Genomic DNA, 1,150,814 nt, shown 5'->3' with positions numbered 1-1,150,814 from the left:
TGAAAATAACTATCCAGTTTGGAATTTGAGCAAGATACATTTACTATCACCACTCTTGGGAAAAGAGCCACAACACTTTTAATGGTACTGGGGGCACAGTTGAATCTGTGCACAGAAACTAAATAAACTCTTTGCTTTGGTCTTCATGACTGAGGATGTTAGGGAGATTCACAAACCTGAGCCATTCTTCTTATGTGACAATTCTGATACACTGTCCCAGATTAAGGTATCATTAGTGGAGGTTTTGGAAAAAAATTGATAATACAAACTAGTCACTGGGACCAGATGGCATTCACCCAAGTATTCCGAAAGAATTCAAATGTGAAATTGTGGAACTATAAATTGTGATTTGTAACTTATCCTTCATTTCAGCTTCTGTACTTAATGACTGCAAGATAGCTAATGTGATGCCAATATTTAAAAAGGGCTTTAGGGGAGATCCTGGCAATTATAGACCAGTAAGTATAACATCAGTACCTGGCAAATGACTTGAAACTATAGTAAAGAATACAATTATCAGACACACAGATGAACGTAATTGTTTGGGGAAAGTCAACATGGTTTCTATTAAGGGAAATCATGCCTTAATAATCTGCTAGATTTCTTTGGGGGGCGGGTGTCAACAAGCATGTGGATAAGGGGGATCCAGAAGACACAATGTCCTTAGATTTCCAAAAAGCTTTTGACAAGGTCTCTCGCAAAAGGCTCTTAAGTAAAATAAGTTGTCATGGGATAAGAGGGAAGATCTTCTCATGGAATGATAACTGGTTAAAAGACAGGAAGCAAAAGGTAGGAATAAATGGCCAGTTTTCAGAATGGAGAGAGGTAACTAGTGGTGTCCCCCCAGGATCTGTACTGGGACCAATCTTATTCATAAATGATTTTGAGAAAGGGGTAAACAGTGAGATGGCAAAATTTGCTGATGATGCTAAACTGCTCAAGAAATTTAAAAACAAAGTAGACTGTGAAGAGCTTCAAAAAGATCTCACAACATTAGGCGACTGGGACACAAAATGACAACTGAATTTTAATGTTGATGGATGTAAAGTAATACACATTGGAAAAATAATCCCAACTATACATATAAAATGATGGGGACTAATTTGAGATATAGCCACACAAGAGAGCAATCTTGGAGTCATTGTGGATAGTTCTCTGAAAACATCAACTCAATGGCTATGTCTACACTACAGAGCTACTTCAAAGTACTGCATTTTGACGTAGCAACATCGAAATACGCTACTTCGGGATGTAGTGTCTATACACCAACTGGGGCTGGCTCTGTCAATGTGCAACGTTGAAATAGCGATGAGGCACATTGAAAGGATGTCATACGAGAGCGTCTACACACACGAGTGGCCCCTTTCAAAATAAGGGGCCATGAAAGCCTGCGGACAGGGTCACAGGACAGAGAAGCACATCTGGGGCAACAGCAAGCCGCTCCTTTAAAGGGCCCCTCCCAAACACACTCGGCCTGCACAGCACGAGGCCTGCAGAGCTGCCATGAGCCCCGCAGACACAGTGCCCACAGACATGGACCCAGAACAGCATCAGCATCAGCTTGATGTCCTGCAGGCTGTCACCTGTGGAGCAGGCGCCCTGCCAGGTGCTGCACGGCTGGCTGCCCAGCAGCTCCTGCCAGGGGAGCCCCGCCACTGGGGCAGAGGGGGACGCCACAGACCATGGAGCCCTCATGCCTCCCCCCACCCCACCTGGTGCACCACCAGCTCTGGAGCCACCTCATCAGCCCCGAGTGGTGGGAGCACCTAGTCATGGGGGAGTGGGATGATGACATGCGGCTCCAGAATTTCAGGAAGTGCTGGTAGACGTTTCTGGAGTTCTGCTAGTGGCCAACCTCCACCCTGAGGCACCAGGACACCTGGACGTGGCCCACCCACCCCATCGAGAAGAAGGTTGCGATAGCTGTCTGGAAGCTGCCCACTCCAGACAGCTACTGCTCCATTAGACAACAATTTGGTGCAGGAAGGCCACAGTTGGGGCCATCGTCATGGAGGTAAGGAGGCCCAGGCATGAGCCCCCTAGGGTATGGGGGCCAGGGAAGATGGCTGGGGTGGGAGGAGCCGGGAAAGGTGGCTGGGGTGGGGGGGCCAGGTGCACCCTGCACACCCTCACAGGTGCCTATGTCCCCTTCCCACACGTGGTCCACATGCTCAAAGCCCTGCTGCTCCATAGGGTCATGTGAATCGCGGACCTGGATGTGGCCATTGCGGGCTTTGCTGCAATGGGGTTCCCAAATTGCTCTGGGGCCCTCAACGGGACCCACATCACTATCCATGCCCCGGAGCACACTGGTGGACAATTTATAAACAGGAAGGGCTACCACTTGGTGGTCCTGCAGGCTATGGTGGACAGCTGGGGCTGGTTCCAGGAAGTCTATGTGGGTGGGCCTGGCTGCACCCATTACACCCATGTGTTCCAGAACTCGGGCCTCTGCTGCCAGCTGGAGGTGGGAACCTACATCCCCCAGAAAGAGATGCTCCTGGGGGATGACACCGTGCCCTTCTGCCTGGTGGCAGATGTGGCATACCCGGTCCAGCCCTGGCTCATGTGTCACCTCACCGCCAGCCAGGAGCGCTTCAACACCCAGCTGAACCATGTCCAGCAGGTGGTTGAGCAGCCGTTTAGGCAACTCAAGGGCCAGTGGCGCTGCCTCCTGGCCTGTCTGGACATCGGCCTTCTCAATGTCCCCAGCATGTGGGCACCTGCTGCACGCTCCACAACATTGTGTAGAGTAAGGGGGGAGACCTTCGCACAGGGGTGGGTGGTCAAGGTCGGCATGGGCTACCCCCCAGCCAGCTGCCGCCCCTAGCTGCCAGGCCCACCAGAAGGAGGTCCAGATCTGGGAGGCTCTGTGGTGATATTTTGACAGGAAGGCCCAGTGAGTGTTGCCTTGGCCGCTGCTGGCGGGCCTTCCGCACACTGCCCCCACCACCCTCACACTGCCTCCCCAACAAGCACATATTGCACAGGGGTTTGGGGAAAATATAACTGTAAATATATTGTAAACTATTGAAACTGTGATTGATTTATATTTCTCAAAAACAACAGTGATCGGAACTACGTACATGGGGGGGATAACTATGTACATGTGGAAAGGGTTAACTATTTACAGGAGGGGGGCACAGGGATGGCTCAGCTGTTGGCCCATCACTCTGGGGTGAGGGGTGGATGGGCGAGACCCTCCCCCCCCACCGGGTCCAGGTCACAGGCCCACCCCCCCTTGTCTGGGGTCCCAGGCGAGGCTGGCTGGGAGCCAGGAGGACCAGCGGGTATGGCTGAGATGGGTCCGCAGCCTGGCATTCGGCCCCAGCGGGCTCCTACGCTGGGGGCCTGGCAGGTGAGGCAGCAGGTGGGGCAGCAGGAGGCAGCAGCGGGGCCACCAGCTCCTGGTATGAGGCCACAATGTTATTAAAGGTGTCCATGAAGTGCCCCCATGCAACCCGGTGCCAGACGGCCTACCACTCTCCGAAGCAGAGGCGCCATTCCAAGAGTTCCACCTGGCACCAGAGGGAGGTGGCTGCATGGGGGGGGGGGTCCTCCGCTGGCCACCACTGGCCCCGCCACAACAGGGCCTGTTGGGGCACTGGAGGCTTCTCCCCGTGGCTGTTGTCCATCACCTCCAGGGGGCTGTCCTAACCCTGGCCCTCAGATGGTACAGCTACAGAAATGGGGGTAGAAAGTGGGAGGCTGTGAGTACAGAGGCCAGCCCCATGGGCCATGCCCCTTGTCCTCCCCATTCGGGGCTGGGTCCCCATCCCCTGTCTCCCATCCATGTGTGTGGTGGCTCTGTGGGCAGCCGCTTGGTGTGGTCTGCATCCCCACCCATCGCCCCTGGGGGCAGGGCACAGCACTATCTGTGGGAGCATGTGCTGAGAGGCACTGGTGGCTGTGCTGCTGTCCCAGGGCCAAGCTCTGCTGGGGGTATGGGGGGCCCCCGGTCATGTATGGTGTCCCCACCCGATGCCCTGGGGGTGTGTGCCCTGTGGGGTAGGTATCTGAGGGCCCACCACTGTGGTCAGGGGATGCGTGTTGGGCAGATGTGCAGCTGGAGCTGTGGGAGGGGAGGCCCAGCACCAGCTCCCCCTCCTTGTTCAACCACTCTGCTGCCTAGGGGGCTGGCTCTGCCTGCGGCTCTGGTGGTGCGGGGCTGGCCTCAGGTCCTGGCTCTGGCTCCATGACCTGCTGGGGATTCTCAGCCATGGTGTCGGGGATGGCTGGGGGAGGGGGGAAGAAGGTGTCCCAGGGGCCCAGGATGGCCCTGAGATCCTGGTAATAGGGGCAAGCGGCACAGACGGCCCCCAGTTCCGATCACTGTTGTTTTTGAGAAATATAAATCAATCACGGTTTCAATAGTTTACAATATATTTACAGTTATATTTTCCCCAACCCCCTGTGCAATATGTGCTTGTTGGGGAGGCAGTGTGAGGGTGGTGGGGGCAGTGTGCGGAAGGCCCGCCAGCAGCGGCCAAGGCAACACTCACTGGGCCTTCCTGTCAAAATATCACCACAGAACCTCCCAGATCTGGACCTCCTTCTGGTGGGCCTGGCAGCTAGGGGCGGCAGCTGGCTGGGGGGTAGCCCATGCCGACCTTGACCACCCACCCCTGTGCGAAGGTCTCCCCCCTTACTCTACACAATGTTGTGGAGTGTGCAGCAGGTGCCCACATGCTGGGGACATTGAGAAGGCCGATGTCCAGACAGGCCAGGAGGCAGCGTCACTGGCCCTTGTGTTGCCTAAAGGGCTGCTCAACCACCTGCTGGACATGGTTCAGCTGGGTGTTGAAGCGCTCCTGGCTGGCGGTGAGGTGACACATGAGCCAGGGCTGGACCGGGTATGCCACATCTGCCACCAGGCAGAAGGGCACGGTGTCATCCCCCAGGAGCATCTCTCTCTGGGGGATGTAGGTTCCCACCTCCAGCTGGCAGCAGAGGCCTGAGTTCTGGAACACATGGGTGTAATGGGTGCAGCCAGGCCCACCCACATAGACTTCCTGGAACCAGCCCCAGCTGTCCACCATAGCCTGCAGGACCACCAAGTGGTAGCCCTTCCTGTTTATAAATTGTCCACCAGTGTGCTCCGGGGCATGGATAGTGATGTGGGTCCCGTTGAGGGCCCCAGAGCAATTTGGGAACCCCATTGCAGCAAAGCCCGCAATGGCCACATCCAGGTCCGCGATTCACATGACCCTATGGAGCAGCAGGGCTTTGAGCATGTGGACCACGTGTGGGAAGGGGACATAGGCACCTGTGAGGGTGTGCAGGGTGCACCTGGCCCCCCCACCCCAGCCACCTTTCCCGGCTCCTCCCACCCCAGCCATCTTCCCTGGCCCCCATACCCCAGGGGGTTCATGCCTGGGCCTCCTTACCTCCATGACGATGGCCCCAACTGTGGCCTTCCTGCACCAAATTGTTGTCTAATGGAGCAGTAGCTGTCTGGAGTGGCCAGCTTCCAGACAGCTATCACAACCTTCTTCTCGATGGGGTGGGTGGGCCACTTCCAGGTGTCCTGGTGCCTCAGGGTGGAGGTCGGTCACTAGCAGAACTCCAGGAATGTCTACCAGCACTTCCTGAAATTCTGGAGCCGCATGTCATCATCCCACTCCCCCATGACTAGGTGCTCCCACCACTCGGGGCTGATGAGGTGGCTCCAGAGCTGGTGGTGCACCAGGTGGGGTGGGCGAAGGCATGAGGGCTCCATGGTCTGTGGGCATGTCTTTGCCCACAGAAACTTATGCTCTAAAATATCTTTTAGTCTATAAGGTGCCACAAGACTTCTTGTTGTTCTTGAAGCTACAGACTAACACGGTGACCTCTCTGATACTATGGTTCTAACTGCTGGTCACTCTTCCTTTGCTTATTGCAAAGGGAGCTCACGGGGGGCCACCCCAGCTTGTTATTTTAGATCTGCCTTCTGTGCCATCATCTTTTTGCCCACAGGTTAAGAGTGCTGTGGCTGTGAACGAAACGATGACTGTGTGATGAGGAAGGAAAGTGGGTTGTGGGTTGAGAGGGCTGCACTGTGTGTGAAACTACACTCAAGTGGAAGTGGAAGCATCACATCTTCAAACTGTGAAAGTTCAAGGCCTTGAAACCCGCTTGTTGTAATTCTGTGAAGAATAGGGATTCTATGTCTGGCTCCTGGGGCAGGCCAGGCTGTTCTCAGGACATAAGGCAGCATTTCTTCATGGCAACACCAGGTGCGTGCGGAGAAGCTAGTTAGTAACGAGGTGGTGCTGGGGATGGGTGTGTGGCTGACCGATCTCTCTGGAGATGGAAGTCGTTGCTGCAGGGATAACACTGACTGCAGCAGTATGAGGTTCCCCTGCCCTCCCAAACAACGTGACTCATCCATGCCAGATGGGACCCAGCTGCACAGACATATTTCCAGTGGAAACGGCTGTGAAATGCCTAGCTTCCATAGACACACCGGCACTAGCTCCGATTGCTCTAGTGAGCTACAAGTAGAAGTCTAGTCACAACGGCATGAATGGCAGAGCAGGCTAGTTGCCCGAGAGTGCTCCTTGGATTTCAGGAGGCAAATGGTGACTTCTCCACTTCTGCTTTTTTTCTCCTCTTTCCTCCCTTCCTTCCCTGCACCCCTGTTATATAAACCTGGGATTTTTATTATCTGCTCCAAAGCTGAAGACGTCGGTCTTACCCATGGAAGCTCATTACCTAATAAATAATTTTGCTAGTCTTTTAAGATCAGTGTTTCTTAAACTATGTTCTGAGGAACGCTGGTGTTCTGTGAACAACTTGCAGGTGTGCCACGAGCGTTTGGAAAAATACTCTGGTGGGCTATACTTTCTGTTCTTAAAACCAGGTACAGTGTTACTTCCCCATTGCTATGATGCCTGCTTACATGACTTCATTTTGTTTTTGCTGAATATGTTGCTGTTTGTGGGTTTTCTGGTCTGATGGCCTTTTTTTTTTTTGAAGAAAACGTTCAGAGGTGTTCCACATAAAAAACATTATTGTTTGGTGTTCCATGACTTCAAAAAGTATAAGGAACACTGTTTAAAGGGCTACGGGGCTGTTTGTTTTTTGTGAAGCTACAGGCTAACATGAGTACCCTTCTGAGACTATTGGTCATGGTGGGTAGTCCATCCCACCACTCATGGTTAGACTTCCACTTTTAGCATGCTAGCTCAATCAGAGGTAGCAGGGTTTGTCTCTTTGAGCTGGTAACTACTCCACCATCTCCAGTGTAGATACACCTTAAGAGTGAGAGGCAGCCCAGTGGGGATTTTGGAAGCTGGAGAGCAAATGGAAATGAGAGCTGTGACAATTTGGGGAACATGTCTGTGTCTGCTCATGAATTCCCTTTTTTGTTTTATGAATAGCATTTTTGATTGTAACAGATTAAAACTTGATAGCAGGGGCCCGTAATGGGGAGAGAAGCTGTCTGGAGACGCATGACAACACAACAAAAGGGTTGACACCCCTGAATAGCTCTGTCTGGCTAGAACAGGGAGGTCAGTACTTAGCAGAACCATCAATTTGTAATCAACTCTTTGCCCAAAAACCCTGCCTGGGAGTTTGAAGACTAGGAAGTCTTCAGCAGAAGAGAGAGGCACATGAAGGTGTCAAAGGCTGCTTTTACAAGTGTCAAGCTGAGAAAACAACAAGAAGTCCTGTGGCACCTTATAGACTAACAGATATTTTGGAGCATAAGCTTTCACGGGCAAAGACCGGCTACCTCTCTGATACAATCTGAGAAAGACAGCCAGCCCGTCACCAGAAACAAAAGTCTCAGCTGGAGCTGTGGGCACAGAGGAGGCTCTGTCTCACCCCCAAGGACATTTAACAAACACAAAGGACTCTCTGGAGTTGGGGGAACTCTGAGGAGGGGTTTCATTCTGGCATCGCTTTCTGTGCCCCTGTAATGCTGCCGGGCTGTGAGAGAGGAAAGTGGATATGGCTGAGAAGTTCTTTCTCAAAGCCCATGTTCCTTACACTGTTTTACCTGCCATATGTTGTCCACGCCCCCGCTGAACTGCACCGTAGAACAGAGGGCCAGCCAATGTGGAGCTCTGAGGAGAGTGCACATAAGTGACTTGGGAGGATTGGCACTTGCCTTGTGGGGCAAAGGAGGGGGGCAGATCCCACCTGCCCAAGGAAAGGTTTCAGTCACAGAGTCTGCACCAGATTTTGTGCCCCTCCCTCCCAGTCTTTCAGAGCCCAGGGTCCAGATGGTGCAGGGATGCCTTCGCTGCTGGCTTTGAGCCCATCAGTCTGAACCCTGCAAGCCCAAGCCTGAGCCCGAAGACGTGACCCCTTGCCACGTAGATGTCCTGTAAGAGGAGATCCTAGAGAGGTGCCTGGTGACAGCTCTGATCATGTGCTCAAAGTGAACTCGTTAGCGTCCTGACACTGTCGTCCCTCCTCCATTGCCTTGAACCTCTCAACCAGTACACAGAATGGCCTCCTGTCAACATGCTTGTCCCCCCTCAGGCAGGTGAGGTGGGCCTCACCGCTGCCAGCTCCCCTGGTCCTCTGTGACATCAAAGCTCACAATAAAGTAGCGAGATGGGGGAGAGGAGCCAACCAGGGGCTAGGGAGCTTTTCTCCTTCTTCAACCAATGGGCAGCCCACAACTGACACAACTGAAGTGAACCTCCATTGAGGCCCCTCTTTGTCAATGACATGAGGGTTACACAGGGCTGGTCCGGTCTACATGGAAGAGGCTTCACATTACGGGCCCTGAGTGAGGTGAAACAGGCTCTGGGCCTGGGACCACAACGGTGACCTGTGTCAGGCAGGGCTGAGGTGCATTAAATACAAAGGCCTTGCACCTGCTGGCATATTTCCTGTCTCCCCCAGGTGCTATAGCAGTGGTGGTCACCATGGTGGAAGAGTGAGCCCACAATAGTCACTGGTGATTTGACCACTGCGTCACATAGATTTGCTCTGAGCAGAATTAGACAGCCTCGTGCAGTGGGTCTGCACATGGATACCTGCCTTTGCTATTGATAGCAGTGGAACAAGAGTGGGGCAATGGGAGAAAAATGATGAGTATAGCCCCTACGTAATGCTCCAGAGGAACCCAACTTGATGAGGACTGTGGTGCACTTTTCAAGTAGTCCCAGGGTATGTCTACAGTACGCGGAAGATCGACCCGGTCAGGGTCGATCTTCTGGAGTTCGATTTCATGTGCCTGGTAAAGATGTGCGAATTCAACCTATCTGGGGTGGGCCGTCAACCCCTGCACTCCTCAATTTACGGTGAGGAGCAAGGGAGGTCCATGGAAGAGTTTCTCCTGTCAACCTCCTTCTGTGAAGACGTCCACATAAGTCAGTTGCAGATAAGTTGATTCTAGCTATGCGACTGCTGAAGCTAGAATTGCGTATCTGCTATTGACTTGCCTGCCTAGGCTAGGCCAAGCCTGAGGATGACAGAGAGGGATGCAGGTAACAGAAGAGCATGCCAGCCACGTGGGCTTCAAGGTGGATCCACCGATACACGGAAGGCAGAAGTGAAATGGTTAAGATGCATTGGCAGCACTGTTTTGGGGACCCCATATGGAGGTAAGGGGGAGGGGCCTACCTAAGGTTGGGATAAGCTGCGCTGCCACACACGCGGAAGAAGCCAGGGGAGCCTCTTATTTCGCAAACACTCATGAATGGGAACAAAAATCAAAGCTGGCACCTGAATCTTTCCCTACTTAGAATTCAACTGTGGGCCTTTTAAAATCCAATTTCTAGGGACGGTGAGTGAGACCCAGGCCAGTTCTTAGCTATTAGACCCCATCTGTTACCATTCCTGCCATTTCATTATGTCGATGGCCTCATGCTCAGAGAGTGACGTTCACATGCGGCGTTGGCAGAGATGGATATTAATAAATGGATCTAATATTCTTAAATCCATATTCTTTCCCGAGACTCGCAGCGACCCCACAGGGCAGGAGAAATAATAGGTAAAGCCCTAATTCATTATTTATAACCTAGCAAGCCAAGGAAGTAACTCAAGGAGATTACCCGGATAATCCAGCATTAGCATCTTGCTTCAGAGATCTTTAGTAGGCTCAGCAAAGGCTTCCCGAGGGAAATACAGACAGTGTGGTAAATTTGGATGCTGGCCTTTGACCGCATGTGGGGCCACAGGCTTAACATTTACGTGAGGCTGCACGCGAGTTTGATGGAAAGACCCACAATGTTGGGAGAGAAAAGAAGACCAAGGGGTAGAGGGATAAGCAAAAGAGGTGACTGGGAGGAGATGGGGAGGAGATTCTTAAAGTAAAGGATAAAAGGTCAGACAGAGATGAAAATAATTGGTTGGGGAAAAGTTATCATGGTGTCTGCAAAGGGAAACCGTGTTTTCCTAATCTACTAGAGTTCTTGAAGGGGGTCAATTAGCATGTGGACGAGGGGGATCCAGTAGATATAGTGTACTTAGATTTCCAGAAAGCTTTTGACAGAGTCCTTCACCAAAGGCTCTTAAGTAAAGTAAGTTGCCATGGGATAAGAGAAAAAGTCCTCTCATGGACTGATAACTGGTTAAAGCCACGTCTACATGAGCCGGCTACTTCGAAGTAGCCGCGCCAACTTCGAAATAGCACCCACCACGTCTACACGTGGCGAGTGCTATTTCGAAGTTGAAATCGACGTAAGGCAGCGAGACGTCTAAGTCACTATCCCCATCAGGAGATGGGAGTAGCACCCTACTTCGACGTTGAACGTCGAAGTAGGGCACGTGTAGATGATCCGCATCCCGCAACATCGAAAGAGCGGGGTCCGCCATGGCGGCCATCAGCTGAGGGGTTGAGAGACGCTCTCTCCAGCCCCTAAGCTCTATGGTTGCCGCGTGCAGCAGCCCCTTAAAGTTCCCTGCCCCCCTGCATTCCTGTGCAGGAAGCTGAGAGCGCATGCAGGTGGCAGCACTGCCATGTGGCCATCCTGCATGCCCGTAGCAGCCCCAACCCACCAACCCCGCAAGGATGGCCGCTCGCCAGCCCCCTAAGCGCTCCCAGGGCACCCCCCACCACGGGGAGCCAGGGCTCCCAGCCAGCCAGCCAGCCAGAGAAGAGGCAGCGGGGACCCTCCTGGATAGAGGCCGAGATCCGGGACCTGCTGGGGCTCTGGGGCGAGGAGGAGATGCTCCAGGTAATGGGGAGCAAGAGGTGGAACGCGGATGCATTCGCTCGGCTGGCCGAGGACCTGGCTGCCTGGGGTCACCCTGCCCGCGCTCCTGACCACATCAAGAGTAAGGTTAAGGAGCTGTGGCAGGGTTACGCCCAGGCCCGGGATGCGGCCGGCCGAGCTGGGGCTGCCCCCGCCACTTGCCCCTTTTACAGGGAGTTCAGGGCCATCCTGGGCCCCCAGTACACCTCCTTCCCCCCAGCCACTCGACACCTCGGCTGACGAGCCGCAGCAGGCCCCAGAGACGGAGTCCGCCCCGGAGGCAAGCCCTGCACCCCAGGGGCCCCCCCAGAAGCCCACCCCTGGGATGCCGGAGGAGGAGGAGGGGGACTCCTCCAGCGATGGGGGGCTCTGGATCGCCATCCCATCTCGGAGCTCCAGCAGGGCGTCCGCCCAGTGGGTGTCCCCCGACCGTGGGAGCGGACCGTCAGGTATGTACCCCCCCGGTGCACACCCCCGGGGTTAAGGGGCGGGGACAAGAGACATGACCAGCGCCTTCCACATGCCCAAATGACCATGGCCCCAAGGACAGCAGTGGCATGTCCCTCAGAAGAGAGCATCAGCCCCTGCCCCCAGCAGGACAGCGCCATGCCCCATCCCTGGGGATGGGGGGAGGGGAACCTAGCGTCCCCTGGAGGGTGGAACACCCATCATCATCATCAGCATCTCCCGGGGACAGCGAGGGGGAACCAGCAGCAGAGGGGTGGGGGGACAAGGGCATGGGTCAGGGCCCACACTAATGGCTGTTTCCACTCTTCTTCCCCCCTGTGTTCCGCAGCTGCACCAACGGAGGGCCTGGAGAGCGCCGGCGGGGTGCCTGTGGTCCTGGAGAGCCCACCAGGGCCATCCCAGCAGGCCAGCCCCTCAGTGGAGCACCGACCAGCCCCAGGACGGGGCCGACAGCGGAGCCACCCGAGGACGGCCACGGACCCCCAGTTGCTCACGACCCTCCGGCGTCAGCTGGAGGTGTCGGAGCGGCGCCTGCGGGTGGAGGAGCGGCAGCTGGAGCTACAAGAGCAAGCGCTGGCCTGGCACCAGGAGGCTTGGGGTGCCTTCATGCACACCTTCGAGCGCATAGCGCAACACCTGGCCCCCCCCCATGCCGCGCCGCCCGCCGCTCTGCCTGCCGCTCCACCCACCGCTCCTACTGCCGCTCCGACCGCTGTCCCACCACCGTCCGCCACCCTGGGGCCTGCCACTGAGGTGGACCTGGGGCCTGCGGACACCGACCGGCCGTATCTGCCGGTTCGGCTGGCCCCCACCCAGCCTCTGCCAGGTCTCCGGCCGAGGCGAGGGTAGCGCCCTCCAACCCCGGGCGCCGGACAGTAGAGGGATGCGGGGCTGAGGACGTGCCCCCCCCCCCTTTGTACATATCCCCCATTTGTAAATAGTTTGTGTTGGACCCCTGTTCTGTTCTGCTTCCTGCCCCCCATGTAAATAGTTCCCCCCTTTTTTTCTCTCTCTATATATATATATTATTAATAAGAGAATGCACTGTTTGGTTTCAAAGACCATGTCCATTTATTTGCCAGAAAAGTGTGTGGGGGGGTGTGCTCTCGGGTTCTCTGTGGTGTGGGCGTGGGGGCAGGGAGTGTTGTGGAGGATGGGGGGGTGTGCAGTGCGTGGCTCACCCGCAGCTGGCCCTGCCAGCGTTCACCCCGCAGCCTGGTCAAAATGGGCCCGCAGGGCCTCCCGGACCCGGATCCCCTCAGAGTCGACCTGGCAACTGTAGGCAGCGGGTGGCTGCACGTCGGCCCTGCCAGCCTCCACAGCCCAGCCCTGGAAGAAGGCCTCTCCCTTGCTCTCCACCAGGTTGTGGATTGCGCTGCACGTGCCCACAACCTGGGGGATGTTGGTGAGACCTGCATCCAGGTGGGTGAGGAGACACCGCCAGCACCCTTTGGGGCAGCCGAAAGTGCGCTCGACCACCTGGCACGCATGGTTCAACTGCGTGTTGAACCGCTCCTGGCTGGCTGTGAGATGGCCCGAGTAAGGGTGCATGAGCCAGGGCTGGAGGGGGTACGCCGCGTCTGCGACGACGTAGAGGGGCATGGTGGTGTCCCCCACAGGGATCTTCCGCTGGGGGATGTAGGTCACCGCCTCCAGCCAGCGGCAGAGGCCTGAATTTCTAAAGACCTGGGTGTCGTGGGTGCTGCCAGGCCAGCCAACATAAATGTCCAGGAAGCAGCCCCAGCTGTCCACCAAGGCCTGGAGGACCACCAGATGGTATCCCTTCCTGTTGCGGAAGTGTCCTCCGCTGTGCTCCGGGGCACGGATGGGGATATGGGTCCCATCCAGAGCCCCAAAGCAATTTGGGAAGCCCAGGCTGGCAAACCCCGCGATGGCAGCATCCAGGTCCCCAAGGTGCATGAGCCTGTGGAGGAGCAGGGCGTTGATTGCATGGACAACCTGCAGGGGAAGGACTTGAGAGAGCACCAGTGAGGGGTGTGCAGGGTGTGTCTGGCCCTCCACCCCAGGGCTCCCCCCACCAGGGTTCCCCCCGGGCTCCCCCCTCCCGGACTCCCCCAGAGCTCCCCCCTCCCGGGCTCTCCCCCCAGGGCTCTCCCCCCGCCGGGTCCTCTTACCTCCATGAGGACAGCCCCAACGGTGGCCTTGCCCATGCCAAACTGCTCCCCTATGGATCGGTAGCTGTCTGGAGTGGCCAGCTTCCAGACAGCGATGCCGACCCGTTTCTCGACTGTGAGGGCACGTCGCATGGAGGTGTCCTGGTGCTGTAAGGCGGGGGTGAGCCACTGGCAGAGCTCCAGGAATGTCTGCCGGCTCGTATGGAAATTCTGGAGCCAGCGGTCATTGTTCCACTCGCTGAGCACCAGCCACTCCCACCAGTCCGTGCTTGTGGGGTAGCTCCACAGCCGGCGGCGTGTGCGGCCGGGGGGGGCAGGGTTGGAGGGCAGCAAGGTCTGGGGCTGTTTCCTCATCCCCTGGGGGCAGCTCCTGTTCCCCAAATAAAAGGTGATCAGCTGCCTCCTGCATAGCACTGAGCAGGGCAAGCACTGCTCCTGCAGGGGCGGGTGTGTGGACCTCTGGCTGCTGCTGCTGCTGCTGCTGCTGCTGGGGGTCCATACTGCTTCGCCGAGGTGTGCGTGCCTATGGCTCTGCAGACCGCGTGCTGTGCAGGCTGAGTGTGTCTGGGAGGGGCCCTTTAAGGGAGGGGCTAGCTGTTGCCCCGGAAGTGCTAGTCCGCCCTGTGACCCTGTCTGCAGCTGTTCCTGGCACCCTTATTTCGATGTGGGCCTCTGTGGTGTGTAGACGCTCCCCTGCAGCGCCTACTTCGATGTAGTGCTGCCCAACGTTGACATTGAATGTTGACGGCACCAGCCCTGGAGGACGTGTAGACGCTATTCATCGAAATAGCTTATTTCGCTACATCGAATAAGCTATTTCGATGTAGCGTCCCTGTGTAGACATAGCTTAAAAGGCAGAAAATAAAGGCAAGGAATAAATGGTAAGTTTTCAGAATGAAGAGAGTTTGGTGTCCCCACAAGGGTTTGTACTGGGACCAATCCTATTCGACCTATTTATAAATGATCTGGAGCAAGATGTAAACAGTGAGATGGCAAAATTTGCTCATGTTATTAAACTGCACAAAGTAGTTAAGAAAAGGGAATGAAAATGATGAGGGGTTTGGAATGGATGCCATATGAAGACAGATTAAAAAGACTGGGACTTTTCAGCTTAGAAAAGAAGAGATGAAGTGGAGGTACGATAGAGGTCTATAAAATAATGACTGGTGTGGAGGAAGTGAATAAAGGAAAGTTATTTACTTGTTCCCATAACATAAGAACTAGGGGTCACCATATGAAATTAATGGACAGCAAGTTTTTCTTCACGTGGCACACGGTCGACCTGTGGAACTCCTTGTCAGAGGACGTTGTGAAGACCAGGACTTTACTGAGGTTTGGAAAAGACCTAGATGGATTCATGGCGGTTAGGTCTATCAATGGCTATTGGCCAGGATGGGTAGGAATGCTATCCCTAGCCTCTGTTTGTCAGTGGCTGGGAATGGAGGGATCACCTGAACTGTGTCTACACGTGCACGAAACAGAGAAATATGTGGCCTTCTTTCGAAAGAACAAGAGGAGCGTCTACCCATGCAGCACCTCCTTTCAAAAGAAAATTGAAAGAACAGGGCGCAGATTTTGAAATCCGAACCCCGATCCTGTATCAGGGAGATCGTCCCCTTTTGAAAAGCTAAATTGAAAGAGTGCAAGTGTAGACGCTCCACATTCCGTTTTTTCGAAAGAGGGGTCAGCCATGGCTCTGGTCAGCTGGAGCACGGGGCCAGGCCAGCCAGCAGAGCAGCAGTGGGGCTGTATGATCCCTGCGCCCTGCTGCCTCAAAGCAGCAAGCACTCAAGAAACCTGGGGCAGGAAGCTGAGAGTGTGCTTGGAGCAGCCCCAACATGAGCTCCACCTGCATGCTCTGAGCAAAACTCTGGAGCAGTGGCAGGGTGCCACAGCCAGCCCACAGGCACCATGTGAGCCCCAGGGTCCCACCCCCCACAAGGCCTTGCAGGGTTCTGGAGGGAGGGGGAGAAAAAATGGGCCCCCTCCTGGAGTGAGAGTGAGCTGTGGGACCTCCTGGGCCTCTGGAAAGAGGAGGAGGTCGTCCATGAGATGGACAGCAAGCGGTGAAACGCTGCAGCATTTGCCCACCTGGCCTGAGGCCTCATGATGAGGGGCCACTCGGTGTGTACTGCTGAGCAAGTATGCTTGAAAGTAAAAGAACTTCGGCACAGCTATGCCTGGGCCTGGGACCAGGCTGGCCGCTTCGGGGCAGCCCCAGCTACCTGCCTCTACTTCTGGGAGCTCTGGAGCATCCTGGGGCCCCAGGACAGCTTCTCAGCCCCAGTCGTCCTGGATACATCCACAGACAAGCGGCTGCTGGAGGTGTAGGAGCAGGAACAGGGACCTAGGAGGCTGATGCGACCACTGAGTGGTTGAGCGAGGAGGGGGAACCTCACGATCTACACCCCCCCCCACTCATCCAGCTGGGCGACTGGGATCTGGGCATCTCTGGATGTTGCCAAGGGACCCTCTGGTACATACATGGTGGGGCGCGCACCCGATCCGTGGGGTGGCGGCAACGCACCAGCCAGCTGGCTGCACTCAGGACCAATGGTCCCAGGCCACACACATGCCAGCCTGCCATGGTACATGGCAGTTTGTGGCAGCCTGCCAGCAATGGCCAGCACCTGCCCCCAGCAGACAGCACCATGAGCTGCATGCGGTGGCTGGTCGGTGCTGGACAGCACCCGAGGACCATGCATCATGGGCTGCGAAGGGCCATCCACCTGAGAAGCCCCCACTTGCTGCACCATCGGATGGGATGCCCAGCCTGGGGGAGGTGATGGGTGCCCTGGGAGGGGGGGCAGGTACCCTGTGGGGTGGTGGTCCCTGGCCAGACCACGCCCCCCCCCAGGCCATAGTACATTACCGACACGCTGTCCTCCGCTCCATACAGCTGCCCCGTGCATGGGCTGGGAAAGCCCAGCACCATCCCGTGTCCCTGAGAGTCCCTTGGCAGATTTTGCAGGCAGCCAGGCCCCACCCCACACTGCGCACCATCAGGGCCACATCTGGAGAGCCTCCTGCTGGGCAGAGGAGGACCTAGCCAGGCCGAGGGGGCTGAGTGGCACCTGCGGCTCATGGAGGCCGAGCTGGAGTGGTGGAGGGTGGTGTGGGAGAGGCTGCTGAACACCCTGGAGGGCATCGGCGTGATGCTCCAGGAGCAAGTGGCCAATCTGGCCCATCTTCTGGCCCCACTGGCTGCCCTCCCTGCTGAGACTGCTCCCACCCCCCAGCCTTACCTGCTGGGGCTCCCTGCCCCTCGCTGCCCAGCTGGGAACCCTGCAACTGGGGAGGCAGAGGATCCCGGGGCCAACGGGTCTCGCGGCCCACCACGTCAGCTCCCTGGAATGAAGCCCTTCCACCCCCCTCCAGGTTAGGTGCCCCCTGCCTGCCTCCATATCATCTGTCCCCACCACCTGTACGTAGTTGCTTGTATTGTCCAGTTGTTCATCAATGGTATTTTCCATACATCCCCCTCATGCTGTGCTCCTCAGGGAGGGATGGTGGGTGGTGGGTGTGCAAGTGCAGTGCTGGCGGGGGGCATGGCGGGGGTGGTGGTGGCGGGGGTGGTGGTGGTGGCAGGGACGGTGGGTGGCTGAAGTGCATGGGGGGGCGGGGTGCAGGTCACAGGCAGCCATCTGCAAAAGCCTGCCTGAGAGCCTCCCCAGTGTGGAGGCCGTCCTGGTTGGCCTGGTGGATGGGTGCAGCACCTGGCTGCTTGTAGCTAGCGCCGGCTGCGTTGCCCTCCCCAACACATAGGCATCCCCCTTTCCCTCCACAATGTTGTGGAGGATGCAGCAGGTGCCCACCAGCTAGGGTACACTGAGGACTCCGACCTCCAACCTTGTGTGGAGGCACCTCTGCTGCCCTGTAAGGAGTCTGAAGACCCGCTCCACAATGTTGCGGGTGTGGTTGTAGCACTGGTTGAACAGCTCCTGGATGGGGTTGAGGTGTCCTGCGTATGGCTGCAGGAGCCCCATGCGCTGCCAGAGTCCGGAGTTCCAGAAAACCAGGGCATCGTGGGTGTGGCTGGCCCAGCCCATATAGGTGTCCGTGAACTGGCCCCTAGCATCCACCAGGGCTTGGAGGACCACTGAATGGCAGCCCTTTCTGTTGACATACTGCCCGGCACTGTGTGCCAGGGCATGGATGGGGATGTGCCATCCAATGTGCCAGAGTGGTTCAGGAAGCCCTGGTCCTTAAAGCCTGTGACGGCAGCATCTGGATCCCCCAGGCGGATGACCCTGTGCAGCAGCATCACGTTGATGGCTCTCATGACCTTCACGGTGGGGAGGGGGATGCATGATCCTGTCAGGGCAGGGCAGGCCATCCTCCCTGCCCTCTCCCAGCCTGCCTCCTGCCCTCCTGCAGCTGGGGGTTCCCCTTACACTGGCAACCCCACCCACCTGTGGAGGGGCATGTGACCCAGGCCTGCCTTATCTCCATAAGTATGGCCCTGACGGTGGCCTTGCCCACCCCGAACTGTTGTCCCATGTTGCGGTAGGAGTCTGGGGTGGCCGGGTTCCAGATGGCAATCGCAATCCGCTTCTCCAGGTTGAGACCAGGCCGCATGCCGGTGTCCTGATGCCAGAGTGTGGGGGCACTCTTTGCAGTCTGCCTTGACGTGGAAGTTCCTCAGCCGCATCTCGTCATTCCACTCCCCCAGCACCAGGCGCTCCCACCCGGTGGTGTCCAGGGCAGGGGTCCCATGGTCCTGGGGCCACCACTCACCACCTGAGTAGATGAGGGGCAGCTGCGGTGACAGTGCAGAGCACTGACAGCAGGGTCTCCAGGATGAGGGCATCCTCCTGCAGGAGGTGCTGCTGTGCCTCCATCCTGGAGCACAGGTGGGCTCTGCCAGGCTGGGGCCAGCGGGGCAGCACTCAGCTCGTGCAGGGTCGAGGGTGGAAGAAGGGGGTCTTTAAGGGAGTAGCTGGCTGCGGCCTTGAAAGGGCTTGTCAGCCATGGGACCCTGTCCACAGCGTTTCCTGCCTCCCTTCTTTCCAAGGGGAGTTTGGAGCCGTGTGGATACTCCCTTCCGAAAGACCATGGCGGCCCTTCGAAAGGAAGGCTCGACCTGTCAATCCGCTACTAGTGTGCGGCCGCTCCCTTTCGACGGCCGCTGTTTCGACCTCCACACGTCGATTTTTCACCCTTTCGAAGGAGCGCTCATGTGTCGACCCACATTTGGAGATTACCCGTTCTGTTCATTCCCTCTGGTGCATCTGGTGTTGGCCGCTGCTGGAGGATCGGATGCTGGGCTAGATGGACCTTTGGTCTGACCCACTATGGCCGTTCTCTTGTGAATTAGCGGCAGAGGCAGGAGTAGAGCCCAAACTCCAGTCTTGCACTTTAAGTCATTCCTCCTTGCTTCTTGTTTCTTCTGAATGGATTTACCCATCCCGAGCATGAGGCAACTTGGCTCACCTAACCTTGCTGCCTACATAGTTTTTTTTTTTTTCCTTTAAACACCAGTTGTCAATGGGTCTTTTTGTGAAATTACTCACCAAGGGAAAAGAGAATATTACCGTCTGGGCTATCATATCAGTGTGTCTAGAGACATTCGGTACAGGATGTTTCCAATTATAAATAAACTAGAAGCTTATACTCTAACAAAGACAAGTGGAGCCTTATCAACATCAGCGAATAGATGAGGTAGCAGAGAGCCAGCAGGATTATTAACCCTCTGAAATAGATTCTACTTTCCAAAAGGGAAAATAATAACGTCCGTAGCTGAAATAATTAACAGAAAAACAACTTGTAACACTTACTTAATTAAATGGAAAAGAATATGCTAATGCAGTGTTAAGACTGCACAAAGGCATTTTCTCTGGCGCATGCTAAGTCTGCAGTTTTCATACATGCCTAACTTCGTGAGTTCGAAACCAATTTGCTTCCAATTTAGGAAAGCACAGAGGCCTCGCTGCACACTCTGCCTGCCCATGTTTCAGGCGCCAGCCGGGCTTCTTCAGTAGAATGCTTTTCTGTTTTTCTCGGAAAGTGTGTGGCGTTCCCCCCGCCCCTTGTGCTATCGCTCAAAAACAGCTGAAGAGATTTTGCTCTGACAATCCAAACAGTCTCTCTCTGTTTTGAGAAGAAACCAAGCATGGGAAATATCAGCCCAGAAGGGAAGGTTTCAGAAAGCCCATTGAAACAGGGTTTGAAATGAGAAAAAGTTTTACATGCTTCACTGTTGCGAATACTACCAGATTAAGAGGTAACACAAGTATGACCTGGTTTATTATGCTTATTACTGTGGTATTATGGTAGTGTCGAGTAGCCCTGCTATGGTCCTATTGTGCTAGGCACAGTAGATACACATAATCAGACGAAGCGGGTTTTGCCCATGAAAGCGGGTTTTGCCCATGTTAGTCTATAAGGTGCCATAGGACTTCTTGTTGTTTTTGAAGATACAGACTAACTCGTCTGCCCCTCTGATACATAATAAGAGCTAATCCTGGCCCTGTGAGCGTCTACATTAAACGGAAAAGACAAACGTTTACATTGTCTCAGTGGGGAAACTGAGGCACAAAGGGTTTCATTCTGCTTCGGTAGCAAGTCTGCCATTGACTTCAGAGAATCAGTCCCACCGATATTAAGTGGTTTTACCGAGGCCAACACCTGGCCTCGGTGGCACACCCAGGATCTGACTGCAGATTTGAATTCCAGGCCCAGGCCTGAACTTCCTTGACAGTCGTTTCCTTGAGACCCTTCCCTGGTTGTCAGAGAAGCATTGTCTAGGTAGCATGAGCACAGGCTGGGACTCAGGAATGCCTGGCTATGAGCCTGAGAGGCCACTGTGAATACTGGGAGAGACACTTAGGGGCAGCTTTCCAAAAGCAGGTGTATGCCTTTTTGCACGCCAGCTATGCCCAGCTGCCTGCTGTGTGGGTCCATGCATGTGGGTGCACTGTAGTGGGGCAGCCCTGGCAATGGAGGGGTTAAAAGCAGACTGGAGGGATCCTGTGCAGACCCCTGCAGACAGAGGGAGGCTTATGGGGAGCCAATCAGAGGGCTGACCAGGGAGGGTGAAGGACAGGTTCCCAGAGAGAGGCACCCAGGGCAGGAATGAGACAGACACACACACCCACGCTCCAGCCTCAGACCTGCCAGCTGTGGCCTTGACATGAGGGCCAAGAAGGTGCAAGGATCACAGGGAGGCAGCCCAGGGAACACTGAGGGCAGTCATCCCAGCCAGGACCTTGTCAAGCCAGGACTTAAAAACCTTGGGGGATGGAGAATCCACCACCTCTCTAGGTAACGCATTCCAGTGCTTCACCACCCTCCTGGGGAAGCAGTCTTTCCTAAGGGGAGTGAAGATGGGCAGGACGAGGTTGTTATCAGAGGCTCCCTTTGCCACCAAGGAGCTTGGCCTTTATAGACTGCAACTTGCCCCAGAGCTAGAGTTCAGGGCTGCAGCTGGCCACGGTGGCAGGTGTATTTACTGAGGACTGCTGATACTCCAGGAAGCGGGGAGAACCGAGTAGTGGGCACAGCCAGAGGACAGCATGCCAAAGATGCTGCTGCAATCCAGGGGGCAATGTGAGGAGGGGAACACCAGTTGGAAGGCAGCGCGCTCCAACGGCCTGAGCTCATTCCCAGCCTGACCAGCAGGAGGTGCAGCTGCACTGAGTTGACCATATGACTGTAGACAAACAAAATATCTGCACACTTTTGGCCACCAGCTGCCGGCGTGTGTTGGGTGTTTGTGCACGTGAAGCTGGCAGACTCAAATGTGCGTCCCTTATCGTGAAGATGGGCCTTGCCTCAGTTTCCCCATCTGTAATTTTAGTTGCCTTTCTTTGTGGTGATTGTTGTTTAAATTAGACCATGAAAAATGCTGTTTATAGACTGAGTCTGATTATTCCCAAGGTCAACATCTGGCCTTGGTGGCACAGCCAGGATTTGACTGCAGAGCTGAATTCCAGGCCAAGGCCTGAACTTCCTTGACAGTTGTTCTGGACCTAGCTTAGGAGAGGTCACTCTGTACCATGATTATCTTAAATGAGACCCATTGGCATTATACTGTTCTCTCACAGAATCATAGAATCCCAGGGCCGGAAGGGACCTCAGGAGGTCATCTAGTCCAGCCCCCTGCTTCAAGCAGGATCAACCCCAACTAAGCCATCCCATCCAGGACCTTGTCAAGCTGGGACTTAAAAACCTTAAGGGATGGAGAATCCACCACCTCTCTAGGCAACACATTCCAGTGCTTCACCACCCTCCTGGTGAAGCAGCTTTTCCTAAAGCTAACCTAGGCTACGTCTACACGTGCACCCAACTTCGAAATAGCTTATTTCGATGTTGCGACATCGAAATAGACTATTTCGATGAATAACGTCTACACGTCCTCCAGGGCTGGCAACGTCGATGTTCAACTTCGACGTTGCTCAGCCCAACATCGAAATAGGCACAGCGAGGGAACGTCTACACGCCAAAGTAGCACACATCGAAATAAGGGAGCCAGGCACAGCTGCAGACAGGGTCACGGGGCGGACTCAACAGCAAGTCGCTCCCTTAAAGGGCCCCTCCCAGACACACTTTCATTAAACAGTGCAAGATACACAGAGCCAACAACTAGTTGCAGACCCTGTATATGCAGCACGGACCCCCAGCTGCAGCAGCAGCAGCCAGAAGCCCTGGGCTAAGGGCTGCTGCCCACGGTGACCACAGAGCCCCGCAAGGGCTGGAGAGAGAGTATCTCTCAACCCCCCAGCTGATGGCCGCCATGGAGGACCCCGCTATTTCGATGTTGCGGGACGCGGATCGTCTACACGTCCCTACTTCGATGTTGAACGTCGAAGTAGGGCGCTATTCCCATCCCCTCATGGGGTTAGCGACTTCGACGTCTCGCCGCCTAACGTCGATTTCAACTTCGAAATAGCGCCCAACACGTGTAGACGTGACGGGCGCTATTTCGAAGTTACTGCCGCTACTTCGAAGTAGCGTGCACGTGTAGACGCAGCCCTACACCTCTCCCTCTTTAACTTCAGACCATTGCTCCTTGTTCTGCCATCTGACACCACTGAGAACAGTTTCTCACCCTTGTCTTTAGAGCTCCCCTGCAGGAAGTTGAAGCCTGCAATTAAATCACCCCTAAATCATCTCTGAGCCAGAAGGAGCCCCATAGGATCCCCTCCTAACCACACGATCCCATTTTTATCTTACTTGGGTAGCTATCCCCTGGTTAAAAGGCACTGGAATCCCTGGCGTACACCACTCTTCCTGTCTAGGGGAGACCTCGGCTGACTTCAGTGGAACTGTGGCAATTTGCACAAGCTGAGTAGCTACCTCTCTGCGCTTTGCTTACACAACAGCTGGGTCATCAGCTTCTCGTAGAGAAAATGGGCTCTCCAGCGCGACACCCTGCCTTTGTCAGAGCTGCAGGAGAATACTCTGCTACAGACATCTGAATAGGAAGCAGTTTTGCCATCGACCTAAATAGGAGGCTTGCCCTTTCTACAGGCTGTTTGGTCCATGCACGCCGTAAATGTAGGGGCTTTGGTGAACAGTGCCTCTTCCTTGTCTGAATGAACCCCATGGGCTGACCTGCATTGTCAATGTATGCACTTTGATGTGGGGAGAGGGTTCAATGTGCTGTTTTGTAGTAACTTCGGAATGACTTTCTTCTGTGGTGTTGCTTGTGTGTGATTCCGGCTCTTGTTCTTTAATTAACTTGAATTTCTAAGCAGTTAGACATAGCTGGCCAGATCTTTTCCTTAGCTCTACATAGGTAGCTCCTACCGGCTTTCTGGCGATACCGGAGCACACCTCTGAGGATGGGAATAAGCCCAGCAGACTGGTTTCATCCCATTATAATACTTTGCAGTCCAATAGAGGTGATTGATTGGGCCAGTGAGCACTGAGGTTTTCAGCAAGAGCTTTTCTGTATTCATCTTGCATGAGCTGGACTGCTGTTCAGATGCCAGCAGGGAAGCTAAGGTCGAGCCTTTGATTTTCATTCTTTGGCTCCGGCTTTTTGGCTGGAGCGTAGCGCCGCGGAGACGGCTATGTCCCAGGTGGTGCTTATGTGGGAGGATGCTGGATAGAAAAAACACAGCTCCCATGAGCAAAGAGTGACATTCCTCATAGTGTTAAATATTGGCCACACTCAACGCCCCCTGGTGTTCACCTCTGGCTTGAGTGAGACCCAAGTGAAGCCAGCACCAATCACGTTTGCAAATCTCAGTCCATGGGCCTGTCTATAACGGGATTACTGAGCATGGTTGCTTCTCATGTAGACACATCCTGGCTATACAACTGTCCCCTAGCAAGCCTGGGTACAAGGGTCTCCTGCCACTGCCCTTGACGCTTCTACAGTTCTGTGGTTGCCCCTGAAGCAGAAAGTCACTCCCAGAACACCACCGGCCTGGCTGGGGCAGCTGGGTCGTAGGCTGGCCAGGTCACTACACCTTGGTGTCCATCTGCAGAGGCAAACAAGGAAACAGTTCTCCTGCCACTTGTTCCGAGGTGAATCAGGTCTAACGGCTGAAATCGATTGGCCTGATTCCCCCTCCCTTGCACCCTATGAGTCGCTGACATCTGTGCAGAGTGAGCGTAAAGGGCTGGGTTGGGGGGAAGCAGAACGGGCGCGTTTGACATCCGTTCTCTACTCTCTTTCCTTGGGTGGTGACCTAGAAACAAGGCGCAGGGAGCAAGAACTGGACCCAGTGGAGTTCCACCAATGTCAAACTGGTGCAAGCAGGCCTGCCGTTAGGGGTTGTAGTGAGCAGGAACCAGAAGGGGCAGAACCCCTCCCTGAACCTTGGTGGTCAGAACTTAGCCCCGCTCCCTTACCTGGCCGGAAGGTAAGGTGCGGGGCTACAAGTATAAAAACTCCAGCCAAGGTGCAGGCTCTGAGCTCTCAGGTGGAAGAAGGAGCTCTTGCTCCAGGAGGCTGAGGACTGGCCTGGACCACTGGGCATGCTACCAGATGACTTGGAGGAGGAACAACCAACTGTGGCAGAGGTCTTGCACCCTTCTGGACCCAGAGGAGTCCAACCAGCACTTGACCAGGTATGAGGCAAGGGGGAGATATGGAAGTGGCCCAGGGATAGCAAGGGTTGGGGTGTGGGTCCCCACTAACCCTGAGGGCAGACTGCTGCCACTAACAGGGCCTTGGGCTGGGGTGTACTGGAGTGGGTGGGCCTGTATCCCCCCAGCCAGTGGGTGGCAGTCTCTCCCCACCCAGTCTAGGTGTATGCCTGGATTGCCTAGTGCTCACTGCTTTGTGAGCACCTGGGCTTATTGACTTTATATTGCCTGGGTGTTTGCTGCACTGCCTTGCACCGGTGTCTGGGCCTATTGACTTTATATTGATTCTGCTTGTTTGCTGCCCTGCCCTGTGCTAGGGCCTGGGCTTTGTACTGACTCTGCTTGGTTCTTGCCCCACCTTGTACCTGGGCTTGGGCTTAGTGACTGCTGCCCTGCCCTGCCCTGCCCCAGGGTTTGGGCCTTCTGACTTGGATTGGACTAGCTGTGTAGCCTGCCTGGGAGCCAGGCATGGGCCCCCTGAAGCTTGCGCACAGGGCTGAGCCCCAGGCGTGTGTGGCGTAGTGAGCAGATGTGGCTGCAGACTAAGCCAAGTGGCTAACAGGGAGCAGTCACCCCCGGGGCCAGTGTTTCATTGGCAGCAGGGGCAGGTGGTGCACCAGGCTCCTTTGAAGTGCCACGGCAGTGCTGCTCCAGCTGCGTGTGGCTGTGAGGGAGTGCGTGCCCCCTGGCAGGCTCCCTCCTGCCCCCTGGCAGAGCCTGTGGCCTGGATCCAGCCCATGGCTTGTCTGATCTGGCGAGGCTCAGGGCTCCAAACTTTCCACCCTGCCAAGGGCTGACGGCCATGGAGGGGAGCCAAGAGCCTCAGTGGCTGTATGCAGAGAAGCTGTGGTCCACCTCCAGACTGAGGGCTGGGGGTTCCCCATGGCTGGCCCTGCTCCTTGAGCTAAAAGCCAGCTGGCTGTCATGGGGACTCGTGCTTTCTATCTGTAAGTGGGCCCGGTGCCACTACATGGGATACTGAAACATACCCTGTAGGTGTGTGGGTTACGCCTATGCACAAGCACAAGAAACCTGGGAAATGAACAGGAAGAACTGAAAGTCCTGGCACTGTCAAGGCTCTATGGTGTGATTAGAAGAAGATTTGGAGTAACTCGCATGATTAAAGGCCTGTCGTGGCGGGTATAAATTTCTCCAGCAGAAGAGGTAGGACAGGCAAGGTGGAGGAGTTGTACTGTCCATCAGAGCAGTGTGATTGCTCAGAGCTCCAATATGAAAATGGAGGGCGGGGGAAATAGCCTAAGAGTCTTTGGGTTCAGATTAGTAGTGAGAGCACAAGAGTGATGTCGTGATGGACATCTACTGTAGACCACCAGATCAGGAGGATGAAATAATGAGGCATTCTGTGGACAACTAACAAGTTTCCAGATCACAGGCCCTGGTTCTCATGGGGGACATCAATCACTGACATCTGCTGGGAGAGCAATACATCTGGGCACAGACAAGCCAGGAAGTTTTTGAGTGAGGATAACTTCCTGGTGTACGTGCTGGAGGAATCAGCTAGGATGTCATGCTCCTCTTGACCAGCTGCTCACAAATAGGGAAGAATTTGAAGGGGAAGTAGAAGCGGATGGCAGCATGGGCGGTAGTGACCATGAGATGGTTGAGTTCAGGACCCTGACAAAAGGAGGACAGGAGGGCAGCAGAATACGGACCCTAAACTTCAGAAAAGCAGACTGAGTCCCTCAGAGAACTTATAGGCAGGGTCCCCTGGGCAGCTAATATGAAGGGGAAAGGAGTCCAGGAGAGCGGGTTGTATTAAAGAAGTTTTATTGGGGGTGCAGGAATAAACCATCCCAATGAGCAGTAGGAATAACAAATATGGCAGGTGACCGGCTTGGCTTACCTGAGAAATCTTTCGTGTGCTTAAACACAGCAAGGAAGCTTACGAGAAGTGGAAACATGAACATATGACTGGGGAGGAATAGAAAGAATCATTCAGGGGTGTAATCAGGAGGGCCAAAGCACAACTGGAGTTGCAGCTAGGAAGGGATCAGAAGGATTTCTATAGGTATGTTAGCAACAAGAAGCAGGTCAGGGAAAGTGTAGAACCCTTACTGAATGGGGAAGCTGAGCTTATTTAAGCTACAGAAGAAGGAGAAAGGTATATCTCCATATGGCTAGCTCACAGAGCTGGAAGGGACCTTCAGATATTGAGTCAGGTCCTGCTGTGAGGGCAGGGAACAAATCACCAAACCTACAGATTTTTTTAATCTCTTTGCCTCACCTCAGACCCCTAAATAGTCTCCCTTAAGGACTGAGCTCACAGCCCTGGGTTCAGCAGGCTGGTACTCAAACCACTGAGCTTTCACTCCCCCCTACTGGAGTAAGGACCAATTTGATAGCAGCCTTTTAGGTACCTGTAGGGGTGTTTGAAAGAGGATGGAGCCTGGCTATTCTCAGAGATGGCTGATGGCAGAAAGAAGCAACCATACCAGATTCAGTGGGGGAGGTCTAGGTCAGATATCAGGAAACACTACTTGACTGGGAGGGTGATTTTAGCATTGGAATGGGTCACTTAGATGGAATCGCTATCCTCAGAGGTTTTTAAGGCCCAGCTTGACTCCGCCCTGGCTGGAATGGTTTAGTTGGGGTTGGTCTTGTTTCAAGCAGTGGGTTGTACTAGATAACTTCTTAAGGTCTCTTCCAGTCCTAACCTATGATTCTGTGTAATGGGGCTGTGGCGTAAGGGACTTCTGTGTGATGTCTCCTTGCTGCTGCCCTGGGGCCAAGAGGCTGGGGAAGGGGTTGTTCCCCAGCTATCAGGCTGGTAATGCTCATTTCTTCTGGGCACCCTCACGCTCAATCCTCAAGGGAGACTATTTAGGGGTCTGAGGTGAGGCAAAGAGATTAAAAAAATCTGTAGGTTTGGTGATTTGTTCCCTGCCCTCACAGCAGGACCTGACTCAATATCTGAAGGTCCCTTCCAGCTCTGTGAGCTAGCCATATGGAGATATACCTTTCTCCTTCTTCTGTAGCTTAAATAAGCTCAGCTTCCCCATTCAGTAAGGGTTCTACACTTTCCCTGACCTGCTTCTTGTTGCTAACATACCTGTAGAAATCCTTCTGATCTGAGCAGGTCAAGAGTGACTTCAGGGCTCTGGGGGCACGGGTCAGGGAGTTTGGGGCACAGGTGGTATTCTCTTCAATCCTGCCTGTCAGAGGTAGAGGCCCAGGCAGAGACAGGTGTATCCTAGAGGTGAATGCTTGGTTGTGTAGATGGTGTCGCCAGGAAGGCTTTGGTTTCTTTGACCACGGGATCCTTTTCCAGGAAGGACTGCTAGGCAGAGATGGCGTTCACCTTTCGAGGAGGGGGAAGACCATATTTGGACATAGGCTGGCTAACCTAGTGAGGAGGGCTTTAAACTAGGATCGACGGGGGCAGGGGAGCAAAGCCTGCAGGTAAGTGGACAGCATGAATACTTGGGAGATGAATTTGAAATGGGAGGGAGTATGGGCTACACTGGGAGAGTAAAAGGTGGCCAGGGCAAAACTGGGAGGCAAGACCAAATCAATGTCTGAGATGCCTATATACAAATGCAAGAAGTATGGGAAATAAGCAAGAAGAATTGGAAGTACTAATAAATGAATACAACTATGATATCGTTGGCATCACAGAAACTTGGCGGGATAATACTCATGATTGGAATGTTGGTATTGAAGCGTACAGCCTGCTTAGGAAGGACAGACAGGGAAAGAAGGGAGGAGGTGTTGCCTTGTATATTAAAAGTGTACACACTTGGACAGAGGTGGAGATGGACGTAGGAGATGGATGGGTTGAAAGTCTCTGGGTTAGACTCAGAGGAGTGAAAAACAAGGATGAGGTCCTACTAGGAGTCTACTACAGGCCCCCTAGCCAGGTGGAAGAGGTGGATGAGGCTTTCTTTAAACAGCTAACAAAATCATCCAGGGCCCAGAATTTGGTGGTGATGGGGGACTTCAACTATGCAGGTATATGTTGGGAAACTAATACAGCAGGGGACAGACTGTCCAATAAATTCTTGGATTGCATTGGAGACAACTTTTTATTCCAAAAGGTTGAGAAAGCTACCGGGGGGAAGCCGTTCTAGATTTAATTTTAACAAATAGGGAGGAAATTATTGAGAATTTGAAAGTGGAAGGATGCTTGGGTGAAAGTGATCATGAAATCATAGAGTTCACAATTCTAAGGAAGGGTAGAAGGGAAAACAGTACAATAGAGATAATGGATTTCAGGAAGGCAGATTTTGGTAAACTCAGAGAGCTAGTAGGTAAGGTCCCATGGGAAGCTAAACTGAGGGGAAAAATGGCTGAGGAGAGTTGGCAGTTTTTCAAAGGGACATTATTAGGGGCCCAAAAACAAGCTATCCCGCTGTGTGGGAAAGATAGAAAACATGGCAAAAGTCTGCCTTGGCTTAACCAGGAGATCTTGCATGATCTCAAAATAAAAAAGGAATCTTATAAGAAATAGAAACTAGGACGAATTACAAAGGATGAATATAGGCAAACAACACGAGCATGCAGGAGCAAGATGAGAAAGGCTAAGGCACAAAATGAGCTCAAACTAGCTACAAGCATAAAGGAGAACAAGAAAGCTTTTTACAAGTACATTGGTAAGAAGAGGAAGACCAAGGAGAGGGTAGGGCCATTGGTCAGTGAGGAGGGAGGAACAGTAACAGGGAATTTGGAAATGGCAGAGATGTTTAATGATTTCTTTGTTTCGGTCTTCACTGAGAAATCTGAAGGAATGCCTGACATAGAGAATGCTAGTGGAAAAGCGGTAGGTTTAGAAGCTGAAATAAGAAAAGAACAAATTAAAATTTACTTAGAAAAATTAGATGTCTGCAAATCACCAGGGCCTGATGAAATGCATCCTAGAATCCTCAAGGAGCTGATAGAGGAGGTATCTGAGCCTTTAGCAATCATTTTTGGTAAATCGTGGGAGACGGGAGAGATTCCAGAAGACTGGAAAAGGGCAAATATAGTACCCATTTATAAAAAGGGGAACAAGAATAACCCGGGAAACTACAGGCCAGTCAGCTTAACTTCTGTGCCAGGAAAGATAATGGAGCAGGTAATTAAAGAAATCATCTGCAAGCATTTGGAAGGTGGTAAGGTGCTAGGGAACAGCCAGCATGGCTTTGTCAAAAACAGATCATGTCAAACCAAACGAATAGCTTTCTTTGATAGAATAACGAGCCTTGTGGATAAGGGAGAAGCGGTGGCTGTGGTATACCTAGACTTCAGTAAAGCATGTGACACGGTCTCACATAATATACTTATCAATAAACTAAGCAAATACAACTTAGATGGGGCTACTATAAGGTGGGTGAACAACTGGCTGGATAACCGTACCCAGAGAGTAGTTATTAATGGTTTTCAATCCGGCTGGAAAAGTATAACTAGTGGGGTTCCGCAGGGGTCTGTTTTAGGACCAGTTCTGTTCAATATGTTCATTAACGATTTAGATATTGACATAGAAAGTACACTTATTAAGTTTGCAGATGATACCAAGCTGGGAGGGGTTGCAACTTCTTTGGAGGATAGGGTCATAATTCAAAAGGATCTGGATAAACTGGAGAAATGGGCTGAGGTAAACAGGATGAAGTTTAATAAGGACAAATGCAAAGTGCTCCACTTAGGAAGAAATAATCAGTGTCAGACATACAGAATGGGAAAGGAATGCCTACGAATGAGTACAGCAGAAAGGGATCTGGGGGTTATAGTGGACCACAAGCTAAATATGAGTCAACAGTGTGATGCTGTTGCGAAAAAGGCAAACATGATTCTAGGATGCATTAACAGGTGTGTCGTGAACAAGACACGAGAAGTCATTCTCCCGCTCTACTCTGCGCTGGTTAGGCCTCAGCTGGAGTATTGTGTCCAGTTCTGGGCACCGCAGTTCAGGAAGGATGTGGAGAAATTGGAGACGGTCCAGAGGAGAGCAACGAGAATGATCAAAGGTCTAGAGAACATGACCTATGAAGAAAGGCTGAAAGAATTGGGCTTGTTTAGTTTGGAAAAGAGAAGATTGAGGGGTGACATGATAGCAGTTTTCAGGTATTTAAAAGGGTGTCATAAGGCAGAGGGAGGGAACTTGTTCTTCCTTGCCTCTGAGGATAGAACAAGAGGCAATGGACTGAAATTGCAGCAGGGGAGGTTCAGGTTGGACATTAGGAAAAAGTTCCTAACTGTCAGGGTGATCAAACACTGGAACGAATTGCCAAGGTAGGTGGTAGAATCTCCATCCCTGGAGCTATTTAAGAAGAGGTTAGACAGATGGCTTTCAGGGATGGTCTAGAAAATGCTTGGTCCTGCCATGAGGGCAGGGGGCTGGACTCGATGGCCTCTCGAGGTCCCTTCCAGTCCTACTCTTCTGTGATTCTATGATTCTATGGCTATTTAAAAGCTAAACCAAAAAGGGCAAAGTCCCACTGGGCCATGCAGGCTGTATCCCCATTCAGACACCTCTGCTCCTGCACAGAAGAGGTCTGTCTATGGAGGCCTGTGCCATTGGCTTCTCCTTCTGAGACCCATGCGGTGGCTCCAGGCTGATCACAGACTGGTGAGGTGCAAAAGGAGAGCAAAGCTGTCACTGAGATACCCAAGGTTCACAGCTCCCTGAAATTAATCATAGTTTTGCCAAAGCAGGGTTAATTAGTCACAGAAGCCAGGTCAGCTGCCTGTCTGTTACTGGGCTCCCCACGGGGGTCATCTGGGTCTCATCTTTTTTAATTCCCTCTTTCTCCTGCCCGTGGACAGCCTGCAGCCAGAACACCCCTTCTTGTTCCATGCTCTATTTTTAAAAGAGCCCTTCGGTGCTTTTCCGAGACATGGTGCTGAGCCAGCACCTTTTGGCCTCCCCGATGTCCTGCGAGGCTTCCATTTTCCAGCAGAGGGAGCTGTTGGGTATTAGAAAAATCCCCTGGTGGCTTTGGAGGAGCTGAGGAAAAAATAAAATACCTAAGTAGGTTATAGAGGAGGGCTGAGAGTCCTACATGAAGAGGCTGGGGCTGTGGGAGTCCCCATCTCTGAGCGTGCGGCACCCTGGTCTCGTCTCTTCCTTTCCCCCTCCCTTCTGCTGCAAGCAGGAGTCTCTGAGGGAAGGAATGGTGCTTTCAAATGAATGCCGGGATGTGATTAAAAATCCTGGCACGATGGCCAAAGTCTCCCTACTCCCCGGGAGAGACACAGCTCCCGGTAAAGAGTACTGCATGAAATATTAACTCCTCGCTGCGAAGGCCAGAGGCTGCAAGGGCGCATGCACCTGGCAAAGCAGTAGTGCTGCAAGGTGGCAGGGGAACAGCCTAGGTGAGGGAGTTCATAGGGCTGCTGCTGCTGCTTGGAGTAGGTATGTCCCTTGCAGCTGCAAGTTGCACCCTCAGGCTTTCTGCAGAGAGCGTGTCCTAGTGCACAGGGAATCCAAATCCTTTCTGTGCCATTGGGCTTTGCTAGGGAATGAACAATGCTCTCCTATCTTTTTCTTCCAAGCTGCTCTTTGCATGTCCTCTGTTCTGGAAAGGGATGCTTTTTCCCCATCCTTCTAGCGTCCCTCCAACTGCCCAATGGCAGCCTGTTCCGGCATCCCTCTTAAGACAGGCCCCAGACATTTCCCCCTTCTCTTCTGGATAACCCTGGAGCTAAGGTGTGGTGGTGAACTCTGATGCATCACAGCATGCATGCCTGTTTTTATACCTAGCATTTTCCTGAGGCAGGTGCGCTGGGAGGCATTTGGAGGTCTATGCCTTTGGTGGGGTTCCAGCTTTCACGGCTGTATGTTAAGATTGAAATAAATAACATCTGAGCTGATTCCATGGTTTGAGCTTAGCTCCAAAAGCTGCACCTCAACTTGTGTGAGCTGGTGGATGCAGCTGCCCTGTGCCAAGTTGACATTTTCTTCTTGGCTATTCCCACTGGCTTGGAGTGGGTGATTATTTCACACTTAATGCAGAGGGCTACTGCAAACTCTGTGTGTGTGTGTGTGTTCGTTCCATTGCACCTTGAGGGGCTGCATTGTGCATTATCTCTTGGGCTGCTGTGCAGAGACAAGTGCCCAGCAGGTTGCATGGGGGTTGCTCTAGGGAAGGGGTATGCATGGAGTGATCCATTTGGGTCACTGCGGGGAAGGGTCAGCCTGGCCCTATCTGTAGGGCTGCAGTGTCTGTACATCAGCTGGGGAGTCCCAGACTGCATAGCCAGCAGCCTGGTGCTGAAGTGAAACCCTCAAGTGACTGGACACTTTCTCCCCACCACAAGGCTGGCCCTGAAAAGCTGGTTGCCTGTGTTAGCTGCCCATCCCCCAGTTAACTGGGACATGCTTGTCTAGCTGTGCAGATCCAGGAACTGCCTTGCTAAAGGAGAGGAGGAGTAGGTTCCTAGCAGCCAGCTGGCTTTGTTAGCGGTAGCCAGAAGGACATTATGCTGTGTGTAGGCAGGCTGGAGAGAGGAGGAGGAGAGCTGCATCTTGCTCCTCTGTCTGGAGACAAGCTGCTCTTGCAGGCCCTTGAAGCAGGGAGTGGTGGGATGGAGCAAGGTCCTTCTGGGCTTGGTTTGGTCCCTAGGAGAATGCCCACACCCAGCAGAAATCTGCCTGACAGGGTGAAAAGGAGAGGCAACAATCCAAGCCATGTGGGGTGCTGGGGGTGGACCGCCATGTGCTGCAGAAAGCCACAGGCACCTGCCATTGGCGTGCCTGGAGCAGACTGACTCAGAAACGGTCACCCTCCCCGGACAGGCTGTCCTGGGACTCCGTATGAGAAATCCAGAAACCTTCCTTCCCCCATAGACTCCCTCACCCAGGGAGTGGGGAGACTAGGGCCTTGCACCCCTGAATGTTTGAGGGCCCCATTCCTGGGGCTTCAGACCAAACGGAGCCCAGTGAGCAGATGGTGCTCTGCATGACGGCTCTCTGGGAAGGGCCAGGCCTCTGGGGCCTCCGGTGACCTCCCTTCTTGGTCCCAGAGCTCTGGGAGCCTGCAGCCAGAACATATCCCGTCCTGTGAAGCACAGAATGCTCAATTCATCTGCATTGTCATGGGAACGGGATGGTCATCAGATCCCTGGGGCAGCCTCATGGGAAAGAAGAGATTCTTTTTTGGGGGGAGGGGTTGGAAGCCCTCCTAACCAAGCCTGTAGTCTTCAAAGTTACATGCAAAGGGGGCAGTTGCCCCAAGGCCTGGCCTTTCAAGGGGACCTGACCTCTGGCCTCTGCTACTTCAGCAGTGGTGGCAGCTGTAGCTTCCGGCCCCTTTGAAGTACCAGGAGCACAGCTCCACCGCTCTGCCTGGCTGTGGGGAGCCCAGCCCTGAAGTTCTGGAGGCATTAAGGGTGACTGCCTTTGCCCCCCAACACCTTCTGCACTTGGAGCCAGCCCCCCCTCCCACTTTGCACAGGCCCCCAGGCAGCTGTGGGCCTCGCTGCTCCTATTAGTGCCTAACTGTGGTGATGCCCCAGCAGTCACTGAGGCTGGCTTGGGCCCAGGAGAGATTCTGCAGAGCCTTTTCTTCACCTGCTGCCAAATCCCTCTTGGGAACACAGAGTGTTCTCTCTTCGCAGCTCACTACCTTCATCGCAGGGCTCCTCCTCTGGACCCCTACATAAGTGACTTCTCATGGAATAGTAAAGATCCCACATGGCACCAGAAAGGCCCCTCTGCTGGAAACTGAGGAAGAAAGAGTGCTCCCGGTGCAATGGAGGAGTGGGTCTCAAGGCTGGAAGCTGGGTGAGGTGAACTTTGGAGGACGGTGGACAAGAATTGTATGGGAGTTATGGGACAGATGTTGTCATGAGGCTATGCAGCTCAGGGCTCTTCCTGTCTGGCTGTGGCATCAACAGATGGTGGGTTTTTTCTGGTTACCTCATCACATCTTGGCACCCGGCTGAATTCCAGCCTCTTCAATTGTTCTGAGGTGAAGGCTCAGGTCAGAGGACAAGGCCCTGCAACCAGAGGCCTTTCTGCATGTGTTTGGTTTTGAATTCTCCAGACTGGAGGGCAGAATTGTCCAGGCCTGTGTAACCAGCAAAATGGGGCTCAGAAAGGCCCCTATAAGGGACCCCACAAACTGCTGGAAATACCTGCCCATGTCAAGAGCAAGTCCAGGGGAATGTGACCCATCAGTCCCAGGTCAGTGGGCTTTGGGGCCCCTACTTTTAAGGGGAGGTGGAAACAGGAGGCAGTCACAATGGAGCTCCCACTGAGAAGGGGATGATATCGTCTGGACCCCCAAGCTCCTGGAGCAGAGGTTCAGGCCCTCAACAGTTCTCCTGCTGCCAACAGGGTGTCTGGCTGTATGTCATTCCTTCCCCATCTGGCTCTGGCTCCTACTCCTGCAACTGGCCAGCGTGAGCTATGGGGTGTCAAAGGGACATGATCAATCCAAGCAGCTGCTTGCTTCACTTGCACTTAAGTGCCTCGGAATTGGTCCCACTCATGGGTGGTGCTGGCCCACAACCTCTGCAGTGTTTAGGCAGGTCTCGTCTCCTCTCCCTCAAAGCCCTGCAGGTAGGTGCCATGGGGTCTGGGTCTAATCTAGCAGGGACATGTGGTGAGTTGAGTCTGGAGATGGCTTCTCCTCCCTCCATGCTACCCATCATTCCTTCCTCTTCTCACCACTTCTCCTGTATCTCCATAGGCAGTGATTCCTGTGTAGCTGATAAAGGGGCAGCTGCCCAGTCGCATGATGGATTTCTAGCCTCTTCCCCTTCCTGTTTCCCTTTCTTTCCATCCCTTGTCAGCTATCCTGTCTCTCGCTCTCGCCCTCCCCACTGCTTTGCTGGTGCTCCTCAGCTTGAGATTCCAGGGCTGTGGCTCTGAAGACTTCAAAGCCTGACCAGGAGTGGAGGGAAGGGTGAATTCTGAGAGTCCTTCTTGGCTTCAGTAAAGCTACCCACATGAGTTGGGGCTGCAGGACTGGGCTCTGGCTGGTACATCTCTGCCTCCCTGCTGGCGTTCTGACACAGATCTCTCTGTAGTGAGGAGGTAGATATAGACCGAGGCCTCTGAACTATATTAGAACCTTTTTCTCCAAGCTGATCTGCTGTGGGGGTCATGCACCCTGCATCTCTGCCCCAGAGGAGTGGATCACACAGATAAGAAGCGGCAGCCGCTCCACCCCATAGTCCCTGGCTGCAACGTGCTGGTGGCACTCAAAAGCAGTTGTAAATTCTGTTTCCCTCATATCTGCAAAAGCTGATGCAGTCAAATAAAGCTGTTCTGACAGCAGCATTTAATAGCCCTGCTGTCTGCAAAACCTCGGGTTCACACGCTCGCTGACAATGGATGTGTGTTTTTACAAAGCTCAAATTTACTGTCTGAGCACCAGATTTACAGCCCCACCAGCCGCTTGATATTGTGCACACACAGTGCGGAGAGGGCGAGAGAAGCTATGCTTGTTCAGACCCCAAATCAACTTTTGAGTGCCCCTGTTTGCTGAAATCAGCAGAAAATTAACTCATCAGTCACCAGTGCTGGGGCATAAGGAGGAAGCCAGCCAAGCCCAGGGAATACAGACCATGGAAGCAAGATGTTTCTCTTTCCGAAATCCTTTTGTCTTTTGCCCTGCATGTTTGAGCTGTGACTTCAGATGTGGCACTGGTCGCAATGGTTGGAACCATAGCATAACACAATGCTGTGCAAAATCCCTTCTCCCACCTCTCGGTCCTTGGGGATAGGAAGGAGGTGCCTTTTTAGATGAGATGTGGGGCCAAGGAATTGCTTCGTGCCATTTGAGAACTGGGTGGTGCTTTTCACAAGAGCAAGGGCACCCTGGGTGAAGTCCAACTGCAACCTTAATGAGGATGCTGGAAGAAACCCAGCTCTAGTTCAACACCACTGACTTTAGCAGAGTTGCATCAGGGAAGAGGTTGGCTCGCTCTCCCTGCTTTAATTCCCTCTGCAGTTTCAACTGGAGCCAGCATTCTTTGTTCTGTGTTTTGTGCTGTTCCTATGAACTGGTGCATTCCACCCCAGAAGTGGCTACATTTCAGTGATTCAGAGCAGTGCTGAACCAGGCTTTTTGCCCGATTGCAGTCAAATTTGGTCCTAACACTTTGGTGGAAACGGTTGCCGTCGATGGGATGATTCAGGGGCAGGGTCCCGGTCTCCTCTTTCATGGCCCACGCCATGACTTGTAATTACTCAGGACCAAAGGGTGCTTTACTACTCATTATTACCCCCTGGATCTTCTATGGGCTCTTTTCCTACGGTGTTCAAAGTCTGGGCCTTTTCTTTATATTGCACACGGTGGCCTCTCTCCATGTTTGTCATGATGGCTGGCTGCACCTTGAAAGCCCTATTGTCACAAAGTCAGGTGCTGAGTGGGGATGTTTTGATTGTGCCAGCATGGGCTGCAAAAGAGGAAAGCGAGCAAAGGTCATCTCATTTACTGATTCATGTTTAAGCTATGTTTTAGATGGAAAGTTGGGCTCGCGTACCATCCACCTAGATGTCTGTAGTGAAGTTGTTGGAGGTCTGGGGTAAAGTCTGTAACTGAGACAAAGGAAACGGACAAACCCAAGGGTGCAAAAACACAGACGGGGGCATCTAGGATGGTTTGGGGGCCCTCTGAAATGGGGGAGTGTAGGGAAAAGTGCTCCTCCCACCCCAACCTCCAGGTGGCCTTTGCTAATTATCTCCTTACATAGGCTAGCAATCTGAATGCTGCCTTTCAGCATCAGGTCTGCCACCTTGAGCAAGACTTCATGGAGCCTTCAGTTCCTTCCCTTTCCCCAGTTACACAAAGCTCTGCTCAGGCTACAGTCCCTTCTCTCAGGGTGTGTGCAGCAGTTCAATGTCATTCTGGCTGTGGTGTCTTGGAGGTGGGGCTTGCAGCACTCCCAAAAAGCTGGTCAGACTCTGCAGTGGGGTGATCACCTCTGGAATTTGCTCCCTGGCATCCTGGTTCAGAGGTTCCAATGGGCATTGCCCCAGAAGAGAGCAACTGCCTTGGCCATTCATTCCTGGATAGGTCATTTCAAGCCTGCTATCAAATTGCATTGAATGGGTTCAAAGCCCTGTAGAAAGGTGCTGCTGTCTGCTCAACTCTGAAGGTTTGGAGAGTTGTTTCTGGAGCACTCAAGGACTGCCCTACACTAGAAGATTGGGTGACGTAGCTGGGTCAACCTAAGGGTGTGACAAAACCACCCCTGAGTGATATAGTTAAGCTGACTCAAATTGCCATGTGAACAGCGCTAGGCTGATTGAAGGATTCTTTCATCAAGCTCCTACTGCCTCTTGGGGAGATGGACTAACTACACCAGTGGGAGAACACTGAAGGGCTGCCTTGGTTCAGCTGTGAAATTTCAAGTGTAGACCACTCCCTACCATTAATTAGAATCAGTTTTGGAAGAGAGCTCAGGAGGTCAGAGTCCAGCCTCCTGTTGAAAGCAGGGCCAGTTCCAAATGAATCATCCCAGCCAGGGCTTTATCAACCTTGGACGTAAATCTTTAGGGCTGCAGATTCCACCGCCTCTCTAGGTGCTTCACCACCCTCCTCATGAAATAGATTTTCCTCATATCTAACTTAGATGTACCCCCCGGCAACTTGAGACCATCGTTCCTTGTTCTGTTACCACTGATAACAGCCTCTCTTCATACTCTTCGCTCGTGCCCCCTCCCCAACTTCAGGTAGTTGAAAGCTGCTACAAATCCCACCTCACTTCTCTTCTGTAGACTAAATGAATTCAAATCCCTCAGCCTTGCCTCATACGTCATGTGCTCCAGCCCACTATAATTTTTGTTGGCCTCTGCTGGACTCTCTCCAATGCGTCTACACCCTTTCTATACTGGGTGGCCCAGAACTGGACAAAATACTCCAGATGTGCCCTCACCAGTGCTAAAGAAGGGGGAGTGATCCCTTCCCCTAGATCTGCTGGCAGTATGCCCACTAATGCTCCCCAGTGCGTCATTAGCCTTCTTGGCTACAAGAGCACACTGTTGGCTTGTATCTAGCTTCTCATCCACTGTAATCCCCAGGTCCTTTTCATCAGAACTACTGCTGGTCCCCAACCTGTAGCAGTGCTTCCAATTCTTCCATCCCACATGCAGGGCTCTGCACTTGTCCTTGATCAAGCTCACCACATTTTTTTTGCCCAATCCTCCAATGTATCTAGCTGTCTCTGAACCCTATCCCTACCCTCCAGCATTTCAACCTCTCCCCCTATCTTAGTGTCGTTCATGAACTTGCTGAGGGTGCAATCCACCCCCTCATCCAGGTCATGGAGTGTCTTGAACAATCCAGCCCCAGAGTAAAACTGACACTCTACTGGATACTGACCGCCAATCAGACATTGCCATCCAGCCATCGATCACTATCCGCTGAGCCTAACGGTCTAGCCAGCTTTCTATCCACCCTACATCCATTTATTTAATCCATACTTTGACTTACTGGCAGAGGTACTGTGGAAGCCATGTCAAAAGCTTTGCTAAAGTCAAGGTGTGTTGCATCCATCACCTTCTCCATATTCCGAATCAGTTACCTCATCATGGAAGGCAGTCAGGCATGACTTGCCTTTGGTGAACCCATGGTGACTATTCCTGATCCCTTTCTTCTCTCCCCAGTGCTCCAAAGGGGATTCCTTGGGCACCCACTCGGTTTCAGGGACGGAGGCGAGGTCGACCTGGTGCCCTGGGTTCTTCTTTTAAAAGACGGGCACCACATTTGCCTTTTTCCAAAATGCTCACCTAGTTTGCACAGAACTCCACAAGGGACCTTGCCACTCCTGTGTCCTCTTAGACCGCATGCGCCGCTCCCTGCGCTTCTCCTGCGAGTTCCCGCTCTGCTTCTGGCCCTCCACTCCTGTCTCACGCCCACCTCCCCTGCCCTTTCTCCAGGGCTGCTTTCATGGTGCTATTTACATTCCCAAGGCACCCGTGGTGGTAGAGTAGCTGCTGTGCTGAGCCTGAAGCTATTACTCAGAGCTTGTATGCATGGACATGTGAGAAACTCCATATGAATTTAGGGAATGAGTGACAGTAGTAAGGGTTTCCCTGCACAGAGCCCCTCCTTTATGGCCATCCTAGAGCTCCAGAGCCCCTTACACACCCTAGCCAAGGAGCTGAGTCCCGCCCAGCAGAGATGCAGCCTGTGAAGAGAGAAGGGGCAGCAGAAGAGCTGTGCAGTTAAGCAGGGCATGTTAAGGTGGAGAGGGTGGGACAGGTAAGAAACTCCTCGGTGGCAGGAGTGTGGCACTCCAACAGGGGAGGGGAGCAAGCCAAAGGCTGCAGAAGAGAAAGAAGGCTGAGGGGTGTAGGGCCCAGGCAGATGGGGGCTGGGAGCTGCAATGCAGGCAGGGGCAGAACAAACAAAGAACTTAGAGGGAGGAGGTATAATGTTATCTAGGTGGCCTCCTCCAGGGCACTTCCATTTCCACGGCCCAATCAGTCATTTGCATCTGAGCTGGAAAGGGGCAATTTGTGGCAGTCCCAGTGGTGGTTTCTGGGCTGTCCATTGGAGCATGGAGTAAGACTAGGCTAGGCTTGTAGCAACCCAAGATGCACTTACACCCACAAGCCCTCCACTACCGTGCTGGGGAGGAAAACCCCTTCCCCGCCCCACATTCCATGAACCAGTTAGGTGAATGTTCATCCTCTCCCCTTAATCCACTCATGCTCCCGCCCCACGTTAGCCTATGTGCTGCTTCTTCCCTTGCTTGCTTTGGTAGCAAAGCACCGACACACGTTGCCCCTAATCGCTCACCCTCCTCCCAGTGAACACTTACACGCCGGGATGCAGAGCCTAGCCCAGAGGGGAGGGGGCACTCAGCAAGTGCAGAGGCAAAAGCAGCTGTGAAAGAAGTGGATGCGGAGTGGGAGTTCATACGGTTTGGGAGGAGTGAGGATGGGTGAGCTGGTGGTGTCGGAGGCCTTGTAGGGTCTCTGTGCCCTGGCATTCCATGACGTTTATGCTAGGAATGGCATAACCAAGGTATGCTCTATGCAAAATGGCTCATGTAAGGGGTCATTGGAAAGGGTATGACTGACTGAAGTTACCCCCTTGGTGTGCCTGTATCATTTTGATAGATGAAGCTAGGGATGTTGATTTAGATACACAGATCACATTTGTATGGGTCACTCCAACTGAAACTTGGCTACTACAGTGGAAAAGCCAGACAGGGCGTGATGATGCAACGGACTGTGAAAGGCCTTAGCGTTCCTGTAGCCATTCCATACTGCTACTGACTCATACTATAGAGCCAAGAAACTAACCAATCCTTGGTCTGAAGAACTGCACAACAGGGGAATGGGGGGAATCAAACAACCTTATGGAAATTCAATACCAAGCAAGAAAGGAAAACAATTTTCATCCTCTGACTTTACCACTACCTTCCCACCCTTAAATACACCTGGAAACAAAAGGGTTGTAACTGAAGGGCGTAGATAGAACACTGCTGGATACAGACCAGAAAGAACATCTCTGGCCTCTGAAAGACATTAGCTGAAATGTGTAGGGTGAGAAGTTATTTGTAACCAGTTTCTTGGTGACTCTAGCTGACTCTACCTCTTTGATCACTTAATACCTTTTCATATTTAATACACTTATTTCTGGCTTCTGATAAACCTAGTTTATTTAATTTCTAACTGGGGGCAGGGTACAAGGGAGGCTGCATGTCCCTTCCTTCGCATTGAGGAAGGAGGTGAATTTCATTTAATTTGGGGTTTGTACTTCAAGGTGGGGCCAACATCTACGTGCTTAAAGTGAGACTTCCCAGAGCTGATCCCAGTGTCTGTATCAGCAGCTGCCTGTGGACCTTCCTGTGTGGGAGGAGGCTGGAGAGCTTGGCTCAGCGAGACCGAGTAAAAGAGGGCCCAGGCTGACTGACTGCACCTCAGTGGGCATCTCAGGGGTCCCAAACCATCACAGGCTCCCGGGCGAATCCTCCTGGGCTGACACTTAGAAAATAACTGCCTGGGAGAGCAATGAGATCCATTCTACAGGCAAAACATAGTTACTGATAGAGGCAAGCGAGTCTCGGGGTGGTTCGGCAGTGTCCAGAGCGGGATGCAAGCACCCTGGGATACCTGCTTTTGGGCAGAGGTGGAACTTTGACACAGGGCTGCTGGGAGCCAGGGGCCTGCTCTTGCACCGCCCCCCAGATCCATACCTGAATCTATCACTGTTGTGCACTGCTTTCTATTGCCTCTCGTGTGTCTTGCATCCTGTCTTTATCAACAGCGCATGGTGTGTGGCAGGGACCTTATCTTCACTTCCAACATGTCCTGAAGGCACTTGGTGTCATGCAGATTATTACTGTTGCATTAGTTAACCCAGAACCCCCCGGAGAGGAGAAAGGGACCTGGGTCACTACCACAATTCATCATATTTTTACAAGCACCCGGGAATCCCAATTAACACGAGCTCTGTGCCAAGTACCCTGCATGCAAGTATCAGACACCAGATTGGTCCTGCCCTAGAAAGTTCACATTTTGGGCAGGAGACAGCTGGTGGATGAAACCGACAAATCAGGTGTGGTGTGCAGGGAGGACAAAGTATCCATCAAATGCATGGAATTTAACAGGAAAGCAGAAGTCACACTCAGCTCAGAAAAAACTCCCCCTTTTTGCCTGTGATGGCGTGGGACCCCTGTGATGCCAACCGAGGTGCTTAAGGTACCACTGAGCCTGCGTTTGCAGTCGGAGCATGTCTCCTTTTACCAGGTCCAGAGAAATGCAACAAGAACGTCTAGAGAACATGAGCTAAGAGGGAGGACTCAGAGAATTGGGCTTCTTTCCTTTAGGAAAGAGAAGATTGAGAAGGGATATGATAGTGGTTTACAAGCACCTAAAAACATGAGAAGGGAGAAAAATTGTTTTCCTTGGCCCCTGATAGGACAAGAAACAATGGGCTTAAACTACAGCAAGGGAGGTTTAGGTTAGACATTAGAGGATTCCCATTGCTGGAGATATTTAAGAGCAGTTCAGATAGGTGTCCATCTGGGATGGTCTAGATGGTGCTTGGTCTTCCCGGATGACCTCTCGAGGTCCCTTCCTGTTCTAGTGTTCTACGATTCTGTAATTCTTTGATTTCCAGAAGTGTAGGGGGGCCCTTTGAAGAATGTGGCCTGCATCTGCTCATTCGTTCAATTCTATCTTAACCCACTGCAAGACTGATCACTCAGAGGGAGAGTGTTGTGCAAAGGCGAATGATCTGTTCCCTGGGTCACTTGGCTCGAACAGGGTGAGCAGACTGTTTAGGCTGGGCCCCACTTTCCATCCCTGTAGTTAGCAGGGCCCCCCCAACCTGTGTAATGTCATCCAAACTGATGGAAATTTAAGTTATGGACATCAGAAAAATAAAAATCCTTTTTGGCACATGTGGGAAAATGAGTCTGTAGAATGCAAAAACTTTATTAATCGATGTATAAATGGGACCGTGCGCACCAAAAATGGAAATGTATTTCAACATTCTTAGTGAGCTTCATGAGCCTGAGCCCCGACAGCTGATTGTGCTGCACCCCCCTTACAAAATTTCACATCCCCCTGAGGGGGGCCCCCCACTTTACTCACCCTTGGGCTAATTCATGCCACTAGCAAGCAGTACAGGCCTATTGTACTTGAGCAGCGTGTTAAAGTGGTGCAAAGTTCTGGTTTTCTGATGGTGGGTGTCGGTCTGTATCAATACACTTATGGTTAGGCCTGCACTAGGTGCAGGGCAAGAACCAGCTGGGCCCAAGCCCTTGCCTGAAGCTCCCTGGCATAAGACCAGCTCTAAAACTCAGAGATGAAAGCATAATATGCCCCAGAGACTTCAAGAGACAGCCCTATATCTAGTCAGTGGCAGCTCCAGGAACGGAACCCAGGAGTCCTGATGCCTTCTCCTCTGTTCCGACCATCACAGCCCCCTTTGCAGGGCAATCAGCTGCTGTTGGGAGAGTCTGAGGATAGTGCCAGGCAGCGAGGCCAACTCCAGCGGTTTGGCAGAGGCAGCAACAGCCGTGACCTTGCTGACTTATTCATTAGTCGGTGTTTAGGAGAGGGAGAGGATTGATTTGTCTGTCAAACACAACACCAAAGGAGGACGCCTGTGAGAAGAGGACTAATTGCACATCTGACATGGAGGCGAGTGCCTGACTCATCCTTCAGGCACCTTTTAATTTTATTTCCCTGCCAGTCAACCCTTCCACTTTTCATTCTTTCCACTGACTTGGGCAGCTTATTGATGTGAATCTAAATTTCAGGGGGTGATTTTACATCTCAGAGTGGGCTAACCTACTATTAGCAGCATGTAATGAGATGCTGGAGCAGAGTCTGACTGATTATTTGTTGTTTGAATTACAGTAGTGGGTAGAGACACACAGGGAGACCAGGGCACCATTGTGCTAAGCCCTATGCAAACAGAAAGGGAAAGGCGGCCTCAGACTGAGACTCATCATGAAACACAAGAAACAAAAGGGACCTAGAGAGTCCAAGTCCAGTCCCCTGCACTCAGGACAGAACCAAGCACTGTCTAGACCATCCCTGGTAGAACAAAAAGCAGTCAAGTAGCACTTTAAAGACTAGCAAAATAGTTTATTAGGTGAGCTTTCGTGGGACACGTCCCACGAAATCTCACCTAATAAACTATTTTGCTAGTCTTTAAAGTGCTACTTGACTGCTTTTTGTTTTGATAGTGTACAGACTAGCACGGCTCCCTCTCTGTTACCATCCCTGGTAGTTGTCTGTCTAACCTGCTCTTAAATATCTCCAGTCCTGGAGATTCCACAGTCTCATTAGGCAATTTGTTCCAGGACTAAACCACCCTGACAGTTAGGAAAAATGTCCTAATGGCCAAGCTAAACCTCCCTGGCTGTGCTTAACTCTCCCTCCCACAACCGGCTCACTTCACAGCCAAAGGGCCCGCAGGAAACCGACAACACGTAATCTGGAGTGTAACATGGATTAAAGTAGGCCCTGTGTCCTTCCCCCCCAGTGGACAGACCTGCAGCGTGATCTGCACTGGTGTGCCTGCTGAGCCCGTGCAGTTGTTCGGCACCGGTCTGCATGGACTCTAGAAGGTTTCACAATCTATGTAGTCAAGTTAGAATTATTCCATGTTACAAAAGGGAAAATGAACCGCAGAGAGGGACTGCCTGGCCCAAGGTCACACGGGGCATCTCTGGCACAGCTGACACTAGATCTCAGTACCTAAAAGTTGTTACAGGGTCTTGGGAGAAAAAAATATTCTCCTTAACCGCTGAAGATAGGACAAGAAGCAATGGGCTTAAATTGCAGCAAAGGGGGCTGAGGTTGGACATTAAGAAAAAACTTCCTGTCCAGGCGGTGAAGCACCAGAACAAATTGCTTAGGGCAGTCATGGAATGTCCATGACTGGAGATTTTAAAGAGCAGGTTAGACAAAGAGCTCTCAGGGATGATTTAGATTAAGGGTGGGCAAGATCCAGTCTGCAGGCCAGATACGGCCCAGCAAGGCCTTTTATTGTGGCCTGCCCCTGCTGTGAGCAGCTCTGCTCTCGCAGCAGCTAGCTGCTCCCTGTGGCTTTCTGTGCTTCCTCCCTATCCCAGCAAAATCTCTCATTGGCCAGTTTCTGACCAATAGGAGATGAGAGATTTTGCGGCCCGGGGGGAGCCACATGGAGTGATCTAGGGCTGATAGCGAGCCTGGAAACTTGCCTGAGAGCGCTGCTGGCCAGGAGCTGCTTAGGTAAGTGCCTCCCGACCAGAGCCTGCCTCTCACAAACTCCCTCCCTGACCCTGCGCCCCCTCCTGCACCCCTCCTTCGGGCCAGACTTCTCTCCAGCATCCCAGGCCTCAGGTCACTACCAAACCCCTCTACACTCTCCTCTTCCCCTTCCCAGGTCACGACTCCCTCTCAGACCCCACATCCCATTCTACAATCTTCTCCAGGCCAGAATCCTCTCCCAGACTCAGCATCCCAATCTCCTGCCCCCAGTCACAACTCCATTCTACACCCAACTCCCTCTTAGACTACCTGATTTCACTGCCCCCAGCCCCCTACCCTGAGCTCACTTCTGCACCCATCCTCCATCCCAGACCCCACAACACCTCCAAAGAAAAGTGCAGCTCTTGACCACTGACTAAAATCTTGGTATGTCCCACGACCACCAAAATTATAGCCCACCCCTGGTTTAGATGGTCGTTGGTCCTGCTATGAGTGCAGGGGACTGGACTTGACAACCTCTCGAGGTCCCTTTCATTCTATGATTCCATACGTTGAGCCCTAGGGTAAAATTTTCACAGTACCTTGGTGATTTAGGAGCCTATGCCCCATGTTCAGAACTTTTCTCGGTACTTAAGGCCGCATCTGTGTAGGTATGTATGTACCCATAGCTGGGTGCTTACTGGCACATTCATAAGCTACACATCTCCTGCATTCTGCTTGCTTAATCCACTCTGTGATGAGATTGGAGGGCTGCCCTTTGCTCCTGGTTCCCATCTATTGTGTGCAACACATGGTGCTCAACCTCCAATGTTCCCTTTGCAGTCCTTGCAGAGAGAGGATTTGTTTGGTTTTCTCAGCTGCTGCCCCAGCTTTATTGTTCCCTAAGCACACGGTAAAACCTCCTGTCTTAGTCGTAACAAAACACCAGTTCTCTCCCTTATCTTCTTAATTGGAAGCTGGGTAAGTTGCTCTTCCCTTCCATGGGAGGCATCAGGAGTGTCCTTCCTAAACAAGTGCTGGAGATGGGTGAAGTCAGTCCAATGCCCTGGTTTTCAAACTTTTTTTCTTACGACTTAGTTGAATAAAATTGCCTGTGACCCAACATAATTTTGACTAGAGCCGGGCAGGAGCCACCCTCTAGCTCCCATTGGCTGGGAGCTGGCCAGTGGCAGCGCAGAACCAGTACTTGGTGTGGGGCCAGCGCTCAGACCCCTGTGGCAGACCTGCCTAGGACCAGGAGTTGGTCATCCTCTGCAAATGTGACCCAATGCCTGATATTCCATGACCCAGTACCGGGTTGTGCTCTGAAGTATGAAAACCACTGATCTAATGAATGTGCTCCGGTTTCAAGCTGTATTTCTTATACTGGCGTTCCCAGTGTCCTGCCTTCATCCTCTAAGCTTCTTCATCCTTGCTCCTGCAGTGGACTTCAACCTGTGGCCGGGAAGAATGGAGAGATCACCATTCAGATGGGGGATCTTTAGGGAATTCAGGCTCTGTTCGCTGCTGAGTCTCTCTTTCCAGGCCAATGACCCCAAATGACCTGGCAGCTGTCTTTGGTGGGCCATTAAAGTTGGTGGAAAGGCTTCCACTGACTTCTGTGGGTGTGGAGTCAGGTCCCGACTGAGGATGCGAGGGAGAATTCACTGCCCATGCTAATTTGGTCCCTGAAACGCAGAAAAATTCTGACTCCCACAGGAACAGGGAGTACCCATTTGAGAGTGGAGGGAGCTTGATTTTGCAGGGCCTTTGTTTAGCCCTAGCATTTTTTGACTCTCTAATTTGTGTTCCTCCTCCACAGGTTTGGGGCTTTTATTCTCTAGCTGCACAGAGTTGCCCACCCCCTAACCTCTGTCACTTCATGCAATCAGGCACAGAAAGTGGCTCTGGCTTGCATTGAGCATAATCAGTCAGTTCATTAGGTAAGTGCAGGAAGCCCAGCATCCCTGAGTCCTGTTGCAAAGCAGAGGCAGCATGAATCTACCCATTTGTTGATGCGTTCTCAGAGAGCTTTTCCTGGAAGCTGCACGTTACACCCTGTGCAGGCTTTAAACCATGACGGAAAAAACCAGCTGAGCAATTCCTGGGCTGCTGGAAAGCAAAGAAGAATTAATCCATAAGCATTGAATGCCCCGTTCCCTACTTCTTTCATCCTTTTGCAGATAAGTAAGATATTCTCAGCAAGAGGGCATTGAGGCTGGAAAACCAACTGTTCTCTCCCTGTGGAGCAATTCCAGAGAGCCTCCTGGAGCGGTGCAAGAGGGCAGCAATGAAAGTAATGAGCAAACTAATGACAGGCCATCCTGTAAAGATTTAGTTAATCCTACTTTGTGTTTCTGCATGGTGCTGCCTGTCGGAAGATCTCAAAGCACCAGGACATAGGAAAAGCCGTATACTCCTCCTTAAGCCTTGCCTTCGCTGTGGTGCTGGCGAGCAGCCTAATGGAACAGCTAGGTGGGTGGCCTGCCAGTGATTCATTAATACAGTAAACCCTCAATCCTATGGACCCCAATTTAGTGGACTTTGAGAACAATGGATGTCTGCCAGCCCCGCCCATTATTCCCAAAGTCCACGAAATCCCTTCACCCCCAAAGAAAGCAAGTAAATGTGACTCACTAAAGCTGCTGCCACGGCCAGAGCCTCCACCGGCTGGAGAGGCTGAAGGAGCCGTCGACACCATCGTTGCTGGAGTCATCATGTGCTCCTCCCACCGGGGATGAGGCACATAAGCGGGCAGGTGGGAGGAGTAGGTGGTGCCTCCAGCAGCAGTGGTCCAGACGGTGGTGGGGGCAGCTCCAGCAGCTCTGAGTCACCCATTTACTTGAATCATAGAATCCTAGGGCTGGAAGGGACCTCAGGAGGTCATCTAGTCCAGCTCTCTGCCTAAAGCAGGATCAACCCCAGCTAAGTCATCCCAACCAGGACCTTGTCAAGCCGGGACTTAAAAACCTCTAGGGATGGAGATTCTACCACCTCTCTGGGTAACACATTCCAGTGCTTCACCACCCTCCTGGTGAAATAGTTTTTCCTAATATCTAACCTACACCTCTCCCTCTGTAACTCCAGACCATTGCTCCTTGTTCTGCCGTCTGTCATCAGGTCGGGGGAGCCTGGCTGCGAGGGAAGAAGTGCTATGGCAAATACAGTAAACCATCACATTTAACTGACTTTTGGGATTAATGGACACCCCTTCTCCATTAGTCCATTAAATTGAGGGTTTACCGTATCTCTTGTTCACCTAACAACCCTACAAAACCACAATGTTGGATACACGCCTTTTTGAGGTCCTACCACTGCCCTTCCTTTATACCTCTCCCAGCTTTGTCCTGAGTTGGACAGACAGCTCGTCACAGTAAGAACTGTTCTGGATTGCAGGTTTATATAGAGTCTGGAACTGGGTGGCCGTGATCTGGACTGGGCTTGACTTATACACATGGCAAAAAAGCATTCTTGTGAGAGAGGAGGACAGAGCTAGTAAGTGACTTGTCCAGGGCAATAGAGCCAGGACTCCACTCTTCAGTTTCCACATCCCATGCTTAAGCCAGATCAAACCTCCCTTCTAGGAGAAGTCCCCCACAAGTTCAGATCCTTGCCTGAATCTTTTTGGGTCACCAAGTAGGAAAGCCTGAAGATTTTCTCACTTATCGGCAGTGGGGTTTCAGTGAAGCTAGAAATGCTACAAGACCGTGACTTCCCCCTGGCACTTGGCACAGCTGCTACCATCTTTCCATCTGGTGACCGGGGTGAAGGTTCAGTGCAACACCAGGGGCAGCCGCGTCTCTTAATGGCTAGCAATCTTGAGACGTCTACTCCCTGTGTCACCACTGACTTAGTCTGCCTACCTGGGCAAGTCTCTTCATTCCTCAGTTTCTCCAGCTGTCAAATAGTGATGGAGCCATATCATGGAGCAGGTCTGGGAGAGGTCTGCAAGGCTAAGTAGCTTATATCTGCCTGGAGCTATGGCACAAGAATAGGACCAAGGACAAATAGGACTGTTCCTTGGGTGGTATTGTATCACTTAATTCTGTAGAACCTAGTCGGTGGACCATTTCCCCCATTTCTAGAGAGATCCAGGGAGAAACAAAGAGAGGTATTTAGAAGGAAATAACCTTGAGGTTGAGACATCTCTCCCTGGGGGAGTTAATGGCTGCACTCTGGCACTGGCTGTTTGTTTACATAGTACGTGCTGCCTTACTAGCTTTAGCATCAATCACAATGCTGGGGAGTTTGGCCGTCACTCTGAGATTCGAGCCCTTTACATGTCATGTCCTCTCAATGTTGAAAAGACTCAGATAATGAACCTGTTGAAAGGAGATGCCCATTGTCCTCTCGTTCCATTGTGGAATTGTTTGGACTCCAGTTACAGAAGGCTGGAGTCAAAGGAAACTTGTTGAATGACTAAATCAGCTTATAGAGCTTTGTAGCAATTTATTCTGCTCTTTGGCCCTTTGGGTTTGTACGCCTCGTGTAAATGAGCTTATTATTCTATCAGGATTCATGGTTCTGCAGAGGGGTCTGTGCCACCGGGGGAGAGAGACGAGCTGGCAGTGGAATATTTGAAGTGTAGATCAAACAGAGGTAGAGCTGAAATGCAGAGGAAGAAAGCAGACAAGAACAGCCATCCACATAGAGGGCTGACAGATAACCGCGTGAGTGATGCAGCCAGAGCAGAAGTCCCTCCATGACATGTTCCATCCCTGTCTCCAGCATTCCTTGCAGTGGCTTTAGGGACTGCTGAGTGATCTGATGGCTCTCAGTGCATCACATCCCAATTTGTGCTATCTCGGAAAGGCGGCTTCCACCCTCAGCCACCTTTCCTGGTGACTTTCACATTCGTCGTTCCTTTCTCCAGGGATCTGCTCCCCCCTCCCCCATCCCTGAAATTCCTCCTGTTGTGACTGGGTTTCTTATCGGCACACTCTGCTCCTCTGCAGATCAAGTTGTCCTAAGAGTCCTCCCAGCCCCTGAGATCAAACTCAGCTCAGATCATATGGTACCTTGTCCTATTTACTGGCACCGCACAGCTGGCTTAGACACAGTAGGGGGGCCCCTGTCACTGGAGATTAACACCACAAATGGAAACCAGAAAGCAGTTTGAGATGGGCCGTCAAGATGTTCCAGCCTGACTGTCATCCGCCATCCGTATGTCTGATCTAATCTGTCAGTCAATGTCTCCATGGCAAGAGAGTGACAGCTTGAGCCAGGCTGCTTAGCCAGATGCCACAGCTGTCAAGGCAAGAAGTGGTCCATCATTCAGTTCCTCCCTTTATCCTCCTAGGGGGCTAGGAGACAGCTCTGTCCCACACAGGGCTCACCTGCACATGAACAAGGTGTGCCTTCTCCGAATGGCTCAGCCACCAGCCAGGTCAGATGGCCATGGTGCAAGCCAAGTAGGTCCAGTCTCATTCCTAGGGGATTCCTTTGAGCTTGTCCAGAGACCTTCAGTGAAAGTTCTTTGCCAATCACCGGACAGCTGTTAGCGCAGCTGTAGCTATGGGCAGTCAGACCTGACCTTGGGAGCTCTGCTCTGAGCGTGTTCTCGTGAGTCACTTAAGAAGCTGGGCCTGATTCTCCTCCCCTTGACTCTGGCGTCAGTCAGGAGTTACTCAGCTGCAGCCTATGGAGTTTCACCCTTGTGAACATGAAGACAGTCATGCTCACAGTCTTGATGTTTATTTGTCCTGATCTTTCTCCACATGCTTCTGCAATGCTGGAGCCGTGTCTCTGGCCCAGAGTAGCTTTCCCTTTTGGGCAGCAGAAGGGGTATTTATTCTCAGTGTGGTCTGTTGAATCTTGCTCTTCCTCTTCTCTTTCCTTGTTACTTCCATTTGTGGATGTGGGAGACATTTCTAAAACATAAAAATGCACTAGGAACGGGCAAACCAGATCAGGCATCAGAATGGTCTCTCCAGACCCAGCTTTGATCCTCTCTTGAGTACAGTGATCCAATGGTTACTTTCAACATTCTTGCTATTTTCTGCGTTCCATGTATTGGGGGATTTGGAGCAGAGGTGGGATGCTGGTGCCTCTCAGGCCAGGTCTACACTAGACCTGAAAGTTGACCATATATGTACAATTCCAGCTCTGACAGTTGCATAGTTGGAATCGACATATCTAAAATCAATTTATCAGGCTGTCCCCATCCAGGGAAGTCAACAGGAGAAATTCTCCTGTTGGCCTTCCTTTTTCCTTATGAGAATGAGGAGTATCAGGATTGACTGAGCCCTGGTGCTTCGATATATCAGGCCCCAACTAGGTGCGCTAAAACAAACCTCAGAAGATTGAACCTGACCAGGGTGATCTACTGGTAAGTATAGATGTGCTCTCAATGTACTGCATCACCATTTTTCCTTCCTCCTCCAGCATATTGTGAGACAGCTGCTTCTTCCACTTTCAGCCCGGTGAGCAGACCCAAGAGACTCTGCATGAGCTGTTTGGACAAGGACGTGGACACAGGAGGGCTTTGCTTCTCCTGGTCATGCTCACTGCTAAAACAAACTCAACAAACCAGGGCGAGGAAGACAAGTTTCAGCATCCACCTCAGCACACAGTATTCTACAGCTGAGAACCACCCCGTAAGGCTCCTCACACATGCCATAGGATGGTCAGTGCGTCTTTGCATTTGCTGGCTGTGCCAGATGGTCACTGAAGGTGGGCCCAGCAGATGGGGATTTCTTCAAGTCCAATGGCGCAGAATAGGGGAGGGCAGGGAATCGTCCTGTACTAGCCAGGGCTACTGGAACAAGTGCAGGTAATGAGACGCCTGCTTGTGTAATAACTGAATTCATAGAATCACAGAGCTGGAAGGGATCTGAAGAGGTCATCAAGTCCAGCCCCATGCAGGATCAACCCCAACTAAGTCATCCCAGCCAGGACTATGTCAAGTCGGGACTTAAAAACCTCCAGGGATGGAGATTCCACCCCTTCTCTTGGCAATGCATTCAGTGCTTCACCACCCTCCCAGTGAAGTAGTTTTTCCTAATATCCAATCTACTCCTCTCCTTCTGTAACTTCAGACCATTTACCCCTTTTTTGTTGTCTGGCACCACTGAGAACAGTTTCTCTCCATCCTCTTCAGATACGGAGGGGCCCAAAACTGGAAGCAATACTCCAGCTGTGGCCTCATCAGTGCCAAATAGAAGGGAACAACGACCTCTCTATATCTGCTCAAAATACTCCTAATGTACCCCAATATGCCACTGGCCTTCTTGGCTCAAAGGGCACACTGTTTACTCACAGCCAGCCTTTCCACCATAATCCCTAGGTCCCTTTCCGCTGTACTGCTGCTTAGCCAGTTGGTCCCCAGCCTATAACTATGCTGGGAATTCTTCTGGCCCAGGTGCAGGACTCTACACTTCTCCTTTTTGAACCTGATCAGATTACTCTTGGCCCAATCCTCCAATTTATCCAGGTCACTCTGGACCTTATCTCTACCCTCTGATCTACCTGTCCCCCTATCTTGGTGTCATCTGGAAACTTGCTGAGGGTGCAATCCAGTCCCTCATCCAAGTCATTAATAAAGATGTTGAACAACACTGGCCCCAGACCTAGCCTTGGGGTACTCTGCTTGAAACTGACTGCCATCCAGATATTGAGCCATTGACCATTGGCTGTTGGGCCCAACTGTCAAGCCAGTTTTCTAGCCATCTGATAGTCAATGTATCCAATCTACACCTCCTTAACTTATGGATGTTGTGGGAGAGTGTATGAAAAGCTTTACTAAAGTCAAGGTATATCACATCCACTGACTTTCCCATGTCCACAGATCCTGTTACCTCATCACAGAAGCTAATCAGATTGGTCAGGCAGGACTTGACCTTGGTGAATTTATGTTGACTACTTTTGATCACTTCCCCTCTTCCAGGTGCTCCAAAATGGATTCCTTGAGGATCCCTTCCATTATTTTCCCAGGGACTAAGGTAAGGCTGACTGGTCCATGGTTCCCTGGATTCTCCTTTCCTTTTTTTTAAAGATGGGCACTACATTGCCTTTTTCTAATCATCTGGAATTTCTACTGATCTCCAAGAGTCTTCAAAGATAACGGCCAAAAGCTCAGCAATGATATCTACCAATTCTCTCCATACACTTGAGTGCATTACATCCAGACCCATGGATTTATGTACATCCAGTTTTTCTAAATAGCTCTTAACTCATTCCTTCTCCACGGAGGGCTGCCCTCCACCTTCTCATAGTGCGTTGTCTAGCACCTTAGTGTAGGAGCTGTCCTTGCTCTTGAAGACTGAGGCAAAAAAGCATTGAGCACTTCAGCTTTTCTAACATCATCTGGCACCAGGTTACCTCTCTCATCCAGTAATGGCCCCACATCTTCCCTGATCACCCTTTTATTACATGCCGGTAGTAGCCCTTCTTGTTACCCTTCACATCCCCTGCCAGCTGCAGCTCCGACTGTGCCTCTGCTGTCCTGATTACAGCCTTTTCCAGCTGTGTACCTATACGCCTTAGTCACCTGTCCAAGTTTCCACTTCATATATGCACCCTTTTTGAGTTTAAGCTGACCAAGGATTTCCCCATTAAGCCAAGCTGGCTGTCTACCGTATTTGCATTTCTTACTATGCAACGAGATGGTTTGTCCCTGTACCTTCAGCAAGACTTCTTTAAAATATTGCCAGTTTTCCTGACCTCTTTTTTCCCCTTCATCTTCCCAGGGGATTCTGCCCATCAGTACCCTCAGTGAGTCAAAGTCTGCCCTTTTGAAATCAAGGGTCTGTGTATTACTGCTCACCTTTCTTCCTTTTGTCAGGATCCTGAAATCTACCATCTCGTGATCACTGCAGCCCAGGTTGCCACCCTCTTAGAATCACAGAATGCTAGGACTGGAAGGGACCTTGAGAGGTTATTAGCTGCGTCTACACGTGCACACTACTTCGAAGTAGCGGCACCAACTTCAAAATAGCGCCCGTCGCGTCTACACGCATCGGGCGCTATTTCGAAGTTAACTTCGACGTTAGGCGGCGAGACGTCGAAGTCGCTAACCTCATGAGGAGATAGGAATAGCGCCCTACTTCGATGTTCAACGTCGAAGTAGGGACCGTGTAGACGATCCGCGTCCCGCAACGTCGAAATTGCTGGGTCCTCCATGGCGGCCATCAGCTGGGGGGTTGAGAGATGCTCTCTCTCCAGCCCCTGCGGGGCTCTATGGTCACCGTGGGCAGCAGCCCTTAGCCCAGGGCTTCTGGCTGCTTCTGCGGCAGCTGGGGATCTATGCTGCAGGCACAGGGTCTGCAACCAGTTGTCAGCTCTGTGTATCTTGTGTTGTTTAGTGCAACTGTGTCTGGGAGGGGCCCTTTAAGGGAGCGGCTGGCTGTTGAGTCCGCCCTGTGACCCTGTCTGCAGCTGTGCCTGGCATCCCTATTTCGATGTGTGCTACTTTGACGTGTAGACATTCCCTCGCTGCGCCTATTTCGATGTTGGGCTGAGCAACGTCGAAGTTGAACATCGACGTTGCTGGCCCTGGAGGACGTGTAGACGTTATTCATCGAAATAAGCTATTTCGATGTTGGCTGCACGTGTAGACGTAGCCATTGTGTCCAGCCCTCTGCTCTCATGGCAGGGCCAAGTACTGTCTAGACCATCCCTGATAGACACTTATCTACCCTGTTCTTAAATATCTCCAGAGAAGGAGACTCCACAACCTCCGCAGGCAATTTATTCCAGTGTTTGACCACCCTGACTTTTCCTAATGTCCAACCTAAACCTCCCTTGCTGCAGTTGAAGCCCATTGCTTCTTGTTCAGTCCTCAGAGGCCAAGAAGAACAAGTTTTCTCCCTCTTCTATTTCTCCAACTAGTTCTTCCCTGTTTGTGAGCAGCAAGTCAAGTTGTGCACGTCCCCTGTTCAGTTCCATCAGCACTTTTACCAGGAAGTTATCCCCAACATTCTCCAAAAGCTGTCTGGACAGTCTGTGTGCTGCTGTATTGGTCTCCCAGCAAATGTCTGGATAATTAAATTCTCCCATGAGAACCATGGCCTGTGATATGGAAGCTTCTCTTAGCTGTCTGAAGAAATCCTCATCTACCTCCTCTCCCTGATCCAGCAGTCTATAGCAGACACCAACTACATCACCTCTATCGCTTCTGCCTCTAAGGTTAACCTAAAGACACTCAACCGGCTTTTCTCCCTCCTTAAACTGGAGCTCTGAGCAATCATACTGCTCCCTCACTTACAGCACAACTCCTCCTCCTTTTTTCTCCTGTCTGTCCTTCCTAAACAGTTTATACCCTTCCATGACTGCGCTCCAGTTATGCAAGTCATCCCACCAAATCTCTGTTATTGCAATCACTTCATACTTAGACTGTGCCAGGGCCCCTTGTTTGTTCCGTTTTGTTTCCCAGGCTTCTTGCAGTTGTGTAAAAACACCTTAAAGAAGTGGCTGATTGTCCTACTTTTTCCTCTTCACCTAGGAATCCTACTTTCTTGTACCCTACTCCTTCCCCACTTACCTCAGGGCTTGTCACCGTCCCCTGACAAACCTAGTTTAAAGCCCTCCTTGCTAGGTTTGAAAGCCTGCTCACAAAGATGCTCTTTCCTTTCTTCATTAGGTGGATCCCAGCTCTTCCTAGCAATCCTTGTTCCTGAATCAGAATCCTGTGGTCAAAGAAACCAAATCCTTCTCTGTGACACCACCCAAGCAACCACACATTTACCTCAGTGATTTGATGATCCCCCCCGACCCCTTCCTTCGACAGGGAGGATGGAGGAGAACACCACATGTGCTCCATATTCCTTGGGGTCACATAATCTGCAGTGATCTTGGCAAGGTCGCTCTTGGCTGTGGCATTAGTTCCTACACAGAGAGATGGGAAGGAGTAATAGTCTGCAGGTTTTCTTTTTCTTTTTTTTGTGGAAGAGATTCTGTACCACTCCAGATTCTAGCTCCTGACAATCAGCAAACTTGCCAGGATTCTAGGTCTGGATGGCAGATGGATGACTCCATCCCCCTTAGGAGGGAGCTCCTGACCATCCTCCTGTTGTCTTCTCTTCGGGATGGTGGTCATTGATCCTCCATTCCTACGACTGGGTATGCCTTACAATCCATGGGGTTGTCGCCTTAGCCATTCCCTGTGAGGTATCTGCCCCAGCTATCTCTACCGTATCACCTGTGCATAGGCTGAAAGTGGTTGCTTATCTCCACTGGAGTTGGAGAGATCTGAATTGGCTTTCTTCTCCTGGATTTGGGGCATACTGAGTTCCCTATGCTGGGCAGACTGGCACTAAATTGTGCTCCAGCAGTCAAGGCAAGGGGCTTAGTACCTGTGTTGTGATCCCTTTCAAATATGCTGATGGATGAAGGAGGCAGTTCTGTAAATCCAGCAGATGACTTTGAGGCCCAGGCTGCAGAAGGTTATTATAACAGGCAGCTGGAGCTGGGGAGTGTCTAATGGAGTTGCTTGGGTTTTCCTGGGCTGGAAAGCAGTGAGCCAGTGGTGCTGCTGGTGGTTTGAGGAACTGAGTTACCAGGTAGATAGGTGAAGGGATGTGACCCTTTTATTTTCATTGCTATTTATATGACAGCGGTGCTGGAGGCTCAGCTGAAGTCAGGGCACGATTATGCTTGGAGCTGTACAAACACCTAGTGAGAGACAGACTTAACCCCCAGAGACTTGCAATCTCAGTACCAAGGGGTGTTTGTTTTACAGATGGGGAACTGAAGCCCAGAGCCACTGGGTGAATTTAAGCAAGTCCACAGGGAGCTCATCACTGAGCTAGGAAGCAAATCCAGATTGCAAGAGTCTCAACCCAGCCTATTAATCTTCTGGAAATGGCAGCTCAGGGACAAGAATAGAGGCTCAAACCGAATTCTGAGCTGGGAGAGATGAATGTTTCTCCACTGGCATTGCAGCTGCTTCCACCAGCTCTTAGCAGGGCTGGCAGCCATTCTGAGGTATGGAAATAAAGCAATAAAGAGCGAAAGAGTGAGGGTAATTAAATCCAAGGGATAGAACCTGCGGAGGAAGAGGGAGGCACCACCCCTGCAAACTCAGAGAAAATCTACCTGAAGAAATTACAGGATATTTTTTTAAGTGATGGTTTTAATGTCTGAAATAATAATAAGGCAGGAACAGCTTGGAGAAGGCTGCTGGTCTTGAGGAGATGGGTGAGCTGGGGTTGGCAGCTGTACAACAAAAAGAACCAGCAAAGCATGGCCCCAGCACCTCCCCAGAATAGGGATGCCCCTCAGCAGCTTGAATAGTATGACCAATGTCTATGGCGGCACATTATCGGATGTTTTCAGCATCAGGAGCGGCGTCAAACAAGGATGCGCCCTTGCTCCGACGTTGTTCGGGATCTTCTTTGCGCTCCTCCTGACGCACGCCTTTGGATCTTCAACAGAGGGCGTCTTTTTGCACACAAGATCTGATGGGAAACTGTTTAATCTTGCAAGGCTGAAAGCTAAATCTAAGGTGCAGGAAGTCCTCATCAGAGACATGCTGTTCGCAGATGCTGCTGCTGTAGTGTCTCACACAGAAGACCAGCTTCAGAAACTGCTGGATCGGTTCTCCAAAGCGTGCAAGGACTTCGGGCTTTCCATCAGCCTAAAGAAGACAAACGTATTCGGTCAGCATGTTGCTGAATCCCCATCAATCAGCATTGACAACTATACGTAAGAGGTCGTCCACGAGTTTGTTTACCTCGGGTCCACCATCACTGGCACCCTGTCTTTGGAGTCTGAGCTAAATAGGAGGATCGGAAGAGCAGCCACAACTGTGTCCAGACTCAGCGAGAGAGTGTGGAATAACAACAAGCTGTACACTCACACCAAAATGCAAGTCTACAGAGCCTGCATCCTCAGCACCCTCCTTTATGGCAGCGAGACTTGGACCCTGTATGCACGCCAGGAAAAGAGGCTGAATGTCTTCCACTTGCACTGCCTCAGGCGCATCCTTGGAATATCATGGAAGGACAGAGTGACCAACACCGCCATCCTCGAGCAAGCTGGAATCCCAACCATGCACACCCTCCTCAGGCAGCGGTGGCTCCGCTGGCTTGGCCACGTCCACAGGATGAACGATGGAAGGATTCCAAAAGACATCCTGTATGGCGAGCTAGCCTCTGGCAAAAGACCTCCCGGACGCCCCCAGCTGCGCTACAAAGATGTTTGCAAGAGGGACCTCAGGGTGGTAGACATCGAGCTGGACAGCTGGGAGGAGCTGGCAGACGATCGCAGCAGACGGAGGCAGGAACTACACAGGGGCCTTCAGAAGGGTGAGATGAGGATCAGACAGCTAGCAGAGGAGAAGCGAGAGCACAGAAACCACAGTAAGGACCTGCTGGGCACCCATTACACATGCAACAGATGCAGCAAGGACTGTCACTCTCGTGTGGGCCTTCACAGTCACAGTCGACACTGCAAATGATGATCCCAAATGGAACTACGAAAGGCGCGATCCATAGTCTATGTAGACTGAAGGATGCTACTACTACTGTCTAGGTGCCACAACTTAGGAGCAGCTGCAGGGTTAGCTATGGCTCAAGTCCTGCAAGGTACTGAACGACTTCTGCCGTGGCTGAAATGTCCTCAGCTCTCCAAGTGTCTTTCTAGGAGTGCTGGCTGGGTGTTGCATTGTGCCTGTGCCAAGGTGCCTGCTCCCCCTAGGCTCAGCTCAGCAGGGGGGCTGGTCTGGGCTCAGAACTGTGACTGGCTCAGGTGCACCAAACACCCGGTAGCTCAATGGGACTTGCACCGCTGAGGTCCTTAGGCTGCCCGCTGTTTTTCTCCCTGGCACACAGTACGAGAGCAAGTGGCCATCAACCAGCCACCAACAAGTTTAGTCCTGCAATTAGACAAACATTTCTCCCCAGCAGAGCAGTGAAGTTCTAGAACAACTCTGCCCGGGAGCCCTGGGGGCAAACCCCTTGACTGATTCTAATGCCACTGCATACAATGGCATGTTGTCCAGCTGTGCCACCTTGCAGCAAATCTCTCCCTGGGCTGGGCAGGGCTCTGTTAATCTGGGGAGCTCTTTCCCAGCCATGTTTCTGGAGGCAATGAGGGGAGTGCATTTGTTGTAACTCGATGTCTTTAGATCATGGTTTGAGGGCTTCAGTAACTCAGCCAGAGGTTGGGGGGCCTGGATCAACATTCGCATCCCCTTGTCCGAACCCAGCCCGAGGAAGCCAAGGAGCCACCGAGTGGACCAAATTCAGTGAGAGCCCTCTCATGTGCTGGATGAGGAAGTTGGGGCGTGGGTGGGGGAGTTCAGCCTCTCATTGTGGGCCAGTGGTTAAAAGCTACAGCACCCCTCTCCACACTGCTCCCCCAGACCTATGCCAAGTGACTGCCCCTACCTGAGTGGGACCAGGAGCAGGGTGCATCTGGGCAGCTAGGACTATGGGGCCAGGCAGCCTGACTCCAGGGGCCAGGCTGCAGCCAAGCTCCAGGCCTAGGCCAGCATTCAGGCCCTGAGAAGGGAGGTCAGACGAGGAGCCCCACAGAAAACCTGGAGATACATCAGCACCCTGGTTCGTTCCTAGTGCTCTCCACTTTCACTGCACAGAGACACCTACCCACAAACCTACTCACAAACTCACTCTCCTCCCCCTGCACCCCTTGTGGCACACACCAGCCCAGAGTGGCAAATTTTGAATTTTTTGAGCATACAGCTGGGCCACAGCTCTCTGCTAATTAGGCAACATCCGGCTCATGGGCCAAGGGTTGAGAAGCTAGGAGCCAGACTCTGACAGCTGTATTCAGGTTGCACGCTACCGTACTCTTTGAGTAGTTGCTTGTGTAACTACAACATGGTCCTCAGCTGTGTTCCCTCTTATTTTTTCCATCCATCGGTGGAATAAATTTTGTTGTGCGCACCAAGGCATGTGTGGATGTGCACCACCGGTAGAAACACATGCTGCTGTGGGCACTGCTAATCAACAAGGTGGCACCTGAATCTTTTTTGAGCAGCTGCCCAAGTGCTCAGCTTAGAGGGGACACTGGTCTTGAGCCAAGATGACTTACTATCATTGATCGACTCCTCATTGCTTGGCATTTCTCCTGTAAGGTTGGGTGCCTTCCTCCTAGAGGTGCTCTACCTCAGCCACAAGGTGCTGGGCTTGATGTAGAAATCCCTGGGTGGGTCTAAGGCCTATGTTACACAGCAGCTCGGGTTAGATAGTCACACCTTCTGGCCTTAACCCCCATGTATGCTAGTACAAGTCCTGTCTTGCCCTGTTGCAGCACAGCTACCCTGGTGGTTTGCAGTGACGTAGCTGTAGGGGGATAAATGAAGCCAACAGAGGCAGGGCCTTCCAACGAGCATGTCTACTGTAGTAAGAAATACTGTGATGGGGCAGATGGGAGACAGGACGCAAGAGGTGGATGAAAAGGAAACCTGAGCAGTCTCAGAATGGCCCAAGGATGGGGCTGCTTAATGCTCCTTTGCCCCATAGCATGGGTGTAGTATCCCTTGATATTGCTATACTGCCCTCTAGATGGTCCTTTGGTCCTGACATGAGGGCAACGGACTGGAGTCGATGACCTCTTGAGGTTCCTCCCAGTTCTAGTGTTCTGTGATCCTATACATGTAAGGACAGGGCTAAAGTTAAGCATATGCTTAAGTGCTGTCAGGAATATGGATGTCTTCCTGGAATGTAGCCCCTAGAAGGGGATGGCTTCCTCCCCTTGGTGGATGAAAGCCATTGGGGTTCAGGGCTGGGACAATGGTTTGTCTTTGGGTGTAGAGGAGTGCGGGGGATCACATCTCTGACCTGAACAAACAGTCTGCGACTTGCTGTGATCAGGTAAATTAGAGGAGGTTTTCACATCTCAGCCGGCTACAGTTACCATAGGAGAACCAAATGCTGCTGGCTGGATCTCTATGCAGTAAGGAACACCCCAAAGGGAAGAGTTGAAAAATGATTCTCCACTGCTCCCTGGCCATCCTGGCCCGGGTTCGGGCCAGCATTCCAGAGCATGGATAGCTTTAGACATGCATTTAAGTCCCAGTTCAGTCAATAACGCAAAGCTTCAATTTTGAATTAACTTCAATGGGACATAAGGACAGAGCTATAGTTAAGCACATGATTAAGTGCTGCCAGGAATACGGATATCTGCCTGGAATGCCGCCCCCTAGAAGGGGAGAGTTTCCTTCCGTTGGTGGATTATTTCTTTGCATTCCTGTAGTGCCCGGAAGCCCTGGCCGTGGATCAGGGTCCCACTGTGCTAGGTGCTGTACAAATGCAGAATGAAAACAGCCTCAGAAGGGAACCCAGGATTGGCTCGTGGTTGGAGTCTGGGCCTATGGGTGAAGCAGAATGGGGAAGAGCAGGGTGGAACAGACAGGGAGACTGAATTATCTCTCCGTTCACTTTCCCAAAGAAAATCTGAATGATAAAAACATCCTGAATTGTTAGTGGACCCAATGGGGCATCTGCTGAGCTGACACATTGTTTACACTTTCCAGGCATTGTCAGCTTTTTGTTTTAAAATTGACCATGCCTGTAAAGCAGGTTTATATGTAACCTCATTTCCTCCAGGCTCTTGTCTACCACAGGCATGGATTTAATCTTTCCAGCCAGCAGGGGTAGGCAGAAGTAAAACTGAAGCTTAGCAGTTTCAGTTGATCCTTGAAAAAGAGGCTGAGCCTAGCAATTTCCTTCAGTCTCCAGCAAGTTGGTAATGTTGCCCTCATCTCCTCAGACATGGAAGGGTCAGCTGGGTCATTACCAGCCACTGTGGCAATGGCCATTTCAAAACAGTCCTGGCAGCTCAGGCTCGTAGACCAGATTGGTCTTTTTCGTGGCTTGCTCTGTGCTAACGAGCCACTCCTTCGTAATGAGGTGACCAAGAACCAGGCTGGTATCCCAGAGTGGAATGAGAATACTGGGGAATTCAGAGACCCATCTTGCCTGTCTGTGTATATGCGCATACACTCGCCTTTGGGTTTTTTGGTGTGTCTGTGAGGGTAGGTCTACACAGCAGAGTTATTTCAAAACAACAGCCATTATTTCAAAGTAACTAACAATCCTACAGTGTGTCTACACTAGCTGGCTACTTCGAAGTAACTGGCACAATGTCAAAATACCATGTGTCGCGTCTACACTCACCATGCGCTATTTCGACGTTGAAATCGACGTTAGGCGGTGAGATGTCGAAATCGCTATTCCTATTCGAAGATGGGAACAGTGCTCTACTTTAACGTTCAAAGTCGAAGTAGGGCATGTGTAGACAATCCGCATCCTGCTACATTGAAATAGTGGGGTCCTCCACGGCAGCCATCAGCTGACGGGTTGAGAGACGCTCTGTCCAGCCCCTGCGGGGCTCTGTGGTCGCCATGTGCAGCAGCACTTAGCCCAGTGCTTCTGGCTGCTGCTGCTTCTGGCTGCTGCTGCTGCTGCAGCTGCAGCTGGGGGTCCATGCTGTGTGTATGGGGTCTGCAACTTGTTGTCAGCTCTGCGGACCTTGTGCTGTGCAGGCCGAGTGTGTCTGGGAGGGGCCCTTTAAGGGAGCAGCTTGCTGTTGCCCCAGAAGGGCTAGTCCAGCCTGTGACCCTCGTCTGCAGGCTTTGCTGTCCCCTTATTTCATCGGGGAGTGCTTGTGTGTGTGGACGTTCTGCATTTCCTTCCAGGGTGGCTCCTTTCGACGTTCCCTGTCGCTACTTCGACGTTGAACGTCAAGGGCACCAACCCCAGAGGATGTGCAGATGATACGCATCAAAGTAGCCTATTTCAATGTTCTTACTCCGAAACAGGCAACTTCGATGTAGTGTGCTCGTGTAGACGTAGCCTTAGTGTCTACGCAACACAGCTGCTATTTTGAAATAATATTGAAATAGCAGTTGGCTTATTTCGAAATTGGTAAACCTCCATTCAGTGAGGAACAGAGCCTGTTTCAAAACAGCTCTTCTAAAAAAGGGGCTGTTTAGACAGGGAATAGAGCTGATTTTGAAATAAGCAGAGGTCGTGCAAGGGCTCTGTTTTGAAGTAGGCTGTGTTGTGTGTAGATGTTGCATTTTGAAATAGCTGAGTGCTACTTTGGAGTGAGTATTGGCTGCGTCTACACTAGCTCCTTCCTTTAGGACAGGGCAGGGTAATGAGCAAGTTGGGAAGATGCTAATGAGGCGCTGCCATGAATATGCAATGCCTCATTAGCATAAGGGTGGCCGTGCGTGATTCGAAAGTGCCACGTAGATGAGGTTGTTCCGAAAGGACCGCCGGACTTTGAAAGCCCCTTCTTCCTATTTAGTTTTAGGGAGAAGGGGCTTTCGAAGTCGGGAGGCCTTTCAAAACGCCCCCATCTACATGACACTTTCGAAATGCACGTGGGTGCCCGTATGCTAATGAGGCACAGATTCATGGCAGTGCCTCATTAGCATCTTCCCAACTCGCTCATTACCATGGAAGGGGCTAGTGTAGACGTAGCCAACATGTGCAGCAAAGATTTCAGAATAGCTCTTCTGGAATAGCTTATTACAAATTTCTCTGCCCCGCCTCCTCTCCCCACTAGGCCCAAGGCAGGCCCAAGGATTTTCCTAAGCTAGTGAGAAGATTCTTCCTGTCTTTGTGCATTAAATAGGGTATGTTCTATCAGTGGCACTCCAGACTCCTGGCTCCTCAGATCTCCTAAAGCTTATTAGTTCTCCTTTCATCCACAACGGCTTCCAGGAAAAAATGGTGAGGCAAGATCTGGATCTCGAATTTCAGAAACAAGCTGAGAAAAAAACCCCAAAGCTGCCTGACCTTTCTTCAGACACCATAGGGAAGCAAAAATACACAACCCTGTTGTTCTTCCTTGGCAGTTCAGCTTCATGCATAACATTAATATAATTTTGAAGGTTTTTTTTTCCCTAGAAAAAAGGGTGGTGGAATGCAAGGTCCCACCCCGCCCTCCACATGCGGGGGCCTAAGCCACCTCCCTGGTGGCTTAACTGGCCCCAGGTGCGGCCCAAACACCCCTCAACCCCTGTGGCGCCCAACCTGCCCGTCTGGCTTAACAACCTCCTCGTGCAGGGGCCTGAGCCATACCCCATGCAGGGCCTAAACCATCCCCCAGGCAGCTTGGTTCCCCCCCAAGCTGCCCTCCCAGTGGCTTAACAGCTTGCTGGCAGCACCTGAGCTTCTCACCTCCCAGCTCTGGGCACCCACCAGCTTCCCCTCACCCTAGCCTGACCACGCACCTGGCTGGAGCTGGTGGCTGCATCCCTGCATGGCAGCAGATGGAGGCAGGCAGCAGGCAGGGAGACACAAATGGCTTCTTAAAGAGCCATGTGTGGCTCGAAGCTACCCAGCTGCCTTTTAAAAATGGTGGTGGGGGGAAAGGTGTGATTCATTCAGCAGGGAGAACAGAAGGTTTTATTCAACAGGGACACGGTGTAGGATAGACATGTTAGCGCGCAAACCAGAAGCAGTCAGTACAATTGATCTGGGGGAGAGGGGGCCTCGACGGGGTCCCTGAGCCAGGCTCTGGTCCTCCTTCCTCCCTTTCCAGCCAGACCAGACTGTCCCCCCTTGAGCTCAGTTCCAATTCAAACCAGCTAGGCCCCTCCTTTGTCCTGTTTCCTGGGAAGAAAGGTGTCACCTGATTGCCTGCTTACAAAAAGCAGGGAGGACCATTGCCTAGGTGTGAGAAAATCTCCCCTCACCACTATGCACTGATGCTGTGCCTAGGGAAACTGAAGCACCACAGGGGAATAAAATCCTCACACATCCTACAATGTCTACCCACTAAAGCTCATTATCTCATGAATAAGATTATTAGTTTTTCAGGTGCTACAGGACTGCTTGTTTTTGATCACAGATCCCTAGCGTGTAGATTTGTATGCTGATTTGCAGTAAGCTATGTGTGTGTGGGGACAAGCCCAGCTACAGCTATTTGGGTCCCAGAGCCAGGTGGGTCCTTCATGTCATTGTGTAAAAAGCAAAAGACAAAACAAAGGAGCATGAAGAGGCTGAGAAGCGGGAGACAGAACTCCGGGATGATGGCAGCATCTTCATTCAAATCAGAGCCTTCCCGCCTTGCAAATAGAAGTGACACACTGACATTACATGAATATTCTCAACAGCAGGTTTAAATCACAGCCAAATAACCATTCCACCCAGGTGTTATTAATGAGTTCTCTGCAAGATTTGAATTTGAAAACTCCCACTGGACCAGAAATGGTGAGAGCAGAGCTGCCAAGAGTCCCAAACTTTGCATCCTGCTTCTCATTTGCAATCTCATTTCAGAGAGGAAAGAACTCCACCAACCACATCTCCACAGGCCCTGAGCATAACCAAAGGAAAGGGCATTGAACATTTTGCATGGGGCTGTATTTCCAGGCTAGAGATAATGTGATTTCTTCTGTTATAGATGCAAACCAGCTCTTCCATTGGGATTGCAGAGCTGGAAAAATGTGTTTGCATTTGATAATGTTTCTGTCCTGCTTGGTCGTAGCCTCTGGCCCCAGAGATGCTAATGCAAACCGCTGCTCCTTGGTGTGATTTGTCTGGGGTGGAGTTGACTGAGCCTGTGTCTGTGCACCTGTACGTGTGTAATAATCTGCATATGCTTGTGCTCTTAGTAGTAATTATCTGTATTACAGTAGCGCTTAGAGGCCTATTGTTACAGGCACTATTCTTACAAAGAAGATGCTTTTCCCTGCCAAAAAGCTTAAAGTGTAGGCAGGCAAGGTAGGTAAAGGCTGCATTATCATCCCCATTTACAGAGATTGCGATTTGCTCCGGGTCACACAGAGAGTCCGTGGCAGAGCTAGTATTTGTATGCAGAGCTGCTGCCTCCTTACCCACAAAACCAGATTTCTTCTCAACGGGTGCCTGTCTGAGTATAGCAGCAGTTCCCAAACTTTTTGGCATCACGCCGCCCTTTCAGTTTTTGAGAAACCCTCTCGCCTCCCCCCACTTCTTCTTTACCATCATCCAACCCCCCTCTGAACAAAACATTGAATTCATAATTTAAAATAAACACAAACTTGGTATAAAATGTTATTAAAAATGAGCACAAGCAGATTTTCTTGGGCCCTTGTGGGTGCCTGGTGCAGCCCCAGCTGGTCAGGTTCCTGAGCCCCAAGTCAGCTGCCAGATCTTCCCATGCCAGCCACCCGACCAAGCCTTGCGCTGCCAGGGCCAGACACCCGCCTGCCCATCGGCCAGATGCTGGGGCCAACCACCTGCCTGCCAGGCACCCCAGACACCTGTGTGAGCCACGTGCCAGATGTCTGAGTTGCCCGCCCAAGCCCCATACTGCCAGGACCACTGCCAGCCCAAGCTGCCCGAGCCCCTTGATGCTGAGGCCAGCAGCACAAGCCTCTGCGGTTCTGGGGCCAGCCGCTCCAAGCCATCTGAGTCCCTGTGGTGCCAGGGCCAGCTTGCCTGAGCTGCTGAGATGGCAGGGCAGACTGGCCTGAGCTGTCTGCCCCCACAGTGCCAGGGACCCAGCTGGCCTGAGCCGCCCCAGTCCCCATGCTGCTGGAGGCCAGCCACCCAAACTCCCACGAGCCACCCACCCAAGCCCCTCCCCTCCCCTGAGCCAGGTCCCCCCAGCCCCCATCGAACCCCTCCCTGGAGCCAGACCCTCCCGCCCCCATCTAACCCCTCCCTGGAGCCAGGCCCCCCGTCCCCCATCTAACCCCTCCCTGGAGCCAGGCCCTCCAGCCCCCATCTAGCCCCTCCCTGGAGCCAGGCCCCCCGTCCCCCATCTAACCCCATCCCCCTCTCCCTTGCCAGGCCCCCCTGGCCCCATCGAACCCCTCCCTGGAGCCAGGCCCCCCGTCCCCCATCTAACCCCATCCCCCTCTCCCTTGCCAGGCCCCCCTGGCCCCATCTAACCCCTCCCTGGAGCCAGGCCCCACCCAGCCCCCCATCTAACCCCTCCCTGGAGCCAGGTCCCCCCAGCCCCCCATCTAACCCCATCCCTCTCCCCCTTGCCAGGCCCCCCTGGCCCCCATCTAACCCCTGCCTGCAGCCAGGCACCCCCAGCCCCCCATCTAACCCCATCCCCCTCCCCCTTGCCAGGCCCCCCCGGTCCCCATCTAACCCCTCCCTGGAGCCAGGCACCCCCAGCCCCCCTATCTAACTCCATGCTCCCCCTCTCCTCTTCCCCATCTAACCCACACTCACTCACCTCTGCCAGAGGCAGCCAGCTCCACGTGGGTATTCGCTGCGGGCTGCCTGCTTTTCTTAGTGGCTGCATGGGGTTGCCCACCCGACATGGCAGGGGCTGAGAGCCGGCAGCGAGGGCTGGCTCTTCCTTGGGGTGGGGTAAAGAAGGAGGGGCTGGGTTGCCTTTTGCCCCCCCGTAATTTCTTCATGCCCCCCCACCCCCCAATTTGGGAATCCACGGAGTGTGTGGTACGTGGGCCCGTGTGAGTCTGGATTCAGGTTGCGGAATTTGGGAGGAGCTTTGGATCTTGTAATAGATCCTGCTGCAGGCAAAATACATACCCCTCTGTAAAGCACACACTCAACGGGGGAGTCAGGAATGGAGCCCTGGTCTTTTGACTCCAGCAAACACAGGCTTCCATGCCCTGAGCTAGCCAAGGGGGCCTCCGGCAGCTGCCGCTTAACACTCCCCTATCCAGCACTTTCTCATCCAGCAATGCCTCTTGTCCAGCAGGACAATGGATGTTACCGGAGAAGAGAGTAGCGGTGGGATCCCTGCCAGGGTAACCCAGGGCTGGCAGCTGGCTGGAGCACAGAGCCCTGCCAGCAGCCCCAGCTGAGGGAACCCTGCTGGGGGTGGGCGGGACTCCAACAGCCCCACAACCGCAGGGACCCCTGCCGCACAGGGTGTGTGGGGAAGCCCTGCAGGAGTGGGGTCACCCTCTCAGCAGCCAGCCTGACCTCCCCTTAGCTGGGACCACTCAGGGTGCTGGACGAGGGAGGTACAACCTACAGTAGGCAGAGAGAGAGAGCGCTTTTATTCATTCATGTGCTTTAGCTGCGCCTTTCTGTGCAACAGGACAATGTTTACAAAACAGTAATGCTTAAGCTCCCACCTGAGTGCATGACACAATCACACGTCCTCCTGACCTAGTGTGGGAAAAGTAGGCACCAGGGTGAATTTAGTACATAGATGGTAGGTCCTTTTTCTGGGCTGCCAACCTTCAAGAAGAGAATGAGCCCGGATGTCCTTAGTGGGACCCTGGCGCCTAAGGGCTGTGTTTTGCTTCATGTTTAATGAAGAGGAACAGGATTCCAGAACTTGAAAGTGTTTAGCATTGTTTGAAGTCTGCAAGTGCTTGAAGGATGTGAAAACCATGGAGGGGGAGGAACTAAGTACGGCCTGTGGGTGTATCCAGAACCGTGCAAACCCTATCACCCGGAGCTCGTGCTTGTGAACTGCTTGATATCACACTTGGCGCACACATCGTTTATGGACCCCGGTGTTCAGAACGATGCTCCAGTATATGGTATTCTGTTGCATCATGCCCTGAGACTCGATTTCTATCTGCAAATGTTGGTAGACAACGATTTTAATGCACACACAAACCGATCAAAATAATTTCCATCCATAACAGCTGAAATGTACAGATAAGCAAAGCAATATTAATAATAAAAAAAAGCTGCTTGAAAACTTCTTGGAGTTTGATTTAAGAATAATTACTTTGGATATTTTGACATGGGCCTTTCACAGTTTGTCTGTTAATGATGCTAAAGCTTTAAATTTTTGCATTGCAGCATCTGCTGTCATTAAATAATTATCACCTGCACCCCGCTCATTTCCCATTTCTGAAAATTTTAAATGAAAAAGAAATGTTAAAATCCGTAACTTTGCTCAGCTGTGGAAATTTAAACAGATAAAATAGAAAACTGCTTCATAATGAACATGTGTGTTGGCTGCCAAATGTATTTGAAAAAATTGAATTCTGCTGAGCCTAGCAGCAGTTCTTACATGTGTCAAAAGGTAAAACAATGAGACAGTAGACAGGAATTGAAGGAATTACAGAAGGTAATGTCCCAGCCCACCGCCTCTCTGCTAGAATGAGCCACAAGGGTTTAGGGGGAAAAAATTCTCTCGCCTCCAGATTCTCTCAGCCAAATCGGAGAACTCCACTAAAATGTCTCCTCTCTCTCCTTGGGAGAAACCAAGTAGAAATAGATTCTGCTGAGCTGACACTCTTAGTCACAGTGAGTTGGCTGAACCAATGAAGGAGACTGGAGTAACACCAACCTGACTCATCTCATTGATCTATCTAGAGAACTCTCGGTTGAAGAAATGGCCCAGGAACAGCAATATCTCAGTTTCTGAGCCAGACAGAGGAAAAATATTCTCAGACTTTGATGGTTGGTGGACAGAAAAATTGTCCCGTGCCTCTGTTGGGTTACAAACATGGAGCAAACTCTGACCCAGGTTGATTTCAAATCGTGTTGCATTTGGCACTGAACATGGCATTATTAAAAACCGCCTGCTGGAATTAAGCAAAGACAGAACTCTTAAACTGTGGAAAGCCCACCGAGCAAAATGGTTGTGGCCCCATTGTCTGAGGGTTAGACGGAACAGGAGCTCTGGGACAAAACCCAGAATTTATTGTCATTAAATCAGTTGCAGGTTAATTGGGTCCTTTCCAAAAAATGTGTTTATTCACCTCTGAGTCAGAAACATTGTTAAATGCATAAATCAGTCACTCGAATACCTGGGCAGCTAAAACTAGGCTCTGGAATTCAAGTCTAAGTTCCCATATGAAAGATTGGTTGGTTTTTTGAAGGCACTGAGTGCTTGCAGTTTCCATTGATACCACCGTGTACTGAATCAGGCCCCTGGTTGACGGTAATTGGCCTTGTAAGTCACATGGTGTTGCTTCAGTTATCTGATTGGATGAGCCTAACTCCTATAGCTAAAAAAAAGGGCTTGAAGAAGCTGCTCTGGCCTTGTGAGAGGAAACAATAGAAGCAGAACTGCGGATAAATGAGTCTAGACGAGTCAGCGAACTAGAACCCTTTCCCCACACTTAGGAACACATAAAGCTGCTGTAAGAGTCGTAGGCTATGTGCAGAGTTTAAAATGTCTGTCCCCTATGAAGCGGAAAGACCGAAGTTGCTCCGAGTCAGGCAGAGAGGGCTTCATTGCCAATGCTGCGCTTTGCCTGGCTCCTGTCCCTCGTTCTCACAGGTACCGAAAGTTACCCAGGCTCCACTCACTCAGCAAAGGTGATAAATAACCAAATTTTCCTCCAAAATGCATGCCCATCCCAGTGAAATGCAGCAGCAGGCTGGCCTCTGAAGAGCATGGGGTATAGATAACTCACTGAGCCAGGACCTGCCAGCCTGCAAATGTTAGGATGGAACAAGAGGACAATTTCCCTGCTGAGGAAACGCTGCCTTGCTCAAGGAGCAATGTTATTGCTATTATTTATTATTTATGCAGAGCTGCAGGTATACATGGTGCTTTATAGTTCAATAAAAAAAAGATGGGTCACTTCCACGAGGCCCTTACCATTATGCTGGAGTTACAAGGAGCTCAGATCATGGAGCTCAATTCTCTCTACACCCCATCATTGGGCCTGGGTGGCCATTTAGGGCGTCTTCTTTTGTGCGCAAGGAATTTCCTGGGCGCTGGGAGCGGCAGGGGTTCAAAGTGGCTTTCTTTCAACGCCTGCAGGTTGCAGATGGGAGGTCATGTCTCGGATCTGATGTGCGTTCCCAGGCTGTCATCAGAAAAATAAAATGGATGGTGTTTCGGGAGTTTTACAGATTTCCAGCCATCTACTGCCTCACCAGCTGCTCCTAGTGTGACGGGAAACCTACTTCAATTCAGTGACACAACCTCTTGTAGGGAATGGAGGAACCAGCCTGGCTCGATGGGCCCCAACCCCTGGCCTTGACTTCTGACAGGCTGAGGGTGCGGCGATGAAAGTGGAAGATGAGAAAGGGGGCTTTTAAATTGCTGCCAGGCTGCTGTTTCCCAGCTGGGCCTGGACGCATCTGTGATGGAAGCATGCAGGCCTGAAAAGCAGTGACAATGGAGGGCGAACCTAGAGAGCGCTTATCCTACCTGAAGCATCCCAGGCAGAGTCAGTAAGCTGCCGTTCTAGCACGCTGGGCTTCTTGAACTCACTTCAAAGGCAGCACAGACCCTTTCATTCCATGCTTGGGTGCTTCAGCACACGGGGCAGCACTAACGTGCTGGAAGGGCGGCTGAGTCACAGATGCTGGGCAGGGTGGCGGAAGTCCCTGGTTTCGGAGAAGAAAGAAGAACCAACTTCTGCTGGAGTGAGGGGCAGGCCACGGGAGGGTGTTTAACTGTGAGTTGAGAGCCCAGGAAACCCAAGTGTCCAGGCGACCGTTAAGCATCTTTCTCTGCCTCCGAGATCACCCTTTGATCTCTTCCCAGTTTCATTAAACCTCATTATTACAATCCCCTTGGGTCACACCAGCTGCCTAGAATGCACTGCAAACCTTCCCGCTCTGGCTCCCTGAGGTGACGTGAAGCTGAGCTGGGCAAAGCCATTCTGGTTCCTCAGACCTGCGGAGAGTGAGTGGTCAGCGCACCTCGCTCCTGCCGGCAGAAATTTTTCCCCTGGCATGTGCCATTTCAAACCTAGGCAGAGTCCCCCACCCTCCCCCCACCCCATCACATTTTTATGCATTTTTCCAATTAAATTTCCTCCACAAGAAGGAGAGAGACATTCCAAAGCTATTAACATTCGTAATTATGCCAACACTTCGGGGAGCCAACTGTCCGTCATTACGTATAATTAATGCTTCTGGTTGCAAGCCAAGGGATCGTTCCTTTTTCGGGAGAGGGTGGGTAGAAGGTAGAGGTGCAGGGAGAGCGATGTTCCTGCATTTCATTTGCATAAGTCAGGAAGTTTGAGCGAGTGAGCGTGAGGCTGGGCGGAGACGCTCCTGAGGGAATGAAAAGGGTGGGCCCTGAGTGGCTTCAGTCAACAAGACCTTACTCTGGACTGGACCGCCTAGACTGGCAGGGAGACGCAGCTGTCTTTGAACTGTGGAGAAACCTACTCTGGATATGTTAATCCCTTCCCTAAATCTTACACATCTTCTGGAGACAGCTGTGCTCTGTGGATGAGACGCCAGTTGGGAGGTGCAGGAGACAGGCTTTGTTCTTGGCTCTTGGGTAGGTTGCGCTGGTTGGAATGTCCAACCCTGGGTGCCCAAAGCTAGGCACTGACATCCATATTGTAGTACCTGAGTACAGGCCCTGATTCTCACTAGTAGCTCTCAACCTAGCTCTGCGTTAGCGTCATTGGGACTTGTAGCATCTCAGAACCTCCAAAAAGGTCAAAGGTACGGCTAAGGCAAAGGGCATAGGAAAGAACATGGTTGTGAGGAGTAGAGGGGCGAGGCAGGCGGATGGACTGACTGATAACAATGTGGACGTTCTCACTTCTCAGCATCCAGGGAGCTGTCTCACCCAAAGGCCAGGGTTCTTCAGGATCCTAGCTCCAAATGGGGCAAATCCCAAGTGCTACAGAGGAAAGCATGGAGTCCTTACAGTGCGCCTGGTAGAGCAGTACTTCTTAGGGGGCAGGGCTGCAGCCCCCTTAGTGCAGCATGTGTACCCCTAAGGCCAGGGAAGTGGAATCTCGATGAACAGATTCCGTAAAAGGCTGAGTCAACATCCACTGAAGTTAATGAAAAGATCCTAGGGCACCGACGGAATCAACGTCCAGCTGTCAAGTGCAGGGAAAGTTGAAGAGTAGAATCCTCTGAACTCAGCCTCCTGCCAGCAGTTCCATGGCGAGGCAGGGGTCCCATTGCTGATTGGCGTGTCAGTCTCCTCCCTTCCCCCCCTTTCTCTTTTGGGTGCTGGTAAATTGATGTGCAAGGAGGAAAACCACAGCAATACCCTCCCCCATCCGCAGGCGTGCCCACATGCTGGAGATTGCTAAAGGCACAAGCTAAATCCCACATCAAAGCAAAGAGCTATCAGAGCTGCACTGTTCAAAGACTCCAGCTTCCTTTCTGGTAAAGACAGATTGTCACTTTGATTAAGAGATTCTAAGGGGGTGGGTGGGGGGAGAGAAGGCAGGAAAGAGAAGAGAGGGTTTACATTTCTATGCTGTCTTCCCTTTGGGCATCCAAATAACATCAGGGTTTGCAGGGAAAAAAGAGAGAAAAAGGAGCCAAGTTTAAAATAAGTTTAATGTAACAATAAATTATTTAGGTGGGAAGGAAATACAACCTCCATCTTAAAAAAAATGGAAAAAGCTATTACTGAAATGTCAGAACAAATGCCTGGCTTGATCTGCATGAATATGATAAAATGCTAATCTATTCATTTCCCCTGGTGCCTCTGGGCTCAGAAGGTGTGTCTACACTAGGATGCAACATCGAAGAAGCAAGCCCAACTTTGAAATAGTGCACACCGCGTCTACACACGGCACACGCTACTTCGAAGTTGAAATCAAAGTTAGACGGCAAGACGTCGAAATCGCTATTCCTCCCCAGGCTCCCCTCCTGGGCCCCTCCCCCCAGTGGGTTCAGGCCCAGGCCTCCTTACCCCCATCATGACAGCCCCCACTGTGGCCTTGCCAACGCCAAACTGCTGGCGCACGGAGTGGTAGCTGTCTGGGGTGGCCAGTTTCCAGACTGCTATTGCGACCCTCTTCTCAACGGGGAGGGTGCGCTGCATCCGGGTGTCCTGGTGCCTCAAGGCAGGGGTGAGCCACTGGCAGAGCTCCAGGAAGGTCTGCCGGCTCATGCGGCAGTTCTGCAGCCACTGGTCATCATCCCATTCCCCCATAACCAGGTGCTCCCACCTCTCAGTGCTGGAGGTGTAGCTGCAGAGTTGGTGGGGCAGGAGGGCCCGATGGTCCAGGGCGTCCCCTTGTGCCCCTGGGGAGGGCTCCCCTGCCAGGAACTGCTGGCCGGCTGCCCATGCAGCATCTAGCAGGGCGCCTGCTCCGTGGGAGGTGGCTTGGAGGTCTTCCAGCTGCTGCTGGACATCCATGTCTGTGTGCTCGAGGTCTGCGAGGCTGGTGTCACCAACGCAGGGCTCGTGCAGTGCAGGCCGAGGGTGTCTGGGAGGGACCCTTTAAGGGAGCGGCTTGCTGCTGTCCCAGAAGGGCTAGTCTGCTCTGCAACCCCGTCCGTGGGCTTTTTTGGCCCCTTATTTCGAAGGGGGGCGCTTGTGTGCGTGGATGCTCTGCTTTTCCTTCTGGGGAGGCCCCTTTCGACGTTCCCCGTCGCTACTTCGACATTGTACATCGATGGCACCAACCCCGGAGGATGTGCGGATGATACGCGTCGAAGTAGCCTATTTCAATGTCGTTAACGTTGAAATAGCCTACTTCGACGTAGCGTCCAAGTGTAGACGGAGTCAGAGAGGTTTACATGCAGCACATTGGTTGCAGTAATCAGGTCACAGGAGTGCAAAGTGTTCTGGGTCACATTATGCAAACTGTTGCTAGAAAGCCCAGATGACCATCCAGTACTGCTGAGAAGAACCACCAAAAGCTTCCGAGTAAGGATGGGATGCAAAGAGCGTCCTCCTCTACAAGAACGGCCACGTTGGGTCAGACTAGTGATCCATCTAGCCCAGTACCTTGTCTTCTGACAGTGACTGTGGGCTCCAGAGGGAATGAACAGAAAAGAACAAATAATGTCTGATCCATCTCCTATTGTCCAGTTCCTGCATCTGTCAGTCAGAAGTTTAAGGAACGTGGTTGACTCATATACAGCTTCTCATCCACTGCAATGCCCTGGTCCTTTTCTGAATAATCACCGCTTAGCGATGGGTCCCCAGCCTGCAGCAGTGGATGGGATTCTTCTGTCCTAAGTGCAGGACTCTGCACTTGTCCTTGTTGACCCTCATCAGATTTCTTTTGGCCCATTTTTCCAATTTGTCAGGTCACTCCGGGCCCTATCCCTACCCTCCAACGTGCCTACCTCTCCCCTTAGATTAGTGTTAGCCATGCACTTGCTGCGGGCGCAATCCCACCCACCATCCAAGCTCATTAAGGAAGATGTTGAACAAAACTGGACCCAGGTCTGACCTCTGGACACTCTGCATGATACCAGCTGCCAACTAGACACTGAGGTGTTGATCGCTCTCCACTGAGCCAGACAACCTACCAGCTTTCTAGTCCTCCTCCTCCTCCTCTCGCACGCTTGCCATGCAAAGAGTAGGACAAGAATTTCTGCTGTTTTCAGTTGCAACATGGGGCTTGGGGCCTCTTTCAGCATCACCTCTACCTTTAAAACAGGGTGCTGCAGAGTCACAGCTAGTGGGACAGATCTCTGTGTAAAGCCAATGTGGGTCCTGCCTCAGAAAGGATTAGTCACTGAAAAAACCCTAGTGGCAATTCAGCTGGTACCAAGTTCATGCAGGTTGGTTGAAGATTCCTGGCATATAATTCCTAGAAACTGGGAAGAGTTACAAGAACCCCAGTGTTGGGTGACGGCATGTGTGCATGGAGTATTCCTTTGCTTTTTGACGGTGTGGGACATAGATAACTCTTACAGCAAATGGCCCATCACAGCAGCATCACCTTAAAGAAGACAGTTCTGGTTCGGTGTCTGCAGAAGGTGCGGTTGGGAGCTTCTTGGCATTTGACCGGATTCTTGGATGTTCTTGGAAGTTGACCAGACCTCTTGAGAACTTCCTTCACTGTGTTCTTTCTGGAATGGTCCAGTTTCCAGACAGCGCTGAGCCTCCTTTCCAGTACATCCGATTTACCAAGCTTGTGAGAGTTGTGTCAATCTGCTTCCATCCATCTGTCTCAGTTTTCCCCTAAATTTAAATATTAATCTTGGCTTTGGGGCATTTTGTGTGAGCATGTTGTGTCCCAGCTATACACCAATTCCTCAATTAAACAACATGTGCATTCAATTATTGATACCATTATTTTCTCTGGAGGGATTCCAGAGGAGGCACAGTCCAGCTTCTGATGTGCATTCTGGCTCCAGCTTGTGCCTTTGGAGGAGAAGGAGGACCCTTCCAATGGCCATTTTCAAACTGTCCTCTGTAAACAGTGATTACTTCTTATTTATCAGAGTTAAATATTCTTGCTTGCCATCGCCATGGTATTAAAGCAAAATGTTCTCTACTTAACGTGCTGACTGGAGAGACATGAGGCTAAATGCTTTACATAAAATCTTTATGGGGCTGTAAACAGCCCCTTGGAATATTTTTCAGCAGTTTTTTGCACCGCCAATCCTGGGTCCCTCCCACTTCCCCTTGAAACCCTTGAGAATTAGACAGGACTGTGATGACACTGTCAAGGGACCTAAACTGAAATGAGTGCTTCTTACCTACAGTCATAACTCAGACCTGCTGCCTCCAGGACTTGTCCCAGTTACAGCTCTTGGTGGACAGTGGCTTGTGTGGTTGGAGCAATGCAAAGCTTTCGTCCAGACGAGCTTCAATTTGCTTTGGTGCACTCACCACAGTTTGCATTCCTGGCTAGGCTGCATTGGAACAAAGCATTGTTACAGGCTGGGGACAGACTGGCGAAGTAGCAATGCAGCAGAAAAGGACCTGGGGATTACAGTGGATGAGAGGCTGGATATGAGGCAAGAATGTGCCCTTGTAGCCAAGAAGGCCAACAGCATATTGGGGTGCATTCAGAGAAGCAGTTTCAGCAGCTCTAGAGAAGTTGTTATTCCCCTTTATTCAACACTGGTGCAGCCTCAGCTGGAGTATTGCATCCAGTGCTGGGGCCCTCAGTATAGAAAGGATGTGGATGCATTGGAGACAGTCCAGTGGAGGGCAATGAAAATGATTAGGGGGCTGGAACACATGACTTAGGAGAAGAGGCTTTCAGAAGAGATGACTGAGGGGCGATTTGATGGCAGCCTTCAGCTTCCTGAAGTGGGGCTGTAACGAGGCTGGAGAGAGGCTGTTCTCAGCAGTAAGGGACGGCAGAACAAGGACCAATGGTCTGAAGTTACAGTGGGGGAGGTCTAGGTTGGATATTAGGCAAAACTACTTCACCAGGAGGGTGGTGAAGCACTAGAATGCGTTGCCTAGAGAGCCGGTGGAATCTCCATCCCTAGAGGTTTTTACGTCCCAGCTTGACAAAGCCCTGGCTGGGATGGTTTAGTTGGGGTTGGTCCTGCTTTGGATATGGAGCTGGACTCGATGACCTCCTGAGGTCTCTTCCTGTCCTAGGAGTCTATGATTCTAAATTGTACCTGCCAGTGATTTTTTGCCTGTCTGCCACAGGGAGTTTCACCCTGGCAGCTATGCTGATCCTCAGCATCTGGTGACTGAAATCCCCAGTGCAGAAAAATCCTCAAGGGATGAAAAAGACAATGTGCAGGTAACTCATTATTTAAAGCACAAATCTACTCTGCAAAGTCCCACCTTCTTACTCCTTGTATCTGTGCTGAGTTGGCTGCACCCTGTATATATTCACATCTGCTTAATCTACGGACCAAAACTACGTTTTACTCCTTTTCCCTCCTGTTTGTACAGCACAGCTGGTGCAGCTCTGGGAGAGTGAGCTGGATTTTTAGGATAGCTTGCTCACTTTCAGGAGACTTGTTAACCAAGGTCCAACTAACGGGCCAAATTTTAGCCCCAGTTACCCCCAGTGCGTTCGCTCCAGAAGCAATAGGGCTGCACTGGTGAAACTGATGAAGGAGTTTGTCCTGCAGAATCTCTGTTGTTAATGATGTAATTAGGGGGTTTTACTCAATGACCTCCTGTGCTGTCTTTCAACTCTATGGCTCTGTGTGGAAGCAGGACAGGACCCTGGTTGCGTCTGAGAACCCAGGTAGAGTTTATAGGGCCAGCAGTTAGAACAAACATTTCTTTATTTTTAAACCAAGCATGTCTGACCAAGAACTGCTGGGCCATTATGAACGTGATACCCTGCGGTGCCATGAGAAGAGTGTATCAGGTGATGATGCTTTTGTACTGTTTGCCACATGTGGTGAACTGGACACCGTGGTGCGGCAAAGTGGCTCATCAGAGCCAGACGTGGTGCATCCTCCGCCAGCTCCGTGCACAGACCCCACCACTTGGCAGGATGAGCATGTGGGGGTAGCAGTGGAGGTGGCTCAGCCTCTGGCATGAACCCAGGCCTGGCCCCAGGCACAGCAGTGGCTCCAGTGGTGGGGGGGGGCTTCCATTGGCGGGGTGGCTCACACGGCGGGGGGGACTTCGGTGGCAGTGAGGCGGCTCGGTGATGGGGCCTCCGATGAGTCACTGGAAGTTTGCATGGTGGGGCAGGGGCCTGGCATGGACAATTGTCAAGTTTCTTTCAGATACCACTGCTTTAGTACCAAAACCTCAGCATTGCCTTGCCAGATGTGGGGGACCTTTTCACATATGGAAAAACAGTGAAGCTTTTATGCCTGAGGTGGCCTGGTGTATTGATCCTGTTACATCAGAATATCATTTAACCATCAGTGTCGAATAACATTGCACATGGATTGTGGCCATTGGTAAAGACTGGAAGCAAAGCTGGGACTCAAGCCGTGTGTATCTCTAGATTGTAGTTCTCTCTCTCCTGCTTAAGACCAGTAACCACAACAAGGGGTCAGCATTGGAAGCTTCATTGATCAGGTCTACTCCTTCCTGGGTATCCACAGAAAACTCACTAACTTTCCTAAGTCTTCCTCCGAAAGCCACTAGGGTCAAAGTCAAACTTAGGCTGTTTTGCCTGGGAGCTGGTCTGATTTGTGGTTGTTCCTGGTCTGGAATCTGGAGGTGAGGGACATCCCGGGGAGATTAGTATTTGGCAGATCTTTTCACACACTACATAACATTCCCATGCACAGTGAGAATGCCTCCTCCTGCCTGCAGCATGGTGATGGGGCCAGCATTAAGTTCCTGCACACCCTTAATTGTTCTGGTGGCTTCAGTGTCACAAAAGTTTCCACGTCACTGCATCTCTTCCTCCTCCACTCATTAATTGCCTCTTGCTTCTAACATATGGTGAGGCCATCTCCTATCTAATGCAGACACTTCGGCTTCCTCACTTCAGCAGCCGTACTGATGGTGGAGTGGGAAATGTGCCGTTTAACTCAGCCATTTGCAGCCACCAAAGTGAAGCAATTACGATGGCCCTAATTGGCTGCCTGCCGTACCGCTGCCCGTAGGATAATAAATAGTGCACACTTAGGAGCCCAATTAGTTGTGTTGGGCTCAGCCCCTCTCCACCTAGGCCTGGATCTAGCCTATTTAGGAGACCAGCTGTGGAGTCAGGCTGCAGCACTGAGGAAATCCAGGACTCTGTTCAGATATTACAGCCATCTCCCCTTGCAGCTGTAGAAAGGCTTTGGAGCCCTGTGCCACCTAGCCAGGATAACCTGGCAAGGGCAAGCTGCTGGGAGCCAAGGTAATCCCACTTCCCCCTTTTGCCTGAATTCTCACCCCGATTACTGCCCTTCTAGGCTGTTGGGATTCCCTTTTTTCATTGGCAGTTACCCAGGCTGTGCTGTTGCAAATCCTCACAGCTTTCCGCTTGCTGGAAAACACCCCCAGGACAGACGATCACCATCAGGCAGGGGTGCAACCTTCACTGTGTGCCGTGGCATCCACTTTCAAGGTGATCTACGACCAGAGCAAATTGAATTCTTGCGACTATCCCATCTGACATTTGTTACATTACAACTCGCGCGCTTTTGTTTTGGAGTCAATAGCCGCTGCTTTCGAGAAATATGGATTATTAGAATTTACAGCTTGGCCTCCACGTCGTTTCAAACACTCAGATCCTCTCATCATTTCTTCCGTTGTTGTTCGGCCTAGTGCGGTTTGTGTTTCTCCAGGTTGTAGCACCTGGCACGCTCGCTCCTTGTGCTAAATCAATATGCCTTGTCCTCATCGCTTTAGTATACACAACCGTTTGTGAGATGCACAAATTGCGGTGGGTTTCCTGCATCTGGTTGCAGTTTACTCCTCCCAGGAGAGCACTTCACCCCCTCTGTGCCTGCACATTGCTCTTGGCAAACCATCTGCATTCACATGCATTTAAAGGTGAAGTCCTGAGCCTTGGGTGGTGGATTTCCCGGCGCCTTTGTTGGAATGTATTGCAACTGCCATTATTTAAATGCTTCCAGAAAAACTATGCCACATGGGCTTTATGAGGGCTGCTTTTTGCATGCCTGGCCACACAGGCTCATTCCTGGGTGCAGCTCTGACAAAGGATCTGGACTGAAATCAGTGCAGAATGCGAGTGGGATTGGCCCAGGCAGAAGCACCTAAGAGCTGTCAGTATCTGGAGGCCTGTGGGAAATGGAACCACCTAATGAAGTGTTGGCCTCACACATTCGCCTTTGCCATGGCAGATAACCTGAGCAGAGAGGCCGAGGGCTGGCTGGCTCATGAAGGCTGAATTATTCTCTCAGGTGATTTCCCCAGACCTGAGCTGAAGCACAGCAGTGCCATGGCAGGGGGAAGTTTGTACAAGCCCTGCTTCTGTTCTACCAGCTGTACAGGTACATAGATGTCTCCAAGGATGTTAATCTAGTGCAGGGTGGGCAAAATCTGCCCGGAAGGCTGGATTCAGGCAGCCAAACCACCAGACCTGTCCCGCCACCATCCTGCAGCCTAGCAGGAGCCTCAAGCAGACTTCCCACTCAAAACGGCTGGCAGTAGGAACCAGGTACATCGCTGTGCACTGTACGCTCCTGGGGAGGAGTGAGGGGGAGGAGCTTCACATATTGCAGCCACGCCCAGCACAACCTCGCAGCCCTCACTGTCTGGAAGTCAGCCAATAGGAACTTTCTGGGCCATGCTTGTGGCACACGCCGTGTGCAGAGTCCCCCTCTCTGTCCCCCCACCGAAGGGATGAACAATATGCAGAGACACATGTGGCGCCCTCAGCTGGCCACTTTGAGCAGTGGGGGGGACACAGCAGGTGGGGAGGCTGCCTGAGGCTCCTGCTGGGCTGCTGATCAGGAGCCCTCTAAGGCAAGTACCTCCCAGCCAGAGCCTGCACCTGGCACCCCACTCCCAACCTGTGCCCCTACCCCTAGGTCACAACCCCGACTCCCCTCCTGCACCCCCTCCTCCAGGCTAGAACCCTCTCCTGCAACCATATCCCCTCCCAAACCCTGCACCCCATTCCCCTGCCTCGGGTCCCCTGCATCCCCTCCTGCACCCCCTCCTTCAGGCTAGAACCCTCTCCTGCAACCATATCCCCTCCCAAACCCTGCACCCCATTCCCCTGCCTCGGGTCCCCTGCATCCCCTCCTGCACCCCCTCCTTCAGGCTAGAACCCTCTCCTGCAACCATATCCCCTCCCAAACCCTGCACCCCATTCCCCTGCCTCGGGTCCCCTGCATCCCCTCCTGCACCCCCTCCTTCAGGCTAGAACCCTCTCCTGCAACCATATCCCCTCCCAAACCCTGCACCCCATTCCCCTGCCTCGGGTCCCCTGCATCCCCTCCTGCACCCCTCCTTCAGGCTAGAACCCTCTCCTGCAACAATATCCCCTCCCAGACCCTGCACCCCACTGCACCCTATTCCCCTGCCCCCCCCGTCCCCTGCATCCCCTCCTGCCCCCCTCCTCCAGGGCCGACTCTTCCCCTGCACCCATATCGCCCTGCACGCCACCACCCCAATCCCCTGACCCTGGTCACAGCCCAAACCTCTGCATTCCCTCCTGCACCTGCCCTCCAGGTTAGACTCCTTTGCTGTAACCATATCACCTCCTAAACCTTGCCCCCGCCACACCCTTATCCCCTGCTCCAGGTCACAATCCCTTCCTTCACCCAAACTCCCTCTCAGACTCCAGATCTGCTCCTACACCCCACTGCCCTCCCCTGAGCTCCCTTCTGCATCCAACCTCCACTGCAGACCCTGCACCTCCTCCATTAACACGACGGAAGAGTGCAGCCCGTGGCCACTTACCAAATTCTTGGAGTGCCCCTCCCCAGCTTCAAAATTACCACCCGCCCCGCGATCTAGCACTTGTTATCCAAAGGTGGAGGCAGCGATATGCATGCATGCGGCACTGTGAAAGTTTAAGTGCAGGGATGTGTGATCTTCCTGGAGCATTTCATTCACATGCTCACATTTTACCCCTTTCCAGTGGTGTAATGGTGACATAAACTGGCTGGGAATATCAGTAGTGAAAGGGTCTCCCCAGGCATCATAGTACTGCCAAAATCATCCACATCATCCCTGTTCAGTCTCCATGTAGGGAATATGCATAGGCCGTGAATGGAATGATGCTCCAGCATCTTCCCAGTGGTCTGTTGCATCCATGTGCATGCTGGAGCAGCCCTGAGGTTGCTCTAAATTATTCCAGAGGCTGGCTCCAAAATGGGAGGGGGAGGAGGGCCTTTCCTCTTCTCTATTGTTTCTGTGCTGGATGTCAATTTCGGCAACCGAGGCACAGGCCAATATCTTTAACTGCACCCCGTAGGTAGGAAGAGAAACCTACAGAGTGAATTCCACAGGCCTTTGCAAAGTCAAGGAGGGCATGGATCACGAGCAGGGAGTGAGGGTCAAGAAGGAAAGGTCCTACCGAGAACCAGTCCCTCCAACTTCCAGCCTGCACCCTCCCAGGGCTGAGCTGAGACACTGGGTGTGGCAGAGAGCTCTCCCGAGGAGAATTACTCCAAGCCAGGAAAGAGAAGGCTTATGTGACCACCCAACGCCTTGTTTACCTGAACCCTTAGTTCACAACAAGCTGGGGTGTAAATCTACCCTGGGCCAGCCTGCTCCCTGACAGAGATCTGCACGGACTCTGCTGTTGCAAACTACGTGTTCACTTATAACAAGCAGTCCTGTAGCACCTTCGAGACTAACAAATGAGCTTTCGTGGGTAAGACCCACTTCTTCCGGTTATTGGAGTAGACGACTGGAGTCGTAAGTGTTCCCCTGTGTGCTGTGAACTGGTTTGAAACAGAAGCTGATCAAAGTGCACTCAGGAAGCTGCTGTGCCTGGCAGCAGCATCCACCCAGATGCTTCTGCATGGCAGGCCACTGCGGGATAGATTGACAACCTTGCTTGCCATAAGCAACGCGGGGAGACCCAAAGAGCTTGGTGGGTTGATCCCAACCAAGCAAAGGCTGAGGGGAGATGTATTTGCTCTCTATGAATGCCTTAGCGGGGTGAATACCTGGGAGGGAGAGGAAATATGTTACACTCCCTTGTGGACACAAGAACAAACAAATATAATCAGGCTGTCAACAAGTTTAAGCTCGAAAGTAGCCAGTCTTCTAACCTGCAGAGGAGTGAAGTTCTGGAGCAGCCTTCCAAGGGGGAAAGAAATTAAAAACAAAGCCCAATTTGGTTTCAAGGCTGAGCTTGATAAGCATGTCTCGGGGCTGGTGTAATGAGTCTACCAACAATGGCATGGGGCCAGGGACTGCTAGCGGCAGATGTTGCAAATGGCTGGGGATGCAACAATGGCTGGAAAAGGCACAGAGTCACTGCAGAGTACCCTTTCTGAGGGGCGTAGCTGCTGGGGTTGGTTCATGTGCTCAGGGTCTCACTGATCACTAGGAGGGAAGTTGCACGTTACGTCCGTCAGTGGTGCACACATTCTACGTGCAGTGGTTTCCCACGTGCTACCGTCAGACCATGTGAAGCATCAGTTATATGAACACCTTATGGAGCACCTTAAAGACCAACAATTCGATTTATTAGGTGATGAATTTTTGTGGGTTGTAACAAAGCTCTTTACCTAATAAATCTAATTGTTGGCCTTTGAGGTGCTTCTCTTGTGAAGCTACTAGCTAACACTGCTGCCCCTCTGAGACCAGTTACATATGTGCAGTTCTAGGCATGCACGTTACAGCTGATTCACACTGCGCCTGCATTTTATACCCAGTACTTGTACGTGCACAGTACATCCTGTCAGGCCGTGCTCCGGAGGCATTCTGCGTATGCTGCCTTTGCAGGTCCATACTGCTGCCACTCCAGATCCTGGCTCACCTCTGCACGTAAACCAGCTTTCTGAACCGTGTGCGTAGTACGTACGCTTGTATATACTGCTCCATGTGTACGTACATCCTCAGCGGTGTCATTGACTTCACCGGCTTGCCTGTCTGTGCCACCACCAACAGAGCCAGCTCCCCGCTGTGTCGCGCCTGCCTTTGTTCCCGGCCGTGATGGATCTGCTCACTTGCCACAGGCTGCTCGTGCCCAGCTCTGTATCAAGAGATAACATTGATTGCTTTGGTGTTGGTTTTGTTTTAAGGTTCCCCTCGTTTGTACTGGCCCTGTCTCTCCAGCTCTGAATGGTTCCCTGCTGTAGCTATTGCCTCTCCGCTCTGCCACAAAAGGGGGACCAGAGGATGTGGCAGCTCCTGTGTCCTCCAGCAGAGGTACTGGCTGTGTCTTCCTGACTCCATCACCCACCATTAAGGTGTGAGAGAGAAAGAGAGAGAGAGAGAGAGAGAGAGAGAGAGACACTCCCTGTCACAAGATTGTGGAGAGGGGCAGCTGCTTGCTATTGGGGCTGCCAGCAGAATTACTTGTCCCATGGCAACGTCCTCTGAGTTAGCAGAAGGCCAGCCCAGCGCCAGGGCCCTGCCCTGCTCACCTGTTCTCCTGTCCACTAACGGCAGATGCCCAAATAAGCAGTGTGGCCTCAGCTGCCTCAGACTTCACCCTGGCCTCTCCCCGCCTCCTGCTTTCCTGCTATCGGGGCCACGTGTTTGGCGGACACCCAGGATTCCCATGAGCTTTGCACCGGAGAGTGGCCTGCTGGGGGTGAGGAAGGGTAGGGAGAAGGGAACGAAGAGGGTGCTCCCTTCCAGGGGTGCCGGAACCATTTTTATGGTGGTGATGCTGTGAGCCACTGAACCTAACTATGAATCCTGTGGGTAATGGAAACCACTTTAAGCTACAGCACCCCTAGTTCTGCCGCTTCTGCCCTCTGTCCTCTCCCGGACAGTGCAGGGCACAGCAAGAGAGGAACGTTTGTCTCCTGTCACCACTTAGCTCTTTCCTTCAGTGGTAGACTCCTCTCTCCCTCTTCCATCCCTGTCTCCCCACTCCCAGACCCACTGTCACATGCACCCCTGTCATTCCCCACCACCTCTGACCCTCCTCAGCCTCCCTCGGCCTTTCCTCTCCTCAGCCAGCAAAAGGTTTCCGTCACCAAATCTCCCTCTTCTGTACTTCCTTGACTGACCACTCCTTGTTCCTACCCACAGCCACTCCGTCCCTCTAGCTCCCAGCCTGCACCCTCCCAGCGCCGAGCTGAGCATGTGTGGGGCAGAGAGCTCTCCTGAGGAGAATTACTTCCGCTCCAGTCCCAGTGTAACCCACACACTTAGGGGTGGGTCACTGTCCCCTGTAGGGGCACCAAGACCATTTACAGAGGGAAAGAATGAGTCTGCTCTGTAGCCTTGGCCAAGAATGGGCTTTTAGCTCAGACTGTCAGGGGTCCTGCACAAAGCGTGGGACATCCCAGGTTTGAATGTGCCTGTGGGCAGTTGCATTAGCCCTCGAACCGTGGGAGACTTCTGAGAACGACACGTGCGGGTTTGTGTGTCTCATTGCAACACAGGACAAAACCCTTCCTTAAAAACTGCCTCAGAAGTTAACGCAGAAAAAGCCAATGTCCTGCTCCTTCCAAGTGAGGGGCATTGACCTTCTCCTCCTCACCCCTGGCTTCACAGAAATCTTGCCTTCTTCTCTGCGGTGCTCCTGCCATCTCCTCTCCTTAACCTTCCCCTGCCTTTGAAAAAGGGGGTGGCAGCTGTCTTGAAAGTGGGTGATTTCAGGTACTGCTGGTAAAATGTATTCCCCAGAAACGGATTGGAGCAAGTCCCCAGTTTTACCGACCATTGTCTTAACTAAAGCCAGGGTGACCATCTGTTCCCTTTTTGGCGGGACGGTTCTGTATTTGGGATGCCTCTACTTATTTTAGAAAAGGGACTATTTGTCCTGTATTTTCCACCCGGCAGCCACAGCTACCCGGTCCTTGCTTCTGAGGCTTGGGGAAAGCTTCCTTGGGGCTTCCGAAAGCACTGGAGGCTGCTGCGGCCCAGAGCTCAGGGAAGGAGGGTAGCTGCCACCTCCTTCCTATCTCCCCGGGGCTTGGATGAGCTGGGAGGAGCCGCCCTCTCCCCACATATCTGGTCGTCCTAACTAAAGCAGAAACGGACAGCAGAAAAAAAAGAGCTGGCCAGATCCTTAGTTGCCGTAAACCAGCCTAGCTACAGCAAGGCCAGTGGTCAGGTTACACCAGCTGAGGAGTCAGTGTTCTAGGTATGCTCTGTGTGATCTCATTTGACCAATTCTGCTCTCTTGGACAGCCCGGTAAGTGCAGAGTGATGTGGGTGGGCTGCAGTGGTGTTAGCCCCAGTTTGCTGCAGTGTATCTGAGCAGAATTGGGCCAGCCCAGAATCTGGCCTCCAGGGTTTTTCACTGATATCAAATTTACCAAGCATGCTTTTCCTGCACCTGGCAGGGCCTGTCCTGTCTGCCATGATTCCAAGCACTCGGAGCTACCTGTGTCCAGACCCGATGGCAGAACCCAGCAGTGACTTCAGAAATCCCTCCCTGTGGGTGGCATGAGTTTCCGCACGCTTCCTGCAACACAAATACTCTAGATATAAAGATTATTTGCATTCCCGAGCAAAGCTGCCAACCACTTTGAAACCAGTGTTAACAGCTCCTCTCTCTTTCTCTCCCCCCTCACTCGCCGGTAAAGGGACATAAACAAGCTTGACACATTTATAATAACCTTCCCCCCCTTCCCCTCCCGCTCGTCTGTTTTTTTCTTTCTCTCCCATCTCACTCATATGCTGTGTCGGGTAATTTTTTATTATTCTGCCATTATTCGGGAATCTATTGTTTGATGGGGGAATAAAACGTTGACTCTCTTTTTTTTTTATTCTTATTTTTCTGTTCTAGTGGCAGCTCTTTCAAATGCCACCAGCAGATTTTCGGGTTTCCAACTTTTTCTTTCCTCTTCCTTTCTCCCCCCTTTTCCGTTTCTTCCTCTGAAAGGTCATCTGAAATGATGCCAGGCTCCATTTGTTTTTGCAGGTTGTTTTTATTGCTTCTCAGGCGATCCCAAAGGTCACTCAAGCTTCTCAGTCAAGGTGCCGAGTTTGCAGTCCCTCCTCTTCCTCTCGAGAAGAAAATTGATACTATAAACAAAACAGAAGAATCCCACAAAAAAAATCCAACCCAGGTAAAATAAGATCCAAGTATATTTTTTGGTCAAAGCCATCTCTCTCTCTCTGACTTGCCTTTCCAGCACCATCTGGTCTTCTTTAGAGATACCGACACAAGTGCCACGTCTGATCATTCCTTCTCTGTTCTCTATTGATGGGGAGTTGGAAGGAGGGCAGAAAGTCCCCACCCCCATACTGCTGCAGGTAAACGGGGCACAGACTCTGGTCACAGGAGGCTCCTCTGGAGCAGCGCTTGTGGATGTTGTTGATTTGTGGGTTGTGGGGGTGAGACTGAGGGTTTTAGGATGAATGTGGGTGAATGAAACATGACGATCCTCAGCTAATCTTTTGTACCATGTGTAAAGTGCTTTAATTACGAAGAGCTGACAGAAACCTTTGCCCAGTACTTGAACCCAACCAAATTCAATTTTGATTAGCTCTTTCCTTAATTAATTAAATTCTCACGGTGGCCTCTGCTTTCATTAGGGACGGAAGATGTAAGTAGGGGGATAACACAAGAAAAGCCAGTCGTGTGGGGTTTCCAGCACAGATGAAACCACTCAGTCTGGGAAATATGACGAACAGATGAAGAAGGTGAGATGTGCATGGAGAATTTTTGGGTCCAGATTTTTAGCTGGTATAAATTGGCATTGTCAATGGAGCTACAATGATTTACCCTAATCTGCCCCTAATTCGAATTAAGTTAGCGAAGTCTCAGCTTTTGTGTTTGATTTGGATATTGTCTTGGCCCTTTAAAATACTTTCTACGGAATGACACAGAGATGATATTAAAGAAGATAAATGGCTTTTCAACAGAGGTGGAACTTTGGATGGACAGATGAACCGTAGGCATCTAAAAATGTGAAGGTTCAGTTTGATGGACAGCTTAGTCATGCTAAAGTCCTCATCACGTATGAAACTCGTGGCTCTGCAAAAAACTATTTTGGAGAACATATTCTCCCAGAAAATATTACAGGTGACAGAACCTACTTAAGGCCAGATGTGAACATTTGAGAACCTCAACCAAGCTCAGTTAAGTTTGGTTCTAACCCTGGACAAAGTGGGGGCTGGAGCTGGGAAGAAGATGGGGAGGGCAAAGCAGGGCTGTGATCAGGTGGTCTCATCCGGTTCTTCCAGCTAGGCAAGCATCCAGGATTTGGGATGATAAAGCAACCCAACCAGGTCCTAGGCAAATGCTGAAGAATTCATGGCAATTGCTCCTTTGATTAAAGCCCCACCCACATTTGTCCCTAGGAGGCATTTACATTCTTCTTGCAGAAGTCGGCCCTGGTCCTTCAACAGAATCTACTTTCGCAGATCCTTTGCCTTGGTGCAGAGCCCTATTGAAATGGGTTCGTGTTAGTGGACCCGAACCCAGACTGGGGCCCTGATCTGTTGTAAGACTGAAGTGTCCTCTCCAATCCAACATGAAGCCCTCCTCACATGAGCTATATTCCAGCATATTAATATTCATTTTGCACTAATGCAGGATGGATACATTTAAATGTTTGGCCAGAGCACATTAGTCATTTTTATGTCATACTCACAGAATGCCTCAGTGTGATATATTGTGTATTTTAACATAATATTAGACAATACCACCCAGTATTTCATGTGGACATACACCAAGCAGCGAGACAGGCAGACAGTTATGGCACGACAAGGGGCGAGCTCAGAAAAACAGAAATAAATTAAAATAGATTATTCTGCAGCGAATGTCATTTCTCAAGTAAATTACAGAGCTCAGCTTTAACTTCTCGCTGAGTTTGTCTTCCTTCGTGGTAGTCTCATTTTGGGAATCCCAGTTGGAAGACTATCTTGAGCAGGGTCCCAAGTGTGATGAGTTTGGAAGCCTCAGCCTTGCACGTGGCAAATCCACTGCAACATGTAACACCACTAGTCTGACTGCTCCGGTGAGGTGCAGGGCTGGGAGAACAGAGGAGCTGCAGGCTTGGCTTTTAGAATCCTGAAATCGTAGGGCTGGAAGAGGCCTCAGGAGGTCATCAAGTCCAGCCCCCTACCCAAAGCAGGACCAACCCTAAACCTAATGCCCTTTGGCAAACAGAGGTGCTACAGGACAGGACTGCTGCATTGGCTGAGTGTAGGGAAGCATGGAGAAGTGCAGATGCTTTGCACACGGGGAGGGGAGCAGCAGAGAGCCTATCAGATCGGAAGCTGTAACAGACCAATGAAGAGAGCCTCGGAGGCGTGGGTACCAGTGTGCATACTGAAGCAGGGGGGATAGGGGAGGAGGGGACCAGATGAGGCTGGGAAGTTGCACAATTACTTATTAGGCTTTTCTCTTTGGCTTTATTGGTTCCGGTGTTTGGCCCGGGAGGCTGATGTTTAGTAATTTAGACCAAATGGATCTTAAGAGTGGCTGTAAAGGGGAGTTTAAAAATCAATGGCCGTTAGAAAGGGCCAAGCGAGGCCATAAAGGGTTTCTCAGCAGCGAGGAGAGAGAACATTCCCCTGATTGTGGTTGTGGCTGGAGGAGAGGGAAAGGCAGGAAATGAGCAGCAGCCCCACCGACTGCCCCTCCCAGTAAAGCTCAGGGCCGGTGGGGACAGGAGGGGAGCTGGTAAAGGCCGGAGAGTGTGTGAGAGGAGACAGCAGTTGGGCTGGATGAGCTCTCTGTCTAAGCCTGGCTGAGCGCTGCTCCAACCATGCAGTCTCTGCTGACTCTCCAGCGAGAAAGTGACTGACTCAGCAGCCGGCCGCGGGTTTCCAGCGTGAAGGTCAGACTTTACGAGGGTCCCCTGCAAGCATGTGCCCTGCCGCCGCAGTGCTGCGCGCTACCCTCCAAACAGCGGCTCGGCTAGAGGGGAGGATGTCTGGCCCACAGATTACAGCTGCAGCCAGGGGAGGGAGCCACCCTCCGCAGCCCTCCACCCTTTGGCCCCTTGCACAGGCTAATATAAGCCACAGAGGTAGGGGTGCTCTCCACTGTCCCATGTCGCAGCAAGTAGGCCACTTGCAGAGAGACGGAACGAGTCTCCTCAGCAGCCAGCTGCCGGCTTTTCCCTCAGGCTGTAGAGGTGGCGGCTGCGCTATGTGCCAGAGGTCCCAGGTTTGAGCCTGACTGTGGGCCATGACACTAGCCCAAGGAATGAAAGGGGCCAAATCATGCACTGCTATTGATAATTTATTCAGTGCCACAGCAGTGCGCTGGGGCCTGTATGGAGGCCACATGCAGGTCTGAGGCTGGGCGCTTCGAAGAGGCCTTAGCACAAGTCAGGGGCCAAGTCCCTCACTGGGTTGAGAGTCCTGGCCTGAGCCTCCAGACACTCCCCGGCTCGCAGCTGGCAGGAGTCCATTGAAGTGACTGGCTGGGCTGTTTCCATGACTGGCTGCTGGATTGGGCCCCAACATGGCCAGGAAGAATCACAGCTGAGGAAGGTATAATGGGTTGGCGCCACCATTGTTCTGAATGCTGCTGGGGTGACAATTTAAATGGCAGGGATTTAAAGGCAGAGAAGAACGGGAGGGAGGCTTGGAATGGCTCTGGGACTCCCACTGCCCGTCTGCACACCCTGGGAGGCTAAGAAGCCCCTGGAATCAGTGCTGAGGGAGGCATGCCAGGCTAGCAGAGCGTCTTCTTCAGCTCCTGTGTGTCAGCCTCTGCCTTCTGCAAGGGCGGTGCCTCTGGGCAATGCAATTCTTTGCATAGACTCAGCGAGGTCGTCGTGTTCGCCTGTATCTTCGAGAACAAGAAGTCCTGGGGCACCTTATAGACTAACAGGCATTTAGAAGCATAAAGACCCACGAAAGCTTATGCTCCAAAATATCTCTTAGTCTATAAGGTGCCCCAGGACTTCTTGTTGTTTGCAGGGGCTGTGGCTGGTAGCACCCCCTGTTGTGGCTGGCTAAACACAATAGGCAGCAATGCGTTAGGTGTCCTGAGCAGCTCTGTAACTCTTCTGGTGTGGATTGCACCGTTCGGCTGCTGAGCATCCTGCTCTCAGATTGCGTGGGCACGCCCTGCCTCGGCCCGCCATGGCCCTCAGCAGCGGCAAGGCTGGGGCTGGTGAGTGATCAGGTGACCATCTTGTGGCCCTAGTCTGGAGGTGGTACTTCCTCTAAGAGGGGGTCCACTCACTCCGGAGGGGAGGCATGTGGTGGGCAGCTGAGGTGGGGTCACAGAAGACCTGGGCAAGGGATCTCAGATGGAAAGTCCTGCCCAGAGCCACCAGCTATGAGACCTGAAGAGGAGGTGTGTTGGCCCAAACTAGCAGAAATGGCCCATTTCCCGCTACACCTGGCTGAAGCGCCCGACAGCTCTGCAGCTTAGGTCTGGCAAATTACCATCCCGAATGGCTACCCCAGGAAAGGATTCCCAGCCCTGCAGTTCTCCAGCAGGGAAGCAGCTAAGCTTGCGCAGGAAGAACGTCTGGTGCCCGGCTCGGAGGAGGGGTATGAGCTAGCTGAGTCTAAACTAAGCTGGGAGGTGGTAAAGGAAAGTGGAGATGCCACCTGAGCATCCTGAAGTCAACCCAAATTGTGGGTGCGCATCCCTGGTAGCACAGATCCCTCCAGCTGTGTGTGGAAGACGGTTTCCCAGGCTGCTTGTGTGGATGTAATTGCTGCCTAGCTCTGCCTGGGGTGCTGAACAAAAAAGGGGATTTGGGGGCCTTTCTTTTCTCTGAGTCCAGGGTGGCGTCAACAGTAAATCCACAAAGTTGTGTGACAATAGAGGCCCAGTATTGCTCATCTACACAATAAAGGGCCAATCTCTGATGGTTACATCCACAAGCCTTAGGAACAGCAGAGACCTTGGACTGATGGCATGTAGATGAACTGCATTGTTTTCCATTGAAACTTTATAACCTTAACAACATTTCCAATGGCTGCAATGGGACCAGGCATTGGCCCTAAAGGAATAACAAACAGACAATTACGAGCTGTTAGGAAATTCCAGCCCTGGGCTCTTAAACTTTGCGCTTTGCCTAGGAGGTGTGTAATCTCAGTGGAAGCCCTTGGTGTTCTCCAGGGGTCAGTCCTGCTACAACAATAAGACCTAATCTAATCTAGCGCTTTTCATCAGTACGCATCAAAGCACTTTAGCTCGCTGAGTTAGTTGAGCTGGCTCTTCTGTCCTCTTGCTAGCCTCTCTCAGAGCCTGCCCTCCACCCCCCAAGGGCACCCCGAGTGGCCTACCACACAATTGGCAGGACGCCCACCCGAGTCTTGCCGCACACCACCTCAGCTTGCAGAGACAGGCTCTGTCTCCTGTTCTAGAGCAAGGGTAGGGGTAGAAGATGGGACCAAGCACGAAGCATCCCCAGTGGAGAAGGTCCATCTGTGGGCAATATGACTGCCCGGAGAAAGTGGGTCTTCTTTAGAGAAAGCGTGTATCTCCTCTCAGCATGATTCAGCTCCATCTAGCAGCAGAGGGGAGCTGCTATCCAGGCAGCCTTTCCCCACATGCCTCCTGTGCCGTACATCTGCACAGCTGTTTGCTTTCTCTTTGCTTCTGCTTTTGAGCTTTCATTCTGCCTGGGTCCACCAGGGCCAGAGCAATCCGGCCTGACACAGTTTCTCAGCCTGGAAGGACCCGTAGAATATTAATGAAAACAAAGAAAAGGGGGAGGGTGGGGGGAAAATATAAAACTCCGAGCCCGCATTCAGTGCGGCAGCGATAACAATAAGCGAGAATAATCGTCTAACAAGTCGGAAATGTCACTTGCGATCCAGCTCTATTAACACAACACGGATCTGAAATATCACATAATTAGTTTTGTGCCTGTTGTTCTGATTTGGAGAGAAAAAAAATGAAAAGAAAGAGACTGGTGCCAGCGATAGTGGGGGGCAGAGAGGAAGCGGAGTTGTAAAAGGGCGAAGCTTTACAGCCTCTAATGTTTTTGGAATAATATAATAAAGCTCTGTCTCCTTACCCGCATCGGAGGCAGAGGTTTTTATCTGGTAGTATGGGATAAAAAGAAATGAGACCTTGAAAAGGTGAGATAAAATTGTGATTGATCTCTTTAAGACCTCCTTGCCTGTTTGCGGAGATGGCTTGTGGGCTTCATAGATTACCCTGCTGCCGCAAACGGGCCCCCCCCCCCCCCCCCCCCCCCCCCGGTTTCCCCCATGCCCTTCACCTCATCCCTAAAAGAAGAAAAATCTGTGTTTACAAGGCTTCTTTTAGCCTTGGGCACAAACCAGCTGTTTAATGGCAGCATGATGGACATGGGAACTGTTAATTCCACAAGCGCACCGCTGGAATGTCTGTGCTGGAGAAAAACAGCCAAGTGCCCCTCTCCCAGTAAAAGTCCCTGTAAATGCAAATACACTGCGTTCCGCATTCTGGCCTTCCAGGCTTAGATGCGGGTGGTGATTGCTGCGTGCAACCAGGCTTCTGCCTGTGCCTACACACTCAGTGTGCTGCTGGTGCTATTGTGTGACTCACTCTGGGCTACGTGGCCTATAAACAGCCGTAAATAAGACCAAATTCCTATTCCACCCCTGCATGGTAAATTTTCCGTGATGACAGTGATTTATTAATTACATGGGTTCTTCCTGCCTGCTGCAAAGGCGTTTACAGAAGGAAATGTTGCAAGTGTAAATGTGATCGACACTTTGCAAAATCGGACCGACTGTGGCGTGATCCCACACCTCTTACTGGCTGAATTCTAGGAACTCCATGGGACCCCACATACGGGCCAGGGTTCCTTGCATGTTGTTGGAGCTGGTCCGTCAGTGATCTCTTTGACGTGGTAGGAATCCAGGATTTGCTCAGGAGAGCCTGGAATTACTTGGGACCAAATTTCAAGACTCTCTGGTGTTCAAAGCCAGGTTCTGCAATCTGTGCTCACGGACTTAAGGCTGGATCCAGGAATCTGCTTCTGTCGCTTTGGCTCCTATTGCTCACCCATCCCCTTTGGCCGCTGGACACCCTGGAGCAGAGGAAGTATGGCTCAGGTATACCTGTTCTCCTGAGATGTCTGGTTTCTGAAACAGCCGCTGTGGGCCGCCCTGTCTTTGCTGGAGCACCACCATAAATAGGAATGCGGGCTGAGATGCTACCTGTATTCACAGGGAATAGACATGCAGGACTGACCCCTCCAGACATGTGTAAGAAACATCAGCTTTATTGGGCCAGCCTGATGACCTTTCAGACTCCAACCAAGTATTCTTTTCTCCTGCCAGAAGCAGCCTCTTGTGGTCCAACACATCTTATATGCCTCATTGGAAATGTCTGGTTGCTGCCTTGAATGAGCTGAAGTTTATTTCTGTAGGTGGCTAGTTCCCTGTGATTTTATGTGCCAAGAATAATGGACTTTTTCACTCTTTCCCTAAGCAGTTCCCGGATTGCTAGGCTGTCTCATGTGGGAGGTGGATTTCCACAATACTTCATTTTTACTTGTTCCTCTGACTTGGCTTCTCAGTAGATGATAAAGGCTCGGTATTGCTAACGGAAGGGGCTCTGCATAGGAGCCCTGACCTGGGGACTCTGAAGTTGCAGTGGAAGAGGAGCCTTCACCCCAATGGGTGGCAACTCTTGATGAATCTTAGAATGCTAGAACACTAGAACTGGAAGGGACCTCGAGAGGTCATCGAGTCCAATCCCCTGTCCTCACGGCAGGACCAAGCACCACCTAGACCATCTGCGATAGGGGTCTCTCTAACCTGCTCTCAAATATCTCCAGTGACGGAGATGCCACAACCTCCCGAGGCAATTTATTCCAGTGCTTAGCCACCCTGGCAAGTAGGAAGTTTTTCCCAATGTCCAACCTATACCTCCCTTGCTGCAGTTTAGAATCATAGGCTACGTCTACACGTGCAGCCAACATCGAAATAGTCTATTTCGATGAATAACGTCTACACGTCCTCCAGGGCCAGCAACGTCGATGTTCAACTTCGACGTTGCTCAGCCCAACATCGAAATAGGCGCAGCGAGGGAACGTCTACATGTCAAAGTAGCACACATCGAAATAGGGATGCCAGGCACAGCTGCAGACAGGGTCACAGGGCGGACTCAACAGCAAGCCGCTCCCTTAAAGGGCCCCTCCCAGACACAGTTGCACTAAACAACACAAGATACACAGAGCTGACAACTGGTTGCAGACCCTGTGCCTGCAGCATAGATCCCCAGCTGCCGCAGAAGCAGCCAGAAGCCCTGGGCTAAGGGCTGCTGCCCACGGTGACCATAGAGCCCCGCAGGGGCTGGAGAGAGAGCATCTCTCAACCCCCCAGCTGATGGCCGCCATGGAGGACCCGGCAATTTCGACGTTGCGGGACGCGGATCGTCTACACGGTCCCTACTTCGACATTGAATGTCGAAGTAGGGCGCTACTCCAATCCCCTCATGAGGTTAGCGACTTCGACGTCTCGCCGCCTAACGTCGAAGTTAACTTCGAAATAGCGCCCAACGCGTGTAGCCGCGACGGGCGCTATTTCGAAGTTAGTGCCGCTACTTCGAAGTAGCGTGCACGTGTAGACACAGCTATAGAATCCTAGGGCTGGAAGGGACCTCAGGAGGTTTAAGCCCATTGCTTCTTATCCTACCCTCAGAGGCCAAGGAGAACAATTTTTCTCCCTCCTTCTTCTCACCTTCTTTTAGGTACTTGTAAACTACTATCATGTCCCCTCTCAGCCTTCTTTTCTAAACTGAACAAGCGCAGTTCTTTCAGTCCTCCCTCATCGCTCATGTTCTCTAGACCTTTGTATACCACTCTGGGTACAGTAATACGTGGAGTTTGCTGTCTTTCACTGCATCAAAAAAGTCCCATTTGCCATTTCCACCCATGCCTGTCTGCTGGCCTAGGTGGAGGTCTCAGTCAGTGCTCCCAGTAAGCTGAGGGTTTGGACGGCTGTTCAGGAGAGATTCAGGCGCTGCCCAGCTGATTAGCACAGCGCCCACAGCTGGCAGCCTGTGTTTCTATTTGTGGTGTACATCTGCATGTGCTTGGGTAGACATAACAAAATTTATTCTGCGCATGGAAGGGACAAGTTAAAGGGAGCACTGGCTCACTTCAGCTTCCACGCCTGCCTCACAGAAACACCACAGTCATTGCCACTGGCAATTAAGAACATAGGAATGGCCACACTGGGTCAGACCAAAGGTCCATCCAGCCCAGCATCCTGTCTGCCAAGAGCGGCCAATGCCAGGCGTCCCAGAGGGAGTGAACCAAACAGGTAATGATCTCTCTCCTGCCATCCGGCTCCAGCCTCTGACAAACCGAGGCCAGGAACACCGTTCCTTACCCATCCTGGCAAACGGCCATTAATGGCCCTAACCTCCATGAATGTATCTTGCTCTTTTTAAAACCCTGTTACTGTCCTACCCATCACAGCCTCCTCCGGCAAGTAGTTCCACAGGTTGACAGTCCGCTGTGTGAAGAAGAACTTCCTCTTATTTGTTTGAAACCTGCTACCCATTAATTTCCTTCAGGGCAGAGTCAGCAAAGAGGGGTGGGCCCCTGGGAATAGGCTATTCACTGGCCTGGCCTTTCCCAATCAGGATTAAGGCACATTGGTGGGACAGATCAGGGAAGATGGCTTTCCTGCCTCCAGTGCTGTACCTGCTCTGTGACACTGAGGGGACTTTGCTCTGGCACTCTGGCATCCTTCCTTGGCACTGACCTCCTACAGTAAATGATATGGCGGCCCACACCGAGCACGCTCGCAGGGTGGCAGAACTGAAACAGCTCAGACCAGCTCCTCTTGGGGCCTGAAAACTGGTGCTTTTGATTTGTAAGAAGACCCAGAAGTGTATTCATTAATATCGTATCAGCCTTTCTGCAGGGGCGCAGGCAGTTATTCATCAGCATGCTTTCAACATTTATCTTAATTTTAATTATTTTTTGTCTACTTCTAATTATTTTCAAGTGTTTTCTGGGCAAGAGATACTTAACAGAAAGTTACTTTCCTGTGCCAAACACTGATTGCACTATCTCGGGGTGATGTATGGGAAATGCCACTGCACATACCCTTCCTTCAACAATCACAGAATGGGAGTTTGGTTTGTTCTTTTGCAGAATACTGAGATCGGGAATGGCTAAAATGCAGCCACCTCTGGAGAGGAGGGATGCAGCGACTGTGAACAGTAGAACTGTACAAGAGATTAGGCCGAGACATTACGGAGGAGAAGTGGACGCATTAAAACTGCAGGTAGGGTGCCCAGCTGGATGGAACTGGATTTTCCATTTCATGGGAAATTCTGCAACATCATTCTTCTTTCCATTCTGGAACGGAATGAAAACCAGCTCACTGAAAATGTCCTGAGAAATATGAGAAATGGAATTCTAAGGCCCCCCTCCCTCCATTTCAGGATTCTGGCGTTGACCTGTTAAAACTCCTGAAAAGTTTTCTTTATACAGACCAGTGTGTTTTGCTCCAAAACCTCATTTAGAAATGAAAAATCAAACCACCCTTTCAAAAAATGTCAAAACGGGCCAAATTAATCGTTACTCAAATGCTTTGTTTTGTTTGTTTATAAACAAATGTTGCCCAAATACATTTTTGGAAAGCTTTAAAGTTCACAAAAATGGCTTTTTTTTTTCATTGAAAAACCACTTTGGTGCAAAATTTCTGACCAGACTTATGAGGTAGGCACGGGGTAATTACACTGGCCTCTGGGCAATGCAGTGTTAGCATTCTGCTGCTGTGAGATGGAGTGGCCGGGAATGAGCACAAGTCAAAAGACCTTACCTCTATGGATCATTGGTGTCATGTGATAACAGCAGGCAACAGAGCTAAAAGGAACCCGCTGCCTCCAGCTATAAATGTAAGGGACTGATGAGGACTGAATTTGTACTGAATAAAATACAGCTTGTGGGTCCGGCCTCTTCTCTGGATGGTCCTGGGTCTTGAGCAGTGGCTGAAATAGACTGTGAGACAAGCCAGGAAGCTTCAGTCTTTGAATTGGTTGTGATGTGTCTAGTTCCAGCTCCACCACCTGTGCTTTGCTTTGAGTTTTGGAGTGGAACAAATGAACTCACTGCAAATTTCTGCCGAAACAACATTAACCCTGAAAATCAGGCAAACAGATGTGAGCGCTGCAGGGTTTTGTTGCATAGTGACAGTCAAACTCAGCTTTGGTTTCAGCTAGTCCTCGCGTGGCTCTAAAGATTTGTAAATCACACCCACACCATTAGTACCGATTGTCCTTTGTGCTTCTGTCATCAGTGACACCTCTATAAAAGGGACATAAGAGGTCACCAGATGAGAAGGAAAACCATAGACATCCAGCGGTCATGGGTGCAAATGATGCTGCAGCGGCAAGCTGGGCAGTGGAGCATCCTGTCCCCAGCATTTGGAAACACACAAAGCCAGGTGAGTTAGGCCGGGTTAGGGCTTGGGTCGTGAAAGTTATTTCTAAACTCTGGAGAGCAGCAGCAGACTGTGGGGAGAAGCCTTAAAGTCCGGTGGTGCCCAAAAATAATTTCAGAATTGCCACAGGCCTGCTCCCCACTCCCCAGCCAGGCACTGTCTTCACTCACCACCCCCTGAGCCAGGCAGCCTCCCCCCGCCCCTGAGATTACTCACCAGAGCCAGGTTGTGCGAGCCACAGCTGGAGTTGCTGCCATGTGCGCATGCGAGCGAGCTGTGGCCAGAGTTACCAGCGGGTGCAGCACACCTGCTGGGACTAAAGGAGCCCATGGCTCAGAGCCACAGGAGGCTCTGAGCCACGCCTCTGCCACGGCCACCACGCGCTTCTCCCACCAAGGGGTGGGGCAAGTGCACAGAGTAGGCAGAGGGTGCTCCGTTTCACCACACCGCGGTTTCCCTTTCATCATGTCTTGGACACCGCACCCATGGACAAAGCTACTTTGCTTGGTGTCCCACAGCTACTCCAGCATAGACAAGCATTCAAAAACCACACATCACTCCCCTGACCGCCTCAGTCATGCGACTGGCTTAAAATAATGGGACGATAAACTTTAGATTTTTTTTCAATTGCCTTCTGGGTTTTGAGCCTTTCAGCTTCGTATTGGCTAGCTAGTCTCGGTGATCACAAGGCCTGGACTTTGTTTGTTAAGTAAAAGTCATGATTCCCATGATTCCAGGAGCAGGGGATTTAAAACAAACAGACCAACTCATCTGAGATTCATGATAGAATCATGAGAGCTGGCAGCACTGCAGTTACTGCAGATATAATTGCCCACTGCGTGACTTGCGAGAGTTAACCAATTCCTCACTCTTAAAAAAACAAACAAACAAAAAACCCAAAAAACCTGAATTTATTGTTGAGCTAATTAGGCTGGGTTTCTAGTGAGGGCCGTAATAGCAGGGCACCCACTTGTGAACCAGTAATATGGGTGGCTGAAATGGAGGAGAGGGCATCTGATGAGGGAACAGCAACCTGCTAGTGATGCATAGCTAATGATCCCTGTCTCCAGTGGCACATAGCCAGGCAGAACAAAAAATCTATTTCCACCAAGCGCTTCATTATAGCACAGTTACGCTTGGCTGAACCGCTCCATTCAGCAGAGAGGAGAAAGTGGCGATGCAGCCGGGCTTTGGGGCCAGGCGTGGGATGGCTGCTGGCAATGGGGAGCTGTCCCAACAACCTGCACACCAATGAAATTCCCCATCCCGCTGACGGGGCATCCTCCGTCCCTCTTTGGTCCTCCCACTTGGGGGGTATGGGGCAGTGGGTCATGGGGAGGGGAAATCAGGTGTTCAGGGAATCTCTCATCTTTAAAGTCATTAAAATAAAGGATGTCACCCCAAATCATTAACTTAGAGCACAATATAGAGTCAACAGGAAGTCCTGTGGCACCTTATAGACTAACATATTTTGGAGCATAAGCTTTCGTGGGCAAAACCCGCTTCAGCAGGCGCATGAGTGGGGGGGGTGTGGTTTCAGAGGGGTATTTAAAGAGTGGGGTCCCAGTAAAGGGAGGGCCAGAGCTGACAAGGTCTATTCAGCAAGGTGGAAATGGCCCAGTATCAACAGTACTCATTGAAAGAGGAAAAAAATAAGTCAGATCAGACAGGGGGATGTGAGCCTTTGTCAGAGTCTAATGGGGAGATAATAACACCCAGGGCAGAGAAGCTGGTTTTGTAAGCTGCCAACCACTCCCTCACTCATGCATCTGATGAAGAGGGACTTTGCCCACCAAAGCTGATGCTCCAAAATATCTGTTAGTCTATAAGGTGTCACAGGACTTCTTGTTGTTCTTGAAGCTACAGACTAACTCGGCTACCTCTCTGATACTGATTCAGATAAGTCTGTAACTCTTTTGGGTGTGTATGTTTATCTGTTTTAGCCTTGAAAAACAACTCTCATTTATTTTCCTAGTTAATCAACCTTTAGGGCAGGTCTACACTAGGCCAGAAAGTTGATTTCAGAGACACAATTCTAGGGTTGATGTATCAGAAATCTACTTACCTGGGCATCTTCACTAAGGAAGGTTGACAGGAGTGTTTCTCCCATTGACATTCCTTACTCTTCACGACAGCGACAAGTACAGGGGTTGACTGCTGACCCCATCAGATTGATTTTGTGTGTCTTTGCCAGACACGCGAAATCAAACTCTGAAAGATCGACCCTGACTGGGTCGGTCTTCTGCGTAGTACAGACAAGCCCTGAATTAGTTCATTATAGCATTGGGCCTTGCCTTTGTGTTTATTATAAGGTGCAAATTGCTCCAGGGTAAGTGACCAGTCCTTTGGGCATGGGAATAACCTGAATATTTTGTGATCATCAGTATAGTGATTATTTATTGAACAGTCCAGCATGCCTGGGTGTCAGAAGAAATCAGAGCACCCATTGAGGCTGGCTGGGACTCCTTCTTAAGGCTGAGCATTGCTTGAAGTGTTTACACATGTTGCTTCGTTGGTGTTCCTAGTTCTAGAACTCAGCCCATGTGGGGTTTGTGCCATGTTTCCTGACTTCTGCCCTGAAACTGGCAGTCTTGCTCATGAGCCACTCCAGAGAGCATGGCAATTTCATTTTACTGAGTACTGAATTCAGCTGCTGGAGTCTGACGCGGGAGGAGCACTGCTGCTAAGAGGCTACTTATCTGTGATGAGCAATGGTCTCCAGTTACAGAGGGAGAGGTGTGGGTTGGATATTAGGAAAAACTACTTCACCGGGAGGGTGGTGAAGCACTGGAATGTGCTGCCTAGAGAGGTGGTGGAACCTCCATCCCTAGAGGTTTTTAAGCCCTGGCTTGACAAAGCCCTGGCTGGGATGACGTAGTTGGGGTTGATCCTGCTTTGGGCAGGGGGCCGAACTCGGTGACCTCCTAAGGTCTCTTCCAGCCCTAGGATTCTATGATTCTATGATTTCCTGCCAATAGGTTGACCTCTAGGTTTGCTTTTTGCTTGTTGCTGCTGAACGCTCTAGCTGGATGGAGCAGTCCTGCTTCAGGGAGTGTGTCTTACCCTGCTCTGCACAGCTATGCAACAGCTCCAGCTTTATTCCTCATCCACACCACACAGCATCTACCTTCCAGAGCCGAGGGGGCCAAGCCTTGGCTCTTTAAGCCATTAAATGGGGCTCCTCCTCGGAGCCATGTGCCGGGAGTGCCGTCTGTCGTTCCACGCATGTACCCCAGCACTTGGCAGGAGAAGCACATGGTGGCAGCAGTGGTGGCCCTGGGGTGGCAGTGGTGGCTCTGATGAGTCGCCATCATGGAGTTAGAGCAGGAGGGCAGGTGGCTTTGGGGGCGCCTGGCTCTGGAGGAGGGGAGAGGATTGATTTATAACAGGAGGTGGGGGGTGCCTGGCTCTCGGGAAGGGGAGGGTGTTTGTTTTTAGCTAGCTGGCTAAAAATAAATGCATAATATGTGTCTCTTTACACTCTGTCCATGTCTCTTAGCCCCTAACAGCTTGGCCACCCCTGTTCCAGCGGCTGTACCTGAGTTAATTTCCAACATCCAGAAGGCAGCAGTCTCTCCCTATGGCCATTGTTTTATCTGTAGAGCATGGACTTATGCCTGGCACCGGGCAAACAACTAAAAGGTGACCCTGGCTCTAAAGAAGGTGCAGTAATAGGGGCAGGGGTCAAGCACCAGAAATGCAGTTCTGTGTCTTCCTGGAAGGACCATGTCTGTTTTGCAGCTAACACCTGTATATACGGAGCAGGTCACATCCCCATTAAAACCTCAGTTCAGCAAAGCATTTGAATGTGTGCCCAGGTCCTGTAGGAGTCAATGGAACCTTGATAGAAGGTTTAAGTATAACACAGGCATAAATGCTTTGAACAGGCATGGAAATGCTTCAAGTTAGGCCTGTGCTTAGGTGTCTTGCTGAGCTAGGGACACACTGCAGGTCAGGTTTGAGTTACAATTCCCTAGTCAGTGGTAGTTAGAAATCCCCAAGGCCACTCACCCCAGTCTGTGTTGGTGTTCAGCTGTCCTGCCTCGTGTATTTAACATGCTGTCCCCATTCGACCCCCTCCAGCCTAGCAGCTGCCCTTGTTAATTGCACCCCCTGGAAAGTGGAGAGCTGTGGTCCTACTGAAACCTTTGCCCAAGCCAATCAATATGTTTAGCAGAAAGGAGGTTCTACCTACCCCCTACAGGAGGGGTCAGCAAACCCCGGTATGGGTGCCAAGAGTGGCATGGAAGCCGATTTTCATCAGCACGTGATGTGGTAGCTCAGCCTCGCCCCTTCTCCCCCGTGCAGCCGGGAGCTGGCTCAAAGCCAGGCTGCCTGTGGAGTAACAAAAGACCAGCTGATGCTACCCACCACCACCTGAACCGTAAAGCTCTGCCTTTTAATTTATGTATTCATTAATGCAGCTATTGTACATAGCACTACTAGGGAGTTTAAAAACTATCCCCAATGCTCGGCCCCTCCATAGAAGGCAAAAGGTCAAATTTCAGCACCCTGCCTCAGAAAGGTTGCAGACCCCACCTTACACTGTGTGGGTTTCCTCTGGACAAGCCTCTCTGAGCCCTTTGGAATCAGCTTGCTAAGCTCTGACCCCTTCCCTGCCTTTATTTTAATTGCTGCGTAACCTTTTAGTGACCCACTCAGAAGGAAGGGGCTCTCCCTTAAGACGGGTCATTAAGGGAACTTCATTAGTGGCCAGCTTGTAGTGCAGAGCCCGAGGGGAAGCCAGAGGCGATACTTGCTCAAGCTGCCCAGCAGCTTGCAGCCAGCACTGGCCACATTTTAAATTTGAGGCCTCGGTGAATTTTTGTCCATGTTAAAGAAAAACAGACCAATATAACACCCAGTGACTGGATGCGACCGTTATATTAGTGAATATTTTTCCCAGTAAAAACAGTAAGTGAACCGCTTATTTATCTGAAAAGCATCCCAGAGCTTTCTCATTTATTATTTGCTGTTTATTTTCCTCCCCCTTAAACTGTTTGTCATCCAATCAGGTAGCAGAAGCAAGATCACACAGCCAAGAAGAGCAGAGATAAGGAGGAGTGAAACAGGTTGTAGACAGCCTCAGAGGCTGCAGGTGATTCAATATACCTGAGTCATGAATGCACCTGAAGAAGATGCAGATGAGCTAGTGCTAGCTAAGGAGGGCTTTGAAATGAATCTGATGCGTAACAAACAATTTAACCAGCTCTATTAACTTCCTTTGTCAGCATGTGTCTCTTATCCCTTTCATTGTGTTCTTCCCAGGTGGCATATCTGCCGCCTTTGTTCACCGGCGAGGGAGACAGACTGATTTTGGTGTATTTGAAAATGAGCACATCTGCTGCCAGGTGTCCCTTCCTTCCGGGTCTGGGAACTGCTTTCTTTCTTCGCATTTTCTATGGAATTAGGCGACATTTCTAGGCTCTAGGGCGGGGGTTGGCAACGAGAAAGCAAGAAGAGCCATTTTCTATTTTTTTGAATTTGGTAAAAACTCCATAAGTTAAGAGCAGCAATGCATGAGAACGAGAGAAGGCCTTAATAAATAACGTCAAGCCGTACTTTTTGTAGCCTCCTATTTTAAGAACAGCGCACATGCAAAGATTTGTAATGCGACACATGTTTGCAGCAGAACATTCACAAACTTTTTACATATTCTGTTTCCTCGCACTTTACATGTGTGTATTTGTACAACTCTCTTCCTGACATTCACTCCCAAACACACACTAATTCTGCCAATTTTACTTCGGCCTTAATTTGAATATTCTTTCTTAAAATGCGTGTTGGCCTTCGCAGCAGGAATGCTGCACACTTCCTTTTCCTTTTCAAAACCAAGAGTTCATTAGCAACACGATCAGAACCAGATGCGGTAGCATATCCCACAGTGTGCTGCACATATTACAGGGGAAGTTATCCAATGTTTCGAGATCACATAGCGTTTGCTATTTAGATATGAGTTGTTCATTGTTGGGCTTTTAGATGTTCACTGTTTATTGAAAATAATCAGGAGCTTTTTTTTTTTTAAATTTTTTTAAAACCTTTGCAATTATAGTGTCAGGAGCCACAAAAAATTCCTTAAAGAGCTGCATGTGTCTCTGGAGCTGCAGGTTGCAGACCTTGCTCTAAGGGAATCCATTTCCTAGGGTGGACAGGCCCAGTTACCGGGAATCACCAAGGCATTCAGTCACTCTGGAGGTGGTTGTTTAGCTGAAAAATAACTAGGCCTCGTTTAAAAATTTCCTGGTTTTTTTTTTTGACTAAACAACTTGTTTCTTGGGTGGATTCTCTTTCTGTATGATAGAGGTATATAAAATCATGAACGGTGCAGAGAAAGTGAATACAGAAAAGCTATTTACTTGTTCCCATAATATAAGAACTAGAGGACACCAAATGAAATTAATGGGTAGCAGGTTCAAAACTAATAAAAGGAAGTTTTTCTTCACACAGCGCACAGTCAACCTGTGGAACTCCTTACCAGAGGACGCTGTGAAGGTCAGGACTCTAACAGAGTTTAAAAAAGAGCTCGATAAGTATTTGGAGGTCAGGTCCATAGATGGCTATTAGCACGGGGTAAGGGATGGTGAGTAGCCTTTTGTTGAAGGCAGGAGATGGGTGGCAGAAGACAAATCGCTTGATCATTGTCTTCGGTTCACCTCCTCTGGGGCATCTGGCATTGGCTACTGTTGGCAGACAGGATACTGGGCTAGATGGACCTTTGGTCTGACCCAGTATGGCCGTTCTTATGTTCTGTAGGAAATCTGAGTTTTCATCAAAAAATGGAATACCTACAAATTAACATTTTTTGGCTGAAGAATGAAATTTGGATGTGGATATGACATCCCAATGCCTATGGGAGTTTGGTTGTCTCTCCTCCTCTGGAACACATCGTCTGTGAAAACACAACCTCCCAACAAGGGGGAAACAGCAGTGCATTGCGGGAGATGTGTGCAAATAGAAGAATGATGCATAAAGCCCAAGAAACACAAGTCCACAAGTCATTGTGGTAGCATTTGCCAGTCCAAATATTTCACATCTGGATGTGGGGCCAGAATGTCAGGTTTTCCCCAGGGTTCTAATCAGCTCCAAAACCCCAGGGTTCCAGTCAGCTCCAAAAACAACTGAAGCTAGATGAACTGGAAGTACAACAGCTGGGAGGGTTTGGATCCGGAGCTCTTGTTTGGTCTGTACATCGAACCTGCTGTTGTGCTTAGTCCTGTTCATTTTGGTTAACTTCTTTGTCCCTGTACTATTTCTTTTTGTGCCTCCTATTGAGTCTTCCTGGATCATCTCGCTTCGGAGCTCTTCAGGGGTAAGGCTTGGCTTCATTGGTACATATCTGTACAGCGCCCACGACAATGGGATCCTTTGTCCTGAGTAGGGTCCCCAGGAGCAATCCTAATATGCATAGTAAGAGACCAGTATGACAATAGGGTAGCGTGGTGCACAAATTCCAGATCCCTTTGATTTCTCCACAGCCATTTGACGTGGCTGGTGCCACTGTTAACAGAGGGAAGTAGGGCCTGGACACAGGAGGCTATTTCATTAAGGACTGAAGGGGAAGAGACCAGGGAAGAGAAAGAAGAAAATCCAAATCTTAACAGATAGTGTTGTTGAAGTTAGCTTAGCCTAACAGGAAAGCCCATTATTCTCTTTGCCCTAAAACACTGACCAGGGCTTCTTTTTCTGGTGGTACATGTGCTGGTACTGCATACCGGCACCTCCTCTCCAGGGTTCCTGTGGCTGGCCCTGCCAGCTGGGCTCAGCGCCCCAGCTGGCTCCCAGCCGTGGGGCTGCTGGAGGCCCCCTGGCCCTGCAGCACTGTGGAGCCAGCCCCCCACCACTGGCCCTGCAGCAGCGTGTGGCCAGGAGACTTTCATGGAGCTGGGAGCCAAAGCCCCTGTGCCCAGCAGCAGAGTGGGGCTGGGAGTTGCAGTCCCCAGGGTCCCTCCTGCAGCCCCAGCCAGGGAATCCTGGGTGGTGGGGAGAGGCGAGGAGCCATACCCTCTCCTCTTTTTTTTTTTTTTTCACAGAAAAAGCCCACTGACACGGACTATAACAAGGCTATTCCATTAAATATGAGAATGGCTTTGGGGCATGTCTGCACATCAATAAAAACCCAGCAGCTAGACTGAGTTAATGGTCGCTGATCATTTATCCCTGTGTAAATGTACCTTTTATGGCTAAAGAACCAGACTGGGAATCAAGTCACTTGGATTGTAGTCTCAGCCGTGACACACTCCGACCATGGGAATTTGAGCTAGTCGCTTCATACAATCATATAAGACTAGGGTTGGAAGAGACCCCCGAGAGGTCATTTAGCCCAACCCTCTGCTGAAAGCAGGACCAATCCCAAATAACTCATCTCAGCCAGGACTTTGACGAAGCTGCTCCTTACAAACTTCTAAGGATGGAGATTCCACCACCTCCCTAGGCAACACATTCCAATGCTTCATCACCCTCCTAATGAAATTGTTTTTCCTAATATCCAACCTCCACCTCCACCACTGCAATTTGAGACCATTGCTCCTTGTTCTGTCATCTACCACCACTTATCCTTCTCTGCATGGTGTTCTTCCCTTTTATCCCTATCTCACCAGGAGACTTGGAAGTTTCATGACATTTAGAAAGTGCTTAGAGATCCCTGGATGGAAGATGCTGCAGGTAAGCAAAGATTGTTGTTGATGAAGGAGCTGTGGGTTGCAATAACCGGTTCAGACAGCAGTTAACAATTCAGCATCACCTCCTTGATTGCCTCATCACGTCTTCTAAAGTTGAAATGACAGGACACTCCCATTTACCTATCAAGATGTTGGTTGCAGTCTAGAGAGACCTCTTCCATTTCAAGGACATGAAGAATGACCCCCTGGACAGTGTAATTTGTAAAACACACCAATGCAATGATGTTTTATTCATGCTGTGTTTTCATTGCAGTGTCAGATTCATTATAAGCTCATTGCTTAAAACAGACTTTTCATCTGAGCCAAAGTCTCTTGCTAGCTTCTTAGGTGTATTTTACTGGTGGATAAGGCCACATTCTCAGTTATACCCATGCAAGCCTCCTCGAAATCCAGTTTTTGCCTATGTGCGAATTTGGCCCATATATCTGTGAAGCATGTTGGGATCTGCCTGCATGAAAAAGCACTAAATGGATGTGAGTCACATCATCTTTCTCATCCTCTCTTGTTTTTGATGCTTTGCTTTCTCATCTTACTGAGCACAGGATGTGGCTGGTTCTACTTGGAACATTGCAAGCAATCCTGCCTGAGTTAATTGACCACGACAAATTTTGTGGGGGAAAAAAAAGCCAATTGACATTAATAATGAGAAACAAGACTTGGGAGACAAAACACATGGGCTATATCCGTAAGTTACCGGGCACCCCCTTTCCTGGGGCTCCTCCCTGGAACAGCTTGACAGAGAGTTCAGGTCAATTAACTTAAAATTAACTCCTGGCTTCCAAGGTAACCTCCATCCAGAGCATCTGAGTGTAGCCTGTCACCATTATATTTAGCCTCCCTAAGTCAAGGAGGGACAGGACGGTTTAGTGATATGGGCTACCTGGACAAATATATCATCTCCAGTCAATATCATTATAACATAAACTCCCTCCCTTGGGGAACTGGGGCCTAGTATGCTGGCCCTTCAGCTCCGATGCTGGACGCCTTGGTGACCTGAGTTGGAGATGAGTGTTTCTATAAGACACTCTTTCTGGATGAGCTCTTAGCCTTTCTTAGAGCCATCCACAACACTACACCCACATGCAAATGTAGACCCTTAGCACACCTAAAAGATAACATGGGCTTCCTCTTGGCAGTGATAACTCCATCCCTTTTCTTGCTTTTCTGGAAGTGTTTTGAATTCTAAAGAACCTCGAGAGTTTCTCTGATGGTCTGGAGCAGAAATCATTCATATTTATTGAATCCTAGGGCTGGAAGAGACCTTAGGAGGTCATCAAGCCCAGGCCCCTGCCCAAAGCAGGACCAAATCATCCCAGCCAGGACTTTGTGAAGATGGGACTTAAAAACCTCTAGGGACAGAGATTCTACCACCTCTCTCTGTAACGCATTCGAGTGCTCCACCAACCTCCTTCCCCATGACCACTGATAATCAAAATAATTTATCGCACCATGTGCAAGGCTCAGGTACTCTTTTGGGAGGTGCGGGGGTGGGAAGAGGCAGGGAAGGTGTCGATATTAGCTGTATTCTGTATCTCAGTCCATCAACAGTACTTAATGACCTTACTGTTATCATCTCTGGGCACCAAAATGAACATCCCACTGGATGGGGCACTGCCCATCTGTGAGAGCAACCCTTGCAGACAGTCTGAAAGAGTAGCACTGTTTACATTGACTTCATGTTTCTTTGCAGCCATGGGAGCTGGAGACCTGCTTTTTTTCTGAAGGCCGAGATTCAGGAGGAAAAGATGCAGCCTCTTGAAAAGGCTAACAGGTCCCATGTCCCTGACACAGCCTGAGACCTTTTTGTGTGACCTAAACCCGCCACCCCGATGCCAAAGCACAGGCTCACCAGTTTGCTTCCTTTCTCTGCTGTGCTTAGTGCCAGGTGAACCTCAACTGTGTAGGAAGTGTTGGTGTTCAGCATATATGTTCCCCCAGAGGATTCTGGGAAGCTTGTGAACCACGCTGTACCAGGGCATTTTGATTATAGTTCCAGATTTATAGACCGATAAGTTTAACATCAGTACCAGGCAAATTAGTAGAAACACTAGTAAAGAATAAAATTGCAAGGCACGTAGAACAGCACCAATTGTTGGGCAAAAGTCAGCATGGTTTCTGCAGAGGGAAGTCGTGTCTAACTAATCTATTAGAATTCTTTGAAGGGGTTAATAAACATGCGGACAAGGGGCACCCAGTGGACATAATATACCTAGATTTCCAGAAAGCCTTTGACACGGTCCCACACCAAAGGCTTTTATGTAAATTAGGTGGTCATGGGATAGGAGGAAAGATCCTTTCATGGATCGGGAATTGGTTAAAAGACAGAAAACAAAGGGTGGGAATAAATGGTAAATTTTCACAATGGAGGAGGGTAACTAGTGGTGTTCCCCAGGGGTCAGTCCTGGGACCGATCCTGTTCAACTTGTTCATCAATGATCTAGAAAATGAGGTAAGCAGTGAGGTGGCAAAGTTTGCAGATGACACCAAGTTGTTCAGGACAGTCAAAACCAAAAGGGATTGTGAAGAACTACAAAAAGATCTCAGCAAACTGAGTGATTGGGCAGCAAAATGGCAAATGAAATTTAATGTGGGTAAGTGTCAGGTAATGCATGTTGGAAAAAATAACCCAAATTACACATACTACATGATGGGGTCAAATTTAGCTACGACAGATCAGGAAAGGGATCTTGGAGTTATAGTGGATAGTTCTCTGAAGACATCCACGCAGTGTGCAGCGGCGGTTAGTAAGGCAAATAGGATGTTAGGAATTATTAAAAAAGAGATCGATAATAAGACAAAAGATATCATACTTCCCCTATATAAAACTATGGTACGCCCACATCTTGAGTACTGCGTGCAGATGTGGTCTCCTCACCTCAAAAAAGATATATTGGCATTAGAAAAGGTTCAGAAAAGGGCGACTAAGATGATTAGGGGCTTGGAACGGGTCCCATATGGGGAGAGGCTAGAGAGACTGGGACTTTTCAGTTTGGAAAAGAGGCGATTGAGGGCCGATATGATAGAGGTATATAAAATCATGAATGGTGTGGAGAAAGTGAATATAGAAAAATTATTTACCTTTTCCCATAATACAAGAACTAGGGGACACCAAATGAAATTGATGGGTAGTAGGTTCAAAACTAATAAAAGGAAATTTTTCTTCACACAGCGCACAGTCAACCTGTGGAACTCCTTGCCCGAGGAGGCTGTGAAGGCCAGGACTCTATTAGGTTTTAAAAAAGAGCTTGATAAATTTTTGCAGGTTAGGTCCATAAATGGCTATTAGCCAGGGATAAAGTATGGTGCCCTAGCCTTCAGAACAAGGGCAGGAGATGGATGGCAGGAGATAAATCACTTGATCATTGCCTTCTGTTCTCCTTCTCTGGGGCACATGGCATTGGCCACCGTCGGCAGACGGGATGCTGGGCTGGATGGACCTTTGGTCTGACCCAGTATGGCCATTCTTATGTTCTTATGTTCTTATGTAGATAGACTAGGAGTGAGAAGATGTTCCTTAAAAATCTCTGAACATCCACAAAGGTCAGATCCAAGCTTGCTTCTAAAAGTCGGTGGGAGCTGGGTGGGGGCCAGGGGGGCAGAGGCTGGTTCTCACCCTCCTTTGTCAGCTAGCGGGTTTGTGCTCTCAGGAGATGCTGCTGCACTGGCCTGCTAAGCTGAGTTGTTTCTCGCCAGCAATCAGTTCAGTGCAGCATGGCCAGAGCTGCCCCTGTACGTAAGTGATGGACAAACTTGACATGGAATCAGTCACTCAGAGCTTGCCCATTACTGCTGGCTAACTGTTCACCTGCCTCATCCTTCCCTTAATATTCTTCCTTCACTGCAGCAGAGTCACGATGGGATTCAGTAATAGTCTTATTTACATACATACAGCATCTCAGTAGTCCCCTCTTCCTCTCGCTCCCTGTCTCCCAGCTGTGTCACCCCTCTGCCCTCTAACATCCCTGGGGGGGTGGAGGCATGGGGGCTCAGGACAGCTGCTTCAGGTCTCTGGCTGCCCCGGTGGCTATGGAATACGCTCCCTGTGGCTAATTGGAAGGACCACGGAACCAGCACCCTGTCAGTGCAGTGTTCAGAAGTCTCTGAATTTCAAGAGGCCTTTGGCACGATGCCTTGTTTTTATGATGTTTTTATGCTGATTTTTTAATTGCAGTCATTTTAATCCTCCATGTATTTTAGTCTTCTAATCTGTTTGTGTTTACATTCTTAGGGTGCTCTTCTCATAGATGTGCTCTAGAAAGACAACATGTTATTTATCGCAGACGCAATATGGGTACGTTGACTGTATTAACACACTGAGTATCTCTGACTCTCTTAGGAGCTGCAACTTGAGCCCCTGGTCCCTTCAAAGACAAGCCCCCAGGTCAACAGTGAAGTCTCGGCTTTGACTTATGACCTGTTTGTAATGATCTATTAATGCTCTCCAGATAAGGTGACCATCCGTCCTGTTTTCTGCCGAAAAGGTGTCCCAACTTATTTTAAAAGAGGGACTAATTGTCCTGTATCTGCTATGCAGGAGCAGTTTACAGAATCACAAAATCATAGGGCTGGAAGGGACCTCAGGAGGTCATCTAGTCCAGCCCCCTGCTTCAAGCAGGATCAACCCCTACTAAGTCATCCCAGCCACGACCTTGTCCAGCCGGGACTTAAAAGCCTTGAGGGATGGAGAATCCACCACCCCTCTAGGCAACGCATTCCAATGCTTCACCACCCGCCTGGTGAAGTAGTTTTTCCTAAAATCTAACCTACACCTTTCCCTCTTCAACTTCTGACCATTACTCCTTGTTCTGCCATCTGACACCACTGAGAACAGTTTCTCACCCTCCTTTTTAGAGCTCCCCTTCAGGAAGTTGAAGGCTGCTATTAAATCACCTCTAAGTCTTCTCTTCTGTAAACTAAACAAGCCCAAATCCCTCAGACTATCCTCATAGGTCTTGTGCTCCAGACCCTTAATCATTTTTGTTGCCCTTCGCTGAACCTGCTCCAGCAAATCCACATCCTTTTTATACTGGGGGGCCCAAAACTGCATACAGTATTCCAGATGTGGCCTCACCAGTGCTGAATAAAGAGGAATAACTACTTCTCTAGATCTGCTCGAAATCCTTCTCCTAATGCACCCCTGTATGCTGTTAGCTTTCTTGGCTACAAGGGCACACTGTTTACTCATATCCAGCCTTTCATCCACCATAACCCTTAGGTCCCTTTCCATCATACTGCTGCTGAGCCAGTCGGTCCCCAGCCTTTAACAATGTTTGGGATTCTTCCGCCTCATGTGCAGGACTCTACGCTTCTCCTTATTGAACTGCATCAGATTTCTTTTGTCCCAGTCCTCCAATTTATCCAGGTCACTCTGGATTCTCTCTCTACCCTCCAACGTATCTACCTCTCCCCCTAGTTTTGTGTCATCCGCAAACTTGCTGAGGGTGCAACCCAGTCCCTCATCCAGGTCATTAATAAAGATGTTGAATAACACTAGCCCCAAAACCAAGCCTTGCGACACTCCGCTTGAAACAGACCGCCATCCAGATATCGAGCCATTGACCACTACCCGTTTGGCCTGACCATCAAGCCAGCTTTCTATCCATCTTATAGTCCAAGGATCCAATCCCTATTTCCTTAACATATGGACAAGAATGTTGTGGGAGACCATATCAAGGTATACGGTCATGCTGAAGTCAAGGTATATCACATCCATTGACTTCCCCATGTCCACAGAGCTTGTTACCTCATCGTAGAAGCTAATCAGATTGGTCAGGCAGGACTTGCCCCTGGTGAATCCATGCTGGCTACTTTTGATCACTTTCCCCTCTTCCAAGTGCTTCAAAAAGGATTCCTTGAGGATTCCCTCCACTATTTTCGCAGGGATTGAGGTAAGGCTGACGGGTCTATAGTTCCCTGGATTGTCCTTCTTTCCTTTTTTAAAGATGGCACTACGTTTGCCTTCTTCCAGTCATCCGGTATCTCCCCCGATCTCCAAGAGTCTTCAAGAATAATGGCCAAAGGTTCAGCAATGACCTCTGCCATTGCCTGCCAGAGAACACATACTGTGTGTTGGTACATGCTCTCCAGCTAAGGTAGCTGTCAGGTTAGCCAGGGGAAGGGAAGCCCCGCAGCTGCTCCATCGAGGCCGCTTCCCTGAAGAAACCATGGGACATATGGTCACCCTATCTCCAGATAGATAATACCAGGACAAACCAGGGATGGTTTAGATAGCACTTGGTCCTGCCATGAGGGCAGAGGGCTGGACTTGATGGCCTCCTGAGGTCCCTTCCAGTCCTAGTATTCTATGATTCTGTAAAATGTGCATGGGGGGATGGTTTTGTAGTCAGTTATCACTTCCTTGATTGACATCAAGAGACTCCAACCGAACAACTCATTCATTGTTAAAACTGCCCTCACTGAGAGGGAGGTGCAGCTGGGGACTTTATAGGGGGAACCAATGGCGCTCATGGAAGTGGGGGCACAAAGGTCTGGCACACACCAGAAATTATTTTGGCGGGTGGCTGGGTACCCCATTACACAAAGTGGGGGCACAGGTGAGGGGTCTGTTTTTGGAGATTCTGCTATTGGAGTTGGAGGAAGGACAGAGGAGCGTAGTGGGCCAGAGGAAATGATATAACGATGTGCTGAAGGCACACATGAAAAAGTGCAGCATCAGTTTTGACACTTGGGAGAACCTTGCCCAGGACGGTCCCCAGTGGAGAGCAGTAATCTGTGAGGGGCTGACACCATTTCAGAAGTCCCCCTGCAGGGCAGACAAGGAGAGGCAGAGAAGAAGAAAAGAGAGGCAAAAACTGCCCCACACCCCTCCAACAGCTACCAGCACCTGCCCTGTCTGTGATAAAAAAAATAAATTAATAAAAAAGCTTATTGGAGATACACATCTCCTAGACCTGGAAGGGACCTCTGGAAGTCATCTAGTCCGGTCCCCTGCCCTCTTGGCAGGACCAAGCACTGTTGCTGATATCTATTTGCCCCAATCCCTGAATGGCCTCCTCAAGGATTAAGCTCACAACCCTGGGTTTAGCAGCCTAATGCTCAAACCACTGAGCTATCCTTCCCCGGAAATAAGATCTGGGGCTCCAGAATTGGGCTGATCAGCCATAAACAGACTCACAAAGAGTAGGGTGACATGAAGACGTCCAACTTGTTATCAGAGAGGTCACCATGTTAATCTGTATCTTCAAAAACAACAAGAAATCCTGTGGCACCTTACAGACTTACATAAATTTTGGAGCATAAGCTCTGGTGGGCAAAGACCAGCTTTGTCAGTTATCGAGTGACCGCCAGGAGATACAGATGAGGAAATAAAAGTGATCCTCAGAGAAATTCCCTGACTGAAAACTGGAGTGAGGCTGATATAACTGCTCTGCCACCCCAACATACCTTCATCCACAATTTTGGTGAGTTTAAAAATGCTTTTTAAAACCAAGTAGCCTTGAGAAGCAAAGTGCCCCTGGATCTAGCCCGTGCAACACTGTCGTCCCTGGGTCCCAGCCCCACTTCCAGCATGTCACAGTGCTGAGAAACTAACTGTTGGCCAGGAGGGCATGGAGGCTCTTGCAGATTGGAGAGACAGCTGTCCACAGATCTGGTGGGAGAGCCCCATTTCCAGGCGTGGCACCGAGGCACATCTGTAGCCCTGCTGTCCACCTGGGTGGGCCGGCAAGAACAGCCTCAGAGGGGAGATGAGGCCAGGCCATGGAGGACCAAGTAGCAGCAAGAGTGGAGCACTGGCTTCAGTGGGGTGAGGTACTTGGGCAGCTGCGTGGCTACTGTGGTAGTGGAGGGCAGGGAGCAGAGCCAGGAAGCGTCCCAGTTATGTGGGCATTGGCAGAGGTCAGCAAATCCTTTGAGAAGCAACTGGTTGAGCATGTGGATGGCTTTCACCGTGATCTTCCATCTGGAGACTACTGAGTGCTCATCCTGGTGTTGCTGCTGGTGTGACCCCATAATGAGGGAACACCTCTGGCTTGCTAGAACCCAGTCAGAGCTAAAGTGTGGGGCTCAGGGAGGGGCTGATGAGTTTTTGTGTGATTATTATTATTTGTATTTTGGTAACACTCAAGGGTCTGAGTCACAAAACCCATTGGGCTAGGCAACATAAGCTGTGTCTACACGTGCATGCTACTTCGAAGTAGTGGCACTAACTTCGAAATAGCGCCCATCGCGGCTACACGCGTTGGGCGCTATTTCGAAGTTAACTTCGATGTTAGGCAGCGAGACGTCGAAGTCGCTAACCTCATGAGGGGATCGGAATAGCGCCCTACTTCGACGTTGAACGTCGAAGTAGGGACCGGGTAGACGATCCGCATCCCGCAACGTCGAAATTGCCGGGTCCTCCATGGTGGCCACCAGCTGAGGGGTTGAGAGATGCTCTCTCTCCAGCCCCTGCGGGGCTCTATGGTCACCGTGGGCAGCAGCCCTTAGCCCAGGGCTTCTGGCTGCTGCTGCTGCAGCTGGGGATCCATGCTGCAGGCACAGGGTCTGCAACCAGTTGTCGGCTCTGTGTATCTTGTGTTGTTTAGTGCAACTGTGTCTGGGAGGGGCCCTTTAAGGGAGCGGCTTGCTGTTGAGTCCACCCTGTGACCCTGTCTGCAGCTGTGCCTGGCACCCTTATTTCGATGTGTGCTACTTTGGTGTATAGACGTACCCTCGCAGCGCCTATTTCGATGTGGTGCCGCGCAACGTCGAAGTTGAGCATCGACGTTGCCAGCCCTGGAGGACGTGTAGACGTTATTCATCGAAATAGCCTATTTTCGATGTTGCTACATCGAAATAAGCTATTTTGATGTTGGCTTCACGTGTAGACGTAGCCATACAAACACAAAAAGAACACTGTCTGCAGCCAAAGCGTGTAAGGGTGTGTGTGTGTGTGTGAAGCTGAAATAATAATATAAAATAATTTTAAGTTACAGTTTTTTAAACAGACCAATCATGGTCAGATTGCTATTGTGGAGTTAAAATATTTCTTAAAATACCCCAAATGAATATAATTAATGTTTCTCTTTGGGGCCAGGGAAACTTTTTTAATTTAGCTAAATATGTAAGTGGCCAAATTTTATTGAACACGGTACTAGCATAAATCTGGATCAATACAACTGAGGTTAATGGTTCTAGGCAATGTATGCCCCGGTGTCAATGACAGCAGGAATTGGTCCAGTGAATTTACGGAGAAGTTATGTTTTTCTCTTTTAAACCTAGAATTGTTTTGCTGGTGAGGACCCTGGTTTGTTTTCAGTGGCTAGAAGGGAACCGTGATATGAATTCCCTCCTTATTTCACAGTCCAGCCAGCACTTGGAGCATTAGCATAAGCACTGCGGCTTGTGCATTTCATTTTCATGTGGGGTCTTCTCCTCTCAAGTGAGCTTTGTATGCCATGGTATTAAATAGTTAGGGACGGCTGAGTTTTGTTGGCTAGAAGGATCTCTGGTCAACCAGTGAGAGAACTTGAGGTTGGCTTGACAAGGTCCTGGCTGGGACGACTTAGTGGGGGTTGATCCTGCTTGAAGCAGGGGGCTGGACTCAATGGCCTCCTGAGGTCCCTTCCTGCTGTATGATTCCATGATTCTTAGGTAGAACATCCCAGGAGATGGGTGGCAGATCGTTCCACTGCTGCACCCAGAGGAGCTTTTCCGTTTGCCCTGTTATTGGTGAGGGGTAGCATCCAGCGTCCCGCTCTCTGTGTGTGGGCATGCACATGCACCAAACGAAGATGAGGTTGATTGTCACTGCACAAAGGAGTGAAAAGGTTGTGTATAAACAATATTACCCATGCAGTGAAGTTTCCCAGCATGGCTGTAGAAGGTGGAACTTGACAGGCTTGTCTACACCACAAACTGCCTGTGCTACACTTATACCTCAGACGTGCATGTGCTGGTCGCATGGTAGATAACAAGTGTTTGAAGACCTGGTGGCTTGGACTTCAGCCAAGGCTAGAAACCTGAATACTCACCCTTCTCCAACTGATTGTAGTGGGGTGGCTAGCCTGGGGCCACCACATCGTCCTACTACTGTTACCCATGTGACCTAGAATAAAGCCCGTGTAGGAATATCTACTTGTGCTCTAGTTATACATTAATTTGCAGTGTACACATTTGACAGCATAGCAGATGCAGCACTGGTTTTGTGAGGCCTGGGGCATTTCCCAAAGTCCGAGCTTCTCGAGTCACGGCAATATGTGAGAAGCTTGGCTTTCTCGTTACACACATATATATTTTTTTAAATGACACTCTTTGCTGTCAGTGTTGAGGGGAAATTCCCATGGAAGTTAGAGGTTTGTACCTCCTCATGGAAGTCCACCTCCCCATGTGATAGCTTCTTTCGAAATAAGAAAACCTGTGTAGACGCTGCTCTTTCGACAGAAAACCCCACCTGCGAAAGAATCCTTCTTTGCATAAAAAAAGGGAAGAAGGAGTCTTTTGAAGACGGGGTTTCCTTTCGAAAGAGCAATGTCTCCATTGCTTTTCTTCTTTCGAAAGAAGCTATTTTGAAATAAGAACATGCAAATGAGGGGCCAGATATGCAAATCTTCACCTCATTTGCATTTTTCATTTTCCTCATTTGCATATCTCTTTCAAAAGAGGAATGCAAGTGTAGACACAGCCAGCCTGGGAAGATGCTGACAATAGTGCTACAGAAGCAGCAGGAAATCCCTTGCGAGCTTGTAAGCGTGTGCTTTAATACCTGGCATAACTTTAGTTCACCAACTCTGCTTCATGCCTCTGATCTTGTACCAGACCCAGTGCTCCAAGCTTGCTTTCTCTCAGCTGCATTCGCCCGCATTTGTCCTTCTGTGGAGAGGATGTTTGCCAATCAGGCCAGAAAGGCACAATGCAGGAGCCACAATGGACTAAACTTTATTTTATAAAACCAGACAAAGCTTCATGCTTGCTTTCTCTGTAATATACTTGCACCAACCTTTTCAGTAACCCAGCACGTCTATAAAACAATTCCACAGAACACCCACATTTTGCAGCTGAATCAACTGCTCATAAACATCACATTTGCTTTACTTTACTCTGGTTACAGTCTTACTGGAGAGGTTTACAACATAGCACTGCACACAACAAGCTAAACAAGGATCAAATATATAAAGGTTTCAAATCCACCACAGAACACACCATCTTAGACACCGAGCACAGACACATTTTCAAAATCTGCTCAACTCCATGCTAAGGGTTTTGAGTAAACCAGTAACCACTGAAAGCAGCTCCCCTTCCCGCCAGCCCATTGGAGCCAGGACGTAGCATTTAAACCATGTCCCCACTCTAACAGGCCCCCGTCCTCTCTGCTCCCCTTGCCACAGTGGGGAGTGGGGGCAGGCTCCCGACCAGCTCATTCAGGCTGGGAAGCAGAATTTCAGCTGCCTCCTAGCAGAAATGGTGTCTTGTGTGGTTGGCATTTCCCCTCACAATGGCTCTGCAAAGTGCCACCATGGGGTAGGGGGGCTGATGAACCCTGCGCCAGCTGGGACTCAGGCAGCCTTGCTGCTTGAGCTCCAGCTGGGGGGCATCGTCAATTTCCTCCCTACAGTGGCTCTGCAAAGAGCCGCTGTGAGGGGAAATTGATGAGATTTTGCAGCACGCTTGGAGAGTTTTTGCAGCACAATGGTTGAAAACCACTGCCACAGGTGAGTGGAAGGGAATTTGGGCTGGGGCAATCCAGTCCAAACCGGAGCTCAGGGAGACGGTAAATATGTTCTACAGGAGCCAGGAAGACAAATTGCAGTTCAGATGTGCACAAATTCCAGTCCAGGATTTGTCTGTGGGATGTCGTGTCACAAATGGAAACCGACCTAGCAAAGTCTTGATTGATGGTGGACTGGGAGGCATCTCCCTCTTGCAGTGCAAAGAGCCTAAACACATCCGTGGCCTTGTCCAGACAGAGAGCTGGTGTCCAGCAGGTAGGGTTCCCAAGTATTCTACCGCACTTTGATCTGTTCCTGGTCCAAAGTGGAGTAGATCAAAGCACACGAGACAACTTACAGTTCACGGGCACGAGCTCCACATGGCCAGTTAGTGGGCAGTAGACTAGTGCTCTGTAAATTTAGCTCCGTACTCACTGTGCTGTAACTCTGGGAGGCTCTGGGTCCAGCTCCTCCATGGAGGAGAACATGAACAGGGTCACAGGGCCCTCCAGAATGGAATCAGTAGCCTCTAGTTTTAAATCTAGCTCATCTTGACTTTTCTCCAGGTCCATTAGAGTCTATGTTAGGTCTCTGCTAAAGCACACTTTCCGAGAACTCGGAAATGCCTGAGCCTCCCATAATCTCGCTAGTCAGATCAGCTGCAGCGAGGGGAACTCCTGTTTCACTGCCTTATCTCTTGACCTTATTTTTTTTGCTCTTGGTTTTATTTAGCAGCCGTAGGGCTAGAGTCATCTCTGCCCAGACAGAGCTCCAGGGAAGAGAAGGGGAAGGACAGAGTGGACACTGGCTGGGATAACACTGACTTCTCATGAACACCCTTGAGCTCAGGCCTGGGGAACTAATTCACACTTAAAGAGGAGTATCCAGAACGGAACGTCAGCTTACAGCTGGACAGAAAAGAATGGCTTTTATTTCCTGTGAAAAATTTCGAGGGTGAATTTTTTTTTTAACCCCGAGTCAGGATGAAAAGAGAAAAAGTGACATTTTCTGTGATGGGGGAATTGGACTTGAATTTTTTTGGATTGCTGGCTGTGTGGTTGGCTTCCCGGGGAGCTGGGTGGCCCAGGAACAAGCCATCTGGCTTGCTGGTGACCACCAGGAGCAGGGGGAACTGAAGAGTAGGCCAGCTGAAGGGACCTGGAAATCTGAGGAAAAGTTCAATTAACTTTTCAAACTATTCTCTTTTTATTTGTTTGTGCTTCTTGACATTTCCTGGCTCCAGCAGGGACTGAAAAGCTGGAGAACCATGAGGCAGGTGATTTCCAGGATGTTTCTGGTCTAGCCAGGAAGCACTGGAAATTGTACAACAGAGCCTGTTCTGAGGTTTCCAGACCAATTTCCAGACCCAGTGGTCAGGACAGGCATCCCACTTGCAGTCCATGTCCTCTGCTAGCGAAGTCAATGGTCACCAATTTACACTGGGTGAGGATGCAGCCGTCAGGGTATAGCCAGGTTTTGGGGTGCTTCCTCCCAGCCAAACATGGTGAGGTCAACGGTACATGGTATGGTACATCACCAGTATACTGACCCCTGGCCTCCATACCCTCTGCCAATCTCCACCACACCAGTGGTCTCCTCTACAGTTGTAGTCCAGCCGCAATCAATTTGACACCTTCAAATATTTATGAGAAACAGATGGATTTTTGTAATGTTTGAAGTTGTAGCTTTCGTGGAATGTGGTTTTATTAGCTGCAGAGTCAATATTTTACCTGTGCTGTCTTTGAGCTGCATTAATTCCAGCCCAGCAGCAGCACTTCAGGGCTGGTGGTGCTTTGCCCAGAACAATTTGAGTTCAGACAGCCTATGACATGCTCAGAGCAGGTGGGAAATCTCAGAAGGAAAATAGAGCATGAGGATCATGGCAAAAATCGTCAGAGGTTGGTAAGAAGCATGCCTCTAGCAAAAGTCGTTAATCCATATCAAAAGACGGGGATTGTCTTCTGTGCAAACTGCCCTCACCCGGACTCCAGCAAACTTAACCAAGACTTTACTGACACATCCATAGCCTCTTCCAGGATCCCTGGACACCTGTGTCCCAGAGGTTTAATGTTTTTGAGGATCAGATCATTTAGACCTCATTTAGCCTTTCGCCCTTAGCATTGACTAACGTCAATAACAATACTTATTGCTTCAGCTTTCATCTGTAGATTTTATATGCCTTATAGGATGGAGTAAGCAACATCAGCTCCATTTTACAGCTGGGAAAACTGAGGCACAGAGAAACTACATAAGTTCCCTAATTCACTGGAGTTATGAATATTATTTTCTTCATTCACCTACATATTTATACCATCCCTCCAGCTACTGTCAGATCTGAGAGCCTGAGGTCTCTTAGAGCTGAAGGTAGCATACGGCTAATGAATATTTGACTGGGTGTGGCTATAGAATCATAGAATCCTAGGTTTGGAAGAGACCTCAGGAGGTCTATCAAGTCCAGCCCCCTCACCCCTGTGGCTAGTTGAATCTGGCCATTGTTGTGATAGCTGCATATGGCTGGGGAATAGAATCTGACAGCAAGGTCTTAAATGCTTCATCTTCCTGGTAACCACAGAAGAATTTTTAAGCAGCAGCAATTCTATTTTAGTCTGTTTGGGTTCTGATACTGCTCATCACCTTCTGCTATGCACTGAGAACAGGGCCACCTGATGCCAGTGATCTGGTGGTGTAGGTGAAGGAAAGATAGCTACAGCTGAGCTCTGAGTTGGATCTAAAGGGCCAAACACATCCCTGGTGTAGGGCCATTAACTTCTGTGGACTTGCACCAGAACTGAAGATGATAGAGTTTGCTAAAAAAAAAGGGCACTGATGTTTCCAGCATGAAGGAGAGAAAACCTCCATCAGTGTCTCATTTCAGGTTGAACCTCTCTCATCCAGCACCCTGGGGAGCTGACTGGTGCCAGATGAGAGAATTTGCCAGACCATGGGAGGTCAGTGTCTAGCCACATTACCAGCACTTGCACTGCTTATTGGGCTCTTTGAAGACATTTGGGGTAACTAACAGCACAGCACACTGAGAGACAGAACTGGTGGCTCGAAACAAAGTTTATGGGATCACGAGAAACTTGGCCACGCCCTTGTGAAGTAGTCATCTGGGTAACTAAACTCGTGCCAGATTATAGATGTTGCCGGACGAGAGAAGTTCAGCCTGATCCTGCTTGAAGCAGGGGGCTGGACTAGATGACCTTCTGAGGTCCCTTCCAGCCCTGGGATTCTACCACCTGTATCCAAAAAGCTCTGGGAGCCAGGGCAGTTCTGTGGCACACACAGCATAGACACACGGCCTCGTTGTGTGAGAGGGATGCAGGTGAGCATCACCGGCAGTGAGGCACTTTGATTTACAGAGCACTGAATCAGCAGCAGCAACCTCAGGGGTACCAGGTTAATTAGAAGGTGGCCAAGTGGCAGTGGATTTGTACAGACCTTAGCAACGTTGGCAGCGGGAACTTCGTCCAATAGCCGCAGCAAAGGACAGGGTTCTACCATGTCTGCGACTGACCTTACGGGAAGCCCATTTCCCCTGTGTACTCCGGGAATAATCCTAGAATCCCAGGGCTGGCAGGGACCTCAGGAGGTCATCTAGTCCAGCCCCCTGCCCAAAGCAGGACCAACTCCAACTCAATCATCCCAGTCAGAGCTTTGGCAAGCTGGGAATTAAAAACTTCTAGAGATGGAGATTCCACCAACTTTCAGTGCTTAGAACATAGAACCACTTGTTGTGCAAACTGAGACCAGTCAGGGTTTGGCCTGTACCACATCTGAAATGGTGTTATGGAGATACACGTCTCATAGAACTGGAAAGGATCTCAGGAGGTCATCTAGTCCAGCCCCCTGCCCAAAGCAGAACTCACCCCAACTCAATCATCCCAGCCAGGACTTTGTCAAGATGGGACTTAACCTCTAGGGATGGAGATTCCACCACCTCTCTGGGTAATGCATTCCAGTGCTTCACCACCCTCCTGGTGGAATAGTTTTTCCTGATATCCAACCGACACCTCCCTTACAGTAACTTCAGACCTTTGCTCCTTGTTCTGCCATCCCCTGCCACTGAGAACAGCCTCTCTTCAACCTCTTTAGAGCTCCCAATTGGGAAGTTGAAGGCTGCTATCAAATCACCCCTCACTCTTCTCTTCTGCAAACTAAATAAACCCAAATCCCTCAGCCTCTCCTCATAGGGCATGTGCTCCAGCCTTCTAATCATTTTGGTTGTCCTCTGCTGGACCCTCTCCAATGTATCTACATCCTTTCTATACTGGTGGAAGTGGGTGGGGGGACCCAACTGAGGCAAAAATGAGTGGTTCAGTAGGTGGGAGGAGGCTGCCAGGGAACAGGCTGGGTGTGAGCTTGCAGGCTCTGGCCAACAGGTAGGGTGCAGGAGTAGACTGAGGGTGGGGATGCAGGGCCTGGGTGGGAGGGAGGGTGAAGGAATGGGGTCGGGGAGGGAAGGTGCTGGAGCAGGCTGGGGGTATGGGTCTGGGCAGAAGGGGATGTGCAGGAACAGGCTGGGGGGGCAGGGTCTGCGGGGCAGGAGTAGGGTGGGACTGGCAGTGTGAGGTCTGTGTGGAAGGGGCAGGAGATGGGGACACCTACCTGTCACAGCTCTGTGGGAGTGAGAGGGAGACACAGGTGCCTCCGTGCGGCTTTGTGCGTTGTAGGGAAACGTTCCCCACAGACACCCCCCCGCCATGATTCCTGGTCAATAGGAGTGACGGGGTGGTGACCGCCTCCCAGCAGCTTCCCCACCTCCAGGCAGAGTCCACAGGCCCGACCTGGCCCTGGCTTGCCTTGACTGGGCCTGCGAGGCTTGGGGATCCCCTCCCCCACACACAGTGGGGAGCCAGAGCTAGCACTCCAGCCATGGCGCCTCGTGTACGGCTGGAGTGCCAGTGCCAACTCACCCTGCTGGGGGAGGAGGGAGCCCCAAGGATCATGGGCCAGATCAAGGCAAGCCAGGGCCAGCTCTGGCCCCTGAGATGCAGATCTCCACTGCTTTAGAGGAAGGTGAAAAGAACACCCCATCCCCAATGTTCAATGCTGAACCGGGGGGAGGGAGCACTCCATCCTGCCCCTCTGCAGGCAGTCAGCTAGCAGTCGCAGACTGGATCCCCCCAGGTTTAGCCTGTACAGCTACAAACAGCGTCGTTACCTACCTGTCCCTTTGAAAAACCCAGCTGCTCTGGTGTTTGGATGACCTCCTGGTGGCCCACATTCCTCAGGCTGGCTCCAGGCTTCCCTTTACCTTGTTTTGCTGAGTGTGCTGCCTGAACTTCCCACGGCTGGTTTACTTACCTGAAAAAGTGCCGCAGGGGAGAACCTTGCCAAGGACCATCCCCAGTGGAGAACGGTGAGCTGTGAGGGGGTGGGGCAATTTGAGAGCTCCCACCACAACATAGACAAGGGGAGGCAGAGAAGAAGAAAAGAACAGCACACGGTGCCCCACACCCCTCCAAGAGCTACCAGCACCTGCCCCTTCTGTGATCAGATTGCGGCGCCAGCAGCGGGCTGGTCACCCTTCAACAGACTCACGAAGAGGAGGGTGCCAGGAAGACGTCCTACTTGTTATCGAGTGACTGCCGAGGTTTACAGAGCAGACTGTGTCCCCTCTCCTCACCTGTTCCACTTTTTCCAGAGTGGCACGAGGAAGAAGAGACTGAGGGATGAAGAGAAATGGGAGCGCTCTGTCATCCTCATCCTCCTCTCCTGTTGTCCCCACATGGTGCGGCCCTCTTGGTCTTTATTGCTAAGTGATACAGGAATTCATGGACTCATAGAATCACACAACACTAGAACTGGAAGGGACCTCGTGAGGTTCTCGTGTCCAGACCCCGGCCCTCACGGCAGGACCAAGCACCTTCTAGACCGTCCCTGATGGGTGGCTATCTAACCTGCTCTTAAACATCTCCAGCGATGGAGATTGCTGGAGAAGTAATCCCAGCTTACTCAGATGGTATCTGACCTTGCCCAGGCATCCCACACCAGAAGGCTAGAGTCTCACTCTGGGTGAACTCCCGGTGGGTTCAGACTCACAAAGGCTCCATAGAGAATTGTTGCAATTCCCATAAAAACAAATGCACTGAATTCACTCCACCTCAGCTCCTCTGGGGATGGGCCCCAGGAACTCTAAATGCCTGCGCCTGCACCGCTGATACATTTAGTTTTCCTTCTCTCTTCAGCCACCGCAGGGCAGGCAGGAATGCCGTAATTACCAGCCACCCAGGAAGGAAAACTTAAGAACAATTAAAAAGCAGTTAGTATTTACACTGCGAGCTATGCCATGGCATTGCTGTTTCCAGTCACATCCTCTGCCTCTCGGTCTCCCCACCGCTTACCTCGCTTTGTAGGTTTTCTTTATCAGTTGCTTTTCATTTTTATTCAAGCTGACTGTGAACGCGGCACTTGGAGCTTAGATTAAATTGCCCCTGAAATCTGCTTCGCTGGGGGGATTACGGAGTGTGCTGTGATGTGTTCGCTCTTGGGTGGAGAGAGCAGAGCCAGACTTCTAGCAGGCAGAGATCAGAGGAGAAGAAAACTTTACAGAACCACAAATGCAGGTGTTGAGCCAATTGGTTAGGCAAAGTGAGTGTTCCACCAATTTCTACTCCCAGCTGGCAGACAGGTGGTTTGTTTGTTTACCAAGAGCATACAGTCTTGGGTTTCTGAATACAGAAAGACTCAAACAGCGGGAAATAGTTTCTTTGACCCGCAGCACGGATAGCATCTTTTCAGCCAGATGCCCTGATCCAAAAATCTCTCCACAGGTTTATTCCAGGGTCAGCTACTGTGATTTCAGCACCATTTCCCCCACTCGTGCCCCAGCGTCTCTGTCTTTTTTGTCTTTATCCTGTTCTATTACTTGCATGCCTACCCAGCAAAAGCTGAGTCTGAAAGCTCCTTTTGTTTTCCGTGAGACTTCTGCTTATAGTTGTGTAGTAGCCAGAGGCACTGAGCCCTCATCTGGGATTAGTGACGTCTCTGCTCTATGGCCTCAGCTGAGAGCCAGCTGGCCTTTAGCTCATGTGGCAGAGTGCAGGGCTTCAGGCCTTCTGCTCATAGGCTCTATCCCTGAGGCCAGCAACCCAGGTGTGTCAACATTATAACTGGTGAATTAGCTGGGAAGAACTGCTGGAAGGTCTCAGAAGCTCAGGCTACGCTTCCTCAGCCTAGGGAAGCACGTAGTACCCAGAGGCACTGAGCCCTCATCTGGGCTGAGTGAAGTCCCTGCCTTACAGCCTAGGCTGAGAGGAAGCTGGCTTTTAGCTCACATGGCAGAATGCAGGGCTTCAGACTCTGTGCTCACAGGTTCTATCTCTGGGGCTGGCAACCTGGGTCTGTCAGCATTACCGTTATATTAATTGATGGGTGAGTTGGTGTCTAATAATTTCAACCCCCCTGACAAAGTTTTATTCAGTTCATAATATAAGTACAGGGCCAAATGTTCTTCTGTTTGGCACTGCACTGGTGCAAGCAGCATCTTTTGTATTATATCACAACTTTGACCTAAAACCGGAGGCAAAGCTCCCATTTAGGCAGCTGGGCTGGGCTGGATACTGTGGCAAACTGGAATTTTGCAGCAGTCTCCTGTAAAGTAGCCGACATTTATACAGTCACTTTCATCAGTGTGTTGTAATGCAAATACATCAAGGGGTCATCTCGCCCGCCACTGAAATGCAGCCACCTCCGAGCAGGAGGCCCAGAGCTGTTGTCAAAGTGTGATTAGGAAAAATTTACAACCAAACAAGGAATTTCTGTTGATGGAGCGTTTTTGAGCTTGACACCTTGACAACACTTTCCTAGTGAAAACGGGCCATTCTGAATGAAATTATTTTATTATCCGTAAAATCCTTCTCGCTTTCACAGCTGCACACGTTCAGCCAGCTGAGTGGCTACTTTCTCAAAATGTGCCAGTATCCAAAATTTCAAGTGGGAGAAATTGCAAATTTCCCCCAAGGTTCCATGGGGAGAAGGCAGAAGATCATAACCATGGCACTGAGTTGCTCCTGCCCATGGTGGAGGGCAAGGCCTGGGCAAATCCAGGGGTATCTCACCCACCTTCCCCAATAGGTGGAGCCAGAGAGGAAGACGACGAAGAGGACACGGAAGGACGTACAAGACGGGGGAGGGTTTTTGGGGTAATACCTGCATCACGCCGGCATGGGTACGGTTAAAGGCATGCTCACTGTAGCCTACACTGAGTTCAATTTATCTACTTCAGCAGTAACAATGGTGGAGCTGCCATTGCTGGAATTTAAACTTGTGGCTTTGAGGAATCAAATGGCCTTATCCTACAAGTTTATCGGCAAGCAGACCCCTGTGCCTTTGTGAAACTCTGCTGGGTTTGATAGGGCGGACAGTTCTGTTCTTTAGCTGCTGTTTCCTCACACCAGCCTCCCTTGTCTCAGCAAAGCAATATTTGATGAGATGCTAGCCCGGCATCATCACACAACCCTTCCCTGCTACTCCCAGAGCAAAGAAGGCTGAGATTTTCTGACTCAACTTTCTGGAAGTTAGAGCTGCTGTGCTTTGAGCAGATGGCTCAGCCGTGGAGGGCCAGAGGCAAACATCTTCTCTGCCTAGAGCAAGATGACACTTGAGGGATCTAGTGAGGAGGCGCATACGGGACCAGGAGAGGGGCTGGCATGTGAGAGTGCAATTCCACAAGGAGAGGGGCACGTGGACATACTTCCACCACCATTCCACAGGACATGTCCGCGCTGATGTCAGGTTCTACCCAATAACAGTTGAAAGCTGTGTCAACTGAAGAGTCTTCGGTTTCATCATCTGAGTCAGCTGCCACCAGCGGAAAGTAGGGGCTTTTATTTGGTGGTTTCTGCATTGGAGCGTTGCTCTTCTAAGATTCTGAAAGGCACTTCATGTCCTTAGACCTGAGGGTCAAGTTCTGTAGCTATTTTCAGAAGTCTCATATGAGCACGACTTCTTTGTGTTTTGTCAGTTCCACGGTGAAAGTGTTCTTCAAATGAACAACATGTGCTGGGTCATTTTCTGAGACTGCAGTCATAGGAAATACATGGCACAGCAGAGGTAAAACAAAACAGGAGGCATACAGTTCTCACCTAAGGTGTCCAGTCATGATTTTTGTTCATTATTTTAACGAGCATCTTCAGTATGGAAGCATGTTCTGTGAAGTGATGGCTGAAGCATGAAAGGGCATATGAATGATTAACACATCTGGCACATAAATAACTTGCAATACTAGCTGCAAAAGTGTGATGCAAATGCCCGTCCTCACACTGGTGACACTGTAAGCAAGAAACAGGCATAATTGCCTCCTAGAAATTGTAATCAAACCTATTTGCCTTAAAAAAGAAATAGGACTGTATGGACTTGCAGGCTCTGACATTGTACATTGCTTTGTTTCTGAGTGAGGGTAATTAACAAAAACTCTACATTTGTAAGTTACACTTGGATGGTAAAGAGATCGCACGACTGTACTTGTGTGAGGTGAATTGAAACACACTATTTCTTGTGTTTCTCAAGTTACAGTGACAGTATTTGTAGTAACAATAGAAAGTGTGCACTTTGCATTCTCTGTTGTAATAGAAATCAATATATTTGACAATGTGGAGTAGGGGTCAGCAGCCTTTCCAAGGCAGGGTGCCGAAATTTGACCTTTTGACCTCTATAGGTGATCCGAGTGCGGGTGATACTTTTTAAGTCGCTAATAGTCCTACTTACAACAGCTTCATTAATAAATAAAATGAAGATGCAGAGCTTTACCGGTTAGGTGGTGGTTGGTAGCATTAGCTGGTCTTTTGTTAATCCACAGGCTGCATGGCTCTGAGCCAGCTGAGCTCCCACCTGGCATGCTGACGAAAATCAGCTCGTGTGCCACTCTTGGCATGAGTGCCGGGGGTTGCTCGCCCCGATGTAGAAGTACACCCAAAATATTTAATGTTTCAACTCATGTTCCACTTTGTAACAGTGTAATTAATCATACTTTTTACCACTGATTAATTGAGTTAATCGTGTGAGTCCACTGCGATTCGCTGCCAGCCCTATGTTATCTATTTAATTTCTAAAGCATCTCTCCCTACCACCTTCCCAAAGCACTTTGACTCCTGGTCATGTGATTAAAAACACTGTAAGATATAACAATGCTGATAATAATGATGCCAGTTAAACATACTGTGCCCGCCTCCATGACTACTCTCAGTTCTGGCCTGTCTATCTCTCTGGGAGCTCCTGGAGTCAGTGACTCCTGTTTCCTTTCCACAGCCACATGCTTCTCTTTCCCTGTTGTCCTTTAGCTAAGTGCTGCTGGAGAATCTCCAGGAGTCTGACAGCCTTTGCTGGAGTGGCTGTGGTTTGCATGGCTGGAATCTTCCCATCCCACCTGCTTGGAATTGTCCCTTCTCACAGGTGCCTGGCCTTGCACTCTGCACCTTTAATTCCAGGAAGCCCAAGACTTCAGGAGATGATGAGGTCTAGCCCAGGTGGGACAGCTGTCTCACACACATCTTTGGTAAGGCACCAGCTAAGACAGCGGCGGTTTATTCATTTGCCTGGGGCTGTAGGGGGAAAGGGTGTTCCTCAGATCTTGGGAAAGGTTTGAGTTTAGTGCCTAGTCTCCTGGAAGTGGTTTTCTTGAACGGGTTAGTTCATGCCCAATTGGAATTGGGACCGGGTCTTGGGGGAGGTTTCTGGGCCAGCCACAGAGAATTCACACTGAAGCGAATCCCAAACAGCTCTCACTGACGCCAGCAGATGTACCTCCTTTGGCAACAAAACAGTGAGAGCATTCGCACTGCAGTGTGACTTTTGTCGGGAAAAACACCCACTTTCAGCAACAAAAAGCTTCCACCCCCTGAGAGCAACATTTTTCTTCCCCCCCCACCATTGTTGACAAACAGCCAGTGTAGGTTCTGCTGGTTTTGTTCACCAACCTGGCCTCTGCCAGTGTCCCCCAGTGCCCTGCCCTGATGGTTCTGCTCAGTGTTTTGATCCCTGCTGCCCTTTAGGCATGTGTCCCTCCCCACATTTAAAGTTCTAGGTAGTATCTGACAGCTGCATGAGCTGCTCCATTTGGGGAACAAACGAAAAACAGATTGTTGTAAATGAACAAATCATCTGCCCTGTGTCAAAAAAAGGCGCATACAGGAGTGGCAAGGGCTGAGCACCAACAAATCTCATGGAAGTTGGCAAGCATTTTGAGGTCACTCCCCTCTGAAGCAAGCCCACTACCAGGCCTGACCAATCCCTCTGTTGGTGACCCAAAATCTTTGTAAGCCTTTCACTAACCTTGTGGCTTCCCTGTTCTGTAGGCCACAATGTATCTCTGAGATTGGCAGTTCCTTCTCTTATGCTATATAAAGAACTTGAAAGCTGGAAAGGCAAACATTTCATGTAAGCACTCATGCCACCAGTGTGTTTATTGTAGGCTGGAAATTGTACAATCCCTTCTCCTCCTGGACTCGTCTCCTGCCGAGTCTGGGGACAAGGGGTCAGGGACACTATGAAAGAATAACAACCCTGATACTTCATGGCCAGGCTGAAATTCCTGAAACAACTGACAGGCTGTTTAAAATTCCCCTCCACTTCTAATCTCTACAGATGCAGGGCAGATAACAAAATTTTTGCAGAGTTACTGAGCAACGCAACAATATTTGGGTCAAGTTGAGCTGTTTACATTCAGTGTGGCTTATCCAGCTCACTGGAAATTAGGCAACTTTCCTGTTGTTTTTTTCATTTATTTTTATCTCTGCCCCTCGTTTAAAAAAAGAAAGTTTCAAGTGAATCATACGCATCATGATGAATGTCTCCATGGGGGCGCTTCACTGGGATGGTTTATATGGCTGGACAAATTGGTTTGCGTAAATAAGGGCTAGCTTGCGTTCTGTCCCAGACTTTAACTGAATACATGGGGTGTTTGGTTTAGAACGTAATGTCCCATTCTTGAAGGTCATTGGCAGGACATGAATCTGGGGCATTCTCATGAATCACTGGCAGAGTCTGAAGCTGGGACCATCAGCATAGACTGCTTGAGACAAAGGAAAATTCCCATCGCTGGTAGTAATAAGCTGTTACCTCCTAACGAGCCACCCATTAGATCAGGATTTGGCAGCGACTTTTCCAGCAAAGAGCAAAGGTGGATTTTTTTTTAAATCGGTTTAACTTTTTCACCTCCTGTTTCCATGTACAAATGCCAAAATGTCATTAAAAAAGCTTTGAGAACAGCAAGAAGTCCTGTGGCACCTTATAGACTAACAGATATTTTGGAGCATAAGCTTTCGTAGGCAAAGACCCACTAAAAACGCTGTCATGTAGCACTTAAAGATTAATTTATTAGCTGATGAACTTTTGTGGAGAAGACCCAGTTCTTCAGATCTGGAGACAGTGGTATACTGGAAATGTGCCACTGTCCCGGAAGACCTGTCTGTTGACAGAGGTTCTCCCCAGAAAGTCCAGACCATCTTTCCATCAACAGATCTCTGTTGACAGAGGCATTAGGCCTCGTCGGGAACAGGATAAGACTGTCAACAAAAGTACTTTGTTCTGTCAATTTACTGTCACCAGAACATATTGGGACTCTGGACACTCCCCAGGTTTTGTCAGCACAATGCCAGTTGTGTTGACAAAACCCTCTATTGTAGACGTAGCACAAGCGAGAAAGTTCCTGAAAGATTTCCAGCCCGTTTTTACATTCATAGGTTTTTCATATAACTTGCCTTGGCTCTTGAGGCTTATCACCCAAACTGCATGTCAGAATTCTTTGATGCTTGCCCATTACTAGCCCAAATGTGATGAAGATAACTAGGAATTAAAGGAGAAACAGAGATTTAGGCTGAATAAGAAAGGAGGCTATTAGACAGTACAGGTTGAACCTCTTTAATTTGGAATGATTTTAGTTAGCTGGATGACAATTTATCATGGGTGTGGCCAAGTTTCCAGTGGTCCCATAAAGTTTGTTCCCAGTCACCAGTGCTGGCTATCTGTATTCTGAGCTGTTAGCTGTTATTTACCCCCAACTGTCTTCTAAGAGCCCAGTAAGCAGTAAAAGTGTGGGTGGTGCTGCTAGACAACACTGACCTCCCACAATATGGCAAGTTCTCTTGTCTGGCAGCAGGCAGGTCCCTAGGGTGCTGGATTAGAGATGTTCATGCCGTAGAACAGTCTCTTCCAGAGGTAGTGCTGGGAGTCCTGTCCCAATAGGGTATGATCCTACGTGGGCTCCAGGGAGGTCAGATGTAGTCTTAGATGACCTGCCAGATGACTTCACTCTCTCATGTCTACTCTCCTGTGAATGGTGTTGATAGACACTCCATTGACTAAGGTCAATGTCAATACCAAGCTGACGGCTCCCTTGGAGACCAGGATTCATGTTTCTAATATCATGGGCATTATCATGGGTGACTGAACATGTACCATGGGCACATGAATGAAAACAAGGTCAGCAGTGAGAACTGTGTCTTTGTGGGTGTTAACTAAGTTGTGAGCATCAGGAAGTGTGAGGCTGTGACCCTGCACCTGCATATTCTTTATGGAAAGATGCTTCTGGACAAGAACATGCTTAACTCAAACAAGTTTTATGCAAAATATTGAAGGTGACCTATCACTGGAAAGCTAGTAATCTACTGAACACATCTAGTCTATTTGGGGGCATGTATCATTTCTGTGTTTGGACTTAGAAATTTTAAGTAAAAACCGGTTTACTAACCAAGAGCTGCTAAATGAGGGCCATTAGTGGTATTTAAGGAATTTAATGTTCTGGTATTTGGGATAATGATCTGTAAATAGTAACAGAGAGGAAGCCGTGCTAGTCTATACACTATCAAAACAAAAAGCAGTCAAGTAGCACTTTAAAGACTAGCAAAATAGTTTATTAGGTGAGCTTTCATGGGACAGACCCACTTCTTCAGACCATATGGTCTTCAGACTATGGTCTGAAGAAGTGGGTCTGTCCCAAGAAAGCTCACCTAACAAACTATTTTGCTAGTCTTTAAAGTGCTACTCGACTGCTTTTTGTTTTGATCTGTAAATAGTTTTGTTTTTCCTGTAAGCCTGGACATGTGATCAGGTCACCTGACTATTTTAGATGCACTGCTTTTCCATAGGAGCATGAAAGGGTTGAAACCAAACACAAAGGATTCCTACATTAGTTAAAATCTATTTATAGACAGGAAACCAAACAATAGGGGCAGTTGAAAGACACCAAGACATGCCCTGCTTAGCCCCCAGATCACTGCTGGAAACATCTAAGACCAAACAGAGGGAGTTGGCCCCCACTAGGTGTGCAAAATTGAACCCTGGAAGATTGACCCTGACTGGGTTGATCTGCTGGGTAATGAAGACATACCCTTAGCCACAGGGCTCTGTTGACACAATCTTCTTACTGAAAGATACGTAGTGCAGACATACTCTTAGAATATTAAGCTTAGCTGGCACGTTTTGTTTTATTTTTCTTAGTAACTTACTTTGATCTGTCTGCTATCACTTTCAACCATTTAAATCCTACTTTTTATGCTTAATAAAATCACTTCTGTTTATTATTAAACCCAGTGCAAATAATTGTTACCTGGTGAGAACAACAGCTGTGCATATCTCTCATTGATAAAGCAGGTAAACAGCTTAAGAGCTCACTCAGTATAAACTTTATACATAGTGAGACAGCTTTATCTGGGATTCTGGTCCCATCGAACCTGGGTGCTGTGTCCAAGTCCCTTTGAGGCTTCCCAGAGCGGAGGTGATCTTGGTGTCTGGGTTGCTCTGCTGTGGGTTGTGACCCCAACTCTGTTCCTTCATTGGGGGTTAATAAAGGTTCTGGTTGAGCAGGACAGGGTGGTGAGGTGACCCAGAGGACAAGCAGTCAGGCTTGGTGGTATGATCAGGACATCAAGGCTATGTCTACACGTGCCCCAAACTTCGAAATGGCCATGCAAATGGCCATTTCGAAGTTTACTAATGAAGCGCTGAAATGCATATTCAGCGCTTCATTAGCATGCGGGCGGCAGCCGCGCTTCGAAATTGACGCTACCTGCCGCCGCGCGGCGCGTCCAGGCGGGGCTCCTTTTCGAAAGGACGCCGCCTACTTCGAAGTCCCCTTATTCCCATGAACTCATGGGAATAAGGGGACTTCGAAGTAGGCGGCGTCCTTTCGAAAAGGAGCCCCGCCTGGACGCGCCGCGCGGCGGCAGGTAGCGTCAATTTCGAAGCGCGGCTGCCGCCCGCATGCTAATGAAGCGCTGAATATGCATTTCAGCGCTTCATTAGTAAACTTCGAAATGGCCATTTGCATGGCCATTTCGAAGTTTGGGGCACGTGTAGACACAGCCCAAGTGATATAGTCAGGGTGACCTCTGTGACCGAACCCATCACAGGAGGAGTGTCTCTTCTCTGCCTCATAATATGCCTCACAGAGGGAAGAGTCAACTGCAAGGGGTAACAAGTTAGCAAATCAGTGCAACTCCATGTATTTTAACTAGATTGTCACTGATTTACATCAGCCCAAGATAAGGCCCTGGGTGTTTTGTAAACTTGTAAATAATTGAAGACGTGTAACCCTTCTGTTATCACCAGATGCCTGCCAGAAGGGCCGGGTTCAACTCTTGTGGGGTTTTCCTATCAAGGATACAATCAACCGGCTCGAGCCCCCACCCAGTGGCCTGGGACAATTTCACCCCCGTGCTGGGTGCCTGTAAGGCGGTTTTCCCCCCCCTCGCAAGCACAGAGTCTGAGATAGAAATGGCTTGTTTAATGACCGTAACCTACCCCAAGGTTACAGCGACAGATGCAGTATATCTCAGCACAGAAGAGACAAAACCCCTTTTACCCAGATACCATCCCCATATGCAGTAGAACCCAGTCTCTTGCTGGGGCTCTTGGCCCCTTTTCCACACACACACAGTTACAGGGTGTACCCTCTGCAGTGCAGTCCCAAACTCAAAGCCCACAGATACATCACCAGGGCAATACTAGCTGTCCACTTGTCTGTAGCCTCCCCTTGCTGTCACCAGCCATCTGCCAGTCGCCATCATCTACCACCACCACCACTCCTACCGGCCGCCCGCCGTCATTGTCTACCACCGCTCCTACCAGCCACCCACCAGTCCTGCTGTTGTCCGTCGGTCCTAACCTCACTGCTTGGGACTGCCCTAAGGCAGAACCCAGTGATTTCAGCTCTGTGTGGCCTCAGCTGCCACTCTGTGATTTCAGCTCTTGGTATCTCTAATGGGGGGGGGGGTTTCGTGAACACCCTAGTCTCCAGCTCTACCTTTTAACAGGTGGGGAGGGTTAGTCAAGCCAGGCTTATAGCTATGTGGCCAAGGCATAGGCAGGACCAAGGCACTCAGCAAGCTGGCTCAACCAGTACCCCTCCCCTCTCTCTCACAATGCTTTAAACCAGGGAGCCCTGTGTAATCAATGTCTTACACAGCTAAGGCGACTGCCCTGTCCCCCACAACAACCCAGAGCATTGGTGAGATCTCACAACTCCCGCATTAAGTGTCAGCTTAAATTGTGATTTTACAACTACATGTTTACAATAGACCATATCTCATGGCTTACTTGCTACCCATTAGGCTTTGCCTGAAAAGGTATCACACATGCACACCTTTTGCATTCTCATGCAGATGACCTCTGGGAGACTCATTCCTCCCAGCCTTCAGCAGCACTGCATTCCTTCTGCCACATTCCCTACATCCTCCCCCCAGCTGAGAATTTGACGTCCGGGCAAAACACTGTTTTGATTATAACATCCACATGAATTCCCCTCTAATGGCCTGAGAAAGCTCACTATGGCTTCTACAAGTCTGTGTGCCAGATGTATTACATCCTCCCCAACTACTCCAGGTGCCTCATAAGTTAGTCTGTTTATGGGCTTTATGGCTCTATCTCGCCTATTGAGGATGGGGATAACAGGGGTAGGGTCCTCCTCTGGCAGCAGGGGCAAGGGGCATCCACCCGGGGACTCCTTCTTCTCCACCTGCGTTGGTTTTTGTGTCTCTTACTCACAGACTGGGATATCCTGGACAAAAATGTCTCTGTCAGCTAATGGGGGTGTATCTGCACATGCCTGGTTCTCCTCCAAACTGTTGGCAGTTGGGGCAGGTTCATCATCCCAGACTAGTCTTGTTGTGAAAGGAGGGTCCCCAGGCCGGGGCCTAAACACTTCTGCTCTGGGATTCAGTGCCAAAGGTGTTGCCCTTTCCCCAGGTTCCTGCAATAGACTCTGGGATCTGGTTCCCACTCTAGGGTGTTCCATGGGAATCTCATTCTCTTCAGAATCACTCTCGAAGGTGCTGTATAAGGGAAGATCATCTCCACTGCACCCACTGCCTGTGTTGGGTAATGGATGTGACCTTGCACCTGGTCGTATGTCATAGTCCATCTCTGCAGATGCACCAACCAACTCTCCCACAGGCAGTAGGAGATTCCTATGTACGGTCTTCATTGGCCCTGATCCGCTCTCAGGTTTAATCTTGTAAACAGGTAGGTCCTTAAGTCTTTCCACCACCAGGTAGGGTGTTGCCTTCCATCTATCGGCAATCTTGTGTTTACCAGCAACCCCTAGATTCCGCAGGAGAACTCGGTCCCCAGGTTGGAGCTCCTGAGGGCACACTCTTGCATCATACCGGTGTTTGTTACGATCTGTGTTCCTGCGGGCAGCTGCCGTAGCCAAACGGTAGGCATCCCGCAGCTTTTCCTTTAGTCGGGAAACATACTGCAAATGTGTCTCATAGCCTTCCCCATCCCCTGACACCCCGAAACACAAGTCTATTGGTAGTCTGGGCTCTCGTCCAAACATTAGCAAATACGGGGTGGTTCCGGTAGCATCATTCTTTGTGGCATTGTAGGCATGCACCAAAAAAGCAACATTTTAGCTGCGTCTACACGTGCACGCTACTTCGAAGTAGCGGCAGTAACTTCGAAATAGCGCCCGTCACATCTACACGTGTTGGGCGCTATTTCGAAGTTGAAATCGACGTTAGGCGGCGAGACGTCGAAGTCGCTAACCCCATGAGGGGATGGGAATAGCGCCCTACTTCGACGTTCAACATCGAAGTAGGGACGTGTAGACGATCCGCGTCCCGCAACATCGAAATAGCGGGGTCCTCCATGGCGGCCATCAGCTGGGGGGTTGAGAGATACTCTCTCTCCAGCCCTTGCGGGGCTCTGTGGTCACCGTGGGCAGCAGCCCTTAGCCCAGGGCTTCTGGCTGCTGCTGCTGCAGCTGGGGGTCCGTGCTGCATATACAGGGTCTGCAACTAGTTGTTGGCTCTGTGTATCTTGCACTGTTTAATGAAAGTGTGTCTGGGAGGGGCCCTTTAAGGGAGCGACTTGCTGTTGAGTCCGCCCCGTGACCCTGTCTGCAGCTGTGCCTGGCTCCCTTATTTCGATGTGTGCTACTTTGGCGTGTAGACGTTCCCTCGCTGTGCCTATTTCGATGTTGGGCTGAGCAACGTCGAAGTTGAACATCGACGTTGCCAGCCCTGGAGGACGTGTAGACGTTATTCATCGAAATAGCCTATTTCGATGTCGCAACATCGAAATAAGCTATTTCGAAGTTGGGTGCACGTGTAGACGTAGCCTTTGACTCCAGGCCGCTTTCTGCTCCGGGCGCAATGTCCCCAGCATATCCAATAAGGTTCGGTTAAACCGTTCTGGCTGAGGGTCCCCTTGCGAGTGGTAAGGGGTTGTCCTGGACTTCTTTATTCCTGCCACTCTTAGCACCTCCTTTAAGAGTTGACTTTCAAAGTCTCGCCCTTGGTCAGAGTGTATCCGAGTTGGGAGTCCAAACACTGAGAAGTACTTTTCCCACAATACCCGTGCCACAGTGGTGGCTCTCTGGTCCCGTGTGGGGTAGGCCTGAGCGTATCGGGTAAAGTGATCAGTTACCACTAAGATGTTTCCAATATTCTTCCTATCCAGCTCCAGAGACAAGAAGTCAATGCATACCAGTTCCAAGGGTTTGCTGGTCGTGATGCTCTGCAGATAGGCTGCTCTAGTGGGCAGAGTTTTGCGTTGAACACATCGAGCACACCTCTCACATTTCCTGCGTACATCCTCGGCCATCCGGGGCCAATAGAACCTATTACGGAGAAGCTGAAGTGTTCTTTCCATACCCAAATGTCCGAAATCATCATGCAGAGCCCTCATGGCCAGAACCCTGTACTCGGTCGGTAGTACCAGTTGTGTTCGTCGATTTTGCAATGGGTCTACGGTGACCCGGTGCAGCACACCTTGTATCAGTCTCAGTTTGTTCCACTCCCTTAGTAGTATTTTACTTCCCGGAGTGGAGGGAACAATGGTCCGAGGGTCTTGCCCCTCTCTTTTTGCGAGTAGGGTGTCACGGATGTCGGCATCTTGCAACTGGGCTTTTTGCCAGTCTGCTGCATTGAGCCTAGGCAATGGCGATTGATCCAACGCAATATAGTTCACAGAGGCCGACGGCACACTCTCGGGTGGTAAACCTAGAGTTTCAGCAATGCAACTCTCAGGGGCCTGGGGCTTGTGATAACTTCCATTGCAAATGGCTCTTACTCCATCTAGAGGAATCTCAGCAATCTCTGGTGGCTGTGGGCGTCGTGACAATGCATCGGCGTCAATGTTGCTTCTGCCGGATCGGTACTGTAGGCTGAACTCGTAGCTGGCCAAGGCAGCCACCCATCTCTGCCCAGTGGCGTCCAGCTTAGCACTTGTCAATACATATGTCAATGGATTGTTGTCTGTCCATACTTGGAACTTAGCACCATATAGGTAGTCACGAAACTTCTCAGTGATGGCCCACTTCAAGGCCAAGAACTCCAGCTTGTGGATCGGGTAACGGGTCTCACTGTCAGACAATCCTCGGCTAGCGAAGGCCACAGGCCTATGTTTGCCGTCCACATCTTGGTATAACACCGCCCCTAACCCTTCCAAACTGGCATCCGTATGCAAGATAAAGGGTTTGTTTGGGTCAGCAAACATGAGGACTGGAGCATGAGTTAGGCAGTTAACGATCTCTCGGAAAGCTTTCTCACACCTCTCATCCCATTGTGATCCAAAAGGCTCTAGAGGGCCACGGCACTTCTGCCCTGGCAGTCTTGAGGGCCCCCCCTTACCGTTGGTCTTAGCCTTGCTCTTGTTGAGCGGGTATCCACGAGTGAGATCATTCAAAGGCTTGATAATGGACGCATAATGTTCCACAAATCTACGGTAATATCCACTAAATCCAAGAAAGGTTTTAAGCTCTCGGTAATTGTTGGGACGTGGCCATGTGACCAGTGCCTCTATTTTGTCTGGATCAGTACTCACACCTTCCTGGGACACAATGTGACCCACATACTTCACCGATGTTCTACAAAACTGGCATTTGTCAATAGAAAGTTTCAACCCATAGGCCTCCAACCGGTCGAGGACCTTAAGAAGTCTTTCTTCATGCTCCTCCAATGTTCTTCCGAATACGATCAGGTCATCCAAGTAAACCAAGACTTGCAGTAGGTTCATGTCTCCTACAACTTTCTCCATAAGACGCTGGAATGTGGCTGGTGCCCCGGAAATCCCTTGCGGCATGCGTTCGAACTGGTAGAACCCTAATGGGCAGATGAAGGCTGTCTTCTCTTTATCTTCTTCCCCCAAAGGAATCTGATAGTATCCACTTCGAAGGTCTAAAACTGAGAACCACTGGCTTCCCAGCAGGCAGTCTAAGGCATCTTGGATCCGAGGCATAGTGTACTGGTCAGTCACCGTATGGCTGTTTAGGGTGTGGTAATCAATACACATCCGGATTTTTCCATTCTTTTTACGGACCACAACAATGGGTGAAGCATATGGGCTGCGGGACTCTGTAATGATGCCATTCTCTGTCAGCTCTTGAAGATGCTGTCGCACATCTTCCATCTCAGAAAGGGCGATCTTCCTAGATCTCTCCCGGAAGGGTCGAGAATCATGCAGCCTGATGTTATGTTCAACCCCTTTTGCACATCCCACATCCCACTCATGCAGTGAGAATACCTTTGTTCTCTTGCAAAGCTTTTCCCTTAACCGCGTCTTCCATTCCTCAGACAGTGGTGAATCTCCAAAGTCGAATTTTTCTGGATCTATCGTTGGGGCCGGAGTACCACACTGGGGCTTTACCACTGCATCGGGCTCAAAAAGGTCTGCTATCTTTTGCCCTCGCTTTACAACAATATCACGACTCTTCTCATTAGCGATTAGTATAGTCACCTCTTCCTGGGCTTCAGTGGGTAAGGCTATAACTCCACTGGGAACCAGCACTCCTTCAGGAAGGCCTCCATCAGCTGGTTGCTCTACCATAGCTAGAGTCCCTCCGCTGCTCTTTAGCCAGGTACTCCTAGTGAGCACCTCTTGCTCTGTCCTTGCAGGCACTACTATGGGAGTTGTGCCCGCATACCTCAGGGTACCCATTGGTAGTTCAGGCAACTCCTGTTTAGAATCCTCAAATTTTTTGTAGCCTTCAGCACAAAGTGCATGAATCATCAGGGTGCTCAGGTATTGGTCCCCGGCCCGTTGTCTGCAATATTCTGCCAGTACTTTAAAGAGACTGGAGTTGGTCCCTATGAGCACCGACACGTCAGAGATCCCCTTGGGGTCAGGGCATATTAAAGCAACTGTGTCCACCTCCTCTCTTATCCCTGCCACATCTTCTGGCAACTCTAGGTGCATGATGATATACCCCGCATAGGGGTATTCATTCAGGCTGAGTCCACACAGGCCGAGACCTGTCAATGGCTGGATAGGCAGGTGCCCAAGCCTTTGTTGATAGAATGACTGGAATATGATCGTCACTTGAGACCCTGTATCAAGGACGGCTGTACATTCCACCCCTTCTATTTTCACATTGACTTCTGCTCTAGGTCCTATTAGTCCTCGTGGGAAAGCCATGGGTCTGTCTCTTCTAGGGGAGCCCTTGCTTCCCGAGGGTGTGGGCGGCTCCTTTCCCAGACCCTGTAGCCGTTTCCCGACTTTTCCCAGGTGGCCCTCAGCTTTTGGTACACCAGTGTTGGATTTTCCTTATTTCGACATCTTGCTGCAGTGTGTCCTTCCTGACCACATTTGTAGCAGAAGAAGGATCCTATACTTGGCCGGCCTGCAGAAGTAGCTGTCCTGAGCCCAGTCTTATGGACCGCTGCTGCTAGCTGTTCACCACTCCCTGGTGCCCGGGCTGAACCTACAGCACCTCTCAGTTCGTCCACCTGCACCATCAGGTCTTGCACTCTTTGGGCAAGCTCCTCTCCACCGTTCACCATCAATGTTTTGGGGAGTTGCGAGGGGGCCGTGCTGCCATGTTTGGATGGTTGAGTGTCCCTGCTCTCACTGGTGGCCTGCCTTTCTTCCTCTTCTCGGATCTCTTTAATCAATCGCGAATAGCTGGGTGGGGCCGCCAGTTGTTCCCTTAACCGAAGGTGGAATAGGATTGGGTGCTGGTATTGCGCTCCCCTCACAATTTGGGACACTCGAGTTCGATCCATTTGCTCCGCTGTGATGGCTCCATGCAAGACAACTCTCTGAAGTAGTTTCTCCAACCTCTGAACATAGGTTGATAACTTTTCGCCTCTCTGTTGTCTGGTGCTCAAGAATTTGCAATAAACTTCCTCTGAATCTTCAGTCCTCCCAAAGGCATGATTGAGAGCTTCTAAGCAGTCATTTGCACTAGCCTCCGGATTACCCAGCTTCAACGTGCGAATGACATCCAGTGCGGGACCCCGGAGACTCTCTATCAGTTGTCTTCTCTTCTCAGCTTCAGGTACTGCCCACTCTCGGAGCATTTCAGTGGTATGTTCTAACCAAGGTTCAAACGCTTCTTCCCTGGGTATTGGGACCGCACCACCCAAAAATAAGCGTAATTTATGGTATGAACTAGATTCATGATGAGGTTGCAGGACCTTCTCCAATGCTTGTCCCAAAGCTTTGGCCCATACATCCATAGAAGGGCCAGGGGCCGATGGTTCAGCACTCAGTAGACTTGACATGTCAGCCATAGTCTTTCCTTCCTGTGCCAAAAAGGCTGTCATCTTCTCCTCAAATACAGCATGTGAAGCGGAGCCTGTTGCAAAGGCCTTGGCGATCACAACTTTCAAAGTGCCAGTGGGAATCTTTATCTCACTTGGGATCTGCAAAGAGTCCACAGCTACTGGCAATTCACATAGCACCACAAATGCTTTGTCGTCTACTTGAGGTCTACGCCCCCGTATGCGACACCTCATTAGAGAATCAATGGCTTTTGTTAGAAGGGCCTCAATCGGGCCATCTTCCATGCCCTCAGGTATCCCTAAAACTAATAGACAATTTCTAGGGTCAATACCCAACTCCTCACACCATTCTTCTAGCATACGGCCAGCCATGGTATAAACTCTAACTTATCCCACAACAACAACTGCTTCTTACAATGTTATATATATATATGTGTGCTTGCGAGGGGTACTACCCAGCAAAAGAGATCCCGGACGAGCCCCCACTTATGTAACCCTTCTGTTATCACCAGATGCCTGCCAGAAGGGCCGGGTTCAACTCTTGTGGGGTTTTCCTATCAAGGATACAATCAACCGGCTCGAGCCCCCACCCAGTGGCCTGGGACAATTTCACCCCCGTGCTGGGTGCCTGTAAGGCGGTTCTCCCCACCCCCTCGCAAGCACAGAGTCTGAGATAGAAATGGCTTGTTTAATGACCGTAACCTACCCCAAGGTTACAGCGACAGATGCAGCATATCTCAGCACAGAAGAGACAAAACCCCTTTTACCCAGATACCATCCCCATATGCAGTAGAACCCAGTCTCTTGCTGGGGCTCTTGGCCCTTTTCCACACACACACAGTTACAGGGTGTACCCTCTGCGGTGCAGTCCCAAACTCAAAGCCCACAGATACATCACCAGGGCAATACTAGCCGTCCACTTGTCTGTAGCCTCCCCTTGCTGTCACCAGCCATCTGCCAGTCACCATCATCTACCACCACTGCCGCCGCTCCTACCAGCCGCCCGCTGATCCTGCTGTTGTCCGCCGGTCCTAACCCCACTGCTTGGGATCGCCCTAAGGCAGAACTCAGTGATTTCAGCTCTGTGTGGCCTCAGCTGCCACTCTGTGATTTCAGCTCTTAGTATCTCTAGTGTGGGGTTTCACAAACACCCTAGTCTCCAGCTCTATCTTTTAACAGGTGGGGAGGGTTAGTCAAGCCAGGTTTATAGCTATACGGCATAGGCATAGCCAAGGCACTCAGCAAGCTGGCTCAACCAGTACCCCTCCCCTTCTCTCTCACAATGCTTTAAACCAGGGAGCCCTGTGTAATCAATGTCTTACACAGCTAAGGTGACTGCCCTGTCCCCCACAACAACCCAGAGCATTGGTGAGATCTCACAACTCCCGCATTAAGTGTCAGCTTAAATTGTGATTTTACAACTACATGTTTACAATAGACCATATCTCATGGCTTACTTGCTACCCATTAGGCTTTGCCCGAAAAGGTATCACACATGCACACCTTTTGCATTTTCATGCAGATGACCTCTGGGAGACTCATTCCTCCCAGCCTTCAGCAGCACTGCATTCCTTCTGCCACATTCCCTACACATGTAAGACAGAGGACGGTATGAGGAAAGAAGGGGGATAAAGCCAAGACTCTGAAGCATTTTCCCTGACACCAGATAGGAAGAAGGGCTTTTGAAAACTAGGGGGGTCCTTTCGGAAGGTCCCGTCTCCATGGGTGGCGCACGATTCAAAAAGCCGCACTTTCGAATTGCTGCAGCTGCCATTATGCTAATGAGGCGCTGCGTATTCATTGCAGTGCCTCATTAGCATCTTTCGAACCCGCTCATTAACATGCCCCTTTCGAAAGGAAGCGGCTCGTGTAGACCCAGCCTTTGAGTTTTATTGGAAGGATGTGTTGTGTTATCCCTTGTCTCTGCATGCCATACACCTTTGGTGAACAAATAATGCTTCCTTTTCAAGAAGCTGTATTTGAATCACTTTAACCACCTCATTGATCACTGGATCCCAGAGAAAAAGTGGTGACGGGCCAAACCCAGTGGTGCCTGTTGTAATAACAAGGGTGGGATACAGGGGAGGCCACCACCCAGAGTATCCAATCCAAAAGTGGCTGACTTTAGGGCCTGCCACCCTGTGAGAAATGCAAGCACTGATTGGCTTATTTCAAAATAGGTCAACCTCATTCCATGCAGAATATTGTCAATTTCAACCTATTTCAAAATGGGGGTTGTGTAGACAGGGGATAGAGCCTATTTTGAAATAAGCCAGAGTGCATCCAATGGCTCTATTTTGAAAAAAGGCTGTATTGTGTGTAGACACTCGACAGTATTTCGAAACAGCTGAGGCCCATTTCAAAGGCTGCGTCTACACATGCATTCTTCTTTTGAAACAGGCATGCAAATGAGGGAAATGGAACATGCAAATGAGGTACAGATTTATGTATCTGGCATCTCATTTGCATACTCTTCTCTCAAAAGAGCTTCTTTCGAAAGACAAAAACCAGTGTAGACATGGCTCTTTCAAAAGTAGAACCCCAGCTTCAAAAAGGGGTTTACTTCCCATAAAAAAAGGGAAGGAGGGTTCTTTCGAAGATGGGGTTTACTTTCGAAAAAGCCATGTCTACACAGCTTTTATTCTTTCGAAAGAAGAATATGCAAATGAGGCTCCAGATATGTAAATACGTACCTCATTTGCATCTTCCATTTCCCTCATTGGCATGCCTTTGTCGAAAGAGGAACGCACGTGTAGCCACAGCCAAAATGTATTTTTGCGTGCAGCAGCATTATTTCGAAATAAACTCTTCCGGAACAGCTCTTCCGGAAGAGTTTGTTTCGAAAGAAAGGCTGCTGTGTAGATGCACCCTCGGGAGCACAGCCAGCTCACTCAGGCAGGAAAAGAGTCAGCTACGACTTCAGGAAGAGCAAAGCTGGTTTTGAAATAGTTCCAAGCACTCAAGTGCTGCCTTTTTTGCAGGCTTGCACTGTTTCAAGAGCCCTCGTAAGAGCGCTGTTTTTTTCTTTAAGCAAGAAAGTCTAATGTATTATTCATCCAGCAAAATCATTTCAGAGTGAAATAAAATATTTTCCTTCTCCACCTTATTCTTAATATACTCTCTCCTCCCTCCTTACACCTCCTCCCTGCAGGGCTCAGAGGAATGGTACGCATGAAATTATTTTGTAAAATCCAATAAAAATTTTAATCAGGTCAACATCATTACAGGGAAGGAAAGTGATGGATCTTCCTTGATGCAGAAAAATGTAAAGGAGGCAAGCAACACAAACACATATCAGGGTCGACCCTTCACCCCGCCTCAATAGAAACATACCGCCACGCATACATTCACACTTGCATGCCAAACACAGGGCCACACCCACACTTGTGCGCCCTCTGAATACAGGGCCTTGTGTACAATTCTCAGCCTCAACAATTCATGCTTGCCCCCCTCTACACCCTGCCTTATGCTCACTCAGCCATGAATCTACTTAGCCCTCACCAACAATACGACACATACATTCACACCAGTAGCTAGACACCCATCTACAGCACAAAACACGTTTCAACCATACGCACTGAAGCAGTAAAACCTCCAGAACTATGTCATGGGGGGAGATTTGGGGGTCAGGAGGAAAGGTGGGTAATAATATTGCTGTCAGATATAGCTACAATACTGGAAGCTTTGGGCATCTCCATTAATAAAAATTACAGGTAATGGGTAAATGATTCTGTGGATTTACTGTTCCTAGGGCAGTTGATGTTGGGCTAAGGGAATGCTGGAGAATTAAAAGAATAAACGGCAGGCTGGGAATGCTTCCTGCAGTGTGGCACAAGAACGTGGCTGGTTTCTCCCACAAGGAGGTAGGGAACAGGTGGGGTCTGTTATGGGACAGAACATGGCTCTTCAGGGCAGCATCTGGTGGAGGGTTGGTACAAGTAGGTTGGTCCTACACTGCTAAATTCCGCCACCACCAGCAGGAGGCAGTATAACAAGGACTGGGTGTAGGAAGACTGGTGTGGGGGTGATCACAGCTTCTCCGCTGCTGCTGCTGCTGCCATAAATGAGCATCGGAAGTTTGGTGCAGGGGGTGAACTTGTCCCCATAGTAGGCCCCATATCAGAACGGGTGGAGGGCGGCCAAGGAGTACTCAGGAGCTTAGGCATTGAGAGAGTGGATCTAGTTGAGCAGCCTGCTTCTGACAATGGCCAGTATCTGGTGCTTCAGAGGAAGGAGTAAGAACTCTGCACTAATGGAAGAATCGAGCCACACTAATATCATCTCCTGGTTGCTAATAGAGACTGCCTTAACCCTGAACCAGGAGGGTTTAATCCCTTCCACAATTCCATTTGCTCAGCCCTTCCATTGCCAGTTTGTAAACATGGAGGACAGCAGAGAGAAGGGAGAATTTGTCTCCTTTGAAAGCAGCCCCATTTTTAACCCTGGCCTTCATGATTACCGGGGTGGAATAAAAGCCCTGGAAGCATGTGGCCCTGCTCCGTGGATTTGCATAGTTAAATAGAACTCACAAGATTTCATTCCCAACTTGACATTTACAAAACCCATGGCAGCAAACTCCTCTCCATCTCTCCCCTTCCAGATTAAATGTGAACGTATAAATCTGCCAGAAGGAGTCAAAGAACGGGTGGGAAATGCATCTGTCTTGCGGCTCTCAGCCCATTACTGCCATCAGAAAGGCAGAGCTGGGCCAAATGCTAGGAGTAACAAATCTTTCCAGGGAGGCCAAAATCCCTGTGGGAAAGGTGCAGCCACATCAAGCCCTAAACATAATCTATTGCCAGGAGCAAGAGCGCTACAGCATTGCTGTATGGTATATGCACATACCTCTCCTAGAGCTCAGCCGCCCAAAAGGAGAGGTGGGATTTGACTCAGTGCTGGAGATAATGTCCTTGCCCCCAAGGAATTCAGTGTGATCCTGTCAAAGATGAGCAGGAGGATGCAATTCTCTAAATTGAAGGCTCACGAGCAGTTGCCTGACAATTAGAGACAGAGGTAGCCGGAGTCATGACCTTGGATGGGAGAGCAGGGTGTCTCAGATCATGGAGGTTTGGATAATTTATATTAAACTATGTCTGATTCACAAGACTGGTGACCTCTGCAGGAATGGCACAGGGACTGGAAGTGCTGGGAGCAGAGAATCTGACCCACAGAGGATGAGGGGACCATGCCACAGGCCAGAAAGCAAACTGTATAAGTGAGGGGATATCCCCCCTCCCTCCTGCCAGCGTAAACTGTAGCTGAGTTGATTGTATTTAAGCTGCAGAAATTTACCCCTGCTGAAGATCTGAGAGAGCTCAGGTCAGGCGCAGGTGTTCAGAGAGCAAACAGTCATGTTTCTCTGCAGGTCATAATTGGTGATTTACTTGACTTAAATCTTTGTACTCTGCGTGGAGCACAGGTCATCTACAAGTCTCCTCCACTTCACTCTGTCTGGGGACAAAACTTGTAGCTGACCCCAGCAGTGCCCCAGTTGTTGTCCTTTAGTCTCTGTACATCTTCTCCACCTTGTCCGACGTCTTCCTCTTCTGCATTTTCCTTGCGGGTTCCATGTGAGAGCTTGACGAACTCTGCTAGATGATGGTTTTCCGAGTGTGGCCCAGCCATCCCCACTTTCTTTCCTGGATTTGAACATCAAGAGGCTCTTGTCCTGTTCTGTTCCAAAGCTCTTCATTTGTGTCCAAGTCTTGCCATTCGATGTGAAGGATGTACCTCAGGCACCTGTTTATGAATGTAGGTAGACATGTCTACAACAGATTTCAACCCCCACCCTCTGTTTTTTTGTGTGTGTGGCTAAATCTCCGCGTGGCAGCTGGGAATGAAGCACGTGGGACATTTCAATTAATGATGAAGGGAATGTTGGAGTTGTTTCGGCTTTGGTTCCCTTCCAAGCAGCAGCTCCCCGCGCCACCTGCTCCACCCGTCTGAATGCATTGTGAGGCTCACCACCAGAGATGGGCAGTGATGTCTGGGAGCCATGGACACTCACTTCTCCTGAGGAGGGCAAGCTAATGTAGGAACTGCAACATTCTGTACTTCAGCCGAAAGCCATGCAAGACTCAGCTGGGTGTCAGCCATCCAAGTCCAGCAATCCCCTGTGGGGAAGAGCAGCATGCCACATGTACACCCCAAATCCATCCATCCACACACATAAAGACATGACACACTCCTGGAGCACATGTTGCACAAACTCTTGCCCAGCCATGCATGGGTCTACCATGCGCACATCCCCACGAGGCAACCATTGGGTGGACGTTATTTTCCTTAGGCCCCAGAACCTCTGCAAGGGGCTTCAAAAACGTCCCTTTTAGGGGGTTCTAATTTTTGGAAGCCTAATTAAAAATCCCCTTGTGGCCAGCGACGAGGCAGCTCAGAGGAAGCAGATGCACTGCACTCCCAGGAACTTGGCTCTTTGCTGCCTGTGTATAAAATCTAAAGTTAGAAAGAAGAGGAAAACAAATGAAGCTTCCTAGCTAATTCCAAGGTGGTGGGGATGGTGTTGTGACAGTCTTTTGGCAGCTCTCTGCCCTGCCTCTCTGGAGTGGATTATAGCCAGCAACTTTCCCCCAGTTCAGCCCCTGGAGGTGGCTTGCTAACAGTCACACTGGGGGAGGGGAGACTCAGGCACGTTCAAAGAGTTTTTTATCCTTGCTGCATGAGCCTGCTGGGGCCTGCCCCAGCCCACCCCACTTGGTGGGAGAGGTTCTGAACTGCTGCAGCCCCAGATTTGACTGTGTTCTCCGAGCTATGGGGGAGAGAGGGCTGTTTGCTTCCTATGCAGCTGGCTCAGCAGAGACCCTGCTCCTGGTTTCTCTTCCCACCTGTGACTGCTTCTCTGATGTTTGTTTCGGGCTGCCACTGAGGGAGAGAGAGGACGGGTTGTAACTCCACAGCTGGCCTGTGCTCCACAAATCCTCCTCCTGAGACAGGGGGAGAAGAAGGCAGCTGGCCAGAGTGACAGCCTCTCCAGGTGAGCCCAGGATGCTGGGAACCCCTCCCAGGAGGAGGGGGTGAAGAAGAGGAATGGTTATTCTTCCTAGCAGAGCTGATGATGCAGGTGAAGGAGACACGTGGGTGTTAGGAACAGGAACTCTGCTATGCCTCTTAAGGCAGGGGGTGGCCAGTTTCATGCAGATGTCACCAGCTAGGAGGAGCCTGAAGCTTCAGGAGCCTATCTACAGGAGCCTGGGCTTGACCAGATGGACCATCCATCAGGGTGAAGTTGTGGGTGCAAAGTGGTGACCTTGCATGGTGCTATTAGGGCTGTTGGCTGGGTCTCAGGATCCACCCTCTGGTTTTTTTTTAACCCATCCCCTGTCCTGCCTGCTTCATCCATTGGGAAATGCACAAGCTGGCTGTGCTGCAGCTCCTCAGAAAGGGCAGCAAGTGGGTCTGATTGCCCAAGCGGTAAATAAATCTTGCAGGCTGGGTGATACAATGGAGCACTTGACCTGTGCCCTGCCTCTTTATTTGGTAATCAGTGTCCCAGGTCTGATTTACGGGATGATCAATCTCACTCCCTCTCCTTGGCACGCTCTGCTCCCTGATTCCAAGGGATGACTCGGAGCTGGCGTGCAGCACCCAGGGACTGGGCTGGTTCTCCTGGAGCCAGGGGTGTGACAGGAAGTGCTATTTCCAGTGTGTCTGCCCAATAAATGTTTAATAGTGCTCCCTCATTCCTCTTACCTGGCCTGCCTTCCCGCACTGCCAGTCTATAGTGTGATGGGTCAGACAATAGGTTTCCCGGCTCCTCTCTTAATGAGTTACACAGCAAACTCTCCCAAGGGAAAGCTTTCGCAGTGGCCTGGTGTATTTCCCTCACATAAATCCAGCCTGGAAGCCGCTTTGCTTTTCTCAGAGACGTTCTGCAAAGGGGGCCGGCTGCTGAGATATGAGGCTTAGCTACCCGTGGAAACCACACATTGTGCTGTGAAATACACATGTGGCTCGCGTGAGTAAATTTCTCCAGCCCACACAGTCTGAGGCTATGGGGGCTTCCCGCTGCTGTAGATATCCCTGTTAGTTCCGGGCCCAAGGAAAGCAGAAGGTCTGGTATGACCGTACTGCCCATGCCTGTGTATACCACCTGGGACCAGGTGGTGAGTCTCATACCCGTGTTGTGGAACAAGCTGCAAGCTGGCTGGGATGGCCCTTCCAAGGTCATCAGCTGGCTGAATGAAGTAAACTATGCGGTGGAGCTCTCTAACCGTCCTCTCCGCCACCGGGTGTGCCATGTCACCGTGATGAAACCACACCAGGACAGGGAGAATTTGGTGCTGGCCATATGCAGGCACTGGGAGGGGCCCGGAAATGATCCCTCGGTGGATCTGCTCCCTGGGACAAGAGGTGGCTCCTGGCTGGAATCTGTTCCCCTCTCTGACTAGCTAACCCCGGCCCATCAGACAGAGATCAGACAGGTGCTGACTTCCCAGAGTCTGGTCAGCTCTGCTTCTCCATGCTTTTCCTGAGAGTGAATATGGGGGCCTGTCCCACAGAGAAGTGATATAAACCAGTAGGAATATCAGATTGATGTGAATGATGTTTCGCCTGGTGGCAGTTTTTAGCTACAAGAACGTGCATTAATGAAGTGTCCCAGTGCTACAGGGTCGCCTCACAAATGGGGAACTACTCTTTAAAGACGGGAAGTAAGTTGACCAATGACACCCAGTGCCAGAGGCAGGGAAGGATTCCAGACTCCTGGTCCCCAGCACTAACCACTAGGACATGTTCTCTCCCTTGTCAAATCCTCTAGCAACCTCCCTGCTCAGCTTATTGCTGCGTCACCAAGTCTGCTCGAGCAATCAATGGAGAGCTGGCCACTATCTCGAACCGAGAAAAGAACAAATGTGGGAGTTTAACATTTAGTGGCGCTATAATGGAGAGCAGGTCATAATGGAGAGCAGGTCCTGCCAATCAACAACAGTCCCAGGAGGACAGCCCCAGCTTCATTACAGCACTAATTACACCCTGACCGCTGGCTGTCAGAGGTCAGCAGGGCTGGGAAGGAGGCGGAGAGCTCGGAAACCAGCCAATGTTCCAAACGGGCTGAGAAGGAGAGACATAGAAACTGGAGACTTGAGGATGAAGGCTGCTATCGCACAGCCTGATCCAATACTCACTGAGGGCAATGAACAGAGGCCCCTTGACTTCCGTGGGCTCAGATCAGGCCTCCTGCCTCTGACTTAGCCAGTGGTATGCTTATGAGAAGCACACGGGAATTTTATAGGGGAAACTGCGAGACACCATCTTTATTAAAAACAAGACGTCCTCTGGCACCTTATAGGCTAACAGATTTATTGGAGCAGAAGCTGCCATACATCTGACAAAGCAGGTCTTTGCCCACGAAAGCTGATGCTCCAACAAATCTGTTAGTCTAAAAGGTGCCTCAGGACTTCTTCTTGTTTTTGCAGACACAGACGAACACTAAGGCTACGTCTACACGTGAAGCCTACATCGAAATAGCTTATTTCGATGTAGCGACATCGAAATAGACTATTTCGATGAGTAACGTCTACACGTCCTCCAGGGCTGGCAACGTCGATGTTCAACTTCGATGTTGCGCAGCACCACATCGAAATAGGCGCTGTGAGAGAATGTCTACACGCCAAAGTAGCACACATCGAAATAAGGGTGCCAGGCACAGCTGCAGACAGGGTCACAGGGCGGACTCAACAGCAAGCCGCTCCCTTAAAGGGCCCCTCCCAGACACAGTTGCACTAAACAACACAAGATCCACAGAGCCGACAACTGGTTGCAGACCCTGTGCCTGCAGCATGGATCCCCAGCTGCAGCAGCAGCAGCCAGAAGCCCTGGGCTAGGGGCTGCTGCCCACGGTGACCATAGAGCCCCGCAGGGGCTGGAGAGAGAGCGTCTCTCAACCCCTCAGCTGATGGCTGCCATGGCAGACCCCGCTATTTCGAAGTTGCGGGACGCGCAATGACTACACGGTCCCTACTTCGACGTTGAACGTCGAAGTAGGGCGCTATCCCCATCTCCTGATGAGGATAGTGACTTCGACGTCTCGCTGCCTAACGTCGAAGTTAACTTCGAAATAGCGCCCGACGCGTGTAGCTGTGACAGGCGCTATTTCGAAGTTAGCGCCGCTACTGCGAAGTAACGTGCACGTGTAGACGCGGTGTGAGACTGGTGTGTGTTTATTAAGCATTCAATAGAAAAGCAGTTAGAATATAGAATCATAGAACACTAGAACTGGAAGGGACCTCAAGAGGCATCAGGTCCAGTTCCCTGCCCTCACAGCCGGACCAAGCACCATCTATATTTTCCCCGGTTAGATATTTATCCAACCTCTTCTTAAATACCTCCAGTGATGGGGATTCTACAGCCACCCCAGGCAATTTATTCCAATGCTTAACCACCTTGACAGAAAAATTTTCCTAATGTCCAACCTAAACCTCCCTGGCTGCAGTTTAAGCCCATTGCTTCTTGTCCTATTCTCAGAGGCCAAGGGGAATAATTTTTCTCCCTCCTCTTTGTAACACTCTTTTAGGTACTTGAAAGCCGCGATCATGTCCCCTCTCAATCTTCTCTTTTCCAAACTGAACAAATCCAATTTTTTTAAATCTTCTCGCGTAGGTTGTATTTTCCAGATATTGAGTCATTTAAGTGGCTCTTCTCCGGCCCCGCTCCAATTTCTTCACATCTCTCCTAAAATGGGGTGCCCAGAACTGGACACAACACTCCAACTAGGGCCTAATCAGTGCAGAGCAGAGCAGAGCAGAGCAGAGCAGAGGAATTATTTCTTATGTGCTCACATACTGTAACACACACACACACACACACACACACCCTCCCAACTGATGTTTATAGTTACCAGGCTGTCGCTTGCATTCAGCTGGGGAGGGGGACTGAGGATGCTCCTGGGGGAGGTGGCCCGAGGGAAGCCGGCCCGAGTGGGAAAGCAGCTCTTTTTGTAATGGTTCATCATCAGGCTGGTTTCTGATGGATAGCTGTTATCTCTGGTTGCTCTTCTTGCTCCCTTTTCGCCATGCTAAGCTGGTTTCATGCCTCTTACTTCAGGCACTGAGGGTGATGCTGCTACTGTGGCAGCTCCTCCCCGGGGGCCAGAGCAGGCCTTTTCGTCCAGCGGCTCCTCCTGGCAAGAAGGGATCCAGGGCTGCATGATTGTCAGGTGCAGCCTGGGACTCTGCAGACTGGCCCTGGCCTTCAGCTACCCACCAGGCCTGCAGCCTTTGGGGGGGCAGCGCTCTGTGGGCAGTCCCCAGCATGTTGCTACCTGCCTGGCCTGCAGCTTCTCCAGGGGGTCTTTGCTTGGGGTAGTGACCACCCCCATTTTGCAGTCTGTTGGGGGAAGGGCAGTGCTTTATGGGCTGACCCCACCCTTCAGCTGCCCCCCAGCACTATACTGGTCTGTGGGGCGGTGCTTTGGGGGCTGCTCCCAGCTTCCAGTGAACCCCTCCATCTTGTAGCCTGTTTGGTGGGGAGCTCCATGGGCTGGCCAGGCTCTGGGACCAGCTCCTTGCCTCCAGCACTCCCTGTGGCCTACAGCCGGCCAGGGGGAGACCAGGCTTTGGGGGCTTCCTCTCTCTCCTGCAGATCCCCTCCCAGGGCCGGCTGTTGAAGTGGGGGTGAGGTTCTGGGGGCTGCCCCCAGTCTCTAGTGGCCCCGTTCAGCCTCTTGGAGTTGCCCTGACAACTAGCAGGCTCTCCATCCCATGCAACCTGCAGGCTGTTGAGGGGGTCAGGCTGCTCCCCTTCAGTTGCCCCAATGTAGCCTGCAGGCTGTCTCAGTGGGGAGCCAGGCTCTGGGGGCAGCCCTGCCTGCCAACATCCCACCTGCGGACTGTCTGCAGGGGAAGCCAGGCTCCAGTGGGCTGCTCCACCTCCAGCTGCCAACTGTGATCGGCAGACTGTCTGTGGGAGCAGAATTTTGGGGTCCCTCCCTCCAACTGACCCCACCAACAGCAGCCCCTCCTGTGGCCTGCAGGCTGTCGGGGAGGACCAGGCTCCAGGACCTTCACCCCCTCCTGCTATCTCCTGCTCCAGCAGCCCTCTGTGGCCTGTAGGCTCTCCATGGGGAGCAGGCTCTGACTTTGGGGCAGGAGAGCCACTTACCAGCTCTTTGGGGCAGGCAAATGGCAAAGCCCTAGTGCTGTGGCCTCTCTCTTGGTGCAGCAGACACCTCTAGTGGCCAATCTCAGTATCACATCCCTCCTATTCATGCCCCTCCTTTTTGCCTCCCTCTGCCCTCTTGGTTTCCATGTTCTTGGAAATCCTGGGATTTCAGGCGTTTCCCACTTTCCAGGCTCAGCCAAACCCTGACCTTGGTTTAAGTTAGGGTAAAAGGAAGCTGTGTACCACACTTTGTAGGCGTAGCTTTTCTGGTTTGAGGTGAGTTCTTGAACAAAAGGAGCACTGACAGAAAGACTCTAAAATATATCTCTGTCTCTATAGCTGTAGGTGTACCACTAAAAATAAGAAATGGGAATTTTTCTATTACACCAGCTCAGGTCCTTCCAGCACCTAGGTGTGACTCTAGGTAGCATGGCCGTGGTGGAACAGTGTCCCCCACACAAGTGTCTTCTGTGGACACAGTGCAAAGGGGTGGACAACAGCCTAGTTTAACATGATTGGAAAGGAAATATTTTGGACCAAGCTGGATGACGGAGGCAGGTAGCCTCTCCTCCCATCCACGCTACACATAGGTTGGCAGAGGAACTGCACAGCAAGCTCAGAGCACAGCGGTGCGTGTGGTGATGGAGGAAAGTGAGTGCCATTTGATAGTGAGTCTCCTGATGGAGAAGACTGAAGGAGAATGAGCACAAAGGGGATTCTTTAGGCAGGACACACATGAGCCACACGGCTCCTTGGCTATGAGACAGGGCCTGGCCCACGAGAAAGCACCACGGCCTGCCTTGCTGATTGCAGTCCCTGCAATGACGTGTGTGGTGCTGTGTAGGAATGCTGGTAAGAGGTGGCTTTTCATTTCCGGGCCTCTGCCTGTGACATGGACCAGAGTTACAAAGAATTACCAGTCTCTGTCATGGACAGGGAAGCATCTGGCTGGGCGAATTTTACTTCCCAGTGAGATGGGCTGGACTAAACCCAAGACGTGAACTCCGCAGAAGTTTGGTTCTGGTTCTGCACTTGGTAGCTCAGGCCCCCTTTTGTTCTGACTGTTTCCATGGAAGTTCTATAGTCCCCTCCAGGAACAGTTCTTGCATTGCCCATTCTCCTCTGTCAGGAGGATTTCCTTGTATCTATTCTAAACTTGCCCTTCTCGTGTGTAAGGCCATTTCTCCTTGTAATACATCATCCTCGGTCAGCCTTAAAGGTTGGTGAGCCCCAAGGGAAGAGCGGGAAGAGCTATAATGTCTCTGGGACTAAAAGTTTGATTTGGACGTAGCCACATTTGCTCAGCAGCAAATTGCTTCTTTAATCAAATCAGCACCATCCTCGTCACCATCATAGCCGCCTTGCTGGGCGGTGGTGAGCAGACCGCCGCTCAGAACTGCTCCTCTTTCTCTAGCATACGTGTGTGCACCCAGTACGGCTCTGGGGAGCAGCAACAAAAGCTGAGTGGAAACCGGTTTTCCCAGTCTGAAAGTTTTCAGCCTTTCTGGTCCTTTCTGCAGGAGGTTGAAACTGAGACCTTTGACATGTGCCTGAAACTCAAGCTAGAACAGCCAGAGGAGAAGGCGTGAGATCTTCCCTAGTTATTATTGGAGACCTACCTTCAAGTCCCTGCCATTCCCAGTTCTGTCCAAGAACACAAAGGGTTTGACTGCTCGGCCATCCTGGGGAGTGTCTGTCCGTCTGACCAGACGTTCCATCCAGGACCTGAGAACCTGCTCTTGTCCTACGTTTTGGTTGAATCTGGTCGTGCCTGCAAGAAGTTTGGTTTCCACAAACTGACATTTTTCCAATGGACGAAAATGTGCTTTCAGCTCTTCCATCCCTTATCTCCCCAGGGATCGTGCTGTTGGATTTGGAGATGGGGTGTTCGTGCCCATGATATGCGGATTTGATTCTAAATTCAGAGATCTCCCTTTGGAAAAAGTTGAAAACTATGGAGATAACACATCTCATAGAGCTGGAAGAGAACTTGGGAGGTCATTGAAGCTAGTCCTCTGCCCTCATGGTAGGGCCAAGCACCATCCTTTCTTTAAATCTATTTGCCCCATATCCTAAATAGTCCCCCTCAAGGACTGACCACACAACCTTGGGTTTAGCAGGCCAACGATCAAATCACTGAGCTAACCCTCCCCTGATAGTGTGCAGAGCAAGCAAACTCCACTCTGAGGCTGTCTGTTTCTGGAATAGCATAACTATGTGTTCCCTTTCCTTGGGGCTTGAGGAAAGCCACAACTGAGCCCTTCGATTGTAAACTATTCCTCTTCATCTTAGCTGCGTCTACACTTGCACGCTACTTCGAAGTAGCGGCACCAACTTCGAAATAGCGCCCGTCGCGTCTACACGCGTCGGGCGCTATTTCGAAGTTAACTTCGACGTTAGGCGGCGAGACGTCGAAGTCGCTAACCTCATGAGGAGATAGGAATAGCGCCCTACTTCGACGTTCAACGTCGAAGTAGGGACCGTGTAGACGATCCGCGTCCCGCAACGTCGAAATTGCTGGGTCCTCCATGGCGGCCATCAGCTGGGGGGTTGAGAGATGCTCTCTCTCCAGCCCCTGCGGGGCTCTATGGTCACCATGGGCAGCAGCCCTTAGCCCAGGGCTTCTGGCTGTCTCTGCGGCAGCTGGGGATCTATGCTGCAGGCACAGGGTCTGCAACCAGTTGTCAGCTCTGTGTATCTTGTGTTGTTTAGTGCAACTGTGTCTGGGAGGGGCCCTTTAAGGGAGCGGCTTGCTGTTGAGTCCGCCCTGTGACCCTGTCTGCAGCTGTGCCTGGCATCCCTATTTCGATGTGTGCTACTTTGACGTGTAGACATTCCCTCGCTGCGCCTATTTCGATGTTGGGCTGAGCAATGTCGAAGTTGAACATCGACGTTGCTGGCCCTAGAGAACGTGTAGACGTTATTCATCGAAATAGTCTATTTCGATGTTGCTACATCGAAATAATCTATTTCGATGTTGGCTGCACGTGTAGACGTAGCCCTTATGTTATAAGGGGGGGAAGCTAGTACAGCCGATTGGTCCCTGATGTAACTGCATCAAAGGATCACAGGTGGTGTGAATGAGGCCCACACCTTCATCTCATACCTACTATTGGAGTCAGACCAAGGACCCATCTCTTCACCTTGCTCCCCTGGAGGTAGTGTGCTCTCTTTAGCTGTGTCTACACGTGCACGCTACTTCGAAGTAGCGGCACTAACTTCGAAATAGCGCCCGTCGCGGCTACACGCGTCAGGCGCTATTTCGAAGTTAACTTCGACGTTAGGCGGCAAGACGTCGAAGTCGCTAACCTCATGAGGGGATCGGAATAGCGCCCTACTTCGACGTTCAACGTCGAAGTAGGGCCCGTGTAGACGATCCGCGTCCCGCAACGTCGAAATTGTGGGGTCCTCCATGGCAGCCATCAGCTGGGGGGTTGAGAGACGCTGTCTCTCCAGCCCGTGTGGGGCTCTATGGTCACCGTGTGCAGCAGCCCTTAGCCCAGGGCTTCTGGCTGCTGCTGCTGCAGCGGGGGATTCATGCTGCATGCACAGGGTCTGCAACTCGTTGTCGGCTCTGTGTATCTTGTGCTGTTTAGTGCAAGTGTGTCTGGGAGGGGCCCTTTAAGGGAGCGGCTGGCTGTTGAGTCCGCCGTGTGACCCTGTCTGCAGCTGTGCCTGGCACCCTTATTTCGATGTGTGCTACTGTGGCGTGTAGACGTTCCCTCGCTGCGCCTATTTCGATGTGGTGCTGCACAACGTCGATGTTGAACATCGACGTTGGCAGCCCTGGAGGACGTGTAGACGTTACTCATCGAAATAGGCTACTTCGATGTAGGCTTCACGTGTAGACGTAGCCCTTAAGCATCCTCTGTACCCTGTGGACATTGCCACTCTCTGGGTGAGGACTAGAGGGACAGGAAGTGGTGGAGTTGGGGGCAGTGACTTGTGTACTGTAGTTATCTGCCCCTCATTAGAAAGGAAGTGTTTTCCCTCTTGTGTCCTGGCTGCCCTCCTAGCTAGGGAGCGTGGGAGCTGGGAATCCCAGAGGAAGATTGCTGGTGCCCAGAGATTGGCACCTGGCAGTCGTGTTCCAAATATTTATTGAATCTATGTGGCAAGTTCCATTTTACGAACACAAGTTGCCAGTGTGGGTAGAAATGTGGCCAGAAGTGAAGGCAGCCACCTGACTTCCCCCAGGCACAGGGAGGCTTCTTTCCTGGTAATCACACTGCATGATGCCTTGTTTTCAGAACAGCCAGGCTGGCGTTTGCCAAAAACTGAGCGTGTGTGTTTTTCTGCGTGATGTGCCTGACGACGGCTATACAGCTGCTCTGCTGTGTTCTCTGTTTACCGCACGAATCGCCGTCATCTCACAGTTGCCCTGTGCTTCTCCATATGGGTTTGTCGTGCCTGCCTCTTGTTTCTCATTATAGAGTGAGGCCCTGATCCTGCAGAGACATAATGCACTTGTTTAACTTCCTGCCTTGTGAGGAGTCCTGCTTAAGTCACTTTCAATAAGACAACGGTGCATGGAGCGACAGACATCTCTGGAGGGTCAAGGATTTTAAACTTGTTGGGGGACAATGGCCATATTTTTATGGCATGTGTCTGCAGCCCATGCCAGGGACTGGAGATCTGTAAGTCCATACTCAGAGCTGTGAAGGTGTCACAGTGGCACCTGCTGGTGAAGTCAGAGCTGCAGGTTGTCCCCCCACGATTTCAATTCCTGATCTTGAGGCCAGAGCTGAGCAGTTGCTGGCTTCCCCCTCACCGCAGTGCCAGCTGCTGGCAAAAGCAGCACCAACACTCCAGGGTGTCTTAGTGCATGGCAGCAAGACAGCCTGGTTTTCTAATCAAAGCTCCTCTGCTCCCTGCCTGGCCTGCAGTCTGCTGCTGAGGGAAGAGCGGATGGGTACCTCTGCTGTCATAACAGCGCTGTGATTTCAGAAGAGCTGACTTTGACTCCCTCAGAGAACCGATGGGCAGGGTCCCCTGGGAAGCTAATCTGAAGGGGAAAGGAGTCCAGGAGAACTGGCAGTATTATAAAGATCCCTTATGGAAGGCACAGGAACAAACCATCCCGATGCACAGTAAGAAAAGCAAATGTGGCAGGCAACCAGCCTGGCTTAACAGGGAAATCTTTGGCGAGCTTAAATTCAAAAAGGATGCATATAAGAAGTGGAAATTTGGATGGAAGACAATGGAGGAGTAGAAATATGTGGCTGGAGAATGCAGGGGAATAATCAGGAAGGAGAAAGCACAATTGGAACTGCTGCTGGCAAGGAAAGTGAGGGATATCAAGAAGGGTTTCTACAGGCATGGTAACAATAAGCGGGTGATCAGGGAGGGTGTGGGGGCCCTTGGTGGATGAGGGAGGTACAGATGACGTGGGAAAAGCTGAAGTACTCAATGCTTTTTTTTGCCTCTGTCTTCACAGACAAGGTCAGCTGCCCGGACTACTTCACTAGACAGTGCAGTATGGGAAGCGGGTGGGCAGTCCTTGGTGGGGAAAAACAGGTTAAGAGCTATTTAGAAAAGCTAGATGCACACAGATCCATGGGCCTGGTTTTAATGCATGCAAGGGCACAGAGGGAATTGACAAATGTCATTGCAGAGCCTTTGGCCATTATCTTTGAAAACTCATGAGCTGCGTCTACACGTGCACGCTACTTCGAAGTAGCGGCACCAACTTCGACGTTAGGTGGCGAGACGTCGAAGTCGCTAACCTCATGAGGAGATAGGAATAGCGCCCTACTTCGACGTTGAACGTCGAAGTAGGGACCGTGTAGACGATCCGTGTCCTGCAACGTCGAAATTGCTGGGTCCTCCATGGCGGCCATCAGCTGGGGGGTTGAGAGATGCTCTCTCTCCAGCCCCTGCGGGGCTCTATGGTCACCGTGGGCAGCAGCCCTTAGCCCAGGGCTTCTGGCTGCTGCTGCGGCAGCTGGGGATCTATGCTGCAGGCACAGGGTCTGCAACCAGTTGTCAGCTCTGTGTATCTTGTGTTGTTTAGTGCAACTGTGTCCGGGAGGGGCCCTTTAAGGGAGCGGCTTGCTGTTGAGTCCGCCCTGTGACCCTGTCTGCAGCTGTGCCTGGCATCCCTGTTTCGATGTGTGCTACTTTGACGTGTAGACGTTCCCTCGCTGCGCCTATTTCGATGTTGGGCTGAGCAACGTCGAAGTTGAACATCGACGTTGCTGGCCCTGGAGGACGTGTAGACGTTATTCATCGAAATAGACTATTTCGATGTCGCAACATCGAAATAAGCGATTTCGATGTTGGCTGCACGTGTAGACGTAGCCATGGAGATCAGGAGATGGCCTGGATGACTAGAAAAAGGCAAATGTAGTGCCCATCTTTAAAAAAGGAAAGGAGAACAATCCCAGGAACTGTAGACTTGTTAGTCTCTCTCAGTCTCCAGAAAAATCATGAAGGGGATCCTCAAGGAATCCATTTTGAAGCACTTGGAAGAGGGAAAAGTGGTCAAGAGTAGTTAACATGGATTCACCAAGGATGAGTCCTGCCTGACCAATCTGATTAGCTTCTATGCTGAGGTAACTGGCTCTGTGGACATGGGGCAGTCGATGGATGTGATATACCTCGACTTCAGCAAAGCTTTCGATATGGTCTCCCACAATATTCTTGCCCATAAGTTAAGGCAGCATGGATTAGATAAAAGGACTGTAAGGCGGAAAGAAAGCTGCCTCGACCAGGGGCCAGAATCCAGCCCACACAGCCATTTCATCTGGCCCATGGAGATGGCAGTGGAACCATTTTTGAAAGCCGACTGGGTGGCTCCAAGCTGCATGTGGCTATTTAAGGAGCCATTTGTGGATCCTGCTGCTGCCGCCCACTCCTCCTCCAGCTCTCTGCCCTTCAGCGCTGAAAGAGGAGAACTCAATTTAATTGGTTTAATTGAGTCCCGTTATTTCAGCGCAGAAGGACAGTTAACCCTGGGTTTGGGGCTATGATGGGTTAAGCCTGCAGGTGGGGGAGTGGTTTGGAGCTGTGAGGGGTTAACTCTGGTGGGGGGCACGGTTTGGGGCTGTGAGGGGTTAAGCTTGCGGGTGGTTTGGGGCTGCGAGGGGTTAAGCTGGGTGGTGGGGATTAGGGCTATGTTCTGTTTGGCCCCTGGAACATATAAAAATTGCCATGTGGCTTCCAAGGAAAAAAAGGTTGACCACCCTGGGCTAGATGCCCGGGCCCAATGGGTATTGATCAATGGCTCTACGTCTGATTGATGGTTGGTTTCAAGTGGAGTGCCCCAAGGATCAGTTCTAGGGCTGGCATTGTTCAACATCTTTATTGATGACCTGGATGAGGGGATGGATTGCACCCTCAGGAAATTTGCAGATGACACAAAGCGAGGGGGACAGCGAGATATGTTGGAAGGTAGGGATAGGGCCCAGAGTGACCTAGATAAATTGGAGGGCTGGACCAAGAGTAATCTGATGCGGTTCAACAAGGACAAATGCAGAGTCCTCCAGTTGGGATGGAAGAATCCAAATATTGTTACAGGCTGGGGACAGACTGGCTAAGAATCTGTAAAGCGGAAAAGGATCTGGGGATTACAGTGGATGACAGACTGGATATGAATTAGTTGTGCCCTTGTAGCCAAGAAGGCTAATGGCATATTAGGGTGCATTAGGAGAAGCATTTCCAGAAGATTTAGAAAAGTTATTATTCCCCTCTATACGGCACAGGTGAGGCCACATCTGGAGTACTGAATCGAATTCTGCCTCCCCCCCCGCCAGTATAGAAAGGATGTGGATGCATTGGAGGGGGTCCAGCAGAGGGCAATGAAAATGAAGAGGGGGCTGGAGCACGTGACCTAAAAGGAGAGGCTGAGGGATTTGGGCTTATGCACTTTTCAGAAGAGAAGAGTGAGGGGTGACTTGATCAGTAGCAGCCTTTGACTTCCTGAAAGGGGGCTGTAAAGCAGCTGGAGAGAGGCTGTTCTCAGTAGTGAGGGACAGTCTGAAATTACAGCGAGGGAGGTCTAGGTTGGATATTAGGAAAAACTCTTTCACTGGGGAGGGTGGTGAAGCACTGGAATGTGTTACCCAGAGAGGTGGTGGAATCTCCATCCCTAGAGGTTTTTAAGTCCTGACTTGACAAAGCCCTGGCTGGGAGCATTTAGTGGGGGTTGATCCCATTTTAGGCAGGGGTGGCATCCTGAGGTCCCTTCCAGCCCTAGGATTCTATGATAAGTTCACCCCATTGCTACTGTGGGTGAAGCCCTTGTTCCAGGGGACTCCCCTCGTTTCAGGCCAGAATTTATGTCTATTCGAGGCAGCCCCGAAGTTATTTCACTTTCATTATGGTAAATTATCTGCCCCATAAATATTGACTCATAAAACTGAGGTTATAGACAACGTTATTTATGCGAAGGAAATTGATTCCACATCGTTTAGAGCCGCTGGCATTGTTATTGCCCTTGCTATTTTCTGAAGGCCAGTCCCATTGCTACAGGGCTGTGGTTTCTAAGCTGCGAAGCTCAGGGCTTTGCCTCAGATTATTTCCCACTCTTGGACCTCAGGAGGGTGGCAGGCAGAGGGGCCAACAGCCTCGGTGGGTCCCTGGTGATTTAAAGAACTAGGGGCTCTGGCCACTGCCGGAAGCTGGGAACTCTGGGCCCTTTTGTATCGCTTCGCCCCAGGGCAACTCTCCCACTTCCCCATCAGCAGACAGGTGGGCAGAGCTTGCCAGCTACGGGCTTCCCCACAGTGCCAGTGGCAGCTATGGGTCATGGCAGTAAGGGGCAATTTGATAGCAGCCCTTTCTGAAAGGGGGCTCTAAAGAGGATGGAGAGAGGCTGTTCTTAATGGTGACGGATGGCAGAACAAGGAGCAATGGTCTGAAGTTACAGAAGGAGAGGAGTAGGTTGGATATTAGGAAAACTACTTCACTAGGAGGATGGTGAAGCACTGGAATGCGTTGCCTAGAGAGGTGGTGGAATCTGCATTCCTGGAGGTTCCTAAGTCCCGGCTTGACAAAGCCCTGGCTGGGATGATTTAGCTGGGGTTGATCCTGCTTTGGGCCAGGGGCTGGACTCAGTCACCTCATGAGGCCTCTTCCAGCCCTAGAGTTCTATGATCCTACAGCAGAATGGATCTGCTGGAGCCAATGAATGCTCAGATACCATGGTGATGGGCGCAGGGCAAGAACCAGAGCAGAAGAGACTAGAACAGCTGCAGGCTCCCGCCAATGACGGTCTTAGGGACAGCTGACCCACCAAGAGCCATCCCTGCATTTCTAGCCCTGCGGCTAAAGGCAACATCTGGGCTCGGAGGGCTGGCTCAGGCCCCAAAGAACACAGATGCCTGAACGCCCCAGGCTGCCCCCCTTGAACAGACACTTCGTTTTGACATTGGAAGTTCTTAAGCAGGGATTTGAGTTTAATTACATATTGATTAAAGAGCACAAAGGTGCAAAGAGCCAGGTCTGTTAGAGCCTGCTGGAATTTCAAACCTGCACCCTGCCACCCCCTTTCCAGCCCAGCGTTGTTCTGTGTTATGAAGTTTTGTGTCTAGATAAACATGGCCTTTGTGCAGCTTATTTAACAGAGCAAGAGAAGCCCACAGGCAGCAGGCACGCCTTGTGCATCATCACTGGGGAAAGCAGAACAGGCTGGGCTCTGCACACCTGCCATCACACCTACTGGTGAGAGCAGACCTGGTTCTGGGCCTGCTCCCGTACTCACCCGAGCTTCCCGCTGGCGAGGGCGGAGCAGGTCCGCTCTGGGCTGTGGCACTTGCTGAGGAAGGAGGGGGAGAGAAAGCTGATCCAGCAGCAGGTCTACCTGCCTCTCTGGTGGAAGTGGGGGGGAATATCTCAGCCATTCCCCCCTCGCCCCCCAGGAGGCTTGCTGCTACTCTGACCCATAGAGCCTCTGTGCGCTGGTTCTGCATGGGGCCGCTGCTGCCCGAGGAGCTTGCAAGGCTCCAAGACCATCGCTGACGGCCCGGCAGTGTGCTGCGCCCATGCCAGGTGGGGGCTGTGGGGTTTGCAGGACAGGGAGCAGCTGCTGCAGATGTACGCGTAGGGGGAGATTAAAATTCATTGGTGCCTTCAGCTGCCATTATGGATTTGTCCCCTATGCTAGAGCCGCATTCATTTTTATTTATACGCGGCTCAAGTCAGTCCAATTTGGAAATCAACTCGTCCACGGCGCTCCCCTCAGATCCCATTAGCCTCATGTAGCTTTTCTATTCATTTTTGCTAATGCTATTCACCAGGCTGACGACAAGAGCAGCTTGCCAAGCGGTTAACCCCTCCTTTGCCCAGTGCCAGCCTGCTCGGAGCTAAGGGATGCAGGTCAGGGCCTCGATGAAAGGGGAGGTGGATTCTCAGCCGTCGAGCACCTCCCAGTTGTTGAAGCACAAGACTGCTCTGAGTTTAGGCGGCTAACATTCAGCTCTGTTGAATTCAGTAAGGCAACAGATGAGCCAAACTGGACACCGGTAAGACCAGGTCCAGCACAGCTGCTTGGTGCAGCTAACTCTAGTATTTTATACCCGTACGCAAACAAGCCCAGCGTCAGAGGCAATTACTCAGAGAATCGTAAATTGCTTTCCAACGATAAACCGTTATCAGCCAGGAGAAACAGGCACAAGGGAGCTGGAGCCCCAGCTCCAAACAGTTCATGAACGCATTCCATAGCGCTCATCCTCCCAGCCATTCCCAGACAGGTCAAGGAAAGGACAGGCTCCTGTGTGCATGCAGAAGCAAGGGATGTGAAATGGCTCCTGTATAAGATGGCTTCCACACAGTCAACCTACAAAGGAAGGATACCAGATGTCCTTGTGTTGTGGCTGACTCAGCTGGGAGAGCTGGGTGTGCACAGCTTCGAGGGGATTGCCTGCAGGGTGGGGAGCTGCTGTACATTCTGGCTCTGGGACAGGGACTTTTCAGCTTAGGAAAGAGGAGACTGAAGGGGCGATGTGATGGAGGTCTATAAAATCATGACCGGTGTGGAAGAAGTGAATAAGAAAGTTATTTACTTGTTCCCATAGCAAAAGAACTAGGGGGTCACCTAATGCAATGAATGGAGAGCAGGTTTAAAACTAACAAACGGGCGCTTTCCTTCATGCGGCAGAAGGCGACCTGTGGAACTCCTCACCAGAGGAGGTTGTGAAGACCAGGACTTTAGCAGAGTTGAGAAAAGAACTAGATAAATTCCTGGAGGTCAGGTCCATCAGTGGTTGTTAGCCAGGATGGATAGGAACGGCGTCCCCTAGCCTGTTTGTCAGAGCCTGGAAATGGATGAGAGGAGAGGGCTCATTCAATGATTCCCTGTTCTGTTCACTCCCCCTGGGGCATCTGGCATTGGCCTGTCTTGGAAGACAGAACACTGGGCTAGCTGGCCAGCTGATCTGACCCAGCGTGGCCGTTCCTATGTTCTCACAGCCTGCGGTGGGAGCTCTGAAGCAGTGTGAGCAAAGAACCTCCATCTGTGGTACTTGTGCCTATGTCCACCATGCTGGGCAGGTTGGATAAAGGTGACGCAGGCGGATGAGAGAGGAGGAAGGGGTAAAGTTAGGAGAGAATGCAGGCAGTGGATGGGGAACTGTGGAAGGAAGGGGAAGTGAAGTCAAGAAGACTGAAGTTAGATTTACGGGAAGCAAGCGAAGGAGAAACCCTTAATCCCGCGCTTGCACGATGCCCTGTCATCTCTGGACACCTTGGCTACGTCTACACGTGCACCCAACTTCGAAATAGCTTATTTCGATGTTGCGACATCGAAATAGGCTATTTCGATGAATAACGTCTACACGTCCTCCAGGGCTGGCAACGTCGATGTTCAACTTCGACGTTGCTCAGCCCAACATCGAAATAGGCACAACGAGGGAACGTCTACACGGCAAAGTAGCACACATCGAAATAAGGGAGCCAGGCACAGCTGCAGACAGGGTCACGGGGCGGACTCAACAGCAAGCCGCTCCCTTAAAGGGCCCCTCCCAGACACACTTTCATTAAACAGTGCAAGATACACAGAGCCAACAACTAGTTGCAGACCCTGTATATGAAGCACGGACCCCCAGCTGCAGCAGCAGCAGCCAGAAGCCCTGGGCTAAGGGCTGCTGCCCACGGTGACCACAGAGCCCCGCAAGGGCTGGAGAGAGAGTATCTCTCAACCCCCCAGCTGATGGCCGCCATGGAGGACCCCGCTATTTCGATGTTGCGGGACGCGGATCGTCTACACGTCCCTACTTCGATGTTGAACGTCGAAGTAGGGCGCTATTCCCATCCGCTCATGGGGTTAGCGACTTCGACGTCTCGCCGCCTAACGTCGATTTCAACTTCGAAATAGCGCCCAACACGTGTAGACGTGACGGGCGCTATTTCGAAGTTAGTGCCGCTACTTCGAAGTAGCGTGCACGTGTAGACGCAGCCCTTGTCTGATCCAGCAGCTATGACTCTTCCTGCACAACCATGACTTGGCCACGGTGATCCATGTTCTTGTTATGTCTCAGCTGGATTATTCTAATGCACTTTATATAGTACTGCCTTTAAAGAGTCTTCAGAAACTTCAACTGGTCCAGAATACAGCTGCTTGAGTTTTAATTCACACTCATTACGCAGAGCACATTATGCCAGTTGTCCAGCTACTGCACCGGCTTCCAGTGTGTTTCCAGGCACAATTTAAGGTCTTGGTTATGACTTATAAGCTACGTCTACACGTGAAGCCTACATCGAAGTAGTGTATTTCGATGTGGAGACGATGAATAACGTCTACACGTCCTCCAGGGCTGGCAACGTTGACGTTCAACGTCGACGTTGCGCAGCACCACATCGAAATAGGTGCTGCGAGGGAACGTCTACACGCCAAAGTAGCACACATCGAAATAGGGGTGCCAGGCACAGCTGCAGACAGGGTCACAGGGCGGACTAGCGCTTCCGGGGCAACAGCTAGCTGCTCCCTTAAAGGGCCCCTCCCAGACACACTCAGCCTGCACAGCACGCGGTTTGCAGAGCCATAGGCACGCACACCTCGGGCGACGCAGTCATGGACCCCCAGCAGCAGCAGCAGCAGCAGCAGCAGCAGCAGCCAGAGGTCCACCCAGCTGCCCCTGCAGGAGCAGTGCTCACCCTGCTCCGTGCCATGCAGGAGGCAGCTGAGCACCTCCTTGCCACAGAGGAGGAGATGCCCACAGGGGAGGAGGACGCAACCCCCAACCCTGCAGCACCCCGATCCCCCCCCGCCTCATACGCCGGTGGCTGTGGAGCTACCCCACCAGCACCGACTGGTGGGAGCGGCTGGTGCTTGGGGAGTGGGACGACAACCGCTGGCTCAGGAACTTTCGGATGAGCCGGCAGACATTTCTGGAGCTATGCCAGTGGCTCACCCCTGCACTCAGGCACCAGGACACCGCCATGCAGTGTGCCCTCCCTGTGGAGAAATGGGTCAGCATCGCTGTCTGGAAGCTGGCCACTCCAGACAGCTACCGATCCCTGGGCCAGCAGTTTGGCGTCGGCAAGGCCACCGTCAGGGCTGTCCTCATGGAGGTAAGAGGACCCACGGGGGGAGGAGGGGGAGACAGCCCTGGCAGGGCAGGGGGGCCCTGGCAGGGGAGGGCAGGGCAGGGCAAGGCAGGGGAAGGCAGGGCAGGGGAGGGGGGCCCTGGCAGGGGAGGGCCACACACACCCTGCACACCCCTCATTGGTGCTCTCCCATGTGCTTCCCCTGCAGGTCGTCCGCGCCATCAATGCCCTGCTCCTCCACAGGCTCGTGAGGCTTGGGGACCCGGATGCCGCCATCGCGGGCTTTGCCACCCTGGGCTTCCCCAATTGCTTTGGGGCTCTGGATGGGACTCACATCCACATCCGTGCCCCGGAGCACAGTGGAGGACGGTACATCAACCGGAAGGGCTACCACTCAGTGGTCCTCCAGGCCTTGGAGGACAGCCGGGGCCATTTCCAGGACATTTATGTGGGCTGGCCTGGCAGCACCCACGACACCCGGGTATTCCGGAACTCGGGCCTCTGCCGCCGGCTGGAGGCGGGGACCTACATCCCCCAGCGGGAGATCCCTGTGGGGGACACCACCATGCCCCTCTGCGTCATCGCAGATGCGGCATACCCCCTCCGGCCCTGGCTCATGCACCCGTACACGGGCCATCTGTCTGCCAGCCAGGAGCGCTTCAACCAGCGCCTGAACCACATGCGCCAGCTGGTGGAGCGCACATTTGGGCGCCTCAAAGGGCGCTGGAGGTGTCTCCTCACCCGCCTGGATGCGGGCCCCACCAACATCCCCCAGATTGTGGGTGCGTGCAGCACCCTACACAACCTGGTGGAGAGCAAGGGGGAGATCTTCTTTCAGGGCTGGGCTGTGGAGGCCGGCAGGGCCGATGTGCAGCCACCTGCTGCCCCCAGTTGCCAGGTGGACCCCGAAGGGACCAGGGTCTGGGAGGCCCTGCGGGCCCACTTCAATGAGGCCACGGGGTGAACACTGCCAGGCCCCCCACTGCACCCCCCCCATCCTCCACAACACTCCCTGCCCCTACGCCCACACCACGGAGCACCCAACAGCACACCCCCCCCACACTTTTCCTGGACAAATAAAAGCAGACACTTGTTTGTGAAATCAAACTTCTTTACTGAAACTCTTTTCTTACTAATAATAACTAAAGGAACTTCTAAGTAACTTAATATTATATGTGTATGTATATTAACAAAAAAAACCAGGGATAACAAGGAAGGGGAGAACTATTTACATGGAGGGGGGGAAGGATCAGACTGTGCAAACGGGGGTCACAAATAAATAAATACAAACTATATACAAGGCCGAACAACAAAACAGTGGGGGGAATATATACAAGGGGAGGGGGCCACGTCCTGGGCCCCACGCCCCTATAGTCCAGCACTGGGGGTGGGCGGCCGGGATCCCCACCTTGGCCGCAGCCCTGTCCGGGACTGGCTGGGGGCCGGGCGGACCGGTAGATACGGCTGGCGAGTGTCAGCTGGCCCCAGGTCTCCCTCGGCGGAATGGCCCTCGGTGGTGGGTGGTGGGGCGACGGCGGATGGCGCGGCGACGACAGGAGCAGCGGGTGGCACGGTGGGTGGAGCATGCAGGGCGGGCGCAGCAGCGGCCGGCGCGGCATGGGGGGGCCAGGTAATCCGCTATGCGGTTGAAGGTCTCCATGTAGGCCCCCCATGCCTCTTGGCGCCAGGCCAGCGCCCGCTCCTGCAGGTCGAGCCGGCGTTGGTCCACCCGCAGCCACTGCTCCGCGACCTCCACCTGCCGGCGGTGGAGGGCCAGCAGCTGGGGGGTCCATCGCCAGCGGCTGCTGCTGGGTCCGCCGTCTTGCCCGCCGTGGGGCTGGTCGGTCCTCCGCCGAGGGGCTGGCCTGGAGCGATGGCCCCGGAGGGGATTCTGGGACCACTGAAGCCTCGCTGGCGCTCTCCGGTCCTTCCGATGGTGCAGCTGCGGAACACGGGGTGCGGGGGGAAGAAGAGTGGAGACAGGCATTAGTGTGGGCCCCGAGCCGTGGCCCTTGTCCCCCCACCCCTGTGCTGCAGGTTCCCCATCTCCGTCCCCGGGAGATGCTGCTGTGATGGGGTTCAAGGGTCCCCCTGCACTGCACCCCGTCCCCTGGCGGGAGTGACTTTCACTTCACTCAGCAGGTCTGACAGGAGAGGTTTCTTAGGCAACAGATGCCCAGTTTCTCCCAGAAGTGACAGTACAGCAGTCAGAGACAGTCCTTCCAACCCGCCCTGGGGAGAAGACCCCGAGGGGTGCCCCTCTGGGGTGTGGCTTTCCCCCTCCTCAGGCAGGCAGCCTTCTAGCTCTCCCTTCCCCTAGCCTCTAACTGCGGCCCCCGATTCAAACCCAGCTCGGCTCCTCCCTCCTCTTTGTTCAGGGCAGAGGTGTAACCTGCCAGTTGTAGCCCCAGGATCATCCTTAGCCACTGGGAGCTATTCTGCTTGTTTCTCATATGTAGCCTGAGTCTCGCATTTGCACTCCCCCCACTCCATCACATGCTGCTGCGGCTGCTGCTGCTGCTGCTGCTGCTGCTGCTGCTGGGTGTCCCACCCCCTCCCCCCAGGGGACCCTAGAGGTTCCGCTCCCCCCTGCCCCGGGGATGGGGAATGGCACTGTCGTGCTGCGGGGGGGGAAGGGGCTGATGCACTCCTGTGAGGGACATGCCACTGCTGTCCTTGGGGCCATGGTCATCTGGGCATGTGGAGGGCCCTGGCCACAGATTTATTACCCCCGCCCCTCAACCCCGGGGGTGTGCACCGGGGGGGTACATACCTGTAGGTCCACTCCCACGGTCGGGGGACACCCGGGGAGCGGATGCCCGACTGCTGCTCCTTGATGGCAGGAGGAGGATCTGCAGCCCCGTCTCTGTGGAGGAGGAGTTCCCCTCCTCCTCCTCCTCCTCCTGCTCCGGTGCCCCGGGGGTGGGCTCCAGGGGGGGCCCCCGGGGTGCGGGGCTTACCTCCGGGGCGGACTCCGGCTCCGGGGCCTGCTGAGGCTCCTCAGCCGAGGTGTCAAGAGTGGCCGGAGGGGAGGAGGTGTGCCGGGGGCCCAGGATGTCCCTGAGCTCCCTGTAAAAGGGGCAAGTGACAGGGGCAGCCCCAGATCGGCCGGCCACATCCCGGGCCTGGGCGTAACCCTGCTGCAGCTCCTTCACTTTACTCCGGACATGGTCCAGAGTGCGGGCAGGGTGACCCCGGGCGGCCAGGCCCTCGGCCAGCTGAGCGAACGCATCCGCGTTCCGCCTCTTGCTCCCCATTACCTGGAGCACCTCCTCCTCACTCCAGAGCCCCAGCAGGTCCCGAAGCTCGGCCTCCGTCCAGGAGGGGCCCCGCTGCCGCTTCCCGGCCTGGCTCCTGCCCTGGGTGCCCTGGCTCCCCTGGCTCCCCTTTGGGGGGGGTTCCCTCAGGGCACTGGGGGGGCTGCCGGGCGGCCATGAGGTCCTTTGGGGGTCTCAGTGGCTGAAGATGAGCGTGCAGGTGAGCCGCGTGTTACTGCTGCTGTCTGCATGCTCTCTCAGCTTCCTGCACAGAAAGGGTGGGGGTGGGGACCTTTAAGGGGCCGCTCCACACGGCCACCATTGAGCTGAGGGGCTGGAGAGAGCGTCTCTCAACCCCTCAGCTGATGGCCGCCATGGAGGACCCCGCAATTTCGAAGTTGCGGGATGCACGACTACACGTTCCCTACTTCGACGTTGAACGTCGAAGTAGGGCGCTATTCCCATCCCCTCATGGGGTTAGCGGCTTCAACGTCTCGCCGCCTAACGTCGATTTCAACTTCGAAATAGCGCCCAACGCGTGTAGCCGTGATGGGCGCTATTTCGAAGTTAGTGCCGCTACTGCGAAGTAGCGTGCACGTGTAGACGCGGCTATAAAACCCTAAAAGGGACTGGGCCCAGTGGTATAACCCTCACCTGAATAAGAATGTACTCTGGCTTATAGTCCCCCCGATGTCCCACCTCTCTCGTGACTTCTTACCAACAGGAGGGAGAATGCCACTAACAGAGGAAAAGGAGTTTTTTTGGGGGCTGCCTAGGAGCATGCCCCCATCATGCCCTCATGGCTGTGGCAAGCAGCACTTGCCGCCTTCCCTGACAGGACCTCTGGGCAGTAAGAGTGTCTCTCCAATGCCAGGAGGCTTTCGTCTCCCACTGGCTTTGAAAACAAGCAGCTGGGCTGGACCAGGAGCTGCATAGAGCTGACTTCTATTTCTGAGGCATCGTTAAAGTGAGGGGAAGGAGGTTAAGACTCGGGGAAGAAAAAATCACGGCGCAAAAGGGAGAGCAATTGCTGAGGATAAAAACATGCTTCTCCTTGCCATTGCGTGGGCATAAAACGCCTCCCCTCAACATGTCGGCAATGGATCTGCAGCTGCCCTGTCTCCTTCATTTTTATTATTTATTCAAATGGGCTGAAACCCTGTGACTGTAATTAAAAGAAGAAAAATACATACAATAAAAAGATGTGTTCAGTGGCCAGGCGCTCAATGCAATGAAGCAAGAATGTGTTAAATACGTATTATTGCCAGTCTGCTGGGGGGAAAAATTAGAATTATTTGGCCTGGGAAAAAAAAGTTTTAATTATTTAATCCAAGGGAGAAAATAAGCAAAACAAACAAACAAAAAATTTGCACCCTGTGCCCAGAAACAAATGATACTCTCATGTAAGGGTTGGTTAATATTTGAATGGGACAGGCATCTAAAAATTTTGAATGAAGGACTTGTTTAATTTTGTATTGAAATGGGTAGGGATCTTTGCATTGATTTCAGTAAGATGTGGTTCAGGCCACATGATACCAGCAGCAGTTTTAACGTTGTGCCTGTGAATTACAATAGCCTTTTATTGTCTGAGTTCACAGCCTTTAGGGTTCGAAGCTCCTCATTTTACACAGTGTCGTCCTATTCTGTGCAGGTAAAGGAGCTTCAGGTTCCCAGGGTTCTGGAGACTCCTCTGCCATGCCATGAATTCTGGGCCTCTTGTTGAAGCCGTTGTGGGATCTGCAGAGGACAAAGGCAATCACAGCTTATAGAAAGGAACTAGGTGAGGAAATGACTTGATTGTGCTCTGTCATTACCTACGTAGGGAGGTGATTTGGGACGGGGTGGGCTCCGCAGCCTATCAAACAAAGGCATAATAAGATTCAGTGGCTGAAGTGAGACAAAATTGCAGTGGAAATAAGGTGTGATGTTCACAGGAAGAATAGGTCTCCATCAGAAGACCATACTAAGGAATGTGCTGCATTCTCCATCCCTTGTAATATTTAAAGAGTGTCTGGGGGACCTTCTAAAAGATACACTGTGACTCAGCCACAAGTGATTGGGTGAGGCGGAATTCCGAAGCTGGGGCTATGCAACAAATCTCATTAGAATGCTCCATACTGAAGCTTTTTGCCTTTAGGGTATCGTTGGCACCTGCATCCCAATCTTAGTCTCTCCTCTGAAGCACAGCTCCATGGTAGCTACTCTGTTCGAGACCTTTCCTTCAACCAGGAGTTTATTGATTATTATTTTTATAGTAATGCCTAGGGACCCTGTCCAAGTTCTGACCCTGGTGTGCTAGGTGCTGTACATACAGAATAAGAGACAGCTTCATGTACTGCATGCTAGGTGTGGCAGACCATAGGCAGCATGTTTCAAGAAGCTAGTGGAAGGCGAATATACTGGGAGCTGGCTCAGTGCCTTTTTGTTCCCCAGCTAGGCTTCCAGAATGCAGAGCTGCAACTGAGGCAGGCATTTGGGGCTTGTTAAGAAGGAGTCTGTGGCCAAAAGGCTAATTGGACACCTACTGCCAGATAAGGCCTTCTGGCTTGCTAGAAAAAGGTTTCCCCCAAGGCAGAGAGGGGGAAGGAGATGAGAAGAGGACCAGGAAGTGAGGCTGGAGGACTGCCTTTTGGAAGAGAGACGTGACCTGGCTAGGTACAGGGGGAAGTGCCAGAGGGAAGTGATGGGAGAAGTGGCCCACGGAAGGCCGCTGTGCTTCAGGCAAGGGAAAAGCCCCATCAGCTGCCTCCCATCTAGCGTCCCTGGGCTGAAGCCCAGAGCAGTGGGCAGGCCTGGTCTCCCCCCACCCTTCCTCTGGACAGCCACCCTTGTGGAAGGCCAGGGGCATTTGAACCTTCCGGAAGGAGCTTGCTTCTCTTCTTGTGACTTGTTTATGATGAGAATGGCTCAGTAAATAGAAACCCTCACCTCTGGAAATTTCCAAGACAGTGTGAGGGCCACTGTGAGTTTCTGAGTCACCCAATAAAATCTGCCAAGAAGTGCAGAAGCCCTGTGGGGAACGAATAGGGACATGTCACACAGGGGATAACAGGAGATGACTCCAGATTTCTAAAACTTAATTCTTTATTTTGAGAGCTTCTTATAGAGATGCTACAGCTGCACCTCCCACTCCAGCCAGAGTCACACAGACTGACTTCCTGGTGCCTCCTGTAAATGCTTCTATCCTGAAATATCCATTCCTCCCTCCTAGTTCCATGCTGTTTACAACATCCTTTCCTTCTATGCTGTGGTTGTGGTTTTTGTGCAAACATTTGCTGAGGCCAGAAGTTATAGGTACTTGGTGCACTGGAGGAACATGTCCTTTACCGCTGCAGCTTGATAGGCCTCAGAATCCTTCAAGTGTGCTATCTCCCACTTCTTATATCACTATTGCTCCTACCCTGTTTCTGCCTTCATTCAGTTAGTTGGCAGACTGTTGCTCCTCTCTGTTGTTTGTTTCTTCTGAATCTCCCACATCAGACCAGCTTACGACTCAAGCTCTGTCCATCTGTCCAGCCACACCACCGGCTATGATCATGTGGCTGCTGTCATTAAAAGGGAGCAAGTTTGTTCTGACTTTTTTCCAGGGTCGGAATTTCATGAGTGTACATCTTCTTCTTTCTCCATGTCTGCACATGTTCCAGGGAGGCTATCAATTGTCAGTCTTTCCTGGCTGGTGGATAACCCCCAGTCAGACAGTGTGGAAGTCACCAGACCCTGTTCCCCATCCACAGTCAGATGTGATTCTCTTTCAGCAGGGAAATCAGAAAGTTTGATATGGTGTAGAACAGACTTGTCAGCACAGAAACCAGGAGCAGTCAGTACAATCCAGCTTGGGGAGAGGAAGCCCAGAGAGGGTCCCTAAGCCAAGGTCCTGGCCCTCCTTCCTCCCTCTCCACCCAGACCAGACTGTCCCATGCAACAGCCCAGTTCCAATTCAAAGCAGCCAGGCTCCTCTGCTGTCCTGTGTCCCAGAGAAGAAAGGTGTCACCTGGCTGCCTAGGTTACAAAGGCAAGGTAGGACCATGGAGTACATGTGAGGAGTTATCATACCGAAAATCCCATCGCCACTGTGCACTGATGCTCTGCCTAGGGAACTGAGGCACACACCTTGGGTTATTTCAGGACAGTAGGAAACACATGCAACAAAACCAGGGGAATAAAATCCTCACACACCCACTCTGTCACAGCCCCCAGTTCATTTCAGGCCTGTCTGTATGCCTACGTGTCACGCATATATTGTCTTGTGGTGTCAGCTCTTAAATCTCCTGGGATAGCCTCTTTGTGGCTTTGCAATACAATCACATCCTATGCACACAGCTCAACCCTCACCTGGCTTTGCTCCTTGCCAGCCTGGGAGTACAAATCATATCCCCTCCTGTAGCCATCCCGTTTGGTGCTTTGTTATCATAGAACCCTAGGGCTGGAAGGGACCTCAAGAGGTCATCTAGTCCAGCCCCTGCTTTTCAAGCAGGATAAACCCCAACTAAGTTAAATCAGCCAGGACCTTGTCAAGACGGGACTTAAAAACTTCTAAGGATGAAGATTCCACAAACTCTCAGTGCTTAGAACATAAAGCTGCTTGCTGTGCAAACTGAGACCATTCAGGGTTTGGCCTGTACCACTTCTGAAATGGTGTTATGGAGATACACATCTCATAGAACTGGAAAGGACCTCAGGAGGTCATCTAGTCCAGCCCCCTGCCCAAAGCAGAACCCACCCAACTAAGTCACCCCAGCCAGGACTTTGTCAAACCAGGACTTAAAAACCAATAGGGATGGAGAAGCCACCACCTCTCTAGGCAACGCATTCCAATGCTTCATCACCCTCCTGGTGAAGTAGTTTTTCTTAATATCCAACCTACTCCTCTCCTTCTGTAACTTCAGACCATTGCTCTTTGTTCTGCCATCTGACACCACTGAGAACAGTTTCCATCCATCCTTTTTAGAGCCCCCCTTCAGGAAGTTGAAGGCTGCTATTAAATCACCCCCAATCTTCTCTTATGTAAGCTAAACAAGCCCAAATCCCTCAGCCTTTCCTCGTAGGTCATTTACTCCAGACCCTTAATCATTTTTGTTGCTCTCCACTGAACCGTCCAGATAATGAGCCATTGACCACTACCTGTTGGGTGCAACTGTCAAGCCAGCTTTCTATCCATCTTATAGTTCATAGATCCAATCGATATTTCCTCAACTCATGTGCAAGAATGTTGTGGGAGGCTATATCAAAAGCTCTGCTGAAGTCAAGGTATATCACATCCACTTACTTCCCCATGCCCACAGAGCCTGTTACCTCATCATAGAAGCTAATCAGATTGGTCAGGCACAACTTGCCCTTGGTGAATCTGTGATGAGTATTCTTGATCACTTTCCCCTCTTCCAAGAGCTTCAAAATGGATTCCTGGAAGATCCCCTCCATTATTTTCCCAGGGATTGAGGTAAGACTGACTGGTCTATAGTTCCCTGGCTTGTCCTTCTTTTCTTTTTTAAAGATGGGCACTACATTTGCCTTTTTCCAGTCATCCAGGATCTCTCCCGATCTCCAAGAGTCTTCAGACATAATGGCCAAAGGCTCAGCAATGACATCTGCCAATTCCCTCAGTACCCTTGGGTGCATTAAATTCAGACCCATGGATTTGTGTACATCTAGCCTTTCTAAGTAGCTCTTAACTGGTTCCTTCCCCACCAATGGCTGCCCTCCACCTTCCCATACTGCATTGTCTAGAGTCATAATGTGGGAGCTGCCCTTGTTCTTGAAGACTGAGGCAAAAAAAGCATTGAGTACTTCAGCTTTTCTTACACCATCTGTCACTAGGTTACCTCTTTCATCCAGTAATGGCCCCACACCTTCCCTGATAACCCCCTTATTGTTAACATACCAGTAGAAACCCATCTTGTTACCCTTCACATCCCTTGCCAGCTGCAGTTCCAACTGTGCTTTCACTTTCCTGATTACTGCCCGGCATTCTCCAGCTATATATTTATATTCCTCCTTAGTCAGCTGTCCACGTTTCCATTTCTTATATTCATCTTTTTTGAGTTTCAGCTGACCAAGGATTTCCCTGTTAAGCCAAGTTGGTTGCCTACCACATTTGCATTTCTTGCTATGCAGTGGGGTGGTTTGCTCCTGTGCCATCAGTAAGACTTCTTTAAAATACTGTCAGTTGTCTTGAGCTCTTTTTCCCTGTCATCTTCATTTCCCAAGGAATCTTGCCCATCAGTTCTTTCAGGGAGTGGAAATCTGCTCTTTTGAAATCAGGGGTCTATATTTTATTGCTCACCCCTCTTCCTTTTGTTAGGATCCTGAAATCTACCATCTGATGATCACTGCAGCTCAGGTTGCCACCCACTTCTATTTCTCCTACTAGTTCTTCCCTGTTTGTGAGCAGCAGGTCAAGTTGCGCACAGCCCCTGGTTGGTTCCTTCAGCACTTGTACCAAGAAGGTATCTCCAACATTCTCCAAAAACTTCCTGGATTGTCTGTGTGCTGCTGTATTGGTCTCCCAACAAACCTAGCAAGGAGGGCTTTAAACTAGGTCCATAGGGGAAGGTGACACAAGCCCTGAAGTAAGTGGAGAAGGAGTAGGGAACAATAAAGTAGGTTTCCTGTGTCTATCATGCCTCTTTTCTGCAGTGCATACACATTGAGGCTATGTCTACACTAGAAGTATCTGTCGACAGAAGTTACTGTCCACAGGGAAATCTCGACAGACCCTCTGCCTACAGATTGCATCTACACACAACTTACTCTGTCGACAGAGAGCTGCCAGGCTGCACTGCCCTCTGGTGCCAGAAAGCAGAATGGCAGCTCTGCAAAGGGGGCTGCCCAGCAACCAGAAGCCATCTCTGTCGATAGATGTGTCTATATTGCACTTCTGCCTTCTGTCGACAAAACTCTCTAGTGACACCCCAGCCTGAGAGTCTTTGGATCTATTGGTCACACTGCTGAGTCTGCCCTCTTCATTGGCAGGCTCTGCACACTCCATCCCTGCTGGTAGTGCAGCACTCCAACCATACAAACACAGGCTGACTTCCCTGTGCATTCTCCAAACTCTTTCCTCCTGCAACCTGTCCCTCACCCACGTTCAAGTTTTCGTATTGGTCCCTACTCCAAAGATCTTTCCCTTGAGAACCACTGAGTGTGCTATGCCTACACAGATGCTATCCTAGCACTTCTAGTTTAAACTTCAGATGGAAAATGAGAAACTTCCAGCTGATGGAAGCATGTTAGGATATTTAAAGTAAGTTGGGATCTAGAAACAGCCAATTGTTTTCTGGAGGAGGAGGGGCTGTTATTTGCTTCTGCATCTGACTTTAACAATCCCTCATTATTGGCCACAGAAAACAGGAACAGACTGGAACTGCCATCCCACCCTAATGATAATAATCAAAGCAGCTGAGGAATAAATGCATCTGGGCAAGACAAACTGCAATGCTTGATGTGAATGGCAACACCCAAGGGCATAAGCATCAAATGAAGGATTAGCCATGTTTGTGAAGAGCCTATTCTAGCAAGAAATTGAATGTGGCCCATCTGCAAACAACGGCGGATGGCTACCTCCGGTGTCATGCTCGAGAACCTGCCTTTTCCTGTCATTAGTTATTCTATTTGGAACTTGAATTCAGCAGCCTGGCAAACACACTGCTGCTTGATCACTAGGCTCTTTTATCCTCCCACAGGTCTTGCGTGTCAGGCCTAACTTGCTTAACATCGAAGGTGGGATGACATCAGGCATTTGCAGATTGGCATCGCCCTGCTTGGTGAACATGTGCGGTGCTGGAGCCTCAGCTGTGGCTAAGGAAGGATGGACATTGTTCATGAAGGCTGTACAAATCTGGTTCCAGAACTACACCTACACTACCCTGGAAGATCGACCCAGTCAGGGTTTGGTTTTGCACATCTGATAGGGATGTGGAAAACTGACCTACTGGGGTCGACATCGATCCCTGTATTCCTCATGAGACACAAGGAGTAAGGGAGGTCAACAGGAAAAGCTCTCCTGTTGACCTTCTTCAGGGAGTGTGACCAGATAAGTCGACTGCAGATACATTGATTCTAGCTACACAATTTGCCACAGCTAGAATTGCGTATCTGCAATAGATTTACATTCCTTAGTGTAGACATACAAGTTGACTTTGTGCTCTCCAGAATTTCTAGTGGTTTGGGTGTTGGTTGAGGCTTTGGGGTAAATCAGAGCAACCCAAGGGCTGCTCTAATGTATGACTGAAATTAAGGAGCTGTTTTAACAGCCAGAGGTCAGGCAGACATAAAGGATCCCTGGCTATGTCCCTTACTGTGAATGCATTCCCTATACCACTGAAATAAGAGCTCCTGAGAAATTGTATGTTACCCAGGAATCCACCTGCACTTGAGGGATCTTCTGGTGGTTTGGTAACTGCGTTTGAAAGCACCACTGGGCTCCTGAAAAAGTGTGTGTGTGTGTGTGTGTGTGAGGAAATCAAGGCAAATGTCTTGTCAGTTGGGACTAGTTATGATTCCCTTAATGTATCACCCCCAGCTGCACTGTCCAGGCATGATTTCCATGGCAGTCTTCTATCTGGTATATTGTTTGCTCTGCAGTTTGGGAAACTGCCTTGCAGATGGCAAGCTGGGAAGTCAAGGAAGGTTGCCCTAGTGGAGTCAATGCTCTCACATGCCGAGTAAAACCCTGACCCCTTCAAAGGCAATGTGCTTTTTTTTGCCATTGTGTCCAATGAAGCCAGGAGCTCTCTTCCAAAGTCTAAGGTCTATTCAGTCCATATGAATCCAAATGTTACCAAAAGAGACGTTCCCCCTTGAAAAACAGCCAAGGCCTCAGTTCTAAACTCTCTACAGTCCTGACCTAAAAGACCAGGTGTCTGAAATATCTGGGGTCATATTTGGCTGTCTCCTCTCCCAGCCTCCAACAAACGGCTGGTTACTCCACCTGCAGAACTGGGACTCTCTGAGAAAGGGATTTTTGTGCATAGCATAGTGGGGCCCACGGGGCTTCTCGACACCACTGCAGCACAAATAAAACCCAGTCATAAGACCAGATTAATGTCAGCAAGCCTTGGTGCTCCATTCAGTCTCCCAGAAAGTCCAATACTGAGCAAGTGAAGTGGCTGATTTGTAAATGTTTACATAAGAAATGCTCACGGTCTCTCTTTGCAGAGTCAGGCAATCTCACAATTCTCTCGCCTCTTTGCTGCATGGTGTCCCTGGCCTCTGTTTGTCAGAAGTTGGAAATGAATGCCAGGAGAGGGATCGGTTTGGTGATTCCCTGCTCTGTTCACTCCCTGTGGGGCATCTGGCATTGGCCTCTGTAGGAAGACAGGATACTAGGCTAGATGGACCTTTGGTCTGACCCCGTGTGGCTGTTCTCATGTTCAGCTGGTGGACAGCGGGGGACAGTCAGAGGAAGGAGTTCCTGTGTCCTACAGACAAAAGGTACGTTCCAATGGCAGAAGGATTGAGTTCTTGTGGGCTGATGCTGGACATGGACGGGGTACAGGCCCTACTGCAAGGATGAAATTCCTGGGTGGTCTGGTTGATGATCATGTAGGACAGACCCCAACGGGACACACCCTGACCAAGGGAAGTGAAAAGTCCCCTCTCCGCTATGACTTGCTGATACTGCCACCTCAGTGTTCTCCCCATTGTTGCCAGGACAGCCAGTGATAAAATCAGACCTTCCCACTGATGCCCAAAGAAGCTCAGCCCAAACCCAGCTCCACCACCCCCAAACTCTCACCAAGGAAGAAAGCCCTCGGGCCATAAATCAAATCTGGAGGCACTGAGGTTCCATAAACAAGCTTATTTTCTGAAGCCAGGGTGCATTACCTTATCTGTCACTTTATTGGGGTTTCTGAGCCATTTATTTTTATGTGTATACATCGGAGCTGGTGAGCTGGTGTTGGCCTGAGAGTATAAAACTGACAAGACATGGTAGTGGAGTGTGAAAACTGTCAGCAAAGCAGCAGCCTGTGAAATTAACATGGTATGGAAAGCATCAATGTTTATTTACTGGAAATATCTGGATGGAATGCACACACGGCAGAGGGCAGCTGTCTGGTGCCTCATGGCGTGGGGAGGGGCCTGCTGGAAGGTGACAGTGATTATATGGAGACATAGGAACTGCCAGCCTAGATTGGACCAGCTCGCCCAGTTTTCTGGCTGTCTGGGAGTGGCCAGTCTCAGAGGGTTTGGAGAGAGGAAAAGAACCCCACAAGAGATCGGTAATGAATGGGAATGCTCAATAATTTGATGAGGTGGTGGGAACCCCAAAGACTTGCAACACCAGAGGGGCCTCTTAAGGCCCTCTGTGTTATCGTCAGTGCGATGCTATGAGCACACCGCCTGATTCTCCCCTTGAAACCAGTGGAAGTTCTGTCACTTCCCAAGTATTTAACAGCTAAGTTCCACCTCTGTGGCAGCTACATTTCAGCAGTAGGAAGTCCTCTCCTTTGCGGTCACTTGATAACGAGCAGCACATCTCCATGTCACCCTCCTATTTGTGAGTCCGTTAATGGCTGACCAGCCCGAGTCTGGAGCCGCAGATCTTATCGCAGAAGGGGCAGGTGCTGGTAGCTGTTGGAGGGATGCAGGGCAGTTTTTGCCACTCTTTTCTTCTTCTTCTCTACGTCTCTTCCTCTGCACTGTGGTGAGACCTCCCAGGCTGTGCCACCCCCTAGGGGATTACTCTTGTCCACTGGGGATAGGCCTGGGCAAGGTTCTCCCAAGTGTCAAAACTGATGCTACACTTTTTCATGTGTGCCTTCAGCACGTCGTTATATCACTTCCTCTGGCCCACTACGCTCCCCCGTCCTTCCTCCCACTCGGAAAACAGAATCTATTTTGGGAGGCGCTGATCAGACACCTGAAGCACATGACCAGTCCAACGAAGTTGCTGGTGAATGATAATGGCTTCAATGCTGGCTATGTTCAGCTCTTTCAGGATGCTACTGGTCATGCACCTGTCCCCCCAAGAGGTAGGATTCTCCGTGGGGAAGCATTGATGATATTGTTCAAGTGCCTTCAAATGATGCTTATATGTTGTCCAGGTTTCACATGTGTACAGTAGCTTTGGAATAACCACTGCACAGCACACAAGGAGCTTTGTCTTGGCATACATGTCCTGGTTTTTGAAGACCCTTTGTCTCCGGTGGGCAAAAGCAGAGCTTGCGGTCTCAGAGGATGCTGGATTTCTGCATCAGTGTTGACTTTAAAGGAAAGATGACTTGCAAGGCATGGGAAATGCTCCATAGTTTCCAGCAGTTCTCTGTTGACTTCAATAGAAGGTACATGAGATTGTCCTGTACGTGAGAGTTGATGGAGCACCTTGGTCAAATATGGGAGGTAAAATATGCAGCGTGTACTCAGGTTGGTGGTTTGGCATCTCAGCTTAAACACCCTATATAAATGCTAGATCAATGCCACTCCATCCAAGAGACTGTTGCCATGGTGTCCCTTGGAGTGCAGACCCATACTGCATGTGGCGTTGGTACAACTGTTGCACGCCAGCTGGCCTGGCCTGACATTCTCATTTTGCGACTGGAGGTTGTCTTTTGGTGGTCTGACTGCCCAACAGAGGGAGGCTAAGGGTGGTGACAGACCCATATCTTCTCAGTCTGCTGTACTAAACTCTCTCTAAAAAGTATCAGAGAGGTGGCCGTGTTAGTCTGTATCTTCGAGAACAACAAGAAGTCCTGTGGCACCTTATAGACTAACAGATGAAGCAGGTCTTTGCCCACGAAAGCTTATGCTCCAAAATATTCGTTAGTCTATAAGGTGCCACAGGACTTCTTGTTGTCCTCCCTAGAAAGGCATCCTTGATACAAGTATAATTTCTGTGTTATAAGATGAAAATGGACACTGAACCTGAGTCACTGCTGCTTTGCACCTTGAGATGCCATTGGTACCCGTGGGACATGTATGCAGACTGCACTCGTGGCATTAAGGGTCACTTTGTCCTGCAGCTATCCAAAGTTGCATCAAGGGCTCATTCATGGCCTGGTTGGCCCAAGGTTGGAGGGGTAAAAAGGTGACATAGAGTCACCTTTTTCACTTACCCAGGTGTGGATACCCTCTGTGCTCAGGGTAGGCAAGGAGAGCAGATGTGTGGCAGTGGCAGTGGATAGCTCCCTTTGTCCAACAACTGCTCAAGAAAAAACATGATCACCCTTAGAAGTGGGTGAGTCTCAACAGAGATTGGCGTTCCATTCAGTTCTGTCAAAGCCCTGCCAAAGCTCAGCTGCTCAGTACCCTCTTTGCCCCAGAAACTGGCAGGAGCTCTGAAGAGAGCTGCCTCTCTGGTGGGATTCCCAGACCAGCCTGGTTCTGGCTGGGTTGCACGCAGTCAGGCACGGCCTGGGCTACTTCTCCATTTGCCCTGGCTGGAATCAGGAAGTGCAGAGGATCATGGGAAAGGAGGAGGGTGGAAGGAATCCGGCAAAAAAATAAATAAACCAAACCTCATCAAAGAAGAAAAGGAAAGAGCTTTGGGCCTGGCCCACATTTTGCCCTCACTCTTCACCAACAGCAGGAGGGAGCCACTCCCCAGCCAGTGGCCCCAACAGAGCCCATTGAGGGTTGCAAGACTCTGACTGCCAGGATGGTATTTGTTACATCTTAAAATCCTGACCAGCCAGCAGGAAATTTCCTTGAGGTGCTTTGCTGCTTTCTTGAAAGCAACACGCGCAGCTTTAGTCCTCTGGTTCTTCCCTCGCTCATAGAGGAACAAATTCCCTTCCCTGGTGGAGACACAGCCTCTCTTCACAGCAGGCTGAGGGCTCATGTGTAGCAGCGTCCCCAGAGCAGGAAGGCCCTTTGCACCTTTCTCCCTTTCAGCAAGTAAAAATAGGTGTCTCCCACCTGATTAGCTGCTGCCTTACAGCTTTTCAGGGAGCTGATCTGCCACCTGGGACAGTATTCCACGTGGCTGGGTGCCTGGTAAACCTGCTGTTAAAGGGCCAGGGAGTGGCTGTTAGTCACTTCAAAGTAGGCCTGATTCTCAACTTCACCAAGGTCTCTTTACATGGCTTCGGCAGGCCCCTGGCCACGCACCGCACTGTGGGGCTGATAGACCTAAGAATTAGACTCATGACACTTTCCTGGAAGGGTCACAGCTCAGTCTCAACTCACTGACTTCTGAAAGATCCAATGGCAAGCAATCCCACAATTCCCCTCTCCCTCAACCAGCAACTGACCCATCCCTGAAAGGATTATCACACCTCCTGACTGACCCACTATGGCCTACAACTGTGGCCTGGGCTCTGCTGACACCTGCTCAGCTATTTCTCTGCACTGAGTCACTTACTGACTAGAAATCTAATCTCACAGCATCCTGTATCATTGGCTTGCCCCTCTTTAAACTATCCACCTTCCCTCCCTGCGGGCAGCCCTCCCTTTTTCATGCCTGGAGCGCATTTGAGCTAGCAGCCTCGATAGAGGTACACGGCCATGCGCATGACTGCTACAGAAAAGCCCCCGACTTGCCTCTTTCTTTCCTTAAATCCGAATGACAAGAACCAGAAGAAAACCATTTCCCAAGCCCATGGCTGAGTGCCAGCTCTGATAAAAGGCCATAATTAATCTCCCCAGCTTTATTAGAATATCACTACAATTAACTTAGCAATTTTCTGTTGATCAAAGCCATTGTTCCCCACAGAATAGAGGAGGCTGGTGCTGCTGGAATTTGCATGGGCTGTGTTAAGCATGGATTGTGCCCTTGTTAATGTCATCTGGATCCAGGGCAGTGTGGCAAGTCTAGCAATGACCCTGCCAAGAAAAGGGAGTTTTAGGGATCAGAACTTCAGATTGGAGATGGGTGACGTATTTTGGATGAAAGTTTTTCACCGGGGCTATGGCTACACTGCATTCCTCTTTTGGAGAGGAATGCAAATGAGTTTGATCGGAAATGCAAATGAAGCATTGATTTTCAAATCTCACCCTTCATTTGCATAATCTCATGCGATCGCGTTTCTGGAAGAGACTTTTCCTAAAGCAAAAGCTCCTTCAGAAAAAAAAAAAAACGTTTTCGAAAGAGCCCTTCTTCCTAATTTGTTTCAGGAATAAGGATTCTTTCAAAAGCGGGGGATGTAGTGTAGACACAGTCCAGAAAATGCACATTTGGGGCAGCTGAAACACTGAGTGCATTCCAGGGCAGTTCGCCCAACTGTAGGGGTTAAAAAGAAAATTCCCCGCAAATAAAAAAGATTTTGGGTTTTTCTTCAAAATGACTTTTGTTTTGCGTGTGACTTCCACTTTATTTATTTGGCCGGGGGGGAAAGAGTTTAAAACCCCTCCGGAACATGGAAAGCAAAATGGTTCATTTCATTTCCAAGAAAAATATTTAATTCTACACCAAATTACTGGGGGAGGGGCGGCTTTTTTTTGTTTCATTGAAAAATGCTCATTTTGGATTCAACGTGAAACATTTTTTCATGCAGCCACTGAACTGAAAAAATGGTTCCTCCTGCACAGCTGTGTGTGGATGAGCTCACTGAGAGGCTCATGGCCTAGTGGGTAAGGCCAGGAGACCTACTTTGACAGCATTTAAGGACCAAGGGGACCGTTGCCTCTGGAGCATTCCAGGGCAGTACCCATGACTTGAGCCGCATCTACACGTGCCGGCTACTTCGAAGTAGCTGCGCCAACTTCGAAATAGTGCCCGCCACGTCTACACGTGGCAAGCGCTATTTTGAAGTTGACATCAACATAAGGTGGCGAGACGTCGAAGTCGCTATCCTCATGAGGAGATGGGAATAGCGCCCTACTTCAACGTTGAACGTCGAAGTAGGGCACGTGTAGCCGATGTGCGTCCTGCAACATCGAAATAGCGGGGTCCACCATGGCGGCCATCAGCTGAGGGGTTGAGAGACGCTCTCTCCAGCCCCTGTGCTCTATTGTCGCTGTGTGCAGTGGCCCCTTAAAGCTCCCCGCCCCTGCCTTCCTGTGCAGGAAACTGAGAGAGCGTGCAGGCGGCAGCACAGCCATGCGGCCTGCCTGCACGCCTCCCTGCACCCCAGAGACACTGCCCCGCTGCGATGGCCCCCCGCCAGCCCCCCAAGCGCCCCCAGGGCACCCCCCCCAAGGGAAGCCAGGGCTCCCAGGCTGGCAGTCAGCCGGGGAAGAGGCAGCGGGGACCCTCCTGGATGGAGGCCGAGCTCTGGGACCTGCTGGGGCTCTGGAGTGAGGAGGAGGTACTCCAGGTAATGGGGAGCAGGAGGCGGAACGCGGATGCATTCGCTCAGCTGGCCAAGGGTCTGGCCACCCGAGGTCACCCTGCCCACACTCCTGACCATGTCAGGAGTAAGGTCAAGGAGCTGTGGCAGGGTTACGCCCAGGCCCAGGATACGGCCAGCTGATCTGGGGCTGCCCCCGTCACTTGCCCCTTTAACAGGGAGCTCAGGGAAATCCTGGGCCCCCAGCACACCTCCTCCCCTCTGGCCACTCTTGACACCTCAGCCGACAAGCCCCAGCAGGCACCGGAGGTGGAGTCCGCCCCGGAGGCCAGCCCCGCACCCCAGGGGCCAACCCAGGAGCCCACCCCTGGGATGCTGGAGGAGGGGGAATCCTCCTCCAGTGATGGGGGGCTCCGGATCGCCATCCCGTCCCGGAGCTCCAGCAGGGCGTCTGCCCACAGGGTGTCCCCCAACTGTGGGAGCGGACCGTCAGGTATGTATTCCCCCGGTGCACACCCCCGGGGTTGAGGGGCGGGGGCAACAGACATGACCAGGGCCCTCCATATGCCCAGATGACCATGGCCCCAAGGACAGCAGTAGTATGTCCCTCAGAAGAGTGCATCAGCCCCTGCCCCCCCAGCACAACAGTACCATGCCCCATCCCTGGGGATGGGGGGAGCGGAACCTAGGGTCCCACGGGGGAGGGGGTGGGACACCCATCATCATCAGCAGCATCTCCCAGGGACGGGGATGGGGAACCAGCAGCAGAGGGGTGGGGGGACAAGGGCCGCGGCTCAGGGCCCACACTAACAGCTGTCTCCACTCTTCTTCCCCCCCGCCCCCCGTGTTCTGCAGCTGCACCATCAGAGGGACCAGAGAGCGCTGGCGAGGTGTCAGTGGTCCCGGAGAGCCCACCAGGGCCATCACTGCAGGCCAGCCCCTCGGCAGAGCACCGACCAGCCCCAGGGCGGGGACGACGGAGGACCCAACACCACCCCCGGACGGCGACAGACTCCCAGCTGCTGGCAATCCTCTGGCGGCAGCTGGAGGTCTCGAAGCAGCGCCTGCGGGTGGACGAGCGGCGCCTCCATCTGCAGGAGCGGGCGCTGGCCTGGCGCCAGGAGGCATGGGGGGCCTTTATGCGTATGTTTGAGCGCATCGTGGACTACCTGGCCCCCCCATGCCACGCCGGCTGCTGCTCTGCCTGCCCTGCCTGCTCCACCCACTGCTCCACCCGCCATCCCACCGCCGTCCGCCACGGAAGGGGCCTTCCGCCGAGGGGGACCTGGGGCCTGCTGACACCCGCCGGCCGTATCTGCCAGTTCACCCGGCCCCCAGCCAGCCCCGGCCAGGGCCGAGGCCGAGGCGAGGGTTGCGCCCGCCAACCCCCAGCGCTGGACATTAGGAGGTGTGGGGCCCAGGACGTGGCCCCCCCTCCCCCTTTGTACATATCCCCTTTATTTATGTTGTATATAGTTTGTATTAGACCCCTGTTATTTTATGATACCTGCCCCCCCCATGTAAATAGTTCTCCCCTTCCTTGTGTTCCACTGTTTTTTGGTTATCATATAATATATAATATTTATATTTGTAATAATAATATAATAAGAAGAATTCACCGTTTTGTGGTTTCACGAACAACAGGTCTATTTTTATTTGCAAGAAAAGTGGGGGGGGGTTGTGCTCTTGGGTGCTCTGTGGTGTGGGCGTAGGGGCAGGGAGTGTTGTGGAGGATGGGGGGGTACAGTGGGGGGGCCTGCCAGCATTCACCCCGCGGCCTGGTCGAAATGGGCCCGCAGGGCCTCCCGGACCCGGATCCGCTCAGGGTCCACCTGGCAAATGGGGACAGCGGTTGGCTGCACGTCAGCCCTGCCGGCCTCCACAGCCCAGCCCTGAAAGAAGGCCTCCCCCTTGCTCTCCACCAGGTTGTGGAGGGCGCTGCACGCGCCCACTAGCTGGGGGATGTTGGTGGGGCCCACATCAAGGCGGGTGAGGAGACACCTCCAGCGCCCTTTGAGGTCGCCAAATGTGCGCTCAACCACCTGGTGCGCATGGTTCAGGTGCGTGTTGAAGCGCTCCTGGCTGGCTGTGAGATAGCTCGTGTAAGGGTGCATGAGCCAGGGCCGGAGGGGGTACGCCGCATCTGCAACGACGCAGAGGGGCATCATGGTGTCCCCCACAAGGATCTCCCGCTGGGGGGATGTAGGTCCCCACCTCCAGCCGGCAGCACAGGCCCGAATTCCAGAATATTCCGGTGTCGTGGGTGCTGCCAGGCCAGCCAACATAAATGTCCAGGAAGCGGCCCCGGCTGTCCACCAAGGCCTGGAGGACCACCGAATGGTAGCCCTTCCTGTTCAGGAAGCGTCCTCCGCTGTGCTCCGGAGCTCGGATGGGGATATGGGCCCCATCCAGAGCCCCAAAGCAATTTGGGAAGCCCAGGCTGGCAAACCCCGCGATGGCGGCATCCAGGTCCCCAAGCCGCACAAGCCCGTGGAGGAGCAGGGCGTTGATGGCACGGACGACCTGCAGGGGAAGGACATGGGAGAGCATCAATGAGGGGTGTGCAGGGTGTGTCTGGCCCTCCCCTCCCAGGGCTCCCCTCTCCTCCACCCCCAGGGTTCCCCTCCCCTCCCCTTCCAGGGCTGCCTCCCCCTCCCCATGGGTCCTCTTACCTCCATGAGGACAGCCCTGACAGTGGCCTTGCCGATGCCAAACTGCTGCCCCACGGATCGGTAGCTGTCTGGAGTGGCCAGCTTCCAGACAGCGATGCCGACCTGTTTCTCCATGCTGAGGGCACGCCGCATGGCGGTGTCCTGGTGCCTCAGTGCGGGGGTGAGCCACTGGCAGAGCTCCAGAAATGTCTGCCGGCTCATACGAAAGTTCTGGAGCCAGAGGTCGTCGTCCCACTCGCCGAGCACCAGCCGCTCCCACCAGTCAGTGCTCGTGGGGCAGCTCCACAGCCGGTGGCATGTGCAGCGGGGGGGGGTGCGGGGGGCAGCAGGGTCTGGGGTTGCTTTCTCCTCCCCTGGGGGCAGCTCCTCTTCCACAAATAAAAGGTGCTCAGCTGCCTCCTGCATGGCATTGAGCAGGGCAAGCACTGCTCCTGCAGGGGTGGCTGGGTGGACCTCTGGCTGCTGCTGCTGCTGCTGCTGGGGGTCCATAACTGCTTCGCCAAGGTATGCGTGCCTATGGCTTTGCAGACCGCGTGCTGTGCAGGCTGAGTGTGTCTGGGAGGGGCCCTTTAAGGGAGAGGCTAGCTGTTGCCCCGGAAGTGCTAGTCCGCCCTGTGACCCTGTCTGCAGCTGTTCCTGGCACCCTTATTTCGATGTGTGCCGCTTTGGCGTGTAGACGCTCCCCTGCAGCACCTCCTTCGATGTGGTGCTGCCCAACGTCGATGTTGAACATTGATGGCACCAGCCCTGGAGGACGTGTAGACGTTATTCATCGAAATAGCTTATTTTGATGTCGCTACATCGAAATAAGCTATTTCGATGTAGCATACACGTGTAGACGTAGCCTTGAGGAGGCACATAACTTTGCTCTGGGAGCGTGATAATTTGCTGCTGGCCTATACCAATAGTAACCCTGTTCTCTGGGCAATCTGAAATCTCTGAGTGCCAGAAGCTGGAGGGAAAGGCAGGGTGGAACACTCCAGAATTGCCCTGTTCTGTACATTCCTCTTGCAGGATTGGTACTGGCCGCTGCTGGAGACAGGTTACAAGGCTAGATGTACCATTGGTCTGTCCCAGTAGGGCTGTTCTTTACAACAAATCATTATCTTGCCTCCTGCTAGTTGGAAGGTTGGATGGGGAGGACCCAAGACTGTAACCATACTCCAACCATCCTTGCCCACCTGCTCCAGGAGGATGCATCACATCCCTTATTCTTCAGACCTCAAGGTCTGAGGAGCTTAGAATCATAGCAATAGAGGCATGGAAAGGACCCTGATAGGTCCTCTCCTCCAGGTCCATGCACTGAGGTGGGGATAACCATTAGTTAGACTGGGGGAGTGAGCAGTACTTTTTGATGTGTGTGTGGGAGGGTCACTCCAAGAATTTGGTAAGTGGTCAGGGCTGCACTCTTGTATGATGTTAATGGAGCAGATGTGGGGTCTGGGAGCGAGGGTGGGCTTGGAAGGGAGCTTGGAGTAGTGGATTGGGATGCAGGAGAGGGTGTGAGGGTGTGGGGGGAGTTTGCGTGAAGGAGGGGGTTGCGACCAGGGGCATGGCATTGGGGTGCAGGGTCCAGGAAGGAGTGCGGGGTCTGGGTGGTGGTATGGTTGCAGGAGAGGATTCTGACCTGGAGAAAGGGTGTAGGAGGGGATGCAGGGTCTGGGAGTGGATTGTGACCTGGAGCAGGAGAGCAGGAGGGGGCACAGAGGGTTTGGGGTTTTGACCTGAGGCAGGGAGTTGGGGCGCAGGAGGGGGGTGGGTGTTATGTGTAGGCTCTGACCAGGAGGTGCTTACCTCAGGCAGCTTCTGGCCAGAAGCCTAGCGGGACCCTCAGGCAGGCTCCCTGCCTGCTGCTTCCCCACACACTGCTCAAAGCAATTGGCTGTGGGGTACAGGTGTGGGAGGAGCTTCTGTGCATTGCATTCACCACAAGCAGGGCCTAGAACAGCTCTCTTCGGCTGGTTTCTGGCCAATGGGAGCTGTGAGATTGTGCTGGGGGTGGGGCAGCATGTGAAGTTCCCCTGCTGGGGCATGCAGAGAGGCCCGTGGCCCCTGCTGCTGCCTGCTTTGAGCCCTGCGCAGGGATGCAGCAGGCAGGGAGCTTGCCCGAGGCTTCTGCTGGGCCACAGGACAGTGGCAGGCTGAAGCCAGTGATTTAGTGGCTCGGGTCCAGCCCATGTGACATATTTTGCCTGCCCCCGATCTAGATTCTCTCTGACCACTATTTTTCTAACTTGAAAATCTCTAATGATAGAGATTCCACAACCTCCCTAGGCAATTTGAACCAGTGTTTAACAACTCTGGCAGTTCCTAAGCTTTTCCCAGTGTTTAACCTATACTTCCCTTGCTACAATTTAAAGCCATTACTTCTTGTTCTACCCTCAGTGGATAAGGAGAACAATTTATCACTGTAATCTTTTAAACAACATTATTGTTCTCCCCTTAGTCTTTTTTTCTCCAGATTAAAAAAAACAAACAAAAAAACCAGTCCTTTGCTCCCCAATCTTTCCACAATAGGTCAGGTTTCTAGACTTCAATAACTTCTCTGACATGCAGTGCCCAAAACTGGACACAGGACTCCTTGTAAGGCGTTGTCAGTGCGGAAGAGCGTGGAAGAATTACATCTTGTGTTTTGCTTACAGTGCTTCAGCTCATACATCGCAGGATGACGTTCAGTGTTTTGTTTTGTTTTTTGCAACAGTGCCACGCTGTTGACTCATCTTTAGTTTGCCATCCACTGTATGCCTCAGATCCTTTTCTGCAGTCCTGGGCAGGGCTTTTCCCATGTTGTAGTTATGCGGCTCTTTGCACTTTCCTGTTTTGCATTTGTCCTTATGGAACTGCCTCTTTATTTCAGACCATTTTGCCAGTTTGGTCAGATGATTTTGCATTTCATTCCGCTCCTCCAAAGTCTTTGCAGCCCCTCTCTCAGGTTGGTATTGTCTGCAGATGTTATACTCCCTTTCATGTGCATAATGGTACAGGGCTGGGGGGAAGAGGGCATTATTTTCCATTATGCTGCTGAATAGACATGAAGTCCAAGCTTTAATCTAGCCCTCAGTTACCTGAATTGTACCTGCAGATACTAAGGGTGAAAAATTGTGCCCCCAAGTTGCACAAAATGGGAGGCTGGAGGTTTGAAATCTGGGCCTATATCCTCAGTGCTTTCTTTCCTTTTGGTGTTGCGTGAGGCTGCTTCTAGCCAGCAGACACATATGCTGTATTCAAAAATGTGATGCTGAGCAGGAGCGAATGCACCTGGGAGGCTGCATTGCATAAGCCCCTGTCACAGACACGTCCTCAGTGGCTGCTTCTCCAAGCCAGCCAAATTGATTTTTTTCCTTTAAGCAGAAAGAGCATCAAAGCATTTGTTCTGAAAGCAAAAAGCACCAGTCTGCTGGACGTTGTATGGAGGTAAACCAGAGCTAATGGGGCTGACACCGTGGGAGCACCAGGACCTTACTGGGGTCTCATTTGCATCTCTGTAGATCGGGAGCAAGAACCTTGAGGATCATAGAGCTACCTCATTGTAAAACCGACGTAGCATAGAACCTGGTCTCAAACATCAATTGTCGAGCTGTCAAACCATTTTGCTCCCTCTTGCAATGAAGGATGAGGCATTTGAACATCCATTATTATTATTATTATTATTACTATTATTGTTAAATCTCATGCATTTGAATTGTCACACTTGAGAGCCCTGGAAGTTAAAAAAAGACGGCCCAATTTTGGGACTAATTAGCCATCAAGGAGAAAGGAACAGCTGTTCCAATCCATTAGCTCAATCCAGATATCACTGACACCCATGCAGCTAGTTGGCAACACTTCAGTTGCCGTCTTTACCACAAGTCCTTGGCCACAAATTCTTAACTTCTGAGCAGGGGGAAATGGAATTGGCTCATTTTTGAGTTGTGAATCAGGCACACACAGCGATGGGTCTCACAGGTCACTGCTTTTTCAACCAGTGTGCAGCAACACACTGGGTGTGCCGTGAGAACTGCCCAAGTGGGCCAAGACATTTCCTCAGTTTCCCATCAGTCTGGTTCTTCGCCGACCCATCATGCTGATAGGAATAAGGGGAGTTCCAAGTTGGTGGGGTACCTTTAGAAAAAGGACACCCATCTGGCCAAGTCACGCAGCAGCGAAAAGCAGCAATTTCAAAGCATTGTGGCCACCAGCATGCTAATGGGGCGCTGAATATGCGTTTCAGCACCTCATTAGTATTCGTCGATCTGGCCATTAGCATGGCCATTTCGAAGTTTTTGCCAAGTGTAGACACGGCCACGGAGAAGCCACCTTAATTACTGTGGCCAGGTCTATGCTAGGGGATAAAATTGAATTTAAAGGTCTTCGGTGAATTTTATAAATGAACAGTCTTCACCGCAGCACTCAACAGGCTGATTTTAAGGGGCTCTTGAGGTCGACTTCTGTAGTGCCGAATTCACTGGGATTAACTCTGAAAATCGATTTTCCAATGTCGACTTACACTAGTGCAGATGGAAGCATTACTAAAATCGATATTATTAGCCTCCAAAACTATCCCACACCGTCCCTCAATGTGTCCTTTCTGGCCATTGCTTCACCTTCGCTGCCCTCCAGGTGAGCAGGAAGTAGGTGACAGGAAATGGTGGCCATCAGCCTGGGAATTTTGATTTCACTTCCTTTCCTCTCTGGCCAGCATGGTGAGCAGACATCACGAGCACACCTGTGCAGCACACCTGCTAGCCATGAGTTCCCAGGGTCACAAAAGAGCCCCAGCATGGAGCCATCAGGAGATCCAGGACCTCATCGCTGTGTGTGTGTGTGGGAGAATCTATCCTCATGCAGCTCAAAACCAGAAAAAGAAATGACAATATTTATGCAAAAATATTGCAAGGTATGATTCAGAGAGGGTACATCCAGGATGCTCAGCTGTGCCACATTAAAATTAAGGAGCAGAGGCAGAATTACCAAAACAGCAAAGAAGCTAATGGTTGGTCTGGGTCATCATGCCAGAAATGCTGCTATTTTGATGAGATTCATGCTTTGGGGACAGACCCAGCATCTTCCCCCTAAAATGCATGGACTTCTCGGTAGGTGTTGCTCAGCAGGATGGTGAAGCGAGGTCTGAGGAGGTGGATGAGGAAGAGTTGGACAACAGCAGGATGCGCTCCAGTGCAGAAGCTGATCCCGCAAGCCAGGATGTGTTTGTCATATTGGAGCCCGTCCCGTCATCCCAGGAGGAGGTGTCGGAGGCAGACTGGGATGCTGGAGAGGGCACTTCTGGTGAGTATGCTTTTTTTCTACTGATAGTAGTATGGTGCAATCGTAGCAGGGAGGGGGTATTTATGCACATTTCCCTTAGAACATTATATTAATATTTCTGATGATGGAGCACTGATCCTGTTTGGAAATCTTGCTGAAGCTTTTAGACAGGAACTTTTGGATTCTCTTCATCAGATTTTTGGGAGACCTGACTTATTCCTGCTTCCACGGTAAGACACCTTGCTACACCAGTACGTAATCTGGTATCCTGGCCCCACAGAGCATTCTTGCAACTTTTCCAGCATTGTACCTGGACTGGACCAGCAATCTTTCCTTATCCCTTTTTCTTATTCTGAGGAGGCTGATGTCTCTTTTGGCAACCTAGAATGCATGGGAAGTTTTGTGAGCCACTGCAGTGACTTTTAACTTTTTTTTTAACTAAATCCTGGAACAACCTGCTTTAAAATCAAGGCACTGCTTTAAGAAGCCCACATGGCGGCTCCCCTCTCCCGCTCTGGGCTGTTGTCTGGTCAAGAGATGTTGCAAGCCCCCACAAACCTCCTGGGCTGGGGGTGATTGATTGGATGCATGGTACAACCCCCACTGCTCAGTCCCATGCCCCTTCCAAATGGCAGAAGGGGCACTTCCACGTTATTTTTTCCCTGTGAACCAAAGGTGGCTTGCCATTGGGTTCAAGGTAAATGTCAGCTGCAAGAAGAGCTTGAATTGTTCTGCATGGAGTCATGCATTCTTTAGCCTTAAGTGTCCACAGAGTGACCTTGCCATGGCAATACGTTCTTCCACAGAGACTTACAGCCATTCATTCTGTCAGTATGATCATTGTTCCAAGTAAAGACAAAAACATTGCTATTGACAATGCTCTTAGTATTTCAACATGTTTTTTAAGCAGGAATCAGCCTTGAAAACAGGAATCAGAGGATTTCTGTCCCCATTCTCCCTGACCTGGGGTTGCCCCAAATGCGGAGGAGGAAGAAGAGTCATCAAGAACTGACAGTGGATTATTTTGAAGTGGCAGGAAAAGAAAGAGAGGAGCTGAGAGATTGGAGGAGAGCCATGGTGGATAATCAGACTAAAATGCATTCTATGATTCTGTCCTTAATGACCAGGCAGATGGAGATCATGGAAGCAATGCTTCAAAAAGCCTCTATGAACACTACACCCCCTGTGCAGTACATGTCCCATTTCATGCCACCCTTTCCATACTCATTCCCCTCCCCCGGTCTTGGCTTTGTATCCCCTGGCCACTCCAGGCCCCCTATTTCAGCTCTCCCTCCACACAATCAGTTGCCTCCCCTGGTTGGGGCTGTGCATCCCTCATCCAATCTATGTCCCACCCTTTCATGCCTCCTCCCTCTGCATATTCTACATCCTCCCCTCAATAGAGCCCCCATGGAGATCCCTGCACTCTACTCTCACGGGATCACCCAGAAGGCAGCGTCTCTGACTTCATTAGCCTTTTGTTTTCCCTATACCCATCACTCTGCCAGTAGGGCCCCCTGAATAAAAACATTGTGGGTTGGAAGAGGAAAGTTTCGTTTATTAATTAACATGCTTCAGGTCCAGACTTTGGGGTCAGGTGTGGTGGTAAGGACTGTCATGTGGTTGGAGGTGGTTTCATAAAGGGCAATCAAACAGAATGGGGGGGGAATGCTAGTTAACAGCAGGAGATTCAGGGCCCTGCATGTTCATTCATCAACTTGGTTTTTCAAGGCATCCCTGATTTTCATTGCATCTTTCTGTGCTTTCCTGTTTGCCCTTGTGTCCAGCTGTTGATAATTACTAGCCAGGCGATCCGCCTTTGCCCCACATGCTGGCATGACATGATCCCCCTTTGCCTCACACATACTATGAAGAATACAGCAGCCCCAATGACAAGGGTATTGTTTTGTTCACTGAACTCTAAGCGGGTCAGAAGGCAGCTGAACCTGGCTTTTAAATGGCCAAAGGCACATTCTACCACTACGCTGCCCCTGTTCAGCCCGTAGTTGAAGAGCTGCTTACTGGGGTCCAGGCTGCCTGTGTATGACTTCATGAGCCAAGGGAACAATGGGTAATCAGAGTCACCAAGAATCACTATGGGCACTTCCACACCCCCAATGGTGATTTTCTGGTCTGGGAAGAAAGTACAACTCTGGAGCCTTATAAACAGACCAGAATTCCTAAGCATTCATGCATCATACACTCTTCCTGACCACCCCACATTGATACCAGTGAAACCACCTTTGTGATCCACCAGTGCCTGCAACACAATAGAGAAGTAACCCTTGCAGTTAATGTACTCTGAGGGCCTGGATGACAGCCCCCACTGTAGATTTTCCCACTCCAGACTAATTTCTCACTAACCAGAAGTTGTCTGGCATTGCAAACTTCCATAGAGCAATTACCACATGCTTCTCAACTGGCAAAGAAGGTCTCTTTCTGATATCACTGCACTTCAGGGTGGGAGACAACAATTCACAAAGTTCCGTGAAAGTGGCTTTACTCGTCATGTGGAAGTTTTTCAGCCACTGCTGAGTGTCCCATGTCTGCAAAATGATGTGGTCTCACCAGTCTGAGCTGGTTTCACAGGTCCAGAAACTGCTCCCCATTGTGTACAATGCATCCAGTGCTGCCGCCAACCCTGCCTTCCTCCTCTCCTGATCTTGACATCCATTAGTGCCCCCCACCCATCAATCCATTCATTCTCCATGGGCATTAAGTTCAAAATATACTACATTGCAGTATGGGAAGTCATCACAAAACACTGCACCAAACAACTGAAGCACCTCTGAATCCATGTTATCCTTTGCCATGGTGGGTGGCAGTGAAAGTAAAAGCAGCATGAAAATTCCCTTGTCAGTTTCTTTTCAGTGGGAAGTGATGGAAATGCAGCCCGGGATGATGACATCAGAAATCCAGAACCACTTGCATTGACTTTTTTTTCCCACATGACAGTGGCATAAAATCCCCACATGCAACAGGTCTGAAGGAACTGTGGGATTATCATCAACAATCATGGGTTCAGCGCACATTGGTGTCCAATGCCTCCCTCACTATATCCTTCCATCTATATCTGTCCAGTGGGGAGTGGCTTAGTTTCTGTAGACTAGCGCCACACCAATCTACTGTACCATCTACCCATTCCCTGTGGGGTCTGCCTCTCGTATTCAAGCCATCCATTGTGTCGAATACCAGGATCTTTTCACTCATTGTTCATGCTGCAGCTATGCCCAAATAGCTGTAGCTTCCATTTTATAGCCTTCTGCAGTAGGTTCTCTTTTGGCTGCATCTTCCTATATAATTCCTCGGTGGTGTCAGTCTGCATCCATCCTATTTTCAGGCTCTTTCGAAAACAACTCCTTGCGAACACCAGTTCTCTTTGAATCTTTCATTATCCATGTCTCACAGCTGTACAACATGCTGCTGAATACATACATTTTCAAGATACTCAGCTTCGTTCCTGAGCTAATTGCTTTGCTTTTCCAGATCTTATCTATCGCTTTCAAAGTCGCTCTTGCTTTCGCTATTCAAGTCACGATTTCCTTTTTACAATCTAGATCATATGTCATGTTGCTCCCCAGACACATGAATTTCTCTACCTTCTCTAGTTCGATCTTTCTCTACACTGATCTTCCTTCCTATTTCCTTATCTCCAAATACAATTGCCTTTGTTTCATCGATGCCCATAATCAGTCCGTACTACTTCCCTTGCTCATTTAGCACCTGCACCATCCTCACTAGCTTCTCTTCATCTTCCTTGATGATAACTGTATCATCTGCTAACCTCAAGTTGTTATTTCTCATCCCATGCACCGATATCCCTTTTACCTCTTCCTTGATCTTGTCCATCATTCCCTCAAGGCGCATGATGAAGATAATTGGTGATATCAGATCTCCTCGTCTTGTACCTCTAATAATTCTAAATCACTTTTCCAACTCTCTGAACGTTCTCACTGCTGCCTCCACTTTGTCATTGATATCCTTCAATAACTGTATTAGTCTGCTATCCACACCATACGACTCCACCACCACCCAAGTCACAACAAGAGCCCTGGAAATGATAAGATCATAGGAGAAATGATCAAATATGGCAGAGAAAGTATGATTCAGGAAATACACCTGTGTATATAATATAGCATGGAAAGAAGGGAAGGCACCTAAGGAATGGACAAAATCCATGCTAGTGACAATATACAAGGAAGGATGTGCATTGGAATGCAAGAACTACAGAACTGTTGCCCTAACGAGTCATTTAGGCAAGATGCTGATGATAATACTGATGAAGAGACTGAGATTGCAGATAGGAGAACATCTAGTGGATGAGCATGCAGGATTCAGGAAAGATAGAAGATACAGCAGATATTGGCACTAAGACTGATGGCAGAGGAAACTCGATGAAAGAACATCTACAATTGCTTTGTCAATTTGCAGAAGGCATTAGACAGTATAAATCAGAAAGTGGCTTGGGTGGTGTTGGAGCCATATGGAGTGGATATGAGACTGATATGTTTGTTGAAGGATATCAAGGACAGTGAGAAGGCAACTGTTGGATAGGCACCCACAATGCACTGCTGCCACTGTCGAACGTCGGTATTCTAATGGAGACACACTAAGTCAACTTTGTGACCAGTTTCAGACACTCAACTTTGACTTTATAAATCTTGTGTTAAAAAGGCGACTTTAATAAATTTGACTTTATTAGCATTAGTTTTTATTTGAACTGTCAAACAAAAGTATAAGGGGAGCCCCACTTGCTGTCTTTAAGTCAGGGCTTGGTGGCTTTCTAATGCATGTCCAGACTTGCACTTGATCCACAAAATGTTGGTTGTTCATAGATGCTTAATTCCCCTCCAAAAATGACAAACTTTTGCTGTGGCAAGTGAAAATGCAAGCACTGCTTTGTCAGCAGGCGCGCTCTGCTGCTGGTGAAGTGAAAGTTGCTCAATGGGGGCAAAAGTATTTTGTTGACAAAAGAGCCGACAAAACTACATTTTCACACACTGACTTTTAGACAGGGCCGTGTCCTAGAACTACAGAACGCTAGAACTGGAAGGGACCTCAAGAGGTCATCAAGTGCAGTGCCCTGCCCTCACAGCAGGACCACGCACCAGCTATATGTTATCATGTCTTCATCATCTATGTGTCAACACAACCTTGTTGCTGAAAGCTGCATAGTGTAGACATATCCTAAAAGTGATGTTTTTATTCAGTTAGAAGTTATGGACTGGGATGCAAAAATCCTGGAGTGGGTTCTCTAGCCTGTGCTAGGCAAGAGGTCCAACAATGGGCTCATCTGGCCTTATGCAGCTATGAACATGCTGACGAACCTGTTGACGTGCATCTGATGAAGCGGATCTTTGCCTATGAAAGTTTATGCTCCAAAAATCTGTTAGTCCATAACAGGACTTCATTGTTCTGCGGATACAGACTAACACGATTGCCTCTCTGATACTATGAACATTCTGTTGACCAGAAAATTCTGTTGGTGCTCATTGGTTGAAGTGTTGAGCTGGGAAAGAATCGTAGCAGGTCTCTGTGTTTGTCCAAGCTGGGTTGCCTGCTATGGGTATAAAAAGGATGTGGATGTGCTGAAGCAGGTTCAGCAGAGGGCAACAAAAGTGATTAAGGGGCTGGAGCACATGACCTATGAGGAGAAGCTGAGGGATTTGACCTAATTTAGTTTACAGAAGAGAGGAGTGATGGGCGATTTAATAGCCACCTTCAACTTCCTGAAGGGGAGCTCTAAAGAGGACGGAAAGAGACCGTTCTCAGTGGTGACAGAAGGTAGAACAAGGAGCAATGGTCTGAAGTTACAGAAGGAGAGGTGTAGGTTGGATATTAGGAAAAACTACTTCCCCAGGAGGGTGGTGAAGCACTGGAATGTGTTGCCTAGAGAGGTGGTGGAATCTCCATCCCCAGAGGTTTTAAAGTCCTGGCTTGACAAGGTCCTGGCTGGGATGACTTAGTGGGGGTTGATCCTGCTTGAAGCAGGGGGCTGGACTAGATGACCTCCTGAGGTCCCTTCCAGCCCTAGGATTCTATGAATCTATGAAAAGGGGGTTGTTGAAAGAACCAAGCAGGAATGGTCAGACGATGACACTGTGGAGGAAGCAATGCAGAATCCACTTGTCTGGCTTTATTCAGGCTAGAATAGTTTACATTCCCCAGGTGGAACCAAAGAGGATCATACCCACTTTCAGATACTAGCTGGTGACAAGGGAGGGACTGAGTGGGTTCTCAGTGGATTGGAGATGAGGCCCAGACCACAGATTGAGAGGGAGCTTGCTGAGTAAGTAGCCTTCTTTCCAGGCAAGAGCCAGGAAAGCCCTGCCTAGTTGAGCAAGGACAAGGTTAGGGGAACGTTATGCATCTGTGCTTGGCTTTGCCTTTCGACCTGATGTCTCCTAGTGTTGTCTGCTTGTTGGCTAATGAATCATGGTGTCTTTAGGGAAGGTTATTCCTGTGTCACTGAAGCTCATTGCACAGCCCTGGAGAGCCTCCCCCGGAGCTCAAGCTCTTTACCTTACTAAAAAAAAACAAAACAAAAACCAAAAGAAAACAAAACCTTGGTGAGAAAGACAGGTGTTGAAGTCAGGGACCCAGTGTGGGAACTGTGGGAGTCTCTCTTGATACAGGGAGGCCTAAGGCCTGCCGCTAAGAGGAATATGCTCCCCAAAAGCCATGGAGACAGAAACCACCCAGTGGATCCACACCAGCCACTGAGCAGACCCGATCTGTTTGCTTTGTAATAGCGAGTATTAAATACTGTTTTGCATAATATACAGTAAGAAACTGTGTCAAGTCTCTGTGGTTACTTGTGCCGTGTTAAAGCACAATCTCACAACAAGACCCCCTGCATCCCTCTAAGACTCCCCTCCAAGACCAAAGGGAGAATTGAATTACGGGCAGAGCCTTTGACGTGAATCCAAATCACAGTGAGGAGTATTATGCAATCCCCACGCGCCTAACAAAATCATACATAAAACCTGCTGCAAAGCCCTTTGAAATGAAGTTGTTAAAAGGATGCCAGATGGGCAAATAAGAAAGTAGCACTGCAACCAGAACCTGATGCAAATATGACAGCCTTACAAGCGGATACACCTATCAACAGGAGTGATACCTGTGGATCTGAGGCTGGAAATGCCCCACATTTTCAAACATACCCACTAATTCTGGGTGTCTCTAGTGTTGAAGAACCAGTGCGTGATTTTTTACTCCCAATCACTGCAGCTACAACGAGAGTTGACGAGAGGTGCTTTGACTTCTAGCTATATCGATGTGGTGCCCCAAAAACACTGATATCTCCCATCTCAGCGGCTGCTATTGCCAGTATTTAAATTTCTTTCAGGACTGGAGGATAGGCATTTGCCACAGGCGGTGAGCAAGGGTACGAGTTTATGGCCCTCCCCAAGAAGCTCCGTGTCGATGTCCGAGAGAGGACAAGGACAGCTGGAGTCAGGGAAATGAATGAGCTTGTTTCCATGGAAAGTGGGAGTGGCTCCCCATTGGACAGCCAGCACCCTCTGTGCTCCCCAGTGTCGGCAACATTCTAACTGGGCCAGACTGGTAGCCCACAGAGCTGCCCTGTGGGGAACCTAAGTTGGGGTTCTGGGCTAGAACAATTGTCACTTTAGACCAAGTGTTTCAGCCACAGGCGAGAGTGCCTGGTGTGACACTCAAATCCCATTCCTGAAACGCTATTGGTGCTCTGTGGAGAGTGGTTTGTCCATTCCGCTGCCAGGCAGGGTGCCATAGCTAAAGCATTTAAGGTCAGACCTGCCTCTACTTACAGTGAAGTCAGTGGGCAAGCTCCCTTTGGCTTTAACAGTCATAGAAAACCCCAAATCCTGCCTATTCGGATGGGGGTCACTGTTCACTGTTCCAGCCCAGCTCTTGCTAAAAGGTCTCTGAATGAGCCTCTGGATATATCTATGCTAGGAAACAAAGCTGAATTTATTAAAGTCGACTTTTTAACCACTAGATTTTTATATCATCGACGGTGAGTGTCCACACGTCAGAGAGTTGACAGTGTGGCCCCATTACCGTTGCTTAGATCGACTGTGTCAGCAGTGCATTGTGGGTACCTATCCCACAGTTCCTGCGCTCTTGTTGCCTTCTGGGTTTCTGCGCCAACGTTTTAGAGGGCAAAAAAATGGGCTGCAAGTGGTTGTGGGGCTCTGATGTCATCATCCCAGAGTGTATTGTCCTCATGCCCCCACCTCCTATTGAAAACAGCCTGCCAAAGGCATTTTTGAATCACTTTTCCACAGCCTGTCCCCGGCACGCTCCGTTACAAGGCTAGCATGGAGCTAACAGCTGTGTCTACACGTGCACGCTACTTCGAAGTAGCGGCACCAACTTCGAAATAGCGCCCGTCGCGTCTACACGCGTCAGGCGCTATTTTGAAGTTAACTTCGACGTTAGGCGGCAAGACGTCGAAGTCGCTAACCTCATGAGGAGATAGGAATAGCGCCCTACTTCGACGTTCAACGTCGAAGTAGGGACCGTGTAGACGATCCGCGTCCCGCAACATCGAAATTGCTGGGTCCTCCATGGCGGCCATCAGCTGGGGGGTTGAGAGATGCTCTCTCTCCAGCCCCTGCGGGGCTCTATGGTCACCGTGGGCAGCAGCCCTTAGCCCAGGGCTTCTGGCTGCTGCTGCGGCAGCTGGGGATCTATGCTGCAGGCACAGGGTCTGCAACCAGTTGTCGGCTCTGCGGATCTTGTGTTGTTTAGTGCAACTGTGTCTGGGAGGGGCCCTTTAAGGGAGCGGCTTGCTGTTGAGTCCGCCCTGTGACCCTGTCTGCAGCTGTGCCTGGCACCCTTATTTCGATGTGTGCTACTTTGGCGTGTAGACGTTCCCTCGCAGCGCCTATTTCGATGTGGTGCCGCGCAACGTCGAAGCTGAACGTCGACGTTGCCAGCCCTGGAGGACATGTAGACGTTATTCATCGAAATAGCCTATTTCGATGTTGCTACATCGAAATAGCCTATTTTGATGTTGGCTTCACGTGTAGACGTAGCCAACGGCACTTAAAGCTGTTGCACAGTGTGTTATGGTCAATTCCAGATGTGTCCTGCAGCATCTTAGGAGCCTAAGCAACCTGGAGGAGGAGGAGGACCCAGATTCCCCGATTCAGAGAACAATAAAGCATCAGAGGGCAGGAATGCAGCACTGATGTCTGCCCTGGCTGCACGGCGCTGGTTTGGGGGCCGTGAAACCAGCCCACACTAGGTGGGCCCACATTATTTTGCAGGTCTGGGCTGATCAGCAATGGCTGCAGAACTTCCGCATGCGTAAGGCCGTTTTCACAGAACTTTGTGAATTGCTTTCCCCCGCCCTGAAGCGCTGTGACACCAGAATCAGTCTGAGCATCAGCTTGTTAGGAGATATTGCAGTTCATTGCCCTTATTTAAGTAGCACTCAGGGTGTGAAGAGCTGTTTAACCACAGACGGCAGCTGGAGAAAGGACGGCTTGTGGGGAAAGCAGGAGTCGAATGAGTGGTGGCGGTCAGTGGCATACTGTTATTTTCCTGAGTTCTTTCTCCCTTCATTCATCACGGGAGAGAGCAGGCCTGGCAGCAGATATGCATTTTAAGGCAATAAACATCCCTGCTTCCTGGCCTGACAGGGATGGTGGGGAGCTCCCCCTGCCATGGCAAGGAGGGAGGACGGAGGGGCTGGAGCCTGTCAGAGCTGGAATGTGATTTCAGTGCTGCGTCTCGGCTCCAGCTGGCTTGTGGGGAGGGGAGCCTGGTGTCTGCAGCTGCCTCCTGTCACCCTCACGAGTAATCGAGTAACCAGTTACTCAGCCTCTCTGGTGTGCCACTTACCTGCCTTTTCTTTCACCCTGTCGAAGATGGCCTGTTCTGTGGTGGATTAGAAACACCAATGGGCTTGATCTGTGTTTCGCTGGCTCTGCACGCTGCTGAGTTGCAAAGTGCTCTAGTAAGCCCGTGAATGAAAGGAAACGTGCCATTGGTGAGCCAGCGAGTCAGCTGGAAAAAGTGGCCCTGCCGCGGCAATGTTTGTCTCACTGAAGTGTGCCGTGTTACTGAGACAGTTGGGAACCACGGCCATAGTGTAACGAACTGGCAGGGGTGTGCGGGTAGAGGCACACCCCCGCTTCCTCTGGGCTGTACCACTGCTTATCTGTGTGTCATAAGCCCTCTACCTCACCGTAAGTGTTCACATGCTGAGAGCAGGTGCATTCCATTTCTGTCCAGCAGTCATGGAGACGTTCTCAGGGGCCATGGAATATGATGTAGTGAGACTCATGAAAAGCCTAGATGGCCCCAGGTTTATCACCGTATTACCCTACTCGTCTCACAAATGGTGCCATCTGTCTTCTAAACTTTGCACTTGATTTCTAGCCCAGACTTTAGTATATATAGGGGATGGGCTGTAGTTTTAGCACATGATAAAGCCCGGCTGGGAAGTGCAGTTTCATCGAGTTTAGCTCAGGAAGTACTTCTGGACAACAGCTGGGTAATTTGAGTGAAGGCCCATAACTACACCTGGCAAAATCTGTGAGCATGCTTGGGCCATAGTTGCAGGGTGAAGTGTTGTGGCAGCTAATGCTGTTCCACAGAGTGGGAACAGGCCATTTCAAAACCTCCTGCCCCTTTTGTTCCACGGAATTCAAGTTAGGGTTGCAGCCTGCCCCCCCACCCACCCACCCAACTGCCTTCAACAGCTGGCTGAAGTCAGAGCTGAAATTTACCTCAAGCACTTTTGCTTTACAAGAGCTAGAAGTCCATATTTTAATCATGTTTTTATTGGTTTGTGCTCAGATAATGCTTGTTTTAAAGAGAATGGAGGAGAAATAGCTTTCATGGGCTAATATTTCTCTAGTTTCACATGTAATGATGATGGATTAGCAGATGAGCCGTTGCTACCTACCCACCAGTTTCCAGTCAAAATTTGACTGCCTTGAATCCTGAGGATTACAGAAAATAAGAAAAAAAAAGGCCCAGGAAAATTTATTGTGTTTAATCATAAAGTGATAAAGTTTCAGTAAATCTATCACACCCACACCGCTCTGGCCATAAACGTAGAGGCTCCCCCTTTTCTCTTTTAACGCTGGTGGTAATAAATAACTAGAAGAAGCTGAGAACGGGAGTAAAGAGCACCACAGAGTTGTGAGCTGCAAAATATTTTAGCAACCCCTGCCCCGTTCCCCGTGGGTCCCTGGCCACCACCTTAAGTCATCCACCTGCCCTCCTGCCTGATGGTACAGGTGTTTACGGGGCTCTTTCTCTCATGCACTGGCCCAGGGACCTGAAGGACCTCCCTTGTGTAACTCCTCTGAAGACAATGGAATGAGCTTGGCCCTTTGAAACATGGCACCTGCCTCCAAAATGGCCCTGTCCACCACGGTTGTGCAGCTTGCTGGAGGCCGGTTACAAAAGGAAAGTGTGGGGAAGGGTGAGCTCCAGGCAGGAACATGGCCCCAGGATGTTGGGAGAAGGAATGAGGCAGGGTTTCCCGCCCTTGTGGGCAGGGCTGAGTGGGTGGGTGTTGAGCCAGGAGGCATTTCATGCCTCAGCTGCTGGAGCTGGGTGCAGCTCTCTGGTGAACTGCAGACTTGGAAAATGCAACATCCCACAGTGGAGCCCTGACTGGCCCCTGGCTTTGTGAGCCGCTCTTGTGAGCCAGGCCCTGGCAATGGCAATGTTGTGTACTCTGCACGGCTTGTCTAGGGCTGAATTCCAGCTTCATGGCCATCAGAGCCCAAACCCTGGACAATTTCATGGTCTGGGGCTGTACAGGGGACAATGGTGCGATTCCCTGGCAGCCTCCACTTCGGAGTGTAGCAGGGACCTGGCTGGGAAAGGAGCTGGGTCAGGCTGAGCGCGAGGTAGGTGGCACAGTGGTGCCTGGACAGGAGCTGATATGTCACCTCTCTCACCTCAGGCCTGGCCTCTGATTAGGAAGGGGCTTGTCCACATCCAAGGAGTCACGTTCCAGTTAAGATGGCTCGGAGCACATCCCCACCGGCTACCCCCCTAAACTTCAGCACAGCATTGCTGCGGGGGCAGGCTCCTTTCTCTGCCACATCCCAGTGGGCTGGGAGCACAGATTGGCTTTCAAATGTCGGCAGCCAAAAAGCTCTCACGGTCCAGGACCAAGAGCCAAGACTCCTTGGGCAAAATGTGACCAAGGAGAGGCTGCTGAGTGAATGGGGGGTGACAGCTGGTGGGGTGGAGGAGAAGAAAAAAGACAAAGAAAAATGAGAAAGAAAGCAAGTGCCAGGGGGCTGGTGGTGCTTCCATCCCAGGAGCACAGAGGGAATTTTTACCATTAAGGTAGATGAGCAGAGGCTCAGTCCCAAAGACAGGAGGTAGGCCTGGTTAGGAAGTAGAGTGTGGGGTGGGAAGCTCCAGGGACCAGCGGGAGAGAGATGTAGAAGGAAAAGGGGATCTGATGGCTGGTCGTGGCAGGAGAGAGAGAAAAGGGCAGCCAGGGGAGAAAAAGAGATAAGGGTGAAAAAAGGGAGCGAAAGAGGAAAAAATTGACCCAGCAGCAGAGATAAGAGCCGGAGGGTCGTTAGAGAGAGAAGTGCTGGAATTGAGCGCGATAAGCGCTGACAGCACAGGGAACCAAGTAACAAACCGAAGCAGGTGCAGCCAGAGAAGGGAAAGCAGGAGGAGCCCAGCGGGGGGCAAGTCCCAGCAGAGCCAGGGGCCCATGGGCCAGCTCCTGCAGCCGGCCCGGCACTGTGCCTGACTCCCAGTCAGGCTGTACCCATGCCATGCCCCCATCCAGCTCCTGGCACCTGGGGCAGACTGAAGGCTTGCACTGCATTGTGGGGATTTTCTGCAGGCCAGCAGGCTGGGGGTAGCAGTGAGCCATAAGGGGGCAAGCCACCCCCCGAATGGACATAGACTGTGGGTGATGCAGAGGGGGACAAGAGCTGCCCACCTGGCGCAGAGTCCCTGAGCGCTGGGCTGGTGGGGTCTGGCTGCCAGGCTGCGTGGCCTGCAGGAGACGTCCCCTGGTGGCGTGTAGCTGGGAATTAGCTAAGGCCAAGCAGCAGGGCCCACCAGGGATGCACAGAGCAATTAGCCACTGCTCTGTCCAAACCGCTGCTTGGTGTGGGCATGCTAGGGCCTCCCTGCCTGGGCACTTCATATGCCATTGCCTCTGCCTGCTCCTTCTCAGCCTTGCCTGCTGCTGGCCAGGTGCTGAGCACAGGGCGAGCTGGCTGCTCACTGCCTGCAGCGAGTGGGGTGCTAGGAGCTGAGGGGCAGGTGCTGGGAGCTGAGGGCAGGAGCTGAGTACAGAGTGAGCGGGCTGGTGGCTGCCTGCGGGCAGTGGGGTGCTAGGCGCTGAGGGTCAGGTGGCAGGGAATCCCAGGTCATGAACAGACCCCCCGCCCCGCCCTGGGTCCCCTCGGGGCACTAAGCTTGCTGTGCCCAGGCACTAACTCTATCCCAGCCAGCGGTGGGATTTTCTGCGGTCAGGCCAGGCCAATTGGCAAAGACGCCACAAGCCCTCAGGCCTTATCTGCCCTTATAATGGCAGCGACTGAGCTTCTGCGGGGGGGGGTGGATTTCAGTGGAAGCCAAGAAGCCTGCAGGGTGGGAGACCCCCTTGCCTGTGTGGCACTCAAAATGGGTCAGCATGCCCCCATCTCACAGGCACGGGGGGGCCTCTGGACCACGCCAAGCTAGGGTGGGAAGGATCGGGCAGGGGGGCAGGTGTGAGGAGGCTGTGGGGAGATAGACTGTGGAGGAAGGAGGGTGCCCATTTCCTGCATGCACAGCACAGCCTCTGGGACATGCAGACAAGGCCTGGGCGAGAGGGTGCTGGGCCCTCCAGAATGACCAGGAGAAGCCTGTGTTGCACTGGCCCCTGGGCTTGTGTCTCAGTCACGCCTGTCCCTGACCTTGCAGAAAGTCGCTGCTGGGCTCACGGGCTGGACGTGCCGAGGCAGCTGGCGGCGGCGGGAGCAGCGTTTATGGCGTGAAATTTACAGTCTTTTCTTCCGTTTTTTACAAGGCACATAAATGTCTCCAATGCAGGGAGAATAATGAGCTACTTGAGACAATGGTGCTCTTGCGGCTGGCTGAGGCTGAACCTTTGCTTTGAAAGATGCCTGCTTCCAAACCAGCCCTGCACCCCTTGCTTGGCTCACCGAGCCCCACTGCCTGGTTTCACTGAGCCAAATCGCCCTCGCTTGCCCTGTTGCGCGCTCAGTTTGTCCTGCCTGTACCTGTGTTTGTACCTGGGTTAGTGCAGCCCTGCACACCTGCTGGGGCTGCCTTCAGCTTCCTGGCCGTGACGACACTGCGGGTGAGTTCTGCTAGCAGGAGGTCAGCCCAAATTGTACGGGGGGAGGGGTGGTGAGAGCTGCTGACCCAAACGCAGCTGTGCGCGTGTGTGTGAGCAGAACCATTTCAGGGCAGGAGGTGGGCGCACCCTTAGGCGCGGCCCCTATGGCCGGTAGTGCAGCAGGGGCTGTAGGAGCTGATTGCCCCGTAGCACGGGTAATGGCCACGGTCTGGCGCTGGGAAGGGCCCTGACCTCCCCCACCACCTTGCTCTGCTCAGATTTGGCAATGAGCTTGCTGCTGGGGCCCTCAGCGGCAGGGCCCTGGAGCACCTGCTGGTTCCAGCTGGGCACATCTCGCCTGACCAGTGCCCGGCTGTCACAAGGCCCTCGGCTGGGGCAGCCCCTCCCTTTCCCCACGTGCTCTTCTGGGCTGAGCGTGGCATGTGTGACGTGGGCTGGCCGGTGTGAGGCAGGCGGGCGCCTGAGCTGAGCTCAGGGGGCCAGGCTGGCCCGAAATGTCACATGCTGGTGGCCAGCCTGTGTGACAGGAGCGCTCGCGGTTTGAGGTGTGACTGGTGAGCAAGGCGTAAAGGACTGGTTCGCTCCCCCTCCCCACCCCAGCATGTCACCCCAAGGATAGCTTCCACACCCCTCCCCCCCCGTCACCCCAAAGGCTGGCTCATGCCCCTCCCCCAGCAGCATGTCATCCTAAGGGGGTCTGGTGCCCAGGCTCAGTTTTTGGCACAAAGAAGGTTTTTTTGGTATCAGTCTGGCTGCTCAGCCAGGTGCCAGAGCTAGCGACGCCTCCTGGCAGGTAGCAGCGCCCAGGCACCCAGCAGCAGGAGCATCCCCCAGTAATGGACTCACCTCTTGCCTTTCCTTGGGTCACCTCCTCCATGCTTGCTGTGGTATTGTCCCCACCGGCATCGCCTGTGGCGTGCTTGGCTCACCAGTCAAATAACACCCGTCCCCAGGGGTTTTACCACATGTCCAATGCTGGGCTCCAGCCCCTCCCTCCCTCCATGCCCCTGTGAACTGGCAGCAAAGGGAAACTATGGAGATACACATCTCATAGAGCTGGAAGGGACCTTGGGAGGTCGTCAAGCCCAGTCCCCTCAGCAGGGGCAATCACCCCCCCCTTCTTTAAGAGAAAATCTGTTTACCCCCCCCAGCTCTAAATGGCCCCCTCAGGGATCAAGCTCACAACAGCAAGTTTAAGCAGGTCACCACTCAAACCACGGAGCTGTTACAGGGGGTCACAGCAGTGTAAGTTTTAGTTTGCACTTCATGGCCTAGTAAATGGCCCAAACCTTGGGGCCCTGCTCCGTCCATCCCCACCTGCTGGCCTTCTGCTCCCCTCGGCTGCTTCCACTGTGTGGTGGGTGCACAAAAGCAACCCAGGTCACAACGCCTTGATGCTGACCCAGGCCACCAAACTGCACAGGAGGGGAGTGAGCCGCAAGCACCAGGCCAAGTCGGCAGCACAGCCTCGGCAGCAGCTTCACTGCTCCGGGCTGGGTGCGGCGCAAGCCCGAGCGCAGAAGGAGCAGTTTTACAGGCAGAGGGCTGGCTGGGTGGCTCTGAGGGTGGGGAATGCCTTGCCTAGGTGTGGGCTGGGGCGGGGGGGAGCTGCATTTACCCAGCCTGCCTCACCCGCCATCTGGTGGTAGCGCGAGGGGCGAGCACGGCCAGCTAAGGCTTTGACTGGGTTTGTGTGATGCAAATTTTGAACCACTGGTGCCAGGTGGGCTTGGCGCACGCCCGGCGCTGCTGGCTCCTGCCGATGTCCCAAATGGAGGGTGTTTTAGTGAGAGCAGCCTGGGGCCTGGCCCTGTGTGACTGCACCAAGCACCAGGGTTGGCCCTAGGATGCCTGCGAACTTCGGGGCAGCTCTGGCACAGAGCCAAAACCAGCCGGTGAGTGCCTGCCCTGCGTGGTGGGGGGCGGCAGGAGCCCAGCTTGAGGGGGCCCCAAACCAGCTAGGCCACACCACGTGACCCCAGCCGAGGGCACAACCAGGCAAAGCACCGCATGGCGGGAGGCACATGCCCCTTTCTCCTGCTGGCTAGCTAGCAAGGCAGTTCCTCCTCTCCCCTCCGGCAGCCTCTCTGCTGAGCTGAAAGCCACTGGCACTGCTGTGGTGGGAACGGAAGCTTTGCTGCCAACGCCCCTGCTCATCCCTTCCCGGGCGAGGGCCGCAGGCCCCAGAGAGCCGCTCGCCGTTAGGGACGGGGCTCATTGGTGGAGGGGTTTCTACCTCCTGCTGAGGCGGGGGCAGGCCCCCGTGTGCTCTTCCGTTCCCAGCCAGGCAGTACTGGGGCAGAGCGTGGCGTGTGCTGCCCCAAAGGCACTGCAGCGTGCCGAGCCCAGCCGAGCCCAGGGCAGGCCAGGCCAGCCTGCGGCCAGTTGCTGGTGAGGCGAAGGCTCAGCAGAATGGCTGCTGTGCCTGTGCTGTTCAGCTCTGGGCAGGAGAATAAATCAGCGCCTGGCTGAGCAACACAGGGTGATTTTATTAAGGTCTTGTAAACTATTACCGGGCCGGAGAGCAGCGGAGACAGGCTGCCGCGCAGCCTCACAGGCACGGAGTCAGCCCAGCCCGAGCGCCAGCCTGCCACTACTGCGCCAGCCACTGGGACCCCCCGCGTGGCATGCACTCAACGGGCTCTTCGGGGCAGGACCCTATGGCTTCCCAGGCACTGCATGTGCTCGCCTTCGGAGCCAGGCCCCTGCAGCCCACCCTCCTAGCCACTGCACACTGCTTACCCTGGGTCCCCACCTACCCAGCTAACTGCTGCACAGCCTTAGCCCAGGAACACCCCCCAACCAGCCACTGCACTGCACTTACCCTGGGCTTTCCACCCACCAAGCTATGGCACTGCACTTCCCATGGGATCCCTATGCACCCTGCTAACTGCTGCATTGCATTTACCCCAGCCACTGCACTGCACTGCACTTACCTGGGGATGTCCACCCACCCAGCCACATCACTAACCCTGGAATTCCCACCCACCGAGCTACTGCACTGCACCTATCCTGGGCTCCCTACGCACCCTACTAACTGTACCACTGCACTTACCCCAGCCACTGCACTGCACTTACCCTGGGCTTTCCACCCACCAAGCTATGGCACTGCACTTCCCATGGGATCCCTATGCACCCTGCTAACTGCTGCATTGCATTTACCCCAGCCACTGCACTGCACTGCACTTACCTGGGGATGTCCACCCACCCAGCCACATCACTAACCCTGGAATTCCCACCCACCGAGCTACTGCACTGCACCTATCCTGGGCTCCCTACGCACCCTACTAACTGTACCACTGCACTTACCCCAGCCACTGCACTGCACTTACCCTGAGAACCCCAACCACCCACACACTGCACTTACCCTGGAATTCCCACCCACCGAGCTACTGCACTGCATTTATCTTGGGCTCCCTATGCATCCCAGCTAACTGCTTCACTGCACTTACGCCAGCCACTGCGCTGCACTTACCCTGAGAACCCCACCGACTGAGCCACTGCACTGCACTTACCCTGGGAACACTAGCCAGCCAGCCAGCCACTGCACTGTGCTTACCCTGGGCTTTCCACCCACCAAGCTAGGGCACTGCACTTACCATGGGCTCCCTATGCACCCTGCTAACTGCTGCACTGCATTTGCCCCAGCCACTGCATTGCACTTACCCTGAGAACCCCAACTACCCAGCCACTGCACTACCCTGGGAACACTAGCCAGCCAGCCACTGCACTGTGCTTACCCTTGGAACCCCACCCACCCATGCAGCCACTGCACCACAGTTACCTGACCACCTCAGTTACCTAGCAAGCGGGTGTCGCCACAGGGCCGCCTGACCTACAGGCTGCAGCTTTCCTGGCCTGCAGTAGCAGGCCCCAGAGAAGGTGCCCAAACATGCCAGGAAAGGCAGGAAGAGCTACATGTAGTCAGTGTGCCCAGCTGGAGCTGTACTACGGTGATGCGCCTTCTTCAAGCCAGGTGGGCACGCTGGCATCATGCCAGGCATAGGGCAATTGCTGACAGACTGTTCTGAGTCTCCTGAACTGGCCTGACTCGCTAGAGCTGGCTCTGCAGGCTGCCGAGTAGCTGGCTTTGCTCAGGCTCTTGGGGTGGGCGCCCAAAAGGCGGCACTGTGCCAGGTGCTTGTTTCGTTCTAGCGCCAGGCGGCCGGCATTGGGAGAGCAGCATTCTGAGCGCCAAGCCCAGGGACCAGTGGGGACCAGGCGAAGCCTGCACACTCGGAGGAATTCAGAAAGGAAAGCGACTCAAAATCCCCGGCTGCTGACCGCTGCTTCCTGTCCCCTACTCCCTGTTCAGCTGGAGCGCAGCGGCAGTGGGGCGATGACCAGAAAGGACACAGCAAGGGGCTTTGTGGGCCAGTTTCAGAGGCTACTAAAACTCAATTTTACTAACACTGCCGGCTGCACCTGCCCAGGGCAGCAGGGTGCAATCACCCCGTAGGACTGCCTCCCGGGGAACTCAACATTACGAACGGTCGCCTTCGAGCCCCTTAAAATCGAGGCCTTGCATGTTGGGGTGTTGATGGATGGGTTATAAAATCGACCTTAGCTTCTGATATTTGACATGATCCTAGTGTAGATCTGGCCAAAGGGTGAACCCCACCCCACCTCCAATTTCTTTTTAAGCTTCTTTCTGACAGCAAAAGCCTTCTGAGTCCATCCTTCAGACGCTTGTCAGGGCACTGCCATCTGCAGCCACTGCTTTGCTGGGCTTGGGTGATGTTTTCATCTGTGTGTGTGTGTGTATACGCACGCTGAATTAGGCCTTTTAATTACAGCATTTCAAAGGATAACTGGAAATCGATTATACAACCCTTCCACTCTGCCAATGTTAATAGCCACCCAGGAACATGGTAGCTGTGGCACCTGCCTGCGAACAGCCTAGTCTGAGCTGAGGTTTTCATTGTTTGCAGGCAGAGGGGAAAGGGCAGCTCTGGGCAGAAGAGAGGGTGGTATTTACGCTTCGTATTTTGGCGGGGGGGTGCACAAGGACGGTCTACCTAGTGCGCACAGCCACGAAGGGCTGGGAGCAAGGCGCTCTTAGGCAAAGGACCGTTGTGAGCTGGCTTTGATTAACTGAGCATCCCAATGCCCCCTGCAGCTCCTGTTATCAGCCCCAACTGAACCAGCGGTGCAGCGAGGCAAAGTGTCTTGACTGAGGTCGTTCAGCACTTGAGTTGCAGAGGAGGCCAATAAATGTCAAGAGTCCTCCTGGCACATTAGCATTTGAGCTAAAACAAACTGCCTCTCACATTTGGTGTCTCTTCCAGCTACACATGGTGTTGCTATTTGTCCCCCAGAGCATGAATACAAGGCTCAGTTCATTTGCCACTGAACTACAGCTGTGTCTGGAGCGGGATATGGAAGTGGCTTAATGACTGTTGTGAATGGTGTCCTCAGCCTAGGTTTGTCAGGGGACAGGGTAGGGAAGCACTTGTTGGTTATGTGGGCTGATCATTGGCTCTTGGCCATCAGGCATTGGCCAGTGTGGGAAAACAGGCTGCTGAGCTAGACAGACCTTTGGGCTGACCTGGGATGGCCAGTCCCCTGTTCTGACAACCAGACAATGACTCATACCAGCATTGACCAAACCTGCACCAGCCATAGGCTGTAAGCAGGTACAATGAAACCCAGTAGCTCAGTAATGGCGATTAAAACCTTTAGCAGGGCAGGGCTCCCAGGAGGCAGTTACATTTCTGTTTCTAGGTCAGGATGGGCTGAAGCGGTCCACTACAGTTAGCCACTGGTGGGCCTCCAGACGCTTTATTTCCCGGGCAGTCAGCACGTCTGACCACTCCCAGCACCCATTGGTTGTGGCTCACTGTTCCTGACCAATGGGAGTGGTGGGACACAGCATAGGCCAGGCAACCACTTTCTGCAGCTGCCATTGGCTGGGAACGACAAACCGCAGCCAATGGTAGCTCCCAGGCCAGGTCTGCAGATGAACAGGTCAATAAAGCATGGGGGCTAACCCTGGTGAACCACCTTTGGCCCGCAGGCCACTCATTGCTAACCCCTGTGCTTGGTACAGCTGGCAGCTGCTGGGGTGTGCAGAGCGGGGCCTATTTCATGGGGGAATATTTTCCTGCTGAGATTTCCTGAGGGCCACTTAACCCACTGCTGTCCTGTGAGTGTGCCACACTGCCCCAAGATCAGCCTTGCAGTCCCCCGTCCCAAGCACGGTGGGACCCTGTGACTTCAGGGTTAGGGGCCTGCCCCTCGTGTCACGTCGAATAGCTGCTGGTTATCCCGTGTGTTAGCCTGTGATGAACCCAGCTGCTGACTGGCTGGCATGGTCTGCCCAGGCCTGGGAAATGGAACGACAGTTCCATTCACCTTCCTGAATGCTCACTGGCACTGTGATGCCGTAGCCTCTGGCAGGACGTGGCCAGCAGCTGGACAGCGTGGGGCCAGGAAAGATTGCAAAGAATCTGCAGCCTGCAACTCCATTTACTGAGTGAGCCTCCAGGGCTTGTTTTGTCTATTGGACCAATAACTACAATGGATCCCTATGGCACAGTTTGGTGGCTTTTGGCCACAGACCACGGGGCAGTTTACAAAGAAGAGCAGTTCCCATTAGCTCTGTTTTACCCTGGGGAAATGGCAGCAAAGAGCCAAAACAGAACTTAGGTCCCCATCTCCTGCTGCAATCCAGGATCCAATACATTCAGCTTCCCCCAGGTCGCATGGGAGCCAAATGCACCTGTATGGGCTGGTGAAGGCAGGAAGCTAGAATTGGTGATGATACTAAAGTGCTCAAGGTAGTTAAGAACAAAGCAGGCTGTGAAGAGCTCGAAAAGAGCTTGCAAAACTAAGCAATCGGGTAAAAAAAAGCCAAATGCATTTTAATGTGGATAAACGTAAAGTAATGCACACTGGAAAAAAATAATCCCAACAATACAAACAAAATGATGGGGACAAAGAGAGAGTGAGAGAGAGATCCTGGAGTCATTGTGGATAAATCTCTGAAAACATTCACTCAGTGTGCTGCAGCAGTCAAAAAAAGCAAACAGAACCCCAGGGATCATTAAAAAAGGGCTAGAGAATAAGACAGAAAATATCTTATTGCTTCTGTATAAATCCGTGGTACACCCACATTTTGAATACTGTGCAGAGATGTGGCTGCCTCATCTCAGAAAAGATATTTTGGCATTGAAACAATTCAGAAAAGGGTACAAAATGATGAGGGGTTTGGAACAGGTGCTGTATGAAGGGAAATTAAAAAGACTGGGACTTTTCAGCTTAGAAAAAAAGGAGTCTAAGGGGGATATGATAGAGAGCTATAAAAATCACAACTGGTTTGGCAAAATGAATAAAGAAAAGTTATCTACTTGTTTCCATAACACAAGAACTGGGGGGTCACCAAATGAGATCAATGGGTAGCCAGTTTAAAATTAACTAAAGGAAGGTTTTCTCCGCACACTGCAAGGTCGGCCTGTGGAACTCCTGGCTAGAGGAGGTTGTGAAGACCAAGATTTTATCAGGGGTTAAAAAAAAAAAAAAGGGACAAGGTAAATTCATGGCGGCTAGGTCCACCAAGAGCTCTTAGCCAAGATGGGTAGGAACGGTGCCTCTAGCCTCTGTCAGGGGTTGGAAATGGATGACAGGAGAGGGGTCACTTGAGGATTCCCTGTTCTGTTCCCTCCCTCTGAGGCACCGGCTACTGGCCGCTGTCGAAAGACGGGACACTGGGCTAGATGGATCTTTGGTCTGATCCAGCGTGGCCATTCTTATGTAATGTAATACTCCACTCTGCAGGTAGACTGGGACACCAAGTTTAATGTCCCAGTTGTGAAACACCCTTAATGACTCTTGAGTGCTGTGACTTTAGCACGTCCATGGCAGCGATGACAAGTATGACAGGGATTGCTGAGTTAGTCTGTAGCTTTAAAAACCAGAAGGCCTGAGGCACCTTGTAGACTAACAGATATTTGGAGCAGATGCTTTCGTGGGCAAAGACCCGCTTCGAAGTGGGTCTTTGCCCACGAAAGCCTCTGCTCCAGAATATCTGTTAGTCTACAGGGTGCCAGAGGACTTCTGGTTTTTACGGCAGAGAAGTTAGGAACATGTCTCATTTCTCTGGCATGTGGTGACAGCCCTACCCTTAAGAGCAGGAGACCCTACGTTGTGGTAGAAGCACAGTGAGCCTGACTGTGTAGGACACACGGCCTGTGCTCGCTTTCACAGCTGAGCTGAGTTGTACGATGGACTCAGCTCTCAGCAGGAGCCCCAGCATGGCCAGGGATAATATCATCCACTTCCCCACCGTGGGCAGCATCATGCCAAGGACAACAGGAGTGAAGGGAGGGAGAAATGGCTAAGCCTTGGAGACCAAGGTCCTGAGAAAGAGCAATACCTAGAGGACCCAGATGGACATGACCAGCTAATACTTCAGCCTGATGGGCCCTGTTGGATAGGAAGAGGACTCGTTACATGGTGGAGCTCTGTGGGTGGTAGGGCAGGAGTGTAAGCGTGCTGAGGCCAACCCCCAAAGCAGCAGGGATTGGGTGGCGTAGAGCTGAGGGGCATCAGGCGAGTCAGTTGAGGAGCGTCCAACGGCAGACAAAACATGGGGTGCAATGGCAGAGTGGTGCAGTGTCTGCAGCTGGCAGAACGGGGACCCAGACGCAAGAGCCCCATTGCGCTCCCAGCCTCCATTCTATAGGACCTGCGGACACTGTGAAAAGCCTATTGCTGCTCAAACGGTTGATGCTGACTCTCCCCACTTTCTCCCTTGCATTTGGCTGCTGCTGCAGTTGAGCATCAAGATGGAAATTTCCTTAGCCCCCTTTGACATCTCCCCACTTAGCTGTTGGTATGATCACATGTCGGGCATGGCCTGTGCCGTCACTGCAGTCACTGAAAGCTGTGTTGTTGGGTTCTCCATAATATCCACCTGGGTCCTCTAGATATTGCTTTCTTCGGCTGCCCACCCAACTCTGCTCCTCCATCTACTCCTGCCCTAGGGCTCGGTCCTCGGGTGGGACTTTGCTGTGGCAGATCATACCATGAAGTGGATCCGATAGTTAACCAGTTGTGTCTGTGTTTGTAATGCTTGGCCTGTTTCCTTCTCCAATCCTTGTGGGGTGACATCACGCAAGGAGATTCTCTCTCCCTTCCCAAAATGGGTATCACCCAGCACCGCAAGCTGTCACCTTGCCAGGACAATTCAACTCTGCCCTGGCTGGGGGAAGGAGGTGATTCAGTCTTTATGCTGAGACCACCAGCACACGTACTAATTAATGCCAGTGGCGGTGGCGGGTTATGGTTGTGAACACCTGTCCAGCAGAGGACTGGAATGAGATAAATAAATATATGAAGCTACGCATCTCTTAGAACTGGAAGGGACCTCAGGAGGTCACTGAGTCCCACGTCATCCCAGCAAAAAAAATGCTTTTTTTAAATCTATTTGCCCCAGACCCCTAAATGGCCTCCTCCAGGATTGCGCTTGCAACCATGGGTTTAGCAGGCCCATGCTCAAGCCACTGAGCCACCCCTCCATCTGCTTTGCACAGCAACCCCCTGAACATGAGAACAGTTTTCAGTCCCCTGCTGGATTCAAACTGGCTATTTCATGACCAGAAAGCTGCACAGGCTAACTCCGGTCACCAGAGCCGGCCACTTCCCCTGAGAATTAATGAATTAGTATTAAATAGTTAAAGAAGCTCTGCAATGTAAAGCTAAAGCTGGAAGCTTTAAAACGTCCATTTTTCTTTGTTTTGTTTTTCAGGGAACCATTCTGCAGTGGGACTCTATAAATAATTTCTCCCTCTCTCTGGGAGCTAAGCAACGCAGCCAGTCCCTTCTGAAGTGTACAAATGAGCATCACATTTAATTAAATTCCCCCAGGGGCCTAGATATTGGGATAAAATGAATGGGGGAAAGTCAAAGGTTGTTTGATAAAGCTTTGTCTATTTTCAAAGCTTATCTTAAACCATATCTTTTCCCGTTGTCTCAGCGCCTCTTAATTTCTCTCCCCCTCTGGGGGTGCCCTTCTGATTCGATGTTTGTATTCACCATCTACTGTTTTCACAGCCTGCTTTCTGTAATTCACACCATATTTTTGACCCAGTATTTTCCTCTGCTGAGTGTTCTGGGACTTGACTTGTACCAGAGGCACCCAAATAAAGTTACTGACATCCGGGATCCAGTCCCATGCCCTGGGGTGCTAGGAATAGAAACTTGGTACACACTGAAAAGGGGGCTACACGGGTCCATGGACACAGCTGCAAAAGCCACTGGAACAGGGCCCGCACCCACTAGTGGATTGTACATGGGGCCAAACACCTCCTCTGTTGCACACATTGGTCCTTAAACTTCCCTTCTGCTTTAAAACAATCCACTCATGTCTGATTGAAACAGAGATTCTTTCCGACCCTTCTGGGGCTAATGTGATCACCAAGCACCACAAGAAGTCCTGGGACACCTCACAGACTAACAGATATTTTGGACCATGAGCTTTTGTGGGCAAAGACCCACTTCATCAGATGAATCTGGTCTTTGCCCACAAAAGCTTATGGTCCAAAATATCTGTTAGTCTATAAGGTGCCACAGGACTTCTTGTTGCTCTGGAAGATACAGACTAACATGGCTCCCTCTCTGATTCTTGTCACCAAGCACCAGTGAATGATGCTATTGTCTAAACAGGCTTGGAAGGATTCAATTTTTTTAATTGGTAAATGTCAGTAAATGTCAATTTCACTGGACTCGGACAAATTTTTCCATTGACGATCATCTAAATTTACAGCGAGGCAAACTTTAAACAAACAAACGAGTAAAAGCGGATGGCGAACTTAGTGTGAAAATCCAGTGATTTAGGCTTGTGAGCCGGGCTGATTACAAATGGGCTAGTGAACAGAAAGAGATGGGGATTTGCTGAGTTAAGGACACTTGTTTAGTATATTGTGACATGTGACGGCAACAATTTGTGTTTTAATGCTTACCAAGCTTCAGCTTTTTGAACCTCAGTATCGACCGACAATAATTGCCTGACTCTGCCACTGAAAATTTAAATGACTAAAAATAAAAAAAGTGGGTGAGCCCCATAATTTTGAGCCTCTGTAAAACAAATTGAAAGTCAATAATCTGAAAAAACAAGAAGCTTAAATAAACAACAACATCATCTGTCAAAATTATAAAAGGGTAAATATTGGATGCTGCCAAGCCTGTCTATAAAAGCTTCGGGCACTTAGCCACTCCCAGTGATAGACAAATCAGAGATAAACACGTAGGTTAAATCGCTAAAAAAACCCAGCTTGCATTACGCCCTCCTCATGTTTCTGCTCCCCACTTCCCTAACTCCCCAGCCCACGTGCCCACCTCTGGTCTCCAGCATTTGAATCTTCCTACCAAGATCTCCTGGCTGGCTTGGAAGCTGAAGTCCCAGGATAGTGCCTGAGGGCACCTGAGAGAGTCTGGCTACCAGAGATCAGAGAAAGTTCAGAGCCAGCCATTACCAGCGAGGGGCTCTGAGGACCTGCAGGGGTGGATGTGTCGGAGAACAGATTCCCTCTGGTGAACGGAGGTGGCCTAGAAGCACAGGTGCCAGAGGGCAGCTTAGATGGCACGTCTTTCCATCTCAGACCCTGGCCAACTCCTGCTCTCCACAGCACCCTGGTCGCCCCATTGAAATCCACCAAAAGCTGTCTGAAGCCTGTTCTCTCTGCCTGACTCTGGACAGCCCTGCAAATCAAGAGTCATTCTGCTGAAGGCAGGGAATTATGGGAGTGTGAAAATCGCCCCCTCCCATCTCACAGCTGATCTACCAGCACTTTCACAGCTGCTGAGAAAAGCACCCTCTCCTTGTGCAACTCCTGTGCATTAAGTAACAGGACTTGTTAGTTACGGGGAAACCCCAGCCTAGCAGCCCCTCAAATGCCCTTGGGATAATGGCAGAGCAGTGGACCCTAATCCCCATAGTTCAAACCAAAGGGACTCTGAGAGCTTGTTTTACATCTTGCCTTTGCCGATCAGCGGAGGGGAGAAGGCCCAGGAAGGCCACTCGGCTGAGTCATAGGCCACGCTTGGTGTACACAGAGAGACATCCAGATCCTGACTAGCACTGATGGAAAAAGAGCACAGAGCACTTTGAAACTCAAGCTGTGCACAGGGAAAGGCCTTACCCTAATCGCAGACCATGTGATCACATGTTGGGCTGAATTCTGGCTAGACTTACAGCATAGCCACCCCGGTCCGTTCTGAGGAGTGGCTGGAGATGTAAGTCATGGCAGAATTCTTAGGCTCCTGCTGCTGGGCTCTGGCTCACACTAGGAGGCACCTGGATGGAAGCCCCAGTTTTCTTTTGGAGACAACCAGAATCCACCACCATTAGGACAGGGGGTTTGAGGAGAGGAAGAGAAATCAAACTCAATCAGAGACAGAACTGGACAGATCAAGAAGTCAAGATTTTGCATTCCAAATACCTACAGGAGATCGGGAGGGTGGGTTTTTTATTTCAACTTTTCATAAAAATCCATAATTATTGAAATCAAAGTTACAGAGGGAAGTTTGGAACTTTTTATTCATTTATTTTATTTTTTCCTTTTTGTTCCCCTGCCCCCATCATTAGATCACCCATCAGACGATGTCCTTACAAACACGGGAGTCTGGAGATGTTGGCAGAACGTTTTCCTTGTACAAAGAGGAGGAAGAGGTGGCGGTGCAGGGGGTGAGGCTAGAACGAGAGGGCAGGGCAGTTTGGAAGAGGAGAGAGGTCGGTATGTTTGTAACAAGGTTCTTTTTAATGTTTTGTTTAAAAAAAAATATTATTTGCAAATTGCTTCTGGTTAGATCATTTTCATGTTGAACTTGCGCGGTGCGTCCGCGGAGCTGATGCCGGCGTCCGACTTGCGGGGCACGTACTCAATCTCAATGTTGTGCTTCGTGTTGCCTTTCCCCCGGCTCCACAGGAAGAGAAGCACCAGACAGAAGAGCACCACCCCCAGAAAGGAGATAAAGCCCATGGTGGTGGCAATGATGAGAGTCTTGATGTCAAAGGGGAAAGGCACGGTGGCACGTGTACTGTTGGCGTCGCTCTCGTTGGGTTGGTTGGAGATGAAAGCAAAGGTCTTGTTGGGCTGGTGGGGCCAGTCTGGAGAGTAGCTCCGGACGTGAAGGTGGGCCAGCATGGTGTCATTTCCACCCGCATTGCTGGCAATGCATAGGTAAGTGCCGTTGTCTTGGATCTGGGCATAGCGCACCTCCAGAGTGCCGTCGGGAAAGACCGTGAGTCGCCCGTTGGTTTTGGTAGAGATGAGGTGCTTCCTGGGAGACAGCCACATGATCGCAGGGGGCGGGTCCCCATCTGCCCGGCAGACAAAATGTACCGTGTGGCCCTCATCCACAAAGATCTGCTGCGGTTTGCGGTCACGTATGCGGGCCCGGCGGCAGGTGAAATAGTTGGGCAGGAGCACGTCGGGGAAGTCTTTGAACTCCTTTCCTTGGACAAACTCGGGGGTGGAACAAGTGGGCTGGTGCTTGTTGAAGTTCAACCTCCAGCGGCGTCGGAAAACCCAAAGCAGCCGGCAGTCACAGGCCAAAGGGTTGTTATCCAAAATGAGTGTCTCCAGGTTCCCCACCGAGTGGAAGGCCGATTCCTCCAGCGTGGTCAGCAGGTTTCCAGAGACGTTCAGGATGTGCAAGTAGTTGAGGCCCCGGAAGGCATAGGGCTCCACCGTAGTGAGCTGCCCCCCCACCAGCTGGATCTCCTGCAGCCGAAGCAAGTCGTGCAGCATGGAGCCCTCAACGGTGACGATGGGGTTGTAGGACAGGTTCAAGAACCTGAGATAAACCAAGTGCCGGACAGACACATAAGGGATGGAAGTCAGATTGCAGTGAGTGATGGACAAGGATGTCAGGTTTAGTCCATAGAGGCAGTTGGATGTCATGGTATCCAAAAAGGGCCAGTGGGAGATCTCAAGGACCTTAAGCTTGTAGAGCCTCCTAAACGAATAATCCCTGATGGCATTGATGTTCAGGTGGCGCAGCCTCAGCACAATCAAGCTGTGCAAGTGAGACAGCGCCTCCGTAGGGATGGAGGTCAAGTTGCATTTCTCCAGCGTCAGATGCTCCAAGCTGTTGAGGCCACTAAAGGCCCGGTGGGAGATGTAGACCAGGTCATTGTCCCCAACCTCCAAAGACTTCAGGTTGTACAAGTCCTGGAACATGTAGTCTAGGAGGATCACAATTTTGTTCTCACTAATGTCCAGCTTGGTAAGGTTGCTGAGTCCAGTAAACACCCCCAAGGGGATAAGCTTGAGTCGGTTACTCCTGAGACCCAGAGTCCTGAGGTTGTAGAGGTTGTTGAACGCCCCAGGCTCAATGATACTGATAATGTTCTCATTTAACTCCAGCTCCTCCAAATGAGGGTAGTTGGCAAATTCATCCTGGTTGAGAGTCTTGATTCGGTTCTTTCCCAAGTCCAGGAGCCGGGTCTCCGTCGGAACCCCCTCAGGGACGAGGAGGAATCGCTTCCGATGGCACAGCACCGAGCGCTCCTGGGCAGAGCACTCACAGCGGGGTGGGCAGCCCGTGGCAGAGCCGGAGAGGATGGAGCCCAGCATCAGGAGGAGGATAGGCTGCCAGCAGGCCAGGATTGGGTTATGCATGCTCGCCTCCCCAGCGATCATCCTATCTCTCACCTGCAAGTGACAGGGAAAGAATAGCACAGGTTAGCGAACAAAGGCCAGCGGAATGAGAACTGTCACTTCAGTTCAAGCCAGCTTCAAGGTGCATTGGCCCACCAGGGCGGATATTAGCTACCGGGGAAATACCTGCTCAGTACCACCCTGTTCTTTTGACACACACAGTGACCGCAGCGTCACGTGTGGCCAGACATCTGCCTGCACAACATTTACGAGAGCAGACCACACGGGCTGCAGGTGAGGTGGCCTGGAAGCAGCATTTCACTAGCTTGGGGTAGCACCAGTCCCCCTGCTGCCCAGGCTGAGAGCCATCCAGTCTTCAGACCTCTCCCCGCCCATCATCTTTCCGCCCTCCGAGCTCAGTACTAGTGCTGGCCCTAGCAGCAGTGTCCAGTCCCGCCCCCGATAGTGGCCACCAGAGGATCTATGAGCAGCACAGCTGGCCCATTCTGCCTACAGGCCAGTGGTCTCACCAGGGGCTACGTCTACACGTGCACCCAACTTCGAAATAGCTTATTTCGATGTTGCGACATCGAAATAGGCTATTTCGATGAATAACGTCTACACGTCCTCCAGGGCCGGCAACGTCGATGTTCAACTTCGACGTTGCTCAGCCCAACATCGAAATAGGCGCAGCGAGGGAACGTCTACACGCCAAAGTAGCACACATCGAAATAAGGGAGCCAGGCACAGCTGCAGACAGGGTCACGGGGCGGACTCAACAGCAAGTCGCTCCCTTAAAGGGCCCCTCCCAGACACACTTTCATTAAACAGTGCAAGATACACAGAGCCAACAACTAGTTGCAGACCCTGTATATGCAGCATGGACCCCCAGCTGCAGCAGCAGCAGCAGCAGCCAGAAGCCCTGGGCTAAGGGCTGCTGCCCACGGTGACCACAGAGCCCCGCAAGGGCTGGAGAGAGAGTATCTCTCAACCCCCCAGCTGATGGCCGCCATGGAGGACCCAGCAATTTCGATGTTGCGGGACGCGCAACGACTGCACGGTCCCTACTTCGACGTTGAACGTCGAAGTAGGGCGCTATTCCTATCCCCTCATGGGGTTAGCGGCTTCAGCGTCTCGCCGCTTAACGTCGATTTCAACTTCGAAATAGCGCCCGACGCGTGTAGACGTGACGGGCGCTATTTCGAAGTTACTGCCGCTACTTCGAAGTAACGTGCACGTGTAGACGCAGCCCAGGTGTTTCCCACCCACGGTGGGGCAAAGGCTGCAGAGCACCTGTGTTTCCACAATCCCTGCCCCACCAGTCTGGATTCTTCCTTCTGTCTTCCCTTAAGCCCCCACGGGGCTGTCCCCGGGAGGACCTTCCCTGTAGACAAGATTCCCAATTTACAGCCATAAAAACGAACATCATGCAGTTCAGCTGCTTCAGTGGGTTTGAATATTTTGCTTCATGTCTCCAAATTCACAGGGTTTCTGGGCAGTGAATTTTTTTTCGCACTGATCTTTTGCTATCCACATGGACTGGCAAAGGAGGTCAACACACCGGATCCCAGACAAGCAATAATTAGGTCAGCTGTTGGTCACTAACTGGCCTGAAGAGGGCAGGGGATGCCCATTATTGTGACTGCAAGATCTCGAGGTCCCAGGGACATAGTGGCTGAGTGCTGCATAGACACGCAGCAAGAGCCAATGGCGTTCCCAAAGAATGAAATGTCTAGAGCAGAGACACAAAGGGCTAGAGGGGAAACAGGTGGGGTAAGTGACTTGACAAAGGTCACATTGTCAGTCACTGGCGGAGTCAAGAATAGAATGCAGGTCTCCCGCCTGCTGCCTTCACTGGTGGATTGTGCTGCTGCTCAGACTGGGGCTTGTGTAGATGGGTGCTCTGTGTGTATGTGTGTGTGTGTGTCCCCTTTGCAGTGAAGCAGTTACGCTATACGACTGCGAGCGATAACAAAGGCTGAAAGCTTCTAATGCAATTTCTCCCAGCAAAGCGATCTGACAAAACCACCCACACTGAAAAAGGGGCTATTACTAAGGTGTGAGCTGGCTGAAACCTGCTTCTGTCCTGTAACGGACTGTTACCCCAGGCCCTGCACCCCATCCGCAGTCAGATGTGACTCTCGTTTAGCAGGGCGGACAGGAGATTCTCAGGCGACAGGGACACAGCGTAGAACAGACTTGTGAGCACAGAAACCAGGAGCAGTCAGTACAATCCGTCCTGGGGAAGGGGGCCTAGAGTGGGTCCGTGAGACAGGGCCCTGGCCCTCCTTCCTCCCTCTCCTGCCAGACCAGACTGCCTCACTCTACGACCCCATTCCAATTAAAGCCAACCAGGCTCCTCCTCCCTCCTTTGTCCTGTGTCCCAGGCAAGCAAGGTGTCACCTGGTGGGCTGGTTACAAACAGTTGGGAGGGTCATTGTGTACGTGTCAGAAGTCATCCCACCGATAATCCCCTCACCACTACGCACTGACGTGGTGCCTAGGGAAACTGAGGCACCCCCTTGGATTCCTGCAGGACGGCAGGAAACTCATGAGACCTAACCAGAGGAATCAAACCCACCCACATCCCACTGCATCACACATCCCAGCCCCCTGATCCTGCCAGTGCCCGAGAGACCTGGACCGAGAGGCCTCATTAGTTACTGGCTCGCTTTGCAGTCTGCTCAGGCCCACCCTGGAGAACAGACTCTGCTGGCGGAGTCCGTGTTGGGCGGTGAGGTGCATACAAAGGGGAGGGAGCCTGCACTTCGGCTGGCAGCGCCCTAATGAGGTGCAGGGGAAGCAGGAATCGTGATCCTTGGGTCGATGCGGTCCTCTGGCAGGAGCGCAGCATCCCACCCCCACCTTGTTGTCAGATGGGGAGCAAGGGAGAGGCAGAGATGTGGCACAGGTGGGCCCTGAGGAAGAAGTGAAGCTACAGTAGGGGACGCCTATGTTTACTTGTCCAAAGCCAACACACACACACACACACACACACACACACACACACGGAGAACCCAGCCAGTTGCCAGACCAGGCCCAGCGCCTGACAGCTCAGAAAGGAGCAGCCTTCACGTAGAGCACAGAGCAGTATCTTGTTCTGGGTCCGATTCTCCTCCAGCCCAGGGACTCCAGAGGAGTTACTGCTGATCTGTTCCCATGTAGGTGAGAAAAGAACCACACGACATCCTTCTCTCCCCTCTTCCTCCCATTCTCCCCCATTTACAAGTTCCTATCTTCAGGGGCTCCCAACTAGCATGGGTTGGTCTAGAGGGGGTCTTGTAAGTTTCCAATCACTATTCATCTAACATTCCTGGTTCTTCCAGCCTCAGACCTTTTCTTCTCAATGGGGAACTGGATGGCATTGTCGCTGACATGTTCCTCTTGGGTCAGACCAACTCTGCTCCTCTGACACACTTTCATCAAACACAGCATCTAGCAGCTACAACAAGGGGATGGGAGTCTGAATGCCTGCATTTTACCCCTGGCTCTTCCACTGGCTCTCTGCATCCGGCAGCAAGCCACTTAACCTCTCCTGCGCAGTAGTGGCCCATTGGCGGAAAGGGAAGAGGGATATTTGCCCGGTTTTGCAATGTGTCCAGAGATCATTGGGTAAAAGGAACACTGCACGTACCAATTATCATTAAGCTTTTAAAAACAAAGCCTGGGATTGTAGGGACCCATGATGCTGCTTTGAAGACTCCTACTTCTGCGCCTGCCTCAGTACTCTTTCTTTGTCACAATCTTTAGCTCAGTTGGGGCGGGGGTGTGTGTGTGTGTTGGACTTCCAGCATCCTGGCCACCTTTGGAATCTAAAATAAAGACATTTAATGGTCTCTTTTTTCCTGTTGCTTTCAGCTGAATCTGATTGCAGAGGTCTGGAAAAATCACACTGACCTCTGGATGGACTATGTACACACAAGGGCCTGTCCTTGGGTGGAAGAACAAGGGTGCAAAAGAGGGGCTCAGAATTTCCACCCCCAAACTGGCAGCAGAACTGGTTTTACTGTACAGCAAATGAAACATCAGGGCAGTGTGAACAGAATCTACTTTGCAGGCAGGGGATCCACCGATGTCCTGCGAACAGAACTGCTGAGTCCTCTCCGCTAACAAAATCCACCTTAATCTTAGAGCCGTTCATCTAACTCGGCTTCATTCACCAAAGGAAAGGATGAGAAAAACTAAATGGCATTTCTGCATCGAAGCTAACCAGGTCCATGAGAGAAGACTCTCCAGTGCGGGATGGATCCTGTCAAAAGTCTCTGGTGAGAGACAAAAGTGTGGCCGATTTCTGGGCCTGGATGAGCCCATAGAAAGAGAGGTGGGGGTCAATCTGAAGTGGTTTTAGCTACAATCCTGGCCATCCTGCTGGAGCCTGCCCTTGCATAGCTTTGGCTGGGGCTGTGACGCCAGGACTGGCTATCTACTGAAACCCCATCAACATGACAACACATCCCCAGAGCCGCCAAGGGTCCTTTGAAAGGGCAGGTCAGAGCTTTCCAAGCCCGGCCTTTGCTGGTGTGAAATACTTGGTCTGTGGGATCTCCTTTCTAGTGATTCCGGAGAAGTGAAGTCAGTGACCCTATCTCAATACATGCATGTTCACCCCCACCTGGTCCCTCCACTACTTCCCTAAATCCATCCCCAGCTTCCTCGTCAACCACTCAAATGGTGCTCGTCGTGACACTAACCAAACCGCCTCAATGACTGGACTGAGCATCAACAAGGGAAAGACTAAATCAGTGAGGATCAACCAGTCCAGTGACAACACCATCACACTGGGAGCGGATGACCTGGAAGATGTGGATCAGTTCAGCTATTTGGCGAGTGTTATGGGCAGAGAGGGAGGAAGAGATAAGGCTATAAGCGCCTGGACAGGGAAAGCAACAGCTGCATTCAAGACTCTCCCTCCCATATGGAGTTCACAAATAATATCTGCGAAGACAAAACTGCGGATCTTCAACATGAATGTGAAGAGTGTGCTCTTGTATGGATGTGAGACCTGGAGAGCTGAAATTCTTCAAATCACAAGCTACAGACGTTCATAAACAGATGTCTGAGGTATGTCCTTCGCACCAAATGGCAAGACTTGGTCAAAAATGGAGAGCTTTGGGACAGAGCAGGACAAGAACCACTTGACATTCAAATCGAGACAAGAAAGCAGGAATGTCTAAGCCACTCTCTCAGAAAACCATCATCCAGCATAGGCCATCAAGCTCTCACATGGAACCTGCCAGGAAAACGCAAAAAGAGAAGACCTCATGCAACATGTAGAAGTTCTACTGAGACTGAAGGACAGCAACTGGGGCACTCCTGGGGTCAACTACGATTTTTGTCCCATGACCGAGTTAAGTGGAGGAGATCTGTAGATGACCTATGCTCCACGTCCACAAGGGTTTAAGTCAAGTAAGTCGGCCTTTTGTCCTAACAAAGAGGAGTTGCTCAGTGACTTGCACTCCAGCGAGTTGTTCCTTGTTTGTGCCCCAAAGCAGGCGTGTCTAAGGGGGCTGACAATGCTAGGATTTGGGGGACACTGAACCCCCATTTTCTTCCAGAAATAGAATGCATTAACCCTTCCCACCCAACCCTCCCACGAGACGCATGGCAAATCCACTATTCCCTGCAAGGACTCTTCCTTAGACTTGCGTCCCCACACCCAGCCCTCTCTGCTCTGGAAGGGAGGAGGCGATCTGAAAGTTAAAATGAATGAAGGGAGCTGAGCCAGTGACAATTGTGTCACGGGGAGGAACTGAGCTCTATATAAAGTTATTGCCATTGCAAAGGCAGCTTATTCCTCACTCCATCAACAATCCCATACCCTTGTCAGTGGGATGCTAAAGCTGCCTGTCACGTTGCTTCTGGTGTGCTTATTTTTTATGTTGCTCAAGCTGTTACGAAGGATCAAATCCCATTAACATCGTCCATTACATATACAGCCTTCCCCAGCTCTGTTTATACCCAGTGTTACATATACGCTCCGCATTGCCTTCACTAATGCTATTTACAGCTAGCGCTGAATACACTCCCCACATTACTTTCACTGGTTCGGTTTATATCCATCATTATATATATCCTGTACATTACATTGCCTCGTGCTATTTATGGCTCTTGGATATATTCTGCGCATTAGTTTCATTGCTTCTGTTTATATCCATCATTTCATGTAGATAGATGCCCCACGCATAACTTCCAAAAAAGATCTGAGCGTTTTTGTAAAAGGCAAGGATGAAAAATGATGTGCTATCCATAAACAGATCCGCTTTCACCACCTCGTAAACCAGAAAGCCTATGGAAGAGTCATGTCTTGGCCCAATTCAAATGGGGAGTATTAATTACAGTGTGCGCCACAAAACTCCTCCCATACTTTCAACTGGAAACAGCATTCCTCACTTCTCAGCCTAAACTGCTGTGCCGTATTGCTCAGTGCTGTTGAACAGCTGACGTGTTCCACCCAGAGGTGGCTGCATTTCAGGGGTGCGCACAGGGGTTCCTGAGTGAACATAGTTTGTAAACTGCTCTGCGATCATTCCTGACCTTGCAGTTGGTTTCACTGAGACCTGGATCAGGCCACAAAGTGCTAAACAGATGTAGGATGTTTCTTTTTAATCATCCTTCATGGCGTAAGAGTTCAATGAAGAGCCAGATAAATTCATGGAGGTTCGGTCCATAAAAGGCTATTAGCCAGGGGTAGGAATGGTGTCCCTGGTCTCTGTCAGAGGCTGGAGATGGATGGCAGGAGACAAGTCGCTTGATCACTGTCTTTGGTCCACCCCCTCTGGGGCACCTGGCACTGGCCACTGTCGGCAGATGGGATGGTGGGCTAGATGGACCTTTGGTCTGACCTTGTAATGGCCATTCTTGTGTTCTTATAACCAACTCATTGCAACAAATACAGCCATGTTAGTGTCACTGGCCAGGCATTTGCATATCTAGACATGAAACCTGATTCTACCCTGCAAGACACATTTGGCTTCTGCTGCTGGATAACACCAAAGACTTGTAGGGTCTCAGCCAAGTCCTTCTGCCTCTGCAGTGTGGACATAACCACTGCAGAGTCCTGAGTAGCTGAACTTGTTGTGTATGCCTTGCGTATTCCTAGAATCAAGACAAACCGGGACACTCGTTGAGTGAGTATCAAGGTAGAACCAACAGGAGCCCTGTGCAGATGGTGAGTATCTATCTAAACGCTTCCCCAGGGAAGAGTACATCTTCCACCCAGAGCCCATTCCAAGCTTGTGCACTGTCCATCGCTCTGAACGGTGCCATTTATTTTGCAACCGGCAGAGTAAACATCGTATCTCTGAAAAAACAAGCTCAAAAAACCCAGTGACGCGCCTTCCAGGCAGATGTAGAAATGCCAGGCTGACATGCTGTGACTCTGAGGGAAATGGGACAGCAGGTAACTCTCTAAAGCCTTTGTAGTGTCCCATCGCATGCAGCTAAAGGAATGTTCTGCAGTGCTGTCACTCAAGGCTGCACGCTTTCAAAATGCACGCACCTTCTCTTTAATTGTCGTCTCCCTTAGCCTCTCTTGGAATCCAATTCCCTGGACTCTCAGGCTTGCTGAGAGAGACATAAGAAAGCAAAACATTACATGCAAAGTAAAACACAGTCTAAAGGGTCTAATTGCACTGGGATCAGAAAAGACTTCGCCTCACTGTACTGAGAAAACAGCCTGCCTTATTTGGATGTGTTCTTAGTTGAAATTTCCATGGACATCTGCTCAGCTAGCCTCATACAGGTGCAGGAAAAGTGTCGGTTTCTTGCAGTACCTAAACCCCACCTCCCCTGGTATTACAATCTCAGTGGCCCACAGAATTCTCCTAACATGGGCCAAGCTGGTCCCTGGTGTACCAGCGCCAGTGGGCTCGTGCCTGGGGTGAATTGGGCTCTCTTTATACATCGCGATTTGCAATAGCTGTGACATGATGAAGAGCTTTGGCAAAGCACCTTGATTCTGTCTTACGACACACCCGTTGTTCCAGGCCTAGCCCCAGGCGGACACTGTCAATGCGCTTTGTTCTGACTTCCAGCCCCGCTTCAATTCTCTAATCCGAGCTCTTGGCACCAGTGTGGCAGCGCCCCTCAGTCCTGACCAGGGTTCACTCTGATTTTTTCCATCCACAGGTGGAATAAATTTTGTTATGTGCCTCCAAGGCACGTGCAGACGCATACCACCAACAGAATACTGTTGGCTCTGGGTAATCTGCTAATCACCTGGGTGGCACCCGAATCTCTCCTGAGCGACTCAATCTCTCTCCACCCAAGCGCTCAGCTTACAGGGAACACTAGTCCTGATCTGCCACAAATGCCACCATACAACCACACCAGGCTCCTCCTGCGCAGAGATCCACCAGAACTGATTTACCCCAGCTGAGGATCTGGCCACATACAGTGACAAGGTGATAATTTGCCTGGTTGGGTTGAAATATACTTGGAATTATTATATGTTCTTTGCCTGAGCCTTCTAGTAACTGCATGGAATTAAACTTGGACATGAAAAACAACAGCAGCCAAATAAGCCTTCGGCAGTAGAATTTAAGGCTTTGGTGTCCAAGAGTTAAAAAGACGAACAAACATGATAAATGAACAAAGCAAAACTGATTGTTATTACAGAGTAGAGCAGCTTACTTGCAAAGAACTAAAGTCTACATGCACCTCACATAATATGAGTTCTGCGGTAAATTAAATCCCCGATAAATACAAGCCCTGACGAAAACATCCGGAACGCTAATACGTTAGGCCACATAAATGGTCCGGGATAAAGACAACAAATGAACTGAGAAATACGGAGTGAAGAGAAGCTTTAAATCACTTCGGTTTCCCATTTACCTTTGGGTATTTCAGAGCAAAACACGTATGTTCCGAGGTTAGCTCGGGGACAGAAACCCTCTTCTACAAGCCGAGATTTGTCTCTGATCCAAGGCTGACAGCCTGGCCCAGATCATGCAGTAATTACTGGAGACCGTGGTATCACTCCCAGCACTGGAATCCCTCAGCACTGAGGAACGAGCTCAAACCTGAGCCATAGCTGGTGTTCTGCCAATCCCTGTTCTATTGCTCAGGCTGCTGGATGAGGGGCATTTAAATCAGTGGGTGTCTTTCCACTGACTCCCAGGCTTTGGGCCCGGTTCAGACACAGGGATGCGTCATAGCACAGACATTTGTTTCGAAATCCCTGCGTTTGATCCATGGCTGTCCTGATGGGAAGAAGCCAAGCAGGATGCCCCGCCTGCGGGTTTGCAGTAGGATCTCTGCAGTCTATTGACTCTGAAGCTTTAATTAAAGTTCTGAAAGAGAAAGGAACCTGGACTTGCTGGAATACCGGGGGCACTGGATGTGGCCGTGAGAGGCTTGTGGCACCAGGGATGTTGGAAGGAGGCTGGCAGGAAGGGATCTTGAAGAGTTTGGAGCACCCTTCATTTCCCTCACTGAGAAATTCAAGCCTAATGAAGGTGCTTTCTGACCCGGCTCTCACTTGATTCCCTGCTGCCCTGGCCTAGAGTCACAACGATGCCAGGAGGATGTACATGCCCTCTGGTAAAGGTCCTCCCACGGTGGATGAACCCAGAGCAAACACTGACCTCACTTATGCTGGTGCAAACCTGGGTGTGGAAAAAGTGAATAAGGAGAAGTTATTTATTTGTTTCCATAATCAAGAACGAGGGGGTCACCCAATGAAATGACTGGGCAGCAGGCTTAAAACTAACGAAAGGAAGTATTTCTTCACGCACAGCATGGTTGGCCCATGGAACTCCTTGCCAGAGGAGACTGAGAGGAGCAGGACTTTAGCAGGGTGCAAAAGAAAACTAGATAAATTCATGGAGTTTAGGTCCATCGGTAGCTGTTAAGCCAGGATGGGTAGGGATGGCGTCCCTGGCCTCTGTTTGTCAGAGACTGGAAATGGATGACAGCAGAGGGATCACTGTTCACTCCCTCTGGGGCATCAGGTATTAGCCTCTGTGGGAAGACAAGACACTGGGCTAGGTGGACCTATGGTCTGACCCAGTGCGGCCTTTCTTACGGGTAACACCACCAAAGACACTGACGTCCTACAGGGGTAAAACTAGATTGAGTGGCAAGAGATTAACCCCCGAGAGGATAACTGCCCAGGTACATATCTCTGTGGTATGTGGCTGTGCCCATAACTTGTCCCTGGAAATAAGATCCCCCGCTTAATGGATGCTTCCTGGACCAGCAGGGGTGAGCAGTTGGGTGTATTTGGCAAGTGGTGGTTAATCAAGCAGGAGCTGCCAGGGCATCTTCAGGCAAGAATCTGGTCCAGGCATCCAGAAGGGCATTTCTCCCTGGTTTGGACTGGTTCCTTTTATCCCCCTTTCCCTGCCTGTAGTCTGCTGATTGAGGGCTGGAGAGAGGCCTCTGCAGTGTCTTGTGTGGTTCTCCGCTCTTGGAGGGTTTGTCTACCCAGCCCCCGACAAGTCTCACATACTGGTTTGACAGGCGACAACCAACTGTGATGATGATGTGGTTCAGGCTGGAGTTGTGACTTTGAAACCCAGCCCTCCCCATGGCCCGAGCTGTGGCTGGAAGCCACACATCTCCATGGTTACCTGTAGCACCAGGCCAGAGAAGCCCAATCTGATGCTCGCTGTTGTGGCTGCCATGGGTTGTGCAGACCTATCCTGAAAGGTCTAATAAATATAGTACCCCAAGGAGATGGAAATGGGCATCTCGCACCATCACTTACACCAGTGCACAGCCGGAATAAAGTACCACCCAGCTTCCCCTCTGGCTAGGTTTTCTACAGTTTCCCCAGGTGTAACTGATGAGGCACAGCCACTGGTAGAACTCTATGGGAGGGCAACACGCTGGCCTGTGATGTGGTGTATGCTTTTATGTCAGCACTGTTTTGCATGACAGGTCTTTTCCTGCCCATAACATTCTTTACCATCATCAGTATGACTGTCTCAATCTCCCTCGTGGTATTATAACCGGGATGGATTCCAAACCCATTTGACCATTCTGGGTCGAAAGGTCAAATCTGAACGGTTTTGGGTTCATGCTGAGCATAGGAAAAAGAGAACCAGGAGAAAATTCCCACCACTACCTCCCTGTATCCAGGGTGAGGCCACAATGGAGTATTGCGTTTAGTTCTGCCTCCCCCCTTGTATAAAGGGTGTGGACACATTGGACAGAGTCCAGCAGAAGGTGACAAAATGATCAGGGGGCTGGAGACACATGACCTATGAGGAGAGGCTGAGGGACTTGGGCTTATTTAGTCTGCAGAAGAGAAGAGTGGAGGGTGGGGGGAATTTGACAGCAGCCTTCAGCTTCCTGAAGGGGAGTTCCAAAGAGGATGGAGAAAGGCTGTTCTCAGTCATGACAGAATGAGGAGCAGTGGTCTCAAGTTACAGGTGGATATTAGGAAAAACTATTTCATCAGGAGGGTGGTGAAGCTCTGCAATGCGTTACCTAGAGAGGTGGTGGAACCTCCATCCCTAGAGGTTTTAAGCCCTGGCTTGACAGAGCCCTGGCTGGGATGATTTAGTTGGGATTGGTCCCACTTTGGGCAGAGGGCTGTTCTTGATGATCTCCTGAGGTTCCTTCCAACCTTATGGTTCTCTGAAGGACCAGCTATTGGAGTAAATCAGTGTCGTACACACGTCAATGCAGTTACACTGATTTACACCAGCTGAAGAGGTGGACTGATGGGAAAACAGGAGAAGGGAAAGAAGAGGAACAAAACAGGTCAAAATTGGATCAGAAAGAGAAAAGCAAAACTGAAGAGATTGGGATAAAGCTGCAGAGAAGAAGAAAAATGCCAATGAAGAAATAAGTACAAGGGCAAAACCCTGTGTGGATACCATATTGGAATTTGCACCTGTGTCCCTCCAAATGAGCTGTGGATATCTGCTTCTTCAACTGTGGATGGATATAAAGTGGATATCCACACATCTGCAGGGCTCTAGCAAAGGGCCTAATCTTCTGCTGGCATAAATCCACACAGCTCCACTTGGGCCGCACCAGTAATTCCCATTGGTGCCAGCCTATGGCTAGTGCTGGGGCAGGGTGGTGTGGAAGGAAGCGACGGCTCTAATTCTGATCGGGCCCTTACACCGATGTCAGTCAGCCCTTGAATCAGCAGGGCGCTCTCCAGAGTGAAATGCACAGCTTGCCCTGGCGCTACAGAAGAAAACACAATGGAGCAAAAATAAAACAGCTGAACTCCCTCTCAGGGAAAGAGAAACCACAAGGGCTTAATACCCCAGAGAACACACAATTTGTGCACTTGGATTCGTTGCACAAGCCCAGTGTGCGAGGTTCACAGCGTCCCAGCCCGCCTGGAGCTTTGCCCATCCCTGTTTATAAGAATCGCCTCATGTGACTTAGGGTTTGCTTGTTTGTTTTTCCAGACGATGTTGCCATGTTATTCCGTGAGCCGCTCCAACCTCAGAACCCCGCCACCGTTACTGATGATTGTGCTCAGCATCCCAGAGCTAGGAGCTTGGCCTTCTCTGGGCAAGGAGGCATCGAGAGTGGAGTGTGGGGTGTCAGCCAAGCTGATGGAACAAGATTTTTTTTAAAAAACGAAACATAAGAAATTTCAGAGTCAGCTACAAAAACCATCTGGTCCTCATAAATTACAGCGCGCCCGACGCTCACCCTTCCGCTGGATGCCCAGGAGAGACTCTCCAAGCGTCTCCAGTGACTTTCGGAAACGTTGTCTGAGCAAGAAAATAACGCCTCAAAGTCACTGCGATGCGCCTTGGCGCCACTGGAGCAATCCTGCAACTCGCCGGTTGGACATCTACATCCTGGTTCTAACGCACGAGTTAGCGTGCTGCAAGCGTGAATTGGGACACTAGTGCATGGGGCCCAGCGTTGTGGGGCTAACTGTGGTCTCTGGATGTTCGGTTTACAAAGAAACCCTACAAACAAGGCTCTCTGCATCAGGCCTCTCGCCTCCTCCCGCTAATGCACAATTGATTGAACTTGCCTGCGCTTTAGAGCTAAAGACTCCAGTTTGAAAAATAAATATTTAACAACCCTTCCCGCTGGTAAGAGAGTTGCTTCTCGAGACCCCGGGCTTGGGGCTGAGAGTTCCTGTCGCTAACTGCAGAGCAGCAAAACAAAGGGAAAAGCTTTAATTTGCCAAACACGTCTCTATCTGTTTCCTCCTCTCTCTGTCACCCGTGTGCACGCTCACTCTCACTCCCACCTCTGCTGCCTTTTCCAGCCAATATCTATATCTAGACTGCTGGCTGACAGCTGAGAGAGAACAGGCAGCTAGCCCAAAAGAGGTGTTTGGACCTGCTTCTGTTAACCGACTCCCAACTACCCCCCTGCCATCTCCAGACAGGGTAGATTAAACGTTACATTTTGACTACAGGAAGCCAGTGCTCTAGACCAGGGGTCACCAACCCCCGGCACAGTGCCAAGAGCGACACGCAAGCCAATTTTCATCAGCACGTGAGGCGGGAACTCAGCCCCACCCCGCCTCGCCCATGCAGCCAGGAGCTTGCTCAGAGTCATGCCTGTGGAGTAACAAAAGACCAGATAATGGTACCGACCACCATGTAACTGACAAAGCTCCGCATCTTCAGTTATTTATTAATGAAGCTGTTGTAAGCAGGACTATTAGAGACTTTAAAAGGTATCGGCAGCACTCGGACCGTACATAGAGGTCAAATTTCAGCACTCTGCCTTGGAAAGGTTGCTGACCCTGGGGATAGATGGACAGTGTGCTGACCTGGTATGGTGATTGCTACTGTGATCGCTGCCCTACCAAGGCATTCAGCTGGGACCTCCAGAAGTAGAAACACGAGCTGCTACCATGTGCGCTAAAGCTCCTCTGCCGTTAGTATGGACGTGCAGAGAGTGGGTGTCACCAGGGAATGTCCAGGGGACCTATTACGGGGGCCAGTCCCCTTTTGACACATGAGGTAAGAAGCTGCATTTGCTAAATGGCACAGCTCGCCCAGCACAGTCAGCACAGCTCTATCTGGCTCCTCTCAACTGCCAGGCGACTATTTTCCCACATGTTGCAAGACTGCTGTGGAAACACAGCACAAGCCTGGTCTGCGTGACTCTCCCCGTCCAGACCTTCTCTCCAAAACGCCTGCCGGAATTAAACATCGCAGTCGTAGGAATGAACTGTCAGTACAAGCAGGAGGGAGGAATTACGAGGCTCCAGCAAGACGAGATGGAGAAGAAAGCCAATGGAGCTGTTTAAGCCGGGGAGAGCTGCAGTGGGGAAAGGTCTGGCCCAGGTCTGGAGCTGGTGCAAATCACGGTTGCTCCATTGAAGCTGATGGAGCTATGTGGCGTTACATCTGCTGAGGATGTGGCCCAGTGCACAGAGAGGCATGAGTGACGCAGGCACAGAGGGTAGCACAAGGGGTCAATTGTTTTGTGATGGAGTGTAGTCCGCCCTAACAGAGGCTTAAAACAAGGAGGGCAAAGGGCTGCTCATGTGTCTGGCAAGGCACCAGGATCATGATTCCATGAGGCAGCCCGCTCCATGCAGAACTCTCTCACAAGCCTGACATGGAAGCCATGTATTCTCAGGGTGCTTCTCTGCCTGCTCTGCAGGGAGCCTGGCGTTGTGTATTTTAACATGAACACCCCCCTGCAGGAAGCGCTCTCTCTTCTCTGATCCCGTCTCCCTCCCTTAGCGAGATCCTCTCTCACCACTCACGCTTCAGTGACCCCCAAGCACAGACAACATCCTGATGTGATCAATAAGTAATTGTAAAGGCAGCTGTGGCTATCTCTTGGATGACATGAGAGAGAAGAGAGACTTTATGGCATGAGCTGCCCACTCCAGTGTCCCAACATCCCTCAGTTCCCAATCGCATACCCCTAGATTCCACAGAAGCTAGCATCATTTGTCGGCTCAATATTTTCTGCATCAGGCAATGGTTTGGAGAACAGGATTTTTCTGCATGACAGGCAAAGAACAGGAGAGCTCCATTAAATAGTGGGATAATCTCCCCAGGGAAGCGGTGGAAGTTCCATCACTTGAGACATTCAAAATTAAGTTAGACAAAGCAACGGAGAATGATCTCCGGGAGGGGAGAATCTTCCACAGGCCAGGCACATGCTCCGGACAGGCCTTTTCTCTTTAACGCCTCAGGATCCTCGGAGCCTGTGAGGTTCTAGGCTCTCTGGAACATGGGCTGGGTCACTGAACATCTTTGCAGATTGTGTGCGAGGACCCTTGCTCAATGGGCAGAGGAGAACTGGGAGAGCCAGGCACAAGATCTGAGAACCCCAAGAACAGGCTAGAAGATAGCCTGGGGAGGTTTCCCTGCCCCATTCCACTTCCAGCAGCCACAGAAGGCAGAAAAACTCCTTTCCGTGCTTACGAAGCTTTCTCAGTGAGATGGTGAGAGAGGGGCCTATCAAAAGAGGCACGGCAGATACAACCCCAAAATACTGTCAGATGACCAAAGCCAGCGTCATATCTTTGGGTGAAGCCTCCTGTGAGGCAACCAGTGCAAACAGGAAGAGCCGAGAGCCCCAGTCACCAGGACTGAGTCTACCCGCACTTCTATGGTACTATTGACAAGAACCATCTCGTGTGCAAACACAATGCGTCTGCCAGCGAAAACGGGACCTGTGCGGCATATCTCCCATCATATGCTGCAGGGAGGACCAACTGTCTAAGCCAGGATTTGTCAGGCACAATGAAATCTCTTTCTCTTCCTCTAGGTTCTGTGGAAGCGGCTGGCACCCTGCAAACTTGCTCTGCTTGACTGGGTACCGATCACAGCCTTGAGCTCACCACCACCGTCGACTCACAGGGGTAAAGGAACAGAGGAGGGGCTGTGGATGCCTTATAAAAGACTCCCCATTCGTCTCTTGCCCCAGAAGTCTGCAGGTAGCCACTGGGCACGTGAACCATCAAAAGGAACGAACTAGAGGGAGAAACGAGGGCACAAATGAGGAAGACCACAGCCAGCCAGTGGCAAAGATCTGGACTGAGCCTTTTCTGAGGCAACCAATGCAATGCAATCAGGAAGAGCAGAGAGTCCCCAGTCACCAGAACTAAGTCTAGCCTCACTTCCATGCTATGATTGAAGAGAACCATCTTCCATTCATGCACAATACGCCTGTCCTGGACAACAAGGACCAAAATGAGGAGATGGGCCAAAGACTCCAACCTCGATATCCCCCAAAGCGGTTTGCATGCAACTGGCCTGAGGATGCCCAAATTCCCGGAGCTGTTCAGAAAACAGATGGTCTGGAAGGACCATTCCTGGCCATGAAGCGAGGATGGAGCCATGGATGCTCAGGTCCAATTGGTTTCCAGCGTGCACTCTTAAAAGGGCTCCTACCGCCAATCCCAGAAATGGCATGTGGCCAGCAGCATCAGCGCAGAGAGCCTAAAACAGCGAGGGCCACATTCAATGGCAAGTCTAAGCTGGTGTCACTTCCAAGAGCGTGACTGTGGCATCAGCTCAGCTCTCCACCCACTCTGACCTGCAGATGCCTGTACACATCCTGGATGGAACGAATGGAGTCAAAGTCCTTGCAGGGTGTAACTGATGGGGATCTAAGATTCCCTCGAGCTCCCCCTGGTCTTCTGAACCTTGTCCTCCTTTCCCTTCTCTCTCTCTCTCTCTCTCTCTCTCTCCCCCCTTACACCACCCCTTTGCCGTCTCACGTTCATTCCCCTCATCAACCAGAATTACCTGTGGGGAAACAAGCCAGGAAAATTTAACCCATATGCAGGCCCAGCCCAAACTGCCACTGCCCCCACGCCCCTGCGTGTGCCTCAGTCTGGAAGCCCCCAGCAGCCAGGTCTGAAGGAGGAGAGGAGTAAGAGGAGCGGAGAGTCCCCTGGTGTCTCTGCCTCCCAGCTGTCCATTTGTGTGCTGACTTGTTACCCATCGTGCCACGTGATGCTCAGGCTTCCCCGGCGCGCTGGCACTGAGAAGGGAAGGGACCGTAATTTTTAATAAACTCAAGTCCATAACTCTGGTGTGAATGACAAAGAGCTTCAAACCCAGTGGTTTCGGTTGGACATTAGGAAAAACTTCCTAACTGCCCAGGTGGATAAACGCTGGAATCGGTTGCCTGGGGGCGCTGTGGAATCTCCATCGCTGGAGATACATACGAGCAGGTTAGACAGACATGTATCAGGGTTGGTCGAGATGGTGCCTAGTTCTGCTGTGAGGGCAGGGAACTGGCCTCGATGACCTCTCGTGGCCCCTTCCAGTGCCGGTGTTGTATGATTCCCTGATTTGCTCCATCTGAGCTGACCTATGGGCCTGGCAGCCTGCCAATGGGAACCAAACAGGCGTTAGCCCCACACTTCCTGGAGGACAGGTGCAGCAACAGCACTAGTGGTGCAAACACCTCCCAATCCACCTGAATGCTGGTGTGCCAGGGCCAGGGCCAAGGGTGAGGTGGCATCTCACAGGCCCTGCTACTCAGCCTGTGCCTCCCAGCTGAGCCATATCCATACCTGCTATTTATGTGGCACCAACACCCTGGGCTCCAGCAGCCGCACAAGCACTGATTAGTTGATTGTCCCACCACCCCAGCTGGGAGGGATCTACCACCATCCCTATGTTACACCTAGGCGGCTCCTGCCTGGGAAGGTCTAACTCTAAGCAAGCATGGGCGTCCGTGGAACCACCCACCTGGGTGGCATTAAGCACCTGCTGAAGTGAGGCCTGTGGCCACACCTAAGATCACACAGAGAAACCCCGGCAAGGAAGCCAACCTCCCTTTCTGGAGTCCCAGTGTTGACTTATCGGTCCTGGCTAGCACACACATCACGTTACTATGCGTTCTCTGCGCTCTGTAGAGATTAGCACACTGTAAGCACCAATAACAACAAGCAAAAATACTGTGACACGGATACAGTCTCAGCTGGTTTATATCATAATCCTGTTCACTTAACGCTAAGTACACCATAAGGCTTTGCATTTGCTGAAGTACTTGGCACAAGCAGAGAGCAAATGTATCAACATCAAGGCACATTTGTTCAATGTTTTACACAAGTTTGAAGTACCTTGCTGGACCTGGGAGGAAGGAGGGCCAGGGCCCCGGCTCAGGGATCCCCTCGCCTCAAGATGGATTGTACTGGCTGCTTCTGGTTTCTAGGCTGTCCCCCTGTCAATTAATAAACCACCTGTTCTACCTGTATCAGAGGGGTAGCTGTGTTAGTCTAGACCTGTAACAACACGGCTACCCCTCCGATAACCTTGTTATCCCCAGCCTTGCTCTGGCTTATTTATACCTGGCCCTGCAGATTTCCATGACCAGCATGTGATGAAGTGAGTCTGTGCTCACGAAAGCTCATGCTCAAAACTTTTCTGTTAGTCTATAAGGTGCCACAGGACCCTTCGTTGCTGTTCTACCTGCTGAATTAGAGGCACATCTGACTGCAGATGGCGGGTGCAGGGCCAAGTGACCGCCACACTCCATGACATCTGGTGGGAGTGGTGGGATATGAACTCACACCCTCTAAAGAGACCAAAACAATGAGAAGGAAGGAACAGAACAACCAGTCAGGGAATCAGAAGAGCTGGATTTTAGTGCCGTGCAGAATGATGTGTAACCTGTAAAATCATCGTATAAAAATACCAGCGGGAAAGTGAATGTGCCACTGCTCAGGGATGGATTAAGAAAGGGGCCTCAGTGGCTGCAGCCCAGGGCCCTGGGCTAAAGGGGCTCTGTAAAAATATCTCCAGGCCATCAGAAGTGTTTTGCGGAGCCCCTTCAGTCAGGGCCCTGGCTGCAGCCACCCAAGCCCTGTGTTACAGCCAGCAGTCCCTGTGAGCTGTGTGCTCGTGGGGCCACCCAGCTAATCAGCAGAGGGCCCACCGCTAGGTTTGACTTCTGCTGGCGGTGCCCATCTGCACACGTCTCGGTGCACACAATTATTATTCCACACGTGGGAGGCAAAACTCTGCACGTGGATAGGAAGGGTCAGAGGGAACAACGGTTACGGCTCAGGCTGGGGGGCACGGTGTGCTCCAGTGCTCTAAGTGCTCCAGTTCCTCCCACCTGGGCTGGAGCTGCAGCTGCAGCTGCAGGCGCAGGGAGGCTCTGCTCACACACTTCAGTGGGCTGCAGGCTTCACCCCTGCAGCTCCTATGGGCTGGGAATCATGGCCTGTGGGAGCTGCGGGGGGCAGTGCCTGCAGGCAAGTACAGGGCAGCGCACAGAGCCACCTGCTCACTCCCTCCCTCCTCCTCCTCCCCAAGGGCTGCACCAGCTAAGGGAAGCTGCCCCAGGTAAATGCCCCAAACTCCAATCCCATTCCCCTGCCCCAGTCTCCCAGCCCCTGCCCTGAGCCCCCTCTACACCCCTAGGCCCCAGCCTGAAGCCCCCTCCTGCGCCCCTTGTCACACCAGCCGTGGGACAGCCGTCAGCGAGCGATGAGTTCTGGGCCCTGTTGAGGTTATGCCCAGCTGCCTGGACCCGAGACACCAGGCCCCATCAGCCTCTCCGGTGCGGCTCCACCAGCCCGAGTCGCTGGCAATGCCAACTGACATCTCCGGCAGTGACACTGGTCCGCATTCCCCATGTTTAATTTAAGGCTGGAACGTTCCTGCTGGCAATGTCTACGTTCCCACTGCACGTTCCCTGAAATAACCCGACAAGGCATGTGACGTTGTTCGAGTTATATAAAGCTACCCTGGCCTCGCCGTGGGAAGGCAGCCGCCTCGTTAAACAGGAAAGGGCACATCCGAGGCTCAGCTAGAATCAGCCAGTACGGCTGCATTCACCTCAGCGAGGAGGCACGAGGAGCCAGCCGGCCTCGTTAAATACCTGGCCTCACAAGAATTCCTGAGAAGTCAGGGGTGCGACTGCAGCATACCACCCTGAAGAGGGGTCAGCGTAAAGTCACCCTCTCAGCGCGCACAACCGGGCAATGGCAACCCAACTGCAACGCACGCTTGGGTGGCGGCCTGTATAACGCCCTGCAGACGGCTATTACCTCTAGGAGGATGTCATAACATCGCCGGGAGTCGGGCGGACACCACCACAGAATGCGCCATGGCTTAGCGCGCCCAGGATGGCCACTTCCCTGGCTCTCTAGCCACCCCCAAAGGCCAGGCACTGGTTTGCAAGGGGGCTGCCGGTGTGGGTTAGTGACAGCCGGAGGCCCCGTGCTGTTATGTTGGTCCCACGGAGGCCGTGCTTCCACCAGACACATAGTACAGGGGCAGGAGGCATTACTACAATGGTGCCTGGCTCTAGAGGCAGATCACACTGCAACTTTCTAGCAGCAAATGCAGATGCCTGGGTAGTTCGCTCGTGGGGGACAGGGCAGAGTGGTGAGCTCACGGCCCAAAGGGCTGGCGTGTGCAGCAGCTTGCCAGCACTGAGGACCTGGGACTCCGGCCTCCTGCTGCGCTCCCGCCAGCTGTGACTTGGTGATTTTATGCCACACCGAAACCCCCGCCTCCCACGCGTGCCCCGACTCAATCCCTGGGCCAGCTGGTTCTGAAGGTGACACTAGTGTATCTCACAAGACAAAAGCCCCAGCCCTGCCTGTCTGCCTCGTTGAGGGATTTCTTGCCGCCAACCTGATCTCTCTCTCTCTCTCCAGGTTATCGTCAAGTTTATTTCACGTAACAAAAATATTGCCCCAGGAATTTCCAACGAAAGGGGAGATAAAAATGAATGAAAGACAGAACAGAAAAGGACAAAGGAGAGAAAGAGCCTCCCTCCAGCCTTGCCGGCTTCGGGCTCTTTTTACATGTATAATTCTTCCTGCTTTCCCCCTCTCTCGCTGGTTTGAGTTTGCATTATTTATGGCTTGTCTTCAGGGTGAGGGTTTGTTGTTATTGTTTCATTCAACAATAAAAGAGATGAGATAAAAACAAACTGTGCCGAGCTGGGTCTGGATCGACTCATCCACCAGTCGGGGATGTGCTCTGCCGCGCTGTCGGGCGCAGGTCGGGTTCTGCACAGGCGTCCCATTGTCCTTGCAGACCCAGGAAAGGGAGCCGCATGTCTCTCTAATTATCACCCCCTACCCAGATGTGGAAGTGGTTCTTTCTTCTCCCCTCAAACCCCTCCATTGTTGCACAAGGCTCCAGTCCAAGCTTTCTGTAGGCATTGGCTCAGGCCCTCTGAGCCAGATACTCCAAAGAACTCGGTTCCCATTAGGCACCTAATTAAGTGGTCAGGATTTCAGCTGCTCAGCACATAAGGCATATTTGCAGCTTTGCTGCCAACTTGCACAGTAATACAGTACAAGCCATGCTACCTGGAATTCGGGTAACAAGGAGTTTGGATAACCGGCACTCTCCCTCAACTGGCACCTGCTCCACCACTGGATACCCAGTCAGGACTGGCAGATCAGGGCTGGTGGCCAGCTGCCTCCCTGGGGCCAGTGACCACGAGGCTGGCTGCCTGGCTGGTGGCAGCAGGGCTGGGGGCTTGGCTGCCCGGTCACCGGCAGCGGCCGCTGGACACGGGTCCAAGAGTAGGGTTGGGGGCCGGGGACTAGCTGTCCAGCCAGGGCTGGCGGGAGTGGGGCCAGCGGCTCCACTCCATTAACTAGCAAATTTGATTACCCTGCACCCCAGTTCCCCAGGGGTGCTGGATAATAAAGCTTATGCAGTAGCAGGTCACTCTCCCTGCTCATGTCAGGAGCCACAGCAGACTTTTGGCTGCCTCTGACAGGACAGATTTCCCCACTCTGAGTCAGGCTGCTGCCCCTGACAGGAGCAGGGAACCTGACCAGCCTTGCTGCACTGGTCAGTTTCCTGGCTCCAGCAGGCCCAGGGGAGCAGGGAGCCAGGTTCCCAACTCTCTCCACTAGCTGGAGCCTGGAAACCAACCAGGGCTGCTGCCCTTGTCAGGGGCGGTAGCTGAGAGCCTGACTCTTGGCTGCTGCCGCTGACGGAAGCAACTGCCACCCCTGACAGGAGTGGGGAAACCGTGGGTTGCCCCGCTCCTGTTGGGGTGGCAGCCAACAGTCAGACTGACACCCCTGAGAGGAGCAGGGAAACTGATCAGTGAGCGGTGGACAGCCCGAATTCCAGGTAACATGGCTTTTACTGTACTCTTGTGCGAGTTGGCAGCACTGCTGTGCTGGTCAGTTTCCTGGTTCCCCAAAGTTGCGTGACTTTCGACTTATGCAAGAACGCAAGCCCCTCGTAAGTCCAGGGTCCACTGAACTGTGTTTTGCTCAAAGCACAAGCTCCTGGAGTCTCTACTTCACCGGAACAAAAAGCAAGTTCCTAGCTGGCCTGGTCGGAGAGAGATGCTGCCGAAGGGCAGTGAGCCAGGTCCAACCCAGAACTCCAAAAGTGGGTTGGGCTGGTTTTCAGCTCCCCTGCTTTTTATGCCCATCTCCTGGATTTGGGGGCTTGGCCTGTGATTCTGAACAGCTCAGTCTTGATGATGCTGGGCACTGAAAAACCGGGCTCCTGAAAAGGCAGCCCCCATGCAGCCAGCCAGCAACACTGGTTTGTACTGTGCTGCATGAAGGACAAAGCTCTGCTTCCCGGGAGGCAGCACTTCCGTGTGGCTGGGAAGCAGCTGCAGTATGGATGAAATGCATGACTGTTTTAATGTCTTTGATAACGGCTCTGAACCGGTGTGCAGATCCACCCCGGGGGGGTGCCCTTTCCTCATCCTCCCCGCCACGTTCCCTTCCAGCAGCCAGTCATGCAGGAAGCCGGCTGATGCAAGGGACCTGCAGCCCAGCAGAAGCAGCTAACCTCTGGCCAGCCTGAAATTTTTTGCCTGAGGCTGAGAGAGGATGATCTCTCCCCCACCCCAGACAATGACTGTAATAAGAACAAAGAGAATGCACCTTCGGCTGCATGTGAATACATGTCATCGCTGGGAAATGTTGTGTGGTTGAATTAAAATGGAAATGGAAGGCCAGGGTTTCCACTGCAGCTCACGGATTCTGTATTCTTTTATCTTGATACGGATAAACAGGCAGGTGTGAATCAGTATAGAGGCCACAAATAAGAGCAGCTAAACACGATGGCTTCCCAAAGCAAGTCAGAAGACATGGCCGAAGTGCCTGGGGGGGGGTCCAAAATGCAGTGGAGGTGCTTGGGAAAAGGAGCTAGAGGGGTGTGGGATTTGCTGGCTGCTGGGCAGAGGGGGCCCAGAATCACAGAAGATTAGGGTTGGAAGAGCCCTCAGGGAAACACCCAGTTCACCCCCTGCTTAAAGAAGGACGCAGCCCCATCTAAACCTCACCCTAAAGAGCTTGGACATCTCAATGATGTGTCACTAGAACTGCTCACAGGCTGACTTGAATCTGGGACCTCTGATGCTTAATGCAGGAGCCTCTGCAGTTTGAGCTAGCAGCTGGTTGGCTCTCAGCTAAGGCTGCAGAGGAGACAGTCTCTCTGTGTTGGTTACATCACTGGCACCAAGGGTTGCTCTGGGACCCCATCTTTGAAGCACAAAGAGGCATTTGGCTACTTTCCCATTTGGTGGGTCCTTCTCCTACCACCCATACTCTCCCTTTGGAGCAACCCAAGGGGCAGCATGACAATGTTGGCATAGAGAAGGAAGCACCAGAATCACACCACTGCTGAAATTCACTCACCCCTGCTTGGAATTGCAAAGAAGTCTTGAGCACTTTTCCCCCTAGACAGCCTCCTCCCTGAGTGTGACCCACTACAAAGAACCAGCCCAGGGACATGCAGGAAGGGAAGACTCAACCAAGTAACAGAGCTAGAGCGAGGATGGAAATTCTGTTGTGGGAAAGTAAACACCACCAGGCAGGCTCGAACCTGGGACCTCTAGAGCTTAATGCAGGAACCTCTACAGTTCAAGCTAAGAGCCAGCTGGCACTCAGCTAAGGCTGTAGAGGAGGCTCATTCTTTCTGTACAAGATCTAGGAGCCACTACACGGGACAGCAAACCACATCCAGTGGGTGTCTATGTTACATGAAGGAATTTGAAGTTTGGCTTCCTTTGAAATCAGAACCCTGAAAATATCAAAAATATTCTCCTTTGAAGGAAAACTGCAGGACAAAATAGGTTTGAATCTATCAGAATGTTTTATTTTGATTAGGACTTTTAAAATATTTTCCCTATCAGGGAACAGACACTGTAATACAAAATGGAAACAGCAAAATGAAAAGTCTTCAGAATGAAAAATCAAAACATTTCCTTCCGACGACAGGACATGTCAACGTTCTCAGAACTGTTTTCCTGAAAGAATGTCAGCAGAATCATCGGCTTTCACAATGCATTTCAGGTTGAACAGAACTACATTTTCCAGTAGAAAATGGTTCCACTGATGTTTTTCTGACCAGCTGTAATCACTAGCCACGTACTCTGACAGCTCACTTATCATGGAGGGTAGATCCTGCAAAGGCCATTAGATAAGATGGCCAGCGATGTGACCCCACGCTCTGGGTATCCTCAAATCTATGACTGCCAGAAGCTCTTTCTTACCCTATTACATGAGGAAACTTCTACCCTCTGCTGATCCCAGCTCATTCCTCACTCTCAGTTTAGTCCTTCTTGCATTACTGTTCTCAGTGGTTATTTCTACAGCATGCTCAAGACCACGCGACACCAACAAATAAGGACAACTCCCGTCCCAAAGAAATCAGGGCCAGATTCTCAGCTGACGTAGCTCCACCGAAGTAAATGTATTGATCCGCCCCAGAGGAGGACATGCAGCACAGTTCTTTCCCTAGCTGATAGGCTCCTCCATGAACTGCGCTCACGTGGGAGCATCTCGCTTGGGAGAAGGAGCAGATGTTGCTGGCACATCAGCAAGGAGCACAAAGCCAGGATAAGGATGCTCTGCACTGCTGCCCACGGTGACACGAGGCAGAAACTCCCAGAGGCAGAAAGAACCGACCCGGTCCTTACAGGCTGGATTCTTTGATGGTAACTACACGGATTGCGATGCTGATCTATGCCAAGGATCTGGCTCCAAATGTCTACGGGCCAGGCCGAAGCAGTGCAAATGGAACATAAAGCTGCTCCTCGTGACCCCAGGGAAGGGGAATCTCAAGGCTGGTGTAGAACCCTAACTCTCCTTATTACCACAGTGGGTGAGATGGGGAGAAAGGGTATCCAGAGTTCATCATGCTCTGGCAGTTCCCAGCCTGCCCACCAGTCGTATGTGTATCATTACAGACCAGTTTAATTCACAGCCAGCAGCCTGGAGGCTACTCGAAGTAACTCAAGGAACAAGGCAGGCAGGCAGGATCAGGGCAGTGCAAAGGTGGGCTCTCTCTGAAGCTTGGCTCAGCTATGAGAATCACACCTTCTACTGCCAGAGAGGCTGCTGCAGCTTGTTCTCTGTAGGAAAACCGCAGCTCCCCCAGTGCATGAGAAGAATCCAAACTTCCACCAGGTCGAAGTGACTGCCATGTGGAGTCCCTCAGTGGCATTGGCACCGATTCTAACGCGTTGCCATTGGCAAAGCTTCGGGCGGGGGGCTGCTGCTGTGGGCAGCCCAGGGCTACGAGCCCCCCGCATGATTTATCCTATTGTTTGCTCCAACCTTACATCCTCTTTCTCAGCCCAGAAAATGATGGTTCAGTCCAGTCCGACAGCCTTTCAGACAGACTCCAGGGCTCTAGAGCCCTTCACAGTGCCTGTACATCTCTTATTGTCTAATGATTACAAGGCTCATTTTCTTAACCTTGCCGTCCTTCACAGAATCCTAGACTCCTAGGGCTGGAAGGGACCTCAGGAGGTCATCTAGTCCAGCCCCCTGCCCAAAGCAGGATGAACCCCAACTCAATCATCCCAGCCAGGACCTTGTCAAGCCGGGACTTAAAAACCTCTAGGGATGGAGATTCCACCACCTCCCTAGGTAACGCATTCCACTGCTTCACCACCCTCCTGGTGATGTAGTTTTTCCTAATAACCAACCTACGTCTCTCCTTCTGTAACTTCAGACCATTGCTCCTTGTCCTGCCATCCCTCACTACTGATTTAGAGCCCCCCTTCAGGAAGCTGAAGGCTGCTATAAAACATCTCTTACTCTTCTCTTCTGCAAACTAAATCAGCCCATATCCCTCAGCCTCTCCTCATAGGTCATGTGCTCTGGCCCTTAATCATTTCTGTTGCTCTCCTGTTTCTTTCCCAAGCCTCTCATACACTGCCCATGGGGGGAGGTGAAGGGGTAGTTGTCCTATCTATGGCTTGTATGAGTCTCGGGCTTGTTCTGCTCCTCATTGGTACACTCAGCATTGTGCTTGCTTTGTTAACTGCTGCCAGGCACTGAGCTGACTGTGTGTTAAGTTGCTCTCATGCATAGGCTTGGTTCCTTTCCTTCCTTGGCCTCTAGCAGCATGTATTCATTTAAGGCATAGTTATGGCTGGCATTTTTTGATCTAATCCTCATTATTTCTTACTTCTCCATGTTCAGCTACATGCGCGTCTTGTCAGCTGAGACCAGGGAAAGAAACAAGCTGCTGACCACACAGAAAGCACTACTGGGTTTAAAAACAGCAACGCTGTACATAATAAGTTCCGTGCCTTCCTGAAGCACTTAATGAATCACAGGCCAAATCCTGAGGGCCTTATTTGGGTACATTTCCAGTGGTCACTGAGAGAGTTTTCCCACAGTGAGGCTGAGGAGATATGGCGCAAAGAGCTCAGATTCTGGCCCTAAATGGATCAAATGGTCCCTTGTGAAATGAAGACCCCTGGAGAAACAGCAGCTTGTTAAAACCCTACAACGTCACCAAACAACAATTTAGGGCACTGAGTGACAAATCTCTATTAGCAAGAGGCAAAATGGAGTCCCCTGAGCTGGAATCGGATCAGGGGACCCGTCAAGGATGAACACCCCCTGCTCCTGCAGAAACAATGGCATGAGGGCAGGACCTCAGCTCATCCAGCAAGACAGGGCACTCTGCTGCCATGTCGAGTGTCGGCTTGGCGCTGACTCACGGTGGAGGCAGCCGCGTGTGCCGTTGACCACCTGTAGTGCCCTGCGGGGACAATTCTCCATAGCCTTGTGTGGTCATGGTCACTCGTGCAAAAGGACGTCAAACCCGGCTGCTGGGGGAGGAACGGGGGATTCTGATTGGACGTCAGAGGCAGCCGTGATGATGCAATGCTCAAGGCAGAGGAGAACTGAGACCCTGTGTTATCCTTGGGCATCCAGCCCGGCTTCTGCTTTCATGGGGACACCTGATTGGATCCCAGCTCACAATGCTGCCAGGGATCCCAGTGGGTGCAGTCCAAGGAGGAGAAGGCAGCCCATAGGCAGCTGTCAGGGAATCCAGGGGCACTGGGTACTAGCAGGTAAATGCAGGGCCCTCGGCTCACACTGCCATCGCAGGGAGTTGCCTTTGGAGAAGGGCACTCTGGTTCGAAACAGCAAGAGAAACCAGTGCAATTCTCAAAACAAAAAGCAGTCAAGTAGCACTTTAAAGACTAGCAAAATAGTTTATTAGGTGAGCTTTCGTGGGACAGACCCACTTCTTCAGACCATAGCCAGACCAGAACAGACTCAATATTTAAGGCACAGAGAAGCAAAAACAGTAAGCAAGGAGGACAAATCAGAAAAAGACAATCAAGGTGAGCAAATCAGAGAGTGGAGGGGTGGGGGGGAAGATCAAGACTTAGATTGAGTCAAGTATGCAGGCGAGCCCCTATAGTGACTCAGAAAGTTCACATCCCGATTTAAACCATGTGTTAATGTTCCGAATTTGAATATAAATGCCAATTTGTCCGCTTCCCTTTCTACAAAAGAGCGATAATTTCTTTTCAGTAACACACATACCTTGAGGTCATTGACAGAATGGCCCATTCCATTAAAATGTTGACTAACTGGTTTGTGGATCTGGAGTGTTTTAATGTCTGTTTTGTGCCCCTTGACCCTTTGTCTAAGGGAGTTAGAAGTCTGTCCAATATACAAAGCATCTGGGCATTGTTGGCACATGATGGCATATATGATGTTACTATTGGAGCATGAGAAAGTGCCCATGATTCTGTGAGTAACCTGGTTAGGTCCAGTGATGGTATTTCCAGAGAAGATATGTGGACAAAGCTGGCAGCGGGCTTTGTTGCAGGGAAAGGTTCCAGGACTGGTATTCCTGGGGTATAGACTGTGGCTGTTAGTGAGGATCCTCATGAGGTTGGGAGGTTGTCTGTAGGAGAGAACAGGCATGTCACGCAGGGCCTGATTAAGGATAGGTTGTAGGTCTTTAATAATTCGTTGCAGTGGTCTGAGTTGGGGGCTGTAAGTGATGACCAGTGGTGTTCTGTTCTTGGCTTTTTTGGGCTGATCTTGGAGTAGCTGGTCTCTGGGTATGCGTCTGGCCCTGTCGATTTGTTTTTTTACTTCTCCTGGTGGGTAATTCAGGTTTATGAATATTTGGTAAAGTTCTTGTAGTTTTTGGTCTCTGTCAGTTGGATGAGAGCAAATGCGATTATACCTGAGAGCTTGACTGTAAACAATGGATCTAGTCACGTGTGCAGCATGGAAACTAGAAGGGTGTAGATAAGTATAGCGATCAGTAGGTTTTTGGTACAGATAACTAATCGCTATACTTATCTGCACCCTTCTAGTTTCTGAGTCACTATAGGGGCTCGTCTGCATACTTACCTCAATCTAAGTCTTGATCTTTCCCCCCACCCCTCCACTCTCTGATTTGCTCACCTTGATTATCTTTTTCTGATTTGCCCTCCTTGCTTACTGTTTTTGCTTCTCTGTGCCTTAAATATTGAGTCTGTTCTGGTCTGGCTATGGTCTGAAGAAGTGGGTCTGTCCCACGAAAGCTCACCTAATAAACTATTTTGCTAGTCTTTAAAGTGCTACTTGACTGCTTTTTGTTTTGACAGGGTATAGACTAGCACGGCTTACTCTCTGTTACAGTGCAATTCTGAGTGCTAAGAAACCATCCCCTCTGCTGACAAGCGGCCTTAGACTGGGCTACACATCCACGGGCCGCCCCTTCCCACAACTGTCTCACAGGAGACCCAGTCTCTGTTCTTCTACGGGAAAGAGACAGTCCGTGCTGCATGTTCCTCTTCCATGGATGAGGAGGAGAGAGGAAAAGCCAAGCTCCCAGCGTCAGATGTCCGGCAGTCACTGCCCTTGGTAGGCAGCCAGGAGGCAGCTTTACTGGAAGGTGCTCAGCCTTCCCCAGGCACCTCTGACTGGTTTTGGGATTAGTCGCTTCCCATGTCGCACAAGAACAATGAGAAGTCCTGTGGCACCTTCTAGACTAACAGATTTTTTGGAGCATAAGCTTTCGTGGGCAAAGACCCACGAAAACTAATGCTCCAAAAATCTGTTAGTCTAGAAGGTGCCAGAGGACTTCTCACTGTGTTTGCGGATACAGACGAACACGGCGACCCCATTGATACATTTTACACAAGAAATCTGGAATCTAGCCAATGAGCTGAAGGAAAAGCTCACGTCATCACCGTCTGGCTCACTCTCCTGAGAGAATTCCCCATCAGAGACTGAGCCGACTGAGGTGCTGGTCATAAAATTAACCGTAACTGCATGGGAGAGATTTAATATGGTGCATTCTGATGAAGAAATGGAATAATAATAAAATAATAATAATAATAATAATAATAATCGATTTGGCCCTTTAGAGATAACATGAGCAATGGAGGAGAGGGAGGTAGGGTGGTGGATTGCAAAAGCCTTGATAGACAGGAGCAAGGGGAAGACAGAGACAAGCAAATAGTTTGAGGCATAAAGGGAAAAGGAGGAAAAGGACAGAGCAGTGGAAGGGCAGAGAGGGGGGGAGAGGTGCACAGAGAGAGATTAAGTGGGGAGTGGGACTCAAAGAGCTGGGAGAGGAGACGGCTAGGAATCTCTGTAGCAAAGGTGCTGAGCTTCTTGTTCATTAAAGGAGAAGATTAACAGTGCCCTGCATTTCCAGGGAATCGTTGTAATGATTGAGTCCCGTTTAGATCCCCCAGGCTAGGAAACCTCAGCAGAGAGGGAAAATGCTGGCTGAAAGGCCAGAGAGTAATGGAGAGACGGGAGCGCAGTTCAAGGAGCCTGTGAGCTGAAGATGGGACACTAGGGAGTTGGGGGAGCAGCGGGCGCATAGGGACCATAGAATCCTAGGGCTGAAAGACAATGCAGGAGGTCATTGAGTCCAGCCCCCTGCCCAAAGCAGGATCAACCCCAACTCAATCATCGCAGCCAGGGCTTAGTCAAGCTGGGACTAAAAAACCTCTAACGATGGAGATTCCACCACCTCTCTGGGCAACACATTCCAGTGCTTCACCTAGTGAAATAGTTTTTCCTATTATCCAGCCTAGAGCTCCCCCACTATAACTTGAGATTGTTGCTACTTGTTCTGCCATCCATCACTACTGAGAACAGCCTCCCTCCAGCCTCTCCAAACCTCCCCTTCTGGAAGTTGAAGGCTGTTATCAAATCGTCTCTCACTCTTCTCTGCTGCAAACGAAATGAGTCCAGATCCCTCAGCCTCTCCTTGTAGGTGATTTTTTTCCAGCTCCTTAATCGTTTTCAATGCCCTCCGCTGAACATTCTCCAGTGAGTCCACCTCCTTTCTATACTGTGGGGCCAAGAACTGGATGCAATGCTCCAGGTGTGGCCTCACCAGTGTCCAATAAAGGGAGATAACTTCTCTCAAGCTGCTGGAAATGCTCCTCCTAATGCACCCCAAAATGCCATTAGCCCTCTTGGCTACAAGGACACATGTCCAGCCTCTCATCCACTGTAACCCCCAGGACCTTTTCTGCTGCACTGCTACTTAGCCAGACCAAGCCTGTAACAACGCTTGGGATTCTTCTGTCCCAAGTGCAGGACTCTGCACTTACCCTTGTTGAACGTCATCATATTACTTTTGGCCCAATCCTCCAATTTATCTAGGTCACTCTGGACCCTAGCTAAGTAGCCTGGCCTGCTCCCGTGGACAATGGCCTGCCTTCCACGCTGCGGAGGTACAGGTTTTTCTGGACTCCCAGGCTGTTGGATGGGAGATCCACATGCTCAATGAACTCATCCTCACAGCCCTGTGGTGCAGTAGGGGAGCTCTAGCCTCCTGCTTTACAGGCATGGAGTGGAGGGAGAGAGATTAAGGGGCTTGCCCTAGCTCATACAGGCAGACAGTAGCAGAGACAGAAACTGACTCCAGATCTGTCAACGTGCAGGCCAGGCCATCATTCTTCTCCTCTGCAAGGCCCACCTCACACCTGGCCGAGTGGGCAACAGATTTTTGTCCTGAGTCCACTTGACAGATGAATGCTCTGAAGCACGAGAGCCAACACCTCACTAGCGTGACAGACAGCGCCCTTCCTTGCTCTGTCTTCTGCACCTTGGTAGCTCCAGTTGGACCCTCTCACACGATAACGGCAGCGAGAAGCCCCCGTCTTGAACAGGCACGCAACTTTCCAAAAATGCTCCCACTGGGGGGACCGAAATTCACCAATGCTGCCTCAAGCCAGCGCTTGCCCAAGAGCTCGCAAAGCTCAAGAGTCCAGCAAAGAAGGCAAATGCGCACGTTCACCCTTTTCAAAAGTGCTGTCCTACTTTCTCCTCCAGGGCCACAGAGTACTAGCTGAGGGCGCACCTTGGCCAGGACATTGGGCATTAGTGCCTCTGCAAGAACTGACTTGGATATCCCACCAAGGCCACGCAGAAACCACACACTGACCACCTGGGTCTATTGTTGTGCGGCCTCATCACGGGACTGCCTGCCCACAGCACATTAGGTAACAGCGCAAACATATATCCAGTGTGGTTCCTCTTCGTTCTCATTCTCTCCCGTGCAAGGGCGGCACATCAGTCATAATCCTCCGGCACAATATCTCCTGGGCTTGCAGCTGCCAAGGCACCTCCTGACCACCGCTTACCAAGGAGATGTGGGTTCCTGCTACTGGCTCTCTATTTGTCTTATTCTCTGCCCCCCTCATCAATCTTAGGCCAGCTCTACGCTACACCTGAAAGTCAATCTTAGCTATGCAATGCCAGCTACGACAATTGTGTAGCTGGAACTGACTTATCTAGGATTTACTTTGCTCGCAGATGGAGGTCAGCAGGAGAAGCTCTGAACTCCCTTGCTCCTCACTGTAATGAGGAGCACTGGGGTCGACTGCTGAACCCCGAGAGTCTGATTTTGTGCATCCCCACTAGGTGTGTGAAATTGAACCCAAGGAGATGGATTGACCTGGTCGAGCTTTTGGTAAAGTGCAGCCATACCCGTATTCATGTTTTAATTACTGCTGTGCACTGAGCAGCCATCGTCCATAAGCCACCCCCACCGCTGCTTCTCCCACCCCAAAAGGCTCAGACATCTCCTCCCTCCAAGGTGCACTAAAATATAAATAAAAGGTTATTGGAGATACACATCTCCTAGAGATGGAAGGAACCTGGGGAAGTCATCTAGTGTAGTCCCCTGCACTCTAGGCAGGGCTAAGTGCCATCTCCTCCATCTATTTGCCCCAATCCCTAAAGGGCCTCCTCAAGGATTGGACTCACAACCCTGGGTTTAGCAAGCCATTGCTCAAACCACTGAGCTATCCCTCCCTCCACTACCTCTTACTAGCGCACATCCAACTTCCTCTCGTTGCCCATTCTCCTTCTCTTAGCAATCCTGTCTATGACAGGCTGGAGACTAATCCAGACGGCAGCTCCCTCGCGCCAGGTGCTGTACAAACCAAACTGCAGAAAGTCATTGTCCCAAAGATCTTACAGTGGAAGGACAGACACATGGCTGGGGAAAGGGACAGAAACATGCATGCAGAGTGATCAATGTGATGGCAGCAAATGTAGCACTTTAAAGACTAACAAAATGATTTATTTGGTGACGGGCTTTCATGGGACAGACCCACTTCATCAGATCAATTTAATTTCCAATACACACTGACATACATAAGTACAGAGAACAGGAAAGAAAAAATATTGCAATAAAAACTGTCAAGTCAAATAGGGTATCTCAGACAGGACAATTAGCATCCCCCCACCTCTCACTCCTTTCCTCCTAGCCTATTTGATCTGGCAGTTTTTATTGCAATTTTTTTCTTTCTGGTCCTCTGTACTTATAAATGTCAGTCTGCATTGTAAATGAGATTGATCTGGTGAAGTGGGTCTGTCCCACGAAAGCTCATCACCAAATAAATCATTTTGTTAGTTGCTGAAGAGCTACATTTCTGCTGTTTCGTTTTGTTGGAGTACAGACTGACACGGCTACATCTGTTACTTCCCTCCCCCCAGTTTTCATAGGTCCTTCTGGAGCTTGTCGCTGTACTCTGGGCTAAACTCAGGGATGTCGAATCCTACTGAAATGTGGCACTTCTTTTTCAATCATTGTGTTAATGCACATATTCAGCAACTCCAGCTCCCACACAGATGATGTTTTCCCAGTTATTCATTTCCTCTTGAGCTTTTTGCTGCCTCATTTTTCTTATCTTTTTCTTATGGCAGGCCTTTCCCTTTCCCTCTCTGATTGCGAGTTTCTTTAACACCTTCTCTTGTGGGGCTTTCACAATAAAAAAACATTTGAAAGTCTAAAGGCGACAGTCACCTGCTTTTGCTAAGAGTTTAACTCTCTCCAAGAATTCCAATAGGTTGCATCTGATGAAGTGGGTCTTTACCCATGAAAGCTTATGCTCCAAAATATCTGTTAGCGTATAAGGTGCCACAGGACTTCTTGTTGTTTTTGAAGATACAGACTAACACAGCTACCTCTCTGATAATAGGTTGGAGAGAAGTGATTTGCCCTTACCATCGCTGTGCTACTTTGTCCTTTCGACAGCAGAAAGTTTCCAAGCAGACCAGAGAATTTAGACATGCGCCTGCCATTAAGTTGGATGACAGACCCCTTAGATTGCTTGAAAATCTCCACCCATGTTTATTTATTTCCAAGGACATTACTGACAGAGGGTTGCCTGGCTCTGGTGGAGGCGATGGGGATAGAGGGGTGCCCGGCTCTGGTGGAGGCGATGGGGATAGAGGGGTGCCCGGCTCTGGGGGAGGCGATGGGGATAGAGGGGTGCCTGGCTCTGGGGGAAGGCGATGGGGATAGAGGGGTTCCTGGCTCTGGTGGAGGCAATGGGGATAGAGGGGTGCCCGGCTCTGGGGGAAGGCGATGGGGATAGAGGGGTGCCCGGCTCTGGGGGAGGCGATGGGGATAGAGGGGTGCCTGGCTCTGGGGGAGGCGATGGGGATAGAGGGGTGCCCGGCTCTGGGGGAGGCGATGGGGATAGAGGGTTGCCTGGCTCTGGTGGAGGCGATGGGGATAGAGGGGTGCCTGGCTCTGGGGGAAGGCGATGGGGATAGAGGGGTGCCCGGCTCTGGGGGAGGCAATGGGGATAGAGGGGTGCCCGGCTCTGGGGGAGGCGATGGGGATAGAGGGGTGCCTGGCTCTGGGGGAGGCGATGGGGATAGAGGGGTGCCTGGCTCTGGGGGAGGCGATGGGGATAGAGGGGTGCCCGGCTCTGGGGGAGGCGATGGGGATAGAGGGGTGCCTGGCTCTGGGGGAAGGCGATGGGGATAGAGGGGTGCCCGGCTCTGGGGGAGGCGATGGGGATAGAGGGGTGCCCGGCTCTGGGGGAGGAGGAGGGCATTGAGCCACATATTATTTTCATATTTTTATCTAGCTATTCATATATAGAGACATAAAACAAATTATATATTATATAGCTATAAACATAAACATATAACAGGTGGCTCTCTGCACTCTAGCCACATCTGTTTTGTCTAACTGGTTTTCCACCTCTCTTTTACATGGCCGGGTTGAGAATCTACCATCAGTTGGTTGCAAACAGAGCCGGGGCTCCCAGACACCAATCCAACAGCACAGGGGCTCACTCCGGAGGGACGGGTCTCTCTCAGAATGGGCACCACCTGGCAGCGCTGGTGGTAGAATCAGAGGTGAGACCAGGACTGAACAGGCCCTTCAGACGCTCGCGAGCTGGTCCCTCTGGGGGTTCAGTCTCGTTGGGGCAGGCAGCAGGGCGCAAGCTTGTGCCTTTACTCCCCTTGCATAGGGTTGTGGCCTCCCGGTCCATCACTCTGTGTCAGCCCTTCCCCTGGGGCTGGAGGTGTCGGTGGGCAGAGGCCCAGCGGGCCAGTCTTGGGGAAACAACTCCGTGTTGTTGCTGTAACAAGGTGTTCTCAGGACCACAGCCTCCCTCTGTGGAGCAGGGCCGAGGGGGCTGATGGCTGGTGGTGGACGGTTCTTTGATGCTGGATGGTATCTTCCAGTCTGGGGCATTCCACTAGGTCCTGTCATGGCCAATTACCCCCCAGCAGAGCCCACAACCACTTGGCCTGTGTTGAAGCACAGAGAGGGGACAGGTCTGGGCTCTTTGCCTGTTCTGTGAACCCCTGTCGGAGCTCTGACTCCGTTCTGAGCCAGCCGGCCTGACATGCGCCTCATCCTGCTGCCGTTGGTGATGGACGATGCTTGGCACTTCCCGCCTGTGCTAAAGAGGAGATGGGGCCTTTCGCGACATTTATGAGCATTTATTCGGTTACCCGGGTCAAGCAGGTAATTAATGGCACCTGTCCAGTTACAGCCACCCCTGTGCAAGCTATCTACCCGGAGACGTTCCCGGCTTGCAATGCCTCCTGAGCACGAGGGTGACAGTCATGCTGCTCCGTCAGCGGGTGACACAAGGCCAATCCATCACGTCACCTTCCTGGGGCAAGCTGATCTCTCTCCTCCCCGCTAGCACCGGTCAGAAAGAGGGGCAGAGCTCTTCTGATAGGTTAAAGGTAGCCCCCAGGTGTGTTGCTTCTCCCGGGGGATCCATAGCATTGTGACAGGTTAACAGTGACGGCATTTCACTGAGATACTAACTAGGTACTTTCACCATCACTGTTTCCACCTCCTGAGCTTCTCCGGGCAACTCCGCCTCTCGCCCCTGAGATCTGCTCTCCAGGAGGGATGCTCTTCCTTTCAGTCTGCCCCATTCGCTAGTGTGACCCCCTCCCCTGACACCAGCAGCTAGCCCTGCTCTGCCCTGGTCACCCTCTGTCAACAGACACCCTGCCCAGACCTGTGTGCAAAAAGCACCGGGCTCTTCTGCTGCCGGAAAGCCACAGCTCTGTGGGAGCCAGAGAGAAGGTGAAACACTTGCTCCTCGCAGCCTCCTTGACAGGTGATCAACGCCGGACAAATGGCGAGGGAGACAAGACAAAAATAACCAGGACAGTGGGAGGACCCAGAGGGAGAGCCAGAGGGGAGGGAGAGGTAGGGCTGGGTGAGGAGAGAAAATGAGAGAGGCTGTAACTCAGCAGGCGTGACTGGAGGTAGAAGCTCCCCTGGCTTCAGCTGAGCTGTGCGGGTTTATACCAGGGGAGAAGCTGGCCTGGCACGTGGGGAGCAGAGACCAACGCAGCATGAGGGGAAGGCAGCGGGGCAGAGAGATGGAAGCGGCAGTGGTGGAAAAGAAAGGAACAGACAGTTGGAGAGAGCAGCGCATGGGTCTCACAGCCACCTCTCCGGCCCCAGGAGATCCTGGCTCATAGTCACGAGGGTGGGACGTTCTGGTTCCCACGCCCTGACCCGCGTCAATGGTGTTCACGCAGTTAGCCAATGTTCTCACCCAGCCACAAACCCACTGCTGTTCCCCAGCCCTGTGCACGTGCGACTGATGGGATACACCACTACCGGGAGGTTGGCCATGGTTTGTGTTTTGTCTGGTGCGCAGTGACCTGGGGGGCATGGCCAGGCAGTCCCCACCCCACGCCCCCATACAGACCCGTCTCCCTCTCTCACCTCTACCTTCACCCATGCACACCCCAAATGCAGGTACTGGGCCACCCTCTCTCCTGCTCCCTCAACAGCAGTGCAAATCTCCCAGGCCTCCCACCCTCGGGCTCGTCTTCAGCAGACAGAGCCACCACATGGCCAAGAACCCGATCCCTATGTCCCTACCATGGGAGCATCACCCACCCTTCCCAGCCCCCTTCCCACTCAGAGAAACCTCCTCCCAGGTATTGCACAAAGACACTACGGTCCGAGAAAAGCCAAGCATGTGCTTTACTCCCGGCCTGGAGGAGCTGGCAGAAGAATTCTTGCTTCACGTGGAATAAGAACTAAACCAAGCCTCTGGGTACTGGGAAAGAGCTTTTAATTCTCCATTTACTCCCACTGGCCATTTCTCCTTTGAGGGTGACACTTCCTAGCGCAAATTTCGACTGTGAACACCAAAATACCAAGAAAAAGGTGAGAGTTTCAACGCATAATGTCTTGCTCCAGAGCAAATGGGGCACAGATTCGGGGGGGTGGGGGGGACACCAGACACCCCTGCTCTGCCCAGGTCCCTTCCCTTCCCTACCCTCTCCTTGCGCTTGCTCCACCCCCAGCCACTTCTGGTGACTATGGGACAGCCCCCTGACTCCCATGTGGCATGGCCCGAGAGTAGCGTGAGCTTCCGCTCTCGAGCCCCCCACTCTGGAAAAGGGGCAAGACCCGCCCCCCACCGATTGGAAATGGGGTGTATATCACCCACAAATCTCTATGGGCAGGAACCTGAATATTGCAAAGGTAATGCTCAAAAGCTGGGAAATGCCTAAATTAAGACTAACTTTCTTTTCACAGTGCCCCACTGAGGTGAGGTGAACTGAGGCACAGAGCCAGTAAGCTCCGAAGCGTCCCCTGACTCGGGGCATCCCAGCCATCATTTCTAGGCCCTGATTTCTCTGAGCACTTAACACTATGGAGTTAGGTTTGAAGCAAGCTAAGAAGAAAACAGTTAAGAGCTACTTAGAAAAGCTAGACACACACAAACCCCGGGACCAGATTTAATACATCCAAGAGTACTGAGGGAATTGGCAAATGTCACTGCAGAGCTTTCGGCCATTATCTTTGCAAACTTGTGGAGATCGGCAGAGGTCCCAGATGACTGGAAAAAGGCAAATGTAGTGCCTATCTTTACAAAAGGAAAGGAGGACATGAGAACATAAGAACAGCCACACTGGGTCAGACCACACGTCCATCGAGCCCGGTATCCTGCCTTCAACATGGCCAATGCCAGATGCCCCCAAGGGAGTAAGAACAGGTAATCAAGTGATCAGTTCCCTGTCCAACAATTTCCAGCCTCTTGCAAACAGAGGTTAGGGACACCATCCTTGCCCAACCTGGCTAATAGCCATGGATGGACCTATCCCCCACGAATTTATCTAGTTCTTTTTTAAACTCTGCTGTAGTCTTGGTCTTCACAACATGCTCCGGCAAGAAGTTCCACAGGTTAACTGTGCGTTGTGTGAAATAATATTTCCTGTTGTTTGTTTTCAACCTGCTGCCTATTAATTTCATTTGGCGACCCCTAGCTCTTGTGTTGTGAGGAGTCAATAACCATTCCTTATTTATTTTCTCTGCACCAGTCGTGATTTTATATATCGCTATCATATCTCCCTTAATCATCTTTTTTCCAAGCCAAAAAGTCCCAGTCTTATTAATCTCTCCTCATATGGCACACGTTCCATACCCTTAATGGTTTTTGTTGCCCAGGAAACTGTAGACTGGTCAGCCTTACCTCAGTCCCCAGAAAAATGATGGAGGGGATCCCCAATGAATCTATTTTGAAGCATTTGGAAGAGGGGAAAGTGATCAAGAGTAGTCAATATGGATTCACCAAGGGCAAATCCTGCCTGACCAATCTGATTAGCTTCTATGATGAGTTAACTGGCTCTGTGGACATGGGGAAGGCAATGAATGTGATAAACCTTGACTTCAGCAATGCTTTTGATACAGTTCCAATAATATTCTTGCCCATAAATTAAGAAAGTATGGATTGGATAAATGGACTGTAAGATGGAGAGAAAGTGGGTTAGATGGTCAGGCCTAACAGGTAGTGATCAATGGCTCAATGTCTGGTTGGCTGTCGGTTTCAAGTGGAGTGCCCCAAGGATCAGTTCTGGGCCCCCGTATTGTTCAACATCTTTATTAACGGCCTGGATGAGGATAATTTGTGGATGACACTAATCTAGAGGGACAGGTAGATATGTTGGAGAGTAGGGATGGAGTCCAGAGTGACCTACGTATATTGGAGGGCTGGGCCAAAAGTAATCTGATGAGGCTCAACAAGGACAAGCGCAGAGTCCTGCACCTGGAACAGATGAATCCCAAGCACTGTCACAGGCTGGGGACCGACTGGCTAAGTAGCAGTGCAGCAGAAAAGGACCTGGGGATTGCAGTGGATGGGAGGCTGGATAAGAGTCAACAGTGTGCCCTTATAGCCAAGAAGGCTAATGGCATATTGGGGTGCATTAGGAGGAGTATTTCCAGCAGACCTAGAGATGTTATTATTCCCCTCTGTTTGGCACTGGTGAGGCGACATCTAGAGTATAGCATCCAGTCCAGGGACCCCAGTATAGAAAGGATGTGGATGCTTTGGAGCAGATCCAGCAAAGGGCAACCAAAATGATTAGGGGGCTGGAGCACATGAAGTATGAGGGGAGGCTGAGGGATACGGACTTAATTAGTCTACAGAAGAGAACAGGGAGGGTGGATTTGATAGCAGCCTTCAACTACATGAAGTGGGGTTCCAAGGAGGATGGAGCCAGATTATTCTAAGAGATGACAGAAGAAGGAGCGATGGTGTCAAGCTGCAGTGTGGGAGGCCTAGGAGTGGTATTAGGAAAAACTATTTAACTAGGAGGGTGGTGAAGCTCTGGAATGGGCTACCGAGGGCGGTAGAAGAATTTCCCTCCCTCGAGGTCCTGACTTGACAAAGCCCTGGCTGGGATGATTTAGTCGAGGTTGGTCCTGCTTTCAGCAGAGGTTGGACTCGATGATCTCCAGAGGTCCCTTCCAGCTCTATGAGTCTATTGGAGCACAGATGACTCCTGAGAGGAGAATGGCTTGTGAGATGCTGAACCAGGTCTGCACACTGCTTCCTTGCGTTACCTCCTCTCCGAACTTAGGGGTGTGTACTGGAACCAACTGGATCCTTTCTAGCTCAGTCCACCACTAGAGAAGCTGTGCTAGCCCCAGGGGACCTCCATACCCCGCTTACCATCCTTTTTTCTGCACCAGCACCAGCTCCAGCAGAGAGAGGAGACAGAGCCTCTGCCCAGCTAAGTGATGATCTGTTGATCACCTAGAAGGGCAAAGAAGGTCATTGGCACCAACATACATGACCTGTCGATGACCAGTGCCCAAAAACTAGAAGGTCCCATTTACCGAAGGCAGGAAATTGCTCTCACCGTCTCTCCCCCCGCATTGCTGCCCTTCCCCTGCTCCAATATTCCCTTCCCCGGATGGAGGGAAAAAAATCAGCTCGAAAGAAAATTGAGGCCATGGCCTTTTGTTGTATTTATTTCTTTATTTTTCTTGCGCTGCTCGGTGTGAGTTAAGCATTGAAAGCCTGTCTCTCTCCTCTCTCCCCATCCGGCTTTGCTGGCATCTTTCCACTGGAGCTGCCTCGGCTTGCACTGCACCAGAAAAGCCCTTTGGTTCCCAGGTTTATCAGCTGCTGAATTGGCAGGTTTGGAGCTTTCAAGATGCAGGTAAATGCACTTTGTTCCCCTCGTGGATCCACGCGGAGAGTTGAAGCTTGTGTCCTTGTCCCCCACCTGCTGTGAGCTACGGCAGTCAGACTGGCTTTTAAATGCCATCTTCTACCCAGGCCCGATCCAGGAGGGCCCATCCTGGTGGTGGGGGCGATTCAGAGGGCTTGGTAAAGAGGTAGAGCCGTTCAGGTTGGGGCACCGGGTGGAAGTCAGAGTATCGGGGCGGGGTGAGTGTGACTATGATGCAGAAGGAACGATATGGGAAATAACGCTGACAGTATTATCTTCTACTTATAATGCAATGGGATGCCAGCAACTGTGTCATGGAATAGCCCCATCTCAGGAACGCTTTTGGAGGCTATCAGAGACAAGAGAGGAGTCTGGTTTGGGGTGGAATCAACTCTCCTATGAATGGCAAAATTAACAAGACAGGGCTGTTACTTCTTCAGGGGAGGCAAATTAGAAGGGTCAGGCTACAGTACACAAAATAAACCAACTCACTCACCCTCCCGCTTAGGGTAACGACAAGAGAATATTCAGAGGTGCTAAATGGCAGGACTGTAAAACTGATGAAAGGGAATACGTTGTGTAATTCCCCGAGGGAACTCACTGCCACTGATTCAGAGCCAAGACCAAGCAAGAGTCAAAAAGGGTTGGACATTTACAGGGATAACAACAGTAACCAGGAGAAGTAAAAAAACAAATCGACAGGGCCAGACGAATACCCAGAGACCAGCTACTCCAAGATCCGCCCAAAAAAGCCAAGAACAGAACACCACTGGTCATCACCTACAGCCCCCAACTCAGACCACTGCAACGAATTATTAAAGACCTACAACCTATCCTTAATCAGGATGCCACACTCCAGAAGGCCCTGGGTGACATGCCTGTTCTCTCCTACAGACAACCTCCCAACCTCATGAGGATCCTCACTAACAGCCTCAGTCTATACCCCAGGAATACCAGTCCTGGAACCTTTCCCTGCAACAAAGCCTGCTGCCAGCTTTGTCCACATATCTTCTCTGGAAATACCATCACTGGACCTAACCAGGTTACTCACAGAATCACAAGCACTTTCTCATGCTCCTCTACTAACATCATATATGCCATCATGTGCCAACAATGCCCAGATACTTTGTATATTGGACAGACATCTAACTCCCTTAGACAAAGGGTCAATGGGCACAAAACAGCCATCAAAACACTCCAGATCCACAAACCAGTTAGTCAACATTTTAATGGAATGGGGCATTCTGTCAATGACCTCAAGGTATGTGTGTTACTGAAAAGGAATTATCGCACTGTTTTAGAAAGAGAAGCAGCCGAGCTGGCTTTTATATTCAAATTCGGCACATTAACACATGGTTTAAATCGTGATGGGAACTTTCTGAGTCACTATAGGGGCTCGTCTGCATACTTGGCTCAATCTAATTCTTGACCTTCCCCCCCACCCCTCCACTCTCTGATTTGCTCACCTTGATTATCTTTTTCTGATTTGTCCTCCTTGCTTACTGTTTTTGCTTCTCTGTGCCTTAAATATTGAGTCTGTTCTGGTCTGGCTATGGTCTGAAGAAGTGGGTCTGTCCCACGAAAGCTCACTTAATAAATTATTTTGCTAGTTTTTAAAGTGCTACTTGACTGCTTTTTGTTTTGATAGCGTATAGACTAGCACGGCTTCCTCTCTGTTACTATTCAACAGTAATCAGAGTTACACTTAAGGGAACCCTCTTACCCATGGGTCAGGGAGAAACGTTGCCTGTGGCCAGGTTATCCCATAACTTGACTGGGTGCAGGGGGTGGTGGGAGGGTTTATTACATCTTCCTCTGAAGCAGCTGGTGCCGCCCAATGTCAGAAGCAGGAAACTGGTCTTGCCAAACCACAGCTCTGGAACAGTTTGGGGTCTATAGTCCTCGTGGGGCTGGTAGCTGGAGGCTGGTGGACTGGATACAGCATGACTGGCTCGGCACTGAGTAGGAGTCAGCATGCTGGTGAGCCGAGGTGGTGATGCCTGGGAGCAGTAGGGGTGAGTCAGCTGGATGCTCTGCATTCAGAATACAGGCTCAGATGCAGACCTGGGATAACCCTGCAGCTGAATACAGGAACCTGAAAGGGAGACTGGAGAAGGCTTGTTTTCAGCCAGACCCTGACCCTTTCTGTAATCACTGGCAGCCACTCATGGGGACCTGCCCTCCTACGTCCTGGCTCTTGTAGGGTGTTGCCTCTCCTTCCCCACCCCCATACCTTTCTCTAGCATGCTGGGTCCCATCTCTGATTTCCTCCTCTTTCAATACACATGCCCTGTCCTTGGGTCTTGTTCTCTCTGCTCCATCTCCCTCTAACCTGCTCCCTCATCCATGCCCTGCCTTCTTCCTTCGACTGGCCACTCTGTCCCCTCCACCTTCCCTTCCCCCTCTCCCCAACCACTGCCCTCTACGCCCATTTCTCCTCCCTGGGCCTAGCAACTCCAAATGCTTGTAGCCTTAGGTGCACAGCATCGCCCCATGGCCTGAGGCGGCTTCCGTCATATGCAGTGGCTCTCAGCACCCCCACTCCACAAAGCGTTCCAGGGCCCCTGCATGTAGCTGTTTTCAGGAGGGCGCTTGAGAGTCTCACGGGTCTTGCGGCTGTGGATTTTCTGCGGGTGCCAATGAGACAAAAGGAACAGCCACCTGCCCATCCCCACACATACACTCTTCCAGCTCCTTGGCAGTGCTAAGGTCTCCCCATAGAGGAGACAGCCGTGGGGTGCATTCTTCCATTCTCTGCCACACGGAGCACATGCCCAGGCATGGCCTGTTCTCATACAGTTTATCTATGGCAAGAACAGGGCAGGCTGGTCCTGCAGTGACGGGCGCAGGCAGCACTTTACACACGAAATAGCAGCCAGCTCATCTGGACTATTGATGAGTCTCCATAATAAGAGATTCCTGGCCTGTGCTATACTTCGGTCAGGAGAGGAAGCTGCTGTGTATCTCACTTGCCTTTTGCTGCTCTGCTTTTCCTCCTGAGAAGCACCTGCTTTGCTTTTGAAACATGGAGATGTACATACCTCATGGAACTGGCAGGGACCTTGAAAGGTCATTGAGTCAGACAGGACCTATCACCAACCCTGGCAGATTTTTTTTTTTTAAATCTGACGTGCCCCAGACCCTGGAAAGGCCCATTCAAGGACTGCCCTCACAGCCCTCACAGCCCTGGGCTTATAAGGCCAATGCTTTATCCACTGAGCTGTTTGGTCTGATTCAGAAAATGGCTCTCTAATACGAAAGCATCAGGCAGGACAGAGGGACAAAGCTCCTCCTTTCCCCTGCTGCTGAATGTGTCTGACTGCTCCATCCTTCAGGCCAGGCCATCATCGTGACAGGAACTCCTCCAGCACAAGCATCCCGTGAAGTCAGGAGGGAGCCAGCAGAGTTAAAATTCCCAGCGACCCTTGGGGTACTCCACTTCACACCAGTGGCCAACCAGACATAGGACTGCTGATTGCTACCCACCGAGCCATATGTTCTCGTCAGCTTTCTATCCACCTTACAGTCCATTTATCCGAGTCACACTTCTTTAACTTGCTGGTAAGGATACTGTGGGAGACTGTATCAGAAGCTTTGCTGAAGTGAAGGTATATAACATCTACCACCTTCCCCATGTCTCCACAGAGCCAGTTACCTCATCCTGGAAGGCTATCAGGTTGGTCAGGCATGACTTGCCCTTCGTGACTCCATGTTGACTGTTCCTGATCATTTTCCTCTCCTCCAAGTGCTTTGAAATGGATTCCTTGAGAATCCCCTCCAGGATTTTTCCATTTAACCAGGGCTCTCCCCACAAACCTATCTGAACACCATGACGTAGAGACAAACCACCTGAACCTGCCATCTTCTCTGCCCTGCTCCCCACCACCTTCTATTGAGTTGCATCAGCAAAAGGCTGAAATCTGATCCCCAGGCCCACAAACCTTCATGGGCGTGCGCTAGGCCTAGGCCTTCTGCAGTCAATGAGGAGGGCAATATTCTATGCAAGTGTATCAGATTCTACAGAATGGGGTAGACCACACACATGGTCTGGAGGTCAAGTCACACAAGCATCTAACACTTTAGGGATGAGGTATTTAGAAGCACCCAGCTGACGCTGAAGGAGAACTGAGGGAAATTTGCAATCTCTCTTTTGTGGGATGTTCTGACATTTTATCATTTGTTCTCACCTCAAACTGGGACAAAAATTTTAAACTTAATTCCATTCCAAAAGAATTTTGATTGTAAAATACCAGAAAGGTTCCAAAATCAGAATGTTTTGTTATTGAACTGTCCCCAAACTTTTCATTTTATAGAGTCACAGAATTACAGAACACTAGAACTGGAAGGGACCTCAAGAGGTCATCAAGTCCAGTTCCCTGCTCTCTCGGCAGGGCCAAGCACCATCTAGACCATCTCTGACAGATGCTTGTCTAACCTGCTCTTAAATATCTCCAGCGATGGAGATTCCACAACCTCCCTAAGCAATTTATTCCAGTGTGTAACCAACCTGACACTTTACAAGTTTTTCCTCATGTCTAATCTAAGCCTCCATTGCTGCAGCTTAAGCCCATTGTTCCTTGTCCTATCTTTAAAGGCCAAGGAGAACAATTTCTCCCCCTCCTCCTTGTAACCTTCTTCAATGTATTTGAAAACTGCTATCTCGCCCTCTCTAAGCCTTCTCTTTTCTAAACTAAACAAGCCCAGTTCTTTCACTCTTCCCTCATAGCTCAAGTTCTCTAGACCTTTAATGGTTCCTGTTGCTCTTCTCTGGACCGTCTCCAGTTTTTCCACATCTTTCTTGAAACGTGATGCCTAGAACTGGACACAATACTCCGACTGAAGCGTAATTATTGCAGAGTAGTGGGGAACAATGACCTCTTGTGTCTTGCTCACTAAACTCCTGTTAATACATCCCAGAATCTTGTTTACTTTTTTTGCAACAGCATCATAGTGTTGACTCATATTTAGCTTGTGGTCCGCTCTGACCACTAACTCTTTCTGCAGAACTCCTCACTAGATAGTCATTTCCCATTCTATATGTATGAAGCTGATTGTTCCTACCTAAGTGGAGCACTTTGCATTTGTCCTTATTAAACTTCATCCTCAGATGAAGTTTACCTCAGACCATTTCTCCAGTTTGTTTAGATCCTTTTGAATTATGACCCTATCCTTCAAAGCCCTCCCAGCTTGGTATCTTCTGCAAACTTGACAAGCATACTCTCTCTGTCAGAATCTAAATCATTGATGAAGATATTGAATAGAACTGGTCTCAGAACAGATCTCTGCAGAACCCCACTTGTTATGCCCTTCCAGCATGACTGTGAACCATTAGTAACTACTCTTTGAGAACAATTATCCAGCCAGTTGCGCATCCACCTTACAGTAGCCCATCTAAGTTGTATTTGCTTAGTTTATTGGTAAGAAGATCATGCGAGACTGCGTCAAATGCCTTACTAAACTCTAGGTATACCACATCCACAGCTTCTCCCTTATTCTCAAGGCTTGCTAGCCTGTCAAAAAAAGCTATCAGTTTGATCCGGCATGATTGGTTCTTTAAAAATCCACGCTGGCTGTTACCTATCACCTTATTTTCTTCCAGATGTTTGTAGATGAATGCCTTAATTATTTGCTCTGTTATCTTTCCTGGCACAGAAGTTAAACTGACGGGTCTGTAGTTTCCTGGTTTGTTCTTTTTTCCTGTTGATAGACGGATGCTATATCTGCCCTTTTCCAGTTTTCTGGAATTTCTCCCAACTTCCAGGACTTTTGAAAGATGATAGCTAAAGTCTCAGAAACCTCCTCTATCAGCTCCTTAAGTATTCTAGGATACATTTAATCTGGCCCTGGTGACCTGCAGACATCTAAGTTTTCTAAGTAATTTCCAACAGGTTCTTTTTCTATTTTGTCCTTTAAACCTGCCCCCTTCCCACTCACATGCATTACGTTAGTTATTCCTTCTAGTCAGCTCCCCATAAAAGCACATTTCCCACAGTGGCACATTGCCTTATGGGAGCTGTAGGTCAGAAGACTGACTTTCCCAGTCTACCCTATAGGGCAGGCTCCTGGGCTGGACTCCAGTTCCTATAGGCTCTCCAAGTCATGTGACTCTCATGAAGCACCACACAGCTTGGACATGGATCGTATTATGAGAGGTATAGTCCTCTAGTGAGCCCAGACCATAGGATAAAATGGGCTCCTGAACGGTAGGTCCCCTAAGGCACTGCGCTACAAAAGAAATCCAGGTTAATGTTTTCTAGAATTGATTCAGAACCAAACATCTTGGGGGAATTTCGATTTTGTGATTTTGGCTTCAGAAGACCATTCTGGCAGAACTCTCCAATCAGCTCTACTTCTGAGCAGAAATCTTGCTGAAAGGCAATCAGGTTTGTGCTCCTAAGTAACCTCAGCACTTGCGGATTGATCGGGGGGCGAGGGGAGGAAATCACAGCCCAGATCCTCACCAAAACCACATGGCCCAGAAAAACTGGGCTGAGACTCCAGTGAGGCTGTTGTTATTTCCTAACCAAGGCAATCCCAGGACATTTCTGGTGCACCGGACCCCAGTTAGTTAACCAATAAGGGAAAAATTACGAGGAGGAAAAGGTAATGGCTGGTGTTCAGAGAGCATTTTGAATTCTAAGGAAAACAGGCCAGGCTGGCTCTTGGTCACAACAGGAACCCAAGCTCACAAACCATCACACTCCAAGCAACCTCAGTGACATCTAAGTGGAAGCTGAGTTGGGTCAGATGGTGCTGGCAGGACAGACTGCTGGACAAAGGGCACTGAAGAACAAGCAACAAAAGCCCCACACCTCACCCCATCCATACCCAGCATGACTGACTAGAAGGCTGCCATTTAGCCTCTGACCGCTTAGCAGAGCTGTCAGCCCAGAGGGCCACATAGACATGTCCTCCTCTTGCCTCTATGAATTCTCCTGCAAAGACACACCTAGAAAACTCCTGGGGCTGGGAGAAGTTTAACACAGAGTTTCATGTCTGTGTCCTGCTTTCCACAACCCCTTCTCCGCCCACGAGAGAAGCCAACCCTGTGCCAGTCACAGGAGCAAGAAAGACATTTTTTTTCTGGTGGTGGAAGTTCTAGCTGAGCCTGTGGCTTGCACTGGGGTTGCCTTTGAAATGACGCTCTATTGAGTGCGTCCCATTAGCACAGAGACACAGGATAAAGACCTATCGGTAATGAGTTGAGGCTCTTTTACAGACAATGTTCTTCTCTATGCCTCATACCTCCCCTAGCATTATTCCGTATGCATGTGTTGGGGAGGAGGGAACAGATAGTAGGGGATGGGGATGGAGAATTTCTCTCAAGCCTCCCTCCACCGCCTCCATTCCTCCCCTTCCACAACACCCACCCTCCCACCGGGAGAGCTGCTCACGCCTTCTGCTGGAGGCTCCAAGTCGACCCCATGCTGCCTGGGCTCACTCAGCGTGGGCAGCTCCTGGGATTTCCACCTTTCCCATCCTGGAAAAAGGACCTGCACTGGCAACGCCCAGAGCAGGGTCGGCCTCACATCACAGGTTACGGCACATGAGTTCCTAGAGATCTCGCCATCAGCTGAAAGGTAACATGGGCAATACACAGCCCCCAGATCCCAGCCCCCATCACTGCGAACAGCCCCCAGGCCCTCCGTGTTACCCAGGCGGTAACCTGGGTGCCACACGTGAGCTCCTCCATGGCCCATCTCTCCTGTGCCTTTCACGACAGCAGAATCAGGCCCAGAGCGTCCATGCCTTGTGCCCAGGGCTTTCCCAACCCTGCCCTCCTGCTCCTCGGCTCCCCTCTCGTGGCCTCGCTGTTCAAGCCGCGTAGGATCATCGCACTGTCCCAGAGGGCAGCAGTCACAACATGGACTCAGCCTTCCCCTTGCTTCAGGAGGGAAGTGACCAGGAACTGTCCACTTTGCCCTCAATCCGCACCCGTGTGGGAAGGGGAAACGGCAGCCTGGGGCAGACAGCTTCTCCCCGGAGCTGTGACATGGGAAACCCAGACTAAATATTTACCTCCTGGACCCCAAACTAAAACCAGAGGCCAGCATGTCCCAAGCTGGTCCCTGATTCCCTATGTAGGCATCAGAACCCCTGCCCTGATTGCCAGACATGCCGGGCACTCACAGCTGGGCACATGGGAACTACGGATGTTCACTGGGATGGGGAGAATTCCTTTAGACGTTCAGTCTTATGTGCCTTTGATAGAACTTGGGGGCCGTAGGTCCGGGTAGCTCCTGAGAGCTCTTATCCCAGGGGGAGGTGGGATGAAAGGGAGCAAGTGAAGTGCAAGGATTATGTGCAGTGTGGAGACCTCGTTCCTTACACACAAGCCCATGATAAGCTAGAGCAGGGGCCTCAGACTTCATTGCATCCAAGTGGGGGCTGAAGTCTGATCTTGCTCGAGCCCTACGGCCCCTCTGCTCCGCTTCCCTGCCTCAGTGACCTGAAGCCTCCAGTCCCCTGTTCCATCTCTCAGCCATGGTGGCCCAAAATCCCCCAGCTCTCATGTCTGCCTCCCAGCCCCAGTGCCCAAATCCCACAGCCCCCACCCCCCATCTCCTGTTCTGAACACCCTCTGGTTCTCATAGCCCCAGTCCCCTGACTCCATTCACCAGCACCTGCAGCCCCCATTTCCCCATCCTCTGTTCTGTCCTCTGGCCTGGAGCTCTGGCAGGCTGCACCGTTCCCCCTTCTGCTTGTTCCTCCACCAGCTTCCCCTCTCTGTTCCTGCCCCCGCAGTCCAGAGCACAGCCCCCCCTCCCACCCTTGCTGAGTTGCTGATCTGCTCCCAGTGGTGGAGAGGAGGTGCAGGAGCTCAGGCTACCCAGGGTACCAGAGTGCATAAGGATGGGGGCTGGGCCAATGTTGGGGCCCCAAACCACAGACTGAGACTCACCGACCTAAAAGCAGCACTTTCAACACCTGAGTAGTAGGTGATGGGGTGACTCATGGACCAAGTTCTTTAGTTGCTCCACACATGGAACTCCCATTGACCACAGTGGAAGCTCTGCACATGGAGCTGTTGCAAAACCAAGACCTACAATAAATCATGCACCAGCAAAGAATGTCCCACCTGGACCAGGTGATGCTCTATCGCCACGGGAGCTCTAAGCTCCTCCTTTCTTTGTCATATGGGCTCCTCCTCTAAGGTGTGGGAGTTAGGATAAGCCATAGAAATCTGAGCAGCTCAGCTAAATTATCTAACTCCTGAATTGGCAAAACCAGGCCAGGCAAACCAAGAGCCAAAGCTTTCTTGGCATGACAGCAAAGGAGCTGCGGCCTCGGCCTCTGCAACTCCAGGCCTCTAAATGGAGGGAGGGACAGGAATTGTCACAGGGCACCGGGCTGATCAAGTCGCAGCAGAAGGCAGGACTATACAGACCAGAACAGCACAGGGGTCACTACACAGGGATGAAATCCAAACTAGCTACGTTCACGCTCGCCAAACCCCACCTAGGTGTCTGTGTGGCACATGAGCCCTGCTGCGACATGCTGAAAATGCAGCGTCATGCAGCTGTGGCTGTCCCACTGGGATTGTGCCTGAAGGAACTTTCCCTAGACCCTGTGATTATTATAGCAGGCCTATGAGCCCAGCGAGCAGTGGGAACCATGACACGTGAGCAGCTCCACAAGAGAGCAGGGACAGGTACACACACAAGGCAACAATGCCTGATGAAGTGTATTCATCCTCACGTAGTCCTCATTAGTATGGCTGCACTTTACAATTTAGTTACTGTAATTACAGTGTTATAACACTGCAATTATAGCCTAATTATACAGTGATTTATCAACCCATACAGCTAAACCTCAAGTTGGAGGATCTTATACAAGTGACATATACTAAACAGTGTAACTTTATCAGAACGGCAGTGAAATTGATTAAATATGAAACTAAAGGAGTAATAATAAGTAATTCAGTCATGCAGTTAACCTTCCAGTCATATGAAGCACTGGTAATTAGAGGTATCAAAACTAATTACATTATAGTTGCAGTATAATTACAGTGTAATTACAGTAACTGTATTATAAAAAAATACTGATGATTAGTTCTTCCTTCTCTTGCACAATTATGGCTTTGGAAAACCTCCCTCGCACAGCCCTACCCCGAGTTCTCTGACCAGCTCTAGCTACGTCTGGTCTCATTGCATCAAGTCTAATAACCTCCAGCTCAAGCTTGTGCCCTCCAAGCCTACAACTAAACTAAGGCCATCTTCCAACTAGACACCTCCAACGCTTACTCAGAACTAGTGAAGTACCTTCCATACTTCCCTGAAATTTAGAGCTGCTTGGGCCTAACTAGAAATCACAAGAAGAAGAAAGGAGCCACCAACACGAAGAATATTTGCTACTTAAGTAGTGGGGAAGACCAGAACTGGACAGAATTGCTGAAATGGTATAAGTCAATGAGTTTAGAGCTAACTCAGAGCTTGTCCAGCACTGTAACAACAACTGCAGGGAACAGAAAGGGCTGTCTGTGCAACTGAGCTTGGAAAATGAAAAAGAAACGTGTAACAATTCTTTTATGGAAGGATTGTAGCACCTCTTTGCTCAGTGGCAAAGACCAGTGATGGAAGGATATCGGAAGTATGGTCTACATTTAAAAGTAACAAGAGTCCTTTGGCATCTTAATAGACTAATAGATATTTTGGAGCATAAGTTTTCATGGGCAAACTGACACCCTTGAGCACCAGAGTTAAGCTATCTGAACCCTTGATGTAGAAGTGGTTAGATTGCTGGAAGACACCTTCAGTTGACCAAGCGACCACCCCTTGAGGATGTGAATGACCTACATTGACAGAACTAACCTTCTGTTGCCGTAGGAACCATCTACACCACGGTGTTGCAGTGGCATGGCTGTAGAAAGCTGCAATGCAGACATGCCCAAAGAGAGCAAAGGCGGAGACATCTTTCAAAGCTTTAGCATGAGATAAATGTCCCACAATTCTTGACAAATACTCAACTTCCAACATCACACATTCCAGAAAGAAGCAGCTGGAGGAACACCATAAATACTGCGGGAAGAGGGCAGGAACCCATCAAACCCTTCACCTTGAAGTGAGGGGTGAAACAGCCCTAGAGGTAAAGCTTGATGGGATGTTCAAGCAGCACTGTACAGAGATGTACACACCGAGGTGGAAGTGAGGGAGAACAGAACATGCGCCTCAAGGCCACTGGTCCCAGGGATGGAGCTCAGGTGATACCTGTCTGGATGATCAGAATGGCAGGAGGGTGGGGGAGAGGGACCCTGCACATTTGAATCAGATTTTGAGGAATGTAATTAACAGATGTTGTCAGGAGGACCTAATCATACAGGGGTTTGGATCTAGCAAGAGGAGCAGAACATGAAGGCGCCTGAGCCACCCCCTTGAAGTCCAATGATGTGCTTCTCCAGCCCCTCATCTTTGTCCAGTTATTGCTGAGGATTTTGACGGTGTCTGTTCCTGTAGTTTCTCTATATGCAGATCGATCTCAGAGCTGTAGGAGCAGCAACTCCGAGATCTGCAACAGGCTGGATGGGGAAAACAGGGTTTATCCTCACTGAAGCTGTTGGGGACACATACCAACAGCTGTGGACATCCCAGTCTAAGTGCTGGTTTTGAGGGATGCATAGAAAGAAGGGGAAAGGACACAGCTGGAGATGGGCAAGTAAAATTGAGAAAAGAGGCCTGTTGGCTGCAGAAGAAGGGAGATCCGGCAGCTCTTGCTGCTTCCTGACCCACCTAGTCTTTCACTATAGCATTGCTGTTCTAACGCAAGAGCTCCTCTCGTTGGCCAGGCTCTGGGCATGTGAATGAAAGCCAGAAAGCAAGGGGGGCTCAAACACGTCCCAGAGAACTGACACACAGAACCGGCTGCTTCTAGAAGGAAGGGGGTGTTACTTTTGAGGGATCTGCAGCTTCTACAGGCACAGGACACTAAAATTGCTTCGATGTCTGGGTTAGACACACACACACACACAGAGGGAGACAAGAGAACTGGGTCTTCACTAGCCAACAAGCGCCTAACGTGAAAGGACCTGGAGTGGTTTCTTTTCCCCCACCCACACAAACCCACCCTGCCCACAAGCAGGTCGCCCTCGCCAACGCAGCATGCTCTGTTTATCCTCTGAGCCCACCACCTCCTGCATCCCAACCCTGCTGCGGCCACCACTGCTGGCTTGGGGATATTTTTACTTCTCTGACGGAATGGTAAAAAATCTGATCAGCAGCACACAGGTAAAAAGACAGCAACAAAGAACAATTCCATCCAGGGGCAGCCAGGCTGGGCTCCTCCCTCAGGGGCACTGTCTTTTTTCAGAGCCTTGTACCTGTCTACATGCACAGCAGATCCTAGCTACACCCCTATACCGGAGCCAGCCCCCATCCTGGAAGGGCCGGATTCCCTGCAGTCAGCCCTCCCAGCCCTGAGGTTGGTTGTCGGGAACTCAGGGCCAAAGCCCTCTACGATTAACCCTTTCTGCCCCTCAACTCGTCACCGTGGGATTGCTGCTTTTCCCGGCACAAAACAATTCCAGCCCCTTCCCCAATGCTCCCAGAATTAACCCTTTCCACCCTACTGCCACTGGGGCGCTGGGATTGAGAGCTAGAGGTCCTGAAATTAACCCTCTCTCTTCCCCCACCAGTCCTGCCCCAGTATTAAGCCCTGGGTGACCCAGGGCTAATCGGGGCCAAAATAAACCATTAACATCCCAGACCTCCTTGGCCCAGGGCGGAACTACTCCCACCTGCTGTTAACTCTTCGGGCCCCAGGCTGCAGCGGCCGTCTCTCACTGCAGGCTAATCTCCCTGGTAGCAGCCTTGGCTGATCCCCGACAGGTAGCACTGGCCCAGCGACACCCCACAAGCCTGTAGAACCTCTTCGAGGCCAGTTAATTCAGCTGCTTAGCCGGACCGGGCAAGCTCCCCACATTACCATGCAGCCCTGCGCCTCATCCCCACCTCTTTCCCTCACAACCAAGCGCCGGTTTATTAGCTGTGCTGGAAGGAGGACAGCAGTTAGCAGCTGAGCCCCAGCCAGCCACCCAGCTGTCCGTCCATCCCGGTTTTTAGGCTGCCCATCAGCCTGGTGCCTCAGGACCTGGCTGGGGAGGGGGACGTGTGCTTGGCTGAGTGGGGGACTGGGCATAACCAGGGCCACGCTCCTGTACAGTCGGGCTGGGGGAAGGGGACAATATGGGACACTAAATGCCCAGGCAACGCAGGACAATGGGAAATCAGGGGAGGGCCCAAAGGAGGGAGGGGGGCACGGGGAAAAGGAGGGCAGCGCCCGCGGGAAAAGCACAGCCAAGCACCAGGCAGCGGCAGCGGCAGGGGCTGGGAATGCGCACCCTTGGCACCCCCGAGCCCGTCTGCCCGCACGCACATCCCACCCCCACCGGGGCCCGCACCCGCAGCCCACCCTGGGGAGACGGACCCCTCCCCGGCACTGAGCCAGCCCTGCCGGGAGCGGGGCTCCCTCGCACAGCCCTGCCGGGAAAGGCACCGCACACCCGGCCCGGCCCCCCATCCATCCGCCCCCCGGCAACACACACCCAAAGCGACACCCCCAGCGCGCAGGCCCCCACCGCAAACTTCCTTCCCAGCGGGAGGCCGCGCTCCCAGGCGGGCACGTGGAGCCCGGAGCCCGGCGGGAGCAGCCCCCAGCCCCAGCCCCGCGCTCACCTGCATCGCATGTCTCGCCCGGCTGGAAATGGCATCTCCCGCAGCCCCCTGCTGCCGAGCCCGGGCCGGGGGCCCGACGGGCTCTAGGGCGCTGCTGGCCGCTCCCCGAGCGCGGCGCCGGCCTGGCGGCTGCGGCGTGAGACGGGCGGCATCGCCCCGCTGCCGCCAGACAAAAGGGGCTCGGAAGAGGCGCCCCCTCCCGTCCCCGCTGCTGCTCCGCCCGGCGCGATCGGGCCCCGGCTGCTGGGGAGCCGGCGGCGGGCAAGCGAGCCTCCGCGGGGCGGGCCCCCGGGACCGGCCCCAGAGCCTGGGCGTGGCCAGCGGGGAGCGGCCCAGGACTGGCTGCGCCGGCCGAGCGCCGCCGATCAATAGCAGCCGCCCTCCCACTCCGCGGCGGCGAGGGAGAGAGGCGGGCGGGCGGGCGCCGGCAGCAGCAGCCACAGCCCAGCCCAGGCAGGTGGGGGCGACGCCGCTGCTGCCGCCGGGGCCACGCCCTGGCCAGGGGCTTCGCGGCCCACGTGTCCAGCGGGAGCGGCACTACCCCTGCCTGGGGCCACCGAGGCTGTGCGGCGGGAGAGGGAGGTTCCGCTCACCCTCCCCGGGAGGGGGCGCCCGCAGCAGGTGCCAGTAGCAGCGTGCAGGGGGCTCGAACCCGGGACCGCTGGGCAGGAAGCGCTAATAGCCCGCTCCCGCCTGGCGAAGGCTGCGCAGGCGAGGCGGGCGTGCTCCGGGTCAGCCGGCCAGGCAGGACAGCGAACCGCACCCAGGTGCGGGGGCTCTACCAGCTTTTCGTGGGTGCTAAGACCAGCCACTGCGCCCCTGGTCACTAGGTTCCCAGCTCCCAGAGCAGCATCCCAGGAGTAACGGACAGTGGGTCACACAGCCTGGGAGGGACTCCCCTGTCCTCCTGATAGGCCAGCCACCAATGGCGCCCTTAGCTAGGGAGGAAGAAGTGTCAGCGGCTCCCCTGTCCTCACTGACGGGCACTGTCTCATTAGAACTTCACAAGTGATGGGCCCTGTCTGATCAGCTTCAATGATCACCTAACAAGCTCTGTGGACATGGGGAAGTCAGTGGATGTGATATACCTTGACTTCAGCAAGGCTTTTGATACGGTCTCCCACAACATTCTTGTCCATAAGTTAGGGAAATATGGATTGGATCCTTGGACTAGAAGATGGATAGAAAGCTGCCTTGATGGTCCGGCCCAACGGGTAGTGGTCAATGGCTCGACATCTGGATGGCGGTCTGTTTTAATTGGAGTGCCGCAAGGCTCGGTTTTGGGGCCAGTGTTATTCAACATCTTTATTAATGACCTGGATGAGGGACTGGGTTGCACCCTCAGCAAGTCTGCGGATTACACAAAACTAGGGGGAGAGGTAGATCTGTTGGAGGGTAGAGAGAGAATCCAGAGTGACCTGGATAAATTAGAGGACTGGGCCAAAAGAAATCTGATGCGGTTCAATAAGGAGAAGTGTAGAGTCCTGCACCTGGGGTGGAAGAATCCCAAGCATTGTAACAGGCTGGGGACTGACTGGCTCAGCAGCAATACGATGGAAAGGGACCTAGGGGTTATGGTGGATGAAAGGCTGGATAGGAGTAAACAGTGTGCCCTTGTAGCCAGGAAGGCTAACGGCATACAGGGGTGCATTAGGAGGAGCATTTTGAGCAGATATAGGGAAGTAGTTATTCCTCTTTATTTGGCACTGGTGAGGCCAAATCTTGACTATTGTGTCCAGTTTTGGGCCGCCCAGTATAAAAAGGATGTGGATTTGCTGGAGCAGGTTCAGCGAAGGGCAACAAAAATGATTAAGGGTCTGGAGCACAAGACCTATGAGGATCAGCTGAGGGATCTGGGCTTGTTTAGCTTACAGAAGAGAAGACTTCTGTGATTTAATAGCAGCCTTCAACTTCCTGAAGGGGAGCTCTAAAAAGGAGGGTGAGAAACTGTTCTCAGTGGTGTCTGATGGCGGAATGAGGAGTAATGGTCAGAAGTTGAAGAGGGAAAGGTGTAGGTTAGATATTAGGAAAAACTTCTTCACCAGAAGGGTGGTGAAGCATTGGAATGCGTTGCTTAGAGAGGTGGTGGATTCTCCATCCCTTGAGGTTTTTAAGTCCCAGCTGGACAAGGTTCTGGCTGGGATGACTTAGTGGGGGTTGATCCTGCTTGAAGCAGGGGGCTGGACTAGATGACCTCCTGAGGTCCCTTCCAGCCCAATGATTCTGTGATTCTGTCTGCGGTTTCCAAGAGGTGCCAGCCGAGTGTGCAGTCCAGCCAGGCTGTGGGGAAGGGGCGGGGAGAACAATCAGGGGCACGGAAATGTGGGAACAAACATCCTTCAAACACCCTGGTACCATCACATGTACCAGAAAGGGCCCATCTCACCCCAGTCCCTGACAAGCTCCTCTGGTCTACAGTCAGCTCTACCGACAGCACTCATCAGGGAAGTATTTCTTCCAACCGTGAAGCTGTGGGACTCCTTGCCAGAGGGTGTTGTGAAGTCCAAGACTATAACAAGGTTCACAAAAGAGCCAGATAAAGTTGTGACTATTTGCCAGGATGAGCAGGATAGGTGGCCCTAGCCTCTGTTGGAAGCTGGGAGCGGGTAATGGGATAGATCACCTGATGATTACGTGTTATTTTCACTCCCTCTGAGACACCTGGCAGTGGCCACTGTTGGAAGACAGGCTAATGGGCCAGATGGGCCTTTGGTCTGACCTGGTATGGCCGTTCTTACATAGATCTCAGAATCCTTGAGAAAAGAGGTCAGTACGTCATTAGCAACATATTACAGATAGGGAAACTGAGTCAGAGACTTGCCCAGAGTCAGCCAAGCAGAGAATAGAACCCAAGACTCTTGAGCCCTAGAGCAATTACATAGCCAGCTACCCTAAAACACTCTGCAAATGGGAGGAGTCTCATTATCACCATTTCACAGATGAGGAAACAGGCCCAGAGAGGGTAAGTAACTGCTCCAAGGTCAGGGTCGGGAACAGATTCTACAGCTCCTGACGGCTGGGCTCCATTGGACCTCCCCATCTCCTTACACTTGTAATGGAGAATGGCTTGAAGCCAGTACAACACCCTCTGTGTACAGTGGATGAGGGGCTAATACCAGATGCTCCATTTGTCAATGCCAAAAGTGGGCAGGGCGGCAGGCAGGCCAAAATAAGGTGTGGGGTGGTTTCTGTCTTTGCATCAAGCCCAACCCCGACGGACCGATCTCTTGCACTAAAGCCCCCTCCAGACGCACAGCACTTTCAGACCAGCGTGAGGGTGTCCGTGGGGACATCCCGCTTCCCTTCTTCCCGCTGCTGCGAGAGGTGAGCAGCCCACTGCAGACACATCAACTGCCCCAGGGAAGCTGAGTGGGCCTGTTGAAGGCCGAAGGGGGAGACCTGGGCCTGTTGTGGACTCCAGAACTCCCCAAGTTTCAATAAGCTTCCAGCTTTTGGCTTCTTAACTGGAACCAAACGTCCAAGCTTTCTGGGGCACGTCCCTTGCTACACGTAAAACTAATGGGTTTCTTTGGATAGAGCAAGGCCCTCTGCCCATGCAGCAGACACAGCTCCTTCCAGCTATAACATCTCCTAACAGCAGTCCCAGATTGCCCTAATGATGACTCGTCCGTGCGAGGCAGTTTTCTCCAGCGATAATGGACACAAAGTTTTTTCTAATGTGCACTTTCACTTCCTCTTTCCCTCCAGTAGCGCCCTCCAGGGATCTTTCCCATTCCCCCCACCCTCTGCCCAGCAGTCCCCCCGTCACAGGCGCCTTCCATCCCTTCCCGCCAAAGGGGGCAGAAGCAGCTGCAGGCAGAATCCATTAACGCTGCTCGATGCACTGGCCAACGAAGTTGCTTGCCAGGCCACCGAACTCCCACTCAAGCCTCTCAGCGGGGCCCAGGCGCCTATTTCTGCCTGTGGATGCTTTTAATGTTGATGATCTGCCTTAATCCACACGCCATGTGAGTGAGTCACCGAGGGCTCCGGGAATAGGCTAAGATCGCCGATGGTGAGGTGCTCCACACAGGCAAACTTTGCTTCCACAAACGCAAAGTGAGTGTTTGGGGCCCGGCCCCTACGGGGGCTCTGTGCCATCCTGCTACAGCTGACCCCAACTCCTCCTTTGGCAGTGGGGAAATGAACCCCAGGGCCAGTCCCACTGCTGTTGTGTCAGAAAGGGAGGCTGACAGCCCCATCCAGCTGCAGGACCAGAGGTTCCCAGTCCTCCCTCTGCTAGCGCACTGCAAGGCACTCCCTGGTTCCCAGGGAGCCTGGGCTGAGCCTTATTGCCTAGGAGTCACCCTGAGACCCAGCAGAGATGCAGCTTGTTATCCTCCTGTGTGCTCGCAAAGCATCCCTGCTCACTGGAATGAAAGAAACAAAGAGAAGAAGACAAGACTTGCCAGACTAGGTTTGAATCACCTATAATAACGCCAGTTATTTCTGCTGAGAGCTCTGCGTCCTTACACACGCGCGGCTGCTCCACCCTCTCTGGATATCACAGATGAGAAATACAAGAATACAGATCAAATGAGGAAGAGATGTGCTTGCTGTACCAAGGGCTATCATGGGAATGCGCATCTACACCACCACCTTCTCCTTTGAGGTCAAGGGGACTTCCATGCAGCACTTTTCGGCGGGGTGCAGAGCTTTATACAAGATCAACATCTATTACTAGTATTATCATCATGTATATTTAAACAGCACCGCAAACTTAAAGGGCCCTTTACAAATAGACAAGACGGGCTTCCGGTCCAAAGAGCTGACAATCTGAATTATGCAAGCCAAGCAAACCCACAGCAAATAATGAGAGCGTAGTTCAAATTGCCAGCTCTTCAGGGTGGGGGAAAGAGTCTTATACCCGCATTTAAAGCCCCATTGAAATAGATGGCACCGTATTGTCTTTTCTATAGAGCAGGGTGAGACCTTTGTTGAAAAGATGCCAACTTCATCTCAATCCCCACAAAAGATACAGTATATTCCCCATGTAGCTATTACCATGATGACACTGTTGTTAGAAGGTGACCCAGGCAATACTGCGTATATTACCACCACCCTGCTTCCAAGTTGGGGGTGGGGCTGTCTTATCTTGTGCAGCTCAGAACATGCTGTTAGCATCTAACACATCTTTAATAGTAATGACAACACTTCTGAGAGAGACAGCCTGGGGCTCCGTAATGAGAAGCAGCAAGTTTTAGCGGGGGAAAGATGCTTTAGAGCATTAACAGCAACAGCACATGTGTCTTGGTAATTGAGAAATGTGTTTGAGGAAGAGGGATAACAGGAGAGGGTGTATGCGTGTGTGTGTGTGTGTGTGTGTGTGTGTGTGTGTTTCGGGGAGAGGGACACGAGATCAGTGGGGCTGCATGGAGCAACCGACAGTGATGCTTTTGACCTGCCAATCTGAACACACAATCCCGCCCCCCAGCCCCACAGTATTAGCACAGGAAGCTGGAAGTGATGTGGAATCAATTCCCTTTGCATAAATCACATTTTTCTACAACTTCAGTCTAACGATTTTCCTAATGGCTCGGGTGTTGATAAAATAACGCAGCAGGCAAGGCAGGGAAACATCAAAGGCAAGAGGGATGGGGAGCAAGGGGATCGAAAAAGCAACGGCTTTGTCCTGCTTTTGCTCAAGTGAGTGGGGATTTTACTGCGGTGTGAGCGATAGCAGGATCAGGCCCTAGCAGGGGTGGCGGCAGGGTGGGGGAGAGCCAGCTGATAGGATGCAGTGTGAAACTCAGGCTAGAAACCAAGGCAGCCTCATGCCATGCCACAACACTGGCCACTAGATGGCAGCATTAAAGAGCAGAATTACAGTAGCTTTAGTATTAACTCCATGATCAGCACAGAGGGATTGATGGAGGTATCTTTATTTAGCAGCTCGCCTTTCCCGGGGAACACGTCAGAGTCGTACATACCCACAGTCTTACATAGGTAGGGCCTGTAGGGAGCTACTTGGCAGAGCCTGCACTTATTGCAAAGGGCCACCAGGGGAGTTCACCAAACCTGCAACAGGTGAGCTGCTGCTGGGAAACCCCTTGTCCGTGTGCTGCCAACATTTTAAATTGCAACACCCTGTTCCTCCGTGGGATCGGCGCATGGCATTGGTTCCACTGAGGAAATGCAAATAATCTGTAGCCCAACGAGCAGCCTGGCTTATCTGCTGTTTGATTCCTTCTGGAGCACAGAAGCCAGATCAGCTGATCTGGCCCTTACAGTGCCGCACATACGTAGCTAGCATCCCGAATCATCCCCGCTCTCGATACGTGACGCAAAGCTCCAGAGCTCAGCTCAGAGATGCAGTGGTGAGTTCAGAAGCCAAGTTATCCAACGACCTAAACCAAGTGAGCTCTGCAGAGCTGGCCTGGACGTTTCTTCTGTGGCTTTCTGCTTCCACCATGAAGAGCTTCTGGCTCGTGGTATTTCAGCGCTTCTGACCCAGACCCAGGGCTGGCTGGAGTTTCCCATATCTCAAGGGCTCTGTAATCCCATGCAGCCTCTGCAGCTTAGGGGCCAGACCTATTTCTTCCTCCTAATGTGTTGTGAAAAACGATTTCCTCCTTTAGCAGCAGGACATGTCATGGCCTGACTCACTCTCTCCTTGGGCAGCCTGGCTCTACACATCACAGCACCATCCTGGTCCAGAACACAGCTGGAGACAGCTGGGAGAAGAGGGATGACGGAAAGCAAGAGACATTTTGTAACTTTTCTGCTGGGTGCCTAGCTACAGCTAGAAGGGATGGATTGAATATGTCCAGGGCTCCTCTGATTGAGCAACAAAACTGGCTCAAGCCCCCACCTACAATACTGGGGAAAACAAATGCAACCTTTCACTTGCCCTGGACAGGCAGAATGCCCCCTGCCCGCCCACCCCCATTCTTCATCTAAATACAAAACAAGGGGATATGTATTAGGAAATCTGGGAACATTCAGCCACACGATAACATTCAGATATGAATGAAAGGCCTCTGTAAATCTCCAGCAGCCCATCCTCATTCCTCCCTGCTGGGCTCAGTGAATAGCCCTCAGGCAGGAGTTCCCTGGCTATGCCTGCCTGCTCGCTGCTGCAAACTGCACTCATGGCTCAGGTTGCTGAACCGTAGCAGTCCAGGTGCTAAAGGGAAGTGCTCCTTGCAGATCTGACTCCAGCCCTGCTGAAGCTGCTTGCCTAGTCCAACCCGAAGGCACCACTACCTGACCCAGCTCTACGATCCACCTCAGTTTAAGTGCTGGCTGGAGAGGGACCTCCCTGAAACTGCTCCATGAGCCTCTGCTGGGGAACACTCCCTGTTCCGTCTCCTCTGAGCATCTGGGACCTTACTTACCTGGAGCTGTGCTTTCTACCACAAGAAGAGAACTCTCTGCTCTTTTCTGCCACTGCATTCAAAGTTTACCTCCCCATCAAAAAGAAAGGCTGGGTCTACACTAGCAAGCTTAAAGCAGCACAGCTATACTGATGCAACTGCACCCCTGCAAGATCATTCAGATAGCCACACCATCCTGACAGGACAGAGCTCTCCCATCAACATCATAAAACCACCACTAGGAGCTGCAGTAGCTATGTCAGCAGAAAGTACTCTCCCACCCAAATAGTGCTGGGCACACAGTGGTCACAAAGACATGGCCTCAGTCTAAAGAAGTCAGGGTGATTTCCAGTATGACTGGTGGCATTGTGGGTATGTAACATATGTAAACGAGGCACTCTACAGAAATTCTTTTTCCTTTCCAACAACAGAGGGGGCAGAGTTCCTTTCATTGTGAAAACTTTGGCCAGAGGCTTACAGTTTAAGAAGGTAATTACCCACATTCTTCCAGCTCTTTGAGGCTGGAGGATGCAGGTCTGGTTGGAGCTAGTCATGATGGGGTCAGCTGATTTGCTCACCCCTGTCTGTGCTGAGCCGCAAAGTTCAGACCCTCATGCATCTGATGAAGTGGGTCTTTGCCCACGGAAGCTTATGCTCCTAAATATCTGTTAGTTTATAAGGTGCCGCAGGACTTCTTGTTGTTTTTGAAGATACAGAGTAACACGGTCACCTCTCTGATAAAGTTCAAACCTACATCCCTAATGCTGGGGGTGATGTTCAGCCCCAGGGTTTGGTTCATTGTCTTGAACCCTATGTGCCAGGGCCAGCCTCAAAGCTCAGTCCTCTTCCCCCCATCCACCCCACAGACTGGTGTCCTCTGGATGCAAGATTCTAGCTGGGGCCCATCGCAGAACACCAAGGCTAGCACAGGTCTGTCCCCACAAAGTGCAGAGGTCCCGGTAGGAGCCAACTCGCTCCAGCCAGAATCAGGAAGAGCGGGTGCTGCGGGGAGGGAAGTAAACACTGTCTGTATCGCAGCAGGTTATCATTAGCATCACCTCCAGCCAGGCTTCCTCTTTGAGATTATGCTGATATCATGGGTATGGCTGCTTTGATTACTGAACTGTCAGAGTGAGCTATCAGGGGTGAGGTGGGAGGAATCTGACTGGAGAGAGCTGGAGAGATGTGAACCGGGGCAGCCCGTGCTCTGGAGCAGGATGAGCTTGGAATGCTCCTCACCCTGCTGGGATGGGTAGAGAAGCTGCTTCCATGATGGATGGCGGAGAAGTCTGGGGAGTACAGCAGGAGGCAGGTTGGGAGCGGAGCAGCCCAGGGAAAGGTCAGACCCTTCCCTCTCGCACCAGCTGGTGACAAGCTGATGATAAGCTCCCCAGGTGAGTGTGTCTCCTGACAGCCACCCAATGGGATCTGGAGCACAACCAACCCAGCTCACAACATGCTGTGGGACCGGTGATTACCGTGCGCCTCATTCATAACCCGCTGCAATGTCCAGAGCCTGGATTCCCCATGCCCAGCTCACACTGACACTGCTCCCAGTCCAAAGCAGTGCCTTGGGGTGCCAATTTCCTGACCAGATGCACCAGCCCATCCAGTCGGGAAAGTTGGCAACCATAGCAGCACCAGAACCAACCGCAGATCCAAACCTTGTGACACGCCTCCCTGCTAACCACAGGGAGTCCAGACCCCCGATGAGCCACGCCCAAAACCCAGGGCAACGTCCAACATCCTCCGCAAGCTTCCCCCCTTGCCCATAGACTGGCTCAACACCAGGGAATAAGAGTAAAACAACGGGGGTTATACATGGCGGCACGCCACTGGCCGTGTCCAGATAGTCCTGCCTATCATCTTTGGCAGCACCTGATGTTCTCAGCAAGCCCTGCCGGTAACGCACAGTAACTCTTGGCAAGCCTTGCTGGTAACTCATGGTAACAGCCTGCAACACGCCCCAATGGTAACCCATGGTAACCCCAATGAACCCTGCCAGTAACCTATGGTAACACCTGACTCTTCCAACAAGCCCCAACCGTAACCCACAGTAACCTCTAATGAGCCCTACCGGTAATGTGCAGTAACCCTCAACAAATCCTGCTGATAACCCATGGTGACCACTGACTCGCCCTGCTGATAACCCATGGTTACCCTGACAAGCCCGTCCAGTAGCCCACAGTACCCCCTGACTAGCTCTAAGTCTCAACAAGCTCCTGCTGGTAACCCATGGTAACTCCTGACTCCTCCAAAAAGCCCCAATGGTAACCCGTGGTAACCCCGATGAGCTCTCCTGGTAATCTACTATAACCCCCAAGGAGCCCTGCTGGTAACTCATGGTAACACCTGAGTCCTCCATCAAGCCCCGACAATAACCCCCAGTAACCCCGGAGAAGTCCTACCAGTAAACTGCAATGACCCCCAACTAATGCTGCTGGTAACCCATGGTAACCACTGAATAGCCTTGCCTGTAAACCAGGGTTATTCTGACAGGCCCTGCCAGTAACCCATGGAAACCCCTGACTAGCTCTGCCAGTAACCCATGGTAACCCCTGACTCCTCCAACAATCCCTGCTAGTAACCCATGGTAACCCTTGACTCCTCCAACAATCCCCGCTGGTAATCCATGGTAACCCCTGATGATCCCTGCTGGTAACCCTCTGTAACCCAGGATGCCTCAAACAAGCACTGCTGGTAACCCACAGTAACACCCGGCGTCCCCAAGAAGTCTGACATATATCCCATGGGAGTGTCCTATGGGACCTGCCCATAACCCACAGCCGAATCTGATACCCGAGCTGAGCCTGCACAATATTCATGGCAACAAGTCCTTCATAACCCAGGCCCAGGCTGGATGTGAACAAGCCCCCACGTCACCAGGAGAAGCCTTACCCCATCATCCTCAGTAGTACCCAATGAGCCCTGCTTGTTCCCATCGCAGGACGTCTCACAGCCCTTCCTACAGTAGGAGGATGGCTCGTTGCAATGCTGCTGAGGGGGAGAACAGATCTCAGGCTGGGAGAAATAGCTCGCCAGTTTCACTGCCTTGCGGGTGACGGTGCTGTTGCGCTTTGGAAGTGACTACCAGGCGGGACTAGGACCCCTTAGCAATATCCGGCTGGGGTCTGTAGGCTGACAGCCGTTGATGTGCCCCACCCCACAAATGACGTGCAAACAGGAAGTTACTAGGGGGTTGATTATTACAGTGCCACAGCCCAAGCAGGCCACCAAGGCTTAACACACCAGGCAAGACAACGCAGCTCACAATTCAATCTCACGGGAGTGTCAGGTCTCATTCCCAACAGGAGGAGGAGGCAGTGCCAGAGCTCTCCACAACAAGTGGGCTCTTATGTTTCTGAGAAAGATATATATATATATATATATATTATATATCAAGGCCTGTGTTAGACTTAATGAGGAGCAATCACGCACAATCCCCACACATCTGCTCATGCCGCAAACAGAAGCCCAAGCTTTGAAGAACGGGGTTTTCTTGCAGCTGATTATTTACAAGGCAGGTTGGAAAACGGCTGAGAGCCAGACTCCAATCCTGTTACTCACGCTGCACATGCTGAGGTTCTCAGGGATCAGCCCCAGCAGAGTAAGGGTATCAGAATCTGGCTCCCCCAGCAAACCAGCACGAGAGATGAGTGGGTTTCCCCTGGCGGGGCCACACTGTCCATTGCCAGTGTTGTGGGGAAGGGTTGGCAGGGGCATGAACCCCAAAAGCTTCATGAGCTTTACAACTTATTGGTTATTCATCTTTAATTTTGCCCTGGGCACTTGTTGTTCTTTGTCCTTCTCTGTCGATGTGTTTCAGCTGTCCACGTTGGTAGAAGAAACAATACCATGTGATTCCCTTGGCCACCAGCACACTACCAAAGGAAAACAGTGAATGAGTGAGTCAAATTATTCGGAAAATCCTCCCAGGATACGCTTGAAGAGACTGGCGATCCATTCAAGCCAGCTGAAGGGGGCTAGCTTTATCATGTTGGGAGCAAACAGCTCATCTGTGTCTACAGCGGTGTCCCCGGAAATGGCATAATGAGGCAGGGGAGCTGGGTCCACCCATTACGTCTTATCCAAGGCATACGCAACTCCACAGTTGGCCAACACTGGGAGTGCATCGCTGCAAAGTACCACATGTAGTATAAAAAAGGCTAATCTGGTAGCATTCTCACCTCCAAGCCAAGCCTGGATTCAGGTCTGGCCCTAAAAATGACCCCAGAAGCTTGGGCCAGGAGTGGCTGCGCTGTTTTGGCTGAGACGCTAAATGGAGGTCTGCATTTGCCTTATGTCTGTGCAAGGAATGCCAAAGGCTCTTTCCAAGTCATAGCTGACCTCACAACACCCCCTTGGGGTAGGTATTAACTGCTCCTCTGCACCCACAGGATCCCCAGTCAGGGCTGCCTGCCTGCATAAGGCTTCCAAAAACCGGGGCTGGGGGCAGGGACCCTGGCAGCCCTGCAGCTGGGAGCTGGCTGGGGTGCGCAGGCCTGGCCAGCAGCACCGGCTGCAGGATCCCCAGGTGGGGTGCGGGGGGACCCCATAATCCCAGAGCATGAAGCTCACTGGGGCACTTTGCCTTGGACGGCAGTGCCAGCTGCTGGATCCCAGGAAGGGGGGACCCCTCAGCAGTGCAGTGGGAGCCAGCTGGGGTGTGGGGCCCTGACCGTCTCTCCGCTCCCTTTGCCCCCACCCTGTCCACAGGCTTAAACCTGTCTTAGCCACCTTGGCCCCTCCATCTGCCTCCAAGCTGCCACTGCTGACCCCTGCTGCTCCTTCATTGGGCTGCCTCCTTCTCTGCCCGGCTCCCCTCCAGCCCTCCTACTCCCTTCCCCTGCCTGCAGTGGGGCAGGTCCCTGCTCTGCTCAAATGGGACTCAGCTGAATTGGTTTCAGAGGGGATCCCTCCTGCCAGCTGTTAAACCAATTCAACTGAGTTCCATTTCAGCACTGCAGGGCGGGTACTGGGAGTCAAGTGGCTGCAAATGGCCCCTTAAGTGACCAGCCAGCGACCCTCAGAAAATCTAATCGCGACCCATGTTTGGGTCCCGATCCATAGGTTGGAAATCCCTGGTCTAGCTCCAGGGTGCAGAGGAGCCCCCAGAGCTTAAGCCTGGGCAGGTTTTAAGGTAGGACCCCAAGCTTTAACCAGGGGATCTGTCCCTCTGTCCCTGCAGATTACAGCTGTGCCGGGCAGTGCCTCATAGGGGAGCAAGGCAATTCCTCTCCCAGGTGAACTCCAGGCTCTGAAGTAGGGCGGGAGCTGCTGAGACTTCCACATTCATGCACCATCCTCCCTTTGAGCAAGGGTGGGCCTGGCCTTGGATGGACACGTCTTGGAAACCCTCCTCTCTCACGCACATACAGATGCATGGGAATCTCATGGTGGTCTGGAAAGGGCCGAGCTGGCTGGATTTTAATTACTCCCGTTATTATTAAAGCCCCTTTTCTTTCGCATTTTCACACATTTCTGCCAACAAGCTGAGCTGAGAAAAAAATCTACAAATACCAGGCTGAGACAACACGCACCACGCCTGGCAGCCCTGCCAGCTCCCACTCTCGGAACTTGGGAATCTGCAACCTACCTCCTTCCCCCTTCTTCCTTTGTCACTGAGGACGGGGGCTGCAGGCCAGCTGTGCTGACCGAGACTCAGCAATGGTGGTGGCATTGCATTCCCTATGGACTGAAGTTACATGTCCAAGACAGCTGGCCACTGAGTCCTCACTCCTGCCTGGCATTAACGACAAGAGCAAGCCATCCACCGAAGAGTGCTGGAACCTCTGGCTGCCTAGCTGCTCTGCCCAGTCTAGCAGGCAGACTGGGGCATTGTGATACTAGAGACAGAGCTTGCCTGCCATGATTTTGAATTCCCTCCTCTGTGATACTGGACACCTACATTCACAGGATGTCCTCTCTTCTTCCTACCAGCCCAAGACATCAACAGCATCCAGGCTACAAAGAGCTATTTTCCAGTGGACTTTGCAAGGACGAGCTTTTCAGAATGAGGACTCCGTCCCTGATGGCGCATTTTTGGGCCATCTCACCTGATGTGTAATGACTTAACCCCCGTGTGTTTGAGTCCGAAAATTTCACTTGTCTCTAGTTCAGCGGGTCAATCTTCTGTGTAACGCAGACATACCCCAGGTTTTTTTGGCCTTGCTCTAGTGAAACCTGACTCACAGACTCCTAGAATCTCAGGGTCAGAAGGCACCACAAAGGTCATCTAGTCAAATGCCCAACCAAGGTGCAGACTTTTTTGTGTCTAAAATGTGCAGCCTCTCTCTTGGGGTATGTCTACCTTGTACAGAAGATCGACCCGGTCGATTTCATGCACCTGGTAGGGACACGAGAAATCGAACTGTCTGGAGTGGGCAGTCGAACCCTGTTCTCCTCATTCTTGTAAGGAGTAAGGGAGATCGACAGGAGAGTTTCTCCCGCTGACCTCCCTCTGTGGGGACGGCCAGATAAGTCAATTGCAGGTAAGTCAATTCCAGCTATGCAATTGCCATAGCTAGAACTGCATATCTACAATCGACTTTAATGCCTAATGTAGACCTGGCCTTGATCATACGGTCTCCTGCTCACCGGCATTCTTGAAGGAGGAGGCTGGGCTGGTAGGAATAAGAGAGGACACCCTGGCCATGTCTACACGTGCCCCAAACTTCGAAATGGCCATGCAAATGGCCATTTCGAAGTTTACTAATGAAGCGCTGAAATGCATATTCAGCGCTTCATTAGCATGCGGGCGGCAGCCGCGCTTCGAAATTGACGTGCCTCGCCACCGTGCGGCGCGTCCAGGCGGGGCTCCTTTTCGAAAGGGCCCTGCCTATTTCGAAGTCCCCTTATTCCCATGAGCTCATGGGAATAAGGGGACTTCGAAGTAGGTGGCTTCCTTTCGAAAAGGAGCCCCGTCTGGACGCACCGCGCGGCGGCGAGGCGCATCAATTTTGAAGCGCTGCTGCCGCCCGCATGCTAATGAAGCGCTGAATATGCACTTCAGCGCTTCATTAGTAGACTTCGAAATGGCCATTTGCATGGCCATTTCGAAGTTTGGGGCATGTGTAGACGTAGCCCCTGTGAGTTTAGATGTCCAGTATCACAGAGGAGGGAATCCAAAATCATGACAGGCATTAAGACGGGTTAGTATCAGAGGGGTAGCCAAGTTAGTCTGCATCTTCAAAAACACTGGGGCACTTTATAGACTAATAGATGTTTTGGAGCATAAGCTTTCGTGGGCAAAGGCCGGTCTTTGCCCACACAAACTGGTGCTCCAGAATATCTCTTAGTCTATAAGGTGCCTCAGGACTTCATGTTGTTTATTAAGATGGATTGCGATCCCTAACGAAGCTATTTACAACTCAAGCCCTGAACTACGTAGTGCAACCTTAACAGGCAAAGGCTACGTAGGGACATATTTGTTGGGTCTTTGACAAGTCTATGGTCCTTCCAGTACCTTCTGCTTGCTATTATTTCCACTTGATGCAGATGCAGGTAGGACATTGTTTTCCACCCCTCTTGGTTCAGAAGCCTGGTGAGATGTGCCACATCCACTCTCTCCTCACTTGATATATTGTTGCTCACGCCTCTTTCCATCATACATACCAGGTGCTCCTGCCACATGATAAAAGGTGTTCTTGGGCTCATCACAACCAGCTGGTCCAAGGAAGGTACCATCTCATGGTAGCCCAGTCCAAGACCAATGCTGTTGTTACTCAATCCTGGTGGTTCTGCCTGCCTAAATTCACTACAGTCTTAGTCACAGGAAGTCCTCCCTCTCTCCTGCCAGAAGCTGGTGGGCAGCAAAGAGATGCATTGTTCAACAGCTGATGGTTCTCATCCCGGGGGTGGGGGGCATGTCTGAGGCAGGTGGAGTGGGACGAAAGTTGCTGTGCAAGATAATCTGATTATTGCCACCTCCTCGCGTTCAACTGAACAAATACCAGTGCCCCGTAGGAGCCCAGTGAGTCAGTCCAATGGCTTTCCGTCGCCAACTGGAGTGAATCCAACTACTGTATTGTGTGGCTCCTCCTCTGGCTTGTTTAAATCAAGCGTTATTATCAAGTGTTAGAGTAAAGCTAATGAAAGTCACTCACTGTGCCCCCTTTAACTGCTCTCTGCCCTGGTGATCAGTTTCACCCAGCAGATCACTGGATAACAGAGGACGATTCGTTGGCTAACCCCTATGGACTCTAGGCTATCACCCCAGGATGGATATTCAGATAATTATATACTGCAAGACCGGTAGTGCTAGGACTCGAACAGGAAATTAGACAAGAGGTGAAAACAAAAGAGGAACACCCACTGTGAAGCTCTCTCTTCTCCTTCCCGCTCTGCTCTGTTAGGACATCAGGGTGTCAGTCAGCACCTCTTTGGGCACTGAGTGTCACCCCGACATAGGGCAAGGTTGATCTTCCAGGGTTCGATTTTGTGCATCAAGTAGGGGCTTAGGAAATTGAACTACCTGGGGTCAGCAGACGACCCCGGTACTCCCCAATCTCACGAGGAGTAAGGGAAGTCAATGGGCGAGTGTCTCCCATTGATCTCCTCCTGTGAAGACAGACAAATAAGTAAACTGGAGATAAGTCGATTCCAGCTACGCAATAGCCGTAACTAGAATTACACATCTACAATCAACTTTAATGACTCACGTAGACCTGGCCTCTGTGAGTCCAGGGCATCCTGTGACTGTTCTGAAAGCTCAATGTCTCAGGCACATTCAGAAGTTGACAAAACATCCTGAACAAGGCCTCAATATGAAAGAATCTACTGAGGAAGGAACCAGCCTATGCTAATGCAAAACACTCTCAGGTGCTGAATAGATAACTAACTTCACGTTGTCTCTAACTGGCCAACAGCACGCAGCATGAGGACCTGGGGAGAAAAGCCCCATTAAATTCTGATGCTTACTGACACACATACAGGATATATTAATACCATCTCAGTAAGATCTCAGTGTCTATTGTAGCCCACACGCAACAGATGAAAGATAATCTCTGGTACAAGGAAGTTATGAGAGTGACAGCTTTTTACCTGCTCGGCATAAGAACAGAAACAGTGCAATGGGACAAAGGGAGCCATGATTGAAGTTCTGAGCACAAAGAGACGAGGGACGGGGATTAGAACAAATGTGTTGAGAACATCAAAATCAGAGCCAAGGCTGATTCCTGAAATGAAAGGACGGTGCTGGATGAGAAGCTGGTAAAAGGAACATCTCCCTGGGCCAGCTAACCAACGCCCAGAGGCTGAGGGAAGAGACTCTTCCCCTGTCTGTTTAAAAGAGGCGGGGATTCCATCGGTCACTGCTGGGCAGATACGTGGGTACAAAGCCCAGAGGATGCAACAAGAGCTGGCCCAGGATGACTGAGGTGCGGAGAGTTCTCTGCTCAGAGGAGGAGAATGGGTGGGAGCAAGGCAAAGCTGGAAGGATGAGAGGAGACAGGAGTGAAAATGGCACCAGGGCGAGGGCGGCAGGCGGTGGGGTTTATCTAGAAATTAGCTTCCTAAGGGCCAGCACTTCTTCCATTACCCAGCCACAGTAGCTGAGCAGGCATGTGGAAATCCTCCTCCCGAGCTACTGGAGATGCTGCACAGCCGTTTTGTGGTGGCTACCAGCGGGAGTAACCAACATGCCCACAGTGGGAGGTCTGGACAACCCACCCCAGGGCTGAGGCCTCATGAAGCCACTCTCTCTGCACTAGCTGCCCTCACAGAGGCAAGCGCCCTGCAGCTGGACTCCACCCCGGAAGTGGGCGCAAATATTCCGAGGGCCCCCTCCTCAATCCCAGTCTGCCTGACGCTGCTGGGGGAGTCGAGAGCCTGCACCATAAGGGGCTGGGTTTGCCCACCATTGAAGAAGAGGAGCAGCAGCCTGCAGGCTGTATCACTCCCTAGATCAGGGGTGGCCAACCTGGTTTCCTCAGGGGCCACATGGCAACTTTTTACATGTTCCAAGGGCCGAATACAGAACAGCTCCAGCCCCCGCCATCCCCAGATTTAACCCCTCTCAGCCCCAAACCTGCCCCCTCGCCTACCTCACGCAGGAGCTCCGCGTGCTGCCACGGCTTCCCCCTGCTGCATCTTCACCCTGCCACCGCCTCCTCCTCAGCGCAGCTGTGTGGCTCCCCCCAGCCCTCCTGCCCTCTTCCCCACCTGCAGTGCGTGTGGCTCCCTGCCCTGCCGCGCTGAAATAACAGGACTCAATTGAATTGGTTTACCAGCTGGAGCCCTCCTGCCGGCCCTTAAACCGATTGAGTTCCAGTATTTCAGCATGGCAGGGCAGGGAGCCAGAGGAGGAATCATTGGCAGCAGCATCCAGAGCCACAAATGGCTCCTTAAAGAGCCACATGAGGCTCCGGAGCTGCAGGTTACCAACCCTACACCCCACAGCCGGCTTTCAAAATGGCGCCACTGCTGGCTCCATTGGCCAGATGAAAAGGCTCCACAGGCTGGATTCCGGCCCACAGGCCACATGTTGGCCACTCTGCCCTTGACCTTTGTTATTGTGACCAGAACTTGCCCACTTTATTCTGCTTCTAAGGCAAAATGACAGCAGCTGTGGCCTGAATCACCCCAGGCCCCCACAGGGCCCAGGATATAGGATTTTGTTGTGCCCTGGGGAAGCCAGACGATCCTGCCAAGCACAGGGAGAGGCTGACCTGGAGACCCCCTTATGGGGGATGCTAGATGCATTTGATGGGCAGTTTCTGTGGCTGCTCTCTTAGAAGCAGAGCCAAGATGGGTCTGTGTGCTGCTCAGAGTCCAGCTGAATGTATCAGCTGCTTGTTACAATTGGATCATGCTCTGAACATGTGTGAATCTGTGAATCCAGCTGAGCAGCTGGCTTTCCTCCTCCGAGAGTCCTCAAAGTCTGTGTGGAGGAGTGGAAAGTTATTGTTATTGCGAAAAGGTAGGACTTGGCACCAGAAAATTCAGGATCACATCTGGCTCTGAAGCTGACTTGGTAAGTCACGGACCCTTTCTGTGCCTCAGTTTTGATCTGTAGAATGGGCGTATTTCCACTTCTCTTCCATTCAGGGCATGCTGTGAGGCTACACCCATGCCTAGTTGCAAGGCACTTTCAGAGCCTCAGAAGCTGCGTAATAACCATAGTTATTGTTACTTCACACACATGCTCACTTACTATCCACTGCACATGTAAACAGCTGCTTAGTGATATTTGCACGCCCAATTACACCTGCAGATCATTGATTCCCATGCACGGTGAAGTCTGCTTGCCACATTTGCTGAAACCCACAGGGGAAGTCCGAAGAGCAGCAGCCCTTCCCTGGACAGCCAGCCTCACCCCATGCAGCACCCCCAAAGCATGCTCTGAAGCGTGCTGCCTAACCTCCAGGCCTGAACTGCGGTAAACGGGGAGTTAGCATCTCTCTAAACTTCCCAGCAGGGGAAGGGCAGGGTTGGCGACTCACTGTGGGAGCCAGACAGCAGGAAGCCTCTGGGTTGGCAGGGCCTGGCTTTGGAGCTTGGGGGCTGCTGTAGCCTCTATTGAGCAACTCTCTTGTGATTTCTAATCACATAAAAACATTTTACCGCCTTTTTCTGCTCTAGCCGGGAAGCCTAACACCTGATCTGAGAGAAAGGGGAAAAGGTCAGTGCTAGGCCTGGGTTATATTGTCTCATGCGTCGAGCACACAGCCTCTGCCAAGGCATATCACAGAATCCTAGAATCTAGGGCTGGAAGGGACCTCAGGAGGTCATCATGTCCAGCCCCCTGCCCAAAGCAGGATCAACCCCAACTCAATCCTCCCAGCCAGGGCTTTGTCCTTCCCATTCCTGCTGTCCCAATGTGCCAGCACCCTGGCTCCGTCATTGCACCTCAATTCTAACCCCAGGCATTTTCTGCTCTCCGAGTGCAACAGTGCCCTATTTCCCTGAGCAGCGTACGCACTTCAATCCCAGCCCAAGCTATCACCTGCTATCCCCAATCTGCCACCGCAACAACCTGTCCAGTGTACCTCAATCCCAGACCCAGGAACCCTCCAATGCCCAAAGGTAGCAACGCTTTACCCCCCAGATCTACTTCTGCACCTCAGATCTAATCTAAGCTGTCTCTCTTCTTCTTCTCTTGGTGCTCACTTGATAACAACTAGGGCGTCTTCCTGTCACCCTCCTATTTGCAAGTCCGGTGACAGCTGATCAGCCCAATTCTGGAGTCACAGCTCTTGTCACAGCTCGGGCAGGTGCCGGTAGCTGTTGGAGGGGGGCGGGGCAGTGTTTGATGCTCTTTTCTTCTTCTCCGCCTCCCCTCATCTGCACTGCAATGGGACCTCTCAAACTGTGCCACCTCCTCACGGATTACCACTCTCCAAGCATTGACACCCAGGCTGCACTTTTTCATGTGTGCCTTCAGCATGTCCTTATGTGGCTTCTGCTGGCCTCCAACACTCCTCCATCCTTCCTCCAACTCAGGAAACAGAATCTGTTTGGGGAGGCGCTGATCAGACACCTGAACCACGTGACCAGTCCAAGGAAGTTGTTGGTGAATGACAATGGCTTCAGTACAGGTCGTGTTTGACTCTTCTAGGATGCTAGTGTTCATGCGCCTATCCTCCCAAAAGATATTTAGGCCCGTGTCTCCCAGATGGTGTTCACTGAACCCCAGGTTCCGTGAAGTGAAAATTAGGGTTCCGGGAGAAAATTCAATTACAAGAGCTGACTCCTCTGTGGCCAATGACCAGCTCTGCCAATGTATCTCAATCCCAACCCAAGGAGTCCCCTGTCAATGTCCCATCCTCCAGATCTGCTCATGTAACTCAACCCTAATATGTCAACTCTCCTCCCTCAGCTCCAGCAATGTGTCTCAGGCTTGACCTGCAGCATTTCTTCTCTTCTGAGGCATTGCAAGTACTTTAAAGAACAGGATTATAATTCAAAATGATCTGGACAAACTAGAGAAATGTCCTGAAGTAAACAGGAGGAAACCCTCCATTTAGGAAGGAACAATCAGTAGCACACATATACAATGGAACGTCTACTTAGGAAGGACCGTCCTGGAAAGGGTTCAGGGGGTCATAGTGGACCACAAGCTACATACAAGTCAACAGTGCAACACTATTGCAAAAAAGAGAACATCATTCTGGGATGCATTAACGAGAGGGCTGACAGCAAGACACGAGAAGTCATTCTCCTGCTTTCCTCTCCACTGACTAGGCCTCAGCTGGAATACTGGGTTCAGTTCTGGACACCCCATTTCTGGAAGGATGTCAAGCAATTGAAAAAAGTCCAAAGAAAAGCAGCAAGAACTATTAACGGTCTAAAAAACATGATGTACGAAGGAAGATTGGAAAAATCTGGATTTGCTTAATCTAGGAAAGAGAAGACTGAAAGGGGACACAACAACAGTTTCAAGTACATAAAAGGTTGTTACAAGAAGGAGAGAAGAAAATTACTCTCCTAACTCTCTGAGGATTAAATCGCAGCAAGGGATGTATAGGGTGGACATTAGGGAAAATCTCCTGGCAGGGTGGGTAAGCACTGACACTAATTGCCTAAAGCAGCGGTTCTCAATTTCATCAGGCCACGGAGCCCTTTTAAAGTGGAAAGAATTTTGCAGAACCCCATTCCCAGGCTCTACCCAGTTGGTCCCAAACCCGCCACCCATCTCCAGGCTTTACCCACCTCAACCCTCAGCCCCCAAATCCATGATCCCATCTCAAGGCTTAACCCCTCCTCTGTAACTATCACCTTCTGTAACGACCCTAAAACCCAGCTGTAACACTCGCTGTTTGCTCAGCCCCTGTCATAAGTGACTGGCGCCTTTCCAAAAAGGATTAAAAGCAGGGAGTGAGAAACATAAAAGCGCATGTAATTATGTGCAAAAAGCCCCTTAATAATTTATAGAGGGAGAGAGTAAATATCTTTGCGTGTTATTCAAGTGTAACTCATTGTCCCGTTTGGCTAATACCCAGAGCGCATGCATCACGGGCTTTATCCAGGAGGCTGTTTTGTCTTTAATACCTTTCATAAATTATGGAATTTATAAAGAGGAAACCAGGTGTCATGTTGCTCCTATAAACAGCTCGTTAGCTAAAACTAACCAAGGTAGGGACCGATGGCTTCCTCCCCCTACCTTATTTGTCTCCTCTCTGTTACTGCTGCCATCCATGGCACGAAGGAGCCCAAGGGGGAGAAAGGTAAGGGGGTGGCCAAAAAATAAGTCCCAGACAATGTGGGGAGCCTGTGCCAGCTGGCTCGGGCTACTGAGATGTTTAGTTGCAGCTTAGATGTTTGGGCTTGAGCTGCAACCCAAGCTCTGGGATCCTCCAACCTCAGGAGGTGCAGAGCCTGGATCCTATCCCAAGCTTGAACATGCACTGCAGTTAAAGAGCTCCTGAACCTGACTTGGCTGGCCTGGGCCAGCAACAGGCTTTTAATGCCTGTGCAGACATAACCAGAAAGCCTACAGTTGTGGGCCGCACAACAAACCCTTTACAGAAGGTCCCATTTGAATGAAGGGCTCCTGAGAGCCCCCTGAAGCTGTCTACGGAGCCTGCAGGAGCTAGCTAAGACAGGGCAATGCTAGATTGAGACCTCTGTCTGTGCTAAGGTCCATGTCCACTGTCCCCAACCAAGTCACAGATGTTCCTCTGCAGCTCCCTTCTCGGTGCACATGAGACTTCCTGACTTCACAGCTGTGCTGGAAGGAGGGTCACACTAATGATTCTGAAATGCTGAGGTGCCACAGTGACAGTAAGCTTGTAATTACCTAGCAGGTAGGGCAGAATAAAGCCGTCACCCAGCACCGTGTACATTTCTGCCAGATCATTTCAGAAAACGAGGGAGGGCAGACTGATCTTTGGCATTTTGGCCCAGGTAGCAAAGCCTCAGTAAAAGGCCCTGGCCAGGCCAGAATCTCTTTGAGCCATTTGTCCTCTTCTGTTTGCTTAAATAATTCGGTAGCAAAGTAAATATTCCCTGCTGAGCTCTCATTTTGGAGGCTCTCTTGCTGTATTCAGAGTTGGATGTGCAGTGTGGGTGCCGAGCGACGTGCTCACACAGTTACGCACACACGGCACTGGGTGTGAGATCGTGTTCACTCCAATAACGTGACACTAGAGAGTGTCACATGGACTCCGTGACAAGCCAGACCCGGGGCTCCAAAATACTTGGCTAATTGGAGAAAGTAAAACTAAGGGTGGCAGGACTACAGGGCACACGGCTAGGGGGTAAAAGTGACAGCTCAATAGTTCTGCATATAAAATTATAGAATCACAGAATCCTAAGGCTGGAAGGGACCTCAAGAAGTCATCGAGTTCAGCCCCCTGCCTAAAGCAGGATCAACCCTAATGAAACAATGTGGGGAGGGACAGCTTTGCAGTTTGAGCATCGGCCTGCTAATCCTAAGGTTGAGACCTCACTCCTTGAGGAGGTGATTTAGGTGCCTAGGGCCAATAGATCTGAAAAAAAAAAAAGAATTGTCAGGGATGGTGCTTGACCTGCTGAGAAGGCAGGGGACCAGACTGAATGACCCCTTGAGTTCCCTTCCAACTCAATGAGATATGTATGTTAAATCATCCCAGCCAGGACTTAAAAACCTCTAGGGATTGAGAATCTACCACCTCTCTCGGTAACACATTCCAGAGCTTCACCACCCTCCTGGTGACGCAGCTTTTCCTAATATCCCCCCTCCCGCCTCCATCTGTAACTTTAGACAATTGCTCCTTGTTCTGCCAACAGTCACTACTAAGAACAGGAAGCCGAAGGCTGCTATCAAATTGCCCATCCCCCTTATCTTCTGCAAACTAAATAAGCCCAGATCCCTCAACCTCTCCTCACAGGCCAAGTGGTCCAGCCCCTTAGTCATTTTCATTTCCCTCCGCTGGACCTGCTCCAATGCATCCACATCGTTTCTATACGGGAGGCCCAGAACTGGGTGCAACTGGATATAGAGCTGCATACCTACCCGAAGCTTTCACAAGAGTCAAAAAACCTTCCATTAATCTCCCCCTCCTATCGTTTTCCTCTTCAAGAGAAAGAGCCAATCAAGAATTTTGTTGAAAAATGCCAATGTGTCAGAGCTGAATGCGTTCACAAAAAAGTCCTGGGTTTAAGGAATTTCCAGGCTCCCAAAAAGGCATAAAAAAGAGTTTCCAAACAATACAAATATTTTGATGCTCCGAAAATGAAGGTGTCCAGCTTTTCGGTTCCAAACAGTTTTCCAGTTAAGTGTCAGCTGCTTAGATTGAAAAGAAGTTTTAAAAAGAGAGGGAGGTTTTGGATGTTTTGAAATGTTTCGATTGAACCAAATTATTTTATTTCTTTGTTGTTTGCAAATACCTTTCAGTTTGGACTTTTCAACCCCAATGCAAAGCAGGGAAAATGTCAAGCTCTTGAAAATTTTGGTGGGCTGGGAAAGCTGTTTTTCACCAAGCTCTACACTGAAGTCCTTGGCTTGGGGTTAGATCTCACCGGCTCAGTTGAAAATTCTGACCCTGGCACCTCCAAACTTCCCATACTTCCATAAGAAAGCCCCTTCTCCTGGATTTCCAGGCATATTCTCTAAACCTGGGAAGTGCAGGTAACTTGGATGAAGTCCAGATACGCAGCACAAACCAAGGTGTCCTGAACTTTCAAACCACTGGAGTTTTTCACATTGGTTGGTTCTGAGTTGACTCAACCAAACCCCTCTGGATTCCATCATTTCCAAGCAGGATTCATCTCCTGTGTTAAGGAAGGAGGCTAGCAACTTGTTCTTGCCAGTGATAGAGAGACAGTGGGTGAAATCCATCTTTTCACTTGGTGCAATCGGAAATTCAGGGAGGATGCACATGGGCTGAAGGCAGCATCGGATTTAGCCCGGAGAACTTCACAAGAAGGATTCCAAAGTAGGTCAGAGATACTATGAATGACCACACAATTGCTGTGAGTATGTTTGCAACGCTCCTGCCAAGGGGGCAGACCGCCAGTTAGAATACGATCTTCCCAGCACCTCACAAAAAAGCTAGCAGAATACTAGAAGGTGAAACGCACCAGCAGAATTGCCTCCCTCACCACTGAAATGCAGCCACCTCTGGGGTGGGGCGTAGCAGCTGTGGAACACAGCGCCACATAACACCACCCTGAAGGGAACAGAAAGTGAAGAGTTCAATGACTAGTTGAAACTGCATGACGAAGGCAGAAGGAGGCAAAATATAGTTCTCTATCTGTAGTCAGTTTGCATGGCTGCCAAGCACCTCTTACCAGAGGTGGGATATGACCAGGACACAAAATCTGCCAGCAGGTCTTTAAGTGAGTATCAGCGGTCAGGATGTCGTTGGGAGGGACAGCACCTTCAACAGCAGAGTACCTTGAATACCTACCCCAGGGAAAAGCCCCACACCTGCTGACCTTGCGCTGGGACAAAGATCTTGTTGAGGGGCCTTCAGGGTAGATAATGGATTCCTCCATTGATTGCAGCCCACAACTCTCAAGAATAGGTCTTCCAGGGTGTTTCCAGCCCCAGAAGTAGTTGGCCCCCTCAATGTCCAGTACGCACTATTAAGGTGGATGGAGGACCACAGCACAAGATATAAGATGAACTTGAACCCAGAAATGTAGTGGGGTGGCTGGAGTAGCAGGCTGGGAGGAGCCATCCCAGAGTCCTGGCCAATCTCAAAGAGGCTTGTAAGGAGCCAATGAGAAGGTGGCTTGCTGGAGCAGCCCTGTTATAAGAAACTGCTCAGCAGAGCAGAGAGCAGTTGGGTCCTGACCGTGGAAGGTGCAGGACTGGTGCGCAAGAGGCAACACCTTTAATAAAGCAGTGCTGGGCACGGGCAGGGGAGCAGATTCCTGCCAGGCTGCGGCCTTGACACAAGGGCCAGGAAGGTGCGAGGGTCACAGGGAAGTGGCCCAGGGAAGCGAGCAGTTAAGGGAGAGAGAAGGAGAGCAGGACAAGGCTGCTGCCAGAGGATCCCTGGGCTGGGACCAGGAGTAGGCGGATGGGCCTGGGTCCCCCTCATCTCTCTTTCCCCATGTCTTGCCACCATGGAGGGCGACCCCTACAGAGTGTGGCTTACCCCTGAGGCAAGGGGCTAGCCCTAGGGGCTGCAGCTGGCCATAGCCACAGGTGAGACAGAGGACGGCTGATGCCCCAGAAGAGGACAGACCATCACCGAGTGGCACCGCCATAGATAGGGTTGCCCAGTGTCTGTTAGTGAACCAGACAGTCCGGTATTTGGGCTCTCTGTCCGGTTAAAAAAAACAAGGAATACTGGAGCCATCAGTGTCCGGTCTTTTAATTTATTATGAGTGCTCAGCCAGTGGAGGGGCGGGGCCCTTCTGAACATGAACGGCTCCGCGAGTGGCCTCACCATACACTGCCCCCGCCCCTGCCCCGCCTTCGGTGCTGCGTCTGACTGGGGGGAGGGCTCTCGGTCTCGTCCCTTGCTCTTCTGAGACTGGCGTTGGACGTCTTCACCACCAGCTTCCGTTGGTGATTGGCGGCGCGGCGTCCCGGAGCCTGCCTCCCGCACGGGACGATGGGCGTGGGTGGGATGCCTCTCTCTTCCCGGCTCCTCAATGGAACTCTGATTGGCTGCTGGCTATTGTGTCCCCGCCCCTATCCCGCCGGGCTCTGTGATGGGGCATGGAACTCGCTGCTCCCAGCCACTGCCTATGTCTCAGGTACTGGGAATCCCTGGCTGGCTGGTTCCCATCCTGCTTGGGGGAGGGGCTGGCTGCTCGCCCAGTCCTTCCCAAAGACAATACAGTAATCCCCCCCAGATACGCGAGGTTGCATTCTACACAGCCCTCGCGTACCCTGAAATTTGCGTAAGTCGGGGGGCTTGGGCGGTGGGTTGGGATGTGGAAGGGGGGCAGGCGGGTTAAGCCTGGGATGGGTTAGGGCTGCTGGGGAAGGTTGAGGGGTGCGGAGTTTAGCCAGGTCTGCGGGGTTGGGGGTGGAGCAGAGGGGTGGGCTGGGAGCTGCGGTGGCTGGAGCCGGGGCACATGGCAGAGGCTGAAGCTGGGGCACACAGTGGTGGCTGAACCCGGGGGGTGTGGCTGTGGCTGTGGCTGGAGGCGGGGCACGCAGCAGTGGCTGGAGCTTCTCCCCCTGTGGCGGCACTCAGGGGAAGAGCTGGCTGCCACCGGCTCTGTTCCCCTTTGATAGGGGGATCTCCTCCTCGCCGGCTGCCTGGAGCTGGAGCTTCCGGGGTCCCCCTCCAATCAGACTAACAGGAGACACGCACATGCCAAATGCGCGCATCTCAAGAGCTTACTGTGCATTTTTTTTACCGCTAGCCCCCCGGCTGCTGGTGCCCGGTATTTTTGTGGAGGACATCTGGCAACCCTAGCCACAGGGCAATGTCTTGAAGAGGACACCACTGTCCGGGGAGCGATGCCGATCCAGAGCCAGAGAGTGACTACCCCAGACAACAGAGCAGAGAGGTGACGGGTGAGACACCAGCCAGAAGGGGGCGCACTGCTTAGGACCGAGCTAATTCCAAACATGACCAGCAGGAGACGCCATGGTGGTGAGACGAATCCCGTTACAAGCAAGGATGAAACGAAGGGGAGGGGCTCACAAGGCCCAGCCCCCCACCTTGGCCCCGACCAGAGCTGGGTGGAGTGAAGGCAGAACCCCTTTGCTGCTGGCAAGACAGGGTTCACAATGGGACAGATCTGAGCAGTGGTGTGATCCTGTGCACCAAGCCACAGTGCCGCTCACACAGACTTGGCCTCCATCATGGTGGAGAAGCTGCTGGGCTTACGATGGGTATCTGGAGTTCCACATGGGCTTGCAACACAGCTCAGGTTTGGCCCATGGTGTTTGCTCGTACTCCCCACTTTTTACACCCTGTGCTTCCAGGGACAGGAATCAACCTCTCACCACCCAAACTGCAGCCCTCCCTGACACACACACATGCTCCCCAAGCATGATCCACCCCAATTCGCCTTCCCAGGCGTGTATGCCCAAGGACAAGTGTCCACAGGCAGAAGGACATACAGAAATCCTTGCTTACCCTGGAACTAATGAAGCTTCTTGTTCTGAGCCTCCAATTTCACAAGCCATTATAAATCAATCAACAATATTAGCAGAAATACAAAAGAAAAGCACCAATAGAAAGCAACAGATGAGGAAACCAGGGACAACCAAAGATCCCGGGTGCTTTGGGAAAACAAAACAGCCCAGGAGACGACCAGCCAACTGCAGGACAACCAGAACTGCCTTTGATGCTTAACAAGCCTGAAAGCTACAGCTGACAGGGCAATGCTTTGGAGAGCCTTGTCCAGCTGGCACTAGCAGATCACTGCTGCATTGGCACTCACAGAAACACCACAGGGATTTTTCTGACACCAAAGAATTCACAGGGCTGCATTGTACCTAGAGTCCCTCCCGTACCTGCCATCCCACAGGTGAGCCTGGGTCACGTATCACCAACTGTCCTAGGAGGAGCCGGCTGGGCCTTGCAGGTGAGGGATGAGGGAACTGAAGCTATTGATAATCAATTACCTCCTTCAGCTACACAGACTCAGTGAGGCAGAGCAGAGTCGGTGGCATGAACATTGGCTTCTCCAGGCAGTGGTTCTGACTCAATTTTGGCAGGTCAGGCTCCATTGAGCAAGTATCCAATTAGCACTACATAATGGACCCTCCACCCCAATCTCCTTCAAGCAGACCCACAAAGCCAGACTAATGCTAGTTCCCCCTTCACTAGGGGATTCTGAGTGATTCCCTCCCTTGCTGTCCCAAGTGGTAGGTACCAGCAGCAGTAACCCTCTTATGGGTGCCTCCTTGCTACGGGTTGCAAAGCACCGAGTAACCCTCTCCGTAGTTTCTGGTTGAGGAACTCAAGGCACAGGCCACCATTTCCCAGCTGGAGAAGGTAAGGCCTCCTTTCTGTACCAGCAACCCACATGAACGGCCTTGGTGGAAGAGTCAGGCCTAAGTGATTAGCCGCAGGCCATGTATCGAGGGAGCAGAAGAACTGGGATGGGAACCTCTGTCTTTTGACTCCATCGTATCTGACAAGGTTCTGGTTAACCTTGAGGGTAAGTTGCTGGAAGGGACCTGGGCTGCAACTGATTCATTGGCTGTGCAGAGTTAATTTGTTCCCATCGAGTGTTTGTTCATTAACGCTGCTGGGCATATCGCGCTGTTGGAAGACTAAGTGTCAGGATGCCTGGAGCTTTCGTTCAGGCAGCTGGCTGTTAACTCTGACTTTAATCTAAATAAATAAAATTACCCTGCAGGCCCCCTAGCTCCTCCTGAGGAATCCCTTACACCTCCTCCACCGGCTTTGTGAGAGCGTGGAACATGCTGGGCTGGGGGGGAAGGTGCTCGTCCCTTTGTCCCCTTGTGGGACAATGCCACTGCAACCCACCCCTGCTGTCGCAGCACGGTGCAGAGATGGGTTGACGTGTACAGCTTGTTTCTCCCACGGTTCCTCTTGTGATGTCATATCAGCCTTGAAAGATGTTTCCTTTGCTGTTTACACATCAGCATTTCCACCTGATCGCTGGATGGAGGTGGCCAAGGCTCATCGCAATCTCACTCTGGCTGGGGCCCCGCACACGTTACATTGTACGGTGCTGCACACACCCTAGGTCTGGCCTTGTGTGAACCTGGTGTTAGTTTAGTAACAGAGAGCTGGCTGTGCTAGTCTATATACTATCCAAGCAAAAAAAGCAGTCCGGTAGCACTTTAAAGACCAACAAAATAATTTACTCAGTGATGAGCTTTCGTGGGACAGACCCACTTCTTCAGACCTTCTTCTTCTTCTTTGATCTGAAGAAGTGGGTCTGTCCCACGAAAGCTCATCACTGAATAAATTGTTCTGTTCGTCTTTAGAGTGCTAGGGGACTGCTTTTTCGTTTTGGTGTTAGTTTGGTTCCTTCCCCTTTCTTGACTAGATCATCTCATTCCATTGCCCGCTCCATGACCAGAGCCGGAAACGACCACGTGCCTTGCTCTGGATTGTACTAGGGAGTCTTATCTCCTCTTTCCGCCTGCTGCTGTTTAGGGAAGGAGCTGGGTGAACACAATCGTTGAGCGGAGAACTTGGAAGCGAAGGGTGTGACGGGGTGAACTAAGCCCCGATGCCCCTTACAGGAGCTCATACAACACCGCGTCCCAGGGAGAGGAGTAGAAAAGGGGTCCTCCAGGCACCACAGTGTGGCTGTCTTGGCAGCAGCCAAGCAGGACCCAGCAGGCTGACACAAAACAAGCTGCTGGCTAGGGCCTTGCAGTTTCTCACAGGAGCTTGGCCCAGGGAGCTCTGGCTGGTGGCTCCCCCAGGGATACAGGCCCTTGTCTATGCTCTCCACTCTCAAGCTGCCAGCGCATGTTTTCCATGTGCCGGCGAGGTGCTGCGTCCCACGAGGACCTGTGAGGAAGACCACAGCACCGCACCAGGCAATGCACACGATGGCTGTAAGCCGTGCCTTGGCCCAGCCTGCTCAGGCCCCGCTCAGTGGGGAAAGACCATATTTCACTACCCATCGGTGGAGCTGGCACGTCCTTCGCCCCGCCGAGGAGAGTCTGTTTCAAACTCCCGACCGTCCTACCTTCCCTCCACTGACTCTGACAGCTCCAGGGCAGCCTTTTCCCACCCCACCAACACAGGCCCATGGACCCAAGGGTGCCTGGGCCAGCAAAGGAGCCCAGGAAGGCCCTCGCCCACCAAACCGCCTCCCAGGGGCATGTTCCTCTGCTGGAAGGAACACACTCAGCGCTGCCTGGGAAAGCAGGTCCCCAAAGGCCAGTTGCCCTCGTTATCGGGCAGCACAGCAAGGGGAGGGGGTGGGTGCGGCATGGAGGGGGCAGGCGAGGGAACTGGCATTTTGGCTCAGAGGTTGGTGCCCCCCCCATACAGGCACCGTGGAAGCTGCGGGTTGTACATGGTATGCGGCGGGGTGCTGGGGCTAGGTGTGTGTTGTGGGGGTGGGGGACTGAGGGAGAGACAGATTCCCCCCCTGCACATGTTTCACCAGCTTCCCCCCACTTCTCTCCGCTTCACACCTGCTGATGCCTGGGCACCCGTGTGGGACCTTCTGCTCTCCCAGCCAGGCATGTCAAGGCTGCTCCCTGGGGAGCCAGGAGGGGCAGCGGGAAGCACCATGAGCCTTTGCCCCCTCCACCACCCCACCATGAGGCACCTCCTCTGCAGGGCTCCCCATATCCAGCTCCCCTCACCGTGCCGTCCGCCCCAGTGCGGGGCCCTGGGGCACAGTGCTCAGGGATACGCCAAGAGCTGGGAGTCGCTCCAGGAGGGAGGATTCCGGCCCAGTGCCTGGCGCACAGCTTCCTCCACTATCATAGACCATAGGGCCTCCCTGCATCCTCCTCGTGAACGGAGCCCTGCTGGGTGACACCACACGTCCTGCCCCTCCTCTTCCCAGCTAGCCCCCATATTCCCTGCACACGGCCCTGCTCCAGAGAGAGGCGCCCCACCCGCCGTCTCCTGCTTCCCCATGTGGCAGCACACCACGCTCCTCTGAGTCACCCCGCCAAAGTCCTGGCGAGAATATAGTGCCGAGCATCTCCGGCCTTCCCTCCACCCCATGCTCAGTGTGCTCCAGACAACAGCTCTCTTCCGCCACGCACCCCCGCACTGGGTGACGACCCCCCCCCCCCGGCCACTGGTGTGAAGCTCTGAAATTCAGATGCGCACAATGCCACCTTCTCTCTCCACCACAAGGGCAGGAGTGAGGCAGCCCAGGGATTTTCCATCACCCATACGCTGCTGGCTCAGAGATGGGAGTCACTCCTCCCGCAGATCCTTCAGGTTAAGTTTTGGAGGAAGAGAGTGGAGTGAGGAAGGAATGTCAGGTACTGGGAGGAAGAGGAAGGAAAGCGACTTCAGAAAAGGTTCAACCTCTCTAATCCGGAACACCCACAGCCAGCAACCTCCATAATCCGGCGCGAGTTTAGTTAGCCGGACGACCACTTATCATGTGTGTGGCCAAGTTTGCCATGGTCCAATAAAGTTTGTTTCCAGCCACCAGTCCTGGCTCTCAGTGTTCTGTGCTGTTACTTAGCTGTTATTTACCCCTACATGTCATCTAAGAGCTCGGTAAGCAGTGGAAGTGTTGGTAATGTGTTACAAAATACTGACCTCCCGTCATCCAGCAAATTCTCTCGTTCGGCACCGGTCAGGTCCTGACGGTGCTGGATGAGAGAGGTTCAACCTGTACTAAAGAAAGGAACAGGCAGGCAGAGTGAGGTACATGGGAAGAAATCTCGGGTGAGGTAAGGACCTTGAGTGCAGCCAGCAAGGAAGGGGAGAGGATGAGAAAGGTGACCTGCTTTCTGAACAGGGATCCTGAAATTTTCTTTTAATTAATTAATTAATTAATTAATTAATTAACAGGGAATCCCTTTTATCCAAGCCTCACTATACAGCTGTCCATATTGACCAAACGGGCTGATAGCCCAAGTCCTGCCACCTGGGGCTTTCAGCTGGGGCTGCCCGGAGCTGTCAGTCTGAGCCCTGCACCCCAGAGCTGTCAGCCCCTGGTTTGGTTAATAGCACCAGCCAGACAGTGGAAGCCCAGATAAACAGAGCTGTTCTGCGTATCAGTAAAGCGCTACGGTCCGCTGATATCTGTGTACACTCATCCCTCTCTAGACGAGCACAATTGGTTCCCAACTTTCTGCTCAGTAGTGAAAACTTGCAGTAGGGACACTGAATTCCCATTAAGCACACGTTAGCGTCTCTGATTGGTGTCTAGTGCTGCTAACTGGGGGAAGGAGAGGCAGCAGGTGGCGCTGCTTTGGAAAGTAGCCCCCTGCTTGGGTCGGGGGGTTGGAAAACGTTAAAGGCTGGGGGCAGCTTGGGGCCATGAGCAGGAGGGAGGGTTACAACCTGGTGGCAGCTCTGGTGGAGGAGGTGGCAGCTTGTTCCTTGGGCTACAGCAGCAGTACCTGTGGCGGGCCAGGGGTTTCGGGGACCAGGCTGGGGTGAGCATTGGAATGGGCCAGGCTGGGCCAGGGCTGTGGCTCTCCCCACCCCCGGCTAGGAACCCAGGAGCTGGCTCATATAAGCAAGGGAAGTTCACTCTTTTAGTGAGCAAAGGTGTGTATGCATGTCCCTCACTGCAGCAAGTACTCGTAAGCAAAGTACCTGTTCAGCGAGGGATGAGTGTACAGGGAAACTCCAGTTCCGTGTTTCATTTTAATCATGGAAGCACATGACTTCTGATGGCTTTTTATTGGCGCATTTTGGGGTTTTTAACCACAGAGAAGCAGCGGACGGATGGTCACCCTAACTTATAGCACAAGACCACTTTGATTTAGATCGCTGGATTTTTCACATTCCTTCCATTTGTTAGCACACAGCACTGTCAGAGGCCTTCTGTCAACAAACTCAGGGAGCATCCACACTACGAACACATTCTGTCAAGCATCAGTCGGCAGAACACAGCAGTTTTTCCCGGCAGAGTTCTGTCTTGAAAGTTTGACGCATAGTGCCCCAGTAGACAGAAAAGTAGCGTAGCTGCCTCGGGGGCCCTCTGTCAATACAGGGGGCTTCCAGTTCACCCAGCAACCCTGTTTGCAGAGCTTCCAGTTGGCTGTTCTGTCGACAGAAGGCTGGGCAGTCTGGCCGTTCTCTGTTGACAGAAGGCGTTGAGAGGGGGAGCCCTATTAGGTGTGGACGCATTCTGTAGACAGAGGTTCAGCTGGCAAAACTCTGTTGACAGTGACTTCCATAGACAGAACTTGTAACGTAGACTCAGCTTTTATTTTTATTTTTTTTTAGCTATTAGTTATAAAAATGGAGTATATCTTTTTAATGGGAGCTCAAGACACAGGGTTATTTTGAATGTTTGCACTGGGTAGGTCTGATTGATTTCCATTGAACTCGCTGAAGTCTGAGCAATTTTACCAGGTGTCTCGTATTTGGCATAGGGAAATATGGTCACCCTAGCTATAAGCCACAACGGGCCAGGTCTACCAAACGGGTCGTGCGTTGGTTGCTGAGCAAAGTCTGACTCTTATGTAGGGTCCTACCAGTGGCAGGTGCTGAGCATTTGACGTTCTGGCTCCAGGAGGGTCTGATCCAGTGGCTTGCCCAGCACCAAGACTTCCAACCACTTTTCACTCAGATTGGCACATGTTCAACAGCACTCAGAATCAGGCCTCACATGCAAATAGCCATTCAACTTCCTGAAGGGGAGCTCTAAACAGGACGGAGAGAAACCATTCTCAGCGGTGACAGACAAAAGAACAAGGAGCAATGGTCTGAAGTTACAGAAGGAGAGGAGTAGGTTGGATATTAGGAAACACCACTTCACCGGGAGGGTGGTGAAGCACTGGAATGTGTTACCGAGAGACATGGTGGATTCTCCATCCGTTGAGGTTTTTAAGTCCCGGCTTGACAAGGTCCTGGCTGGGATGATTTAGTTGGGGTTGATCCTGCTTGAAGCAGGGGGCTGGACTAGATGATCTCCTGAGGTCCCTTCCAGCCCTATGATTCTATGATTCAGGAGTCCATCCTGGGTGGCTTCCCAAGTGTTTAGGAGACTTAGTTATCCATCCTGTCTACAGCCTGTTCAGCTGCCTCCCCGACTCTGCCCTGCAGGGTAATCCCAGTATTTAAAAACATACTGGAGAGGGTGGGCAGCGGTTGTGTTTTCCCCAAGGATGTCCAGAGTTAAAACAGAGCATAGCTCCCTTCACCAGAGCAGAGAAAGGCAGAGGCTCCCCACCCCCCCACCACACACACACGTGTTATGACTATTAAGATGAAAAAAATATGACAGCTGGAGCATCCAGTCATTTTTAAAAGTGATGTCTCTGCCTGAAAGAGCACTTTAAACACAGAGAAATTTCCTAGGAAATTGCACGATCCGTCAAAACCCTGGTGCTTTCCCCGACCGCTGGAACAGAAACGTAGTCTAAGCAGCCTGGCTCCAGCCGCTCCAGCTCCCACGCCAGGGGGGAGGCAAAGCAGAAGGCTGGGAGACAAGGTCAAGAGCTGAAGATTAGCAAGAGCCAGCCGAGAAAGGGACGGGGCAGCAGGAGTGGAAGGGGATGGAGCTGGTAAGAAATTACCCAGGAGAGCTCAGAGCCATGACATGGGTGAGAAGGAGCATCACGTGCCTTACTGCTGGCTGCTGCAGTGCCTAGCAGGTGCAGGGCAGCTGGCAGGGTGTGAGGGCTGGGGCGAGGGCAGGCCAGGCCGGAGTTCTGTGGTGGTCTATCTGGCCGGCTGGATTTTGCACCGAGAAGCAGTCTGAGGGATGGACTTTGGGCACTACATTCCTTGGGACAACCAGAGCGGCGCTCCCCCACCTCCTTGGCGCCAACAGTCAGAACCGCCCCGTCTGCACCGCGCAAGGGGCGCTAACAACCACTGGCTCTCACGCTGATGGAGTGACCACTGCACGGGGAACGCGTTCACTCAGGGCCCAGCAGTCGCTTAGCCACGATCCCAGGCCTAGGGAGAAGGGGAAAGAGAGTGTGACGTGGCGACTTACAACCTGCCTTCTGGGCCCCATGCTGGGCCTGTACCCAGCCCAGCCTGCACTGCCTATTGGGAAGGAACCAAGCTGAGCTGGGGGATCTGCTTCTCCCCTCACAGCATAGCCGGCAGTTTGAGGAGTGGGGTTACAAGGAGTAAAGAGGCATCGTGTGCCCCCTCACTACCCCACACCGCTGTGAGAGCTCGGCCCTCAGCCCGCCAGCAGCACCAAAGGGCCACGAAGCAGAGCAGCGAACAAACCTGGACGGACACGTGGACGGGCGAAGCGGCAGCCACGGGGGGGAGAGACCAGGACTTCCGCAGAAATCCACATCCACATAAGCAACATCCCAGTGTGTCTGAGAGCAACCACACCTTCTGCTGTGAGTGGCTTATCCTGGGAAGAGAAGTCGATGAGGGGAAGTTGACTATCTCTGGAGTTACTTAATAGCCAGTCACTACATACCCTGATGAGACAAGCTAGGCTCTGGGGTGCAGCGCAGGTCAGAGCTGGCCTCTGCACAGAAATATATTGCTTTTGTCCTGATGATTGGCTCCCTCAGTGACCATAGCAACCACTGTGAACCCAGTGAAGTTTTGCCCCCATCTAGCATCTTTCCCCCAAGGATATCAAAGTGCTTTGCAACCATTTAGTTAACACCCATTGGTATTATTATGCCTACTTTAGAGGTGGGCAAACTGAGGCACGAAGCGGCTACACCTTCTTATAGGTAACTTAGCCAGCCAGTACTAGAGCTGGGATTTGAACCTGAATCCCTGACTGTTGTTTAAACCACTAGACTTCACTGCTTCTTAGAAACCTCTATAAAAGCAAGCCAGCATGGGCCGTACTGTAAGTCTCACAGCAGAGGGGGTTGCCGTTTAAGCTCCCTGGGCTGAGTGAGCTGGGGAGCTTTCCTGTGTCTCCTCGTGCTGCGTCTGCTTTTCACTATCTGCCTAAGAACGCCGGGCGACGCAGAGGCCTGGTCTTAAATCATCCGAGCCAACCAATGCCGCTTGTGACAGAGGGCCGAGAAAAGCTTCTGTGACTAGTCCTCCCAGGCTGGCCAACGGTCAGTTGGCTTCCAGGTGGCAATGGCCTGTTGCTGTGCTGCTGACTCTTTCAGCTTGGTCTGCTTTGTGGAGGGGTTGTAAAAGGGGCTGCAATTCCTTGCTGGTCCCCAAAACCATCCAGTTCTGCCTGAGGGGGCCCAGGGAAAGTACCAGAAGTGGGTGACGTGGGTGCAAAGCTTTCTGGAAGGGTGGGGATGGACGCTGCACTGACCAGAGGAGGGTGCGCCCAAGCAGCGGGTTCCAACGAGGTAGGTTAGGGCAGCCGAGGTTATTCCCGTCTTTTCTCTTGTTTGGCCGACGTACTCTAAGACTATTAGTGGATTAACAGGAGTTCTCACGGTGCCAGAACACCATCTTTATGGGGGTTTTGGAAGGCACAAGGGGAGCTTTGTTATTTCCGAGTCTGCAGCTGGGAGAACGTGTCAGAGGAGGCCCAAGAGACAAGTGTGTGGTATAATATCCACTAGCTCCAAACAGTGCTAACCAGAGCATGCTGGCCAGTCAGTTTCTGCCTTGCATCTCTCTCCAAGACAGTAGCCCTTGCAGGGGTTCTCCTCACTCAGTATATTCTCATCCCAGGAGGCCACATCTGCCATCCCTCCTCACTGCAAACCCATGAGCTCTGAGCGCTCACAGTGCCCATCCTATCCTTGGCCACAGGATCTAGGTATCGGTGCCAGTTGGCACATCGGGCAGGAATTTCCCCAGCCCAGCTGGCAAGGCCTGGCTGGGTGCTTTTCCCCAGAGAGCGGCAGCACAAAATAACGGCCGCTAATTAAAGGCATGAAAAGGATAGCGGGGCGGAGCAGGGAGTACGCAACATCCAGAAATAGCTCGCTTTGCAACGCTGCCTAATGCCTCGCTCCTGAAGTGTGGACCCCAGAGGGACGGTGCTCAGCTGTTCATCAGGGTGGGAAGTTCATGCGAGTATTTTTAAACCATTCGGGAGGCACGTGGGCTGGGTGATTCTTTTCTCTCTTCGTTTCCTCTGGATTTTGTTTTTGTTTTTAAATACTGTCAAAGTTTGACTCAGACTCACAATTTATCAGACCACTCTGTTTTATTAGCAAAGCCGCCCTGCTAATACATTTAGAAGTGAGCCCCCCGAGTGGGGCTTGTGTCTCTTAATTTATACAGTTTTTTGGAGAACAAGTTACAGAGAAGTTACAGACAAAAGAAGAAAAAGATTTTAGTCACCACCCTTCGAGATCCCTGAGACCAGTCACGTATCTTCAATTACCTGCCACCCTTAACAATCTCCTTTAACAGCTTCCAGTTAACTTAACTAATTGCCCTTTACACCTTCCATTCTGATGCCTGCTTCTTAGACGTGCTGGCTCCATCTTAATTGCTTCTCCATTCAAAAGCTAACTGTCCCTACGTGTGCTCCCTCAGATACTTTGTAACATGTTTTGGCATGCCCTCTCATATACAATGTATCCAGCATGTCCCCTTATACAACGTTATACTTATACAATGTTATACTTCCACAATACAAAAACAGAATCAGTCTCATAGAATCATAGACTCCTAGGGCTGGAAGGGACCTCAGGAGGTCATCTGGTCCAGCCCCCTGCTTCAAGCAGGATCAACCCCCCCTAAGTCATCCCAGCCAGGACCTTGTCAAGCCGGGACTTAAAAACCTCAAGGGAAGGAGAATCCACCACCTCTCTAGGCAACGCATTCGTCCGTCACCACCCTCCTGGTGAAGTTCTTTTTCCTAATACCTAACCTACACCTCTTCCTCTTCAACTTCAGACCATCGCTCCTTGTTCTGCCATCTGACACCACTGAGAACAGTTTCTCACCCTTCTCTTTAGAGCTCCCCTGCAGGAAGTTGAAGGCTGCTATTAAATCACCCCTAAGTCTTCTCTTGTGTAAACTAAACAAGCCCAAATCCCTCAGCCTCTCCTCATAGGTCTTGTGCTCCAGCCCCTTAATCATTTTTGTTGCCCTTCGCCGAACCTGCTCCAGCAAATCCACATCCTTTTTATACTGGGGGCACAAAAGTGGGCAAAATATTCCAGATGTGGCCTCACCAGTGCCCAATAGAGGGGAACAACCACTTCTTTAGATCTGCCCAAAATGCTAAGCCTAATGCTCCTTTCACTCAGCTCCCAATCCCTTCCCCTCGTGTTGCTGCCCAAGGAATTGCAGGGGGGAGATCTGGTGGGGAGAGAGCTCTGTGAGGTAACACAGGGAGGAGGATTACATCGTGTGAAAAGCTTTCTTGAGCCAGGGCTCTCGGGCACCCCCACCGCAGGTTTTGCAGGCAGCATGGTTGGGAGGCAGTGTGTGCATGGCGTGAAATGGCCAGTATGGTTTTCACAAGGCCAGGGCAAGATGGTGGGAATGGGTGATCTGCTGCCACTGGAGGGATTTAGAGAAACAAGGACTGAAGCTTGTTTGTGGAAGGAGAGAGAAGGGGAGTAGCTCACGCTGCAAGGAGTGAACCATGCAGACTCCACAAATGCTAGGGCTGGAAGGGACCCCAGGAGGTCATCAAGTCCAGCCCCCTGCCCAAAGCAGGACCAACTCCAACTAAATCATCCCAGCCAGGGCTTTGTCAAGCCGGGACTTAAAGACCTCTAGGGATGGAGATTCCACCACCTCTAGACAATGCTTTCCTACTCAACACTCTTGGGAAATAAGAGATAGGGTGGAGGATAACAGAGCCGCTGAAATTTCTTGTGGGTCTGCATGAAAGTACCTGAGTCACCACACTGCACAGTGCTTAGGGAAGGCCTCTCTCGAGCTGGCGCTGGGGTCCCCATGGGAATGGAAGTGTGGGTAGGTGGCATTCACTAGAGGCATGTGCAGTTGAGTGTGAATGGGAGGTCACTATTTATGGCTGGGCTAAGATTTCTGGGACCACCATGAAGAACGGTATCCCCATTCAGCTCTCTGCTTAGAGAAGCAGCACTCAATCCCTTTTCCTTCTGCCAGTGATTCCCTCTGGGGACTGCCTGCACCCTGGCCAGGTCAGATGAGCATAGAAAGTGGACCCAGCTATGCAACATAAAAGGCAAGCGGAGATATGTCCAGGTTCAGAAGAAGGGGATGGGGCAGAGAGATTTATGGCCCTAGAACCCATCAGATCTTGGCTGTTCCCTGACAGATGAGCCCCCAAAAGCACAAGGAGTCAAATCCCGAATCGCCTCCACCATCTCTGCCTTGGGCCAGCCCCGTTTATATACTGAAACAAGGACATCACCGTCTCCAATCCAGTGAACAAAGGATGGGAGAGGCGTGTCCTTGCTTTGCTCTGGACTACAGAAGGTTTCCAAGGAGAATTTCTCACATTAACTCCAGTGAGCTGCACACAGAATCACTTGAGAACACCACAGGGGCCAGCTCTTGTGAGCCTGTGCACCGACAAACCTTTCCCTGTCGCTGTAAGTGGCTCAAGAATGAGGGCTCCTTGAAAGCCAGCTGGCAAATGACATGAATCATTAGGTAACAGGCCCTTGTGCCTGAAGCAGTGTCCCTGTTAGACACAAGGAACCACTCAACTAGGTACTTCAATCACTGCTTAGAAGAGCTCAAAACACAAGCCTGGTAAATCCTAAAGGCAGGATGGTCTTTGGTCCCCACGCTGCTGGGTGGTGTTTGGGTGGGGGCAAAGTGAGAGCACCTTGAAGACAGGGACAGGGCAAGATCTCCATGAATAATATGTGTTGCCCTGGCATCTTCCCCAGCAGCAGCATGGAACACACAAAACTCAACTAGCACCTCCCCTGGGGACGCCGTGCGGGGGGACAGTGTGCCACGCCCGTGTTCTCCCCCCAGGGCTGAGCATTTCCTGGGCTTGGAGGCGGCTTTGCGAGAAATGACAGAGATTGCTGGTTTGGTGCAGCTCGGATGACGCTGCTTTGTCTGGCTTCTCCCCGCCCAGGGACTTTGAAGTATCAGAGAATGATAGAACACTAGAACTGGAAGGGACCTTGAGAGGTCATCGAGTCCAGTCCCCTGCCCTCGTGGCAGGACCAAGACCATCCCCGAGAGGTGTCTGTCTAACCTGCCCTCAAATAACTCCAGTGACGGAGGTTCCACAACCTCCCTAGGCAATTTATTCCAGTGTTTAACCACCCTCACTTGTAGGAAGCTCTTCCTAATGTCCCACATAACCCCGCCTTGCTGCAGTTTAAGCCCATTGCTCCTTGTGCTATCCTCAGAGGCCAAGAACATTTTTTTCTGCCTGTTCCTTATCATACTCTTAGCAGGGTGGAGTGGGGCTGAATGGAGGAGCTTGGTGTTCCTACCCCATTGGTACAGACAGAGGCTACATCTTGCACTGGGAGAGACAGCCGTCACCCATGATACAATGAATAGTAAGTGCGCTCCCATCACTGGTCACAGGAAGAAAATGGCCCAGATTCCATTCAGGTACACCTCCATTAAAGCCAATAGGCCTCACTGTCCTCTCACTTACGCTGGTTTTATGCCAGGTCACACAGGTTGAACCTCTTTAATCTGGAACTCGCTCATCTGGCAATATCTGTAATCCGGCATGAGTTTAGTTCGCTAGACAACCACTTATCATGGGCATGGCCAAGTTTCCCATGGTCCCATAAAGTTTGTTTCCAGCCACCAGTCCTGGCTCTCAGTGTTCCGTGCTGTTATTTAGCTGTGATTTACCCCTTAAATGTCTTCTAAAAGCCCAGTAAGCAGTGGAAGGGTTGTAATGTGCTAGACAACATTGACCTCCTGTTGTCTGGCAAATTCTCTCGTCTGGCACTGGTTAGGTCCCGAGGTGCCAGATTAGAGAGGTTCCACCTGTACTCCCAACTTGCAGCAGTGTGACATGTAAACAGAATCAAGCCTGACAAATGGGGTTAGTGACTCTGAGATGGGCTTGTGATGGGGGCGCTGGCTTCTTTGGCAGTTAGCTTTGCAGGGGGTTGCTAACAAGTTTAGCAAAGAGCCTGAGCCAAGGTGAGGAGCAGAGCAGAACGAGGTACACCAACCAGACGCCATTTGGGAAAGAATTTCTTCCTTCAGCAGTGCTGGGATAATTCAATGGGACAGGAGTTCGGAGTGCTAGCACCACTGCTTTCAAACAGATCATTACCTTTTCTGGTTCAGGCAGGGCTCCTTTCTAAAAAAAAATCAAAACCAAAACCAAAAAAACACCCTCTTTCAATTCCAGATCTGAAATCTCTCCTATCTCAGCTGCTGAGCTACATCACTGATCACATCCAATTTCCCACAGCAGCAGGGAAGATGTCCCATGAGTTGACATCTCCCCTCTCCACCCCATGTCCCTGTTCCTCTCCCCGAGTTCTTCCTCCTGGGGGCTTTAAGGCCCAGCAGCAGAAGCAGGCTGGAGTGACTGAGCCAGGTACAAGCACAGAAACGACATCAGTTTACTCCCATTTCTCCTCTCCTGCAAAAGCCTGGAGGTATTAAAGCAGGAGCTTTAATGAGGATTGCTGCTGAAACCTAGACACATTGTACCAGATCATTACAAAAAGCAGTTTAACACGGATGATCCAAATCCCACGGTGCCCTTCTGTTGATTTTCCTGGGTTATGGATCAGGTGCAGGGAAAGCTGGACAGCGTGAAAAGCTGCAGGAAGAGTCCCAGAGCTGTGCCATTAGCCCTGCCGCCTATGGAGGTGGTTGAGAGGCCAGGCTGATTATCTTGGCGGAGGGACACCAAGGTTAATTCCTTTCTCTGCCATGAACTTCCTAGGGAACCTTCAGTAAGTTGCTTGCAGCTTGTGTGAAGCAAGCTGGGGCATAAATCCAGCTCGCGATGCGCAATCTGTGTGGACCCTGAGGCAGCGCATGAAACGCACCAGGGTCATCTTCACTCTCTTTCCGTAGCGCCCCATGGAGCTTACTGCACATAGGAGGCTACAGCCGGCTGGACTGACACCTCAGCTGGCCACAAACGGAGTGTTCTTGCAGACAAGTGCCTCGGGTCTCCTTGTAGAGTGAGGACAGCAGCTCTGCCTGGCCTCCGACTTAGGAGGCCAACTACGTTAACAGCTCCGAGGTGCTCACCTGTGACAGTAACAGGGCCTAAACGAGCCCCGTAAAGATACAATTGGCCAGTCCCGGCTCCCCACAGGACAATAGATGAATGGCTTGACGTGCTCACCCAAGAGTCCATGCAGCACATGGTCGGCCTGCAGAACGCCTGGCCAGAGGAGGTTGTGAAGACCGGGACTTTCACAGGGTTCAGGGAAGAACTAGATAAATTCATGGCGTTTAGGTCCATCAATGGATATTAGCCAGGACGGGCAGGGACGGTGTCCCTGGCCTCAGTTTGTCAGGGGCTGGAAATGGGTGACCGGAGAGGGATCACTTTGGTGATTACCTGTCCTGTTCACTCCCTCCGGGGCACCTGGCACTGGCCTCTGTGAGAAGACAGGACACTGGGCTAGACGGACCATTGGTCTGACCAGTGTGGCCGTTCTTATGTTCTTAGCTCACCTCCCAGATTCCTTTGGGGGCATTTCTGCTGGAGTGGTCTCTCTATCTGCCCCTCCCATCACGCCTGAGTGCAGCACAAACGTTCACAGACATGTCCTCACAATGTCGCCTGAGGCCTGGGAACATGCCTAGCCTCACTTTTCAGATGGGATGCCAGGGAGGTTAAGTGATGGTGCAGGAGGCACGCAGGGAGTCAGTGGCAAAGCCAGGAATCGAACCCACAGCTCCTGAGCCCAATTCCACTGGCCTGCATGCCACTGCCATGCCCCTGGGTGGCTGGGGTGCCAGCCTACCCTTGTGCTGCTGCTTTCTTCACGGCAGGAAGGAGCGTCTGGTGCTTGGCACAAAGAATCAGACAGCACCGCTGAAGCCCTGGGAGCTTCTGTTCTAGAAATGGAACTTGATGGAGTGTTTCACCAGGAAATGACAGCAACCCGCTGTACTATTTTCCCCTGATCGGAAGTGACAGAATTTCTCCAACAGCGACACTAGGAACGGCACCGACACCGACAGCTGCCTTACGGAAGGGACTTCTCCGCTCCTACGGGCGTTACATCTCTCTGTGCCTGCCCCTTTTATTCAGCCCTCCGCGGCACTTTCCTGTTCTTCTCCTGCTCTTCGACCTGACGTGCTTCTCACACGGGCTGAACACAAAGCAGCTCACAAGTTAACTGGGGAGTTTACTTTCCTTGGCTGGTCACAGAAGATCCCTGAGCCGACTGCGATTTGCTCCCAGGTATGTCTTTATGAAATCTGATTTATTTCCCGAATAATACTGAGTTTTCTCGGGGTGGATATTCTAAACTGGAATGAAATTGCTTCTTGTGGCTACTGGATATAGAACCATTTGCTTGCATTACGGCAGTGCCAACAGGCCCCGTTCGAGTTGGGGTCCCCTTGTGCTGGCCACTGGCTGTACAAAGACAATCAGAGGATGGAAGGAAGGAAGGCTTATCCCCATTTTACAGATGGGGAACTGAGGCAAAGAGAACCTGAGGTCCTAGTTCTTCAGGCTGCTGAATGCTCAAGCCCCATTCGAGCAAACCACTTAAGCACATGACTAACCTGACAGCCATGAATGGTCTCACTGACCCTAGTCGTTTCTTGGGCTGCTGTGGTGCAGTGGGGTCAGAGTGCTTCCTATGCAGGGGATACATCCCTGGGGTGTTTGTCTCAGATCATCCATGAAGCCCGCGGCTGAGCCAGGAATTGGCCCAAGATCACCTGACTACTGAGCGGTCTTAACCACAAGGCCACCCTTGCTTTCTCTTAGACGTCACCTGGCAGTGTTCCCGCTTCCTGGTTGGGTGAGCACAGACTTTGAAATTTGCTTCCCTGTGTAACCTCCATGAGCACTTGACCCAGCGAGCCAGAGATGAGACCGATACAGGTGCAGTGGTGCTCTCTGAAGCAGAGAAACAAGACAGATTCCTTTGGGGATGGGATACCTGCTTCGATGTGATCCCTGCCTTTGGAAAGGTTAATGCAGTCCCTGGGAAAAAAAAAAAAAAGTCCTACTATACATAATTAGCACTTACATAGTCCTTTGCATTTTCCGAGGGCTGTACAAACATTAGCTAATCAACCATAGCAAGGCCCTGCGAGGTAGGGAAGCACCATTATCCTCATTCTACAAAGACGGTAACTCCAGCCTGAAGAGGTTACTGTAAGTCACACAGCCAGTCTTCTAGCTTTAGGCTTAGCCCAGTAAACCAAGTCTTTCTTGAGTGATACCAGTTGGTATCAACCAAGTCAGATCTGCCTGGCTGCTGGAGTTAAGTGAGACTCTACAATCAAGTCCCGACCACAGACCGCTCTACATGTGCCCTCTGAGCCTGCAAGCTGAAGAGAGGGAACACTTATGCTTAACAGACTCATTACCACTGTGCCAGAGGGACATGTCTGGAGACGCAGAAGCTTGATAGTCCTACCAGGTCCTGGAGACTGGATCGGGGATGCAATGGGATCACGGTAGCTTATTTTGCCCTTTAGTGGCAGTCCAGTCACTGGCAGATTCTGAGACCTTCAGTTCAGTGGAATCACACTGAGTCCTAGCAGCCTAATCACAGTGAGACTGAGGGTCGGTCCTCACTACAAGGAGGATCAACCCTGCCCCAGTCCATCTTCTGGAGTTAAATCATATTTAGGTGAAATAGGTGATTTTAGTCAATTTCACCTCACCCATGTCTTCAACCACGGTTTAATTCTTTACACCCGAGATCAAAAAGCAAGCCAGGTCAGAAGAGTTCTGGTTCAGGAGTTATAAAGTTATGAACAACTGAGCTCAGTATGTTGAACTTTTTCCATGTCGTGTTTGAAAGACACTCAAACCTAGGGCAGCTTCAAACACTGTGCAGCAGTGAAGCGCTTAGATTTAAATCGGTCTCCCGTGTCTGTGCTGGATGCTTTGGACTGTCTCACAGAGTTCACGTCTACCATCACATAAATTCCTCAGTGAGTTATTAGGCAGAGATGCGTAGCTCAGGAGAGGATGAGTGATTATCTCATAGCAGTTTTATGGAACAGGGCAGCAACTTCAAAGTTAAGGCTATGACTAGTTTTCCTTTATAAGTCCAATTTTGTTTTTCCAACTCCAACTGCATGCCAAAAAAAAATGTCAGCCTGAAGTTTTCTTAGGCCAGAGGAGTTTATGGCATTTGGGAGGGAGCAGTGTTTTGAAAATGGAAGATTTTTTGCTTTTGCAAGAATCTCCTCTCTCTCTCTCTCTCCTTTTTGGAATGACATGCCTCAAAAGCAGCTCGGTCTATTAACTCCAAATTTATTTTATTCATCTGCACTAGTGCCTTTGAGACTTTGGGGAAAGACTGCATGGTTAATTTAGAAGTTATTTGCTATGGACCTCTGAACATCTCAAAAGTCCATGAACTCCCCATGGAGTTTAGAAAGTCTTCAATACTTGTCTTCAAGGACATGAAGTCACCTGCAGGGGGCTTGCCAAAACACGATTGCTCCTTTAAAGTCTGGAGCTGGCCCAGACAGGTTAAAGGACATTAAGAAATCTATAGGGGCAGGCAGTGGAAATTATAAAGTCCAGAGCTGATCTGTGTTTAATAACTCTACAGAGGTGACATGACCACTTCTGAAATTGTGGCTGTGATACAACCAGCTTGAAGGACTTCCAGAAGCCAGGAGGCATAGGTTTGAAGAATCTTTGGTGCTGTTCTAAAAGCAGGAGACCAGGATGTGCTGATTAGCAGAAACGTCACCCGCGAAAAGTCATCCACTTTGTATGCTTGATGAAAGAAAAAACGGTTCCACATAGAAAGTGCTAACATTTTTCCATGACAGTTTTTTAGGAATAATTAAAGACATTCTTGGGCAAAAATTGTAAGCTACGATTGTAAACACATAGCGGTTATGTAAGAATATGTTCTAAATAGGTTTTAATGTTTGAAACACAAGATATTCCTAAGGTATGGTTAAAACTTTAATGAGCAAACATCTGAAAATCTTCATAGTTCTGCAAACTACCTCAATTCTGACCTCATACCTATACTTAGGTTCCAACTAGCTACCAGCAACAACTTCATGGCCAGCTACCACAGTACCCAACTCCACTGAGATCTTTTGCATTTTCAGTGGGGAATCCCAAAGTGGTATCTACTAAGCTGAATGTAAACAGACCTCTTTAACTGCCTCTTGTGCAAATGTAGGTTACTGCTGCCTTGTGAGCCAGAGAGATCCCTAATCCACCTTGCATGGTGACAAGTACCAGATGGGTAGCCCAGTTAGTCTGTATCTTCAAAAACAACAAGAAGTCCTGTAGCACCATATAGACTTTTGTAACATAAGCTTTCATGGGCAAAGAAGCATGCCACAGGACTTCTTGTTGTTTCTAATCCACCTGGCAAGGCACTGTGGGGATCATACCCCCCCTCCCACACACATCCCCTATATAGCTCCAATACTGCACTGCAAGCCACTTACATACTATACCTGTATCTCCTCTGGAGAAAAACCATAGTGACCACACTGTAGATCGGGGTCAGCAACTCCCGGCACATTTGCTGAAATTGGCACGGGAGCCGATTTTCATTGGCACTCCACCCCTTTTCCCCCATGCAGCCGGGAGCTTGCTCAAAGCCTGTGGATTAACAAAAGACCAGCTAATGTCACCAACCACCACCCAACCGGTAAAGCGCTGCACCTTAATTTATCTCTTAATGAAGCTGTTGCAAGTTGGGCGATTAGGCTACGACTACACTAGAGAGGTATTCTGAAATAACACAGCTACTCACAACATGCATTTTGAAACACGACTTACGACTTCTGCTTAACCCTTGTACTCAGCGTGGAGCACAGGTCATCAAGAAGTCTCCGCCACTTCACTCTGTCTTGGGACAAAACTTCTAGCTGGCCCCAGGAGTACCCCAGTTGTCCTCCAGTCTCAGTAGACCTTCTCCACATTGTCCAAGGTCTTCCTCTGTTCCGTTTGCCTTGAGGGTTGCATACGAGAGTTTGAGGGACTGTGCTGGATAATGGTTTTCTGAGAGTGTGGCCCAGTCATCCCCACTTTCCTCTCTTGAGCGTTATTTCAAAATAGCATTTCCAGCTACATAGCGCTATTTCAAAGTAGTGCCATTGGGCACCACTGGGTGCGTCTACACTTGTACTCCTCTTTCGAAAGAGGTATGCAAATGCGGTAAATTGAAAGTACAAATGAGGTATAAATTTGCATATTCGGTGCCTCATTTGCATATTCTAATTTAGAAAGAAGAAAGCCAGTGTAGATGCTGCTCTTTCAAAAGTAAACCCCATCTTTGAAAGTATCCTGCTTCCCTTTATTTAACGGGAAGAAGGATTCTTTCAAAGATGGGGTTTACTTTCAAAAGAGCAGCGTCTACACTGGCTTTCTTCTTTCGAAATTAGACTATGCAAATGAGGCACCAAATACACAAATTTATACCTCATTTGCATTTTTGATTTACCTCATTTGCATACCTCTGTCAAAAGTCGAATGCAAGTGTAGATGCACCCATTATGGTTTATTTAAAAATAGCGGTATTCTGGGTCTTAAGAGCATCTATTTCAAAATAGGCGTTATTCCTCCTGCAGTCTAGGTTACCAATTTCAATTTCAAAATAAGGCTCCCGCTATTTCGAATTTATTTCACTAGCAAAGTTATTTCAAAATACCAGCTGTTATCGTGAAATACCTCTGTAGTGTACCCATAGCCTTAGTGACGTTAAAAAGTATCACCAGCACTCGGACTGTACGTAGATGTCAAAAGGTCAAATTTCGGCACTCCACTTTGGAAAGGTTGCTGACCTGTGCTGTAGATGAAGTTCTTATATGGAGCTCAGCCCCAGAGGCATATGGCATCGAACCAGCATATGCATACTCAGGTAACTGTTGGCTTAGTTATTGCCTCATTACTGTATTTGCACTTGGCCTGGTGGAATAAGGTATGGGTAAAAGGTTAAAACTGATCTTTCTTGGTGTGTCTTAGTAAGCCTAAGTGTATGTTTTGTCTGGGCCTATATATAGCTACAACTGTACTACAGGTACGTCTGTATCTCTAGATACAGGTTGATATGACATACAGACACGTACAAGTTCATCTGAGCACACACTTTCTACCGTACAGACAGTAAATCTGTGCAAGAGCCTTGGGCTCAAACACTGAAATTGAACAGATTGAACACACAAATGGTTGTGTGTCCCTTTCCGTGTCATTCACCCCCCTTTCTGTAAACACCCCTCCGTGCCTCCATACAAAGGAAAGCAAAAACACCACGGAGCAACTCGAATTATTTCCTGAACACTTTGAACAGCATGAGCAGTTCGAGCTATGTAATGAAAGGTTCAGCTTTATTGTTGCTCTGCTGTCACCCCTCTGGTGGGTTATAAATGTCATACATGCCCCAGGCATCTTCGCGAGCTCGTTTCAGTTGGCAGAGCTTTGCCTGTGAGGGGCTGGTGTGCAATCACTCTGGGGCCTGAAAAGGGGGCAGCGGTGGGTACACAGATTATAGTCACTATCTGGTGTGAGATGTGCATTATTTGTGGATAGAATTGTACTTCCAGCCTGAGGGATTCTCTTCCAGTCACCCCTGAATAACAGAGACGGACTATTATTTAGTGAAACAAACCTCTCCCTCATAAACCCGGGGCAGGGGGGACAGGATGAACGAAGTGGAGAGCAAACGGATCCTGAGGCTTTGGCTGCATTACGCGGAAGATCGAGCCAGTCCAGGTTGCTCTTTCGGGGTTCGATTTCGCACACCGGATTGTTCGATTTCGCGCGTTCCTGTCTGGAGTCAGGAGTCGACCCCTGTGCTCCTCGATATCGCGAGGAATATGGGAGGTCCACGGGAGGTTTTCTCCTGTCGAACTCCCTCTGTGAAGACAGCCAGATAAGTCGACAGCTGATAAGTTGATTCCAGCTATGCAACTGCCATAGCTGGAACTGCGTATCTACAATTGACTTTAACACCTACCGAAGACCCAGCCTGAGTCATTCACCTTTACGCCACTTTTGGGTCACATCCAGATCGATTGGGCTGCGACCCCAGCACAATTGCCAGGCTGTCTGCTGACCCGTACACTCAGTAGAGATGCCATTGACACAGGGACACACAGAGAGATGAACCCATCACAGCTGACTAGTCCAAACTCTGCAAAGAAGCCAATCGCACAGCCATCCCGATGCTCCGCGGGAGTTACGCCTTGGGGGTCAAGGGGAAGGTGTATGAGCAGCACGGCCTGATGGATAGCTCCTGCGATGTTCCTTTGCTCTGCATAAACCAAGGACTGCAGGTTCCCTGGTTGGCCCTTGGCACTCTGCCCTGCTGCTAACACTCACTTAAGAAAAATTACAAAAACCCCAACACAGGATAATTAAATAATGACATTATTTTGGCCTGATGTGCCATACAATTAAACAACTAATAAATGGCAGGAGTCCTAGGCTGGTGAGGCCATTGAGTCAATACCACGCTATTATTAGGAAGTAATTGAGTTTACAGAGAACCTAACGCAGAGGTCCCCAAGCCCCACACAAGTGATGGTATTAAAGCAGCCAGCAGGGACCGACCTGATGGCTGCAGACAGATCTTACAGCCCAGAGTTCCATCCGGAGGAGATAAGCTGATGCCAGACCCTGCCTGTGAGAAGGTGGATTTTGCTCAGCGCAGAGGCCGTTTATCAGGTGGCGCTGAAGAGGTTAAGGGACGTATGACTGCCTGAATTTTGGCTGATAAAAAGATGGGCTTTGACAACAACAGAAAATTGGTGGGGGGAACCCACTGTCATCTCAAATTTTCAAGTTTTCTTTGGGGAAGGGAAAAGGCTGGAGGACGGGCCGAATATCAGCTGGTTTCCCCTTAACGACGGAGCAGAGACTGCTGGCCTGTTCGTCTTTGCTGTGCCTGGGAGGAAGCACCCTCCGAGTTGGTTTGTGTTATCTAGTCACGTTCTAAGTCCAATCTAATCACTCCATCTGTGTCCATTGCTGCATTTGCACACACATGATCAATCTAGCACGTGTGTGTACATGCATGCTCCACACTCAGTCCTTGGTCCACAAGGCCAATCTGCACTACAAATGCAAACATGGGGCATCAGGGAACCCAGCAAGACCACCCACCATGCGGAGAGATCAAAGCTTTTACAGCATTTCAGACCAAGGGTCAGGTCACATCTCCATAAGTTCTTTGGGGCAAGGACTCTTGTTATGACAATCACTAGGCAGTGTCTGGCCTAGCGAAGCCCTGATCGTGCTTGGTTCCTACCCCATCAGCATAATCACAAAATGAACCAGCGCCTCATTGTTCTGGGGGGACAGTTGTGTAGCAACTGATTCCTCTGAGCTACAAATCACACAACGCATCCTCAAGAATACAAACACACCAGTAATGCACGCAGCCAGGCATGCTCAGGCTGTGGCCACCCCCCAGACTATGTGCAGAGATGTGCTCCAGCATCCGCTGATGTGTGTTCATGCCCTGTGCGGTTTTACACACCAGCATGCACATGGATAACCCTGCTATCTTCTCCTTCCTGGCTTTGCCGTTCAAAAGCTTCTGCTCTTTCTCCCTCCATCCAGGCAGGACAAGTCTGAAAGGTTAGCGGTAGCACAGACGTATCTGTCGTCCCACAGCAGAATTACAAGCCTCTTCCTCGGTGTTGCTGTCCGTTCCCTGCATGGGAGCAGAGCCAGTGAGCAAAGCCTGGGAACTCAAGGCAGGCGGGCCTGCCTGCATCCCGACAGCAGGTTCTCAGCGGAGAATGCAACAGAACAAAGGGGCTGAGGCAGGACAATGGATTTACAATATATTGCTCAGAGAGATGATCCAAAATTGGAACCTTTCATATTTCAGAGGCGGGTGGGAAGGAGCATGGATATTTGGATTTGAACTACTAGATCCAAATTTGGCTCAGTGTTTTGGCTCCAGATCAAATGCAAGCCTACCAGGGGCCCGCATTTCTGACTTGAGTGCAGCCAGAATTCTGCAAGAAAATCCATTCTGATGGAACTCTGGCTCAAGGTAAAGGAAACCTCAGAAGAAGAGCTTCTTGTCCTATCCTCAGAAGCTAAGGAGAATACTTTTTCTCCCTCCTCCTTGTAACACGCTTTTAGGTACTGGAAAGCGCTCTTCGCCCTCAGCCTTCTCCGTTCCAAACTACACAAACTCAGATCTTTTAAGCTTCTTTCACTGGCCATATTTTCTAGACCTTAAATCATTTTAGTTGCTCTTCTCTTGACCTTTTCCAGTGTCTTCACCTCTTTCCTGAAATGTGGGCCCCAGAACTGGGCACAGTACTCCAGCTGAGACCTAATCAGTGCCAAGCAGAGTGGAGGAATGACTTCTCGTGTCTTGTGCACAACACTCCTGTTCAAGCACATCACCATGAAGTAGCAGCTATGAACGGCTGCATGACTGCTGGATGTTCCTGGGCACCAAGGTTAGCATTAGTGCAGCAAGGGCTGTGAAATGACACTTGAAAGGGAGGGAGGTCAAAGATACCAGGAGGCCTGGAAACAGGCCGTTTGTCCCAAATCTGTGTGTCAGGTGCTGTACGTCATCATCAGTGCAGTGAGCAGAGGGCCAGCAGGAGGTGTCTGCTTGCTAGCTCTGGGCCAAATTCTCAACCTGGGCTGCAAAGAGGTGTCACTAGAGTGCGACCAGCCTGCCTTTGGTCAAGTGGAGGAGGATCCCAGCTAGACCGTGACTGGAGGGGAGGGGACCGTGGGGCTAGGGAGCTGTGTGGAACAGGGGGCGGAAGTAGGGACAAGGCTGAGACCCCTGAGCCAATGGGCAGAGGTCCCTATTGCTGCGAGTGGGGCAACAGAAATGTGTCTTGGAGCCAGCAGGAGGCCCTGCTGCCAATCCGCAGGGCAGGGCTCGCAAGCGGATCGGAGGAAGGAGAGGCTCTGCTGACAGCCCCAGGCCCATCTTGTCATTAGTATGAGCCAGGCTTTGCGGACCCAGAAATTGAAATTTCTGAAAACAAGACACGTGACTGTGCTTCTCACCATCCATCAGCAGCATGCCGAGCGTGCATCAGTATCGCTACATCTCCATCTCCCGTCCATCACACCGTCCCCCCGCTGCTGCTCAAAGGAGGCTGCCTGACAGCTCAGCAAAGCGGCAGGTGAGGGGAGAACAATGCCTCAGCCCGTCCCTTGTGGGGTAGGCAGCCCGTGTCGGGACTGAGCTGAGCTCTGCTGAGACCCCAGCCAGAGGCACCGAGATGGGGGAGGCCCTGGCGTGTAATGGGGACCAACGAGAAGGACGTCCTCTCTTGCTCCCAGGAGAGGCAGGCAGCTTACGTCGACCTAACGTTGTGAGCGTCTACACCAAAACGTGGCCTGCACCCCCATAACTCTCCTGCTACTCTACCACCTCCAGAGACATCACAGTCAGATGTCAGCGCATGCCCCTCCTTGCTTACATTGCCTGCTGCTGCCTTTCAGGCACTGTCGCACAAGGCCAGTTCAATTTGTGCAAGTGTAACCACCCACAGGCAGACCTGAATCTAGGCCCAATGGTGCTGAGTGCAAGAGTCTTGACCCTTTGAGCAACAAGCCAGCTGGCTCTCAGCAAAGGCTGCAGAGGAGACTCATTCTCTCTCTGTGTAAGTGGTCTGGGTGCCGAGATGTGTGGGTTACACAAGAGCTCTTGGCGAGGACACACCTCACCAACACACAGAGCAAAGGGGGGGGACATATAAAACCCACTCATTTACTGCACTGGCTTTATTCTGATGTAACTTAGGTGGACGTATTTTATAGCGCAGACTTGTCCTGTGTCCTCTCTTCACCTCGGCTCAGGCTGATATTTATGCTGCACGGTGACAAAACCCAGACACAAATTCTGCCCTCTGGGGATTCGTCCATACTCTGTCTATAGGTGGCCCTGTGCGGCATATTTCATCAAAGCGTCGGCTCACGGGCTAGTGGAGTGGGGCCAGCAACCAAACTAAAACAATCAACCTCTTTGGAGACCATGAGCACCCTGGGATAGTGCTGTTGCCCTACAGGGTAGAGCATTGGGCTCTTTTTTCCCAGCTCTGCTACTGGCTGTCTGGGTAACCTTGGGCAAGTCACTTCATCTTCCCCATGCCTCAGTTTCTCCATGCTGACCTTCTCTGAAAAGTGTGCTGAGCTCTACAGAAGAAAAGTGTTAACGTTTATTATTACTGTGTGATCCGCTGTGTGTGTTGCAATCCCTACACTTCTAGTTGGTTCACAAATAGGTCACACTGCTCTGTGTGTCTCTGGGGACAGCAACAGGATAGCAACCTTCACCCATAGGTCACTGGCTTAAATTCAGCTCCGGTCAAATTCAGGCAAGTGGCTGAGAGGTGTTGGCATCGGAAGGCTCTTCGGTGGCACATGTTGATGGTGGCAGCCTTGTTTTTAGCAGATCAGCGTCTGCAGCCCCAAAATGCACCACTGTTCTTTGCATTAACTGTCCTGCTGACTGGCAATCCACAGTCAAGGAATGACAGGACTCTGGAGAGGGAATGACCCTCTCTCCTCCTAAATGGGGAAACACCAGGAAACCATCTTCTGCTTTGGTGCCCCTTTGTGACACCCCAATGAGATGACACAGTGAAACCACACGAGCCCAGCATGTCACCCTACACTACAGCAGACGCAGCGTGTAGCACCGGTGCAGGAAAATGCAGACAGTACTCCCGCATAGACGGGGCTTGAAGACTTTCGCTCCAGCTGTTAATGATTCAGTGCTGCTACGCCTGTGCTGGATCGGAGAACAGCACTACCAGGGCAGCTAGATGTAGGTCCAAAGTCCTCTGAAATCAATGCAATGCGCTGACTCTGACGGGGCCCAGCCATTAACACAGTGTTGCTCACCAGCTTGAAATTCGTTTGCTTAAAATCCAAGAAAAGACCCCTGCTGGAATCCTTTATCTCCATTGCCCTGGCCTGGAACATCTCCTAGGTGTCTCCTCCCAGCTATCAAAGTCACCAGCCAGGCCCTTTTGCACAAACATCAATGTATTTAACCTCACAATCTCCCTGGGAGGCAGGTTAACCCCTTGTACGGATGGGCCAAAGTCCCTGGTGGAGCTGGGAACCAAACCCCACAGGAATTAATCCACAGCGGCTGTCGAAGAGAGTCGTGTTATGCAGGAGGCCGGATCCCACCTGCCCTTGGCTGCCTCTCCTGAGCTTCGCAACCTGAGCACAACACCATCCTCTCTCCCACAACAAGACCCCAGGGACTGTGTGACCTCATCACTTGGACCCTATGGGCAGTTTGGTGAGCGCGTCCCTCTCGGTGCTGGAGGACGGGAGGCAGCACTTGACGACGGGACATCTTAAGGCTGTTATGGAAAACCAATAGGAAGACCCTGTTTTTGCTGCGGTGAACATGCTACATGTGGCAGATTGTCAAAAGCCCTAAGCAGAGGACTACTTCTTCCTTGACTTTCCTGGAATAAATTTAGGGCAACTCTGAGTGCTTTAAAAAATCAGATCCTTAATTCACTCCCTGTTCTATGATACGATGGGTCCTTCGGGGGCGGGGGGGGGGGGGGCACCCGGGCAGGACAGGGCTGGAGAGATTATTGCCAACCTGCCTGACCTACAGCTGCAGTTTAAAGTCCTCCAAAGAAATTGCAAGTCACTTGCAGTAAAAATGACCTTCATTCCCTAACGTTTATTAATACATCTGCTGGCCGCCAGCATCTCTTTGAGGCAGATGGCCTAGTTTGGTTTGAAATGCAAAGCCTAAACCACTGTTATGTCTTCTCTTTATCTCTCCCCTTTCTACACTGATGTTTTAAAGAAAAGTTTTCTCTCCCCCCTCGAAGCACGAAAAGCCATGTCCGAATAGCACACGGCCCTGAAAAGCTGAGAAGATAAACATATTTGGACGTGTGATTTCACAGTTGCTACGTTGATAGCTTTCAGAAGCTGGGTCCTGTCCATCAATTATGCCCAATGTGCATTCTAATGTGATGTGGGAGAACAAAACCTGACTTATTAAAAGGGAAAAGAGGGGAGTGAATACCAACACAATTTAAAGAAAACAGCTCACATTTCAAGGAACACAGAAGGTCCTTTGGCCCCTCCCCCCGAAAAGATTGCAACATCTAGGAATTAAATCCTACACGTGCATTCTCCACTTGAGAATAAAATGTGAGATGGGACAAAATTTTTAGACCAAAGCATCTCAGGGGCAAAAGACACTGAGGTGGTTTTGAAAATTCAGCTCATAAAGAATTTAATATATCACATGTCAGAATGTGAAATGAAACCAGCAGGGCGAGATTCAGGTACTAGAAAATACCTAAAAATAGATTTTAAGCCATCCCGAGAGGCAACAGAACATGCAAAGTGTATAGTGAACGGATCAGCAATGTTCCTACATTTCTGCTTAGTATTTGCCTTTCTCACAAATTAATTCTTGTTGTGACCCTATGAAAGAGTGTTGTTATTTATATGTATTACAGTAGTAGCTACAGCAGCCAGCTGAGATCAAGGTCCCGATGTGCTAGGCCTTATAGAGACACAATAAAGGACAGTCCCTCTGCCACAGAGCTTACAACCTAACTAGAAAAGACAGGCCGGCTTTGGGGAGAGAAGTGGTATTAGCTGTATTTGACAAATGGGGAAATACAGCACAGAGGGATGTGGGCCCCAGTTCACCCAAAAGATGTAATCCCTGTTGACTTCAAAAGGAATTGAGCACATGCCTGAGTGCTGCTGTGTCAGTCAGTGGGACTCCTAAGTTACTTCAGCCTGGTTTTGTCAGAGCCTAAGGAAGTGCTTTAGCAGAGCCAAGAATGAACCCAGAACATTGCCCAACAAGGCCTGGCTCCCTTCCACTCCTTCTACTACCATCCTGCCTTCCAGCCGCCAAAGAATGCTGGTCTGGAAAGTCTGGAGGAACCAAACAGGAACAGGCCTTCTTGAGATCTTTCGAGTCCCTTCTGGCTTTGTCAACCCTTGAGACGTCACACGACAAGCTTTGCTTATCCATGTTGGATAGTAACAGAGAGAAAGCCGTGCTAGTCTATATACTATCAAATCAGAAAAGCAGCCCAGTAGCACTTTAAAGACTAACAAAATAATTTATGTGATGAGCTTTCATGGGGCAGACCCACTTCTTCAGACCACAGCCAGACCAGAACAGACTCAATATTTAAGGCACAGAGACCCAAAAACAGTAAGCAAGGTTGACAAATCAGAAAAAAAAATTATCAAGGTGAGCAAATCAGAGAGTAGGGCGGGGGGGGGGGAGGGGAAGTCAAGAATTATTTTAAACCAAGTATGCAAAAGAGCCCCTATAATGACCCAGAAAATTCGCATCCTGGTTCAACCCACGTGTTAACGTGTTGAATTTTGTTAGTCTATAAAGTGCTACTTTAGTGATTTCTTGTTTTGCTCATCCAGTTTGTGTTTTCAGGTGAAACCAAAGGGGCTGGTTCATGGTCTCTTTCAGGGACAAGTTTCTACACACTGTGCTCCTGCAAAGGAACTGTAAAGTCAGCAACTTCAGCTGGGGAATTCCCTGGACAGCGGAATGAAACTGGCTCACCAACTTTACACCATCTCCTTGAAGCTGTTGACAGAGGGGGAGTGGCCATGGAACCACTGGCATCCACTTACGGTGAGTTGCTGCAACAGCCCGGGGGGTGTCATAAGCTCTCAGACACAAATTAGGGCAGCCCAGAGGCTGCTCTAATATACTCCAGAGGCCAAAACAGCATGCAGTCTGTTCCCAGGACAGAGTAGTGCATTATATCCATTTTACAGATAGGGAAATGAGGCAGAGAATGAGGGCTTGCCAGGACAGCAATCAGCAGCACAGCTGGGAAAAAAGCCTCACAGCTCCTGGCTCTAAGTCCTACACACAGATTTCCAGACTAACTTTCTCTCACAGGCTGATGTGTAAACCGGAGCAGACAGGAGAGTCCAAATCAGGGACTCTAGCTGGCTGAACAAGGGAGGGGACCAGCTCTGTTGTCAGGAAGCATCAGCCTGCAAAGGGAGGTGAGGAAGGAGAATATGCTTAGTAATGACCCTCGTGCAATGGTGTAACACATGCGCCCCATCCCGAGGCCCCCGGGCACTGGCCGGTGCACTTGGGGGTGAGGAATAACAGAGGAAGTGCCAGACTGGATGAGACCCGAGGGCCGTCCAGCCCACTCTCTTCCACAACAACAGCAGCATGGGATGTCTCTGGGGAAGGTGTAAGAACCATGCCCTGGGCAGATTTGGGATTTGCACCCACACAGATGAGCCCAATCTCGAGTGCTGGTTGAAGCTCTCTAATCCAGAACTCTCCTCCAGTAACATCCGCAATCCGGCATGATTTTCGTTAACCGGCCAACCACTTATCACAGGTGTGGCCAAGTTTCCTGTGCTCCCATAAAGTTTCCTGCCACCAGTCCTGCCTGGCTCTCAGTGTTCTATGCTGTTATTTAGCTGTAAGTTACCCCTAAGCGCTCAGGAAGCAGTGGAAGTGTTGGTAAAATAATAGACAATATTGAGCTCCTGTGGTCTAGCAGATGGTCTCGTCCCGCACCAGTCAGGTCCTGAGAGTGCTGGACTACGGAGGTTCAACCTGTAGCGAGAAAGTGGCTGAAGCCCGGAAGCCTGGGTTTTAACACCCTTTCCAAAACTCTCCGTTAGCATTGGCTAGTACAACTCTCAATACTTTCACTATCGCGAGAAGTGCCCCATAGCTCTCTTTGAACCTTGCTACAGTCTCAGCTTCAGAGGCTCCCTGCGCAGGGAGTTCTGCAGACTATTTATGTCCTGAATAGAAAAGCGTTTCCTCGCCTCAGTTTTGAATTGGGGACTTATCAATCTCATGGAGCATCCCCTGGTTCTTGTGCCATGAGAGAGCGAGAGCAGAAGCTTCAGATCCCCCTTCTGCAGCTTATTCATTGTATGGACTTGTAGGCAGGGGCACTAACTACCTCCTTGCCCTGGGGGTGCTGAACCCTGGCTCACACCCAAGACCTTCCTCCACTTCACCCCATCCCCAGGACCCTGCTGTACCTCTCCCTGCTCCCCCTCTGCACCAGGCCATCCCTCCACTGCACCCCATCCCATCTCTTCCTGCCCGGTTCCTCATTCTCCTTGCCACTGCACCCCATCCTCACTCCTCGGCCTCCCCCATGAGGGACAGTGAATCCCAGCAGGTGAGAGGTAGGGAGAGGAGTTGGTTAGTGGGACGGCAGGGGGCAGCAAGCACTAGGACATCGTGGGCGGACTGTCTGGTGGTGGGTTCTCCAGCCCCGGTGCACCCCTGGACTCAGCAGCTCTGATTTTATCATTCCCTTCGTATCAGCCTCCTGTGCGTAGGAAGCCCATTGTGCCCACAAGCTTGCCCAGCCCCGAGACGCCCCGCCTGGGGTGATAGGACCCCACTTTGATGACCATATGTCCTAGTACTGAGGCCATGTCTACACTTGCGGGAAGACAGACCATGGTGAAGACGCGCAAAATCAATCTGGCTGGAGAAGGCAGTCGACCCATGTACTCACAGCTATCGCGAGGAGTAAGGGAGGTTGATGGTAGAAACTCTCCCTTCCACCTCCCCCTGTGAGGACAGACCTTGAAGTCGACTGCAGGTGTGTTGATTCTAGCTGTGCATTTGCTAGAATTCTGCATCTGCAATCGACCTAAGGTCTGATGTAGAGCAGCCAGGGAAGGAGCCTTGGCTGCGGGAGGTGTGAACAGAGATTGCTCCAGCCAGGGCTCCAGGCTAGTTAAGACCACTCTAGGGTTCCAGAATATCACAGCTGATGTTCTCAGTGAGGTGGGGGGAGCAATACATTTCACTGCAGTCTCCTCCTCCTTGTCTCCCTGCGCCTCCTCTCCACTCTCCCCTTCCCACGCCTCAGTCACACTCTTTTTCAGCTCCTTACTTCATTTTCAGCTCTTTAGCAGCTCTCCGGAAAGCCAACAGCTGCGATGTTCACAGGGGAAAGATTTCCTTCCTGACTACTTAGCAAATCCTCCTCTAGATGGAAACTGATATGATAATTAATAATATTTTTTTTCCTATCCTCGCTCAGCTAAAAGACATGCAGCTCCCGCCCCCAATGGTGGGTCTTCCTATGGCACAATTGGAAAGAGCTACAAACTAGCCAGGTCTCTGCAGTCAATATCGATCTCATTCCACCCACCTCTCCAAGGACTCTGTTACTTTCAACCTGAATTCTAGGGTGGTAAAAAGTGCCTGACATGCTGAAAAGAAATCGGCTCTCTGCTTATTCATGGGGGAGTAACACCGACCTGGAGGCATCATTAGGAGGAAGGGGTGGAGGGAGAAGAAACCATTCAGTCTCCATGGCCCATGAACGAACCTGCCCATTCCGATGGCGTTATTGTGGTGGGGGAACTGAACCTCTGTTCCTGAGCAGAGTAGTGGAGGTGCTTGCTTACAACTGACCCGGCTGGATTTCAATGCGGGAAATGAAGCCGAAAGGGAGGTGAGGAAGAAGCATAATGCTTGCAAGCATATCTGATGTGCAGAGCCGTCTCGTCCCTCTGAGGCCAGGTCTACACTTGAACTTAAAGTTGATTGTAGATACACTGTTCCAGCTATAGCAGTGTAGCTGGCATCGATTTACCTACAAACCACTTACCTGGCTGTCCTCTACTGAGGGAGGACCATGGGAGAAACTCTCTCCTTGACCTCCTTTATGCCTCGCAAGGAGGAGGAGTACAACGGTCAACTGTTGACCCCTGATAGCTCAATTTCATGTGTCCCCACTAGGCACATGAAAACGAACCCCCCAAGGTCACTCCTGACTGGGTCGATCTTCTGGATAGTGAAGACACACTCTGAGGAGTGACACTTCTTAACAGTGAATTCTGCTGGTTAGTTCCAAGGGAGCCGTCCAAGGAGAGATCGCAGGCAGGTCCCACCAGAATGGTAGGCATCTCCAGGGGTGGCATTCTTAAGAGCCCAGGGGCAAAGCAGAAAGACTCATGCAGCCATATGGAGACTCGTAGGGCCATTTCCTGAACTGCACAATTGATTTTTGATCATTTCAGTTCTGCGGGGACAATAGGCCAGTAACAAAGAAGCCCTGTCGGAGGGTAAGAGGAAGTTGATTTCAATAGGAGACGTGAAGACTCACAGGGCCCTGTCTCACGATCAATAGGAGGAGAGCATTCAACTCTGAGGTAGTACACTACACGTCCTCGTCTCCTCTCCAGGGAAAGGGACCTACTGTCACTTCCACAGGACAGCCCCCAAGATTATGCTGGTATCTGTGTCACGAAATCTGCAGGACGCCCCAAAGCATCCCTGGATTAAAACACTACTGGGGGCGGGGGGGGGGGGGGGGGGGGGCAGAAGCTGCACCATCTTCACCTCTGCAGTTGATTTCACCCAGGACAAACAACGGCCACTGTGCATGTGTGGTGGGATCACCCGGATTAAACTAATCCAACAGCAAATGGATTAAACAATTAAGGAGCAATCTGAATTAAGCAGCACTGGGTTTAGGGCTGGATTAGCCAGCTCTATCTACTTGGATTAAACTCAACCAGGAATTTGGCTTGATTTATTATCTGGATTTTGTTATATCATGTGCAACTGGATTAAATTACCCTGAAGGAAACCAAATTAGCTTGCTCTGCAGGTATCAAAATACTTTACAGTCGAGTGTTTAAATAACTCTACAGGTGGCTGGTTTCAAGAGGTTTCAACCTCTGTAGCTAGAGGTTTAAATTACTCTGGGAATGGTGGATCAAATTACTCCTTGGAGAGAGGGTTAACTTGCCCAGGAAAGGGAGGATTAAATTACTCATGAGGAAAAAGGTTTGCATTTCCCTTTAGATTGTGGGATTAAACTGTTCCCCAGGCAGCTGGCTCAAAACAAACCCTCACGCAGAAAGCAGGATTAAATTATTCCATGGCTGGCCAGGAAAACAAACACTGTACGCTGGAGGAGCCACATGACATTATTGATGGGGATTAAATTACTCCATGGGCATATCAGATCCCAGTGGCCTGGAGCAGGACCATCTGGGTGGGTAAAGTTTGCAGATACTAACATATCAGCCTTTCATGGTAATCTATCCATGATAGTACAGGAGTATCTGAGTATCTAGTATCTTTACCCTTGTGACATGTTGTGAGGCAGGGCAGTACCATTCTACCCATTGTACAGATGGGAGAATTGAGGCACAGAAAAAACTAAGCGACTTGCCTGCAGTCTTACTGGAGCCTGTGGCAGAGCCTGGAAATCCAACCTGGGTCTCCATCTCATGAGAGATAGTTGCAATGACCAGATTGATTATTCAGTCTACAGAAGAGAAGACTGAGGGGGCGATTTGATAGCAGCCTTCAGCTACCTGAAGGGGGTTCCAAAGAAGATGGCAAGAGGCTGTTCTCAATGATGACTGATGACAGAATGAGGAGCAATGGTCTCAAGTTGCAGTGGGGAAGGTCTCGGTTGGATATTAGGAAAAACTATGTTACTAGGAGAGTGTGAAGTTCTGGAATGGATGACCTAGGGAAGTGGTGGAATCTCCATCCCTAGAGGTTTTTAAGTCCCAGCTTGGGACTGGTTCAGCTTTGAGCAGGGGGTTTGGACTCACTGACTTTCTGAGGTCTCTTCCAACCCCGTGATTCTAGGGTTAGGCAGCTTCCTCCTTTCAGAGAGTGCCTCCAAATATCAGCCAGATAACTTGGACTGTCTCACCTCGGGTGCCCCTATCTTTAAGTCAATTGATGGATGACTGACAGATGCGTATGACCATCTCATTCCCTCTTTCCTTCTCTGTCTATCCCTCCACCTTTCTCTCTCTATCCACCCAACTGTCCACCTCTCTCTGCATTTCTCTCATGTCTTCCACCCTGGCTCTAAGCCTCTGACTTGGCCCCCAAAGAATCCAGCTTTGACACCCATGGCTCCGGAGGCCACTGCGGTCTGACCACCATGTTCTGCCCGGGCTGCGAGTGGTCAATCCACATGGGTTTCATTGTGTCCCTTTCTGGGTTCCTAAAGGCCTGCCGCTGCGTGTTCCCAGAGACGGCAGCCCATTGTTATTTGCAACATGTATCCTTATTTTTATACTTATTTCTCATTAGGCTCCACTGCTGAGATTTAAAGCGAGAGAAAGGGAACGAGCATTTTAGGATAATCTTAAAAGCAGAAAAATTATTACATGTCAAACACAGAGTGCGGCGTTTGAAAGGCTCCCAGGTGGGCTGCAGAATTAAATGTTTGAAGGCTTTTTTCCCCCCCTGTGAGGTAAGAAGTGGTAATGTCACCATAGCAACCAAAGGGAAAGTATACAGGCAGCTACATAACACCTCCCGGAGGTGGGAGGGGGCACCGCCTTAGTCCTCTGCCCGGAGCACTGAACACAAGAGGAAGCTCTGAGGGATGGGGCCGTGTGCCTAGGCTGGGGCAGCTCCCTCGGAGGACAGCAACAGGGCCCCCCAGATTAGAGCTTAGTGCCAGCACTTCCATGCTCACCCAATCAGGAAAAACAAGCCAGAAGATGTGCTCGGCCACCCAATTGCAGCTCCCCGGCGCTGCTAAGGACACCCACGTAGGGGTGGCGGGTTCTCTGCAAGCACAGAGAGCTCTTCGGATTATGGATAGAGGCACGTTAGACAGGCAGCTCGACTAGCAGATAGCAACCACAGCAGACCACTGTCCATGGTCACCTCCCATGATACAGGTTGAACCTCTCTCATCTGGCACCGTTGGGACCTGACTGGTGCCAGATGAGAGCATTTGCTGGACCATGGGAGGTCAACATTGTCCAGCTGCATCACCAACACTGCCACGGCTTACTGGGCTCTGAGAAGACATTTAGGGGTAAATTACAGCAAAACAACAGCCCAGAATACTGAGAGCCAGGGCTGGTGGCTGGAAACAAAGTTTATGGGACAGCGGAAAACTTGGCCACACACATGGTAAGTGGCCATCTGGCTAATTAAAATCATGCCGGATTAGGGAGGTTGCTGGATGAGCAAGTGTTCGACTAGAGAGGTTCCACCTGTACCAGGAAGCTGAAAGTAGAAATCAGCAGGTCATGTAGAATCAGGAACAAATCTGAGGTAGTTGCAACCTGCTAGGGAATGGTCCAAGAGGAGGGCTCAGCTGTTGGACAAAACCCACCCTGTGAAATATTTGCTCTGCTCCGCTCAATGAAGAGGCTACTCCTCTAAACAAGGGCTTTTGTGAGAAGCAAAGAGCCAGTTTTCCAAAGGCACTGGGAGATGGCTCTTCCTGGCTCTGCTACTGCACTGCTATGTGCCCATGGGCAAGTCATTTTCTCTACCTCTCACCTACCCTTGGCTCTGCCTTGTCTATTTGGACTGGAGGCTCTATGGCACAGGGATCTCTCTTTCCAAGGGACATCAGATGGCTGGGGATCCCTGCTCCGAGCAGTTCCTCCTAGGAAACGTGGCACCACAAGTAATAATAAGTGGAGAAGCAAAACCCTTCCCAAAAGGAGGGAAGGGAGCTCTCGGCTTCACAGCCGTGAGCAGAATGAACACGCCCTTGCTAGCCACAATGAACTGTCCAGCCTCATTCAGTGCAGGCCTCGCGATAGGGGGCTGGCAGCACTCAGGGTGGACGGGAATTGGGGATTACCTGGGCCTACTGCAGGGACCTTGACAGCTCTTTGCTGCCTTAAATCAGGACCTGGCAGTCTGAATCCAGGTGCAGACAAGAACTGTCTGTTGTTCGTATGCTCTGTTAGTGTCTGGGAGCCAGATTCCATGCAGGGGAGGCTGGGCTTGGCTCACAGCACACCTGGCTGAACAGAGATTATCTGCTGTCTTCCTGGCTGTACTTAGGTGTAGACTATTCCCAGGGCAGCTGGAAAGGGGGAAATTGCCTGCAGCCCTTGGGGGCTGACTGACCATGTGTTAGCTGCTTCTGGGGTAGGGTAATTAGCACTGCCTGAGCTAGCTCGTTAGGGTCCTTGGAGCTGGAAGCTGCAGGTAACAGGGGGAGTTAAATTGCCTTTGTTACTTCTCTGCATTAGTGCAGCGGCTGGGGACAAAGGGGACAGGAGGAGGAAATGGTCTGTCTGCTCCACCCAGGAACTGCACCCAGCTGGCAAGAGTCTAGTCAAAGGAGGGGGGATGTTTCCGTTAAATCGGTTGCTGAAATGCAGGTGGGGCTGTGAGGGGAAGGGGCAGAGTGGGGGAGCAGGGCCTGCTCTGGGAAGAGGTTCAGGAAGCAAAGGAGAAGGCTACAGTGGGCCAGTCAACCTCACATGCCCCAGGGGTTTCACCTGGCTACCAGAGCCAATGACTTGCCTTTCCCTGCAGCACTGCCGGCAGCTCTTAGATGATGCCCTCCCTGGCTGAGAGTCCCCTGGTAGGAACTAGAGCCACATGATCCTCTTCCACCTTTTCCAATCACTGCCTGTGGACTGAGCCACCTGGCTCCAGTGACGCCACAGGATTATATAGCTGGACCAGAGATCTCTGCTGGTTCCCCAAGAGGCAAGGACCATTACCTTCCGTACCCTCTCTTTTCCTTAGCTTTGCTGGCAAATGTAACTCCCTGGGCCAAAGAGACCCAGCACAAGGCAGGTCTAGAGACGTGGGCAGATGGGTTTGGAGTCTCCAGGGCTAAATGCTGCGTGGTGCAGAAACCATTTTGTTATTTATTTACACACTGTTCATTAGAAGAGTGTTTTGCATTTACGTGGGACATCACTGTTGACGATGCCGATGCTGATGCCATCCTAAAGGCCCCAAAATCATTTGCAAACTATTTGTAGCTCCTATGGTAACAAATCCACATGCTGTAGATAACAGACACACAGTAGATAATGGTGCCTGCATTTAATAGGGGAAGGGTGGTCTAATGGTTAGACGACTAGCCTAGGACTTCAGAACTGTCAGGGCTACCTCCCCACTCTGACATGCTGAGTGCAGAAAGTGGCGATCTGCAGAAACCTTAAAAATGCCTTGCCCTATAGGCTCTGCTTAAAAAAGCTCTCCAAGGTGACAGGTTCCCTGACCCTGGGGGGTAATTGCCATCACCATCAAGTGAAAAATCTCCCCTTTAAAACTGAGGAAGACACCCTTGGATATCTCCCTGTGCGGTAACCCCAAAGCTTCACCCTCTCCTTAGGAGACAGCTTGGAAACAAAGAGCTGTAATCTGATAGCTGACCCTTTGGTGTAGACATATATACAAGACACTCCTCTGGCCCACAGGCATCAAATCATTGCCTGAAAAAAGTAATTTATTCACAAAACAAAAGGTGGAAAAATACCATGAAAGTAAATAAGGATACTTGGTTGCTGGGTATAATAAAACAACTCAAAACATTCTAGTTGGAGCACAGAGAATGACTTCACTGGGATTCAGCCTAGAAGGTACAGAGTACCAGGGAAAAAATGAATCAAGCAGCCTAGAAAGTCCCACATCAATTCCAAAATAAAAATATCCTCATCCCGCCTAACTAAACATTTCCTTTCTACTTACATATCTATTTGCTGATAATGAGATGGCCACGATCTTTACTGCATTTATTCATCCTACTTAAACATCTTGTCTGTGTCTTTCTGCATCAGCCCAGCACAAAGACAAAAGACCTTCTCTCTCAGCAGGCCACTCTTCAATTCAAACTCCTCCTTGGCTCACCTACCTGCTTCCCACCAAGAACACTCTAAGGCTTCGTCTACACGTGAAGCCTACATCGAAATAGCCTATTTCGATGTGGCGACATCGAAATAGGCTATTTCGATGAATAACGTCTACACGTCCTCCAGGGCTGGCAACGTCGATGTTCAACATCGACGTTGCGCAGCACCACATTGAAATAGGCGCAGCGAGGGAACGTCTACACGCCACAGTAGCACACATCGAAATAAGGGTGCCAGGCACAGCTGCAGACAGGGTCACAGGGCGGACTCAACAGCCAGCCGCTCCCTTAAAGGGCCCCTCCCAGACACACTTGCACTAAACAGCACAAGATACACAGAGCCGACAACGAGTTGCAGACCCTGTGCATGCAGCATGAATCCCCCGCTGCAGCAGCAGCAGCCAGAAGCCCTGGGCTAAGGGCTGCTGCACACGGTGACCATAGAGCCCCGCACGGGCTGGAGAGACAGCGTCTCTCAACCCCCCAGCTGATGGCTGCCATGGAGGACCCCACAATTTCAACGTTGCGGGACGTGGATCGTCTACACGGTCCCTACTTCAACGTTGAACGTCGAAGTAGGGCGCTATTCCTATCTCCTCATGAGGTTAGCGACTTCAACGTCTCGCCGCCTAACGTCGAAGTTAACTTCTAAATAGCGCCTGACGCGTGTAGACGCGACGGGCGCTATTTCGAAGTTGGTGCCGCTACTACGAAGTAGCGTGCACGTGTAGACGCAGCTTAAGGGTTCAATCCTTTACCAGCTTTCATTTATGACAAGAGTGGCAGGTTCCATTGGCCTCCACGTCCTGCTACACATCCCCTGTGCAAGCTGGCAAAGTCGTTTACTTTCTCCACCTCTGGAAATGGAGATCAGAGAACAGCCCCGGCTCACAGGGGTGGTGTTGGGATAGAAAACAGTATCTCTGCTGGAGCTGGGGTGCAGGAGGCTGGGTGTGGTGGGGACCTATGTTAGGGAGGTGCAGGAGTCAGAGCAGGGGCAAGAGAGAGTGTGCGTGTGTGTGTGTGTGTGCGCACGCGCGTGCTTAGGGCTGGGTAACCTCAACTGACTGCTGTTTGCTGCCATGCCACAAGGGAGCAGTGGGCCAGCTGTATCAGGGCACAGTTGCAGGGAAACACACACGTATTTTGTTTCCTGAGGGAGGTGGACCTGGGCCCTCCAACTCCCAACATCTGAACCGCCCCCTCCCATCATCTGAACAGCCTCAGCTGGCTCTGCTCTGGGGGCCCAGCCACTTGAGCGAGCTATCACTCACATGGACACAGAGCAGATGTACTACACGGCACTGCCCTGAAAGCTGCTGTCATCAGTGTTACCATTCACACCCAGCTGGCATGCAACCCTAGTGGGCACTTCACTTCCAGGGGGTCACCCTGCTCTGGTGCAGTGGTGAGGTGGGAACCCCTGGGTGGTTAGGCTTACCTTAGAAAAAAGAAGACACCCTGAGAGGGAGTGTAGCTGTATCACTATTTACCCACTCACGTTGCATTAATGTGCTGTAATATATACAGTACAGGTTGAACCTCTCTCGTCCAGCGCTCTTGGGACTGACCGGTACCGGACGAGAGAATTTGCTGAGGTCACTATTGTCTAGCAGATTACCAACACTTCCACTGCTTACAGGTCTCTTAGAAGACATCTGTGGGTAAATTACAGCTAAACAACAGCACAGAACACAGAGAGCCAGGACTGGTGACTGGAAACCAACTTTGCGGGACTGCAGGAAACTTGGCCGTCTGGCTAATTAAAACCATGCCAGATGACAGATGTTGCTGGACCAGAGTTCTATATTAGAGAGGTTTCACCTGTCCACTAACATAAGGTGAGTGGGTAGATACTGATACAGATACACTCCCTCCCAGGGGTGTCCTATTTTTCGAAAGGTCAAACAGGGTAACCCTATTCTCTCTGCACTGGAGCAGGCCAGGGGCTAGGCACCCTGAGGGGAGGGCTAAGTCAGTGGTTTGAGCATTAGCTGCTAAACCCAGGGGTGAGAGCTCAATCCTTGAAGAGGTCATTTAGGCTGGGTCTACACTAGCTCCCTACCTTGAAGGGACTAGGGTGTCAGGAGATTATTAATGAAGTGCTACAGTGCATTGCTCACATTTTTGCAGAGTAAAGGGACTTGGAATTTGCCCAGGCACTTCAAAGTACTGGCAGGTTAGCCTCAGTGACACACGAGCCAGCACTTTAAAGTTGCTGCCGGGGACATTTAGCTTAATGAAGCGCTGCATACACATTGCAGCACTGGATTAATAATCTCCCAACACCCTCATTACCATGCTCCCTTCAGAGTAGGGAGCTAGTGTAGACACAGGCTTAGGGATCTGGGGCAAATAGATTTAAAAAAAAAAAAAAGGGGACGTTGCTTTGTGCTGCCAAGAGTGCAGGGGGCCAGGACTCAACAACCTCCTGAGGTCCCTTCCAGCTCTATGAGGCCTCTCATGGGGCGCACCAGAGACTGAGGGCCCTCGGAGAGAGAGAGAGAGAGAGAGAGAGAGAGTGTGAGAAGGGGAAGGGGGGCGATGCAACACACACAAGCTTAACAGTGCGACATTTAAATGCTTCCCGCCCCCTTCCCTCATCCCAGGCACCAGAACTCGCCAAAACGTGTCAAATTAAGAAATAAAAAACAACCCAACCAGCTCCTGCCTGCAGTCCCCCTCCTGCCAGGGAATCCCAGCTGCTCTGTGACATTTCAGAGGAGTGGGCTGGAAGTTCTGTTGCTCCCCCACCCCCGCAGCTGTACAAAAAATGGAGCTTCGGGAGCTGCCCAGCCATTGGTGCCTGCGGACGGCCTCTGTCTTGGGGCGCCTCCAGGCAGAGCACACAAAGATTCAGACCTGGAACGTGATGAGGTGTGTGGGTCTCAGCTGCTCTCGTGGGCCGGACATGGATGCAGGCCAGACAGCGAGTTAGGCCTCTACATCCTGGACCTCCCCTCATACCACTTTCTCAGCAGCTCCAGACGTCTAATACTCTGGCGTCCTGAACCCACACCGAGGGCAGGTGCCAAGGAGACCCTGGCTAATGTGCACCCGCCCCAATGGCTCGCCACATTTGGGTGTGGAAAGCGCTTTCCCCCAGGCACGCTGGGATTTTGTCAGCTTCCCTCACAGCACTGAGCGGGGCCCCTCCTCTGACCTCTGATTTCACAGGGGGAGGTTACAGACCTTCACTTCCACAGCCAACTTAAAGGGGGTCTAATACTATTCTGAGCTATGGCGACTCTACAGCCACCCATCCAGGACACACCCGGGGTGATAGTCATTTGACTCTCTTGCAGGCACTGTCCTGTCACGGGGGGAGCAGAAGGGGGCTGCGGTACCACAGTACTTGCAGGCAATGCAAGCGTGGGGTGGAGAGCAGGAGGCTGAGGGCAGATGGTTGGGGTCAGGTGTGTTTCAGGAGCCCAGGCAGAGGGCTGGGGATGTGGGAAGGTGCAGGAGTCAGGGCTGGGATGTGGGAGGGGCTCACGGCAGAGCTCTGGGACGTGTGAGCAATGTTCCCCCCGTGCGCAGAATGCATTTTGTTCTGTACACCCAGGGATGTGCTGGCGTGCACCACCAGCAGACACACAGGCACCAGCTGTGGGTGCTGGGGGGGCTCTGCTGGGGCAGCACCTGACTCTCCGGGGCATCTGCCCAAGCGCTCAGCTTACAGGGAGCACAGTGTGGGGGCGGGGGTGAAGGAATCAGGGCAGAGAAGTGCAGGGCAGGGACTGGGGGTGGAAGGTGCAGGAGTCAGTGCAGGGGGCTGGCGGTGGGGTGAGCAGAGTGCATGGGGGTCCCTGGGGTCAGGTCAGCTCACCTGGCTGGCGGTCGCTGCCAGGGCACACGGGAGTTGTGGGCACTGTGTGAGAACCAGGGAGACCAGCAGCCGTGCAAGAGACACCGCTGGCTGCTGCTCCCTTCCCCTGGACTGCACATGGGCTTCCGCTGCCGGGCAGCAGGACAGGCAAGGAGGCGCTGGATACCGCCCCAGCCTAGTCACAGGTGCCTTCTTGAGTTACTTAGGCCAGTTTTTTTTCCAGCTCAGACAGGCCTTTGCCACTGCTCCTGCCCGAGCGCAAACTGGGTCTGCACCCCCTTGTCTTAGCACAAGGTGGGGAGATGGGGATGTAGCCCAGGGACTATCTCGAGGGGACCCCTCCTTTAAATACCAGGAGTTGCAAAACACTGGCTGTGAACCCTAAGGCCTGGGCACAGCAGCTCTGCACTCTGCTCACTCCCCCACACCCCTGCTCCAGGAGCCTCCCCTTCAGGCTCTGGGGGCCACAGGAGAGTGGCAGCGGCCTTGGGGACCCCACCCCACGGAGCCATCCTCCCCGGTACCTTAGCAGGAAAGTGACACATCACAGCGGCCCACTCAATGGGCTTATTCTGTCTTTCTGGCTCAGGCTCCGCAAACCTCGACTGAGGTGACGTTATCAGGCTACGGGACAGGGCTAGAAAGCCCCAGTTCCTGTTTCTGGCTCTTCCATTTCCTTGTTGGCCAGCTCCTTGTTTACCCCAGGCCTCCTCTTCCCCATCTGTACAATGAGGATAACGATACTGGCTTGCCTGGGGGCTTAACCCATCAGCACTGCTAATGCACCTTTAGATCCTTGGATGGAAGGTGGCTAAGGGGCAAGCGTTGCCCTTGGGACAGGAGGCAGCTTCTCCACCCCTCCCGAACCTTGGCGGATGTGCCCCCGAGAGAAGGGAGGTGGCAGTGGCGTGGGCCTGGAATCCTGCCTGCCCTGGACAATGGGTGAGCCACTGGGACAGAACAAGTGCGAGCCAGGAAAGGTGGATGGGTGGTCTCCTGCTTCGCATTTTCATGCTGTGACTGCGCTCGCCATATCCCAGCAGCTGCCAGCAGGCAGCTCACGCAGCCCCAGGACAGTGCGGAGTGACACGGGCAGGGAGGCAGGAGAGATGCAAGAAAATGAGGCTAGTGACATACCCACATCCAGGCTAGCAGAGGCAGGGAATAATTAAAGGCTCCCACGCCTTCCTCCCCCTCAATTCTCTCAAGCTGTCTCAGAGCCAGGCTGGATGGATATTGCTGTCTGAAGCCAGCAGGGGATGCTCTCGTTGGTTACAAGATTTATAATGGAAGATGTGGAACAATTACCAGCAGCCCCTGACCTTGAAAGCAGACAGCTGGCGCAGGGAGGGAGGGAAAGGATTTACTCCTTTTTGCCAGCAGGAGGTGCTCTCGCCAGGAGACTCATTGACAGAACAGTGGGGTGTGAGCGTAAACAAGATGGTTATGTGGTCTCCGCGCGCACACACAGAAACGCACAGACATGCAGAACCGGAGCTGCGGAGCATGTTGCAAATCGACTAACACAACAAAAACGCGGGGGGGTATTTTAGAACTAGGGCAGGATGGAAAGTACTTGGGTGACCGAAATCCCTGGGACTCTGCAAGATCAGCACCTGCGCCCTCACTTCTGGAATGGAGGGAGTTTCCTGCTGGCATGCGCCCCAGAAGAGACTCCCGCCAAACGGGAGCACACGAAGGCCCCAGCTGAGATCAGAATTCCACTGGGCAAGGTGCTGTGCAAACTCCTAGTCCCAGCCATTCTCCATCTCACTGGCCAAAGAGCTGGTAAGGAAACTGAGGCACGGGGACAGTGCTTCATCCAAAGTCACCCAGCAGGCGAGGGGTCATTGCAGAAACAGAGCCCTGCTCTCCCGAGGCGCAGGCCAGTGCTCTACCCACTAAACAACACTGCCTCGGGCCTGCAGAAGGTTTCATATGTGAAACATGACTTGGTGCTGATCAGCATGGAAATTAACCCCAATGGAATTCCAGCCCACACAAAAACGGGATGACTGGGCAGGCGGAAGAGCATTGGTTCCTGGTTTCCTTTCACACGCTGTACCTCTCGGGCAATCAGCATCTGATCTTGATGTCCATTCCCACTACCAGTAAAGGCAGATTGTTTTAATTCTCTTTATTCCCCCCTCCCACACACCTCACCCTGTGTCGAGTGCCAGGCAGCTGTGAGCTGAGATTGGGCATTTCAGTGCCCGGACGGTGGGAACATGCTGTTGTCCCAGCAGAGGGCCTGAGGATGGCTAAACTCCCTCAGTCTCTGTCCCTTCCTCCCAGGGAGGCCCTAGCTTGGAGGAGGAACTCCTCCACCCCCAACCCTTTTCTTTTCTTATTGTGGGCAAACAAAGTGGAAAATGAATTCCTTTAGATAGCAAATGAGTTTAATAGAAATGGTGATGGAGTGACACTGTGACAGGAATGCTAATCCCCCTGCCCGATGTGGATGGACTCTCAAGCAGGGTCATGCAGCCAGGCCTACGCGGGCTGAGGGCTTTGTCACCCGCAGGCAGGACAGGTGAGGGGCTCTGCTCCAAGAAGTCCAAGCAGATGGCTGCTCCGCCCTTGCAGGCTGTTGGGTGGGGCTGTCCCTTGGCCTGCTGGCTCGCTCCTGGAAAGGAGAGTTTGCTGCTGGACATGCCATCCTTCATGAGATGCCCTCAGTGCGGCACTGGGAGGTTCCTGTGCTGTCCTTGGTCACAACCAGCCAGGCTAGGCCCACCCCTAGTCAGCAAAGCCCTCCAGCCATCCATGGGACTGAAGCGTGAGCTTGAAGTGAAGTGAGGGCCTAAATGCATTGCTGAATCGGGAGCTGTAACCCCCTGTCGGGCGTCAGGGCCCCTAAACAACTTCCAGCTAGAGAGTGAGTCACACCGTCACGTCCAGCTCCACCTCAGAACGCACCCAAAATCCAGCCACCCCTCCCAGCCCCGGGTGGGCTCCTGCCCCACTCAGCACTAGCCTGGCTTCCCCTCCCATGCATCTCTCAGCCGTTGCCAGGGCGCAATGCCCAGCCCCAGCTTACCAGGTGGAGACAAGCAGCCTGGCCAGCTGGAGGACTGAGCAAGGGGCAACCGCACAGTGGGCAGGTAGAGAGATGTGGCACTTTCCTTTTCAAAGTGCTGCTCTCCCTGGCTGTGTGGCCGCCTGCCGCTCCTCTGGCCCACAGCTCCCTCCTGGCCCTGCTCCTGGTTGCTAATGCTCTCAGCCAGTGGTGACCGGTCCAGGAGAACTGGTGACCCTTTTCTCCCACAGCTTCAGTGGGAGGGTACCACAGAATCATAGACCCCTGGGGCTGCAGGAAACCTCAGGAGGTCACGTCCAGCCCACTGCCCGAACTGGGACTTAAAAACCTCTTGGGATGGAGATTCCAGGCCCTCTCTGGGTAACACATCCCAGTGCTTCACCACCCTCCTGGGGAAATAGTTTTTCCTAATATCCCACCCAGACCTCCCCCCTGTATCTTGAGGCCATTGCTCCTTGGTCTGTTGTCCGTATGCACATGTGCCTGGACAAAGAAAGCCCAGAACTGGAACCACTTGAGAGCTGCCCCCCCAGTCACAGTTATCCTGAGAGTCATGGATCCATGTCTCCCTGAGCACCCCTGGTTCTGACCCAGCAGGTGTGCGGTGTGGTGACTGGATCTCTCTATGGCTTGGTACAGGGCCCCTCACTATGCAGTCAAGGTGCCTTGGCTGGGATGTCAATGGGCTCTCAAGGGCCAATGCCGTGATCCCATAGGACAACTGCATTGTTCCGAATGCGTTGTTCCTGGTTCAGCAAAGGAGGTGCTTCACAGCTACCCTGAATCAGGGCCTGGAAGTGCATGCACACTGCTCCTACTTCATTTGAGAGGGGCCAGAGGCACGAAGCAGAGCTTAGAGGTCAAGGGCTGGCTGAAGTCAGAGGGCTGGTTGGGGGGGTTCAGCCCATGGCCATTTGCGAATCTGGACCTGTGCACCCCAGCTTCAGATCAGGCCTGTCTCCACCCAGAATGGGAAATGAAGCCTTCTGGGGGAGTTGGAAGGCCTGGTGCTTTCCCTGGTGGTTAGCCCAGGTTACCATGGGCAGGCTCCTCTGGGGCTGCCTAACAACCCCGGACTCTAGGAAGCTGTGAGCTTGTGCAGTTGCCCAGAGAGACTTAAAGGCCACCCAGCTGTTCAGCAGAGCGCCCACAGTAAGGCTTGTGCTTCTTTTGGTGGTGTGCATTCCCTCATGCCTCGGAGCACATAACAAAATTCATTCCACGCACGGATGGAAAAGATGAGCCCTAGGAGCCAAACGGGAATTGCTACACTACCCGCTCCCCAAAAATGTGGACAGGGCATTTCTAGCACCTCCAAGTCGCCCCTCCACCCAAGGCAGGACTGCAACCATGTGGTAGAGTTGCCTAGGACAAAATGGATGTGCCCAAATGTTGGGTGGGTGGCAGCCCTCACCATCCCCAGCAGCAGGGGGAGCTCAATGTGCTCTAAGTGCCACCCCTTGGACAGTGTTTGTCCCCTATCCATTGCTCTCACCCGGCTGAGGGTTCTGCTTCCCCAAGCCTGGCTGGTGTAACGGAGTTCCCCTGTCCCTGCAGAGTCCCATTCTGGATGTGCTGTGCCTTTAGGCAGGGCCGCGCTCTACAGAGGGCTTGGCTGAGGGTTAGGACGCAGGGAGATAGCTTGGCTCACACAAGCAGCTGGAGGGCGTGGTTTCCCCAAGCTAGCTGGAGCAGCTGGCAGAGAGCCTCCTGCAAACCCAGGCTTGTCCCCAGCTCTCCTGCAGGGCCGCTTGGCTTCTGGCCAAGCACAATCCCAACACGAGCCTCCATTAGCACCGTACTTAAGTGTCCTAATCCCGCGGCTCTTGCCAGGCAACACCAGGGCAGGAATGAAACAATCCACAGCCCGGTCAGTGCTGCTCCTGGAAGACTCATCAGCTGGCTTTCCTGCACCGGGCGTCCTGGCCTTCCAAGAGGCATGGAGACACCCGGGGACCCTTTGCAGCCCTGCCCTGTGCAGGTGATGGCCTTTTTCAAGTTAGGAGACTGCTCTGCTCTAAGGAGGGTGGCCCTGTGGGTAAGGTGCGCACCCTAAATGTCTGGGTTCAATCCCCAGCTTGGCCAGATGCCCTCTGACCTTGGGCAGTTCCTGTGCCTGCATTTTTCAAATGGGGTCATCACACTTCCTTTATCTGTTTCGGGGTCTCCATGGGCCATGGGGAGGCAGTAGGTCCTTTGCACAGACCCTGCCCCCTGTCCTGCCCAGACCCCACCCCTTCCCACTGTCTCCCTCCTCCCACCCCTGTGAATCCCATGTCCCCGGGTCACTGTGTGCTTGTCCCCTTCCAGCCAATCCCTGAACACATGCATTAAAAAAAGCAGTCAAGCAGCACTTTAAAGACTAACAAAATAATTTATAAGGTGATGAGCTTTCGTGGGACAGAACCACTTCTTCAGATCGTAGCCACACCAGAACAGACTCAATATAGAAAGCACAGAGGGCCAACAATAGTTTTCAAGGTTGACAAATTAGAAACACTGTTTTCAAGGTTGGCAAATCAGAAGAGCGGAGGGGCGGCAGGAGGGGGATGTGGGGTGGGGAGGTCAAGAGTTAGATAAAACAAAGTATGTAAAAGAGTCCTTATAATGGGCCAGGTGTCGCAGTGGTTTTAAGTTGGGGGCTGTAGGTAATGAGCAGTGGTGTTCTGTTATTGGTTTTTTTCTGGCCTATCTTGGAGTAGCTGGTTTCTGGGTATTCGTCTGGCCCTGTCGATTTATTTTGTTTTACTTCTCCCGGTGGGTAATTCAGGTTTATGGACGTTTGGCACATTCTTCTGTTCCTCAACTAACATCATATATGCCATCATGTGCCAACAATGTCCACACACCGTGTATACAGGACGGACTGTAAACATGCTTCGACAAAGAATGAATGCACACAAACCAGACATCAAAAAACTCCTAACTCACAAACCTGTCAGCCAGCACTTTAGTGGAGTGGGCCATTCTGTTAATGACCTGAAAGTCTGTGTTTTACTGAAAAGGGACTTAAACAATCGTGTACAGAGGGAGTGCTCAAAACTCTCATTTATATTCAAATTCGACACATTAACACATGGTTTGAACCGGGACAGCAATTACCTGGCCCATAATAAGGACTCGTTTACAGACTTTGTTTTATCTAACTCTTGACCACCCCACCCCACATCCCCCTCCTGCCGCCCCTCCGCTCTTCTGATTTGCCAACCTTGAAAACAGTGTTTCTGATTTGTCAACCTTGAAAACAATTGTTGGCCCTCTGTGCTTTCTATATTGAGTTTGTTCTGGTGTGGCTACGATCTGAAGAAGTGGGTCTGTCCCACGAAAGCTCACCACCTAATAAATTATGTTGTTAGTCTTTAAAATGCTGCTTGACTGCCTTTGTGTTTTGATAGAATACAGACTAACATGGCTCCCTCTCTGTCAGTACTGAACTCAAGCATGTTCGTTTTTTAAAAAAAACTTCCCCTTTTCTGCAATTTCTTTCTTAACAAAATGGAGCACGTCTTGTCCCAGGTGCCGACGTGCAGAAAGCACCTATTCAAAAGCATTACATTTGGGAATAAGAAATGTCAGTTGCAGGTTTTTTACATACTCTGCTGGCTGACACGCAGGCAGCCTGCAAACGCCCCAACCCTCTCGTTGATCCTGGGGCACACATAAGGACAGGCACCAGTTACAACAGATGGACAAAGCTCTGTCCTTCCTCCACACAACAGAACAAGGCGTCAGGCCTCACCCTCACTTGGCTTTTGCCGCCTGACGGGAAGAAAATGACGGGAATCAGACTGCAAAAGTTGCCACCTCGTTCTTAACTCTTCATACACACAAACTTGAGCATCTCCAGCTCCGGGCCCCTTCGCTCTTCACAGTGGGGACTCTCCTTTCTCGCATATTTGTACAGCACCCAGCACTCTGGGGACCTGATCTCAGCTGGCTACTCTAACAGTACTAGCAATTTATCACACATGCTCCTCAGCAGGTCTGGACCCCCCCCCAGCGCGCCTCCAAGGAAACACAAGCCTGCCGGGGGAGACCATCCTCCCTTCTCCACCAGCAATCCCCCAAACCTGCTTCTCACACAGGACATCCTGGGGAGATGGGAGCTGGCACACCCTGCATCCGTTCTGGCTGTGCCGCCCAGCATGCCTCTCTGTGGGACGGAAAAGCAAGGCTGCCCACACGAGGCCAGGTCTCCCTAGTGCTGGCTTCTAGGCGCAGGGCGTGCGCCAACCTCTGCACTCGTGCAGCAAAAGGCTGCCCTAGGGCTGAGGTGCCCAATGCGTCCCCCACTCGTGGCGAAAAGGGCACCGCGGTGTGGCGGTTCTGGGCTCTGGTGCCGAATGCAGCTCTTGGAGCCTTTAAATGCGGGTCCTGGGCACTGTACGTAGGGTGTGCCCTCCGCCCGCTCCACCACCTGATGGGAGCACGCGTGGGAGCGGCGGTGACCCCTGCGGCGCCGGCCCCGCTGTGGCTCCTGCCTGGCTCTAGCGGCTGCCACACCAGTGAGTCGCCAGCATTCACTTAGAGCAGGTGTGGGGAGGGTCTGGGGGAGCCTGGCTCTGGGGGAGGGGGAGGGAATTGTTAGAGCGGGGGAGGAGCTGGGGGGGAGGGGGAGGGAATTGTTAGAAAGGGGGAGGAGCTGGGGGGGCCTGGCTGTGGGGGAGGGGGAGGGCATTCAGAGCAGGGGAGGGGCTGGGGGAGCCTGGCTGTGGGGGAGGGGAGGGCAGTCAGTTAGAGCCGGGGAGGGGGCTGGGGGAGCCTGGCTGTGGGGGAGGGGGAGGGCATTCAGAGCAGGGGAGGGGCTGGGGGAGCCTGGCTGTGGGGGAGGGGAGGGCAGTCAGTTAGAGCTGGGGAGGGGGCTGGGGGAGCCTGGCTGTGGGGGAGGGGGAGGGCATTCATTGCAGGGGAGGGGGTGGGGGAGCCTGGCTGTGGGGGAGGGGGAGGGCATTCAGAGCAGGGGAGGGGCTGGGGGAGCCTGGCTGTGGGGGAGGGGAGGGCAGTCAGTTAGAGCCGGGGAGGGGGCTGGGGGAGCCTGGCTGTGGGGGAGGGGAGGGCAGTCAGTTAGAGCCAGGGAGGGGGCTGGGGGAGCCTGGCTGTGGGGGAGGGGAGGGCATTCAGAGCAGGGGAGGGGCTGGGGGAGCCTGGCTGTGGGGGAGGGGAGGGCAGTCAGAGGAGGGGAGGGGCTGGGGGAGCCTGGCTGTGGGGGAGGGGGAGGGCATTCAGAGCAGGGGAGGGGCTGGGGGAGCCTGGCTGTGGGGGAGGGGGAGGGCATTCAGAGCCAGGGAGGGGCTGGGGGAGCCTGGCTGTGGGGGAGGGGAGGGCAGTCAGTTAGAGCCGGGGAGGGGGCTGGGGGAGCCTGGCTGTGGGGGAGGGGGAGGGCATTCAGAGCCAGGGAGGGGCTGGGGGAGCCTGGCTGTGGGGGAGGGGAGGGCAGTCAGTTAGAGCCGGGGAGGGGGCTGGGGGAGCCTGGCTGTGGGGGAGGGGGAGGGCATTCAGAGCAGGGGAGGGGCTGGGGGAGCCTGGCTGTGGGGGAGGGGAGGGCAGTCAGTTAGAGCCGGGGAGGGGGCTGGGGGAGCCTGGCTGTGGGGGAGGGGAGGGCATTCAGAGCAGGGGAGGGGCTGGGGGAGCCTGGCTGTGGGGGAGGGGAGGGCAGTCAGTTAGAGCCGGGGAGGGGGCTGGGGGAGCCTGGCTGTGGGGGAGTGGGAGGGCATTCAGAGCAGGGGAGGGGCTGGGGGAGCCTGGCTGTGGGGGAGGACATGTATTTAGAGGGGGAGGGGTGCTGTGGCAAATATACAAGGTGACAGCCACAGGTGTGGCAATCTTTAAATTACTATTGGACTCCACCGTCCTAGGGCTGACGTAGGCCTCTCCCAGCCAGCTGTAAGCTCCCTCACGCCTTCCCGACTGCACGGTTCCCGGGAAGCTGCACTCGGCGCCCGCAGCAAGGCAAGCAACGCTTGGAGGCGTACGCAGCCTCTGCCTTAAGAGACCAGGTCACCGGAGGGCAGCCAGGTGGGGACTGCGCTGCCAGGGTCCAGCATCTCCCCAGCTGCTTCCGTGGCAAGTCAGAAATGAGCCCCGGCTGATCCATTCGCTCTCCTGGTCATCGGACGCCCCCAGGAGACAGAACGGTGACTGGAAAACCAAACCTGCTCTCTGATCAGTAGTGCAGGCACCAGGGGGAGGGATCCTCCAGCCAACAGCGTCGGTCACTGTGATAAATGCCCCCTCTCCCAGCCGTCACACAAGGGGTCAGGGCTTAGACCAGCCTGGCTATGGTAGGGGCAGGGCACTGGATGTAGGCAGGCTCTGAATGTGGCAAAAGGGGCTCCTGGAGGTGGAGAGAGGGACCAGTGTAACCACCCCCCAGCAGGCACAAACCTGGGGCCTGTAAAGCTTAACACAGGAGCCATGCTCAGGGCAAGGACTCTTTCTGTGTAAGATGTCTAGGAGAGCTAGTGACCCACAGCTAACTATGCAAGTTACACAAGCACAGCTCCTCTCCCTCTGCTGAAAGCAGAAGGAACTACCTCCCTGCCCTATTTTTTAAGCTCACCCTCTGGAGGGATTGAACTCTCCAGCCTGGGTTTACAAGGCCAATACACTAACCACTGAGCTATCCCCTGCCTATAGCTGCTCCTACTGTCTGCTCTTGTCACTTGTCTTGGTGGAGCAAAGATGGAGCATCTGGTCTCCAGCATCTTCTCCCCCACCACTTGGAGACAGACATAATCTTCTAGGGTTATGAGTTAGTGGATTGGCGAGCTCAGCTCTGCAGGGCTGATTCAGCTGCTAAATCCCTCCACGGTATTACGTTATCCCCCTCAAAAGCACATCAGTTCAGGGTGGGGTGAAGTTTCCTAGATCAGGGGTGCTCAAAGTGGAAGGTGGCTCCCCTCGGGCTGACGGTGTGAAGTTTCCTAAGGGGGGCACAGCATGATCAGCTGCTGGGTCTCAGGCTCATCCAGCTCATTACAAATGCTGAAATAGGTTCCTGGTTTTATGACTGTGTATTCACATTTATACACCCATTAATAAAGTGTGTACATTCTACAGACTTATTTTCTTGCATGTGCCAATAGGGGGTCTTCCATAGGAATGTAACCGAAATATCTGTTGGTTTGGCTTATGTTAGACAGGTTGGGGGGAAGCCCTGCTAACTGCAGGGATGAAAAGTGGGGCCTGACTTAAAACGTTTGCTCCCCGCTGCCCTAGATCACACAGCAGCCTTAATTCCCTGCCTCGCCGCTTTCCATCTCCTCCGGCTGACAGCGAGGAAATGCCTCTTTCCGCCTGTTGTAGCAGAGAAGCAAAATGCTGCCCAGACAGAGCAACTACCCATATGGACACAGACATAAACAGCTTCAATACAGCAGCAAAAGAATAAGGCTTAGGCCGGGTTTCTGTGACAAGCTGCAAATTAACTCCGGGGAACGTACAGGGCAGATGAGCCCATTTCGAGGGAGGTGTTTGCCGGTGCTACGGAATTGGCCCGTATATCATGAATATGGGCAGGCGTGCGACCCAAAGAGGCCGGAGCAGTCCAAACTGCCTGCAGGCTGGACCCAGGCCCTGGTTTGCCAATGCAATGGCTTGCGGAACGAGTGAGACTGGCAGAAAAGAAGCAGGCGCGGGCAAGCGCAGCCTGGAAGAAAATCAATTACCATGCTGAATGAGCACCTAAGAGGCTTTGGGGAGCCTTACTGTACACCTTCGATTGCACTCCAGCCGCAGCCTAGCCTGAAATTACTTCCCCAGTGTTCCTGAGTACAATGAGAACTTGTGGGGAAGGGATGGGGTGTGTAGCGGAGAATGGAATGCCACTTCTATACCCTCTAATCTTCACCCACAACCTCTGTCTCCTTCTACGCAAGTTCATTGCTGCATCTCCGTCCCAGGGCCATGCCGGAGCTGCTGGGCCTTTTTCCAATCTTTCTGCTTCCCGTGATGTACTACCAGCCTTGAGACTCCTCCGCCAGCTAGGGAGCAGGAGAGACACAAGGGGCCTTCTGGAGCACGCCTGGAGGTAACTGCAACCTCCCCCTGTCTTCCTCCCTTTCCAGGGACCTGGAGGTTCCCAACTGCTCAGGCAGGTGATGCTATTTTGTCTTCACTGGATGTTGACAGGCAGATTGCAGGCACCATCATTATTGAATCTATCTTTGAATTGGAAGCAATAGCTCTAATGATAATTACAGAGCATTTGTGTTTATAGAAAATCAGCATGCGCGCGCACACACACACACAGAGCCACGTACAATACCGCAGTGATCTATAAATACTGGTGTGATGATGCAGGATGCTCAGAAGGGTCTCAGTGCCATGAAACTCAATATGCACGAGTGACCTGACTACACAGGGAGCTGTTGCAGAGCTTGTCATCTACAAATGCCGCCAACGGAGAGCGAGGAATACACAGGCCCCGTCCTGAAGGGCTCGGAGACAAACCATCAAGGACAGGACACAGCCCGGAGAAAAGCAGTGGCAACGGAGGGTGTGGATGTTGGAGCGGCTCTGGAAGAGGTGGTTTCAAAGGAAGGATTTGGAGGAGGGGAGGGGGCAGCCACAGCTGCCGGGCAACTGAACCTGTGTTTGTCGTCGGCTGGACTCCAGCAGGGGTACCCCTTTAAAGGTTTGCACTTCCCAGCTGTCACCTGGCTAGGGCAGAGAGTGCCACCTCACGTCTCCTGATCATGTTTCTCAGGCTAGGCAGTTTCCTGCCTTTGGCGCGATGTCCCAAGCAAGCCAGACTGCCTGAAAGGCCAACCTCTCCAATTGCTTGCTCTCCAGAAATTCTGCCCAGTGCGGGGCCGCTGACAGGGTGGGAACAGAGGAGACAATTATCCCGGGATTCAAAGGGGTCCAGGGCTCTTTGCTGATGCCTCTGAATCTGGCGGTCAGGGCTCCAGGCCCTTTAAATCACCATGGGAGCGCCACTCCAAGTAGCTCTGAGGGACGGGAGGATGACTCAGTGCTGTGGTCTAGGTCGCACTGAGGGCTGGCTGCCCTGGCTCTGCCTCTCTCTCCTGAGGCCCCACCCCTCCTGGGCACCTGGAGCCACCCTCCCCCCTTCGTTACCAGAGGTTGCTGCACAGCTCTTCCAAAGTAGGCGTGTTCATTCGGAGGGGAGCAGCACTACAGAAGAAACTGATGAAATCGGTGAAAACCAGCCTGCATGCCAAAATGCTTACGCTGGGCTGTGGTGGTTGGTCAGTTCTACCAGACTCAGTGCGGGGGTTTCCCTGCAACTACAGGTTCATAACTGCTCAGATTCAGAGCCAGCACAGACTGCTGGAGAGTTTATCTACCTCTATAAAGAGCTCAGGCCAATGATTTCTGGCCATTAACGAGGACCTTATTCTCAGAGCACAGTGGCAAAAGAAGGGCCTTTGCATATGGAGAGGTGGGGAATTGGAATTAACACCCCTCCGCCCCCTGCCCCACTGAACTCCCCAAGAAACCCACTTCCTGCTTATGGCCCCAAAAGTCCATGCTTGTCTGGCGTAGTTTCACTACAGTCCTTTGAACTCCCAGGCCTGCCAGGGAACATCAGAATGGCCAGACAGCTCAATATCGCCCTCTGCAAAAGGGCCAATGGTAGGTGCCTGCACAGGGAATGACCTCCCAGGAGTGGTCACGCATCATCCTTGCCTGCAATCACACTTACACCTGCATTTAAGGGAATGGCCCTGGAAGAGCCTTACACTTAAGTCAATGAGGGTTTCTCAAGGCTGTTGTAGGCGCGTTTAGTGGGAGCTGCTGCATGAACAAAGGAATGAATCAGGACTGGGAGGAAAGGACAGATGGAGAGAGGGAGGTTTGGAAGGCATGGGGTGGGGTGGGGTGGGGTGTGGGGAGGCAGGCGTCAGCTCTTCCTCTGCCAAGGACAGTAGAAGTTTTACAGTACAAGCTGCTGTCATTGGTGGCCCACGCTAGTCGGTGTTTCCCTTAAAGTCCCAGATCCCGGAGCCAAATTATTCTGTGAGCATCTTAGCTGTCATTGCCAAAGGGTAACGTACGTGTCTAGCACTCTTGGTTGTAGAGAAAACCTTGGCCCAAGCCCCAGGCCATCAAAGCAACCGAACCGTTGTTTCTAAGAGAATTTCATGATGTTCCGGGGCCTGGCCCATCACGTGTGAACACTTGGAGCTGGCGAGAGCAGTTTTATAGCTCACGCTTGCAGCCTGACACACACCCCTATCCTGTGTGTTTGTGCTGTGCTAGTGCCCAAAGGCCCTGCCCCAGAGCCACGTCGTGCTAGGTGCTGTACAACCACAGTCAGATAAGTTGGGAATGGCTCATTTACATCCGTGTATAACAAACACAGCCTAAGGGTGACCATGCTCCAGCAATGACCTCGGATGGAGACGCTCGGAGATGACCACAGGACACATTCACTCAAAGCTTCGCCATACTGCTTCAGTACCAGGTCTGCAGACACCATGTTCTGCCAGAACAAGATCCCAGATGCCAATGTAAGACGTTACAGCTGATGTTCCCATTCCTAACATAAAAGCACGTATTTGGCCATCTGGCAGCCCCATCAGCTGGGCAGCAAAGCAAACCGTCTGCCTTCTCTCTGCCGAATGGGGGAAGGCATCGTTAAATTCCCCTCCCAAGGTGCCGGGCACCCCCTTCCAAGGTAACCCAGCAGCCACCATTTGGTAGGCTGCTCCTGTGCCATCCGCTTGAAGAACTCTCTGCAGAGCATGGAGGCATCTAAAAACAGCCGGGAAGCTCAGCGAACATTTACAGCCAGGCGGAGAAGACCTCTCACAATCTCACACCTTCTCTTATCACCCCTGCCTTGCCTGTGAATTCCCTGGGCCCTTTAATCACCTCAGGGTCTTTCACTCCTTCAGATTCTCCCCAGTCACTCTCCCCGTCCCCAGCCCCTCATATTTCACCTGAGCTGTACAGTCAGAGACCAGTTGGGGGTGATGAGCAAGGGCCCATGTCATCCCACCGCTTCTTGAGTGCTTCAGGGGCCTGGGGCTCTGAACACCTCTCAGAAAATCCAGATGGGCCATGCTGCTCCACTCCTGGTTTTCCTGCCCTTCTCTCTTCCTATATTTTACCCTGCCTGCCTCAGTGCTCCTGGCTAGGCTTCAGCATGGCTGCCCAGCCTGGGTGGGCGGTCTGTTCTGCCCGATGTACCAGTGCCAGTGAGGGGTGTCTCGGGACCTCATGGAGCCACTGCCCCTGGCTTCCAATGACTCCTCGTTCCTCTAAATGTTGGTGCCAGTTCTCTTGCACTGGCAAGTGGCATTAACCATGGCCAACCCAGACAGGGCAGCCCGGGAGCGAGTCTCTATGGGCAGTCTTTGGGTATGAGGGCGACAGGCCAATGCCACTGCCAGGATCTCTCTGCCTCAGGAGGCCTCAGCTATGCCAGCACCATTCTGGGATGCCCTCCTGTAACCTTCAGGTGCTTCCTCTCCCAGCCTGGGAGCAGTGCTTTCAGAACCTTCCACCCGACCTATAGCCACAGATAGCCTCTGTGCTCCTGTGCCATTGCCAGCCCCCTGGTAGAGCAGTTCATCTGCATACCCCCTCTGCAACCTTGTGCCATGAGGCTTGCCTTCCGTGCAGGTGGAACCTCCCTAATCCGGAACTCTCTCATCCAGCCACCTCTGTAATCTGGCATGATTTTAGTTAGCCGGACAACCACTTATCATGGGTGGGGTGGCCAAGCTTCTTGGGGTCCTATGAAGTTGGTTTCCAGCCACCAGTCCTGGCTCTCAGTGTTCTGTGCTGTTATTTAGCTGTAATTTACCCTAAATGTCCCCTAACAGTCCAGTAAGGAGTAGAAGTGTTGGTAATGTGCTGGACAATATTGACCTCCCGTGGTCTGGAAATACTTTTGTCCGGCAGTGGTCATGTCCTCTTGTCTGGCACCGGACTAGAGAGGTTCAACCTGGATCTCCTTCAGATTCACCTGCTTATCCCATTCCCACTCACACCGACCCCAGCTGAAGAAGACTTCCAGTGACCTCACAGCAAGCAGGTAACTAAATGCAGTGCCCCACTTCTCCCGCTCTCCCTGGGCCCTGTCTCCCACTCTGAACCGACGTACATGCTCCATTCCCTCACAAGCTCCTGCGTGCGATGGGCAACCTGACAGCCCCCACCTGCAGTTCCTAATAGACACGTCTAGGAGACTGGGCTTCATCCTTTCATTGTCTCTTCCATGCCAGGTCCCTGTCCCGTCTAACTGGGGTCTAGCCAGGTAGCAGTAAGAAAAGGGCAGGCCAGCAGCTGTAACAAGGGACTTAAAGATATTTGGAAGGAGTTATTAATTTATGTTAGACTCACCGATCTGATTAAAGGCCCTGTACGTACACCCCGATTACCTTAAACACCCCAGAGCTCGAAACACTCCAGGACTACAAGAAGTTTTGGGATTTTTAATGATTATAAAAGTAAATGTGACATGACTATCTTTCTTAACAGCAGGTGGATTTAAAACAAACAGATAAATTAATATAAAAGTACAAAGTGAGTGACAGTAACCGGGAGAGCCAATAAAGATTTGCGGACTATATACCTTTTTACTATTTTAGCGGAGCATACTGATCATGGTTTGCATTAGTTATTACAGTTTATATTTCAGTGAAGTATCAGAGAGGTAGACGTGTTAGTCTGTATCTTCAAAAACAACAAGGAGTCCTGAGGCACTTTATAGATTAACAGATATTTTGGAGTATAAGCGTTCGATAAGGTGCCACAGGACTTCTTATTATTTTAGTAAAGTACAACACTCCCTCCCTCCCTCCCAAAGATTCTAGGAGTTGAGACCTGCTCTGGTCCACAGGTGGTGAGGGGAGATCATATGATAGTTGAACAAGGAGGCTGAGGTTAGGAAAAGAGAACTGGAACTGGAGAAAAGAAATTAAAGTGAGGCAAGAATCTCAGAAACCCTTTGAGGAGCCTGTTATGAGATTTTTCTGAGCCTACTTTTGACAGGATCCTGGCTGGGATGAGTTAGTAGGGGTTGATCCTGCTTGAAGCAGGGGGCTGGACCTTCCAGCCCTAGGATTCTATGATGCTACTTTTCCCACTTGCCATGGGGTATTCTAGTCCCTTTGATGTTCCCTTAACCTCACCTTTTCAATACCAAAGTAGGCATTGGCACCCTAGGACTTTATGGGGTACACAGATGTGACTGGTGACATTTATTTGCGGTGTCATCCTGACCATGCCTGAGGTATGATGTCACGGCTTCATGCGTAAGTTCTCTGAAATACCACCTTGGCAGCCCTTGCCTGACTTTCTCCCAGTAAGAGGATGGGTGCGACCCAGGGGCTTGGTGTTATTGATCTGTAACACATGTTCTCCGTGACAAACATCTCTTTTTCAAGATGAAGTGGTTAAAAGAGTATGACTTGACAGTTAGATCTCGGGCCTGTACTGATACAAGTTACCATTATGCCTCAGATGTAAGGGTTAAAATATAAGGGAAAACAGAAACAAACAAACAAACAAACTAACAAAAACCTTGCAACACGCCAATTTTTGCAGAGCAGAATACTCTGCAGGCCTCTTGCGGTTACTGCAAAATGGAGTATAACAAGAAAATAAGGTAGCCACTTTCCAGGTTAAGTTAACTATGCACTGAATTAACTGCACTGGATTAAATACATACAGAGAAGCTTTAACTAAACTAAAAGGCTTTAAATGCTGGTAGGCTACAGAGCACACATCTAGATCTACCTTCTGCCTGTGCTCCTCTTTGCGGTGCCGTGGTCTAGCCTTGAGTCCACCCACCTTCATCTGCACTGTTTCCAGCATGGGAGAAGCCCTGATCCCTTCTCCACATCCACTGGCCAGAGCAAGCTCGTCCCCAGCTCTTCCTCTCACCTCACACAGCAGTTCCCCGTCATGTGGGCTCATTCGCTTCATCTGACACACAGCCAAAGCTGAGAACCAGGCAGAATTGGTGTTGGGCCTGTCCTGTGCCTGAGGGTTGTTTTTCTGGACAGCTTCTCCCATCATTTTCTGCTCCCTGTGGAAACGAGCTGCCAGCTGGAAGTATTCTACCCCAGTAAACAGGGAGAAAAACAAGCACCCAACAACCTGGACACGGCCAAGCCTGGCATTAAACCAGCCCTCCCTGCTGTACAGATTTGAATTGTTAATAATGCAACTACTGTAGCGACTTGTCAGCAGAAGACAGAAGAGGAAAGAAAAAGAAACCCCTTAACAATGAACTCTCATGTTCAGTGGAACGTAAAGACAGGAGCGGGGGAAGGGGGGAGGAAGAGAGAAGGGAAACAATAGAGAACAGATGACTCTTTCCTTTTCAAATATTTATTTTCAAGTCCACCTCAGCCTGCTGCTTGGTGAGATATAGAGATTTCCACTCTGACAGCTCCCGAGCCCTGCTGCAGTATGCCTGTCTGCCGAGGCCGGGAGTCTGCTGGGAATCTCTGATTTCCTCACAGCAGGTGTCAAGACGCCAGGACGGCTTTTTGTTTTTCAATTTGCACACACAACCCACCTCCACCCAGCCCGGTCCAATCTCTTCCTCTCAGAACTCCTCCCCCTTTTCCAGAGATTCGCCTGCCCTGTGTCTCCCTTGCCGCCGACTTCTGCAGCCCTGTTGCAGCTAAGGAGAGCCAGACTTGGCCATTCGAGCCAGCTGTAGTCAAAGCCCCCACGGGCAGTGGTGCGTTTGCGGCTGTGTCAGTCCCGATGCAGTAGCCTGGCACATGAGTGGAGGGCGCCACGCTGCTGGGAGCAGAGTCTTTAGTTTGGAACAAGAGGCTGGGCTGGGGTCTTGTCTTGAGCCCCGGCCACTGGCCACACACACTGCCTTATGGCAGACTGCCCTCACTCCATTCAAGGACCCCCAATCACCCACCTCCAATGTTCTGTCGAGCCAGTGCAAATGCAGATGCAGCCTAAATCCATCACCCCACTGTGCCTCCCTTAGCTCCTGACTGGAATGAGCGACCTACAGAAGTGGTGGGATCGCCATCCCTGGAGGTTTTTAAGTCCTGGTTTGACAAAGCCCTGGCTGGGATTGGTCCTGCTTTGGGCAGGGGGCTGGACTCAATGACCTCCTGAGGTCCCTTTTGGCCCTAGGATTCTATGACCAAAGCGGTGCGTGCCCTCACTGGCTAAGCCACTGAATGGGGGGTGCACAGGGGGTCCCACGTTGGCCACCCCCTCTGCACTCACCATCAGTGCTGTGCTGCTTCCAGTGAGCGCAGGAGCAGTCCTGTCTCTCCCAATGCACTCCGCAGGACGTGGGCAGGGAGAAAGCACATGCAAAGAGGGGAAGGGACCCACGTGGTCAGTGCCCTGCACCAGAATCCTCGTGTAACTGCCCAGAGGCAGACGCGAACCCAGGACCTCTGTGCAGGAGCCTCTCCAGCTGGCTCTCAGCTAAGGCTGTAGAGGAGACTCCTCTTTCCGTGGCTGTAGGTGGTCTAGGTGCCACTGCACAGGGCAGTGACCCACACCCCCTGACTTGGAACGGGGATCTTAGGCACTTAGAGAAGCAGTGTCTACAGCAGGGGTCAGCAGCCCTGGGCTTGCATGCCAAGAGTGGCATGCGAGCTGATTTTCATTGCATGCAAGGTGGCAGCTCAGCCCCACCCCTCCGCCCCTGTGCAGCTGGGAGATGGCTCAAAACCACGCCTAGGGATTAACAAAAGACCCGCTAAAGCTTCCAACCACAACCTAACCGGTAAAGCTCGGCATCGTCACGTATTTATTCCTGAAGCTCTTGTCAGTAGGGATCTTGGCGACTCTAGAAAGCATCACTGGCATGCGGACCGTGCAGAGAGGTCAAAAGGCCACATTTCAGCCCTCTGCCTTGAAAAGGTTGCTGACCCCTGTGCTACGGTTCGAGCTCGCAGATGAAGCTCATTCTGTCTCTGCAAGGGGGCTAGGTGTCACTCTATGGGACAGGGACCCACACCTAGGTGTGTGGGTTACACAAAGGCTGGCTGGGGAGGAATTGCCCCAGGCAGCCAGATGCTGTAAATCAGTTCCCTCCCCCCCGCCGGGAAGCAGCCCACTCTGTCCCTGAGCTGCCGTGAGCTGTTCCTTGTTTGTATCTGGCCGGACGACCTGTCTCAGCAGCTGGAGGACGGGAACGGATAGAACCACTCCCGTGACCCACAGGCCTCGTGCTGGCAGCGGGTGGAGGCAGAAATATCACAGCCACGTTCTGAAGGGGAGTGTAGAACAGCGGCCTGGACAAAGACCAGCTCCTGCCGAAGTCACCCTGCTGGCTGGTTAATTGCTTGTCAAAACTGTGTATCCTGCAGAAACTCCTGGGGTCTAGTTAATCCTCCAGCGATGACGTGTGCGCCCAGCTCCAGCAGAACAATCACGGCACCAAGGCTGGTCAGGCCCGTGTGAACCCTCTCCCAGCTGGGCCTGGCCTTGGGGGACACAGGGCTCTTAAACATGCTAAAGGTTAAGAGTGTCCATTAACTGATGATTCCCCATCTCTCCTGAGTGAATCCAGCTGAGCTGCCAGAAGAGACTGCTCCCGCCTCAGCCTTGTAAACTCTGAGCCAGGGCTGAGGAGGAGCTGCACTGAGGTGAATGTGGATAGAGAGGGCAAACTGTGGGATGGCTCAGGTCATAAGTACATCAGAATGGCCAGACTGGGTCAGACCAAAGGTCCTTCCAGTCCCAGATCCTGTCTTCCAACAGTGGCCAATGCCAGATACCCCAGAAGGAGTGAACAGGACAGGTAATCATCAAGAGATGCCTCCCCTGTTGCCCATTTCCAGCCTCTGACCACATTTGTACACAGTATTCAAGATGTGGGTGTACCATGGATTTATACAGAGGCAGTAAGATATTCTCTGTCTTATTCGCTAGCCCTTTTTCAAGGAGTTCCTTAGGATGCTGTTTGCTTTAAACAGACAAATGTTGCATTTTAAAGAGCCCTTAAACTTGGATAGCTCTGCCTTAGCTAGGCAGTGTCCCCCAGGTGATATCGGATCTCCTGTCCCCCCCAAAACACTGGAGTCCTGATGTCTATTCATGGCAGATTACCAGAAACCTTGCTTAGCCCCGATTATTCAATGGTCCCCGTTCTGTTCAGATACCCAGGATGGCACTGCACGTACACAGACAACATTCTGTATCGGCACATCCATGCACAGCCCACATGCTTATGCTTATCGGTGCAGCGTCGCTGCAGCCCTGTGGATCCCAGGCTATGAGGGAGACAAGTCAGGCGAGGTAATGTCCTCCCTGGTGAGAGACAGAAGCTGTCACACAGCCCTCGAGCATCATACGTGATGCAGAAATAAGCTGCAGTGTAGATGTAACCATTATCTCTTGCCCACCACGTCTCTGTCACCCACATTCTGACCACTGCGTACGTCTCCTGCAGTTATATACCCCCACCAACTCACTAAAATACCTCTCCTGCCTCATCCTCTTACTCTCATGGCACAGACTCAGATGCTCCAGCGAGGGAAAATCCTGTTATCCACAAGCCCAGAGGAGCTGAAAGCCCGGCCTAGACAAACGAGATAATTCCTGCCGCTGCACACGCTGACTTGCATTACCAATCCTGGATTCACAGACAGACCAGCGTGCTCAGCTGGAACTGACCTCCCGCTTCCTTTGTCTTGTAAATGTCCTCTAAAGAGAAGGAATTACCTACCTGATCCCTGCTCTTGGCCTGCTCCCTCCCTTACACTCCGCCTGCTCTTTGGGCACATGCAGGAGTGTCGGACTCAGCCTGGCTGCCACCTGGGGCAGGAGGGCTGGCCCAAGCAAAGGGAGAGGTGGCAAGAGGTCCGTTTCACTGTTCAGATCAGGCGGGCCTCCCAGGACAGATGGCATTGCTGGTATTTCAGACCGGGGTCAGACCAACAGCCCAATAATTCATGAGGTGCAAACCCCAAAGTTCAGGTTGGCTACAGAACTACAGGAGTCTGCAAAAGGAGTCTGTCACTGTGAGACGAAGAGAGCTGAGATCTATCCAGCTCGTCACAGGCCATCAGCTCAGAGGAACTCAGCCCCATGATGCCTCTGTCTCCTGCCCCCATTCACTCCGGGCTGAACTCTCTCAGGCCTACACCTTCATCCTTAACAACTGCCCGCTCCGCTTAACCCACTACTCCCAGCTCCCTTCCCCACCCCCAATCTCAGAAGCTCATTCACAAAGAGCCTCCCACGCTCCCTCTCTTCCCCAGTGGCACCCCCACATCCTCACCGGCACATGCCTGCAGACACGCAGGCCGCTTCCTCTCCTCTGCTCGGCTTCAGCTATATCGATTGCTTTCCCCCCTGTAATATTTCGCTTGACTGAGCAGATTTAGAACTGAGGAGTCAGGCTGTGCCTGGGGACCAAACACGTATTTAATTCCACGGTTTAAGGAGCTCTGGAGCTGGTTACTCTTATTTGAAAATGCCGGGGCAGAGACAGTAAGCAGGTGTTGGGAGGGGCATGGGGAGGGAAGGGAGATGGGCAAGGGCTGAGGCGTGTGCTCTCCAGGTGTTCGCACCAGCCTGCACGGAAACGAACGTGCCGGTCTCGCGCCAGCTGTGCATTGGCAGCCCGTCGCGGGGGCTGAGCCTGATGACAAGTGATTTCTCTTCATGGTTTTCCTTCTGAGGGGAAAAAAAGGAGGGGGAAAGAAGGGGAAGGTGTGAAATTGTTTAATGAGACCTGTCTGCTATATCGAGGACTCATTAAACGTGTGGGCAGCGGAAGCGTGGAGGGGTCCCAGCTGTGGAATAAGACCCTGCTGCGCCAGGCGCTGTACAAACAGTATCCAAAGCCAGCCCCTTCTCCCAACAGACATTGGGCCAAGAAAAGACACTCTATCACCCCTGCCCGTCTCGTCTCTCTCCTCTCACAGCATGGTGGCTCAGGGTGCGTGTGCGGGGTGGGGGTGATGACGTGCTGTCTGGGGGTGCAGTGTTTGGGGTGGGCCTGGCAATGAGGCGTTTGGGGTGCAGAAGAGAGCTCAGGGCAGAAAGTGGGGGCGAGGGGAGGGCTGGCCCAGTACACTGGATCCCCCTAGAGTTCCTTTCTTCATCCAGCCCTGTTGCTGGGTCCGGAGGGGCAGGTCTTCTCCTTGGCTGCAGCAGCCAAAGCCCAGAGGGAGGCGTGCTCCTCCGGCCCCCGCAGAGAGCCGCTGCAGGCCACGAGAAAGGAGGCCATGGCAGCTCCATACTCCTGAACCCCTGCAAGGGACTTACGCAGCAGCTGCACAGCCACGCAGCCGAGAGGAAACCCTGCTCCTAAAGCCCGGTCCACGCTGCCAGGTTTTGTCGCCAAAGCTGCACCGAAGCCACAAAACGCATATGCTCTGCCGGGCGACTTTTGTCGGGAAAAATGCTCAGTTTCGGTGACAAAAGCTTCCACTGCCATGAGAGACTCCTCTCCCCCCCCCCCATCGTTGACAAGAGTGCGGTGTAGACACCACAGAGCATTTGTTTCGCTTTATTGCCCTCCGGGAAGCCTCCCACAATCCCCAGGCTGCTGCTGTGCTCAGCGGTTTGAACTCTGCTCCCCTGCAGCCCAGGGACCAGCGATCCACTGCTCCTCCTTGTAAACCCCAGTCATTTTAAATTCCATTTCCTGCTGGCTGGCTCAGCATGGACAGAACTCATGGCCTCTTCCCTGGGGAGCATGGTACCGACCTGCTTGCACCGCTGCTGGGTCTGATCAGGCTCTGAGGAGAGAAGTCTGTGCAGCCCAAGCTGTGAGTGAGCTGTAGGAATTGGGACATGTATGGACAAACTTCAAGGCTTGTGTGCAAAGGGCTCTGATGGGGACACGCGGCAGGGCAAAGGGAATTAAAGGAGCTGAGGGAGGTGTTCCCTGAGGCGAGGAAGGCAAAGGACAGGTCCTGCGCCTAAGAACTGCCCTTTCTGTATGGAGCTGGATGCTATCCTTGGTGGTGACCCCACCTCCACTGCCAAGAGTCCTGCGGATAATTTGGAGGGCACAGAGGCAGCAGAAAGGGGTCCTAACCTGGAAGATGTGCGGGGTTCCCTTTATTTTTCACATTCGCGGGCAGAATAAATTTTGTGGTGTGTGCCAAGATATGTGCAGAAGCGCACCACCCATAGAAACACCTGCTGCCTGCTGGGAGCGCTGTGCTCATCAGCTGGGCAGCACCTGACTCGCTCCTGGGCTCCTTAAAGAGCAAGCCCCAGGGCCGTGGGGATGTGTAGAGCCAGGCTGTTACAACCCCAAGAAGGGGGGGTCAGGGTGGGCTGGCTAGCACAGTGGCCAATGCCTAGCACCGGGTTTCCCAATTTTATTTGGCTCCGGAACCCTTTAAAACTCCAAAGAATTTTGTGGGACTCCCTAAGAACAGTCTTATGTATGGAGCTGAAAAAGTAAATCATTTTCCGCCCGCCTCTGGCCAGGGAGAGAGGTGGCGGCATGGCCTTGGCTGGCCTGAGTGGAGCAGGAGGCCATGGAGCCACAGCTTCCAGGACCCGGTTCCTCCCCTGCAGGCCCATGCTCCAGGCAGCAGGTACCCCAGGTCCCTGGTCCAGCTTCTGCCACCTGCTGGTTCCCCGGGCTCTGGGAGGCAGTGGCGGGCACTGCCGGTGACAGGCAAGAGCAGGGAACAGTGGGAGCTTCATCGGCATGGGAAGCGAGAGATCATCCCGCTCAACGTGGGGGGAACCGGGTGAGCTGCGGGGGCGGGGCGGGACAGGCAATACGGACTGACTGCTGCACAGAGCTCAGTAATAACATTATCAGCCCCCCTCTCTAGTGAAGCCGGCACTACACAGGGCCACATCGCGGCAAACACAAATGAAATTTGTAAATGCTTAAACAGGAATTACAATTTTTTGAAATCATAAAAATGTTCTTGTAATGGAATTTTCTCGTGGACCCCTCATCTTCACTTCGCAGAACCCTGGAGCTCCATGGAGCACCAGTTGGGTACCACTGGCCTAGCAAAATGGGCCACTGGTCCGGGTCGGTCCTTAGGCATGTCTGTCAAACACAATTCCAGCCACCTGCAATCTACCCCCAGTGCTATAAGTTCACTTCTATTGGCCCGGCGAGCTCCCCTCCTTCCTTCTCACCCGGTCTTTGGAAGAACTCTAGTGGAAGAAGCCATCCCTTAGCAAGCAATTCCAGGTGTTGGCCTGGCTCCAGCAGATGCTGGGACAGCTCCAATTTGAATATGTGTGAGGTTGCTCAGGAGCTTGCAGTGCCGCTTCTGGAGGTGGCTGTGTTTGGTACCAGCCCTGGGGAACCTGCAGAGCTTTATTCATATGGCTGAGGGGAAGCTTAGTCCATACTGTGCAGACATGTTTTGGCAAAGGGCTTCTTATCAAGTCTCAGCTGTTTGAGTCAAAGAGATCCCAGCAACTTGGCATCCAACAGTCATGGTGTCAACTTTAAAGAGGAAAGAAGACCAAGCAGCAGGCCTCCAGCTTGTCTCGGGAGGTGGCTAAAGAGGCTGTGCTGAGATCACAGGCCCAGTCGATTGCGTCTTGGAGGCAACTCCTTCTTTCAGCCAGCAGGAGCCTGCCGAGCCTGCTAAGTGGAGCCAGCAGTGCCCGGTGCATGGGAGCCAGCGGCCACATGGAGCAGGTGAAAACAGGCACCAAAGCAGGAAGGAAATTAAAGAGAAGGAAAGCCTGCCTGATGCGTAACAGTGGGAGCTCTAGTAATACATGGGATTCGACATGTATATATCTCTTCTCCAGAGCAGTGCAAAGCAAAGCAAAGCAAAGCTGGGGGTGCTGACACTTGTGGAGGGTGGGGTGCTGGGGAAAGGGCTCATGAGATGAAGATATCCTACTGGAGAATTATAGAATCCTATGACTGGAAGGGACCTCAGGAGGTCATCGAGTCCAGCCCCCTGCTTCAAGCAGGATCAACCCCAACTAAGTCATCCCAGCCAGGACTGTGTCAAGCCAGGACTTAAATATCTCGAGGGATGGAGATTCCACCACCTCTCTTGGCAACGCATTCCAGTGCTTCACCACCCTCCTGGGGAAGTAGTTTTTCCTAATATCCAACCTACTGTAACTTCAGACCATTGCTCCTTGTTCTGCCATGTGCTACCACTGAGAACAATTTCTCTCCATCCTCTTTAGAGCTCCCCTTCAGGGAGGGGGAGGCTGCTATTAAATCACCCCTCAGTCTTCTCTTCTGCAAAGCCCAGATCCCTCAGCCTCTCCTCACAGATCATGTGCTGCAGCCACTTAACCATATTTGTTGCTCCCCGCTGAACCTGCTCCAGCACATCCACGTCTTTTCTGTACTGGAGGGCCCAGTGCCGAATAGAGGGGAACAACAACTTCCCTAGATCTGCTCAGAATGCTCCTCCTAATGCACCCCAATATGCCGTTGGCCTTCTTGGCTACAAGGGCACACTGTTTACTCACATCCAGCCTTTCATCCACCATAAACCCTAGGTCCCTTTCTCCTGCACTGCTGCTTAGCCGGTTGGTCCCCAGCCTATAACAATGCTTGGGATTCTTCCATCCCAAGTGCAGGACTCTGCACTTCTCCTTGTTGAACTGCCTCAGATTTCTTTTGGCCCAGTCCTCCAATTTATCCAGGTCACTCTGGATCCTCTTTCTACCCTCCAACATATCTACTTCTCTCCCGAGCTTAGTGTCATCCACGGACTTGTTGAAGGTGCAATACAGCCCCTCATCCTGGTCATTAATATAGATATCGAACAACACCGGCTCCAGAACCGAGCCTTGAAAGGCCCCCTCCAGGGCTCAACTTGCAACCCTGGGTTTAAAAGGCCTTTGCTTTAACAACTGAGCACTTGTCTCCAGGAGAGGAGCCCAAACCTGCAGAACCCCGCACAGATACAAACTGGTACCTGCATACGCAAAAAGATGCTGTGGAGATCTGCACCCGCCTCTGCGCAGGGAGATGCCTGTGGGTATGAAACAGAGCGACGCGCATTTGCAGGACTCCACAAACCCAGGCTGGGATTCCCTGGGGCCCCCATATCACCACAGAGCTCTCAGCATACCAGATCCTGGCCTCCGCTGTAGCGTGTGCTCAGGGAGGCCTGCCCTGGGTCTGGCTGCCTGAGTGACAAGTCTGCATAAGTTTTGGTGGTGATTCCAAGTCACCCTCCCAACCTTGTGAGTTGATAGATATACAAATAATATAAATGTGGACTGGAAACCGTCCCTCTCCTCCTCCCCCAACACACACCACCAGGTTCCTTCCCCGCTGAGGCTGTGTGGAGACATCAGCAGCTGTGTTCTCCTCCCTTCCGCACCCCCTAGCCTGCTGGAGATGAAGGAGCAGCCACCCAATGCAGGCATAAGCAGCAAGGCCAGCTGCTGTGTGCACCTGGGGAGGTCAGCTTCCTCATGGGGCTGTGTAACCACCCACAGCAGGACTTGAACCTGGCATCTCTAGAGCACAGGGCAGAAGCCTCTGTGGCTTGAGCTAAAAGCAGCTCACCTCCCAGCTCAGGCTGTCAGGAGAGAGGTTCTTTCTTGGTGTAAGTGGACTAGGTGTTGCTGCATGGGGCAGTGAACCACTCTTAGCAGGCGTGTGGGTTACAACTGCAGGAAGGGGGTGCAGGAGTTAGGGTTGCAGGAAGTACAAGGGGTAGGAGTGAAGGGGCCCAGTGCAGGGGCTAGGGGCACAGGAGGGAGGGGCAGGGGCGGGAGTGCAGAAGTCGGGCACGGGAGGGTGGTGCAGGCACTGGGGTAAAGGGAGCCTGGTGTGGGGGAGGGAGGTGCAGAGGCTGGAGGAGAATGTGAGGAGCCCCAGGAACTTATGGGGGGATCAGGGCAATGGGGGCACCATGGCCACAGGGGCCTGGAGCACCAAAATGCAAAAGTTGCCCAGGGTGCCCCTGAGGCTGGCCCTAGGCAAAGCTCTGACGCAAGATCCCCCTCTGGCAATAGGCGCACCAAGGGGGGGTGGCTCCGCAGGGGAGGCGTGACATTTTGTAAGGGGTGGCAGGTGCGGCACAAGCAGCTGCTGGGTCTCAGGCTCATCCAAAGGCCCATTAGAAATGCTGACCTATGTGATGGGTTTTGTCTGCGTATTCACATTTATAAACCCATTAACCCTAAAACTGATCCAAGCGTCCTCTGTTTGGGCTGGGGGTTAAGCCGGACAAAGAGCAAGTTAAAAAGTTCTGTGGCTCCCAGTTCAGGACAGGGCTAATTTTGGTGCCTTTATCCAGAGATTTATGCTCAGCCGCTGCAGAACAGAGAGGGGTCTCATCCAAAGCTAAGGAGGCCAGAGAGCGGCGCGTGGTCTTTGGCAATGTACTGTACCTCATCTGCTTTCGCCAGCGCAGATGGGAGCTCGGTTCTGGGCTCGCCCTTTGTGCATGCTTTGTGTTCTGCTGCAGAAAAGGGTATCTGTAGGGATGACTTTCAAATACACTAATGGGATCTCAACGCCTAGCTGCCCTTTGTGCCTTTGGAAACATTCCCTTTTGAATATGCTGTCACCAGCGAGGAAAAGATCAAGGAAAGTTGCATCTGAGAGGATCCTAATCCCGGAGGCTTATGAAGGGTTGATTCAGACCACATACACTGTGCATCTACTGGTAGCCAGAGTGCTAGGCTTTCCAAGTGGTGGCAAAGGGGCTGGAATTAGGGGGCTGCTGCACCCCTTGGCTTGAAGAGGTGTTCACCATATACAGAGTTTACAGGTTGGTTCAATGGCTCTCAGTCCCCTTGCTATACAAAGTGTTTCAGCGCCCCTGAATGGAGGCTTGCCTACAAGGGTCTGGTCACACGCAGAAGAGGCCCAGGCTTGTGGTGGATTGGCCTGAGTTGAGGCTAGAGGTCACGGTGAAAGAAGGTGTAGGCACTGGTTGTAATGAGCATGGAACTATCTGTATTAGGATGCAATTAGACATGCAATAGGAGTGTTGTGAGCAAGACATGAGAGGTCATTACTTTGTGCTCATTAGGCTTCAGTTGGAGTATTGTGTCCAGTTCTGGGCACCACATTTCAAGAAAGATGTGGAGAAACTGGAGAAGGTCCCGAGAAGAGCAACAAGAACGATTAAAGGTCGAGAGAACATGAGCGATGAGGGAAGACTGAAAGAACTGGGCTTGTTTAGTTTAGGAAAGAGAAGGCTGAGAGAGGACGTGCTAGTGGTTTACAAGTACCTAAAAGAGGGTTACAAGGAGGAGGGAGAAAAATTGTTCTCTTAGGCCTCTGAAAATAGGACAAGGAGCAATGGGTTTATACTGAAGCAAGGTAGGTTTACGCTGGACATGAGGTAAAACTTCCTAACTGTCAGGGTGGTTAGAGGCTGGAATCAATTGCCTAGGGAGGTTGTGGAATCTCCATCACTGGAGATATTTAAGAGCAGGTTAGACAGGTGTCTATCAGGGATGGTCTAGGTGGTGCTTGGTCCTGCCGTGAGGGCAGGGGGCTGGACTCGATGACCTCTCGAGATCCCTTCCAGTCCTAGTGGTCTGTGATCGTATGGTCTGGGCCCGCCAGAGGAAAGCTAGCGTGATGAAGGCTGGGTGGTATGTCACGGATTTGGCTCCAGCTCAATGTGCCTCCCGGCCTTGCTAAGCTGCGGCGTAGCTGCTAAGCTGCTGTGCCATCTCTGAGAACATGCGCATTAGCGGGTAGGCATGAATCACACTGAAGCAAGCTGTGGGTTTGGGGGACAGCTCCGGTAAGCTGTGGTCCTGGCTTAGGACAGCTGTGGTGCAGAGAGCTGCAGTACACACCACAGCGACCTGTGCATTAGCGGGATGTGGTCAGATCTGCCACGAGCCACAGTGAGCTGCGGCGTTGTATTTTCACGGAAGCAGGCAGGCAGGAGAATTAAAATGGATCCCTCATTTAAGCTCACTTGCAAATTTTAACAGCTCTTGACATCTGTCCTCACCTCAACTCCCCCTAGTGCTGGCATCTGTGTACCGCGCAAGGCCCAAGGAGGCTGGCAGGTTAACAAGCGTCCTTAGCAAACTGGGTGGAAAACAACGTTAGCCACAATATCAGCAGTCGGACCAGTGCTTAATTTGTAATGGAAGAGGTTCACAGGGTTGAGCATTCTTTTCCCTCCATTCATATCTGAACCAGGAAGCCCACAGGTGCCGGGGACCTCAACTGCCCCCTGTTCAGTGCAGTACTTAAGATGCAGCTCTGGACACAATTAGGCAGAGGCTGCACTACACAACAGGGCAAAGTCACAGTCACAGAGAGCTGAGGCCAGGCCTGGGTGAAGCTGCTACTAGGTTGGTCACTGCTTTGTTCCCGTATGGGCTAGGAGCTGTTCAGTTTGGCACAGACACTACGGTAAGGTGACAATATCAGAGAGGTCGCCAAGTTAGTCTGTATCTTCAAAAACAATAAGAAGTCCTGTGGCACTTTATAGATGAACAGATATTTTGGAGCATAAGCTTTCGTGGGCAAAGACCTACTTCAAAGTGGGTCTTTTCCCACAAAAGCTTATGTTCCAAAATATCTGTTTGTCTATAAGGTGCCACAGGACTTCATGTTGTTTTACAGTAGGGTGCTGGCTTGAGCGTATTTTAATGGGGTAGCAGTCAGGGAAAGATACAGATTGAAAGAGGAGGGATTGTCTTTCTCCCTGCTTTGTGCTTGAGGGCAAAGACTGAAGGACCAGACACAGCTCCATGCAGAAGAGACATTTCCTGCAGAATGGGCTTGGGAAATGGGCGAGGGATGCCTTGCAGACGTGGCAAACGGGAAACATTTGTGCTTGATACATGCTGGGGCCAGCTGGATGCAGCCGAAGCCCAGGAAAGCTCTGACTGAGGTGGAGGCCAAGGGGTTAGTTAACATTCTGAGGAAAGCAAACAGATTTGCCCCAGGCCTGTTGCTGAGGCAAACACCCTTCCCAAAGGCAGCCCCTTTAGTGTCCTTCCTCCAAGCCTGGGTGCCAGCTGAGCAGAAGTTAAACCAACGGTACAGGGGGCAGGTGGATGGGCAGGACTACCTCAGCGTAGGTGGCACAAACGCTCACAGTGGCCCAGCTTCGGGGGAGCTGCCAGTCCTCCTGGAGCCCATGGGAGAGGCCCTACGGCAATCCTAATGGCAGCTGCACTGCTCTGTAAGTGAAGAAATGCAGCAGCTACCCCCTTGGTCAGAGACAACCCCCAGGTCTCACACAGCCAAATCCCTGGAAGCTTCCTTGGCACACCAGGCTCTGCGAGAGCTGGCGAAGGGTAAGAAAGAGCTCTGCCCTGCACGCCCGGCTCGCCGCCGGCAGCGGACTGCCACACCAGAGGTTGGGGAGACGAGCCCCTGCAGCCGTGCCGGTCGCTGTTGCCTGTTGCATGTGTGTGCACCTCTGCACCTCATGTACCCCTCTGCATTGTGAGTGACACGGGCAGGCCGGAAGGCACCAGCTCCCGCTGTAACCAAAGCCATGATCCAGCGCTAATCTGCCTGCTATTACCTCCTTGCATCTCGCGTAAGGACAGCACACTCCCACCGCCAGGCAGGTGCTGCTGCTGGAAGAGGGGGGATGGAGCAGCAGGAGGGAGGGGACGGGCCCAGCACACAATCCCCCTCCGCTGCGCAGAGAACAAAAGCCCTATCTTGTTATGGCGCCCTCAGACCGGCGTCATCGCTTCCATGAAGGGAGGGCAGAGAAGAAGAGGCAGCAGTGAACCTCCAGCCCACTGAGACACGAGAGAGAGACAGAGAGAGAGTGTGTGTGTGTGCGCGCGCACCGGAGGAAAGGGACAGTTGTAATCTCAAACCCCATCAAAACCCGCTGCTCCGCAGCCGCTGGCTTCCTTGATGAGCCCGACTCAGAGGTGGAGACTGACAAGGCCCTCCAGGAATACCTCAGCCTTGGGAGTTTGTCACCAGAGCCGTCTGTCGGCGTCCAACTGACAGCAAACACATCTGAGCGTGGTAAAAGACTCGAAGTGAAACGCCGGCGTTTCCTCGCGTCAGGGAACTGCAGACGTGCCAGTCACCACAGGAGTGCCGCGCGGTGCGCAGGGCGTGGGATCGCAGTCACACACACCCTCAGGACGTGCTGTTAAAGGGTCTCTTCTCCACGCTGTCCCGTCCACAGGCCATGCTGGGGCGGCTGCCCCCGGCCCCGAGCTTTTGGGCCAGGTTGCTTGTGGGTGGAAGGAAGAGGGCAGGGGGAAGCAGGGCTGGGAGCGTTACCTCAGGGTGGGCTGGTACAGTCACCCACCCACACTCACCTGCACACACAGACAGTACGTAGGTAGTTTCTCTCTCTCTACACACACACACACACACACACACACACAGAGGGTATGTGATATAGTCACACACAGTATGTAGGTACAGCCATACGCACGTATACATTTGGTACGTAGGTACAGTCAGTCGCACCCACACCCACACCCACACCCCATATGCAGGTACAGCCACATGCACACATACACATGGTACGTAGGTACAGTCAGTCACCCCCCCCCCACTCCATATGTAGGTACAGCCACACGCACTAATACACATGGTACATAGGTACAGTCAGTCACACACACCCCCACACCCCGTATCTAGGTACAGCCACACATACACATACACATGGTACATAGGTACAGTCACACACACACCCATACCCCATACGTAGGTACAGCCACATGCACACATACACATGGTACGTAGGTACAGTCACACCCCCACACACCCACACCCCGTATGTAGGTACAGCCACACACACACATACATATCGTACGTAGGTATAGTCACGCACACACCCATACCCCATACGTAGGTACAGCCACATGCACACATACACATGGTATGTAGGTACAGTCACACACACACACACACACACACACACACACACACACACACACACACACGTACGTAGGTACAGCCACACACACACATACATATCGTACGTAGGTATAGTCACGCACACACCCATACCCCATACGTAGGTACAGCCACATGCACACATACACATGGTATGTATGTACAGTCACACACACACCCCCATACCCTGTACATAGGTACAGCCACATGTACACATACACATGGTACGTAGGTACACACACACACACACACACACACACATACCCCGTATGTAGGTACAGCCATAGGCACATACACATGGTACAGTCACACACACACACACACACACACACACACACACCCCATATGTAGGTACAGCCACACGCACACATACACATGGTACGTAGGTACAGTCACACCCACACACCCACACCCCGTATGTAGGTACAGCCACACGCACACATACACATGGTACAGTCACACACTTATGCAGAGAACCTGCAGTTGCAGTTTTGGACACAGATTTTAAGCCAGAAAGGACCACTGTAATCACACAGTCTTACATCCAGCACATCACAGGTCACAGAACCTCAGCCACCAGCTCCTGCAGAAAGCCCCTAATCGCTGGCTGCGCCGCTGAAGCCCTCCAATCATGGTGTAAAGATCTCAAGTCACAGAGACTCCACCATTTACACTGATTTAAATCTGCAGGTCATCTGGGCCCCATGTTGCAGAGGAAGTGAAAAACCTCCAGGTTCTTTGCCAGTCTGACCTGGGGGAAATTCTTTCCTAGCCCCATCTGCCATCACTCAGTCCCCGAACTTCTGTGTGCGACACAGCAGCCAGACCCTGGGGAAAGACGTCTCTGAGCCTTTCCCACCTAGCACCCATGGCTGGCCACTGGGCAAATTTGCTATTAGCAGTCACAGACTGTCAGCCCTGTCACACTCGCACCTCCCTAGATGTGTCAAGCTCCGTCCCAAATCCAGTCTGGTGGGAAGGCCATGCCAGAACTTCCCTCTTCCGCTGGCTAGAAACCTTAACCCCGTGGTGTCCAAGACGCTCGCCACATGCAGCCAACAGGACACCGCCATGTGGCAGTTCCAGGCTCTGGAGCCCCATGAGGTTCTTGAGGCCTTTAAGCGCGGTGTGCCCTCTGCCGGCTCTGATCGCATGCCCCACCGCTCGGTGGGACAAGCATGTGGTGGCAGCAGCAGCGGTGACCCCCATGGCTGTGGCTCTGGCATGGCTCCTCTGCGGCTCTCGCGAGTCACTGGCATTTAGTTAGACCGGGGAGGCTTGGGGTGCCTGGTTGAGGGGGAGGGCATTGATTTAGTGGGGAGGGGGGCGGGACGGGGGAGCCTGGCTCTGGAGGAGGGCGTTTATTTAGAGCCAGGGAGGGGCAGGCTGTGGCACGTATGCAAGGACAACAACCACAACTGTGGCAATCCTTGGATTGCCATTGGACTCCACTGCCTTAACCCTTCCTCCAGCCTAAACTTGCTGATGGCCAGTTTATGTCCATGTGGTCTCGTGTCCACGATGGTGCTTAACTTCAGGTGCTCCTCCCTCCCCCTGCTGTTTATCCTTCGGGTGTATTATGGAGTGCAGTCCCCTCAGCCTTCGCTTGGGGAGGCTAAACGAGGCAAGTTCTGTGAGTCTCCTCTCAGAACGTAGGGGTTGAATTTCTCCGGCCAGCCAAGCAGCCCTGCTCTGCATTTGCCCCAGACTGAGTTCATCGTCCTGGAACACAGGGGAACAGAACGGCCAACAACGTTCCCCAGGAGGTTTTGCCGGGGTCTTGTACCATAGCTCTAATGCTCCCGTCTCTACTGGAAACACCTCATCTGGCGCATCTTCGCACCCCATTGGTCTTTCACGGCTGCTTCCACAGATGACTCAGACATCCTATGATCAACCAGTAGGCTCAGGTCTTTCACTCTCTCTGTTGCTCCCAGTAGGTCAGTCCCCAGCTTATAGCAAAACTGCATGTGGTTAGTCCCGAAGTGCGTGGCCTTGCACTCGGCACTATTAAATTTCATCCCATTTCTGTTACTCCAGTTTTCACAGTTGTCCAGTTCTCCTGTAGTATTCTGGTCCCCCTCTGCCCTGGCAGTACTTCCTTAACTTTGTCATCTGCAAATTTTATTTGCACTTTTTGTGCCAAATTCATTTGCAAAAGTGTTCAATCTGACTGGTTCCCCAGACCAGTCCCTTAGGAGCTCCGCTAGCTGTTGTATAAAGTCTTTGCTCATTCCAGTACAATGCAGATGTAAGTTCTGTAATGTTTTAAGTCCTGTAACTTTCCGTAAGCTTTGTTTTGTAGCAGCTGCTGGGTCTATATGAAGTGTTATAAGTTAGTAAGAAATTGGTTATAGAAACCGTAAGTCTGTAAGAAATCCTGGTTGTTCCTTTGTAAAAGAAATGGCTTTCTCTGAAGTGAGCCTTCCTTTGTGTGAGGATGTGGGTGCGTGCACAATAGAATAAGATGCTGAAGCCAGTCTGTCTGGGCAACCAACTGCCAGCAGCATCCCGATGGCCAGAGGATAATAGGAGCTGAGTCCTGCAAAAGAATCCACCCAAGAAAGAGAAAGAGACCCCATCAAGAGAAGGTCAAAGTCCCATCTGATTTTAGCAGATGATTCTTGGTCATACAGCGTCCTGGGACAGAGGAGATGACATGATCATACAGCATCCTGGGACAAAGGTGATGATTTATGATCATACAGCGTCCTGGGACAAAGGTGATGATTTATGATCATACAGCATCCTGGGACAAAGGTGATGATTTATGATCATACAGCGTCCTGGGGCAGGGGAACAGAACAAGAGCTATTGGACTGAAACATAACAAGATGGGCCCAAAGCTACAGGAATTCTTCTTGCCATCACCACCCTGCAGGAGCAAGTCTTGGCTGGGGGGGGCGTCGAGAGGCAGGAGGAGGCCCTGGCCCTGATCCCCTCCCTCTCTCCCCAGGATGCTCCTGAATACTGCAGCTGACAAGAGTGCAAGATGACAAGGGGCTCATACAATTAGCTCACCACCCTGGATTCATGGGGCAGGCAGACACACCGGACCTCCTATGCCTTGGCGTCCTCCGCTGTCCCTATGCAACTCTTCACCTGTGTGAGTTCACCTGTGTAACTGCACAGTGCAGGAGGATCTGAGTGTGTGTGGGTGTGTGCTTGCAAGCTAGTTCCCCCTTTTCCTTTAATCCAACAGTGGCATTTAATAACACACACGAGTGTGTCCCTGGGGTGGTCTCGAGCGAAAACAGGGAAACACTAGCAACCTTCCTCCATCTACTTGTTGTTCAGGAGCTATGGTCTTCCACGTGCATCTCAGGCGCTAGAAAACACCCCCGACAGCATGTGTGAGATTAGACACACCCATCCACACGCTCACTACACCTCTTCATGCAATGACATATCCCAGCATATGTGGCTACGGCTCCTCCCCAAATTGGCGAAACAACAAGACAAGCAGTACAGGTGTTGGTGAAATGGGAGGAAAAGTCAGAGCCCACGGCTGCCTGTCACAGAAGGGGACAATTTCCCCACGAATGGGGTACACCCACTGGCCTGTGTCCACTCCTAATCCCAAGGCGGGCTGCTTCAGGGCAGGAATTCAGCCTCGGGGCTGCTGCACAATTTATTTGAATCATATCCTCCCAGTTGTCATGGTGTCAGATCATGAATTATCTTTAAACAAGACTCCCTGGTGTTTGCATACCACACGCTTCTGTTTCACTAGAAATACGTGGTTGTAATTACATTGCCCTTTCCTTATGGGGGTGTGAAATTAGGGTGTGTGAGAAGGAGCAGGAATGAGTCAGGGGACATGAAGGAGCTGGGTGAAAAACAGTGTTCCCTGTAAGCTGAGCACTTGGGTGACCACCCAGGAGAGATTTAAATGCTACCCATCTGATTAGCAGAGCGCTTCCAGCTCGGTTTTTGTTCCTACGGGTGGTTGCACATGCTTTGACACACGTAACAAAATTTATTCTGCACATGGGTGGGAACAATCTGCCCATGGATAGAAAAGATTAGAGGAAACATTTATGAAAAGCTCAGACTCAAACTTAAATCAGGTTCCCAGCCTGGCTCCACCACCGTAGCAGTTACCCCATTGGCATAGGACTAAGGCACCAGGGCTGCGCTCCCTCCTCTTGATACAACAGAAGGAAGTCACCGTCCCTGGCTATACATGTCTCTTACAGCTAGAGTGCCCTGATCCTACCCAGCCAAGCAAGGCTCCCCTTCCTTCTTCTCAAGCCCCGTGGCCAGGTGAGCTCTGCCTGCTGAGCGAATCCTAAAAGGCCCCACCCCGCACACAGCCCCAAGCAGCGGCAATGTGAAGGCAGCCAACTGGCTGATGAAAGCTGGAGATTTCTTCTGGAGCCATTCACAATGACACCACAGGAAATGGCTGTTCAGGGGGCAGAGTCAGGATGCCCAGGCACAGGGTTCATCACCTAGAGACTTCACATGTAGTACTCGGAAGGCACTCTGCATAACCGACACCTCCTGCAGGCACGGCCCCAGGGACACCAAGATCCGGGATGTCACCTGAGCAAGCAGAACTATCCCCTCCTGCTGCACACAGCAACTGAACCCGAAGTCCAAGAGAAAAGCCCAGGCTGGTGGATTGCTCCCCGTGGAAACCCTCCCATGGCTAATGAAGTGGGTCCTGCAGTTCCAAACGGTGAGTCTGGACCAGGGCTCTGCCCTCACACGTCGGGGGCAGATCCTCAGCTGTCCTCACTGGAGCCGTGTCCCTTCTTACCAGCCAAGGCTCTGCTCTTCTCCCACTACCCCTGAGCTCAAACAGGTCTGCGGAGACAGACGTCCTAGCGAGGGAGCCCAGGACTTTCTAAGTCCATAGAACCAATGGCCTTTCCTTGGCCTTGCAGCACTTCCTGGATCAGGCGAGTATCACCAGATCGGTGATGTCTCGTGCACACACTACACTTACACATGTTCAGAGGTCCACGGGCAACCCCATGTGCAAATGGACACGCATCACCATGCACATGGACCACGTTCAGGTGCCATCCATACACTGGTATGGACATGAAAACAACCCCACCTGCTAAGGATGTTAACGGTTAACCGGTAGAGGCTGGAAGAGCCCTCTGCACCATGACCAAGGGGCTGCTCCAGCACCGGGGGGTCTGGTGTGGATGGGGGAATTTCAGCCCAGTGGGAGAGCAGCTGCAGTCCCGATCCCCTCCCCAACTTAACTGCGTAACCAGTTAAACCAATTTAACCTACCATTTGACCAGATAACCAATTCAATGGGATTGTGCATTCCGACTGCCTACCTGTGTCCACATTCACCCACACATTTCCACAAACAGTCTCAACTGCACGTTCACTGCGGCTCCTGCCCTTGTCCCAAATCCTCCCAGAGAAACAGACGAGGAAGTAAATTGCCTTAACGGCATCGCTTTAACAGACCAAAGCACCCAGAGGAAGTTGGGGTTCATCAGAAAGGAATTTAGAAAATGCAGCAATGCACCAACTTGTTCAACGAACACAAGTCTCCAATAAAGTTTCCTGAATGTCAGATTGACGCGGCTGGTTAAGAAAGGGCAGATCCGGAAAGAAAATTAATCCCTTAGGCACATTTCCCCGTTCCTGGCAGGCCTCGGCTTTAAACCTGTTTGTCGGATTTCGCCTGCTGTGTCCCTTTGACGTGGGTGATTTGTGTATATGATGTAAATCTCCTCTGCCCTGCTGTTCTGCCTGTCCCTGCATTCTCCTACAGGGGTTCCTGTTGGCAGGGCCGACAGACACCTGGGGCAAGGTGGAAGGGGAGCCTGGTTCCATGTCCGTGGCAGGGGCAGGGCCCAGGGCAGAAGGGGTGGAGCCTAGGGCAGAAGGGGTGGGGCTTAAAGGGGGCCTAAGTGCTGCCCCTCTGTTCCCTCAGAGCCAAGCAGAGTGGGAGAGCTGCGCTGCCTCAGCACTGCAAAGGGGCCTGGGGCTCCAGGTGCCACTGCTGCCAAAGAAGTAGCAGTGGCAGCTGGACCTCCAGGCCCCTTTGAAATGCTGAGTCCCGGGGCAATGGCCCTGGTTGCCTCACCTCCTGTCGGTGGGCCTGCAAAGGCGAGCGCTGTTACCAGGAGCTGTGCTTCCAACCCCTCCGAGTGCTTAGCCAGCGTGTCCAAACCCTGCCCTGGGACTGCACTGACAGCCAGGTGCTTCCCCAGGAACCTACCCACCCGCTGGGTCTTAGCATGGCAGCAGAAAGAACACGGCCCGTCTCATCAAGGGCTCAGCTGAGCCTCTCACCCTGCCCAGTGGGAAGACGGTTCATCTCACACCGTTGGAATTGCTAACAGCACTGCTTCCAGTACTAACACTATTTACCTTCATTATTGATAGGGCCTGCACTGTCATAGCAGTGGTGCATCTTAAACTTTACTAGGCGCTCCTGGAGGCAGGGGAGCACCATCTTCCCTGTTCTACAGACAGCAACTGAGCCAGAGATTAAGTGATTCACCTACAGTCATGCACAGGAAGTCTGGGGCGGAGCAGGGAATCGTTCAATTACTTATGTCTGAGACCCACTTTCCTTTAGTTTGCAGGAGGTCTTTCCACCAGAAGTCAGCCGTGAGGAGAGGTAGGTTTGGTCTGAGCATGGGAGTGTTCCAACTGGGGGCAAATCTTCCCAGGCTGCTTCACATGAGCACCTGGGTAATTCTGTGCCACCTTCACCCCCAGGTGGGCAGGGGATTCCTTTTTTGCCGGGAAAGGGACCTCGTGTGGATGCACATGAAGTGTGAAATGTGCCAGGTTAGTGAGGCCCTGACAGCAATGGGAAAACCACCCATTTCAGGCAACTTTGTCGGTGGCTGCAAACATTCTACACTTCTGAGGTTGGACTGCTTTGCTCCTTTGGGGACGTTCCCACTGGATGAGAACGGGCCAGCCTAACAGGCAAGGATCCACCCACAGAGCGTATTTCCTAGGCCTGATGTAGGCAGAGGATGTTATCTCCTGGCTGCAAGGTTGTGAGAGGCAAATCACACTTTTTCATTATAAAATGCACACCAAACCCAGCAGGTTACCCAGTGGGATCCCAACAAGCACAGGAACTAAGGTAATGTGTCTCAGATGATTGGCTGGTTGGCCCATGGTGAGCTAGCCTCATCAGAGACGGAATGCTCATAACAGTCCTGAAATTGCATCGTAAGCTTCAAAGCCATTTCACTCCCCCTGCCAAGTCCCTGGCTTGTCTTGTCAGTTTCCTCCAATCCAGCTGACTCTCACACAAACAAACATGCAGGGGGACACAAAGGGCTTTTTCTTTAGGATTTCAGTTCAATCACATTGGTCTCATGCACATATTCGGCTGCTGCAATCAGAGATCTAAGAGAGCTAAAGCCTAACATGTTGGTGCCATGGCAGGCAACATGCAAATCTGCCCTTGCGAACTAGAGACGTGAATTTCCTTTTCCTCCTTGTGCTCACTGATGGAACGGGTCCAGGCACTTTTAATGTCTCCATCCCCTCTGTACCTAGGCATCACAAACTCTCTGGCAAGGTGTAGAGCCCAGTTACGACAGTAGCATTTCCTCTCTCCCTCTGCCCTACCTTAAACCTATAAACCCTCTTTTTATACGTACAAAGGTATTTATTAAATAGCATCAATGAGGTGACAATCTTATTGCCTTGGGCAGCGTGGCCATCTGACCTCCTTTGCTGAGCAGAAGAAAACCAAACAGTCCTGTAGCACCTAAAATAAGTGATGAGCTTCAGTGGGTAAGACCCATTTCATCAGATTTTGGAGCAAAAATGAGAAACAGAGCTGGTCCTATGGTACTTGGATGGGAAGCCACCGAGGGAAAAGTGGCTGATAGAAGTGATGTGGGAATTGCATTGGGTGGGTCCATTCCTTCCAAACCAAGGGTGCAGGAAATCCAATTCTTCTCTCAGTTGCATTAAGCGAGGAGTGACTCCCCTGGAGATCAATGTGCTGCTATGAGAAGAGTTAGGACTACTTCCTTTTGGACAAGGAGTAAAATCCGGATGGGTGCAAAATGCAAAGGTTTGCAAGGGTGTTGGACCCAGGGTCCCAGCACCCTCCTACTCTGGGTTTGCAGTGTGCCAGTCTGCAAATTTTCCCTGAGCTTCAACCGGGTGCAGTAGCCTTCTGTGCTGTGGTGTACTGTTACAGTTGGCAGTGAAACAGCTGCTGCTGGTGTTTCACCCCAGAGGTGGCTGCAGTTCAGTGGCCTGTGATGCAATTGGTGTATGGAAACATCAGGCTGCGGTGGTGGAATGCACTCATCCTGGAAGTGCAGTGATGGGTACGATCCCAACCCGGGCAGCAATGGCTAACACTCATCCAAGCAGAGCTGGGCAGCAGCCCTGGTCAGTTTCCTGGCTCCCAGGAGTGGAGGAGAGCCAGGCTGTTCCTAGTTCCCAGCTCCCTTCCACCAGCTGGAGCCAGGAAACTGACCAAGGCTACTGCCCTGCTCAATTTCCCCTCTCAGCGAGTGGAGGGGACCCTGGAGCCAGGTTGCTGCCAGGCTCCCAACTCCCTGCTGCTTGCAGGACCTGAGAAACTGACTCGCTGGTCAGTTTCCCAGGTCCCCCAAGCAATGGGGAGACAGGAATCAGATTGCTCCTTGGTTCCCAGCTCTCTGCCACTCTGGGAGCCAGGAAATTGACCAGTCCTCTTGGGCTGGTCAGTTTCCCAGCTCCTGCAAGCCCAGGGGAACCAGGAACAAGGCTGCATCCTGGTTCCCATCTCCCCTCGACTTGCAGGGATAGTCGAGTTACACAGGGGTTGCAGAAATGCAACCACCGCTTACCTCAAGGGTTTACTGTACAGCCTATCGAGGGGCCTTTCTTCAGCCTCCCTCTCACCTGGTGGAGTCTTTCTACTGCTGAACTGCAGCACCCTGTTTCCCTGAGGCTCTGAGGCAACCCAGGTTCTGTATTCAAAGGAGACGATGGAGCAGCTCACGAGAAGAATGTGGGGGGTGCAGCAAAGCCCCCTTTTCCTCCACTCCCCGTGGCACTGGCTTCTTGCATAGCTAAATCTTCCTGCCTGTCGAAACCTGAGCGTGCATGCGTGCAAGGTGCGGGGCAGGGAGGGTACGAACGCAAGGCCCAAAAAGCTCTCTCCAGCCACGGGGAGCCTTCCGCTGACTTCAGCGGGCTGTGGAGCAAGGTCCAAGTGCTCGTCTTGAGCCAGGGAAAATGCAAGCAGAAAATTCCCACGCGGCACTGCCATTGTGCCTTAATCCCAGCCTCCAGTGCCTCTTGCTAGTCTCCTTCCAGGACTCAGGTGAGCAGAGACCACTGCGCTTGCCCAATGGCACGGTGGTTATTATTGTCTACGTGGGGGGTATAACTGCCCAGAGGTGGGCTTGAACCTGGGACCTCTAGAGCTTTGTGCACAAGCACTACAGCTTGAGCCAAAAGGTAGCTGGCTCTCAGCGAAGGCTGGAGAATAGACCCAGTCTTCTCCCGTGACGTGGGCTAGGTGCTGCTCCATGGGACAGCAGCCCACACCCAGGTGGGTGGGGTCCCCTTCTCCACGTGCTCTGGGCATCAAACTGTCCCTGCCTTCGGCAGGTGAAGCACCCGGCCTGCTCAGCACTCCCCGAGAAGCCACTGCCTTGGCCCTACGGAGAATGGGAGAACCCCGGAGCCCAGATCTGGTGGAATTCTGACAGAGGCGAGTTCATTTCCCCGGCTCGCTATGGAACACACTCAGGCTGGAGTCCTGAGGCTTGGCCCGTTTGTTGTATAATATATGAACTTGTACCAGTGTTATAAGCCCCTCCTGACTCAAATCGCATTGTAATTCTAAACAGCCCTAAACTCATTTAAATCCTAATAAAAACACTGCCCTGCATTTGCATTCGCTGCTCGCTGGTCCCTGAGGCTGCTGCGACAGTGGTTCCTGTGGAATTGATAATGCTGCAGACTTTGTGTACCGAAAACCATCTTTCAAACCTGAGGCAGGGATCAGAATTTAATGGAGCGACACAAAAACAGAGGCAGGAAATGGGCCCCCAGACCAATCTGGGAGGATGCACCGAGTACTCAGGAGCAACCAGCTTCCGCACCTGCCCCCTCCCTCATGGGTTACCTTCTCCCCGCGCTGGCCCTACGGCGGGGCAACAGAACGGGCTCCCTTGGGTGCTCTGCATTATGAGCTCCGGGAGTGAAGCGAGTTTATTTTACGGAGCACAGACGGGATTTTCATGGAAGAGGCTGGGGAGGGAGCAGCACAGCAGACGTTTTACTCCACGATGGAGGGGAAACCCAGACGCCTCTACAGCTTGGTCCTGCCATGAGCGCAGGGGACTGGACTTGATGACCTCTTGAGGTCCCTTCCAGTCTGGCGTTCTATGGTTCTGTATCGGCTATTCCCTCAGTCACCCAGCACCATCTCCTCTGACACGCCTGGCTCCCCCCCACACCTGACAATGGTGGGGCCTGGGCTGCTCTCACCTCTCTACAGTTTTTCCCTGTTTCACACTCGTAGCGACAGCACCACCCCCTTGTCTGCAGCACGTTGTCGCAAGACTCCCCCCCTGGGCTGCGGCAGGCAGGCCTGAGGCTTCGCAACCAGATGCCTTCACCGCCGCGGAAGCTCTGCTTGTGGTGCCTGACACACGCCTGCCCCTCTCAAAACCAGGAGAAGGGCTGGCTGGATCAGGGCGTGGCACCAAGCTCTCTGCTCATTGCTGGGGCAGCCCTCATGGGGAACAGCTCCCCTCCGAGCGACCATCGCTTTCTCGCGCTGGGGCCTGCCCCTTGCTGCAGCGCCATCTCGGTCGCCCTGTGGTTTCCCCTTCCTGGAGCACCAAAGTGCTTCCAGAACAGCTCTCCCTTTGGTGTGTCCTACAGTCCCAAACCGCTTCTCAGAGACTGGACGTAGAACCCGACTCACCTGCTACTCCGCGGGCCAGACCAGGGACACTACATAAGAACATAAGAACGGCCACACTGGGTCAGACCAAAGGTCCATCTAGCCCAGTATCCCGTCTGCCGACAGTAGCCAATGCCAGGTGCTCCAGACGAGGTGAACCAAAGACAATGATCAACCAATTTGTCTCCTGCCATCCATCTCCCGCCTTCGACAAAAGGCCAGTCACCATCCCTTACCCCGTGCTAATAGCCATCTATGGACCTAACCTCCAAATAGTTATCGAGCTCTTTTTTAAACTCTGTTAGACTCCTGGCCTTCACAGCCTCCTCTGGCAAGGAGTTCCACAGGTTGACTGTGCGCTGTGTGAAGAAAAACTTTCTTTTATTAGTTTTGAACCTGCTACCCACTACAGTCAGCAGCCTTTCTCTGCATGCTCCCTAACTTCACTGTCACTCCCTGGGCTGCCTCCTACTCCACCTCCCACAGGCAGTTGCGCCGTGCTTCTGGGTAAACTTTTTCCTCACAACCAACTTACTGCAGCCACCCTCTGCTGCCAACTTCCTGTCTTTATACCTTAGCCAGCTTCTCCCCCAGGCGCCAGCCATTTAAATCAAGCCCACGCATCACCAGGGTGCCCTGTGTGGTTCATTGGCTCGGGTGGGGCAAACACTCCATCACAGGGAGAGAGTTCAGGACTGGGAGCTGGAGGTGAAGGCTAATCCTGGCTCTGACACAGATGCCCTGTGTGGCCCTGGGCAAGTCTCTTCATCTCTGCATCTCAGTTCCCCTCCTTAAAATGGGGATCACCCTAAGCTCAGAGAAGGGCTGGGAGGGTATTGTTAATGCCTGTACCTCTTAAGTGTTAATGCCTCTTAAGTGGTGCAAAGACTGCCACAATGATGGGATGAAATCAAAACAGCCCCTAACAGCTGGAGAAAGTGGACACCAAGTCTTATTTTGGTACTGGCTGAAACCACACATCCTTGAACTCAGGGAGACTTTGCGTTCAGCTCTGAAGGTTGAGGCCTGGGCCCAGCTCCATCATCGCCGGCAGGTGAAACTTCCACCCCTGCCTGCTTGGAGGTTTCACTTCAAACTCCAGAATCACCCAGTGTGGTGCTTTGGGCTGAGTTTTGGGGGCGGCTCCCATTTAAATCCCAGAGGCAAGACTTCAGGGCAGAATGAGCTGAAATCACTGCACCTGTGGCCTTGTTATACCACCCGGACTCGAGAGAGAAATTCTGCTCCCCCTGAGCCCCTCTGCCTTCAGCTCCTCTTCCCAAGCAGCCATCAGCTCAGATTTCCTTGTTCCGGGGAAGCAGAGAACCAGAGAAGCCTCAGCAGACTGCTCCAGCCTCCCTGCATTCTCACCAAGCTCGCGCCTCCCTCTGTGGAGCTCCTTCCCTGCCTTCCACGTGTCTTATCTCCTCTCCCGAGTCTATGGCCAGGGCTACGTGACCAGACCTTAACGTTGACTGTAGCGTCATCATTCCACCTACAGCAATTGCTAAGCTGGAATTGACGTGCCGCTGCCGGCTTAACCTCCCTCAGCGAGGACGGCCAGGTGACGGGAGAACGAGGAGTACCAGGATCAATCGTTGACCCTGGCCAGTTCGATTTGTACGTCCCCACGGGGGGTGTGAAATTGAGCCCTGGAAGACTGAAGTGAAGACGCACCCTGCGGCTCTGTCTTTCAGCCTCTGGTCCTCTCTGGGTGCTAGTATCTGTTCCCTCCCGCCACCCTAAGTCCTTCCTTCTCCCAACAGCTCTTTGGCTTCGATTTTGCAGTCCAGTCTCCCGCATCTCATCTCTCACTCTCTCCTCTCCATCCTTCTCTCCCTCCCTCTGGGTCTGCCTCCGTCCCACAGGTCTCCCCGAAAGCGCCGGGTGTCGGTATTCTCTGTGATGGCATGAAACCGCTGCCCGGAAATAATGAGCTCAGGAGCTGTGCCTGCACGGCGCCAGAATTACTAATTATAACTCAGATAAACTGGAATATCAATGATGAAAGTCAATATTATTGTCTTCAGCATTCCGGTTTGTTTTATTTGGAGATGAAAAGAACGCTCTGCCCGCCTCCCCAGGATGTGGCTGTGAGCTGGAACAGCTCCTATTGGCAGGCGTGCACAGAGCCAGGCCGGGATAAGAAATCCTATTACACACATGCTTGCTAGAGGGCCCTTTAAATCAACTGCTCCACCAAACACCATTGTCTTTGATTAATTCATAAAATGCCAGCCACCTCCTTCGCCCACACTCCGGCACACGGCGGGAAGTGCCGTGGGATGGAAAAGGCCCTGTGATTGGAGCATTAAACTCCCTTGCTTTCCTCAGAGAGGTGACACTGGGACTGGGCCCACAGGCTGAGAGTCAAGGGAGGCAAAGGGGAGAGGTGGGGAAAGCTATTCCAGATGCTGCCAGAGACGCACTGTGTGACCTGGGGATTGTCTCTTAAAGCAAGGCTGTGGTCAGTAAAGTGGTTGTAAATACAGCATGTTTTCCTGGGGAGTACACAGCAGCCGATCTCAGTGGTGTCCTCCCTCCCTTTCTTACCCACCTCTACGGGCAGGAGTGCTGATGCTGGAGGCAGCCGATGAGAAACCTAGAGTGAGCCTGCTGTGTGGATAGCTCGGAAAATCAGTCTCATACCTGTCGAGGAAGCAAAGAATGGGAAACCCGGCACCATTTCTAGCAGCAGGTTTCAGAGGCGACAGGCCAATCGGCTCTCCAGGGGCACTGATGCTACCCTAGCATGGATCCTGCCCAAGCTTGGGGGTAGCGGCATTGTTACAGGTGATGGAGGGAAAGGAATGTGCCTTAGCACAGTCACAGCCGTGCACCAATTAAATCTCACTCTCCTACCCCGGCAGAGAATCTGGGTTATGCTTACTTGTTACTCTTCTGCCTCAGCATTCCCCTGCCTATCACGTGCCGACAATGAGGGTGTTTTCTCAGAGTAAAACAGCCATTAGCACTCAGTAACATAAGCCCTGCGTCCTGCAAGTCTATCCTCCACGTGGGCAGGTAGTCAGAAGAGCGCCTGAAACATAGGCCTGGTGTGAGGCCTTGGTAAATGTTAAAACTTTACGACTAGAAAGCAACGCTGAGCTGTGAGCAGAAGGCAGGCCCTGCTCAGAGGATCTGGCAGAACAGGGCTGCTGTTTCAGATACACACAGAAGGGAGAGGGACGAGGCACAGCTCGTAAACGTGTTCTAGAAGGTGACTGAAGAACACTGCGTAAGGAAACACCGTGGTACCAACACACTCCCGGTGGATGCCAGGAACACACTGACTCGGGCTCAGAATATGGCCCAGCGGGACGTCCTGCTACGCCAGGAATGGCGCGGCACTTGTTTGTGTCTGCATACGGAGAGGTGCTTGACAGAGGCTGTCTTTGCCCAGCCGAGGGGGCACTGGGAAATCCCATCACTGACTGAGCTGAGACCATTGTGGAGGAGCCCATGTCCTAGCACATGGTCTCCCAAACTGGCGGGGCGTGAAGAAATTCTGGGGGGCAGGGGGATGCGAGGCGATCCAGCCCCTCCGTCATTCCCCCCCACCTGAAGAGAGATCTGACCTTTGCTTCTGGCTCTCAGCCCCTGCCATTTTACGTGGGCAACCCAGTGCAGGCGCTAGAAAAAGCAGGTGGCCGGCGAAGACCTACATGCAGCTGGTTGCCCCCTGCAAAGGTGAGTGAGTGTGGGTTGGGGGAGGAGGATGGGGTTTGGTGGGGGGCTGGGGGTGCCTGGCTTTGTGGGAGGGGAGGGGAAGGGAGGGGTCTCGGCTGGGCGGGTGGCTGATGCAGGCAGCTCTGGCAGCTGGCATGGGGTTCAGGCACTCGGCCAGCTGAGGCCGCACCAGGCACCCACAAAGAGCCAAGAAAAAGCTATTTGTGCTTGTTTTTAATTTTAAATAACATTTTATAATCAAGTTTTTGTGTTTATTTTAAATTACAAATTGAATTTTTTGTTAAGGGGGGGGTTGGATGATGGTAAAGAGGAGGTGTGGGGGGGCGAGAGGGTTTCTCAAAAATCAGAAGGGTGGGGCATGATGCTGAAAAGTTTGGGAACCCCTGCGCAAGCAGAACCACAGACATCTGATCTCCAGAGCTGGAGACCGTGCGTCATTTGACAATAAACCTGGCCTGATGCCTCCCTCCCACATCTGATTCTGGGGTCTTTGGGGGTTCTCTCGGAGACTGCTGTGCTGGCTACAGGTGCGAAACCAATGCAGCACCCAGGGGGAAAAGCACCAAATAGCTATCATCACTAGCCAGAACAGGACAGCTGTCACGCCGCCACGCTGGGGACTTCCACCACAGTCCCCATCACACACGCTGTGCGAGCCCGCTGGGCACTACCAGTGCAATACCCTCGTGCGCTTATGGAATGGGCTCCCCCTCACCAGGGCGCTGCCAGCGCAGACCCTCGTGCTCTCAGATGGTAAGAGATCCTTCGCACAGCGAACCTCCCTCCTCCGCCAGCTGTGCCACAATCCAGACTCCCAGACACCATGGAGAGGGTTGGCACCAATTCATCCCCTGTTTACATTATTTTAAGATGGCAACGTCTCTCCTAATCAGTACGATCCCTCCCCGCAATGTGTCTCTCTATTAACGAGGACAAATGTTTGTTCTGCCTCTCTCCAAATGCAATGAAATCCAGAGAATTGGAAAAAGCCTGGCAGGAGTAATTACGCAAGATTTTTTGTTTTTAAAGTAGCAGCATGTCCTGAATATTTAATGGAAGGTAATTTTTTAAAAAGCTTTTTGAAAATCCTTTTTTCCCCTTTGTGCATGTCAGGGTGTAATTAACCACAAAGTATCAGCGCATACACCAAAAGGCATAGACTGTAACGCAGCCCCGTCTTGCTTGCTCCTTCTCCACTCTGCTTTGTCCCCTTGTTTAACTTGAACACGCCGTTCTGAGACGTGTGGTGGAGATACCACCTCCGATCCCGTGTCGGGAAGTCACTCTCCGACTGTCGGAAAAACCTCCAGTGGCTTCTCATCTATTTTTAACCCAAATACCCAGGAGTCATGGGCTGTCACTATACTCACCTGGAAGATCGATGGCTGATACCTAAAATTGTGCATGCCAGTTGTGTACCTAAAAATCGGATTTTGCGTCCGTCACCTTTGGTAGCCGTCTTTGCAGCAGAAGGTCGACGGGAGCGTTCCTCCCGTCGACAGGAGCGTTCCTCCCGTCGACCTTCCTAAATCCTTGGACTCGCGAGGAGTTCTGTGGTCGACGTCGATCCTGGAATGTGCTGTTTCATGCATGCGCAAAATGGCACCCCAGAAGATCCAACCTGAGTGGTCGATCTTCCGTGGTCAATGGAGACATAGCCACAGATGCCTGAGATTTACTGTCCCTCGTCTCGGCCCGACTTCAAACCTGTTAGGGAAGATCAATGCAGGTGCTTGGCTTACGGCACCCATAGCACATACTGGGAGCCCGTCAGACCTTTTGCAAAGGACAGGCTGCTCCCCCTTTAAGGCCCACGTGCAGCGGATGTCAGCGTGCAGGGCAGTCGGCATGGCAGGATGGCTGGACACGCCCCCAAATGAGCTCCAAAGCTAGATGTCCTGCAAAATGGGGCAGAGCATCCGAGAGGTTTGCTCCCCCTTTAAAGTTGAATTGGTTGCACTGTTCTCTGGCAGACTGTCTGCTGGCTCCACGCCTTGGATGCTCTCGGGTGCTGCAGGCAGAGCAGGGTGCAGGAGGCCCAGCAGAGAGGGTCGAGGCTCCTATCACCAACTCAGCCTCCAGGGAGGGACTCGTGATCACGTCCTTTAGACAGAGCAGTGTCCTCCAGGGCTGAGGGAAGGTGCAGGCTGCTCAACAAGCAAGAGGAGAGGTGGGATGCAGGAGGGCAGCAAGCTGGCAAGAGGCCTGTGAGTGGAGAGAGGGCACCGTGGGAACAGCTCAGAGTCAGGGAAGGAGGGAGGCTCAGGAGGTTTTGAAATATCCTAGGTGGTCATGGAAAGACCCCAGTTAAGTGCAGTGCAAGGAGCTCCCCAGAACAGCTGCCCCTGTGCCTGGGGCTAACTCAAAGTCTAACCAGGTCTCCGGAAAATCTCCCACCTATTTCACCACTATTTCTGGACCACCTGCCCTTTCCTCTCAGGAGTGTAGGGGGCCTGGGGAGGAGGCCCAGCTGCTGCCCTGCACTCTGTCCCTGGTTCTTGCAGTGAGGCCAGTGCACGAGGAAAGGGAACCTGCTGCATCCAGGGCAGATAGCGCAAGCCCCATGCACGGGCAAGCTCTGGTGGACCCATCTCCCCAGGTGCAACACTGGTCTCACTGCAGGAGCCTCTATCAGGCAACAGACCTCCCTTGGGCTGGGTGCTGGTCACACCCACAATGGCTGTCGCTGCCCCCAGGGCTCACAGACTAGCCTCCCGCTTGCCAGCTGGGGCAGCTCAGCAGTGCACCTGTAAGCCACGAGCCCCCCTCCAAGAGCCGCATGCTCTGCAGTCCCAGCCCTGAGCACTGTGCTGCCCCACGCCAGGGGACTGCAGCATATGAACGCTCAGCGGCTGGGCTTCCCGCGTGCCAGACATGCGTTGCTCTCTCGCCGCTTACCACAAGCTCCACAACATCCCTGTCCAGGCAGGAGTGTGAGGCTCCTCACGGCACGGCTGGGGAAACTGAGCAATTCAGGCTGATGAGCCAGGCGCTCAGCTAGCGTAAGTCAGCCAAGCTCTGGCCCACCATCTGCCCACATCCGAGTGTTCGCACCATTCTGTAGGTCCCGGGTAGAAACGTGCCAACTCACAGCTCTGGACAGGGACCGGTACCTTAGACGCCTACCTTTAAGCACCCGCTTTGGCCAAAATGGTTCAGCCCTGGGGAGAGAAGGCCAGCCTCAGGAACCCACTAGGCCATACCAGCACTGTGACCTGACCAGCCCATTCCCACGTTGGCGGCGGGGGGCAGGGAGAGGGCACAGCCAGCGTTATTCTTGCTGAGCAGCACTCACAGAGCTGCATTTTTTCCAGGCGGCGCCTTTCGCAGTTGCTCTGAAGCTCCAGCACCAGGCTGGGTCACCCAGAGCATCCGGCTCAAAAACAAATAAAAAAAATCAGCTGTGGAAGCAGGTGCTAATCTCTCTAGACCCAGGCCCCATTCACGGGGGGGGCTTCGAACAGTGCTACTCATCCGGCTCTCTCCCCTTTCCTTTCCTGAGCGCTCACCTTCCTGCGGGGGAGCAGGCCCTGCATGCGCAATGCGACTGTCAGATGGTGCGCCCGTCTCTCTCGCCGGCCCATTAGCATTTTGCACTATTCATATTTATTTTTGCTAATACAATAGACAAGACGTCTCCTCGGCTTCGTGTCTGCTGCCAGTTTGACCTACACGGGGCAGGGGACAGAGAAGAGTCTTCCTGGGAGCTCGGGGAGAGGTGTCTCGGCAGAGGAGTGCGCGAAATGAAAGGGGAAGAGGAGACCGTGTGGCTTAGTGCATTGGGCACCAGCCCCGGGCTCTGGCTGAGCGAGCACACCTGAGGACTTGCCGTCACTGTGGTTAACCCAACTCGAGGGAGAGCAGCCACCTCAGGACATCACCCCAGCGTGTTTACAGCAGAGACTCAGAGCTGGACGGGACCTCGAGAGGTCACCAAGTCCAGTCCACCACCCTCACGGGAGTGACCTAGCACCATCCCAGAGTCAGATTTACCTAATCTGCTCCTAGATATTTAAATCCGCTACCATGAAGTACACTTGAGCCCCCAACAAGGATCAAGCTCACAACTTGCGGCATACAAAGCAGGGAGCCCCAGGGTGAAAGATCTCATGCTTCTGCCTGGCTGTGCACCAGGGGCCTTCTGCACAGTAGGCAAAGGTGACAGCCAGCTGTGGCGTGCTGCTCTGAGTGACGCCACCACCTGCCCCAGGTCAGGGCTGTGTGTGCAGCGGGGAGGCAGGCAAGGCCCCAGCGGCCACCCCTCCCATCCTTTGTCCATTTGTTTGGTGGGGTGGAAGCCCCCCGAGGGACAGCCTCTTGCACTAGGGCAGAGCACAGGCTCCCTCTGCCTAGGGCCGCACCACTGTGTGAAGCTGCCTGTCTCCTTCCCAACCCCTCTGTGAAGGTGGGGTGAGCCTCTGGCGGCCTCCCAGGCAGCTCAGTCCCTCTCCTGCTGCTGTCTTCTCTCCCCGTTCCCTCCTTGGCTCCGTTGCTCTCTCCTTCCTTCTCTGTTACATTCTCTCCTTCCTCTCCTCTTTCACTTGGCTCTTTCCTCATCCCCACCACCTCATTCCTGAAAGTCCAGCAGGCAGCAACTCCTACTTCCAACCCTTCACCCTTCTCCGGGGACCTCTCCAGGGGCCGCTGGGCCAGTTCCCCCACCTCAGGCAGATCACGCTGAGGGGACGTCTGGGCTCCCGCTGGCCTTGCTGGCACGGAGCGGACTGTTCAGCAGAATGAAGTTATTGGTGGTGGGAATGTTTTCTCTCTCTCTCAGATAAAGTACTGACTGCGCCGGGGGCTGCGATCCCTGGATAGACGTGTTTCTGGACAGGAGCCAGTGTCCCTGCCAGCTCCCTGCTTTCCCCGCCTCACCTGTGACCCTCCTGGCACGTGCCTTTCTCCCCCTCCCACATGTTCCTCAGCCCCCCCACCCGCATCTCACTCGCTGTTCTGTTCCCCTCCCTCCTTGGACCGGTTCTCCTATTGCTGATACTCCCGGAGGCATCCTTGGGAGCTTCTGAAGCCAGAACGAGGCACTGAGGGGTTCGGCGGAGAAGGCTCAGCTGGAGCAGAAGAGGGCGGAAGCAGACAGGGAGCTGATGGCCAGGGACACATGGCAGCTGCTGCTTCAGGAGGAACACAGAGGGGATTCCTAGGGCCAGCCAGAGACAGGCAATGGGGCACTCTGCTCAACGTCCGCCCACTGCTCCAGCCATCTGCTGACCCTGGCAGCAGCAGCCAGGCAAGGCGCTGGGCCCTCTGCCCCACCCGCCATGAAATACGGCTTGTCAGGAATCTCCTGCTGGCCAGTGAGCAGAGGGTGGGGGAGCCGGCGCCACCTTCCCCCCTCACTCCCGCGACACGGACAAAGACTGTTACAGTGACTCTCCGGCATGGAGAGAGGGAGGAACGGGGACTGATCCCAGAGCTGCTCCTGACCCTCTGTGCGGCTCCAGGCCTCGCCTTTCCCATCTCTCCCACAAGGATCTCTCCCTGCTCGCTGGGCATGACGACAGGCTTCAGACCTGGAGCCTCATCAAGCTCTTTGAGAGCCTCTGTTCCACTAGCACAACCGAACCACATCACGCTAGCAGAGGGCCTGGCTCTGGGATCCCGTCCCACGCCCAGAGGCCTCTCCTCTAGCAGAGGAGGAGGAGGAAGACCTGTCCGATAAGCTGCTGAGTTAGAAGAGGGATGGACCAGTGTGAGGCACCTTGCTGTGTCCCATCTGTCGGCCGCTCTGACAGTGCTGCGCCTGAGCCTTGGGAAAGGGGTGAGGCACAAACCCCTTCATCGCTCATCTGAGCGGCTGCAGGAGGAGGCTGGGGGCGGTTCGTGGCCAAACGTGGATGCCTCTGGGCAAAGACGGTTGTGCGTGCGAGTGTCGCTCTGCCCTCACCTTCGTATGTCCGTCGGGAGGCGGGGAAGGGGAGCACAGCAGACAGCAGCCTGGGCGGTCTCTGGGGCTGAATTTCAGAAGGGTTTGGGAACGGCCAAGGGGTGGACCTGGGGTATCACCAGCCAGCCGCTGCAGGAAACTCGCTTGCTGATGGAGCTGTTAAATCACGGAACACGAGAACGGGCAGGGACCCCCCTCACGAAGTCCAGTCCTCTGCCCTCATGGCAGGACCAAGCACCCTTGATATCATCCCTGTTAGATATTTATCCAACCTGTTCTTACGTACGTCCAGCGATGGAGATTCTACAACTACCCCAGGCAATTTATTCCAGTGCTTAACCCCCCTGACAGCCAGGACTTTTCTCTTAACGTCCAAACTCAACCTCCCTGGCTGCAATTTAAGTCCATTGCTTCTTGCCCTATCCTCAGAGGCCAAGGAGAATAATTTTTCTCCCTCCTCCTTGTAACACCCTGTTAAGTGCTTGAAAGCTGCTGTCCCATCCCATCTCAGTCCTCTCTTCTCCAGACTAAACAAACCCAATTCTTTAAATCTTCCCTCATTGGTCATATTTTCTAGACCTTTAATCATTTTAGCTGCTCTTCTCTGGCCCCTCTCCAATTTCTCCACATCTCTCCGAAAAGGTGGGGCCCAGCACTGGACCCAACACCTCGGCTGAGGCCTAATCAGTGCAGAGTACAGCAGAAGAATGACTTCTCGTGTCTTGCTCACAACACTCCTGTTAATGTACCCCAGAATCAAGTTAGTTTTGTTTTTGCAACAGTGTCGCACTGTTGACTCATGCTCAGCCTTGTGGGCCCTTTCTGCAGTACTCCTCCCTTGGGAGTCCTGTCCCAAATGACACGGATGAGACTGACCCATCCCCAGGCAGAGCTCAGACCGACGGGAAAGTAGGTTCCAACTGAAAAAGCACAGGCCGCGTTTCCCCAAGTCACAAGGTTTAAAGAAAGCAGATGAGTCACCTGGAAGGCTCCGCTCAAAGGCAAACGAAGTTCACTTTTACAGCCTTTTCAACCACAGACACGAGGGCTGGAAACTTCCCCTTTTTAGAAAATAACAGAAGCCACGATTCTCTGGTAACCCCATGAAGCCAGGAGCTGGGGCCTTACGAAAAGCATCAAATATCACCTGGCCCCAGTGATCACCTCTGCACCTGGCAACACTGAGGTGATGGAGGACTACAAGGTGACGTGTGTGCAGAGAGGACCGAGGGGCAGGCACTGCCTTGTTCTGGTTTTGTACAGCGCCTAGCACAAGAGAGTCTGTCCTGCAATACGATTACAATTCCCACTAAGGGAAAGGTCTCTGTGAAGCATGAGCATGAGCATGAGCTAGTCCAAAGAAGCCACATATGTATTTCCTAGGATTTATTTAAAAAGCCCATTCGGGGGCACAAGGTGAGAGCTGACAGCTCCAGGACAGCACCTCTCTCTGCCTCGCTAAGCCGCAGGCCGAGCCCAGAAGCACCCTGCCTGGGAAAACGATCCTTCCTTCACCGGATATTCATGGAATTAAATGAGACTTGGAGGTTGCCAGTTCTCACTGGGCTGCCACCTTGACTGAGGTCCGTGAGGTGACACGTTGGGCCTGATGGCAGGACTGAGGCCAAAAATATGAAAGTTCCCTAATGTAAGACAAACAGGGGCAATATTCTGTGTACCTGCTGGACAGGAATGGTTAAGAGGAATCTCGTCATATTACAGGTTGAACCTCTCTCTTCTGGCACCCTCGGGACCTGACCTGTGCTGAATGAGAGAATTTGCTGGACCACAGGAGGTCAATATTGTCTAGCCCATTACCAACAACTCCACTGCTCACTGGGCTCCTGGAAGACATTTCGGGGTAAATTACAGCTAAATAACAGCCCAGAACACTGACAGCCAGGACTGGTGGCTGGAAACAAACTTTATGGGACCACGGGAAACTCGGCCACATCCACGATAAGCAATCATCCGGCTAACTAAACTCATGCTGGCTTAGGGGTGTTGTTGGACGAGAGAGGTTCTACCTGTGCTTGTGAGATTGTCCTGTCTACAGCAAATTAGTTGAACTCTGCCACATATTTTTCTTAAAATTTGTCTTTTGTCCCCTCCCTCAGTGAAAAACTGAAGCAAAAATCTTTTTTAAATCCCATTTTTGGTAAAAGTTTTCAGCATTTGGTAAAAGAACTCGGTCTTCAACAACCAAACTAAAAAGTTACAGCCTCCTCCCACACCCAATATCCAACCAAAGCATTTTTGATGTCCATTTTTTTTAACAGACCCGGAAATTTTTGGACTAAAATTGAAAAATTCCATTTTGTTTTGTTTAAAAAGAAAAACATTTTGAGCACAAAAATAGTCTTGACCGGTTCTACTGGGCTCCATACAAAAGGATCAGCCCCCCTTTACTCCACACCATTGGTTGAGAAGGAAATTACAATCATATGTTCATTCACTCCTGGGCATCCCAAAGAATCCAGCCTTCTGGATTCCCCCTCCTTTTGGGGTTAAAACAGAACACAGTGCCCATGTGACTTCGGTGGGCCGTTCTGCATTATTCCATCAGCGCATACCCAGCCTTCACCTCCAACCACCCGCTTGTGCTAAAGAAACAGTGCATCTCCACACAACAGATTGCAATCCTGAGCCGCTAAAGGGCTCTCCCTGAGCAGGTCGCTGTTCTGCCTCTTGTTCTAAGTCACCAGTATGACAGAATACAACGACTCCCGTATGCCCACCCAAGTCCACAACAGCCTGGTCCATCAGCATCTTGCTCCCTCTCTACTAGTGGATGGATACTCTCCTCCAGACCCTGCCACTGTGGAGTTGCACTCCACCATTGGGCTTGATGCCAAGGCAGTGGCACATTTTATTGTAATCTGGGATTGGTGAATGCAGGTGTCGGCTGATAAATGATCCCAGTAATCAGCCTTCTGTTAGCCTTATTATAATGACGAAGTGTGAGGACGACGGTCGATCATTTCTCTTTCTCCCAGCATGTTGATATGGAATATAACATGCAGCTCGCAGCCAAGGGACAAGGTTTAATGTAGAAAACAACACATGGGTGACCAGTGACTGAGAAAGACCAGAATGGTCACCGGGGTCACCTGTTCTCCAGAGAGGCTTTCGTTTCCCGTCACCACGGGTAATCATCTCTCTGCCCACCCGGGCTTCTCCAGGCAGCTTGCACACAAATAATTATTGCCACTTCACACTCTCCCTCCACACACACACACAAAGAGATGGGTCAGTCCAGGCCATGTGTCATATCAGTCTCTTCAGAGAGCAAGCAGAGCACTTGGCAATAGGGAAGAAACATGGCCTTAGGGGGTAAGGCCCTCAACTGGTCTGTGGGCATTTGGGCTGAATTCCCAACTCAGACGCAAGCCTTTGGTAAACCATTTAATGGATACCAGCGCTTCCCAAGCTTGTCACCATTGCAGTCCTCCTACGCAGCTTGGAGTGTTCTGCAGGTCGCGTCCACACAATGTATATATACCACCTATATGGCCCTAAGGACATCACATGGGCCACACCTGTGTGCTGACTGGCCCACAAGAGGCCTGTGGCTCACTGGCTGAGACCCACGGACACACACGGCTGGGGTTGGCCAAGACATCAGCTCCCCAGCTCCCACTGAATTCAATGCTATGGAAGGCGTTTCACCCCTCTGCAAACCCCAGATACTTGGTCCTTCATTCTCCCCCTCTGCAGAATACGGCTGATAATGTCACCTTTGCATCCCTCTCCGGTGGCAGGGATTGCCCCCTTCCCTGTGCCTATACAGCCCCTACCACATTAGAGTTGATGAAAGAGGAAGGAGGTTTGGTCCTGCTTAGCGCAGGGGGCTGGACTCGATGGCTTTTTTAGGTCTCTTCCAGCTCTATTGTTCTATGATTCTATGAATCCCCAGGGCTGTGTGGCACCATTTGATGCCCCTTACTGAAGTCCATATAAGAGGGTAGTGGAGCACATGAATGTGTGCCTGTTTTTCCTGCAGTGGGTGGATCCCGGAAGCCTGCCCTCTGCCCTGAGCAGAGAATAAGGACCTGCGACACACCCAGTACCAGTCCAGCTCACATGCTCTCCTTTCTGAAACACGCCCAGAGGAAGAACGCCACCTTCCAGCCAGCCCCAGGTTAGCAACACAAGCCTCCTTCCCAAGGAGACCCAAGCAGACAGCTCCCTCCCGTCTAACCCAGGGGTCAGCAAGCCCTGGCAGGGGGGCCAAGAGTGGCACGTAAGCCAATTTTCATGGGCACGTGAGGTGGGAGCTCAGCCCTGCCTCTCCTTCCCCACTCAGCCAGGAGCTGGCTCAAAGCCAGGCCAGGCGGCCTGTGGATTAACAAAAGACCAGCTAATGCCAGCAAGCACCACCTGAACAGTAAAGCTCTGCATCTTAATGTATTTATTACTGAAGCTGTTGCCAGTAGGACTATTAGTGACTTTAAAAAGTATCACGGCAATCGGACTGCACACTGCGTCAAAAGGTCAAATTTTGGCTCTCGGCCTCCGAATGCTTGCTGGCCTCTGCTCTAATCCATGGTACAGCTACAGTTCCATCTTCAAAAGTGGTCACCGATTGGCGCGCACACATCCGTGTAGAACCAACCAGAATTATTTCTTTCCCAGCTCTGTGTAAAGAGATTCTTGAATCGTACTGAGTTTTTTTCTTTTTCCCCATTAGGAAACTAAATTCCATTCTGCATTGAAAGATCTCTTTGTTCTCTCCAGAGGACTGTCGTGCTGAGAAACTGCCTTAGCCCAGTCAGCTCTGATGTTTGCTGTCTCACGCATTGCCTGTATCAAACTGACAGTTCACAGATTTTAGTCTAGGATTTCGTATGTATAGTACAAGCCAAAACCTGCTCCTGTCTCTTTCAGCTGTCCTAGAGAGAGAGCTGGGAAGTAGGTTGAGTCGTCATGGAGTGCAGCAAGACGTCGTGTGACCGTAATTGAGACATCTCACGAAGCACAGTCATTGGAGGGCACCGTTGTTTGTCCTCAGAGAGAACTAAGGGATTGTCTGGCCAACATCCCCTGCATTAGAGAGTACGAGGATCTACGCTTTGTCAATGGGCAGCTGTTTCTGTCTGTGATCAGCAAAATATAAACCTTACAGAAAACCGTCCTTTCTTAAGGATGGAGCAGAGAATCATAAAAAGCCAGAGCTGGAAAAAACCTCAAAAACCATCTAGTCCGTCTCCTGGAGGCAACAACCTCCCGTGACAACCTGCTCCACTATGATTAGACCGTTCCCCACAATACACAATCTAACCAGATCATAGTAATGACATTTCTCACGGAGTTGTCCAAGGATCAGACACATCTCAACTGACCAAGGTGGCGTCTTCCCAGGCACCTCCACCTATGGTGAAACAGATGAGACATCTGCCCACCTTCAGCCACAAGGATGGGACATTACCCACTCTTCCTAGAGAGCTCTACATTTCCTCAGTGCTCAAGCAATTAGGTACTGATGGCAGACTACGGCAGGGGGGAATTTCTGCCGTCAACACAGACAATTGCACGTTTTTCTCTAGAAGCAGTTCATTGAGCCTCATACATTCAGCAACACAAAAGCATCAAATCCCTGCGTCGGGGACAAAACACCCACTTACCCAAGTCAGATGGTGTCAAGCTGCAGGCCGATTGGCTGCCAGAGGCTCAGGGGGTGTTGTCCCTTCGTTTGCTTTCCAGTCATGCACTGAGAAGGAAATGATATCAGATTCAAAGCTTGCCTTGCATTTCACACTGGGGAGAGACACTCTGCTCCAGCTATTACATGGGAACTAGACTGTGAAGTTAAGCCCCAAGAAAGTTAAAAAGGTTTCAATTAACTTTCTCCTCCCCTCACCAAATTTGAGCTGAGCTCAATGTAAGCCTCGCCCAGGCTGATATCTGAAAGCTATAAATAGTCTTGGATGGGAAGAAAAACAGAGACACAGAAAGACACAAAATCAAGGAGCTGAGCAAAGAGACAAAGGGCACACAAATTACAGCTGAGGCTGTTTTAAGTGAGAGCTCCAAAGACCAACCAGAAGCAATTACTAAATAGAAGTAATCCTGGTGGAGCAGACCAGTACTCTGCAGGTCAGGGAAGGAAGTCATCTCAGTTGTGGAGTAAGACCTGGGGCCGGTTTGGTCCATCTACATGGGGGTGGTCTCTTAAAATAATTCGTTGTCCAATAAGGGCAATGTCTTGTCCAGGTTTCAATGTATTTCAAAAGTATGAATTGTCCTTTCTGTAGGGAAGCCTCTTGGAAATGACACTTGGGCCTCCTTTTCCATAGGAAATGCTGGTGCATTGAAGGGCTCCTCCCTGCTCAGCTAGCTATGGTGGAAGGGGAGCTTGTAAACAGTGCTAGGGGAGCTTTGCTTTAATCCTTTGCAAAATGCCAAACCCTGTGAAACTTGCCTGCCTATGAGCATCATTTCAGGTGCAAGGCAGCTCAGCTCAGCTCAGCTCAGCTCCCTCAGTGCTCCCCCATCCCCATACATTCACCCCAAAGAACATGAGCTGATTTGTGAGTTTGCACTGAAACCCAGCTAAACTCAGCAGCTTCCAATGACGGTGGCTTTGCACTTTTGAGTTTGCTTGAATGCTAAGTTTAATCACTCTCCTCATTGCAGCCTAGGGTGTAGCAGGAGGGATAGCGTGGTGGCTTGAGCATTGGCCTTGCAACCCAGGGAGCTGAGCTCAGCCTCTGAGTGGGCCTTCTTGGGGCAGGTTAGGTTTTTATTTAAAAAAAAAAAAAAGTCGGGGTGGTGATACATCCTGCTGTGAGGGTAGGGGATTGACCTAGGTGTCCTCTCAGGGTCCCTCCCAGCTCTGTAAGTTGTGCATATCTCCATGTATCAAGTGTGGGAGCACGAATCCAAGAGACACAACCCCAGGTAAAAAGCTGACGTGAAAGTCCCATGAGCAAGAACCATTGGGCTGTCTGGGTGCAACGCCAGCCGTAGCACGCAGCTTTCCAGAGAAGTTGCTCACTTGTTCCTGCACCTCCTTCTTCCATTCCAACTCGAGAAAAGCCCACGGGAAGCCTGACCAGAGTCAGCAGTGACCTGACGCCTCCCAAGGAAGTTTCTTGGTGTAAGACTCCTCGCCCAGTCCGGTGTGCTGCCCTGAGAGCTCTGGATGAGCATCTCATGTTGGGGGTTTCCCTATTTAACAGCTGAAACATCCAACCTTTGGGGGGGCCACCTGGCCCTGCTTGAAATGCTCACCAAGCTGCTTGTGCTCCAGTGCACGTGATACTCTAGGATTCTCCCAGGCTAACTTCATGGCCACGTGTGAGTTTTGTAAAGCGCTGACTGAAGCCGGGATGAGGGGGTGCCCTGGGAGAGGTACTCCTAGGAGATGTGGACAGCGGCTACCCAGAACCTCAATGCTGCTTCTCTCATCCCACCCCTACCCCATGCAAATGGCCTCATTACGTGTCTTCCTCCAGATCAGATCTCACAGCACAAACACACCCCTAGATAAACACCTGCACTCCGACTTGAACAGCACCATTAATGAACCAGAGAAGGGAGGGGAAACCCCAGTGTCTTATTTAACACATTCTCCCTGGCACGATGACATTCCAGCGCTTGACTTACTAAATCAACATTAGCTGCAGCCTTAAATACACAGAGAGACAGAGAGAGAAATTGAAGCATAGCTTGTGGGAACCTCCAGGGGTCGCAGGGAGCGGGCAAACCTGACTTAAATTGCACACAGAGGGCACATCAAGGCCTTATTTCAACTGCAGATGATAAACAGGCTGGGCTGGTTCCTCACTAGGGCTTTTTTCCCTTTGAGGCAGGCTGGGGAAATGAAAGGAAGAGAGATGGGGGAGGAAAGGAGGCCCACGGGAGTTGGAAAGAGGAAGTTGCCGGAAGGAAAGTGCAAAACTGGGGCGTGGAAGAGCTGTACAGGAGGGAGGTGACACTGGGAGAACCTAGAGGAAGGAAGACAATGGTGGTGGTGGGAGAAGGGGCTGAGAGAAGGGAATCCAAGGGGAAGTCTGAGCCAGGGAGGGAGCGGAGGGTGAGAAGGAAGCAGAAATGAAGGCGGTGGGGAAGCTGCACAGCCAGGCCAGCAGAGAGCCAAGATGCCAACGTGCACAGCCTGCCTACCCCTTCCAAGGGGCAGCCCGCCCAGCCCCAGCGATGCCCAGCCTGGCTTCTCCTCCCGGCATCCTCTGGGCTGCTTAACCTTCTGCCTGAAGCGAAGCAGTTAAGTTCCCAGCTACGCAAATGGGCCCTTGCCTCCTCTCTGCTGCCCGAGGGCTGCTGTTAACTAGAGCATGGGCCTCCTAAGCCAGGCCTGGGGAGGCCAACCCTTGTTGGGGCCCCAAATGAATTTCCTGACAACACCTTTCAAGGATCCGGGAGAAGCATCTGGCTGGGATGATGACGGGTCCTGCTGGGGACTGGCCTGGGTGACTCTCAAGGTCCTTTCCAGTTCTATGTTTTACCCTCTCTGTTCACATATGTACACCTCATTCAGGCCCCCACGAAGTCACGAGACCACCTCTTGGCCTACAAGGAGGACGGTGGGTGGGGGTAGCTCTGGGACTCTGGGGACTATTTCCACTCCTCCCTTATCGCACGCATGTGGGCAGAGCTCCTCTGGGTAGTGCCTGCTGGCGCCCTAGATGGCTTTGAGGCGCAGAGGGCGCCGTCTGGGGCTCTCTGCTCAGCGCCCCGCTCCGGTTCCCTCAGTTTAAACCTGTGACCTGCACCCCCAACCCAATCAGCTGGGTCCTGGGTCCAGAAGGCCTTTCCGCTAGGCTGGAGGAGGGGCCTTTGCAGTGGGTGGGCTTATGCAAATAAAATAAACTAACCCCAGAGGAAGAGCTTTGCCATGAAGGATTGTGCTGCACCATGCGCCTGACCCTGCTGCCCTGTGCTTGTGCCTGTGCTCAGTACAATGCAAGGCAGGGAGAGATGGGGCTCAGCTCTTTCCAGCCTGTCCAGCTGCTGGTGCAGTTCAGGGCACTGCTGCCCTAACTCACACCCTTCTTCCCCGGGTTCTTATGTCACAGCCACTCCGGGGGTGAGCACCCATCCCGTCTGTTCCCTGCTCCCAGAATACCACTGAGGTAGTGCTGCTCCCTTCATCGCTGGGCCCACTGGGGAGCAGCCATACCCCAGGGGTGCCCTGTGCCTGCCCTTCTGTCTCTAGGGCACAAGTGACTCAGGCTCCGGGTGCAAGTGGTGGACGGACGGATGGAATCTGAGCAGCCAGCAGGCTCAGCACATTGACAATGCCAGGAGCAGTGCCCCCAGTGACCCTCAGCCTGGGAACACCCCGAGAGCAAGGATTATGGCCTGTGCGTCATCGCCATTTCCAGGCCAGTAAATAACTGTGTGAACCCAAAGATGCTCTCCCTCACGTCACCCAGTTAGAGCTCCTGTTTTAATTGCTCAGAGGCCTGTGTGTAGTCAGGGAGGAGGTGACCCTTCCAGCTCATTAACAAGCATCTTAGACGTTGAGAAAGAAGCCTCCTCTGGAAGCTTGTGTTGCTATGTTCTCCAGCCCCAAAAGGAATTGAGGACAGGATGCTGCACCTCCTGGGACAGGGCCCCGAGGTGGTGCATGGCCATTAAGGGCAGCGGTGGGGTAGGGTGGAGTCTGTCCCTTTAAGCCTATCCCTTGCAGATGGAGGTGTCTGGAAAGTCCCCCGAGGGTTGGACATGGGACTGTATGACTCAGAATACTGAAGAGATCAAGCCAGAGCCGCTTGCCACTGGGGAACGGGCTCAGATCCAGCGCAGGTCAGTAGAGACCAAATGTCAGGCATCGGAGGGGTGGCCATGTTAGTCTGTAACCACAAAAACAACGAGAAGTCCTGTGGCACCTCATAGGTGCAGAGATTTTCTGCAGCTTAAGGGATCGTGGGCAAGGACCTGCTTCGGCAGAAAGAAAGGAAGAAATAAAGACCCTCCAATGCTGTCTATCTTAGTAACCATGGTGCTTCCTCTCCTTTAGCTCTGTCTACACCAGCATGTAAAGGTGAAACCCAAACACTGAAGAATGAACCCTTGCAAGATAAGTCAGGCCCAGCCCCTCAAGCCCATTGATGCCAACCTGACGATTTGAGCCCCAGCATCAGGAAGGCCGAAGGGTTCAAGGCTGGCCTGTTACCTTGGATAGTTCAGGTTAGAGGTGCAAAAGCTGAGCCACAATGAGCCCGATTCTCAGAGGGCTGAGTAGCTGGACAGCCCATTGACTTCAAATGGGATAGATGGGGTTTGTTCATTTCTGTCATTTGACTTAAATCTTCAAATCAGACACCCCAAAACCGAGGTATCCAAAATAAGTGGATGATTTTGAAGACACCTTGGGCAGCCAGTATTCTTTTGTGAGAGGAGGGGCTATCCCCATTGTACAGTTGGAGAAACTGAGGCACAGAGAGGGGAAGTAACTTTCTCAGGATCAGGTAGGGAATTTGTGATTGCGCTTGATGAAGATTTCTCCAAGCTGACAGACTCTATAATATGCATATGCACTGAATGAGTTTTTTACAGGCATGTTATTGACTTGGCTTCTTTATGAACTCCTACATATTTAGTGAAGTTTTAAAATATGGATCCAGGGGATGTTTTACAACTCCAATCATTCACTCAACAAGACGCTTTAGTGTTTTAGTGTGCAAATGGGCATGGAAACGTACATGGTCTCATTCCAGTACAGAACACAAGAGAGGCTTTTGGATACATCTCATAATGACTTCAGAAATATCATAATAACCCTATCAAGCAACATACAGCACAAAGCAAAGGGCCCACTTGATAGCTACACGGGCTGCAAAACTCTATTTAAAAAAGCAAAGCAAGGTTGTCTTCCATCTGGAGGAGCTCGGAGAAGGCACTCAGACCTGGGAACCCACTGAATTTCTCGGCTCCACGATGTTTTCCATTTCTACAATTCCATGACCTTAAAGAGCTAAAAAATTGTACAGGTTGAACCTCTCTAGTCTGGCAACATCCTTAATTCAGCATGATTTTAGTTAGCCAGACGACCACTTATCTTGGGCGTGACCAAGTTTCCAGTGGTCCCATAAAGTTGGTTTCCAGCCATTAGTACTGGCTCTCGGTGTTCTGTGCTGTTATTTACCCCTAAAGCTCTTCTAAGCAGTTAAGTGTTGGTATTGCTGCTAGACAATACTGACCACCTGCGGTCCAGCAAATTCTCTCGTTCGGCACAGGTCAGGTCCCGAGTGTGCCGGACGAGAGAGGTTGAACCTATATTTCTTTACTCACTTATTCCCCCGGAAGAAACATGGGGAAGGGGAAATAACTGTGAACAGGAATCTGCATTTCAGTCTTCCATCCCCAGCAAATATTTATGGCCGAATTTCAAATTCCTTTTCTAATAAGGCCACTTCCCGCAACCCCACAGGGCGTGTGCAGGAGTATGGTGAGCATGCACGGAAGCTCCCAGCCACCACACCCACAGCCTTCTCCACAATGCTGCCTGCTGGGAGAGAGAGGTAAGGCACCTGCACTTATCCCTAGTCCCCTTCCTGGAAGAAAACGTCACAGCGCCTACACAGCTGAGCTGTGCTCCTGTCTGCAATGATTCCTGCTGGCAGAGAATGGCCTGCGCCAGCTGGGAGCTCCTTCACGCCCTGAGCTTCTGCATCACTCCTTGCTGTGGAACGATGCCTCCCACACAGCACAGGGAGTCCGCTTTCAGCCAAGTGTGCTCGAGTAGCAGGAACATCCTATAGCAGACATTGTCCCAAAGGGCAGGAGAAGCCCTCATAGAAGTTCTACCCACCACAGGAGGTGCTCATTTGTCCTGGCTGGAGGTGGGGGGATGCTGCTAAACTCAGCAAAGGAGAAGACAGAAGACAAACAACTCAGCGATTAACAAGTAAAAATATTCTTCATTTTTCGATCCGCTGCCCAGGAGCTGGACCTGATCGAATTCCCAGGCTGCCGCTCAAACCAATGGCTTGGGTCACCCACAGCACAGCCACCTGGGAATTCAGAGGCTGTAGGCCCCTGCTGCCCCCAGGTCATCAAAGCGATCAGTTGGCACCTGGGTCCAGTAGCCCCTCCCACTGGCCAATACCCACTCGTGACCCGTAAGGGTACCGCCAAGCTGTTTAAATAAATAAACCAGCAGAGCAAAGACTAATTAGCGATCTCCTCAGAGAACCGCAGCCCAAGCCTGGCACGTGTTTATTCACAGCTGCTCAATGTCCCAGTCCTTTCCCCCGCCCCTGGTTATCGGTCCCAGGGAACGCGGAAGTGCTGATCTGCTTGACGTAATGTTGGTTGAACAAGCATAATTCTGCCTCCCCTCGTCCTCCCCCTCAGCCCCGCCGGCCTCGCCAGCCAGATGTGCTGCTTTCCATTCCCTTTATGAAGCCCCTCAGTCTCTGCCCCTCCACCTGCCCTGTCGCTTCAGGGGTAGCACAACGCATCCCTCCATTAGCAGAGGGCTGGGCAGGGACGAGCTGGGAGGGCAAAAGGTGATTGCTGCTCACTCAGATGAAGGCGCACGCAGATATTCTTTGGTTTGGGAGGGAGCTGTGCTTTTTATTTGTTTGCATGTTTTCAAATGAGCCCTGAGCAGGATAAGATCATTCTTAGCCAGGTGGAACAACCCACTGACTTATCTTCCAATCAAATTCCCAGCTGAGCAACCGAATAACAAAAGTAAAATCCCTCTCTCTGCTAAAACCCATCACTCCAAAGCTCGGCTGCTAATGCTTTTTGAGCAGCACAAAGGTGGCTTCAAGAGACTTTTGCACCTTCTGTTTTCTGGGGGCCTGCTCAGCTCAGGGTAAGTTAGGGCAGCCATATGGCTGCTCTATCTCATGCTCTACCTTTTGTGACTCCCTACAGACACACCAGAGAGATGAGCTGTAGCGAAGCATGCTCTGGCCGGGCCCCCTCCTTACACCATCTTCTCTTTTCTCCTTACTCTTGTCCATGGCCCAGCCCCTTTTCCTTCTCCACTCTGGGCTGCTATAGAGCCATGAAGCCATTTCAGTACAAGTTGGGGAAGGCCGCTACCCAGAGTCTATTCTTAACCGCTCCATTCCTAGCCTACAACCATCTCCCATCCCTTCAAGGCCCATTCACATTTCCAGAGCAGCACTGATGTCATCAAGTCAGGCCCTGACTTTTTCAATGGGAGTCACACCACTTAGGAGAGGGGGACAGGTGGCGAATGCTGGAGACAAGGACTGAGACCAGAGAGAGCAGAAGAAAATGCAGGAAAGAAGGCCGAGCTGGAGGCAAAAAATGGAAAGCGAGAGAAGGAGGAAGAGCTCAGGAGAGGAGGGACGGTGGGACACGAAAAGAGCAGAATTGGCGGCTCTCCTCATTTCTTTGCAAAGGGGAAAATGGCTGCGTCAACGCTATGAGATAAAATTGAACGTATTAACGTTGATTTTGTAACTCTGGAATTTATAAATTCGATTTTGACTATCCTCACCTTCCCACGAGAGCCTCACAAAGTTGACTTATGGCTGCCACACTCCATCGGCAAACATTGACTGTTGCAGCAGTGCATTGTGGGAACCTAGCCCACAGTTCCCTCATCCCCGTGGCATTCTGGGTATGCTCACTGGTCTTTGACATCATCATCTTCCCATACGGCATTTTCCTCATTCCCTTCCCATTTTTCCAGTTGGAAGGAAGGAAAATTAGGGCATCAACAAAGATGCCAAAGATAACAGAAGTCTCGTCTGTAACTGAATTATCAAGGATTTAATAAAAGTTAACAAGTGTGTGTCTTCTCAGCTGGCCATCCACTGACTGTCCCCTCACCCTTGATTGCATTCGATCCCTGAAAATAACAAGGGACAATCTGTATTCTCAGCTCGACCTCCACCCACTCTTCCCTGCATGAAGGGGTGCAAAGTTAGAAGAAAGAGGATAGAAAAGTCTCGGGAAAAATATTTTTGTCTTCCCTCTTCGCTACACACCTGACGAAGCGGGTCTTTGCCCATGAAAGCTGATGCTCCAAAATATCTGTTAGTCTGTAAGGTGCCACAGGACTTCTTCTTGTTTTTACACAGACATTGGCAACACGGGGGAAGGCAGTGAAATCTCATACACGGAAATAATAACAGAAACAGGAATCTCAACTGGCCTTCCACCCTGTGTCGTTGGTGGGGGTCAAAACATGAAGAAAGATAGGAAATGTTAGGAGAAAGATTTTATAACTGGAAAACCGAAGATTTTACCAAAAGCAGGAGGTGTCTGCAATGGGTAACAAGCCCCCAGAAATATCTTTTGTGGGGGGTCTGTGGTCTGCGCTCGCAGAGCCGATTGAAATGTTCCAAAGCCCCAGAATATCTTTGCTGCTGGGGGAGACTTCCCCCCAGTGGCAGAAAGGCCCCAGAATACTTTTGGTGGGAGGCCAGTTGAAGTAGTCCCCCCAGATATCTTAGCAGCTGGTGGGGGGACTTCTAGCAAAGAAACAAAGACTTTTTTCAGGCTCTCAGACAAACTTGAGCCCACAGCCACAGGCTTGCTGATCCTGCTTGGAAATTCACGGTCTCCCTGTTATCTAATTCCGGCTCCCCTGGAGAGCAGTGGCCAGAATGGAGCAGCGAGGGCCATTGTGGGTTGCCTACGGGACACCTCTGGAGACTAATAAATTCGCTTTTAAGACGTGACGCTTCCACACTAGCCTTGAATCCAACTTTTGAATTCGAGCTTGGTGCTACACCCAGCCGGTTCCGAAGCTATTATGCTATCGATATTAGTGCGCCCTCACGCGAGCTAATGGTGTTTACAGTGAAGACAGTCATGTGCTAATATCGAGCTAACTGCCTCAAATTTGAATTTATCTCGTAGCGTAGATGCAGCCACTGACAGAGGCTGATGGGCTGTCAGGGGGTCAGGACAAGTGGCCACGGAGTTTAGTATAATGTTTAGCACTTGTGCAGAAAGGTGCTATTACCAGGGCATTCCCCGCCTCAGAGAGCTCCACAGCCAAAGTCTGCCCTCTGGGATGACCTCCACGTGTGGAGGGGCCCTCTGCTCACCAAGATGCCCTCCGTCGTCCCAGTGACCACGATGACTGGACTCATACCACCCAGTGCCACTCCGGAGTCCCACAGAGCTCCCCAAACCAGGCCTGCGTCCTGGATACAATCCACCGCGATTGGAGGGAGGGAGATCTTGTCCTGAGGGAGACTTTGTCCCCTCCAGGACTCTCTGAAGCTGGAGTCCCCTGAACCAGCCCAGAGGAGTGCAAGGAACAGCTCCTAACTGCCTCTGTCAGTCACAAATTCACCTCAGGTTGTGCAGCACTGTGCAACCCTGGCCTGGATGAGGCACAGGCCTTCAGCCATGCCCTCCTCCTGGCTTATCGCAGCCTTTGGAGATAGGCCCAGGACTGGGGGAAGAGCAGAACAGATTTCTTTGACGGGGATGGCGGGAAGGAGAAAAGAACAACCCCTCTTTCCTGTCCATGTCCTTTGAGGAGGCGAATCGGTTCCACCCACCATAATTGGCCTATTTGTTCCATCTTTAATTAATGACAGAAAAAAGTAATCATTGAATTAAACTTCTAATTACTCCAGCTGAGTACCTGCAAAGTAAATGTAATTACTGTATGGACTGGGTCTCTCCCTGTCTGTTTCACTTGCTGCTGATAAAGATGGGGAAAGGCGAGTGGGACAAAAAACACCAGACAACAATGAGTCAGTGGAAGCCAAAAGGCTCCTAGCACCATCTAGCATTTTGCAAGCTTGTTTGTGGAAGAATCTCTGGCTGCTACCAGAAGAGCCTGGCATGGCTCTTGGGAGGAGGAATGTGACGTAATTGGAGATACACATCTCCTAGAACTGGAAGGGACCTTGGGAGGTCGTCTAGTCCAATTCCCTGCCCTCTTGGCAGTATCAAGCACCATCCCTGGTTGCCCCAATCCCTCAATCGCCACCTGAAGTATTGAGGTCACAACCCTGGGTTTAGCAGGCCAATGCTCAAACCACTGAGCTATCCCTCCCGCTAATATTTCCCCTTTCCTCAGTCCACCTCCTTCCCAGCTGAGAGTTCAAAACCCCCCTTGGCACTATCCTTAACCTAAGGGGAAGTTCACTGTGGGGGGAGAATCCCAGCTCCCCTCTGATCTTGCTTCGTGTCTCTGAAGCACGGCTGAGCTTTCTGGAGGAAGGGGACTGGCTAGCAGCTGGCTCAGGATTCGTCTGGAGGGCGGGGGCTGCGGCAGCCAATCCCCATCTTTCTGCAGCCAGATTGAGACAGGCTCTGTCATGAACTCGCTTTTTGGACATGGCACGCAGGCCCTGAACCTCCGCAGCACCCTCAGGATAGGAGTCAGGTGAGGTCCCTTTCCTTGTGTTAGCCAGCCGGAGTCATGCTCTGCAGCCATAAAATTAAAGTCTCTCCAACCCCTACTCCCTCACCGGACTGTCAGGCTCTAGATGGACTGAGATGCAGCTAATTCCCAGCAACTCAGAGCTAACTCAGGTTCCAGCTCTCACATTCCCTCAGGTGGTCCTCCTGCCAGGTGAGTGCGAGGGACATTCATCCAGTCAGTCAGTCAGTCCACACGTGCTCTTGCTTTGGCCAGCCTCCGCTGCCCTTTTAAAAGAAACAGCACATTCATCTCAAACCCAGGTTCCAAGCTGGTACATTTGATCCCACCGGGCTTGACCAGCTCTGGAAGCAAAGCTGAGGTTTAACAGGTCTCACATTCACGGCGGCTGGAATCAGCATGTTCAGCTTGGAGGAGGAGTCGGTGCTAAGGAAAGGGAGCTGTGCCTATCAAAGCAGCCGTAACCCGCTTATGGCACCCTGTCACGTTGTAGGAATAGTGAGACACCTGGTCAGCTTCGTCGCATTTTCAGCATGTGGCCGGGTGGGAGCACTGTCAGGGTTTTAGTACTCTGCACGGGGGGGACGAGCAGCACAGAGCAGCGACTCGTGGTTGGCTCCTCCCAAACAAGAGGGAGTGAAATCTGGACAGCATGTTCCCACATATATTTTGTTTATGCCACATTTCCAACCCTTTTCCTCTGTCACTTTGCTTCCGTTCTCCCCCGCCCCTCACCCCGACTTCTGAAATACACGAGTTAATACGAAAACGACGTTGTCATCGAAAGCGCAGGAGCAGGGTGATATCTGCCAAGCGCAATTTCATGGCACTGTATAAACTGCTTTGGGAAGCCCGGGAGTTGGCGTGTCAGTCTCCATGACCACGCAGGTGGTGAAAATGTCGACACGGTTCCATGTCAGGATGCAGGAGGCTGGGGTGAGGTGGGGAGGGGCAGGAGATCCATGAATAAATGATTCATGTTCTTCTCTGATTAAGCAGCCCTGGATATCCACCCAAGCAGATAGAGTGGTCAAAGATTCCAGTAGCTAAATGGGACATCACTTATGGACGACCCTGGAGCACGCCGTTGGGAGGAGGAGAGAGCGAAAGAGTTGCATGCCCTCAGCAAGGCACCTTTTAGCATGAGAGGCAGCAGTTCATTCTCGGTCTGGGCGAGGCAGCCTGTGCTGAGACCAGAGGGTTTCCTAACATCAACTCAAAGGCAGGGACATTCTGGCGTGAAGGAATTTCTCATTCCCATGACCTTAGCCTACCCTCTGACTCAGGCTCACTCTTCGGGGCTTTGTGCCCTAGGTTATGAATTGTTTGGCCTCCCTTCCCTGCATCAGCAAAGTAGACCCCACAGGTACGTCCCTCTCCTATTCCCTGAGACGTGCTTGTCTCTCTCTGTCCCTGATCTCTGCAGCTCTCTTCACTTCCTCAGACAGGATGTGGAACTTGTCTTCTGATAGCTGAACTCCCCATGCTACCAAGGATGGGGCCTCACTGCCATGAGCCTTCTGTCCAGACACGGGTGCTTGGTGCATTGGAACACCCCGTATCCCGTCACTGTACCCCCCCACCAAATAATGGCTGCCCATCCAGCCCCTGCATAGCCCCGCTCCTCTCTGATAGGGCATTGGATCACCCACCACCACTGGCTGCACGGGCTGGGGGCGCTGCTGGTTCTAACGCTCCCTCCACAGGCTGCAAGCCCACACTGGAAGGATCACAGCAGTTGCGCTGGCCAAGCCATTTTGCCACGGCTTCTCGAGGGATGAGCCTGTTTTGTCTCCGCCGGCAGCAATCTCGCCAGCCCTAATCCCATAAATTCCCAGTAGCAGGGTCACCGCCGTACGACTGTCTCAGCTTTGTCCCAGAGCGCGCCGGCCTGCTGTCAGAGCAGGGTGAGGTGATTGTGCAGAGATCAGCATCCTCCTGGGGCAGAAAAGGGAGGGTCACAGTGGCGGGATGAGCACGCAAAGGTCAGGCAGGAGGCAAGGTGCTGGTTAACACAATTAAGAAGCATTAGATCTGCTGAGATGGGGAGATAAGCCAGCCGTGGGCATGGTGGGACGGTCTGACTTTGGTAAAGGCTTGATGGCTGAGAGTTAAGCAGGCACGTGGGCTCCCCCTTATCTGCACTCCTCAGGCGTGAGCAAAGCCAGCCAATTCCTTCCACGTCCCGAAACCAGCAGAAGCAGGTGCCATTTTAACTGGAACAGGGCCAGCTGCCACTTAAGCCAGAGCTGAATGCGACTCCTAGAAACAGTGACCTTCCAGCAGCAAGAGCTCATGGGATGCCTCAGGTGCTAGTCTAGGCCAGGGCAGGGAGCATTGGGAGGGTGGTGGCATCATCTGCATCTGGCAGGGCATTGGGAGGCCATGGGCTGAGTGGTGAGATGCTGAGAGCCCTGTGCTGCTGCACTGTCCCGAGAGAGTCATGTTCGCAGAGCGGTTGGTTTCCCTTTTCCACAGCTCAGAGGTGGGCTGGAGAAAGGCGTCTCCTCAGCGGAAGGCAGCCCCCAGGACACGCACAAGGCAAATGCCAGATCAAATGGTTCTTCACTTGAATGCACTCCCTGGAACAGCCAACCTTCAGGGACGGTCAGACCACCGGATACCTGCCTGCATCTGCTCCATCCCTACAGGGTGATCCCAGCCTGCCACCTTGCACCTCAGGCTCCCCAGTACTGGGAACCCTGCCCGGCCACACATGGGGTGTGGGGACACCCTGTCAGTTCCTTTACTGTCTGCCGCCCTGGAGCTCCTTCCCGCCACACAAAGCTGCTGTCACAGACCTAGACTTGAGCTTCTTTGCCTCACCATCTAAATACAGCTTCCAGGAGCTCTCGCCCGCAGTCCCCTGTGTCACGGGTACAGCACACACTGCAACCTCAGGCTCTTTCTGAGATCTCTCTAAAAACAATCCATAGGATACGGCTCACAAGAGCTGACACCTTCCCACCCACTAGGCAAATAACCTCACAGTTTTCACTGTCATAACATTCCCAGCCGTCTACGTCGTATTTCTAATGACAAAACTCCCTCCTACCACCACAACCTGTTCGCTGAGCACGCCTGGCTCGCCCGCTCCCAGAAGGGATGCCTTCTAAGGAATCTGGCCGTCTTTCCTCTCCTGCTTGGTCTCCTTTCCTCGCAAGTCTGACACCCTGGACTGAAGGATACAAGAACACGAGGACAGCCAAAGGTCCATCTAGTCAACAGTCTGTCTTCTGCACCTGTGCCAGGTGCTTCACAGGGAATTAATGGAAACAGGGCAATTATTGAGAGAGCCAAACCCTGTCGTCCATTCCCAACTTCTGGCAGCCAGTGGTCTAGGGCACCCACGTGGCTTACCCTTACCACCCTGGCTAATAGCCACTGATAGACCCACCCCCCCGGCCTTTATCTAGTTCTTTTTTTGGAACCCATTTAAAGGTTGGTCTTCACACCCGCCCCCAGGAATGAGATCCACAGGTTGACTGAGCAGTGTGTGAAGCGCTTCCTTCAATTTGTTTTACACCTGCTGCCTTTTCATTTCATTGGCTGGTTCCTGTGTTGTGTGAACGGGTAAATAACACTTCCTTATTTACTGCTCCACACCAGTCATGGTTTTGTAGACATCTCTCAACTCCCCCTCCCTCCAAGTTCTCTCTTTTCTAAACTGTCTGTTTAATCACTCCTCATATGGAAGCTGCTCCATATCCCTCATCATTTTTGTTACCCGGCTCTGTACCTTTTCCAGGTCTACCATTCCTTTCCAAGCTATGGGCAGATCATGGATCTATATAATAGTACTATAAGATGTTTTCTATTTTATTTCTAGCTTAATAGTCCCTAACAGTGTTACCTTTTTTACTGCCACTGCACATGGAGCTGATGTTTTAGAGAACTACCACAATGATTCAAAGATCTCTTTCTTGAATGGTAACAACTGATTTTGACCTGTCACAGGGTTCAATCTCTTCTTGTGAGAGTTGGGTACATTGCAAGGGCCTGCTGGGGGTTGCACCTCTGGTCCCAAATCGTCCAGCAGATCCCAGGGGTCTATAAATAGGCCCCTTGTTCTTTCCATGATTTTAACCGGTTCGCATGGAAGATAAGTATTTCTTTCTCCTTATGTGGAGAATGGATCTCATAGCCCATGTCCCCTATTCATTGTGTGACCTCATAGGCTCCTTGTCACTTGGCCAAGTGCTGAGTAACAAGAACAAGACACGACTACTAGGCTGAGTGACTTTTTCCCAGGCTCCCTCATTCTAGTATCCAGCCTAGGTTTGTTGAGGCTGTTCCAAATTCTCTTGAGCAAACCTGGCCACTTGCTCCAGTTGTTCAAGCATTTGTACCCCATCCTGAATTACATTTTGGGATCAAGAAGGTTCCTCTTCCCATGTTTCCTTGAGATGGTCAAGTATTCCTCCAACCCGCTGGTCATAAAGCCCCTCAAATGAGGAAAACCCTGCTGAGGTCTGCAGTACCTCACATACTGCTCATGGCAGACAGGGCAGGAGTGGATCCCAACTGTGAATGCAACTGTTCACGAATTTTCTCAAGCCCTCGCAAAACAAAAGGTTGGGCCACAAAGGTTTTATGCCTCTGGTCAGACCTGGCCTCAAAGACGCAACCCCCCTGGTCTAAGAAGGCACATTCCATGACGTGAGCAATGCCCTGGCCCCCCGCAGTGAACAGATACCAGCCAACACAGAACAGAGTCCGGCTGACCCCGCTTCTGTGGCGCTTCTTGGGTGGGCCTCTGGAATGGAGTGGGGGCAGGCATGCATCAGGGCTGTTGCTGGACCCGGAGTGACTTCCCTTGTGGCTGGTTCTGCCCTCTTGGGCACCCTGTTTTCTACCAGGTTGAGATCTCCAAACCCTGGGCCTCCCAGCTAGCAAAGAATCCTTGGTAGTCTGCAAGCACTGGTGCACCAACCCCGCTCCCCAGCTGACAGCAAGAGCAGGTCTGATTGTTTCTTTGGGATTGCACCTGGAGTAAGATGCTACTCTGTGGATCAGCTCCTCAGCTCATGATCATTGCAGCCCCAGGAAAGTCAATGGAGCTACACCTATTTACACTCGCTGGGGCTCTGGCCCAGAGTGCCTCAGGGCCTCACAATTTGGTCCTCTGTTGGGCTGCTCCAGATTGTTCCAGTTCATTGGCAGATCAGCACCACACAGAAGCATCTCTTGCTCCTGAAGGAGACCCTCCCACACCAGAACAGACAGGGCTCAGGCCTGCCATGTGGGAGACTCTAGTTTATGTCCCTGCCCTGAAGACACAGAATCATAGAATAGTAGGACTGGAAGGGACCTCTAGAGGCCATCAAGTCCAGCCCCCTGTTCTCATGGCAGGACCAAGTACTGTCTAAACCATCCCTGACAGACATCTATCTAACCTGTTCTTAAATATCTCCAGCGATGTAGATTCCACAACATCCCTTGGCAATTTATTCCATTGCCTGACCACCCTGACAGTCAGGAACTTTTTCCTAATGTCCATCCTAAATCTCCCTTGCTGCAGTTTAAGCCCATTGCCTCTTGTTCTATCCTCAGAGGCCAAAAAGAACAAGTTTTCTCCCTCCTCCTTATGACACCCTTTTAGATACCTGAAAACCGCTAACATGTCACCCCTTAATCTTCTCTTTTCCAAACTCAACAAGCCCAGTTCTTTTAGCCTTTCTTCATAGATCACCTTCTCTAGACCTTTAATCATTCTTGTTTTGCTCTTTTCTGGACCTTCTCTAATTTCTCCACATCTTTCTTGAACTGCGGTGCCCAGAAGTGGACACAATACTCCAGCTGAGGCCTAACCAGCGCAGAGTAGAGCAGAAGAATGATTTCTCGTGTCTTGTTCACAACACACCTGTTAATGCCACACCTGTTAATGCCTCCCAGAATCATGCTGGCTTTTTTTGCAACAGCATCACACTGTTGACTCATATTTAGCTTGTGGTCCACTATAACTCCTAGATCCCTTTCTGCTGTAGTCATTCCTAGACAGTCTCTCCCCGTTCTGTATGTGTGAAACTGATTGCTCCTTCCCAAGTGGAGCACTTTGTATTTGTCCTCATTAAACTTCATCCTGTTTACCTCAGACCATTTCTCCAATTTATCCAGATCATTTTGAATTATGACCCTATCCTCCAAAGCAGTTGCAACCTCTTCCAGTTTGGTATCATCTGCAAACTTAATAAGCGTATTTTATATGCCAATATCTAAATAGTTGATGAAGATATTGAACTGAACCGGTCCTAACACAGACCCCTGCGGAACCCCACTTGTTATACTTTTCCAGCAGGATTGAGAACCATTAAGAACTACTCTCGGGGTAAGATTATCCAGCCAGTTATGCACCCAACTTATAGTAGCCTCATCTAAGTTGTATTTGCCTCGTTTATTGATAAGAATACCATGCGAGACCGCATCAAATGCTTTACTAAAGTCTAGGTATACCACATCCACCGCTTCTCCCCTATCCACAAGGCTCGTTACCCTGTCAAAGGAAGCTATCAGACTGGTTTGACATGATTTGTTCTTTACAAATCCATGCTGGCTGCTCCCTATCACCTTACCACCTTCCAAGTGCTTGCAGGTGATTTCTTTAATAACCTGCTCCATTATCTTCCCTGGCACAGAAGTTAAGCTGATCGGCCTGTAGTTTCCTGGGTTATTCTTATTCTCCTTTTTATAGATGGGCACTATACTTGCCCTTTTCCAGTCTTCTGGAATCTCTCCTGTCTCCCATGATTTTCCAAAAATGATAGCTAGGGGCTCAGATACCTCCTCTATCAGCTCATTGAGTATTCTAGGATGCATTTCATCAGGCTCTGGTGACTTGCAGACATTTAATTTTTCTAAGTGATTTTTAACTTGTTCTTTTTTTATATCAATTTCTAACCCTACCCCTTTCCCACTAGTGTTCATTATGTTGGGCATTCCTTCATCAGACTTCTCAGTGAAGACCAAAACAAAGAAGTCATTAAGCATCTCTGCCATTTCCAAGTTCCCTGTTACTGTTTCTCCCTCCTCACTGAGCAATGGCCCTACCCTGTCCCTGGTCTTCCTCTTGTTTCTAATGTATTTATAAAAAGCCTTCTTGTTTCCCTTTGTGCCTGGAGCTAGTCAGCTCATTAGCCTGTAGCTAGTTTGAGCTAATAGGAGCCTTTCTTATCTTGCTCCTGCATTCTTGTGTTGTTTGCCTATATTCATCCTTTGTAATTTGTCCTTGTTTCCATTTTTAATATGATTCCTTTTTTATTTTGAGATCATGCAAGATCTCCTGGTTAAGCCAAGGTGGACTTTTGCCATATTTTCTATCTTTCCCACGCAGCGGGATAGCTTGCTTTTGGGCTCTTAATAATGTCCCTTTGAAAAACTGCCAACTTTCCTCAGCTGTTTTTCCCCTCAGTTATGCTTCCCATGGGACCTTACCTACCAGCTCTCTGAGTTTACCAAAATCTGCCCTCCTGAAATCCATCATCTCTATTTTGCTGTTTTCCCATCTACCCTTCCTTAGAATTGTGAACGCTCTGATTTCATGATCACTTTCACCCAAGCTGCCTTCCACTTTCTGTACTATGACTATATTGGGCCCAGAAAAGCCTCCCCTCCTCCTTCCCCCACACGCGTTCAGCCCTGGCTGCAGTAACTGTCTAGGAGTGCCAGGCTGGCTGCCTAACTCAGTCACATGCCACCTGGTCTCTCTCATTCACCAGGCACACTGTGACACAGCCTGAGGAGTCAGTGTGGATCCCCTACACCTCACCCAGGTCACCTCCCTCCCTCACAGCTGCCTTGGGGTTTCCTCTGTCCCCAGAGCTGGGACCTCAAGGATCCTGCCTTAATCCTCCCCAGTGCCTCTCCCCAAGCTGCTCCTGGACATATCCACAAGGAACTGGAGTGCATCCTCTGGCTCAGACTCAAGGGTTAGGACTGGCCTCCTGCGATCAGTCCTGCTTCTGGGAGGCATTCTGGGGGTCTGGCTCTCAGAACAGCTTTCACGCCTTGCAGGCCGCCTTGTCCAGAAGCTTGGCCATTCCTTCCATTGAAGCACATGGAACTCTATCGCCAAAGGGTACAAAAAACGAGAAAAAAATTGGGACTTACCGTCTTGACAGACCTTCACGGCCTTGCCATGCGACTTCGGGCAATCTCCCAGGTGGGGAAGAAAATGGCTTAGAAGTTTCCCGCTGGAATGATGGGACTACCCTGGCCGAGCTAAGGTGTCATGAGATCCTGCTCCCGGCTCTGCAGTGTCTGTGGCAACTCATCCAGTTCTGGACATCCTCCCCTGCAAAACAGGAAGACAGCACTGAAAGTGGGAACAGGTGCTGAAAGGAGAAGAGATAAAAGAGGAGTGAGAGAATTAAAACCGAGAAGATGGGGGTTATGTGGAAACTCAATCCCGCTCTGCTCCCTTGGGTCAAAGGCTCAGGTTCTGGCTAGCGTTAGGGAAATCTGGGGTTTAAATCTGTTCAAACACACGGAGGAAACCATTACTTTGATAACCGGAGACAGGAATGCTGAAAGGGACCCAAAAACCACCTGGAATCCATCACCCTTGCCAAGGTAGCGTTTTGCCAGCGCATTTACGCTAATTGGCTTCATCTCCAGCAGTGCCCCACAGACACTGGCAGAAAGCTGGGCGTCCCCCAGGGGCTTAGCGCTGGTGTGAAACCCACACCCCCCGGAAGTTGCAGAAGCAAGTTTAAAAGGCAGGACTTAATAAACACCTCTCTCTCTCTCGGCTGTGGTTGTAACATCACATTCAGCCCAGCGCAAAACCAGGAGCACTGGCAGCTGGGGTTGCATGGGGCCTGCAGCTCCTCCTGGGAACACCTGAATTTCAGTAATTAAAAACAATTGTCTGCTGCTTCACTGACTCCTGCCATCCACATGCTCACCTGAAATACATGCCTAGAGGGTGCAGGAAACCATCGCCACTGGCTGTTTCAAATCTAGCCTTGTCCAGTCTGGGACGGACATTTTAGTGCTGGGGAGCTTGGGGTAGAGCCCTGTGTGTGTCCTCTCCCAGAGCATGGAGGGGGACGCTGTCTCCTAGCATCCCAAGACGTTGGCCCCAACAGGGACAAGGACATGAGCCACCTCCGCGCAGGCCGGGGAGTGAACGGCACCACCCAAAAGGACTCTGCAGATTGCATCTCCACCCTAGGCTCTGTGGGGGAAACTGGTATAATCCCCCACAGGGCTGCAAACAGGGTAAGGCAGCTCTGCTCCTCATCTTCCCTATCTGGAATGGCATCTTAATGATACGAGTCAAGCCTGCTCCACTCCGCACTGATTAGGCCTCAGCTGGAGTATTCTATCCAGTCCTGGGTCTCACATTTTAGGTAAGATGTGGAGCAACTGGAGAGGGTCCAGAGAGGAGCAACTAAAATGATTAAAGGTCCAGAAATATGACCTATGAAGGAAGATTAAAAGATTTGGGTTTGGTTAGTTTAGAAAAGAGAAGGCCGAGAGGTGATGTGATGTCAGCCTTCAAGTACCTAAAAGGGTGTTAGAAGGAGGAGGGAGAAAAAGTATTTTCCTTAGCCTCTGACGATAGGACCAGAAGCAATGGACTTAAATTGCAGCCAGGGAGATTTAGGCTGGACATGTGGAAACAGTTCCTGTCAGGGTGGTTAAACACTGGAATAAATTGCCTAGAGTGGTTGTAGAATCGCCATCAGTGGAGATAAGTGTCAGAGGGGTCACCGTGTTAGTCTGTATCTTAGAGAACAACAAGAAGATCTTGTGGCACCTTATAGACTAACACACAGATTAAATATCTGTTAGTCTATAAGGTGCCGCGGGACTTCTTGTTGTCATCACTGGAGATGTTTAAGAACGGGTTGGATAAACCTCCAACAGGGATGGCAGACAGTTCTTGGTCCTGCCGTGAGGGCAGGGAACTGGACTTGACGACCCCTCGAGGTGCCTTCCAGCTCTAGTGTTCTGTGATTCTATCCTCTGTGAATTCCCATCATCTAGTGACCCAGGGAAGGTCTCTCTCAGTTGCTGTGGTGCTTGGAAATAGGAGTCCACTGGCTGCAACCCAAAGGAGACATGCAGGCAGGATCCAGGGCTTTCCAAGTCCTTTTTCATTTTCACAGCAAAGGGCTTCCTGCTCCTGGCCTTTCCCGCTCAGGGGACATTGAAGCACATGTTCATATACAGCGTGTGGCAGTAGTATAGGCTCGTTAGGAGTGAAAGATGTGACCAGAGAGATCAAGTAGGCCGGAGAAGAGCCTCCCCTGGTAAGAAGCAGAAGCCCCATTGCTTGCATCTCTCATAGCGCCATTGCACAAAGCATGACAGGAAACAGTCTGGAAGGGAACAAGCAGGATGGCCTGGATACTAGGAGGTTGCTTCCATCTTCAGTGTCTGTGTAGCATTCCAAGCACGGGAGGTTGGGGGAAGCCCACTCACGTCGCTGAAAGGAACCCAGGTGACTCGCCATGTTCCAAGCACCCGTGGGCAGCTGCTTGGTGTGGCAGCTGGAGTTTGGAGACTGGGTTCTGATCGTGTCTCTGGGGACTGTTAGCTGCTCTCCCTGCTTATGGAGAACATTTCATTGCTCTGCCTCGGTGCCAGCTCAGGATAATGAGACTCACCCACTTCTGTGAGGCATTTCTGGGCTGAAAGAACAAGGTCTAATGACAGTGACAGGAGACCTCTGGGTGCAAAGGACGTACGTGAGCAGGGGAGGGGGCAAATCCTTGAGAGGGAGACGCAGTAAAATGACCAGCACTAAATGCAGCACTTTTCTCTTCAAAGGTATTGTCCGCACATTAATTGAGTCACGGATGCCCCCAGGACACCCCTAATGGCGATACTCTCCTCTGCATCTGCAGGGAACGCGAGGCAGAGAGGAAGTTCTGTGATTTGCACAAGGTCACAGACAGACCCAGTGTTAGAGCCAGGACCCGCATTTATGAGTGTCTGGTGCTGAGCCACCTGCTCAGTCTGCATGATAACTCCTCTGTCTCTCTCTCTGCAGTGGTGACTTTACATGCGTCACCCTCCTCTCATGGTGCACAGGTCCAGTCAGGGTGTGTTTGCCAATGGCCAGGGTGAAAATTTACACGCCAAGTCCGGCAAATGTGCTGCAAGCAGCAAAGGGCTCTTGTAGTGAGCCAAGCTCACTATTTCCCATCCACGAGGAGGTGTTTCTTCAGTACTGAACCACAGATACCGGGTTCCTCACGGAGAGCTGCGCGAACCTGTCCTGGAGTAAACACTCGGCCAGTCAAAGCTCACCTGGTCTCACATTCCATCAAAAACTTGACTTGAGCCCCAGGAGGCAGGGTGGTGGAGCAGATAGAGGCACTCACATGGAGGTCTGGGTTTCATTCCTGGCTCTGCCGCTGCCCAGCGGGATGGCTAGTGGAACAGATGGGCTAAAAGTGTTAATGTCACCTAGTTGCTGTCCAACTGTAAACAGTGCGAAGTAATGTTCAGATGCTGGTCTACAGAGATCTCAGCCAGGTTAAGCCCATGGCAAACACAACAGTAAAAGTCCTTTTGACCTTTTATTAAAGATGCAGAATAGAAGGGAAAAAAACTCGTCAAAGCATTTGCAACACAAAGGATTAAGTGAGGCTTTCATTCTAACAGGACCATTTGTTCCCTTTCCCTTTAGCTGAAGAGACTCTTTTGATGCCTCATTCAAATGCCTCATTTGAAGATGCTCGCTGGCACCAAAGATGGCAATGACTGTCCTTTGTGGGAAAGAGAAGGTGTTAGTTAAGGCCAGCTGCAGCTCTTCTTGTTAAAGTCTGATTCCATGTTACCCCAGGCGGAGCTCGGGATTCAGCTGGATCCAGTCGAGGGGTGGGTGTTGCTATCTGGGCCCTTCTCTCTGGCCGGTCAGGTCAAGCCTGATCTCAGGATCAGAATGACAAAGGTCTGGCCTCCCAGGGGATGGTGGAGGTATCAGCCATGATAGGGACACTCACTGTGGTAGCCAGTTCTGCCCCCCAGTCCCACAAAGGGAGTGGTGGGTGGAATAGCCCACCCCCTCGTTGTTTTATCCACCCACCAGGCCTAGTTTCCAACACTCCAGTTTTGGTTCACTGATCTAGTCCAACACTTCTTCTGTTTCCTACACATGAACATAACAGAACCCTTCAGTTACATCAGGAAACCTTTTTGTTTGGACTAACTCAGCCTTTTTCCCCTACTAGTTTTCATAACAACTTAAGAATTTACACTGGCTTTTTACAGCTGAACTCATAATCAGTGTAAACCTTTAAGCCCATTTATCACAACAGGCCTGGTTGGGCCTCTAGGGGGTTCCTGTAATCTACCCAACAAGAAATGTGTTGAGAGGTTTGCACAAATCTGGGAGGAGTTTTGAGGAAACAGGCAATTTACGGTTCAAAATGGAGGAAACTGGTTGCCAGGTTTCAGAGATAGCTCAGGAGAAGCTTGGCCACTGGGACTGTGTTCTCTGAATGTGGGGTTTACTGAAACCTCAGCTTCAAAGTAAACCTTGGGGGGAATGAATGAAAAGCCTTCCGTCCTGTCCCAGCGCGTCATGCAGGGTGGTGACTGCATGCTCCCACCTTCCACTGGGGAGGTGCTGGTAACCCCACTGCAGGTTGGCAGCAGCCATTCCTATACCCAAACAGTACTGGGATCCTTTGGGAGGAAAAGGTGCTATTGGAATGCCAGATCTGCTTGTTAGACATCTGTTAATGGGGTGGGTGCAGCAGACATTCGATTCATGGGTCCAAAGCTTGCAGACAATTGAGGCAGCACTGGAACACAAGTTAGAGATGAGCAAACTCGTTCAGGGAAAATTGGGTCCCCTTTCTAAAGTATGTTCTAGTTTCCAGTCAAATGGGCTTGATACCGAGCCCGTTGGGTGCAGCCCTCTGGCCTGTGTTATGTAGGGGATGAGACTGAATGATCATTGTGGTCTTTTGGTGTCTGAACATCTATGAAAGTAGGAACCAAGCTGAGAAACTTAGACCCAAAACTTTCCTCAAGCCCAGAACTGCTGAACTTTTCTTCTTGTCCATTTCATTTTCACTCCTCTCCTGGCTCCCATCAAGACACAGAAATGCTGAAATCCAATGCACGTTGTAATACTTCTACCCCAGCTAGAAACCAAGAAGTACCAGAAATGGTGTGACAAGCTCTGTTCTTGTTAGAGCCCCAGCCTGATTTCATGACCAAAGAGGATTAGATAAAGCTGAGGATAAACCTCGGAACTGAACCAAGCACACTGATGTTCAGCCAGAGCTACTGTATGGGTAACAGAGAGGTAGATTCAGAAGTGCGGAGAGAGGCCATGACTGGCGAAAGCTATGCTTGCAACTGGGTCTTGCAAAGGTGCAGAATTTTTTTAGGCCTTGGGTAAAACACTGCACTTCCATAAGGGCAGGAGAGGCCCTTGGCTGTCTGCGGCAAGGAGTCTATCAGGTCAACCCACATGCAGTCAGAGGCGGGTCTTGACCCAAACTCAAACCACCTGCGAAGTTCAGCGGGGTGGGGTCAGAAGTCACACCTACCTTTCCCTAAGGCATTGAGCTGGCAGCCATCAATCTGAAGGAGAGGAGATAGAAAACCGAAGCAGTAAGGGAACAGAAAAACGCTCGTGCGGCAAAGCGAAGTGGCTGCCCATCCTGGAAGAGACACTGTAGGTTCAAATACGGCTCAGATCACAAGTGGAACAACCGGGGAGATCTCAGCACTATTCCAATCACCGTCCCATACGGAAAAGAAATGAATGGCTGTTGTTTGTATTATGGTAGACCCAACTGAACTTGGGGTCTTTGTGTCTGGGGCGTGCTCCAATGACAGTCGCTGCCCTCAAAACCTTACAGTACACTCATCCCTCGCTGTACGAGCACAGTTGGTTCCTAAGTTTTTGCTCGTAGGTGAAAACTCGTAGGGACACTAAATTCCCATTAAAATACGTGTAAAAGTCTCTGATTGGTTCCAAGTGCTGGGAGGGGCAGCAGGTGGTGCTGCTTTTGAAAGGGAAGTGAGCCTGGGGTTGTGGGGGTTTAAAGGCTGGGGGCAGTTTGGGGCCATGAGCGGGAGTGGGGTGTTCAGGTGGACGAGGTGGTGGTTTGTTCCTCCTGGTTGCAGCAGAGGTACTTGGCGGGGGTGTGGGGGACTGGGGGCGGGTGTTGGGAGCAGGCTGGGAGAATGTTGGGACTGGGTGGGTGGGGGTTGCGGGTCTCCCCACTCCCCAGCCAGGGACCCCACAGCTGACACGGAGTCAGCAGTGGGGCTGCTGGCCTCGCAGCCCCTGCCAGCAGCTGGCTCATATTAGCGGGGGAAGTTCATTCGTCTAGTAAACATTGGTAGGTATGTGTCTCCCTCGTTTTAATGAGTACTCGTAAGTAAAGTACTCATTAAATGAGGGATGACTATATAAGCGGACAGCTGGTGGGAGGGGAAACTGAGGCAGCAAGGCCTTGTCTACTGTCACATAGCCAGCCAATGGCAGAGCTGGGAAAAGAACGCAGCTGGCTATCCACTGGACCGTGCACGCCTGGGGGGAAGTTCAAGCTAGTTATGGGCTGGTGGCTACAGATCAGGAGGAGCGAGCTGCCTATCAGTGCATCAGGAGAGCTCAGGACTGGAATAATAGAGGTGCTGCTGCAGGTCAGGGCATACCAGCAGCGCTGTATCAAGTCCTGAGACTATGACAGGCCTAGCAGGGGAGTAGCAGGCTGTGATGTCAGGGCAGCTGCATGGGAGATGCTTGACACCTGCCCCTTGCTGGAGCTGCCTCCATGAGATTGGTCCCTCGTGTTTGCGAGCAGATTTAATGTGGAGGATTTACGGGTTTTGGAAAAATGCCCTGGGGAATAACAAGGCTTTCTTGTGCCTGCCAGTCGAATGGATAAATCTATCCACTGGGCATAAATTGTTTAAGCAAAAATCCCCCTCCCTTGAATATTTTGGAAGAAAAACAGTAAAAAATCCGCCTCTGTCCTCCCGTCAAGGTCAAAGCTGCTATTCTCGTTCGTGGAGGAGGAAAGTCCTTTTACAGGCAAGTTTAGCCAAAGGAAACTAAACATTTGGGACCTGGAGTACATTACTGCCTTGCCTGATCTGTCTACTTAGATTAGGCTAAATAACTCCGTTTAATGGGGAATTATCGTTTTAAAAGGCAAATTATAGCAGGCTCCCCGCACTGTGGCAGAGAGGAAATGTCTGTACTGTGAGGAATAGCCCGTTGCTCCAGCGGCAGGCTTGAGGTGAGGAAAGGAAGCATGCCCAGATTAGCTGCCACCGCAGCACAGCGCCCGCTAATGCCACGCAGGGCTGCAGGGAGACATGGAGCATGCCAGGGTAAGAAGGACAGCACGCTCAGGGCTTGCAGGGAGACATGGTGCATGCCAGGGTAGGAAGCACAGCACGCTCAGGGCTTGCAGGGAGACATGGAGCATGCCAGGGTAGGAAGCACAGCACGCTCAGGGCTTGCAGGGAGACATGGTGCATGCCAGGGTAGGAAGCACAGCACGCTCAGGGCTTGCATGGAGACATGGTGCATGCCAGGGTAGGAAGCACAGCACGCTCAGGGCTGCAGGGAGACATGGTTCATGCCAGGGTAGGTAGCACAGCACGCTCAGGGCTTGCATGGAGACATGGTGCATGCCAGGGTAGGAAGCACAGCACGCTCAGGGCTGCAGGGAGACATGGTACATGCAAGGGTAGGAAGCACAGCACGCTCAGGGTTTGCAGGGAGACATGGAGCATGCCAGGTAGGAAGCACAGCACGCTCAGGGCTTGCAGGGAGACATGGTGCATGCCAGGGTAGGAAGCACAGCACGCTCAGGGCTTGCAGGGAGACATGGAGCATGCCAGGGTAGGAAGCACAGCACGCTCAGGGCTTGCAGGGAGACATGGTGCATGCCAGGTAGGAAGCACAGCACGCTCAGGGCTTGCAGGGAGACATGGAGCATGCCAGGTAGGAAGCACAGCACGCTCAGGGCTTGCATGGAGACATGGTGCATGCCAGGGTAGGAAGGACAGCACGCTCAGGGCTTGCAGGGAGACATGGAGCATGCCAGGTAGGAAGCACAGCACGCTCAGGGCTTGCATGGAGACATGGTGCATGCCAGGGTAGGAAGCACAGCACGCTCAGGGCTTGCAGGGAGACATGGAGCATGCCAGGGTAGGTAGCACAGCACGCTCAGGGCTGCAGGGAGACACGGTGCATGCCAGGTAGGAAGCACAGCACGCTCAGGGCTTGCAGGGAGACATGGTGCATGCCAGGGTAGGTAGCACAGCACGCTCAGGGCTTGCAGGGAGACATGGAGCATGCCAGGGTAGGTAGCACAGCACGCTCAGGTCTTGCATGGAGACATGGTGCATGCCAGGGTAGGAAGGACAGCACGCTCAGGGCTTGCAGGGAGACATGGAGCATGCCAGGGTAGGTAGCACAGCACGCTCAGGGCTGCAGGGAGACACGGTGCATGCCAGGTAGGAAGCACAGCACGCTCAGGGCTTGCAGGGAGACATGGTGCATGCCAGGTAGGAAGCACAGCACGCTCAGGTCTTGCATGGAGACATGGTGCATGCCAGGTAGGAAGCACAGCACGCTCAGGGCTTGCATGGAGACATGGAGCATGCCAGGGTAGGAAGGACAGCACGCTCAGGGCTTGCAGGGAGACATGGTGCATGCCAGGGTAGGTAGCACAGCACGCTCAGGGCTTGCAGGGAGACATGGAGCATGCCAGGGTAGGTAGCACAGCACGCTCAGGGCTTGCAGGGAGACATGGTGCATGCCAGGGTAGGTAGCACAGCACGCTCAGGGCTTGCAGGGAGACATGGTGCATGCCAGGGTAGGAAGCACAGCACGCTCAGGGCTTGCAGGGAGACATGGAGCATGCCAGGGTAGGAAGCACAGCACGCTCAGGGCTTGCAGGGAGACATGGTGCATGCCAGGGTAGGTAGCACAGCACGCTCAGGGCTTGCAGGGAGACATGGTGCATGCCAGGGTAGGTAGCACAGCACGCTCAGGGCTTGCAGGGAGACATGGTGCATGCCAGGGTAGGAAGCACAGCACGCTCAGGGCTTGCAGGGAGACATGGAGCATGCCAGGGTAGGAAGGACAGCACGCTCAGGGCTTGCAGGGAGACATGGTGCATGCCAGGGTAGGAAGGACAGCACACTCAGGGCTTGCATGGAGACATGGAGCATGCCAGGGTAGGAAGCACAGCACGCTCAGGGCTTGCAGGGAGACATGGTGCATGCCAGGGTAGGAAGGACAGCACGCTCAGGGCTTGCAGGGAGACATGGTGCATGCCAGGGTAGGAAGGACAGCACGCTCAGGGCTTGCAGGGAGACATGGAGCATGCCAGGGTAGGTAGCACAGCACGCTCAGGGCTTGCAGGGAGACATGGTGCATGCCAGGGTAGGAAGGACAGCACGCTTAGGGCTTGCAGGGAGACATGGTGCATGCCAGGGTAGGAAGGACAGCACGCTCAGGGCTTGCATGGAGACATGGAGCATGCCAGGGTAGGAAGGAGAACACGCTCTGCTGGTCTCGGAGCAGAGTACTCTCATCCTGGGCTGTAGTGCAGCTGGAGCCGGATTACAAGGGAAACGGCACCAGCAGGCCCTGGTCTCATGTGGTGGCTTGGTGGGGACGACCTCACTTAGGAACTGCTTGCGTGGGCCTGCACTTGGGAATTGTCCTTCCATGCATGTCCTGTCCCAGCACTGTCACTCTCTGGGGCCACATCTGTCGCATTCTCCTGCCCTCACTTTCAGCACCCAGGCAGCCCCGTGGAAGGACCAGCAGGAGGCCTGCTGGAGAACAGAGCAGGGCTCAAAGCAGCTGGTGTGGCACGGGGTGACCGGACGCAGGGGGAGCCTGAGCAGAGAACCAGACAGAGGGTGTGGCGGGCTGAGACCAAAGGGGAGAGCCTCTCCATGCGGGGACAGCTTGATTAATTGTAGGGCTGCTGCAGCTGCTGGGGGACCCTGGTGAGCCTCACTCTGCTGAGCCAGCAGATGCGAGGGCTAATTAGAGCTGACGGTGATGTTGGCGCCTGCCTTCTAGGACCTGGGCTGTGAGCTCCAGCTCCTCATTCCCGCTGACGTGGCACAATGCAAAAGCCAGGCAGGAATGAGGCCAGGGGACAACCCGCGGCACTGAAGGGTTTAAATCGAGACGTTAATGGCCTAAGTCATGAGCCCAGGGTCATTGTTTATTGAGACCAGGGCCATGTGAGTGACAGAAAAGCGAGTGGCTGAGACCCCTTTGTGCTAAGCACGTGCCGTAGTGCGCTGCAGGTAGTAAATTACCTGGATGTTTAAAACCAACGGTGCAAAGAAGAGGCTGCTGGAGACAGACGTCTTCAATGGCTTCAGCTCAGGGTGACAGACTCCACGGATTCACCCTTGGGAAATGGGGGACCCAGGGCAAAGCAAGACCCTGATGGGGCAGGGAAGACACAAGCAGCTCCTTAAGCAGGGGGCAAGGAAGAGGAAATCAGAGCTCATGGGGCTGAGACCCAGCTCAGCACCCGCGGTGGAGGTATCTCACAGACTTGGCCCAGCCTTCCACGGGGTGAGGTCCCCGGTAGTGGCCCAGTTCACAGTTGCTCTTCTGTAGCCCTCTCCATCACCCAGGCCACTCTTCCTGCACAATGCCAGGGGAGCACGTGTCCCATGAGCTGGAATCCAGCCTTGCTCCAGTGCTCTCCTTATCCTCTTCTTCCTTCACGTCCCCATCTCTCCTGTCCTTCCTTTCCTCCTGCCACCCTCCACCTTCACAGGGGTGCCCAATGGTTACTATTGGCTCTGCATGTCTCTGAGGAACTTTGCAAGGGTACTTCACCCTGCCACCCCCGTGGGTGTGCGCCGTTCTATTGCAGGGTGATGTTTGAGCACAGAGAGGGACTTGTGGTACGGGTACCTGGAACTCCTTCTGGGAGGCACAGCCCGGCACACGCTGAGAGGCCAGTGGGCAATCTGAGAGCCAAGCAGGAAGACGGATCCCCGAGGTTCATTTCTTGGGAACGATGTACGTGGACACTGCGCCAGCCACCGGAGCCTGGACTGCTGCATTAGACATTTCTCTCCCGCCCCAGTCTGTTTCCATTGGAACCTCTTGGAGTCAGGAACCAGCCTTTGCTAAGTGTCTGGACACCACCTACCACAATGGGGCCTCCTGGTGTTACTGCCATGGAGGTAATCACATGAATGGCACTCCAGGGGTAGGCTGGTGTCGGTGGAACCAGTCCCTGGGGCACACTGTAGTTGCTGTGTATTTCCCCACATCCCTGCCAGCTTGGGGCTCTCTCTTGTCTTCACTAGGAGCCGGTCCCCAAGTGCCAAAGGAGCAGCAGGACGAGGATACGGAGAGGGACCAAGTAAGTGAGTGTGAACAGACTGACTCGGCCCCAACACACAAATAAGGAGTAGCGAGGGACTGGAACAGCAAGGTCAGAGCGAGCCACGCCGACCAACTCATGCATTAGCTCTCTTCAATAACTCAGTGTGCTGGGTGGCCAGACGGGTTTGGAGGAGGCCTCTGCTGAGGGAGGAGGTAAGTGGCCAGGGTCTGGTGTGAATCCAGCCTGCCTTCCTCCTGCCACTGTGCCACAGGGATGGAAAGGCATTAGCGTTCAGGCTCCAGCCCAGACAGGCTCTGCCCAAACCTGCCACCCAGGGACGCTGGATGGGGAAAGCGACACTTCTGCAAAGGATGAGCTGGCAGGGGCAGGGTGGTCCCTACACAGTCATTTCTGAGCAGGGTGAGCTGGAAGCTGGTGGGGCTGAAAGTGGAACTGTTTCCATCTCCAAACACTCCAGGCGATGGATGGTCTCTCCGCTGGGTCCACGCGCCACAGAGAAATCCTGAGAACCCTTTGTGGAGCATGGGAACTTCACAGCTGCTGCCTGTCCCCTCTGGAGCTATGTGGGCTGCAGCTCATCTCTCAGCAGGGCCTGGAGCTCAGTGCTTCTTGATTTTTCCCGTACCATAGAGAAATATTGTGGGACCCCCTCCCAGCTAGCCTCAAAGAGAGGGCGAGTCTCTGCCACCCCCTGCATCCTATTTGCAACCTCCAGGTTCAGAAGCCGTGGTGTAGCCACAGTTGTATCTATAGCAGCCTTGCACAGCTTTTATCCTACCATCCCCACTCTGCTGCCTTGTCTGGCAGTCCCTTCTGAATGGAACATGATCCCCAGCAGTACCGATGGCTCCCGTTACAGAAAGAAAGTGCACGCAGTGGAGAGAGTCTTGCGGAGGGCAACAAAAACGACGAGGGGGCTGGAGCACATGGCTTACCAGGGATGTAGCATTACTTAGTCTACAGAAGAGAAGAATGAGGGGTGATTTGATAGCAGCCTTCAGCTACCTGAAGCAGGGTTCCAAGGAGAACAGAGAGGGGTGACAGATGGCAGAATGAGGAGCAATGGTCTCAAGTCACAGAGGGGGAGGTGTAGGTTGGATATTAGGAAAAAAACTATTTCCCCAGGAGGGTGGTGAAGCACTGGAACGTGTTGCCTAGAGAGATGGTAGAACCTCCATCCCTAGAGGTTTTTAAGTCCCAGCTTGACAAATTGTGGCTCGGATGATATAGTTGGGACTTGATGACCTCTTGAGGTCTCTTCCAACCCTATGGCCGTGGTTACAAAACTAGTGGAGCATCCACACACAAAATGGGATTTGTCAAGGGTATCTTGACAAACCCAGAACTACTGCTGACAACTTCTGCCTCTCCCAGATGAGGAAGAGCGCTTCTTCTCAACAGGTTCTGTCAACAGGTAGCTGTGCGGATGCTCAGGGAGGCCTTCTCTCAAGAGACAGGGCATCCAGGAGAATGGGCAGCCCTGTCTGTTGGGCTTCTGGGTGCCTGTTTTGTCGAGAGAGCAGCCAGGCAGTCCAGCTGCTCTGTCGACGGAGCGAAGCGCTCTTCCGATTGGCTTTTGTGTGTGGCTGCACTCTGTTGACAGAAGTGTTGTTGGGAAATCTCTTCCGATGGTGACTTCTGTCAACAGATCTCTGTAGTGTAACCGTAGCCTACGAGTCTCTGATCCAATGTTCTGAGATAAACAGGATGAAGTTTAATAAGGACAAATACAAGTACTCCACTTAGGAAACAACAATCAGCTTCAGACATGCTATCTAGGAAGAAGTACTGTGGAAAGGGATCTAGGGGTCACAGTGGACCACAAGCTAAATAGGACTCCTACTGCAGACCAAGGGAGTGGGCAGGGGCAGCCCACCCACAACTAAAAGGTCCCCCTCAAGAAGGGGGTCCATTAAAATACCACGGGCCCCAAATAAGTACGGGGCAAAACTAAAGAGAAAACAGGAACAGGTGTGAGGGTCAGAGGTTCAAAATGAGGGAGCCAGAGGGGGACACCAAGCAGAGAATCCTGGACAGCACCCACTGCTCCTCGAAGGCATTGAGGGAGCCAGTGGACGCTGTCCAGAGGAATGCTGCTCTGATTCGTGAGTGAAGAGCGGAACGGAAGTAGGCCCCACAGTCACAGCACCCCCACCCGCCTCAGCCAGCCTCCTCTCCCCCTTGGCCACAACTATACTAGGAAAAATGGTGTGTTGCTGACACATGGAAGAGCAAGTTAGGAGGTGGATAATGATGACTGCTGAGGAGGTATCATGGAATTTATAGTCATTGGGTAAGATTCTCCACTGCATGGTGCCCTGTGCACTCACCCACCTGCTACTTTGTGCCTCTATTTCCCCATCTGTAAAATGGAAATAAAGATACAGCTCTCCTTTGCAAAGTGCTTTGAGATCTACTGATGCAACCCACACACCTAGGTGTGCGTCACTGTCCCAGGTGGTGGCACGTAAACCACTTAACAGAAACAGATTGAGCCTCCTTCCCCAGGGTTACCTGACAGCCAGCTGGCTTTTTAGCTCGAACTGTAGAGGCTCCCATGCTAAGCTCCCGATGTCCTGGGTTCAAGCCTACCTGTAGGCGGTTACAGAGATCTGCTCTATGAGGGAGGTGTTATTATTAAACGGTGGGCACAAGTTAGGCGGCACGTGCTGAGACATCCCTTTTTTGTGCTGGTACGAACGATGACAGTCAGTGCAGGGAAATGAGGAATCAGATCACTCTGGTGTAGTTACATTGAGTAAACTGATTTACATCCAGCGTTCTATCATCCAGAACTCTCAAATAACCAACATTTTAACCAGAAGTAAATTTTAGTTACATTTTCCATGAGTACAATAGGGTGAAAGTAAATACCAATAAATACAGCAAATACAGTATACGTTCACAGGGTAAAATACTGCTGCTGCTGGTAATAAAGTTCTCTGCACATGTTTTTGTTTGTTTCTTAATATCTAATATTGTTTTTCTTCAGCATCATACATTACTAGGTATTCCACTCAATGATCCACAATATTTGAATATCCAGCAACCTCCTGGTCTGAGGGCTGCCGGATATGAAAGAGTTTACTGTAAATGGCATTCATGTGTGGGACGGTATTTGGGTGTGCAAATCAATGCAGGTGAACAAACGTTATAAAAGATGGCTGTCACTGTTTTTTCCTGGTTGGAATTTAGGCTATGTCGACACAGCAGCTTTATTCCTGAATAAGCTGTTCTGGAAGAGATTTTCTGGAATAGCTTATTCCGAAATAGTGCAGCTACACACCAAATGCATTTCAAAATCACGCTCAGCTACACACAATAAAGCCTACAGTAAACCCCCAAGTTATGCACGGGTTACATTCCTGCAACTACAGCGTAACTTGAATTTTTGTGCAACTCAAGGGGAGCCAAGAACCAGGCTGCTGGTTGCTTCCCAGCTCCCCGCTTCTTAGGGGACGTGGGAAACTGACGAGCCCACCAAGGCTGGTCAGTTTCCTGGCTCTCAGAGTGGCAGGGAGCCAAGAACTGTGAGGCAGCCTAGTTCCTGGTCCACCACCCCTGGTTGCAGGACACAGGAAACTGACCAGCTCATGGCTGGTCAGTATCCCAGGTCCCCTAAGAAGCGGGGAGCTGGGAAGCAACCAGCAGCCTGGTTCCAGTCTCCCTGTAGCTTGCAGGACCACAAAACTGACCAGCTCATGGCTGGTCAATTTTCCAGTACCGCCAGCGAAGGGGAGCCGGGAACCAGGCTGCCGCTTGGTTCTTGGCTCCCTGACGCTTGTGGGACCTGGGAAACTGATCAGCTCATGGCTAGTCAGCTTCGCAGTTCCTGCAAGTGGCTGGGAGAAGTGAGGGAGAAGTTTTCAGCTGTGGGGCTGCGGGTTTCCCCATCCCCTGGCTGTGGACCACGTGGCTGGCTCTGCCGACTGGACACTGCCCAGCTGGCTTCCAGCCGCAAGGCTGCAGGTCTTCCCGCCCCCCTCCCCTCCCACGCTGGGGACCCCACAGCTGGCTGTGTGGGGTATCACCACCCCCTGTACTCCTCCACACCCTTCTCACTTAAAAGTGAGATACATGCATGTTGAATGCACATATCTCGAGGCATTAAGTTATTTTGAAATAGAGTTTATGGGCTTATTTCAAAATAGGCTCTATTCCCTGTCTACATAGCCCCTATTTTCAAATCCCTGTTTCGAAAGAGGTGTTACTCCTCGCACAGTGAGGTTTACCAATTTCAAAATAAGATGCCCGCTATTTTGAAATTATTTCAAAATCGCAGCTGCACTGTGTAGATGCTTGCAAAGTTATTTCGAAATCATGGCCGCTATTTCGAAATAACTTTGCTGTGTAGACACACTCTTAGATCCACTCTCTGCACGTACGTTTCCCACTGTGCTAAACATTTGTTTACAAGAAGTGGTTCTTAGTTGGAACTTAGAGGTACGTCAAAGCCAAATAATTGAGACCAGACTTGTGTGACGTCTGTGTTTTCCAATATTCAAATAGATTGCTTCTAACACCTACCACCTCTTCTGCTAGGAAGCAGAACACACTGGCAGAAAGTGCTGGCTTATATGTTTCCCAGGCTGCTGCAGAAGAAATGTCTGACAGATTGATCCAAATGTTCCAGGTTTGTGCCAATGAACCCTACAGTAATTGAGCTTCTTCCTCTTTGCAACTTTGGGAAGATTAACTTGGAAGCACGTGGCCTGAGTCTCAGACTGTCTTTGGAAAACACATGGACAAGAGCTGCTGAAATTTACTGGGTTCAGAGAAGGAATCACTGGGTGAAATTCTATGGCCTGTGCTCTGCAGGAAGTCAGATTAAATTATCATAGCAGTCTCATCTGGCCTTAAATCTACACGTCTGGGAATCACAGAGGATCTTCAAGTCTAGCCAGAGTTTGTGGGGCCAGCCAGTGGCAGAGCATCCTGCCTGGTCATTCCTCATCTGGATGAGCTTCTGCCGATCTTGGACCTGGGTGGGATTCTGATGAGTCATGTGGAAGCAGAGATCCCCGGCCTTAAGGACAGAATTGGCTTGGCACAATCAAGTGAAACTTCCCATCAGTTTAAAAACAGCAAGAAGTCCCGCAGCACCTTATAGACTAACATATATTTTGGATCATAAGCTTTCGTGGGCAAAGACCCGCTTCATCAGATGCATGAGTGGGGGGGTTTCAGAGGAGGATTTAAAGAGGGAGTCTCAGTCATGCGGAGGGCCAGAGCTGAGGTCTATTCAGTCAGGGTGGATGTGGCCCATTATCAGTTCACACCTCCACATGAGCACTGATAATGGGCCATGCCCCCCTGACTGAGTAGACCTTAGTAACAGAGAGGTAGCTGTGTTGGTCTGTACTCCAGCAACAGACTAACACATCTACCTCTCTGTTACTATTCAACATGCACGGCTCTAAATTTAGCCATTTCGAATGGAGATCCATCAACTATATTTCCTTTGTTTTGAATAGACCTTCTCATCTCTGGCCCTCCCCTTTACTGAGGCTCCCTCTTTAAATCCTCCTCTGAACCCCCTCCCCCCACTCATGCATCTGACGAAGCAGGCCTTCGCCCACGAAAGCTGATGCTCCTAAATATTTGTTAGTCTATAAGGTGCCACAGGACTTCTTGTTGCTTTTGAAGATACGGACTAACACAGCTACCTCTCTGATACTTGTCCCCATCACTTTGTAACCCGCTGTCTATTCTCTCAGACAGCTGGCTGTCACGGCAGTGCCACATACCATCCGTTTTAAGTCTACTGGTAACACTATTACCTGATTGCCAATGGCTGGATCAGACCCAACCTTTAGGTGAACGATTAAAACAATGGCCACTGTTCTGGAACTGGACTTAAGGGTCTGTACCTGCAGTTCATTTTCCATAAAGCTACTAATGGTACAATTGCAAAACAAGACACATCAGCAAACCCCCTCCACTCTGCCTAACGATGTAGTGTCGGTGTAAATTGGTCCTTCATTAGTCTTCCAATTCCAAGCCTTTCTACAGACTGCATGGAAGAGGTGCTTTTTTCAAATCCACTCATGGGCATAATGGCACTATATGGGGATATACACATCTCAAAGGCCATTGAGTCCAGCCCCTGCATGATCTACCAACAACGCTAATCTGCCCCAGACCTTTGAAAGGTCTCTGCAAGGATTAAACTGACAACCCTGGGTTTAGAAGGCCATGGCCCTAACCACTGAGCTATCCCACTCTCCGGCTATGCGTATAAATATTTACAAGATGTAGGTTGGATATTAGGAAAAAACTAGTTCGTGAGAGGGTGGTGAAGCACTGGAATGGGTTATGTAGAGAGGCGGTGGAATTTCTGTCATTAGAGGTTTTTAAGACCTGGGTTGACACAGCCCTGGCAGGGATGATTTAGTTGGAGTGGGTCCTGCTTTGGGCAGGGGGCTGGACTCGGTGACCTCCTGAGGTCTCTTCCAGCCCATGGATTCTATAAAGGCATAGGCAGGAAAATCCAATGAACAATAATATCCCTTGCCAAATTGTGGGCCATACACCCCTGCTCAGCTGCTGAGAAATGAGGTCCTTGTTATATTTTTGGCTACAGGTCACCTCAGTGGCACATTCTGGATGGGAACAGAAATCCAGTTTAGATTCTTGTGTTTAGAGCGGGAAAGTCTCTTTCTACATACAGAGTCTGCTCCTGGAGACAAAAGGGCCTGCTAGCCGTACCAAGTGGCATTGTTTCCAGCAGGCACCAGAATTCTGGTTCTTCTCTTTAAGTGCAGGAGCAGCCTCAGGAAGGCAGCATGGTCTCAGAGAGATCCTCTGCTGGCTCAGGTAGACCTTGGTTCTGTTTCTGACCCAGCCATTGACCTACCACGTAACCCTCAGCACATCACTTATTTTCTCTGTCCCTCTATTTCCTCTCCCACCCTCTCCTCCATTTCTCTACAAGCTCTTTGGGGCAGGGATTGTCTCATACTAGGTGCATGTACAGTGGGGGTGGGGCTGCCAGATATTACTGTAATACAGATCATCTGTAGTACTGCCAATGACTAAGGATGCTTTTGATAGCGAGACCAGTGTCCTTGCTTCAAAGGGGGACAGAAATGTCATTCAGGGATTCTGACGCATCCCCTAGGAAGCCAGCTTGCGTCAAACTCTGTAGCTCAGCATTAGAATATGAGCTGAGCAGAGGCTGCCAAACTTGTTGCATTGGGGAAGTGAGCTATGTTAGTCTGCGATCCCAAACAGGGCAAAGTCTGCATTCAATACCTATTATCCTAACATCTCCCATCTGTCCGCTTTCTTCCTAGGTCTGAAACTACAGCATGCCAGGGCCCGCTGATATCAATGGCACTTTAATTTCATCATTCCCAACTTATTTAGCGCAATTAGGCAGCGATGAATGCACTCCATGGGGCCATGATGTAGTTGTAATCTCATCCAAGGGCTACCACTGCATCACAGGAGAGCTCCTGATGGAATTATTGACCTGGTTAAAAAAATAGAAGTAAGAGCCAGCAGGAAGGAACTCCCCCAAGGGGGCATACCGCTCACTTCGGGTCTATCCCATAGGCTACCTTTTAATTTGGAACTGGTGTGTGGGAACGTAAAGGGATTTAATTAAGAGGAAACTGTTTCTCGGCAGACAGGCAAAGGTAGCCGCTTTGTCAAAGGAACCACTGCAGCAGAGGAGGGGCATGGAGGGCAGGTTATTCGCACAATCCCACTTCGAACAATGGGAGCTTGGCCATTGACTTCAGGGATAAAAGAGCTGAAAACCTGCCCCAGCGATCCTGCTCAGCTTATCTCCAGCTCCTTGCATTGAGCTACACAAATAGAGTGAGCTCAGCGTGCCAACGCCTTGGCCTTGGTGGTAGTTTACCCCCATTTTACAAATAGGCAACTGAGGAGAACCTAGGTGTGGCTCACTGTCCCATTGAGTGGCACCTAGACCACTTATTAAACCTCTGCTACAGCCTTAGCTGAGAGCAGCTGCCTTCTAGCTCAGACCATAGAGGCTCCTGCGCTAGGTTCCTGAGATCCCAGGTTTGAGTCTGTCTGTGGGGCTGTGTCTACACTAGCAAGCTCTTTTGGAAAACCCGGCCTTTTTTCAAAACAACACATGGCACATCTACAAACAGAACGTGCTCTTCCAATCCGAAATGGAAAGAACGCAGCTCTTCTGTGGAAGCCCTCTTCCGTTCCTGGTTCAGGAAGAGCACCTCCTTTCGAAAGCTTCTCGTGAAAAAATGCATGTAAATGCTCTGCGAGCCCTCTTCTCGAAAGAGCAGGCCTTACAGAGCTGGATTTTTCGATCCCTGGCCTGTTCTTTCGAAAGAGCAGGGGCTGCGTGGACGCTCTCTATCGAAAGAGTGGATTGATCTTTCCATCTGCTTTTTTGTGTTGGACGCGCTCTTTCGAAAGAAGTTTTTTTCTGAAGAGATCTCCCGGCAGAACTTCTGAAAGATCGCTGTAGTGTAGACGTAGCCTGGATGGTTACACCCTCACTTTACTCACTTCATAGGCTGGCTGCTAAGGAGTGCTCCAGGTCCAGGAATACAATTCCACTAGAGTTGCATAAATACACAGCAGCCGAAAACAAGACCATGTCCGGCATTTGCCAGCTTGGTTGCATATTCACAGAACCAGGGGTTACAGCTGCTCACACAAAGTCCTGAAATAGGGCTTTAGAACAACCAGCAAGTATAAAAAGCACAGATTTCGCGACCATCTTCCTGAGCTGAATGTGCTGAGCATTCCCACGCTTAAAGAGCAGCCAGGGACGCTAGAAACCGGTGCTAGCACATGGTATCTCTAACCAAAGGAAGAAGACGGAAAGAAGAAGAATAACCTCAACCCGGTACGGAACCCAGCAATTTCGGACAGCAGCGTGAGGAGTAACCGGCGCCAGCTCGACGCTCCAGCCGCCAGTGTGGATAAACTGTTTGCTGTGTTAGTTAACAGCACTCTGGGTGACAAACGGCTGCTTCCCAACTTGCTGTCTGCCGGCTCTCTGGCACCAATCCTCACTCCTCCTTCCTAGTCCTTTGTTTCCCCTCTCTCGCTGTAAGGTTACATTGCTGGGAGACTTTCACCTCTGTGCTAAATAAGTGCATTCTTGCTCGGAAGGTACTGTACACAACACAGAGAAGCATCAGTTGTTTGAGGTTTTCCCTATAAATGATCATCATAGCAAAGGGTTTCTTCCCAGCCTAGCTGGAACTTTTCACAATGATTTTGCCAGGCTGAAATAAACCATTTTAGCCCTTCCTCCCCGCTGTGCCTGTCTGTCCTGCTTTCTTGCCCTCTGCCGGATATGTCCTGCAGACCCATGTCATGGAGCAGATCCCCAGGCCCTGCACCCCATCCGCAGTCAAATGTGACTCTCATGCAGCAGGGAGAACAGAAGGTTTATTAGTTGACAGGGATCCAGTGTAGAACAGACTTGTCAGCACAGAAACAGAAGCCGTTGGTACAATCCATTTTGGGGAGAGGGGGCCGAGATGGGGTCCCTGATTCGGGGCCCAGGCCCTCCTTCCTCCCTCTCCAGCCAGATGAGACTGCCTCACTCCCCAACTGTCTAGCTCCAATTCAAACCATCCAGGCCCCTCCTCCCTCTTTCGTCCTCTTTCCCAGGGCAGAAAGGTGTCACCAGGCTGCCTAGATTACAAAGAGCCTGGAGGGTCATTGCCTACATGTGAGAAGTCATCACACCGAACTGCCCATTACTATTATGCTGTGCCTAGAGAAACTGAGGCACCCAACTCGGGTTACTACAGGGCATTGGGAAGCACATGCAACTCAGCCAAGGGAATAAAATCCTCATGCACCCCACTTTGTCACAAACTTAAAGCCCATCTGCAACCCCATGGTATGGTACCTCCATCTCCAGCCCCGGGTATGCTGCCTTTGCATTCCTTTGGCATGGCAAAGGGTCCTTAAAGGTATTTTAAATGGGCAAGTGACAGGTGAAAACCCCCAGCTGGTGTAAAACAGGCCAATTCTTGATGGGGGAAGAGACACCCCAAGGGAGAGGCTGCAGCTGCAGAGGTGGAGATCTGCTGGGATTCGCAAAGTAGAGGAATTTAAAAAGCAAAAGGAACATTATTTAAGGGAGTACAAGGGGCTTGAAATCCACTAAGCTGTGTCCATCCCTAGAACTTTGTGACAGCTCTAGTAGCTGTAGAACTATCTGGTGGGATATTTAAAGCTAGTCCTGGGGAAAGCCCTGGAGACTGTACTTTAGGAAACAAGCCAACAAGGAGATAACTGGCTGGCCTACCAGGTCTTCCAGACATCTATAACCCCAGTGGTCATGTTTACTATGAAGGCAATTATCAGGCTAGTCCTCCAAGCCTGTGACTCACACATCCCATGAGGATACATGCCAAGGAACTCTGAAAACTGCTATCGCATGACCCAGCTGAGACCCACATGCTCCAAAGACCCCTTGAGTCAATTCACACTATTGCACTTACTGAGATCTTCATGCCTTACGTGATACCATCGCTTGTCTGCTCATCTCCCATGGCAAACCTGGCAGGCCAGCCAGTCATGGTGCAAACTCGGGGATCAGACACCCTGGGGCTTGAGTTACCAGGCCAACAGGAGCTTTGAACAAATTCACCAGGGTCTTTCGAGCCCCGCTGAATTTGCATGAGACATTTTGCTCCCCCAGCCAGGGCAAGAGAATAACAGCGCTCAGAAATGCAACGCCTCAGAAGTTTTGTGAATTACGGTGCCACCCTGCACAGAACTGACCTTTTCAATATTCTGTATTATGATTGGCTGCCCATTTCCTCTCAATCCCCACAGGCTAATTAGACTGCAAGTAGAGCTGGAGGCAGCCTGGCTGGCCAATCCCATTGCAGAACACTGAAAAGGTCAAAGACATACAAGCTTAATGAAGTCGCTCTCAGGAGGACAGCTGTAACAAGATGGGGAAAGAGTCCTTAGCCTATTCTGGCTGCAGAAAGCGAGGAGAAATCTCCCGGTACTAATTCAACATTCCACTATATCACAGGGCTCTGGCAATGGGATTCCACCAGCAACTCCGATGTCTTTGAAGCATCTGCATTCTCCTAAGTATGCAGAAGGCTCATTGCTCTCACTGGGCTGGCTTGTTAAAGCCTAACTCTGTCCAGTCGCAGGGGAAGGCAGAGCTTGCTCCAGGCAGGCACAAATGAAACACAGAGTTATGAGATATGTACACTAGGCAGCACAGGGCCGCCCTGTGTACGTCTTCTTAGAGGTCCTAGCCTGAGGTATGGGGAGGCAAAGCTCTGTAGAACCACAGCCTCAAATTCTAGTGGGGGACTCAGCTCTCTCTCCATTTCAAAGAGGTCAGCTGGGACCCATGGACATTTACAAAAAAGCATAGTACTGTCTATCTATATAACTGGAGGGACCTCAAGAGGTCATCTAGTCCAGTCCCCTGCCCTTGTGGCAAGGCCAAGCACTATGCCACACATCTACTTGCCCCAATCCCTAAATGGCTTCCTCAAGGATGGAGCTCGCAACAACAGGTTTAGCAGGCCAACACTCAAGCCACTGAGCTATCCCTCCCCCATTGTTCCCCTTTGGTTCTCCTGGCAGAACTTAAGTGGTCAATAATCCTCATGTTGACCTCTGGGATGAAGCTTCAGGTGTAGTGAACCAGTGAAACTCCAGTCACCTCAGTGGAATAACGCTAAATTACATCAGCTGAGGACAAAGCCCTTCATGTGTAAATAGGGCCTCAGGCACAGCCTCTGGGAGAACAGCTCATTGCACTTTATGCTCTCTGATTGATGTCTCTTGCTCCATCCCCGCTCCAAGAGTAGTTTCTTCTCACCCCTCATCACCTCAAACTCTCTTCACGTGGCTGCACCTAGAGGGGAGGCTGTGCATTTCCACCTATAGTAGAATCTCAGATTTATAAGCACAAAGGTTAGGAACTGGCTGGTCAACCACATACCTCACTTGGAACTGGAGGTCCGCAATCAGGCAGAAGCAGAGACCCAAATAAAAGCAAATACAGGACGGTCCTGTGTCAAATGTAAACTAGCAAAAAAAAAAAAAAGCGAAGTCAAAAAAAAAAGATTTATCACAGTAAGAAAACAGTTTCTGTGCTTGTTCCATTTAAACGAAGGTGTTTAAAGGCAGCATTTTTTTCTGCATAGTACAGTTTCAAAGCTGTACTGAATCAACGTTGAGTTCTAAACTTCTGAAAGAACAACCACAATATTTTGTTCAGAGTCGGGAACAAGCTCCATTCCTGAAGGGGTTGCATTTCTGAGGCTCCGCTGTACAATTTTTTATTTTTTTCGTAAAAAAAATGTTTGTCCTTTTTCCTAAACATACAATTGGCAAAATATTATCCAGGCATAGAAACTTCATCTAAGCTACAGCAATCTACAGTACAGCGATTTACACTACGGTCATCTTCTGGCAAAACCTCTGCCATCAAATCATGTCCACACCCAAAAGTGGATCAAAAGAGCAATGCACTCTGTCGACAGAGAGAGGCCAGACTGCCCAGCCGCTCTCTTGACAGAAGAACCAACCGGAAGCTCAGCAAACAGGGCTGCCCAGGGCACCGGAAGCCATGTCTGTTGACAAAAGGGCCCCTGAAGCATCTACACTGCTTTTCTGTCAACAGGAAACTGCCGATGGAGGCTTCATTCCAGAATGAGGAGAGGCACGACGCTGCCGGTGGATGTGCCGGGTTTTGTCGACAGTGTCGATTAAGTGCATTTTGCATGTAGATGCTGTATGGGTTTTTCTGACAAAATCCCAGTTTTGTTGGAAAAACCCTTCTCATGTAGACATAGCTCTAGCACATGACACAGGCAAATAACGGGAGCAGGCACTGGTAAGGTCTGATTCTTGATTATGCCAAAGCCCTTTTATACCACTCTGTGCAAAGGGGCCTGCAGGGCTATGTCTACAAAGCAGAATTATTTTGGAATAAACTATTCCAGGAGAGATCTTCCGGAATAGCTAATTTCAAAACAGCATGTCTCCACACAAAATGCGCATCAAAATAGCGCTCTGCTATTTCGAAATAGCATGTCCACAACCAACAGAGCTTATTTCAGATTAGAACCCCTGGAAACACTACAACTTATTTCGAAATAGCCCCTATCCCTATCTACATAGCCCCTAATCTGAAATATCTATTTTGGAACAGATGATATTCCTCGTAGAATGAGGTTTACAGAATTCAAAATAAGCTGTCCGCTAGTTCAAAATTATTTCAAAATAGCGGTTTTACTGGGTGGAAGCTTGCAAAGTTATTTCCAAGTTGCAGCCGTTATTCTGAAATATCCTTGCTGTGTAGACACACCTCAAGTGAGCAGTGGAAAGGGGGATTAGGTAAATGAGGCTCGGGTTCTGAAAGTTTCCATTTGGTTGCTTGTTGTTGTTAGAGAAAGAAAATTAAGGATTTTTTTTTAAACTAGCAGTATTCTGGAGAGCAGGGAAAAAATATGCAACAAGCTCCTCATTCATCAGTGTAAAACTAAAGCAGAGGAGCAATAAGACAGAAAAGAAGACAACGAGCAGAAGAATAGAAAAGATGCGAGATATTCTATAGTTAGGTACAGTTGTCTATAGGTCTCTAGCGAGATTGGTCTATAGTTATCTATATGGCATTGTTTAGATTACAGTGATTTGTTGACAGAAATTTTTGCCGAAAGATATCTTCTGACAAAACTTCTATCGACAGATCACAGACAAAACTGACAAACGGATCTCAAGAGCGAGCAGCTCCAGCAACAGAGAGCAGCTAGACCTCCTGGTCACTCTCTCGACAAAACGGCCAAGCGGAAGCACAGCAGACACAGCTGTCTGGTGTCCTGGAAGCCCTGTCTGTTGACAGAGACACCCCCCGACCCCCCAAGAACATCTGAATGGGCTTTCTGTTGACAGATCTCTGTCAACAGAGGTGTTATTCCTTATGGGGAGCAAGATAAGGCTGTTAACAGAAGAGCTGGGAATCTAGATGTTCCCCAGGTTTTGTTGACAGAGCCCTCCAGTGCAGGCATAGCCCATGAGTGCCGTGGAATCTTCTGGATGAAAAGCCAGAGTTAAGAGTTATTGCTGCTGCTTTCTGAGAGGTGGGAAATATCACCGCTCTGGCAAAAAAATTCAGATTTTTCCAAAATACTGTTTAGTTTGAAGGGGTTTTTTTTTAAGTGAATCTGGGCGAAGGAGCAAGTTGACATTCATGACAGATGGGATGGAAAAAATTTTGTTTGAGGAAAAAGATTTGCTTTTGAGTCACACGCTCACAGAAATAAAAAGCAACTTAACCTTTTCGGATCGGCCCCCTCTCCCAGGTTCACGTTTTAAAGGCTGGCTGATATTCCAACACACGCCCCTTCCCCTGCACAGACCAGACTGGGAGCTAGCAGAGAAAGGGTTAAAATATCTAGCCATCAAACCACCCTACCTCTTGTCTGTTGAATAGGCTGTGAGCCAGCTACGCACTTCACCTCTGCGGTCTCCGAAGAAGCTCCAGATTGAGCTCCTGGTCTGAGTCCCTTTCACGGGAGGGTAGATCTTGCACTGAGAGAGCCCTTCCAAGCTTTCCTGTCACCCCTGCCTCCAGACACGGCAATCTGCAGAGTCGTCAGCTGGGCTCCCCAGTTAGGTGTCTGGGGTGCCCTCAGAGTAAAACACAAGCGCCCCAGGAATGTTGGTCCTTGCCTGGTGTCTCCCATTATCAAGTTCTCCTCTGCCACCCATCAGGTTGTCCCCAGGCATCTACAGTAGCAATTTGTTGAGAACTTCATGAAGCCACACGCTCCTTTTTCCAGCCTGGGTGCTCAGTATTCAGTGTCAGGACAGTCCTATCCCCAGCCTAACCCTCCTGGGGGCTTTGGACCAGAGCTCCTCCCGCTCTGCCTGGCCAGCCACTGGGGGAGGCACAAGGAGAATACTAGAGGGCTGGACAACGAGGCAGTCCGGCATTTCAGCCCCCAAAGCGGGGGGCTGTGTCTGTTGGGAGGTAGTTCACTAGGTTTCAATGCCCCTCTCCAGACAGGCACTCTGGGAAGAGATAGCTGCAAAAACTGGGTCTCTGCCTTGCTCCCCCAATGGGGGCGCCCCTCTGCAATTCCATGACCGCACATCCCCACTGCACGCATAACAACGAACGCCCAGGGCACACCTGTCAGCGAGTGGGGCCATTGCACAGAGTGGAGGCTTAGGAGCGCCCAGCTCCGACAGCAGGTGCCTGGGGCAGGGGTTTGAGATCAGAGAGCAGCGGAGAGGAGAGCAGCAGAAACCTGCGGGGAGGAGAGGCACTTCCCATCCTGGAAAGCAGAGATGTGGAGGCAGCGGCGGGTGATCCTGAAAACAAAACCCTGGATCCAAACACTGCTGCTCAGAGACCGTCACTAGGGGCAGGAGGATGCTGCTGGCTGGTGTCGGGGGGCAGCCTGGAGCGGGCGGGCGCAGGATGCAGCAGTGGCTGGAGGAGGAGCGCGGAGCCGTGCAGTGCTGTCCGCTGGGGCCACGGCCGGCGCTAGGGTTGCCAGATGTCCCCCACAAAAATACCGGACATTTATGCTCTGGCCTTCTTTGATTTTTTTTTAACTGGCCAGAGAGCCCAAGTATCGGGCTGTCTGGTTCAATACCAGACACGTGGCAACCCCACACCGCTCCCTTGTATTGGGTGGGATTGTGGCGGAGGCTTGGTGTTCTTTATGAGCCAGCAAAAGACCCCATGCAGCATCCATGCCAGCCCCCTGAGGTAACCCAGGGCACAGCACAAGTCTAGCCCCTCATTTCCCCACACGTTCCTCTCCCGGCGCTACAGAGGCCTCAGAAACTATCCTCGCTACCTCCCTTTACCCAGCCCAGCTCTTAATGAGTCAGCCACGTGCTATTAAGCATTTGCTTTGTTTCCCCTCCCCTCTCATGCATCTGGAAACCAAGAGGGCACACACGCCAGCAAAACAGCAGCAGAAGAAAAACCACCAGCGGAGCTCGGAGCAGCTGCGCTCACGCGGGGGCAGGAAGGAGGTCTGAGGGCGAGAGACGAGAGGGGAGAAAATTTACCCTGGTGGCAAAACCCACCTCAGATGAACTCCCCCTGCTGCTGTTTTGACAGCCCAAACACACTCGCTCGTGCAATATCTCTGTCTTGTTAAAGGTAATTACAGCTCTTCCCGTGTAATGAGATGGTTTTTAAAGGCCATTCAAAAGAAATTTTCTATAATGAGGTTAAGGGTTTTATGGTGTTATACATCAAGGGAGCTGGTAATTGGTCGGATCTGAGCAGCGTCCTGAAGCAGGGAGATAGGAGGCTTCATGAATAATAGGCCAAGGCAGAGGCTCCAAAATGTTTTGCCTCTCGAAGGGGGAGGGGAAGGGTGGGAGGATGGTGGGAGAAAAAGAGAAGTTCTGAAAGCTGCCAGTGCTGGGTGAAGTAATGAGCGGTTTGTAGGGGGCTGTGGCTAGCTGCCAAAGCAAGGAGGCGGGCAGGAGAAGATCTAGGCATGTGTGGACGGAACCTGTGGGGGAACACCAGCCCACTTTGAAATGCATCTCCGTCCCCCATGGCCAAGGCCTCGTCCTGCACCGTTCCGTCTGTGTGGCAGCAATTATTGACAACACCAGCTCTTCTTGTGGGTGGCAGGCAGTGAACAGGGACAAGGGCTGGTCAGACCAGACTTAGAACCAGAGACGGACCAAAACTGAAGCTTCCTGCCCAGGTCAGCCCCTCTGCACTGTCCTGGGCTTTGGGTAAAATGGAAAGCTTTGCAAAACAGATATGTGACAGAGAGGGGCTGGCAAACTCACCCTGGTCTGTCATAGAATCATAGAACGCTAGAACTGGAAGGGACCTCAAGAGATCATCAAATCTAGTGCTGTGCCCTCAGGACAGAACAAAGAACCATCTATATCATCCCCATTAGATGTTTATCCAACCTGTTCTTAAATATCTCCAAGGAAGGAGGTTCTATAACCACCCTAGGCAATTTATTCCCAGTAACTAACCACCCTGACATTTAAGCAATTATAGAGATGGGATGAGACCACCTGAATATCTAGCCCCTTACAAAGATTTCTGAACTAGGGTGACCTGGAGGAAACAGAATGCAAATTCAGACTATTCCTGGTTTAACTGAGATGCACCAAATTCTGGTCCTTCCTCAATCCATCTCTGATAAAATCCATACTCATTACTGGAACCGACCGTTCAACACCCAAAAAGTTTGAACATTTTTTTTTCCTTCTTCAAAAAAGTTACTTTCCATTTATCCATTTGCCTTTGCTCATCCAAAATCTGACCAGGTGTAGAAGCAGACATGATTGTTATTCACAAGCATGTCCAACAAGCTATCATAGTAGGCTGTCTGAGGCTTTGCCACATTTCCTTTTATTTAAAATGAGAAATAACTAGCTCAGACATCTCGGTGTGGGAACTAGGGGAAAATGGAAAGCCAAGTAATTCTGAGAGAGCATGAAAATAGGTGATCATTATTCAAGAACGTTTACTAACATCTATCTTACAGGGCTCTCTGAGGTTTTGTAGCAGCTTCCCATATTCAGAACAAGAAATAATTAGCTCAGGCACTACTAGGTGGGAACTATGGGTAAATGAGCAGACAACGAATTCTGAGACAGCACAAAAATAGGCCCTCTCTGACCTGAAAATAAGCAATCCCAGAAATTTCGTAATAAAACCTGTTCTCTCCCGATCTCCAGCCCACTTGCACAAATTGAAGAGGTGGCACAACAGGTTAATAAACACGTATCTGCACGTTTGGATGCTAAGTGCTTATTTGATTGAAGTTGAACCTCTAGGCATGTTGAGGTTCACCCAACACTAATGGTGGCATCACTGAATCAGATAAGAGGATATCGGCTGATTATAGAGGACAAGGCCCTGCTTTCCAGAGTCCCAGTCAAAGCAGTTGGGGCAATGACCCAAGCCTCAGCCTTGCTAATCAAAACTGAACTTTCACTTAAAATGTGAAGCTGCGAGTTGCTTGGCTCGTTTTTTCTTTCTTGTTTAGTCTACAGATGTCTCCACCCCACAGATGTTTTACTCTCCACAGTTTTCTCCATATAACTCTCAGTAGGTACAACTCTGGGGCAAAATCTGTTCTCTCTTGCTAGCGTCACACAGGGGTAGTATTGCCTGCGATCTGTGTTTGAGGGCAGATTTGAACTCCTGCGTAGTCTGGCGTGTAGGGATGGGCAAAACCTTTCCAACAAACCTCCTTTTTTTTTTTGCCCAAAATTGCAGATTTGAGTTGAATAAAACATTCCATAAATTCTTGGCAAATTCACAGCAAACTGTTTCCCACAAAAGAATTTGACAAACTTTCTAGGTGGCTAATGTTGGCATTTCTGAACTTATGCAGCTCACTTTGGTAGGTGAGACTCATCAAGGGACGTCAGCACCATCCACAGGCCGAAGAGGCGGTGATCCCCCATTATAGCCAGTAGCACAGGGATAGGACACTCACGGTGAGATGCAGGAGACAACAGGGCTCAGTCCCTGATTTAGGGCAAGGACAAGAACACAGGTCTTCCCCCTAGAACAGAAGTAGGCAAAGTGCAGCCCCAGGACCGGCCTGACAATACGGCAGGTCTGGTATGTGACCCAGCAGGAGCTTCAGCCAGGCTCCCAGCCCCACATGCTGCCCCGTGTTTTTCTGAACGCTGCAAGCCTGGGAGGGGCAGACAAAGCACACAATGATTTTAATAGTCAGATGGCTGGCCAAGGTCACATGAAGCTAAGGGCTTTCACGCTGCAGGCCTGAGCACGGAGGAGGGTAGTCTCCTCTGCAGACATCACCGTTTGAGAAGCACAGTGGAGGATGCCTGGATCATGTCCCAGTTTTGTTTCTGGAGCCAGCATGATGACCACTTTTTGGCAGCTGTGAAAACAGGCAGAGATCAGGGCAGGGGGAGTGGAGTTTGACTGATAGAGAGTCCAGTCCTCAAACTGAGCTTGAGACAATTGCTTCTGTGACGGAATCATTGAAGCCTCTAACAGCACCAGCTCCACCATAAGAAGGGCAAGGTTTTGCAGCACCTCTTCCATACCCAGACCTTCTTCCTGCAAAGGCACTAGCCCATCTGCCAACACCCTCACGCTCCTGGCAGGCTCCCTGTCATAGGCCTGCTCTATCAATGCAGCACCTTTTCTGTCCGTGAATATCCACATGCACCTGCATGATTTGCACACGTCAGACACCACCTGTGAAAAGAGAACAGCCGAGAGGTTGTCACTAGGCTGCGTGGCCTTGTTTCTGCTCCTCCAACTGCAGCTCTTGGAGCCAGGAAGGAAGAAAATCAAAGACAGGTCAAGATGGTGACACAGGTACCTCCTGCGAGATGTACGTTCCAGGGAGGGTCTGCTGGGTGAGCACTTCCACAAGCAATGGTGCAAACAACCACTCTGCTCACAGGAGTGTTTGTGGAACACAAGTAAAAAGGGTCATGCACACCACTGAGGGAAATTCAAAGCCAACGAGCTTGGGGAAGCAGGGTAGCCCAACGAAGAAGGCCCTGGATGGAATTCAGGAGACCTAGATTCAATTCGGGTCTTGGGCAAGCCACTTGACCTCCCTTTGCCGTCATTCCCCATTATTTGTACTGCACTAGTGACTAGGAACCCCAGTCATGCACCAAGACCCATTGCACTAGGCACTGTATAAACACAGAACAGAAAAGAGCCTCTGGCCCAAAGAGCGACAGGTCCAAGTACTGCATAAGCCCGGAGAGAACAGGGGGCTGCACTCAGCTGTGGCAGCACAAGAAAAAAAGACACAAGTCATTGTCAGTGTGATAGGCAATGGCCTCTAGTGATCCCCTCTCATCCTTTGGCCTACAGCAGCAACGGGCAACCTGGGCTAGTGAGTGGACCATGTGAGTGGCCTGCCTTCATCTCAGCAGGCTGCAAGGTTGTTGTAACCAAGAACGTCTTCCAGGATAAGATTATTTTACAAACTAGAATTTGCAGGATGTGCCAGTTTAACCGTAGCAGAGTTTTGATTGGATGCAGAGGAAGCGCACGGTTCTCACAGTCAACAGATGCGCACACCTCACTTCCCGTGCCCTGGCTTTATGTGTGTGTCACTTTAGTAATACTGATAGGAAAAAACGATGAGGATGAAAAGCAGCGGAATCTGGGAACTCTGCGCATGGGCACCGGGAACCAGAATGTTTTGCAGGCCACACACAGAACCATGATGGGCCATATATAGCCTACTGGCTGCAGGTAAAGGTCTACGGCGAGGCCACTCCAGGCTTGAGATCACATTCTGACTCAGTTTCTCCTTCCTTTCAGCTGTTCCTGAGATCCCAGCCGTCCCGTGTCCCAGCTCTGCCACATGTCTGCAGTGAACTAGCCTCTCGGTTAATGTCCAAAAAGGCCAGGCTTCAAACCAATGAGTCCAAACACACATAACCCTTTCTCCTGTCTCACACTGGGCCGCCCACCCCCCTGAGAGTCTGTCTGCCTTCTGTGGCCTTCAAGCCCACCTGGGTTCATATCAGTCTCTTCACCCTCCCCTTGCATCAGGGAGTCCCCACACCCTCTTTCACTGCTAGGCGGCAGCATGAATGGGCTCTTGGTCCTCCCCTTAATAGGAGGTGTTGCTGCACCCCTTCCCACACTCTCCATTATGTGACTCCAGATCTTGGAGCCCTGAACAACTGGGTCTTCTGCCTTCATCACGAAAAACTGCCCAGGTTCTTCCCAGCCCCTCTTCCTATGCTCTCCCAACCCTCTCTTGCCATCCCAAGATCTGGTCTGCTGGGAGTTTCCAAAGGTCTCTCCATTCCCGGGCTGCTCTTAATCACCTGACCCATTGTCCTGCAGCTCTTCCGCCCGACAGGTGAGCAGTGTTAACGGGGAAGCTGGAGGACTAACCCTTGCCAGGAAAGCCTGGCTGGATAATGAAGGGTTCTGCCTCCACTGTACAAAGAAACCCGTGACAGTAAGTCTCATGGGGCCTTTCCCCAGGCTGGCTTTCAGAGCCCACACCTCTGCACTGTTGTCTGCAGCCCTGGAGCCTGAGTCAATTGCCCAGACCTCAGCTGTGGTGCCAGAGAATTAAATGCCATGTTGACACCACACAAAGAGGGCACCAAAGGACCCAGGGCCGTAAGCACAGCCACGTCTAAAAGTGCCACCAGGCTGCCAAGCAGTCCTGCACCACTATCAGCCACAGCTCCGGCCACACTCAGCCTAGGGGTGGGCTGCAGATTAAAAGCAAGTGGGAGCTTTGGCAGGGTTCTCCACAGGGCTGTCGGTTCCCCACTTCCATAAGCATGGACGAGCAACGTACACATCCCCTCACAGACCCCAGACTTGGAGCCGCACTACAAGTGTTTGCCAGATGCCATTGGTGGTGAGCTAAGACACATCCTCCGCCTCACGCTGCCGGAGACGCCGCATTTCACATCACAGCTATTTATGCTTTTTAAAGACCAATTACATATTGAAGGCATTTATCAGGGCTTAACGCTGCAGCAGGCAGAGCAGCTCGGATGTCAGCGGGGTGAACACATGTGGTTTCAGAAGCGGAGGCAGCACGCGGCCCGGACGGAGCTGTGCCTTTGCGGGTTGCTCTGTTACGTCTGCCTGCGCCAGCCAGCTCAGTACGGCAAAGAAGACAGGGCAGAGGATGGCTCAGAGGGATACAAAGCTCTTGGTCACCGCCTCCGCTCTGGACCTGCTAGACAGCCCTTAAGAGACCTTATTGCCTGATGGCTGCTTTGTGGCCCTGGATGGACCGTGCCGGGGTCACAGTGCCCTCTCCGGTGGATAGGTATTGGGATCATTATGGGCTGCTGTTGTTGGCCGTCTTCTCAGGAGGCCCCAGGCTGCCTAGGCCCTGGTGACTGAATTAGCCTGTCTGGTCTGAAGTAGCTAACTGAGGATGGAGGCTTAAAAAAATGAAGAGGAGGCTGGAGCACATGAGCTATGAGGAAAGACTGAGGGATTTGGGCTAACTTAGTTTGGAGAAGAGTGAGGTGGCATTTGACAGCAGCCTTCAATTTCCTGACAGGGGACTCTAAAGAGGCTAGAGAGAGGCTGTTCTCAGTAGTGACAGATGGCAGAACAAGGAGCTATGGTCTGAAGTTACAGAGTGGGAGGTCTAGGATGAGTATTAGGAAAATCTATTTCCCCAGGAGGGTGGTGAAGCACTGGAATGTGTTACCCAGAGAGGTGGTGGAATCTCCATCCCTAGAGGTTTCTAAGTCCCGGCTTGACAAAGCCCTGGCTGGGATGATTGAGTTGGGGTTGATCCTGCTTTTGGCAGGGGGTTGGACTTGATGACTTCATGAAGTCCCTTGCAGCCCTGGGATTCTGTGAGTCTATGATCCTATGAGCGGGCACAGAAGGGAGCTGGGCTGACCACTGCCTCCACTGTGTGTCCATTTGGTGTTGTAAAGAGAGCCCTTTGCCATCTTTCTGCATCAAAGCCAGCCTGGGGAGAGGCCTCATGAGCCCAGGGCACCTCCAGTGACCCACCAACCATTTCCAACAGGGGACACATCAACATGCAGAGAGCAGTCAGGAGTGGGAACAGAACCTACCCCCAGCATTTGCAGTGCTGTTAACGGGCATTAAAGAAGCACCTGTAGCCCACACCAGGAGAGCCGCACTGCTCCCTGCAGCTCCACATCATGGCTCAAAAATCCCTCCCCCGACTTGTGACAAACCGTCCAAAGAAACCAACGCATGAGCGAGTGAACGGGGAGACCATCTCCACCAAGCAGGCCACCTAAACGCGCACACTGTTTAACAACCCTACGTGGACGGGTGACTGCTGGCACTGGACTCGGCCCTGGTGTGCTGAGGCTGAGTGCGTGGCCTCGCCGTGCTCTAGACACCCCAGCACTGGGGTGGGACGCTGGGTCCGATTTTGCGCTGGGGAAAGCGCCACCTACTGATTCGTTAACACATTTTACACAATCCTCAACTCCCACCCAAGGACCAGCCCTGGATCGGCTTCACTCTGAACACCTGCAATCACGCAGACAGCCAGACTCCGGTGTGCTGGCCTCACACCGAGAAACTGGGAGCTCCAGCTCCAGGAGGCGGGTTACAAACACCCGGTGAGATACACTATCCTCCCCAAAGAGACCCGGCAGAGAGCGGGAGAGGAGACAAAGGAGCGGGGAGATGCAGTGGCTCACACAAGGTCACGCATTAGATCAGAGCAGGCCAGCCAACAGCAGGGGCAAAGCAGGCAATTGCTACGGGGCGCAGCAACTCAAAGGGGTCTGGAATTCCCAGACTCCACTGTAGCAGCCGGAGCCCCAGGTCCTTTGAACACCCACAGACGCCCAGGGCTGCATGTTTGGATGGCACTGGGGGGCAGAGGGAAGGACACGGTTCAGGTGGCACTGAGGGATGGCTGCCCCAGCTCTGCCCCTTCCAGGGACATGCGGCCAGAGCCCCTCCCTACCTTGGCTCGCCCGGGTCAGAAGGACAGAACAGAAACCAATTCCCCCTGTGTGCCAGGCCAGCCCCCTACCCACTAGCCCACACTGTCTCTCAATGGCAGTATCTCCAGAGTAAGTTACTTCCTAGCATGAGCAACGCGGCCTAGAACGAGGTAGCACGTCTGTCCCTTGAAGTGCCATGTTTCTCATTCCACACACACTGCCTGGAGTGCTCCATGACCGGTCCGACCAGGAATAGGGCATCGCGACACCATGATGAGGGAACTCAGAAATATTAGCGACCGGCATAATCACAGTTCAGTGTCAGACGTTTCCCCAATTATCCCCATCAACGTGCCTCCACAAAACCCCCGCCTGGTCCGGGCAAGATGGCTGAGTCCGACCCATCTGCCTCCCTCCACACATTTTAACAACAAGAAGCACCAGGCCCGACCATCCTCCATTCCAGTTCAAATTAGACTGATTTCAGCACCAGTCTCTCAAAACAACTCTTCCATGAGCTCTACAACCTAAGGCCTTTCGATACGTTTGCCCGCTAGGCCAGCAATTCACCCCTTCTATGTTTCTCCATCAGAACACCGTTAGTTGTTAGCCCAGCATCTCAATGTCATTCCCAAGCTCTCTGGCACCACAACTCTGCAACGGCCTCACCTCCTCTTCTCCAGCCTCCCACCCTAGCCATGACTGCTCCTCCTTCACCTGCAATATTTTCCCCTTTGCAGTCAGGATGATCTCCAACTTGTCCTTAAAGACACCCAGTGCCCTTCAGCATCACAGATCCACAACACCAATCCCAACAGCCGTGAGGTGACACCACGAAAGGGCAGTGTGGGCTTATGGACATTGCAATCTGTGGTAAGGCTTCTGCTTTGTAAATATAGACCCGGCACAAGATACCAGATAGATTCTCTTGGCATCTGAGGATGTTTATGTGTAGGCCCCTCATTCAGCAAACCGTAGCAGATGGACAGACAGCAAGGACAGTGAATGGGTCTGCACGATGTTTGAGTCTCCGAGAAGAGGTAACAAATGACGTTTCCTTGCATTCCCCTTTCCTGACCTGTTGGCAAACTGGAGGTCAGAAGAGTCTGTAAGAAGAACCTGGCTGGGAGCTGTGGGATCTACCTTTCCATTCATTTCCTGACAGAGAGGCGCTCCTCCATGGATGCTCTGAGACCATCACTGAGAAGGAAAGCTACAGTCCTCTGCTCTGATGACCCACTTGGGCTGGCCAATAACTTTCTCTCCATAGAGCAGGGAGGGAATCCTGCTTACCCAGGTAGCCCCACGTCCAGAGGTCAGCCTAGTAACCCTTCCGATCCAGGGCTGGGGGAAGGAAAAGGAAAGCTCCCAGTCTAAGAGTTGTCATGAGCTGTCCTGCCACCATCCGGAGGATAGAAATCCTGTGGGGAGGACATTTCACAGGGCCTCCAAGAAGAGACTCCAGCCACTTGCCCCCTTCCTGGGCTGACTGGGGGAGATCTGTGCAATCTGGTCTCCTTAGCACTGGGGAGGGGTTCGTACCCTTCAGGGCGCTCAGAGAAAGTAGCTCTGTGGGGCACTCATGGGCACAGGCAGCTGTGGGCTCGTTTGACTCCTACTGAAGAGTCACCACTTCCTTCTGGGCCTGGGCCACAGCCAACACCTGTGGCGTAGCTCCTTACCAGGTGGCTGAAGTTCCCGCCTCCTGCTCCCTTCACATACACACTGGCTGCATGCCATGGAGATGGATGTGTGCCTGCTGGCGCGACAGGTACTCTGAGGCAGGGCACACCTGCCCCACCACCCCATCAGGGATCCTCATCAACACCTTCTCCCCCAGACCCAGGACTATGCCTTCTCCTGGCCAAGGTGGGTGGATGTAGCTCTCCTCCGAGCCCAAGCTGCGACGTGGGTCCCGGCCACCTCAGATGTGGCCTAGACTCTATGTTGCCAGGGTGGTGGCCTGCCTCAGTGCTGGCTGTGCTGGGATCCAGGCCGGCAGACGCTTGATGAGGGAGCTCCATGTGCGTATAAAGGCACCAGGCAGAGAAAATCTGCCGATAGAAATAAATGAGGCCAAGATAATGAACCCACAGCTCCTGGTGGGAGAGGAGGAATAGGCAGGCAACCCTTCAAGGTGGAGTTGGCAAGCGAGTCCCCCTCACTGCCCCCCAGGGCCGGCCTCAGGCGTAAATCTTTCATCCGAGCCAAGGGCTCTCTTCACGAGCAGACAGAGGATTCAGTATTTCCCACGACCACAGTCAATTCGGCAGCCCCTTTCCGCTGACCTTTCCGATGCGTAGTTGACTTTGCTTTCTCGCTCCGGGGCAGAGCAGCTCACCGCTCCACAGGGAGCATGTTCCCCCGAGCGAGGGGCAGCTCAGGCAGCTAGCTCAGCCATTGCCATGAGAAACAAAAGGTAGAGAGGGGAAACCCTCCCTCCCCACCAGCCCCAACCACCTCCAGTCCTTCCCCCTCCCTATCCCCACATTATCCTTCTTCCTCCTCCTACTCTTTCACCCTCCTGCCTCAACACTCTCCCCCTTTCCCCTGTTCCCCTTCCTTTCTATTACCCTCCTTCCTTCTTCCTCTTCTGTGTCCTCCTGGCTTCGCTCCCCATCCAGTCTCCTCCCAGCCCCACCTGCCGGCAGGTTCCCTGCCCTCCTTGGGCTCAGCTGGTCTCTGCGCCACTTTCCATCTGGTTCTCCCAGCAAAGGTTTCCCTGGGCCGTCCACGTGTTCCAGACAGGACTGTGCGGTTGCCGGCTCAGTCAGCAACTAGTGCCTGATGAAAGATGCGTGAGCAAGGCCGTGGGAGGACAAGGATGTCTGGCAGCCTTCGCTTTGGCCGGGGGCTGGGGGATACATCGCCCATTCCCATCCCCTCCCTCTCCAGCTCTGCAGCAGACATTTCCTCTGCCTCTCTTCTCCGTGCCCCTCACAGGGATTCCCATTGGCCTTTCCCACACATTTGCCCCAGATCACCAGCAGCAGTTGCTTAGTCCTCGTGTAAATCAGGTTCACACAAGGAGTTGCACCAGAGCAGCTCCACTCAGATACAGACGAGGTCTCACAGAATCACAGAATCCCAGGGCTGGAAGGGACCTCAGGAGGTCATCTAGTCCAGCCTCCTGCTTCAAGCAGGATCAACCCCCACCAGGTCATCCCAGCCAGGACCTTGTGAAGCCGGGACTTAAAAGCCTTGAGGGATGGAGAATCCACCACCTCTCTAGGCAACACATTCCAATGCTTCACCACCCTCCTGGTGAAGTAGTTTTTCCTAATATCTAACTTACACCTCCCCCTCTTCAACTTCAGACCATTGCTCCTTGTTCTGCCATCTGACACCACTGAGAACAGTTTCTCACCCTCCTCTTTAGAGCTCCCCTTCAGGAAGTTGAAGGCTGCTGTTAAATCACCTCTAAGTCTCCTCTTCTGTAAACTAAACAAGCCCAAATCCCTCAGCCTGTCCTCATAGGTCTTGTGCTCCAGACCCTTAATCATTTTTGTTGCCCTTCGCTGAACCTGCTCCAGCAAATCCACATCCTTTTTATACTGGGGGACCCAAAACTAGACACAATATTCAAGATTTGGCCTCACCAGTGCCAAACAGAGGGGAACAACAGCTTCTCTAGATCTGCTCAAAATGCTCCTCCTAATGCACCCCAGTATGCCATTAGCCTTCTTGGCTACAAGGGCACACTGCTTACTCATATCCAGCCTTTCATCCACCATAACCCGTACATCCCTTTCTATCGTACTGCTGCTGAGCCAGTTGGTCCTCAGCCTATAACAATGCTTGGGATTCTTCCACCCCAGGTGCAGGACTCTACACTTCTCCTTGTTGAACCGCATCAGGTTTCTTTTGGCCCAGTCCTCCAATTTATCCAGGTCACTCTGGATTCTCTCTCTACCCTCCAACGGATCTACCTCTCCCCCTAGTTTTGTGTAATCCGCAGACTTGCTGAGGGTGCAACCCAGTCCCTCATCCAGGTCATTAATAAAGATGTTGAATAACACCGGCCACAGAACCGAGCCTTGCGGTGCTCCGCTTGAAACAGACCGACATCCAGATATTGAGCCATTGACCACTACCTGTTGGGCCCGACCATCAAGGCAGCTTTCTATCCATCTTATAGTCCAAGGATCCAATCCACATTTCCTTGACTTATGGACAAGAATGTTGTGGGAGACCGTATCAAAAGCCTTGCTGAAGTCAAGGTATATCACATCCACTGACTTCCCCATGTCCACAGAGCTTGCTACCTCGTCATAGAAGCTAATCAGATTGGTCAGGCAGGACTTGCCCCTGGTGAATCCATGTTGACCACTTTTGATCACTTTCCCCTCTTCCAAGTGCTCCAGAATGGATTCCTTGAGGATTCCCTCAATTATTTTCCCAGGGATTGAGGTAAGGCTGACCGGTCTATAGTTCTTTGGATTGTCCTGTCCTTTTTTAAAGATGGGCACTGTGTTTGCCTTTTTCCAGTCATCCGGTATCTCACCCAATCTCCAAGAGTCTTCAAAGACAATGGCCACAGGTTCAGCAATGACCTCTGCCAATTCCCTCAGTACCCTCGGGTACATTAAATTCAGACCCATGGATCTGTGTACATCTAGTTTTTTCTAGATAGCTCAGAACTTGTTCTTTCCCCACAGATGGCTGCCCTCCACCTTCCCTTACTGCATTGTCTAGGACCGTCTTGTGGAAGTTGACTTTGTCCGGGAAGACTGAGGCAAAAAAAGCATTGAGTACTTCAGCTTTTCCTGCATCACCTGTCACTAGGTTACCTCCCTCATCTAGTAATGGCCCCACACCTTCCCTGATAACACGTTTATTGTTAACATGCCTGTAGAAACCCTTCTTGTTACTCTTCACACCCCTTGCCAGCTGCAGTTCCAACTGTGCTTTCGCTTTCTTGATTACTGCCCGGCATTCTCCAGCTGTATGTTTATACTCCTCCTTAGTCAACTGTGCACTTCTCCATTTTTGTACGCATCCTTTTTGAGTTCAAGCTGACTAAGGATTTCCCTGTTAAGCCAAGCTGGTTGCCTACCATGTTTGAATTTCTTACTTTGCAGAAGAATGGTTTGCTCCTGTGCCTTCAGTAAGACTTTAAAATACTGCCAGTTCTCCTGAACTCTTTTCCCCTTCATCTTTGTTTCCCAAAGGATCCTGCTCATCCGTTCTCTCAGGGAGTCAAAGTCTGCTCTTCTGAAATCAAGGGTCCATACGTTACTGCTCACCTTTCTTCCTTTTGTCCGGATCCTGAAATCTACAACCTCATGGTCACTGCAGCCCAGGTTTCCTCCCACTTCTATTTCTCTACTAGTTCTTCCCTGTTTGTGAGCAGCAGGTCAAGTTGCGCATGGCCCCTGGTTGGTTCCTTCAGCGTTTGTACCAAGAAGTTATCCCCAACATTCTCCAAAAACTTCCCGGATTGTCTGTGTGCTGATGTATTGGTCTCCCAACAAATGTCCGGATGATAAAAGTCTCCCATAAGAACCAGGGCCTGTGATTTGGAAGCTTGACTTAGCTGCCTGAAGAAAGCCTCATCTATGTCATCTTCCTGATCTGGCAGTCTATAGCAAACATCAACTACAACATCACCTCTGTTACTTCTGCCTCCAAGCTTAACCCAAAGACACTCAGCTGGATTTTCTCCTTCCTCATAGTGGAGATCTGAGCAATCATATTGCTCCCTCACATAGAGTGCAACTCCTCCTCCTTTCTTCCCGTCTGTCCTTCTTAAACAGTTTATAACCTTTCACGACCATGCTCCAGTTATGTGAATCATCCCACCAAGTCTCCGTTATTCCAACCACATCATACTTCTTTGACTCTGCCAGGGCCTTTCTTTCTTCCTGTTTGCTCCCCAGGCTTCTGGCATTAGCGTACAAGCATCTTAGAGAAGGGGCTAATTGGCCCACTTTCTCCTCCTCACCCAGGAAACCCACTTGAGTGTTCCCTCCTCCTTCCCCACTTACCTTCCCCCAACAAACTTAGTTTAAAGCCCTCCTCACCAGGTTTGCAAGCCTGTCTGCAAAGATGCTCTTTCCTCTCTTTGTGAGGTGGATCCCATCTCTTCCCAGCAATCCCTGTCTCTGCCCCCCAAGTGGCCAACCTGGCTCTTTTCAGCAGCACAAGCGTTCACCTTAAGGGCAGGCCTCTGCATCCCTCAGCCAGCAGACCCTCCTCACAAAGCCAAGAGGCCAGAGTCACAGATAAGGGAACGGTGGAACACAGAACCAGCAGCATCTCCCTGGGACTGTCTCCAAAGGACATGACGTAATCTAGCCAAGGTCGGAACCAGCCCAGAGGTCCGGCATTGCCTCCCCTGGCCCAGAGTGACAGGCTGCTGTCAGGCACATGAGTGCGTTCTGTTCTCTGGGGCAGGCAGCCTCGCCATCAAGGCCTGACTCTAAGGACACGGCAGGAGAGTAGGGAATACTGAGGCGAGCAGCACCAGCAGGAGACATCTCCACTGGAGGAGAAATGGAAGCTCTTCCCTAGGGAGCGCTGATTCCAAAGCCCTTGTGAAAGGGGGGGAGGGAGGAGCTGCTGCCTGTCCGGGCTGTTGGACACCACTGCAAAGCAGCACTTGCTGGGGCCCATGGAGCAGCCTCCTGCTGCAAGGTGGCTCTGCTCTCTGGTTCGTGATGCTTCAGGAGGGCAGCCACATCGGAGGTGCAAAACCTGGGCCACCCCAGAATGAGTCTGAGCTCATGACGGTGGCCGGTTGACTGTGTGTGCGGAGCACCCTTCCAGCGTTCCCAAAAAAGGGCCGATGCTGAGAAAGCATGGACAGATGGAGCCACTAGCCTCCTCTTCTTAGGGCACTGGGGCACTTCTCCCTGTTCCCTTCACATCAGCTCTTTGTCTGCTCTCCCCCCAGCTGCACTGAACGGGCTGCTCTCCATCCCCTAGAAACCCTCCCCTCCTCTTCTCCAGCCTCCCACCCTGGCCATGACTGCTCCTCCTTCACCAAGGGGCCGATCCCCACTTCCCTCAGGCCAGCTGCAGCCCACTGTGTCCTCCCCGTCATGCCAGAGACTTCCCTGTCGGTGACTTTCCTTCCCCTCACCCAGAGTGGACATCCCTGAAGGAGGTAGAAAGGATCTTGGAGCAGTTCTGCCCTGGGCGCTCACCTTCCACACCAGCTCCCGATGCAGCTGCCAATTAAATTGACCGTCAATAGCAGGACGTGTCCCAGGAAGGCTGGACTGCAGATGAGGGAGGGCTGGGCATCCTCTTCCAGTGCAATGGTGTGAGTGGCCCAATGTCACAAGGCAGAAGAGCAGAGAGAAAAGCAGAACCACAGACCAAAGGGTATAATAAACGCCACATTCTTAACCCCAGGTAGTTAAAAAAACCAAGAAGACCTAACAACTTGGCTTTGCAACTCGAGTTACAGCTCAGACAGCAGGCTGGAGCTGTACTCCCACTGCTCACCTGAGTGGATTTGTCTTCCCTGCTTTAACCTGTGCTAACTCGTACCCTCTATTGTTTTCTTTTTGTTTTGTAGCAGCACAGACATAACCTGAGATGCATCTCGCCCTGCACCAGGGACACAAGCAACCCTGGAACTGCAGGGCGACTAATACACAGTAACAAGGAAGGACACGTTGCAGGACAGAAGCTGCAGCCATCTCCTAACCACGAAAGCCACAGCCAATATATTCCTCCTGGGTGATGGGAATCTCAGCTGTTCTTCAGGCAGCTTCTGGAACTCCAGCTTCCGCCAACTGCTCTCAGAAGGCAGTTATATAAACACTTCCAACACCTGGACCCTTTGGAGCCCACACAGAAATAACCAAATTGGATAGCCACATAATCAACCACACGGGAGCTGGAGGTTCATGCTGGGGCAGGCGAGAAAACTGAGGTTGACAGTTGACCCCATAAGGATCTGCGACACATAAATACAGGAGCTCTCCCGCTTGATTTGGGTGTCATGTACAGCACTGAACACGGATACTTGACTTCAACCAGACTGAATGTGTCCCTGTAATCTTCCTCCAGCCAATGCCAAGTAACCGAGCTGCAACACATGCACGAGTGTGTGTGTGTGTGTGTGTGTGTGTTTGTCGAGGGGGACAGCCCTCTTCAGCACGTCTCCCCTTGTCTCCCTTGGGTCTGCTGTTGCCCACGCTCAGCTGCACTGTTGGGACCAATGAGAACAGCCACCAATACACAGAAACTGTCCAAATCTGCTGTGCCTAGCCATGCCATCCAACAGCGTGACAGCCTGTGACCCCAGCAGCTTAGTGACACACTTCGCCTCCTTGACGGACCATCCTTCTCAGATTCAGCATTCCCAGGCAAGGAATGCTATGCAAGTGAGCATCAAACTTGGCCAGCTCCATCAAGTCTGGGGACTTTGGAGCTTTCTGATGGGTGGCAGGGGGGTAGGACAGTGGGGGAGGTGGCTTGGAAGCTGCATTAGTTGGTGTCCTGCAACCCAGCTCTAATATGCATTAGCCTGGCACATGGAAGCGGGTATCAAATTTCTTTCTTGAATGTGTAACATGCTCAGCCCGAGGGCTGAGAGGACAACCCTTCCCCACCCCTCATCACACACACTGTTAAGTAAGACAGGAGAGAAGTCTGCAAAGACAAGCGAGTACATTTCAGAGAGTTTAGCCCTCAGTTATAGAGCATCCATCACTAGGAGACCAGCATGCTGGAGTGGAGCTGCCAGACTGGAAGGAAATTGGTCCTGCTTTGAGCAGGGGTTTAGACTGGATGACCTCCTGAGGTCTCTTCCAACCCCAGCATTCTATGAGGCTAGGATTAGCCTTTGCTCACACGTGGCCAGCTGGAGTTTCATGCTCCAGTCCAGACCCAGAATGGTTAAAGACCAAGTCTCTCTGCTGCGGTCAGAGATGCTATGCAGGGCTACAGGTTCTCCAGGTTTCATTCTGTTACAGTTGTGTGTTTGCTACAGTGGGGCTATCTCCTAGAAAGCGCTGAAGCTGGCATGATTCAGGACTCTTTCAGGCTAAACTACCTACCCAAGCTAGCCCCCTGTGCCAAGTGTGTTCCCAAGCAAATCTACTCCTAGACTTCTCTTCCCCTTCTCTGCCCTTTATGTCCACTACTGTAGCATGCTGCGATGGCTGGTGTCATCTTTCCTCTCACCTCCCTCCTCCTCAGCATCATGCGCTAGGGAATGGAGACCAGGATAATGTAACTGTCCCATGGGTCTTCCAAGGTGTCTCCAAAGAGACGACAAAAAGCAACACGTACTAGAAACAGGTAGCACATGAGCAACAGTGATGGTGGAGGAAGATGTAACAAGAAGAAACACTCTTCTCTCCCATCCCTATCATAATCCCCACCCATCTAATGTTGTTGGGTCACCAAGGCTTCCGAGGAAGGAGCTAGCTGAGCAGCAGCTCTGGCACTAGCTAAGACTTTCGACTAGCTTGATCTTGAGATAAGCTCAGTTACAAACGACGGAGCCTGGTTCTGCAAACTTTTACTTCTGCCAATAGTGTCTCTTGCTATGTGTGGGCTCCTCACAAATAGGAGAGTGACATGAAGACGTCCTGCTCTTTATTGAGTGACTGCCAAGATGTGTGGGCTCCCTGAAGTTGAAGGGACAACTGCTGGCAGTCTGCATCACAGTCAGTAGTGTTTGCAGGACTGGATCCAACGTCACGAGGGGAGAGAAGATTGGAATGGGAGGCGGTTATTTAATAGGTGTAAGGGAAAATATCCACCAGTCAGAACCTACGGGAGAAAGTTCAACATCACTGTTACACAGGGATACATGAATTTATGGAACTGCTGAGGTTTCACACATTGTTTCCAAGGTACTGTAATTTTGTCAGTTTGTAGACTGAACAAAATCTGTCTTCTGAAGTTCTGTATCTACAGATATTTTATCCTAATGTTAAAATAGCTTGAGACTCGGCACAAAATTTCAGTATCAGTTTTTCCAGCTAGTTCTAATTCACGCATTTGATCTCGTTTCATGGCCTCTGCGTTGACTTTAGATCAGTAGAGGATTGATCCTGCAACATCAAGAGGAAAGATTTAGTGGAAGGGTCTTTTATACCCAGAACTGTCCAAGCCCACAGTGGCTAGAAACTGAAACTAGACAAATTCAAACAGAGTAAGATGCTAATGATCAGACAGGGTAATTAAGCAATGGAGGGATGTTGTGGATTCTCCATTACTTGAAATCATTATATCAATATCGGGTGTCTTTCTAAAAGACATGCCCTAACTCTACCACAAGCTAATGGGTTTGATGTTCAAAAAAAAAAAAGTGGGATTGATGCAGGATGTCAGATTAGAATATCACAGAGGTCCCTTTTGGCTTTAAAATATATATCACTCTATGGCAGGAAAAAAAATCTTACGTTGCAAGAAAATATTTCTCTTCTTGGAGTTTCTGTGTCAGTTCTTTCTCCTGATAAGTTTTGCTTCGTCAAGGAAATGAAAAAGTATGACTGACAAAGCAGTGATAGTTCCAAATACGCAAATTAAGGAATAAGAAAGGAGTAAATAAGTCTGTTGATGAAAAAAAATGAATAATTCAGCTGAGGATCAGTTACTTTAATCGAGTCGCCTAGAATTTGAATGAAATCACTTTTACTTATGGTAAGTTTGTCTTTTGGTTGGAAACTCTGTGACCTGGAAAGCAACATATTTGCATTTTACTTTCTAATACATGAACCAAGGCTTCGTTCTGTGGGCTTTTCTTGTTGAATAATCTGCTGTAATTTAATTGGAATTTGAATCCCACATAGAGCTGCTTCTACTTAGTTTTCTACTGATCTTTTGTACTGAGAGTCTGTGAGCTGAAAAGCAATATATTTATGTTTACTATTATCATACCAAGAGAGGCCTAATTGTTTTTGACTTTTTAGTGAATAATCTGTTGAATCTAAAAAGCAGGTTTAGCGTAGCTCTTTACTGTGTCTAGGGGGTATAAAAATACTACCAGATGAAGAACAACCTGTATTTCCGTATTCTCAGTTTTCTATACTAAATAACCAGAGGCCTGACCCCTGCCAACACTTTTTGGTGTAATTTCAAGTCCATGGGATCACACACACAAGTGAAGTTACGCCTATGTCTCTTGGACTCTGAAAGCATGATCTTGAAAGGTATTTAGATGCTTAAAGATGAAGACATGCAGTTGGTGTGATTTTTAAAAGTGCTCAGATGCTGAAATGCCATGGCTCCTTCACGCATCTAAATACCTTTAACAATCTGTCTCTGAGATTCTAATTGAACCAGAAATAAGATTTAAAAAATGCAGTTTTGAATTAATCCTTCGATGTGCATAATATTTTTATGTGCTGGCCTAAAAGTTTGTCCCATTCCCAGCCTTTCTCAATGACCCACTGGAACTCAAGCACAAGTTATTGGGCTCAGTACGGGCATGGATGAAATGCTATAGCTTGTTATGGAAGAACTCAGTCTAGATGATCATAGACTAAAAGCTGTATAATTTGTGAACTCTGTTATTACCTTGCCTAAAGGATACATATTTTTCAAAGTGTTTAGAGAAGCTGGCTGGGAACTTAACATTTATTTTATTACTCTGGCAATTTGTGGAATAAACTCATTTCAGGAGCTAAACTCTGGAAATTATTATATAATTTTTTTTCAATTTTAAATCTAAAATAAACGGCAACAGGCTTTTTTTTTCTCCTATTGCCCCTTCTCTTCTTTGTAAGCTCCACTGGGATCTGTTAACGTGGCTTTGAGAGATGCTGACCAATGCACTCTGCAAAGTCACAATCTCTGACCAAACTTGTCTAGTCTGTTTGGGAGGGTCACAGTTTGGTGAACCAGTTTGAGATGCCTTAAGGGGCTAAGCTGGGAAGGGGCGACAGGGGATGGATCCCTTGGTGGTTACCTGTTCCGTTCTGGGCCATTGTGAGAAGACAGAATAGTTGTCTAGATGGGGGTCTGACCCAGTGTGGTCTCTCTCTCATGTTCTTATGCACCGTGAAAGCTCAGGGGAGGTTTGTCATGGACATCAGCTTGTGCCGGACGAAGCCCAAAGTTCTGAGCAGCTGCCTTCTGAAAATCTGGACCAATTTAAAAGTGGCTCTGTACTCAGGTGCCCAGAATCACAAATCAGCTTTGAAAATTGTGGCTGACGATTGGACAGGACCATCATGAATAGCCTCCCCTCTAACTGTCACTGAACTCAACCAGCCTGAATAACCACATGCCATCATTAGGTGACCCATCGGGAACGTGGTGGCCTGGCCTCTCTGCCCGAGCAGGCGCAAACCTCTGGAATGTGACACGTGTGGTCAAAAAGGAGGAGAGGCGAAAGGTGGGGAAAAGAGCCTGCGGGCAGCGGGTAGGCAAGCAGAGCGAATGAGAGACACACACTGTCATTCAAAGACAAAGTCAGACAGGGAGAGGTCTCAAAGCTGAGGCACTGAGTCAGCCATTTTGTTCTGATCTGTCAGTTCACAGACAGCTCCTGCCTTGTTCTCTGCCTCCCTTCCTTTACACACACAAACACCCACACCCACACACACCTCGTCTTCTGTGTCAGGAACCAAACAGCTGCTTCTAAGGGCTGCAGTAACCAGCCGGCACCTGTGCTTGACTTATAATGAATAAATAACCACACCCCGGGACATTGTCTTCCAGTCACATGCTGACAGCTCCACACAACTTCACCCGGCGCTCCGACTTGCCGTTTCCCTTTCAGTGAGCATAAAAGGTGCAGCTTGTCTGAAGACAAGTGAGACATGCTACAACGCTGTGTGTGCGTGCAGTACTTATCATATATGCAGGCATACCCTGTACCCTATATGACAGACCCGGGAGCGTGCTGGCAGCCAAGTTCTACCCTTTTGATATGGATCCAGAGTGTGACCTCTTGCAGACACACGCTGTCACTTACTGTATGTTCATCCCTTACCCAACACAAGGGGACCCTGATCTCAGCCAGCATTTCTAGGTGCAACTAATAATAATGATAAGAATAAGCCAGAGCTGAATTTCATAGCAATCGCAATATTAAATTCAAATTCTATTTATGACCAGAATATTTATACACATAATAGTAATTCCCGTTTGGATTATCGATCATGAAATAATAATAGGTCAGTGATAGCAGATGATTGATTGAACTGCCCCATGTGACCATTCATATTCTGCAATATCAGGCTATAACTCACGACAACAGGCAAACAGATTGCTGCCACTGATCAGAGGCGGCATGCTGCTTGGAAGCTAAATGGACAGCAGTGCGGAGGGGAATATACCATTTTACTCGATGCATCAACAGGAATGGGTAAGTTCCAGACAGGGATCCTTTCAGCACGGCCTGGTTAAAATATCACCATGGGGCTCAAAAAGCCACTTTGGCTATGGAACGATTCCAAAAGGCGCTGTTATAATTATGGCATCCTTTCTAACTCCTGGGGGATAGCTCATCAGGACTATGATCAAAACAAAAGCAGGCGGTACTCTGGTCCAGCTTCACCGCTGTTCTGACTCCTGTTTGGCACTTCTAATTTCCATGGAATTAAAGCAATATGAAACGGAGGAGAGCAGTGGTGAATAAAACTCACAACAAGAGAGAGACGTCTGAGTTTCCATGGCTTCGACTACAGCAGGGAGTTAAGTCGATTGCAGATACACAGCTCTAGCTATGGCAATGGCATAGCTAGAATCCACTTGTCTACAGTTGACTTACCTGACTTCAGAGAGGGAGGTCGGTGGGAGAAACTCCCTCATCGACCTCCCTTACTCCTCCTGATATTGAAGAGTACAGGGGTCGACTGTCGATGCTAGAACACTGGAAGATCAACCCTGACTGGGTTGATCTTCCTGGTAGGGTAGACATACCCTTAGAATAAGTATCCCCAGACACGAAGGATCCTGTGGCACCTTATAGACTAGGTGCCACAGGACCCTTCGTTGCTGTTACAGATCCAGACTAACACAGCTACCCCTCTGAAACTTATCCCCAGACAGGCACTGAGATGATTGGTTAAATCCATGATTTTACTGAAACTTTGCCAGGGAATGCTTCTGATCCTGAGATACTGGCATGACCTTCAGCAAGAGAACAGCCCAGATCCAGCCCTGCAGTAAGTAGCGACAAATCCCACTGACCTTAGTAAGACTCACGCCCTTGTACACCAGGGCAGAAACTGATCTGAAGAGTTTAGGTGCTAAGAGCCAGGCATTCATACATACGTAATCCCCAAATTAAACACAGGTGTGCGCTCGCCGATTCGTTCAGAGGTTTCATCGGAAGGTGTTTGGGATGGTTGCACAAGTAGCAAACCGAGGAATGGGTTATACAGCTCATCTGAGTGTCACACTGACAACAGCTGTATTCCTCATCCGACCAACAAGATTCCTACTCATGCTGCACGTTACTGGAAATCTATATAAAGAATGGTTTAAGATATTTATGTTTTATTGTGTCCGTTTCCTGTAAAACCAGCAGCCTAGTGCCTGCTGTGGCTCCCAGGCAGATTAAAAAAGGCAACTGCTTAACCTCATTTACCTCCCATCCTTGGCCTACATATCTCCAACCAAATGTGCAGCCTTAACTCCACTAATCCAGCTCAAGATGACTTGGGGTGCATTAGGAGAAGAATTTCCAGCACACCTGGAGAAGTTATTATTCCCCCCATTCAGCACTGGTGAGGATTGTGTCTAGTTCTGGGCCCCCCGGTATAGAAAGGAGGTGGATGCATTGGAGCAGGTCTACTGGAGGGCAATGAAAATGATTAGGGGTTTGGAGCGCATGACCTATGAGGAGAGGCTGAAGGACTTGGGCTTATTTAGTTTGCAGAAGAGAAGAGTGAGGGGCGATTTGATTGCAGTCTTCAACTTCCTGAAGCGGGGCTCTAAAGAGGATGGAGAGAGGCTGTTCTCAGTAGTGATGGATGGCAGACCAAGGAGCAATGGTCTGAAGTTACAGAGGGAGAGGTGTAGGTTGGATATTAGGAAAAACTACTTCACCAGCAGGGTGGTGAAGCACTGGAATGCATTACCGAAAGAGGTGGTAGAATTTCCATCCCTAGAGGTACATAAGTCCTGGCTTGACAAAGTTCCAGCTGGGAGGATTTTGTTAGGGTTGATTCTGCTTTCTGCAGGGGGCTGGACTAGATGATCTCCTTAGGTCTCTTCCAGCCCTAGGATTCTAGGATTCTAAGACAGCAAGGTACAACCACATGGAGATCTCAGTGGCACTGAATCCAGAATGATCACTAATGACACAGATGGCCCATCCAGATGTGTTCTCCTAAACACGACAAAAAACATCTCTTGCTGGCATTTATTATGTCAAACCACCCACTCACGGGTCAATCCCATGAACTCTGCACAGAATGAGGGCCTCAACGTTCCTCTTTTAATCCTAAAAGACAGAAATACACAACGCACCTGGGCAGAGCTAAAGGATGCAGTGAGAGTGGAAATATGCGGGTGTGAGAAGCAGCGGGGATTGGGAAGGGTTGATGAGTAAAGTCCAGATGAGGTTATGAACGTGTTAGCATTTAATTTCTAGTATTTGTACCAGTGAGCTCTGCAAGCCAGCAGCCGAGTGTTTAGGAGGCAGATGCTGCAACCCCACTCATCCCGAGAAACAGTTCTGCACAAGAGTGAGCCTGCCTACTCCAGTAGGACGAGCTGCATGAGGAAGTACTCACCACCATGCGTAAGGGTTGCACACACTAGACATTAACAAAGGGTCAGATTGTGACTCCTGTACTAACAAGGGGGAAAAGCCACTCACAAAAAAAGTCCAGGGATGCACCTTCCGGTCCAAAGTTTTGTGCATGGCAGTGGGCCAGATTTTGTAGTGCTTGTGTTAAAAGTAGCCCCTTACTCCACAAACGGGCCCTTGGAGGTACTGCGCTATGTATGTAAGACTGTCAGTCTGCTCTCTCCCTCTCTCTCTCACACACACAAACACACACATGCCATTACATTCAGACACACATACCTACAATCTATCATTGTGTACACACCCCTTCCTCCAGCCATTGACTGATAAACAGACTGCATTGCACTCTGTTATAGTATTACCATTTTCCTGCCTGTTTATTGGATATTTACGGGGAGAAAGAAGGGATGTTTAATTTTTTATGATTGGACTGCATCCTGTAGAATCCAGATTAGCTCCTGGAAGTAGTGTGTTTTGCTCGCTTGCCCATTTTCAGCTTGTTAGAACTGTGCTGTTCTCCACAGAAAGCCTGGGAGATAGAAGGCTGTTATGCAGACATCAAGGGGCTGTGATTGCGTGCCGCTAGACATGAGAGCAAGATGGATTTTTGATGGAATTAGAAACCACAAGCTATCCACAGATGTAAGTGTTCCTGGAGGCCGGGCGTCTAGTGGGCAAATTAGCAATTAGACCTGAGTTCTCATCCCAGCTCTGGTACCATCTCTCTGGGTAACCTGAAGCAAGTTATTGATATTCAGAGGCGCAGTACCTCCAGCAGTCAATGTGAGATCCGGCGTTTGGCATCTGCTGTAAAAATCAGCCCATTAAACCTCTCCAAGCTTGAGTTCCCCCGCTGGGTAAATGGGCCTGGCAGGACAAGCCCCCATGCCCACCGAACCACATCTCACGTGATGCGTTTGTCACTGGAGATCATTCCACATGAGCTCCAGAAAGGAAAGGAGACGGTTTGACCGACATGGCACAGTGCTTTGCTTTACATGCACTGCAATTACTGTACTGGCATTTTTTCCTGTGTTCGGAAGAAAAATGTCAATAAAGAACAAGTTAGTATGGAAAAAGAGAGAGAGTACAAATGCCAAGCACGAACACTGACGAGCTCGGCTTGCGGAAGGGCTGAGTGCCTCAAACACCCGCTCAAGTCCATGGAGGCTGTGGTGCTTATTCAGGCTGCACTGGTCTTCCTCTGGGCTCAGGAGCCCTTGTTACTTCCCCGCTTGGCCCTGCTCTGGCTGCGGACAGCTGCTCTGAGGATCGCAGGGGCTACTGCCCTGAGTCTGCCCACTGCAGGTACGTGGTCGGAGCCCTGCTCCATCCCTTCTACTCTCTAGGCAGACTTGCCGGCCAAGGGCCCGAGCGGGCCTTGGTGGTTGCATGAAGGGGAAGGTAGTTTATCCTCCCTCCTGAAGGCACCTCTCTGCAGAACTACGTGGGCAGAATGTGAGCTAATGGGCTAGCCTGCCCCTCCAGCACACACACCGCAGTCTTTGAACGGTTCCAGTGCGTGTGAGTGAAATGCCAGAATCCAGCGCTTCGACTTCAGGGGCAGCGTCTCCAGCACCCCCGCTCCAGGGAAAATGACGACATGAGGCAAATCAGGCTGGTGCAACCTCAGCAAAGGTGCCCAGAGTAGCAGAAATCTTAGAGCGGAGTGTGGGGGTCCCCAGGCCCTGCACCCCATCCGCAGTCAGATGTGGCTCTCATGCAGCAGGGAGGACAGGGGGTTCTCAGGCAACAGGGACACAGCGTAGAACAGACTTGTCAGCACAAAAACCAGGAGCAGTCAGTACAATCCATTTTGAGAAGAGGGGCCCAGAGGGGGTCCCCAAGCCGGGGCCTTGGCCCTCCTTCCTCCCTCTCCAGCCAGACCAGACTTTCCCCCTCTCCAACTGCCCTGTTCCAATGCAAACCAGCCAGGCCCCTAAGCCCTCCTTTGCCCTGTTTTCCAGGGAAGAAAGGTGTCACCTGGTTGCCTTGGTTACAAAGAGCAGGGAAAGCCTGGCCTACCTGTGAGAAGTCCTCACTGGGAAATTCCCCTCACCCCTATGCACTGATGCTGCGGCCTAAGGAAACTGAGGCACCAGAGGGGGCTAAAATCCTCACACAACCCATTTCGTCAGGCTCTTAACACAGTCCTCTTATTAAACAGCTACCAGAGGCGCTGCCCCAGGAGCACTGTTGGAAGGTCTGTGATTTTAGAGCCGGGATCCTGTTTGATAAGGGTGCTGCTGTTCACCTTTCACTGTGGTGCCTGGATTCATCTCCAAGACGGGGGTTCTGGAGTAAAGACCCACACCTTGAACCCCCAGCTGAGGAGCAGCAGGCGCATCGCTCAGACAGCAAAGAGACTTCCTGGGCTCGTGTCGGTCGGCCTCCCTCCTGCAGGGGGGCAGCTATGCAGTGCACTGGCCAGCTTCTCTCCCAGGATACTCTGGGGCTTCTCAGAAGAGACCCACAAGTGCCACACCCCACGCCGCAGGGTGAAGCTGCCTTCCTTCGCCAAGTGCAGCTTTGCAGGACAGCCACGCTGGGGCCTGGCCCTGGTGTAGCTCCTCCACTCTGCTCCTAGCGGGCTGCTCTGGAGGCTTCCTGGCCATGTTCATTATGTTCATTAATTCACCTTGATTGGGGCTGTAGTGTGACTCGCGTGGCATATGCTATTTAAATAAGTCATAACTTGATTAACATGCAGGAGCTGATCCGGCCAGTGCTTTGGCGCTGTGTTTTTGTACCCAAGGGAGCAGAGAGAGAGAGGTGTGTGCATGCACACGAACACACACACGGAGAGGGCAGATGCAGCTCTGAAACACACAGCGAGAAGGAGCTGTGGGGTGGATCCCACAGCTGGCGCAGCCAGGGGAAGCTGTACCAGTGTACACAGGTGAGGCTCAGCCTGGCCTCGCTCTGAGTGACTGGGAAGGGAGGCAAACCTGGGGCTGATCACTCTGTCCCTAGACAGGAGGGACAGCCCCACTGCTGCCTCGGGACTGTGCAGAGGCCTCTGTAGGGTGACCGTATCTCCCTGTCCCAAATACAGGACAGGGAGATATGGTGAGGGGAGGAGCAGCTCCACCAAGCCCCAGGGAGCCGGGAAGGAAGTGGCTGCCACCAACCCTCCCTGAGCCCCAGGGAAGTGGCAGCCACCTACAATCTCCCTGCTCCCCCAACACTTGGAAAGTGACCTCCAAGCTCTCTGGCCAGCAGCTGCGCGACTGCTGGCGGAAAAGGTTGGGGTGGGGCAAAATAGGGGACAATTAATCCATTTTCAAAATCAGAAGGGACGTCTTTTTGGCATCCCAAATATGGGAGCGTCCCGCCAAATACAGGACGGATGGTCACCTTAATCCTGTACCATCTCCGGAAGGGTCACGGACAGAGACAAGAGTCTGGCCAACCCCGAGCTCCACAGCACCCTGAAATTGGCTCCAAATCATGAGATTCTTTAAATGTTTTACATTTTGGGCTCTTTATTTATTCGCCGTCTGGAGTCGCCGCCCCGCCCCATATGGAGCAGCTGAGTGGTACAGTCCAGCTTATCCCCCTGAAAGCGTGAAGCTGGAAAGTTTCCTTCTTTCCATCTGAATGGAAGCAAAGAGTCTGCTGGGATTTTACAACAGCACGGAGGAGCCCCAGGGCAGGCCTTGCTGAGGACACCCGAGGAGCTGGACTGTGCGTGCGGCACAACCCAGCTAGCTAGGGACACAGAGGAGGGAGGGGAGCATTTGGAGAGCACGTGAGCAGAGAGAGAAAAGTTCAACAGGAGTGCAGCTTGGGATGGAGGCTGTCAGGGCCGATCCCCACTCTGACACTGAGTGCAGAAGGTGGGGCCTGCAGGAGACCTTAAAAATACCTTCACTCTATAGGCACCGGCCTAAAAACTTCCCAGGGTCACAGATTTCCTGACCCTGGAGGTAGCTGCCACCACCCAAGTGAGAAAACCCCCTTTAAAACCCAGGCAGCCACACTTGAATGGAGTGGAGTTCCCTTGGAGGAAACCTCAATCTCTTAACCCTCCCCTAGGAGAGAGCTTGAAAACAAAAGAGAGAAATTAAGTTTCTATCTGATAGCTGAACTTTCAGTCGTAGGCCTGGACTGATACAGACCCTATTCTCTAGCACACAGGAACCAAATCATTGCCTTAAAAAAAAAAACAACAAACAAACAAACCCCCCCCCCAAGTAATTTACTTGCAAAACAAAAGATAAAGCGCACCAAGGAGTGATGAGTACAGAGGACAATAGTTCAATTTAGAAGTTACCGTTTACAGCGGGAAATACCTCAGCCCGCCTAGGAAGTCCCACATCAAACCCAAAACAAAAAACAACCCCATGGAGGCTGCCTAAACATTTATTTCTACTTACATAGCTGTATGCCCGGTTAAGGGAGGTTGTGGAATCTCCATCTCTGGAGATATTTAAGAACAGGTTAGATAAATATCTACCAAGACAGTACTTGGTCCTGCCATGAGGGCAGGGGTCTGGACTCAATGACATCTCGAGGTTCCTTCCAGTCCTCGTACGCTATGATTCTATGGTGCAGTCTGACTATTTAGTGAATTATGAAGCCTGCGCAGGGTTAAAACCTCTTGGTCTCTCTGCTTGGGCCAGACAAAGAAAGACCCCTTGGCAGTCAACTGCTTCAGTTCAAAAGATCCCTTTCTCCCCTCACTGGTTCACCTGGCTGCTGGGCACCAGAGACCCCACCCTCTCTCAGTTTAACCCTTTCCAGGCATTCATTCATGGCAGGGACCTTGGGGAAGTGCCAGAGCCATTTTGGCAAAGCATCAGCTGTTCTGGAGCTGGCCTGTGCTACACATTTCTTGGGGCGAAGCAAATCTTTTAGCAGTGTGTGTGTCATCCACCCCCTGACATGCTGGGCTGGAACTGCCTGGCTAGCAAAATCTGCTTAAGGGGCTACTAACTGTAAACTCTTTCAGACAGGGGTGGTCATTTTATTAGATATGGCTACACAGTGCCTAGCTCAGAATGAAATTTTGCCTCTGGTGGCAGCCTCTTGCTGCTCAAGGGAGGCAGTGTGGCCCAGTGGATAAGCACTGGAGTGGGACACAGGAGAGAGACATAGAGTCTGCAACTGATCTGCTAGATGACCTTGAACAAGTTGTCTGCCTGCTCTGTGCCTCAGTTTCCCCATCTGTACAATGGGAATAAGGCTATTGCCCTCCTTTGGAAAGTGCATTGGGACTGACAGATGAAAAGGGTTATCAAAGAGCTTGGTCACACGATTAACACAGGGACACTTCCGAGGACGAGTAAAACTCAGAGCGGGATTTCCACTCCCACGTGGAGTGGGCTCCTGCAACCACCCTCGCAGCAGCACCTGAGGTCACACACAGAAGACCGCAGCGGCCATGCAAATCTGTCCCATGGCCATTACATACTCCACCCCCTGCGCTGAAAGCCTGTGGGAAGACCGCTGCCCGCCGCACCACCCTGACCAATGACGGTGATGTAGCTCCAGAAACACCTTCCTTGTGTTGCACCAAACTCTCGCTCTCTCTTCCCTGCAACTCCCCACTGCCAAACCCAGGAAATAATTAAAGATTCATGCCTGAGCTGGGGGACACAGCTCCTCCAGAAAGTTCAAAGCTGTAACAACAGGAGTTTGGCAGGGAGAATGCAAATGACCCACTCAGTGGAATCTGACATGCAGCAGTGACAGCTTCACTCACAATTAACAGCCTGACATTAACGAGGGAAGCTTGCCGGCCTGAGGCTGCCATACCAGGATGACAGGCAGGCAGCGAGCGCTGGGAGATGGGCTCTTACCCAACACATGACCTGCTTCTCACACAGTAACCTGGGGGAATCTAAATACACATTACAATGGGTGTGGCTGCATTCGTAATTGCTGCTGAGGCCAAGGGGGAGGCTTTGCTTGTAACCCTGGCTCCTATCTCTGCTGCTGACACACTGTGCCATGCCTCATGACGGACACTGGAGGAGGGGCAGAGAGGAGAGTGACAAAGCCAGGCTGCCCCACGTGTACCCGGCAGTGACAAAGCCAAGCCGCCCCACACAGCCAGCAGTGCCCAGGAGCACCCGGCTCGCTTCGCTGCAGAAAGTCAGACTGCGCCTCCCGCCAGGGGCGCAAAGTGGTTGGCGGAGATTGGACGCCCCAGCTGGATGATTCCCCCTGCGGGAGAAGGGACGCTCCTGTGCTGCCCTGGTGAGTTCCCACGCAGCTGCTCCATCACAGAGTCAGGAACGGAACCCAGGAGTCCTGGCTTCCTGGGCCTGCTCGAAGCATGAGGCAGCACACAGGGCTACCGTAGTTAGACTGGAGTGTATCTAGCTCAGTGTATCTGTATCAGTATCTGCCCCCTCCTGGACCCCGGACCGCAACCCCTTGCCCCAGGCCACAATCCCCTCCCTCCACCCAAAGTCCCTCTCAGACTGTGCACTCTCTCCTGCACCCGTTCCCTACGCTGAGCTCCTGTCTGCACCCAGCCTCCATCCCACACCCCCCCATTGAAAACTGCAGCTCTTGACCACCTACAAAAGCTTGGAGTGGCCCCCCACCGAAAATGATTGCCTGCCCCTGTCCGAGCTTCAGGCCTCACTGACAACGTGAGGAGGGCTGGCTGCATGCACACACACACGCACCTCCAGCTCTGGGCCTGACCTATGTCATATCCTGGAGGTTTGAGCCAATTTTTCGTGTAATTCCTGGAAATCTAGTGTAAATGAGGCCGGGATAACTGGGGCTGAAACATGCACTCTTATGGTCAGACGCCTCTCCCCCCACCTGGAAGCCAGAAAACAGAACAGAATCGTATTGTTTTCAATGTATGTATTAGCTGTTTTACTCCCTGCACTGAGGGGACAAAGGGAAAGCAAAGGAAGGGTCGTGTGCTCCCCCACAATGACATGGCAGAAAGGGGCAGAGGGGCGGAGGCTGGCAGAGCCATTCTATCCGGGGGTAATCACCCCAGACCCCACACTTTGGTTTCCAGCCTCAGCAGCTTGGAAAATTTGCAGGGGACCTGGCACTGGTAGCAGGGGTCAGGTCCACCCCTGCTCTTGCCAGCAGCCAAGTCTTGGGAAAGGGCTGGAACTGCCCTGCATGCTCACCTGTGGCAGGAAGCAGACCCCGCAGCTGGAAGCAGGGAAAGTGGAGAAGGCTGGGTCCCCCCCTCCTGCTGCCAGTGCCTCGTGCCCTGCAAGGGCCCTGGGCTGTGGTGCTAGTGGATGGAGTGTGGCGGAAGAGGTGGAATGGTGACGAGGCGGAGTGGGATTAGGGGGCAGGTGTGGAATGAGGGCAAGGTGGGGTAAGAAGAGGCGGAGCGTGGGGTGCACTGAGGTTGGGGTGAGAAAGGGCAACCCCTCCAACAGGAAAGGGGTGGCGTGGGGAGGGGTCATGTGGCTGGTGCCCCCCTTGTCTGCTCTGCTGTCTCCATACCGCCACGCTCCCCAGACCTGCCCGATTTTGCAGCAGGCTTGGGGTGAGGAATTGGGGGTGCTGGCTTTCGCCAAACACCCTGGGACGGGTGCTTGATTCAGACACACACAATGCGCCACAGCAACCCGTGGGGAGACGGGAAGGGCGGCGCTGATGCTTTTAGAGATGTGACTTTATAATCTCCAGTAACACTCCAATGAACATTTTTAAAGCAAATTTTTAACTAAGGTCCTGTAGTCTAACATCTTTGAGTAAATCTGAGAGTAATGCCCCACTGACAGTTTATACCTGGGGGTTGGCAAATGCTCTCTAAATGACTTAGTTACCATTCGAATGGCCCTTCAATAGTTTCAGGGTTGTTCTAACGGGCCTGGCAGGCTGGAAGGGCTTTTCACTTCTAAGTTAAGATCCCCTCCTGAGGACCACTCACCAGGCTGCAGCAGCTGCAGCTGTGGGAGCCTGCAGGAAGGGTCAGAACAGGGCTAGGCAGAGATGAGCAGGTCTATATTAAGTCCCGGGAGGGGGACCTCAAATTTTCAGGTGCCCTAAACATATGTCCAACATATGCATATGAGCAAGGATGGCCCTGCCTTGGGCTACCTTGACTGAAGGCATCGCTACCCGTTCTGTCAGTAATTTCACTTGACAATTACTCAGAAGAGTTTCCGAGATTTTGTTCACACTCTATCAAAATAATCACCTTTTCAGAGACGGAAAATCTGAGCTCCGAATTTGACTGATAAGCCAAGTTCTGACTGCGTGAAAAGAGAACGCAGTTTAAACTACGTTTGACTCTTTAGCTACAGCGGCTGCTCTGGGAAGATGGTTATAATTCTGAACAGGAGGCACTGGCGTACACAGGCATACACACTGCAGTCCACAACAGCTATGTTGTCTGCACTTTGGTGCTATATCTGCTATGGAAAGAGTGCAGATGACATCACAATTAACCTAATTGCTCCTCAAAGCACCTCCCAGAAGTACTGGGGGAAACACTGGCAGAACATGGAGCAGTGGCCTATAGTTGCAGTGGATGGATATCAGGAAAAACTGTTTCCCCAGGCGGGTGGTGAAGCACTGGAATGCGTTACCCAGAGAGGTGGTGGATTCTCCATCCCTAGAGGTTTTCAAGTCCCGGCTTGACAAGGTCCTGGCTGGGATGACTTAGTTGGGGTTGGTCCTGCTTTGAGGCGGGGGCTGGACTTGATGACCTCCTCTTCCTACCCAACGATTCAATGAGTCTATGAAAACCACCCATATGCTTTTCCCCAGCGCCAGCAGTGAGTGTTGGAGCCAATGGAGCAGCCAGCTAAGGATCTGGGGACGTGTATCAAATACCGAGGCAGAGTCTTGTGCTGTTCCCAGCTCAGCTGAGGTGGTGCAGAGGCAGTAAGTAGGGGGCTCACTCTGATCTCACCTGGGGCAGCACAAATCAGGACCAGCTTCTCAGAGTCAATGGCAGGACAGCGGTAACGATGATGCGAGGGAGATTCAGGCCCAGTGAATCTTCAGGCCTGTAGAAGAGCCCACCCTGGTTCAGAGGTTGGCCCCCGGGGCAGGAGAATTCTGCTCCACTCCGGAGGCTTGCAATGAATGGGACTGAAGCTGGAACTCCCATGCCCTGGCCCAGAGGACTCTCCTCCACACAGAGCACTTGCCTTGCAGCTGTGGCCTGCAGAGACCTGTGCTGTGGCTGCCGGCGCTGGCACATTTACTGCTACTGCTCTCATGTATTTTTACTGAGATTCAAGGTTGCTGTGGCTCTTGTTGTTTTTACGGGAGGAATTTGCTGGCCTATAATTCTCCCAGCTCAGACTCTGAGCTGAGTGGCTCTGGGCGGAAGACTAATTCCTTTGAACAGAGTCCCACTGGCTGGGTCTACACATGCCCCTTCCTTTCGAAAGGGGCATGTTAATGAGCAGGTTCGAAAGATGCTAATAAGGCACTGCAATGAATATGCAGAACCTCATTAGCATAATGGCGGCCGCAGCGATTCGAAAGTGCGGCTTTTCGAATCGCGCGCTACCCGTGGAGGCGGAACCTTCCGAAAGGACCCCCCCAGGTTTTGAAAGCCCTTTTTCCCATGAGGCTTTCGAAAACTGGGGGGGTCCTTTCAGAAGGTCCCGTCTCCACAGATGGCACATGATTCGAAAAGCCGCACTTTCGAATTGCCACAGCCACCATTATGCTAATGACGCACTGCATATTCATTGCAGCTCCTCATTAGCATCTTTCGAACCTGCTCATTAACACGGCCCTTTCGAAAAGAAGGGGCACATGTAGACCCGGCCTTTGGGAATAATGGGCCCACTGTCCAGGTTTCAATCACTTCCTGTTATGTGACCTGAGTGGAGCTACTGCAGTACACAAGCGGGGTTTGGAGGCTTGGTGCAGTCAGTCCAGGAACACACCGAACACCTTGTAATGACTGCCAGGTGTGGGACAATGTAGTTACACACGATGAAGTCCATTGGCCTGCCTGCTAAGGAACTCAGTGCCAGGAGCCCACCTCTGCATTACTGCACCAGGAGGTCCATGCTTGTGATCTCGCTATCACCCTGTCAAAATGAAAAAGCAGTCCAGTAGCACTTTAAAGACTAACAAAATAATTTATTAGGTGATGAGTTTTCATGGGACAGACCAACTTCTTCAGATCATAGCCAGACCAGAACAGACTCAATATTTAAGGCACAGAGAACCAAAAATAGTTATCAAGGTAGCCAAATCAGAAAAATGATCAAGGCGAGCAAATCAGAGAGCAGAAGGGCAGAAGGAGCGGGGGCGGAGGACTCAAGAATTAGATAAAGCAAAGTATGTAAAACAGTCCTTATAATGATCTAGAAAATTGCCATCCTGGTTCAAACCACGTGTTAATGTGTCAAATTTGAATATAAAAGAGAGTTCAGCAGCCTCTCTTTCCAATCTGTTGTGAAAATTCCTCTTCAGTAAGACGCAAACCTTCAGTCATTAACAGAATGGCCCACTCCATTAAAGTGCTGGCTGACAGATTTGTGAATCAGGAGTGTTTTTATGTCTTTTAGAACCATTAATTCTTTGTCTAAGAGAGTTTGAAGTTTGTCCAATATACAAAGCATGTGGGCGTTGTTGGCACATGATGGCATATATGATGTTAGTTGAGGAACATGAGAATGTGCCCGTGATTCTGTGAATAACCTGGTTAGGTCCAGTGATGGTATCTCCAGAATAGATATGTGGACAAAGTTGGCAACAGGGCTTGTTTCAAGGAAAAGTTCCAGGATTTACTAATTTTGGTTCTCTGTGCCTTAAATATTGAGTCTGTTCTGGTCTGGCTATGATCTGAAGAAGTGGGTCTGTCCCACGAAAGCTCACCTAATAAATGATTTTGTTAGTCTTCAAAGTGCTACTAGACTGCTTTTTTGTTTTGATAGTATATAGACTAGCACAGCTATCTCTCAGTTACCCTTAGCACCCTGTTGAGCAGTTATGCACCAAAGACCTGATCCAAAGTGCATTGATGGACTCTCATTGACTCCAGTGGGCACTGGCTTGAGCTTAGTCGGCGGCCTAGAGGGGAAAGGGCACTGACACCTCTTTCACGATTCTCAGAACCAGCTTTGCTCCATCCAGGGTAAGATTATGTCTGAAGACTGGGGATGTGGTTACTGAACAGCTGGCATACCCGAGGCACAAGATCTCCAAAAGAACCACTCAGAATCTGCCTCCCAGGAGAAATCCCGCCACTCTGATGCATTTTTTTTGCGTACTGGAACAAGCAGTAGTCATTTAGACATTTTTTGGAGAATAGCAATTCCAAACCAATTTCAGTCTGGGAACAAGCGTTAGCCTGTATCTGCAAAAACAACCAGAAGTCCTGTGGCACCTGATCGACTAACACATATTTTGGACCTCTGGAATTTCCACAGCATTTCATCTGACGAAGCCGGTCTCTGCTCACGAAAGCCGATGCTCCAAAATATGTTAGTCTATAAGGTGCCACAGGACTTCTCGCTGAGCTAGGGAGCAACCCAGCATTTCACTTCTTCATGGTCAAAATACACCTTTATATAAATAAACATATCAGAATTAATTTTACAGATATCTAAACGAAATGAACTGAAACTGAAACCAAAAGCCAGGGAACAATTTGACATCACCAGAACAAAGCAAGGAAAGGCAAAATGATTTGTTCTGACGCTTTCCCGCCCAAAACTTTCACCAGCATTTTGCTTGTGACAAAGCTGCATTATCCATCCCAAAATGGATGCACTGACACTTTCCAGCAGCTCCTATCTGATCTGATACCTCCCCTAGCCCCGACTGCCAGGGAAGAAAGGTGTGTGCAAGCAGCTGTGATAGTCAGGATTTAGCCGCAGTGACCCACATTATCCTCTGTCTTGGAACGTGGGGTGCCTGGGATAGATTGGGGAGTGTCAGACTGCAGCAGGGTCGGGTTAATGTTGTACCACTTTAGAATAGCTAGATAATTAATAGTTGTTTGAATGCTGGGGTCACTCCCTCACCTTGGAACAGGGGCTGCTGGGCGGTCTCTGGGGAAAGGAGGAATGGCCCTGGAGGTCACAGGCGTGAGAGGTAGCTCATCCCCCAGTGAAAATTAAGATGCCAATAGACAGGCTCTGGTGAGCATCACGCTCTGCTGCTGTTTGGTCGGTCAAAGGGCAGGGCGGAGGCAGGGACGTGCCCATCCATGTCACTTGAGGAGCAGGAAAGCATTAATGTGGGTTATTAAGCACCTGCGGCCGGGCTCGGCAAGCATAACCAAGTCACCCGATTAGAATTCTGGATAAACACGGCGCACCTCGGTGAAGCACAGGGAAGCAGGGCCCAGCTTACCCTTCCTCTCCCAGCTCTTAGCGAAAAGGTGGAGCTACTCCAGCAAGGGGGCTCCGTCCTGTGAGGTGCTGAGACTCTGGCTGTGATCCTGCCGGGCACTTGAGCCCTTGCTTGGTTTTCAGCCCAAGAGCAGTTCCATGCAAGACAAAAGCACAAGGGCCAGGCTCAAAATTCTGCATGTGCCCCTGGATCCAGAACTGAACACTTAGCCCCTCGCAAGACGAAGGCCGTAGAAAGAGAGCCACGAGTCACTCTCTCTGAGAGCCAAAGGTGTGAACCAAACCCTGGCTAAACTAGTCGCCCAACGGGAGAAAAACTAACTGCAGTAATGCACTGCCTACCTTAATAGCCTGTACTGAGCACAAAGCATTTCTAGGGCTCCAATCTCTGTTGCAGCCACGCACAGAATACCGCCTTCAGAGGAGCATTTTTTAAAAAACTCTAGCGGTGGCCCCCATTATTATTATGCGGCCTGGTATTTTCAGAGCAGCAGAACTGTATCGGGGGAGCATGGGCCTGTGTCAGGGAACATTTAATGAAGCCTCAGCACTGCGTCAAATAGTCTCTCAGATTCACAGACGTGATTTTCCCCCAGCGTGGTGGTCGTGCTAGAATGTGAGGCCACATAATCATTCTGTGCGGATCCCAAAGCTCTTGGCAAGGCCGGTCTGAAGGTTGTCAGCAGGTGGGGGAAACAGAGGCACAAAGGGTTAAATTCACCTCATGCAGGGAGCCTGCACAAAGCTCATGTGCCGTGTAAATACCCAGGGCAGAGGCTTCCACTGGCCTTCTTCAGAGGGCTGAGAACCACGGCAGGCCCAGGTTCACAGAATGGACTCAGCACATGATCTCTGCTCTGTGCACAGTTTGGTGCAAGCACGCTGGTGAACGTCAGGTGCCCGAGGGGCCACAAGGTCACTGTGGCTACGTCTACACGTGCAGCCAACATCGAAATAGCTTATTTCGATGTTGCAACATCGAAATAGTCTATTTCGATGAATAACGTCTACACGTCCTCCAGGGCCGGCAACGTCGATGTTCAACTTCGACGTTGCTCAGCCCAACATCGAAATAGGCGCAGCGAGGGAACGTCTACACGTCAAAGTAGCACACATCGAAATAGGGATGCCAGGAACAGCTGCAGACAGGGTCACAGGGCGGACTCAACAGCCAGCCGCTCCCTTAAAGGGCCCCTCCCAGACACAGTTGCACTAAACCACACAAGATACACAGAGCTGACAACTGGTTGCAGACCCTGTGCCTGCAGCATAGATCCCCAGCTGCCGCAGAAGCAGCCAGAAGCCCTGGGCTAAGGGCTGCTGCCCACGGTGACCACAGAGCCCCGCAGGGGCTGGAGAGAGAGCATCTCTCAACCCCCCAGCTGATGGCCGCCATGGAGGACCCAGCAATTTCGACGTTGCGGGACGCGGATCGTCTACACGGCCCCTACTTCGACGTTGAACGTCGAAGTAGGGCGCTATTCCTATCTCCTCATGAGGTTAGCGACTTCGACATCTCGCCGCCTAACGTCAAAGTTAACTTCGAAATAGCGCCCGACGCGTGTAGACGCGTCGGGCGCTATTTCGAAGTTGGTGCCGCTACTTCGAAGTAGCGTGCACGTGTAGACGCAGCTTGTGTGTCAGAACATGAGCACACGCTGGTGAGCCATGTGGTTGTGTTCATGTCATGAGTATGAACATCACCAGCACATAATAACTTAGTCCTATGGGTGGTGGGTGAGCCCGTGGCAGACCAGGTGGATGAGGTAGAATCATAGAATCATAGAATACTAGGACTGGAAGGGACCTCGAGAGGACCAAGTACTGTCTAGACCATCCCTGATAGACATCTATCTAACCTGTTCTTAAATATCTCCAGAGATGGAGATTCCACAACCTTCCTTGGCAATTTATTCCACTGTTTGACCACCATGACAGTTAGGAACTTTTTCCTAATGTCCAACCTAAATCTCCCTTGCTGCAGTTTAAGTCCATTGCTTCTTGCTTTGTCCTCAGAGGCCAAGAAGAACAAGTTTTCTCCCTTCTCCTTATGACACCCTTTTAGATATCTGAAAACCACTAACATGTCCCCCCTCAATCTTCTCTTTTCCAAACTAAACAAGCCCAGTTCTTTCAGCCTTTCTTCGTAGATCTTGTTCTCTAGACCTTTGATCATTCTTGTTTTCCTCTTTTCTGGACCCTCTCCAATTTCTCCACATCTTTCTTGAAATGCAGTGCCCAGAAGTGGACACAACACTCCAGCTGAGGCCTAACCAGTGCAGAGTAGAGCGGGAGCATGACTTCTCATGTCTTGCTCACAACACACCTGTTAATGCATCCCAGAATCATGTTTGCTTTTTTTGCAACAGCATCACACTGTTGACTCAGATTTAGCTTGTGGTCCACTATAATCCCTAGATCCCTTTCTGCCATAGTCCTTCCTAGACAGTCACTTCCCATCCTGTATGTGTGAAACTGATTGCTCCTTCCCAAGTGGGAGCACTTTGCATTCGTCTTTATTAAACTTCATCCTGTTTACCTCAGACCATTTCTCCAATTTGTCCAGATCATTTTGAATTTTGACCCGATCCTCCAAAGCAGGTGCAACTCCTCCAGATCATTTTGAATTTTGACCCTATCCTCCAAAGCAGTTGCAATCTCTCCTAGCTTGGTATCATTTGCAAACTTAATAAGCGTACTTTCTATGCCAATAATTAAATCATTGATGAAGATATTGAACAGAACCGGTCCCTAAACAGACCCCTGTGGAACCCCATTTGTTATACCTTTCCAGCAGGATTGAGAACCAAGTACGGTTTTCCAGCCAGTTTTGCACCCACCTTACAGTAGCCCCCACCTAAGTTGTATTTGCCTAGTTTATTGATAAGAATATCATGCGAGACCGTATCAAAAGCCTTACCAAAGTCTAGGTATACCACATCCACCACTTCTCCCTTATCCACAAGGCTTGTTATCCTATCAAAGAAAGCCAGGTAGGTGAGGCTTTCTTCAGACAACTAAGAGAAGCTTCCAGATCAGAGGCCCTGATTCTCATGGGGGACTTTAATCACCCTGACGTTCCTTGGGACACTAGTACAGCAGCACACAGGCAATCCAAAAAGATTTGGGAAAACGTTGGGGATAACTTCCTGGTACAAGTGCTGAAGGAGCCAACAAGGGGCCATGCACAGCTTGACAAACAAGGAGGGGCTAGTAGGAGAAGGAGAAGTGGGTGGCAACCTGGGCTGCAGCAATCATGGGCTGCTGTGGATTTCAGGATCCTGACAAAAGGAAGAAAGGTGAGCAGTAAAATACAGACCCTGGATTTCAGAAGAGCAGACATTGTCTCTCTTGGAACTGATGGGCAAGACCCCTGGGAAGCTAATATGAAAAGAAAAGAAGTCCAGGAGAACTGGCAGTATCATAAAGAAGCCTTCCTTACTGAAGGCACAGGAACAAGACATCCCGATGTGCAGTAAGAGAAGCAAATATCATAAGCAACCAGCTTGGCTCACCAGGAAAATCCTTGGTGAGCTTAAACTCAAAAAGGATGCATGTAAGAAGTGGAAACTTGGACAGATGAAGAAGAAGGAGTACAAATATATTGCTTGAGAGGGCCAGGGAGTGATCGCAAAAGCCCAATTGGAACTGCAGTTAGCCAGGGATGTGAAGGTAACAAGGAATGCTTCTACAGGCATGTTAATCTGAAGGTGATCAGGAGGGTGGGGAGCCCTTGCTGGATGAGGGAGGTAACCCTGTGACAGATGATGTGGGGAAAGCTGAAGTATTCAATGCTTTTTTTGCCTCTGTCTTCAAGGTCAGCTCCCAGACTACTGCAGTAGGCAATGCACGATGGGAAGGAGGTGGGCAGCGCTCCATGAGGAAAGAAAGGGTTAAGAGTTATTTAGAAAAGCTAGACGCACACAAACCCATGGATGAGGATTTAATGTTTCCAGGTGTATTGAGGCAGTTGTCACTGCAGAGCCTTAGGCTATTATCTTTGAAAACTTGTGGAGATCAGAAGAGGACCTGGGTGGTTGGAAAAAGGCAAACGTAGTGCCCATCTTTAAAAAAGGAAAGAAGGACAATCCAGAGAACTACAGAGTGGTCAGTCTCCCATCAGTCCACAGAAAAATCAGACGGGATCCTCAAACAATCCATTTTGCAGCACTTGGAAGAGGGGAAAGTGATGAGGAGTAGTCAACATGGATTCACCAAGGGCAAGTGATGCCTGACCAATCTGATTAGCTTCCATGGTGAGACAGCTGGCTCTGTGGATATGGGGAAGTCAATGGATGTGATACGTATCTTGACTTTAGCAAAGCTTTTGATACACTATCCCACAATATTCTTGCCCATAAGTTAAGGCAGCATGCATTGGATAAATGGACTGTAAGGTGGACAGAAAGCTGGCTAGACAATTGGGCCCAGCTCAATGTCTGGTTGGCCGTCGGTTTCAAGTGGAGTGCCCCAAGGATCAGTTCTAGGGCCGGTTTTGTTCAACATCTTCTTTAATTACCTGGATGAGGGGATGGATTGCACCCCCAGCAAATTTGCAGATGACACAGCTAGGGGGACAGTTAGATGGGTTGGAGGGTAGGGATAGGGCCCAGAGTGACCTAGGTCAATTGGAGGATTGGGCCAAAAGAAATCTGATGAGGTTCAACAAGGACAAGTGCAAAGTACTTCACTTGAGATGGATGAATCCCAAGCATTGTTGTAGGCTGGGGACTGGCTAAATAGCAGCACAGCAGAAAAGGAGCTGGGGATTAGAGTGGATGAGAGGCTGGACATGAGACAACAGTGTGTTCTTGTAGCCAAGAAGGCTAACAGCATATTGGGGTGCATTAGGAGGAACACTTCCAGCAAATCTAGAGAAGTTATTAATCCCCTCTATACAGCACTGGTGAGGCCACATCTGGACTACTGCATCCAGGTCTGGCCTCCCAGTACAGAAAGGATGTGGATGCACTGGAGATAGTTCAGCGGAGGGCAACAAAAATGATTAGGGTGCTGGAGCACATGACCTATGAGGAGAGACTGACAGATTTGGGCTTCTTTGGCTACGTCTACACGTGTAGCAACATCGAAATAGGCTATTTCGATGAATAACGTCTACACATCCTCCAGGGCTGGCAACGTCGATGTTCAACTTCGACGTTGCGCAGCACAACATCGAAATAGGCGCTGCGAGGGAATGTCTACACGCCAAAGTAGCACACATCGAAATAAGGGTGCCAGGCACAGCTGCAGACAGGGTCACAGGGCGGACTCAACAGCAAGCCGCTCCCTTAAAGGGCCCCTCCCAGACACAGTTGCACTAAACAACACAAGATCCACAGAGCCGACAACTGGTTGCAGACCCTGTGCCTGCAGCATGGATCCCCAGCTGCCGCAGCAGCAGCCAGAAGCCCTGGGTTAAGGGCTGCTGCCCATGGTGACCATAGAGCCCCGCAGGGGCTGGAGAGAGAGCATCTCTCAACCCCTCAGCTGATGGCCACCATGGAGGACCCAGCAATTTCGACGCTGCGGGACGCGGATCGTCTACACGGTCCCTACTTCGACGTTGAACGTCGAAGTAGGGCGCTATTCCGATCCCCTCATGAGGTTAGCGACTTCGACGTCTCGCCGCCTAACGTCGAAGTTGACTTCGAAATAGCGCCCGACGCGTGTAGCCACGACGGGCGCTATTTCGAAGTTAGTGCCGCTACTTCGAAGTAGCGTGCACGTGTAGACACAGCTTTTAGTTTGCAGAAGAGAAGAGCGAGGGGTGATTTAATAGCAGCCTTCAACTTCCTGAAAGGGGGGTTCTAAAGAGGATGGTGAGGGGCTGTTTTCAGTGGTGACAGATGGCAGAACAAGGAGCGATGGTCTGAAGTTACAGAGGGGGAAGGGGAAGTTGGATATTAGGAAAAACTATTTCACCAGGATGGCAGTGAAGCACTGGAATGCATTGCCTAGAGAGGTGGTGGGATCTGAACCCTGGAGATTTTTAAGTCCCAGCTTGACAAAGTCCTGGGTGTGATGATTTAATTGGGGGTTGATCCTGCTTCGGGCAGGGGCTGGACTAGATGACCTCCTAAGGTCCCTTCCAGCCCTAGGATTCTATGGGTTGGATAAGCAAATACCCCTCAGCCTGGTCCCTTCCACACCCACCAGAGCCCAGCTCCCCACCCACTGCTGTGCCTGTTGGCCTGTGCCCCCTTTCTGCCTCAGTGTAGCATCCTCAGCCTCCCTGGGCCCTGGAGCTCTGGGGAGCCAGGGGGTGGCACAGCTACAGCCTACCCCAGCCCTGAAGCTCTGAACACGAGGCTGGCAGGCCTAGTAGGGGGAGGCTGGGGCTGCACCACACACACCCCTGACCACAAGCCCTGCTCCTATCCAGTTGAGCCACCAACCCTAGCTCTGAGTGGCTAGATTGGTCCCAGTGCTGGGATAATAGTTGGTGTGACACAGCAAAGTCCCCAGCCTGCTGGCCCCCACCTCCAGCATCCCAGCAGCTGGCTGGGGGAAAGGTCTGGGGGCTGCGGCGGAGCATGGGTTGGGCCAGGGGCAGCAGTTTGGGAAGATAACAATCCCCACTGCCGGTGCATAGCATCTGTCATCCCAAAGGGACAGACTGAACCTCTCTAATCCAGTACTCTCTGGTCCACAGCCTCCATGGTCAGGCATCCCCAGGGACTACGTGAGTGCTCAGTATTGGAGCACTTGGGGAGCGGGGGAAATGTAGCAGCAGGGCCATGGATGTTGCCAGACCAGAGGGCCCCAGATGCAGGGGGGCTAACAGGCAGGTGCAGAACCTGGCAGGGAGTCTGGCAGCTGGTAATGCAGCCCAGTGGCAGGAGGGCTGGCTAGAGCTGGGAGTGGAGCAGGCAGATAGGGAGCCCAGTAGCCTGAGACAAGCCTTGCGGCTGGGAGGGGAGCCCAGGGCCTGGGGGGTAGCAGGCAGAAGAGGGGCCAGCACTGACCTCCACTGCTTCAGTCTTGAGGATGCTGGACCAGACAGATCCATCCTGCATAGACAAATTGCTTCATTCACTCTCAAAACGCAACCACTGCTGGCTTGGAACACAGCAGCGGTTTAACCACACACAGAGCGGCTACACAACAGCACAAGGCAGCTGCCCTGGGGCCCAGGGATTTAAAAGGGTACAGGGCTCCTGGCGGTGCCCTTTGAATCATCAGTTAAAGGCTGGCAGGGGGAGGCTAACCCCCCAGCTCTGCCCTTTCTACACTAGAATCCGCCCCTTCTGGGGCCCAGAGCCAAGGACCCCTCACCTGGCCGGCCCGGTGATTCTGTCGGCAACGTGTTGGAGGACAGTATGGGCAAGTGAAACTGTGATCACGGGCATCCTTTGCTACAGCACGTGGACTTCCCTGGAGGCCGCCCCCAACAACCTCCCCTAACCCCGCTCCACTTGCTAGACCTCCTCGGAGACAAGACCATAGCCCGAGGTGGGATGCATTTATAGTCTTTGTTTTATGGAGCGGAGGCTATCGGAGGAAAGCCAGTGCCATCTTTAGCTGAAGAGCAACTGCGATGCAGACTGTGGGCATTACTGCGAGCTAACAGAAGGGTCACTTTTACAATTCACGGGGCAACGGATTTCTACTGTAACTTCAAACCACCCATCAAAGTACCATGTGCCTTGGGAAATGCTTTGGGACACAGCAGCAGAATGGGGGTGTCTGTGTGCTCGAATGGGCTGTTCATGGACCCTGGATAAAATTAAAAAGCATCGAAAGAAAACACTCATGCAACATGACTTTTCCATGCAACTTGCTGCTACAAAATGTATTTCTGGCAGGTAACAGATTAGCCACACCTGAATAAGAAAGACATGCACGGTCACACAAAATAGGTCAGTGCTGAGGGTTCTTAATCATCATATTCTCCAGCAAAAGCAGAGCATGAGCTGGTGAGCAGAAAGAAATAAACCCTAAACCTGCCCCCTCCACCACAGCCTGTGGTCCTGTATGGCTGGCACAGGGTATGAATCCCTTCTGCCAGCTCTTAATCTTTCAATCAAGGTTAGAGGCCTTTATGAAAGGGTAGCTCTAGCACAACCACAAGTTATGGGGCTCTGGATTGTTCTCTCACACAACAAGAAGTAGAGTTTCCTTCATGGTAGCCCTCAGGGGCATAGTTCTGTGGCCTGCAATCTGCAGGTCAGACTACATCAGTGTTGTTCCAACTTTTTGTCCTGGTGATCCCTTTCACACAGCCGTGGGTCATTTGTAAGTGTGACTCCATGGAGCTTGTGATCCCCACACCCTCAGGGATCATGACTCTCAGTTTGAGACCACTTGGTTTGGATGGTCGCTCTGGTTCCTTTGGGTGTTAAAATCTCAGACTGGCCCCTAGACTGGTTGGTCCAGTGGTCTGCTTGCAAGATGGCAACTCCTGTGCACTCTTTTGGTGACCAAGGAAATGCCGCAGAGGAAGCCCTGGTGCTTTATCAGCCAAGGCTCCATGTGGCCAGGGCGTATTTGAGCGAGAGTTTCAAATACACCTATGCTGTGTTTGGAGCGCTGCCATTCTGGGGCATTTCAGCACTGCCCGATGTGACGTGACCCTTTTTACTACTAGCTGGAGGTTCTCAGGGAGCCAGACATGGCCCATGCAGGGACGAGGCTTTCCGTGCTCCTAGCAAAGCCAGAAGAGACCATGCCTCAGCCTGGTGACCCACAGCCAGTTCCTGACAAACTACAGCCAGTCCACGTCGGACAGTAGTGTGGCTCTAGGCTATGTGATCCTATCCCATCCACATGCAGTCTGCATGGCAATCCAAACCCAGTACCCCAAGAGCTCTCAATCTCTGATCCATGGACAGCCTGCTAGTGGCCTATGAAGAGGTAGCTGGTTACGTGCTCCCAGATACTACTACTCCTAATATTATTTCTCTGTACCAGCAATCCCTGTAGCTGGAACAGGGCCAACAGTCTGGGAAGGCAGGTGGGAGGTGGCATGATGGAGGGCAGGCTGGTCCTGTGATTGTCCCCAGAGGGGTGATGGCTCAGGAGACCATCTCTCCAAGATGTGAAACCCCCCTCCATGAAAAAGTTTCGAATACCCTGCCGTGCGCTGTACCCACATAGATGAGGAACAGATCCAAGTCAAAGACCCCCATCCCCAGAAGCTCTGGGGTTCCTCAGAACTTTCAGGAGAAGTTTGCAAACATCCCTTGTTTTTACAGCAGGCTCAATAAAAATCCTGGGTGGCTTCCTTCTTGGATTCCATCACACACCGGTTATAATCAAATCCTCCCAGCTAGGAATTCCAGAGACCGTGAGGGCCATCCCCCTCATTAAATGGGAACTACTCATGCCTGGGGATGCCAGCTAAGCACACGAGAGGAGCAAGAGTTAACTCTCAACCACAGGAGCAGAAAACGAGGTTCCAGTTATTAGTTGATTTATTGCTCTGCCCTCAATCGGCGCTCGGGACTCGGTGTTCCACTCCAAAGCACTCAGCGTCTTCAAAGAGCAGGAGCATTAAAAATTGAAATCATAAAATAGACATGTAAATATAGTGGAGGCAAGTGGGGCAGTGAGGAAAGGAGAGGCAGCCGGCCAATCGCAAACAGGCCTGCCAGGCATGCAGATGGCAGTGGAACCTGGTGAGGGGGATGGATGGGTGGCAGCTCCAGGCAGCAGGAGGATGGTGATGTCGACCTTGAGTCTCACTATGGGGCTGAGGAGAAGCTGGAAGTAGCTTCTCAGAGCAACAGGAGCCACCTGACTCCTCCAGGGGTGGGAAGCAGCTCATCTCCTTGCCAGAGCTGCCGCCTAAGGAGGAAAAGAGATGTAGATGCATCAGCCTTCTGAGCTGATGTGGACAGACGGAAGCCGTAGCTTCTAGTGGCGGGTCATATCCGGAATGGGGAGAAGTTCCCTCCCTCACACCAGGCCCGAACCCGACTCACTGTATGCATCAATGAGCCCCCAACATCACAGTCACTAGATCCCCTCCGCTGCCACCACTCAGCACCTGTGGTTTATGGCGAGCTCCAGAGATGCCATCTCCTCCTCCCCTGAGCCAGCAGGACCTGTGCTGAGCCCTGTTCAGCCCCAAGCAATCCTAAGCACACATCACAGAGCAGCGGATGGGACTGGCCCTGGGCAGCAGGAATCAAAGCGGGGAGGAAGAAACACATGGCGGCAACGAGGAAGGAAGCAGGGAAAGAGACAGCAACTGGAGAGTGGAAAACTGAGGTGGCTCCAGCTTCTTCCTGAGCAGAGCTGAGAACTTACGTGTATCTGAAGCCCAGGTTTGAATGGGCCCATCATAAAGTGGGAGGTGGGGGGGACAATATGCTGGGATCTAGATCAGGACTTAGAATTTAAACAACCTCAAACCTTCGGGAGCTTTGGACCAGCATGTGGGATCAGGCCCAACTCCCCAGGAAAGTCCTGATCAGCGGAGGCTTAGTAGATACCTTGTCGTTGCCTGGCAGACATTTCCTGGTTGGGGGTTCTGGTAAGTTTCATCCAATTCAAATGAATAAAAACAAAAATTGCAAGTGACAAATAATTACAAACCTCACCTCTTCCTGAGACCAAACAGTTCCGAGCTTTTAAGATGCTATTTGACAAGGCCGAGACACAAAGACAAGTCCATCTGGGTTGGATTGTTGTATCTCCCTTTCTCCAGTGGCCAAAGGAGTAAGAACAGCCCCAGGGGCCTTCAAGGGAAGTTCTGGAAATATTCCAAGACCATGAAAACTGCCTTGCCCAAAAGCTGCAGGACACAAAGGATTGGTGTGTCTCCCAGCGGCATGTTTCCGTGCTCCCCCAGCTCCGGGAGAAAGGAACCTGAAGGACAGCACTCCCAGTGCAACTCTCAGCCTGTGTACAGCCAGGGATCTGACTTGGTCTTCCATCCCGCAGGGAAGAGCTGTCAGGTCTGGAGTGGATCCAAAGAGTGCGGGTGGCCAGACTGGCTTCCTGGCTCATCTCTGATGAAAACAAGCGGAGGAAAGGAAAAGTACATCAACCACCCCAAAGTACCCAGAATTCCAGCCCTTGAGCACTAGGCAGTTCCACTCTGCGACTTGAGATCTTTCGCCGTTCACGAGTTCATTTCTTCAGCCAAGGGGCTTCTTCTGCCAACTGCTGGGTGTGGCCTGGGAAGAGGAGGCACACTCAGCTGGCCAGGTGGTCTCCACACTGGAACTCTGGGTTCTCTGGGCTGGCACTTGGGTATCAAGAACCACTGGACAAATTCCACTACTTTGGCTCCTCGGGGAATGGGGAGCCATCACTCAAAGCAAAGGTAGTTTCCACTGTGATCTAACTTACTCCTCCGTCAGACCAGACCCCCCGCCCCATGGAATCTCCTCCCCAGGAGGAGGTGTGTGTGAGTCTTAGGCCAGGTCTACATTAGGCAGAAAAATTGATTTAAGATACGCGATTCTAGCTACGATAACCGCGTAGCTGGAATCGACGTATTGCAGATCGATTTTTCTGTCAGTCTCCACAGCAGGAGGCCGAGGGGAGAAATACCTCCCCTCAATCTCCTTACTTCTCGGACAATGAGGCGTTCCAGGGCCAGCTGTACAGCTCTGATGGTTGGGTTTAGTGTGCCCCCACTAGGCACGCGAAAACAAACCCCAGAAGGTCAATCCTGAATGAGTCAATCTTCTGGTAAGTAGAGATGCACCCTAAGTTAGCAGAAGAGTCCACTGCATACAGGCATCCTCTAGCTGCCCAGACCATGGACAACTCCCTAAGTGGACAGCCATGCCGCTTGACCAGCCATGTCAGAGAGTAGGATGGAGAACGTGCCATGGGCCTCTGACTGCACTAACAGAAAACTGCTGTTGGGGTCGTCTAGCTTTGGGGAGGTCCATTCACTAGGCCACGTGGACAAAGAATGCTGGGGGGATGGGAAAGCCCTGGAGGAGCCTTACCACATTGGCGAAGGTATGACTGAACGCTGGCTGGAGACCCGCAGCTGCTTCCTTGGATTAGGTGCTCAGAGGGGACCAGCTGCACCAACAGCAGCACTTCCAAGTGTCTTTTCATTACAGCAGGCTGTGGAATGGTGTCTGGGGACAAATGTCTGGCGGCCGTATCTTTATTAGAAGCAGCCGGCACAGCACAGAGCTCCTGCCTTCGGGTGAGGAGGCTGGTGCTCAGTTTCACTAAGGGAAGATAAATGACTGGTGTCTCCCACCGTCTGAATTATTGCCCCGTTGCAGGGAGGCTGGTGGACAGAAATACAGTGCAGGGAGTAGGGACAGAGGACAAGAGAAATGGGATAAATGAGGGAGGGGGACGCAGGAAGAAAGGAGGAGGTAGGGACAATAATTAGCAGAACTGACTGCCAGAGGTGGCCCACAGCAGGCTTGTGTGCCTGCTCTGTCACTTGTAAAGCACAATGCTCTCCTGGGCCACCAGACTGGTGCAGCTTTCTGCATCCAGAGCAATCCATGCGCATGGTACCAAACCCTATTTGCTAACCTGCAGATCAGGCAGGGAACTGGGCAAAATCTTACAGTGAGCTGACAGGTCCTGCAGCGACTTGCGCTGACTTCGCTCCCCTCTTAGGATGCAGGCCAATATAAGCACTCTCAGCCGAGGTAGCTGGGCTTTGGGATGTGCCATCGAGGTCCTCTGGCAGCCCCAACAATGCAATCTAAGCAAGAGCTCTACCAACACCGACATATGTCACCTCACAACATCCCGGTGGTGTATTGCTAGGATAACCCACCTTCACAGAGGGGGACCTGAAGCACAGAGAGATTAAGGGACTAGATCAAGGTCATGTGAGGCATCAGTAGCAGCGGTAGGAGCTTTGCCCAGAGGTCCTGTGTCCCTGGTGAATTCCTACCCTCTGGGCCATTCTTCCTTCCTGTCTCCCTATAGCTGATTGGCCCTGTAAGTGAGCAGTACACTGGGGGGAGATGTGTTCACCAAACAACATTTTCATTGGACAATACAGACACCACATCACTGCAGCGCTTCAAATTCAAGGTGGTATCCCCCAACTGCCAGAGTTGGAAAACACCCTAAAATATTCAGGGGCAAAAATAAAAAAATTCAAACCAAAAGGTTTTGATTTTTTAGGGCATGGCGATGTTTCATGTCAAAGTTGTTACTTATGGGTATGAAAAAAATTAAAAAGAACAAGCAAGCTCTTGAGATCAATAAAGGTTTTCAGTTTTGTCCAGGCAAAACCGAGGTTTGACGAGGAACCAACTTCTCCTCATGCCCACACCCCCATCCCTGTTTTTGGTGTTGCCAGAGAGTGGAAGAATCCATTACTCGACCAGCCCTAGCGCGACCACGTCAGTTTCCATCACCCGCTAGACTTCCACTGTGAAGCATCTGATGCGGCAGCTTGGAAGTGGGGAGAGACAGAAGAAGACGGGCAGGAGAGAGCGAGTGAGAGCACAATATGAACCGATAATTGCCGACGCGGAGATAGGGGAGGGAGACTGAGACTGGTTAAACAGCAAACCACATGGAGAGAGGGAGAAGGGCGGGACAGGCAGATAATGCAGCAGAGGGATGAAAGCCTACCAAGGCAGGGAAGAGAGGCCCAGGGGCTGTCTAGTAGGCTGTGCCCATAGGAAAGGGCACCAAGCACTGCGTCGGCAGCAGAGCAGAGTCCACAGCCTGGAATTAGCGTGGGCTTTGCTGTAATAGGAGAGAGTAGAGCCTCCAAGCATCTCCTGACTGCACCTGGGTTGGCCACCCAAAGGGAGGCCTCTTGGACAGGCTTGGGTGGAGACCTTTGCGACGAAATGGGCTGTGTGAGGATTTTATTCCCCTGGTTAGGCTGCATGTGCTTCCTGATGCCCTGTGGTAAACCGGGGCGGGTGCCTCAGTTTCCCTAGGCACCGCATCAGTGCGTAGTGGTAATGGGAGTTTCAGTGTGATGACTGCCAACACTGAGACAACAGCCCTCCAGGCTCTTTGCAACCCAGGCCACCGGCTGACAACTTTCTCTCCCAGGAAACAGGACAAAGGAGGGAGGAGGGGCCTGGCTGGTTTGAATTGGAACTGGGCTCTGGAGTGGGGCAGTCTCATCTGACTGGGGAGGGAGGAAGGAGAGCCAGGGCCCCAACTCGGAGACCCCTCTCCCCAAGCTGGATTGCACTGATGGCTTCTGGCTTCTGAGCTGACAAGGCTGTTCTGCGCTGCCTCCCTGTCAACTAATAAACCTTCCATTCTCGCTGCTGGATGAGAGTCACAGCTGAGTGTGGATGGGGGGCAGGGCCCCCATACTCCGTGACAACCTTCTCCCCACTTCCCAGGTTTGGCAGACAAACCCCTACCTTCCATCCTGCAGCGGGCAAAGACATCACAACCCTGCTGAGTCAGTGAGCAGGTCCATCTCCTCAGGGCTGGGCTTGGCCAATCACTGCACTCCAGAGCTCCTCCACATGGATGGCGGTAAGGAGATATCCCTGCCCCATCTAAACCACCAGCTGCAGAGGGTGCCAGCCCACCTTTCCAGCCCAGTTCTGGGCACAGCAGGCCAGCAAATGATTTTCTTTGCGATTTCATAGATGTTCCCATCCTGAATCAGGGCGGAAAGTCAAAAATCTCAACATTTTTCTACGACCCAAGCAGCCGACCCACCTACTGACCAAACAGAAAATTCAGGTCAGGTCAGGGCAGTCACAAATATTTTCCCTTTATTTTTGATCTTTTGTATTCCTTTTAAAAATATTTTTTTAGTGCAGATTGTGTTCAATTGCAAAATGAACAGTCATTTCGAACAGAACATTCTCTTTGAAAACGCCAGAATGAGACGCTTAGACAATTTTCAAACATTTAAGATTTTTAGATGGGAACTCCATCAAAACTGGCCATTCCCCACCCTTTTCAGCCATATACATAAACTCCCCAACCAACTTGGGGATGCAGTGCGGGAAGATGGAGACAGATATCACATCCCCGGCTGTACCAGGATCCCTTTGACTCTACTAAGGACAGCAGCTCCTTCTCCTAAGGTAAAGTACTGTGCATACCCCCTGGCACCTCCGTTGACAACTCCCGGAGCTCAGACACCTCCAGGTCAGTGTTGCATTAATCGGCATAGAAGTTGCAGGGCCCAGTGCTGGTAGGGGGATAGGGCCATTAATGCAGCTGTGATTCTTAGTTGCCCTGCCAAAGAGAGACTGGTGGGAGAGCCAAGGGCAGCGTGAGCAAGAACTGCCATGTGATATGGGGAGACAATCAGTGAATGTGGGAGACGTGCAAATCAGACGGATTCCAGCCCTGGCTCCTTAACATCTTTATACACCCTCCAGTGCTCCGTGCGAGTGCTGGACTCTCATGAGGATCCCATGACCAGGAGATCCCCATATTAGAGGCTTCAGTAGCCTGAAAGTAGGTCCAGAACTCCCTACTCTTCCCAAGGGAGGCTGCACTGTCTAGTGGTTAGAACTTGGGGGGGAGGGTCTAGCAACTGGGATTCCTCATTCTGCCACTGAATTGCTGTGGAGACAAAGAAGGGTGGGACTAGTTTTCCCAAGAATTGCCACTGACTCTGGGTGCCTTGGGGTTTTGCAAAGCCCGATTCCCAGAGCTGCCAAATGCTCATGTCCTCCTGACGTGAGGGAGGGCTGCAGATGCTCAGCCCCTCTGAAAACCAGGCTCCAGGCTTCCCAGGATGGGCAGCCAAGAGTTGAGGCCCTCTAAGTCCATGGCTACTGCCCTGAAAAGCGATGCCTCAGTTTCCCCATCTCCAAACCAACAATAACAAAGCTCAGCCGCCTCCATAGATGCCTCTGCCCCCAAAGGCACTTTCGTCTGGGGACTCCAGCAGTCTGAGCACTTGAGAGAGCTACAGGTACGAACCCCACCCAACCCACCACAGCGCTGGTTCTCCATTCAGCCCTACACGGGCAAGCGTTCAGCAAAGCTTCCTCTTCCCACTCTCCTGCTCCAGCATGGGGAGTGCAGACTCGCTTGGCACAACTACCTGTTTTTTTTTCCCCCCATCTGTAATTTTTCTTAATTGGAAGCTTGTTAATTACCCCAATACTTTGCAGAGGAAATAAACAGCAATTAGAGAAATAAGTGGTATTTTTACTCCCTGGCAAGCTCACAGCACAGTGGCAATGTCTGACTCCCCGACACCTCCCCTCCATCCAACCCACATGCACACATGCTCCCACCCGCTCCCGCTCTGGTGGCTGAGCTGTCCTCCCCCCGCACACCCGGTTTTCTGTGGAGAAGGGCTGTGCTTTCTGCGGCGTAGGAAGCGCCGCCTCATGAAAGCAGCAGGTTATCCCCCTGTAATCTGTTTTAAAAGTCATAAATTGCTGAGAAAAGCCACTTTTCTCGCACGGCAGAAGGTTAGAGTGTTTAAAGAGAGCACTGGAACTGTTTTTATTAATCAGAACCGCTATAAAGAAAGCATTTTAATTAACATAATTATCCCGATCGAGAGAAGCGGCCCTCACCTCACAGATACTTCCCAGACTAAAGATGCAAGCTGTCACAATCAGTCATAATTAAGTAAAACGAGCCATTTTCGTCTGCCCCCCTCTGGGCCTTTCCCCTTTCTTCTCCCAAACTAAGGCAGCAAACCGCACAAAGCCAGATGCCGTAAATTGCAAAGCGGCTTTCCACATGATGTGTCATGAGCTGGCGTGCGTTAGCCAGCTTGGTCCTGGGCAGTGCTACGGCACAACCGAGCATAACTCCGGTGCGTGTGGCGCCCATGTCTTCTCCCTCTGGCCTCCCACACACACCCCCTTCTTCTCTTTGAGGGGCGCAGAGCCCTGTCCGGCTGCCTGACTCCTCTGCCTATTAGATGCTGTTCCTTTCTCTTACGTCCTCTCATCCGTGGTCTCCCCTTCTCCTTCTCACACCAAGTTCTCCCTCTGCAGCAACTGGATGTCTGCGTCCGCTGCAGAGCGTCTGTTGCATTTGAGGACTGCTGGGGTGGCCCTCTCGGCCTGCCCCTTCAGCCGGGGGGACGTGTGACAAACATAAGCAGCTCCTCAAAGACACCATAACTCAGGCGTGACAGGAGGGCCAGGCCCTGGCTCAGGGACGCCGACCCCCAAAGTGGATTGTACTCACTGCTTCCGTGTCTGTGCTGACCAATCTGTTCTACGCTGTGTCCCTGTTGACTCAGAACACCTTCTGTTCTACCTGTTGAGTGAGAGTCACGTCTGACTGCAGACGGTGTGTGCAGGGCCTGGTGATCCCCACGCTCTGTGACAGCTGGTGGCAAAGGTGGGATCCGAACCCAGGCACACCTTGAAATAACAAGCCTGGCTTGCACCCCACTGCCTTCTACTGTGTGGCCTCAGAACAGCTCAGGTGGGTGGGGGTCTCCTGGACTCACCCGCCAGGCCACAAGCCCATGATGAGCAGGGTTCCGCCAGCTCTCACCCACAGCATGCCTTGCGAGGAGGATGCAAGCTGGGACCTTTCTGGTCCAAGGCATCACCTCACACATGAGCCTGGGCAAGCACCCACGGTGTGCCCTGGAGGGTCCGGTTATGCCTTCCAATAGAACTTCCACGAGTCTCTCTGAAACCTCAGTACTACGTATAAACTCACTGGGGGGTCCTTCTAATGCAGACAGCCTGCCAGCACGAGGGTCTCTGCTGTGCTTCTGGGCACACGTCCCCCTGCGGGGGTTCAACTCCCACCTGGCTGGCCAAGCCGTGTCCATGGTGGGCAGAGGGAGGTTGCAGCAAGCCAGCAGACAGAGGAGAGTGCCCAGAAAAAGCACACGATGTATAGGCCTTTGCAGCTAAGACATCGTAGACAACAGATAAAAGATTTATTCCCTCTGGGGGAAAAAAACCACCTCTCCCTACCCAGCCACCCCAAACAAATCCTTGCTCTGGGCCACCAGCCACAAGATGGGAAAAATACGCAGCAAGAAGCTCTTGAGAGAGGAGGCAGCTGTACTTGTGTCTGGGTTTCTCTGAACATCATGGGCCTGAGCCAGTTTCCGTAAGGTCAGAGAGCCCACTGGGGCTGCTGCGGTCTGATGCTTCTTTCCGATTTGCCTTCCCCCATCTGCAGCATGAGGTGTTACGTGAGAGCTAAACAGGGAGGCAACAGAAGGTGCCTTGGTGTGGCTGCTGCTGCTGGGATTAAGCCGACTTGCTGCCATCCCCTCCCCTATTCTCCCTGGCTTGAGGATGCAGATTGGTCAGGGACAATAACATGCGAAACAGCAGAGCCACTGAGTATCTGGGAAGCAAACTGAAGGATGGTGAGTTCTAAGTCGAGCGGGGGACAGATGTAAATCTGCACAGCTGCATCCATTACCCTGACTTACACCAGCTGGGGATACGACCTGCAGTGCCTGCTTCAGAGGCCAGAAGAAAATCAACAGGAAGGACAAACCTCTCCCCTAGAGGAAAGCACAGAGGGAGCAATGACAAGAAATCCAGAACAAAGAACACGGAGCCTTATCCCCACCTCCAATTTCAGAGGTTGAGGGCACATCCTGTCGATAACACAAAGCACTCAAGGAAGGGCATGCTACAGCACCCTCTGCACCCCTAGTTCCAGCACCTCTGATCGCTCCAGACAGGATGAAACTATCCAGGACTGACTCAACATAACAGCCAAATTTCCTTCTCATCCAGGCAAGACAGGCCACGCCAGGGTAGGGCTTGTGCCCACCGGTGGAGCAGTTTGGTTGGAATGTCCAGAAAGGAACGAACACAGTGTGGTTTCTTCTCCCACAACTATTCCTTGAAGAGGAGGCAGACCCTCTCCACCTGGATCAGATTTCATCGCCGGAGTGGTAATGGGAAACCCAAACCTGAATCAACGTGCAGGCTAAATTCCCCAAAGAGAGCCTGGTCCCTTACGAAGGAGTCCTGCGGAATTAAGGCTGACAGACATCACTCTAGGCTAGAACCACTCTGAATGCTCTTCCACATGGAACCGGATCACGGGGGCGGAGGTCTCTGTTTCGCTCCATCGAGATCTTCTGCAGAGGTGCGGGTCACACCTGGAATGCGTGCGCCCGCGAGCCCAGCCGCGCAGGGTAGATCTTCTGCAGAGGTGCGGGTCACAACTGGAATGCGTGCGCCCACGAGCCCAGCCGCGCAGGGTAGATCTTCTGCAGAGGTGCAGGTCACAACTGGAATGCGCGCGCCCGCGAGCCCAGCCGCGCAGGGTGGAACAGGGCACCGCCACCTGGAAGATGTGGATTTCTGGAATGCTCAGGACCCTCAGGAGGAAGCCAGGGCTGGAGATGGAGCTCCTGGTGAACACAGAGCTTCAGCCCAAGTGAGCAAGGAGCCAGATCACAGCGATCAGTCGCGTGGCTGCCATGCAGACCAGGTTGTCCTCCCTGCTGGAGGTAACGCGCTACGGGTGGAGGGGGCGCCAGGCCATCTGGCTACCCTGGCCCAACGACCTTTCCATCTTCCTCTCGCTCTCTGGAATGCCCAAGTCTTTGGATGCTGAGGCCTGCGGGAAGGTCTCATGTCCAAACACACCCTCTTCTTTTGCAGTCCTGGTAGGCCTCCGCCATCTCCCTGGCTGAGTCCCGCAAGTAATTCAAACAGGGGGCAGGCCCTGAAGAATCCATCTCTGGTTTTACTTGAAACCAGGGCTAAAGCAACACCCTGGTTCTGCTTACATCCACCCCATGCCAGTGACAGGGAGAAAGAACTTACTATCCAAACCCAGACTAAGCTGCAAGTGCCACAACCCACTCCCAGCTCCACACAGGGCTCAACCAAAACCCTGGGCCCAAACACACACAACCCTCACGAAGCTTCAGTAGCTGGATGCGGATCCAAAGTGAAGCCCACCCAGGCTCATCAACCCGACTGAGCCCATCTCTAGTTTCACATTCACCTCCCCTCCTCTTTCTCTGGCTCCCATCACTATGGCACCTGAGGAGCTCACAGCCACTAATCAACCATTCCCAACACCCGCCTCTCCCGAGAGGTTCAGAAGTATCACCCCTTTCCTACAGATGGGGAGCAGCAGCAGCAAGACTAAGCTTTGCCGAGGGGTCTCACTTCCCAATAGAGTTAGGAAATGAACTGTCCTCTCCCAAGTCCCAGGCTGGTACTTTATCTACAAAACCACCCATTCCCCCCAGTGCGTATTGGGGCAGGTGCCGGAAATCTAAGTTAGCTTAAGGTCTGTGAGTACCCAGTAAGCCCAATTGTGGCATTTTAATGCAAAGTCTTAATGAGTATTAGGGTACTCTGTTAATATCACAACGTAATGTACGATATAATAGATTGTTAATTACCAGCGCTTGTAATTAAAAACGCCTGTGTTTTTAAAGGATGGTTCTGTTTGGATGGATCCATCCTGTGTTGTGCAGGGCCATTAAAAATGCTCATGAAGTTTCATTAAAGACAATGCAATGTCATAACATGAATGAGGCAAAGTCATGCTGCAATGCATGAGGGCACGTTCTACCACACAGACTGCTGGGAAGACAGAGACGTGCTTAAGGAGTCCCGGCCATGCAGCAGCTCAAGAGTGTTATGCCTAGGGGATAGGCAGGCAGCCATCTGGCAGACTGGGCTGGGAATCATTCTCTAGTCCTACCAGCCTTTGCCCCGCAAATAAAATGTTGAGGAAAAGGCAGTTCCAAGGCTCTGTGGGTAGAGCTGGCTGGGGATTTTCTGAAGAGATTTTTTTAAAGAAAAATGGTATTTATGGAGAAATGAATTTATTTGGTCTTTCCCTGGAAAAAAATCGAGATGAAATATTTTGGGTTGGGTTGAATCAACTCAAAACATTTTGCTTGGTTGGACCAAATCACAGCAGCATTTGGGTTTGGGTCAACTGGACACTGAACTGTCTCCACAACCTGAGATTCTGTGTTTCCTCATGTTTGCATTCTCCTCGAAGAGCTGACTTCCCCGTGAGGACTACATCTCCCATGATGCACCACGGTTTCCCTTTGGGTTGAACCAGTGCACTGCATCATGGGAACCCCTGACTAAAGCGCAGCATGGGAGCTGTAGTCTGCCAGGGAACCAAGGTCATAAGGGGCAATGGGAGTCTGAGGTGCCATGGTAGCTCACCTGGACAATGTCAAACCAAAAGTAAACTCTGACGTTTCTCAATCAAAATTTTTCAAAGCTTTCCTTTTTGAGTCAAATATTGCTATTTTGACTTTTTTGTCCCAAACTGAGACAAAAGCAAATGTCCAAACACCAGAATTTTCCATACAATGGAAATTCCCTTTTCAACTAGCTCTGTTTGAGAGGCTCTGGAGAGATCAAGTAATGTCCTCAGCAGATGGCCTCTCTCTCTCTTTCATGCAAACTCTTAAAGCACTGCCTGATACTGTCTTGTCTGGGTGAGTGAGAGACGACTGGGAAAAGGCAGAGAGGCATTGGTAATGGCAGAGAGAAATTTTAATCTGTGAAAAGTGAAAGAGAAAACAAAGACATTACAAATTAATTGCTGCAAATACCCCAGTGTCTAGTGTCTGGATCTAGTCCAAAATGGTGGAATTACCATGTGATCACCTAGGAAGATTTTGATGCCTCTGAAAATAAATCCTAGCCTTTGGTCGCACCAAACACGTGTGAGAGAGAGAGAGAGAGAGAGAGACGAGGGGTGGATCACAGAGAGCGGCTGGTGCGCTGGGTGAGTGGACGACAAGGAGCCGTGGGTGCACACAGTCTGTGCAGGACACTCTCTATGTGTGCGTAACCTGACGGTTATGGGGTCTGCTGGGGATGGAACAGAGTGTGGTCTTCTGGAGCTGAGAGCACATGGAAGCAGTGCAGCTCTCAGTCAGCAGCGGGACGCAGGCGGTGTGGGATGTGAGGGGATTTTATTGGCTCGTGTGGTCTGAGAGTGGCTCTTCATAATCAAATGGGACCAAAGAACAAGGCTTGGTCAGGATGAGCATTTGGCCTTGCTGAGGAGAGTCCTGAGGCCTGTTTCACCCACTGTGTCCTGCCAAGCACAGGGGAAAACACTGGTGTGTAGAAATGGGGCCTCGTGTTTGTTCCCCTGGTGCTTCCCCCTCAGAACAGAGACGTGGGAAGAGCTGTGCAGTTGTGTCTGCTCTGTGTCTAATTCAGAGCCTCTCCCACTTCATCCAGAGCACTGCAGTTCCACTGGCTCTTTAATCTACCACGAACCCGCCTCTTCCCTAGGAAGAGACATCCCGGTTGATAACGCTGTATTCCAGACAATGGCTCCTCCTCCAGCCTTTCCTCTTCCCACCCCGTCAAGGTTTAAGGGCTCCCCTCTCTCCTTCAGAGGAACCCTGGCCCCACAGTGAGACAGCAGCTGCTCTCCCTCCAGCAAGGCAGAAATGCACCAAAAGGCCTTGGACAGGAAACGTTACTGGGCTGAGTGAAGGGTGAGAGAAGCCCTTAACCACGTTACCTGCACTGCCAAGCTGGTGAACAACCTCAAGCCCCACGTCAGAACCCTGCTGAGTGGCCACCACACCCTTTGGAGCTTGCAGCTGGACCCTCGATTAAGCCGCCCTCCTCGCCACCTCTTTCCTTCCCTTCATTCCTAGAGTGAGACATTCCCAGAGTCCTGGATGTGGGAGGATACTGCGGCGGCAGCGAATTATGGCACAGCTGATGTAGGATCTTCCCGGGGCTTGAGAGAAATACCAGATTCCTTTGGTCTGGCAGGCTCCATAAGGGCCTGGCCATCCTTCCCACACAGCGGAGTGACAAGGCAGCGCTGGGGTTTGGAAATCTGAGGAGGAAGGGACATCTGTGAGCCGGACACCAGTCGGCAGGTAGCTGAAGCAGAGAAGTCCTACGGGTGGAGGAGAGTTATTTAGGCGGGTGCTGCAAGAGGGACTGTGGAATGGGAGGACATTAAGAAAGAGAAAGTTTAGGCTGAATACGCGGAAGCAGTTTCACAATGATGGGATTCATGAGGCTCCAGAGCAGCTGCCCCCTTCCAGCTCAGGAAAGGGGCTCTCAAGCATTTTCTTTCTGAGACCTGCCCCCCAACATGCTACAACAGTTCCACAGCCCACAGGGACAAAACTACTCTACGTCTGCTTATAAGCACCAGGGAGCAGAGAGCAGGGTAATGGCCCAAGGACCCACACACAGGGTCCCTGAAAAGCTAAGTTGCTTAGACTTTGGCTTCAGCCTGGGTGGTGGGGCTCTGAGTGATGGGCTTCAGCTCTGTGCCAGTGAGTCTGCATGCGGTGGACTGGTTGAGAACAGCTGCCTTAGGACATTGAACACGATCTTGGACGAGGCTATGCAGGGAACAGGCTTGTGCTGGCCCCAGGTGATGGCTGGACGATTTAGTAATTTTGATCCATCTCTAGCTTCCACGGCAGCTGGTATTCAGGGAGCAAAGTAGAGGGACACGGATCCAGCTTGAGATAAAGTCAGAACCAGCCAGAATCTGTACGCCAGACCTCAGCCAAAATGGAACACCAGACCAGAAGCAGGATGTATCGTGGATAAGTCTTTCCTTGGGAAGCTGCCTGGCCCGTTTGGCAGAGTGCAGGGGCTCAGGAAGTTTGGATGATCAGGATGGACAGAGTGGGGTCAGGGTGGACAATTAACTGGAACCAAATCTACAAGGGGAGGGGAGAGGGGGTCTTCTTCTCTTGCCAAAAGCCAGTTGCCAGGTTTGGATGCACATCTGACGCTGACCTTTCAGAGCACGTGGAGATTCCCCCTGCTCCTCTGCGGGGAGTAACCCCAACTAATGCTTTAGGAATGGGGTGGTGCGGAGAAGCAGGCTCCTAACAACACGAAAGAACAGGAAGATTGGGCCCTATGGGCGAGAGGCACATCTGGTCTGCAGGGGCTTCCATCAGGAAGCCAGCTGCCAGCAGCAAGCAGAAGGCCTTCTCCCAAATATCATGCTTCATGATCATAGCGACACCTCAAAATGGCTGGAGACGGGGGCATGGAGGAGAGAGTTTATTCACAGCAGTACACCAGGCCTCTATGATGATGACAGGACCTTGGTTCACATCCTGGGTAACCATCTGAGTTTCATGCTCCTGGGAAATTTTGACAAATAAAACGTAGAAATAAAGATTTCTCTCTGATCAGCTGCTGTGCGAGCTGTGCCATTTGTGCTGGCCTTCGTTCCAATCCCAGTGCTGTATGTATCGGTGGGCGTTTGAGACACAGGGACATTTTTTATGATGACACTCTGCAGATTCCCCTTGGGGAGAAAAGGAGTTTACATTTCAGTATAACCTTAAAAGGAGACTGGTAAGGCAGCTTTCCCATAAATTTTTTAAGTGACAGTTTAACTCACTGTATATTACAGCTAGTGATGGACAAACCTCAGAGAGTTTGGTTCAGAGAAGCAGTCAGCTTAGAAGCAGCTGCCATACAATCTTCTGAATCAACCTTTCAGCCGGGCCCACCCTCCTTCTCCCCTGCAGCGACGGGGAGAGCTCCAGTGGCTGACAACATTTTGATTTCAAAAATGCCAAGACGTTAGAGATCGGAAATGAAACGGTGCAACTTGGACATTTCCAAACCTCAACATTTTTGACATCCCTGTTCCAGAAAACATTTCAATTTCTTGTCCTATTTCGCATGAAACAAACCTTGAAATTTCCCACGAGACAGGAAACTCCACATTTCCCTCAACACCGCCGTGCGGACCCAGATAATTACAGGTGCGACTGGTGTCATTTAGACACCCTGAACGCTGATGTAAATGTGCAAAGAGATATTTAACCATCTAACATCACATTACTTGAGACCACAATTATTTGCACCTAGAATAACTCAAGTAGCAAATCAGGTGGCTTCTGGAGGGTCAGCCTGCAAGCTCCCTTACATTAGCAGGATGCCATGATGCTGCCTACCCCAGCGTTCACGCACTGACACGCAGCGGCAAAGAGATGATTTAAACAAATGAGTTCCTAGAGTGCACCATCCTTATGGAAACCTAATTCTGGATCCTAAAAGGCCTGAGAGCCTCAGCAGCAATCACTGGAGATTGCAGCAAAGTGGCTGAAAATAGCTACAATTAGCTGGCTTTTCCCAAGCTCGAGCAGCTGGAGAAGCTCTGTCAGACGTTTGAAAACAATCTCTCGGTGGGGTAAGCAGGCTGCAAGGCCCTCTGAAGAGATCAATCAGTGCTCTCAGATCCTGCTGCACCTGTGCACTCACCCGACCATCCCTGCCTTTTACTTCAGCCCTTGACGCTGGAGGGCACTCGCACCACGGCAAGGGAGAACACCTGGGGGCCGACCCTGGCCACTTGACAGCCCCTCTAGGAACCAGCATCGTCAACGTCCTTTTTGGGGACACAGCCCATGCTTAGCTACACATAATAGGAAGTGATGGGGAGGCTGAAACTTGGGCTGAGGCCTTAGTGTCAGGAAAGACAGCACCTCATGGTGTTTCCCAGGCAAGGAGAATTTGCAACGCTTATTGCTGTCATCTCCTCTCAGTTGCATTGGTTTGAGCTCATTGCTTCCAATGGAATTTACTCATGACTTATATCCAAGTGGAAAAAGACTCTGTGGTGCCCAGACATCACAGAACGCTAGAACTGGAAGGGACCTCAACTTGAGAGGTCATCGAGTCAGGTCCTCTGCCCTCATGGCAGGACCAGGTACCATCTAGACCATTCCTGATACATGTCTATCTAACCTACTCTTCAAAATCTCCAGTGCTGGAGATTCCACAACCTCCCTATGCAATTTATTCCAGCGTTTAACTATCCTGTCGGCAATTTTTTTTTCCTAATGTCCAACCTAAACCTCCTCGGGTGCAGTTTAAGCCCATTGCTCCTTGTCCCATCCTCAGAGTCTAAGGAGAACAATTTTTCTCCCCACTCCTTGAAACACTCTTTTAAGTTCTTGAAAACCGCTGTCCTGTCCCCACCTCAGTGTTCTCTTTTCTAAACTAAACAAGCCCAATTCTTTCAGTCTTCCCTCAGAGCTTATGTTCTCTAGACCTTTAATCGTTCTTGTTGCTCTTCTCTGGACCTTCTCCAATTTCTCCACATCTTTCTTGACATGCGGTGCCCAGAACTGGACACAACACTCCAACTGAGGCCTAATCAGTGCAGAGTAGAGCAGAATGACCTCTCGTGTCTTGCTCACTACGCTCCTGTTAATGCATCCCAGAATCATGTTTTCTCTTTTTGCAACAGCAGCACACTGTTGACTCATATTTAGCTTAACCCCTATGATTCCTAAATCCTCTTCTCCAGTACTCCTTTCTAGACAGTTCGTGATTGTCTTTGAAATCTTACGCCCCACTTGCCTCACTGTCGTGAATGGTGGAAAGTTGAACTAAGGGACATTTAGCTCCTGTATCAGAAATTTCAACCATCTCAACTAAAGGGCGATTTGTTAGCTCTCTCTGCAGTTTTAGAGCTTATATCCTCTGTCAGCCTCCAGCGATGAAGAGTGACAGTGGCAAAACATAATCAGGTCTGGCGTTCCTTGAAAGAGGGAAAAACAGAGATACATGCACACACAAATATTGCCATACAGAGTGTGAGAATGGATGGGAGACCCGGTTATACGTGTAGAAACCAAAATGGCAAATTCAGCTTGGGAACCTTTCTAATAGTGGGAGGAAGAGCGTGTTACAGAGGAACCTTAAAAACAGCTGATGAGTGGGATTTGCTGATATGTTCTGCTTTTTATTGGAAAGCACAGATATGGTTCTGCCTGTATTTGCAGTGAATTTCCATGCTGTATCAGCACCCACAGGAACTAAACATGGACACAAACTGTAGCTGCTCTCATGTTTGCCTTGAAAACATGGTGCCTGTGCTGAAGGAGTATCTGTCAAGGTTTAAACCCAGAGAGAGTAAGTTCTGTGCTGGCAAGCAGCAAGGTGAGCCAATGGGAAGAGAGAGGGGGATTTTTTAATTGAAACAGTTGCCTGTGGAGGAGTCTTTCTTTTGTGTGGCTAGAGGAGCGAGAGACAGAGCTGGTTTAAACCAACTTTTAAACTGTAACTTTTAAACTGAATCCCAGTGAAGTAATCCTCTGTGCTGTAACCTACCTTTTCTAAGTTGCTCTGTAGCACCTAGCAGCCAAGTGTGCTTCAGCCCATCTAGCTTTTGCTTTGTTCATAAATCACCTTTTTTTAGGCAATGATTTGATTCCTGTGTCCTAGAGAAGGATCGCTGTATATGCATACCCAAGACTGAAAGGTCAGCTATCAGATTGCACCTCAATTTCTACCTCTTTGTTCCCAAGTGCTCTCCTAAACGAGGGTTAAATGACCGGGGTTGCCCCCCCAGAGAGACATGTCAAGTGTGGCTTCCTGGGTTCTAAAGAAGGGTGTTATCATTGGGCGGTGGCAGCTACCTCCCAGGGTTAGGGAATCTGCGACCTTGGGAAGCGTTTAAGAAGCCTGCAGAGGCAAGATATTTTAAGGTCGCTTGTGAGCGGCCACCTTCGGCACTCAGAATGTCAGAGAGGGGAACAGCCTTGAAGATGCCCAAAAGCAGTTTTTGCAGGCAGTCTCCTGTCTTGAGTTCAGGCCTCAGAACTGCCCCCATGTTAAGACTGGAAAAACTAATTTGGATGGAATAAAAACTGATCTGAAGGGAAACCAAGTTTCAAACGCACTTCGGAGAGCCCCGTCTCCCAGCACAAATTTCTGTGCCTACAATCACGCAAAGCAGCACCATTCATTATTCTCTCTGGAGTCATTTCTGCAGCTACTCAGACGCAGTTGCCTAATCATTTCCCATGCAGGCAGCATTACATGATTCAAAGTTACTACTCTCAGGGTTTATCTACGTAGCAAATTTATTTTGCAGTAACGGCCATTACCTTGAAGTAACTTTCCTAGCATCTACACAACGCAACCACTGTTTCAAAACAGCTTCGGCCTGGTGGTTGGCTTATTTTGAAATAGGTAAAACTCACTGGCTGTGGCCACACTAGCCTTCTCCTTTCGGAAAGGGCACGTCAATGAGGGATTTCGGAAGATGCTAATGAGACATTGGTGTGAATATGCAGCACCTCGTTAGCGTAACGGTGACCGCGCGTGATTCGAAAGTGCCACTTTTGGACTCGCTGCCCATGCAGATGGGGGCCTTTTGAAAGGACCCCTGGACTTCAAAAGGCCCTTCGTCCTGTTTGGTTTTAGGAAGAAAGAGCTTTCAAAACTGGGGGGTTCTTTCAATAGACCTTCGGCTACACAAACGTCCGTGTTCTGAAAGCAGCACTTTCAAATCGCTTGCTGCCACCATTATGCTAATGAGGTGCTGAATATTCACATCAATACCTCATTAGCATATTCAAAACCCCCTAATTAACATGCCCATTCTGAAAGGGAGCAATTGGGGTGCAGCCACAGCCATCGCATGAGGAATAGCACCTACTTCATAACAGATATTTTGAAATAGGGGCTGTTTAGATAAGCTACGTCTACACTAGCATTCCTCTTTCAAAAGAGACAAGCAAATGAGGAAATTGAAAATGCAAATGAGGCAGATTTACATATCTGTCAGCTCATTTGCATATTCTTTTGAAATAAGAAAAGCAGTGTAGATGTGGCTCTTTTGAAAGTAATCGCCATCGTCGAAAGAACCCTTCTTCCTATTTTTTTTAGGAAGAAGGGTTCATTCGAAGATGGGGTTTACTTTCCAAAGAGCCACATCTACGCTGCTTTTCTTCTTTCGAAAGAACCTCTTTTGAAAGAATAATATGCAAATGAGGTGCCAGATATGTAAATCTGCACCTCATTTGGATTTTTGATTTTCCGCATTTGCATGTCTCTTTCGAAAGAGGAACGTGTAGACAGACCCTCCGATTCAACCTCCTAGCTTGGTCCTGCTCCACGGGAGTGGAAGGAGTCTTCTCCTAAATGTATGGCACGAGTGAGTCCATTATATTACAGCAGAGGTACACATATAAAGACACAAACACATACCAGTCTTGAACTCAGGCCAGCCACTTATGTTCCAGCTAAACAGTTTTGACTGAAAACCGTGTGCTCATCAGAACAACTTTTTTCCTGTGTGTGTGTCTAGATAGCTGTCAGATCCCTGAAGCTCAACAGCCACATGACTGCCATACTTCCATAATGACAAGATCAGTCAGTGTTACAACTTAGGAAATGTAGTCCACTCAGGTAGCTGTGGCCCCCAGGAGAGACTGGGAATGTGAGACATGCAGGTGACGACTCCATGAAGAACCTCCATGACCTCCCTGAATCAACACACTTCAGGTTTTGATTTTTTACCTATTTTTCTTTCATTTGCATTAAAGTTTTCTGCAGAAAAAAACTATCAGAAGTTTTTCAACCCATTCTGATCCTGACATACTATTCATCATCATCAATAACTGTGGGCTCGGCACCCATCGGTGTGTGATGCCTCTCTCACTATTTCCTTCCAAATTTCCCTATCCAGTGCAGAGCGGCTTAGTTTCTGCAGACTAGCTCCACACCAATCTACTACATAATCTACCCATTCTCTGTGACGTCTGCCTCTCCTATTTGAACTGTCCATTATTGAAAAGGCTTAAATAGAACAAAACAGGAGGGCTTGTATGGGCCTCCGTTTAAGAGGCTATGGAGGCACTGGAGGCCATAAATATTCTACTCTTGGGTGACAGCTGTGATGACACTACTGGAAGTGCTGCTCTCTGCAACAAAGACCTGGATCTTAGAATTGGCCTTGAGCTATTTGAATTATTCTGCACTAATGCAAGTTGTATGATGCCTTCTGGCACAGAAGGCTCTGAAGCACCTCCACCCAGAGGGGAAAGCACATGGGAATGCAAAAAAAGAAGCCATTAGCTCGCGAGCCCAAAGTCCCAGCAGAGACCAGAAAGACAATCAATGTTTTGGGACCAGGGTCTCTTTCAAGGGCCCATTCTCAGGAATTCGAAAGAATGTGACACTCCTTTCGGAGGCTCCTCGCCCTGATGAGGAAGAGTGCCTTGTTGCAAAAGATTCTTTCAGAAAAAGGCCTGTGTAGGCACTCCGTGGGACCCTTCTGCTAAAGAACAGTCTTCACGGTACCAGATTTTTCGATCCCTGGCCCGTTCTTGAGACAGAGCAGGGGCTGCGTGGATACTCACTTTCGAAAGAGCAGACTGCTGGTTAGAACCACTTTTTTGGGTGTGGACATGCTCTTTTGAACGAAGATCTTCCGGAAGATCATCTTTCGAAAGATCGCTGTAGTGTAGACGCAGCCAAGCAGTCAACTAGAGCTGCCAAGACTCCACAGAATACAGAGACTTCCTCTGCCCGCCCCACACCAATCACTTTCTCCTGGGTGCTGTGAAATACAGCCAGCCCACTGCTTCTACAGACAGGTTGCAAGGTCCAAGGTGGAGCCAACGAATTAAAAACAATGTATGAAGGTTGCTTCTGACACACACACCCCATACACACCTCCCCAGTCTTTCACATTTCACTCCTTTCCTCTCTTTGAGAAAAGATTTCTGAGCCAGGGCACCATTGGCTTAGTAAACCTCGCAGAAATGCCCCAGGTGGGAAGATTTTCGGAGTAGGGGACGGAGGATTTAATAGGTCTAGTTTGAAGAATGTTGTGTCTTGGGCTCCCATTTACATGAACATAGATCAAGCTTGTCCTTTTCTCCGAATGATAAATTTAGTCGAGAGCATTTCATCCCACAGGGCTTTAAAAATGACATGTTATCTATTAGGCTCACTTTACTCACCTCAGCAATGAAGCTACAGAATACAACATGGTGGCTGTTTCATAGAATGCACCTAGGTTCCAACTGGTGTAGAAACCTAAAACTCATGCCTGTATTTCTCTCTGTCTCAGTTCATACCTGAGGCTGTCAAAACCTACAGTCTCTTTTCACAGAGATTCCAAATCTTTTTCACTTCCATGTGTTCAAAAGGGAACCTTTGAGGGTCTTCTCAGATTTTGAGCTTTCCCCCAAAACACATGAATGCTTTTTGGCTTAGCAAAAAGTGAGTCTGCTGAGCTGCTTGGAAGTAAACAAGATTTTGGTAGCCAGATGTTGTTAAAGGTCAATCTGGGAAAAAAGTAAAAAGTTTGGGTATTTTTAAGAATACAGCTTTTATTTTGCAAACCAAAAGAATTGACTGTTCTGTATGACATGCTTCATTTTGCAATGACAAATCCCTCCCTCGGAAAGTTCCTGCCTAGATGTTGTTACTAAACATGCTCATTCTGAGCTATCAGAGTTTCGGCTGCACACACCCAGGGCGGGGCTGTTCTGGTTCTGCAGAGCACCTGGCATGGTTCTAGGACACATCAAGGACGTATACATCACAACAATGCCACGGGCTCTTTGGTGACTCGGACCTCACAATTAAAGGCCAGACAAAACCACTGTGATCATCTAGTATGACCTCCTGCCTATTGCAGGCCTCAAACCTTCACCTACGCTCTCTTGCAATGGGCCCATAACCTCTGGCTGAGTTACGAAAGGCCCTTAAGGCTTAAAGGAAAGATTTCCAGTTACAGAAAATTCACTATTTACTCTAATTCGTACCAGCAAGTGCCCCATACTCTACTCTGCAGAGGATAGCTCAGGGGTGAGCAAATACTGGCCCATGGGCCAAACTCGGTCCATCAGTGTTAGTCTCTAGGGGACCCCCATCTCGACATTTACTTTCCCCTCCAAAGATGTCAGGCAATTGCAGCTCTCGCTGGCCATGGATTGCTGTTCATGGTCAATGTGAATGGCAGGAAACTGTGACCCCGTCTGTGCTGCTTCCCACCACTCCCATTGGCCATGAATGGGGATGTGGCCAACGAAAGTTGCAATCACCTGAGACATGCAGAGGTGTGAGTAAATATAGGGGTGGTGCCCTACTAGGGGCTATCCCTGGCAAGCCCCCACTTTTTTCTTGTGCACCTGTTGCATAGCTGGTAGATTTTTGCCTATATATCCTAGGAGAACTCTCCCCCAATCGCAAATCTGGTGATCAATTTAGCTCCCAAACATGTGGGCAAGACCCACCAGCCAGACACTCGGGAAAGAATTCTTTGTAGTTATTCAGAGCCCTTCCCGTCTACTGTCCCATCTCGAGGGGTTGGGGATATTTGCTAAAGGCAGTCAGAAACCGGCCATATGCCACTCTAGGCAACCCCATCTTGCCAACCCCTCCCAAAATTCATCAAGCACAGTAACAAACAAGTGTGATTGTTTTGCCCCTACTGCTCCTCTCGGACAGCCGCTCCAGAATTTCAATCCCACTGGTTAGAAACCTTAGTCTAATTTCAAGCCTAAACTTAGTGATGGCCAGTGACACGCAGCCAGCACCTCAGTTTTCCATCTCATCCAAGACAAGATGCCAGACGCACTGCCCCTTATCATTGTCCTGAGGCAATGGCTCAGAGAAATCCCCCCCCACCACAGCACTTTGAGTTTTCTGTTTCTTTGCATCCCACAGCATACACCCTCTTGCAGCTAACAGTTTGGCATAAGCCCTCACCAGAAATCATGCTAGCTCTTGCATAACGCAGACAGAGCTAAGCCATCTCCCCACCGTAGGTGGAATTTGTGTGAGCTCCAACGTTCGTGGATTCAGAGCCATCCAAATTTTAGTCGGCACAAGTCTCTAGAGAGGAAGTGTCAGAGTGGGAAAAAGGAGGAGGCTGTTCCATTACATCAACTCTTCCAAAGTCACATTCTGTGAACCAGCAGTGGTCTTGAGAATGTACCAGTAACATGTAGAGAGCTACCCAACATAGCCATGTGACAGTAGTCTTAGCAGTTGCGTAGGCGCGCATGCCTAACTAACTGTGACAGGAGGTGGACACCAGAAAACACATTACGGTGCTGTTCCACACCCACCCACAGATACAGACGATGGAAATGGGACCCAGTTAAGATGCACTTCCAACGCTATCTTGGCAACTAACCCAACACGATGAACAATGTCAGACGACTAGGGCTGATCACAAGCGCAGCTCCTTGAGGGCTGGAAGTGATTGTACTGATGAGGATGGGAAGTGCTGGACCAATAAGTGTCCTACGTTATATGGCTTCATATTTAACAAAACACAGCAACGAGACAGTGTTCGGCAAAACCCCTGAGAATAATGCAGATAGTCAGACTGACAAAGACAGACACAGCCTCCCTTTGCATAGAGCACCACCCAAACAGGTAAGATTAATGACCATGGGGAAAGGTTGATGGTAGTGTGACAAAATGGAGGCCAACTTATTCAACCATTACACTGGACAACATGCTTAAAACTGCATTGTGTTGCATGTAAGAGATGAAATACTCCTTTGGGCAGAGCCCGGCAGACACAATTAATTAAATAAGCCACTCAAGGATTGGCTATAATCGGGATCAGAATCTAAGTGGACACATGACCAATGATGCAAACCATGACAAGTGAAACTGGCTGTCTAGTAGTTTTTACATGCAAAGAAGTCTGGCCTGCTTACACAAACACCCCTACCTTGTCCTCGCTCAGAAAGAAACACACACGTTTTACAGTCTGCATACATCCTTGCCTACGCAAGAAAAAGATGAAAAAATTCCAAGTGGCTTAACATTCAGAAGGGATTGATTTTCTGCTCTCTCATTTTCAAACATTCCCATTCCAGAATCCATGCTTGCTCTGAGATAAATAAAGCCCCAGTGATTTCCTCAAAAAACTCCTCGGCTTTGTAAAACTTGGACAATCCAATCAGAAAACAATGGTCCTGCGAGCTGGTCTCCAAACAGTTACTTGAACTGATTAGTGTGTGAACAGTTCCCAGCTTGAAAGTTATTCACACAAATGATTTACTGAACAATTAGTAACAGAACAATCTGAGAAAATCATGCCTCCTTGGTGGATAGCTCAAAGAGAAAAAAATGAAGTGTATTGAAAATTTGTGTTTAAGTTACAAACAATCACTTTAAAGACGTACAGTCTCAGAGGGGTGGTTGTGTTAGTCTGTAGCTTGATAAATGACAAAAGCAGTCCTGTAGCTCCTTAAAGACTAGCATATTTGCTAGGTTGTGAGCTTTCATGGCTAAAATCCACGTCTTCAGGTACTACTACTTCTACAGATTATCTGAAGAAGTGGGTCTTACCCATGAAAGCTCATTACCTAATACATTTGTTACTATTTAAGGTGCTACAGGACTGCTTGCTATTTTTAAATGTGAAGGTCCCATTTGCAGAGTAGGCTGCTCTGTAGCAAAGAGTGCAATCAGGCTCTTTCAGCCATGAGTCTGCAAAGAACACGCCTAGAAGAGCAAGGTCGGTTGAGTTGTCACTCTGCCTTTGTGAGCAGCCTGTTTTCTCTTTGTGTTTTCGGTGCTTTGGGGCTAAAGTACTGGATTTCAAGAAATAATTGAAACCTTCAGGTCACAGTACGTTGATATTTTATCTATCTTGTGTTTGTAGGCTACGAACGGAAGAAAAGGGACTAAGCTAATCAAAAATAAATTATTTGCGGAGCTCTTTGCAAAGCTGCAGATACCTGCAGGCCATGTTTGCAGATTGCATGCAGGTACAAATCTTGTATCCAGGCAGGGTTTTCATTATTTGCTGTTTGCACAGCTCTTTTAAGCGTGCTGAAACTCAGGCCCTTGCATTGGAAAGAGACTGGAGAACAGAGTTCCCTCAAACCACTTTTTGACAAATGTAAATGTATGTATTTTGTTTTAGGGGGCTGCAGTAAAGCCGAGATCTACAGAGGTATTTCCTCTGACCACATCCCACAGCAACTGGTGCTAAGGATGGGCTGCCAGCCCTCAGAAAACTCCAAAACTTTGGAGGATCTGGTTAATGTCAGTTACAATCTTGTTAGCTAGTGACTCAGAGCTCTAGAAGACAAGCTAGATCTTTGGAAATTCCCACACATCAAACAGATGTCTTCACATGCTGACCAATCCATATGCTGGGCTGAATTGCTTTCATGAGCAGACTCAGCACAAATCCTTTTGATTAGACAGAAGCCTCTTGATAGCAATCCGAGCTCCTCCTGTCAGAGGAAAACATAGCAGGAAATAAGCTAAAGCCTTTGTCCCTGTGCGTACAGGCTCTGAAGCAGAGAATCTGTCACAAGGAATTTAAGTCACATAGGAACCACAGGACGTTCCACCCAAATAGATCTGGGTTGAAAAGGAGGGAAGCCACTGACACTGAACAAGCTAGGCTTTCAGAGCTAACAAGTTGGTCCAATAAGCTAAGCACAAGCCTCAGTGCACCTCTATGGGTAACCAAAGGAACCTAGAACTTGAAGTTCTAGTATCTTAGTTCTCCAACTGGTGTGAATTGGTAAAACTCCCATCAGTCAACGGAGCTGCAGCCAAACTACACCAGTGGGACCCTAGTTCTAAAGGTTTCGTAGCTAGATCTTCAGAACCATGCAAGCATGTGAAGAATGCATAGGATAATAAGCACATCTTCAGCTAAATGTCATCCCAGAAGTTAAGGGGCCAGGTTATATCAGTCTAGCTCGACGGCTCCAGCTTGTACAGGTTGAACTTCTCTAATCTGGAACTATCTCGTCTGGCAACATTCGCAATCCGGCATGATTTTATTTAGCTGGATGACCACTTATCATGGGTGTGGCCAAGTTCCCCGCGGTCCCATAAAGTTTGTTTCCAGTCACCAGTCCTGGTACTCAGTGTTCAGTGCTATTATTTAGCTCTAATTTGTCCCTAAATGTCTTCCAAGAGACTATTAAGGAAAGGAAGCGTCCGTAATGCTACCAGGCAATATTGACCTCCCATGAGCCAGCAGATGTTCTCATCTGGCACCGGTCAGGTCCCAAGGGTGCTGGATTAGCGAGGTTCAACCTGAACTGCAATTGTAGAAGTCTTAGAGGCCTTGCCACTACAGCTATTCCTATTAGCCCGTTACAGACCCTGCAGCAGTTACTTTGGCAAGATATGCAAGGTGCAATAGATAGCTCTGGCTGTGTGATATTCCTTGCAGAGAAAATGCTTGTCAGGCCCACAACCTTAGGGGGGCTGTTGGCTGCACAGCAGTGAGGCACAGGGTTCAGCAGGATTGATACCATGGTACGCACAACTACATTGGCAAGCAAATACCACATCTGAGCCTGGAAAACTCAACACTTGGTCCAGGCTCTCCTGGGCAACGGGATGACAAGTAGAAGCAGCATGGTTGGGTTAGGGTCTTATGCTGGAAGCAGAAGTCATACCAAATCAACAGCTGCCAAGGTGTTATTGTCAGAAGCGCCCATCTGTATTTCTAAGTGTCTGGGATGTGCTAATCCTCTACATAGGCACAACCATTAGGCTGAATCCACACTTGCCTGGTGTTCAACACACCACAGGTGATCTCTCTGGGCTTGGTGGTCGACCCTAATACCACACACAGAGATGTCAGCCCGAGCCCAAAGAGCACCAAACTACACAGGGGCAGGAAGTCGATCCTGATACGGCAGTTCTAGCAATGCTAATGACATGGTTAGAATTGCATATCTGTCCTTGTGTGCACCAAGCCTTATGCCTCTCTATGCATAGACTCATCTGCCATGCCAAGTGACTACCATCATAGTTGGCAGGTTCCGTTTCACTGGCACACAGCCAGGCCTGAATTCCAGCCCGCCAGGTCTACACTAGACCTGAAAGACAATCCTAGATGTGCAGGTCCAGCCACAACAATCACGTAGCTGGAATCGACGTATCTGTGATTGACTTCTGTGGCTGTTCTCACTGAGGGAGGTCAGTGGTGAAACTCTCCCATCCACCTCCCTTACTCCTCACAAGCATGAGGCATGTAGGGCTCAAATGTCAATCCCAGATAGTTCGATTTTGCACATCCCGGCTATGCACAGGAAATCAAGCCCTGGAAGATCAGTTCTGACCAGTAAGTTCCCAGCATGCCTAGCTGCTCTCCGTTGCAAACCTTGGCAAGACACAAAAGGTCCTTCCAGGCCACTTGTGTTGGGGCACTCCCGTTCCAAGTCAATTCTTCTGTGTCTTTGGCTGCGGCTTGCTCTGCTGAGCATGCCCAGCCCCAGAGGGTGGCTGCAGAAGTGTTAAACCTTGGAGGGGTTCTGCGTTCAGCCTGGTGATAAATTAGCCAGAGGTTCAGGCATTTCAGGCAGCTGCACCTCCCTCTGCCAGCATGACAATATGATTAATTTGCAGCACAGATTAAGCTCGTTTATCTTAGCCATGTGGCTGCCGTGTAGCCGGCAGGAAATAGAGAGAATGAGGGAAAGGGGCCGAGAGAAAGAAAGAGAAGAAAAGAAGCAAGAGGCACCTAGGGTGACAAGGAAGCTAGATTGAGGGCATCTCCCAATAAGACTGTTTGCTACAGTAGATGGCGGTTAACTCTGCTGAGGGGAAGAGCTATACCTTGGAGCACCTGCTTCATGCCTCCCATTGCAACTGCAAGCTGCGCCGTGTGCCGAAATCCAGACCCCAGCTAGCTCAGCTGTGCAAGAGCCCTTAAGTCACGGTGGGGCTAAGTCAGGAGGCCTGGATCCCATTTTATGCCCCTGGGCTTATCGGGGTCTCTTCCCCTATTTAGTACCCAAGTCTGGCTTTAGGGATGGAGCCAGTGTTGAGCCAAGCCAAAGATATAGAAGTTGTCTGGATTTGGACAGTATTATGGAGTTAACACCCCTGCCCCAAAAAGAACTCCATCTTGGCCACCCCACCCCCGAAAATCCATGTACAAGCAAGGCCAGCTTATCAGCATAAGAAGAGCTGTGTTAGAAGCTGTGGGCCCAAAATAGCTGCAGGTTTGATAGGCCAGCATCTCCATCCTGGTTTCAAGCACACAGACAAATGAAGCAACTTGGTTCAAGACACTGAGCGGAACCCATCTTGGGTTAGATCTGTAACCCACAAGCCCTAGCAAGGGTTCCCAAGTCCCCAGGTAAATTTCCCTAGAAGGGTGAAAAAATGAGGGGTCCTTTTACATCACCCACTTCTCCCAGGGAGCTGGGGAGAATGGTGGATCCCTCTTCTTTCCCGGGGAGCCTCCAGCAGATCGCATGGGTGATCTCGTCAGAGGAGAGCATGGCAGCCACTCACGAGCAAGCACATCTGACAGCAGCAAGAGACTGGCATGGGGGGCAGAGGTCGTTCCAAGAGACACAGGCTGCAGCAGCTGGCAGAGAAGAAAGCATCTCAAGTTGGCCTGCTGCGTTCTAGCGGTACCGGAAGTGTCCAACATTGCAACTCCGTAGAAAGGGGAGGAGGGAGGGAGGGATTTCCCTATTGATTAGCTAGGTCTGTGGTGGGCAACCTCCAGGTTTCTGGCGGCCCAGCAGTTCTACATGTGGCCCATGAGGCCTTGTTTACTGTTGCCAGATTCAGCTGATTTCTGCCCACCTCGTTCTTCTACAGGTATTACTGGAGTGACACAAAGCAAGGGCACGTGCAGTGAGAGCAAACTGAGCCAGGGGCTCCCTCTTCACGTTATCAAAGTGCTGCTGTGGTTCACACAAGAGCAGTTTGCAAAGCTCCCCTACCCTGGGCGGCCATCTGTCACAGCCATCTTGCGGGTCACTCGCTAGCCGAGGTTGCCCCCCACTGACCTACAGCCAGGACCTCCAGCCAGTTATTCTCATGGACCCAAATCCAAAACGAAGGAGAGGCAAGACTCCAGGTGGAAGGTGGCTATGTGCCGCTGACCAGCAGGACAGGAAGACTGAGTACATTCCACTCGGTCCCTCAGATGGGGAAGGGTTCTTGCCCATGCCAAAGATGTTAAGTGCCCCAGCTGGCTCAGGACCATTGGATTACAGCCTCACCTGCACGCCAGCAGCACTGCATCCCCAGGAGAATTCACATACCACCTTTCAGAGAACGTGGACTCAGCCTCTGCACGGGCCCAGCCGCAGGCAGCTAATGCTCACATCCTGATCCTCCTCCTGGCAACCAGCCCCAGCGCGTGGACAAAGGGAAGGGAGGGCTGCCTATTGCTCGTCGACTCCCTGGCCAAGAGCAGCAATGCAGCAGCTTGAGGTGCCCCAGCATCGTTGCTCTTAGCTTGAGAATTTCTGAAGAACCTAGCAGGGTACATCACAGTGGTTCTGCTGGTGATCTGGGCACATGGAACCAATAAATCACCTGCTGCTGCATCCTTGCACGCCTACCGGTGGCCTTGGACCACCCCCATTGCCAGTGCCTGCCTCAACCCTGTTTCATAAGACTCTGTGATCCTGCCGCCAGGAGAGACACGGGAAAGCTTAGCAGCAGCTCGAGCAGATAGCTGGCACGAGATGGGACATTCCCCGCCCCACACCCCCTTAGCACAGCTGGGTCACTGGGCCCACATGCTGCTCTCCCTTTCCCTCAGTGGGCCCCAAACACAGGACTGCTGCCCCATCTCCCAGGGGGTCCATGGCTCGGTGCTGCTGGGAAGCCAGGAGAGAGACTGGAGCAAAACGGAAACCTGCAGCCTCCCTTCGAGAGCAGAGGGGAATCGCTCCTGGGAGATGCGACAGAAGCAGACTCGAGCTGTCGCAGACAGGCACGGGGTGCTGAAATGGCCTGCGAAGGTCAGAGCTAGAGCTCACAGTGATGCTCAACGGCTGAGAACGAGGGGCTGGACTGACAGCTGAGTTGTCTACTCCCTCCCAAGCTGCAGGGCTCTCACCAGCTGCAGGGCACGCAGCGACTGGGCCAGGCACTGCTGTGCGGGAGAAGAGCAGGGTCTCCCCTCTTCCCCTGCAACCTGCCTCTGGCCAGGGGAAGCAGCGTAAGCGGCCAAGCCAGAGGGCAGTGGGGAGAAACAGGTGTGTGCAGCATTTCCGCACACCACCAGAGGGAGGACAAAAGATCAAGCCCGTCGGAGATGAAATGAGAACTCTGGAGCGGGTGCTAGGCAAGTCCTGGCCCACTAGGGACTGGCCACACTGCACGCCAAGAGCGGGTGTTTGGGAGTGGGAGGACCTCAGACTGGAGCCCACCCCCAATGCTCAGTCCACAACCCCTACAGCAATGGGGCTCACATCAGTCATGGCCCTGCTGGGTCCAACACCTTCCCTCCAAGGAGCAGCAGGACCTGGGCTCTACAGCCCCATCCTTCTGCAGCAGGGATGCAGCTCAAGCAGTAGACTCACCTCTGGCGGCCTGCACCAGCAGTATGGACGTACTGGCACAGCTGAGACACCAGGAGCTCCCACGCCTGCACTTCAGCCTCCAGACCACAAGCCACAGGCCTGGTTTACAAGGCCACGAGGTTTGGTTTGTTCCCATCAGGGCCATGGGAAGAGATTCCCGTTCTTTGGAACCAGCTGTGAGCCACCAACTCACACAAGCAGAGCCTCAGGCTGCTTCTTACCCGTCCTAGCTTCCTTCTCCCCCCACTCACCCTGCAAGCGAGGTTTGTGCATCTGTGATCCATCAGTCACTGAGGAGCTGGAGACTGCTGTTCCCTCGAGCAGGTCTCAGGCCCCAACTGCAGGCTCCAGGTGACCGACCAGTGGTTCAATGTGCCACGGAAAGCTGAGCTCCATCAGCCTCAGGCCTGCCCAAGCACAGCTAGGAGACTGGCTTTGCCCCTGCCCCTGAGCAACCAGCCTGGCATACGGAGTGGGGTGAGTTCACCGAGCCCCTCAGCACCACTCTAGGATTGGGAGTCAGCCAGGCAGCTGCCTTCAGCCCCCAGCCTGATCCTGGAGGGAAGAACTGCAACCCTGACATGCCACGAGCCCCCGGCCTGGTACGGGCAGGAACTGGCTGGCTGCCAAGAGAGCTGGCTGCCGGCCACCAGGTCTTCACGAGAGGTGGAGAGAAGATGCCAGGTGAGCCCATCAAGAGCCCAACGGGGAGAGTTTTCAGCCAGCGCTGCCTGTGGGGCCAGGGCACTTTGGCAAGTGAAACCCACGCGGGGATATGAGCACCCAGGAAGCCAGACCTGAGCACGCCATGTTCCTAGGTACTGTCAGCTCCCATCACCAACCAGCAGGAGGTGCTGGACTCAACCCAGCAGTCCCAGCGTGGGTCAAGGAGAAGCATTGGCCAGAAGGGTCCAGACTTAGGACCATGACACACCCCCAGTAAGGGCCTCCTGGAGCCTTGCTGGAGAGCACAGCCCCTGCTGCAGGCAGCCCTGGTTCTGGTGAGGCAGAAGGAGCCGGCTGCTGAGAGCTTTGCCCCACCACAGCTGCCATGGCAGGGTACGCGTGGGCCCGGCCCGCCGCGCAGGAGAGGCCGTCCAATGAGCGGTCAGGCCCCAGCTGCAGGCACACGCCACCTGGGTGGGAGTCCGAAGGCGATTCCACTAGGCCCGAGCACACAGGGAAGCGCCGGTGCGTTCCCCGCCGGAAGTCAGAACTGCCCTCTGGTAACAGTCACGGCTACTCCTGAGGTAGAGGCCAGGCTGCACGCCGAGGATGATACCTGAGCGCCCGCCTCTCGAAGCCAGCGCAGTTTCCCCTGCTCCAGCCTCGCCTGTGCTGGGGAAGTCAGATGGCATTCAGCCACCTACAGGAGAGCCGAGGTCCTGGGTGGCCTCAGGCCAGGGCACCATCAGGCCTGTGGTGCTGGAAGCTGTTGCCCCAGAATACCAAGTGCTACAGATCACCTCAGTGCCCACAGGCCATAGGGGAGTCACCTGTGGCTCTTGTCTGGACGTGGTTCATCTGCCCATCGGTAGGGGACCCATCCCCTGGTGATGCGGGTACTGGCTGATTCCTTGGCTGTAACTCAAGGGTATTTCAGTGTAATGGTACCAGCCAAGGTTGTGCCAGGGGCTTGGTGCATATGCCCATGGTAAGGGCTGGCACAAGGCTGGTCTCAGTCTCTTAAGTCTCAGCCTGATGCATTCAGTAATCTGCTCATTGACTCTGCTTCCCATCCTGCAACCGATTAGCATCTGCCGTGCCATGATTAGGTGACCCTGCGATTGTCCGTCTCGGGCTGCCAGCTGCAATCCTCCTCCAGGGGGACGCCCACAGAAGCCGCACACTTGCGTAAATGATCCCCATCTGCCTTCCCTCCCTCTCAGATCACTCCTAGTGATGTCCCTAGTGAGCCCAAAGCTCAGAGCTGTCCCTGGAGGTGGGACCCCCAGTGATGCCTGATTGCCACTTGTAGAGTGGCTGTGCAGACAAAAACCACAATGTCACAGGCCTGGCTTTGCTCGGGGTAGTTGCCCGATTCGTTAAGGGGCCAATGAGTTCTCAGGCTGGGAGCTCGAGTTACAGGTGTCTCCAGCAGGCTCTGAAACAGCTGGAGACCAGGATGGGAGCCAGGCCGCACACTGCTGGGGAACATCCAGGCACACCAGCTCAATTTCCTGGAGGGAGGGAGCAGCTCTAACAGGGAGCCACGGAGCTATGCTGGGAGATGCAGGGACGCAAGGTCCAGATGGAGGAGCCAAAACCTGCATGTAACCAAGCGGGTCTTTGCCCACGAATGCTGATGCTCCAATTATCAGAGGGGGTAGCCAAGTTAGGCCGTATCTTCAAAAACAACCAGAAGAACTGACAAAGCCAATCTTTCCCCACGGAAGTTTGTTCTCCAAAATACTTGTTAGTCTGTAAGGTGCCACAGGACTTCTTGTTTGTGCTACAATAAATCTGTTAGTCTGTAAGGTGCCAGGGGCTAGCGATGTCCCAACCAGTGCTGGTGAGGCCAGGCCAGGCTATCAGTACGAACTGGGCCCTGTCGCATTTGATCTGGAGGAGGATCCTGCTGTCAAGAGGGGTTGGCGGAACACTCCTTCCACCCATGACAGAAGGAAGGCATCTGAGAGGGAGCCCTTGCCCAGACCCCACTGGGAGCAGAAACAGCAGCACTTCCTGTTGTGCCTGTGGTGGGTGGAGAGGTCTATCTGGGGAGTTCCCCACCTTGGAAAGACTGCCAGGCCACATCTAGGTGAAGTAACTGCCAGCGACGAGAGGGGAAGTCCCCTGTGAGGTGATCCATCAGCAGCCTCTAGGTGGATGTTGTGGGTGGTTCAACAGCCCCAAACCAGGCACGCCTCCCAACAGAGCAACCATACAGAACCTGTGTTTCTTCAGAGACTTGTTAAGCACAAGTGAGTCAGCTGGGCCAGGGTCCCTTCTGAGTGTGATCCTGGTGCCATTTCACCATTGCAAATCCAGTGCTGTCTACTCCTTGAGCTACCCTGGTTTACTCATCCCTGGGTTGCATTAGCCACGTCGGCAGCAGCCTTGTCCTGGGAACCTCATTCATCTGATTATCCACCAGGACCCCAAAATCTGTTCCGTCATTGTTTCCCAAAACAGAGTTCCCTCCTCCGGCAAGCATGAGCTGCAGTTTTGTTTCTACATTTAGCCACATTAAAATGCATATTGGTTTTCTTGGAACCGGCCTACCAAGCAATCAGACTGCTCTGCATCAGTGACCAGCCCTCTTTATTATTAGCCACTCTCCTGATTTTTGGGTCATTTACAGACTTTATCTGTGGGAATCTTACGCTTTCTTCCAGGCCCTTAGTGAAAATGTTAAATAGTGCACGATCCAGAGCCGGATCCCACCAGACACACACCTGTATGAGCCGTTTGATCCTGATTGCTCATTTCCAATTGCATTTTCAGACCTATCGTTGAGCCAGATTTTAAGCCATTTAAAATGTGCCAGCACCCCCAAGGAACAGGAGGATGGAAAACAAAGCAGCCCCAGTCCTCCACTTTGTCTGCCTCTGTTTGTTCCTTTTTGTTCAACTTTGACTCACCCATGTTTGCATTTGACCCTCAGTATGGTGCGGACTGTAGGAAACATATCAGTGCTTTGCTCCAAGGGGTGAATAAGGATGTGGGGGGCGGGTCTCTCTCTTTCCCAGTCTCATTCCAAGCATGCCAACTTCTCCGTTGAACATGCACCTGCTACAACGCACCGGGCAGCTGGCCTCCTCAATGAATTCAATCAGAGGGAGGTGAGAAGGTTCCCACTGAAACACCAAGTCACGTCGGGGACAGTAAATTGGATTGAGAGCAGCACTGCACCGAGGTTGCCAGCATCAGCAGCCAGCTGTAAACATGTTTTGAGCCTCTTGATTGTTTCGCTGCGATGAAAGAACCTTGTATTTGGGGTCTGCTCACGCTCAGTCGGACAAGGCTGGGACTGTGAGGGTGAACGGGCATGGGTAAAACCCCCCAAACTCACCTCCCTGGAGCCTTCAGCAAGGTTCATCGTCAGCATCTCATTCAGACACACTCTGGGAGCCTGGCTGTTTTCAATCTGGAGACAGTCAAACTAAAATAGCTGCAAGATCGCCACATGGGACCACGTGCCTGGGTCTCACAGACTTCTTCAAAGAGAGATTAAAAACCTCAGTCACACACGAGTAAATCTGGGTAACCAGTGAAGTCAGTGGATTTACTCCAGATTTACCCTGAGATCTGAATCTGGCCCACTCCCAACTGGAGGGTTACAGTTTCAATGGAATATTCACAAATACAAATGAACAAACCCAAAGCCCTTGCTTTAGTTCATTACCTAAGAAATAAAACGATTTGTCTTTAAGGTGCTACAGGTCTACTAATGTTTTTTTTGTTGTTGTTTTGGTTGGTTGTTTTGTGAAGTTACAGACTAAACCGGCTACCCCTCTGAGACCATTTGCCATCAATGGCTATGTCTACACAGCAGCATTATTTCAGAATAGCTTCTGTCAAAATAGAGCATCTACACATAAAATGTGCAGCAAAATGGCACTCGGCTACTTCGAAAAAGTGCATCCACACTGATTGGATTTAGAACCCCGTTTCAGGCACCCTGAGTAGGCCCCCTATTTTGAAATAGTCCCTATTCGCCATTTACACAGCCCGTATTCGAAAATATCCATTTTGGAAAAGAATCATAGAACCATAGAATACTAGGACTGGAAGGGACCTCGAGAGGCCATCGAGTCCAGCCCCCTGCCCTCATGGCAGGACCAAGTACTGTCTAAACCATCCCCGATAGTCATCCATCTAACCTGTTCTTAAATATCTCCAGTGATGGAGATTCCACAACATCCCTTGGCAGTTTATTCCACTGTTGGACCACCATGACAGTTAGGAACTTTTTCCTAATGTCCAACCTAAGCCTCCCTTGCTGCAGTTTAAGGCCATTGTCTCTTGTTCTATCCTCAGAAGCCAAGAAGAACAAGTTTTCTCCCTCCTCCTTGTGATACCCTTTCAGATACCTGAAAACCGCTATCATGTCCCCCCTCAATCTTCTCTTTTCCAAACTACAGAAGTCCAGTTCCTTCAGCCTTCCTTCATAGGTCACATACTCTAGACCTTTAATCATTCTTGTCGCTCTTTTCTGGACTTTCTCTAATTGCTCCACATCTTTCTTGAACTGCGGTGCCCAGAACTGGACACAATACTCCAGCTGAGGCCTAACCAGCGCAGAGTAGAGCGGGAGAATGACTTCTCATGTCTAGCTCACAACACCCCTGTTAATGCAGCCCAGAATCGTGTTGGCTTTTTCTGCAACAGCATCACACTGTCGACTCATATTTAGCTTGTGTCCACTATAACCCCTAGATCCCTTTCTGCTGTAGTCATTCCTAGACAGTCTCTCCCCATTCTGTATGTGTGACACTGACTGTTCCTTCCCAAGTGGAGCACTTTGCATTTCTCCTTATTGAACTTCATCCTGTTTACCTCAGACCATTTCTCCAATTTATCCAGATCATCTTGAATTATGACCCTATCCTCCAAAGCAGTTGCAACCCCTCCCAGCTTGGTATCATCTGCAAACATAATAAGCGTACTTTCTATGCCAATATCTAAATCGTTGATGAAGATATTGAATAGAACTGGTCCTAAAACAGACCCCTGCAGAACGCCACTTGTTATGCTTTTCCAGCAGGATTGAGAACCATTAAGAACTACTCTCTGGGTACGGTTATCCAGCCAGTTATGCACCCACTTTATAGTAGCCTCATCTAAGTTGTATTTGCCTCGTTTATTGATAAGAATACCATGCGAGACCGCATCAAATGCTTTACTAAAGTCTAGGTATACCACATCCACCGCTTCTCCCCTATCCACAAGGCTCGTTATCCTATCAAAGAAAGCCATCAGACTAGTTTGACGTGATTTGTTCTTTACAAATCCATGCTGGCTGTTGCCTATCACCTTACCACCTTCCAAGTGCTTGCAGATGATTTCTTTAATTACTTGCTCCATTATCTTTCCTGGTACAGAAGTTAAGCTGATAGGCCTGTAGTTTCCTGGGTTATTTTTATTTCCCTTTTTATAGATGGGCACTATATTTGCCCTTTTTCAGTCTTCTGGAATCTCTCCTGTCTCCCATGATTTTCCAAAGATGATAGCTAAAGGCTCAGATACCTCCTCCATCAGCTCCTTGAGTATTCTAAGATGCATTTCATCAGGCCCTGGTGACTTGCAGACATTTAATTTTTTAAGTGATTTTTAACTTTTTCTTTTTTTATTTCAACTTCTAACCCTACACCTTTCCCATTAGCATTCACTATGTTAAGCATTCTTTCATCAGACTTCTCGGTGAAGACCGAAACAAAGAAGTCATTAAGCATCTCTGCCATTTCCAAGTTCCCTGTTACTGTTTCTCCCTCCTCACTGAGCAATGGCCCTACCCTGTCCCTAGTTTTCCTCTTGTTTCTAACGTACTTATAAAAGGCCTTCTTGTTTCCCTTTATGCCTGTAGCTAGTTTGAGCTCATTTTGTGCCTTAGCCTTTCTAATCTTGCTCCTGCATTCTTGTATTGTTTGCCTATATTCATCCTTTGTCATTTGTAATCCTTTGTAATAATCATTTTTATATGATTCCTTTTTTATTTTAAGATCACGCAAGATCTCCTGGTTAAGCCAAGGCAGACTTTTGCCATATTTTCTGTCTTTCCTACACAGCGGGATAGCTTGCTTTTGGGCCCTTAATAATGTCGCTTTGAAAGACTGCCAACTCTCCTCAGCTGTTTTTCCCCTGTTTTGCTCCCCATGGGACCTTACCTACCAGCTCTCTGAGTTTACCAAAATCTGCCCTCCTGAAATCCTTTATCTCTATTTTGCTGTTTTCCCTTCTACCCTTCCTTAGAATTTTGAATGTTACAATTTCATGATCACTTTCACCTGAGCTGCCTTTCACTTTCAAATTCTCAACCAATTCCTCCCTATTTATTAAAATCAAATCTAGAACAGCTTCCCCTCCAGTAGCTTTTTCAACCTTTTTGGAATAAAAAAATTGTCTCCAATGAAGTCCAATAACTTATTGGATAGTCTGTGCCCTGCTGTATTAGTTTCCCAACATATATCTGGATAGTTGAAGTCCCCCATCATCACCAATAGGTGCTATTCCTCGTAGCATGAGTTTTACAAAACTCGAAGTAAGCCAATAGTGGTTTTGCTGCGTAGACACTTGCAAAGTTGTTTTGGAATAGTGGCCATTGTTCTGAACTAATGGTGCTGTGCAAGAGAACACCACTGGCCATCACATACAGCCCCCACCTAAGGCCTCTCCAGTGCATCATCAGCGACCTGCAACCCATCCTGATCAGTGATCTTTCACTCTCACAGACCTTGGGAGTCAGGCCTGTCCTCACCTACAGACCGCCTGCCAACCTTAAACAAATCCTCACCAGCCACTACAAATCACAAACCAGTGACTCTAGGCCTGGAACCAGCCCCTGCAACAGTCCTCACTGCCTGCTCTGCTCACATATCTACACCCGTGACATCATCACAGGACCTAACATCAACCATACCGTCAGGGGCTCCTTTACCTGCACATCCACTAATATAATAGATGCTATCATGTGCCAGCAATGCCCCACCGCAATTTACATTGGCCAAACTGGACAGTCTCTCTGTAAAAGAATAAATGGGCGTAAATCAGACATCAGGAATGATAATGTATGGAAGCTTGTGGGTGAACACTTCAATCTCCCTGGACAGTCAGTGGCAGATTTAAGGGTGACAGTTCTGAAACAAAACAAATTTCAAAAATCAAATGGAGAGAGAAATCTCTGAGCTGCAATTTATTTGCAAATTTGACTCCATTAACCATGGATTAAACAGAGACTGGGAGTGGCTCGCAGCTTAACAAGGCAGTGTCTCTGCTCTGGGTGCTAATAGCTCCCCATTAGACTCTAACAAAGGCTCACATCCCCCTGTGTTGTTTTTTCCTCTTCTGATCAGTAGTGTTGATACTGGCCCATTTCCACCTTGCTGAATAGACCTTGTCAGCTCTGGCCCTCCCTCTTACTGGGACCCACTCTTTAAATACCCCTCTGAAACCTCCCCCCCTGAGTCATGCATCTGATGAAGCGGGTCTTTGCCCACAAAAGCTTATGCTCCAAAATATCTTTTAGTCTAAAAGGTGCCACGAGACTTCTTGTTGTGCTGTGTAGACATCCCCAATGGGATCTTGTTAAAATAATGTTTTCTCCACATTCTTTTCACACTTCTGTCTAAACCCTTAAGCTGTGTCTACACTACAGAGTTCTATTGATAGAAGTCACCGCCAACAAATATTTCCCGACAGAACCTCTGTCTACAGAATACGTCCACACCTAATACAGGCTCCCGCTGTCAATGCCTTTTGTCAACAGAGTGTGGCTAGACTGCTCTGCCCTCTGTCGACAGAACAGCCAACTGGAAGCTCTGTAAACCTGTCGACAGAGGGCCTCTGGAGCTTCTACACTATTTTTTTTCTCAACAGAATTTGTCAACAGAGCTGCTATGCCTCATATGGGCAAGACAGAACTCGTCCGGGAAAACTGCTGTGTTCTGTCGACAGATTCTCAACAGAACGCATTCGTAGTGTGAACGTTCTCTAGTTTTGTCGAGCAAAGGCCTCTTCTGTCAACAGAATTCTGTAGTGTAGACCCCCTTTAGAGCAGGGGTCTGCAACCTGCGGCTCTGAAGCCACAGGCAGCTCTTTGAGGACTCCTTTGTGGCTCCTGACACTACAACTGCAAAGTGAAAAAAAAACTAAAAAAAACCCTCCCAATTATTTTTGATAAACAGCGAACATCTAAAATCCCAGCCACGAACTCCTCCCATCTAAATAGCAAATGAGATGTGATCTCAAAATCTTGAGTAACTCCCCCTTTAATATGTGCAGAGTGCTGTGGGATGTGATCCCATATCTCTGTTTTGCTTACGTTGCTAAGAACGTTTTGATTTTGAAAAGGAAAAGGAGGGTTGCAGCATTCCTGCTGTGAGGGGCAACACTCATTTTAAGAAAGAAAACTGAAATCAAACCTGAAGTAAAACTGGCAAAATTAAAGAGGGCTCGGGAGTGAAAGTCAAGCAGACAGTGGTACAAACCCACACGCGCAGAGTGTGAGGAAACAGAATATGTAAACATTTTGTGAATGTCCTGCAATAAACATGTATCACATTACAAATCAGTGTGCATGCGCTGTTCCTGAAACAGGGGTTCCAGAAAGTGCAGTTTGATGTTATTTATTGAGGACCATCTCGTATTCACTTGAGCTGCTTCTCTTGAATTATTAAGGTGTTTTTTTTTTCTGTTTTGTTTTTTTACCAAATTAAAAACAAACAGCTCTTCCTGCCATTTTGGTTGCTGACTCCTGCCTCAGAGCGTGCACGGGGCCCTAAGGTGCTCTATTTCGCTCCACAGCAGGAAACACAGGAGCCCAAAGAGAAAAAAATGCCGTGTCTGAAGAAGTGGGTCTGTCCCAAGAAACAAAGCATTTTGTTAGTCTTTAAAGTGCTGCAGAACTGCTTTTCATTCCTTGAAAGAGATTGGGAAATTAGCTAGAGCTCCTTGAGAAAACCCAGCCAGGAATTCAAACAAAATCTGCCTCAGCTCAGTTCTCTTCTCCCATTATTAGATGCCTTTTCTCCACCAGCCAAGGGCATCTTATTTAGCAGTGTGCTGATCTGATGTCACTATATCAACATTATTTGCCTTGAAGAAAAGTGTTAATAATCTCACCCACGGAAAGGCCCCAGGTATTGGTCTGTACCAAGTTCTACATAGGGGACAGAGCCAACCTAATGAAGCTGTGTTAGCAAGCAGCTTACCAGCCATGGGATTTACTTTAGTCAAGGACAATTTGATTGACCTCAGAGGCCCTGGGAGTTGCTGGTTCTCAGCACTATTGGAAGAGCCAGGACATGCAGGCTATATCTATAGGGTGGGAGCTATTTCGGGATTCAGCGGTCCATGCAACGCGCCTGTCATTTTGAAATGTTTTTCAAAATAGCGGGCACGCTCTTCAGACATCCCTGTGCACCTCAGCTCAGGAGAGGTAAAGGAGGTTTCGAATCAGCGTTTTATTTTGACACGTGGTGCCATTTAGACAGCACCAAAATAGCCTATTTCAAAATTGACTTGAAATAAGCTTATTTCAAGTTTAGGCTGTCACGTAGGCATAGCCTTCGGTAGGCACCTCGATTTAGATACACACCTATTGAAAATGAGATCTTAAGGAAGTGAGCCGGGGACACCCAGTGGGTCAATGGCAGAGCCAGGTGAGACTCAGGTATCCTGCTGCTCCGTGCCCTGCCATACCCACTCCATCCCTGCGCAGCGCTTTGTGATCTGCTTTTTTACGAGATGACAATCAATGCAAAACAAGCCAGGCACTTCAGCTAACAAACCTATCATCTGCCTCTAACCGGCTTTCCAAATCAAGCCGACTGAGTGGCAGATTAAAACTGGATCCTCTTAGCACAGAGATCGGAAGCCCCACCGCAGCAGGGGGGTCTTGCAGGCAGGGCACGGTGCCAACATCCTCTAGCAGAGCCAATTCCGGCAGTGGGCTGGCCGCAGAATACACCCACCGCCGCTTGCGGCCTGGAGCCCTTTTCTCTTACACCGGAGGGAACCCTCTTTCTTCAGCCTGGCCAGACTGCAGGCCTTGCCTCCCTCCAACATTCTCCCCAACCTCACCTCCCTGTCTGCCACGCCACGCCACTGCCTCTTCACTGGCTGTTAGCATGTAGCCAGGCCTGAATTAGCCCACCACGAGGGGCTGGGGAAACCTGAGGAAGATGGGCAGTTACCCAGGACCCTTCTCTCTCCTGGGCTCTGCTGAGAATGGCAAAACGGATCTCAGCTCTGTGAGGCCCAGTTCTGCTCCCTCTCTGTGGGGTCCCCTGCACCAAGGGAAAGAGCCCACCCATCTTTGTGGGTGGCATTGTGCCCTGGCATGCATGGGGCTGCAAATCACAACCTGGGGCAGTTGGACCAGCCCGGAGCAGCACTGTAGCCCCATGCTCCAGCTCACAGGGGTACTGCTGCAGGGGGGTGAAATTCTGCCTGTCTGCACCTGGCCTCAAACAAATGCAGAGTCTGCCCCCCCACCCCCTACACGTGTGGGCTCCCGGGTACATGCTACTTTGCTTGTGCTAACCCAGCCCCTCTGACAGCAGCTTGCTGCTGCAGGAGATAGCATCTGCCCTGACCTACTAACAGGCCAACTGAACTGGGGGGACGGGGAGTGTCCTACGCTTTGCTGCCGCTGTCGGGATGAGCTCATGGCGCATTCCTGGGGCTCCCTGCATCCTTCCATTCCCTCCACATGCTCCCTGTGTGCCACCCTCCCATCCCCTCTATTGCTGGGCTCCTGCATCCCCCCCATACCCTTCTTTATGCCAGGGCATCTCTTTGTTGCTAGGATCTACCCATCCCTCCACAGCAGAGTCTCTACAGACCCCACTCAAGGAGTTCTGTGCATCCTTCCATACCATACTAGTGTCCCCCATTTCCTCCCAGGTGACGGCTTGGAAACAATACCCCATGCTCCCCCTCCTGCCCTTCCAATTATTATTTTGTCTGGGAGGTGAATGTCCCTGCTCTTGTACGGAAGCGAGACCTGGGCTGTGTCTACACATGCCCCAAACTTTGAAATGGCCATGCAAATGGCCATTTCGAAGTTTACTAATGAAGCGCTGAAATGCATATTCAGCGCTTCATTAGCATGCGGGCGGCAGCGGCGCTTCGAAATTGACGAGCCTTGCCGCCGCGCGGCGCATCCAGACGGGGTTCCTTTTCGAAAGGGCCCCGCCTACTTCGAAGTCCCCTTATTCCCGTGAGCTCATGGGAATAAGGGGACTTCGAAGAAGGTGGCGTCCTTTCGAAAAGGAGCCCCGTCTGGACGCGCCGCGCGGCGGCAAGGAGCGTCAATTTCGAAGCGCCGCTGCCGCCCGCATGCTCATGAAGCGCTGAATATGCATTTCAGCGCTTCATTAGTAAACTTCGAAATGGCCATTTGCATGGCCATTTCGAAGTTTGGGGCACGTGTAGACACAGCCCTGGTGTAGTAAAAGGTCTTCAAGCCAGAAGCTACAGACATTCATAAACAGATGTCTGAGGTGCATCCTTCACATCTAATGACAAGACTTGGTCGGAAATGAGGAGGTTTGGAACAGAGCAGGACAAGAACCATTTGACGTTCAAATCAAGAGAAGAAAGTGGGGCTGGCTCATTCAGCACAGTCCATCAAGCTCTCAAAGGGAACCCACAAGGAAAACGCAGAAGAGGAAGACCTCAGGCATCATGGAGATCTACCGAGACTGAAGGACAACTGGGGTACGCCTGGAGTTAGACAGAAGTTTTGTCTTGAGACAGAGTGAAGTGGAGGAGACTTGCAGATGACCTACACTCCACACAGAGTACCAGGGTTTAAGTCAAGTAAGTCAAGCCTGGGAGATGAACAATTCTTTCCTAGGAGGCTGGGCAGGGATGAGCTAGGGATTTGATTATGCTGCTCAGCATGCCTGGGTGCCATCAGCTGGCTTTCTGATCTGTAGACAAATGCACAGATGCGTGAAATGGTGGCGGAGCTAAGCAGCTGGGGGTCCATGTGTCTCCCCTTTTCCCACACCCAAATCAGCAGGGGTCTGGCTGCTGATGCCTAGAAGATTCACTGGTGACTGAATGGATCAGAGGTGCTGGGCAATCCTCCTTGCATTAGAGACAGAATGACGCCCTCTGGCACAATGCAAGGTCCTCCACAGCTCGGCCAGTCGCTGGTGGGTGAGGGCAATTTTATCGGAGTGGGTTACTCTTTGTGGCTTCCTGGCCAATGAGGAACACCAGCAGGAGAGGGGGAACACCAGCAGAGGAAGACAGAGACAACAATATGTCCTGCATGGAGGCCACTTAATCCGTGCAAAGGAGGAGACCGGGAAATCTACCCTTCCGCCCCATCCCGGGATGAGTGATAGGGCATAGAATGGAGTGAGCCTGGAAGGAGGAGGTTGCTTCAAGTGCAGGGTGGAAGATGTGGGGTCTAGAATATTTTTTGATTCATGTGGGCCCCACTTTGACTTCGTTCAACCCAGCAGAAAACACCTGGAGTCGGGGATTAGTTATATGGCGCTGCTGCAGGACTGTGAGGTAAGATGCAGAGTAAATATGCATGAAGTTGCTAGAATGGTTTTTCCCAACCTTTACACTAATGTGGACCTAAATCACCCCTCCAGACTGCTGGCGGACCCCCGTCAAAGCCCGTGCTAGCCATTAGGTACACTTCACCACATGAAGAAGGAAACCACGACAGAGACTTTCAGACAGCAATTCATAACATTCTTCAAAGATAATTCATTTAAACATAACTGGTTGTCACTTTGCAATTCATTTAAAACGTATTTTCTATGATTGTTTTTATTTACCTTTTATTTTTTTTCCCAATGACCCCCTGCAATACCCTCACAGACGCCCCAGGGGTCCCCAGACTGGGAACCACTAGTCTAGGGCTTGTTTCAGTGTTGCATAGGGATTTAGGAAAGATTACATATGATCAGACCAGCAACACAACAAGTCTAGTATTCAGCTGGTGATCACAGGTCAAGAAATTTCCCACCAATATTCTTTCGAATTTCCTAAATATATTCACTTTGCCTTCAGGACAGGGGGCAACTCTGACCTGCACATTCGCACAGATGGGCCCCGCATCTCTTTTCTACTGCCAGTTTTCAAAGCCCAGAAATGTGCTTTAGTATCTCTTTCCTTCATCTTTTCATTTCTCTACAGTGAAGCCATTCCCATATGTAAACACTTTTTTTCGTACTCTGTATTATCATTAGGTTTAGCAACTCTGCAAAATACATAACCCTCCATGTCAGCCAGAACTCCTCATCACAGTCTATGCCGGGGTGAGCAAACATTTTACGTCAGGGCTCTCTTTTCGTCCCTGCAATTAGCAAGGCCCCTTCCCCGTAACTTGTCTAATATAATCCAAGCCAACGGAAATTTCGGTTATCTTCATTTGAAAAAAAAAAACCCTTTGGGCATGTGTACAAAAATAAGTCTGTAAACTGTAAAAACTTTATTAATGGGTATATAAATTTGAATACACAGACACAGAAACGGTAACACACTGCAACATTTTTAATGAGATGGATGAGCCTCAGATCCAGCAGCTGATTGTGCTGCACCCCCCCTACAAAGTGTTATGCCCCCCGAGGGGGCCCATCCCCCCTCTTTGTGCACCCTCCGTCTACACTATTAATAAAACTAATGCTGATACTTAAAAACATACCGTAAGAGATTCCGTACATTAAAAATGTACCTACATGTCATTTGCCTGCCTTCTGGTAGCTCCTAAATATCAACTAACTTTGGACATTCAGTATTGGAAACGCTGCCATTCATTGAGATTGCAGCAGTTTCCGCACCAGGCTTGTGGTTTTAAGAAACTCGGCTGCTTTCCCTTTTTTTTAATAATGTGATTTTTCATTTTGAAAGTTTAGCCAAGTCCCTCTCTGGCTGAAATCGACAAGTCCTAGAATTGATAGGAAAGTGGCCAGACTTAATACACTTCATGTGTAATTTGCTACTGTGCTTTGTGTAACAAATGGAAAACAAATACAGGGAGTAGGTCGCTGCAGAACAGCCTCTGGAAAGGAAGGGCTGAAATAAGCCCATCTCGAGAAAGGTCACAGATGACAACACCAACTTATCCAACGCAGGTAAAACAGGAGCTCCTGCGTCTCTGACTTTTCACATTTTCTTACAGCCCCCAAATGTTCCCTTTGTTCCTCATTGAAACCTTGCTCCCTCCCCCAAGGGGATCGGCTGCCCTACTCCCATGCCCACAGAGTGCCCGGCAACACGCTGCCTTCTGATCTTCGAAAAGGTACTCCCAGTCCTAGCCCTTGCTGCTAGGAGGATTTAGAGGCATCCCGGCTTTCACTGAAATCATCGTGTCAACTACTGAACTGAAGTTCCCACTTGCTCGTCCATCACCGTGTAGCCAGGCAGAATGGAAAGAGGCTCACACAGTTTCCACTGTAAAGCACAGAGACACGCAACAATAGTGGTGACACAGACCCATTTCTCACGGCACCGATAGCGCTGCCCCTAGGTGGGGGCACGCGTCTGGATTCGTTTCAAAGGCCCCGAGGGATGGAGCCTTGGCACAGCCGCACACAGTCACATGTTCACCTGCTGATTTCATACCCACCCCAGGCACAGCGGAGCCTGTGAAAAGCCAAGGGCCGGTTCCATCAGTGTGAATCAGGAACACTGCTGCCAAAGTCAGTGGCCGTATCAGCACAGAACTCCTGAATGATCAGACCCTCAGTATTTTCCCATATTGCTTTGCACAAACTCCTACAACCAACAGATGTCAGTTTCAGAACCCAACCATCAAGTTCACCCTCTGACCCATTGCAGGTCTCATCAAGAGCCCACCGTCACCGGGGTTGGGTTGTGACAAACAGGTCACTTGCTGGACCTCCTCCTCTACTCCAGACACAGGTGTGAGTTTGTTCTTTGCACTAGCGTTACTTCAGTGTAGGAGCGTGAACAACCGGCGCCATCATGAACATCAACACCCAGAGCAATGCAGAATAGCAAATGGAGGTTCCAACACCATAATCAGACCCTGGGAAAAGGCCCAGCACTTACCAGTGGAGAAATCCTGCAAGGACCTTCTGCTCCAGCTGAAGACCTGCAAAAGAACAGAGAGATAAGGTTCCACTGGCAGATTATTCACAGCAAGAAGCATTGGGGGCTGGGGGCTGATGGTAAATCTCAAACTGAATAAGAGTCAGCAACGGGGTGATACAGCTGGGGAAAAGGGTAGTCTTGTTCTGGGGTGTGTTATCAGGAATGTCCTGTTGTGACATGTCCCTTGTCAGGTTCTGCACTTCTTGGCTGATTTTACTGCGCACCTTCCACCACCTTGGGTCTTTCCAGAGGCAAGGGTCTCCACTCACCAAGCTATCCTCATCATAAGCTAGTCACAAGAGGGAGGGGCAAGACCCCTTCAGAAGGTTCAGAAGCTCCAGGGGAAGGATGGGGGGAGTCCAGGACTGCCCACTGCTCTGGCCCAGAGACCCTAGATGGGAGGCAGCTGATGGGCTCTTCCCCTGCCCCAAATACAGCCACCTTCCCTGGGCCACTTCTCTCACCACTTCCCTGTAGCACCTTCCCTCTGTACCTGGCTGTGCCCCTTCTCTCTTCCAAACCTCAGTCCTCCTGCCTCTCTTCCCGGTCCGCTTCTCATCTCCTTTCCCTCTCTCTGCCGGGGGTGGAACATTTTATGATGAGCCAGGAGGCCTTGGCTACGTCTACACGTGCCCCAAACTTCGAAATGGCCATGCAAATGGCCATTTCGAAGTTTACTAACGAAGCGCTGAAATGCATATTCAGCGCTTCATTAGCATGCGGGCGGCAGCAGCGCTTCGAAATTGACGCGCCTTGCCGCCGCGCAGCGCGTCCAGACGGGGCTCCTTTTCGAAAGGAAGCCACCTACTTCGAAGTCCCCTTATTCCCATGAGCTCATGGGAATAAGGGGACTTCGAAATAGGCGGGGCCCTTTCGAAAAGGAGCCCCGTCTGGATGCGCCGCGCGGCAGCAAGGCGCGTCAATTTCGAAGCGCTGCTGCCGCCCGCATGCTAATGAAGCGCTGAATATGCATTTCAGCGCTTCCTTAGTAAACTTCGAAATGGCCATTTGCATGGCCATTTCGAAGTTTGGGGCACGTGTAGACACGGCCCTTAACTGGCAGCAGGTGTTTGAGTAGCCTTTTTGCTGCAGACTGAATCTTAACAAGCCCTAGCTGCCTGCCTTGGCTGCCGGGCTGGACGCTGAGAGCCTAGCTGGGGAACAAAAAGGCACTGACCGAGCTCACAGCATATTTGCCTTTCACTAGGTTCTTGAAGCATGCTGCCTGTGGTCTGCCACAATAGGCTGCAGCAAGTGCTCCCCTCTACTTAGCCCAGCTGGGACCTCAGCACTCACTTTCGGGCACCACACTTTAAGGCCGATGCAGGATTTGGAAGGAGGTGAGAGGGAACAACTGAGATGATTTTTAAAAAAAGGTTTAGGAAACCTGACCTGGTTGGAAAACTGGACACGTGTCATCTTAAGAAAAAACAAATGATGGGAGAGCTGATAGCAGGCTTCCAATACGCTAAGGGCTGTTATCAATAGAATGGCAACTGATTGTGCTCCATGTCGGTGGAAGGCAGTACAAGTAGTAATGGCCAATTTGGGTAAGATATTAGGAAAAACTTTTGAACTAGAAGAGTAGTTCTGGAACAGGCTTCGAAGGGAAGTTGTGGTGTCCCCATTGGTGGCTGCTGGGAACAGGCTGGACAAACACACAGGACCTATGAGGATAGGATGAGGGATTTGGGCTTGTTTAGTTTACAGAAGAGAAGACTTAGAGGTGATTTAATAGCAGCCTTCAACTTCCTGCAGAGGAGCTCCTAAGAGAAGGGTGAGAAACTGTTCTCAGTGGTGTCAGACGACAGAACAAGGAGCAATGGTCAGAAGTTGAAGAGGGGGAGGTGTAAGTTAGATAGTAGGAAAAACTCCTTCACCAGGCGGGTGGTGAAGCATTGGAATGCATTGCCTAGAGAGGTGGTGGATTCTCCATCCCTCGAGGCTTTTAAGTCCCAGCTGGACAAGGTCCTGGCTGGGATGACTTAGTGGGGGTTGATCCTGCTTGAAGCAGGGGGCTGGACTAGATGACCTCCTGAGGTCCCTTCCAGCCCTGTGATTCTGTGATTAGTTGGTCTCATCCAGTGTGCTGCACTGAGACATGATGGCCTCTTGAGGTCCCTTCCAGCCCAACGTCTCTCACCTTCTGTGATCTGGAAACCAGGAGCACAAGGCTGTTGTTCCAACGGTTTTCCCCGCTTATGCATGGAACGTTTTTCGCCCCTTCCCCAACACCTCTGAACGTGCCATGCTGCTAAAGTAGATACTACATGCGGACAGGGAGTTGCCAGCTCAAATAGAGCCATCTACAGTACTTTAGACCAAGCTAAGTGTGGGGCTAAGTGTAAAAGCAGCCACCTCAAGTACAGCTATGTCTGAAACTACAGCTCTGCCGCAGGCCCGCCAACGGGAGGGAAGTGACCACCTCCCCAGGGCCCAATGATACAAAAGGACCTGGAGCTCCCACCTGCTGCCCCTACCGGCATCCCATTGCTTGTTGCTATTATTAGCACACTAGTTCAATCAGAGCTAGCACTGATGTGTCTACCCCCACCAGCCTCTGCGTGACAACAAGCTAGGGACACACACTTGCTCTTAGCTCCTTGGATTAACACTACTCCCAAAGGCAAGTACAGTCATTCAAGATGGCTGGAGAGAATGAACATGGCCATTTAATTGCTCCATACGTACTTGGAAAAGACGCTGATGGGATCTCTTATGATAAGCAGTAGATTTTTATGGCCTTTTACAGAATTTCTATATGTATCTTAGATAATTAAAGCTGGTTCAGACCGCAGACATAGCAGAAGGTGCTTAACTTTGAATACCAGTGGGTATATTTTCAACCATGACTGCTCATTTTGTCCATTTCTGTGAAGGTAACCAAGGCGTGTCAGGAATGGACAAGTCCCCATTTTGCATCTATCCTGGGTTCTCAGCTGGGGTTTGTAACCTTCATAGGGCTGAGAGAGAATAAAGGCACGTTCCAAGGAGCTGTGACCACTTTCCTTTTAGGCGCAGCTAGACAACAGGAGACCCTGACATCTCTGTTCATCCTATATGCAGTCACTGGGTGGGCAAGCCACTGGCATGTGCCAGCCAGATGGCTGGAAGTCCCTGTCGTTTGCCTGCCCATTTTTGTAGCCTGCAGTCAGAACTCCACCAGACATGCAGCCACAGAAGCCCAAGCTTCACCCATTACTCACACAAAGAGACCCACTGATTTAGCTGAGCTTCCTGCACGTGTGTGGACTTGCAGGAGGGGGTCTGATGCTCAAAAGTAAGAACCTTCCTGGAAGTAATTTCCTCCTTTGTTCACTTCCAAGGCACACGGCTCCAGGTTCGAAGATGCCAGCCTCAGCCCACAAGGGGTGGAGGGCAGCGGGGTGGCACTCATTCCTTGTTTCTCCTGTGACAGCTGATGTGTTGGCTAACATTTAGTGCAGCCCTGGAAAAGCAGCTCTCCTAGTCCTATGCCATGCTATGCAGTACTAAGGGCTTCCGCTGGTGCAGGAGAAATTCCGACCCCTGAGCTCCAGCTACTGCAGGAAAAAAGTGTTCTAGGAAAGTGAAAACAACTTGGAAAATCAACCAGATATGTGCACGCACCAGTAGCACTATGCCCTCCAACACATTTCCCCAACATCCCCACTGATTTTTTAATATATAAGAGAAGCATCTCAGCACTCTGAATAAATAAGACAGTGTATTTGTCATTTGCAAGCTGGCGCTATTTCCAAATGCGGCTGTTTTCTGCCGCTAGCGAAAGAATTCAGTCTCTCCAATGTGGAGAAGTTTAGTTTGCTCGGAAGCTCAGTATAGAAAATAAAAAAAAAAAAAAAAAGTGTCACGGCAAGAAAAATCAAACCAGAGGCCCACGGGCTGCACTATCATTGAAAGAGCAGCTTCTGCTCCCTGCATGGGAGACCTGCTTCCTAAACAGCCACCTGCTTAGGCCATCAGCCCCATGCTAAGAAACAGTACCTTGTACCCCAGGAGTTTCTGGAGATCACGCACAGCAGTTCCCCACACTCCTCAGCAGGGGACTGAATCATCAGGGGGGTGTCCCAGCAGTCCCATATGGAAAAGCATCTTAGGGATGCTGATCAGAGAGCAAACGGGCCCTGCTGAGGCCGGCCAGTTCCCTCAGCTTCTGCAAGGAGAGATCTCTCTGCAGCTCCACCTGGAACTCCTCGTCCGGGACAGGGGCAGAAGCCACTTTCCCATCCCTGCCTGGCTCCAGGACCACCGGCCTGTGAGACCCAGCTTTTGGGGGCCCCCTGACTCCCAAGGTAGGCCCCTGTGGCGTCAGCTGGGCATCCTCACCCGAACCCAGGGAGAGGACCCCTCGCTTCCTTTGGCTGCGGGTCAAGACCAGGGCCAGAGGACGTTCACCTGCCCAGTGCTTCAGATCACCCGCCATTCGTACATCGGCAGCCTTGGGCACCATGTGAACATATATGTTGTTCTGGTCATGTATGGTGCATGTGTGGGCTGGGAGAAAGAGCCACCTCCTCGGCTGGCTGCCGGCAGGCACAGAGCTGTGTAAGAGGTGACTCCCTTTCTTCTGAGTACTTCTGGGACTCTTCAGCCATTGTGTGAGACAGGCACAGCACCAAACTCTTACAGAGCTCCCCTGGGCTCCCTCATGGACTCGGCTTTTCCCACAGTGGCGTTTTAATTCAGGTCTCCCACTGTTGTTCTTGGTGAGGCAGGTGTGACAGACCAGGCCTTTTCCCCACTAATTCGTGGGAACAGGGTCATCACCTGCTGAGATCCCCTTATGGCAGGGATGGTCTTGGTAGCAGTCCTGCCTCAGTTTCCCATCACCTGGGGTTTTCCGGCTCTCAGGAATTCACATGTCTGAGTTCTCTGGAGGGATCACTCTCAGAGTTCAACCCCTGTCCAAAATACACACCCACCATCCCAAATCAGCACACACCAGTGGTCTCCTGGTTCTCCCGGGCTCAACTCACCGGTCTTCTCCCTCTTGCCACAGGGCTGACCATCTGGGCTATTCTGAACTGAACTTGTTGGTCCTGGCCTAGGAAGCCACCGCCGGGCGAGGACCAGCCTACCTCGCAGACTGCAGCTGCATTCACAGGCCTACTTTGACACCCTATAAGAACCTTCAGTCCCGGGGCCAGCTGATCTGACTGCTGTACCACTGACCCCTGCTCACTTCCTATGCCAAGCAGATCCCTGTACATTCAGGCTCTGAAGTCCAGGGGAAAGAATTCTCCAGTCTCCAGGAGCTACTCTGCCAGGCTCCCAAGGTCAACCTGAGCCTGCCCTGGCAGAGTTCCACCGGTAAACCCCACCTGTGATGAACCATCCCCCTAGCACAGCGTCTCCTGACCACAGGGAAGCTGGAGGAGATAGAACACAACTAGGACTTAACTCTGCCACTTGGCTGGGTGTCAAGGGCCTGAGTGCAGCGGGTCGTCGCTTCCCTAGTGCCAGGAGGATGATGTTCCCAGTGGGATGAACTTCCCCAAGCAAGAAGAACTTCTCGTGGCTTGTGTTTAGAGTTTGCGATTGAGAAGAATATGAGAGTTTTACATGGTACTGATAGAATCAGACCTGGAATAGGCTCCAGCATCTGGCCTTATGCAAGAGTGCAGAAGGCCCAGCCTGAATACAGAGGGAGATCCAACTCCCTCCTGAAATTCACATGCCATGTAGACCTCTCATCTCTTCCTCCTCACGCGGTCGCAGACTGCCTGTTCCACTTGCCCCGCCTGAGCTTCCTGCAGATGGTGGGCTCCTGGTGCAACACGTGGTGACAGAGGTGATGCTGCTGGGCACTGTTAGCACAATACAGGAGATCTGCCCTCCTGGGAGGGCTCTCCGGGCACTCGACGCGTGCAGATTAGCAAAGCCGCGCCATCTCTATGGAGAGGGAAAGAGAAAAGCTCCCCTGCTTCACTGAAAGGGGAACCAAGGTGGCTGACAGGTTTCAGAGAGCCGGGTTAGTCTGTTTCAGCAAAAATAACAAGGAGTCTCGTGGCACCATAAAAACGAAGGTTACGTCCACACTGCCTGGGAGGTCAACCCGGTCTGGGTCGATCTTCTGGGGCTCAAGTTCATGCATCAAACTATCTGGGGTCGACAGTTGACCCCTGCACACCTCAGTCTTGCGGGAGAGTTTTTCCGGTCCACCTCCCTCTGTGAGGACGCTCAGATAAATTGATCACAGATACGCTGATTCCATCTGTGCAGTTGCTGTAGCTGGAATTGCGTATCCACAATTGACCTGGCCTAACAAGGCAGAAGCTTTGGTGAGAGACAGCTCACTTCCTCGAAGCCTGCAGCGAAAGAAGGCAGGGGTCCCGAGAAGGGCGTGTAACATGAGTGCTAATTAAATCAGGGTGGCTCGGGCTCACCTCCAACAAAGCGAGTCTAAAGCAGGGCAGAGAATGACGAGGAAAAGCCTGAATACCCTTTGCCTGGCTCTGGCCAGCATGTCCTTTCCCACACCAACAGGGCACGCCCAGGAACTTCCTGTTTGGAACAGACTGTGAGAATCCGCCAGCCCCATGAGAGCCCTCTCCTGCAGATACAAATCTGACAGCCTTAACAAGCCCTGAGAAAGGGAGAGCTGCCACCAACTGACTGCTTTAGACACCCCTCCTCTCTCTTCCCATCCCTCATCACTTTTGCCTGCGTTAATTAACACCGCCAGGAAGTAAGAGGCATTTAAAGCAGGCTGGGTAGAAGCAGGCTCCTGCAAAACCTGCCAGGCTTCCCCCAAAGTCCTGCCCCAGCCTCCTCGGCACGCAGCCAGGGAGTGCGAGCACACAGGGAGAGCGCCCAGCACCAGTCCTCCTGCCAGGCGGCAGTGTGATCGCATTAGCTAAAGGAAATTGGGTCTTTTCTCACCCCGCCCCCCCCACCCCCACCACCGCTTCCCAGCCTTTTGCAAACACAGAGATGTGAGATTTGTTAAGATTGATCTCGGACCAAAACGGAGGAGATAAACTCAATGTAATTAACTCAGCTTTCCCTCTCGCCAGGCGAGGAGCTTTTAAACAAATTAAACGAGGGGAAAAAAACAGCCCTCCCTGTTCTTTCCCCCCAACTCGGAAGTCAGACATCGAAAACGGATTTCTTCCTCCCGTCCCCTCTTCTTCTTGGGCTGCTTTGGTTAAACAGGCATTAAACTTATCGGCTTCCAAAGCAATTTTCAGAATGAGCCTCTGAAAGGCAGCGGAGGCATCTGCAAATCTACTCTCCTGCCGCCAATCCCCTCCCAGATGCTCTCTTTATTTTGAAGAATTGCCCAGCTGATCCAGATGTGCTGTCAGAGAGAGCATGTAAGGGAGCAGCTCCCAGCGCTGCATTTGTGAGCTGGTTATAAGCCCTGATGATTGACCGCTTTGGTACGATGGGTAGAGAGAGGTTTCTTCCGGACGTACTGTATCAGGGACAATATGTGCACAGAGCCCCAAGATATAACCGTGTTGAAGGCATTGCATGAAAATGCCAAGGCAGCTGGTTACCTGGGGTGTTGGCCAAGGCACCCTTTCTTTGGGTTCATATGGCACTACCTAGTTAGGCCTGGAATCCAACCACTGTCTGGAAGGCACAGGGTTAGAAGATGCTGCACCATCCATATCTGCACTGAGTAGATCCATCCATATCTACACTGTCTTCCGTCCAAACGCAGGCCCCCCCAGTGGACCATCACACAAGTGCTTGCTTGGCCATAGAGAGAACAAATGTTCTGGGAACAACTATTCAGGGTCTCAGGTCACTGGCCTGACTCCTGAAGTCCTGTGATGGATGGAGACCAGAGACCACTAGCACAGCTGGCTTCCTTTCCTGGCTGGCAATCTCACCTCAGAACAAAGAGGGAGCAATGGAGGCTGTGTTCCCCCTACACTTCAGGAGAACCGTGCACTAGCCCCAGAACTTCGAAAGAGGCATGATAAGGAACCGAATCAAAAGACGCTAATGAGGCGCTGCCATGAATATGCAGCGCCTCATTAGCATAATGGCGACCACAGTACTTTGAAAGTGCTGCTTCCAATCGCGTACAGCTTATCTACACGGGGTCCCTTCCAAAAGGACCCTGCACACTTCAGAATCCCCTTATTCCTATTTGGTTCTTTAGAAAAGAACCGTGTGTAAACAAGCCGCACGCAATCGGAAGTGCTGTGGCCGCCATTAAGCTAATGAGATGCTGCATATTCATGGAAGCAGCTCATTAGCATCTTTCGATTGGGTTCATTATCATGCCCCTTTCCAAGTTCTGGAGTTGGTGTAGACATAGCCTGCGAGCGGTTGAGAGACACCAGTAGTGGGCACTGTGGAAGATATTTCCACCGTGGTTACCTGTTATACAGCTGGAGAGGGGTCACAGAGCTGTCAGCTTCCACCAGCAACAAAATCACTTAATTTTCAAGAGGGAAACAAAAACATTAAATCAGTACTTCATAAGCACTGGTGGGAGCCATTATCCTCCTATCAACTTTTCTATCAGCACCGAGCGCTCTCATGTGATCTCCTTTGGTAGAGAGTCGGGCCCTTCATTTCTGGCTCAGAACACTGGAAGACATTCAAGCTACATCTACGCGTGAACGCTACATTGAAATAGCATATTTCGATGTAGCGACATCGAAATAAGCTATTTCGATGAATAACGCCTACACGTCCTCCAGGGCTGGTGCCGTCGACGAACGTCGACGTTGGGCAGCACTACATCGAAGTAGGCGCTGCAGGGGAGCATCTACGCACCAAAGCAGCCCACATCGAAATAAGGGTGCCAGGAACAGCTGCAGACAGGGTCACAGGGCGGACTGGACAGCAAGCTGCTCCCTTAAAGGGCCCCTCCCAGACACACTTGCACTAAACAGCACAAGATCCACAGAGCCGACACCTGGTTGCAGACCCTGTTCATGCAGCATGGATCCCCAGCTGCCACAGCAGCAGCCAGAAGCCCTGGGCTAAGGGCTGCTGCACACGGTGACCACAGAGCCCCGCAGGGGCTGGAGAGAGAGTCTCTCAACCCCTCAGCTGATGGCCGCCATGGCGGACCCCACTATTTTGATGTTGCGGGACGCGGATCGGCAACACGTGCCCTACTTCGACGTTCAACGTCGAAGTAGGGCGCTATTCCCATCTCCTTATGAGGATAGCAACTTCGACATCTCGCCGCCTTATGTTGATTTCAACTTCGAAATAGCGCTCGCCACCTGTAGACGTGGCCGCCGCTATTTCGAAGTTGGCGCAGCTACTTCGAAGTAGCCAGCACATGTAGACACGGCTTCAGCCCTTCTCCCTCTGATGAACCCAGGCCAGTGTGAGAGACCAGTTACCTGCTAAATCCAACCCTTGAGCAATGGAACTCTGCACTTGTCTGTTTGCCATTGACCACACGTAAGGCTGGGGTTAGAACGCTGCTCTGTCAGCTCCAAGAACGCAGGCCTCAACCGCCTGAACCAAAGGAGATCTCCCTGTGCATGCTCAAGCAGTAGGTCACACATGCTATCTATGGGCCAGCAACAGTCATTTGGAACTGAGCCCTTCCTCAAATCCAGCACACAGCGTCCTGTATTGCTGTCCAAGCCCAGTGCACGCCACAGTAATACCTCCACATTCACCAATGGGATATGACACTGATATCTTTCATACAAGGTATATCCCTTGTGAGTTGTCCTTTGGTAAGTCATGATCCACTGAAAGTTACTACCGTGTTGAACCATGTGTGTCACCCTGGTATGTGAAGTCAGGAAGTTTTGCTCTGTGTGTGTGTGTGTGTGTGTGTGTGTGATTGAATACTTTGTTAGTCTGGGAAACACCCATCACTTGCCTTTTGGTGCAAGGAGCCACTCGCACCTGCAAGACGAATCTAAATTTGAATTACCCAGTCACGGGCTGTGGCACACCAAGGAGAATGGACTCGCCTGGGTGGTTGCTCCTGAAGCACACAGACAACGTAGGCCCAGTCCCTCAGCCAGGCACATAGAACGTGTGATCCTTGACTCCATGTCTGAGGCAGTATCTTTCCAGGGACTGGGGAGTGGGGCTAGGAATTGGGACTTCAGATCCCAGTCTCTTTCCTCCTCCCACCTACTCTGAAAGCAACAAGAGCATTTGGAAGGCAAACACTTTGAACTGGGGAGATCAAAAGATGCTTTTTTTGGTGTCAACCCTTCTCCGCTCTGATAACCCAGCAATCCCTATGCTTCTGTTTATTAGCATCTCTTCAAACATGCACACTGACGGCCCCCCATCTAGTGGCCTGGGCAAGTCTGGGTGTCCAGCAGAAAGTTGGGAGTTTGTTGGAGAACTGGATAACAGATTGTCATGGGAACATGTTCTGCAAGAAGCACAGGGCTGTCCATTAACACCTCCTTCTCCAACACCTCCTTAACTCATATAACACTCTATGCAAATCTATGCAAAAGAGCCACAACAACGTGTCGGGGAAACTATAAATATCGGTGAAAAATCTTTCCATAAATACAGGGGAGGGAGGAATTTACAGCACTTTCTTTGGCGATTTCTCCAGGTGTTCCCTATTAAGCCATTGCGTTAGTTTGCATAAGTATTCCTCAGACAATAAAGTACTCTCTGTGGCCGGGTATTGGCTCTGTAATAGGAGTGGGAATGGGCACTGTATATTCAAATGATGGGCTGTAAAGATGATAGACTGGGTCCTTACATCATTGGCTCTTTGGGGTAGTCACTTTAAATCAGTCACTGTGTGAAACCGGTTCTGTTTGCTTGGTCCCAGCACAGCCTGGAATGCAATTCCATGCAGCCAAGGAAGGGAATGGAGGACAGCTCTGACAACCAACAGCAGGAGGAGAAGGAAAGGTTGGGATACAGGAAAGTGCCGTACCTCGACTCAAACACACAAATACACACAGGTTTAAAGAACAGTCCAAGTTTCAGCTCAAAGGGGACTTTCAAAAGTGATACTACACTGCAAATCACTGTGAGGAAGACTGGAAGAACCTGAGCTCGGATGAGGGAAATCTGCCAGACCTTGGGAAAGTCAGGCAAGTCCCTGTGCCTTGATCTCTCCATGTGTAAAATGGGAATAATACTTGTCTGTTGAGGTTTCACTCCCATACGCCATGGGAGAAGAATGCCTAGTATTATGGGGCCCTGTGATCTCATCTGGGACCACTAAGTACTAGTGGGATTATCCTGGGAGCTGAACAGCAAATGGCAGTTTTGGCCACAGAGAATTTCAACATCCCACCCACTTGGAAAGTCTCTGTGAAAGTGAATGATAGCCCAGCTCCAAGACAGTCTGCAGAGTGGGCTGCTGGGGACCTGGATGAGAGAGACGTTCCTGACCAAAACCTGCCTGGGTTCCAGCAGCCCCCCATCACAGCTAGTCTCCACAAACCATTTCAACTTGAGCACATTCACACCAAAAAAAAAAAATGTTCCCGTCACTGCCAGGAGACGAGGACCAACATAGTGACACCCCAGATAAGTGCCACAAGGTACTCCTGTCCCCAGAGAATGTTGCATTGGCTGGATCACTAGCCGCTCCACAGCGAGAACATGAGACTGCAAAGACCGCAAGTTTTCATCCTCCTTGTCCATCTCCTTCTTGCTCTCTCCCTCCCTACCTCCCTCCACACAGGGACAGAGACGAACTCAAACCCTACGAAGCAGGTCTATCTTCTTCTGTGTCCTTGACGTGTGTAAACTATCCCATCACATGGTGGAAGAAGGTTACCATCAACCCACCAACAGGTGCGCCTCTGCAGCATCACCATCAAAACCCGTAGTTCCTCAGAGCTTTTTAGTGGAAGTAGTTTTCTCCCACCCTTGCCACCCTTCTTCACTTTGCCCTACCAGATCGACCCTGCAAACCAGAGCAGTGGTACAGAGTCCTGGAAAAACCACCAGAATTGCTGCTTTTCCCCTGGACGTTCTGGGAATCTTCCTGGCTCTTTTTGCCTATCTGCCTAGACAAAGCCCAGGGAGCACCCTGCCACTCCTCTCTGTTCCCAGCAGCCAGAACACTCGGCACATCATTTCAAGCCAAACTCTGAGTCCTGATCACCAGACAAAATCCACAAAGACGTTGGAGATTTCCACCAGAAAAGCTGTTGAAGTCACACCTGATAAGTATAACTTAAACACGTATTGTACCTCACGTACTAGTTCTTTGCACATTTGATATGTCCCTCACAGGAATGCCATGTGTGCTGTGGCCGGGAGGTAGAAGAGATAAACGAAAATGAATCAATAGTTTTTCGGTGTGAATTCTGAGCATGTCCTCCACTGAGTTCAGTTACGCTGTACGTGACTGACGCCTGTAATCTGGCTAAGACAGTTTAGTATATTGAAGATTAAGGGACTGTGAGCTGTGAAATGTGTCTCATCCATACAAACTTCATTTGAGGCAACAGTAGCACAGAAGCCTCTTTAGAAAGCCCCTGCCACCAAGCAATTTCTGTGCTCCAGATCACAGGCACGTCTCCTCCTCCTCTTGCTTGTTGTCCCACACATGACCTTCCTGGTTCCATGCAGACAAAGGTCAGCAAGAAGGGCAGAAGGGAAGATTTTAAGAAGCCAGGATGCATTCATTGGCCCTTTCGGTGCCCAGCTCTTATCCACAAACCTCACCCGCACCATGGAATGGTCTTGTTCAACCACAAATCATTGGGTTCACTTACGTAGCCTGGAAAAATAACTCCCAGCACTGCAAGACTCAACAGGAGCTATTCAGGGGATCAGACCATATGGTCATAATGGCCCCTTCGGGCCTTCTGAATCTCCAAGTGACTTTGTGAAGACACGTGGGCAGGGCAAGGGAAGATGACCAACAATCCGCCTTCCAATCCAAGGTCCTAAACGAGCACCGGGAGTGGGTGCAGTGGAGGACGCTCTCAAAGATGAGGTATGCCCCTTCTCAGGGCGAGCTACTATACATACCCATGGGCAGCACCCCCATGTCCCACTGAGAGGGCTGGGTAGAGGACAAACTGGATCTGACTGACAGGAGCCTCGATTGTCCATCTTCTCATCGCAGCAGGAACTGGCTCCCACTGAAAGGGAAATTCATGTCACATTTGGGATGAGGGAATCACCTGCATGGAACGATGTGTTTTAGCGGGAGACACAACGTTAAGCCTGTCTTGGCTTTTGCGGAGTGAATTCCACCTAGTCCCATGGGGCAGATAACTGGGGTCCCCAGCAGCATGGCTTCTTCCATTATAGTCCAGCAGCAGCTCTCCTGAATCTTCCGTGAGAGGCATTCCCGAGCCACATGACCAGGGTAAGCTCATTCTGGTGTTACCTGAGAACCCACAGCAAAGCTGGGGCTTTACAAAAGCCCCAGCACAACTGGATCCTGCAAGGCTTCCGCAGGACTCTCAGACCTGCAGCAGAATCACAGGCATCCCAGCCCAGGCTGGAAAATCGGCTACCGCTCCCCAGGGATTTCCATCCAAATCTCTAAGAAATGCTGAGACGCCACGGTGTTCTTCGCATCCAACAGACCAGGCTAGACAGAGAATGAGTTTCATCCACACCTCCTTATTCCAGAGAATCTGACCTGAATACCGAGGGTTTGGACTCTGACCATTCAACATGCAAAGCTGGCTTATTAGAAGTTGTTTACTGCTGGTGCTCTCTACAGAGCAGGCATGACAGGGAGGACAGTAAATCGGTGTATCATCTGCATAACAAGGAGAATGATAGAGAGCTGAGATGATTAACCAAGAAAATCACCAAACCAGAGAACATCATGCAGTCGAGAACGGAGCATGAGACATAAAAGGAAGAATGTTGGCCTGTTGAAGAACAATACAGCAGGACCTCCTCCCAGAACTGACCCTGATCCAGACCTGGGACAAAGGGATGGGATCAGGACCCCATGGTGTAGCTGGCTGTTCCTGCAACAAAAGAACAGCTGCAGTATGTTGTGGCCTTGCTCGCTGTCAGCGGTTTTGAGTGGACAGATGATACCCTGGAAATGAGGAAGGATTTACATTGTCAGGGGTTTGCCGCAGAGAAGTGCTCTTAAGGCACCAGGAGATTTCACCTCCAAGTTGGAGTTAATGACAATACTAGGAAACATCCCCTTTGGCTCAGGTAATACACCACATACACATGCTAGCAGAGAGAAAGCCCATTTCATCTTAGCCAGAGAGAGCTCCCTAGGGAAATATTGAATCTAGATGCAAATTTGAAGCAGAGTTGCCACCTTAAATCCCTGAAAGGGGACAGATCTGCTTGTCCCAAGAAACATATGGGAACTTTTGCATGTGATTTACAACATCCCATGACAGGAGACCTCTCGGGCTTGGACTGGGCGGATGTCTGAACCCTGTAACAGGCCGGTAAGCAGCCTAGCACGCCAGGGCTCCACTGCCCCGGTTTGGCAGCTGAGGCAGTGTTTAGGAACCAGATTTCTCCTGCCCAGCTAAGGGGTTAAATTCTTCCTAATTCACAGAGAAACAGGACACAGGCACCCTACGAGACTCCTGTCTCTAATTCACAACTAGCCGATCTCTTCGAGATCACCTGCCATCTCCTCTGAGCTGATAGACAGTCAGAGCTGAGTTTACCAGCTGGAAAGCTCTATAACTCAGCATTTCTGATCTTCATGGAAAGTCCATCTTATAGTCCAGTTGGTGCAGATCCAGAAGGCTCCCTTCCTGGTGTTAGCCCCACCCCAAGCACTGGCTCTACAGCTCCCATTGACCCGGAACGGAACCTCTGCCGCACCCTCGCCTAGACACAGCAGAGACATGTCGCCGCTTGCATGGAGCTGCACGAGGTGAGAGCTGCCTGGGTCTGGCACCTCAAAACTGCTTCTGCACTCCAACACCTACACCTGCACCAAGACCCCTTCCCGTGCCCCACACCTCTTCCCACCCCCCCAACCCCAAGCCCCATCTGGCACCCACACTCTCGCCCTCTTTGTTAACTGGAAGTTTTGACTTACTGGCACCCACCGGCATTCCCCCAGTGTGCTGGGTAAGAAAGCTTTTCCTGGTGTCAGAAATCAGCAAAACCCAGGGTTGTCTGTGCAAGCCAGAATGAGTGAAGGGTGGGACTTCCGATTCATGGGCTTTTCAGAAAAACAATTTGGATATTGTACGAGTTCAAAACAAAACTAGAGTGCCCCACAAATCCCTTCTCCGTCTTGATTATTTTTATTTGTAGTGTCTCCGGTGGACTGGGCCCCATGCCCAGTAACTGCTGCAGCCAGATAGCTACTTGCTAACCCCAGCGTTCATTACAGAGATCCCAGCATAATGTGGTGACGAAGTGGGGTGTGGGAGGATTTTATTCCCCTGGTTAGGGTGCATGTGTTTCTAGATGCCCTGTAGTAACACCAGGTAGGTGCCTCTATTTCCCTAAGCACAGAACCAGTGCATGGTGGTGAGGGGAGTTTCAGTGTGATGACTTCTCACACATAGGCAATGGTCCTCCCTGCCCTTTGCAACCAGGTGACACCTTTCCTCCCTGGGAAACAGGACCAAGGAGGGAGGAGAAGCCTGGCTGGTTGGAATTGGAGCTGGGCAGTTGGGAGGCAGTCAGTCTTACCTGTCTGGAGAAGTAGGAAGGAGGGCCAGGGCCCCAGCTCAGGGACCCCCTTTCAATCCCCTCTTCCCAAGATGGATTGGACTGATGCCTTCTGATTCCTGTGCTCACAGGTCTGTTCTACGCTGTGTCCCTGTCACCTGATAAACCTTCGGTTCTCCCTGCTGCATGAGAGTCACACATCTGACTGCAGATGGGCGGGGTGGGAGAGGGCCTGGTGGCCCTCACACTCCGCGACAACCATGGCTGCATGAACAGAGATGTGCTATAGTCATGAATGGAGATCCAACTCAGCAACTTTCACTGCGTCGGCTGACTGGGTTTATTGGTGAGTTTACCTGTTGAGGCGGACTGGCCACTGGCAGGAGACATGGCCACCCCACGAAGCCAACACAGCCTGTTTGCTCATGGTGTAGCTGCACAAGCTCTCCCAGGCAGGAGCAACAGGGGAGAATGCTGCCTAGATGCCATATTTTGCACTCAGCTGTTGCTGTCCCCAGTGGCCTGGACTGGGGCTTGTACATCTTCAGCAGGATCTCTCCGCAATTCTCCACTGCCGCTGGTGGACATTGATGGACTTTGCTGGACATGGATGGATTGTAACTGCGAGCGGAAAAGTCCCTACCTTCATGGAAGGCATGTAGTGCAGCGACAATGGCAACCTGCCCCCGTCAGGCACAAAACCTCATGTCCCAACATCACCAGACTGCAGAGTCCAGGCAGGCGTTACCTTCAGAAAGCTGGGTGTGCCAACACCCAACTGAACTGAATCCGTCCATGAGCCGGGCCTCCTAGCCAAGAAGGTGGTGACTGAGACACAAGCCCTCATATTAGAAGCCTGCTACGAGGCTGTTATCAGCTTTCAACCGTAGCGCCACAAGCTGGCAAGAAAGAAACGGAGTAAAGGACCACTTTCCAGCAGGATGCGGCCACATCTCCAGAAAGAGAGGCAGATGCACTGGAGGGTAGGGATAGTGGCCAAAGTGACCTCGACAAACAGGAGGATTGAGACAAAACAAATCTGATGAGGGTCAACGAGGACAAGTGCAGAGTCCTTCACCTGGGACAGAAGAACCCCAAGCACTGTTACAGGCTGGGAACCGACTGGCTAAATAGCAGTGCAGCAGAAAAAGACCTGGGTCTTACAGTGGATGAGAGGCTGGATATGAGTCAACAGCGTGTCCTTGTACCCAAGGAGGCTAACGGCTTATTGGGGTGTATTCGGAGGAGCACTTCCAGCAGATCCAGAGACATTATTATTCCCCTCTACTGGCGCTAGTGAGGCCATACTTGGAGCACTACATCCAATTCTGCCTTCCCCCCAGTACAGAAAGGAGAGGCTGAGGGATCTGGGCTTATTTAGTTTGCAGAAGAGAAGAGTGAGGGGCGATTTGATAGCCGCTTTCATCTTCCTGAAAGGGGGCTCTAAAGAGGATGGAGAGAGGCTGTTCTCAGTGGTGACAGATGGCAGAACAAGGAGCAATGGTCTCAAAGTCAGGGAGGTCTAGGCTGGATATTAGAAAAACCTAGTTCACTAGAAGAGTGGTGTTACCTAGAGAGGTGGTGGAATCTCCATCCCTAAAGGTTTTTTAGCCCTGGCTTGACAAATCCCTGACTGGGATGACTGAGTTGAGGTTTGTTCTGCTTTTGAACAGGTGGCTGGACTCGATGAGCTCCTGAGGTCTCTTCCAGCCCTAGGAGTCTAAAATTCTGTGCTCCAGCACAGTGCAGCTTATAGTGCCTGGTGGGGTTTCAGCTACAAGTTGCTCTAAGGTGGAGCTGCTGACGGCTGCTTTTCCCTACTGCACTCCTTCCGCCTCCTCAGCACATACTTCACACCAGCTGCCTCTCACTGCCTCCCACACACCAAGGCCCAGCTTCCATTCCTGACAGCCCTGGAGTGGGTCCTTTGGCACATGCGGCTTGGGCTGGCATGGGAGCTGACGTTTGCTTGGGCCTGCACAGCACGTGGGCATGTGGGCAGGTGAGAAGAATTCAGATGCTCTCATGCAGCCCTTGGTGATCATCCCCATGTGCCACTCCTTGCTCTGCTTCACCAGAGCATCCTACGTCATTAGCACTTCAGGTGGTGCCCAGATAACCCTGAACTCTCCCTCCATCTTTCCCTCCCAGATTGAGCTCTGTCCAGGAATCTGCACATGGACATCTTTTTTGGTGCTGCAGATTTGTGGCGGCAAGAACCAGCTACTTACACTTTCCAAAGCAAAATTTACTCTGCATTGTCCACCTCTGCCCTGTAATGCTCCCTCCTGTTCCACCTCCTTCTCCATGCAGCTCTGTCCCATGCACCTCTGCTCCAACCCATACTTTCAACTGGTCCACTTCGCGGGCCTCCAGAGAGCCCTTCCAATGAGCCTCATCCTGCCCCACAGCACTCCACTCATCCAGCGCCCATCCGGCAAGACTGTGATTCATTTGCTATGACACTGATCAACCTTTTGTAAGTTTGAGTCAGTTTCACTGAATTGTTTTGGTTGGTGGGGGTGGGGGGGACACCTAAAAAAAATAAAAAACCAAAAGATCTGACTGTTTCATTTTGACATCTTTTAGAAGGAAATAGCAGCCCTCTTTCGGTTTGAAATGACTTCTCATTTCAACACCTCCTTCAGCATTGTTTCTTACAAAACCAAGCAGCAGTGCTTACAAGTGTGCTAACAAAGGAATTCGGTTTTAGTTAAACTCAAAATGACATTTCTCCCGATTTTTTGCAATTCCCGGCAAGCTGCAAAATCCATTAGCTCTTCAGCTCTCCTCTCAGCAGAAACAATGAATCCTGCTCTGTAAAGGGGTCCACCTGCTTGTGAGTGCCCCTCAGTGGCAAAGAGTTGCCACACGAGGTCTTTGCCTGGCCATCTGGCACATTCCTTGTTCCCTGGATCATTCCTCCCGGATGCTGCCTTGTCTGGTCATCTTCAAGGTTCTGGGGCTAGGATCTGACTAGCCCTATCCACGGTGCTGTCGGTTCTTGCATTAGGCTTGTGGCCAGTCTTCGGCCACTGGGCCTTACCCAGGTCAAAGTTCAGCTCCCACTCGGAGCTGTCTGTAGTGAAGCTGCTCTCCTAGTCAGTATATAGACCTGCCTGGGTCAAGCTCCTGTGAGGACCTGCCAGGCCCTAGCCCGGCAGCTTCTTTTATACCAGCCTACTGGATCCTGACTGGCCGCTGCAGAGACAGCCACTCTATCCTGCCTGGAGGACCTCTTTTCTGCTCTTCTCAGTGGGATGGGGTGTGGCAAGGTCTCTGACCTCCTGTAGTGGGCATCGGGGCTTAGTCCAACCCATCACATGGCCCTACTCCGTTCCAGCCAGAGACGGACTCCAGTCACAAGGGTTAGGTTCAGATCTGAATTTCCCCACAGTTGAGGGGTTGGAGGTCCACAGCTAGGGCTCACCCTACTACAGGCATGATGGAGGGCTGGCCTCCTGCGATGCCCCCAGACATTCCTCGCTGGCTTGGGCTGAGGAGCTCTAACACCCAGCAGCACACCAGAAAGGGAGAATAGTCAGGAAAAAGAAATCAACCTTTGCAGCAGATGGCCCAGGGAGTGAGAGTCTCTTGTCTTGTCTGTTCCCACACACATGCTCATGCCTATTGCTGTTCTGGGTGTGATTATTTGCTCCTCACCCCCAGCATCCTTCCAAGGCCTGGCTGTGCATGGGAGCACTGTTCTCTTCTCTCCACACTCCAGCTCTGAAGTCCAAGCCAGCAGCAGAGGAATACGTGACCAGGGCTGTGAATGAGGGAGCCTGTAGTTTTAAGGAGAGATATACACCACTGCTCACTGCCAGAAGGAGCCTAGGAAACACTGCAATGCTCTGCAAACACCTCACGCCTAATCTGCAGCTCCAGCGGCTGGGCCAGGCTGGGGCACAACACGGTCCAGCCGAGTCACCTCAGTGTCCCACAGACCCAATGAAATGACAATGCAGCTCACTCACCCAGTGCCTTCCACGGCGCTGGGGAAGCTTCACAATACCCCTGTGTGGGGAGAGTAACACAGACAGACCAAGCCCCGTGTCTGCAGAAGGACACTAATTCCGGGTGCCTTGCCTTGGTGCTCTGACTGGGACACCTGGGCCTGGATTTTCAGTGGTGCTCCCCACCCCCAGTTGCCAGAGAAGCCAGCAGCAGCAGAGGGGCCCAGGCCCACCCCCGAGAAGTCAGGCTCTATGGCAGGGGTGGTCAACCAGTTAGGAACTGAGAGCCATGTGGACAGAGTGCAAACAGACATGCATTAGACAGAGAGAGAGAGAGAGACAGATAAAACTAAATATATAATAAATGGCTCAGTGCCCTCCTGCCCCCCCAGAACCAGGCACATCCAGCTGCCTGCTCTAACTCAATGCCCTCCTCTCCCCCACAGCCAGACAGACACCCTCCACCAGCTCTAACTCGATGCCATTGACTCATCGGAGCCGCTGCCATCAGGCACTTCTCCCATCAAGCACTGGGGCGTGTGCGCAGAGCAGCGGATGGCACGCCCAGTGCGTGGCTCTGAGGAGCCACATTTAATGGCTCATAGAGCCATACGTGGCTTGGGAGCCATGGGTTGGTCACCCCTGTTCTCTGGGATCTGAGATGCGCAGTCAGAAAGGAAGGCATCAAAAAGGGGTAGAGTGCTTGAAAATGTAGCTCTAAATCACCTGTCTGAAGTGAGCTCATATCTGAACCTGAACTTGGAACCAGCTTCCCGGCCTCCTGCCAGTCAGTAATAATAGGTTAAGCCACCTCTCCAGTAAGGACTGTTCCCCCCGCTCCCCCCCCCCAAAGCAAATACACCACAGTCCTTCCCTGTGCAGCTGCCGCCATTCGTCCAGTCTCCCAGTGAACTCTTCCATTTGCACCAGCAGCCTAACCTTCATCCACGGCCTCTCTCGGGCAGACACAAGCAGCCCTGGCTAGAGCATAGTTCAACTGTGTTATTGCTTTGCCTTAAATTCCCCAAAGCCTGGGCATTCAGAACAAAAGCCAGACCCTGCCAGGCTCCCAAACACGGTGGCTATGCCTTACTCACTGGGAGGGAGGGCCAGGCTCTGAAGAAGCTCTCGCCCTCATGAATTTCCAGTTAGACTCTGCGCATTAGCGTTTTATGGTGTAATATATGCGGCACAAAAACAACATTATCAGGAGATACCCCAAAGCCATTAACGCATCTGGATGCAAATGACTGCTACAACACCCCGCACGATCCTCTGCATACATGATAGATTTACTGTCACATCTGATACGAGGAGGAGGGAGAAAATAAAATTTAAAAAAAAGCCAGCCAAATAACATTTGATGGGAAAAACAGAGTGACTCAAGGGGCTTGGCTAAAAAGGGAGGCCCAGAAAAATGTATTGGTGTAGCTGAATGTGCACCATCTTCACTTATACCTCCTGGATAACACGCTTGAGCTGAGAACCCTTCTGACCCAAAGGAAACCTGCAAAACAGCAGGAAGATCCTGAGTCAACAGGTCCTGCGGTTATGCAGAAACATACAGCCTTTCTCCTCTTCACCAGAATAAAGGCCAAGTGTAACCCACACACTGTCTCATGTAGTAGCACCTAGACCATTTACACAGAGGGAGAGAATAAGTCTCCTGAACTGCCCGAGCTGAGAGCCTGCTGGCTTTCAGCCTAAACTGGAGAGGCTCCTGCACAGGGATCCCAGGTCTGAGTCCACCTGTGTGTGGTTACACAAGCAAACTAGAAAATGTGGCACTTTCAACAACTAACCAGATCCTCTCCAGATGTGAGCAGAAGCTTTATTGCAGTCAACAGAGCTTCACTGATTGGGATCACGCCCACAGAATTTTGATACAGATCTTTAATTAATGATGAATTAAGATGACCATAAATAGTTGAGATTCTAGTGGGCCAGAACTCTTACCAGAACTCTTGCTGGCACTGAACAAAATGATTCCAGCCTAATTCGTTCTGCAACTGGAGTCACTTCACAGTGGTGAGGGACCTTCAGAAGACTTTCTGATTCACTTTGGGTCTGATACATACCCTAGAATATAGCCAATTCTCCAGGAAATTTGTCCAAACCTCTTGGCTTTCCATAATAATTTCCATGTTGCCTCTTTTGTTATATATTTCAAACATTCTGCTTGTAGTCCTGGCCAGAGACAAGAACTTCAGAAGCAACAGCATTAAGTGGAAAGTTATGGGGTAATATAAAGTTAAGCAAAATTTTGAACCTAGGTTAGGATGCAGGTCTTTGGGGAAAAAGAGACGTTGGTTTCCACCTTGCCCATCCTGAGTTCTTATTCATAAGATCCAAATGCAAATGTTAGGAACCTCAGGCTACGTCTACACGTGCACGCTACATCAAAATAGCTTATTTCGACATAGTGACATCGAAATAGGCTATTTCGATGAATAACTTCTACACGTCCTCCAGGGCTGGCAACGTCGACGTTCAACTTCGACGTTGGGCAGCACCACATCGAAATAGGCGCTGCGAGGGAACGTCTACACACCAAAGTAGCACACATCGAAATAAGGGTGCCAGGAACAGCTGCAGACAGGGTCACAGGGCGGACTCAACAGCAAGCCGCTCCCTTAAAGGGCCCCTCCCAGACACAGTTGCACTAAACAACACAAGATCCACAGAGCCGACAACTGGTTGCAGACCCTGTGCATGCAGCATGGATCCCCAGCTGCCGCAGCAGCAGCCAGAAGCCCTGGGCTAAGGGCTGCTGCACACGGTGACCATAGAGTCCCGCAGAGGCTGGAGAGAGAGAGTCTCTCAACCCCTCAGCTGATGGCCGCCATGGCGGACCCCGCTATTTCGATGTTGCAGGACGCGGATCAGCTACACGTGCCCTACTTCGACGTTCAACTTCAAAGTAGGGCGCTATTCCAATCCCCTCATGGGGTTAGCGACTTCGACGTCTCACTGCCTAACGTCGATTTCAACTTCGAAATAGCGCCCAACACGTGTAGCCGTGACAGGCGCTATTTCGAAGTTGATGCCACTACTTCGAAGTAGCATGCACGTGTAGACGCGGCCCCAGAGTGACAAAAAGCTTCATAGTTTATAAACACTTCAACTAGCCCTGGTCATGAACCAAAAACCAGAACAAACCAAATAAGTACAGCCTGCATAAAACGAGTTTAAAACTAGTTACGGGATAGGTCTCAACAAGTAATTGTAAGGCTCTCTTACTGAATCACATCTCTCTTGGTACATCACAGTCTCTGCTCCTTCTGGGTTCCCATAATGCATCAAGGAAGTAGCCGGGCTGCAGTGCACTGTGGGAAGCCTAGCTCCTGGAAAAGCTTGAGGGAATGACACACATCAACTGCAATTCCCTTGAGGCAACCTAGCAATGTTCCCACATCAAAATGTTTTGTTTCCAGCCAAAACATCTTGGTTTTGGGGTGGCTTGTTTTTGGTGTTTTTTCTTGGAAAGTCAAAAAGTTCCACAGAACCCAGGCACAGGAGGTCTAATTTGGATTTTAGGAAAATCTCTTTCACTAGGAGGGTGGGGAAGCTCTGGAATGGGTCATCTAGAGACGTGGTGGAATCTCCATCCCTAGAGGTATTTAAGTCCCGGCTTCACAAAGTCCTTGATGGGAAGATTTAGTTGGGGTTGATCCTGCTTTGGGCAGGGAGGTGGACTTGATGACCTCCTGAGGTCCCTCCCAACCCCAGGATTCTACACTTCTAGAATTCATGGGAAAAGCTTTGTTTCATTTAAACCCCATTTTTCTGTCAAAAAACACATACTTAGCAAAAAATTCAATCAGCTCTATTCATCAGGATCTACAAGTACAAACATAAAGAAAAGACTTCAAATAGCAGCAGGACCTTTAATCTGTCCTGAGATCCAGCAGCTTGAAGCTGGAGCTAAACAAATTCCCATTAGAAATTCAGTATATATATTTAACACAGTGGGCAGTTAATCATTGGAACATTGTAAGCCAGGAGGTGCTGTAGCCTGTACCTCAGTTCTGAGTGATTTGCCGAGAGAAAGGCTCTAGTTCAAAGTGAAGTTAGGTGCTTGACACAGAGATCACTGGGTGAGGTGCTTCGGCTGTGGTATGGAAGAGAAGAGGATGACAAGAGTCCTTTCCAGCCTTAAATTTGACCAGTGCAGCATCTCTCCAGTGTGGACGAGCCTGTAGCCTGCAGCTTGGATCAGTGTTCCCTCTAATGTTTTCCATCCATGGTTGGAATAAACTCGGAACCTGCAGCCTGCAGGCTTGGATCAGTATTCCCTGTAACGTTTTTCCACCCACGGGTGGAATACATTTGTTCTGTGCACTGATGTATGTGGGGATGTGCACCACCCACTGAAACACTGTGGGTAGCTGGGGGTGCTCTGCCAATCAGCTGAGCAGCACCTGCAGCCACCCAAGTGCTCAGCTGACAGGGAACACTGGCCTGGTTTCAGAGTCCCTCAAACCTGGGGACCGTTCAGGGCTGAGCCCTCACCCTGCCTCCAACCCTTCAGCATTAGAGGAAAGGCTAGAAGAGCAGAGACGGACCCTGAAGCCCAGGCTCAGAGAGAGGAGTCCTCCAGTGTAGAAATGGAGGAAGACCACCACAAGGCTGCTTTCTGAGGACCTCTGCAAACCCTGGCGTAGAAGGCATGCTGGGGCAGGGAAGGGTTAGGGGCAGAGCTGCAGCAAACAGAGCCTTGGAAGCATCTTACCTCCTGGGGTTCAGCACAGAACCTCATCTAACACTGAGGTCAGGCCCCTCTCTAGTCGTCAGGGGAGCAAAGAATGGGCACGTGCACCTGTGGTAGAAGAAAAATGGTCCCGAGATCCTTCTCGCTTTCGCTGGGTGCTTCCACCGCCCAGGCACCAGCAGTAGCCATGAAGCGAGTAACTCTCCCTTGGTCATGGGATAGGAGGAAAGATCCTTTCATGGATCGGGAACTGGTTAAAAGACAGGAAAAAAAGGGTAGGAATAAATGGTAAATTTTCACAATGGAAGTGGGCAACTAGTGGTGTTCCCCAAGGGTCAGTCCTGGGACCAATCTTGTTCAACTTATTCGTCAATGATCTAGAGAAAGGGGTAAGCAGTGAGGTGGCAAAGTTTGCAGATGACACCAAACTGTCCAGAATAGTCAAAACCAAAGCAGACTGTGAAGAACTTCAAAAAGATCTCAGCAAACTGAGTGATTGGGCAGCAAAATGGCAAATGAAATTTAATGTGGGTAAGTGTAAGGTAATGCACATTCGGAAAAATAACCCCAATTATACATACAATATGATGGGGGCAAATTTAGCTACAACAGATCAGGAAAGGGATCTTGGAATTATAGTGGATAGTTCTTTGAAAACACCATGCAGTTTGCAGCGGCAGTCAGTAAAGCAAATAGGATGTTAGGAATAACTAAAAAAGGGATAGAAAATAAGATGAAGACTATCTTACTTCCCCTATATAAAACTATGGTACGCCCACATCTTGAGTACCGCGTGCAGATTTGGTCTCCTCACCTTAAAAAAGATATACTGGCATTAGAAAAGGTTCAGAAAAGGGCAACTAAAATGATTAAGGGTTTGGAACGGGTCCCATATGAGGAGAGGCTAGAGAGACTGGGACTTTTCAGTCTAGAAAAGAGGAGACTGAGGGGCGATATGATAGAGGTATATAAAATCATGAATGGTGCAGAGAAAGTGAATACAGAAAAGTTATTTACTTGTTCCCATAATATAAGAACTAGAGGACACCAAATGAAATTAATGGGTAGCAGGTTCAATATTAATAAAAGAAAGTTTTTCTTCACACAGCGCACAGTCAACCTGTGGAACTCCTTGCCAGAGGAGGCTGTGAAGGTCAGGAGTCTAACAGAGTTTAAAAAAGAGCTCGATGACTATTTGGAGGTTAGGTCCATAGATGGCTATTAGGAAGGGGTAAGGGATGGTGACTGGCCTTTTGTCGAAGGCGGGAGATGGATGGCAGGAGACAAATCGCTTGATCATTGTCTTTGGTTCACCTCCTCTGGGGCACCTGGCATTGGCTACTGTCGGCAGACAGGATACTAGGCTAGATGGACCTTTGGTCTGAGCCAGTATGGCCGTTCTTATGTTCTTATGCATGTAGCGGGCCACTGTCACCCCCCAGATTTCCTCTTACTTACAAGCCCCACATTCCCCTTTGCATTGCAAACACAACAGCTGGGCCCAAAAGAACACACCAGCGTCGGGAAAAGATAAAAAGAAGCAGCCCTTTAAACATCATCTTGTGGTTGAAAGGAAGGAAGGGGAGAAAAAAACATAATTATCCCAGCCCATGCGACGCCTCATTACCATTGAAAATCCTCTCCTCTGCTCTCCCCTCCCCATTCATTTTAATATCACAAGTGGCACACTCCCTTTCTTCTCCCTGAAATTTCCCATCTTAAAGAGACAGGTGTTCCCTGCACTCCACACATCCAGGGACAGAGGGTTATCAGACACAAAGGGGTGCTGAACAAAAGCCTAGGGTTCAGCTACGGCATTCCGCCTTTGAAGGCCAGATTCACGCCGTAACGCTTAAAAGCCCCATCATCTTGTCAGAAACACGCTCTTTACTATTCTTCACCTTTTCTTTTCTCTTTTGGGTTGAAGATCCTTTAGACAGTCAAATTATATCAAGACACAGCAGAGGCAGCAGAAAATAAAGCATTAAAAAAGGTTAGGAACTTTATTTTCATCTTAACAAATGTGTAAAAAAGGTCAACAAATCATTATTTTACTCTCGCAGGATAATCTGCAAGTACCAAGCTGACACGGGCTGCGAAAGAGAAGGGAAAAAAACATCACAAGATGAAATTAAAGAAGAAAAACCCAGGCCACAGCATAAATAGAAATAATTTGCAAGCTGTCGGACTGCGGACAGCTGAAAGGACACGGTATGTAGAAGCCACATGGGGTAGGAACTAGTACTCCACGGCTAAGTGAGACCGAACCTCTCTCTGCAAGTGGGTGCATGACTCAGGGGTAGGGGAAGCTCAGTTTCTATGGAAGGCGATCCCAGTTATAACTGGGAGATATGAGAGTCATCAACAAAATCATGACTGGTATCAAGAAAACAAAACATGGAAGTGTTATTCACCCCTTGACATAAGAGAAGAATGAGGGGTCACCATAGCTGTGTCTACACGTGCACGCTACTTTGAAGTAGCGGCACTAACTTCAAAATAGCGCCCGTCGCGGCTACACGCGTCAGGCATTATTTCGAAGTTAACTTCGACGTTAGGCGGCGAGACGTCGAAGTCGCTAACCTCATGAGGGGATCGGAATAGCGCCCTACTTCGACGTTCAACGTCGAAGTAGGGACCGTGTAGACGATCCGCGTCCCGCAACATCGAAATTGCGGGATCCGCCATGGCGGCCATCAGCTGGGGGGTTGAGAGATGCTCTCTCTCCAGCCCCTGCGGGGCTCTGTGGTCACCGTGTGCAGCAGCCCTTAGCCCAGGGCTTCTGGCTGCTGCTGCGGCAGCTGGGGATCCATGCTGCAGGCACAGGGTCTGCAACCAGTTGTAGGCTCTGTGTATCTTGTGTTGTTTAGTGCAAGTGTGTCTGGGAGGGGCCCTTTAAGGGAGCGGCTTGCTGTTGAGTCCGCCCTGTGACCCTGTCTGCAGCTGTGCCTGGCACCCTTATTTCGATGTGTGCTACTTTGGCGTGTAGACGTACCCTCGCAGCGCCTATTTCGATGTGGTGCCACGCAACGTCGAAGTTGAACATCAACGTTGCCAGCCCTGGAGGACGTGTAGACGTTATTCATCGAAATAGCCTATTTCGAAGTTGCTACATCGAAATTTCGATGTTGGCTTCACGTGTAGACGTAGCCCATATGAAGTTAACAGGCAGCAGGTTTAAACCAAACAAAAGGAAGTACTTCTTCATGTCATGTACAATTGGCTTTTGGAACTCTTTGCCAGAGGATGTTGTGAACGCCAAGGCTAAAGTGGAATTTTAAACAGAACTGCATTGATTTCTGGAGGTTAGGTCCAGGCAATGGCTATTAACCAGGTTGGGCAGGGTTGGTATCTCTTGCTTCTGTTTGTCAGAGGCTGGAAATGGATGACAGAAGAAGGGTCACCTCATGATTACCTTTCTGTTCACTCCATCTGGGCCATCTGGCATTGGCCACTGTGGGAGGACAGGATATGGGGCTAGATGGACCTTTGGTTTGACTCTTGCTCCTATCTCCATCTGTTAGCGGGCAGTCCTAGCCTAGATCGCAGAAGAGCACAGAAGGAGTTGTCCCTCGCACAGCACAGCTGTGGAGTGACTTTTTCTCAAATTGGTCCACAGTAACAAAATGCATTTCCACATTCCCATGAACGTGTTGCAGACATATTAAGGTCAGCCTAGAGTCTTGTTTATGTTCCTATTTCCGCATTGACAGGAATAGACAGGTTACTCACCGTAGTAACGGTGGTTCTTCGAGATGTGTCCCCGTGGGTGCTCCACAATAGGTGTCGGGCTCGCCCGGCGCCGCAGATCGGATCTTCCAAGCAGTTTCTGCCGGACCGCGCATGCGCCAGCGCGCGCCGCTCCCTTGCGCGCTCCTGGCCACGTGCACGATCCGGTCCCCGCCAGTTCCTTGACCAACCGCCTCGGATGCTCCTGCAAAACACTAACAGAGATCCGAAGCGGGGAGGATGGGCGGGTAGTGGAGCACCCACGGCGACACATCTCGAAGAACCACCGTTACTACGATGAGTAACCTGTCTTTCTTCTTCGAGTGTCCCCGTGGGTGCTCCACAATAGGTGACTACCCAGCAGTAACCCAAGATAGGAGGTGGGTAATCGGATTATGTGCAGCTTGTCCACGAGAGGACAGCTGTCGAGAGACGGGTATCCTCTTGGAATACCCTGTGAAGGGCGTAATGTTTGGCGAAGGTGTCATAGGATGACCAGGTCGCCGCTCTGCAAATGTCTTTTAGCGCCACGCCCTTGAAAAAGGCTGTTGATGCCGCCACCGCCCTAGTGGAATGAGCCCTGAGCGTGGCCAGTAAAGGAGTCTTTTTGAGTTCGTAGCACATTTTTATGCAGGATACGATGTGCTTCGAGATTCTCTGTGAAGAGAGACCTTCTCCTTTCGATTTGGGAGCGAGAGAGACTAGGAGTCTATCCGTTTTCCGGAAGGACTTCGTCCTGTCTACATAGAAGGATAGCGCCCTCCTCACGTCCAGGAAGTGTAGGCGCGCCTCTTTGTTAGAGTTATGAGGCTTTGGATAAAACGAGGGTAAAACAATAGGTTCGTTAACGTGAAACTCAGAAGAAACCTTGGGAACAAAGGCTGGATGCAGCCATATGGTTACCGCCTCCTTGGAAAAAACAGTGCAGGGTGGCGTTGCCATAACTGCCGCGAGCTTGCTCACCCTGCGAGCTGACGTAATTGCGAGAAGAAAGGTCGTCTTTATCGTAAGGAGGCGGAGGGAAGCCGTGGCCAAGGGCTCGAACGGTGGTCCCGTTAGCACGTTAAGCACCAGGTCCAAGTTCCACGAAGGTGGAAGCGGTTTCCGAGGGGGGTATAGGTTTACCAATCCTTTGAGGAACCTGGTAACCATGGGATGGGCGAACACCGTGTGCCCTTCCTCCTCGTGTCTGAACGCCGAAATGGCGGCAAGGTGGACCTTCAACGAGAATAGTGAGAGTCCTCCTCTCTTGAGGTCCAGTAAATACTCTAATATTACAGGTACAGGCACCGAAAGGGGGGCCAGCTGTTTGGCAGAACACCAAGCCGTGAAGCGAGTCCATTTCTGCTTGTAGGTCTTCCTGGTGGAAGTCCTCCTGCTACTTTCTAGGACTTGCTGCACTTCCTCTGTGCATGTGCTCTCTAGGGAGCTGAGCCATGGATTAACCACTCTTGTAGTCGCAGGCCTTGGGGGTGCAGATGCACTATGGACCCCTGGGCTTGCATGAGCAGATCCGGCGCCACCAGAAGAGGCATCGGTGGACGGTCCAACATGCGCAGGAGTAGGGGGAACCATTGCTGTCGATCCCACGTTGGGACTATCAGGATCATTCGGGCTCCTTCCCTCCTGGCTTTCTGCAAGACTTTGTGGATCAGCACTGTGGGAGGAAAAGCGTAAAGCAGGGGGCCCCTCCACGAGATCGCGAACGCGTCCCCCAGGGAGCCCCATCCCAGTCCTGCCCTGGAGCAGAATCGTGGGCACTTCTTGTTGTGTTGAGTGGCAAACAGGTCTATCTGGGGAAAACCCCATGCGTGGAAAATCAGTCGTAGCAGATTGGGACGGATCTGCCACTCGTGCGTGAGTGCAAAACGCCTGCTCAGCTGGTCTGCCTTCACATTGTGAGCGCCTGGTAAGTACGAGGCTTTCAAGATTATATTGTTGGCGATGCACCAGTTCCATAACCGGACTGCTTCTGCACATAAGGCACGGGACCGAGCTCCTCCTTGCCGGTTTATATAAAACATGGTGGAGGTATTGTCTGTACTGATCCCGACGACTTTGCCTTGTATATGGTCTCGAAAGTGTCTGCAGGCGTTGAACGCTGCTCTGAGCTCCAGTATATTTATGTGCAGTGACTGCTCCGTGGAGGACCACAGCCCTTGAGTCACCTCTTCGCCCATGTGTGCTCCCCACCCTATGAGGGAGGCATCTGTAGTAAGAAAAACCGATATTTGTGGTTGGTGGAAGGGTACCCCTGTTAGCAAGTTCTTGGGGTTTACCCACCATTGCAGGGATTTGCGCACCTCTGTTGTCCGCGACACCACCCTGTGAACAGTGTGTGCTGCCGGTTTGTATACGCTCGCCAGCCAGTGCTGCATGCTGCGCATGTGTAATCTGGCGTTCTGTACTACGAACGTCGCCGCTGCCATGTGGCCCAGCAGCTGTAAGCACGTCAGGACCGGCACCATAGGGCTGAAGGTGATGACCTGCACGAGGGAGCCGATGGCCCGAAAGCGAGTCTCTGGTAGATATACTCTCGCTGTAATAGAATTTATTCGTGCCCCTATCAACTCTATGTCCTGTGTGGGGTCTATCTTTGATTTTGCCAGATTGATAACCAGGCTGAGCGAAGAGAACGTGCCTGCTGTGACGCGTATCATGCGTAGTACCTCCTCCTTCGAGGCCCCTTTGAGTAGGCAGTCGTCCAGATACGGGAATATAAATACCCCCTGTCCGTGCAGGTAGGCTGACACCACTGCCAAGGCCTTGGTGAAGACTCTGGGGGCCGAGGAGAGGCCAAACGGTAGGACCTTGTATTGAAAATGTTCTTTGCCTACCATGAACCGGAGGAATCGCCGGTGAGCCGGATGGATAGTTATGTGAAAATACGCGTCTTGTAAATCGAGGGCTGCAAACCAATCTCCATCGTCCAGTGCCGTAAGGATGGAGGCGATTGTGATCATCTGAAAGCGTTGCTTGTGCAGGTACCGGTTGAGGCCGCGAAGATCTAAGATGGGCCTCCAGCCTCCTGTCTTTTTCTCAGTGAGGAAGTACCTCGAGTAGAACCCTTTTCCTTGCAGTTGCTCCGGCACTCTTTCCACTGCCCCTATGAGCATGCGATGGTCTACCTCCTGCTTGAGCCTCGCTACATGGGAGGCCTCCTGGAGGTGGGGCCTGGGTGGAGGTCGTGGCGGTGGGAGTGACTGGAAGGGGATGGCGTACCCCGTGGCTATGATCTCCAGCACCCATTTGTCTGTGGTGATCCTTTGCCACTGGTCGTAGAATGGTCGGAGGCGATGGTGGAATAGCCGCTTCGGATGACCTTGTGTGATGGTAGTGATGGCGCAGCCCTGGATCTGTGTGTCAAACTTGGGGCCTTTGGCCCTGCCCCGAGGACGCACGGCTCTGTTGTGAACGTCGCCTGGGAGTTCTGTACTGCTGGTGCTGTTGATGTCGCCCTTGCTCGTAACCCCTGTGGTACTGGGGACGCTGTTGCTGGTACTGGTACCGTCTTTGTTGAGGGTAGTACTTTTTCTTTCTGTATGGAGGGGTGTAAATCCCCAGGGGCCTAAGTGTGGCTCTTGAATCTTTACTGGAATGAAGGACCAAGTCAGTTGATTCAGCAAACAGCTTCTGCGAGTCGAAGGGAAGATCTACTATCTTTGCCTGCAGATCCCTCGGTATACCCGAAGTCTGGAGCCAGGACTCCCTTCGCATCACCACTGCTGTAGCTGTGGAACGTGCTGCTGTGTCCGCAACATCCAGGGCGATCTGAACTCCCGTCCTCGAGGCCGCGTAGCCTTCTTGCACGATGGCCTTGAGCACCGGTTTCTTGTCCTCTGGAAGCAAGTCCATGAGGGAGGTTAACCTAGTGTAGTTGTCGAAATTATGGTTCGCTAAATGCGCTGCGTAATTTGCCATTCGCAACAGTAGAGTGGAGAAGGAGTAGACCTTTCTGCCGAACAGCTCTAGCTTCTTGGCATCTTTGTCTGTTCCCCCTGTCCTGAATTGAGATGTCTTTGATCTTTGTTGCGACGACTCCACCACCAAGGAATTTGGTTGTGGGTGGCTGAACAGGAACTCCATGCCCTTCGCCGGCACGAAGTATTTCTTATCCGCTCTCTTGTGGACAGGCGGAATAGTCGCAGGGGTCTGCCATATCGTAGTGGCGGACTCCAAGATTGCTTCATCAAGCGGTATTACTATTTTGGAGGAGGCCGGAGGTCTCAGATTTTTGAGGAGCTTATGGTGTTTCTCTTGCACCTCTGCTGTCTGGATGCCTTGCGTGAAGGCCAGCCTCTTAAACAGCTCTTGAAACTGTTTGAGATCGTCCGGAGGATGGACATCCCCCGGGGCCGTAGCCTCGTCCGGGGAGGAGAGCGAGGAACCACTGGGGTACGCCTCTCTGGACCCTTCCGGTTCCTGTTGGTGATGGTACACCCTCTCGCTAGAGGCTTGCGAGGGAAAATCTCGGGGTTCCATAACCAGTCCCCCCTGAGATACTTGAGTCTCTGTCCCTGTTCGCGATTGCCCTCGGGGATACGAGATCGTCTGTGGGGATCTTTCCCTGGTAGATTGCCGGTGGTGTCGATGCCCCGCGTGATAGGGGCAACCATGGCAGTATAGGCTCTGTTCTTGGGAAGGTGACCTAGACCACTCCCTTGGTGCATACCCTCTGCGTCTGGGGGAGCGAGATCATCGAGAGATCTGGGACACTGGAGAGAGCGATTGTGGATAGTATTCCAGCGGCTCAAACCCCAGGAAGGGTGAAGGTGGTCCCAGCCAGGGCGAGGCTGGTTGTAAAAATGGAGACGGGGGCTCCGGGTAGGCTAGGGGGGACCCCTGCCTTCTGGTTGGAGTCTGCAGCATAAGCGGAGGGCTGAAAGAAAGCAACTCCGCAGCCCTGTCTGGAGAGGGGCTGCGGTGCCTCGTTTTGTGTGCAGCCTTCCCCTTCCCTTGAGGAGGTAACTCCGCCCCCTGGCGTGTAGGGGATCTCTGCCCCGTCCGCATCGTGCTCGGCACGCTCATGGGCAGTGCCGCATGGGCGGTGTCCTCCGGTGCCTGCAGGCTGCGTGCCTGTGCGCTCTGCACCGCCGGTTCCCCGGGTGTCGGTGCCGCTGCTTGCGGTGCCGCCGGTACCGGTGCTTGTTTAGCCGCCGCCCTGCCTGAGGTGCGGGGCGGCTGTTTGATTATCGGAGGCTGAGCCGCTTCCACGTGGCTCTCCGTGCCGCCGCCGATCAGCTGTTGCTGCAGCTGGGGGCTGCGCGCTCCTCCCGTCCCGCTCGCTGTTGCTGCCGGCAGGGATCGGGCTGGGGAGGCTTTCCTCCGTTTTTGCGCTGATGGGGTGAGGGAGGCGGCTTTCCTTTTATGGGCCCCGGAGGGTCCCTCCTGCTGCGGCCGCTCCGGCACGTCTGGCTGGAGGGCCTTGTCGAAGAGCAGCATTTTAAGCCGCATCTCCCTGTCCTTCCTTGCTCTGGCTGTTAGTTTTGCACAGAAGGAGCATTTCTGCGTGACATGGGACTGCCCCAGGCACCTTATGCATAGACTGTGCCCATCAGACGCTGGCATTGCCTCTCGGCAGGACTCACATTTCTTAAATCCTGAAGAGGACATTGTTGGTGAGTCTTTCAGTTGTTAACGGGTACTTAGCACCTTCTCTGTGCTGTTTTTCCCCTTCTCCGATGGCCTGCCACGGCAGGAGGGCTGATGGCCCTAGGCTCCTGGCCTCCGGTGTTCCGCTTGTTACTGGGACTGGACTGAATGCCGTCCCGCTTGTTGTTGTTTTTTTTTTTTTTGAAAAATAACAACCAGCTAACTTGCAGTAGCCTAAGAACTTGAAAACTTTAAAGAAAAAACAGTTAAAACCATTGAATACGCTAACTTGGCCTTAGCCTAGTTCGGATTCCGTCTGCAGCCGACGGCGGTTAAGAGGAACTGGCGGGGACCGGATCGCGCAGGTGGCCAGGAGCGCGCAAGGGAGCGGCGCGCGCCGGCGCATGCGCGGTCCGGCAGAAACTGCTTGGAAGATCCGATCTGCGGCGCCGGGCGAGCCCGACACCTATTGTGGAGCACCCACGGGGACACTCGAAGAAGAACCTGAGGTGCACTTAATAAAATGTTGAACTCCCTGACAATGCCACACCCTGGTAGATGATCTTCATAAAGTCTCATCAGCATGTGGATTTCCCAGGTAACTTTTTGGAAGTTGTTTTGCTTCTATACACATAAGCAATGGCTACACTAGTAAGTTTTGCCAACAAAACTGGGAGGATGTCCACACACAAAATGCATTTTGTTGACAGTATGTTGACAAAAGTTGGCACTTCTGCTGACAACCGTCTGCCTCTACCAGATGAGGAAGAGCGCCTTTTGTCAACAGAACCTGTCAACAAAAAAGCTTCATGGACGCTCTGGAGCTACGTTTACACTAGAAACATCTGTCAACAGAGTTGCCCTGCCCTCTGTTAACAAAATGGCTGATCAGAAGCTCTGCAAACAGGGCTGCCCGGTGAACCAGAAACCCGCTCTGGTGAGAGAAGTGTCTACACTGGACTTCTGTCGACAGAACTCTGTTGACAGAAGCGTTATTCCTCAAATGTTCGAGGGATAAAACTGTCAAGAAAAATGCAGAGCTCTGTCAAGACTCTGTAGACATTTCCTGAGTTGCCTTCTGTCGACAAAGCCCGCTAGCATAGACGCAGCCTAGGAGGCCTTTTCTCAACAGACAGAGAGTCCAGGATAATAGGCTGCCCTGTCTGCTGTGCTTCCGGGTGCCTGTATTGTCAAGAGAGCAGCTGGGCAGTCCAACTGCTCTGTTGACAGAGCAGAAAGCTCTTCTGTTTGGCTTTTGCACGTGGCCACACTCTGTCAACAGAAGTTCTGTCGGGGAATCTCTTCTTACGGCGACTTCTGTTGACAGATTGCTGTAGTGTAACTGTAGTCATACAGAAAGTCCATTTCACTGGCAGACAAACCCTAACTTAACGCGACTATTCGACTCCATAGAGAAGAAAGAATTTGTATCTTACCAAGAGGTCCAGATACACCCAGTCAGAATTAGAAAAGATCACCCAGGACAGGGGACACAGGTGAATGGTCATCAGTGGCCTATGGTCCAAGATGTAGGCATGGAAGAGGCTTACTACAGCTACTAAGAGGTCCACTAGCCAGGAGGTCTTGGCAAAAATAGCCAGTAGTTCTCTCCAACCAGGTTTGAGTGCCTGGTATTTCCTGCTTCTGGATGGGTGGGAAATGCCACATTCCATCAATGCCATGCTGCTGACTGATTTGTGTTATCTCCTTGATCTCATATTAATAGACATTTAAGGATAGCAGAGACCTTTAGCTCCTCTAGTTTGGTGTCCTGCATAACACACAAGAGAAGCATAACCAGGAACTTGCAGCTAGGCTGACTGTGGAGGACGGAAGCAAGAGAGAGAGATGCTGTCCAGGTCAGCACTTCATTTACTGACCCCAGTCCTAGAATCATAGAATCCCAGGGCTGGAAGGGACCTCAGGAGGTCATCTAGTCCAGCCACCTTCTTGAAGCAGGATCAACCCCAACAAAATCACCCAGCCATGACCTTGTCAATACGGGATGGAGAATCCACCACTTCTTTAGGTAACACCATTCCAGTGCCTCACCACTCTCATGGTGAAGTAGTTTTTCCTACTATCCAACCTACTCCTCTCCCTCTGTAACGTCAGGTCATTGCTCCTTGTTCTGCCATCTGTCCCCATTGAGAACAGTTTCTCTCCATTCTCTTTAGAGCCCCCTTCAGGAAGTTGAAGGCTGCTATTAAATCGCCCCTCACTCTTCTCTTCTGCAAACTAAACAAGCCCAAATCCCTCAGCCTATCCTCATAGGTCATGTGCTTCAGCCCCTTAATCATTTTTGTTGCCCTCCACTGAACCTGCTCCAGCACATCCACATCCTTTCTATACTGGGGGGCCCAAAACTGCACACAGTATTCCAGATGTAGCCTCACCAATGCCAAATAGAGGGAAATAACCACTTCTCTAGATCTGCTCACAATGCTCCTTCTAATGCATCCCCAATATGCCATTAGCTTAACTCCACTGGAGTCAGAAAGACCTGAATTGGTCCTATCCCAGAAGAGGACACCCTACCTTTCTTCTGGAACATGAGGGTAACTCATTCTCTGCTCAGGTTCTCTCCTTCCTGTGATCACTAGCAAGGCATTTGTTTCTATAGTTAGAACAACCTTGACACTAATAGGGGAAAAGGCTGAATAGCTCGGTAATAGCTGCTATAATGTAATTAAATTTTAACATCCTTGTGGAGGGAAAATGTCATAGAAACCCACCATGGTAGCATTTAACTTCAAAAAGGGGGACTGCACAAGAACGAGGAGGCTAGTTAAAGGGAAATTACAAGAAACAGTCCCAACGGTGAAATGACTGAGAACTAACAAAGAGTATTTTAAAACACCACAACAGGGGCTCAAACTAAATGTGCATACCACATTAAAAAAAAAAAAAGAAAAGAAAGAACAACAAGAGAACCACAAAAATGCCAACAGAGCAGAAGAGGAATTTCCTGGGGAAAAAGTGCCCTTTAAAAACTAGAAGTCAAATCCTCGTGAGGAAAAGAGAAAGGAGCATAAACGTGGGCAAGTGAGATTGACAGTTCTGGTTGGATGCATTCCTGAAGGTTTCATCACATGACATAATCTTTAATTAAAGATTGATCTTTAATTCCTGGGGACTCCAGGGCAATCCTGGATGTTGGCAACCTTACTGGCAAGTCAAGTATAAACCTAATAATAATAATAATAACAATAATGTAGGCCAGGAAAGGGCATGTCTACACTACTGGGAAGAATGACCAGGGTCGATCTTCCAGAGTTTGATTTCATATGCCTGGTCGAGATGCGTGAAACTGAACTATCAGGGGCTGGCAGTCGACCTCTGTACTCCTCAAGATCATGAGGAGTACAGGAGGTCAATGGGAGAGTTTCTCCCGCCAACCTCCCTCCGAGTAGACGGCCAGGTAAGTCGACTGCAGATGAGTCAATTCTAGCTACGCAGTTGCTATGGTGAGAACTTCATATCTGCAATCAGTTTAACTCCCGAGTGTAGAGCAAGCCAAAGAATTTGATGGGCAAATAGATAAGTACACAAAAACTAACAGCTCTATCTCTCTTTCGCTCTGTGCGTGCTCGTGCATATACAGTCAGAAGCAGAAAATCTGCCAGTCAGTGGAGCCACCGGATGATCTTGGTGATAAAGGGCCACTCAAGGAAGACAAGGGTACTGATGGGAAGCTCACCAATTTCTTGGCATTGGTCTTCACTGCAGAAGATGCAAGGGAGAGTCTTACTAGGCAGCAAATGTGGGGAACCGTCCCGCTTTCAGAGGTCAGTAAAGGACATTTTGGCACAAACTGAAAAAAACCAAACAACGCTAAGCCACCAGGACCAGATGGCATTCCCCCAAGAGTTCTGAAGGAACTCAGATATGAAACTGCAGAACAACTAACTGTGGTATGCAATCTCTCTCTCACGCCGGCCTTTGTGCCAGATGACTGGAGGGTAGCTAATGCAATGCCAGTTTTTTTAAAAGGCTCCAGTGGTAATCCTGGCAATTATAGGCTGATAAACCTAACTTTATAAATTGGTTGAAATCATAGTAAAGAACCATCTTAGACACCGAGATGAACATACTATGCTGGGGAAGATGTTATATGGCTCCTGCAAGGGCTAATCATGCCTTACCTATCTATTAGAATTCTACAGGGATCTCAGCAAGGAGGTAGACAGGAATGATCCGGTTGATGCAGCATATTTGGATTTGCAGAAAGCCTTTGACACGGTCCTCCCCAAGGTTCTCAACCAAACCAAGTAGCCAGGGGGACAAGAGGGAAGGCCCTCTAATGAATCGGTGACTGGTTAAAATGTAGGAAGCAAAGGGTGGGAATAAGTGGTCAGGTTTCACAGGGGAGCGAGGCAAATGGGGAGAACCCCACGAAGCTGTACTGGGGCCTATGCTATTCAACAGACCCATAAATGATCTGGAAAAGGAAGGCAGGTGAACAGTGAGGTGGCAAAATCTGTAGATAATACAAAACTACTGGAGATCATTAAACCCTAAGCTGCATGCAAAGAGTTACAAAGAGATCACGCTAAACCCAACAACAAAATGGCAGATGAAATTTAATGTTGATAAGCACAAAGCAATGCACATTGGAAAGCCTAATCCTGACGACACGTACAAAATGATGGGATCTAAATTAGCTGTTACCACTCAAGAAAGAGATCTTGCCATCATTGTGGATAGAGCGCTGGAAACATCTGCTCACTGTACTGCAGCAATCAAAAAAGCTAACACAAGTTAGGCACCATTAGGAAAGGGACAGATAATAAGACAGAAAATGCCATAATGCCACTATACAAATCTATGGTACGCCCACACTTTGAACACTGTGTGCAGCTCTTCTTCCCTGCCTCTCCAAAAGAGATATCTGAGAATGAGAAAATGCACAGAAAAGGGCAATGAAAAGCATTCGGGTATGGAAGTGCTTCCATATGAGGGGTGATTAAAAAGAGTGGAACTTTTCAGTTTGGAAAAGAGACGCCTAAGAGGGTATTTGGCATGGGTCATTAAGCTCATGATTGGCACGGAAAAAAAATGAATAAGGAAGTGCTAGTTACCCCTTCATATAACACAAGAATTATAGACCCTGCAATGACAATATCTACAGGGCTGGAGCACATGACCTAGGAGGGGAGGCTGAGGGATTTGGGCTTATTTAGTCTGCAGAAGAGAAGAGTGAGGGGTGATTTGATAGCAGCCTTCAACTGCCTGAAAGAAGGCTCAAAAGAGCCTCTTCTCAGTGGTGACAGATGGCAAAACAAGGAGCAATGGTCTCAAGTTACAGTGGGGGAGGTTTAGGTTGGATAGTCGGAAAACATTGTTTCACCAGGAGGGAAGTGAAGCACTGGAATGTGTTACCCAGAGAGGTGGTGGGATCACCATCCCTAGAGGTTTTTAAATCCCAGCTTGACAAAGCCCTGGTTAGGGTGATTGAGTTGGGGTTGGTCTTGCTTTGGACAGGGGATTGAACTCAATGACCTCCTGAGGTCCCTTCCAGCCCTAGGATTCCACGATTCTACGGATGAAATTCGTAGGCAGCAGGCTTTAAACAAACAAAAGAAAGCTCCTGCCACAGTGCATTGTTAACCAGCGGAACATGTTGCCAGGGGATGTAACAGAGGTCAAAAGTGTAACTGAGTTGAAAGAACTAGACAGATTCAGGGAGGACAGGCCCATCACTGGCTATTCACCAAGATATTAAGCACACAAGACAATGCTCTGGGAGTCCCTGAACCTCTGGATGCCAGGAGCTGGGGGTTGGATAACAGGAAATGGATCAATCAGGATTGCCCTGTTCTGCCCACACCCTCAGAAGTATCAGGCACTGGCCATTGTTAGAAGACAGGCCAGTGGGCGAGGTGGCCCATCAGTTCTTAATAAAAGGAAAGCAAAACAGCTCAGGCTTCGGATAGGTATACGCTGCCATCAGAGCGTGATGGCAGCAGGTACAGACCTACCCAAGCTGTCCTGGATCCAGCTAGGTCCAATAGCAGTGAAGCCATGGCTGATGGGGCCACACAGGCCCTCACTGCCCTGGGTCTTTCATTCAGCTGTGGTCGTAGCCCCGCACAGTATGGCTCAAGCAGTTTAAAATTCAATAAAAAGGGAAAACACTGAATACCGCTTCTGAGGTGATACTCAGGAAACTGGACCTTGACTTTCGATCGATGAGCTGTAAACACACCCAGCTCCCATCTTCTCCCCCTTCCTCCCGCCTCCCTGAACTGCTCAAGGTGAATCCTTGCCATCGTCTTATTTCTGCACAATTAGCCAACTCCACAGCAGCTGGGATTGATCAGCGGTCGATCAGAGACAAACTGGATTATTGATGGAAAGCAGACGTGTATTCGCTGAGGTACTGTGGTGCCCAAAGGCTATTCCACCCCGTAAACGCTAGCTGTGGGAAAAGGGATGGCCTCCAACCCAGCCTGGGGCAGACAGGGTGTAGGAGTTGCGGAGCTTGCTCCCTTGTCAGGACGGGGCTACAGGAGCTCTGGGCTGTCAAGCTGTGAAGAGTGCCTCCTCTCCCAAGCGTGCCATAGGAAGAGCACTTGAAGTCAAAGGAATGGAGGTGGTCTCTTTTCAGGAAAGGGGACTGAGGCCTAGAGCAGCTGAGGTAGTCCCCACTCCATGAGTGAGTGACAAGGACCACTCTGCAGTGCATAGGCACGAAGCTCAGTGTGGGACAGAGGGCACCCCAGAGGTCTGAACAGTGCTCCTTCCCAATGGGGAGCTGCGAGCACCCTGGAAGCAGGGCCCTCCAAGCCAGCCTCACTGCCTCCACCATTTGACGAAGGAGTAATTAAATTCCCCAGGCAGTCCCGCGCCTCTCCGGCTGCATGCCTGCGAAGCGGGCCCCGACGGCATGCAGCTGCGGCGAGGCTGTCGGTTGTGATTGATGATGCAGTTCAGCAGGAAATAAATTCCCGGGCTCTTGCATGAGGTGAATTGGGGGGTGTATCCATCTTAAAGATACTTAATGAATGTGCCACGGCAGGCAGACTGGCAGCAGATAGATCTCCACAGCCAGGGCTCCTTTCACTGCGACTCGCTAGCTCAGGCGCAATTTCATGGCTTGTGGGGGGTTTTATTTATGCTTGCCGGGCCCTGCCAGGGTCTATTGTTGCTCCCACCTTCCCCAAAACAAGCCTCTTTCACATTGCCTCTAGGGCTCTTCTTGGCGTGCACCACATGCCTATTGTGTGGGGTTCATTGTCCCATGGAGTGGCACTTACACCATGAGTCTCCTCTACAGCCTCAGCTGAGAGCCAGCTGGCTTGTATCCATCCCCCAGGTGGACTCCAAGCGAGGGCCTCTGGAGCTTAGCGCGGGAGCCTCTACAGCTTGAGCTAAAAGCTGTTAACTCTACTTGTAGAGGCTCCTGAACTAAGCTGCAGAGGTTGCAGGTTCAAGACTACCAGGAGTGGTTACACTGGCTTTTCCCTTCCTTTCTCTCCCTGCCTTGGAAGCAACACACCTCAAAGGGAGGCAGTGTGTCCTACTGGGTAGCGCACTGGATTGGGTCACCTGATGGCTACTGTTAGCACTACCATTGGCCAGCTGGATGACGGTGGCAAGTCACACCACTGCCCCGTCCCTCAGCCTCCCCAGCTGTACAATGGGGATAATGACACTGCCCGTCTTTGTACAGCACTTTGAGTGCTACTGATTAAAAAACTCTGCAGAAGAGCTAAGTAGCGCTAAGCTACTTACCCCGTTGCCGTCGTTCCAGAGGCACTGACTCAATGGGCTCAGAGATTTAGTTCAGATATAATCATACTCCCTAAGCATCTGCGGAGAAGCTCAAAGCACTTTGCAAACATTAAGCCTCACCTCCTTGTGTGAGCGGCATGTTGTGTTTTATCCCCATTTTCCAAAGAGAGAAACCGAGGCATGGAGGTTTCCTTCTCAAAAAAATCACACAGCAATGCAATGGCAAAGCAGGGACCAAAACTCAGGCCTCCTCCTGGCTCATCTGTGGTTTCCCCATTGTCTGAGGTGCTCTTGTCACCTACAGACAGCCCGAAATCCAAATGCTTATCCCAGAACACGAGGGTGTGGAAACTGAGTTGGAGCGACTGTTTCTATCCAGAGATTTCTGGTATCCCATCAAGAATAACACAGGACCAGTCCTGGCTTGTGGCATTTCAGCATGTCTATCTCATCTACTGTCTGGGTCAGGAAAGCAGAGATGTGCACAAAATAGATGGCAAACTTTCCCAAAGCCCCAAAATCGTCCAAGTTCAGATTTCAGGTTTATCCACTCCCTAGAATTGGCATCATATCACTGCCAGACAGAGGCAGAGCCAGGCTGTAGGACTCAGAGGAATATTAATAATTATGTGTGCTGAAGAGTCCAAAACATATATCAGGACCTCCATGTGTTAGGAGCTGTATGAACACAGGACAAAAAGACAAGTGTCTACCTCAAGGAGCTTACAGTCACAGCACAAGCAGTATATACCACTGTGCCAAAGCACCTCTGCTTCTCCCCTGCAACCCATGGGCTTCCCCACAATGGACTGTGAAACAAGCAGATAATTGTTCAGGCTGAAGCACTCTCATACTGCACCCTCCGGATCTGACCGGTGCCAAACGAGAGCTTGCTGGACAACGGGAGGTCAATATTGTTTAGCAGCATTATCAACACTTCCATTGCTTACTGAGCTCCAGACACAATGCGAAATCCTCTGGCACATTATAGACTAACATATATTGGAGCATAAACTTTCATGGGCAATGACCCACTTTGTCAGATGGGCTCTTAGAAGAGGTTTGGGCTCATTTACAGCTAAATAACAGCACAGAACACTGAGAGCCAGGACTAGTGGCTGGAAACAAACTTTATGGGACCACTGAAAACTTGGCCACACACAAAATAAGTGACTGTCTGGCTAAATAAATCATGCTGGATTACAGATTTTGCAGATGAGAGAGATCCGGATCAGAGAGGTTCAACCTCTAGGAATGCATTGCCTCGGGAGGTGGTGGATTCTCCATCCCTAGAGGTTTTTAAGTCCCCGCTTGACAAAGTCATGGCTGGGATGACTTAGTTGGGGTTGATCCTGCTTGAAGCAGGGGGCTGGAATAGATGACCTCCTGAGGTCCCTTCCAGCCCTAGGATTCTGTGAGTCTATGATTCTATGAACCTGTATCATTAACAACCATTACCAGAGCTGTCATTCCACCAACATTTTGATTGGTAAATGTCGGTGAACATTAATGTCACAGCACATGCACAAACAGATGAAAAAAAATTTCCATCTCTACTAACAGAAGGGGGAGTGATAGCTCAGTGGTTTGTGCTTTGGCCTGCTTAAACCCAGGATTGTGAGTTTAATCCTTGAGGGGGTCATCTAGGGAGCTAGGGCAAATAAACTTTTTTTTTTTTGAAGGGGATGGTGCTTGGTCCTGCCAAGAGGGCAGGGGACTGGACTCAATGACCTCCCAATATCTCTTCCAGTTCTATGAGATGTGTATCTCCCCAATCAAAAGTCAGAGAACAGGCAAAGTAAGACATGTATTGAGCTTCATTTAAGGATATTTACTGTGCATGCTTTGACAAGTATGTTGATAAATTGTGATTTTAACAGTTATAAAAGCTTTAACGTTCAGAATCTCAAGCTCTAGTCATTAAATGATTACCACCTGACCCCCCCGCCTGTTAGTCCAACCTAATTTCCTACAACTGAAAATTTAAGTCAATAAAATTAACATTAAAACACTTCAATCCCTTAATTTTGCACCACTCTGAAAATTTAAACAGCTACACGTAAAACAGTGCCTAAAGTGAACGTCGCCGTTATCCACTGAAATGAGGAAAAAACAAAACATCCAGCCCTGCCTTGCCTGCAGCTGGAGATTTGGGGGTTGAGTGCCCAGGAGTCTCCGCACAGGGCTTATAAAGCAAGCAGAAGGTCAGCATTCTGGACAGGAGCGGAGAAAGCGAGACAGTGACTTTAAGGTCCTGTGTACGTGAGGCTGAGGGCAGGGGGCTGGAGGTGTGTGGGGCAGGGGGGGCACAAGCCTGGATGAATGTGTGTAGGGTGGAGTGAGGGATGGGAGGCTCATGGCTGGGGCAGTCTCTACTGATGACCCTGCCCTGTGCTGCTCCTGGTCCTGGGCAAATGGGGTAGTGGGGGCAGCACTCATAGGCTTGGGAAGGAAGCTAAGGGTGGGCAGGATGCTGGAACACCCCTGGCTTCCTGGCCCAGCACCTGGAGTCATGGCTGCTGATCTCACTTGCCCAGATCCCAGAAGCTGGCCACACATTTCTGGGCTCTCCTGGCAGCCCTCCACACTGGGGTCCTAGCTGCTGGCCCTGCGCATCTGGGGCTCTCCTGCCGGCCTCAGCTTTGGGTCTGGGGAGGACAAGATTAAAGCTGTGCCCTCAGCTGGCCCCTTTCTTACCTGTGCGCTGCACTGAGGAACACAGGCTTACTTTCCCCTTCAGCCGAATAAAGCCTCCTACCTGAAGGGCAGAAGCGTTGCTGGAAGGAGCAACTCTCCTACAGCCACATTGCTGTGCACACCATGTCTATGTCAGCGTAACCCGTGTTGAGAGGGAGGCGGTTTACTCTCACTCCTGAGCAACATATGCATCTTAGAACCATAGAATAACAGTACACTAGAGCTGGAAGGGACCTTGCGAGGTCATCAAGTCCAGTCCCCTGGCCTCAGTAGCAGGTAGTCCGTTGTGTCCGACGATGACGTCTTGAGCTTGCACAGGCTCATCAGTTGTGGACTCGCATGTGGCTGAGGAGTCCAAGCTTTGGATGGCGTGGGCGTTCACAGTGGAGGCAAGGGAATTGTCCTGGCTCTGAGGGTGCGGCTGCTGCTGTTGCTTTCTTCCTCTCATGAGCATCAATGAGGCGTACGCGACGCTGCTCTTCAAAGTTGTCATACGCGTGTCGTACGAGAGCACACCAGCCTGTTTGGTCTTTTGCATGCTGCTCTAGCTGATCTGGGTTTAAACCAGCATGAACAATGTTGGCCTCCACGCAGTCTTTATACCTCTTGCAAGGCCTACCTTGATTCCTTTTGCCCTGGGAGAGTTCACCGTAGAGGAGTTGCTTAGGGATTCTTGACTCCTCCATTCGTATGATGTGCCCTATCCAGCGAAGCTGGGCTTTCAGAATCATGGCTTCGATGTGCGTGGTTCCTGCTCTGTCCAGGACTTCCAGGTTCATAACTCTGCCCTGCCATCGAATATCCAGTATTGACCTCAGGCTGCGTGTGTGGAAGCGCTCCAGCAGTTTTAGATGTTTTCTGTACAAGGTCCAGGTTTCACAGCCATGCAGGAGACTGGTCAGAACTACAGCCTTGTACACTTTCAGTTTAGTGGACTGTCGGATACTGTGCCGATTCAACACTCGTGCTCTCAGATGCCCTAGGGCCCGGCTGGCCTGGCAGATTCTGGCATTGATTTCTTTGCTAAGGGAGCCATCATTGGCTATCACACTGCCAAGGTACTTGAACTTCTCTACTGTTTTTAACTCTGTTCCTTCAATAAAGATTGAAGCAGGGAGAGCAGCAGTTCCTGGAGCAGGTTGAAACAGTACCTCGGTCTCTCCTAGGCTGATGGTCAAACCAAAGAGGCAAGTGGCATCAGCAAACTTGTTGACAATAAGCTGGAGATCAGATTCCTTGTGTGCCATAAGTGCACAGCCCTCAGCAAAAAGGGCTTCAAAGATGAGCCTCTCAAGTGTCTTGGTTTTAGCATTCAGATGATGAAGGTCGAAAAGTGACCCATCAAGTCTGTATTTTATGTAGACTCCATGGTCCAGGTCCCTAACTAAGTGGCTGAGGATGCACATGAAAAAGATGTTGAATAACACTGGGGCCATCACGCACCCTTGCTTCGCACCATTGGATATCTCAAATGGATCTGAGGACTCGCCGTTTGGAAGAGCAAAGCCAGTCATGTCATCATGGAACAGGTGTACGAGGTTAAGGAATCTTCTCGGGCAGTCAAGTTTTGACAGGATAATCCACAGGGCTTCTCTGTTGACGGTGTCAAACGCCTTGGTCAGGTCTATAAAGACAGCGTACAGATCCAAGTTCTGCTCTACGCACTTTTCCTGGACCTGACGAACAGCAAAGATCATGTCAGTGGTGCTCCAGCCTTGACGAAAACCACGCTGTGCTTCTGGTAGGTTCTCCTCTGAGATGCTGGTGATCAGACGATTGAGGATGACTCAAGCCAAGATCTTCCAAGCAGTACAGAGAAGGGAGATGCCCCTGCCCACACAGCACGACCAAGCACCATCTAGACCACCCCTGATATCTGTCTAACCTGCTTTTAAATTTCTCCAGTGATGGAGATTCCACAACTACCCTAGGCAATTTATTCCAGTGTTTAACCACCCTGGCAGGAAGTTTTTCCTAATGTCCAACCTAAACCTCCCTTGTTGCAAGCTAAGCTTCTTGTCCTATCCTCAGAGGCCAAGCAGAACTATTTTCCTCCCTCCTCCTTGTAACACTCTTTTAGGTACTTGAAAACCGCCACCACGTCCCCTCTCAGTCTTCTCCTTCCTAAACTAAACAAGCCCAGTTCTCATGCCGACATAAACTGCCTTGGTGAAGGCTGAGGAGGTGGAGCATCTCATTAGCGAACAAGTGCCCCAGCAGGGTAAGTAATACAGCTCAGCAGACAGCTCCATGCCGCACCCACAGCGGTGACTGTATTGCAGCGGCAGGCAATGCGATTCCTGTAGATTGCTGACCGTTTTGATCGCTTCTGCGACGCAAGAGGCAACCAAACACTGCAGCATTATTACTGAAGGCAGGGAAAGGTTGTTAGAGATTCAAAGCAAAGATTAAGCAGTGCAACAATTAGCTCCCACCAAGAAGGGGTAATGGGGCATGGCTTGTCACGTAGCAATAAATACATTAATTTGCGGCGCAATAATAATCAAATGATCTGTGCTTGTATTTATTTGTTTGTTTTCCCCTTATTTCCCCTAAAAGAAAAAAAAAATAGAAGTCCATCAGATCTTTCCAGCTGAGTGACCTTGTCTAAATTGCTGGATGGTAACCACGCATGAAATGCCAGTGCCTTATCTCCTAAACACCAGCATCCCCTACATGTGAGATGCCAGCTTGCCAATGCGTGGGTGCAGCGCTTGAAATGTCACCCTCCCACAAGTGCAAACTGCCAGGCTCCGGTTAGTGGCTGGCTTGGACATGGGCAAAATGCCAGCCATGGAACATGTCAAGGCTAATGCTTAACGCCAGGGGCCTTCTTGAAGGTCAATAATAATGGGAGTGTGGGGTATATGGGCCCAGATCTCTTCTTTGGTGCCTGTTCTCTCCACGAGGTCAAAAACTTCTGTTCTTAAGTGACTATGTACGTGGCAGTAGTCCACAGATCTGCTCCCTGTGTGGAGTCAGGGTCAGATCGGCTGAAATAAGCACCAAGAATCCATTTTTACTGCCTTTTACTCCCACAGAGCCAACGCAGCTAAGAAGAGATGCCTCTTCAACAGAATTCTTTGCTAGCTTTCAATAAAGTGCTCCTTTCAAATGACTCCGAAAACAGGAGTGCTGTACCTCTATAACAGGCTCTTTCTCATGAGGAAAGGAGGAGGAGGGACACGGGGGAGAGAAGATCAAAAAATGTCAGACAACTTTGTGAAACAAAGTTGCTTTTATGTCACAGGGTTCAGAATGGACCGGATTTTTTTCTTTTTTCCATTTTTTTCATAAAATATCTTTTCCAATATTTATGGATTTTTCCTTCATTTCTCAGAAAAACAAAACACATATGTTTGAGAATGCTGGAGGGAGGAAGAAAGAAAGAATGAAAGGAAGAAAAAGGATTTTAAAAATGAAATTTCAAGCTGACAGTTATTCACAAGGGCTACGTCTACATTAGCCAAAAACTTTGAAATGGCCACGCAAATTGCCATTTCGAAGTTTACTAAAGAAGCGCTGAAATACATATTCAGCACCTCATTAGCATGCGGGCAGCCGCGGCACTTCGAAATTGACACAGCTCGCCGCCGCGTGGCTCGTCCAGACGGGGCTCCTTTTCAAAAGGACCCTGGCTACTTCGAAGTCCCCTTATTCCTATGAGCAGATGGGCTAGTGTAGACACGGCCAAGGAGGTTCGTTTGGAAAAAAAATGCCATTTTTTCAGTGAAAAATGTCAGTCGGCTCTCTGTGTGATGCTATGAGGGATAGAAAAGCCCATCTTGACTCTCACATACCAGACTCAGTTTGCAAGGCTGGTAGTTGGGAAAATTACGTGTAAACTGAGCCCGTCTTGATCATGAATCACTGAAAGACAATAACCACAGAATCCCGTAGGGCTGTTTTCACAGTGACTACCAAGAAAAAAAAAAAAGAAACTTTAGGTTTGAGCTACACTAGGGAGTTAATTCGATTGCGTATATACAAATCTAGCTTCAGCAGTTGAGTAGCTAGAATTGACTTTTCTGCAATTGACTTATCTGACCATCTACAGGGGGAGGTCAGCGGTGGAAACATTCCCGTCAACCTCCCTTACACGTCACAATAGCTAGGAGCCCAGGGGTCGACTGCTGACCCCAGATCGCTTGATTTTGCACATTTCTGCCAGGCACATGAAATCAAACTCTGGAAGATCGACCTTGACTGGATAGATCTTCTTGGTGGTATAGACATAGTGTTTTCCTTTTGGTTTCTAGTTCAACACCAGTTTAGCCACCAGGGTGTTTTCTTAGGATAGCTTTGGATCCAAGGGACATGGGAGCACAAGCCCATTTGACTTCAATGGCTTAAGGCTGCCATCTTGGCTGAGGGCAGGGATTGACCTGGGGAACTCCAAAGCTAACAGCAGGACTCACTAATGCTTTAGTTAAAAACCTGCTACAAACCTGTATCTTCACTGAATCAGGATGCCGGCTGACCACCAGTTATATGTAGATAACAGTTATATCTTGAATAGAGCATGTGTATGTACGCTGCACACATTTGAGTGCTCTACCCGAGTGGAGGAACTATGAATGTGATAAATTGCTGGGTCACATAATTAATTTCCCTTGAATCTCTGACTGCCTCATTTGCTTACTAATCCAGTTCCCATCCGTCTTCTTCCCACATTCCCGTCCCCGAGCAACTTCCAGCAGAAGTCTTTTCTTTTGAACAAACTGCAGAGAGAGGTTTCATCCTTCAGGGAGGCTGTGGCATCTCCACCACTGGAGATATTTCAGAGCTGGTTAGACAGACGTCTATCAGGGATGGTCTAGACCAGGGGTCGGCTACCTGTGGCTCTCTTGCAGCTCCGAGTGCAGCCGCCGCTGACTGCTCTTGAGGCTCTGGAGCCTGCTGCTGGTTAAACAATGCCTGCAGTTAAATGGAATTTTTTTTCTTTAAGCAGCAGCAGCCTCCGGAGCTGCTGAGCAGTCACCTGCGACGGGGGGAAGCCAGCAGGGCAGGGAGCCCCAGAAGAGGAAGTCACCCTGCTGGAGAACTGAGGGAGGAGCGGCCAAGCCTGCCCCCATCAGAGCTGTGCAGCAACGCTGAGGAAGAGGCTGCAGGGGGTGAGCAGTGGCAGCATGCGGAACTCATTGGCTGAGACAGGTAAATTGTGGAGGTTTGGGGCTGAACGGGTTAAACCTGGGGTTGGAGTGTGGGTTGGCAGGATAGGGGTAAAGCTTGGGGATGGGGGCAGGATTTGAGGGTTGAGGCAGGTAAAGCCTGGAGATTGGGGTAACTTAACTTTCTACCTGATACAAATCATTGTGTTCGCGCTGTTCTTAAATCGGGGTGACCAAAAGTATGGCTTGAAGTTAGCTATTAAGGACTGTCTCGTAGTCACGCGCATGGCAGTTTACACCTGATTATGTAATTGAATTTGAAAAAATGGCTCTTCTCGCTATTTCGGTTGGGGGATTGTAGTTGAGATGATGCCTAATCCTGGTGTATGGGCAGGGGAGTGGATTTGATGACCTCTCAAAGTTCCTTCTGGGTCTCGTGTTCTATGATTCTCACCCCTCATGCTCACAGAGGCCCCATTTGGCCACTAATGAGTCCTGGGCCAGCAGAGCATTTCTAAACACAGCCCTACAGGCCTGGACATGGGAGCATTAGCTCCCGGGGCAGAGGAAATTCTCAGCATCCCAAGGAAAAAAACAGTCAGAATTGAAAATCATGACCTTTCTGGGCACGGAGAAGCGGTGTGCAGCAGCAGTCAGAAAAGCAAACAGGATGTGAGGAATCATTAAAATCACTAAAAAGGGATAGAGAATAAGATGCAGAACATCTTATTGCCCTTATATAAAACCAACATCTTGAATACTGCGTAGGGATGTGGTCACCTCATGTCAAAAAAGATAATATTGGCATTAGAAAACGTTCAGAAATGAGCCACTAAAATGATGAGGGGTTTGGAACAGGTCCCATATGAAGAGAGATTAAAGAGACTGGGGCTTTTCAGCTTAGAAAAGAGGAGACTAAGGGGGGAGATGATCGAGGTATATAAAATTATGACTGGTGTAGGGAAAGTGAACAAGGAAAATTATTTACTTATTCCCATAATATCAGAACTAGAGGACACCAAATAAATTTAATGGGCAGCAGGTTACAAACAAATAAAAGGAAGTTCTTCTTCGCACAGTGCACAGTCAACCTGTGGAACTCCTCGCTGGAGGAGGCTGTGATGGCTAGGACAGTAAGTGGGTTTTAAAAAGAGCTAGATACATTCATGGAGTTTAGGTCCATCAGTGGCTATGAGCCAGGATGGGTAAGGAATGATGTCCCTAGTCTTGGTTTGTCAGAGGCTGGAGATGGGTGGCAGGAGAGAAAACGTTACCTGTTTGGTTCACTCCCCTGGGGCACCTGGCATTGGCCACTGTCGACAGAAGGGATACTGGGCTGGATGGACCTTTCGTCTGACCCAGTGTGGATGTTCTTATGTTCTTGCTTTAAGGCTCTGGTGGCACCCTCTGCGCCCAGTGCAGGTGGACTCATAACAACTAAAGGCCTTGGCTGAGCAGCACTAGGATACAAGCAAAAATCGTCCTCCAATATACTTTCAGCCTCTATAAAAAACCCCAAAAGAAAGTCCCCCAACCCATAATGCAGGTGGCATACGTCGGATACACACTACTGCCCAATAAAAGGCTTTATCACCACTCAGGTGAGATGACCCGGATAATCCACCAGCAAGATGGCAGCTGAAGTTCAGCGTTCACGAACGCACCACAGAGCAGCTGGCAGGAGTAATGCGAGTGGCTGGTACATGTTGCCGGGTGCTAAATTAACTGTAATAACTCAGGGGGAAGAGGGCAGGGGTGTCACTGAGGACAGCTCAGTGGAACTGCTGCTTAATGTGCAGCACCGTCTCAAAAAAACAGCCAACAAAATGATGGCTGACAAAAATGATTAGACGCTTGGAAACCCTTTCACACCGGGAGAGGGGACTGTTTAAGTTAGGGAAGAGATGAATAGAAAGGAAAGCGATAAAGCCATACAAAATAATAAATAGGATAACGAGGGTAAATAAGGGTCTCATTTACCTTCTGTCATAATACAAGTGGACAGTCAATGGAATTGAAAGGCAACACGTTTAGAATTGATAAAAGGCACATCTTCCCTCACCCTCACTGTGCAACTCTTCCTCATGTTCGGGAACACTGACACAGCTGAGTAAGGGCAGGCCTGCACTAGACCTGAAAGTCCATCCTAAATACGCAATCCCAGCTACGACGATTAAGTAGCTGGAGCCAACTTATCTAGGATCGACCTATCTGGCCATCCTCACTGCAGGGGGTCAATGGGAGAAATTCCCCCTTCGAGCTCCCTTACTTCTTGAGAGAATGAGGAATACAGGGGTCAGCGCTTGCCCTGATAGTCCAATTTTGCGCGTCCCCACTAGGTGCGCAAAATCATACCCTGGAGGAGCGACCCTCACAAGGTTGATCTCCTCGCAAGTGTAGATGTACCCTAAAGAAAGAGTAATGCTGCCCTCTCACTCTTATAAAGAGGTTTTTTATCAGTAGGAGGAGCAGTATTATTATTCCCATTTTACAGATGGAGAAACTGAGACACAGAGCAAGGAAGCAACTTGTCCATGGTCACCCAGCAGGTAAGTCCCTGAGCCAAGACAGGTCTTCTAAATTTTAGCCTCTCGCCACACTGCTGTCCATCCTACGGTTTTTAAGGGGGGCCACTCAGGTACATAAGTCCTCACTGAGGTAAGGGAAGTTCGGTCTGCCTCAGGGGATATTATTGATTTGTTTGGATTTGTCCTCCTCTGCAAAAAGACAAAGCCCATAACCAAAATGCTAGCAAGACCCAATGACATTTTCCAGTGACAATTACATTAACTAACCTCGCCATCAGATCCCACATCACCCTTTCCCAACACTCATCTCCTTTCCGGCCAGGTAGGGAAGGTGAGCACTTATAGCATGCCCTGAAGGGTTAACAAACACGGGGTAATACGGACCATAGAGGGAAGTAAGTTTCCTCACAGCATGGTAGAAGTGTAGGACTGGGAGGGATTCCAACAGGTCATTAAGGCAGGATCATGTAATTACTAAACCCTCCCTGACAAGTGTTTGCCTAATGGTTCTTAGAAACCTCCGGTAACAGAGCTTCCACAACTTCCCTAGGCAATCTGTTCCATCACTTCCCTTCCCAGAGAGATAGTTTTTCCTAACATCCGACCTGAACTTACCTTGCTGCAATTTAAGGCTATTCTTGTCCTATCCTCAGAGGTCAAGGAGAACAATCTTTCATTCTCCTCCTTGTAACAATCTTTTACACACATGAAAACAGTTATCATGTTCCCTCTCAGTCACCTCTTCTCCAGACTTCTACAATTTTATCCATCTTCCCTCCTCTGTCAGATTAAGAAAGTGGTCTCTAAAGCCCCCGTGTTCTACATTAGACTTTCCTGAGGGAGATGGGAAGGCAACTCACAGTCACTGTGAGTGCTAGGAAGTCTGTCCTCAAGCTACCCTCATCTGGTGGCTCAGCCAACGCCACTCTCATTGGCCAGGATTCCCAGCCAATGGGAGCAGTGGGGGCAGAGCCCCCAGATGAGGGTAGTTTGAGGACAGACTTCCCAGAATCCTGGACAATGGGAGCTAGGGGATGGTGCCTCCAGGGGAGCATGGGCCGCAGGAAGCCACCTGCCCAGCCTCATGACAAATGGGAGCTGTCCCCAGTAAGCACCATGCACCTCAACCCCCTGCCCCAGTCCTGAGTCCTCTCCTGCACCTTCATGCCCCACCCACCCCAACCGCCTTCCCCGACTCTGCTCCTCCACCCCATACCTCTTGGTCCCAGCCGGGGACCCCCCTCCTGCCCCCCCAAATCTCATCCCCACTCCCCCACCAGAGCCCGCACCCCAAATTGGAGCCCTTGACTCCCCTGTACTCCAATCCTGCAGCCCCTTCCTGAACCCCTTATTTTGGCCCCACTCTAGAGCCTAGACATTCCCACAAAATCTAACAGCCCAGGCTCTGAGACGAGAAGAGTTAATCCAACTCTGCTTCCCTCTTAAAATCATGTTTTCTAGACTTTTAATCTTTTTTTTAAACTCTCCTCTCCAGTTTGTCCACGTTTCCTGAAACGAGCTGCCCAGGACTAGACCCAGTACCCCAGTTGTGGCCTTGTCTGCACAGGACCGAGCAGAAGAAGGACTTCTTGTGTCTTGCTGACAACACTCCTGCTAATACATCCCACAACATTTGCTTTTTATTTGCAATAGTGCTACCGTGCCAGCTCAGATTTAGCTCGTGATGCACTATGACCCCCACATCCCTTTCTGCACTACTCCTTCCTCGTGTTTCAGGGCATCAGATAACCACACACTGAAGGAAGCTGGTAAAAAACATCCCCTATGGGCAACTTATTATGTAATCGTGTGCCGTCGCGGTTCTTGCATACTCAGAAGCAGCTGATTCTGGACACCAATAAAGGCAGGAAGCAGCTGTAGAAAGACCACTAATCTGGTATAGCAATTTCTGGCTTGTTATGTTATATACACACATATTTTCACATGAATAGAGACACTAAAGCTGGAGCTGGGAGCATCCCCTGTATTTCTGGTACCTAACCCTTTCCATTATACGAGATTCTTATGATTCCTTCTGTATTTCTTGATTAAAAATCATTTTAAATGCCGTTTTAATTTATTTCAGAGGCAACAGCCCATGCCACCTGAAGTTGGCCCTTTCGCACCGATGCCATCTGAGCCAACCTTCACTTGCACGATCACATCCTATTTTTTCTCAAGCCCCGCAGCCTCACTCAGTACACAAGATGGATGCACGAGAAGGCAGAATTAAGACTGAATGAGCGCCCAGAAATCTGACGTGCTAAATGCAGAGGGCTTGTTCATGCACATTAAATTGGAGTCTTTTTATGTAATAAACAGCCACACTGAGCAAGTTTCTCAGTTAGCCCCATTTGTACCACCCCGGCAGTGTAAAGGATCCTTAAAGTGAATATAAATATAATTTACACCCTCTTTTAAGTCCTCTCTATACTGCCAGAGTAGAGATTAAAGGCATTAGTATAATCTACTGCACAGTGTTAATAGACACACACCATACGTACATACAGGGATTCATGCACACTTGTAGAAACACATGCTCTATATACACATATATATAATCTCAGTGCTCCCCAAATCTTTCCCTCTTCTTTACTTTTAATAATGTCGGGGATGGGGGAGGGTGTCAGTAAAGGGGAACTTCAGCCATAAACTGTGAGCTGCTTTCGCCGGTCCCAGGGCCTGTGCAGAGAGGGATGATGGATTTATCTGCGTGAGAAGGTTCCCTGAGCCATACTCCACTCTCGACCACCTCAGCCTCTCCCTCGCCCTGCACCCAACCAGCTTGCCTCAGCACTTCCCAGGCCCTCGGCGGATGCGCTTGCTGACTGGTGAACCAGGCTGTTTCCAGCTCTCTGGCAAATGCGAGTCATTAGCGTTGGAGGCAGCTTAGGGTTGTAGCTTTCACGCCTGACCCTTCTCTCTCCCTTGCTACGAGAGGGAGTACTCAGCAGGAAGTGGTTTTAATGCATTTTAATTCAGTCACTACATTGGTTTAATTCTGGGCTTCCCCCGGGACATGCACACAGCTCCGTAAATGCATTTAACCCTGGACCTGGAGTGACTGATCTCTCCCGAGAGCTGAAGGGGGAAATCAGGGTCCCCGATCAGTCTGTCCTAAGCTTTCTCACACTCCTCCATCCAACAGGAAGGGCTGTCCTAGGACAGGCCAGTGGTCCTCTGTGGACAGACATCCTGTCTCCTTTAATGATGCTTAAGAAGAAGGTACAAGAGCCTCATAATCACCATGCCAGTTGCAGAAATTTCTCCCTGCCCTTGCTGGCTGGTGATCAGGTTCCGGACGCATGAGGGGTGATAGCCCTTGCTAGTGTCACCGTTACCCGGAAAAAGTAACCTTTTTGACCCTCAAGACTGCAAACAACTCAACACCTGCCTGAGTCTGCAGAGAGCCTGAAACAAGTGTGAACTATCCATTCATCTCCTGTGACATGCACACCCAGGCTCCCTGCCCTGAGGAGTGCCCACACTGGTGCTTCTGGTTTCATGGTGAGGGCTCACTGTTGCTTTGCATGAGGGCGAAGGGTCATGGTGCGATGACAGGGAGTGGGGGATCACATTTTGTGTGACATGTTCACCTTAATGTGGCCATGATTGTCCCCTGGTGCTCTGTGGTGCTTCCTTACATGCACACAGCCCCACCGACGGACATGTACTCCGACTGAGGGGGAGCAATAACTCATGCTAGGGTGACAGAAGTCATAAACTTAGAGAATCCCAGGGCCGAAAGAGACCTCAGGAGGTCATTGAGTCCAGCCCCCTGCTCAATGCAGGACCATTTCCAACTCAGTCATCCCCTCCAGGGCTGTGTCAAGCCAGGACTTAAAAACCTCTGGGGATGGAGATTCCCCCACCTCTCCAGGTAACATTCCAGCACTTCACCACCCTCCTAATGAAATAGTTTGTCCTAACATCCAGCTACACCTCCCACTCTGTAACTTGAGACCATTGCTCCTTATTCTGCCATCCGTGACCACTGAGAACAGACTCTCTCCAGCCTGTTTAGAGCCCCCCTTCGGGAAGCTGAAAGCCGCTATCAAATCCCCCCACTTACTGTTCTCTTGTACAAACTAAATAAGCCCAAATCTCTCAGCCTCTCCTCATAGATCATGTGCTCCAGCTCCCTAGTTATTTTGGTTGCCCTCTGCTGGAGCCACTCCACTGCATCCACAGCCTTTCCACACTGGGGGGGCCCAGAACTGGTTGAGATAATCCAGACATGGCCTCACCAGTACTGAATAAAGGAGAATAACCACTTCCCTAGATCTGCTGGAAATGCTCCTCCTAATGCACCCAAGGTGCCATTAGCTTTCGTGGCTACAAGGGCACACTGTTGACTCATGTCCAACTCATAGCTAAGTCCAAGTCAGGTGACACAAACCCTGTACCCCTGCTCCAATGGGGCTTAGCAGAAGTACAGGCCTTTACCAAACCCTGGTGCCGAACACCTGCAGGACAGAATCACATCCCCAGAGAGAAGAGAGAGGAAGGAGGAAGAAGAAGAAATAGAGAATAGGGGAATGAGAAAGAAGCAGACAGTGGGAAGGGATCAGGAAATTGCCTAATCGACTCGTATTCTTTGCCTGTGTTTTTTTCCCCCCTTCCCCCACAGAAGTGCTCATCCCCTCCCTGGGGAATAAACATGCCTTCACGACACAATTAAACGCTGAAATTATTTCTACACCTCCTTCCCCCGCCATGCAGTGAGCAACAATATCAGAACGTGCATGGAGGAGACGAGAGACAAACACACAGCACAGTTCAAACCCATCATCTTTCAAGGCACTGCTGGTGGGAAGGCAAAGGGTCACCACAGAGAATGAAGGAGCCAGCACAGGGTTGGGGGAACAGTTTGGCTTAAGAGGCCATTCCTGGGACAGGGACGGAATCACAGAATCATGGAACCCTAGGGCTGGAAGGTACCTCAGGAGGTCACCTAGTCCAGCCCCCTGCCCAAAGGAGGATCAACCCCAAATAAATCCTCCCAGCCAGGGCTTTGTCCAGCTGGGACTTAAAAACCTCTAGGGATGGGGACTCCACCACCTCCCTAGGTAACACATTCCAGGGCTTCACCATCCTCCTAGTGAAATAGGTTTTCCTAATAACCAACCTAGACCTCCCCCACTGTAACTGTAGACCATTGCTCCTTGTTCTGCCATCTGTCACCACTGAGAACCACCTCTTTCCATCCTCTTTAGAGCCCTGCTTCAGGAAACTGAAGGCTGCTGTAAAATCTGCCCCTCATTTCTCTCCTTTGTAGACTAAGTAAGCGTAAGTCCCTCAGCCTCTCCTTATAAGTCATGTGCTCCAGCCCCCTCTTCATTCTTGTTGCCCTCTGTGGGACTCTCTCTATTGTGAACAACAAGAAGTCTTGTGGCACCTTACAGACTAACAGCTATTTTGGAGCATAAGCTTCTGTGGGCAAAGACCCACTTCATCAGATGAAGTCATGCATCTGTCGAAGCGGGTCTTTGCCCATGAAAGCTTATGCTCCAAAATATGTCTTAGTCTATAAGGTGCCACAAGACTTCTTGTTGTTCTCAAAGCTACAGACTAACACAGTGACCTCTCTGCTACTTCTCTCTATTGCGTCCACATCCTTTTTGTAACAGGGGGATGGGGCAGAATTGGACACGGTATTCCAGATGCGGCCTCACCAGTGCCCAATAAAGGAGAAGAATCACTTCCCTACATCTGCTGGCAATGCTCCTACTAATGCAGCCTAATATGCCGTTAGCCCCCAAATCATTTTCACTGCTCTCTGCTGGACCTGCTCCAATGCATCCACATCCTTTCCATCCTGGGGAGCCCAGAACTGGACACAGATGTGGCCTCGCCAGAGCTGAATAAAAGCGAATAACAACCTCTAGATCTGCTGGAAATGCTCCTCCTAATGCAGCCTAATATGCCATTAGCCTCACCGGCTACCAGGGCACACTGTTGACTCATATCCAGCCTCTCATACCACTGTAATCCTCTGGTCCTTTTCTGGTGCACTGCTGCTTAGCCAGTCAGTCCCCAGCCTGTAGCAGTGTCTGGGATTCTTATGTGCTACGTGCAGGACTCCGCACTTCTCCTTGTTAAACCTCATCAGATTTCTCTTGGCTCCATCCTGCAATTTGTCCAGATCACTCTGGACCATATCCCTAAACTCTAACGTATCTGCCTTTCTGCCCAGCTTCATGTCATCCGCGAGCTTGCTGAGGGTGCAATCCATCCCCTCGTCCAGGTCATTAATGAAGATGTTGAACAAAAGGTGCCCCAGGACTGACCATTGGGGGAATCCACTTGATACTGATCGCCAACCAGACACGGAGCTGTTGATCACAATCTGCTGAGCCTGATGATCTAACCAGCTTTCTATCCACCTGAGAGTCCATTTACCCAATCCATACTTCTCCAGCTTGCTGGCAATTATACTGTGCAAGACCATATCAAAAGCTTTGCTAAAGTCCATATATCACATCCACCACCTAAGGGACACAATAGCTGTTGGAAAGGGTAGATCCTAAATGTACTGGAGAAACAGGCCTCCTGGAACAAGCGCATCACAACAAGATGAGGGAAAGCAGAGAAGCTGTTTGTGAAGGAAGGGGTTATTCATGAGGGTCTCGAAGTCAACCGTGGGAATGAGACAAATCAACCGGTGAGAGCCAGTCCTGTCCCCAGAGGACATTATACCGGAAGAGGCTGATTTCTCTCTGGATTCAGGCACGGCTTAGATGATCACAGCCAATTCCGTTTCATTCTGTTTATTTTCCACTGCCCGCCAGCCCTGCTTGCGTGCATCCCCGGAGCTCCTGTCCTCAGCCTGTTTATTTTCCATCTCCTGTCCCCGGGAAGCAGTGCTGTACCACACTTTGCAAGCAGAGGGAATATTCTCTGGGGTGGAGCAAGACTGTTGGGTTCGAGCAGGGAGAGGTGAGCGGAACAGGCTCCAGGGCTCTGGGGACACTGGCAGAGGAACGGGCCCCAAAGGGACTAGAAACGGGCAGGTAGCTGTGTCAGAGGAGGAGGAGATGGGCCTGTGAGAGAGACAGGGTGGGAGCAACGTTAGGAGAGACAGGGGGGCCATTATAACTGAACCAGAGCAAGGACAACGGTCAGGAGAGGATCAGACTGAAAGTTCAGCAGGGACCGTGGCAATCATCTGGTCAGACCCACTGCACAGAAAGGGCCAGAGGGCCTCACCCAAGGATCTCCCAGGCCCTTTGGCTGAGCTGTTGCAGCAGTTTAAGGAAGACACCCCGTCTGGATTCACAGAAGCCATGTGATGGGGACTCTGCCATGCCCAGGTAAGCGAATCCAATGATTCGTTTCCTCATTTAAACAGCTGTGCCTTATTCTGACTGTGTCTGGCCTCGGTTTCCAGGCACTGACTCTCGGGTGGATGAAAGGGAGAGGGGGCTAATCTCCAGACGCCGCTGCCCAGCTAACGTGGGCATCACCACGTTTCAGAGTGTCGGTGGCGTTTCTAGAGGTGATCTGGTGGGTTACATACCTGGTATAACACCAGGTCTGATGGAGAGGCAGAAGCCTGGTGAGCCATGACTCTCTGGACCCTCCTCCAATGTGTTGGCACAGATGGAGCACATGCAAGGTTATAAGTAGATAGAAGGCCCAACCTGTAGTTCCGTGGGAACAATGTATGCTCAGGAGGAACAGGGCGGGCTCCCAATTGACTGCACAGCTGTGCTCTCACCTCCTCGCCCATGCCAAAATCTCACTCCTCTTCACCTATCATTTCTATGGCTGTTAGCAAACGCCAAGCTACCACCGGCTCAGCTCCTCACCCACGAAGCACTCTGTCTTTCTCCGCCAGCTCTTATCCTAGGAGCAGTGGCCTAAGAAAGAGCTGATGGCTTGTAATGCATCCCACCAATAACAGTGATGCCTTTTGGAGTCGTTTTTGTTTAAAAAAAGTCTTGGCTTTCCATTGCTCGCTAAAGAACTGGACTGGACCAACAGCAAACAGAGATGGGAACCCGAGTCCGAGCTGCAGACAGGAAAGTCACTAGGATCAGACAGGACAACCACCATGACCATGGCAGAAGACTCTGGTGAGAGCCCACCTGTCCCCAGTCCCATTACAGGGAGCCTGTCTCCGTAGGAATGAGGCTATTCAGCATCGGGACCACAGAAGCAAACTGCATTGATAAAAGGTTTTATGGAAGTTCTCTGAGGCTGGAAAACAGCATGGAGAACAGAAGATGTGATGGTGGGGAAGGACCTCCTTGCACTGCAGAAGTACCTATCAGTGTACTGATTATGTACGGATCTACTCAAACTAATCCACAGGAGGACACACGGGCATCTCCAGGCAGGTGTCACAATACCAAGTCTGTGTTAAATCCCACCCGGGCAACCTGCCTTTGCCAAAATGTAACCAGTGTTGGGAAATGTCAGCCATCAGGCCCACACCCTGGCTGGGATTACAGAGGGAGGTGACTGCATGGACTGGGCCAAGCCCACAGAGGACAGACAACACATGCTGTCTGGGTGGTGTCCTTCATACCACAGTCCAGTTCAGTGGCCAGTGGAATCACACTTTCCACTCACTCAGGTAACTGAGTCATTCTTGCTCACGATCCAACTGATCCCCACTTGTGGGTCTGGGCGGGAATTTTCCCCATGTCAGATGCGCCATGACTTTGTCATCTCTTCACCAGTGTGTGGGTGTGAGTCACAGGCTCAGATCATCTGGGTATATCTCACTTAAACAATTTTCTGCCATTGCCGGGGCCTGTGGTGTATGAAAGGTTAGTCTGCTGTGAGCTGTCACACTTTGGTCTCATTTCATCTGGGGATGGGTTTGGGGTGTGGTGCTGCTGGGGTTGCTGGTGGGAAATGTACAGGTCCCATCAGGTGTCCGGTGGTCTTTTCGGGCCTTAAGGGTCCCTGGCTCATAAGGAAGCTGAATTAGACCTTTGGTCCCAAAGCTCCTATTAAGAGTTAGTTATGAGGAAACCCCGCTCAAGATTTGGGGGTTTTCCTTTCATTTGGGCACAAGAGCACCCAGGACTTTGATTCAGTAGACCAACTTCCAAAAGGGCTACTGGATTCCTGGCCCAATCCTGACCGCTATTGCGCACTACTACTCTCATTGAGGCCCCAGTCATGCACCATGGAAACCAACCAGAAGCTGGCTATTGTCTGCAAGGGAAGCTCAATCAGGCGCACGGATCTCAGCAAGAAGAGCATGCTCAGCACTCCTCTGGATGCGACCCAAGACGCAGCCTCCATTACTACACGCCTCTCAGACTAAATGCCTGTGACCCAAGGATTCATTCACTGCCTTTCGCAGGAGGCCCCTCTCGTAGGCCGTGCCAATACTGTAGCGGGAAGCACGACAGCTACACATTTGGACATAACAAGGCCAGTCAAACCCCTGCAGGACCCTGTATTCCCTCTCAAGAAGCCCTCGTCCATGCTGCCACAACTTCATTGACAATGTTATTTGAGCTAGGTCAAAACTGGCCCGGGTGCGTCTCCACATCCTACAAGCGTCCCTCCCGATAGCTCCTTGCACCTGCCTGAGACCATCCTTCTTTCCCTCTCCCCACCAGGCCTACATCCCAGCCCTCCTCTAATAAGAGAAATAACACAGCCCCAGCCTACGGAGCTTCATTGACACACACCCCTACGCTGGGGTGGGGACGTTTTGTGTTCTGTCTCATATTTCACAGCACACACAGCTGATTCGGCAAACCAGCATGAGGTCAAAGGCAGGAATTCTTGATGGAGGCTGGATTGGGGTAAGGGTTTGAAACATTGCCGAATGCTCACACAAAGCCAGCCAGCCATTCTCACGAGATTTCAGCCTCTAGTCAGAGCAACCCGGTCTCGTTAGATCCCAGGCATCTTGCATCCATCCACAGCAGTACTCAGGAAACCATGGTCATGCCTGAACCAGAAGACAAAGCCTCCTGGTAACTTTAGACTTATCACAAAACTGAAGTCTAGGGGAGAGCCTGGCATTCAAACCCTGACCCCACCATCAGAGCATGGAGGCACGCAGATCCCACGTCCCAGCTACAGTCCTGACCCATTTATGTTCTCACCACTAACCACCTCACTGAAGAACACAGCCCAGATCCTTTTCAGGCCTTTCTCAGGGGCTTGATCCCTCCGGATTTCTTTAAAAACAAACTCACCTATGCCATACTTGCCGATACGTTCTGCTCTTCCTAGTGTGACAAAGTCCCTTGTCAGCCTCTGTGGGTCCCTGAGCTTCCTGGAGGATCTGTGCTGCCTCAGAGACTCACGGAGGCCCCCCTTTTTGCCCAGGCCCTTCCAAAGGCATTGGTCTCCGCTTAGCGAGCCATCCTCATCATAGGCAGGACCAGTACAGGGAGAATAATACCAGTCCCCTTGCAGGCCCGCGCCTGCTCCAGTAAAGTGATCCCTCAGGGGAAGGGTGGGGGGAGTCCAGACCCACCCTCTACCCTGGACTCCGGCCCAGGGTCCCTATGAGAACAAGAGGCAACCAGCAGGACCCTTACCCCGGCTACCAGATGGGGAGCCTTTTATAGGGAGCACAGGGCCTATCTGACCAATGAAGGTCTGGGCCTAGACGGGGAACAGAAATGCATTGGCCCACCACCCAGTATACTGTCCTTCTAGAAGGCTCCGGAAGCTTCCAGAGAAGGGTCTACCACCGGGTTTACCACACTAGTAACCCTGGAACCTGCTCCTGCTGAAGCCAGACAGGCATCAAGTGGTGCCAGACAGAGACCAAAATGTATAAAAGAAAACCTGAGCTGAGCCCAGAGAGCTTTGGATTTCAGGCACACTGCGGCCATGTCGGTACTACCGCTTGTGACACATCTTCACTACCTGGTAGATCAACCCAGTCAGGGTCGGTTTTCCAAGTTTTGATTTCATGTGCCTAGTGGGAACGCACGGAATCGAACTATCAGGGCTCGACAGTCAACCCCCCGTACCTCTCAATCTCGCAAGGAGTTAGGAAGGTCTATGGGAGAGTTTCTCCCATCAACCTCCCTCGGCAAAGACGGCCAGGCAAGTTGATCGTAGATAAGTTGATTCCAGCTACACAATTGTCATAGCTGGAACTGCGTATCTATGATCCACTTGAAGGTCTAGTGTAGACCTGGCCTTAGAGTGGCATAACTTACGTCACTCAGGGGTGTGAAAAAAAAAAACACTCCCTGGAGTGACTCGAATTTCACCAGCCCAAGTGCTAGTGTGGACAGTGCTATCTTGGTGGGAAAACAACTCCCACCAAAGCAGCTACTGCTGCTCATGATGTCGATGGGGCACCAACATGCTACAGGAAAGACCTGGCAGTGTTGCAGCTGCATCAGGACATCTGAGCCACTGTCAACTCACCAGTGTAGATACAGCCTTAGCCTGCAGCAGAGGAAAAAGCAACCAACTTTTCAGCTGGGGACTCCAGGCTTTTCTCCTCCCTCCCTGTATGGGGACTTTCTGGTTCTTTCTTGTTCCCCTGCAGTTGGGTTTCTGGATGGAGCCAGGGGTGTGCTGAGCAGCAGCCCACCAAATGAAGGGCTTTGGCTGTAGCAGGGTATTGTTCATGCTCTCCCAGCATAGCCCACCAGCTGCTGTCTTCCAGGAAGAGGCCCCTAGCAGCACCTTTACGTGGGTGTGATAGGAACTGAAGAGACTCATGGGCCAGGGCCATAAACACCAGCCATGGCGTTTGGAACCCCAGTGATACCAATTTGTGACATTGTGAATGTGGGTCTTTCCATAGTCCCTGTGACCAACCGCATGTGAGTTGTGCCAGTGATCGTCTCATGTATCGTGCCCTCAAAAGGGACTGGGGGGAATCTGTTTGGAACAGGGAAACTGCTGGCTCACAACTGTTAAACGGAACCCTTTGTGAGGCTCAGCAGAGGACTATCCATCCCGATGGAAGCCATCAGCCCACATCCAGGGCTGCCTCTGGAAAAGTCTCTGCAGCTGAGGGCAGCACGTACACGGCGTTGGCAATATACCGGCTTCCCAGCCCACACTACACATAAAAGGAGCCAGCGGCTGAACTTTTGCTCTCAAACACATCTCTCTCCAGCAAGCATGAGGCGCAATACCTGGTCAGTAAAGTGCTCCGAGATGAAAGGAGCTGGACTATTAAGATATTATTATTTTATAATAATGCTTCATAGCACCTTTTCTTTCTTTATTTTTCTTTCTTTAGACAAATGGGCTCTCCAGCCATCACCCTCCACCACTGCAAATTGCTGCAAGCCTGGCAGGTCACTCTGGAGCAGTGGCAGGCTGGGCTGCACTACAATATCAAAGGTATTAACCATCAAGCAGCAGGTACCACCAGGACTGGGAGCAGGTCTGATCTTGTGCACCTGGTACGAGCAACCTGGCTACAATTAAGTTCAGGACACAGGTACAAAATGGCGGTAAAGTGCATGCTACCCTTCCTTCGAGGAAGCCTTGTGATTAAAATCAGCATGGTCTGGTCTAGCGGGTAGGATACCGGGATGCAATCAAGATGCCTGGAATCTGTTCCCAGCTCTACCACTGACCTTTACATTGTGACTTTGCTCAAGTCATTTGTGCTCCTCTGGCCTCTGTTTAAATTACCTCCTTTGTAAGTTGCTTGGAGAACGATGGGTTGAACACTCTCCGTAGAGCTGAGCACTGGGACCCTGAGAACAGCTGAGCTACTGTATAACAACTGGGGAGTGTCCCCCTCTATTCCCTTCAGCTTTAAAAAAATCCTGACCTCTTTCTAGGTTTAACCTACTAAATCCGACGCCTGCAGGATGCACTTTAGAGGTGAGGCCGAACAACAGAGATGATGCAGCCTCTCCTGTGGAGCATCCCCACCACAGTAATCCATTCATCACCAGCAAATCCTCACTGCCTGTGAGCAAGCGAGACAGCCCCTGTAACCACAACTCGTGCTCCTGTGAGCCCTCGTTCTGGAGCAGCAGAAGATGCTTCACTGAAAAGAGAAGATCTGGTCAGCAGAAGCAGGACTGAGTGAAGAAACTAGCTCAGCAAAGAGATTGCAATGAGTTTGCTGGGGATTTAACAGAGCAGTAGAGTAATGCCTGCTAATTTATTCTATTGTTTATGAATATGCCAGCTGCTGCTAGGTTAAAGTCTCCATCGTGGGATTCTCCAGGTGGTCCTACCTGCAGCATGCCTGGAAGGGTTACCAAGAACGGCATGCACTAATGTAGCACCTTTCCAGCCAAGGATAACCCACCAAAGGCTGCACAGCGACAGAGACCAGAATAGTCCTCAGCTGTGCTACCACAGTGGGCACGCCACAGTAGGGTACAGTCCCTTAGGCGGAAGGAACTAAAATGGATATAGATCTAGAGACATTCCAGTTCTGTTAACTTTGTTCTAATGCTAAGTGAAGCACGTGTCCGTGTACTGGTCCATCGGATGTCAGAACAGGAAATGTAACTTCACTAAAAGATTCCTGAGATATTGTAGGTTCCTGCTGTGCAGCTGCACTCCTGGGCTTGCCTGCTTTCAGGAGAGCTGTCTCATTCTCGCTATTTCTTCATTCCCCTCTCCCCCATGCATGTGGCACAGAGGTACTGGCTCAGCAATGCCTAATGGTTATTCGGCCTGTTGCTGTGGGTGCGTGCACACAAGAACGTTCTTTGTCCTTCTGTTTTGCTGGTCTCTCCTCTCCTAATGACCAGTGACAGAGATCTGCTGCCCTGACAACTAGCCAGGGCAGCCCCACCTTACCAGGAGAGCCCCCTAATCTCGCAGAGGACAAGGAGCTGTTATAAAGCTCACTCGAGTTACTGTTTCTGAGGCTTGGTCTACACTAGGGAGTTAAGTCCATTGCAGACACACAATTCTAGCTATGGCAATTGCATAGGTAGAACTGACTTATCTGCAATTGACTTACCTGGCCATCTCCACGGAGGGAGGTCAACGGGAGAAAACTCTCCCGTTGACCTCCCTTATTTCTTGCGATAACAAAGAGTATAGGGGTCGACTGCTAACCTCAGATAGTTCAACTGCATGTGTTTCTACCAGATGCACGAAATCAAGCTCCGGAAGATCCTTCTGGTAGCGTAGACCAGTGCTCCTCAACGGCTGTGCTGTGGCACACTGGTGTGCCACAAAGTGGCACTTAGCGTGTCCTAGAGCTGTAGGCTGGGAGTGCCATCCGCCACTCTGTGCATATGCCCCACCGCTTAGTGAGAGAAGCACATGGACGCAGGGGCTCTGGTGAGTCACTGGCATTGAGTTAGAGCAGTGGGGAGAGCTGGAAGTGCCTGGCTGTGGCGGACATGTGGAGACCGGGTTAGAACAGGAGGCTGCAGGTGCCTGGCCCTGCTGGAGGGGGAGGGGATTGGGTGATACATATCGGGTGTGCTGTGAAATTGTAACGAGTGCCAAAGTGTGCCACGGGGTGACAAAAGTTGCTGAGCATTGGTGTGGGCATACCCTAAAGCTGCGTCTACACGTGCACGCTACTTCGAAGTAGCGGCACCAACTTCGAAATAGCGCCCATCGCGTCTACACGCGTCGGGCGCTATTTCGAAGTTAACTTCGACGTTAGGCGGCGAGACGTCGAAGTCGCTAACCTCATGAGGAGATAGGAATAGCGCCCTACTTCGACGTTCAACGGGGACCGTGTAGACGATCCGCGTCCCGCAACGTCGAAATTGTGGGGTCCGCCATGGCGGCCATCAGCTGGGGGGTTGAGAGATGCTCTCTCTCCAGCCCCTGCGGGGCTCTATGGTCACCGTGGGCAGCAGCCCTTAGCCCAGGCCTTCTGGCTGCTTCTGCGGCAGCTGGGGATCTATGCTGCAGGCACAGGGTCTGCAACCAGTTGTCAGCTCTGTGGATCTTGTGTTGTTTAGTGCAACTGTGTCTGGGAGGGGCCCTTTAAGGGAGCGGCTGGCTGTTGAGTCCGCCCTGTGACCCTGTCTGCAGCTGTGCCTGGCATCCCTATTTCGATGTGTGCTACTTTGACGTGTAGACGTTCCCTTGCTGCGCCTATTTCGATGTTGGGCTGAGCAACGTCGAAGTTGAACATTGACGTTGCCGGCCCTGGAGGACGTGTAGACGTTATTCATCGAAATAGACTATTTCGATGTCGCAACATCGAAATAAGCTATTTTGATGTTGGCTGCACGTGTAGACGTAGCCTAAGTGTTTAGGACCCAATGCATTTCAGTGGGAATCTCTCCAATGGCTTTAATAGGAATCAGACCCAGGCTCAAACCAACCCTTTGCTTGTTCCCCAGAAACACTGACCCGAAAGTCCTGTGATATACCGCAGTGTGAGGGGTACTTACTCCAGAATACTGCTGGGCATATGCCAATCCAATATCCTGCTTCTTTGTCTTCCCGCACCGCCCAAGAGTGGCATATTTCCTGGCCTAATGACACAAATTATTCCATATGTGAGACTTAATTAGCAAACAGCTAAGCAAACCGTTTTGTTAGAACCAGCGCCGTCTTGGCAGGCAGGGATGTAAGGGGAAGTTTCTCTTGGGCGTATGCTTGGCAGTGACTTGGCGTTTGACTGCCATGCGCGGCTGATGTCGTTTTTACAGCTCTCCAAATTGGACGTTCTCTGGTATAGTGGCCATTCCAAACCCTGGGAACGCAGAGCCGAAGGCTTTGGGGAGTCTCAGCAAATTGAAAAAGTTTCATTTCCAACTGCACAAAACGTTGCCTTTTCATTTTGGCTCATTCTCAAACATTTCTCATCATTGGAATGCCCCGTTGAAACCAAAGGCCTCGGCAAACAGAAGCAATCCAAAGGTTTTGTTCAGAAAAAGGCAACACTAAATGTTTTGGGGAGTTGCGGTTCCCTCCCTCCCCGGCCTCCATATGATCAATTTGGCAAAATCAACAGGAATTCACAAACCGTTCTGGGTTTGTTGACTCTGTAACGGCCGGGTCCAGTCTTATTACGTTGCCGGCCCTCACCTGGCACTGCTCAGTCGCTCTCCCGCCACTCCAATCTGCCAGGCACCCATCTCATAGAGTGTCTCAAATCTGGTCCACGCCACTGGATCTTGCTTAGCTCACAATCAAGATTCCACCACCCTACACTGCTCTTGCTGTGTCCTCCATGTTAAGTCCTATGGCAGGGGTGGGAAACCTATGGCCCGTGGGCTGGATCAGGCCTGTGGCTTGCCTTGATCAGGCCGGCAAAACTTGGGGCTCCTCCCCAGGAGGCACCGTGGCTAGAGTGCCAGCACCGGCTCCTGACTACAGTGGTGTCAAGCTCCGCGTCTGACGGGATCCACCAAGGCAAGCTGAGAGGAGGAAGTGGCTCTGTGTGCTGCAGGGAAGCACTCCTTGCAGGCACCGCCTCCACTGCTCCCATTGGCTAAGAATTGCAATGCAAAGCTATGCAAAGACCGCTGTGCCCCCCTGTCCTGGGAGCTATGCCAGGTAGGTGCCCCAATCCTCTGCCCCTCCCACCCAAACCCTGTTACTCCTACCCACATCTGCACCCTCCCTCCCTCCCCTCCACATCCCACACTCCCACCTGGCTCCTGTGCCTTCCCTCTCTTCCAGACCCTGCACCCTCCCCCCAGCCCACTCCCATACCCTACCTTCTGCCCAGATCCTGCATCCTCACCCCTAGACTGCTCCTGCCCCCCACCTCCCCCCCAGACCCCCCAGCCCTACCCCCAGCCCAATCTCCAGCGGTCCTCTCCTGCACACTAAACCCCACATTTGGCCCCACCCCAGAGCTTACGGGCTGCCCTCAAAATCCACTAGCTGGGGCTACCCCATGGAAATCTACCCTGGCAGATGCTCTGACTTCACTTTTAACACACAGCCTAGATATTTCCAGCTTCTTTTCCACGTAAGTTTGAAGGCAAAGGGCTGTTGCAATTTCTGATGAATCTCAGGATTTGTTACAAATTCTTTCTATTTCATACCTAGTATTTTCCTGAGAGGCAGGGTGTGCTGGAAGGCATGCAGACATCTGCCTGCACCTTTGATGGCTTTCCAGCTTTCACACCCATATGGTAAGATGGAAATCAAAAGCATTCGAGTTGAAGAGTCACCATTTGATCTTCACGTTGTAGAGTTCCATCAAGCAAATCTTCTTTCAGCTGGTGAATGCAGCTGCCATCTTGCCAGTTCACGCATTTACTTCCCTCCTGACATTCCCTTTGGCTGGCATGTCACTGCCATATATGACAATTGAGTCATCTTGTTTACTCCTTTGTCTTCTAAAGCAGTGCTTGACTGGGGAGTTGCTATAAGAACGGAAGAACATAAGAAGGGCCATGACTGGGCCAGACCAAAGGTCCATCTAGCCCAGCATCCTGCCTGCTGACAGCGGCCAGTGCCATGTGCCCCAGAGGGGGTGGATCGAAGACAGTGATCAAGCAATTTGTCTCCTGCCATCCATCTCCAGCCTCTGACAAACAGAGGCCAGGGACACCATTCCTACCCACTGGCTAATAGCCCTTTATGGACCAAAACCTCCATGAATTTATCTAGATTTATGCGATGATTTTCTTAAGGTTTGTTTTCCATAACTGATTATTAACCCTGCCTTTTCTGTGATGATGGACAGTTTTCCAGTCTTTGCTTCCTGCTGGTTATGCTGCCACTTAGAGCTATGTATTCAGCAAAACCTACATCTTCCAGTGGCCTCTTGCGGGATCATGTGATGCTTGCATTGTAGCCAGCTGCATTTTAATTAACGGCAGTGCTAAACAACAGAGGAGATTTCAGACGTACCCAAATCCCTGCTGTGGTGAATTAACGAACCACGATGTCTGACTGGATTTATTTAGCCAGGTGCACCAAACAAACAGGCAATGTGCCCCTGCAGATTAGGGTACTAGAGAAGGACTGAGCAAATGGGGGTTCTAGTCTTCTGACCTATTGTGTCCAAGTAATTTCTCTTTCCCCTCCCCCCTTTTGTTTGATTTGCCTCATTAAGCCAGCACTGGGCCACCCACGGGGTGGTGAGGACGGAAGAGGCAGATGCCCAGTTGTCCAGTGATTTCAAAGGTCCCAGGGCTCTGGGCTGCCAGACCTGTGGGCTGAGCTGTGCTAAGGGCTGGCAGCCTCTAGTCCTGCCCCTTCCGCCTGAGGTCCCACTCCTTCTGCACCCCATTGCCCAGGGCCCAGCGAAATCTCTTGCCAGCCCTGGACCAATAAGCTCTGTGGAGCAAAGAGTCTCTCCCACTACAGGTCTGGACAACATCCAACACAACAGGGCCTCAACATCTATAAAGGCCTCTCAGTGCTCTTCCGATAGGAGTGAAAACACTGTTCCCAGGCAGTGAGAGAAATGAAATGGTGAGAGCTTTGTGGAAGGAAGGGCAAAGCTTCACCACATTTTGTGTGGAAATATTTCTTCTCTCTGTCCGAGGCAACTGGGCGCCCCAACAGACTGCTCTGTCGTGACATTTTGTGGCAACAGCTGTTTATTTAGAATCACACCAATGCACGATTTTCAGGGCAGGGCTCAGACTAGGGAGAAAAAAGTGACGTTGGGCATTTTAACACGCACATGACACACACAGAACTTCAGCTGGCGTGGTTCCTGGACCTGCGCTGAATCCCACAGAGCCTTGCTGAGCCACACCAGGTGAGGATCCAGCCCGGGGACTTCTGAGCTCCTCTTTCCATTCCAGCAGCCCCAGAGCTGCAATAAATGAGGCTCGACCAAGAGACTGGTCCAGCAAGCAGGGACTACCAGAACAAAGTGGGTCTGTGGCCATACCCCTTTGCTTGGGCACAGGAAAGAGAATGGCCTGGAACTGCTTTGTTACCTAATGCCACTCAAAAAGTCCTACTGTGTATGGGGGTCAGTAGATAGCTGGAGCAGTGCCCAGGGCAGGATCTGTTCTTAGGGTGAACACTCGATCCCACAATATACGTCCAGCATGTTTAAATGGACATGGCCATTTACAAATCGAATTTTGCGCCAGCAACAGACACAGGACTCATTATGCTGCAGACTGTCCTCCCTAGAGCTTCTCCATAGGTCCACGGGAGGAGATGCTACCTGGTTCTAACTGCCACCAGCTCAGGCCAGAGAGAGTCCCAAGCAGAGGTAAGAGCCTGCCTGACCCAGCAGAGGTGCCCCAACAGAGCAGAGTGTTCCAACAGGCAACCCTTAAGGTGCAAAGTAAGAGAAGAACATTGAAGCTGCTGCTTGGCCTGCACTGAGACAGGATACAGCTGACCCCGGCCCTCCCTTCGCGCTGCTCGGCCAGCACTGAAATAACTCCCGCGTGCCAGGCTGAGATCCTTCAGCCACGGTCCCTCCTGAAAGTTCACTTCATGCCTGGCACACAGAAGAAAAGTAGCCTTAGGGTTAGCCAGTGGCCTGTGACTCAGACAATCCATGTTGAACTTCTGCCTTGGCCACAGGTTCCCACCACGCCCCGGGGCAAATCACTCCCTCTTCTGCGTAATTCTTTATCTACCCCGTCGTGGCAGAGCAGGGGTGAGCAAACATTTTACCCCCTTCTAATGTAATCCAAACCGACAGCAATTTTGGTTATGTTCAAAAAAAAAGAAAAAACCCAACAAAAAACCTTTTGGCACATGTAAGAAAATAAATCTGTAGCATGTAAAAATGGTATAGATCGGTCTACAGATCGGCCTATACACATCGTTAAAAACAGTAACATAGTTTATTTTTAATGAGCCTGAGACCCAGCAGCCGATGACGCTGTGCTCCCCTTACAACCTTTCACACCCCCACCTCTGAGTGGGCCCGTCCACCGCTTGCATGCCTCTGTGGTAGAGTGTAAGCTCACAGGGATGGGCCGGCATTTATGTCTCTGTAGCGCCTAGTTCGCGGGGCCATGTTAAGATCTCTTTGCAGCACCGTGATACAAATAACTAAAAAGTAAGAAAAGGCTCTGCCCAAAATACACCGTGGGAAGTTCAAAGTGAGTGAACAATAACACCCAGTCAACAGGATGAGCAGCAAGACGAGGAGGAAAATATGAAATAAATTATCTGCCATTTTAGAGAGAAAGCGAGAGAGAGAGCGCTCAACTTTACAGGCCCAATGGCTGGTGGTAAAGGGAACTCATTTTCCTGTAATGAGAGCCGACTACACTTCGTTAACTCAAACTTTCTCATTAATCACCTTTGTGTCGCCTCTGTCTGCCTCAACGCTGTCAGGCCGTAATAATATATGAAGAACATTCGCTTCTTCTCCAACTTCCCACTCAGTAAAGACACACAGTGCTGTAGAAATGGATTTATCCTGACACCCAGCTCTCACCACAATGAGGCTAATTTAAACACGCATTTGAGTCAAATCTTCCTTCTCTCCCCTCCTTTTATTTGATTGTAAAGACCGCAGGTGCCAAGCTGGGCAATTAGAAATGACAGGCCACGGCGGAGAGAACTTGGATGCCGTTGTTTTTAGCATAGGTTCAGATTAAACCTGGGCCTTTTCTCCCCAAACTCTGCAGCAGCCTGAGCTGCTTGATCAGGGCCTAACTCAAGCCCAAAGAAGTACCTGGATGCCAATCCATGTCGGACGACGGAGCTGGGAAAGAGGCAGGCATTAGGAATGGATCTAGAACTCTGGCTACATAAGATCCGTTGTTACCTTTCCCACGCTACCTGCAAAAGTTTGGACAAGCACTAAGCAGCTGCTGGTCAAGAGTCCTGTCGATCGTGCACATCAGCACTTTATCCCCCGTTCCTTGGGCTCCCAAGTCTCTGTCTGTCTGCCTGCATCCATCTGCTTTCTCTTGTCTCAATTTGAAAGCTCTCTGCAGCAGAGACCCTCATTTTGATTGTACAGAGCACCTACCGCAACCGGATTCTTCACCATGACTGGGGTCTCCAGGCTCTGCTGCAATACAAGGGTTTAATAACGAAGACCGCAATATATGCCTTTGTCACTGCCTGGGCTACAGCATGCAACATCTGCACATGAAACCTTCAGAAAACTGCAAACAGTAGAGAACGCAGCAGGGCAGCCCTCAGCCACGCAGGCTACTGAAAGCCAAGGCCATTCTTATCCATATGCAGAATATGCAGCTGAACAGGGCACCCAAAACTGCAGGGCACCACTGGGTCTTAATGTCCACCCACCCAGATCTTCATATCCCTGATCTGTGGTTCTGCTCCCTCCGGAGATGATCTGGTTAACTTAAAACAGAGACGGCCTGACAGACCTATTAGCAGAACACTGAATCGGTGGAAGAGCTATTCAAGTGGTAAGGAGGTCATTTAACAGGCTTTTGCCAACCCCAGGTACAGACTGTCAGTTTCTGAATTTACTGTGCTAGTCCCTTAAAATATTTCACTTGTGTTTTTGCTGAAGATGATAAAAACCACATCTCTAAAAATTCATCCCTCCACAGTTGCCGTCAGGCACGGTATTGCATAGGGCCCCATAAACCCTACAGATGGTCCTACGGCAAGCATGTCAGACTGCTCTGCCACTCGTTACACTTCTTTCCTCCAGAACACCACCAGAAGCTCAAGATCTCAGTCCTTATCTGCAAGGCGCTTACCAGTCTGGGCTTGTGACACCTAAGAGATTGCCTGGACCTCTGAGATACGGAACTCAGCTGAAAACTCTCCATGGGCACAAAGGAAATGCCCACCACAAGGGGACACCTCATCTGCACAGAAGGCAGAGCTTCCTTCAGGGGCTGACTCAAGAGCTTGGCACAAACTCCCCCAAGGTCCCAAAATCTCCACAAAGCTTCTCAGCTTCTGTTCTGGAGCACCACTTTGAGCTTCCCTTTGCTGAGCTAAACAGACCACGCTGTGCACAGAATGTCAATTTTCAGATGTCCATATGCACTGGGGAGTGCAAGAGAGAGAGAACCACATCTAACAGCTGAGAGTTACAACGCTGGAAAGCCCCCAGATATGGTGACAAAGGACATGATCTAGGGAGGAGAACAGAAGGGACTTTTCACCCACAATTGGATCCAACTCTTCTGAGCTTTGGATTTTTTTTTAAAAAGGTAGTTTTCAATTCCATACACCATGGCCTGCACCCTCCCGTCTTCCTGAACATTCACTCCTGTGCAGTTCTGTACACCTCTTGGCTCCACAGACATCAAGGGGAGCTGAGCACAGCTCAGAACCTTACAGGAGTTATCTGCACCTGCCAAGATTGACAAGTTCAGCGCTAGCTGAAAACTCCCCCAGAGAATAAAACTACTCGGGTCTGGGTTGGTTGGTTGGTTGGTTTGTTTTTAACAAACGCGTGTTCTCAGTCTGAGGTATTTTCAGCTTTGATGGAAGCCATAAGGGTCAGGACTCTCGCAGCCCTGTTTGCAAGCAGGAGCGGAGGGAAAAGTTATGAGCTGATGATGTACGAAGCAGCCAAGCTTCACGGGTGCTTAATCCAACCGAACCTTTCAACATGTTGATGTTTTTACCAGACTGGACTTTAAGCCAGGGCGTAAGCCCCAAAGACTTCAATAATATATGTGCTTTGTTCAATAGGAAAAGTCTTAGTTAAAGTTAAGCATGGGAGTAATCATTCTGCTGAACTGGGATCCCATATCTTTGGGTTGCAAGGATAGAACAAGGCCATAGTATTCTCTTGGTTGGAGTCAGGTGCTCTCCATCTAATCCCAGTGTGGCAGAAGAGGGATAAATTCTGCACCTCTCTCAGGGCTGGAGGACACACAAACGAATCATCTTCTGCCTCAGGGTCTCATCAGAAGCTCTTACTGTGTGTGGCACGTAACCCTCAGGGGTCACGGTTACACAAGCAGTCCTCCATCTACATTGAAGGAAGGAGATAAAGGGGCAACCGCAGACCATAAAGGCTATGTACATTGCTCATGTGGCTCTGATGGTATCTTGGTAGCTCTGCAAGAGACCGAAGGGTGAATTATTTACGGATGCTTTGTACACCCTTGAGATATGCGAGAGTCGTTCCCTGTTGTGTTTGAGGTATCTGATGTTTCACAAAACCATTATGCTTTATTGAAATTGTATGCAAAACGCTCCTCAGGCCTCCCACACAGCTGTTTAGTTTCCAGTAGGGTTCCGTTTGGTTAAAGATTTGATATTGCCAGGAGAGAGACCGTGTGCCATGGGGTTTTACAACGCCTGTTCACAGAAGGGGAGGAACAGCTGACGCAGAAGCCACAACGCAACATGTAACAGAGTCAGTCAGCACAGAGATGACTTGAGCCCCTTTGCCTACTAGGGATCTTCATGTTTAAACAGGTAGCGGTAGGGGCTGGAGCAGCTTCCCTCTGGCCAGAGGCAGGGGCCAAGCCCAGCCAAACCCCACGTAGGGTGGCTGGATGGGGGAACAAGGAGGGACATCAGGGGAGGCTGCTGCTCCCTGGTCCGGTTGCTCTCCCCTTCCACACATGACATGGCGATCCTCAGTGACCGCCACCCCTTAACAGCTGAATCAGTTAAACCTACCGGATAACCAATTAAAGGGGATTTTTCAACCCTACTGCCTGCTACCACTCTAGCGGACAAAATGCCCTCAGAATCCAGTTAAGGGTCCACTCCTGTAAGAGCCCAAGTGCCTTCCAAGTCCCACTGACTTTATTAAGAGGCCAAGCTGCCCTGCCACCTAAAGGTCTGAGTCCCTGCGCGGTAACATTACCCAGCTAGGACACCGCAAGCAGAGAGCTGGAAAGCAAGATGTGCTCCCATGGACATGGCTCATTCCTGGACTCTGGCCAAAACCTCCAAGGAAATGGAAGATCGAGAGACAAATAAATGAAAATAATTACAATTGGTCGAACACAGAGAAATAACCACAAAAAAGTTTCCAATGGATCCTAACGCTGAAAACACTCCTCTGTAAAACAGGGCACAGAACGTCCCCAAAACCATTCCTTAGAGCCCACTTTTTTAGCAAAACATCCAGTCTTGATTTAAAAATAGCCTGCGACGAAGACTCCACCATGTAAATTGTTCCTACGGTAACAAACTTCCACTGTTCAAAATGTGCATCTTATTTCCAGCTCAATCTGTTTAACTTCAGCTTCCAACTTACATGCTGAGAAACAGAGTGCAAAGAAACCAAAGAAAAATGGCAGAAGTCACAGCTATTTTTTTTAACAAAATCTTTCATTTAATTAAAAAAGGGCCTTTTGGGCTAAAAAAAAAGTTCAAAATACTTAAACATTTCCAATAAGCAACTTAGATTTCCTATACAAGCTTCCTTTCAAGCATCACAAAACGTTACACAGGCATTAGTTAAACCTTACAGGGAAACTGAGTCAAGGACAGGGGAACCCGCCCACAGTCACACAGCCAAGCTAGTTACAAAACAGGGAGTGTAACGCACAACTTAGGTTCCAACCACTAGGCGTGTTTGAAGAGGCAAGCTCATCTGACCGTCAAGGGGCAGATCTGCAGCTGGTGAAAACTGCCCTCACTGCCCGGAAGGCAAATTTCAGCAGCTGAGGATCTGGCCCTAATAACACCATATTTCAAAATCTGAAGTGTCATAAAGTGAGCACACAAATTCAATCCCTCAGAAACAGCAAATCCAAAATGGCAACCACACACATTACAGCGCCGCAAATTACAGCCGTGGCCTCTGAGAGCTGCATGAATCACAGGCTTTTACAGCCTCGTACTTCACGATACGTTGTCTGTCAACTAGAGGAACAATACAAGTGTGTCATCACAGACTGTCACACTTGGAACTCCAAACTCACAAAGGGGACTGGCGCACTTCCACAGTACCCAGCTAGCTTCAGTCGTCCCCAGGGGTTGCTAGTTTGCTGGGAGAACAAAGTTTCAGAGCTGTCTGCAAATCAAACAGTCAGAAGAAGAAAAAAACACCATTCAAAGCTTATTCAACATCCTCTGCCTCTAATAAAGAGACTCACGTCCAAGCCCAAGAGGAAATAAACCGAGAGGAGGGCGAATGGACATTTCAAAAATAGGATTTCTTTTTTTAAAAACAGAGCAAGTTTCGCCTCGTTAAAATCTCGGGTGAACCCGGGCGGCTGATGGAGGTGTGCGTCCTCCGCCCCCCCCGCCCCCCGATGCAGACTGACCTCTGAAGGCCTCTTGGCGTCAGCGAGGGTGACCCGGCTATCCTGTTTCTAAAGGGACACTCCCATATTTAAGCCCTCCTGCAGGTGTCCCGGCTTTTTCTTAATAACAGGCCAGTCAGCCCATCAGCGCAGCCAATGGGGCCCCACCCGCCATCCCATTTCTGGCCAGCACCGGCTGTGAACTGTGGTGACTGGTGAGTGTGGACTAGCCCTGGGCAGAGGCCAGTTACATGTCACCGCTGTTGCCCGCCCATGGACCCTTGAGTTGTTCTCCCCACTTAGCCTCTTCACATGCCCCAGCCCATATTCATGCACCCGCCTCACAGGAGTGCATCTGACTCCCAGCACTGTGCAGAGAGCCAGCCCCTGGTCAGAGTGCTCAGCCCACCAACAGCCTTGCTGGCAGGGTCCAGCCTTCCTGCACTGCCTCTGGCTGGGCAGGCGCCCTGGGAAAACTCAAGACCCTCCAGTCCAGGGGACTGGCTGGGAGGAGCCAAGCCCTGCAGGTGTCAAAGTCCCTTACAGCACTGGCAAGGGGAAGCCTCTCCACCCCTCTGCTAAGCTCTGGAGTGGCAGGAGGGGGAAGCAATTTCCGGCCAATTCACACCCCCAATCTCCACAGCAGCCACCTGGGCAGGCACGTAAGCCCTGTCTTCATCCAGTGCCCCGGTCCTGCCTTCAGCGAGCACCAGGCTGCTCTGTTCCCAAGGCAACCTCCCTTGCTGGGCCGCTTCTCCAGCTGGGTTTGTTGAAGCCCCTGCAGACAGGTTCCCTGGGCCCTGATGCACAATTCATCCTGAGGGCTGACCCTCTTTCTGCCACAGGAGGCAGCTTGTTTTGCTGGTGGCCAGCAGCAGCCTGGAGGTGTTAGTTGCCTTTTGCCATTACAGACAGGAAAGGACACGCTGCTTCCAGCCACACGGGGTGTTGGGGTGTGGGTGAGAGTCAGGGGGAGAGAAAAGATGAGGTCCGCAAAGACACAGGCCAGGTCAACCCTTCCCGCCACCTCCCCAGCAGGTGGACACAGCTCCCCTCCCTTCCCTCCCGCACAGCACCAAAAAGCAGCTGCTGGCCACGTTCTGGTGGGGAGGGATGTAACCCTGTGCGGTACCCTGGCCCCCCATGCATTGTCTCAGGAAGACTCGGCGCCAGCTACCAGGACAAGCGAGTCCGTCCCACGCACCCAGCCAGGCATGGAGGGCAGAGAGTGCTGGGCAGGGAGGGCCCAGCCGATTGGCCGCACAAGTCCTGCTCCCGTGCGAGACAGGTGTCCCAGAGTGTGCGGGTGTCACTTCCCCCTGTGTGAGTGTGGGGGTGGGAGGCAGGAGATATGCGTCACTCCTCCCCCCTGCCTCTGAAAGCCTTGAAGGGAAGATAAATAATCCAACCACACGGCATTTATTTTTAACAGAGGATCATTCAACGTGCGGTTAACTTGAATGTTTGTACTGCAGAATTCCGACTGACTGCTGGAATAGGAGTAATTTTACCAGGGTTCCTGTGTTCAGCACAGGGAAAAATGGTCACCCCTTTTCGGTGCTGGGCAAGCACCTCTGGATTCTTGTTCCTCAGCTCCCTGCTTCTGGGTACAACCATAGCCTCTGAGCCTCCTGTTGGGTCCGTCTGCATCCCGCTTAGCTCGGCTCCTCATGCGGTATCGATACACCGTGCACAGTCTCTACACATTACACATTCCCATTTATGGCTACAGAAGTACTAACCTGCCGAAAGATGACTCGGGGACATGCAATGATTAATTGACAAGACTTCTCTCTGCATATGGAAATGAGCCAGTGACTCATTCTCCTCTTGCTAGGAAATGTATTTCTTAAGTGCTCCATGCCGCAAGCCAGCGGCTTGAAGTGTATTTCAGGAACTACCCTCCTTGCTCCTTGCCCTCTGGTCTTTTCTGATTTAACAGGGGAAGAAAGGGAGAGGGGGTGTGGGAGGAGGCAGCTGCCTGGCAAGAGTGGGATATGTCAACAAACACAGTAGTTCAGCTCAGACCTCCTTAATTCCTGTCCCTCCCTGGTCGAGTTCTCCAGTGGCCAACCTCTGCATAAGGACCAGCGAGGCTGATCTCACTAGCGTGAGAGCATTTGCCCCTGTCACCAGCCCGCCTGAGCCAGCAGGTGTCTCGCCAAGCGAGAGGAGCACACCTCGTTAGGGAGAGCCCGACCAACAGGTTGGCCCTCCCGAGTCTTACACTCGCACACTTTCAGCGACCTACCGAAGTGTGATCAGCAGTGAGCCTTGATCCCACCTGGCTTTGTAGGTTACAGGCAGGGGGAGGCCTTTCCCTAACACCTCCTCCCCTGACTTCACCCAGGAAATGCCATGTGACAAAAGCTGTCAGCCCGTTTTATTTGGCCTGCGGGCCCTGACTGGCTGCTCCCCGAGGCCAAATTTCACTCCTTCTGCACATACCTAATCTGCAACATTTTTCCAGGCAAATCCCAAGATCCAAAACTTGCTGCACTTCTCTTCTTAAAGGGCAGCTCTCCATGGTGAGGTGCCCCGAGGCAGCGAGATCTCGGTCTAGAGGCAGCAAACACTTAGTACACAAGGGCTATGTCTACACGTGCCCCAAACTTCGAAATGGCCATGCAAATGGCCATTTCGAAGTTTACTAATGAAGCGCTGAAATGCATATTCAGCGCTTCATTAGCATGCGGGCGGCAGCCGCGCTTCGAAATTGACGAGCCTTGCCGCCGCGCGGCGCGTCCAGACGGGGCTCCTTTTCGAAAGGACGCCGCCTACTTCGAAGTCCCCTTATTCCCATGAGCTCATTGGAATAAGGGGACTTCGAAGTAGGCGGCGTCCTTTCGAAAAGGAGCCCCGTCTGGACGTGCCGCGCGGCGGCAAGGAGCATCAATTTCGAAGCGCGGCTGCCGCCCGCATGCTAATGAAGCGCTGAATATGCATTTCAGCGCTTCATTAGTAAACTTCGAAATGGCCATTTGCATGGCCATTTCGAAGTTTGGGGCACGTGTAGACACAGCCAAGGTCTCTCATGATCCCTTCTGACTACTTGAGGCTGATGGGATTAGCACAGAAAACCTGAGACAGAAAACATAGCCACGCTTCTCCGGTCGGACAGCGGGGGCCAGCCATCTGCAGACCAGAGAAGCCGCCACTGCTGGGACCTGACCAAATTGTCCTGAGACAGCCCCTGAACAGGGCGTCCCTGAGGTGGGAAGTGGCACTAAAGCTCTAACGCAGTCAAGATCCTTGGGCAGAGACCACCGGTTTTCAACAGCAGGAGCGACAGGCTGGAGTAGTGGTGGGCAACCTGAGGGCCACGCATGGCCCATCAGAGAAATCCACTGGCAGGCGGCATGACAGTTTGTTTATGGGGTATCTGCAGGCAGCTCTCCCCCCAGTGGCTGCAGTTCACTGCTCCTGGCCATTTGGGCCATTTCCCACAGTGCTCCCGAAAAATGGCCACAGCCACAGCCACAGCCACCAAGCCTGCGGACATTCAAATGTAAACACCACGGCTTGCAGCCTCCCAGTGATTACCGTGATGGTTACCCTACACAGCAGGTTGCCCAGCACTGCTCTAGAGGCTACAGGTGTGAGGGAAGCCGGCTAGGTCCTCTTCTCTTCCATCCCCTGAAGCTAGCAGAGCTGTACCGGAGTATCTGAATGAAGACGATACCCTTTCCTGTGTGCTGGAGAGAAGCTACAGAATAGTGGCACAGATCCCACTAACTAATGGCCCACCCCCACCCCTAGGGCAGGAGCATCATCTCTCTTCTGGAGATGTCTTTTGGGTCCTGGTATGACCACCACACTTGGTTCACTGCAGTAGGCTGTCCTTTCTGCACTCCAAGTGAATGCAAGGTAGCAACGTATGGGAGAAGTCGGTGTGGGAACTTCTTTGAGCAGGGGGCTGGACTCCAGGACCTCCTGAGGTATCTTCCAGCCCCAGGATTCTATGATTTCTTTCTGCCACACTTAGGGAAACAGAGACATTCTGCATCTTTCTCATTTTCTGGTCAGAGAGATTACGTTCTGGACAACCGCTAACCCCTGAAGCAGTCCCATGGGATGTCTCAGGGTCAACGTAGAAAAAGCTTCTCTTGGAATATTAGCAAGGTTGAAAGACAGCCACATGGAGGTGGGTCTTCCGTCATCTCTCACAAGACCAGCTCTGGTCAGTGGCTGGATGGTGATGAGGGGCTCAGGTGATTCCCTAAGGGATGAGCTCTTTCTGAGTCCATGCCAAGCTAACTCCCAAGCATGGCTCTCCTGTCGCTGGAAAGTAAAGCCAAGAACTCGACCACTTGTTGCCATTAAAGCTCCCCCTGCACTTTGCACAGAGAAGGGCTGTTAGACTCCAGGGAGCATTAACCGCACCCAGGACAGTGAAATTCCCACGCACTGGGGCTACAAAGGAAGCCCACCTGCTGGCCAAGCCCGTCCGCAGGCACACTGCTGAGGCCACCACCACGTAGGCTACCAATTTCTTCCACACAAGCCACCTGACAGTCCAGCTGTGTTTGTTACCAGTTTCCCACGTACCCAGGCTCGTCGGGGTGGGACTGACTCTCACGAGGGGCTCGTCTACACAGCCATTGGTGGCCATTCTCCTGACCCAGGCTAACAGACTCAAGACAGAAGAACTCACAGTATCTGCGTAGGCAGGGCCTGGAAGCTGGAGCTCAGGCTCTGAGGCTCACCCCCTTCCCTCTCCTCCAACATGCTGGCTACACGGCTGTTCTGAGAGTGCTGGAAGGGGTCTGCTGACCTGGACTGGGAACCTCACTTCCCCAGGCTGTGTAGACATGTCCTACAGGCAGAGGTGCTGGAACAATTATTAAGGTAGGATGGTGTGCTGTACCCCACTCCCTGCCGTACTCCATCGCTGCCCGAGGTTGGTCCGACAACAGGGGGCAGCCGCGGATCCCCAGGCATGAGACTAACAGTCGGGGTTTTGGGGCATGCAGCCGAAGCTCCAGGATCCCAGCAGCAGCATAGTCCAGGGGGTCAGTGGCCAGGACCCACGGAGGCAACAGGGCCAGAGGCTTGGACCTCCTGTAGGTGGCCCTGGGACCCCAGGTGGCAGTAGGGTGCCCAGGCGTGTGCTGGTGGCTGGGCCCCCAGTGCAAGGTGCAAAATCCTACCTCCCATGCCTACATCCACAGGTCTGTACAACACCTCCCACAACAGGGCCATGCACTCTGTGAGGGCCCGTAGGGATGACCACAGTACAAACAACACTCATTTAACTGCCTTCTCCCCACGTAGGGGAGGACTGCAAACCATGGGGTTTATGTCCACATCTTCTTTCAAAAAGTGCCGTCTCTGCCAGCTCCTTGAATTCATAGCAATCTCTGTCACCTGGCTCACTGGAGCAAGCCAAGTCCCAGCAAACTGCACCACTAAAGAGGAAAACTCAGTCTGCAGACAGACCCAAACAAGAAAAAGAACCCTGATGAGGCAGATTTCATGGCCCACTAAAACCTCATTTGAAAACCTTTGCATATGTAACACTATCCTGAACATTAACAGAAGCCGCATGCTTCAAATAATAGGTTTATACAAGAGACGAAAAATCCAATTCCATTTCCTTGCGCATCTTGCTGATCTACGAGAGAAACCTTCATTTAACCCCCATCACCGCCACTACCTGTATGTAGTGTGCACGCTGAAAAACACTGTGGAAGCAGAACTGCAGGGAACACATTTCACACCCTTTCATCCGTTTAAAAACACAGACCTAATAGAAGACAAAGCATGGGCTGGAGAACAGATTTTTAGCCTGGCAGGACAACCCAGGACTCCCACTTGCAGAGCCCATTCCCAATAGGCCCCAAATCTAACACTGGGTGAACTCTCCAAGACCCAGGGACCTGCTGTCAGAGTGACACCCACCCACATGGCTGCACATGCAAATTATCCGAACTTTAGGGGTGTAAACAGAGGGACTGGGAATCTCCTGAGGAAGGGATTGTTCATGTCAGCTCAGGACCTTGCTCTCATGGCCTTGCTAGATCCTGGACCTGCAGGAAGCAAGCCACATTGAGAAGCATCAGGGAGAATTGTCCAGACTTTGGCTTAGCCTTTAAGAAATTCACACTGGTTCATACTGTACCTGCATTGGTTCAGCGGAGACCCAGTTCAGGTTCCTTCTGTGACAGTTTGTCTTCATCACCGGCATTTCAACCCAGTCAGGGTTGACCTTCTGGGTCTCAATTTTGCTTGCCCAGAAGGGACACCCGAAATTGAGCTATCGGGGTCAGCAGTCGACCCCTGTCCTCCTCAGTCTCTCGAGATTTTGATACGGTCTCCCACAATATTCTTGTCAGCAAGTTAAAGGAATGTGGATTGGATAAATGGACGGTAAGATGGATAGAAAGCTGGCTAAAAGGTCAGGCCCAGTGGGTAGTGATCAATGGCTCGATGTCGGGATGATGGTCGGTTTCTAGTGGAGTGCCCCAAGGTTCGGTTCTGAGTCCTGTTCTGTTCAACATATTTATCAATGACCTGGATGAGGGGTTGGATTGCACCCTCAGCAAGTCTGCAGATGCACTAAGCTAGGGGGAGAGGTAGATAACGCTGGAGGGTAACGACAGAGTCCAGACTGACTTAGACAAATTGGAAGACTGGGCTGCAAGAAATCTGATGAGGTTCAATAAGGACAAGTGCGGAGTCCTGCACTTGGGCCGGAAGGATCCCAAGCATTGTTACAGGCTGGGGTCCAACTGGCTTGGTAGTAATTTTGCAGAAAAGGACCTGGGAGTTGCAGTGGATGAGAAGCTGGACATGAGTCAACAATGTGCCGTTGAAGCCAAGAAAGCTAATGGCATATTAGGTTGCATCAAGAGGAGCGTTGCCAATAGATCCAGAGAAGTAATTATTCCTCTTTATTCGGCTTTGGTGAGGCCGCCTCTGGAGTACTGTGTCCAGTTCTGGGACCCCAATTATAGGCAGGATGTGGATACACTGGAGAGGGTCCAGCAGAGGGTGACCAAAATAATTAGGGGCCTGGAGCATATGACTTATGAAGAAAGGTTGAGGAAATTGAGACTGTTTAGTCTGCAGAAGAGAAGACTGAGGGAGGACTTGATGACAACCTTCAACTTACTGAAGAGAGGCTGCAGAGAGGCTGGAGAGAGGCTGTTCACAGTGGCCACGGATGGCAGGACACGGAACAATGGTCTCAAGTTGCGGTTGGAAAGGTCCAGGTTGAACATTAGGAAAAACTTTTTCACTAGGAGGGTGGTGAAGCATTGGAATGGTCTACGCAGGGAAGTAGTGACTCTCCATCCCTGGAGGTGTTTAAGTCTCTCCTCGACAAAGCCCTGGCTGGACTGATCTGATGGGTTTGGTCCTGCCTAGGGCAGGGGACTGGACTCAATGGCTTTTTTAGGTCTCTTCCAGCTCTATTGTTCTATGATTCTATGATTCTAGATGTCAGGGAGGTCGAGGGGAGAGTTTCTCCCATTGACCGCCCTCAGTGAGGATGGCCAGGTAAGTCGATTGTAGATAAGCCAATTCCAGCTACTCAATTGTTGTAGCTGGAATTGCGTATCTACAATCGACTTGAAGGTCTAGTGTAGAACTGGCCCGCGTCTATGCCACTACAGGTGTTTTCCAGAACACATCCCTAGGAGGCACCAACACCCACCCAACAGCAGCAGCGCCATTAACATCAACAGGTGCAGCACCCAAAGGCACGTGGGCTCTCTCTCCAAGGGTGCCCTCTCCCGGGCTGAAATGCCAGGTCCCCACCTGCTCTCAGTTACATGGAAGTAAACCAGGAGAGTAATTCACGACACTTGGGTGTGAAAGAACAGAACCCTCCTCATCTATCCACGGCATCTAATGCCAGCGCAGATTCCACTGGGAAATCATTTCGCTCAGGCTGGCTGCAAGGAAATCCGAAGGGCGGCGCCCGTGTTCTGTTTCGGTTACTTGGGTGGTGGTTACTTCCTGCCTCTGACACGTCCGCTATTGAGTGCCCCAGGCTCCCTGGGCCACGACAGGTTATCTCAGCGGATCAGACGATGACGCCCTCCTAGCAGTGGTCTATGGCCTGGAGAGATGGATGCACCATGCAGCAACTCACACAATCACAGAGCGGGAGGGAGGGCAGGAGGAAAGGGCAGGACAGAGAAAACCCTGGGGAGCGGAACTAGAGGCAGCACATTGACTGGGGTGCCAAATTCCTCACTGCACAAAACTGAATACACTCGCCCCAGCCCCTGTCCTGCCCCTTCCCCATGGTCCTGTCCCTTCTCTGAGACCCTGCCCTCACTTGCTCCAATCGCCCTGCCTCCATTGCTCACTGTCTCCCACCCCCACACATTCTCACCAGGCTGGGCAGTGGGTCGGGGTGCGGGAGAGGGTGCCGAGTCTGGCTGGGGGTGGGGAGTCTCTGGAATGGGGCCACAAATGAAGGCCTGGGGTGTTGGAGGGGGCCCTAGTCTGAGCAGAGGGTTTGGGGTGTGGCGGTGAGGGCTCCAGGCTGGGGCAGAGGGGGCTGGAGTGAGGGAGAGGGTGTGGGCTCTGGGTGGGCATTTGAGGGCAGGGCGGGGTTTTGACTGGGGATGGGGCATTGGGAGTACCACACTCACCTCAGGCAGCTCCCAGTCAGTCCACAGCCTGGCTAATACAGGTTTTCTCGTGCCCTACCTCCACACTGCTCCCAGAAGCAGCTGGCACGTCCAGCCCTAGCTGGACGCATAGACAGGCAGCTGGGTGTGGTACGTGCTGCCTCACTCACTGGCACTGCCCCCAAAACTTCCACTGCCTGCGGGTCCCAGCCAATGGGCTCTGCAGAGGCGGCACTAGGGGCGGGGCAATGCTGGCTGTGCAGCGCCAAGGCAGGCAGGGAGTTTGCTGCAAGCCTCTGGTGCTGCCAACCAGACTTTTAACAAGCCCAGGCAGTGGGTCTGACCAGAGCTTCCATGGCCCCTTTTCAACTGGGCATTCCAGTCAGAAACTGAACACCTGGCAACCCTGGTCCAATCCCCTGGCACTCCCTGACTGCGCCTGATGCACACACCCACCCTGGGCTTGGGATATTCAGGCCTGGGCTGCTCCCCACCTGAATGCCCTCTTCTGGTCAGTAACAGGGAGGGGGCTCTGGGATCCACCCTCCCCATACCGCACCTGGGTGGAACGACCAGGCAGCTGAAGCTCTATGTACAAGACACGGTGAGCCCCATGTTGAAGAGTGCACAGGGGAAAGAGCAAAACGCAGTGTCAGCAGCTGTCCTTGGCCACAGTGGGGTCTCCTAGCTAAGAAGACTGAGGTTGGATTAAAACCTGCTGCTGTCCCACTGGCAGATCAGCAAACCAGTGTTGTGTGGTGTCTTCGTCGGAGGGGGCTCCTTGCACACACATTCTCAGTCGAGGGCCCTTGGAAGCCAGCGGTGGGCCCAGCCTCGCTGATCGCAGCCTGGCCATGGAAGCAGAAGAAAGTGCAAGTTATAATTAAGAGTGGATGTTTGAAGAGAAACATAATCTCCATTCCGTGGGATTCGCCGGCACAACAGTAATTAACGTCTCATTAACATTCGCCTAATTAAGCAGTTTATGAAAGTGGGTGGATTTGCATACTGCTCCACTTCAGCTTCAGTGAATTCAGTTACACGAACACGAAAATGAACCCTTCTGTGCAGGTACCACGTCCCAGTGCCATTCTGCAGGCTGTCCAGGGACCCCATGCCTTCCAGGGACTGCACAAGGACACAGCTGTGAGCTACCCCACTGTCAGGTCCCCCCAGGGAGGAACTGGAACACACAACTCTACAGGAACACAAGCGTGTCTCCTCTGGGCACCAACGCCCACCCTATTGCCAGCCAGGATGAGAGGGAGAATGCCTGAGACAGACAGACACAGCTGGAGCACGGCTGCTAGGAACAGCATTTTTTACCCAACCTCCCGCCCCGTTACTGTCCTACGGCCCGGCCCCAGTTCTCACTCACTGTGTTTCCTGGCCCATGAGCCAAAGGCATGTACTGGTCTCTGCTGGCTCCCTACCACTGGGGTGGGCGAGATATGGCCTGGCAGCCTTTTCATCCAGCCCACAGACCTGCAGCAGGGAGCAGTGCCAGACAAAGTGTCTGGCTGCTCCCCGTGGCTCTCTGCACTGGGGGAGGGGGGTAGAGGGGTTTGTACGCTGCCTCCTCCCCCAGCAAAATCTCTCAACTGTTATTGGCCACAAAGCAGACAATGGGAGCTGAGAGCTTTTGCTGGGAATCACAGAATCACAGGGCTGAAAGGGACCTCAGGAGGTCATCTAGTCCAGTCCCCTGCTTCAAGCAGGATCAACCCCTACTAAGTCATCCCAGCCAGGACCTTGTCCAGCCGGGACTTAAAAACCTCAAGAGATGGAGAATCCACCACCTCTCTAGGCAACGCATTCCAATGCTTTACCACCCTCCTGGTGAAGTAGTTTTTCCTAATATCTAACTTACACCTCTCCCTCTTCAACTTCAGACCATTACTCCTTGTTCTGCCATCTGACACCACTGAGAACAGTTTCTCACCCTCCTTTTTAGAGCTCCCCTTCAAGAAGTTGAAGGCTGCTATTAAATCACCTCGAAGTCTTCTCTTCTGTAAACTAAACAAGCCCAGATCCCTCAGCCTTGACTCATAGGTCTTGTGCTCCAGCCCCTTAATAATTTTTGTTGCCCTTCGCTGAACCTGCTCCAGCAAATCCACATCCTTTTTATACTGGGGGGCCCAAAACTGGACACAATATTCAAGATGTGGCCTCACCAGTGCCGAATAAAGAGGGATAACTACTTCCCTAGATCTGCTCAAAATGCTCCTCCTAATGCACCCCTGTATGCCGTTAGCCTTCTTGGCTACAAGGGCACACTGTTTACTCATATCCAGCCTTTCATCCACCATAACCCCTGGGTCCCTTTCCATCATACTGCTACTGAGCCAGTCGGTCCCCAGCCTATAACAATGCTTGGGATCTTCCACCCCAGGTGCAGGACTCTACACTTCTCCTTACTGAACCGCATCGGATTTCTTTTGGCCCAGTCCTCCAATTTATCCAGGTCACTGTGGATTGTCTCTCTACCCTTGAACAAATCTACCTCTCCCACTAGTTTTGTGTCACCCGCAAACTTGCTGAGGGTGCAATCCAGTCCCTCATTCGGGTCATTAATAAAGATGTTGAATAACACCGGCCACAGAACCGAGCCTTGCGGCGCTCTGCTTGAAACAGACCGACATCCAGATATTGAGCCATTGACCACTACCTGTTGGGCCCGACCATCAAGCCAGCTTTCTATCCATCTTATAGTCCAAGGATCCAATCCATACTTCCTTAACTTATGGACAAGAATGTTGTGGGAGACCATAACAAAAGCCTTGCTGAACTCAAAGTATATCACATCCACTGACTTCCCCATGTCCACAGAGCTTGTTACATCATCATAGAAGCTGATCAGATTGATCAGGCAGGACTTGCCCCTGGTGAATCCACGTTAACTACTTTTGATCACTTTCCCCTCTTCCAAGTGCTCCAAAACAGATTTCTTGAGGATTCCCTCAATTATTTTCCCAGGGATTGAGGTTAGGGTGACGGGTCTATAGTTCCCTGGATCGTCCTTCTTTCCTTTTTTAAAGATGGGCACTACGTTTGCCTTCTTCCAGTCATCCGGTATCTCCCCTGATCTCCAAGAGTCTTCAAGGATAATGGCCAAAGGTTCAGCAATGACCTCTGACAATTTCCTCAGTACCCTGGGGTGCATTAAATCCAGACCCATGGACTTGTGCACATCTAGTTTTTCTAGATAGCTCAGAACTTGTTCTTTCCCCACAGATGGCTGCCCTCCACCTCCCATACTGCAATGTCTAGGACCGTCATGTGGAAGTTGACTTTGTCTGTGAAGATTGAGGCAAAAAAAGTATTGAGTACTTCAGCTTTTCCTGCCTCACCTGTCACTAGGTTACCTCCCTCATACAGCAATGGTCCCACACCTTCTCTGATAACCTGTTTCTTGTTCACATGCCTGTAGAAACCCTTCTTGTTACTCTTCACATCCCTTGCCAGCTGCAGTTCCAACTGTGCTTTCGCTTTCCTGATTATTGCCCGGCATTCTCCAGCCGTATGTTCATACTCCTCCTTAGTCAGCTGTCCACGTTTCCATTTCTTGTATGCATCCTTTTTGAGTTGAAGCTGACTGAGGATTTCCCTGTTAAGCCAAGCTGGTTGCCTAACATGTTTGCATTTCTTACTATGCAGGGGGATCGTTTGTTCCTGTGCAGTGCAGAGAGCCACATGGAACAGCCAGGGGCTTGGAGTGCTCTGGGGCTGCCGGCAGGCAGGGCAGCCTACCTGAGAGTGCTGCTGGTTGGGAGCTGCTTAGGTAAGTGCCTCCTGGCCACAGCCTGCCTCTGGCACCCAACCCCCTCCTGCACCCCAACTCCCTCCCAGACCCTGCACTCCCTTCTACGCCCCTCCACCAGGCCAGGATCCTCTCATGCACCCATACCTCCTCCCAGACCCTGCACCCTGCCCCAAGTCACAAACCCTCCTTCACCCAACTCTCTCTCAGACCCTATGCTCTCTCCTGCGCCACATGCCCCTACCCCTAGCTCCCTCCATCCCAGAGCCCAAACTCCCTCCATAGAAGAGTGCAGCCCTTGACCACTCACCAAAATCTTGGCATGGGCCCCATTAAAAATTGTTGCCTACCCCTGCCCTGGAAGATAGTCCTGGACCCAAAGTACTACATTCCTGCACAGCACGTGCTCAGAACAGGCCTGGTACTGACAGAGGTGCACGGACAGAGCGGGCAGAGGTGGAATGGGGTAGCAGAGGCTGTTCCCATTCAATTTTTTAAATGTGTCCATCAAAGAGGCTGGTTTCTTCGTTTCTATCTTCTCTCGTTAGCTCAGTGTTTTACTCCTGCACGTCTCCATAGTCTCTGGAGCCTTGCACATAAAATCAATACCACCAGCTACCCTCATGGAGTCTCTGACGTTCTCCTGTTAGGGGGTTAGAACTACAATTTGTGGGTTGTATTTATTTAGAGATTATTTGGGGATTCCTGGGGGTTTAGCGGTAGAAGGGAATGTCAGCGTCACAAGCATCACTCTGTCCATGGAAACATATCCTAAAGCTGGTCAGATGCGGGACTGGCCTGCTTTCCTCTGGCAGTTTGTTCCCTTGGCCCATAATGCATCACCCCCCGCTCACATATATGATGCCGCAGGCTTTGAGATATGTATTGCTTTAGGGTACGTCTACATTTGCTGGGAGATCAACTTAATGGGGATGCACGAAATCGAACCATCGGAGCTCGACAGTCGACCCCTGTTCTCCTGGTTCTTGCAAGGAGTTTCCCCCTTCGACCCCACTCGGTGTGGAAGGCCAAATAAGTGGATCCTAGATAAGTCGATTCCAGATGTGCAATTGTTGTAGCTGGCATTGCATATCTAGGATGGACTTTAAGGGCTAGCGTAGACTTGCCCTTACAGGCGTCCAGATGTTGCAAAGCCCCAGAGACCAACATTTGTCTGTGATGTAGCTGGGGCTTGATCCATTAGTTGCTCTAAGTTAGCCTTATGTTGGCATCTGAAGCTAACTGCAGAAATGGCTCAGTCACCCAGTTCCCAAGCTTCCTGCAGCCCCTGCCCAAGCTCTTCATTTCCACTAGTGCCAGAAACTAGGCTGGAAAAGAGGCAGGGCTGGGAATTGCCTGCAAGCCCTCCCTGAAGTGAGAAAGAGAAAGGGATGAAATGAGATAACAAACTGCTGGCCCAGGCTGGAAACAGTAGCCTAGACTCGGGCAGAGGAGAGAAAAGAAACACATTGGATCTCATCTCCTCCATCCCTGCCACTGTTCTCACGTCCCCAAGCTGTTCCCAGCCACCACCCACAGGGTAGGACACGACGTCTCCCCTCCCCCTGCCCACATTGCAATCTGCAGAAGTCATCAGCTCCAACACAGAACACAAAGGGTACAGGGCTCCCTTCAGATGAGTGTTGTACTACAAATGCTTGCACTGTAAAAAGGATAAACAGAAGAAGTGGCATTTTTCAGTTTACCTCCGAGAAGGGCCGTAATGCCATCTCTTCACCGTGAAAGCGCAATTAACAAATGTAGATTATTTTTGTGACATAACTGCACTCAAAAGCAACACAGTATAAACCTTTGGCTCCTGTAAGTCCTTTTAACCCTACTTCTTGCTCAGCCAATCACTCAGACAGAAAAGTTTGTTTACATTTATGGAAGACAATGCTCACGGCTTCCTATTTACAATGTTACCTGAAGGTGAGAACAGGTGTTCGCAGGCACTTTTGTGGCCAGCATTGCAAGGTATTTGAATGCATTTGTATGCCCTTTCATGTTTCAGCCACCATTCCAGATGACAGGTCTCCATGCTGATGACGTTCATTTAAAAAATAATGTGTTACTTAAATATGTGACTGAGCTCCACGAGGGAGAATAGTAGGACTCCCCCTCTGTCGTACCCGCATTCTGCCATATATTTCGTGTCATAGGAGTTTCAGATGGTGACCCAGCACGTGTTAATTTTAAGAACACCATCACTGGAGATTGGGCACAACACAAAAGAAGATGCCTCTGTTGGACTTCTAAAGAGAACTACAGTGATTGACCCAAGGTTTAACAATCTGAAGTGTCCTCCAAAATGGAAGAGGCGTGGAACATGGTTTCAGAAGTCTTAAAAGAGCAACACCTTGACGTGGAAATTAGAGAACTCAAACCACCAAAAAAGAAAATCCACCTTCTGCAAGTGGCTTCTCACTCAAATAATGAAAGAGAACATGTGTCAGTCTGCACTGGTTTGGCCGGTTATTGAGAAGAACCTATTAACAGGGACAAATGCCTGATGGAATGGTGGTTGAGGCATGAAGGCACATAAGAATCTATGGCACATCGGGCACATAAATATCTCGCAGTGCCAGCTTCAAGTTACAGTGGGGGAGGTCTAGATTGGATATTAGGAAAAAGACGATTTCACTAGGAGGGTGGTGAAGCACTGGAATGGGTTAAATAGAGAGGTGTTGGAATCTCCATCCCGACAGGTTTTTAAGTCCTGGATTGACAAAGCCCTGGCTTGGGTGATTAAATTGGGATTGTTCCTGCTTTGAGCAAGGGGTTGGACTTGATGACCTCCTGAGGTCTCTTCCAGCCCTAAGATTCTATGATTTTACCACAGTGCCAATCAAACAGCTGTTCTCCCTTTCAGGTGACGTTGCAAACAAGAAGCCGGCAATGTTACATCCTGGAATTGCAAAGAAACTTGTATGTCTGAGTGATTGGCTGAACAAAATATAGGACTGAGAGGACTTATAATTTTTACATTGTTCTATTTTTGAATGCAGTTAGTTTTAGTCATAATTCTACATCTTCACCTCCTACTTCCATGGTAAAGAGGTGGCACTGCAGTACTTGCAGGAGGTGAATTGAAAAATACCATTTCTTTTGTTTTTACAGAACAAATATTAGTAATCAAAAACAAGTTGAAAGTGAACACCGCACTCTGTGTTCTGCATTATAATTGAAATCAACATATTTAAAAAACCTAGAAAACATACAAAAATAGCCAAATGCAAGGTTTTTTTATTATTGTTTAACAATGTGATTATTCACAATTAATTTTTAATCCCATGATTAATCAGGATTAATTTTTTTAATCGCTTGGCAGCCCTAACAGCAAGGTGACTCGGCTCTTGCTAGAGGAAGAGAGTCTTTTATTTAAGAACTAGACATCCGGCTCTCCTGAGGGCACAGCCCATTGTAGTGAACCCTGTCTAGCAACCAGAAGAGCACCCAAAGGGATCTGCCCCCTCCCTACCTACACAGAGGAGCAAGTCATTGATGTTTGACCTGCAGCAACTGTGTATACTGTGGAGCTGCATGCAGTAAGCACGAGATTGGCTCTGGAATTGGAGGCAAACTCCACCATGCTGTATTCAGTCTGAAACAGAAGACACAGCAAGCTGGATTCTTTATTGCAGGCAGTTCACCAATATTCAGCTGTGCCCACTGTCTCAATTTTCCCTCTGTGTCGTTGCCTTGCCAGAGCTCTCTCTAGTGCTCTGGAGCGTGCCTGGCATTTACTCATTCCTCTCTTCAGCTACCAAGAGACACAAGTTGCAGCTGAACTTAGAGAACGTTCCCACCATCCCTTCCCACCCATTCCCCTTACACTGCACTGAGCCAAATCATCGCACACAGACCGCGACATACCCAATGTTTAAGGGAAACTGGATCAGGAGCTAAACTTTGCAGCTTGGGGACATTGACAATTAGTTTGTAACTCCTAATAGTAGTCTATAAAAGCTGGCAGGTTCTGTTCTGAATGGGAGGGAGGAACAACGGTACCTTCTTAGGCCTTTTTCTCATCACTCTTTTCCAGATAACATATTGTCCCCTCCAAAGGTCAACCTCTACAGGGCAGCAAGATTACGGATGGTGAGTGAAGCTGCTGCTTGAGCAGGCAACTCCCCAGCCTGGGACCCTGCCTGTGATCCACCCCTGCTCTGCTCAGACCTCACCCCCGCCCACTGCCCCACTCCCTTCCCACGGTCTCCCTCTTCTCTCTGCTCGCCCCTTCCAGCCAAATCCCTGAACCCAAAGGTGGCAAATGACATTCGGGGGGCCGAAGCAGGGGGAACCTCCTCTAAAATTTCTTTCTAAAGAAAATGGAGCATGGTTTCCACTGCGTGCCGGACTGTGAACACTGGACATGCAGAATGTACCTAATTACATCACAAAATCTGGGGATAAAAAATGTCCATCGCAGGTTTTTTGATATACTCCGAAGTGTGGCAGAGATTTATGGGCAAAGACTCTGCAGTAAGGGCAAGGCAGTTGTCCAGCCAAATACAATGTTAAATATTATGGAATACATGACACAGTCCTTCTCTGTTTTGCATTTGCTTCATCAGTTTTTTCTCAGCTGATTTTATATTTTAAATATACTCTTAAGGTCTTTATAATGAAATCATTCCAGATTACTACCTCTATGAAAGACTGAAATAAAGATATTATCTGAAATCCATCAGTTAGAACAGCGTAGAGTGTTTATAACAAAGTTCATTGCTTTCAGAAAACAGGAACGCTCGTTTATTTTGGATGATTTTCAAAATGAGACCTCAGATACGCGCCCAAAGGTTTTAGGCATATCAGAGGATTTTATATCTTAGTATGGTACTGATTTTGGTGAGGGTTCTCTTAGAACTAGTTCATCAAATAATCAGATGTAGAAGGGAAACTCATCTGTCCAGCTAGCTAGAAGAAAAGGGATCTTGTTAATCTAAGAGCTCTCTTCAACAGGGAGGGTGAAAGAGAAGTAGGGAGGGATAGAAAGGACAGAAATAAAAGACTTTGGGAGCAAGTTTTTGTACAAGAGTGATCTTCTGAAGAATGTATTTTAACAAACTATGTCTGCAGATCCAAGCATTGAAGGCTAAAACTGAATCCTCAGATTGTGTACCCAAATATCTTCACAAGGATTTTTCAGAGACGCGATTTGATAAGTTTCAGCCACAAACTACTGAAATACTTACAGCAAAATTTAAACTAAGGTCCTGTCAAAATAGTAACACACAACTGTTTTTGTCAGTAAATTCCAGGCTGATACATGCCTGTTAAATGTCTTCATTACACCCAGTTATCAGAGACGGCGCCGAGTTAGTCTGTCTCTTCAAAAACAACAAGAAGTCCTGTGGCACCTTATAGACTAACAGGTATTTTGGAGGATCAGCTTTCATGGGCAAAGACCATCTGATGAAGCGGGTCTTTGCGCACAAAAGCTTATGCTCCAAAATATCTATTAGTCTACAAGGTGCCACAAGACTTCTTGTTATTACTGAGTTAGTGGCTTTTTTGGCAGGTTCTATGTTACGTTAATAGGTCTGACAAGCTGGAAGCCTTTTCACTCTTACGTTAACAAATCCACTTGGAGGAAGAGTCATAAGCTTGCAAACTCCAATGGCCTGCTGTGTGGGGCAGGTAGGAAGAACGGAAATGGTGGAGCACTAAGACCCAGGGGAGGCACTGCTTCCCTTTGATTCTTCTACCTGCCACCCATGAGCAAGAGGACATCTTTTCCAAGCGCTGGCTGGAGTAGCGATGCTAAGGGTAGCACAGGCCATCAAACAGGAAGTATTCCCTATGCAGACCGTTAGCAATAAGTCACTTGAAACACTGGACATAATGTTTTCCGCTGCTAATACCAGCTTTCTGTTCTAGTGGTGTATGAGCAAAGCCACCACATCCATCAAGCTCTTAAAAACAACCTGCACAAAACCTGCCTCTTTTTTTTTAAGGGTGGGGGGAGTGAAAAAAAAATGAACTCTCCAGTTAGCAGCTAACGCATGGAGCTGAGATGCAACTCTGCAGCAAATACAGTGGAAAAGAAAAATTCATGACACAGCCTTTCATTGAAAATCAATAAAGCCCAGACCTGCCTGTGATATACACACTCAATTTATTCCCTGCCTGGTGCACCGTATCTTCCTCGCCAGGCCAAGGCTCTCAGCTAATACACTAGCAGAGAATACAGCAGTTGAGGTCAAAACGCACAATAAGCTTTTATTTCTCACATCGGTCCCGTCCCCCCAACACCCTGAGGTCCTCTTGGGATAGGAGAAGGATTCGCACACACAGTTCACATGACACCTGGCACTGGATAAAAGTCAGGCAACTTCCACTTGGGAGCAGCATACACACTGGGATGCAGGGGAGTCAACGGCATTTATATACACAGGTACGTTGTCAAGTGAGTGCACGCCTGCGTGCAGGCACGTGGGTTTGTACGTGTACAGCAAGTCTCCGTGCCCAGGTGTGTGCATACATGTACATGAGGCCAAAGTCTGACCCCAGCTGCACCTGTGCAAACCCAGTCCTTCTAACGGGCTGGCCCAAGTGGGACGGAAGAATTCAGCCTGTGGCGTTGCTGCGTCCGTCCTGCAGGACAGCGGTGTGGAAGCCGCTGTGTGGTTGTTTACATGCTGGGCTGAACAAAGCCTTGCTAATGACCTCTCTGGTGATTACCGAGGCTCAAAAGAAATCGCTGCATTCTCCCAAGATGTTGTTATTGGGGTGGGGACAGGGTTCTAACTAAGCTGGGTATGAAACAAATATCCCCTACTTAGAATTGCTGTACAGGTTGAACCTCTCTAATCCGGAGCTCTCTCGTCCAGCAGACTCCATAATCTGGCATGGTTTTAGTTACCTGCATGATTTATCAGGGTGTGGCCAAGTGTCCCATGGTCCCAAAAAGCTTGTTTACAGCCACCAGTCCTGACTGTCAGTGGTCCGTGCTGTTATTTAGCTCTAATTTACCCCCAAATGTTTTCTAAGAGCCCAGTAAGCAGTGGCAGTGTTGGTAATGTGCTAGACATATTGACCTTCCGTGGTCTGGCAAATTCTTATCTGGTACCGGTCAGGTCCTGAGAGTGCCGGACGAGAGAGGTTCAACCTGTACCCCAAAATAAAATAAAATGAATAAAGCCTGCCTGTCCCAAGCCATCTCCAAGAGAAGGCCAACCTAGGTGGAGGGACATAGCTGACCGGCAAAGTGACTCAAGATGCCAACAAGCACTACCTGAAACCCACTGGTAGAAAGCAATCCCGGTACTCCGGGTCTGAGAAAGGCAGCTCTGCTTAAGACAGGAGTGCTCCAGGACTCAGGTGCACTCCCAATTCAGGTTCCATTTGTAAATGGTTGATAAGGGGATTAGGACACCATTAATAGATGTGATAAGCATGCTGCAGGCATAAGTAGAGAATGGTATGGACAGTGATAAGCACATTAGTGGAAGGTGCCATAGAGGGTCATTGGCAACCGACTGGCCAGGAGCTGGCCAGGGATTTTCCCACTACGTGCTTTTGGGACAGACGAAGCAGTTTCTACAAAATCCAAAGCATGTTGTGGGGACCTAACAAAGCAACTCAAGCCGTTTCAGTTTGTCCAAGTGAATCAAAGGCTGCCCTTCAAGAGCCGCTGGACCTTAGCAGGCTGGGCTCTCCTGAGTGGCTGCAGGGCAGGGGCAGCTTTAGCCAGGCTCCCAGACTCATCTACGCCCACAGAAATCCTGAACCCCAGGTGCACGACCAGGCAAACACACACTTCTCAGGGCCTGCTCAGGGGGGGCAGTGGGCTGAGAATGAGCCCAGCATTGCCACCTGGCATGTGGAGCCACAGCGCTTCTCTGATTTGGCTCAGCCACCTCTCTGCCGTGGCAGAGCTGAGAAGTGCCATGGCCCGGCACAGGCCCGCTTGCCATGCTCGGAGCAGGGAGCTGGGCCCAGCAGCTGCTCCAAGGCGGGTGTGGGGCAGGCCTGCTCTCCAGCCTCCTCTGCTTTTCCCACAGGTCCTCCCCTCCACTCTGGGTTGGGATTAGACTTTCCATGCAGGGGCAGAGGGGACTTCTGCAGGTGGCCAGCGCCCCCATGGCAGGACAGCACACCCACTGAATTGGGAGGCTGAAGCTGCTCCCACCGCAGTGCCTCATGGGAGCTGTAATTCACATACCTCCCGCCCCCATTACCCACTAGGGGACAGACTGACTCTCTGGTTGGACTAGACCTCCCATGATGTCTGGTTGGCAGATGGCATCTAGCACAGTACTGCAAAGGTCAGTTCTTGGGCTGGTTTTGTTCAACTACTTCATGAAAGATCAGAACGAAGGGATGGATTGCACCCTCCACAACTTCGCGGATGACACTGAACGAGGGCGAGAGGCAGAGATGTTGGAGATTAGGGCTAGAGTCCAGTGTGACCCAGACAAATGGGAGGATTGGGCCAAAGAAATCTGATGAGGGTCAACAAGGAGAAGCCCAGAGTCCTGCAGCTGGGATGAAAGAATCCCAAGCATTGTTACAGGCTGGGGACTGACCAGCTAAGTAGCAGTGCAGCAGAAAAGGACCTGGGGATCACAGTGTATGGGAAGCTGGATATGAGCCAACAATGTGCCCTTGTAGCCAAGAAGGCTAAGAACATATTGGGGTGCATCAGTAGGAGAACTGTCAGCAGATCTAGGAAAGTGGTTATTCCCCTTTGTTTGGCACTGGTGATGCCACATCTGGAGTACTGTGTCCTCCCCATTAGAGAAATAATGTGGACGTGTTGGACAGAGTCCAGCAGAGGGCAATCAACATGATTAGGGGGCTGGAGCACATGACTAATGAAGAGCATCTGAGAGATTTGGTATTGTTTAGTCTACAGAAGAGAAGAGTGAGGGGTGGAGGGTTTGACAGCAGCCTTCAACTACCTGAAAGGGAGGTGGGGGGTTTCCAAAGAGGATGGTGAGAGGCTCTTCTTAGTGGTGGCAAATGACAGAACAAGGAGCAATGGCCTCACATTACAGAGGGGGAGGTCTAGGTTGGATATTAGGAAAAATTATTTCACTAGGAGGGTGGTGAAGCAGTGGAATGCGTTACTTAAGGAGGTGGTAGAATCACCATCCCTAGAGATTTTTAAGCCCAGCCTTGATAAAGCCCTGACTGGGATGAAGTAGTTGGGGTTGTTCCTGCCTTTGAGGCGGAGTTTGGACTAGAAGACCCCCTGAGATCTCTTCCAACCCTGTGATTCTATGATGCTCTGCTGTCTCTCCCTTTATGTGAAAAAGATACAATGCGCAGTGGGTGTGGTGTGCACCAAGGAAGATGTAGTGCAGACAGCAAGCAATAGGAAAGAATTGGTGAAATGAGACACTTGAATCACCGTTCCCAGGAGGGCTGGCAGTAGCCTGGGGGGCACTGACTAGGATTACACTGACTCAAAATGAAACATTATAACTCAGGAATGTTGCACTGAAATTGCTCTGGAACTTTGCAAAAACTTTTTGTATTTCAACTTTTGGATGAAAAAAATGAGTTGCGAAATATTGCAGGTTCCTACGGGCCAGAAATCCCAATTTTCAGCCAGTTTTCCCCTTGACCCATCAAACATTGCACCAATCTGTTACAACTAGCCATTTATGAAAACATCTATTTACATATATTAATCGTTTATAGACTGTTTATGGCATATGACCCGGTATTCCACAGCCATTCTCCGAAGTGCAACGTCGTCATAAAAATCATCATTCAATGTACGTGCCCTTTTACTCTTGAATACTCTGGTATTTAGGGATTATTACTGTACAATACTGTAGGATTTTTTAGTTGTTTAAATACAGGACAGCCTCCCCCTCTCTTGGTGTAGACGCACACATACTTGGTTTCATGAGAAATAATACTGTGAGAATGCTCTGTTAGCTTGTGGAACTCATTGCTCTCAAATGAGGGAGTCCAGAAAGCATCCAAAATGATGAGAAGTTTAGTAAACATGATTTATGAGGAGAAGTTGAAGGAATTAGGCATGTTTAGTCTATTGAGGAGAAGGCTGAGCGGGGATTTGCTAATAGTCTTCAAATAGGAAAAAGATGTTAAAGAGATACTGGTGCTTAAAATTATTCTCCATGTCTGCTGAGGATAAGGGGAGCTGAGATAATGGATTATTCAGTTCCCTGGCAATTTCAAAAGACCCAAATAAGTGCCGTTTTGGGTCACACCAAAAATGGCATTTTTCAAAACTTCCGGGCAAAGCAAAAAGTTGAAATGATATCTTCTGTCTTGACCTGAAAAGCTTCCTTCAGGCTGTCAGGCATTTTCGCAAAAGCAAATGTGAGGAAGACAAGCTCGCCAAAATGGCAGAGGCTCCCTTTGTAAATTTTAAGATTCTGACTTGGAAATGTCACGCCTTTGGTTCCAACTGCTTGTTGCAAGGAGGGATTTGATCTTGGGTCTCTCGCACCACAGGAGAGCCCAATGCCTCTGCTGTAAGACAGCAAGAAGTAGCCAATACTAGTTGCAGTCACTACATGACCCCTTTTCATCTCGAGAGATGGTGGTTAACAGCGGCGGTGAGGATCTATGCGCAGTGCTTGGGTCTGCAGCTTCTCTCGTGGCTTATCTGTCCAATATTGGATTTGCACAGTCAATTGCAATAACCGCATGTCAGTCTGTTCCTGAATTCTGGAGTCTGAGCGTTTTTCCTTCTAAGGCGAAGTTCTTTTGCGTGGCTTGCACGTATACATCACCAGGTATTTCAATCTGACGATGTAGATTCCCAGGATTTTGGATCGATGTTGACCTTTTTCATGGCGTTTTTGCATGTATCCTTGAATCTTAGCTTTGGTCTTCCTCTTGTTCTCAACCCACATGACAGTTCACTGAAGAGGATTTCTTTGGGAAGACGTTCGTCACCCATTCTTCTCACATGACCAAGCCATTGTGGTCTTCTGCTGTTGAGGATTGCTATGAGGCTGGGTATGCCAAATCTTGACAGGACATCTGCATTGGAAACTTTATCTTGCTAGTTGATATTCATAATTCTGCGGAGGCAGCGAAGGTGGAAGCTGTTCAATTTTTTCTCCTGGTTCAAGTAGGTGGTCCATCCTCTTTTCGTAAGTCTGCCAAAAATTGTAGCTGACCTCCCCATTCTGATGTTCATTTCTGCAACCATGGATAAGTTTGTGGTGACAGTACATCCAAGGTAACAGAAGTGTTGAACTACTTCTAATGGGCTGTTATCCAGAATGACATTGTGCCACTGAGGTATGCCTTGACTGAATACAACAGTTTTCTTCATGCTTATGTCAAGGGAAAACAACTTGCAGGCTCTGGATAGAGAATCCATCAGTGACAGTAGCATGTCTTCATTATGAGCAACCAGAGCTGCATCATCTGTGCAGAGGAGTTCCCTGATGAGGACTTTCTTGACCTTAGGTTTGACCTTGAGTCTTGCCAGGTTGTACAGAGAGCCATCTGCTTTTGTGTGGAGAAATGCCACCGAAGGAAACAATCACATGGACACTCACATTAGGACTTGAACTTGGGTCTTTACCTACCCAGGAAAATGCCCTGACTACCAGGCTGCCAAGTCACCTACATATTCATTTCCTAATTAATGAGTGTTGGGAGGACACTAACATTAGGGACAGGCACTCTCTCAGCTGCTTACTGCAGGGTTTCTTGCACTTTCCTCTGAGGCATCTCATGGTGGCCACTGACATCCAACGGACAGGTGGCCTGATGCAATAGGGCAGTGCCTATGTTCCCAACATGCATCCACCTGGGAGACTCAACACCATGCTCCAGGATCTGCCTCAGAGACACAACATCCAGCCCAAAACTGGGGGCGGGAGGAATATTTCCTGCCTTGTGGGATATTCCCAGCGCACAAGCAGGCAGCACCTCCTGGAATTCCCTAGCTCATTTCTCACCATGGGGTTCATACCAGCTAGTGCGTGCTCCTTCTGCAGAGTTTGTACTCCCCCTGCAGACTTAGGCTGTGTCTATACTACCAGATAAATTCACTTTTATGTGATTTCATAACCCTGGGTTTTATCAATTCAATTTTAATTATCCTCATTTCCCACAAAGTGCTGCCACGCTAGAGAAGCCAAACATCAACTGTTGCAGCAGTGCACTGTGGGAACCTAACCCATAGTTCCCTCAGCCCTGCATTCTGTGCCCTCCCCATGGGCCCTGCTACACTCCAACCACTGGCAGCACTCACCTTGCTACCTGGTTCGGGGAGCTGGGAAACTGACCAGTGCTCCTGCACCTGGCTCGTGGGAGCCAGGGGCCAGGTTCAGCAGGAAGGCAGGTGCTGCGCTGGTCAGTTTCCTGGCTCCTGTGTGTGGCGGGCACCTAGGAGCCAGGTGCAGCAGCGCCCCGAGTTTCCCAGCTCTCCGCCACCTGCAGAAGCCAGGAAACTGACCAGTGCTGTTGAGTTGGTCAGTTTCCCAGCCCCCGCCAGTGGCAGGGAGCCAGGAGCCTGCTGCAGCAGCACCAGTCAGCCCCTGGAGGCTAATGAATTCAACTCAAAGACCAGGAGCTTCCACACTAGCCTTCATTTGAACTGTCCCATGCCAACTTGGCGCTACACCCAGCCGGTTCCAACTCTATTTTGCTATCGGTATTAGTGCTCCCTAAATCAAGCAAATGGTATTTACAGTGGAGAAAGTCATGTGGTACAATCGAGCCAACTGCCCTAAATTCACATTCATATTGTAGCACAGACGCAGCCTTAGTGCCTGGGCAGAGAGGCTGAGCACCCCCCTGCCAGGGGCCCGGCACTCGCGCACCTCTGTCCCATTGGCCCCTGCCAGCAGGTTCTCCCTGGCGTCCTCTGTCTGGAGATTCTAAGAACAGACAAGAGCAGAAGGCGAAGGCCAGGAGAGCACAAACATGCCCTGAAATGAACAGGGCCAGTCTCTGAGCTCCCTCCTCTTTCACAGCAGCTGCCGAAAGCTATAACAAAATGCTGCTCTTGGACCTCACCAGGGAAACATGCTTGATTTGCACTTAAAACATCTCTCTTGAAAGCACATCTTAATCCCCTCTCTCTGAGCAGCAGCGCAGCTTTTCTGGAGGATACGGCTTGGCTCACATTCTTCTCTGCAGCAAGGAAAGCTCTCCCCTGTTCCCTTGCAACAGGCAATTGGATTTCACTCCTTTGCCGCCTGTCAGAGGCACTGGGGATTTCTACGACTGGTGCAAGGTAAGTGTTGGTGAAGTCAGGGTGGGCACTGTCCTGGAGAGTGTCCATCACACCACCTCAGCAGCCTACTTCAATCCCATCTGGGGGCAGGATAGGGAAATGTCCAGGCTCCATCACTGCCCTGGTTCTGATCCAACCAACCATGCTCATTACTACCACCTCTGGCCCAGGTCTTTGTCATGTGGTCACTACCCACGGGGAGCCACTGACTCAGAAAGCCCCCACAGGGCTGCCCAATAGTAACTGGCTCCTGCCACTACCAATCAAGAACCAACAGCCCAGAGAAAGAAAGTTCCAGTTGCCCATCTCAGTCACCAGAGCCATCCAGTCCCCACGTGACAGGCCCGTGGATCGCAGCAGAACATTGCAGGGACACGCAGTCACAAAGGCTGGCGACGAGCATATGGAGCAGTAAGCTGATGTGGATTCTAAGGGACAGCACATTCTTTCATGGAGTTATTTTTCAAAGTGTGATCTTCCTCCTTCGCCAGGAGCACCTGCCTCTTTCCCCGGGAAACGAGCACCAGCCTTCATCCAGCTTCTGCTCGTGAGCTGTTTGCTTAAGGGTGTGCATTTTGATAACTCCATCCTTGCTGCTCCAGGCAGGGGCAGGGATCAGCAGAGCACAGGACCAGCAAGGAGGAGGCACGGCAGAGCCAGGGATATAGACAGTATAATGGTCTTTGTGTCAGCCGTTAGGAGGTGGCAAGGCATGAACGGGATACAGAGCATGTGCATTGGCCAGCAAGGGGACACTGGAGGACAACACACGTAAAATTAACCAGTGGGCTCTGTTCCCATCACCGCACTCCTTGCAAGGGAAGGAAGGAGACCCAGGTCCTGGCTAATTCCTCTGAAAGGCTTCCCCAAAGGTTCAGCAGGTTGCTCACCTGCTGGGCTGTCCAACATCGTGCAGGCATCTCCACCCATCCCAGGGCTTCCTTGCACCTAACTTTGTTAGGGGTACGAAGAGGCCCTAGTACCGATGAGCCTTCCCCTGGGCAGCACCTGTTCCCAGCCAGGCCTGTCCCCCCACAGTGTCTCCTCCCCCACTTCTCCTTACTGAAGCCCCTCGGGCTTGGGGCACCAGGGTGCTCCTCCGTCTCTCGGGATAGCTGACGTTGCAACGATGTCTGTGGAGTTCCTGCTGGCACACAGCAGCGCGCGGCCCACTGGGGGAGGCGTTCAGATCCCAGTGAGACGCTGGAGCACTCTGGTCAATAGATTTGGAACCTATTCCCTTCCATCAGCCCCAGCTGCCCTACAGGCGATGGACCTCTCCCAGGGAGCGAAGAGGCTCTAGGGGTGGGGGGGTCTGCTGGGGCAGAGGAAGAGACAGTGGGCACAGAAGTCAGGTGGGGGAATGTCCATGAGCTCTAAGAGGAGAATGGGTTTTGCATCCCCACTCAGTTCTGCGGAACAGGGTGACCTAGTTTCTCCTGCGGCAGAACCATTATCAGACACAGCAGCGCAGGCGGAAGCAGCATGGGGTTTCTTGTCTTTTCTCACATGTACAGATGTCTCCTTCTAAACCAGCCACTTGATTTCGAGTTTGCCAGCCAGAGCCCCTGCCCAGCCAGCAAGCTCTGCATGCGGAGCGTTGGCTAGAAGAGAAAGGAAGCGTATGCGTGTTGTGGGGCGGGGGCACAACGCACAGGATGGATGCTCATTATGGTTGCATGATCTCCACAGGCTTTACCCACACACCCGCACGTACACACGCATACACACACACACACACACACACACTTCCCTGAAAAATTCATAGCACCTCGCAGCCGAAAGGAGGATTTATCTATCATCTTAACTGTGCCTAATCCCGGCTGGAGTCCCATGATAAACGAAGCTGGCTAAATAAAATGCCTTCTGCAGGGTCTTTGTGTTGAGAGCAGTCAGCTACTTCCAGGAAATAAACCTGGCTGCCCCGCAGAACACCTCCCCTGCTTACTGCTCAGGTTCAAAGCCACGTGGGAGAGACCACTCCTCATTACGGAGAATATATTTATTGGGGTTTAACGCACTGCACCACGGCAATCCGTCTGAAGCCTTGGAAAAACATACACTTTGCTTAATCGATTATAAGCAGTTTAAACACTGCTCCCTGGCAGTTCAGGAAGCCCTAATTCCTGGAATGACCTCAATCTCTTTAGAGGGCAGTGGAGGGACAGTGGGGAAGGGGAGAAGAACCAGAAATTTGCTGCACGTTAACATACACCAATCACATCCCTGCGACCAGGATCTGGGATCAAACATACCTGCACACAGAAATTAAGGCCGAGGGCAGGTCTACACAGCAAGGTTACTCTGGAATAGCTTATTCTGGAGTTATTCTTCCAAAATAAACTATTCCAGAATAATTCGTCTTTACTATGGGGAAACCCCGGAATAAGCCAAACTTTTTCCAAAATAGTATGTCCACGCAATGATAGAGCCTATTTTGAAATAAGCTATTCCAAAGTAGTTCCTATTCCCAGGCTACACCTACACTACAGTGATCTTCTAGAAGAGACCTTCCGAGAAAGCTTTCAGGTGGAAAGAACACATTTTGTGCGTAGACACTCCACAGGTTCTTTCGAAAAAGGCTGTTGTTTTTTTCAAAGAACTTGCTAGTGCAGACACAGCCCCTGTCTACACAGCCCCTACCCTGAAATATCTATTTCGGAAGAGGGGCTATTCCTGGTACAATGAGATTTACCAAATTCAAAACAAGCCGTCCACTAGTTTGAAATTATTTGCATTGTGTAGCCACTCACAGAGTTATTTTGGAATAATGGCCATTATTTTGAAAGACCTTTGCTGTGTGGATACACCCCTAGTGAGTAGAGACCCTAATAGTCTCTGCTGCTGAGAAATCTTCACGGTTTCAAGTCCATCCTAGCTAATAATCCAGATGCAACACTCTTCAGAGTGGAGATGGCAGTGCACTGAATGCAAACATGAGCAACAACAAACTTCCCACTGTAGACGTAAACACTAAACCAAATCCAGCTGTTGGCAGATGCCAAAAAGGAGTTTTCTTCCTGTTGGTGGGGCTCAGAGCCCCAAAGGTGGCTCTGTTGTGTCTAGGTCAATCCACACAGCCTGAATGAAAAATATGTCTCTCAGTAAAAAGCAGGTTGGAAAGATAGTGAGAGTTCCCTGTTATGAAGAGAGGAGGAAGCCCTGTTGATGAATGAGAGCTCTTTACAAAAGGAAGCCACATGGGTCACCGCTACCCTGGAGAAGATTCAAATTGGGTTGACCTCGGATATTTGGTGGCCAGTTAACAGTGGCCACTCTGACAATTTTTCCTAACATACTTTAGGAAACCCAAAGAAATATGCACCTATACATGTCCAAATCATTCTCATTTACCTACAATGGGATTTTTGTAGACTTGCTAACAAACATAATATACAGTTGTCTCTATTCTTTACTATACTTGAACACAGCAGAAACACATAAAAGGAGCTGTGCGTGTTCTTGCCTTTTTTCTTGCTACTTTGGTGCATTTTTAAAGACCTGCTAGCTGGAAGTAAGTTTGCTGTGAAAAGTGGTATCTGTACATGTGCTAAATATCACTTGCCCAGCAAACTTACTCAGCTCCACTAGCCCAGGGAAAAATTAAGCCCTGGGCAGGCAGATGGGTTATAGAGACGGTGGAGCCAGGGCACTGGGGGCAGCGACAGAGGTGAGGGGATGAGCTCAGGGCCAAAGCCCACCAATGTGAGGCCAGGGAACAGAGCACAGAGCTGAAGCCCTGTGACTGGAGCCTGCCCCCTGCCACCCCAGTCTGACACCAGCACCTCAGGAAGGTGAGGAACTCACTGACTTCCCTGTGTATCCCACACACCTAGCAGCTGCAGACCACTGTCCCACGTAGCAGTGCCTAAACCACTGACAGAGAGAAAGGCTACATCCTCTCTCCAGCTGTAGCTGAGAGGTTATGTCAGAACATAGAGGCTCCTGCACTGTGGTCTCAGGTTCAAGTCTACCTGTGGGTGGTTACAATGCTCCTCTAGCTTATGGATTGGGGAAGGGCAACCACTGCTTTCCTCATCACACCCAGCAGGTTTCTGGCCCCAAGAAAAGCCCCTCGTGGTCACGTGCAGCCAGGGTGACCACCTCTGAGAAAGGCGGGTTTAAGACAGGAGGTGCTCTTTGTTGATGGGTGATTTAGGTGATCCCTTGGCATGGATGTTTAACCCACCCAGAGAAGAGATGGGGCAGGGATTTGTAAAGGAGGATGGTAGCCACTGGAGCGAGCTTTTGTAGGGAATCTCCAGCCACTGCATAGCCACTAGGTCTAAGGCCACTGCTAGCTTTCGGACCCCCTTCTTCATCTCGGCGGCTAAAGCCCCAGCAGGCACGGCAGCTCTCGAGCGCGGAGGCAGCTTGGGAGAGTGGCTCCAACCCACCCTTGCTCAGCTGTGAATGGAAGTCCCTGAGGCACGGTGGCTCCTCAGAGAGCGGTGAGATGGGATCCCAGCCCAGGCGTTGACGAATGAGCCCAGCCCCACAAGGTCCTCGCCAACACTCTCAGCGGAGAGGCCGAGACTGGAACTGAGCATGGAGTCCCCTGTTCCCCTCGGAGGAGGCCGCTCAGGAGCACCGTTCACTGAGATGGATCCAGGCTGCCTCTGCTCAGTGGAGACGCAAAGGCCTTCAGACCCCAGCAGGCCAGGAGGAATCTCTGTGTTTCCAGCAGGCAGGAACAGGGAGCTCTCCCCACCGCCTCTACCGCTACAGGAGGCAAGATTCCCATTGGAAACTTCTCCCACGAGGCACTGAGGTAAGTGGGAGGAGCCAATCATATCTGCTGGGCGCACACCCCCTCGTTGGACTCCAAGGAGCAGCCCACGGGGCTATGCTTTGGCCTGGACCCGTCTCCCATCTCCCCCAAACGCAGCTAAAAGGCATCGTCATTCCCCGTGCAGCTAACGCCAGAGGCGTACACCCTGGAGACTCCTGCATAGCCAAAGGCCCCTCACGAAACACAACCCATCTGCACAATGCACGGCAGCTTCTTCGCATTTTGAGTTTTAAAACACTGTTAAGTGCTTGGAGTGCTGCCTGATTGCCTCAGTCCAGAGCCACGCACAAGGATCCTCTCACCATGCCTCTTTGATTGGCTCGAGAGGAAGATTATCTCCAAGGTACATGGGAAAATAACCCTCTTTCCCTCTCTCAACCGGCAAATCTCTCCTAATTGCACCTAAGCCCTCACCCAGAGGCTGTCGCAACATCAGGCACATCAGCACGGGCCCTGACCCTGGGTTTACGTTCTACAGCGGCTCCTCTAACAGCAACGCGGCATCCTCACAGCAGCAGCTCCCTCTGCAGCTCCTTCACCGCCTGTCCCCAGAGCTCCTTCAGTCCCATCTCACTCGGGGGCAGAGGTTCTCTGGTGCGAGTGGGTGTGGTAATGGCCCCCTCTTTGGACGGGGCGCACTCAGGACGCCTCACCCCAGCGTTCTCTGCCCACACTGGAGTTCGGGGGTGGTCCTTATACCTGTATTGTCAATCGCGGCAACGGATGGGCATGTTCCAGGGAAAGAGGGTGAGCCTGTCCAAGACCCACTAGGCCGGTCATAAGGGCACTTACTTCGGCTGGGAGATACCCAAGTTCAGTCCCTGCCCCGGTGACCCACAAATTATACGTGATGGCCCATATTCAATGACAGAGGGCCAGGGACTCCCAGGGTGGAACAGCTCAGTGGTTAGGCTGCTAACTGGAGCAGTAGCAAACCCATGTTCAAATCCCTCCACCCCAGGAAGAAGAGGAAAGCTGCTCCTCAGGCCAGCAACCTAACAACAAGGCAAAACTGTACAAAAGAGAGGTCTCTCACTCTGCCCCAGCAATGTGGTGAATCCAGTCCTCCATTGCTTCGGTGGAAATGCAGCATTTCGAGCTTGCTCCAAGCATAACCTTTCCTTCTGCCCGTACCGAACATTTGGATCTCTTCATTTGGCCAAAACTATTCCATGAGTTCAACAGGAACTCGCCAGTCGCTGTGGGTTGATGAAAGAGCATTGATAGGGAAATAAACTCTGGATGCAAAAACTTCCCTGCCCCCCAGCTCTAGTCTAGAGGCCAGCTGTGGAAATGGGAAAACCACAATGCAGCCAGATGAGAAGGCAGCAGTGATATCAGCCGAAGGTGGGGGTAATGGTCAGAGAAGGGTCTATGAATATAGCCTGGGAAAGCAAAGCACTGAAGATAGGTCCATCAGCGAGTGGAGAAGAAGGGTGAAATTAAAGATATTACCAACGATGGCTGAGATACATGGCTCCCTTTATATCTTTATGGCAGGAAATAAAGGAACATAGGAGCAATTAGGGGGTCACGTAAGACCCCATAGAAACAGGAGAGCGGAGGCAACACGCACACAGAGAGACCAGATAGCCAGGTGAAATCACTCCTGCCAGCAGCTCCAGGCTGGCACTCAGCACTAACACTAAGAACAGACCTGCGCCAGTCTCTCCATAATGGGATCTGGGCTCCCAGCTCTGGTCCTTTGGCGTGGCTGGAGCACCAAATGGCATTGGGCGTACACTCTGACCCCTCCCCCCAGGCTAAGGTGTGGGTGAGGATGTGTAAGATGGTGAGAGGGAAGCTTTACTCCCTCCCACCAGCTGCACGTGCGGCGACAGGAGAGGGAGATTGGAAAGACGGGTGTGCAAGGTCTGGTTCCTCTGCCTAGAGGAAATGTGCTGGGTATCACAGAACCATAAAATCATAGAATCCCAGGGCTGGAAGGGACCTCAGGAGGTCATCGAGACCAGCCCCCTGTCCAAAGCAGGATCAACCCCCACTAAATCATCCCAGCCAGGACCTAATCAAGCCGGGACTTAAAAACCTCCAGGGATGGAGATTCCACCACCTCTCTGGGTAACACATTCCAGTGCTTCACCACCCTCCTGGTGAAACAGTTTTTCCTAATATCCAACCTACACCTCCCACTCTGCAACTTCAGACCATCGCTTCTTATTCTGCCATGTCGCCACTGAGAACGGCCTCTCTCCATCCTCTTCAGAGCCCCCCTTCAGGAAGATGAAGGCTGCGATCAAATCGCTCCCCACTCTTCTCTTCTGCAAACTAAACAAGCCCAAATCCTTCAGCCTGTCCTCGTAGGTCATGTGCTCCAGCCCCCTAACCATTTTGGTTTCCCTCTGCTGGACCCTCTCCAGGGTATTCTCATTCTCTTGTTCTTTCAGCCTTTCCCCCCTTCAGAGCACGAAGGGGAGAAAATGGATTGTGCCCAAGGTCAGAAGGAAGGTGGGCACTAACAGGGGAGTGGATCTGGGGGGCGAATGGTGAGCAGACTGCGGGGCGTGTGGTGTAAGGCATGGGAAGAGGGTCCAATGTCAAGCCCTGAGTAGATCAGCGCGCATCTCTCTCTCGGCTCCTTCTCTTCCTCCCTCCATCTCTGCTTCCCTGATCCTCCCAACTCCCTAACCCAGAAATCCCAACTCCCTTGCCAGGACAGCCACTTCCTTTTTGGTTTACAAGCCCTGGCTTGACGAAGTCCTGACTGGGATGATTCAGTTGGGGTTGATCTGCTTTGGGCAGGGGGCTGGACTCAATCACCTCCTGAGGTCCCCTCCAGCCCTAAGATTCTGTGATTCGCTGATGCCCTACAGAGCGTGGAGCCCCTAGACACCCCCCATGCCCAGCTGGGGTGCAATGCTACAACTTCAGCAAGACTGTGACTCTGGGCACCTGGCAGGTATGGGCACCCAGTACGGGGCCTGGAGGAGGGTCTGTAAAGGCAACTAAAAGGATGATAGAAGGAGATGGAAGATGCTGGCTGGACACCCAGGCAAGCTCCCCAGTGCGGAGCTGCACCAGGTTGTACAGTGGGGTCTCCAGGGCAGGAGAGAAAGCCACATTTGCAAGGAATGGGACTTCTCTGGGCTGGATGATCCAATAGGCCCCGTCCGGCGTTAAACTCTCAGATTCCCCAAGTGACACTCACCTCCTGTTTGGGCCCTCATCATGGGAGACATTGGGAAACCACCCATTGCCCTCAATGGGCTTTAAATCCGACTCGACCTGTACAGCTCCACGTGTAACCCATCACTGCCAGGGTTGCTCTGCAGCCTCACCGATTGAAACTGCCCCCTACCCCCAGCCTCCTGGCCAGAACTTGGATGCCACCCACACCAGACAGAGGTGGCTTTGGCCAAACTTCCCTCCCCCGTGCCTTGCGCAGAACAATGGCTGGGAAAGGTTAATGGGTGAAAGGGATAAAAGGGGTGTATGCAGCCCCTCTTCCAGGCAACCTCAGCATGGAGTGTCCCAGATCCTCTCCCAGCTGTCCGCTCTGATCAGAGCAGGCAGCCGGCTCAGAGAACTCCTGCACCTCCCTGGCACCGGGAGCAATCATCCCTTTCCCAATTCATGCAGCGTTCAAAGTCAGGCATCCTAAGTTCTACGGCCAGTTGGCAATAACTCACCAGCCTATGGCAAGTCACTAAGTGCTTCTCCCTCAGTTTTCCCATCAGAAAAACAGCAGTATCCAGAGTCTCACTTCGTGCAGCCCCCTCTTGGCCCACTGGGGGTGGTGGGGGACTTTGCAGGCTGTCTGGGGTAACCCTCATCCAGCTGCTTAGAAGGCGAAGTGGGCTGAAGATGAGCACGCTAGGAGCTGGCAAATGGCTGGCACGCTGCCTCTTCACAATGGGCATGTGTCTCTGGGCCAAGGTGCCTTCTTGGAGCTATGGATTCCATGGGCTGGAGGCTGTCACACAACTCCCATGGTCATCAGTGGGGTTTGCACCCTGGGATCAAAGACCTTCTTTCCCCCACATGCTGCCCCTGACAGCTGCGTGCCAGAGAATTCTGACTCCGGGGACCAAGCCGTTCAGCTCTTGCCACGTTGCCATGAAAATCTCCTTGCTAACAGCAAAGGGCTGCTGGAGCTTGGCTGGGAGGAGAACACACAGTGATGGGCTGCGGGGTTGGAGCCGTTTACAGGGGCAAAAGCTCCACAGTGTGGCACAAGTGTCTAGGGAACGGAGAGGAACACTGCAAATCCCAGCTCGGTCGTCAACCAGCCTCAGCGACGTTTGCCACATGCACGCCACCGGAACTGTGCAGGTGAAGGAGGGGAATGAGATCAGCCCAATTTCCAGGCAAGGAAATGGAGACTCGGAGAAGTTAAGTGACATGGCCAAGGCTGTACAGAAACCAGTGCCAGAACCAGGACTAGCTCCTGGTCTTGACACCTCATGCCATTTCTAACCCATAGGACCCTAGAGCCTGAGCCATCCCTACTTATTGTTTCCTTAACTGCCTTGCAGTAGTTCCTGGAGGCCACAACGTACTTGCTAGTGCACAAACACAAAACAAAAACAGTCCCTGCCAAAAGAACTTACAGGCCAAGAGCCGCACGTGCCTGGGGAAAGCTGCAGAACTCCAGGCCGTGTCCCTGAGGCCCGTCTCCCCCTGCACTGCATCCTGCCACTCCCCGACAGGTTCAGCAGCTGTTACTCTGACACTCCCTTAGGTGAGAGTATCACGCAATGGATGGAGTCACAGACCATGTTCCAGCTTCCCAGGGGTTTGCTTCTCGCCCTGCATCCAGTGCAGCCCAAGCGTACCCATGAATGCATTGCCACAGGCTACAGGTACTGGGAGGGGTGGGAACAAGGCTGCAGAGCCACACCTCCGCAGCTGGATCCTCTGGATCCAAATCCCAAGCAGAAGGCTAAGCAGAGGGGTCAGCCTAGCTCCAGCAGGACTGCGCTGCCCCTTTGACACCTGCAATTCACCCAACCCATTTCCCAGGTTCAAAAGAACTTGGAATTTACCTCTGGTGAAAGTGAAGTTTGTCACGGGGCAACCGATTGTCTTGCTCTGTGGCAGAAATAGCACCATTAGCACGTTCCCTAAGCGAGCTGGTCCCACGGACAGTTAAATTCTCTCACGCCCCTGCCTAGGAGGCCCAGCTCAGAGGGAGATTTCTCCTGTGGTTAGTTCCAGAGCTAATTAACGGAAAAGGCCAGAACTGGCACCTGTCGCAATCCCACCCTGCCCGGCTGAAGCCCACACCCTGTCCAGCGTTTATTCATTCTCCAGCTCTCACAGTGCTTTATCTGCAAAGCCACGAGTGAAGAAGATCCAAGGCAGATCTGTGAACTCCCATAGCCTTCCAACTGCACGGCCAACTCAACTGCTACGCCCCTGCCTCCCCCCCGCACCGTTCCCACATCCCAGAATTCCACGTATCAGCCTCGGTCACCCTCAGGTGACAGACAGACGGGATTTGGCCTCCTGATCCAGAAACAGGACAAGGCGGGGCGCTCCACAGCGATGCTGATGGAAGGAAGCAGACCATGTGTTTCAATCCACCTTCCCACCATCCACCCAATCAGCAGCAGAGTCTCTGTGCCGCACCCCAGACCAGATAGATACTGGTCCTGCAAATCAGCTCTGGGGCCAGCGTCTTTCCAGTGTGCACCAGAAAAGGCCCTCTAGGCTCTACAGGTGTTTGTGACCACCTGATATCTCTGTGAGACCGTCCAGCTCGAGATCCCTTGGGATAGAGGAATGGAGACATCCCCCTCCCACGCGGGGCTGAGATGGGCAGAGCCCCATCACCATCAGTACAGGGTGCGTTCTGAATGCCAGAATTCAGAGATGAGCCCCCGGAGCTAGAAGGAGCTCTGCAGGTTAACAACGTGAAGAGCATGGGCGTGAATGCACTCTGGTGGACAGGGACCTGGGGTTAGGATAGATTTAGGATTACACAGCTAGCCAGCCACCTCCTGCCTGGGATGGAGAGGATGGTGTGGCTGAGGGTCATGGAGACAAAGTCAAGTCCCATGTGTAACTGATGACTTGGAAAGCAGTCCAGTAGCACTTTAAAGACTAACAAAATAATGTATTAAGTGATAAGCTTTCGTGGGGCAGACCCACAGCTTCAGATCTGAAGATAGTGCTGGACTGGTAATGGCATGAGAGTTTTAAAACACGGAGATCCCCCCCAAAAAAATTAATGGCATGAAATAAAAACAGACAAATCTTGAAGAAGTGGGTTTGTCCCACAAAAGCTCATCACCTAAGATATTATTTTGCTAGTCTTTAAAGTGCTACCGGACTGCTGCTTTGTTTTGTTAGGATACAGGCTAACAAGGCTACCTCTCTGTTTCTGATGACTTGAAGACAGACCCATAGCAGCATGGGAGACTCAAGAGTTAAACGGACTTAATCCCCTGAACAGAAGAGTCTCCACTGAAGGTGTTACTAGGAGGAGGGAGAAAAATTATTCTCCTTGGCCTCTGAAAACAGCACAAGAAACAATGGGCTTAAATTACAGCAAGGGAGGTTTAGGTTGGACATTAGGACAAATTTCCTGTCAGGGTGGCTAATTACTGAAATAAGTTGTGGTTGTAGAATTTCCACCTTTGGAGATATTTAAAAACAAGTCAGACAGACGTCTCTCAGAGATGGTCTAAGCAGTGCTTGGTCCTGCCATGAGGGCAGGGGACTGGACTCAATGACCTCTCGAGCTCCCTGCCAGTTCTTGTGTTCTATGAGTCTGTGATATCCCACGTTTCCACACTTCTGTCCAGTCCTCACCAGTGTTGCTTTCAGCCCCTCTTGGACAGTAGCTGCTGCTTCTCTTGCTGCATTGAGTTAATTAGAAAGGAAGCCAGCTGCTAGTGGCTTGGATCGCACAAATTAAATGTTCCGTGCAAGGTTGTGTCAAGGCCTTCTTTCCTTGACCTCAGCAGAGGAAGGGTCAGATGTGCCCTGCACCGCCCGGAGCCCCGGCACCAGCTAATTTCACAGCATCTCTTTCGTTAGCATGCATCAGGCCATTCTAGGGCTTTGTGTTGACAATAGGGGATGAATGTGCCAGTTTCCAGGTCAGCGCCTATCTGCAGCCTCGAATGATTGTAACGCAAAGAGAGAGGTTGAATTGGGATGGGAGGGCAGAGATGCTTTTCCACCACCAGCTCCGTGCCCGCAGAGACAACCGCCTGATCCTGCTCAGCCCAGCCACAGCGGCAAAATCAGCACAGCCAGCGTGTGTCCACACAACCCCTGTGCCAGCAAGGTACAAACATGAGCTTCTGCCAAACGGCTGACTTCTCAGCTCCGAACCCGAGCATTCTGGATGCCAGCCAGTTCTGCGGGCTACTGATGAAAACAAAATAATACTGCAATAAGCCAGTAGCTTTGCGGCCGAAAGAGCATGGTGCATGTCACACTTCTGCAAGGCTGGTATTCACAGCAACAGGGCGACAGAATGCCCAGCATGACTTGCTAAGTGTTCAAAGCAGTGTTTATTGAGGTCTGGTCCAGAGGCGACATGCATTTTATGGGCTATGTGGGGACATTGATCTGACACTGCAATCTCCCACAATGTAGCCTATAATTACAGCTGACATTTCTACAGTGATGTTTTACAACAATGCCTCCTACAAAGGTTGTAGGAATAGAAACACCTCGCGTGACGAGATAGACAGGCTGAAGCATGTGGCGTCCTTGGGTCTCAATGCACACAGTGCAGGCGAGCATCAGTAGGCTCACTGACGGATGGGGAAACAGAGGCAGAGAGTGGTCTCAGCTGCATTTTCCAGGTGTGGCCTCCAGTTGGGGGGGTGCATCCTTTTCTGATGGTCAAGCCTAGAAAACCTACAGCCCGATTTTCCCAGGTGTTGACCACAAAGAGCTTCCAACAGAGGCAATAGGAACAGGGGAGGTCTTCAGCTCCGAAAAGCATCAGGGCCAAATGCTTCCTAAGTTGGGCACCCAAGATCAAAGGCTTCCACCCTGCAAAAGACCATGTCCCCGAGTGACCCAGCAGTGGAGCATGGGAAAGGGTCTCTCAGCTCCAGCTCTGCAGCACTCTGCGGCTCCATGAGGTTCTCCTTCGTACCCAGCCAGCTTGCAGCCTCCCTGGGGTGATATCCTCTCTCCAAGGTGCTGAAGACCATTCTCCACGCAACTCTTCTCTGCTCTTGCCTTTCAGGTTCGCAACTATGACCCTCTCCGACTGCGTCTCCTTGCATTAGCTCCTTCAAGGAAATACAGAGGGCGAGTGAAGTTGGTCACATGGGTAGAGGGTGGGTGGGGCAGGTAGGACGGCTCCTGCTTTCAAACACACACAACTGGACTGGCAAACAGCCTATTTTCCAAGAGGAAAAATCAAGGACAAGTGTAGAAGCAGCAGCAGAGAGATGGGCGCAGGGCTGATGTCCTATATGAGTGACAGAGCAGATGCAGGGCTTTGGTGGCTTGTGGCCCAGCCGGTCTCTCAGAACCTGCACACAAGTCAGCAGAGACTCTGGGGCTCAGCTGATAACGACCTCCTTCCATCCTGAAGGCCTGGGGACAACACACGTGCTTCCTGCATCCCACAGGTCCTGGCCTTGTTTCCCTCTCCCAGCCAAGAGCAGGACCTGCCTCGTGTAAGAGGAAGCGGGAGGGAAAGTGAAGATCATCTCTTAGAATCCTAGCATCCTAGGGCTGGAAGAGACCTCAGGATGTCATTGAGTCCAGCCTCCTGCCCCAAGCAGAACCAACCCCAACTAAATCATCCTAGTCAGGACCTTGTCAAGCCGGGACTGGAAAACCTCTAGAGACGGACATTCCATCACCTCACTAGGTAACACATTCCAGTGCTTCACCACCCTCTGGTGAAATGGATTTTCCCAACATCCAACCGACACCTCCCCCTCTGTAACTTGAGACCATTGCTCCTTGTTCTGCCATCTGACACCACTGAGAACAGCCTCTCTCCCTCCACTCTGGAACCCCCCTTCAGGAAGCCAAAGGCTGCTATCAGATCACCTCTTACTCCTCTCTTTGCAAACAGAATAAGCCCAAATCCCTCAGCCTCTCCTCGTAGATCAAGTTCTCCAGCCCTCTAATCATTTTCATTGCCCTCCGCTGGACCCTCTCCAATGCAGCCACACCCTTTCTATACTGAAGGACTCAGAACTGGACAGATGTGGCCTCACCATCTCTTCACAGGCTCACTCATTCTCCTGGCGCACGCACACACACACATGCACACACCCAGTCACCAACTCATTCAGAGCAGTACACACATGAGCCCAGGTGTTTTTCAAACAGCTTTGCAATGCATTGTCTTTTCAACATGCTCCCTGCCTTAAGAAAAACCCCAAGTCACCCATGCCCAGGTGCTGCTCAGCTCTTCGAGAACCCAGAAGGTGCCCTGCTTGCCTTTGGTTTTTCAGCATTTATAATGTGTGGCTGCCCCAGGTTTGAAATAAATCAAGCCCAGGGCCTAGGCTGTGTTTTGGAACATGCCCAAGCCATCTGCTCCTTGTGCAGGCATGCAGCAAAGAGCGATCCACCTGAGCCCTCATCTCCGTTGCTGTTTGTCAGCATGGTGTGCGCTTCCAAAGAGAAGCCAGCTCACGCACTCCACCCAGCAATCTAGCAGCACAGCTCGCTAGCGGAGCACCAATGTCAAACCCGCTCTGGACGCGGAATCTTTCTACAGCCGAACTTCTCATTCTGGGTGGGGCTCAGAAAACTTTTAACCTCAACACACTGCAGATGTGTCAGTAGCGAGGAAGGGCAGAACAAGGAGCAATGGTCTCCAATTCTGAAGGGGGAGGTCGAGGTTGGATATTAGGAGAAACTATTTCACCCTATTTCACCAGGAGGGTGGTGAAACACTGGAATGTGTTACCCAGGGAGGTGGTGGGATCTCCACCCCTAGAGGTTTTAAGTCCCGGCTTGACAAGGTCCTGGCTGGGATTGATCCTGGGATTGATCCAGTTGGGGTTGATCCTGCTTGAAGCAGAGGGCTGGATCGGATGACCTCCTGAGTTCCCTTCCAGCCCTAGGATTCTGTAACCTATGATATGGAGCCATCTCAGACATTTCAACATTGTGCTACAACTGTTTAGAACAGCAAATAAATATAAATATGGGGTCACGTCCTCAGCTGGTATGAGGCAGTTTATCCTACTGCAGTCAATGAAGTAACACCAATTACTGCCAGCTAAGGATCTGCCCCACCCCATTATCCAACTGAACGGGCACGGAGGAGGACAATGGTCTACAGTAAAAGCCGTGCAAAATTAGTGCCCATTTTTCCACGCAATGTCCACCTCAGAGTGGTTCACTCATTCACGCAGGGCAATTTGCACCCCCGACTCACTTTTCTACATGACTGAATGAAACTGGTATTTCCTACCAAAAACATGAAATGCCAAACACAAAAAAAGTGCTGAATTTCAAAGCCAGCTTTTGTCTGGAAGGGGCTTATCTTTTTGCTCACAAAAGGGCTCATTTTTACTGGAAGAGGGCCCAGATTTTGAGTGAAAAGATTCACAAAACGCAGCAGATTGGATTCATTTTTTGCCGTTTCCAACAAACAAAGCCAAACCAAACGCAGGCTTATATTCTGAGTAGCGCCTTCTTTTGTCTATGCCAAACTCCTTGCTGGGGTTTAGTTTAGGACAGGGTTAGCATCACTGACCAACCCTCCATTACATGCTGTGGTACCCCGGGCTTTCCCTCGAGATCACCTCTGCGCATGCTGGTCCAGCCAAATCATGCTTCGCTTGAGAGCTCTGACAGAATACCAGAGTAAGGCAGTATGGTTTTACAGCAGCAGAATCTGCTCTACGCCGCTGACTTGCCTCAGCCTTGGATCGATTCTTGGGTGGAGCAACTGGTTAAGCTTCCAAACCCACTCCACCCTTGGCTTTTCCAAACAGGGTTCCCCTGCGACCAGTCCTACCAGCCCGCCAGCTGACCTGAGCCAGCTGTGTGTGTGCCACGCGTCCCTTAGCACCCTGTAGCTGTACCCTGAGAGGCTCAAAAAAGACCTTCCATTTGTGCCAACAATAGCAGCAGTTTGGGGAATTTGAATCAAACTTTTATTTCAGCCACGGCTTGTGAAAAGAGAACAAAAGCACGGCATTTAAAATACCATGCAACAGCCACAGTGGGGGGCACCTGCTCATCTCCATATGGGGTGCAAAAAATTAACACATTTGTAAATTTATAAAGAAGTGTGACTGAAATATCTCCAGTCGAATGGCCTGCCTGGCATATTTTGTTAGTCATGATCCATACACTCTAGTTTGCAGCTTCCCATCTGCTTTAATTTTGTTAAGAAATTAAAATCACAAGAGCCTGGCGGCAATAAACTACTGCAGAATCATTCCCTTAAAACTTGCAAAATCAGGACATCGCTCTCAGAAACAAACTGCAGGATAGGAAACATCCCATCCCCCAAAGTCTAATGTCTTATGAGGTGAAGAAGTACCACCCAAGGCGTTAACTTTGAGAAGTGGAGCATCTTGAACTACGACATGCATTTCATGCATCTGACAAAGCCCACGAAAGCTTATGCGCCAAAATATCTGTTTGTCTCTAAGGTGCCACAGGACTTCTTGTTGTTTTGGAAGACACAGACTAACTCGGCGACCTCTCTCATACTTGCATTTCAGTGATATTATCCAGAAACGGGAGGACACACGGGATCTCTCAAACGGACAGGTAAAGGAATACAGAGACATTCACACCTGAGTCACTAGTACAAACCTACCTCAGATGTCAGCAGTGGCCATAAATCATCCTCTTCTATTCGCTGATCTGTGTGACTTGAGGCTGGGATTATGGTCAGGTTCTTAGTGGATTAAGAGTTCTATGGGGCCGCAATACTCACCTGATGTAATTGCCGTCTTGGCCTTCGGAATCTCAGCTTTCGTGTTTAATACAAGTCTCTAGCCCTGGTAACCTTCAAAGCATAAAACTGGTGCAAAGCCACTAAGGGTGTCCTGCCTGAGTCCACAGAGAGCCTCGAACAACAGCTCAGAGGCGTGTGACCAGGCTCACTGGCAGCAATGGAGCCTGGTGGTGGGGAAGGCTCGGGCTGGAGTAGGACACCAATTACAAAACTAGTCATTAAACTAGTACCAATGGGTGATATTGTGCTGCAGCCACCCAGGGAAGAACTGTGGCCAGTTCACGACTGGTTTACAGTAGCAAATCACTGCTTCCCTCAGCTGCTGATGGGAAGAGGCCAAGGCTCCACCCAACCATGGATAAGCCACAGGACAATTCCCCATCTCCAGGAGCACAATGGTTTCAATCTAGTGCTCTGTTGACATGTTCTCAGAGAACCCAGCCAGAACCAGCTCCCTCCGCATCCCTCCTATATTTTTTCTACTGCCAGGAGGCCACGGCTAAGATCATAGCCCCCCAAAAAGCCTCTGCTCTGAAGCATTTACCATCTGAATAAACAAGGTCCCCTCTTTTGCAGGCAGGGAAACTGAGGCAGGCAGCTTAACTGGTTTGCCAGACATGACACAAGGACACTGGAGTAAAGACAGGAACTGAACCCAGCTGCCCAGAGCAGCAGTGTCTTAGCCTCAGGAGCATACGTCCATTCTAACACCACTGCTAGCCAACTGCTTAGGGAAGGGCACCAGTCAGGGATACCTCAGAGTCCTTTCCCATCTTTTACCAGGGAAAAACTTCACGCAGCCTAGAGCTCTCTGCTTTGTGCCTGCCTCTCTCTTTCTGACTAGGATGCTCCGACTGTACCCCCTTCCTGGATTTCCAAGCCAGGACACGGTCCGCAAATGGGATGAGTACAAAGGGATCTTAAATTGCCTGCTGTGCAGCAAAACAGAGAGGCCTTTGCTCTTTCAGACAGAAACAGAAGTTCTCTTAAGAAAACAACATGCAGTCTAGAAGCACCGGGCTTGGTCACGCAGCACCATTAATGTCAACCTGCAAAGTGCTTTGTGACATGCAGATGAAAGCTGCTCTCCAAGGCACAAGCACTTTGATTTGGATTCTAAATCTCACCATTCAAATCACAACCAAGCTCACTGGCTTCTGAGGTACAGCAAATGCAAACATGTCTGGTCTTTCATAACCCCACACAGCACCTGGTTCATCTTAGAGTCACAGACTCCTCGGGCTGGAAGGGACCTCAGGAGATCATCAAATCCAGCCCACTGCCCAAAGCAGGATCAACTAAAACTCAATCATCTCAGCCGGGACTTTGTCAAGATGGGACTTAAAAATCTTTAGGGATGGAGATTCCACCACCTCTCTGGGTAACACCTTCCAGTGCTTCACCACCCTCCTGGTGAAACAGATTTTCCTAATACCCATCCTAAACCTCCCCCCTATATCTTGCTCCTCGTTCTGTCATCTGCCACTACTGAGAACAGCCTCTCTCCATTCTCTCTAGAACCCCCCTTCAGAAAGTTGAAGGCGGCTATCAAATCGCCCCTCACTCTTCTCTTCTGCAAACTAAATAAGCCCAAATCCCTCAGCCTCTCCTTGTAGGTCTTACCCCAGCTTTTCACCTGTCACACAACAGTCACCTGCTTGGCCGATACTAACAGCAGCAGCGCACCCAGTATGGCTTTGTGAGACAATCACACAGACTGCATGGTCCTTCCCGGGCTTCCTGCTTCCCTCCAGCAAGGCGCTGAGAGAAGGAGAGGAAGAATACAGCACCTTGCCAAGGTGCAGAATGTTTCTCTGGCATCTGGATTCTCAAACCTGGCACCACGGCCGTTCGCTATGTTTGGACAGCGCTGCCAAATTCCAAAGGCAGAATAATGCAGAGACATACCTGGGCGCATTGACAAACCCATCAGCAATACCTGGTGCCAACAATCAGGCACTAAGAGGCGCTCAGTAAATACCCTCCTGTCTCTTTAAACATATATCCAGAGGGAGCCATCCTGCGCCTTGTCCCAACAACAGCCAAGCTCAGGCTCTGGGACATAGGAAGAGGGAGCAGATTGCAGCTCTGCAGAATGTTCTTCCTCAGTGACATGCCAGCAGAGACCCATGAGAGTCCCTGGTATAAGGTTGGGGAGAGCTCCCGGTCCCCCTTTCTCTGGGCACTGCTAAGCCATACAGTCTTAACCTACTGGGTCCCCGGCACCTCCCAACCAGCTGGGTACCCCCACTCTCACCCAGTCAAATGAGGACCCACCCATCCCATCTAGCCCTAGGGGGAGAGCAGAATGACCCTAACCCCCAACTAGATACCGCCCTTCTCAACTAGCTGGGATCACACCAAGACCTCCTTCCACGACCGGGGGCACAGGCACAGCCCTGGGACATACCCCGCCTTGCACCACAGGCAGCAGGGATCTTGACAAAACTTTCCAGGGGAAGACGCCTTCCCGCCCCCTGCACAGTCTCACCTGCCCGCCATGTCTCTGGTGACAAGAGCAGAACATCGCGCTGCCAGCAACAGCACTTGTGTGCTGTTTGTTTTTCCAGGAACAAAGAACAAACATTTCCTGCAACCAGCGGCTTAATGTGTTTGTTTGCTGAGTGGCGCTGCCTCCCTCCCAGTGTTTGTAAGAAAGACTCTGCTTAAACAGAGGAAGAGATTCCCCAGCCTCTTGTCTCCCTGCAGAGCAATGGCTTCTCAGCAACATCATTATCACTGGTGACACTGAGAGCTGCTCAAGGAAGGAAGATGGTCAGGGCAGGCCAGTTAATAGGGGCTAGCAGGGCAAAGTGAGTGACCAGAGGCGAAGGGAGATGGCTCACTCAGGATCACAGGGCTCGCTGCCTTGTCCCCTCCCTGGTGTCTCTGAGTGCATGGGGCGCACTGATCCCATGGGGTGGCCTGAAAAGCAAAGAGAGGAAGCCAAACCTCAGACAAAAGCCATGTGGGAGAGACAAGGGATGGAAAGAGGCCTGAGGCAGGTCCCCGGATGGTGGGAAAAGATGAAGAGTCATGGGAAAAAAAGGAGCTGGGCCCACGCGCCCAGCAGAGCATTTGGCCCGGAGAGAGACATGGCTGAGGGGCCACATGATGTCTCCTCGCTACGGTGCGTCAGTGGATTCATTGGCTTTAGGGCCAGGGGAGACTGTTGTGACTGTCCAGTCAGACTGCAGGACCCCAGGACTCAGGTCAGCTGGCAGCACCAGGGAGAGATTCCACGCTAAGCCGCTGTCCACTAGGCCGCACCGCCTGGCATAGCTGGCTGTAGTCCCACATCTCCTGTTCCCCAAATGGTAAGCCCCGCCCTGCCGCCGCTCCGGCATGCTCTGCCCAGCCTCCTTCTGCACCAGCTGTGAAGGGGCAGACCAGCCCGGGGCTGCGGTAGGCTGACCACTGGTTCTTGCTGACCGTGGGCCAGCGTTGAGCGCAGCGAGCAGCCCGCCTGCTCAGACCAAAGCCTTGCGCTGCTGGAACAGGACCCGAGAGAAAAGGGGCTTTGGAACATGTGTCTTCCCTCCGTCCTGCTCCCACACTGCCAGCCCCTGGCTTCTCAGCAGCGATTTCCTCCCCTGAGCGGTGACCCCTTGCTCCCGCCGTGCCTGGGCTCTCGGGCCCTGTTGCGTCAACCTCCCTAGGGCCAGCGGCTCTGCTCTCCCTTTGCCTTGTACCAACCCCCAGTCTCCTACTGTTAGTCTCGTATTGCCCTCCCCGTTTGTTCGCAACCGTTCTGTTGATTGGTCCTGCCATGAGGGTAGGGGACTGGGCCGGATGACCCCATGAGGTCCCTTCCAGTTCTAGTGTTCTATGGTTTAGTCCAGCACAGCCAGGTAGCACCAGCCCAATGACCAGGACAGGTACGGTGTCCGGACCCTAATGCAGAGCAGCTCCACGACCTCCTGGGGCTCCAGGAGGGTTACAGCTCTTCCCTGACAAAGGAGGGGCACAGGGGACGGAAACATCCTGACCTTCACCCCAGCCACCCTTCCCCAAAGGGGGACTTAGAATAAAACCAACCTGCTGAGCCAGCAGAGTGGCAGACAGCCCCATGGTTCCTGCACCAAACAGAGACTCTGGAGATCTGTACACAGCTCCTGGCTTCACTCGCTTAGTGCCTCAGTCTCCCCTCCTAAAAGAGAGGACGTTGTCCTCTTGCCTGTGTCGACCAAGCTGTTCCGGGCAGGTACAGCTCCCTGCACGACAGAACATGTACTGTACCTAGGCACTTCTGGGAAGCAAACAATCATGAGGGCGGCCAGAAAACACAGCAAGCATAGGATGGCCCCAGGCTGACACACCCCGCTGAGAGCCTGCATTCAAACACAGCAGCCCGGCCTGAACAGCAAAGCTCTCACTCCTCATTTGTGAGGTGACAAAGCTGCACGACCCTGTGTTCTTCCAGCCCGCTAAGCCCCTGGAGCAGCTTGGAGCTGGCCTGTTGATTAGCAAGCGCTCCTCAGAGAACAGAGCAGGATCAGGGCTCGCTCTGACTGACATTTCCTCCTGGAGCCTTTGTGTTGACAAGTTGCCTCTTCCTTCCAACTTGTGTTAAACACGAGTGCTCCTGCTGAGGCAGAGTTTACAGCTTTCCTCTGGCAGCCTCTCTCTCCCCTTGCTACCACTGCCCCTGGAGCCAGCCAGGTTCCTCTTCTCTCCTCAAAGACACTCTTGCTCCTTGGCTATTTATTTAAGAGTCTCCAGTTTAGCTTTCCTGACATAACAGCTATAACCTCTGCAGAGGAGACGTGGATGCCTGTCCATGTGTGTGCCTGACGAGAGCCCAAAGCAGACTGCAAGCACAAGCATGCACGTGCAACCACTGTGTGACGGCTGCCAGCCCTCCTGAACAGGCAGCACACAGGGCCGAGCTGGGAGCAAAGGATTTAACAAAATAATGCCGTTACAGAGGCAGGTCAATACTGCTGCAGGCAGGCCAGGAAAGGCAGACGTGTCCCGGTGAAAATGCTGGAGACAGCGCAAAGATGGATGCCCAGGACAGAACAGGCACGAGGTTTTGTGGGGGTAGCCCCCTCGCCCCGCCCAATACCGAGAACAGAGCTGCTGGAGAGTCATGAGCGTGTCCCAGTTGAGCAGAGTCACGAAGAACTGCAGAGGCCTACGGTTAACACAGCACTAAGCAAGACAAGCCTGGAAGCCAAACACAGGTACTGTCCCTTTTGCAGTGCTGAACTGTGGCCCACACCAGCCTCAGCTTGCTGTACCTGTAAGGCAGCCTCATTTTTGTCTAACCCCCCTGGGAGCCCCTGGGAAAATGCCCTCCCCCAATAAAACCCCCACATCCACCACCAAAACCCCCTTCACCTTCCTTTTCAGTTATTTTGCTTCTTTTTGTCACTCAAATGGGTGTCCCTTTCACTCATTTTCCACCCTAGCATGGGAGGAGACAAGAGCTTGGGCCTCCCAGGTCTAAAACTCCCAGGTCAAACTCAGGCCCACACATCGTTCTGTGCTGGACGTGCCACGGTTTCTGCCTGAACTGCAAGCAGAAAGCCGGGTAAGCGCTGGGAAATTCTGCGTGCTCTCCAGTGAATGAGGAGTTAAATTCCTCCTCACAAAGACAGCAAGTGTGGCTAGCTGGGACACAAGCGGAAGCAGCTGCCTTTAGGGAAGTGAGCACCACGCCTAAAGAAGCAGCCAAAGCAAGGGATGCTACGCTGCCCGATAAGGAGTACCGGGGCTCCCTCTCCTCCCCTGGGCTGAGAACCATGCCGGGGAGACCACCCCCCATGCACGCTGGGGCACCTCTCCTCCACCATGTGGCTTTGGGGGACATTTGCAGAAGAGCCAGGCCAGGGCCAGTAGGGGTGGAAGCAGCCAAACAGGGACCTCTGGCTTTGAGCTCACCTGCTCGGACTGACCGTTAGCACCAAGCCTCCGACAGACCGTTCACCTCAGCTTCACTCCACCTCAGCCCCACCACCCACTTCCCTTCCCAGGCCATTTAGCGGTTCCCTCCAAACTAAACCCACCCACCAGAGACCATTTACCACCCCCTGGTCGCCCTGCTGGGGTGTTATGGGCCTGTCCCTCCCCTGCCCCTCCCAGTTGTATTGAGATTGCAAACCCCCGGGGAGAGGAACAATCTACTATGCCGAGTCTGCGCCGTACCAACACGAGGGGGGCCCCATAGGCCTCAGGGCTGCTGGGACAGACATGACTAATAGCAGCGTACCCAGAACTAGGCCCGGCTCCATTCAGGGGAGCTGTCCCCATTCACATTCGCTCCTTCTGCTTTCCTTGCTCCAACCCCTGGGTCAGACCCCTCCGGTTGCCAATCAGAGCAGCTCCACCGAGGAGAACGGAGCAGTGCTGATTACCTCAGTGGCGCATCTCGCCCACTACACTCCTGAGAAACAGACTTTGGTGGCTGCAGCCCTCATGATTTCTTTCTGCAAAGCCATACCATAAGAACGGCCATACCGGGTCAGACCAAAGGTCCATCTAGCCCAGTATCCTGTCTGCCGACAGTAGCCCATGCCAGGTGCCCCAGAGGAGGTGAACCGAAGACAACGATCAAGTGATTTGTCTCCTGCCATCCATCTCCCGCCTTCGACAAAAGGCTAGGGCACCATACCTTACCCCTTCCTAATAGCCATCTATGGACCTAACCTCCAAACATTTATTGAGCTCTTTTTTAAACTCTGTTAGACTCCTGGCCTTCACAGCGTCCTCTGGTAAGGAGTTCCACAGGTTGACTGTGCGCTGTGTGAAGAAAAACTTTCTTTTATTAGTTTTGAACCTGCTACCCATTAATTTCATTTGGTGTCCTCTAGTTCTTATATTATGGGAACAAGTAAATAACTTTTCTGTATTCACTTTTCCCGCACCATTCACGATTTTATATACCTCTATCATATCGCCCCTCAGTCTCCTCTTTTCTAGACTAAAAAGTCCCAGTCTCTCTAGCCTCTCCTCATATGGGACCCGTTCCAAACCCTTAATCATTTTAGTTGCCCTACAAAGACACAAGGCAGAGGGGGCACTGCAGAGGTACAGGGAAAGCCCAGCTTAAGAGGGCAGAGCCAGGCCTGGACCCTGTCTCATGGTCCTCCCACGTGCAGAAATCACACTCATAAAGGAAGTATCGGAGGGGTAGCCGTGTTAGTCTGGATCTGTAACAGCAACGAAGGGTCCTGTGGCACCTTACAGACTAACAGAAAAGTTTTGAGCATGAGCTTTTGTGAGTACAGACTCACTTCATCAGATGCTGGTCTTGGAAATCTGCAGGAAATCTGCTCTGGCTTATTTATACCTGGCCCTGCAGATTTCCAAGACCAGCATCTGATGAAGTGAGTCTGTGCTCACGAAAGCTCATGCTCAAAACTTTTCTGTTAGTCTATAATGTGCCACAGGACCCTTCGTTGCTACTCATAAAGGAAGTGGCTGCTTGGGTACCGCTAAGAGAAAACAGGCTGAGGCCTCCAGCTGCCAGCCTGAGGCACGTGAGCCAGTAATAAAACAGCCACAGAACACAGCGTCAAGGCTGTGCTGTGCAAGTGAGCTAAGGAAGCGCCAGCCTTACACCAAGCCTGAAGAAAACTGGGCGGGAGGTTGTGTCCGACAAGTCTGCCTTTGGTTACTGCAGTTGCCATCGGAAGCTGCGGGTCAGCAGCGGTTCTGCAGCCCAGGCTGCCTATGACAAACAGATGCGTTTGCTGTGAACCACCAGGGGCTTTCTAATGTCCTAAAACATTCCTGTCTAGTCCGTGTAACTCATGAGATAGTCAGCCATACTGCAACAGCAGGGTGGCGAGGAAATCTAGTTCACATAATATTTAATAGAAAATAAGACACCTTTTTAAACCTACTCCTCCAAATTTTGCCCCAGTAACTGAGGAAACCTGGCTTTTATAGGCAGAGGCTACAAGACAAAGTATAAAGAAACCCACATTTTAAACTGGAGAAGACCCCTCAAAAGAGCATCGCTCTAAAATGTAACAAAGAAAATACACAGACAGTTCAGAACTCAGACAGGGTACCAGCAGGCTCACTTGGGGAGATGTGAGTAAATACACGTTGAACCTCTCTCTTCCACCACCCTCGGGACTTGACCAGGGCTGGACAAGAGAATTTGCTGGACCACAGGAGGTCAATATTGTCTAGCTGCATCACCAACACCTCCACTGCTTAGTGGGCTTTTAGGAGACATTGGCCAAGTCTACATGTGAAGCCAACATCGAAATAGCTTATTTCGATGTAGCAACATCTACACGTCCTCCAGGGCTGGCAACGTCGATGTTCAACTTCGACGTTGCGCGGCACCACATCGAAATAGGCGCTGCGAGGGAACGTCTACACGCCAAAGTAGCACACATTGAAATAAGGGTGCCAGGAACAGCTGCAGACAGGGTCACAGGGCGGACTCAACAGCAAGCCGCTCCCTTAAAGGGCCCCTCCCAGACACACTTGCACTAAACAACACAAGATACACAGAGCCTACAACTGGTTGCAGACCCTGTGCCTGCAGCATGGATCCCCAGCTGCCGCAGCAGCAGCCAGAAGCCCTGGGCTAAGGGCTGCTGCCCACGGTGACCATAGAGCCCCACAGGGGCTGGAGAAAGAGCATCTCTCAACCCCTCAGCTGATGGCCGCCATGGCGGACCCCGCTATTTCGAAGTTGCGGGACGCGCAACGACTACACAGTCCCTACTTCGACGTTGAACGTCGAAGTAGGGCGCTATTCCTATCCCCTCATGGGGTTAGCGACTTCGACGTCTCGCCGCCTAACGTCGAAGTTAACTTCGAAATAGCGCCCGGTGCGTGTAGCCGTGATGGGCGCTATTTCGAAGTTAGTGCCGCTACTTCGAAGTAGCGTGCACATGTAGGCACGGCTATTTAGGGGTAAATTAGAGCTAAATAACAGCACAGGAGACTGAGAGCCAGGACTGGTGGCTGGAAACAAACTTTATGGAACCACGGGAAACTTGGACACACCCATGGTAAGCAGTCGTCCGGCTAACTAAAATCAGGCCTGAGTACAGATGTTGCCAGATGAAAGAGAGTTCCACATTAAAGAGGTAAACCTGTACTAGCATAGGCCAGGTACTCAATTCCATCTAAAAGAACCAGTGAATCTCTTCCACGCCCGCCAGTCTCTCTCTGCCTGGTCTGAAATCTCATCATCCTTGCAAGGCTGGCCTGTCATGAAACTTAACAGGCCAAGCAAGAAACTTGCTTCTTCCTTTTTCTCAGGGTAAGGAATAAACTGTAAGAAGAACTGTTGTTACATAGCAAAAAAAAAAAAAAAAAAAGACCAACACCGTGTAATTACAATATAATTACGAAACGTGTTGAGAAAAGTCACCATTACAGTGCACTGTATTTTCCATACCTGGACTCTGACAGAATATGTATTAAGAACACAAACGAGATGGTACAAAGTAAAACAAGCATGTAATTAGCTTCTGATTATATGAATCAGTGGCAATGGCATAATGAAAAGCAAAATCTTATTGTAAGTGCTATGGAACTGCCACGTAACACTTAGCCTTAGCATTGAGTTTGACAAAAAATAACCTGACATTAAAATCCTACCTGTTCTGAAAGAGTAGAAATCGGCAACACTTTGGAACAAACACCTGTCTGTAAAGAACACGGAGTAGCAGGAGAAGATAAATATTTTCTTTATTGGCACAGCGAAACAGAGCTGAGTGATTTATTACAGGTTCTCTGTAAGTAAAACTCTCTGCTAGCACACTACTGGTTACCAAGTGGTGGGACCTGGGAGCCCCAGTGGGCCAGTCTGTACTCCAGCTTGGTCCCATGGCCCTCCATGGCGCTGTGAGCATGGGCATATACTTGGCAGAGTTCACACCCGTTCCTGACACTTGTTTCTTTTGTGGCACAAGGGAGACCCTGACGCACATCTAACTTGAGTGTGCCAGGCTACAGTCCCTTTTCCAGAACCTCCTCTTCAGTTTCTGGCTGCACCTCTCCCCACACCTTCTGACCCTTACACACCCCATCCGTGGCCCCACTAAGTCACAGGACCACCATGGCAGCCACCTCCTGGCCATGGCCAAGCTGGCCATTTACAGGACCAAGGGGAGGAAGCTGGCTGAGGGGAGGAACTGCGACTGTAGGGCCTGCTTTTGTGCCCTGCTCCGTTCATGCATACAGGCAGAGTTCCTCTGGGTGACATCCACCACCGGCTCCCTCAATGCCTTGGAGGACCAGTACGCACTGTATCCCCTTCTGGCTCCCTCATGTTCGCCCTACGACTTCCATGCCCATCCCTGTCTTTTTAGTTTCCCCTGTACTTATTTGGGGTCCCCAGTTTAGTGGGTCCCCCCTAAGTAGGAGGTATCTTGTAGCTGTGCCCACCCACACTCTCGGTCCCCAACAGGACCACACTGCTAGTTCACACAACTCATTTGCTTTTCACTTTACGACCTCATCAAACTGGCTTCTCCTTCAAGATGGTGCCTGGTCTTGTGTTCCATTGTCGGCTTTTTCTTTCTTTCCTTTGAAAACACCCCTTCTTTTGTGTCCTAATTCCCATTCTCAAGCCGATGTGACGACATTGGCATGACTCCTGATTTACATTGGCATAAATCAGGTCGGAAACTTTTCTTCAGGGCTTAACACCTGTAGAAGGAGTTACTCATGTTGATGAAAAAGCTGCCTAGAAATGTACTCCTGCTGGAAGTAATCCAGTTTAAAGACGTTTTATTGCATACGTTTAAAATGCCGTTTTTGTGCTGAGAATTGATGAATGACTATGGGGATCCATTTAGGGTTTTATTTTATTTCTTGTTTCAGAAGAATAAAATAAAAGCAGAGCACAGCACACATAAAGCAGGAATCTGAGCAAGGAGGAATGACAGAAGCTGCCTGACAGAAAGTGAGTGAAAAGGCTCTGATGGGATGAAGTGTTTTCCTTTACGGAAATCACTCCCTTCCAGAGTGACTAATATACATCTAACACACTTATGTTTATTTCCAGAATAGCGAGTTGTTTTTTTAAAATATCTCACTGTGCCTTAAAATATCTCCCAGTGGCTCCATGGATCAGCTAGAGCACCGCCCACAGAAGCCATAAATAAATAGACACTACACTGACATAAAAGAATGTAGCCAGGTTAGCAGAGCCCTCAGGCATCCAAATACATCCAGTTGACCAGGGGATCTATTGATGGCGATTGCTCATGCTCTCAGGCTGGCTGAGAGTTTCCGAAAAGCCCTTAAGGCGTAAGGCACCATAATCCAATTGAAATGCAGTAAGCATTGGGTTTCTAACTCACTTCTGCTCCTATGAAAACCCCAGTTCATGTCTGCATGTGCACATTAGGGACCTGATGTCGCAAATCTAGAGTGCTATGGCTTTCAGTCAAGTGAAAGTACAGTCAATGCTACACTAGCAACATTTGCCGGTACAACAACAGCTGTTAGACGTGTTTCTTTATGTCACTGTTATGCCAGTAAGAGCCCTCCTATAGACAGTTACACCACCAAAAAAGCACTTTTCCTGGTGCATCTCATTTCTGGAGAGAGAACTGTTATAAATAAACTACACCAACAAGCAAACTCTTTCGCATATGTCATCTGCACCCCTTCTTCTCTAGGCAGATTGGCTGGTATAGCATATTTATATAGCCATACCGGCACATTTTTTTCAAGTGTAGGCTAAGTGCTGAGTCCTAGATGTGCTCTTTCCACCTCACACCTTTAGATTGTCTGAAAATCCAGCCTTAAAACAAGGAAGTGTGAAAAGGGACCATTGGGTCATCGCTAATTTGCTAGCAAGTGCCTCCTGGATAGGTACCCATGTATCTAAAAATGGCAAAAAGCTCAGGGTGCCTTGAAAAAGCCACTACAATACAAAACTGGAGCGCCAAGCCCTGGGCCTTTAAGAGCAGTCACAAAAGCACAAGGATAAATTAGCAAAACTGGGCAATACCTAGAGATGTTGCTTGTCTTCCCATCTCCACCTTTTCAAGCCAACTTTGGGGGTCTGATCTCACCCACCAATTTGGATGTTAAAGTAATTTTCTGAAGGAGAGTGTGGTCCAAAACCCCAGATAGTTATGGCGAGAGGTGAACGGTACCATAATTAAGACTGGACACAGCTTTTTGTTGTGCCAATTTTTACTACCCGGGGTTTCTTTCCAATCACAGTAACATCACAGTAATAATGAGAAAAAGCTTCACTGATCCTCTTTTATACCACTAGAGAACCTGGATGTGTGGGTGGGTATAGTCACTGGTCTCCTGTGTTAGAATTTATATGTCTAAAGGCTATTGTAATTCTTTAAACCGGAACAGCCAGTCAGCTGTGAAGAACCACATTATTACCCACTGGGCAATCCTTATAATCCCACTGAGCTTTTTCTTGTACTTATCACTTTCATGCTAAAGGGGTATCTAAATTCTGTTTAAACTGTGAATTTACAACAAAATTTAAATTATACAGAAAATGTAAGAGTTTTTTTAGAAATTAAAACTGTCCATGAAATATGCATGATTGGCACATGGTTTGCTTCAGAGAATGGCTCTCGCAAAGGATTTTCAATTTCAAGCCAGGCACAAACTCATTCAGTGGCAAGGTTGTAAAATGGAAGGTGATTGAGCAGATCACATTACCTTTATTTGCACACTGCAATCCTATTGATTAAAATAGGCTTACCCTCATCTTTTAAAAACAACTGTCTCCACGCCCTGGATTCCCAAACCACTGCATTCTCTGGGGTGTTTAAAGTCCAAATCCACAGCCTGATCTGAAACTTGCAAGAGGTCCCTCTCTATCTAGTCAGCAACACCAAAACTCTTAATGCAAGAACTAAACTATATGGTGTTTCAAAGCTAGGTCTAAATTTCCATTTCCAGCCATATCTCAGAGGTAAGACAGCACAGCTCAGACACACCCATTTCACTGTATCTCTGCTCCTTCTTCCAGTAGGCCATTAGGAGTTGGGCACACCTTTCCTTCCCTATGGGTATGTCTTCCCTGCAACTGAAGGTGGGATTGGATGGATAGGCAACAACCAGCCAGTTTTAACTGAGCTAGCACAGGTGAAAATGGTAGCGTGTGCTTTCACACAGGTTGGTGACCAGAGTACAAACCCAGGAGGAACTCTGAGTATGTACTTAGGTTATTAGCCCATGTCACTATGGCCTATGCTGCAAGATGTAGGAGTGGAAGAGGCTTACTACTACTACTACTACCACCATGCTTTCTACATAACGCCTCCACTCAGTGTGAAGCTACAGTGTGAGGTCAGCACCTGTGCTAGGAGATCTGGCCTTCCTAACAGTGCTAACAGGAGATACCTCAGTGACTTCAGTTTTAATTTTCCTGGAGATTAGGATTAACCCTGTACTCCTTCCTACTGAATGGGGAGACTTCCAGGAATGTGCATCAGCAAGGACCCTGCAGCAAGGGTCTTTGATGAAGACCAAGAGATAGGCCCTTCCCTTACGATGAGGCTCACAGATTCCCTCATGAGTGGAGCTGCTCTTGTAACACCCCCTGCGTGGCTTTGTTGTTCAGATCATCAGTTCCCTCCTCTCCAACAGACACGGTCAGCACTTTGCAGCCAGAGACACAGGCCCAACGAAGCGGGGAGGGAAGCAGACAAAGAAAATGTGCAACATTTCCTACAGAGTGAGTACTCCAACAGCATCTGTTGTGAGATAAGAATGTGCGCGCGCGCACAGACACGGTCATAAAGATGCGGCTCTAAAATATTAAAACGGCCCAAATATCAATCCTCATAAAGAGAGGCAACGGCTTGGACTCAGGAGGTGAAGGGGGGGCAGTGGAGTTGCTAGTAATGTCATAAACACACAGGCAATTTTATGTATCCCTGGAAACGGCCAAGGAATATGCAGCCTGACGGATGTGCACATGAGTAATATGGGCCTCATGGTTATGAGTACGAGGACACTGGGAGAAACAGATGAGCAATAATTCAACACACACTGGACTTGGAGGAGCCTTTGGGCATTGTAATGAATACACCGTCCAAATAGTGATGAACAGTGGGGCAGATGAGAAAATCTAAGCCCCGCATCAAACAAGGGGACCCATTCCACATAAGAACAGCACTGATGTGATGGGGATGAAGCCACAGAGAGAGCTGCTCCTGGATGACTACCTGGGCAAGCCACAGCAATGGAATGGTAGGCACAATCTTCATTCACGCAGGAAGGTTTCTGCCTCACTTCTGTTTTCCTGGTCGGGAACTAATTCGATCAGCACTTGCCAGGGAGGAGATCTATCACACAGGGCAGGATTTGTTTAGAGCAGATGGCAGGCGCAGGCGAGCACCAGGCTGCTGACAGCATAGGACGCAAAAGGGCAGGTGCATTTCCAAATGCAAAAGAAACAGGCAGGGAAAACACAACATGAGGTGGATTTTGCAGCGGCTCGGAAGAGCAGCAGATAGCGATGGTTTAAAAAAGAAAGCCAAAACATGGCACTAAAAAGATATGTCCCAACCACCACCCTTCTCTGCTTCCTTGTATAGAAATCCCTCACCCACACTGCAGGACAAGAATGAGCTCATCAGAGGTCCCTGGTCCTAGCCCTTTAGGGGGCCATTGCATGACTCAGAAAGTGGCTAGACAGTCAGTCACAACCGGCTCATCTCCTTCGGAGGCTGGTTGGTCTCGCTGTTGGCCAGCCCCCTTCCCACCCACCTAGTCTGGGTCAGCGGATGCGTTTTTATCCACAAGTCACAGAGGGTGACACCAGCTTGGACGGGGAAAGGTGCCAAGGCCAAGGCCAAGAGGCTGGCTGTTGTGCTTTTCTGGTGGGAGGTGGGGCAGGGTGGAGTTCTCAGTCCAAAGGAAAGGGGGAGAAGCTAAGATGCCTTGGCTTCTTCTCCAGCCTGGGCTGGTATAGCTTAGACAACCCTACACCTGTCTAACTTCCAGTGTCCCCAGGCTGCCCTGCGGGTGGCAGCTCTGTATGCTGTCACCCAGCCTGACTCACCCCTACACACCTCTACACCATGGCTTATGAAGGGACTCTCCAAAGGCTGCCTGACAGCATGTCTTCCATGGAGAAATCCATGGGTGACTGGGCTGGAGGATGCCCACTTGAGCGGGAGAGGAGGCAGCCTGATCTCCAGCCCGCGAGCTGCAGGTTAACTTTGGCACGATGACATTTTTGAGACCAATGTTTTCCACACGTTCCGATCAGACGGCTAGCTGGGCTAGCTACCAAACCTGTGTCCAAACTGAACAACTGCAAGTAACCTGTGCACTTAGGGGTGTAATCCACAGACCCACATAGTGACACTTAGACCACTTCGGGTATAACTATACAGCAAAGCGATTACGAAACAATAGCCATTACTCCAAAATAACTTGCTATCGTCTACACAACGCAATGGCTATTTTGAAATAGCAGTTGGCTTATTTCAAAATAGGTAATTCTCAATCCACAAGGTTTAACAATTTCAAAATAGGGGCTGCGTAGACAGAGAATAGAGCTTCTTTCAAAATAAGCCATAGTTCGTCCAATGGCTCTGTGTCGAAAGAGGCACTATTATGCGTAGATGCTGTATGTTGAAATAGCTGAGTGCTACTTCGAACTGCATTGTGTGTGCACCATCGTTATTTCAAAATACGCTATTCCAGAATAGCTTATTCAGAATAACACTGCTGTGTAGACATAGCCTTACAGAGAGAAAGGACGAGTCTCCTCTAGAGCCTTAGCTGAGAGCCAGCTGGTTTCTAACTGCCCATAGGCAGACTGCGACCTCTGGTGCTCAGCACATAAGTCTCTAGAGTTTGAAGCTAAAAGCCAGCTACCTCTCAGCCAATGCTGTAGAGGAGACTCACCACTTTTGTGCTTAAAAAGGTGTCCAGGGGGTGACTCTAACAGATTATCTTTAGATGCCTTTCTTTGGACCAAATTTCACTGGGTTTCTGGTTTACAGAACAGGTGACAATCTCCAGGGTTCCATGGAATATTGATCCTCCCCCGGAGGGGGCTGGAACACAAGACATATGAGGAGAGGCTGAGGGACTTGGGCTTATTTAGTTTGCAGAAGAGAAAAGTGAGGAGCGATTGGATAGCAGCCCTCAACTTCCTGAATGCGGGCTCTAAAGAGGATGGAGAGAGGCTGTTCTCAGTGGTGACGGACGGCAGAACAAGGAGCAATGGTCTGAAGTTACAGAGGGGAGGTCCAGGTTGGATATTAGGAAAAACTGTTTCACCAGGAGGGTGGTGAAGCACTGGAACACGCTGCCTACAGAGGCGGTGGAATCTCCATTCCTAGAGGTTTTTAAGTCCCAGTTTGACAAAGCCCTGACTGGGATGTCTGAGTTGGGGTTGGTCCTGCTTTGGGCAGGGGACTGGCACTTGATGACCTCCTGAGGTCCCTTCCAGCCCTGGGATTCTGTGATTTTATGGTGTAAATCAATGTGTCCTATCAATGTGAAGAGGCTCCCTTGCTTTGCTGCAGACCTAAGTCCAAGCCCCACAGAGCATGGCAGAGTTCAAGAGACAGATCCAAATCCTGCTGCTCAGGCTCATTTCTACACCGAAGGGTGTGAGATTCCTCTCACAGTGGAGCCTTAAGAGGACTAACTAGAACTCTTGAGGCCAACAGGACAGGAGATAAAAAGGTGAGACCACCATAAGAGAGGGGAAGTATATGAGTCTGGGATGTGTGTTCTTCACAACTGAACTCATATTAGGCTCAGCAGCTGTTTACTCTTTAAACCCTGTGGTCTTCCTACAGAATGCATTCAGGTCATGGTCCCATCACAGTAGAAGCTATGTGGGGCTGGTCCTGCCACACTTCCAAGGAAAACCCAGGGACCTGCGAAGAGTAAACTGTGCTGGGAACCCTCCCCTCCCTTAGGTGCTGATTTTTCCAACTACTACTGAGGCATGGCCAAGAGGTCTGTTCCACTGGAGACGCACGGCCCAAATGCTATCTCGTATATGTAGACACAGTTCTGCTAAAGCCAGAGCTGAGCAGGTTTGTAGCAGCTGAGATGACCTACAGCCTTTCACCTCAGCTTCCCTCCACAATGGGTGATTGTAAAATAATCTGGCTGCTCCTTGCAAGACAGTGGTCCTCAGCCCTGGTGTCAGAGCTGAATCCGTCCTATCTCTTTCAAGCTTCCCCATCAGTTTTCTGGAGAGAACTCCCTCACTTCTAAACCCTGACCCATCTTTCTCGTAGCAACCTGCCGATGAGTTTCGCCCGGCAGGTGAGTTACTCCACATGTGTACGCACATATACACACAGCCTCTATAGTAATGACTCTCAACCCTTTCTGTACCCCTCTCAAGGAGCCTGCATTGTCTTGTATATCCCCAGTTTCACCTCATTGAAAAACAACTTGCATGCCAAAGCAGTCGTAAAACCACAAAAGTATCACAGCATGTTATCACTGAAAAATTGCTCACTTTCTCATTTTCACTATATAATTCTAAAATAAATCAATTGGAATATAAATATGATACTTACATTTCACCATTTAGGAGTTAGAGCAGTGGAAACAAGCCATTGTCTTCTGAAATCTTAGTTTGTACAGTTTGAGCCTCTCTAATCCGAAACTCCCTCATCCAGCAACACCCACAATCAAGCATGATTTTAGTTAGCTGGATGACCACTTGTCATGGGTGTGGCCAAGTTTCCAGTGGTCCCATAAAGTTTTGTTCCAACCACCAGTCCTGGCTCTCTGTGTTCTGGGCTGTTATTTAACTCTAATTTACCCCTAAATGCCTTCGAAGAGCCCAGTAAGCAGTGGAAGTGTTGGTAATGTGCTAGAAAATATCGACCTCCCATTGTCCAGCAAATTCTCACGGCCGGAACTGGTCAAGTCCAGAGGATGGTGGAAGAGGTTCAACCTGTACTTCCTTTGCTAGTGTTTTTCAATGTAGCTTATTGTAAAACTAGGCAAACATCTAAACGAGTGGCTGTACCCTTGGAAGACCTCTGTGTAACCGCAGGAGTACACATTCCCCCTGGTTGAGAATCATGGCTCTAAAGTGCTTTGGAATTTTCTGGGTAAGGGGGGCTGCACAAATCAGGTTTTGTATGACTACAGAAGGGGTTAGTGGCAATATTAGAAGCATAGATCTGTAGTACCTGGGCACCTGCCCCACATGGAGATAGCTGGAAACTGTTCATTATGCTAGAAGACCCTTGGTGTTCTCACTGTTCATAGAATCCTAGGGCTGGAGGGGACCTCAGGAGGCCATTGAGTCCAAACCCTTGCCCAAAGCAGGACCAACCCCAACTAAATCAACCCAGTCAGAGATTTGTCAAGCCAGTAGTTAAATACCTCTGGGGATGAAGATTCCACCACCTCTCTGGGTAACCCATTCCAGTGCTTCACCACCCTCCTGGTGAAACAGTTTTACTTAACATCTAACCTACGCCTCCTGCTTTGTAACAAAGAGCTCTGAATCCCTAAGCGCCCAGGTTCCTTGGATAAATCTCTTTGCTGCCACTTGGAAGAAGCAGGAAAAAAACATGTGTGTGTGTATATAGATAGATAGATAGATAGATTCCCACTGTGCTGTTAATTGGTAAGAAAGAAAATACATCTGATTGGAAAGAGGATAATTCTTTCCATCACCCAAGCTCAAGAGGGGAAAAAGGGATATTAACGGGTACGATTATTCTCAGGAAAAATCCATTTATTGTCGTAAAGGTAAATCTAACTTGAATTAAGATACAAGGGGCTCAGCTATTGATTAGCTTATTAAATAAACAATCTGTGATGTTTCTTTTCTGTTGTTCTTAGGGGTTATGAATTATTTTCACTGTTAACTCATAATTTATCATGACACCCAACTGTGGTTTTTCCTGGCTCATGTTTCACGAGCTTACCTCATTTATCATGGATTATTACAGGACTTCATTAGGTTAAATTAATATAGAGCTTAGTGGGCTCTTGTTTATTAGTTAAACATTTCATGTTTCTTATAAATTAATCTCAGTGTCTTCAGGTTCTCACACCGATCAGAGGCAGATTTAATTAACTGGCTTTTATTCTTAGCCCAAGATTCTGATCCACATCCTACTCAACAAGCAATTCCATTGAAATCCAGGGGACTAATTGTGGGCTAGGATGGTATTCGGTATCTGAAGCTTAATGTTCAAGCTGGAGTGATCAGTCAAGAGTGAGTTGCCATGGAGTCACAGGAGGGTCTGACAGCGAAATCAAAACATCTGGGAGATTTTTTGCCTCTAGGACTAAAAATGGAAGTATGGTCAAAGCACACACCAAGGGGAATTTGACTTGTATTTCCACTGCTTTGAGGAGATAAGGGAGCTAAGTTGGAAAAGAGGAATGGACATTGGACAATGCGAAGGCAGCGAGCAGAAAGGAATGGAAGAGGGTGGGAGGTGGAGTGGCAGTAATGATGTAGGCGAGAAGAACCCATTTCATGGGAAGAGGTCTCCTCATTGTAGCACTTGCAAATGGGATCTCGTTACGCGTGGCTCCTCCTTCTGGGATCTCAGTTCCATGCCATGGGAGTGGGTGGCGGAAGGATACAGCATGCTGTGAGGGCTGGGATTTGATCAGAACACTGGTATCCACAAGGCTATTTCTTCTGGAAAGTGCCCTGCAAACTTAACTGCTGCCAAGAGGTCAGGACCAAGCTTGTGGAGGGAGGACGGGCCAGCTGGGACAACTGAGACATGAGTTTGAATCCCTGAGCTGCTACAAACTTCCTGAGTGCCTCTGCTCAGCTCCCCATCTGCCTGTAATGCACAAGTCATAAGGGAGCAGATAATGGCGTCAGATGGCAGAACAAGGAGTAATGGTCTGACGTTAAAGAGGGAGAGGAGCAGGCTGGATATTAGGAAAAACTTTCACCAGGACGTGGTGAAGCACTGGAATGCGTTGCCTAGAGAGGTGGTGGATTCTCCATCCTGAGAGGTTTTTAAGTCCCGGCTTGACAAAGTCCTGTCTGGGATGATTTAGTTGGGGTTGATCCTGCTTGCAGCAGGGGGCTGGACTCAATGACCTCCTCAGGTCCCTTCCAGGCCTAGGAGTCTATGAGTGAGTGAACAGTCACCTCTTCAGACCAGACTAGCTAACCAAGAACCATGACAACGGTGGGAGGCCGGGTGTCAGCAGCAGAACATCAGCCTTCTCAAGGTGTACGGAGAGCGTGGACAAGTCTCTGGGGGTCATTGACAATCATCACCAACATTTATTTGAGGGATGTCACTGTGCCATCAGTATACCGGTCACAAAGCCAGCGTGCTCATTACAAGGCCCAGGTATTAACCACAAAGCCCACAGGTTCATCATGGATGGATTATTCCTTTAAGGCTGGCCAGAAACCCTTAATTATCGTGGATGGTGGAAGTAGCTCAATGCCTGAGGAATCAGAAGAGTCAGGCATGCACCCTGTTGCCTGTCTCCCTCTTTCTTTTGGCTGACGGTGCAAGACAAAACAGTGCGAGAACAAATGGCCACCACTAGGACTGGATTACCTGCAGCAGTAAAACTAGACTGATTGTTCTATTCAAGGAGGCAGGCTATTGTACAGAGAACACAACACAGGCTTTCCTGACGCTCTTACAAAAGGCCCTGACACGCCACAATAACGAAGCAGAAAAGCTGATAATGAGGCGCCTCTTTTCCAAAAATGCTGAGTTTCCAATACAAGTCTTAAATTACACTCTATACATTACATGTAAAACCCCTGTAATAATGCCATGTAATGGTGACAAATTTTAAATGCCCAAAAATCACAATAATGAGTTACCTCTCATAGCAACTTTAGCTTACACGAGTTTCCTGGAGATAGCTTTTCTCGCTAATTAGACTTGGAGTGGTAACCTACATACGAAACAATGGGCCCATTTCTGAGCCTGCTCGCGCTGAATTGACACTGATAGAAAAAACATTGTCTCCAGTTGGTTTCTAGAGCTGAGAGCGCACCTCTGGTCCCTGCCCATACAATTTGTGAGTTACCATTTGAACTTTCAGCCAGCCCTTCGCTGACTTGTTCGTGATCCATTCTACAGCATTCCATGCAGCTGCTTGGTGCTTAGTTTGCACTAGAGAAGAAGGGAGAATCTTCCCTTTCTTGGCCCTGTCCATACTCACCGCCCCACACCCAACTCCCCGACTCCATTACCCCTTGCCTTACAGCCTGGCCCCTAGCGGTTTGCAGTGATGCATAAAGCAACCTGATTACAGGATGCCCCACAAGCCCAGCTACTATGCACTCTCTTGTCCCCAAAACACACACCGCCTCTAACTCCATGCCGCTGCACCCTGAAAGGAGAGCGGACGTGCAGGAGGAAGTAAAGGCACAACCATCTGATCTGAGCATAGAACTGTAGCTCCAGCTGCTGGCATCTGCGAGGGGCTAGCAGCCAGTAGGAGAGGCATTTGTTGTATGTTCCAGCTTCACTGGGTAGGGTAGGAGTGACCTCTCCATGCCACAGGGGCTTTAGGGGACTCCAGCAGTACCAACGTAGGACAAAAACCAGCCTTGGCCAACCACCCAGGAATTCCCCCTCCAGAGGCTCTTTGCCATCCCATGTCACTATCTCCCCCAGTAAAGAGGATACAGCTGAAATGCATCTCTGTGCTCCAGCTGTTCTCTCCTCCTCAAACATCCCCTTTGAGGCCATAAGTGAGCGGAGCAGCCCTGAGGCATCTCAGGGCTGAGACGAGCCAACAGAAGACAAGGTGCTGCAGTGATGCCACAGAGTCATCTTGCATCCCACCCCTGGCCTTGCCCTCAAGCTACCCAGCACTCCCCTGGGCTTCACATGGGTGCCCTGATGCTCATCTCCACGCCAGATACCACTTTGTCCAAGACTGCTTCCTCCATCTATCACCAGCCACCCCAAATGCACGCTCACCGCGCGACTCACTCATCAGCCTTCCAAACACACACGCCCCATGTGCCGGGAGAGCTGCTCGGGAAGTCAGTTGACCTTTAGAAGAGGCCAGTCTCTCAGAATTCAATTTATTTACTGGAGCCCTGGCAGTCGTCTGATCTGAAAAGTAGGACAAGAAAATAAAGCCGGGGGAGCGGAGGAGAGGGAGAGACACACAGGTGCAGTCTATACAAAACACACACAAAGCACAGAGGCAGAGGACTGCAAACCCATTAATCGTGCCAGTCACCTCGAATGACCTTGGGATTCTAGGGCATGTTGTGGTCGTATTGAAAGAAAGGAGGGAGGGCAGGAGAAAGAAAAGCAAGAAAGAAAGAACACAAGGTTGAGGGAGCACGCGTGGCAGCTTACAATGGTCTCTGCTGTAGGAGGCTGGATGGGTCACACCAGACAAGCGGCAGGGCAGGGGTTATCCGTGGGGGAACACAAGATGTGGGACTGCAGCCAGCCAGCCCAGGCAGTGTGGCCTAGTAGATAGAGCTCCAGCCTGGATTCTCTCCCTGAGTCCACCATGCGACCCCAGCCTCCTGGGTTCAGCCCTCTGAGCTGCATCCTGCAGGTCTGACTAGATGATCACAACACTCCCTCTCGCCTTAAAGCCAATGAATCCACTGATGCACTGTGCCTTGGAGACATCATGTGGCTCCCTCAGCCACGTCTCTCTCCGGGCCAAATGCCCTGCTGGCCACATGGGCCCAGCTCCTTTGGTTCCAGAGACATTTCATCTCTTTGTATCACCAGGCGACCTGCCTCAGGCGCCTTTCTGTCTCTTGTCTCTCCTGCATACCTTTTGTCCAAGGTTTGACTCCCTTTGTGCCACCCCTGGGATCACTCTGCTAGGCACTGTGACGACCTGCTCCCTGTCCCACAATGCATCACTGGCTGTTTCCTGGAGGAAATAGAACTTCATGTCAGACAAAATGCTCTTCCGGGGACAGGGACTATGGGAAAAGCCACTGGCCGCCTGTGCTGGTGTATCAAGCGCAGGGCTCAGCGGTAAGTGTCCAGATCTCAGACCTGCTTTCAACCCCGGCTGGAAGGTTGGGTCAATAGAAGTGCCCTATCTTCCCTCTTACACCTCTTTTTTACCAACCAGGACACAGAGGATCAGAGAGAGTAGTACGCTGTCCCCAATCTACAGAGACAGAGAAACAGCCTTAGGACACAAATCTTACTCCCCTAGAAGAGTTCCAGCAGCAGCTTGGGACCTCAGTTTACCCACCAGTAAAGCGGCCTTGTCTAGAAAGTGAGCAACAAGCTTCTTCCGGTCAGGCTGTACTCCCCTTGGAGCTCTGAAGTCTGCGCTGTATGACACCACAAGCCACATGGGAACTGAAGTGACAACAGCTGTCGGGGCCAAGCCTGTGACACAGGAACATTCAGAGGCTGAGCAGGACAAAGCAAGAGGCAGGGAGAATTTTGTGGTTTTGAGCTTCTGGAAGGTCTCGTGGCTTCATAGGAACAAATCTGAACACCACAGCCAGATGCATGTCACACGAGACCTGTTCTCCCTTCTGTCGAGTACCACCAGCAGGGAACCCGTGGTGTTTGACTGCAGGGAGCTCCATTTGCCTGAGCCTGGTAGTACACAGCACTGCCAGGGTCTGGCTAATCAGAGCACTTCATCAGCCACGCCGCACATTCCTACTGCGGGTGCGTGCTGTGAGCGTCCTTGTGGGGGAACGGCTTTGGCCAGAGCCACTTGGATCCGAGGGAGATACTCTGCGACTCCCCTCAGACAGCTGGCGGCAGCTAAAGTGTCAGCTGAGCGATGCGCCCGGCTCCATTGCCCCCCTCCCGGGAGCAGCAGTTACCAGTTTCATTCGCTAGCCGTAAAACATCTCCACGGCGAATGCAACCCTGCCGATGAAATCCCGCCCCGACACACATGCTGGGCCTGCCGGAACAAAGACGGGGCGAGGCTGTCAAATGAGGCATGTCGAAAAGCCGGGAACAGAGGTGTTCTTCACGCTGTCCCTCCCAGCCCAACACCCCTCCTCCTCCTCGGCTCTAACCCCTCTGCCGCTTGTTACCGGAGTCCCTCCATTTCCCCTTATATAAAGCTTGTGTCATCCAGAAGAGCCTCTCGCTGTTGAAAGGCCACCCCAGGCAGCTTACATGTGCAAAGCCTTTAACTGGGATGCTGTTGTCTTTTCAGCCCCAACATAAAACTGTACAGGGAGACGAGAGTTACGTATTCTGCTCCTCTCTGCCCCCCTCACACACACGCTTTGAACTCCTGTCGAAAAAAGCTGCCCCATGATTCAGAGTTTAATCAGACCTTTGGCGCTAGCTGCCACACAGCCAGGATTTCCTCCTGGGGGTAAGTGCCAGGCAGCCCTGGTATAGAGCCAGGAGCATCTTCCTGATGTGTTACTCCGACAGCACCTCCTGCTGGGAGAGGCTGGGGATGCAGCCCCTGTTCAGTCCATGCACTACCTTCCCATACAACAAGAACCTGTGGGCTGTCAAGAGCCAGGCATCCCCTCCTACCTAGCACTGCTGTGCCATTCCCTACTGGGAGAAGCTGGACCTCCTGTCAACCGGAGGCTCTTTTCCAATCAGGAAGTGTGTCACCCTTCCCTATAGTGCTGGAGGACTTTAGCTCCACGCCACGCTGTACCACTTCATCCTGGCCAGATCACTGCCCTGCCTTTGGCACGGCGATGCTCCATAGCAGCTGAGATCTGTCCGCGCTAGCTGTAATCCTCCGTGCATTCGTGTTCGCATACGGATTTGTTATCAACCTCTGAAACGGGAAAAAAAAAAACCAAAACCCTTTGCAAGTAAGTTTCTAGTCCTTGCTGTGGGATTTGAGCACAAGAGACAGACGGGGAAATGATCTCAGCAAATCACAGGTACATCAGAGCCGATGGCTTTAAGACGCCAGCTTTGCTGCTACATAAATTCTCTTTCAGGTGCATCTACAACAACGACGACAGCCTCAGTTTAATGTGCCGGCTGTAGGCCCTATAAACAGTGCAGTAGTCTAAGACGGCCAGGCTAGGTTGCCAATTTAAAGCCTCATCACCACTGTGACAGCAACTGTGTTACACAATCACCTCCAAAGCCAGGCGCAGCAGATCCACAGTACCTCTGAGGAATGGGGGGAACAGGGGTTTCAGACTGACTCAGACTCTGCCTGGATGACGGGGAGGGCCCCAAATCTTATGAGCTCAGTACCACTGGAAACACCTCTTCTCACTTACCTAAGTCACAACGCACCAGCTGTCACAACTGCAACAGGTCCAGCTGTGTCTCTGGGCATGGAGGGGCTTTTCAGTTAGCTCAGTTAGGGGACAGAATTCCACAACCGTCCCAGGAGAGCAAGGGGCATTAGCTACCCTGCATTGGCGGCTCATGCTAGAGGTCTGTGAGTTTGCTTATGGTGCCGCAGCTCCACTATCAAAGATGCCAGGTTCAAACCCTAAGGGTGGCCCAGTGACCCCTCCAAGGTGGTTCGCAGCGAGTCCCCCACTTTGATTCAGAGCTTTGTCAGAGGTTGCCAGGGGTGAGGCAGGAACCCGGCTACCTGGTTTTGAGTGAGTTGGATTCATTAAGCCAATTTCAATGTGGCAGCTTGGCTGGGCCTTGAAAACGCCACGGCCGCAGCCGGGGGACTTGCACCGCGGAGCTGGAATACTCCAGCCTACTGCTAATCAATACCCCTTGAGCTCCAGACTTACCCGACCCCCAACACGTGCCATGGTGCACAGCAGCATTCCACATGGCCCAGCCGGGATGGAATAGGCATGAGTGGGCCACCAGGCACATGGCGCAAGGCAGGCAAATACCCTACATCTCTCGCCCATTCAGAGGGCCCGTGGCCAGGCTGAACCCAGCCACCACCTGAGCATGCTCCACAAGATAAGGAACCCTAGCTGCTGAGATGAAAGAGGGCTTTGATTTGCAGCCGCCGACACCAGGCTCCACATGGGCCCCTCAACAGTAACTCGCAGCATCTGTTACCCCCGAGCAAGCAAAGTAGCCGAGGGGTTACACCATTCCGGATGGGGCCCGTCTCCGATTCACGACGGCTGCTCCTTCTGCACAGCGGGGCTCGATCTCGACCTCCTGAATGGGTGAGTTACGGGGTGACACAGATCACGGGGGAGGAGGCAGCTCCAGCAATCGGGAGCTGTTTATTTTGCGCTGTGAGGCAGTGCTTAAGAGGCAATTTATTTCCTGGGAGTGCTCATTAGCCCTGATTGTGCAGCGAAAATCACAGCCGAGTCCTGTCGAATGAAAGCGCCAGGCGTGCACAGACAAAAAAAGGACAAAAGCCAGAGATAAATCAAAGTTGCTCCTAATATGGGGGTCGGTCTCACATACCAGCTTTTTACCTCTAATTAGGATCACTCCCCCACCACTCCGCAGTCTGAAGGCTTCTCCACTTGCCTAAAGCACCATCCTTTTATCTAAGCTATTTATCTGGCACTGGGTCCTCCGAGTGACTCGCAGTCTAGCGTATTCATCTTCTCGTGCTTTCGCCGCCACCCCATGAGGTAAGGCAGCACTAGGCTCCCCCTCGGAGGCTCAGTCAGAGAGTTTCCTTTGCGCTCAGGCTTTGGAAACGGCGACAACTCGCAGTTACGGAGACACGCTCGCGTTAAAACCCCAGCTGCAGACACCCCTTGGGGGCACATCTGGATCCAGCCCCAAACTCTCGGGCTCTGCCCTCCCCTGTAGTCCCTCACAAAGGCACTACTCCCACCCTGGAGGAATAAGCTCCTAGGACAGGAGTGGCCAACCTGCGGCTCTTGAGCCTCAGGCAGCTCTTTGAGCAATTAACTGTGGCTCCTGCTTGGAGCCACTTGCTGGAAGTGCCATCTGCTGCTCTGTGCACGTGCCCGGCGCTTGGTGGGAGAAGCGCGTGATGGTGGTGGTAGCAGCAGCGAGTGGTGGCTCCAGGGAGTCTCTGGCATGGGGTTTGAGTGGGAGACTGGGGTTGCCTGGCTCTAGGGAAGGGCATTCAGCCACATATGATATATTTCTATCTATTTATCTAGATAGATAACTCGATCGATCATAGGTGGCTCTTTGCACTCTCTCTAGCCGTGTCTACAAGTGCACGTTACTTCGAAGTAGCGGCACTAACTTCGAAATAGCGCCCATCACAGCTACACGTGTTGGGCGCTATTTCGATGTTAACATCGAGGTTAGGCGGCGAGACATCAAAGCCGCTAACCCCATGAGGGGATGGGAATAGCGCCCTACTTCGACGTTCAACGTCGAAGTAGGGACCGTGTAGTCGTTGCGCGTCCCGCAACTTCAAAATTGCGGGGTCCTCCATGGTGGCCATCAGCTGAGGGGTTGAGAGACGCTCTCTCCAGCCCCTCAGCTCAATGGTGGCCATGTGGAGCGGCCCCTTAAAGGTCCCCACCCCCTCCCTTTCTGTGCAGGAAGCTGAGAGAGCATGCAGGCAGCAGCAATAACACGCGGCTAGCCTGCACGCTCATCTTCAGCCACTGAGACCCCCAAAGGACCTCATGGCCGCCCGGCAGCCCCCCCCCAGCGCCCTGAGGGAATCTCCCCGAAGGGGAGCCAGGGTAGCCAGGGCAGCCAGGCGGGGAAGCGGTAGCGGGGCCCCTCCTGGACGGAGGCCGAGCTTCGGGACCTGCTGGGGCTCTGGAGCGAGGAGGAGGTGCTCCACGTAATGGGGAGCAAGAGGCGGAACGCGGATGCGTTCGCTTGGCTGGCCGAGGGCCTGGCCGCCCGGGGTCATCCTGCCCGCACTCCGGACCATGTCCAGAGTAAAGTCAAGGAGCTGCGGCAGGGTTACGCCCAGGCCCGGGATGTGGCCGGCCGATCTGGGGCCGCCCCCGTCACTTGCCCCTTTTACAGGGAGCTCAGGGACATCCTGGGCCCCTGGCACACCTCCTCCCCTCTGGCCACGCTTGACACCTCGGCTGAGGAGCCCCAGCAGGCCCCGGAGCCGGAGTCCGCCCCGGTGGCCCCCCCTGGAGCCCACCCCTGGGGCACCGGAGCAGGAGGAGGAGGAGGAGGAGGGGGACTCCTCCTCCACAGAGACGGGGCTCCAGATCCTCCTCCTGCCATCGAGGAGCAGCAGCCGGGCGTCCGCCCCTCAGGTGTCCCCCGACCGTGGGAGTGGACCTACAGGTATGTACCCCCCCGGTGCACACCCCCAGGGTTGAGGGGCGGGGGTAATAGATATGTGGACAGGGCCCTCCACATGCCCAGATGGCCATGGCCCCAAGGACAGCAGTGGCATGTCCCTCACAGGAGTGCATCAGCCCCTGCCCCCCCCGCAGCACGACAGTGCCATTCCCCATCCCCGGGGCAGGGGGGAGCGGAACCTCTAGGGTCCCCTGGGGGGAGGGGGTGGGACACCCAGCAGCAGCAGCAGCCGCAGCAGCAGCAGCATGTGATGGAGTGGGGGGAGTGCAAATGCGAGACTCAGGCTACATATGAGAAACAAGCAGAATAGCTCCCAGTGGCTAAGGATGATCCTGGGGCTACAACTGGCAGGTTACACCTCTGCCCTGAACAAAGAGGAGGGAGGAGCCGAGCTGGGTTTGAATCGGGGGCCGCAGGTAGAGGCTAGGGGAAGGGAGAGCTAGAAGGCTGCCTGCCTGAGGAGGGGGAAAGCCACACCCCAGAGGGGCACCCCTCGGGGTCTTCTCCCCAGGGCGGGTTGGAAGGACTGTCTCTGACTGCTGTACTGTCACTTCTGGGAGAAACTGGGCATCTGTTGCCTAAGAAACCTCTCCTGTCAGACCCTGCTGAGTGAAGTGAGAGTCACTCCCGCCAGGGGACGGGGTGCAGTGCAGGGGGACCCTTGAACCCCATCACAGCAGCATCTCCCAGGGACGGGGATGGGGAACCTGCAGCACAGGGGTGGGGGGACAAGGGCCACGGCTCGGGGCCCACACTAATGCCTGTCTCCACTCTTCTTCCCCCGCTCCTGTGTTCCGCAGCTGCACCATCGGAAGGACCGGAGAGCGCCGGCGAGGCTTCAGTGGTCCCGGAATCCCCTCCGGGGCCATCGCTCCAGGCCAGCCCCTCGGCGGAGGACCGACCGGCCCCACGGCGGGCAAGACGGCGGACCCAGCAGCAGCTGCCGGTGACGGACCCCCAGCTGCTGGCCCTCCACCGCTGGCAGGTGGAGGTTGTGGAGCAGCAGCTGCGGGTGGAGCAACGCTGCCTCCACCTCCAGGAGTGGGCGCTGGCCTGGCGCCAAGAGGCATGGGGGGCCTACATGGAGACCTTCAACCACATAGCGGATTAGCTGGCCCCCCATGCCGCGCCGGCCGCCGCAGCACCCGCCCTGCCTGCTCCACCCGCCGCACCACCCGCTGCTCCTGTTGTCGCCGCGCCATCCGCCGTCGCCCCGCCACCCACCACCGAGGGCCATTCCGCCGAGGGAGACCTGGGGCCAGCTGACACTCGCCGGCCGTATCTGCCGGTCCGCCCTGCTCCCAGCCAGCCCCGGACAGGGCTGCGGCCGAGGCAGGGATCCCGGCCGCCCACCCCCAGTGCTGGATTATAGGGGCGTGGGGCCCAGGACGTGGCCCCCCCGTATATATTCCCCCCACTGTTTTGTTGTTCGGCCTTGTATTTAGTTTGTATTTATTTATTTGTGATGACCCCCGTTTGCACAGTCTGATCCTTCCCCCCCCATGTAAATAGTTCTCCCCTTCCTTGTTATCCCTGGTTTTTTTTGTTAATATATACATACACATTTCATATTTAAGTTAGTTAGAAGTTCCTGTATATAGTTAGTATTAGTTAGAACAGAGTTCAAAGTAAACAAGTTTGATTTCACAAACAAGTGTCTGCTTTTATTTGTCCAGGAAAAGTGTGGGGGGGGTGCTGTTGGGTGCTCCGTGGTGTGGGCGTAGGGGCAGGGAGTGTTGTGGAGGATGGGGGGGGCAGTGGGGGGCCTGGCAGCGTTCACCCCGCAGCCTCATCGAAGTGGGCCTGCAGGGCCTCCCGGACCCGGGTCCCTTCGGGGTCCACCTGGCGACTGGGGGCAGCGGGTGGCTGCACATCGGCCCTGCTGGCCTCCACAGCCCAGCCCTGAAAGAAGGCCTCCCCCTTGCTCTCCACCAGATTGTGTAGGGCGCTGCACGCGCCCACAATCTGGGGGATGTTGGTGGGACCCGCATCCAGGCGGGTGAGGAGACATCTCCAGCGTCCTTTCAGGCGGCCAAATGAGCGCTCCACCACCTGGCACGCGTGGTTCAGGCGCTGGTTGAAGCGCTCCTGGCTGGCAGACAGATGGCCCGTGTACGGGTGCATGAGCCAGGGCCGGAGGGGGTATGCCGCATCTGCGATGACGCAGAGGGGCATGGTGGTGTCCCCCACAGGGATCTCCCGCTGGGGGATGTAGGTCCCTGCCTCCAGCCGGCGGCACAGGCCCGAGTTCTGGAAAACCCGGGCGTCGTGGGTGCTGCCAGGCCAGCCCACATAAATGTCCTGGAAACGGCCCCGGATGTCCACCAAGGCCTGGAGGACCACTGAGTGGTAGCCCTTCCGGTTGATGTACCGTCCTCCACTGTGCTCCGGGGCACGGATGGGGATGTGAGTCCCATCCAGAGCCCCGAAGCAATTGGGGAAGCCGAGGGTGGCAAAGCCCACAATGGTGGCATCTGGGTGCCCCAGCCTCACGAGCCTGTGGAGGAGCAGGGCGTTGATGGCGCGGACGACCTGCAGGGGAAGCACATGGGACAGCACCAATGAGGGGTGAGCAGGGTGTGTGTGGCCCTCCCCTGCCAGGGCCGCCCTCCCCTCCCCTCCCCTGCCCTGCCCTGCCAGGGCCCCCCTGCCAGGGCTGCCTTCCCCCTCTCCCCCCGTGGGTCCTCTTACGTCCATGAGGACAGCCCCGACGGTGGCCTTGCCGACGCCAAACTGCTGGCCCACGGATCGGTAGCTGTCTGGAGTGGCCAGCTTCCAGACAGCGATGCCGACCCATTTCTCCACAGGGAGGGCACGCCGCATGGCGGTGTCCTGGTGCCTGAGTGCAGGGGTGAGCCACTGGCATAGCTCCATAAATGTCTGCCAGCTCATGCGAAAGTTCCTGAGCCAGAGGTTGTCATCCCACTCCCCAAGCACCAGCCGCTCCCACCAGTCGGTGCTGGTGGGGTAGCTCCACAGCCGCCGGCGTGTGAGGCGGCGGGGGGGTCGGGGTGCTGCAGGGTTGGGGGTTGCGTCCTCCTCCCCTGCGGGCAGCTCCTCCTCTGTGGCAAGGAGGTGCTCAGCTGCCTCCTGCATGGCATTGAGCAGGGCGAGCACTGCTCCTGCAGGGGCGGCTGGGTGGACCTCTGGCTGCTGCTGCTGCTGCTGCTGGGGGTCCATGACTGCGTCGCCCGAGGTGTGCGTGCCTATGGCTCTGCAGACCGCGTGCTGTGCAGGCTGAGTGTGTCTGGGAGGGGCCCTTTAAGGCAGCGGCTAGCTGTTGCCCCGGAAGCGCTAGTCCGCCCTGTGACCCTGTCTGCAGCTGTGCCTGGCACCCTTATTTCAATGCGTGCTACTTTGGCGTGTAGACGTTCCCTCGCAGCGCCTATTTCGATGTGGTGCTGCGCAACGTCGATGTTCAACATCAACGTTGCTAGCCCTGGAGGACGTGTAGACGTTATTCATCGAAATAGGCTACTTCGATGTAGGCTTCACGTGTAGATGTAGCTTCTGTGGCTCTTCGTGCTGATGTGTACTTACCAGACGATCGATGTGATCTTCTGGAGTTCATTTTTGCTGCATGTGTTAAGATGCAGCAAAATCGATCTCTCTGGGCTCGGCCGTTGATCCCTGTGCTCCATGTTATCGCATGAGCCTGAAAAAGCCTGGACTACACAAGGGCAGAAAGTCGATTCTGATAACGTTGATTCTAGCTATGCTAATGGTGTAGTTAGAATTGCGTATCTGGGATCGGCTTTGTTCCCGAGTGAAGATCTTCCCTTAGCCCATAAGGGGTTGGCCGCTCCTGTCCTAGGAGAGTGCCATGAAGGTGTGTGATGTGGCTCCACCCCAGAAGTGCTCGAGGTCTGTTTCTCTCCAGAACCTGGGTCAGACCTTGCCCTGTTGCACCTCTTCATTTTTGCTCTCTCCAACTTTTATTGTGGTCATCCCTGCACCGTGCCCCCACCCCGACTTTTCACCTTCTCCTCTCTCACCCCAGCCGGCCTCTGAGCACCACGCTCCTGCGTGAGGCTGGACAGATACCCACTTTGGAAGAACCCACCTCTTTCTCCTGGGCTGCCACTCAGGGCAGCTAATGGGAAGGGTACCAATTGACCAGCCGCTGTGATCTAGCAGTTAATAAATGTTAGGAGCAGGTCTATAAATCACACACACAGGAAGTGACCTGGACGGGGGGCTTAACGAGTTGGCAGCAGGTTTAATTGAAAAGCCATTTGGCTGGAAGGTGCAATGCAGAAGAGTCAAATAACTGTTAAATAAACAGCCTTGCTGCAGAGGAAGAGGTGGCAGCCAACTGCTGGGGAAGGCAGCGTCTGGAAAAAGCTGTAATCCCCCTTGCTGTCCATCTACAGACAATGCTGGGAAATGCCAAGCTCCCACGGATGGTCCGATCACCCCACCAGCCAATCTCTCTCATATAGACCAGGCCCGGAGCGGTGTGATCTTCCTGCCCCAGCCCGGGAATCTGAGAACGTGAGCTCCCAGGCTCCCGCCATCCACCCCGACAGCCTGACCTGCCAAAAGGCTGCTAATCCTTCTTCCTGTACCAGCCCAAGCCAGAACAGCCAATGGTAATTCTTGATGGGAGACTCTAGCAGTGGCCGAGCCAAGACTACACCCCTCCCAAAACTCACGTGCCTGGTGGCTTCATAATGCCCATCTGTCTTCAATGTGTTCTCTGCCCAGTGCCTGGCGGCCCATCCTCCCCCCATATGCCTGCCAGCATGGGGAGGCTCCACATCCTTTCCATCTCTGCTGCTCTCTGCAGCTCCTGGAGGCTGTTGGGCCTCTGGTCACTGCTCTGAGCTCACCGAAGAGGCTCCCTTCAAACAGGGGACTGGCTTGGACGCATTGGCAAGCAGGCCCAGGGCCGCCTCCCTGCAGGGCAGCTTGAGCCAAGGTCCCTTTCAACCTGCTAACTCAAGCTGGCCCGGGGGGAGCTCAGGGCAGTAGTTACAGGCAGCCAGTGCTGGGGGAACTCTTAGGCTGAATGTTTGGCAGAAACTAAGCCTGGCCAAAAGGGAGACAATTCTCAGCTCCTCTGGATAAAGCTTCCAGCTCCTGGGATTTCCAGCCCCACATTGCCTGGGAACCTTTGGCGATATGTCAGGAGGCTGCTTCCAGCCCCCTCTTTTGCCCAGTGCTGGTAAGGGACGTGGAGGAGAACACAGCTTCCTTAGTCTCTCCCCTTCCTCACGGTGGGTGCATCTGCCTGCTGGCGGGTGGCCCACATGAGTAGAGCCCAGTCTAGGGAGGCAGGAGAGATGGGCCCTCGTCCCAGCTCTGCCTCTGACCTGCTGAGTGACCCTGGGCAAATCATTTCACCTCTCCCTGCCTCTGCTTCCCAAACAAGCGTAATACATTCTAGCCAGCACTGCAAACCACCCAGTAAACAACCTCCACCCCAGCTCGGCAATGTCCCAGAAAGCACTCCTTCTCACCCCCATCCTGATCACACGTTACAAGGTACCAAGTGCCGCAGACCAAGGGACGTGAAGGCACCTCTGAATTTCACACCAGCGGAGAACAATCCCGCATGTTATCCTCTCCCTTTAGGGACTGCTGGACTGGACTGCAAGGAAACCTCTTGGCTGCTATAGTAAGAGATCCTTATCATAGAATCCTAGACTCTTAGGGCTGGAAGAGACATAAGGAGATCATCAAGTCCAACCTCCTGCTCAAAGCAAGACCAATCCCAACTCAATCACTCCAGCCAGGGCTTTGTCAAGCTGAGACTTAAAAACCTCTAGGGATGGAGGTTCCACCACCTCTCTGGGTAACACATTCCAGAGCTTCACCACCCTCCTGGTGAAACAGTTTTTCCAAATATCCAACCTACATCTCCTGCTCTGTAACCTGAGACCATTGCTCCTTGTTCTGCCGTCCCACTCTCCTGAGCACAGCCTCTCTCCAGACTCTTTAGAATTAGGGTGACCATCCGTCCCGGTTTCGGCACACCAAAAAGGCCTCCTGACTTATTTTAAAAAAGGGACTAATTGTCCCGTATCTGCTGCACAGGCACAGCTGCCTGCCTGACTCACAGCATGTGCTCTCCAACTGAGGGAGCCGGCAAGTTACCTGGGGAAGGGGGAGCACCCCCCGCCATCCCATATGTGACCATGGAAGATATGGTCACCCTACACAGACTCCCTGTTCAGGAAGTTGAAGGCTGTTATCACATTGCTTCTCATTCTTCTCTTCTGCAAAGCAAACAAGCCCAAATCCCTCAGCCTCTCCTCATAGGTCATGTGCTCCAGCCCCTTAATCATTTTTTGTTGCCCTTATGTCCTAACCCTGCTAGTTTTCCTCCCTACTTAAGATGAAGCTTATGTCAGTTAATGTGAGGGGGCATTGGACCTGGGTGAGCAGAATCATGGTCAAAGTATTACTACATCCACTTAACTTCTGCTCCCAACACTTCAGTAACACTATACGCCCAGCATAGATGTACTGGCTAGCAGCAATCAATAAGATGTACGTCTTGCAGGGATTTTATTCCAGGTTTCTCCCATTGTCCCACTGCTCACAAAGCACCTGTCCCGAGTCCCCTCTCTAGGCATGGTAGATCTGAAGCTGTAAGTCCATCATTATTTGCTTCACACACAAAAAGTCACAGGCAAGGTGATTTTGCACCTTTTCTTCATACTGGACACTGCTAATCCCTCAGACCAGGACTGGACATGGAACTGGATAACAACAACATGCAGATATAGGCTTGATAATGCAACAAGAGGTTTAGGAAGGAATATAACATATCCCACTTCACAAATTAACTCAAACCCCAACTACAAGGGAGTTGTCAAGACCTTCAGCAGCCAGTCTCCAGCAGGGGTACTGGCCAAGGCGGGAGACAGGCTGCTGAAGGAGCTGGAACGAGGCTGAGTCTGGTAATCCCAATGTTCCTAAGCACCCCTGGGGCAGACACGTACACTGCTGTCTCAGACAGCCCTCTCGGGGCCTGTTTCTCCACTGCCTTGCAGCTGGTGTCATCACTTCCTCCTGGGCAGAGCCTCTGAGCAACCTGTCTGGTGGATTCTCTGCTGCTTGTGCTCTCCGCCATGGAGGATTGCGCCCTCAGTTAGAATTCGGTGGCTTCAGGCTCCTGACAGCAGCGAACCCAGAGAAAGGCCCCCTCGGGCTCCCTGCCTGAGCACACACAGCCCAGCATCAACCCAAGCCAGAATCAGCGGTCACAGTAACTACGGGCCTGCCTAGGGGCTGGCTGGACACATCTCCTCCACCATCCCTCGGACTGAGCTGCTGGGCTGGGTTATAAGTGTGCTTGGAGGGATGGGAACCAGGGAGGGGAAACACGAAGAGGTGCTCTTAACTCGAGAAAAAACCCGAGTGCAGGTCGCAGTCTGCACACAAGTTAGCGAGATTAAGTTGCCCTATGGGCTGACAATCTCCTCCAGGGGTAGGGATGGGGAGACCGGCGGTCTGCTCAACCTGCTGAGTTAATTGCCTGGTCTTCAGCAGGATTTTGTCTTACAGCCTCCCCTTTTGCCAAGGGATGATAAGGCAGCCCAAAAAGCGCATCCATGCACCCCTGCACGATCCATACAGCGTAGAGGGCAGCCGGGAGGAACTGAGAGTGTGTGTCTGTGAGGGAGGGGTGGGGTTACAGAGAGAAGGAACACATGGGAGCCCCCTGTGCTTGAATGATGGGGCGCATATTTATCCCTTTGCCAGGAGAGGAACACTGCTGACCTCCAGACAATGCTGTGGCAACGTTCTCCATTTATTCCCACTGCCCTGTGCCCCAGCCGGCCTCCGGCCTCCGGCTGAGGGCCTCTGCCTATCCCCTCCAGGCTTCAGCCGGGAAGAGAAGGCCGGGCCCATGCTGGGAACTCTCCAGGGCTTTATTGAGACAAATTACAGAAAATTATATCGAAAGCACATCAGTGGAGCTGAACCAATCACAACAATTCAGCTCCCCACCTCCCCCGCCTCAGCCCAGCCTCATTAGGAGCTAATGAGAAGGGAGATTGCTGTGGTGGAAGCACAAAGAGGGATGCGGGAGCCTTTGAGTCCAAGTGCCTTGTACTTCATTCTGTCCTCCCCCCGACGCTTGTTCTTAACCCTTTCTGTGCCGGCACGGCCGGCTGCAGCAGACCAGGGGACAGGCTGACAGAGACTGAAGGCCTCTGTTCATCCATAGGACCTGGTTAGACTGTGATCTGCACTTGCCTGCATCGTAGAGGTGTTTAAAAGGGTGGACGGGTTCATCATCATAAGACCGCTCAGGCGGCAGCGTAGTCTAGTAAACAGGGCATTAGCGCAGGACTCGGAAGACCTGGGCTGTATTCCTGCCTCTGCTGCTCCCCTACCGGGAGATCACAGGCAAGTTACTTCACCTGCCTGTGGCGATTCGGAAGATGTCACTAATGTAGGGAAGGGCTAATCCTGGGATTTCAACTGACCCTGTTTTCTGGAGCTGTGTCAATCTCACTGCATATTTATTTATTGCATTCAGTACTATGGCCCATGGCTCTGACTCAAAGTTAACAAACTTCAGGCTTGAGCACTTCACCCTTCCCCAGGCCTGCTTCTCTGCCTACCTTTTGTTTGTCTTGTCCCAAGGGCAGGGGCTCCCTCTGACAAGGTGTACGTACAGCACCTAGCACAGGAGGGTACCTAAGCATTCTGGGTTGTCACTGTCAAGCTGGGCTGGGCTTACCACGCTGATCTGTTACGACAGGCTTGCTTGGAACCATGCTGTTCCGTTGTCCACGCACCATGAGTTTGCATCATTTTATGACCACCAAAGGCTACTCTAAAATGTGCCCAAAGATAAGCAATAGCTTGGATTTGGCCGATGGCGCAGGCGGGTTAAAATGGAGCCTCTCAGCTCTGACTCCATCCCTTCAAACAGCAGAGCAGAGAGAAGATTCCTGTATTGCTCGCAGTAGATTTCACCTATCTGCACACGACCTGCCCCAGTCCAAAATCCCCTGCGAGTCCTGAATGGTGCAGCCACCAACCAACATGACGTGGCAGGCATGAGTGCCAAACCTCGTCCCCCTCTGTCACTGAAGTGCAAAGAAACACACTCCTGCCTGCCCAAGGCGAGGGACGTGATATGATGCAATGCAACCAAGAAGCAAAGGGCTGGGGAACAACAGGGAGGCCAGTTTGCTAAGCAAAGAGAATGAATATGGGGCTTACCTTGGCAGACCCTGGGTGGGACTACAGGAACTGGCAGCCGCTGACCTTCTCCTGGTGGTGAGCTCCTTTCCGCGAGGTTCTGGCTGGCACAGCCAATTTCTCTAGAAGGGCTGAGGTCCTGAGGAGGAGGGGATGCTCCTTTGGCTCTCCAGAGGCTGAGAGCAGCTCATGGCCCTCAGGTGCAGCAGGCTGAAGTGAGAAAGGAGATGCAGAACTGAGTAGGACAGGGCTGGAAGGCTGCGATCATCTCCCCAGCTCAGTTAAGGCAGAGGAGGGTCAGGTTCACACACGCACACCCCACGCACACACACACACATGTCCCTCTTCACCAGGATTCCTGCCCTTGGCCTGCAAGCCCCCGCAGACCAGAAGGCAGCATTTAGCTAGCCCTAGGAGCTGTGGCGATCAGCCCTATAACTGCACGGGCCAGCCAGCACCCTGCGGAGACGTACTACGAACACACACACCAATGCCGGAACGTGCACAGAAGTCCACCCACTGACCCTCCCACGCAGTATAAACTGGATGGTTATAGGAGGATCCCAGTTTCTGCGCACTTCTCTTTCCAGCATAAAACGCCTGCCTTGCTAAAGGCCCACATCCTCAAGGAGTAATCCTCAGTGTTGAGCCCTTTATTTATACAGGTTCCACCTCTCTGGTCTGGCTCCCTCAGGATCTCAGTGGTCCCAAATGAGGGATTTTGCCGGACCGGGGTAGTTAATGGCCAAGCCCCCCGAGCCCTGGCTGTCTCTGCTGGCCTGCCACAGTTTGCTACAGCAGCGGGGTCTCCTCTCCAGTGCAGAGCTCTGCATGGGGCAGCCCGAGAACGCCAGCTCCTTGGCCCCAGCACCACCAGGCTGCCAGGGACACCACGTCTGGCTATGGCCCCACTGTCCCCATGTCAGCTTGCCCTCCTGCCCTGGCCCGCTGGTCCAGGAGCATCCCTTATCCTACCAGACGAGGGATGTTGCCAGACCAGAGAATGCCGGTTTTCAGAAGTGCAACCCGTATTTGTTTTTCTTAAAGCCCCAACTCCCGCAACCATGTGACAACAAGAAAGTCTCAGGTTTCATTTACAAGTACAAGTTCCTAACCCTCATGGAGAGTAGTGAAGTCTTAAGACATGAACCAAGTGCAACCAAAAGGCTCAGAAACCAGAATGCAAAGGGAAAAGAACCCAAAGTCTCATGATTTTTAAGCCAATCTTATCATTTTGGATGGGTTTGACTCAGGATTTTCGAACGCTTGAGGCTAGCACTGCCACCTCCTCCCCAGCCAGGGACTCCAGAGACACCACCGCAAATGGAGCCCAGGCAGTACCGATAGGTCAAGGGCTTGTCTAGGCAGTGGAGTGATGTGTTTTACTGTGGGGGCGAAGTGGGTTATGTCTAAAGCACACTAACGTGTTAGGGACTCAGCACAAAGCTCACTGGCGCGCACTGAGAGTTCTGCAGAGTGGTGGTTCCCAACCCTTCCACTTGTGTGGACCCCCAATCGCTCCCCCCCAAAACCGTTCACAGACCCGAATCAAGGCCCCACTGTAGCCACAGTGCACAGTCCACTAAAGGAAGAAGGAAACCACAACACAGATTTCCAGAGAGCGATTACCAGCATTACTGGAAGAGATTTCATTTAGAAATAATAATCGACTGCAACTTTGCGATTTACTTAAAACTTATGTTCTATGGTCATTTTTATTTATCTTTTACTTTTTTTCACGGATCCCCTGCAATGTCCTCACCGACCCGCAGGAGTCCATGGACTCCAGGCTGGGAACCACTGCTCTAGCGTGTTTTAACATAGCATTGCTTGAAACAGCACTGCATTAAAGCGCACCAGCAGGGCTACACAGACCAATTAATTGCAGTGCGCAACACACAGTCGCATCTTAGAAATACCACCATTCCCCACTCCCCGCCCAAATGCCTTGTAGACCATATTAACCCCACTGTAGGGACAAGCAGTTTTTAAACTAAGAGGTGGGGGAAAGCCGATTGGTGCGGGGGAGCACCTGGATCGGACGGAGACTTCTCTTACACGAGGCTCCATAGACAGGGATTCCCTAGAAGTTAGTCAGATAGGGAACGTGGGAAATAATATATGGGCAAGATCAGATGTGAAACAATCGTGCATAAAAAAATCCACCACGTCTGTGAAAGGCGGACATATAAATAGTGGTAGTTTTCTAACATGCTTTTACACTAATGCTAGGAGTCTGTCTAATAAGATGGGTGAACTGGAGTACCTCATATCAAAGGAGGAAGTTGACATAATAGGCATCTCAGAAACATGGTGGAATGAGGACAATCAGTGGGACACTATCATACCAGGATATAAATTATATCGGAAAGACAGAACAGGTCGTGCGGGTGGAGGAGTGGTACTATATGTGAAGGATAATATAGAATCAAATGAAGTAAAAATCCTAAAGGAATCAAAATGTTCCATAGAATCATTATGGATAACAATTCATTCCTCTAATATGAATATGGCATTAGGAATATATTACCGACCACCTAACCAGGACAGTGATAGTGATGCTGAAATGTTAAGGGAGATTAGAGAGGCTATCAAAATAAAAAACACAGTAATAATAGGAGATTTCAATTATCCCCATATTGATTGGGTGCATGTCACCTCAGGACGGGATTCAGAGATTAAATTTCTTGATGCCTTAAATGACTGCTTCTTGGAGCAGCTAGTACAGGAACCCACAAGGGGAGAGTCGATTCTCGATCTAGTCTTGACTGGAACGCAGGATCTGGTCCAAGAGGTAACTGTTACTGGACCGCTTGGAAATAGTGACCACAATATAATAACTTTTAATATTCCTGTGTTGGGAAGAACACCGCAGCGGTCAAACACTCTGGCATTTAATTTCAAAAAGGGGAATTACACTAAAATGAGGAAGCTAGTTAAACAGAAACTAAAAGGTAGAGTAATTAAACTAAAATCCCTGGAAGCTGCATGGAAACTGTTTAAAGACACTATACTAGAGGCCCAACTTAAATGTATACCCCAAATAAAAAAACACAGTAAGAGACCTAACAAAGAACCACCATGGCTTAACAGCCATGTTAAAAAGGCAGTGAGAGAGAAAAGGGCAACTTTTAAAAAATGGAAGTCAAATCCTAATGAGGAAAATAGAAAGGAACATAAACACTCCCAAATTAACTGTCATAATGTAGTAAGAAAAGCCAAAAAAGAGTTTGAGGAACAGCTAGCCAAAAATTCAAAAAACAATAGTAAAATGTTTTTTAAATACATTAGAAGCAGGAAGCCTGCTAAAAAAGCAGTGGGGCCCTTGGATGATAAAGATATAAAAGGAGCGATCAAGGAAGACAGTGCCATTGCGGAGCGATTAAATGATTTCTTTGCTTCAGTCTTCACGGCTGAAGATGTTACAGAGGTTCCTAAATCTGAGCCAGCCTTTTTAGGCGACAAATCTGAGGAACTCACTCAGATTGAAGTGACATTAGAGGAGGTTTTGGAATTAATTGATAAGCTGAATAGTAACAAGTCTCCAGGACCAGATGGCATTCACCCAAGGGTTCTGAAAGAACTCAAATGTGAAATTGCGGAGTTATTAACAGTGGTTTGTAACCTATCCTTTAAATCCACTTTGGTACCAAATGACTGGAAGACGGCCAATATAACACCAATATTTAAAAAAGGCTCTAGAAGAGATCCTGGCAATTATAGACCGATAAGTTTAACATCAGTACCAGGTAAATTAGTAGAAACACTAGTAAAGAGTAAAATTGCAAGGCACATAGAAGAGCACGAATTGTTGGGCAAAAGTCAGCATGGTTTCTGCAGAGGGAAGTCGTGTCTGTCTAATCTATTAGAATTCTTTGAAGGGGTTAATAAACATGCGGACAAGGGGCACCCAGTGGACATAATATACCTAGATTTCCAGAAAGCCTTTGACACGGTCCCACACCAAAGGCTTTTATGTAAATTAGGTGGTCATGGGATAGGAGGAAAGGTCCTTTCATGGATCGGGAATTGGTTAAAAGACAGAAAACAAAGGGTTGGAATAAATGGTAAATTTTCACAATGGAGGGGGGTAACTAGTGGTGTTCCCCAGGGCTCAGTCCTGGGACCGATCCTGTTCAACTTGTTCATCAATGATCTAGAAAATGAGGTAAGCAGTGAGGTGGCAAAGTTTGCAGATGACACCAAGTTGTTCAGGACAGTCAAAAGCAAAAGGGATTGTGAAGAACTACAAAAAGATCTCAGCAAACTGAGTGATTGGGCAGCAAAATGGCAAATGAAATTTAATGTGGGTAAGTGTAAGGTAATGCATGTTGGAAAAAATAACCCAAATTACACGTACTACATGATGGGGTCAAATTTAGCTACGACAGATCAGGAAAGGGATCTTGGAGTTATAGTGGATAGTTCTCTGAAGACATCCACGCAGTGTGCAGCGGCAGTTAGTAAGGCAAATAGGATGTTAGGAATTATTAAAAAAGGGATCGATAATAAGACAAAAGATATCATACTTCCCCTATATAAAACTATGGTACGCCCACATCTCGAGTACTGCGTGCAGATGTGGTCTCCTCACCTCAAAAAAGATATATTGGCATTAGAAAAGGTTCAGAAAAGGGCGACTAAGATGATTAGGGGCTTGGAACGGGTCCCATATGGGGAGAGGCTAGAGAGACTGGGACTTTTCAGTCTGGAAAAGAGGCGATTGAGGGGCGATATGATAGAGGTATATAAAATCATGAATGGTGTGGAGAAAGTGAATATAGAAAAATTATTTACCTTTTCCCATAATACAAGAACTAGGGGACACCAAATGAAATTGATGGGTAGTAGGTTCAAAACTAATAAAAGGAAATTTTTCTTCACACAGCGCACAGTCAACCTGTGGAACTCCTTGCCCGAGGAGGCTGTGAAGGCCAGGACTCTATTAGGGTTTAAAAAAGAGCTTGATAAATTTTTGCAGGTCAGGTCCATAAATGGCTATTAGCCAGGGATAAAGTATGGTGCCCTAGCCTTCATAACAAGGGCAGGAGATGGATGGCAGGAGATAAATCACTTGTCTTCTGTTCTCCTCTCTGGGGCACCTGGCATTGGCCACCGTCGGCAGATGGGATGCTGGGCTTGATGGACCTTTGGTCTGACCCAGTATGGCCATTCTTATGTTCTTATGTTAAGCCCTCAGAGGACATGAATATTAAGCAGGACCCTCCTCTCCTGGCAGAGCCCCTCCATGTGCAGAAATGGACCTGGGAGTTGTAGTGGATGAGAAGCTGGACATGAGTCAACAGTGTGCCATTGTAGCCAAGAAGGCTAATGGCATATTAGGTTGCATCAAGAGGAGTGTTGGCAGTAGATCCAGAGAAGTGATTGTTCCTCTTTATTCAGCTTTGGTGAGGCCGCCTCTGGAGTACCGTGTCCACTTCTGAGCCCCCAGTGATAGGAAGGATGTAGATACACTGGAGAGGGTCCAGCGGAGGGCGACCAAGGTAATTAGGGGGCTGGAGCATATGACCTATGAAGAAAGGTTGAAGGAATTGGGACTGTTTAGTCTTCAGAAGAGAAGACTGAGGGGGGGACTTGATAGCAGCCATCAACTTACTGAAGGGAGGTTGCAAAGAGGCTGGAGAGAGGCTGTTTACAGTGGCCACGGATGGCAGGACACGGAACAATGGTCTCAAGTTGTGGTTGGGAAGGTCCAGGTTGAACATTAGGAAAAACTTTTTCACTAGGAGGGTGGTGAAGCATTGGAATGGTCTACCCAGGGAAGTAGTGGCATCTCCATCTCTGGACGTGGTTAAGTCTCACCTCAACAAAGCCCTGGCTGGGCTGATCTGATGGGTTTGGTCCTGCTTAGCGCAGGGGGCTGGACTCGATGGCTTTTTTAGGTCTCTTCCAGCTCTATTGTTCTATGATTCTATGTGCCCGTAAGCAAGATGGTTTCAGAAACTGTCCGTGTCATGGTGGCACAGTTAGGAGTTCAGCTTGCCATCAGTCCAGCACCTTTCGTCATCACAAACTGTATTTGTTTCATTAAAACAAAAACTATCAATGCAGGCAGTGTTAAATAGATGCAAAGATTTGCAGCCTAGGAGCTAAAGAGCCATGACTAAGACAATGCATTAGCGAGGAGCTGGCTAATCCCAACAAGCCTCAGGGAGATGAAAAAGAAAGTCTCTCACTGTGTTACCAAGAGGTCAGCGTAGGCATCTTGCTCATTTATAACATCACGGCCCCTTGAGATCTCACATTCCACCGACAAAGCTCAGGACTGGAAGATCAACAAATAACAGGGCTCAATGTAGCCACATTCAGAAGGTCACGGACCTCTTGAGTGACCCGATTTGCAAATGAAGAATGCAGTTGAATGGAGACAAAGTGTAAAATTATTAGGCACCAGGGCAGCAAAGCAAAACAGAAGGTTCACGTTTAACAGAAGAGTCAGAGGTTTATTGTCTGTCTGAGCGAGGGAATGGCCTCCCAGTAATAAACCCTAACTTCTTTGAAGCCATCTGAATTGCCTATCGAGGTAGGCAGGGCTGGGAAGATATTGAGATGGGGAAAGAGCTCAGTTCCAAAGTGGTACATTCACCACAGCGAGTGGTCTGCTTGTGGGCTTTCAGGTAATACACCAAAGACTGGGAGCCTGGAGATCAAGAATGTAAGGATGGCGATACTGGGTCAGACCAAAGGTCCACCTAGCCCAGTGTGCTGTCTTCTGACAGAGCCCAGTGCCGGATGCCCCAGAGGGCATCACCAACTGATCTCTCACCCGTCACCCATTTTCAGCCTCTGCGGTGAAGGACACTTGTAAGAATAAGGGCAGGACAAAGCAAATCCACTGCAGGGGCCTAAGTCGGCATGAACTCCTGCGGCCAGCCATCCCCATCCCTCTGTTCAGGCAGGTGCAAAACCCATATGGGAAAGTGTCTCTCAGCGGGCTGAGAACAAGGGGAAAAGCTTTACCGCCCAGTGCTCTCCACAGGTCCACTGCCTCTTAGTCAGGGAAGCCACCAAATGGGTCTGGCAGAAGCTGGTGAAGTTGCCAATCAGTGAGGTGCTTTCCTGAGGCATGTATAGGTCTCCCTCCCACCTACCAACTGAGAGCAGAGGGTTTGGGGGACCTGCAGCCCCACTTCCTAGAACACCCCTACCCCATCGCTGCCCATATGAAGCGTTCTGCCACAGAGCAGCCATCTTTTCTCATCTACTCAAGATCAGTAACTTCCTGATGCCCCTAAAAAAAAAAATCTCCCTCCAGCTCTTCCTGCCTCTCCTACATCCTCCCTCCCGATGTCAGAGAGAAGGCAGGCTGGGCTGCTCCTTGTGTTCAAGAGTGGGGCTAGCCAACCCTGAAAAGTTACCCCTGTTGTACGGGGAGCCACAGCTTCACAGAGGAAGGGCTGACTCGTGACTGGTTTCTAGCCCAGGCGTAGGTCACTGCCCCACGTAACGGCAGCTAGACCACACCAGAGAGGGGAAATGAGTGCCCTCTGCAGCCTAAGCTGAAAGACAGCTGGCTGTTAGCTCAAATGATTGAGGTGCCTGCACACAGGTCCCAGGTTCAAGCCCACGTTTAGGTAGTTACCTATGGAAGCTCCTCCTTCAGTCAGGTGCTGATGTCAGGGTGTCCACACTCCCCACCTTCGTACCCCATCTGCACAAACAGGGGGTAGGAAATGCAGGGAGCTTGCTGCCAGCTGCTCCCATATCAGAACACACTCAGCATACTTAAAGGGACAACAAGAAGTCCTGTGGCACCTTACAGACTGACAGATATTTTGGCGCATAAGCTTTCGTGGGCAAAGACCCGCTTCGTCAGATGCACAAGTGGCGGGGGAAGCGGGGGTTCACAGGAGGATTTAAAGAGGGGGGTCCCAGTAAAAGGGAAGGCCAGAGCTGACAAGGTCTGTTCAGTCAGGGTGGAAATGGCCCATTATCAGTAGTATACAGCAAGAGAGGAGAAAAAAACAAGTCAGATCAGTTGGGGGGATGTGGCCCATTGTCAGATTCCAATGTGGAGGTGTGAACTTCCAATGCAGAGAAGCTGCTTTTGTAAGGTGCCCGCCACTCCCAGTCTCTGTTTAATCCTTGGTTGATGGAGTCAAATTTGCAAATGAATTACAGCTCAGAGATGTGTCTCTCTCCGTTGCACTGGGACCCCTCTCTTTAAATACTTCTCTGAACCCCCCCCCCCCACCCCTGCCTCTCATGCATCTGATGAAGCGGGTCTTTGCCCACGAAAGCTCATGCTCCAAAATATCTGTTAGTCTATAAGGTGCCACAGGACTTCTTGCTGTTCTCGGAGATACAGACTAACACGGCGACCTCTCTGATACTTGTCACAAAGCAAGGTACTGCATTTAAAGGGACAATGTGCATCTTGGACACTGTCACACAAATACTCCCTTTCCTTCTGTCACACTCGCCTCCCAACCCCACACATACTTGTGTCGCTGTTCTTAGTACGTCTACTTCTTTCAGCGTGTGTTATTTTCGGTTTTGGACGGGTCTCTGTATTTCATTGTTTTAACTGCTCTCGTGTTCAAATGTAATTCTTCGGGCAGTGAGTTCTAACCTGCCTTGCCTGGCGGGGCTGGGGGAATTATCCCTGGGGTAATGTTTGAAAAAGAGACCTCGGTTTTCGGTTTCTACTGGTGGCCCACATCTGCACATCACCTCCACATCGGTGCACCTAACCCAATTCACTCCCTCTACTTTTTACTGTCCACGAAATGCCGAACACTGGCCGGGAGTCTCCTGGAATTGGGCTTAACCTCCTGCTGCCAAAACGGGGAGATCGGCTGCTAACAGTACAGCAACGCAGCGGGACTAAGGCAGTGTCCCCCTGTCCCGGTCCTGCGCTGCTCCTGCAAGCGGCTGGTATGTCCCTGTGGCCCGTCGGGGAGCCAGGGCAGAAAGTCTCCACATGCTGCCCTGGCCTGCAGGCACTGGCCCTGCAGCTCCCGTTGGCTGGGAACAGGGAGGTGCAGGCAGGAGCCTGCAGACAGAGGGCAGCGTGCAGAGCCACTGCCCCAGCTGCTGGACAGGTTGGTCAGTTTCGGGAGTGGCATAGGGCTAGGGTGGGGGTGAGCCTGCCTTAGCCCTGCTGTGACAGCACCGGAGGTAAGCAGTGCCAAGCCACAGCCTTCCTCCTCAACCCCTGCCCCAGACCTGAACCCCCTCCTGCACCCCAAACCCCTGCCCCTATCCGGAGCCCCTGCGGCACGAAATCTCCCTCCAGAGCCCTCAACCTGCACCCCAACCCTCTGGCTCAAGTTCAGCCCAGAGCCCCTCCCACACTCCAAACCCCTCAGTCCAAGAACAAAGCCTGCCCCAGCCTGGTGAAAGTGAGAGAGGGAAGGGCCGTGCAGTGAGCAGGGTGGGGTCTCAGAAAAGGGGCAGCGGAGGGGCAGGGAAAGGGAGTTTGGGTTTGAGGTAGTTCATAAATCAGAGAACAACACAATCCCAGGACTGGAAGGGACCTCAGCAGGTCACCGAGTCCCAGCCCCCTGCTCAAAGCAGGACCAATCCCAACTCAATCATCCCAGCCAGGATTTAAAAACCCCTAGGGATGGAGATTCCACCACTTCTCTTGGTAACGCATTCCAGTGCTTCACCACCCTCCTGGGGAAATAGTTTTTCCTAATATCCAACTACACCTCCCACTCTGTAACTTGAGACCATTGCTCCTTGCTCTGCCATCCATCACTACTGAGAACAGCCTCTCTCCATCCTCTTCAGAGCCCCCCTTCAGGAAGTTGAAGGCTGCCATCAAATCACTCCTCACTCTTCTTTCCTGAAAACTAAATATGCCCAGATCCCTCAGCCTCCCCTCGTAGGTCATGTGCTCCAGACTGCTGATCATTTTCATTGCTCTCCACTGGACCAGCTTCAATGCATCCACATCTTTTCTATAAAGGTGGGGTGAGGGAGGGAATCAATGTGGTCTCACCGGTGCTGAGTAGAGGGGAATAATCACTTATCTAGGTCTGCTGGCAACGCTCCTCCTAATGCACCCCAATAAACCAGTAGCCTTCTTAGCTACAAGGACACACTGTTGACTCATATCCAGCCTCTCATCCACTGTAACCCCCAGGGCCTTTTCTGCTGTGCTGCCACTTAGTCAGTCAGTCCCCAGCCTGTAACAATGCCTGGGATTCTTCCATCCCAAATGCAGGACTCTGCACTTGTCCACATTGAACCACATCAGATTTCTTTTGGCCCAATCTTCCAATTTACCCAGGTCGCTCTGGACCCTACCCCTACCCTCCAACGTATCTACCTCTCCCCCTAGCTTAGTGTCATCACAAATTTGCTGAGGGTGCAATCCATCCCCTTACCCAGGTCATTAATAAAGACGTTGACTAACACCGGCCCTAGATCCTGGGTTGCAATTCAATTCACAAATTGATCTTGTGCTTAAAAAGGTTGGAGCCCACTGCTGCCGGGTCTCATAACAGATCTATTTGGCAGCAGGCTCCCCTGAGGCTGCAACCAGCTCGCCTCTCAGGTCTTAATTGGCTCTGAGCAGTCAGTGTTTAACAAATTAATAATAAATAGCTTGCCCTTAGAAAAATACAATCTCCCCCTACGGTACAGGGCAGTCTTTCCCCATCACAACGAAGGGCACTGCTTGGACTGTGCCTTGGGAATGGTGTTTGGCTGTGGTCACCTTTTAATGGGGAGGATATGATTCTAGACTGGAGTCAGTCAAGTGCATCATCGTTTAACATCCCCATACCGTTGCATGCGACAGCAGACAGAGAGAGAGAGAGAGATTGATTCAAGCATGTGTATATGAAGTCTATTTATGTAGGTATTTTGTAGCAGGTGTGTGCAACCTCTTGCAATTTATATCCCAGGGCTGGTGTCTTCGCTCAGATTGCCAATTACGCTCAGCCTCTTGGTTTCACAAAATATTCAGTGCAGACAATTGCAAATATTTGCAAAGGGTTCTCCCAAATTGCTAGCTCTGCGATCCAGTTGCCGCAATTATATTTGCTGATCGTGGTCCTGGCACAGAGCGGCAAATGAAGAGCAAAGAATAAGAACCCATTCCGTGCAAGAACACGGTCTGGCAGCCTGGAGGATTATGTTCCAAGAAGAGGAGAATCCAGCTGACTTGAGTGGGGGCTGAATCATTAACTCTTGAATTACTGGGACACCAGCTATTCTGGATCTGTTTCTAATCTCTTTTAAGGCCGGATTGTTAATTTCACTGGATAATAGCTGGGAGGGGGACACTTGCTCAATGCCAGGGAAGATCCTGTTTCAAATATTGATGGCTGCACGTAACCAGCACCTGTGTTTAACCGCTGATTAGCCTCTGCAGCCTCTCTCCCCCTCAGCCTCGTGCTAAGATACAACCGTCCCTTTGTCACCTTATAGCTGGTTGCTATGAAAACAATTATGATGTCACGGGGAGAAGAGAATGATGATTTCAAGCAGGGAACAGCAGACGAGCTCTTGAGAAACAGACCCTGGTTTCACCAGATACTCTGAAGGCACAAGAGCTGGAGAGCTTGGTATGCAGTGAGGCTGCAGGTGAAGAATCTCTCATTGTGCCTATTATCACAGACTGTGTCCTTGCCCTTTGGGCTTTATTTAAATAGTAAATCACCATAGACCAATTTCGCAGGTGATTCTAGACTGGTGTAATTTTTTATACCTTCTTTCTGCCCCTCAACATGTAAATTACACCACTGTAGAGTCAGCAATGACAGGATGAACCGATCTAATCCAGAATTCTCTCATCTGGCAACATCTGTAATCCGGCATGAATTTAGTTAGCCAAACGACCACTTATCATGGGTGTGGCCAAGATTCCCGTAGTCCTATAAAGTTTGTTTCCAGCCACGAGTCCTAGCTATCAGTGTTCTGTGCTGTTATTTAGCTGTAATTTACCCCCTAAATGTCTTCTAAGAGCCCAGTAAGCAGTGAAAGTGTTGGTAATGTGCTAGACAATATTGACCTCCCATGGTCTGGCAAATTCTCTCGTCCGGCACCATCAGGTCCCAAGGGTGCTGGACGAGAAAGGCTACTAGCACATAACCTCTGCTACACACACCTGTTTTGCGTTTGGCCCCTGGATCTGATGTGCTGAGAGGCTGGAAGAGAAAGCAGCTAAGGCAAGGTATACTGAATACGTGTAAGGGGGACACAGAAGGTTTCCCTACTCATCTGGTCTGCAGCACGTACATTACATCCAGTTCAATCCCCTTAGCTTCTCCTCTGAGCATAGCTCCTTATTTCCATCCTTGCCTCTACCTAGCCTGCCGTTGCAGCTAATTAATGATTGTTTCCATTGTTTTTACAAGCCCCATCTGCAGTGAGCCATGGGTGTGCCTGCACGCCAATAAATGCCATCCCAGAGCTGGTGAGCCAGTCTCAGCTTCACACGCATCAGCTCAACTCCAGGATTAAGCTGTTAAACAGCAAATGGCCTGGAAGAGGTTCTTCTTCATCAGGCAGTGCTGAGACCCAAGTCGCTGTCCTCCAAGGGGGGATGAGGGTGGGATTCATGTTATCGCACCCATACTGCAGAGGAGCATTTGCTGTAGCAGAGCAAAGCTATCCAGTGGCTCAGGCCTAGGTAATCGTGGGCCTCTGGGATGAACTCTTTATTAACACACAGCTCCTCACATGCACAAAGGGGTCACAGCCAGTGCTCCCTGTAAGCTGAGTGCTTGGGCAGCCACCCAAGAGAGATGCAGGTTCCACCCAGCTGAGTAGCAGAGTGCTCGCAATGCCCACAGCCGGCAGCTTGTATTTCTGTTAGTGGTGCACCTGCCTCGGTGCACACAACCAAATTTATTCCACACGTGGATGAAAACTGCCTTATTCACCCGGGGAATTCCCCTCGCGCAGGGCGCCCCGTACCGACTCCTCTGCAGGACAGGGGCATTCCTGGCAGGGTCGGATCCTTGACTTTTCCTCTAGGAGCAAAGGCCACCTGGGTACACACTAAGGCTGCCCTCCCCTATGCGGTGGCTCAGACTGGCCTATCGCAGCTCTAGGGGGCACAAGCTGCCTTCCCCCAGTCCTGTGCTGGTGCAGGGAGGCAATCAGGGTTGCAATGCTCCGGGCCCCCTGGCTGGGGGTGGATCGGGGAGGTCACTCCCAGCCTGGCCTGCGAGCGACTGCCAGTGGTGACTACCTCCCAGCAGTGGGGTCATCACTTGTTGGTGGCCTTAGCAGAGTTCCATGAAAGAGCGACCGGCTGCCTGAACCCTGTAAACTAAAAGGCCGGGTCTCCTGCTGCCCACAACGTGCCAGCTAAAGGGCAAAGGAGCCCAGCTCGCACCTGGAACCTCAGTGACTCCACACACGTTACAGCAACGGATCCTTCTGGCTGTGCGGAAAGCAGAGCTCGTTAGGGCACGTGATCTGTGAGCCAGAGGAGCTGCTCCCCCCACTCCCGCATCACCGCCCCCAGGATACATTTAAAGCATAACTGCCTCCAGCAAATAACAAAATGAACCCTCTCCTGCTGGCTGCATTGTCTGGACCCTGCCAGACGCTTTCCAGCCCATTTCGGCAGCCAACAGCGGACGCAGCCTGAATTCATCCCCCCCAGCTGACTGGCAGGCCCTAATATTTACTTAGCACCTGACTCCTGCTCTCCAGGAGCAATTAGCAGCATCCTGCAGCATCTCGTTCCCCCCGCCTCCCCCATCCACGACAACCGCTGCTGCTGGTTCACCTTCCTATTGATTTCTGCCTGACTCCCACATAGAAAAGCAGCAGCAACTCCAGTGCTCAGCCACCCCAGGGATGTCTCCCCATTCACCAGGAACCGGCCTTAGGCAACAAAATAGCCACACGGCAAACATTCAGCCTGAAGAGCAGACTGCAAGCTTCAGAACTCAGCAGCGACCGCCCTGTGGCTGCTTTTCTTTGGGGCTTAGCGGCTGACCCCCGCCCCCACCTGTGAAAAAGCAGCCCGTGCGCTCTCTGGGGCATCCTAGGTGCTCAGAGAGCGAGGGGTGATGTCCCAGAAAGCCATGCGCTGAGCTTCCCCCGAGGGCTGCATGGGGTGGCGGGCTCGGCTCCTAGAAATCCATCCTTTGTGCTCCCCAACACGGCTGCGCTAATGCTGGGACCTCGGGTTAAGTCATCTGAAATCTCTACCCGCCCTGCCACTGCTGCCCCAGTGCATGGGATCCCAGGGGCTGGCCTCCCAGCCGCAGCTGCTCCAAACGCTGCAACCCTGGCAGCTGCTGACTGGCTTCCTCATGCTCTGGTCTCTTGCTGCCTCGTGTTCGTTTCTTCTCCCTCTGCTCACCCCGAACGGCTCTGGGAACTCTGACTACTGCGATCCAGGCTCAGGTCAAGCAAACGGCTTCTTTCTCCCCAGAGGATGAAGGTGCTGGCCTTGGGACAACGAAGGATTGCTCCATGTGGTCCGTTCTGGCAACAGGTGCGAGGCTGGGAGTGTATTAATGGATCTGATCAGCCTGCCCAGCTGCAATAAAACCAGCTCTCCGCTCCTCTGACCCGGCCCGGCATTAGACCATTTATATTAATTTTGCAAGCTGCTGCTCCTGTCTGCTTGCCATAGCGGTTTGTGGTGGGGTGGGGGCGGGATGGGGTCCCCCTTCCCTCGTCTTTCCCCTCCTGTGGGAAAGGCAAATGTCACATCCCACCCAGCACTCCCTAAAGAAACCAAGTCCTGCAGGACAGGGCAGAGCCGAAGAAATCCACTAACAACTGCTGGGGAAAAAATAGCCAGGGAGGACTTCACCAACGTTCTTCTGCTCTGTCTGAGGAGAGCTTGTCTATGTACCGCCGGGATGGACGCTGCGGGGATTAACCCAAGGGAGGTTGATTTAGCTGATCTAGCGAAGATTAGACTCACCTTTACTGGTATTTGAGCCCATGGCCGCAGGGAGTCGATGGTGTTTAAAGCAAATGTCTGAAGTCCTAGGAGAGCACCCTGCCTACAATCGCCTCGGTCCTCACGGGCCAGGTTTAAGCCAGAAGAAGCCAGGCCTTGTGGTTAAGACACAAGACTGAATCTTAAGAGACCTGGGGTCAGTCACACACAGTCCGTCTGTCCTTTGTCTTTTGTTTGTTTGTCTGGCCATCTCAGTCGTAAGCTCTTTGGGGCAGGCAGAGAGAGAGAAAGAATGGGAACACACACACACACACAAATGCACTGAGCCGGCACCCACTCATGTCTGAGACCTGGGAGCACTCGCAAAGAAGAAGAGAAGAAATTCCAACAGCTGTTGTTTTCCATCCCGTTCCTGGTGAATGCGTCACACACAAACAAATACCAAATTTTGCTTCCTTCCCTTTGGTGGGACTTCTGCAGGCCATCCCGGACCTCCACTCACAGGACAAAAGGTCAGCCGAAGTGACTATCGCTAAACATGAGGCCATTTGAATCAACGCTTGGGCAGAGACATTTGAATCAATGCTTGGGCAGAGCTTCCAGGCTTTGACAGAGCTGACAAGCTGAGGCATGATGATGAAATACCCCATAAAAATAGCCAGGTCGGATAAAGGACTTACAGCAGCTACTTCTCCAACACTAGGAAAAAAAAGGCTTAAAATTCCATCTTGAGACTGCAGAAAGCAGCTGAGTAGGAAGAACACCAGAATAGTGGGATTAGCAGAAGGTGATAAAATAGCAGAGCCTGCTTCTTCTGTTGAGACCTGGCTTTCCAAAGCACTAAACCAGGCTGCCGAAGACCCTGTCTGGATAGAAAAGGGCCCCACACTTCCCAGAGAAGCAAGCGACCCCAGCAGGGAAGTTGAACCTTCAGCCACCGAGATTCCAATTAGCGTTTAGGGAGAAATTTTACCAGACCAGCTTCACCTCTTTGCTCCCCACCACTACCCTCCAATTTAATGGCAGCAAAATGAGTGGTGTATGCACCATGGCTTGCTGTGCTGCAAGAGAGATTCTCCATTCAAATTATCAATTACATGGCCAAACTGAACTCCTTTCCTTTCAGCCGTCACCCGCTCCACTCCCCCATGCTCTACCACTGCTGACAGAGCCTCCATCGTCCCGGGAGCCACCTTCAGTTCCTCCCCAGTCCTTGCCCACGGCTGTGTGAAATCCTACCATTTCGTCCTCCATCAGCCCACTGGGATTCATGGGCGTCTTTGTGTCCAGGAAGTCCAGAACTGTCACCCAACCCCAGTCCTCATAATTGCCCATGTCAGTTACTGAAGCGTCCGTCTTCTGCCTGGCCTCTGCTTCCCAACACCTGTGTGCTGCCCAAAACACAGGTGCCAGGGTCATTATCCCTCCTCCGGATCCAACTCCATCACCTCCTGGGACACTTCCCAAACCACTTCCACCTCCATCTGTATTTAGCATGAAGAAACCATTTCTGTGCCTGCTGTGCCTGAGCCGCCCAAACCCACCAACTTCTGGCAAAACAGGCAGTGCCTTCCAGACCTCCATCACCAGCCAGACCCCAAGTCCTCCACGATTTCCCTGTAGCATCCAGCCAGAGCTCCACTGAACTTGGACACAATCACCTGGCCCGCTGCTCCCAACGGGTCAGGATGCACCAGCTCGCAAGATGCAGCTCAGGGCCATCACTTTGTTCAACACTGTCGCCATAGGTGGGTATATTTATACTGAAAACAAGGATGAATTTATTATCAAGGAACAGAGACCCAAGCAACAGTCAATGAGAGAACTGGGAGCGGGTGGCTACCAAGTGAAAGAAAATCATTACACACTCTCTAGAGACTACACTTAACTAACAACTCCATGTCTAAAAATGTGCGTCTTGTCCTCAGTTCTCTTCGGCACTTTCAGCCAAATTTGGCTCAAGACAGACCCATTTTTCATGAAGCACACTTGCTTTTTTTTTACTTCCAAGGAGAAGGACTCCTGGGTATCTTCTTAGTCAAGTATACCACAGTAAACCCGGGCTATGCACCTCCAGGCAGGGCTCTCACACACCCCCATGGCTTCATTTTTCTCTGTTACTTTTCTCTCTCTCAAGTTTCCACAACCCATCATTAGCATTCCATTCAGACTGGGGAGAGGACAGCATTGTGAACTAGACAATACAGAACTGACACGTAAACAGCCTGCTAGACAAACATTTCTTCTCTGACAGAAAACCTGCTTTTCACCTTTCTTGGTCAGCAGTCCCCAGACACAGACTTTAACCCAATTTTCTGTTTGTACACATCCCTCTGTACACATCACCCATGCATGTGTTTTACAAGGGTCCAGACAGCCAGCGTGACACCAGCTGTTACCCGAGACCTCCCGTGACACACACTGGTGAATGAGAACGTGTACACCACTCTGGAGACCACTGTAGCCCCTACGCGGCTCCTGCTGTGTCACTTTCCAGTTGGCAGTAGAAAGTGAGGGCAATCTTCTCTGCTCGTGCTCTGACTCCACCAGCCCCCTTTTGAACCAGTTAACCAGCGGCCCCTCTTTCACACCCTTCATCTGTGAGTTCTGTGCTGCCGCCCAAATGGTTTTATGGCCAGTACATCACTGCAAAGGGAGTGCAAAAGGCCTTATTGGGGTGTTGTGAAACCATAACAGCATTCCAAAAAGAATTAGCTCTTGAGGGTGGCAGGTGAGTGCGGGAGGGCACATGGGGGGACGTGTGGGGGCAGCAGGTGGGCAGCAACACACAGAGATTCCCACTCCCCAGGTGACACTGCCAGAGGGGAGTGCCCCATATAAGCATGTCCCCCTCCACCTCCTCCCCAACCCTTTGTACACCCCACACCTTTCAGAGTCTGCACCCTCTGCCCCTCCCAGCCCTCAAACTCCCTCCCAGAACCCGCACCCTGCACCCCATCCTCCAACTGCATCCTTGATCCTGCACCCTGGACTCCCACCTGCACCCAAGTCCCCCCAGAACCCCACCCCTTACCAATCCTGCATGCAAACTCCCTCCCAGAGCCTTAGGCAGGTGGGAAGGGGAAGCTTGAGTGGGGGAGGGGTGTGGGTTCTGAGCATTTTGGGCACCACCAAAATTTCTGCAAATCGGCTGCCCCTGGTTGCGACCTCATGTTGTGGGTATCCCTTGCCTCTGTTTCCCAGAGCTGGGAGCGGGTGACAGGGGATGGATCACTTGATAATGACCCTGTTCTGTTCATTCCTTTGGGGGCACCTGGCACTAGCCACGGTTGGCCGACAGGACACTGGCCTAGACGGACCCAGTATGGCTGGTCTTCTGTTCTCAAAACAGGCTGGCAACAGCAAAGCCAGCCCGCCCCCCCCGCCCCCCGGATCGAATGGAGTCTCTAGCTCTTCCCCCTTAAAAATCAAGCTCAGGTATCTTGCTCCCACCTTCTAGGTCACGCATCTCCTTTCTCACCCTCTATACTCTCACTCCCACCCCACGTCCTCAGGCCAGTTTCATCTGTCCATTCGTTAGCGCCCTACTCATACATCTCACCGTTTTCCTCCAACCCTGGATCTCAGTCTCAGGAGGGCTCAGGAAAGCAATGACCTTCTTTTCCAAACTCCTATGGGTCCAGCTCTACTGTGACTCCCATGAGAAATCAGCCCATTAACTCTAAGAAGTCCTGTGGCACCTTATAGACTAACAGATATTTTGGAGCATGAGCTTTCCTGGGCAAAGACCCGCTTCATCAGATGCATGAGTTGGGGGGGAGGTTCCCCAGAGGAGGATTTAAAGAAGGGGGCCAGAGCTGACAAGGTCTATTCAGTCAAGGTGGAAATGGGCCATTATTAGCAGTTAATGTGGAGTTGGGAACATCAAGAGAGGAGAAAACAAGTCAGTTCATTGGGGGGATGTGGCCCATTGTCAGATGCTAATGTGGAGGTGTGAATCCCAAGAGCAGAGAAGCTGATTTTGTAATGGGCCAACGACTCCCAGTCTCTGTTCAAACTCTTTCACATTTGAGGAGAATTCACACCTTCAAATCAGTGGCACCCGCATGGCCCCACAGTATGCAACATTTTTATGGCTGACCTGGAACACCACTTCCTCAGTTCTCATGCCCTAGCGCCCCTCCTCTACCTGCACTACACTGATGACATCTTCATCATCTGGACCTCTGGGAAAGAGGCTCTTGAAGAGCTCCACCGTGATTACTATAGTTTCTACCCCACCATCAACCTTAGCCTGGATCAGTCCACACAAGAGATCCACTTCCTGGACAGTACTGTGCAAGTAAGTGATGGTCACATAAATACCACCCTAGACCGAAAACCCACAGACCACTGTGCTTATCTACACGCCTCCAGCTTCCATCCAGGGCACACCACAAAATCTATTGTATACAGCCAGGCACTAAGGTACAGCCACATTTGCTTCAGTCCCTCAGACAGAGACAAACATCTACAAGATCTTTACCAAGCTTTCCTGAAACTACAGTACCCACCTAAGGAAGAGAGGAAACAGATTGACCGAGCCAGATGTGTACCCAGAAGCCACCTGCTACAAGACAAACCCAACAAGGAAAACAAGAGAACACCACTGGCCATCACACACAGCACCCAGCTAAAGCCTCTCCAGTGCATCATCAGTGATCTGCAACCCATCCAGAACAACGATCCTTCACTCTCACAGACCTTGGGAGGCAGGCCGGTCCTCACCTACAGACAGCCTGCCAACCTTAAACAAATTCTCACCAGCGATTATAGACCACAACACAGTAACTCTAAACCTGGAACCAATCCCTGCAACAAACCTCGCTGCCAACTCTGCTCACATATCTACACCAGCAATATCACCATAGGAGCTAACATCAACCATACCATCAGGGGCTCTTTCACCTGCACATCTAATAATATAGTATATGCCATCATGTGCCAGCAATGCCCCACTGCAATTTACATTGGCCAGACTGGACAGTCTCTACATAAAAGAATAAATGGATGTAAATCAGACATCAGGAACGGTAACATACAAAAACCTGTTGGAGAACACTTCAGTCTCCCTGGACACTCAGTAACAGATTTAAAAGTAGCAGTAGCCGTCCTACAACAAAAAAATTTTGAAAATAAAATGCAAAAAGAAATTTCTGAGCTGCAATTCATTTGCAAATTTGACTCCATCAATCAAAGACTGAACAGAGACTGGGAGTGGTTGGCCCATTACAAAATCAGTTTCTCTGCTCTTGAGGTCCACGCCTCCACATTAGCATCTGACAATGGGCCATATCACCCCGATGAACTGACTTGTTTTCTCCTCTCTTGATGTTCACTACTCCACATTAACTACCGATAATGGCCCATTTCCACCCAGACTGAATAGAACTTGTCAGCTCTGGCCCTCCCCTTTACTGAGACCTCATCTTTAAATTCTCCTCTGGACCCCCCCCCCACCACCACCACCCACCACTCATGCATCTGACAAAGCAGGTCTTTCCCCACAAAAGCTTATGCTCCAAAATATCTGTCAGTCTATAAGGTGCCACAGGACTTCTTTTGTTGTTTTGAAAGATACAGACTAACACAGCTACCTCTCTGATACTCATTGACTCTGATTGGGTTGAGGGGCAACTGGCAGAAAGAGGGCACTTCCTTTGTTAATTACACCTTCCCTAAAAAGCAAACATATACCTGACGGTAAAATGGCATACATGTAACGATCACCACACTCCTGCATCCCAGGTCATCTGTCTTTTTTTTTGAGCTGAGGAGGAGGAGCGTGGTGGGGGGAGGTAGCTGGTGAAAGGAGCAGGTGGTTCCATTTTCCCATACGCAGAAAACTAGAAATTTTGGATTTTTTTTTCCTCATCCCAAATCAGGAGACAAAGAGGTCAAAATCTTGAAAATTTTCTACAAACTGAAAATCCAGAACAAACTTCAGTTCAGGCCATTCAAAGTGCTTTGTTTCGATTTTTGACCATTTTTAAAAGAAAAATATGCATAAAATTATTAGCTTAAATTTTGAAACACACCAAAAAAAACAGTTCAAACAAAAAACGATGATATTTTTCATGACAAAAGCGTTTGACTCAGAGAATCACAGAACACTAGAACTAGACGGGACCTCAAGCAGTTATCTAGTCCAGCCCCCTACCCTCACGGCAGGACCAAGCACCATCTAGACCATCCCTGATACGTGTCTCTCTAACCTGCTCTGAAATATTTCCAGTGATGGAGATTCCGCAGACCCTCTAGGCAATTTATTCTCGTGTTTAACCACCCTGACAGGAAGTTTTTTTTTCTAATATACAACCTCAACCTCCCTTGCTGCAGTTTAAGCTCATTGCTTCTTCTCCCATCCTCAGAGGCCAAGGAGAACAATTTTTCTCCCTCCTCGTTACCCTCTTTTAGGTACTTGTAAACTGCTATCATGTCCCCTCTCAGTCTTCTCTTTTCTAAGCTAAACCAGCCCAGTTCTTTCAGTCTTCCCCCATAGCTCACGTTCTCTAGACCTTTAATCCTTCTTGTTGCTCTTCTCTGGATCTTCTCCAATTTCTCCACCTTTCTTGAAATGTGGTGCCCAGAACTGGACACGATACTCCAACTGAGGCCTAATCAGTGCAGAGTAGAGCAGAAGAATCACTTCTCACGTCTTGCTCTCAACACTCCTGTTAATGTTAAAATGGGATCTTTCAACAATTTCTAACCACTCGCCCACACCCCAAAAATGTTTCAAGTCAAGACATTTGTCAGAAATGACCCTTTCCTGTGAAAGGTTTTAGTTTCAACAACAACAACAACAAAAACTTTCATCCAAAAAATTCCTGAGCAATGCTGATGAGCAGCCGTGCTCCAAAAAACACTGTATCCAGCTCTGCAGGAGCGGCTATAACTCCACACCATCCCTGCAGAGGGTGTGGTCTGAAGGCACACTCCAGCTGTTTGCATCTGTCAGGGCTGTTCACCACTCCACAATCCAAGTGCAGAAAGTGAGGTCCTGCAAAAACTTCTAACACCTTACCTATAAAAGGCTTTGCTTTAAAAATCTCCTCAGGGTCACAGTCTCCCTGACCCTGGAGGATGCTGCCATCACCCCAGTAGAAAACAAAAACCCCTTAACCCAGGACAACACACTTGGGAATGTACCCCCTATAGAATAAACCCCATCGCCTATGCCTCCCTTAAGAGAGAGCTTGGGAACAAGGAAATGTAATTTGATAGCTGACCTTTTAGCCTTGAGCATACACAGACCCTTCTCTAGGACACTGGGATCAACTCAAATTGCTTTAAAAAAGTAATTTATTCACAAAACAAGAGAAAACAAATCATACCAGTTGCAGCACAGAGAATTACCTCCCTGGGATTCAGCTTAGAGGCACAGATTACAGGAGAAGGAACCAAACCATTAACCAAAGCCACTGAAAAAAGATAGTCCACACCAAATCCAAAATAACCATAACCTGATCGCTTTTAACTACACATTTCTACTTACATTTTGATTTTGAGATGCTCGAGATATTTACTGGATTCATTCCAACAGCTTGAGAGCAATCATCTCTCTCTGTCTCCTCTGCATCAGTCACACAGACAAAAAAAACCCCTCAGACTGCAATTGTTCTCAGTTCAAAAAAGTTTCTCTTCTTTATCCTGTCTTACCTGACTGCCCCTGCTGAGAGTTGTCTCTGTAGAGGTTAACCCTTTCCCTGCATTCATTCACGACAGCATCTGAGGATCCCATCAGCTTTTAAGGATGATGAAATAAACCACATTTCTCTGCTCATACCTACATAAAAGCCCCTGACACTTCCTTGCCCTATCACTTTCTGGAGTCACTTTCACTGCTGCACAGCGGGTGTAAAATGCTCGTACATCCATTGGGTGTGCCATTTGGTGTTCATTTGCATTGACATAAATAGCTGCAAGGTCAAGGCAAATCAGCCCTGAAGGGGCAGGGAGGACTTCTGCAGAAAATTTCAATGGAAACAAAACAAAATCACATTCAATGAAATTTTTTACCTGATTTTAGACATTTTGTTGGAAAGCTGAAAGGTTTGGGGGAGAAAAACAGGACATCTGAGTATTTTTCATTTTCTGGCAAATTTGGGGGTGGGGCTGGGGATGAGGGCTTTGGGGTGCAGGAGATGCTCTAGGCTGGGACGAAGGGGTTTCAGAGATGGGAGGAGAATCAAGGCTGGAGCGGCAGGTTGAGGTGCAGGAGGGTGTGAACCTTCCCTGCTGGAGATGCCCTGTCCCCACAGCTCCCAGCCAATGAGAACTGCAGAGCTGGTGCTTGGGGTGGGGGCAGTGTTCAAAGCCTCGTGGCTGCCCCATGAGCAGGCGCTGGGGCAAGCAGCAGGGATTATGCTGCTGCTTCTGGGAGCTGTAAGGAACCAAGGTTGGCAGGGAACGTGCTTTACCCCACTGTGCCACTGACCAGACTTTCAACGGCCTAATCAGCAGAGCTGGCCAGAGATGCCGGGGCCCTTTTCAACCGGGCTTTCTGGTTGCAAACCAGGCTACGTCTACACGTGCACCCAACTTCGAAATAGCTTATTTCGATGTTGCGACATCGAAATAGTCTATTTCGATGAATAACGTCTACACGTCCTCCAGGGCTGGCAACGTCGATGTTCAACTTCGACGTTGCTCAGCCCAACATCGAAATAGGCACAGCGAGGGAACGTCTACATGGCAAAGTAGCACACATCGAAATAAGGGAGCCAGGCACAGCTGCAGACAGGGTCACGGGGCGGACTCAACAGCAAGCCGCTCCCTTAAAGGGCCCCTCCCAGACACACTTTCATTAAACAGTGCAAGATACACAGAGCCAACAACTAGTTGCAGACCCTGTATATGCAGCACGGACCCCCAGCTGCAGCAGCAGCAGCCAGAAGCCCTGGGCTAAGGGCTGCTGCCCACGGTGACCACAGAGCCCCGCAAGGGCTGGAGAGAGAGTATCTCTCAACCCCCCAGCTGATGGCCGCCATGGAGGACCCCGCTATTTCGATGTTGCGGGACGCGGATCGTCTACACGTCCCTACTTCGATGTTGAACGTCGAAGTAGGGCGCTATTCCCATCCGCTCATGGGGTTAGCGACTTCGACGTCTCGCCGCCTAACGTCGATTTCAACTTCGAAATAGCGCCCAACACGTGTAGACGTGACGGGCGCTATTTCGAAGTTACTGCCGCTACTTCGAAGTAGCGTGCACGTGTAGACGCAGCCCCAGACTCCCGGCAATCCTATTTACAGGCCAAAGTGCTCATTAGTCAATTAATTGCTTAATTAGCTAACTGCCTACAGGTGGTCAAAAAACCAGAGCACTCCTGTAGCACCTTAAAGACTCACCATTTTATGAGCTTTCATGGGTAAGACCCACTTCATCTTACTGGTGGGTAAGGCAAGCTGAATTTGTTCTCAAAGAAACCTGTTGTGGGTAGCCTGGGCCCCAGCTCCTGTGACCTGTTAGCCCACGACGGAGCCCCTGTGGGCACTACCTACCTAATCAGCCAGGCAGAGGGGTTTACATTTTCCAAGGCATTAAATCAACTCTTTTGACAGATGGAAACTTGAGCGGTAAAATAAAACCCTTCATGCAAAGCTCTGTCACTCTTCTGCAGCACCGAGGCTGAGGGCTGAAAGAGCGTTTTTTCCAAACCCTCTCATTGCTTCTTGCATCAGCCAGAGAGAACTGCTGCTACCCTAGAAAGTCTGCTACTGAGCCTGCTTCCTCCCCTTATGGGAGGCCAGCCTGAAATGTATTTGTGGGATAATTCAGGTTGGACGGAGCATACGACTGGGTCATTAAATCCTTTCCCTCCTCGGATCGCAGCAGCTGAAATTTCTTTGTGCCTAAAGCATGCCTGATGGATAATTGTCAAGTCTGGCCTTGAATATACCCTGTGAAGGCCACTCCTTGGCAGCTGGTGCCACCGGTTAATAGTCCTGATAGTCATGCAGGGTAGTTGTTCTTCGTAAAGAGCTGCTGACTTCCCACTGGAAACTAATAATCAGGAAAACGTTATGCTGGCAGGACCCTTCTGTTACTCAGCCCCTTCCCTCTTCCTTAGGACCAACTGACAGTAAAGCAAGATTGTGGCTTCATTCAAAGGCATGGCCACATACTAGAAAAAAAAATATGTAGCATTTTGTGTTCACGCAGCGCCCTGTTACGTGACTCATTCGGTTGCATCGACTGCTAAGGTGCATTACAGTCAGGCGATTTGGCTATGGATACCCTCGGGGGCTGATCCTGAAAGGCGCTTAGCACCTCCCACTGATGAAGGGCGCCCTCCTTTCTCACTGACATCGTTGGGAGTTGAACACATTCAGATCCTTAGCATCTCCCTTGGCCCCAGGTATCTGTCAGGCCTGTGAACTGCAGATTTTCAGCTACTCTACATGGAATGCCTGCTTCCACTCAACGAGATCTCTGGGCAATCTCCCCGTGGCCGCATAACACCCACCTAGCTCAGCACTGCATTAGGGCAAATCCTGGTTTTCTCCCATGACCCTGATCTAAAGCCCATCATGTCAATGGGAGTCTTACTGCTAGCTTTGAAGGCCTTTGAGCCAAGCCCAGTACAGGATGGGCAGTCATTTTCTTTTCAGTGTGCTGACTGAATAATTACAGAAGTAGGACCCCATATAGGTGTTTGGGAGAAGTTCAAAGCTTAGGCTCATTCTGACTCCTTGCAGAAAATTCGTGTGTGTGTGTGTGTGTGTGTGTGTAAAAGCACACACGGCCAGAACAGACAACAGGTTCCATTCTTCATCTAAACGCCACATGGAAAAACTCACAAAAGCTTAACTCCAGCTACCAGCAGGCTCTCACAACCAAACATCAGTATCTTCACCCCTTGGCACTGAAAGTGCAACGTTCATTCCTCTAAGCTGCCTGTGCAAATAAAAATATGCATTACAGTGATGGTAATGGGAGAAAATCCACATGTTTCTTTCCCCTCGGCAAGAGAAAGCAGGAAAAAAAGGCAAGCAAATCTGAAAAGTTCATATCAGTAGAGCTGCTCAAAGATTTTCCATCATGTTTTGTGGCTGAAAAATGCCTTTTTAGACTAAAAGAAGACTGCGAAAAAAAATGTCCACATTTGTCAAACGCGTTCAGGTTTTCAACAAACTGAAAAACAAAAACAAAACCAAATTAAAAATCTGTCGCATGGAAAGATCTAGTGGTCCGAGGGTGGGACTGTAAACCAAGGAGGATCTAAGGCTGGCACCTGCATCAAGTTCAAAATAAGTTAACTCGCAATATATTATGCAATTTGCACAGTGCGAATTGCGTAAGTTATTTCGAGTTACGGCTACAGTGCATCTGTAGCCTCTCCATCGGTACGTCTACACCAGCCCCCTCCTTTCAGAAGGGACACGTTAATGAGGCAGTTTGGAAGATGCTACTGAGGTGCTGACATGAATACGTAGTGCTTCATTAGCGTAATGATAACTGAACATGATTCAAAAGCGCCACTTTCAGAATACATGCCGCCCGTGTAGACGGAAGCCTTTTGAAAGGACCCCCCCCGGACTTCGAAAGCCCCTTCTTCCTATTTGGTTTTAGGAAATCAAAGTCCAGGGGGTCCTTTTGAAAGGCCCCCATCTACACAGGCGGTGTGTGTTCTGAAAGCAGCACTTTCGAATCGCGTGTGGCTGCTGTTATGCTAATGAGGCGCTTCATATTCATGTCAGCACCTCATTAGCATCTTTCAAACTACCTCATTAACATGCCCCTTCTGAAAGGAGGGGGCTAGTGTAGATGTAGCTTGTATCTCTACACAGCAGCCTTATTTTGAAATAAGCTATTCTGGAAGAGCTACTCTGGAAGAGTTTATTTCAAACTAATGCTTCTACACACACAAATGCACTTTGAAATAGCACTTAGCTATTTCGAAATAGAGCGTCTACCCACAACAGAGCCTATTTGAAAATAGAGCTCTTGGATGCACTATGGCTTATTTCGAAATAGGCTCTTTTCCCTGTCTACACAGCCCGTGTTTGGAAACAGACGTTATTCCTCATAGAGGATGTGTCTACACTTGCATTCCTCTTTCAAAAGAGGTATGTAAATGAGGTATATCAAAAATGCAAATGATGTGCATATTTGCATATTTGGTACCTGATTTGCATACTCTATTTTCGAAAGAATAAAGACAGTGTAGACACTGCTCTTTCAAAAGTAAACACCATCTTCGAAAGAATCCTTCTTCCCATTAAATAAAGGGAAGAAGGACTCTTTCGAATATGGCTTTACTGTTGAAAGAACAGAGTCTACACTGGCTTTATTCTTTCGAAATAAGCTCTTTTGAAATTAGAATATGCAAATGAGGCACCAGATATGCAAATATGCACCTCATTTGCATTTTTGATTTACCTCATTTGCATCCCTCTTTCAAAAGAGGAATGCAAGTGTAGACATGAGGTCTACCAATTTCGAAATAAGCCAACCACAATTTCAAAATAGCGGCTGCATTGTGTAGATGTTAGGATAGTTATTTTGAAAGCATGACTGTTCTTTCAAAATAACTATGCTGTGTCAACCTATTTTCTGTGGCCCTGTGAAAGTCATTCCAATGGGCTTCTGCCTCTGAAAAATGGAGGTAACACCCATCTCTAAGGACTAGTGTGCAGTTTGCCTCTTTTTCCTTCCTTCCCTTGCCTAAGGGAAAGACCATTTTTTCTTCCTTTCATCTAAATTTTTCACAAGTGGAAAAATAATTTCTTGATCAACTCTACCTGGAATATGCTCAGCTACCAGGGTGTGGCATGTGACCCTGAGCAGAATAGCTAACTACATCAAGAATGTATCTGACGAAGCGGGGCCTTGCCCATGAAAGCTGATGATCCAAAATACCTGTCAGTCTACAAGGTGCCACAGGGCTTCTTGTTGTCTCTCCAGTCCACACAGCAGCGGAATACAGAAACAAGGCTGTTCAAAGGGCTTTGGTGCACTCGATATGTCTGTGCAGGGCTGAATTTCATTTGGTGCCTGTCATACAGAGGGTCTCTACAGAGGACCATTCCTTTAACTGGATTTCTTTTAAGTACTCTAGGCTCCACAGCAACAGGGTTTTTCCAGACATTAAACCGATGCTCTGGAAACAACAGAAATAAAAAGAGATTTCATTATAAGGCTGGGCCGTTTCCAAAAGAACCCAGGGGCCAGGCTGGGGTATGAAACACGGCCATAACGGGCTCTTGTCAGAGGCTGGTGTGACGTATGGCTCTCGGCAGATTCCAAAACCACTCACAGCAACGTGCTCCATTTCCAGAGCAGGGGAAGAAAAAACAATTGGGTTTTTCAAGCCGTTTTTTGCGCCCTGCTCACTGTCCCCAGCCAAGTCCACCTGGACAGGAGGCAGAAGAGAGGCCTGAGGTGGCAATGGTCCTAAACCACACTTGGTAGCCTTTCACAGTCTGCAAAACGGAGAGGTCTAGCGGGTCACGGACAGGACTGGGAACCAAGGAGGTCTGGCGGCTGATCCTCTATGGCCTGGGGGAAGTCATTTCACTGGGCTTTCCCACCTCTGAAAAATGGGTGTAACACGCATCTCTGAAAAGATGCGAGGACCAGTGCAGGGAACCCTCCCAGAGCCCTAAGTGGGAGCCCCAGAGCAACCCCCCCACCCCTTCACTGCTCTGCCCCCACCTTGCCCCCATACCCCCTCCCCAACCAGCCGGGCCAGGGCTTACCTGGGACAGGGCATGGCAAGGGGTAGCAGGCACCAGCAGCAGCAGGGGGTGTCCTCCTCTCAGCGCCCCCCTCCCCCACACACTCATCCCATGGCGTGAGCAGCAGCTTGCTCCACTCTGCTAACCCCTCCTGGCCGGCTGAGCCCTGCTTCTCTGCGGGCAACGGGGAGAGAAGGCTGCTCCTGCTGCCACCACCCGAGACCTGCCCCAGGTAATCCACCTCACCCGCTCCACAGGACGTCTGGGGCCCCCAAAAGACCTGTCCCTGGGGCAGCCGCCCCCACCTGGTCCTATGGACGGGAGGGCTTTGCCAGCCTGTGAGGTGCTTTGATGCTACAATGCCGACACACCGCTCGGAGCCCAGGGCCCCGCTGCGCGAGAGGGTGTGCAAACACCTAATGAGAGACAGCCCCGCTTGCAGGATACAGAGATAATAAGACACACTCCGCTCAGGAGTGGCAGACCGCAATGGGAACAAAGCGCAGCTCCCAGCTCCCAGCCCAGTGCTCTATCCACTCGCCCACACAGCCAAACCCTGGTTCTGCCCTGGGGTCAGCATTCAGCCCAGGGTTTACGAGGCAGTGACGGGGCAGTTATTGTCAGGGATGCTCGCCGTGGAAAAAGCACCAGGGCCAGAACAGCGTGTGAGAACCCAGCGGGGAGCCTGACGCTGAGCAGGAAGTGAAAACAACCCGCGTGGCGGCCCCCCCACCGGCCTGGGAAATGTGGAAAGTCGTCAGCACGGCCTCAGTGGGGAGAGGCTAGTTTGAGTTTTTTAAATTGTTCCCATTGGAATAACCTGCAGCGGTGTTAATAATTCAGCTAAGGGACGTTACAGACACGCACGTGCGCATGGCCCTGGCCGAGGTGTCACTTGACAATCTCCTTTTAATGAAGCTCGGGATGCTTCCTCTTGTTCTTCTCCCGAACGCTTCCCAGGGCCAGCATTTGCTCATGTTTGGGCCAGTGGTGCCGACAGTTACTCTGGGCTGATGTGGGTGCAATGACCAGCAGAATCTGGCCCCTTCCAAACAGGTGCTGAGTTTGCAAGCCTGCCCTCAGCCTTCTGATTGACGGGCTTTTTCACAGGTCAATTTCTTACCCGCTACCAGAGGAACCGTCTTGTCCCTTCACAAATCCACCAGCCTGACAACCGCCGTTTCCAGAACAGCTACATTTTAAACTTAGGAGCGTCTTTGTGCTCAGATGACAGCAAAGGGAGCTTGTGATATCCCAGCACTGCCTCTTCAAGGCAGGGCTCTCTGTTTCTCCATGACCACGCAGGTCTTTGTGGATCAGTTTCTGGTTCCATCTGATAGCAGGGCATTAACAAAGGAGACTGGTGTACCAGAGGGAGGGGGAGTGCTGTTATCAGGGGACACGTGGCACAAACAGCAGAAAACACAACCCGCTCTGCTCCTGCTGCCTTCTCATCAACACAAAGGGGAAAACAAAGAGATGAGATGTGTATCTCTGACCCACTAGCCCTCTCTCTCTCTCCGGCAGAGAAGGCGCGGTCTCCTGCCAAAGCAGGGCTGCAAATCACTGACAGAGCCGAGCAAGTCAAGACTGAACAGACCTGGCAGCCAAATCCTCTTCCCACCCAGCCCGATCCAAAGGCTGCTGCAGTCAGCGGAAGGATTTCCCACAGAGCGGCCAACATCTCCCAAAGTCACTCGTGATTTGGGGAGCCCATCTGGGGACATCTTAAAGGGACCCAATTTTCAGGAGGGTTGGAGCAGAACCCCTTGCGAAAATCACATCCTCGAGGGTGTCTTAGATGAGAAAACCCAGCCCACCCTCAACTAAGGCAATCAGTCAGAAGTCACTTCAGGAAATCCTGGCCAAGTGGGTGATTCTTAAGGCGGCACAAGGTAAGACTCAATAGCCATGGAGGGCGAGTGCCTCTTTCACCACAGCATCGTGTCTCAGAGGGGGAGCCACGTTAGTCTGCAGTTTCACAAAAAAAAAGCGACATCCAGGAGCAACTTAAAGGCAAACAATTAACTAATAAATAAAATTGTTAGTCTTTAAGGTTCGCCAGGGCTGCTTGCGGGGTTTTTTATGAACGCTAGTGGCTCAGCAACAGTAAGCGGTGGGCTTCTGCGGCCACATTGCTGAAATTCGGATACTGCCCAGCTGATCAGCAGAGCGCCCAGGGCGAGGTTGTGTGTTTCCCTGGGTGGTGCCCATTCGCACAGTTGCAAAAATTATTCCGCATATGAATGGAAAAACTCCGCCCAGGGGTGGAAATGATTAGCGGAAACATCGGCCAGCAATGGGAGACGCTAGGAGAGCCGTGTGCAGCAAGAACCTGCACCAGCTCCTCCAGGAAGGACGGTCCAGGGGTTAGGGAGCTCACCTGGCATTCTAGAGGCCTTGTGCTCCCGCAGACCGTATGAGCTTAGGTCAGTCACTGAGGGCCAGGTTTACAAAAGCCCGTTGGCACTGATCTCCCATTAGAGTCAAATTTAGGCATTTGGCCCACCAATGCCTCTAAAAGTCTGATCCTGCCCCCTCTGTGCCTCAGTCGCTCACAGCTAAGCCAGGGGTCCTCCTGCCGCTCTACATTGTGGATTGCGATGCACTCAGGACTCCAGAGTGGGGACCATACAACTGCAACAGGGAGAACCCCAAACGTACTAGCAATTGGCCTGGGTCCCACCGCGAGCTGTGGCGCTGCGTCTGCCAACTGAATCCTTCCCTCCCTCGTGTGGGGTAGCGCAACCAGGTGAGTGACCCAGCCACGTTCTCGGTAATGCTCATGGTAATGCTCGCCAGCCACATGTGGAGCCCAGGCCTCTGTCATCCCAGCTGGAGGATGGACCCACAATACGTGGCACTGAATGGGACTGGTGGGTGGGGCTCAGTCTTTTCCAGGCCAGGACCCTCCTCCCATCTAACTGAGACCCCCTCCCATGGAGCCATACGGGGAGGGCAGCATGGTCGTGACCCCTTAATACCTGCCCCCAGGCTCGCTGATGGGGGGGGCAAAGGAGGAAGTTGCCCCAGGTCCCAGCATTTCAAAGGGGCCCAGGGCTGTGGTCACGGCCACTACCGAAGTGGCATCGGCAGCAGCCGAAGCTCCAGACCCCTTTGAAACACTGCCACACAGCTGTGCCGCTGCTCTGCATACAGCTCTGAAGGAGCGTAGGGGGGACCCCCAGGGCTGACTGCCCTATGCCCCGCCCCTTCTGCCTTTGGCTCCTCCCCTTCTAGCAGCACAGAGCCACGCCCCCCCTCCCACCTTGCCCCAGGGCCTGTGGTGGCTGTTGGACCCACCGCCTGCCCACCCCTCCCCTCCCTTCTGAGAATCCTTGGAACAAATCAATCAGGCAGCCTTCTGCTCTCCCGTGCTCCGTCTTTCCTGCCCCTTGTGTACTCCGGCTCCCTCCTAAAGCCACTTTTTCTGTGTTATCGCTCCCAGTTATTGCGGCCGCCCCATCAAAGAGAGCTTTTCCATCGGTGAGAGCTGCCCAGCAAGGAGAAGGCATCACCGCAGATTAGAAGGGATGCAGGGTTCATCCTCATTTGTATTCCATGCAGCTGCAGCCTTCAGTATGGCTGAGAAGAACAAGGAAAGGAAAGGCCCACAGAGAACGCCTACAGATTATTTCTCTCAGATTCCAATTTATTTTCTATCATTAATGCTTTTGAAAACCCAACACGTCTTGCGACCGGAAGGAGCATCTGAACACCTGGATCAGATGGCGAGGCTGCAAAGCCAAAGGGCTGGGGCTGCACTTGACGCTGTTAGCCAGAAAGACGGGTAGATCTGGAACCGTACGCCTGGCCGGTTTAGCTAGACATAGTGAGGAGAAAAGGCTGGAGAGTTCACAGCTGCCGTACCCTCCTCTCCCAGGGGTCGCAACAGAGAAAGGTACGGCACACCGGTGGCAGGGCAGGGCCGGGCCGGGCCGGGCAAAGGTTGCAGGATGAACATAGGTTCTTCACTCCCATTTTCCCCCACCTCAGAGTCCCGCTACTGAGGAGAACGGGCTACGAGGATGGGCGACCACAGCTAATGGAGTCCGAGGCGCTCCAGTAGTTGCATATTAGTAAAAAAGAGGAGGAGAGCTGAGGCAAAGCACAACTACAGGTCAGAGTGAAGACTAAGCTGAGACAGAATTTTCCATAATGGGAAGAAAATTGCATTTGCCAGCCATCTGCAGTGCTTAAGCCATTCGGCGTGAGGAAATCTGAGAGAGAAGTGCTGTGCCTGGTGGGGTGCTGCTTGTTTTGTTTTATAATGCAGGGAGCCAGCAAAAGCAGAGCAGGGCTTGTCAGACAGCAATTTAAGGCAACATATACTGTCGGCATAAAAAATTTCCCTCTCGCAGGTGGAGCCAGCCAGGCAATTTGGGCCAATGTAGGGAGACAGAGAGGGCAGCAGTGTGTCCTTAGGAAGCTGGAGAGGTTGGTGCCATGTGAAGCAGGCCCCTAGGTTGGTAAGTAGGTGTAAATGTGCTGTGAAATCCCATCCTACCTCTGCAGCCTACTGTCCTCACCCCCACTTAACCAGCTAAGACCCATGGATTAGCATGATGAGTCCCTTCTGCCAGAAAGCAGATAGCACAGGTCGAATCACAGAATCCTAGCACTGGAAGGGACCTCAGGAGGTCACCGAGTCCAGCCCCCTGCCCAAAGCAGGATCAACCCAGCCAGGACTTTGTCAAACTGAGACTTAAAAACCCCTAGGGATGGAGATTCCACCGCTTCACCACACCCCTGGGGAAATGGTTTTTCCTAATATCCAACCTATACCTCCTGCTGTAACCTGAGACCATTGCTCCTCGGACTTCCATCCCTCACTACCGTAGTCCCTCAAGTCATGCGAGGGTTCCACTCCCTCGCACCCTCGCAAAACTCAAATTTTGCACAAGTCGGGGGGGGGGGGGCCGCTTTTTCTCCCCAGCGGCACGCAGGTTCTGCAGCCGAGAAGCAGCAGGAGCACCTGGAGCTCCTTTTGAAAGGTAAGTCCTGGGGTTGGGGGTGTGGGAGGAGGAGGGTTAAGCTGGTGGTTGGCTGGGCCTGTGGAGGGGGGCAGGGGGATAAGCCTCGGGTGGGTTAGGGCTGCCGGGGGGGCCAGGGGTGGAGTTGAGCTGGTGCCGCGCATGGGGTGGTTGGGAGGGGTGAGCCCGAGCTGCATGTGGGGGAGGTCTGAACCAGGGCAGGGAGTGCTTGAGCCAGAGCTATGCGTGAGGGGTGGTGAGCCGGAGCCATGTGCAGTTGGTGAGCTGAGCTGCAGCGGGTTTGAACCAGGGCCAGGGGGGTTGAACTGGATGGCGGGGTTGAAAGGGGCCACATGGAGCAGGGTTATGTGAGTTAATGTTATGTCACGTTAATGTGAGTTAAGCGCAACTTAAAATTGCACACTTCGAGGGTCTACTGTACTGAGAACAGCCTCTCTCCATCCTCTGCAAAGCCCCGAAGTTGAAGGCTGCTATCAAATCGCCCCTCACTCTTCTCTTCCGCAACCAAATAAGCCCAAATCCCTCAGCCTCTCCTCATGTGCTCCAGCCCCCTAATTATTTTCATTGCTCTCCGCTGGGCCCTCTCCAATGCACCCACATCCTTTCTATACTGGGGGGGCCAGAACTGGACGTAGCACTCCAGATGAGGCATCACCAGTGCCAAGTAGAGGGAAATCATCACTTCTCTGGATCTGCTGGAAATGCTCCTCCAAATGCACCCCAATATACCGTTAGCCCTCCTGGCTACAAGGGCACGCTGCTGACTCCCATCCAGCCTCTCATCCCCGGTAATCCCCAGGTCCTTTTCTGCTGGCTGGGTTCAAAGGTGCCAACAAAGACTGGGCCGTGCCAGGTGCAGTGCGTTTGCATGCTGATGGGGAGAGAGGATGCCCAAGGAAGCTGACACGGCCCCAGCCTCTTGCGTGAGTCCCCCGCTTTGCATTTACTGTTCGCCACTTCCTGTAAATAACCCCCTTGCCGCTGGCATCCCATTGCCTCCACCACTTGCCGTGGTCCCTGGACAGGCTGCACCACTGTCCCATCCTGGGGTCCCTCTGAATGCAGACCCACAGTTCATGTGCTCGCCAGCCAGCATGTAGGTTTACAGCCCCCTTGGTGCCACCAGTGACTCCTTCAGCAGGACCAACCAGAACCAAGGTGAGCCCTGGAAAAATTAGAAGGCCAAACATTTTCATAGGCCGGACCATACCTCACCAATGCAACCGTCCTCCCATTTGCCATCACCTAGTAACCCCATGGCAGCTGCAGCAATCACTTATAGGGAAAAGTGATGACAGGTAACTAATGCATCTGATGAAGCGGGTCTTTGCCCACAAAAGCTTATGCTCCATTAAGTCTGTTAGCCTATAAGGTGCCACATGACTCTGCATTGTTTTTGCAGGTACAGACTAACATGGCTACTCTTCTGATACTCGTTAAGTAACTACGCAGTATCCTTTCGCTCCCTTTACTGAACTAAATCAGGTGGAAAGGTGAAGGAGAAGTCACCACCCACTGGCCAGCCAGCTCCTGGCCAATTGCTGTGGCAGAAAGAAGTCTGGGAACAGGGAACGCTCACTTTGGCACAAGCTACCTAAGCCAAGACAACGCCCTTTTGGGACGAGTCCTTCAATTCATCTCCCGGCCTTGCCCTGTCCTGGAGCCCTCTGAGCACAAGCACCAGCCATTCTGGCATCAGGTAACAGGAAATCTCGGGGCGTTTGTTAGGACGCTCTCTTTGCCAGAGCTCCATTTGGGCGCAGAGCCCCACAAGTGAAATCAGGTGCATGTCACACATTCACCGCCGCCGGGAACGCAACGTGGGAAGGAAGCTAACGATTTCCTGTCACAGGATTGACTTTCAATAGCAGCTGAGGCCTGGGCTATACCCTTAGGAGCGCCATGGGTAGACTAGGCTATGCTTACTTGCCTAGAATAGGCTTCTAAAGGAAGGAAATTCCCCTGAGCTAGACATCCACCTCTGGCTGGAATCACAGAATGCTGGGGCTGGAAGGGACCTCTGGAGCTCAAAACATACCTGGAAAAGCTGGGGCTTGACCCCAGAGTGTTTAACAGGCAAAACATGCCTTCTGTCACTGAGCTGCACCTCTTTTATGGTAGGTCTAGCATGGCTGCCCTTGAGTGCCAGAGGGGTAGGATCATGCATGTTTTGTTGTGAAGTATCTCTCCCCCTCTTGAAAGCACTGGAGACAGAAACACCCAGGAAGGCCCTTCCATTGCGCACCTGCTAAACAAACTATAACCAAAAGAACAAGTGCTGGCCTGACACTCCCCCAGCAACGGCAGGCCTCAGGCAGTGTCTGTTCCAAGCATTCTACCCAGCCCACGGGGGATGGTTCTCCCACTTCCATTCGTGGGTCCCTTTCTTCACAGGAAATCCAGCTCAGAGCACTCAGACAACACAGCAGCACAGCTGAGATGAGTTGTGGTTGCTTTAATTACACACCATTCCTGCTAGGCGTTCACTCTGCAGACACTAACGAACATCAGGGCCTGGTCCCATTGTGCTTGCACCCCTTTGTTCGGCCTCGTGGGGGGCTGAAATCTTTCAACTGGAGCTGCCTCACTATTTCTCTTCAAAGCCCTGGGCTGACCAAAGGATCTTTCAACACCCCTTCACCTACCAATTATTTCCCCAGGAGGGTGATGAAGCACGGGAATGGGTTACCTAGAGGTGGTGGAATCTCCGTGCCTAGAGGCTTCTAAGTCCCAGCTTGACAATGTCCTGGCTGGGACAATTTAGTTGGGGTTGGTCCTGCTTTGGGCAGGGGGCCTGGACTCAGTGACCTCCTGAGGTCCCTTCCAGCCCTAGGATTCTGTGGTTCTATAATTGGAGCTTTTTCCAGCTCCAGGGTTTGTTCCTTTGATTCTGGACTAGATCCTCCCTGAAAGCTACGGGAGCAGTTCTGAGATCCACCACCCACCCACACCCATATTCTTATGACCATTTTCTTCATCCTAACCTACTGGAATTGTATCAGCAGAAGACCAAACATTAGCTCTCTGATCACCGAGGCGGCAGGTCTCAAGCATCTCCGATCCACTACTGACATCCCTAGAGGTACTCTATTGACTGTCGCTTTGACATCCAATCTATACCCCGGGCTCCACTCCCACCCACACTTAAAGACCCACACGTGCTCCATCATCTTTCGCTGTTTCAGGAAAGAGCGTGGGAGTGCCCAGGACAAATGGCATCCACAGTGACGGCTGAAAGATCTCCTTTTAAAAGGATCATTGTTCAGCTATTATTGCCCACTCTTACCAAGTGGAATTGAGGCATGAAGTAGATTTGTGCCCGAGATAATAGCCTTTATTAGACAAGCTATTGAGGACAAAACAAAAGGTAACAGCAAAGACTCGGTAATGGGGATGCTAAGAAAAATCCATCAAGGATACAAGGAGAAATGACATTAATAGTTTGTGTTTCCTGTCGATGGCTAGAAACCAAGAGCCGTCTCCTAACAGTGCCCAGATAAGTGGAATTAATGGCATTGATCAGCAGGAGCTAATCAAGAACGTAAACAAAAACACAGATACACTGGTATCATACTGCTGCTTCTTGCCCCCTCCGCCCTCTGGCCAGGTTTCCTCCGGAGTAGGCAAACTGGTTTTGTGTATGCAGGATCTGAGCAAACCCTGCATCCACAGATCAGAGACTCCTTGGGCCGGAAGAGACCTCAGAAGGTCATCGAGTCCAGCCCCCTGCCCAAAATGGGATCAACCCTATCCAAGATCTAGTCCCAGATCGTCCCACTGTTGCGCTGATTTTCCTCTTCATCCAACTTTCTCATTCCAGCCAAACCTAGCAACGCTGACGTGCCTGGACCCACCCTTGTGCGGAGACATCTCAGCTCCCGTTGCTACCTGCAGTTCCCAAGTGGCCCTGGGACACAGCCCCATACGAGGAATCTGAGCTAACAAAAGCATGACGACCGTGGCACGAGCCAAGTCCAAGAGAAGCCTTTGCACTTTTCTCAACGAACGCAGCTAGAAAACAGCCACTATGGGTGCATGCAGGAGCAAGCTGGTCCGTGCGCCCTCCAGACTGGGCCCCTGTTAACCCTCAGCATCAACTCCATGTGCCCACTGCAACGTGACCAAATGTCCTGTTTCTATAGGGACAGTCCTGATATTCTAGGCTCTCTCTCATACAGGGGCCTGCTCTCTCCAACCCCACTCCTGATTTTTCACCCGCGCTCTCTGGTCACCCTCACCTGCTGCACCTCACCAAAATCACACCGATTCCTCCTCAGGCAGCAAGCCCTCATCCATACCTCAAGTGGCTTACCGCTTCAGGCACGTCAGAGGAGACAATCAGGCACAGCCAGGGTTTCCCCCTCCTTGTGGCCTCAGACACAGTGAACAGGAAGGGGTGATCAGGCAGAGGCTAGTGGGAAATTTGGGGCAAAATCAAGATCTAAAGAGGCAAAACTCCTAGGAGAATTACTCCTGCAAGTGATGGGCCTAGACTAGAAATCTGGTTCTTTGGTTCCTAAGCCACTTGAGCTATAGAAGGGCTCCCTCAGCTTGTAGATCCTGGTTTCCCAAACTGGGGGTCATAAGGTGACCCAGCCCCTGCATCATTCCCCCCACCCGAAGAAAGATCCAGCCTTTGCTTCCATCTCTCAGCCCCTGCCCATGTCATGTGGGTGACCCATTGCAGCCACTATAAAAAGCAGGCGGCCGGTGAAGACCCATGTGGAGCTGGCTGCCTCCTGCAAAGGTGAGTGAGTGTGGGTTGGGGGAGGAGGATGGGATTAGGTGGGGGGCTGGGGGTGGCTGGTTTTGTGGTAGTAGAGGGGCTCAGATGGGTGGCTCACAGGGCTTGGGCTGGCAGGTGGGTGGGTGGGTGGCCCTGGCAGCGTGGGGCTTGGGCATCTGGCCGGCAGCTGGCCCTGGTGGCTGGCTGGCGCAGGCTGGCCCCGGCAGCGCAGGGCTCGGGTGGGTGGATGGCTGGCATGGGGCTTCGGTAGCTGGCCAGCTCGAGCTGCACCAGGCACAGGCAAGGGGCCAAACGAAAACTATTTGTGCTTATTTTTAAATAACGTTTGTGTATCAAGTTTGACATCAACTTTATTCTAAATTACAAATTGAATTTTTTGTTCAAAGGGGGGGGCTGGATGATGGTAAAGAAGAAGTGTGAGGTGTGAGGGTTTCTCAAACATCAAAAGGGTGATGCTGAAGAGTTTGGGAACCATGTAGAGGTTCCTCACTGTCTTGGGTGGCCAGCTGCGAGAAGGCAGCATCTCTCACCCACACAAAGCCACACCCTCTCCCTTCCTCCTGAGTTCGCTGGATTCATTACATGAGTAAGGGAAAGGTCCCCATGGTACAAGCTAGATCACTTTTGAAAAATTCTGGCACTTCCAAAAGCACGATCCACCTTTGTTAACGCTCTGTTACTCTGAAGTTAACAGAGGGTGTCCTGATCACCGCATAAGCCAGGGAACTGCTGCAAAATAGTTACACAGTCCCTGGGTCCAGCCTGCTTAACAAAACTCTCTAGAGACGCAGCAGTATGACCAGGGAAGAGAAACAAGGCAGAAGCTGCGCTCTCAGAAGAAGGAATGCAGTTATGATGTTACAGTTAAAATTCACCTGTGGCGCTCTGAAGGGAGATTGTTCTTACTAAGAGCAAGCTAAAAGAGAAGGATGATTCTGAGAGGCCTCTCCTCCTACGAAAAGTTTCACAAAGCCGTGGCCTGGAAGAAAATCTATTTTATTTGAAGGGGAGGAAGGAAATACCTCCTTCCTCCATGTGTGTCTTTGTCAAGAGAAGAGAAGAAAGTGTCTGTTCTACCCAGAGCCGCAGGGGGTGCGGTGCCCGTCCTCTGTTCTTGGTTTCAAGGAGAATGAGTGGGCAGGACACACTGAGAGACATCTGGGAAGGACAGAGCCCCCTTTGAAGTTGGCTGGTGAAGGCACAAGATACAGAGAGTGCTGATGGAGAATGGTGTCTCATTAATAAGGCTCCCCCTTCTGCGACATGCAGCATCTCCCAAATCAGCTTCCAATCCAGTTCAGACAGATGGGTCAGATCTCATCAACATGGAAAAGTTTGTTCTCTTATCATGAATTCATTGCTTTCTTTCAAACAGAAAGATATCACCTCTCAAAGAGACCGGCTGCTGAGCCCATCTGTTTTCTCTCAGTAACATACATATCCAACTGTGGACCATCATCACTCGTTTCATCCTCCCTTGGTGAACGATCCGCTTCTCTTCTCAGACCCTTTGAAAGCTTTTGTTTCTTTGTTTTTTATTCCAATTCTATCTCCACTTGGCAGCACCTTTCAATGGGATCTGCATTCACGGTATGACTTTCAGGAGTCTTCAGGCAGCAGAGAAGCTGATGTAATTTGGAGGGATGCAACAGAGCTCTGAAGTACTTCTGAGTGACCACCCTGGTATTTCAGGAACAAAGAAGGGAATTCACACTCCTACATTCAACCAGTCCCAGGTATCAACCAAAACAGGAAAAGCCTCCCTCCCTGTGCTGGAGGGCTCGCTCCTGTCTGGGCCCACGGAGGACATCCTCACCCGGTACTGGGCTGGCTCTACATGGATCCATCAACAAGCCCCTGCCCTGGAAGGGACATCCGGTCACTCCACTAAGCAAAAAGGATCCATAATACACTGCTGAGAGTTTGTCCCAACTCTCATTCAGGTGGAGGAGCCAGTGATTTTCGCAAAGGGCCTGAAGTCTTCCACAGCTGTGTGGACTGGCAGGAAGCGCTTTGGACTGGGACGCTGCACGTATTCGGCGTTGAACCTGGCCCTGCTGGTGAGCTTCGTCGAGTCGCTTCCCTGCTCCATGCCTCGGTTTCCCTTCCCTGCTCGGGTCAGTCTAGTCTATTTTGATATCAGCTCTTTGGGGCAAGAACTGTCTCGCTATTGGCCAGACGTTCAAAATGGATCGCTCACGAGCAGCTGCTGGGAAGAGCAGAGGAAATGGCTAGGCTGAGCTCTTTTTGAAACCTGGTTGTGTGTGTACAGCCCCTAGCACAGCCCTGACCTCAAGATACACTCTCCTAACCCAAGCAATGACAAGGGCCCAGAGGGTGGATCATGGACCTCTCATTGTGGAACAAAGGTTGCATCTTGTTCAATTCAGCTGACACGTGACTCTGCGTAACAGACAGACCACCAGCCTCAGGGAGAGCCCATTGCTAGAGGCGGCAAGACTCTATCCTGCTTTTCAGCTGCATCTCTCATCTTGCCAAAGACTGAAAATGAGACAAAGACCCCAAAGGAAAAGCCCAAGAAACAGCAGCAGGAAGCCGAGAATGCTGTTGGGGGACCCAGACTTCCCCCTGCTGTGAGTCTTGTGCTAACTCCCCACCCTGGTACATACAAAAACCTAACATAGGTGATGCAGAGGGAACTTAGTCGCGCACCTCATGGAGCCAGCTATGCCCCTGGCATCAGAGTTGAGATTCACCCCTTGGAAGAGTCGCCTCAGTTCTTGCGGTGATTCCTCCCCCCAGCTTCTGCTCTGCACGGTGGCTTCTCACTCTCCTCCTCTTTCTGGAGAGAACTGGCACTTACCGCGGCTACCAATGTAAATGTTACAGGCAGCCGACGTGCTGGAGCATGGGAGCAGGGAACTGGAGGAGGGCTTCCACCATGTCCTCTGTGATCAAGTCAGATGAGTCTTAGCTGCCTTGTGCCCAAAGCACGGACAAGAATCCCAAGCACTGCTGCAGGCTGCGGACTGACTGGCTAAGCAGCAGTTCTGCAGAAAAGGACCTGGGCATTACAGCCGACAAGAAGTCAACAGTGTGCCCTTGTTGCCAAGAAGGCAGCTGGCATACTGGGGGGGCCCTAGTAAGAGCATTGCCAGCAAAGGTAGGGAAGTGATCGTTCCCTTTTAGTCGGCACTTGTGAGGCCACACTGCATCTAGTTTTGGGGGGGCCCTCCCCACTATAGAAAGTATGAGGACAAATTGGAATCCAGCAGAGGGCAACAAAAATGTTGGGGGGTTGGCGCCCCTGATTTATGAGCAGAGGCTGAGGGAACTGGGTTTATTTAGTCTTCAGAAGAGAAGAGTGGGGTACGCTGGGGGATCTGACAGCAGCTTTCAACTGTCTGAAGGGGGGCTCTGAAGAGGGTGGCAAGAGGCTGTTCTCAGTAGTGACGGGTGGCAGAACAAGGAGCTATGGTCTCAAGTTGCAGAGGGGGAGACCTAGGTTGGACATTAGGAAAAACTATTTCACAGGGAGGGGTTGCTTGTGGAAGCGGTGGAATCTCCACCTCCAGAGGTTTCTACAACCAAGCTTGACAATGCCCTGGCTGGGATGCTTTAGTTGAGGTTGGTCCTGCTTGGAGCCGAGGATTGGACTGGATGACCTCGTGAAGTCTCTTCCAACCCTAATCTTCAATGATTCTACAGGCCCAGCTAGGCTGAGCACCACAGGCCCTTTTTTACATTACAGGAGAGGCTTGGAAACTGCAGTGCCACTGCTCACAAGAGCTCCCACAGCATCTTCATCCTCAAACTCCCTGCTGGCTTTGGCAGACAGCTTTGCCAGAATTGCTCCCCATTTCGTTCATCCCCTCCCCACTCACTGTACGAAGAGATCACATGCTCTCCTACCTTCCTTAGGCAGAAACACAAAGGCAGGGGTTAATTCCATTGTTGGTTACAGTTTGCTGCAAAAATGGAATACTTTTTATGGTATATTTGCAGCTCCCAAGAACGTGCTGGTCAGTTTTACTAGGCCCCACAAAAAGTGGGATTTGGGTTCCACAGGAAAGACCAACAAATCACAGGATCATTAATATTCTACCAAGTGTATTAAAGTAAGTGTAAATTAAAATAAAAAGTTCAAAATGTTAAAGTCAACATGAAAGAGTTCAACTTTCTCCCATGGAGAATGTAATCAAAATTATGTTTCCATAAAATATTTTGACACAGACAAAAATGCAATGCTTTCAGCAACAGAAAACTATTTCATTCAAATGCTGCCTCGACTGGAGTGATGTGTCCTGTTCTGGGCCCTGCGTTTTAGCAACGATGTGGAGAAACTGGAAAGGGTCCAGAGAAGAGCAACTGAAATGACTAAAGGTCTAGAAAATATGACCAATGAGAGAAGCTTAAAAGAACTGTGGTTGTTTAGTTTAGAAAAGAGAAGGCTGAGAAGAGACATGACAGCAGCTTTCAAGTACCTAAATGGGTGTTACAAGGAGAAGGGAGAAAAATTGCTCTCCTGGGCCTCTGAGGATAGGACAAGAAGCAATGGGATTAAATTGCAGCAAGGGAGGTTTAGGTTGGAAATTAGCAAAAATTGCCTACCCGCCATGGTGGTTAAACTTTGGAATAAATTGTCTAGGGGAGTTGCAGAATCTCCATCATTGGAGATACAGTAGGGTCTCAAGATTCGTGAACTTAATGTTCGCCAATTAAATTATTAATGAACGGCCAAGCAGACACTTCCCCCAGGGCCCCGGGCAGGTGCACTGGCAGCAGCCACTTCCCCGGGGCTCTGGGAAAGAGCACCGGCAACCACCACTTTCCCGGGGCTCCAGGAAGGAGCGTTGATGGCCGGGCTCCAGGCGGGAGCCATATTTGTGAAATTCAACATTCGCGAGGGTTCTCAACACGGAACCCTTGCGAATGTTGAGATCCTACTGTATTGAAGAACAGGTTGAATAACTATCTAACAGGGATGGTCTCTGGCCCTACCACGAGGGCAGGGGACTGGACTTGATGACTTCTCTAGGTCTCTTCCAGTTCTAGTGTTCTATGATTCTGTCTTTTCTTTGACCATTTTCCAGTCAGCTCCATCTTGTTTGTTTATTAGTCCAGATCCTTAGCAGCTGTAAACCAGCCACTTCAGTGGAGTTGGTACCAGTTGATACCCACCGATGTGGCCTACTGTGCCCAGAATTTTAAGCAGGACTGGACTCTTGCCATCAAGATCAGGTGTGCACCCCACATCCTCAGCTCTCCTGCATGTTGGATGCTCCTTTGAAAATTTAGTCCTCATTCAAACAGGACTTGGCCTCTATGGAAAATACGGCCCCAACTGTGAGTGCAGAGATCTTGATGATCTGAGGCTTGGTCTACACTAGGCAAGTAAATCAACTGCAGATATGCAATTCTAGTTACGGCACCTGCATAGCTAGAATTAACTTATCTGCAATCAACTCACCTGGCCCTCTCACAGAAGGATGTCGATGGGAGAAACTCATGATACGGAGGAGTACAGGATGATGACCTCAGATAGAGACACGTGAAACCACACTATCAGGCATGTGATATTGAACTCCAGTAGCATAGACGTACCCTGAGTGTTGAGGAGAGCTGCATGTAAGACACAGGAAGTACTTGTTCTGCTCTGTTCAATCCTGGTGAGCAGCTGTTCTGAGCATTTCAATTAAAGGACAACGTGCACAAATTGTAGAGTGCAGAAGAGAGCAACAAAAAGGATTAAAAAAATTTAGAGAATCTGACCTTTGAGGAATGGTTAAAAAAAAAAACTGGACATGTTTAGAAAAAGAAGACTGATTGGGCACCTGTTAATAGTCTTCCGGTACGCTGAGAGCTGTCATAAAGAGGACAGTCATCAATCGTTCTCCATGTCTAACAAGGGTAGGATAAGAAGTAATGGACTTAAATCTGCAGCAATGGAGACTTGAGTTAGATATTAGGAAAATCTTTTCCATGCTTAGGACAGTCAATCTCTGGAACAGGCTTCCAAGGGAGGCTGGCAATCCCCTCACTAGAAGCTTTCAAGAACAGGTTTGACAAATCCCAGTCAAGAATGATGTAGGGTTGACTTAGCCCTTCCTCAAGGCCAGGGCCTGGACTTGACAACCTCTTGAGGTTCTGGCACATTTTTATAATCTCAACCCCACCAGCCCACTTCACCCAAAGCCAGCCTATGGCCCGGGAAAGGCAACTTCCATGCACTTTTTTCACCACCCCTGCTGTGAGTAACTGAGAAGGGCAAAGTGCAAGAGCGATGGGTGGGCATGACCCAGCGTGACAGTTCAGTGCAGGAACACAGGGTGCTCCCGGCAGCAAGGCTGCACTGGGGAGATTTATTGCTTGTGGCACATTGTCAGAGTGAGACACGGCTCATTAGTCCAAACCGAAATAAGAAGAAAACAATGTTTTAATGAATTTAAGAAGTGTGTGTGTGCAGGGGGAGAATCCAGGCAACTCTCTGAACAGCCGTCACTGGACACAGTGGCCTGGGCTCCACCAGCAGGTTTGATACTGCAGAATTCCCACCTCCCAGACACATTTGCGATGGCTCCTTCATCACTCCACCCCAGGGAAGAGGATTAGCAGAAATATCCTCTGCGCAACCCAGGTCTCAGTCGGAAGCCTGAAACGCCTCAGCACCGGCGGGGCTGGCAGCCCTGCTCCTTCCCGCTCAGCAAAACATAAAAACTTTAAATGCAGCTTCCTCTGGGCTACAGTCCTTTCACCCAAGTTATGCAGCAGGCTGCCTTCATTAGCGCATCTTACCGAGGGGATGCCTGTTACATCTCTGCTCTGCCGGATTTGGTTGTGAATAGGAACCAGATAAAGGGGAGCGCTGCATTCGCCCGGCCTTTGTTCTGTAGGCTGTTTGCTTGGCAGTGTGAAGAGGAGACAACGCGGCGAAGTGAAGGCCTCGGTCGGTCTTCAGCTTCGCCCAGTTTCCACCACCCCCACCTGTCTCGTCCAGTTACCCTTCCTCCACTGACCACACGCACACTCACCGGCAGCAGTGGGGGGAAGGGCAGCAGCTACTAGCACAGGACTCGGGTGGGAACCACCACCCCACTCGCTGGCGGGAAGCAGAGCAACACCGCAGGCAGCCCAGAAGCGGAGCTGCGTCAGTCCACTGTCCTCGGCTGCTGTCGGTGAGTGGTGGGGCTGGATCCCTGCTGCAGACGCTAGACCCCGCCCCCATGTCCCCCCAGGGCAGAGGCTTGGGGGAAGAGGGGCAGTGCAACACAATTTCTCAACTCCCCGAGGCCAGTTTCCAGTCAATAGGAACTGAGAGGTTTTGCCAGGGTTGGAGGCAGCACAAGAAACCAGCCAGTGGAAGCTGAGAGATTTTGCTGGGTGGGGCATTGCCAGGAGTTCCCAGCAGCACAGAGAGCCACATGGAACAGCCAGTGGGCTGGGGCTGCTGGTAGGCAGGGATGCCGCTTAGGGAAGCGTCTCCCAGGGAGAACCAGCCTCTGACCCCCTCCCAGACCCTGCATCCGCTCCTACACCCCTCTGCCAGGCCAGAACCCTGCTCTGCACCCCAGAGCCTGCATCCCAATCTCCTGCCCCAAATGACAGCCCGTCTTAGACCTCACACCCTCTCCTGCACCCCGTCCCTGACCCCAAGCTCCCATCTGCATCCAGCCTCTGCCCCAGACCCCGCACTTCCTCCACAGAAAAGTACAGCCCCTGACCACTTGCTAAAATCTTGCAGTCCCCCCCCCCCCCCCCCCCGCATCAAAAATTACTTCCCACCCCGGCCCTGGGAGATACCGGAGGGCTTCTCTCAACCTATCTGCCATGAGCCCAGCAGCCAGACACAGGGGTTACCTAACCTGCAAGAACAAAAGCAGTCACCAAAAGCCCATGCGCAGTCCAGCCAGGACTGATTTTACCTCTTTCCCTCTCTCTGCTCTGCTCCCTGCCTTCCCCTCGTGTCTCTATGGAACTAACACGTGACACCTTCGGAGAATGACTCTCTCCTCCAGCCTTGGAAGCTGCACCGGTGGACCAGGCAGCTGAGCGAGGGGACAGCTGCAAATAACAATACTCTGCTTCCCTTTCTTTAAGCCTTCCCAAGCATCAAGGCGCCTGCTTCCCCTCCTCTCTCTGATACCGTGGGGAGTCAGAATCCCCCAGGGCTGGCAACACTCAATTTTCTGGCCTTAATTTAGCAAGCTGCTCTGGTTTGTTTTCAATCCGTGTTACACCAGTGCAGGTTCCCAGCCACCCCTTGCTTCACCAACGGGGTGGCCTTTAGCTGAATTACAATGAAAATTAAACACCCCGCTGATTGCATTGTTTACTCTCATCTTTAATTTAAGAGAGCTCCGTTTTGAATTGGACCTGCACCTGCCAGTCTGCTGCAAAAAGGTAAGTCCCGGTCATTGTTTGTGGATGGGGTCAGCACGCACCCTACTGCTGTCAGGAGAGCTCTACTAGCATGCAGCAGTGCAAGGACCGCTTGCCCTTCCCCGTGCCCTTGCAAGGAGCTGGCACCTTTGTGGAGGTCACAATGGAATCAGTTCAGGGTTCTAGCACAGTGGGATCCAACCTCTTGAAGCGCGAGATCCCTTTTGGAATGTAAGTGCGTAACCACCCCCAGGTGGGCTCAATCCTGGGACCTCTGGAGCTGAGTGAGGGAGCCCCTACAATTGGAGCTAGAACTCAGCTGTCTTGCAGCTCAGCTTGTGTGGAGACTCGATCTTGCTCTGCCTGTATGTGGTGTAGGTGCGATACACCACAGGTGTGTGGGTTACAAGTACAATCCAGGGTCTACCTCAAACCCCTGGCCCTGCCCCTTCTCCAAGACTCCAACCCTGCCCTGCCAGTGTCACGAGCCCCCACCCTGCCCTCCCCATCTTCACTCATTTCACCAGACTGAGACAAGATCATGCAGGCTCTGGTCTTCGGCCAAGCGGTTCAAAGTACGTGAGGGGCTCTGGACTGAGCCTGAGGCAGAGGGCTGGGACGCAGGAGGGGGTGCAGGTTGCAGACCCTGGCAGGAAGTTTTGGTGCGGGAGGGACTCAGGACTGGGGCAGAGGTTTGGGTTGCAGGAGGGGGTTCAGACCCGGGGTTTGAATTCAGGATGGCCACTGACTGGGCACTGCTTACCTCAGATGGCGGCACAGTGAGCTAAGGCAGGGTCATCCTGCCTGGCTCTGTGCCACTCCTGAAAGTGGCTGGCACGTTCAGCAGTGGCTCCTGGAGGCACTGGTGGCTCTGCACGCTGCCCCCACACCTCCCTGTTCCCAGCCAATGGGAGCTGCAGGGCCAGTGCCTGCAGGCAAGGGCGGCACGTGGTGACTTCCTGCCCCGCCTCCCCCAGGGGCCACAGGGACATACCAGCCGCTTGCAGGAGCAGCGCAGGACCGGGGCAGGGGGAGTCTGCCTTAGTCCCGCTGCGTTGCTGTACTGTTAGCAGCCGATCTCCCTATTTTGGCAGCAGCAGATTAAGCAGATTCTGGGAGACTCCTGGCCAGTGTTCTGCATTTCATGGACAGAAAAAAATAGAGGGAGTGTATTTGGTTAGGTGCACCCATATCGAGGTGATGTGCAGATGTGGGCCACCAGCAGAAACCAAAAACTGAGGTCTACTTTTCAAACATTACCCCAGGGATAATTCCTCCAGCCCCGCCAGGCGAGGCAGGTTAGAACTCACTGCTCGAGGAATTACATTTAAGCATCAGTGAGAAATAAAAATGATGAAATGCACAGTCCAAAACCGAAAAAAAACACACCTTGAACGAAGTAAAAGTAGTAACATCACCACCACGGGCATGTACTGGGTTGGGCAGTGGAGCCAACAGCCGCTGCAGGCCTGGGGCATGCTGTGGGGGCCCCGGGTCCATCCTCTCTCCCAGAAGCAGCGGGGCTTGGGCAGAAGGGGCAGGGCCAAGGATAGCCAGAGCGTGACGTGGCACTGAGCCATCCCCCCAGCCCTCAGAAGCCAGGCAGACTGGGGCTCCTGTGGCATTTTAAAGGGGCCCAGAGTTCCCAGCCACCATTACCACCACAGTAGCAGCAGCGGCAAAGCAGGCTGGGACGCCAGGCCCCTGCGAAACGCCCCACCCCTGTGCAATTGCCCCAGCCCGTCGGTGGGCCTGTGGCAGGGAGGGGAGTGAGAAAGGCCATGTGTGTTTGTGTGAGTGACAGATCTGCACTGCCCCTTTAAGTGTGCGGAGCATGTTCAGACATAGGAGCAGCAAGCTCCCTTCACCTCGAACCCTGTCGTGTTCCCCTCCCTTCGTGGAGATGGGGTACGGGGAGTGGGGAAGGGGACGCGCTGACATCAGCATCTCCCTTCTCTGCCTCTCCCCCCTGGATGGCAAGCAGGAGGATCCCAGGAGCAGCTGAAGTACCAGCACTGGATAGCCTCCCAGCCAAGTTGGTGTGGCTCACCTGCCAGAGGCTCCAGGATCTGCCCATAGATCCTGACCACTGGTCCGTGACTGCCCTGCTAGCAGGAGTTCCTCTAAGGAGTTCCACGGGAACACTGAGAGGGTAGCCAGAAACAATCCACTGACAGCAATGTCCACAGGGGGTCACACATGGCTCAGGACAGCCTGAGAGCACCAGCTGGCGGCGTGTTCGCAATGATGCCAGGCCAGCCTCGTCCAGCAGGCGTGGAAGCGGTGCCAGTAGGGCAGCTAAAATCTCTCCCTCCCTTCCCTCTCCCACTGAGAGTCCTTCTGGCAGCTCAGAAAAACCTGCAGCCCCGGGCAGGCCAACCCACCGCTCCTCGGCAGCATTTTCCTAAATGAAACAATAAACAAGAAGCGGTTTCGGATTTTCCTGATGCTGCAGTTTCTCATTAATCCCCACAGTAAACACAAAGGAAAAAACAATTAACCTAAAGGAGATGCTTTCTGCTTAAAGATACAAATGGATACTAAAGCTGGAGACAGAAGAATCTCTCTCAGAAGCGATAAGGATGAGACCACAGGCCTGGCACAGAAAAGAACAGCGTCCAGGCCTGGCTAGCTTTCCTGCCAAGAATATCCAGGAATCTCTAAAGCTCTTGGGCCACCATCCCTCTCACAAGCCCAGCGGCTAACAGAATAAAGCCAGCCCCTGTGTAAACTCATTGCCTCCCCTTGCTCGGAGCAGAAGGGAGTCTCCCAAAGGAGAACAGCTCACCAGTAAGTCCCCACTCAAGTCTCGGCTGTAACCCTCCTTGGATTCTAGCCAAGGAACTGGGTTTAATCTGAAGGCAGCCACGTGCTCCTTGGGGGCTTTCCCTCTCAGGAAACCAGAGGTCGGAACCGGCTCCTGAACCCAGAGGCTTTCAGACACGACCAGACACAGTGCTTCTTGCTCTTGCTTGGCCCTGGAAGGGACGGGCAAAGGAAGCAGGTCCTCTCAGAAGTGCGGGAACGGAGACAGTGGAGCAACAGGCCAGAGCACTGTTCTGCCCTCCTATGGACAGCTGGCACTGGAGAGCCTGGGGAAGGCTCAGCCCCCAGCATATCCAGCCGTTATCATCAGTGACAGAGTTGGGAAGCGATATTAAACCCAGTGATTCAGCCTTTGATCTCCATTACAGAGCAGGGCAAGACCACTGCTGGGAGGCAGCTTCCCCTGCAGCTGCTACTGTGGGGCTCTTACGCCTGCCTCTGAGACACAGGGGGCTGCTCCACCGCAGACAGGTCCCTGAGCCAACCCAGAGGTTCTCTCCAACAGGATGGGAGCACAGTTGAAGCTGTGAGGAGACCCCTGTGCCCCTCCCTCCAGTGGGTCCTTTCACAACAAAGCTGGGGGACCGTATCAGCATGGGACCCCAAAGGGCAGCAAAAAGAATGGAAGGCCCTCTCCCACCGGGGGAAGGAGAGCTGCTCGGCTCACCCTGAGAAAGGAGCGCTTGCGGAGCCCCCACGCGCAGGGCTTGCTTGAAGAGCTAATGAGACTGAAGAGCATGGGGGCAACTAGCTGGACCCCAGGGGCAACAGGCAGAGGAACGTGGACATGGGGAATGTGTCCCTCAAGCTTTCTGCCCTTCTCATGGACTCACAGAAGGTTACGGTTAGAAGGGACCTCAGGAGGTCATCGAGTCCAGCCACCTGCCCAAAGCAGGACCAACCCCAACTAATCCTCCCAGCCAGGGCTTTGTCAAGCCGGGACGTAAAAACCTCCAGGGATGGAGGTTCCACCACCTCCCTAGGTAACCCACTCCAGTGCCTCACCGGGGCAACACGTGTGAGGCACGAGGGGGCCCCCGCCCCCTTCAAATGCTGTGGGTGGGAGGGGCTGGGCAAAGAGCCTACGGCTGGACTAGTGAGGTGACCTGGCACCACAGCACACGCTCACTGGCAGTGTCGGGGGGAAATGAAGGGACGCGGCCCTAGCCTGCCAGTTCCCCATACTCCCAACTGCATCGCTCCACCTCCCACCGGCCAGTGCGGGGGCACTCCTGCCCCTCCCCTGAGCAAGACGGCCAGAAACCAGGCTGGCAGAATCGAGCCTCACTCCTGCTGCTGGTGCCAGACCCCCGCGAGTCCCTGGGCCATGCTGCTCAGGGGAGGGAGCTTGAGGGAAAGACAGGGTGGGGCAGATGGGGCTGGAGAAGGGGCAGGGTAGGGGTCTGAGGCACAGGGAGGGAAGACGCCCTGGCCCTCCTGCAGGCTCAGAGTGGCACGAGGAGGAGTCACGTGGAGGGGCCAGCCATGTGGCCAGTGCCCTGCATGTCCCTCCTCAGCAGTCACCTCCCCCGCCCTCCCCTGGGCGTTACCACCCTCCTAGTGAGGTAGTTTTTTCTAATACCCAACCGAGAGCTCACACACCACAACGTGAGACCCCTGCTCCGCCTTTTGTCAACAGCCACCACCGAGAACAGCCTCTCGCCATCCTCTTCGTAACCCGCCCGCAGGCTGCTACCCAGGCCCCCATTGCTCTTCTCTCCTGCTGACTAAACAAGCCCAGCTCCCACAGCCTCTCCTCAGAGCTCATGGGCCCAGCCCCCCGATCTCTTCTGTTCCCACCACCGGACTCTCTCCAATCTGTCCTCATCCTTCCTGTAATGGGGGGCCCAAACTGGGTACGACGCTCCAGATGTGGCTTCACGGTACCAAACAGAGGAAAATAATTGCATCCTTCAACCTTCTGTCAATGCGCCTCCTAACGCACCCCAATATGCCATTAGCCTTCTGGGCTACAAGGACGCACTGTTGGTTCATATCCAGCCTCTCATCCATTGTAACCCCCAGGTATTCTCCAGAACTACTGCTTACCCAGTCAGTCCTTCCACCCTAAGCGCAGGGCTCTGCACTTGTCCTCGTTGACCTCATCTGATGTCCTCTGACCCAATCCTCTAATTTGTTTAGATCACTCTGAACCCCACCCCTACCCTCCGGTGCATCAACCTCTCTGAACCCCACCCCTACCCTCCGGTGCACCAACCTCTCTCCCCAGCTCTCCCCTCTCTCAGCCGCACTCTTGCTGAGGGTGCAAACCCACCCGTCATCCAGATCGTTAATGAAGATGTTGCACAAAACAGTGCAACCAACCCCTGGGGAACTCCACTTGATATTGGTCAGCTGCCAACCAGACATCGAGCCATTGGTCACTATTCTTGGAGCCTGACAATCTACTCACCTTTCTCTCCCCTTTATGATCCATTCATCCAAGCCACGCTCCTTTAAATTGCTACTAAGGCTACTAGGGGAGACCATATCAAAGTCCCTCTAAGTCAAGGGCAGGGTTCCCTATCAGCCGAGTGCTTGGGTGGCCGCCAGAAGAGATTCGGGTGCTGCCCAGCTGATTAGCAGAGCCCTACAGCCATCCACAGCCGGCAGCCTGGGTTCCTATTGGCAGTGCACCATCCACTCATGCCTTGGTGCATATAACAAAACTTATCCCGCCCATGGATGGAAAAAATTAGTGGGAGTGCTGGTCAAGGTATATCATATCCGCTGCCTTCCTCATGTCCAGAGGGCCAGTTACCTCCTCACAGAAGGCAATGAGGCTGGTCAGGCATGAACTGTGCTTGGGGAGTTCATGCTCACTGTTCCCCACCACCTTCCTCTCCCCCGAGTGTTCCAAAATGGACTCCTTGGGGATCCCCTCCATGACTTTTCTGGGGACTGAAGTGAGGCTGGGTGATCTGTATGCTCTGGATTGTCCTCCCCCTGTTTAAAGAAGGCAAATATAATGCCCATTTTCCAATGGTCCAGGACCTCCCCCGATCACCAGCAATTTTCACAGGCAATGGCCAGTAACTCTGCAATCACATCAGCCAACTCCCTCAGCACCCACGGGAGCATTAGATCCGACCCCATGGACTTGTGCATGTCCAGCTTTTCCCAGTAACCCTTCACCTGTCCTTTCACTACTGAGGGCTGCCCACCCCCTTCCCATACTGTGCTGGGAGCTGACCTGCTCTGTGAAGACAGAGGCAAAAAAGCATATTGAGTAGCTCCCAGAGTGAGGCATCAGAGCCCTTATGCTCAACGCTCGCCTCCAGCAGCATAACTCCTGGGGCACTGAGCCTCACTGGAGAGGATGAACCAGAGTGCTGGGGCTGCGGAGACCTTGGAGAACTCAGCGCTTGGAAGGGCAGCAGGACCTAACGGGCACAGCCCTGGACTGGGCTTCGGGAGACCTGCATTCCGTTCCTGCACCTGCCACTGACTTACTCAGGGTACTCCGGGAAGTTGCTTCCGCTGTGAGCCACTGTTCCCTCCCCCGCCCCACACCCCTACTGGCCTTTGCCTTGTGTGTTTCGATGGTGAGCACTCAGAGCCGGGGTGGGGAACCCTTTTGGGTCGGGGGCCACACAAATGAGAAGCAAAAAGCCCACTTCGCGGATGTGGTCCCTGGCTAGGGGCAGTAGGGTCTGGGTTGGAGGGAGGTGCAGGAGTGGAATGGGGGCAGATGACCTGGGCCAGAGCAGGGTGCAGGAGTGGTCTGGGGGGCGGGGAAGAGTCTGGATGGGGGGTGTCCTAGATGGGAGGAAGGGTGCGGGGGGGTGGGGGATCTAGGAAGGAGGGGGCATGGGGGGCTGGGCAATGGGGTGCAGCTTATCTTTGCAGCACCTGACACACAAGACCCTGCACCTCTTCCCCACTGCTCCCAGGCCCTGCCCTCTGTCACTCTGATTGGCCAGAACTCCAGCCAATCAGGGCAGCAGTATAAAGCCTTTGGGTAGGCTACCGAGGCCGCTGCTGCTCCCCTCTCCTTCCCCGGCCAGGGGACTGCAGTGAGTGGCAGCAGAGCCCAGAGCCGCTTCCTCTCCCACCCCCTGGGCCCCAGCAGAGCCTGTGGGCTGGACCCAAACTGCAGCTTGCCTGATCTGGACCATGAGGCTTGGGGCCACAAACCTTTCACCCTGCCGCAGGCTGGATGCCATGGAGGGGAGCCCTGAGCCTTGGGGTCCAGACCCAGACAGGTCCCAGTCCAGATCCGGACCATGGGCCGGGAGTCCCCCTCCCCGACTTACAGGGAAGGAATGTCTAGCACTCTGCACACGTACAGCACCTAGCACACTGGGACAGAAAGGCTGGCTTGTAACAGCAATGATCAGGCACACATGCAAAGCAGTCTTGCATCCATGGGTGACGCCCCAGAGCAACTGCACACGGGAGTTCAGCTCCAGCCCACCTGCAGGCATAATGCCACACCAGCGACCGCCGAATCACTCTGCGCTGCAGAAAGGGGGCACTGCCAACAGGGCCTTGGGATGGCATCCCCGGAGGAGCCAGACCCCAGGCAGCAGCTCGTTCGAAAAGGGACGGCATTGGTTTGCCCAGACACCAACAAGCACCTCGGTAACTGGTCATGATGGGGAAGGAAGCGGACAGGGCAGTTTAAGGGGTGGGCCGTGAAATATGATATAAGTTTAGTGCTTTCTCCCAGCATGGCAAGGGCTCTGACAGTCAGGACAGCACAGAAAGCCAGAGGGACGGCGGCAGGGGCACACTGCATAGTGCCTGAGCCATGAAATCAACAAATCCATCACCTTTTTCTCAAAGAGAAGAGGACTCCTTCCCCTCCCCGCACAAATACTGTACTTATAGTTACCCCACTGCAGGAGGATGGGAACTCAGCCAGCCTCCCGCTCAAGCACTTTATAAATGCAGGACTGCAACGCTCACCCCTCTAAGACCCGGAGCATTGCCATTAACTGCATTAGGAGCAGGATCAGACTGCCAGCACACAAAGTGCTACTGTGCCAACGGAGGGGGAAGGGGAGCTGGAAGGAATGCAAATTCAACACCAAGTGGAGTTCTCGGGAGGCAAAATACAGGTACTTATGTGGGCGTTTCTCCAGGAGTCTGGGAATAACACACCTGTGCTTGCGATAAGCACCAGGGGAAGATGTTTTCATGAGAAATGCGCATCTGAGGGCTTTAAATCTCAGCCGGAAAGCATGGCCACTTTAAGAAAGGGTGGTGGTGGGGGCAGACCCCTGGGCAGGGCTGGGGGAGCTGGGACTGCTCTGTGCCCCTGGCAGAAGGGGCAAGGCTGGGGTAGCCAGTCCTCAGCGCCTCCCAGACTGCGGCATGCTTCACCCACCCGCCGCGCTACCCAGAGCAGAGATTTAAAGGGCCCAGGGTGGCTGTACCAGCAGCAGCGGCTGGGAGTTCTGGACCCTGTTGGATTGCAGGACCGCAGGGCGGTTGCCCCCAGCTGATGAGCCTGAGAAAGGAGCTTTGGGGCTGCACCCCAAGCTAAGAGCTGCAGCCGTGAATCCCCTGCGTTGCGGGGGGACACTCAGCATGCTGTCATTCCTCCCCACTCCATGCTGGAGTCATGTTTCTGCAAGCACCAGGAGGCTCCGTCCTTTCACTGCCCTCATCTGGAGCGTCCGCGGTGCCCATTGCCTGGGAATTGCAGCCAATAGGAACTGCAGGGGCGGTGCCTTCAGGCAAGTGTAGGATGGTGCAGGTTCTGAAGCTACCTGTTCCTTCCCACCACCAAACAGGGGCTGCCCAGGTGAGCGCCCTGCACTCTGATGCCTTGCCCCAGCCCCAAGCCCCCTTCTGCACCCCAACTTCCTTCTAGTTCCCATGACCCAATCCAGAACCACCAGCTCCGAGCCCACTCCAGCACTCTGGCTCCCTCCTAGACCCCACACCCTGATCCCCTCTTGCATCCACACTCCTGCCCTGAGCCCGACGCTGAACTCCAAATCCCTTGACTCCAGCCCCCTCCTGTACCCCAAATGCCTCATCCCAGCCTGACTCCACAATCCACACCCCCAGTTGGAGCCCCCCACCCCCTGCCTCAAACCACAGCCCCCTCCTACACTGTAAGCCCCTCACTTTGCCCCTTCCCAGAACCTAAGTGCCCCACAAAAAATCTAATAATCCAGGGCCCCTGGAAAGTTAATGGAACCATGCTGACAAATTCCTTTTCTCCTCACCCCAGCTACCCCACTACACTGTGCTGAGCATTTGGGAAACCCGTTTCCAGTCCCTGCTAAGGGAGAACTCCTTGAACCTAACCTAATGCCGAACAAAAGAGCCATTTCTTCACACGAGACACAATTATTTCACCAGGAGGGTGGTGAAGCACTGGAACGTGTTACCTGGAGGGGTGGTAGAATCTCCATCCCTAGAGGTTTTTGAGTCCTGGCTTCACAAAGCCCTGGCTGGGATGATTAGTTGGGGTTGGTCCTGCTTTGGGCAGGGGGCTAGACTCGATGACCTCCTGAGGTCCCTTCCAGCCCCAGGATTCTATGATTCTAATTCATGGAACTCTTTGGCAGAGGATGCTGCGAAGCTAAAACTGTACCTGGATTTAAAAGAAAGAACTGCATTCAATTCACAGAGCATAAGTCAATCAATGTTCCATTAGCCATGATGGGCAGAGATGCAAAAGCCCACAAGTGTCCCCAGCCTCTGCTTGCCAGAAGGTGGAAATGGGCAATGGGGGATAGATCACCTGATCACCGGTTGTGTTCATTCCCTCAGAAGCCCCTGGCACTGGCCTCTGTTGGAAGACAAGACATTGGGCTAGGTGGGCCTAGGTTCTGCCCAGCGTGGACGCGCTGATGTTCTTACCAACGAACGCACCGATCTGTGAGCCGGGGGCAGTTCCTAATTCAAACCCAGATCCATTTGTGACTTTCACAAGCAGGGCCTGGACCTTTATTGGGACCCAAACCCAAGTGCCAGACCCAAAGGCACCAAGCCAAGCTTAGTCAGTTGAGAACCAGAGCTATGTTTTGTAGCTTAGGGCCCAGGACATACTTTAAAGGAGAGTTTTACTGATTCAGCTACAATGCTGCATGCGACTAGCAGCTTCCTGAGAGGCAGAGCTGAGCCTGGAGCTGGTTCAAATCCCGCACCATCACTCCTCAGGAGTGACTCTACAGGCACAGCAGAGGCTGATGCTGTTCTCTGAGCTTAGATCTTTTTTCCCAGGGATCAGTTTATTATTCAGTCACAAACCTCACCAGCAAGGCTGTTCTAGCCAAAGCAGGGGCTGGGTCTTTCCCTTTGCATCCCTCCCTTTGCATACTGCAGCTTTCATCCAGCTCAGCTTACATCCTGAACAGGGATCACCTGACCCTTTCCCAACCTCCCAGCCAGGGCTGCTAGGCCTCAGGATGCAAGGCCATTAACGGAGCTGAGCAGCCAGTTACTGAGGCCAGTGTGGTCACTGGAGTTAAGCCCAGGTCTTCAAAGCCACAAAGACCCCTAACACCAATTGCTTTCGATGGAAGTAAAGCACCTCAATGAGGACTGGGACCCGACCACACCATCGAGTGACACCAGCACTGTCCTGGTATCAAGAGCCAGGCTGAATTTTTCCAGCGTTCAGCAGTTAGTAACACCTGCTTGGTAACAGGACAGAGTTTCAGGCCACCGGTTGGGGCTCGCCCTCCACAACGTAGCCCCTGCTGACATGAGAAAGGCCCCATTTGCTGTCTGTCCCAGCTTAGCCTGCTTCCAGATGGGCAGGAGTAGGGACGGGAACAGCAGATGCCTGCCCGTCTCCAAGAGTAGGCATCTCTGCCACTCACAAACATATGGGCTGCACATGGCCAGCTGCAGCCAAGGAGGCTAGCCGTGACTTCCTGAAGGTGTCCTTTGCTGCTGAAGCAGACGTGCCAGCTTGGGCTGCCTGGGAAACCTTATCCATTCCCGCAAAGCACCAGCTTAGGCTGGCCACCGCCCAACACCAGGTTCTCAGACATGCTGGAACCCAAGTCCAGGCTTCTCCATTCCTTCTTCCTCCACACCTGGGAGAGCTCCGCCACCTCCTTCCCTCACAGACCATGGCCTCACCCTCTGTCGCCTTCCCCTCTCATCCTCCCATGCTGTGCATTTGTCACTGCAAACAACTCGCCTCTCGTTATTCCTGGGGAGGCACTTGGGCCTCTGAACTGGGACCTGGCTCCAACCATGCCAGGCCCGGATCCGGGATGGGGTTCAGAACCTCCCCAGTGCTCTCAAGTCCTTGGATCTGGGCCCACTTCAGGTCTGTCTCTTGTGAGTAAAGCCAGGCCTTGCCCTTCTGCAGCTACACGGAAACTCCACGCCCTCCCCTGCCCCTCAACCCAGAGAGCACCAAAGAGTCAGTAACTCTTCTCTGGCAGGGTGAGGGCTGGGAGCAGAAGGAAACAGAGCAATGATTTTCACTCTAGAGCTACGTGAGGCTGTCACCAACAGTGAATGACAGCAGTGGAGGGTGTGGGCAAGAGGGTGGCGGGAAGGTACTCTGTTTATTATTACAGTGCTGGTCTCCATCAAGACGCAGGCTGTCCTGGATCATACAATCCTAGGGCTGGAAGGGACCTCGGAAGGTCATCGAGTCCAGCCCCCTGCTCAAAGAAGGATCAACCCCAACTAAATCATCCCAGCCAAGGCTTTGTCAAGCCAGCACTCTAGGGATGGAGATTCCACCACCTCTCTAGGTAACACATTCCAGTGCTTCCCCACTCTCCTGTTGAAATAGTTTTTCCTAATATCCAACCTAGACCTCCCCCGCTGTAATTTCAGATCATTGTTCCTTGCTTTGTCATCTTTCACCAATGAGAACAGCCTCTCGCCAGCCTCTCAAGCACCCCCCTCAGGAAGTTGAAGGCGGTTATCAAATCGCCCCTCACTCTTCTCTTCTGCAAACTAAATAAGCCCAAAATCCCTCAGGCTCTCCTTGTAGGCCAAGCGCTCCAGCCCCCTCATTGTTTTTGTCGCCCTCTACTGAACCTGCTCCAATGCGTCCACATCCTCTTATAACATGGGGGCCAGAACTGGACACAAAGCCTCAGTTCAACTAAAGACTATGAAGCCCAGTTGTGCATTCCTAACATGGGGGTAAGGTAGAAGACCAGAAGCCCTCCAACAAACGTGGCGGTCTGGGTCAACTCTAATCCAGCCAGGTCCCCACCTCGCTCTGCCACTGTGTCACAGCCACTAAGCTGAAGAGTTCACTCTGCGTGTCCCCTTGCCATCGCTCACAGCCACTCACGTTCCAGCCTGATAAAAGGTGCTTGTTCACTTACTCCACTCCAGAGGTCCAGTCTGGAGCAGAATGAAATGCCTCGCTCAGACCCAACTTGCTTCACGAGCTACGCACTGCAATGGTACGGAAAATATAGAGAACTTTGAAGTTCGCAGCTTTTAAATGTGCCTTAGTATAGGGAACACATAATCAAAGAGCAAGCTCGGCAGCGCTCCGACTAGCATTCCTGAGCGCCTGGATGTCACGTTCCTTCCCTTCTGGCCACCTGGGAGCCCAGAGTCAATACTGCTTTAACAGCCAGAGGAACAGCTTTAGTAGTAGTTAAGCAAATGTTTAATGCACAGAGAATCCAGGTGGCATTTCTGATTGTCATACCACTGTCAAAGCAGGCTGGGGACTCGTGTTCAGTCTCTGATGCTTGTTGCTCCCCTCTGAACCCCCTGAGTCGGAAAAGCTGACATTTCCCAGACATCCTGAACTGCAAATGCCATAAATCAGCTGATTTGCTCCAGCTGAGGATCTGGCCTGCAGGTCTTATGTTCAGGTACACAATTGGGTTATTTTGTGAGGGTTAAACCCACGGTTGATTACTTTGGCCTGCAAAGGGGGAGGATAAGCTATTGGATTTGCAGGTATTTTAAGGCCTGCTGTGGCAATTTTTGTCAGAAGCTCTTATGATCCAAAGCCCACTGGCAGGTGCTTTTTTTATTTGGCACATAAATCAAATTGTAACAAATTCACACCACACACAATCTGAAAACTCAGCCCCAGCCCCTATCCTTTCTTTGCCCAGGGCGAGTGACAACTGCAAGACTTTTGCAGTCCAGCCTCACGACCTGACGCCAGCAGGTCAGGGTGCAAGAGCGCCAAATCAAGAGAGGAAGCATCAACGTGTTGCGATACAACATCACACATTGCAACAGGTTATTCTAGGTCTCTCAGACCTCCAGCGTGAACTGTCCTAGAGGTGCTCGTCCAGCTGGCAAGACTTGCCGAATTGTTGCTCTTTTATTCCTAAATATCCTCATTGGCAGATCAGCCTGCTTCCCTTTCTCCTGCGCAAACCTCACCCCTTGCTCTACTGCAGCCGCCTAGAATACTCACCAATGCCAGTGTTTGGCTTTAGCCTCCATGGCTGAGTGTGCCAGCAGATTGCTAGTACGCTGGGCCAAATGTGCCACTGAAATGCATCTGGCGAAGAGGGTTTCATCATGTCATAGAACTGGAAGGGACTCTGAGACTCTAGTCCCCTGCCCACATAGCAGGACACCCCTAAATCTAACCCGCCCCTGACCCTTGAAAGGCCCCCTCAAGGACTGAACTCCCAATGCTGGGTTTACAAGGCCAATGCTCTAAACACCGAGCTGCTCCTTCCCCGGCTGGGTGTTGGGCATTTTACCCATGAAAGCTTATGCCCAAATAGCCATTGCCTCCCAGGTCACTAAGCTCTTCACACTCTTACTCGGCGAGGCACTTTCTCTCAGCTAGGGATACAAAACGGCCCAACACGAGGCCCACTGCTCCACCAAGCCACGGGTAAAACCAGCCGCAAACGGCTAGTACTTAATATTTAGAAGAGGGGGAATTTAGTCAGGAGGAAGAGAGGGATAGTTTGCCCCAGGCTCCCATGCATGGGAATTTGACCATCCCTCCTCAGCGTGCTGTTCTAAACTGCCCCTACTCCCCACCCCCAGCTGCTCCTTTTAAAAACTAAAGCTCATCTGGCAACCCACTCTGAGCCCTCTCCTGAAGGCATTCCCGGGGGAGCAGACAGGGACTCTGCTGTGCCTTCTCTCTTAGGCCAGATACTCAAATCACACAAATCAACCTCTTTCCGTCAGCCTCAATGGATTGCTAAGCCTCATGGCAAGAGCCCAGACCACCTGAGGGGTTCAGTGGATTGATGTGGCCAGACCTTCCCACAGCAGCTGCTGTCCATTGGTCAGGATGGCCACCTACCTCAGCACCACGAGAGCATGGTCCCAAACGCACCTTGCCCCAGCTTACCCACAGCAACGCTGCATTAGGGCACCCACAAGACACACAGCAACCCTGTCACGTGACCCAGGTTTGTCACAGATCTGTTTCTCAAATAACGAGAGTATAGCTTTTGCAGAGACAGCCTACCCTGGCTGCCCCCTGAGACTGCGTGTGTACGTTATAGCTCAGGGATGCGCTCAGATACCATGGAGATGGGTTCGGCCTGTTCAAATAGAGAGCTCTCTTTCTTGTTATTCGCTCAGATCAAGAGAACGTCACCTCAGTTCAATGTCAGTTTTACTCCGTCTGTGCAGAAAGCTCGTAACGGAAGAGAGTAGCTGGGGCCAAAAGCCACGAGGGAAAGAACGGGACCTGTGAGACGCTTTTGGTAGTGCAAGCCTCAGAAAGGTTCATCCAAGTTTTAGATGATAATCCAAACGTCCGGGAGGTGGCTCCAAGCACAGAGCTCGGCCCAAGGCCCACCGGCGTCCTGGCAGTCTTCCCACAGTCGTTAACGGGCACTGGAACTGGCCACCAACCTTTAGAAACTCCCCCACACAGTTCCACCGAAGCAGGCGTTCACACAACCCAGCAAGCTCCGGCGCTGCTCCAGTGCGACTGGGCGAGGGTGGCACCGCCTCAACTTCTGAGGAACTCTAAGATGGGCTCAGTCGTTTCTCTGACGCTTGGGCTGGGCTCTGAGGGAAGCCGGCTGGGGAGAGTGTGGATGAAGGCAGGAACCTTCCCTCACAACACGCGCTGTTTCTGGGCTCTTTAATTCCTGTAGCTGCGCCCCACAGCAGGACAAGGGGGGGGATGGGGAACAAGCAGAGGCAGCTCACTGCTCCCACCCAAGGTGGGGCGCGTAGTCCTTGTGGGGCTATGCTCTGCACTCTGCCACTAGCCAGGCCTCCAATGCAGCCACTGCTCCCCTGCACGCCGTCGTACACATCACAGCCCGCAGGGATCTCTTGTGCAAGACCTCTGTGCTCTGAGCTGCTAGCTCAATAGGAACGGAGCCTCTTGGGTGTGCTCACTGGCTCACTTTCATCAGGGGCTCTGTTTATGGATTTTAAAACAAATATAACCATTCCGGTTTCCCTTGGGAGGGACCCACATAAGGGCTTGTCAGACAGGTACCAGCTACAGAAAAACTTTCTGCAGTAGCAAAGCACTAGCCTGTTACCTTTAGGGCCCTTCTCACACTGTCCTGTCTTCTAGATCCTAAAAGCAGAGATCATAACAAAATCCTCCCCCGGCCCCCAGTTTCTATCCATTGTGACTTTGCTTGTTTGCACTCAGCTCCTAAAGCCATCAGAAGCAGAACCGGGTACTGTCTCTTTAAACCTTCGGTTCCCTTCACTGCCGGAGAAGGCATGTGAATGAAAGTACAGAGCAACACACGGCACATCTGGATGAGCAATAAAAAAAAAAGTTCTCTCCCTTTTTGACTGCATTGCCCCAAACACACTCCTGACGGGCTCCAGCCACAGACAGACCTGATTTTGCGGTAACTGTATGGCCCCATTGGGACCCCACCACTGGAGAGTTGCTCACTGTGGATGCTCCTGACATCTGATCAGCATCAGACCCTGGAGTTCAATGGATGAGACCCATGGAGTTCAGCAGCGACGTGGAGGAAAGGAGACAGATGGTGTGTATGGTCCAGTCCTCCAGTCTTAGCTGAGCTTGGGGACCCTTTATGCGCCCAGAGCTCCTCCTCTGGAGCTATCAAAATGGAGAGGACTGCCCTGCTGTCCGGGTGAAGGCAGCCTCTATGGAGGGAGTGGATTACCTAATAAATGCAGGAAGAGAGACCTACTGAACAATCACTACAGCTCACTAGCTCTAGAGTCCCTGGAAGGTGTCTCCAGACCACCCACTTGCAGCACGTAACTATCTGACCAGTACGCCCTGCAAACCACAGCTTCTCTAATGACATAAGGGCCAAACCACTTTCCTGAGAGGTCCAGCAAAGGGAATGTCTAAGAAGCTACGCACCAGGAAATGCCAAGCCATCTGGAGGGAACTTGGGTACTAGGTTCTTCCCCCATACCCCTACTCCCATCAGAGTTCCTGCACACAGACCCACACTGAAAGGTGTCCCCTCTAATTCCCAGCCTGGGAATTCCACCTTAGGAAGCTTTTCACTCTTTAACATGCAGTTTTATAGCAAGAACAAGGAGCAGTGGGGTGGAAGCTTCCATCTTCCATGCCTATTTCACTCCATAACAAAACACACAAGCTACAGACAGTAGGCAACTCCCTCCCCTCCTGTTCACCCTGCACAACTCTACTGGTGCATTCAGGTTTTGCCTGATTTAGGGATTTTCTGCAATCTAGTACAAAGCCTTCCTACACACCCCCTATGGAGACAGTGTTTTCAACTCACTCTCCAGTGCATGAAAATTAGCTGTCATCTTGCACCTGCCAAGATCTTTGTCCCCGTGGATTTTTCCAAAGCAAACACCAGAGGGTAACGTATCTTCCACAGCACATCTGATAAGAGAGGGAGCCTTTCATCCTTGCCTTGGTACCCTACTCACATACAGACTCCGTGACTCTCAAGCAAAAGGAGGAAATAACACATTTGCTCCCCGGTGTGACTGGTAAGCCTCCTTTGCCATTTGGTCCCATAGAGTAAAGGCAAGAGATGCTGAGCTGATCAAAACAAGAGATGTGTGGATGACTTCCAGAGCAGGCTGGGTAAGGTACCAGGAGGTCTGGATTTACCACCCTAGACTCCCTTATAACCCTGAGCAAATCACAGTCCCCCAGCTGTAAAACAGAGGTGATGGTTCCAGGAACAGGGCTCCTCTTTTCCTCTGTGAGCATACAAAGAAGGGTTGCTGGTCCCAGTAGGGGCTACCATCATAACACGGATCTTTCCTTTGGTTTCAGCCTGTGCTCCTGAGCCCCGGAATTTCCCATTTGAGTCTCAAAGCCAAACTCTAGCAAAGCCACCTTGTTTCACCGGTTCCTGCTGCAAATCAGCACTGTCACCTAGCCCAGGTCACCAGAAAGCTGCACCCAAACCAGCAGTGGGCTTGTGGGGCAGAGCAGGAGAGGGGCTTTAGCTTGGGTGAGGGGCTGTTGGCCTGTTTCCCAGCTGTAGTGGACCACTCCAGACAGCTTCACTCAGCTTTGGTGAGCAGGGACTGTGGCTAGCAAGTGCATCACACCTCACACACCAGGCTCCGTGGCGGGACCTGAGCATCCCACGCCAGGGTGAGGGGCGCTTCTGGTGGCAGACTGTCCCATGGCCACACAGCACTGTTGGACCTGGGTGCTGTGAACACCCAGGTGTCACAGGAGAATGATGTTCCTTGCCCCACGCCACAGCCTGGGGCGTGCTGGGACACGCCCATGGGAGCTGCCGGTCTGTTTTCCCCTCCCTGCCTCTCCTGAACTGCTGCCCATGCAGGTGACAAAGAAAACCATCGAGGCCAGGCTACTGGGACTCTGCCCCTTCCGAGAGCCCCACAGGTACCAGCCAGGAGAGAAGGAAAGGAAGGAAACCAGCGAGGCTTGGGGGAGAGCGAGCAACCTCTCTCCCTGCAGCAGCGATGGAGCTGGGTTTGCCTGCTGTGCCACGGAAAGCGGCCGGTTCTCCGCCTGGGCTGGGTGTCTACATGCACCCCCGCCCCAAACCCACCCCGAGCACCAGCCAGCGGAGACAGGCTCCCACTGCTGCGACCACACACCCTTCGTGCAGGCAGGGGGTCCCAGCTGCCCCAGCTGAGCGATTGACCAAGTAGCCCCTGTCCACAGAGCCCCCCACCCACACCACTGCCCAGGTAACCCCCTGTCTGCCCTGCTGCCCAGGCAACCCCCTGCCCACCCCCAGGTAGTCCCCCCCCCACAGGCAACCCCCTGCCCACCCCCAGGTAGTCCCCCCCCCACAGGCAACCCCCTGCCCGCTCCCCACACACAGGCAACCCCCTGCCCACCCCCAGGTAGTCCCCCCCCCACAGACAACCCCCTGCCCGCCCCCAGGTAGTCCCCCCCACACACACAGGTAACCCCCTGCCCACCCCCAGGTAGTCCCCCCCACAGACAACCCCCTGCCCGCCCCCAGGTAGTCCCCCCCACACACAAGTAACTTCCCGCCCCTACCCCGGCACTCACCCGCCGTGCCCGGCTGCCCTGCCAGGATGCGCCGCCGCAGGCGCTGGGGACCGGCCCCGGGAGCTCCGGGCTCGGTCTCCGCCGTGCGACGCTCCGGGAGCGCCGGCCACGAGCCGGGCGGGGCCCCGCGGGAAGGGGCTGGGGCTGGGCGAGCTCGCAGCGCCGCGCTCTGGCTCGGCCGGGCGGACGCGCCTAGTGCTCCCTCCCGGCGCGGCTGGAGCGCTCCCGCGGCCGCCGGGGCCGGCTCATGCCCGCCCGCTCTCCCGCCGCCTGCTCTGCTGCCCGGGGAGGGGAGGGGCGCCCGGCCGCCCCGCCCCGCCCCGCGTGACATCAGCGGCGGCCGCCGGGCTGCGCTGCCCGCTCCGGCTCACACTGACCCCGCCCCGGGCGCCGGGCAGCGCACGTGGCCGCCTGCTCCCGAGGCCTGGCAGCGGGCTGAGGGCCTCCGCCTCGGGCCACCACGTTGCTCTATGGCAAATCCGGGACTGCGGGGGCTGCTGCCCCATGTCGGGCTCCTGGGCCATGGGGGCGGCTGCAGCCTCCCGCTGAGGGGGAGCGGAGGAGGAGGTACCACAACCTCCTGGCAGCCCGGGCTGCTGTGCCCAGGAAGGGGGCAGCTGCCCCAAGACCCCAGGTGCCAGGGAGCAGGAGCCCTGCAAAATCCAGGCCAATTTGCCCATTTTCTATGAAAAGTCGGGACACCTGCGAGACAGCTCAAATAAGGGCCTGTCCCAGGAAAACCGGGAGGGGTGGTCACCCACCTCCACCAGGTCCTTGGGGACGGTGCTACTAGGCCGAGAGCCTGCAGGACAGGAGGGGTACACCGCCTGGGCAAGGCAGGGCAGCCAGCAGGGAGCATGGGGGTAGATTCGGGAGGGGGCGGGCGGAGTTACAGATCAGGATTGGGGGACAAGTAGCAGTCTAGGGGCTAACTGAAAGACAGGAGAAGAGGGAAGACAGGTGTGGGTAAGATGGGGGAGCTGGGGAGGGGGGAGCCTGTCCCACACTACCATGGACTGGATCCATGACCACGTGGTCCCCTGCCTCCCCCCAGACCCAAGTCCTTCGGGTGAATTGCTGGCCTTGTTCAGCCCAATGGCCAGACTCCTGGGACTGAGTAGGGCCAGGAGTTCACCTCTGGAGTTCCTTATGTCCAGCTGGTTTAGGAACAGGCTACACCCACGAAGGAGCGAGTCACCCAAATGAGCAGGGAAGTTTGACTGGGCCAGGGTAGATCCACTCATCAGGGTAATGCAGAGGGTGCCTCCTCATCTCTATGCAGCACCTGTCCCTGGAAGTCCCCACAGCATTTTCCAATCAGCGCAGGTATCATTCCCACCAGCCCGGGCATCCTCACCGCACGTTCAGGCACAGGTCTGATCCTGGTGGTGGCAGGTGCTTCGGGAGAGGAGCTTGTCGGCAGCCCCAGCTCCAAAGTCCTGGACTTTTAAAGGAAGGGTTTGTACTTGTAAATCTCAGGCCAATGACAAGGGGGCAGTAGCCTCCCTCAGTGCTAACAATCTGTCTGCGCTGACATGGGAACACGATACAGAGCAACACCAGAAATAACCAGGGCCGGCCAACTGGTTCCCTGACCTCAGGTCCTAAGCTCAGGCCTAACCATCTCACCTCCAGGGAGACCAAGGGAGTAAATTCTTCATGTCTCTCACCTGCATCTGATCCATCTCTGCTGAGAGGTTTTCAAGGGAACAGGCCCAACCCCTGCTCATCCGGTCTCGCTGCCACAGAGGGGTGCTCCCTATGTGTTAAACTATCTGACAGACTTGTGCCTTGTCATGAGCACACTGGGGAAATGCCATTGGATGAAATGCGCTAAGCGGCCCACGTGCTGTGTCCAACTGACATCGTCGTTAGGTAAATCGCTGGGACAGCCAAGCTCCAAAAGCACTTCAGCTAGGCAATGTCCCTCAGCTGTCAGGAGTCGCAGGCCCCTTAACCCTGCTAAGACCCAACCACTAGAGGGCAAAGGAAGAGGTCTCTTACAAACAGAGCTGGGGACGTGAACACTCACACCAAGTACTGTATGCTGCTGCAACACAGCTTTGCTGCAGTGTCACAAGCTGAACAAATTCTGCACTCTTGGGTTCGAGGACCAATTGTCACACCGTCAGCTGGTCTTGCCCTGTGCATAGGAGAGAAGAACTGGGAGGGGTGACAACCCCAGGAGCTCATTTGAAAACTGGCTTCTTGAAGCCCACAGGCCAGGAAAATGGACAGTAGGAGCGTCTCTTCACACCCTCTGCCCTCAAACATGCAGCATTCTTGCCTGGAAATATCATAAAACTCTTGTTGATCCCAAAATGATCCTCATGCTTATTCTACAAGGAGTCAGGCGCTTGATTGTTTAGACAGCTCTTGAGATCTGTTCACACATCTGCATTATCTCTGTGTGCTTTTCCAACATGAAATAGTGCATTTCTCCAGCTTCATAAAACTGTCCTGGGGGGCGGAACTGAGAATGGCAATCTGATTGTGGCCCCATGCAGTACATTAGCAGTAGTCGTAGCAGTATTACAGTAGCCCTGGCAGGTGTCCGCTGAGACTGAATCTCATTGCACTAGGCATTGTACTTCCGTCTTCATAAGAGACAACCCCGTCCCAAAAACTGCGTAGGCTACCTGTCAAAGACAGCCCTAGATGGGAAAGGAAACAGATGCCACCACTTGCTCAGTGTCACACAAGTTAATAGCAGAGCCATTTTCTTCTCACCCTTCCCTTCTATTGTCCCCGATCCAGGACCTCATGCAAGGCACACTGCAATCCGTGGGAGTCGTTCCATTGACTTGAATAGGTTTGGCTGGGCCCGTAATTGTTCACATTCAGTCATCAGTTGAGGTTCCCCTGATTGCACTCTTGAGGGCTCTTAGTGAGACTCCTTCAAGGCGGTGTTGAACACCTTTCTGGGTAGAGCAGCAGCCTCTCTGTAATGCAGCACAATAGGCGTTTGGGCCTTGTGCAGCGCAGTGCAGTGGCCCCATTGTCTGCAGGGTGAAATGCTCTCTTTCAGTGGACCAGCTTCTGCTGGGGAGAGGTTGGTCCAATAGAAGCTCTTCTCTCATCGACCTTGTCTCTCTTTGGGCTGGTGCAGTCAGTGTCCAGCACCCCCCTGTGCAGAACAGGCTGGGCCATGTGATGCAGAACCATCAGACACTGTCTCCGCCCTCCTTCCCTCTCCCAGCTGAGGGACTTGGCTAAGGAAGGTCTCCCTTCCCCAAGGCTGCCGGGATGGGACTCTGGCTTCAGGCACCTGGAGAAGGGAGGAGCTAAGTGACACAGAACAACGCCAGAGGTTCTTCGAGGTTCTGTGCTCACTAACGCCTGAACTCACAACATCCTGGCAATGACCCACACTGGGCCTGCCCGGGAGGGTTCCAAGCACTGAATCCCAGGGCTTCTCCGCATCCTACCAGCCACAGAGACCAGTCATGGCCTGGAGAGAAGGGAGAGCCCGGAGCTGCTGGCTTGTCTGATCATTCCACCAGCTGTCCAAGAACAGGGGCAAGGGAGGTTGGGATGGGGATTAACCTTGCTTCCATCTCTCTCCCTGCAAGCAAATGTGCACCTGACCTTGTCTTAGGATTACCCTCCTGACAACAGATGGTGCTGTGCCCCATTGACTACTCCGTCCCTGCTGTTTCTTCAGATCAGTTCCTCAGCCATGCCCAGGAGCTGTACCGGGCCTGTCAGGTCTGATCACCAGGCCCATGAGGATGTGGACTTGGTGACAGACAGAATATCATCCTGGCCTGGCTCACAACACTCCCCCACTGCACCCTTCAGTGCATCCCTCTGGATTGAGCTGTCAGCCCCATCTGTCTTGCCCTCTGGCAGGGATGTAGTCTCTACCTCCCCTGGGCCCCAGTAGCGTGGTTACAAGATGCTGGAGCTTCTTAATGTGACGCAGGCCAAGGCCAGGCAGCAATGGGCAGAGAACTGGGAAAGTGAGACTCCATCTTCCTACCCCCAGCCCCAGGCTCCCTCACCAGAGACCACCATGAGTTCAGGAGAGTTCTCCTGCCCCTTTGAAGCCACAGCCATGTGCTAACAAACAGTCCCTCCCTCCTGCAGTACCTCCTGGTTTGATTGCTGTTGTACTGGCTGGATAATTTTACCAGCTGTCCTGCATTCAGTCTAGGGGAATAGGGTTGTCCTGGTCCAACACAGGACATGTCTTGAGGGCCACTGCCTCAGCTGGTGCATATGAGATTCAGCGAAGCCCCCTGCATTTATGCCAGCTAACCCTGTCAGGTGGCCAGGTCCCAAGACTGCCGGCCCAAAGCAATGCAAATGTGCATGGCCTTCATACCTTCTCCCCTCTTTGGAGGAGGGCTGCACTGCAATTGTAGCAGGCGATGCTGAGCAGAGGCTGAGAGATTTGGACTTACTGAGTTTGCAGAAGAGTCGGGGCAATTTGATAGCAGCCTTCAACTTCCTGAACGGAGGTTCTAAAGAGGATGGAGAGAGGCTGTTCTCAGTGGTGACAGATGGCAGAACAAGGAGTAATGGTCTCAAGTTACAGAGGGGGAGGTCTAGGTTGGGTATTTGGAAAAACTATTTCACCAGGAGGGTGGTGAAGCATTGGAATGTGTTACCTAGAGAGGTGGCAGAATCTCCATCCACAGAGGTTTTTAAATCCCAGCTTGACAAAGCCCCAGCTGGGATGATTTATTTGGGGTCAGTCCTGCTTTGGGGCTGGGGGCCAGACTCAATGACCTCCTGAGGTCCCTTCCAGCCCTAGAATTCTATGATCTCCCTGGGGGAAGGGGATATTAACTCTCATTGCCTTACTTGAGCCTCCCAGAGGCCACACAGATTCCTTCCACTGAACACAAGAGGGAGACGGTCTCAACATGCTCCGACAATCACTAATAACTTTACCTCTCCTGAGCTGTTCTCAGCAGAGAGACAGCTCCAATGCCTGATGAGGCAGAACAGAAAAATCCAATGGCTCTTCTCTTTTTTCTGCATATCGGTTAACCCCAAAATCCAATTATGGCTCATTGTTCCTGGGAACGACCCTCTTATCAAACAGACACATTATAGGGCTGCTGCCTGGATTCCCGGTGAGAATGGAGCTGCAAATGCCCCAGCTGGAGTGAGGCTCTGAAAGATGTGAACCCTGGCAGGAGTGTTCCCATGCAACCTGGGAGCACATGAATCCCAGGGCACGGATCCTGGTTTTGGAGCCTTAGCAGATGGAGTAGATGCTGAGCCTGCTTGCTGGTTGGGACTGTGACTGCATGCAGCACTAAAGTGCCCCATGTCGCACTCAAAGGCCAGAGCTGGACATCCAAACACACGTGAAGGCATTTCTGGAGCAAACCGCCTTCAGGAGTTTGACATGAGGGCACTCACAGAGCACTGGATGGTGAGACCAGCTGCCAGGGCACAGCTACTGGGGAGATGGTCTACCTCATCAGACCAGTATTCCACCTAGACTAGCATCCTGGCTCTGACAGGCTACATCCACACTACAGACTTAGCTCGAGATAACAGCTGTTATTGCGGGTGCACGACGCACCCACGATTTCAAAATAAATTGGAAATCGCAGGTGCGGTATTTCGAAATCAGTAACCCTCGTTGCCGGAGGATAACACCTATTTCGGAATAGCTATTTCGACATAGGCGCTATTAAGACACAGAATGACGCGACTTCAAAGTAAGCCATAATGGCGTCCAATGGCACTATTCTGGAATAAGCCCTACGGGTCCGGACACGCTATTTCGAAATGCATTTCGTGTGCAGCTGTGTTATTTCGAAATAAGGTATTTTGAAACAGCTGTTTCAAAATATCTTTGTTCGAAATACCTCTGGTGTAGCTAGAGCCACAGTGACCAGTGCCAGCTGTTTCAGGGCAAAGTACAAGCACACCAGTTACGGGACAAGCTTACGCCCACCAGCAGCTTCTTCCTGACTCCCACTGGCTACTCGCTGCCCTGACATGCACCAGTTGATGGGGGCACGTGCACAGGAACTTTGCCACTGACTCCCAGAACTTTGGGAAGGTCCTAACATTGGCACATGGGCCCTGATTCACCAGAGCACTTAAGCGCCTGCTTAACTTTAAGCACTTTGTTAAGTTCCAGTCAACTGGAAGGGGCTAATAAGGAACAGTCTGCAGAGCAACAGCTTTTGTTAGACCTAGGAAATGCCAGCAGACCATCAGAGCAGAGCTCTCCAGCTAGCCCTGGATTGCAGGATGACTCAGGCATTGGAACCAGCACCCTCCTCTGCAAGGAGCAGACCCGATCTATGCCACGTGCTTGGCTTTATTCGAAGGAAGGTAGTTAGTAAGGACACAACAGGCATCTAGCTCCAGTCTTGGCCCTGGGGTTGGCTGTTTCTTGCTGCCAGCTCTCTCAGCATTCTGTACTAGGCCTCTCCCAGACCCACGCTACCTTGCTTATACCTAGGGTGGAGATAACCATCTTACTGCTCCCACCAGCAACTCCCTTGGGGGAGGGAGGACAAGAGAAGAGCTCAGCTTCCCAGTAACTGTAGTTTAGGCCTCCATGGCATAATGTTGGCCCTGTCTAGCCATGGGAAGCTCATATATTGAGTGCAGTGGGTCTCCTATATCCCTGGTGGTTGTTATTTTAGAGCCAAAGGCTCCAGGTTCAATCCCCACTGCTGCAAAGTCTCCCAGCCACCTGGCCTCCCACAACCTCCAGGCTATATTTTAAAGCCCTGTTGCCAGCACGCAGCTTCATGCGAACACAGTCACATACCTAGTGAAGGGATAGGATAACCCCCCTCGGATTTTCCTACTCCTCTTTCTCTACCCCCCTTTCCACATTGTCCCTCCAGTTGGCAATTTCCCGTTTAAGAAATAAAGCTACTGTGAAAAGCTTAGGAAGCTGCACCAAGTGACAGATTAAAGGTAACAGTGAATCAATTACTGCGCAAGCCGAGGTGGTGTTTTCACCATTAACTTATGGCACTGCTAAGCTTCTGAAAATGTTTATTTGCTCAAGGCAGCCTGCAGCCTGGTATGCAAAACAGCTTCTGCTCGACTGCTCCTACACCTCAAATCCGGACACGTTTTGCTGGGTAGGAAATACCGAAGGCTGGATTTTCCACGCCCAGCACAAGAGCTGGACCCACGGTGTATGCATGGCACAAGCAGCAATGGGTAATTGCACATGCAAAATGCTCATCGGTGACAGCAAAAGAGGTAATTGAACACATAAATGAGAACCAATTTGCATGCACAATGAGCTGTGGGGATAAGGAGGAAGATGGGAGGGGTTGCCACTCAGAGACAGGACTAGGTGTGAACAGATTGGGAGCGGGGGGGTTTGCTCCCAGTTCTAGTGTGAATTACAAAATCCTAGGTCTGGAAGGGACCTCAGGAGGTCATTGAGTCCAGCCCCCACCCACAGGAAGATCAACCCCAACTCAATCATCCCAGCCAGGACCATGTCAAGCTGGGACTTTAAAACTTTAGAGATGCTACCACCTCTGTAGGGCTACGTCTACACTTAGCAAAAACTTCAAAATGGCCTTGCTAATGGCCAAATCGAAGAATACTAATGAGGCACTGAAATGACATTCAGCGCCTCATTAGCATGCGGGAAGTGCTGGGGTTTGCTCCCGCACAGCTCGTCTATGAAATAAGGGGATTTCGATGTTGGTGGAGTCCTTTCAAAAAGGACCCCGGTGTAGATGAGCTGCGCAGGAGTGAAACGCAGCACTTCCTGCATGCTAATGAGGCGCTGAGTATGCATTTCTGCACCTCATTAGTATTCTTGGATTTGACCGTTAGCATGGCCATTTCAAAGTTTTTACTAAGTGTAGACGTGGCCTAGGTAACACATTCCAGTCCTTCGCCACCATCCTGGTGAAATAGTTTTTCCTAATTTCCAACCGAGACCTTCTCCAATGTAACTTGAGACCATTGTGCCTTGTTTTGCCATCCCATCCATCACTTCTGAGAACAGCCTTTCTCTGGTCTCTTAAGAGCCTGGCTTCAGGAAGCTGAAGGCTGCTGTCAAATCGCCCCTCACCCTTCTCTTCTGCAAACTAAATGAGCTCTGATCCCTCAGTCTCTCCTCACAGGTCATGTGCTCCAGCCCCTAATCATTTTCAGTGCCCTCTGCTGGACCCTCTCCAATGCAGCCACATCCTTTCTATACTGGGAGGGGCCCAGAGCTCAGCACAATACTCCAGCTGTGGCCTCACCAGTGTGTGATTCTTGTGGAAGTCAGTTTCTGTCCTTGTGCCTGTGTGTCTCCCCAGTGAGACAATACACCTGTACCTTTCCGGAGCAGAGTTCTGAGCAGCGCTGGGAGAAGCATCCTTCACATGCAACATCCTCCACCTATTTTGCCCCCTTTGCTTGTGACTGGTGTCGTCAGACCAGCATTCCCTGTAAGCTGTGCGCTGGGGCGGCTGCCCAGGAGAGCGTCAGCTGCTGCCCAGCTGAGCAGCAGAGTGCCCCCAGCCCCCAGCGTGTGTTTCAGTGAGTGGTGCACATCTCCAAACACCTTGGTGCAGGTAACAAAATGTATTCCACCCCGGATGGAACCCATTTGAGGGAACATTTGGTCAGACCCTGGAGTTCTAAATTGGATTTGTGATTCCGAATTCATTGCCAAATCATTCCTGCATGAAAATCATGAGCTGGAGTTTGTTCGTAGCAATAAAAAGAAAAATCTCAACCACCTGTTTCTTCCTTCCTTCCCAGCTTCTGGGTTCAGTGGAGAATAGCAGAGCTTTGAGCCATATCATTCCCTCTCTGACAGAACTAAAAGGGGCAATTCTCTCCTGGGGAATTTGCTTCTCCTTGGAGAAGTTAGCGCCATAGGGCCTTTCATGTGGACAAAGGCAGGCTGTGGCCCAGGTCAGTGGCTTGCTAACATCTGTCTCCGTTATTCACGGACAGGCTTAGGGCACTACAGTCCCCAGCAGCCCGCAGGTGTGCCCTCACCTGGGAAGAGCCTGTTCAGCCGCACTGATGGATAAAAACCTGTGAGGTCAGAGGAGCCTGACAGACTATCCTGCTCACTGCTGAGCTAATGGAGATGGCCATGCGGGCAGGTGGCTGGCCCCAGGCTCAGGCAGGGAGAGCAGGATAGTGCCAGAGGCTTTTCAGGGCTCAGCAAGAGGTCTTCTTCCAACTAGCCTCTTCTGCGTTATTTCCATGGGCCAAAGGAACTCAGCAAGGCCTGAATTTTGGTCCTTCCTTGTGGTGCAATGTGTTTGTTCTGAGTTTAGATGGCAGCTAGCACAGAGGTGGCGGGCATGGACTGGTTCCCAGTCAGATCCTAGTCATAATGCAGATGAGCCTTCACCATGGTCATCACTAAACCAGAAGCCTTGACCCACTTGATCTACACCTGCCACGTTATGGCTAGTAGCATGCACCTCCACAACCTTCATGGCTGGGATTCCCCTGTGCCCAGGGAAGCAGATGATAATGTTTCTCTTGACTGCAGCAGGAGCAGCTAGAATCTTAGCACCACCAAACATTAGAACTGGAGGGGACTTCAAGAGGTCAAGTCCAGTCCCCTGCTCTCACAGCAGAATCAAGCACCATCTATATCATCCCTGTTAGCTATTTATCCAACTGGTTCTGAAACATCTCCAGTGATGGAGCTTCTACAACCAGCTGAGGCAATTTATTCCAGTGTTTAACCACCCTGACAGGTAGGACATTTTTCCTAATGGCCAACCTAAACCTCCCTTGCTGCAGTGTAAGCCCATTGCTTCTTGTCCTATCCTCAGAGGCCAAGGAGAACAATTTTACTCCCTCATTGTAACAACCTATCAAAACAAAAAAGCAGGCTAGTAGGACTTTAAAGGCTAACAAAATAATTTGGTAGGTGGTGAGCTTTCGTGGAACAGACCCACTTCTTCAGATCGTAGCCAGACCAGAACAGACTCAATATTTAAGGCACAGAGAAGCAAAAACAGTAAGCAAGGAGGACAAATCAGAAAAACTGTAACTGACGTGGGCAAAACAGAGAGCAGAGGGGCCGTAGGAGTGGGAGAAGTCAAGAGTCAGATAAAACAAAGTATTTAAAAGAGTCCTTATAAAGGGCTAGGTAATTGGTGTCCTGGTTCAAACCATGTGTCAATGTGTCAAATTTGCAACCTTGATAGCTATTTTTGATTTGCTGTGCCTTAAATATTGAGTCTGTTCTGGTCTGGCTATGGTCTGAAGAAGTCGGTTTGTCCCACGAAAGCTCACCTAATAAACTATTTTGTTAGTCTTTAAAGTGCTACTGGACTGCTTTTTTGTTTTGATAGAATATAGACTAACATGGCTATCTTTCTGTTACCTTGTAACAACCTGTTAGATACTTCAAAGCTGCTATCATGTCCCCCCTCAGCCTTCTCTTTTCCAGAAGAACAGCCATACTGGGTCAGAACAAAGGTCCATCCAGCCCAGTATCCTGTCTGCCAACAGTGGCCAATACCAGGTTCCCCCGAGGGAGTGGACTGAATAGGTAACAATCAAGCAATCTCTCTCCTGCCATCCATGTCCAGCTTCTGACAACCCATGGCGAGGCACACTGTTCCAAACCCAGCCTGGCTAATAGCCAATAACTGACCTAACCTGCATGAATTTCTCTAGCTCTTTTTAAAGCCCTGTTACTGTCCCAGCCATCACAGCCTCCTCCAGCGAGGAGTTCCACAGGTTGACTGTGCGCTGGGTGAAGAACTTCCTTTTATTTTTTTGAAACCTGCTGCCCATTAATTTCATTTTGTGTCTTCTAGTTCTGATATTATGGGAATAGGTAAATGATTTTTCCTTGTTCACTTTCTCTACACCACTCATAATTTTATATACCTCTGTCATATCCCCCTTTAGTCTCCCCTTTTCTAAGCTGAAAAGTCCCAGTCTCTTTAATCTCTCTCCATACGGGACGTGTTCGAAACCCCTCATCATTTTATTTGTCCTTTTTCGAACCTTTTCTAATGCCAATATATCTTTTTTGAGATGAGGACACCACATCTGTACACGGTACTCAAGATGTGGGCTTACCACGGTTTTGTACAAGGGCAGTAAGAGATTCTCCATCTTATTCTCTATTCCTTTCCCACCCAGCCCTGAACTAAACAAACCCAATTCCTTTAATTTTCTCTCATAGCTCATATTTCCAGACCTTTAATCATTTTAGTTGCTCTTCTCTGGACACGCTCCAATTTCTCCACGTCTTTCCTAAAATATGGGGCCCACCCCTAGTCCCCTAGTTCCCTTTCTGCAGTACCTCATCCTAGGGAGTCACTTCCCATAGAAGAGGGGATGGAAAATCCCCTCTTTTCTGTCATAGGGGGCACTATCCAGTGAGGAGAACAGGTAACTGGGAGCCAGATCTCCTGGATCCTGTTCCTAATTCAGTGATTGATTCATTGTCTGATTTTAGGCAAGTCACTTCGTCTCTGTGAGCCTCAGTGTCTCCTTCTGTGTAATGGGTACAATGTTACAGCCCCTCCCTGCATTACAGAGACCTCTTTATGCTTCCATGGCCCTTTAACCCAGCACAGAGGGGGCAGAGATAGCCTGGGGAGTTCCATCTTTCAGACTCAAGCTGTAACTAGTTGCCTTAGGAGCATCCGTGCTTTCAAACAAAGGGGCAAACCAAGCACAGAATCTCACGGCACCTTGTAGTTATGTACAAAAGCAGCTGGAGGAGAATGGAGATAAAAGGGGAGCTGGGAACCTCACCGGCTGCAGCAGCATACTCCAGGGGGACTTCCTCTCTCCGGCTGCAGCCAGGACAAGCAGTGCCTAATGATAATTATTTAACACATATTTCCTTCCAAGCACTGGATAAACTGACCCAGCTGACCCTCCTGCCAACCAGGTGAGATAGGGAGGCAGTGAGGACCTCCATCTCACAAATGGGGAAACTGAGGCACATAGCCTAAGTGACTTGCCCAAGGACACAGAAGGAATCAGTGTCAGAATCAGTGCTCAGCAGACATGCTTGATGCCTAGGCCAGTGCTCAGACTATGCCCTTCCCAAGGGGTGAGTCTGCTGTTGTGGCAAAATCTGGGCCATGGGCATCTTCCCAGTCCCTAATCCTTGTCCAGGACAGCGAGTGGTGGCCAGATCAGAGCTCCTGCCCATTCACCTGCCTCAGCAGGATTTGCCCTTCTGGGGGTACCAGATTCTTCCACTCCCAATGACTTTGAGGCTCCAGTGGCAGGAAAAATCTGACCCCTAGTGACCGGCTGGCATGGGGCAGAGCAAGCCTATCAGGTGTGCTCCCTGACCCAGGGCACTGGGGTCAGAAGAGAGGTCCAGGCTAGGAAGAAGTGCCAGTTTGTCGCCTGTTCTACACTACAGGGACTCACATTCCACTACAGCACCAGAGGGTGACCGCTCCCCCGCTCCACACACCGCAGCTAGAGCGAGAGAAATGTTACGGGCTGACCAGGCCCACCCACCCCAGCTGCCAGTGCAGTCCTGCCTACTTCTCTCCCTTGGTCTGCGATTGCAGCTGCAACCTGGACCTGCTGAGATCCTCATTCCCCTCACGATCGGAGCCCACATAACTCTGCTCCCGTGTATTTACGGGCACCTTCCCGGCCCCGGCTGCTCACCCCGGCACACGCGCCAGCACCGCCTTGTCTCACATCACACCAGAGAAGCTGCTTCCCTTTCTCCTGGAGAGTTCAACGTCAGCTGTCGTTCTTTGTGCCGTTCCTGTCCAAACCCCTCACCCGCAGCCGAGCGATCAAAGCCAGCTTTCCTACGCACACCGGGGCGCGGTCAGTCAGCAGTGGGGGGGGCCCACATACAACGGGGTGGGGGAAGGGTCAGGATTGCATGAATTGCCTAACACCCCCACCCCTCAAACCACCAGAGTATAGGGTGACACCTCCAGGTCAGGGCCCAATTCTACAGATGGAACTACAAGGGAAGGCCTTGAGTGGGGAAACTGAGGCACAGAGCACTTACTTAAGGACACTAAGCAATATGGTCCAACAGTCCCCTGGGTGCCAAATGGTCATTTCTAGCCACTTTGGGTGGACCCCTTTGCTCTTCCTTTAATTATTTCACTGGGGCTCCCCCAGCCCCTCCTGGCCTTGAAACACACCCGCACTCCCTGTAATTTTGACACCCTCACTGCTGGCAGCTCCAGCCCAGCTTTCCCCCATTCATAATTCAGCCTGACACAGCGCAGCAAAAAATCAATTCACACTTATAAGAAAGTGCCAAGGCAAATTACTTCTCAAAGCCTCCGCTGGTGCTGTCTTCTCTCCAACAACTGTATCTTTGGTGCGAAGCCCGAAATTGCACATTAACTCCCAGGAGCTCTTCCACTCTGCAGCCACGGCTCCATTCAGGTGGAGACTGAGCAAGCTGCTGCCAGGAATGCATAGTCCAACCCTTAGCCAATCTGCGACCGCCTGCTTAGAGGCGAGTCCATTCATATGTCAGTCTGGGCAGCTACGGATCTAATCTGCTACGCAACCTCAGCTTCATCTTCCTTTACCGCCATCAAGGGGTACATCTCGGCTACATCTACACTAGGGCGTTTTGTCAACAAAACTCACGGAGCATCCACATTACAATGCGCTGTTGGCGGTAAATCGACAGAACGCAGCACTTGTCGGCAGCTCTCTGCTGTTTCCCCAGGAGGCAGAACACCTCTCTCGACAGATTCTGGCAACAGAAAGCTGGGCTGGACACACTGGGGCTCTCTGGAGACAGACAGGGCTTCCGGGACACTGGACCACCCGTCTGCTGTGCGTCTGGTTGGCCGTTCTGGCAAGGGAGCAGCCAGGCAGTCCAGCAGCTCTCTGTCGACAGAGAGATCCTCTTTCTGTGTGGCCGCAATCATCTGTCGACAGAAGCTTTGTCGGAAGCTCTCTTCCAACAGTAACTTCCCTCGACAGATCGCTGCAGTGTAGGCGTAGCCGAGGTCTGGCTTGACTTCGAGTAGGATGGCAAAAGGTGCTACAAGAACTGTGCCGCTTCTCCAGTAGGTGGCGCTCTTCCGGCTGAGTCCATGCAAGCCCACATCCCGCGGAGGTCGGAGTCGATTTGTTGCAGAAGGAGGCATCTTTCAGGTGCAAAAAGAGACAAAACGTGGTCAGGAAAGACCTGAAGAGGCTCTTTTTGCCCTAGATCCTGTTGCTCTGGATGAGTCACTGCAGAGATAATTGTATTCGCTCTGCACGTTCCCCCTCACCCTTTTGAATGGATACAGCATAATTACTGTTCAGTGTTATTACTCAGCTGTTGGCTCCACCCCAGAGGTGGCAGATAGCCAAGCCCGCTGACAGGAATTCAGGGCCCCAGAACAGCACAGTCCATGGGCCTCCTGCCCTCTCCCTCAGACAGGGCCACAAGTCACCCCCACCCAGGGGGGCCACAAGCACCACCCCTCAACCAGAGCACTCCCTGCTCAGCTACTACTCCATCCCCAACTTGCATGGAGGTGCCCCCCATCTCTGCCACCCCAGTGACCCTGCACAGCTCTCTCCCAGCAGTCCTGGGCCTCTTCCCTTCTCTGCCCCCCACAGTGGTCCTGTACCTCCTTGGCTCCTTTTTCCCAGCAGTCCCTGCCTACCTCAGCCCCAACACTTTTCCCTTCCCAGCCCAATTCCTACACTCCCCTGGCTCTCGCTCCCTGCAGCCCCATGCCTGGCTCTACCCCAGAGCCCACCTCCCTCCTTGTCTCCCCAGCCTGCACTTACCCCTTCGCCCCCCTCTGGCTGTGGGCCTGAGCACACGAGTAAGCAGGGAAGCCACCCTTGCATAGCTCTTACCCACACCAGCTCCCAGGGGCATTGGGACACTCAGGGTCTGACTAAACTTTAGCTACACAGAGGGAAGAGGTAGTTTGTCCACCTGGCTGCTGGATGAATCCTTCCATCAGCCTACCTGGCTCTGCAGCGGCAGTTCAGATCACATGACAGGGGTAACATTTTTCAGAGCCCCGAATGGTGCAACCAGGTGCGTCTCACCCTTCGCTGCAGAGCTGGCCTTCAGCGGCGTTAGCAAAGAGGTGAGATCCCCAGGTCAGCACTGCCACTGGTGCACAGAGCAGTGCTGTGATAAAGAAGCCACCAAATCCATAGACTGAGAGAAAGGGGGAGGGGATTTGAAAGTGACCTAAAAGAAAGGGCTAACGCTCACCTGACAGCGCTGGGTGCCCAATACACACCCTGCAGGGGCCTCACCATGAGGAGACTCTGCCAGGGGTGGCAGAGCTGAAGGAAGAAATGGAGGAACCAAGGGAAGCCCCAGAGGGACCAGCAGAAGTGAAAACGAAGGACATGAATGGAACCTCACAGAGAAACATCAACCTGGACATCACCGCCCAGTCGTCCCCCGAGTGTCGCGGGCACACCGTGGTGACAGGGAGAGGCCAGCTGGGTGAGACTGCCCAGTTCCTCTCCTAGCAAACCCCAGCATTGCCCCCCTGCTCTGTAGTCTCCAAGTGATGAGGCTCTGCTGTGTCCCCTGCAGGGCTACTGAGGCCACTCCATGCTGTCCGGTGGAGACCTAACTCCTGCTCCCCTTCCCAGCCTGTAGAAGGGGCAGACAAGTACTAGCGCTCAATGGCTACATCTACACGTGAAGCCTACATTGAAGTAGCTTATTTCAATGTAGCGACATCGAAATAACGTCTACACGTCCTCCAGGGCTGGCAACGTCGACGTTCAACATCGACGTTGCGCAGCACCACATCGAAATAGGCGCTGCGAGGGAACGTCTACACGCCAAAGTAGCACACATCGAAATAAGGGTGCCAGGAACAGCTGCAGACAGGGTCACAAGGCGGACTCAACAGCAAGCCGCTCCCTTAAAGGGCCCCTCCCAGACACAGTTGCACTAAACAACACAAGATCCACAGAGCCGACAACTGGTTGCAGACCCTGTGCATGCAGCATGGATCCCCAGCTGCAGCAGCAGCAGCCAGAAGCCCTGGGCTAAGGGCTGCTGCACACGGTGACCAGAGAGCCCCGCAGGGGCTGGAGAGAGAGCGTCTCTCAACCCCTCAGCTGATGGCCACCATGGCGGACCCCGCTATTTCGATGTTGCGGGATGTGGATCGGCTACACGTGCCCTACTTCGATGTTCAACTTTGAAGTAGGGCGCTATTCCCATCCCCTCATGGGGTTAGCGGCTTCGACGTCTCGCCGCCTAATGTCGATTTCAACTTCAAAATAGCGCCCAACACGTGTAGCCGTGATGGGCGCTATTTTGAAGTTAGTGCCGCTACTTCGAAGTAGCGTGCACGTGTAGACACGGCTAATGGCTGTTAGTCGCCACAAGCCAGAGCCACCTAGTTCCGATCTAAATGCCCACAAAGTTTGAGCGCGTGCCTCAGGGTTTGAGCCAGCTCATTGTAGAGATGGGTTGCCATGAGATCCAACCACCATGGAAGTTCTGAGATCTTTGGACCTTGGAATTCAGCTGGGAGCCATCTCCCATGGCTAGGGTGAATTTTTTCTTTTCCTTGGGTTTCTGGGGATAGCAGGTAAGGTCTCCCCTCCAGAACAACTTCAGCTTTCCTTGTACTTCCTCTAGCACATTATCAACATTTCCACTGCTGACTGGGCTCTTAGAAGATATTGAGAGGTAAATTACAGCTAAACAACAGCGCAGAACACTGCGAGCCAGGACTCGTGGCTGGAAACAAACTTTTTATGGGACCACAGGAAACACAGCCAGGAGTTGTCATCCAGCTCACTAAATCACGCTGGATTACAGATTCTCTGGACGAGAGAGTTCCAGATTAGAGAGGTTCAACCTCCAAATAAGTTAAGATGTGGAGCATTCCCAGTTAGGTGGTGGTTGGTAGCATTAGCTGGTCTTTGTTAATCCACAGGCCGCATGGCTTTGAGCAAGCTCCCAGCTGCATGGTAGAAGAGGAGCGGGGCTGAGCTCCCACCTTGTGTGCCGATGAAAATCAGCTCATGGTCATACTCTTGGCGTGCATGTCGGAGTGTTGCTGACCCCTGAATTAGAAGTGGCTAAAAACAAAGCTTCTGAAACAAAATACAACAGCATAGAACAAAGCCAAACTTATAAAACAAAACAAAGCAGCAGAAATGTAGCACTTTAAAGACTAACAAAATGGTTTATTCGGTGATGAGCTTTCGTGGGACAGACCCACTTCTTTGACCAGACAAATAAATCATTTTGTTAATCTCTGAAGTGCTACATTTCTGCTGCTTTGTTTTGTAGGAGTACAGACTAACACGGCTACCTCTCCGTTACGATAAAACAAAGCTGCTGTCACAAAGCTTACCAACAGTTATAGGATTTAAAGCCAGTGCTGACTGAAAATTACAGAACTTACATCTGCCTTGTGCTGGACTAAGTGGAGGTTTTCTACAGCTCCCTTCTGCCAAGTTCTGAACGCATTGCCAGCACAGGCTCTGAAATCAGATCTCCACCTATTGTCGGCCAAGCTGTCCTTTTTGCAAGGGAAAAGACAATGCTCTCTCTTCCCCCCTGCCTGGCAGTTGTGACTGGCAATTTCTATCCCATTGTCAGTCTGATGAACGGGTTATTCCTGCTTATATCCTTTTTAATTGTCTCCACTGCTCCTGCTGGGAGGCAGCACTTTAGAAGATAATGGACCGGCTGGAGTGCGGCTGTATTTGATTATTACGTGGCTTTTAAAACAAATTAACACAATTGTTTTCCAGCGGCAGGAAGAGAGTTAAAAAAGGGCCTTACTTCCTGTAGGTTTCACCTCAGACTTCTGCCTGGCTGGTACACTGCTGAAGGGCAACTCCCATTAGGAACAGTCAGGCAGAAAAAGGAGCAGATTAATCCACAGCCATCCCTTGGTGCACAGAGCCTTGGAGAGATGAGGGAAGAGAGGCAGCTCGTTAATATTCCTTCCCACCTCCTCCACCTTCCCATGCTGAACAACTGAGGACAGCCCCTGTTCCCCACAGCGGCGGCCAGATCCTGCAGGACGCTGAAGGGATCTGGCTGAGATACTCCCTGACTGCCGAGGGGCCTGGAGAAGTTGTGTGCACCAGTGGCAGAGGAGAAAGTAAGTTGAATTTCTAACAGGTACTGTCACATTGCATTGGCCAGAGGGCGTGGGGTGGAGAGAAATGTAAGTGTGGGTTGCGGTAAAGAGGGCTCAGGGCTGGGCATGGGGCACGTGTGGAAGCAAGCGTACAACAGTGTACTCTTCGGTATCTGGATCTTTACTAACCAGAATTCTCAGTTAACGGGAAAATTTCCTGGATGGCAGTGAACTTCCCCTCACCCGCCACTAAACAGGAAAAAAATACAAAAGTGATCAGGAATGCAGCTCTGGTTGCAGTAGGTAGGTAGGTAGGTAGCTGGTCCGTTGTGTCCGACGATGACGTCTTGAGCTCGCACAGGCTCGTGGGTTGTGGACTCGCATGTGGCTGAGGAGTCCAAGCACTGGACGGCGTGGGCGTTCGCCGGGGGGGCAAGGGGATTGTCCTGGCTCTGCGGGTGCGGCTGCTGCTGTTGCTTTCTTCCTCTCGCGAGCATCAATGAGGCGCACGCGTCGCTGCTCTTCACAGTTGCCATACGCATGTCGTACGAGAGCGCGCCAGCCTGGTTGGTCTCTTGCACGCTGCTCCAGTTGATCTGGGTTTAAACCAGCACGAGCAATGTTGGTGTAAAGATGAGCTGCAGGTTTAACTAGCAGCAAATGAGAGTGTCACGTACAACTCATGTGGAACTCAGGCCTTTTTGAATTTTATTGAACTCATGGGCGACAATTGCTGTGTGTCTTTTGGGTCGCCCGCTGTCTGGTTTGTCCATTACAGTACCAGTATTCCATATGCCAACGTTTACCGCGGCGTTTCGACTGCATGCAGGTGAACCCACTGGACGCGGTTACCTAGTCAGGGGGTAGAGGTGGGCTCTGTTTAGGGCACCTTTTCTAGCCTCCTCCCCACATGGGTTGAGCAGAGTGGATCCAAATTAGGGCTGTCGATTGTGGCTGCAGCAGCCAGACCTGCTTGAACAGAACAACTGATGCACACATCCACCACCTACGTGCTGGTCCGTGACTAAAAGTTTCCAGATTTCACAGTCCTGCTCCCGTCGCTGTTCGCCAGTCACGGTTGGGCTTACGTTTAGAAGAGTAGTATGCAGAGGAAGACACCTGTGTGTGACTTCTTTCAACTGGGAAGGACTGTTTACTGCACCCACCACACGATCCTGGATGGATAGAAGGACCTGATCCGATCACATGGGCTCTACGACAGCTGGGATTTCCGGACCGCTGCAGCTTTTGCAGCCGTTGTAGCGTTGCCCTCGCTATCCTCCACCTGTTCCTCCACTGAGGACTTTTAGGATCGGTCTTTGTCTGGACCCTCCCCCTTTACCTTACCGCCACGGGTGACTTGGTTGGGAATACGAAACTCCATATAGCATCACTCTTGGGTTCATTGGAACACGCAAGCCCACTCACCATGACCAGGTGCCCATCTAGAGAGTAGAACCCACCTCAGATGCTGCTCAGGAAGGGATGCAGCGGCACAGTGCTTGCAATAGTTTGCTGAAGAGAGGCAGCTAGCCAGCAGGCAAGCCAATACAAGGAAGATGCTTCAGAGAGTTTCTGCTGCTTGTTCCGCACCTTCAGCATCAACATGAAGTGTTACCGGTACTGGTGACACTCCAGACCGGCCGTCTGGAGCTGCGGCAGCATCAGAGAACCTGGGGAGTTCAGGAGCTGAGGGGCAACAGTAGTAAAGCACAGTCGAAGTTGATGGGGACGTGTTCATTGGGTATGTAAGTACAGATAACGCCTTCAACAAAGTGCAAAATTCTCGTGTCGTACATGGCCAGTGACTGCTGTCTCTCTCCAGTGAGCGTTCTGCAGTTTGTTCACATTGCCAGCTCCATGGCAGGTGTGGACATCTGACCAATAGGTCTCTGTTAACCAGAGAATGCGATGCACGGGAATCCCCCATTTCCCGACCTTTCCGGATAACAGCGTGCGCTGTATTTAGGTCGGGCAAGGGGGCTGAAGCCCTCAGCCCCCAAAGAGTCACACCAAGATGCTGCTTGTTGTTCAAGAACAAAGCTTAGTGTGGGTCCCCCGCTTGGAGGGAGGGGTGCAGGGATGCTGTGTGCTCTCCCTGAGGAAGGGGAACAACAAGCAGGGTCTTTGTACAAGGCTTGAGGGAGGCAGGGGGCTTCAATCCCCTCCGGGCCCTCTCTAAATGGCACCACCAGCCAGTCCCTTTCCCTGCTTCCTCCTGCAGCCCACCACCCCAGCAGGCCGTCTCCTTGCCAGAGCAGCGCACTGGGGTGCACCAGCTTATTCCATGTCTGACCATCGGACACCCCCCCAAGTCCTGTGGTGCACAGGACCATCGTGCTAGCCCCTCTGGGCAGAAGCAACTCCAGCCCCTGGAGAACAAGGTACTTGGTGGACTCAGCTCACTCTGCTGCTTGCAAGTCACGAGTGGGCTTACCCCGTTCCAGAGGAGCGCGCTGGTCAGAGCTACTGCGTCTGCGGAGCATGCCTGCAAGCCCGCTCCAGCCTAGAGGTTAGCATGCCATCAGTTCACCACCACCGTGCATGGCCAGGCTGCGCGAGCGGTCAGAGTCCTGCCCTTGCAAACCCAGGGCGGCCAAGCCAGCCCTTCTTGTACTGAACCATGTGCAGACTCCGCCATGGGCCCTGGGGCAAGGTGCGGGGGGGGGCAGCGGGGCGGGTCTAAGCTGGAAGGGGAGTGGCCTAAGGCAGTTAGTCCTTTGTGCCCCTCAGATGGTAGTGCTGGGGCTCACCCCCAGCCCCGCCCAGAGCCCGGCAGAGCATTTCAAAGGGGACTGGGGCAATTTCTCCCTTCACCCTCCTCCCACCCCGTCAGCAGGCCTGGTCACACTCCCTCTTTCCAGCAGCACTTGTGCGAACAACGGATGCTCACGTGAGCAATCGTGAGGAGTGAGTTCTGGGGGTGTGTACTGCCAGTGTGTACCTGGGGGCTGAGTTTGACTGCTGTGAAATATTGTTGCACAGTTGTGACGGGTTCTCTCCAGGCACCACTTGGGACTGGAGAACCACTGTGTCCTCTGGGCTCCCTCTCCCTTTGCTGCTGTGACAAGCCGCAGACCCAGTCCTGGTCCTACAGTCATACAGGTAGGGACATGCCCAGCTGCAGTCACATGCAGGCTCTGAGCCCACCCAACGCACGGACAAACAATAGAGAGGCTACAGCCAAGATAACCGCCAGCTCTCCAGGCATGCGCCCACTCCCCTAGCCCGACAGCCACCGCAGGCCCTGGGGCAAGGTGGGAGGGGGCACGGCTCTGTGCCCCCCCAGGGAGAGGAGCCAAGGGCAGTCAGTCCTCAGCACCACTCTGACTGACATGGTGGGCCCCTCACCAACTTCTCTCTGAGCCATGCAGCACTTCAAAGGGGCTGGGAGCTCTGGCTGCCACCACTGCCAAAGTAGTAGTGGTGGAAACCAGAATGCCAAGGCCCTTTGAAGTGCCGGACGCCACGGCAGCTACCCTCTTTGCCCTCTCCCCCTAGCCCCTGCACCCAATTGGCAGGCATGACCCAAAATTATACTACGTTGTGCTGCACAGGGAACTGGGCAGTATACACTCACACCATTCACTTCTCCCTCTATGCAAAGAGGAAATACAACAGCTTCTGCCCCCCCTTGAGCTAAGATTCTCCAAACTTCCGAGGTTAGAATAAAACATAAAATGAGTTCATTAGATACCGAAGGATAAACTAAGTAATTATAAGCGATAGCAAACAGATCAAAGGAGATTCCCTAGTAAATAAACAAAAACTCAAATGAAGCCTAAGAAAGATTGGCTGTAAAACACGACACACTCTAGAAAGATTGGATATAAATTGGCAGGTTCTCACCCTGGCTGATGATACAAGCAGGCTGGCAGATTCTTCAGGGACAAGCTCCATTTGCTTTGCAGCTTGGGATCCCCACTCCTGTTCCAAGTCCTTTTCCCTTAGGAGCTTTTTTCTTAGGTGATAATTTATGGGGGAATGAAGAACAATGGATGATGTCACTGCCTGGCTTGTATCACACCTTCAAATGGCAGGAACCCTTTGTTTCAAACTTGGTTCCCAGACCAGTGTGTGGAAGAATACAGGAGTCCCAAAATAGAATCTACAGTCACATGGCCTGGTCACATGCAATTGCTAAGTCACAGTAGCCATTACTTATAGGCTACCTGGCGCTTTCTCAGGAAGGTTTACCCAGTGGGGGGATGAGGTTCTCCTATGGCCTATTGTTCTTCCTAATGGCCTGTTACCTTGAACAGACCCTTCAGAGCCAACTATCTAGACTGGAAGCATTTTGCTTACTGGGTGTCACTCAGAAGAAGTACAGTTATGTAGCCAATATTTATAACTTCACATACAAAAAACATATGTGTACATGAAGAAGATCATATTCCACTAATTGTAACTTTTCCAAAGACACCTCACATGACCCATCTTGTACAAAATGGGTCAGCATTTTGTCATAATCATATCATAACACCTTCACTATGAAGATATAGGGTGCGGTGTTGCAACAGTATCTACTTAAAGCCAACTCCGAGCATATCCTGTGAGGATCGCCATCCTGGCCCCTCATGGAGCACTCAGGCCCCAATCCAGATTCAGGGGTATGCTTTTCTGTACCTACTGCACATGCTTTGGTCTACATACTGCAATACTGCTGACGTAGATGGGAGTGCAAGTTATTAAGCACTTGCTCCAGGTTTGCAGGATCAGGGCCTTCGAGCACTCAACTGGGTCAAAGCGTGTCATTGCCCACGCAAGCTGATGCTCCAATAAATCTGTTACTCTAAGGTGCCACAGGATTTCTCATTGTTTCAGCTGGGACCTGGCACTTTAATCACAGCAGATGGTGCCCCGTACTGCCTGTTCTGGTGATTGGCGCTACATGCCTGACTCCCCCATACTTCGCCTTTTTCATCACCTGTGGCTTCTCTTCATGACTCAGTCCTCCATCCAGGTCACTCAGCATGGAACTATCCATTGAGTTACCAAAGTCTTTTCATGTGACTAGCCTCAAACAACCTCCTCCAGCTCTGCCCCAACGGTGCCACCTCCTCAACAGGGGAACGTTGGTCTGTCTGCAATGCCATGTTCCACTCCAGGGACCCTGCCAGCTATGGTCTGCTTTCAGAGGACTGCTTCCCAGGACTCCTTCCTGCAGCTTCTGGTTTCCCCTCCTCTGGGTGTACCAGCCCAACGTCCACAGCTTCCCTGGGAGTATCTGCAGTCTACTGAACGTCCTAGGCTCAAACACTTCTCCCAGGGAAGGACTGAAGACTATTTCCTCACAGGGCTCTTTATTTGGCTTCGAGGCCGCAACTGGAGTACTGTGTCCAGTTCTGGGCCCCCAGTTATAGGAAGGATGTGGATACACTGGAGAGGGTCCAGTGGAGGGCGACCAAAATAATTAGGGGGCTGGAGCATATGACTTATGAAGAAAGTTTGAGGGAATTGTGACTGTGTAGTCTGCAGAAGAGAAGACTGAGGGGGGACTTGATAACAGCCTTCAACTTACTGAAGGGAGGTTGCAAAGAGGCTGGAGAGAGGCTGTTCACAGTGGTCACGGATGGCAGAACACGGAACAATGGTCTCAAGTTGTGGTTGGGAAGGTCCAGGTTGAACATCAGGAAAAACTTTTTCACGAGGAGGGTGGTGAAGCAGTGGAATGGTCTACCCAGGGAAGTAGTGGAGTCTCCATCCCTGGAGGTGTTTAAGTCTCGCCTCGACAAAGCCCTGGCTGGGCTGATCTAATGGGTTTGGTGTTGCCTAGGGCAGGGAGCTGGACTCAATGGCTTTTTAGGTCTCTTCCAGATCTATTGTTCTAAGATTCTATGACAGCCCCTCTGCTGCCGGCTTCCTGGCTTTAGAAATCCAGCGCTGCTCCTCCCACAGCTGGACTGCATCAGCAAGCGGCCATAGCATGCCCTGGCTTTCCTGCAAGCACAGCCCATAGGGAATTGGCCCCTTCGAGCTTTGTGTGACGTAAATACCCCAGCACCTTGCCAGGTTAGACTCTTAACCACTGGCCAGCCCAAGGGCTAGATGCTGCCTCACTTTGCTTCCCACTACAAGGAGCTTGGAGTAAAACCCACCCCTGCCTGCACTGCCTACCCAATGGTGAGGAATTCCAGAGATGGGAGGTAGAAGCCTCTGCAGAGCCACTCCCCAGGTCCCCTCCCATTCAGGTGGCCATGAGCGGGCAGGCCCGAGATTACACCTCTCCCGCTGTGAGCTGGACACTGCAGTGATTATCAGTTAAGCTCGTTCCTACCTCTGCAAAGCTGGTGACTAGATTCTTGGAACCACAATCTGCATGCTGGACTGCTCTTGGGGCACTGCCCCCCCCCTCCCCCGTGGCATAGCCACAGCTGACCCCTGGCTCCAGGGTGAGATTCCTGTGGGCGCGCGCGCGCGCACACACGCACACACACACACACACACACACTGGGTCTCCTCCTGCCACCAGCACACTCAGTAGAAGTTAAGAATCAGCCCTTAGTGCTGGTCACCAGACCAGCGCTCCACTGCTAATACATCCTTGGGCCACAGCTTAAAATAAACCCGCAGCCCTCTGATGCTCTGCTTAGCTCGGGAGAGTTATAAAAACCACTCCGTGCCCGCTGGGAATTCAATCACAGGTGTCTGATTAGGCCCAGACCCGTCTCAAACTGGATTTCCATGTGTGCTGATTATTCTGCATGCTGGTGCAATCACTGGCTGGTGGATAAAATTAAGTGACTGAAACGTGCCAGCTCCAGAGACACGAGTCTGCTGTTTATCCTCAGACCAGGTATTTTACAAGCCAGCGCAGGGCCAGGTCCAACCCTTCTCTGGATGGGTCAATGCAGCCAAGTTATTTCAGAATAACATCTGCTATTCCGAAATCATGTTGCAAGCATCTACATGACCCCACTGCTCTTTTGAAATAGCAGATGCCTTATTTCAAATTCTGTAACTCTCATTCCGTGAGGAATAGTACCTATTCTGCAACTGATATTTCCCAATAAGGGCTGTGTACACTGGGCTGCATCTACACAGCAGTCCCCTTTTGGAGGAGGAATGCAAATGAGGGAGATCTAAAATGCAACTGATGCGCGGATTCAAAATCTCACGCTTCATTTGCATAATCTCACATGATCGCGCTTCTGGAAGAGGCTTTTCTGAAAGCAAAAACAGCAGTGTAGACATGGTTCCTTTGGAAAAATCAAACTTTTTCGAAAGAACCCTTCTTCCTGAAACAAAACAGGAAGAAAGGTTCTTTCAAAATTGGTTTTTTTTTCCCCACCCCCAAAGGAACTGCATCTACACGGCTGTTTTTGCTTTCAGAAAAGCCTATGCTGGAAGCGTGATCACAAGATAATATGCAAATGAAGCACAAGATTTGTATATCAGCACCTCATTTGCATTTTTGATCTCCCTCATTTGCATTCCTCCTCTGAAAGGGGAATGCAGTGTAGATGTAGCCAGGAAATAGAAGCTATTTCAAAATAATCTATTTCTGAACAGCTCATTTCAAAATAAAGCTTCTGTGTTGACACAGTATTTCATATTAGAACTCCTGTAAACAACGCTTCCAGGGGCTGTAATCCAAAATTGGTTCTATTGTGTGTAGACACACCTTCTAGGATTGTACGATTCCATGATTCCTTGTAGGGCAGACACATTATTCTGGAATAGTTTATTTTGGGATAATAATTCATGAATAAGATATCCTGGAATAACTTTGCTGTGTAGACATACCATCTCTGGGCACTCGGGTCCCAGTTCAGGGATGCATACAGGACTTCAGCATATATTTAAAGTTAAGGACATGGTCATGAGCTGCCCTGAATCAGGGCCTAATGGCTTGATGCAAAGACCTCTTTGCATCAACTTCAACAGAGTCTGGATCAGAACTCAAGTAACCTTGGCCCCATCTTCAAGTGTCTCTTCCATACTCCCTTCTTCCAGCCTCCATTCCAGCCTGTCTACCTCTTCCCTGAGTACAGCCTAGGCCAGTGGTTCCCAACCTGGGGGTCTGCAGACCCCTGAGGATAGTGCAGGGGGGTCCATGGAAAAAAAAAAAAATGATCATACAACATAGCTGTGCCTACACTTGGCCAAAATTTCAAAAGGGCCATGCTAATGGCCAAATCGGAGAACACTAATGAGGTGCTGAAATGAACATTCAACGCCTCATTAGCATGTTGTTGGCTGCGGCACTTCGAAAATGCCACGTTTTGATCACGCAGGGCTCGCCTACCCAGGGCCCTTTTCAAAAGGGCCCTGCAAATGTCAGCTGATAGGAATAAAGGGATTTCAATGTTTGTGGGGTCCTTTTGAAAGGGCCCCCGTAGATGAGCCATGCATGATCGAAACACGGCACTTTTGAAGTGCCACAGCTGGCAGCATGCTAATGAGGCACTGAATATTCATTTCAGCCCCTTATTAGTATTCTCTGATTTGGCCATTAGCATGGCCCTTTCAAAATTTTGGCCAAGTGCAAACACAGCGCATAAGTTTTAAATAAATTACGAAGTGATAATCTTTTATTTTTAAATTAAATCTCTTCCAAAAACGTTAATTGCTGTCTGAAAAGCGAGGTTGTGGTTGCCTTTTTCCATTTAAGGGGTGTACATAGCTGTTAGAATCAGATCTCATGGGCTCGCAGACAGTTTTGAGGGTGATTGGGGAGTGATTGGGGGTCCACACTTGGGAAAACATTGGGAACCACTGGCCTAAGAAATGAATTTAGTAGCACTTGCAAGGAAGAAATCTTGATTTCAATGAGAATTTTGCTCAATTAACACCTTCCAAATGGGAGCCCACAGGCTGCTAATGGGAAGAAACGATCTGCAGTTCTGGGAAAGGTCAGATCATAATGAAATTATGAATGTTAATAAATGAAAAAGCTTTAAATCCCCAGTTAAATAAAATCCTATCCAAGGCCACAATAGGAAGCCAATGAAAAAGCAAATCTGATAACAACCATTTTGACCAGAATGGCAAATGAGAGGGGGAAAGTGTCAGCCTCATCAGCTGGCTACAGACCAGGCCTGTCGTTATCACAGGCACCTGATCAGAACTTAGTCATCTGACATTTCATTAATTGAACCTGGGCTTCTTGGGAAAAAGAGAGAGAATATTATTAATTAGAAAGCTCTGCCCCTGGCAGGGAGAAGGGAAGGGCCCTAGAACGCAGACTGGGAAAGAAAAGAAACATTTAATAAGGAAAACATTTGGTTTTATTCAATGGCTCCTCCTCTGGTCCCTAGCCTTGAAAGAGAACTTGGGCTTGGTCTTCACAAGGCGGGCTGCAGATGGAAGGAAATATTGCTGGCACACTACAGATTTTCAGTGGGTGGGCAGGTGCATGGGGCCAGCTTTTCAATTATTCAGCATCTGCAAGTGGTGACACATTTACGACTATTAGGCACCTGTGAGCTTTGAAAGCCTCGTCACTTCCTTTGGAACCCAGTTGAGGGCTGGGCTGTCTTAGGGGTGCCAAGCAACTGAAAATTTGTTCCTGAACTCTGTCACCAAGCAGGAAGAATTTAGAACTCAGAGCTGGCTTGAGACCCGAGGGAGCACAGCTGGCTTCTTAGCACCCAGCCGTCTACATCTGTACTTCACGATGGTACTCTATGTTGAAGTGGATTATTGTCCGCTGCAGCTGAACCTCAACCAATACTCAGGCTGCTTACAGTGAACCTTTTCTCCAGAGGTGGATCAAAGCATGCAAAAATATTTCCTTGACCTGACATTTGCATAATATTTAATAGTGAGAATTCAACTCCTTAATCCTAACACATCAAAAGTCTCCAGCTACTAGCCTAAGCAGATCTGAAAATGTCAGGGGATAGCATCATTATTTTCTCACTATAAAATATCTGATTGCAAGTGTGCCAAAAATAAAAGACTAAGAGGAGCTCTATTGTATGGCAACATGGACATCACAAGGAGAGAGCTTTTCAGAAGCCGACCCAGAAGGGTGAAATTCGAATGATTTTGAAGAAAGGGAATCTTTGTGCAAATTCGCAGTATGCTGCTTTGCAGGTAACATGCTTCTACTGGTGAAGGTTCTTTTTCCAATCTAATTGGTTAGAAAAACACCACCCTAGATGCACGTACTTTCACCAGCAGGGGAAGGTTGTTTCACTTAAACCACAAGCTGCCATCACAAACCATTTAAAAAGTATGTTCTAGATCTTCCCCTGGTATTTTGAGAACCGTTGACTTCCTCAGAGGATAGGATTTTCAAAGTGCCATTTTTTTTCCCCAGTGGAGTTGAATATTATTACATACCAATACCAGAGTCTGAACGGATTCCTGCAGGGTAACCAATTTCACATCCTGTATTTCCACTGCTTTATCAAAGTTCTTCCCTGGATTTTTCTGCAGGGTCCAGCTGAGACGCCACATCATTAAAAACAGAGCGGGGCTGGAGCTGCGAGGTTTGTTCCAAATTCTGGATGTGGATCCCGATTCCGCCCAGAATTCTGTTGGATACAGGAGCACGCAGGGCTCTCGCTCAGAGGCAGGGCAGCATCGTGCTGGGTGCTAGGACACCATATGAAGAGCCTCAGTTAGTGCCCCAAAAAGCTAAAAACGTGAAGCCATTTGCATTTAATCCATGTTCTGAGCTAAGCAGGGCATCACTCAGTGATGGGTCGGGACTCCAAGGGGCCACCTGGGACGCACTGAGTCCTTCTCTGCTAGGCTGGGCTCCCTTTCGCCTGGCCTTGCTCAGCCAGGCTCTCCAGCAAACCCCTGAGGCAGAGCTGTCCCATCCATAGGCTGAAGTAGGGCGGCTGCCCCAGCCTTTCTACAGATGGGAGGGACTGATGCCGTGGCAGAAGGGATGGGCGACCCCGTGGCACTCACCATGTGGGCAGCAGGAGTTCAGCAGCCTGCTCTGCTCCACTGGGCCACCCTCCTGGCCCACTGATTGTCCTGGAGCCGCTTCCCCTCGCTGCGGCAGGCCAGGAGGGTGGCTCACTACTCTGCCTCCTGCCGCCCACAGCTGTGTCTACACGTGCACGCTACTTCGAAGTAGCGGCACTAACTTCGAAATAGCGCCCGTCGCAGCTACACGCGTCGGGCGCTATTTCGAAGTTAACTTCGACATTAGGCGGTGAGACGTCGAAGTCGCTAACCTCATGAGGGGATCGGAATAGCGCCCTACTTCGACGTTCAACGTCGAAGTAGGGACCGTGTAGACGATCCGCGTCCCGCAACGTCGAAATTGCTGGGTCCTCCATGGCGGCCATCAGCTGGGGGGTTGAGAGATGCTCTCTCTCCAGCCCCTGCGGGGCTCTATGGTCACCGTGGGCAGCAGCCCTTAGCCCAGGGCTTCTGGCTGCTTCTGCGGCAGCTGGGGATCTATGCTGCAGGCACAGGGTCTGCAACCAGTTGTCAGCTCTGTGTATCTTGTGTTGTTTAGTGCAACTGTGTCTGGGAGGGGCCCTTTAAGGGAGCGGCTTGCTGTTGAGTCCGCCCTGTGACCCTGTCTGCAGCTGTGCCTGGCACCCTTATTTCGATGTGTGCTACTTTGGCGTGTAGACGTTCCCTCGCAGCGCCTATTTCGATGTGGTGCCGCGCAACGTCGAAGTTGAACATCGACGTTGCCAGCCCTGGAGGACGTGTAGACATTATTCATCGAAATAGCCTATTTCGATGTTGGCTTCACGTGTAGACGTAGCCCACATGGTGAGAGGGAGAAGGGGTGGGCAGGGGCATGGCTGGGGATAAGGTTGGATCTGCAGTGCCATTTCACCAGGCCTCAGCCTGCCCTTGGGACAGCCCACGCTCAGCTGCACGTACCAGCACTAAGATCAGTTCTCAGAGGACTCAGCTGAGGGAACACCGACACTCACCAGGTACTCCAACACCCAGAAATCCCCACCTTTGGGGTACAAACCCCAAATTAGAAAAAGTTCCCCTCCTTCCTCAACATGAAGGAAAACAGACACCCCCAGTTAGAAATCACACAGACTGGGTTCTAGTATAAATCAGAAGTTAATTTATTAACCATGAATAACTTGGGAAAGGTGTATTTTAAGCTGTCAAAGAGATAGCAAACAGAAAAAGAACAAAGCAAAAATACTGAGAAAAATAACATAAAGCACCCAAGCTAAGCTAGATTCGCTAAGAACTGGTTACAAATAATTTTTCACTCCTAATTATTACTTCCGGTTAAGTCCTTCCCAGGCCAGGTGTCTCTCGGTCCAGGAGTTCTCCCTTCCACCTGTAGCTACAGTCATTTTGTTTCCAGGCGTTTCCAAGTAGCAGCTTGGGGTGGGAAGGCAGAGGAAAAGTAGGCTGAAGGCAATTGTTTTGTCCCCCCACCTTTAATAGAATTCCCAAAAGGCAGCAATGCTTTGATTCCACACATGTTCTCCACAGAAAGGTACATAATTCACGAGGGGTTCCAGGATCGGGTGATACGACTGCATGTCTCTGAAGAGCCCACGTCACCATTCTTCACAGGCTGCCCCAGAGGTGCGGGGGCAAAGTGGGCTCTGTCACAGTCCATTGTCTCTTGCTAATGGGTTATAGGCATTGTTGGGATTTTCCATTGTTGTACTTGATACTCAGGAGGTAGTCTTCTCTCAGCTTAAACACTGGTAATATGAATCAACAGTCCATACTCCTAACTCCAGAGACAGAAGTGACACGCGCATACAAATGGGATAATCATATGCAGTAGCTCATAACCTTACTCATGATACCTCACCCGAACCATCTTACCTAAGCATATGCTCATAAAGCCTTTAGAGCACCACGTCACACACTCAGGTCAGTGAGGCTGGCCAACTAGTTGCTGAGTTGGGCCCATTACCCAGGGAGCAGCCTAAAGGAACTCATATTAAATGCCCCAGCCACCACATCAACCAAGGAAAGACTGAGGCTGAAGTCAGGAAAGGAACCATCCAGGTATCTCCCTGCAGGAGGTGTATTTAGTTGGGTCTTCCCCTTGCTGGCCATGTGATTCTGACAACTGGAGCGTTAAGACAACTGGGAAGCATCAGGAGACTCATGCTAAAATTGAGAGATTTGGTCCCGCTGTGATGGTGAGCCCGGTCCATTCTCTGTGGATCATTCAGTCTTTGCTCTGCTACTAAGAGACAGCCTAGAAGGGGGCTACATCTGCACTCAAGAATTTGGTCGACAAAACCAGGGTTTTGATGAAGAAAAGTAAAAACCACATGAACAGCTACACACAAAATGGGTTTTGTCAACAGTCTGTCGACAAAACTTAGCACTTCCGCCGATGGCGTTCTGCCTCTCCGCGAAGAGGAACAATGCCTTTGTCAACGGTTTCTGTTGACAAAAAAGCCATGTAGATTCTGTGTCTGATGCCCCTTTGTCATCAGAGAGGTCCTCCACGGCACCGGCCAGCTGTAGCCGGGAGGCATCCTCTTCACCGCTATCACAGCTCTATGCTCTCAGCCTCCAGCTGCTTTTAAAGGTGCAGGGAGCCCTGGAAACCCCATGGCAGGAAGCTGAAAGGGTGCAAGCAGTAGACCCACCACGCTCCCTGCCAGCACGCCCTCACAGCTGCTCCCAGCCACTCCCAGACATGGCGGAGGCTAGCGGAGACCCCCACTCCCCCGACTCTTGTTGGATGGGCCTGAGGGGCCAGAGGACCCACCCCAGGGGTCAAGGAAGTTGGCCCCCTCCAAGACCTCCTGGGGTGAAGAGGCCATTCTTCTGGGCCAAGAGACGTAACACTCCAGGATATGCCCACCTCATTGCAGCCCCGGGGAAGCATGGGCACCCCACCTGCACCCTGTCAGAAAAGCTCTTCCAGCACACACTTATGTCAACAGATGCTACTAGTGTAGATGTAATAAGGGAATTAGTCAGTGTCTAAACATCTTGCTACTGACCTGTCTGCTGGGAAACTGAACTGAGAACACCAAGGGCATGTTGACACTACAGAATAATTCTGGAATAGCTTATTCTGGAGTTATTATTCCAAAACAAAATATTCCAGCATAATAATAACAACAATAACAACATGTCCACACTACAGGAAAACCCCCCAATAAGCAAAAAACTTATTCCAAAATAGCACGTCCACACACAATAGAGCCTATTTCGGATTACAGTCCCTGGAAACGCTCTACTGCTATGTCTACACAGCAGCATTAAGAACAGCTTATTTCAAAATAACCCCTATTCCCTGTCTGTACAGCTCCTATTCCGAAAGATCTATTTCAGAATAGGCGCTGTTCCTCAGAGTGAGTTTATAGAATTCGAAATAAGTCGTCCGCTATTTTGAAACAGCGGCTTTGCTGTGAAGACACTCGCAAAGTTAATTTAGAATAGCAGACGTTATTCCAAAATAACTTAGTGGAGACATGCACATGCACAATGAAGATATACTGTTCCCATTGACTTCTGAATGCCCCTTGTAGCTCTTGTCCTCACTGCAGAACCTATCACCATCCCTGACAGATTTAAAAAATGTTATTTGCCCTAGCTAGGCCCCTGAAGGACTGAGCTCACAATGCTGGGTTTAGCAGTTCAATGCTCAAACCACTGAGCTATCACCCGCCCCGACCCCCGCCTTGAGGTGCCTTCTGTGCAGGTAGCAGAATGTAAGTGCGACCTAGGACAAGAACATCATTCAAGACTTTTCCCCTCATCAGCTGATCAGGATTTAATGTTATTGTGCAAGGTTCTGGAAGGGGGAAGATAACTACGCAGAGACATTACTCTCTTTACATGGCTTTCGAGAACAAGAAGTCCAGTGGCACCTGAAAGACTAACAGATATTTTGAAGCATAAGCTTTCGTGGGCAAAGACCCACTTTGTCAGATGCATCAGTAGGGTGGGGGAGGGTTAGAGGGGTATTTAAAGAGTGGGGTCCCGGTAAAGGGGAGGGCCAGAGCTGACAAGGTCTATTCAGTCAGGGTGGAAATGGCCCATTATCAGTAGTATGTATCAAAAAGAGTCAAAAACAAGGCAGATCAGACAGGGGGATGTAGCCCATTGTCAGAGTCTAATGGGGAGATGTTAACACCCAGGGCGGAGAAGCTGCTTTTGTGAGAGGCCAGCCACTCCCAGTCTCTGTTTAATCCTTGGTTGATGGAGTCAAATTTGCAAACAAATTGCAGCTCAGAGATTTCTCTCTCCATTTGATTTTTGAAATGACTTTGTTTTAGGACTGCTACTTTTAAATCTGTTACTGAGCGTCCAGGGAGATTGACGTGCTCTCCCACAGGTTTCTGTACATTACTGTTCCTGATGTCTGACTTACGTCCATTTATTCTTTTACGGAGAGACTGTCCAGTTTGGCCAGTGTAAACTGCAGTGGGGCATTGCTGGCACATGATGACATCTATTATATTAGTGGATACGCAGGTAAAGGAGCCCCTGATGGTATGGTTGATATTAGGTCCTGTGATGATATCACTGGTGTAGATATGTGAGCAGAGTTGGCAGCAAGGTTTGTTGCAGGGACTGGCTCCAGGTTTAGAGTTACTGTGTTGTGATCTGTAGTTGCTGGTGCTGGGGTTTACATGGCTTTGTACATCCAAATAGTACTCGAGTCACCTGGCGAAAGAGACAAAAGCCAAACCTTTTCATGACCGCCTTTCAACAGAAAAGAAATACAAAAGGGATGTTTATGAGTTCTGCAAGAGGTTGGTTTGGCTCTTGTGTTGTGCTTAAAATACCTCCCTTGTTTCCAAACATTAGCCATCTCCCAGATATTTCCAGGCAAAGGCAGAAATGGGTTAAGCTTCCTCGGCTGCTCACATCATAAACGTGGACCTCCAGCAATGGTTGCTAGGCCGCAAAGAAGGAAGAGGAGCAGCCTCTCCCAGTCAGATTCCCTCAGGCTTCCCAAAGCCAAAGCCAACAGAAAATTAGACGTGGCTGGGAGGAAAAATACGGAGGTACGACCTCATGAGCTTCCTTCCAGCCCGAGGAGTCTGATTCTATGTACCCAATGGAATTGGAAAAGGAGATGGCAATGGAAGACTCTGGCCTGCCTGATGGTTATGGCCTCTGCTGTCTTCTGGGGTTTCTTTTTACTTGCTTGTATTAAATGGTGCCACGGATTCTGCCGAGGAAGCCAGGGGAGGGGTGGGGAATGGGCCCGGAGATCACAGGAGGGGAGAAGAGGTGATTGGATGTGCAAGCCAGCAGTGATGTGATGGTGCAGCACTAGCAAATATTCCTCTGTCCTCATTCCAGTAACTCTGCAGGCTCCTCCCATACCCGCCTGCTGCTCGCTCGCTCTCTTCCATTCTGGCTTTGCTTTATTCAGTTCTTTTCTCTATTCCTGCCTGAGCACGACTGTGCCTGGTCTTTTCTTTCTGCTGGCCCCCTGTCCTCCGTTTCTGCTTCCATGCTTTCTTTATCTTTGGGGCTTTGGGGTTTTGTCTATTCGCCTTGCTGCTTTCGCTTGCTATTCTTCTCTCTCCTTCCGTCACCCTGGTCCCGAAAGGCTTGTCAGCCGAAAAAAACCCACAGGCTCAGATTCTTCCAGTTCTATTTACCAAATAAGACCTGCAGTCAGATTTTATCTAAGAAAAGGGAAGTGAAGTGGATGCGAGTCGGTCGTAGGTTAGCTCCCAAGTGAAAAAGAATGAGGAGGAAAAGGCAGAGCCCAACCTCAGGAATGGAAACTTTACAAAACAGCAAGGCAACGGTTTTCTTTTTAGGAAGTGGCTTCACTTAGGTCTTGCTGTCTGAGCTCTGCATTCAGAGGATTTCAGTCACTCAGGCTGTGGTTCCCAATCACCCACTAAACCGTTCACAGACCCGCATCAAAACAGTTTTAACTGCTATACACGCTTCATTAAATGAGAAATGAAACCCCAACCTAGATTTTCAGACAGCCATTCATAATGTTATTGGAAGAAATTTCATTTAAAAATAAACAATTGGCTGTAACTTTGCAATTTATTTAAAATTTTCTGTAATCATGTTTACTTCATTTTTCCCCCCATGGACTCACTGCAGTACCTCTGTGGGCCCCCAGGTGTCCCCAGACCCCAGGATCGGAAGCACAGCTCTCATGCATTTGTGGCCAGAGGCATCAGGGCCAGTTTCTGATCTCAGCTTCCCTGTCCTAAATCTGGAGCAACCCCCTAGAGTCACCAATTCACACTGCTGTAACCATAAAGATAAAGCTGCCCCCTGGACTCTGTGGATCTCAGTCACAGCGGTATAAACCCAGAGAGCATCTAGGGGCTGAATCCTTTCCCCCAGGCTGGCCACAGAGTGGTAACTCACCGAACCCTCAACATTCGAGAGAGGAGTAAACTATTCTGCACTTGCCTCTGCCCATGATACATTTTGCCGAGCTGTCTGCAAACTACGTTTGCATGCCTAGCTGTAGCACGTGCTCAGTCCCATTGCCTCAGCCTCTCCTCCCCCTCCCCAATTTATATGCAAACGCCATGAGTCAGAGCAGTGAAGCGTTGAGGCAGAATGATTGTGTCGACTTCAAAGAAATCCACAAGCAGCTTCCAAAGTGAATCTGGGGCTTAAAAGACTGCGGGGAGTGAAGGTCAGGTAGTGGAAGGGGCTATCGGTGCGTTTGATCTCCCCTTTCCTAGCACCAGAGACCCTGCCATTACAGCGCTGGTTTCCCCTCTGTGCATTTGGCTGCTTAGGGAATTCTAGGCCGCTGTAGTATCTGAGCTCCTCACAGACATGAATGGATTTATCTTCAATACTTCTATAAAGCAGATCAATCTTATTAGCCCCTCATGCTACATATGGGGAAACTGAGGCACAACACGCTTTAATAGGTGACTTGTCAAAAGCCATAGCAAGGCAGCCTCGGAGCTAGGGTTAAAACTCGGATGTCCCTGGCCCTGGGTCACAGCACTGAGCAACTACCTCCATGTCACCACCCATCTGGATCCACAGCCAACCCTCTAGGCAAGGCTGAGGGAACTAACCACAAACTGGAAGCTGGAGTTATTGGGATTTTCCACTCCCCTTCCATGGGAACCAATGCCTCAGATCCCTTTGCAACAGCAACCCACGGCCACACATAGATTTCACCACTGAGACTGGCACCTTCTCACTACAGCTGTGATGGTTTCCCCCACCATGCTTTGTGAAAATGACCTTATGAATATTAAATGTGCATAACTTGGAGATGCTTTGGACAAAATATCTCATGTAACCTATCAGTTTTAATGTTACACTCTAGTGGATCTGTACATCCTGTTTTTGTGCATGGATCATTCTTGTATGTGAAGTTGACATAAAAACTATGAGTCTGGTTATAGTTTTAAATGTGCTGAAGAGAGCCATTATTCCTGCTCTGGAATCTTACTGACTGGGTGATTAACTTAACAACTTGTAAACAGCCTTGTGTAGCTGGTAAGTCTAGAAGGTGGTTGGTGCCAGAAAGACCTGTGACCATATTAAGTAGTGCTGAGAACAAATTTTGATCCAGTGTTTTACCATGGGAAGTGGGGAAGGAGTTTCCTATCCTATGGCAAAGTCTATTTAAGCAATGGAAAGCTATTGGGTTTTTTGTCATCAGCCTGCCTTGGAAATGGCCTGATGCACCCTAAGAAGAAATGAAGAACTAAGAAAAGCTGTTGACCAAATCAAAGTAAAAGGCCGGCTCTGTTCTGAAGATTTTACCTGACGTGAGAACAGCTCTTTAGGGTAAGGGCCTACGTGTGGTAAGTCTCTTAATGAAGTTAGAGCTAGCCAGGAGTTTGCTTTTCTTTTTAATTTAGTAACTAATAACTAATTTGATCTGGTCTGTTTTCACTTATAACCACTTAAATCCTGACTTTCATGCTTCATAAAAACACTGTTTATGATCAAGCCGAGTATAAATAATTGTTACGTGGGGGGCCATCACTGTGCAGTCTCTCTTTCGGTGAGGAAGGAGGCTTACCTGGTAAGCCCTCTCTGTGCAAGATTTTTGCACAGACCGAGAGGAATTTATCCGGGGTTTTGATCAACCCTTTGGGGGTTGGTTTCCTGGGTGCTAGGCCCTAGAACTGCATCCTCCCAGAGATGAAGTGGACCAGTGTCTTATTTGCTCTGTAGTGGGGTGGTAACCCTAACTCTGTAACTTGGCTGGGGGAGACCAGAGGATCTGTCCCGGCAGGACAGAGTGATGGGGAGCCCCAGAGAGCTGGAAGGTGGGTACCAGTAGCATGATCAGCACACGGGGGAACAAGCCGAAGAGATCTTCTGTGGCCTCACCCCATTGTAACATCCTTCCAGCCCTATCTCACCAGGGCTGCCACCAACAATAAAGGAGGGTCAAAAATTCTCTGTTAGCAAGACCCAAGATCTCCTCAAAGACCCAGCGATGCAGAGTTGATCCTGGTACTTCAGCTCACTGGCCCTGATGTGCTATCTTCTCCATTGAGCATGGACCATCGCTCCTCTCCTACAGCTGACTGCCCCAGGACCTCTGCCCCAGGCCTGAAACTGTTTCCACTTGACTGCTGAGCCTTAGGCTCTCTGGTGCCGAGAGCTGGGGTGGAGCCTGCGCAGTTGCTGGGTTACCCATAAAACCACCTCTTGCACCCATCCAGATGTGTAAATGGAGCACAAGCTCTGAAGCACCTCTTCTCTCCTGGGGCCTCCCTGACTCTCCGCAGGGGAATCTATCCTGACTCCAGCATACTGTCCTCAAGGAACCTTCAGGCCTCACTTGATCTTCCCCGGGGTCTACTCAGTTGCCTTGTCTCCCTACAACCTACCCTGTGCTCCTGGTCTTCTCCCCAAAGAACAGAGCTGGCCTTGCCAATGGAGAAAAAGGACACTGGGCAGGTTTAATTGACTTCCAGGAGAACCTACCTAACTTCTTTAGGTTCTGTGGCAGGGCCTCCAGCCCCATCCCTCTTCTGGGGACTTACCTGCTGCCCTCAGGCCCCCAAGTCCTAGTCCGTATAACCCACAGTCAGGCCCAACAGCCTGGTTCCCTTGGCAGGTAAGTACCCCCACTTCCTTGGGGTCACAAGGGTGAGGGGAGGGGAGACCAGGCCCTCCCTCTCCACCAGGCTCCAGCCGAGGGCCCTGCCAGTGGTGGGTGCGTCTCCCCAGACACCAGCTCAGCAGGGCTTCCCAACGCAACACACTGAGCTAGCAGGTCACCTCCTTGCCCTGGGCTACTTCCTACCCAGTTTCCAATGAAGCAAGCCATCCTGGCTCTGGCTGCTCCTCCCCAGGCTGCCACTGCCGCTGCCACCACTGTAGTAGCAGCAGCAGCAGTAGTAGTAGTTGTTGTTGTTGTTGTTGTCTGCTGCTTCCAAGTTCTAGCAGGAGTTCCTTCTCCCCTGCTGGCCAGCCCCAACTGGCTGCCCTCCCTGGCCTTTATACTTGGGCTGCAGTTGGAGCATGCCCAGTAGGGTCATAGGGGAGGAGCCTTCTCCACCCAGCAAGCCTGGCCCCCACCCCCTGGTCTAGTGTGGGGTTGGTACAACCCGTCACAGGTCCCTGTGAAAATACCCCAACCTCAGTAGCACACGTGCCACTTGGGGTCCCGCTGTCTCAATGCGGACAACACTGTGTTGATGAAACCCCACAGGTCAGGCTCCCTTGTGCTTTGGACCTTGTGCCATCATTCCCACCCACATGAAGGTGAGTGTGTCATGTTGCCCTTCAGCCCTGGTGGAGACTTACCTGACCACACCTGCATGAGGAGCTGGGCATGGACAGGTCTGGCCCTATGCATCCTTCTGCCTTCCTCCAGTTCAATGTCTCAAGGCCACTTTGGTCCTCCTCTCTTAGTGGGGGTTCTCAGCTCACCCTGTTTAAGCCACTAAATGATTTGTGAAAGACAGAAACAAACATGATGTTTTTATAACCCTGCAAGAGACAACACAGAGGGAGGAGAAGGCTTTTGTTGCTGGGGTAGGACATGAATATTATCTCGCAACAAAGAGAAGGACAAGGGTGGAGATGGTCAAAAATTTGTTATCATAGGACCCATTTATGCGCCAGATGCTCACCAGGGTGGAGGCCAGGACCCTGCCCCAAGGGGCTTACAACTGAGGTGACCCCTATCTGCTGCAGGGCCCAGAGAACGGTCTGACATGCACTGCTGTACACAGCCTGGCAAGAGAGGACTAGGAAGCCCAGCCAGATAGATGGCTTCATCCTTCTGCTCCATACTCAGCTCCCAACTTTGTGTTTGGAAGTGGCCACTTGTCTGGAGCTGGCCATGCTCCAGGATTGCTGCAAGGTGACAGGGGGGTTTCTGGAGCTGTGGGGTGACAGAAGAAGACAGATCTAGCCTGCGCTTTTGCCAGCTGGGGGTCATCCTTTGAAGCCCAAATGTCATTGACTTCAGTGACATTGCCTGTGCCCTGTAACTGGCTCGGGGAGGGGAGGAAGCCTGGCCAGGCCTGATTTTGACGTGCTGGGCAGTCACCCCATGGGAACAAGCTGCTGGCACAGACCTCGGCTGCACTGGTTCAGGACAGCTGGAAAGGCAAGAGGGGCCAAGCTTCCCAAGGTGTCTGTCTGGCCAGCCCTCCCCTCCCAGCTCAACTGGCACAGCCACATCCCATCTGCCTGTGGGGGTGCAGGAGCCTGAGCTCTTTTGGCAAGCTCCATGGATGCAGATGTGCTGGAGCAGGTTCAGCAGAGGATAACAAAAATGACAAAGAGGCTGGAGCAGATGACCTATGAGGAGAGGCTGAGGGATTTGGGCTTGTTTAGTTCGCAGAAGAGAAGAGTGAGGGATGATTTAATAGCAGCCTTCAACTTCCTGCAGGGGGGGTTCTGAGAAGGATGGAGAGAGGCTGTTCTCAGTGGTGTCGGATGGCAGAACAATGAGTAATGGTCTCAGGTTACAGAAGGAGAGGAGTAGGTTGGATATTAGCAAGAACTATTTCTCCAGGAGGGTGGTGAAGCACTGGAATGTGTTACCCAGAGAGGTGGGGGAATCTCCATCCCTAGAGCTTTTAAGTCTCGGCTTGACAAAGCCCTGGCTGGGATGATTGAGTTGAGGTTGGTCCTGCATTGGGCAGGGGGCTGGACTCGATGACCTCCTGAGGTCCCTTCTAGCCCTAGGGTTCCATGATTCTATGTCCCTGGCAGGTGTCTGAGCACCAGTCCTGCACCCTGCCCGTGCCTGCACATTTAGATCCCAGCTCCAGCCACTGTACTTCGGAAAGCAGGGCTGGTGCTGGTGGGAGGTTCTCCCCCTTTCCCTTATAGGCAGTGTCCTGAATTGACCGCCTCTGAGGGGAAGGCAAAGGGGCCTCTCTCCCCCCAGGGCTACACACAGGGGCCCAGGGCAGATTTTGGCAGAACACAGATGTCCCCATCTCTCCATGGAGCTGGACCCACCTTGCCTTTCCTCTGCTGAGACTGACTGCAGGGAAGATCTTCACTTACCAGCAGGTGTCTTGTGGGTCATGGGGTGAGGTTGGGAGGAACAAGGGGCACTCAGTTTTGCTCTTGGTAGAAGACGTTGTTGTGCATAGAGGAAGGTGCTTAGAAGAACCTAGGCTTGGTCTCAGTGTGCAGAGTGCAGGCAACGTAGCCATGAGCCCACCTCATTAGCACAAACGAGGAGCAATGCACAGTCCTGTGAGTGCCGGAGACTAATGAGCACATACTGAGACTAGCCTCACCTCCCTCTGCCCGGGTCATTAAGACGTCCTAACGCTGCCGCCTGGGAGCCCATCCACCATTGATAGCTGGAGCGCCACAAAGAGGAGAAGACACGCAGAGCGAGGGAGGGAGCCAGCGTCCCATCCCAGGGTGCAGGAATTATCTCCTCTCCTCATCCATATGAATAGCAGTCATTGTTCTGCTGTCTGTCTCTGGCGCCTCCCCACTCGGCACAGCCAGCCGCTTCTCCTCCACGACATGCCAGCATTTGTCCCAAGGCCAAGCAAGGAGCAATACGTGCCTACGTGTTTATCTGCCAGCGCACACGCCTTGCTTATCCTGCCGGACAGCCGGAGATTTGGGGGTGACACCAGGCCATCCCCATCACGTCTCATCTTGAGTTCTCACCTTACATTCAGCCTCTCTCCCAGGCCCACGTTTTCTCCCTGCAGAACAGATGCCCAGGGACAGGTGAGTGGAAAATGTTCCCCTAGTTGGGATGGGGAAGGAAGAACCACAGCAGGGGACAGTGGTTCTGGAAATGCTCTTAGGCTGCTCTGCTGTTCAGAGCTCACTGTGGCCCCAACGTGGCAGGGGCTGTTTGAAGGGGGAAGGGAGAGGCTGAGGGATTTGGGTGGTGAATCACAGAGAGGACAAAGGTGGCAAATTCATCCACTGAATTGTTTCCTGCAGTTGGGCCGCCCTGACGTAGATGGACTCTCGCATCCCACAGGGCAATGGAGACACACAGAATTGGAGCTCAGCCCCGGGTGGGAGTGGAATGTCCCTCTGGCTGGATTACCTCACGGATGCTCCAGGGGTCTGATGGGGAGGTCAGGCTGCCCCTCGCGTGCTTCTCTGTGTGGTTTCAGACTCAGGTCTTTGGCGCATAAAACCTCCAGGCGGAAACAGCTCCCCACTGCCTCCCTGCGTAGGCTGCAAAGCATGTGAAATCCAGCCTGTCTGTCCTGCCTCCAAAGTCACCGCCGAGTCTGTCAGCTGTCCCATTCTGCCTTTGACAAGGGCTGGGGAGCACTCAGAGGACAGGAGACCAGGGGGAGCAGCCCCCATGCCCCACAGAAGCACCCCCCGGAACAAGCCCATTTGCGGAGCTTCTGGTGTAACCCACGCACCTAAGGGTGTGGGTCACTGTCCCATGTAGCGGCACCTACAGAGAAAGAATGAGTGTCTGCTACCACCCTCACTGAGAGCTTTCAGCTGACTGCAGACCCTCCTGCACGAAGCTCCAGAGGTGCCAGGTTCAAATCCACCTGTGGGTCGTTACATGGGCTCTAGTCAATATGCTACATCTAAGGACTGGGAAGCCATCGGCTGAGGAGGGGGCAGCAGCTCAGTAGCCATTTACCCAGACCTTGAGACCCTCCCCATGCTGCCCGACCTGGAGGCAGCAGATACCCATCTGGTACCAGAAAGCTGGAACTGGCCCTGGCAGGCAGCTGTGGAGAGGGAACAAGTTAAGATGGTTATCACCCACCCAAGGACAGCCGCAGGACAGCATGTGTAGTAGGCACCAGAAGGGCGGTGGGCTCTGTATTCCCCTCTGACTGATAATGACTCTGCTGCACCAATGCACCTCAGCCCCAGCCACCCCAGTCCTGGGCTGGCTCCAGTCCTAGGCCTCCGTCTGCGTCCCCTTGCCCTGAACTGCAGCTCACCTTGCTGACCAGCCAGCGGCTTTGTGCTCAGGTGAGGCAGTCTCCATCAATCCCAGAGGCCAAAAGCCAGTGGCTCCAATCTTCTCTCCCCCAGACAGAGGTTGCAGGACCTGTCCGTCCCTTGCTCCAGAGCTGTGGCACTGGAGGGAGGGAAAGCTTTGCTGGGCTTGCTTAGTCCTGCATGTCCCTGCCCCTCTCCTTGTGCAGTGGAAAGGCACAGACAGGAGCCACACTGACAGCTCCAACTGACGTGAGATGTGCAGGCCGGGTTTCTTTCTGCCCGTCTGGAGCCTGTTTCTGTTGCTGGAAGAAGGGAGAGGGGCCCTGGTTTGCTTATTCTGGCACAGGCTGGAGTTTGCTGTCAGTTGTTATCAGGGAGTAAGGCACATTCGTCTTGCAAAGGGCTGGCAGGTGCTGTCACATCCTTGCTCTCCTTAGGCATCTGTCTGGCTCCACTCCCTGAGCCTGGGCCACATCCTCAGCCGGTGTAAATCAGCAGGAAGAAGGAGGCACCTCAGCTGAACCAGGGCCCTTTTTCTTCCCATGGGGACTTTTTTAATGCTGCTCGAGTTTCGTGACCTCGGCATTAGGGACAGAATCATCCCCAACCAAAAAGCCCCCTTGGCTTCCGCTGGCCCCCTGCATGCGATACCTAGGCTGTGTGCAACAGAAGTTTTTGCCTGCCACGCACCGTCTTCCACAGCACTTACAGAACTCCTGGATGAGGCCTTCAAAATCATGAGCGTTTACAAAATAATCATGTGGGGAGTTCTTGCTATTGGAGCCTTTCATTGTTAACCCCTTTCAAGCTTTTCTCCTCAATTACGTTTTTTTTTCCCTTAAATGACAGTTGAGAGAATCACATGACTCCAGGAGCTGGGGCCTTAGGCAAACACCCATTGTGACATGACAGGGAATAAAATCACGCAGGTTGGGGAAGCGATGGGCTTCTGACTCAGGCGAGAGTGGCAGTCAGCAGTCTGGCCCAGGATGCCCGTGTGGAATCTGGGAACATGAGCTGTTAACCAGATGTGTGCAAGTCATGGAGTGTTGGAGGGAGGAGGGTCACCAGGCCCTGCACCCCATCCACAGTCAGATGTGACTCTCATTTAGCAGGGAGAACAGAAGATTTATTAATTGACGGGGGCACAGCATAGAAGAGACCTTGTCAGCAGAGAACCCAGAAGCAGTCAATACAATCCAACTGGGGGAGAGGGGTCCCAAAGGTGGTCCCTGAGCCGGGCACATGGCCCTCCTGACTCCCTCACCAGGCAGATGAAACTGCCTCACACAACAGCCCATCTCCAATTCCAACCAGCCAGGCCCCTCCTCCCACCTTTGTCCTGTTTCCTGAAGAAAAAAGGTGTCACCTGGTTGCCTAGGTTGCAAAGAGAAGGGAGGGCCATTGCGTACGTGTGAGAAGTCATCACACCAAAATGCCCATCGCCAGCTATGCACTGATGCTGGCCCTAGGGAAACTGAGGCACCCACCTGGGGTTACTGCAAGACAGTAGGAAAAACATGCAACCTAACCAGGGGAATCAACCCTCACACACCTTGCTTCATCACAGCACATTGCTGGTGCTCTGATCTGCAGAGAAACATGGGCTCTCGCTGTCTACCCTCCCTCCCAGGCCCATCCCCTTCACGCTCCATCTGATAGACCAGCCCTAATTTAGACCTGATCTTTAAAGGTACTGGCAGAGCTGTGGGGTGGTCCAGACCTCAACAGCAGAGGTGCTGTGTGGCCAGTTGAGGGGCACTGGAAGAGAGGAGTGAGTGTAGAGGTGTTAATGATCAGGGATTGGCATCAGAGGTCAGGTGGGGGAAGGACGGGACTGATGCTTCAGGTCCAGACTGAGTTGCTCTGGTAGGATTGGGAGGGTGAATGGGACTGGCAATCTCGCAGCAGCGCTCATTATATTGGTGTAACCCTTCTGTTAACGCCAGATGCATGCCCGAAGGGCCGGGTTCAACTCTTGTGGGGTTTTCCTGTCAAGGATACAACCAACCGGCTCGAGCCCCAACCCAGTGGCCTGGGACAATTTCACCCCCGTGCTGGGTGCCTGTAAGGTGGTTCTCCCCCTGCTTGCAAGCACAGAGTCTGAGATAGAAATGGCTTGTTTAATGACCGTAACCTACCCCAAGGTTACAGCGACAGATGCAGTATATCTCAGCACAGAAGAGACAAAACCCCTTTTACCCAGATACCATCCCCATATGCAGTAGAACCCAGTCTCTTGCTGGGGCTCTTGGCCCTTTACACCACACACAGTTACAGGATGTACCTCCTGCAGTGCAGTCCCAAACCCAAAGCCCGCAGATAGATCACCAGGGCAGTACCAGCTGTCCACTTGTCTGCAGCCTCCCCTTGCTGTCACCAGCCGTAGCCCACCATCACCCACTGCCGCTCCTACCAGCCGCCCACCAGTTGCTATTGCCCCTACCATTGCCACTCCCAACCCCACTGCTTGGAATTGCCCTAAGGCAGAACCCTCTGATTTCAGCTCTGCATGGCCTCAGCTGCCACTCTGTGATTTCAGCTCCTGGCATCTCTCATATGAGGTTTCACAAACACCCTAGTATCTAACTCTACCCTCCAACAGTGGGGAAGGGATAGTCAAGCCAGGCTTATAGCTATAGGGCCAAGGCACTCAGCAAGCTGGCTCAACCAGTGCCCCTCCCCTTCTTTCTCACAATGCTTTAAACCAGGGACCCCTGTGTCATCAATGTCTTACACAGCGAAGGCGACTGCCCTGTCCCCCACAACAACCCAGAGCACTGGTGAGATCTCACAACTCCCGCTTTAAGTGTCAGCTTAAATTGTGATTTTACAACTACATGTTTACAATAGACCAAATCTCATGGCTTACTTGCTACCCATTAGGCTTTGCCCAAAAAGGTATCACACACGCACACCTTTGCATTCTCATGCAAATGATCACTGGGAGACACACTCCTCCCAGCCTCAGTATCACACCTGCCGCCCTTTGCGTTCTCATGCACATGACCTCTGGGAGACACATTCCTCCCAGCCTTCAGCAGCGTTGCGTTCTCCTGCTCCCCATTCCCCACACTGCCGGGGACGGGGGAGCTGCTGCTGCCCCCCACTTGAGCAGCCCACCTCCTCATCCAGCAGCTGCTGCATCCTCACCCCCCAGGAAAGGTAAGGGGCTTCTGAAAGCGGCGGTTGGGCCCCCTCCACAGGCGTCTTCCTGTGGAGTGGCCTGGGAGGGGTGAGTTTGGGCAGAGCCCTTCCTTTCCACGGGGGCTCCAGAGGGGTGGCTGCATAGCCAGGGGTGGGGTGTTAGGGTGTGCCCCTGCCCCACCCCTGCAGCCACCCCCCCTTACTGCCCCCCCACCCACACCCAGCCGCCGCTGGGGGCCCCTCCTCCACCTAGGCCCCCTTCTAACCAGCTGCCCCTTCCTTCTCCCCCTGGTTTCCTGAGGGCTCTGCAGCAGCTGCTGTGGGCCCCCCCCCAGGCACACGTGGGCACCCCCACCCCCCCCTTCCCCCAGGTTGGCTGTGCCCACGCCCCCTCCCACCCCCCTTTATTTTTCACTTCATCCAAGCGCCTGAGCCCCCCCCCCACACCACACACGCACAGACTTTACTCCCTCACATCCCAGTACAGAAAAGGAGCCATCTTACCATCTTGTGCTGGGAGCAGCGGCCATGTTAGGTCTCACCTTCCCCTGACCTCACTGCCCTTGCTCTGCCCTTCCCCCACCTGACTGGGTCCTCAGCCTGGCCGGTGGGGGAGGGGCAGCCACGCCTGCACCCTTCCTTCCACTCCACTCACCTCCCCTCCCCCGCTCTCTCTTAAAGGCCCCACGCCCAACAAACTTCCCCCATCTTACAAACCCACCACCATGACCCCCACACCCGCCGGAGGGTCATCCAGTGACCCCCTCCTCCCCTCGTCTTCCACTGTCACCCCTCCCACCTCCAAAATGGCGGCCCACTCATCCAGGGCCGCCCAAGACTCTGCCGCCATGTTGGCTGAGGGCGCAGGTGTGGGCGCGGGCGCAGGCTCCGGGGCTCCCACCACCTCTGCCGCGGCGTCCTCCAGCAACCTGGCCCCGAACCCACCCCCCCAAAAGGGAGGAAGGGCCAGGGGAAAAGGAAGGGCAAGAGCCCAGCCCGGAAGGCTAAACCCCCCGTGGCAGGGACTCTCCCCCCGGCTGCCCAAGCACTCGCCGCAGACTCCCCTTCTCCCCCTCCCCCCTGCTCCCTCCACCACCCCTGGGGGCCCCGACATCTCGGCCCCCAGGTCGTACGCCCAGGCGGTGGCCGCCGCCCCGCACCCTGCTCCTTCCGCCTCCGCCAGGACTACCGTCCCCGACGGTCGCGGCCCCTTCCCCGCGCTCACCAGGAGGCACAGGGTCCGCTGCCTCCTGGTGGCTGCCTCGCCCCACGTGGAGACCTACGTGCGGGCGTTGGCACGGGTGGTGGGGTCCGCGGCCGTGGTGGCGGCCTCCCGGATGTTCGGGAAGATCGTCTTCTTCCTGGCTTCGGAGGCCGCCGCCCAGGAGGCGGTGGAGAGGGGCCTGGCGGTTGGGGGCGTGCACGTGCCCCTGGAGCCGCTGGAAGACCTGGGCGTGCGGGTGGTGTTCTCGTCCGTCCCGCCCTTCCTTCCCAACGCCGCCCTTCTGCGGGGTGGCCCAGGAGGGGACTATACTGGTGCCCTATCAAGGGGCCCAGTACCGGGTCTTCTACACCCTGGGGGAGGCCCGGTGCTTTGGGTGCCGGGCCATGTCCGGAGGGATTGCCCCCTGGCCCGGCACGAAGAAGAGGAGCCCGGGACCTCCTCCGACCCGGGGGGCGTCAGCCACGAGACCGGCGGCGCCCCGACCGCGACAGGCCCTGGGACCGCCCCTCCTCTTTTAGGCCCGGACGGATCCATTGCCGCTCGGGCGTCGGAGGGCGCCCGGCAGCATGGTGCTGGGAGAGAAGAAGCGGGCGCCGGCGCCCGAGCGGGCACAAAAGCCGGGCCCGTGGAGGAGAGGGAGGCAGGGCCGGCGGCAGGACCAAAAGAGGGCCCACCCCAGGGCGGGTCGCCCCTCTCCCTCGCCGCCCCACCCCCCTCCTCCCTCCCTCCCTCCTTGTCGGCCCTATCCCCTGGCCCCTCCTCCTCTACTGCCCAGCCCGCCTCCTCGGAGGGCTGGGTATTGGTGGGGGGGAAAAGGAAAAAAGGGGGTGCGCGCGTCCGGCACCCCACCCCGCCGGAGGACGCGGTGGAGGTGCCGCGCAAGGCACCCAAGAGATCCGCCAGCCCCGCTCCACCCGCCAAACCCCCGGCTACCAACCATCTGCCGGGGGTGACGGAGGTTGCCGCCGCCGCGGCCGAGGAGATTAACACCCCCTCGGCCCCGGAGCCAGAGCCAAAAGAGGCCGAGACGGCACTCCCTGTGCCCGCGCCCTCCTCCGACACCCCTCCGGCCGCTACCCAGGCGGCTGTAATGGAGCGCCCGGAGGAGGTGGCTCCCGGCCTCGCCCTCCTCTCGCAGGAGGTCAAGGCCCTGGGCCTCACCCTGGTGGCCCTGGACATGGAAGGCCTGATATTAGAGGCCTGTGGGCCGCCTATGGACTTTCCCCCACCCCTCCCACTTTCCCCCACCCCTCCCACCAGCGATCCCTCAATTGCCACCTCCTTCTGCCCTGAGCTGTCCCAAGGGGCAACCCCTCCCTCAACTAGGGACGACCCCCCGGCGGAGGTCGGCCAGCCCCCGGACGCCCCAGGGGAATTAGGGCTCCCCTTGCACCCCCCCTTCATCCCCGCAACTGAAAACCCCTATACCCTCTCCCCCGACCTGCCGGCGCCTCCCGCTGAGAGTGCCGGCACCTCAACCTCTACCCTGCCATTGCCTGAGGAAGCCCCCCTCCTGGAGACCTCCTTGGCCTGTATTTCCGCCCTTGCTCCCACCTTGGCCTCACTGCTTGCCACCCCCGCCATACCCCTTCCCGGCCAATGCCCCGCTCCAGAACCCGCAATCCCCCCCACTCTAAACCCTCCCCTTCCTCCTCCCCCCCCACTCCCTCCTTTCCCTCCCCCCCATTACCCCTCTCTTCCCCCACTGATCTCTACCTCCCCTGCCCCCATCCCTCCCCCTCCTTTTTACCCCTGCCCACTCATACCTGCCCCCGAGGTCGTAACCCCTCAGGAGGCCCCTCTTGCACTGCCCTCTCCCAGCACTTCTGGGGCTACTCTCCCTCCGCCGCCCTCATCCCTCCCAAACTCAGGCCCCAGTCCCTACCCCAACCTCTTCTCTGGCCGGGGGGCCCAAAAGAACACGAGGCCGACGGGTTCTCAAGACCCCGAGACCTCGGCACCCCACGCGCTGGCAGGTGAGATGCGCCAGTTCTTGGAGGACGTTCGCGGCTCCAAGAACAAGGTTACTCTCACCCTCCAGCGCTGGGGAGACTTCCATTCTGCCCTGGAGTCCGCGAGGGCCCTTCTGAGGGAGGGCAAGGGGACCGGGAAGAGGGACGCCGCAGTCTACCAACGGGCCCGTGGCTTCCGTGACGCCCTCGTCACCTTTGGCGTGGCTCACGGCTTGCTGCGTGGCCCCACGGGAACAGCCGGCGCTCCCTCTGGCGAGGATCCTCCCCAGCCCTCCAAATGGCGCCGTTCACCTTTGCCACACTAAACGTCAGGGGCTGCGGGTCGGGTCTCCGCAGGTGCCGAGTGCTCTCCTTCCTCCGAGAGGGCGGGTACTCGGTCACCTTTCTACAGGAGACCCACACTACTCCAGCCGCCGAAGCCAAGTGGCGGCTGGAGTGGGGAGACGGGGTCCACTTTAGTCATCTCTCGGCCCAGCGGGCCGGGGTAGCGACCCTGTTCTCCCCAGACCTGCAGCCCGAGGTGCTGGGGAGCGTCGAGGTCGTGCCGGGCCACCTGCTGTATCTCCGGGTGCGGGTGGAGGGGCTGCCTCTCCACCTTGTCAACATCTACGCCCCGACACTCGGCCTGGAGAGAACCCCCTTCTTCCGGCAGGCGGCGGCCTTCCTCGACACCATCGATCCTCGCGAGTGCCTGGTCCTCGGTGGGGATTTCAACTGCACCCTCGAGGAGCGGGACCGCACGGGGACCGAGAAGTGCCAGGCCGCTGCGGACGTCCTCAGCGAGCTCATTAACCGTCGCTCCCTGGTGGATGTCTGGCGCAGCCACCACCTGGACGAGGACGCCGGTTTCACCTACGTCCGGGTGGTGGGCCATAAATCTGCACACTCCCGGTTGGACCGCATTTACATCTCGCGGCACCATCTCTCCCAGGCCCACGCCTCCAGCGTACGGCTGGCCCCCTTCTCAGACCACCATCTGGTGGCCGTGAAGGCTTCCCTCTCGCCGGGGAAGCGGGGGTCGGCCTACTGGCATTTTAACAACAGCCTGCTGGAGGACATGGGCTTCGTGGCGTCCTTCCGGGAGTTCTGGCTGGCCTGGCGCGAGCAGTGGCACGCCTTTCCCTCGGCACGGCGGTGGTGGGACCTGGGAAAGGTGCGCGTGCGGCTCTTCTGCCGCGACTATACTCGGGGGGGGGCCAGCCGGCGGCGGGATGCGTTGATAGGGCAGCTGGAACGGGAGGTCCTTGAGCTGGAGAGGCGTCTAGCCGCCAGCCCCAGAGATCCATCCCTCTGCAGCACGTACCAGGAGAAGCGGGACGAGCTCAGGACCCTCGACGCCCATCGGGCACAAGGGGCCTTGGTGAGGTCGCGAATCCAACTCCTCCGGGAGATGGACCGCGGCTCCCGCTTCTTCTACGCCCTGGAGAAAAAGAGGGGTGCCCAAAAACATATCCCCTGCCTTCTGGCGGAGGATGGCACCCCTCTTACGGATCCGGTGGAGATGCGCGAGAGGGCTCGCGCCTTCTACGCCGCCCTTTTCTCCCCGGATCCGACCGACGCCGACGCCCGCAGGGCGCTCTGGGACCAACTCCCGTCGGTCAGCACGGGCGACCGGGACCGGCTGGAGCTTCCTCTCACTCTGGCCGAGCTCTCGGAAGCCCTCCGTCTCATGCCCACCAATAAATCCCCGGGCATGGACGGGCTGACCGTGGAGTTTTACCGCGTGTTTTGGGACGTCCTCGGCCCAGACCTGCTCGGCGTCTGGGCCGAGGCCCTGCAAAGCGGGGTGCTCCCCCTCTCATGCAGGCGTGCAGTCCTCAGCCTGCTACCCAAGAAGGGGGACCCCCGCGACCTCAAGAACTGGCGTCCCATCTTGCTCCTCAGCACGGACTACAAGATCATTGCCAAAGCCATCTCCCGTCTCTTAGGGTCCGTGCTCCAGGACGTGGTCCACCCCGACCAGACCTACACCGTCCCGGGCCGCACCATCCTGCATAATTTGTCCCTGGTCCGGGATCTCTTAGAGCTTGGGTGTAGGGACGGCCTGTCGTTCGCCCTCCTGTCCCTGGACCAGGAGAAGGCGTTCGACAGGGTGGACCACGGGTATCTCCTGGGCACCCTGCAGGCCTTCGGCTTCGGACCCCGCTTTGTCGGGTTTCTCCGGGTGCTGTACGCTGCCTCGGAGTGCATGGTCAAGCTCAACTGGACCCTGACCGCTCCGGTCAGCTTCGGACGGGGAGTACGACAAGGCTGCCCGCTCTCAGGACAGCTGTACGCTCTGGCCATCGAGCCCTTCCTCTGCCTCCTTCGGCGAAGGTTGACGGGGTTGGCACTTCCAGAGGCAGGGCTGCGGCTAGTCCTGTCGGCGTACGCCGACGACGTGCTCCTCGTGGTCCAGGACCCGGGAGACCTGGCCCGTCTGGAGGCCTGCCAAGCTAGCTACTCGGCAGCCTCCTCCACCCGGGTCAACTGGGTCAAGAGCTCTGGCCTGGTGGTCGGGACCGGATGGCAGACGAGCCGCCTCCCACCCGCGCTTCAGGACATCCGGTGGAGCGCGGGTCCGCTGCTCTATCTAGGCGTCTTTCTCTCCACCACACATCCCTCTCCGCCGGAAAACTGGCAAGGCCTAGAGAGCAGGGTCGCTGAGCGGTTGCGGAGGTGGACAGGGCTACTCCAGTGTCTCTCCCTCCGAGGGAGAGCGCTGGTGTTGAACCAACTAGTCCTGTCCATGCTCTGGCACCGCCTCAGCACCCTGGTCCCACCCCCCGGGTTCCTGGACCAGCTCCAGAGGTCAATCCTGGAGTTCTTCTGGCCAGGACTGCACTGGGTCCCTGCAGGGGTACTCCATCTCCCCCCGGAGGAGGGGGGACAGGGCCTGACCTGCATGCGCACTCAGGTCCATGTCTTCCGCCTCCGGGCCCTGCAGAGGCTTCTCAACACCAACAGTGCAGATAGTCCGGCGTGGAGCACGCTGGCGCACGCTTTCCTCCGCCGTTACCGAGGGCTCCGATGCGACCGGCAGCTCCTCTGTTTATCCTGCAGAGACCATCCGCGAGGCCTCTCGGAGCTGCCGGCCTTCTACCAGGACCCCCTCCGCACTTGGCGGCTGCTCGCAGCCTCCAGGTCCTTAGGGGCCACCGTGGGAGAAGACCTCCTCGCGGAGCCCCTGCTACACAACCCCCACCTTCGTGTGCAGGCGGCGGAGTCTTGCACGGTGCGCCGGAGGCTGGTCCTAGGTGGAATCACCAGGGTCGGAGACCTCCTGGACTACGAGCGGGGGGACTGGATGGAGGCCCCGGCGCTCGCCCGGCGCATGGGGCTCTCCGACCTACGTTCCCCCCGTCTCGTACTCCAGGAGGTGAAGGCTGCCCTGCCCTCCACCGCTCACAGTTACCTCGGCCGGGTCCTGAGAGAGGGTGCACCCCGCCCCCCTCCCACTCCTAGCCCTCCGGACCTCTTCGTGGGCCCCCGGCTTCGCAATCCTGCCCGCCCCCCTCCCCCCCATCACCTCAGCCGGCTGCACACTTTCCAGCCGGTCCCCTTCCGAACCGCGCCTCGACACCTTCTGTACGTGCTCGTGCTTCACACGCTCCACTTCCCCACCCTCGTGTCCCGCCCCGATCACAAATGGCGGGACGTCTTGCCGTCATCGGAGGGTGGGGAGCCCTGGTGGGCCGGCCTCTACTCAACCTTGGTCCCGCGGCCCGCCGGGGACATCAGCTGGAGAATCCTCCACGGAGCGGTGAGCACGGGCGTGTACCTGGCGCAGTTCACCCCCATCCCGGACACCTGTACCTTTTGCGGCACGAGGGAGAACCTGGCGCACATCTACATCGAGTGCGCCAGGCTGCAGCCCCTCTTCCGGCTCCTCCAGAACCTCCTCTTGAGGTTCTGGCTGCACTTCTCCCCACACCTTCTCATCCTCTCACACCCTATCCATGGCCCCACAAAGTCGCGGGACCTCCTCGTCAGCCTCCCCCTGGCCACGGCCAAAATGGCCATTTACAAAACCAGGGAGAGGAGGCTGGCAGGGGGGGTGACCTGCGACTGTGGGGCCTACTTCCATTCCTCCCTCCGCTCACGAATCCAAGCAGAGTTCCTCTGGGCGGCGTCCACCAACTCCCTGGACGCCTTTGAGGAACGGTGGGCGCTGTCCGGGGTCCTCTGCTCGGTGTCCCCCTCTGGCTCCCTCATTTTAAACCTTTGACCCTCACTCCCGCTCCTGGTTTTTCTTTCGTTGTCCCCCGTATTTACTTGGAACCGGGCTGTTTTTAATGGGTCCCCTCTCATCGTGAGAGGGGCCTTGTAGCCGTGGGCAGGCTATGCCTGCCCACTCCCCCGGCATCCAATAGGTACATTGGGTTCAAACTAACACAAAGAAGCCTTGCAAAGGGGACACCTTTGTGGGCATGTTTGTTAGGTCCTTTGCAGGGGATCTTTCCCCACCCGCTCCACAATTTTTGCTTCCCGGTGGCTTACATTTCCGTGGCTGCCAATGCCATGTAGAGCCTTGCTGGCTGTCAGATCCTGCTGTTGCAGGTGTTGGCAATGCCTGGTGGCAGAGCATGAGGCAGACATCAGGAACCCAGAACAAGAAGGACGGAAACACCCCGGCTGACCCGATGGTGTTCCTCTCTTGTGATAGAACACCTTGACTGAGCCCAGGTCAGCAGTGACTTGCCGTCAGCTCGCCATGCGGTGCGTCAGGCGGAATGAGTTTGCGAGCCTTGTTCTGCTTCCTCATGGACAAGCACCACCATTCCAAATCCTCCTGCCCAGCTGGGATGGCTGAATGTCTTTGCTTGATGCCTCCGTTGCCAGTGAACTAAAAGAACAGGTCAAGGATGTGCCATGTTGTTGGGATGATGTGGGAGGAGGCCGCAGGGTAACGTCTGTGCGGTGGGATAAAGAGAAATGTCCAGGATTGCCAGCTGGGTTCTTTCCCATTCTGGAGTCTGTGCTGCTCTCTCACTGGGGGTGTGAAGGCGGCAGGGAGTGCTCAGGATAGTTGAAGACCGTGTCCACCGGTTATTGTACTGTATGGAGAAGACTCCTGCTGTTGAGATGCAACAGCGCTTCGTTTTCAAAACACTGTTTGAATCCCTCTGTGGACCACCGGACACAGCTCCTGGAGGGCCATCCTGCGGCTTGCCAAGCCCAGTCAGGCCTGCTGGTGCACGGGGGGCTGTAGCCAAGACTGGTCTGAAGGGGAGACTCCCAGGATTCCACAAGAACAATGGTGTGCGCAAGTCGAGGCCAGACCAAAGAGGAGGCACACTCAGCAAGGCTGGAAACAGAGTCCTGGGAGCGTGACAAGGGAGGGGCTTGGGAGGGTTCCACCCACATTTCCAGGATTCAGATAGGTCGATGGCCCCACCCTCAGCTGAAGGGCTGGGCCTTCTGTTGTTCTGTAGGACGAAACAGGACGTAACTAGGGTCCCTGCAGACCTGAGGAAGACGTGTCTTCTGAACTCCCCTCTGTCAATTTTATCTCATAAAACAACTCACTCTGCTGCAAGCTGCTGCTCTGGAACACCCCAGGGACTAGGGCAGAACCTGGTCCAGCAAAAGGAGGGTGCTCTCCTGCCCAGCACCCTCGGGACCTGACCGGTGCCAGATGGGAGAATTTGCTGAACCACAGGAGGTCAATGTTGTCTAGCATGTTACCAACACTTCCACTGATTACTGGGCTCTTAGAAGACATTTAGGGCTAATCACAGCACGGAACACTGACAGCCAGGACGGGCGGCTGCGAACACACTTTTTGGGACCATGGGACACTTGGCCACACCTGTGAGAAGTGGATGTCCAGCTACTTAAAATCCTGCTGGATTGTGGAAGTTGCCGTACAAGAGCGTTCCGGATTAGAGGGGTTCCACCTGTGCCAGCTTTTACACCTTCTTTTAACCCTCTTCTCCTTAGAATCATAGACTCCTGGGGCTGGAAGAGATCTCAGGAGGTCATCCAGTCCAGCCCCCTGCCCAAAGCAGGAGCAACCCTTCTTCCAGCCAAAAAACACACTCCAAGCTGAGGGGCTGTTTCATATTGTCCTGGAGAGCAAACCTGGCCCTTAGCTCCCGGTTGCTGTCACCCTCTGTGGAGTTTGAGTTTATTTCCCCTAATGCCTCAAGAGCTTCTTAGCAGTGCCGAGAGAGAGCGCCAAGTGGTTTTCAGCCCCTCTCCCACCCAGCTCTAATTCCACTGTTGCCAAGAGTCGCTGCTGTTTAATTACATTATGTTCCATAGGAAATAAAGGCCTTTTCCCTTTTCAAGAGAAGCTATAAACCAACTAATTAGCCACTCGACTCATTCCCTAACCTTGTGCGACAGCGTCATATATTTCACACAACTTCCACGCTGCTGATTAGGAGAGTCACGAAGGCAACCCCCATGTCGTCATTAAGGGCACACGGCTTTTGCTGCTGGCTTCGAGGAGGTGGCACTCCATGCAGGCAGCGTTACACAGGAACATCAAACACGACGCTCGTAATGAGGCGCCTGCCCTGCTGATCACAGCTTGATCATTAGTTAGTCTCCTCTGGGCTGTTCCCTGTGGCATGTCTCTGGGCTGCTGTGGAAGAAGGTGCCTGGTCCTGCTTCCTGAATCCCGGAATTGTCCTCCCGTGGAGGGGAGAAGGTTGATTCTTGAGTTGTTCTGCTAGTGCACACTCAGGGGAGTCCAGCTCCACCCAGCTATTTGCCGGTTCTGAAGTCTCGCTGTGTGCTGTTCAGAGCCACTGAGCTCCACCCCAGAGACGGCTGCATTTTGGTAACAGACAAGGAGACCAAACAGTGACTTTCTTCTTTCTTTTAAATGCCACCTTCTCACCACAGCATTTGATCCCCTTCCATGAGGGGGTAACCGAACTCTTGATAATGCTGAGGCCTAATTCACTTCCCTGCTTCCCCTTGGCCGGCAAAGGCTATTTTGTTGTTATTTAGTGATTTGAGTTAATCCATTTCCCTGTTTACTCTCCCTCTCTTCTGGGTTCACAATTGGTCTCTACAGGCCCATCAGCCACTGGACGCGTTGGGTGCTATTGGCAGGGTACAGATCTAACCTGCAGGGGGAGAGAACCACACCTGCAGACGCAGGTGGCAGATGTAACAATCCAGGGGACACCAAGTGCCGGTACAGCCACCACTACTGGACACCAGTTTGTGGGGTTTGGTGGTTTGCATGGGCCGGGCTGCCATGTGAGTGAGCTTCCGCTCACTGTGAAGTGCCATGCGGGTCCTGGGGTGGCTGCGGGGGCAGTGTCTGCCACTCAGTTTCCTGGGCTCATCAGTAATCCCAGTGGACTCCAGAGAGATTACAGATGAAGCCAGGAAGCTAAGGAGCAGCCATGACACTTCAAAGGGGCCTGGAGCTGTGAGCATCAGCACTGCCAAAGCAGCAATAGCAGCCGGAGCGCCAGCTCCCTTTGGAACACATGGCCACAGGGCAGCTGCCCTGTGTGTGGCCCGCCCCCTGCTGGCTGATCCGGGAAGTAGGCAGAGGACGTGTGCAGAGGGTAGCATCCTCCTCTTCTCGAGCCCCTGGGTTTGGGGGTGTGACTCAGACTCCACTGCTGAAGTCCCAGTGCTCCTGCCTCTCCACAGGGCTTTCTCTTTAGTGCGTTACCCAGCAAAAGCTATAGATAGTAGCAGCAGCTGGTGCCACCCAAGGTTTGAGGCAGTTGAGGTAGCTGGGGCAGCCTGGGCCTGCCTGGGGGTGGGACTTGCCATGGGCACAGGGGCTGCTAAGGGCTCTGACTGGCCCAGGGCTCCTCTGGCCGCTGGGGCAGGTCCATGGGAAGCAGGGGTGGGGTCAGGGGATGCCCTCTTGGAGAGCCGGGTCCATGCACCATCTGTGCCTGTAAACCACAAACACCAGCTCAGCCTGCAGGTGTCCTGGGACAATAATCTGAGTCTCAGCCCCTTTTAGCCTCTTGCGTCTCCTCAGAGGAAGAGACTCAGTGGTGGACCAGGACAATTTTAGTAAGGCACCAAACGACCGACCTGCAAGGCCACGCTGGGCACAGCACGGCGCAGAGCTGGTCAGACACCCAGGCACACAGCGCCTGCCTGGCACGCTGAGACGGCCTGCCACTGGCGAGCCTGCAAAGCAAGGGGTTTTCAGAGAAGCTGCTCCTGGCCCAAGCGTGCAGAGTCGCTGCCGAAGATCAAAGCAGCTCAGCTCCCTTCCTCATTTAATGTTTGACAAGGCTCAGTTTAGCTCCCGACCCTGTGGGACTCCGAGATCAATTCTCATCTGCACCAAGAGCAGCTGTTACTCTTTCCTCCATGAAAGGAGTCGTGCATCCCCTTCCAAACAACAGTTCAATTGTCACTGCACTGATTTCCCTCAAGTCTCCCCTTCCTGGCCTTCCAGCGTCCCTGCTCTGCTGCCCTGCTCCAGAGAAGTGTTTCCATTTTCACTGTGTTCCAAAATCTTCTCTGCTTTGTTAAGATTCATCTGGCCCCCGGCAGTTCTCTCAGCTGGTCTCTCCCCCAGCACACAACCACTTCCCCATCTCCGCAGGAACAGGGGAGGGTAGGAGCAGACTGGGAAAGATGAATTCCTCTGGATGATCTGCCTCCAAAAATCCAAGTGGATCAGCTGAGCTGGAGGTCTCAGACCCTGACAATCAGCTGGGTTTGGCTTTGGTTCGTACTTTCTAAAGCGATGTCATTCAGAGAACACCCACTCCATTACCATCTGATGAAGTGGGTTTTACCCCGAAAGCTCATGACTTAATAAATATGTCAGTTTCTAAGGTGCCATAGGACTTCACAGAATCATAGAACAATAGAGCTGAAAGAGACCTAAAAGGCCATCGAGTCCAGCCCTCTGCCCTAGGCGGTACCAAACCCCATCAGACCAGCCCAGCCAGGGCTTTGTCAAGACGAGACTTAAACACCTCCAGGGATGGAGACTCCACTACTCCCCTGGGTAGACCATTCCAATGCTTCACCACCCTCCTAGTGAAAAAGATTTCCTAATGTTCAACCTGGACCTTCCCAACTGCAACTTGAGACCATTGTTCCGTGTCCTGCCATCCGTGACCACCGTGAACAGCCTCTCTCCAGCCTCTTTGCAGCCTCCCTTCAGTAAGGTTACCTCTTGTAACCTGTGGATTGTTCATAGATTTTCGATTCTACTACTCACCATTCATTATTTGCGGGGCGCGCATAAATCATGGGCTTTGCTTTGTATTTGCTTCCCGATTGGATGACTATAATCAGGGGAATGAGGAATAATAATATCCAGCCCTTTTCAGCTATACAGCTCAAGGTGCTTTACCACTGGGGAAACTGAGGAACATGTCTTGCTTAAGGCCACATAAGGGCAGAGCCAGGGCTTCAACCCACTTCTCTTGAATACCTCTCCTGCAAAGGAGTAACTAGATTACACTAAATATGCTTGGTTATGCCTGAATACCGAGTCTGGTAGGCACATATAGCTATTTGTATCAGCCGACTTTGCCCAAACACCTAAACATGAATAAATCCCCTTCCCAAATAGCAAACAACATGGGTACCAAGCGGGACACAGCAAATGATTAATGGGAACTGGACGAAGACAGTCCTCACAGAATTCCACCAGGGATAACGCTCGTGAAGTCCTGGGACACAACCCACAGCCGAGGAAGTAAAGGTCACTCGGACCTACTTTATGCCTGACTCCAGCCCTGGGGCTGCTGTGGGAGGAGCCGACGCAGCCCTTGGCACAAGTGATAGCAGCTATGGGACTGCTCTAATTTACGCCAACTCGGGCACGTCTTTGCTACAGGGAAGACCGACCCTTCGGCGGTTGATCTTCTGGAGTTCATTTTAGCTAACTTGGTTCTGGTTTAGGAGCTGGAGGGTATCTTCTTTCATGCTTCTCTGAAGGTGAGCATAGCTCAGAGTTTCTGGCAAATGGCTTGAGGGCAGCAACGGGGCACTCAGATACCACGGCAGGGGGCACAGCCTAACAATCCAAACAGAATACAATGGTGAAAATGTACAAGCTGTGAATTCACAGAGCGAAATCCCAGAAAGCAGCATCTCCTGCTCTGTGATGGGAGGAGCCCCAGGGACCCCTAGCTGCCTTTAACACAGGGAAGGGTTATCATCACCTGAGCAGGGAGTGTGTTAAACTCTTCAGGGACTGGGGATTAACTTCCCTGACACAAAGCTATTTTGCTGTTCCCATCCCCATTTCCTTAACGACACCCCAGCTCTCCGCTCAGCCCCTGCCTGCAGTGAGCTCAAAAACAGGCAGAGTCTGAAATTTAATATATTTTTGATGCAACTTTGCTGTGTCCTTAAATCTTATTCTCTCCTGAGCGGGAACAAATTTGGTCTCAGAATCTAACACGTATTTCAACAAAACCACGGACAAGAAAAACACATTAGCTGCTATCAGGAAAGTTAAATTATTTACGGCAGAAGGAAGCTGTGAAGAATCAGTTACCAAGACCAGCCAGCGTGCGCTGTAAACTGCCGGTGAATTATTCAATGTCTGATTTTAAGCGGTTCCTGAAATTAAGACAGTACAGGCATAGGGGTGGGGAGAGAAATTACAAAGGGCCATTTAATGATGAATCAAACACCAGTGCAATTTCACAAGGGGGACACAGCACGATTGGCTGCTGGGTCTCAGGCTCATTCAGCTCATTAAAAATGTTGAAAGATGTTACTTTTGTTTTGTATGTCTATTCACATTTAGATACCGATTAATAAAGCTTTTACATTCTACAGACTTATTTTCTTACATGTGCAGAAAGAGGTTGGTTTTTTTTTTGTATGAACATTATCGAAATATGCATCGGTTTGGATTACAATAGACAGGTTTGGGGAGGGCTGTTAATTGCAGGGACAAAAAGTGGGACCCAACATAAAACATTTGCTCACCCCTGTCCTAAGCCATAGCTACAAAGGATTCTGGGCTATTTCATAGAATCAGTCATAGACTCATAGAACCCAAGGGCTGGAAGGGACCTCAGGAAGTCATCAAGTCCAGAGCCCTGCCTAAAGCAGGATCAACCCCAACTAAATCATCCCAGCCAGGACTACATCAAACTGGGATTTAAAAACCTCTAGGGATGGAGATTCCATCACCTCTCTAGGCAACGCGTTCCAGTGCTTCACCACCTCCCGGTGAAGTAGTTTTTCCTAATATCCAACCTACACCGCCCTCTCTGTAACTTCAGACCATAGATTCTTGTTCTGCCATTTGTCACCACAAAAAGTGATTAATCCAAATATCTACATTTTACATGTAAGTTACCTATCTCATAGAACTAGAAGGGACCTTCGGAGGTCGTCGAGTCCAGTCCCCTTTACTCAGGACAGGACCTATCACCATCCCTGAAAGATTTTTTTTTCAAATGTATTTGCCCTGGATCCCTAAACAGCCCCTTATCCGTTCAGTTCAATGACCCAATAGCTTTCAACAGCATATGTACTAGAGAGCATGAAGCTAGTCTTCTCTAAACTCAGCAACAAAAATAGTCCACCAGCGTCATTCCTTAAAACTGTCCTACCTTAGTACATACTTTCCCAGCTGGTAGTAACAGTTGCAGTATTTTTAACACAACAGCCAAGACTCTCTCGTGAGAAAGCTAGCAGATTCTCCCAGGTTGGACTAAATTGAAAATCAGTTCCCGTGTATCTTCTAGTTGTTTCCAAGGCATTCAGTCCTTTTGGACGCTTGCTGAAAAGATGAGTATAACAAAGCCATTAAATGTATGGCTCTTTAATGTTTTTGGAAGATTCTGCAGCTCATTCTAGCCCTAGCTGGAGTAGAGGGTCTCAGCAGTGTGCAGAAGAGACATTAGGGTTACACTTTTCTCTGAGCAAAGCTTGTACTCCACTGCATCTGCCAGTGAAGGTTCATCAAATGCACAAGCGGCTGTCTGTTTGTGTTCAATTTACAAGCACTTAACCCCAGGGTGGGCAAAATACAGCCCATGGGCCGCATCTGGCTCACCAAACCCTGGATCCAGCCTGCTACCACTAGGCAGGCTCCCTGCCTGTCGCACCCCTGCGTGATGCTCACAGTAGCCATCTGTAGGGGGCCACGTGCATCTCTACGTGTTATGCACTCCTGGGGGGAGGCTTTGCACGCTCCCCCTGTCCCCAGCACAATCTCACATCCACCATTGGTTGGAAACTGGCCAATGGGAACTGCCTGGGCCGTGCTTGTGGTACAGGCAGTGCATGGAGGGACACCTCTGCCCCGCGCCGGGGGCACATGGAGCACAGCTCACCGCTCTAAATGTCCTACTAGGCTGCCAGCCAGGAGCCACCTAAGGTAACTGATCCCCAGCCACAGCCTGCACGTGGCACCTGACCACCTCCCAGCTCCCTGCCCCAGGCCACAAACCATACTGTCTGGGTCCCACTACTGCACCCATAACCCCTCCCAGACCCTGCCCTCCTCCTGCCCATCAACCATCTGCTCCAGGTCACAACCCCCTCCTTCAGCCAAACTCCCTCCCAGACCATACACCCCTTCCTCCACCCCAATTGCCTCCCCCAATCTCTCTTCTGCACCCAACCTCCATCCCAGACCCAACATCCCCTCCATCTTTAGCATGGAAGAGTGAGACCCTTGACCACTTACCAAATTCTTGGGCTGACCCTCCCCCTCAAAATTACTGCCCAGTCCTGATTTAACTCATGAAGCTGATACGTCTGCTGTATCCTGAACATCTAGAACACATCTCTCACAGACATTAAGATAATTTAAAGAAAAAGCAGTCAAGTAGCACTTTAAAGACTAGCAAAATAGTTTATTAGGTGAGCTTTCGTGGGACAGACCCACTTCTTCAGACCATAGCCAGACCAGAGTGGGTCTGTCCCACGAAAGCTCACCTAATAAACTATTTTGCTAGTCTTTAAAGTGCTACTTGACTGCTTTTTGTTTTGATAGTGTATAGACTAGCATGGCTTACTCTCTGTTATAATTTAAAGAGTGACTTAACACTCAATGCCTACTTTCATTGGTGCATTCATTGGCTATGTGCGCACATTTTTAATACCGTGAGATAGTTCTTCCCTTTTAGACAGCTGAGTCAGGTTTTTTGGTTTGTTTTTCAGAATGATGGTGTGTATTTTTCAGGCTTTTTCAGAAGCCGTGTCCAGATTCAGAATTAACAAATGATAGGAGGATAGGGTCAGAATTCAAAATGATCTGGACAAATTGGGGAAATGGTCTGAGGTAAACAGGATGAAGTTTGATAAAGACAAACGCAAAGTGCTGCACTTAGGAAGGAACAATCAGTTTCACACGTACAGAATGGGAAGCGACCGTCTAGGAAGGAGTATGGCAGAAAGGGACCAAGGGGTTATAGTGGACCACCAGCTAAATATGAGTCAACAGTGTGATGCAGTTGCAAAGAAAGCAAATTTGATTCTGGGATGCATTAACAGGTGTGTTGTGAGCAAGACACGAGAAGTCATTCGTCCACTCTACACTGGTTAGGCTTCAGCTGGAATATTGTGTCCAGTTCTGGGAACCGCATTTCAAGAAAGATGTGGAGAAATTGGAGAGGGTCCAGAAAAGAACAACAAGACTGATCAAAGGTCGAGAGAACATGACCCATGACGGAAGGCTGAAAGAATTGGGCTTGTTTAGTTTGGAAAAGGGAAGATTTAGGGAGGACATGATAGCAGTTTTCAGGTATCTAAAAGGGTGTCATAAGGAGGAGGGAGAAAACCTGTTCTTCTTGGCTTCTGAAGATAGAACAAGAAAAAATGGGTTTAAACTGCAGCAAGGGAGGTTTAGGTTGGACATTAGGAAAAAGTTCCTAACTGCCAGGGTGGTCAAACAGTGGAATAAATTACCTAGGGAGGTTGTGGAATCTCCATCGCTGGAGATATTTAAGAACAGGTTAGATAAATGTCTATCAGGGATGGTCTAGACAGTACTTGGTCCTGCCATGAGGGCAGGGGGCTGGACTCCATGACCTCTTGAGGTCCCTTCCAGTCCTAGTATCCTATCATTCTGTGATAAAGCCTTTAATTTTGGCCTCCAGTCTGGGATTTCTTGCTTAAATAGGAAGTATAATACAACAGCCAAGTCACATAACCTGAGATGTGTCTCCAGCATTCTTAACAGCTTTAAAAACTATTCTGCATTTACTGTATAAATCCATGATATGTCCATATCTTGAATACTGTGGGATTGGGAAAGATATAGAGAAGGGCAACAACAATGACGAGGGGTACAGAACAGCTTCTGTATGAGGAGAGGTTAAAAAGAGTAGAACTAAGAGGGGTTGTGATAAAGGCCGAGAAAATCGGAAGCGGTAAGGAGAAAATTAATAGGAAATATTATTTACCTCTCCACTTAACACAAGAACCAGGGGTCACCTACTGTAATTCATAGGCAACGTGTTTAAAACAAAAAGCGGTCCTCCACACAGAACTTTTTGCCGAGGACATTGTGAAGGCCAAAAATATAACAAGGTTCAAAAATCAGAGAGGCCGCCGTGTTAGTCTGTATCGTCAAAAACCACAAGAAGTCCCGTGGCACCTTATAGACTAACAGATATTTTGGAGCACAAGCTTTCATGGACAAAGACCCAAGAACTGGATAAGTTCATGGGGGGCAGGTCCATCAGTGACTATTATCACTACCTTGTGCCCCTGTTCATCAGAAGCTGGCTGAGGACAACAAGAGGTGACTGGATGACTCCCTGTTCTGTTCATTCCCTCTGAAGCCCCTGGCACTGGCCACTGCAGGAAGTGATCTGTACCCCACCACCGGCCAAAATGGATCCCTTGGGTAACACAGCTCTGTCTGCCAGATACCGGGGCACACAGGCTGCGTCTACACGTGCACGCTACTTCGAAGTAGCGGCAGTAACTTCGAAATAGCGCCCGTCACGTCTACACGTGTTGGGCGCTATTTCGAAGTTGAAATCGACGTTAGGCGGCGAGACGTCGAAGTCGCTAACCCCATGAGGGGATGGGAATAGCGCCCTACTTCGACGTTCAACATCGAAGTAGGGACGTGTAGACGATCCGCGTCCCGCAACATCGAAATAGCGGGGTCCTCCATGGCGGCCATCAGCTGGGGGGTTGAGAGATACTCTCTCTCCAGCCCTTGCGGGGCTCTGTGGTCACCGTGGGCAGCAGCCCTTAGCCCAGGGCTTCTGGCTGCTGCTGCTGCAGCTGGGGGTCCGTGCTGCATATACAGGGTCTGCAACTAGTTGTTGGCTCTGTGTATCTTGCACTGTTTAATGAAAGTGTGTCTGGGAGGGGCCCTTTAAGGGAGCGACTTGCTGTTGAGTCCGCCCCGTGACCCTGTCTGCAGCTGTGCCTGGCTCCCTTATTTCGATGTGTGCTACTTTGGCGTGTAGACGTTCCCTCGCTGTGCCTATTTCGATGTTGGGCTGAGCAACGTCGAAGTTGAACATCGACGTTGCCAGCCCTGGAGGACGTGTAGACGTTATTCATCGAAATAGCCTATTTCGATGTCGCAACATCGAAATAAACTATTTCGAAGTTGGGTGCACGTGTAGACGTAGCCACAGAGTCGGAGTGTGGAACAGAAACTTTCAAAACAACAGGGAGTGGACGTAGCGTGGCTTTAATGTGGGAGAACACGACAGAGCTTGCAAACAAACCCACAAGTCGAAGTCCAACCCCAAGTAGGCTGGGCAGTGTTCTTTGCCTCACAGGTTTGTAAGTCCAGCAGCTCAGACGTCCCCTTCACAAGATCAACTTTTCCATGCGCCCCTCTGACAGGTGCTGCCCTGGGTCAGAGCAGGCCCCGTGTTCAGGGTTACCTCTGCAGGGCTCACCGCCCACCCAGGGTAGGGGAGGTAAAGCAGCATCTCACTCCTGCCACTGGTCGCGCGCCAGCCACCTGCTCACCGCTCTCCACCGCCACCCATTAGCCACTCATTATCTCCCCACCCTGCTGCTCCTGCTTCTACCAGCTGCCCCACCTCTGCACCCATCAGCCATGCTGTGCCTCCCCCTCCCCCTCGGGACAAGTGCTCACTACTTCCACTAGCTTGTGGTGGATGTGGCTCTGGGCAAGGCTCAATGATTTCATCTCTTGGCCCAAGGCACAGTCCAGGCCATAAGAAGCCTCTCGCATCCACTTTAAAATAATAAAAGAGACTCCTCATGGACCCTGTGTTAGCTCTGTCACTGAACAGTGGGGAGGAACCAGTCTTACAGCTCACACCTGCAGGACTCGTATGTGACCGGCTGACTCAGAGCCCTAACCTCCCCCATCTTGTTTCACAGCCTTCTAGCAAGAGTCCCTTGTCTCTCCAAGGTTGTTTAGACTGACAGCGTCTCTCTCCTTTTGCAAAAAACGGTTAAACACAGTTTGCGTTTTCTGCCTTCCAGGAGTGATTACATTTCACAACTCCTGGGTTTGACACTAACCTGGTTTGTGGTCCCACAATCACCAAATTGATTACCACAGGCGAAACACCATTGTATCAGTGGACTATCTAGCAGATCTAAGCACACAGGAGCAAACTGTATTAACATACGCAGGCCCGGGGTTTCAGTAATGGAAGCATTCCTGCATAGCCTGCTTCCACAAATCATCATGTGAAACCATTACATAGGCCAATACAGCAAAAAAATATATAAATAAATAAAAATAAAAAGTGCCACCACTGACATAAATAACAAGCTGTATGCGGAAGCTCATCTTTGCTTAGATTTTTCAAACCTGTTTTGCGCTCCCTGGTACAAGTACTGTACATGCTTTTAAAGTGGTTATTAATGTTGATATTTCTATTCAAATTCCCAGCCACTGACTCAACTGGCAACTCCGCATCAGTTGGAGGAGGGGGTGTTGGGGAATGTTAGCATGTGTACACTCTCCCGGGGGAGCTGGAGAGTAGGGAAATTCCTGCTTTCCCCATTTCTGGAGTTCTTACCTGCAACCCAGAAAGGTTTCAGCAGCAGGACTTTACACTGCTGAAAATAATAGTGTAGCTGTGTGAGGCACTGCGTGGGGGTGTGGACAGCATATCATGATGGTTTAGGGGCGTAAGGCACTCTGCTTACCTCAGCGTGTCCCACCATCTGCTCTGGTATTTATAGCCATGCTAGCATAGATGGACCTTAAGTGATTTGCCCAGGGTCATACAAGAAATCCGTGACAGAACAGGGATTTAAACTTGGTAGACCTACCCTAATCAGTGACTCAGTGTTCCGCTGCCACTGCAGAGCGCGAAGGGTTTCTGGCAATAGTGGGGATTTTCACACCTCTGTCGTGTGTCCTGCTACAGAATCACAAACTAATTTTGGCCTGGAGGAACAATTGGCTAAAGCTGCACCTTCCATCTCCTACTGTGCAGAGACAGTCAAGGAACAAAAATCTAGTTTTGCAACAAACGTTGCTGTTTCAAAGTTGGCCCTTCACTTGGTTGGTTTCTTCAACATGTTTGCCAAAGCTGAAATGCTCAAGACGTACTGAAGACCTGAGTTTTGAGCAACCAAAACTATTTTGATAAGGTGTTTAGTAAACGTCTATTCAGAATGCCATGAATGTCATTAAAAAAAGAAAAAAAGCTCACTTTTCAACAACAAAAAAAGTCAACCCGCTTGAATTCCATTGGCATATGCCAATCTGTACGTCACAATGCAACAATTCATTAAGGAGCACAATAGATCGTCCATCGCTGAGTATTTCTGTATCAAGGCTAGATTTTTGAAAGATCAGGGAGGGATCGCTGAGTGGTTTGAGCATTGGCCTGCTAAACCCAGGGTTGTGAGTTCAATCCTTAAGGGGGCCATTTGGGATCTGGGGCAAATAGAAAAGAGGGGAAAAAATAAAACAGGGAGGGGGTTCATGCTGCCAAGAGAGCAGGGGACTGGACTTGATGACGTCTTGAGGTCTCTTCCAGTCCTAGGATATGTGTGTATCTGCCTTAGTGCAAAAGGAATGGAAAGGGGGAGGGACGAGTGAGGGCATGTTTGGCCTGTGAATAGCTGAGGTCAGATTAGATGGTAGTGTAGATGATAATAACACTAGTCCTTTCTGGCTGTGGCATCCACATATCACAGTGCAGGTGCATTGCGAAAGCAAACAGCCCTATGCCTCAGCTGGACAATACTGGCAAAAGGAAGGCACTACACCTGCAAAGCGATGGGGTCTAAATTAGCTGGAGCCACTCAAGAAGGAGTTGTTGTGGACCCTTCCCTGAAAATGTCCTTGCAGTAGCAGTCAGCAATTCTAACGTTAGGAACCACCGGGAAAGGGATCAGAGAATAAGACAGAACATATCAAATTGCCTCTCTACTAAGTCAGGTGAAAGACCAATAAGCCTGGGTTGTCAGTAGGAGGGACTGAACCCATGACCTCAGCAGCTAAAGTCAGGTGCTCCATTGCATCATAAGCCTCTTGAGCAGAGGCTTTGCTCATTTGTCAGTGATCTCAGTGCCCTGGAGTTACACCTGCTTCACCCACATCTTGACTATCAGGTGCAGTTCTAGTCACTCCAGGGACCAGACCTGTGATTCATTCCTTCACAAAAAAGAACCTGGGGTCACGCTATGAAATGAATAGGCAGCAGGTTTACGAAGAATGAGAGGAAGCACTTCTCCACCCCATGCATAGCTGACCTGTGGAACTCCTTGCCAGGGGATGTTGTGGAGGCCCAAATGTAGCCGGCTCAAAAGAGGACTAGTTGAGTTGATGGAAGGCAGGTCCAACAAGGGTGATTAGTTGTGATGGTCAGGGAGGCAACCCCGTGCTCTGGATTCCCTCAGCTCTGACTGCCAGAAGCTAGGAGAGAATGAAAGGGGTTTGAACAATTAATAAATTACCCAGTTCTGTTCATTCCCTCAGGCACACCTAGAACTAGTCATGGTCAGAAGACAGGTCACTGGCTGTTTTGATCTAGCATGGCTGTTCTCCTGTTCTCAGTGTAAGGGTCGTAGTTGGTTGCTCAGGCCCCATTCAGAGCAGGTACCAGCCCTACAAAAATCATGTATTGTTGAGAGCGGAGACAGAGAGTCTGAAACATGATGGCCCTTTCCAGATGCAACAAAGATCGAAAGGAAAATAGGAAACAGAATTTTATTGCCTCTGTTTGGAGTTGGGAAGCTACAGAAGTGAGCAAACACAAGATTGTTCTGCTTCTGCTCACAAATAAACACAGTGGCAAACCTAATGGGATTTTAGATTAAAAGATTTTTTTTAAAAAAAAAAAACCTAACCACCTCCACAAACAGAGTTTTATAAGGTTAACTAACAGATGCATAGTAGCAAAGAAATCACCGATGTTTTGCTGTCCCTCCTCAGGGAGTCCTTTACAAATCCGTGCTGCTGTCTTTCTGTCCCCTCTTCTAATGTCCTGCTTTAACCCTGACTGTTATGCGTCTAGTGGAGGAACACTGAGTAATCATCCTTTGGGATCCCATAACAGAACCTCTTATGGACAGAGTTTTCCAAACAGTTCAGCACTCACAATCAAGGGCCAGGTTCTCCGAACAGCTAAGCACATTGGGTGTGCAGCTGTCCTTAAAATTATTGGGCCTCAGGAGGTGAAGAAAATTTGTTGGGGTATTTTCAAGCTGCTGAGCCATAAATGAGTCACTTTCACAGCCTTCCAAGCCTCTTCCTGCCCCATGCAACCAAGACAGGAAATGATTCATGAATATTGAAGTGAGAGCAGGGTTGATGAGATGCAATGGAAAGTTCTCATTAAATATACTGCCCTGTTCAGAGTTTTGTGTACCAGGGTGGGAGAGGACTGAAGGTGCTTTGATGGAATGACCTGACTGAAGCGTTCAACTCAGTCAATCCTAGAACCATGAGGACCATCCCCTCAAAGATTGGTTGCCCTGAAAATTTCACTAGCATCCTGGGGCTGCTTCCTGACAACATGACTTCCACAATGTTGAGCAACAAAGGATCCCAATGCAACGCCTTTGAGATCAAAATGGGAGTCAAACAATGGGAGCTGTGTCATTGCCCCAGAGCTGTTCTTCATCTTCATCACCATGACCCTTCTCCTCATCGTTGGCAAGCTTCCAGAGGGTCTGAAGATTTTCTATAGCATGCATAGGAAGTTCTTCAAACTCAGCAGGCTGAAGGTGAAAAGCAAGATCTCCACAACCTTGATCATGGAGCTCCAAGATGCAGATGACAACATGATTGCTGCTCTTTCTCCTATATCCCTGCAGGCCACCTTAAGGACTTTCACCAAAGCATATGAGAATCTCAGCCTCACACTGAACAATGGAGGAGCACTGGAGGTCAGAGGAAGCCATATAAGCACGTGCTGAAGGCCCACATGAAAAACTGCAGCATCAGTGTCGACACTTGGCAGAACCTCTCCCAGGACCAACCCCAGTAGACAGCGGTAATCTATAAAGGGGGTGGCACAGTTTGAAAGGTCCCACCGCAGTCCAGAGGAGAAGGGGCGGAGAAGCAGAAAAGAACATTGAAAACTGCCCTGCGGCCCTCCAACAGCTACCAGCACCTGTCCCATCTGTGATCAGACCCACGGCTCTGGAATGGGACTGATCAGCCAGCAACGGACTCACAAATAGGAGGGTGACATGAAGACGTCCTACTTGTTATCGAGTGATGGCAAAGAAGAAAGAGAACTTTATGTAAAGAAATGGCCAATCACCTCTCATGGTTAACGGTTTCAAGGGCATGCTCTGGAGGATCCTTACACTGCTGGGAATGGGTACATGATGCTGTGTAACAATAATATTGACGCATGGAAGGGGCGTTTAGGGGCTGGTGGACTAATGTTTCAGGCAGAGATGTTGTCATGAATGAGTGCAGGGAAGGGGTTAATCTCTCCTGAAGTAACTTGAGCCCAGGTGAGCCAATGGGAGTGAAGTAACATTGTTTAAAATGAGAACAATTGCAGCTTTCAATGGGCTGTTCTGGTCTGTGAAATAGCAGAGAGAAAGTCTGGGAGAGAAGATGTCTCCCAAGCAATTGGAATGAAAAATCAAAAATATCCTGAGAGTCTGAAGAGCAGCCATCAAGGTGTAAGTAAAAGGGAAATGTATAGTTAGACGTGATCAGGTTATGGTTATTTAGACTTTGGTTGGATTGGCTGGTTTTCTCTTTTGTGTTGCTGTTTGACTTGAGATGTTTTTCCCTGTAACTCTTAAGCTGATTCCCAGGGACATATTTGTCTCTCTGTGAATCATAAAATCATAGAACAATAAAGCTGGAAGAGACCTAAGAAGCCATCAAGTCCAGCCCCCTGCCCGAGGCAGGACCAAACCCCATCAGATTAGCTCAGCCAGGGCTTTGTTGAGCCGAGACTTAAACACCTCCAGGGATGGAGACTCCACTGGGTAGACCATTCCAATGCTTCACTACCCTCCTAGTGAAAAATATTTTCGTAATGTTCAACCCGGACCTTCCCAACTGCAACTTGAGACCATTGTTCTGTGTTCTGCCATCTGTGACCTCTCTCCAGCCTCTTTGCAAAATCCCTTCAGTAAGTTGAAGGGTGTTATCAAATCCCCCCTCAGTCTTCTCTTCTGCAGACTAAACAGACCCAGTTCCCTCAACCTTTCTTCATAGGTCATATGCTCCACCCCCTAATTACCTTGGTCGCCCCCTGCTGGACCCTCTCCAGTGTGTTCACATCCTTCCTATAACTGGGGGCCCAGAACTGGACACAGTACTCCAGATGTGAAACCCATGATTTACTTTCATTTTTTTTTGTGAATAAATCTCTGTTTTTAAGCAATTGATCTGGAGAACGGGGCTGGAGTTTTACGCGCGGGGGGCATTCCCCAGTGTGCCTGCCTGGGCCAAAGGGTTCGCCAGGGACAGGGGTGGGGCAGAGATATATTCCAGGGTCCGGGGACCTGTGACCCTGGGAAGTTTTAAAGTAAAGCCTGTATTTAGGCAAGGTGTTCTAAAGATTTTGCAGGACCCCATTTTCTGCACTTGGAGTGCCAGAATGGGAACTGTGTCACAATGATATTGGCGCATGGAAGGGGCAGATAAGTACTGATGGGCTAATGTTTCAGCAGAGATGAGTCCATAGGCTATCGCTGAAACAATGACTCAGAAAGGGCATTGAGTACATGAAGTTCTAGGACAATGATTCAAGGAGGCACCAGAATAGGCCAAACTGTAACATCCCAAATTCAGATTTCAATCTTCAGGCCAAAATTTTCACATCCAGGCTAGGGCCTTAGTTAGGCACCTGAGTGAGTGGCCCAATTTGCAGAGGTGCACAGCGCCTGCAAATACTGCCTCTAAGAGCTTCCTCTGTTGAGCACCTCCAAAAAACAGGCCACTTCAATGTTTTGGCTGAGTTCAGTTTTAGAAGCAGACCTACTATAGCAGCTTCTTTGTGTCACGCTATATCCTCAACCCAGGTGTAGTGCTTAGAATCGTAGACTCCTAGGGCTGGGAGGGACCTCAGGAGTTCACCGAGTCCAGCTCCCTGCCCAAAGCAGGACCAACCCCAACTAAGTCATCCCAGCCAGGGTTTTGTCAAGCCAGGACTTAGAACCTTCTAGGGATAGAGATTCCTTCCCACCTGAATCCTTCCAGGTTTCTCTGAGTGCTGTTGCACACAGGCACAAATTCACCACTGCTACGCTGCTGTGAGGGTTGTGTCCTTTCCCCAGGAGCAAATGAGGCACACAGAGATTGAGTAACACACCCCAGGTCACGCAGCAATTCAGCAGCAGACTGATGCAACGAGATACCAATTTCATCTCTTTGCAACCTGCACCAAGGAACCCCAGAAGGTGTTCGGGTTCAAGCTCATTGAGCTTCCATCCCACTGCCTAATGAAGGCCCATCAATAACTGATCATCCTCCCTTAAGAGGCTGACTCTGCCGCTGGGACAGGAGGCAGTGTGGCTTATGGGATCTGACAGTACATTAAGTGTAAGTTTAAACTGCAGACACAAGGGTGAGACTGCAGTTTGAGCCAATGCATCTGAGCTAGCTTTGATCTAGCTGTCTTGGGGTCACTATAGGACAGGAATTAGCAGGCCCAAGTAATTACCCAAGACCCCATGCAGGCCCACACCGAAACCTTTGCACCTGCCGCTTCACTGATCCAGGGCTTGGCCCCGTTCAATTAAAGCTAGCGTGGGGGTGGGGGTCTGCACAAAATGCAAGCACACCCCATGACTGCAGCATGGATGTTCCCTCAGTGCCAGAGACCTGTCTCTGCTTCCAGCTCTGACTGTGACTTGTTACATGGTACTGGGCAGCCTGTATTCAATTCAACGTCTTCTGGGGTCTGAAAAACAGGGATAATCATTCTTGCCACCTTTGCAAACTACTTGCTAAGGGTCAAATAAGCATACGGCCGGGGTAATCCCAGCGAAGGCTACAGTACTAATCCGGGCCCTGGCTGTCTATCGGTTTGTAACCAAGGCCGGGGAGATGCACTTGATACCCCCCTCGCCGCTCTGTGCAACTCCTCGGTTCATTAGCCCGTCCTGACCCTGGGAGAGCAGTTACAGCCATTTAGCCCCGCGACAACCCAGAGCAAAATTAGGCAAACCTGGCATGGGTGCCTCCCTTGCGATCGGGGAATGCTGAGGCCAGTTCACCCAGCGACATCCAGCTGCATTTTGACAGGGACTGTGCTGCTCCACTGTCTCGGCAGACAGAGCCACTGCAAGCCGGACGAAAGGTCCTCTGATTCCAGACCTGCCTAGCTCAGATGCCAGCGTGGGTGCCTTCTTTCATTCCTTCCTCTGCCCATTCTGCCACTCTGCCCTCCGCCTCCCCATTCACCAGCTACTTCTCTCCTCCCTCTTCAAAACCCCTTTCATCCAAAGGGACGGAGTTCATTGTCAAGGAACAAAGTCACCAGGGGCTGTTCTTTTCAATGACGTAGCAAAAAGTGCCCCAACTGAGATCAGAGCATTCCCTTGTACAAGGTGCTGTACCTACCCACAGTACGAGACAGCCCTTGAAATAGGCAAGACAAACAACTGGGGAGACGAATGAAGTATTAGTTTCTCAGTTTTACAGAGAGGGACTGAGGGACGGGGGATTTAAGTGTCTTGCCTGAGGTCATGCAGGACAGTCTGAGGCCGCGCTGGGCACTGAACGGTACAGTGGATTCCCACTACTTGAAACCTGTCAGTCCAAACTGGGCGTCTGTCCTAGAATCATAGAGCACTAGAACTGGAAGGGACCTCAGGAAGGCATCACGCACACTGCCCTCACAGCAGGACCAAGCACCATCTCGAGTCTAGACCATCCCTGACAGGTATCTAGCCAGCCTGCTCTTACATATCTCCAGCGACGGAGATTCTGCAGCTTCCCCAGGCAATTTATTCCAGTGGTTAACCACCCTGACCATTAGGAAGCTTTTCCTCATATCCCACCTAAATCTCCCTTGCTGCAGTTTAAGCCCATTGTCTAAAAGAGAGACTCTAACTCTGGGAGAAGTTTCCACCTTGATGCAGAGATTATGAGGTAGGGTTCTCTGGACTGTGTTATACAGCTGGTCTGGCTGGAAAGATGCACATAAGGGTCCCTTGAGGTGTTTAATTTGTGATCTTCTGAATACCAGCCCAGTCCCTTATCCACAGGGGCTGCTACAGCTTCAACACCACAGACACTTAGAATTCTGCACAAGCCAGGACTGGCTGCTAAGGCACCACCTCTTTGTTCCTAGACTTTAAGAAGTCTCTGTTTCGTTCGCCCTTGATCAGCCCCCTTTGATGCGGTGATCACACAGAGGGCTGCGGTTGCCAGTTTGCACATGGTACACAGCTTCATCAGGCTTGTGGCTGGGGCGGGGGGTGGATACAGCCCAGCTGAGAAAGCCAGTCCCATCTGCAGAATGAAACCCTGCGAGACACCCCTCTACTTGGGCGAACTCGAGTGCCCCCAGGCAGGCAGCAGCTGTTGTATACGCACGGCCCAGGCATTGGCCGAGCCGCTGCCTGCTCATCCTTCTCCTTCACCCTGTTCTCCTGCTGCTGTCCGCTCTGGTTCATAGAATCATAGGATCATAGACCTCAGGAGGTCATCGAGTCCAGCCCCCTGCCCAAAGCAGGATCAACCCCCACTAAATCATCCCAGCCAGTCATGTCAGGGCTCAAAAACCTCTAGGGATGGAGATTCCACCACCTGTCCAGGTAACACATTCCAGTGCTTCACCACCCTCGTGAGGAAATAGTTTTTCCTAATATCCAACCTACACCTCCCCCTCTGTAACTGGAAACCATTGCTCCTTGTTCTTCCATCCGTCACTACTGCCCACAGCCTCTCTCCATCCTCTTTAGACACCCACTTCAGGAAGTTGAAGGCTGTTCTCAAATCGCCCCTCACGCTTCTGCAAACTGAATCCCTCACCCTCTTTTTGTGGGCCATGTGCTTCAGCCCCCTAATCATTTTCATTGCCCTCTGCTGGACCCTCTCCAATGAATCCACATCCTTTCTATACTGGGGGGCCCAGAACCGGACTCAATACTCCAGATGTAGCCTCACCAGTGCCAAGGAGAGGGGAATAGTCACTACTCTGGATCTGCTGGAAATGTTCCTCCTAATGCACCCCAGTATGCCATGAGCTCGCTTCCATTTCTGCTCTATGACGCCATTCTCCTGCCCTCAGATACCTCCACTCTGTTGTTGCTTCAGTCCCCATCAGGAAGGATCCCTGCCTGCTTCACAGGCTGCGCAACCCAGGCAGCACTTTGCCTAAGCGAGGGGCTGCTGGTGTAACCCATACACCCGGGTCTGACTCATTGTCTGACCTGCAGCAACACAGCCGGAGCCTGGCATGTGTGAGGAACCAGCTGAGAACCTGTCTCAAGCCCCAGGGACAGCTGGAGGTGACAGTCTTGTGCTCACAGTGTGGGTTCCTTCTTCCTTTGACCGCTTCCATTCTTTTCTTTACAGCTGCTGCTTAATAAATGGTGTTCGGTTTGACCAGGATTTGGTCACCATCATGGCACCGAGACCATTCACAGTGGGAAAGACCAAGTTTCCCCCAGAGCCTTAGCTGAGCGCCAGCTGGCCTTCAGCTCACGCAGTAGAGACTCCTGCACTGAGCTGGAGGTCCCAGGTTTGAGTCTACCTGTGGGCAGGCCAAGGAGAGTCAGGAATGTGGATGGCCTGTCTGAGCTGCAGGTGCTGGAGCTGGGCAGAGCAGGATCGCCCCAGGGCTGGGGTCAGAGCCGCAGGAGGCAGACCTGGAGATGGACAGACCAGCTGTGCTGACAGAGAGCCCAGGGAGAGCTGCAGGGTCAGTGCTGGGAGAGTAGGTTATGGCCCTACCTCAAGGAATGTTGCAGGTGAGCAGCTGGAGATGGGGACCCAGCACAAGGAGAGTTCACCATACAGGAGAACTTGAGGGCTGGATCCAGAGGAGGGAGGTGACCCTGAGGGAGCAGGGGGCCAATATGAGGGGGAAGACTCCTGCTCCTAGAACTTGCAGGCTCTGGCCAGGACCAGAGCAGATGTCTGACCTGCAGCAGCACGGCCAGAGCCTGGGACGTGTGAGGAACCAGCTGAGCACTTGTCTCAAGCCCCAGGAACAGCTGGAGGTGACGGTCCTGTGCTCACAGCGTGGGTTCCTTTGACCGCTTCCACTCTTTTCTTTACAGCTGCTGCTTAACAAATGGTGTTCGGTTTGACCATTGGTTCGGTGACCAACGGGCCAGGGTGGTGCCTGGTGCAGAGAGAGTGCCACAGAGAGTGTACACACTAAGCTAACCCCTGTGCTATGGGACCCGGTAAGACTGAGAGGGAAGCCTGCCAGGACTCCCCGGCCCAGCTCCTCAGGGAGAGCCACCGGGGCAGTCAGGTAGGCAGGCAGTGAGGATGCAGATTCGTTCGCTGATTCCTCAGGGCCGGGGCAGAAGCCTGAAAAGTTGTCTGCTGCGGTAGAACGATGCCCCTGTTCCCACCTCGCACGCACTGAGCGAGACACGCCAGAGTCTGCTCCCTGTGCAACAGGGTCTCTCTGCAGCTCCAGCTTCCAGTCACAGTTGGGCCCCATATCTTCTGTGTGAGACCATCCCACTTCAGACAGTCCCTTGTGAGCCAGCATCGGGGGGCTCTCAGGTTGCCTCAGTTAGCCCCTCAGCAGGGAGAGCTGCGGCTAGCTGGGCATGGAGATCGGGTGCCCATGGCAGGCTGGCCAACTGCGGCCAGGCTTCTGTCTTGAGGCCAGTCCGATGGGTGGGCCTGTTGCAGGCATGTGGTGGAGCAGGGGATGGGCTTCAGCTTTGCAGGTACATTCTTACAGGCTCCCACCCTGCCCAGGTCTACTGTGGCTGGGCCTTCTGGCTCGCAAACAGGATTAAACGGCTTAACATGATACCAGCCGGCTACGTCTGCTTCCCATTATGAACAGCCACCCGCCTGGTTAAAGAAAATCCGCTTTCCGCGCCAGTCTATTGGGGTGGGCTCCTTATCTCCTGAGCCAACCTCTATTCTTCGCCCAAGGTCACAGCTGCCCTAGGGCTGAGCTGCAAAGCCCCAGTCTCCACCCTCAACCCCCCTGCCACGCGCACCCTTGCACACACAAATTCACACACACACACACCAGATTGGGAGGAAATTCTCCCGGCAAGTGGAGAAATTCAATCCACTATGAGAAAAGGCCCCAGGAGCTCTATTCTGTTCCTGCTCCATTCCCCACCACTGCATGGGGCTGGGATGCCTGAATGCTGCCGGTGGGACAGTGTTGTTGTTGGAAAGGCCCAGCGAGGGGGTTTAATTCCGGGCAAGTCCGTTCACTTGAATGTGACTGGATTAGTAACAGGATGCATTTAATCGCATTTAGCCTTTTAAGCTCCTCTTTGCTGGGCAGCTTGAGTCCCTCTCCTCTGCGCTGTGACGGCAGCTGCTGCTGGAAGGGGATGAAGTGCATCTCACTGTCCCCTCCAGCTGCACGAGGTGAGGCCTGGAATTGCCATGAACTGCTCCACACCTACCTCACAGCCTCCTGCTGCTGCAGCGCTCTTTCCCTCCAGCACAGAAATGGCCATGGCTGGTCAGATTGTCAGAGACCATCATCTCTGCAGGCACAAATAACTGTAGGTGTCATTGTACAGGCAGACTCGAACTGGGCACTTCTGGAGCTTGGTGCCGGAGCCTCTGCAGTCTGCGCTAAAAAGCTACCCAGCTTGCAGCTAAGGCTGTAGAGAGGACAGCCCGCCCTGTAAGGGCTCTAGGTGCCGCTGCATGGGAGAGCGAACCACACCCAGGAGACTCATGCTTCCTCTCTGCGGCTACGTCTACACAGCAGTATTATTTTGAAATGCTGCGTTCCAGAGTAGCTATTCCGAAATAGCTAATTTTGAAATAGCACAGAGACACACTGGCTACGGCTACACTAGCCTCTTCTTTTCGAAAGGGGCGCGATAATGAGCAAGGTCGGAGGATGCTAATGAGGTGCTCCCATGAATATGCAGTGCCTCATTAGCATAATGGCGGCCACAGCAATTCGAAAGTGCTGCTTTCGAATCGCACGCTGCCTGTGTAGACGGGGGCCTTTCGAAAGAGCCCCCCCAGTTGTCAAAAGCCCCTTATTCTTATTTGGCTTTAGGAAGAAGGGGCTTTCAAAGTCCAGGGGGGGTCCTTTTGAAAGGCCCCCCATCTACATGGCTGGCGCAGGATTCAAAAGCAGCACTTTCGAATTGCCACGGCCTCTATTATGCTAATGAGGCGCTGCATATTCATGGCAGAGCCTCATTAGCATCCGCCGACCTCGCACATTACCATGTCCCTGTCGAAAAGAAGGGGCTAGTGTAGACGTAGCCACACGAACGCATTTCCAAATAGCACCCAGCTCTTTTGAAATAGCGTGTCCGGACACAGGATGCCTATTTCGAAATAGTACCATTGGATATCGTTATGGCTTATTTCGAAATAGTGCTATTAGGTGGCTTAGCAGCAACTATTTCAAAATAGCCATTCTGAAAGGGGTGTAATTCCTCCTGCAAAGAGGTTTACGAAATGCAAAATACCATGCCTGCTATTTCGAAACAGGGTGTGCATAGTGGGGCTGTTTGCAAAGGGATTTCCAATAACAACTGTTATTTTGGAATAACATTGCTGGGTGGATGTAGCCCGTAAGCGGTATAAGGCGGGTGGGTTACACACTGCCCATAGTCAAGGAAGCCCATCCAGAGCATTAGAGACCGAACTGAAATCACAAACAACCACCCACACACATGGGCTTGAACCCCAGACCTGTGGAGCTTAAGCCAGGAGCCTGTCCAGTCTGAGCTAAAAGCCAGCTGGCTCTCAGCTAAGGCTCTAGAAACGACTCAGTCTTCTCTCTGTAAGCGGGTTAGGTGCCGTGCCGTGGGACAGTGACTCTCATCCAGGTGCGTGGGTTACAACAGCACTGGGTGCCCTGCTGTAATCAGGCACAGGTCAATGGCTCTGCTGCATCCCTGGAAGGGGGCCGTGGGAGGGAGTTTCTACTGTTTCTATAGAGCTCAATCCAGTTCCTTTACCGCCTCCTTCCGTCCCAGCATGGCTGTGCCCGTCCCGCCCCCACAGTCACACACAAGAACTGTGGCAACTGCCAGGTACCCGGCTTGCTGTTTACTCAGCTTACCCCTGCTGCAGCCTGTTTCCCTCCCCCCAGCAGCCGGCGACGAGAGGAGAGGCCCGCGAGTTAATTAAAAAGACATCTTTGCTTGTAAAAGGAGATGGAAAACATTATGCATGAGAGCACGGGAAAGTCGGGGCCTGGGAAAAGGTATTTTGTCTCATTAAAATTCATCCGAGGCGCGTCCTCATTCCGTCTCAATCCCCTGCACGCTGAGAGCAGCCAAGTGGGCAGCCCTGCCAAGTGGCACTGTCCGCTGGGCGTATGCAGCAGGCTCTGAGTCCCGCTCATGTGCTCTGCGTGCAACTGCACAGGGTCTGCCAGTTGTGTGCCGGCAACCCGGGGAGAAGCGGAGAGAGTGACTCTGAAAGGAGGCACCTCGCCCCACCGCTCAGCCAGGCACCAGCATCTGTGCGGGGAGCAAGATCGCACACCCTCCACCACCCACACTCTGTCGTTGCTTGGCAGCAGAAGGCTGCACAGGGCACCGCAGCTCTGAGCTGGTCGGGGAGGTCGTATATACGCTGCATCCCATCGCCCTTCCGAGCTAACGTTACTGGCTGCAGCCGATCCAGTAATGACGTGCGTACCTGGCGAGGTGGCTGCTGCTTTTCCTAGGGAGGGCAGTTGAGCATGACTGTTGCTGGTCTACCGATGGGGAACTGAAGCACCCAGGTGCTAAGTGACTCGCCCAAGGCCACAGAGTGAGTCGGTGGCAGAGGCAGGAAGCCAGCCCCATGCTTTGGCTGCTCGGGACAGTGTTGGGATCAGAACCCTTCCCCTCCGCCCACCTGCTCTAATCTAATAATTTATACTCTGTTCGGAGCGCACTGGGCCAAAATGGCCCCTGGGAGGATGCAGCCAGCCTGGGGCCTCCTGGCTGGTGCCCCACGCCTGTTAGATGGATGAGCACAGCGGGAACGTGGCCCTCACCTCTCACCCACCCTGTGGAGTGACTTGCATCTCCGAGGGCTGGCCAAGCACGGAGAGTTCAACAGACTGGGTGGGAGCAGAGCCAGAAGGATCTGTCCCTCGCCCTCGGGGACATGCAGGTGGCAGATAGTCTGGCCTGGAGTGTGCAGGTGCAGTGGGTCAGTACGAGGCTGCTTGTAAAGGCTGAGCCTGGGGCTGCAGTCAGAGGGCAGGAACCAGCCCATGTGCCTTAGGTGCTCACTAGCCTCTGAATGCCTCCTTCGCCAGCGGCTCACAGTTCCAGCCCCCAGTTAGAGCCAGCCTGCTCTGCCCGCTCCCCTTCATCTGTGGGCCTTGGCAGGCTCACCCCCCGCTTCCCCCGAGCCGGCTTCCGAGCCTCCCTGGGGTTGGGAAGCCGAGTGCACTCTCTGGCAGGCGCTGATTGGGGAGCACCCACCGCCCTCTCCCGAGCTCTCAGCCCCTCTCCCCGCTGATTGCAATCAACACCTCATTCACAAGCGTCTGTTTACCAATTTTCCGGGAGATCTCATACTAATGAGCTGGCGCTACAGCCCAGGGAAGCGGGGGACAAGCTGCAGGAGCCTGGGATTGTGGGGGATGGAAGGGGCTGGCTGCAACAGAGCTCAGCATCGGGGGAGGAGAGATCAGGGTCCTGTCCCTCTCCCCCATGGGTCAAGGAAGGGGGACGATCACCCCCTGCCACCCCACAAGGCCGCAGGGCTCTTCTCTGCCCCCAGACACCAGCGTGAAATGTCACCGGGGCAGAACCAGTTCCCAGCCTGGCAGGACACACCCCGCCAAGCATTCAGCCGCCGGCCCAGTGACGGGGGTTATGAGAACTGGCCCGGACGTGCCCTGCCAGACAGATCTGGGAAGCCCCTGCGGTGTTGCTGGGAGTTGCGTTACCCACGCACAGAGGTGTGGGTCACTGGCCCATGGAGTGGCAGCTAGACCACTTCACAGACAGACACACTGAGTTTCCTCCGCAGCCTGCCTTAGCTGCGAGCCAGCTGGCAGTTAGCGCAAACTGCCGAACCTGCTGCAGTGAGCTCCAGGGGGCCCGGGTTTCAGCCTGCCTCTGGGGAGTTGCAGTCGCACAGCGTTTTAAGTGTATGTCCATTGTGAACCAGGGTGATGTGCGAGCCCCGGGGGAGGGTGATCACAGCCTGGCCGGGAGCCGTAACATCATCAGGGAGTGCGGCCCTTGGGCAGGCTGGATTCTCCAACGGACAGCAAAAAGGGTTTTCTCGGCTTGTTCCCCCTACAGCTAACCGAGTTCGCTTGCGCGCGGCGTGGTGCCTGAAAACCACAGGCAATGAGCGTGGGAGGAGACAGCCAAGTTCAGACTCTGGCCTTCCAGGCAGCTTGGCTCACCAGAGATCACAATGGAGCCAGGGAGCCGCTGTCTGGAAATCCCTCAGTGAAGAAGGAGAGAGAGACAGGGGTCTCTTCACCCAAGGGAAGTGGTAGCTGGGTGCTGGGCAGTGGATGCCTTTGGGGACCGGAGGGGAAGTAGAGGTACAGAAGGGGCCAGACTCAGCCATGAGTTCCCATCCTGGGGAAATGCCTACAGAACAGACCTGGCAGCGTGTGCGGATGCCTCCCAACCCCTCCCCTAGCACAATTCCCCAGAATAGTGATCAGCTCGGCCGCTCGCCACCATGTCGCTGCATGTGTGACTCTCCAACCGGCAGCTCGGAACAATTAGACAAAGTGGAGAGAAGCCAGCAGAGCTTGGAGACGCTGCCCGAGCCCGCACCAGCTGTGTCCACCAGTCCCCTGCCACCATCCTGCACTGCACCAAGCCAGCAGCTGCCAAGTGCAAACCCTACCTCAGCAAAGCCTTGGGGGCAGATTCTGCGTGCAGGCTGGGGGGCTTCTCCTTTGGATTTCACTTTAAGTGACACACAAGCTACCTCCTCCACATCAGTCCGATGGCGGACTGGTCTGCCAGGCCCACCGCAGAGACCAGGGACACGTCTGTCAGTGTCTGGTGGGTCGTACTGCTCTCCGTGCCCGCGTGAGACAGCAGCCCCAGTGCCTGCTCACTGAAATGCAGCAGCTCATTGCATTGCTCAGCACAATGTATTTACAGAACCCTAACCCTTACCCACCCTCGCTCTCTCATGGAGCTCTCCACTCGCCGTCGGGGGTCAGGACAGGAGACAGCAGAGTCCGGTCAGCACTCCAGTGCACCTGAAAGGGACAGAGGAGCCGGTGTGGAAGTATACAGGCAACCTGGGAGAAATCCAGAGCCCTTGGCCGGAATGCCAGGTGAAGTCTGCTCCCGAAGGACGGGCCGTAAAGAAAGAGCCCAGGTGAGGTGGTGGGGCTCCTGCAGGCGGGGTGCAAAGAAATCAGCAAAACAAAGAAAATCCCCAGGAAAACCAGCAGAGGAGCGCAGCTGTTGCAGGCTCCCAGGGGCCTTACTGAGAGCTGTTAGCAGCCCACCGGCATTGCTGGTTCCTTGCTAGCCCAAGCGGCAGCAGTTGCTCTGTCCTTATCGACCCAACAGCCAGCCGGGGAGGGCGCTGGCTGTATGTCAGTGGCCCCCCGAGGCCCTGGGCACAAGCTAAACAGGCTACTGGGTTTTTTTGCATCCTCACTGAAGAGGTCATCACGCCAGAGCCCAAAGAGGGGGTGTAACTGTGTGTTCTGCCTCTAGGGTGTTACCTGGGCCCACACCTCTGCTACCCAGCAGCCCCTGCCTTGGCCCTGCACTGGCTGGTCCCAGCTTAACCTGGGCTTTGCCTTGGAGCCACATAACTTAAAGTTCACACAGTCCAGAGCTGCATTTCTCCTGGACCACCCGCAGAGACCTTCACCATGAACTTCTGGGGCGCTCCCTCCTCTGCGGAACCTCCAGCTCAACGCTTTCTCTCCCCCCTGCCCCATATCCGCCCTACCCACGCTAGGAGGCCTTTAAACTCTCCCTTGCTCTACTGGCTTGGGAGAGTCTGGCCTGCCCCTGTTTCACCAGCACAGCTGGGCTCAGTCTTCAGTCACTAATTAGCTTGATGGGTAAGTCTGCACTGCACTGTACACCCAGGTCTGCGGGACCCTGGCTTGCCGACGCCGTGCTCCCAGGCCCAGCCTTGAGCAGCCACGCTGCCTTGTAACCTGGGTCTGGTCACTGCTGGGTCTGCAGCCGTCCTAACGGGCACCAAGCAGACCTTCTTTCCCCGAGCACAGTCATGCTGCAGGACAGGGCTGAGCCTGAGTTGCAGTGGGGCTGCGGCTCAGTCCCACCTCCGGGCAGTGCCCCAGCTCCTGCGGGTTTGCTGCCCCAGTTCAGCCTGATGGGCGCATAAACTGAAGCAGGATTTGCACTCAAACCCGAGCCAGAGGTCAGGTGTAGCATGTGCATAAACACACTCGGATGCTGCTTGGTCCTGGGCAAGGCTGAGCCCAGCTCTTCAGAGGTCTGGCCAGCCTGGGGCGGGGTGAGAGGAAGCAAACAACAGCTGATGGTTTGTGTGTGTGGAGCAGGGTCTGGGAGCCCCCTCTTTCCCGTGCCTCGTCGTGTGAGATCCTAGAAGGGACAGCTCCAACCAGTGCTGCAGACAGGAGCTAAGTGGATCAGGAACCAAGCGCTGGGAACGGACCTGGGCAGAAGACTCCTCAGCCCTTCACTAACGTGGGCCTGATTTCAGGAGCTTTTTGGACAAGTGGCTGAAGCAATGCGACAACATGGCCCAGAGGGGCTGAACAGCTGGATGCGCCTGCTCCTGCATCAGAATCACCTGTGAGATCCCAGTGCTCTCCAGGCAGTGGGCTAGTGCCAACCAACCTGGCCTCTGGTCTTGGAGGCCCAGCCTGAAGGTACCTGGAGCCTGATGAGCCCCCTCGCCCGCTGTTGGTCTCAAGGGGACTTATGAGTGCTCAGCCCCTTTAGGAATCAGGACCTCAGAGTTTCTCGCTGTGCACCTGAACCACAAGCCACTTCTGAACATCTGGACCTGGTGCTCTCAGTTGGCCTCATCTGTGCAATGGAAATAACGCGGCTTGCTTGCCTATCTCTGAGTGGTATCCTCCCCCTAACCTGGCTGAGCCCAAGGACTGCACTCCATCAGCTGGCGGTCTCAGTGGTGGAGTGGGGCAGCTGCCAGGGAAGACATTTCCACACTAGAGGCTGAAACCAGTAATCCCCCGAGTTGGGTGCCTGAATCGCTGCAGCTGAGCCAAAGAGACAGGCTCTCAAGCTGAGAGCAGTAACCGGCCCACGTCCTCAGTGGGGCCGACACAGAGTGAGGGATACGTAAGAGTGGCAGGTAGGTTCCATTCCCACAACGTACACAGGGACCAGGCAAGGGGCAATCGGGGACACTGGGTGTTCGGACCCAGCACCAGAGGAGGGAGAAAGGGTGGCAGGAAAAGGTGACCATTGCAATGCGGCACCGGCCTGCAGGTGCCCATGCTGGTCACAAACCCTCAGGTGCTACCCAGAATCCACTGCAGGAGCAGATGAGCGGATGGCTGGTTCCTCTCCCCTGACTCCGTGGCCTCAGGGGGCAGTACAGGACGGCCACCTCGCTGCCAATAAACCCCCAAAGTCATGCGCCCCAGCAAATTAGCTTTGCCCTGTCTCCCATATCTCCCAAACCACTGAGAAGAGGCAGCGTGTGCCAGTGGTTAGGGCACCAGGCTGAGTCAGAAGACTGGACAGCCCTGACTGACCTGCCTACTTCAGCATTCTGGGACTGTCTCCCCTCACTCCCTGTACCTGCCTGGATGTTTAAGTAATAACCGTTTCAGGGCAGAGGCTGGCTGATACAAGGTGTATGCACAGCGCCTAGCTAACGGGCTTTGATCTCAGATGGGGCTGTAGGTGCATCTCTAGTCCAAGCTGTAATAAATGATGGAGCTGGAGGGGGGCGTTATATAAGTGATCGATTTGGCTGAGAAATCTCTCACTGCATTCCTTCCAAACATGCGTCCCTTTGTTCTTGGCTCTGAGAGTGGGTTAAATGCAGAGGCCTCGTCTATCCCTGTCATTACTGGAGAAATCTCTTTTATGATCCCTCCTACACATCTCCTCTTCAAACTGAATCGCTCTCATCCTCTGAATCTCTTCCTTCACGGGGGCCTCCCGTTTCATGCCGCACGCTGGCAGCGCAGCTACCGGAGCCTCTTGCCGCACAAATTGCTGCTCAGGCTGGAGCTGCAGATGGCTGTGTGGCTTCCCAAGTGAAACGCATCAGCGGTCACTCTTGGGCAGGTAGACGGCTGGCATGTGGGCTGCTGCATAGCACTGTAGTCAAGGACGCTGGAGTAACCCCTATCCTTTGGAAAGGTGGAAGGAGATCGCTAGGGCCAGATGGCGCCCTTAAGGCACAAGGGCAGCATGGGAGCATCTCACAGCACGCAGGGAGCGTCCCACCTGCTCCATGCCTTAAAGGAGCTGTAGTATGTGCTCTTCTGGTGTGGAGCGTAGAGTAGGGCCAATCCCAACTCAATCATCCCAGGCAGGACTTTGTCAAGCTGGGGCTCAAAAACCGCTAGGGATGGAGATTCCACCACCTCTCTAGGCAACGCATTCCAGTGCTTCACCAGTGCTGAAAAGAGAATAATCACTTCCCGAGATCTGCTGGCAATGCTCCTACTAAGGCAGCCCAATGTGCCGTTAGCCTTCTTGGCTACAAGGGCACATTGTTGACTCAGGTCCAGATAAGAACATAAGAACATAAGAATGGCCATACTGGGTCAGACCAAAGGTCCATCCAGCCCAGTATCCCGTCTGCCGACAGTGGCCAATGCCAGGTGCCCCAGAGAAGGAGAACAGAAGACAATGATCAAGTGATTTATCTCCTGCCATCCATCTCCTGCCCTTGTACTGAAGGCTAGGGCACCATACTTTACCCCTGGCTAATAGCCATTTATGGACCTAACCTGCAAAAATTTATCGAGCTCTTTTTTAAACCCTAATAGAGTCCTGGCCTTCACAGCCTCCTCCGGCAAGGAGTTCCACAGGTTGACTGTGCGCTCTGTGAAGAAAAATTTCCTTTTATTAGTTTTGAACCTACTACCCATCAATTTAATTTGGTGTCCCCTAGTTCTTGTATTATGGGAAAAGGTCAATAATTTTTCTATATTCACTTTCTCCGCACCATTCATGATTTTATATACCTCTATCATATCGCCCCTCAATCGCCTCTTTTCCAGACTGAAAAGTCCCAGTCTCTCTAGCCTCTCCCCATATGGGACCCGTTCCAAACCCCTAATCATCTTAGTCGCCCTTTTCTGAACCTTTTCTAATGCCAATATATCTTTTTTGAGGTGAGGAGACCACATCTGCATGCAGTACTCAAGATGTGGGCGTACCATAGTTTTATATAGGGGAAGTAAGATATCTTTTGTCTTATTATCTATCCCTTTTTTAATAATTCCTAACAGCCTGTTTGCTTTACTAACTGCTGCTGCACACTGCGTGGATGTCTGCAGAGAACTATCCACTATAACTCCAAGATCCCTTTCCTGATCTGTCGTAGCTAAATTTGACCCCATCATGTTGTACGTGTAATTTGTGTTATTTTTTCCAATGTGCATTACCTGACACTTACCCACATTAAATTTCATTTGCCATTTTGCTGCCCAATCACTCAGTTTGCTGAGATCTTTTTGTAGTTCTTCACAATCCCTTTTGGTTTTGACTGTCCTGAACAACTTGGTGTCATCTGCAAACTTTGCCACCTCACTGCTTACCTCATTTTCTAGATCATTGATGAACAAGTTGAACAGGATCGGTCCCAGGACTGACCCCTGGGGGACACCACTAGTTACCCCCCTCCATTGTGAAAATTTACCATTTATTCCCACCCTTTGTTTTCTGTCTTTTAACCAATTCCCGATCCATGAAAGGATCTTTCCTCCTATCCCATGACTGCCTAATTTACATAAAAGCCTTTGGTGTGGGACCGTGTCAAAGGCTTTCTGGAAATCTAGGCATATTATGTCCACTGGGTGCCCCTTGTCCGCATGTTTATTAACCCCTTCAAAGAATTCTAATAGATTAGTTAGACACGACTTCCCTCTGCAGAAACCATGCTGACTTTTGCCCAACAATTCGTGCTCTTCTCTGTGCCTTGCAATTTTATTCTTTACTATTGTTTCTAATCTAATAGATCCTCATTCACTGTAATGCCCAGGTCCTTTTCTGCAGAACTGCTGCTTAGCCAGTCCGTCCCCAGCCTGTAGCAGTGCTTGGGATTCTTATATTCTAAGTGCAGCACTCTTGTTAAATCTCATCAGATTTCTTTCGGCTCAGTCTTCCAATTTGTCTTTGCCGCTCTGGACCCGATCCCTACCCTCCAACATATCTACCTCTCCCCCTAGCTTAGGGTCATCCTCAAATTTGCACAGGGTGGAATCCACCCCCTCGTCCAGGTCATTAAAGAAGATGTTAACCAAAACCAGCTCCCGGACCGACCATTGAAGTGCTCTGCTTGATACCGACCGCCAACCAGGCATCGAGCTATAAATCAGAACCCCTGGATCCCAACGAGCTAACCTTGCAGTCCACTTATCCAATCTACGCTTCTTCAACTTGCTGGTAATGATACTGTGGGAGACTGTGTCAAAACCTTTGCTAAAGTCTAGGCACATCATATCCACCGACTTCCCATGCCCACAGACCCGGTTGCCTCATCATAGAAGGCAGTCAGGTTGGTCAGGCCCAACTTGCCCTGGGTGAGTCCCTGCTGACTGTTCCTGATCACTTTCCTCTCCTCCAAGTGCTTCGATATGGATTCCTTATCAGACAGGCTTGACTCACTAGCGAATGCCCCGGTGCCTCCTCCTAGGGACAGAGCAGCCCCTGAGCCCAGGAAGGCTTCAGTTACAGGGCCTGGACCCTCATGTCCCTCTGTCCCAGATCCATGTCTGTGGCACAGCTCCTTTTCATGAGGCAGAAATGGGGCTGGTCCAGGTGGTCTCTCCTCCCTTCCTTAGCACAGGGTCCTTTCCGCTTCTGTGGGCAGAGGTGTGAGACCAGGACCTGGCCCTGCATGTCCCTTGGGTCTCTTGCACCTCTGCGGGCAGCTCCCAGGGATCAGCACCTCTTTGCGTGGGCCCCCACACTATATAGAGTGGGGCTGTTGGTCCTGGCTATCCAGTCACTGCAGATAAGCCAGTATCTTTGTGATTAGCCGCGCCTTTTACTGAGACCAACACGGTTGAGTTTGCAGCCATGCAGCCACTCCGTCCCTGTTCCTCCATGTGGAAAGGGGGCCCACAGGGACACAGGCAACCGTTTAACCACTGTGAGAGAGCCACTGTGCTGCCCAGTCAGCATTTTCTGATGGGCTTAGCCAAGCTCAAGGACTGCACTGTGTAGCCCATGCTGGAAATCTAAACCCAGTCAATGGAAGGACACTCTGGTCTTCACTTGACTTTGGATCAGGTCCCGTGGGAACGGATGTCTTTCAACTGTACCTGGTTATCGATGAGCTATGCCCTTTGTAGAGCACTGTATCGATTCTGATTCACAATAAAGGGCCTATCCAAAGCTCTGTGCACATCCTGTATGGCTCACCCTGACGTACAATAACTCTCCTTGACCTGAGGTCAGTGCTAATCTGGCCTATGCCAGCCCAGCCCTCCCCTGCAGTTCTAGCCCTTGGCTTTCCCAGGTCAGAGATTACTCATCATCCCCAGAGGGCTGGTGGGTTTCTAACTGCCCCATAGAGGCGCTGGAGTGAGACAATCAAGCCACTTCCCTTGGGTCCAGAGTGAACAAGGAAAAGTTAGCGACTTGTACCCATAATATAAGAACTAGGGGTCACCGAGTGAAATGAATAGGCAGCGGGTTTAGAACAAATAAAAGGAAGTTCTTCTTCACACACCACATAGTCAACCTGTGGAACTCCTTGCTGGAGGAGGCTGTGATGGCTAGGACAGTACCAGGGTTTTTAAAAGAGCTAGAGAAATTCATGGAGGTTAGGTCTGTTAATGACTATTAGCCAGGCTGGGTAAGGACAGGGTAAGCACTCCACACCGTTCGCTGCCAGCTCTGGGGCAGGGAAAGTGCAGCAAGGCGCTCCTCCAGCATGGCACTGACATAGGGAGAAGTGGTCAGGGGCAGAGCAGGGACTGGGAGGAGGCAGGGCAGGGGCAGAGGGGGATTGTTCCAGCACTCTCCTGGGCTGTCAGGGGCACATGGCCGGTATCCCCGCCCCCCGGAGCCCACCTCACCTCTAGATGGGGTTTACTTTCAGTAGAGCAGCGCCTACACCGGCTTTCTTCTTTCGAAAGAAGCTCTTTCAAAATTAGAATATGCAAACGAGGTGCCAAGTATGCAAATTCACCTCATTTGCATTTTCAATTTGCCACATTTGCCTACCTCTTTCGAAAGAGGAGTGCAAGTGTAGACGCACCCTCTTTGTCTTCAAAAAGCCTTTGCCCCCTAGGGAGGAGCACTCCTGCCCCAGCAGCACTTCTCTTGGCAGTCACACGATAACGAGTAGGACGTCTTCCTGTCACCCTCATATTAGTGAGTCTGGTGACGGCTGCCCAGCCTGACGCTGGAGCCGCAGGTCTGATCACAGCCGGGTCAGGTGTCAGTAGCTGTTGGAGGGGGGCGGGGCAGTTTTTGATGATCTTTTCTTCTTCTCCACCTCCCCTCGTCTGCACTGCGGTGGGACCTCTCAAACTGTGCCGCTCCCTCACGGCTTACTGCTCTCCACTGGGGACAGCTCTGGGCAAGGATCTCCCACGTGTCCACACCAATGCTGCACTTTTCCATGTGTGCCTTCAGCACGTCCTTATGTCACTTCCTCTGGCCCCAACGCTCCTCCGTCCTTCCTCCAACCCAGAAAACAGAATCTGCCGTGGGAGGTGCTGACCCGACATTTGAACCACGTGACGAGTCCAGCAAAGTTGTTGGTACGTGATAATGGCTTCAGTGCTGGTCGTGTTCGACTCTTGCAGGACGCCAGTGTTCGTGCGCTCATCCTCCCAGGGGATAGTGAGGATTCTCCTGAGGCTGCATTGACGAGATTGTTCAAGTGTCACCGGTATGTTGGCCAGGTTTCACATGAGTATAGCCCCATTGGAACAACCACTGCTCAATATTCAAGGAGCTTTGTTTATACTCGTACCTATCTCTCTGTACCCATCTCACAGTGCTGAAAGGGACCTTGAGAGGTCATTGGGTCCAGTCTCCTGCCCTCACAGCAGGATCTAGCACCATCCCTGGCAGATTTTTTATTTTAGAATCTATTTACCCCGCATCCCTAAACAGCCCCCTCAAGGACTGTGCTCGCAGCCCTGGCTTAGCAGGCCAATGCTCGGACCACTGCGCTATCCCTAGCTATGGCAAAACATTTTTTGTGGGAGGGGAGGCAGGGGGAGAATTAAGCGCCTATGAAGGACAAACGCTTAGTCACTCAATTGCCCCTGTAGACAAAGCCTTAGACTCCAAATAATTGCTTCCAGTGTTCCCTGGGACTAGGGTGGGGGAGGTGGGAGGGCACTGCTCATGGTGTGCTGCCGACAATTTCCCAGCAATACAATCAGCCCCTTCCCTCTTCCCCCCCAGCCCTCTTTGGCACTACCACTACCACCACCCTGGTGAACTGTTTGGAGACACACACATCTCATGGCACTGGAAGGGACGTCTGGAGGTCATCGAGTCCAGTCCCCTGCCCTCTCGGCAGGACCAAGCACCATCCTTTTTTGGCTTTTTGGCCCAGATCCCTAAATGGCCCCCTCAAGAATTGACCTCACAGCCCTCTGCCACGGATGACAAATCATGTCCACACAAAACAAACGGCCCAGGAAAAAGTGGCCTTTCCATCAGCACATCCATCCGAAACCCAGCCTAGGAGGCCCTGCTGCTTTCCACACCGTGGGAGAGAATTGCCGACACTCCGCTCTGTGACAAATGAGGCTGATAGCAGCTTGTTAAGCCAGTGGGGACAGAAGTAGCTGCAAGGCAAATCCACCAGCATTTGTAATATTTTGTTAAAAAATGCACATGATTTTTCATTTTCATTCTGCACCCTACCCCCTCCGGTCCCTGTCTCAGCAGCAGGGAAATACCAGCAAGCCAAAGCCAGGGGAGAGAGGATAAAGGACCATGCTGTAAAGGCGTCCTGATCTCTTTAACGTTCCTGTCCCCTTCCTGCTGCTCTGCTCTGTGCAGTCTGTGGCTAATTCTCCTCTCTCTCTTTAAGAGCAATCTGTATATTAGGGCTAGGCGTGCAGTAGGAGCTCTGTGCCTTTAAGAGTGAACCTGCTGTGTGGACGGCGGGCTGGGAGCGCAATTCCTCAATTAGCAACTGAACCCCTCCAAAAGCGATCTCAACTCTGGAAGGAGCACGGTGCCACTGCAGCTCCGAGCAGTCAGCAGCAGAGGCACCCGTGAACAAGCCCGGAGCCACATGGCAAAGCTCGGGGGGGGTCCAACCTGTAGAAAACCTTCCTTGCCTGGGGAATTCCCTAGCACACACTCACTGGCTGGGCCTGTGGCTATTGGGGTCACCATTTAATCCAGACAGCCTCCACCAGGGTAAGCCAGTGCTTCCCATGCTTTGAGGACAAGGTGAACAGTGAGGGTTTGGAGGACGGGGCCAAGAGAAATTTGATGAGGTTCAACAAGGACAAGTGCAGAGTCCTGCACATGCGACAACAGAATCTCAAACACTGCTTCAGGCTGGGGACGTGCATACAAGCAGTGGTTCTGCAGAAAAGGACCTGGGCATTACAGTGGATGAGAAGCTGGAGATGCGTCAACTATGTGCCCTTGTAGCCAGCTAGGCTAACGGCACACTGGGCGGGATTAGTAGGAGCACTGCCAGCAGATCTAACAATGCCATTATTCCCCTTTAATCGCTACTGGCGAGGCCCCCTCTGGAATATTATGTCCAGTTCTGGGGGCCCCATTACAAAAAGGACGTGGACGCATTGGAGAGAGTCCAGCAGAGGGCAACAAAAATTATTAGGGGGCTGGAGTGCATGAGGAGGGGCTGGGGGATTTGAGCTTATTTAGTCTACAGAAGAGAAGACGGAGGGGAGATTTGATATCAGCCTTCAACTTGCTGAAGGGGGATTACAAAGAGGATGGAGATAAGCAGTTTTCAGCGGCAACGTATGACAGAATGAGGAGCAATGGGCTCCAGTTACAGAGTGGGACGTCTAGGTTGGATATTAGGAAAAACTACTTCACCAGGCGGGTGGGGAAGCACTGGAATGTGTTACCTAGAGAGGTGGTGGAATCTCCATCCCTAGAGGTTTTCAAGTCCTGGCCTGACAAGGACCTGGCCAGGATGAGTTAGTGGGGGTTGAGCTTACTTCAGGCAGGGGGCCGGACTTGATGACCTCCTCAGGTCCCTTCCAGCCCTACAAGTCTATGAATGTATGATTGAGTTTGCCGGGGGCTGTATAGTGGGTAGGGGTGTACGTGGGCCAAATGAATTAGTCAGCTGGGGAGCATTTGATTTGAACTAGAAGCAATAACTAGCAGGAGATCTCCAAGGGCACCACTTTGGGAGGGCTGTGGAAGGGGGGTGACAGCAGCTGTGCATACTGGGTCACTGCTGTAATTCTTCCCCTTCCCCTGATGATCAGGGAGCGAGGGGAAAGTGCACAGCTTGTGTGACTCACTCCCCTGCCCCCTAACATCCCCCACCAGGAGTGAGGGGCACGGATGCAAGTCGTAACCTGTCGCCAAGTCCCCAGATAGTCAAGGGAATGGGAAGAATTGCCAGGGAAGGGAAACTGAGGCACGGATTTGCCCGGGTGCACCTGGAAGGTGCTGGTTGCAATGACGTTTGTCGCATGCCATGTGGGAGAGCTGACGCACAAACAAATTTAACGGAAAGGGAAAAGCATCACTTCCTTTAAAATTCAAACCTCCCTCCTGCACACTCATTGGCCTCAGCCGCCCGCCCCTTCACCCACAGCTGGACAAGCTTGTGGCTGTGAGCTCTGGCTGCACTGAGGAAGGGCCGTGCTGGGGATGCACAGAATAGGGGATGACGCCTGTGTTCCTCCGTCCTCCTCCTGGGACTCTAGCAACACCGGTACCACTAGGCTCATTCTGTCAATGGCTTTCAGCCCCCTCCCTGTCCATTGTTCCAGCCCCTCTGCTTCTAGGCTTGGGTAAATTCTCCATCACTGGCAATTTTATAATGCAGACGAGGGGAGGGGCATTAATTAAAAATATGCCCTCGTTCAAACAGGAGTACTTGAGAGTAGTTCCCTGGACCGTGTGAGGCCGGGGGTCAGAGGAGAGGAACACAGTGAACCCGTCTGGACTTAAATAGATGACAGTAGGACCCACACCAGGTGCAAATCTTGGCTTTAATGGTTAGAGAGGGTACAAAGAGTCTAGGCTCTTTCTCTAAGCCCGTGGCTGATGCACTAAAGCTATCAGAGAGGGAGCCGTGTTAGTCTGTATCTTCAAAAACAACAAGAAGTCCTGTAGCATCTTATCGATTAACAGATTTCAAAGCATAAGCTTTCATGGACAAAGACTTGCTTCATCAGATGCATGAGTCAAGGGAGAGGAGGTTTCAGCAGAGGATTTAAAGAAGGGGGGCTCAGTAAAGAGGTGGGCCAGAGCTGGCAAGGTGTATTCAGTCAGGGTGGAAATGGTTCATTATCAGCAGTTAATGTGGAGTCGAGAATATCAAAAGAGGAGAAAACAAGTCAGTTCAGGTAGGAGGGACGTGGCCCATTAACAGTTCACACCTTCCGATAATGGGCCACATCCTCAGTGACTGAACTGACTCAATTTCTCCTCTGTTGGGCTACGTCTACACTAGGGGAAGACTTCGCAACAGCCTTGCTAATGGCCAAATTGGAGAATACTAATGAGGCGCTGAAATGAATATTCAGTGCCTTATTAGCATGCTGCCGGCCGCTGCACGTTTCACTCGCGCACTGCTTGTCTGCACAGGGCACTTTTCGAAAGGACCCCGCGAACGTCAAAATCCCCTTACTCCCCAGAATCTGCTGATAGGAATAAGGGGATTTGGACGTCTACGAGGTCCTTTTGAAAAGGACCCCCTGTGTAGACAAGCTGTGCCGGAGTGAAAGTGCTGCAGCAGGCAGCATGCTAATGAGGAACTGAATATTCATTTCCGCGCCTCATTAGTATTCCCTGATTTGGCTATTAGCATGGACATTTCTAAGTTGTCCCCTAGTGTGCACGTAGCCTCGATGTTCACAACTCCATATTAGCTGCCGATAATGGGCCACATCCACCCTGACTGAATAGACCTTGTCCGCTCTGGCCTTCCCCTTTACTGAGACTCCCTCTTTAAACCCTCTTCTGGAACCCTCCCACTCTTGCTTCTGATGAAGCTGGTCTTTGCCTATGAAAGCCTATGCTCCAGAATGTCTGTTTGGCAATAAAGCTAGTAGCCCATGGCACACAGAGAGGGCGGGGAAGTGCTATACCTAGGTCAGAGTGAGGTGGCTTCACTGAGGGACAGGAAGAGTGTATAGAGCAACGAGGGGTGGACGTGTCCCATACTTGCTAGGATGCTGCTCTGGAGACAGTATGGAGACCTTTGCAAGCCGCAGCTGTTGCACGTGGAGGTTGGGGAAGAGAGAGGGAGAAATGGAAGGGTCTGGTGGGGACAGTGCAGGAGTGAATGGGAGGGTTGTTTAACGTCAGTGCACAAGAGACGCTGCATGACTCGTTCTGTATGTCTGAGGGTTACAAGGGAGCCCTACCAAGCACATCTTAACTGTCTCGCAGTTTTACATTGGAGCAGATGGAAATGTTCCAAATTCAGATTTTCTGACCACCTTTTCCACACAGATTCAGTCAAAGGAAAACAGAACAAAAAGACAGCTCACTTTTTACAGCGCGTCTTGTCATTTTTGACCCCTTCAAGAGCTGGGCAAATGTCTTAAAATTTTAATGACATCTTTTCGCCCAAGGAAAGTTTGAAACTGGTTTTAAAAAATCTTTTTAAAGGACGACAGCCACTCAAAAGTGCTGCCTAACTTTTTGACAGCTGGTGTTTAAGATTGTGATTTGCCAGCTGCAGTGACAAATTATTTAATACACAAGAGCAGATTTACATACCTCAGCCCCTTCTGCTAACATGAGTATAACCTGAAGGCTCCCCTGCATTGTGAAACAGCCCTGGCCCTCTCACGTGCATAAGGCAATGGCTCTCTCCAGAAAAAAAAACACCAAGCCAGCATCCCTGTGGTTAAACACTCGCCAGTGCTTGCCTTGTGCCGAAAGGAAGTGTCCTGTGTAAGGTGCATTTGTCTGGAGCAGAGAGAGTCTGTGTTTGAATCAAAGAGCACATAAAGAATTACAGGCAGCGCTGGCTTTACTCCCACAAACGCTGTTCTCTCCAACCCCAGAGTGTCTTCAGATGGCTAATGTATGCAACTAATGAGTGACAGGCACTGCCAGGGGAAGCAGCTGAAACTCCGGCAGCACCTGGGGCTTCTCCCCAGCTCTCAATCTGTTTGCCTGTCACTTAGCAGAGAGGAAAACAGGATGGAGACAGGCTGGGGAGTGACAGCCAGTGCCAAAGATGGTCCTTAGCTTGCCCAGAGGCACCTGCACAGTTAGCCCTGGGGAAAAGAGGCCTCCTCAAGTCCATCTCTGAAGGGTTACCCCCTCCACAAACTCACTTACAATCTCCCCTGCCCCTCAGACCAGAGACAGCCAGCAGCACAGGTTAGACCAGCCGTTCCCAATGTTTTTGAGACAGTGACCAATTTTGACAATTCACGAGTGCCTCTGCTGCCCCCCGCTGCTCCTTCAATGGCCAGATCCCTCCTGCTGCAGTTAAACCAATTAAATCAAGTTCCATTTCAGCAGGGCAGGGCAGGGACGGTGAGCTGAAGGAGTGAGCGGCAGCAGCCACAAATGGCTCCTTAAAGAGCCACACGCAGATTGGATCCACCCAGCCAGCGACCCTTAGAAAATCTAATGATGACCCATGTTTGGGTCATGATCCGTTGGTTGGGAATCTCTGGTTTAGAGGACAGGACCTGACACTGGGAGGCAGGACACCTGAATTCTCTTCCTAGCTCTCTCACTAATCAGTGGCGTGACTTTGGCCAAGTTACTTCTCATACATCTATGTCCTTGAGTGTAAGCCCTTCAGGACAAGCATTGCCCCTCCTTTAAGTGTTTGTTCAGCACATAGAACAAGGGTAGGGGGCTTACCTTTGGTTGCAACCTTGAGATGCTGTTACAGGACACTTAAGAATAAAGGTACACAGCATAAGGTACTACACAATGTGAGTTAAGTTGGTACGTTCCCCTCATGCATGCGCAGTAAAGGTTTTGTGAGAAATCTTATCCTAGGAAGATTAGAGCTTTGTTTGAGTTCTATACGTTTCTTCATAGTGTGATGTGTTGGTGGAGTAGCTGATTGTTTTTGTGATTAGACTTGGAATGATTGTGCTTTGTGCTGTCAGGAAATGGGATGATTATATGGTGGTGTACGTTTGTGTACACATACAATAATGTAGAGCAGGGAAATTTGTATTGTTATCTGCATTAACTATGGTGTGTAGCAGCTAATGTATGCAGGGGAGAGTTTGGGGCTTTTATTAAGTGGGTAATGTTGACAATCAGGTTAGCATTACAGTGTATTGGAAATGCCCCCTTTGAATAGGAAATTGGGCTTTTATGATCTTCTAGTGCATGGTTTCCCAAACTGGGGGATGTGTCCTCTGGGCGGGGGGGTGAAGAAATTCCGGGGGGTGGATGTGTGGTGACCCAGTCGCCCAATCATTCCCCCCACCTGAAGAAAGAGCCGGCCTCTGCTTCCAGCTCTCAGCCCCTGCCGTTTTACATGGTTAACCCAGTGCAGCCGCTATAAAAAGCAGGTGGCCGATGAAGACTGATGCGGAGCTAGCTTCCTCCTGCGAATTTAGTGAGTGCGGGTTGGGTGGGGGGAGGAGGAGGGTGGGATTAGATGGGAGGCTGGGGGTGCCTGGCTCAGGTGAGGGGGATGGGTAAGAATGGGGGGCTGGTGGTGCCTGGTTTTGTGTGAAGGGAGGAGCTCGGGTGGGCAGCTCGTGGGGTTTTCAGGGCTCAGGTGGCCAGCTGGCTCGTGGGACTCGTGGTGCTTGGGCAGCTGGCTCCGGCATCGCATGGTTCAGGGGGCTCAGTCTGGCAGCTGGCCCCGGCAGTGCAGGGCTCGGGTGGCTCAGACTGGCAGGTGGGCGGCTGACCCCAGCAGCACGGGGGACTCATGGGGCTTGGGCTGGCTGGCAGGTGGCTGGCCCCAGCAATGTGGAGCTCAGGCGGCTGGCCCTGGCAGCGTGGGGCTTGGGCAGGCGGCTCAGGATGGCAGGTGGGTGGCTGGCTCTGGCAGCGTGGAGCTTGGGTGGGTGGCTCGGGCAGCAGGCCTGCGGCTGACATGGGTGTCTGGTGGGCGGGCAGCTGGTCCCAGCAGCACAGGGCTCAGGCAGCAGTCAGGTGGGCAGGTGGCTGGCCCGGATGGCTGGTGGTTAGGAGAGTGTAGGTTACATGGGGTGTGTGCTATAGATGCATAACGAGGAACAAAACATTATAGAGTAGTGGGGAAGCGACAGGATCCCTTTACTATTTTTTTTCAGCCTTTCTAGTATATGTAGGTTTACTTGTACAAGGTGTAAAATTATTGTAAAGGGACTATTGCATTTTCAACCTTCAATCACCTGCCTCCCCGCCCCGCCCCCCCAACGTTTGTCTTTGAGAATTTCCCTGTTTTCTGGATGATTATAAATTAGGCCATTGATATAAAGTCCTCAGATGAGCTTTGTTGCCATGTGGCTAATTGTTGCCTATGGTCTGATGCATGGGGACCTAGAGTCAATTTCTAGCTCCTATTTCTCCCTGTGATCTCTCCCCATGCTGGAAGGAGCTAGGAATGCTGCACAGGCAGAGGAGTTAGCTCCAGCTGGTGGGGTGGAGGGGGCTCTCCGAGAATCAATGAGAACTATTTGGGGCTATTCTGCTCTTAAATGTGCCGATCACGGGTGGGAAATATGCTCCCGTAAGTGTCTGTTAATAGCACTATGAAACGAATTAGCCACACTTTCTCTCACATCTTGTGGTAGTTCCTTCCACTCTGAAAAGACAGACATTAGAGGGCTAGGAGTCCCACAGGGATGGGCGGGTGAGGTAAGGTTGTCCCGAGTGACGGGGAAGGCCCTGTGACTGGTTGCCGGCTGCTGCTTGGCTGCAGGAGAACAGAGCTGGGCTTCATACGGAGAAAAGAGTGGGCAGGAAGCGTACGAGTGCTTCCTAGGAAAAGACAGGAGGGCAATTGGAGAGAGTGAAAGCAGCTTAAGCTAACGGAGCAGCTGCAGGAGCTTTCAGAACGGAGTGACTTCAACATACAGGAGGCCATGACCAGGAGGCCAGAGCAACCTGGATATTGTAACCCGAGAGCAGAGAGCAAGGAGCAGGCCAGGAGGGCTGAAATCGTGTGGTTAGCTGGGGACAGTTGAAGCTGGACCTCAGATTGTGTCTGAAGCTGCCCAGGAAAGAGACCTCTCAAAGAGGGGTTGTGCCTGGTGGGAGCCTGGGGTGGCAGAGGCTGTGTTAGCAGCTGTCGTACATTAATAAATCAGTCTGTGGTACGAGTAGAATTGTTTGAGACTCCGGCCTCAGTGGGCTTATGGAGGATCTCCAGGGCAAAGGGGAGCTGAGGCTGGGTGCTGCAGAACCCTGCCCCCCAGACCAGAAGAGGGTGGGGCAGAACAGGCGCAGGTCTTAACAGACCCTTTCTGCTTTGATTTAGGAGCAGTAGTAATAAAACTGGCTTCGTCGTTCTCAGCTAAAGAGCAAACGTGGTTCAACATGAATAGTTTCCACGTCGGGTTTTGCTGTGCCTGGAGAAACAAAGTGTGAGAAAAGTGCTCTGATGACCAAATGCCCTCCTGCTGCAGTGCCCGGCACTGCGTTGCACTGCCTGCAGTGTGTCGCCAGTCTTTGGCCGGACACTGGGCTGGCGGAAGGCAGGCATAGAGTAACAGCACTTAGGGCCGGAAGGGACCATGTAGTTTGATGTTCTGGATCACAGGCCACTAAACCTGTCCAGTTACTCCTGCGTACAGGCAAGGAGCTTCTGTCAGAATGATCGCGCTCCGGAGTCTGAACTAGCGCATGTCTCGGGCGAAGGAGTGAGTGGGGGGAAATTCCCGTCTAATGTGGGGGGAAATTCCTTCCCAGCTATCCACAAAGATCTGTTATGTGTACATGGTGTGGCCAGTTTGTGTGCAAAGTGCCTTTGTTCCACATGCATGTCTGTGGAGACGGAGGGATGGGAAATCAGGGTAGAGAGAGATGTTAGGAGGTCATCTAGTCCAGTCCCCTGCCCAAAGCAGGACCAATGCCAACTAAATCATCCCAGCCAGGACTTTGTCAAGCCAGGACTTAGAAATCTCTAAGGATGGAAAGTCCACCACCTCCCTAGGTAATGCAGTCCAGTGTGTTACCACCCTCCTAGTGAAATAGTTTTTCCTAATGTACAACCTAGACCTCCTGTCCTTCTACTTGAGACCATTGCTCCTCATTATGTCATCTACCACCGTTGAGAACAGCCTTTCTCCATGCTCTTTGGAACCCCCCTTCCGGTAGTTGAAGGCTGCTATCACATTCCCGCCCCCACGCACACACATTCTTCTCTTCTGCAGACTAAATAAAAACAGTTCCCTCAGTGCCTCTTCATAAGCCATGTGCTCCAGCTCCCTCAGCATTTTTATTGCCCTCTGTTGGACTCTCTCCAATTTGTCCACACCATTTCTGAAGTTGGGTAGGGGGAAAACTGGACACAATAGTCCAGATATGGCCTCACCAGCACTGAATAGAGGTGAATACTCAATTCTGCGATCTGCTGGCAATTCTCCTACTAATGAAGCCTGAGATGCCGTTTGCCTTCCGGGCAACAAGGGCACACCATTGACTCATATTCAGCTTCTCTTCCACTGTCATCCCCAGGTGCTTTTCTGTACAATTGCTGCTTAGCCAGTCGGTCCCCATCCTGTAACAATGCTTGGGATTCCTCCAACCTAAGTGCAGGACTCTGCACTTGTCTGTGTCGAATTTCATCAGATTTCATTTGGCCCAATCCTCCAATTTGTCTAGGTTACTCAGGACCCTACTCCTACCCTCCAGCATAGCTACCTCTCCCCATCTCCCCTAGCTTTGTGTCATCCACACGCTGGGGTGCAATCAAACCTACCATCCAGACCATTAATAAAGACGTTGAACAAAATTAGCCGCAGAACCGACCCCAGGGGCACTCGGCTTGACTCCAGGTGCTAACTGGACATCGAGCCAGTGATCCCTACCCACTGAGCCAGACGACCTAGCCAGTTTTCTATCCACTTTCTAGACCATGCATCCAGGCCATATGTCTTTAACTTGCTGGCAAGAATGCTGTGGGAGGCCATAACAAAAGCTTTGCTAAAGCTGAGGTAGGTTGGCTTTATGGTCTGCCTGCTGGCTGAAGAACTTAGAGTTCTCTCTGGGAAGAGATCAAGACCAGAGCATAACGCAAAATCCAGGAGATTGTGACAAGATCTTGAGAGCATGATGCAAAATCCATTAAAATCCAGCCTCCCCACACCAATGCCATGGTAAAAGCACAGACGTACCAGACCAAGTCCACTCCTTGCTGTATGGAGGGAAGAAAATGGATTAATCCACTGCATGTCCACTTTGTGCTCTCGAGAAGATTCTCATCCAACAGGATGATGGAAGCCATGTCAAAATCTGCATAACAATATGCCTTAGAAATGGAAGCCACACCCAGCATAGTGTTGGGGAAATATATCTTTACATGACATGCATATACTCCTTTGTAAGATATAGTCAGATCCACTCAGAACCTCCTCAAGGGGAAAATGTCATCGTTACCTTCCCTGTACACCGCAGCTTACTTCCAGGAATGGCTTATGACACAGACAAAGAGCCAAGAAGCAGAGTGAGTTTAAAGAATAGAGGCATTAGAAGCAGGAGAAAGTCAGCACTACAAATGAGCTAAGCAGACATGGTCTAAGATGTGGACAAATAAGAAAATAGTGATGGTTCTTTAGTAAGGACCCACTCCTCAGCTGGCGTAACCTAGCACACCCCCCTTGACATCAGTGGGGCTCCAAGAATTTACTGCCTGGCCCAACATACAGAAATCACTAAAATGCAACAAGAGTATTGCCAAAGCTGAAATTTGGAAGGTGGACTTTTGGGGAGAGGGAAGGGGGGGAGGTATTTATGATGCAGCTTCAAAGCACTTTAAGCTGATTTGGAAACAAGTGAAGAATTAATTGCCTCTTTAAAGAATCCAGCATAAGAGTCGTAAGAGTGCCCAGAGCAGCAGGTTATAAATGTCCCTGCTGGGGTGGAACATGTGAAAGGAGGAGGGCACAGATGGATGGGAAGGCCTAGAGCTTGACTTACTTTCTCCTCAGCCCGCACAAATGGAACAGTTTCCATCTATTTCTGCCATACTACTGTTCCTAACACCTGGGTGTCAAATCAATAGTATAATGACAGCACCACGGAACAACGTCCTAGCATTGTATGGAAAATATTTATATTACCCACTCACCAAGGTATAGGCTGTAAACTGAGCACAAAGGCTAGGATACAAAGAGCCTCAACCTTCAGCCTTCCCTCTCTGGCTTAATCCATCTCACCCCACCACCCCTCCCCACCTTCCCCCAGAAGATGCTGCTTTAAGACTAGGAACCCATTCTGGTCAGTGGCCAAAAACCATAAAACTGCAGGACTGTCAGCAAAAAAAAAAAAAAAAAGTGGCAGAGGCAGTGGGAAAATAGCAGGATTAAGACTCAGTACCTGATCCTAGAAGTCATCTCCTTTGCTTCGCGAGGCTATATAAGGTGTGGATCAGAGAGAGCTACAACAGAAGCTCATGTGAGCGTTGTGATTACCTACTGCGCAAATGGAATATGAAGGACATCGCAATAGGTCAATGTGGAGAAGACAACACAAACCATGAAACACCTAATGAACTGTTGCTTTCTAAGATCCTTCTCCTCACAGACATAACTGATTCATTCCATGTCACTGGAGAAGCCATAAAGTAGGTGACAAACCCAAAATTCTACCGTTAATGTTGCTTTTCAAGTTGCCATGCAAAAAACACAGAATGGAGCAACTCCACTGCATAGCAGCTGAGGATCTGGCTCATCTTATCCGTCTATAAATACATTGTGCCCACCCATAAAAAGGGAAACAAGGACAACCTAGGCAACTACAGACCAGTCAGTTTAGCTTATGTGCTGGGAAAGACAATGAAGCAAGTAATTAAGGAATTCATCTGCAAACATCTGGAAGAAAATAAGGTGATAGGTAAGAGCCAGCGTGGATTTGTAAAGAACAAATCATGCCAAACCAATCTGATAGCTTTCTTTGGTAGGATAACAAGTCTTGTGGTAAGTGAGAAGCGGTGGATGTGGTATACCTAGACTTCAGTAAGGCACTTGATACAGTCACACATGATATTCTTATCAATAAACTAGGCAAGTACAACTTAGATGGGGCTACTATAAGGTGGGTGCATAACTGGCTGGATAACCATTCTCAGAGAGTAGTTATTAATGTTTCACAATCATGCTGGAAGAGCATAACAAGTGGGATTCCACAGGGGTCTCTATTGGGACCAGTTCTGTTCAATATCTTCATCAATGATTTAGATATTGGCAAAGACAGTGCACTTATTAAGTATGCAGATGATACCAAGTTGGGAGGGGTTGCGACTGCTTTGGAGGATAGGGTCAGAATTCAAAATGATCTGAACAAACTGGAGAAATGGTCTGAGGTAAACAGGATGAAGTTTAATAAAGACAAATGCAAAGTGTTCCAAATAGGACGGAACAATCAGCTTCATACATACAGAATGTGAAGCAACTGTTTAGGATGGGATACTTCAGAAAGGGATCTTGGGGCCTTAGTGGATCACAAGCTAAATATGAGTCAACAGTGGGACAGTGTTGCAAAAAAGCGAACAAGATTCTGGGATGCATTAACAGGAGTCTTGAGAGCAAGACAAGAGAAGTCATTCTTCTGCTCTACTCAGCACTCATTAGGCCTCAGTTGGAGTATTGTGTCCAGTTCTAGGCACCACATTTCAAGAAAGATGTGGAGAAATTAGAGAGGGCCAGAGAAGAGCAACAAGAATGATTAAAGGTCTAGAGAACATGAGCGATGAGGGAAGACTGAAAGAACTGGGCTTGTTTAGTTTAGAAAAGAGAAGACTGAGAGGCGACATGGTAGTGGTTTTCAAGTACCTAAAAGAGGGTTGTAAGGAGGAGGGAGAAAATTTGTTCTCCTTGGCCTCTAATGATAGGACAAGAAGCAATGAGCTTAAACTGCAGCAAGGGAGGTTTAGGTTGGACATTAGGAAAAACTTCCTAACTGTCGGGATGGTTAAACACTGGAATAAATTGCCTGGGGAGGTTGTGGAATCTCCATCACTGGAGATATGTAAGAGCAGGCTAAATACACATCTCTTAGGGATGGTCTAGATGGTGTTTGGTCCTGCCATAAGGGCAGGGGATTGGACTCGATGACTTCTCGAGGTTCCTTCCAGGGCTAGTGTTCTATCATCTCCCCGCCAGTCCTGGATTGTCCCCTCCAGCATATTCTGATGGCTTCAAATTTAAATATCCCATGTACGGTGCTTCTGTCACTTTTCTTGGGCCTCCCTTCCACAGTCTGGAACATTCCCCCAAAATTCCAATTTCTCTTTTGTTTAGTTATGTCTCATTTCAACGAAGCTTTGGACAACATAAACGATTCTTTCCTTCCTTGCAGTTTATGCCCTTCCAACACGGAGGGGGAGAGGTCTGGTGAGGAAATATCTGAACAGAACAGTGAAATATGAAGCTATGGTCTTTTGCGAGGTCTCACTGCTTCTCTACCTGTCCCATACATATCCATTTGTCCATCTTATTTATTGCCATCAATACCCATCTATTGCTATTCAAGTCCATCTATCGAGCTATTGCCATATGTACCCATCTTGCTATCTGTCATCCATTGTTTTTTAAACAGCACCTATTCATCTTATAAGCATGTAAGCACTTATCTCTCGCCCACTCGTGCACAAGCAGAGGAGGGGGTGGCCAGGCGCATAGCTTTGTGCACTCAGTGCTAATGGGGCCTGTGTTGTGTTTGGCGTTGAAACTGTCGGAGAGGAAGAGTGATATCCCAGCTCCGCTGGAAGTGCATTTGAATCAGTCTCCAGGCACCTGAAGAGAAAAATCTCCATGACAGAGGCTTTAGTTTGAAACATTTTAAGGGGGAGGCAAGTGGGTGCATTTCAGTCACGCTGGCCTAGTGATTAGGTCAGAACACATTGGTGGTCAATTAGTCTGATAAGGGATTGAAATTCTGCTGCTGCTCAGGTCACCAGGAAGCACCTGCCAGCTTAGCAGCTTCGAATCAACTTGCTGTGGCGAGACAAGGACAAAATTGCTGTTCTGGCTGCAAGCTCCATGTCAGCGTTCCATGGGGACGATGGAGGAAATCATACAGCTGACAGGTTAGATGTGAGCACGCCCCGGGGGTGGCTCATAATTCCACAGACGGGAGTGTTTCAGCAAGTGCTACCGGCCACCCACGCAGCCACCCTCATCACCAAGAGTGCTTTAAAGACCAACAAAATAATTTATTAGGTGAGGAGCTTTTGTGGGACAGACCCACTTCTCCAGATCATAGCCAGACCAGAACAGACTGTTCTGGTCTGGCTATGATCTGAAGAAGTGAGTCTGTCCCATGAAAGCTCATCACCTAATAAATTATTTTGCTAGTCTTTAAAGTGCTACCGGACCGCTTTCTTGTTTTGATAGTATATAGACTAGCACGGCTGCCTCTCTGTCACTATTCATCACCAAGAGTATGAGACAGCTTCACACCCTTACGTTACACGACAGCACCTAGAGACCCCAGCCAGGTCTGTGCCAGAGGCTGAATGTGATAAGTGAGTTGCAAGTGATGGTACCAGGGGATTCGGATGCACCTTCCCATCTCGCCGAGGGCAGGGGTGCTTGACACAAGCTCCTGCCTCTTCCCGCCAGGGTCCACCCCTGCCCCGCTCCCCACTTGTCTCCTTCCTCCAAGCCTCTGCTTCTGCTCCGCCTCCTCCCCGGAGCATGCTAAGTGCCCGCTCCTCCCCCGCCCTCCTGGCCCTGCCTGAATGCTGTGAATCAGCTGTTTGCAATGCGTTGGGAGGGACAGGGAGGGCAGGAGTTAATCAGTGAGGCCACCAGCAGGCGAGAAGCATGAGGGGGGACTTGGCTGCTGGAGGTGCTCTGTACCCACTAGTTGTTCCTGGGTCCCAGCTCATCTAAAGATCTTCTATCTAATTTCCTAGGATCACTCCAGCCTAAAGCCAGATCCACAAGAACAGACGGAGTTATAACTGTAAGAATTAACCACAAATTAGCACACGCTCCCCACCCTCACTTTCAAAGGAATTGAAACCGTGATGCTTCAGCTTCTAACTAATGGGGGTCAGGAGAAAGGTCCGTTCTCTGGGAAGAGCTGATCTCATATCCATGGGCTGCAAGGGTTCTTGCGCATCCCGCGGAAGCAGCTGGTTTGGTTTCTGTCAGGCTCCTGGACTCGCAGGACCATGAGTCTCATTGAGTCTAGAAATTCCTGTGTTCCTAAACCAATGCTGCACATGTGACCTCATGACTCAAGGCGTGGAAGTTACGACTTCTGGCTCTGCTCAGGCGTGCTTGGGCAAGTCGCAGCCTCCGTTTGCCTCATTTTCCCCATTTACAAAGCCAGACTCATACCAGCTCACAGGGGTTGCTGGGAGGTTCAGTCCAGCAGCATTTAGAAGGCAAGTAGCAATCCTTGGATGGGTGGATGAAGGGATGGCTGTATAAAAAGACAACATTATTGTTCTGCATTGCCCACACCCTCCTCTCTCTACCCACTCTCTCCTACCCCCTTCGTCAAAACTTCATCTTCAGTTTGGTGCTGCTAAAGGCATGTAGAATCTGCGCCCAAGCCCTTCCTGGTGTGGCACCAGAGGAGACAGGGAGCCTGGGTCAGCCACATCACCAGGCAGCCTCTCTCCTCTCCCTTAGAAAGCACTGAGCTGGCACTCCAGCAGGTCAACAGGAGGCAGAGGCAGAACTGGGCTCGTCCCGTGTAAAGGAAGAGAAGAAGGCAAACTCTACACTCCGTCAGGAACCTCTGCTCCAGCACTGCCCACCACCCACAGGCAAAACCGGCTGCTCAGCAGTGACAGAGTAAGTACACTAGGTCTCTTTCTCAGCAGGCCCTGAGAGCAGAGAAACTCCGTTTTGAAGTCCCCTGACTCCATTTAATATCCCTGGCTTCCATTTTGCATAACCAAGAGTCACTCCCCGACCAGAAGGAAGCTGCGGGTCACATAGCGCTAAATATAGAATTGGCGGGAAACACATGACAAACAACGACTGAGAAGATCAAACAACGGGTATGAGTCTAAAAACAGACCTGGCAGTTCACAAAAGAAGGTGAAGGCGCATTTGTCAAGACCAGAAAGACCGGAGGGAGATGAGACCTGGCTTAACGAATGCTTACAAACTGCAGGGAGCAGCCGGGGATGACTGGCCATCTGATGCAGGGTACAGCCACCTCCGAGCACCTCACCTTGAAGTTATTGCACACTGGGTGCTCTTTACCTTGTTGTAAGTGATTTGTGTTTGAGAGTGTTGCTGTGGCAGGGTTGTGGTTTGCACCAACAGAAAGGTGCCTTGTTTCGGAAGAGCACGCTGCTGGTGTCAGCCATTCAGCAGGAGGCTGTGCCCGGGTTCTCAGCAGATAAAAGATCCCAGATGTTTCATGGGTTTTTTGAAACAGAGAACCCCCGACAACCCAAAGCTATTCCTTGGCCATGCTGGAGACCCATCCTTAATTAGAAGAGATAGGTTATGAGAGCTGAACAGGTGCACTGGTTTAGGAGAGCCCTTGGCAAACTGGGAAGGGGGAAGAGGTTAGATATTCTGGAGGTATCCACATCTTCTTTTGGGAGGTTAACAGCTCCACTAGGGTGAATTCCCCTGGTGTCAAATCCTGACCAAATGGAAGACTCCCATTGATTTCAGTGGGTCCAGCATGTCACACCTGGACTGATCACATCCTCTAGGTCCTAGAGCCCAGGGGTGTGCAGAACGAGCTCTGTCTTCTTCCAGGCGCTTTGGCCAAAGCCTGTTCTCCATCCCAGCATGATTCTGTGTCATTGCTCCCTCTCCCACCCTTCACACCCAGATCTTGCCTCCGCTGGGCCGCATCTTCTGACCCCCACCACCCTCCCCGTGTTCCCAATATCGAGGATAAGTTCAGCTGTCATGTTGTTTAAAACACCCCTTCACCTTTCTCCTCTCCCTGAATGACCACAGGCCTGAAATTGGCCCCTCTTTGGGGTCTGTGACGGGATACTCACACTAACCATTTATGAGATCTCCCCTACCAAGTCATGGCTTTGGAGCAGGACAGTGTGGCCCAGGCTACCACCGATTATGCTACGGACACTGCAAACTCCTTCCCAGCCAGCTGTCTGCCATTGAGCCGGTGCCTGGGCTGAGCGGCCAAGGTGACCTCTCAGTTTGCAGGTTGGAGGGACAGCGCCATGGCACGAGAGGCAGCATGACAGACTGGAGCTGGCACAGGAGTAGGAAGTTACCGTGTTCTAATGCCAGCCTACTCTCGCTGTCCAGGGCTGTGAAGATGACAGAGGTGCCCGGGAGCAGCAGGAACCATTCCATTATCTCAGGCCAGGCAGGGACCAGCTCCAGCAACGGAGGAGATGGGATTACCATAGATGTGAAATATCTTGGGTGAGGAGGGACAGGTGAAGAGGGGTTGAAGTTCCACCTCTGGAGTCCTCTGCTCTTTCCTCAGGGTGGCCGCTACCTGCCCAGCATCAGCCAAGAATATCAGTTCATCTGTCTCTCCCCCCCAGCGCCCTTTGCTGCAGCTCGTGCCTCTTTAGCCGATTGCTGCTCGGGGCTGATGACGAGAAACTCAAGTCTCTCTCTCCAGACACAATGACCTGAAATTCCAAATGGCAGGTGGGCCGGTTACACGGCTGCTGTGCCCTCTGGCTGGGGCTCGCTGGCACCATGCCAGCCTCTTCTCCCCCCACCATCAACATCCATTCAGCCCGCCAGATTTCCATAAGGAAACAAGCTGTGTAGCAGGTGAAGGAGCCCTCCCTTTCCCCCTCCCCCCCGACACACACAACAATGGGAACTGCGGCTGAAAGCTGAAATTCATCAGATAAATTCCTTTGCAGTAGCACCAGCAATTTTCCCAAAGCAGAATCTCCCTGGAGACCAGAGCCAGACACACAGCAAAGAATATTCTAATTAAAAAATATATTTTTTTCAAATAGACCTCCTGGAGCTAAGCTGGCATGGAGCTACACCACTCAGAGGGGCAATCCATGGCTCTGGCCCTCATGGATCCACTGGCTGGGCAAGGTCCAGACGGCGATGGAGGACTCGCCCCCATCACAGCAGAGCGACTGCTTTACAGACAGGGAAGGGGCTGTGAAGTCACGCCTCCCTTCCTGACTCTGCTGTTTGTTTGCTGCAGATCTCCATTGCCCTGACACTAACTGGTGAGAAAACTTTGGGTCAAACTGTTGTCTCTTCAGCTCAGCTGTTACTGCTCTCTTCCGGGAGGGGCGGGCTGTGTGCGTGTGTGAGAGAGAGAGAGAGAGAGAGAGCAGCTGTACTCCAATAGGACACTTTGGTCCAATTCTGCCATGTCTTCTACCTCTTTTGGCTTCAGGTGGATCTGCCATTGCTCAGCCCCTTGGAAACCCAAGAGGGTTTTTATGTCGGATAACATGGATTTAGGAGCCTAACTGGAGATACTCACTGGTGAAAGCCAAGGCCCAGCAGGTTCTCAAATATTTTCACGTTGGGGGCCATGTCTTAAGGGAGAGGTTGTCTCATTGACACCACCCTTCTCCTTGAGCCAGCCCCTGTCCTATTGGCTGTAGCATGCCAGCACTGGTAAAAGCTACACCATCTCCTTGCATGGAGAGCGCCACAGCAGGGAAGTCTTCATTTATTGTCTTTAGAGGTCTTGCTTGTCATTCAGCAGCTGCAACAGGGAGGAGGAGCCCGCACCACATACCCAGTCCCCACTCCACTGGTGACGGCTACCTTCAAGCAGTCGGCATTCGCAATTTGCTGCGCAAGCTTTGTGACTGGCCGGTTAAATCATATGGTGTGATCGGAAGACCTAGGTCAGCCTTTCTGGCACAAGCACCGAGGCAGAGGAGGAGAGCACTTGGAGAACACGTGGGGCTATTTCACTGTTCTCACCTGGTACCATTTAAAACCAGATAATCGAAATGGACAAGCCTGCTTAGGGAATACTGATCCTGATCCTGCAACCTCATCCACGTGGGAAGACCTCTGTGCCCACCCAGAGCCCTTCCGGGATTCTGTGGATTCGTCAGGGGGTGCAGACTTATGGCTTACGTCCCGAGAACACTAGTTGCAGCATCCTTAATTGAGTATCGTGATAGCATCAAGAAGCTGCTGCATTCCAGCGTGGGAAGCAGTGTTGCCTACTGGGTCGAACTCTTGCCTGGGGCTACACAGAACTGGGCTCTAGTTCTAGCTCTGCTTCCAGGGGACTGCGCTACTCGGTGCCTTGGTTTCCCCAGCTGTAAAATGGGTGTATTGATACTGTGACCCTTCCTAGAGTGCTTTGAGCTCTATTGCTGAAAAGCACCATGTAATTGCTGGCTTTGTGCTATACATGGACTAGGAGACAGTCACTGCCCCAACAAGCTTAATCACAGAAATGTTGACCTGGAATGGGGCTCAGTAGGTCAGTTAGTTCAGTCCCTGCACTGAGGTAGAGCTCAATATACCTACACCAACGCTTTTCTTCCTCTTTTCATTTGAGGGCCCCTAAAATTTCAAAAGGAGGTGCAAACCCCCTGGAAATCTTAGACCTACCCTGTGGAGCCCCAAAGGCACCACACATTACAAACCATTGGTCTAGACGAGGGGTCTCACGCACAGCGGATGCACGATACGGCCCGAGAGTACCGGAGGGCCAGGAGAGTGTGCATAGGAATGCTCCTGCAAGCCCTGCCCCTTCCCCACGCTGCCCCACCCCTCTGCCTGCCACGGCACCCTGATCCCAAGGGACAGTTTTGGTGGTTCCTGGGCGGAGGAGCCAGGGGCTGGCACCGAGCAGCAACACGGCTTGGTGAATGGCTCTGACTCGCTCCCTCCCGGGCCTGCCGGCACTCCCAGGATGGATTGCACAGTCAAGGCTGTGGGCTGGGAGTTTGAGATCTCCCATCTAGACTGTCCCTGCTGGGTGTCTGTCTAATCTGTTCTGTACAACCTCCAGTGGCAGAGATTCAACAACCTCTCGGGGCAATTTTTTTCCAGTGCTTAACTAGCCTGACAGCTAAGAAGTTTTTCCCAATGCTTAACCGCCCTGCTGCAATTTAAGCCCATTGCTTCTTGTCCTGTGCACCGTGGATAAAGAGAGCCATTTACCAGCCCTGCTTTGTAATAACCTTTTACGTTCCTTAAGTCTATGTCCTCCCCCGGTTTTCTCTTCCCCAGACAAAACAACCCCAGATTTTTCAGTCTTTCTCTGTACATCATGTTTTCCATGTTAACCATGACAGGCCTGAGGCTCATCACCGCCACCCCCACTTTACAGAGGGGGAGCTGAAGCACAGACACTTGAGTGCTGGAAGTAAGTGACAAAGCAGGAATCACACGCAGATTTCTCAAGTCCCAGCTGTCCTCACTATTTGAGGCTGAAAGCCCTTTTCTCCCTCAGCAACCTGATCCTTCAGTCAGCAGCTCACCATCCAGAGCCTTTGATATATTTTCCTTGTGCCTGGTTACCCCAGTCACACCCACTGATCTGATCAGAGCAGATTCTCTGCTCACTTTTCAGAGGTATTGGTGGTACAGTGGGGAACATAGCTGCCTTCTAAGCAGCCTGCCAGGATTCAATTCAAAAGCCACTTCAGTGGTGTGTTTTACAGGCAGGGCAATCAGTTCCCATTGAAAAGCAGTTGCTTAGCGTATAGAGTGGCCATATTTGCCTCTGTGATATACAGGACACTTGATAAATTGCATAGAGTTAAGCAAGTTGAATGGCAGTCCATGAGAACTATATGTAACTGCCCCCAGGTAGACTTGACCTGAAGAGCTCAGTGCAGGTACCACTACAGCTTGAGCTAAAGGCCCGCTGGCTCTCAGCTCAGGCTGTAAAGGACACTTATTCTTCCTCTGTGAAGTGGTCTAGGTGCCACTGCCTGGGCCACCGAACCACAAATAGGTGTGTGGGTTACATATGCAGTACAGCAGGGTCCCCACATTGAACTTAAGGTTCGCAAATTCAATTATTTGCAAGCGGCCACTTCCCCAGGGCAGGAAGCACCGGTAGCCACCGCCTCGCTGGGGCTCCAGACTGCGAGCAGCTGCCATATTTGTGAAATTCAACATTTGCCAGGGTTCTCAACACAGAACCCTCGCGCATGTTGAGACCCCGCTGTATAAACATTCAAAATAACATTAAGTTGACTGAGCGCCCCCCCGCCCAGCATTTAAACCATATGCTGCATTATTATACCAAAAATAGGTTAACGTTAAAACATATATACCCACTATTGAGTGGTTACTGCACTAGAAAAGGGCCTGCCTTGTCCTAATCTTCCTGTCCTTCAGAGTGCGGGCTGGCAGTGTGAGAGAGAGAGATGCAGGAGGCTTGGACCGTGTGGTGGGAGGGCTGTGGTGTGTGAATGAGCTGATGGAAATCCAGGCTGGGTGCGTGGGCAGGGGTCAGTTACAGGAGGTTGGAAGTGGGGAGGAGCCCTGGGGCTGGGTTCTGGAGCACTGCAAGCTGTTGGATATTTTTGCATTTTTCCATCTAATTTCACTGGAGTCAATAGCTTTGCAGCAGATAACCCCTTAGCTTTCAGAGAAAAACACCATATTATTCCGCACCTGATCCCTTTCAATACCTCAGTGCATTCAACACTGCATAGCACACCTTCTAACAGCCACATGCACTACGCCAAGCCCATTGCCAAACCTTCCAGCCTGCCACCAGGCCATCTACCACAGACCTAGAATCTAGTACCCCACTTGGTAAACAGGATTTTCAGAGCTTGTAGCTTATAAGTCCCCATGAGAGGCACAGCACTTAGAGGCGTGGAAATCCTCACCCCTTGCCCTGATGCTGCCTCCCACTGAAAGCCCCCATCATGGGTTTCTCTCTCCCAAACAGTGACATGACCTCCCATCTAACCACTAGTCCCAGTTGCCCCTCAACACTCCAGAAATGCCCAGGCCACATGGTGCCTGCCTGTTTCTTAGGTGGTGCCTGTTGGCCACCCCTTTCAAGAAGTGGGTCTGTCCCACAAAAGCTCATGACCTAATAAATTAGTCATAACCTAACAATTAGTCTTTAAGGTGCTACAGGACTGCTTTTTTGTTTTTGTGATGATACAGACTAACACGGCTATCTCTCTGAGACTCCTCCCACTTCTGCCATCCTGGCCTAGCTAGACCCCCCATTTCCCAGGTCAAGGCACATTAAGATAAGGGCTGCTGCCTAGTCGTTCAAATACCCTGCTCCAAACAAATGCTGAAACTTGATGGAAATGGCTTAGCTGGAAATGCAACTCTAACTGGAAAGTTAAATAAACAGCATCTGTGGTAAAGTTCTTCCAGTTTTTCATGTACCATGCACCAAAGAGTAAGGTAACACAGGATATTTTTTTGAAAAAATTATTGATCAGTTTCAGATAGCTACACAACTCCTAAGCTGTGTCTACACTTCTACTTCTCTTTCGAAAGAGGCATGCAAATGAAGGAAGCTGCAAATGCAAATGAGGCACTGATTTACATATCTGGTGCCTCATTTGCATATTCTTCTTTAGAAAGAAAAAAAGCAGTGTAGTTGGGGCTCTTTCAAAAGTAAACCCCATCTTCGAAAGAAGAGTTCTTTCGAAGATGGGGTTTACTTTCGAAAGAGCTGCATCTACACTGCTTTTTTCCGAAAGAGCTTCTTTTGAAAGAATATGCAAATGAGGCACCAGATATGTAAATCAGTGCCTTGTTTGCATTTCCAATTTCCTTCTTTTGCGTGCCTCTTTCGAAAGAGGAATGCAAGTGTAGACGCAGCTCTAAAGAATTATGTTGTAATAAGATTTTTTTCCCTTCCAAGCCATTAACATCTGTGCAAAGTAGAGCAGCCAGACTCCCTATCTCCACCCTATTTCTCCCATCATCTCACCTTTTTCCACCTCCTCTTGGAGAGTGGGGGGCTGTGGCTCTGGTCTTTGAGGGAAGGCACAGGCAGAAAGAATGGAGCTGGGGGGGGAAGTTGCCTCCCCAAAGAGGGGGCAGGGTCCACCTGCCACACCTCTCTGAGCAATATAAAAGGGTCCGGGGCTTCCAGCACATTTTAAATTGCCTTGGGTCCTGAGCACTGACCCCTTTGCCTCCAGCTGTCAGTGGGCCAGGCTGAGTCCCTTCTCACACTCCAAACCTCTGGGCCTCAGCCTAAAGCTCCCTCCTGCTCCACCCCAAACCTTTCATCCAGGCTCCAATTCAGAGCATGCACTCCAAGCTGGAGCACCCTCACCCCATCTCATGCCCCAGCCTTCTGGCCCAGTGTGGAGCACCCCCACCACTGTTCTGAACCCATGATTTTTGTGCTCTCCCAAGACCCAAGGGGGCCCCACAAAATCTAATGGCCCTGGTCTCTGGAAGAGGCAATGCAGCCCTACCAGCCCTCCTCCATGATTCACCTTCCTTGTCCCCATCCTCCTATCTCTGCTCCCTCCTGAGGTCTGTTCCCCAACCTTCAAGGGACTCTGCCAAACCCAGGATCTCCCATCTAACCCCTGGCCTGGGCTCAGCTGCCCTTTACTGCAGAGACTCGCCTGTTTGCGCTGCCTGTGGGCAACCAAGCTGAGTGTAACCGCCTAGCAGCTGTCCCTGCTTTTCCCCAAGTGGGTGCCTGCCATAGGCCCCTGCCCTCCCTACCCCCATCCTATTACCTGACAGCAGTGCGTGTCGGGGGGAACACAAACTCCTCTGTCTTTCTCAGGCAGTGTGAGCAGGGTGCACAGCAGCCTGGCTCTGCCCCACCTCTACCCCATCATCGCCAGGGCTGCGGCTAACAGCGGGTTGTTTAAACAATCTGCTTAAAGCACCTACATACCTCTTGCAGACGGCTCTTTAAACAGAATGCCCCTGCGGCTTAAGGAACTGTCTCTTTAAAATTCAGGTCCCCGCTTTGCGACATACGGGACAATTAGCCTGTTTAAAAAAAAAAAGTAGGGATGTTTTCCAGGGAGCTAAAAGAAGGGACAGTCCCAGCTGAAATGGTATGGATGGTCACCCTATTAGTGTCTGATAGGCCAGGGGATCCATACCCACTTTCTCCTGTGGCAGTGATACCCCTGTTCCTCTTTAATGGCATATTGGGGTGCATTACGAGGAGCACCTCCAGCAGCTCTAGAAAAGTTATTATTCCCCTTTACTCGGCATGGGTGAGGCCACCTCTGCATCCAGTTCTGGGTTCCCCAGTATGGAAAGGACATGGATGCATTGGAGAGGGTCCAGAGGAGGGAGGGCAATCAAAATGATCAGGGGGCTGGAGCACATGACCTAAAAGGAGAGGCTGAGGGATCTGGGCTTATTTAGTTTGCAGAAGAGAAGAGCAAGAGGCAATTTGACCGCAGCCTTCAACTTCATGAAGGGGGGCTCTAAAGAAGAGGGAGAGAGGCTGTTCTCAGGGGTGACAGATGGCAGAACAAGGAGCAATGGTCTCAAGTTACAGTGGGGGAGGTGTCGGTTGGAAAAGCTGTTTCACTAGGAGGTGGTGAAGCCCTGGAACGCATCACTGAGAGGTTATTAAGTCCCGGCTTGACAAAGCCCTGGCTGGGATAATTTACTTGGGGTTGATCCTGCTTTAGGCAGGGAGCTGGACTCAGTGACTTCCTGAGGTCCCTTCCAGCCCTAGAATTCAATGATTTTATGATCCCGCCTACCTCCCAGTCCAACAGCTGCTCAGCAACTCTGACCTTCCCTCAGCCAGGAGGCTTCCTTGAAGAGGAGGACGGAGGAAGCTTTGGAGCCTGTCCTAGAAATCAAATATGAGCTCTGGCAGGTGCGGGGAATACTGGGAAGATGTACAGGGTCCATCCTCAGAAGGCTGTGGCATGGGCTGGCCATGAGATTAGAGCATTTGCCTGGTGTTCCAAAGCCTTGGGTTCATTAAAGGCCTACGGGCCTCTGCATTGTGTTGAAGCAGGTGTGCTCGAGGCACATCAAAGGCCGGGTTCTGGAGAGTCAGGCTAGGTGTGTATTTCACACACTGCTGCAGCAGTAGGGGGTTCAGGGATGGGCTAACATACTCATCGCTGAGGACAGCGGGAAAGCCACCAGGACTGCTGGGGGGGCACCGTATCCCCTGAGTGGGCCAGGAGCTGCTGGGGTGCAGCAAGCAGGATTCCCCAAAGCCTCAGATCAGGGCATCCTAGGAAACCCCCTGGGAAAAGCAAGAAGCCAGAAGCGCAGCGGGACTTGAGAACTCCAGGTGGACATGGAGCCTTTCAGCTCAAGCTCGTCAGTTCGAATCCTGCCTCTGCTGACAGGCGTGGCTGTTGGGTGGCAAGCAGGAAATGAGCTTGGGTGATGTGAGGCCAGTGGCTGGTGGGCTGTTTCACCAGTGCTCCTTGATGACTGGTAACTGCATGAACAGAGGTAGGGGCCAAGCTATTGGAACTCCCATAGAACCCTGCGTATAATCCCACCAGGCCAGGGTGGAGGCTGTCTGGCAATGGCCGGAGTATTTACCCTGCTGGGAGGGCATACAGGGGCCTTAGCTCTCAATCTAACACCTCTGACTAGAAACAAACACTGATTCTGTGTCACCAGGGTGCTGAGACATGATGACTTCACCTTCCCCCAAGCCAGCATGAAGCAGGGGAATCCTGCTGAGAAGAACATGAGAAATGTGGCCGCATGTCAGAGCAGATCAGCTCATCCAGAAGAAATTGATCTATAAACCTCTCACACCTTGTAAGGAGACAGACCTCCTGAAGACAGACTAGCTGGACGAGTGCTGTTACAGCGGCTCTCTCGGTTCACCCCAAGAACTTACACTCTGATTCACCTCGAGTCATGAGTGCCATGCACGGCGTCTTCCCTTGTTCATCTGTCAGCATCACAAAGTGATTACATGGGAGGGAGTACAACTGGCTGTGTGTCCCCCTACCCTCTAGCACACACCGTGACAACAGTCAAGTCCAACATCTTCCAGTTGCGGAGCAGAAAGGTGCCTTAGAGCAGCTCTGAGAACTGTAGCGGCAGAAGAGCAGGGGCTCCAGCAGAAAGAAGGTCTGTTGGTAGAGCTGTGAGAGGTCCTGGACTGCTGCAGCAGGGGAGGCTGGCGCTCTGTCAGGGGATCAGGAGTAAGCCATGCCACATGCTTCTCCAGTGAACTGGCAAAGCTGTGACGGTGACCGAGAAATGCCGCCGCAGGAGGTGCGGGTCTGCAGTGCATCGTATCCGAGAGGGAGCCGCGTCAGTCTGCATCTTCAAAAACAACAAGAAGTCCTGTGGCGCCTTATAGACTAACAGGTATTTTGGAGCACCAGCTTTCGTGGGCAAAGACCCGCTTCGGCAGATGCTCCAAAATATCCGTTAGTCTATAAGGTGCCGCAGGACTTCTTGCTGTTTTTGAGGTGCGTTGGTGGACCTGTGGGGTTCCCAGGACTTGGGGGGTGGGGTGCGGCAGCAGAGGACTGAGGGGCCAACAGCCGGAGGCTCAATGAAGTCCCATCACATGAACAAACCTGCAGGGAGGCTGTAGGTCAGGACTCAGCCTTTGGAGCTTCTCACAGATCCAAACTGCTAGGAATACGGGTGCCAAGTAAAAATAACCCACAAAGGCCCCCCTCCTTCTCTCAGCCCATCTCTGCCTCTGCATCTTACTGCAGAAGGAAAAACCTGGGAGCCACCTGGAGCAGAGAAGAAAACCTGCTTGGAAATTCCCTCCGCCGTGCTCTGAGCACTGAGGAAATGGAGTGTTTTATTTGGTATGATAATTTTACAGCTCTGAAGTGGAGAGGCAACGGTGCAGGCGGCATGGCATCAGACCGGATTAATGGGAGCCTCGGGTAAGCGCTTCTCGGGGTGCAGGCCTGGCCTCGGAGGCTAAGCAGCAGAAGGTATATTAATTAGTGCTGTCCCCAGAGGCACCGCCGTTGCCGATGCTGCACAGCACATCTTTGGCAGTGTTCACTTTGGTGCCATGTTAAGTGCCAAGGCTGCACAGAAGGGAGGCAAGGAACTGACAAAAAGCTGTCCTCTGGGCAGGCTTGGCTGCCGGGGGTGGGAGTTGTTACCGTAGTACACGGTGTATAGGGCCACTTCACTCTATGAGCCGCACACTCCTGGATCTCACCCCTCAGAACAGCCACTGCTGATAGGACTCAGGGAGCCGGAGCCCCTTCACGGCGCTGACGTGCCACACTGGCAGGGACTGCCCTCATGCTAGAACACCTGGCGTCCTGGCAACGCCTCGTTAATTCCAGTAGAATCCAGCAACAGGTAGAGGGTGGGTTCATAGCGGTGATTTGTGGGAGTCAACCGTGAGCCCAGCTGGGGGCTTCCTCACAGCAGGGCCTGGCCTGCCTCTGGTGCTGGGACCTTCTTTGAAGCAGGTGTCCTGGAGCACGTGGCTTGCCTCGGACCCAGCGAAGGCACGTTCGGCCCCTAAGACAGACAGGCACAAAGGGTTGCTGTGGATTCTCAGCCGAAGAGCAACTGCCACGTTCCCATCCAAGTCTCCACCACCGCTCTCTGGGGCACCCCAGGCTGGTTCTGTTGGTCGCTGCTGAAGGGGACTGCAGCAGGATCTGGCCGCTCCCTCTCCCTGCTCAAAGGAAGAAAATCATGCGATTGCTCTCTATAGCCATCATAGGTTTTTATATGGTACCTTGGGCTACGCAGCAGCCTGTTGGTGACCTCTGTGGGCTAGGGGCTGGACTCTGGGCCTGATAATCAGGAGACCTGATGCCAGGACTTTAACAGGGTTAAAAAAAAAAGAGAGCTAGATAAACTCCTGGAGGGTAGGCTCACCAGTGGCTATTGGCCGAGATGGGTAGGGATGGTGTCCCTAGTCTGTTTGTCAGAGGCTGCAAATGGGTGACGGGAGGGATCACTTGATGACTACGTGTTCTGTTCACTCCCTCCGGAGCATCTGGCACTGGCTGCTGTCAAAAGACAGAACACTGGGCTGGATGGACCTCTGATCTGACCCAGTGTGGCCATTCTTATGCTCATTTTTGCCACTGACTTATTATGGGACTTGGGGTAAATCACTTAAATTCTCTTTGTCTCCATTTCCCGGCACGATGATCCTGAACCTTCCTTTCCAGTGCGCTTTGAGAGATGTGGACGAAAAGCCCATAGTTAAGGTTGCAATTGAATTTCCATGGTGAGCAGTTTTCTCCCTTCCTCACCAAAACACATGCATGCACCCACACATACACAAAGGCAGAGATTTAGGAGTGGTAGTTTACACGTGGAGCACAGATAGGTTCCAAGAAGAACAGGTTAGCAGACCAGGGGAAATCCTGTCTCTGAGAATTCTAGGTGCTGCTGAATCAGGCCTTTCCTTTGGAGGTCTGCTAAGGTTTGCAAGAACCAGGCTCTTCTCCAACAGACCTTAGGACCATTTCATTGAAAACAAAGGAAATCCCAGTCTCAAAAATTTCCCTAAGGGGCAGCCGAGGTTGCAGTGTGTGTGACCTTGCAGAGCTGTTACTAGAATTTTTAAATTAGACACCTATCAGGTTTACTTCTCAAAGGCCGCATCTACACGTGCATGCTACTTCGAAGTAGCGGTGCCAATTTCGAAATAGCGCCTGTCACGGCTACACGTGCCGGGCGCTATTTCGAAGTTGAAATCGACGTTAGGCAGCGAGACGTCGAAGTCGCTAACCCCATGAGGGGATGGGAATAGCGCCCTACTTTGAAGTTGAACGTCAAAGTAGGGCACGTGTAGACGATCCGCGTCCCACAACATCGAAATAGCGGGCTCCGCCATGGCGGCCATCAGCTGAGGGGTTGAGAGATGCTCTCTCTCCAGCCCCTGCGGGGCTCTATGGTCACTGTGCAGCAGCCCTTAGCCCAGGGCTTCTGGCTGCTGCTGCGGCAGCTGGGGATCCATGCTGCATGCATAGGGTCTCCAACCAGTTGTCGGCTCTGTGGATCTTGTGCTGTTTAGTGCAAGTGTGTCTGGGAGCGGCCCTTTAAGGAAGCGGCTTGCTGTTGAGTCCGCCCTGTGACCCTGTCTGCAGCTGTTCCTGGCACCCTTATTTCGATGTGTGCTACTTTGGCATGTAGACGTTCCCTCGCAGCGCCTATTTCGATGTGGTGTTGCCCAACGTCGAAGTTGAACGTGGACGTTGCCAGCCCTGGAGGACGTGTAGACGTTATTCATCGAAATAGACTATTTCGATGTCGCTACATCGAAATAAGCTATTTCAATGTAGCATGCACGTGTAGACGTAGCCAAACACAGCTCCCAAATCACCTTAACTCTGCCCCCAAAGAGACAGTTTCATTTTATCTTTGATCATAAAAGCTCACTCTCAGGTCTGCAGAGGTTGTGATGTCCTGTGGCTTGCTTTGTGGTCCTACAACAACACAGACACAAGAATTATTCAAGTTCCTAATTATACAAATAGCATACTGAATGCAACAGTTCTCTACGGGACCGGCCCTGCATGGTGCAGAAGTGCTCAGAGCAGAAGCACAGCACCTCACAGGATCATGTCTTCTCATGCCATCTGAGCAACAATTGTCCAGTTGAGTCATTAGACATTGAGCCAGGGTGTCTCCATATACAGTCACCCTACGCTTGGATCAGTAGGGAAACAAAGCCAAAGCTAATGTAGCAGCAAATCACCATGCTTTGTATCAGAGCTGTGTTGGTATGCAACAAACCATGAAGCCAATCTTCTGCCTTGCATGGCTCCAATCCCCTGCATGGGAAGGAGGACATGTAGGTGGAGACAACCTTAACAAGGCTCGGGGAAAAGGAGGAGTCTTGACCGTCTCTCTAGCATGGGGAGGCCAAGTGTAAGGATGCCAGGAGGAGATACAGAATGATTCCAACACAAGAAGAGAGAGGTTATGCCACCGGCTTATGCACTAGAGCAATTTCCAGCTCCTGGCTGAGGTCTCTAGAAAGGGACAGCCCAGAACCAGAGAAGTTACTGTTGTGGACAGGGTCAGCAGGAGGTGCTGGTTTTCCCCATTGGGGAGGAGCAGCGGACACATTTTTTATCCCTTCTCTTTGCAGGATCGAGGCCAGAAGCAGACAAGACACACAAAGGAGCCTGGAGGAACTTGAACCTGAGACTTCTAGAGCTCAGTGCAGGAGCCTTTACTGTTCAAGCTAACAGCCAGCTGGCTTGCAGCTAAGGTGGCAGAGGAGAGTCATTCTTTCTCTGTGTGGCTATGTCTACACGTGCCCCAAACTTCGAAATGGCCATGCAAATGGCCATTTCGAAGTTTACTAATGAAGCGCTGAAATGCATATTCAGCGCTGCATTAGCATGCGGGCGGCAGCCGCGCTTCGAAATTGACGCTCCTTGCCGCCGCGCGGCGCGTCCAGACGGGGCTCCTTTTCGAAAGGATGCCGCCTACTTCGAAGTCCCCTTATTCCCATGAGCTCATTGGAATAAGGGGACTTCGAAGTAGGCGGCGTCCTTTCGAAAAGGACCCCCGTCTGGACGCGCCGCGCGGCGGCAAGGAGTGTCAATTTCGAAGCGCGGCTGCCGCCCGCATGCTAATGAAGCGCTGAATATGCATTTCAGCGCTTCATTAGTAAACTTCGAAATGGCCATTTGCATGGCTATTTCGAAGTTTGGGGCACGTGTAGACACAGCCTGTAAGTGGTCTAGGTGCCACTCTATGGGACAGTGACCCACACCTAGCTGTAGGAGTTACACTGAGATCTCCTGCTGTAAGGAGCCTTGCAGAGATTCACGACTGACGAGCCAGTCGACTCCATTCCCACCTCTAGCCTCCGGTGACCAGAGCCCCTCCGTAGCTCGTCCTGCCCAGCCCATAGTAGGAAAGCACTAGAGGTAGCACATAGCCTAATTCCCTCCCTCAAAGGAGCTCTAACCACACAGCTGGGCTGAATTTATTATTGCTGGGCCGGGAGCGAAGAGGAGAGGAGGGGAGAAACTGAAATAAAACGCATCGTCAGTGGAAAAATTTCCATTACCTGGAAGACTTTGCAATGAAAAAGTGCAAATTCACTCAGCCCCGGTTGTAGCCTGATCAATTGCAGTGGGAGTGAGCGTGGCGGCGCTGAGAGAGATGGCTTAAACCACCGCTCCCCTGAGCCCCATCACTCAGCGATATGGTAATAAAGCGGCCAAGGCTAAAAAAATGCTACGAGGCTCTGGAGGTTTCCTTCTCTTCTCGCTGTATTATACCCTGTTATCGGCACTCGAGGGCCTTATTAGCACTCTTGCAGGCTGGCAGTGGAGAAACGGGCCTGGGTCCGGGGTGGAGAAATGGACCCCTCTGTCACATTAGCAGCTGGAGGGGGAGGAACTCATGACACATTCGTGCCAAGCAAGGCTCTTCACAGGTAGACCTTGAGGAGCAGCTGTTCTTGGAGAGAGCTTGTTGAATGGTAATAAATCTCCAGAGGATGAACAAAAAAGAACCACCAGGAAGCACACCTGAAAACCTGGGTCTCCCAACATCAGCCAGCAGCAGCATGTTATGTGTGCACCTTGTATTGCCCAGAACCTCCGAGGAACTCTTCCAGGAGTTTTCAAGCACAGGAAGGTCATCTGCTTACATAGGAAGTTCCAGCCGTGGACCAGGGCCCTTCTGTGGAAGGTTCTCTGCAAACACTGAACAGGAAGGCAGTCCATTCTTCTGAGAGCTCACGGTCTACGAACTTCAGAGGCACATTTATGCATTTAAATCACCATTGGCCTCTGATGTCACATGCGCTCTAGCTCAGGAAACATTGCTCTCCCCTGTGGCTCATTAGCCATGCTCTCGTTAGACATGGGTTTCGTCTCCAGGTTCAAAGGCAGATCTCCCTGCTGTCTTTAAACTTCATTACAATATGCAGCACCTAGACACAGCAGTGATGAGAAGTCTATACATGTGATAGATCTGGCTACTGCTGAATCTGCATCAGATCACCAGCTACTAATGCTGCCTTGTTTGGATACAAATGCCACATCATGGCTCTGACTTCGAGGTAGCCGAAGAAGGAGCTTCCATTCCAAACTACCCATCAACTTGAGGGAGCTTCAGAAAAATTGACCTAACTGCTGCAAAAATTCCCCGTGGAAATTTCATGAACATTTTTGGCTAGAACAGCTTTTCCAGCAAACAATTTCTAACCAGCACTAGCAGCACTTGAGGATCCTTATTCAGTCTTCTTTCTTGCCCTGTAGTCAAGGTGTCCCATACTCTGGCCAGCTAGAAAGAACATAATAAGTCTCCTCACATTTACTTGCTATGAGATTTGTAGAGGAGGATAATGAACGTTTTTGTGTAATAGATTCTATGAATGTTTTACACAGGCCTTGTTAAAAAAAAAACAGTCTGACAGTTACTGTAACAAAAGATGTCTTTATTGCACAGTCATAAAAGCCATGATACAGAGCAGCGTGATACTTCAATTGTATTTATTGAATTAATTGTATGGGGGAAAAATACCTAAATATGTAAGTGGAAAAGAAATAAAGCAACATTTATACAGGACTGATTTAAGACAAGCCCAGGAATGGCAATACCTTGTAGAAAGGCACCGGGGTGTGATAGCATTGATTTCATTGGAGTAATGCCAACAGAGGAAATGGGATTGTGTATCTATGTGTAAAAGATAGCTCTCATGTGTTGGGAAGTTCCCCTGCATGCTTCTTCCCAGGACTTTACACAGCATCTAAAGACTCTAACCCAGGTAGGACACCAGCCTCAGTGCATATTGGTTAAAGACTCTGGGAGTTTTTAAAAACAGGGGCTATCCCAACTGCCAACTCTACTGGGGTCATTCCAGAAAGCTGGTATATGAGTTTAAAGCTCTCTGAACCATGAGAAGAGCTGTGTGGAGAGGCAATTCCAAGAAGAGTTGTGCCACCCAATTCAACAGGGAAATAAACAGGGGGTGAGTTATGCACGGGCCAGGAACTTGTGGTAAGCTGCAAGCCAGCATAACGTGCACTGACTAGAGATTCCATGAGTGCCCAGAATGAGGGTAATTTAAGTACAGCAGGATGGGAGCAGTGCATAGGAAATGTACTGGGAAAGCAGGCCATACGCGGGGATACTCTAGGTCGGTCTCCAGCCTAATCCATCATCTGAGAGATGTCATCAAGTCACACACAATCCCTGACCCCCATAAACCAGGTTGGACAGCCCCTCTCCCACAGTGTATCCTCCACAGGGGCATCTTTACGTCTCTTCTATGGGCCCGTGTGTGCCATAGACTTTTGCTTCACTCTGGGTCTGTTTTAATCAGATGCGACCTTATGGCCTACCCCACAAGACAGTGTAGATTCTCCCATCGCACCTGCAGCTGACCCTTTGTCCCCACCAGGTGACTCAGAGGGTGAACTCCACACAGCTCCTCCTGGCGATACACCTCATTGCTAAGGAGTGACAATCTGCAGCCGCCAGCAACAAGGCAGATCTAATGCATTAGGAAATGGGAGCTCCCAGTGAAAAAGAAGAGAGCTGGATTAGTTTATGTAGGGGGCGGGATTTTAGGGGGCAGCTGCCTAGCTCCTGCTTCCATCAGATGTCTGCCAGATTATCAATGGAACTCTGAGCATGCTGCCAGCATGCCGATGTGGGGAGCCAGTGGCCGCCGCTAACACCAGAGCAGCTCCTTCTGAGTCTGGGTCTGGCTCCTAGGAGCTACCTAAGGTAACTGATCCTTTTTATAACACAGGCAGAAAAGACATGAGGTGGGTGGGTGTCCACTTATTTGACAGCCTCATGCAACTCCAGAACCCAAACGCAGGCTCCACCTGCACATTCAGGGCCCCATTTATGCCTGGATTCTGAAAGCTGCTGAACACTCGCAGCTCCCTTAGTTAGCACATCTCAGGTTGAAGCTTGAATTTGCTTGAGCCTTCCTGCACACACGCCAATAGCACTTAGAATCCTAGACTCCTAGGGCTGGCACGGACCTCAGGAGGTCTTCGAGTCCAGCCCCCTGCCCAAAGTAGGACCAACCCCAGCTCAATCATCTCAGCCAGGGCTTTGTCAAGCCGGGACTTAAAAACCTCTTAGGATGGAGATTCCACCACCTCTCTGGGCAACGCATTCCAGCGCTTCACCACCCTCCTGGGGAAATAGCTTTTCCTCATATCCAACCCAGACCTCCCTCGCTGTAACTTGAGACCATTGCTCCTCATTCTGCCATCCGTCACTACTGAAAACAGCCTCTCTCCCGCCTCTTTAGAATCCCCCTTCAGGCACTTAAAGGCTGCTACCTGCTCTGCCCTGTGTTGCCTTCAATAAACAAGCAGGAATAGCTGGCCCCACAGCTGATCAACTTCGTGCTCCTCCTGCAATCGAAGCAAGGGGAAGCATTTTAGAGTGCTGCTGGCTGCATTGTATCCTGTTTTCCCCCTCAAATGTCTGTGGTGCTCTCCAAATGTGGTGGATACCTCTTTCAGCGCAGGACAATTATACTTTATGGTTTTTCCATGTAGAAATCAACACCAGCCCTTCTTTTCTGCTGAAAGGTGGTACACCTCTGTAGAGACTGATCCGGGTGCTGCTTAAATCCCAGGAAACATAACCCAGTAGCACAGGACACTGGCTGGTGAGTGATTATTCCTACAGGCATATTCTCCATTGAGAAGGCATAAATCAGAGGTTCTTAAGCTGTAGTCTGTGAAGTGGCCTGGTAATGGGTCCCCAAATGGCTGTAAGGGTGCGTTTGAACGAGAAATACATAAATTTCATCTATCCAGGTACTTACCTGACCTTCCTCACTGGTAATCACCATGGGCTTTGGGCTCTGATACCCCTGGAACAGGAAGATGAGACGCTGGTCAGAAAAAAGGGCTGTAGGAGAAGGCCTAAGTGCGTGCAGCACAGGCCTGGTCCAAAGCCTGAGGCCTAGCTAACAATGGGCAACACATGGTTAAACTAAAGCAAAGCACAGCGGTGAGCAAGAGGCAGCCCCTGATAACAGAACTTGGCATAGACTGGGCTGAGAGTGGTAAACACTCATTGGTTATCGGCCCAGGTGCAGAGCCATAATTCGTACCGGTCATAAGCTGAAATCACAAGGTCCCACCAGCTCATTAAAAAGACCTTCGTACCCGTTCCTCACGTATACAGAGTCGGGTTCAGGAAAGGGTCTAAAACAACAGCATGCTGGATAGAGATGATCTAATCAAAGCAATGGGTACAGGGTGATGGGTGGGAACCTGACAATGTCAGCGGGTGGCGACCTGAGACATCAGCAGTGAGGTGTGATTGTTTGTACCTGTACATAACGTGGTGTACTGGGGGGGATGGTTTTGTGTGACCTAGGGGGTAGTGGAAATTTCCCACTGATTGAGTCATTGCATTGTGACAGATATGCACAGTGGTTCAGTAGCAGCTCCTGATGACTGTTACTGAACTTCACTGAACAATAAACCTGGCCCGGCACCTTTGATCCTTCTCTGGTCTGTGGTCTCTGGGGGCCCTCTCGGGGTCTGCCATGGTCCATTGGGTCCACACCACTGAGCACACACGCAAGCAGCTTTCTGCTTGTCATCATCAACAGGGCCAGAGACCTGTGAGGACACCGCAGCAGTAAATCCTCCTAACTCCAAGGGCCTTTTCCAGGATCCCACCGGCCATCTCCACTAAGCTGCCTGTCGAACGCACATGTCACTTGCCAACTCTTACCAAGTCTATTTTTGGGCACCTCGACGCTTGCAGGATTCATCTGGAATACACGAGTCTTTCCCAGGGCGAGTCCATTATCTCTGGAGAACCATATCCTCCCCACACCCAGGCTAGGGACTCCCGTCGTCTCCAAAAAGTAAGGCCACACGCCTGGCGTTAGTGCCCTACGCCGCGGCCATGCCATGCTTTGTATTTGCGGGCAGATCTTTCCCTCTCCCCCTTCCATTGTCATGCTCTGCCCCCTGTCTCATGCCTTCCTAAGCTGAAAAATAGCACATCTGGTCTTTCAAGCCCCAGATCCTTGCATGGTCTCAGCCTGTCTCCTAGCTCCAGACCCACCCAGCCACCGCAGCCCCATCTGTGCACATACGGCGGACTGAAGTGGCACACTTAGCAGATTAGCAGCTCCCTCTGGAGGTCACGGAGAGCACTACACTATGCACCAGGGAGAACTCCCGGTCGCACGTTAAGATTCATGTGAGGAATAATGATTTCTAAACACTCCAAAAAGACAAACCTTTAACAAATTCGCTTCTCCAGCGGCTGAGCCGAGCACTCTGGAAGGCATCCGAGAGTGCAAGACACGCCGTGCCAGGCCTCCAGCTGAGACCAGGAAGCCAAGCGGCTGGAAGACAGCTGAGGATGCACCTGCAGCCGGGAGGCTGGGCCGTGGCTGAGTCTAGGGAATGAAGAGGCTGGCCTGCAAGCCAGCAGAGCCCTGTGCTGCAGCCAGCTGGGAGCTGTGCTGCTCGAAAGCAGCTGAGGCCGAGCAGGCTGGAACACTCTCTCGCTGGAGCTCAGGCACTGGGGTGGGGATGGAGCCCTCTTTTGGGGCAGCTTCCTTTGGAAAAACTCTTTGGCCTGGCTCTGAGAGGTGAGTCAACAGTGTGCAGAGAATCAATGGCCTGATGAATTTCATCTCTTTCCCTGAGCACGAGCCGCCTGCCAGCAGCTTCCCAACTTCTCAGAGAGATTTGTTACTTGCTGAATAATTTCCATGACTCATCCTTGGGCCATGGCCTGCTCCCCAGGCCACTCTTTGCAGACAGTCGGCATTCAAGCTGCCCTGGCTAGTTTTGATTGGACTCAAGGGACTTGTCACGTGGTGAGGTGTCTGCTCCATGGGAAGCATGCTGCTTGGAATGAAGTTAGCAGTGCGGGTGCTCATGTTTATGTACTTAACAACTACATCCAGCTCATGGTTTCCATCGGTGCTTTCCTGGACCAGGCAGTATTCTGGGCCGCAGGGCCACAGTATCTGAGCCCCTTCCAAAAATGTATCAGTTTAATCCTAGAATCATGGAAGAGGAGCGGAGGAAAAGACCTCAAGAGATCAACTGGTCCCACCCCCCCACTCAAAGAAGGCCCAACCCCAACTAAATCATCCCAGCCAGGGCTTGGTCAAGGCGGGAGTTAAAAACCTCTAGGGATGGAGATTGTACCACCTCGCTAGGTCACCTCTTCCAGTGCTTCACCACCCTCCTGGTGAAATAGTTTCCCTTAGTATTCAACTTAGACCTCCTGCACTGCAACTCGAGACTGTTGCTACTCACTCTGTCACGTGCCGCCCCTGAGAACAGCCTCTCTCCACCCCCTTTGGAACCCCACCTTCAGATAATTGAAGGCTGCTATCAAATTCCCCCTCACTCTTCTTTCTGCAGACTAAATGAGCCCAAATCCCTCAGCCTCTCCTCACAAGTCATGTGCTCCAGGTTCCTATTCACTTTTCTTGCTCTCTGCTGGACTCTCTCCAATTTGTCCACATCCTTTCTGTAGTGGGACCCCTAAAACTGGATGCAATACTCCAGATGTGGCCTCACCCATCTTCTGGGAGGTAAGGAAGTATCATGATTCTCTTGTTACAGATGGGTAAGTGAGGCACAGGGAGATTATGTGATTTGCTCAAGGTCACACAGGACACCTGCGACAGAGCTAAGCACAAGAGTCCAGCTCTGCCAAGTTTCAGTCTAATCCAAAGCAAACCTGGCATGGGTACACACCGAGACCAGGGAGTCATGAAAAAACTAGACTGAAGGATTGCAGGGTCATGTTACCAGCAATGGCCTCACTCTGCTGTCTCAGTCTGAAATAAGAGGAATGAGAAAGAGTTGAGCATCTCCATCCACACAGAGCGCACCACTCTCTGGATGCTAAATGCAAGATATACAGAAACAAACCACCTTTGACATGAACAAATATCCAGAGGCCCAGGGTCTCCTTGACTCTCTCCGTACTGCACATAGATTCGGCTGATTTCACAGTGCAGATGCCTTGAGCCGTATTCTGGTCTGCTCCAGTGACGAGGCCAGACAATTAATCACAGAAGTTATCCTCTCTGAGTAAGTGACTGAGTGGGATTTAGAGGTGACAGTGGACAGCAGGCTAGATACAAGCTTGCAGCATGGCCTGGTGGCAAACAAGCATGACATTTTGGGTGGCATGAGCAGAAACTTCATGTCACAGACCAGAAATAGTCCTTGCTAGATTCAGCGTTGAGGGGGTGCTCCTAGAGCACTGCCTTTGGTTTTAGGCATCTCAGCACCAGAAAGACAGCAAGAGATTGGAAGCGGTACACGAATGAGAGCAATGGGCACCAAATGTCTAGAGGCGAGGTTCAAGGAACCAAACACAACTAGGTCAAGTGATCTGTAAGAGGACACGTGAACCCTTATATATCTGTTAAAGGTGGGTGAGAGGCACTCAGACCCTGTACGAATGTTACTGAGGCCTCAGTAACACAATGGCTACGTCTACACTCGAAGCCTCCGTCTCCAGAAGTTACTGTCGGAAGAGATGTTCCAACAAAACTTCCGTCAACAGAACCTGCCTACACATAAAAGTATATCGCTCCTTCGATCCACTCTGTTGACAGAAGCCTCCCCGCCCTCCACACTGGAGCGTCTACACAACTTTTTTCCTTACTTTCTGTCAGCAAAACACATTTTGTGTGTAGACACTCTGTGAGTTTTGTCTGCGAAACTCTCTAGCGTAGACATAGCAAATGCGTCTCTTTCCCCCACCCTTCTCTCTACTGGCTAAAGCACTCAGAGAGGTTTATGAATCCTCCGCTGTCGTTCAGGCAATGAACATGATTGTTGAGCTCACACCGCGGAGGGCTATGCTTTCAGACACAGAGGATTCCGGGTTTCATTCCCCGTTGAGGGCCTTGCAACACCAGACTAATCAGTGTTGTTGAGGGGAGTGGAGCTATCGGCAGAGGAAAGTTTAGGCTGAACTCTTCCCAGCAATACAATCTACTGACCCAGGGAGCAGTCTCTTTAGGAATCTGGTGAAAACTCCAATGCTGGAGTTATTCAAAATGAAGTTCTTCCCAGCCACCCATCAGGCAGAGCTTCCCGGTGACATCCACCTGAGTGCAGGGTAGGCCGGGAGTGAGCTTGGAATGAGGGACAATGTTGGGCTGCCACCGACGGGATGACATCAGGAGCCTGTCCACGCTGACTCCACGCTGACCCAAAGGCCCAGTTACGAAGGCCGGTGTGATCTTCAGAGCAGCCACCACCAGAAGCTCTCAGAGGAGCCTCAAGCCATGGGAAACACATGTTTGCATTGTTCACCTCCCCATAGCATTCCAGGCTCTCTGGCCTTTTGAGCAAATCTGTCTGGAGTTCTGGTTTGCTGGCAAAGTGGGCCGGGGACAGACAGAGCTCAGTGGAGGCGTTAGGTGAGGCAAAGGTGGATCACGCCCAGGCAAAGTGTTTGTGTGAACACAACCAATGCAGTCGAGCAGGCATCTTCCTCTTCACATGAGGCCAATGCCAGCTACCCAAAGAACAAGGGGTTAACTTCAGCTCAGCTGCCCCCTAGATGCTCTGGAGAAGGGCTCAACTTGGGTGGCAGGATGGGAGAATGGCTCAGTGGAGAGAGGCCTCCACCAGTGGTTCCAGGGATTGGGTTTAGCCCCCAAGAGAGGAGAGCCCTGGTCTTAGCACTGGGGTTCTATAGGCCGTAATGGTCCTGGGTGGCCTATGGATTCAACTGTTACTGTTGGTGGAAGCGAGAGGCTCAGGGCAGGCAATTAAAAAGAGTGAGGTCATGGGAAAGAAGGGTGGTTTGTGTCTCAATTGTCGTGACCCTTGACCTACTGGTGTAATCATCTTGAAGGGTTGGGTGGAGGTAATCAAAATGAAGAAATTATGGTTAATTGGGTCTCAAGTGCTGTAAATAGTTGATTTGTTCACTTTATCGTTATTATTAGTATAATCGGCAAGGAGCAATGTGGCAAAACAAGATAATGAAAAAACCGTGACAAGAGAAAGGCCCAGCCAGTCATCTCCTCTTGGACGGGCCAGAGGACAGACTTCAGCCCTAAACTGCAACTGGCCATAGGTCGGATAGCCAGCAATGCCATCCCAGGTTTGTTAGAGTGGGAAAAAGGCCAGGTTTCGAGAGGTCTCCTTGAAAGGGTCTCCTGAGCCTCTTGTATCTGGCCAATGCCCATGACTGTATTTTGCTAGGTTACAGACGATAAACGGGTATAGGCTTGTGCTGATAATTTCGATCTAATCAAACCAGCAGCCTTTGGACTTTTAAAGGGCTGGGGAGGGGGAAACTGAGTTGCTGGAGGCTTTCATTAACTCATCAGGAAAATCATTTTGAACAGCAACAACAAGAAGTCCTGTGGCACCTTACAGACTAACAGATATTTTGGAGCATAAGCTTTCGTGGGCAAAGACCCACTTCATCAGATGTGTGAACAGGCAGGATTGTCAGCGGTGCTGGGCACTCACTAACCACACTTCAGTGACTAGGACTTCTACTACTGAGCTTCTCCCACCAGCTTACCTGGGCATCTCTGGACACTGCAGTATGATCCTGCCATCAGTCCTGGGGCATAGGGCTTGGCTCTCACTCCTTATCATCTCCTGCCAGTGAAGAACCCAGCCCTTTGCTCCCCACCATGGGATTAGCTCAATTAGGCTACGTCTACACGTGCAGCCAACATCGAAATAGCTTATTTCGATGTTGCGACATCGAAATAGTCTATTTCGATGAATAACGTCTACACGTCCTCCAGGGCCGGCAACGTCGATGTTCAACTTCGACGTTGCTCAGCCCAACATCGAAATAGGCGCTGTGAGGGAACGTCTACACGTCAAAGTAGCACACATCGAAATAGGGATGCCAGGCACAGCTGCAGACAGGGTCACAGGGCGGACTCAACAGCCAGCCGCTCCCTTAAAGGGCCCCTCCCAGACACAGTTGCACTAAACAACACAAGATCCACAGAGCTGACAACTGGTTGCAGACCCTGTGCCTGCAGCATAGATCCCCAGCTGCCGCAGAAGCAGCCAGAAGCCCTGGGCTAAGGGCTGCTGCCCACGGTGACCATAGAGCCCCGCAGGGGCTGGAGAGAGAGCATCTCTCAACCCCCCAGCTGATGGCCGCCATGGAGGACCCAGCAATTTCGACGTTGCGGGACGCGGATCGTCTACACGGTCCCTACTTCGACGTTGAACGTCGAAGTAGGGCGCTATTCCTATCTCCTCATGAGGTTAGCGACTTCGACATCTCGCCGCCTAACGTCGAAGTTAACTTCGAAATAGCGCCCGACGCGTATAGACGCGATGGGCGCTATTTTGAAGTTGCTGCCGCTACTTCGAAGTAGCGTGCACGTGTAGACGCAGCTTTATTGATCTGGTACCCATTATCACAGTACCCCAGAGCCTTTAACGGGCTCATCGTCAGAACACTGCTATGAGGTAGGACAGGGCAGATATTCCTCACTGCAGATAGAAAACCAGGGCCCAGAGAGCTGAACAGACTTGTCTGTTGGGGGCGAAGGAAGAGTATAAGCAGTAAAAGAGTTAAAAATGAAAATTATTTTTATGCTTCTAAATGAACTCTGTCTGAACTGTCTCCTAGGCTGTTAGATGTTATCTTGTCTTATGTGCTTCTAAATAAATTCTGTCTGGACTATCTCCTACGCCATTAGATGTTATCTGGTATTATACACTGTTAAACGCAATCTGTAATCTCCCTGAGTGAGTGCAGAAGGGTGCTTATGTTAAACAGAGAGCACATGAAAAGTCTGTGGCAACCAATGGGTGCAAAATAACAAGTGGTCAGCTAAAGGCGAAATAACAGAAGTGTGCACAGCACGCCAAATGAGGACTGAACCGTGATCCATAAAAGAGAGAGGGATGCCGTGGCAGGGGTCGACCGTCAAGCAGAACCTCCCGCCAGCACCCTCTTCTCGGATTGCCTGGCCAGCGGACCAGCTCAGGAGCTGCCACAGGAAGATAGCGTGAACCGCTTCCTGCTTGTGCTGATATACTGCCTTGCGCTGTAAGTGCGCTTGAAAGCATGAGTGAGTTCCCTTTTCCCCTCCCGGCATACGCTCCTGCAGGACGATCCCTTGTCCTTACTGCCTAAAAGCAGTTGCAACCTTTCCCCTTGCCACATGTCCAAGGTCACACCAAGTCTGTGATGGAGCAGAGAACTGAACCAAGTTCGTCCAAGTCCAAGGGTAGCCTCCACTCCAACCCCTGAATAATCCACCTTCTCTTCGCTGCTCACGCTCCCAATGACCTTCCATCTCTCTTAAACCGACACTCATCCTTGTACTACACAGATCTGTCCCAGCACGCTGGGCACACACCCCATGCAACTCTCACCCTGAAAGGAGGCATGTGCTGGGTAGGCCTTTTCCCAGCCCAGCACACAGGGTGGCTCATCTGGCCACAGCTCAAGAACCATCCACCATGGGATACCAACACACAGCAGAAGAGAAAGGAGAATAAGAACACAACAGCTGGAGGTGGGTAAGACCCAGGCAGTTAGATAAGGCCAGACGCTGTGTCCACCCGTCCACTGGTATTTCAAGGGGATGTCGCTCCCCTCAGCATGCCTGGTTTGAAGCTGCCCTTCTTTTTATGCAAACTGACGGCTGTCAGACACATTATCTGTGTTTCCATCAGTGAGAAGAGGCCTCAGTCGACCGCAATCACTTTAATTTGTTTTTGCCTCAGCCTCCCAGTCTCCCTCCTAGCAAACTGGGTTGGTTTCACCGACTTCGCTCGAGAAGCAGCAGGGTGGAAGGATGGCACGCATGTGTGACATTGGGTGGTGGGACACTTGGTGGGGAAAGGAAGCCTGTCTGCAGGGGGTTGTGTTGCGTGTTGGGATAAAACAGCAGCTGCAGCCCTGACACTTAATGAAAGGGCAGTAGCTTGCTGCTGCCAGCAGGAGGTGCTTTATACAGGGTGGACTGAGCACGTGGGAGGCGAGGGGGGGGTTCCTCGGAGCGTGGCGACTGGAAATGGCTCACTGGTGGCAGTAGTGGGGCGGCCCCTGGGTGTGCCTTGTGGGGGCGCTGTCTGGTGTGCATTATACCAGCAGATGTACCCGGCGTTACTTGGGTCCTGACCTAAAGTTATATTGGTTAAAGAATTAAAAGGAAAACATGCGTGTTTATTTAAATGGTGGCCTCAGGCTTTATTTCAATAGCAGGGCTCAGGGAAGGAGTCAGTGGGGGGTGGAGGAGGCAGTACCGTAGCTTGGGGGGGCCCAGGGCAGGGAGTAGGGGTGCAGGAGGTTTGTTATGGGGGGCTCAGGGCAGGGGGTTAGGTGGGTGTGGGGCTGTGGCTGAGGGTGGAGGGTGAAGGAGTAAGGGCAGGGGATGAGGGCAGAACAGGAGGGGCAGAGGGGGCAGAGTTGGGCTCGTGATGGCGTTTAGGGTTGGGGTGGGGGCAAAGTGCTCAGGGCATGGGTCTCAGAGGTATGGGGGGGCGGGGACTCCCACGGTGGCCTCAGGGAGGAAGAGTGGAGCCACGGCCTGGCCCCTCTGGCTGCCCCCAGAGACGAGGACCAGGTCAGGCTGCAGCTTCTAGTCTCCCAACCCATCTCTGTCTGTCCTGGGTGGGGAGACAGCTTAAGCCACAGCTCCCAGCCCCACTGCCTGCCCTGTGGGAGGTGGGTCAGGCTGCAGCCCCCCCCACCCATCCCCCAGCACCCCAGCCTGTTCCTGGAAGGAGGGGTTGGTCTGGTGAGGCTGCAGCCTCTGGCCCCCGTCCTGCCAGTCCTCGGAGGGGAGGCTGGTTTGGGCCGTGGCTCCTGCCCCCCGTCTGTCCCTTGGGGGGGCATGATCTGGGCCACAGCTCCCAGCCCCTTGGTCTGTACTGGGGGCGCAGTTTGGGCCCAGCTCCGGGGGGCCGTGGGGGCCAGGGCTGGGTTCCAGCTTCCAGCCCCTGGTCCTGTACTGCGGGGGAGGGGGGTTGCAACTTGGGCTGTGGCTACTGCTCCCCCACCTGTCCTGGGGCTGGGACTGTTATGGCAGCCTGAGGAGAGCAGCAGGGGTAGGGGTGGGGCTGGGCTATTTGATTAATTGGGAGGTCCCTGGCCCCAGCAACTGGGGGGGAGCATGGCTCTCCCATGGATTTTTGGGGGGGCACTTACCAATCCAGAGGCAGGCAGGGTCAAGCCCTCCATCTCCACATAGCCACTGTTTTCTTGCTGCAGCCCCCGGCAGAGGTCACAGCAGCATCGCTGTTCCCTGCAGTCACTGCCCCCCAGTGGTGAGTCTGGAGTATGTCATCCCTCCAGTCAGTGCCCCCAGCTTCCATGTTCTGGGAAATCCTGGGATTTCAGGCACTTCCCACTTCCCAGGCACAACCCAACCCTGACCTTGGTTTAAGTTAGGGCAAGAGGAAGCTGCAGACTCCATTTTGTGGTCATAGCTCTTATGGTTTAAGAGGCGTGCTTGAAGAAACGTAGCACCGAGAGTCAGGCAGACAGACAGACAGACACAGCCAAAAATATATAGTAGATATTCCCCCCTGTGGATGGTCCACAGAGCCTATGCAGCTGCTTCAGCTTTTAGTTAAGGGAGTTAGTCCTTTGGCTGAAAGGGTAGCAGCTAAAATTTCTACTTTTACACGTCCCAGCGGGTGTCACAAGGAGGGTTGTTGCAATAAAATACAGGAGTCCCCAGATAAGCAAAGGGTCCATAGTTTATGGCTTATCTTTCACTTGATGAAACTTGTCCACTTTCTTACTTATGGGACATCCATGAGCTGATCAGAGTCCCGTGTTATTTCCATCCATTCAGTGAATTCTTTTTATAATTTTCTTACTCTACAGTGTGATTGTGACTATTCTAAACCAGTTGCAATTGGCCAGATAAATCACATGGCATCGTCTTCCCGGAGCAACTGGGTACACAAGCACTCCTGACATGAATAGTTTTGAATTCAAAGTTCCTTCCACCTGCAGCTTTGAGAGTTGGCTTTTCAAGGATATTCTGGCCAGTGAAATGCCATCACAGCAAACTGTGTGGAGTTCCAACCCAAGAGGAGTGTGAGTGTAACCAGAGGTAATGGACTTAAAATATGGCCCAGAGATTTGCAGGAAATGGATTCGTACTGTAACCACCCACAGGCAAAGCTGAGCCTGGGACCTCAGGACCTTACTGCAGGAGCCTCTGCTGTTTGAGCCCTCTGCCGCTCAGCTCAGGCTGTAGAGGAGATCCATGCTTCCGTTGTGCCAGTGGTTGAGGTGCCACTACATGGGACAGTGAATCAAGGAATGCAGGGAATCAAGGTGAGGTTTTCCAGAAAGTTCCCCTTCTAATGGCACTTGGACATCCAGCTCCATTGGGCACCTTGAAAAAAAATCTCACCCTTCACCATCCAGGGTGTACACTCCTTCCCTTTTGTGGCCAGATGAAACCCAGTCAGCGTGTCGATGTCACATGGACCATGCAGAATCCAAGCCAAGAAAAGCAGTGCCTGGAGGGGTTAAAGCGAGCCCTACTGTTCAGCATGCCTGCCCTGCCCCCACCGGCTTCACTCCCCCTTAGGCATGAGAGACAGGCAGGCACTGGGCAAGAACGCCGTACGGGCTGCGTCTTAGGAAGTGGAAGAGAAATGTGAGAGGAGTTCAGGGATTAGGCATCTTGCCACCGGTTGGAAAACAACAACAATAGCAACACACATACACAGATCTAGGCCCACTCTGAACTCACGTCTGTGCTTTTACCCCAAACTAACTCCCCTGACCTCAGTAGAGCTGTGCTGGAGTTACACCAGAGCAAAAGTGGGGCAGACGCCAATTTAGTTCTTCACTGGATTCATTAATCTACCATTGCACACCAGGGGCACACAGTACAACTGTGAAAACAGACCAGCTTAACCCTATGTGAGGCACAGAATCCCACCACCTGGCAAAGAGAGACAGAAAAACTAAGGCCCTCCCAAAGTCAGTGCACCGCCTCAGTGAAAGCCTGCACAAAACAAGGCAGGCCTTACAATTTGACTACGAGGTTGGGGGACCCCGAGCCCTTTGGGGCATGCAAATTCCAGAGTTCAAGGACCTCCACGGAGAACGGATCTCAGACATGTGGAGGTACCGAGCTCAGAACAGGCATTCCAGCTGTTCTCAAGGATGGGACCCCCCCTGGAGCTTTGCAATTCTTGCTTTGCAATGGGAAAGACCACATAAATGAAGGTAACAGAGTCACAGAATCCTAGGGCAGGAAGGGACCTCAGGAGGTCATTGACTCCAGCCTCCTGCCCAAAGCAGGTCTGTGTAGCTTAGAACCAACATCTTGAATTACATCTGGTGCTGTCTGAAAGCCTGTGACATTTTGGGAGCATAGGTGCCATGCACAAAGAAAAGTGCAGAGTCCTGCAATTAGGACAAAAGAATCCCAACCACTGCTACAGGTTGGGGGCCGACTGGCTAAGCAACAGTTCTCCAGAAGAGGACCTGGGCATTACAGTGAATGAGGATCTGGACATGAGTCAACAATGTGCCCTAGTAGCCAAGAAGGCTAATGGCATATTGGGCTGCATTAGTAGGAGCATTGTCAGCAGATCTACGGAAGTGATTATTCTCCTCTTTTCAGCACTGGTGAGGCCACATCTGGAATACTGTGTCCAGTTCTGCCCTCCCCTCCATTACAAAAGGATGTGGATGCATTGGAGAGGGTCCAGCAGAGGGTGACAAAAATGATGAGGGGGCTGGAGCATCTGATTTGTGAGGAGAGGCTGAGGGATTTGGGCTTGTTTAGTCTACAGGAGAGTGAGCTGGAGATTTGATAGCAGCCTTCAACTACCTGAAGGGGGGTTCTAATGAGGATGGAGAGGCTGCTCTCAGTAGCGATGGATGGCAGAGCAAGCAGCAATGGTCTCAAGTTTCACAGGAGGAGGCCTAGGTTGGATATTAGGGAAAACTAATTCATTAGGAGGGTGGTGAAGCACTGGAATGTGTTACCCAGAGAGGTGGTGGAACCTCCATCCCTAGAGATTTTAAATCCTGGCTTAACAAAGTCCTGGCTGGGATGATTTAGTTGGGATTGGTCCTGCTTTGAGCACGGCACTGGACTCGATTGCCTCCTGAGGTCTCTTCCAGCCCTATGATTCTATAATTCCATGTCCTGTGCACTGCTAAAGGAATCAGACAGCTGCATTTTGCGTTAGCTAACGCGGGTGACTGGTCTCCTGGGTGCAGCCTATATCAGGAAGTCTAGCAGTCATACAATATGGAGGGGTAAAAGCACAGCTAACTCTGGGGAAGGCTCCATCTGAAAGGCACAGTCACAGTATTCTAGCTAAGCACAGATGGGAAAAGTGATGGGGCCACCCAGAACCAGATGGGAAGCCAGCAGCTTGGGAGGTGTCATACTGGAAGGCAGGCATAGTTCTGCAGTGGAAAGGATGGGTTGAATTTGCATCGGCTGTCTGAACCCTCCTTTAATTTTCCTCCAAGCCCAAACATCTGCTAAATACTGGGGAACACAGTTGACCCGATAGGTCAGGTCAGATGAAAGAGACAGGAGCTGTGTCTACACGTGCACGCTACTTCGAAGTAGCGGCACTAACTTCGAAATAGCGCCCGTCGCGGCTACACACGTCGGGCGCTATTTCGAAGTTAACTTCGACGTTAGGCAGTGAGACGTCGAAGTCGCTAACCTCATGAGGGGATCGGAATAGCGCCCTACTTCGACGTTCAACGTCGAAGTAGGGACCGTGTAGACGATCTGCGTCCCGCAACATCGAAATTGCTGGGTCCTCCATGGCGGCCATCAGCTGGGGGGTTGAGAGATGCTCTCTCTCCAGCCCCTGCGGGGCTCTATGGTCACCGTGGGCAGCAGCCCTTAGCCCAGGGCTTCTGGCTGCTGCTGCGGCAGCTGGGGATGCATGCTGCAGGCACAGGGTCTGCAACCAGTTGTCGGCTCTGTGGATCTTGTGTTGTTTAGTGCAACTGTGTCTGGGAGGGGCCCTTTAAGGGAGCGGCTTGCTGTTGAGTCCGCCCTATGACCCTGTCTGCAGCTGTGCCTGGCACCCTTATTTCAATGTGTGCTACTTTGGCGTGTAGACGTTCCCTCGCAGCGCCTATTTCGATGTGGTGCCGCGCAACGTCGAAGTTGAACGTCGACGTTGCCAGCCCTGGAGGACGTGTAGACGTTATTCATCGAAATAGCCTATTTCGATGTTGGCTTCACGTGTAGACGTAGCCACAGATGGATGTACATCATCTTCAGAACAACAGCCACATGATCCTAGTGCTGGCAAACCTCCAGGATCGTCTTGTTGTCTCTAGGAATTAAAGATTACTCCTTAACTTGATATTACAGCATGTGATAAAATTGCCAGGTTTATGTCCAACCAAATGGGCAATCATACTGAAGGGTGAGAAGCCTGGAGCTCACAAAGGGTGTGTCTACACAGCAAAATTATTTGGGAATAACATCCACTATTCCAAAATAACTTTGTGAGTGTCTACACAACGCAACTGCTATTTTCAAATAATTTTGAAATAGTGGATGGCTTATTTAGAATTCTGTAAGCCTCATTCTGGCTGCGTCTACACTAGCAATTTGTTTTGAAAGAGCCGATGGAGCATCTACACACAAAAAGCATTCTTTCGAAAATAACTCAAAAGAATGTGGCACTCCTTTTGAAATCCCTGCTCCTTTCCTGTTTCAGGAAGGGCACCCCCTTTCAAAAGCTTCTTTCAAAAGAAAACATGCAGATGCTCTGCGGAGCCCTTCTTTTGAACGAACAGTCTTCATTTTCGATCCCTGGGCCCATTCTTTCGAAAGAGTGGGGGCTGTGTGGACGCTTTCTTTCGAAAGAGCAGATCACTCGTTTGATCTGTTTTTTTGTGTGCGGACACACTCTTTCGAAAGAAGCTCTTTTGGAAGACATCTTCCTGAAGAGCTTCTTTTGAAAGATCTCTGTAGTTTAGATGTAGCAATGTAGCCTCTGTGAGGAACAGATATTTCAGAATAGGGGCTGTATACACACGGAATAGGGGCTATTTCCAAATAAATTATTCCAGAATAGCTTATTCCAAATTAATGCTGCTGGATAGACATAGAACATAGAATTCACAATTCTAAGCACTGGTAGGAGGGAAAACAGCAAAATAGAGATGATGGATTTCAGGAAGGCAGATTTTGGTAAACTCAGAGAGCTGGTAGGTAAGATCCCATGGGAGCAAAAACTGAGGGGAAAAACAACTGAGGAGAGTTGGCAGTTTTTCAGAGACATTATTAAGGGCCCAAAAACAAGCTATTCCCCTATGTAGGAAAGACAGTACATATGGGCAAAGACCGCCTTGGCTTAACAAGGAGATCCTACATGATCTCAAACTAAAAAAGGAATCCTATAAAAAATGGAAACTAGGACAAATTACAAAGAATGAACATAGGCAAATAACACAGGAATGCAGGAGTAAAATTAGAAAGGCTAAGGCACAAAATGAGCTCCAACTAGCTACAGGCATAAAGGGTAACAAGAAGGCCTTTTACAAATATATTAGAAACAAGAGGAAGACCAAGGACAGGGTAGGGCCATTGCTCAGTGAGGAGGGAGAAACAGTAACGGGGAACTTGGAAATGGCAGAGATGCTTAATGACTTCTTTGTTTCGGTCTTCACAGAGAAGTCTGAAGGAATGCCTGACATAGTGAATGCTGGTGGAAAAGGGGTAGAGTTAGTTTTTTAAATAAAAAAAAGAACAAGTTAAAAACCATTTGGAAAAATTAGATGTCTGCAAGTCACCAGGGCCTGATGAAATGCATCCTAGAATCCTCAAGGAGCTGATAGAAGAGGTAGCTGAGCCGTTAGCTCTCATTTTTGGAAAGTCATGGGAGACAGGAGAGATTCCAGAAGACTGGAAGAGGGCAAATATAGTGCCTATCTACAAAAAGGGGAACAAGAACAACCCAGGAAATTACAGGCCAGTCAGCTTAACTTCTGTGCCAGGAAAGGTAATGGAGCAGGTAGTTAAGGAAGTCATCTGCAAGCACTTGGAAGGTAGTAAAGCGATAGGGAACAGCCAGCATGGTTTTGTAAAAAACAAATCATGTCAAACCAACCTGATAGCTTTTTTTGACACGATAACGAGACTCGTAGATAAGGGAGAAGCAGTGGATGTGGTATACCTAGACTTTAGTAAAGCATTTGATACGGTCTCGCATAATATTCTTATCAACAAACTAGGCAAGTCCAACTTAAATGGGGCTGCAATAAGGTGGGTGCATAACTGGCTGGCTAATCGTACCCAGAGAGTAGTTGTTAATGGTGCTCAATCCTGCTGGAAAAGCATAACAAGTGGGGTTCCGCAGGGGTCTGTTTTGGGACCAGTTCTGTTCAATATCTTCATTAATGATTTGGATATTGGCATAGAAAGTACGCTTATTAAGTCTGCAGATGATACCAGGCTGGTAGGGGTTGCAACTACCTTGGAGGATAGGGTCATAATTCAGAATGATCTAGATAAATTGGAGAAATGGTCTGAAGTAAACAGGATGAAGTTTAATAACGATAAATGTAAGGTGCTGCACTTAGGAAGGAATAATCTGTTTCACACATACAAAATGGGAAAAGACTGTCTAGGAAGGAGTACAGCAGAAAGGGATCTAGGGGTTCTAGTAGATCACAAGTTAAATATGAGTCAACAGTGTGATGCTGTTGCAAAAAAAGAAAGCATGATTCTGGGATGCATTAGCAGGTGTGTTGTGAACAAGACACGAGAAATCATTCTTCCGCTCTACTCTGCGCTGGTTAGGCCTCAGCTGGAATATTGTGTCCAGTTCTGGGCACCCCAATTCAAGAAAGATGTGGAGAAGTTAGAGAAGGTCCAGAGAAGAGCAACTAGAATGATAAAAGGTCTGGAGAACATGACTTATGAAGAAAGGCTGAAAGAATTGGGCTTGTTTAGCTTGGAAAAGAGAAGATTGAGGGGGGACATGATAGCGGTTTTCAGATATCTTAAAGGGTGTCATAAGGAGGAGGGAGAAAACTTGTTCTTCTTGGCCTCTGAGGAGAGAACAAGAGGCAATGGACTTAAGCTGCAGCAAGGGAAGTTTAGGTTGGACATTAGGAAAAAGTTCCTAACTGTCAGGGTGGTCAAGTACTGGAATAAGTTGCCAAGGGAGGTTGTGGAATCTCCCTCGCTGGAGATATATAAGAACAGATTAGATAGATGTCTGTCAGGGATAGTGTAGATAGTGGTCGGTCCTGCCGTCGGGGCAGGGGACTGGACTCGATGGCCTCTCGAGGCCCTTTCCGGTCCTAGTGTTCTATGATTCTATGGTTGCAAGTGCCTGTCTTTTACGTACTTCTAGGGGCTCTAATCCAAAATAGGCTCTTTCGTGTCTGGACACGCTATTTCGGAATAAGTTTTGCTTATACTGGGGCTTCCCTATGTGTGGAATAATAAGTCCGAACTAAGCTATTCCGGAATAACTCTGTCATGTAGAAATGCCCAGAGAGAGCAGCCTGAGTGCAGCTATAGAGACATGCTGTTCCGCCCTCATGCCCTGGCTAAACAAGGAGAGCTTGAGGAAGATGAACATCTTGCCGTAGGCTGTGGTCCCTGCCCCCCTGCAAGGTTAGCCTGATCTGGCACACAGCCACTCTTAGGTGGGTTGGAATCTGGAGCCTTCCCATGCTTCTTCCCCAGGGCTTCGTTAAAGGCAACATTTTGGACTTGTTTAGTTTGGCTTCTCAAGGCTCTGATGGTGGGTGTGAGCAGATTGGCTGGTGCTTGGTTGGGAAAAGGCAGGGTGGGGCTCCCTTCAGTGCCACACCTAAGCAGACAGGTGGGGAGGGAGGGGCTTTAGCTGACCCACCCAGACTTCCTTGCTTCACTACAGAAGGGGTGACAGAGCAGAGCCTTTTGGCCTTCTGCACAAGACAGCCCTGCAGCCAAGAGCAATCACCCAGAACTGCCCTACTTGCTTGTTCTGGCATGGGAGTCTGGAGCGCCTCTGGCTCTGAGCCCTCTTGCCCTGCCAACCACTGCAATGGGGTTCATGGTCTAGAGGCCATCATTGGCTGGCAAGATCAACACAGACACCTCATCCTCATCCATCACCAGAGATCTCCAACCAGCCGATCTAAGGAGGACCCACCAGATCAACCACTGTAGTAGAAAACGTGTGTTCAGGTCTCACCTCTGCTCCAAGCTTTCCAGGTGACCTTGGGCAGCATCTGATGAAGTGAGTCTGTGCTCACGAAAGCTCATGCTCAAAACTTTTCTGTTAGTCTATAAGGTGCCACAGGACCCTTCGTTGCTGTTACAGATCCAGACTAACACGGCTACCCCTCCGATACTTGGGCAAGTCACTCACTCTGAGTCACTCACTCTCAGTCATCTGTGCGATGCGGGTAGAACATTGCCATTAGTCGCTCTGAAGTGCACCAGTACTATGGTGAAAAGAGCCAGGTAAGTACCTAGATAGACAGAAACTAGAGGTGGCTCTAGCAGGCCCACATTGGGGCTCTGACCTCTGGTAGATCCATAACCACCAAGCTGATGTGCAAGAACCGCTTATGCTAGGGACCCCGTGCGTGGCACGCAGGCTGTGTCAGTCTAAGAGCAGAAGTACCCCTCCAGCCTCTGCAGCCTAATAAAGAATCCCTTCCTAAGTCATTGCAATTAGACCTTCCCCGGGCACACTGCAGGACCTCTGAGCTATGCATACCAAAATGCACAGTGCGAAGGCCACACTCCACCAGGCTTTACATGTGTCCAGACAGATCAAACCCCAGAGTCTCATTGGGGGCTGAGTCACGGTCTGTCTCAGGAATGGGAGTGTGGATCCCATGGGGACACATATCACATCACCCACTCTGTTCGTAAAAAGCAGGCGACAGGCTTGGTGTCTCTCCATGCCCACCGCTCCTTCCTTTTGTCCCTGTTGGCTCTCCAGCTCCATAGACAAGCCAGCACCAGCCCAGATACCCTCCCGCACCTCAGCGGAGTGACAGCCTGTCCAGTCAAACAGCATCCCGGGCCTGGCCCAGCCTGGCCTCCCTTGGTCTGAGCTATCCAGAGCCCTCCCCCGAGCAGCCAGGCACTCAGTGGAGAGCGCAATTAGTGATTCAGAACCAGAGACTCCCTTAATAGGGTGACTAATAAGCCTGTGCCCAGCCCGGTGTACAGCGGTGGCTGCTGCAGCAGCGGTAGCAGCTGCTCCAGGATGCCCTTGCAAACGAGCTGCTGTGACCTCAAGGGCTCTCCTTGCATTCTAACCAGGCTGTTGGGGGCCATCAGCATTCCCCCCCCCGTACCTGGGGAAGCCAGAGAGCCCCGCCCCCAGCCCTGCACAGCGCTGCTGCTTCAGGAAGCAGCTGCCAGTGACTGCAAAATTCTGGGTCACGCATTAAATCTCTCTCCTTTCATCTCCTTGCTGCCTTCCCATCTCTGGCGCCTTACCGCAGGCATGCTAATCGCAGCAGCAAAGAGTGACAGGCTGGTGCCAAGGGATGAGGGGGATCAGGGGTACAGCCACCTCTGCCAGGATGGAAAAGTGAGTGGGTGACAGAGGCCTGGGACCAATTCCTCCCAGTAAGGGAAGGTGACAGAGTTAGCGGCGTGGGTCAGGGTGATACAACAGTACCTGCAAGAAATGGAAGTGTGGAGTGCAGGGCAGGGGGCTTGGGGCAAGGGATGGGGAGGGTGTGGGTGGGGGGGGACTCAGGGCAGGGAGGGAGGATATGGGGGGGGGAGTCAGGGCAGGGGGAGGGGTAGGGGGGTGCACAAGTCAGGGTTGGGGCATGAGGAAGGGCTCAGGGCAGAGGGTTGGAGTGGTGGGGGTGCACATGCTTCATGCTAGCCTGAATCCTACCAGTTGCCATGGCAACCTCCAGCCTGAGTATCACCCAAATCACAGCTTCGGGGTTCTGCTCCCTAGGACTTTGGTGCCCTGCGCTGCCCCCGAGGGGGGCGGTACACCCAAGGCTGTGGGGCAGGAGTTATGAGGGGGGCAGGAGCAGAGCAAGGGGGGCAGCAGGGGCTGGGCCTGCTCCCGCACTCACCAGCTGTGTCACTTGGGGGTAAGGGGGAGGGGTGGAACTTACACCCCCCCCACCCCACACACACACACACTCAGGGGGAAGGGGGAGGGGTGGACCTTACCACACGCCTCCACTCACACACACACTCACACTCACACTCAGGGAACGGGGAGGGGTGGAACTTCCCCACACATGCACGCAGGGGGCAGGGGGAGGGGTGGAACTCCCCCCCCCAATCCTCCCACATATACTCACACTCAGGGGGAAGGGGGAGGGGTGGAACTTCCCCCCCCATACACCCCCATACACACTTACACTCAGGGGGCAGGGGGAGGGGTGGAACTCCCCCCCCCCACACACACACTCAGGGGGAAGGGGAGGGGTGGAACTTCCCACACACACACATACACACCTCCCCCCCCACACTCGGGGGAAGGGGGGTAGAACTCCCCACACACACTTCCCACACACACTTGGGGGAAGGGGGAGGGGTGGAACGCCCCCCCCACACCTCCCACACACACATACTCATGGGGAAGGGGGAGGGGTGGAACTCCCCTCCCCCCCACGCTCAGCAATGGGAGGACGCAGAACCCCAGGGGGTGCAATCAGGGGCTGCCCCATGTGCATCACACCGCTGCCCAGGGCATCACAGAATCTGGGGCAATTTGGTGCTCTAAATGTCATGGTGCCCTACTGGCTGCGTACTTTGTGTGTTGGTTGGGACGGCCCTGTTCCCGCCTCCGCCCAGTGGACACAATCCTTCCTAATGTACAGGAGCAGCGGCCTGGCTGGTGGAAGCCATCTCATTCTTGCCTGTCTACAATATGTCCTTTCTTTCATGGCCCCGTGGCTGAGCTGCTGCTAGCCTGCGATGCAGGAGTCCTGGTTTAGTTCTCTGCTCTGCCGCTGCCTTCCCGGATGACCTTGGGCAAGTGACTTAGCCTCTCTGTGCCTCAGTTCCCCCGCTGTACAATGGGGATATTAGCACCGCCCTGCCGTACATGGGTTTTGTGGGGATAAATCCATCAAAACTGGAGTTGCTCTGGTGACAGGCCAGGGCCGTGGAGGGAGGGAGAACAAGCCCTTTCCTTTCTTTGGTCCCACATTTCCGAGAGCGAAGAGAAGGAGTAAAGGACAGAGGCTGCTGCAGGGAGCTTGTCTCATGCAAACAAAAAGCCGAACTCTTGCATACAGAACAGCTCCAAGCAGCTTTGAGCGAGGAAGCGGCTGGGATGAAAGGGGAGCTTACAAAAGGCACATCCTTTTCCCTGCGCAGTTCTGAAGGGCAGCAAACCACCAGCCACTTCACAGGGCTGACTGCACGTTCCTCAGCCTCGGGGCACCGCTGCTGCTTTTAGGCCGTTAGCGGCATGGCTGGGTAACAGGCTGTGCCCGGCTCCTGAGGCCCCCAGGAGCAGTCTGTGCAATCTGCAGGGAAGTGTCTTTGTGCTGGGGTGGGGGCACTCACAGTACACCTCACTGGGAATAGCTCCTGTGACTTCCTTCCCCCCTCAGAGCTGAGGGGATCCAAGAGCCAGACCTAGGGCCACACTCCCAAACCTTCCTCCTTGGTCCCAGACTTACACACATCCCCCCGTTCTGCCTGGGCTCCCCAGGAACCAACAGGCTCTCCAGGAGAGAAGTGGTTTGTTCCTCTCCTGGCTCTGGGTTTGGGAGCCTCCCAGCCAAACTGAGCTGGGTCTGGGGCTTCCAAGCATAAGGCCGATGAACCCAGGTCGTCAGCAGAAGGGAATGAACCTGCAACCTTAGGGGCTAAAGCAGGTGCTCTACCACATGAGCTAAAAGCCAACCGGCTCTCAGCCAAAGCCGTAGAGCAGAGTACGTGGTCTCAGGGCCTCTGGGGTCACACACGTCTCACTCGATCCCACTGGAGACATTTTCTCAGCTCAGTGCAGATGTGTCAGACCAGCCCAGTTGGCTGTTTTCTCCCTCAGAGCTGGTGCACAAGCAGCCAGGCAACAGCACCTCCTTCACTCCTAAGGCTCCAGCTCAGCTGGGGCTCTGTACGGTGTGGGGTTCGGCCGAGAGCCCACTGCTCCCTGCAGGACCCCTTGTGTGGCGTTTGGGAGTTAGTGGACAGCTCCATTACCTTCCACTGGCTCCTTCCTCAGCTGCTAATGAGCATGGGGAGCCACACAGGGCTCCTGCCCTCATAGAGCCATCCTTCCCCACAGATTTCCCAGGATCCTCTGGGAAAACAGCCCTCCCCAGCCCTCCCCAGCATGCCGAAGGGCTCCCCCACGAGGGCAGCCTTGGCAGGAAACCCCACAAACGGAAACAGCTCCTCAAAACACACGTGCCCCCCAACAGGCATCTGGTAAAACAGCACCAGAGAGGAACACCGCCACCATTAAAATCAGCAGAAACCCAAGGGTCAGGGCGGAGCCTGGGTCTGATTTCACATCGCAAGCCAAGGGCCAGCACTGCCAGGCGCAAGGCCAGCTGCACCAGCCTAGGGCCCTGACTTGCTCCTGAATGTTCGTCTTCTAGGGTTTTGTGCACGGGCCTGGCACCCCCAGGGCCCTTCCCGCCGGCTAGGTTTCCTAGTGGGCACTGAGTGAAGGGCCAGCATTTTCATCTGTTTACCATGATTATAGGTATCCGGATATGCCTTTCCGCAGGGCACTGTTCCTACGGGGGAGAGGCCCTACCCCAGCGAGCAATTCTAAACAGGCAAAGTACGGGAGAAAAGAAATAACAGAGAGGGAATGAATGGAGTCACAGCGATTGTAAAGGACATGCCCACGTTGTGTCAGTGGTAGAGATCTACAGTGACCATATTTTCCTACACTGAATATGGGACGCTTGACAAAACCACTCCTATTCGAGCGAGTTCTGTGGCCATCATTCAGTACGACACATGTTCAAATTAGCATCAAGTTGACTGAGCCCCTGACAGAAAGAAATCCTGCAGAGTTGGATTCTTTTTATTTACCTTCCTGTCTTTACAGTTCTAGGGTTCACACGGGGAGGGGAGACATACACACCTACACACCCACATACGGGGGAGGTGACGCATACTCCTGTACACCTCTCTCACACAGGGGGGACCCACATAACCCTTGCTACCCAGTGCTCTCTGCCCTCCATACCAATTAACTTAACATGGGCTACAAAGCCCAGCTGGTAATGGCACATGGTTTGGGGGCTATTGATCAGGCCTGGGTTTGAACCAGTGATTTATAGGGGAAAGGTTCCACAGCCTATAACCAGTCCCGTAAATCATGGAGGAACCATTGTTTGATTCCAACTAAAATATACAATTATTCCAGACACAAGACAAGGCAAAGAGGAGAAATTCTGTATTTTCTGCCAGCATAGTTATGATGTTTCCAAATGCCTCTCTTAGTACCTGGTGCCATCTCTTCCTGAGGCAATGCATCCGGGGAGAAAAGGATCACATGACCCCTCCCTCTTAGATTTCTGCCATGGTCACACCAGATGGTGTCCAACCGCAGCTTTTCAGCACAGTGAGAGGAAAGGGACAAGAGCTGCTTCCAGCTACAGGCGGACCAAGGCCCCAGCCTGTGTCTTTGTAAAGCGACTGCCTTCCTGCCTACAGAGAGTCGAAAGGCAGCTAACGCCTCCAGGCTGCGACTGGCCACTGACATAACCCAGCCACCTCCTGTCCCCCAGCTGTGGTACAAGCAGGAAGTGGCTAAGCTCTAAAGATTCATCCTGCACCAGGTCCCAGGGAACCTGACTGCAGGGGCTTCCCAGTGAATCCAGCCAGCGTAGTGCCTCAGCAGGGCAGGACACCTTAGGGATGGAACAGCCTTGTGCTCCCTGCTGGCAGGACCCAGGTGAAAAGGGTTCCGGGAGCTGCTCTTGAGCCTGCAGGCTCAGGAGATGAGCAGGTGCAAAGTCATTTCCTCTCTACGCCACTCCAGAGCTCAGCTAAGTGGTGAAGAAGCCGCCCCACGCCCCTGCTGTGCAGGACTTCAGCATGCATAGGGCTCAGCTCCTTCTGGCTCATATTGTGCTCTTTCGGGGCGCCGGCCCAGCCAGAGGCAGTGCAGGAAGGAAGGAGCCTGCTGGCCATGTCTTGGTGAATCGGGAAACGACAAGGGGAAGGAATATTACTTTATTTCCTGACAGTTCATGAAACCAGTGAGTGAAGAATCTGCAAATCTCTTACACTTCATGTACATGGAGCAGAGATTAAAAATCATTCATCCCAGACACCATCTTCAATAACTTCCACCTGTTGCAGGTGGGACACTTCCAACACTGGGAAGCGCTGAAGCTCTCAGCCAATAGTCCTTTAGATTTTAAAGCCCTACTTCACAGTATTGCGCCACAGTCAGCATGTCTACAGCGGCTGAAGCAGGGAAGTCGCACTCAGAAGCTCTAGGTTACTGCTCTAGTTCAGGAAGAGGGGTGATACCTAACGAACAGAGCAGTTGGACTGGGCATCAGACTAAGCACTCTAGTTGGGATTTGCATCATAACCTGAGGCAAATGATTTCACCTCACTGGGTCTCTTTTTTCCCATCTGTGGAATGAAGATAATGACATTTATCCATGTCCATAAAGCTGCACCATCTGCAGAAGAGAAACACTTAATAGACATCATCAACATTTGGTAACGTCATAACTATGCCAGGGGAAAACACTGAATTTCTCCTCTTTGCTTTGTCTTGTGTCTGGAATAATAGTATATTTTAATCGGAATCAAACAATGGCTCCTCCATGATTTATAGGACTGGTTATAGGCTATGGAGCCTTTCCCCTATAAACCACTGGTTCAAACCCAGGCCTGATCAATAGCCGCCCCCGCAACCATGTATCATTACCAGCTGGGCTTTGTAGCCCATGTTAATTTAATTGGCAGCCAGTTCCTAAGGCAATGTTTTCCAAATGGGGTTCACTGGGGTTCGGCCAAGTGAAAATAGGGGTTCTGCGAGAACATTCCATTCCAAGAGCTGACTCCTCTGCAGCTCCCTTCCCTGCACTGCCAAAACAATAGAACCAAATGTAATTGGTTTAACGGCCAGCAGGGCGGCGGGAGGGATCCGGTCGTTAAACCAACTGAATTTAGTTCCATTGTTTCAGCAGCGGCAGGGCAAGGAGCTGCAGAGAGCCCCTCACTTGCCTCACTATCCAAGTGGCCACTCTCCTCCGGTGGGCATGGCTCGGCTCAGCCCCACCAACAGAAAACTTCCACGCCAGCCTTCCTTCTGCTGGGCTCACATGTCTGCCCGGCATAGACTCCTCAGCCAGTGCCAGGGATGGGGTTAGTCCTGGGAGCCAGTTTAGAGCTGAGACAAGTTAATCCTAGGGACTGGGGGAGGCTGATTTGGGGCTGAGAGGGGTTAAGCCTGGGGGTGGGGGGGCGGGTTTGGGGGCCAAGGGAGGTAGAATTTGGGAATGGTGCTCTGCAAAATTCTTTCGAGTTTAAAAGGGTTCCGTGGCAAAACAAAATGGGAAATTCTGTCCTTTTCTAATGACACAAATGACATTAACTGGCCTGCTTAGGGGTAGTTTCATCAGAGAAGACAAAAAGGAGGAGGACTGAATGGTTCTCCTGGTTTAGGCAAAAGCTCATTGATGGTCTAATAGGGGAGTAGTTTGCCATGGATTGTAGATAAGGAGGCTTCAGGTCTCCTGGACTTGTCAGTCTACCACCTTTCACCTATGTTAAATTTATTCTCAAGAAAATGTTTCACCTCTGGGCAGAATGAATTATTTTTGTGCATCTTCTTGGTTACAAAACCTTTAGCTGCTTCTTTGACAAGGGAGGATATTTCTGCTTATTTGAAATCCTTTGAAATCAATATAGGTGTAGAAAAGTAGGGCTGGAAGGGAGCTCAATAGGTCATCTAGTCCTGACCCCGGCAGTGAGGCAGGATTAAGTATTATATAGGCCATTCCTGACAGGTGTTTGTCTACCTACTCTAATCTGTCCTTAATAAGCTCCCAGTTTCCTATCACATCTCTCTGGGGAGACAGCAATTTAGAATCTCTTCCTTTAGGCATTAGAGTTTGTGCCTGCATTTGTCTCTGCCCAGCAACCAGAAAGTTCACAGCATGTGAAAATCTTTTTTCATTCCATGTGGAACTTGGGAAGCTGGTATGAGAAAAAGCTTCCAAATTAAAATGTCTGTAGGGGGTGATCTCTGTAGGGTGAGTAGAGCTTCTGCACCGCCTGCTGGTGTAGCCATCATGCAGAAGAGGTCTTCTTCCTGCATTAGGACTGTACCGTTACAAAGCCAGCCTCCCTGTAAAACCCCTATGTGCCATCAGAAGAACCATTCCACCATGCCAGTGTGGCTTCCTCCGCATAATGGTCAGAGTTAAGGTAACCAGCAGTCAGCTCCAAACATTTGGAAGCCATGAGTCTAGTCCTCCAAATATCACGAGACTTGCTTAATCATGAAATTCTTTAAAAAAAAACAACCTGCTTTTGTCATCAGGTTTCTGAGATTTCAAGAGGCACCTGCTTTATGTTTGCAAGTTTTACTTGGCAACGGTGCAGGCTGAGAACTTTCATTTGGGAAAAAAGGGCTAAAACTTCCATGCAGTTTCATGTTTTCTGCAGCAGGGACATTAAGAATAACTCCAAATATTGTTCAGCTCAGAAGAAAATCCTGACAGTTGGCAATGTGGTACAAGACCCAAGTGTGTCTTTTATTTGTTAGCATTTGCTGGCATCAGTTCTGATGTGACAGCCAGGCAAGCCTATTTCTTGGAATGAGTTGTTTGGACCAAGACCACCATGAAATCCGGGTGAACATCTTTAACCTTCACTCTAAGCACAAAAACGGCTTTCATCCCACTTCTACTCATTCAGCATTCTTCTGCACTCCAGTCCTCTGCTGAACACTCACTCCTGGGAAACCGGAAGAAAATCCCGATTCAAACAGCAATGCTTTCTGACCAACCATTTTGCCCAAAGAAGTGAAAAAAAGGGGACATTCCTGATGTCTTGAAAGAAATTCCAGGGCAGGCCCACTGATTAGGGGAGGGCAAAGGGGGTAGTCGCCCCAGGGCCTGGTGTTTCAAAGGAGCCCAGAGTTCCAGGTCCCTTTGAAGTGCTGCAGCAGGTCTGTTCCACCATTTCATGTGGCTTTGTGGGGTGAGGGAGGCCCAGTGCCACGGTACAAGCGCCACAGAGGTATGACTGCCTTTAGGCCCTGCCCCTTTCACCCTTGGCCCTGCCCCTTCCCCCATCAGCCCCGCCCCTTGCAAGGCATGGAAACCTTGTCCTGGAGCCTGCAATGGCTGTCGGCCCTGCTGTTCCTGGAAAAACTGGGGCTGTACAAGTAAAAATACGACGTATGGTCATGCTCTGTCTGCGTGAAACCAGGCATAAAGCAGGATGCATTTGCAATCTCTTACATGGAGTGCCTACGCTGCCAGTCAACAGCAGGCCTCCCTGTAAGCTGAGCACGTGGGCAGCCACCCAGCCAAGATTCGGGGGCGGCCCAGCTAATTAGCTGAGCGCCCACAGTGTTTCTCCTGGTGATGCACATGCTTATATGCCTCAGTGCACATAACAAAATTTATGCCTCCCATGGAAGAAAAGAATTAGAGGGAACCCTAGCCAAGAAGGATTAGCAAGCTGGCCGGCCATCCCCAACTAGTTCTTACTTAGGGCTTGGTTTTGGGTTAGAAGTGCCACTGGGGCCTCGACCTTGTGGAAGACTGAGTGCATCCCACTGCCGCTAGTGGGAGGATACGGCACTCGGCGCCTCGCAGGACTAAGTCCGACGCAAACGTTCAGAGTGTTGGACAGAGCAATATGAGGGCCATGTCCTCAACTATTTCCGAAGAGAGAAGAGGCGGCGGGACTCAGAACTTGGGGGAACGGGGAGGGCGCAGGGTCAGAACTGTGCAAAATGCCCCCAGGAGGTGCTACTGAATTGCCCTGCACCTGTGGGGTGCTGCCTCTCAGAAGCCTAGAGTGAAGGCACTGCGTGCATAGCCCCACAAGACAGGATGTGTTGCAGTGTGAAGCGAGAACGGAAAGCCCCTCTGGGAGCAGGCAGAGGGGGAGGACCACAGAGCTGCCCAAAACAGCTTGTGCTGCAGAACGGGCCTCATTTCAGGCATGTGAAATTTCCTTGTTCAGCAGGGCACCACGCTGCTTGAGCATGCAGGGAGCCACGGTGGCGACATACCCTGGGGATTCATGCAGGGCACGCTGCTTGCCTAAGCCATGCCTCATCACCTGCTCTGCTATTCGCATGCATGCAACAGCTGCATTTCACAGCATAGCTGCACCTGCCATAGGCCTGAATTTGGAGGTGGAAAGCGGGTGAGACGGGACAGCTTCCCTGTGATTTGCGTTCACTTTTCCCTAACCCCCAGCAAAGTTTGTCTATTTGGGCCTCGTTTTACTCTCAGCTCTGGGTTCCGTTGAACCCAGACCCCAACGCGACTCTAAGAAGCCGCCGACGTCTGCGAGTTAGGGCTAAGGTGGCCATCCATCCTGTTTTTGGCGGGGCGATCCCATATTTGGGATGCCAGAAAGGCATCTCGACTTATTTTAGAAAAGGGACCAATTGTCCCGTACTTTGCAGCAGCAGCCACAGCTGCCCCATCCCTGCAGCTTCCTTGAGGCTTGGGGAAGGGGCAGGGGGAAAAGCCCTGGCTTCCCCATCCTTGCTGCTCCCTTGGGGTTCCAGGGAGTGCTGAGGGTTGCGTGGGGCTCAGGGATGGCGGGCGGCTGCCGCCTCCTTCCCAGCTCCCAGGGGGTTAGAGGAACTGCCCCTCCCCCCATATCTCCCTGTCCCATATTTGAGACAGGGAGATATGGTCACCTTACTAAGGACCCCAATTTAGCAATTAAAACCAGCTATACCCCTCAATCTGCTAACCTCCCGCCCCCTGCCAATGCTATTCATATCGAAGCCCCCGCTGGCATTCAGGAGCCTGCTTACAAACCTAACGCAAGGCCTGTTCTTCAGCCCCTGCCAAACTGGGCCCTGAAGTCAGAAAGGAGAAGTTTGCTTGCTCCGTTTCCCTCAACCCAAAGCACCAAAATGGCTGATGTGCTCAGAGAGCCCGAATCAAATCGCTCACCACCCATCTGCGGGCCAGCCCTCCCACAGGCTAGCACAGAACAGCCGAGTCACACGGGCACAATACGCACTCCGAAGCCACTTTCCCTGTCAGAGAGACCAAGTAATCTGGCATAACGACCTGCTGGGACACTCACCGAAAATCAATTGCCTCATCTTTGTCATGACATTGCCGATTCCTTGGTATGCTCGCAAGTGAGACTAATACAGCGGCAAGAAAAACCCTATTAAAGGCAATCCACTAACACCTCCTGAGCCAGGCATTCTGCTGATGTGGCAGGTTTTCTGCATTACTTCACCAGCATTTATCTCATACTAGGGACATTTGCATTGCAGGCAGCTTGCCGATCCCTAGAAGCTCATCCATTCTTCCTGCTGATGCTTCACCTAAAGGCAAAGGGGCCACATTCATCCTGGAGTAGCTTTGGTTAACTTCAGAGAAGTAGCTGAGTTAGTCTGTATCTTCAAAAACAACAAAATATCCTGCGGCACCTTACAGACGAACAGATATTTTGGAGCATGAGTTTTCCCGGGCAAAGACCCGCTCCATCAGATGCATGACTGGGGTGGGGGGTGTTCTGAGGATGATTTAAAGAGGGGGGGGTCTCAGTAAGGGGGACGGCCAGAGCTGACAAGGTCTATACAGTCAAGGTGGATGTGGCCCATTATTGGCAGCTAATGTGGAGTTGTGAACATCAAGAGAGGAGAGAAGAAATAAAGTCAGGTCATCGGGAGCGGGGGGGATGGGGCCCATTGGCAGTTGCTAATGTGGAGGTGTGAACGTCAAGAGCAGAGAAACTGCTTTTGTAATGGGCCAACCGTCCTTGGTTGATGGAGTCAAGTTTGCAAATGAATTGCAGCTCTGAGATTTCTCTTTGCATTTTATTTTTGCAGTTTTTTTGTTGTAGGACGGCTACTGCTACTTTTAAATCTGTTACTGAGTGTCCAGGGAGATTCAAGTGTTCTCCGACAGGTTTTTGTAAAGTACTGTTCCTGATGTCTGATTTATGGCCATTTATTCTTTTATGTAAAGACTGTCCAGTTTGGCCAATGTAAATTGCAGAGGGGGTCATTGCTGGCACTTGATGGCTTCTATTGTATTAGTAGATGTGCAGGTGTCATAGTGGATGTGGCCCATTATCAGCAGTTAAGGTGGAATTGTGAACATCAAGAGAGGAGAAATCAAGTCAGTTCACTCAGGGGGGATGTGGCCCATTGTCAGTTCACACCTCCACATTAGCAACTGACAGTAGGCCACGTCCCCCCGACTGAAGTCTTGATTTCTCCTCTCCTGTCTTGATGTTCACAACTTCACATTAACTGTCGCTAATGGGCCACATCCACCCTGACTGAATAGACCTTGGCCGCTCTGGCCCTCCCCCTTACTGAGACCCCCCCCCCTTTAAATCATCCTCAGAACACCCCCTCCACTCATGCATCTGCTAAAGCGGGTCTTTGCCCACAAAAGCTAATGCTCCAAAATATCTGTTAGTCTATAAAGTACCCCAGGACTTCTTGTTGTTTATGGTTAGCGTCATCGCTGTTTATTTCGTAAGCACTGATAACATGTGCCCAGTGCCAGGTTATTCTGTTGACTCACTGCACATGGGCTGCAAAGGACAGGTTTGCTGAACGTGGGATTTGGTTTGAATAGTGTTGGGGGAGTGGGTTAGCAGATCAAGAGGTTTCCATGCTTAGCAGAGACTGGCAAGAAGGTTGGGAGAGGCACTAGAAGAAATGGACAAGTGACTCGTTAAGGCTGGAGGGATGCTGCATGCGGCATGACAAGATACTAAGCTAAACACACTTTTGGTCGGACCCACTGTGATTGTTCACAGATTCTTGTGGAGTGGGGTTAGCTCTGGCTTTCTGATGACCCACACCAGGACTGTGCTCCATTCGGAAAGAAGAAGAAGTTCATGAGCACAAGAGAGGTAGCACAGACTTCTGAGCCAGCCCCCACTTGCTGGAAATTGGCATTAACTTTAAGGGAGTTACAGTTAGTTGCTCAAGATGGAGATCTGCCCCTAAGTTTCTATGCAAATGGTCAGTAATCAATTGGAGGGGGTAATATCACAGCCAATAATCACACTTGTTCCCACAGTGAACAGGGGGAGGGATGGCTCAGTGGCTTCAGCATTGGCCTGCTAAACGTGCGGTTGTGAGCTCAATCCTTCAGGAGGCTATTTAGGGAGTGAGGCAAATAGATGCCAGGGATGGTACTCAGGCCTGCTAAGAGAATAGGGGAGTGGACTAGATGACCTCCTTAGGTCCCTTCCAGCTCTAGGAGATGCATATCAAAATTTAAAACTTCTCCCCCGACCTGCCCATGGTGGGCAGTGGCAGTCAACAAAGCCCTGGGCACTTTAAATTGATGCTGAAATGCCACACTGCATGCCCTGGGCTGGCCTAGCCTGGCCCCTCCCCTTCCAGGGGAGCAGAGCAGGCCCCCACCCTCACCTGGCCTAGTGAGGCTGCCAGCTCTGCTCTTTCTCCATGAGGTGCCAGTGGAGATGAGACAGAACAAAAGCTTAAATCTGAAATTTGGCTTCATTTCAGCTTCCCCTATCCCTGTCAAGAAACATGTGAACATCCTCAAGTATGGCAAACATCACATCCGGCTCTGGCACTCAGCTTTACATCAAAGGCCAATTTCCAGGCCTCCCTGACTTTTAGTTACTTCTCAGGCACCAGTTAAATTAAATGCAGTGATTTCATTTTACATTTGAAGTCTGTGCTGTTCTGTTACTTCCATTCCAGCTGCAGTCTTCTTCTACAGCAACTGTGTTTGGGAGCAAATTAATAGAACTGGCCAATTAATTCATTTTGAGTCAATTACCCAACCAATTGAGCCTGTCTTTCATGGTCACAAATCATTTGTGAGCTGTTCGGGATTTCGGTACTCAGTATACTTATTCTTTGTATGTTTCTCCTGCGTAGGTTGGATAAACTGTTCTCGTGCATTCCTCACTGTGTGGCTGGGCATTGTTTCTGTGGCCTGGGTGCCTGGATGACACTTTTTAAACTGGAGAATAGTAAACAGCAGTTAAATAAGAAAGCATGTGAATAGAAGTATTGGTTCAAAACCAGCTATATCCCAAACAAACAAATTCGGTGGAAGGTTTGTTATTGGGCACTTTAATATCCAGAAAAACGTGATGTAACAGGATCCCCCTGCTTGTGTGCGCTCCTCGGTGGCAAAGGAGTGCCACATAAGGTCTTTGTCGGGTCATGTGGCACTTTCCTTGCTACCCCCGCCTCCACCCCCCGATGCTGCCTTGTCTGGTCATCTTCAAGGGTCTGGTGCTAGGAACTGACTAGCCCCAGCCATGATGCTGTTGGCTCTTGTGTTGGGCTTGTGGCCAGTTTTCAGCCACTGGACCTGGGCCTCACCCAGGTCTAAATTCAGCTCACACTCAGAGCTGTCTGTAGTGCAGCTGGTCTCCCACTCAGTATATAGACCTGCCTGGGTCAAGCTCCTGTGAGGAACTACCAGTCCCTAGCCCAGGAGCATCTTTTATCCTAGTCCGCTGGGTATTGATTGGCTGCCACCGAGACAGCCACTCTATCCTGCTTGGACAACCTCTTTTCTGCTCCTCTGTCTGGAATGGGGTGTGGCAAGACCTCTGGCCTCCTGTAGGGGGCATCAGGGCCTACTCCACCCCATCACACTTGGTTGATTGGCATCTGCCACAGATGGCAATACGCTTCCCCCTCATTTAACTGGAAAAATTCTGACAGCTATCAGGGATACTTTACCAGTGTTTGGGGAAGTTGCATTTGTTTGATGGCCTTGAGGCAGCGGAGGAGCTGAAAATTACAGGACTATATGAAGTAATAGTGTTAGAAGGGGAAGTGTTAAGTAAGGTTATTTCATTTCTTAAACATTTTTTGAGTTTGGTAAAAAGCTTGAGTAATCATCACATTTGTCATGTATCAGAGAGGTCGCCGTGTTAGTCTGCAGCTTCGAGAACAACAAGAAGTCTTGTGGCACCTTATAGACTAAGAGATATTTTGGAGCATAAGCTTCCCTGGGCAAAGACCTGCTTCGTCAGATGCATGAGTAGGGGGTGGTGGTTTCGGAGGGGGTATTTAAAGAGTGGGGTCCAAGTGAAAGGGAGCGCCAGAGCTGAAAGGTCTATTCAGCAAGGTGGAAATGGCCCAGTATCAATAGTACTCATCAAAAGAGGAAAAAACAAGTTAGATCAGACAGGGGAATGTGAGCCTTTGTCAGAGCCTAATGGGGAGCTATTAACACGCACGGCAGAGAAGCTCTTTTTGTAAGATGTGAGCCACTCCCAGTCTATGTTTAATCCTTGGTTAATGGAGTCAAATTTGCAAATAAATTGCAGCTCAGAGATTTCTCTCTCCATTTGATTTTTGAAATGTCCTTGTTTCAGAACTGTCACCCTTAAATCTGCCACTGAGTGTCTAGGGAGATTGAAGTGTTCCCCCACAGGCTTTTGTACATTACCGTTCCTGACGTCTGATTTATGCCCATTTATTCTTTTACGGAGAGACCGTCCACTTTGGCCAATGTAAACTGCAGTGGGGCATTGCTGGCACATGATGGCATATATTATATTAGTAGATGTGCAGGTAAAGGAGCCCCTGATGGGATGGTTGATGTTAGGTCCTGTGATGGTGTCATGGGTGTAGATATGTGAGCAGAGCTGGCAGCGAGGACTGTTGCAGGGGCCGGTTCCAGGCCTAGAGTCATATTTGATTAACCGGCAACCCACATTCTCCACTCGTGCTGGATAGCAAAGCTTGTCCTGTAAATTATTATCCCTTCTCTAGCACTTTTCATCCATAGATTTCAAGAGCTTTACAATGGACGTCAGTACTATTATTCCCATTTTACAGATAGGGAAATTGAGGCACAGAGGAGATGTGACATGCCTAAAAAATTATCCAGCAGGCCAATGACAGAGCTGGCAACAGAATCTTTGTCTCTTTACTTCTATTTGAGTGTCCTACCCACTGAGTAGTTCTGCCAGGCCTTTGCAAATGTTGAAGAGTCTGCACTAGAGGTGGCTGTATGATGTGAGACTGCACCTCTTTGTGTGAGGAAGACAGAGCAACATGAAAATACCCATCCATGTGCATAAAATGTACAGAATCACATGGATGGTGACACAGGTGGATGGATGTGATGTGCGGAAACCTGCAATTGCCTCTGTGTCAGTCAGTCCGTGAAGTTTACCTGTTGCCATGGGCTGGAAAAATGCTCCCACATTCACCTCTAATAGGAAAAAGGTTAGGCTGAAAAGTTATTCCGTATAGTAACTAGTATACTCAGGCATTGTTCTTGTAGCTATGAGCCAACCAGCTGTTGGGATTAGCAATCATATTAATTTGCCTTAGATTAACACCGGTGTGTCCAAAATATATTATTGGGAAGCAGAGAAATCTCCTCTTTTCTGCTCACACCATGACAGGGATTTATGAAAGGGCTGTAGTAACAAGCCCCAGCAGTGGCGAGGAGATTGTTACTCTAATCTTGCAAGTCACTTCTGTACTAACCCTAGCCTTCTGTCAAATTGGATTACAGACTTTGCTTCACTGCGCAAGAGTCACTTTCAGAGAGACACACAATACAGATGGCTTCATAGAAACCTGATCGTGCTTTCCGGACGCCTCTGACTAAGTTTGCTATCATCTAAATACTTGGAAGTGTATTTAGTCAAGGATAACGCGCTGTAGTGTTACAGAGGCAAGTTTATAGAGATGTCGGCCCAGGCTGAAGCTCAGTCGAGTCTCTGAACACTGTGTGGTATATATGATATCTATTCATCAGGCGCAATATAGAATCTTATTTGCTGGGAGTGTCTTTCTCCGAGGAAGAATCTACTCAGCCTTTTAAAGGATCAGAAAGAAATACAGCTTCAACACTCACAATACACATGTGTTACTTCCCTGGGGAATAAACAAAGGCTGTAAAATTCAATGTTTTCCCCCTGTAAAGCAAGAGAAGAAAAGCCTGGGCACAAGAGAAACATGGTGATAAAACAGCCCTCTTGTTGAGTCTCCCACTGCTAATCTCTACTTGTGGCGGGCTGAGGCATCCCAAATCTGAAAGATCGGACAAGAAATTTTCAAATGCAGTGAGTGATTGGGAGGTGTCTCCATTCTGGGGTGGACACCTAGAGGCTAGGTCTATATGAGAGGCTTTCCCCAGCAAAACTGGGCTTTTGTCGGGAAAAACCGTGGAACGTCCACACGCAAAATGCACTTAGTCAACAGTTTGTCACCAAAACCCAGCACATCCGCCAGCAGCGTTGTAGCTCTCCCCGTTCAGGTATGACGCCTCTCTCGACAGCGTTCTGTTGACAAAACAGCCGTGTAGACGCCCCGGGGCCCTTTTGTCAACAGACAGGGCTTCCGGTTCACCGGGCAGCCCTGTTTGTAGAACTTCCGGTCAGCCGTTCTGTCAAGAGCGGGCTGAGCCGTCTGGCTGCTCTCTGTCGACAGACTCTTTCGATCTGCTTTTATGAAAACACATGATCTGTCGACATAAGTTTCGCCAGGAGATCCCTTCCGACAGCAACTTCTGTCAACAGAGGTTTCTTGTGTAGACGTAGCCGTATATTTTAGAGACCTGATTTTATGAGGTATTTCAAAAGTGGACACCCATAAACAGAGGCACCTTTGAAAATCGTGGCCATGAGGCCAAATCTTGGAGTCCTCATTTTGGAGGAGAGAGAGAAAAGACCTCTCCTAGGAGCAAGGACGAAGAAGAAACAGAGGAAGAGCTTCAAAAATTGGCCTTGGGACTGTTTTTAACTCTTCCCCCAACAGAACAGGTGTCAGGCTGGAGGTCACGAGAGGAGGCTAGAAGCCAGGAACCTTTTTTGCAAAGATGTCTTTGTTTCCTCCTCCTCTTCCTCTCACCTCGCGAAGATTGGAATTTAATCTCTCCTCATTACTATCAACGTCTCCAGGGGACCCTACGCGTGATGGGCACTGACTTGATGAAGCACGTGTGCAATATAGTGTGCCAAGGGGCCTGGGGCACCAAGAACTTCAATAAAGGAGCATCAGAGACCGATTAAATAAGCCAGGAGGTGTCAATCTTGTTCTCTCGCTTTTTTTTTCATAACCGTTTATTGACTCTTTGAAGAGGCAGAGATGATGGAAGATGTGGCCCAAGTGGACCCACCGAACGACCCAAATTGAGTTCTTAAGCTCTTCCCCGAGGGAAAAGGCTGGTGTCATGCTAAGCTACTGGAGGACCAAGGATAGCAGCACAGGGGTTTCCATGGCAACAGCAGGGAAGGTGATGCAATAAAACTTGGGAGCAAGAGCAAAAGGAGAAGCAGGTCAGAGACTAACTTTCTGTACAGGCTGGCTGACACCTGCCCATGGAGCAGACCCAGGGGCACTGCCCACCCCCCCTGTTCCCATCACTATGGAAACCATAGACTGGCTGCAGCCTGACCCAGGACACTGACACAAACCTCCAGAAACAACTGTCTCAGACTCAGCATTGCTGGACTCAGCTGGTTCCACTGTCCCGTTCTTAATGCTCATAACAGGAAGAGGCCAGTAGCAAGGGCAAGTGTTACCCAAAGCTCCCAAGGCCCCCAGGCTCTGCCACTGCTGCACTGGGCTCCTTCAATGGGCCTGACTCCTGACCTGCTGCATCTCTGCATCTTTCAAGGCGCTCAGTCTCCCCCCACCGCCCTTCCCCGCCACCCAGCTTAGGCAACAGGCCATACTCCCAACTTGCAACATTTCCTCCTACTCCAGTCCAGTCCCTAGGTCCCCACATTGCCCTGCTATGAACCTCTGTCATGAACGAATGCCTGTAAAGGGTTAAACCCAGAGAGAGGGGGTTCTCTGTGGGCAAGCAGCCAGGTGAGCCAATGGGAAGAGAGTGGGATCTTTTGAATTGAAGCAGTTGTCTGCTGAGAGGGTCTTTCTTTTGTGTGGCCGGAGCAGAGAGACAGAGCTGTTTAATCCTGAGCAGGCGTAATGAATCCAGTAAATATCCAGGCCACACGGAGATCTGGGCATACAGATATGTAAGTAGAATGGCACTGTTTAGTTAGATGCGATTGGGTTAATTTTTACTTTGGGTTTGTTGTGGGAGTGCTCAGGCTGGCTGATGTACACCTCCCCCCTACACTCGAACTTTTAAACTGAATCCCAGGGAAGTAATTCTCTGTGCTTCAACCTCCCTCTTTTAAGTTGCTCTGGAACTCCCAGCAGCCAAGTGTGCTTCATCTCATATAGTTTTTGTTTTGTTTATAAATCACCCTTTTTAGGAAATGAGTTGATTCCTGTGTCCTAGAAAAGCGTCTGTGTATACCGAGGTCTGAGACTGAAAGGTCAGCTATCAGATAGCAGCTTAATTTCTTCCTCTTTGTTTTTCCTCTCTCTCCTAAGGGAGGGTTAAGAGATTGGGGTTACCCCACAGGGAATCATCCCAAGCATGTCTTCCTGGGCTTTAAAGGGGGACTTCTCACTTGGCTGGTGGCAGCTACCTCCAGGGTCAGGGAATCTGTGACCTCGGGAAGCTTTTAAGAAGACGCCTATAGAGGGAAGGTATTTTAAGGTCTCTTGTGGGCCCCACCTTCTGCACTCGGAGTATCAGAGCGGGGATCAGCCCTGACAACCTCATCTCTTCCTTACAATACCCCCTATTATTTCAGTCCTGGGTCCTCTCACAGTTCTGCCACTGAGCCTAGTGCGCAAACCTGTATCACCATCTGTCACTCGACTCCTGGCCTTTTTTAACCTCGTCCTGAGGCTGAGATGCCATGGAATGCACTTTGGTATTAGGAAAGATCATCCCCGAGCCAAAAGCAGGGTACTGACATCAGCTGGTGAAGGGATGCGCAGCAAATGCCTGAACATGCACAACAGCAGGCCAGAAATATGGTGGAACATCTGCTTGGCCCAATATGACTGATGCTGCTTGTCTTTGCAAAGCCGTGATCCACATCTTCCATCCCTGCCTAGCGCATTAATGCCTTACCATGCTATCTCTTCCCCTCCCTGTCCTGATTATGCAGCAGAACCTGGATCAGCAGACAGCCCCCAGGGAGGCAGTTTGGACAATGGAGGGAACTTTCCCAGTAATTAAGCCAACAAGACGCCCAGGGAGGTGACCCTCTGTTTCAGAAGCTGCGCGGTTCTGGGTAATTGAGATGCAGTTCATTGAGGCTGTGCAGTAGCCTTGATTTATTTTCTTAAGCCTCACGCTTTTTAAATCTTGTTTCATGAGTATTACCTCACAGTAGAGCACAATTAGCAATATATTAGCAATAAAAAGGCAGCCAGAGTCAGAAATATTGCAGTTATTATTTTTAATAGCACATATGCTGGACAGGCCGACAACACATGCCTTAACCATAACCCCTCACTCCCCCTTTGGCCCTCTCCTAATTCCAAGCACCAGGCCCTCCTGTCCTCTGGGGAGCCGACCTTCCAGGCAGGCAAAATCAGCTCTCCTGTAAGTAGCAGCTAATCCTCCGTCTCGATAGCTTTTATCCAGTGCTGCCGCAGAGCTGACACTAAGCCCAGCCACGTTTAACCATTTATATTGATTACCCTGTCATATCATTTGAATAATTAAAACCAGATGGAGTCCTTTTATGTGCTTAAGGAACAGCACTGTCGGCACTGTGTGCTTCGCATAGGTCACCTAGGCAGCGACTGGCTTAATCAAATAGGCATCTTGAATTTTCTTTTGCAAGATGGGGGAGCTGGCGTGCACACACCCCTTGCACGTTCACCCCCAGGGAATAAAATCAGCCTGGAGTGGTGCAAGGAGGCGTGGATGTATGCACGAGGAGATGTGGCCACTTGGAACCTTTCAGACTGACTCGTGGAATCCTAGGGTTGGAAGAGACTCTGGAGGTCATCGAGCCAACGCAGGAGCGATCCCACCCCCCCTCCTCATATTTTATACAACCATTTATAAATGCACCCTGACTTCAAAGGCCTCAGAGATTACTAAGAAATCAATTTGAAATTCTGGCTTGGCCTTATCTAAGCAACTTTGGGCTTGTTCAGCTTGGAAAAAAGAAGATTGAGGGGGGACAGGATAGCGGTTTACAGGTATCTAAAAGGGTGTCATAAGGAGCAGGGAGAAAACTTGTTCTTCTTGGCCTCTGAGAATAGAACAAGAGGCAATGGGCTTAAACTGCAGCAAGGGAGGCTTAGGTTGGACATTAGGAAAAAGTTCCTAACTGCCAGGGTGGTCAAACAGTGGAATAAATCGCCAAGGGAGGTAATGGAATCTCCATCGCTGGAGATATTTAAGAACAGGTTCGATAAATGTCTATAAGGGATGGCTTAGACAGTGCTCGATCCAGCCATGAGGGCAGGGGGCTGGACTCGACGACCTCCCGAGGTCCCTTCCAGTCCTAGTATTCTATGATTCTAATTACAGCAGCCCTCTAAAAGTAGCCAGGCCTGATTTACACCAGTGTGGGGGGGGGTGAGGGGGGAACCAGGAATCACGCAGCTGAAGACGTGAGGCTTTCAGCAGGGGAGGAGAAGCACGCTGCTTGGACTAGTCCAGCCCCTCTTGCATTTGGACCTTCTGGTACCGATGATCCCTGTAGCAGCCACACTGGTTTTTGCAGACCTCAGCTAATGGAAGCGGCGTGGCAGCTTTTCACAATTCCAAACCGCCTCCATTTGTGTCAGAGCTCAGACACAGCTACCCCAATGCTCAAGTCATAACCACAGACTACCCAGCATGCCCGGAATGCATGTTTTCATGGGGGCAGGGACAGAATGACTGACATTCAAGGGGCAGGTCTGTCTTATTGAGGCTTCTGTGATAGACACTGCTCACATGCTGACATGAACGCCCGTATCCTGGCCCGTGTCCAGGGGCAGAGGGTCAGCACCTGAAGTGCAGCAGCAGGATGGTCACCGAGCCATCATGGGTAAGGATTTTAATCACCTCCCGGAAGTTCAGCTGCCTGTGCTTGGAAGGTTAAGACTCAAGGGGTGCGTCTACACTAGGAACTAACTTTGAAATTAGGCACTACATCGAAGTAGCCAGCAGAGAGTCTACACACATTTTTCCCTAACTTCAAAGTTTAACTTTGAAGTAGGGTGTGTGTAGATGCTCAGCTTCGACGATATTTTTGTAGTGTAGACACAGCCAAGGAAAGCCAAGTGCTGAAGGAAATGGTGCCATCTTCGGCTGAGAGGGGACAGTGACCGCACGAAGCCATAAAACACCCCCCATAGAGATTCTCCTGGGCATCCTGGTTAAATGCCAGTTTGGGTGACAAATCTCCTGACCCAGCTTCCACTCCAGGAAGATTAAAGGCAGTGGAAAGCCAGGGCTGAGAGCCTACAACCAGGGCATGGCAGCTCTGAGGTGGGGCGGGCGGGGAGGCACGAAATGTCACCAGTCCCTGCTTCCTGCCCCCAGACCTCATGTTACAGGGAAAGCATTTTTGGTTCTAAAAAGTCCGGCATTCTTTTTACCATAGAATCCTAGGGCTGGAAGGAACCTCATGAAGTCATCGAATCCAGTTCCCTGCCCAAAGCAGGATCAACCCCAACTCAATCATCCCAGCCAGGGCTGTGTCAAGCCAGGATTTAAAAACCTCAAGGGATGGAGATTCCACTCCCTCTCTGGGTAACGCATTCCAGTGCTTCACCACCCTCCTGGGGAAATAGATTTTCCTAATACCCATCCTAGTCCCTGGCCCCTCCGCTGTAACTTTCTCCTTGTTCTACTATCAGTCACTACTGAGAACAGCCTCTCTCCATCCTCTTCAGAACCCCCATTCAGGAAGTTGAAGGCTGCTGTCAAATCACCCCAACTCTTATCCTCTGCAAACTAAAAAAGCCCAAATCCCTCAGCTTCTCCTCGTAGGTCATGTGCTCCAGCCCCCCTCATCATTTTGGTGCCCTCAGCAGGACCCTCTCCAATGCATCCACATCCTTTCTACACCGGGGATCCCAGAACTGAACACAGTACTCCATATGTGACCTCTCCAGTGCTGAATACAGGGGAATAATAGAATAATAATTTAGCTAGATCTGCTGGAAATATTTGTATTACAGTAATAATACAATAGCACATATAGGCCATAATCCAGGCCTGTTGTGCTACCTTAGACACATGACAAGAGCTAGTACGTTTGTGTGGACAGACTAACAGTAGAAGGGGAAACATAGGCACAAGTTGAGTCAGTGATTTGCTTAAGATCACACAGCTGGTAAGTGGCACAGCCAGGAAGAGAACCTAGATCTCCAAGAGGCCAATTTCTTGCAACACAGCTCCAGCTACCAAAGCCCTTTTTCCCAGCACCAGCTGACTTGTAGGGCAGCACAAGAAGCCTGTACAGCAGCAGCAGAGGCTGGCAGAGCCCTTTGGAGAATTCTACGTCCTTCACACACTCGGTCAAATAAGTGACCGGTTAAGCACACCACGAAGGCATGAAAATCACTGGCTGCAAACAAGCTGCATCCCCAGCACATTCCTGTACAAGCACGACAGCGGGCAGAGCAGTGAATCCGCCGGCAGCCCTGAGTGCAAGCAGCTCAGTGGCTGGGTTTACTATCATTACTGCTCCTTCATTAGGTTCTGGTACCACTCCAGGAAGATTAAAGGCAATAGGAAGCCAGGGCTGAGGGTTTACATCCAGGGCATGGCAGCTGAGATCCCAGTAGCGGAAAGGCGCAACTGTGGAATCCCAGCCAGGACTCAAATGAGGGGTCCTCTCCTATCCTGAGGCCTTGCGTTTCCTTCTGGGAGGCACAGTGTAAGAGAGAGAGCTGAAGCAACTGGGAGCCAACCCCTACACCTGTTACTCAGCCCCGTCTCAGGCACTTTTCCCAATGGCTTTGAAGGCTGTCCCTGGAAAGCCTGATCCCTTTCCCCCTGCTGTGGGCAAACAGGATCTCCTAACTTAGCTCCAGGAGAGAAAGATCAACAGCACTGAGTGAAAGACAGAGAATGGGCCTGATCCATCCCTCACCCCCGCTTTACACTGGCGTAAATCCAGGGGAATAAATCACACCAGTTCCAAAATGGGACTAGGAGAGACAAATCAGATTTCGAGAGGCTACAGAATCAGGGGACCCCAGCACAGGGTAACACTAGGGCCTCTGAGAGCATTAGCGTTCTTATTTCTACTGAAATAATCGTTGCCTTACACCGACAGCATTGCTTATAAAAACAGCACTAGGCCTGCCAGCCAGCCGCCAGCCTGATAAACGGAAGCACATAAATTAATCCGGTGCCAGCGACGGAGGGGACCAAAGCCGGCTCGAGTAGGGCGGGGGAGAACTGCAAGGGAGGCACAGCACAGAGCCAGAAGGAAAACGATCAAAGAGAAAGCTGGGAGGGAAGGACAGCAGGAGGAAGGAAGGAAAGATGCTCTCGTCTAGGGGATCAGGCAAAAGTGGTGGGATGGGAGAGACATTGGACACAAGGACCTGGGACACAGCAAGCTCGGGGGCATCAGTTCAGGTTTTGGTGGGGGGCAGCAGTGGGCTGCGAGTCACGTCAGACCCGAGGGCAAGGTGGGAAGATGCCAGGCTCCACACCCCTGGAATGGGGGGGGCTGTGGGCTGAAGGGGCGGGGCTGATGCCTCCCTCTACCCAGGAGTGTGAGAGACGTAGGACACTTTCTTTATGCCTCTGTCTCTGCTGCTGCTCTGAGGCTGCCCTCCCACTCCTTGCCCCCAGCCACACTGATTGAAGTTAGCACGCGCACATCCCCCCAGAGGGATGCAGGGAGCCCAGCCCCCCCCGACACACACACACACACACACACACACACACACACACACACACACCAGCAGGGATCAAGAGGAGAAATTGCCCCGGGGCCAGCCCTGCACGGGCAGCTGGGATCTCCTGGTCCCTTTGAACTACCACTTGGAGCAGATCAATGCCCTCAGCCCGGCCCATTCCACCCTCAGCCCCACCCCTTCCGGGGGCATGGAACCAGTCCTCAGCCCACCTTGCCTGGTGCCCAGTGTGGCTGTCAGCCCCTCTGATCCCCACTCACACCAAAACCTGCAGTGACTCCCCTTGGGGCAGCCTCCGGCTGACAGCACACTGGGGGTGCAGCATTCCAGGCTGTCCGGGGACGTGGGGCCCTGAGGAGGCAGGAGGGCCTCGGTCTGTGAAGCCACCTCTTCTGGCCGGCTCAGGAGCAGCAGCCCAGGAGAGCAGCAGCCCTGTCCTCCAGTCTGGAGAGTCTCTACTGGTCCTTCTCTAGCTCTCAGCCGGGAGGGAGAGTGGAGCTCAGCCAGCCATGACTGATTGACAGGTGTAGGCAGTAGCAGGAGGGAGGGTCACTGGGGAACTGAAGGGCAGAGGCTGCCCAAGGTCACAGGGTCCGAGCAGGCCAGAAGCTGAACCTAGCTGTCACAAGCCCCAGTGCAGCTTCCGAACCTCATGCCCCCGCCCCAGCAGCACCAAGTGCCATCCTCGGCACAGCAAATCCACCAGAGCTCCAAGCTGGTCTGTCTACGGGAGCCATCCCTCCTCCCTAGGTGCAGTCTTTGGGCTGCCTGAATAACTCAGGTGGTGCAGGGTGCCCGAGGGGAGGCCCGCAGTGGAATTACCAAGGCCTGAGATACTGATCCCAACAACTCTGTGCCTCCTCTCGGCTGCCAGGAAGCGGAGAATTTTTCCATTCCAGATTCACACAATCCACCAAACTCCGGAATACCCGATGCCTTTAATTAAAAGGCAAACCCTTTCCAGGTGTCCTGCCTCCTCCTCAGATGGGTATTTTTGGCAGCAGAGCTGTCGCAGTGACGCCGTGGAGTTGGGGGTGGGAACCGGGATACGCAAGACACTTGCTGAGCGCTGAGATAATTGCATCCTTAAAAACAAATGACTTGGTGCTGGGTCATAAATTCAAATACGTGCAACAGGCCAAACTCCAAAGCAGACGTTGTGAGGCACCGGCAAGTTGGGTAGCTAACAGGAACGAAGAGCGGCTGCTCCCACCATGCGTCACTGTGGGGCTGTGGACTCTCTGCACCTCCATAGCCAGCGCAAAGCAGAAATGAGGCTCACCCCCAGAAGGACCCCAGTACAGCGGGGATGACCGAGTGGTGCAGGGCAGTTATCATCAGTCAGAGCCCTAGGGGCAGGGACCGTGCCAGCCGCCTGTCAGCAACAGGCCAGAGGAGAGGATGCTGAGCAACTCTCATGCCTCCGCTAGTCCTAGCTACCTACCGCAGGTCCGGGCATCCCCAAGGCTGCTTTAACCTGGGCTGAGAGCTGATCTGGCCCCTGGCAGGCCCAGAATTAGTGTGGCACATGGCCACCTTTTGACCCACATACCAGGCTCCCTGCCAGAGCCCCCTTACCCCTGCTCCAGCAACGTGGAAGTGCGGTTAGGTGGGGCGGGTGTCAACTACATGCCCAGGAATGGGAAGATGGGATGGGAGTCGTATGTGCGGCTAGGGTGGGTGTAAACACCTGCAATAGAGCATGTGGGGCTCGAACTCACATCACCAGTCACAGCACCGCAGGACTGGGCCTCGCACCCCACTCTGGAAACACCTCCCTCCCGGCTCCTCAGCTCCTCCCCCTGGCATCTACCCAACCAGCCACTTGCTCCCCTCAGCCCCCCACCCCTCTTTGCTCTGCTCCTGCCCCTCCCCACTACTTACAATGAGAAGGGGGAACTCCTGTCCCGTCCCTCCCCAAGTGGTGTGGCCCAAGCACAACACGAGCTTCTCTAGCTCACGCTGCCCCCGGGGCTGGGGACCGCCCCAGACAGCAAAAGCAGCATGGCACCGTAGCCAGGTGCTGTGGCCTCCCCCGACTCAGAGGCGGAGGAGGCCACCCAGAGACCTTGGTGGGCGGGCCCAGAGTCGGAACACCTGGGCCCCGCCCCTCAGAGGGCAGCACCTGGGGCCGGAAGGGCCAGGGGCAGGGCTTGAGGCTCATTAAAGGACTGGCCTCCAAGCAGGGCAGAGGGCTCTGACCAGGCTCCAGGGGGCCAGGACCAGGGGACCTGGTGCCGACCGGTGAGCACCACCCACCCAGACCAGCCTAGGCAGCCGCAGCCCAGCCTGCCATTGGGCCAGTACCCCGACTTCCCTGATCTACCAGGGCCCTTGTGCTTTCGGCGGGCCCCCTCTCGTGAGGCCCTGCCGGGGCTGCAGAGACTGACTGTGGCCAGTTACCCTGGGGTCCCAGCAGAGTACGGTCTGGGAATCCCGCCTGATGCCCCTGGTACTGAGGCCTCCCAAAGTCCGGAGCCCAGGGTCCTGCCCCCGGTAGGCTACCCTAATGACATGGAGGTGTCCGACTGGCCGGAGCTACCGAGGGCAACCTAGCAGAAGGAGAGCCACCTGCCTGGATCTGCTGACCAGTCTGACTGGGACCCTGTGCCGATGGAGGTGGAGGTAGGAAGTGGCCCGGGGGACGCTCCCCCTGAGCCCACAGTGGTGCGTTGTGACCCGAATCCCCAGTGCCAAGCTCAGGGTGAGAGTGATCGTTAGGGCCCTGTGCTGGGACACAGTGGAGTGGGAGGACCTGCGTCCCTCTACCCCACCACCCCAGAGAGGCAGCCCTTCGCCTCTCCCGAGGCACCCCGTTTTGGTGGCTAGCTGTTTGTCTGCTGCCTTGTCCTGAACTGAGGGCTGGGCTTCTGAACTGCTTACCTGCCGCCCCACCCTGAACTAAGGGCTGGGCTTCCTAACAGCAGGCCTGCCTTGCACAGCCTGTTAGAGGGAACAAGGCCCCAGGGTTGGCCACGCGCGGAGGGGGCAAGCTGTGGAGTAGGGCAACTGCCGCGGGCCAAGGATGCTACGAGCACTGATGCTGAGTCGGGGGGAAGGATGCATGTGATGACCCCTGCACCCGCCAATACATTGCTCCTGCCTTCTTGCCTGTGGAATTACTGGCCACTGTAACCTTCTAGCTGTTTGCTGAAAGTGGCCCTCAGCTGGGGGAATTTGCACATGTTCCCAGTTAGGAGTACTACCAAAGCTCTCCCATTTAGATTCATAGGGTTGGAAGAGACCTCAGGAGGTCATCCAGTCCAGCCTCCCAACTCTAACTAATATATCCCAGCGGTAGCTTTGTCAACCCTGGTCTTAAAAACCTCTAGGGGTGGAGATCCCACCAGCTCTCTACATAATCCATTCCAGTGCTCCTGGGGAAATAGTTTTTCCTAATATCCAACCTAGACCTCCCCCACCACAACGTGAGACTGTTGCTCCTTGCTCTGTTAGCTGTCACAGCCTCTCTCCATTCTGGGACCCCACTTCAGGTAATTTGAACCCCACTGACCAGAACCCACCATTTGATCCCCTGCTTTCACCACCCTCACAAGGCAACAACCGCTTAAGGGCCAGACACAGTCAGCTTGGCCTGTGCAGGCACAGTCTGCTCTTCGCGTGCGGCAGAGGAAATGCCCGGGAGACGAAGGAGGCAGCCAGGCCAGGCAGTGTGCTGGGTAGAGAAGCAAGGGGTTAACTTGCTGACTGTCACACGGGCTAGTGTGCCTAGGACACAGCTCCCACCACCCCTGTCTCTAACCATCTGTAAACACAGTTTTTGCAGGGGGGTGGGATGATTAGCCTCATGGGAAAACCAAGGCACTAATGTACTTATGTGATCTGCCTACTAGCATCAGATCTTTGGTAAGAACTCAGGAATTGCTACAAAGTTCAGGCCCTAATTCATGATGTCCCTGTGCTTAGGAATGGCTGGCTCCAGGGTGACAGCCTCAGAAGAGCCGAGTCCACACCCCAGCTGTCCAAGCCACACACAATTTCAACAACAACCCATGAAGGATTCCTGGCACACAGGCGCGCACTTCCCATCTGTGTCATCGCACACAGAAGTGACGTCAAGCCACCTCAGAGCAGATCAATCTGGGCATGAATGGGTTCCCTCATAGCCACACCCTTGCCTCATTAATTCAGTGTCTGGAGGGCTTCCTGACTCCACGGCTGCTCCTAGATCCCCTGGCACACCATCCAGGTTGGGCTAGCCATAGTCAGTGGGGTTGGAAGGGACCTTGAGAAGTCACCTAGGCCAGCTCTCTGAGCAGAGGCAGAGCCAGGGAAATCACTCTTGACAAATGTTTATCCAGCCAGTTCTTCAAACCCTCCAGTGACGGGGATTCCACAACCTCCCTTGACAGCCTGTTCACTCTGCAGAAAGCTGCCAGTAAAGTCACTTTGGAAGCTCCAGGCAGGGCCGAATGTGGCTACTCACGTATTAAGGCCGGACTGATACATATCACCTGAGTGCCATGTTCTCCTAAGCGTGGGAGTTCCTTAGCAACTCAGGGCATTGGACTGGGTGGAAAGCAATGTGGGTTCTGTTCTTGGTTTGGCCACCGTCCTGGCTGGGTGACCTTCAGCCAATCTCCTACTCACTGCATACCTCAGTTTCCCTAAATAGTCCCTTGGTCTATTTGGATTGCAAAGGAAGAAACTGTCTCTTATTTTGTGTGTGTGTGTGTGTGTGTCCGTGCCACACAGAGCACAATGAGCTCCTGCTTTTAATTGACCTGTCTGGTTTTCACTGACGTACAAACACAAATCACAGTACAGTGAAAAGAAATGAGGTAAAACTGATAGCTCGCTGTCCTGCAGCGCAACAAATGTATTAGGTCATGAGCTCTCGTGGGTAAGAACTGCTTCTTCAAATGGAAAATGGAGTAGAAAAATAGAACCCCGGGTTTATACTGGATGGGAGGGGATACCCCTCTGAGGAAAAGCGAGCAAAGGGAAAATGAGGCTGGCTGACAAGGAAACAGCCTTGTGTCATGTGAAAGAGGAGAGAGCGCCTGCTCTTTTCTGGAAGCGTCTGATATCACACCAGGTTGTTTCCATCTCCAGTTCCTCTGCCTCTCCGACTTGTCTCCCCTCAGGTAATAAATTAATGACCTAAAATTTATCTCTTTCACGCAATGGTTTTTACTCCTTCAAAGCTAATGACCAACTCCTATCTCAGTCCACAAACTCCATCCTAACTAACTACAGCAACATACTAAATAGACACCAGCACAGCCGCGGAAAGAGCTGGGTGTCTTAACTCAAGTGGCATGTTATCTCCTGCCATTCAAAGGCAGGTAAAATATTCTTGGCCTGGCTCAGGTTATGCGATGTTGTCATCACACATGGATGAATTGGCTTTAAAAGAAGAGGCATAGATTAATATGTCAAATGAAAATGAATTATGGGCAGATTTAGATGGAAATGAAATGGCCAATGACAAGACCAAAAAAAAAATCCCACACACAAGCTGCTCAGGAGGCCAGGAACATTAACACCTGAGTCACTGATCTTCATCTACTGTAAAACAGAAATGTGGTTAGACGTACAGCAAAGATACTCACAAGTGGTCTGATTCTTTTCTTCCATATGTGGGTTAAATCCAAAGCAGCTCCACAGCTGTCAAAGGGGTTACGCCAGCATACAGCACAATGAGGTCCAGAGTTGTGTTTATTGTCTATACACTCTGATGTGTCAACAGTGTGTCCTTGTAGCCAAGAAGGCTAGTGGCATATGGGGCTGCGTTAGGAAGAGCATTTCCAGCAGATCTAGAGAAGTTATTAGTCCCCTTTTTTCATCACTGGTGAGGCCACATCTGGAGTATTGTGCACAGTTCGGTGACCCCCCTGTATAGAAAGGATGTGAATGCATTGGAGACCGTACAGTGGAGGGCAATGAAAATGAAGAGGGGGGCTGGAGCACACGGCCTATGAGGAGAAGCTGAGGGATTTGGGCTTATTTAGTTTTCCGAAGAGAAGACTGAGGGGCAATTTGATAGCAGCCTTCATCTTCCTGAAGGTGGGGTTCTAAAGAGGATGGAGACAAGGCTGTTCTCAGTGGTGACGGACGGCAGAACAAAGAGCGATGGTCTCGAGTTTCGGTGGGGGGAGATGTAGGTTGGATATTAGGGAAAACTAATTCACCAGGAGGGTGGTGAAGCACTGGAATGCGTTGCCTAGAGAGGAGGTGGAATCTCCATCCCTAGAGGTTTTTAAGTCCCAGTTTGACAAGGTCCTGGCTGGGAGGATTGAGTGGGGGTTGATCCTGCTTTGGGCAGGGGGTTGGACACGATGACCTCCTGAGGTCCCTTCCAGCCCTAGGAGTCTAGGATTCTATGTGCAATAACCCACATTTACAGGATGATCAGATGCTGCCATTGGTCAAAGCCCCCACTGCGGTCAAGGGAGGAGGGTCGAGCTGTGCATTTGTTTTCTGTTCTTCATGAATTTCTTGCCCAGCTGTGATCTTCTTCTCTGCCATCTGTGGATCTCATGCATTTTGGACAGGGAGAGGCTGCCTCCAGAACAGGTACATTTTCATTAGGGGCTACTAATGAATCCATACTTGCACATGGAGTGATAAATCTCACCTCTCCAATACATTAACGGAGCCCTCCAGGGAGCCATCAAGTTATTTGTGGCCTTTTGTCCTCTGCCGTCTGTACCTCTCCCATATATCAGAGAAGGATTTTGCAGACACCATAAATGGCCTGTGTGTAGGAGCCTGTACCAGCCGTCCCAGGGAGGCCCAATTTCACTACCTCAGGGCTGTTCGGTTAGTTTTCCGGGGTGAATTTTTGAATGTTGCTCCAAACCAGCTCTGCAACGTTTCTGAGGCTTTCCCGCCAGCTTGCCTTAAAGACAGCCAATAGGCCAGCACTCATGCAGCTCCCCAGAGAGAGGGGCCAGCGTGCACCAGCCACACATGGGCAAATGCCCTGGTGATTACATGCACATGAAGAACCACTTCTTGATGTCAGCCATCGGACTGAGGTTTGCACATCTTCCAGCAGTTTTAGGAGAAATACTGTTCCCCCTATAAAACTCCCAGCCAGGAGGGTGAGCTGCAAGGATCTTCATTGCGTCGGTGAGCTAAGGGACTCTTCGAAATTCTCATCTGCCTTTTCCTGCCCATCCGCTAAGAGGCTCTGCTTTCCTCCCCCTGTTCAGGGAGGGCTGTCAGAGGAGTAGCAGTGACTCAATTCAAAACTATTGAGAAGTGAAGTGGAAGAACCCGCTCCTGGCCAACCTGGCACAAGAGGTGCATCTGGGAAGAAGCGAGCCTCAGTCCTGGCCAGGAGGCCTCAGCCTGGCAGCAGAAGTGCACCTGGGGTGTGAAGTAAGGACAGGCCATCTAGCTCAGAGTCAAAAACAGCCCCTGCCCCCGCCCGCCCTCTCTATACGCGGATTCACTCCAACCAAGGGACCGCAGGCTGGACTCCAGCCAGCCTCTGTCTGGTTTGCACACAGAAGGGGCTGCGTTTCAGCAAGTGGATGTGCCCCTCCTTGTGAGTCTGGTCGCTGAGATCAGCCCGGCTGCTGCCCAGTGGGCACATAGGTTACCAGGCTCCCAGCTGCTCGTTACTTCTGTGCTCCCCGGATTCTCCATCCACGTGCAGAGCCATCCAGTCCAGCATCGGTTTTAGCAGGTCCAGCTCAGGCCTGGCTTCCCCGTGGTCCACTCTGGCAGCCACGAACAGCCTCAGTCACCTTGGCGTGGGTCACACCCATGCTCTGAGGGTCAGGATAGGTTGGTGTACAGCTGCTCCACCAACTCGGCCACCCCCAGGGCTGCCCTCACATAGGAGGGATTGCCTGGGAGCCTGAAAACCCAGGGTGTCTTGGGCCACCATAGTCACACAAAGCAACCTGAGCTGCATGGGCGGCACTCCTGTAAGGAGGGAAGAAAGTCCCACCCTAAGGCAAGGGAAGGCGACTTCCTTCCCGCACCAGGGCCCAGTAACCCTTGCTGGTTTCATGCTCTGATTTCCTGTTACGGTCCACGCAGGTTGTGGGGTGGCGGGGAAGGTTGAGCAGCAGGGAGCCCCCTTAGCTGCCGGCCCCAGAACCTGCATGGATGATACAAGCTCCCCGTTCAAACACAGGGCAGCCCAGGGGTGCCTGTTGGCTGGGTCCCAGTGCCTGTTGGTATCCCCTTCTGTGTGCTGCGGGGGGAGCCTTCCTGTTCTCTGTGCCAGTGGTGGGGGTGGGCATGGGGGAAATGAGGGGAGGGGGGGTTATGCAGGGGGCAGGGGAGCTACTGCCTCCCCAAGTGGGAGTGTCATTCGCTGCCCATACCAAGCAAAGATCCGGGATCTGTCTCACAAATGGCTGAGTGTGTGTGTAAAATAGGCCAGTGTCCACATGCAGCAACAGAGGCCACCACCACCTGGCCGGCCCAAACAGCTGTGTACCCAAGGGGAGAGGAGACTGCGGGGGAACCTCCCTTGACGCCTGGTGGGGGGTTTGGATGGACCTTGCATGGGATGTACTGTGAGTGGTCGGTGCCGTCTAACCCAAGAAAGGGGAGGAAGAAGCGGAGAGCCAGGAAGACACCATGGCAGTGCTCCACCCTGCACAGCTGTTGAGCTGTCACTGCTGCACTTTACTGCCAGGGGGAGCGTTTCTTCTTCCCCAGCCTCCCTCTCTCCTTCCCCGAGACACCTGGAGACCTGCCAGTTCGGTGGAAGTGCCACTGTGAGCCAGGCGAGTAACCCAGGCTGACGTGCCTGGCTGCAGGGTGGCCACCTTGAAAAGTTCGTCCTTCCAAGCAAGTGCACGGTGTCAGCACACAGCATCCTCCCACTGTGACTTAACTCCATTGGGCAAGACTTGCGGAGGCTGTAAACCAGCAGCCGCAAAAACATAGCCCCTAGTTACCCTGCCACCGCACTGGGTCCGAAGCACATTGCAGGGTGCGCTCGAGCTTCCGCACCTCGGAGGGGGCAGGGATTCAGAAATGATGCTAATGCACGCTGCCTCGCCATGCAAAACCATTAGCGGCTCCCTGCTGCTGTTTTCCATTCCCAGATAGGCTCCCCCTGTTCATCTCACCGGCACCTCCCGCTACCCCCAGCACCCTGTATTGAAGGGTATCATTGCTTGTCTTGCTGCAAACCAGGTCAGAATGAGCATTAAGATAGATTCAAACAATTGACCTTGGAAGTATTTCTAGAAACTGTACACTACACAGGTATATGAGACTGCCTGATAAATTTCAGGTCTTGTAGCCTTGGATGAGGCGAACAGAGTCTAGTTTATTTTATTTATATTTACTCCAGATACCTACCAACGGATATTTATATCTTTTCAGTGTTTTGACTCACTTAGCTGCCTGCATTTTCGTGATCAAAGCCTCTAAGCAGCAAACTGAACGTTGACGGGTTCTCTTCTGCTGAGCTCTGCAGCCAGCTCAGAACTTTCTGTACCAATCATTTGAATGCTGAAATCAATGGGTATGTTCAGGCCAGAATGGGCAGGTCTGCCTGGTTCTCCAAATATTGCTCTGTTCCCAGCTGTAAGCTGATGGAGCCCTGAGGCCAGGTAAAGCAAGGGACATCTAATGGAAATGCCTGAGCTAATGTACTGGGATGTTCAGCTAGGAAGGACACCATTCACACGCTCATGGCAAGGCCCTGAGCCAAAGTGGGGAGCAAAGGGGCTGTCATCATAATTCACTCCAGCTGCCCCCACCCCGTAGCTGTGTTTGGAGCAGGAGAGACACAAAGAGATGAAAGACAAGGGCAGTGATGAATGCAGAAGTGAAGAGTGAGGGGTGGTTTGATAGAAGCCTTCAACTTTCTGAAGATGGATTTTGAAGTGGATGGAGAGAGGCTGTTCTCAATAGAGACAGATGGCAGAACAAGCAGCAATGGTCTCAAGTTACAGAGCTGGGGGGCGTACGTTGGATATTAGGAAAAACTATTTCACCAGGAGGGTAGTGAAGCACTGGAATGCGTGTCCTAGAGAGGTGGTAGAATCTCCATCCCTAGAGGTATCTTAAGTCCTGGCTTGACAAAGCCCCGGCTGGGATGATTGAGTTGGGGGTGGTCCTTCTTTGGCCAGAGGGCTGGACTTGATGACTTCCTGAGGTCTCTTCCAGCCCTAGGATTCTATGAGGAATGCCAAGGAAGCAGGGAGAGGAACAGAAGATGAAATAAAGGCAGGGAACAAGGAGCGCTGGGAACCGGCTGCCTCCCAGGGTGGGAGATGCAGGTCTGAAGCTAGCATGGATTTATTCCCTTCTACCCCAAAACACTTCCCGGGCCAGGTGGCAGAAGGCAGGAGACCTCAGAACCCGTGTACGACCGTCACATTTGCTTGAGTGCTGGGTCTGCATGCAGATTGGTGTTCCCCTGGCTCCCCCAGAATACAATGGCTGCATGCGTGTCAGCAGCGCCCCTTGTGTGCCCCAGGGTGGGGGCTGCACGTGCAAGTGAAGCCACCAGTTTTAAAAATGTATACCCCTGAACTTGAAAACAAGCAGTTGCACCATGCAGTGAGAGTGACCAGCGAGGTATTGTGAGCAGCTGGGGATGTGGGAGCCCCAGTGGGGAGGGGGGACAACCGTGGTTGCTCAAGGCAGGTCGTAGTCTCTCTAAAGCAGTGGAGTCAGACTTTTGGGCCCACTGTAGATTCAGACGGGCTTAGCTGGTCAGTGGAGGATTTACCCTACATGGGTGGGACTCGAGTGGCCAAGAGACATCAAGACAATGCCTCATAGGCCCCACCATTCCTTTAGCGCAGAGATGTGTCCAGAGAAACGGGCGTTTCACCCTGCCCGAGATCCCTGCTCCCAGAATGGCCCACTGGGGTTATAAACTGCTTTTAATGAACATCTTCCAACCTCATCCTAGCCACGTGCTTCATGCACACAAATGAATTACAGCTCCTAGCCCCTGCAGTGCAGCAGAGAAAAAGCAATTGCCCCGTTTTACTGGCGAGGGAGCTGTGGCAGGGAGATTAGTAGGGCTGATTTTCAGAGGCTTTCAGCAGCCTTAATGTTGACAGCCTGTACCAGTATCTCTAGAGATGGTCCTTAGCCACCGCAGCAGATCCAGCTCAGCTGAATCCAGCCCTCGGCTCCTGCCACCAGACTATCTTCCTAGCCCCGGTCCCTCCTCTGTACTGGATCCACATCAGTGCTTTCTTCAGCTCACGGGCAACAGGCTGCATCCAGCGAGCCCTCCCGCCGAGGCAATCTCACACCTTTGGCATGGGGGCTGTGGTGAAGGGACCCGAAAGCCTTCCCCTCTTTGATCGAGCTGTTTTCCTCCCTGCTCCGAGGGCAGTAATAGAGGCGGGTTTGCCGGCTAACCCGAGGAGATCCCTCCCCCTCCCCAGAACGCTCTGCCTCTGTGAGAAACGATAAGAATTAATTAAATTGGTCCACCTCTACTCCTGCCTCGCGTCTGCCTGTGGGATTTATCAGCCTCTTCCACAATGGGCAGTATCTGATTGGCGGGGAGGGGGGAAATATAGATCCACGTGTACTTCATTACACATATTTAAATATTTCAGAAACACACTCCAGGGTGATAACCTAACAAATTCTGATTAAAACAGACTGCACAGCTAAGGCTGGTGACTGAAGGGTGCGGAGGGGGAGCCAGTCCAGCTAGAGGCATTTTATTTCACACCTAGCAGCTTCTTCACATACAGTTAGGAACCAACTAAACTTATTAGAGATGCTAATCCCATCGTTGCCATTTCACCTTGCAGGGGTACAGGCCTGCTTGCCCCAATGTCACCATTCAACTGCAGCTCCGCAGAACACAGCCCTCCCAAGAATGTCCAGCCACACCCTGGCCTGGCACCCCTGAGCCAACCCCTCTGAACCCAACGTGAACACGAACGCCCCGTATGCGGAGTGACACATTGGCAGGGGTGAATTCAGCAGATTGCTCACTTCCAGGGCCACTTAGAAAGGACCATTGTGACCCTCTCGTGGCTGCTTGCTCTCTTTCTGAAGCCAGCAAGAAACAAGACGTTGGGGCCGAGGGGTGGAGCTGACGCTCTAGAAGGAGATCGAGAGCCCCCCCGCCCCCAACGCTGGTGGGAGATCAACCATGAAGTGCCTGCTTGTGTGGGTCACGTGCTCTCCTGTGGGGGACAGGTCCTACCAGAATACTCAGTCAGTGTGGCTCATCCCACCCCCCATTCCTGCGTCCTTCAGCCTCACTGGCCAGTCTCAGGTGTCTTCTGTCCCCATTGCCCTCCTCCTCCTCCTCTTCCTCCCCACCGCCATGTGATCCCTTGCTGTCCCTAGACACCTCTTTGACACACAATCCCCTTTTCTGTGGGGTGATGCCAGGAGGTTCCCTTCTCTTTACCACGTTGCTCTTGTAGCCGGGCTGGCTTCCCAGAGGGGTTCCTCCACCTCTAGGTTAGTGGCCAGCCCCTCCGCCCCACTGCTGTGAGTGCTAAACCAAACCCTCAAGTCAGTAGTCCGTGAACCCCTGCCTCGCTTCAGGTGGGTGAGAGGCGATAGGTCAGGAGCCAGCCTCGCTTCAGGCAGGCAACAGGTCCCATTCCAGGGTCTTAGGCCTTGGCCAAGGCCAACAGTAGGCACAGCCGGTTAACCGCTTATATGTTCAGGAGCCCCGGCCTTGCTTCAGCCAGGGCAGTTGACAAACACAAGTCCAGAGGGCCCAGGCCCTAGCTCAGAGCTAGACAGCAAACAGCCGCAGTTCACGGGGACCAGGGACCAGGTCAGGGCAGTGCAGTAAACAACCACAGTTTGGGGGGGCCCAGGCCCCGGTTCAGGGCAGGACAGCAAACAACTGCAGTTCAGGGGGGCCCAGGGCCTGGGTCAGGGCAGGGCAGCAAACAACCACAGTTTGGGGGGGCCCAGGCCCCGGTTCAGGGCAGGGCAGCAAACAACTGCAGTTTGGGGGGCCCAGGCCACTTCTGTTCTCCCGCTGGTGCATACCTGTGGGCCAGGTCAGGCTCTTGGGGGTTCCAGGGGTTCCAGGACCAGCTGGGCTCCACATGGTCCAGACCAGTCCTCAGCCACCTGCGGGTCCTGCTGCCTCAGCCAAACTCAGGGTGCAGGCCGGGGCCAGGGGTCAGGCCAGTCCTCTGGGTCAGGCCAGTCTCTAGGAGGTGCAAGGGATGCCAGGACCGGCTGGGTCCGGGCGGTCCAATTCAGTCCTCTACAATATCCCTGTCTGCCTCCCTGCCCCCCATCCTCCTCGTGCTGGGCAAGGCTGCTCAGTCTTTACTGGGCTCTGGAATGAATTGACAGGGGCTTCCCACCTGTGATCTGGGGTGCAAGCCAGACTAGTGGGGGGGCTGTGTCACCACCTGCCCTACAACCTTGCCTGCAGATGGGGTCTTCCTGTTCTTGGGGCTGCCAATACCCCTTCTCAGCTGCGTGGGACACTTAAAGGTCCTGGTCTGTCCCTCTCTCCTCCCTGGGTTTAGGGCAGAGGCTTAAGAATAATTTTCCCCCTCTGGGGAAGCCATGGTCATGCTGTTCATTGGCCCCTCTGCCGCTTGTTGCCCATTGAGGAGTAGTCATTTACGGTCAAACCAACCATCGGCGCTCTGGGGCTTGGGAAATTACTGGGTGCACAGCACCCATTGGCAGCCAACCCACCCTCTTCTGTCCCCTCACCCTGGCTCCTCTCACCTGTCAGCAGCCCCACCGACCACCCCTTCCCCTGCCTGCCAGTGCTTCCAGAGCACTGCAAACAGCTGATTTGCAGTGTTCCGGAACAGAAGCACTGGAAGGGAGGGGGAGAAGGCGGCATGGGGCATGCTCCAGGGAGAAGGCACGGAAGAAGGGATTGATGGGGGGCTGGGGAGGGGGAGAAATGGGGTTGTGCACCCCACAGCTGGAGGGCAAGTCAGACCAATTATTCCTTTTGACCCAAACCGAAAAGATTTCCTGCAATCGAGCTTTCCCTCCCACTCCTTGGAATGCTTTTAAGTAACATGAAAGACAACTTCAAACCACTTTGAATCTAAAAGTTGGACCATTTGCAGGGATATTTTAGGTTTATTTTCAATCAAAACAATTTGCCAAAATGGACACAAATATGCAAAATGTCTGGGTGGACATGAACTGTTTTTTTTCAGCCCTCACTTTAAAAGGGTTCAATTGAAAACCTTCCCCCTGTTCTACTTCCTGCCTCAGTGGGGTTGGCAAGGACAAGAACCCACAGCTCTCTTGGGCACTGGGCCCCGCGTGGAGCCAGGAATGCTAACAGCTGGTCTTTCTTTTGGTGCTACCCCGTGACATCCTCATGCTTCCACACTGCTGTTACACCCTCCCCAGATGGGCCCCAAAGATGCTCTGCCTTAGGCTTCACAGGTGGAGGGGTATCTGATTTCCCTACAGCATGTGTGCTCATAACAGCAGCCACCCAGCTCACCTTGGCATCACCCATCCTGGTCCTACCAATGCCAGGAGAAGGAGAGAGGAAAAGGTCAGCCTGGCCCAGAACCCCAGGAGCCTGGAGGGGAGTCGCTACCTGCTCCACTACGGACCACCTTCCCCTGTGTGTGCTGCTCCCTCCAAGACAACCTGACAGATGGCTGGCCGCCAGCAGGCCCACTGCCCTAGTCATGTTTACAGGCTGGTGGGAGATTACGGAGAGTTATCGGTGAAGTGTCCCGCTAAAAAAATCAATAAGTAATTTTGCTCACGGGGGCACAGAAGGGCTGAGCCAAGAAGCTCCGTTGTGAGCGACAAACCAAACAGGAAGGAGCTCCAGAGCCAGCTCCCCACCTCACATTCCCAGGGCCGTGTCTACACGTGCCCCAAACTTCGAAATGGCCATGCAAATGGCCATTTTGAAGTTTACTAATGAAGCGCTGAAATGCATATTCAGCGCTTCATTAGCACGCGGGTGGCAGCGGCGCTTCGAAATTGACGCGCCGCGTCCAGATGGGGCTACTTTTCGAAAGGGCCCCGCCTACTTCGAAGTCCCCTTATTCCCATGAGCTCTTTGCCCGGGCCTGTGTAATTGCTCTTCTCAGCTCTTTCTGGGCTCCATTGGCGCTCTGTGTCTTGGCCATCGGCCACTCCTCCATTGATTACCCCTTCCAGGAGATTAAATTCCTCCTAGACGAACCGTCTCAGGCAGTCCACCGTTCCATGCCCAGACGGTGCCACTGCTGCATGAGGTGGCAAAGGAACCCAGCCTGCCTTCTCACTCTGAGTACCAACCACAGTCCATGCAGCCCCAGACCTGACTGCTGTCTCCCAGGGCTCCTTCGGCTCTTCCTTCCTCTGTCTCCCTGTGACTACTTCACCCTCTTTGGGCTATTCCCACAGTCTGTATTCTCAGACAGATGCCTGGGTTTCCTCCCTCCATGCCTCTTGGTCTCCTACCCGCCCCCCTCCTCACTAGGCAACAGCTGCCATCTCTCACCGGCCCTTTCCAGCTGTATTCTTTCACCACACGGTGGCTCAGTTCTCCAGCAGCTCCCTGCATTGCCACAGCAGCGGCTCAGCTGTTTCCCGGAATTTGCCTGTGCTGTACAAATCATCTTTGTGCCTGTTCCTGTTCAGGTGATCTGTTGGCGCTATAGTTAAGGTCATAGGTGCCAACTCTGTAGATGCTCCAGAGGTGGATCGCCCATGGGGGAAAAAGCATGAGGGTGCTGAGCACCCATTGGCAGCTGAGCTCCCTCCTCCAACGTCACCCCATCCTGGTCACCCCTCCCACTTACTCATGGCCTCACTGACCAACTCCCACCCTCCCCTGCCCGTCCATCACTTCCAGAGCACTGCAAACAGCTGAGTCGGTGGAGGAGACAGGGAAGGGTGGGAAGAGCGGGAGGAGAGTTGACCTGGGGAAAAGGGTGGTGTAGAAGTGGGGCCTAGGTGGTGGGCATGGCAAGCACTCCTTGGTGTCACAAAGTCAGTCCTATTCCTGGGCCTCTGGCCTCTATTCAGTCCATTGGGCCCACTCAAGGGCCCATTTGCCCTCACTGGGGTGAGGGGTGGTCTGGGGGGAACCTGGCCCCCACCTCCTCGTGCTGGGTTCAGGCCCGGGGACCCTGTGCAGCTGCCAGTGGGAGGGGCTGACTCCCTTAGCCCTTGACACAGCAACTCTCCTCCCGGGGTCACCGCCCCAGATGATTCCCCCCAGTACCTTCTCCAGGCTGTAGCCGTCACCGGTCCCCACTCTTGATCTTGTAGAAGCTCCTGCTCTCTCTCTGTGATCTCTGGTGTTCCTGCTGCTCTCCTCTGCTCCTCTCAAACCTGTTCTCTCTCACCGCTCCTGTCTCCTTGGCTGCGTCTACACGTGCACGCTACTTCGAAGTAGCGGCAGTAACTTCGAAATAGCGCCCGTCACGTCTACACGTGTTGGGCGCTATTTCGAAGTTGAAATCGACGTTAGGCGGCGAGACGTCGAAGTCGCTAACCCCATGAGCGGATGGGAATAGCGCCCTACTTCGACGTTCAACATCGAAGTAGGGACGTGTAGACGATCCGCGTCCGGCAACATCGAAATAGCGGGGTCCTCCATGGCGGCCATCAGCTGGGGGGTTGACAGATACTCTCTCTCCAGCCCTTGCGGGGCTCTGTGGTAACCGTGGGCAGCAGCCCTTAGCCCAGGGCTTCTGGCTGCTGCTGCTGCAGCTGGGGGTCCGTGCTGCATATACAGGGTCTGCAACTAGTTGTTGGCTCTGTGTATCTTGCACTGTTTAATGAAAGTGTGTCTGCGAGGGGCCCTTTAAGGGAGCGACTTGCTGTTGAGTCCGCCCCGTGACGCTGTCTGCAGCTGTGCCTGGCTCCCTTATTTCGATGTGTGCTACTGTGCCGTGTAGACGTTCCCTCGCTGTGCCTATTTCGATGTTGGGCTGAGCAACGTCGAAGTTGAACATCGACGTTGCCAGCCCTGGAGGACGTGTAGACGTTATTCATCGAAATAGACTATTTCGATGTCTCAACATCGAAATAAGCTATTTCGAAGTTGGGTGCACGTGTAGACGTAGCCCTTGTGTCTCTCTGCTCACCTCTCGCTCTCTCCCCACCCTTCCACCGTGAAGGGTTTTTAAAGGCCTTATTGGCCCAGTCACTGGGGCCAGCTGGCCCCAGATAGGCTGAGCCATCTCCCACCCAGCTGCCTCTGATTGTCTTGCAGGACCTTTTGCTTGTTTGGGCTCCCTCTGAGGGGCCCTCTGCCCTGGCCTTGCCACATTAGCTAGACAGGACGTCTGCACCTCCCATTAGGTTGCTTCCTTTTCGCAACTATTAAGTACCCCATTATCCCCACGTGTAGGACATAAAACCCTTTTTTATCTGTGGTCCATAGTTCTTGCCATTCCTTATCTTCTCGTGACCAAACTTTCAAGGCCCTGTTTACTCCGAGGACTCTGTATATCAGCCCCTGCATTTTAAAGCATTTTTGGCTGCCATAACATTGCATGGTATCTGGTCACAGGCCAAAATCCACACTACTACTACACCGACACCCAACTGTTTTATCTCTAGAGTTAAAGAGCACTATCATTGACTAATAGCAGAGGGTTAGCTGTGTTAGTCTGTATCCGTAAAATCAGTGAGAATTCCTGCGGCACCTCACAGACTAACAGATTTTTTGGAGCATAAGCTTTCGTGGGCAAAGACCATGCATGCATCTGCCAAAGTGGGTCTTTGCCCACGAAAGCTTATGCTCCAAAAAATCTGTTAGTCTATAAGGTGCCACAGGACTTCTCATAGTTTTTCATTAACAAATTTGCTCCTGCTTTCCAAGGCACCCTTTCCAATCTCCGCAATACCCGATAGCCCAGATAGGAATCATAGGGCTGGAAGGAACCTCAGGAGGTCTGTGGTGTGGTCGGTCTCATTCCTGGGCCCCAGGCCCTCTGTTTAGTCCACTGGCCCCACTGCCTGCACCACATTACCCTTGTTGGGGCAGGGGGCAGTCTGGGGGGGAACCCGGTCCCCACCCACTCACGCCAGGTTCCGACCCAGGGACTCTGGACAGCCACTGCCTGGGAGGGCTGGCTTACTTCGCCCTGGCCCCCACAGTTTCTCTCCCGCAGTCACTTCCCCCTGGTGTTCCTTCCTCAAGGGGTGTTTGTGGCAGCTGGTCTCCTCCTTAGTTTGGCTCCTTCAGCTGACCGGTTCCTCCAGTCTCCAGTGAGGCTCCAGGCCCTGCCTGGGTCGGGGCAGCACAGCCTCCTGGGTTGCTGAGGTTCCTCTCCTCTTTCGTAGCCCTGACTGTTTCTCTCCGTCTCCTCACTAGTCTCCCACACTCTCCTTCACACTCCTCCCCTTGCCTTGTGTGGAGAAGAGCGTATAAAGGTAGCCCCTGAGTGGGATCAGCTGGCCCCGATTGATTTAGGGCAGCCCACTCCTCAGCTGTTCCCACTTTGGTTGCTAGCTCTGTCTCAGCTCTTCTTACTCCTGCCTCCCCTCTCCTGGCCCCACCCTGCCACAAGGTCATCTAGTCCAACCCCCTGCTTCAAGCAGGATCAACCCCAATTAAGTCATCCCAGCCAGGACCTTGTCAAGCAGGGACTTAAAAACCTCTAGGGATGGAGGATCCACCACCTCTCTAGGCAACGCATTCCAGTGCTTCACCACCCTCCTGGGGAAGTAGTTTTTCCTAACATCCAACCTAGTCCTCTCCCTCTGCAACTTCAGACCATTGTTCCTTGTTCTGCCATCTGACACCACTGAGAACAGTTTCTCTCCATCCTCTTTAGAGCTCCCCTTCAGGAAGTTGAAGGCTGCTATAAAATCATAGGTAGGTGTGCGTCCCTTATCCAGGTTAGCACCAACCCTGTGCCCATCAAGTCAGCCATTCTAATGGCCACACCATTGGCTCTTCTCAGAGACCTCTTAATTCCAAATTCAGGCAGTTCCCCTCTTACCTGTGTCATCACCTCTAGAGCTATCGCTATAGAACTGGTTATACTGACCCCACCTGCCATGGATGACTCAGAAAGCAATCATCACGCTGGATGGCCCTGCTCTGCCCTTTCGTTTTCTCAGAGAATTTCAAATCCACAACTGGCGAGACAACTGCCCCCCTGTGGTGAGATTTCCTGTGGCTAAAGATTTTAATTACTTCCAGACCTCTCTTTCATTCAAGCCTTTCACCCACCGTTCGACCCCATTAGCAGGTGGGAGTTGGTGGCACCCCTTTACTACTTGTTACTTAATTTCCAGCAGCCCTTGTCTATTTGCTTCGTGCGCTTATCTCCGCTATTTCCATTAACCTGAGCCCAAAAGGTTTCATCCTTAAATTTACAGGCTTTTCTCCAGTTGCTACCTACAACACACACGACAGAGTCATCAGACATGCAACACGGGCAATTTGCAGAGCATTCACTTGTCTTGTGCCTCATGTTTTCAGTGGTGATTTAGAAGCTGAATGAAAAGGTTGAGATCCGCAATCTAAGGCTGGTCTTAGTAATGCCTTAGGCAGCATCAACCATGTGTTCTTATCCCCACAACGGTTCCCAGCAATTCCTTTAAGCAGATTCATCCTCCTTTTCTATCTCTTCTTGATGTTACCAGCATGACTCTCCCGAGTTAGTTAGGGAACATAACTCCCGACAGTGTCAAATGTTGAACTGCCTGTATTTTTTTAGTATAGAGGTACAGCTTCCATCCTTCCCCAATCTTCCTTTTTGTGCTAAGCATTTCCTTTGTTTTCGGCAAAGGAGAACTTAAATCCCATGTATCTCCCCAGTCCAAACTCCCCAACAGAGCTTCTTTGTCACCTGTCTCATCTCAAGTCTCTGTATTCGGCTCATTTAGCTACTTCTACTCCCCCCGTGTACGCTTTCTGAGAAAGCAGGAATCATAACGTAGGCCAGGGGATGGCCACCTTTCCAAGGTGGAGTGCCGAAGTTTGACCTTTTGACCTCTAAGTACGGTCTGAGTGCCGGTGATACTTTTTAAAGTCACTAATAGTCCTACTTGCGACAGCTGCATTAATAAATAAATTAAGGTGCAGAGCTTTGCTGGTTAGGTGGTGGTTGGTAGCATTAGCTGGTCTTTTGTTAATGCGCAGGCAGCATGGCTTTGAGCAGGCTCCCAGCTGCATGGGGGGAGGGCTGAGCTCCTGCCTCGCATGACGATGAAAATCAGCTCACGTGCCACTCTTGGCACCCTTGCCAGGGGTTGCTGACCCCTGATATAGGTGCTAATTCCAGGGCTAGAGCACCCCTGGACCAAAACAGTGAGGGCTCAGCAACCCCCCAGCTCCTTGGTGGCTGGGAGATGTGCTTGGGGGAGCACACAGGGTGCCAAAGGACAGGTGGGAGTGGCCTTGGGGGAAGGGGTGGAGCAGAGTGGGAAGAGGCGGAGCAAAGGCGGGGCCATGGAGTTGCATGGGGGCTGGAATAGGCCCAGAGGAAAACAAGCTCAGTGCCTATGAATAATAATGTTCAACAGGGCTAGACTCATAAGGACTCCCTGCCTGTGAAGTTCCATTAGTAAACATATAAATATTCAACAAAGCCACTCCGACCCTGACTTTTATGGGTCTAGCACTTGACCAATCCAGTTGCAGCTAGTTAATCCAGCAGCCTGCTCCCCATAGCACCTCATCCACTTTTTCAATGTCCATAAAGACAATGCTCAAAACTCTTTTGCTCCTGGTTTGCTTGTGTTTCTGCTTCTCACCTTGCGAGAGGAGCTCTGTGCATCTTCCTTTCCAGATACCATTTTGGGCACAGTTTATAATTTCATCTTTTCCCCGTATGCTACTGATCTTTCATCGATCAGGCTTTCCGTACTTTTGCCCCCATGCAATGGGAGGGCAATAGGCTTGCATGCATCAGCGCCTTTGAGTAATTCGCCAGTTTTCCTAGGGTTGTATCACAGCAAGCTTCCATTCTGCCAGCTGTATTCCTTTCCCCCATATATTATGATACCATTTCCATGAAACTCCAACTCCCCTTTAGTAGGTTCTTAAGCACTGTTTTACATATGCTAGCTTTACCTGGGGGGACATATTTTTACTTTTTCTATAGCATTTTTTAGCTCCTGTATGTGAACATTTTCATTCAGCATGTCATCACTATAGTCTACGCAGCCATGCAAGCGCTCACGATTTTCTTCAGCAAACATTCTTTTGTGTTCATAAAACTCCTTCCTTTGATTTGCCTTCCGATTAATTTGCTAAAATGTCACTTTTCCTAAATTAGAACTTTCAATTTTATCATTCACCCTAAGAACAGGTATAAATTTGTTTTCACTTTATAACCTGTTCATTCTTTTCATTTGCTCATCTATCCCCAAAACCTTGCAATTTGTCTTCATTTTTCCACCATGCTTTCTGCAACTTTTTCTTGGCCTTTTTAAAAATTCCTTATAGATCTGTCTATACTACAACTTATTCTAGAGTTATTATTCCAAAATAAGCTCTTCCAGAATAATGTGTCCCCATGACAGGGAAGCCCCAAAATAAGCAAAACTTATTCCAAAATAGCGTGCCCACCCACGATAGAGCCTATTTCCGATTAGAGTGATTCTGAGGGCTCTAATCTAAAATAGGCTATGTCCACACAGCAGCGTTATTTTGGAATTAGCTATTCCGGAACATCTTATTTCAAAATAGCCCCTATACCCTGTCTATGCAGCCACTGTTCTGCAATATCTATTTTGGAATAACACGAAGTCCTGTGGCACCTTACAGACTAACAGATATTTTGGAGCATAAGCTTTCGGGGGCAAAGGCCCGCTTCAACAGGCACTATTCCTCTTAGACTAATGTTTACAGAATTCAAAATAAACCATCCACTATTTAGAAATTTGCAAATACTTTTCTGCCACTTTTGTTATAATTTTTGTTCCTTACATTTTGTTCCCTGTCTGTAAAGTGAACTTAATCACCTCTGTTACAAATGCTATAACTTTCTCTTTCTCTACAAGCAGTACATCTTCATCAGTTATCCTTAAATAATCTATCCTGCTCTAGAATGGGTGTTGTTATACTAGTATCTCTTTCCTCTGGGTGGCATTTTCTTCCTACTCCACATTCTGCTGTGAATCTCTCTTCACAGCTCCTCCGTAGGCTATGTTACGGTTAGTTTCAATTTTCTAGATCTTGCCAGCTCCTTCCAGGACCACACACCTGTCACGCACTGCACATTTCTTATCTGTGCGATCGCTGTATTTTAGCTCTATTCGCTCCATACTCTTCTCATCCAGGTGTTCTCCCCCTGCAGTTATCCCACCTTCCAGACAGCAGCCATGTGCTCAAACCTCTGGTCTCAGAGGTCTGGGTGTAACGGCCCACAGGGGGGTTTGAACTTGGGATCTCTGCAGCTTAGGGCAGGGGTCTCCAGAACTCGAGCTAAAGGCCAGCCGCCTCTCAGCAAAGGCTGTAGAGGACACATATTCTTTCTCTGGGACGTGATCGCAGGGACAGTGCATGGGACAGTGCCCCACACTTAGGTGTGTGGGTTACGCAAAAGCTATAGTTTAACCCAGAAAAGTTGGTAGCCGAATTAGTCTATCAGGTAGCCTTGTGCCTTTCAACGTTTCTTGAATGGCGGTGGGTGGTTTGTGGTCTCTCCCTTTCCTGCTAGTCAGCTGCTTTACAATCACCTGTACCTCTTTTAATTTCATCCTCAGTCTCACCGACTGGACCTCGTACCTGACACCTTTTGCTTCTGTCAGAAATGGTGGTAGCAAATTACTTTTACTTTCCCTAGAACTGCTGCGAGTGAAAGAGGCAGCTGTGACCGGGAGGACTGGTTTTCAGGGCTTCGGCCGGTGACCTATGGCAGGAGAGGGTTGGGACCTGGGACAGGCGCTGGGATGCAGGGTCTGGGAGTGGGTACAGGTGCAGGAGAAGGGAGCGAGGGTGTGGATTATGTGAGACAAGAGGCAGAGGGATGGGAGAAGGGAGGGCCTGGGTTGCCAGAGGCAGGACGTTTGCCTGAGTGACTCTCAGCCAGCAACCCAGCTGACCCAGCCATGCCAGGGGCCAGGCGCCTCTGTGAATAGCTAGGAGCCAGAGAGGATGGGGAGGCATGCTTCATGCACTGCCTGTGCTTCAAAACAGGTAGCACCCAATGGCCAGAATCCAGCCAATGAGACTGTGCTGGGGGAGGGAGCAGCACGTGAAGCCTTGCCCACCTCCTCCTGGCTCGCAAGTGCCCAATGACAAACAGGGCCCCGCAGCACTTTCCCGAGTGGCATGCAGAGGGCAGGGCAGGCAGGGAGCCTGCCCGAGGCTCCCCACTCTGCCCACAGGCCGGATCCACAGGCCCTATTCTGCCCAGCCCTGCTTTATTTCTTAGTATGTTTATGATATGGAGAGGACCAAGGGGTGGATCCTCTGGCCAGCTTGGCACTGTGCTGCTCCTGGGGTGCACAACGGACAGGCTGTACCCAAACATGGTGACCATGAATCCCCCTCGTGCAGGGGAAGAGAGTGTTTGTACCAGCAGCTGCACCCCCCATCCCATCCCCATAGGGAACGTGGCTGGGGCAGGAGGTGACATGCATGGTGTAAGCGTAAGGTTGAGCAGAGCCCCGCTGTGCCAGTTCTCCACCGGCCTACGGTCCCATGCAGCGTTTACACCGATGGGGTAAGTTCAGGCAACTCCTCTAACGCTTATCAGCCTGGAGAGCCTGACTCAGCTCTCCGATGGCCCCGCCTGTCTCTTGGCATCCCGTGGATCCCAGGTGAAAGCTAGAATTGGGTGCACAGTGGGTGGGAAGGTGATGTGTACAAAGGCGAAGTCCCGCCGGGATGCGGGGAGGGATGTAGTATCCTACACACACACACACACACACACACACACACACACACACACACTCTCATGGCCCTTGGCTGAGCTTGGTAACTCACCGCCCCTCCAGGCACAACGCTGTCAGACCTGCCCCGATGGGGGTCCCCACCTGTACGGCTGTCCCACACCGGGGTCATCCTTGTTGCAGGCTTTCCCTGCTCTGCCTCCTTTGCTACCCCCACTGCGCATGGGAGACTTGATCCTGAGCGGCTGGGAATCAGCCCAGCTCCAGCCTCTCCCCGAGCTGAGGAGCAGAGCCCAGCCACACGAAACCGCTGACAGACGGAAGCACACTGCCTCGTTCCCAACCGCCCTAGAGCCCTCCCCAGCTTCCCAGGCCTCTCCCTCTGTGCCCAGAACCCACACGCCACCACTGCCCCTGCAGGGCCCTGCCCTTCCCCCACTGTCAGAAGAAGCCTCCATGAATCACTTGGAATTTACAGCCGAACCGTGGAAAAAGGAATTACATCTCGCTCTCAGGAGACGAGCTGGTGGGCAGCGACCATCCGTCAAGCGCAAATTCTGAGTTATTTACCCAGCCGAGATCTTGCCAAGAGAAACACCCTCCGCGCTGGGCAGCCGACAAATGGATTCCACCGCGGGGACCTATTCTGCAAATGACCGGTTTCTGCCTGGCTCATCAGAACAAGGAGAACGAGCAGGGCTGTTTCTGTCTGGCCGAAGCCCCCGCTGCCTGCAGGCCAAGGGTGGCCCGTGCCTACCTTCCAGATGAGCACTGCAGCCTTCCTCCTCCTCCCTGCCTTGACTGCTCTGCACCTGGAAAGCACCGTCGGCCCCTCTGAGCCAAGATCCCATTAGGTGAGTCGCAGGGAAGTTTGACTGACACTTACAGGAGCCCTGCTTCATCACTCGCCCCTTTAAAAGTTTCTGCAGCTCTGTGATGGAGTCAGGGAACTGGTCCTTCCTCGCACCAGGTGATATCAGTGCACCCTGCTCCGGGGAGAGGAGCCCACTGATCCAACCAGGATCCAAGTGTGCTGGGAAATCAATACTACATAGGCTCCAGCAGCAGCCTATACCCCCGCTGAAGTGTAGTGACTTGGCCTGATTCTGGGGAATGGGAGTTTATTTTGCTCTGAAGTGTCAGAAAATACATTTTGCACCAAAAGTGATGACCCTATAAGTGGATACCAACAGCAACCATCTCTGGCATGTCTCTTATGTGCTAGAACAAAACCACATGCTAGAGACAATGGACGCTGGGATTACTCACCCCAGGCAAGCTAGAGCTACAGCTCTTCATTAGCTCTGTCACTGCAGCTGCATTCTCCAGCCCCAGGTACTACATTGCAATCACGCCTGCAGACCCCTTCTGCCCTCAGACCCTGTTGTCCAGGCACTAACAAGCAGTGGGAGACAGCCCTGGTCCTGAATGGTTTAGAGCTTATAGAGACAAGAGGGACGGGAGAGGAAATAAAAACGTAGAGGGGAGGTGTCCCATCCACGGTCACATGGGAGACAGAGCCAAGCACAGAACGCAGGTGTACCTATTGGATGCCGGGGGAGTGGGCAGGCGTAGCCTGCCCACGGCTACAAGGCCCCTCTCACGATGAGAGGGGACCCATTAAAAACAGCCCGGTTCCAAGTAAATACGAGGGACAACGAAAGAAAAACCAGGAGCGGGAGTGAGGGTCAAAGGTTTAAAATGAGGGAGCCAGAGGGGGACACCGAGCAGAGGACCCCGGACAGTGCCCACCGTTCCTCAAAGGCATCCAGGGAGTTGGTGGACGCCGCCCAGAGGAACTCTGCTCGGATTCGTGAGCGGAGGGAGGAACGGAAGTAGGCCCCACAGTCGCAGGTCACCCCCCCTGCCAGCCTCCTCTCCCTGGTTTTGTAAATGGCCATTTTGGCCGTGGCCAGGAGGAGGCTGACGAGGAGGTCCCGCGACTTTGTGGGGCCACGGATAGGGTGTGAGAGGATGAGAAGGTGTGGGGAGAAGTGCAGCCAGAACCTCAAGAGGAGGTTCTGGAGGAGCCGGAAGAGGGGCTGCAGCCTGGCGCACTCGATGTAGATGTGCGCCAGGTTCTCCCTCGTGCCGCAAAAGGTACAGGTGTCCGGGATGGGGGTGAACCACGCCAGGTACACGCCCGTGCTCACCGCTCCGTGGAGGATTCTCCAGCTGATGTCCCCGGCAGGCCGCGGGACCAAGGTGGAGTAGAGGCCGGCCCACCGGGGCTCCCCACCCTCCGATGACGGCAAGAGGTCCTGCCATTTGTGATCGGGGCGGGACACGAGGGTGGGGAAGTGGAGCATGTGAAGCACGAGCGCGTACAGAAGGTGTCGAGGCGCGGTTCGGAAGGGGACCGGCTGGAAAGTGTGCAGCCGGCTGAGGTGATGGGGGGGAGGAGGGCGGGCAGGATCGCGAAGCCGGGGGCCCACGAAGAGGTCCGGAGGGCTAGGAGTGGGAGGGGGGCGGGGTGCACCCTCTCGCAGGACCCGGCCGAGGAAACTGTGAGCGGTGGAGGGCAGGGCAGCCTTCACCTCCCGGAGTACGAGACGGGGGGAGCGTAGGTCGGAGAGCCCCATGCGCCGGACGAGCGCCGGGGCCTCCATCCAGTCCCCCCGCTCGTAGTCCAGGAGGTCTCCGACCCTAGTGATTCCACCTAGGACCAGCCTCCGGCGCACCGTGCGAGACTCCGCCGCCTGCACACGAAGGTGGGGGTTGTGTAGCAGGGGCTCCGCGAGGAGGTCTTCTGCCACGGTGGCCCCTAAGGACCTGGAGGCTGCGAGCAGCCGCCAAGTGCGGAGGAGGTCCTGGTGGAAGGCCGGCAGCTCCAAGAGGCCTCGCGGACGGTCTCTGCAGGATAAATAGAGGAGCTGCCGGTCGCATCGGAGCCCTCGGTAACGGCGGAGGAAAGCGTGCGCCAGCGTGCTCCACGCCGGACTATCTGCACTGTTGGTGTCGAAAAGCCTCTGCAGGGCCCGGAGGCGGAAGACATGGACCTGAGTGCGCGTGCAGGTCAGGCCCTGTCCCCCCTCCTCTGTGGGGAGATGGAGTACCCCTGCAGGGACCCAGTGCAGTCCTGGCCAGAAGAACTCCAGGATTAACCTCTGGAGCTGGTCCAGGAACTCGGGGGGTGGGACCAGGGTGCTGAGGCGGTGCCAGAGCATGGACAGGACTAGTTGGTTCAACACCAGCGCTCTCCCTCGGAGGGAGAGACACTGGAGTAGCCCTGTCCACCTCCGCAACCGCTCAGCGACCCTGCTCTCTAGGCCTTGCCAGTTTTCCGGCGGAGAGGGATGCGTGGCGGAGAGAAAGATGCCTAGATAGAGCAGCGGACCCGCGCTCCACCGGATGGCCTGAAGCGCGGGTGGGAGGCGGCTCATCTGCCATCCGGTCCCGACCACCAGGCCAGAGCTCTTGACCCAGTTGACCCGGGCGGAGGAGGCTGCCGAGTAGATAGCTTGGCAGGCCTCCAGACGCGCCAGGTCTCCCGGGTCCTGGACCACGAGGAGCACTTCGGCGGCATACGCCGACAGGACTAGCCGCAGCCCTGCCTCTGGAAGCGCCAACCCCGTCAACCTTCGCCGAAGAAGGCAGAGGAAGGGCTCCATGGCCAGAGCGTACAGCTGTCCTGAGGGCGGGCAGCCTTGTCGTACTCCCCGTCCGAAGCTGACCGGAGCGGTCAGGGTCCAGTAGAGCTTGACCATGCACTCCGAGGCAGCGTACAGCACCCGGAGAAACCCGACGAAGCGGGGTCCGAAGCCGAAGGCCTGCAGGGTGCCCAGGAGATACCCGTGGTCCACCCTGTCGAACGCCTTCTCCTGGTCCAGGGACAGGAGGGCGAACGACAGGCCGTCCCTACACCCAAGCTCTAAGAGATCCCGGACCAGGGACAAATTCTGCAAGATGGTGCGGCCTGGGACGGTGTAGGTCTGGTCAGGGTGGACCACGTCCTGCAGCACGGACCCCAAGCGACGGGAGATGGCTTTGGCAATGATCTTGTAGTCCGTGCTGAGGAGCGAGATGGGACGCCAGTTCTTGAGGTCGCGGGGGTCCCCCTTCTTGGGTAGCAGGCTGAGGACTGCACGCCTGCACGAGAGGGGGAGCACCCCGCTTTGCAGGGCCTCGGCCCAGACGCCGAGCAGGTCTGGGCCGAGGACGTCCCAAAACACGCGGTAAAACTCCACGGTCAGCCCGTCCATGCCCGGGGATTTATTGGTGGGCATGAGATGGAGGGCTTCCGAGAGCTCGGCCAGAGTGAGAGGAAGCTCCAGCTAGTCCCGGTCGCCCGTGCTGACTGACGGGAGTTGGTCCCAGAGCGCCCTGCGGGCGTCGGCGTCGGTCGGATCCGGGGAGAAAAGGGCGGCGTAGAAGGCGCGAGCCCTCTCGCGCATCTCCACCGGATCCGTAAGAGGGGTGCCATCCTCCGCCAGAAGGCAGAGGATATGTTTTTGGGCGCCCCTCTTTTTCTCCAGGGCGTAGAAGAAGCGGGAGCCACGGTCCATCTCCCGGAGGAGTTGGATTCACGACCTCAATAAGGCCCCCTGTGCCTGATGGGCGTCGAGGGTCCTGAGCTCGTCCCGCTTCTCCTGGTACGTGCCGCAGAGGGATGGATCTCCGGGGCTGGCGGCTAGACGCCTCTCCAGCTCAAGGACCTCCCGTTCCAGCTGCCCTATCAACGCATCCCGCCGCCGGCTGGCCCCCCGAGTATAGTCACGGCAGAAGAGCCGTGCGCGCACCTTTCCCAGGTCCCACCACCGCCGTGCCGAGGGAAAGGCGTGCCGCTGCTCGCGCCAGGCCAGCCAGAACTCCCGGAAGGACACCACGAAGCCCACGTCCTCCAGCAGGCTGTTGTTAAAATGCCAGTAGGCCGACCCCCGCTTCCCCGGCGAGAGGGAAGCCTTCACGGCCACCAGATGGTGGTCCGAGAAGGGGGCCGGCTGTACGCTGGAGGCGTGGGCCTGGGAGAGATGGTGCCGCGAGATGTAAATGCGGTCCAACCGGGAGTGTACAGATTTATGGCCCACCACCCGGACGTAGGTAAGCCGGCGTCCTCGTCCGGGTGGTGGCTGCGCCAGACGTCCACCAGGGAGCGACGGTTAATGAGCTCCCTGAGGACGTCCTCAGCGGCCTGGCACTTCTCGGTCCCCGTGCGGTCCCGCTCCTCGAGGGTGCAGTTGAAATCCCCGCCGAGGACCAGGCACTTGCGAGGATCAATGGTGTCGAGGAAGGCCGCCGCCTGCTGGAAGAAAGGGGTTCTCTCCGGGCCGAGTGTCGGGGCATAGATGTTGACAAGGTGAAGAGGCAGCCCCTCCACCTGCACCCGGAGATACAGCAGGCGGCCCGGCACGACCTCGACGCTCCCCAGCACCTCGGGCTGCAGGTCTGGGGACAACAGGGTCGCTACCCCGGCCCGCCGGGCCGAGAGATGACTAAAGTGGACCCTGTCTCCCCACTCCAGCCGCCACTTGGCTTCGGCGGCCGGAGTAGTGTGGGTCTCCTGTAGAAAGGTGACCGAGTACCCCGCCTCTCGGAGGAAGGAGAGCACTCGGCACCTGCGGAGACCCGACCCGCAGCCCCTGACGTTTAGTGTGGCAAAGACGAACGGCGCCATTTGGAGGGCTGGGGAGGATCCTCGCCAGAGGGAGCACCAGCGGTTCCCGTGGGGCCACGCAGCAAGCCGTGAGCCACGCCAAAAGTGACGAGGGCGTCACGGAAACCACGGGCCCGTTGGTAGACCGCAGCGTCCCTCTTCCCGGTCCCCTTACCCTCCCTCAGAAGGGCCCTCGCGGACTCCAGGGCAGAATGAAAATCTCCCCAGCGCTGGAGGGCGAGAGTAACCTTGTTCTTGGAGCCGCGAACATCCTCCAAGAACTGGCGCATCTCGCCCGCCAGCGCGTGGGGTGCCGAGGTCTCAGGGTCTTGAGAACCCGTCGGCCTCGCATTCTTTTGTGCCCCCCGGCCAGAGAAGAGGTTGGGGGAGGGACTGGGGCCTGAGTTTGGGAGGGATGAGGGCGGCGGAGGGAGAGCAGCCCCGGAGGTGCTGGGAGAGGGCAGTGCAAGAGGGGCCTCCTGAGGGGTTACGTCCTCGGGGGCAGGTATGAGTGGGCAGGGGTAAAAGGGAGGGGGAGGTATGGGGGCAGGGGAGGTAGAGATCAGTGGGGGAAGAGGGGGGTCATGGGGGGGAGGAGGAAGGGGAGGGTTAAGAGTGGGGGGGATTGCGGGTTCTGGAGCGGGGCGTTGGCTGGGAAGGGGTATGGCGGGGGTGGCAAGCAGTGAGGCCAAGGTGGGAGCAAGGGTGGAAATATGGGCCAAGGAGCTCTCCAGGAGCGGGGCTTCCTGAGGCAATGGCAGGGTAGAGGTTGAGGTGCCGGCACTCTCAGCGGGAGGCGCCGGCAGGTCTGGGGAGAGGGTATCGGGGTTTTCATTTGCAGGGACGAAGGGGGGGTGCAAGGGGAGCCCTAATTCCCCTGGGGCGTCCGGGGGCTGGCCGACCTCCGCCGGGGGGTCGTCCCTAGTTGAGGGAGGGGTTGCCCCTTGGGACAGCTCAGGGCGGAAGGAGGTGGCAAGTGAGGGATCGCTGGTGGGAGGGGTGGGGGAAAGTGGGAGGGGTGGGGGAAAGTCCATAGGCGGCCCACAGGCCTCTAATAGCAGGCCTTCCATGTCCAGGGCCACCGGGGTGAGGCCCAGGGCCTCAACCTCCTGCGAGAGGAGGGCGAGGCCGGGAGCCACCTCCTCCGGGCGCTCCATTACAGCCGCCTGGGTAGCGGCCGGAGGGGTGTCAGAGGAGGGCGCGGGCACGGGGCGGGCCATCTCGGCCTCTTTTGGCTCTGGCTCCGGGGCCAAGGGGGTGTTAATCTCCTCGGCCGCCGCGGCGGCAACCTCCGTCACCCCCGGCAGATGGTTGGTAGCCGGGGGTTCGGCGGGTGGAGCGGGGCTGGCAGATCTCTTGGGTGCCTTGCGCGGCACCTCCACCCCGTCCTCCGGTGGGGTGGGGTGCCGGACGCGCGCACCCCCTTTTTTCCTTTTCCCCCCCACCAATACCCAGCCCTCCGAGGAGGCGGGCTGGGCAGTAGAGGAGGAGGGGCCAGGGGATAGGGCCGACAAGGAGGGAGGGAGGGAGGAGGGGGGTGGGGCGGCGAGGGAGAGGGGCGACCCGCCCTGGGGTGGGCCCTCTTTTGGTCCTGCCGCCGGCCCTGCCTCCCTCTCCTCCACGGGCCCGGCTTTTGTGCCCGCTCGGGCGCCGGTGTCCGCTTCTTCTCTCCCGGCACCATGCTGCCGGGCGCCCTCCGACGCCCGAGCGGCAATGGATCCGTCCGGGCCTAAAAGAGGAGGGGCGGTCCCAGGGCCTGTCGCGGTCGGGGTGCCGCCGGTCTCGTGGCTGACGCCCCCCGGGTCGGAGGAGGTCCCGGGCTCCTCTCCTTCGTGCCGGGCCAGGGGGCAATCCCTCCGGACATGCCCCGCTGCCCGGCACCCGAAGCACCGGGCCTCCCCCAGGGTGTAGAAGACCCGGTACTGGGCCCCTTGATGGGGCACCAGTATAGTCCCCTCCTGGGCCACCCCGCCCTGTGCTGCCGCCGGCGGCAGTTGGACTCGGGCCTGCCGGCGGAATGAGAGCACGTGCCGGAGGGCGGGGTCTTTGCAGCCTAGGGGGAGGGGACTCAGGACCGTCAAAGGCCGGCCCAGGGCGGTGAGGAAAGGCAGAAGGGCGGTGTTGGGAAGGAAGGGCGGGACGGACGAGAACACCACCCGCACGCCCAGGTCTTCCAGTGGCTCCAGGGGCAGGTGCACACCCCCAACCGCCAGGCCCCTCTCCACCGCCTCCTGGGCGGCGGCCTCCGCAGCCAGGAAGAAGACGATCTTCCCGAACATCCGGGAGGCCGCCACCACAGCCGCGGACCCCACCACCCGTGCCAACGCCCGCACGTAGGTCTCCACGTGGGGCGAGGCAGCGGACCCTGTGCCTCCTGGTGAGCGCGGGGAAGGGGCTGCAACCTTCGGGGATGGTAGTCCTGGCGGAGGCGGAAGGAGCAGGGTGCGGGGTGGCGGCCGCTGCCTGGGCATACGACCTGGGGGCCGAGATGTCGGGGCCCCCAGGGGTGGTGGAGGGAGCAGGGGGAGGGGGAGAAGGGGAGGCTGCGGCGAGTGCTTGGGCAGCCGGAGGGAGAGTCCCCGCCACGGGGGGTTTAGCCTTCCGGGCGGGGCTCTTGCCCTTCCTTTTCCCCTGGACCTTCCTGCCCTTTTGGGGGGGTGGGTGCGGGGCCAGGTTGCTGGAGGACGCCGCGGCGGAGGTGGTGGGAGCCCCGGAGCCTGCGCCCGCGCCCTCAGCCGACATGGCGGCAGAGTCTTGGGCGGCCCTGGATGAGTGGGCCGCCGTTTCGGGGGTGGGAGGGGTGACAGTGGAAGACGAGGGGAGGAGGGGGTCACTGGATGACCCTCCGGCGGGTGTGGGGGTCATGGTGGCGGGTTTGTAAGATGGGGGAAGTTTGTTGGGCGTGGGGCCTTTAAGAGAGAGCGGGGGAGGGGAGGAGAGTGGAGTGGAAGGAAGGGTGGAGGCGTGGCTGCCCCTCCCCCACCGGCCAGGCTGAGGACCCAGTCAGGTGGGGGAAGGGCAGAGCGAGGGCAGTGAGGTCAGGGGAAGGTGAAACCTAAGATGGCCGCTGCTCCCAGCACAAGATGGTAAAATGGCTCCTTTTCTGCACTGGGACGTGAGGGAGTAAAGTTTGTGCGTGTGTGGTGGTGGGGGGTGGGGCTCAGGCGCTTGGGTGAAGTGAAAAATAAAGGGGGGTGGGAGGGGGCGTGGGCACAGCCAACCTGGTGGAAATGCGGGGGTGGGGGGGGTTCCCACGTGCGCCTGAGGGTGGGGGGGGCCCACAGCAGCTGCTGCAGAGCCCTCAGGAAACCAGGGGGAGAAGGAAGGGGCAGCTGGTTAGAAGGGGGCCTAGGTGGAGGAGGGGCCCCCAGCGGCGGCTGGGTGTGGGTGGGGGGGCAGTAAGGGGGGGTGGCTGCAGGGGTGGGGCAGGGGGACACCCTAACACCCCACCCCTGGCTATGCAGCCACCCCTCTGGAGCCCCGGTGGAAAGGAAGGGCTCTGCCCAAACTCACCCCTCCCAGGCCACTCCACAGGAGGAGGCCTGTGGAGGGGGCCCAACCGCCGCTTTCAGAAGCCCCTTACCTTTCCTGGGGGGTGAGGATGCAGCAGCTGCTGGATAGGGAGGTGGGCTGCTCAAGTGGGGGGCAGCAGCAGCTCCCCCGTCCCCGGCAGCGCGGGGAATGGGGAGCAGGAGAACGCAACGCTGCTGAAGGCTGGGAGGAACGTGTCTCCCAGAGGTCATGTGCATGAGAACGCAAAGGGCGGCAGGTGTGATACTGAGGCTGGGAGGAGTGTGTCTCCCAGTGATCATTTGCATGAGAATGCAAAGGTGTGCGTGTGTGATACCTTTTCGGGCAAAGCCTAATGGGTAGCAAGTCAGCCATGAGATTTGGTCTATTGTAAACATGTAGTTGTAAAATCACAATTTAAGCTGACACTTAATGCGGGAGTTGTGAGATCTCACCAGTGCTCTGGGTTGTTGTGGGGGACAGGGCAGTCGCCTTCGCTGTGTAAGACATTGATGACACAGGGCTCCCTGGTTTAAAGCATTGTGAGAAAGAAGGGGAGGGGCACTGGTTGAGCTGGTTCACTGAGTACTATAGCTCTGCCTACGCCTTGGCCATATAGCTATAAGCCTGGCTTGACTATCCCTCCCCACCTGTTGAAAGGTAGAGCTGCATCTTAGGGTGTTTGGGGGAACCCCATATGAGAGATGGCAGGAGCTGAAATGACAGAGTAGCAGCTGAGGCCATGCAGGGCTGAAATCAGAGGGTTCTGCCTTAGAGTGATCCCAAGCAGTGGGGTTGGGAGTGATGATGGTGGGCAGCCAGTAGGAGCGCTGGTGGATGATGGCAACTGGTGGGCTATGGTGGGCAGCTGGTGGCAGCTAGGGGAGGCTGCAGACAAGTGGGCAGCTAGTACTGCCCTGGTGATGTATCTGCGGGCTTTGGGTTTGGGACTGCACTGCAGAAGGTACATCCTGTAACTGTGTGTGGTGTAAAGGGCCAAGAGTCCCAGCAAGAGACTGGGTTCTACTGCATATGGGGATGGTAACTGGGTAAAAGGGGTTTTGTCTCTTCTTTGCTTAGATATGCTGCATCTGTCGCCGTAACCTTGGGGTAGGTTATGGTCATTAAACAAGCCATTTCTATCTCAGACTCTGTGCTTGCGAGGGGGAGGGGGTAGAACCGCCTTACAGGCACCCAGCACGGGGGTGAAATTGTCCCAGGCCACTGGGTGGGGGCTCGAGCCGGTTGGTTGTATCCTTGACAGGAAAACCCCACAAGAGTTGAACCCGGCCCTTCTGGCAGGCATTTGGCATTAATAGAAGGGTTACACAGGTATTCAGAGTTTCAAGGCAGCCCCCTACCCACTAGGTCACACTGCCCCCACCAGGCTTCAGTTCTAAAATACTCAGGCCTCTTCCACTGCAGCTAGAGGTGCTCTCCTGCTGCTGTTCACAGTCCCGTACCCTCCTTGTGGGGCAATCAGGAAAGGGCAGCCTCACCTTTCCGTTCAGCCCCACAAAGCAGTGGGGTGAAGGCACAAAGAAGGAGGGGCGGAGAGCCACAGGTGGAGAAACAATCCCACTGCAGCAGGGGGCGCTCACACTCCAAGGCCCAGTGGCTGACGGAAGTCGGCAGGGAACTTCCTGGCCGGGAAGGGAAGGGCTGGTGTAACAATGGGGCACAGTGAGCCGGAGCAACACATGGGGCTGGGAAAGGGAGCCAGAATTAATGCAAAGGCAAAGACCTGCTGGTGACTAAAGTGCTGTGGTAAGAACACGTCTGGTAACCAAGAAGAGTAGAGGACAGAAAATAACGAACCCAAACAGTTGGGTTGGACACTAGGCTTAATTGGTGGACAAAGTAATGGGGGAATGGGCTAGTCTGCCTATCGCTCCTTTTGTGGATCTTTGGAGAGATTGTGGGGGTGAGGGAAATTGGCTACGGGAGTGAGCCTCGCTGTTACGGCTGCCACCCCCACCATCTCCTGGGGCCCCGGGCTTTTGTCATCTTGATCCTAAGAGATGTCTTCACCAGATGGGGCCAGAGCAAAGGACCCACATGATACCTGCACCTCTACTGGCTCTGGCTGCCTCCCAACCCCCACCTCAGACATGGCATTGTCTCCTCCTTCCTCCCCCGATTTCTTCTCTTTCTTACCTCTCCCCGTTTTCCTTTTGTCTAGTAGAAGTCCAGCATAGCCAGCCGCAGCAGAGTTCTTTACAACGCCAGCCTACGATCAGAACGAGGCAACTAAAAGCCTTGACCTAACCAGCCCTGCCCTGGTATAACCCACACACCTGGGTGTGGGTCACTGTCCCATGTAATAGCACTTAGACCAAGAAGGAACCAGTTTCCATTACAGTGACAGTTCATGGACAGCTGACTTCTAGCTCAAGCTATAGCAGCTCCTACATTGTGCTTCAAAGGTCTTGTGTTCAAGCCTCCCCAGGCAGCTACGTTGGTCCAAGTTTGCTGGGCTTGGAGTAGATAACAAGAGCTTGTGCTGTGTTTTTATTTTTCCAGCCCTGAAGCTGCAAGTCAGCGCCAGAGTCGGGGAGATGCTGGTTTGATCTTTGCTGTTCTTTTCTCTCCCCTTTTGTGTGTGTTTGTCGTGTTTTGTCTTCTAAGAAACGGGATTGGATTTCAACCACAATAGTAATGTTGACAGCCCAGGCCCGTCTCAGCTGCCTTCCCTCTCTTTTCTCCTAAAGGACAGTTATTACCAGTTTAGATACCATCTAAGAGCCTGACAGACAGGAGGGCTTTACCTGCTAAAAGCTCTGCCCAGCTAAAGGGAAAGAGAACGAGGCATGCTTTTAAATGAAAGCCTCAGTCAATACTTGACATTTCAAACCCTTTCACTGTTTATCCTTCTTTTCTGTATCTTTAATGAAAGGATCTTTCGCAGCGTTTGCCGCTGTGTGAAGCACGTGGAGGTCTCTGGACACCCAACTCTGAGTCTTCCGTTAACACCGCCAGATATTGGACAGTGACTGGGTTATGTTAAAACCTTTGGCCCATATATTCTGTCTAAGTTGTTGTAAGGCCAACATTACACCCCTGTCCCCAGATTTATGAATGTAATTCATTCCATGAAAACTGTTCGTAAAGAGAAAACTCGTACATTGAAAATGGAGCTGCTGGTGAAGCACTGGCTGTACCGTGGAAGCTCAGACAGAGGTTGGTTCTTTGTTGTAGCAAAAATGGTGTTTGTAAATTGAAAAATAGGTATAAAGGATCTTCCCTCTTATCCCTTGACAACCTAATTTACACAAGAACCTTTGGTGAGAGACTTTGTCAAAGGCTTTCTGGAAATCAGATTACACTGTATCTACTGCATACCCCTTGTCTGCATGTTTGTTAACCCCTTCAAAGAATTCTAATAGACTAGTGAGACATGATTTCCCTTTATAAAAACCATGTTGAGTTCTGCCCAACAAATTATGTTCTTCTATGTGTCTGACAATTTTATTCTTTACTATTGTTTTGACTAATTTGCCCGGTACTGACGTTAGACGTACCGGTCTGTAATTGCCATGGTCGCCTCTAGAGCCCTTTTAAAATATTGGTGTTATGTTGGCCATCTTCCAGGCCTTGGGTGCAGTAGCTGATGTAAAGGATAGGTTACAAATCACAGTTAATAATTCTGCAATTTCACATTTGAGTTCTTTCAGAACTCTTGGGTGAATGCCATTTGGTCCCAGTGATTTGTTACTGTTAAGTTTTTCTATTTGTTTCAAAACCTCCTCTAATGACACTCCATTCCGGGACAGTTCCTCAGATTCATCACCCACAAAGGACAGTGCAGGTTTGGGAATCTCCCTAACATCCTCAGCCCTGAAGACTGAAGCAAAGAAATCATTTAGTCTTTCCGCAATGGCTTTATCGTCCTTGATTGCTCCTTTTGTATCTTGGTTGTCTAGGGGCCTCACTGGTTGTTTAGCAGGCTTCCTGCTTCTAATGTACTATTACTTTTTTGAGTTTTTGGCTAGCTGTTCCTCAAAATCTTTTCCAGCTGTTCTTATTACATTTTTAAACTTAATTTGGCAGTGTTCATGTTCCTTCTTATTTACCTCACTTGAACTGGACTTCCACTTTTTAAAAGATGTCTTTTTATCTCTCATTACTTCTTTTACATGGTTGTTAAATCATGGTGTTTCTTTGTTTGGTCTCTTACTATGTTTTTTTCATTTGGGGTATACATTTAAGTTGGGCCTCTATTATGGTGTCCTTGAAAATTTTCCATGTACCTTGCAGGCATTTTACTCTGGTCGCTGTACCTTTTAATTTCTGTTTCACTAACCTTCTCATTTTTGTGTAATTCCCCTTTTTGAAATTAAATACCAGAATGTTGGACTGCCAAGGTGTTCTTCCCACCACAGGAATGTTAAATGTTGTTATATTATGATCACTATTCCCAAGGGGCCCCATAATAGTTACCTTCTGGACCAGATCCTGTGCTTCCCTCAGTACTAAATCGAGAATTGCCTCTCCCCTGGTGGGTTCCTGAACCAGCTGCTCCAAGAAGCAGTCATTTGAGGCATCAAGAAACTTTATCTCCTCTTCTCGTCGTAAGGTGACATGCATCCAGTCAACATGGGGATAATTGAAATCCCCTATTGAGTTTTTTATTTTGATAGTCTCTCTAATCTCCCTTAGCATTTCAAAGTCATTATCACTGTCTTGGTCAGGTGGTCAATAATATATCCCTACTTCTATATGCTTATTAGAGAATGGAATTAGTATTCATAGTGATTCTATGGAACATTTTGATTAATTTAAGTCTTTTACTTCATTTGATTCTGCCTTATCGTTCACATACAGTGCCACTCCACCAACCGCATGACCTGTTCTGTCCTTCCGATATATTTTATATCCCGGTAAAATTGTGTCCCACTGATTGTCCTCATTCCATCGGGTTTCTGTGATACCTCTTATATCAATCTTCTCTTTTAATGTGAGGTATTCCTGTTCACCTATCTTATTAGACTTCTAGCATTTGTGTAGAAGCCCTTTAAAAAAATTGCCACCATTTATTTGTCTGCCCTTCCCTGATGTATTAGATTCTTTTATATGTGAGCATTTCCTGTCTGATCTGGTGCATATTATAGCATCTCCCCTCCTCTCTTTCTGACTAAAACCTAGAGAATCTCTATCAATGGGCTCTCCTCTGAGAGAAATCTTCGTCCGACCCATGTGCTCCTCCACACCATTCGGCTTTTCCCCATCTCTTAGTTTAAAAACGATCTTTTAAATGTTTAGTGCCACCTGTCCGGCTCCACCTTGGTTTACGTGGAGTCCATCCTTCCTCTATAGGCTCCCCCTCTCCCAAAAGTGTCCCCAGTCCCTAATAAAAATAAACCTCTCCTCCCTATACCATCGTCTCATCCACACATTGATACTCTGAAGTTCTGCCTGCCTACCTGGCCCTGCATGTGAAACAGGAAGCATTTCTGAGAATGCCACCAGAGAGGTCCGAGATTTCGGTCTGTTTCCTAGCAGCCTAAACTTGGCCTCCAGGACATCTCTCCTACCCCTCCCTATGTCATTGGTACCTACGTGTACCATGACCACCGGCTCCTCCCCAGCATTACACATAAATCTAGCGAGATGCCTCAGGAGATCCGTAACCTTTGCACCAGGCAGGCAAGTCACCATACGGTTCTCCCGGTCATCACAAACACAACTATCTATGTTTCTAATAATCGAATAACCCACCACTAACACCCGCCTCTTCTAAACAACTGGCGTTCCCTCCTGCAGAGAGGTGTCCTCAGTGCGAGAGGATACCATAACAGCCTCTGGAAGGAGGGTCCCAACGATGGGATGGTTTCCCTCTGCTTCCATTGGCTGCTCTCCTCTCCTGAGCCTTTCATGCTCCTTAACAGTGCTGAGGCTGTCAGACTGGAGGTGGGACAGGACTACAGTGTCCTGAAAACCTCATCAACAAATCTCTCCACCTCCCTTAGCTCCTCTGGTTCAGCCAGCCTGGCCTCCAGAGCCCGAACTTGATCTCTGAGGGTCCAGAGCTCCTTGCACCAGGTGCACACATACGCCACCCGCCCACATCGCAGGTAATCATACCTGTTACACTCGACACAGTAAACGGGCTACCCCCACTCTGCTGCTCGGCTTCTGCCTGCATTTTCTCCTCAGAATAAATTTGATTCTATACGGGGCTTTTGTTTAAAAGTTTGAGATATAGTTTGATAAAGTGTTACGTCTAAAGGTGGTCAGAAGTAACTAGCGCCCTCTAAGCGCCCCCTCTAAACTCTCCTCTCAAAACTCCCTCCTGCTAGCGAATGCCCTGGTCGCAAATTCATGGAAGATAAGTCCTTCAATGGGCATTAGCTAAACTGGGCAGGGATAGCGTCCCTTGCCTCTGTTTGCCAGCAGCTGGAACTAGGTGACAGGGGTGGATCACTTTGGTGATTACCTGTTCTGTTCATTCCCTCTGGGGCACCTGGCACTGGCCCAGAAGACAGGACGCTAAGCTAGGTGGAGCTTTGGTTGGACCCCGTATGGCTGTTCTCATGTAAATTAAAACACCAAATCTCCCTTTGGGAAAGCAGCCACACCGGGACATAGGTTGGACTTGCTGTCTCTGCGCTCCATCCCTAGACGCCGGCACGCCCCCCTCTGCTCTACAGCTCATACAGGTGCTAAGAGGCGGAACACTCACCTCTTTATTTGCACTGGACTAGCAGCAGCCCCGACAGCTCTGTGTGTAAGCCTTGCTTACCCATAATGCCTGTGATTATACCACCGCCAGCCAGGCACTGGTTGGGCTGAGTGTTAGCTACCTGTGATTTAGATTGATCGATGACCCTGTGCGCTCTGAATCTATTGCTAGACCTTTGCGGCAGCCCCATTCCTGCTGACAGGCTCTGTTTAGTTACTGCTTACAAGGGGAATCACAGAGAGTCAGGCATTGCCTCCATCAAACCTCAGAGGCCAGGCCAGGTGTATTAGCTCTGTGATTAAGCAGGAGGGTGCGCTGGGGATATTTCTGCCTTGTGAGACACAAAGGGCTTTGCGAAATGTTTCTGGGCTAAACATTTCACAGCATTCCCGTGTCAGGGAGCAATGTTACGCACTGGAGAGGCAGCCGCGTCAAGCAGGAGTGTTCTGTCTACCAGGAAGCTCAGCTCGTTAAAGCCAGGCAATTAGCGCTGAAGAGGAGTCTCAGAGTAAACTCGCAAAGCTTGGCCTCAGCGTGGCAAGGACTCAATGTAAAATCAGGGGTGGATCCTCTGGAGATGGGGACCTTGTTCCTGAATTCTGCTCGGGAATGTTGCCAAGTTATTCCAAGTCAGTCACGAGTGCTGGGGTGGGAGGTTGACGATGTCGTACGACAGATCACAGAGAGATTCTTATATGAGCCCAGTTCACACCCCAGCACCGGAGGATCCTCAGTCCGAGAGCCAAATGCTGAAGCTCGTGATTAACTTAGAATGCGCGTGAGGCCTATGGATCTGACATTGTCCTGGAATATGAATGGAAGTGCAGGGTACATTGCCACAATTCACACCTGGGCTTACGTGCTCACCTGAACAGGCAAAGCCTTATGCACGTGGTTAAAGTTAAACCAGTGTATCAGAGCTTTGCCAAAGCCCTACACTCTGGACTCTACCTGCCCTGTGGCATTTCCCCCAGACTTTGGCCCAGGCAGCAACATGGCCTCTTATTCTGGGCTACCGTGAGTGGCTATGGCTGGTACTGTGCCTAGTTAGCTTACGAACTGTGTGTCCGTTCAGATTAGACACTTTCTCAGTCAGCCCCACTTGTAAAATACCAGTTTAACGTTAACTGCACGTCCCTTTAAATTAGGCGCTTGAAGAGGTTGGCCCCAGTTAGAAACCACTGGTACTGGCAGATGCTCAGCCGGCCCTCAGTCTAACCCTCATCAGGCTTTTTGTTCAATTACATCATTGCAAATAAATTAATGATTCCACATCAGTTGTGCTTCTTAACCTCCAAGTTAAATCACCTTCGCCTGGGTAGGGTGGGACACAAAGAGGTTGGCAGTTTCACGCACAGCGTTTGGTTCTCTAACTTTGTAGACTGCGCCATGGGGACCTTGCTATAATCCGCACTCAAGTCTGGGAGTCCCACCAGAACGTCAGGGACTTAAGCAAGTGTGCGGGACCAGCAACCATACCTTGGGGCCATGTTCGCCTATCACTGCCTGTGCTGCAGGGTTTCTTGTCCCTTCTTCCGAAGCATCTAGCTTGAGACTGCAGCAGCTGGGCCATCTTGCCGAGACTGTTAGGCAGTGTCTGCATTCTAATAGTACACCCGATCAGTGTGCGTTGCTCTGGTTTATGTTCTATGCTCTGCCCCTTTAAATATAGAATGTCACATCCTCTCTGTCTGCAGTGATTTTATAGCATGGAAGAGCAATAAGAGATGCTCACGGCTGCCTCCCGGAGGAGACTTTATATTAGTTCTTTCTTTGTTGCTTTTCTGAATCCACAACAAAATCCCAGTTGACAGAAAGGGCATGGCTTGCTCTTGGCACGCGGGGAAATGGAACTGGCTTTTTTCACTGGCTGTGCCTGGATTCATCATTTAAGCTAGTGCTCTTTAATATATGCAGGACTGCTCTGTGGTCCAGCTTGTAAAACGAATGGTGGCTCTGTGGCCACTCGCAATGCAGAGATTTGGCACAGCCCAGCCTTACCTGCAGGAAGTGCATTCAGTTGGGCAAGCTGGGGCCACACAAATTACAAGGATATTTTTTTTCCACAGGTGAAATCCCATGCTCAGCTCTACAGGTGCTCAGTGTGAATTAAGGGAGTGCTGCTGCTTTGGGCTGACACACTGTGCTGTTATATTTTAACACATCTGGCTAAAAGCCACCTAAGGCTCCTGTACTTACCTATCAGTCACACCATAAGAACAGCCACACTGGCTCAGACCAAAGGTCCATCTAGCCCAGTGTCCTGTCTTCTGACAGTGGCCAGTGCCAGCTGTCCGGGGGAGTGAACAGAACAGGTAGTCATTGAGCGACTCCTCCCGTCACCTATTTCCAGCCGCTGACAAACAGGACACACTTCCTGCCGTCCTGGCTAATAGCCATTAATGCACGTGAAGGCTGGAGTGTGCTTTGTGTAGTCTGAATGTTCCACAAGAGTAAGAACTGCCTGGGCTGGTGCAATGAGTTGTCTAGGGCTCCTGTGTGTCACTGCCCCCTCTTGGAAGGAATTGGAACTGCTTAACTGCATCATAGACCCTGTACAGCAAACCATTAAAGGAGATTGGTCTTTAGATTAATGAGCAGGGACTTGTGGAATTTTACAACCAGGCTTAATTCTCTAGTTTAGCTCCTCAGAGTGTTTTTGGCTGCTGTCCCTCAGGTGTGGGCTGACAGAGCCTCTTTCGGAAGCTCGTCTCCCTGTTAGCCTCCACTCCTGTACCTCAGACTCACACACATGCTCAGTGCCACTGCTCTTCTTCCTGGCCCTACAGCAGGGGGAGCTTCCTGAGGGCTAGGGAAGCAGCGTGCTCAGTGAGTCTCCTTGTGTTAAGAGGTAGTGAGGAACCACCCGGAGGGCATCTTCTGCCACTGGGGTCACTGCCCGAGCAAGATATTACAACAGCAATGGGGCATGGTGCCTGGAGAGGGCATTTTCTTCCCACCCCTTACCCCCCGCCTCCCTCAGGGGGCTGCTAACTTTCCCTTTTCAGTCTGGGAGTAGCTGAGTGGTGGAGACCAGAACTGGGACTTACCAGGCAACAAATTTCTGGCCACAAGGAGCTGAGAGATTCTGGGGCTCCCACGCTTAGCCCCAGCTTCCAACACAATCCTTGCTGGCCTCCCTCTGACCGTCTCCCCTCAGCTCCAGCTTGCCTCACAGCCCCCTTCTCCACCGTGGCAACTTAGGCTTGGCCAGCCATCTCTCCATTCACTGGCAGAAGGGGCAGGAAAAGCCATTGGTTCAGCTCTGAAGAGGCTGGGAGGGACGTACTTGGACTCAAGGGAGAGCAGAGAGCTGTGGCTGATCTCCCCTCCACCTAGCGAAGTAGCTTCACCACCCTCCTGGTGAAATAATTTTTCCTAATTTGCAACCGAGACCTCTAACACTATAACTTGAGACCATTGCTCCTTGTTCCACCATCCATCACCACTGAGAACAGCCTCTCTCAATCCTCTGTAGAACCCCCTTCATAAAGTTGAAGGCGGCTATCAAATTGCCCCTCACTCTTCTCTTCTGCAAACTAAATAAGCCCAAACCCCTCAGCCTCTCCTTGTAGGTCATGTGCTCCAGTCCCCTAATTTTGGTTGACCTCCACTTGATTCTCTCCAGTGCATCCACATCCTTTCTGCACTGGGAGCAGGGGACCAGAACTGGACACCATATTCCAGATGTGCCTCACCAGTGCCAAATAAAGGAGAATAAATAACTTCTCTAGATCTGCTGGAAATGCTTCTCCTACTGCACCCCAATATGCCATAACCCTTCTTAGCTACAAGGCTGGAAGAGACTTCAGGAGGTCATTGAGTCCCTCCCCATGCCCCAAGCAGGACCAACCCCAACTAAATCATCCCAGACAAGACTGTGTCAAGAGGGAATTAAAAACCGCCAGGGATGGAGATTCCACCACCTCTCTAGGCAATGCATTCCAGTGCTTCACTGCCCTCTTAGTGAAAGAGAGAATTCTGAGGAAAAATAAAGGAATAAAAGGGTCATAGGGGAGAAGGCACCATGGAGGAGAGACAGGGCCAGGTGTGCTAAGCAAAGAGACAGCACACAGTTCTCCTGGAGATCTGCTTTCTTCTGCTGCCAAATGCATGGCGAGCTCTGGATCACAGTTGGCTGGAACCAGTAAATACTGCTCCACCGGGAAGGGCCTACCTGTCTCCACATAGAATCATAGAACACTAGGACTGGAAGGAACCTCAAGGGGCCATCGAGTCCAGCCCCCTGCCCCAATGGCAGGACCAGGTACTATCTAAACCATCCCTGATAGACATCTATCTAACCTGTTCTTAAATATCTCCAGCGATGGAGATTCCACAACTTCCCTTGGCAATTTATTCCACTGTTTGACCTCCCTGACAGTTAGGAACTTCTTCCTAATGTTCAACCTAAACCTCCCTTGCTGCAGTTTAAGCCCGTTGCCTCTTGTTCTATCCTCAGAGGCCAAGAAGAACAAGTTTTCTCCTTCCTCCTTATGACTCCCTTTTAGATACCTGAAAACCACCATCATGGCTACGTCCACACGCGAATGCTCCATCGAAATAAGCTATTTCGATGAATAGCGTCTACACGTCCTACAGGGCTGGCAACGTCGACATTCAGCATCGACGCTGGGCAGCACCACATTGAAATAGGCGCTGCGAGGGAATGTCTACACGCCAAAGTAGCACACATCGAAATAAGGGTGCCAGGAACAGCTGCAGACAGGGTCACAGGGCGGACTTAACAGCAAGCCGCTCCCTTAAAGGGCCCCTCCCAGACACACTTGCACTAAACAGCACAAGATCCACAGAGCCAACAACTAGTTGCAGACCCTGTGTATGCAGCATGGATCCCCAGCTGCAGCAGCAGCAGCCAGAAGCCCTGGGCTAAGGGCTGCTGCACACGATGACCATAGAGCCCCGCAGGGGCTGGAGAGACAGCGTCTCTCAACCCCTCAGCTAATGGCCGCCATAGAGGACCCCGCTATTTCGATGTTGCAGGATGCGGATCGTCTACACGTTCCCTACTTCGACATTGAACGTCGGAGTAGGGCACTATTCCCATGCCCTCATGGGGTTAGCGACTTCGACGTCTCGCCGCCTAACGTCGAAGTTAACTTCGAAACAGCGCCCAACACGTGTAGCCGTGACGGGCGCTATTTCGAAGTTGGCACCACTACTTCGAAGTAGCATGCATGTGTAGACGCGGCTCATGTCTCCCCTCAATCTTCTCTTTTCCAAACTAAACAAGCCCAATTCTTTCATCCTTTTTTCATAGGTCACATTCTCTAGACCTTTAATCATTCTTGTCACTCTTTTCTGGACCCTCTCTAGTTTCTCCACATCTTTTTTGAACTGCGGTGCCCAGAAGTGGACACAATACTCCAGCTGAGGCCTAACCAGCGCAGAGTAGAGCGGAAGAATGACTTCTCGTGTCTTGTTCACAACACACCTGTTAATGCATCTCAGAATCATGTTGTCTTTTTTTGCAACAGCATCACATTGTTGACTCATATTCAGCTTGTGGTCCACTATAATCCCTAGATCCCTTTCTGCTGTAGTTGTTCCTAGACAGTCTCTCCCCATTCTGTATGTGTGAAACTGATTGCTCCTTCCTAAGTGGAGCACTTTGCATTTGTCCTTATTAAACTTCATTCTGTTTACCCCAGACCATTTCTCCAGATCATTTTGAATTATGACCCTATCCTCCAAAGTAGTCGCAACCCCTCCCAACTTGGTATCATCTGCAAATTTAATAAGCGTACTTTCTATGCCAATGTCTAAATCATTGATGAAGACATTGAACAGAACCGGTCCTAACACAGACCCCTGCAGAACCCCACTTGTTATGCTTTTCCAGCAGGATTGAGAACCATTAAGAACTACTCTCTGGGTACGGTTATCCAACCAGTTATGCACCCACCTTATAGTAGCCTCATCTAAATTGTATTCTCCTAGTTTTTTGATAAGAATACCATGAGAGACCATATCAAATGCTTTACTAAAGTCTAGGTAGACCACATCTACCGCTTCTCCCCTATCCACAAGGCTCGTTATCCTATCAAAGAAAGCTATCAGATTAGTTTGACAAGATTTATTCTTTACAAATCCATGCTGGCTGTTTCCTATTATCTTACCACCATCCAAGTGCTTGCAGATGATTTCTTTAATTACCTGCTCCATTATCTTCCCTGGCACTGAAGTTAAGCTGACTGGCCTGTAGTTTCCTGGGTTATTCTTATTTCCCTTTTTATAGATGGGCACTATATTTGCCCTTTTCCAGTCTTCTGAAATCTCTCTTGTCTCCCATGATTTTCCAAAGATGATAGCTAAAGGCTCAGATACCTCCTCTATCAGCTCCTTGAGTATTCTAGGGTGCATTTCATTAGGCCCTGGTGACTTGCAGACATCTAATTTTCCGAAGTGATTTTTAAGTTGTTCTTTTTTTATTTCAACTTCTAACCCTACCCCTTTCCCACTAGCATTCACTATGTTGGGCATTCTTTCATCAGACTTCTCAGTGAAGACCGAAACAAAGAGGTCATTGAGCATCTCTGCCATTTCCAAGTTCCCTGTTACTGTTTCTCCCTCCTCACTGAGCAATGGCCCTACCCTGTCCCTGGTCTTCCTCTTGTTTCTAATATATTTATAAAAAGCCTTCTTGTTTCCCTTTATGCCTGTATAGATGTATACTGTATGCCATGTATACATGTTCGCAAGCCCATGAAGCTGACCACACTTCTGGCTGGGGAGCCACTGCTCCCCCTGCCTCAGTGGTCGAGTCCTTATTAAAGCTTGCCCACTAAGAAGACAGCTTTGCCCAGGGATGAGTGGCTGATTCAAGCCCGTCAAAAACCAGCCTGTTTCCCACCCTTCCAGAACAGGAGCGAGTGCCGAGGGCCAGCCATGCTCTCCTGACCCACCTCTGGGCAGAACAAGCAGAACCTGGCTAAGGGACTAGTGGTGCCTTGGCAAGGGCTGAGCAGACCCACTGGGCAGAGCCAAGCAGAGAGGCCCAGAGGATGGAGTACACAGTGGGGCAGGAACATGCAGGGGTCCAAATGGCGCTGAGTTCAGCGCACAGAGTGCCCCTGGGGGCTGACTGGAGCAGGGATATCAGGAGCAAGGCCTGCAGCTGCACCATCTCAATCTCCTGAGCCGTTCTGGCTGCCTGATGGACCGCCCAGCCCCGGCCTGACTGGGTGAGGAAGCCAGCAGGCTGGTTCTTAGCCCAGCAGCAGCTGCTCACTGGCTGCTCAGCATACATATGCATGGATTCCTCTGTCCCCCTGGGCTCACTTTACGCCAAGCCCTGTTCCTTTTCTGCTCCAGCCTTGTCCCAGCCTGGCTCCTGCCTTCCCTGACCCCCAGTTATCCAGTTCCAGCACTGGGCCTTGATTCCTGACTCTGCCTCGACCCTGGGCTCTGGCATGCACATGCTGAGTTGCATTCCAACCTTTGGCTTTGAACCTTGGCAATGGCTCTGCTTTTCTCCTGGCTTCTGGCACCTGGACTCCAACCCTGAGGCCTGAGGCCCGCTCTAACCACTAGGCATGACTGCCTAAGCCTCAGTTTCCTGACAATGGAGCACCTACAGAAGCTGAATCTACACAGGGCCCCTTCTGAGGGGGATGTGATATGAAATGTCACAAAAATGTACCAAAACATGCCGCAGGCAAGTTCTCAGCTGGCTACCAGGGCCAGGTCAAAAGCAGCCTGTCCACTCTACTCTGTGCTGATTTGGCTTCAGTGGGAGTACTGTGTCCAGTTCTGGAAACCACATTTCAAGAAAGATGTGGAGAAATTGGAGAAGGTCCAGAGAAGAGCAACAAGAACAATTAAAGGTCTAGAGAACTTGAGCAATGAGGGAAGACTGAAAGAACTGGGCTTGTTTAGTTTAGAGAACAGAAGGCTGAGAAGGGACATGATAGTGGTTTTCAAGTACCTAAAAGAGTGTTACAAGGAGGAGAGAGGAAAAAAAATGTTCTCCTTGGCCTCTGAAGGGGTAGAACAAGGTACAATGGACTTAAACCAGCTGCCTTTTAGCGCATGTGTTAGAGTGCAGGGCTTTAGACCCTATGCTGGCTGGTTCTGTCCCTGGTGCCAGCAATATGGGTCTGTCAGTGTTACACAGAGAAAATGGGTGAGGCACTTCAGGGGAGGGAGAGCTCAGTGGTTTGAGCATTGGCCTGCTTAAACTCTGTGTTGTGAGCTCAGTCCTTGAGGAGGCCATTAAGGGCTTGGGGCAAATAGATGTCAGGGATGATGCTTGGTCCTGCCAAGCAGGCAGGGGACTGGACTAGATGACTTCCAGAGCTAGGAGAGGTGCATCTCCAATTAATCTTTTCTTATTTTAAACTGCAGTGAGGGAGGTTTAGGTTGGCCATTAGGAAAAACTTCCTGGCATGGTGGAGAATACATGGAATAAATTGCCTGGGGAGGTTGTGGAGTCTCCATCGCTGGAGATTTTTAAGAGCAGGTTAGAGAGACACCTGTCAGGGATAGTCTAGATGGTGCTTGGTCCTGCTGCAAGGACAGGGGACTGGACTTGACGGTTTCTCAAGGTCCCTCCCATTTCTAGTGTTCTATGATTCTCAGTGCAACAATGGAGTCAAGAGTCTCTGAAGGGCCTTTGCAGCTGCTCCTTTCTAGCACCAAGGACAGCAGCCCATGATGGGCCAGTTTCGAGTGGGGGACCCCAGCAGTGGGGTGGAGAGAGAACAGTGTGGATGGGGGATAGCTCTCCCATGATGCTGCAGTAATGCCATCACACCCCCTATGGAGCCCACAGCCAAGCCAGCAGAATCCTGCAATGCTTTTCGGTACAAGCACCAGCTACGCTTACTGTTCCCCCAGCCACTTCAGCTGACTGCAGCTGGTTGTGTTTTTCTCGCCAACAGCTTTAGAGCTTCCGTCTGTCACCAGGAACTTTCACGCCCCGGTTTTATTTTTTTTGGCTTGTTAACAAGCACCCTTCCGGCTGGTGCAGACAGCTGACGCGGGGAAAGGCTGCATTTGAGTGACAGCCTGCCACTCACTCCTGAGCGAGGGGTGACAGGGTGGGGCTGACGGAGGGAGGGGAGGAGTGGCAGACAATGCTGGAGTGGCAGATAATTGAATGTCAAGGTCGATGTGGCTTGTATTATTTAGTACCTGGGCATCTGTAACACTGTGCCATTGATCTTTGTGACCTATAAAGTCATGGGAAGGAGAAGTGAATAGTTACATTATTTTTTTTTTTAATTGGGACGTTCAGGAGACTGCTGAAAAAAGCAGGAGGTGACATTGAAAGCTAAGAGAGCTGTTACCGGGGCAGCTTCGCCATCACAGATCAGGGATGCTGTGACAGGCAGACGCGCGGAGACCAGCAGAATCAGAAGGGTGGGGCACGATTGATGTATGTGCGGGACTGGTAGGCCCCAGGCAGGAGGATGTCTTCAAGGGGCATTGGCCCACGTGTTGGGGATCCCAAAGGACAGCTCCTGACACAGCAGTGATGTTGCATAATAGGGAGAAGCCAGATTAGCAGAGCTCTGTGCTATGCAAGAAGCAGTGGCCCGAGTAAAGAATTGATCAATTTATCCTTTGCTTTATTGAACTCATGTATTCATCCTGAGGTGGGAAAAAAAATCCTGCCTCTAGAACACTTTGCAGCTGGCCTCTGTGCCTCCCAGGGTTCTGTCTGGCATCTCACCACGCTGGGTAGCTGGTTCCTATATACAAGGAGCCTAGTGTCTCACTCCCTGCATGCACTGCCCCCCGGCAGACGCAGCTGGGAAGTCTCCTTCTCTAGAGGACCTCCCTTCTGCAAAGACTCATTGGTGCCCCTTTAGCTCCACGTCCTATTGGTCAGGTCCTTCCAGCATAGCTGTCACACAATGGTGCAAAGTGAGCCTGGGACACTTCCTGCAAACGTGAAAAAGACACACAGTTTGGGCATGTGGAGCTAATTAATCAGCCTCCCGCCAGGCCCGTGTTCAACGGAGCCCTGCACAAACACCTCTCCCAAGCTGCCAACTCCCGCTCCAACATCTCCGCTTTCAAGTCTACAGCACTTAGGGCTGTAATGGAAACTTCAGAAATGTGAAGGGAGCATCAAGGAAGCAGAGAGATCTGGGCACACGATAGCTCAGAGGTGTGAACTGCCCCATTCAGCTTAGGGAGGTGTGAACTTGGACGCCCGGCAACGTCAATGTACTGTTATGGGTTTCCTTCTGCAGGTAAGAAAAGAGAAGGGTCACAGCTCTGCAGTTTTATGGGAGGGCATCTAATTTTGGTGCCACAAGTGCCTTTGGGCTAGCAGCACCCAGGAGGAGCTAAACCAAAGAGGTCTGCATAGCCTGCAGCCTATTCAACCCCCAGAAGAAGGCTCCAAGCAGAAGGAACCCAGTGAAGCTAAGAGAGCTGCATAATCTTATCTCAAATGTCTATGGTGACCTCTGAACTCTTTGGCCTTGCACCGTACACAGCTCCACTCTTAAAAAAAAAGTAAGTAGCCAGCAGCTCCTCCAAGGGTGACACGGATGTGGCTAAGGTGTCTTGGTGAAACCCACACACCTAATGGGCATGGTTCACCGTCCCATGTAGTGGCACCTAGACCCTAGAGAGAAAAGAAGTCTTCTCTACAGCCTTAGCAAAGAGCCAGGTCACTTTTAGCTTAAATTACATAGGCTCATGCACTAAGCTCCAGGTGGTTCCAGGTTTGAATCCACCTGACAGTGGTTACACTGACATAGGTCGTTAGTAAAAAAATAGGTTGTATTGCACCAGAGGCAGACACTGAAAAGACAGGATACACCTGGTCAGAACTGGAAAAAAAAATCGCCCGGGAGAAGGGATGCTGGTGAATGATTGTTAACGCCCTATGCTCCAAGTAGTAGGCATGGAAGAGGCTTACTCCTGCTTACTACTATTGCATCACCAAGTGCAGCACCAGCTAAACCAATACAAACATCTCCATTCCCAGTCTGTAATGCCCATACACCATCATTTTACATGAGAGCTGCCCAGTTAGTTCCACTTCCAAACAGCAGCTTGCTTCGGTCAACTGTTATGTTAACCTAGTGGATCGGGCGGGGAGGAAGGCTGTCGGTGTGATATAGCTGTATTTTGGCAAGGCTTTTGGCACAGTCCCACATGACATTCTCACAAGCAAGACAGGGCAAAAGTACTGCCCTTGATGTCTACACAGCATCATTATTCCAAAATAACAGCTGTTATTTCCCCATAACTATCCCAGCATCTGCACAACTGCTATTCGAACACAATTTCAAAACAGCAGTGGAGTTATTTCAAAATGTATAACCCTCACTTGTAGGAGGAATAGTCTCTATTTTGAAAAAAACTACTTGGGTAGGCGCTGTTAAGACAGGGAACAGCACCTATTTTGAAATAAGTCCAATGGCACTATTTCGAAATAGGCTCCCCTCGTGCACACGATGTATTTTGAAAGAGTTAAGCGCTATTTCCAAGAACATTTGTGTGTGTAGGAGCGTTATTTCAAAGTAGCTATTTCAGAATAGCCCGGCGGTCTCCCAACAGATGTCTTCCTGGCCATCTACATTCCACAAGGAAGAAGGGATATGTCTGCAGGGGGTTTTCCTGACATATGGCCTCATGTGGATAGGCCAAATATCAGGAAAGTCTCTCCAAACAAAGCTATCGCAAGAGAGACGCAAATTGTTCCACAATTTGCATATCTTTTGCTGACAATTCTCGGCAGTTTAGACATAGTATGAGAGAAGAGACACTATCTCATTGCCCTCCCTTACTCCTTGTGAGAATGAGGAGTATTGGGGTTGACTGTCGATCCCTGATAGTTTGATTTCACACAGCCCCACTAGGCACATGAAACTGAACCCCAGAAGACTGATTCTGATCAGGTCGTTCTCCCAAAAGTATACATGTAGTCATAGGGCGGCTTTGTTCTGTAAGAGTTCATTCCCAGGCTTGAACTCAGTGTTGGCTACTTCACTGATCAATGCCTTCCTACTTGCTAGTTGTCCTGTGCTTTTGCATAGCAAAGAGGAGTTCCTTTGTGGCTGGGTGTTGTCATTTTAAGTTTTAAGAGGTGTTCAGTAGGCAGTATAAAAACATTAATGGATGGCTGTTGATTTTAAGTATATTGAAGTCTGTGGTAAGATGCTCATTGATTTCCAATAGGCTTTGGATTCATTCCACAGTTCCTAGAACTGAGAAACCTATTTGAAGAGAACAGTTAGTCTATTGAAGATGTCCCTTTGCAAATCATCCATGAAGACACCATGATTTCAGTGAACTTATTCAGTGTTTTGATTCAGCAAATGTTTTGTTCTAATTCATTTCAACCATGGAGTCACTAAAACACTACTTGCTTCATTGAGAAAGCAATTAGAAGTTTGAGCTGTTTTGATTGGTAGGTGTTGCTTCCTGGACTGGATTGATGTGACTCTGAGCCAATCAGATTTAGGGTACAATTCTTGGCTTTACGAATTTGATTTCTATAAATCATGTAGAACTTTCACTTAAAACTCTGTGTTTGGACAAGTTTTCCACCAGGGAGCTTGTCTGCTAAAGGAGCATGAAGGCGGTCTGATCAAATTCATTTGAAAATTTGCCCAGAAACTATTACGCATGGTGTTCCCGTTCTGTTTATTCCCCCAACTTTTTTACAGCGGAGTTAAGGTTAAGGTTAAAACCAGCTTGTGGCCATCTCATCCTTCCAAAATGGAAGCGTTCAAATGCCTGAACTCAAATGTTGTAAAATAAGGATGTTAAAATGACACTCCACACAGAAGACACCACCTAAACCCTGCTCCTGTAGTGATGCCAAGAGGAACTGTGAGAGTCAAAGTACCTTACGAGAATGGCCATTGTCTCTGTACCAAATACAGTTCCAGATCAGGGCTTCTATTCTCATGCTTGATGGGACTTTCATTGATACAGGAAGTTGCTGCACCTCATAGACTCATGGAATCATAGGGCTGGAAGGGACCTCAGGAAGTCATCTAGTCCAGCCCCCTGCTTCAAGCAGGATCAACCCCAGCTGAGTCATCCCAGCCAGGACCTTGTCAAGCTGGTACTTAAAAACCTCTCAGGATGGAGACTCCACCACCTTTCTTGGTAACTCATTCCAGTGCTTCACCACCCTGCTGGGGAAGTAGTTTTTCCTAATATGCTCCCTACTCCTCTCCCTCTGTAACTTCAGACCTTTGCTCCTCATTCTGCCATCCGTCACCACTGAGAACAGCATCTCCCCATCCTCTTTAGAGCTCCGCTTCAGAGGTTGATAACGAAGAGCTCGTGCTGCCTCTCCTTATTTCCAGCGGCATGGGCACCCTTGGAGAGCCCACCCCTGTCATCGCTAAGCAGCTCTCCACTTCCATGGAGGTCTTGTGTAATCTATTAACTATTCCAAATCCTCTTGGCAAAGACATTTGTGGAAGAAGGTTATGGAACTTGGGCTCTTACTTCCACCTAATGCTAAGGGGTTGCATGAGAAAAATCTGCTCCTGTGACAGGTGTTCCCTCTAATTTTTTCCATCCTTGGCTGGAATAAATGGTACGTGCACCAAGGCATGTGGGGATGTGCACCACCAATAAAACCACAGGCTGCTGCTGTCAGCGCTCTGGTAATCAACTGGGCAGCACCCAGCTCTCTCCTGGATGGCTGCCCATGCACTCAGCTTACAGGGAACAGGACCTGGGACTGCCATTGGTGAGGACCTGGGTTTGGCTGGTCTTGAATAATAATCAGTTCAGGTCAGTTCACAGCTCCAGAATACTGGCTGCTCAGCAGGGCTGGCTGTCCACTGCCAAGGGGACCTACCTCCATTCCCAGACGACAGGCAGTGTCTTCAGTCTGTGGGAGTCACTCAAGTGTCTGTTGTGGCTTCAGACTTTATAGAAGAGAACACTTGTTCCCGTCTCCCACCACTCCATGCACCTCCCGCTGCACAGCCCAGCTGCTTGGAACTGTTTCTGGGTCTGAGTCCGAATTCCCAAAGGGACCCAACAGGACTGAACCACATCAACTGCAGCATCAGGGGCTCATTTACCTGCACATGTACTAATGTAATAGATGCCATCATGTGCCAGCAATGCCCTTCTGCCATATACATTGGTCACACCGGACAGTCTCTATGCAAAAGAACAAATGGACACAAATCAGATATTAGGAACGGTAACGTACAAAACCCTGTAGGAGAAGACGTCAATTCCCCTTGGACATTCAGTAGCAGATTTAAAAGTAGCTGTCCTGCAACACAAAAATGTCAAAAACAGACTCCAAAAAGAAACTGCAGAGCTGCAGTTCATTTGCAAATTTGACACCATCAGCCAAGGACTGAACACACACTGGGAGTGGCTGGCCAATTACAAAAGCAGCTTCTCCTCTCTTGATGTTCTGACCTCCACATCATCTGCTGATAATGGGCCACCTCCTCCATACTGAATTGACCTTGTCCACTCTGGCCCTCCTCTTCACTGGGACTCCCTCCTTTTCATGAGCCTATTAAGGTTAGACCCTCCTCTGGAACCCCCACTCAGGCATCTGAGGAAGTGGGTCTTTGGCCATGAAAGCTTATGTTCCAAAATCTCTGTTAGCCTATAAGTTGCCACAGGACTTCTTACTGTTCTATAGGCTTAGCCCTAGCTGACCACTGACAAGGAATACAATGACGGACATAAATGGATGATCCGGGCTCCATCTGCAAGGGAGGGTATGTCCCCTGGACTTGCCCTAGCTGTGAGCTGGTCACCAGAATTCCCCTCTGAAGCATTGATTTGAGACATACCTTTGCAAGAGATCCTTTACGGGCCAATAGAATATAAGGCACTTCCAGGGATGCTACTCTAAGTACACACTGCCCAGGCATTGGCAGCTCTACAAGTACAGGAAGTTTATCAGACAATTCATGGAAGAATGGTAACTTACTGGGCAGCCATTTCTTTTGTGGCCAGTGCAATGCCATAGAGGCCTCTCTCTGCAGTGAAGACAGAGGCTGCTTTAGCTGCCCCTTCAAATTACATGAGTGCGCTAACTTGCTTTGTATTTGTTCTAAGCAGTGGCATCATCAAATGGGTTTCTAGTGTATTGGGTCATCTCCTGGTGAAATGGAAATGACGCCCATGAAAGATATATACGCTCTCTGGAAATTCAATTCAATTAGCTTTGCTGACCACCAGGTAAATCTTCACCGAGCCTCATAGCAAGGAACAAGTGACTGACTTACTCAACTTAAACCTTTGTACTCTGGGTCACCTGCAAGTCTCCTCCACTTCACTCTGTCTCAAGACAAAACTTCTAGCTGACCCCAGGAGTGCCCCAGTTGTCGTCCTTCAATCTCAGTAGGTCTTCTCCATGTTGTCTGAGGTCTCCCTCTCTTGTGTTTTCCTTGTGGGTTCCATGTGAGAGCTTGACGGACTGTGCTGGAGGATGGTTTTCTGAGAGTGTGGCCCAGCCATCCACACTTTCTTCTCTTGATTTGAACATCAAGTGGTTCTTGTCCTGCTCTGTTTCAAGCCTCCTCATTTCTGACCAAGTCTTGCCTTTTGATGCGAAGGATATACCTCAGGCATCTGATTATGAATGTTTGAAGCTTGTGAACAAGATGGCAACATATTAATTGGATAATGAATTTAAAGACCAGGCCCACTGGTAAGTGGAGGAGTGATACACAGTTTCAAAGACACACTAACGATGTCTTTCTCTGGTTTCCCCTTAATTTGCCTGACCTCAAAAACCTTTCAAACCAGCCACAGCACGATTTTCTGCTTCAAAATCGCCTCGGCCCGTTTCATTCTAACAAGACCTTCACTCTTCAACAAAAGCTCCTAATTTGATTCTGCTCTTTACGCTTTGCGTCTCTTTGCAGGACATAGTGGAGAGTCGTTTGCATGCCCATAATCTGTAATCTAGCCACAATTATTGTCCACTTGTGCGTGCAGGCTTCTGGCTCCTACACACACCTTCATCATTTCTATTTACTCCATCGACAAGAACGCCCTGGGGCGTGCCACTGGACTGCTGTGGAGATAATGATTTTTCATCTTTAATGGCTGCTTCGATGTTTGTAACTCACTCAGCAGTCTTAGCCGGAGTTAAATCTCTCACAGCTCAGGCAGTCTCTAATTTTGGAATGATCTGTCACTTCAGCCGTTTGCTCACCAATCATGTTGTCAGCTAGCCCCTCACAATTGCATCTAGAGACCAGTACACTTAGGTGCGTACTCCAGGCAGCTGTGCAGCAGCCAAGCACTCGCTAGATGTGCTGTGCTGGACAGAGAGGAGGTGAAGAGATGACACCATCCCCGCCCCAGGCTGTAGAGCCACTTTTTGGAGTCCCAGCAAACGGTTCTACAGCAGAATGAAGAGCACCGCATCATGCCAAGCGTCTGTTACACAGTTTTGCTACCACTAACCAATGTGCCAACTGGAAATAAGAAGCTGAGCTTCGGAGCTGTCTCCTGGGATCTTTGCCAATTTTATGTTTAAATTAAGAAGCTTGCAATCTGTTTCACCTTTAAACAGGTCCAGGAATCCTCCCCACTCCCCATGAAACCTGGTTGCTGTTGACTTGCTGTGTGATACCAGGCAACTCACACAGGGATACAGAGACATGTCAACCACAGCCTGTGGATTCCATGTTTCTAAACCTACACTTGAGTGTCATTGCAACAACTGGGCCCATCAGCACCAGCTCCATAAGTGAAAACTGGTAGGTGCTGAGCACTCATCCGCACCCCCTTCCCAGCTCCGCCTTTTTTTCTCCAGCACCTCCCACCTTCTGGGGGGCCCTGCCAATCAGTGCCTCCATCTCCCTCCCCACACCTCCCGCCACTGAGATCAGCTGTTTCTCAACATTCCAGAGGCTCTTGGTGGGAGGAAGCACAAGGATGTTCAGGTGAGCCCTCTATGGCATTTATGAAAGTCAGAATCCACGATTGAGCCTACAAAACTACCTGAATTGGGAGCCCAATTGTGACAGGTATGTGGAAGGTCACAGGATGTTATAGTGGCCTTTACTAACAAAGGTTGATGGGAAAAGGCAGGGAGTCATCATCACTTTCATCAATAACCATGGGCTCAGCACCTGTTGGTGTCTGATGCCTCTCTCACTATTTCCTTCCATCTTTCCCTGTCCCGTGCGGAGTGGCTTAGTTTCTGTAGACTAGCTCTGCACCAATCTACTACATCATCTATCCATTCTCTGTGGGGTCTGCCTCTCCTACTTGAACCGTCCATTCTGCCAAATACCAGGGTCTTGGTTTTTCATTCGTCATTCATTCCGCAAATAGGCCCAAATAGTTGTAGCTTCTGTTTCACAGCCTTCAGCAGCAGGTTCTCTTTCGGCTGTATCTTCCTATACAATTCTTCACTGGTGACCTTCTGCATCCATCCTGTTCTCAGAATCTTTCGTTAACAACTCCTTTTGAATGCCAATATTCTTCTTTTCAAATCTTTCCTTATCACCCGTGTCTCACATCCGTACAACATGCTGCTGAATACACGTTTTCGAGACACTCAGCTTCATTCCTAAGCGAATCGCTTTGCTTTTCCAGATCTTATCCTTCGCCTTCACACTCACTCTTGCTTTCGCTATTCTAGTCGCTGTTTCCTTCTTACAGTCTAGATCTTACGTGATGTTGCTCCCCAAGTCTGTGAACTTCTCTACATTTTCTAGTTCAATACCATCTACACTGATCTTCCTTCCCATTTCCTTATCTCCAAATACCATTGTTTGTTTTATCGATGTTCATAATCAGTCCATACCGCTTCCCTTCTCCGTTTAGCACCTGCACCGTTTTCGCTAGCTTCTCCTCATCTTCCTCAATGATGGAGGCAGGTTAACTGAACTAGTCTAAACAAAAACACCAAGTTGCTATGACTCAGGGTTGAAATTCTGCTTGTTCAAAGCAAACATGGAGCCGAAATTGGTATGTCAAATATGAGGCTTAACTGGTGGACAAACTAACGAGGGGAAGGGCTCTGCCACCCAACACTCCTTTTGTGGGCCGTTAAAAGAAAGAAATGTTGTGGGTCAAAGTATGAAATGGACAGAAAGAACAGACTGGAAAAACAAAGGCTAGGGAAGCAGCTGCCCCCGCCCTCCAACACCCACACACACCCTGCTTCCTCAGACCCCGGCTTTCATCATTCAGAGCCTGAGAAATTTCCCGGCCAGAGAGAGAGGGGCCCTGCCAGCCTACTGGCTCCAAGTGAGTCCCAACCACCCCAAAGGATGATAGGACCATCTTTGATGCTATTAAGCGACTGTCATTACTCCTTCTAAAATTCTGTCCCACTGAAAGGAAAGGGAACAAGGGATGTTCACTGAAAGCCTCATTTCTCTTTTGCATTCGCATGGTTCGACTGTTTTTCCTTCTTTTCTGTACTGCCAGTGAGACACTAACAAGAATTTTCGTGGTGTTTGTCTGGCGTGGAGAAAGCTGAGGTCTCTGTAGGCCAAACCCCAGAGCACTGTTTAGGGGGTTGCGTTCACTTCTTCGGTCCCTTATTCCATCAATAATAACGCAAGTGACCGTGCTGCATTATGAACCTGGGCTTACAACTGCCAGATACGGGTCTCACAGCTGTGTTAATGCCTCTATGCTGCACTAAGATGACCTTCCAACCTGGATCTGTGGCTTGAGCTGCATCCACACTGGAGAACAAAGAGCTTAGACAGGGCCCAGGCTCTGACCCAGCTGCTAGGAGGGTCCTAAGCGCTGACCTGGGTCAGATTGATTTGTATTTGGACAGAAGTGGGTCTTGAATTCAAATCTGAGTCAGTTTCTGGGCTTACTGCATAGTTTAGACGCACTGCAGGCAGCCAATGGGCTTGTCGGGCCTCTGGGCACTGTAAGGGTGGGCAAGGCTCCGCAGTCCCAGAAATAGAGGGGGCTCAGGGAGAAGTGGTGGGGCTGGGACAGCCAGACCTCAGTGCCACCAGACACCCCCCCCACACGCACACACCCGCCCTCAGATGATGCGGAGTTCAGGCTGGTGCTCCAGCCACGAATCTAAGGGGCTCAGGGTTCCATCCGCTGCCTCCAGAGCCCCAGGAGGTGGGCTCCAGAGCCCTGCACCAGATGCTCAGGCAGGCTTTTTGTGTCCGTGGCAGGGGTGTGCCATGCAGTCTGGAGGCACTGAGGGCTGGCTGCCCAGCCCCAGCTCTTCTGCCTGAGCCAAAACCAGCCAGAGCCCTGGCCCTGAGTGGTTCCAAGGGCCACCTGCCCCTTTTGCTCCCCGCTTCCCCTGGCCATATACCGCCATCCTCCCTGCAGCTTAGCATCCCTCAGCTGTTAAATTAGGACGATACTCACTCCTTAGTGTGAAAGGGTTAATTAGTTAATGTTTGTACTGTGCTTTGAAGGCGTAAAGTCCTGACTGTAAGCGCTAATACCATTATCACCCTCCACAGGGAACTTGCCTGTCTGGTGAGGAGATCCATACTCACAAAAGCAGAATAAATGTGAAAATAGATCCCTAAAAACAGACTATTCTGGGCCTTCAACCTCCCACTGCTTAAAAGAAACAGGGAGTGCTGAGCACATGCAAATGAGTACAACATGGATGTAAAATATTACCTGAAACAATCAGCAGCCCCCACTTGTATTTATTATTGTTGTTGTTCATCATTTTATGCAAGCGTTTGGTGAAGGAGGAAGGTAAGGCATGATTCCAGAGCAGGAACACCTGTCACGTCGCTCTGCCAAGAAGCTACAGCTTCAGACTGCTCCTGAAGAGGTCTGTCGAAAGCCTGGTCAAGACCACGAGAAGGCCTATTGCTCTGCTGTGGCAGAAAGACCAGGCCACTTGCAAAGAAGAAAGACACACAGCTAAACTCCTTCAAAGGCAAAATGCAGTGACGTATTTTTGGGTCAGCGAGGAAGGAAGGCTGAGGGGGTGGCCAAGGAAGATCTACCAGGGATCTGCTGGAGTTCAATGGAGCATCAAGTATCAGAAATGCAGTAAAATCCCAGTGACTCCAGAAGGAAGGGCACATTGTTGGGATGACAGACGACAAACCAGCTAATGATCTCTTGGAAGGGCCTCTGTGTGGCATCCAACCATAGGCAAGCTGGAGAAACACACGTGGGCCATGCTGAGATTGGGAACCTCAGCAAGCCACTCTTTCCCCTTGCCTCCTATGGCTGCTCTCCATGCAAGGCTAGAGTATTCCTCTCTGAGGGTGGCTTCTCAAGATGGATCAGGTGTAAAGCCCCCCTTTTACTACCAGGATTTGTGCCTACATGTCCATGGCTTTACTGTCACAGGACCAAGACATCTCGCCAAAGGGGGTCAAGGCCAACAAGAATCCTCTGAGGAGGGGACTAGGGGATAGAGCTACCCAACCAAATGAGCACTCTTTTCCAGACGGAAGAAAGCCGGTAGGGCACACTGGTTTGCTTCCCTTCACTCTGTTGGGAAAGGGTATTCGGCTGCTGTTTCTAGTGTCAGTGCAGAGCTGATGTAAAGGCAACTGGGGAAGCCATTCGCAGTGCACAATGGAGCTATGTTGAATGTTCTTGAGTGCTCCCTTTGACAGGGTTGAGGGCCTAGTGGTTGGGGGAAGCTGTAGTTGTGGTATCTTGCATTTTAGTAAGGCTTTGGGTGGAGCTCACATGACATTCTCATATGCAAACTAAGGAAATGAAGTCTACGTTACATTACCTATAAAGTGTGCATGAATCCATTGTTTGCTGTCCAACAGAGAGTAGGCATCAAGAATGGTCCCACCACAGGGGTCAGCCCAGTTTCAGATACTATTTAATATGTTCATGAAGGACTTGGATAGAGGACTGGAGAGTGCACTTTGGAGGACAGGATTAGAATTCAAAATCACCTTGATAAATTGGAGAATTGGTCTGACATGAACAAGATGAAATCCAACCAGGACAAGCGCAAAGTACTGCAATTAGGCAGGAGGAAAAACAAATGCAGAACTACTTAGTGGGGAACAGTTGGCTGGGTGGTCATGCTGCTGAAAAGGATCTGGGGAGCGATAGAAGATGACACGTTGAAGATGAGCCAATGATCCAATGCACTTACACACAAGGCTAATACCATTCAGTGGGTGCATGAAAAGAATTGTTGCGTGTATGACATGAGGAGGTAACTGTCTCACTCTGATTGGCCTCAGCGGGAGCACTGTGTCCAGTTCTGGGCCCTGCACTTCAGGAAAGATGTGAACAGTTTGGAGAGAAGCCAGAGAAGAGCAACAAAAATGGGAAAAGGAAAAACCTGACCTGTGAAGAAAGATTAAAAGAGCCTGGGCATGGTTAGCCTGAGAACAGACGATTGAAGGGGGACCTGATAAGAGTCTTAACGAGTGATATAAAGGGAACAGTGATCAATTATTCTCCATATCCACTGAGGGCAGATTAAGATGTAATCTGCTGCAAGGGAGATTTAGACTCGCTCTTAAGAAAAAACTTCCAAGCAGTAAGGACAGTTTAGCACTGGACGAGGTTCCAAAGGGAGGCTGTGGAATTCCCAGCGCTGAACAAACACCTGCCAGGGACGGTCTCGGCAAGTGGTTCCCAACATTTTCACTCGTGCAGATTTCCAATCGCCCCCACAAACCATTCACGGACCCCCAATCACTCCCCAAACTGTTTTGAACCACCATTAAAGCCAATTCTAGCCAGTTCTGTACATGTCATTAAATGAAAAAGGAAACCACAACCTATATCTTCAGACAGCCATTAAAAGCATTATGGGAAGATATTTAATTTAAAAATACTAGATGGCAACTTATTTAAAACTTATTTTCCATACCCTCATGAAGTCCACAAACCCCAGGTCTAGGTTTACTTATTCCTGCCAAAGCACAAGGGGCTGAACCATATGACCATGAGGTCCCTTCCAGCCTGAGGTTTCTAAGACTCTGATTCCGTGATCTAGGAGCAATTTAGCTATTTCCATCGGTGGACACAGCTCACTCCTGTGTTGCTCTCAGTCCTGCCTGAGGACGTAGTCAGCCAAAAGGATGTGAAAGCTTCAGCTTGATAGATGCTGGTGCAGCATTCTGACGGTGAAAGGAACAGATTCCTGCCTCTCCGTTGTAGTCAGACAATTCCAACTGGCCTTGTAAAAATCAGCCCTTTCAGGCTTTCTTGGGGACTGTCATGCAATGTGCTCTCAAACTCAACATGCTGCTCAGCTAACCAGCGTGTAGCGGCTGGATTAAGCCACCACTCTGTGATTGGCAGGTCTGAGCTTGCATCCGCTTGCTGCATTTATAAAGAACTGATGTCTGATCTGTTCATCCCAGCAGGCAGTCTGCATCGCGTGGGCTCTGGTGGAGGCAGCGTATTCAGGTGACTGAGGCTGACATGATGGGGACAATAAGGCTGCCAATTAGCTTTAATATTTCCATGGCCGACGTGGGGGAGAGCGAAATAAGGCAACGACTAAATTTCAGCACCACCCAAGTCTAACTAAACGTGGAAAATGTTGTGCCTTTAAAATCTAGCACTTGGCTTGCGTGCGTGATTCCTTTTCAAGATGTGATGACACTCACTTAAAGTGACAGTGGAACACATGTTCCCTCGCCAGACACCCCCTTGAAGAGAGATCCTGGGACCGACGGGAGCAGAAGCTGTTACACAACAAGCACATAAGGAGGCTGGAAGGAAGGGATGGGGTCTATGTCAGATGCAGACCTTTGTACTTCTGGGGAATGAGATAACAACCATGCTGAGAACCTGCAAACAATCATCACCACAACAGCCTCTCCACCAAATTCCATTCACAGCTCAGATGCTAATTGCTAATTCCCTGCATCTGTTAACAGCAGAATGCAACGCTCCCAATGCTGGTTCCTGGGCGCGGGGGGGGCAATTCCATCCTCATCTCTTGTGTGTTACCTTTAAATCCCTGCCACAACCAAAGTCCCTTCCAGGTGAGCACTGCAATCCAATTTAGAGTCCTCTCTTCTGGCTGTGTAACCAGAATCTGTTGCTGAGGGCATAAAATATCAGTTCACCACCTTCTCCACTCCACAACCGCACCCAAGAGCCCATCCCAAGTGGACAAAGAAACCCAGCTTCTCAAATGGGGATGGCCAGTCTTACTGTCAAAGTTTGAGAGGGGCGGTGCTGTTAGTCTGTAGCGTCACAAAAAAAACAAGCCATGATACACATAAACCTGGAGAGGAACACCTTATCCTCCCTGGACCTTCATAATGGACCTTAAAGGGACCAACCTCTTACAAAAGGATTTTACTGTAAGATTACAAAAGGAGACACCTGAACTGGAATTCGTTTGCAAATTTAACACATTCACCTGGGGCTTAATAGAGATCTCAGTTATCTTATGCATGCCAAAGGCAGTAACAGAGAGGAAGCCGTGCTAGTCTATACACTATCAAAACAAAAAGCAGTCAAGTAGCACTTTAAAGACTAGCAAAATGGTTTATTAGGTGAGCTTTCGTGGGACAGACCCACTTCTTCAGACCGTAGCCAGACCAGAACAGACTCAATATTTAAGGCACAGAGAACCAAAAACAGTAAGCAAGGAGGACAAATCAGAAAAAGATAATCAAGGTGAGCAAATCAGAGAGTGGAGGGGTGGGGGGGAAGATCAAGAATTAGATTGAGCCAAGTATGCAGACGAGCCCCTGTAGTGACTCAGAAAGTTCCCATCACGATTTAAACCATGTGTTAATGTGCCGAATTTGAATATAAAAGCCAGCTTGGCTGTTTCCCTTCCCAGAACGGTGAGATAATTCCTTTTCAGTAACACACATACCTTGAGGTCATTGACAGAATGGCCCACTCCATTAAAATGTTGACTAACTGGTTTGTGGATCTGGAGTCTTTTAATGTCTGTTTTGTGCCCATTGACCCTTTGTCTAAGGGAGTTAGAAAGTGACTCCCCACCCACACCCTTTTCCCCTCTTCTCTTACTCCACTATATAAAACCCAGATTTATATTTTTGCTCCGAATCTGATGAAGTGGGTGCTACCCGCAAAGCTCATTACCGAATAAATAATACCCTTAGTCTTTAAGGTGCTACAGGATGACTTGTTTTTGGTCAGGGTTTGGATAAGCAGGTTTGAAGTGCCACGTTCCAGATCACTAGGTGGCACTGCAGGCCAGTTTCCCTTAAAGTTAATGGCAATTGGAGCCAAGCGAAATTTACAGTGAATAATTTATTGCCTTCCTTTCACCTTTTCATTTAATTTGGTGTGTGAATTTCTTCAATGGGTAATTCTTGGCTTGCAGATCATTCAAAACCTCAAACGTGGGTGGAATGCCCTACAAGTCAGCCGTCGTTCACAGGAGCTGTGTATCTCTCAAGGAAACACTTTTAGTAAAGGTTGTGTTTTCAATGGGAACTGGCATCTGACTCCCTTGAAATTCCCAGCTGAAGGGAATATAAGCACAGATGCAGCTAGAGCAGTGTGTTCCTGTGCTTGGGTTCATGCTTGACCAAGCCCTTGGGCAGCTGGCCAGGAGGGATACAGGTGCTGTCCAGGTGATTCACATAGCATCTACAGCCACTCACCATACCAGCCTGGGTTTCTATTGATGGTGCACATCCGCACATGCCTTGGTGCATGCAACAAAATTTATTACATCCCTCAATGGGAAAAAATAGAGCAAACACTGAATAGGATCAAGCTGCTGTTATGCCAGAGTCACTGAGGAATGGTTAGCAAACCAGCTTGCACGGGCAGAACAGCTTGAATTAACTGCTACAGCAAATCAATTGACGAAAGATGGTCTCTGCCTCCTAACGCAGTTTCAAAGAGGACAGCATAGCTGTGTATCCCCGGAGGCAAGAAGTGACAACTGGAAATTAAAAGATGTATTAAAGCAGCATTTTGAACCCACTGTTCATGCACACTGCGAGCGGGATGCATTGCTGGGTGGGAATACAGTTTGGTACAGTGTGCGCTGCCTGATGGGGGAGGAATCAGCACAAGGCCAAGAGAGGCCATCTGGCCTGGGACACAATGGGAATTGGAGCTCATGGACCCATCGCGCCTGGCTTAGCGCTTGAGTGAGGCCAGGACTGTAGCAATGGAACAGAAAGTTAATGGAGGTGCTGATGACGGTGGACCCTAAGTTTGCATTGTACCAGGCCCAACAAGCCATCAAAAGAGTAGTTGTGTAAGCAAGTAGCATGGCTCAAACTGAGGCGACGCAGCCTGGAACGCGACCAGACTCGGACAACTGGACAAAGAAGGAAACTGATTGCAGAGTGAAAAGCTGCTCGCCCCTAGGACATGACAGAAATCGTAATGGGGTCAACTTACTGCCACAGCGCCTCCTGCTGGGTTGGTTTGGGAATTAGCTCATTTTCCAGCAGGGCACCTCCTTCCTGCTGGTGTGTTGGCCGCCACCTCTTCCTTCTCATGGGCATTTCTGGACTCACATCACTGCTCGAATCAGTTTCCTCTTTAGGACGCTGCCCTTTGGCAGTGCCCCCTCTGCCAATCCTTTTCCCCTTCCAGAGGATTCAGCAGTCCTGGTTCATGCCAGGCCACCCACCACTGTAGCCCACTGCAGCCCTGGTCTAGCCCCTCACCTCAGGGGAAGACTACAGTTTCTTGGAGCCACCCTGGCCTGGTTAGATGCAGTACAAGGGGGAAGGGAGGGACTCAGGCCCACCCACTACTCCGAGTCCCAGTTCAGGGACCTTCTGGCAGCAACCTTGTTCTGCCCTCTTCTTCACTCCCTTTTACTGCCTGGGCAGGGGTGTCAGTGAGTCGGGCCAGAGAGTGGCTCAGCAGGGGAGGATGCCCAGGGCACAGAGCAGCCTTGTGTGGGACCCAGAGCCAGGAGTCCCAGGGGACTGCAGTGGAGTTTGCAGGATCAGGCTGGAAATTGACTCCCCACCATGCACACTTCTCCAGAGCTTAGCTGGGCGGCGGTGAGGCCTCCCCACACCAGCAGCCTGTGTGCCTTTAGCGCATGCAGGGCTCAGCTCCTCCTGGCCAGGGCCCTGGGCCGAGTGGCATTGGACTTTCCCAGGGTGTGGGCCCAGGCAGAGGTCCGGGGGAGGGAAGGATAGCGCGCAGTGCTCCGAGCAGGGGCTGTTTTTCTGCACACCGCTGGAAGTAGGACACCCTGCTGGAGCAGATGTGGAGGAGCTGCTGGTGGGAGGCAGGAGGGGAAGACGGCAAAACGGAGTGAGCACATAGAAGGCCAGTGCCTGGGCAGCAAGAGCGACACGTAACAGGCTGTATCTAGCACTTCCCATCGACCCTCCTTAGTCCTCTCGAGACTGAGGCACACAGGGGTCAACTACCAACTCCAATAGTTAGATTTTACGCACCCCACTGGGTGCAAAATTAAACCTCGGAAGATCGACCCTGACTGGGTCACTCTCCCAGTAAGTGTAGCCGTATCCTCATTCTCTGCTCCTTCCCTGCCCTCCAGCTCTCACCCGCCACGCTCTGCTTGGAGCGGCGCACTCTGGGTACCAGGCAACAATGGCTGTTCCCTTTTTATGGCTCTCCTTTGTCTCGCTCCCTCCCCTGCTCGCAATTGTCCAAGAAGAAATAAAACCTCGGAAGGAAAGAAAAGAAAAAAAAAAAACCCTGAAACTAAACAGGCCAACAAAGAGGCTGCAGGAATATGGCTCTGGCCACCCTCCGCCACCTCTGCGAACACACACGTGTGTGCATCTCCCCTCCCCGTGGCCTCCACTCGCCGCAGCCCCAAAGGCATGCTGTGCTTTGTCTCTTCAATCACTTATTTTCTCATTGAAAGCGCCCATCTCTTTTCCCATGAGTAAGCAGTGCAAACAAGGGGAGAGGCCCAGAATGCAAGGCCCAGCGGTTGCAGGGGGGACGGTATTCCGCTGCCTTATTCCTTCTCCCACGCCAGCCTTACACAGCTCTTCCACTGTCTGTTGTATTATCTTCACTGGGGCTGTCTGCCCTGGCCACGGCCATGCTCTCTTTTTGTGGCCGCAGACAGGAAACTGCTATTTCCACCTACTATATCACTGCATTATTTGTACGTGTGAGCCTACCCCCATAGCAGCGTGTTTTCCATGGCTCTTGTGGCAGTAACATCTTAGGGCACCTTCCCCTGTGTACCCAGCACTGCCCCTAGCAAATCTCCCAGGCCTCCCGCCGTGTATTTCACAGCTCGCAGCGGGGCCCAGAGTGAAAGCTCTGGAGACAGGTGTCTGCAGAGAGGTATTGCACAGCCAGCTGCAACAGTGGCAACGGGGGGGGTCTCAGTTGTGTCTGGAAGGGAGGGGCTCACAGCCTGCTCAGTCTCTGCTGAGATCACCCCCAACGTAGTACTGGCAGAGAGGGAGCCGTGCTAGTCTGTACACTATCAAAACAAAAAGCAGTCAAGTAGCACTTTAAAGACTAGCAAAATAGTTTATTAGGTGAGCTTTCAGGGGACAGACCCACTTCTTCAGACCATAGCCAGACCAGAACAGACTCAATATTTAAGACACAGAGAACCAAAAACAGTAATCAAGGAGGACAAATCAGAAAAAGATAATCAAGGTGAGCAAATCAGAGAGTGGAGGGGTGGGGGGGAAGGTCAAGAATTAGATTGAGCCAAGTATGCAGATGAGCCCCTATAGGCTACGTCTACACGTGAAGCCTACTTTGAAGTAGCTTATTTCGATGTAGCGACATCGAAATAGGCTATTTCGATGAATAACGTCTACACGTCCTCCAGGGCTGGCAACGTCGATGTTCAACTTCGACGTTGCGCAGCACCACATCGAAATAGGCGCTGCGAGGGAACGTCTACACGCCAAAGTAGCACACATCGAAATAAGGGTGCCAGGCACAGCTGCAGACAGGGTCACAGGGCGGACTCAACAGCAAGCCGCTTCCTTAAAGGGCCCCTCCCAGACACAGTTGCACTAAACAACACAAGATCCACAGAGCCGACAACTGGTTGCAGACCCTGTGTATGCAGCATGGATCCCCAGCTGCGGCAGCAGCAGCCAGAAGCCCTGGGCTAAGGGCTGCTGCACACGATGACCATAGAGCCCTGCAGGGGCTGGAGAGACAGCGTCTCTCAACCCCTCAGCTGATGGCCACCATGGCGGACCCCGCAATTTCGATGTTGCGGGACGCACAACAACTACATGGTCCCTACTTCGACGTTGAATGTCGAAGTAGGGCGCTATTCCTATCCCCTCATGGGGTTAGCGGCTTCGACGTCTCTCCGCCTAACGTCGATGTTAACTTCGAAATAGCGCCCGACACGTGTAGCCGTGACGGGCTCTATTTCGAAGTTAGTGCCGCTACTTCGAAGTAGTGTGCACGTGTAGACACGGCTATAGTGACTCAGAAAGTTCCCATCATGATTTAAACCATGTGTTAATGTGCCGAATTTGAATATAAAAGCCAGCTCGGCTGCTTCTCTTTCCAGAACGGTGCGATAATTTCTTTTCAGTAACACACATACCTTGAGGTCATTGACAGACTGCCCCATTCCATTAAAATGTTGACTAACTGGTTGGTGGATCTGGATTCTTTTGATGGCTGTTTTGTGCCCCTTGACCCTTTGTCTAAGGGAGTTAGAAGTCAGTCCAATATACAAAGCATCTGGGCATTGTTGGCACATGATGGCATACATGATGTTAGTAGAGGAGCATGAGAAAGTGCCCGTGATTCTGTGAGTAACCTGGTTAGGTCCAGTGATGGTATTTCCAGAGAAGATATGTGGACAAAGCTGGCAGCAGTTAGTCAACATTTTAATGGAATGGGGTTTTCTGTCAATGACCTAAAGATATGTGTGTCACTCTCTGCCAGTGTTTTCTTGTGATTTATAATTTTGGCTTTCGTAACAATGATTTAGGGCCCCAAATGATAGTTGGAGGGGCGCTGTCCCCTCTCCACTCAGCCATGCCAGGCCTCTGAGGTGCCACAGGTTGCAGAAGCAGCATCAGACAGTAACGGCTGGACCCGGTGTCCTGGAGAGACACATCCCCCATCCCTCTACAAAGCCCCTCGAGCCTCCTCAGAAGTGCCCAGAAGCCTTCCTGCCGTTGGGCCATATTGCTCTCTGATGAGCAGAGACAGGTGTGGTCTGTCAGCAGGACCGCCAGCTCTGGGCTGCCGTTGCCCCATCCCTTTGAGCCGATGAATAAGCAATAAGACAGGCCAAGGCGTGGAAGTGATGCAGCCAAAGAGGGGGAGGTTCATTGCTGAACAGGTACCACAAAGATTAGCAGAAGCACAGAGCTGCATGAGGCGGATCTGGGCGCTACCCAGCCCCCATTCACCAGGGGTGTCTCAGCAGTTGGAAAGCTGCTGATTTAAGGAGAAATAGAGACATGTTTGCATGGGTGAGAATAGCCAGTCAGTCAGTCTCCCTTGTGTAACACAGACAGACCTGGGTCCCCAGCACCAGGGATTGAACCTGCAATCACAGAAGCTAAAGCCCTCTGCTCTACCATGCATTAAAGGCCACCTGGCTTTTCGCTCATGCGGTAGAGCACAGGGCTTTAACTCCTCTGATCGCAGGTTCAATCCCTGGTGCCAGCAATGTGGGGCTGTTGGTGTGACACTCACATGCCAAGTTGTGGCTAATACACAAAGGACCCAGGCTGTGATGGGAGCATACCAGGGTGTGAGTGAGTCAGAGACAGTCCCTGTCAAGGTGACATGAGACGGGGTGGGCCCCATGGGGAAGACATGGTTCTCAGTCAGCAGCAGGAACGTGCTGGTAACCTGCATTAGAAGGGGGGCGTGTAATCCCTCATCAGTACCATGCTCCCCCACTCCGGTGCTTCTCCAGGGTGATAGTACCTCACTTTCTTTAATATATTTATCTGCCCTGCTGTCCTGTTGTCCTGCTGACGGACCACGGCCTTCCCTGTTCACCACAGAGCAGTGTGATCCAATGCCCAGAAAGACACCCGGCCCGGCCATCACTGTCTGATGCTCTTTCTGCACCCTGTGTCACCTCAGAGGCCTGGCACGGCTGAGGTGGGGGGAAAGGGACAGTGCCCCCCGCAGCTATAAGTCGGGGCCCTAAATCATTGTCAGAAAGGCCAAAATTATTGATCACAGCAGAACGCCGGTGGAGGGGAAACCTACCACCTCCGTCGCACCGAGAGGCTGGACCACGGACCTGAGATCACACAAGAAGACAGGGGCAGATGAGAGGCTTGAAGCTGTGACTCCTAAGGGCAAAGCTAGCACCCTACCCGCTGGGCCATCGTTCCGTTCACTCAGCCCCTGTGCCACAGTGGTACAGCTACCTCTGCAATGACACGGCCGTCACGGCACAGGCCTTCCAGCGGGGACAGGCAGGGCTTTGTCCCCGAGGAGTTCTTGCTGAAGCCAGTGGGAGGAAGGACTATGTAACTGCCCCTGCCAGGGGTCTGAGTAGCTGGGACGGGTGGTAGGGGCAGAGAGAAAAGGGGACAGGAGAAGCCAGCGCTCTCAGGGGAGGGACCCGGGATGCTAAAATTAACTCAGCCTGGAAGGCGAATGGTTCAGCCCCCTGCAGCGACGGGGAAGATGAATCACAACTGGCTTCATGGCTGCGTGCGAGCACAGCCGGGGCCGCGCAGGTGGGCTCCAGAAGGGCTGTGCACTGGCCCCTTTCGGGCACCCGCAGAGCTAGGGGAATGGCTCTGTTTACATTCCCAGCCCCTTCAGCTCTCCCCTGAAAGCTGCCAGGTCTGCTCCAGCACTGGTCCTGTCTCCTGCTGGCAGGGACGGCCTAAAGACCTTTCTCCGTGCGATGGGAACCACTGTGTGTGCGGAGGGCTGATGCGGCTGGGGTCCCCAGCAGCTGCTTCAGGGGCTGCAAACCCTCGAGGGGAGGGAAGAAAAGGGACTGTCACCAGTGCGGGCCCAGAGCCCCTCTGACATGCTTGAGTGACCCCTGCAGGGAGCTGCCGGTTCCAGTCAAGCTGCAGTCTTGATTGATCCATTAAAATCACTGGCCATGTCACTCCCGGGCCTGGCTGTCAGCTGCATTAAAGGAGTCAGTTAAGTGAGTTTTGCTCACTGCCTGGGAGCTCTCAGCCTTCTATCTCTGATCCGGTAATTCCATCTCTCCTGTGTGCGCCTTCTTCCTCTCTCATTCTGGGAGACCCTCCAGAAAAATTGCAGCCTCCCGCCCCTCCCCGCCTCCAGTAAACACACCTGGATGCTCTCCTGAGCTGCAGTGCACCCGTAGTGGAAGGGGGCAGGGAGGCCAGCAGCGGAAAGGAACATCACTCCTTCTCTCTTTTCCCTGAGACAGCTCATCAGCGGGAGTTAGAGCAGTGCCGGGGCTGCTCTAACTTACACCAGCCACCAGTGGCCCCTGCACGACCATATGCAGCTGTGAATCAGCAGGGGGCAGGCAAGCGCTGGCCTGCCCCATCCAGCAGTGGGGAGAAGTTACTGCAGGAACTGGTTGCATCTCTACATGCCAGCTCCCCTGCACTGGGAGGAGTCCCAGCTGGCCAGTTAGGACTACTTTGCCCTTTTTGAGTGGCAAAGAGGAGAGATTGTGGGCTGTTGTCTGTAGCTCCTTCCTTCCAGCATAGGCCAGACTGCTGGGGCTCACTTCACAGCCCCCTGCTGCTCTTGGACGCAGAGCAGGGGGATAGGACGGGATGCCAACCAGGGCAGAGCAGAGCACCAGCCACAACAGACTCCCTCCACTGCTTTGTGTCCTCTTATTTCCATCCTGGGTGCGGGGGAGCAGCCACTTGTGCTGTGCAGAGAATAGCTGAGGAACAGCTGAATGAGGAGAAGATCCTAGGTCAAGTCAAGGTTACGACCTGTTGGGTGGGGCATTGTGTGGGAAGTTTCTAATGTTGCTGTACCTGGTCTGTGGCTACTCAGAAGACCTTTGTGGAGAGGGAGGACGGTGGTGTGCTTCAGACAGTGGCTTGATGACTTGGGGGTCAATTCCTGGTTCTAATATAAGCTTCTTGTATGACGTCGAGTAAATTAATTGGGGCTTTTCCAAAAGAGGCCAGGGCCAGGTCTTCAAAAGCTCTCAGCGCCCATCGAATCCCCTTGTGACACTTAAGAGGTGGAGTTTCCAAAGAGTTCCAGCACATGACAGAACAATGGCCATAGGTCCATCTAGCCCAGGGTCCCGGGTTCCAACAGTGGCCTGTCCAGGTGCCTGAGAGGGAGTGAACAGAACCAGGGCATCATCAAGAGATCCCTCCACTGTCACCCATTCACAGCTTCTGGCACAGGTTAAGGTCACCATCCATAAATGGATCCTTCCTCCATGAATTTACATAGTCCCCTGTTGCTGTCTTGGCAAGGAGTTCCACAGGTTGATTGTCTGTGAAGTACTTTGTTTTGTTTGGCCGTGATTCTGCAAACTAAATTCTTGGGAAAATACTGCCCTTGGTTTCTGTGGGCCTCAAGCTCCCCATCTGGAAAATGGAGTTCATGGTGCTTCCTTTCTCCAAGCTTTAGTCTGTCTTGGCTGTTTAGGGTGAAGCGTTTTGGGGCAGGGCCTATCTCTCACGTAGGCTTGTAAAGCACCTCATGCAATGAGGCGCCAAGCTGAATCATCTCATCGTGTGACAATCAAGCTGTCAGCTCAGCACAAAGTTCACTGCAAAGGTTTGTGAAGTAGAACGGCTCAGTGTGTCTTGCCTGCGTGTCCGGTCAGCCTGCATGGACTTCTCACCAGTGCATGCGTGCCTTTGGCCTGCGTATGCCTTCATGGGGTTGGTGGCAATCCAACCCATGTACAGGTTGAACCTCTCTAGTCTGACACTGCCTCATCCAGCAACATCTGTGGTCCAGCATGATTTTAATTAGTCAGACAACCACTTACCATGAGTGCGTTCAAGTTCCCCATCAAATTTGTTTCCAGCCACTAGTCCTGGCTACCAGTGTTTTGTGCTGTTATTTAGCTGTGCTTGACCCCGGAATGTCTTCTAAGAGCCCAGTAAGCCGTGGAAGGGTTGGTAATGTACGAGACAATATTGGCCTCCTGTGGTCTGGCAAATTCTTTTATTCGGAACCTGTCATTTCCTGAGGGTGCCAGACGAGAGAGGTTCAACCTGTATTTCTGTGTAGCACTAGTGATTTGCCTGCCCCCTCTCGATGCATCGCACGTATTCATGGATGTGATGCATCACTTGTTATTGATGTGAGGTGGTGAAAAATTCCCTGGTTATTAACTCGGACATATTAGCAAGCGTGACAGTCAGCTCAGATCTGCAGAAGAGAAACAATTATTTTATCTGGGTCATAATTAAATGCGATGCGTCTCTGTAATGGCACATGGAATTATCAAACTCATTAAGGATCATGACGTTTCATCTGCTGAACGCAAGGGACAGTACAGGTGTGGCGAGGAGGAGACTTTCCTCTTCCTGATGACGTATCAGCTGTTAAGGACCAGATTTCACCAGTCCCACCCTCCATTGCCAGAGCATCTGGCCAGACCCATCCTTAAGACCAGCCAAACAAGCAGCTGCAGCCTGCTCAGGAGCTCCTGCTTTCGGGGCATCTACGGTAGTTTCAGGCACCCACTCTGATTCCCTGCCTATGCTGCACTGAGGCAGGCAGACTGGACAGGCAACTCACCAGCTGATTTCCCCTTGCTCTCATGAGGCAGCTGCCTCGTCGTTCTGCACAGCTTCTGTGCTAGTAGGTGGTGCTCACTGCTTCCGCCTGGTGCAAGGCAAGAAGTGGGGTTTCCCTCCAGCCTCCTATCATAAAGGTCAGAGAGTCCAGCTGTATTTGGTGGCAAGATTCAGGCTGGCAATGGGGGCAAGGGGGAAACTGCATCGGGGCCCAGGGGAGTTAAGGGGACCTGTGGCTGCTGCTCCCATTGCTGTAGCCATGCCCTGGTCCCAGGCCCTTTTAAATAGCACAGCTGCAGCCGCGTGGAAATGACTAAGGAGAGTCCCGGAACCGGGATCAGCAGAGCTGCAGGGCAGGGAGGGGGATGGAGGTCGCAACCAAGTAGGGAGGGGAGATCCAGGCTGGAAGAGCAGGAGGGAGCTAGGCTCTGGGATACAGCTGGGAATGGGACTTCAGGGAGTGAGGCTGTGGGGTGAGGGAGCAGAGGAATGGGGCTGGGAAAGGAAAAGAGCAAGTCGGGTGGGGGCAGAGGTAGGCAAGGAATGCTGGGAGAAAGCAGTGAAGCACAGGTGGAGCACAGGGCCACTGGGGGGAGCAAAGGTGGGTGGAAGGTAGAGAGGGGAAGGGGCCAAGCTGGGCAGAGGACCACCTGAGGGGCAGAGCTGGACAGGGGTCACTAAACAAACCCAATGCTTTCACTCGTCCCTCTTGGTCATGTTTTCTTGGTCTTTAATCACGTCTCTTGCCCCTCTCTGGACCTTCTCCAATCTGTCCATGTCCTTCCTGAAACGCAGCCCCAGAACTAGACACAAGACTCCAGCTGAGGCCTAACTGGTGCAAAGTAGAGCAGAAGAAAGACTTCTCATGTCTTGCTTATAACCCTCCTTTTAACACACCCCAGACTGATGTCCACTTTTTTCTTCTCCTGAACAGCGTCACATTATTGACTCATATTTAGCTTGTGGTCCACTATGACCCCCTAGGTCCCCTTCTGCAGTGTTCCTTCCTAGACAGTCATTCCCCATTTTCCATGTATGCCACTGCTTGTTCCTTTCGAAGTCAAGTACCTTGTATTTGTCCTTAGGGAATTTCATCCTATTTACCCCAGACCATTTCTTCACCTTGTCCAGATCATTTTGAATTATAACCCTATCCCCCCAAAGCCCTGGCAATCATTCATCGCTTGGTGTCATCTGCAGACTTTATCAGTGTGCTGTCTGTGCCACTAGCTAAATAAGTAACGAAGGTATTGAACAGAACCGGTCTCAAAACTAATCCCTGCAGAACTCCACTCGTGAAGCCCTTCCAGCATGATTATGAACCATTGATAGCCACTCTCCGGGAATTATCATCGAACCAATTATGCAACCATCTCATAGTAGCGCCGTCTAGATTATAGTTCCCTAGTTTATTAATGAAAAGGTCATGTGAAACTGTATCAAATGCCTTATTAAAGTATAGATATACTACATCTACCTCTTTCCTCTTATCCACAAGGCCTGTTAGCCTATCAAAGAGAGCTACTAGGTTGGTTTGACACTATTTGTTCTTGACAAATCCATGCTATTACTTATGACCTTATTATCATCCAGATGTTTGGAAATAGATTCCTTAATTATTTGCTCCTTTACCTGTCCCAGTACAGAAGTTAAGATAACTGGTTTGTAATGTGATGGGTGTCCTTGTTTCCCATGCTTCTAGATGGGCACTATATTTGCCCTTTTCCAGTCTTGTGGAATCTCTCCCTATTCCATGACTTTTCAAAGCTAATAGCTAATGGCTCAGCTATATCCTCATTCAGCTCTTGAGTATTCTAGGGTGCATTTCATTAGGCCACAGTGAGCTGAAGACATCTAACGTGTCTACGTAATTCTTAATTTGTTCTTTTCCTACTTTAGCGTCTCAACCTCGCCCATTTTCACTGGCACTCACTATGTCAGACATCCAATCACCACCGGCCTTCTTGGTGAAAAATGAAACAAAGACACGGTCGAGCAGTCCCTTTCATTTCCACATTTTCTGTTATAATTTTTCCCTCTTCATTGAGCAATGGGCCTACCCTGTCTTTGGTCTTCCTCTTGCTTCTAATCTATTTGTAGAATGTGCTCTTGCTACCCTTTTTGTCTCTTGCTAGTTTGAGCTCATCTTCTGCCTTGGCCTTTCTAGTTTTGCCCATACGTACTTGTGTTGTTTGTATTCATCCTTTGTAACTTGACCTAATTTCCATTTTTGTAGCACTCTCTGTTGGTTAAGCTAGGGTGATCTTTTCCCATACTGCCTATCTTTTGTATGCAGTGGGAGAGTTTGCTCTTGAGCCCATCATAATGCCCCTTTGAAAACCTTTCATCAGTTGAATTTCTTCTTTGACTTGCTTCCCATGGGTTCTAACCTACCAACCCCCTGAGTCTGTCAAAGTCTGCCTTCTTGAAATCCATTGCCTTTATTTTGCTATTCACCCTTCTAGTCTTCCTTAGACTCATGAACGCTGTCTTTTTCTGATCCCTTTCACCCAAGCTGCCTTCTAGTTTCAAATTCTCAGTCAGTTCCTCTCTTATTTGGTTTGGGCTGAGGTTCCCAGTCTTCCCACCACCTCTTTTCTCAGGGGGCAGGATCCTGGCCCCCTAGCCTGTCCCTGGGGGGATGGGGATAGGTCATATTCCATCTCCCAGCCTGAGATACGGGGGCAGAGCTTCTTTCCCCAGCCCTTGTGCAAACCCAGAAGGTGTGGGGACTGTGGGTGCCAGACCCAACATGAGCACTGGAGGGGTCTGGGCCATGGCTCTTTACACCAGCTCTGGCTCTGGTCCTGGCCCCAACCAGAGTGGCAGTGGGAGGGGAAACAGGACCAGGGATCTTGTGGCCAGCCACAGAGACAGCGGCAGGGGTGGGGCTGGAGTAAGCTGCTTTCCACAGCCGCAGAATGACCTGGGGTGGGGGCGGGGAACAGGGCCATCTTTCCTGGCCACAGCATATCAGAGGGGAGCAGAAGGGTTCTCCTTTGTGGGGTGCAAACAGGGCCACTTACCGCCTGCCAGCTCCACATGGCCACTGTGGTCCTGCTGCAGCCGCCCCAGGGGTCACTCTTCAGAATTGCTGTTCTCTGCAGTCGCTGCCCCCCACTGGTGAGTCTGGAGTATGTCGTCTCTCCGGTCAGTGCCCCTCCCTTCCATGTTCTGGGAAATCCTGGGAAATCTCCCCACTTCCCAGGCACAACCCAACCCTGGCCTTGGTCTAAATTAGGATAAGAGGAAGCTGCAGACCATAATTCATGGTCCTAGCTCTTAACGGTTTAAAAGGAGTTGTTGAACAGATGTAGCACTGACAGACAGACAGATGCACTCTAAAATACAGAGTAGTTTTGTATTGTATTTGATGTAGGAAGTTCAGTCCCAAAGACTAACTGTCTCCTCAGGGAGAGCTTCCTCTTGTGAACGAAGATCTTTTATCTGTCTATCAGTACTTTCTTTTCTCCTCCTCTTCCTCTACCCATCTCTTCATTCTGTTTGTCCGTCTATCCTTTTCTTCATCTCTCCATCCGTCTGGCCCCCGCCCCTCATTTGCCAGGTCAATCCAGGAGGCCGATGCGTGTGCTTTACTTTGCAAGGGCTTCAGCCGAGCGACAGCAGTGGCACATTGTGAAGAAATATATCAGGGAGGACGGTTTTTAGGAAACGGCTTTATTTCCGCCTTGTCATGAGCTGACATGGCCCCCGGTGGCTTGGCGAGCGCTGGCACGGCCGTGAATGCGCATGGCCATGGATAGAGTGGGAGGACTGTGACCCCGATATCCTGTCACTCTGAGTGAGGTTTCTAATATTACTCTTATTATCATTAGTGCTCCGGCACAATAGCCCGCCAGGCTGCTTTCTGACCCGTGGCACTCCCGTATGCTACAGACCCTTCCCTCAGGGTCTCCATGCTTATTCTGACCATTCTCCTCACAAGGGCTTCAGTGTGACATACATACCTCAAACTCTACCCAAATGGGCCTGCTGAGGGTTGCTCCACCTTATTGCTAGAGCTGAAATTACCCACATTTTCACCTTTCAATGACATTTTTCAGCACAGGCAGAGGGTTCTTTAATACAAAGTTCCCCCGATCATTTTCTGGCAGGATTTTTTTCTTTTTAACAGTCTGAAAAGAATTCTTGATGATCCAACTTTTTGGCTGAATGCTGGATAGTTGCAAACTTTTGAAAATGTGGTTAGAAGCACTGGATTTTCAGCCAGTGCCCTGTACCTCTCCTTCCCACTCTGTTATCATTAGTTCCATCCCCAGAACACCCCCTAGCCCCAGTCTTGGCTCAGAGCCTATTACATTAAGCAGTGTACAAACACTGTCCCTACCCTAAAGAGAACGTGGTCTTGGTTTTGGATCTAGAGGTGCTCTGAAAATCATAGGCCCCTTTTATTATGGTCCAGGCTTTATTCCCCACACGGCTACAGGGCAGGAATCAGGCCACCCTAGACATTAGCCCAGCAGAAGAGGCAAGGGGGTTAAGTATCACAGACGTACCGTGCAGGTTCTGTGCCCAAGGACAAACTTAGCTTCATATGGATATAGCCTTCTTCAGTGGTCCCCTGGCAGATAGCAACAGCAATGATTTGCTCTATTCTGTCAGTTCCCAGCTTCGAATACAAACGCTGCCTGTCTAACGCCGCCGTTCTCCTAGGACCCTCGCTGCAGACGATCGTGGCAAATGAAAAGGGCGGGAGCAGGACGTATGGTGTCTGTGACTCAGCAGCTGCTGGGTGATCGTGATGCAAAAGAGCAGGACAGATGGTGTTGGAGGGAGGCATAATGTCAAGAACGTTGGAGCGGCGAGGACAAAGATTAGCCCAGGGACACGACAGGGGACGACGAAAATGAAATCTCAGTTGGGGCAGCTGGGAGCAGAGAGGAGACACCTGAGAATGTGGAGAGGAACATGGATAGTGAGGAGAATGGGAAGACACAAATTGGTGCTCGGGAGATTCCCCAGCAGAGGTCCCCAGGCACTGTCCTTGTCGCTTTCTATCTGCTGCTCCGACCACTTAGTTCTCTTTATTTTGGACCGGTAGGAGTAAGTGTCTAGGTACTAAGGAGACTGGTGCTGCTCTGTGGATGGATGGATGGATGTGTGATGGGTTGGATCACAGAGATCTCCTTGGGGTTGTCCTCTGGTGTGCTAATAAAGCCTCTGGCACCTGCCTTCATGCCCTCTAGGGCTTCCCACCACCCTGTCCTGCTCTCCCCCAGCCAAGGCACAGAGATGGGGTTACTACCCCACTGCAAAGCAACACAGACACTGAACCAGTGCAGCTCTGGGAAGGCCCAGCTATAAGGCCTCAGCGCACATCAAATCAACCTCAGAAGGGACCAAAACCCCAGACAAATCCATTTTACTTCATGTAAAAGTTTGACACAGAGAAAGCTCACAAGGATATCCACCCCCTTTATCAATGAAAGAGAGAGATGTTGAGGGCGGACGGCTTTGCACTGGGCCTGGTAATAAACAAAAGTGGTTTTATTGAGAATGGAAAGTAGGGTTTAAGTGGTTGCAAGTGGAAACAGTCAGATCAAACACATCACGAAAATAAAGAAAAAATGCTTAGCTAGTTCTAATGCGCGAAGAGACTTGTTACATGCCAATTCTCACCTTAAGCTGATCTCAGGTCAGGTCAGGTCAGGTCAGGTTGATCTTCACTCTGGCCTGGGTCTACAGCTTTTATTATTCAGCGTTCTTTTGTTACTAGGTTTCTTCAAGCGTGTCCTCTTTGGGTGGGCAAGGCAGTTTGAGAGGCCAGCTGAATACAAAAAGTGATTCCATTCCATTCTTCAAATAGACTTCCTGCCACATTGGAACCCTTTCTTTAGCACGCCCTGTCCCCATGGACAAATGCCAGGTTCAAGATGGAGTCCATTATGAGGTGGCATGGTCACATGTCCATCCGGGACCAACCACAGTTTGGGCTTCCAGGACAAACAAGACTATTCACATGTCATTGTTTTGAGAACTGAGCCATGATGCTTCTAGAGTATTCTTAATAGCCCCCATTAGCATATTCAGAATTAAAACCAGCTTCACACTTCATATTTCTAGCTGCACATGCAAGAATGATACATGTACAAATATAGGCTATGCAGATTCAGCAGATTGTAGCTTTAAAAATCGTTGTGTTATACGATGGATTTTGCACAGTATCTTTGAGTTACGCATGTGTAACCTGCACATTAGGGCTGTGTCTACACTACAAAAATAACTTTGAAGTACAACTTTGAAGTAAGCAACTTCAAAGGGGTGTCATTCATTGTCCCAGGTAGTGGGGCCTAGAGCACTTACACAGAGAATAGGTGAGTCTTCTTTACAGCTCATACACTAAAGGTTCCTCTTCCAAGCTCCAGCAGGTTCTAGCCCACCTGTGGGTGGTTACAGGGGCATCTTGCCTTTCTCATGCTGGTACTGGCATCTCACATGTACCTAATACTGGCTTCTAGAAGGCGATGTAGCAGCCTGCCTTCTCCTTTCTCTCACCAGGAAAGGACCCCGCTGAAGTAGGAGTGACTGCTGCAGAACCTGAAGCCCCCTGCCCGGCCCCCAGTGAAAAGCAGGACACAAAGCCAGCTACCAGGCAGCTTTATAGAATGCATCTCCCTTGGGATTCTTCTCTCGAGAAAATGAACCCAAGTAAAATTGAAATCTCTGGTGCTTAAAGAGGACATTGTCAAGGAAGTTTTATTGGTTTCATTTGTGGTTTTACTCTCTGGTTGTGAGCAATCCTCACTCTCCGAGCTGGGAACTAACAATTCTCGCCTTCCTGCTGGTGTTAAGCACAAGAATTCTTTTCCCAAGAAGTCAGCCACACCGATAACACTAAGCAGTTTATTAGCAATGCACAGGGCAGGGCTTGACCGGCAGCTTCCAAGGAACTATCAGCAATACGCTTCTTTATATATTGGCTACATGCGTCAAACACATCCCTAGCCCAGCTGCAGAGAGTTTGGTCAGTTCTTGGCTCAAGAAGGACTGGATCTTGTACAACTGCATGGGATCTGGGGAAACTGGGGAAGAAAAGCCTTTTTATGGATAAGGGTGAGCAAAGTGGTTTCACACACAAGAGCTGTGTCTACACGTGCACGCTACTTCAAAGTAGCGGCACTAACTTCGAAATAGCGCCCGTCGCGGCTACACGCGTCGGGCGCTATTTCGAAGTTAACTTCGACGTTAGGTGGCGAGACGTCGAAGTCGCTAACCTCATGAGGGGATCGGAATAGCGCCCTACTTCGACGTTCAACGTCGAAGTAGGGACAGTGTAGACGATCCGCGTCCCGCAACGTCGAAATTGGCGGGTCCTCCATGGCGGCCATCAGCTGGGGGGTTGAGAGACGCTCTCTCCAGCCCCTCAGCTCACTGGTGGCCGCGTGGAGCAGCCCCTTAAAGGTCCCCTCCCCCTCCCTGCCTCTGCAGGAAGCTGAGGCAACGTGCAGGCTGCAGCCTGCACACGCGGGCAGCCTGCAGCACCCTCAGCCACCCACCCAGCGGCAATGGCTAGCCGGCAGCCCCCCCAGCACCCCCAGGGGACCCCCCCCAAGGGGAGCCAGGGCAGCCAGCCCAGCCAGAGGGCCAGCCAGTCTGGGAAGCGGCAGCGGGGCCCCTCCTGGACGGAGGCCGAGCTGCGGGACCTGCTGGGGCTCTGGACCGAGGAGGAGGTGCTCCAGGTAATGGGGAGCAAGAGGCGGAATGCAGATGCGTTCGCTCGGCTGGCCGATGGCCTGGCTGCCCGGGGTCACCCTGCCCGCACTCCGGACCACGTCCGGAGTAAGGTCAAGGAGCTGCGGCAGGGTTACTCCCGGACCTGGGATGCGGCCAGCCGATCTGGGGCCGCTCCCGTCACTTGCCCCTTTTACAGGGAGCTCAGGGACATCCTGGGCTCCCGGCACACCTCCTCCCGCCCGGCCACCCTTGACACCTCGGCTGACGAGCCCCAGCAGGCCCTGCAGATGGAGTCCGCCCCGGCGGCAAGCCCCGCACCCCGGGGGCCCCCCCCGGAGCCCACCCCCGGGACATCGCGGCAGGAGGAGGAGGAGGAGGAGGAGGGGGGCTCCTCCTCCTCAGAATCCAGCCTGCAGATCCTCCTCCTGCCATCCCGGAGCAGCAGCAGGGCCTCCGACCCCCGGGGATCTCCGGACTGTGGGAGCGGACCCACAGGTAGGTACCCCTCTCTGGTGGACACCCCGGGGCTTGAGGGGCGGGGGTAAGAGATATGTGTCCTGGGCCCCCCACATGCTCACATGGCCATGGCCCCAAGGACACCAGGGCCATGGCCCTCACAGCACTGCAGCCATCAGCCCCTTCCCCCCGCCCCCCGGCATGACAGTGCCATGCCCCATCCCTGGGCCAGGGGGGAGTGGAACCTCAAGGGGCCCCCGGGAGGAGGGGGTGGGACACCCCGCAGCAGCAGCATGTGATGGAGGTGGGGGGAGTGCAAAAGGGAGACTCAGGCTACATATGAGCCACAAGAGCCGAATACCTCCCAGGGCCAAAGGGGGATCCTGGCGCTACAGCTGGCAGGTGACACCTCTGCCCTGAACCAACAGGAGGGAGGAGCCGAGCTGGCTTGGAATTGGGGGGCGAGGGTGGGGGTCACAGGTAGAGGCTAGGGGAAGGGAGAGCTGGTAGGCAGGCAGCCTGAGGAGGGGGAAAGCTGCATCCCAGAGGGGCCTCCCTTGGGGTCTTCTCCCCACGACGGGTTGGAAGGACTGTCTCTTCCGACAGCTGGTGCTGTCACTCCTGCCAGAAACTGGGCATCTGTGGCCTAAGAAACCTCTCCTGCTGTCAGACCCTGTGGGGTGAAGTGAGAGTCGCTCCCACCAGGGGACAGGGTGCAGGGCAGGGGGACCCCTGAACCCCATCCATCACAGCAGCATCTCCCGGGGACGGGGATGGGGAACCTGCAGCACAGGGCTGGGGGGACAAAGGCCACGGCTCGGGGCCCACACTAACGCCTGTCTCCACTCTTCTTCCCCCCCTCCTCTCCTGTGTCCTACACCTGCACCTGCACCATCACAAGGACCGGAAGAGAGCGCAGGCGAGGCATCAGTGGTCCCGGAGAGCCCTCTGGGACCCTCGCTCCAGGGCAGCCCCTCGGCCGAGGACCGACCGGCCCCGCGGAGGGCTAGACGGCGGACCCCGCGCCAGCAACCGCCGCCGGCGACGGACCCCCAGCTGCTGGCCATCCTCCGCCGGCACCTGGAGGTCGCGGAGCAGCACCTCCACCTGCAGGAGCAGGCGCTGGCCTGGCGCCAGGAGGCATGGGGGGCCTACATGCAGACATTTAACTGGCTTGTGGACTACCTGGCCCCCCATACGGCGCCGGCCGAAAGATCGCCCGCCCTGCCCGCTCCTGCAGCCCCACCACCAGCTGCTCCGCCCGTCGCCGGCCCGTCCGCCGTTGACCCGCCACCCACCCGCGAGGGCCAGAGCGCCGAGGGACCCCTGGAGCCACCTGACACTCGCCGGCCCCGATACCTTCCGGTCCAGCCCGTTCCCACCCAGCCGCGGACCAGGCTGCAGGCACGGCAGGACTCCCGGCCAGCGACGCCAAGTGCCGGGCTATAGGGGCGAGGGGCCCGGGACGTGGCCCCCCCCTTTGTATATAGTTGCACCCTGTTTGTTTGGCCCCCCCATTTGCCCCGTCCCCCCCATGTAAATAGTTCTCCCCTTTATCCTCCCTGGTTTCCTTTTTATTATGTATTGCACACTGTTGTTTCTTTGCATTGTTTTATTGTTGTACATATTGCTTTGGTTGGACGTTTGTCCCTGTTTTCTGTTTGTGGTTGACATATTTCTTTTTACATCCCCAAAAAAACAGTTTCAGAAAGACCAAAAAAAAGTTTACGTTCAGCCACAAGTGCGTGCTGTCATTTGTCCAGGACAAGTGGGAGGGGGGGGCGCTGGGGTGCTCCATGGTGGGGGCGTTGGGGCAGGAGTGTGGGGGAGGAGGGGGCGGGCAGTAGGGGGCCTGGGCAGAGTTCACCCCGCGGCCTGGTCGTCGAAGTGGGCCCGCAGGGCCTCCCGGACCCGGGTCCCCTCGGGGTCCACCTGCCGACTGGGAGCAGCAGGTGGCTGGACGTGTGCCCTGGCGGCCTCCGCAGCCCAGCCCTGCAGAAAGGTCTCCCCCTTGCTCTCCACGAGGTTGTGCAGGGCGCAGCAGGCACCCACAATCTGGGGGATGTTGTTGGGGCCCGCATCCAGGCGGGTCAGGAGACATCTCCAGCGTCCCTTGAGGCGGCCAAATGAGCGCTCCACCACCTGGCGTGCACGGTTCAGGCGCTCGTTGAAGCGCTCCTGGCTAGCGGAGAGATGGCCCGTGTAGGGGTGCATGAGCCACGGCCGGAGGGGGTAAGCCGCATCTGCGATGACGCAGAAGGGCATGGTGGTGTCCCCCAGAGGGATCTCCCGCTGGGGGATGTAGGTCCTCGCCTCCAGCCGGCGGCACAGGCCCGAGTTCCAGAAAACCCGGGCGTCGTGGGTGCTGCCAGGCCAGCCCACGTAAATGTCCTGGAAACGTCCCCGGCTGTCCACCAAGGCCTGCAGGACGACAGAATGGTAGCCCTTGCGATTGAGGTATCGTCCGCCACTGTGATGCGGGGCGCGGATGGGGATGTGAGTCCCATCCAGAGCCCCAAAGCAGTTGGGGAAGCCCAGGGTGGCAAAGGCGGCGACGGTGGCATCTGGGTCCCCCAGCCTCACGAGCCTGTGCAGGAGCATGGCGTTGATGGCACGCACAACCTGCAGAGAATGCACATGGGACGGCACCAATGAGGGGTGAGCAGGGTGTGCGTGGCCCTGCCCTGCCCTGCCCTGGCCCCCCTGCCCTGGCCCCCCTGCCCTGCTCTGGCCCCCCTGCCGTGGCCCCCCTGCCCTGCCCTGGCCCCCCTGCCCTGCTCTGGCCCCCCTGCCGTGGCCCCCCTGCCCTGCTCTGGCCCCCCTGCCCTGCTCTGGCCCTCCTGCCGTGGCCCCCCTGCCCTGCCCTGCCCTGGCCCCCCTTCCCTGCCGTGGCCCTCCTGCCCTGCTCTGGCCCTTCTGCCCTGCTCTGGCCCCCCTGCCCTGCCCTGGCCCCCCTGCCCTGGTCCCCCTGCCCTGGCCTCCCCCCGTGGGTTCGCTTACCTCCATGAAGACAGCCCCGACGGTGGCCTTGCCGACACCAAACTGCTGCCCAACGGATCGGTAGCTGTCCAGAGTGGCCAGCTTCCAGACAGTGATGCCGACCCGTTTCTGCACCGTGAGGGCACGCCGCATGGCAGTGTCCTGGTGCCTGAGTGCGGGGGTGAGCCACTGGCACAGCTCCAGGAATGTCTGCCGGGTCATCCTGAAGTTCCTGAGCCAGTGGTCGTCGTCCCACTCCCCAAGCACCAGCCGCTCCCACCAGTCCGTGCTGGTGGGGTAGCTCCACAGCCGCCGGCGTGTGAGGCGGGGGGTGGAGCGGGGTGCTGCAGGGGTAGGGGTTGAGCCCTGCTGCCCTGGGGGCATCTCCTCCCCTGGGGCAAGGAGGTGCTCAGCTGCCTCCCACATGGCATGGGTCAGGGCAAGCCCTGCTCCTGCCGGGAGGGCTGGGTGGACCTCTAGCTGCTGCTGCTGCTGCTGCTGCTGCTGCTGCTGCTGCTGCTGGGGGTCATGACTGCAGCGCCCGGGGTCTGTGTGCCTATGGCTCCTCAGACCGCGTGCTGTGCAGGCTGAGTGTGTCTGGGAGGGGCCTTTAAGGGAGCAGCTAGCTGTTGCCCCGGAAGTGCTAGTCCGCCCGTTGACCCTGTCTGCACCTGTGCCTGGCATCCCTATTTCGATGTGTGCTACTGTGGCGTGTAGACGTTCCCTCACTGCGCCTATTTCGATGTCGGGCTGCGCAACGTCGAAGTTGAACATCGACGTTGCCAGCCCTGGAGGACGTGTAGACGCTATTCATCGAAATAGCCTATTTCGATGTCGCCACATCGAAATACGCTACTTCGATGTAGGCTTCACGTGTACACGTAGCCAAGGAGAGAACAGAGCAGAGAGTGCAAGTTTCACAAACCAGCTTCTTGTAAGACAGTGGATCTAGGAGGAGGTTAGACTGATAACAAACCCAACGAGAGTGCCAGCACCCCTCAAGATCTCTGCTGCAGCTGGGCCTTTATCTCCATCAGGCGTTTCATCTTTGGGGCCCAGCACAAGCAATGCAAAGGCTTTGCCTTGACACTGGGTTTTGTCTCTTGTCTATTTGGCAAATACTGATCACTCCCTTCCGCCTTCTCCTTCGCAGAAGAACAGAACACCGTCCGGCTCGTTTACGTGCCCACAACGCAGGAAGGCTCAGGATAAGAACAGGCAGTGCAGATCGCAGCAAGACAAAGGGTGCTTTGCCTGGAGACATCCGCCACAGGCAGCAGGGCTTAGTGTGCCCCAGATCAACGCCTGTCCAGGTAACTGCCTTTGTACCCTCCAACAAATGGCACGACCAGTTGGTTCCTGAATCCACTAGCCCCTCCTACTAGGCTGGGGGAGGGACCTCAGCAGTGGGAGGGCTTAGACCCACCCACTTCCCAGCATGTATATAGTAAATAGTAACTCCCTGAATGGTATTGGGGAGCCGAGGGGAATGTGTGGACCAACTGGAGAGCCTTTGTACCTCAGATCAGGAGACCTGATGAATCTAACTCTCGGGGAAGGAGGGCCCAAGCTGAAAGAGAGCCTCAGAGTTTGATTTTGGCTCAGTAATTGGTGCATTTGACCAGAACAGGCTACAAAAGCATTTGCTAAAGAAAAAAATGCAATTGTGACTCAGTCACTTTTTTCGGTGCCTTATTTTGTTTCCATGTGTTGTCATTTTTTATTTTTCCTGTGGCAAGGGGCCTCAAAAGCTGGAAACGGCTTGGGCCTCACTAGACCTCTAGGGGGGCCTGTGTGTGGCCAACTCTCGTAACTTCACCGCAACTCATGCGATACTTGGAAGCGTTCTTAAAGTCCCAGCTGTTGAACATCACAGACTGCCAGAGACGCTCAGCTTTTGTCCAAGCAACAATCCCTCCCCGGCCCTCACAGTGGAGGAGAAAAGTTTGCAAATGTGAAACAAATGCAGTGAAAAAGACTGAGATGGCAAAGGGGGGAAAAAAACCAATGTGGCCACAAGGTGGCTGAGGGGAGATGGCTTCAGATCACTCATAGTGAATTGAACTCACCTCCCCTGGTGGGGAGAACCAGGCAGGCCAGGTGACCCTGTCAGGCCAGCCACAGACGGGAAAGAAGCCTGGAGAGAGGGAGTTTCAGTCGGGGGTTAGCACTGCGCAGTAAATCTAAGTCTCCTACACATGCGTTCATCTGCACGGGAAGGAGAGCTGCGGACAATGCCAAACTCCAGGCCAGAGGGGTTGGGAGAGCAGGAAAACAGCCCCTCAGGAAGGAGGTGCCGCACTCCCCATGCGAGGGGTGAAAGAAAAGAACTTGAAAAAGACAGCCAGCCTGCAGGGAGATGGCTCTGCACCCAGTGTGAGACTGGGGCAGAAGAGACTTGATTTTTGCTATTAAACCAGACCCCAAGAAGGGGCATTATGTTACAGGACACAGACTTGTGTGAAGACGGTGAGGGGCCTTTTGTGAAGAATAAACTGAGGCAGGGAATGCAAAGCCACACATGGCCAACAGGAGCTGCTCCAAGGCAGGGGCACAATTCTAAACACCCGACTAGTGGGAGAGATTTTTTGTTGGTTCGGTAGGCATCCTCCAGTCTGCATAGACTATGGATCGCGACCTTTATAGTTTCAACTGAGGACTTCATTTACAGCGTCTATTGTGACTATGAAGGCCCACACGAGAGTGACAGTCCCTGATGCATCTCTTGCAGATGTGGTGGGTGTCTGGCAAGTCCTTAGTGTGCTTTCTGTGCTCTCGCTTCTCCTCTGCCAGCTGTCTGATCTTCATCGCGCCCTTCTGAAGGCCCTTGTGTAACCCCTGCCTCCATCTGCTGCGGTCGTCTGCTAGTTCTTCCCAGTTGTCCAGCTCGATGTCTGCCTCTCTGAGGTCTCTCTTGCAGACATCTTTGTAGCGCAACTGGGGCCATCCAGGAGGTCTTTTGCGAGAGGCTAGCTCACCATACAGGATGTCTTTTGGAATCCTTCCATCATTCATCCCGTGGACGTGGCCAAGCCAGGGGAGCCAACGCTGCCTGAGGAGGGTGTGCATGGTTGGGATTCCAGCTTGCTCAAGGACGGCGGTGTTGGTCACTCTGTCCTTCCATGTTATTCCAAGGATGCACCTGAGGCAGCGCAAGTGGAAGATGTTCAGCCTCTTTTCCTGACAGGCATACAGGGTCCAAGTCTCGCTGCCATAAAGGAGGGTGCTGAGGATGCAGGCTCTGTAGACTTGCATTTTGGTGTGAGTGTACAGCTTGTTGTTATTCCACACTCTCTTGCTGAGTCTGGACAGAGTTGTGGCCACTTTTCCGATCCTCCTATTTAGCTCAGTGTCCAACGACACGGTGTCAGTGATCTCATGATTTTCAAGCCAGTCTCACTGCTACAAGGCCATTATCTAGGTAGGCCTGACAATCCTGGAGACCACATCTCCGTCCATAACGCACTGAGATAACTGTGCTCCCACAAGAGGCTGAGAAGGACCAGGGCAAAAGTTTTCTTGGCAGAGAGCTTCTGGGCATAAGCTTCTGGAGAAGTGAAACTCCATGGCTATGTCTACGCTACAGCGCTCTGTTGGCAGAAGGTACTGTCGGAAGAGATCTTCCCACAAATTTCCATTGACAGATTGCAGCCATACATGAAAACAGATAGCTCTATCGATCTGCTCTGTCGACAGAGAGAGGCTGGACTCTCTCGACTTAACGGCCAACTGGAAGCACAGCAGACCAGACTGCCTGGTGACCCAGAAGCCCTGTCTCTAGATAGAGGGCCCCCCGCCCCGGGACGGCCACATGGCTTTTTTGTTGACAGATTCTGTTGAGAAAGGCGTTCTGCCTCATGGTGGGGAGGCAAAAGGCTGTCGACAAACGTTCTGAGTTCGACCAAGAGTGTGTTGACGGAACACATTTTTAGTGTGGACATTCCACAAGTTTTGTCGACCAAACTCTCTAGTGTCGATGTAGCTCATCACTCCAAGGATCCACCCAAAGATAGTTTTCCACCAATTTAATGGCAATAAAGTGGAGCATTAAGTCCCTCTTCCTACTCACATCATCCATCTTTTCAAGACATAGCCCTGCTGGCAAATGGATTGCTTATCCATCGCCTTTTCATAATGTTGTTGGTTTTTTTTTCTGTTCCAAACACTGTAATGCACAGAACGTCAATGACCTTTCACTCTCCCAGCCAGAGAGCAGTTTTCAGCAGCAGGGGAGAGTGGGAAATCTCCCAAACCCTTCAGTAAATCATTCAGTTATGCCCAATTTCTTCCACCCGGCCGCACTGCCTGGACTTTGCTAATTTCTCCAGCCTCCATGATAAATGACTCTGTCAGCAAAGTGACATCTTTCTAATCTGCTAGAAGACAGATGGGTCCCGCCGTGCAGAGAGAAATTTGCCAGCGAAAAAACCAATGACGCCAGGAGTTTGGGAAAGCGAGGGGAAAGTTTGCGTTTCAGTTCAGTTATTCATTTATTCATTTATTTATTTATTTTCCCCTCCCAATTAAAACTGGGTTGTAATTTGGAAGGAAGGAAGGAAGAGGGTCTGCATTCAGCATGAGCTCACATCTGCTATCAAATGTTCCTTCTGTCTCGCTGAGTATCTGAAAACTGCCTGCTAACTGGAATGCACCTTGGGCAGAGGGGAGGCTGTCACAGCATTTAACATGATCAACTTTTGGAGGGGGGTATTACTCGTTGTTCTCTCGTTGCTTGTCCCAGCCCAAAATAGCTTACGTACGTCAGAAACCGACTGAGAATACTTTGCAAATCCTTCAGTTTTTCCCATTCAAGGAGCTCATGCAGCTGTACGTACAGTAACTGCAGGCAGGTCTACACTAGACCTGAAAGTCAATTTCAGATACACAGTTCTAGCTATGGCTTTTGCATAACGGGAATCTATGTATCCAAAATCGACTGACCTGTCTTCACTAAGGAAGGTCGATAGTAGTGTTTCTCCCTTCAACCTCTCTTACTCCTCTCAATAGCAAGAAATACAGGGGTTGCCTGCCAACCCCAGACAAATCGATTTTGCATGTGCGAAATTGAACTCCGGAAGATCAAGCCTGAGCAGGTTGATCTTCCGTGTAATGTAGACATGTCCACAGAATTCCTGAGTCACAAGGGACTTTGTTATTATTTCTACCTTACTCATGGGGAAACTGAGGCAGCCAAAAGGTTAAATAACTCGGATCACCTGGGAAAATCTGTGACCAACAGAGAAATTAAACCTAGAAGTGCTGACTCCCGGTTCTGTTCTTATCTGCCACAATAAGCCAGGGCCTTCACTTCCATCAGTTAACCTGCTCACCAGCTAGGATGTAAGCCAAATCAAATCTGATGCTTCAGGGGTTGCTGAGGTCAGGAAGGTTTTTGGCCTTTGTGTTCGACATTCTACACCGAAGTGGTGCTTTCTGGGATGGAGCATCGATTTCCTCTGAAGTATCTTGTACTTGTCATGGCAGAGTCTGAGTTCTGGGCTAGGTGGACCGTCGGTTTGAGCCACATGGCGATCTCTGTGTTGACCGAGGAGGTGTAGCAGGGATGCAGCTTCAGCAAAGGCACCGCTGAGCATGTCTGCTGGTGCCTCAAAGAAGGTGGAAGTCCGGAGGAACGAAAAGCTGGAGACGTGAAATTCACACAGGATCCCTCAAGCCCACTGATGAGGGGCTGCAGGGGCTCAGGGCACAGTAGCCCAGAGGCGCAGGGGATTTCAGAGGGCCCAGCAGAGACCTGCTGTGCAGGAGAGATTCACATGCTCCTCTCCGCAGCATTGACCAATTCCGCTGCTCCCAGGGGTTGGACTCAGCAACGTGTCTGTGCACAGACACGAGCATCCATCGGAAAACTAGGGAGGTCCGTGGCGTGGGGCTCATTCACCTCGGGTGTCGCAGCTCCCCAGCTGCTGCAGGCGGAGTGGCATAGATGTGGCCAGGCAGCGCTGCAGGTGCCGCCCCTACTGCTGCCATTGGCTGAGGGAAGGGACAGAGATAGCATCACTAGTCACTGGGCAGAGTTAGCCAGGGTGGCGTGAGGCCCAGGGAGGGAGGGAAAAGGGTGGGAAACAGGCTAGAGGGTGGTGGAAGGGGACACACTGCCCAAAGAGCATGCGAGGGGGCATGCTGCTTCCTTTCACCCTCCCTCTACGTTCACTGTGTGGCCAGTGGGAGCTGTGGGGATGGCACTTACACGGAGGCCGGGTGCCGGCAGGGAGAGTTGTCTGGCTAGGGCCACACCTCCTCATGGTCAGCAACAGGAGGGCCTGTACCGGTGGTAGGCTGTGTGGAACAGGGGCATCTCTGTGGGAGCCCAAGGAGGCACTGAACCTGAAGGGAGCATAATCCCAGGCACACAGGGAGGGTTAAATCACCCCCTGCCCATCCCTTCAGGCTATTAGCCATGCCCCTTACCCCTTGCATCTGACCCAGGGGCAGGCCATGGCTGTGCCTCCTCCTCCTTTTGTGCCCAAGGAGGCCCAGCCCACCCAGGACCTGATGGCAGCAGAGCGTGGGAATTTGGAAAAGTGGAGCAGGAACTGTCTCTTGGTAGGGTGGTGCTGGTGAAGGTTCCTGGTGATCCCTGAGCCCAGGTCTGCACTGGAGGGGGTATTTCGAACTAATGGAGTCCTGGTTTGGAGAGATTTCAGCACCTATTCCACAACATTTATTTTTAAAGAGCCCATTAGTGTGCACAGGCAAGGCTGGTTATTTCAAAGTAATTGGCCTCCAGGGGCCTGGCACAGCTGCAGACCAGACCACTCCAGGTGCACCTGCGGCCAACTCTACCGCTCACCTCCCCTGCAGAGCCTTGAAGGAACCGGCCACAGGCAGACGGACTGGCTGCTCATGGCCTGCCTTGAAGCCCTGAGCTACAATGCAGGATTGTCAGAGGGAGCCATGAGCCAGGCCAGAGCTCCAAGAGAGCCCCTGATGGTTGACAGCACTGCTGGAGCTGCTCCCATGGCACCTACTACCCTGGGACGCAGGTGAGCATGGTACTGGTTTGGTGCAGAGAGCAGTTGCTCCCAATGGAGCACAGTGCTGTGTGGGAGACTGAGGTCATGCAGGAGAACCTGCTGGTGGTGAGAGGCAGATTCCCATGACTGCTTGTCCGCAGGCCATGAGTGTCACAGCACTCCCCTTGGATGTTGGTGCCCCTGCTGGACACATATGGCTGTGCTTGAAGCACATTGCCAGAGACTGAAGCAAGACCTTTGGTGTCAGCTCTGGGACTGGAGCTGGGCACCCTGCACAGAGTCTCACGTGATCACAGCCCTCGTGACTTCTCTTCACGGCTGGGCCACCTGGGAACACCTGATGCACCATCAGGACACCGTGGCTTCAGCAGTGGGGTGCATGATAACCTGAGTGGAGCGGGCCACCAGCCACATCCCAAGCCCTTCACCTGCCTTCCCTTCCCAGTCTCCACAGGGGTGGCCAGGGCCCCAGAACAAAGGGCAGCAAGACTAGCCTGGGGCACGTGCAGTGTCACCACCACCTGGAGGCAGCAATGCTTGGATCCCCTTCCCTGAGGCCTCCTCTCCACACCTGCATTCCAGGTGCCTGTCCCCTTCCCTCCTCTGTTATATGTCCACCCAATGAACACTCCATTTTTTTCCAGAAAGTGCTCTTTATTGTCTGCAGGGGATAGGAGGATGGGGGGAAGAGAAGGGTGGGGGTGAAGGACATACATGGGAAAGCAGGGGCCCCTTGTGGACAGGCATAGAGGAGAGTCTCAGAAGTAGCCCTGCAGAAAACTGTCCTTCAAGACCTCCCTGATGAGCACAGCCTCTTGATGTGCTCTGTGTATGGTACTGGTGTCCAGCTGCTCATAGACCTTGGCCAAATGTTGTGCCTCAGTTCGCCGTGCTGGCAGGAAAGCCTCCCCCTTGCCTTCACACAAGTTATGGAACACACAACAGGCTGCCACCACAAAGGGGATGTTGCACTTGCTGTGGTCAAGGCAAGTGAGGAGACACCGGAACCTCCCTTTGAGACAGTCAAACGTGCATTCCACCACCATGCAGCGCCAGCTCAGCCTGTCATTGACATCCTGCTTGCTGGGGTCCAGGATACCCATGTAAGGCTTCATGAGCCACAAGAGCTAAGGGGTAGGCCACATCACCCAGAAAGATGACGGGCACGTCTGCCTTCCTGACTCTGAGGGTGCAGTAGGGAAAGAGGCAGGAGTTCTGGAAATTGCATGTGTCATGAGCCCTTCCTGGCCATCCCACGAGGATGTCCATTAAGCAGCCTTTGTGGTCCACGAGGGCCTGCAGAACCATGGAGCTCTTGTGGCTGACATAGTCCACAGCCCAGTGGGCAGTGGCCAGGATCGGGCTGTGCGTGCTGCCTAGGGCCCTGCCACAGCTGGGGAAGCCCATGTCGGCAAAGCCATCCACGATGGCATCCAAGTATCCCAGAGTGACGACTGCCCACAGCAGCACGCGGTTGATGGCGCGGATGACCCGCAGGAGCAGGAGCCTGATGATGGATTTTCCCACGCCAAACTGGTTCCCATGGAACAATAGCTGTCCAGCAGGGCAAGTTTCCACAGGACAATGGTGATGCACTCCTGCACAGAGATCGTGGGTCCCAGGCAGGTGCCATGTCACCCGAGGGCAGGGGCGAGCCACTCACAGCGCTCCTGGAAGGTGGTCTTCATCAGGCAGAAGTTCCACAGCCATTGCAGGACTGTCTCTGCAGGATGACACAGTCCCACCAGTTGGAGCGGGAGTCATGCCACGAGAAGCTGTGCTCCACAGAATACAGGGGCCTGTTGGTACCATGCAGCAGCAGGAGCGCCAGAACCTGGGTGAGGGCATCGAGCTGGTCCTCGTCGTCCTATTGGACCAACATGTGGGCGGCTTGGAGAACGTGCATCACGAGATGCAATGCAAAGCCTGGGAGCCCAGCAGTGGCTGACACGGGGCTGAACGTGCCCAGTGCATCCCCTTTATGTCCCAGGAGGAGGGAGGCAGTGGTGAAGTGACTTGTCAGATGGCCTTTCAGAGCAGCTTCCCTAACCAAAGCCACAGCAAGTGCCCGCCCTGGTGCCCTCCCCGGAGTGCTTCTGGGGGCGCTAATCTGAAATAGGCTCTATTGTATGTGGATGCACTATTTCAGAATAAGTTTGGCATATTCCAAGGCTTCCCTGTGTTCCAGAACAAGTTACTTTGGAACAATAACTCCAGAATACGCTATTCCAGAATAGCTTGGTAATGTAGATATGCCCTGAGAGACCAGGTGTCTATTCTTGGCACTACCTCCGCCACGGATGGCCTGTGTGACCTTGGGCAAGGCCTCAGTTCTCCGGCTGTCACACAGGGATCATAATAACCTCTTCTGCAGTCATGAGGGCCGTAAAGAAATATTTGGAAAGTGAATGAAAATCTGATGCTAATGTAACCCTTCTGTTAATGCCAGATGCCTGCCCGAAGGGCCGGGTTCAACTCTTGTGGGGTTTTCCTGTCAAGGATACAACCAACCGGCTCGAGCCCCCACCCAGTGGCCTGGGACAATTTCACCCCCATGCTGGGTGCCTGTAAGGCGGTTCTACCCCCGCTCACAAGCACAGAGTCTGAGATAGAAATGGCTTGTTTAATGACCGTAACCTACCCCAAGGTTACGGTGACAGATGCAGCATATCTCAGCACAGAAGAGACAAACCCCCTTCACCCAGATACCATCCCCATATGCAGTAGAACCCAGTCTCTTGCTGGGGCTCTTGGCCCTTTACCCCACACACAGTTACAGGATGTACCTTCTGCGGTGCAGTCCCAAACCCAAAGCCCCCAGATACATCACCAGGGCAGTACTAGCTGTCCACTTGTCCGCAGCCTCCCCTTGCTGCCACCAGCCGCCCGCCGCTGCTCCTACCGGCCGCCCGCCAGTTGCTGTCCCTCCTACCAGCCGCCCACAACCACTCCTACCAGCCACCCGCCAGTAGCCGTCATCCGCCACCGCTCCTACCAGCCACCCACCAGTAGCCATCAACCTCCGCCGCTCCTACCAGGCACCCTCTGGTCACCGTCATCACTCCTACCAGCCACTGCTTGGGATCACTCTAAGGCAGAACCCTGTGATTTCAGCTCTGCGAGGCCTCAGCTGCCACTCTGTGATTTCAGCTCCTGGCATCTCTCATATGGGGTTCCACAAACATACTAGTATCCAGCTCTATCTTTCAACAGGTGGGGAGGGTTAGTCAAGCCAGGCTTATAGCTATATGGCCAAGGCGTAGGCAGGGCCATGGCACTCCGCAAGCTGGCTCAACCAGTGCCCCTCCCCTTCTTTCTCACAATGCTTTAAACCAGGGATCCCTGTGTAATCAATGTCTTACACAGCTAAGGCGACTGCCCTGTCCCCCACAACAACCCAGAGCATTGGTGAGATCTCACAACTCCAGAGTGGTATTCAGGAAATATGGGCCTCACTCAGGACCCCACCCCAGCCACAGTCTTTCCAGGCAAGAGAAAGGACCTCCTAAGTGCTGTGACAGTTGTGCCTGGTGTAAATGCGTCCAAATCCAGAGTCACACCAGTTAACGGAAGGTCCGAGTTTGGTCCTGAAATTTCAAGCCCTCATGAGTTCTGAAGGCTCCAGTAAGTGGGTGTTAATCACTGGCTCTCCAAGCAGCCGGCTGGGTCTCCAGTTTGCCTAACACCCTGGCAAGCTCATCTCACACAAATTTGTATTAAGGCCCCAGTCCAGCTAAGCTCCAGTGCACTGGCTTCATTTTAAGCACTCCCTTTAACGTCTATGGAGCAGTTAGCATCAGAGCCCCAAGTCCAGACTCAGACCCACCCCAGGGACTGGGCAGACTCTCCCCAGCTGGGGCTGCCTGTGAGAGTCAGGGAGAGGACAGGAAGAAGATCTCTTGGGAGCTGAGTGGGGAAAGGCAGCCTGGGGAGGGCCCCGGAAGTTGCTTTAAGAATCTAAACGCCCGTCAGCTAACCAGCTCCACACTGGCTGCTGTTCCTTCTCCCATACGCCCTCCCCAGCCTGTCCTTCTGCGGCACCCCTGCTGTGCTTGCCAAGCAATGCTCGGAAACGAGGGCTCTTCCAGTCACCTGCTGAACAGGAGTGAGACAGGGGTGCAATACAGCCACCCACCCCTCCTCTGTCCCCTGCTCTGGGCAGCGAGGGGGGGATAACAATACTGACGACAACAAGGTGAGGGCAGAATATGGTGAAAGGGAAATGAGCACCCACAAATCCCACTCCAGCCACTAGTTATGGGAAACCAGCTCCCACTTCTGTGTGTAACTGCCCAAGGGGGGGCAGGGTTTGAATCTGGGCCCTTGGGAGGTCAGTGCAGGAGTCTCTACCCTTGGAGATAAGGGGCAGCTGGCACTCAGCTAAGGCTGCAGAGGAGACTCCTTCTTTCCCTGTGTTAGTGACCTCAATGCCACTACGTGTGCCGGTGACCCACACCTAGGTGTGCGTGCGTTACACGTGTGCATGCGCTCGTGAAACTGGATGTGCGAGGGGGGAGGTGCACGTGCATATACAAGGAACTTTATGTCTAGGTGTGAATGCACATACATAAGTCCACGAGCACACGTGTGTACGTCTGCACATGCCGAGGGAGGAGGGTGCGGCCGTGGGTGTAAACGTGCAATGAACGGCAGCAGGCTGCCGGGAATGAGGAGAGTGACTTGGAACCCTGCCCAGATGGGCTCTGCAAATTGCTCAGGTGCAAAGAATTCACAGAAGCTACAAAACCAAACAAGCGGGCAGTGCAGCAGTAAATCAGGCAGCTCTGCTTAGGTGGGTGCATTTATTTAGTTATGCGTCTGAAACAGGCGGCCATCGGGGAGCAATGAGCGACGTAATTGCTCGCCAGGGAAGCAAGGAGCCCCTGGGGTGTGCTCCCAGAAATCACAGCCAGGAAACCAGCCCCAGTGGCTGCACGTTGCAGGGGCCCTGCTGTGAACAGGGTGGCTTGTGGTGGACAGATTGGGGTAGGGGAGGGAGTGGATCCAGCCAGGGTAAGGAAAGTCCAGGCAGCTTAGCTGAGCCACAGGCTGGGGAATCTGGTAACGTGCCCCCGGGGGGAATTGGTCGCTAGGGACTGATAGAGCTAACCCAGACATTATGTCACCACTGGGCAGTGCAGCTTGACGTAATGCACAGCGCGGTACCCCCTGCCATGGCTCGAGTCTCCTAATGAAGCTAACGATGCTCCAAGCTGAGGAGATTCCAGTTAATGCAGCTGAGACCAAGGGATTTTGAGCCCTGCAGCTCATAGGCTGTAGGCCCCAAAGGGAGGAGAGAAGTGCAGCTTGTGAGGCCATCTGTACTTGCTAGCTGTGTGACCGGGCATGAGCGATGTTCCGGGTGTCTCTCGTTCGGTTCTGGAAGCAGACGCAGAGCTCAGAGGTAGAGCAGGACTCTGAGACTCTAACCTCCAACACCCTTCCCAGCGCTCCCTATTTGCGGATGACACGAAGCGAGGGTGAGAGGCAGGTAGGTTGGAGAGTAGGGGTAGGGCCCAGAGTGACCTAGACAAATTGCAGGATTGGGCCAAAAGTAATCTGATGTGGTTCAATAAGGAGAAGTGCAGAGTCCTGCACTTGGGACGGAAGAATCCCAAGCGTTGCTACAGGCTGGGGACCAACTGGCTAAGTAGCAGAGCAGCAGCAAAGGACCTGGGGATTACAGTGGATGAGAAGCTGGATAGGAGTCAGCATGTGCCCTTGTAGCCCAAAAGGCTAACGGCATATCAGGGTGCATTCAGAGAAGCATTTCCAGCAGATCTAGGCTACGTCTACACGTGAAGCCAACATCGAAATAGCTTATTTCGATGTAGCAACATCGAAATAGGCTATTTCGATGAATAACGTCTACACGTCCTCCAGGGCTGGCAACGTCGATGTTCAACTTCGACGTTGTGCGGCACCACATCGAAATAGGCGCAGCGAGGGAACGTCTACACGCCAAAGTAGCACACATCGAAATAAGGGTGCCAGGCACAGCTGCAGACAAGGTCACAGGGCGGACTCAACAGCAAGCCGCTCCCTTAAAGGGCCCCTTCCAGACACAGTTGCACTAAACAACACAAGATCCACAGAGCCGACAACTGGTTGCAGACCCTGTGCCTGCAGCATGGATCCCCAGCTGCCGCAGCAGCAGCCAGAAGCCCTGGGCTAAGGGCTGCTGCCCACGGTGACCATAGAGCCCCGCAGGGGCTGGAGAGAGAGCATCTCTCAACCCCCCAGCTGATGGCCGCCATGGAGGACCCGCCAATTTCGACGTTGCGGGACGCGGATCGTCTACACGGTCCCTACTTCGACGATGAACGTCGAAGTAGGGCGCTATTCCGATCCCCTCATGAGGTTAGCGACTTCGACGTCTCGCCGCCTAACGTCGAAGTTAACTTCGAAATAGCGCTCGACGCGTGTAGCCACGACGGGCGCTATTTCGAAGTTAGTGCCGCTACTTCAAAGTAGCATGCACGTGTAGACACAGCTCTAGAGAAGATATTATAAGTTATTATGGGCCCCATGTGGAGCACAGTAGGGTCTCAACATTCGCAAGGGTTCCGTGTTGAGAACCCTGGCAAATGTTGAATACGGCAGCTTGCCCCGGAGTGCCGGGGAAGTGGCAGCTGCCAGCGTTCCATTCCCTGCACCCTGGGGGAAGCGGCCACTTGGCTGCTCACAAATAACTGAATCTGCAAACATTAAGTTCACGATTCTTGAGATAGCAACGAAGGGTCCTGTGGCACCTTATAGACTAACAGAAAAGTTTTGAGCATGAGCTTTCGTGAGCACAGACTCTGATGAAGTGAGTCTGTGCTCACGAAAGCTCATGCTCAAAACTTTTCCGTTAGTCTATAAGGTGCCACAGGACCCTTCATAAGAACATAAGAACATAAGAATGGCCATCCTGGGTCAGACCAAAGGTCCATCCAGCCCAGCATCCCATCTGCCGACGGTGGCCAATGCCAGGTGCCCCAGAGAAGGAGAACAGAAGACAATGATCAAGTGATTTATCTCCTGCCATCCATCTCCTGCCCTTGTTCAGAAGGCTAGGGCACCATACTTTATCCCTGGCTAATAGCCATTTATGGACCTAACCTGCAAAAATTTATCAAGCTCTTTTTTAAACCCTAATAGACTCCTGGCCTTCACAGCCTCCTCGGGCAAGGAGTTCCACAGGTTGACTGTGCGCTGTGTGAAGAAAAATTTCCTTTTATTAGTTTTGAACCTACTACCCATCAATTTCATTTGGTGTCCCCTAGTTCTTGTATTATGGGAAAACGTAAATAATTTTTCTATATTCACTTTCTCCACACCATTCATGATTTTATATACCTCTAAGAACATAAGAACATAAGAATGGCCATACTGGGTCAGACCAAAGGTCCATCAAGCCCAGCATCCCATCTGCCGACGGTGGCCAATGCCAGGTGCCCCAGAGAAGGAGAACAGAAGACAAGTGATTTATCTCCTGCCATCCATCTCCTGCCCTTGTTATGAAGGCTAGGGCACCATACTTTATCCCTGGCTAATAGCCATTTATGGACCTGACCTGCAAAAATTTATCAAGCTCTTTTTTAAACCCTAATAGAGTCCTGGCCTTCACAGCCTCCTCGGGCAAGGAGTTCCACAGGTTGACTGTGCGCTGTGTGAAGAAAAATTTCCTTTTATTAGTTTTGAACCTACTACCCATCAATTTCATTTGGTGTCCCCTACTTCTTGTATTATGGGAAAAGGTAAATAATTTTTCTATATTCACTTTCTCCACACCATTCATGATTTTATATACCTCTATCATATCACCCCTCAATCGCCTCTTTTCCAAACTGAAAAGTCCCAGTCTCTCTAGCCTCTCCCCATATGGGACCCGTTCCAAGCTCCTAATCATCTTAGTCGCCCTTTTCTGAACCTTTTCTAATGCCAATATATCTATTTTGAGGTGAGGAGACCACATCTGCACGCAGTACTCAAGATGTGGGCGTACCATAGTTTTATATAGGGGAAGTATGATATCTTTTGTCTTATTATCGATCCCTTTTTTAATAATTCCTAACATCCTATTTGCCTTACTAACTGCCGCTGCACACTGCGTGGATGTCTTCAGAGAACTATCCACTATAACTCCAAGATCCCTTTCCTGATCTGTCGTAGCTAAATTTGACCCCATCATGTTGTACGTGTAATTTGGGTTATTTTTTCCAACATGCATTACCTGACACTTACCCGCATTAAATTTCATTTGCCATTTTGCTGCCCAATCACTCAGTTTGCTGAGATCTTTTTGTAGTTCTTCACAATCTGTTTTGGTTTTGACTGTCCTGAACAACTTGGTGTCATCTGCAAACTTTGCCACCTCACTGCTTACCTCATTTTCTAGATCATTGATGAACAAGTTGAACAGGATCGGTCCCAGGACTGACCCCTGGGGAACACCACTAGTTACCCTCCTCCATTGTGAAAATTTACCATTTATTCCCACCCTTTGTTTTCTGTCTTTTAACCAATTCCCGATCCATGAAAGGATCTTTCCTCCTATCCCATGACCTCCTAATTTACATAAAAGCCTTTGGTGTGGGACCGTGTCAAAGGCTTTCTGGAAATCTAGGTATATTATGTCCACTGGGTGCCCCTTGTCCGCATGTTTATTAACCCCTTCAAAGAATTCTAATAGATTAGTTAGACACGACTTCCCTCTGCAGAAACCATGCTGACTTTTGCCCAACAATTCGTGCTCTTCTACGTGCCTTGCAATTTTATTCTTTACTAGTGTTTCTTCGTTGCTGTTACAGATCCAGACTAACAAGGCTACCCCTCCGATACTTGATTTTTGAGATGCTGCTGTATTGCATCTAGTTCTGGGCCCCCCACAGTATAGAAAGGATGTGGGTGCCTTGGAGCAGGTTCAGCGGAGGGCAACAAAAAAGATTAGGGGCTGGAGCACATGACCAGTGAGGAGAGGTTGAGAAATTTGGGCTTATTTAGTTTGCAGAAGAGGAGAGTGAAGGTCGATTTAATGGCAGCCTTCAACTTCCTGAAGGGGGGCTCTAAAGAGGTTGTAAAGAGGCTGTTCTCAGTGATGAGGGATGGCAGAACAAGGAACAATGGTCTGAAGTTGCAGAGTGGGAGGTGCAGGTCGGCTACTTGGAAAAACTATTTCACCAGGAGGGTGCCGAAGCCCTAGAATGCATTGCCTAGAGAGGTGGTGGACTCTCCATCCCTATCGGTTTTTAAGTCCCAGATTGACAAGGTCCTGGCTGGGATGATTTAGTTGGGGTTGATCCTGCTTTGGGCAGGGGGCTGGACTCAATGACCTCCTCAGTTCCCTTCCAGCCCTAGGAGTCTAGGATTCCCGTGTCTTGTCTAGACTGGCTTTAACATTCCATGCCTGGGATTGCCCTACTGCATCAGGCTGCGCCGTCGCTTTGCACATGACTACACCATGAGCTTTTCTGAAGTGTCCAGGCAACACTGTCCCTTCCATAGTTTCATCCCAGTGACACCCCCAGACCAATAGTCCAGTGATTCCGTTCCTTCCTCTTTCTTACCATACTCCAAAGAGCTCCTTCTCCACCCACCCCGCTGGCCAGCCTCTCTCCCAGCTAGAGCTATTGAACTGAGCTGGTGAAAAAAGCTGCATCATCAGCTCCAAATAAACCACTTTAATCCCCAATTTTCTTCTCATTCTCATAAAAAAAAAGTTCTGCTGACTTCTGATTTTGAATAAATGGCCATTTTTGCAATTAAATTTCCATTTTCACTGAAATTTTGAAGGGGGCTGTTGGAACACCAAAGTGGTGCAACTTGCAAAACTTCTTCGTCAGTTGTTAGAAAAAATAAACAGAACTCAAGTTTTGCTCACCCCAAGAAAACAGAGCTTTCCAGCAGACATTTCCATTTGGTCTCAAAAAACCATTTAAAAGACCAACGTTTGACCCATTTCAGTAATTGTCTCTTAATCTTTCTCCAGAAGTCAGTTCCTCCAGCCCTGTGATCATCTTTGTTACTCTTCTCCAAATTCCCCTCCTGTCCTCCAATTTGTTTCAGGGATGAGCAGGACAACGGGTGGCCATCAAAGGGGCGTTCAGTGGACACTTTTCAAACAACTACAGGACATTGATTTTGCTGATGATGTTGCCCTCCTTTCACACCGACATGAAAGCGTGGAAGAAAAGGTTGCACCACTAGACAAAACAGCCTCAATGACTGGACTGAGCATTAACAAGGGAAAGACCAAGACAATGAGGATCAGCCAGTCCAACAACAACATCTTCATACTGGGAGGGGATGACCTGGAAAACGCAGAGTAGTTCACCTTCTTGGGGAGTATAATGGACAGAGACGGAGGAACAGACAAGGATAGCAGCGCCAGGGTGGGGAAAGCAACGGGTGCTTTCAAGACTCTCAATCCCATGTGGAGATCACCGATAATATCTGCAAAGATGAAAATGCGGATCTTCAACACAAATGTGCAGTGTGCGCTCTTGTATGGATGCGAGATCTGGAGTGCTAAAAAGTCTTCAAGTCACAAGCTACAGAGAGTCATAAACAGATGCCTGAGGTACGTCCTTCGCACCAAATGACAAGACTTGGTCAGAAATGAGGAGCTTTGGAACACAGCAGGAGAAGAACCACTTGACATCCAAATCAAGAGAAGAAAGTGGGGATGGCTGGGCCACGCTCTTACAAAACCATCCTCCAGCACAGTCCCTCAAGCTCTCACATGGAACCCGCAAGGAAAACGCAGAAGAGGAAGACCTCGGACAATGTGGAGAAGGTCTACTGAGATTGAAGGACGACAACTGGGACACTCTGGGGTCAGCTAGAAGTTTTGTCCCGAGACAGGGTGAGGTGGAGGAGACCTGTAGATGACCTACGCTAAACACAGAGTACAAGGGTTTAAGTTAAGTTAATGAAGTATCTGGAACTGAGCGTACCATATTTTAGCAATGCAGGTCGATAACCTCCCAGCTCCGTGAACAGAAGCCATCTGCCTTGGTCTTTTTATCACACTCATGTTTAATTGGTTGTCCAGATCTATCCTTAGGCCTTTTTCAGCATTCCACTTTTCATCCAGGTGAGGGGCTGCGTGTTAGACCCCAGAGACAGATAGAGTCCTCAGATGTCAGCTCTTCTCACCCCTTTCTGCTATGGTGCCAGTGGGATGGCTGAGCTTCGTCAGTCCCCATGTCTCCTGGCTGGAGATAAATGTTGGAGGAGTGCTGGCTGTGGGGAAATCACAGCCAGTCCGTTCCCTGCCTCTCCCAGCATGGGTCGCCTTCAGCGTTCCCTGTAAGTAGGGCGCTTGTGCAGCCGCTCAAGTGAGATTCCAATGCTCTCCGCTGATTAGCAGAGCACCCACAGCTGGGTTTGTGTTTCTCCTGGTGGTGCGCATCTCCACCTGCCTTGGTGCACATAGAAAAATTATTCCACTCCTGGCTGGAAAAGATGAGAGGGAACATTGGCGAGGGGTGGGACAGGAGTACTGGCTGTGGGGAGCCCCCAAGGGTGTATATCACAACAGGAGCCATCTGAGCATAAGTCACAGTGGGGCACGCAGACAGAGGCCCACCCATGGAGGAGGCCCCAGCCTCACCCTGCGGGATCCAGAAGCATCAGAGGCAGGCAAAACGGTGTCTTGCTGGCGTTGCGTCCGTGCCTTCACTGCGCTGCACCGATGGAGAGAAAGCCCGTCCAGCAGGTCTCCACCCAGCTGGTCCAGTTGCAAGCAGGCAGGGCAGGAGCTGGAGGGGCTACAAGGGAACAGGGCTTCATGCCCCTCCCACCAGGGCAAGAGAGCAAGCAGCTGGGAATGCAGCCATTTGGGTTCCATGTTTGTCAGGCCAGAGGCATTTAGAAACCTAAAATCCCAGGGCGGGAAGGGACCTCAGGAGGTCATCGCATCCAGCCCCCTGCCCAAAGCAGGACCAACCCCAACTAATCATCCCAGCCGGGGCTTAAAAACCTCCCGGGATGGAGATTCCGCCACCTCTCTAAGTAACACATCCCAGCGCTTCACCACCCTCCTGGGGAAATAGTTTTTCCTAAGCTCCAACCTAGACCTCTCCCTCTGTAACCTGAGACCGTCGCTCCTTGTTCTGCCATCCGTGGCCACTGAGAGCAGTTTCTCTCCATCCTCTCTAGAACCTCCCTTCAGGAAGTTGAAAGTTGCTATCAAATCGCTCCTTCTGAAAACTAAATAAGCCCAAATCCCTCAGCTTCTCCTCATAACCCATGTGCTCCAGCCCCCTAATTATTTTGGCTGCCCTCCGCTGGACCCGCTCCAATGCATCCACATCCCCTCTATCCTGGGTGGCCCAGGACTGGACGCAATACTCTAGACGTGGCCGCACCACTGCCAAATAGAGGGGAATAATCACTTCTCTAGATCTGCTAGAAATACTCCTCCTAATGCAGCCCAATATGCCGCTAGCCTTCCTGGCTACAAGGGCACATGCTGACTCCAGTCCAGCTTCTCATCTACTGTAATCCCCAGGTCCTTTTCTGCTGCACTGCTACTTAGCCAGTGGCCATCGCTAAAGAGAAACTTCTTGTTCCCAGCATGAGAGGAGATTTGTAACGGGAAGCAGTACATTGGCCCCCACCCCGTGTGCCGCAGGCTATGGGGCCAGCTCTCCCATCTGCTCCCTGCTCCTCCCCTGAGCTCATCGGTGCTCCTAGGAAGGAGGAGATTAACTAAGGGAGAGGTTCTGACATCCGCATTCACACCGACTAAGAGTGTGAGTCTGCCCCACAGATAGCACTGGAACTCTGTGTGGAGTCACCGGGAGGAACCTGCCCTGCAGTTCATGGGATGACCCTGTGCAGAGGACACTGAATGGTCAGTGAAACTGTACGGAAAAATGTAACCGCCATTACTGATTATTGCTTGGTGACCCCAGACTCCGAGACAGCCCCATGCAGACGGCCAACGTCCCCCCACAGCGCACCGCTGCGACACAGCGAAGGCGGCACTGAGCGGCATGCAGCATTGCGGTGCAGGAATGAAGAGGGAACTTTGGCCTAGAGGGCTGGGAAACCTGCAGACAGGGCTGGGAGCTCTTTAATGCCCCAGCCAGGGCTGGCAGGGCATGGCCTATGCACATGGCTCAGGTGCAGCAAATTGCATGGAGCTGGCTTCACGAGCGCCAGGATGTGGACGGATGAGTCATCCCTCTCTCCCTCCTGCCTGCATCTCTTTTCTTCCGTCGCGTCCAGTCCTTCGCTGCAGCCTCCTCCCCTGGGTCTCTTTCCCCGTTGGTCTTTTCCAGCCCTCTCTCTCCGAATCTCTCCTCCGCCTTTTTCTGCCCTACCTCCAGGCCCGCAGCCGGGGCAAAGCCGACAACTGAATCAGGTGGCAGATGAGCTAAGGGGGCCCGGGGCTGCCGCTGCTGTAGCCTGGCCCAGGCCCTTGTCAATCGGGCTGCTAAGCATGGCAGTGCCTGAGGGGAGTCACAGAGCTGGGATCTGTGGAGCCGCAGGGCCAGAGGGGGGCTGTAGGTTGTAACCATGTGAGTCGGGGGGGAAGCAGGCTGGGACTGGAGGGAGACAGGCTGGGAAGAGTAGGAGGAATGGAGCTGTGGGGCAGTGCAGGGAGTGGAGTCAAGGGGGTGGGGGAAGAACTGGTGTGGGAAGAGAGAAGAGTGGGGGAGGGGACGAGGGTCGGCAGAGATGGCTGGGAGAAAGCAGCCGGGGGGGCTGGGGGCAGAGAGGGGAAGGAGCCGAGCTTGGGGGCAGAGCTGTGATGGGCGGCAAGGGGCAGAGGGCGGAAGGAGGGCGGGAGGGGCCCCTCCAGGCAGGTGAGGGATGGGGCTGAGACTGACCTGATGGAGGGCTGCTTGGGGGTCCCCTGGGTGCGGGGGCCGGTGGCTCTGTCAGAGGGAGGAGGGGGGGCATTGATTGGGCTGTCCAGAGCCCCAGAATTCCCCTCAGGAGCCCCGCCTACTTCCCTGCCCCCAGCCCTTTCCAGCGCCACCTCCCTCTCTGCTCCCCCGAGATGGCCGGCAGCACTGTCACCTGCGACCGAAATCGCTCCCCCGCCGGGCTGCCGCTGCTGCTGCCGCACCCAAGCCCCGCAGGACAAACCCTTTGCCGGGCAGCGTGAGGGTGCATTTCCCAGTGCATTGCAGGGAAGGGTCGCTCGTCCCTCGGCATCTGCCTGGATCTCTCCTCCGTCACCGATGGACAGCCCCGGTCCCCGGCCCATCGCTCTGTACTTCGGCCCCGGGGCACTGAGCCATCCGGCCAGCCGAGGGCAAAATCACACCTCCCTCAGCGCTGGCTAAACAAAGGAAGTCAGCTTGCCCCGAGTCCTGCCCACCACCCACCCTAACAGGATCCCAGACGTGCGGTCGAACCTCCCGCTTGCCTGCTAACCACAGATCCTCTGCCCCACTGCAGATGTTCCAGGCCTGCTGGAGCCTGAGAACCTGCTGGCTGCCAGCTAGCCAGGGGCCCAGGACCTGCCACCGGGCCACTCTCCCACCGATGTGGGCATGCCCGAGCCTCCCCACCTGCCGGCGGCTCCTTACCCAGAGGGCGCAGAGCTGCCCGACCTGCCAGACAACCCGCATTGGGACCCTGCACCATAGGAAGTAGAGGTAGGAAGCGGCTGGGGGATGCTCAGCCAGAGCCCAGTCAGGGTGTTTCAGCCTGGATCCCCACTGACCGACTCTGGCACGTGCTGTTGTTTGGGCTCGGGCACTGTGGAGTGGGTGGGCCTGTGGCCTCCTCCCCTAGATTAGCCCCTTGCCTCTCCCAACCCTCACCACCATGGGTGCTCCCAGCCCCACCCTGCTTCAGCAAAACCCACCAGCATGCTGTTGGAACTGTTCAGCCCTGCTAGCAACGCGCTGAGCCTCATTAACTGCTGCCCCAGCGCCTGGGCACACACACTGCCCGTCTCAGCCCCAGTTAAGGGAACGGGGCCCCGTAAGGACCGCTGTCTGCCCAGAACCAGGCCGTGCCTAGTTTTTGGAGAGGTGGTGTGGGCTGCTCCACCCTGAAGGGGTGTACTCCCCTGGCTGACACCTTTACAGGCTCCAACCCGCAGTAGGCTCTACTGTGTGTGGACGTGCTATTTCAGAATAAGCTAATCCAGAAAAATCTCTTCCGGAATAGCTTATTCCGAAATACCACTGCAGTGTGGACACAGCCGAGGTACGCTCGGGAGGTGCTGCTGATTCTCTGAGATCCCTCAGCTGCCTTTGCGCTGCTCTGGCGGGGGTCGGCCTATGTTCCCTGACTGGGACGCAGGAGCTCTGAATGATCCAAGCAGGTCCTGCTGGTTGAGTGCCCAAGATGTATTCTTCTTCCCATTCCCCTGAGTCTCAGGGAGCGAGGGGAAAGGACGCAGCTTGCATCCATGCCTCTCACTCCTGGCTGGTGAGAGGGGCAGAGAGTAAGTCAGGCAATCTGAGCACTTTGCCCTCTCTCCCTGACAATCAGGGCAAGGGGAAGAACAGCAGCAGCGTCCCAGTACACACAGAGGCTGTCTCCCCCAAGCGGCGCCTTCACACGGCCCCTTGGTCTCCCTGCCGTATCGGCGTCTCTCAAGGCCTTAGGCAGCATTAGTGAGGAGGGCCGGCCGGGGCGGCCGTTGGTATGCTGATAGCACACGCAGCTCTGGCAGGAGATGGGTGCGTGGGAGAGAGCTGTCTGGCTCCCCCCCGGCCTGCGCGAGGCTGGCGTGATGCTGCAGGCAGGGATTAAAAGTGGAGGCCCAGCAGCAATTGGGTCGGCGCCTTTCATTGGAAGGAACACTTGCCCATGAGTGCCCAGTCCCAACCCCGAGGTACCCAGCCAGCAGCAGCCTGGCCTGCTTGCCTCTGGCTGTGCGCAGCAGAAAGCAGGGACCTTTCCTCTGAGCTGCAGCCTCCTGGTGCAGCTGGCCGTGACTTTGTCCCCTTCAGCCTAGACCTCTGCAATTAAAAGTGAAAAGGTTCAGCTCTCTGGAATCCAGTCCTGGCGTGGGCCCCGGCTCTGAGACACTGTGGCCGGTGGAGGTGCTTGTGCCCTGGGCTTGGAAGGATGTGGCGTTCTCTGTAAGAACCCTTCTGCTCTGGAGGTCGGAGCTGGGCTCCGTTAACATCCGGGGCATCTGGGCTCATCCAATCACCCAGGCCTGGCCAGGCTTAAAGCTTAGATCTTCCACCCACTTCTTTCACTGCTGCCGTGCAGACATAATGCAGGGCTCCCCCCAGGGTTGGGATGCGGGTGGGGGCACCGGTGATGGTGACGCTAGCAGCAATCAGAGGGGCTAGGAAGCAGGCTGTGGTGGGAGCTGGTTGGTGGGCAGAGTGCGTTTTCTGAGGGACAATTAGGCCTTTGTTCTGGTTTTAATGCCCAGTGGTTATACCTCCAAGAGGCCCTAACTGACTACAGGCATACCTGTCTACAGAGGCAAGAGCTGAAGGGGAAACTGAGGCACTAAGCAGGCACACGTAGGCTGGTGGCAGAACTGGGACATGAACCCAGATCTCCTGAGTCTTGCTGCCCTGTGCAAACGGCCTCACCTACTGCCAAATGGGGCTGTGCAAATTGCAACCCGAGGTCAGCCAAGGCCTTCATTTCTGCTTTACTCTCCTAACTCTGTAGGTACAGCAGCTGCAGCTGCTCCCAAGCCATTGTCCCCCAGTGCTAATCAATGAGGCTCTCGCTCTGTGCGCAGCAGCTGACCCAGCAGGAAATAAGTGAGGGAGCCGGGGAAGGCAAACGCACAGGCCTTGCACCTGAGCTCCGGGTGAGAGACGGAAGCAATGGCCTACTTCCTCCAACCTCACCGGCAGCACTCAGACTCCAAAGGAAACGTAGGCCCTGCTGAAGCATGCAGGGAGTTAGACCTGCCTGCCCCTGCCTGTGGCTGTCAGCAACCAGCGCAGCCTCAGCCCCACTGCTAACAAGAGGAGAGGGCCGGTGGCTTGTGCGTGATCTCCTGAAAGCCCTCAACGCAGTGGGAGGCGCAGGGACGCAGTCAGGGGAGGCCGGGAGCCAGGCAACGCTTTCTAAGAAATATGGTGCAATGCCGCCATCTCCTGGGAGGTGGCTCAGCTCAGCCGTTAAACTGCAGCCGGAGCCTGCCTGCCGCTCTCGCCGGTAGCGTTCTGCACCCCCTTTGTCCTGGTGCAAGTTACTGGGCAAAGTGGGCCGCAGGCTCAAGGATCCCAGCTCCAGTCTTGCCAGGTGCTGGTGGCTCCCACGTGGGTAGTCAGCGTTTGGCAAGCGGTGGTCAGCCCCGCTCAGGATCTGGCCCTTTATCGGTGGCGGTGCTGAGTGCTAGGCCCTGGGTACCCGGGTGGGGAACACTTTGCCTTTGAGAGTTTCAGTCCAGCAGAGTTCCAGACAGGCCTGGCACCAAATCCCCACCCGCTTCCCTTCTCCCCTGGTGCGGCCCATTCGGTTCGCTACACGCTGCTGTCTCATCTGTCCCACGCTTCGGCTCGTGCGGCCCTCAGTCTCCAAAGCAGAGCACAGGAATAAGCAGAATGTGCTCCCTGAGCCCAAACAGGCCTGACCCAAATCCCACCGCGCTCGCTGGGAGGCTGTCAGCGATTTCCCAGGCTCCTGGCTCAGGCCCGGGGTGGGGAACAAGAACGCTGGCACTGCGTCATATGGGCTGGCCTTTGGACCGGATAAGCGATGCCAGCTATGTAGAGCTGGTGTCCCTCTCCAAGGGCTCTCAGATGCCCCCTGTCCATTGTCCATCTGGCCATTGATGCCCCATATAAATTCATCACCTTTCCCCAATCCCCACCTCGTAACTAACCACCCAACTCACCCAGCAAACGGCCTGTGCCCACCTAGTCCAGGCAATGGCCACATTGTGGTCCTGGTGGTCACCCACCCTCGCCTTTCCCTGGTTCTACCCTTGGCTGCTTGGCTTGTTAATTACCACCTCCCATCCCGCCAAGATGGATCATCAAGCAAGGGCCCCAAAGAACTGTGTGTGAAGGTCCAGGCAAGGGGTTTGGATGTGGCTAGTTGATCCCATTGTGGGCAGGCGGGGTGCTGCAGATCAGAGGCACCTGTTCATGCCCAGGTTTATTGCCCTCCGTGTAAATCGAATTTTGCATGCACTGGGGGAGGCTGGGGGACCGTGCAGCTGGAGGAAGTGGGGGGAGGCAGCCACGCAGCTCCTGGCTTCTCCAGGCTGGGGGGCACACAGCTGCCTGAGCCATGGTTTCCCAGCAGGCCAGGAAGGGAGCCAGGTTGGAGCCAGGCTGCAGGTGTAGTAGAACCCAGTTCTGATACGCTGGGTCTCCACTGACCTAAGGTCCCACGGTGGGTGGCCTCGCAGCTGCTGTAAATAGCTTCCCCAGTGGGGCACCTCTGAGCACAGTTGGAGTACAGGGAAGATCTCAGCTCATGGGCTCCAGTTTGCAGCCATCTACCCTCCCTGGGACCATGTGCTCGTCTGGCCCACTGGCTGCTAGGTGCATGTTGGGAACTAGCTCTTTATAAATATGTCCATCCCTATTTATCCGGCTTAGCAACGGGTTTTCTTATTTGACTGGCACTGTGCCTGGGAGGGGCTGGTGACTCCCATAGTACCGGACCGGCGGAGGTCAGCTCCTCACCCAACACGCCTAAAATGAGGCTACAAATAACCAGCTCTCACTGATTTATTGTCAAGCTAAAACCAAAGCGTGAATCATTCAGTGGCACGTCGGGGTGGGGCTGAGCCCTGGGGAAGGGCAGTCATAGCACACGCCAGGGTGTTTCAAGCTGAGACCCAGAACTGACGCCCACTGGAATCAATGGAGGGTTTCCGTTAACTCGCCTGGGCTTTGCCTCAGGTCCCAAGTGTGCAGTGGCAGCGTGGGCTAACCTGCCAGGATGTGCTGGTGCCCGCGGTCATGGCCCAGCCTCAGGGTAAGAACAGCCCAGGGTAGCAGCCGGCCTAATCCATAACATCAATAACTAAGGGAGTAAGGTACTCGGAGTGCCGGATACCCAGGCTGAAGTCCGGAGCCCGCGGCTTGGTGATGGTGACCCAGCTGGTCTCATAGGCAGCCGGCCCTGGCGTTGAGTCCCCTGCGGACTTGTACTTTCTCCACATGCTGTAGGCGGGTTGCCGGTGCAAGTAGACGTTTGGTTCGGGCACATCAAAGGATGCCGGGCCAGGGACTCGCGCCAGCTCCTCTGCGTTGCGCCACAGGTCCTTTTTGGAGGCCATGCTGTAGCAGGGGGCAGACGGCTTGGAGGGAAGTCTGGGCCCCAGCATCCGCGGCAGGGTATAGGCGTTGGGAGCTGGGTTGGGATCATTCTCGCGGTAACAAGTGCGGTCGGCCAGGGAATAAGCAGGTGCAGAGGATTCCCCCGGGTGCACCTTCTCTGTGTGGTATTCGTTCGGAGCAGGGGTGCTCATCAAACCTGGGGCACAAGAGACAGGTTGGGATTATTACTAGGGTAGGATTGGATTCTGCCTGCTCCTGATGCTAAGGGCACCGTGGGGAGTGAGCGGGTGCCCTTGGTGGGCCTGCACAACAGGCCTTTGGCCACAGCGGATGGGGTGCCAACAGGAGAGAATACTGTACACCAGCCATGAGGTCCAGTCCAGAGCCTCAGCTGGTGTAAATTGGTGCAGCTCCGTGGAGTGCAATGGTGAGATCACAGAGGCAGCCATGTTCGTCTGTATCTTCAAAACCAGCAAGTACCTTATCTGTTAGTCCTTAAGGTGCCCCAGGACCTCTTGTTGTTAAAGGTGAGATGCCCATTCATGCTGAGGATCACCTGGCCCCAAAAAGTATTCAGGCTCACTTGCCTTCACCGGGCCTGGCACTGGGCCCAACTCGCCTCTTTAAAGGTTTGAATGACAGTTCCAACCACTGATACACGGTTGGTTGCCACAGGGCTTGGTCACATGTTGTCTTAGCTTCTGGCACAGTCCAAGCAGCGACTCTCTCCTCCTGCCTTTGCTGTGGGAGCCCCAGGCCCTCTCCCTGCCGCTTGACCAATGCTCTGCCTTCTCATTGGATTCGGGCCCTCTCGATCCTATTACATGAGCCAGTTGTGCCTTACAACCCCTGGGACTCCAAGAGGCCTCATGCTGCCTTCAGCGTGCCTGTGTGATGCCCTGCAGAGCCCAGCTTTCAATGGGACTCGCAGGTCCCAAAGCAGTTTCAGAAACGCGCAAGACAAGGCACGCCGGTGCCAGCCCAACCCCGTGTGCGAGAGCTGAGATGCGCTAAGAAAACAAGCTCCGTTTTTTGTGTTCCCTGAGGCCCACAAAGGGCTTAGTCCAGCTCCCAGTGAAGTCAAGAGGAGCTCCATTCATGATACAAGTCAAGTGTCTGGTGGGTAACCAAGACAGAAGCCCACCCTTTGTCCACAGCCATGATCAAGTGAGCCCCCTCACTATATAGTGCAGAGACCCACCCAAAGAGATGCTGGTCCCTGGGAGCAGCCCGCAGCTCTGGATGTGGGGGGAGGAAAAGGGGAATGTGCTAAGGAGAGGAGGAGACCTCATGGGGACCAGCCCCATTTTCCAGCTCACGAAGAGGGGCTATTCCAAAGACATGGATCTGGGACAGCCGACCGTGAGAGTCCAGGACCTGCCTTAGGGCTCCAGGCAACCGCTGCCTTCCTGGGTACAGCAGCCGGAGAGACTGCTGGTCTCCCTGGGGCAGTGTTTGGTCAGTACAGTCCCCACCCGATCCCATTGCAGCCTGAGCCATAGGGCAGCCCCCTGCCTAGCTCCTGGTGGGTGACATGGGACAGCTGGAACCAGTGCAATGAGAGGCTCTCCAACCACTGCCCAGCCAAGGGGCCATCAGGAAACTGAACGTTCACCTTCCTCGTTCATCTCTGCCTTTCCCTTGGCCCCGCTCATGGGCACACAGGCAGCCTCTCGAGGCAAATCCTTATCAGGGCCGCTCGGATTTACCTTCCCACCTCTCATCTAAGAAAGTCCGAAACAACATGCCCTCCTTCGACGGTGCAAATCACCCAGGTCCGTCACCATGACCCTCCACTGCCTCCTCTCTCTCCACCATTCTGCCTTCACCACAACGGATTAATGCGTGGCCTCAGCATACGTCTCCGTTCTGTTCTGTGAACACCATGTGGGCTGTGAGCCCGTCCGGTGGCTTCCCTGGTGTGGCTTTTTCCTCTTCAACAGGAATTCCAAGAAGTGTCGGCAATGGGCAAGCAACGCGGAGCAAGCAAGGGCCGCCAACCCAAAAGGCCTTCTGCTGGAAGCTCAGCACCGTGGGCAACGTGCCAGCTACCACCCAAAGAAACCCATCCTTCCAGGCGAGAGGGCGGCCAAGCACGGTAGTAAAAGGACAGAGGGCGCTCCCCCGAGGCGGGGCACTGCAACTGGGTAAGAGAAAGCCTCTGGGAGCACACAGCAGATACCGAAGAGCTGACGCTAATTTCAATACATAGGCAGCGCCCAGGGTGGGATGCAGCCCAGCAGATGGGTGAGGGTCTGGTGAGCGAAGTCCTCAGGGCTGCAACACCGTTGTCTGGGAGTCACCATGCTCAGCACTTCCCAGAGGCTGTCAACTGGCTGGGCTCACCGTCTCGGTTTCCCTCTCCCTCTGAGCGGTCTGCCCCTCCGAGACATTTGTGGGGCGTGAGCCCACCGGCTCCGGGCCGCTGAGCTCCCTCCGTTCCCACCTCCCATACAAGGATGTGCTGGGAACAAGACTCCCAGCCAGGCCCCGAGCTGCACAAGCCATCAACTGCTGGTTGTTCCCTCGCTGGCCCCCAGGATGATGAATTCTTTAGAGAGGAAGCTAAAAGAGCAGCCGGCAGAGCTCATGCCCACGGGCCCTCCCGGCTGCACAGCGATACGGTCAATAGCAAAGCTGTCCACTGCAGCCTCTCTGCTCAGCAACTTCCCTGGCAGCCGGTTGGCCAAATAAGAATCAAAGCAGCCATGGCCAAGAGGTGCCACTAGCTGCTCTTGCTGCGGGTATCAGCATCTCCCCTGGCCGCTCTGTACATTCCCCTCAGGGACCTTGTGCCTTCAAATTCCCCCTTCAAGGCCCATCTGCACGCACCATCCACTATCTCTGTTCATGTCCTGCACGCTCCCCAGGGGACGGGTTTCATCTCTTTCTCCCTGCATGCCCCACTCTCCGCAGGAGCTCATGGGGCCCTCATGCCTCATTTCCTCTTCCGGCAGGAGCTGTGTTTTCTCCTGAAGAACAGCTGCTGCCCTCCACAAAGCCGGCAGTGGAAAAGAGGGGAGGTCTAAACCAGGCCCATATTTGGCACCAAGAGCTGGATTCTGCACTGGAGGGACTGTGGGGAGATTCGCCTGCATGTCGGCCTATCACAGGTGAGACACATTCATGCACCTTGCCTTAATGAGGCATCCCAGCCCTTCGGCACTGACCTGCAAGGCACGGGCCAGATAAGCCACTGCACTTGGCAATCCAGACCATCAACCCCACAGCTGGTCATGCAATAGATAACACGACAGGCGCGAGAGCGCCTGAGCAGGTACAGCGGTGGCACATGCTTTCGTTGTCTGAGTAGGAGGAAGGACGGAGAAGCACTGGGGGGCCAGGGGAGGCGATTTAAGGACATGCTGAAGGCATGCATGAAAAAGTGCAGCATGGGTGGAGAGGGGTAATCCGGGAGCGGCTGGTGCAAGTGGAGACATCCTGCCACAGTGCAGACGAGGAGAGGTGGAGAAGAACAAAAGAGCAGCCAAAACTGCCCCATGCCCCTCCAACAGCTACCGACACCTGCCCCGTCTGCGATCAGACCTGCAGCTCCAGAATGGGGCTGGTCAGCCATCACCGGCCGCACAAACAGGAGGGTGACAGGAGGATGCCCCACTTGTTATTGAATGACTGCTGAGAGAAGAGACGTGAGGCGCATCCTTCACCTCCCTTTGCAGGGCCACGCGCCTCCCATGGACAGATCCTTCAGCGCTGGCATCTTCTCCTGCTGGACGGCTGTTAGGGGGCAGGAGATGTCCCATCCCCTGACAGACTGAACTCGCAGGAGGACGACATGCCCCAAGCAGCCTCCGCCCCAAAGAGTTTATAATCTGAAGGTACAAATGGGTGTGGTACAGCAGAGATGCCGTGGAGACAGTGTCTCAGGTGAAAGACCAGGAGTCTGTTCAGATCAGGTCCTGCCTGGCAGTCGGAGAACAGGACAGGAGGGTGGTCCCAATGGGAGGAGCAGAGGGCCAAGCTGGGTCCAGGGACAAAGCTGAGAATGCAGGTGGATGGAGCCAAGGAAGAAGCTGAGCCTGAGTAGCACCTTCCCTATGTCTGTGTACCACCGCACCCCAGCTGCCGCGTCGGACGCACATGACGGAGGGCACCTGACCTGACACTTGAGGCATATCTGGCTGCAGGCCAAGGGCATATTTGTGTCTGGAGATGCCAGCATGCGTAATCAGCACGGGACAAGCTGAAGCTTTCTGTGCAGAGCAGCAGCCGGCTGTTTCCCTGGAGGAGTTGTCGGTCAAGCCATGAGGTAATCTGGTTTCCTCTTTGCAGGGCTACACCCAGGAAACTAGCTGTTCCTTCATGGGCTGTGTGGTTTCTGTGGGGGGCTGGAAATATCATCTGGAACAGCAGTCTGTATTCTGGCAAGAGTCTTGGCTTGGACTTATACACCCAGACATCCCTCAACTACTCAATCGTAGGCTGTGATGGTTTGTTTTTACCCTCTGGATCCCTGGGTTGGTGGCTCCTTGGCTGAAATTCTTGGGGCATCTTCCCTCAGATTTTGGTTTTGGCCCAAATGGATGTGGGGGGAGTGGGGAACTCTGTCAGTCCTGGCACCGAGGTGGTCACAAACGGCATGCAGGCAAGCTCTTCTTCCAGAAAAATCATCCCTACATCAATGCCCAGTCCCCAGGGAGAAACAGCCACAGGGATTGCCTCTAATCAGAGAACAATTTCTCCTGCTGCTCACAGGCTTCCTTCCCCAGAAGCTTCCTCCATACAAAGCCCCGCCTCTCCCCAAAATAACACCGCACAGCATGTTTTCACAAGACCAAGGCTACGTCTACACTAGCACACTACATCGAAGTAGCCTATTTTGAAGTAAGAATATTGAAATAGACTGCTTTGATGCATGTCTTCTACACGTCCTCCAGGGCTTGTGCCATCGACATTCAACGTCGAAGTAGTGACGGAGAACATCGAAAGGAGCCGCCCCGGAAGGAAATGTGGAGCGTCCACACACACAAGTGCTCCTCATTGAAATAAGGGGCCAGCAAAGCCCCAAGCCGCTCCCTTAAAGGCCCCTCCCAGACACACTCGGCCTGCACAGCATGAGATCCACAGAGCCGACAACCGGTTGCAGACCCTGTGAACGCAGCATGGACCCACAGCTGCAGCAGCAGCAGCCAGAAGCCCTGGGCTAAGGGCTGCTGCACACGGTAACCATAGAGCCCCGCAGGGCTGGACAGAGCGTCTCTCAACCCCTCAGCTGATGACCGCCATGGAGGACCCCGCTATTTCGAAGTAGCGGGACGCAGATCATCTACACACGCCCTACTACGACGTTGAACATCTTCAGATAGGAATAGTGATTTCGACGTCTCGCCTCCTGACGTCGATTTCAACGTCGAAATAGCACACAGTGCGTGTAGACGCGACGTGTGCTATTTGGATGTTGTGCTGGCTACTTCGAAGTAGCCGGCTAGGGTAGACACACCCCAAATGTTTGTTCATGTGCAATAAAAGAAAGAACTTGAAAAACTATATGTCACGGGGCCATCTGCCGTAATGTCATCATGACTATGTAAGAAGCAAGGGAATTGAACCACCAAGGGGCTGAGTGACTTGCCCTCACTCTCTTGGGAAGTCTGTGACAGAGATGGGAATTCCTTCCCCTGCAGATCGGTCTTTCTCCCTCCTATGGGAGCTAATATTTGAAGACATCAGAGACAGAGCTGTGAGCCATGCAACCGGTTCTCAGGCACAGGGACCTCCTGTCCCTCTCCCTGGAGTTATTTGAACAGAAAGCTCCGCTGTGACGGTGTAGGATATTGCCACTAAATTCCTCGATGGCCCCGTAATTCATAGTTGCTTACCTTTAAATCCATTGCTAATCTCCAGTGTTCTAGATTATGAAACTGAAGCTACATAACTCTCTTGGCTTCTCTGCCATCGTTTCCAGGCAGTTTGCACTGCCGTTGCTGTATGTTCATTCATTCTGGATTTTAGTGAGCCGCCCAAGCTGGCCCCGATGATATTCCTTCCTGTTCCTCTACATAAACCAAAGCCTAGAGGAGTTTACACATCTGCCCAGCTCCTTCCACACAGCCTTAGCGCTTCCCGTCACCTGCTGCCTGAGCAGAGGCAGGGAACGCAGCTGGATACAGCCAATAACATTCCCGATGTGGTTGCTGTCTAGAAGCCACATGTCTTTGCGGGGGTGGAAGCACAAGCACACTCCGGCTCTAATGTGAGCTGACCTAACGTGGGCTCACACTGTGAGCTCCTTTGGGCAGCAACCACCTGTTTGTGCAGTCTACGCACAGCACCTAACATAATGCAGCCCGGGTTTATGACTGCGGCTCTTCAGCTCCTGATTCTTGTTAATTGTACAATTAATAATAACGGCGTGTTGCCGGTTGGCTTTATTTGAAGGAGAGATCCTATTCTGGGGAAAGCTGTCTTGTTAAAATTCCTAGGGCTAGTTATCCATCAGGGTAAGTCCGGTGTGCCTGGACTGTGGTTGGAGGATATGCATGCATAGGACGTTCCCCTAGGTCGTTTCTACCTCCACCCCAACCCATTAAATACATTTTAGACCTCACCCCACGATTCCCAAAGAGGACGTAGCAGTCACTTGGGGGAACATCTGTTTGGCCTCTCTAAATCACATTAAAAAACAATATTAGGGTTCAATCCTTCCAATCCTCACACCAGCCCACCAAAGCACCTCTTTCTGAGCTAAAACAGCGAGAAGTCCTGTGGCACCTTATAGACTAAACGACATTTTGGATCATAAGCTTTCGTGGGCAAAGACCAGATTGGTCAGAGCTGCTATTCCTGGACACAGCGCCCTTCCTGAAGGGCCCCAAAGGTGGGCAGTATGTTCCCGGACACACGGAAATGATGACAAACTGCGGTGGAATCATGCTAGAAGAGACACCTCCAAAAAACTAGGATGAGACCTTCGCTCTCGTTGCAGGGGCAGCCAACATAGTTTTGAAACCCACAGCTGCGGAGAAGCCAGGCTAGTGTATTGACACAATGCAATGTCAAGGTCCCCACGTGTGACGGCAAAACACTCCACGTATCAGAGAGGTCGCCAAGTTAGTCCGTATCTTCAAAAACAACAAGAAGTCCTGCGGCACCTCATAGACTAGCCGATATTTTGGAGCATGAGCTTTCGTGGGCAAAGACCCGCCTCATCAGATCTTCATCTGTGCCCACAAAAGCTCATGCTCCAAAATATCGGTTAGTCTATAAGGTGCCGCAGGACTTCTTGTTGCTTTTGAAGACACTCCAAGTGCCGCCGGCATTCCAGCTAAGTTAGGAAAGTCGAGAATCCAGTGTAAGCTCCCTTAGGGAGTTAGACCAATACACACCAGCAGAGGGGCTGGCCCAGTGAGAATCCAGCCTGGTACAGCACCATTGACTTCGACGGGCTTGCCCCAAGCTGTGAGTTTGACCTGTTTATGGCTTGCTAAAGCACCCAGGGGGCGTAGGCTGTCGGAGGCCAAGAAATGGTGAATGCATAGGTGCTGGTAGGGGCTAATTGTGCTACTCATGCTCCGTTCGGTGCATGCTGCTTTATTCGGTGAGAGGCACAGCAGCTGCTGCTCTGTAAGGCCCGACTGCCCGTGGTGGCAAGTGGGGTGCCTGTGGCCTCATTTGATTTAAAAAGGAAGCAGCCCCCTGCCTGGCTAGTGGAGCAGTGGCTGGTTCTGGGCTGATCCAAAGCCCACTGACCTGGAACCTTTCCCCATGCAGGTGTGTGGCCGATTCAGCTCCCCTGGGGCTGGGGAGTGGGAGCCAGTCAGACAGGAGAGAGAGTTGCTGCTATGGGACCACGACAGAGGCAGGCAGCCTGTGAGACAGGAACTATGACAGGGTTGCTGGAGGTCTCTACGTCCGCTCTGTCCTGGGGGGGGCCTCGCCTCCAGATTCCTCCACAAGGCACTGGGACAGCCAAAGTTCTCCAGAGAAACTTCCTAGGGTTCCCACTGAGCTCACTGCAGTGGCCGTAGGCAGTGGCTCTCTGTGGCCGTAGGGAGCGCTGGGCAGATACTGCCGGAGCACGGACATGCTCGACAAGGCTCAGAGTTCTCTGCCTCGCTTAATTTTAAGGAGTCCCACGGAAGCCATGTCATTGTAGGCATCTACATGTCCGTCATACCCCGACCCTCAGGCCAGCCCAGGACAGCCCTGCGCCTGCTACTCACTTAGACTCTTCTCTCGGTTCCATATGCGGAAGGACGGTGGCTCCCGCCAGCCAAAGCGGGAGAGGTGAGGGTCTATGAAGCAGGCGCCAGGACTGATTGTGTCAGCCAGGACTGCAAAAGAGAGGAGAAGAATCCGGGTTGAGGGAGGATCAGCTCCCAAGCCACCACAGAGCGATCTGACCCGAAACTCCCCATCTTCCTCTGGTTCAACTTCTTTGGTCCCTCCGGCTTCCCCTAGAGCCCCTGGAACTGGGGTTTATGCTACCAGAGGGGCCGGGCAAGCTGGCCGCAGGGCTGCACACTCACAGTTTCATCCCTGACTCAGACACGCTGCCAGAAATGGGCTGACGCTGTGCCCAGGGGCTGGTAGCGCCACACAAACACTCACGCCTTCTGCCTCCAGGAACCAATGCCCTACTTCCAGGGTGAGTGTAGCACAACATTTAGCTGTAACCTGTGCGATGACCTAAGACCATCCATGTGCTGGTGAGGGGCTCAGTCCAAGGCCTCTGAGGCTCGGTCAGGTTTCTTCTCCTGGCAGCTACAGGGATGCAGAGTTTCAAACTCTTTGGGGATTTCTCCGTTGTAGGGCACTGTGGGCCAGACCTTCAGCTGGGGTAAATCACCGGTGTCCACGCAGCGACACCAAGTCACACCAGCTGAGGGTCTGGCGCCTCGTTCGTTACTCTCACTTTTCTCCGTGTGCTTTATACGCATCGTGTAGGCTGGTTCTGCAAACATGGTGAAGTCGTGGTTCCTGATGCCCGTGCAAGGTGGCCGGCCATATTTTCCAGCCCCGGGCCCTGGAACGCAAAGGGAAATGTCAAGGGAGACTGTTCACATGAAGAGAGGAATGACCCAGCCACCCTTTAGCTTATATACAAAGTTCAACCAGAAGAGAGTCAGGCCCCAAGCTCTTTATAAAGCTCCTTTCTCCTCCCATCCCTGTAACGTCTCAGTCCGAGGCAAGGAAGTGAACTTGGAACTAATTTCCCCTAACAGTGTCTCTACCTTCCCCCACCCTCAAATCCCACTCTTCTGAGGTTAATAGTGAAGGTGAACAGCTTCAAAGGAGGTCTTTAAGCCACCACCAGTTGGGGTCCGATGCCCTGGCCTGGGGATATAATTATGGTGTTACCAAACCAGGAGGTTTATCCTGAAGGAGAAGATTTCTAGCCTCCGGCTCTCCAGGACACCGTGGCGTGGGTGTTGCCATCTCCTACAGAAGGTCCTACCTCATCCCCATCATCAGTCCAGGCCACAGAGGAGATCATCTCTGCCCTTTGCTTCCTGCAGTCCCAGATGGAGTGTGTCCAGAGAAGGTAACTGTCCCGTAGAGCTTTCTAGCCGCTCCATCCCGGGAAAGCCCTGATGGACCCCCACATCCCAATACGCCAAGCTCTCTTGCTTGACTGTCAGCTCGGGACTGTCAAGAACGCCTCAGCAGATCTCAGGGCTGTCCTTTGAGACCCACTGACCTAACATGAAGGCCTCCTGCCCCTCTATTTCCTACCCTCCCAAGCTGCAGATGAGTCAATCCCTCGTTCAAATGTGAGTCCTTCAGATTTTGCACAAACCGTCGTAGTAACCAGGTGTAACAAATCCTCCATCAGCCTGATGAGCCATTGACAACCCACTAAAACTAGACACAGCCTTGCCGTGCTGGTTCCCTGCAAACTCTAGCTGTGGCAAACCCAGCTCCATACACTCCTGCTTCTCTGCTAGTCCCTTTCCCACCCCCAGGTCTGTCTGCCAGAAAGCTCCCTCGCCTGCCTTAGGAGGAGAAGTGCTCACTACAGGTTCCACCTCCCCAAAGTGGCTTTCTCTCATCCAGCAATATCCATGGTTCAGCAGGACCAAAGATGTTACAGGACCTGAGAGACCTGGGCTCCGAGGATGTTCTGGCCCCAGGGCCCCGGGGCTGGCCAGACAGGACTGAAGCCAGCACCCCAGGGCCTGGGCCGTGTCTGACAGCCTGGATGTGGCTGTAACTGGCCTCTGGAGGGCTGGGGCTGCAGCCAGCCGCCCAGCTGCACCTGAGATGGGCCCAGTGCAAGCCAGGCTATAGGTCAGGGGTCAGCAGGAACTTGAGGTGTAAGGGGAGGCAGGGAGATCAGTGGGATACGGAGCCACCAGCAGGGAGGGGCAGCAGGCTGTGGGGGCAGGAGACCTCCCTTGGTCCAGCACATTGACCTCATTCAGGACCAGTCAGGTCCCAAGGGTGCCGAATGAGGGAGGTGCGACCTGCAACTATTAATGACTCTGACCAGCAGCATCCTCTATTGATCCATCTTTCATCTTCGGATGCTAGGCAATTCCCATCTGTTCACCTAGGTGCTCTACAGCCCATCTCTCTGCCCGTCCCCGTGGTGTTGGGGGAAGGCTTTTCACTCCCGCTGGAGCAAAGCAGGGCCAGGCAGGGTGTTCCCTCCCGAGCGTGGCCGAGACGGTGTCCCCCTCAGGTAAGAAGGTCACTCACCCTTGATTTTGGCAGTGATTGGTGGGTACAGCCTGGTTCCCTCTGGTGTCACGACTGAGGCTTTGCCCACTTGGCTGCGGCCTTTAGACTTGGACATCTCCCACGGGGGGCACCTCAATAGCTTCCCTCAACGGTCGTTACCCTGGAAACCTGCCAAGAGAACACTCACTCACTAACTAACGAAAGCTCTGCGGCACCGGAGGGCACCGAAGGGACCAGGGTAACGAGGAGCCAAAGGGACGGGGCAGCAAAGTCAAAGAAGCTGTTTGCAAAGCTGTGCTCTGACTTAACAGTCAGACTGAATCAGGGGCTCGCGCTGCAGCTGCTTTTAGCTTGGCCAAGGTTAAAAGCGTAATTTAGGTTAAAAAAAACCACCCCAAATCACCGCGATCCTCCTCGAGCTGGCCTCCGACTCCTTTTTTTGGACGGTAAATGGCAGCCCCTGCTCTGATTAGCCCTTTGCCTGCCAAGGGGATGATGTAAGTGTGGAAGCTGGAAGGTCTGTTTATTTCCCCATTGCCATGGTGCTGGCAGAATGTTGTGGAAGGATGTGCATAAAGCCGAGGGGGGCCCGACAAGCCCCCCGACAGGGTGGGCGTTATTAGCTCTGCATAGTGACTGCTAAGGAAGAGAAAGCCACCGGCAACTGCCGAGGCAGGCGCCAAAGCCTGAGCCTCTGACCAGACGTTGCTGCTTTTATAAAAGAAAGATTGAGTAACAACGAAAAAGCTTCTATGAGCTCTGCCGCGCCGGACGTTGTCACAGAATAATGCGTCGTCTGCAAAAGCCCCGCTAGGGCTCACCTGAAGGGGCTGGCTGCTGATGTGGCCAGGTGGCTCTCAAAAGAGTTTGTCTCCCGCTACAGCAGAAGGGTGTCTGGTGACTACCGCACACCACTGGGGGCCTCAGCACCAGGTTCCAGCCCTGCTCTGCCACTGATCAGCTGTGGCCTTGGGCACCTCACTTCTCCGTTCTCAGGCTGTTGCCCTCTCACCCATTCCCTGCGCTCTTATTTCGACGGAAAACTCCTCAGGGTCGAGGGTGTCTCCTTGGCTACGTCTTCGCTAGAAGCATCTGTCTACAGCTGTCACTGTGGGAAGAGCTGTTCCAACTAAACGGCTGTTGATCACTCGCATCTACACACAAAAGCAGGTCGAGCTTTTGACCAGCTCTGCGGACAAAAGGGCCCGTCTACACGGCTTTTTTGTTAACAGTTTCTGTCGACAAAACATTTCATGTGTGGCTGCTCCGCAAGTTTTGTCGACGAAACCCCAGCTTTGTCTGCAACACTCTCCAGTGTAGACATAGCCTTCGTATGTAGGCGCAGCGCCTGCCACCATGGGGCCTCAGGCACCGTTGGGACTTCTGGGTGCAATTACCGACTATAATTAATAATCCTACCCTGGCCTTAAGCTCTGAATGGCAGACTTGGGATCTGGCCTTCACACTGCCACGGTGTGGGCCTGTTCCAGGGCAAATCAGTTCATTGCCCCGTGCCTCAGTTTACCCGTCACTAAAAGTGAGTTTATAACCCTTCTCGGCCTTTGCAAAGTGCTTTGAGGGTCTCCAATAACACAAAGACACAAACGTGAAAAAAAATGCATTGTGTCAGCCCACTGAGGAAGCATAGAGGGGGGGTTAGGGTTAAGGTTAGGGCCCTATGCCACCTGCAGGAGTAGGAATTGTGCACACCATGAGCTCCTCCAGCTGTGCGTAATAAACCCTCCGATTTGACTCATACACGGTCCCCAGACTTTCTGCCTACGGTAGGGAATTTTAATATGCCCCCAAGCACTTAACTCTTTCTCATCTACATGGGTAGCAGCAGAACTGCTTGCTGGCCTTGATCTGAGCAAACCTTACAAGAGTGCGGCAGAGTGCAGCTTATTGTGACCCGGTGGGGTGTGTGAGGGTTTGATTCCCCTGCTTAGGTTCCAGGCATTTCCCACTGGCCTGTAGTAACCTGAGGTGGGTGCCTCAGTTTCCCTAGGCACAGCATCAGTGGGTAGTTGATGGGCGTTCCAGTGTGATAACTTCTCTCACCTGCTCAATGACCCTCCTGTCCTTTGTCACCTAGGCAGCCAGGTGACACCTTTCTTCCCCCAGAAACCGGACAGCAGAGGGTGGAGGCGCCTGGCTGGTTGGAATTGGAATGGGGCAGTTGAGTGGGGCAGTCTGGTCTGGCTGGAGAAGGAGGAAGGAGGGCCAAGGGACCCCCACTGGGCCCCCTCTTCTCAAAACAGATTGTACTGACTGCTGCTGGTTTCTGCGCTGATCATTCTGTTCTACGCTGTGTCCCTGTCTCCTGAGAACCGCCTGTCCTCCCTGCTGCATGCGAGCCACATCTGACTGCAGATGCGGGGCAGAGCCTGGGGACCCCCTGCCCACCCCATGACACTCGTGCGCTGCTGGGTTGGCATCCTTAGTGATTCACAGGGTGCTCCGTAAGGGAAGTCCAGCAGGTCCGGAAAATAAGTCAAGGGGAGCGTGTCTACTCCCTGCCACCTGCCGAGGCACCGCCCCACTGGAGGCATGGCTGCGGAAAGACACAGCCCGGCCCTTAAACGGTCACTGGCAGAGGTGGTAGGCCCCCAGCTGGGAGTCTGCTTTGCTTCTCTTTGGTGCGCAGCAGTTTACTCTCCTCCACATCCGTCCAGATGTTGACTGTGAAAGAAAAACAAACCGGCAGCCATCACCCGAGCCTCCCAAGAGAAGCCAGTCTGCCGTCCGCCCCCTGGGCTTCTCCAGCGTTTACACCGCAGCAGGCTGCGGCACTGGAAGAAACGCACGGGGGACTTGGACGCGGCGACCGAAAGAGGGCTCGAGATGGGCTGGCGCATGGCCACAAAAGCTGCATCTCTCTCTCCGGAAGAGCCCATCCGGCGGCAGCAAGTTGGCCCTTTACTTCACTCAGTGTGCTAAAAAGACCGAGTGGAGCAGAACCCTGAGGGACAGCCCCGTTTTCTCTTCCCTACCACCCGTTCACTGCATCTGTCGGCTCCACCTGTTGTTTGGCACCGTACGCTTAAGAGGGCAGGCTGGGTGAGGTAGGAATCCCTTTTGTTCGCCAGGTACAGCACGACCCAGGACAAGCACTGTCATGCAAACAAGAAATGATCATAATAATGACCCCATAGCTAAACTAGGGGCGGGCAATAATTTTTGGGGGGGGCACCCCAGGAATTCGGAGCGTGGTCAAGGGCTGAAGTCTTCCATGATATTCATGGAGGAGCTGCAGGGTCTGGAGTGGAGGTTGGGTGAAGGAGAGGATTCTGACCTGGGACAGGGGATTGGGGTTCAGGGTCTGAGAGCAGGTAGGGGTTCAGAAGTTGGGGCAAAGAGGGTTTGTGTTATGGCCTGGGGCAGGAGGGGGCAGAGGATCGGCAGGAGGGATGGGTTGGGGTTCCCGGTGCAGGCTCTGGCCAGGAGGCACTTACCTTAGGCAGTTCCCAGCCAGCAGCCCTCAGTCAACCACACCCACCCACTGCTCAAACCAGCCAGCTGTAGGGGGGCCATCTGTGTACCTGAGCATCTTGCCTCCCGCTTGTGGGAGGGGATCCTCATGCCCTGCCTGCACTGCAAGCATGGCCCTGGCAGCTCCTATTGACTGGTTTCCAGCCAGTGGGAGCTGCGAGCTGGTATCTGGGCTGTGGCCCTGGGGCGTGAGGCTCGCAGCAATGCGAGGGTTGGAGCAGGCAGATATGCAGGCCGATGGAAGCTTTTGCTGAGCCACAAGCCAGATCCAGTGGTTTGGTGGGCTGAACTGAGCCCGCAGGCTGGATTTTCCTGCCTCTGAGCTAAGCTGTTAGGGAAACAGGCCCCCGAAGGCTCTCCCCACCCTCCTGGACATTTAAGACACTCCAGGGTAAGCGGGAGCGAGGGGAAGTCTGGGTGAGGCTGCAGCAGTAATATACAACTCTGGGGAGATGCCCGCTGCTTCCCTTATTCATAGTCATATAGGGAAAAAACATCACAGCAATTCGGTGAAGGCTGCTCACCAACATGGGGCATCGCCAGCACAAACGCAGGGAAACAAGGAAATGAAAATGTAGAGACATCAGCAACCCACATGACATCTGGAAGCCCACAAATAATGCAGGATCCGCACAGAACATGCTGCAAACATTATCAGCAGAGGTCTGTAAAGCCAGGACTGGTTTAAAATCCAGCTCCCCACCCTCACCCCTGGTCTTTGGGCCAGGTGTCTATCACTTTGTACAGCTGTGCACTTTCCCAGGGTCTGGCTGGAGGGTCTTCCCCACATCTTCATGGTCTAAAAGATCACCAAATTTGTGGTCAGGAAGGAAGCTTTTCCCAGACCAGACTGGCCGGGACCCTGGGTGGACAGGGGAAGGTTCACCTTGCTCTGCAGCATGCAGCAAGGGTCACCTGCAGGTTTAAACTAGTTTAAATGGTGGATCTTCTGTATTTTGAAGTCTTTAATTCATGATTTGAGGACGGGGGTGACATAGAAGAACAAGGAGCAACGTTCTGAAGTTATGGAGGGAGCGGTCTAGGTTGGATATTAGGAAAAACTACTTCACCAGAAGGGTGGTGGAAGCACTGGAATGCATCACCTAGAGAGGTGGTGGATTCTCCATCCCTGGAGGTTTTTAAGTCCCAGCTTGACAAGGTCCTGGCTGGGATGACTTAGCGGGGTTGATCCTGCCTGGGGCAGGGGGCTGGATTAGATGATGTCCTGACGTCCCTTACAGCCCTGAGATTCTATGATTCTATGACTTCAGTAACTCAGCCAGAGGTTATAGAAGTGGGTGGGGGAAGTTATGTGACCTGTGACGTGCAAAAATTCAGACCAGAAATATGATCCCGATGATGTCTTCTGGCTTTAAAGTCTATGAGTCTGGCGTTAGAGAATCATCACAGAGCCTATAAATTGTAACCTTAACTCTGACCATCGGTGGGCCATACGTGGCTGTGTTTGAGGTGCGTTCCCACCTGCTTGCCCATCCTGTATTCAGTTGGCTGCTCGCTTTCGGCACACATTTACACATCGTCGCGCTGACCTGCTGCTCCACAAGCTGATGCCTGAGTTCTCTTAGCTAGTATACAACAGAAGTTCTAGTACGTGAGTTTCTATTTGTTACAAACACACGGGCGCTACGCAGCCCACCACATAAACACGTACCTGACAACCCAGAAAGACCATCGTTCCTCACTGGAGCTCGGACCAGGTAAGACACTTTTTGGAGACCACACTAAACTAAAACTTTGCAACCCTGCGAATGCCAGACCAGAGTGTTAGCTTTCAGCACCTTCACGCATGAATGACCTAGGATGAATATATTTGTGTGTGCTAACATATAGGCTTCCAGAACTCACTGCCAACCTAAAGCCAACCTGAACTCTCGAGTAGCTGATGTGCTTTGATACTATGCAACTGAAGCAACTTACCACTGCCCTCTCCAAAGCTGTTGCTCTGGAGGGGAGATGAGCCCAGCTGGCCAAGCTCTGACTCCTGTGCAAAGCTAGAGGTTGCCACAGTTCAACCTGGTTCTGATGCCTGGTTTTCATTCAGGGGCCCCTCTAATGTGGAACTGGTACTGACAGATCCGTATGCTGTCTGCTTCCACCGAATGGGGAAGAGACAAACCCTAGAGCAGGGTGCACAAAGTGGGGGGTGGGCCCCCTCGGGGGGGCATGAGATTTCATAAAGGGGGCGCAGCACGATCAGCTGCTGGCTCTCAGGCTCATCCATCTCACGAGTAATGTTGAGATATGTGACTTTTTTATGCCTGCGTATTCACACGCATAGACCAATTAATGAAGTTTTTACATTCTGCAAGACTTGTTTTCTTGCGCATGTTGAAATTTTTTTCGCAGTATGAACATAACCGAGATGTCCATCAGTTTGTCTTACACTGGGCAGGGAGGGATGATAATCTCAGGGATGAAAAGTGGGACCCCATGTGAAATGCCAGCTCACCCCTGCCATATGCACTCTTCGAGTAGGGCTATCTAACTATCCCAGGGGGATTCAGACCTGGGATCTCTAGAGCTTCAAGCCAGTGTCTTTACAGCTTGGGCTAAAGGCTAGCTAGCTCTCAGCTCAGCCTGTAGAGGACGCTTCTCCTTGCTCTGTGAAGTGGTCTAGGTGCCACTACATGGGACAAGTATCAGAGAGGTCACCGGGTTAGTCTGTAGCTTCTAGAGTGTGCATTCTCGCAACCCCCACATCAGTCAAAATTCCTGGCTCCCCCAGGTTTCCTGAAACTGAGCAGGGCAGGAGCCCTGGTCACTTTCCCAGCTCTAGCGAGTGGAGAAGAGCTGGGAACCAGGCGGCTGCTTGGCTCCTGGCTCTCCTCCATTCTGGGGAGCCAGGAAAGTGGCCAGGGTTGCTGCCCTGGTCAGTTTCCCACTCCTGACTGACAGGAGCAGCTGCAGCCCAACAGGTTTTGCCCTGACAGGAGCGGGGAAACTTGCCTCTGAGCAGCAGTGCTATTTCAAGCTTGGGGAAGAGCCACCGAGTTGCTATTCTGGGATACCTCTGTATCCCAGAATAGCACCTGCAGTCTAAACATAGCCTACGGTGCCACAGAACTGCTTGTTACTTGTGAAGCTATAGTCTAACACAGCCACCCCTCTGAAATGTAAGGGTAGAAAGAAATAGAATCAAGATGGAGTAAGATGAAGTAGCCCGTCCAGCCACCAAGATTAAGAAGGAAGGAAAATAAAAGAAAAAGGCTGAGGATGAGTAGGAGACAAAGCAACAGAGACCTCATCAATACATCAATAGAGCTTCAGCTAACAAGCGGGAAAGGGAACAGTTGATAAAATTGACTCTGAGCAAACCAGCAAGTTTGAATAACACATATCCCAGGGATTTAATAGAATTAGCTAACGAATTTACTGAACCACTGGGACTTACTCATAAAAATCATGAAGAATGAGGCATAGATCAGATTTATTTAATGTCTTTATTAACAATCTGGAATCACCAGTAAACAACCCCTGAATTAAATTCTCAGATGGTATAAATTGGAAGGTGTTGCAAGCACTTCCAAAGAGAGGAATGGCACAAAGGGTTCTAAAGAAGTTAAAATTGTGGACAGGAAATAACCCCAATGAGATTCAACAGTGAAAAACATCTGAATCTGAAATACAGCTGCTCAATGGGAAGGTGACACCAGGAAGGCAGAAATGCTGGGGCAGATCTAGGCGTGGTAACTCGAAGCGAGGTGAACATGAGAGTCCCATGCAATATAGCAGCAAAGAATGCCAGATGGGGGCATCACACCAGTGGCAAAGGGTTGCCTTGGTTATTGGTGAGACTACAGCTTTCATGATCGTCAGGGCTAGTGCAGTCCTCCCTCTTTGGGTTTATCATATCTCACATCAACTCCCTCCCGGTTGTCTATTTTGCTGCTGGCAATGATCCCCTCCCCGCCACCCGACTGTCCTGACTGAGCATACCTGCAGTGGCTCCTAATCCCCTGTGGCATCAGAGTCCAAGTGCTTGTCCTTATATTCAAGGCTCTCCACATCTCTGTCTCCTATCTGTCTTCCTCCTCCTTCTCCCACATCCCTAGCTGTTCCCTATTGCCTGTGCTGCACCCAAGAGCTGTGTCTACACGTGCACGCTACTTCGAAGTAGCGGCACCAACTTCGACGTTAGGCGGCGAGACGTCGAAGTCGCTAACCTCATGAGGGGATTGGAATAGCGCCCTACTTCGACGTTCAACGTCGAAGTAGGGACCGTGTAGACGATCCGCATCCCACAACGTCGAAATTGCTGGGTCCTCCATGGCGGCCATCAGCTGGGGGGTTGAGAGATGCTCTCTCTCCAGCCCCTGCGGGGCTCTATGGTCACTGTGGGCAGCAGCCCTTAGCCCAGGGGTTCTGGCTGCTTCTGCGGCAGCTGGGGATCTATGCTGCAGGCACAGGGTCTGCAACCAGTTGTCAGCTCTCTGTATCTTGTGTTGTTTAGTGCAACTGTGTCTGGGAGGGGCCCTTTAAGGGAGCTGCTTGCTGTTGAGTCCGCCCTATGACCCTGTCTGCAGCTGTGCCTGGCACCCTTATTTCGATGTGTGCTACTTTGGCGTGTAGACGTACCCTCGCAGCGCCTATTTCGATGTGGTGCCGCGCAATGTCGAAGTTGAACATCGACGTTGCCAGCCCTGGAGGACGTGTAGACGTTATTCATCGAAATAGCCTATTTCGATGTGGCTTCACATGTAGATGTAGCCAAGATGATGCAACAGAAAACAGCCATGAGTCAAAAAGTCTGAGGTCTAAGGAACAGCTTCCCACATGGTAAAAGTTCCATTATTTAATCCATTTGAGAGCAAGAGATGAGATGAGCCATATACCTGGATCCGTATTTACCCTTGGATTGGGGGTGTTTGGATTAGGGGCTCTTGTTTGGGTCCACCTATATTTAAAATATGGTTGAATAGAGCTCCAGAGCATAATCATGACACAGAAAATATGGAGCCTATTAATAACATTAGAGGCATCCAGACATAGGCCAAAACCTTTGCTAAACTTGGGCCAACACCTTAAAACCCATCAAAGAGCAAATGCATGTGTCACACAGAGGAGAGGCTGACGGGGAGCTTGCCTATGCCATGGGGAAGATCAACCTGTTGGGGGTAGATCTTCTGGATTTTGATTTTGCACACCTAGTAGAGATACACAGCATCAAACTATCTAGGGTCGGCAGTCAACCCCTGTACTCCTCGCTATCAAGGAGAAACTGTCCTGTCAACCTCGCTCTGCGCGGACAGCCAGGTAAGTCAACTGCAGATAAGTCGATTCTAGATATGTAAGTGCCGTACATAGAATTTTATATCGGCAAGCGACATACCTGCCTACTATAGACCAAGCCTGAGTTACTGCCCCTGGCACTGTCTAGCCTTGTCCACAAGCCTTTGCTAAATAGGGATAAAATATTCTGTTGCCTCTTTCTTCTCTTTTGTACGTTTGTAATGGAAATACAGTAGATCAAGCTAAGCTATTTGACGTCATATCCCCAGGTATAGTGTTATTACTAAGTAAAGAAAACAGAAAGGTGTTGATTAAGATTTCAGAAACTAAATCAGACAACTTGAAACTATTTAAAGATGCCAGTAACGGATTCCTTTGATTTGAGGAAGTTTCATTGCTTTGGCAACCCGACCACAAAGTCCAACAAACACTTCAGACTATGCTGTCCGTTTTAAACAGCGATGTGGTCAATCAGAGAATCTTTAACAAAGATAAATGTGCAAAATGTTAATTTCATATTACAGAACCTGAAAAAGCTAAATGGTGTTTTGACAAGACAAAGTAACATGCAGATCTTTACACTTTGACAAGTTACTGGCTTAGTAATTATTGGGGAAGTTGGAGATGTCTTGATTTTAGTGAGATTTTTGACCTAGACCCGTGTTGCATTCTCACCAGTGAACTAGGGAAATGTGGTCTAGATTAAAATATTATCAGGTGGGTTCATAACCGATTGAACGACTGTTCTTGAAGAGTAGTTATCAATCATTTGCTGCCAAACTGGGATAATGTATCTAGTAGGGCTCCATGGGTGTCTGTCCTGGGTCTGCTACTATTAATACAGTAATGACTTGGGCACCAAACTGGAGAATATGCTTGGACACTTTGTAGGTGACTCCAAATTGGGAAGGGTTGCGATACATTGGAAGACAGCACTAGAATTCAAACGGCTTTGAAAATTGGAGGAATTGATCTCAACTCAGTAAGGTGAAATTCAGTAGGAAGTGTCTGTATGTCCTTCATTTAGGACAGCTACAAGCCAACGTGATGGGGGATGCAACCTCACATTCTGGTTGTCCTAAATCTCTAACGGCCAGAAGCTGAGAGTGGACAGGGGGACACTCAGTAATTGTCCTGAACTATTCATTCCATCTGACATGGGCCACTTCTGGAAGACAGGCTACCAGGCTAGATGGACCACTGATCTGACCCACTTTAGTGGTTCTCGTGGTTTTTATGTTTTCACATAGAAAGTCAAAATCAAATGCACAAAAACAAAAATGGAGAATATCTGGCTAGGTGCTTGTAGAACTGAAAAGGGTCTGAGGGTTTTAGTGGATCACAGACTGAATGAGTCATCGATCTGGTATAGGTGCAAACCATCGAACGTTATTCTGGGTCGTATTAACTGAAGGGTCATACTGAAGGCCTGGGAGGTATTTGTTCTGCCCTTTCCAGCGCTAGTGAGGCCTCAGCTGGTGTCCTGTCTCCATGCTTGAGAATGTGGGCAAGTTGGGGAAAGTCCAAAGGACGGCAAAAAAAGATACCATTTTAGAAAACCTGACCTATGAGGAAAGGTTAAAAAATAACCTGAAAATGTTCAGGGTCAATATAAAGAGGTCAGAGATCAATTGTTCTCCATGTCCACGGGGGGTAGAATAAGAAGCAATGACTTAATTTGAAGCCATGGAGAGGTAGGTTAGACATCTGGGGAAACTTTCCAGTGATACTGGTAGTTAAGTTCTGGAACAGGCTTCCAAGGGAGCTTGTGGAGTCCCCATCAGGGGAAGTTTTTCAGACCATGTGGGACAAACACCTGTCAGGAATGGGGAGGGTTTACTTGGTCCTTCTTCAGCTCAGGGCACTGAATGTGATGACCTCTCAAGGTCCCTTACAATTCTACATTTCTATAATTCCATGATATGAATCAACCAAAATATGACAAGCATTATCTATTCCACTGGCAGATGCAAAAAGAGAGACATTTGCATATTAATTGATCCCCATTAACCTTGTCACTGAGATGCTGGAAATAATCAAGTACTGGTACAATGGCATATACTGCTGGTTCATATTATTTCAATAATCCTTATAGTCCCATTGGCGGTGGACCAAGCAAATGAGTCAAATGACTTCATATTGCAGCACGATGAACTACTAAATAAGGGCAGAGCCATCCAGGAGAAATTTTACATAAAGACTCTGTCCTAACTGCTAAGTGGATATTCATGCAGATGTTACAGAGCATGGAGTTGGACAAAGTTCAACGAAAGGCGCACACAATCAGGCTGTGTCTACACTAGCAAGTCCTTCCGGAAAATCAGGCCCTCTTCCGAAAGAACAAGCGGAGCGTCTGCACACAAAATGTGCTCCTTTTAATCTCTTTCAAAAGAAAGCGGGTCTTCCTCCAGAGGTCCTCTTCCTCTCCCAGACGAGGAAGAGCACCTTCTTCTGAAAGATTCTTTTGGAAAAATGCACTTGTAGATGCTACGGGGGCCCTTTTTTCTAAAAAGTAGTCTTCGTGGCACTGGATTTTTCGATCCCTGGCCCTTTTTTTGAAAGGCTGTGTGGATGCTCTCTTTCAAAAGACCAGGTTGTGCTTTCAGTCTGCTTTTTTGTGTGTGGACGCGCTCTTTCGAAAGAAGATCTTCTGCGAGGTCATCTTTCAAAAGATCACTATAGTGTAGACGTGGCCTCAAGGTTCTCTATAAGCTGTGTGCTTGTGCAGGTTCAGATGCTGCTCAGCTGATTGTGGAGCTCCCATAGATAGGTTTTTTTTTCTTTCTACTGATGGTGCACTTTCGCACATGCTTTGGCGCAGAGAAAAAAATCGTTCCATGCATGGATGGCAAAGATTAGAGGGGACGTGGCACGTAACAGGAAGCCCAAGAAAACTCACTGTACCAGAGTTCTAACAGCAGATGGTTCTTACACAAACTGTATGGCATAACATGTTCTGCATGAAAAAGACTGGCATTTTCCCAGATCAGGTTTCAAGAAGTGATAAAAGAGATGCTTCATTTTCTTGTTGGATGGTGAAAGAGGACATAGTTGTACCCACATAGGTCAATATCTGATTGGCTTGCATCAGTTTTGCCAAGAAGAAGAGCTGAACCATGCTCTCCATCAGCAGCTCCCTGAGGCCAAAACCTCTGGAGGAGAAAGACCGTGCCTGATCAGCTAGAGCGCCCCCGGCTCAGAACAACTAAAATCTTGTTGTTGGCACAAACTCTATTAACACTGACGTAAAAAATCTTATCCAGGGGACATGACCGCAAAATCCAGAGAGACTAGGAAAACAGCTGCCATAACGCCTTCAGCAAAACAACCCACGAAACTCAAGAGAGTAAGAAACCAGCCTTTGTAACTGTGGAGCTGAGCTGGAGAACCCATCCTTACACCGGTTCCAACGGATGAGGAGCAGCATGACTTTTAACCATGCGTTTCTTAAAATAAATGCTTCTCAGTAGTCAGTGCACACCTGAGTTAAAGTATGACTCAGATGTATGTTGTGTGCTTATATTTTACTAACAGGCTTAATCTCAGTTGTCTAGATGTTATGCTAAATCAATAGGTAATTGAAAGCACTGAGGTGGGCGAAACTCATTACCTAATTCTCATACTATTGGTAAGAGGAAATTGTGCTTCCTTTCAGCAAAAGTCATTGCACGAACAGCTGAGTGTTTCAAGTGATTCAAGCTAAAAATTGTATTCTGTGGCAAGAGAACTGATGACCCTTTCTTAAAAAAGAGAGAAAGAAGTTTTGAACTGGCTTGTAAGCTACTGATTTTACCACTACTTGAAGCCGAGCTTAACGAGGCATGAGAGTTTAGAGCACTGGTGAAAGTCAAGAGAAATTAGAATAGCTTCAAAATTATCGTTCAGCGGAGGGCAACAAAAATTATTAAGGGGCTGGAGCACATGACCTACCAGGAGCGGCTGAGGGATTTGGGCTTGTTCAGTTTGCAGAAGAGAAGACTGAGGGGTGATTTAATAGCTGCCTTCAGCTTCCTGAAGGGGAGCTCTAAAGAGAAGGGAGACAAACTGTTCTCAGTGGTGACAGAAGGTAGAACAAGGAGCGATCGTCTGAAGTTACAGGAGAGGAGTAGGTTGGATATTAGGAAAAACTACTTCACCGGGAGGTGGTGAAGCACTGGAATGCATTGCCTGGAGAGGTGGTGGATTCTCCATCCCTAGAGGTTTTTAAAGTCCCAGCTTGACAAGGTCCTGGCTGGGATGATTTAGTTGGGGTTGATCCTGCTGGAAACGGGGCTGGGCTTGATGACCTCCTGAGGTCCTTTCCAGCCCTGGGATTCTATAATCATCTATTTAGGGTTTAATGTATCATAGTCTTGTGTATGTATAAGTAGCGACACTTGGTTATGTGTGTCTCCTGGCCAAGGTCATATCAAAGGTGATTTCAACTGAACTGACATCCTTTGTTAATTAACTTCTTTGCATTTCTAAATCCTACTTTGGAATTGTTTCAGTTAAATTAACATAGTGATCCCTTAATTCCATCCACAGATAAGTTTGATTGAAGAAAAAATCTATATTTAAGGGTCTATAGTTCTGCGTTGATACCAAACTCATCTGTTCGGACTACCCTAGGACTAGGATAAAAGTTTGCTTTTGTGACAAGATTGTGATTGGACTTTAATTGAACTGCTTTATTATCTCTTAAAAATCATAACATTCCCAAGCTGAGTTCAATTATTTTTTTAATATCATGAATGCTATCATAGAATCATAGAATCATAGAACACTAGGACCGGAAGGGGCCTCGAGAGGCCATCGAGTCCAGTCCCCTGCCCCTACAGCAGGACCGACCACTATCTACACCATCCCTGATAGACATCTATCTAATCTGTTCTTAAATATCTCCAGCGAGGGAGATTCCACAACCTCCCTTGGCAACTTATTCCAGTACTTGACCACCCTGACAGTTAGGAACTTTTTCCTAATGTCCAACCTAAACTTCCCTTGCTGCAGCTTAAGTCCATTGCCTCTTGTTCTCTTCTCAGAGGCCAAGAAGAACAAGTTTTCTCCCTCCTCCTTATGACACCCTTTAAGATATCTGAAAACCGCTATCATGTCCCCCCTCAATCTTCTCTTTTCCAAACTAAACAAGCCCAATTCTTTCAGCCTTTCTTCATAAGTCATGTTCTCCAGACCTTTTATCATTCTAGTTGCTCTTCTCTGGACCTTCTCTAATTTCTCCACATCTTTCTTGAACTGGGGTGCCCAGAACTGGACAAAATATTCCAGCTGAGGCCTAACCAGTGCAGAGTAGAGCGGAAGAATGATTTCTCGTGTCTTGTTCACAACACACCTGCTAATGCATCCCAGAATCATGTTTGCTTTTTTTGCAACAGCATCACACTGTTGACTCATATTTAACTTGTGATCTACTAGAACCCCTAGATCCCTTTCTGCTGCACTCCTTCCTAGACAGTCTTTTCCCATTCTGTATGTGTGAAACAGATTATTCCTTCCTAAGTGCAACACCTTACATTTATCTTTATTAAACTTCATCCTGTTTACTTCAGACCATTTCTCCAATTTATCTAGATCATTCTGAATTATGACCCTATAGCTGCAACCCCCCCCAGCTTGGTATCATCTGCAATCAGCTATCATCCAGTCAACTTGATTTAGACTAATAAAACTGACAAGTATATAATGATTCACCAGATTGTCCTTCAGCCAAGGAACACAGATCCAAAGGGCAGAAAGGAAAACTCAACTGGCAGCATTATTTAACCAATGCGTGTTTTATAATCAATTTTTTTTCTCCAAGGGATTATAATATAGGGAACAATCCTGCCCTGGAAACCAAAGAGTAGGGTGGATGAGCTAATAGTCCTATCCACTGTCAATTTCTGTTGCTGGCTAGCTGAGCCTGAAGTGACGTTAAGGCCATATCTACATAACCTGTTCACGGTCGATCTTCCAGGATTCGATTTTGCATGCCTGGTAGGGATGTGCAAAAATGACGTATCGGGGTCAGCAATCAAACCTTGTATTCCTTGCTATCTCAAAGAGTAAGGGAGGTTGATGGAAGAAACTCAGTGAGAATAGCCAGGTAAGAATTGTGTACCTGCAATCGACTTGCTTGCCTAGTGCAGACGACGCCTCAGTGACTGTGAGCCACTACCCGAGCTCTGAATAAGGCAAACTGCTCCCAGTGCTCATTCTTCCGTCTGTCCCATCTCCACACCTGCAATCAGCGACAGGTGAACCTGTGGTGGAGGGGTATCTCTTCCGAATTAGAGCAGAAAGGAGATTCAGTGACCTGGTGAGACACAAGCTTCTCAGCGCTTTATCTAGCAGATAAATATATGCATCAATAAACTCTTCCTTCTCCAGGAGCTGTGAATGGCCACAGCCCCATCTCCATCATCCCAAGTTCCCTGCTAGCCTAGCGGAGCTTCATCGGACAACGCCATTTTGTTTGCAATCCCATGGTTCCTTGCAACGGACTCTAGAAGCTCTCCACAGATTGGCTGGGGTTGAAGCCTGCCTTAGTGGCTGCTGGGAATTGCAGCAAACTCTTCACATAACAGCAGCTAAGCCAGTCAGGACTGGGCGGACAGAGGCCAAGTACAGAATGCCATTCCAGGCCTCCATGGATGCATGATTTAATTGGGCCATCAGCCGCGGAGACCAGTGGGAATGGGGTGGCCCTCTAGCCCTACTGGAGATATCCACCACACGAGATTTTGTTTTTAGGACCCACCAGGCCTCAGGTGGCTTTTCTGGCCCAGCTGGGAGGTGCGGGTATTGCCTGTGGGCCTCTTCTTATTGATCCATATCTGAATTTTGGATGCATATGCCAGCTCCCAGGATTAGCCTCCGCGTGGTCATGCACCTGGGAGATTCAGACTCTGAGTAGCTGCTACGGCTAGTGCTGTCAGACAGTAAAGCTCCCACCAGCTCTGTGAATGCCTGCAAAAACCCTGCTGCTGAACACAGGGGAATGCGCTACACTCTCTCAGCTGACACCAGCAGCAACGGCGATGAGACGTCAGCCCCCAGACTGGGCTGCCCTGAACAACCACGGGAAAAAGTGGAATCCCTCCAGTGCCAGGAACAAGGAACCATTCAGAGCATGGGGGAGCACTAGCCCTTTAAGAAGGGGAACCTACTTGTAATCTGAGAGATGCCTGTTTTAACCCAGTCTGGTCTGTGACTGGAGGGGAAAATCCCAAGGTCCCTCCCTCAGCAGCAGTTTATTAAATATAGTAGTAGCCGAGCCCTCGATTAAAACCAGGCTGTGGCTGCGCCTCCAGCTCCTTCCCTCCTCTCGCTGCGTGAGGAATGCCAGCAGCTGGTCCGTTCTAGGTTACACCATGAGATCCAACGATCTTCCCACAGCGCTGCTGTTGATCCAGCTCACCCTGCAGCTGCAACCCCTGCACGCTGGACCGGAGCCTGGAGGTAAGCTCCCCCGGGCGCAGGCGCTTTCTCCAGGTCAGAGCCTGGCTTTTTGGAGGAGGATGGAGCAAACGTGGCCAATGCCAAGGAGAGGCATGGGGGACAGAGCAGAGAAAAATCAATGGGGAGAAGTGAGAGTGGAGACGGATGAGCCCTCAGAGCTGAGATTGCACTGCTGGGACTGCAGCTGCAAGAAGAAAAAGGGGCAATGAATATATATATATTTTTTTTTTTGTGGGAGTGGGGGTTATTGCAAAGGCCAGACAGTCCAAATACTGAGACAAACAGCTACAGGGGAAACAAGGGGGGCTGGTTCCAGGGCCAGTTCTCTGCATCCCAGTCCAGCAGCAGCAGGTGACAGAAGTACAGCTTAAAATGCAATTAACCGTCCATCTCAGACAGCCCAGTTCTGGGTTTGGGGGCTCCGTGGCATGCATTGCAGAGTGATGAGATCTCACTCCCATGCTGCTCATGTCTAGGATCAAGGAGCCAAGCGCCTTGTTTTAAAACGGCTTTTCTAGGAGGCAGGTCGTACGGTGAGCCCCCTTCTGGTGGGTAATGTGATTCCACCAACCATCCACAGGGCAGCGATTCTGCAGCTAGAGGCGCACATGCTTGGGGGGGTGGTACGCAACAGCTGTCCGTGGGGTCCATCAACTCATCTAGCTATCAGCCGAGTTTTACAACAGCCTGCATGAAAAGCACGAGCAAAGTCAGTGCAAACTAAAATGTCAGACAGACAAAGACTCGCTTATACCACCCTGTATACTCTACAGTGAAATGTAAGTAGGTGTACGTTCCAGTCGATTTATTAAGTGGTCAACTGAGAAAGTCGGCAATTTTTCAGTAATAATGCGCTGTGAGTCTCTTGTATTTTTATGTGTGATTTTTTGCAAGCGAGAGAACTTTAAGTGGAGTTGAACTTGGGGGCAGGCGAGACCAGTCAGGGTCCTGAAAGGGATACAGTAGTCTAGCAAGGTTGAGAGCCACTCTTGTAGGGGATGAGGTGCTTCTTCACCAGACTGGTCTCTGATGGAACCAGCCTTTAGTAAGCAGGCTGTGCTAGCTGGTAGCAAATGAATCTGTCACCACTGGAATCGGGAGGTTTGTGCTCCGTCCTGGGGCGGGGGGTTGGCAGGGTGCTGTGGGAACTCCAGAAGGATGGGGAAATTAGTAGGGGGAGTTCAAAGTGATTGAATCAAATGCTGTCCCTGCGCTGTGAGTCTTGTGATATAGGCACTGGGTTGTGTGGATGGAGCGTCTCTGCAGCCTTTGTATCTCCCTAAAGAGGGCAGAGCCTGAAAGCACAGACCCAGCCCTCTGTCCACGTGTGGGCTTTGCATTAGACTGTGCAGAGTCAGATTTTAAACCATCTCCTCCAAAGTGCATTGGCTGGCTTACAGTTGCTAGTAACGGACAGGGAGGACACGCTGCTTGTGTTTCACGTCCCAGACCCTGCCTTGTTTGGCTGACGGTCTTCATCTTTCTTCCTAATAGGTGCTCAGATGCCATGGTGATGGGCACCTGGACACAACTCCCGGGATATAAGTGGTTTACAGCTAAGCTGCAGGCATTTGCATATCTTGACTTACTGACTTAAACCCTTGTACTTTGGGTGGAGCATAGCTCATCTACAAGTCTCCTCCACTTCACTGTGTCTTGGGACAAAACTTGTAGCTGATCCCAGAAGTTCCCCCAGTTGTTGTCTTCAGTTTCAGTAGATCTTCTCCACGTTGTCCAAGGTCTTTCTCTTTCGCGTTTTCCTGGCGGGTTCCTTTTACAGTATAGTTACTTCAGCCTGTGGAGACATCAGGAACCCAGCCGTCGTGGGTAACTTGCTATCTTTCCTCTCTTGTAGAGGGTGTGCCGCTGGGTTGAGGCTTAGGAGGCATCTCAAGTAACAGCACAGAGTGAGGGTTTGAACTCTGTCCCAGCTAGGAGGGGATGCGGCTGGGCTGGAACAGAGACACACACATGGAATGAACCAGTCTCTGTTCAGCCAGTGAGGGTTACTGCCGGGCACGCGATCGGAGGCAACGCAGAGCATTGATTTCTGCTTCGTTTCCTTGGCCAGGTTTTACCACACAGCACTTGGCAGAGCTCAGAGCTGTGGGTGCTCCCTGGGCCAGCATCCCGCTCCTGAAATTTCACTGCCCTTCCCTTTGTCATTTCTCCTCCAGCCATATGCTCCACATCTGCCAGGGCAGTCGTAAATCTGAGAAATGGGCTTCTTGCCCCACTCAGCCAAAGGGCGATACTGCCAGGCTGCCTCGTCCCTTTCTGGCCTGGCCCGTGGTGCCAGGCAGCTATTCCCCCTCCTGCCCCACAGCCGTTGTCAAATGTCTCCAGGCCTTTCCCTTAGAGCATTGGCCTTTATAAAGCCAGGGTTGTGAGCTCAGTCCCTGAGGGACCTTTCAAGGGTCTGGGGCAGGTTAGATTTAAAAAAAAAAAATCTACAAAGGATGGTGCTTGGTCCTGCCGTCACGGCAGGGGACTGGACACAGGGACCTCTCGAGGTCCCTTCCAGTCCTACTATGACTCCTCCACAGCCATACTCTGCCTTCCTGCCTCCCACTCCATCACAGAGGGGACAGACTTAGGGAGGCCTTCATCACCTCGCCCCCTTGTGTGTTTGGGGCTGGCTACACGAGTTCTAGGCATTGCTTCTGTGCCTGGCTGGACGGCTGAGCTTTCACCCAGGAGGGCGACTGCTGGGTAAATCTGTTCCACGATGTGGAGCTAGCTGATCTGCCTGAGGGCCCTGGCAGCACTGGCCAGGTTTGTGGACTCTCTGGTGTACAGCCATTGGACTGGGTGCAGGAGTGAGCAGTGCCTCTGTCTCTCCTGGGACCTATGGGCCAGGGATACCTGCCCCAAGGACAATTCCAGTATCTCCCTGGGCAGGAGACGCGCAATGGGAAGCCTTAGCCTAAGGCAGTGAGTGTGGAGGAGGAGGCTTATCAGGGAGAGACATTTAAAAAAGGCATTGATTCATAGAAAGCAAACGGAAAATTAGTCATTCCTCTGATTAGCAGGTTGCCTGTACCTGGCTGAGCCCTCCTCTTAGATTCCTGTTCATGACCCAGTCTTTCCAGGGCTGTTCTGAGAGCCCTGCTCTGGGCCTAGTGCTGGCAGATGGGTGTGGGAGAGGTGCAGGCAACGGACAAGGACCAGCCTCCGATAGATGCTGGGGTCCAGCAAGCTGAGGGCTGCTGGCCCAGCTCAGTGATCTTCTGCTGCAGTCTGGGTATAGGAGACCTGGACAACGCAAACCCACCGCCGAGGAGCCGCTGAACTCGTGGCTGGCGGCAGGAGCGCTCCAGTAAAGCAGACATGGCGCTGGTTGGGCTCAGCTGAGCTGCTCCGCCCAGACGTCTCAGGAACAGGGTCCAACAGCAGCAGAGACCACAGGGCAAGGGCTCTTGGTCTGCTCAGTGACTCCTCCATTCTCCCCACAGCACAGCCAGGGTCAGGGATCAATCCAAAGCCCAGCAGGCCAAGCGTATGGGGGGAACCCCCACTGCAGAATTTGCCTTCTCTTCTCTCCCCTCCCCGGGGACAGAAAGCAGCATGTGGAGCTGCTTAGCAAGCCATTGAGCGGGGGGGTGGAGGTGCAGAGAGCCCCCACCCCGCCCTCTTCCTCTTCCATTTCCCGCCAAAATCAGTTAGCTCCCCCCTCCTCACTCTTCCTCTCAGCTTCTTTGCCTCGGGAAGCGGGTTAGCGACAGGCTGCAAGAGCAAATCTTTCCACTTGGAGGGAACCCTTTGTCCTAGTGCAGACATGTCTCGCTGCTTAGTCTCCCAGGACCAGGAGGCAGTCCAAGGACAGCAGTGAGTCATGAGTTTCTGGTGTGACTGTTCACACTGGGATTTACAGGCCTTCTTCTGGCTAGTCAGCAGATGTTTGAAAACTCAGCATTAATGAACTGTATGAGCTCCTGGGTCAGGGCAAACCAAACATGGCACTTTCCTTTTTACAGCCGTCCCTGGCTCAGGTGTTTTATTCAACCACCTCTCCCGGTCATTCCACCTTCACCTTTCTTTAAACCTGATCCACCACATCAGTGGTCCCCTGTGCCACTGAATCCAGTCAATCCCTCCTCTTCCCCATTTGGTTGCTCCAGAGTTTGGCTAGAACTCCCTCATCAGCTGGTCCACAAAACTTCAACCCATTTATCTTTTTCTCCTGGGCCAGTTAGAAAATAGGAAGTATTCTGTGGGGAAATAAATGGAAAGAAACAAACTTTTTTCCCCAATTTTTTTTATGTTTTTTGCATAAAAAAAATTTTTGTTCTGAATTTCAAACAAAAAGGTGTTTAAGTTTTGGTTGAAAAACTGGAAGATTTTGAAAGAAATGGAATTTTCCCTTATGAGTTTTTGTTCAGACCACAGTCTGCTTTTCTCTAAAAGTGTTTTGAAATGAAATATTTCTACCAGCTTCCAGCCTTCTGTTTCCGAGCCACTGTCTTCACCTGAACCTTACTGATTCAGAGTCCCCAAGAGCAATCATGACCCTGTCTCAGGATGTTTTGATGCCCTGTTCACTGCAAAATTCATTGGCCCCCAGGGTGTCCAAGATGCTTCTTCCCATTGACGAATGTGCTTCCGAGAGGTGCCTGGACCCATCACTGTCTGTTGCACGCTATTTTCTTCATTTGCCTAAATATTATAGTGACTGGCAAACAGAGTGGGAAAAATTCTCCTGGTGCTGCTTCATTATCTGGTAAAATGATCACCTTCCATCTCATTGGGATTTTTACCCACTGGATAAAAAGCTAACCACCGTGTGCATCTTTGTCCAAGATGGCTCCAGCGTTCCTCTTGGCAGGCGCTTGAGAAATTTGGTAGTGCAACACTCTTATTACTTCCAAAGTACACGGTATCGCCAGCCTCCTGCATCCAGCCATGTACATACCAGGGATGGTTAGTCAGTGGTTTCTCACGTCTACCAAGCTCTGCCAGCTTCTGTCTTCCAAGACCTGCCTTGTACACTCATCCCAGCTTGCACCTTCAGGAGAAAGTGAGTGTAAGGAGCAGCTGACTAAGATGGGAAGATTTGAGAGTGTTTGGAGATAGCTGTTTATTACTTACTCGGCTACTGGGAGTTTTCCGCCAGTCAGTGGGAGGTTGTAGGATGAAGGCAAAGAGAGAGAGGAGCTGACTGGATTCATCAACATTCTGGCCACACCCTTTCCCCAGCCAGCACCCTTACAAATCCCCGGCCCTGGGGGCTGCAGCGAGGGGTGGTGCAGAGTCCGCTATGCCAGCTCTGTGCTGCTGAGGGGGTTCCAGCATCCTGGGGAATCCTCAGGTGGTCAGATAAACCAGTCTTACAGCACAGCTGCCGTACGCACAGGAAGTCTGGGTACGCGGGGGGGGGGGGGGTTGCCCACCACACGCACACACACATGCCCACCACTCCAGGGTCCTAGCCACCAAGCCGCACCTAGTAGACCTGTTACCATCTGTGTCCCGGGGGTCACACCCACGCTGTCGCCTCTGGGGGTCCCAGCTGCTGTCCCCACACGGGCTCAGCCATTGGCCCCAGGGTCTTGAGGGGCTTTGCTGCCTCTCAGGGTCCTCCACCATGAGCCCCACACCCCAGGCTGTGCAGCCACCCCCAGCTTTGACCCCAACCTGGGACAGTGAGGATTGCAGACAAGGGGAGGTGGGGACGGAAACACAGCTCTGCAGCTCCACCCTGTAAATAGTTGCAATGCCCCTGAGCACTGCCATCACCAAGTGGCATTCAAGACACACATCTGGCCCAAACCGCAGAATCAAAATTCTGGTTGGTGGATTCCCCCCAGGCAAACCAGCCCTCCCCATCTCAGCACTGGTCTCGTTACACAGCCAGAGCCTGCGTGCATTGGGCGAGAGCCAGGTGGGTTCAGAAGGACCTATTTTTAGATGGTAAAGGACTGGTCCATGTTTAGCACAGAGGAGGTCTCTGCTCGTGTTCCTGGGTGTCCCACCCATTTCCGAATGGGAATAGGCATTGCACATACCAAAAAAACTGACGTACAAACCTTTGCTTTTAACCTGGAACTGTGGGTGCTTGGGTAAACTGATTTCTCAGTGGAAGGGGTGTGTGCCTCCGCTCTCTGCCAGCTTCTGTCCAGGCCACACATGTGCTAAATTCCCCTTGCTGCCTTCATCTTCTGCATGAGCGTGGCATGATAATGACATGGACTTCCCTAGGATCACTCTAAAGGGAAGACGCGGCGTGCCTCCAGGAGCGGGGGTGGGACAGTGGGCGGGGGAGTACGGCGGGAGGGAAATGTACAACAGGAGTATCCCGTTAAAATGCCTCCGCTGTATCCCCCCCACCCACACACATGCATCCAGAGCCAAGCCCTAATCCGGGTCAAATCTTTTTCTTCATCCTTTGGAGATCTAGGGTCTGATTCCAGCGGGCACATCCCCAATGGAGAAACACCACACAGGACTGTGTGGGCACAAGGCAATTTGCATACAGGCGTGCACTGGGGTTGTACTTCCCAGCTGGGAGCGTGTAAATGTGGACACCCATTTTGCCCATGCACATCAGGAATTTTGGCCTGTGATATTAAAGTTATTGTGTATATTTCACCTTCAGCAGTGCTCTGACCCGAGTTCAGCAGGATGGACTGGGTGTAACCAGGTTGTCTCCTAAGGGGACGACTTTATTTCATCGTGGGGCGTGCAGAAAGGGTGTGTCTGCACAGCAAAGTATTTTGAAGTAACGGACGCTATTTCAAAATAACTTTGTGAGCGTCGACACAACGCAATTGCTCTTTCGAAATAAATTCAAAATAGCAGATGCTTAATTTCGAATTTGGTAACCTTATTGTATGGTTATTGTATCTGATTAACCTTATTATGGTAACCAAAATAACACCTATTTTGAAACAGATATTTCGGAATAGGGAGCGTATAGATGCGGAAAAGGAAACTATTCCAGAATGTCTTATTCTGAAATAAAGCTGCTGTGTAGACATGGTATTTCGGATGAGAGCAGCTCCAATCCAAAAGAGGCTGTATTGCGTGGGGGCACACTATTCTGAACTGAGTTTTGATTATTTTGGGGCTTCCCTGTCGTGTGGACGTATTATCCCAGAATACCTTATTTTGAAATAATAGCTCTGGAATAAGTTATTCCAGAGTAGTACTGTAGTGTAGACATAACCAAGGAAGGCTTAAGCAAAGTTGTTGTTTTTTTTTTTTGGTTCTCTTGTTGTGCCAGAAGGTTCCAAGTTAGCCCCTGGATTTGCATTCTCCCTCCCTGCCATAGTGTGTCAAACCAACATTAATCCCATAGGCTGTGTCTGCACTCGGGGCTCTTTTGAAATATCCAGCAGCACATCCACACAAAAAGCACTCGTTCAGAATTAAATCGAAGGAACATTACACACCTTTCGAAAGTGCTCTTCCATGCCCACGTCAGGAAGAGCACCTTCTTTCAAAAGAAAACGTGTGCAGACGCTCTGCAGGCTCCTTTTTTCAGAAGGGCGGTCCTCATGGCACCTGATTTTTTGATCCCTGGCCAGCTCTTTAGAAAGATCAGGGGCTGTGTGGATGCTGTCTTTCGAAAGATCGGTTCACTCGTTTAATCTGCTTTTTTTGTGTGTTGACGCACTCTTTCGAAAGAAGCTCTTGAGAAAAGATCTTCCAGAAGGACTTCTTTTGAAAGATTGCTGTAGTGTAGACATAGCCTGAAGAAGCCAAAAATCTCCAGATGCCCTGTGTCAACTAACATTAATGGAAACAAGATAATCAAATTCTTTGGACAGCTTTGGAAACTTTAGCCTTCATGTTTAGTTCTCCAGCAGAAATGAGACAACACACAAATCAATTTTCAGTAACAAAATAAATCACTGTGTATTTTAAAGCGTTCTCTAAATGCTATTAAGGGCCAGGTCCTCGGCTGATGCAACTCAGTATAACCTAATTGACATCGATGGAGCTATGCTGTTTTATTCTGGATGTGGATCTAGGCCAGGTCAGCACCAGTAAAGAGACGAGGTTAAATCTGAAGGGGAACATCGTAAGGCTCAGTGCAGCTCTCTACCTGGATGGGGAGTGTTCCCCAAAGTCCAGGGGTGTTTGTCGGCCAGACTCAGATTTTGGCCTATCTCTAGTGAAACTGATAGAGCAATGGAAGGGAACAGCCATAGGAAGTTATGGAGAGACATCCATCCAGGGGACATAGTCAAGAGGCTGGTCTTGACTCCTGCCGCTCAGAGGAGGTTCTTGGAAATGACATGGTTACAGGCCCTCATTCAACCATCGCACACCGAACTCTGAGAACACGAGTTCCCCAGTTAACTTAATCGGGACAACGTGGGTCATTAATGATAGACACTTGGTTAAGGATCTGGATCTGGGCTTAAAAGACTCACAGGAAGTCCCTTTCAAGGCAACTGATTCTGCAGGAGTTGTCAGTGTCCTCACAGGTAGACAATTACTAAGCCAGCTTCTTCCGCTTCTGTCAGTGCCCTTCCTCTACCTGGTGGGACGGCCAAGTCACCTGGCCTTTGTCATGGAGAAGTGACTACCCTTACTGTTTCTCAAGCTCTCACATGGAACCCACAAAGCAAACGCAATAGAGGAAGACCTCGGACAAGGTGGAGAAGATCTTCTGAGACTGGAGGACAACAACGGGGGCACTCCTGGAGTCAGCTAATAGTTTTGTCCCGAGGCAGAGTGAAGTGGAGGAGACTTGTAGATGACCTGTCCTCCACCTGCAGTACAAGGGTTTAAGTCAGGGGCCAGCAACCTGCAGCTCTTTAAGGAGTCACTTGCAGGTCTGGATGCTGAATGGCCAGCAGGGCGGTGGGAGGGATCCATCCGTTAAACCAGCTGAATTTAGTTCCATTGTTTCAGCCTCGGCAGGGCAAGGAGCTGCATGGGGCTCCTCGCTCATCCCACTGCCCGAGAGGCCAGTCCCCCGCCCCCGGTTGGTGTGGCTCGGCTCGGCCCCGCCAACGGAACACCTCAAGGCCAGCCTTCCTTCCGCTGGGTGCAAGTGGCTGCCTGGCATAGACTCCCCAGCCAGGGCCATGGATGGGTTAGTCCCAGGGGACAGTCTGAGGCGGAGGTGGGTTAATTCTGGAGCTGGGGGACAGGTTTGGGGCTGAGAGGGATTTAAGCCTCAGGATGGGGGGGCAAGTTTGCAGGATGTGGGGGTAAAGCTTGGGGATAGAGGATAGATCTGAGGACAGAGGCAGGTAAAGCCTGAAGATGGGGGTGCTGGTTTGGGGACTGAGGGGGGGGGATTGTCTGGGAATGGGGGGAGCACAGAGGGTTGATGCGAGCATTGCTCCTTCCTGCTTAAGAGCCTATCCCCAGCCACATCATTTTCCTTGTCCTCATTTGCTTTCCAGTCCAAGGGTGAAAGTAACCTAAACTTTCTAACTGGTACCAATTGCTGTGAGTGTGCTGTTCTTAAAACAGGGGTCACAAAAAGTAGGGTTTGACATTATTTGTCATGGACCTTCTCGGATTCATGTGCATTGTGGTTCTTGAAGTCTTGATTTTTGTCACTGAATGGCTACGTCTACACGTGCAGCCAACATCGAAATAGCTTATTTCGATGTTGCGACATCGAAATAGTCTATTTCGATGAATAACGTCTACACGTCCTCCAGGGCCAGCAACGTCGATGTTCAACTTCGACGTTGCTCAGCCCAACATCGAAATAGGCACAGCGAGGGAACGTCTACACGTCAAAGTAGCACACATCGAAATAGGGATGCCAGGCACAGCTGCAGACAGGGTCACAGGGCGGACTCAACAGCAAGCCGCTCCCTTAAAGGGCCCCTCCCAGACACAGTTGCACTAAACAACACAAGATACACAGAGCTGACAACTGGTTGCAGACCCTGTGCCTGCAGCATAGATCCCCAGCTGCCGCAGAAGCAGCCAGAACCCCTGGGCTAAGGGCTGCTGCCCACGGCGACCATAGAGCCCCGCAGGGGCTGGAGAGAGAGCATCTCTCAACCACCCAGCTGATGGCCGCCATGGAGGACCCAGCAATTTCGACGTTGCGGGACGCGGATCGTCTACACGGTCCCTACTTCGACGTTGAACGTCGAAGTAGGGCGCTATTCCTATCTCCTCATGAGGTTAGCAACTTCGACGTCTCGCCGCCTAACGTCGAAGTTAACTTCGAAATAGCGCCCGACGCGTGTAGACGCGACGGGCGCTATTTCGAAGTTGGTGCCGCTACTTCGAAGTAGCGTGCACGTGTAGACGCAGCTAATATGAGGGGGGAAAAAACGGCTTTTCTCGTTATTTTGGTTGCAGACCCCTGGTTTGAGTCAAGTAAGTCTAATGCTGCAGGTCAGCTAAGCAATGTAACCAGCCTGACATCCTTGTTCGATGGAGCTTGAGACCTATGAAGATTGCCCACTCAGGAGTCATGGGGAGGACGGGTAGAGATAAAGTGTTACAGTTTAGAGATTCCTTTGTGCTACGTTGAGAAATCTAAATGATTTACTCTTTTCTGCAAATGTATCGCATGTGTTGAGGTCAAAGTTCCAAGTGACTGTAAATGTTTCCAGCTGATGGGAAAGAGCAGAAGAAAAGCTCTGTCAGAGAGGGAAGGAGTAGATTGCAAATCAGCATCGTGGGAATTGTGTAGGAATATGTTCTTCTCACTCTTATATTTAGCAGTGGCAAGCTTTGGGCAAGTTCACAATAAGCACATTCCCAAATAGGGGCAGCACAGGGCTAGCTCTACAAATATCTAACATCAGGTTTGAAGGGGCCGGTGATACAGTTTCATAGCACAGACAACCTTAGCCTTGACGTATATTACGACTCACGTATTGATTGTCTGAAAGTAGATATCCTTCATAACAAGCAGCAAGAAATTCAGTCCAAGTTTTCTGCTCACAAGGCTGTCCCCAGAGCCCGTTCCAGGTGGCCATGTCCGGCCACGTCTACATTACCCAGAACACGGACCAGCTCAGGGTCGATTTTCCAGGGTTTGATTTTGCGTGTCTGGTGGAGGTGTCCAAAATCGACCTATCGAAGGTGGACAGTTGACACCCGTGCTCCTCACTGTCATGAGGAATAAGGGAGGTCAAGGGAGGAAGCTCTCCCGTTGACCGTCCTTAAGTGAGGACAGACAGGTAAGTCGATTGCCGATCAGTCAGTTCTAGCTTGCTCCACGAAGGGGGTCTTCGCCCACTAAAGCTGATGCTCCAATCTATCTGTTAGCCTAAAAAGTGCCACAGGACTTCTTGTTGTTTTTGCGGATGCGGACAAACACAGCTACCCCTCTGATTCTTGTCACCTCAGAATCTCCATTCCCTAAACTGCTTCCAATCTTAGTGCCGCCTCAGGCTTTATTAACCTACATCCTCCACCTATGACACTCGTAGGAAAATTGCTGTTTGTATTTTATGCCTAGACAACCTGGGTTGTGGGTTTATTCCAACATGTCCTGCAAGTGCCAGTTTCATATACATAATTAACCTCAGAATCCAGAAGGTTTTGTAGCTTCTCCACGGTGTGCAGCTCTTAAGAGGACTCAGCATAAATGACCCTGATTGGGATAATGGCCTATTGCCTATTGCTATCTATACCACCAAATCAGCTTCTGGGCCCCAGCATGGTTACCGTTAATAAGGGATTCCTCCATCCCAAATTAGCCCCTTCTAGGACAGCTGCACCCTCACAGCATGACTCTGAAGTGACATGATTATGTTGGATCTTCACACCACGAAACAACAGCATCACAGCTTGATGCAGTGGCCGATTGCAGCATCGCAAAGCCATGCTGCAGCTGTACAATGTGCATGACACATCGTGCTTAAAATAAATTCGGGACTTTGAGGGCGGGCTGCAAGCCAGCCAGGCAGGATGCAGGTTAGGAGAATGAAAATGGACACAGTTCCACATATGATGTGGGGGAAGAGGAACTCAGTGGTTTGAGCATTGCTCTCCTAGACCTAGGGTTGTGAGCTCCCTCCTTGAGGAGGCCGTCTAGGGTAAATAAATTTAAAAAAAAATCTGTTAGGGATGGCACTTTGCCCTGCTGAGAGGGCAGGCAGCCAGAGGTCTCTTCCAGCTCTGTGCAATATTTATGCATATCTTGGAGTGGACACTGAGTTTAGGAGGCAGTTTCAAGGGCAGACACGTTTCCTACCCCAGTTCCACAAGTACTGCAGCTATTTAAAGCTGCCCCAAGGTCTGTAAAAAGGCTTAGCTGCAGTTACAGGTCAACTGTGATAAAGAAATGTTGATCAAAATTAGCCAGTGATACTTTAATATTCAGTTATGTTCTTTGCTGGGTTGAATTTCACTTGAAAATTAGGTTTTATTAATAAAATGTAACAGAAGAACTAAGCCCAATAGAAACGTTTCTAGATTGATTAGATGAAAAGTTAGAAGCAGTTCCCGTCTCAGCTCTGGAAGATTTCTCTCCAGTGTTTTGAAAATCAGATTTTTGGCTAATGCACACTAACTGGGAAACGAAATGGTCTAGAAACTGATTTTAAATACAAGTGAAATTCACTAGGTTATTTGGACACCCAAGACTTTCAGCAGTTACCATGGTACTGCTAACATTTACATCTGTGATGAACTGTGAGCAGACACACACACACACACATACACAAATGCAAGCACAATATTTGCAAGGGTAGATGCTTTTCTGGGAAAGTTTGTGTGTCTGTGAGGATTGGGTAAGTATTTCTGGGTATGTCTGTGGTGAACATGCCTTCGTGGGCGTGTTTGTCTGAGGTGAATCTACTAAAGATAGTATGAAGCAGCAAAATTCAGATCCAAATCTGAACCCTAATTTTAAACCCTCCAACGTTCAGGAAGCTTGGTTGGTTCCATTATAAGGACAGGGATTGTTCTGCAATAGTCCTGGGTGAAGCTAAGGCTTAAATCTTCCAAACTGGGCTGGAGCTTCCATGCAAAAAGACTTTCTGACTGTGTTTCAGCACGTCTGCTTCTGGTCCCAGCTTTTCCAACCCCGTGGAGCGAGCAGGGTTGGCTCAAGTTTGGCACCGGGAGGCGGTGGGGGGAACTTTGGATCAGTTCTGGTTTTACCTGAATCAGCTCACATCTCACAAGTCCAAATTGTACCTCATGGCCAGGTCTGGGTTCTGGGAAGCAAAGAACCACTGAAAGATACCTCTCGGAATGGAACAGGCCTGAGCAGTGCCAGATTAATGTGAGGGCCAAAGGGGCAGTTGCCCAGAGGCCCCCAGACTCCACAGCTTTATTTTTGTCTAAAAGATTTGCTTTAAGGGAGCAAAAGATACTTAAAATTACACTTACATTAGTTTTTATTTTAATTTTAAAATTTATTTAAATGCAATTTTATAATGCATCGTGAGTGATAATCAGCACGATGGGTTTTAAAGCATCAATAATGACGTTACGTTAATATTTTAATACAGCCAGGGGCAGCTTGTGACTGTGTTGTGACTGTTCTTAATCTGGTCCTGGGGCAAGTGCTCAGCAAGAGAAATTGGGAAACAGGATGAACAGCGAGACTGGACAGAGGTGGGGGTGACGGGGATGGATGCTGGAGTCACAGGAGATGATTAATGGAAAGTTTGTGTACAGAGGTGGCCAGAGGCCTTGCCAAGGTACCTCTGGGGGAAGGTGGTATAATTATTCTCCCTGCTCCTGTCCCTAGCCTGCCCCTCTCCAGATTAGACTGGGATAGGTAGTAGGGCTGCCCCCCCCCCCCACACACACACTCGCTATACTTCTTTGGAAGAACAGCCCTTTTCACCTGCCCCACTCAAAAATAAACCCCAACCCTGACTGCACCCCCTTTCTCCAGTTGATAGAGGAACATAAAATCTGCCCCCAGCTGAGCCCCAACAGAGTGAGAATAATTCACATTTTCCATCCCTCGCCCTGGCTCTGTGTATGTCTTATGTTGCAATCCTTCTGAGCTCCATGCAATACTACCAGGCGTTGCACTGTCCTGAACAGCAGCCCTTGGCCTCGCGACAGACAGACAGACAGTAGCAGACAGACAGAACGCCTCCTAAGATTTGCCAGAAATGCCATTGCAGGACAAGCAGGGGGGGTTGCACAGCCTCTGGGCAGGCACCCGACTGGCCCGGGGTGGGGTCCCACTACATCCCTTTGGCGGATGGAGGAGGAAAGTAACATTCAAAGGCATGTGTCATGTAGCTCAAAAGCCACTGCATGGTACCATGACTCACCCAGTTAAAAAGGGATCTTTTATGGGTAATGAGTCAGTTATAAAATTGGGTTGAGACTTTTTTTGCTCAAATGTTTTCTATTTGCTGACGGGGGTGGAGAGCCTGGGGAAGGATAAAGCCCTTTTCAGGGAAGGGAAGGGCGGTGGCTCATCAGCACACACAGAAGCACCTCGCAGCTCCCCTGGACTGCTCTCAAGTGTGTGGTTAGTTATGGAAGAAATGTGTTGTTACTTGCTAACTCTGCTCTGCCTGAATCACAGGCTTCCAGATGTGTAGGGGTCTCCTGGCTAACAGGGGCTTCTGATTTTCCCTGTCTTTAAGAAAAAGCGCGATCTTAAAGTTAAGACACTGAATTGACATGGAGGCAGATATACTGGTATAAGAGCCTACGTCCTGTGATAGCTTAGTCCCTTCCCACATGGAAATAGTCAGGAGTTCTCAAATTTCACTGCACCCCAACCCCCTTTCCCACATGACACGTAAAGGAGGAACCAAATCACGAGACACATTGCACCAGGCAGGGTCAAATCCCCACGGCTTCAGCCCCAATCAGGGGCGCTGTATCTTAATCGCGATACCCAGGATTTAGCTTTGGGTCTGGGCCCCAGCAGCTGTAAGCCAGGCCTGGCTGGTGACCCATGTTCCCTGTAAGCTGAGTGCTTGGGCATCCGCCCAGGAGAGATTCAGGTTCTGCCTAGCTTACTAACAGTGTGTTTCTGCGGGTGGTGGACATCCGCACAGGCCTTGATGCACATAATATTTATTCCACCCAGGGATGGAAAACATTAGAAGGAGCCCTGAGGAGACGTCGTTAAAATGGAGTCATGATCCCCAACTTGAGAACTGCTGAGCTTGCATACACGCATCTCACGTAATCCGTCCCACACTGCAGCCAGGGTCTTGGGCATTGATGTCACCTCAGTCTTGTCTGGTCTCTGCCTGCGGCCCTTAGTCTCCTGAGACCTGAAATGTTTTTGTCTAACTTTGGGCTTAAAATCGGGGAATCTGTGTGCAAACGAACGGCTTCCATGATGCAGGAGATCGTGCCAGATAAGGTAATGGCCCCTTCTGGCGTTAAACACGATGAAGCCATCATGGTAGAAAGCATCTTCATATCAATATAACGGTGGCCATCTCGGGGTGGTGGAACCATTTAACTACACTGATCTAAGGTTCATACCACCTTTGTGCGTGCTGGCCCTTGCAGTCCTTCGCAGGAGGACGTTACATCTGCATGGCTTCATCTACACAAGAGGCTGTTCCCGGCAAAATTGGGTTTCTGTCAGGAAAAACCCAGGAGGGTCTACATGCAAAATGCGCTTTGTTGGTGAAACCCGGCACATCTTCTGGCAGCGTTGTACCTGTCCCCGCTCAGTTATAACCCCTCTCTCAATGGTGTTCTGTCAACAAAACAGCTGCATAGACCCTCTGGCGCCCTTTGGTCGACAAACAGGGCTTCTGGTTCACCGGACAGCCCTGTTTGCAGAGCTTCCAGTCAGCCGTTCTGTTGAGAGAGGGCCAGGCAGGCCGGCTGCTCTCTGTCGACAGAGTGGATTGCTGTTTCGATCCGCTTTGATGTGTAGCGGCAATCTGCCAGCAGAAGTTTTGCCAGGAAATCCCTTCCGACGGTGACGTCTGTCGACAGAGGCGTCTCGCGTAGAGGTGGCATCTAACCTGGATCACTGTGTCGACAGAGCTCTCCACAAGTTAGCCCCAGGGTAAGCTGCCTGTGAAATGCCGTCCCTCTGCGTCAGCTTCCTTTTGCTCCCCCCGTTGCTGTCATGCGCCAGAAGTGGGGCAGGGAAGCAGCAAATGAGACCCTTAATTTCCCTGGGCTGTGGGGGGCTCATCTGTAAAATAAGGATGGTCAGAAAGTTTGTCTCTTTTACATTCTAAGCACTTTGGGACAGGAGCTCTCTTTGGCCATGGAAGTGTGTAAGGACCTAGTGCAAGGTGGCCCTGATCTCGGTTGTGGCCTCTTCTGCTTTTGTGTCTCACCTTTGCTTGATCAAGTTCTGTCCTCCCTGCAAAGAGAGCGAGATACCAGCTAACAATACCAGGCCAAACCCCCTCAGGCACAAGGCACAAGAATCCAGCTGACCCCCCAGGATCCAAATAGACTCATCTGGAGGAATTGATACCAGACGTTCCCATGATCTACCTCCTTGCAGCCCACTGCCCAGTGTGAAGGAGGGAAATCCAGTCTCTCCACTGGAGCCTTCAGACAGGCAGTAATACATAGTGCGTGAGTGACGCAGGTCAGCGTGTGGTTGTGAACAAGCCCTAGAAAGAGACTTTCCTCCTTCCCACCCCTCAAAAAGGAAGGGAAGAAAATCTCATGACCCATGTGAACACCAAGCGGATGGATCCATTGTCAGCCCCGGGGGACGCTGGAGAAATTTTCCGTTTCCCTGCCTGCGCCTCGGAGATAGAGTGATCCTCCCGGCTTGGCTTCAGAAGAGTTTTTGAGGTTTCGCATATCCTGTCCCACGGAACCTTTGGTTCACACGGCCATTTCCTTTGGGAACTGGGGGTGGAAGAGGCTGAGAGAAGAAACTGCCGGTCGAGGTGGCTGAGAAACTGTTGAGGCCCACTAAGCAGTTCTGAGAGGGGCTGAGCAGGCCCGTCTATATATACATTCATCCCGCACTATAAATAGTGGCGGGCAAGTGTTTCTCGTCTCTATAAACACACGCTCCAGAGTTGGTTCTCAGAGGAAGAAAAGTTGGAGGGAGAACAAATCCTGGCCGCGCCTCTTACAAAACCTAGGGCAAAACCAGAAAAGTTGTGGATATTCCAGGGGTGATGAGAATAAAGCTTTAGTTTTTCTTTCTCTCGCCAAAGACTGCCGCGCCACCTTTCCTGCCCAAACAGCAAACATTTAAGCCAACTTATAGCAGAGGGTTATTTTTTCCCCTGCACGCACTGCAGCTGCTTAAAAAGGCACGCCTGGCTTCGTTCCCCAAGGTTGGGCCTGTCTGCCTGTCAGGGCCAGGCCCATGCAGATTTTAGGGGTTCTGTGTACTGTAGCTGTTAAGAGATTCTGAAGAAAATATTTGCCAGGAGTGGTGAAGACGCAACCTGCTGGGATGAGGAAAGGCACCTTCCCTCTCCCTTTAATGATAGCATTGGATCCCAAAATTAAACATGGCAGATGTTTCCTGTTTGAGCTTCAAAAGGCGCCTCGCACTCCTGCATAATATTTCAACCTCTTCTCCTGCCCTCATGAAAGCTGATCCATTCTCCCTGCGGGTCAGAGGGGTGAAGGGAGTTAGTTGCATATGAAATCTTGGGCCTGCTGAATTATACCGGCAGAGGATCCAGCCACTAGTTTAGAAATCCCATTTACTCCTCCCTGTGTCTCCCGTACTTTCCTGCTGTTCCTGTCCCTGCTGTAATGTCTTGGAAAGAAACCCCAACTCCTATGCCGCGCAGGCAACGATTAGCATTTGAGGTCAAGGCAGGATCCCTCAGCCAGCGAATGCTGGGAGATAATACACTGAGGTTATGTCTACACTGGAAGCAACTGTGGGCGGAGGTTACTCTCGACAGGGAAATCTCGACAGAACCTCTGTGTACAGATTGCATCCATACACACCTTGCTCTGTCGACAGAGAACTGCCACGCTGCACTGCCCTCTGGTGCCAGAAAGTGGAAAGGCGGCTCTGCGAAGAGGGCTGCCCGGCACCCAGAAGCCTCCTCTGTCGACAGAAGTGTCTATGCTGCACTTCTGTCGACAGTAGTCTCTAGCGTAGGCACAGCCTAAGTGCTCATCCATTCGGTGTGGCCGTGTCTAAACCTAGTAAAAACTTCAAAAGGGCCGTGCTAATGGCCAAATCAAAGACTACGAATGAGGCGCTGAAATGCATATTCAGCGCCTCATTAGCATGCCGGCGGCCACAGCACGTCAAAAGTACGGCGGTTTGCTCCCTCCCGGCTCGTCTACACTGGGGTCCTTTTTCAAAAAGACCCCACCAACATCGAAATGCCCTTGTTCCTGGCAGTGGGGTCCTTCCGAAAAGGACCCCACTTCAGATGAACTGTGCGGGAGCGAACCGCAGCACTTTTGAAGCGCCCTGGCCGCCGGCATGCTAATGAGGCACTGAATATGCATTTCAGCACCTCATTAGCATGGCCATTTCAAAGTTTTTACTAAGTGTAGATGTAGCCTATGAGTCTCCCCGCTCCTGGATGCGATCGGTAAAGGTGCGGGCGTCGCGCCCCAGTCCTAGTCTGTCTCTGCGCACCACCCGCAGGAGAGGGGCGCTAAACAGAGCTCACCGTGTTGGCTGGAACAACTAACACCTACCTGAGTCTGGGCACCAGGGAAAACAGAGGTTAAAACAGGGAGGTGCTGTTGTCTAGTATAGGGGTCGGGCCCCACTTTTTGTCCCTGCAATTAGCAGCTTCTCTTCCCCCACCCACCTTAATATAATTCAAATCGGTGGAAATTTCAGTTATGTTCGTATGAAAAAAACAAACAAACAAACCCTTTCGGCTCGTGTGAGAAACTGAGTCTGTCAAATGCAAAAACGTCATTAATTGGCCTGTAAACGTGCATTCGCGTGCATAAAATCAGTCACGTATTGCAACATTCTTAATGAGCTCGATGAGCCTGAGACCCAGCAGCCGATCGTGCTGCGCCCCGCTTATGAAATTACACACACCCCAATGGAGGGGCTTGCCCCCCGCACTCCGCACCCCCCGGTTTAGTGGGCAGAGCAAATCTACTATAGAATCTAGAGACGGGCGCTCTGGCCCTAGCCCAGCCCGAGAGCTCGGGTGTGACCACAGAGTCACTGGCCTGTCTGCCCAGCCCGGGAGGGACTAACGCCACGTCTGAAGCTTATCGCCCTTTCTGTCCGCTCACAGGTTTACTCTTTAAATCTAAGCCTTGAGCAAAGGAGGATCACAAAGCGCCTTGGGCTACCGCACCCGGAAACTTTCCTTGTGTCCCTGCTCCACACTGACAGCATGAAGCACTCACCTGCACCAGCTTTCATTTCTTTTCCTCCCTAGCTCATCCAGCTGTGCCCTCCCACCCCTGTATAGAAAACATCCGACCCATCCCTGCTGGGTCTGATAATCAGACATTTCTGGCCTTTCCTGGAGTCCGCCACTTCCTCTGTTTCCCCTTCAATGCTTGGTCAGGCTTGTGCCATGGCCTCTTTGCCTTGTGGGGACTGTCTTTTGCCATGTGTACATACAGCTCCTAGCACAGGGAGGCCCTGATCTCTGGCTGGTCTCTACATGCTAACCCATAGGTGAAGCTCCCTGAATCGTTCCTGGGGAATTTCTGCGGCTTCTGCAAGAGCTGGCTCCTCCTTCTTCCTCACTGTCGAGCTGCTTAAATGATAGGAATCCTCATTCCCAACCCTACACCAGGGATCTTGGCGGTTTAGTCCTGTGGGGCTCATTTCTCCGGTCAGCTTTCTCCGCCAGGGAAACCGGCGTGCACAGGGCTCAGGCTGGGCGGGAGGCTGAAGCCTGGCCAGATTTCTGTTTGGCGTAGGAGTTAGGCAGGAGGGAGCTCACACAGGGGTTTCCCTAGCATGGGATTTTGCACCCTTAGCTCAGCCTCTTCCCCGCCCCACCGCTTTTTCGCTTACCACGCCAGTCCCAGAATGCTAGAGCAAAAGCAGCGGAGGTAACGGCGTTTGTTGGAGCAACTTGTGTGGGTGAAAGAGGAGCTCTGGGCAGCTCCGAAGCATCTCTGACCCCCAGAAGCTGGGCCAGTTAGCGATTACCTCGTCCACCTTGTTCACGTCTCCCCTGCTATTGCAGGGGCACTATTGCCGCAGGGCCATCCCCACCGGTCCAGAAGCACTGCACAGCTCAGCACTTCCGTGGGGCGTGCGGGGAAGGCGTGGGGACGGAGACAGAAGCTGAGGGGGAGAGGGTTGCCAGCTCTCTCTGTTTTCTGCCAGGGAGTCCAGTTTGTCCGCTCTGGGAGAGTTGGCTACTCTGGAGCAGGGCAGGGAGGGAGGTTCACCTGCAGCGTCGAAGCATGAAGAAGCAGTGGGAGGAGGAGCAGGCAGCATTTAGAAGACAAATCGCAGCTGCCCTCCACCTTCACGGCCGCCCTCTGTTTCTCCGGAGTCTCCTGTCTCCATCCCCAGGCTCTCCTTTCCTGCTGAGCCTGCGGCGGTGGGCGGACAGGAGATGGGGCCACCAGAGCTGGCGCTGCCCACGGCTGCCGTAGGTATGTGTGGCCCAGGGCACCGTTTGAGGCACCAGGGTGGTCCCTAAATCTAATGATGCCCTACCCAGCTGCGGATGCTGTGTATGTCTAAGGAGGGCCCTGGCAGAGGCCTGTGGCGTGCAGGGTGGTGAGGTCGGAGCAGGCGAGGCCGTGTGTGATGGCAGTCGCATTTCCTCCCCGTGCGCTCGCCTCCTGGCAGCACAGAGCTGGTTTTATTCGTGAAGAACAGGGAGCTCTTTTTCCCAGATAATTATATTTTCCTGTAAGACCTTTCCTCACATTCAAACCCGCCCAGGAAGGCTGAGCAGAACCCAGCTGACGGGCAGGAGCCCTGGGGACTGCCCCTCCGCACGCAGCGTTCACTCAGAACTCCTCTGCCGTGCCTGCTGGTGCGTTTCACACCCAGGCAGCACGTGGCTGTGTGTGTCAGGGCACGGCGGCACACCCAGCCCCACTGTGCAAAGCAGCGGGTGCATGCTGAACCGTGCGTCCCACCTCTGCTCAGGGACAACGTAACCTGCGCTTATCCCTCACCCCCCCTACACACACAGATCAAGCAGGCAGCGCTCTGTTCCCAGTGCCAAGAGGCAAAACCGCACCACATCTGCTTCTGATAAATAAATAATTCCTTCCACCCTGTAGAACAATAGAGGGCATAAGATTTATACCACCAAACACAAACATAGCTTAAGCCCTCCCTCTGGTGGGGCAGGGGGGGAAACCCATCCGTCTGCTCATTCACACCTCCCTACTAAAACATTCAGCTCCCTGCACAAGTGTGCACATGACCATCGATTTAAGCCCCTCTCGCTAAATAGGGTTAATTCCCCTACCTGTGCGTGCACAAATTCCTGCCCCAAATCCGTCACATCCCCATGATGAGGAAGAGAGTGAGGCCACATCTGGAGGATTGCATCCAGTGTGGCTACGTTGGAGCAGGTTCAGCGGAGACTAGCCAGAATGATTGAGGGTCTGGAGCACAAGCTATGAGGAGAGGCTGAGGAATCTGGGCTTGTTTAGTTTGCAGAAGAGAAGACTGAGGGGAGATTTGATAGTGGCCTTTAGCTTCCTGAAAGGGGGCTGGAAAGAGAATGGAGAGAGGCTGCTCTCAGTAGTGATGGACGGCAGAACAAGGAGCGATGGTCTGAAGTTACACTGGGGGAGGTGTAGGTTGGATATTAGGAAAAACTGTTTCACCAGGAGGGTGGTGAAGCACTGGAATGTGTTACTGAAAAGAGGTGGTGGAATCTCCATCCCTAGAAGTTTTTAAGTCCCGGCTTGACAGAGCCCTGGCTGGGATGATTGAGTTGGGGTTGATCCTGCTTTGGGCAGGGGGCTGGACTAGACGACCTCCTGAGGTCCCTTCCAGCCCTAGTATTCTATGGTTTTGTGGTTTTCTATGATAATCAAACTCACCCCAACATAAATGCACACACACAGGTCACTGAGAGCTTCTCCACTGGAAGTGGGATGATTCTGCATTGAAGTGGCAGCCTGAGTGCATGCTTACACACCACTGACTAACTCACTGTCCGGTCCAAGTCCCATGGGAAGCACCGGGCATCTGCCCCATGACTTCCGTGGGAATCAGACTGTAAGCTGCCAAAGTTCTGCCCCAGCATGTGCTGGGCTCAGCATGAAACCTGACGTGGACCAGCTGGGAGTTGGTCTTTCCTCCAAAGCGCTGGTCAGGGATCTGGATGATGCTCTTCGTGGGTGATTACATCAGTCATGTTCGAACTGCCCTCCGCAAATCTGCATGCATGGAAGTGTACTCACACGGGGCATCTACCACTGTGTAGTGGCAGAGCAATATACGGACACACCTAATCGAGATGGACACGCAGCAATCGCACATAAACACGCCGGCTGTGTCTACACAGCGCGCTGCTGACAGCAGGGTCATGCAAATGAGGTCACTCAACAATGCAAATGAGGAGCTCATTTACAAATTGTGTGGCTCATTTGCATACGCTCACGTGATTGCTGTCCTGACAGAGGTTGCAGCTGCCCCAAAACAAACCATGTGAACGGGGTTCTGTCGATGAAACCCCCCATCATCAACAGACCCTTATCCTTTTTTTTTTTCCATTGGGCCAGCTCTGCTGACTTGGGTTTGCAGGGCTCAAGCTTGGAGCTAAAAACTGCCATGCAGATGTTCTGAGACCTTGAGCAGGAGGTGGGTCCAAGCTGCAGCCCAGGTGCCAAGGTTCACACTGGTGTTTTTATCCCTTCAGCTTGAGTCAGTTGACCAGGGCTCTGAGCATCATTGCTACAGGCTTTTTAGTGCAGTGAAGACATACCCTTAATCTGAGTTTACAAGTGCATTGTTCTTTTGAAAGAGGAATGCAAATGAGGGAAATTGGAAATGCAAACGAGGCGTTGATTTACAAGTCTCACACTTCGTTTGCTTAATTTGTTTTTGGAAGAGATTCTTTCAAAACAAAAAAAGCTGTATAGACGGGGGTCCTTCAAAAACTAAGCTCCATTTTTTCAAGGCACTCTTATTCCTAATTTTTTTTTGTAGGATTATGGGTTCTTTTGAAGATGGGGTTTATTTTCGAAAGAGCCCCATGTATACTGCTTTTTTTCTTTTGAAAGAATCCCTTTCGAAAAGAGATTAGGCAAATGAAGCAGGAGATATGTCAATCAATGCCTCATTTGCATTTCTGATTTCCCTCATTTACATTCATCTTTCGAAAGAGGAATACACATGTAGACTCAGTTTTTGTGGGCACCTGGGCCAGGTTTTTAACCTTTGCTCTGCAAGCACAACAGGGGCAGAAGTGTCTTTTTTTTTAAATGAAAGCCGAGATTCTCACATAATCACAGGACTCCAGAAGCTGGGGATTTAAGTAAAATATCAAATATTGGAAGACGTGATCAAATCCCAAGAACTGGTGACTTGTACACATGCACACACGAACACTCAGCACCTGGCAGCATAAACCAATACAACCCAGAACGCAGACTCTGCAACATGGTGACAAAAATGCATGTGTGTCTACTTCAACACACGTGCAAAGAGATGTGTAGTGAAGTGTGTTGAGTGGGGCAAACCCTATCCCACGCAACTCTGCAGATTGCAATGGGAGAATGCAGTGCAGATTGTACACACATCTCATAGAGCTGGAGGGGATTTCGAGAGGTCATCTAGTCCAGCCCCCTGCCCTCATAGCAGGACCAAGCCCCATCCCTAAATGGCCTCCTCAAGGGTTGAGCGTGCAACCTTGCATTTAGCAGGCCAATGCTCAAACCACTGAGCCATGGAGGGGAACTGACGGGGTCCCCCTACTGAGCCCCTTCTGGCAGCTGTGAGGGACTCTGTATCTGGCCGGCCAGGGAAAGCTGTGGGTGTAAGGGACAGTGAGGGCAGAGTGGAGTCAGAAATCCTTCCAGCAAGAGAGAAAGAAAAGCCGCCTTGGAACAGGCTGGGAACCACGTTTTCCAAGACTGAAACGATCTTTCCAGGCCAACTGTTCTTGGCAGCCTGGAGCCGATGAGTGAGGCTGAGTCACACCGCAGCAGACGTCACAAAAGCCTTATTAACCTCCCAGCTCCCCAGAGCCTCCCTCCTTTCCCCCGCAGTTTTCAGCTCAGCAGCTCCAGCCTCTGCTTCTAACCTGGGGTGGGACCCTCAGCCCCCTGGCACTCGTTAGGCACGTGTGACTGGGACCTCTTCATCTCTGCTGCCCACCACTGCGGTGGGGGAGGTGGTCCCAAGACAGCCTTTGGCGGCGATGTCTGTGGTATGCTCCAAAGCCGAGAGCCATGAAGTCCTGTTCCTGGTGGAGAAACAAGCTCCTGCCACGCAAAACACGTGCTAATCATAGAAGATGAGGGTTGGCAGAGTCCTCAGACGGTCCTCTAATCCCATCCCCTGCTCAGGACTGACCTCAGCTGAATCAATCCAGCCAGGGCTTTGGCAAGCTGGGCGTTAAAAACCTCGAGGGATGGAGGTCCCACCACCTTCCCAGGTTAACCCTTTCCGGTGCTGCCCCACCTTCCTAGGGAAATAGTTTTTCATACTATCCAACCTACACCTCCCCCACTGTAACTTGAGACCCTTGTTCCTTGTTCTGTTGTCTGTCACCTCTGAGAACAGCCCGGCTCCTTCCTCTGTGGACCCCCTGCCCCCGTCTTCCAGTAGTTCAAGGCTGCTGTCAAATCCCCCCCCGCCCCCGCCATGCACACATGCTCTTCAGCAAACTAAATAAGCCCAGTTCCTTTGGCATCTCCTCGTAAATCATGTACCTCAGCTGCAAGTGGGCCAACAGCTTCTGCAAGCCCCTGGGCAGTTTCGGGGGACTGGCTGCACTCTGGAAAGCGTGGGGTCCATCGATGCTGGATTTAAGGGTGTGGGGGTGCTCCAGCCCCTTTGCCTAAAGTGGTTTCCATTGTACCCAGGGCTTCTGGCTTGGTTCAATAGTTCTTGGCACCCCCACCGTAAAAGCTCTTCCAGCGCCCCTGGCAGGGCCAGGGAAGTCAGCCCTCAGCACTGCCTGGACCACAGCCTTGGAAGCGTCCCCCCCGCAGCCCACAAAGCTGCACGGTGCTCGTGCGGTAGCAGCAATTTAAAAGGCCCCAGAGCTCCAGCCACCATGGTAGCAGCATCAGTGTCTGGTGTCCCAGCACCCTCTGAATCACTGGTCCCCAGAGCAGCTGTCCCCTTTGCCCCACTCCCTCCTATTGGGAGGACCCCCCAGCCCTCTCGTTACTTCTGTTAATGCACATCAGTACATCCCATCAGCCTCGGCCATGAGCGCACCCAGCCAGTGGGATGCGCCAGCCCTGACACTCAGCTTACACCAACATGCGTCCATCTTCTCACCTCTGGGTCACCACGGTCTCCCCGTAGGCACACAAGAAACGCCTTACACAGCCCCGTGCGGGTGGGGCATTGCCCACGGTAGTCTGCTGCAGAGCCCCGTGATTGCCAAGTGGCAACATCGCAGTCCCGTGTATTGTAACATGTCTGGACACACGACTGCAAGCATCACCCCCCCCAGACACACACGATATCACCCAGCATGCACATGAAACGCCTCAACAGGCCCGCGCCGGCGTGCGTGCTGTCAGGAGAGTCGGCCATCGTCCCACGCATACGCTCACAGGCTCTCCGCGCCCCCTGCAAACGCGGAGGGCACCTTTGCTCATTTCCCTGCAGAGAATTCGGCTGCGGACGCCAGATTCTTTCCCCGGGCTGCTTCCCCGAAGAACAAGCTGTTTGCGTTTAGCTGCACCCCGGTGGCAACAGTGAGTCGAGGCCACGGGCTGAACGATGCCAACCCGGCCAGAGTCACAAGGGGCAGCAGCACAAGCGTGATGTTTCCAAACGCGGGCAAGGCCGCAGTGCAAAGAAATGAGACAGCAGGAGCGCCTGGCTCCCCTCTGCCAGACACGTTGAGCCTCCGTGTCCCCAAGAGGAGGGTCAAGCCAGGTTACACCTGCTGTTCGGCTCCTCTCTCTTTTAAAAACAATGGGACGTTTTTAAGGTAGACTCAGTCATGCGCTCACCCCGGCCGGGCCCCATTTGGGAGCAATCATTCGCCTTTCCTCCTTAACCGTCTCTTCAAGGTTTTGCATCTGGCAAAGCCAGACAGTGCAGGAAATGCCATCAGCGTTAGCACCTCCAGAATCACTGTAAAACCTGGATGGATAAGACAAGGTCCAAGCTGGCCCAGCCTGCAGGATTCTGCTGTACTAAGCACAGCTATCCAGAGTCCCCTTTACTCTACTTGGGAGAGATGGGGGAGACAGGGAGCCAAGGAACAGGAGAGAAGCCACAGACACTTTAGAGCTAGAGCTAGGTTCCACTATGCAAAAAATACAAAGCAGCTCAATCCTTGTTGCTTGGAAAGTTCTTTTCTCCTACTGAGACCAAGCCAGCCGGTCCCGCCGCCCGGACACATCACAGTCCGATTTTGGGACGGGCCAACTTGATTTGCCTCCTTGTCAACCAGATTCAAGAGCATGAGTTCCCCAGTGTGCTTCGAATTGGAGCACTCGTGTTCCCGCGAGGGAGAGACGCTAATGAAGAGGGACATCGGCTTAGATTAGCACCGCAGGGACCTCAGGTCCAGAGCTCTGCACTCCCAGCAGGACCTAGCACCATCCTCGACAGATGTTTACCTAGTCTGCCCCAGCTCCTTGAAAGCCCTTATCCGGAAATTCACGTGGGGCCTTTAGAAGAAATGAGCTCACAGCCGCTGGCTTACAATGCCAATGCCCTAACCCAGGGGTCAGCGACCTTTCCGAGGCGGGCTGCCAAATTCTAACCTTTTGACCTCTACCTACGGTCCGAGTGCTGGTGATACTTTTTAAAGTTGCTCATAGTCCTACTTGCAACAGCTTCAGTAATACATAAATGAGGATGCCGAGCTTTCCTGGTTAGGTGGTGGTTGGTAGCATTAGCTCGTCTTCTGTTAATCCCCAGGCATCACACGCATACACCCACAGACTCTTCACACCCTCGCAAGCATGGAGGCCAGCAAGCTCCTGGCTGCATGGGGGAGGAGGGGTGGGGCTGAGCTCCCGCCTCGCGTGCCGATAAAAGCTTACATGTCATTCTTGGCACACATGTTGGGCGGGTGCTGACCCCTGGTCTAACCAGTGAGCCGTACCTTGCCCCGCAGGTGATTGAGGGAGGCCCTCAGGGTGTGGATTACCTAGCAAGTGCTGCTTTAAATGGACTTGATTTTCAGGAAGGTCTGAGCACCCGCCCTGTGCAATCAGGCCAAGTCCTCTGAGCGGAGCACACGGGTAAAACAATAGCGACCTCCCTTGTAACGTGCACGCAGCTCAGCAGAGGAAAGGCGCTCGGGACTAGGGCTCAGTATGACTGACAGCAGTAGCAGCGCAGGGGAACTATGGCTACCTGCAGCGCTGGCACCCTGCTGCTCAGCCCGGTGGGTTGCAGCAGGGGCGGTCGTCACCCAGTCTGGGGTGTGTCAGACGTGCTGAACAATCTGTGCTCGCCCTGTAACCGGAGGCTCAGCGGAGGGAGTTAACGATGGAGCGAAACTCAACCCTACCTCCTTGGATCCAGCTCAGCCCTTTCATCTACCCTGAGTCCAGCTGGGTGTGTTAGTGTAATTGACTTCATCTGGTGAAGGGTAGCTAGCGGAGAATTGACACGGTAACCACAACAGTTCTGTACAATCCATCCTCTTAATTGGAGCTGTAAAGCGATACGCCGCGTGGTTCGTGCACGGTAAATCCAGGTATTACAGGCCAACTTTCCAGCTCACCTTCAGCTAGCCTCTGTTTCTTGCATGCATTCCGGATTTTGCCTGCAAGCAAAGCATTGCAGGCATTGAAACGGGGCGTGAATGGCGTATGCTTGCATCTTGCTGGGCTCCTTGATTTAGCGCTGCCAGAGCCTGGGAAAGGATTTAGGCACCTAACTCCCATTTTAACCCCCAAGACTTAGGTGCCTAAATACCTTGGAGAATTTGGGCCTCGCTGTGTATAGAAACGTTGTCGCCAGTTTTTGTTAAGCAGAATTAGCGAGCAGAGGAAAATGGAGGCAACGTGCAAAGCAAGAATCCCTGTGAAAAAGTGCTATACGTGCAGCCGTCTGCTGCAGTTTCTCCTGGTGTGTCGTGGGTTACCAGCCTAGGAGGTTGTACACCATAAACCAGGTGTGTCTGGGGGTTACTCAGCACAGAGAAGGGGGCCTGGATGTTTCAGAGGCCCAGATGTTGCAGATTGCAAAGGTGCCATACTTGCTGTGCTAGCCCCGGGGAAGGGACGTTTTAGGAGCTGTTCTTCTGAAGCCAGGACGTTTTTGTGACAAAAATCACCATCATCAAATGAAGGCAACGGAACGTAAGGGTGAGCACAGAGCTCCACCTGGCCACTGCCTCTGTGATGAGCGCAAGACAGCCAGAGAGCCGGACGCCACCTTTAGAGCTGCCGTTGCGATTCACACAGAACGTATTCACCCTTTGTGACATTAGAGTCAGGCAAGGCAGTCCTGGGGCCTGCTCTCCAGATCCAGCAGGGCTCTGTTCCCAGGAGGCTAGCACAGAATGGCTCTGACTGGCTGAACTAAAAAGCCAGGGCCATCTCTGACACATACATTTCAGGAGTTTTCAATCCATGTGGGACAGGTCGGGGTTGTTTCAGAACGAACAGAAGGACAAATCTCCATGGATATAAAGCAGTCTAGTCCCACCCATGCAGTGACTCACTTACACCTGCTGAGGATCTGGCCCTAGATGCGTTTTGACGAGCAGCCATGCGCATAAGAATTGCATTAGTAAGATGCATTTCTATAACAGTCCCCAGCCAGCCTGCCCCTTACGCTGCAAATGTCCTCGACACACCTGTTTTCCAGAGAGTCTAGGGCAGTGGCTGTCAGCTACTGGCGTGCCGTGAGAGCTGTCCAAGAGTGCCATGAAATTTCATCAGTTTCCCCTCTCTGCAGCTCCACAGGGAAGGGAGGGGGAAATTGACAATCCTGTGCCAGTTGGGGGCTGGAGCAGCAAGGCTGCCTGAGTCCCAGCTGGCACAGGATTGGTCAATTCCGCCCCCCACCCCCGGTGGCTCTTTGCAGAGCTGCTGGGAGAGGAAATCGCAACCCCGTAGGAGAGCATTCACCCCAGGAGGCAGCTGAAATGCTGCACCCTGACTCCAACAGGCTGGTGAGGTGGAAAACCTGCTCTCTGAAGCTGCCTCCCTGCACTCCTCCACTTTGCCAACGGAAGGCTTAGAAATAGCTGAGCAGGGCCACGTGGGGCCAGCCCGGGCCAGAAGAGTGGCAAAGGGAGATAACTCTCAGGGTTCTCTCCAGCCATCTCAGCTGGCTGGCCGCCCCAGAGAGCCCTGTCCCGCACCACGCCACCAGAGGGAGAGAGCCGCTGGTGGAGATTAAAACTATTCAACCGCTTTCAGCTACAGGTGGTGTACAAACTGAAACTGAATGGTCCTGGGCAGAGCTGTGGGAGCCAAGGGTCAGGCTGAAGTAGCTTAGGACAAGGGCCCGGGAGGAAAACTAACCTGGCCAACCCACCCGCACACCAGCCCAGCCTCTGTGGACAGGTTCTACCATGGCACTTCTACAGCCACAGCACCTGTGGGGCAATGGGTGAGGATCAGCATCTCCGGGTTAAAGACAGGGAAACCGAGGCACAGAGCAACTTACCCAAGAGTCCACGGTGGCAGCGCTAGCTGGGCATAGCACCCAGGATCCCTGTATCGAAGCCCCAACTCTAACCCTGGGGTACAGCTGCCTGGCTGAAGGCTTAACCAGGGGCCAAATGAAGGACTGATGAGATAAAGTCCCAAATTTTGATCTCTGCACCCGGCACCCTCCGCTTTCTCTGGGGCAGAGGGCAGGGTGTCATATGCATCTACCCAAGGAGCAAATTCGTACTAGTGGTCTCTTTGAGCTACCGGAGGAAGGTACGACACAACCCAACGGCTAGACTTTGACACCAGCCAACCTCAGATTGCGAATCAGGCGGGAGTATTTCACAGCGAGGGGAATCGGCTGATGGAACGACTTCCCTGGCGGCTGGAGGGTTCTCCATCACGGGCGACTTGTCAGTCAGGACAGAAGGTTCTTCCTGAGGAGCTGCTCTGGGAAATGGGTCGGGGCAGGTCGCAGGCTTGGGCTAACAGGAGGTCAGACCGGGCGGTGAGGTCAATTCCAGTTCTATGCGATGTGTGTGTCTGATGAGAGGGGTATGGTGCTGTTTACTTTCCAAGGCAGGGGCTTGAGTATTTCACTTCCAGGGAGGCTCTTTCCTTTCTGAAACCGTTTATTCAGGGTTATAACAACTTATGAGAGAGCCTCTCTTCCAGGCCCCAGTACCTTGTTGGTACCATCTTCATTCCCTCGTCCCACCGCCAGGCAGCCAGCCAGAGAGAGAAGATGGGCCCTCCCGGCCCTGAAGGTTAGCCAGTGCGGACAGAGGTGCAGGGATACCCAGCCAGCCAGCCTCTCTCTTCTGTACTACTGTGACCAGAGCCTCTGCTCCCCTACGTAGCCGTGTCTCCTGGGTTTCCTGCCTTTAGATCCCAGGCCATCTCGGGTATTCTGGTCAAAACTCACACACTACAGTTGAGTCAGTTGCCCAGAGGCAGCCAGTGCAAACCTCAGGTTCAACGCACCCCCGGAGTGTCAGGCTGCTCTCCCCTGGTCTTGTGGGTCATGGGCGTGGAGGGGCCCCTCCGCTGCCCAGTCTGTTCCAGCCACTCCCAACCCGTCGCTGAACTGGAAACGCCCCAGGCCTCAGGCTCTCTGCAGAGGTGATCGTCGCAGTTGGCCTGGGCCACGGGTTTCATCGCTGCAGAGGCCTGGGCAGGGGGTGTCTCCAAATCCCCCCAGCCGTCCCGCACAGGCAACATAAAACCCTCACTGAGGCTCTGGGAGGTGATCACCTGCATGCGTGCGCTGCAGCCCAGGATGGAAACAGACCCGGAGACGACAGCCGAGGCCTCGTTACTGAACCACACAAAAGTCTTCAGTCCCCCCTCGGTTCCTCCCGTCTCCCCGTTTTATTATCCTGCATGGAAAACACCTCCCCTCCAATGCCAGGAAAGCCCCAGCCAACACTCCAGAGTGCCTGGTGCAGGCTGTGTTTGCCTTAGCTTCCTTTGCAAGCTATTAATTTCCTCCCCGGCCATAAATAAAACGGTCATATAAAATTAAGGGGCCATGCAACACAAGGACTCCTTTCTAAACAAGCCAATCAGACCCCAAGGGGCAGGTGGGGGCTCTTCCTGTCCCCTCCCCCGGTGCACGCACTCTGCCCCGGGGGCGCTGGGGAGAGGGGACCGGGCCTGTACTGTGGCTACCTCCTGAAGGCTCCTGTCCCCAGTCATGCCTGGTCATTCAGACTACGAGGCCTAAGCTTCACGCAGCTCTCACCTCTGACTGATGGCAGAGCGCCGGCCGGGCTCAGAGGGGCGGGTGAACAGCAAGCCGCCCACGGAACCAGGCTGGTATCCTGGACTGGCGACTATTCCACCACCAGCCCCAGTTCCCAAAGAGAAGCATTGGCCCTGCCTGCCAGGCCGGCTGGGAGCAGGGGATTCTCTTTGTCTAGGAGCCGAGCTGGGTCAAAGCACCCCCGCTAGGGAGGAGAGCCCGGCTCGGCTGTTATTCCACCTCCAGCAGGGCTGGGCTGGGCTGTGGGAAGGTGGGAATGAGGAATACACAAACTCCTATGGGGCAGCTGCCCCGTCCTTCCCCAGCTCGGGGAGAGAGTCCAGACAGAGGGAGTGTCCCAAGGTGCAAGTATCCCAGTTGCCGGTGCATCTCCAAGGAGAGGGGCTTTTTGCACACTCTTCCTGCTGGCAAACAATGGGCCCTTTTGGCACATGGGGCAGGGAGGACCAGCTGCCTTGGCTGGGAGCTCTGATGGGAGGCTGCAGGAAATCAACACACACACAGGGATTGCCAGGACCACCCGGGTCAGCTCAGGATCCAGGCAGGGATCTGAGCCTCCCCAGCGTACAGGGAATTTCAGTCACAGTTTCTAGTTCTGTTGGTACCTAGTGCTGAGCCGTACCTGGATCCAAAGTTCTCTGGGGACCCAGGGCTTTGATTCAGTCTGGAACCAGGGCCGGATTCTCAGCTGGTGTAAATCAGCATTGCCCACTGCAGCCGGGAGGGATCTGCCCATCTTCCAGGAAGCAGCACATTGTTTGCACAGAAATCTCAAACAGCAGGACTTGGCCTGGAGAGGCGCTGGCTCAGGGACGAGGGAGCTCTTCACCTTATAAAGTCATAAAAAACTCCGAGGCCCCAGAATGCTGCTTCCGATGACGCTGCCTCCGTCCGCACGGCTGTGAACCAAGGAATGCAGTGTCCCCTGTGCACGAGTCAGCCAGGGAGCTGTCAGGCTGCAGCTGGGCTTGGGAAAGAGCCCCAGAGACAGGGCCCGGGAAACCACCTGAGCACTGTGCGGGATCAGAGCGTGAGGTAAACCACGACAGCAGCAGCACGCTCCTGGGGGCTGCCCTGATTCCATAGTCAGACCCACCCCAGCACAAGGCTTGGCCCTCTTTATCCGCTGGGGCCTGTTAATCCCAGGAGCCCTCCAATCTGCCCCTCTGACGCCACCCCAGCACATACCCATGTCCTGGAACCTGACCCTTGGCCTCTTCTCCAGACCGTCATGACCCACTCCTCTGCCAGTCTTTGTGGTTACAAAAGATTGAAAGGGACGCATCTTTCTAATGTACGTCCGGGGCCGGGCACCCTCCTCTCCTTGGTGGGACCTCCCAGCAGGCAGCGCCAACCCTCCCTGGGGCGGCCTCTGGGGGACCAAGAGAGGACCAGGCCTTGAACCCAGCAGCCTCACAGTGCCACTGAATTTACCCAGGCCTGTGGTTTTCAACCGGTTTTCACTGGTGTCCCCTGAGAACTGGTGGAATTTCATCAATTTCCCCTTCCTAGGGCTCTAGCAGGGCCAGGGCAAGGGGAAACCGATGACCCCTTGCCAGCTGGGGTGCAAGCGAGGGGGAGAGAGGGAGGGCAGGGGCCTGTAGGAGCTGGGACGTGGTGTAAACCTACAATTGATTCAGCTGGAAAAAGTGGGTGGGCCGTGGAATTGTTTGGCACGTGGCCGTATGCCGTGGGACCAAACAGGTTGAGAACCACTGCTGTAGGCTCTGGGCTACACACACCTTGTAACACTCTGCCAGCTTCCCATTTGGGGCCTGGATGTTCACCTGAAATCCGGGCACGCCCGAGCGTGGACGCAGTCACCCGGTGTTAAGGTGCCTTGCGTGGCTGCAGCCCATTTCCTGGAATTCACAGGAGTGTATTACACTGGTACCAGAGAGTTTTTAGCCCCGAAATCGATGGAGGTGGTGCCTCCTTAACTGACCCAGCATAGCCAATGCAGTCCACTTTTTGGGTGTAGACACAGCCTGTATTACAGTCTGCTTCGTCACCAGCAAAGGAACCCTAGGGCTGGGGAAGAGACAGTCGCGCAAGCCCCAGGTTTTTGCAGGAGCCTGTCCATTTCCCCCGGGCATTAGGGCTGGAAGTCTGAGAGGTGAGAACATGCTGCAGGAACCAGGAGAGGAGAGGTGTTAAGGAGCCGGACAGTGAGGGAGTGAAGAAGAGGAGAGAAGGGGGATGAGGGGAAGCGAGAGTAAAAACTCCAGGGAGAGACAGAGAAGGGGTGCAGAGACTGGCAAGGGGAAATGACTGGAAGCTGTGACATTTCTGTAGGATGAGTGACTGCGAAGACCAGGGCTGCTTAGCTCTGAGGGGAGAGAATAGAGGAATACACTGTGCTGGGAGGCGCAGGGAAGGCGGATGGGCCATGCCTGTCTTCACTTGCCCAAATGAAAGGGCGGGGGGGGGGGCGGTGAGCGTAACATCAAAAGGCAGCACCTTTCAAACCCCTCAGAGGAACCGCAGGGAGCCTGGGAGCTCATCCAGCCTGCGGAGCCTGGCAGAGTTGGACGAAGGGAGTGTGCTATTTATTAGGGCAGCACAGGACAGGCTAACAATAATGGTTGTGTAAGGGATGGAGACCCACCTGCTTCAGGGAACAGGCCACTGGCTGACAACCACAGCCCTCCAGAGCCATTACAGGGGTGCCAGTAGCTTGTTCTGCTGCAGCCAGTACCAGCCCCTGCTGGAGACAGAGGGCTGGGAGAGACTGCCCCAGGGGTCGATCTGGTCTGCTTATCCCTGCATCCGGCTGAGAACAAGAGCAATGGAGTTAGCAGGGACCCTGAGGAAGCCCCACGTAGGCCTGATTCCATGAGGCAGCGCCAAAGGCCTCTCGTCCCATTGCCTTGCAGCGCCTTGCAGGATTGGGCCCACAGCCAGCAGCTGTCCTCAGAGGAGGGCTGTTTTGGAAGCAGGGAGGGAGCCGTGTGAGATGTTGGCTCTGCGGCCGCAGGTGTATGGGGCAGGTGCAATAGCGGACCCCAAACGCCCCCTTGCGGCTGGGGCTTTGTGTCTGCGCCAGGTGTGGTGCCCTCATGGGGCTGCTGCCTCCAGGCAGATACAGCTCTCAGGGGGACCGGGACAAGGGAAATCCTTGAAAGCTCCGGGCTGGCCCTGCCTTAGCGCAGCCCAGCTGAGGAGCAGTCTCGGATGGTGCTCGGTGACCAGACCTTACAATCCTTAGATCGCTCCCCTGCCCCCAGGGAGCCCGTGCAGAGGGGCACTCGGCCTCCAGGGCTCAGCCTCCTTGGAGCCTCCCGGGAGTGACTCACGCCACCTTGAGCGCAAGAGGAAACTGGGAGGGTCCCCCACCTCCTGCCCCAACGGCTGCTTTGGCTGAACAGGGGCTCCTTGTCCACAGCCACCTCCCATCCTCTGAAAGGCAGCTCATTTCTCCAGGAAATCATGAGCATCCCTCCGTGTTCCACAAACACGCCCCAGACAAGCTGGGAGCTGTTCCGAGCCACAAGGAGCCTTAAAGCCTGGTGTGTTTTTCCACCTTAAGAAAACAGTGTGGCGTGGGCAGGAAATGTCTGGGAACACACAGCCCCTTTCAGGGAGGGCGCACGTGTGTGGTTTTCTTGGAACAAGCGCTCATGTTCTGTGTATAATGAAGGGCTGTTCTCCCTCCCTGCACACAAACGCGAGCGCACGCCCCTCTTCCCCACACACCTGCCCCCCTCACACACACCCCTTTCTCACTGGCACACTCCCTAACGCTTCCTTAGCACTACTCATCTTCCCAGTGCGCTTCCATGTGTTAGCAAAACCAAGCAAGCAGTCCCGTAGCACCTTAAAGACTAACCATTTTCATTATGAGGGGGTGAGCTTTCATGGGACAGGCCCACTTCTTCAGATTTGGGAGCAGAACTGAGAAATCAGGGCAGGATAAAGCAAGGAGCCAGGGAGAAGAAGAAGGGGGAGGAAAAAGAAAAGAAAACAGGGAGGAGTCACATTTTTAAGAAGACCTTTGGGAAGAGTAAATTAACTGAAGTGGGAGAGGCGCCATTCCTGACCATGTCGAAGGCGGGGAAATTGTCCTTATCGTGCATAAGAGGGATGAAACCCTTGGTGAGTCCCAGGTTAAATGTTAGGCCTCACTGCAGCCCTGTTGGCTAGTTAGGTAGAGTTATTCCCATTTTAGCAAGGGGAAACTGAGGCCCCGAGCGGTTTATAAATAGGACCCTACCAAATTCACAGCCATGGAAAATGGCTCACACATCATGGAACCTGGTCTTCACCCATGAAATCTTTTGTGTGGTTTTACCCAGTACTGTGCAGATTTCACGGGGAAGACCCGTGTTTCCCATCTGGGAGTCCTGACCCAGAAGAGAGTTGCAGGGGGGTTGCCAGGTTATTGTAGGGAGGTTGCCAGCCAGAGGCACTGGCTTTTATTTTTGCCGGTGGGTGTTTTTGAAAAGGTGTGTTTTTAGAGGGGAGCGCTCCAACAGTTTGGGGGGAAAGGTTATTTTCAGCATAGTTACTTCATGTCCTTTCGTATTTCTTCCTATTTTCTTTCATATTCTAATTGTACATGTCCATCTTTGGTATCTTGCCAGGGATGTAAAATCCCTTTTAATTGGTTAACGAGTTAAATGTGAGGTTTACCTAGTTAACTGATTAAAGGGGGAATGAAGCGGGGGCTGCTCTGGCACTCGCTGTGGACAGGGGCTAACCAGAACCAGTAAGCACCAACCGTTATGAGTGATGCTTACCAGTTAAACAGTTCACCTTTCACACCCCTCGTATTGATACTATTTTGATCATGATTCTGTTGTTATGAACTGCATGATTACATTACCGTGAATTACAGGACATAAAACCATTGCCCTCACCTACAAGCTGTCTTCGCTCACGGCCCAGTTTAAAGGCATTGTGTCTCGCTGTAGCTTTCTGGATGAAACTGTCAGCAATCTCCTTGACATTAGGCTCCCTGGTGTTACTTTGAGGTAAGTTAAGGACAGCTACGTAATTCAGTTGCGTCTGTCCAACTGATGACGAGAGATCATGTAAAGTCTTCGCAGCAAGAGAAGAACATCACAATTCAGGCTGATACGGCACTACGAATTTGCAGTGTTCTGGAACCATGGACCTTCCAGAGTATGACTCCACCATCTCTTTTGTACATATAGGTGCGGTTATATTTCGCCATGTCATTTATTTGGCATTTATCATTGAATTTCATTGGCCATTTTGTCGTCAAGTTACCCAAGATTCACGAGATCCCTTGGCAACGCTATGCAGGCTGTTTCCAACGTTACCCTGGTGAAAAAGTTTGCAACATCGGCTTATTTTGCCACCCCGTGCCCCTTTTAGCAGACCGTTTCTGAATATAAGGCATCTCAGAGAGGGAGCTGTGTTAGTGTGTACCTTCAAAAACAACAAGCAGTCCTGTGGCACTTTGGAGACTAAGAAATTTATTAGGTCATGAGCTTTCATGGGGCCAGGAGATATTCAGGAGTCGCCCAGCTGATTAACAGAGGGCCCACAGCCGCCACAGGTGGGAGCATGTGTGTTTCTATGAATGATGCACATATGCACATAACAAAATTTATTCCGCCCATGGGTGGAACTAAAATCAGTAGGTACACAGGTGGCAATACCATACCATGCCATCTTTACTGCTGCACTGCTGCCTTCAGCGTTTGGCAGCTGCTGACTGAAAGCCCGGCTGCGAAGGCAGCACCGCTCCCAGCAACAGCGCAGAAGGAAGGGTAGCAGGACCACAGCCACCTCCTAGAATACCCTGACAAGCTCCCCTGCTCCACAACTTCTGTTTGGGTGGGAGCTCGCTGCAGCTGCAACACTGCGAAAGCTCAGACTTTAATAGCTGAAACTGACCGCACCTGATGTTGAATTTGGGAGGGCCCTAATTATGAATGACTTGCCCATGGCCACGGAAGGCGTCACTCTCTGAGCTGGGATTAGAACTCAGGCCTGCCAGGGCTCATGAACACACACGCTAGCTTAAAACTCCAAACCAGAGCAGTTTTCAGTTGACGGGAACGCTGCACATTCTGACAAAGGGGTCCCTTTAAAGTGTCTTAGGTTGGGCGGAGTATTAAACGCTGGGACACCCAGAATCTCGGGCCGTTTTTGCCAAGGTTGGCCAGATATTATACGCCCCCCTGCTAGGCAGCGTCCAGAGTTGGCGTTTCCTTCGGCATCCACCTCTTCTCCCTGTCCCTCCATGGGCAGGAGAGATTCCCTGTAGACATACACTTACATTGCCTGCACTTGGCTCTCTTGAGAAACACCTTCCCAGCCCTTCAGATTTCCCACCCGCGTCTTCCTCTGCCTTCGATGAGCAGGGAGGCTGCTGCCAGCTTGGTGCAGATGGGTCAAACTGACATGCAAAGCTGCGCTGGGAGGCAATCCAGAGCAGCGGGTAAAGATCACAGCAGATCTGACTCAAAGCCAGGGAGAGGCAAAGCCATCCCGCCCTCAGGTGCTTTCACTTCTCAGCCGAGGACGCCTGCTCCCAGCCACGGGAATCCCATCGCCTGACGGCAGCAATGTGCCCCCTAGCGTGAAGGAAAATGCCAAGCTGTCACGTCAACCACAATTGAAAGAGGCATCCACTTCCCCGCTCCCGTCTGTGGTAAGGGCTGGACACCCAGCTCAGTGTGCAAGGATCCCCCCTCCAGAGCACCTTTTCGGTCCTCCACAAGCCTTCTCTCCTACCATGCACTGGGCTCTTGGACAGGTCCACTGTGCTACCTTTAGATGGGAACACGATCAGACAGAGCACAAGCGGCAGCCTCTGGACATGAACATTATGTGCTTTGCTGCTCCCCACCCAGGACTCCTCAAACGTCAGAGCAGCCAGCAGCACTCAAGGTTTCCAGCTAGGGCCCAACCACAGAGACTGACGACATCTGGCCCTGGCGTGCGCCTCAGAAGGACCTAGCCTGGTGATACCCAGACGGGCTCTGTAGCATGTCTCCTGTGGCTCTCTGTAGCACAGGATATTAAAACACAGTAGCTGTGTCTACACGTGCACGCGACTTCGAAGTAGCGGCACTAACTTCGAAATAGCGCCCGTCGCGGCTACACGCGTCGGGCGCTATTTCGAAGTTAACTTCGACGTTAGGCGGCGAGACGTCAAAGTCGCTAACCTCATGAGGGGATCGGAATAGCGCCCTACTTCGATGTTCAACGTCGAAGTAGGGACCGTGTAGACGATCCGCGTCCCGCAACGTCGAAATTGCCGGGTCCTCCATGGCGGCCATCAGCTGGGGGGTTGAGAGACGCTCTCTCTCCAGCCCCTGCGGGGCTCTATGGTCACCGTGGGCAGCAGCCCTTAGCCCAGGGCTTCTGGCTGCTTCTGCGGCGGCTGGGGATCCATGCTGCAGGCACAGGGTCTGCAACCAGTTGTAGGCTCTGTGTATCTTGTGTTGTATAGTGCAACTGTGCTGGGAGGGGCCCTTTAAGGGAGCGGCTTGCTGTTGAGTCCGCCCTGTGACCCTGTCTGCAGCTGTGCCTGGCACCCTTATTTCGATGTGTGCTACTTTGGCGTGTAGACGTTCCCTCGCAGTGCCTATTTCGATGTGGTGCCGCGCAACGTCGAAGTTGAACATCGACATTGCCAGCCCTGGAGGACGTGTAGACGTTATTCATCGAAATAGCCTATTTCGATGTTGCTACATCAAAATAAGCTATTTCGATGTAGGCTTCACGTGTAGACGTAGCCAGTGTGAGTTAATTCTTTCATGCTTTCACTATGGTAATCAAACAATCGTAGAATACGGGCGTAACAGCCCATTCAGCCTCCATGTCATTGCAATCTGGTGTCTCTCCCTCAGTTAGACCCAATGGTTGGAACGATCAGCCACCCAGCAGAAGGTCCTGATTTACACCTCCAGGTTCACTCATCCCAGGGGCTGCCTGGTGCAACAGGATGCTCTTGAGTCACCAAAAGAGAAGCTATCACAGCTCCAGGAAAAAGAGAGTCTCTTTTGGCTTGAACCATGACCTGGCTGCCTTTGGACCCACTGATCCCTGTTTCTAAGTGTGAGCCAGGTGATGAACTTTCTGGGGTGTTGAAAAAGTGTCCTTGCTGCTAGCAAAGGCACGAGGGAGAGAGAGGAGAGTACGGGGTGGGGTAAAGCGAGCTGCAAAGCCAACAAGAGAGGGAGCAAGCTTGAGCCTCGGGCAACAAAGAGACCAGGAAAAGGGCGGGAAAGGAGGCTTTGAGGAGAGGCAATGAGAGATGGATGAGTTGTCCCCATTAATAAAGAGTCGGTCGGGGCTTCCCCTTGGATGAAGGCGGCAGGGCCAGCTGTAAGCAATTACAGCCTCCTCGATGTTCCAGGCTGACTTCTCCCATCGCCATCTCGCCCCAGGCAGCTCGGCCCACCCTGCGACCTCCCACCCCCGCCTCTTTCCAGCCGCGCTCCCCAGCCATGCACACAGGAAGGGGCTGTCTGTCGGATTTCTGGCCAGCGGCTCTCACAGTGCAGCCAGTTTCCTCTGCAGCCGGCCCCTCTGCGGTGCGAGCACGCCGTCGGGTGCGGCTGAGGGAGCGGGACTTGAACGGATCTGTCTCGGCCAGCCCCGTGACGGCCTCTGTTCAGATACAGCCCTAATAAGGCTGTCAGGACTGAGCCCTGGCAGCAAGTCGGGGCATCGTGCACAAAAGTAGCCCTGTCGCTGGCCGGCTCCCTCATCTCGCTTCCTGCCGACAGCTGCGTCAGCCTGACAGGCTTTGCTTCTTCTCCGGGTGCAGCCTCCGGCCAGATCCCTGATAGATCCCAGATCCCTCCCCGGTAACAGAGAGTCCAAAGACGTCGATCCGGGCCAGACTGCCTGGCCTGACCCTGGGCTCCAGGGTCAATGCACTATTCTCGGTGGGCTTGGAAGGGAAGCCAGGCTCATCCTTTCCTCTAGGTCCCAGCCCAGAGACCCGGAGGTGAGCAGGGAAGGGCTGTCTATTCAGACCACCCCCAGCTTCCTCCCCAGCCTCCCTCCTCCTGCAACCTGTCAGCGGAGCCTTTCCACAGCCCGACCTGAGCTCAGCACCCTCCCCAGGCTTCACAGCCAACCGAGGTTCACCCTGCCGGTCCCCTTCCCCTCAGAAAATAAAGGCACAAAGGCAAACCACTGCTGGCCTCCAGGGACAGGACCCATCTTCCCACCACAGAGTGCCATGGGCTGTGCCCACAGCTGACTGCCTCCCCACAGGGCTAGATCCAGCCCTCCACCACAGCCTGCTCTGCCCTGGTGGCCTCCCCCGGTCTCCCTTGGCCTTTTGCCCAAGTTCTGGGCCCCCAGCCTAGGCCATTCCTCTGGACATCCAGCCTCCTCTGCCCCACCCCATCTGTCTCTTCCCCTTAGTTGGGCTGGCCAGGCCCCTGTGGTGGCCACCAGCTGCCCTCACTCAGCCTTAGCCCTTTCAGAGTCAGCGAGATGGGGGTCCACCCTATCATACGCTAATGGATGGAGTGCCCTGCCTTTACAAGAGGCTGGGTTTATTGTCCTCAGCAGATGAGGAGAGCTGGGCCTTTCTGGCTGCTGAACCCAGGGTCTGGCTAAATCTCCCCCGCTCCCTACAGGCCTCAAGGCCGGGCTGTGGTGTGCCAGGTCCTGCCAAGGACAATGGTCCACCCAGCTGAAGCATCTGCGGGGCAGCGCATTCCCTGCCAGCCAGCTCCGAGTTCGGGACTGACTTGAGGGCACCAATTCCTTACGCCACTGGAGGGGTGACTCATCTCGCAGAGGGCGGGAAGGAGCCTGCCCTGTTTTCTTGCCCTGTTGCAGGCCAGGCAAGTCCCTCCGTACCAGAGGTGGAGGGAGCTGCCACACACACCAAAGGCGAACCCGGGCTGAGAAGCCAGGGGGTTTGGTTTGGCCGCTGGGGCAGCCTCGCCGCTTGGGGGACTGAGGCTGGGAGCCCCTCGGCTGCACAAATATCTCTGCAGGTAGCGGCCGTGCCCACAGTAGCATGTTCTGAAACAACGAAAGGGGGCCCGGGGGCAGGGAGCGGCAGCCGACACTTTCCAGACTGATCCAGGGCAGAGCCGTCCCATTGACGGCTCTTCTGCTGGGCCCCTGTGGTGGCCCCGGATGGTGCCCTCAGCTTCTCTTCGTTGGCGTCCGCTCTGAGGCCGTAATCCCGCCGGGGGAGCGATCCTGGAGAAACTGCTCATATCAAAAGAAGCACAGAGTGGCAGCCGCTCATCCACTGGCTGCTGGCCCAGCCCTTGGAAACTGTGACTGCACCCTCTTGCCTTTCCCTCGCTTGCTTCTGGCCAGGCAGGGGAAAGTCATTTCCGGAGGGATGTTTGGAGTAGGGAACAGGAGGCATTTTTAGCTCGGGGGCTGAGCACTGGGGAGACACCCCACCCAGCGCTGGACAACGTGACCGTCAGGCCCCGCTGCACAGCCCATCAGGACAGGCTCCCAGCCCCGGCATGTGGCAGCGAACACTGTGGCTATTATGCGCTCTGAAAGGGAGAGCGATGGGGCTGCATTCAGTTCCAGGGACAAGCCGTTCCCTTGGGAGCCGGCATGCATCAGGCTGGGTCCAGAGGGGCAGGGGCAGAAGGGGTGGCTGAGCTGGAAACGAGCCTGGGGAGCCCAGGAAACAACAGAAATTGAGACGGGGAAGAGAGGAAGGATGGCACAGTGGGAAAGGTGCTACTAGAAACCTGGCTTCAGTTCTCTGCTCTGCCAGGGGCTTCCTTTCTTACCTCGAGCAGGTCCCTTAGACTCTGTGCCTCAGTCTCCTTCTGTCATGGGGATGCCAGGCTGCCTGCCTCACAGGTGTGTTAGGATACAGACATGAAGGCCTGGGAGGAGGTGGAGCTCAGCTCAGCTCCTCCAGGGATGGGGGCTCGAGAATCCCCTTAGATGGGAGGCTTCTCAACGAGGTCCCTTCCAGCTCCATGAGATGTGACGTGATGTGAAAGCTGCTTCGCTGGTCATGTGCCGAAGGCAGAAATCCCTCCGGGGTAAATCCCCAGCGGACGAGAGCGATAACACAACTGGATTAGCTGTGGCCCTGGGCTTCTAAACGCCCCACACTCAGACCCGAGGGGTTGACCTGGCCCCATAGCTGTAGCACTCCTGTCACATTCTCTCAACCGCTTTCGGGCCTGCACCGGAGGCTGTGTAGAGGATGTAAGAAAAGACGGTTCCCTGCTCCAAAGCCCAGAGGAACTTATTTCTGACTGGAAATCAGGCGCTCAGCCCAGAGGAGCAGCTCGTAGAGGGCGAGTCGTTCAAAGCAGGAGACTGAAGCCGCAAGCTAAGCTAGGTGCTCACTAAGAAGAGTTGTGACTGGGAGCTTTGTGTCCTCTCCACCCAGGTCAGCCTCTCCATCCCAGTTACACTGGCCCTTTGACCAAGTGGCTACAAATCCCAATGAAGAAAGCGTCATAGGAAAAAAACAGTCACCCATATCCCCGAGCTCAGCAGAGAGGTCTCATCCCAGAGTTTCCCAGGCATTTCCCCAGACCAGAAAGCTGCCAGAGATGATCCCAGTTGGCAGAGGTTTCCTGGGAGCCCAGGAACTGAACTACAGAGGCGTCATGAGCAAGATGCATGGGCAGAGCTGGGTGCTGCCGACATGAAGTGGTGGAGCAGGGAGGCGAGATCCAGGACTGGAAGGGTGATCTACACAGCAAAGCTATTCTGGAATAACTTTGAGAGCATCTTCACAGCAAAACCACTGTTTCCAAATAGCAGATGTCTTCTTTCGAATTCTGTACACCTCATTCTGCGAGGAATAAGGCCTGTTCCAAAGTAGGTGTTTCACAATAGGGGCTGTATAGACACGTAATAGGGGCTATTTCAAAATAAGCTATTCTGGGGTAGCTTATTCTGAAATAATGCTGCTTTGGAGACACAGCGTTAGTTCAGGTTTCTCATACTGAAGCCTATTTCAGATTAATGCTTCCAGGCGCTCTTATCCAATATAGGCTACGTCTACACGTGAAGCCTACATCGAAGTAGCCTATTTCGATGTGGCGACATCGAAATAGGCTATTTCGATGAATAACGTCTACACGTCCTCCAGGGCTGCCAACGTCGATGTTCAACATCGACGTTGCGCAGCACCACATCGAAATAGGTGCAGCAAGGGAACGTCTACACGCCACAGTAGCACACATCGAAATAAGGGTGCCAGGCACAGCTGCAGACAGGGTCACAGGGCGGACTCAACAGCCAGCTGCACCCTTAAAGGGCCCCTCCCAGACACACTTGCACTAAACAGCACAAGATACACAGAGCCGACAACGAGTTGCAGACCCTGTGCATGCAGCATGAATCCCCCGCTGCAGCAGCAGCAGCCAGAAGCCCTGGGCTAAGGGCTGCTGCACACGGTGACCATAGAGCCCCACACGGGCTGGAGAGACAGCGTCTCTCAACCCCCCAGCTGATGGCTGCCATGGAGGACCCCACAATTTCGACGTTGCGGGACGCGGATCGTCTACACGGTCCCTACTTCGACGTTGAACGTCGAAGTAGGGCGCTATTCCGATCCCCTCATGAGGTTAGCGACTTCGACGTCTCGCCGCCTAACGTCGAAGTTAACTTCGAAATAGCGCCCGACGCGTGCAGCCGCGACGGGCGCTATTTCGAAGTTAGTGCCGCTACTTCGAAGTAGCGTGCACGTGTAGACACAGCTATAGGCTCTATTGTGTGTGGACACGCTGTTACAGAAAAAGTTTTGCTCATTTTGGGGCTTAGAAACCACGAGATTTCAGTGTCTCTGCGCCCTCAAGGGCTAGCCTCCTGGAGCGGGTTAGAAAGGAAAGCTGAGAGTCTAATGAAACAACAGGACTCCAGGAGGTGGGTCCAACCATCAGGAGAGCTAGGAACACCAGCTAACTTCTGTGTCTGAACAACCCCCACCCCACAACTCCCCATACAGAAATCGGACACAATGCTGGAATATTTAATGCAAACGTTTCCCTTTTTATCGGCCTCGTCAAATCCCAGTCCCCATTGGCTTTGCCAGGGAGCTAAGCGCATGCAGCCCCACTGCCTCTGGCGAGAGTCCCCCTCCGGAGCCAGCTGCAGAGATGAGAAAGGTAATAAAACTGAAATAAAGCAGGGACACCAGGAGACGAACTACTCACGGGTCTATAGCCCTTTTCCTGGGGAAGAATCTCCAAGCGCTTTGCAGGCTGTGTGCCATTCATTTACCAAGGAAAACCAGCTCTCCCTGGGGGCAGCTGGCACATTATCCAACCTGGTTGTGGCAGAGATTGAAGGAAGACCTCATTGGTAACTGTGGGGTATTTCTTTTCAGGTGGGACAGAACCTGCTGGCTTGTCCTACGCTAGAGAATCAGAATGGTCCCCCCTGGACTCAGAGACCATGCACCTGCTTACCCAGGGCAGGTTCCAGGTGTCAGACTCCCCACTCTGTTCATTATGATTTCTACTACAGTGGGAACTGGTGTGATGTAGGGGGGATACGTGTGTAGCTCACAGAGGGTGTGGGGCTCCTGCCGAGGGTAACCGAGGCGACCAGGTGACACCTCTGGACTGCAGACAAAGCGGGAGGTGGAGCCTGTGGGGTTTGAATTGGAACTGGGAGTTGGGAAGCAGTTAGTCTGGGCTGGGAGAGAGAGAGATAAAGGAGGGGACAAGACCCCAGCTCAGGGTGCCCCTCGGGGCCTCGTCTCCCCAACATGGATTGGACTGACTGTCCCTGCCTGCTGTACTGACTCCTCTGTACAACGCTGTGTCCTGTTGGCTAATAATCCCGCTGTTCTCCTGCTGAGTGAGAGTCACTCCTGCCTGTGGATGGGGTGCAGCAGTTGGGGACCCCGGGCCCCATCACACCTGGCTTTTCACTCTGTTCTCCCCTGCAGTCCACACGCAAAAGCTGCTGAGCTAGTCTCGTGTGTCTGGAAGCTGGGCGTGCTTAGGGTTTCACTTTAAGGCTCGTGTGTCTGGAAGCTGGGCGTGCTTAGGGTTTCGCTTTAAGGCTCGTGTGTCTGGAAGCTGGGTGTGCTTAGGGTTTCGCTTTAAGGCTCGTGTCTGGAAGCTGGGCGTGCTTAGGGTTTTGCTTTAAGGCTCGTGTGTCTGGATGCTGGGCGTGCTTAGGGTTTCGCTTTAAGGCTCGTGTCTGGAAGCTGGGCGTGCTTAGGGTTTTGCTTTAAGGCTCGTGTGTCTGGATGCTGGGCGTGCTTAGGGTTTCGCTTTAAGGCTCGTGTGTCTGGAAGCTGGGTGTGCTTAGGGTTTCACTTTAAGGCTCATGTGTCTGGAAGCTGGACATGCTTATGGTTTCACTTTAAGGCTCGTGTGTCTGGAAGCTGGGCGTGCTTATGGTTTCACTTTAAGGCTCGTGTGTTTGGAAGCTGGGCGTGCTTAGGGTTTCGCTTTAAGGCTCATGTGTCTGGAAGCTGGGTGTGCTTAGGGTTTCACTTTAAGGCTCATGTGTCTGGAAGCTGGACATGCTTATGGTTTCACTTTAAGGCTCCTGTGTCTGGAAGCTGGGCGTGCTTATGGTTTCACTTTAAGGCTCGTGTGTTTGGAAGCTGGACATGCTTAGGGTTTCACTTTAAAGCTCGTGTGTCTGGAAGCTGGGCGTGCTTATGGTTTCACTTTAAGGCTCATGTGTTTGGAAGCTGGGCGTGCTTAGGGTTTCACTTTAAGGCTCCTGTGTCTGGAAGCTGGACATGCTTAGGGTTTCGTTTTCAGGGGATTCTCGCCTGACCCACCAACTTTGCAGTGTCGATACAGAATATTAACTGGGCTACAGAACTGATATTTCTCCAGTACCTTTCCCCCAGTGCCCCAAGACCATGTTTTCTACCCTTCTACCTTGTCCCGAACAACCAAGGGCCAAGCCCCCCCAGGCCGGCACATAACCCAAGTGGATTACAGTCCCAGTGTGGATGCTGCTAGACGTGTCTGACTCGAATGTTCCCTCAGCAGTGGGGATGCTCACACCTGGGCAGGGCCAGCCCAGGCATCCATCTCCAGGTGAACTCTGCAATGAAAACGTAGGTGGGGAAAGACAGCCAGAGCTTACAGGTTAAATAGACAGGACAAAGGGTGGCAATGGATGCAGCTGTACAGAGCAGAGGGGGCTGAGTCACTCTGTGGGTCACTGTCAGAACCAGGGGCGACTGGTGCCTGCGGGAGAAGAGTGCAGGGCAGGCTGTCCAGAGGGGTGTGGGTATGTGGGAACACCCCATTTAGCTCAAAGACCGTTGATTCTTGTTGAAAGTCGTTCACAGTCCTACTTACAACAACTTCATTAAGGGATAACTGAAGGTGCAGAGCTTTGCTGGTTAGGTGGTGCTTGGTTGCATTAGCTGGTCTTTTGTTACCCTGCAGGCGTTGAGCAAGCTCCTGGCTGCACGGGGGAAGAAGGGTGGGTCTGAGCTCACGCCGGTGTGCCCATGAAAATTGCCAGCTCTGACAGGGTTTCTGACCCCTTCTATAGCTTATTAAAAGGCACAAGAAGTCCTGTGGCACCTTACAGACTAACCGATCTTTTGGAGCATCAGCTTTCGTGGGCAGAGACCCGCTTCAGCAGACGCATGAGATATTAAAAGGTGTCACTACTTGGGAGCTCACGGTTACCACTCATTCAAAGTCAGTGCTCTCCCATTCGCAGGGCAGCCGGTTACCACCAGTATGGATGCCCCTTCAGTTTCTAGATGAAGGGCAGCAGCAAAGCAAAAATCTAGGGAATTCTCTGCGAGCCAGAGCGCAGGGCATGCATCCTCTGAAACCTGCACTCAGTTCGGCTCACAAAACGGCAGCTGCCCTTGCAAGCAGGCAGGTGCTGCAGGAAATGAAGGTGGCGTAGAGAAAAAAGTTGTGCCCGAGTAAGTGTGTAGGCAGACAGCTGGCAGCGCCTTGCCAGTTGGTGCCTCAGCCAGGCACAGGGTCAGGGCCGGTCCAGAGGGAAGAGTGTCATAAGTGCATAACAGCCACACTGGGGCAGACCAGCAGTCCACCTAGCCCAGTGTCCTGTCTTCTGACAGTGGCCAGTGCCAGGTGCCCCACAGGGAGTGGACAGAACAGGGAATCATCAAGTTCTCTCCTGTCACCCATTTCCCGTCTCTGACAAACCGAGGCCAGGGACTTACATCCCTACCCAACCTGGCCAACAGTCACTGATGGACCTAACCTCCATGAATTTATCTGGCTATTTTTTGAACCCTGTTAAACTCTTTGTCTCCACAACATCGCCTCCTAGTGACGCTGCCAACAGGATAAAGAAATGAAAATGAGGTTTTTAGAGATAGCCCAAGGAGCTCTGCTCGGAGAAGGACAAGGAGCTGCATGGCCCTCGTGGGTAACAGCACACCTCTTGCGAGTCATCTGGGCCAGCCTTCCAAAGCGACACATACCAAGCGCATGTGTCACAAGCAGGAACTGAGCAAGCCCTTCACATGTGATGGCGGCTGTGCCCAGTGCTAACTAGGAGGGCTGGTTTCAAACCAGCACAAGTGTGTAGGGGTAGCTTTCTGCACCCGGACAAAAGCGGGCAGGGCAGTGCTGGTTCCACACACCTACAGCAGCATCTACACTCATGCTCAGTCAGTGCTTCCTCTATTTTTTCCATCCGGGTCAGAATAAATTTTATTATACGCACCAAGGCCTGTGAAGCTGTGCACCACCCATAGGCACGTATTCTGCCAGCTGTGGGAGCTCTGCTAATCAGCTGGGCACCACCTGAATCTCTCCTGGGTGGCTGCTCAAGCATTCACCACTGTTCTCGATTCCTGAAACGTTTGTCCTTCCCAGGTGCTTACACCCACCCCCCCATGCCATGAGCAGCAGCTTTTTGCCATAGCAAATGAAAGCGTGAATGCTTTTCTGCCACTGACAAAGGGTAACCCTGGCAGAATAACAGCAAGGCTCACTCCAAATTATAGAGACCAGGAGGCCGGTCTCGAAGGCTGGGATGAAAGCTATGAAAGCAAACACCTATGTAAGGGGACGTGACGAGCAGGAGGATGAGTGGAGGGTGGGAAAATGGAAGAGAGAAGCTCTGGTCTGGTAGTTGAAACTGGGCAGGGTCGTGAGGCAAAGTTAAGCTTGTTTCTAGAATATGTAAAGTTTTGTCTCAGACATACCCACTTATTTAAGAAACTGCATTGATCGGGACTGTGTCTGTATATTTATCTACCTCCCCTTAACTTCCTTTCCATACTTTTAAACCATAGGAGGATTTCTGACTGTAATGTTTGCCGATAGACATCCCGGCCTTGTGTTAAAGTTGGCAGCATTTTTAGCGGGGTGTGTGTGTGTGTCTCACACAGACACACACACACACACACACACACACTACTGCAGCCTTTTATTTTATATAGTGAGTTTAGCAATGTATTACCCCATGCGTTTCTCTGTACACACTCATTATAAATATCGACACGCACGCATGCATACGTATTTTATACATAACTTACAGTATATTTAAGAAATGTTCATCTCTCTGTCTGTCCAGCTGTGAGTCCATCTGTTCAAACTCTCCTCCTAAACAGTAAGCTCTAGGACCACCAAATTTGGGATGCAGCTTCCCCTTATCATTGCTTAAATCAAGGTCAGGGTTTGATCCTGCCAGGACAGCGGGATGTGCCTGGAATGTGATTGTTTTGTATCAAATGGAAAGGGAGGGGGTGTGAGAGCAAAGGACGGTTATGCTCACTCATGACCACAGGGGGGCAGCAAGCACCCTGGTTATCAGCTGCCAGCCAACACCATGGCCTCTGCCACCCTGGCCTGTTCTGGGGATCAGCTGCCAGTCATCCTGGCCACCCCTGGGGAGAGCTGCTGTGTGGTCCCCCACCTCCGGACCAGCCCCAGGAGCAGCCAACAGGTGGGATGCATACCCCCCTCACTTCCACCCCAGGCCAGCCCCAAAGAGAATCCGGTGGGGGCCTACCCTGGGCTGGCCCCCAACCCAGGCAATGCCGGTTAAGTCTTCTAATACATTTTATACATATATCCATACGCATACCACATGTTCAAATACACTCACAATTACCAAAACGATGTTAAAATTTTCTCAACCTTGGCAAAATCAAGCACACAAATGTTTGAAAAGTTCAGAAATGCTAGAATCAGGGCTTCCTGAGCAACTTGAGTTCTGCTGCCTTGGGCATAGCATATGACACAGTCTTTAATTACAGGAGCACAGGGTATTTTCCCGCTTGCTTTGGATTCCAGCATTTGCAAACTTTGGAGGGTTTGATTTTGCAATCAAATTATTTGAATGTTTTTATATGAAAAATAGATAGCAGCGAAGATCTGCATTGCACACACCCAGGCTTATAAAAGAATATATTTCCTTATCACCAAACAGCAGCTGCTTTGGGGCTGAAATTCAGCAACTCTTCAGCAATGCGAAATAATAGCCCGCGGTAGCTTACCGCAGGAATAAAGATGAGCACCATTGCAAAGGGTATCCCGGCAAAGGATTTGTCTGAAGCTAGGGCGAGAGGTAGATATGCTGGAGAGTCGGGGCAGAGCCCAGCATGACCTAGACAAATTGAAGGATGGGACCAGGAGTAATCTGATGAGGTTCAACAAGGAGAATTGCGGAGTCCTGGACTTGGGACGGAAGAATCCCAAGCACTGTTACAGGCTGGGAACTGACTGGCTAAGTAGCAGCGCAACAGAAAAGGACCCGAGAATTACAGGGGACGAGAGGCTGGACATGAGTCAACAGTGTGTCCATGTAGCCAAGAAGGCAGCATATTGGGCTGCATGAGGAGGAGCATTTCCAGCAGATCCAGAGAAGTCCTTATTCCCCTCTGTTCAGCACTGATGAGGACACATCGGGAGTATTCCAGTTCTGGGCCCCCCCCCAGTAGAGAAAGGATGTGGATGCATTGGCGAGGGTCCAGTGGAGGGCAACCAAAATGATTAGGGGCTGGAGCAGGTGACTTACGAGGAGAAGCTGAGGGATCTGGGCTTACTTAGTTTTCCAAAGAGAAGAGTGAGTGGTGATCTGATAGCAGCCTTTAGCTTCTGGAAGGGGAGTTCTAAAGAGGCTGGAGAGAGGCTGTTCTCAGTAGTGACAAATGGCAGAACAAGGAGCAATGGTCTCAAGGTACAGTGTGGGAAGTCTAGGCTGTATATTAGGAAAAACTACTTCCCCAGGAGGGTGGTGAAGCACTGGAATGCGTTGCCTAGAGAGGTGGTGGAATCTCCATCCCGAGAGGTTTTTAAGTCCTGGCTTGACAAAGCCCTGATTGGGATGATTTAGTTGGGGTTGGTCCTGCTTTGGACAGGGGGCTGGATTCACAGAACATTAGGACTGGAAGGGACCTCAAGAGGCCATCAAGTCCAGCCCCCTGCCCCAATGGCAGGACCAAGTACCGTCTAGAACATCGCTGACAGACATCTATCCAACCTGTTCTGTAAATATCTCCAGCGATGGAGATTCCACAAGCTCCCTTGGCAATTTATTCCAGTGTTTGACCCCCTGACAGTTAGGAACTTTTTCCTAATGTCCAACCTAAACCCCCCTTCCTGCAGTTTAAGTCCATTGGCTCTTGTTCTGTCCTCAGAGGCCAAGTTTTCTCCCCTCTCAGGCCTTTTCCAGCCCTAGGATTCTGTGAGCTTCTCCACTTGTCTCAGGGCTTGTTTTTCCCAGAGGTTCTTAAGGCTGCAGGCTGTGAAATGATTGGAAATACATGTCTTCTAGACCTGGAAGGGACCTCAGGCAGTCATCTAGTCCAGTCTGCTGCCCTCTTGGCAAGGCCAAGCATCACCCCTGCCATTTGTTGCCCCAATCATTAAACAGTCTCCTCAAGGATTGAGCTCACAACCCTTGATTTAGCAGGTTTATGCTCAAACCACTGAGCTATCTGCCCCCATAACACAGGGGCCAGCAAGGTGAGGGTACTGCAGCTCCTGCCTGATGGAAATCCAGTGAGGAGATTAGCTCTCGCCTTACTTGGGCCCCCTAAGTGGTTCCTTGAGGTTAAAAACAATCCAGCTAAGAGAAAAATAAACCGTTGTGCTGCCGGGGGAAGAGAGCTGGCTTTAATCCCCAGCTCCCTGTCTCGACTGCTGGCACCGAGGGGGTAGGACACTGCATCCCTCCAGTTACTTGTTATTTGCAATGCAGTGGTGCACAACGTGCTGAGAAGTGTTCCCTGTAAGCCGAGCGCCCAGAAGAGATTCAGGTGTTCTCCAGCTGACTGGCAGAGCGCCCACACCGGCTGCGTGTGTTTCTACTGGAGGTGCGCATCCGCACACGCCTCGGTGCGCGTAACAAAATGTATTGTGCCCATGGATGGACAAATTAGAGGTAACCCTGGTGCGAGGCTGGGTCCCAGACCTGACAGTCTGACAGCCGAGGCGGATGAGGAGCAGGAGGGGAAGCAAAGGCAGGAGGAGGTGGGGTAACCTGCCAACACCGCACAGGGCAGCGGCAGAGCAGGGAGTAGAATCCGGCTCTCCTGAGTCCCAATCCAGCTGGCCACATGCCCACCCTTTTGACTGGAGAGTGCCCCACACAAGAGCACCTGATGGCCAACCTTTGAGCACGGCCGATGGGCCACAAAGGGAGGTCTGTGGCTAGGCTACAGGGCAGAGGCTTTTCTGCAGGTGAAGGAGGAGAGGTCTCTTGGCCCCATGCAGTGGTCAAGTCAGCTGCCAGGAGGCCAGGCCCTGAACCTCTTCTCTTTCCTCCTCAGTGTCCTTCTTTGGAGACGGCCATGTGGAGATGCCCCTGGCGGAGGCCTTCAGCACAGTCCAGCTCCACCTGCAGTTTTCCACAAGCCAGCGGAGCGGACTCCTCTTCCTGGCGGCAGGACAGACAGACCATCTCCTGGTGGAACTCCGCTCCGGCACTCTGCAGGTCAGCACCCCTTTCTCCTCCCTGCGGCATGGGCGTGGTCAAGTCTGCTGCCCACGGTGGCCGCAGCGTAGGCTGGGCTGGCTTGGCTGACAGCAATGGGGCCGCGCCAGCTAACTCTGGGATTTGACCCGGTGCGAGATGCGCAGTAGGGAGGCTGGTCTGTTGGGAGGGGGCGTGGGCTGTTGTTGCGCTTAAAAGTGCTGCTCAGGATCTTTTCGGGAGGGAAAGGCAAAACACCACTTTTATTGGTAGAACATGTAGAGCAATCAACGCTTGTAAGCATGTGATACATTGTGCGCGCGCGCGCACACACACACACACACACACAAGCACACTCCGCCGTGGTGGTAGTGTTACCGGTAGTTGCTTTCCCTAATTGCACTGGTCAGGTGAGTTAGATGGGGGTGAGGGTGGAGCTGGGTTTCTGCCGAGCCGGATCGGTGCTGACAAGCCAAGATCCGGGGTCCCTCTGCAAGGTGTCTTCCATTTATAGTGTCCCCCCCTCTCCTTCAGGTCGACACCAGTTAGCCGTCACATGCATCCGTGGTGCTTTCTTCTGGGTGGTGTCTCATTCACCTTCCAAGAGGGTGGGAATTCCAAACACAGGCACCTGCTGGTGGCTCCCAAGGTGTCCATACGTCCAGTCTTCTTTCAATGGGTCCACTTCACAGGTCCCATTGTTCTTCTCATTGGTCTACCTTCTCCAACCCTTGCAAGTACCCAAAGGTCCTGGTCTTCCATGCCTTTCCATTCACATCTCATTCACTCCACGAGACAATCAGTTAAGCAAACTAAATATATAAGGGTACAAAGACGTTTTCTTTACCGTATTTATTTCTGGGAACTAGGCTACAAGATACAAAGTTTCTGTGTAAAAAGACTTAAGACAAAGTTTCGATTTTCTATATGAAAAGAGAGAAAAGAGAGAAAATTTCTATGTAAAAGGATTTAACACAATATTAAAAACTCCAGTGAGAAAATGGTTAACACAGAAATGTATCTCTAGCACGGCCGGCAGAGTGATGTGGGCAGCCATGCCCACCCGTGGGGCGTGTTTGGAAGCACAACGTGCTCTCTTTGGGGACTAACCTGGCAGTCAGAGCTATCGGGGCTCCCCTGGCAGTCAGAGCTAGGAGGGTCGTCTAAGGGAAAGGGCTCCCAGCTGGAGGAACAGCACATGCAGAAGGGGGAGGCCCTGGAAACAGCCAGCTCAGGAAGGGAGCCTCAGGGAGGGAAGAGTGGGTCTTTGCAATGCCCAGTGTGTCTGTGCTGCTGAGGGCAGGTGGCGCTGTTGGCTGCTGATCAGGAGCTGTGCCACAGCCCCAGTTGTGGTGGAGATGGAGCCTGTAGCATCCCTCCCCTGAGCTCTGCAAGCCCTTCAGCCAAGCCCACCTGCCTCCCCGACACCCAGCTACCGTCGGGAGGCTGCGCAGCCCCAGCCTGAGAGCCCAGTGCTCAAACCGCACCTCTTGTGAGTGAGTGGGGCCGAGGGGTGAGCTACCCGTCTGGGTGGTTGTACCAAGGTCTGTCACAGCGAAAGAACAGGGAGGAGGGTCCCCTGCACGTTCCCTCCCCCTGCCACACACACACACTCCCCAGGCCCAAGGGAGTCTCCCAGGCTGCCCCGTGGGTCACAGAGCCAGGCCGGCTGCAGCGCCAGAGAGACAATGGGTGAGGTTTCTCTCATGGAAGCCATCTGGCAGGAGAGCTCCTGCCCCCCTCGTCCATCATGGTCCTTCCTCCAAACCACCTACTTAGCCTGGCTCCGAGGTGGCTTGTCGTGGGAACGGTACCCCGCGGCTGAGGAGGCCCAGGCTGCTATTTTGCCGGCGGGCAGGGAGAGCGATGGTTATGGAGCAGAGCCAAGCCAGCCCCTGGCGCTGAGGGCAGCAGGAATGGAGAGTCAGCACGAGGCTGGTCTCCCCTGCGTGGGAGGGGGAGATACAGCCCTGCAGCCACCGAAGGTCCCTGCCCCCCTCTGTCTTACTCAAGACAGGAGCCCAAATGGGAGCCACTGAGCCAGGCCCAGGGAGGCGGGTGGGAGGACCCCAAAGGATAGACCTCCACAGAAAGAATCTGGGCTCACATCTGAAATACTGTGGAGGCACTGGCTCACCCCGGCAGCCTGCGCAGGGGCACCCAGGGCTTTCTGGTTGCTCCGTGTGCTGCTGGACAGCGGCACAGGAACTGGGCGGAGTTTGGATCTACGCCCCTCCACCCCCATGCTGGCCTGAAGAGCCGGACTGGGGCGGGTTGGCGGGTTCACAGTTTATGGTTGGGATAGCAGAGCTGCGGAGTTGTGGCTCGAAGGATGCACAGGCCGGGGCAAAGAAATACCTGCAGCTAAATTACCTGGGCTGTCCATGTATGTGTGCAGGGTCACAGCAGCTACCATCCAAAAGCCAGCACTCGCCAATAGCGATCAACAGCGCCCCCAGTGTTACCGCCCTTTCTGCACTGGGGGGCACCAAGGAGGTGTGACTCGTAAGTGCTGAGCTTTTACGTGGCCATCGATCGCCCTGTGCCTACGTATGCAACTAAATGCATCCGTGCGACATTAAGGCAGCATCATTAAGCTCCCTTGTGTATCCTCTGCCTGGTTTTCCTTCTTAACTAAGCAGCTTTATATGGCTCTGCCAATGGAAGTGTATCCAGGATGGGCAAAGCAGCCATGGTAATTTCAGAAAGGTAGCCGGGTTCGTCTGGTTCAGCAAAAACGCCAAGAAGCCCTGTGGCACCATTAAAGGCTAACACATTTATTAGGCCGTAAGCTTTCGTGGGTTGCTGCTCACTTCCTCACGAACCCCGTGTCCACAGGATCTAGCCACAAGGTCATACATCAAGGGCTCGTTCACCTGCACATCTACTAATGAGATGTGCCAGTCATTCTTCAGCTCTACTTTGCTGAGTAGGCCTCAATCGGAGTACTGTGTCCAGTGCTGGGCACCACGTTTCAAGGAAGACGTGGAGAAATTGGAGAAGGTCCAGAGAAGAGCAACAAGAACGATTAAAGGTCTAGAGAACATGAGCGATGAGGGACGATTGAAAGCGTTGGGCTTGTTAGGTTAGAAAAGGGAAGACTGAGAGGGGATGTGGTGGCGGTTTTCAAGTCCTTAAAAGAGCGTTACAAGGAGGAGGGAGAAAAATTATTCTTCTTGGCCTGTGAGAATAGGATGAGACTTAAACTGCAGCAAGGGAGGTTTAGGTTGGATATTAGGAAAAACTTCCTAACTGTCAGGATAGTTAACCACTGGAATAAATTGCCTACAGAGGCTGTGGAATCTCCATCGCTGGAGACATTTAAGAGCAGGTTAGATAGACATCTATCAGGGGTGGTCTAGACAGTGCGTGGTCCTGCACTGTGGAATCTCCATCGCTGTGGAATCTCCATCGCTGGAGACATTTAAGAGCAGGTTAGATAGACATCTATCAGGGGTGGTCTAGACAGTGCGTGGTCCTGCAGGGGGCTGGACTCTCAAGGTCTCTCCCAGTTCTAGTGTTCTATGATTCCATGATGCTCCTCTGCCATATCCATAGGCCAAACCAGACTGTCTCTGTGCAGAAGAATAAAGAGACACAAATCAGACATCAAGGATGGTGATGTACAAAAGCCAATAGGGGAACACTTCAGCCTCCCTGGATACAAATTATGGACTTGAATGGTGCCTCACTTGAGCAAAAATAACCCTTCAAAAACAGACTACAATGTGAAACTGCAGAGCTGGAATTTATATGCAAATCCAGCAACCATCAGAATGGGTCTGAATAGGGATTGGGAATGGCTGGCTTGTTACAATAAGTAATTTTCCCTTAGGTATTCTAATCTTCTTATTGCAGTTAGAAGGGGGCCACATCCACCTTGACTGAATTCGCCTCACTAGCACTGATGTAACACTCCCATCCCTGTATGTATGCATGCATGCACAAATTCCTGCCTTCTGGCTCTTCCACTTCATGCACTTGACGAAGTTTGAGTGCAAGGCAGCTTTACACATTTACACTTGAGGGGAATTTGGCCCCCCATGCTTTTGCATTACATGAGTCCTTTTAAAATGTATTTTAATTGTGCAACTGTGCAGTTGCCACGGCCTTGTTCTTGCATTTCATTTCCTTCTCGTATTAACAGTGAAGAGGTGGAAAGGTCTGTGGGACAGGGACCGGCTTTGTCTGATGTGTGAGTTGTAGTTGGCTCAGGGGAGACCCCTAACGTTTTCTGCGAGGCTCGACTCATAGTAAAAGAGCATATCAGCCAATCCTGGCACAGCTGCATCTTCAAAATAGAAAGAGGGCTGGATCTCCCAGCCCCGTGGAGCTGTGGGTGTTGCAAAGCAGAGGGGAGGGCACAACAAGGGTAACTTTAAGCCATCTTTAAGTTGTCATTATTCTAAGACCAGCCTAGGGCTGTGCTGGTCTCCAGGAGACCCTGGAGCAGACTTAGGGCTTAGTGACTTGTACCTGGTGGCTCATTGCCCCAACGGTCTGTCTTGCCAGAGGGGCCTTGTCAGTGCACAAGGACTCTTGGGCCACACCCTGTGTCCTTCTCCATCCCAGAGAACTTGCTGCTTATCCCAAGGTTCTAACTCTGCTCTCCATCCGCTCTCATTACAGGTCAGGCTTGAGCTGGGCTCAGAAGAAGTGACGATCCAGTCTCCAGCAGGTCCACGCCTCAATAATCTAGTCACTCACGACGCGGAGCTGTCGGTGGGAGACGGTAGGATGACTCTGACCATGGATGGCCTCTTCAACACCTCTGTGGAGATCCCAGGCCCCCTTCAGCAGCTGGACATTCAGTACGGCCTCTATGTGGGTGGGTCAGGCAGTCTGGAGTTGCCATACCTTACTGGGTCCAGCTCGCCGTTCAGAGGCTGCCTCCGTACGGCGACGTTCAACAGCCTCGATGTCCTCTCTCCATGGGCATCCGACACTGGCTCTACGACATTCCACGAGGTTCGAGAGGGGTGCAGCAAGGAGTTCTTTGCTGAACCAGATGATCCCCTTGGCTTCGTGGGCCCACGCTCCTTCATCGCTTTCCCGGGGTGGAGCGCAAGGGAAGAAGGGACTATTGAGTTTGTGATAATGACCAGTGTCCAGCACGCTCCCCTGATCTACCAGTCGGGGCTGCAGAACGACTTCCTGTACCTGGAGATCTACGACGGGCGCCTGAGGGGGGTGGTGGAGAAGGGGAATGGGGCTGTCATCCTGCACAACAACGTCTTTGTCAGCGACGAGCAGCAGCACTACATCAAGCTCCACGTGGACATCTACAAGTTTGAGATCCTGGTGGACTACTATGCTTCGAAGACATCCAACAGGGGCATCCACAGCTACCTGGATCTCCAGGGCAGCCTCTTCGTCGGCGGCATGAGTGAAAACGCCTCTCGACGGCTTAAGGAACGCCGGCTTGCCTTCACGTCAGGGGGCAGCACAGCCAATGGCTCCTTCGTCGGCTGCATAGAGGACCTGAGGGTCAACCTGGAGAAGAAGAGCCTGCAAGATGCTCTGGTCACAAAGGACATGACGCCCGGATGCAGGATGCAGGAGGAGTACTCAGATTACGAGGACACCTACGAACGGGACGAGCCGTCCACCACTCCACCTCCGGATGTCTGGCAGGGAGCGTTAGGCTCGGTGGTAGAACCCTGCCACCCTGACCCCAGCCTCCCTCCCATTTTTACTAACTTCACCAAATTGCTGCACGTCAGCCCCTTGGTGGTGGCTGAAGGAGGCGTGGCCTTCCTGGAGCTGCAACACGCCCGACCTACAATCGACCTCAGCAAGGCAAACATCAGACAGTCTCAAGTCCTCTTCAGTGTCACAAACGAACCCAGGCACGGCCAGCTGGAATTAGACATCCACAGCTCTAGGAACAGGAGGAAGTTCACATTGCTAGACATAGCAAATCGGAAAGTCAAGTACGTTCACGATGGCTCTGAGGGTCCCATGGATCATCTGGTGCTGGAGGTAACTGTCATGACCAGAAAGGGGATTCCTGGGTGCTTATGGCAAGGCCAGACATACCTGATGCCGATAAAAATCAACCCCATCAATGATGCTCCGCAGGTGATCTTCCCCCATGGAGACCTCATGGTGATTCTGGAGCATACGCGAAAGCATCTAAGCACAGACATCATCCAGGCCCTGGATGACGATACGCCCTGTGACCGCCTCAAATTCCAGCTGCTTGGTGGCAAGAGAATGGATGAAGGTTATGTGGAGTACGACTTCAAGCCTGGTGTGCCCACCGAAGAGTTTTCCTGCAGGGACTTGGAGGCAGGCAACATGGTCTACGTCCACCAGAGCGGGCCAGCATTACAGCTCATCTTCCAGGTTAGTGACGGCTTGGTAAGAAGCCCAGTGGCCACTCTGAGAGTCATCGCCATAGAGCCCGACATCCAAGTGCGCAACAACACCGGCTTGTTTGTCTCACAGGGAAGTGCTGTTCCAATTTCCACAGCCAACCTCTCCGTGGAGACCAATGCCGTGAAACAGAGAGTGAACATCCTGTATCGCCTCACAGAGCCTCTCTGGTACGGCGAAGTCCAGAAGCACGGGAGCATGGGAGGGGAATGGAAGAGAGTTGAGTCCTTCTACCAGCAGGACATCGAGCAAGGGCGCATACAGTACTTCAGCAAGGATCCTGAGCACCGCCCGGAAGATGTAATGGAGAAGCTGAGGTTCGAGGTCCAGGTTGGCCAGAAGACCCTACCCAACCACACTTTCCTAATCAGGATCAAGAAGGCCACCATCAAAATGAAGACCTTGGTCCCCCTTCAGATGAAGAACAAGCAGCACCAAAACATCACTACGAGGGAAATGGAAGCAGCCTTGGAGGATCCAAGCTCTGGCCCAGTTTCCTTCTACTACATGATAATCCAGGCACCCAAAAAGGGGAACCTTGAACTTCTTGGCAGCAGGCTGACAGAGGGCTTTGGGTTTACCCAACAGGACTTGCAAAGAAATCACCTAAGCTACAGTGCAACGATCAGGAACTCCCAAGAAACCGAGGACTCCTTCCAGTTCCGTGTCTCTGCTGATCCTCAGTATTCCCCTGTGTACACCTATATAATAAACATTGGGGGGGACCCAGATGCCCCTGTCCTGACCAATGTCCTTCTGTCTGTCCTGGAAGGAGGGCAGGCGGTCATCTCCAAGGACCACCTGTTTGTGAGGAGTTTGAACAACATGGACTACCTGTATGAGGTGATTGAAGGGCCGACGCACGGGAAGCTGGTCTGGAGGACACCATCGAAGTGGTCTTCCCACGAGGAGGTCATAACAGAGTTCACCAATGAGGACATCCTCCAGGGCAGGCTCCTGTACCAGCACGACGACTCTGAGACCATAGAGGACGATATCCCATTTGTGGCCATCAGCCAGGGTGAGGGCAGTGCTGATGCTGACATGGAGGAGGTGAGAGGTGTCTTCAGAGTCTCCATCCAGCCCGTCAATGACCATGCACCGGTCCGGGTCGTGAACAAGGTCTTCAACGTGGTGCGGAATGGGCGGCACCTGCTGACCACCGAGGACATCGCCTTCACGGACCAGGACTCTGGATTTGCTGACACGCAGCTGGTTCTGGTGAGAAAGGACATTCTCTTTGGGAGCATCATCTCCACCGACGACAGGAGCCGCCAGGTGTATCGCTTCACACAAGATGACCTGAGGAAGAAGAAAATTCTCTTTGTCCATTCCGGAGCAGACCGGGGCTGGATACAGCTGCAGGTCTCTGATGGCCTACACCAAATTGTAGCCCTCCTGGAAGTACAGGCCTCAGAGCCCTACCTCCAAATTGTCAACAACACTGGTTTAGTCATCCGTCAAGGGAGCCAAGGGACCATCGACTCCTCCGTCCTCAGCCTGGAGACTAACATGGACATAAGGAGCGACGACGAGATCCTGTTCGAGATCATTACTCCGCCCAGGTGGGGGGCGGTGCTGAAAGGGGGCCGGCCAGTGACTTCCTTCTCCCAGAAGGACCTGCGGGCAGGAGATGTGATCTATCAGCGTAACAGCAGCAGGAGTCCCAAGGACGAGTTCCAGTTCTCTGTGACAGCTCATCAGGTGGCCGTGGAAGACACGCTGGAGATCACAGTGTTTCTGGACACCCCTCCTAGTCCCCTGACCATCCTCCGCCACGAGAAGATATACGTCTTCCAAGGAGAAGCGGTTGCGATTAAGAAAGATTATTTATTGGTAAGTAACACCACCCGCAAGCACCTTCCATTGCTTTTATTCATCTTCCCACTGTGTGTCTACCTGGCTACAGGACAGGGGATAATAAAATTCTGCTCGTAAATCCCACGGGACGGGCTTGGAATTTAACACAGGGAAACACTTAAAGCAGGCATGAGTTTTCCCACCACGTGCATCCTATTCACAGGCTAATACCCTGCAAATGCAGGTGGCTCCCAGGGGAGCGCTGATGCTCAGTGACTGTTGCCTCGCACAAAACACGGTGCCACTGAAAACAGCTGAGGGTGAGGTTACCATGCTCTGCATGGCTCCCAAAGAGAGGGAGATGGCGCAGGTATCCCTTGAAGTGCAGGTCGACCCCAAAGAATGACCCAGGACCTTTGCCTGGTGAGATTCCCAGGTTATCCTCGCTCTTCAGTGTCCAGATCAAAGTTTCTCTTTCTGCTTGTAATAAGATAGGACACAAAAATGACGAGAAGTCCTGTGGCACCTTATAGACTAGCAGAGCGGTTGGAGCATGAGCCCCTTCGTCAGATGGGACAGTAGAGGCTGGGTGTAGAGAGGCTTCTACTGTCAGCCCCGCAAACCCCTTCTGGGATCTGTGGAACACACCGAGTCCCTGTCTGCTCATGAAGCACCTAAAGTCCAAATTATGCTATGCCCGCACGGTCCTGTTGTGGAGGTTATGCCCTGAGGTCCGACTGGGTTTGCACAAGTGGCACTGTGACAAAGGTGCTGCACATGGTAGCTGGGGGCACAACTGGCTCTGAGGAACCTCAGTAACTGATGATGTGTGACGAAGAGGAAGGCCCAGGGGGCCCTCAGATGTCAGGGGAGTGATCGGGGCTGGCTGCTCCCCGACCTTTGCAGCGGTAATCTGCGTACGTCTGCTCTGGCGGTCATGAAGCACAGTGGGCATGGAACCCCACCATGCCATCTTTACAGAGCTAAGGTCTCACCTTAGAGCCAGGTGCCTGAAGAGCCGCACCCAACGCATACAAAAGTCCTAGGCCGTGAATCGCCACCACCCTGCTCCTTGCACAGCCCTTTCCACCAGTGCCCAGGGGGCGTGCGATGACGTTCACGCCGAATGGCGGCATCTGATCCCGCTTGGCACTGGTGGCAATGAATTGCACCAGGCAATGGAGTAAAGGGCGTGGTGCTGGGTAAGACGGAGCCCACCTGAACCCTTCCGGGAGCTGGCCTGGTTCTTGGTGTAGCCAAGAGTTAGGCTCCCTGTGTGAACAGGGGAGGAGTCACACCCGGTTCACAGAAGAAGGAACAAAGTGCCTCTCCCATGGCAGGATGGCATCAAGGCAGCATTGCCAACTCACTGTCTCTCTCCCTCTCACTTACACAGGTGGTCCATGAGGACATCTCTCCTGAGGACATTATCTACTCAGTAACCAGCTCCCCGCACTTGGGGTTCCTGGTGATGGTTTACCACAATGATACCTTCGATGAGCCTCCCAGCTTGGACCATGTCCAGTCCTTCACCCAGCAGGACATCAATGAAGGCCAAGTGCTCTACCTGCCCTCCAGGCCCGAAGGGCGGAGTGACTTTTTCACCGTGGATGTCATGGCCAGCGGGGCCGAGGCCCTGGAAGGGATTGTGGTGGACCTGGAAGTCCTTCCCGTTTCAGTCCCCCTGGACATCCACAACTTCACAGTGGCAGAAGGGAGCTCCGTAACCCTCTCCCCGGACATCCTGGCTGTCCCCAGCGCCTACTTCACAGCTCTGAATGTGGAGTTCATGGTGCCTGAGCCCCCGAGACACGGCGTCATCCGGAACAAGGACCAGCCCGGAGAGGACAGCCTGCAGTTCTTCACCTGGCACGAGGTACGGAGCCCACCGCAGACGCGCCTGTCGCTCCAGAAGCTGACTGACCCCGTCACACATCCTGAGAGGCTTCGTGCCCTGTTGAAACCCGGGGGCTTGGTCCTGATCCCCTTATGCTGGAACTCCCTAGATCCCAGCAGAGTTATTCCTGATTTACCCTCAGGCCAAGTGAGATCGGAGCTAGGCCCCAGGGATCCAGGCCGCTGAACCAACACAGCACACGAGGGGCTGCACGTCTGCTTCACGTTCAGCGACCGCAGGGCACAGAGAGTCACCTCCTGCCTTTGGTCCCTGCACAGATCTTCCCTGGGTGCTGGGGAGGGAAGGGGAGGCGTATGCGTGCAGACAGGTCTGTGGGATGGGATCCCCCCATGGGGACATCTCAGGCAAGGAGGCCTGTGTGAGACCTATCACCTCTGTCCTCTTCCCACCATTGCAGCTGGCCCTGCTCCCTGCACGGCTCCACCAGAGCCTGCTGTGACGAGCCCAGGCCCGGAGCTACCCCCAGAGCCGTTCCATTAGCACAAGGAAGCAGTCAGGCCCATCTGCCTGCTGGCTTCCCAGAGGAGCCTTCTCGTGGGCGAGCCCCTCAGATCTGCATTTCCCACAGGTGAGGCAGCAGCTCATCCAGTACGTGCACGACGGCAGCAAGTCCCTGGCCGATAGCTTCACCGTCGTGGCCAACGCCTCCGAGGTCAATCGGCAGAGCCAGCCCCAGACCATCTCCGTCACCATCCTCCCACTCAAGCAGAGGCCCACGGTGACCATCAACGCCGGGCTGCAGGTAACCTCCCCCGGCAGCTCAGCCACCTCTGCCTCCTGCGATCCAGGCTGCCTGCTGTACATCCCGCCAGGCAGCAGCTCCTCGGGGATAAAAGACGATGGGCCGGTGTAACTCACACCCCTGCGTGCGGGTCACTCTCCCAGCTAGTGGCACCTGGACCCTGTCGCAGAGCAAGAATAAGCGTCCTCTGCCGCCTGAGCTGAGAGCCAGCTGGCCTTTAGCTCAGCCTGTAGAGGTCCCAGGTTCCAGTCAGCCTGTGGGCAGTTACCCCAGCCCCCTAGGCTCACCTGCGGCTTGGCTTGTGTTCCTGAGACATCTCCAGCTCCTCCCGCCCCCCTGTAATGCCTAGACCCCACGGGGGAATCTCTCCCCACTGTAGAGCCTGCCCTGGCCTCCCGCCCAGCATTGTCTCCCTCTGCCCCTCCACCGGAACACAGAGCCCCCCCTGCTCCGCAGCCCCTCGAGCCTCGGCCTGTCTCGCCGTCGCCTGGTTTCCAGGGCTTGCCAAGGTGCCGGTGCAGGAAGGGGGAACCTCCCAGCTGCTCTGTGTCATTCCTCATCTCACACATCCCTCCCCAGGCCTGCGCAACCCCCTCCCCACCAGCTCAGCCCCCCCCCCCACTCAGCCCAAGGGAAAGAGTCACTTCTGGGTAACCTGGCCTTGTGCTGGGGTTGCGGGGAGCCAGTTCCCACCCTGTCCTTCTGCCCATTGTGCCTGCTGGCCGGGGTGGGGGGAGGGGAACAGAGGAGGCACCCTTGCGGCAGTAAGGCGGGAGCAGCAGGTAGCAGGGCACCAGCTGATTGCTGCCCATGGGGGGCTGGTATTCATGCTGGCTCCCTAAGTCCTTTGGGCGGGTCAGTCTGACTCAGCGGGAGGGCCCTGTAACTCCACCCAAGTCTGCACCCTGAGTGCGCACCAGCTGGCTGAGCCAGGCCAGGGAGGGAGCCAGGGGCGGGAACGGGAGGGGGAAGGGGAAGGCAGCAAGGAGCCACAGCCCTGCGTAAAGTAGGTGTGTGCCCCAGAGCACCAGACTGGGGCGACCAGCAATCGTGCACGGGGCCTGGGTTGGCTGAGGCTGGCGCACGTCACTGATGCAAGGGGCGGGAGCACCTCAAAGCTTTGCCACGGCTGGAGACGTGTCCTGGGAACACAAGAGGAGCAGCAGGGGACGCCAGGGGGCCGGCACAGGAGCCAATGCCCCCGAGGGGCTGGGGGGAACAAAGGCGCGGAACGTGTTCCTGTGGGGAGTGATGCCTGGCAGCGCCCCGGCGACAGGGCCCACCTCGCAAAACCGATCGGGCCTGGCGATGGGCGGGGGCGGGGGCAGATGCCCCTGGACCCAGCATGTCCAAGGGGCCCAGAGCTGCGGCGGCGGTGGTGGGGAAGGTTGCCGGCAGCGCCAGGGCCAAGCGGGGGCGGGGAACCCAAAAGCAATTGGCCGTAGGCAGTTGTGCTCTTTGTGCAGATTTTCCAATGAACCTTTGACAGGGATGTTTTTGTGAGAGTCAGAAAACCTGCTCGCTGTCTGGAGTATGGCACCCAGTTCTCCCCCATCCTCACAGAAGGGATGTGGATGCATTGGAGCGGGTCCAGCAAAGAGCAGTGAAAATGACGAGGGGGGCTGGAGCGCATGACCTATGAGGAGAGGCTGAGGGATCTGGGCGTATTTAGTTTGCAGAAGAGAAAACTGAGGGGAGATTTAATAGCAGCCTTCAACTTCCTGCAGGGGAGCTCTAGAGAGGAGGGTGAGAGGCTGTTCTCGGTGGTGTTGGATGGCAGAACAAGGAGCGATGGTCTCAAACTGCAGAGGGGGAGGTGCAGGTTGGATATTAGGAAAAACTATTTCCCCAGGAGGGCTGTGAAGCCCTGGGATGTGTTACCTAGAGGGGTGGTGGGATCTCCATCCCTAGAGGTTTTTAAGCCCCAGCTTGGCAAAGCCCTGGTTGGGGCTGGTCCCGCTTCGGGCAGGGGGTTGTCCTCAGTCACCTCCTGAGGTCTGTCCCAGCCCCGGGATTCTACAATTTGACACCTGTTGTTCCATCTTGCAGTGCCGCTGACGGCCACGCGATGGCAGCATTGCCCCACTCAGCAGCCCCTGGCTCTGCGTGCAGGGTTGCCTCGCGTAACTCGCCCCTGCGTGGCAATTTGACGATCATTTACCCTTCCCATAGAACCAGAAGGGAGCTTGGGAGATCAGAGACCAGCCTCCTGCCCGCACCGAGCACCAGCCCTTTCTTTTATTTGCACCTCCTGTTTTACCCCAGATCCCAAAACGGGCCCCTCGAGGACTGAGCTCACAACCCTGGGCGTAGGAGACCTATGCTCAAGCCAGGGAGCAATTGTGGAATTTAAGGGCAGAAAGCTGATACGGTGCTGGCCTGACACCTCGACTCAGCACCACTGCAGCCTCTGTGCCTGGAAAGCCCCAGCCCCGACTCCAGGGTACTTCTCGCTCCTGGCTGCCAGCGTCTGCAGTGCTGACACAAACCTGCCTGAGCCAGTCCCTGGAAACTGCCCTCAGCAGGTCAATCCATCCATAAGAGACCTGGCAGGAAGGGAATTCCCTCCCTTGGGGAAAACAGGGCATGATGTCACCTGGGGGGCAGGGTTGTTCCTAAGGACTGGAGCAGGCGAGGCTCCGGACTCCCAGGTTCTCTTCTGGACTCTGCCACTGCCATGCGTTTCACCCTCGGGCGAGTCTGTGCTCCTCTCTGTGCCCAGGGTTATGATGCTGGCCTGCCCTGTTAGGCTCCGGTATATCCATAACGATGTGCTGCCATAAGAGCCCGCCAGGCTCCCAGGATCATTATCCTGCTGGCGCCGTGTGACTGGAATCCGTGGGCCAGTGTCATTGACACCAGGTCCCCAGGGATGTGTCTTCATTAACATCAAGTCAGGGCAAATGGTGGGTGAGCTTTGCCTGGCCCAGCAGAGACCGTGGGCCAGACCCTGGCCCTGACGCAAGGACATTCAGCAGCATTGCCAGGGTTCATTTAACAACATCTGTTTGTGTTCTTCTCAATGCCGGAGGCTGGATTTGCAGGGGTGCTGAGCACCCCCCAACTCCCCCTTGAGCCACAGGTGAAAAGCAAAGCTCAGAGAGAGAATGGGGAGGGGGTGTAGGCAAGGCCAGAGAATGGGAGCCAGGACTCCCAGGCTCCTGGGCCAACCTTGCCGCCAACTTGCTGTGTGGTGGGCAACAAACTGCTTTAACTCTCTGCCTGCCGGTGTGCACAGTCACCATCTAGCAGATTTCATTTAAAGGAGCACTTTGAAAAGGAAGATGGCGGTGTGAGCCCCATTGTACAGATGGGGAAACTGAGGCACGGAGCCAGGCTCAGGGTCATCCAGCAGGCTTGCAGTAAGGAGTCTGGGGCAGGTATAGAACGTGCTGGCCCTTTAAGGCCAAACTCCTTCGCTCAGCCAGAGCCTGAAGTCCTGGGCTTGGGCAGCTGACCCAAGCACCACCCTCAGCTCCAGCTCTCACCCCAGCTGGATTCCTGGTCTCTGCCCCCAGCTCCCCAGAGACAGAAAGGAACTCCTTCCCCAGAGCTGGCCGGGGCTTGCTACCCAGTAAGCTTCAGCACCACTGACACAGGCAGCTGGAGGGGCTTCCTGTAGTCACAGAGCCTTTTACGCCCTTTGCTGCTAAGCTCACGCAGACCCTCCTCTCCCAGGTGCTACGGACCAGGGGCATTATCAGTGCCACAGCCTGGTTGATGCCTGCCCCGGTGATGTGGGGCGGCAGCTCAACTCGCCCACAGGGACACGGCGGGAGGCCACCAGGAAGGGCCGGACCCCTCTGCCACCTGCTCTCCCGCAGCTGCCTGTCCCACGCTCAAAGGATGCGCTCAGAGCTGGTGGGAGGACAACGAACACCCAGCACCTGCTGCACTGGCAGAAACCCCAAGCAGGGCGTTGCTGCCAGGACAGCAGAGCTATTGTGTCGGCCCCTTTGCAAGAGGGAGGGCAGGCTGCTTCAGCTGTTACCTTGTAATTATGACCAGTCCATTACAGTGATGCAGTATCAAGCTGCCGTCACACGTACACACACATCCCTGCAGCCTGGAAATAAAACCCGCGTTGTTACAGAGCCAAGGGCCCTTCAGCACTTCCATCAGGCTACCCACCCTTCCCCTAAGGATGCTGGGTTCATGGACTGACTAGCCCGCTTGTGTCAGCGCTGGGGAGGGTTTGTTTCCAGAAGGGCTCTGATAGATAAATCTGCTCCGTGTCTGGGAGCTGTAGATTTTTTTTTAAAAAAACCAAACCTGAGAAAGAGCAGCTGCATGTTAAAACGAGGGACCTCTCTGTTTAGAGGGACCTAGCCGGGTGGGTTCCCTTCCAAGGTTTAGGTGGTACAGAACCTGACGTTAGTAGGAAGGATTGCAAGGGTGTTGTGTTTAAATTTCAGTGGCTGGATTTAAACCCTGCTGAGTTGCCAACAGGGAGCCACACAGGTGGGTGCTTCAAGGCATAACAGCACTGCAGGTCTTGCTCAGCCTGCCTTCCAGGGAATCCCCTAGCATAAGGGGGAAATCCCAGGAAGCCAAAGAGTTGGCAGAAAAGCCCTCAGTGAACCCAGCAGGAGTTGCAGCTTAGGTGTGTGCAAGGAGATGGCTTGGTATTCTCAGTCAAATGGAGCCATTGTATCCGGGCCTTGGGATAGAGACAGGCAGGAGGAGGAACCAGAGCGGAGGAGGGTCTCAATGTGTGGATGAGATGATGGTGTTGGGAGAAGGGATTCAGGTTTAAAGGGAACTGGGGAACCTTCTGGGAAAGAAGGAGCCTATCCTGGAAGGATGGACTCCAGCGAAACCAAAATGGAACCAGGTTGCTGGCATGCAAAAAGTAAAAAGGCTGTAGAGTTTTTAAACTAAGGACCACCAGCTGTGGAGGAGCACCTGCTTGGGACAGAGAGATCCCTTGGGGGAGGATTTATTAAAGGGGATTCTCTATGCCCTTGTAAAGAGGAGAGGGTCAAATGTGATGAAGTGCAGGTAGGAAGTAAAGAGAAACAGTCAAGTGAAAAAGCGCCCCATTCAAGTACCTCCCAGGAAGGCAGACTGCACAGGAGGTACACAAAGCCCTTCCACTTCATTGTCCTGCTCTGACTCATCTCCAGGCCCTGTGTGACTCCCTGGTGTTTTAACCATCTGGGGTTTGCAGCCTTGTGGGAGGGAAAGTGAAACTGACTAGAAACACCAGTGAAACTGACCTGCCCGAAGGCAAACACAGAAAGATCATTAGGGGTTTATTCAGAGGCACAGCCCCTTTAAAAGAAGTGTTTTCATTGATCAGTTGCAGTGAGGGCTCAGTACCTTCCCGTCAGTGATTCTGAAGCACGCCTGGAGCTGGTTTCTGACAGCACACAGTGCTTGGGGAGAACACAGACGACACAACGTCTGACCCCATATAGTAAGACAAGTAAGAATAGAAACCAAGTGCAAAGCTTTAATAATTCAGCGGGGATGTGCAATAAAATTGAGCACGTCAGTGACCGTGGAGGGGGCTTTCTTTAACAAACCCCGAAGAGCGTAGGCCCAGGACATTCCATTATTTCCTCCTGCTGTTCAGGAAGCACTTCCTACTGAGGTGCAGTTTTTTCCATTAGTCTGCAGTGGAAATGATGCTTTTCAATGGAGCAGAAATAAATTATGAGTTAGCGGCTTTGGCAACAAACCGTGGCTGCACATGTTCAGAACTGCACAGTTGAGCCCGAGCCCGAGTGAATTCTGGGTGGGGCTCAACCTCCCATAAATTTAACCTGCCGTTAAAAAACCCTCCTTCTTTACTCATTAAACCGCACCCACCTGGCAGAGGGGATGCAAAAGTCCCTGAATGCAACCAGGATGCGTGCAGAGCCCTCAGCTATTTATTCCCACCCACCCGTAGGGCCAATAGATTCCAGACACAAATTACACAGGGATGGCTTTGACTCTAAAGGGAGTGCTGTGAAACAGGCCTGTTCCAACAGGTATTCAGAGAGCACTCTCCATGAACACAGCACTGCCTCTGACTTCCACGGCTGGTTCCTGGCGATGAGCTTGCAGGGTCGAGCCTTTGAATGCCATGTAGAGCAGCTGTGCTTAGGAGATGGCCTCCGATAATAACCTCCCACAACAGCAGGAGGCAGCCCTTTGTGACTGCAATTTTACCGCCAAGTTTTTGAGTAACAGCCATCATTTGGGCTGCAGCATGTGTGGATTGGGCGTGCCCTGGTCTCACACCTGGAGCAGCTCGAAGGCCATAGGCCACCTGGGCCTCATGTCCTGCTCTTGATGTGCGAGCAGCCCGGCACGGCACAGCACAGAAAACAATGTAACGCTCTGCTCCTGGCCCAGTTTTCCGACTCTCTTCTCGAGACGGGGGTGAGCCACAATGCCCAGAGTCAGAACCTCCCGCTTGGAGCAGCCAGTCTCTGGGACCTTTCTAAAGTGTCCCTAATCCCACAACCTTCCCGTTGATTTTTATGGGAATATGGCCCTGATAAAGACCAAGAGGGTTGGGCTCCAGGTAGGCAATAAGTATCTGGCTGTAAAACCTCGTGTACTGGTTACATTGAGAGCAGTCAGAAGTCTCCAGCCAAATCCATCCCCTGGTGTAACTCTTGTCCCCACAGGGGCCCAGGCTGCCTGCAGGGGCCTCACCTGGCAGTTCTCAGTCTAACCGGGCAGAAATTCCAGACGCTGCGTGCACTGGGCTTGTGCACCCCCTGCAGTGTGACCCTGAGCAAGGAGCTTCCCCGCTCCTTTGTCTTGTCTATGCAGAGCTGGAGGCGGGGGGAGCCCCTGGCTGCTCCCCTCCCCCCCGTGCCTCTTGCACACTGGGGTACACATTTCCTAGCCCTTCTCCCCCTCCTGCCCAGCATTTTTGGGGTGCCCTGAATCACCTGATTCACGCTCGGTCCCTGCTCCGCTGTCTCCTTCCCAGAGCTGGAATGCGGCAAATCAACCACCTGTTTGCAGCGTTGCAGCGCCGGGAGGGAGGGTGGGGCATGGGGACAGGTGATTTGCATGCTTTGAAAGTGTTTGGAGGACGGTGGGGGGAACAGATAAGCATGGTGCTCCAGTGCCCCAGGGTACAAGAGGCTTGTGGAGAAGGGGGACCCACGGGGGGGATCCCAATCCTAGAATGCAACACGCTTGCTTCTGGAGCCCACTGGCCGAAGGAGGGCAACTCAGGAGGCCCACCCTCTACTGTTGGCTGCCTGTCCCTCAAGTAGCTCTGGAGCTCACTGGGGCGGAGACTCTCTGTACAGCACCGAGCTCCACTGGGCCTTCACCTTAGATGAGGCTTCTGGGCTCACCCGTCAGCTGAGTATTCATAATAGCAGCTCATGCCCGTAAGGGAGGCTTCTCCAGGCAGTTCCAGCTTGCTGCCTTCAGAGGCCTCGGTCGTTTACATGCTTTGCATCCCAAGGAGGGCCTGTGGGTGCAACCCTAAGGGTGCGGGTCGCTGCCCCATATAGGGGTACCTGGGCCACATCACAGGGGAAGATTGAGTCTCCTCTATGGCGAGCTGGCTAAGGTACACCTGCCTAAACCTCTGGAGGCCCCAGGTTTGAGCCTCCCTGTGAGCAGTCGCACAGGCCCTGGGGGGGTACAGTGGGACCGGAAGCTTTCCGGTGAGAGCCGGCAGCGCGAGCTAAAGAGGACCTCAGCGTGGAAAGAAGAACGGGCCGAGGGGGGTTACGTTAGGGAGCTTGAAGCTAGTGAGTGGCGGCAGCCGTTTCCCCTGAGTGAGATCACAGAAGCTGTGAGAAGGGTGAGCTGGAGGGTACCGGTGCATAGAACGAATTCTCACTCACCAGGCTTTTGGAGGACATGTCCTGAAAGCCCCACATTGCCCTGGGGAGGTAAATTGGGATCATTTGTCCCATTTCACAGAGGGGGAATCTGGGGCATGGAGAAGGGATGTGATTAGAACAAGGTGACTTAGTGGTAGAGTCAGCAGCAGAAACCCAGCTGCCTGCCCCCCATCCTCCTGCTCTAACCAGGAAACAATCTGGCCTTGTGAGTACAACTGGCTACACAGACACAAACTCCTGGCTTCCAGCTTGTGCTGTGAAACCTCGCTTCCAAACAGCTGGGCTCTGGTGCCTGTGAAACAGACAGATTATCCCTGTATTCCCCCTCGTGCATGGGCCAGCTGTTGTCAGTGAGGCTGTGTGTGTGAGAGCAACAGAGGGAGGACGCAGGCTCATACGCGCACATCTCACAGAGCTGGAAGGGACCTTGGGACGTCGTCAGGTCCAGTCCCCTGCCCTCCAGACAGGACCAAGCACCATCCCATTTTTCATCTGTTTGCCCCAGGTGCCAAAATGCCCCCTCAAGGATTTTGCTCACAGCCCTGGGTTTAGCAGGTCAATGCTCAAACCACTGAGCTATCCCTCCCGATTAGGCCCCCGGCTGGCTATGAGCGTAGCTCCCAAAGGCACTGGTGGAATCTCTCCGCCCTTCTGGGAGGCTCGGCTGATTGTGCTGCGTTTTTCACCAGATGCAGGAAGGCACCACTGCGGCGATCACTCCCGCCATCCTAAGAAGTGAGGATGAGGACTCCCCTCCACAGGATGTGGTTTATTCCATCAGGCCCCCGGCCAATGGGAAGGTTGTGCTGAGGTCATCTCCTAGCAACGAGATCCTGCAGTTCACTCAAGCGCAGATAAATAGTGGGCTGGTTCAGTTTGTGCATGCAGGTGGGTGACGGACAGGTGGACCTCCAGCTGTGGGGGGGCATTTGCGGATCAGCGTGGGGAGAGCTGTGCGTTAAGGAAAACTAACCCTTGCCAGCCAAATGCCCCAACACGGCACTACCCGGACCCAGCCCATAAACACCAGGGTACAGCCCCATAGCCGGAAGGAACCCCCTGTCCTGAGGCCAGAGGGGCAGACGGATCCTGGTCTCACCAGCCCCACTAGAAACACAGAATGCCAGATACCTCCCACCCCCAGCTTCAAGGCATTACTCCAGATTTACACCATCCCGGTGCATTTATTCAACCTGAAGATGCCTTTGCCCTGCTGTGTCATTTATCCAATGCCTGGATGGAAGGGATGGCCAAGGGAGGGTCCCCCGGCCAAGGGAGGGTCCCCTGGCCGAGGGAGGGCCCCCCTCCCCCCCGCACACACACATAGAGGCACGCACACACACCTCTCTTGGCCGGCCTCGTGTTTCATTCTGACCATCACCAAGAAGGACGTCTTGTGTAGCCAATAACCTGGCAATCACAGACATAGTAGTGACACAAGGAGACTCTACAATGGGGCCCAGCCCGGACCTGGTGTGAACGGAGGGATTTCAGCTCCTGTGACTACTCATTCCTGAGCTGGGCGAGTCTTCCCCCTTCCCCCCACACCACACACACCTTTCCAATACACAAACCCACAAGTCACCCCTGGACCCAGCCCACTGCTGAATGGGGGGAATTCAGTTTCTCTGCTCGTTCAGCCCAGAACAAGGCTTATCAAGTCACTACTGCACCCCAGCACTGGCAAGGGAGGAATTTCATCTCTATGTTTGTTCTTTCTTGAGCTTTGCTACCGTGCGTCAGGGCCCCTCACCCTCTGCTGGCCCCGTGCGGTAACAGCTCTCGGCATCCTCTCGTCGGATCTTACTGACCGATCCTTCTCCTCACCCACACGCTTTCTGCAGGGCCCCTTGACGGTGGCTTCTCCTTCAATCTGTCTGATGGAGAGAACAACTCCCCCGGACATTTCTTCGCTGTGAGAGCCCAGGAGCTGGAAAGCCAACAGAATCTCACTGTCTGTCCAGGTGAGGCACACCCACTGTGACCCCAGCCCAGGCTGCTGGCTGGAGGGGACGTGACCCAGCAAGAGGCTGGAGAGGTCTTCATGTCAGCAATACCCAACGCAACAGCTCAAGAGGCTATTGAGCTAGGTTCATTTAAGGAAGGAGAAAACAGAGCCGATGTAAAAGTGTAGGGAAAATGAGTGGGATCAGGGTGTGTTAGGCTGGAGGGCGGATGGATCCCCAGAGGATCCAGGCATACGGCAGCATAACCACAGGGGAGGAGGTCTGGCATGAGAAAGGGCTCTTGCCCTGATATGCGACTTCCCTCCCTGTCTGAAAGCACAGATCCCATTTCTCTTCCTGTCGTTCTCACCTAACGCGCAAGTGACGCCGCCAGCTGAGCGGCTGGCTACCGCAGGGAGAGGGAGACATCGTATGAGGTAGTTCTCCCACCCACCAAGACGCTAGACAGGGTTCCCTGGACTGCCTGGCCTGCACCAGTAGGCTCTTTCTCCGTGCGGACAGGACACTTACGATCAATCGCTCATGGAAATACTTGGCCGATGTTCGGAACCATGACCCTTGTGGAGGCAAACCACGCAGCCATTGTGTGCGCACATAAATAGGCAAAAAAGCCAGCCCTTAAAGGCTGTGGCTGGTTAGCTTAAATAGAAATGTTTACGTGACGATTGACTGCAAACCTCCGTCGAAGTCACCATCTAGGAAAAAGTACAGCAGAAAGGGATGCAGGGATTATAGTGGACCACAAGCTAAATATGAGTCGACAGTGTGATGCTGTTGCAAAAAAAGCAAACCTGATTCTGGGAGGCATTAACAGGTGTGTTGTGAACAAGACATGAGAAGTCATTCTTCCGCTCTACTCTGCGCTGGTTAGGCCTCAGCTGGAGTATTGTGTCCAGTTCTGGGCACCACATCACAAGAAAGATTTGGAGAAGGTCCAGAAAAAAGCGACAAGACTGATCAAAGGTCTAGAGAACTATGGAAAAAGGCTGAAAGAATTGGGCTCGTTTAGTTTGGGAAAAAGAAGATTGAGCAGGGACATGATAGTGGTTTTCAGATGTCTAAAAGGGTGTCATAAGGAGGAGGGAGAAAACTTGTTCTTCTTGGCCTCTGAGGATAGAACAAGAGGCAACAGGCTTAAACTGCAGCAAGGGAGGCTTAGGTTGGACATTAGGAAAAAGTTCCTAACTGTCAGGGTGGTCAAACACTGGAATAAATCACCAAGGGAGGATGTGGAATCTCCATCGCTGGAGATATTTAAGAACAGGTTGGATAGATGTCTATCAGAGACGGTTTAGACAGTGCTTGGTCCTGCCATGAGGGCAGAGGGCTGGACTCGATGGCCTCTCAAGGTCCCTTCCAGTCCTAGTACTCTATGATTCTATGCTACAGGGACAAATATCTGGGATGCCCGGGGGTTAGCCCAAATTCTGGCATGGACTTGAATCCGTGGGTGTAATGGTATGAAAGAAAGACAGCTAATACATGCTGACCCATATGGTTAGAGACGCCTTAGCCTGTCACATAAATCCGTCTATGGAGGGGCGTCGGGGGGTGCTGACCGGCTGCTGTGAATAAACGCACTGTATATGCTGTTTGTTTTAAAGGGGCCCTTCAGCCAATCACAAGCCAGAACTTGAAAGCCGTGCGCAACAGCAAAGCAGACACCCGCTCCTTATTTTACAGCGTCGCGTCACCCCCACGACTGGGCAGGCTGGTGAAGTACCAGCTGGGCCGGGCCAGCGGGCCGCTAGAGAAATTCACGCAGGCGGAGGTAAGTGCCCCATCTCCCAGTTGTCGCGTCCCTCCAGTTACGGGATTCAGGGGTCTTGATTCATTATTGAGGCTGCCGCACCCGAGGCGTTGGCCTTTGTGGGGCGGGGTGACCCACTTAGCACGCAGGCCTGCCCATATCTGAGCACAGCTGAATGCCACATGTGAGTATATTTCTGCCCACGCAAGATCTGTGATTTTCTCCGCCGTCAGACCTTGCTCGCTGCCTGGCCATCAAAAATTGGGGCCCATCCACGCTTCCACTCCTGGCTATGCACCCGCACAAACCCTAGGGCTCTCCAAGCCCTCCAGTTCCCAGCCTAACACAGCTGAGCCACCCACCTCCTTGTCGGCAGAGCAAATCCAGCCAGAGCTGATAACGACCCCAAGCTGGGGCCTGGGAGCAGCGGAGTTTGAGGGTCTCCAGACTTGAGTCAGTTGATCTCAGACCAGCTCCCATTGGACAGTGGTTGGCACAGGCATGGGCCGGCGCACGAGAGCCGTATTGAGACAAGCGATGTCCTTCCTGGCAGCCTCTCAGAGAAGGCCCTTGAGACTAAATTAGGGTCATCGTGTTGGGTCTTTCCAGTAAGAGGGCACCCCAAGTGGGCACGTACAGCCGTGCCTCAGTTTACGTGAGGGCTCCATTCCCACGTAACTGGAATTTCGCGTAAGTCGGGGGGCGGCTTTTTTCCCTGGCGGAACACAGGTTCTGCAGCTGGAGCACCTGGAGCTCCTTTAGGAAGGTAAGTCCTGGGGCTGGGGAGAGGTAAGCCTGGGGTGGGTTAGGGCTGCAGTGGGGCGGGGAGCTGTAGTTGAACCAGAGCCGTGTTGGGGGGGTGGTTGAACTGGGGTGGCGGTGGGTTGAGCTAGAGACGTGTGGGATGGTGAGCTGAAGCTGTTCTCAGGTGATGAGCCAGGCTGCGCATGGGGGGGTCTGAACCAAGGCGGCGGGTGGGGGGTTTGAACTGGGGCTGTGAATTGCCGCCACGTGTGGGGGGATTGAACCGGGGCAGAGGGTTGAACCAGGGCTGCGCGTGGGAGGGGGGTTGAGCTAGAGACACACACGGGGGTAGTGAGCCGGAGCCGTGCTTGGGTGGTGAGCCGGTGGGGGGCGGTTTTGAACTGGGGCGGGGGGGATTTAAGCCGGAGCCACGTGTTGGGGTGGTGAGCCAGAGCCGGGCACGGGGGTTGGGGGAGAGCTGGAGCCGGGTGCGGGTGGTGAGCAGGGCTGGGGGCGGTACTGAACTGGAGCCGGGGTGGGAGCGAGATTTTGAGTTGTGCTCAACTCACATTAGTGGGAGTTAAGCGCAACTTGAACTTGCACCTTTCCAGGGTTTACTGTATCTGTATCTGTATCAGTATCTCCCAGCTCCTGGTCTACTAATGTACTAGAGGTACAAAAACCTATCACAAACCCAACCAGCCGTCCTGGAGCACTTGAAAGACTAACAAAACAATTGATTAGGTGACGAGCTTTCGTGGGACAGACCCACGGCTTCAGAGCTGGAAGTTAGCCTTTCGGGTGCCACAGGACTGCTTTTTTGTGTTGGGAAGATACAGACTGACATGGTCCCCTCTCAGAGACTGAAACACATTTGTTTAACGAAATGATAGAGATTTACTCCTCCTCCAGCCTCACCGGAGAACCTGAAGTCCGATGTTAATGGGGGCTGATTGCTGTAAGAATGATGCAGGATCTTTTGCAGGGGGAAAGGGGAAACGCCACATTCCTTGGTAACACATACCTCCAGCTCTGTGTGTCGTGTGCGTATGATATACTGCACCCATGCACTCGGTCGCACCCACAAGCATGCTCCGTCTTGTGGTTACCAACTAGTTTCTCCCCCTAACTTCATGGATCAGGTGGGTTAGATTGGAGCCGGGCTTCTGCTGATCCGGATCAGTGCTCCAGTGTTGACAAGATGAGACCTGGGGTCCCCTTGCAAGACGCCTTAGATTTATAGTGGCTTCTCTCTCTCTCTCTCTCTCTCTCTCTCTTGCAAATCTACACCGCTTATTCATTCCATGCATATGCAAAACCCTCTGCCCTCTTGGCTGTTTCAGTCAGTCATCCCTGCTGCATTCTTCTGGGTACTGTCTCAGCGCTGTCCTGTTCATCTCCAAAGAGGGACTTTGAGTCTGCTTTCAAACACAGGCACTTGCGTTTAAGCCCAGGGTCCTCAATATGTCTGGTCGTCCCAGCTTGACAGGTCTTTACTTTCCTTGGATCTGGTCCCATTCCCCTCTCCACTTAATACAGAGTTCTGTGTCTTTCGAGAAGAAGACTTAATACGAAGTTAAGAAGAAAAGGGTACAGTGCCACATAAAATGATTTAGTACAAGGTTATAAGCAAATGATACCGAGATTTATCTACGTGGTCAGGCTCTGCTCTGGAAGCTTGGCCCTGTGTTTGGAGCTAAACAGAAAACATGTGTCTCCAGCCATGCCAGACTGGCAGCTCTGAATTCACTGCATGTTCCTGCTTCAAACCCGAGGGCCAGATCTGTGGCCATGGCAGAATAGTGCAGCGCCGCTAAAATCAAAGGAACAGCCTCGGCTGAGCATTTAGCCCACCCTTTGCCAAAAGTGAGGCCTCTCAGGCAGGCCCCTTCGTCCCCGAACACAAACCGAGGAAAGGCGTCATTGTCTCTCTCCACTGGAGCCATGTGGCACCACGTCAGCCCAAATCTTAGTCCTGGGGGCTTCCCTGAAAACCTGGGGCCTGAAACAGAATGCAGGAATCTTGCCTTTAATAGCAAACAACCCATTCAGACGTCAGCTCTTTGCTTCTGCCCCTGTGCCACTCCCTCATTTTGCAGGGTACGATCAGGCACACTTAGGCGAAGCTCGTTCCCCTGTTGCCTTTCCTTCCCGGGAGGGACAGAAGGGATCCAGTGTGTTTCTCACGTTATTGATCACATTGCCGTTTGCAGGCTGTTCATCTCTTTCTCCACCTCCTGGCTTTCTCCTTGTGCCTCTTCCTCCCTTCTTTTCTCTCTCTCTCACACACACACGTGCCTCACAGAAAGCTCTTATTAAAAGCGATAGTAAATGCACGACAGGTTGAACCTCTCTAGTCTGACACTCACTCATCCAGCAACCTCCCTAATCTGGCGTCATTTTAATTAGCCAGATGGCCACTTACTGTGGGTGTGGCCAAGTTTCCTGCAGGCCCATCAAGTGTGTTTCCAGCCTCCAGGCCTGGCTCTCAGTGTTACATGCTGTTATTTAGCTGTGATTTACCCCATATGCCCTCTAAGAGCCCAGTAAGCCACAGAAGCATTGGTCATGCTGCTAGACAATGTTGACCTCACATGGTCCAGCAAATTTTCTCATCTGGCACTGGTCAGGTCCCACGGGTGCTGGACAAAAGAGGTCCAACCTGTAAGAGGATTCTACAGAAATGCCTCTCAAACCCTTTTGAATGTAACAGAGTTTTACTCCCATTACACAATTCAAAAGGTTGCTCTGGGCCATCTAGGAAAATGTGGCCCAATTCTTCTCTTTAGGAATCGTCCATAAAGGATACAGCATCTCTAGATTGCTTCCAGACTTTGCTAGTTGTGATGTGATTTCACTTTGTCCTGTGAGACAACACAGTCTTGGGGTTAAAGCAGGAAGTTGGGAGAGCCAGGATCTATCCTCAGCAATGCCACTGAGTTTTTTGGGTGTTTTGGGGTTTATTTTTTATTTTTCCTCCCTCCTTGTCCTCCTCTAATTAAACCTGCCTTTCCTCAGGCACCAGCATTCAAGGTTAAAGGTTAAAATTAAAAAAAAAAACTACATTTTTCATTGCAAATATACGGTATTTCAGTTACATTATGGATTGTTGGGCAGGTCATTTCACCCCCTCTGTGCCTTTGGTGATACTGAGTCAATTGTTCTCACCCACCTCGCAACGTGCTTTGAGATTCTTAGATGAAAGGTGCCACTCATGCATCGGACGAAGCGGGTCTTTGCCCATGAAAGCTTGTGCTCCAAAATATGTTAGTCTATAAGGTGCCACGGGACTTTTTGTTGTTTTGGCTGAAAGGTGCTATCCAAGCACAGAGTATTACTGGTCTGGTCTTTTCTAAACACCCACTACCTCTGCAATCGGCTGCCAGACCAGAAGAAAAAGCAAACCTTCAGGAAAATGCTGTTCCTCTCCCACAGCTTTGCATCAGACTCCCCCCCGAGATCCCCAGCACAGAACTCAAACCACGTTTTGTTTTTCATTTGTCATCTTCGTTTCGATCCCACTCCGTTGGACTGCCCCAGCGAGGAGCAGGGCCACAAATCTGGTCCCATCAGATAGGCACAGAAGTCTCCTGCCATTGCCAGCCAATGAAATATTCACCGGGTTACCCCAGCAACGCTTGCCATTGCCAGGGCTCCGTTGACATCACACACCAGGAAGGCGGGGGCGGATGATGGTCACGGTGTCCCCAGCAACATGTGAGCCGGCAGATGGACTGTTTAAACTGGGCCAGCTTCAGTAGGGGTTTCTCCCCTCCAGAAATCTGCTGCTGCCTTTGACAGAGTGAGCGAGGCTGCAGTGTGGAAACAGCCAGATTAAAGAGCAGGCAGATCACCGTTTCTGCAGGGCAAACAGCAATGCCCTGTTGTCTAAATCAGCCACATGTAGCCATGCACACAGAAGTGAATTGTGCACACATTGATTAGAGCTGCCTGTGCAAATGAGGTTTGCGTAATTGACCATTACTGCCCAGAATTACCTGGATTTTTTCCTGAATCAGCTAACTGCACGTGCAAACTAGGTATGTTTTTTGCATGTCGAATTCTGCCTGGAGAATTCTGGAGAATTGCATTTAAGGGACACTTCGCCCACTAAGTTAACCCTGCTTTAAATAACTACGGCTTTCAAGTGGCAAGTTGGTTCCCTTGCATAGTGCCAGGAACAGCTGCACCCTACCTGGGGGAATCTGGAGGAGGAGTTGGGCTGACAGGGTTGAAGGGGTGCAGCAGGGAGGGGGCAGCCAGAGACGAAGCATGCAAAGGTGAAACATCCCCAGCCCCCACCCGACTGCACTCGGCCACCAGGGCCAGCTGGAAATGGAGCTGGGGCGCCCGCTGGCCCAAGAGCTGGCACACAGCAGGGACGGCCCAGCTGAGGAAGAAGCCAGGCCTGTGCTCTGCAGCTTGTCCTGGCCACCAGCCTCACACGCTTATCCCCACTGTCAACCCCTGCACCCCGCCACTCACCGCTGGTGGGTGGGCAGCTGATGAGCAGGGATCTTCCGGCGACAGGACCCACCTGTGCTGAGGGGAGAGAAGACACAGAAAATATGGGACAATTTGCTCATTTCTGTAAAAAAGCCAGGGCACTGGCAGGAGGGCTTAAAGCCAGGACTGGCCCTTTAAAAATGAGTCATCTGGTTCCCCTACCAAGCAGCCTTATTTCTCCCCGTTTCTTCCGAGGGTCACACCCACAGTTCCTTCTCCGGGGCTTCCCTCTCTGGCGCACACTTCCAATCACCAGCTTAACTCCTGCGCTTGCCCAGGGAAAGCCTTCAGTACCCACGGCTGCATTCTGACCTGCCCAGAGCCCACTACCTTGGGCAGCTGTCCCTCACGCCCTCTTCTGCAGCTGATTTTGTTAAATAAAGCAGCTCGCACACTCCTTCTGCTGAGCCGGCAGGAGGGTGTTTGCCATCCCACTGGGCGTTGGATCCGAAACACACCACCACTGGCAGCCACCAGCACCTTCTGGCATAACCATTCTTCTGTGTTGGCACCAAGAAGGGCATTGGAAGGCAGCATAACCCAGTGGTTAGAGCAGGGCGCTTAGAGTCAGGAATTCTGGGTCCTACGCCCTACGCTGCTGTCAACTCACTGCGTGACCCAGGGCAAGTCGCTGTGCCTCAGTTTCTCCACCTGTCCAACACTGACAATGACGTTGCTGTGGTTCGAGATCTATCAATAAGACAGATGGGCAGCATTCTTGCAGAGCTCAGCGGCAGTTTTGCATGGTGGCTGGACATAGGGTCCTGTCCAGAAAATACACTCAGCAGGTATTATTGCTTCTGTTGGATGTTGCTGTAATTAAAACGTCATTGGCTTGTTTGCTTTTGTTTCAAACCAGGTGGACAGTGGACAAATTTTTTACCAGCACGACATGCCCCCGCAGCCTTTCTGGCGTACCGAGGATGATTTCCGAGTGGATGCCTGGCCCACAGTGAACAATTCATACACCTTCAACGTGCTGATCTCCTTTGAGGCGAGCTGTCCCCAGCTGTCCACCAAGCTGTGGAGAAACCAAGGTAAAAGATCAATGGGGCTTTGTGCGAGCTCACACAAATGTGACCAAGGGGAGAGAAGGCGCAGGCCACGTCATCAGGGAAGCAGGGGACACAAGAGCTGTGCTGCATTTCGCTAGCTCTCTTGGGATGACCGAGGAGTCTTGGGAACAGCCGCCCTGATCTCCACACTGAGACGCCATTCAGCAAAGCAACCCCAGGCTGGAGAACACTTCACCACAATGGGAGACAAGCAAGCGCTTGAGTGCTTTCCTGAATGAGGACCTGCCTCATGCTTCTCTTCATTCTTCCTCCCTGTGGCTTCCTCCTTCCTTCTGTGCCTTTCAACCTCCTTCGATTTCTTCCCTCTCCCCATGTTCTCCTGCAAAACCCTTGTGATGCAGCGCATCTGTTTGCCGTCCTCTGCCTCCACCTTTCCCTCATTCCTCTCCACCGTCTCTTTCTCTTTCTCTCCAGTGCTTCACCCTTTCTGAGTCCTCCTGGCTTGAGTGTTGCTGTGGTCAAGGCAGTCACTGGACCGTGTTCTCTTTTCTTCCAGGCCTCAAGATCCTGCAAGCTCGAGGAGCACAAATTGAAACGTCTGCGCTGGACGCATCCAACCTGTTGTCCAAAGTTCCGGCGTCCGAGCGGGCAGCCTATGACGTCGTGTTCTTCGTTACAGAGCCGCCCGTCCATGGGGACCTTTCGGTTGCTGGCCTGCCCCTCGATAAAGAGCATCCCTACTTCCTGCAGTCGGATGTGGTTGTGGGTAACTTGCAATACACTCACCGTGGGCCTGGGACCCTGGAAGACGATTTCAGATTTAAGGCTTGGCTGCAGCTTGGGGCTATGGAGTCGGCTCAGCCTCCCCAGGAAGCAGGGGCCTCAGTCGTTTCTGAAGCATTCAACATAACAGTGATCCAGGTCGATGAGGAGCCGCCTCGCCTCGCAAAGCAAGGCCGTGCCCTGCGGGTTCGCCAAGGCTCCTCGGCAGTGCTCTCCCACGATCACCTGCCTGTAGTAGATCCTGGCAGTGCCCCTGAAGAGGTTGAATACAGGCTCGTCGAGGGGCCATCCAACGGCTTCCTGGCCAACACACACAACACCCAGGTGCCTGTCAGCCACTTCACCCAAGCAGACATCAATGCCGGGCACGTAATGTTCATCGCCAACGGGAGCGGTTCTCCTGGGTCCTTAGAGCTGAGCATCTCTGATGGGCATAACCCACCCATCTTCACCTCCCTGGCGGTTGAGGTTCTGCCTGACGTGACCACAGTGATGAGTCAGATGCCCCTGGAGCTACCCCAGGAGCTGAACATGGCATCACTGTCCCGAGAGCACCTCCTGGGGGCCTCCCACCCAGGGGAGCAAGAGATCACGTACACAATCACCAGGGATCCAAAATTTGGCCAGTTGAGGGTCAATCAAAGCCCTGCAAGGAGCTTTTCCCAGAAGCAAGTGGACAAAGGCGAAGTGACTTTTACATTTACAGATTTCACCTCCCCCAGGGACGAATTCCAGTTCCTCTCAACGTCCCGAGGAGCAAACACGTCCGGGGGGGTGAATGTGACAGTCAGGGCCTTGGTCAGAACACTGCAGGGGGTTCGGTGGCCGAGGGGAACCACCGTCCTTTTGGATACCAGTATCGTTGATGCCAGTGAGCTGGCCAACAGGACTAAGAGCGTCCCAGCTTTTACGATCCTCAGACCACCGCAGGGCAGCCATCTGGTGAAGCTCTCGGGAGACGAAGAGATCCGGCACGCTCCTGTTGATACCTTCACCCAGCGTGACCTCGAGCAAGGCCTGATCGGTTTGCAAGTGCTGGAAATGGAAGATGCTGGCAGCCACGTGCTGAACGACAGCTTTCTCTTCCAGCTGGCAGCCGACGGTGTGCCATCTGCCTGGGCATTGCTGAGGTATAGCACGGAGCCGTATAACTCCTCTCTGCCATACCAAACCCCGCTGCTCAGAGCTCCCCACCTCCCGGAGACGAACGGCAGGCGAACGCCCCAAGCGACAAGCGCCACCTCCCAAACGCTGGCCACCCAGCCCCAGGGCTCAGACCTGGTGAGCTACAACACCAGCAAGCCCAACATGCTTCCAACAGCCTGGCAGGGCCACGAAGCGACCACCAACCCCTCTCCTGTGGAGGGGGCAACCTTCCTCAGCTTCATTGAAGCCAACATGTTCAGAGTGATCATCCCAGTCTGCCTCATCATCCTCCTCCTGGCCTTAATCCTTCCCCTGTTCTTCTTTCTCCACAAACGCAGCAAGACGGGGAAGCATGACGTTCAGGGGACGGCTTCCAAACCCAAGAACGGGGTGGCGGCCGACCACGAAACCTTCCGCAAGACTGACCCAAACCACACCATTCCTTTAACAACAGTGAACGCGCTGGAGGCCAAAGGACCGGGAGGGCAGCAGGACCCTGAGTTGCTTCAGTACTGCCGGACATCTAACCCCGCCTTGAAGAACAACCAGTACTGGGTCTGAACACTGGGCCAAGACCGTCTCCACGCAGCGCTCCTCAGCCTCCTGGATTGTGATGGAGTCACCCAGCCTTCTCCTCCTCCTCTGCCCGGACACACGGGAAGCAGCCCCTGTGACACACGAGGACTCCTGGGAATACTGGCGCCCCCAGATGGTTCCAGAGTCTCCTTGGTATGGCAGCAGGGAATCTCCCTGAGGGGATTCATCTCCCTGGTGTCCCAGGTCTCCCAGCTGTTTGTGCGGGGGTGGGAAAGAGCAGCTGAAGGCCAGAAAATGCCTGTGGGTGAATTAACTGTGTAGTGAGGTGGGCCACAAGGGCAGGGGCAGGTTGCGGGGATAAAACGAACCCTTTCCAGGCAAATATTTGGCCACCTGGCTAGCTAGTGTCGTCTGCTCTGAGTAACAGACAACAGGAAGTCATAGGAGAGGTAGAGCCCGGCTGGCCCACCTCCCTCAGTCCACGCACAGAATTATGGGCACGTAGCCATTTCAGTGAGGGAAGGAAGGAGCTCTGATGTACGAGGCAAGACTAAAAGCAATTTGCACTGAGTCACGGTTGTCACAGAGCCCTCCACATGCCCCAAGGCTAGGCGGGCTGAGGCTCTGAGGCATCGGGGCGGATAACCTCCACTGCCAATGCCAAGGGGATTGAACCGGTCGCCACCCATTTGGGAAGGCACTCAAATGGTCTTCTTCTCGGCGTATTTGTTATGTGCCACGTCAAGCGGACTGAACAGTCAGTCGCCGTATTGCAGAACAGACGGAAGGAATGGAACGGATTACAAAACCGGAGCAGGTTTGCGGTGCGGGAGGTCTCTCGGGATGACACTCGAGCTGGGACGTCTGTCCGTGCGGGGGAGGTATTTAATGAAGCAGCTAACAAACATACAGGGCCCGATCCTCAGACAGTGTTGTTGGCACAGCTCCAGGGTTGCCTCTAATTTTTTCCATCCTGGGTGGAATAAGTGTTGTTCTGTGCACCCAGGCGTCTGCCGACGCGCACCACCAATAGACACACACATGCCGCCAGCTGTGGACGCTCTGCTACTCAGCTGGGCAGCACCTGAATCTCTCCTGCCAGCCACCCAAGCACTCAGCTGAGAGGGAACACTGCAGAGCTCCACTGAGTTTCACCAGCTGAGGACCTGGCCCCGAGAAGAATCAGATCCATTGTAAGGACCCTGCGGACTCCCATATAGCAGAAGTACCCGGAACAAAGTGCCTTTTCCAGGCAGATCATATTCTTAGAAACAACCGTGCTGATCCTCTCCAGAGGGGGTGTCCTCCAGCCCGGGTTTCAGCCCTGCTAAACGCTAGAACAACATTGGAAAGAACGGGTCAGATCCTGGGACTTGCTTTGGTTTTGCGCAGGTAGATTTCCCCATTGGCATCAATGGAAATGAAGCGGCAGAAGTTATAAGTTCAGCAGCTGACACAACAATAGTCCTCTGTATTGCTACAGCTGAGGCGCTCATCTCTCATTGAGAGTGGTGTAAAGCTGGTGGAACTCCACCGAAGCTAACGTACGCCATTCTAACTCACGGTAGAACTAGGCCTTAACGTACAGTTGTTGTTACTGCTCCTTCCAAGACCGACTGTTTGGTCTTAGGATTCCTGTGACGTTCCTGTCTTATTACGTCTAGCACAGGGGTCAGCAACCTACGGCTCCGGAGCCACGTGTGGCTCTTTAAGGAGCCACTTGCGGCTCCAAGCATTGCCGCCGCTGACTGCTCTTGCACCTCTGGAGGCAGGTGCTGCTGCTTAAACAAAAATCTAAATTCAGTTGCCTGCGTTTGAACCAACTGAATTTAAGGGTTTCTTTTGTTTAAGCGGCGGCAGCCAGAGCTGCTCGGCAGTCAGCTGCGACAGGGAGCCTGGAAGCGAGAGCCGGCTGGACAGGGAGCCACCCCATGTGGGCGGAAGGCTAAGCCGGCAGAGGAGCTGCGGGGAGGGCGGCCGAGCCTGACCCTGCTGGAACCGCATAACCATGCCGAGAAGGAGGAGGAGACAGTGGGGAGCAATCGGGGGGAGGTAGCAACTGCTGCAGAACTGCATGAGCTGAAGCAAGTTAAGCCTGGGGGGCGGATGAGGGGAGATTGGGACTCAGGGGGAGTTAAGCCTGGGGGCTCAGGGGGAAAGTTGGGACTCAGGGGGGTTAAGCCTGGGGGCAGGGGGAAGGAGGTTGAGGCTCAAGGGGGTGAAGCCTAGGAGTGGGGGGGTAAGGTTGGGGCTCAGAACGGTTAATGCTAGGGGCTGGTTTGCGGGATGTGGAGGTAAAGCCTGGGGATAGGGAGCCGATTTGGGAGCTGAGGTGGGGGTAACTTAACTTTCTAACTGGTACAAATCAGCGTGCGTGCACTGTTCTTAAAACAGGGGTGACAAAAAGCACGGTTTGCCATTATTCATTAAGGACGGTGTTGTATTCACACGCATTGCCACTCTTGAAGGATTGATTTTATAGCTGCACTGGAAAAAATGGCTCTTCTCGCGATTTCGGTTGCAGACCCTTTGTCTAGCAGCAACACAAAGCCGAGATGTGCGTATTTTGCTGGTGCTGAAGTTTATGGTGCATATACGAATTTTTACACCTGCAAGGGCTAAATTGCACTCTGGACTCATGAGATCCTAAGCTCCTATATGTGCACACCCATGTGCAAACCCTGCTTTGTGTTTATGGCTACCCCTGTGCAGAGGTGAATCCAAAAAGGCCGACGGTGGTATTGGCATGCATAGAAATGCTTGCGCGGTGCAGCAAGCACCCATGTGACGCTCTGGCCTTGGTGTTTCCGTAATGCCCCACGCCTTGTCTCAGGCGGCGTGTGCTCCTCGCGTGATGCTAGACAGTTAGCACCAAGAAAGGAAGATTGGTGGGTTCTCCGTTCTAGATTTGCAGTTCTAGACCTGTCTGCAGCTTTGCCCCTGCGTCTCCTTTCTGGTCTGCAGTGACCCTGCCCTTCCTGGCTGACTGCAGGTGCATCTCTGCCAATACACCCCCATCCCGAAGGGCGACGCTCCTAGAACTCCACAAAGCTCTGCCTACATGCC

General features: G+C 51.8%; 3 protein-coding genes and 1 long non-coding RNA gene across 8 annotated transcripts; 2 read left to right on the top strand and 2 right to left on the bottom strand.

The window, feature by feature from the left end:
* Nucleotides 1-148,862: 148,862 nt before the first annotated feature.
* On the top strand, nucleotides 148,863-195,339 carry LOC142019904 (uncharacterized). The gene is made up of 4 exons (XR_012647221.1): nucleotides 148,863-148,878; nucleotides 191,436-191,510; nucleotides 193,655-193,843; nucleotides 194,733-195,339. It is a non-coding gene; the product is annotated as an uncharacterized LOC142019904 (long non-coding RNA).
* Nucleotides 195,340-220,571: 25,232 nt separating this feature from the next.
* LINGO1 (leucine rich repeat and Ig domain containing 1) lies at nucleotides 220,572-761,728 on the bottom strand. 4 transcript variants are annotated; one of them, XM_075006532.1, is made up of 6 exons: nucleotides 761,481-761,728; nucleotides 696,719-696,907; nucleotides 540,732-540,774; nucleotides 422,562-422,745; nucleotides 403,774-403,859; nucleotides 220,572-222,778 (listed from the first exon to the last, which is right to left on the bottom strand). In XM_075006532.1, exon 6 carries the CDS (start codon nucleotides 222,764-222,766, stop codon nucleotides 220,925-220,927), a length of 1,842 nt encoding a protein of 613 aa, XP_074862633.1. In that variant the 5' UTR covers nucleotides 222,767-222,778; nucleotides 403,774-403,859; nucleotides 422,562-422,745; nucleotides 540,732-540,774; nucleotides 696,719-696,907; nucleotides 761,481-761,728; the 3' UTR covers nucleotides 220,572-220,924. The 4 variants fall into 4 exon arrangements, with proteins under 4 accessions (XP_074862633.1, XP_074862635.1, XP_074862632.1 ...); XM_075006534.1 differs by lacking the exon at nucleotides 403,774-403,859; XM_075006531.1 differs by lacking the exons at nucleotides 403,774-403,859; nucleotides 422,562-422,745; nucleotides 540,732-540,774; nucleotides 696,719-696,907; nucleotides 761,481-761,728 and adding an exon at nucleotides 276,752-277,076.
* Nucleotides 761,729-1,037,204: 275,476 nt separating this feature from the next.
* Nucleotides 1,037,205-1,096,610, bottom strand: CIMAP1C (ciliary microtubule associated protein 1C). The gene is made up of 5 exons (XM_075006889.1): nucleotides 1,096,480-1,096,610; nucleotides 1,048,412-1,048,561; nucleotides 1,046,625-1,046,735; nucleotides 1,045,933-1,046,043; nucleotides 1,037,205-1,037,945 (listed from the first exon to the last, which is right to left on the bottom strand). Exons 2-5 carry the CDS (start codon nucleotides 1,048,506-1,048,508, stop codon nucleotides 1,037,473-1,037,475), a joined length of 792 nt encoding a protein of 263 aa, XP_074862990.1. The 5' UTR covers nucleotides 1,048,509-1,048,561; nucleotides 1,096,480-1,096,610; the 3' UTR covers nucleotides 1,037,205-1,037,472.
* Nucleotides 1,064,437-1,149,837, top strand: CSPG4 (chondroitin sulfate proteoglycan 4). 2 transcript variants are annotated; one of them, XM_075006887.1, is made up of 10 exons: nucleotides 1,064,437-1,064,575; nucleotides 1,116,508-1,116,671; nucleotides 1,121,280-1,124,864; nucleotides 1,126,225-1,126,704; nucleotides 1,127,315-1,127,488; nucleotides 1,135,989-1,136,187; nucleotides 1,137,144-1,137,263; nucleotides 1,138,871-1,139,037; nucleotides 1,145,126-1,145,303; nucleotides 1,145,839-1,149,837. In XM_075006887.1, the coding sequence occupies exons 1-10, from the start codon at nucleotides 1,064,488-1,064,490 to the stop codon at nucleotides 1,147,770-1,147,772; spliced, it is 7,089 nt and encodes a 2,362-aa protein (XP_074862988.1). In that variant the 5' UTR covers nucleotides 1,064,437-1,064,487; the 3' UTR covers nucleotides 1,147,773-1,149,837. The 2 variants fall into 2 exon arrangements, with proteins under 2 accessions (XP_074862988.1, XP_074862989.1); XM_075006888.1 differs by lacking the exon at nucleotides 1,145,126-1,145,303 and having other exon boundaries at nucleotides 1,145,839-1,146,304.
* Nucleotides 1,149,838-1,150,814: the final 977 nt, after the last annotated feature.

Source organism: Carettochelys insculpta, chromosome 12, assembly GCF_033958435.1.
Source record: "Carettochelys insculpta isolate YL-2023 chromosome 12, ASM3395843v1, whole genome shotgun sequence".
Classification (NCBI taxonomy): Eukaryota; Metazoa; Chordata; order Testudines; family Carettochelyidae; genus Carettochelys; species Carettochelys insculpta.
The sequence above is the reverse complement of the archived record's forward strand: the minus strand, read 5'-3'. Positions and strand labels throughout refer to the sequence as shown.

Coding starts and splice junctions, on each gene's coding strand:
- CSPG4 (XM_075006887.1), top strand. CDS start 1,064,488: ATGAGATCCAACGATCTTCCCACAGCGCTGCTGTTGATCCAGCTCACC. Junction 1,116,672..1,121,279: donor TCCGCTCCGGCACTCTGCAG/GTCAGCACCCCT, acceptor CTCTCATTACAG/GTCAGGCTTGAGCTGGGCTC. Junction 1,137,264..1,138,870: donor GAATCTCACTGTCTGTCCAG/GTGAGGCACACC, acceptor TTTGTTTTAAAG/GGGCCCTTCAGCCAATCACA.
- CIMAP1C (XM_075006889.1), bottom strand. CDS start 1,048,508: ATGTCCAAGTCTAAAGGCCGCAGCCAAGTGGGCAAAGCCTCAGTCGTG. Junction 1,046,736..1,048,411: donor AATCACTGCCAAAATCAAGG/GTGAGTGACCTT, acceptor TTTGCGTTCCAG/GGCCCGGGGCTGGAAAATAT. Junction 1,037,946..1,045,932: donor GAACCGAGAGAAGAGTCTAA/GTGAGTAGCAGG, acceptor CTTGTGCCCCAG/GTTTGATGAGCACCCCTGCT.